Here is a 1,105,027-nt window from a genome sequence, read left to right on the forward strand (position 1 = left end):
CAGAATGCTCATTAAGCAAGGATGGCAAGACTTCAGCTTGCTTGCTTTGGGCTCGTCATCAGGAAAAACTAATCACTAGAAAAGGACATCACATCTGGTAAAACAGAGGGTCAATGAAAATAAGGGAAACCCTCCATAAGATGAATTGACACAACAGCCGTAACAAAGGCTCAAACATACCAACGATCATACAGGACTGGACAACATTTCATTCTGTTATATTTAAGGTTACCAAGAATCGAAGTCAACGCAACAGCAACTAACAACAACCTTGGATTACTTCTAAGAGCCCACTGAGAGGCTAAAATATCACGGCAGGTAAAGGGCAGACATGGTATAGCGTGGACAAATGATAAGGTAAGGCAGTGACAGGGAAACATCTAAGTTGTACTTAAAAGACTCATGGCTTCCAGTCAAAGTTCTGAATGATTACAGAATGTTCGCTGTAGACAATGTGAAGGGCTATGCAAAAGACAAAGAAAATTACATTGGCAATAACAAGGAAAAGACTATAAATGGAACATGTTTTTCTATCCTTCTACCAAATCATAGTTTAGCTATATCTGAAATGCAGTTCTGATCGGTCACCATAAATTCAGAAAGGCAAAGCAATGCTGACAAAGATCCACAGAAGTGCAAATAAAATGACTAACAGGTTGAAAGCTTCATTGGAGATTAAACTTAAAAAATAAGCATCTTCAACTGAGAAACGTGAAAGTCAAGGGAAATATGGTCAAAATCAGAAAATGTATCAACATGGTACTAATTTATTCACATGGTAATTTACGTCCTAATTTAGGGACAATATATTAAGTTTTGAAGCTTGAAGAGGTAGAGTATTTCTTTCCACAAAAGACAAACTTGTGGAATGATTTATCACCAAGAAGTGTTTAGAGTTAAAAACAGGTTCAAGAAGTGCTTAGTTAAATTTATGTATATTAAGTCCCTTTATGGGATATCAGATGATAGAAGTGAGGCCCTAAATTCTGAGATTAACATCTTATAAGATAACAATGTCTCACCTCAAAACATCTCCTGGTGCCAATTTAGAAACAAAACAATTAGCTGGATGGATCCTCGACTGACAGGCTCGGTGAGACTTGTTGATGTAATTCTTTCTGTTCTTTTATCTACATATGTGTGATATGTATAACCTTTTATACATTTAGAATCCTCCTTATATAGCTCTGTATCCTGAATGTTTCATATATATTTAAAATCCAAAAACATTAAAAGTTCTTCAAAAATATGATAAAGCTGTATTTAAGTGTGGCCTTAAATAGACCATAATTTATTTAACCATTAATCTTGCTGTTCATTAAGGTTTATTCTCACTTCTCACTAGTATAAATAATGCTACAATGAACGTCTTTGTTCACAAATCTTTCTATACATCTCTGATTTTCCCTCCTTAGGATAAATTCCTAGAAGTGGAATTGCTGAGTTAAAGGACATTTTTAGGTTTGCTGATATGTGTTGCCAAAACAAATTCCAGAAAAACTAGGCCCAGTGTATACTTCCTCTAGCAGTTTTGGAGATTGCCCCCAATTTGATAGGCCAGAGTAAAAAAATAAATATATATATCTCAATATATAAATATATCTCTCATTTTAATCTGCATTCCTTTGATTACTTGTCAGAATAAAAACGTTTCTCATGTATATGCCTCTTGGTAATCTGTATTTCTTCTTTGTGAACCCTGATCTTTGCCAGTAATGCTTTTCTTACTTTCTCTTGGCTACAATCTTTTTTGAAAGCCAGTTGAGATGGAGTCACACATTAGTGCCTTCAGCTCCCCCTGCTGGCCAAAAAATGACTACCATGATCAAGCACCAGATAAAAACCTATGGGCTACAGTTGTAAACTTGTTCATCTTACCGGCTATTGCTATAAACACAATTTACACATAGTGATAAAAGAGAAAAGACTGTGTCTAAACTCATATTTATCATAGCTATTATGGAGAAGGGAAGAGGAGACACCTCATTAATGTGCAAGGACTAATGTTACAAAGAATTCTAAAATTATGATCAGTTCTCTACCAAACATACTACCCTGGTTGGTACATCACAAAAGCTTAAGTAATATTCACTTCCCTATACTTTGTTCTAATAGTGCGAAAACATTCTAGCTACCAGATGACACTGGGTTGTCAGCCAACTGCTTCTCTTTTTCAAAAGCAAAAATAAGAAAACAAAAAATCTGTGCCCTTTAGAATTCAATGGAAGGTTTTTAAAAGACCACCACCACCACCACCACCTCTTGGTCATCCTTATTCCAAAACTGCTCATGCTTATCAGCATAGGGCCAGGATTGGCAAATGGATGTGATTAATTCAGGTTTTCCCCTGGTATCCTCCTCAAGATGCACTTTCTAAGTCGGGCAATGTAGTCCTTTGGCCATTCATTCAACACATGCTTCCTAAGTGCCATTCTACGGGAAGCAGTGAAGATAAAAGACAAGACACAGCCCCTAATCTAAGGAGCTCAGAGAGTCGCTGGGGTGAGAGAGAAGCAAACCAACAATCATTGCACAATAGAATAACACTAGTTGCGCACACACACACACACACACACACACACACAGAAACAATGCCTGAGCATGTAGGAAGCTCTCAGTGTCAGCTACTGTTGTTGTTGCTGTCATTATCATCACTGACACTAAAGAACTAGGGCAGTGAGTCTCCAGGACAAGGTGGAGGCCATTTTAAAATTTTAAGCAAAGGCAACTGAGGAAATGCCCAGAGGCAAGGAACAAGAGTGTGCACACGAGGAACAGCACCGTTGAGTGCAGGGTGCTCAGAAAGGAGTGGAGGAGATGATCTGGCAGGGGCACATCACCAAGGGTCTGGGCACTTGACAAAGGTATTTGAAATTTATCCCGAAAACTAGGTCTTCCGTGGGGAAGGGGGGTATAATCATATGATCATATGATGAGATCTGCATTTTATAAGGATCACTCCAGCAGCAACTTAAAAGACAGAAGGCAGGCAAGGGGAATAATTAGAAAGTGACTGAAAGTCAGGAAGGCAGAGGGTGATAAACAGTTGAACTCAGAAGGGAGAAGCGGGGGTGACTAAGGGAACATTATGAGCTAGGGTCTCAAGAACGTGGTGACTAACACAGCACAAAAAGAAATCCGGAGGTCTCCTAAGTCCCTGACTTGAATGACTGAGTGGGTGATGGTGCCACTCACTGAGATATGAAAATAGGAGGCGGTTGGACTTGGGAAGTACATAATAAGATCATTTTGAAACGCTCATGAGAGAGCCAAGTGGAGACGTCCAGGAGGCAGCTGTGTATATGGCACTGAAGATCAGGAGACCATTCAGGGCTGGAAAAAAACACATGGGAAAATCATGGGCATATGGATGCCAAGTGAGGCACAAAATTAAATGATATCCCCCAGGAATGCAGAGGTGAGAGAAGAGAGGGCTAAAGCAGGGCAGATACTGATGTTTTAAGGGTAAAAAAGGAAGAAAGTCTGGAAGAAAACCACAAAAGAGAAGCCAGAGATGATGATGATGATGGAACTAGCAAGCACTCATATGCACTTTATTGTTTGCCAGCCAGTCTTCTACCTGCTTTACATGTATTAACTCATTTCCTTCTCACAATAGCTCTATGAGGTAGGTACTTTATTTTCTCCATTTTACAGATGAGGTAACTGAGGCACAAAGAGGTCAAATGACTTTCCCAAGGTTATGTATAAATAACAGAGTTGGAATTCAAATCCAGGAATTTGGCTCCAGAGTCCATGTTCTGAATCCCTCTGCTACACTACCTCTCCAAAATGAAGACAAGGGGCCAGAAGGGACCACTGTCACCACCATTATGATCTAGGTTGCAAAAATTTCATAAGATGTCTCTAAGGAAGAAAAAAAAAAATCTAGCAAAAACTAAAATCACTAGACTGTTCAGAATAAAAAACATTTTTTCAAAAGGTAATTTTTTTTTCCAGTTTCTTCAAATCAAGTATCTGAATATATTCTCTAACCCTCCAGAACTTACTGCAGGTATTCCCTTCGTTCTGTGCAGCAAACCAGCCAACAATACCCAGAGCTGGCTCTTCCTGTGTCTGTTACCTGATACCTCCCTCACTCCATACCCCGCCCCCACCACCACTCTGCTGCTAAGCTTGGCCTGGTCTGCACTCTCTCTAGCCTAGCTAGCTGAATGGCCCTCTTCCCACAGTCCAATTACCCAACATAACCAACTTCGGAATAGGGAGACAGGAGAAGGAATTTGCGAACTAGCTTCTGACAACAACTGACAAAACAATTTCATAACACCTGTTTATTTACAGCAGTCCTAGAAGACTGTAAAAATGTGACGAAAGCAATGGACCCCTCCTCTCCACAAAATGCACACCAGCAAGGACACATCATTTTGCATAGTACAAGTCCCTCCAGCCATCACTAAACCATCTATTTATTCTGGCAAATGGTTTATAAAAGCTTCTATCTTTACATAAACAGGCTGCCACATCCTTCTCCTGCAGAGTGGCTGGTGTGCAGGTACCGCTGACCTTTCAGTTAGCAGTCGAGCCCTTTAACCACTGCACCATCAGGGCTCCTAAGCTTATATCTAGATTGTATATGCTGGTATCTTAGCATACCACAGAAAGAAAGCATTAAAATAGGAGGGAGAGCTGATGGAGCCCGGAACAAGGACAGTTACAGACTGATGCTAAGGTAGGAGATCATGGAAATAGGTAATAACCGACAAAGCATATAGACAAAAGCCCAAGAGTATGTGATAGGTACAAACTACCCACTAACCCCCCACCCCCACTAACCCACTAATACATTTGTATAGTCTCCAAAAAAAAAAAAAAAACCCCGCTGCCAGCAAGTGGATTCCGACTCATAACAATCCTATAGACAGAGTAGCACTGCCCCACAGGGTTTCCAAGGAGAGGCTGGTGGATTTGAACTGCCAACCTTTTGGTTAGCAGCTGAGTTCTTAATCACTAAGCCACGAGGGCTCCAAAGGCACATTATTTTCAGCACAGCACAGCGACTGACAAGTATAATGAGGATCTTCAATAATTCTGAATTCTTATTAAAAGGTAAAATTTTTGTACAGGGTGTTTCTTTAAGGAGGAAGGAATCACGTAATACCTTTTAGAAAGACTTTCACCTAAATGGTAACTTTTTAAAGTCTTAACACCCAACTTTAGGAGAGGAAACTATGAAAGAAAGGCCCATACAGGCCAGTGGGGAAGAATAAGGTTTAAAAACAAAACAGAAAAGATGTTCTATGTTAAAAAGTTTGAACTTTACCCTAAAGGCAAACAGAAGCCACCAAAAGAGGAATGGAAACAGAGCTGGCCAAATCAGCCAAGGCAGGAGGGGAACTTCCTCAAGGTCTTGCTATTTCTGGGGTGGTCCATGCTGTCTACCCCAAAAATGACAGTTTGAAGCAAAGTGTTGGGGAATAACCACTGCCAACTTCTTCATATATGGCATCTGATTGACTACATCTCTTTATTCACACAGGGAAGAGGGTGTTAATCCCATATACTGGGTGTTCTTACCTCCCAACCCCCTAAAGATAGATTAAAAAAAAAAAAAAATACCAGGGCCTAATTCTCACAGGTCCAGGAGATCCCAAGGTTCCATCAATCCCCACAAAGGATGAAACATGGAGGGCAAGACTGTATCTTAACCTTAACTTTTCAAATCAGAACTTTAGTACAGTAGCTAAAAATTAGAAAATAAAAATACCCTCACCTAAAGTTTCAAACATACATATATTATGTGTTATATATACACACACATATACGTATATATATATTTATATATATACGTGTGTGTATATATATACATATATACACCAAATTCGGACTCCAACCAACTTCATAGGACAGAGTAGAAATGCCCCATAGAGTTTCCAAGGAGCGGCTGGTAGATTCAAACTGCTGATCTTCTGGTTAGCAGCCATAGCTCTTAACCACTGTGCCACCAGAAATCTATACACATTAAAGATAAATGCATAAAAAGCCTAAATAATCTAACTCTTTAAGTCACGTTACCAATTTGTACCCAAATTTTCATTTTCCTATCTATAGGTGTTGTGGAAACCCTGGTGGCGTAGTGGTTAAGTGCTACAGCTGCTAACCAAAGGGTCGGCAGTTCGAATCCTCTAGGCGCTCCATGGAAACCCTACAGGGCAGTTCTACTCCGTCCTATAGGGTCACTATAAGTCGGGATCAACTTCACGGCGCTGGGTTTGGTTTGGTTTGGTTTTTGGTATAGGTGTTGTGGGTCTACCACCCATGCTGAGTGACATAAGTCTGTGGGACTCAAAAGAACGGCTATTGGGTGTCAGGAAGAAAATTAGCAGCTCACGTTTATTGAGTGTGTACTACTTTCCAGGACCATTCTATGCACTTTTCATCAATAAGGTCATTTAATCCTTACACAGTCTACCCTAGGAGCTAAGTACTATAACTATACTCTTTTTACAGATGAGGATACCAAGGCTCTGAGTGATTAAGAAATTCCCCCAATATCACACAGCTAGAGTGCACACTCTTACCACTAGGCATCACCACTAGTAATAATTATGCTAACAGTAGTCATTCACTAAGCCAGACACGACACTGTGCTCTTTACAGATAAAATGCACACAACAATCTTCTGAAGTGTTATTTCCAGTACAAAAGAGGACCCAGAATCTCACAGAGATTAAGAAACTCAGCCAAGATCACACAGCCAAGAATGCAACAGTATAGATAACTGCCAACTTGAAGGAAAGAACAATGAAGATCTTTTTCTACTAAAACTTTAAGAGCCAGTGAAATTTTTGAATGCCTGACCTTGCAGTTCAATACGAGAAATATACAACTATAAATTCAAAATTTTTCAAGATCCCAAGAGAACATGGGTCCTAGATTATGGGACTCTTTGTGTACGTGTCCCTTCTAGACACAGAAGAAAAAAAAATATGATGACTGAGATGCTATTTTCAATTTTTTATTATATTATTTTTTTAATTTTGTATTTAATTTTTTTGAAAGGATAATAGAGTTACACGATACAAATACCAGACTGTATAAAAAGACATGGTGAGAAGTCTCCTTCCCAGCCTGTCCTGTCATCTCCCTGTCCAGTTCCCAGACTCAACAGGTAACCAATGTTACCATTTTCTTGTTATTCTTCTAAGGTTTTTGGGGTTTTTTTAATGCATAGACAAGATAATAAAAATTCTCTTATTCCTTCTCTTTTTTTAAAACACAAAAGGTAAGATCAAACACACTGTTCTGGATCCCTTAACAGTCTAACTTGGAGATTTTCCATATCATATCGAATTATGTTTTAATTCTGTCCTCTTGCTTGTCAAAAAAGCTTTTGACTTGCTTTCATCATAGTTCAGTCTAGCACACAATGCAACCAGCAGTCCCTAAGAGCGACCTGAGACGAGGGTGGTACTATGTCATACATCAAAGACCATACACCTCTTCTCTGCTTCTCCCCATCTTCATTTCTTCTTTCCCACTCCTCTTCCATCTCATCCATGCCCTAGCCCTAAAAGTTGGACATGGAAGCATCATTGATATTGCTTAGTCATGACTGCCAATATTCAGGTTTAAAAAAAGATGTAGACCCGTGATATAGAGAGAAAAGAATAAATAATCGTTTCCATGGGAACTTCTAATTATGAGAGTGCCTTGACTGAGTTTTTGATTTGAAGTTATTTTTCCTTTGGTATTTTAGTACTTATGCTTCCTTTGGTACTTCAGTTGTAACGACGGTGAATATGGGCAGTATTTTCTATAACCATGGAAACAACCACATACTCTGGTCTAACATTTAATTCCTGACAGAACTACAAAGTTCATCCTGAAATAAGATAATCAAAAGCAAAGAACTACATAAGTTGAACATTTTGGCTTCAAAGTATACATTTTAATTAACCTATCATTTCTTTTCACTTAAAAATGAATAGCTCTAACCTGAACGTACATCTTAGAAACGTCTTAACAATTTTCACAACTGAAAGAGAGAATAAAATTTCCTTTCTCTCCTTTTGTCCTCCAGCCTGCAAAATTCAATGTTATCCTTCCCTCCCACCCCAAAAATAAAAGCTTTTCTTCCGTGTCCAGATCAAACATTACTGTTTTTAAGTTTTTTAAGTAATAAAATTAGGAGGAAAATATTAGCAAATAAAAGATTTGTTTAAACTTAGGCGTCTTTCACTGATCAAAAGACTGGTAGAGAAAATAAATTACGGCAGCCACATAACTACATTCTTAAGTAGTTAACAGGTGGTAATTCACACAGTATGAAGCACTGCTTATGTTTTGTATTCCTGCCATGCCACAGGCCTTTGGTACAGCTTCAGGGCAACTGTGGAACTATATTATTTATAACACTCCCAAATTCAGAGACATTTAGATGTACAATCTCAAACATCGTATATCTTAAAAAAGCAGACCTGTGTATACCTAATACACTAATTAAGACCAAAGTGATTAAAATGAAATTCAATATATATATTGATACCAATTTCCTTAAGTTTCTAGGGAACTAGTAGCCATTGATATTTCCGTCTGCTTCCCAAAGAGCACAGAGGATGCCAGGTACTGGCACTAAACACGTGGTACCGAAGAGAAACAAACATTCTTGTACAATAAGATCCTGCAATTACTATGGTTCAGGACTTCTGGCTGGGCTCCCCATGCAAACCCTCCAACTCTACAGAGAGAATGGCTGGAAAAACTATGCCACTTTGGCTTTTTTCATACTAATACAGGCACTCATTATCCACCAATAGCAGCTGGAACATAAATGAAAATGAGCACTCAGTCTACATTACCTAAAGATTTTCCACAAGTCCAAATATTTAGGGTACAGACACTGCCTTATACTGTGATTTACCTACTGCATCAACCTGGAATTCCACAGGCAGATTACTATACAATGATCTTAACTATACTAGCATCAAGCTCCAGGGAAGGCAACCTGTGCCATCTGGGGACACTGGTGGAGGACCTCCATCACTCCTTATCTTTTTCTCTGTCCTTCCTCCCCACGTCTTAGGCTTTGCCCTCTGCTTAGCCTTAATGGACAATACTTTAGCCATCTATACACAAAGGGTGGGAAAGAGGCAAGGGACAGTGGAGAACAACCACACCAACGAGTGTTTTCACCTGAAGACCATTCTGCCCACACTGTCCAAATAGCATTTACCCCATGAGATGAAACTTGACACAAAATGCTACCTGTTGAGAAAAACAGCATAAAATTTCATGCAGAAAGCTAGGGAGCAGAAGGCGTACACTCCAAAAGAGCTGTCCACGTAGACCAGCAAGTCTTAGAATGTTCTAATATACTATATAAAGTTTCAGAATAAACCAATGGTTAATGAAACACCTTTTGCAATACATGAATCAGCTGATTTGCAAGAGTGGGACACACCCTAGTACCTATGACTCTCAAGCACCTGTTTGAGAGTGGACCTCGATGTCTGAATTGCCAGCTCATCCTGCTGGGAATGGAACAGAATTTTACAACTATGTGGGTTGTCATAATTAAAACTAAAATATTGAACAAACCATTATAATGGAAGTTAATCTGAGGACTTCATCAACATTTTAACACCAGTAATCAAGACCAGTAGCAATACAAAGGGAGTGACCAATCAGTTCCTAGAAGGCAAACACAATAATTTTTGAGGGGAGAGGAGTGCCAGGTAAAGAGCTGAATAACAAATTCAAGAAGTAAAATGTTCTCAATTCTAAAGAAAATAAATGAGGCCATTAATGAAAAAAATAACATGTCTTACCTTAAGAGGCATCCAAATAGCATTCATAGTGTCAGGAATAGTTCAGACAATACTCAGAAATGAGCAAGAAGGGAGTCTTAGTAATTCCCTTGAAGTCACCAAGTATGAGCAGGTAGGAAAATTTTTTGTTTCAAGAAGTTATCTGAAAGAGAGAACTTACATTTAGACTAAAAAAAATAAATCAATAAGCAAATAGTTTAAGCTACCAGGACAGAGATTTGAAGTACTACTTGCGTCACCATCCTAAAAGATGTACAAAACAGTCAGTCTCCTTTTGGAAAGGGCAAATGTGTAGGTTTATGTATCTATCTGTACATATACACATATCCTAGATAAAATAAGTAAAACATTTTGTTGTTGTTGTTTATCAAGAATTAGAAAACCAAAATCCCAGAGAGAAAAATGATTATCCCGGGCACTTCATAAACACTACTGAAAGATAATTTGTGTTTTTTGTTGTTGTTGTTGTTGTTTACAAGCCCCTTACCACACTTAAATTTTATTTTGTAAATTAAAACCTCTCTGAGTTTTATTAGGCTTAAATTAAGTTTCAGAGCTGATTCTACTGAAAAATAAAATCTCTTGACTAAAATACTACAATCAAGGAAAAGACTCCTCTTCCCCAGAGATCTTTAAAAATCTACCAAACAACTTAATTTTGATGATGGGAGGGAGACAATTTTGCCTGGCGGCAGGAGGATGGACTAAATGACCTCTTGTAGGATCCTTGTTTAAGTCCTAGGCCTGAATGTAATTCCAGCTTAACCAGTTACTGCTTAGCTTAAAATGGAGGCTGGCCCGAGTAGGGACAAAAATGACAGCACCCACCTCTTTAAAATATATTTCGAAAAATCTAAGACGAAAGTATCCCCGTTTTTTAATAAAAAATAAAATAAAAACCTCTGGAGTGGATTTGTTCTTGGTACGTGTTTGTCACTCTGGCTTTGAAGAAATGGCATCACTTTCCTCACCGCTCATCGGATTTTTTTTTTTGGCGGGGGGGGGGGGGCCTGCAGTTTGACTCTTGCCCCAAGTCTCAGGTATGTTTAATACGCCCCTCCAAGATCCCCACATTCGAAGCCAGGAGGGGAAAGAAAAGGGAGAGCCCGAGTTCCCACCCCTCCCCCCAACTTGGACCCTTGTCCCAAACCGAATCCCCCCCCCACCTCCCCGCAGTGGGGCGACTCCTCCTGCCCCATACCCATTGTTGGGGTGGGGGAATAGGGAGGAGTGAGCTCAAGGTGGGGGAACCGGCGGCCGGCCGTTTCCCCAGCTCGCTTCTGGAGGGGCGGCCCGCGGGATGCAGCTTCCCTTCCTCTCCGCGTCGGTCCGTCCCACCTCGGCTCGGCCTGGCGCCCTGGGCTCAGCTCGGCGCCCCTGCCCCCGGCTCCGGCCTGCCCCCCGGTCAGCCAGGCTCCCCTGCCACTCGGCCAGCGACCCGCGGCCCAGTCCTGAGGGTGGGCGCAGGGCGGGGGTCCGTGTGCCCCACACACGCGTCCCCACTCCCCCAGCCCAGCCGCTTCCAGGGCCCTCGGCGGCGCCCGCTCCCAGGGCCCTTCGGCTCCCCGCCTCCTGGCCGGGCCGCCCCCTCGGGCTCTCCCCGTCGGGGCCGCCTCCCCTTCCCCACCATCACCCCTACCCACTCGTGCCCCCACCCCCCTGGGCACCAGTGCCAACGGCAGCTCCCCCAGCCCCGGACCTACCTGCACGGCTCAACCAAGCCTAGAAGTGGGGGCGGGGAATCTTTCGCCCTCCTCCGTCTCTCATTGGCCCTTCCGGGACACATCGTGGGCGCCATTGGCTGATGGCGGGTGTCCGTCAGAGCGGCGGGGCTGGACGGAAGGGGGAGAGGGATGCTGGTGCCTCGGCGTCTCTGTCTCTGTATATCTCTCTGTCTCTGTCTCTGCCTCAGCTCTTGGAAACTGGAGGCTTTTGGACTAGGGGACTGGAAAGGGGCCTGAGGTGGGAAGAATAGGCTAAGGGAATCCCTGTCGAGCTTCCCAACCGTCTGCCACTCTGACCCCCTACCTAAGTCCCCTCTCTGTCCTCTTCTCCATCACCCCCAGCCCCTGCCCCCCACCCCGGTAGATTTTTCATCCAGGAAGCGACGTGATGAAAACTCGAGGCCGGAAAGCCACAGGGAGAGATTTTATACATGTATATAAACATATAAACCCACTGCATATACACATATAAATATTTATATACATATGTATAGTTAACAAAATATAAGGTCATGAGGGCCTGGAGAGAAAAGGGCACACATCTCTGAGACAGAGGACTTGAGATATAGCCCCTATAAAAAGGAATCCAAAATCACTCTAAGATCTGGTAACAGTGGTTACCTTCTAGGAGGGGAACTGAGTGCCTGCGGAACCAGGTGGGAGAAAGACTTATATTTTTCACTGCATATCCTGATTTTTGTGCTATTCACAAAGATTACCAATTTTAAAAAACTGATTTAAATTTTTAAATAATTCTATGATCGCAAAATCAGGGGAACAGGCAAGGTGGTTGTTCAGGAAAATTGGGACAAGATACAGATTTGGGGAGGAACTTAGTTATTAATATGTTCGGTTCCAGATAGAAGCAGTAAAACCAAGTGGAGGTGTCCAGAGGCACTTGGAGTTAAGGAATTTACAAAAGGGTGAGCAATCTGAACTAGAGATTTAGGGTTCTCTGCCTAAATATAGTGGTCAATGACATGCTGATGGATAAACTCACCAAAGTATAAAAAGATACCCAACAGTTAAAGTCAGACATTTGGAAAAGAAACAGAGGGTCAGTGAGGTAAGAGAAACAGAATATGGAAGAGTTGTGAAAGTTAAGGGAGAAAGGGCCTCTGGAAAAACAGGATAATAAAATCTATGAGAAGCTCACAGATCTTGAAGCTCTCTTCAGTGATCCTCTTCAGGCTTTGGTAACCCTGTGACAGTAAGAATGAAAGCCAAAAAAAATACCCATAAAGCAGGGGTTCTTAACTTTTTTATGCCATGGACCCCCTTGGCAATCTGGTGAAACATATGGACCCTTTGGTCTCAGAACAATGTTTTTAAGTGCATAAAAAATATACATAAGAATTCATGAGACACCAAATATTGAAATATAGTTATCAAAATATTTTTAAAGTGTGATATAGTAATACATACTTTTTATCAATATATTAAATAATAAAAGCTAATGGCAGATCTAATGACCATGATAATTTTGAGCTGGTGTAGTGTTTAAGAGCTACGGCTGCTAACCAAAAGGTCAGCAGTTCGAATCCACCAGGCACTCCTTGGAAACTCCATGAGGCAGTTCTACTCTGTCCTATAGGGCTGCTATGAGCCGGAATCGGCTCAATGGCAGTGGTTTTTTTTTGTTTGTTTTTTGTTTTTTTTGGTTTTTAAATGAGCATAAATAATATTTCAAGATATCTGCAACAACTATAATACAATATGAAAATATCTGTGATTTATTTTGGTGACAAGATCACAGGTAGTGCTAATACTGCTATGGTTTGTTGTCTACATGCACAACTGAAGAAAATACTAAATTTGTTCACTTTAGTAAAAATGAAGATTTTTCCATCTATTCAAATTCATGGACTCCCTAAACTGTGGACCACGGATTAAGAAACCCTACCCTTAAAAGATCATCCTCCCCATCCTCCACACACCCATACCAGAGTGAGTCCCCACCTTCATCCCTAATCCTTGTCTCCCCCCATTCCCACAGGCCCCAAGCACTCTGATTTCCAGTCTGGCCTGTGACACAGAAGACAAAGGATTATGAGTGCGGCTTGAAGAGAGATATATATACCTTGTCTTCCTTCCAAGAAAAAAGAGAAAACTATGAAGTATATTGCAGATCTGAGACAATGGGGAAAAGAAACCCAGGATGCGGCAACATTCATTCCTAAGAAAAAAAACACATATTATAAAAAGAGAACATCTTTATCCGTTATGAGTCTTTTTTGAGTTCGTTAACGCAGCTTAAATCAGATCTAGAAGAACAGCTTCAAACTAGCTCCTTTTTTTATATATCTATAAAATGGGGCAAAAAATAGCATCTACCTTCTAGGTTTGTTGTGAGGATTAAAAGAGTTAATACACGTAACAGTTTTAACCAGTGCCTGACACAGGCTAAACACTCAACTTTCAACTGTCATTATTGTATTTGGCATCTTGTATTCCAGGGCATTCCATGAATATTGCTAGTATGATTATTCATATTAATGACATGTACAATAGCAAATTAAGAACAATAAGGTTAACTCAGAACACTTGTTTTTCATTTAAATGTTGCAAAATTGGAATATTCCATTTCTTCCAGTTATATTTACATTCCTCCAGGGAGAAGAACATCAGTGCCTCTTTAAAGGGATTGTAAACTCGGGAAAAAAAAAATTATTTTTGCTATTCGTATTACAAAAGGGCTAATTTCCATAATGCTTTATGTAAAGACCTCCTACAGACCAATCAATAAAGAAGTGCAATCCTCATACGCTGCTGGTGGCAGTGTACACTGGTACTGCCACTTTGGAAAAGACTTTCATATGATCCAATAAATTTAAGATATGCATATCCTATGTCCCAGCAATCCCACTCCTAGACCTATATTCTAAGGAAATGCATACTTTAAAGTGTCAGAATTACTGTATGACAATGTTCATAGCAGTGTTGTTCCTCATTGCCCAAAACTGGAAATATCTCAAATGTCTACCTAAGTGTAAAATGCATAAATTGTGGTATATTCGTCCAATAAAAATGAACAAACTATGATTATGCTCAACAACATGGGTTAATTTTTACAAAGGTAGTATGGAACACACACATACAAAATACAGAAGAATATATATACGTATATATGAATATAAATGTGTATAGATATACACACATACACGATATGATTCCATTTACATAAAGTTCAAAAATAGGCAAAGGTAGGTGGTAAAATTGTAAGAAAAAGCAAGGAAGAGAACACCATAAAAGTCAGGAGAGTCGGCAGCAGGGGACAGAGGGAATTGCAGTTGATGGGGGTGAGGGTGCGCATTCTAAGTGGCTGGCAGTGTTGTTGTTTTTTTTTTTTTAACCACAGTGGGTACACAAGTATTGGCTCTCGAACTATTTATTTTTAAAGTGTTACATATGTGCAAACACAAAAAAGTTTTTGTATATATATTCCACAATAAAAATGTTTTTTAAAAAAACACATCTCAGCAGGCAAAATTGTCTCGAAAGGAGAGACTGCAAGGGCTGACTCAGGGGGAGAGCAAGTGGGAGTACGGAGTAAGGTGTATATAAACTTATATGTGACGGTCTGACTTGATTTGTAAACGTTCACTTGAAGCTCAATAAAAGTTAATTAAAAAAAAAAACACATCTCAGTAGAAAAGTGGACAAAGGGTATGTCAGAAATTTCTGAAAAACGAAAATATAAATGGCTCTCAATCAAATGAAAAGATGCTCAGCTTCACTAATAAGACACACATTTAAACTTCATTGAGATATATTTTCATCTAACAGATAACAAATACAGATAATATCTGCTAACACGTTGTATTGGCAACAGAGTGAGGAAAAAAGGCATTTTTATGTATGGCTGGTAAAAGCATAAATCATTACAATATCTGTGGAGGGCAATTAAGCCATACCCACTGCTTTTGAGTCGATTCCGACTCGTAACGACTTGTTAAGACAGAGTAGACAGCCCTATGGGATCTGTAAGGCTGTGATCTTTACTGAAGCTGACTTCCACATCTTTCTCCTACAGAGTGGCTGGTGGGTTCCACTGTTTGGTTAGCAGCAGATTTGCTTTAACCACTGAGGCACCAGGGCCATGACCACCAAATTATAAATGCCTGTGTGCTTTAATTCAGCAACTCCACCTCTAGGGGCTTATTCATTCATTTCCCCAAATCTTTATTGAGCACTTACTACGTGGCAGGCATTGTCCTGGAAATTTTCCTACTGATATACTCTCTGAAAAGTTTGGAAACATGGGGCTGTTCATTTCATAATTACAGGTTGCTCATGAGGAAAAAGGATTGAATCTGAACCAGAGAATATAATTAAAGTTATGTCAGTGCACATTAAATAAAATGAAAAAACCTATAATAAATATTTTCTCTGCTCACAAGTTTTTGGGATACTCTGTACATACATGGAAACCCTGGTGGCATAGTAAGTAATTAAGAGCTACAGCTGCTAACCTAAAGGTTGGCAGTTCGAATCTATCAGGCACTCTTTGGAAACTCTATGGGGCACTTCTGCTCTGTCCTATAGGGTCGCTATGAGTTGAAATCGACTTGACAGCAATAGGTTTGTTTTTTTGGTTTTTATATGTACACAGTTATTGGTTTGCTTGTTTGTTTTTTTTTAACATTGTATTAGAGCAAAAGGTGGGAAAAATAAAGCCTAAATGCCTTTCATTATAGGATTGGTTACTCCAGAAGTGTCTTAGTTATCTACTGTTGCTGTAACAGAAATACCTCAAGCTGGTGGCTTTAAGAAACAGAAATTTATTTTCTCACAGTTTAGGAGGCTAGAAGTCTGAATTTAGGAAGCCAGCTCTAGGGGTGGAAACCCTGGTGGCATAGTGGTTAAATGGTATGGCTGTTAACCAAAAGGTCAGCAGTTCAAATCCACTCGGCACTGTTCGGAAATTCTATGGGGCAGTTCTACCCTGTCCTATAAGGTGGCTCAACAGCAGTGGGTTTGGGACTTTTTTTTTTTTTTTTTTTAGCTCTAGAGGAAGGCTTTCTTTCTCTGTTGTCTCTGGGGAAAGGTCTTTACTCTTCAGCTTCTGTTTTCTGGTTCCTTGGAGATCCCCATGTGGCTTGACATCCTTCTTCCCCCATTTCTGCTTGCTTCCTTGCTCAAATAAGATTGACTTAAAAACACACCTTAAACTGAAAGTGTTCATTAACACAACAAAGACAACCCATTCCCAAATGGTATTATAATCACAGGCAGAGAGGTAAGGATTTACAACACACACTTTTGGTGAACAGGATTCAGTTCACAAGAAAGATCTACATGTTATAGACTTGAGGCAGAATTCCTTCCTCTCTGGGAAAGCTCAGTTTTGGTTTTTAAGGCCTTCAGTTGATTGAATGAGGCCCACTCATATTATCAAGGGTAGTCTCTTTTACTTAGAGTCAACTGATTATAAATGTTAATCACCAACAAAGTACAAGTGGCCACCATAAGCCAAAAAAAAAAAACCAAACCCATTGCCATTGAGTCAAGTCTCATAGGACAGAGTAGAACTGTCCCATGGGGTTTCCAAGGCTGTAAATCTTTAGGGGAACAGAATGCTACATCTTTCTCCCGCAGAGCGGCTGGTAATTTCAAACCTCCAACCTCTCAGTTCTCAGTCGAGCGCTTTAACCACTGTGCCACCAGAGCTCCTAAACCAAAAAACAACCCATTGTTGCTGAGTGGATTTCTACTCATAGCAATCCTATAGCCTAGTCAAACTGACACATACAATTAACTATCACACACCACCCCTTCTGCATATAGCATTTTCGATGCCCATGTCCACAGAATTCTGATAGGCCCATGATGCATATGCACAAGAGTCCAGCAAGCCTCAAAGTGAGTACAAAGTAAACATGTTACATCTATGACTGAATAGGACAGCCACTGACAGCCCTGAGAGGCCATGCTTTCCATTCTGACCAGAACTTGGTTCCAACGCAGATGGAAGGCAAAGGTGCTCTAAGAAACACGAGGGACCAAGGAACCCTCTTTCTTTATTGTGTTACTTCCCTTATATTAAACCAAAAAAAAAAAAAAAAGCCATTGCCCTCGAATCTATTCTCACTCACAGTGACCCCACAGGACAGAGTAGAACTGCCCCATAGGGTTTCCAAAGCTGTAAATCTTTTAGAAGAAGACTGCTATATCTTTCTCCCGAGGAGCGACTGGTGGGTTCCAACCACCAGCCTTTAGGTTAGCAGCTGAATGCATAGCCACCGCATCACCAGGGCTGCTTTCCCATGTATTAGCCAACTATTTATGCCAAAAATAATAGAAAAACATAGAAGGAAAAGAAAGATTAGGCAACCCATAGTGCTTTTCTTTCCTTACTCAAGGAAGCTGAAGGTAGAAAGAGTTGGAAGAATCTGCACATATCAAGAAAGGAAATCAAAATAGTTTTCTCTTAGCTTTGTGCAATATTTTCACTGTTCTGACAAAAACAAAATACATTTACACATAAAAAAAATTTTTTTTAACTTACAAATTACAAATTGTACAATTTCAGTGATTCCACATACAAATTAAAAGCTCTTTAAAATTGGCATTGCACAATATAAAGATGGATGGTAAAATTCAGGCTAAATACTTAAATTTTTAATTTTTCTAACTTAGAATTACAAAAACACCCTGACAAATCACAAGACAGACCACAAAAGAAAGGAGAAAGCTTTATTTTTTTTTAATAATTTTTATTGTGCTTTAAGTGAAAGTTTACAAATCAAGTCGGTCTGTCACATATAAGCTTATATACACCTTACTCCATACTCCCACTTACTCTCTCCCTAATGAGTTAGCCCTCTCCCTCCTTCCAGTCTCTCCTTTCATGAAGATTTTACCAGTTTCTAACCCACTCTACCCTCCTATCTCCCCTCCAGACAGGAGATGCCAACACAGTCTCAAGTGTCTACCTGATACAAGTAGCTCACTCTTCACCAGCAACTCTCTCCAACCCATTGTCTAGTCCCTTCCATGTCCAATGAGTTGTCTTCGGGAATGGTTCCTGTCCTGGACCAACAGAAGGTTTGGGAACCATGACCGCCGGTATTCTTCTACTCTCAGTCAGACCATTAAGTCTGGTCTTTTTATGAGAATTTGGGGTCTGCATCCCACTGTTCTCCTGCTCCCTCAGGGGTTCTCTGTTGTGTTCCCTGTCAGGGCAGTCATCGGTTGGGCCGGGCACCATCTAGTTCTTCTGGTCTCAGGATGATGTAAGTCTCTGGTTTATGTGGCCCTTTCTGTCTCTTGGGCTCATAGTTATCCTGTGACCTTGGTGTTTTTCATTCTCCTTTGCTCCAGGTGGGTTGAGACCAATTGATGCATCTTAGATGGCCGCTTCTTAGCATTTAAGAACCCAGACGCCACACTTCAAAGTGGGATGCAGAATGTTTTCATAATAGAATTATTTTGCCAATTAACTTAGAAGTCCCCTTAAGCCATGGTCCCCAAACCTCTGCCCTTGCTCCGCTGACCTTTGAAGCATTCAGTTTATCCTGAGAACTTCTTTGCTTTTGGTCCAGTCCAGTTGAGCTGACCTTCCGTGTATTGAGTATCGTCCTTCCCTTCACCTAAAGTAATTCTTATCTATTAACTAACTAATCAGTAAATAACCCTCTCCCACCTTCCCTCCCTCCCACCCTCATAACCACAAAAGTATGTGCTCTTCTCAGTTTATACTATTTCTCAAGATCTTATAATAGTGGTTTTATACAATATTTGCCCTTTTGCCTGACTAATTTCACTCACATAATGCCTTCCAGGTTCCTCCATGTTATGAAATGTTTCACAGATTCGTCACTGTTCTTTAACGATGCGTAGTATTCCATTGTGTGAATATACCATAATTTATTTAACCATTCATCCATTGATGGACACCTTGGTTGCTTCCAGCTTTTTGCTATTGTAAACAGAGCTGCAATAAACATGGGTGTGCAGATACCTGTTTGTGTAAAGGCTCTTATTTCTCTAGGGTATATTCCGAGGAGTGGGATTTCTGGGTTTTATGGTATGTCTATTTCTAACTTTTTAAGAAAACGCCAGATAGATTTCCAAAGTGGTTGTACCGTTTTACATTCCCACCAGCAGTGTGTAAGAGTTCCAATCCCCCCACAGCCTCTCCAACATTTATTAGTTTGCGTTTTTTGGATTCATGCCAGCCTTATTGGAGTGAGATGGAATCTCACCATAGTTTTAATTTGCATTTCGCTAATGGCTAATGATCGAGAGCATTTTCTCATGTACCTGCTAGCTGCCTGAATATCTTCTTTAGTGAAGTGCGTGTTCATATCCTTTGCCTACTTCTTGATTGGGTTGTTTGTCTTTTTGTGGTTGAGTTTTAACTGACTCATAGATTTTAGAGATCAGGCGCTGGTCGGAGATGTCATAGCTGAAATTTTTTTTCCCAATCTGTAGGTGGTCTTTTTACTCTTTTGGTGAAGTCTTTAGATGAACATAGGTGTTCGATTTTTAGGAGCTCCCAGTTATCTAGTTTCTCTTCGTCATTTTTGGTAATGTTTTGTATTCTGTTTATGCCTTGTATTAGGGCCCCTAATGTTGTCCCTATTTTTTGTTCCATGATCTTTACCGTTTTAGTCTTTATGTTTAGGTCTTTGATCCACTTGGAGTTAGTTTTTGTGCATGGTGTGAGGTATGGGTCCTGTTTCATTTTTTTGCAAATGGATATCCAGTTATGCCAGCACCATTTGTTAAAAAGACTATCTTTTCCCCAATTAACGGACACTGGGCCTTTGTTAAATGTCAGCTGCTCATATGTGGATGGATTTATATCTGGGTTCTCAATTCCATTCCATTGGTCTATGTGCCTGTTGTCGTACCAGTACCAGGCTGTTTTGACTACTGTGGCTGTATAATAGGTTCTAAAATCAGGTAGAGTGAGGCCTCCCACTTTCTTCTTCTTTTTCAGTAATGCTGTATTTATCCGAGGCTTCTCCCCCTAACATATGAAGTTGGTGATTTGTTTCTCCATCACATTAAAAAATGTCATGGGAATTTGGATCGGAAGTGCATTGTATGTATAGATGGCTTTTGGTAGAATAGACATTTTTACTATGTTAAGTCTTCCTATCCATGAGCAAGGTATGTTTTTCCACTTAAGTAGGTCCTTTTTAGTTTCTTACAGTGGTACTTTGTAGCTTTCTTTGTGTAGGTCTTTTACATCTTTGGTAAGATTTATTCCTAAGTATTTTATCTTCTTGGGGGCAACTGTGAATGGTGTGGATTTGGTGATTTCCTCTTCGATGTTCTTTTTGTTGGTGTAGAGGAATCCAAGTGATTTTTGTATGTTTATCTTATAATCTGAGACTCTGCCAAGCTCTTCTATTAGTTTCAGTAGTTTTCTGGAGGATTCTTTAGGGTTTTCTGTGTATAAGATCATGTCATCTGCAAATAGAGATGATTTTACTTCCTCCTTGACAATCCGGATGACCTTTATTTCTTTGTCTAGCCTAATTGCTCTGGCTAGGACCTCTAGCACAATGTTGAATAAGAGCGGTGATAAAGGGCATCCTTGTCTGGTTCCCGTTCTCAAGGGAAATGCTTTCAGGCTCTCTCCGTTTAGAGTGATGTTGGCTGTTGGCTCTGCATAGATGCCCTTTATTATGTTGAGGAATTTTCCTTCGATTCCTACTTTGGTGAGAGTTTTTATCATGAATGGGTGTTGGACTTTGTCAGCATCAATTGATAAGATCATGTGGTTTTCTCTTTTGGTTTATTTATATGGTAGATTATATTAACGGTTTTTCTAATATTAAGCCAGCCTTGCATACCTGGTATAAATCCCACTTGGTCGTGGAGGATTATTTTTTTGATATGTTGTTGAATTCTATTGGCTAGAATTTTGCTGAGGATTTTTGCATCTATGTTCATGAGGGACATAGGTCTCTAATTTTCTTTTTTTGTGCTGTCTTTACCTGGTTTTGGTATCAGGGATATGGTGGCTTCATAGAATGTTAGGTAGTATTCCATCCTTTTCTATGCTTTGAAATACCTTTAGTAGTAGTGGTGTTAACTCTTCTCTGAAAGTTTGGTAGAACTCTGCAGTGAAGCCATCCGGGCCAGGGTGTTTTTTGTTGGGAGTTTTTTGATTACCGTTTCAATCTCTTTTTTTGTTATGGGTCTATTTAGTTGTTCTACTTCTGATTGTGTTAGTTTAGGTAGGTAGTGTTTTTCCAGGAATTCATCCATTTCTTCTAGGTTTGCAAATTTGTTAGAGTACAATTTTTCATAATAATCTGATATGATTCTTTTAATTTCAGTTGGGCCTGTTGTGATGTGGCCCATCTCGTTTCTTATTCGGGTTATTTGTTTCCTTTCCTGTATTTCTTTAGTCACTCTGGCCAATGGTTTATCAATTTTGTTAATTTTTTCAAAGAACCAGCTTTTGGCTTTGTTAATTCTTTCAATTGTTTTTCTGTTCTCTAATTCACTTAGTTCAGCTCTAATTTTTATTATTTGTTTTCTTCTGGTGCCTGATGGATTCTTTTGTTGCTCGCTTTCTATTTGTTCAAGTTGTACGGACAGTTCTCTGATTTTGGCTCTTTCTTCTTTATGTATGTGTGCATTTATCGATATAAATTGACCTATGAGCAATGCTTTTGCTGTGTCCCAGAGGTTTTGATAGGAAGTGTTTTCATTCTTGTTGCATTCTATGAATTTCTTTATTCCCTCCTTAATGTCTTCTATAATCCAGTCTTTTTTGAGCAGGGTATTGTTCAGTTTCCAAGTATTTGAGTTCTTTTCCCTAATTTTTCTGTTATTGATTTCCACTTTTATGGCCTTGTGGTCTGAGAAGATGCTTTGTAATATTTCAATGTTTTGGATTCTGCAAAGGTTTGCTTTATGACCTAATATGTGGTCTATTCTAGAGAATGTTCCATGTGCGCTAGAAAAAAAAGTATACTTTGCAGCTGTTGGGTGGAGTGTTCTGTATAAGTCAATGAGGTCAAGTTGGTTGATTGTAGCACTTAGGTCTTCCGTGTCTCTATTGAGCTTCTTACTGGATGTCCTGTCCTTCTCTGAAAGTGGTGTGTTGAAGTCTCCTACTATAATTGTGGAGGTGTCTATCTCACTTTTCAGTTCTGTTAAAGTTTGTTTTATGTATCTTGTAGCCCTGTCTTTGGGTGCATAAATATTTAATGTGGTTATATCTTCTGAGTGTATTGTCCCTTTAATCATTATGTAGTGTCCTTCTTTATCCTTTACGGTGGATTTAACTTTAAAGTCTATTTTGTCAGAAATAATATTGCTACTTCTGCTCTTTTTTGCTTGTTGTTTGCTCGATATATTTTTTTCCATCTTTTGAGTTTTAGTTTGTTTGTGTCTCTAAGTCTAAGGTGTGTCTCTTGTAGGCAGCATATAGATGGATCGTGTTTCTTTATCCAGTCTGAGACTCTCTGTCTCTTTATTGGTGCATTTAGTTCATTTTCATTCAGCGTAATTATACTTAAGTATGTGTTTAGTGCCGTCATTTTGATGCCTTTTTGTGTGTGTTGTTGACAATTTCATTTTTCCTCTCGCTTTTTTGTGCTGAGACTTTTTCCTTTGTAAATTGTGTGTGCCTTATTTTCATAGTAGTTGACTTTATGTTTGCTGAGTGGTTATGTTTTTCTTGGTATTTATTTTGAGTTATGGAGTTGTTAGACCTCTTTGTGGTTACCTTAATATTTACCCCTATTTTTCTAAGTGAAAACCTAACTTGTATTGTCCTGTATTGCCTTGTTTCCCTCTCCATATGGCAGTTCTATGCCTCCTGTATTTAGTCCCTCTTTTTGATTATTGTGATCTTTTACATATCGACTTCAATGATTCCCTGTTTTGAGCATTTTTTTCTTTTTAAAATTAATCTTAATTTGTTTTTGTGATTTCCCTCTTTGAGTTGATATCAGGATGTTCTGTTCTGTGACCTTGTGTTGTGCTGGTATTTGATATTATTGATTTTCTGACCAATTTCCTTTAGTATTTCTTGTAGCTTTGGTTTGTTTTTTGCAAATTCTCTAAGCTTGTGTTTATCTGTAAATGTTTTAATTTCACCTTCATATCTGAGAGAGTGTTTCACTGAATATATGATCCTTGGCTGGCAGTTTTTCTCCTTCAGTGCTCTATATATGTCATCCCATTGCCTTCTTGACTGCATGGTTCCTGCTGAGTAGTCTGAACTTGTTCTTATTGATTCTCCTTTGTAGGAGACCTTTCTTTTATCCCTGGCTGCTTTTAAATTTTTCTATCTTTGGTTTTGGCAAGTTTGATGATAATACGTCTTGGTGATTTTCTTTTTGGATCAATCTTATATGGGGTTCGATGAGAATCTTGGATAGATATCCTTTCACCTTTCATTATGTCAGGGAAGTTTTCTGCCAACAGATCTTCAACTATTCTCTCTGTATTTTCTGTTATCCCTCCCGGTTCTGGGACTCCAATCACATGCAAGTTATTCTTCTCGATAGAGTCCCACATGATTCTTAGGGTTTCTTCATTTTTTTTAATTCTTTTATCTGATTTTTTTCCAGCTATACTGGTGTCAATTCCCTTGTCCTCCAGCTCCCCCACTCTGCATTCCAATTGCTCAAGTCTGCTCTCTGACTTCCTATTGAGTTGTCTAATTCTGTAATTTTACTGTTAATCTTTTGGATTTCTGAATACTCTCTGTCTATGGATTCTTGCAGCTTATTAATTTTTCCACTATGTTCTTGAATAATCTTTTTGATTTCTTTAACTGCTTTATCAGTGTCTTCCTTGGCTTTTTCTGTAGATTGCCTTATTTCATTTCTGAGGTCATCCCTGATGTCTTGAAACATTCTGTAAATTAGTTTTTTATATTCTGCATCTGGCAATTCCAGGATTGTATCTTCATTTGGGAAAGATTTTGATTCTTTAGTTTGGGGAGTTGTAGAAGCAATCATGGTCTGCTTCTTTATGTGGTTTGCTATCGACTGCTGTCTCAGAGCCATCTATAAGATATTGTAATGATTTATTTTATATTTGCTCACTGAGTCTTGCCTTGTTTTGTTTTCTTTCAATCTACGTAGATGGGCTACTAGATTGTGCTGTCTTGATTGTTGTAGCCCTTGAACCACTTATGTCCTATTACCAGCTGGTTTGGGCTATTACCAGATATATAAGTCTAAGAGTCTGTTCACTATTCTTGAGTAGAATCTGATTTTGGGTCATCAAGTGTGCGGTACAGACTGTCACCTATCCACCTAGGGGAGTAGTGGTGATAGTTGTGTGCACCAGATTCTAGTAGCAGCAGGGGGTCACACTCCAGGGGGGACAGGATGCTGACAGGCTTCCCCCAAGTGCCAGTGAGGTAGGTGTGTCTCTATTCCTAAAGCACTTTGGTGGGTGGGCTCTGCAGCTGTACCTTAGGCTCCCAATGCAAGTACCTCTACAGATTGGTAGGTGTCACCATCCTTAGACCCCTAAGGCAGAAGGGTAGGTGGTCTGGGGGGAGCTTCAGCCCTCAGTTCCCTGTTGTGGGTCAGTGAGGGCTCTGTTGGATATGCAGAGATATCAGACCTGGGAAACTTGTCTTTCCAGTAATCCGGTAAAACAATTACAGTCAGATCCCTATCAGAATTGCCTTTGCATTATAATAGACACCTTGTTCCCTGTAGGGATGAAAGCCCAAGACTGTGGATCTCATATGCTTGGCTGGAGCTGATTCTGTATTTTTAGTCCAATTAGGGAAGGATTTTTGGTCCCTGGGTTTTTTTGTAGCTGCTTCTCTCAGGCCAGGAGAATGGGTTAGGAAAAGACCAAAAGAAAAAAAGAAAAACCACAGAGCACTTCACTCTCTGGCTCAGCAAATTCCAACGTTGATGAAGCCACCTGGGAAGGGGAGGGGAGGGATCAGATAAACAGGAGAGAGTACCACACCGGAATATAGACAAAGTTACTTATCTTGTTTGGTGATGACTGTTTTATCTGAGATTCCCGAGGGGTGTGTCCTGTGTGCTTTGGCTGGGTCGAGATTGCCCCCGAGGGTCAGGCCCATGTCCTGTGCTTGTGCTTTCTCAGAAGCCGTGGTCAGTTTTTCCACTCCCAGTCCAAAGCCCAGCGCCAACGTTGCCCATCTGGGAGGCTGCACTCCAGGCTCCAAAATCAGTCACTGCCTCCCGGTGACTTCTACTCCTGTCAGCCGCATTGCTGCACTGCCTGCGTGCACTGGCTGGGCTTCCCCAAAGGGCACTTCTGGGGGCTAGGGCTGCGTCCCGTGTTTGCGCCCTCTCAGGATGCCGTGCTCAGCTTCCCCGCACCCAGTCCAAAGCCCAGCACCAAGGTTTTCAGACTGGGACGCTGGCTCCAGGCTCCGAAAGCAGTTGTTGCTTCCCCATGGTTGTTCGTTCTCAGTCTCTGTCACTCAGGTCAACTTTTTAGATCTGTGTTTGATGGTCAGGGTTCGTAGATTGTCATGTATGTGATCAATTCACTTGATTTTCCGAGTCTTTGTTGCAAGAGGGATCCAAGGTAGCTTCTACCTAGTCAGCAATCTCGGCCCCGCTCCCAAAAGCTTTATATTTTAAGACCTTTTTCCCTACATTTTTTCCCGTTTTTTGAAAAAGGATCCCCACATTTTCATTTTTCACTTGGCTATGCAAATTATGTAGCTGGTCCTGTCCATCACTTAATGCTTGAGTGACACTGGGCAAGCTAAACACTCAGTGCATCCTTTTCTTTCTCTGTAAAATGGAGATAATAATCATACCAATTCCATAGCATTGTTAAGGATTAAATATGCTAATATAAGTAAGACTCTTAGAACAGTGTTCAGCTGTTACACAAGTGGAGTCCTTGGGTGGTGTAAACAGTTAATATGCTCGTCTGGTAACAGAAAGTTTGGAAGTTGGAAGCCCACCAAGAGGCTCCTCAGAAGAAAGGCCTGATCTACTTCTGAAAATTAATCAGCCACTGAAAACCCTATGGAGCATAGATCTATTCTGACACACGTGGGGTTGCCGTGGTAGAGTCAACTTAATGACAATTGGTTTTTAACATAAGTATTTGCTGTTATTATCATTACTGCTGTACTGCTATTATCAAATACACAATGGAAGAATATCCAGCCATCAAAAAGAAAGAGGAAGCCCTACCTACATGCACTGCTAGAGAGTAATCTCTAAGGCCTATTGTTAAGTGAAAAAAATGTGCCAAACAATGTGTATGACCTGTTTCCATTTGTGTAAGGAAGGAATGTAATGGTACATACTTAAAACATATTTCTGAAAGGATTGTTGTTATTGTTGTTAGCTGCCTTCCAGTCAATTCCAAATCACAGTAACACCATGTGTGCAGAGTAGAACTGCTCCATAGGGTTTTCTTGGCTGTAATCTTAACAGAAGCAGATCACCAGGACTTTTCTTCTGTGTTACCACTGGGTGGGTTCGAACTGCCAACTCTTAGGTTAGCAGTTGAATGCAAACTGCACCAGATACACAATAAATTAAATAACATTAGTTGCTTCCAAGGAGGGGAAACAGGTAACTGGAAAATAAAGTGAAAGGAGAATTTTTCTCTCTAAGCTTTTGCGCTATGTCAATGTGTCATGTATTCAATAAATAAATCAACTTAAACATTTTACACAGATTGTAAATTACTTGAGGGCAGGAACTGTCTTCTGTATTTTATTTTACAAAATGCACTGCCATGCGCAAAGTCTAAGTAAATGTCAGCTGAAACACTTTTTTAAAGTTTAAGAAATTAAGATCAGTTATAAGCTTTTTCTAAATCAGACCTACCTATTGCCATCAAGTCGATTTCAACTCATAGCACCTCTATAGAACAGAGTAGAACTGCCCCATAGGGTTTCCAAGGCAGTAATCTCTATGGAAACTAATTGCCACATCTTTTTCCTGTGGACTTTTCAGTTAGCAGCTGAGCACTTAACCACTACCCAGAAGGCAGAGGCTCTAAATCAGATGCAATGGCATTATTTTAAATACACTCATTTTTTTATTAAGAAAACCCTGGTGGAGTAGTGGTTAAGTGCATTTTTTATTACCTACTTGGCTTCCTGGAGGCATTCTAGTTTGTGACCCTTGGTTTAAGTGATCACAAAATCAAGCCTGGTTAGGAAGAAAGCAAAATCAAGAGGGGTGAAAAGTAACAAAAAATAAATAAAACTAATAGGATCTTGCCACTGTAAGATGGGAAAACTGGGGAAATGGGAGTAAGGAAGTAAGAGCTGGGAGGAGTTAAGATTATGGGTCAGGACGACGACAACAGAAGAGTAGCTGCTGAGACTGCTTACGTACAGCCAAAACCCCCCTGGGATCTGGTTCCTTACTTTGGAAGCATGGGGTCAGTTAATTGAGGTCTTAAAAGCTTGCAAGCAGCCATTCAAGGCATGGCAATTGGTCTCTACACACCTCGAGCAACAGAGGAAGATAGTCAGGAACAACTGTCTTCTTTGCCACGAAACCAGAAGAACTGGGTGGTGCCTAGCTACCACTACTGAACTTTCGTTTTTTTTTTTTCTTTTCTTTTTTTATTGTACTTTGGATAGAGGTTTACAGAACAAACAAGTTTCTCATTAAACAGTTAGTACACATATTGTTTTATGACATTGGTTAACAGCCCCACAACATGTCAACACTCTCCCTTCTCAAGCCTGGGTTCCCCATTACCAGCTTTCCTGTCCCCTCCTGCCTTCTACTCCTTGCCCCAGGGCTGGCGTGCCCTTTTAGCCTGCTTTTGTTTTATGGGCCTGTCCAATCTTTGGCTGAAGGTTGAACCTCAGAGAGTGGCTTCATTACTGAGCTAAAAGGGTGTCCAGGGGCCATACTCTCGGGGTTTCTCCAGTCTCTGTCAGGCCAGCAAGTTTGGTCTTTCTTTTTGAGTTAGAATTTTGTTTTACATTTTTCTCAGCTCTGTCCAGGACCCTCTATTGTGATCCCTGTGAGAGCAATCAGTGGTGGTAGCCGGGCACCATCTAATTGTACTGGACTCAGTCTGGTGGAGGCTGTGGTAGACGTGGTCCATTAGTCCTTTGGACTAATCTTTCCCTCGTTTCTTTAATTTTCTTCATTCTTCCTTGCTTCCGAAGAGGTGAGACCATTGGAGTATCCTAGATGGCTGCTCATAGGCTTTTAAGACCCCAGATGCTACTCACCAATGTAGAATGCAGAACATTTTCTTTGTAAACTCTGTATGCCAATTGAGCTAGATGTTCCCAGAGACCATGGTCCCCACAGCCCTCAGGCCAGCAATTCAGTCCCTTTGGATGAATTTGGATGTGTCTATGGAGCTTCCATGACCTTGCCTTGTACAAGTTGCCCTGGCTTCCCTATTACTGAATGTTTTGATCAAAGATTGTATAGGAGAATTTTGATCGAAAGGAGTGAAATACAGAACAGAATATCAAATTCTCATGGACTCCAAACTTCCTGGAGACAGGGGGCTGGATGAACCCTGAAACTACTACCCTGAGATAATCTTTGAAACTTAAACTAAAAATATACCCTGAAATCTTCTTAAAACCAAATAATAGTTCAGCTTTACTAGTAAAGCATGTCTGCCTTGACTATGATGCTTTTTTAAGAACTATCTGTACAGGATGAAAGTGACAATAGCAACTCAAAAGATTAGATAAGAACTTTAGGGAGCAGTGAGCTTATATTAATGGGGGAGGAACAGCTTGGGAAAGGGGCATGAGAATGATTACACAACACGAATAATGTACTCAATGTCACTGAATTTTATAGGTAGAAACGTTTGAATTGGCGTATGTTTAACTGTGTGTATTCTCAGCAACAAAATAAAATAAAAAGAAAACCCTATGGAGCGCAGTTCTTCTCTGACATACATGAGGCTTTTACGCAAATGTTCATACCAGAAAAAAAAAAAATTATAAATCAGAGAGTTGGATTAAGACAGGGAGCAAAGTCCCTGAGATCGGAGGGTGCCTGTTTGAGAAACAGAGAAGAGACTGGTGTGGTTAGAGGAGAAGCAAATAAAAGAGAAGTAGACTATACTATCAGGGAGGTAATAGGGAGTTGAGTGTGGAACCCAGAGACTTAGTAAGACAAGGAACAGAGGGGCCCCCAAATCTGCAAACAAAGTAGCAAGAAATGGGCCCTGGCCCAGAAACAAAACCATTTCTCAGGACAATAGGGCAGGGTATCTAAAAAGAGCCCACAGACTTCTTTAAAGTTGCCTCTCAGAAGCAGCTGGAGAAAACCAGGCCCAGGGACATGCACAGAACATCCACCTGTGACCTTCCACCAGGGGCAGTGAGAGGCTACAACCCCAGCCAGGGAATCGAACCCGGGGAGCGGAAAACACTCCATAATAAGTCCTGCTATGAATCCCAGAGGCCTCCAGGATGGGAGCCATCTTGGAAAGCTGCTGTGCGGTGCACCTTAGTTAACATATTCACTCCTGTGTCTATGAATACACACGAATCTTTTCCCACCCAAGAACTTTTAAAAACTCAGGCCCTTCTTTTGTTCTGCGAGATGGGGGTATGTGTTGCTCTAGGCCCTCCTCATCTCCGCTTGCAAGCCTCTTCAATAAAACTTTGCTCATGTGGAAAACTACGTGCCTTACCTGCTCATTCTTGACCAGTGAGAGGCAAGAACCTCATTCTGGTAACAGGATCATGGGGATTAGAGTTTCAGAGAAGGAGCATGTCTAGGTCCTGGGAGACACCCTTGTTCTGTCATGGGTTGGGGGCTGCTGTAGATTGGAAGGTCACTGGAGTCAAATGTCGAAGAAAGATGAAGTATAGATGTTAGCCAGGATGATGGAAAGAAAGATAGCAACGTAGGTGTCTGTTTTAGTTTCCTAGGCCTTCCGTAACAAATTACCACAAACTAGATGGCTTAAAACAACATAAATCTATTCTCTCACGGTTCTGGAGGCAGAAGTTCAAAATGAACGTCTTGGCAGGGCCATACTCACTCCAGAGACTCCAGGAACGAATACTTCCTTCACTCTTCTAGCTTCTGTTGGTTGCTGGCAATCCTTGGCTTTCTTTGGCTTGTGGCAGCAGAACTCCAATCTCTGCCTCTGTCTTCATATAACTTTCTTCCCTTTGTGTCTCTCTCAGAATCCCTACATGACCTTCTTATAAAAGCACAAGTCATTGGATTTTAGGCCCACCCTAATCCAGCATGACCTTATCTTAACTAATTATATCTGCAAAGAACTTATTTCCAAATAAGTTCACATTCTGAGCTTCTGGGTACACATAAATTATGGAGGGGACACTATTCAACCCAGTATAGTGCTTCAACCATAAATTAACATGGAGGAATGGTTGGGAGATTGGTGAATAATGGAGTTGAGGTGGAGAACGTGGGCTTAGAGATAGATGACATAAGCTTCAAAAGAAAGAGATTGTACATGAGGAGCCAAGGTACGGGAGCAGTAGTGGGGAGCTATGGGAATTGTATCCTTTATTCTGCATTCTCTCCATCCCCACATAATCCAGTAAGCCTCTTCTCTGGAAATAGTATCCCCTATGACAGTGACAACTTCTGTTTTGTTCTTCTTTGTGTTTCTACATTGCCAATCACAATAAACCCTTGATCTAGCTGCAGGTTTCGCCATTCATTTTATTGGCTCCTTAATTTGGGCTGAAGCAGAAGATATGAGGGAGGGAATAAAATGTGGTTTCTTACAATTGTGACAATCAAATACGCCACATTTTTAAGAACAGGCCACATTTCAGGTATTCAATACCTTTGTTAAAACCATGCATTAGGTGATAGGTCCTGAATTTCTGGTTTGCAAAATATAGTTATTATATCTATAACACCTTTGGAGTGACCCACTGGAGGTAGATGCTATGTTTTTGAAATTTAGATTAGAAACTCCAGAGTTTCCAAAGGGCTAACTTGTATACCTTACCCATTCTAAAATTCCTATCACTACTCAGTGACCTAGGAAACCCTGGTGGCATAGTGGTTAAGATCTACTGCTGCTACCCAAAAGTTGGCAATTCGAATCCACCAGCTGCTCCTTGGAAACCCTACAGGGCAGTTCTACTCTGTCCCATAGGATTGTTATGAGTCAGAATTGACTCGACTGCAATGGGTTTGGTTTTTTTTGTTTGGTTTTGTTTAATCAGTGGCTAAGGCCAATCTGAAATGTTCTTGAGAGTCAGCAAGGAGGAGAGCCCTTTGGAAAGAACATTGGAACTGTGGATCTGTGGGACAGTCCGTTTTCGAAAGGAGTCAGTCAGCATTAAAAATGCAGTTATTCAAAATGTAGTCAGAAAATAGCTATCAATAGGCATAACAAGTTTGCCCTAAAGGAGCTGCTGTAGATGCAAGTCACATTTTCATAGAAGTCAAGTTAACACTGGGTTGAGTAGTCACCAGGACAGAAGCTGAGGGAAGGAATGGTTCAAGAAAGAGGGACCAGGTAGAGCAGGTATGGTCAAAGGGACTTGGTGAAATATGCAAGAAGAGGGTGTGGTGTTCTGGAGGCTGAACAGGGCACTGTCAGGCAATGGGATCTTGGCTTCCGTGTCCTTGTCCCAGGTTGACTTTTTATGTGCCTTCCCTTTAAAGGTAATGGATGCCTCTGACATTATAACCCGTTGCCGTCGATTAGTCGCCCTTTTACCTTGGTCTCCTGGATAACGGTGACTTTTGTCTCCACTCATGCCTGGCTCTAGGTTAACTCTCTAGATGAGCAATGAGCTGCCTGACAATTAACCAAATTATCAATCCACCAAAATCTTTTTAATTAACAATTTATAAAGTTTAAGGCAGTTTATGTTTTGCTAAAGTTGCCAAATGTTCAAAGTATTTTGGAACAGAAAATTTCTAGTGTATCATGATTCTTTTTCTTCCGAGGTTATTCTCTTCTTTCTTAAACATTCATTTGAAATGTAATACATATTCAGAAAAGTGTCATATTTATGGTTTCACAGATAGTTATAAAGCAAACACCTGTATAACCAGCACCAGTATTAGTTCCAAAAAAGGCCCTTTGATTCTTTTCTGGATCACAATAATACCCTTCGCACCCCTGGGATAACCATGACCCTGACTTTTATAGTGCCTTTCTTTATAGTCGTACCAACTGGGTATGCATCCTCAAACAATAGTTTTGTCTTCTAAAATAATTATATAAATACAAGTACACTGTATATATTTACATTGTATCTTGAAATGCTTTCAGACCTACAAAAGAGTTGCAAAAAAAAAGTACGCAGAATTCCCATCTATTCCTCATGGAGATTACTCAAATGTTAACATTTTACCAAGTGTGTTTATAATTTTTTCTCTATACACACACAGATACACAGAATTTTTTTTTTAACTGTTTGAGAGTAAATTGAAGACAGAATGCTCCTTTATCCCTAAATCCTCAGTGTGTATTTCCTGAAACATAGACATTCTCTTATAGCACAATACAGTTATCAAATTCAATAAATTAACATTGATACAATGCTATTATTTAATTTATACATCTTATTTTTTTTTTTTTATTACCTTAATCACGGGAAACCCTGGTGGCATAGTGGTTAAGTGCTACGGCTGTTAACCAAGAGGTTGGCAGTTCGAATCCGCCAGGCGCTCCTTGGAAACTCTAGGGGGCAGTTCTACTCTGTCCTACAGGGTCGCTATGAGTTGGAATCAACTCGACGGCAGTGGGCTTGGTTTTTTTTTTTTTTTTTTTGGTTTATTACCTTAATCAATTTTTTCTAATTATTCTACCAATGTCCTCTATAGGAAAAGAAATTTTAAAAAGTTCTTTTTTTGTTCAAGATCCAATCCAGCATCATATGTTGCATTTAGTTGTCAATTTAGTCTCCTTTAATCTCAGTTTCTTCCTCTGTCTTTGCCTTTCATACAGTTGACATTTTTGAAGATTTTAGGCCACTTATTATGTAAAAGGGAAACCCTGGTGGCATAGTGGTCAAGTGCTACGGCTGCTAACAAAAGGGTCGGCAGTTCAAATCCACCAAGCGCTCCTTGGAAATTCTATGGGGCAGTTCTACTCTGCCCTATAGGGTCACTATGAGTTGGAATAGACTCGACGGCACTGGGTTTGGTTTTGGTTTTTGATATGCAAAATGCCCCTCAGTATGAGTTTGTCTGGCATTTCATCATGATGAGATTCAGGTTACACATTTTTGGCAGGAATACCCCAGAAGCGATGCTGTGTACTTCCCCATGCATCCCATCTGGAGGCTAACTCAATACAATTTTGATTAGCAGTGGTGAAAATGCTAAGTGCAAGAAGACAAAGTTGAGGCAACCTCCTAAAATGTGGAACAAAAAAGATAAGAATGTAAAGGGGTGGTCTAAGAGATACAACAAGCAAATAACAGGCATTTCAGAAAGGGGCAGAAAAAAGAGTCAAAATTCCACAATGAAATAATTCAAGAAAACTTTCCAAAACTGAAGGACATGAGTTTCTAGAATGAATAACTTTGACCAACACCCAGCACAATGCATGGAAATTAAACTTCATGGAAGACAGCACTGTGAAATTTCAGAAAACTTGGGGAGAAAAAAGAAGATCCTACAAATTTCAGGGATGAAAAAGCAGGTCATATACAAAGGATTAGAAATCACAATGGAATTAAGCTTTTCCACAGGAATATTGAAAGCTAGAAGTCAAGGAACAAGGCCTTCAAAATTTATGAAAGAAAATAATTTCCAATCTAGAATTCCATACCCACTTATCAGTCAAGTATGACATACATGTAAGATCTCATATGCATGCAAAATCTGGACAATGAATAAGGAAGACCAAAGAAGACTTGATGCATTTGAATTATAGTGTTCGCAAAGAATATTGAATATACTATGGACCGCCAGAAGAATAAACACATCTGCCTTGGAAGAAGTACAGCCAGAATGCTCCTTAGAAGGGCAAATGGCGAGATTTTGTCTCACATACTTTGTAGTTTGGACATGTTATCAGCAGGGACCAGTCCCTGGAGAAGTACATCATGCTTGGTAAAGTAGAGTCAGTGATAAAGAAGACCCTCAAGGAGATGTAGGGACAGATTACTCAATGAGCAGGGTACCCGTCTTAGTTATCTAGTGCTGCTATAACAGAAATACCTCAAGTAGATGGCTTTAACAAAGAGAAGTTTATTTTCTCACAGTAAAGTAGGCTGAAAGTCCAAATTCAGGGTGTCGGCTCCAGAGGAAAGATTTCCCTCTCTGTTGGCTCTGGAGGAAGGTCCTTGTCCTCAATCTTCCCCTGGTCAAGGAGCTTCTCAGGCACAGGGACCCCAGGTCTAAAGGAAGCATTCTACTCCTGGTGCTTCTTTCCTGGTGGTATGAAGCCTCCCTGTCTCTCTGCTTGCTTCTTTCTTTTATATCTCAATCCAATCTTGAAGACTGAGTCCTGGGTCACTAACACAACTGCTGCCCATCCTCCCTCATTAACATCATAGAGGCAGGATTTACGACATGTAAGAAAATCACACAATACTGGGAATCATGACCCAGCCAAATGGATACATACATTTTTGGGGGGACATAATTCAATCCATGACATTCTACCCTTTGGCCCCCCAAAATCGCATCTTTGCAACATGCAAAACATATTCACCCCATCATATCATAGCAAAAGTCTTAACTCCAAGTCCAAAATCCAAAAATTCCTCTTCTGTGAAATCTAGAATACAAGTTATCTACTTCCAAAAGGGCAATGGCAGAACAGGCACAAGCTAGACATTTCCGTTACAAATGGGAGCAACTGGAGGAAAAGAAGGGATAACAGGCACCAAGCAAGTCAGCAGAACACATTTACATTAGCTCTCAAGGCTTTGAAAATAATCCTCTGCTCTCTGAGACAATTTATACAATGGCCCTGCCCTCCAGACTCTAGGTATTGGCCACACTGTGTGGATTTTAAGTGGAGGCTCCTTGGCCTGGGCTTTAGCTCCGCCTTCCAGGCCCACTGGGACAGCAACTCTTCTCCCTCGGCTTTTGGTGCACCATTCTCCTAGTCCATTTGAGTGGTGACTCCATTCTTAGAAAATCTAGAGGTCACGGCCATGCCTTTTGATACTGAGGCAGCTCAGCTTCTTGTGCTTTTTGTCTCTACAGCTTCTGCTTCCTGGTTTCTTGGCCTCTTGGTTCCTCCAGCCTCACACCCACATCTGCCCTGCTGGGGCAAGTGTCCCAAAGCTCAGTAGCTCCACCAATAAGCACCCGGAGGGACCCGCAGGAAGCCTCCTGTGCACAGGCACTCAGCTGTCTTGCTCTGGCACTCAGCGGTCTGGCACTGGTCTCCTGGTTCTGTTGCTCTTTCTCAACATTTGCACCTTCTCTAGTGTTAACAGTTCTCACTTCCTTCTGAGTCTTCTATCCATTCACAGTTTCAAAACCGCTTCCATATTTTAGGTATCTGTTAGAGCAGCACCCCATCCTCTCGGTACCAAATTCTGTCTTAGTCATCTAGTGCTGCTATAACAGAAATACCACAAGTGGACGGCTTTAACAAAGAGAAACTTATGTCTTCACGGTAAAATAGGCTAAAACTCCAAAAACAGGGTGTCAGCTCCAGGGAAAGGCTTTCTCTCTGTTGGCCTTCTTATCAATCTTCCCCTGGACTAGCAGCTTCTCTGCTCAGGGACCACGGGTCCAAAGGACATGCTCTACTCCAGGTGCTCCTTCCTTGGTGGTATGGGGTCCCCCTGTCTCTCTGCTCGCTTCTTTTATATCTCAAGAGATTGCCTCAAGACACAATCCAATTTTGTAGATTGAGTCCTGCCTCACTAACACAACTGCCACCCATCCTCCCTCATTAACATCATATAGGCAGGATTTACAAAATAGAGGAAAATCACACAACACCTGGAACTGACCCAGCCAAATTGATACACACATTTTTGAGGGACATAATTCAATCCATGACAGTACCTATAGGTTTAACTGTGCTTACTTAGTAATCTGTAGGGCACAATTTCTCCTGTTTTTCACCACGTCAAAGGTGTGGTGAAACCCATGTGAAGTTGTGCACTACAAATTAGCAAGTGTCATGGATTGAATTGTGCCCTCCCAAGATGTGTGTCAACTTGACTAGGCCATGATTCCCAGTATCGCGTGATGGTCCACCATTTTGTCATCTGATGCAATTATCCTTTGTGTTGTAAATCCTAACCTTTATGATGTTAATAAGGCAGGGTTAGAGGCAGTTATGTTAAGGAGGCAGGACTCAATCTACAGGATTAGGTTGTATGTTGAGTCAATCCGTTTTAAGATATAAAACAGACAATGGAGCAGAGAGGAGGGGGACCACTTACCACCAAGAATCACCGGGAGTGGAGCATGTGCTTTGGACCTGAGGTCCCTGCACTGAGAAGCTTCGAGACTAGGGAAAGATTGATGACAAGGACCTTTCCCGAAAATGGACAGATTGAGAAACCCTTCCCCTAGAGCTAGAGCCCTAAATTTGAAATTCTAGCTTCCTAGTTTTTTTTTTTTTTAGTATGTGAGAGAATAAATTTGTTTGTTAAAACCATCCACTTGTGGTATGTCTGTTATAGCAGCACGAGAAAACTAAGACAGTAAGTAAACAAATAAACCCGTGTGTATCTTGTTTACTGGTTAATCCACCCCTGAGTCTAGATGGATTGACACAGTGGCTGCAATAATGGGCTCAAACATACCAACGATTGTGAGGATGGGGCAAAACTGGGCAGTGTTTTGTTCTATTATACATAGGGTCATCATGAGTCAGAACCAACTGATGGCACCTAACAACAAGATCTCATAATTTTGACCTCTCGTGGTGGACATGTGATATGCAGCTCAGATCTTCATGGTAATCAAGGACTTACCCCCCACATGCTGGGAATACTAACAGCAGAAAGGCTTCAATTGTTGGTCCTTCACAGGGATTGCCTCAGTTGAAGACAGTTGCCTTGTCCAAGGTCACTTTCCATTCCTGGGACATCCAATATGGGCATATGAAGGCCTCATCCCCTTGCCCTAGCTCTGGACAACTCTAAAGGGTCACTGGGTCACAAAGTATGATTTTTATAAATATTTGTGAAGCATATCTTATTTGGCCCCCCAAAAGTGAACTTGTTTTGAGTGTTTTTCACCTCATTTTGTCAAATTGTAAACATGTGCTTAAAAAATGTTATAAACATATTTTTGTAAAACTTGTTTTTGAATATATTTTTGAGAAAAGTGTTAAAAAGGTGGAAAATATGTTTTTAGCTGGAAATTGAGTAATCAAGTTATTAGTATTTGGAAAAAAGCCTATGAAAGCACTGATAAGGACCCATGCCAAGGCTCCTGGCTGAAACCTCTAATCGCCCAGCAAATATTTCGGTATGAATGCCCGGCCAGCCATACAGTCTCTGAGCATCAAGCAGAGCTCAGACTCCCATTGTCTCTCATGGAGAATGCTAAATTGAGTTATTTGTAGACTTTGACAGGCAGATGGGACTGTTAGGTGGCTCCAATCTCTGTGTGCAGATTGTAGGAAGAAAATTTTGCTAGCAGAGACCACTGACACACTGGCTAGGAGTCTGCAGCTGCTGAAATAGAGAGGGACTGGCCCTTCAGATAAGATTATGTGTCAGTAACCACCTAGGAATAAATTTGACAAAAGATCAGATGAAACCCATTTTTCTCTCCATTAGCTCACTCCCTGTTTAAATTGTTGAAGGAGAATGAATGTAAATCAGGGCTTTGAACCGGCTCAAACCCCTGCTGAGAACTTACATTTCTAACAAGTTCCCAGGCGATGCTAATGCTGCTGGTTAGGGACCAATTCTGAGAACCACTAGTAAAGCAGTGGTTGTCAATTTCATTACACACAAGAACCACTTGGGGATCTTGTTAAAATGTAGGATCTGATTCAGTATATCTGGGGTGGAAAGGTGACTTCTCAGCAGAGGCTTGAACTGGAACAAGCCGATTCAAAGCCCTGACGCAAATGCAAATGCTGCATTAAAATCAGGAGTTCACAACAATACCTCCAATTCCAATTAATCCCACGGGGTTGTTTGTTTCTTACTTTCTCCTCCATATTCACATATACCGCCTTCTACAGTCAAAACCCTGGTTCCCAACGATAACGCATTTATTCATTTTCTCAATTCTATATCGAAGCTTCCCAAATGCTTCTCCCATACCACTAAACTAAGCAAACCTACTCAAGAGAGATCAGGATTTGTTTGCACTTCTCTCTCCCATACCTGATCCCAAGACACATCCAACTCTGCCCAAGACTGAGGATAGTCAAATACTGTGTTCATAAATTACTTGGATTAATTAGTCATTCTTAGTCTCCCAGTATGGTTATAGTATTCATTCGAAATAGAATTAGGTTCATTTATTTGTTTTGATTTCGATTTTACAGTTTGTCTTCTCATTCTTATTCATTTTATATTTTTATATAGAACATTAATAAGGTTTCAAGTAAAAATATTACAAAAAAGTATACTTAGAGAAGTGTCAGTCCCTCCCAAATCCCTTTCACCCTGTTCTTTCTCATCCCTGTAAGGTAACCAACTTCATTGTTTCCTGGTTTATCCTCCCAGTGTTTCTTTTTGTAAAGATAAGCAGATAAAGGTATTGTCTTAGTCATCTAGTGCTGCTATAACAGAAATACCACAAGTGGATGGCTTTAACAAAGAGAAATCTGTTTTCTTCACAGTAAAGTGGTCTGAAAGTTCAAATTCAGGGCGTCACCTCCAGGGGAAGGCTTTCTCTCTCTGTCCACCTTCTCATCAATCTTCCTGCAGACTAGGAGCTTTTCCAGGCAGGGACCCCAGGTCCGAAGGATGCACTCTGCTCTCCACATTGTTTTCCTGGTGGTATGAGGTCCCCAACTCTCTGCTTACTTCCCTTTCCTTTTATTTCTTGAGAGATAAAAGGTGGTGCAGGCCACAACCCAGGGAAACTCCCTTTACATTGGATCAGGAATGTGTTACAATTCCACCCTAATCCTCTTTAACATAAAATTACAATCACAAAATGGAGGACAACCACAGAATACTGGGAATCATGGCCTAACCAAGTTAACACACACATTTTGGGGGAGGACATAATTCAACAGATATGTTTTTCTTACGTCCTTTTGCACACAAAAGGTAGCACACTTTATGTGCTCTTTTGTACTTTATTTCCTTCACTTAATGCCATCCCCTAAAATCAGTCCATAAACAGTTCGTAGACCTTCCTTATTATTTTGTTTTTACAGGTACATAGTACTCCATTGTGTGTGTACACCAGAGCTTATCCAATCAAGCTCCTACGCTTGGACATTTAGGTCATTTTCAATATTTTGCCATTATGAAAAATGATGCAATGAATAACCATATGCATATTTTTCATAGTGCTAAAGGGTAAATTCCTAGAAGTGGAATTGCTGGGTTGAACAGTAGACATACATGTAGTTTGTTGGATACTGCAAAATTCCTCTCCATGGGGGCTGTACCATTGTGCATTCCCACCACCAATGTATGAGTGCAGTGCCCGTTCCCCAGCCTGACCAAGTGGATGCATTAACATTTTAATTCTTGCCAATCTTTTGGGTAGAGAATCATATCTCAATGTAGTTTTAATTTGCACTTCTCTTATACGTGAAGTTAAACAATTTTTCATGTTATTTAAGGGCTTTTTTTTTTTACAAGTATTAAATTCGTATTTTTAATTGGAAAAATAATCTTAAAATAGTATTGCTTAATTTTTTTTATTAATAATTTTTATTGTGCTTTAAGTGAAAGTTTACAAATCAAGTCAGTCTGTCACATATAAACTTATATACACCTTACTACATGCTCCCATTTACTCTCCCCCTAATGAGTCAGCCCACTTCCTCCTTCCAGTCTCTCCTTTTGTGACAATTTTGCCAGTTTCTAACCCTCTCTACCCTCCCATCTCCCCTCCAGGCAGGAGATGCCAACACAGTCTCAAGTGTCCATCTGATACAAGTAGCTCACTCTTCATCAACATCTCTCTCCAACCCATTGTCCAGTCCCTTCCATGTCTGATGAGTTGTCTTCAGGAATGTTTCCTGTCCTGGGCCAACAGAAGGTTTGGGGACCATGACTGCCGGGATTCCTGTAGTCTCAGTCAGACCATTAAGTCTGGTCTTTTTATGAGAATTTGGGGTCTGCATCCCACTGTTCTCCTGCTCCCTCAGGGGTTCTCTGTTGTGTTCCCTGTCAGGGCAGTCATCGGTTGGGCCGGGCACCATCTAGTTCTTCTGGTCTCAGGATGATGTAAGTCTCTGGTTTATGTGGCCCTTTCTGTCTCTTGGGCTCATAGTTATCCTGTGACCTTGGTGTTTTTCATTCTCCTTTGCTCCAGGTGGGTTGAGATCAATTGATGCATCTTAGATGGCCGCTTCTTAGCATTTAAGAACCCAGACGCCACACTTCAAAGTGGGATGCAGAATGTTTTCTTAATAGAATTTATTTTGCCAGTAGACTTAGAAGTCCCCTTAAGCCATAGTCCCCAAACCCCCGCCCTTGCTCCGCTGACCTTCGAAGCATTCAGTTTATCCCGGAAACTGCTTTTGGTCCAGTTAAGGGCTTTTTTAAATATATTTTTGTGAATTGTATGTTTTGTCCATTTTTCTATAGTTTTTCCTTAAATTTTAAGTTTTTTTTTAAACATAAATTAAGAGCATTAGCTCTTTATCTGATATATGTGGAAAATGTTTCTTCCCAGCTTGTGATTTGTCTTCTGTTAACAGTGCTTTTTGCCACAGAAAAGGTTATTTTCATATAGCCAAATTTATCCAATTTTTTTCCCATTTCTATTCATTTTTTATAAACTGGTTTTCACTTCATATATATATAATTTTAAGAATATTTGTTTTCTTCAGCCTTGCGGTTTGTTTTTTTGGTGGAGACTTTCAGCAGTAGATTAACTCACATTTTCTAGCCTTTTTAAGTTTTGTATGGATGTGGACCACTTTATTCTAAATGCAAAGTCCCTTCCCCAAAGCGAGAGTTATAATCTACAAAGTCCCAACCTGTGTTCAGTATGTTGGCATTTATTATTTCACTTTCTGTTTCTGGAGATTCTGTCTGTGCTTCCTTTAAGTTCTCTACTCCATTCTACTCTTTGTCTTCTACTCCCATTCTTTGTCCCCAAGTGTTTTAACCTCCCTTTCCTTGCTCTCCATAGCCACAGGCTTGTGGTGGGAGCAGGATCCCTGTTGGATAGTTTGTCTTTTACTTTCAGGTAATTTGAAGTTACCGTGTTCACCTAATAATGAAGGTATGAGCCCTATGTAGCTTTTACTTGTTCTCTTTGATTTTATGGTTGTTTTGGGTGAGGGGAAGATTTGGAATCAGGCTACTGCTATTGTTCTCCAGCCCCAAGAGTCTCAACATACTTTTAATAGACAGAAACATTTCAGCACCTAATTATGATGAAGACCATTGAAAACTAGCAATAGAAGGGAGCTATATTAATCGGTATTATCAATGGTTATAAGTGGTAGTTGAAGTAGAAGTTGAGAGTTCAGAATGGCAACAAGATTAACAAATGGAACATACTGCTTATCAGTGACTTTAGTTTGTGTCACTGAGTTGAAAGCACATGTGAAACTTGTGAAAATTAAGACGTACTTTCTGAAAGACTGGGAATAAGACAATGAATGCTCGCCTTTCTCACTGCTATCGTTCAACATAATATTGGTGACCCTGGCCAAGACAATAAGAAATGAAAAAAGAAACAATGTACTTTATACAAGGATTAGAAAGAAATGAACATCATTTGCAGGTAACATAATTTTTAAATAGCTACAAATTCTTAGAATAACAAAGTTCACTAAGGTTGCTGAATACAAGATTTACAAAGAGCACTGACTCCTCTACAGCTGTGCCAACAGCCATTCCTCATCTTCTTTTCCCTTGCTAACAAAATTCCGAGTTCTTTATGACAACCCCAGGAGATAATCATGATTTATCTAAACCAGTCACTGCAAATCCATTCCCCTTTACCAGATTCTAATTTTACCAGCATCCCTTGAGTTAGGTATGATTATATATAACCCAGTCCTGCCCAATAACCTGTAAGCAAAAGTATGCTGGGCCGTTCCTGGGATTTTATTTTATTTTTATTGTGATTTAAGTGAAAGTCCACAATTCAAGTCAGTTTCTCATACAAAAACTCATACACACATTTTTATGTGACCCTAGCTGTTCTCCCTACAATGTGACAGCACACTCCTCCTCACCACCCTGTACTTCTTGTGTCCATTCAACCAACTCCTGTCCCCCTCTGCCTTCTCATCTCACCTCCAGACAGCTTTCTCTCTCTCTCTCTTTTTTTTTTTTTTTAAATACCTTGGTTTCTCTGAGCCTTACATTTCCTTGGCTCAGAGCTTATATGTGCTTTACCTTATAAGACTGTAAAGATGAAATGGGACTACGTACATATCAAAGTACTCTGTAAATGCTAAATATAAATTTAAGATATGCAAATGGTTATACGTACAGATGTAGAATCAATTGGTATAAGTGCTATAAACTGGCAGTAAGTTTAAGGAGTGCTATTATATACAAGGAAATTCTTTTACCCAACCAACCATTTTCACTGAGAAACTAAGAACTACTGTTGAATTTTGCTTCTTGTGTAGCGCCTTGCTCAGTGATGCACTAAATCTAACACCTCAGACCTTTGGGTAATTTGCAGATCATGCCAATACTGCTTTAAGTTGTAGATCAGGGGGTCACAAAATCTTTTCTATAAAAAGACAGTAAATATTTTAAACCCTTGTAGACCGCACAGTCTCTGTCACAACTATTCAATTGTCACTGTAGCCAGAAGGCACCCGTATCCGTTGCTGTTGAGTCAGTTCCGACTTAGTGACCCTATAGGACAGAACAGAACTGCCTCATAGGGTTTCCAAGGATTCAAACTGCTGAAATTATGGTTAGCAGCTGTAGCTCGCCTTAGCTCTTAACCAATGGGCATGGCTGTGTTCCAATAAAACTTTATTTATAAAGCAGACAACGGGCCAATTTGACCTGCAGGGTAAAATTTGTTAATACCTGTTCTAGATCACAATACAGCTCTTCAGTGGACTTGTCTCATAGGAATCATGTGTTGGCATCAGTCCAATCTGCTTCCCAGTACATCATTTCCACTTCATTAATACCACTGTATGTCTGTATAGGGCTTTAATTTTACAAAGCACTTCCACCATAATTTAACACACTCGTGCTCACAAAGGTCTCTATGAAGTAAGAAGGGTAGATCTTATCTTCTTTGTGCTGGTGAGAAAAATAGTAAATTGTGCACTGTAACACAGCTATACTGAGGAGCAACATCTACATTTCCTAGATACCGGTTTAGTGGTTTTTAAAAATACATGATTAGAAACCTTAATTATACTCCATGGTTCTTAGATTTCCATTGTTACTCTACCTCTTTTCTTATTCAAATGCCAGTGAAGCATTCTGCATTTTCAAGGTTTGAATTCATTTCCTCGAACATAGCTCTTAGCGCTAAATTGAAAATTCTATTTTGACAGTGTTGAATATAAAAAGGATGCTTGTGATAGAAGAAATTGCAAAGGAAAAAATGTAAGAGCCAAAAGAAAATTAAAGAATTAAAATTTCTACTTTAAATCAAGTTCTAGCCTCTCAAAGGAGAAAAAAAAAACACTTTCAATTTTAGTATGACAAAGTAGACACAAGATACAGATCAAAGCCCCATCAAGGGACTATACATACGGTAGATTTGAACCTGTGGTTCATAATAAAGGTTCCTCTGTGAAACCTGGACCTCTTTATGATACTTTCTAGTAGACTATTTCAAAATATTAGAAGGGACACACAACAGTTAACACCGAACATAACTGGAAACTTCCAGAGGAACTCCCAACTAAATAAAAGCACGAACATCACTAATGCCAAAAGTCTCCAGTCTATCATTTACTAGCTGAGCTTCAGTTTTCTCTTTTGTAAAATGGGGTAATGCCTACCTTGTAGGGTTGTTTTGAGGAATGAAAAAATTGTACATAAAGCAATTAACAGTATACATAGCAAGCTCTCACTAAACATAGCTATTTAACAAAGTATGCAGATATAAAGAAAAATAAAACCTATACTGAACCTTCATGAGCCATTCTTTAGCAGTTGAACAAGCCAAAGAACACTTCTATGTCTATTTATCCCTGCCTGACAGTAAACGTCAGGTCCTAAGCAGAGGTAGAGAATTCCTGGGTAGCACAAACCGTTAAGCGCTTCAGTACTAGCCGAATGGTTGGTAGTTTGAACACAGAGGCTTCCTGGAGGACAGGCCTGGAGGTCTGCTTCCAAAAGGTCACAACCTTTAAAACCCTATGGAGAAGTTCTACTCTGCACATATAGGGTTGCCATGAGTCAGGACTGACTCAATGGCAAATATCAACAAGCAAAGTTAAGAAATCTTAGATCTGCCCAGCTCTGGCCCCACTTCAGGTGTTCTTTCCTCTTGCTACCCTTTCTTCCAGTCTGAACAAAACCTGTCAGCTCTCTGCACTTCCTCCAAGATAGCAAAAAAGTAAACGATTTTCAAACTAGAATAAAATTTAGTTTTTGAATTCTATCTCTTTCAGATCTTGATTTTTTAAAACAGATTCTAATTGGAACAAAAAGCTTTGTGTCTCTTTTAGAGGAATTTCAGAAATTATTAAAAAAAGCAGTTGACTTGTAAAGTCACAGCTGCTGGCAAGGGACATTTGTAGTTAGAAAAGAATGTATTCTAGAAATTATCATTTTTTTTTAGTCACAGTATTTATTTTGAAATCCCAAATAATGCTAAAAGATGGTGTAAGTTTTTAAAAATATATATATTAGAAGAGGGCGTAAGTTAAAAAACGAGAGCATTGCCCTAGATGTCTGTGGAACATAAAACTGTAATCTTTCATCTGTTTTGCTGTGCCTTACTATAAAAATACCGATGGCACAGATCTTATATAGCTTTAACAACTTGATTATAAACTGTTTCAAAAGTAATTTATTTCGATTTTCCATATCTTTTAATGAATTGCAAATATATTAACAGAAAAGACTCCCCCCCAAGACTGTACAATTTCTGAAATAAGTCAGGAAAAGCAAAAAGAAGACCAAAATTACATTGTTTCAATGCAAATAGAACACACACATCATACCCACACTTGCATTTTCCTAGGTTTTCACAAAGAAAAATGGTTTACCATATTTCTCCATGAAGACCCATACTATACTCTGGCTAATCAGAGACTTCCAAACTTTTTTCTTTAAAAAGAACATTTTTAATAGACTAAATACTGGCTATCACTGAGTTTTTGTTTAAGGTACAACAGCAGCATGGTTCAAATGTTACTTGCATTTCTTGGAAAAAATAAAAAATTTTAAAGTAATGAAATACAGAAAAATTAGGGACCACTTTCATTATTTTGAGTACCATAGTTCTCTTGAAAACGTATTTCCAATCTTCTAAAATCCCAGAGTTAAGAACCATTTCCAAGAGGAAAAAAATCCAACTCTATGGTATTAACTTCTGAACACAAGTGTGTGTGTATATGTATATATGTGTGAGTGTGTGTGAAAAGCTTACACAGAAAAAACGGTGTCAAAGTACTTAGGATTTTTAATTTCCTTCAAAATAACTTATGAAATCCGAAGCAAGCATTTTGCTGGATCAAAATGCGTTTCCTCTTCTGGTTGTTTGATCCCCATTTCATGTGAAACAAAACAAACTAGCCAGAAACAGTCACTAGGTGAGAAATAAGGCTCCGTACAGCTAAATGACTTTGAAAGTAGGTGTGAGGGAAAAAAAGAAATTAGGCCAAGATTGGGCTTCAAGTGTCCCTCAGTCAGCCATTGCCATGGCATGCCCTCTACAGCCATCCTTTGACCCTTGGTCTCAAAATCAGTACCAGAAATATTCTCGCCTCTGGCACAGGACATAAATTCCTACTATGAAATGATAACTAATTACACCTCAGCAAATTATGTTATGTGCTTAGCTTTCTCCAGGCTTTGTAACACAGAGCTCAGGTTGAAGCTTTCTATGAAACTCTAGATTTGATACTGTTATGCAGCTGGCTTATGATCTGTAGATTTAAAAATAAAAGAATCTAAAATTAAATATTATAGAACTAATACATAATAAAACGGAATATTTGTTAGAATCCAAGCATTAGCCTGTGGGAATTTTTAATGATACTCATTTACTTCCAACTTTTCCTTATAAGTGATTTTTTTTTTTTTTTAAGGTAGCACACAGACCTGGATTCAGGAAGGAAATTTTGTTAAACACCTCTCTGGCACCCAATACCTAATCTATGACTCTGACTTTAATTCATTTATAATGGTATCTAATCCATGTTCAAAAATGAGCATATTAACAGCAAAAGATAGGCATTTACTGAGTCTACAGGTTAAAATGTTTTCAAATCTTCTGTTATTTTCACAGTTTGACTAACTAATACAGGTAACCAGTAGATAAATTTGTCCTTCATCAAATAATCCAAAATAATAACTGCAGGCCTGCCATTCATTAAGAAACTATAATACGTTATATTCTGAAATTGGCACTTAATAAAATGTTAACAACTGAAGTTTCTCTAAAATTTTCAACAATTAAAATAAAGGAGATATACAATTTAAGACTGTTTAAATGTTACTGTGAAATTTCAATAATTTTCATTTTATTATGCATAATTAGATCTTTAAAATTGGGGCAATTTCCCAAGGACACCAACCTATGCTATGACTTAAACTCAGGAGAGAACATACGTCTCCGTCATAAGAATGTTTTTTTCTCCCCTCAACTAAAAATGTCAAATATCCTAAATCCAATTGCTCTTAGAAGATGTTTTGATGACTGATACTACTGAAAATAATCAAAAGCACAGAGCTGAAAAGAATGGACTGCACCCTGCTTAAACACTTAGAAAAATCAAAGGGATACTGTTTTGAACAAACATAGATTCAAGGTATGGTGCAATTATGATTGTATTAAGGCTTTTACTGTCATGATCTCTTCAAGTCTCTCCACTTTAGTGTTCTCATGCTGATTCTTATGGTGAACTTAAATGGTTATTAAGGGCCTTGTTTTGGCTTTTCAGTGGACAAGCACACTATCATCTTTGAATGTTAAAGGTGATCCCACAGAGCTCAAAGAGAAAAGACAATATGGTAAGGATCAACTTTAAAGTTTTCAATACCAAGACAACAATGATCAACACTGTGAAGCAGGGTGAATAAATTAAATTCTTGGTTGAAAGCATTCTTGCCAAGAATAAGTGTACACTGTATGAAATGATATTTGATTCCTACATGAGTCTCAACATACCCATTACACTTGTTTATGGGAGACACTGCAAGTTTAAGGTAATTTACATTCCTTGGCAATCAAGTTACTCTGTTATAGGCAATGTCTTTTATTGTTCCATCTGGCACTTGCTAACACCATTCTTGAAGAACCTAGAAATGAAGATCCGTCTCTCTGTTTATCAAGAACAGAACCAAATAAAAACAAAATTCAGAAAAAAGGCCAAGAAATTCTGGTTCATCACTATTTTCCCTATCTAATGGTTCTTTCAAGATAAAACATAACTCTTCCTTCCATGATAGCTTTCCAACAAAGGGAGATTAAAGAAAAAGAAAAAAAAGAAAGTCCCCCACCTGACTCCCCTAAATCGTCATTCATACTGGTGTAAGAGCCAGTCTCATTAGCAGCTAAATATTGCACTGCCTTTCATTCTGTGAACAGTCAGGGTCCAATGAAAGTGGCACACTCATGGTATAAGTGATGGATGATGACACCGCCGGCTCAGGAGTGAAGACTCAGTACATGGAGGGACAAGTAACATGTCAGCACTAGTCACACATCCAGTTGCAAAAGTCTGATTCCCGGAAGTTAAAATTCATCACTTTCAGCTGCATGAAGTTGTGTGTCATCTGCATCTGTCATGCTGCTCTCCTGGGATTCATCTGTTCCCACTTTAAAAACAAAACAATAGTCTACGGTAAGGTATCTGACAAGTACTTTTTCTCGTTCACGGAAACAAATAGGGAAACTGTTTTACATTCAGACTGAGACGAAAGCGTAAATAAAAGCCCTTAAAAAAGCACCAAATCCTGATTTTTAATAAAATGCAATTCAAGCTCTTTACAGCATGTCTTAGATTTGTTTATTGTACTGAAACTTTGAGGGTTTTAACTACCAAAACTGCTTCTCCCTCATACATTCCTTATTCTTGTCTTAGGTGCTTGGGCATTAATTTTAGATGTTTAATCGAAAGAACATTCTACACATGATTAAAGCTGGTTCTCTTAGACTTAAAAAAAGACTAACATCTCCCTACCCCCAATCATCAGCTCTACTTTGGGGACAGCCCTTGCTAGTCCACAGAAATAATGAACATAACCTTCAGAAAAAATGTTATTGGGATTATAGGAATTATAATTTCAATTAGAAGCCTTACACCAAGTCTTCTGGAACAAAAGCATTTTAGTTTATCTCATTAGAAGGTTCTCAATTCTTTTCAAAAAAATATTGATATGCTGAATCTTGGTTCTCACTAATTATTTTAAGATATACATTCAGTTTAGAGATAGAGTATTTACTGATTTAAACTATAATTTTTTGTTCCCGCTTCTTTTCCTGACCCCTAAATTTACATGTATTAGCCATATATTTGGACTTACTATAGCCTCAAAGAATTTTAATTGCCACTACTACAGATCTACTCATTTACTTAGGACTCATAAAGTTTTCGGCATACCTTCATATCTATCTTTTTTTTTTCTATTTCATTTCTATGAAGAGATCAGACATACATTCAAACGTAAATTGAGGCCTAGGTAAAAATCAGCAATGGATTTGTCAAAGGCATACAGCAAACTAGACCCTGACTTGAGACTAATTACCTGACTCCGTATGTACACGTTCGTCCTGCTCAATTTCCCCAAAATTCCACTTGGTGTAAAGAATACACCACAGCTAGAAAAATAAAATAAAAAGAGTAGCCCACAAATTCTTATGCAAAAGGTAGCTTTCTCACTACTAAAAAAATTTGTTTTCTCTGTCATAAAGAAATACCTGTTTGATTTTACCGAATTCTGATGTGGTGTTTCCATATACAAGCCTAATTCATATGGATGATACTCACTGATCTGCTCTTCTTGAGTTATTGGCTCCTCATCATCTGGAAGGTAGCGCTTATCAATTGCCTCTTTAATCTGGTTATTGGCTCCTTTAGGATCTAAATCCATAGCCCAAGAGAAATTCATCAGGGCGAGGTGCGTCTGACCTAACTTCTTGTAAACCTAAAAATAAACAGCAGCACTACATTTTTCATTAAGTTGTGAGCTTCAACTTCAAAATCCTAAACGCTTATTTAAATTAGGCTCCTGATTTATGTGCTCTAGGCCCATTCTGGGCTTCCGGGGTTGGGGCAGGGGGAGGCGGTACAAATGGTTCAGCACTTGGCTACTAACCGAAAGGTTGGTAGTTCAAATCCACAGAGGCACCTCAGAAGAAAAGCCTGGCAATCTACTTCTGAAAGATCATGGCCATTGAAAACCCTATAGAGCAGTGTTCTTGGGGTCCCTGGGTGGCACAAATGGTTAAGTGCTCAATTACTAACCAAAAGGTTGGTGATTTGAACCCACCCAAAGGTACCTTAGAAAAAAGGTCTGGAGACCTGCTTCCAAAAGGCTACAGCATTGAAAACTCTATGGCGTGCAGTTCTACTCTGCACACATGGGGTAGCCATGAATCGGAATCAACTCAAGGGCAATTGGTTTTATCTCAGGTGCTGAGCTTCCAGTAAATCTGACTGACACTGAAACAATGACAATAGGCAGAAGTAGACTATAAGCTGCTTTATTAGCACTCATTTATAGTGGTTTTAAGTATAGTTATATCAACTCTCAACACCTGTCCACTATTCCTAGCTACCTTAACTGGCATCTGGGGGCCCAGTCTGTAAAGTCCTGACTAGTTTGGCCTTGGAAAACATAGAAGCTTTTTCTTCTAGTCAAGGCAACACAGTGCCATTAATGTTCTTCTTCTTGGGAATTTCTAAATATCTTATTGTGAATTGGAAACTCAGGGCTTTCCATGCGGTAGTCTCAGTTATGAACTCACTATTGGCCTTGGCTGCTGCCAGTGCTAATCTAGTTCTAACCACAGTAGGGTTAGGATTCTGGGGTGTATATTTTTGCTCCTTCATTAGGATATCATCTTCTTAAATATTAAAACTAAATCCACTCTTTGTTTCCAGCACATTTAGTTCAGGGTTCTAGCTGAATTTGCTCGATAAATGTAAAATTGGTATCATATTTATTCTTCAAAAGTTAATATTTGCTATGAAAGTCACAGTTCAGGACCATGGCCCCAATCTTTACCTTTCCTATTAAGAAGTAAACGAGGGATTCTTTGGGAACAATTTGTTTCAGTTCTTCAAGTTCTTGTAAAGCAGACTACAAGGGGGGAAAAAAAAAACAAAGAAAAACCTTAGAATAGCAAAATTTTACAAAGTTTTGCCTAGGCAAGAGCTTTTATTTATTAGATTTCCCTAATCATCTTAACAAAAGCTTATTAAATCTCAACCAATGTACTTCCTTATTGCATTAATTCTTGTTGTGAAAACAGAATGCATGAAAAATACTTACAACAACAGGGACTAAGAAATGGCAGGCATTCACCAGAAGTACACTGAAATACACACACACACACACACAATCGCTCTATGAAATACGCAGGTGGTGACAATCCTTGTTATTGTTACCATTTTATTTAAAATAATGAAAACCTATCACATCGTGTATAAAAGTGCTTTGAAAATTAAGCTGCAGAAATTAAGTTCTGTGAATGGCTCTTCTCCATGATGTAACCACTTTGAATATTAATCTGCCATTTCAACTACTGATGAAAAGGCTAAAGTGTAACCTTCTGAATTGAGTTAAAGCTGTCTAGTTATCTTGTGACCATTCATTGCTCCAAGGTGGGTTGACAGAGAAAGGACAGGAGAATTAGATTTGTATTAAAGGAGAAAGATCATCATTAAAACTGGCCTCAAAAATGAGATTATGCTCCATTTCTTTTAAATCTAGAAAAGGGAAAAAAATAAAATTTTGATGTTACATAAATTTAGCAGGGGTGAGTTAGGAGAAACAGGTATCCTGATCACTGAGGGTGGAAATGTAAATTGATGCAATCTGTTTGTGATGCTAATTTAGCATTATCTATCCAGTTAACATGTAAACATTGATTAAGCAATCCCACTACTAGGAATTTGCCCCAGGGATATACTCAAAAAAGTTCACTAAACAATCTATATGAGAACAACCAACCCCACATTATTGTTATCGTAAAACACTAAAAACCACCAAAGTGTGTAACTGGAGCCTAGTTAAATAATGATCCATACTCTGCGGAACACTGTGTAGTTGTTACAAAGAATCAGGTACATCTGTAGGTGTTCAGCTGTTTAAGTAAAAAAGCAAAAGCCAGATGTACAGTACTATGTACTATTCCTTTTTGCGTCAAAGCACACATACCACCAATTACATGGGTATATGCATACATATTTTACAAATACGTTTATGTGAGTATATCCATCATTTTTTTTCTCCTGGTAGAAATCAATACATATGTACCCTCAAACTAGGTAAGAATGGTTTACCTTCGAGGAGGAGATGATTGAGGAAATGAGGGGAGAGCCTTCTATTTTTCATTTGGTAACTTTTTAAATTTTCTAACTTTATGAACATTATATTTTATTTCCCTTTAATGTCCACAGAGGTTATTTACTTTTTGTTTTCTTTGCTATGCCTCTTTGTAGTAAACAAAATCCACTGTAGGTTAGGTTAAAAAAAAAGAAGGGATAAGTACAGCCATCTGTTAACAGGGCTCTATTTTCATCTATTAACAGGGGAGTGTTAAATGAAAAAAGCAAGTTGTAGAACAGTATGTATAATCGTATTAGTTTTCTAGTGCTGCTGTAACATATTACTATAAATTTGATGGCTTAAAACAACACATCTGTTACTTTACAGCTCTGTAGGTTAGAAGTTCAACACATGTCTCTGCGGGCTAAAATCAAGCTGTCGGCATGGCTACCTTCCTTTCTGGAAAGAATCTGTTTCCCTGCCTTTCCCAGCTTCTAGAGGCTGCCTGCATTCCTTGACTTGTAACCCCCTTCCTCCATCTTCAAAGCCAGCAATAGCTGGTAGAGTCCTTCTCAAACTGCTGTGAGTCACTCTGATTCTCTTACTATAGCCTGGAAAGGTCCTTCACATTTAAGGATTTATGTGATTAGATTGGGCTCATGAGAATAATCCAGGATTAACTCCCTATCTCAAGGTTCATATCCTTAATTACATCTACAAAGACCCTTTTGCCATGTAAGATATATTCACAGGTACTGAGGATTAGGGTGTATACATCTTTTGGGGGGCACTGTTCTGCCTATTATAGTAGTATAAGCATGGTTGGTTAAAAACAATTAAAAATTTACATGAACAATAAGTGAATTGGCGAAGTATATACTCAGCCATTGATAATTCTTATCCCCAAAAGAGGGAGCATAAGTTTCTAAGGCACATTTACTTTCATATAAAGAAAAAATAAGAGTAAAGCAGTGATCAAAGATGGTGGGCTAGTAAAGGTATCAGATAGTTATGGAATTTAGACAGCATAAGGAAATTTCTTTCTTTATTGGTATTCTTAATATGACTTTGGAGCCCTGGTGGCATAATGGTTAAGAGCTTGGCTGCTAACCAAAAGGTTGGGAGTTTGAATCCACCAGCCGCTCCTTGGAAACCTTGTGAGGCAGTTCTGCTCTGTCCTATAGGGTCGCCATGAGTTGGGATAGACTCTACTGCAATGGGTTTGGTTTGGTTGGCTTAATATGACTTTAGTTTTATTTCTCTAAAAAGGGCATAAGAATGAAGAACCAATCCTATTTCACAATTCCAAAAAAGTTTAATACATTTTCCCCCTTATAACTAAAGGCCAAATGTAGTATCTTGGCTTTTATAAATTTTTTTTACTGGCATTCTAGGAGACATTTAAAAAGTTTACTTAAAATCTTTTTGTGTGAAGTACTGTGGAAAGTAAGGAGCCCTAGTGGTACCATGGTTAAAGTGCTCAGCTGCTAACTGAAAGGTCAGCATTGGAACCTACCAGTGACTCCTCATGAGAAAAGACCTTGCTATCCATTCCAGTAAATATTTCTGACTAGGAAACCCTATGGGGCAGTTCTAATCTGTCCTATAGGGCCGCTGAGTCGGAATCAACTCAACAGCACATAACAACAGTGGAAAGTAGCTGGGTAGTTGGTGTATGGGTATTCATTATATTCTTATTCTACCAACTACAGTGATGTTTTGAAAATTTCTGTAATAAAAAGTGGGATAAAAAGACTTAAGGCAAAACACACATACACATTATCGTAGGCAGTATATCTGTTTAAAAGGCGACAGGTTTTTTAGGCAAGTTTGTAAGTTTGTAGGAAGCCAATATGGTGCATCTTTAACACACCACTCTCTTCCTAATTACTGGCAATCCAAGAGAAACCTACTCAAAGGAACTGACAGGCTTAACGTGTCTGAGAATCAGAGTTGCCTGCGGGGAATGAAAGATTTATTAGATATTGTAACTCTATGAGGTAGATGGTGTCCTTTCATAGTGTTAAAAATTGTAGGATATACATGGAATAGAATAGCAAAATGAAACATCTGTGGGCATGGATATTAAGATCACTGAGTTATATTTGTCAAACATTACCGATAATGACTGATGAAGTCTGTATCATAGTGAAGAGGACTGAGATTGACTTTAATATGTCAGGGCAGTAATTATCACACTTTTTGATCTCAGGATCTTTTTATGCTCTTAAAGTTTACTCAGGAGTCAAAGAGTTTTTGTGATAGCTAGTAATATTCAACAGAAATTAAAACTGAGAAGTTTAAAAAATATTAAAAGTAACAATTAATAAACCTATTACATACATAACATATTTTTTTAATGAAAAATAACCATATTTGCCACAACAACAAAAAATCAGTGAGAAGAGTGCCATAGTTTAACATTTTTGCAAATCTTTTATGTCTGGCTTAATAGGAGACAGCTGGATTCTCGTATCTGCTTCTGCATTCAATCTGTTGTGATATCACACATCGTGTAGCCTTTGGAAAATTTTACCACACATTCATGAGAGTGAAAAAGGTACATTCACAAGAGGGAAAAAGGCAAATAAGATCCAAGAATTATTTTGAAAATAGTTTTGATCTCATGGAATCTTTGAAAGGGTTTGGGGGACACCCAGAGTCCCTGTACCACACTTTTATGAGAGTAGCTGCTTTCAAGAAGTTTTAATCAAGATGACTCACTCCAACTCTTCTCCATCACTACAAAATTCAGAATTGATACTTTTTTTTTTTTTTTTCTTTCTATGACTGCATTTTATAACTGTTACCAAATTTCATGCAACTAGCATCCTCCCTGATAGGCTAATTACAAAGACTCATTGAGAAACAGTATTTAATGTAACATCAGAGTTCTTACTTTTGCCTTAAAAAGGTCTTAAATGATTAGATTTTTATACAACACATTAAACAGGACCGTGGCTAGCAATGTTTAGCCAGAGGGAGGTTGAAGTGGCCCTTTTCCAACATTTGATTTCTATTTTGGAACCAAGACATTTCAGAAGCAATTGGTAACTTTTCATATAGTCATCACCTATCTATATCTAATTCATGCATCAGAGTAGGCCTTTTAATTAAGCCAACCCCCAAGCTGGTACCCAAAAATGCCTATAACCACTACAGTCTAGACAATGTACCAGATCAGAATTTAAGATTCTTGAAGCAAGTATATGGTTGATCTACATGGTAATCCGGGTAGGTGTGTCAGCATTAAAATGGCTTCGAAGAATAATAAACTGAATAAAATCCTTCAGTTGAAGAACCTATGTATCTAAAAAAGAACAGTGAAAACTATGCAAAACCATGAAAACAAATGAATTACATAGTATTTCGAAGAGCAATTTGAAAGTTCAAAAGTGTTAATTAGATTAAAAGAAGATTTTTTTACGAGAACAGAAACAGAGGATTAGAAAATCTACTTATTCATAAAGAAAAATGGAGTTAAGACTAGAAGAATTACTGAATAAATGACAAAGGATAAATTATGTAATATTTAATCTCCTTATATATCTTTATTGGTCTTGAAAAAAAGTTAAGAGATTATAACTGGTTTTGTATTTTCAATTTTGGCAAATTCCAGTGTATACCAGAACAGATTTGTAAGGGAAGTCGTCTACTAAAACGGGATTATTTCGCCCAAGTTTTCCTGCGCACTAAAATTTAATTTTTTAAGTAAGTTTTTACTTTTTTAGTAGGAAGAGCCTAAATTTTTCAAAAAGTGACCTGACCTTTAAAACAAAACTTCAGATTTCTGGTTTACATCTAAACAAACTGTAACAAAAATCTCCTGTTACTTTATGCCTCTTGTCTCTTAATCTTCCTCTTGTTCTTTCCTCACTACTTTTTTCAGGTTATGGGTCCATAATTAGAGAAACAGAATGGGAATTAAAGAGATAAATATATTGGACTAGATCTGTTCTGCTTGTGATAAGCCATAAAAAAAAAAAAAAAAAAAAAAAGCCATAGCTCACTAATATGTTCCCTTCATGTACTCAACATGTATTATTTTCATGATTATTTGGCCAATGTCTGTTCTCCCTCTAGAGGGATACTAGATGGTAAGCTCCCCAAAGGCAGGAAACGTGGCTGCTTTGCTTGCCACTATATTCCTAGTGCTGACACATAGCACAGTACCTGACACATAGTAGGTGCTTAATATTTGTTGAATAGATGCACACACATAAACACATATATTCCTTTGTCACCTATTCACTTATTTTGGTCTTATGAGGATGGTTTGGGTCTTATCTGTAAGATAACTCCTTGATGGATTGCCTTTCTATATATTGAAATTGTAATTTTCAATTTCTATATACTGAAATTGCATTTCTATACACCGAATCTTTACAAGGGATAATCATACATCCCTAAATATCCATACATCCATGCTTCTTATAGTTACTCCATGAAAAGGTAAAATCACAAAAGAAAATGAAATTAATAGCTTTTGAAAATAGGGTAAATGAACTGTCTCAGATCAAAATTAAAGTCTAAATAACTTTCAGTTTATTAAAACAAGGGGTACAAAATTAAGCAACACAATTCAGAAGACCATTACAATATATATCTTACCTTATATTTTTCATTTGCAAATAAAACTGAGGCTCTGTGAAATTTGCATAGAGGGTTCTTGGGGTCAATAACAATGGCTTTATTTAGGGTATCCAAAGCCTTCTCAGATTTTTTCAGTGCATGTTGAACCTATAAGAAACAAAGATCATATTAGTGTTCCCTCTTGATAGTTATGAAAAAGGATGAGAACCAAACAGTGTGACTCAAAACCAACTTAACGATAACAAAATTACTAAAGATAAGGCTGGATGGTCTAGCTGGGCTGTCCTTTGAGTTAACTGGACTTAACTGATTACTGAAATAATACAAAAGATTATCTCTGAAATCTCTTCCAATTCTCGTTTAACTGCTTCACTTTACAGATGAGAATACTGAAGTCCAGAGATGTTAAATGACTTGCTCTGGGATCAGAAACTAGGTCCTCTGGTTCCCAATCTAGTACTCTCTCAGTCACCATTATGCGTCCATATGATAATCAAGATTCTATCTTTAGAGCACATATTTGGTTACCTCTAAGGCTAAAAGGCAAAAAAACTTTGATTTTCCCTTCACAAGAAAAACCTGTACTATTTAGCTAGATAACACTCATATTTCAACAGATCTATTATAATCCTCTAAATATCAGAATTTTCAAAACTGTGTTCAAAGAACATCTAGAAGATTTGGCTTTAAACCTTACCAGCCCTGTTTCACTTAGAACAATTATACTTTTTACCTACTTTAGGAATTTATTTGAAAAAAATGACTCTTCTACTTTACAGATTTGAAAAATAGTGATCTGTAATACCGGGAAAAAAATTATTAAATTTTAAATAACTTAAAACTTTAAAGATCTAAAAAAAATTACCAAGCCTACTATTCATTCAGAGTCCCTGGGTTATGCAACAGTTAAGCGCTTAGCTGCTAACCAAAATATACCCAGAGGTGCTTCGAAAAAAGGGCAGGGTGACCTACTTTTAAAAGGTCACAGCCATTGAAAAATCTATGGAGTGAAGTTCTACTCTGACACGCATGGGATCAACATGAGTTGCATGCAATCAACTCAATGGCAGCGGGTTACTATTCATTTATGTGTATACACAGATAGTCCCCGACTTAAGACTTAATCAAGTTACGATGAACCACACTTACGACGGCCGTTTTTGGGTACATCTTATCGTTAGTAATATGTACTACATACAATGCTGCAGCACGTAATTTGCTCATGATCAAAACACTGTTGAAAAGCAGGCTACAGCGTGGTCTATCATGAAGTCTGCATCCGTGTAGGGAGTCTTAATGGATAGAAAGATGGGCAATATTCAACTCTAACAACATATGATAATTCAACTGTGTACATATGACAATTGAACTGTGTACGTGCCCGACAGCTGTTACAACACTGACTTCACTGTTACAACACTGATGCCAAACAATAAAGACTAGATTTTAAAGATACTGATAATAAAAGGCAACAGTAATGAAAAAAAGAGGTATTCAACTTGTATGAGAATGATGGAGTTGCTGGAATGTAACCTTGTCCAAAGTCAGGGACTACCTATACTCACATTCTGTTATGTTCCTACATTGGACAAATTATATGTTAAAAATAAAGTAAGGTGAATGGATGCAGCTGCATACTTAACAAATATCACTGTCATAAGAATGTTAGTTGCTAAACTCATCTATGCAATGATCTTTTCTTATTAATTTTTATTGTGCTTTAAGTGAAAGTTTACAGATCAAGTCAGTCTCTCATATACAAATTTATATACACCTTGCTATGTACTCCTAGTTGCTCTCCCCCTAGTAAGACAGCACACTCCTCCTTTCCACTTTCTATTTTCATGTTCATCTGGTCAGCTTCTGATCTCCTCTGCCCTCTCATCTCCCATCCAGACAGGAACTGCCCACATAGTCTCCTGTGTCTAACTTGATCCAAGAAGCTCATTCCTCACCAGTATCATTTTCTATCCCATAGTCCAGTTCACTCCCTCTCTGAAGAGCTGGCTTTGGGAATCGTTCCTGTCTTGGGCTAACAGGAGGTCTGGGGACCATGACCTCCAGGGTCCTTCTAGTCTCAGTCAGACTATTAATAAAGTCTGGTCTTTTTTACGAGAATTTGAGGCCTGCATCCCACTGCTCTCTTGCTCCCTCAGGGGTTCTCAGTTGTGTTCCCTGTCACGGCAGTCATTGGTTGCAGCCGGGCACCATCTAGCTCTTCTAGTCTCAGGCTGATGTAGTCTCTGGTTTATGTGGCCCTTTGTGTCTCTTGGGCTCATAATTACCTTGTATCTTTGGTAATCTTCATTCTCCTTTGCTCCAGGTGGGTTGAGACCAATTTATGCATCTTAGATGGCCACTTGCTAGCATTTAAGACCCCAAATGCCACTCTCCAAAGTGGGATACAGAATGTTTTCTTAATAGGCTTTATTATGCCAATTGACCTGGATGTCCCCCGAAGCCATGGCCCCCAAGCCCCCACCCTTGCTACGCTGGCCTTGGAAGTGTTCAGTTTATTCACCAAACTTCTTTGCTTTTGGTTTAGTCCAGTTGTGCTGACCTCTCCTGTATTGTGTTGTCTTTCCCTTCACCTAAAATAGTTCTTGTCTACCATCTAATTAGTGAAATCCCCTCTCCCTCCCTCCCTCCCTCCCCACTCTTGTAACCATTGAAGAATATTTTCTTCTCTGTTTAAACTATTTCTCGAGTTCTTAATAATAGTGGTCTCATACAGTATTTGTCCTTTTGCAACTAATTTCACTCAGCATAATGTCTTCCAGATTCTTCCACATTATGAAATGTATCTTTTTTTTTTTTTTTTTTAAATAATACTTCATCGAGTTTTTTGGTGAAAGTTAACACAGCAAGTTAGGTCTCTGTTTGACAATTTCCACACAAAATTTTTCAGTGACATTTATTACAATGTGTCAACATTCTCTTTGTGTTCAATTCGTTCCTGTTTCAGTACTCTAGTTTCCCTGGCTCCTTATCTTCTCATCTTTGCTTTTGAATAGTTGCTGACCTTTTGGTCTCACAGTGATGGTTTTGAAGTAGGGCACCAAAACATCCTTTGTGTGCCATTTTGCTTTTTCGCTAGAAGGTGATCTCACGGGATATGCTCGATTCTAGTTTAAAGAGTGTCTCAGGGTGATAGTCTCAGAGAGTCCTCTGTTCTCTACTCTTCCAGTTTGTCTGGCTTTTTGTTTTAATAAGAATTTGAATTCTATCTGGAATCAACTATTGTGACCCTGGTCAGAATGGTCAGTGGTGGTAGCAGGGCACCATCAGGTTAGGTAGATGAGGTTGTGGCTCCTGTAGACTTGTTTCTTTTCTGTACTTTTGGTTACCTTCTTATTGTTTTGCTCCTGGTGAGTAGAGACCTGTATTTGTATTTCAGAAGGCAGCCCACAAGCTTTAAGACTGCAGACACTACTCACTTTACTACAACACAGATTTGATTTTTCTCAACTATGTTATGCCAATTGACTGAGTTGTCCCACGAGACTATGGACCTAAGCCTTCAAATGCAGACAACCAATGTTGGCAGGTATTTGGTTAAGTCTGAGGAGTATCCGTATTTGTGTCTTCGATGAACATATGTGCCTGCATTTACATATCTGTATTTCACACACCTATTATAGATACTTCTGGAAACTCTGGTGGCATACTGGTTAAGTGCTACGGCTGCTAACACAAGATCGGCAGTTCGAATCCACCAGGTGCTCCATGGAAACTCTATGGGGCAGTTCTACTCTGTCCTATAGGGTCACTATGAGTCGGAATCGACTCGACGGCACCGGGTTTGTTTTTTTTTGGTTTATAGACATTTCTATCTGTTCTCACCTATGCACACACATTTACCTACCCATAAACCAATTTGTCTATATCAATTCATACGTGCTCAAATAAATATGTGTCTTTACTTTGTGCTGTGCTCACTACATCCACATTCGAAGCCACTTTTCCCATCACCAAAAGTAACTAGTCTCTATGGTAAAAAGTATACTTTCTCCACCCCTCCTTCTCTCTCTGGTAACCACCAGTGAACATTGGTCCCTCTCTATTTACTTATTTTTGTCTTCTTATAAAAGATCATACAATATTTGTCGTTATATACTTGACTTATTTCACTAAGCATTATGCCCTCTGGGCCCATCCATGTTATGTTTCATGGACTCATTGTTCTTTATGGTTGTGCAGTATTCCATTATATGTATGTAGTACAATTTGCTTATCCATTTATCTGTTGATAGGCACTTCGGTTGTTTCCATTTATTTGCCATTATGAATAAAGCAGCAATGAATATAGGTGTGCATATGTCTGTTTGTATCATTACTTTTAGGTCTCTAGGGTGTATATCTAAGTGTGGGACTGCCAGATCATAGGGTAGTTCTATTTTTAGCTTTCTGACAAAGCACCATACAGTTTTCCATGGTGGTTGTACCATTTAACAGTCCCACCAATGATGCATAAGGGTTCCAATCTCTCCACATCCTTGCTGACATTTGTTATCCTTTTTTTTTTTTTTTTTAATATCAGTGCCATTTTAGCTGGGGTAAGATGGTATCTCACTGAAGTTTTGACTTGCATCTCTCTAGTGGCTAATGGGAAACCCTGGTTGCATAATGGTTAAGAGCAATGGCTGCTAACCAAAAGGTTGGCAGTTCAAATCCACCAGGCGCTCCTTGGAAACTCTGTGGGGCAGTTCTACTGATCTATAAGGTCGCTATGAGTCGGACTCGAATCGATGGCAACAGGTTATTTGGTTAATGGCTAATGATCGTGGACATCTTTTCATATGTTTGTTGGCTGCCTGAATGTCCTCTTTCGTGAATGCTCTATTCATGTCTTTTGCCCATTTTGTAATTGGGTTGTCTTTTTGTTGAGTTATTGCAGTTTTACATAGATTTGGAGATTAAGACCCTCATTGGATAAATTGTTTCCGAAGATTTTTGCCCCACTTTGTAGGTTGTCTATTTACTCTTTTTAATAAAGTCTTTTGATAAAGAGGTTTTTAATTTTTATGAGGTCCCATTTATCTATTTTGTCTTCTTCTATTTATGCATTTGTTATGTTTGATAGCCTATTTTTACAAAAGATGAGGTCCCTAGTTTTCTTCCTATGTTGTCTTTTAGGGATTCTATGGTTTTAGGTTTAACATTTAGGCCTTTGATCCATTTTCAGTTCGTTTTTGTGTATAGTGTGAGGTATGGGTCCTGTTTCATTTTTCTGCAGTTCTGCCAGCATCACCTATTAAAAAGGCTGTTTCTGTCCCACTGAATGAACTTTGACCCCTTGTGGAAAATCAATTGTCCATCGATAGCTGGGTTTAATTCTGAGTTCTTAATTCTATTCCACTGGTTCTTGTGTCTACTGCAGAACCAATACCAGGCTGTTTTGATTACAGTGGCTATATAGTAGTAAGTTTTGATATCAGGGAGTGTGAGACCTTCTGCTTTCTTCTTTTTCTTCAGTATTGCTTTGGCTATTCAGGGTTTCTTAGTTTTACCACTTCAGTAAAGAATGCTGTTGGGATTTGTATTGGAATTGCATTGTAACTGTAGATCACTTTAGGAAGAAGTGACATTTCCACTATATTAAGTCTTCTAATCCGTGAGCATAAGATGTCCTAGCATTTTTGTAGGTCTATTTTAGTCTCCTGTAGTATTTTATAATTTTCATTGTATAAGTCTTTTATGTCCCTGGTTAGGTTAATTCCTAGGTATTTTATTGATTTGGGGGGTATTGAAAATAGTAGTATTTTCCTGATTTCTTTCTTGGAGAAGTCTTTGTTAGTGAAGAAGAATCCAACTGATTTTTGTGTGTTGCTCTTGTACCCCACAACAGTGCTAAATTCTTCTATTAGTTCCAGCAGTTTTTTTGTGGAATCTTTAGGGTCTTCTATGCAAAGAGACAATGAAGAAGCTCAATATCATCAGTCAGAAAAAGGCTAGGTTATGACTATAGAAGAAAAAAAACCGACCATCAATTGCTTATATGCAAGTTTACGTTAAAGCTGAAGAAAATTAAAACAAGTCAATGAGACCCAAAATATGACCTTAAGTATATCCCACCTGAATTGGGAGACCATCTCAAGAACAGATTTGATGCACCGAATGTTAATGACCAAAGAGCAGATGAGTTGTGGGATGATATCATACATTAAGACAGCAAAAGGTCATTAAAAAGACAGAAAAAGAAATAAAAGACAAAAAGTGATGTCAGAAGAGACTCTGAAACTTGCTCTCAAATGAAGAGTATCTAAAGGGAATGGAAGAAATGATAAAGTAAAAGTGCTGAACAGAAGATTTCAAAGAGCGGCTCAAGCACACAAAGTAAAGTATTATAATGAAATGTGGAAGGACCTGGAGTCAGAAAACCAAAAGGGAAGCACATGCTCGACATTTCTCAAGCTTAAAGAACTGAAGAAAACATTCAAGTCTCGAGTTGAAATTTTGAAGGATTCTACGGGCAAAACAGAAACCCTGGTGGTGTAGTGGTTAAGAGCTACAGCTCCTAACCAGAAGGTCGGCAGTTTGAATCCAGCAGGCGTTCCCTGGAAACCCTGTGGGGCAGTTCTACTCTGTCCTTTGGGGTCGCTACGAGTCGGAATCGACTCAACGGCAGCGGGTTTGGTTTTTTTGGTACAGGCAAAATGGTGAACGATACAGGAAGCACCAAAAGATGGAAAGAATACACAGAATCACTGAAACAAAAAGAACTGGTCGATGTGCAACCATTTCAGGAGGTAACATATGATCAAGGACCAGTGGAACTGAAGGAAGAAGTCCAAGCTGCACTGAAGGCACTGGTGAAAAACAAAGCTCTAGGAATTGACAGAATGCCAACTGAGATGTTTCAACCAATGGATGCACTGCTGGAGGTGCTCACTCATCCATGCCAAGAAATCTGGAAGACAGCTATCTGGCCAACTTACTGGAAGAGACTGGTATTTGTGCCCATTCCACAGTAAGGTGACCCAACAGAATGCGAAAATTATCACACAATATCATTAATATCACATACAAATAAAATTTTGCTGAAGATGATTCAAAAATGGTTGCAGCAGTACATCAATAGGGAACTGCCAGAAAGTCAAGCCAGATATAGAAGAGGATGAGGAACGAGGGATATCACTGCTGATGTTCGATGGATCTTGGCTGAAAGCAAAAAGTGCCATAAAGATGTTTACCTGTGTTTTATGGACTAACCAAAGGCATTTGGTTATGTGGATCATAACAAATTATGGAAAACACTGGAAGAACGGGAATTCCAGAACACTTAATCGTGCTCACGTGGAACCTTTACATAGACCAAGAGGCAATCATTCGAACAGGACAAGAGGATACTGCATGGTTTAAAGTCAGGAAAGGTATGCATCAGGGTTGTATCCTTTCACCATACTTACTCAATCTGTATGCTGAATAAATAATCTGAGAAACTGGACTCTATGAAGAACGTGGCATAACAACCTGTGATGTGCAGATGACACACCGTGAGGGCTGAAAGTGAAGAGGACTTACTGATAAAGATCAAAGACTACAGCCTTCAGTATGCATTGTAACTCAACATAAAGAAAACAAAAACCCTCACAACTGGACCAATAAGCAACATCATAATAAACAGAGAAAAGATTGAAGTTGTCAAGGATCCCATTTTACTTGGATCCACAATCAACGCCCATGGAAGCACCAGTCAAGAAATCAAATGACATACTGCATTAGGCAAATCTGCTGCAAGAGACCTCTTTAAAGTGTTAACAAGCAAAGATGTCACTTTGAGGACTAAGGTGTGCCTGACCTAAGCTATGGTACTTTCAGTTGCCTCATATGCATGTGAAAGCTGGATGATTGAATAAGGAAGACCAAAGAATTGATGCCTTTGAACTATGGTGTTAGCGAATATTGAATACACTCTGGACTGCCAGAAGAATGAACAAATCTGTCTTGGAAGAAGTACAGCCAGAATGATCCTCAGAAGTGAGGATGGCGAAACTTTGTCTCAGGGATTTTGGACCTGTTATCAACAGGGACCAGTCCCTGGAGAAGAACATCATGCTTGGTAAAGTAGAGGGCCATCGAAAAAGAGGAAGACCCTCAGTGAGATGGACTAACACAGTGGTTGCAACAATGGGCTCACATACAGCAATACTGTGAGGATGGTGAAGGACCAGGCAGTGTTTTGTTCAGTTGTACACAGGGTTGCTATGATGGCACCTAACAATTACTTAGTTTCCATGTATTTCTTTATTTTTTTCTGTTGTTGATTTCTAGGATCAAATAAATTTATACACATATTGTTTTGTGATATTGGTTGCAATCTACACAATGTGACAGCATGGGTTCCCCGTGTCCATAAAAATGGAGCGCTTCACGAATTTGTGTGTCATCTTTGCACAGGGTCCATGCTAATCTCTGTATCATTCCAATTTTAGTATACGTGCTGCCGAAGCAATCACAGATTTCAATCTTTTTAAATTTGTTGAGACTTGTTCTGTGTCCTAGTATACGGTCTATTCTGGAAAATGATCCATGTGTGCTGGAGAAGAATGTGCATTGTTCCAATGCTGGGTGGAGTGTTCTATACATGTCTGCTAGGTCCAACTGGCTTATGGTTTTATTAAAGTTCTCAATGTCCTTAAGTGATCTTCTTTTTAGATGTTCCATCATTTGAAGTGGTGTGTTGTAACCCCCTACTATTATCATAGAGTTATATATTTCTCCTTTCATATCAGTATTTGTTTTATGTATTTTGGTGCACTGCTGTTGGGTGCATATATATTTATAATTATTATGTCTTATTGCTGGATTGACCCTTTGATTTAAAGTCTATTTTATCTGATATCAATATGGCCACCCCTGCTTTTTTTGTTTACTGGTTGTGTGGAATTATTTTTTCTCCATTCTTTTATTTTCAGTCTGTTTGTGTCCTTATGTTTAAGGTATGTTTTCTGTAGACAGCAAAAGGATGGATCATGTTTTTTTATCCATTCTGCCACTCTTGGCCTTTTGCATGGGGGTGTTTAGACCATTTACATTTAAGGTCACTGCTGAAAATGAAGTGTCTACCTCATGCATTTGTTTTTTGAGTGGTTCATATCTTGTTTTTCATTTTGATTTTTCTGTTGTTTTTTGTATTTGGCTGCTTTTTTGTGATGAGCCTTTTTGCCAACTTCCTTCTTCTGAATGTTTCTTCTGGTGATTTCTTAGTGGTTACCACATATGTTACATTATATAACCTACAATTTATGCAATGGTCTTTGCAGAAGGTTATTACTACATGTGGCCAAATATTCATCTAAAGGACGGAGACCCTAAAAACTAGTTCCCTAAAAGACAAAAGCATATTCTCTTATCTAAAACTTCTTCAAATAAGCTACTCAGAATTCTAAAACAATCTGTTCAACAATAACCTTAAAAAATAGGAAACTTCAATAAAGGTGTCAAGAGATACTCAAGTTCGATCTGCTTATCTTAAACTGATGGCAAAACAAAATAAACTTAAGTCTATACTGTTTCCATAGTATGTAATATACAAGAATTCACCACGTCAATTTTTAAGGAAATTATCATGGCCGATTTCATCATAGTCAATAAAGAACTAGAATTCTTTCTCCTAAATAGTTTCAAACTAACAATTTCCTCATACTGTATGCCCATCCCACAAAAGCCAAATATGACGTGTGTGTGTGTATGCATGTGTGCATGCACGTGAAAAAGGTAGAGAAAAGAAGGAAGAGAGAACAAGAATGAGAACTTAATATACCATACTTACAGAGAAACTAATAAATGAGATTTTTAAAAGCAAAGATACCTTTCCTCCTATCAAAGTATAATTTATCGTTAGATATATTTTAAAGGGGTAAACATAAAATGGTGATCCATATTGCCTTACAAGAATTTTAATTTGTTCTGATATACCTGTATCACTCACATATAAACACAAGGAATCATTTACTTTGAAATAGTAATTACTTAATTTTGGAGTGAAATATTAACATATGGAAAAGTATTTTAAAAAATATGAAGCATCTCACTTGAGTCTCATAACAACCCTATGAAATAGGCAACGCAGGTATTGCTGACGTTAATAAAATAGAGGCTCAGAAAAATTAAGTGACTTGTTCAAGGGTGAGGACACTCCAGAGATCTTTCCTTATGCCAAGTAAAAAGGTGATGATTTGGCCATAAAAGACCTCAGGATACTGTTTCAAGAACAACAACAAGCTCCAATTTTCATTATAGCAATTAAGTCAATAACAAACACATCTCAAAATGGAGATTAATAAAACAGTAATGTTCAGAAAAGGACATCATGTTTGGTAAAGTAAAAGGTCAGGGAAAAGGAAGGAAACTTTCACTGAGATGGACTGATACAACAGCCACAACGGTAGACTCAAACACACCAATGATCATGAAGACAGCCCAGGACGAGGCAACATTTCATTCTGTCAAACATAAGTTTGCCATGAGTCAGAGCTGACTCGAGGACAACTAACAACAATGTTTGGAAAGCTACTTACTACTCCAATGTGGCAAAGCAAAACTGAACTTTGAGGGTTGATATCAAGTGCTTTCTGGAAATGCATTTCTGCAAGGCTGAATTTTTCTTGCTTGTAATAAATCATTCCCAAACCATACCTGAAAGTATAAAAAGTATAGTTTTAGGGACTTGAACTTCTGATTGTTAATTTAGTTTAGCTAATAATAGGATGCTGCTAACCAAAAGGTTGGCAGTTCGAATCCACCAGCCACTCTTTGGAAAACCTATGGAGCAGTTCTACTCTGTTCTAGGGTCACTATGAGTTGGAACTGAATCAGGGGTAATAGGTTTGGTTTATTTATTTATTTTTAGAAGGGAGGCAAAAAGCATCAGTCATGACTAAAAAAAGCAAAATCTTAATCAAAATGTAGTTTTTCCATTCTTTGCTCAAATGTGTATATATTTTATATCCTTATAGTACACACAGTATCATATTTGGCGTCCCTTCCGCCTCATTTACTGTATCAAATACACACTCCTATATCTATAGACTTCAAAATTATAATTTGTAAAGGCTATGTAATAGTGTATCAAAATAACATACAGGAATTTCTCCCAAATTTTCAAAACATCAAATGAACACAGTATGACTGATCTACACTAAGGATATCTCTCTTGGCCATACGGCTACATGATAACTGAACACCACAGGCATAAGAAAAAAGGCACAACATGTCTGTTTTATTTGAGAGTGGCTTTGTTTATCATTATAATGGTGCTATATGTGAGGAAAACATAAAAAGCTTTATGCTAATGATGGTGAAGGTAGAGATAACAAAAGAAGGAGTATTTACTCTGCAATTGGAATAATAAATTTGCTCAGTGTTTAGTTAGATACTTAGAGAGGCCTAAATATTTCATTATTTAAATTCCTCCTAGTAAAAGCTTGCCAGTCTGAATTTTCCTACATTTTAAATGATACTGTTATAACAATTTTTGACTATGGCAAAGTGTCTTAAGAATGCAGCTACAGCAATATCCCAAAACCCTAAACAGAACATATACTAAAACCCAAAAACCAAACCCACTGCCTTCAAGTTGATTCTGGCTCATAGCGACCTGATAGGACAGAGTAGAACTGCCCTATGGGGTCTCCAAGGAGCGGCTGGTGGATTCGAACTGCCAACCTTTTGGTTAGCAGCCGAGCTCTTAACCACTGTGCCACCAGGGCTATGTACCACACATTTAAAAACCAATACAGATCCTGCTAAGAACTAAGCTCTTAAAGTATTAGAAAACTTCTGTATATGAAGAAAAGGCAGTATCAAAAAGTTTGAGTGTCTCCCATGTCAGCAAAATTTAGCAGTTATCAGGCTATCTTTCAGGCAATACAACTACTTAGAAATTAATCCATTAAAAAAATACATAAAAATCCAAAAATATATATTAGTTATCTAATGTTTTTGATTTAGCGACAAATAGAATGATAAAACTCAATTATAATAATTAAATCCAAAAGAAACTCTAACATACAGACTACTACAGAGTTATAAATTCAGAATTGCTCTTCTCCTTAATCTTTAAACTATTAAGTTAGTCAAGGAAAATACAATAAAATGTAAATATAGTATTGAGGCAGAAATAGGAACAAATTTTTTCATGTCTTCTTTGATAACAATATAAGCCAGATAGTAAACTTTCTATTTGACTACTTGTGCACAAGCAGAAAAAGTAAAATAGAGACACGACTTAATAAACTAGAATGCTGAATTGAAATAGATGTTCATGATTATATGTCAAAGAGCAAAAACTAGGGGATATTTTTTAACGTTTGTTCTCCATTATCCTAGGTGAATTACACTATTCTTCCTCCCCATGTTCCCAAACATTTTCTATCTTAACCATTATTTCAGTTTTAAAAGAAAAAGTTAACAAATCAAGTAACAAAACTATCTGCAAAAGCCTGGCAGAGAAATGGCTGAAACTGTTCACTGTAAGGATCTGATATTCTAATAATCATTAAGAGTTGGTTAAAGGTACAAATTTCACATAAAAACATTATAGTTAGAAGTTACCAACCAATACCATCCTCAAGTATTAGTAACCAAATTTATGAGAACAGAGATCTAACAAGCAACACTACCATGTATCAGCCTCATCAATAAGATTTTGTCTTTGCACTTTATTAGCACTTACCATGCATTATAATGTCTAGGATTGACTCTGATAGCATTTCGAAAACAAGCTAATGCTTTGTCTAGTTCTTCAGTTAACACAAACTCATGACCTAACAGAGTATAGGCATAAGCATAATTTGGATCAACCTGGATAGCTCTCTGGAAGAATTTAATTGCAATATCATGTTCCCGTTGCAAACTGAAACAGTTCCCTGCAGCACACCAGGCCTTAAAAAAAAAAAAAAAGGAAGCAAAAAACAAACACAATTAAAATTTAATTTTATTTTTTCTAAAAACAAAACCAAATCTAACACTGAAATCAAGCCTCAGACTCCACTTAGACTATATAGGTAAAAACTGAAGTGTTTTTATAGATGCATTTAATTTTAAGCTTAAATATATGTTATGAAAAGTGATATCACTCAACATTCTTGCTATGCACTGCAATGTAGTTCCTACAGGAGTGGCCCATATAAACCAATTAACTGTGCCCGTGGCTTAAAATGACAATTGAAATGACTGATTCAAAATTAGCACTTCTTTCAATCTATACGACTCTTTAACGAAATCTCAACATGGTGACGATAGCAATTTTAATGGTCACATCCTGAATAATTCTGAACAAAATATATGCTTTGTGGTTTGTCTATTTGTTAATTTCCACCACATATTTCAGAACTTTCTCTTCTTCTCTGGGTCCCTGCCTAGATGGACGAGAGTACAAAAACAAGTGTGAGTGATACCAAATGGTGTTTTAATTATTTGGTTGACTTCCATTTGTAAACGGTGATCAAAAGGTAACTATGTAAGCAAAGTGTTTCAGTCAACCTACCTCTGGTGAATTTTTATCCATGTCTGTTAAATCTTTTGAAAGAACTGAAAGAGCGACATCTTTTTGAAGATGCCAAAGTGTTGTAGAGTAGATCTCCATGCCTTCAACTCTATAATTCTCAATCCTTCTAACCTCTGAGAATATTCTTTCAGCCTGAAACAGAAAAACTAGTAAGGGGAAAACAAGCTGATACAGCTTACATATATACAGGTGAGGGCACTGGGCACTGGCTTCACAGGACCTAAATGTTGCCTTGTATTATGGTTTTTACGTGGAGATGTAAGAAATAACACAAGGTCAAATTGAGCAACCTGGCCTTGTGTTGCTACTTACAAAAGTCAAGAACATGAACTCTGGGGAAAAAAAAATGTTTCCACCAAAAAGACAGATAAGAAGTCTATACAAAGTTACCATTTAAAAAGGACATGCCAGTATTTTATTCTACAAAAATACAGGTTTAAGTTTTAATAATGGCTTTACAGAGTATCTCACAGGAAAGGTGATGGAAGGATGACTTCTGTTAACACAAAATCTATTTTTCCACTGACTTTTATTAAGGGATTAAGTTGTAAACTCTAGGGGAACAAACAGGTTAAAATGGTTTATGCAATATCTAGGATTAGCTTGACAATTTGTAACTTTCTTGAAATCTCTTAAAAGTTATAAAGTTTTTCAAATAGGCATTTAAGCCATTATTGGTTACAAGATGGCAAAGCTAGCCACCAGCCAAATACAGATACCTTTTCTTTAAATGGAGCCCTGGTGGCACAGTGGTTAAGAGCTCAGCTGCTAGCTAAAAGGTCAGCAGTTTGAATCCACCAGCCATTCCTTGGAAACCCTACGGGGCAGTTCTACTCTGTCCTATAGGGTCGCTATGAGTCGGAATCGACTCGGCTGCAATGGGCTTGGTTTGGTTTTTGGGTGTCTTTAAATATTTGGGTCACTGTTCTCTAACTGGGGTAAAAAACAAAATTCATGTATTTTTGAAGTATCTGTGAAACAATACAGGAGCCCTGGTGGCACGGTGGTTACAGTGCTTGGCTGCTTACCAAAAGACCAGCAGTTTGAATCCATTACCCACTCCGCAGGACAAAGATGTGGCAGTCTGTTTTTGTAAAGATTTACAGTCTTAGAAACCCTATGGGGCAATTCTACTCTATCCTATAGGGTTGCCAGGAGTCGGAAACGACTCGACAGCAGTGAGTGGGTAAGACAACAAACTAGAAATAATTTTGAAAAAGGTTTGTCAAAGAAAGGTTTTGCCTGTCTGTGTATTGGCAAAAGGCCATAATCTAAACATGGATTAGGTCTCTAGGTGGCACTTGGCTAGTAACTGAATGGTTGGAGGGCTAAGTCCACCAAGAAGCACCATGGAAGAAGAGCCTGGTGATTTACTTCCATAAATTTACAGCCATTTAAAACCCTATCCACAATTCTACTCTGAAACACGTAGGGTGGCCATGGGTCAGAACACACTTGATGACAACAGGTTTGGTTTTGAGCAATGAATATGACTTTCTGACTACAAGCCTCTTTTCTTTACTAAGCAAAATTACATGAACAGGTAAAGTCTGCATTTATTCTCTGCCTAGAAGAACATTTCCCCTCTATACCTTTGCATGGCTCATGAAGGGAGGAGGAACTTTTCTTCTCTGAGCACCACACTATAAAACAGCACCACACTTCGCTGTCCTCCAATCGCCTTACCAGGCTTTCTTTTTTCAGATGATTTATAGCTACTTGTCCCTATACATTTATTGGCTTACAATCTGTTTCTTTTACTAGAATGTAAGCTCCACGAAAGCAAGAAATTCTGTCTAGCTATATTGCAGAGCCTAGAAAAGAGTCTGGCACATGGTAAGTACTTAAATACATGCTGAACAACTGAAAATAAATACAGCAGAAAGTAACCTTATTACCAACTGTAAATAATCCACATCAGAGAAATTTTAGTAATATATAGGTTTATTAGAAGAGTGTTTTATTTTAGGTTTAGAAGGCAGAAGAGAAAATGTTTTGGTAATGAGAACTGGGGAGGTTATTAAATATGAAATTAGGCTTTTCTTTGGCTCTAGGTTAAATCATCCTCTCCTTTTCTGTCACAAACAAAAGACTTAAGCAACAAATGTAATTAAAATTAAAAGGATAAAAACCTGTGATAAGGATATTATGCCCTCAATTAAATACAACTTTCTTCACGGCATTCTTTAAGTTTTTAAAACATAATGCCAAAAATTCACCCTAGTAGAAAACTCCATATATGTTGTAGAAAGAATTTACAATACAATTTCATAAATACGTATTTCAGCTCCAACTAAATAAGGTACAAGTGTTCCACATAAGAATGTATTAATAACCCAGTTTTCTACAAATCTATCTCAAGTATTCTTATAGAATTTAAATTACTCATTCTTCAACACAAGAAATAACTATATTTATAAATTACAAATTTTGAAAAAAAAAGCATAAAGATGTTACAAAATAAACATTACCCTTTTAGATCTAACCTTCTCAAGCATGCAAATTTTAATTATCTCTAGAAAGGCATATATAACTGTTTTCTATACTTACTTGCATGTACTCTGAAAGTTCAAAATAGGCCCTTCCAATTTGGCACAGTACCCAACCCGTATTGTAGTGGTGAGAAGGTAGGTGGCTCAGTATATTTATAGCATCTTTGCAGTTGTACGAACACAAAGCTAGATAACCTTTCCCCATTTCACGAAGAAGGCTCATCAAACCTTCTAGGAGAAAACAATATAGTAAACAAAGGAGAAAAACACAACAAACCAGTCTGATTTTCTAGAAAGGCTAATTATCAAAAACTCATTAAAAATTTCAACATATATGTAGAAAACACTAAAGGCACTGTAATGAACATAAAAAAGTTTACTTAAAATAAGTGAGTAATAAAATAAAATACAAAGAAGATATTAAGCAGTCCGAACAGACCTGCTGCTGCTTTCTGTAGAGTAAAAGCCTGGATCTGCGGTGTGATTGTGGGCATTTTCCCTTCTGAAATGATGGAAGAGTCCAGTTTTGTAATTTCCAGGCTATCATTTATGTTAGGCTGAGTTATTCCTCCTTTATTAGTTTTACTTTTTGTTTTTCTGTTTGGGATTTTAGGTGGAAACTTCATTTTTAATTTTTTACTATTCTCCTGTAAAAAGGGGAGGAAATCCCACACTTGTTACACTCATGTATTTTAGATTTCTCCTCTACCCTTTCTCAAGTATTATACATAAGCATGCAATCTTAATTTAAATATTTTCAGAAGAAATTTTTTAAAACAAAGGTTTTCAAAGGAATTTAATTTAAATGCAACAACTCTGACAATAAACTTCATTAACTGACTAGCTAGTGATTAAGGTAAGAGTCAACATTAAGTATTGCTCTTTTCTGAAAGTATATCATACTTTCATTTATTACTGAAAAATAAGAAAATAAGTAGATGTAATACTACCTAAGTGTCTCATGGGCATTGAAACTGGGAAGTCAAAATTGTTGATCTGTACAGTCAAAGTTAAAGACCACTTACAATATTTGTTAATGGACCAAGAAAATTTACAAAGGGATAAGGAGTCCCTCCAATTTGTAAGAACTTTTTATTTTGAAATAATTTTAGATCCACAAGAAGTTACAAAATTAATACAGAGAATTCCCATTTACCTTTCACCCAACTTTTCTCCATCTGACGTAACTATACTGCATCATAAAATCCAGGAAACTGGCATTGGTACAATACAGTGAACTAAACTACGGACCTTAACTGGATTTCATCAGTTTTCACATGCATTCTTTTCTGGTTCTTTGGTATATACTTCTGTGAAATTTTAACACACACATGGATTTGTGTAATCAACCACTACAACTAGGACACAGGACTACTCCATCACCTCAAAGAAATTCCCTGGCTTTCCTTTAGTAGCCATACACCCACAATCTTAACTCCTGGTACCCAGTAATCTGTTCTCCAGCACTATAAATTTGTCATTTCAGGATTATTACATAGTAATATTTATCAATGGGCTAAAAATTTTTATAAAATGTATAAGGCCATCCAAGTTAAAAGAATTTTTTTAAATTCTAAATTTAAGAAAATTTATTAGGATAAACTTAAGGGAAGTTGTTTACCAGGAACAGAGTTATTGATGAACAGAAATTTTGGACGGGGGATGTGTTAAGTTGACTTACAGACAACTTTAAATTACCTTGGTTGTGGAGCTGTCACTAGTAAAAAGTCGTGAACTTCTTCGAGGCAGTGCGTTTGGGGGAGATGTGATAGTGGGGCTCAATACCTGAGGTGTTGTACTAAAAAAAATTATAAAAGAAGACATTTATTTTTCACTCTGTTTATGATCGTTAATTTTGTTTCAATTCAATTTTTCAAAAAATATTCATTTACCATGTTTGTACTCTAAAGTTGATGAGTTTGGTTGGTCTTTTTCTTTTCCCCCTATGAAAACTCATAATTTAAAAACTATTCATGTTACCATAAAGTGGTAAAGGTTATAAAGCAGATCCCCATTCTGTTTGAAACCACTAATTCAAATTTAGAACAATCTAAATAAAAATTCTGGGCCAATAAATGGTAAACACATCTATAAGCCAATTATATCTAGCCCTCATTTGCAACTATTGCAAGTTAGGGAAAAAGGAAAAGACAGCCGGCCATAGAAATTCTAAATGTGGGATTACATCAACAAATGCATACCACTAGAACAACTAATACTTGAGAAATTACTTCCCTGTAGATTCAAACAGCTCCATCAAAGTTTATTCTGTTTAGAGCAAAAGGATTCTGACCATCACTTGGACATATTTTTTACTTTAAAGGCAAACCCTAAGATAAAAAAATTTCATTCTTAGAAAACAACCAAACTTAAAACCTGAGATCATCTAATTGAGAGTGTTAAGTCTATGGACTAAACTGCCTACAGTATGGGAAATCCTGCTAGTTACCTGAGTCTGGGGCAAAGAAGTATCTAAAAATAAAAAAGAGATGCTGACCAGTGAGTAAAGAATGCCTAGGGCTGTCCTTAATCTTTCAAAAGACAGAGCCCCAAAGCAGGAATTTCTACATGTGAGGTCATTTGGCTCAACCAATTCATTTTTAAAAGTACAATATCCTTTATTGGGAAGGAAGAACTATGTATGTGTCATTTACATTACAAACATGAATTATATTTTGTTCATATCCGTTACCGCTGAGTCGATTCTGACTCGTAGCAACCCTATACGACAGAGTAGAACTTGCCCCATAGGGTTTCCAAGGCAGTAATCTTTATGGAAGCAGACTGCCACATCTTTCTTCCATGGAGCGTCTGGCGGGTTTGCACCGCCGACTTTTCAGTTAGCGACCAAGCGCTTAACCACTGTGCCACCAGGGCTCCTCATTTTGTTAGTAAGATTGCCTGATCATAGAAAAGTCTTTTGCCTGAGAGGTGAGAGAGAATAATTTCACAGCACAGGGCAGCCTGAGAATGTTGCTGAGATTGCTTTAAACAGACAGAAGGCTGAATGAGGACAGCATAAATCTTGTGGGGTAAAAGTAAAACCAGTAAAAAGAGGTGTTCTGTGGCTGGGAAGGTGGAGAAGACAAACTCGTCATATGAAATAATTTTGGTTAGTGTTCTACTAGCTCCAAAGGCTGACATGACACAAGGACAAAATGCCCCAAATCTGACAGGCACCACAAAAATGAAGCAGGATGTTGAGTGATTTTGAAGTACTGGTCACATTACATGAAATATTTACATACTAATAATTATAGCTTGCATCTGTTTAACTAGGAGTTTGGCAGTGAAAAGAGTGTGCTGTGGAATCAGACTGCCTAGGTTTGAAATCAGGTTCCACCGCTTACAAGCTATGTGAATACGTGTCAGTTGTTTTAAACTTCTTTTTTGTAAAGTTTGTATAACTAGCATCATTGTTTTATGGTTTTCTCATATACTATAAAGTATTCTGACAGTTATTAAAAAATTATGGAAATATATAAAAATCATTTTTAGAGGAAAATTTACATGGAGAAAATGCTACACAAACTTCCTTGGGTCATTTAGTTAGCTAAGAGTGCTATACCATTTAAGGAAAAAAAAAAAAAAAACTTTCTAAATACAAAGAACAGACTTCTGCGGCCAGTCATGATTTTATAATATGGATCGGATTTATTCTCCCCTATTAAACAACTACAACACCTAACAAAGTATACGAAACGGTGGTTTTCAGACACTGGACAACAGGTCTGAAAACATGTCTGAGGAGATTTTCAAGGCTGCAGGGGAGGGGGCCACAAATAGAGCCCAGTGGTCTCCCTGCATTGAGAAGAAAATGTTGAGAATTAGAAGAGGCCAAGGGAGCTAGAATTTGCAGGACAGAGTAGTGGAGAAGAGAAAGCTACAGAGAGGAGCTCCAAAGATCTGAAAGGGGATTTCCCTTGAGTCTTTACCTGAAAATATAAGTACAGTAGTGTGAGTAAATACCAGAAGCTGGGGGAAAATACCACTGGAAAGGAGCAGGCAGAACAATTCTTGGATTCAACCCCAGGCTGGGAATAGTTCACATTTCTAATAGCCAGAGCGGAGAAACTGCATAATAAACGGGCCATTGGGTAAAGTACTCGTATTGTTTCAATAGTGGGGCAACATTAATCCAGACTATAAAGGCTGCTCCTTCCCATCCAACAAAGTTTAAAAAAGCAAGACTTAAAAGGATCAAACTGCTTCTAAGCAACTTAACTGCATCCCAGAACAAAATTTGAAAACACTTAAAGGGGGAAAAAAAAAAAATCTAGTACTTAACAACATAAAATTTATTGGCATCCAATAAAAAAAAAAGCCAGGCATGCAAAGTAGCAGGAAAATAGGATCTATAATAAAGAGAAAAATCAATCAATAAAAACTGACCCACATATGACACAGGAAGAGAATCAGTAGATTAAGAACATTAAAAGAGCTATTATAAATACGTTCCATATGGTCGAAAAGGTAGAAGAAAGCATGGGCATGTTAAGGAGAGGCCCAAATCAAGCATCTAGAGAGAAAAAATTCAATGTCTGAGATGAAAAATATAATGGATGGGATTAACAGAAGATGAGACATTACAGAAGAAAAGATTAAATAACTTCAATGCATAGCAATAAACACTGTCCAAAATGAAACACAGAGAGGAAAAAGTCCAAAAAAGAAAAAAAAAAAAAGCAGAGTGTGTGAATTTGGAAGCTAAAGGGACAACTTCAAGTGATCTAATAGATATGTACTTGGAGTCTCAGAAGAAGTGAGAAGACATGGACAGAAAAAATATATGAAGAAATAATAGCCAAAAATTAGTCAAATTAGACTAAAAACTATAAGCTTGCTGATCCAAGAAGCTAGATGAACCCCAAGGACAAGAACCATGAAGAAAACTACACTAGGGTATATCATAATCAAATTGCTTAAAACTAGTGATAGAGAAAAAAAATCCTAAAACAGCTAGAGGAAAGAGACACATTACTGTACAAAGGAGCAACAATGAGAATGACATCGGACTTCTTGTCTGAGATAATGAAAACCAGAAGACAGTAAAGCAACATCTTTGAAGAAAAAAACTGTCAACTAGAATTCTATACCCAGTAAAAATACTTTTAAAAGCAAAGATGAAATAAAGACTTTTTTTTGACATACAAAAGCTGAAAGAATTTATTACCACCAGACATGGACAAGAAAAAATATTAAAGAAGTCCTTTAGGTTAAAGGAAAATGATACCAGATAAAAATCTGGATCTAAAGAAAGAAAGAAAGAACACCAGAAATAATAAATGCAAAATAGACTTCTTTGTCTTATTTAAAAAAATTTCTATAAAAGATAAAAGACTGTTTAAAGCAGAAATGAAAACTACTGTGGGATTTATAACATATGTAGAAATAAAATATATGACAATTGCATAAAGACAGTGGAGGAACATGAAAGTATACTGTTGTAAGGTTTTATACTATATGTGAAGCAGTATAATATTACTTGAAGGTAGATTCTGATGAGTTAGATGTACACTATAAACCAAAAACAACCACTAAAAGTACAAAATGAAAAGTAATTGCTAATAAGCCAATAAACCAAAAAAATAAAAAGCCAAGCCTGTTGCCATGAAGTTGATTCTGACTCATGGCGACCCTACAAGGCAGAGTAAAACTGCCCCATAGGGTTTCCAAGGAGCAGCTGGTGGACTTCAACTGCCGACCTTTTGGTTAGTAGCCGAGCTCTTAACCACTGTGCCACCAGGGCTCCAATAAGGCAATAAAGGAGATACAATGGAATCATCAATACAAGTGACATAAAGTTATTAATAGTTGATGCTTATTACAGTTACATTCATAGACTTATCTTTACATATTCTTTAGGACTAGCATATGTTGTTGTTGTTAGGTGCTATCCAGTCGATTTCAACTCATGGCTACCCATGAGACAGAGTAGAACTGCCCAAGAACGGCCCCACAGGGTTTTCTAGGTTGTAATCTTTATGAGAGCAGATCACCAGGTCTTTTTCCCACAGAGCCACTTGCATATACTCAGCCTATATAATGTTGCTTTGAAGGAATTCTCAGGATCCTTCTCATAACAGAGCCTCAGGCAGTTACTGTTACCTGTCTGCAAGCTGGTACTGAAGATGAGATGATTTACCACCCCAGCCTTACAGAACTATTGAGGCCTATTATATATATATTTAATATAGTCCAGGTATATATTTGTATCTGTTTTAATGTTTATGATATATGTTCAGTATTTTAGAAGAAGACAGAGTTGCATCTTTTGTAATATTAGTTATAATTTATTTTTGAGTCCTTGAATAGGGGGAAAAAACCCTATTTAACACCCTTTCTGTATAGAAATAAATTATTTATTTGAAGATCTGGTTTATTTTATGATCTGGTTATAGACATGCACATGGGGGAAGAAGAAGGGGAGAATGAAAACTATCTGTACTTGACATACAGAGAAGGTTATGTGCATATGAAGAAAAATATTTTGGAGGAGTGTTTAGAATATTTATTTTAGATTCATGATACAGAGTAAAAAAAATACTTCAGCTAAGTCTTTTCTTGATTTACATTATAATATTCAACTAAAACTTGTACTAGTCTTTTCAGTAAGTTAGGAATTTCAAAATTTATATATTCATAATTTATAACAGTTATTCTACTATTCCTGGGGGACAGGGGTAAAATCCTGCCTAAACTGAAGAAGTAAGAAGAATCAAGTTTTACTGCAAGAAAAGAAGGGAAAATGCTAGTTGAACAATGTCAAATAATGACAGCATAATAAATACCTTGTTTGTGGGCCAGAACTTTGTGTTTGTGCAACAAGAATTGGAGTTACCTCTCGACTATTTCCACTCTGTGAGAATACAGACTTTGTTCCGGTTTGGCCGATTCTGGCAACAGACTGTAAAACACGAAAAATCTAAGGTTTGTGAATTATAAACTGCAATGTAAATGATAAAAGACACCACAACTAGCCTATCTGCATTCTTCCAATGAAAGATTTCATAATATATACGATCATCTTAAAACTACTGAATTATTCAATAAATCATTATTTATCTAATATGAACATCAGCCTATATCTTCATTTTAACCTCAGAGTATTTTTATTTCTGTGTTATCCTTTCAATTGTCCCTTTAGTTTCAAAGGAAAGGCCCCAAGTTCCGAGAAGATACTCTTTTTATCTTATTGTGCTCATCCTCCATTTATCATGTATCTTCTGTATTTGGGGCTAGGTGCTGGGCACTAGAAATAAAAAGAGTTTTAAGACAACCACTATTATCAAGATTATGATAAAACTTATCATACTTAAAAAACAACAGTAAGATTTTATTCTACTTCTCTGGCACTTAGTAAAAACAGCTTTATAGGAGTTTAGAGGAGAAGATAAAAATATCCAATTACTTCCCAAATTCTTAGGATATTGCTCTTAGACTTACTATTCTTTTTTGGTATTTCCAATCGTTCAAAAATACCTCCCTTGGAGAAAAAAGCAAATCTTTGCTTGCCCCTTCTGTTTCCTCTGATTTATCACCTTATTTCTATTTGTTTTCATCATCTAGCTTCTTTAAAAAGTGATCTATGACTACTGTGTCAGTAGTTTTTTTTAAACACCAGATAATTTTGAAATTTACTGCCACTCTCTCACTACAAAATCACTAATAATCATGTTCTCACCAGATCTGAAAGCCTTATTTTGACCTTTCCTGCATTCCATGTCATTGATCATCTCTTCCTTTTTGAAACTTCATATAACTTCCTTGGGTAAGAAGGGATCAGGGGCAGGAGAGGATGAGGCAGTAAATGACTTTTATTATTTGGGCAATGAAGCTAACTCTTGTCTGTTCCACTTCCTAACTTGTCCGTTCTACTGCCTAACTTGCCCTTGGTAGACATGGCTCTCCTGGTTTTGGCCCATCTCACCTGGCATGCTAATAACTACCATCCTATCATACCATTTTCATGGCTGTAATAAACTGATTTCCACAATTACATTTCACTCTTGTAACAATACAAGAGCAGGTAGTTCCTAACTTCTAAAAATCAGGTTTTAAACAATTCATATATAAACTACTTTGCAATCCCTTGTCACTAGTCTTAGAGTTCCTATTATCACTTACTAAGGAGCTATTATTGGGGAAACCCTGGTGGCGTAGTGGTTAAGTGCTACAGCTGCTAACCAAAGATTGGCAGTTCGAATCCACCAGACACTTCTTGGAAACTCTACATGGCAGTTCTACTCTGTCCTATAGGGGTGCTATGAGTTGGAATCAACTCAACGGCAATGGGTTTGGTTTTTCTGGGTAAGGAACTACTATAGCAAAAATTTTTTGGAGATTCTGAGGTTCAGGAATGGAAGAGATGTCAAAAAAAAAAAAAACAAATAGTACATCTCTAGGAGAGTAAAGGAGCTCTGTCAATCATTCACATATTAGTATGACTTATTTAGCTTCCATTTCTTGAACATTTATTAGGTTCCAGGCATGGCAATAGGCATGTTACATAAACTAATTTAATTCTCTCAAAAGATATACTGACACAGATACACTTTAAACAAATGGCACTTTGGCCTCTACTGCCACAGACCTATATAAAGGAACATTATAAAATCTTAATTAAAAGAAATTAAAAGTAAAAATCTGAATATGTTTATTTAGCTATATGCCTAAATAAACCAGACTTTTGAGTTACAATCTTACTTGAACAAAAGAGCAACCAGCTCTGTGTAACCTACGATACCCAGGAGGCTATGATGATGACATACATTCTAAGGTACAAGCATTTATAAAAAGTTAGTTTCACTGGAATGACCTTTTGTGGTAGTTGCTAGCGCCGTCGAGTTGATTCTGATTCATGGGGACCCCATGCGTGCAGAGTAGAACTGCTCCACAGGGTTTTCAAAGCAGATCGCCAGGCCTGTCTTTCGAGGCACCTCTGGGTGGGTTCAAACCGTCAACTTCTCAGCTAGTAGTTGAGCACTTAACTGTTTGTACCACCCAGGGACTCCTGAAATGACCTTTAATAGATTGGAATTTTAAATGAGTTTCTTTTACCAATACTAAGCTACATTTTAAATGGAAAGTACCTTTTTTGAAGGGGCTCCGGTAGATGGCACATCAATTACAGAAGTTGTATTAGTGTAGTTTTGTAAATAGGATCCATCTCCAGGACTTGGGGTTTCTAATGGCAAAATCCCAAAACTGAGAAGAGGTTGAAATCAAGGTGTCAAAAAGTCATCAAGGCATATATAAAGCAGCAGTATACTTAAATTAGAAGGTCTAAAAGGAAGAGAATGGCAAATCAGTCTTGGGGGCAGTGAAGATCTGAGGGGCAGATTAAAAGTAAGCTGTGAATGTAGACTATTCCACCCACCATAACGAAGATTTTAAAAAAGAAATCAAACAAAGAACTAAATTGAGCAGCAACTAATGATCTCAGAAGCCTTATTAGAAATGAAGAAGAGTGGCTTTATCAAAGCTAAGATCCAAATGATAAAAGTACTTCAAAATTTTGGAATTTAGACACGATTACAGCAGGAAATGTCTCTAGAGAAGGTTGAATGTCTCTATTCATATTTCCTATTGATAGATGTAAATCCTTCCTCAATATTTTGGAAAGCAACACCTTAACAATAACTACTGCTGATTTCATCATGAGCATACCAGTGTCTCAAAGGGGTCACAGCCACCCACTGCTGCAGAGCCATAAGGACAATATTTTTTAATATACACACTAGCTGAAAAATGTGTGTTTAAGAGTTTTAAGAATTTCTGCAACATTTAATATTATCTTTATCACATGTAGTATACTTCTTTTCATTTTCTGAAAGGAGAATAGTTCCATGATTGATTTATTAAGTGCCTCAATTTCCATACTGATTTAGGAATTTGCTGTTCAGATTAATTTACATGACTAATTAATATGAATTATTATAAGATCATTTATTATTATGGCATATTTTAAAGTATGTTTTTTTGTCTTACCTTGGGGTTAATGGGCTAAGAGCAGCTGGTCCTCCTAGTAAACTCCGACCAGTTTTTGGTTTATTTTGAACCTGTTTAGATAATATGGAAGTTCCCGTTCCAAGAGGGACAGTGTCTGGTGAAATTACAGCTGAATCAATATAAGACACCGAGGAATCTGTATTTAAGGAGTACTTTGAATTGGAAGATTCTAAATTCAGTCTGTTTAATTCCTGAAATAGAAATTTTCTACCATGTCATTTACCATAGATTATTTAGTTCAGATCACGCTTTCTAAATTTCACAATATTCTGAACACTTGAGTATGATACACTTACAATTGTATCTTGGGGTGTTTCCGTAAGAACTGTCTCGGGTTGTCTGTGAGATAAACTATGATTAGATACTAGTGTTGTACAAGAGTTGGGCAGACAATTACTAAAGTTCTGTAAAGATGTTAATTTAAATGTTTGGTCAGGATCTGGCTTTTCACCTGTGAAGACAAAAAAAAAAAAAAGGAAGTGAGGATTAATTTTTTTCAAGTATGCACAAATCAGCTGAAATAAAACCTTATCCAGAGTTTTAAAATTCTCCTGTCTGTTTCAGCTAATCAAATTTACCTCCCAAAAGACTATCTATCAACTTACGGTAAAAAAAAAAAAAAAAAAACCAAGATAAAGCTATACATTTAGGAAATAAACTAAACTGCAAGTTAGTTTATTTCCTAAATGTCTGATTTTCAATATAATAAATTACAAGAAAACGCAGGTTTCTCTGTTTGTTTTAAACCAGAAAGCAACTATCTCTTTTTTCAAGGCAAAAGACAGGGGTGGCGGGGGTGGGGGGGCTGAAACTATTGTAGATATTAAAGTTTTAAGCACTTCCATGTATCTAGACGCAATAATGATTTAAAATGGTCCTTTATGCATCTCACAGCATATACACTGTCCATGTCTTATTCATGTAATAGTTTCTGCCCCCAAAATTCTATTAATTTCATTGGACAGTTCTTATTCAGAAAGTCATTCTGGCTAGTGCTAAACTTATAATACAACGCATTCTAAAAGACACAGGATGATATTTAAGTGAGATTGGCTAAACAGAAGAGGCTACTGGATTTAATCTCTGGGGTAATGTAAGGCCACATTCCTGAAACATATGATTCTAACTTATTTCTTGTCCTCAATTTTAACAGCCCTTAGCCTTGAAAAATCTTTTTCTTGTGGATAGATGATTTATATTACTCTCTAAAAATTAATCAAGAAAAACAGAGGATGAAATGGGGTAACCCTCCCCCCGCCACCTCTATAAACCTACCTATTTCACATAATGATTCAAAGGGGGACCAGAGGAAAGGATTTAAACTAAGGCTCTTTTGGTAACATTCTGATCCTTTGGCAAGTCGATCTGTCTTGCTGTAGAGAGAAACAAATAGATTAAACAAGCAGGAAAACCCAAAACATTCATTATAAAGAAATTTTTCTAATAGAAAATTAGATAACTCTTATATATGTTCTAAGAGCACTCTTCTTGACGCTTTCCTCAATTATCAATTTCCCCTTTTTCACCATGCTCCAATTACCAGAAGTTACAACAGTTTAGCCCAAGTCTGGTGGAAACACAGGATATGAACTGAAGGAATGCTAACAAACTAAACTATCACTGTCTTATTGAATATTAACACCGCTTTTAATTTCCTGTCAGATACTTAGTTACTGAAGGAGGTATGAAAAACATCCAAACGCTTCAATCTTATTCCTAGTTTCTAATAAAACACCCCAGTGGCAATCCTGAAAGTGACTTAAATGCATATTTAAATGATCAGATCTTCTAACAAAGTAGAGGTGGTAGCTCTTAGTGAAAAGTAAAATTTGTTTCTTTTAAAATCAGGTATAAAAAGGCTTACATTTGGAATCTAGACAATACTTCTGGGAACATATATACTTGGAACAATCTGGGATTATCAGAATGGCATTGCTGCCTCTCTAGCTTTTAAACGAGAGGAGGTGGGATTAGTGGTTACGAAGACACACTGGAACTTTCGGGTAAAAAATACTAATTACTTGATCTAAGGTTGAAAGTTTTCAATACCAAATGGAGAAAAATAAACAGCAATTCTTCCGAAACTCTATAAAGTTTTATGAAGGTTCAGATGGCATCTAGCCAAGACTTTCAAAAGAACCCTAAGTTAAACTATCAGTTACAACATGTAATCAGACTATCAGTGTCTCCTCTAAGAATTGTAAAGATGATCCCTTGGGGAACTAGATACTAGTTTGCCTCATTCCTCAAATTTGCAAGTTAGTAGAAACTAGAATAAATGAAAAAATAAAGAGAAGAAAGTACCACTAGTTGAAAGATATTCAGCTTCCTGAATGTGCCTAATATGAGCCAATAACCATACTGGCAGAGAGGAGCAGGAGCCCAAGCTAACTTTTGGACAACTTAAATAAGTTTTGCCAAAGTCTATACCAAAAATTGTTCAGATGAAATTTTAAAAAGGCAAAGTAACTGTTACAATATTGACATAATTTTCTACCATGGATAGAAAGAAGGATACCTTAAAAATAGAAAACACCGTTTCCTGAAGCTAATAAATCGTGCTTGGGAATTTGTAACATAAAGCAGAGAAAAGGAAAATACAGGAAAATCTTCACATCTGAGGAGTATCCTAAACTTCAAACAGTTCTATGACCATTTCTTCTATATATTTTCTCTTGTAATTTCTAAATAAATCCATTCCTTGTGTCCTAAGTCCTCTTCTTTATATAATCTCCTCTTGTGATAATCACTTGTATGGAGATGATGCCTAAATCTACTTTCTTGACTTAAAACTTAACTTTCCTCTGCTTGCTGGATATTCTTTTAGAGCATGTTTACAGCAGTGTAACATATAAACCAAATAAGCCTGTTGCTGTCCAGTTGATTCCAACTCATAGCGACCCTATAAGATAGAACAAAACTGCCCCATAGGGTTTCCAAGGAGCGGCTGGTGGATTTGAACTGCCAACCTTTTGGTTAGCAGTCAAGCTCTTAACCACTGCGCTACCATATAAAAAAACAAAAACGAAAAATAACCAAACTCGTTGCTGTATAGGGTATGTTTATTCTGTGTGTAACGGTGGACACATGACAGCAACATTTATTATAACCCACAGGACTGTAACACAAAGAGTAAATCCTAATGTAAATTACGGACTTCAGTTAAAAATAATGTATCGATATTGGTTCAATTGTTTAACAAATGTAGCACAGGAATGCAAGATGTAATAGGAGAAATGATGTTTGGGGAGGCGGTAAACGGAAACTCTGCTTTCTGCACAATTTTGCTGTAAACCTAAAACTGCTCTAAAAAATAAAGTCTATTAAAAAAATCCTACTTAAAGACATAATCAACTCACTTTTCTTCCCTGGACTTGGTCCTGTGTTATCTACATGACTGGCTGTAGATCAGACTGTGGTGATCCATATGGTTTTCACTGGCTGATTTTCAAAAGCAAATCATCAGACCTCCCTACCCCATCTTAGTCTGGAAGCTCCGCTGAAACCAGTTCACCACCATAGCAACACGCAGCTTCCACTGATGGACAGCCAATCAATAACTGAGCCTTAATTTTTATACTTTCATTTTATCCCTGGTTTAAAAAATTCCCTCCCCATTTTCACCGTTATGATCCTATTGTCTCTCACCTAAACTACTACCCAATAGATCCCTAATTAATATCTCATGTTTCTCTTTATCCCTTCAAATCATATTATATAATCCCCTCTCCTTTTATAGTACTAACCATAGTCTATCTGCCTTAGTTATTTGTCTTTCATGGGTTCTCTTATAATTTATTACAAGGTTTCTGAGGATAGGGAATTAGATTTTCTCATTTTTATATTACTTCTTTTCTGTTTTCAAGTAACCCCACCCCCTTGCTTTGCTTACAATGTAACAAAGTTAGGCACTTCTATTACTAATTCTTAAAATTCCATTGAATCGTGTGAATTATTTAGTTAGAAAATAGGTAGACAAATATTGGTTTAAGCAAAGATAATCTATTCAGGGGGAAATATTCTGGAAATGTGAGATGTGATCCTTTGTTATGAAAAGCCTCTTTACTATTATTTCAATTACAATTATATCTCCTTTTAACTTTAGCAAAAGGAAAATTCCTTCAAACATGTCGATAAGTTGGGAAGGCTGATTTTTATGAGTCATGATCTGATTGACAGACCATAAAATAGAAAATTTAAAACAAAATTAGCTGAGATTAGCTATATATATATAGACATATACATCTAAATAGATATAAATGTATAAATGATGTAAGAGCAAATGAGGGAAGAAGTCAGGTATGGAATTATAATCTAGTCTGGGACATAAAATCTCTAATTATTCAATAGAGAAATTAAAAGGGACAAAAGATTTAAGAAAATTAAACTCCTGAGGGTTCTCAAAGTTTAGACTTTTTTTTTTTTAAACTAAAATGAGGGTTTTACACAAAGCCCACCAAGGAGTTTCCCAAAAAATTAGGGTAAAAAAATTACTTAGATGGTATTGGGAAGAAATAGGTTAATTTAAGTACCAGATTTAGTATCAGCTATGTCCTGAAGAGAGAAATCTCATGTGCTATACCAAACCCATTGCTGTCGAGTTGATTCTGACTCATAGCGACTTTATAGGACAGAGCAGAAGTGCCTCACAGGGTTTCCAAAGAGCGGCTGGTAGATTCAAGCTGCTGACCTTTTGGTTAGCAGCCAAATGCTTAACCACTGTGCCATAATAGACAAAAAGACCAATAAAATGTCAACCATAAATACTGGAGATAAATAAGAAAACATGCCTTAGCTACAATTACAACAGGTATGTATCTAGATTATTGCAATGCAACTTGGTCACAAGACAGGCATACGATGGCTAAAATAAAAAGTTGGTTTTGGATCAGGGTTGTCCTCCTTTGGAAACTCATCCTTTTTATCCTTATGTTGAATAAAAATAACTCATTCTTATTCCTCTTAAAAAAGAAAGAAATTACTTCGACTTTTTTCTTCTTCGTGGATAAAACCAAAACCAAAACCAAACCCTTTGCCGTCAAGTCGATTCTGACTCAGAGAACCTAAAGGACAGAGCAGAACTGCCCCACAGAGTTTCCAAGCAGCATCTGGTGGATTTGAACTGCTGATCTTTTGGTTAGCAACCATAGCTCTTAACCACACTGCCACCAGGGTTTCTGCTTTATCATAACACACACACACACACACACACACCCCTTTCTAAAAACCTGATTCAACTGCACCTTCAAAAACTTTAAAATAATTTTATTTAGAAATAATAACACATACATGGGGGTTTTTAACACATACATGGCATTTTTGTGATTTTAACACTTTACTTTTTTAAACTTCATTTTGAAATCATTTTACATTCACACAGAAGTTGCAAAAATAGTACAGAGTTCCCATGTACTCTACACCCAGGTTCCCCCAATGGTAACATGTACCATAACCAAAATACAATTATCAAAACTGGGAAGTTGACATTACTACATTACTATGAAGTAAACTACAGCCCTATTCAGATTTCAGAAGTTTTTACATGCACTCATTTGTGCGTGTATGTGTATAGCTTTATGAAATTTTATAGCATGTATAGATTTGTATAACCACTACCATAATCAGGATACAGAACTGCTGCAACACCCCAAACTCCTTCAGGTTACCCTTTATATGCTCACCACAACTCTAACCCCTTAACAACCACTCATCTGTTCTCCATCACTATACTTTTTTCATTTCAAGAATGTTATATAAATGGGATCATACAGTATGTAAACTTTTGAAATAGGCTTTTTTCACTTACCAAAATTCTCTTATTGCATGTATGAACAGTTTATTCCCCTTTAATGTTGAGATACGGGTATAACAGTTATCTATTTATTCATCAAAGGACATCTGGATTGTTTCTAGTTTTTTGCTCTCACAAATAAAGCTGGTATGAACATTCATGTACAGGAATCATTTTACATTCCTACCAGCAATGTATGAGGGACTCCTTTGCTCTGCATCCCGTACTGTCAGTAGTTTTTATTTTAGCCATTTTATATAAATTTTTTTATTTTTTAGTAGTGGTATAAGGAGCCCTGGTGATGCAGTGGTTAAGCACTCAGCTGCTAACTGAAAGGTCAGCAGTTTGAATCCACCAGGTGCTCCACTGGAGAAAGATATAGCAGTCTGCTTCTGTAAAGATTTACAGCCTTGGAAATCCTAAGGGGCAGTCCTACTCTGTCCTACAGGGTCACTGTGCATCGGAATTTACTTAAGGGCAGTGGGTTTGGTTTTGGTTTAGTAGGAGTGTAGTGGTATAAGCACTTGGTGCTATAAATTTCCCTCTAGGCACTCTTTTAGGTACATTCCAGTGTTTAATATGTTGTGTTTTCCTTTTCATTCAGTTCAATGTATTTTTTAATTTCTTGTAAGACTTCTTTGATCTATGAATTATTTACAAGTGTATTGTTTAATTTCCAAGTGTTTGTAGATTTTACTGTATGGCTTTTTATCACCTAACCCAACTCTTTTAAACAAAGAATAATATTTATAATACTTAATTTTAGTCAATATTTTAAAAGTAAAAGGATATGGTACTCTTTAAGAATTAATATTTCTACAACATTCCTCTCATAAAATTTTGCCAACTTCTTTCATCAATCTCCCCCTACTCCCTCATTTTTATATTATCACTCCCCTCAAATAATTTACATCCCTCAAACATTTACCTTTCCTTTGGAAGTCACGCAACAGATATGAAATGTCAAATTTCACTTTTTCTACAAAGTCTTTCCTAGTTATCATCTTACCTCTCATCTTATCCATTACCCAGGTAAAGCTGATTATCATCTCATTTGTGTCCCTCAAAATACTGTCAAAACTTTATCACATCACTTTCATTGTAACAATAAAAACTTACAAATTTTATTTACTGCTTCTCTTCTCTTATTCTACTATAAACCCTAAAGGGCAGGCACTGTACATAATTTATTTTTATATTTCCAGCACCAGGCACTGGGTCTAGCCAAAGGTTCTCCAACAAATGACAAGAAGAATCACAGTTGCATGAACTAAATTCATTACTCCCAGATCTCCAGATACATGAAGATGTATTTTATTTCACTATTCTTCTCAAAAGAGCAGTGTCAATAGCTAGACATGCCTCTACCAGTCTGAAGATAAGTCCCAAAATTCAGCCAAATAATTTATTCTGTTCAAAAAGATATTTTCAAGGTTTCTTTAAAAACCACTGTGCAGACTGGTCTCAGTTTATCTTAAAACAGATGCTATTCTGCTTCTCTAGACAAGCAGCACTCAATCATTTCTCCTATGACACACAACAGATGACATTTATACATGTGATGCACTCCCACAGCACTACTAAAAACTAGTTTTTTTTTACAGCACAGTCATGAACAATTCCTTTTATGCTAATTGTTACCCTCTACTTCCCCAACTCAAAAAGTATTTCAGAACGAAAACGAGTGAGAATAATGTTATTATAATGATAACTAACTCTGGACTCTTACTTATTTTTGTAAAAAGTAACTTATTTGCAAACTCACTATTATTTCAACTACCATGGTAGGCAATTTCTTGTGACATACCTCAAAATCATTATGACATACCAGATAAGAGCTGGTATTACAGAAACTTGTATTCAAGCCTCTTGCTAAGGAGTAACAGTGATATTTAACACTAGAGAAAAAACGTCTGTGATTCTTGTTCCTCAGTGAGTCACATAAAGCTATTTTCCTCACCCAAGGGAAAAACCCAGTATTATGTGCATTCAGTTGTTAGGCCATGCTGCTGTAGCCATTATCATTAAGATTAATGGAGAATCAAAAACGTGACCAACATCTTTAGAACAGGTTTAACAACAGCATGGGACCAGAAAAGTGTGTACCTACTTAGCCACATGCTATTTGATAAACAGGGACCAACATAGGTATTTTAAATTAAAGACCTTATAATATTGCAAACTATTTTCTGTCAGTTTGTATCATTCTTACTTACCAATATACATGTCCCAACAATGAAAGAGTAAAGCAAGCTGAATCACCAAACTCGGTAACAATATCATCATGGCTTTTCTGCTTATTTAACACTCCACCAGATAAGATCTGTTCCCCTTCTGCAAGCCTTTAAAACATAAATTTACACATTTTAAAAATCAATACAAAGCACTGAGTGTAAAGATATCCTTCATTACCAGCGTACTTCTAATTATGGAGATAAAGTAAAAAGTCTACGATACTTTTAGGAAAGCTGTAAACATGCATTTAGAATCATTTAGGAGAATGGGAATTTATCATCTTAAAATTCCAGTATTGCTTTTAAAAACAGAACCAGTTAAATTTAGCTTTTGTATGTATAAATCTAGTCTGAGTATTCATTACTTAAAAAAAAAACTAAAACAAACCCAGTGCCGTCAAGTCGATTCCAACTCATAGCGACCCTATAGGACAGAGTAGAACTGCCCATAGAGTTTCCAAGGAGCGCCTGGTGGATTTGAACTGCAGACCCTTTGGTTAGCAGCCGTAGCACTTAACTACTACGCCACCAGGGTTTCCACTCATTACTTATGTCAAAAGAAATGGAAGAGGACTAATATACTGGGGGGAAAAGATATGAATGGTTCTTCATTTTAAAATGTGGTGGTCCTCCTTAGTTCTATAATTTCTTGATATAGGAATCTGTAAGCACATTAAACAAGACCAACATATCTTAATTAAAAATTACATACTCAACGAATTCAGTCATTTTTAAGTCTTAAGTCTAAGATTTTTATAACTAAAACTTGTGTAGTACTTTCATCTCTTTTTATCTGTCAATCACCTTTTCTTGACAGAAAATCATAAACTTGTTCTCCAAATCTAAAAATTTGTCTGATTTCATTACATACTTTCAGTACATCAGAATTTGTAATAATTTGTATTTAAAGTTTTTGATTAAAAAAAATTATGTGGAAAAAAAACCTGAAGTAAGTTTATACAGCCTATCCTGAACAGAAAAGGTGACATATAAGGTTCTTTTCCCTTTAGTGGGACTTAAAAAAATGTAAATATTTATAAATGGGATAAGAACATCTAACAAAAATTGGCTTGAGAAACTGAAAGATTAAAGTATATTTTTAAATTTTAAAGCATTAGCATCTGTATTTTAATGTTAAACTTCTCAGAAATTTTATAGATAGTGATAGTTTAGCTAGCTTTATCTTAAAAGTCATCAATTAGTCACTGGACAAATACAAATTATTTTTAATTTTTTGTGAGGTTTATTTGTATCCCCTCACTGTAAACCTATAAACTAAATACAGTTATAGGCTTTTACAAACTCCTGTTTAGTAACTTTTACCATTATTCCATCTCACACGGGATGGAAAAGAGTTGAACAATCAAACCAAGCCTGTTGCCATCGAGTCTATTCCGACTCACAGTGACCCTACAGGACAGAGTAGAACTGACCCATAGGGTTTCCAAGGAGTGGCTGGTGGATTCGAACTGCCGATCTTTTGGTCAGCAGCCAAGCTCTTAACCACTATGACACCAAGGCTTCAGTTTAAGAACAAAACTATATTTCTAGCTGCCTATTTCGTTATAGGGACAGCTGACTTGGTTTAGTTGTAACATGCAACAGAAATGCTCTCTTGAAATTGTCCCACTGGTTCCCAAAAAGAATGATCTCTCCTTTTTTTTTTTTATTATGCTTTAGGTGGAAGTTTACAGTTCTAGTTTCTCATTAAAAAATTTATATACATATTGTTTTGTGACATTGGCTGCACTCCTCAAAAAGTGGCAGTATGTTCCCCCTTGTCACCCCGGGTTCCCTGGGTCCATTTGTTCAGTTCCTGTTCCTTCCTGCCTTCCTGTCCTGCTTTTGGACAGCAGTTGCCCATTTGGTCTCCTATATTTGACTGAACTAAGAAGCATGTTCCTCACCTGTGTTATTTTTTTGTTTTATAGGCCTACCTACTCTTTGTCTGAAAAGTGGGCTTTGTGAATAGTTTCAGTTCTGGGTTAGCAGAGTGTCCAGGGGCCATAGTCTAGGGGGTTCCTCTAGTCTCAGACCAGTAAGTCTGGTCTTTTTTTGTGAATTTGAATTCTGTTCTGCATTTTTCTCCTACCCTGCCCAGGACCAAACAGAATGATCTTGAAAGGAAATTTCTAATTACACAACCACCCAGAAACTGCCAAGGGTGCATTAATCTCAGATGAACTGGTAGGTACGCAGGCTTATTCCAACTGGTCTAACACTGAAAGCAAAGGAAAGGAAACATCATTTGTGATCGTTTTAGATTTTAGGAACTGATGAGAATTAGTTATGTTTCTCCAGAGTTAAATTATAACAATGAAATCTCTCCATAACAAAAAGAATGCCATAGGCAACAGTGTAAACATTTCAAACGTTAATGAAATAGACAAATCCTTACTACCAAAAAAGAGGGGGTGGGGGAAGGGAGACAATTGGAGTTTAATCTGTCAAAAGAATTTTTATCCCAAAATCCTACAGTGTAAGTAGAACAAAATTAGCTAGAAAAGTTTTAAAAACTTACTTGCTGAGATCAACACAACATTTTGCAAGCAGGTATTTACATTGCGGTGTAGTACAACTGTGTCCTTTCAAGAGTCTGTATGCTTTATATGCCTTTCCTGAGCGGTAATAACAGGTTGCCAGTAAAAACAAGGCTTCTTCAGAGTGTACTAAGAACACATATATATAAAAAGAAAAGTTGGCTATTATTCAGTATGTTCAGTGGTAATCATAATTTATCTGGCAGTGAACAAGTTTAACATAAAAAGAAAATTAAGTATCTTATTTAACACAAAACAATTATTTAATTCAAACTTGAATTAAAGAGGAATACTTTGCTGATAGGAAAGTTTGTTACCAATTCCTGATTACCTTCTCCCTACAAGGAAATAATAGAAAGTAGACACTCATGGTTTTCTATGTAAGTACTTAAAAAAAGCAGAACACATACACACACCTTTCTGTCCATAACTATATTTAGTCCTTAAAAATACTTTGTAAATTCGATGTTTCTCTTCCCATTTTAAAGACAAGGAAAATTATATGCAGAATAACTTCTTACCCAAGATCAAATGGCTAATGAATATCTGTGTTGGGATTCTCTCTTATATCACTTTGCTGTTTTTTCTCTCTTATAGCAGATTTAGGTGCGCTATATATGGAATTCTTAAGAGAAAGGCAAATGGGTGATAAGAAACTAATGAAATTGAGAAATTATTTCAAGAATTTGGCTTACAGAAGATCCAACCCTTTAAATTCTTTGTTAGCCTCAAGCTCTGTTGGATATCTTTCCCCCAAACACAGGAACTACCAGGAGTGGCATAGGAGGCCACCAAAGAAGAAAAGAGGTATATCTAGCATAGCAACTCCGATGAACTGATATTGTCAGCCTAGAGCAGTGTATTGACAAAAACTCTGAGGCTGGTTCAGTGGGAAAGAGAAACGATGGATTAGTGATGTCCACTATGGTTGCAAGTTAGAGGAGTGGCAGTATTTGCTGTCCTCGGTAAAGCAGAATCAGAGCAGATCTGCCACTTACTGATCATGGACAACAAGCTCTCTGCTGAGTTAACTGGACAAAAGGTAATTTCTGGTAGAACTGATTACACCCTTTGACTCGGAAATTTCATTTTAGAATATACAACTCAAGGAAATGACTCAAAACAAAACAAAACAAACCAAAAAGCTGTACACAATTATCCATATCAGCTTCTTACAAAGAGAATTACAATAATTTTAGGATAGAAACAAAACATATGTTAATAGTAAATAATGTTTACTGAGCATTTATTACAATGCCGGAAGGCTGTGCTAAGGTGCTTTAAATACATTATCTCATTTAGTTCTTCAACTGATTCTATGAAGAAATTTTTATTATCCCTATAGATGGAAAATCTGAAATAGAGATTAGGTAATTTATGCAAGGTTTCACAGCTATACAATTAACTGACCAGATTAGGGTTTGGACTAAGGCGACAGGCTAAATCCATGCTCTTAGTCACAGAACATAAACTCTATTCTAATGAAAAACTTGGAAAAAACACCTGAAGATTGGAAAATGATTAAGTAAACCCTGTAATTATTAAAAGTAACATATAAGGGAGCAACAGGTAAAGTTTTTATGAACTAGTGGCAATCAAAGAAAAAAACAGAATAAGCATGCAATTATAACTAAGAACAGTGAGGATCAAAAGAATGCCTAGAATCTTGTTATAGTCATAAAACATGATGACATTCCATATATTTTACCCTTCATTTATAGCTCTACAGCAATGAATAGATTGCATACCTTCTGCATACAGTCTTTCTGCAAGGAAAACTGCATCTCGGTATGCATAGTGGTTTAGTGCTTGCCATATAGCAGCCTGTAAAGAAAGAAAAAGAACATAAACTTGTTGTCCGCCATGGAGTAGATTCTGACTCACAGCAACCCTACAGGATAGAGGAGAGCTGCCCCATACGATTTCCTAGGCTGTAATCTTTACGGAAGCAGACTGTCACATCTTTCTCCCGTGGAGCCTCTGGTGGGTTCAAACCGCCAACCTTGTGGTTTGCAAGTTAACTATTGCGCCACCAGGGCTCCCTGAATATAAATATACATACATATATATTTTCAAGGTAACTCCTAGCATACCCAACCCACTGCCGTCGAGTCAATTGCGACTCATAGCAACCCTATAGGACAGAGTAGAACTGCCCCATGAGGTTTCCAGCTCGACGGCACTGGGTTTTTGGCAACTCCTAGCATACAGTCTTGTATATCCCTATTCAAGTGATAAAACCCTGATGCCCACAGTCCAAACTCCTTCGTGTGTTAGACAAGGCTCTTTACACCATGGCTTCTAATGTATCTGAATTGACTCACTCAACTCTCCGTGGACTTTCAGGCCTCTGTGCCTTTGTAGGAAACCCTGATGGCATAGTGGTTAAGTGCTACAGCTGCTAACCAAAGGGTTGGCAGTTTGAATCCACCAGGTGCTCCTTGGAAACTCTATGGGGGCAGTTCTACTCTGTCCTATAGGGTCACTATGAGTCGGAATTGACTCGATAGCACTGGGTTTTGGGTGCCTTTGTACATGCTTTTCCTTCTTTGGGGAATGTGAGCTTCTCTGCTCATCCCCTTATAACTTGCTCATCCTTAGAAGACCCAATTTAAATAACATCTAATCCATAAAGTCTTCCAGAGGTGATCTCTAGCTTTTTTTTTTTTAATATACTTCTAGTGGAACACTCATATGATATTGCACTTATTTCTTTACGGGTCTGCCTACCCCACTAAACTACAGGCTCTTAAAGCAGTGGGTTCTCAACCATTTTTCACGATACACATAAGGGACATGTTTAAATGTGTGTCACTCTCCCACACAAAGTTCCCCATCTATTAGCTTTAATTGCACCCTATTGTTACCCACTCAAGGATGCATATTGTAATGCAAATGGAAGTGAAGTTATCAGAGAAATAATCTTTAACCTATTAGAATATATTTTTCTTTTTTAAAATTATGAATCATATACAGTATATACCATATGGAAGTACTCTTTAGATAAAAATAAGAAAAAACATTCATATCCATGTAGTCACTACTCAGCTCAAGAAGAAAAATACCTTCAAAGCCCCCATATGCCCCTACTTGGTCACGTAACTTCTCTCTGTGCCCGAAAAGGAAATCACCACCCTGGTTTTGATAAGCTTTCTTTTGGTGTTCTTTACAATTTTTATACATTTGTATGTTTCACCCTCAAGCAATATAACTTTTAGTTTTCTGTGTTTTGAACTTTAGAAACAGTGGTGCAATGAGCATTCTTGTATTTGTCTCTTGGAGCACATGTGTAAGAATCTCCTCAGACTAGGATTGATACTTAGGAATGGAATTACAGGGTTGTTGAGCATGCACATGTTCATCTTTACCAGGCAATATCAAATCATTGTCTAACATCATTGGCTTAACTTACACTCCACCAACAATGTGTAAGAGTTCCCATCATTACACAACCTTACCTACGCTATTGTCAAACTTTTTAATTTCTACAAATCCGATGGATGCAAAATGCTTATCTCATGCTTTTAATCAACATTTCTCTGAATACTAAAATGAAGCTAAACATCTTTTCATGTGTTCACTGGTATTTTATTTTATTTCATGTTCGTTGGTCTTCTAGAAAATGACTGTTCATGTTGCATATATTTACTGACCCTTTTGTAGAAATTCTTTTTATATCTCATACCAGAGTCACCAGACTATGGCACGTGGACCAAATCTGTCCTGCTGTCTATTTTTGTATGAGCCACATCCATTCATTTACATACTATCTATGGCTGTTTGAACATTATGAGAACAGAGTCAAGTCCTTGCAACAGAGACTAATCATTACCACATTTCTTTTTTTAAATTACGTTTATTATATTATTATATATTACATTCATGTATACACACACACACACACACACACTTTTTAATGTTTACTCAGCACTTTTAGGAGCACTAAACCAGGAGAGGACTTTTGATTTAAATATTATAATTAATAATACTAATAGCAATAAGTTTGGGGTTTTTGATTATTGTCTAAACAGCCTATATTGTATAAAATCTCAAAAATGTTTGACTTGACCATTCCCATCCAGAAAAAGGGAAAGAAAGACGAGAATTGAATCTTCCTTTCAAGTAAACTAACACAGGCAGTATTTCTTTCTCACAGATCCAATGTTAGTGTTCCTAAACTATTCACCTCCAGTCACTTCAAAGAACTATCTAAAAGTTTGTCACTCGAAGTATGGTCCTGCGAGCAGTTAACACTGGTATCAACTGGGAGATTTCTAGAAGGGAAGAATCCTAGACCCCACCCCAGACCTAGCAAATCAGGGTCTGCAGTTTCACAGGATCTCCAGGTGACCCGTGTCTATCGTACAGTTTGAGAACCACTGATTTAAAAGATTTATTCTAATTAAAAACCTCCTGGTTCAACTGAATCCCAGAGTCAAAGAGGTTAAGTGTCTCATCCAATGTTACTCCAATGTTAGTAAAATAATTTCTACACCTTCAGGTCATGTCTCTTTGCTTTAAAAGAAAGGCTTAAATCACTCAAATTCAAAGGCCTCTCATTAGTAGGACTTCATGTTCCTTCTGGGTTTTAATCCAGCTCTTATGCCTGTTAAAACATCCTACATATTAATGGTAAATAATCATGAAACCATCCCCTTTGACAATCTATCCAAACGAGGTTGGGTTACAAGGAAATCTCCCTTTGGTCTGAAACTTAATATAACTCTCATTTCCCTCTCTCCCAATATTTTCAGAAGTAGTTGACATATCCTGTAAAATGATCCCAGCAGTGTACATCAAAATATGATAGTTTCTAGGCTGCCCTAAATCAGAAAAGTCCTGGAACTTCCAGATATTTATAGGCTCTGTACTAAAGATAAATTGTTGCCAAAAATCCTGATTTATCACAACACCCCCCTCAACTCATAATTTCCAGAAGACAAAGGGGTTCATATAATTGTAATTTTGCCACGGTTCAGTTTTCTGTCAGTTGCCATAGATGGTTCTTTCTGGAACACCTCCATACAAATTCATTCCATGATGCCCCTCAATTTTACAGAAAAGAACACTTAGAATACTAAAATATACCACATTAAAAAGATTCATTAGTAATCTCAAGATTCTCCCTGTTATATGGGGAATAAAGAGGATAGGAAGAGAAAAAAGCAGAGGGTCACTAACGAGCAACAGGACCTGTTAAGGTTTGTTTGATGACCATGATTCTTCTTCAATTTGAGCCACCTAAATATAAATATAAAAGGTACCAAGCAAGCTGTGCTAAAGAGCCAGAACCCCCAATAAAATGTTCTACCATATATGCTACTGCTGACTCTTCAGAGACCATTAGCCAAGGGATCTGAGGTTCTTACACCTTACCTAAGAATAATGGTTTGTTGGCTACTTCGGATACCACTGTCTGTGGTAGATATCAACAACATACTTAGCTATTTAAAGTATAAAGGTATACAATTATTGGGGAAGAAATCTAGGGAATATATATTAAAGCTTTTACCTAGCATAAAGATTTTTTTTCCCTTCCATTGGAGGGCTCTAGTACTCATTCCGAAACCCTGGTGGCATAGTGGTTAAGAGCTACAGCTGCTAAACAAAATGTCAGCAGTTCGAATCCACCAGATGCTCCTTGGAAACTGAATGGGGCAGTTCTACTCCGTCCTATAGCGTCACATGAGTTGGAACCAACTCAAAGGCAACTGGTTTGGTTTTTTGTTTTTTTTAGTACCCATTCATTCAATAAATGTTCACTGAGTGCAGGCACTTTCCGCACTCTAGAAGTATGGCAACGAACAACAGTTTCTGCTCTCATAGAGTACATTTTAGTGTTACTCCTGTCTACAGCAGTGGCTCTCAACCTTGGCTTGTGGTACTTTACCCCAGATCCACTGAAACGTAATTCCTGGGTTGAGTTTAAGGATAATTTTTAAATCTTTCCACTGGTGCCAGATAAGCATTCAGGGTTCAGAGCCATTCTTTCACTTTTCTAGACATGTGGTTCTGTCCCTCTTACAGCACACTCTTGAAAAACTTATAGAAGCTATAGATCCCTTCCACAGACGAAAGCACATTTGCATATGCAGTTGTGGGTTCCACATCTGCAGATTTACTAGGGATCAAAAATATTTGGAAGGAAAAAAATAAAGTTTCAAAAAGCAAAACTTGAACTTGCCACGTGCTGGGCACTACACTGAATCCACGCAAATGAAATGATGTGTAGGCATATTCTGCTGTAGCCTCCCACCATTTCACAGATCCTCAGTCTCTCTCTAGCCCTCATTGTTTAGGCATTGTTCGCCTTGTGTCTTGTTTGTTCTCTACTTGTATTGTGTGGACTCTGTTTCTGTGGGGAAAAAAAAAAAAAAAAAGGCTCCTAAAAAGCAATTAAGTGGTCAAAGCAATCACAGGCTAAGAGGAGCCTAAAGTGCTATTTACAAAGTATTTTGTATTTATACAAAGTATTTTGTATTTATAAGTATTTACATAGCCTTTACATTGCATTAGGTATTATAAGTAATCTAGAGATGATTTAAAGTACAAGGGAGGAGGTGCGTAAATTATACGCAAATACTATGCCACTTTATATAAGGGACTTGAGCATCCCCAGATTTTGTTATCTCTGGGGCTCCTGGAACCATCCCCGACAGACACCCAGGGACAACTGTATATTAAAAAATTTATATACAGTCTTAGGGGGTCACAGATACCTTGGTTCATTAAGAATCACTGGTCTATCTATATTGTAGGCAGCCAAAGCTGGAACTAATAGGATGCAGTATTAGGCACTGACATATAATAGGTGTTCGATAAGTATTTGTAGAATTGAATTTAGATACTTAAAAGAAAGAAGAAAAAATAAATATCTGTGGAACTGAATTTAGACATTTAAAAGAAAGGGGAAAAAGACAAGTTACTGACCAAGAAAGGTATGTCTCTTTTGCATTAAACAGGCCCTGGTGGTGCGATGGTTAAACGCTCAGCTGCTAAGTGAAAGGTTGGCAGTTCAAACCCACCAGAGGCTCCATGGAGGAAAAGACCTGGTGATCCGCTCCCATAAAGAGTATGGCCTAGGAAACACTATGGAGCAGTTCCACTCTGCCCTATAGGGTCTCTGTGGGTCAGAATTGACTCAGTGGCACACAACGACAACATCAATACCTTGAGGAAGAAAGGCCTGGTAATCCACTCCCAAAAATCGATGAAAACCTTATCTTGTATGATAGATACATTTACAATTGAGATATATTTACAACGGTGACCAAAAAAAAAAAAAAAAAGAATAGCTGCTAAGGCTGCTTATGTACAGCCAAAAACCTCACAGAATCTGGCCCCTTGTTTTGGAGGTTTAGGGTCATGGTTTCATGGGACATTCTAGTGAATTGGCCTCATAACATATTTAGTGCTTCTGTTCTACCGCCTAGGCTCAGTGTATAGTGCCTGGGGACTTAAAAGCTTGCAAGCAACCATCCAAGGCACAACAATTGGTTTCTGTTTGCTCAGGCAACAGATGAAGAAGAGTCAGAAATGGGAGGAGGATATGGAAGGTGTGGCTAATTGCCTCCATCAACAACTGCCTTCTTTCCCATGAGATTGGATGGTGCCAGGTTACCATTACTGAACGCTTTGATCGAAGGCTCTATAGAAGAATCCTGATCAAAAGGGGCAAAATGCAGAACAGAACTTCAAATTCTCAGGGACTCCAAACTGTCGGGAGCCAAGAGGGCTGGGTGAACCCTAAAACTATTGCCCTGAGATAATCTTTAAAACTTAAACCAAAAATAGCCCCTGGAATCTTCTTAAAACCAAACAACAGTTTAGCTTAATTAATAAAAAAAGTCTGCCTTAAGTATCGTATTCTTTTAAGAACTATCTATATATGAGCTCAAGGTGAGAAAAGCCATTCAAAAGATTAGGCAGGAACCTTAGAAGGCAATGAGTTTATCTTAATGGGAGAGGAACAACTCAGAAAAGGAGGGTGAGAATGGTTGTACAACTCAAATAATGTAATCAATGCCACTGAATTATACATGTAGAAACAATTGAATTGGTATATGTTTTGCTGCACATATTTTCAACAACAAAATAAAGTTAAAAAGAAGGAAAACCCTATGGATCACAACGGCCTGATCCTAGTGTGGGTGTTAGCCATGACAGATAACAACATAATGACAACCACTAATACTTCGAGTGGAATTAGTACTGCCAGGGCTAGGAAAGATGTTCTGTTTGAAACCCAAAATGTCTTTTATTATACAAAGTCACAGATGTTGGGTAAGTATACATGAAATAATTAATGTACTGGTAATTCAATTTGGGTACATCATGGACTAAAAAGATTTTAATGAATTTATCAGTGAACCTAGCCATCACTTACAAAATTTCTCCTAAAGGAAGGTCCTTGAATCTATCCCCTTTTCTAGTCCCATCTACAACAGAATCTTCTTTCCTCAAAACTCTTGGTCTCCTAAATGGCCTTCCTGCCTGTAAGCTCTGGTGTAATCAATCCATCCTGTCCCATAACTACCTTCCTCAAACACAAACACCATCACTGGGAAACAGAAGACTACAGTGGGAGGATCGGATTCAAATCTGTGTTCCACCACTTACTAGTTTTATGTTTTGGCAAGTAATTTAATGTATCTTAAGTCTTTTTTTTTTAAGTCTTAGTTTACCAAATAAATAGCTACAAAATAAAGCACAAACTCCTTAGTAATATATTCATATCCCCTTTTCGGCTCTACTTTCACATCCCACCAATACTGCCTGTTACGGATGAACTGTATTCCCTGAAAATATGTATTGAAGTCCTGGCCCATGTATCTGTGGATGTGATCCTGTTTGGAAATAGGGGTTTCTTTTGTTATGTTAATGAGGCCATAACAGGGCAGGATGGGTCCTAAACCTAATCACTTCTGAGTTATAGAAAAAAGCAGAATAGACACAGAGACACACACAGGGGGAAGACAGATGCCATGTGAGAACCCATCTAGAAGCAAAGGAACTTCAGGGATTGTCAGTGACACCAGAAACTAGGACACCACAGGAGGAATCAACAAGGCTGAGACCCTGATGTGGACTTTTACAAATAGGAAGAAAAGAAAATCTTAATTACTTAATTAGATAAGTAGATTGAGTCAAAGTCTGACAAAGGGTTGGAAGAGATCAGGCTTTTGGGCAATAAAATCTCTTATGGGTGTGATCTATAAATATCTGTAATATATTTAGATTTTTCTGGTTAACAGCAGCCTAGAACATGTTGTACAGTTCCCTCCACGCTACTCAGATAATTCACCCTACCATCTCATTTGATATGTCTCCTACTTTTGAAAAACATGCATTGATCCAATAAACATTTATTGAGTACCTACTTCATTTGCTATGCGATCCTGATTTCGGTAAAAAGCAAACAACAACTAAAACTTAACTGACTTAAGAAAATCAAGTTCTTCAGGTGTGCTGTACTAAGCCTTAACATTTTGGATTTTCAGGTTTCTCCTGACAAAAAGATATTATGAATAAGCCAGGCATTATTCCACAGGCACTTATTTGGTTGCTGTTGCTGTGGGTGCTTTTGTTTTCTTACCGCACAATGGTAAGCTGAACCTTAGAACAAAAATATGTGGGCCTGGCACAGAGCAAATGCGAGGACAGGTTTTAAAATATGGTATAGAATCACTGCTATTTAGGCTATTACCTCCTCCACACTACAACATGGCAAAGGGACAGATAAAAGGTATGTGATAAACTATAGGTATTCTCTTCAGAGAATCTCAACATCTGGATTTCATAATATACTACTAATAAAGGTCATTCAGAAAACAATATGCTAAAGGGTATTCAAATTTAATTCGATTCAACAATAATCTCTTGAATGCCTAGCTCTCCACACCCTAGTTCAGGGCAGAAAAAGAAGATCCCTTGACACTAATCAAGGTGGCCAAGGCACTTTCCTGAACTTTAGTCTCACTATCTGTAAAACATGGACAAAAGCCCCTATTTCCTAGATAGATGTGTAAAAGTCTTGCACAGTGCTTGGCTAAATCCTACACCACCATAAAAACTTAACTGGTTTTCTGGGGTTCTACCAGACCAGATATGACCTAGAGTTCTGGAATCATGCATATAAGTATCTTTCAAAATTACATTCATTTAAATTAAGCAACTGCATTAATAGTGAAAGGAAGATACTCAATAAACACTTACATTTTTAAGGCAGACTATTTTTTGCCTGGACTACTTTAGTAGTGGCTCAGTCTCCCTGAATTCCTTTTCCATGCTATGCCCATTCTTTCCCTGTGAGCTTTTCACAAATCAAATCTGATCATATCACTCCTTTGCTTAAAATCTATCTAGTGGCTTCTCATTGCGCTTAAAACCAAAAACCCAAACCCACTGCCGTCGAGTGGATTCTGACTCTAAGTGACCCTATAAGACAAAGTAGAACTGCCTCATAGAGTTTCCAAGGAGCGCCTGGTGGACTCGAACTGCCGACCTTTTGGTTAGCAGCCATAGCTCTTAACCTTTACGCCACCAGGGTTTCCCTCATTGCTCTTAAGGGTATCAATTGGGGTAAAAATATATATAACATTTGTCAATTCAACAATTTTTTGCTTGCCTAATTAATTTAGTGGCAGTGATTTTATTCCAAATTATTCCACCTCCACTAACAGAAGCTCAGTGCTTCTTATAAACAAACAAACAAACAAACCCATTGCCGTCTAGTGGACTCTTACTCATTATACAACTGCTTATTTTGTAACACATAAGCCACAAAGACTCAAATGATTCACCAGCTACCTTAGTACTACCAATCACCAGGAAAATATGACACACACATACTAAGGCCAAAAAGTCCTAGAACTTTGAACTTTTTTTCTGATTTTTTTTTTTAATTAAAAAATGAAAAGGAGAAAAAAAGAATCATATTCAAGTGACTATGCATTTCTGATTTAAAATCAGGCTTCACTCAGGACAACATTGTTCCTTATCACTAATTCTTAAAAACAATAGAGAAAGATAACGACATCAGCCAGCTCCAACTCCTGTGAATCCCAGAAGTAAAACTGGCCACTTGGAGAACACCACATACAGCTTCCATCACCCCTCTGCTCAATGACCTTTAAGCTCCTGAATGACAGTATCTCTTGGTGTGGGGTGGTGAACAGATTATTCTCTAAGGCATTACAAATTGGTAGCTGATGACAAACAGAGCTAAGATCAGCTTCCTGGTCAGTCACTTACCTCTGTCCAGCTGCTGGTGTGGCCCTCGCCTAAATGAACAGCACTCAGTGCATCATCTCTAGAGTTCAACAAATCAAAGAGTTTGACAAATCAAAAGCCAGGTGGATGAAATACTGCTAAAGAAAGTTATGAAGCCAAACAGAGCAATGCCCTCCCCTAAAATCAGTTTAAAAGGAAATCCTACTGATTAAACTAGGAGTTCCTGGATGGCACAAACGGTTAAGTGCTGACTACTAAACAACCCACCCCTAGGCATCTCAGGAGACAAGCCTGGTGATCTGCTTCCAAAAGGTCACAGCCTTGAAAACCCCATGGAGCAGTTCTACTCTGCATACATGGGGTTGCCATAAGTCTGAATCAACCTGATGGCAGCTAACAACAGCTGATTAAAGTAATGGGTTAGCTCTAGGTTGTATTTATTTAAAAGATAGATAAATCAAAGGCATAAAAATTAAATTGCGAAGTTCCTTATTTGCTAGCTCTTCCTAGACTGAAATGGTATGATTTTAAGCATAAACAAACTTCTCTAAGTTGTACAACTAATTCAGACTTAAATGTGACTACTATAAATGTTGGGTTTTTTTGTTGTTGTTGTCAAAAAAGAAAATAGTTGCCCTTTTTTAGGCTATAGAAGAAATAGGTGATAAAAGCTTTAGATAATCTGAGAAGGTATAAGAAAAAAACCATAGTGGAAATTTCATATTGTAAATTACAACCTCATTTCTAGAATTCTAATTTAGTTTACATTTGTATCAGTGGTTCTCAGTCATCATTTTGCCTCCAAAGGGACATTTGGCAATGTCTGGGGGGAGGGCACTTTTGGTTGCCACAAATAGAAGCAGAGTGCTACTGGCATCTAATGGGTAGAGGCCAAAGATGCCACAAAACATCCTACAATATTCAGGACAGCCCCCCACAACAAAAAATTAGCTTGCCCAAAATGTCAATAGTGTCAAGGTTGAGAAATCCCAGTCTATACTACCATGTAACTGGATTATTCTGCTAGCCTGCATGTCTCCCTGTCCCTTCTCTCCTTCCCAATAGGCCCAGGTTAATCTTCCCGTAGTGTTGCTTTAATCACATAATTTTTCTGCTAAAAAACCTGTAATGGCTATTTATTACCAATACATTCAATCCAAACTCCTCAGCCTAGATGGTTAGTCCCCTATAACCTGACACTACCTAGCTAGGGAAGCCCTATTTCCTTCTGCTCTGCAATTCCCATCCTAGTCAAGGCAACATTATACTGCTCTCTTCTCCCTGAACAGTATTCTCATTCTCAACATTGGGCTTTTGCTGATGCCACTCCATGCCAGGAATATTCTATTCTTTACTAATTCAAACCCTTAATATATTCTAAGGCTTTAAGTTCTACTCCTTCAAGAAGCCTTTTCCATTTTTTTAGTCTACGAGGATCTTTCTCTTTCCTGAATTCCTTTATTATGACCTGTGCAATCAAATATATACTGACTTGTGGCATCATCCAATTGTTCCTATTTAGCATTCTTATTTTCCCAACAAGATTAGAACCCTCAGAAGATTAGTAGGAGTTGTCTCCATATTTCTACTTGGTGATCCTACAAATATCTCCAGCTTATAATTTGTTTAAAAAAGAACACTTAATTGCCCCCTTCAAATCTGCCTTCCATTTCCATCCAATAAAGGATTTGCCATTTTTATAATGGCACCACCAAAACAGAATCCAGGAATTCATTTTGATTCCCTCCCACAAACACATTCAATCAATTTCCAAGTCTCATCAGTTCTATCTCCAAAACGTCTTTCACATTCATCTACTTTTCTCCTACCTCTCCTATTCCACTCCTATCACTTTAGCTTAGGTTATCATCATCTACAAGACCAGTGCTTTTATTCCTGCTCCCCCTACCCCCACCTCACATTATATTTCTTACAGAGTAGTCAGAGAGATCTTAAAATATGAGTCAGATTGTCACCCTTCTGCAGAAAATTCTTCAGTGATTTCCCACTACACTTAGAATGAAAGCTGAATTCCTTACCTCTGGCCCCTGCTTACCTCATCATTTGCTATTTCTTTCTCCCTTACTATGCAACTCCAGCCACACTGGTCTTCTTCCAATGCCAAGCTTGCTGTGTCTTGGGGACTTTGCACATGCTATTTTCTCGGTTGTAATGTTCTTCAAATTACTGTTCCCTTTTCAACCTTCAGACCTTAGCCTAAATGTCATTTCCTCAAAAAACTTTTTAGAGGTTTCAAAATGTCTCATACTCTTCTGTGCTTAGCATACAGCAGGTGTCTAACATATTCTTTCAAATTTTATTTTTTCATTGAAGCTGCTTCTTAACTTTTTGCTGCTTTGCAGTACCTACTTTGGTGGTCCAATTGCAAACCTCACATCTGGGCTTAGGTCAGGTCCCTCCTACTAAAATTTCTCATAAAATTCTATCTATAGTGTCCTTGGAAACCCTGGTGGTGTGGCGGTTAAAAGCTACAGCTGCCAACCAAGAGGTGGGCAGTTCGAATCCACCAGGCACTCCTTGGAAACCGTATGGGGCAGTTCTACTCTGTCCTATAGGGTCGCTATGACTCGGAATCGACTTGACGGCAATGGGTTTGGTTTGGGTTTTTTTTTTTTTTTTTTAGTATCCTTATTTTCAGTTTGCAATTGTTGATTTGTGATTATTTGCCTAACGTTTTTCTCTCCCTACAAAACTTAGGCACAACAAGGGCTATGTCAAGACACTAGTTAATAAAAGGGTTAAATTATTAGGTACTTGCAATAACTCTTTTTTACCCCAAAGTTTATTCTCTCAGTTTTAAGTCCTTTGTAGTGCTGTCTTCAAGGTACTAGCCTATACCTAAATATAAGGTAATCTCTTATTTTCCCAAAGAAAATTTTAAGAACAAATGCATTTCAGCCAACTTGAATATATCAGCTTTTGGGAATGCAGATCAAAGTCAAATGCCTACTAATTTATTAGTTTCACATAAAATATATTCAGAAAATTTTTTTTTACTCCTATTGCATAAAACAATTTAACTCAAACTGTTCACATGCATCTTTGACATCAGTATCTATTATCATCAGAGCCACTTTTTTTAGTTATCTAACATGATCTTCCAGAGTATACCACCCTCAATTCTAAATTACGTGAAATATGGTACTTTGAATCCATGTTAGATGCTTTCCCTGGACATCTGACCCCAAGCTAAAAGTACTCCTACACTATCTAGTGATCTCCACATTGACACTGTACATATAGTACCCATGTACTACACTCCTTATGAAGGTGATTTCTGAGGCATGTTTAAACTTCATCCGACACTTCTAACTACGAAGTGCTCCCCCAGGAATAACTGTTAAATCTATATGGCTTTGCCTTTTTATGAAAAACCAATTTCATCGGGTGACTTTTATAAACAGCCAGCCCAGTACTGACTAAAGTCATTTAGAGTAATGTGTCTTCCCCCAAACAGTTACTATTAAAAATAAAATAACTGATAGAGCTTCTGCCTCATAATATGAGAGATTTTTATAAAAACTCAAATATAATAATTTTCTATGAGAGGTAATTTGGCAGAGGAGTGACTCCATCATATTTAGGCACATATACTATATCAGACTGACTCTTCCAAGCTAAAACTTTAAAGGAAAAAAAAAGTAGAAAATATTTGCTCATCTTTCCTCTCAATTTTTTCCTTTGCTGAGTAATACTATGAACCCTGAGGCATCCCAATAAAGGAAACAAAGTAATTTTCCAACTTACTCCCACTCCTTCCCAGATATATGCACATTATACTTTAAAAAAATATTTATAAAAACAAATCATATCCATCAGTCCTATTTTTATTCTCTTCCATAGTAATTCTTTCCCATTTTCAGCGCTATCCTTCATAATTTGATCTTTATCACCACAGCTCAAGCTGCTTGGTCCTCTCACTGCTCAAGATGCCTTCTTGAGTGGCTTCCTTTTATACTATAAATAACACCCAAAATTCTCACCTAGTCATATTCTAAAACTCATTACCACCATCCCAGAATGAACAAAGCTAGTGGGGGAAAAAGAGCTTAATTTGACTTTTAATCCTTAAAAGTATCTAAGTGCATACTGCTAAGAGTACTTTAAGAAAACAGAAAAACCTGATGGGCACTATCTTGGAATAGGCTACCTATTTCTTTTCTTTTCCATGCTTTTATACAGGTTGGTATTATTACTAAATAGTAGTTCTATGCCATTAATGAAACTGTTTTACCACTTAGAAGTTTCTGGGGTCAGAGAAAACAAATGATAAGAAGATAAAAATCACAAGCATATGAAACAGAAATTAGGCAATTTAAGTAATATGTTTAGCTATTTAAGAAGGTACAGATAGCAACTTCTAATCTCCTGTTAGGTCCAAAAAACTCTTAAAAGGGATTCTTTATTAGTAAGAGGAATTTGAATGGAAAGAAATAACTTTCGAAGCAATGGTAGAACTAACTTGTAAACAAGTAAATTTCCTACAATAGAATCCCACAATACATCAATTTGAACACTAATAGCTGCTATATGTAAAGAGCTAGAGAAGAAGGCAAACTAGGAGAAATGAGTATTTCATGCCATGAAGAAAAACTAAGGAAATATGGAAGTAGTGATGTATTAAAGTATTTACTATTAGATACCACAGGCCTATTAGGGACAATATGAAGTAACTTCTAAAAACCAGTTCACTTTGTAACTCTAAAATAAAGAAAATCCACTACTCAATGACAGCAGTTGATAGAGGTCAACTCTTCCAATCAAGTCAAAGATCATATGGTGGGTTGAAAGTCCCCCAAACCTGGTCGATCACCAAGGGACACAAGATTCAGTTTCTTCGATGGAAGGAGGAAAATGACTTGGCACTGCATTCCACACTTAAAATCCAGTAGGCTTTCTTTGATGCCAACAGAGCACTGTGTGTCAAAGCATACCTTGCTATGTTGAAGACAATGAAATGGAAAAGCCATTACTAGTCTTTCGTTTCCCAAACAGTTTATAAACGTGCACGATAAAATACTCCTGACCCTCATCACAGGTAGTGGGGGGGGTAAAAAAACCTCCCGGACTTGGTGTTTCTACCCCCCCTTCCTTTTGGATAGGTGCTTGCACCTCAGCACTGGCCTTAAGAGCTCTCTTCTTGGAATTGTCCTGTGGAAAATTCACTCAATGAGAAAAGCAACGTGGACTAGAAAGGCTGTGACCAAAACAGAAATTAGTATTAAAAATGCCGATCTTACCCTCCCCTTCCACCCTCTCATGTAAAACAAAAACAACCCCCGCAAACTTGCCCCACACCATTATGAGGATCACACAAGCTCCGATCAAAGGTGATTCTCAACTGCCCTTCAGGCAGGAGAACACCTGGGGCGAGTTTTCGGCCCCTCATCTCTCACCCCCGGCTCGGCCAGGCCCCTAGACTGACAGGAGGGGCTGGCCAGACGTCGGCTCCGAGGGGAAAGGCGGTATTGTAGCCGCACCCTGCTCAGGTTAGGGTAGAAGTATTGTAGGACCGGGGTGTCAAGGTTTAGGTTGCGGGCAAGGCCGCCGCACTGACGAAGGGACAGGCAGGAGCCGGCATCAGGGGAGGCGGGAGAAGCAGCCCGGCCTAGGCCGCACCAGGCCGCGGAGTGGCCATACGCTGCTTCCTGGCCGAGGCTGCGAGCCGAGCTTCGAAGAAGGGGTTATCATTACCTGGACGGGTTCCTGCAGCACCGTCATCCTTGAGGCTCAAGCCCACTTTCTGCTGTGCCTCAGGCCCCCCCCCGTAGCGGCTCCGGCCCGGCCAGCCCCGGCTCATTTAAACTCACCAGCGACCGTTACCGGGGGATGGGGGAGGCCGAGCAATTGCCGAGTCCCTCCGAGCGAGACACGGAAATACCCGAAGTGAAAAGCGACGAGCGGGAGCTAGACGGGAAGGCCCGAAAGGGACCGGAAATAGCCGAGGAGAAGTGGCGGCGGAGGAGACCGTTGCCGGAAACTGTCGAGGATTACCGGAGTTTACCGAGACGGACCCAGAGCAAAGGTTCGCCATCTCAGCCACGCCCCCACCCGCCCACGTCACGCCCCATTGGCCACCAGAAGGCCGGGCCACACCCAATCGGCAACCACCAGGGTGGGCGAGGCTTGACGGAACTGAAGGGGCGCGTTACTTGGTGGGGCTGTAGTTTCGATTCGCTACTCTTTCTGCATTAGTTGGCGCGCGGTAATTTTAAGCAAAGAGTAGAATCCTAAGAGTTTGGAGCTGACGTTAATTAACCAAGAAGTATTTGTGTGTTGAGTTTAGTAGTCACTCTGTCCCAGCTCAGAGGAATATCGCCAGAAATTTGGAAGGATCGCCCTCCCGAAAGAGTATGGCCTTAAGGAAATTACAGTCTACTTAAAAAAAAAAAAGGTTTTTTTCTTTTTTTAAGGGAAAAGCAGTGTAACAAAGAGCACTACATTATGTGGTGCTCATTAGAAATGATGTGAAAATTCAGAGGCGAGGGAAATTAATCGGGACTGAAGATGAAGTTTTCATGAAAGGAAATTTAAACTGGACTTGAAAGGATGGGTAGTAGTAGAAGAAAAGAAAGCGTGTGTAAGTGAAGGGAGGAAGAGCTACCAGTCTGGTAAGAGTTAAGGCATTAACTGGAAATAGTTACCTAGGTGACCAGATGATGGAGAATCTCAAAAGGTGTGATAGGAGAGGCATTCTCATCTATCGGAAAGAGCGTGGGATTGAAAATCCAGAGTTCTGGTTTTGAATTTCATCTCTGGCACTAACTGGCTTTGGGTCCTTAGGCAAGTCACAACTTTTCTGAGCTTCTATTTGCTTGGTCTGAGAAAAAAATGAAAGACTAAAAGAATTATGTACGTTAATATATGTGGCTGTGTCTAGTACACATACGCTCTCTCAAAGTTCCTTTCTGCCAAATGAAAAATGAGGGGGTCAGGGAACTACTAAAACTTTGTTTTGTTTTTCAGAAGATGAAAAATTTTTTAAGGTTAATTGTCTAAGTGCATCTGTAGGCTAGTTGTAGCACTCACGGTGCACTCCATTTTGCAGAAAATCCTCTTTCTGGTTCTCACATTTTTATGCAGATGAAATCAAGTTAGAAGTGGGGGTGCTACTTAAAATGTGGAAGTGGTTTTGTAATTGGGTAATGGATGAAGGCTGGAAGAGTTTTAAGGTGCCTAATTGTAAAAGCCTAGATTACCTTGAAGAGAGTGTTGGTAGAATTACGGATGTCAAAAGCAGTTCCGGTGAGGGCTCAACAGGAAGTGAGAGCTATTGGGGAAGTCTCTATCATCTTAGAGAAGAGACAGGGACCTTCCTCCAGAATGGGCAGGGAGAGAATGCCTTCTCCTAGAGCCAAAGCCAGCAGCCTGAATTTGGACATCTAGCCTCCCAAGCTGTGAGAAAATAAGTTTCTGTTTGTTAAAGCCACCCATTTGTGGTATTTCTGTTATAGCAGCACTAGATAACTAAGACAGGGCCCCCTTCCTTTTGGTGATGTCGGAGGGAGGTCTTTTTAAAAAACCAAAAACCACCAGCTGATAGAGCTGTATCTTTCTCTAACCATGTCTAGTTACTGTTTATGTACTTGTAGTCTTGTAAAAGACAGGTCCTAAGGTGATTTTCTGCTGCCCTGTGCCTTGTTCTTTTAGCAAGATTATGTTAAACTAAAGAAGCCCTGGCAGTGAAAATGGTTAAGTGCTCGGCTGCTGACTTAATGGTTCTGTGAGTGAAAGACCTGGTGATCTGCTCCCATAAAGATAACAGCCAAGAAAGCCCAATGGGGTAGTTCACTCCATAACATATGGGATTGCTATAAATTGGAATCAACTCGATAGCACCCAGCAACATGTTAGATTAATTAGAATGGGAATAGACTTCTACTTTGTCCAATACGGTATTGTTATTGTTCGCTGACTCGTAGCAACCCATTATGACCGAGTAGAACTGCCCCATAAGGTTTCCTAGGCTATAATCTTTCTGGGAGCAGATCACCAGGTCTTTCTCTCACAGAGCTGTTGGGTGAGTTCAAACCACCAACCTTTCAGTTAGCAGCTGAACGCTTAACCTTTGCACCACCAGGGCTCCTTTCCAATATGGTGGTCACCAGCTATTTAAAGTTTAATTAATTAAAATTAAATTAGAAACTTAGTTCTTCAGTGGCCTGAGCCACATTCTAAGGTCTTATAGACATAAATGGCTGCAATATTGGACAATACAGATGTAGAACATTACCATTGTTGCAGAAAGTTCTATCAGATAGCACTGGAAAAAAAAAATTAATGATACTAGTTAAAATTTAATGAGCATTTACCATGTTCCCAGCACTATTCCAAACTCTTTGGATTAATTCTTTTAACAACTTAACAGAGGTAGGTTCTGTTTTTAGCTGCATTTTATAGATGAAGAAAATGAAGGTAAATAATTTCCCCAAGGTCAAACAAATAGATTCAAACTCAGGCAATCTGGCTTCACCTTCCATACTTAAGGACCATGCTATGCCATGGAGAATAATTTATAAACCAAACCCCATCCAGTCAATTCTAACTCATAAGGATCCTATAGATGATGGATAATAATTAGGAGCTCATATTAGTGATCCTGGTGTTTCAGTTGCCTGTTGATCTTCTTTCCCTACACACTCACCCCAAAACTTAGTGGCTTATAACTGTAGCCATTTTATTGTTCATGATTCTGTGAATGAGGGATTCAGGCAGAGTTCTGTGGGGCAGCTCATTCTGGCTCCATGTGGTGTGTTTGACTGGGGCTGGAAGATCCAAGATGGTTTCACTTGTCTGGGATCTTGGTGCTAGCAGTTGGCTGCACCCCTCAGTTCTCTTCCAGGTGACCTTTTTCCTCACGTGGTCTGTCGTCTATCCCCAGCTTCTTGACTTGAGTGGCTGACAACCAAGAAGACAAAAACAGAAACTGCAAGACCCCTTAAGGCCTAGGTTTTAAGTCAAACCCCATCACTTTTTGTTGGTCAGAATAAGACGGAGGGCCAGCCCGTATTCATTAGGAAGAGGAACAGACTCCACCTTTTGATTCAAGGATTGACAAAGTGTTGCTGCCAAAGGCTTGTGAGATGGGAGGGATTGCTGGGCTATCTTTGGAAACAATCTACCACACCAGATCTGAGATGACATCTCCTGATAGTGGGCATGGAAAGAAAGGGATGGATAAGAGATGTTACTTTTTAAAATTTGACCGTTTTAACTAAACACAAGGTATCTTTGGGTGGCACAAACAATTAAGCACTCAACTACTAGCTGAAAGGTTGGCAGCTCAAATGCACCCAGAGGCACCTCAGAAGACAGGCCAGGAGATCTGCTTCTGAAAGGTCACAGCCTTGAACATTCTATGGAGCAGTTCTACTCTGGATATATGGGGTCACCATGAGTTGGAATTGACTCGACAACAATAACAACGATTAAATACTCCAGATTTGTTCTGATCAGTTCAGAATGCAGAATGTTATGGATAGAATCATGTCCCCCCAAAATGTGTGTCAACTCGGCTAGTCCATGATTCCCAGTATTGTCATCTGATGTTATTTTGCTATGTGTTGTAAATCCTACCTCCATGGTATTAATGAAGCAGGATTAGTGCTAGCCATGTTAATGAAGCAGGACTCAATCTACAAGATTAAGTTGTGTCTTTAGTCAATCTCTTTTGAGATATAAAAGATAGAAGTGAGTAGAGAGACATGGGAACCTCCTATCACCAACAATCAAGATCCAGGAGAAAGGCGCGTCCTTTGGACCCAGGGTGCCAATACTTGAAAAGCTCCTTGATGGGGAAATATTGATGACAAAGACTTTCCCCCAGAGCCTATAGAGAGAGAAAGCCTCCCTCTGAAGCTGACATCCTGAATTGGGACTTCTAGCTTCCTAGACCATGAGAGAATAAATTTCTCTTGGTTAAAGCCATCCACTTATGGTTTTTCTGTTACAGCAGCACTAGATAGCTAAGATACAGTATGACTATTACTTTTATTATCTGGACACTTCTATTATGGAGACTAAAATTACATTTGCATTTTTTAGCAGCCACATCACATGTTTGCTAATGTTAACCTTGTGGTCACTTTACAAATCCAGCTCTTTTCCACACAACATACTGCCAACCCAGGTCTTATATTTGTGCAATGGATTTTTTGCAAACCTAAATGTAGAACCTTATTACACAGGATACATAAAGATGATTCTTTATGTGTAAAAATGTGTATCTAGAATGAACATTTAAAGAGTCTGTTGTCCTTGACACTCTAGCTATTAAACTTGGAATTTGCCTAAAGCCTTTTTATTCCTAAAATAAAAACAAAACAAATGAAAAATCATTTCTTTCCTGACTGTTTGTTGCTCACCCAGCTAATACATCTGTTGTGGTTTTCTAATCAGCCATAGCAAGGCCACATTGTTTGATGTTGTGCTTTGATGGGATCTTTTAGAGCATTTTTGCTTCCTTCTCTGTTCTTTTTTTTTTTTTTTTTAAATTTTTCCCGCTTCTTTGTTCTGGATTGTTCTGTTAAAACTCACTACTCAGGAACATTTGGATATCTGGCTATCATCCATTACCAACATTATGTTAGCTGGTGAGTGAAGTTGAGTTGCAATAAGCATTATTCCCCAAATGGTAAACTATCTCTTCTCCTAAGCCTGCTTCTGGATTTATTTCATGTTCAGTCAGATTTAGGAAACCAGGCATTTAGGGAACTATTCAAGAAGGTAGACGTGGTATCAAACGTGCAAAATGCACTGAAGAGTAGCCCAGAGCAAGCGTGCTCTTCCTCTGAATTCCTTTATTCCTCCTTGTCTGCAGCCTTCGTCTTGTCCCTATTGTATACTGTCTTCTATCCTTCTTTTTTTCACCTTTACTTCTTCCTGGTTGTATCTTCCCCTGCCTTTGGCTTCTCAGACAACATGGTCTCCTGGTTTTTCTCCTGCTCTGTTCTTTATCAGTTTCCTTTGCAGCCCCTCTAGCAGGCCCTTGAATGTTAGAGTGCTTCTGGGTCTATTCTATTCTTCTCACCCTGTACATTCTTCTTAGGCAAACCCATCTGTTCTTTGGCCCCAGTTTCTCATCTATAAATTGTTCCAAAAATCTGTATCTCCAGCCAGACTGCTCCTTAGAGCTCTAGATCCCAATGCCCAGCTGCCAACCGGATGTCTCTATCTGGATATTTTATAGGTAACTTGTTCAAAATGGAACTCCTAATTTCCCGTACCTGAAATATTTTCTATTCCAGTTTAAGACACCGCCAGCCTATCCATTGCCCAAACCAGAAATCACTCTTTATCTTTTACCCCAACATCTAGTCACAAAGACCTACTAATTTTATCTCCTAAATATACCTTCTTCTTGCCTCTTTCTGTCTCTAGTCTTACCTGCCTCCTCCAGAAAAACTCTGATCATGTCAGGACTCTCACACACACATCCCATCCCTCAACCTCAAGGCTCTCCACAGCTCTCAGGATATAGTCCAAACCCATTAACTTGTTTTACAAGGTCCTCCAAGGTATGGTACCTACCTCCTTATTCAGCCTTGTCTCACCCCATCTCTTCCTTATGCTCTGTATTTCTGCTACATGGAACTTCTTGACCCACTCTCTTGCCTCAGAGTCTTTGCATTTATTGCTGTCTCTACCCAGAACACCCTTACTTCCACTCTTCACCTGATTATCTTTGCTCATTTTCCAAATATACTTCTTCCAACCTTTTTCTGACCCACTGAAATAGGTTGGCTGTCTCTGCAATTGCTCCAGAATATTTCCAGTAGTGCCTAACGTAAATTATTAGTTCCACCATATGCTCTCTCACAGCGTCTTTGTTCTTTCCCATCATAGCCTGTATGGTAATTTTAATTACATTTGCTTACTGTAAGCTCCATGAAGGCAGGGACTTTGGCATCACCTAGCACAATGCCCTGCAAAAATATTATTAAAAGGTATTAAAATATTATAAACATATACACGTTTTGGGTTGCTATGATTCGGAACCAACTCTACAGCACCTAACAACAAACAACAACATGATGATTGAATGACCTGACTACTAATTTTCTCTCTTCCTGGTCTAAACTTGATGTTTTTTGATTCTCCCTTTCTCGACTCAGAGGACACACTGACCTCGTATAGAAGCCCTCAAGACTTTTAAAGTTAAGGCTGATCAGAAAATGTGTCTTGGTTAAGGTGAGCTCTGAGATGTGCTACTTGGTCTGAGGGCTAGGAGGGCAAGGGCAGCCTCAAAGGCACAGGGGCAGAAATAAACTAGTAGTGGCAAATGAGCTTGCTTGGAGTGGGGAGGCTGTAAAAGCTTGGTTGAAATGGTGGTGTTGGGAACAGTTAATAAAAAGCTTTGGGTTCCAGGTTGATGACTTTAGATCTGGTAAAAATAGACCTAGGGAGCTGCTGCTCATGACTGAGCTGGGGAGTGACCTCATGAAAATGGAATTTGAGAAAGATTATGATAACAGCTGAGGATTATGTGAATTGGAGGAAGGAGAGACTAAGTGGCTGGAAATGCAGAAAAGCGGCTGCTAAAGGGTGTAGGCAGCGCTAGGTTTCCATGATTCTAGCATCCTAGGCGGTTGAATCACTAAACAGAAAGAAAATGAAATCAGTTCGAAGTTACTCATTTACAGTGAGAAATAATCTTATCCAATTCCTTCTCCTGTAGGAAATTATAGCACGTGACATTCAGATTCTAACTAGAAGGCTGTTTGGTGAGCACAGACTAAGAACAAAAGAGTGAATGGAATGATTTTACTAGCTATTGTCTCCTTTTCCTCCGAAGGGATGTATGTGACTGACTTGTACATAAAAATATATCATCTGGAGAGAGTGCCCTCCAAATAATAGGTTCTTTATTTCCCCCTTTTCTAGGTTCTAAGCAGACTTTCTTTTTTTTTTTTTTTCCCTCTAGATATATTGCAAAGCAATAGATTAAACATGTATTTGGTTACATCTCAGTCTTCAGTATGCACTGTAGTTCCCTCAAGTAGACTTGTTTTACTGTTGTTTGTTTTTGTGTGTTTTAAATATATGATTTGGCAAAAGGACAAATATAGTATGACCTCACTTATATAAAAAGACAAGAACAGACAAATGTATAGAGACCAAAGTTTCTTAATGGTTACCATAAGTGAGAGGGGAGGCGAGAGTTATTGCTTATGGAGTACTGAGTTTTGGTTTACAGTGATGGAAAAATTGCATGGATTAAGGGTAGGATTACACAGCCAATTAATGTAATTGCTGTCAATAATTTATGCACCTGTAAAAAGCTGATAGATATATTGTTGTGTGATAGATATATTTACAACAATGACCAAAAAAAAAAAAAAAAAAAAACAGTAGCTGCTGAGGCTGCTTAAATACAACAAACACCTCACTGAATTTGGTTCTTTGGTTCGGAGGTTTAGGGTCATGTTTTCATGGGACATTTCAGATAATTGGCCTACTAATGTATTTAGTGCTTCTGTTCTGCTTCCTAATTTGTTGCATAGTGCCTGGGGTCTTAAAAGCTTGCAAGTGACCATCAAGGTACAACATTTGGTGCCTATTCACCTGGAGCTACAGAGGAAGAAGGAGAGTCAGGAATTAAAAAAAAAAAAAAAAAAAAGTCCAACATCCATTCCTGATAAAAACTCTCAATAAAATAGGAATAGAAGGGAAATTCCTCAACATAATAAAGGCTGTCTATGTAAAACCAACAGCCAGCATCATTCTCAATGTAGAGAGACTGAAAACATTCCCCTCTGAGAATAGGAACAAGACAATGATGCCTTTATCACCACTCCTGTTTAACATTGTGCTGGAATCCTAGCTAGAGTAATAAGGTAACATAAATAAATAAAAGCCATTTAAATTGGTAAGGAAGAAGTAAAACTATCCCTGTTCACCCATGATATGATACTGTACATACAGAACCCTAAAGACTCCACAAGAAAACCACTGGAACTAACAGAAAGATTCAGCAGAGTAGGAGCACACAAGATAAACATACAAAAATCAAATGAATTCCTATGCACTAATAAAGAGAACTATGAAAAGGAAATCAGGAAATCAACACCATTTATAATAGTCCCTAAAAAAAAAAAAAAAAAAACTTAGGAATAAATCGAACTAGGGATGTAAAAGACTTATACAAAGAAAACCTCAAAACACTGCTGCAAGAAACCAAAAAAGACCTACATAAATGAAAAAATATACCATGCTCAGGGATAGGTAGACCTGACATTGTGAAAATGTCAATTCTACCCAAAGCAATCTAGAAAAATACAATGCAATCCCAATCCAAATACCAACAGCGTTCTTTAACAAGATGGAAAGACTAGTCATTAATTTCATATGGAAAGGAGAGAGGCCACAGATAAGTAATGCACTATTGAAGAAAAAGAATAAAGTAGGAGGCCTCTCAATACCTGGACCTCAGAACCTACTATACAGCTATGACAATCAAAACAGCCTGGTACTGGTACAAAAACAGACACATTGACCAATTGAACGGAATTGAGAATTCAGATGTAAACCATCCACCTACAGTCACGTCTTTGACAAAGGCCCAAAAGCCATCAAATGGGGGAAAAGACGGCCTTTAAGAAATGGTGATGGAAAAATTGGACGTCCATCTGCAAAAAGATGAAACAGGACCCATACCTCACACCATATACAAAAACTAACTCAAAATGGATCGAAGACCTAAACGTAAAACCAAAACATTATAGAGATCATAAAAGGAAAAATAGGGTCAATGCTAGAGGCCGTAATACATGGCATAAATAGGATACAAACCATAACTAACAATACACAAACACCAGAAGATAAGCTAGATAACTGCGATTTTCTAAAAATTAAACACGCTCATCAAAAGACTTCACCAAAAGAGTACAAAGAGGACCTATAGGCTGAGAAAAAATTTTTGGCTATGACATATCCGACAAAGGTTTAATCTCGAAAATCTTAAGAAAATTCAACACCTCTACAACAAAAAGACAAATTATCCAATTAAAAAATAGCCAAAGGATATGAATACACACTTCACCATGGAAGACATTCAGGCAGTTAACAGACACATGAGGAAACGCTTGCGATCACTAGCCATTAGAGAAATGCAAATCAAAACTACCATGAAATACCATCTCACCCCGACATTATTGGCACTAATAAAAAAAAAACAGAAAATAACAAATGTTGGAGAGGCTGTGGGGAGATTGGAACTCTTAATGCACGGCTGGTGGGAATGCAAAATGGTGCAACCATTTTGAAAAACAATATGGCACTTCCTTAAAAAGCTAGAACTAGAAATACCATATGATCCGGCAATCCCACTCCTAGGAATATATCCTAGAGAAATGAGAGTTGTCACACGAATAGACATATGCACACCCATGTTCATTGCAGCATTATTCACAACAGCAAAAAGATAGAAACAACCTAGGTACCCATCAACAGATGAATGGATAAACAAACTATGGTACATACTCACAATGGAATAGTGTGTAACAATAAAGAACAATGATGAATGTGTGAAACATCTCACAACGTGGATAACTCTGGAAAGCGTTATGCTGAGTGAAATAGATCAATCACAAAAGGACAAATACTGTATGAGACCACTATTATAAAAACTCAAGAAAAGGTTTACACACAAAAAGAAACAATCTTTGATGGTTATGAGGGAGGGGAGGGATGGGAGGGAAAAACACTAACTAGACAATAGAGAAGTGGTAACTTTGGTGAAGGTTAAGACAGGACATAGCACTAGGGAAGTCAGCACAACTTGTCCAAGGAAAAGCCATTGCAGCTTCATAGACACACCCAAACTCCCTGAGGGACCCAGCTACTGGCCTGAGGGCTGGGGACCATGGTCTCAGGTGACAACTAGCTCAACTGGCATAACATAGTTTATAAATAAAATGTTCTAAATCCTACCTCAGTGGGTAGCGTCTGGGGTCTTAAAAGCTTGTGAGTGGCCCTCTAAGATACTCCACTGGTCCCACCCCATCTGGAGCAAGGTAGAGTGAAGAAAATCAAAGACACAAGAGGAAGATCAGTCCAAAGGACTAGTGGTCCACAACTACCACAACCTCCACAAGACTGAGTCCAGCACAACTAGATGGTGGCTTGCTACCACCACTGACTGCTCTGACAGGGATCATGATTGAGGGTCCCAGACAGAGTTGGAGAAAGATGTAGAACAAAATTCAAACTCAAAAAAAAAAAAAAAAAGAAAAGAAAAAAAAACCAGACTTGCTGGTCTGACAGAGACCGAAGAAACCCTGAGAGCATGGCCCCTGGACACCCTTTTAACTCAGTACTGAAGTCACTTCTGAGGTTCACCCTTCACCCAAAGATTAGACAGGCCCATACAACAAACAATAATACAACCATGCATACAAGACTAAATGGGCACACTAGCCCAGGGGTAAAGGATGAGAAGGCAGGAGGGGACAGGAAAGCTGGATGAATGGAAATGGGGAACCCAAGGTCAAAAAAGGGAGAGTGTTGACATGTTGGGGATTGGCAATCAAAGTCACAAAATAGGAAACTAATTTGCTCTGTCAACCTTTATCTAAAGCACAATTAAAACAAAACAAAACCCATTGCACTGATTCTAACTCATAGCAGCCCTGCAGGACACAGTAGAACTGCCCAAGGGTTTCCAAGCCTGAAATCTTTATGGAAGCAAACGTCCACGTCTTTCCCCTATGGAGCAGCTGGTGGGTTCAAACTGCCAATCTTTTGGTTAGCAGCTGAGTACTTAACCACTGTGCCACCAGTGCTCCATGAATCAGGGGAAGGAGGAGGAAATGGAATGTATGGCTAATTGCCTCCATAAACAACTACCTCCTTTGCCATGAGGCCAGAAGAACTGGACGGTGCCTAGCAACTATTATGGAACATTTTGATCAAAGATGCCAAAGCAGAATCCTGATCAAAAGGGGGAAACTGCAGAACAGAATTTCAAATTATCATGGAATCCAGGTTTTCTGGAGCCATGGAGGTTGAACGAGCCTCCAAAACCATTGCCCTGACATAAACTTTAAACCTTAAATAAAAAATATCCCCCAAAGCCTTCTTAAAACAGTAGTTTAGCCTAACTAGTAGAGAATGTTTGTACTGAGCATTGTGCTCTTTTAAGATCTATATAGGATCAAATTGACGATACTCAAAGGATTAGTTAGGAAATTTAGGGGGCAGTGAGTTTATGTTAATGGAAGAGAAACAACTCAGAAAAGGAGGGTGAGAATGGTTGCAGAACTCACAGAACGTAATCAATGTCACTGAATTGTACATGTAGAAACTGTTGAATTGGTGTATGTTCTGCTATGTATATTCTCAATAACAACAAAAAATAAAATATTAAAAAAGTATTATTTGGGAGATAAGTGATGAGTTAGGTTTAAAACTTACTGAGTTTGAAATACCTCAGTTGAGAATGTCAAAGGTCAATTGCAAATGTGGAGCTTGAACAATTTGGGGAAGAAGTTGGGACTGGAGATATAGATTTCTCTATATCTTAACTATATTCTTTTTTGTTTAGGCAATACCTTATAAACGCCTCTATGAGAGTTTTTATCATATTAAAACTATTTATTTCTACGTCTACATCCTCCATACTAGATAGCAAGTTCCTTGGGGCCAGAGATGATATCCTCTTAGTAAAGGTACATATAGTAGGTGCTCAGTAAATGTTAGTTGAATGAATTAACGAGAGTAATCTAGATGAAATCACGAAAGGAAAATGTAGAGATGAAGGAGAGAGGAGGGTCAGTGACAGAACTTTGGTGCTGGTAAGTAAGCAGAGAAGGCCCAGAGACAAGAATTTTAGATCTAGGTGCAGAGAAGTCACTGGTGGAGTGCTAGGAAGTCAGAATTCAAGAAATAAAAGAAAAAGGAGACCAAGAAAAGAACACCTTCTTTAGCACTATAAGCAAGCGTGTCCCTAAATGTCGAGAAAAAGTACCTGCTAAGGTTTTGAGTCTCTTCCTTATTACTGAGAGCCACCCATGCTGTGAATGCCAGAGTCATCTCTTTCAATGATGCCTCCTTCCTTCCATCCGGGCCTCTCCTTCAGGGAACCCATACTAGCTCTATCAGCTCCCACTGTTACCTTAGAGTGGTATCAGGGAAATAGCCCAGGAATTGGGAAATCGAAGTCCTGGGTTCTTGTCTCAGGTCTGCCATGACTCGCGGTGTGACCTTGGGCAAGTCACCCCCTCCTCTCTGAGCCCCTAAAGTCCTGTGCAGCTGTCAGGGTGTCTGGAACAAGGCAGTTTGGATGACTGGTAAGGATTCTGGCTGGCTCTGTTCTGCTTTTCAAGTATAAATTGCTTCACCAAACACCAGCTGTCCTGCGCTCTGCTTTAGATCCTCAGGTCGACTCTAACCCACCCGTTTTTGGGCTCCTCCCAGTGTCTACCTCACATGGTTCAGTTCACAGACCAGGCGGCACTGCCTTGGTGGAAGCACAGAAATTGGCTTCAAGCATTTAAACTGACTGATGAGTGATTATAAGGAGGCCTGGTGGCGAAGAGGTTAAAGCGATGAAGTGGTTAAAGCAACTGACTGCTAACCAAAAGAGTCGGCAGTTTGAAACCACCAGTGGCTCCGCGGGAGAAAGATGTGGCAGTCTGCTTCTATAAAGATTTCAGCCTTGGAAAACCTGTAGGGTCACTATAAGTCGGAATCGACTCAATCGTAGTATTTTTTTTGTGGGGGGGGGCAGGGGGTTTGAGCGATTAGGCAAAACGTTCTCCGCCTGTGCTAAAGCCACCTTTTCTGCCTTCACCTTTGGTGCTCTAGGCTTTAGGGATCACTGAGTCCTCAGGTTATTCATTGCTTTTTTCCCCTCTGTCCTTGGTGAGAAGGAATCTCAGATACAGATGATGGAGTTAAGCCTTCTCTATTTCCGGCCTTCTTTCATCAGTGGTGCTTGTAAGGCCCCTCTTGTTTATTTATGTGTTCCCTTTTATCTTATTCCCCCACCCCATCCAAACTACACCCACTGTAGGCAGTCAGCTAATATTTTAGATGTGTATTTTTTGTTTGTTTGTACATGTACTTAAATAACGGGTGTTACTTTTAGTGTGCATGTATTTAAGAACTTTTAACAAAGTATCTTATTTAACTTAGTGCATTTGAGATGTCATTATTTCAATATGTAACCAATATAAAAATTAAGATATTTTACATTTTTTTATACTAAGTCTTTGAAATGCATTGTGTTTTTCTCTTAGCATATCTCAATTTGATGTGAAATTTTCATCAGAAATACTTGATCTGTATTTAGATTTCATAAAATTTACAGCTGAAAGTGAGTTCACAGACTTAGGTTGTTCCAGGCATACTTAAAAGTTTTTCAAGAACAGAATCAATGACCAAAGTAATTATTTTCCTTTGATATCCACATACATATTGAGAAAGCGGCTTCATCTATTTTAGAATTGATTTGACTTTGAAGCAAAAGCATATGAATTTCAAAACTGTGTCTGTGTAAGTTAATTCCTTAATACTTGTGTCGATTCGGTGTTGTTAATGTTAAGTTCAAAGGGATATTACATAAGTTGAAAAACAATTCTACATTTCTTAATATCAACGATTTTTGCACCCAATTTCCATAATGCTATTGATTACAATTAAAATCTTCTGTATATTTACATTTGAAAAATGTATATTGATTTGCATTATGAAAAGTTTCAATGTAAGCATAAGTTCTTATACCTCTATAGTCAGGCCACAGACCTGTCCTTTCCTTGGAGCTCTAATTATCAATGAGATTGTATGCATATATTTTTAGTTTATAGAAACGTTATTCTGGTTTATATTGCAGTGACTTTCTTACTCATCGCCCTGTTTCTTCAATGTGTACATCTAATCCTTTGATTTAACTGATACACACTTCTTCATGGTGCATCCTCAGGGACGGCCACCCAGATTGCTTCCAACTCCTTCCACCCCATTGCGCTGCAGGGAACATCCTCATTCCTGTTGCTCCAGAACTTGCGTGAGGTTGCTTTCAGATGAATACTCAGCTTGATTGCCCTGGCAAACCGGAAAGCACTCTACTTCTACCCTCCATATTTTAGTTTTTCTTTTATATTTTCTATTTAACTTTCTTTTCTCCTTCTGGGAGATAGTCTCTCTCTCGTCTTTCAATTCCCTAATTTGTTTCCCAGCTGTGAATTCATGTTTAGAACAGTGTCTAACACAGAGCAAGTTTTCGAGACCTTTCAGCTTACATCCTGATTAAACTAGCATGATGGCTGGTCCCTCCCCCAAGACCAACCTTGGAAGAATTATCAAGAGAAAATACCAAGAAATGAAGAATACTGTGAAAAACCCCCTGGGTGAAAGAGAGGGGCCTGTTTTGAACTGCTTTGTGTATATGGTGGTGGGGTAGCTTTGGCTTGGGGCAGAAGGTGGCCAGGATATTCTGGTATTTTTCAAATCTATTGTGTGCTCTGGAAACCCTGGTGGCATAGTGGTTAAGTGCTATGGCTGCTAACCAAGAGGTCAGCAGTTCGAATCTGCTACGCGCTCCTCGGAAACTATGGGGCAGATCTACTCTGTCCTATAGGGTCGCTATGAGTTGGAATCAACTCAGCGGCACTGGGTTTGGTTTTGGGTTTACTGTGTGCTCTATTTTACTCATTAATTTTTCATACCTCACATATCTGCTTTTTTTTCTTATTTTGACTATTACTTTTTTCATATCTGATATTTCTGTCTGGTTCTTTTTTATGTTGTTCTAGGTGTCATATTTCAATATTTGCCTTTATCTCTTTAAATATGTTTAGTAGACTACTTCTAAAATCTTGGTCTGTCTGTTGTCATGTTTCTACTTAAAGTAGAACCTGCAATCAAGTTATTTCCTTTTGAATTAGTTGTGTTCTTCATTTGTCTTGTTATTTTGCCGTGGGGGGATATGGGTTGTTCTAATGATGCATACTAGTACTGTTGAGGTTAGGGGGTGAGGGTAGGCATGGATGAGCCCTAAGACTGAGAACTTCATGCACCGAAACTCCCATATCAGCCAGGCCCAGCCCCACAAAATAACTCCAGAAGTCAGGGCTTCACCCCACCCTCCACGCCCCCCAAAAGGAAGAAGGAGCTCTAGGGGAAGGAGGCACTTCTCAGATTGTGAGTCACCTGCTGTGTTGGGAGTTTAGAGGGGATGAGAAGGAGAAGCAATTGCCTCAAATGAGGTTGCCCTGCGCCTGTTCTTACCAGCTCCTCACAAACACAGTGCTACTGCCCTGTCCTGGCATTGCCTTTACCATCTCCTGGACCACAGGCTTGAGTCATGACATAGGAAGAGGTGGCACTGTTTGTTCCAAGACATTGTCCTCTAGACCAGTCTTAGAGGAAAAGAGATTAGAATCTAAAGAGCCCAAGTGCTCTTTTTTTTTTTAATCATTTCACAACTGGGCCTGGCCACCTCCTACCCCAAACCAAAGCTTTCCCTCTACCAGGGGCCTATCTACAGAAAATGGCACCCATGGCAATTAGTTTTAAATTGCTGAAGAATCTTTTCCAGCTGGAGATGGAAACTGCGATGGCCAATAGAATCTGCTCGTTAGCACCCCTCCTCAATTGGTGCCCAGGGCATGTGCCTACCTGCCATACCTTAGTTACATCTCTGCTCCCTATCACACACACACCAGTTCAAAACAGGCCTCTCTTCTTCATCCAAAGGGTTTCTCAGAGTTTTCTTCATATCCTAGTATTTTCTCTTTACAATTCCTCTGTGGTTGAGCGTGGGGGAAGGAACAGCCACCACACTAGTTCAACCAGGACCCAAGATTAGGGATTTGCACGCTTGCTCTATGTTAGATTTTGATTATCCCCATAATCATCCTCTGAGGTTAGTATTAACCTGTTGCCGTGGAGTCGATTCCAACTCATAGCAACCCTATAGGACAGGGTAGAACTGGCCCATAGAGTTTCCAAGGAGTGCCTGGTGGATTCACACCACTGACCTTTTGGTTAGCAGCTGTCACTCTTAACCACTATGCCACCAGGATTTCCAAGGTTAGTATTGTTGTTGTTGTTAGGTGCTGTCAAGTCGGTTCTGACTCATAGAGACCCTGTGTACAACAGAATGAAACACTGCCCGGTCCTGCGCCATCCTCACAATCGTTGCTATGCCTGAGTTCATTGTTGCAGCCACTGTGTCAATCCACCCCGTTGAGGGCCTTCCTCTTTTCCACTGGCCCTGTACTCTGCCATGCATGATGTCCTTCTCCAGGGACTGATCCCTCCTGACAGCATGTCCAAAGTATGTAAGACGCAGTCTTGCCACCCCACTTTATAGATGAGAAAACTGAGGCATAAAGAAGTTAACTTGTCCAAGGAAGTAACTGAGTCTAATCCACTCTAACTTCTAACCTAGGCAGTCTGGTTACTGAGTGGACCCTCTTAACTTCTGCCTTGCAGCAAAGCGTGATTTACCTAGTGTCCTTTATGGGGCCTAACATAGAGTTGGGCAGGGCATTACCCTGTGATGTCCAGGCTTATGAGACATTAGCTAGAGGAGAGAAGGGTGACAAGGACAAGGCATTGGCAGCCAGGCCTGCTGTCAGCAGCATTTGATCCCCTGCGGATCTCTCTCAGGGTAGGACACAGGCCTTGCGTGGTTGGGGGTGAAGGGAGGAGGTGATATGAGTGTGTACCCACAGCCCAGCCCAACGGAGGGCTGATGTCAGTTCTCCTCTTTGTGTTTGTCTGCTGATTTGACATCTGATGTAAACTGCTTAAAGTGAAATTTTGCCCTGCATTTTCTATAGTCCGAGTTTGAGTCCAGAGGGAGTGCTTGGGTGGGCTCAGGAACCACGAGAGGCAGTTGCTGGGCTGCCAGTATGCCTTGGTATACTTGCCTCTTCATACTTCTGCCTCTCCTTTCCTTCTCTCTCCCATTCTTTTTCTCTGATGGTTGTTGCTAGTTGCCAAGTCAATGCTGACTCGTGGTGAACCCATGTGTGAGGAGTAGAACTGCTCTATAGGGTTTTCAAGGCTATGACATTTCAGAAAACAGTTCACCAGGCTTGTCTTTCGAGGCGCCTCTGAGTGGATTCCAACAGCCAACCTTTCAGCTAGTAGTTAAGTGCATAATGAGCATTTAACCATTTGCTCCACCCAGGGACTCCTTTTCTCTGATTAGCCAACATGTATTGGAGGGTAAGGCCCTGCTGTAGGACCCAGAAGGAAGGATAAGATTTAAAGGTGGAAGTCACTGAGGATGAAACAGAATGAGAACCTTAAGAAAATGAAGCTCCTGACTCAAGTTACATTCAAACTGGGCTCTAATGAACTGTGGGGTGCCTGGGGTTTTAATAACAAGGCGGTATGAGTGTCTTGTTTCTAGACACCTGGCTCTTTCCCCTGAAACCACAGTTCTCCTCTAGTTGCGTCTGAAGTGCCAGGCACTTTTTTAGCTTGGTTTGCCCAAGAAGAATCAGAAGCTGATTTGAGGAGTGTCTCCTTCCCCACTGGGGCATCTGTGGCCTAAGGTTTCAGGCAGGCTGGCTCCTCAGCTGAGTGTTCGCTGACAGGCAGGCTGCCTGGCCCCAGGGACCTGCCACATGCCTTTTGAGCCACAAATATTTCACACCACGGGTTCCCAGCTGCTGCCCTCCCTCCTGCTCCATTCCTCTCTGTCTCTTCTTCATTCCTAGACCCACACTTTATAATCCCTTCAGCCACCACCACCTCACCTTGTCCCTCCCTCTTGTGGGCTCCCCCTCACTGAGTTCCTTCAGGGAAATCTGAGGAACGCAGCACGCCTTTAGCTTCATTTGCCTGGGAAAGCTATCAATAAATGTTTCCTGTGTACCATGGATTGTTTGCGGTGCGTTACTCACATGATTTCATATAACCGGGCCTGAGATTTGTTGTTATTGTGTGCTGTCAAGTTGATTCAGACTCATAGTGACCCTATATGACAAAGTAGAACCGCCCCATAAGGTTTCCTAGGCTGTAATCCTTACGGAAGCAGATTGCCAAGTCTTTTCTCCTGGGGAGCGGGACTGGGAGGTTTGAACTGCCAACCTTTCGGCTAGCAAGACCAGGATTCAGACCTATGGTCGTCTGTTTCTAAAGCCCATACTTTCTGTGTTTTCAGATGCCCATAGTGCCCCCTTCAGCTTCCCCAGTTTCCTAACCTTATAGCTCTTGTCCCATGCAGACTTGATATTTTGCTTCCCCTTAGAATTAAAAAATGAAGGAAAAGAAAGAACAATTTCCTAACTCTGTCTTTTGAGGATTGTGCTCCTCCTAGAAAAATTAAAATGATTTTTTTTTTTTATCTCAGGGGGGACATTTGAGAGCTTCCCACCCAGTGGTTATTTTTAAACTTTTAGACTATGGAACCATTTCTTCGAAAATGTAAGTCAGAACTCCAGTAGATAAACCGCACAGAAGTGGTGCTGCCCTGATTGAAGTGGCAGGGATTTGGGGTGGGGGGGGGACCCAAGACCTGGCCTCGCTGTATCCCTTACAGCTGGAAGCATGTTGGTGGAGACTTAGAGGTCTGTTGAACACAAATTGAAAACTCCTGTTTGGCTCTCATTTTAGAGATAAGCAAACTGAGGCCTAGAGAGGGGAAGTGGCTGGCAAAGTCAGAACTAGTGCCAGGGACTTCCAGCATCCAGCCTGCATCTTTCTAGAGAAACTTCAATTTGTGTATTGCTGTCCAAACCTGTCAGGACACCTTGTCTAGGAAGGGGATGTGGGTGGGGGTACAGACGGAGGAGGGGCTGGCTTTCCCTTTCTCTACCTCATCACAGACAGCCTGAGCTACCAACCCCCTTGGGGAATCAGGTGGGCTGGTGCGGGGGGAGGGGAAACAGGGAACTTGGAAGGATGCAAGCAGAGGTATGAGGGAGTAGGTGACAAGAAGTCAGGTTTAATGGGCGAGAAGGAAGAGAGATGAGGTAGTAGACAAGGGGAAGCAGTGAGGTGAAAAGAAGGAAGGAGCTTTCACCCCAGCCCAGAACCGAAAGGACTGGCCTCATGCCTGGGCCCCGGTCTTGATCCTGAACTCCTTTGGGCAAGTCCTGGCCCCTTCTCTGCCTCAGATTCTTTTGAAGGTTTCTCTGCCCACCAGCGGTGAGAGCACATATGGGCTGAAGGAGGGGCAGCGTGGCATGAGAGGAAAGCACACAAGGGATCAGACGTCGCTGGACCAGCTTGGCCCAAAACAGCTGAATGTCCCAAGACAGCTCAAGTCTTTCTGGACCTGAATTTCCTTTCCCATAAAACATAATGAGACAAGATGATCTTTTAGTTCTCGTCTGGCTCTGATTTTAATAATCTGGGAGAAGGAGCGTATGCTTGGAGAGCTGGGGAATTGGGCAGACATGAGTGCCAAACAAATCCAAACCCGTTGCTATCGAGCCAACGTCGACTCATAGTGACCCTATAGGACAGGGTAGAACTTCCCCATAGGGGTTTCCAAGGCTACAGATCTTTACGAAAGGAAGCAACGTGTTTCTCCTGTGGAGTGGCTGGTGAGTTTGAACTGCTGACCTTTTGGTTAGCAGCTGAGGCTTTAACACTGCATCAACAGGGGTGACATGCGCTCCAGAGCACCAGAATTGCAAGCTTGGAGCTAACAGGGTCCTGACATTATGCAGTCTAGTTGTTGTTATTAGGTGCCATTAAGTCTGTTTTCGACTCATAGTAACCCCATGTGACACAGTAGAACTTCCCTATAGGGTTTTCTAGGCTGTAAGGAGCCCTGGTGACATAGTCGTAAGTGCTTGGCTGCTAACTGAACCCACCAACCACTCCATGGGAGAGAGAAGTGGCAATCTGCTTTCAGACAGATTACAGCCTAGGAAATCCTATGGGGGCAGTTTTACTCTGTCCTACAGGGTTGCTATGAGTCAGAATCAACTTGATGGCAACGGTAAAAAACCGTTGATTAATCTTTACAGGAGCAGATAGCCTGGGGAGCTGCTGGGTGGATTCGAACTGCCAACCTTTTGGTTAGCATCTCATTTTGCAGGTGAGAAAACTGGGCCTGGAAAGGCAAAGTGACTTTTCTGCTTTTCTCAGCTTTATTCCCCTTTATCCTTTGACCTTTAGAGTCTGAAGATTCAGTTCAAAACAATCCTGTGCAGTGAATAAGATTTTTTGTTGTTGTTCTCCTGAACAACAACAAAAAAAACCCAATGCCTTTGAGTCAATTCCAACTCACAGTGACCATATAGGAAAGAGCAGAACTGCCCCATAGAGTTTCCAAGAAGCGTCTGGTGGATTTGAACACCATGTTAGTATAATTCGACTCCTTTTTTTTTTTTACAAAAATAATACATGCTCGTTATAAAATTTTCCATTAATAGGGGAAATGAAAAAAGTTATAATTGTTGCCATCCTTCTGCCCTCACCACCCCCATCCCCAGGGTGTCTTCTATGACCACCCTGAGCTTTCTGATGAATGCAAAACCAAAACCAAAAACAAAAAACAAGCCCATTGCCCTTGAGTCAATTCTGATTTTTTCCCAAAAAAGTAGAATTATGATATAAATTATTTAAACATAAATTTTAGAACCCAATACACCTGGGTTCTAATCTCAGCTGGAGCTACTTAGCTGACCTTGGCCAAGTTACTCAACCTTTTTAGCCTCAGTCTCCCCATGTGTAAAATGGAAGTAATAAAAGTATCTGCCTTATAGGATTGTGGTGAAGATTTAATGAGCTACTATAGAAATAGCTCTTAACAGTGCCTGGTATATGGCCCCGGTGGTTGGCAGTTTGGATCTACCAGCCGCTCCTTGGAAACCCTATGGGGCAGTCCTACTGGGTCTCTATGAGTCAGAAATGACTGGATGGCAATGGGTTTGGTTTTTTGTTTTTGGTTGGTACACAGTAAGCACTACACACATGCAGAGCACAGTGGGTACAGAGTGAGGTGGAGGTAGAGTAAAAACCAGATCCCAAGTTTTCTGGCCCTCTGGCCCATTGACTCTGTTCTCACTCAGGTCCCACTGTTGTTGTCAGGTGCCGTTGAGTAGATTCTGATTCATGACCGACGGAGCAGAACTACCCCACAGGGTTCCTTGGCTGTAAGCTTTACAGAAGCAGGTCGTCAGGTCTTTCTCCTATGGAGGTGCTGGCTGAATTCAAACTGCCAACCTTTCAGTTAGCAGCCAAGCCCTTAACCCTTGAGCCACCAGGGATCCTTCAGGCCCTGCTAGGCACATGTTAAGTGTTCAATACTTGTTGAATGATTGAGGGCTGCAGACCTAGAGATTTGAGGTCTGGAGCTGCTGGGATGCCTGCTCAGGAAAATGGTGGCTTTCACCCTGCGGAGTGGGAGGGCATGGCATAACGTGGGTTGGCCAGACCAGTTGGTGCTCCAGGGCTCCTGACTGGAGAGCTGAGCCTTGGGGCAGAGCTGAGGGCCCAGAGTGCATCTCAGCTTAAAGGACCTTGGCTTAAAAGGAATGTGCAGTGGGCTGCCTCTGCTCAGGAGGGGCTAAAAAAAGCCTTACCCTCCCCTGGGCTTTGTGTGAGGGTTATCAACTGCTCAAGTCAGCTCATCTCTCTGGCTAGACTCTGGCATTTTTTAGAGGGTCTGTATTCCTTTTTTTTTTTTTAATGGGTGTAGTGTCCACCAGTTGGCAGGAAGGGGTCAGCCTGTCCCAGAGGTGAGCGCTGTGAGGAGTGTGGGGTGTGGGGGAGGGGGGCTGGTAGCCCCAAACCTGGTGACAATACACAGTTGTCAGCTGTCCCCTGCTGATGTTTCTTCCTTTTATAGTCAGCAGCAGTTGCTCTTGCTCTCACCCAGCCCCTCTGCGGGGGCTCCTTCCCAGGATAAAAGGGAGGGAGGAGGCCCAGTCTCCTGTCTTGTCTCCCAGGCACCGCATCTCTCGCTCCTTCCTTAGGTCCCACCTCCAGCAAAGAGTCCAGCAAGACAACATGCCTCCCAAGAAGCCAGAGCCTAAGAAGGAGGCAGCTAAGGCCCCAGCCTCAGCCCCAGCCCCTGCCCCAGCCCCAGCCTCAGCCCCTGAGCCACCAAAGGAACCTGCCTTTGACCCCAAGAGTGTAAAGGTGAGTGAGCCATGGGGAGGGAAGTAGGGATGGCATTTGGGATCCTATTTACCCTGGAGGCTAGAGATCTACTTGAGTTGATGTTGGCTGGGCTGGGATGAGGACTATGGTGTCCATGGCCCAGATTACAATCCCATGGGGCAGTGGAGCAGGTATGGGGCTCATGAGGGGTATCTTAGGGTATATAGGCCTTTTCCTTCAAGAACAGGTTGCTGCTTTGTCTTAAAAGTTCTGCTCTTCCACCCTGGATTTCCTCAGCAGAGTTGGAAATGGCAGGCAGGTACAACCAACCAACCATCCAACCTTTTATAAGGCACTGTGGGGGCCACCATAGCGAAGTAAAAGAGACTTTTCCTTAGGTGTCTTGTGATAGCCTTATGGAGAAGAAGCACATAATGATAACTGGCAGTGTAACATGAACTCAGTGATGTGAGCAGAACTGGAGCTCAAGGAGCATGCGCCTTCTGTGCTGGGGCCTGGGGGAGGGGGCTGCTGTAGATAAGGTGAGAGGAGCATACTTCCCTCTTCTCCTCTTTCCCTACCCAGGTGGGCCCCTCCTTCTGTGGCCTCAGCCTGGGCTCCCGTCTGGAATGTACAGAGGACTGCCTCCAACCCAGGGCCCGGTGCTGGTCCCTCTCTGTTCCACCCTGCTCCCCTCATACTGGAGTGTTCCTCTCCCTGGAGCTGAGTCATTTTAGTCCTCCCAGCTATCTGGCCCAGCTGCTGAAGGAATGGAAGGAGGAGGGGTGGGCCAAGGAGTGGGGGAGGGGGCAGAGGCCTCTGGAGAGTGAAGCCGTTTTAAGCCTTGGCACCAGAATGTAAGAGGTCAAGTGGCTACTGGTATGAAGAGCTATTAATAACAGGTTGGGAGTGGTAGGCCCCTGGGGATCTCAGCCTTAGAGCAGGGCTTGGGGTGGTAGAGAATGAGGTAAAGTAAGAACCCAGGACCAGGCTCTATGGTAGGTAGGCAGGGATATGAAAACCTAGGGCTCTAATGGTATGACCCTCCTTGTATCCCTGCCAAGGACTATGTGGCTGTTGTGCCAGGGGATCTGTGATTGAACCACGGTAATCCCCTACAAGGGACAGGAGTTAAACAAAGCTGGCTTGGCTAAGAGATGGAGGCAGTTGCCCCATCTCTTGCCCAATCAGTTGCTTGGTTATGGCATACTCTGGGGAAACTGAGGTGTAGTGTAAGACCTTGAATGTACCTGAAGGCTTTCCTAGGTCATATATTATTCCTTCTGTGGGCAGAGCCTGGCAGGAAAAGATGACCATCTCCACCTCTCAGGGTCCCTCCTAGATTTTAGTTCTGACTTGTTCTGATTAAGCACCACTCCAGAGGGACAGCTGTCCCCCCAGTTTCTCATCCCTGTTGCAATCTTCTTTGCCATGTCTGGAGCTTCCAATCCTGGGGATTGTAGGTTTTTTTTTAAAAGGTACCTTTCATGATTGCATTTGCCCAGTTCCTTTGCTTAGAAGATTCTTTGCTCAAAGATAGAACAAAAGTGAATTTAAACCCGACGTACGTGGTTATGACCATGTGTTCTTATTTTATGTTTCTTTATACTAATTTCCCTTGCACATTTACTCCTGGGGCTTAAAGCATTGCAAAGTAAGGAAACTGCACCTTTTCCTCAGAGAGTTTATGCAAAGTATTCTTTGCCCCACTTACTTAGGGTTTTCCTTTAACTTCCCTGCCCCCATTTCTTCAGTAAAGTCTACTTCTGGGCACAGGTAGTTTCCTTCCCAATCTAGGACAGGCGCCTTTCTTCCATTCTCCTAGCCCATACCAGCCACCCCCAGGGTCCTCATTAACGGAGGGCAGTTCTGGGAGATGAGGAGGTGGGATGGACACAAGACAAGCAGCAGAATTAGGACTAGGAATGGTGGAACAGGAAGAAGATGCTCCAGGTTGGATGGTCAGTGGAGAAAGGACTGGGGTGGGAGAGAGCGGATAAGACAATGAAGTAACATACAAGATCCTAAATTAAAATGCTGACTCACATTTGTTCCTTATTCATTTATTTTGTTCATTTTTAGAGCATCCCACTTTCTTCTTCTGTATTCAGCACTGAGTTATTATGCATTATTGGAAGAAATCCAAAATTTATTCCTTCATTCAGCAATTATTTATTGAGTGCCTACTATGTGACAGGCAACAATGTACAATGACAAAAATTCCTGCTTTCAAAAATTCCTGGCTTCAGGGAGACAGGGCACACATAAAGGCGCAGCTAAAAAACAATCATGAAGCATCGAGGGCCCATGCAAAGTACCCTTGTTGTCCCAGAGGGCCTGAAAGGGACTTGTGCTGAAGGAGGGGTGGGAGTGAATGAGGAGAGAGGGAAGTCTTCATTAAAGGAGGTAGATTTAAAATCAGCATCAAGTAGAAAAAGGAGTCCAGGAGTGGGGAGTGGTGGGTGTAAAGGCACCAGGAGGTTGGAGGATTGTGGAGTTGGAAGAGACTGAAGGGTGAAAGTGAGGGTGTTTATGGTTGGCTGGGATGAGAAATTAACATTGGACCAGAAGGAATTACAATAGGGAGTCAGTGTAGGTCCTAGAGTTATCCAAGTCAAGTATTTCTCTTTTTCTCTTCCTTTCTTGCCCAGAGCCATCACTTAACAAGTGGTATTGAGGGAACTCCGGAGGCTATGTTATTTTAAAGCCTGTCACTTGTGGCTCATTTGTCAGTAGACTGGTGTTTCATGCTTAACTTGGAGCCTCCTACTGGAGATGACCCAGATTGTGGTGGAAGCCACTTAACACTTCTCTGTGGAAGCCTTTAATAGCCCCAGCCCTCACCCCTGTTTTTTCCTTCCCTGCAGATAGACTTCTCTGCTGACCAGATTGAAGGTGAGTACTAAGAACCCCACCTCCCCTCACCCGCCCTCTCTGTTCCACTTTTCTGGAGCAGGACAGTAGTGATAACAGTCATAATCACAGCAAACCTATACTGAGAACCTATTATGTGTTACGCATGGTCCTAAGCCCCTCACATAGATTAACTCATTTAATTCTCACAACAACCCTGTGAGATAGGAATTATTACCACCCCCATTTTACAGGTAAGAAAACTAAGGCACAGAGAATTTGAGTGGCTTGCCCAGTCTCACGCAGGCAGTTGGTGGTGGAGCCAGGATTCAAACTCATGTTATGGTGGAAAGAACACTATTTGGAAATCAGGAGACTTTGGTATTAGCCCTAATTCTGCAACTACCTGGCCATGACACTTTGGGCAAGTCTCTTGACTTCTTTAAACCTTAATTTTCTTATTTGTAAAGTGAAAGTATTTGCTTTTTTTTAATTCAGAAATTTGTGACTCTGTTCAGCATCTTCTAAATATCTGCCAAGCATTTGAAGATCGTTATCAAATCACTTCTTAGCTTTATATTCTCCAGGCAACATTGCTCCAATTTCTTCTATGCTTTCTTCTCATAGGAGCTAGCTTCTAACTTCTGACTTCCTTCTCTGGTCCCTCTTTAGATATCCATATCTTTCTAGAATGGTGTTGACCACCACTAGAGTCATTGCTCTAGAAAGCAGGTGACTACTGCAGACTCTTGAGGAAAGTCTTCTTTTGGGGACATGAATATCATGTTTCCTGTAATACACTTTAGGATCACACGGACTTTTTTTTCCTAGTAGTAATCTTAAGGCTGCCTGGGTGGTGCAAACAGTTAAGTGCTCCACTACTGACTGAAAGGTTGGCAGTTCCAACCCATCCAGAGGAGCCTCAGAAGACAGGCCTGGCAATCTATTTCCAAAAGGTCATAGCTACAAAAACTCTATGGAGTATAGTTCTACTCTGCAACACATGGGGTCACCATGAGTTGCAATTGACTTGACAGCAACTTTTTTTTTTTGGTAATCTTAAACTTCAGTGTTTGGTTTACGTACATGCCAGGCATCCCAGCAGGCTGGTAAGAGGTTGGAACATTAGTGGGTACAGTAGGTTACTGCCTTCTCTATCTTCCTCCCTACCATTGCCTTTGAGAAGACTTAGATGGTTTCTTTTGGGTAGGATTCACATCTGCAATGGCCTGTCAATGAGGAGAATAATACCTATAGCGAAAGATTGTTGTGAAATTCAACGAGATAAACCAGGAAAAATTATCAGCTTAGAGCCTAGCCCTCTGTAAAGGGTCAAATCACAGGTCGTTGTTCTTATCACCCCACCCCCGTGTTCCACCCTCCTATTAAGCATCACTATGTCTATTTTTATGATGAAACTTCTCTCTTTTATTAAATCTGACTTCACTCTTCTGAATGAACTAGGAGAAGATCAAAAAGTCTTAGTTCAGATTCAATTAACAAAATTTGTTCACCGAACATTGAATTTGTGCCGGATATGGCGCTAACTGGAAATGCGGGTAGCATAGTGGCTAAGAGCTACAGCTGCTAACCAAAACGTCAGCGGTTCAGATCCACCAGGCGCTCCTTGGAACCGTGTAGGGCAGTTCTACTCTGTCCTATACAGTTGCTATGAGTCACAGTCGACTTGACGGCAACAGGTTTTTGTTGTTGTTGTTTTATGGTGCTAATTGCTTTAAAAGTAAAAAAAAAAAAGAAATCCTATAACAAGGCTGAGACGTAGGTGTTACTCCCTTTGTTACAGAGGAGGAAACCAAGGTTCGATGAGGGTAAGTGGCTTGGCCCAGATTCTACAGTCATTGGTAACACAGGGGTTAAACTCAGTAAGATAATAATAACAGCATTTTTTTTTTGATCATTTACTGTGGGCCAGACATTGTGTTAAGGTTTTTACATGCATTATTGTACTTAATTCTCACAAGGACCCTAGGAGGTGGGGAAAAAAAAAAAAATTTTTTTTTTTTTTTGGAGATAGGTGCCATTTATAGAGAGAAAAGGTTAAATATTTACTTGCCCAAGGCCACACAGCTAGTAAACAATGGAAGTGGAATTTGAACTCACTTATTCAGTAATGTGAAAGAGTTTTATACCTTTTAAATATGTACATATACCAAAAAACCCAAACCTCTTGCTGTCTAGTCGATTCCTACTCACAGTGACCCTATAAGACAGAGTAGAACAGCCCCATAGATTTTCCAAGGAGTGCTTGGTGGATTTGAATTGCTGACCTTTTGGTTAGCAGACATAGCTCTTAACCACTATGCCATCAGGGTTTCCTTAAATACATACAAAGCCTAGTAAATAGTTGCAAGTAGAAGTCTTGGGGGAAGCCGCTTTGGTAATGTGGAATGATTCCTAAATAATCCATATGCAGCCTCTAAGTAAATAAGTGTTTCTAAAGTACTTGTAGAGGCTTAAAAACAGCTTTTCTCCTAAGTAGTTCGCACATTCTTCTTTGATTTGTACTGTTAATCTGCTTGGTAGACCACTTCTTTGTGAATAGCATAAGGTAACTTCAGTGCCACCCCAGTCCAGATTATCCCCAGTAATGAATTGGTTGAGTCCAATATAATGAAGACCCAACATTCTTCGCAAAGGCCCAGCAGTGCCTTAATTTGGCCTTGTCCCTTGGACACCTGCCTTGGTGCCTCCAGGGAACCCAGTTCCTATAGTTCTGAGCTGGCTCCAGAACTAGTAAATAGGATAACCAATTGATTCATTTGATTTCCTTACTATGTGCTAGACACTGTGCTTGGCTCACTGTGTAATCTGCCCAACAACCCACTCAGGTGGACATTGTATCCCCACTTACAGCTATCAGAGAAGGACCCAGTGCAGTTAGTAGTCTGCCCAAGGCCACATGCGGGTTAGTAGCAGAGCTGGGGTGGTCTGGCTCCAAGGTCCCATCATCATTTAGCCTGGAACAGGCAGTAGTGATAATAACTTCCATTCAAACAGGTGTTATCACTTTGCAAAGTGCTTCCATATACTGCCACCTCCTTTGACACTCACAGTAATTCAGAGGGGTGGGTGGAGTGGAGTTGTTACCTCCCATGTGTGCACAAGGAGTGGCATTTCATTGTGGCAGAGCCAAGATGAGAATCCAGGGCTCCTGACTCCCAGTCCCAAGCTGTTTTCGCTTCCTGTCATTTCTAGCAGTCAGGAACCTCACCTGCATGGAGCGGGGATGGGTAGATGGGGAGTGGTGGTGGAGGCAGGGGAGAATTTCAAATTATCTAACGACCAACTGATCAGAAGAGATGCCACAGAGGCCCAGCGTTGGAGCAGGCGTGGCAGCCCCTGTTGGGCCAGGCTGCATCTTCAGTTCTCAGAAGATGGAGTGAAGGTGTGTTTCCAGGGTGGGGCTAGGATAGGTGGTGGAGGGGAAGTATTGAAATATTTTAACAATCGTGTTGACCTGCTATTCAGCCCTGGTAGAGGCTAATCAGTCTCAAGCCACCGCATTCACTTGGTCCTGGGGTCTGTAGCTGGGTCTTTTCTCCACAGAGTTCAAAGAGGCCTTCTCATTGTTTGACCGAACCCCGGCTGGAGAGATGAAGATCACCTATGGGCAGTGCGGCGACGTACTGCGGGCCCTGGGCCAGAACCCCACCAACGCGGAGGTGTTGCGTGTCCTGGGCAAGCCCAAGCCTGAAGGTCAGCATGGGCTGAAGCGGGTGACCTCCTCTGGTGCCCGCCTGCAGCCCTTGGGCTCTTGGGCCAGTCTTGTCTCTTCTCAGTCACTCTCTCACTTCTCCCCCTTTAGCCCTCCAGGATCAGCCTCGCCTCCCCAAGTTACCCTTATTCCTTTGAGACAATTGATCTAGAAGCCCCTGGTACTTATTCGACCCTCGAAGAATATAGTCTGGACTTATTCTTGTTTCTACCGTGAAGTTTGGAGCTTCTGGGGGGTAGGAGCTATGCTCTATTGCGTCTGTGTCTTCCTGTGACTCCTCAGGATGCCAGGCATGCAGCAGGCAGGAAGGGTGGGTGGGAGTTTGATAACTAACCACTCTACCCCCATTCCATAGCCCAGGAACCCTCAGTAGAGGCGTCACAGCACTGTAGTGTTGTATGACCATTATGAGTTGTATCACAAACAATTTGTTTCTTATAATGGTTACAGCACCAAAGTTCACAAATTATTCATTTTATGTGTATTAGAGCAGATTCAAGATTAGCCCTGTAGTGATGCCTCCTTCACTCACTCATTTGTACTCCAGTAGGTTTTGGCGAGTGAAAATTCAGAACGTGGTGCCTTGATACCTAGCGTCCTGGGAATTGTGCAAGTAAAGCATCCCATTTGTGAATGTCACCTTTTGTATGTGGCAGTGGGGAAAAAAGTTAACAGCTGCCCTAAGCCACGCATGTCGTTCTCATCCTCAGAGCTAGGCAGGGCTGGGCAGCCTTGGACAGGGGCCTCCCAGCAAGGGTGGATCTCTCTAGGGGCTTCCTGGGCCCCATTTTGGTCCTCCCTCCTTTTTCCTGGCTCTTTCTTCTCCTCTTGCTAAAGATACCAGTAGGGGGTTAAGGATGTGGGCAGGAAAGGGCCAGAGGGCTGGGAGCTTACCCATGGCAGCGGGGCTTCAGAGATATCTCGGTCACTTCCATTTTGGGGGGTTTCTGGATTGTTTGGTTTCCTGGGTGGCACAAAGAGTTAAGTGCTTGACTAATAACCAAAAGGTTGGCGGTTCAAACACACTGAGAGGCGTCTTGGAAGACAGGCCCCTGTGATCCACTTCCGAAAGGTCGCAGCCTTGAAAACTGTATGCAGCAGTTCTACTCTGACACACTTGGGGTCTTCGTGCTTTGGAATCTACTTGACAGCAACCAACAAAAACAACAGCAACAACCTAGTTGTTAAAAAAGAAAGAAATGCCAAAATCTGTGGTATCTAAAAATGTTTAATATGCTACAATGCGGAAGCCGTGTCGTTCACAAGACAATTGCAAATTTATAAAAATGATTGATTCAGAGTAACTCCAGGCAATGTGGTCTAGTACTGGGACCCAAATGCAGTTATGCAAAAATGTCTTTTTTTTTGATCCTGTCAGTTTACTTCTGTGACCATATGTCTGTCCTGTGTCAGCAGTCTTAGTTGTGCATGTGAGGCCCTTTGGGCCTCTCGAAATGTCCCTGCTGCCACCCTCAGCTCTTCGGCCTAGCTGGCCACCTGAGCCTAGACTTTTGGGACAAACCATGGACCTTTGGCCTAGCCATTTCACGGAGAAATGGGTGTCCCAGTGTCAGCTACCTGCCTTTCCTCAGGAACTATGTGCCCTCTGGGATCACCCAGAAGTGGCTGCAGTCTAAGGCCTGGATGTTGCCAGCTTGCAGGGCTGGGTCTGACCTGGCAGAGCTGGGTGAGGCCCCTCCTGAGCTTCTGCTCACGTTGCTTTCTCTTTCCCTGCCTGTGTGTGCCTGAAGAGATGAACACCAAGATGCTGGACTTCGAGACGTTCCTGCCCATCCTGCAACACATTTCCCGCAACAAGGAGCAGGGCACCTATGAGGACTTCGTGGAGGGGCTGCGCGTTTTTGACAAGGAGAGCAATGGCACGGTCATGGGCGCTGAGCTTCGGCATGTCCTGGCTACCCTGGGTACGCCAGCTGGGCAGAGGCCAAAGCCCAAGGGGGAGGGGTGGGTGGACGGAACGCCTCCGTGGCACGTGTCAGGGAATGTGGTGTGGGAGGCCCCTGCATCCTGAGGGTCAGTCACATTCTGATCCTGTCTCCTTGGAGGGACTGTAAGAACAACCTTCCCTAGCGGGGTTCGCTCAGCAGGGTTGGGAGAGGAGAGGAGGGTAGCGTCAGGTTGGCAGGGTTGGAGGCAGTTACTGCTGAGGCCTGGGAGGTAGGTCACAGGGACTCTGCCCTTGTCTTTGTCTCAGGCTCTGGGGCCCTTGTCTGCTCACCCTGTGGTGACTGTAAGGCAGAGAGAGAGGCCTCAGAGACTAGGCAGGGCCTCCAGAACCCTTGGCTCTACCCTCCAAAGCCTTTGGGAGAGGCTTGGTATGAACCACTTCCCGGCCCCAGGGAGCCTTGGGCCTTCAGATTTGAGGGCATATCTGGGTTTTGCCTGCTCTCCCCTTGCCATCTGTAACAAAGAGTTCACTGCTCCCTACCCAGGAGAGAAGCTGACTGAGGCCGAAGTGGAGCAGCTGTTAGCTGGGCAAGAGGATGCCAATGGCTGCATCAATTACGAAGGTATCAGGTCCTGCTCTTGCTTCCTGGGCACTTGAGATATGGGGGCAGGCACAGTTTGGGCTGGGGGGGTCTGCAGAAGGTTCAGTAGCTGGAGGATATGAGCACCAGATGGGTTTGGTGGACTCCTGATGGGTACGGTTCTTTTCCATCCTGAGAGTGAGCATCATGATGAAATAAAAGGTACATGGATTTGGAGACATCTGTGTGAAATACAAGCTGTACGACCTTGAACAAGTCACTTCTCACACCTTCAGTTTCCTCATCTACAAAATGGGGGTGATGATAGCAACTTTCTCAAGGCTGTGGGGACTAATTGAGTTAAAGTAGCTCATTTCATCTACGTCAAACATCAGCACAAAGAGTGGACATAGAGCAGGGTTTAGGTTTCTTCCCTTCCTCCACCTTCTCCCAAACAGGAGAAAGAATCACAGTCTGGAGAAGAGGTGGCTGGAGGGGTTGAAGACAGGCGGTAGAGGGGACAGGGGAGGTGTAAGGGGCCAAGAGGGAAATAAAGCCCTCAGAGGGAGCCAAGTCCTGTAGCTGATTTTCATCTTCTTTCCTAGCCTTTGTCAAGCATATCATGTCTGGGTGAAACAGACTCCTCCAGGGTGAGTACAGCCTTCCCCTCCTGGTCCCTTCTAGGGCTTAGGAATAATACCATATGCCCAAGAGGCCTGTTCTAGTCCTGACCCTGTAAGAGGAAGCTGCATGGGATCAGTGCATGAGAGCAGCCTGGCCCTTATCATCTCCCCTCTACCCTTAGTGCTCCCAACGCCTCCACTCATTCCCTTCCCACCTACCTCCTGCCCTCCCTCCTTTATCACCTTGTTTTCCTCCTCATCAGTCACTTCCTCCTAGTCTCCCAGGTTTTCTTAAGGCAAGATGTTCCCCCAGGCCTGGGGCCTCCTGTACAGGCTCTTGGGGGTGAGAACGCAGGATCCCAAGTGCAAGAGTGTCCCCGGCCTGTGCTCTTGACCCTGTTCCCCCTTACCCTCCCTGGGCTTGGTGCTGTCCTGCTAGGGAGGTGGGATTTGTGGTAAGCACTGGGGAAGGGGAGGGTGAAATGCCCTTTCCATCTAATGCTTTCTTTCAGGTGTCTGGCCCTTGGCTTTCGCTATCCTAGGGTGAATTAGCGAGAGGCCCAGAATAACTGAACTGGAGCTGGAGTCCTGGACCTGTGACTGCACCACAGCCCCAAGGACCTCATGTCCCACAGCCTTTCCTGTAAATAAACAGCCAAGACCCCTGAGTTGAGGCCTCATGTCTATTCTTCAGAGAAATGAGTAGTATCTGGAATGTGGAGAGGCAAGGGAAACAGCCCATGAATCTAGAAAAAGTAGGGTCAGACACATGAGCAGGGAGCTCTGGGAGGGTCTGCAGTTTGAGAAGTTGTAATCAGAAGTTTCGTTTCCTTCTAAGGCTCACTGTCCATCTCATCTCACCTCCAGGTGGCAGGCAGGAAAAGGCAAACCAGGAGCTGAGTTAGGGGATTCCCAAATGATCCTTGCTTTTTGATGTGGGCCTCTTCCTCTAAGTGCAAAGTCCCTGGTTCCTGTTTCATCCCTGCTTGCCGTGGACATCTCACTGACCCCCTACTCCAAACCCCAGGCTACAGACCCGGACGCCAGCTCAGGGCCCCAGAGGGTCAGGGTCACGAACTTCAGGCTGGGAGGGCAGGGGAATGGGAAGAAACAAGTGGGGTGAGGAGACAAGCAAAGCAGCAATTGGGGAGAAGGAGAAAGATGATGTGATGAAGTTAAACACACACACACACACGCGAGCAGAAAAACTTGTATTGGAGGTCAGGGACCCAGTCATCCCCATACGGGGGTCCCTACACCCCTGAGAACTCCTGCAATGTGAAGTAGATACTGTACTCTGCTTCATGGCTTTTCTGCCGCCCCATCAGTGCATCCAGACATAGGAAATTGCTGGAACATCTCCTATGAATCCAGCACGGCTGCCTGCTGTAGGAAGCTGAAAACTAGGAGCTGAAATTCAGGCTTTTCAGAATTTCCAGTCTGGTTGGGGAGATAAGACTGAGGCCCATGCATACTCTGTCATCTTTGAGAAGAGGCTCAGGCAGTGGGAGTGGACTGGGTGAATCATAAAACCAGAGATCTTTATGCCGTTGGGAGGGAAAATTGAATCCAGTGGTTTTCCAACTATTTTAGCCACATAGCCTTTTGTTCAAACTAACTTCTATGAGAAGCCAATGTGTACAGCAGAAAGGAACAGAGCTTCTCTGGCTGAGGAATTAAGGGGTCTGGGTTCCAGCCTCTTGGCGCCTCTAGCTTGGGTCCTTGGAGCACAGCTAGGAGATCATTGATTCAGTCAGACCTCCTAACTATAAAAATAAAGAAGCTGATCCTTAGAGGTAAGTGACTCACCTAGGTCACAGCTAATGGAAGTTAAACCCAGGTCCCTGGGTCCCATTTTGTTCCCTTTTTCAGTACATCAACCTGCTTCTGAAATTTTTTTCTGCCTCGGCTCCTGGGACTTTGCTCTTCTGTTTGCCCCTTTCCTCTCTGATTGGTCTTTTTTTGACCTTACTTACTGTTCTTTTCTTGAATGCAAACATTCCTTCTCAGTGTTGAGAACTTGGCAGGGTTTTTTTCCCCCTCCCTCTCTTTCTTTAACAAGTGTTTATTGTTCATTGTATGCATTTGTAAAGAATTGAGGTTAAGGCTCCCAATTATTAAAAAACAGAAACTGAAAATGTCCTTTCCCTGTCAGAGAGTAGCTTACAGTCTGTTAAGCAAGGAAATAAGCATCCAGGTATTACCTAGAGTGTGATCCTCAAATAGCATAACAATAGACAATAGTGCCGGCTAAGTAACATACAGTGTGAGCTCCAATGCACCTGCAAGACCAAGAACCAGAGAAGTGAGGTGCAATGAGGAAGGCTTTCCTGGGGAGGTGAGCTTTAAGTGAGACCTCCAGGGCAGCCTCCTGGGGAAAAAATGAATAAAGCTGTGACTCGAGCTAAGGCGACCATGTAAGCGGTTGAAGAGAGAGCATCGTTAACTTACTGAACACCTACTATGTGCTGGCCACTTCATGTAACATTCTCTCCTAGCAGCCTATGAAGTAGGGGTTACTGTCCCTATATAAGAATTTGAAAGCATCACATGAGACAAATAATGACAACAAATCTGACCCTTCACTCTTTTAGTTTCCCCCCTCCAGTTGGAGCATGTGGGGGAGCAGCCGCTGGCCACAACCGGGGCTCCTCTGGCTCTGACATCTTCAGTTCTGATTTGGCAGCCCTGTTAAGGAGGCTAAATTGTGGTCTTTGCTAATTAGTTCAGCGAAGTTCAAGGGGGACGACGTTTGCTTGTGGCAGTGGGAAAAGCTCTAGGGAAGAGGTGAGCCTGGCATAATAATAGTCCTAAACTACCGTTTTTATCAAATTGCTTCCAGATTAGAATTCCTATTGCCTATTGGGTCATTTCACGACACTTCCATCTGGTTCCTAAGGCCTTCATTTACTGGTTCCTGATCTCCTAGGAATAGGCTTCTGGCTGACCTCCTTCCTCTCTGTTAGCTGTCCTACCCTGTCTCCTCTTCCTTGTCCCTCCTTGCCCCTCAAGCCCCTGATTTACCCTTTCCTCCCTCCCGATGTACGCTCCCCTTTCTGCCTCTTCAAATCACTTCCACCCTTCGAGACCGACGTCAAGGCTCACCTCTTCCCAAGAGCTATTCCCACTGCCACAAGCGAACATCGTCCCCCTTGAACTTCTCTGCAGGAATTAGCGGAGACCACAATTTAGTCTCCTTAACACGGTTGACAAATTGGAACTGAAGGTGTCAGAGCCAGAGGAGCCCTGGTCCTGGATATTTCTAGTAAAGTGTAATTGCCTGAGGGAAGTTTAGCATAGTGCCGTTATGCATTTGTTGTTTGCCCTTGAGTAGCTTCCGACTCATAGCGACTCTGTAGTAGAACTGCCCCATAGGTCATGCATTTGGCATCCTATAAAAACTGTCATTTACGTGTCAGTGCTGGTGGTGCAATACCGCCTCAAACCACTAGGTGGCAGAATTGCAATGGTGTGCTTTCAACAGGACGCCTATGTGGATGGTCATGCAAGAAGAAATTAATTAGACGAAAACTGATTCCCAGTCTAGGAAACTTCAGAAGTCACTTTGTCCAACTCCATGCCTTCAGGCAAATGGAGGTTTTATCCACTTTGAAAGACTCACAGAGATTAGTTTGCTTTCTTCAGTACCCTGCAAAGGCTTTGCAACGAAGGGTCATAGAGAGGACACTGGCCTGGACATGTGGAGACCTGGATTCTAGTCCCAGTCACATACCCACGCAGCTTCAGTTCCACAGGTTGCAAAACGAGGGCATTAATAGATCATCTTCAAAGTCCCTTCTAGCTCTGAGACTGATTGTTTAAACTCAACTGTCTCTTGCTATATTCAGCTTTAGTCCATTTGTTTTGTTTTCATTCTTATCATGTATGTATGTGTCAGTGGTAGAAAGCGTAGGCATTCATTCAAAATAATTATTGAGTGCATAGTATTACCTGTTGCTGTCGAGTTGATTCCGACTCATAGCGACCCTATAGGACAGAGTAGAACTGCCCCATAGGGGTTCTAAGGCGCACCTGGTAGATTCGAACTGTGGACCTTTTGGTTAGCAGCCGTAGCACTTAACCACTACACCACCAGGGTTTCTGCACAGTATTACGTACTCTTCAAAAAAAAACCAAACCAAACCCATTGCTGTTGAGTTGATTTCAACTCATAATGACCCTATAGGACAGTGTAGAGCTGCCCCATAGGTTTTCCAAGGCTGTATCTTTGTGGAAGCAGACTACCACATCTTTCTACTATGGAGTGACTAGTGGGCTCGAACCTCCAACTTTAGGTTAACAGCTCAGCACTTAACCATTGGACCTCCAGGACTCCTCCTAGGAGATTAAAAACAAAGCTACCCATGATCTTTCCCTCCCTAAGTTTATACTTTATTTGAGGACAAATGATATACATGTGAAAACTGAACTATGGTATAAAACAAAATGGAAGAAAAGACTCCAGCAGTATATGTCTTAAGATCAAGGGAGAGGAGTAGGAGTTGTTAGGCAAGGCTTCATGGAAGAGATGGTACAAGCATAGATAGGATATAAAAAGAAGAGAAGGGGACATCTGAGTCAGGAGGCGCAAGATGCCTCTTTTTCCAACTATAACCATAATCCTTGCATATTAGGATCTGAGTAAAGAGAAACAAAGAAGAATAAAGTAAGAGTGAGAAAAAGAACTGGAGAATGGAACACACGGCAAGGCGAAGGGAAGAGAGGGGGTGGAGGGGTGAGTAGGGACAACACTCTGCAGTGATGTACACCAACTCAGACTTAAACAAGCAAAGTTTAAAAATCTATAGATAAACTGAGAAAGTACTCATTTTTTTCTCCCTAATCTTGTAGAACCACGGAACCACAGGCTTTCAGCATTACAGAGACCTGTAGTTCAAACCCTTCCATGAAAGACATATGAAATGATTGCCCAGTGTTCACTTGAATACCATCTGTGGCATAGGACTCACTACCTTCCTAGACAGCCCATTCCATTTGGGAAAAACTCTAATTGATATTAAATTCTTCCTAGCAGGAGTTTGACATCTGCATTCTGAGACTTCCATCCACCAGTTCTGGGTTTGCCTCCATGTGACCCAGACAAGACCACTCCCCATGCTAGAAGCCATAGTTTCCTCTTTTCTCAGCTATTTTCCCTGGTACCTCCCAGCAGGTGCCTGTCTCAGGCCAGGACCCCTAATCCGTTTAAAGTGACCGGTTTCGCTCTAACTTGTTCTGTCTTGGGCCTCAGTTCCCACTTCGCAACATTATTCTCACACTTTAGAGTTTGAAAATCAATTTTCTTGACAGAAAAGAAGAGACTGAGCTTAAAATGGAAGTTGGGGAGTTCTGCTAATGGTGACTTGCTAGCACAGAAGCTGATGCCCTTTGTGTTCTTCTTGCTCTGAAGGAAGTATAAAAGCAAAGGATTGTTGACCCTCTCGGCCTTGTTCTCGCAGCTCCAGCCTCTTTGTCTCCCCTTTCCCACCCATTTCCATATTTGGATGAAAAGCCACTATTAGAATTTCCTTTTTGAGAACAATCCATCCCTCTTGCAATAGGAACAGAGGTTCCTGACCATAAAAGACCTTGGTGGACACATTTATGATCTTTTTCCGAGAAAAGCATTTATACTTTTCATCATATTTTCAAAGGGGTCAGAGATCCAAAAAAGGTTAAGAAACACTATTTCAGAGCCTTTGTGGGATTCTGTTTATCTTCCCCTTGAATGTTCTGACACGCATCTGGTGTGGCCAGCCTTCCTCCCAGGCTATCATGAACTCTAAGATAGCGGTGTCTTCTTCTCCCAGAATTTTCTTCACTTCCTCCTCTTCCTGCAGCCATTCCTTGGACCACACTTAGGTTTAGAGATGCAGTTCACCTTATTACTTTCACTTTTTCCGAGGCCTCGCTTTTAGCAGAACAAACATTCCCACGCAAGCCCCTCTGAGTCTTGCCCCAGACCCTGCTGGACCTGCATGGGGATGGGACGTATATCCCCTAGCTGGATTGAGGGCCACAGGCTCATCTCCACACCACTGGTCATTTTTGCCCCTCTCTTCCTTTATGTGGTTCTAGTGGCTTCCCCTGGGCTTCCTCCTTCAGATGGGCAGGTTCCTGTGGATGTGAATCTTCCTGTGGTCAGCACTCACGTGTCCTCTCTCCTACCAGTTCTTCTTTAGAATGGAGTATGCTGTCAAAATGGAGATGATTTCAATCTTTCAAAGTCTAGGTCATATTCAAGAGAGTATGGACATTTTCTTTAAAGTCTTAGTCTCTTGCTTTCACATAAATCATGTATGGTATTGGAGTCCCTGGGTAGTGTAAAGGGTTAAAATGCCTGGTTGCTAATCGAAAGGTTGGAGTTTCCAGTCCACCCAGAGATGCCTCGGAAGAAAGGCCTGGTGATCTACTTGCAAAAAAAGTGGTCATTGAAAACCCTACGGAGCACAGTTCTACTCTGACACACTTGGGGTCGCTGTGAGTCAGAATTAACTCCACAGCAACTAGTTTTATATGGTATTAGTTTTTAGAGACCAACCCACTGCCGTTGAGTTTATTCGGACTCATAGTGACCCTATAGGACAGAGTAGAACTGCCCCATAGGATTTCCAAGGCTATAAATCTTGATGGAGGTGGACTGCCACATCGTTCTCCTGTGGAGCAGCTGGTGGGTTCGAACTGCTGGCCTTTCGGTTAGCAGCCGAGCGCCATAACCACTGTGCCACCAGGGCTCCTTTTGAAGCATCATTTTGTAACCAAGAGCTATGGCTGGTGTAGGGACAGGGAGTTGAAGGCGTTTCTCTCTCTGTTTTCTTTGTGGCATGTGAGGCTTTGGTCTTGGTATCTGAGAACTTGAAATAGTACATCTGGCGGTGCTAGTCACGGGTCTCCCTCAACTTCCCGGCTCCAGGGCTTCAAAAAAATGCAAAATCAAACCCATTACCGTGAATTCTGACTCATACTGACCCTATAGAACTGCCCCATAGAGTTTCCAAGGAGCACCTGGTGGATTCGAACTGCCAGCCTTTATGGTTAGTAGCAGTAGCACTTAACTACTACGCCACCACGGTGCCACCAGGGTTTCCAGGAGATTTCCAAAGGGCCGTCTTGGCCGTAGCCCTTCTCCCATTCTATTTCTACCACACTTCAACACGTACTCAGCCCCTCTCTGTGCTGTTTTTTTTTCCTTCTGATTTTTAAAGTGAACTTTATTTTAATTGGTATTTAGGTTATATATACCTTTGGAGCCCTGGTGATGCAGTGGTTAAGAGCTCGGCTGCTAACCAAAATATCGGCAGTTCAAATTCACCAGCTACTCCTGGAATACCCTATGGGGCAGCTCTAGTCTGTCCTGTAGGGTAGCTTTGAGTTGGAATTGACTGGACAGCAACGAGTTTGGTTTCGGTTTATACCTTATTTCGAGACACCAGTTTATTGGAAATATTTAAAATTCCCACTTACAATTCATGAACTATGCAAGAACTATTTTCACGCACTAGAAAACGGATACCAGGACATTCCTTGTAAGTATTAACATATCTTATTATTTAAGTTCAAATAATACTTGTTTTGGAACTCTTTTTTATTTTTCCCTTCAGATAGTTCCTTAAACACTTTTTAAATTACATACTGAAAAACTTAAAGATTTAGAAAGAAAATTTGTATCGCACTACGTCGAGTTAACTATTGTTAGCATTTTGGTATATATCCTCCAGACTGTATTCTTATATAAATTTTGTTTATTATCAAGCGGGTCATAATATCTTTTTTTTCTGCTAGCAAAAGAAATGTATTATTTTAAATTTTATTGTGCTTTAGATGACAGTTTACAGCGCAAATTAGTTTCTCATTCAAAAATTTATGCACAAATTCTTCTGTGACATTAGTTGTAATCCTGGCAACATGTCAGCACTATCCCCCTATCCACCTCAGGTCACATTCATCCTGTTTTCTTGTCCCTTCCTACTTTCTCGTCTTTGCTTTTTAGCAGATGTTGTCTATTTGGTCTTGCATACTTGATTGAACTAAGAAACGTGTTCCTTACATGTGTTATTGTTTGTTTTTATAGGCTTGTCTAATCGTTGGCTGAAAGGTGGACCTCGGGAGTGGCTTCAGTTCTGAGTTAACAGGGTGTCCGGGGGCCATAGTCTTGGAGGTTCCTCCAGTCTCTGTCAGATCAGTAAGTCTGGTCTTTTTTTTATGAATTTGCTTTTTTTCTACATTTTTCTCCTACTCTGTCCAGGACCCTCTATTGTGACTGCTGTGAGAGCAATTGTTGGTGGTAGGAGGCCACCATCTAGTTCGTCTGGGCTCAGGCTGGTGGAGGCTGTGGTTCGTGTGGTCCATTAGTCCTTTGGGCTAACATTTTCCTTGTGCCTTTGGTTTTCTTCATTCTCCTTTGCTCTGGACGGGATGGGACCAACAGATGTATCTTTGTTTGCTACTCACAAGTTTTTTTTTTTTTTTTTTTGGCTTTTTTATTGTGCTTTAAATGAAAGTTTACAGTTTGCATTAGTTTCTCATACAAAAATTCATACACACAATGTTATGTGACCCTAGTTGCTCTCCCTATAATGTGATAGCACATTCTTCCTTTCCAACCAGGACTTCCCACGTCCATTCAGTCAGCTCCTGTCCCTTTCTGCCTTCTCAACTCACCTCCAGAGAGGAGCTGCCCACTTAGTCTCCTGTATCTACTTGAGGTAGAAGCACTTTCTTCACGAGTTTTGTTTTGTCCTATATCCAGCCTAATCTTTGTCTGAACAGTTGGCTTCAGGAATGGTTTTGGTTTTGGGCTAACAGAGAGTCCGGGGCCATGTCTTCCGGGGTTTCTCCAGTCTCAGTCAGACCACTAAGTCTGGTCCTTTTTACTAGAATTTGAGTTGTGCACCCCACTTTTCTCCTAGTCCATCAGGGACTCGAAAGTTTTTAAGACCCCGGACTCTGCACTGCATTTTAAGGAAAAGCCCGTGTTCAAACCAAGATCTAGCATTAAAAATCTTGGTTGCATTTCCAGATGGAATGTGGAGAGAGCTCTTGTGTAGTTAGTTTCATAATTATTTACTTAATGCATTTTAGAGCTGATACTGCAAGTTTTTGTTTTGATTTAGAGTTTAGTCTTTCTGTTATTTTGCAAACAAGCGTCTAGTTTATTTTAATAGCAGTTGGCATTTTGTCAGACTGTTGGGGCCTATAAAATTGAATAGGACCCAGTCTTTGCCTTCAAGGAGTATCAAGTCTGATAGGAAGTAAGACATGTATGTGCACAAATTAAAAAATACCAAGTAGAAGGCAGGTGCTGTGAGACAGATATCAACAAAGAAGTAGGGGGATTTTAAAGAGAGAGCCAGGATTATTTCCAGTTAGGAGATCAGAGAAGGCTTCTTGGAGGAGGAAGTGGCAAACAAACTGCATCCTGAAAGATGGGCATGATTGAGATACACTCATAGAAACGGTGGAGTCAGAATGTGTCCACGACTCATAGCTGGCTGAGTCTTTGGGCAAATTTCTCAACCTTTCCAAGCCTCAGCTTCCTAATTTATAAAATGGAGATAACTGTAGACTGGCCTTATTTGGTTATTATGAGGATTAAATGAGCTAATATGTATAAAGTACTTAAAACTGTGTCTGTAGCATAGTAAGGACTCAAGCATCGGTTCTGTAGAGGAGAAGGGCAATCTAGGAAGTGGGGGAATAGCCTGAGCAAAAGAAGGAGAATGAAAGAACTATTATTCTTTTGGGAGGCTCAAAAATAATAGCAATACTTCGGAAAACAAATGAAGAGAGAAATAATGCTCATAATAATAGCAACTTCTGTTTACTGCATATTTACTCTGTGTTAATGCTGTTCCAAGTGGTTTGTGTGTATTGCGTATTTATTCTTCCCAACAACTCCACCTGGAGTAAGTGTCGTTATCCCTACTTTAAAATTGAAAAATACGGAGGCTTGTAGAGTTAAGTTTCACTTTACAAGTACGCGGAAGCTTCAGGAACAAGACTCACACTGCTTCTGCCTAAGCGTGTGTTCTTGGTGTTTTTAGCAGCTGCTGTCGAGTTGGCTGCCAACCCATGATGACCCCAGGCACGATAGAAGGAAATGTTGCCCAGTTCGGCACCATCTTCATGATTCACTGGGGAATGGACCATTGTGATCCATAGGGTTTTCGTTGGCTGATTTTTGGAAGTAGATTGTCAGACCTTTCTTCCTCTTTTTGTCTGGAAGCCCCACTGAAACCTGTTCAGCACCATAGCAACATGCAAGCCTGCACTGACAAACAGGTGGGTGGCGGCGGTGCCTGAGGTGCAGTGGTCGGGAATTGAGTCTGGGTCTCTTGTGTCGAAGGCAAGAATTCTGCCAGTGAACCACCAACGCCCCAAGCTTGTGTTCTTAACCACACTATATTATAGCCCTTTGACTTCCTTGGCCCCTCCCTGCCTGGTCCTTTCTGGCCACCAGCCAAGCTTGTCTGTCACCTTGTCAAGTCACTTTCTCATTTGAGGTTTCAGTTTCCTTTTGAAGTAAGGGAGCTGAAGGATGCTCCAGAAGTCCCTTGTAGCTCTAAGGCGTATGATTTTTTTTTTCTTCCCTCCCCTCAGTGCTTACCTTTATTTGGCTGCTGTATATAATATTATTCTGGCCACCCAATAACCTGATGATAGATAGAACACACAAGGAAGGAGAGAGCAAAGAACCTGGGTCTCTTGGTATAAAACTGCCCAAACCCATTGCCATCCAGTGGATTCCAACTTGTAGTGACCTATGGGACAGAGAAGAACTGCCCCACAGGGTTCCCAAGGCTGTAAATCTTACGGAAGCAGACTGCCACATCTTCCATGGAGTGGCTGGTGGGTTTGAACCTCTGAGCTTTTAGTGAGCAACTGAGTGCTTTAACCCCTGCACCACCAGGGCTCCTTACAAAACTGCCAGCAAGTTAAAAAAAAAAAATCAAACCAGCTTGTCACAAAGCCAAGGCATAAACACCAAGATAATTTGAATAAGGAAGTGGCCAGAGACCAGAGGTGAGTCAGCAACACTTCCTACAGCATTCCAGTCTGTCTGAAGGTAGACCCTGAAGGAAGTGAGGAATGCTCCAGTTAGGAAGGTGAAGTGAGGGGACAGTTTCCTGGTGACTCCACCCCTCTGGTCCTTTCTTTATGGCACCTGTGGGTTGAGATGAGTCTTGTGGGTCGTAGGGGGAACGATGGAGCAGGAAGAGAGTATGGAGGCAGGTAGAGAGGAGAGGCAGTGAGTCACTTGTGTAAAATGATTTTTTAAAATATAATTTATTTTTTGTTGTAATGGATACACACAGTAAAAACATACACCAAAACAACAGTTTCTACACTGCACAATTCAGTGACATTGATTACATTCTTCAAATTCTGCAGCCATTCTCATCCTCCTTTTCTGGGCTGTTTCTCTCCTATTAACACAAACTCACTGCCCCTTAAGTTTCCTACCTAATGTTACCAGTTACTGTTGTCGGTTTGATTCCATATAGACAGACCTTGAAAGAGCACAGTGCTCAAGGCGGACATTCTTGATTAGTTAAGCGAAACTATTCTTTGCTTTTAAGAAGACTTCAGGGGATATTTTATTTATTTATTTATTTATAATTTTATTGTGCTTTAGGTGAAAGCTTACAGCACAAATTGATTTCTCATTCAAAAATTTATACACAAATTGTTTTGTGACTTGGTTGCAATTCCTGCAACGTGTCAGCACTTTTCCCCTTTCCACCCTGGGTTTTCCATGTCCATTTGCCCAGTTTTCCCTGCCTTCTTGTCTTTGTTTTGGGCGGGTGTTGTCCATTTGGTCTGGTATACTTGATTAAACTAAGAAGCATGTACTTCATGTGTGTTATTGCTTGCTTTATAAAAAAATGCTTTATAGGCCTGTCTAATTTTTGGCTAAAAGGTAGACTTCAGGAGTTGCTTCAGTTCTGAGTTAGCAGAGTGTCTGGGGGCCATAGTCTTGGGGATCCCTCCAGTCTCTGTCAGACCAGTAAGTCTGGTCTTTTTTTGTGAATTTGAATTTTGTACAATTTTATGTGATTTCCCTATGTGTTGTAAGTTCTATCACTGTGATGTAATGACATGGATTAGTAGCAGTTATATTGATGAGTTAGTGTCTTAAGCCAATCTCTTTTGAGATATAAAAGAGAGAAGCAAGCAGACATGGGTACCTCATACCATGAAGAAAGCAGTGCTGGGAACAGAGTGCATCCTTTGGACCTGAGGTTCCTGCCCTAAGATGCTCCCACACAAAGGGAAGATTGATGACAAGGAACGTCCTCCAGAGCCGACGGAGAGAAAAAGTCTTCCCCTGGAGCAGGCACCCTGAATTTGGGCTTGTAGCCTACTAGGCTCTGAGAGAATACATTTCTCTTTGTTAAGGCTGTCCACTTGTGGTATTTCTGTTACAGCAGCACTAGGTGACCAAGGCAACTCAGCATAACGCCTTCCAAATTCATCCATGTTACAAGATGTTTTGGGGATTCATCATTGTTCTGTTTTGTAGGGTAATATTCCATTGTGTGTATGTACCATAATTTGTTTGCCCTTTCCTCTGTTGTTGGGCACTTAGGTTGTTTCCATCTTTTTGCTGTTGTGAATAATGCTGCAAGGAACATGGGTGTGCATTTATCAGCTCTTATTCCTCTAGAATATATTCTCAGGAGTGGGATTGCCGGATCATATGGTATTTCCATTTCTAGCTTTTTAAGGAGGCACCATGTCATTTTCTGTAGTGGTTGTACCAATTTACATTCTCACCAGCAATACATGAGAGTTCAAATCTCCCCAACATCTGTTACTTTCTGTTTTTTTGATTCGGGCCAGTAATGTTGGGGTGAGATGATATCTCATTGTAGTTTAAATTTGTTCAGGGGATAGTTTTGATTTAAGGTTTAAAGATTATCTCAGGGCAATAGTTTCAGGGGTTTATCCTGCCTCTATGGCTTCAGAAAACCTGGAGTCCATGAAAATTTGAAATTCTGTTCTGCATTTTATCCCTTTTGATCAGGATTCTTCTATAGAATCTTTGATCAAAATGTTCAGTAATGGTAGCCAGGCACCATCTAGTTCTTCTGGTCTCATGGGTGGCAAAGGTGGCAGTTGTTTATGGAGGCAATTAACCACACAGTTCCTTTCTTCCTCCTATTCCTGACTCTCTTTCTTCCTTTGTTGCTCCAGATTAATACAGGCCAATTGTTGTGCCTTGGATGGCCTCTTGCAAGCTTTTAAGATCTCAGGTACTACACAATGTACTAGGAGGTAGAACAGAAGCACTAAACATGTTACTAGGCCAATTAATTGGGATGTTCCATGAAACCATGACAAACCTCCAAACCAAGTAACCAAATCCCATGAAGTGTTTGGTTGTATATAAGCAGCCTCAGCCTTGTGTAATATGATTTGAAGCTTAACCTGTTGCTGCAAGTAAATTACGAATCATAGTAACCCTATAAGGCAGAGCAGAACTGCCCCATTGGGTTTCCTAGGTTGTAACCTTTACAGCCCTGTTCTTCTTTGTATGTAAAGATGAAGAAGAACAGGGCATCTGGATTGGAGGAAGACTCGTTAACAACCTGTGTTATGCAGATGATACAACCTTGCTTGCTGAAGGTGAAGAGGACTTGAAGCACTTACTAATGAAGGTCAAAGACCACAGCCTTCAGTATGGATTGCACCTCAACATAAAGAAAACAAAAATCCTCACAACTGGACCAGTGAGCAACATCATGATAAACGGAGAAAAGATTGAGGTTGTCAAGGATTTCATTTTACTTGGATCCACAATCAACAGCCATGGAAGCAGCAGTCAAGAAATCAAAAGACGCATTGCATTGGGTAAATGTACCGCAAAGGACCTCTTTAAAGTGTTGAAAAGCAAAGATGTCACCTTGAAGACTAAGGTGCACCTGACCCAAGCCATGGTATTTTCAATTGCATCATAAGCATGTGAAAGCTGTACAATGAATAAGAAAAACCCAAGAAGAATTGACGTCTTTGAATTGTGGTGTTGGTGAAGAATATTGAATATACCATGGACTGCTAAAAGAACAAACAAATCTGTCTTGGAAGAAGTGCAACCAGAATGCTTCTTAGAAGCAAGGATGGTGAGACTGTGTCTTACATACTTTGGACATGTTGTCAGGAGGGATCAGTCCCTGGAGAAGGACATCATGCTTGGCAAAGTACAGGGTCAGCGGAAAAGAGGAAGATGCTCAATGAGGTGGATCGACCCAGTGGCTGCAGCAATGAGCTGAAGCATAACAACAACTGTGAGGATGGCGCGGGACTGGGCAGTGTTTCATTTTGTTGTGCATAGGGTTACTATGAGTCAGAACTGGCTCGACGGCACCTAACAACAACAACGACAACCTTTACAGAAGGAGATTGCCACATCTTACTCCTGAAGAGTAGCTGGTGGTTTTGAACCACTGACCTTTTGAGCATTTAACCACTGCACCAGCAGGGCTCTTTGTTTGAAGCTTAGCTGTATGTCTTACTAAATTTCTTTTTTCTGTGGAGTGGAGCACAGGATATTCGGACTTGGTAGAAGTAGTCCTCCTATGAGAGTACTCTCATATATATCTATTTTTTGAATTTTTACTGTACTTTCAGTGAAAGTTTACAAATCAAGTCAGTCTCTCATACAAAAACTTACATACACCTTGCTATATACTCCTAGTTGCTCTCCGCCTAATGAGACAGCACACTCCTTCTCACCACCCTGTATTTCCGTGTCCATTCAGCCAGCTTTTGTCCCCCTTGGCCTTCACATCCCCCCTGCAGACAGGAGCTGCCCACATAGTCTTATGTGTCTACTTGATCCAAGAGGCTCACTCCTCACCAGTATCATTTTCTATCTTACAGTCCAGTCCAATCCCTGTCTGAGGAGTTGGCTTTGGGAATGGTTCCTGTCTTGGGGTAACAGAAGGTCTGGGGACCATGACCTCTGGGGTTCTTCTAGTCTACTCTCATATTTTTTATTTGCTTTTTTTTTTTCTTGCCTTGATGAAAAATTAAAAAAAAAATTATCACAGGTAGATAGGGCTGGGACTTACATCTTCTAACCTATGTAACTAATTTTATGTACTTTTGGCAGCTCTATCTTGTGCTTCTCCCCCATCCTCTGCCATAATACAATTATTGCTTCGGGAACTTTAAGAGTTCTACCTCCCTACCACAAAGAACACCCATGGTCACCTGCTACAGGGCCCCAAATGTCTATTACTATTTGGGAGGTAGGCATTGAAGTCTCCCAGGTATGATGTGATAAGTATTTGGGCTCCAAAGCTACACTTCCATGTTTAGAACAGAGGTCTCCAGTTGACCATCTGAATGAACGAATGACTCTCCTCAGTGTCTTCACCTGTAAAATGCACATAAAAGCAATATCCATCTCATCTTTAAACAATAATTTAACTCATTTAATAAAGAAGGTTTGCCAGTATACAAAACATTACTAACAACACAGGAGAGAAACTAGATAACTGGGAGCTCCTAAAAATCAAACACCCATGCTCATCCAAAGACTTCACCAAAAGAGTGAAAAGATTACCTACAGACTGGGAAAAAGTTTTTAGCTATGACATTTCTGATTAGCGTCTGATCGCTAAGATCTACATGATACTGCAAAAACTCAACTACAAAAAGACAAATAACCCAATTAAAAAATGGGCAAAGGATATGAACAGACACTTCACTAAAGAAGACATTCAGGTAGCTAACAGATACATGAGGAAATGCTCACGATCATTAGCCATTACCCAGACCATTAGAGAAATGCAAATCAAAACTACAATGAAATTCCATCTTACTCCAACAAGGCTGTCATTAATCCAAAAGCCACAAAATAATAAATGTTGGAGAGGTTATGGAGAGACTGGAACACTTATACGCTGCTGGCAGGAATGTAAAATGTACAACCACTTTGGAAATCGATTTGACCGTTCCTTAAAAAACTAGAAATAGAACTACCATATGATCCACCAATCCCACCCCTTGGAATATATCCTAGAGAAATAAGAACCTTTACACGAACAGATGTATGCACATCCATGTTTATTGCAGCACTGTTTACAATAGCAAAAAGATGGAAGCAACCAAAGTGCCCATCAACAGATGAATGGATAAATAAATTTTGGTATATTCACACAATGGAATATTACTCATTGATAAAGAACAATGATGAATCCAGGAAACATTTCATAACATGGAAGAATCTGGAAGGCATTATGTTGAGTGAAATTAGTCAGCTGCAAAAGGACAAATATTATATAAGACCACTATTATAAGAACTCGAGAAATAGCTTAAACAGAGAAGAAAACATTCTTTTGTGGTTATGAGACAGGGGAGGGAGGGAGCGTGGGACAGAGGTATTCACTAATTAGATAGTAAATAAGAACTACTTTAGGTGAAGGGAAAGACAACACACAGTACAGGGGAGGTCAGCACAACTGGACGAAACCAAAAGCAAAGAAGTCTCCTGAATAAACTGAATGCTTTGGAGGCCAGCGTAGCAGGGGTGGCGGTTTGGGGACCATGGTGTCAAAGGATACCTAAGTCAATTGGCATAATAAAATCTATTAAGAAAACATTCTGCATCGCACTTTGGAGAGTGGCATCTGGTGTCTTAAACGGTAGCAAGGAGCCATCTAAGATGCATCAGTTGGTCTCAACCCACCTGGAGCAAAGGAGAATGAAGAACACCAAAGACACAGGGTAATTATGAGTCCAAGAGACAGAAAGGGCCACATAGACCGGAGACTACATCATCCTGAGACCAGAAGAACTAGATGGTGCCTGGCTACAACCAATGACTGTCCTGACAGGGAACAGAACAAAGAACCCCTGAGGGAGGAGGAGAGCAGTGGGATGAAGACCCCAAATTCTCGTAAAAAGACCAGACTTAATGGTCTGACTGAGACTAGAATGCCCCAGAGGTCACGGTCCCCAGATCTTCTGTTAGCCCAAGACAGGAACCATTCCTAAAGCTAACTCTTCAGACAGGGATTGGACTAGACTATGGGATAGACATGGAAACCCTGGTGGCGTAGTGGTTAAGTGCTACGGCTGCTAACCAAAGGGTCAGCAGCTCAAATCCGCCAGGTGCTCCTTGGAAACTCTACGGGGCAGTTCCACTCTGTCCTATAGGGTCGCTATGAGTCGGAATCGACTCGACGGCACTGGTTTTTTTTTTATGGGATAGGCAATGATACTGGTGAAGAATGAGCTTCTTGGATCAAGTAGATGCACAAGACTATGTTGGCGTCTCCTGTCTGAAGGGGAGATGAGAGGGTAGAGAGGTCAGAAGCTGGCCGAAAGGACTCAAAAAGAAATAGAGGTGAAAAGGAGTGTGCTGTCTAGTTAGGGAGAGAGCAGTTAGGAGTATATAACAAAGTGTTTGTAAATTTTTGTATGAGAGTTCGACTAGATTTGTAAACTTTCACTTAAAGCACAATAAAAATTAAAAAAAAAGAGAAGGTATGCCTTGAGCATTGTGCTCTTTTAAAGAATTATCTCTGTGAGATTAAAGGGACAACAGTAACCCTAAAACACAGACAAAAACTTTAAAGGGCAGAGAGTCTAAGTTAACGGCAGTGAAACAATATGGACAGAGATAGGGAGAGTGGTGACACAATGTGAAGTATGTAACTATTGTCGATGAACTGAACATGTCAAAATTGTTGAATGGGTGTCTGTTTTGTTTTGCAGATTTTCACCAAAAAACCAAACAAACTCCAACATTCATCTCATGGAGGGATGTCGTAAGGATTTTGTGAGGTAATACATATAAATCATTTAGTACAGTGCCTGGTACATACTAAGCCCTCAATAAATGTTAACTAGGAAGTCATCACCACTCTCTTATCTTAGCTTAAATCTTACTGGATTGCTTAATATAACTCTGAGGGAGTAGGGAACGAGTCATTTTGTGACTTGGGAAAGGAAAGTTCTAGGAAGTGGGATACTTGTTCACAGGGATAGTCCCAGTCTGAAGGTTTTACCACAAGTAAAATCCCCTGAGCATTTAGAAGACAGGTGTGAGAGTACAAAGTTCCTAGGGAAGGACCAAATAAAAGGGTGAGGAAGACAGATTAAAGTCTTGCTGGGAACACATGGTATAGTTTAGGTGTGTGAGTTCCTGTGGGGAGAATGGAGGCAGAGGGGAAGGAGAGGAGGGAGGGAAGAGGGAGGTCAATGAGGCAGAGGCTCCTCTCCTGCCAGAGTACTAGTCACAGTGAAGGAGGTATAGGCTCTTCCCTTCCACTACTTCCTCAAGCTTGTAGCTTCCAGGTCAGGACTGAGGACTGCAGGTCTTATTGCGGTGGAAACAGCCAGAGTCATGGGGAAGTGAGGCATACTGCTGATTATACTCCCAGCTCACAGTCATCCCACCCTATGTCCTAAGATTTTGTCATCTTTCCAGGGAAAACCTGAATCCCAGGGGCCTTCTGTTTAGACCAGTCCTTGGGCTAATGCCCCAATTTTTCCCATGTGGCTGTCATATCTCAGGATTCAGCCAGGCATGGCTGGTAACTTCTTGTAATACTACTCTAGACAGGAAGTGGTCAGGACCTGGTAATAGAGCAGTCTGGGGGGAAGGGAGGCAGGCAGAACTAACCCAGCAATGGGTACCTTCTTGGGCTCCTGGCACAGAATTCCTGGACCTAGACTGAAGTACAGGGATCCTAGGGATATCTTTTTCTCTATGGATTTCCTAATCTTATCTCAAAAAAAAAAAAAAAAGGGAAATTCCACAGTGTTTTATACATTAACACAGCAATGCCCATTTGAAACATTTGGGTCGTGTCTGGTATCCTATACCCACAGTTACGATAGGGGAGACAATGTGTTATAGGCTCAGCATTGGAGTCAGACCAACCTATTTTTGAATCCCAGCTTTGCCATTTACTACCTACATGCTCATGAGCTAATTAAATTATTTCATCTCTCTGAGCCTTCATTTTTTTCATTTGTAAATTCAGGATTCCCATGCCTACCTCGTGCTGGCTAAATAAAACAAGGTGTGAAAAAATGCTTAGTGTAGTACCTTGTATACAATAACTGCAAAATAAATGGCAGCTAATTTTTTTTTAATAATACTAATAGTCCCTTTACCCCTCCAAGGTTCAGTTTCTGCCTCTGTAAAATGAGTTATTCTAAGGATTAAGGGTGGACAATCAGTATTTATGAAGAAGGTGGTAAATAGTACCAAAAAAACCAAACCTGTTGCTGTCGAGTCAATTCCGACTCATAGTACAGAGTAGAACTGCCCCATAGGGTTTCCAAGGAGCACATGGTGGATTTGAACTGCTGACCTTTTGGTTAGCAGCCATAGCTCTCAAACACTATGCCACCAGGGTTTCCTGGTATATAGTAAACCAAAACCCACTGCCGTTGAGTCGATTCTGACTCATAGTGACCCTATAGGGCAGAGTAGAACTGCCTGACAGAGTTTCCAAGGAGCGCCTGAAGGATTCAAACTGCGAAGTCTTGGTATAGGTGCTCTGAAATTCTAGATCCCTCCCTTGGAAGAAAACCATATGCTGGGGAGAAGGCCTGGGCCAGCAGGTCACCATGGTTAGGGAAGATGAGGTGCAAGGGAAAGGACAGTCACTCCTTGGCGGAAGGAAACCCTCTCAGTTGAAGAGAAGTGTGGGGGACTGGGGATGGACTGGCACTGGATTCAGGAAGATTTAGGGAGGCCACTGACTAGGTCCTGTTTCTGCAGAGAAGCTGGTGTGGTGGTAGGTTGGAGGAAATAGAGAATACTGTGGATACTGGCTACAGTGAGGCCCATCCCGAGTCCTCAGTCACTTATCAGCTTCATGGGTATCTAGATTCTAGGATTCCCCTAAAGCAGTAGTTCTTAACATTTGGGAGCACAGATACATTTGAGAAGTGAGTGTAAACTACGGATTGATTCCCTAGAAAAATGTACATTACAGAAATTTTTGCATTTAATAAAGGGTTCACAGATCCTCTCAGGGATCTCAGGTGGAGAAATTTGTCCCTGGGCTCAGAAGGAATAAGTGCCTTAGCCGTTTTAGGTATTGGGAAGAAGGCGGGGTGGGGGGGGGTCTGTGAGCTTGGGATAAGCTGTCACTTGTCCTACCAGCACTAAGTAAGCCAAAGAATCAGCCACTAGATCCACTCATGGGTTAGTAAGGAGCCAGGAGACCTGACCCAGGAGCTGTAAGAACACTGCCCGTAACTTACAACATCCTTCTGCCTCAATTCAGCCAATATCGATCAGGGGGCTGGTGACAGGCAACAACAATGAAACAGTTGGTGTCCTGACTTGGAAGCAGAATTTGGGGACAGCTTGGGAATCCTAAGGAAAGATGAGGTGATCCTAAAGAAAAAAAAAGAAAAAAAAGCAGCTGTCATTTACTGAATACTTATGACATGCTAGTCGCTGCTAAGTGGCTTACAGGAATTTTTTCCATCTAATCCTCTATTTTCAAATGGGGAAACTGAGGCCTAGGCGTTAAGTAACTTGCTTAGTTAGGGTCAATCTGCTAGCAAGTGGGAGGCCAGGATTCAAATCCTGGTCACGTATCGTGCAGGCAATCCTTATACTGTCTTGCCTCTTAAGAAGGTGAGTAAGGAGTGCCTAATGTCTGAAATATGTGTCAGAAGCACACCTAAAGGTCTGGATTTCCTGGACCAGGGCCCCAAGGAGGGTGACTGGGGATTTGGAAATATACTGTAATAGGAACTCGGGGCCAGAAGCCAAGGAACTGCCCCATTGTCAGAATGAGGCATCACCTGTGGATTGGAGGTTAAATGGACAAGGAGCCTGGATTGGCCTGAGGTGGGGCATGGGTAATCAAGTGAGCCCTCAGTGGGTGCAGAGCTTGAATCCAGGCTTGGCCAGGTGGTACCCTATATGCTGAGTGTGGGTGGGAAGCCCTTGGGATCTCACTTTTCCTTCTCAGCAGAGGAAGGGCTGGCTCCTGTGGGGGTGAAGGAGGAGTTGGCTCCAGAGACAGCAGTGATTGCCTCAGGCCCAACCGGGCTCAAGCTCTGGGAGGCAGGGCCTGACGTTCTCCACCTCTGTATCCCCAGTGTCCTGGCACACAGCAGATGCCTAATCCATGCTGGTGAATGAATGTTGAATGCCAAGGCTGAGTTCATCTTTCCACAGCTACCTGGATAAAAAAAAAAAAAAAACCTAGGGATACTTCTGTGGAAATTTCCCCAGAGCCCAGAAATTCCAAACTATGCCATTTTTAACCAGTGCAGAAACTGAAAAGCTCATTCTCCTTCAAGGCAAAGGAGCAGCTGGGTCATCTCCTCTGTCTCAATGGACAGAAGAAGAGCCTCTGCCAAATGTGTAGGTGGAGAAGATTTTGAGCCAATATGCTGGCCCACACTTAGTCTCCTTAACTAGAGGAATGGATTTGCACTGAGAGATCTACAGTCTCACTACAAATAACAATAATAATGAGAACATATTCCTCTGTGTTTTTCCAATTCCAAAAAGCTTTCATATGATATAGCAATATAAAATGTTAACATTAGGGGAACCTGTGTGGAGGGTAAAAGGGAACTCTCTTTACTATTTTGTAACTTTTCTATAAGATTATTTCAAAATTAGAAGTTAAAGAAAAAAAAAAAAGCCAGAGGGAAAAGACAGTAAACAAGAATATAAATGATGACTTTCTCAAAAACAATGGATGCCAGAAAACAGTGGAATAACATCTTTAAACTACTGAAAGAAAAAAACCTTGTCAACCTAGAAATTGATATCTAAGAAATATCATAAAAAATGCGGGTGAAACAAATGAAAGCTGAGCATACTCGTTGCCAGTAGACCTTCATTATAAGAATTGTTAAAGGAAGTTCTTTAGGCAGAAGGGAAATGATACCAGATAGAAACTTGGAACTGCAGCCACAGAAATAGTAAATATGTGTGGGTAAATTTATTATCACCTTATTCAACTTCTTTAAGAGGCAACTGTTTAAAGCAAAAATAAAATTTTATATTGCAGGGTTTACAATGCATTTAGTAGTAATATGTCTGACAATGACAGCATAGAGGGTAGTGTTTTGTCAGTGCAATTATTCTGTTGTAAGGTTCTTACATTTTACATGAAGTGGTAAAATACTAATTCTAAAAAGAGTATGTATGATATATTAAGGACGCATATTTAATTCCTAGAGAAACCACACACACACACACACATAGCACACACCACAAAGAAGTATAGCTAAAATGCCAGTTCCAAAAAAACCCCAAACCCACTGCCGTTGAGTAGATTCTCACTCATAGCAACCCCACAGGACACAGTAGAACTGCCCCATAGGGTTTTCAAGGCTATAATCTTTACAAAAGCAGAGTGCCACATCGTTCTCCCACTGAGAAGCTGGTGGATTCAAACTGCCGGCCTTTGGGTTAGCGGCTGAGCACTTAACCACTGCATCACCAGGATGCCATTATCAATTATTATACTAAATGTAAATGGACTAGCCCCTTTCCCATCCTTAAGGCTGGGAGTTCAGCAGGAACTCCTGACTCCTGGTACCTGTGAATGTGACCTTGTTTAGAGACAGGATATTTGAAGATGTTATCAGTTAACACATGGTCATACTGAATGGGGTGCATCCTATAAAAGAGGAGAAGAAACACAGAGGCATATAGAGGGAAGGCAGCAAAGTGACAGTGGAGTTATGCTGCAGCTGCAAGCAAAGGAAAGCCTGCAGCTACCAGAAGCTGGAAGAGACAAGGAAGGATTTCCCTTAGAGCCTTTAGGGAGATCATGGTACAGTTGTCACCCTGGTCTCAGACTCATAGCCTTCAGGGACTGTGAGAAAATAAATTGTTCTTAGAAGCCACCCTATTTGTCGTACTTTGCTATGGCAACCCTAGGAAACTAATACAGTTGCTGAGGCTGGGAACAGAGTAGAGAACTTGCTGGCACATTTGCTAGGGCCTGGTGGCACAGTGGTTAAGAGCTGCACCTTAACCACTATATTAATATACAAATAGAGAAAGAAATATAGATGAGTGTGTGTGTGTGTATGTGTGTGTTCCCATCTCCCCCCAGCTCTGTCTACTAAGAGGCTCTATAATCAGTGACACCCTTTATAGCCGTCGACAGATGAATAATGAACCCCAATCCAAAATTTGGTTCAAACAACAAGGCTAATGACTCCATACCAAGAGGCTATCTACACAAAGGTTTAATACTCACATAATGAGGCTTTCTGGAAGACAGCATGGTGATTCCCAAGGAGGTCTGAAAATGGCTTGAGAGAGCAAGGAAAGGAAACAAGCTTGGGGTTTTTATGGTGGTTAGAGGTTGGGACTAGGCTGAGGGTTTCCTCATGTGGTTTGATGTCTGTCAGTGCCAAAGAAGGGGGCATTTGGGCTTTCATTTCATCTTGTCAAGGTGTGAGGCAGATGGGGAGGAGAGAGAGGTGAGGCTTAAAAGATGCTAGCAGTCAAACATCAAAAAATGGTGTCTGATTCTTTATTACACATCCCAATAGCAACAAACTCATATCTGGTTTCTAAATACTGCTGCCCACTAAAAGAAACCAGGGTTCAGCAAATAAACTGCTGATGCCAAGGCTAGGGTAGGGAAAGTGCAAGATGAGCGTAGAACATCTTACTGTGCCAGAAAGTAAGAAAGTGCTCAACAAATAATGGGGGCACGTCGGCAAGAAAAAGGAATTATTTGTTGAAATGGAAGATATTTTATTACATATGGGTCTGGGTATATATCACAATAACAACAAAAAGGGAATGAATCACTGACATATACAACAACCTGGTGAACCTCAAAACCATTTTGTTGAGCAAATGAAACCAGATGCAAAAGAGTACATAATGTATGATTCCATTTTATATGTGGTTCAAGAAAAACCAAAATTAATTTATGGTGATGGAAATCGGAACTGGAGTGGTTGCCTATGGGGGGGGGAGGGTGGAGATTGACTAGGACTCAAGGGAACTTTCTGGGGTGATAAAATTTTCTGTAGCGAGATACTACTTCACATCTCTTGTGCCTCTCACTGTATGTAAAATTTACTTCAATTTAAAATAAATAAATAGCAAATTACAATACAAACTGCTAGGCAGAGAGGTAACCAGGACGCTGACCTGAATTTTGCTTCAGGGCAATGACATTTTCAAGGATGTAAAGTGTCAAAAGTGATTTAAAAAGATTTGCACATTGTTAAGCCTTCTCCAGACGCTGCAAGCTATCTCTAACCCTCACACTCCCAGCACTGTTGAAATGACTTCCAGTCTAGAGGCCCTCAGCAGCTTGGGGTGGTAGATGCAGCTGGAGTCTCAAAGCCCAGGTCAGGGAGCCCAGCTACCTGGGCCTCTATTCCCTCCCAAACGGTTAGTGACACTTTTGTTATGTGTGCTACTATTAATGTGTATCCTAGTGCTGAGAGGTCTGAGGAGATGGTGCAGCTGGTGCTGGAGAAGGGGGGAGGTCAGGCAAGATTACAAGGAAGAGATGACATCTGAGATGTCTTGAAACATAGATGGAATTTTCTAGGTGGAAGAAGGACGGAAGACCAGTGAGAAAGGATGGGATCTGGGAATAAGTACGTTCTGGAGCTTCTGTGGGAGATAAGGCTGGATAAGTGAGTCAGGGCCAGTTGTCAAGAGATCTTGTGTGTCTAGGGAGAGGGCAGGGAGCCTGAGAGGCCTTAGGAAAGCCCAGGAGCTGGAGAGACTTTCTGTCCCTCTCTGATTGGCCGCTCAGGGCTTGTTTTTAAACCATTTCAGCGGCTTGCCCCGCCCCCAGCCACTCCCTGGGCGCCATAGCCCTAGGGGTGCCTTTCTAAGCCTCCAAAGATTTTCTTTCTGGGGAAGACCCAGGGGACTAGAGGAAGGATCCTACGGAGTAGTGGACAGGAGGCCTGTGAGGAATATACAAGGACGCCCTCAAACCTGTAAGTTTGAGTTTGGAGGCAGTGCACTGGCTGTGTCCTGAAACGGTAATCAGGTATCTACTATGTGCAATATTTACAATATTTGTGCAGAGAGGCCCTTTTTGGACACATCACTGCTTACACAAGCTTGAGGTGTGGTCTTGTCCTCAAGAAGCTTACAGTCTAAAGAAACAAAACTAATCCAAGAAGACTTTCAGCCCGTTGCCCTCCAGGCGATTCTGACTCATAGCGACCCTCTTAGGACACAGCAGAACTGCCTCATAGGTAATCTTTACGGAAGCAGTTGAAAGGCTGCTGGGTTCAACCCCGTACCTTTCAGTTAGCAGCCCAGCGTTTAACCACCGTGCTACCAGGGCGCCACTAAGAAAACGTTAGTAGATAATAAAGGACTAAACTGGTACGCCGCACAGAGTAGATGTTCAACAGATGTTTGCCACTTAAATGAATGAAAGAAACTCCTGGTACCGATGGAAAGTACCGCAGGAGTAAGACGAAAGAGAAATCCTGTGCGTGTCTCTGGAGGATCAGGAAAAGGCCCGCAGGCGCCCCGCCTTCCTGAGTGTGCCAAGTGCCAGGGGGCCGACCCTTGGACCAGGAGGTTCTCCCACGACCCTTTCTGGCTCGGCATCCGCTTGCCGGCGGGTAGGCGGATCCTCGTGGGCGGAGGCGAGCGGCAAGACAGGAGCCGCGGTTTCCCACACCCCTTCTCCCGCGCAGGGTCCAGAAAAAGGCCGGCGGGAGGAAACGCGAAGCCACGTCCCGCCCCGTCGTCCCACCCACCGCGTCCCCTCCCCCTGGGCTGCGGGAAAAGCGGCCGTGGGCACCGCTGCTCGCTGTGGGGTGGCGGGCGCGGTCGAGGCGGAGCGCGTGGCCAGCGGACGAGATGCGAGCGCGGCGGCGGGCCCGGGCGCTCTGGGCCGCTCTGCTGGCGCTGGGGGCGCTGGCGGGCGTCGGCGTCGGAGGTGAGTGAGGCTCGGCGCCCGCCGCAGGGACAAGCTCTCCACGGGGCTGCGCCCCGCTCCGCCGCAGCCGAGTCTGCAGACCTGGAGCCGGGAGACTCAGGCGGGCCGGGCCCGCGTTGCTGCTCTCGGAGTGCCCGGGCCCCGGCTGGGGCCATCAGAGTCCAGAGCTGGGGACCTTACTGTACCCTCGGTGGCAGGGGTGACAGGCGACCGGTGCCAGGGGGCGGGCCTGGACCCCGGAGCCGGTGGCCAGGTTGGTCGCCTCGCTGGGGCGGCCTCGGCGCGCGCGGTGCGGTGGGCGCAGCTCCGAGCCAGCCCGGTGCTGAGCGCTGGCTGCGAGCATCCCGGGTGGTCCCAGCTGTGCGAGGGAAGACCCGCCCGGCCCGGGAGCCGGGGCGACGTGGGCTGTCTGGGGCTGTCCCGCGCGTTGGCAGGGGGATGTGCTTGTAGCTTCTCGAGTTAGCGTGTACCCGCGCGTTCCCCAGTTATTTGACATTCTTTTCTCCCTGTGCCACACTTCCAAGTTTTTCTAACTTGGTGGCTCCCCGCGGGAGCGTTTCGGAGCAGGATAAGGGCGCTGCCCCCTACAGTGACCCTGGCAGCGCCTCTGCTTCAGTGACAGACCCCGGACCAGAAAAATCTTTAGGGTATGCGGGGAGTCATAGCAAGGGTCCCTGGGGCTGGTTTGGATCCCAGGCTTTGTCTCTCCTGCTGCTGCGCGAATCATCAGCTTCCAGGGCAGTCGACGTTTGGTCGCATTGCCAGGGAGGGTGGTGAAGGGGCAGTGAGGCACAGCCCTGGGGTGCTGCCCTTGGTCCTTCCGGAACCCTGGTGATCTTCCCGGGAGAGCTCTTGCTCTGGAATCTCTGGGATCAAGCCTTCCTCAGAGGACGCACGAGTGTGCATACATATACTTTTAAAAAAAATTTTACTGTACTTTTTTTTTTAGATGAAGGTTTACAGAACAAACTAGTTTCTCATTAGTTAGTACACATATTGTTTTATGACATTGGTTAACAACCCCACAGCATGTCAACACTCTCCCTTCTCCACCTTGGGTTCCCTATTACCAGCTTTCCTGTCCCCTCTGGCCTCCCAGTCCTAGCCCCTGGGCTGGTGTGCCCCTTTAGTCTTATTTTGTTTTATGGGTCTGTCTAATCTTTGGCTGAAGGGTGAACCTCAAGAGTGACTTCGTTACTGAGCTAAAAGGGTGTCCAGGGGCCATATCTCTAGGGGTTTCCCAGTCTCTGTCAGGCCTGTAAGTCTGGTCTTTTTTTCATACATATACTTTTAATGAAAACGGTAATACTCACTGTAAAACAATTTAGACCAAGTAGAAGGGATTAAAAAAAAAGAATCGATAAGTCCATTTCAAAGATAACTAATTTAAAATACTTTGGCGAATGCCTTCCAGACTCCTCTATGTATGTATAGACAATATATGTAAAAAGATCATACTGAACAGGGTGACAATATTTTAATGGAATAGTTGATGTATAAAAAAAAACCCCCAAAACCCGCTGCTGTCGACTCATAGCAACCCTATAGGACAGAGTAGAATTGCCCCGTAGGATTCACACGGAGGGCATGGTGGAGTTGAACTGCTGACCTTTTGGTTAGCAGCCAAGCTCTTAACCACTGATGTATAGGGGGCTGCTTAGGTTGTCATTACTGAAACTTCCCAGGTGATAGAGACTAACACAGGTCCAGCCATCTTCAGCCTGTAGTGAATAGCCTGATGACTGTCACAGAAATATGAATCCTCAGCATTCTGCCCTGGAGATGTTAGCACGTTGGGTTAGATGCTGCTGCTGTTGATGGGAATGGAGAAATCTATGAGGGCAACTCAGCTGTTTCCTACTGCTTCCATGAACTTAAAACATTTTTTGCTTTCATTTCCTTTGTTTTTTACATCCACAACATTCTAAATTCACTTTTGTGTATAATCATTATACTTTCCTAACAGTTTAAGAAGTAACGAGATAACATAAGATAGTGCCCAGCATGGTGCTTAGCTCAATGTTGGTGAAGATATGTTATTTTGCTGTCTCCCCCAAGCTCCCATCCCCAGTATATCGTGTAGATGTGGTTTACACAGTTGTAATGGCCCATTACAATTCCACTGCATTGACATACCTAAGTTTGGTTGGCAGTTCCTTACATGAGAGGTCCTTCAGGAGATGTGTTCACTGATTTGTTGGTGTGACTGGGGTGATTCTCAGCAGCGGTGGTGGACTGTGTTAAGCTAGCCCCAGACTCTCTCTGAAAGGCAGGGTAGTGTTTAAGAGCAGGGGCTCTAGAGTCAGACCCCTGAGTAAAAGACCCTGCAGTAAAAGCAGTTTCTATTATATTTACATTCCCCATCCCAGTGTTAGGAGCGCTGATGGTGCACCAGTTAAGAGCTCTACTGCTAAATGGAAGGTAGACAGTTCAAGGTTGGTGTCTTGAACCATCTCAACTGCTCTGGCACAGAAAGACCTGCTCGCATAAAGATTACCTTACAGAAAACTCTATGGGGCAGTTCTGCTCTGTCACTATGAATCATCATCGACTTGATGGCACTCAACAACAACCCCAGTGTTGGGGGTAGGGTTGCAGGTCCCTGGGAAGAAACTGGTGGGGTGAGAGTAGGAGAGCTATGTTGGGGACATACAGTGTTGAAAGGATACAGAAGAGGGCTGGGGGGGAGTGGCATAGAAAGGCTGTTCTAGAGCAGGAGAGTCTGGTGTGGGGAGAAGGGAGGTTGTTTGAAGGTAGAATTGAGTTTTGGATTCAGTTGAGTTCTCCCAGAAAGCATTGGATTTTTGTGGCTTTTCCATATTTAAGTCTTTATTCTAACCCCAAATCCTGATGGTTAACGAATTTTGTTTGCTATTACCTCTAAGCTGGTTAATGCTGAGCTGAAGTGCTGATTTCTCCTCCTGAGTTTATATCCTAGAGACTCTCCAAATGAAGCCCTCTGCAGGAACTCTTGGGAGCTGGAGAGAACTGGGAGGAAGTGTTGTTGGCTGAGAAAAGGGGCAGCTGTGGTTTAGAGCCAGTGGGATGTGAGTTTCATTCTTGACTTTTGCCTCTTATTGGCTGTGTAACCTTGGGCAACTTACTTAATCTTTTGGGGGCTCAGTTTCCTTATTTGTAAAGTATAGAAAATAATACTTCTATGACTATGCCAATTAAGTGAGATAGAGGCACAAAGTAAGAGTTCAATAAATGGCAACTATTATTATTACCATTACCCTTCATCTCTATGGTATCCACTGTGTACGGGGTCAAGAGCTGTTACTCTTCCATGCATGAGTGTAGTCCAGGCTTCCAGAATGAGACTGATGGAATCCCTTTCCCACTCCTTTGGAGGAAGAGACCCCTGCTATTTTAACACATTCCTCGTTGGTTACTTGGGATATACCAGCCACTCTGACCGAGTAAGAACCCATGGGAGAGGCCGAGGAGGGAGAGGCTCATACCTTTGCTTTATCCATGAGAAAACCTCAAGTTTTGTCTCTAGGAAAAGAGAGAGGTAAAGGTGTCCACAAGATTTCAGGTTCCATGAGGAGAGGGACATGTCTGTTTTGTTCAACACTATACCCAGTGCCTGGCACAGAGCTGGCAAAATAAATACCTATGGAACGCTATGAAGTCATGTAGAAGTAGTAGGCCTCACTTTAAGGAACCCAAAATTTGAATATCTTCATTCATGTAAGACCCTCAAGTGCTCCAACCTGACATTCTGGAGAGCATTAGGGTCCTGCTGAGACCAGTTCTTTGGGCGTTAAGTACTGTTGTACCATTCGAACCTCTGAGGATGCTGGAAACTCAGTGGATGCTCTGTCAGGTGTCTACTCTTTTTTTCCTGCCCAAGAGGAACCAGTCAGGAGAGCAACGTTCCCCTTTCCTCCCCTAACCTCCACAAACTTGTGAGAGTGAGGGCAAAGTTGAGGAGTGGCAGAGGCCTCCTGGGGACAGCACAAGATGGGACGAGGAGAAGGGGGAGTTTGGATATGACTGGAATTTTCTAATAGAAATTTCTCCTCCGTAATTCCCCACCCTGCTCAGGACCTCTGGTTATCATCCCCTCCCAGTCCCAAGAATTCTTCTGCCCTCGTTGGCAGGAGTAGCCAGGAAGCGTGCCCACAGGAACCACAGCTCATGAATCAGCAGACAGATAATTAACTGGAGGAGTGACTGAGTAGCTTCAGAGATAAACCGCTTGGCTTGGCCCAGCCCTCTCTGCTGCCCGCAGAGCTGGCCTACGACTTCACCCCATCGCCTCTTCTCCCATCTCCGGAACTTTGGCGCTTTTTGAGTGGGAAGATTATTGTGCCTGGTGGAGCTCAAGTCACCAGTGGTAATGAAGGTGGAAGCAGGGAAAGGATACAGTTTAGTGAAACTGCTTGATCCTCTCTGTAAACTGCTGCTATTTATTTATATGTAAGGCTCTCCGGCAAAAAATTTGTAAAATCTATCTCTCCATGCACACAGTGTCCCCCAAAACACTCTTCTTTTCTTTTTTTTAAGTTAGGTTTCCAAAACCTAAAACCCATTGCCGTTGAGTCGATTCCAACTCATAATTTATGTACAGTAAAATACGTCTTTTTTTAGTTGTACAGTTCTATGAATTTTGACAAATGCATACAATCACGTAACCACCACTATAGTCAAGATATAGAATATTTCCATCATTCCGAGAAGTTTCAGTGAGCCCCTTTGTAATCAATCCCCTAACCCCACCCCAGGTCCGTGGCAACCACTGATCTGTCCCTATAGCTTACCTTTTTCAGAATGTCATATAAATGAAATACTTTGTAGCCTTTCAAGTCTGGCTGTTTTCACTTAGCATAATGCATTTGAGATTGACCCATGTCCTTGCATGTATCAATAATGTGTTTCTTTTCATTGTTAAATAGCATTTTGTTGTATGGGCGCTCCACAGTTTTGTTTATCCATTCACTAACAGATGGGTATTTGGGTTGTTTCCACCTTTTCAGAATTGTTAACGTTGTTAGCTGCCACAGAGTCGCCCCCGACTCATGATAACCCAATGCAGAAGCCACTATAAACATTTGTGTGCACATTTTTGTGTAGATCTGTTTTATTTCTCTTGAGTAAATATCCAGGAGGGGGATTGCTGTGTTTTATGGTGTGTTTAACTTTATAAAAAGCTGCCAAACTATTTTCCAAAGGGGCTGTACTGTTTTTCATTCCCACCAAAAAAGACCTGGCTATCTGCTCCCATGAAGATTACAGCCTAGGAAACCCTACTGGGCAGTTTTACTCTGTCACATGGGGCCGTTATGAGTTGGAATCCACTGGACTGCACACAACTACAATGCCTAATTATGTTGAACACCTTTCATGTGTCTATTTATCATCTGCATTTCTTCCCTGGGAAAATATCTGTTCAAATCTCTTGCCTATTTTTTAATGGCGTTATTTGTTTTCTTACATTTCTGTTATAAGAATTTATTAATATGTATGTTGGATAGTAATCCTTGATCAGATATGTGGTTTACAAATATTTTCTCTTAGTCTTTGGCTTGTCTTTTCATTTTTTTGATAGTGTCTTTAAATTTTTATGAAGTCTGGTTTATCAAATTTTTCCTTATGTATTGCTCTTTTGATGTCTTATCGAAGAAATCTTTGCCTAACCCAAAGCTGTGGAGATTTTCTATGTTTTCTTCTAGAAGTTTTATAGTTTCAGGCTTTACATTTAGATTTATGATCTTTAAAAAATTTTCTTATTATGATAAAATAAATGTGATAAAATATTTGCCATTTCAACTATTTTTTATGGGCAAGCCAGTGATTATGATCCATTTTGAATTAATTTTGTATATGGTGCAAGGTATGGGTCGAGTTTCATTCATTTTGCATATTGACGTCCAAGCTAGAAATCCTCTTTTTCTTCAAGAGCCCCTTTCTTTCACAAACCCCAGAGTCAGGAGAGACTGCTTGGATGGTGTTTATATCCATTGTGCCATTCCTCACTCAGCAAGGCAGGGTTTTCAGAATTAGTGCATTCCCATTCTAAAGATCTTTAGGCTTGATTCATGCCAGGATTTATACTCATTCTATCCAAGGAAATCTTTGTGCTCATGAGAAGTGGAGTCCCACTCTCAGAGGCTACCAGAGGCGACTCTATCTTTTGTGGGTGTTGAGACAGTTACTCTGAAAGCCATGGGGCTAGAGCTGTTAAACCCCTGAGATGCCATCCAGCTTTTGATTTCTAAATTTTCTAGTTGGATAGATGCATTCAGGCCATGTGTAAGCCATTTATTAGTTTTCCCAAGTGCTAAATTGTTAAGGACCTCAGGATATTGGAGAAGATTTTGCAGTAAAATCTTTTGCAGAAGATTTTATCCTTTGTCCTAAGAGCAATGGATATTTTGTGGCCAAATATGGTATGTCACAATTCTGGGAGGCAGAAACTGTTAAGTAAACCTGGGGCTAGTCTACCTTTTTTTTTTTGGTAGCAGCTTAGGGGAAAAAAACCCAAAACAACCAACTGTAAGTCTTCCTGTCTGTTTTCTGTCATGTTCCCATAAAAAGGCTACTCACATGTACTCCCTACTCCCCCACCCCATGTTGCTTAGCTCAGTTAGTGAAGATGTTCATACATTCAAGGTGAGAAAGAATGAGACAATACATGCTCATTATAAGAAAGTCAAACAACAGAGAGTAAAATTGCTGATTCCCCTCTAATTCTATTTCTCTGTAATACCTACTCTTAATCAGGTGGTGTGTTCTACTCAGACTCTTTCCCCTTGCATATTATATCATTCTCACATATGAATGTGTGTGTGTGTGTATTCCTTTTACCTAAACACGTGTTATATTTTTTTGAACTCACGAAGCCACTTCCTTTCATATGAAAAGAAAACTCAGTGTGAAAAGAACTTCGGGTTTGGAATTAAGAAACCAGAAGTGAAAAAAGGTCCATTCTGAGGCGGTCCACAGAAGGGGCCCTGAGGGAAAACCACCTTAGAGTGAGGCACCAAAGCACAACCCTATTTTTGCTCTTATGAAACTCAGTTTTATAGCTTTTCTCAGTCTATTACTGGCTCTCCTCATCCTAGGAGCAAATTCCATGGTAAGTTCAGTAAATGGAAAAAGACCTGATACCAAGAGAGGCTATATGCTGGTTCATTTCAGCACAAGAACTACTGCTGGCAAAGGGGATTTGGTTACTTTTGGGTTCATAATAACCCAGCTCCAACAAGAAGGACCTCAAACTCTGGGGCTCTGGCTTGCTACCACATCACATGGGTTACATGATCTAAATGGAAACACAGATACAAACTGCTGGAGGAGGCCAAGATAAGAGGCCTTCTCCCTGTCTCCCAGCAGGGACCCCACCTTCAAGGTCAGCCTCTGGGCCCTCAGTCCCTCCAGAATACTGTGGCCGCCTCCAATGAGGTCATCCATGCCGTGGTGGGCTTTGTGGAGGGAGGAGTTAAACTGCAGAGATTCATCCATTGGTATGGTGGTGTCAGAGTCCTGTGAAAAAAACGCAGGGGCTTGATTAACTTCGCTTGCTGGTTACCTCCTGAGGTCCCTCCTGACTACTTAAAGTCAAGCCAGTAAAACAGCCACAGGGAAGAGTGCAAGAATCACAGGAACCTAAGAGAAGAAAACGCAAAGATCTGGAATGGCTGTTTGCACAGAGGAACAGGGAGTTTTCAGACTTGTCACTCCCTAAATAAACCCCGCTGCACAAGGCTGGTTAACTCCTGCCTCTGTATCATCACCCCGACTTAGGAAAAAACTCTCTGTTCTCTTAAGACCTCATCTGGCTCCTTCCAAAGGCTTCTTTAACTATTCACTAATCTAGTTTGTTCCAATTGTTCCTTTACTTGGCCTTCCCTAATACAGTATTAAATGTTGGTTTTTGTTCCTTAGCCACTTCATCTACAGCTTATCTCTCCAGTTGGATGGAGATTGACCAAGGGTAGAAGGAAGGGACGGTGTCTTCCATGGAAGCCTTAATAGTGTTTAGATGGGACTATGCTCCCAAGCAAGGAGCCCTGATAGCACAGTAGATAAGTGCTTGGCTGCTACCCGAAAGGCTGGCAGTTTGAACCCACCAGCTGTTCTGCAGGAAAAGCTGTGGCGGTCTGCTTCCGTAAAGATTTACAGCCTGGGAAGCCCTATGGGGCAGTTCTACCCTTACCTACAGGGTCCCGATGAGTCGGAATTGACTTGATGACAATGGGTTATGTTCTCGAGCAGGGAAGAACAGTTTGCTAAATCAATGAAGGGGGAAAGAACTACTACGGATCAAGGACTTTCCACTTTACATGCCTATCACCCTAAGCTGCCATAATCCTCATACCAGCCCTACAAGGTATTTGTACTATTTTTATCCCCACTTTACAGATGAAGAAACTGAAGCCCAGAGAGGGGAAGTAACCTACCCAAGCTCACACAGTTGGGGAGGAAGTTGGGTGGGGCATGAACCCTGGTACTGAGCCTGCCCTTTTAACCACAGTGGAGAGAGGAATGCCAACTCCAATCCTGGTGGCTCTTACTTCACACTGAAAATGGACTGTATGCAGAAACAGGTTACCACATTACCAGTTATGATACTGTTCTCTTTTCCAGCCCCCTGACCATCGCATAATGTTCTGCTAGGCACAGCTGTTTTAACCACTTTTAGCCCAGTTTCAATTGTCACAAAGAGGTTAAACCACCTTTTCTCTGCTTAACTGTTGTGCCACCAGGGCTCCTTTGTTAAATAGTAGGAAGCAATGATAAGTTCTTGAACAGGGATTTGACATAGAATCAGAGTCCAGGGAACTTAGGGAGACCATCAAAGAGGTGAGGGGACAAGCCTGAGATAAAATAGTCAGTGGAATGGCAGAGGTGGTTTTAGACCTGGAGTCTCCTGCCTGTCAGTCTGCATGTTTTCCCTACCACATTCACTATTAAGCAATAATATTTGTTGTTTTACTACTCCTGCCCTTATGTTGTTTCCTAAGGGCTGAGTGCTACTTTGAGAACCAACCCGTAAGGATGATGGGCTCTATGCAGTGTTCAGCATATGGCTACTAAATTAATCCAGCTGGAGATGGTAACCAGACATGTTCTGGCTTCACTTACAAGGATAGATCCTACTGATGAAGGGTCAGTGAAAGTAACGACCAGTGGTGAAAACCTTTGAATTTTGTTCAAAGGGGATCCACTTGCTCAGGCTCAAATCCTTCCTGTCTTTCCCTCATGTCCCACATGTAATACATCAGCAAGACCTCAGAATATATCCGGAATCTGACCCCTTCACACCATCTTCACCACTGCCATCCAAATCCACACCACCACCATCTGTTGCCTGTACTGTTGTAAGAGCTTTCTAAGTTGTCTTGTCTCCTTCTTGCTTCTACAGTCTGTCCTCCATGTAGCAGCCAGGATGATCTTTTCCTGCCCACCTCTGCTCAGATTCCTCCAGTGGCTTCCCAACACAGGAAGAACGGAAGCCCTCCCCCTACCGTGGCCTACAGCTTCTTAGTGCTCTGGTCCCTGCTGCTTCTCCAGTCTCCTCTTTGCCTCTCTCTTTCTATTCCAGCTATACTGGCATTCCTGATATTTCTCTAATAGGCTGAGCTCCATCCAGCATGGGGTCTGTCTTAGATACCGGGTGCTGCTCTAATGGAAATATCACAAGTGGATGGCTTTAACAAACAGAAATTTATTCTCTCACAGTTTAGGAGGCTAACATTTTGAATTCAGGGTGCCAGCTCCAGGGAAGGCTTTCTCTCTCTGTTGGTTCTGGAGAAAAATCCTTGTCATCAATCTTCCCCTGGTCTAGGAGCTTCTCAGCATAGGGACCTCGAGTTCAAAGGATGCTCTGCTCCTGGCTCTTCTTGCTTGATGGTAATGAGGTCACTATTTCTCTGCTTGCTTCTTTCTCTCTCTATCTCTTATAAGACAAAAGGTGATGCAGGGCACACCCCAGGGAAATTCCCCTTACATCTGATCAGGGTTGTTCACTAGTAGGAAGCAATGATGGGTTCTTGAATAGGGATCTTACATAGGATCAGAGTCCCTGGGCCTTAAAGAGATCATCAGAGAGGTGAGGGGACAAGCCTGTGGTCACACAGCCAGAGGAATGGCAGAGGTGGCACCAGAGTAAAGGTGCTGCATCCCACCCTAATCTTCTTTAACATAACCTAATCTTGCCTCATAAACCACAGGCAGAGATTAGGATTTACAACACACAGGGAAATTACCTCAGATCACAAAATGGAGGACAGCCAGACAATACTGGAAATCATGGCCTAGCCAAAGTGACATATATTTTGGGGGGACACAATTCAACCTGTGACAGGGCCATTGCCCTTTTAGGTTCTTTCTAAAATGCTCATCCCTTAGGCCTTCCCATCACTTAGTTCTTCACATCCTTTTGAGAAGTCACATCCCCAGAGAGGCCTTTCCTGATCACATTATCCAAAGGAATTTCCCTACCCTCCTTGATCCCTATTTCTTTATCCTACTTGATTTTCTTAAAAGCCCTTGCCACTGTTTGAAATTTTACCTTTTGGTTGTGTGTGCTTTTGATATCATCTTTCACTGAAATTTAAGCTTCACAACAACAGGGACTTTTTTAGTTCATCAGTGTATCTCCCATGCCTTGGAGAATACCTGGTGAACGTAGTGTACTCAGTGAATATTTCTTAAATGAATGAATGGATCCTGACACCACTGATATATTTGTAGAAGAGTATAAGGTTAAAGTAACCACCTTTCCATTATCTTTAGGTGGATTAACCATAGCACAGTTTTCATTCTAGGCTGGCTTTGCTCAATCATGCACAGTGTTTCAGGGTAACGGTCCTCAAAATCATGTCATGTATGCTATAGAGATGCAAATCTATATTAATATTGGTGGACACAAACTATTAAACAAATGCCGTCCAATATTAAGTATCTTATTTAATTGGGTCTGATGGACTTTTTTTTTTTTACATTTTAACATCTCTGAAATTAGGGTGCATCTTATGTCTATAGTCTTAGAGTTGATGAAATATGGTAGTTTGGATGATGCCTCAAAAACCCAACCATTGCTGTTGAGTGGATTCTGATTCACAGTGACCCTATAGGACAATGCCTACTGGAGCTTTTTGCTCAGAGCACAGAGGTGTGTATTACATGGAACCTCACTTGGGTTACAGAGCTGCTGCTATGTGTAGTGAAGGAACAAAAGTAAAACAAGCTTTCTCAGTAACTTGCTCTAGAGAAACCTCTTGTGTGTTCACAGGGCAGTTAGCATGAGATGTTTTGTTCTTAGATGCCTCACCCAGCCAGGTGAGTGCAGTGGAAGATCACGTGTCTGAGTCACGTGGTATCTCCATGGACCAATTGGGAAGTGACCAGCCAAAGGTCAGTGGCAGGGCTAGGGGCCCAGGCCAGAATTCCTCTCTGGCAGACAGTATAAGAAAGATGTCCATAGTATTTGCTATACAGATCACCCTCCCTTCCAGCTCTGGCCTAGCCCTCTCCCAAAGTCCCCTGGCCTCATTAGGGCGGCCAGTTCCTGCATTCTGACATCCTGTCTTATTGAGCAATGTGCCCTCAAAATAGCCCTCACTGACGCATTATGACTTCCATCAGTTCCAACTCCCTTCCTTTTTTCCTTTTTTCTCCATTTTTCTCACCCTTTGTCTCTCTTCTGGTCCTGTGAGTCTGGCTGAGGTGCCAAACCACAGCTTCTACTTCTACTTTCCAGGCAAACTTCTTGGCTGGTCTTGTCTATCCCTTCTAATTAGCCTTCTCTTCTTGGCCATCCTTCTGACATTGGATTTTTGAATGCTAATATTCCTTGCTCCATTTAGAAGCCAGATCTGAAAATCAATCATTTTGCCCTAGCTTGCTGCTTTTTGCCTCCACCCCCCATCATTTCCTTGTTTAGGGCATACTCTGAGGTGTGTATAGTGCCCTGTAGAATGGTGCCTTAGAGGAAAATAAAAAAAGTACAACATTCACTTATGATAAACCAGCTTGAGACTCAAGATAGCAACAGCAGCAGCTTTAGCAGCGACATTTATTGAGCACTTTCAGTAAGTCGGGATCTACTCGATGGCAATGGGTTTGGTTTTTTTTTTTTGGTTTTCAGTTTGCCAGCTTCTGTGGTTTTACAGAGATTGTTATTGTTGTTCAGTGCCATCTTTTTTCCCGTGGAACTGCTGGATGGGTTCAAACTGCCAACCTTTTGGTGAGTACCCTAAGGGTTCCTTTTAGAGAGGTTAGTTTCTTCTATCCTTACCACCATCCTGTGAGGTAGTGTACCAGGGCCAGCCCACCTGGTGTTGTCTTTACTTCGGCTAAACTGTCAGAGGAAAGGGTCGGTAAAACAAAACAAAACAAAACAAAACCCCAAATCCGCTGCCGTTGAATCGATTCCGACTCGTAGTGACCCTATAGAACAGGGTAGAACTGCCCCATAGAGTTTCCAAGGAGCACCTGGTAGATTCAAACTGCCGACCTTTTGGTTAGCAGCCGTAGCTCTTAACCACCCACCAGCGTTTCCAAAGGGGTGGTAAAAAAAAACCCAAACCAAACCCACTGGCTTCGAGTTGATTTCGACTCATAGTAACCCTATAGGACAGAGTAGAACTGCCCCATAGAGTTTCCAAGGAGCGTCTGGCAGATTCAAACTGCTGACCTTTTGGTTAGCAGCTGTAGCACTTAACCACTGCGTCACCAGGGTTTCCGTAAAGGGGTGGTAGGAGTTGTTAATTCTAATCAGTGAAACTAGTAGGGCTGAGTCTGGGCTTCTGAGGCTGAGCAAGCCCTATGAATGGCTGCAAACAAAGGCCCAAACACCTTCCAGATGTTCTGGAGGGAGGGGCAACCTCAGAGCAGCATCTCATTGAATCAGCATAGCCCAGGCACTGAGACTTCTGATGAGTCAGTTGCTTTCAGCCTCTGCATTCCAGGAAAACTGCCTTTGGTGGCAGGACTTGGTGAGGGGCATCCTAGAGGATCATTGGTTCTCACAACATCAACCTGTGATTCATTAAAAAGACGGGGTAAGGGGAACTGGGTAACAGTGGCTCTCCAGGCATGACTTTCTAAAAAACAAATCCCAGCAGCTCAGTCATCCTCTGGGCTTAGGGACTGCCTGTTTACTGGAAGGGGGCCTGCTGTTATTTATTTTATATGTGGCAAGGCTTTATATTGTTGCTACAAGTCAGGGACTCATAAAACCACACAAAACCCGTTGCCATAGAGTCAATTCCGACTCATAGTGACCTTATAGGACAGAGTAGAACTGCTCCACAGAGTTTTCAAGGAGCACCTGGTGGATTCAAACTGCCAACCTTTTGGTTAGCAGCTGTAGCATTTAACCACGATGCCACCAGGATTTCCCTAGGGACTCATAGGGAAATGCTAATTTGAGAATGAATGGATGAGTAAAAGGATAGACTGGGAAAAGTTTTCAAAAATAATTTGACAGTGCCCGCATCTCCCATGGTCCTCTTCTCTCTTCTAACTCTTCCCAAGTTCTCCTAATATTTCTCCTCTCCCTAGTGAAAATTGATGGTCTTTATGTCTAGAATCCTCCCCTGCCCCATGCCAATTCCCAAGGAAACTCCAAAAAGGGAGGCAGACATCTAAAATAGTTCAGAACTCTTCTGATAAGACAAAAAGGGGAGGTGGTGGTGCAAATAATTTGTGCTCAACTTCTAATCTAAAGGTTGGAGGTTCAAACTCACCCAGTGGTGCCATGGAGGAAAGGCCTGTCGATCACTATGGTAAAGATTACAGCCAAGAAAACCCCATGGAGCAGTTCTACTCTGTAGCACATGGGGTCACCATGAATCAGAATTGATTCCACAGCAACAGGTTATCCTCACGTTGGGATGGAGAATGAGCGATTGTGAGGCCAGGAGATGGCTAGGCAGCCCCTGGTGGGAGAGGCCTCCTGGTTGCATTGTTGGTTCTGAATATTCAGGTATTCAGAATTTGGCAGCTCTAGGAAGACTGTCTACCTTTCCATTATGGCCATCAGACAGCTGAGGCCTGTCCCAACTCAGAGGTGGCCTTAATGCTTTGGGACCAGGTATGGAACCACTGCCATAATTCCCACCCCATAGCTGTCACATTTTGAGATTGTAGTCAGGTCACAGGGTGGCACTCCAGTGGTTACTTATGAATTTATAATGGAATCCATCTGAAGAAATCTAGAGTTGGGAAAGGCCTTTGAAGTCAGACAGACCCAAGACCCTGAGGGAACCTGGGGCTTCCGGGAGGTGCTTCAAGGTTTCCAAATATACTAGTTTAGTGTCCTTTTTTGGAGAACAATGAAGGTTTAATTTGTGGAATGATCTATTTACATGTTTTATACTGGAATTCTATGCACAGTTTTGAGAAATGAGCTGAGTTGCTTAAAACAGAAAACTCTGTGATCAACACTCTTCACTTCGATTCAATACATATTTGTTGAACATCTCCTTTGACCAGGACTGGGGCTGGGCTGGAAACTCTCATGGCATAGTGGTTAAGTGCTATGGCTGCTAACCAAAAGGTTGGCAGTTTGAATCCACCAGGTGCTCCTTGGGAACTCTATGGGGCAGTTCTACTCTGTCCAATATGGTAGCTATAAGTCGGAATTGACTCGATGACAGTGGATTTGGTTTTTTAGGTTTAGGGCTGGGCTGGGCAAGGCTGGCCTCAAGGGGCTTAAAATCTATCTGGTGGTGGTGGTATTAAGGCAGATATAGAAATAATTTAATATGGTAGGAATATTAGAGTTGAAGAAATTCTATCAGTAAGATGCTAAGACTATTTCGAAAGGGAATTCAAGGAAGGGAGATTTATGGACAGCCAGAAGAATGATGAAGTGAATTAGCTAATAGGTTCAGATTTGGTTAATCTAAGACAATAAACCTGAGCCTTTGGAGACTACCTTTTCTACCAGACAGAAATCATTGGCAATGCTGTTGGATGAGAATTCCACGCATTATTCTCAAGAATCATTTCCATTGTTATTAGCTTTTTTTTTTTTTTTTTTGCAAGTTAACCTTAACTCCTACAGAGTTGTAAAAAAATCGTTATCAATAGAAGTAAAAGAAAGGAACAGATAACCCCCAAGCATGATGGGCTTGTCAATGCCCTATATTACATTGAAAGTATACTCAGTAATCCCTTTGCCTATTTTCAAGTTTTGGATAATTTTTATTAACAATACTGTGTAAGTATATACACATTAATTTTCAGAGTGTGTTTTGTGGGGAGGGAGAGAGTTGAGTCACACTATATGGTCACTGTGTCTCGACTCAATGGCAAAGGATTTTTTTAATAATAAAATGGACTGAGGCATTCAGCTTGATGAGAAGTTTTGGGAACACTGGCAAAACACCCCAATAGTCAGGATGATTTCTCCAAACAGATTTGCTGGTCCTACCAGCTGGGGGCAAAGGGGCCACTTTTTAAAATTGGATAAAGGAACTGTCAGGGTAATTGGGCCTTGGTGAGGAATAAATCTTTATTCCTGCTCCTTATATTGGAAATCAGAAAATAGGCCTGGTGATCTGCTTCTGAAAAGTCACAGCCTTGAAAACCCTATGGAACTGTTCTACTGTGCGCACATGGGGTCACCAACTGTAATCAACTCCAGGGGAACTAACAACAACAACGTATTGGACAAGACTGGGGTGGAGGGCAATGTAGGGAGAGGAGGTTTACCTGGTTGAGGCCAGGAAGGCTGAGCGAAGGGAAGCGAATTCCTGGCTTTTGCAGGCTGGGCATCTGAGGGCTGTTTTGGCCCCTATAGTTGGCTCTGCTTCTCCCCACCAGCTTTTTCTGTGGCCTTTGACAGTGTGAAGACTCTTCACATTGAATGATATTTTGTAGCATTCTAAGCGGTTCTCCCTTACCTCACTGAATTCTTGCCCAAATCCTGTTAGATAGATTTCATCATCTCATAGAGATTAAGTGACTTGCTGAAGGTCATAGCACAACTAGTAAGAAGAGGGTTCAAAATTCAAACACATGCTTTCCATCTTCAAAATTCCATGTTTTTACAGCAAATAGCAATCAAAACAAAACAAAATCCATCGCCATTGAGTTGATTCTGACTCATAGTGACCCTAGAGGACGGAGCAGAGCTGCCCCGTAGGGTTTTCAAGGAGCAGCTGGTGGATTTGAACTGCTGACCTTGGTTAGCAGCTGAACTCTTAACCACTGTGCCACCAGGGCTCCAAATACCAATCAGCCTTTTCTAACATTTTTGTGCTTCTCCGGAGCATTCTATACTTGGATCCCAAAATATATAGATTGGGAAGGGACAAAAGCTTGAGAACTTTTCAGAAGATTTGCTTTGCCCTGGCAGGCTGGCCTGACATTGTCCATATGGCCCTCTTCCCCATCTGCCAGGTGTAGGCTTTGCTACTGTTAGTGCATCTGGGCTTTGGACCCCTTAGTAGTGGCTGTGAATATATCAATAGAATAATTGAAGAGAGGGCAAGTCGCTGTCTCTTTGGGCCTCACATTTTCATTTGCACAATGTACGGCGTAAACGCTTTCCACTGGTTTTGATCTGACACTTTGGGTCTAATGTCAGCCCTGCTCCATCACTTTGGCATCGCTGTGGCTTCATCAACTGACGATGAATTCTCCTGAGCTTCCTCATTGTCCTTTCTTCTTACCAACCACCCTATGCTTGGTAAATGGCTATAGTTGGGGTGTGTTTATGTGTATCCGAGAGCCCAAATCTGGGCATTTGGGCAAGTTGGGAAAGACGGGGCAGGCTAGTTACTTCTGTGAGCTGATTCAGGCTTTAATGCCCTTGTCTCTCTGTTGCAGGGCCCAGCATCTGTGCCACCCGTGGTGTGAGCTCCTGCCAGCAGTGTTTGGCTGTGAGTCCCATGTGTGCCTGGTGCTCAGACAAGGTAAGGAACAGACACCTGACCGTTCTTGTTCCCCAGACTCAGCTGCTTTTGTGCAGGACTGGACCCATGGAGATATCTTCTTCATCCTAAATGCCTTTCTGAGCAAAACTAGGGATGGATGGCGAAGCCAGCTGTGCTGGGGGTGTTGCTGAGAATGCTGTTCAGAGTCTAGCATGTAACTCCAGCCCTGGCCAATTCAGTTGGTCCTCCAGGCTTTACTGCAGCCATGGCTACAGCCTTATAACACTTCACTTGGTTTTTGTTGAGGAGGAATATTCCAGGGAAGCAGGGCCTCAAGTCTCAAAAGGAGAGGCAGGAGTAGGACATAAGTATGAAGGGGGTGTTGGCCTACAGACATCTCAGAATTCTAAAAAGGCAAACAAAAGAGGAATCTTCTGCTTGTGTGGGAGTGTTTAGTCAAAATTTTTCTCTATCCCCCTCTGGTGATTGGACCCCTGCAGCTTTATCTTTTCCTTTCTATTCTTTTCCTCCTTCCTTCCCTCTCCTAGGTGTCAGTGAGGGAAGGACCTGGGCCTATTTGGTAAGGATGGGAGGGGGACGAAGTCCCTGGGTGTGGCAAATGGTTAACATGCTCAGGTACAAACCAAAAGGTTGGAGGTTTGAGTCCGTGCAGAGGAGCCTCAGAAGAAAGGCTTGGCGTTCTACTTCCAAAAAGCTGCCATTGAAAACCCTATGGAACACAGTTCTACCCTGACATACATGGGGTCGCCATGAATCGGAATCAACTCAATAGTAGCTGGTTTGGGAGGGTGACAAGAAAGGGTTAGCTGTGTCTAGGCAGAGGGTTTGTTGTGTCTGGGGCCCTAGGGAATGAGTGTGTCTGAGGGAATGGCTGTTTGTGGCTGGGACGGGAATTTGGAGCTGGCAAGAGCTGGTGGGTGAATGTGGCTGGAGAGGCTCCCAGTGATTACAGAGTCTGAGGCTTAGTCACTGGCCTGACCTACGGCAGGTGGTTACCTGAGCTCCTGGCCTGGCTGCTTCTCAGCTACCTGAGGCGCCCTCTCTGTCATGACATCAGGTCCCTGCCTTCTCTGCAGTTTTTATGACCGCTCCTGGACCTTCATTCTCTCTGTCTGCTTCTCTTCCTGACCGACTGAGTTTCCTAAAAAGGCAACCTTCCTGGCAGGCTGAGGGTTGGGGGGCTGGGTGGGAAGGGCAGTGGGTGCTAGGAGGCTGTGTTTATCCCTAGACAGGAGTGCCAGAACAGCAGAGGCCAGCTCAACACCCTGCTTTGCCTCTGTGCTCAACTGCAGGGGAACTGCTCCCAGAGGCAGCTGCCCAACATCTGGGCTACACTGACTTCATTTAGCAAGCGAAACATTCCCTGGGGCTGGGGGCAGGGAAAAGGGGTGAGTCCTTGCCTTCTGCCCTGGCCAGGTTCTCCTCTACTCTGGGCTGAGCTGGGCTGCTCAAGCGTGACGTGGCCTCCTCTCTTCTCATTTGCTTTGTCTTCCTTCCCTTGGTCACCATTACAATGTTATTAAGCTACCATTACAAGACAGTTGCAATTCTGCAGCTGAATCCTGGAATGGGAGAGAAGGAGGGAGTGCTGAATGGAGAAGATGCCTCATTTGAATTGGTGGATATGAAGCTGGCTGGAGCAGAGGCATGGGAAGAGAAGCCCTAGCAACACTCAATGAATGCTCTCCCTTTCTCCCCTCCTTTTAACCCAAAGCAAGAAAAAATTGTAGGCAACTCACCCAGAGGAGCCTGGGAAAAAAGGAAACATATTCCTAGAGGGTCTGCCCTCTTCTTTGTCCCATCTCCATTATCCACCCCCTTGACCCACCCATACAGGGAGAAACCTGGTATGCTGACCAGACAAAGCCCTTACGTCATGTGAACACATTTTTTGCAATGCCAGTGTAGAATGTAGAATCTTGTCCCCTGAGGCAGTCTGGGTGAGAGCAATCAGGAAGTTGCAAGGTAAGATCAAAGCATGAGGTATAGGACCAGCCTAGGGATGGGGTTGGAGTCGGAGAGGAAATGGGTGTAGCTAAGACCAAATAAAACTGTGGGAAGGTGGAAAATCCAATGAGATATTCTCTGGAAGAATGGAATATAAATATGTAAGTAGGGGAGGCCAGGGGTTTAGTGAGTGACAACAACTGTCACTAAGCATGAGAGAGGAGGGGAGAGGAGGGAGGGCGGGAGAGCTGGGTGTGGAGCAAAATGTGTCAACCAGGGAGGAATGGGAGTGGGAATCTGGGGTGTGACCTGAACAGACTGCTGTGTTTTTCCTGAAGGGAGCAGGGCTTCCCCAACACAGGCTGAGTTTAGCTGTTGAAAGTGCCTCAGCTGTTCACTCAAAAAAAAAAAAAAGGCGAAGGTCTGGGCCATTTTGTATGGGATTTGTTGAATAATTGACCCTGGAGACCCCCTTGTGCTTTTGCCTCCCCTGCCTTGGCTGTTTCAGGTGGGGCTGGCAGTGCCTTGAAAAACAACTGGTTGGGCTTAGCCTTCCCTTGGTAGCTAGAGGACAGCCGCTCTGGGTGTGTATAGTGATTACTTGGCGGAGTAATAGGAAAACATAGCCAAAGTCGATGAAAATGAAGTTTTGGGCTCATCCGTGTAGGGTGTATTCTTGGAGAGTTCAATACTGACATGTGCTCGGTGGCTTGGTGGTGTGCTGTGTCAAGGCTGTGAATCTAACAGAGGCCTGCATCATACAGAGATTCAACTTGTAGCCTTGGCCTCAGAGATACCATGTAGGAGTCTAGAACCTCCCAAACTCTGGTGGTGAGACTCTTCTGGGGTACTTGTTAAAAATAAAATTCCCAGGCTTCTTGTACCTGCTGCGTCAGAATGGGCTCTTATGATAGCAGGTTTAGTGGAGATGATCATTGGATCAAGGTGGGTGGAAGTGGAGTAAAGTTGCCAGTTAAAATACCGGACACCCTGTCAACCTTGAATTAAATAAGAAATATTTTTTAGTATAAATATGTCTGAAATATTTGCTAAATTTGGCAACCCTAAGGTGGAGAGAAATAATAAGTATTCTTAGATAGGCCTGAATATACACTACAAGGTAGACCAGCTCATACTCAGCCCAACATCCAAGGATAGAAGAGGAGGAGTGAGTTCGGGGCTAGCAAAGTGGAGGAAGACTACAGTAGGATTTCTTTCTCATTTTCTTCTCTGCATCTACAGGGAAAAGGCTAGGAATAGACTCTTGATATTCCATTTTAGCCACTCACATAATTTAAAAAAATCTCTGGTCTTCTTTCTTTGTATTTTTTTTTTTTTTTAATTTGGCAGATAAATGTCCATCTTAAGAGTGTTCCGGGTATTTTGCTCCAAGTTGTTATTGTTAAAAAAGTATAATATTAACAGTGCTCCTCTCCCTGTAAATTGTGAGGTGTGAATACCAGTAATTCTAAACTCTAAAATGCTTTCCTTTTCCTCTCTTCCCTCTCTCTGTCTTCTCTACACTTCTCTGAGTGTTCAGGTGATTTCTGTCTTCACCAGGTTGAGTCAATCAGGATGACAATGTTAATGTATTTGGGTTGGAGGTATTTTGGTTGTTCTCTGGGAAAAAACAAACAACAACAACAAACCCAGGACATATTGACCCTTGTTCTTCAGGAAAGGAGTATGCAGTAATATCAGAAGTTATAATAGTAATAGTAGAAAAAAGTCCATGAGCCCTGGTGTCACAATGGTTAAACCCTCATATGCTAATGGAAAGCTTGGTGTTTTGAACCCACCCAGTGGCTCCATGGGAGAAAGACTTGGCAATCTGCTTCCGTAAAGATTACAGCCAAGAAAACCCTTTGGGACAGTTCTGCTCTGTCACGTGGGGTTGCTATGAGTCAGAATTGACTTGACGGCACCCGACAACAACAAAAAAAAGTCACCTTACATTTGCATGTATTTATTTATCCCTTATCAAAAAAGATTTGAGTATATTTTACTTATTTTGAGATTTGTATATTTTGAAAGCATTTCACACTTACGGTATTATTTTATCTTCTGACCAACCCTGTGAGGTTCGTAGGATAATGACTTTTATTCATGGTGTACTTTCCCAGATTCCAAAATTGGAGTCCTGGAGAGTGGTATTAGCAGCATGTGTCATTCTCCCAGGATAGGGAGGTAGCTTGGCAAGCTCACACAGCACGTGGGCTGGAACCTTCTGCCTCTGTGCTTGGGATCTTCCCTGGGTCTTGGTTATTTTTGTCCTTTTTGTGCAACATCCTATTTTACTGGGAACTGGGACTTTAATATTTCTCCCCTTCCAGTTTTCTCCCTGAGTAACCTGGAGACATTCCTTCTACCTCCTCATCGTGGGATATTAAGAAGAGAATGTTGTCTAAGTGTACTGAGGTCACTACCTTGGTATCCTTCTGGGGACAGGAGGCTCTCAGGGAGAGCTTGGCTGAGAAGCCGTCCTGGTATGTTCCTGACCTCTGATGTCAATGACCACAAAGGGAGGAGGGAGGCAGCTTTTGTTTCTCAGTGTTTATATTTCTAAGGAAATTCATAACAAACCGTAAGGACTGTCAGCAGGGCCTAGCACTTCAAACTGTCTTCTAATAAGGGCTGTGATGTTAGAAAATGAGGGTCAAGAACCGCCCCTCAGAAACATTGTCTTCCTCCACTGATGCAGCCTGGGATATACAATGGCCTCACTGTTCCCATTCAGTTTCCTTGTCTCTCTCCTTTCTCTGCTCTTTTCTTCAGCATCTGTCTTGGTCTACCCAACTGTTGCCTTTTTGGGAAGATTTTCTCCCTGGGACTTTGTGGGCAGCTGGAATCAGAGATAAGGTGGGGGGTGGTTTGAAGAAAGAGACTGACTACCTCCTGCTGGAGAAGAATTGGGAGAAGTGGGCACGGACAGCACGAGCAATCTGGGCACAAAAACCTGAAGTACCTATGAGTTCTCCCCTCTGCCATTTTGTCCTTGGCCAGAGCTGGGTTTGGGGAAGGGTTTTTCATCTCCCTCAGAGACTTGGAGTGTCTATGATGTTCACTGTTGGCATATTGGAGCTGGGAAGTTTAAGTCCTACTTACTGTTTCCCATTGCTGACACCATTTCTCTACCCTCATACGTGTGAAGCTGAGAGAAAGAAGGAAGCTGCTTGCTTCCAAGGACCTCTTTTCACTTTTTGCCTGAGCCAGGGTAGTCCCCGTGCTCTTGGTGTTGCTCGTGTTCCCATCCATGTGAGGAAGCCTCCAGCATATCAGGAGGACTAAATGGGAGAGGGAAAGAGACTTCGAGCATCGGGAGAGGTTTTGGGCTACAGAATCCTGGTTTTTTGAGTATGGAAGGCTCCTTGTGGCCCAGTCTCTATCTGGTAATACCACTACCAGGTCACTTGAGGGGGCTGAGGGGGCCGAGAAGGCAGGACATTAGCCATTCTTCCCCACACCAACACATTCCCATCTTGTATCCTGTTCTCTACCTGGGACATTCTTGGGTGTGACTCTTCCTGGGACCATCCTTTCCATACTCCTGCTGTTCTGCCTCGACCCTCACTTGATACATAATGTAATAAAACTTAGCATTTTATGGGGATTATTACAGTCAGACAATCTAGGTTAAAATCTATTCTGCTACTTTGCAACTTTGAGCAAGCTGCTTAACTTTTCCAAGCCTCAGACTCCTTACATGTAAAATTGGATTCCTCAGTTATAAAGCCTCCAAGTCCCAGGTTCCTCGCTGGTAAAATAATACTAGCTCCAACCCGACAAAACTGTCAGGAGGATTGTAATAATCCGTGTTAAGTGTTTATCACAGTGCCTGGCATACAGTAAGTGCTCAATAAATGTTGACAGTAGTTCTGGAATATTGGTATGGGTTATCCAGCTGATTCCTAGAAGTGGTTGTGAGAGAGGGTGGATAGCATTTTGGGGTAGAGGGCCTGAAGGCCTAGGTCTTGTAAAATAGGTCTAGGTGGGGGTTTTCCAGCTTTCTGGCCAGTTTCTGAAACCTGGCAAGGAGACTTCATGGCCATGTACCCACACAGTGCTGGCTAAATTTGCTGAATGTCAGAGCAGGAAGGGACAGAAAATACCATGTTAGAGCTGAGGAAGCTAGAATTGGAAAGTTCAGGTAACCTGCCCTAGTAAGCAGCTAATAAGGCAAAATATTGTCCAATATAGTGCTGGGAGATGAGCCCCCAAGGTTGGAAGGCACTCAGAATACACAGTGACCACAACGATGGACTTGAGCACACCAACGATCATGAAGATGGTGTAGGACTGGGCAACATCTTGTTCTGTTGTGCATGAGAGTACGATGAGTTGGAGCTGACTCTGTGGCAACCAACAACAACAAAAGAAGCAGAGCTAGGATTTAGTCTTGGCCAGTGTGCTCCCAAACTCTAAATTCTGACTCTTCACTGCCTTCTGATACTTCCTTCTCCTGTCTCCCTTGTGCTAAGCCCTGGGCTGGGTGCTGGGAACAGAGCGGGACCAAGACACACACAGCCTCTGCTCTCGTGACTCTGACAGCCTAGCCAGTGACTAACACAGCAGCTACCAAACCGTTTTGACCCTGACCTGTATAAAGAAATGTATTGTACATCATTATTGTACACGTTATACTCCACTCCCATTATACAAACATTTCATGAAACAATATTTACTTTTACTGCGTGTGTGCTTTGATATTTTTTATTTGATTCGATTGCATTTTATTTAATAAAATGATGGTGAGATCCACTAAATTGATTTTGGGACTCATAAATGGGTTGCATTTCACAGTTTACATAAAATCTGAGTCTAACAGGCATCTTACTCCTGTTAGAAAACACCATGAAGGGACAGAAAACACCATGTCATCTCACCCTTTTGTCTTACAAGTGAGGAAACTGAGGCTCAAAGAAATTGCTTTGATGTTTTGATCAAGGATCCAAAACACCCTAGCTACCAATCCATGAACAGGCACTCATTCAGCTTTCCTGATGTCTCATTTCCCCCCTTCTGTTGCCTAGGGATTATCCTAGGAAGGTCACATCAGTTCATTTATAGTGGTTGAGCTCCAGAGGGCTGGGTAAACTCTAGGCCATTGGGAGGTAGCAGGGACTGCAGGAGGTAGAGGGCCACCAGAGCTCTAACCATAGTGTTTCTTCTTGACCTCCTGTGTTATAGGCTCTGCCTGTGGGTACGGCTCGCTGTAACTTGAAGGAGAACCTGCTGAAAGACAACTGTGCCCCGGAGTCCATCGAGTTTCCGATCAGTGAGGCCCGTGTACTGGAGGATAGACCCCTCAGTGACAAGGGCTCTGGAGACAGCTCCCAGGTTACTCAAGTCACTCCCCAGAAGATTGCGCTTCGGCTACGACCAGGTAGGGATGGGGTTCATCTCAAGGAGGGACCCCATACAGGTGGGCACAGGGCACAAGGTGTGAGCAGGAAGCTGTCTTAGGGAAGCAGCTCAGAAAGGATATGGGGTGGGAAAAAAAGGATAGGGGTGGGGAGACGTGGGCAGGAGAATGGAAGAAAATGGAAGGTATTGGAATTTGAAGCTGGAGATCTGAGTTGAATGTTGATTCCACCATATATTAGCTATTTGACCTCGGGCAAATTACTTAACTCTCCTGACATAGTAGGTACTCAAAAAATGTTTGTTACTTCTTTCCAGCAATGCCTGTTTTTACCTACCTTACAGCTTTGTGTTGAGATTCAAATTAGATATAGAATGAGAATGCAGTTTGTCAGCCCCTTTTTCCATGTGAGATTGAGGCAGAAACATGGGGGCAGAGGATCTGCAGTTGGAGGCAGGATTAGGGTAAGAGACAGGTTTTTTTAAGCATTGAGTACCTACTATGTGCAAGGCATGTTCAGAGAGGGGTGGACTCAATTCTTGCCTTTTACAGAGCCTGAAGTGTAGTAACTGCTAAAATCTCTATGACCCAGGGTGGGAGTAGCTTGAGACCCCGAGGTTTAGACAGATGGGGATTTAGAGAGGGTGGAAAATTTTAGAATGGGAAGGAAAAGGGTAAGTATAGGAAGGTCAAGAGATTGGAAGAGGAATAGAGTTTGCAAGGAGAGAGAAGGATCTCAGAACTTTCAGGTCTGGTTTGATCAAGCTGTTACTTAGTCCCAACTGCATCTAAATCCACTGATCAAGTCTCAGAGGGAGAAGAGAAGAACTAACATCCTGCTGTCTTCCAGACGATTCGAAGAATTTCTCCGTCCAAGTGCGGCAGGTGGAGGATTACCCTGTGGACATCTACTACTTGATGGACCTGTCCTACTCTATGAAGGATGATCTATGGAGCATCCAGAGCCTGGGTACAAACCTGGCTTCCCAGATGCGCAAACTCACCAGCAACCTGCGTATTGGCTTCGGGGCCTTTGTGGACAAACCTGTGTCACCATACATGTACATTTCTCCACCAGAGGCCCTCAAAAACCCTTGCTATGAGTAAGTCTCTCTCTGGAAGCGGGGGCAGCACCCTTCTCTATTGTCCCAGGCAGGACCAAGTCCTAGCACCTATTTCTAGCTCTTGGGCAGCTTTGTTGGCTGCCTGCTGGCCAAACCATATCTCCTCTCTACTTTTATCTTCGTGGCAAATGGGCTAGTCCATTGATCTGGAGTGTTGTGTCAGTAGAGTCCAAGGCTGCTTGGAGACCTGGAAGGAGAAAGTCATTAGAGAAATGAGGTAAGAAGTAGAGAGAAACTTATGGATCAATAAACAGAAGAATTATAATTTCAAAAGGATTGATTCTATTGTTCTCATCATCTTCCTTCTCATCATCAAGGGAGGAGCCCCGTTGTTGTTGTTTTTGTTGTTAGGTGCCGTTGAGTCGATTCCGACTCATAGCGACCCTATGCACAACAGAACGAAACACTGCCCGGTCCTGTGCCATCCTTACAATTGTTGTTATACTTGAACTCATTGTTGCATCCACCGTGTCAATCCACCTCGTTGAGGGTCTTCCTCTTTTCCACTGACCCTGTACTCTGCCAAGCACAATGTCCTTCTCCAGGGACTGATCCCTCCTGACGACATGTCCAAAGTATGTAAGACGCAATCTCACCATCCTTGCCTCTAAGGAGCATTCTGCCTGCACTTCTTCCAAGACAGATTAGTTCGTTCTTTTGGCAGTCCATGGTATATTCAATATTCTTCGCCAGCACCGCAATTCAAAGGCGTCAACTCTTCTTCGGTCTTCCTTATTCATTGTCCAGCTTTCACATGCGTATGATGCGATTGAAAATACCGTGGCTTGGGTCAGGCGCACCTTAGTCTTCGGGGTGACATCGTTGCTCTTCAGCACTTTGAAGAGGTCCTTTGCAGCAGATTTATCCAGTGAAATGCCTCTTGATTTCTTGACTGCTGCTTCCATGGCTGTTGACTGTGGATCCAAGTAAAACGAAATCCTTGACAACTTCAATCTTTTCTCCGTTTATCATGATGTTGCTCATTGGTCCAGTTGTGAGGATTTTTGTTTTCTTTACATTGAGGTGTAATCCAACAGGTGTAATCTACAAGGTGAAAATCCAAGGAATTAAGTCCTAGAGGAATGTAAAAGAATGTAAATGACATTGAACCCTTTAATAGTCTGTAAATTGATAGACTGTTTCTGTTGACCCCTTGGCTTATAACTGAATGACTTATTATTTACGTAGTTGGTGGAGACTGCACAAATCCATGGATTGTAATAATTTAAAATGACGGTTATTATTGAGCCTGACAAGGTGTGAATTTACTCTTTAGTTTTCAAAGTTATGTGATGTGGCTTTTAACCTTCTGTTGGGGTTGTAAGGTTCCCCAATAAAGACACCAGTTATCAATTAACAAATAAGCCATTAGGGTACAGAAATGCCCCTGTTGGCCTAATTTAGCGATTTATTGATGGTTCAAAAGCATTAACTTCTTGATAAACTTTTGCTTTATTGTTGTGTTAGTGTTGCTTTAGAGAAGTGTTAAGTATAAGATGCTAGCAACAACAGTTAGAGCTTTTTCTAAGTGCTTTACACATATTAACTCCTTTAAGCCTCACAACAACTCTTAGGAGATACATGTGCTAATATTGTCCCCTTTTTAAAGTTTAGGTTTAAGGAGCTTGCCTAAATTCCCATGACTAATAAATGGTGGGATTGGGATTTGAATCCAAGGAGCCTGTTTTCACAGCTCATTCTCTTATCCCCCTAGACTAACTGGAGGAAAGGTTGATGTGATGACTCAGGTAATTTGAAGTTTGGAGGCTAAACTGGCTGGGTTATATGTATAGAACTGGCCTGAGCATACCACTATACTTCCTTTCCTTTCCATTCCCTATTCTACCTTTTCCATCAGAGTGTGCCTAAATTGTCTCCCATTCCTCCCCAGTATGAAGACCACCTGCTTGCCCATGTTTGGCTACAAACACGTGCTGACACTAACTGACCAGGTGACCCGCTTCAATGAGGAGGTGAAGAAGCAGAATGTGTCACGAAACCGAGATGCCCCAGAGGGTGGCTTTGATGCCATCATGCAGGCTACAGTATGTGATGTGAGTATGGATGGCTTGGTGTACCAGGTGTGGCTGGCATAGACAAAAATGGGAAGGTAGTGGCTCAACCCTGGAGATTTCTGGTGTGAAGTTGGAGAAAGGAATGGAACAAAGCTGTGGGTAGGTATGAGCAATAGCCACCTCTGCTTGTATTCACTCCCTGGCCAGAGCTGACATTCGTTGAACCTCAGTGGTCACAGATATTTTCTGGGGAGAGCATCTTCCCACCTTCTCTGGAAGTATTTCCAAGTCAAAGCTGGGTTGACGTAACCTAAAGAAGGTGGGCAGATGTTGAGATGGAATTTCTTTTAGCCCAGCCCAGGTTTGCGGGTACAGGTGGGTTTCTAGATGGACGATATGACTGTCATTGGAAGAATTATGTGTGTAATTGAAAAGGGTATCATTCAGCTATTTGAACTAATCAGCTGTGAGACTGTTTTCTAAGATAACATAAACCCTTGAGTTGCAAGGCACCAGTTTGGGTTCTAAGGACTAGGACTGAGGCCCTTCGCCAAGAAAACTTGTCCAGCCCTTCAGGCGGGGAGGTCTTGAGTCTTTGTTTTCTACCAATGCATGACTAAAATTGCTTTATCTCCTTTGCCTTTTTTTAAACAGGAAAAGATTGGTTGGAGAAACGATGCATCTCACTTGCTGGTGTTTACCACTGATGCCAAAACTCATATAGCACTGGATGGAAGGCTGGCAGGAATTGTCCAACCCAATGATGGGCAGTGCCACATTGGCAGTGACAACCATTACTCTGCATCCACTACCATGGTGAGATCTCTGGCACCGTCTATGGTCCCTATTCTTTATGAACGTGAAAATGGCAGCGCTTCCCCTGGGCAGGGTGTAGGACTCAGTTTCAACTTGCCCTCCCCAACTGGAACCCTCATCCAGGGTATAACCTGCACAAGCATTGGCAATGGCCCTGTTTTTACTTACTAATCTGTCATGAGCAATTTCACATGGGTATCACCACATTCTTATAAGAAATCTTCTCGCATATCAATGGCCCTGACAGTGGTCATTGTCAGCTCCACCTCCACCAGCACCAGTAATAGCATCATGGCATCCAGAACAAACCCAAAGGACTTTCACAGGTTCAGCTGGGAAGAAGCCTTTCCTCTCTACTCTGCCCTGATTATCCCCTTCTTGGAATACTGTCCTCACTTGTGGTTATTGGAAGAAGGTAGAGGAAAAAAGGATAAAGATCATCAAAAACATAGAGAGCACGTCTCATAAGGAAAAGTTAAAGCGATCAGAGCCATTTATCTTGATGAAAAGAAGGCTAAAGGATGATTTAGTTGATATGTGAGATTTCATATAATGATGTGGTGAAACCCATGTGAAATTGTTCATGACAGATCAGTAAGTAAACACAATTAAGCCCGTGCATACCATGCTTACTAGTTAATCTGCCCCTTCACGGGATACATGATTAGTGCCAAATGGGTGGCACAGTCACTAATGGCTGTAGGTACTCAGAGGAAAGCTCATCATGAGCTGGGATGGTCAAGGAAGGCTTCCTGGAGGTGAGACTTGAGCTGTGTCCTAAGGAAGGATGCCACTCCAGATGGGAGAAAGGGAGTGTTCCAGGTCAGTGGTAAGTGAACTTGGGAGAGTGGTGAGTGAATGGTTGGAAAGTTGAGACCACATGGGGGAGGATCATGAGTACCCAGGCCAAGGTATTTCTTAGTAACTTCAAAACAATGAGAACTTAGGCATGGCTGGATACTGTGCTCTTTTTATTAGTAATTACACAGCCAGACACCGTGCAAAAGTACTGTCTGCCCTTTAAAATGATCATGATGTATTCTAAGTTTTTCATGGCATATCATTATTAAAGGTGAATACAAATAATAGCTTTCAAGAGCTGCTCGATGCTGATTAAATTGAACTGTTCTGCTATTTGATATGCTAGTTGCTTGTATTATGGCTTCCAAATGCAATATTGAAGTTGCTGTGGTCATAGTGAACGCTCAATAAATTAATGACTTTGAAAAACAGTGAGACCCAGCCCCATGCCTGTCCAGTGGAATCTGCTCCTAAGTGTTAATGCATTGAATTAGAGTAGGAAGAATAAGGTGCTCAATTTTGGCACCATCAGTCTGTAACTCTTCATCTGTCCCCGAAGTTCGCAATTGTGTTTGGTACCAGAGGAGCTGCTACTTACCTTCTTGCCCTACTTTGATCATGGGGTGAAAAGGTTTAAGTACTACCACTGTCTGGCCCACAGCCTGAGTCAGCTAAGTTCTGAGACTTGGGATCCAGGAATACTATGTGGATTTCTCTGTTGTTGTTAGGTGCTATCAAGTCAATTTTGACTCACGGTGACCCCATGTAACTGCCTCACAGGGTTTTCTAGGCTGTAATCTTTACAGGAGTAAATTACCAGGTCTTCTTCCCATGGAGCTGCTGGGTGGGTTTGAACTACCAGCCTTCTGGTTAGAAGCTGAGCACCACCAGGTTTCTCTACTAACCTCCAATTCTTTTTTTTTTTTAAGGATTATCCCTCCCTGGGGCTGATGACTGAGAAACTGTCCCAAAAAAACATCAATTTAATCTTTGCAGTGACTGAAAATGTAGTCAATCTCTACCAGGTGACCATACCTTCGGGGCTTCCTGGAGTGGGGCCTATGATGGGTGGACCTGAACCAGGAAGCCAGTCCAGGGGAGTCTGCACTTGGATGATTGTCCCATGGCAGCATTGTTCATGATCCCCAACCAGGAAAGCCCTTCTTCCAACCCGTTTCCCAGGAGCTAAAGATTCTTCTCTGTGGGCCTCTCTCCTCCAACCGTGACCCTATAAGGAGGGGTGTGTTGGTATTCTCAGTGCTGGAGGGGCAGTAATTTAGTGGGGTGTGAGGTATGAAAGGTTCTTTATACTTTTGCTCAGGGCTGAAAAATTACTGGTAGTGACAAGTGAAATATTCAATGCTTTTTCCTAATCTTCATTTCAAAACCTTCAATCTGATTTGGGGAGGGCCTTTGGAGACCACCACCTTCCTCTGGTAAGTCCTGGGCATCTTTATTTTCCTTTCCAGAATTACAGTGAACTTATCCCGGGGACCACAGTGGGGGTTCTGTCCAAAGACTCCAGCAACGTCCTCCAGCTCATCGTTGACGCCTATGGGGTGAGTGCCTTCAGTGGGGAATAGGCCTGCTGAGAGTTCATCTCACTTAGTATTTCCCAGAAGGGCTCAAATTTGAGGGTACTGGCTTCCAGTCTACCGCACGGCTTTACTGCCACTGTAACAACAGCTTAGGGGTAGTGTCTGACCTCCTCCAACCCCACAAGGAGAAAGGAGAACCAAGGTCAACTGCCCAAGACTGATTCCTATGAGGCTGAGGTCAGGCACACCTCCTCTTTTGGCTATCTTTACCAACTCTGACACCAAACATGCCTCCCACAGCACTCTCTACTGGGTTCGATAATACATTGTAATGGCCACAGAGAACTCACTAGACCATACTCAAAATTATGGGGTTTATTAGGGAAGTAACATTTACAATTCAGGCTCAGGGATATAGTTCTTTCATCAGGACTGCTTCTTCCCAGCCATGCTCATAGACACACTTCTCCCTGGCCCTAGGCCCTCGCCCAAAGGCAACTCAGCTTTCTCTCTCCACGGGCTGAGAAGCCCACCTTGCCCTCGCCTGCTGCCAGGTGTCTCCTCTTGGTCTCTACTTCCATGGCGGTGGCGGTGGCGGTGGCGGTGGCGGTGGCGGTGGCGGTGGCGGTGGCGGTGGCGGTGGCGGTGGCGGTGGCGGTGGCGGTGGCGGTGGCGGTGGCGGTGGCGGTGGCGGTGGCGGTGGCGGTGGCGGTGGCGGTGGCGGTGGCGGTGGCGGTGGCGGTGGCGGTGGCGGTGGCGGTGGCGGGCTCCTCCTCCCTGCTTTGGAATTGGCTTTCTTTTAAGGCAAAACTGACCAATCCCCTTTGTAGGCCACAATTACCCTATCACACAATCACCTGGGTGGGAGTTACAAGACCATGGCTAGAAAGGCCACACACAAAAGTAATTAATTGTACCCCACTGCCTTTCTCTTATTTCCCCAGAGGTCAGGCAGTGGCCAGCACTGAAGGGGGATGCAGCCTTCCAATGAAGAAATGTCTCAGAAAGGAATGCCAGAGGATAGCAGGGACAAGGGGTAGGGAGTTTAGAGGAGGTGGAAAGGAGAGAGGGGATGTGGCTGGGAATTGTGGTTAGATGAGAAGAGAGCGGGGCTCTGAGATGGTGGGGTTCAGAGTGACGAAACAATGGGCTCAGCAATAGGGAAAAAGAAGGAGCTGATTCATGGGGAAGGCAAGGCTCAATAAAAATTAGACAGAGTTACTACCCAAGAGCACCCCCACTTTGTGCACCCGTGAGGCCTGCAAGAGGGTGTTGCTGGTTTAGATTTTATCCACACTCACCTTGATAGAAATGGGGACCGGGAGAGGGAGCAGTTTCCTGGACAGGAAATAGAGCAGGAAACAGAAGCCCCTGAAGTACTCTACAGGCTTCCAGGTAAACCTCAGCATCTGGCACAGCCAGGGTGAGTCTAGGGCTTGGGACAGAACTGGCTCAAGTATATTTCCTCTCAGCCCAATCCCTTGCCTTCTTTTCATCCTCTTCTGCTTAGAAAATCCGCTCTAAAGTAGAGCTGGAAGTGCGTGACCTCCCTGAGGAGTTGTCTCTATCCTTCAACGCCACGTGCCTCAACAACGAGGTCATCCCAGGCCTCAAGTCTTGTGTTGGACTCAAGATTGGAGACACGGTGAGGTGGGCTGGGCTGGGGTGAACCTGCAGCTCTGACCCTGCCTGTGCTCCAGAGATTTGTGGAAACCGCCACCCCCTTCCTTCCTTGTATCTTCTTCCTGAAGGTCATCACAAGTTAGATGTAACGGAGCTGCCAACCTTTTCCTCTGAGGCTTCTATTGCCCAGAACTCCTCTCTATCTGTTAAGTGAGCTTTACTTTCAGGATTTTTTTTTTTTTAATTTACAGTTAGTATGCCTATGTTTGTTTACGCAGAGCTGATTGCAAATGAAAATATTTCTAACCTTCAGCCCCTAACCAGTCCCCAGCCCTCCCCCGAGGCAATGCCTTTTTCCCTCACATGACCAATGTAAAATGGCAGTGTCATCTATTCCATAAATATTTATTGAGACTATGTGCCAGGCATGGAGGCCTGGTGGCACAACGGTCGAGTACTTGGCTGCTAACCGAGAGGTTGGTGATTCGAACCCACCCAGCAGCTGTGCGGGAGAAAGACCTGGTGATCTGCTTCTGTAAAGATTACAGCCTAGAAAACCCTATTGGGCAGTTATACTCTGTGACATGGGGTCGCTATGAGTCGAAATCGACTAGACAGCCCCTAACAACAACAACAATATGTGCCAGGCATCGTCCTAGCCACTGAAGGCACAACAGCAAATACTTGCCCTCAAGGAATTGAAACATGCATATGTTCGTTTTGCCCCTGGGGTCCCTCCAGGGCTTTCCTTATTGATTTATTCTTTACTTTTGCCTAAGAGGAGAGGGGTGGGTGGGTACAGAGGGCAAGGGAGTTCCTGGGCATGCTTACACACACCCCATGCAAGAATCGTTGGCCTGCAACGTGCTTGCTTGCATGAGTGATGAAATATGACGGGACATTGGACATTAGATCCTAAGCCTGGGTTGGCCACTGTGTGACATTGTGTGGTGCAAAATAGTGCTTTGTGTGTCTTGCCGATATTGTGTAATCAGTGCAGTTAGTTGGCCAGAGCAGAGTATTCACAAGATGACAGGCTCTGTTTTGCTTGGGCCGGCCTATTTCACATGTGGATTTAAAAAGCAGCTCTTTATTTTATGACTGTAAGCTGTGCTGCTGAACCCAGCCAGATATATCATGACCGCACAACTGTCCAGTGCACTTGTATTGCTTTGTAGCCTTTGGTAGTGGGAAGGCTGAGGAGCCTCAGATCCTGGAAGGATGAGACTGGGTACTCCTTGGTAGGGCCAGGATGGCTGCTTTTCCTCCAGCGCCCACCCTTGTCTATATGAGATCTTGCTTTTCATCCAGGTGAGCTTCAGCATTGAGGCCAAGGTACGTGGCTGCCCTCAGGAGAAGGAGAAGTCCTTCACCATCAAGCCTGTGGGCTTCAAAGACAGCCTCACTGTCCAGGTCACCTTCGACTGTGACTGTGCCTGCCAGGCCCAGGCCCAGCCTCACAGCCCCCGCTGCAACAATGGCAATGGGACCTTCGAGTGTGGTGTGTGCCGCTGTGAGCCTGGCTGGCTGGGGACCCAGTGCGAGTGCTCAGAGGAGGACTACCGCCCCTCCCAGCAGGATGAGTGCAGCCCCCCGGGGGGCCAGCCCCTCTGCAGCCAGCGCGGAGAGTGCCTGTGTGGCCAGTGTGTCTGCCACAGCAGTGACTTTGGCAAGATCACGGGCAAATACTGCGAGTGTGATGACTTCTCCTGTGTCCGCTACAAGGGGGAGATGTGCTCGGGTGAGTAGAACTGCATGATCCACTGGTCCCTGTTACACACATACTCTGGCTTGAGGTGGGCACACAGGAACGCCTAGGGGACAGAGGTTAGTGGATGGTGTTCCACTCCAATGGCAGAACAAAAACACTCCCCTGTGTCCTTGCTTGTGGGGGTACGAGAAAGGTGAAATGTCCTCTACTTCCACAGTGCTCCAGAACAGCAGGGGAAGGAGCAGGGAAACCTCAAGGTGAACATTGCTTTTTTCTTTTATCTGCTCCCTTTGCTGATTTTTTCAAGTCTCTGATTCCTAATCTTTTGAGTATAAGAACCAACCCCTTTTTAAGGTTAAAAAAAATTGCTGATTGATAGTAATTATATTTCTTAGTACTTATAAATTTAGAAAATACATGATATCAGAAAGTATACTAAAGTTAGTAAAAATTTTATATGAATTTATCTTTTCATTACAAGAGACTTGGAAAATAGTAGCATATATGTATATAGTTAGATATAATATACTTAGAACAATGCCTGGAAAATAGTAAGCTCTTGTTAAATGTTAGCACTATTTGATTCTTACTGTTACTACCACCAATACTTTTTTGGATTCTAGATCTGTGCTGTCCAATATGGTAGCTGTATATGGCTATAACATTTAATTTCATCAAAATTAAATTAAAAATTCTGTTCCTCTTTTGCTAAACTGTCGCATGTGGCTGGTGGCTACCGTATTGAGTAGTGCAGATATAGAACATTTCAAGATTGCAGAAAGTTTTTTAGGATAGTGCCATAGAGATTCCCAGCCAGCAGACTGAGGATTACCACTTTGAGCCTTTCTACCCTTTGGGATGCTGAGTTGTTCTTCTCATTACGAACTTCAGTAAAATCTTGAGGCCCACTGATAATCCCAGGCAGGTTTCTCATTGCCCCAAAGACCATTCACTGGGTACTTCCCCAGCTAGGAGAAGTTGAACTAATTTTAATGTAGTCTTGTTATGTGCAGACATACAGACAACACTGTCAGAGGGAAAATAGGCAGTTTGAGTTGTTCCTGGGGCACTGGAGATAGATTTTTTGCTGGGCTATAACTACTGTGGCTTAATACCTCTTGTGACACAGATTGATGGCAGACATTGGCACGTTGGTTGGATTGGGTTATGAGTATATTCTATGCCCAGTGCAACAGAGAGATTTTAATTGGCTCTTACGGTGATCAAATCCCTGACCCAATCGGCTTCATTAGCATTGGGTTCTGACAGCTGAGCTAATCCACAGAGATGTTCACTTTAATGTTAACATCAGTCTTGATTGGAAAAGCTTGATTAGAAAGGTAATCCTCTGTGTTCTAAAGCATGCCAAAATAATATGAAAGAACTCCTTTTTATTATTTACACATTGTTTTCTTTATTCATGCCAAGAGAGTTTGAGAGAGAGATTAGAGGAAAGAGATATCATAGAGTTTTGGGGAGAGAAGTCGGGTACACACAGATGTACACATACAGCAGCAGTAAATTTCAGTACATTTCAACACTGAACAGTATTTATGCCGTAAGTACCAAAGAAATGGCTAAGTTTGAGGTAGGAGACTCATGGGGAGAGGGCTGGGACTAAGGGGGAGAAAGAGGGTTGCCCTAGGAGAAGAGGTCCCGGGGATGAAGGGAGTCCAGCTCCCCTCCCTGGCCTGGTCTGGTGTGAGGCACTATGGGAGGGAGCCTGGCCAGAGTGTTTCCTTTGGCTGCCAGCCCCATCGAAGCCACGAAACAAAGCTACCCGGGTGAGCAGCCCTGGTTCCTGCCTCCTGGCAGTGCAACAACTGCTTGTCTTCAGTGTACTCCAGCCTAACTCATGAGGAAACCCCAGGCAGCTGCTCCAGAGGTGTTGGTGCCCAGCTGGTGTGAGTTCTGGGCCCTGTGGAGCTTTCATCACATCCTCCAGTGACAGGCACCTGGGGACACACACTCCTTGAGCTCCTGCTCTGAGCCAGGCACTAGGGCACTAGGTCATTGTGGATGAACAGGAGGTCATGATTCCTGACATCTAGGAGCTTACAGCCCAGCTTGTCATCGTCCCTGCCCAGAGCTGCTGGCTCTGTGATCTGCCCTTTGCCGCAAGTGGGGGCTTATGAGGTGGAGTGCGATGTATTGGCCAATTGAGCTAAATGTTCCCCGAGAGCACCGTAGGGACCAATTCTGAGAACCACTAGTAGAGCAGTGGTTCTCAAAATTTATTATTATAAAATGTATATTCTGATTCAGTATAACTGGGGGTGGGAATGCAAATTCTCAGCAGGGGTTTGAACCAGAACTAGCCGTTTCGAAGCCCTGATTGGAATCAACTGGAAGGCAACCAACAGCAACAACCCTTTAATTTATCTAAGGATGATTCACAACACAAGGCGGAATCTACTGGTTCCAGAAGTGAGGTGTCCTCAGGGAGAGTTTTAGGAATCCACTGGAGAGAGGCCTATTGCGGACAGGAGAGGACTGGGAGGCTTTACGGATGAGAGGGGATGTCTGGTAAATCTCAAGGAGGAATTGGCTCATAAAGGAGAGGTGTGGAGTGGCATGTCAGAGCTCAGAAGGCCTAGCTGCACAGGGAGAATGATTGCATTCCCTCTGATTTAAGAAGCCTGCTCTGCCTCCCTCTCTCCTTTCCCTTTACTTCCTCAGTTCTCTTCTTCTTTCTCCCCTTTCTCATATTCTTTTTCTTCATTTCTTACCCAGCTCTTCTGACTTCCTTGCAGACCCAGGCTCAGCCTCCCTTTTGCTGGAGGAGCGCCAGTTCTGTGACACTACCACACTGTGGCTTGCTTTAAGGGCGGACTCTGTCAAGGCTTAGGGTCAGCCTGCTGACCTCACTTCCTGACCTCACTCCCTGGCTGGCCTGGCAGTCTTCTTCTCAGAGGCTACTTTGTTTAGCTTCACAAAGGAAATACTATGGGACAAGGGTTCCTGAGGAGGCTGAGGCCTCTGAGTGCTACCAGCCCTCTGTGGTATTGATCTTTCCCTGTCTGTGAGCCATGGCCAAAGGCAGGGTGTACTAGACACCGTGGGGTCCGCTCTTTTTTTTTTTTCTTTAAATAATTTTTATTCTTTAAGTGAAGGTTTACAAGTCAAGTCAGTCTCTCACACAAAAACCCATATACGCCTTGCTACACACTCCCGATTACTCTCCCCCTAATGAGACAGCCTGCTGTCTCCCTCCACTCTCTCTTTTCGTGTCGTTTTCGCCAGCTTCTAACCCTCTTCACCCTCTCATCTCCCCTCCAGGCAGGAGATGCCAACATAGTCTCAAGTGTCCACCTGATCCAAGAAGCTCACTCCTCACCAGCATCCCTCTCCAACCCATTGTCCAGTCCAATCCATGTCTGAAGAGTTGGCTTTGGGAATAGTTCCTGTCCTGGGCCAACAGAAGGTCTGGGGGCCGTGACCACCAGGGTCTTTCCAGTCTCAGTCAGACCATTAAGTTTGGTCTTACGAGAATTTGGGGTCTGCATCCCACTGCTCTCCTGCTCCCTCAGGGGTTCTCTGTTGTGTTCCCTGTCAGGGCAGTCCTCGGTTGTAGCCAGGCACCATCTAGTTCTTCTGGTCTCAGGATGATGTAGTCTCTGGTTCATGGAGCCCTTTCTGTCTCTTGGGCTCGTAATCGCCTTGTGTCCTTCATTCTCCTTTGATCCAGGTGGGTTGAGACCAATTGATGCATCTTAGATGGCTGCTTGCTAGCGTTTAAGACCCCAGACACCACTCTTCAAAGTGGGATGCAGAATCTTTTGTTAATAGTTCTTATTATGCCAATTGACTTAGATGTCCCCTGAACCCATGGTCCCCAGACCCCTGCCCCTGCTATGCTGGCCTTCAAAGCATTCAGTTTATTCAGGAAACTTCTTTGCTTTTGGTTTAGTCCAATTGTGCTGACCTCCCCTGTATTGTGTGCTGTCTTTCCCTTCACCTAAAGTAGTTCTTATCTACTATCTAGTGAATACCCCTCTCCCACCCTCCCTCCCTCCCCCCTCTTGTAACCACAAAAGAATGTTTTCTTCTAAGTTTAAACTGTTTCTCAAGTTCTTATAATAGTGGACTTATACAATATTTGTCCTTTTGCAACTGACTAATTTCACTCAGCATAATGCCTTCCAGGTTCCTCCATGTTATGAAATGTTTCACAGATTCATCACTGTTCTTTATCGATGCGTAGTATTCCATTGTGTGAATATACCATAAATTATTTATCCATTCATCCTTTTGATGGGCATCTTGGTTGCTTCCATCTTTTTGCTATTGTAAACAGTGCTGCAATAAACATGGGTGTGCATATATCTGTTTGTGTAAAGGCTCTTGTTTCTCTAGGACATATTCCAAGGAGTGGGATTGCTGGATCGTACAGTAGTTCTCTTTCTAACTTTTTAAGGAAGTGCCAAATCGATTTCCAAAGTGGTTGTACCATTTGACATTCCCGCCAGCAGTGTAGAAGTGTTCCAGTCTCTCCACAGCCTCTCCAACATTTATTATTTTGTGTTTTTTGGATTAATGCCAGCCTTGTTGGAGTGAGATGAAATCTCATTGTAGTTTTGATCTGCATTTCTCTAATGGCTAATGATCATGAACATTTCCTCATGTATCTGTTAGCTACCTGAATGTCTTCTTTAGTGAAGTGTCTATTCATATCTTTTGCCCATTTTTTCATAGGGTTATTTGTCTTTTTGTAGTTGAGTTTTTGCAGTATCATGTAGATTTTAGAGATCAGGTGCTGATCAGAAATGTCATAGCTAAAAACTGTTTCCCAGTCTGTAGGTAGTCTTTTTACTCTTTTGGTGAAGTCTTTGGATGAGCGTAAGTGTTTGATTTTTAGGAGCTCTCTGTTATCTAGTTTTTCTTCTGTGTTCTTTATAATGTTTTCTATACTGTTTATGCCATGTATTAGGGCTCCTAAAGTTGTCCCTATTTTTTCTTCCATGATCTTTATCGTTTTAGATTTTATATTTAGGTCTTTGATCCATTTTGAATGTTTTTGTGCATGGAGTTGAGGTATGGGTCTTGTTTCATTTTTTTGCAGATGGATATCCAGTTATGCTAGCACCATTTGCTAAAAAGACTGTCTTCTCCCCATTTAACTGTTTTGGGGCCTTTGTCAAATATCAACTGCTCATATGTGGATGCATTTATGTCTGGATTCTCAGTTCTGTTCCATTGGTCCATGTATCTGTTGTTGTACCAGTACCAGGCTGTTTTGACTACTGTGGCTGTATAATAGGTTCTAAAATCAGGTAAAGTAAGGCCTCCCACTTTGTTCTTCTTTTTCAGTAATGCCTTATTTATCTGGGGCCTCTTTCTGTGGGCCCACTCTTAATTTCTTACCCGCTTCCTCTGACCTTCCTGCAGACCCAGGCTCAGCCTCCCTTTTGCTGAAGGAGTGCCAGTCCTATGACACTGGATGGCACAGACATCCCTCAGCTACTGTGAGGGTTCGCTGCTGATAGCTCACAGCTGCCCCTTCTATGCAGAATTGGCCTCAGCTGACAGGTAGTGCCTAGTGCCCACATGTTGGCCAATGACTGATGGGTTGTTCTTAGTTGCTGTCGAGTTGATTCCGACTCATGGCAATTCCATGTGTGCAGAGTAGAACCATTCCAGTGGGTTTTCAAGGCTGTCACCTTTCAGAAGCAGTTTTCCAGGTCTGTCTTCCAAGGAGCCTCTGGGTGGGTTTGAACCTTCAACCTTTTGGGTAGTAGTCCAGCGATTAACCATTTGTGTCAGCTAGGGACTTCTGACTGATGGCTAAAATGCTACTAAAGGCTCAAGGTGGGACTAGCTCTGTGATGCTGCTTATGCTACAGAGCCCACTGTGGGATTAGCTGAAGTGAGTCTCTGGCTGAGGCCACATTTCTGCCAGCTTTTAACTCCTGCTCTATCCTGCTTGCCTCCTTTCTCCCTTCCACTTCCCCAGCAAATCACTTAAACAAGAATCCTTGCCTCAAACTGTACTTCTGGACAACCCAACCTAAGACAACAGACCTTTCTTTCCCCATCCCTTGTTAGCCCAACACCCCTGCTCTCCAAAATGTCTTGGCAGCTGGTTGTGTTCCCCATCCTTCCTGGGGACAGACATTTCTTTCCAAGGCAGCAAAAAGGTGTCAGAGTCTTGAATGCCATTGTGGTTACCAGAGGATGGTGCTGGGGTGACTGGCAGAGGGATTCACAGTGCCCAAGAGGCACTAGTTGGATCCGCTGGGGGCCTGAGGGAGCAGCAGGAACTGGCTAGTTGCTTTTTGAGCCTGGCCTGTGTATCATCCTTTCCTGCACTGCCCCTGGGCCCTTTTGCTCACACAGTGGTGTGGTTTCCAGACCAATTCAGGTTACTTCCTTCCTTGCCCACTGCCTTTCCTCTGATTAACAATCAGATTTTTATTATTCATCCACTCCTTCCTGATTCAGAGTGCTGGAGAATGAGTCACCTTTCTGCAGGGGTTTAGGAGCCAATTTTTAGTCTGAAAAAAACCAAATCTGTTGCTGTTGAGTTGATTCTGACTCATGGTGACTCAGGCTTTTTAAATGACTATTAGGGGCATATGACATTGTGAGTTAATGCGTGCATTTAAGCAGTCTAACCCCCCCCACTCCCAGAGTCCCTGGATAGTGCAAACAGTTAATGCGCTTGGCTGCTAACCAAAAGGTTGGCGTTGGCATGCACCCAGAGGTGCTTTGAAAGTAAGGCCTGGCGATCTACTTCTGAAAAATCAGTCATTATAAACTCTGGAGCACAGTTTGACTCTGATATACACAAAGGCTTAGCTCTTGAGACGCCTTTCCTTCACCATAACTCAGACCAGCACCTGCCATACCTTGAGGGCACCTAGAGAGCTGTTTATTCCCAATGAGTAGGCCTACCCTTGAGAGTGAGCCAACTATGTGGCACATAATCTGGTAGGAGAATGAGGTGGCTGTTTGCAGCCCCTGCTGCCCTGGGGGTGGGGGCGTCACCAGCTGGCCCGCCCGCTTGGGCCGTGTGCTTTCAGGTCATGGCCAGTGCAGCTGTGGGGACTGCCTCTGTGACTCCGACTGGACCGGCTACTACTGCAACTGTACCACACGCACCGACACCTGCATGTCCAGCAATGGGCTGCTGTGCAGTGGCCGTGGCAAATGCGAATGCGGCAGCTGCGTCTGCACCCAGCCAGGCTCCTACGGGGACACCTGTGAGAAGTGCCCCACCTGCCCTGATGCCTGCACCTTTAAGAAGTGAGTGGGCAGCTTGGAGAGAGTTGGGAGGTGGGTCAGGGTTCAACCCCAACTCTCCAGGTTTTGTCTCTTACTCACTAGATCTTTAGGGAGAGGAGTCTGACCCAGCCACGTGGCTAGTTCCCTACTTTCCAGGTGAAAGCTTTGGGGAATTTGGGGGTGGGGCCAGCAGGGAGGGGCCAAAGTAGTACCAGCTGGACTCCAGTTGGAGAAACTGGAGTTTCTCTATGTAGAGGAGTTTCTCTACAGGGTGGCATCCTGAATCCTCTGAGCTGGGAGAAAGGCTAAACCAGATAACTTCGATAGGACATTCCAGTGCTGATATTCTGATTCTGTGAGAGGCATGGGACTGGACACTGTGAGAAACAAGGAAATTTCACCAGTGCAGTCCCACTCGGGGTCAGATGAAGGCCCTGTCAGCACAAGTCCATAGCACTGCCATTGCTCTTACCACTTTAAGCAGAACTGGCTTCATGGGCATGTGGCCTATGCAGTCACGCAGGGCCCTGTGCGTACAGGAGCTCCCTACCCGGTTTAATGCTCTGCTATCGCTCCCTCGAAATTCTTAGCAACTTTTGAACAAGGAACCCCACATTTCCATTTTGTATTGGGCCCCCAAATTATGTAACCAGTTGCGACGTTAAGCTGCTAGTACTGGCATAGTGTTCACCCTTCTGTCACAGCCCTGGATGGGATGTTAGGAAGTTTAATGAAGGGGGCTGTGGGGCCTTTGGCTGCCAGGCCCTGCGGCTGCCAGGCCCTGCCTATGCATGAGGAGCGCACTTCTACCCCTGAATTCCAGAACTGACTATGTGGGCCTCCAGGACTGTCTTACGGATTTTTTTGTTAACTGAGGTGGAGCAGTTTGCCTAATGGCTTAGGGAGGCCAGAGCTGGACTGGAATACACTTAGGTTTGTACCTCTCCTGCCTTCATCCCTGCCTCCTGTCTCCTTTAGGCAGTGTGTGGAGTGTAAGAAGTTTGACCGGGGAGAGCTACACGAGGAAAACACCTGTAATCGTTACTGCCGTGATGAAATTGAACTTGTGAAGGAGCTTAGTAAGTGTACGGTGACTTAGAGTCCCACACTCCCAGATTCCAGAGTTTTCCGATCTAATTACAGAACCTCTTCAACTGTCATGTAAAATGGAATAATAATTTTTGCCTCACAGGAATTTTGTGCAGGCCTGATGTACAGTAGGCACTTAATAAAAGCTGACTTCCCTGAAAGCCCTCTTGTACCCCTACTGTTCGGCAGTCCTTCCCCTTTTTGCTTCCAGAGCCCACAGACTCAGGAAGACCTTGCAGATAACTTCTAAAGTATGTATAAATCAGGCAAGCTAGTCCCACTTCCCAAGATAACGCACCCTCATCTAACAGATGAAGAAACTGAGGCATAGAGCTGGGAGGTGGTTGCCCATGACGGTCATTGCCTGAACTTAGTAGGCCAAAAACAATAATAAGCACTCCTTTGCGGTTAAGCAATGCTCAGGCATATAGGTTTGCTGGTTTGGAACAAAACCTCCATTCTTAGGGATTTGTCACCAAAATCTGTATTCTAAAGCTCTTCTGGCTGTCTAGACGTCCTCCTGGAACAAGACAGAAATACAAACAATGGGGAGTAAAACTCTCGGCTGAACTTTTTTGGTCTGTATTTCATCTTGAAGGAACCCTGGTGTGGCAGCACCTAAGGCAATCGACTGCTAACTGAAAAGTCGGTGGTTTGAGACCACCAGTGGGCTCTGCAGGAGAAAGATGTGGCAGTCGCTTTCATGGAGATTTACAGCCTTTGAAACCCTATGGGGTTGCTATGAGTTGGAATTGACTTGATGGCAGTAGATTTGGTTTCATCTTGATTTTCAAGGAGATGGTCTTTGCTGCTGTCAGCACATCTGGTATTGTTATCTGGGTTAGCTGAGTATTGGGTGATGTCAGGGAGATGGCAATCTTACCAAAGATAGCAGTCTTTCACAAAGGCAGGAAACAGTTTTCAGTGATAGCCACAATAAGACACAGCCAGCCAGTCACCTGCTGGGTGGGGGTTTTATGAAAAAGATTCAGATCTCTGGATCCTTTGGCTAATATCAGAAGTGGAACTGGGGCGAGGGTAGCCATTTGAGCATAGAATTTGAAAGGGCATTTTGTCCTCTGGAAGGGACTGGGCTTACTATCATTAGCTCAGAGTGGAGAGGCTGCTAAGATGTTGAAGTATTTTTATGATCTAGCCGAGGTGGGTGCTACAAGCGAGTTGATGAACATTTCTCCTGCCCCCCTGCTCCACAATAATCATAATAGTAATTGCTTATCTGTATGGAATTTTATAACTTTTACAAGTATCTTTCATAAAGATACTTAATTAGATAATGTGTATCTTCCATACACATTATCTTACTTCTCTCCCAATAACTTAATGGAGCAGAACCGTAGTATTATTGTTATCTTCATTTTGCAGATGAGGAAATTGAAGCTCAGGAAAGTTAAGTAACTTGCTCAAGCAAGGAAGTAGTGAGTTAGATCAGAACTAAAAAAACCAAACCAAACCCGTTGCTGTAAAGCGGATTCTCACTCATAGCAACCCTATAGGACAGAGTAGACCTGCCCCATAGGGTTTCCAAGGAACAACTGGTAGATTCGAACTGCCAGCCTCCTGGTTAGCAGTCGACCTCTTAACCCCACTGCGCCACCAGGGCTCCAAGATCAGAACTAGATCCTTAAGTTCTTACTCTCCACTGTACCGTAATACCATTGGATTACTGAGTATTGTAAGCAATACTCAGTTGGCTTAGGGAGTTCAGGCCTGTAGGATGTACTTTGAGACTCATGTTCTAACCCTGTTCCATTTCTTATTTGTTGTGTGACCTTGGTACCCATCTGGATTCATCAGTGCAAGGCATAGTAGAGCTACCTGGTAGAGGGTAACCCATAGTTTCACTGGCAGCATAAAAAGTTTTAGAATTAGAAAGGATGAAGCCTAGAAAACATGGTAGGAGTCAGAGAGAAGACAACTCTGGAGAGGTACACTGGGTTAGAAGCAGAAATGGAAGAAATATAAACTTGAGTATGGATACTATTGAGAATCATTGAGCTAGGTGAGAAAGGTAAGAGAGGAAAGGCAATACCTCAGTGTGTTTTTACTGTTTAATTCTTTCCATAACCTGGTGAGGTTGGGGTATTGTTTTCCTTTTATAGATGAAGAGAGACTTGGTGAGGTAAAATAATTTACCCAAGATCACACAGCTGGTAGGTATTAGAGATGGACCCTGAACCCATTTGAACATATTATATCATGTTCCTTCCAGAGGAAGGAAGAGGAACCAAAATGGGTCTGTGAGGGGCAAAATCCGCCAGTGAGGGTCGTCTAGAAGCAATTGCCAGGCGTGACAGCCATCTGAAATCTAGGCTTCTTTCCTAACATTAAGCATAGGGTTTTCTGCCACATAGACTTCCATAAATCTCACGAGTGAGGTTTTGGTGGAGGGTGAGCCCATTTCCCAGGAATTGACTCATTTTTTATTTCTCCACAACCGCCCGCCCCCCCAACCCAGAGGACACTGGAAAGGATGCAGTGAATTGTACCTACAAGAATGAGGATGACTGCGTGGTCAGATTCCAGTATTATGAAGACTCCAGTGGAAAGTCCATCCTCTATGTGGTGGAAGAACCAGGTGTGTGAACCCTGAGGGCTCAGGGAAAGGGGGAGCAATGTTCAGCAGTAATTTCCTCCCGTCACCTGTTTACACTGCCAGGTTAAGCCTGACCTTGCAAGTGAAAAGTTAGGGCCTGTGGAGTAGATAAGGGGTCATATGTAAATATAAGTATTGGCAAGAAAGTGACTTGCTAACTGAGAAGACAGAAAAACAAGATGGAGAGAAGGTAGAGGAAGAAGGTGGGAATGGATCTCATCAAGGGGCAAACTATACTATGGCATTTTTGAGGTGATCATGTCAGGAAGTAAGGAATTTAAGTTCTACAACTTTTATACATAAGGTATCTGCTCTATTAAAAGTGAGATGGTTGTCAAGAGCAGCATGCCTGCTGCTTTAGATAAAGGCATGATGGTTTGAGGCGTTGATCATCTTACCAGGTTCATCACAAGACATGGTGATGGGTTTGTGGCACTTACCCAAGGCTACTCTGAACACTGAAAAGATAGCACTTGCTTTCAACACCCTCTGGAAGCAGGGGGAGCCCATTGTACCTCAGACCAACTACAGATTTGTCACAATCTAGCATGGATTTGCTTGCTTCCCCTTACCACCTTCGTTTCCTTTCTTTCCCCTAGACAACAGATTAAGATATTGTCTTAGTTACTACAACAGACATACCACAAGTGGATGGCCTTAACAAATGGAAATTTATCTTCTCACAGTCTAGGAGGCTATAAGTCCATATTCAGGGCACCAGCTCCAGGGGAATGGTTTTTCTCTTTGTCGGTTCTGGGGGAAGGTCATTGTCATCAATCTTCCCCTGGTCTAGTAGTTTCTCAACGCAGGGACACCAGATCCAAAGGACACGCTCTGTTCTCGGCTCATCTCTCTCGGTGGTATGAGGTCTTTGCACTGTCTTATTGTTATATCTTCATGCTTAGCTCAGTCTTCTATAGAGAAGACATTTAATAACTAGTTTTGGAATAATTTAATCGGACTAATTATTATTATTTTTTAGGTTGTAATCTTTTTGTTTATTGTACTTTAGATGAAGGTTTACAGAACAAACCAGTTTCTCATTAAACAGTGCACATATTGTTTTATGATATTACTTAACAACCCCATGACATGTCAACACGCTCCTTTCTCGACCTTGAGTTTCCTATTACCAGCTTTTCTGTCCCCTCCTGCCTTCTAGTCCATGCTCCTGGGCTGGTATGCCTCTTTGGTCTCCTTTTGTTTTGTGGGCTTGTCTAATCTTTGGCTGAGGGTGAACCTCGGGAGTGACTTCATTACTGAGCTAAAAGGTTGTCTGGGGGCCATACTCTCAGGGTTTCCCCAGTCTCTGTCAGGCTAGTAAGTCTGGTCTTTTTATGTAAGTTAGAATTTTGTTCTATGTTTTTCTCCAGCTGTGTCTGGGATCCTCTACTGTGATCCCTGTCAGAGCAAGGGCTAATTATTTTTTGAGAACAGGTGGGCTTAATTCATCTTGGAATTTGTTAGGAGAATTTTGGCTGCTTGAGGAAGGGCTGTTATGGCCATGTCACCTAGGGTATTGGCTGTTGTCTTGGGGAGAGGAGAGTGTTGTGTCCCTCTCTGGGATATTGCTCATCTACCCTTCGAAGAGGCCTTACCACTTATAATGGAGAAGGAAGGTAAAGAGAATCATCTTAATTTTATTTAGTGACTCAAGGGAAAGTTGATATGCGGAAGGGGCAAGGGATGAGTCTGGGTATGTATCTGTGGGGGGAGCTGATGTGGATTAGTTTGACCATAACTCCCCACAGTTTCCTACTTGTACTGCATCTCACAGATTTTCCCACACCTATACTGTCTATACTATTGTCCCTTCTAGTTTCAGAAGGGCAGTATGTCTTTTCTTTCGGATTTAACGTTACTTCACCTCTTTGCTATAACAATCTTTGCTGGTGATCCTACTGGATCACTTACAAAAATCATTTGCCTTCATATTCTTAGACTGAATCTCTGAATCTGAAGATGTGAGGGACAAAGGTGATAATAACCTGGGTTGGTACAAATAACCCCTGGGTGGTTAACTTTTCTGGCTCATCCTCAGTAGACCCCTCCCTCAACATCAGGAGAGGGACCAGAGATCTAGAGTCTCATATTTTATATCTTGCTGCCTTGTTCTTCCAGGCTTTGCTTTCCTTCTCCTCCCTGTCAACCATTTCCAGAGGTCCCAGAGCACGGGAAGAAATTATTCCCCTTCCCTTCCCCAACTCATATCCTTGCAAATGCTCTCTTTGAAGGGTTAAGCCACTGCAGGGCAGTACAAAGAGTATTGCCAAAGGGGTTGGCATTGGCCAAGCAGAGCTTTAGCCCATGTGGAATGGGCTATCCTGAGATGGGCCATCATTACTCCCAGATAGTGTTACCAGATAAAATACAGTATGCCCCATGCAATATTTGGTACATACTTATACTAAAAAGTTATTTGTTGTTTATCTGAAATGGAAATTTAATTGGTTGTCCTGTACTTTTGTTTGGTAAATCTTCCAACCCTACCCAGACTTCATTGACCCTGGGTCACCCTTTATGGGTCCTCACCACTGTAGCTGGTAGGGCCCTCCAGAGACCACCTGATCTTGTCTTCTGCTTCCAGAAAGCCTTTGTCCACTCCTTTCAGGACAGATGGTTAACAGATATATATTTATATTTTCCCTGAAGACTTCATGGCATTCTACCTGTCCTGTCCAACTAACTCGCAGAGTTTGAGGGATTTCGCCTTGAGGGTTTAAGGGTCATTCCTACCTCAATCTGCCAGAGAATTCATAATTGCTTTTCCCAGAATTCGGGCATTCCATTCCTGGGAACTGAGACTGTGGAACCTTATAGCCTTTCTCCAGACACTTCTTTAATTGTAGACAGAGGTTGTAATTTGGTGGGTTGGGCAATAGCCAGCTCGGGTTTGTGGTAGTGGTAGTTTTAGCATAGTGTGTGGTGTACAGGATGTATGTTTAGGGAAAAAGGCAGAAGATGGTGTAGTAAGTGGGTGTGGCCCCCTTTCCAGACTTATCCATACCCACATATGCAAATACCTAGTTATATAACACCTGAGGAATTACCTGAGTGAAGTCACCATCAGATACCTGTGGCTTATGGGAAGCAGAGCTCTAAATGATGAGCATACTCAGGCTTGTCCCTTACAGGGGTGAGGCACATCTGTCTGTCTAGGTTGTTGTCTGGACTTGAACAGGAAGTTGGCTCTCAATAAAGTTAGATTGTAGATGACTAAATATTTTGGGAAATAATCCAAAATATCATCTTGGCCTCTTGGTCTCTAAAGATGTTAAAAAGTTCACTGGGTTCCCAGGACTTAGGGATGTAAATATCTGAACTAGGTTAACAAATACAAATGCCTACAGGGTTAGGAAGACAAATGTGTGAAAACAACTGGGCATAATAACAATAGTAGTAATGGTACCCCATGCCAGGCACTCATCTGAGTTTTTAAAATACATTAACCTGATTATTTCTTATAACAAGTTTTTAAGGTCAGTGCTATAATTTTCTCTGTTTTAATGATGGAGAAACAGGAAACACACACCCAGAAAGGTTAAAGAATTTACCCACGGTCACATAGAAATGTGAGTGGGAGGCAAAGCTTAGACTGGACTGTAAAACAAAATAATACTCATGAAGAACATGCTTCTTAGTTCAAGGAGATACATGAGACCAAACGGGCGGCTTCTGTCCAGAGGCAAGATAAGGCAGGAAGGGACAGGACCTGGTTGGATGGACACGGGAAACCCAGGGTAGAAAGGAGGAGTGTGCTGTCCCATTATAGGGATTGCAACTAGTGTCACATAACAATATGGGTGTACATTTTTGTATGAGAAACTAACTTGACCTCTAAACTTTTACCTAAAGAAAAATGAAAGCCCCCTCCCCCCTCAAAAAAAAGACAAGTGGGAACCCAGGATTCAAACCCAGGCTGTCCGGCTCCAAAGTGCACAGTAGCACAGATACAATGACAAAAGTCACACTTGGCCTTGGTTTGGGGAAAAAATACAGAGTGGTGAGGACTGTGGAAAACTAGAGAACATGTGTCCCATCTAAAAGGGGCTGCTGTTGCTCAGCTCTGGCCAGTTGCTGCCATGTAGGAATGTTGGCTTAGTATTTCTACATCTTCTTCTTTTCTTTCTTTTTTTTAAAGAGATGATGAAGAAAAACCTGAAATTTGGGGAGAAAATCTCAATATTCAATGTTGCCAATAAAATCAAAAAAATTTTTTTAATGAACACTTGTGTGAACCAAGACTGAGTAGGTTGGACTTAGCCCAGGGGTGACCAACTCACAGCCTATGATTTAAACCACTTGGGACAAATTATTGCTGTCTTAACGATCACATTTTTTTTTTTTTTTTAAGACTCCTGTTTCCTTCAGAGACCTTCCCAGTACTTTATTGTTTTGTCAAGAAGACCTTGTTCATAGTCTGTTCAAGTGGTTCCTGTTTCATTCACAGCCACCCTCCTCTGTGCTCTCTCCTGATAGATTGTCCCAAGGGCCCGGACATCCTGGTGGTCTTGCTTTCAGTGATGGGGGCCATTCTGCTCATCGGCCTTGCTACTCTGCTCATCTGGAAACTCCTCATCACCATCCACGACCGGAAGGAGTTTGCTAAATTTGAGGAAGAGCGAGCCAGAGCAAAATGGGACACAGTAAGAGGCTGGGCTGGGAGTTCTGATTCCAGAGCCTGAACTGGAAGCAATAGATGATCAGTGTGGCAGGTTCAGCCAACACTGTAGTTTCCAGTTCTGGCAACTGGAAGATGGCCTGACTGTCCCCTTGTCCTTAAGCTTCCTGGAAACCCCGATTCTATTTCTACTATACAATGACCAAGGGTCACGTCTGAGTATTGGCTAAGGACACCTCGTGCCCAGCTCTGTTCTGAACACTGCGAGGAAATTAAAAAGACGTGTGTTCTGCAACTGAGGGAGACAGGACAAACTTGAGAATTTTACATTGAGAATATATAGCATATTATACACTAAGTCTAAAGCATTCAACCACCAACTGGAAAAAATATAATAATAGCTAATGTTTATTGAGTATTTGCCATGTGTCAGGAACTGTTTCAAATACTTTTCATGTATTAACTTATTTCATCCCTATAACAGCCTAGTGATGGCCAGTATTATTCTCATTTCACAAATAAGGAAACTGAGCACAGAGCAGAGGAATTAAATGACTTGCCCAATTGTGGGAGGAAATTGGGTTAAAATAGGAATTCCTTTGTGGGTCAGCCCCTTAGTGGCAGTATAGCATTTCACCTTATTCTCCTCTTTTTTTTTTTTTCTCAAATAATGAGATGATAGCTCCCAAATCAGACTGTACTCTTACACTTTCTGCATTTCCAGTTTACCCTGGTTTAATCCAGACAGACATTTACTGAGAACCTTCTATATACTTAGTTTTACTAGATTTTCCTTCAATTCATCTTTTACATTTTAACTTATTTCTGGACCTTCCAAATGGCTATTTGACTCCCTGAAGGTTCAGGGTTAGGCTGAAAGTTTTTTCCTAAGGGTCTTAAGAAGGTGAGAATCCTACCACTGAACCACCACTGCCCCCCCTGGGCTAAGTTTATTTTTAAATAGTGGCAGTATGGCATTCTAACTCACCTTTCCTTATTTCTTACTCATTCCCATTCTGAGAACTAATGTATGGGTAAAATGAGCATTAAGCTGTTTCACTGATGGTGTATCTCAGAGAAGGGTGTCTTAGGGAAACTTTTGAAATGAAATTTAAACCTTCAGGACAGGAAAGGTTTGAGGAATTCACTGCAAGCTTTTCTGTTCTCTCCTCAGGCCAACAACCCACTGTATAAACAGGCCACATCGACCTTCACCAATATCACCTACCGGGGCAATTCATAACAAGCGGTCGTCCTCAGATCATTATCATCAGTCTATCCCAGGATTGGGGGAATCTCTCCCATCATGTTTACAGAGGACAGTATCTATGTGGTGGGATTTGGGGCTTGAATGGGGTGGGTTGGAAGAATGTAAGTATGTGGAAGTGTGGATTTCTGCACATGTGTGTGTATGACTGCTGTGTGTGGGGGCATGTGTAATTTAAAACTTGTGATGTATCCCAGATGAGGGGAGCTTCTCAGCCTTTGTCCTCAGAATGCCTCCTATAGGGATTCTTCCTGCTTAGCTTGAGGGTGACCGCTATGGCTGAGCAGGTGTTCTTCATTACCTCAGTGAGAAACCAGCTTTCCTTGTTGGGCCATTCTCCCTGAAGAGAAGGGCTAGGCTGAGGCCCCTCATTCCAGAGGAAGGAATGCCAAGCCTCAGCTCTATCCTGATGATGAGTTTTTGGTTCTTGGGACTGTGTCTCAGCAGCTGTGGTGGGAACAGCTGGGCTTTGTACCCGGTTGTGTCATCTGTACCCCTGTCTCCTTCCCTTCCCTCAGGCTGAAGGAATCAGTGGAGAACTGAACCATCAGAGCTGCCTGTGCCTTTTTGCCATCACCTCAATTCAGCCTATAAGAGGAGTCTTTGCTACCTAATTCTTTGATTTATTGGGAATGAAGGTGGCAGGGTCACCCAGGGGTCATGAATGACCAACACCACGCAGTTCACAGTCATAACCCTTCAGATTTGCCTCACTGAGAGTTCCAGAATGGACCTGAAGGTTCATTTAGAAATGTGTCACTCTTAGACCAGCACCATCTCCTTACCTCCTACTTTCACACTCTCACTGCTGTAGACATTTGCTGTGTACTGAGGATTTCTCTCATGACCAAGGGGAGTGCTATGGTTAGTGCCACATGTCTGGCCCCAACCCTTTAAGCCTTCTTCCCTTTGTCCAAGGCACCACCACACACCCACCCCTGTGCCTCTGTGCACTACATCCATCCATGGGGCTGACTGCATTTATCTACCTCTTGGGTGTCTTGTAAAGGAACCATTCTTGTGGGTCACTGAGCCTGCTGGAAAAAAGTGCCAGGGTGGAATGATGGGCCAGTTGTGTCAGCATGTGTGGCCTGTTCTATGGGCCGGGCAACCTCATTTTAACTCAGTCTTTGAGAGGCCACAAGTACCATTTTATTTTATTTTCTCATTGGGGCACCTGAAACCACAATGAAGCTTGTTTAATATAAAGGAACATGTATATAAGTACACTTGTTTATAAATACAATTATTGTTGTAATTTTATTTGATAACAAGGAAAGGGACCATAAAAAACTACAGACTTGGGCTGGATACGGACACTCCTACCTGGCATCATCCAGAGTGAGCTGCTGCCCAGCCAGTGGGTCTGTAAGGGCTTTCTGATCCTGGAAGCCTGTGGGGATGGACATACGGATATGCCAGACCTTTCCTGAGGAGCAGGAAAATGGGTGGTTCTTTTTACTCCTAGCAATAGCTCCATCATGAGGTATCCCTCACCCACAAGAAAAAGTGAAAGACCTATAAACAGTGGTCTGAGGATCAGAAGATCTGAGTCCTGATCTCAGTATTACAGTTAAGGAGCCTTTAACATTAATTAATTTAATTTTAAGAAAACCTGGGCTCAGCTTTCTAGTTTGAAAAATCAGCTTAGCTGATCTTGAAAGGTTTCATTCAGTATCAGTATTCTAAGATTCAGAAGGAGCCCTGGTAGAGGAATGGTTAAACACTCAGCTGCTACCCAACCAGTTGGCAGTTCCAACCCACCCAGCAGCTCTGTAGGAGAAAGACCTGGTGATCTGCTCCTGTAAAGATTACAGCTTAGAAAACCCCACGGGGCAGTTATGTTCTGTGGGTTGCTATGAGTTGGAATTGACTCAAAGACACCCAACAACAATAACAGCATTCTAAAATTCAAGAACTTACCATGACATCAAACATACAGCCTCAAGATTCTGTAGGGTGTTGATACTGTTTATTTTCTTAGTTGGGAGATCTCAAATTTGGCTTTGGCAAGAGCAGATATCATTCTATATCACCTTTCTCAATGAAAAAGCCTTATCCTTTGATCTCTTAGAACCCCTCCTCCATCTTTTTTAGCAGTTACATCTCCACTTAGCTCCGATTTCTTAATTCACTTTGCACATATGTGTATCCACATATTAGGGAAGAGGAATCCATGAGAAGTAGCTGGAACTTGTGTTCTGTATCCATCTGATAATACTGAGAATAAGCCTTGGAATTAGGAACGGGGCAAATGACTGAGCTGCTTTTTTTTTTTTTTTTATAGTTTTTATAGGGGATGGGGATGCGGTAGAGGGATAAATGAGGGAGGGTGGAGATGATCACAAATCCAAGAAGTTGAGAACCTAATTATAATCTTTAGTTTCTGAGACAATAGGGTTCATTAGAGTAGTAGTGGTACATTTTCTTTAGACAAGATGATTTATATGAAGAAACTACATCAAAGAGGGGGAAGAAAGTATATCCGGAGGATGGAAGCATCACTAGGAATCCTGTCTGAGCTTCTGGAATGAGGCTCGAAGGCCCTGAAGACCAGTACTGTTTGTCAACTTGTAGATGTGCTCGTAAGATAGCACAGTCAGTTTTGGTGTCACGTAGGAGGAACATACAAATAGTATTTTGGCAACAGACAACACAGCCCAAATGTGCTATTTTTACTGAGCTCTTTTGGAGTTCATGTGCAGTCTCAGGGTCTATGGACAATAATGGGAAACTTTAAACATTCCTGACTTCTAGATGACAAATTGCCACATAAGGAGTCCGTTCTTTACCTCTCAGATAGTCCTAGAACACCCATAATTTTAAGATACTTCTCTTTGTTAAGTATTCCTCGCTGAAATTACTTAAGTGTCTTTCTTTCTAACCATCTCCTCTGTTTGAGTTGTCCAACAGTGAATTAAAAGTGCTTCCAAAAAAAAAAAAAAAAAAAAAAATTGGCCGAAGGCTGCCCAGTGCTTCCTGTGTTATTTCTGTTTCCTTTGGGTGAAAAGGATAAGTGTGATTGCCTCACAGAATGATTATTTTAGAACAGCATGTTTCCAAATGTTACAGAGTGGTGACCACTACAGGAACTGAAGCTAGTCTGAATCTAGAGCTGTTCTTTAGATTTTAATAATAGCATTCTAAAAATGAGTAGGTTTTTACTGTTCTAAGAGTTTAAGATGTTATTTTTTTTTAAATTGAGGTTTATTTAGTAATTTGTGCCACTTCCACAGAACAGAATGTTAAATTCAGCCTAGGTTTTGTTTGCAGGAAGCATAAAATGGTAAAAGAAATCATTTACAGGATCGTTCAAATGATCAACTTTTATTTAAGGCAGTGGGTCTCAAAATGTGATCCCAGGACCAGCAGCATCAGTATCACCTGAGAGCTTGTTAAAAAACCTGCTGCCATCGAGTCGATTCTGACTCATAGTGGCCCTATAGGACAGAGGGGAACTGCCCCATAGTTTCCAAGGAGTGCCTGGCGGAAAACTGCCGACCTTTTGGTTAGCAGCCATAGCTCTTAACCACTACACCACCAGCATTTCCAAGAACTTGTTGGAAATGAAAATTCTTAGGCCCCACCCCGTACCTACTAAATCAGAAAATCTGGGGGTGGAGTTCAACAATCTATTTTAGTAAGCCCTCCTAATAATTCTGATGGATGCTTAAGTTTGAAAACAACTGGTGTCAGGAGTAAAGCATGTATTCTGGCCTAGAAAGAAGTTTATAGTAAATCAGCTGAGTTACTATAAGGTTAAGAACACATCTTGGCTAATAGAGTCAGAAAACCAAATATCTACTCACAAAAAATCAAAATTTACTTTTGATCCATCTTCCAAGTTAAGTGGTCACGGGCTTCTTGGGTTCACCCACAGCCACAAATTTCCATGAAAACCTAAAAGAAGTTATAGGTTAGAATTACGGGGGTGGAAGTGGGGAGAAGAAGAAACAGCTAACAGGATTCTTGGCAGGCACCTTTTTTTTTTTTTTTTAAATGTGCACCAGGTCGCGCAGAATTTATTCACAGAAGATGGAATCGAAATCTTAACATTATCATCCCATAGGATGCCAGAATAAGACTTTATTATTTGTAACTTCATTTTTTGCTGTTTAAAATTTATTGAGCACTGACAGTGTGGGATTGAAATACTTTACACAACACCCATAACATAATCTTTGCCTTTGAGTCTTAAATTCCTTACATAATATACATTTTCCGAGCACAATACAGCACACGTCATCATGAAACAATTATGTGATCACAGACTGAACCTTTTATGGTGAGCTTTTGTGAGATTTACTGTGTTTTATTTACATAGTAGTAACTGATGACTAAATGTCTGGTTGAAATGGAGGACTTTCTGTGAAAATCAAATGAAAAGCCATATGTCAAACAACATTAATAATCCTTTAACTCTTGGCATCTGCAGTCTGAGTTTTACAGTCACAGAGCCATCTAATGATCACTGGGACCAAGTACAAGCAGATAGCCTGGGAATTATAGTACTTAAGTATTAACACTGATATAAAGGAGGAATAATGTATGCTTTGCAAGTAAGCTATTTAAGAAACATTTGTTGAAAAAAACTTCAGTTTGGTTTTGTAATACCATAGATTTTCGAAAATATATTTTCCTAATTTGTTTTAGTTTGGTTAAAGCATACAAGGAGGCAGTCTTAAATGCTCATGATCAGGGTTAACCGTATCAAATACATTTTTAAAATTCCACTCAACATTGTTACCTAAGGACTGTTTGCATGTGAACGGAAAACTAAGAAGTCAAGAATATGCTTGCCTTCTATTTAGCTGCTAATGTCATAGTGATATCCTTCCAACCCCTTGCATAGGGGAAATATTTTTCAAAAGCTGTGTATTTTCTGACAGTACACCAAAGCATGTGCACAAAATGTAAGTATTTAAGAAGAATAGGGAATTTCAGAGCCTTTAGGGAAAGCCTCCATTGTCAATTATTTGTTAGCAGAGTCCCCGAAAAGAACTTTATAAGGAAAAAGTTTTTCAAGTGATTGTGTTTTACCTAATGTATTAGTTGGGTTTTCCAGTGACTCATACACAATTGACATGATTCTTTGGTGGGGTTGGTGGGATGAGTGTAAATATTTTGTGGTGGCCAATGGAAGTACTTTAAGAAACAGGAAGAAATGTTGATGGGTGTATGATGGACTTTGCTTTTCCTGACTCTTATTGTGACAGAGTTTGTAAATTGTGCCCCAGTATCTGTTCTTCCTTTCTCACGAAAACCCAAACCCACTGCTGTCAAGTTGATTCCAACTGATAGTAACTATGGGATAGAGTAGAACTGCCCCATAGGGTTTCCAAGGCTGTGAATCTTTATGGAAGCAGGCTTCCTCATGCAGAGCGGCTGGTGGGTTCAAACCACCGAACTTTTGGTTAGCAGCCAAGTGCTTTAAGCACTGTGCCACCACGGCTCCTTCCCCTTCTCACATAGGCCTAGAAAGAAGTTTATAGTGAGTCAGCTCAGTAACTATAATGTTAAGAACACATCTTGGCTGATAGATTCAGAAAACCAAATATCCACCCACACAAAATCAAAATTTACTTTTGATCCATCTTGCAAGTTAAGTGATAACATGCTTCTTGGGTTCACCCACAGCCAAAAATTTGTAGTTGGGCACATGGCCACCCAAAATAAATACAATGTTTCCTAGCCTCTCTTGCAGCTAGGTGTTGTATGTCCATTTCACAGTCAATGATACGTAAATGAGGTGCATGTAACTCCAGCAAGTGTCATTTAAGGGAGGGAGTATGCCTTTTTTTTCTCCCTTTTCTTCCAGCAGGCTGGTGTGTAGAGGTAGTAGCTGGAACTTAAGCAGCAATCATGAATCAAGACATGACCTACGGAATTGTATTAGTTATCTGTTGCTACGTAACGAATTACCCCACAATTTAGCAGCTTAAAACAACAAACATCTTGCATTTCTGTGGTCAGGAATTCAGGGAGGGCTTGGCTGGGAGGCTCTGGCTCAGTGTCATTCATGAGTTTGCAGACATGCTGTTGACTGGGGAGGCAGCTGATTGAAGGCTCAAAGGGGCTGGAGGATCTTCTTGAAAGATAGTTTACTCACACGGCTGCTGGCAGAACACATTGGTTCTGCGCTGGCTATTGGCAATAAGCTTTACTTCTCATCACTTAGATGTCTCCATAGAGCTGTTTGGGTGTCCTCACAACATGTCAGCTGGCTTCCCCCAGAATGAGTAATCTAAGAGAAAGCAAGAAGGAAGCCAAGACAGGAGGAGAGAGAACGGAGGGAAGGACTGTGCTGTCTCATTAGGAAGAGAGCAATTAGTGTCTAGCAAGGTGTATGTAAATTTTTGTATGAGAGATTGACCTGATTTGTAAACTTTCACTTAAAGCACAATAAAAATTAATTAAAAAAAAAAAAAAAAGGAAGCCATGCCTTCTATGAGTTTTGTAAGTGCCATATTATCCCTCTGCCATATTCTATTCATTAGAAAACCAAACCCATTGCGGGGGAGTCAATTCTGACTCATAGTGACCCTACAGGACAGAGCAGAACTGCCCCATCCGGTTTCCAAGGAAAGCCTGGTAGATTCAAACTGGCAACCTTTTGGTTAGCAGTCGTAGCTCTTAACCACTATGCTACCAGGGCTTCCAATTCATTAGAAGTAGTTCATTTAGTGAAGGCGAGGGGAATTGCTAGCCACCTCTTGGAGGAGCGCTGTGGTAGAGAGAATAATAGTCTTCCCCAAACGTCCATGCCCTCATCTTCAGAACCTGTAAATACGTTACATCACGTTAAAAAAAAAAAAAAAAAACAAACCCCGACTTTGACGACTGATTAATGGTCTTTCTTTTAAGGTGTCTCTGGGTGCTACTTGAACCTCCAACCTTTTGGTCAGCAGCTTAGAGTGTTCGTAAACAAGCCTTAAAAATGATCAATTTCACCGAATTCGGCTTACACAATGTTCTGTGGAAATAATGGGGAAAGTCAAGAAAAATGAGCTTGCCATTTCTTATACCAACGTTATTTCATTGGCAGGATGCAGGGAAGGAAAAGTTTATTTCCTAAGAAAAAGTATCTCTTCCAAAGGGAAGCTTAGTTTCCAGGAGGGCATCCTGGAACAGATTTAAGCAAAATAGTGGGACAAATGGCATTCGAGCTGCTGTTCATTATTAAGTAGTAGAAACTAAAAAGGATGCAATCTTTTAAAAGAAAGGAGGGCGGGAAATATTCAAAGAAAGAAGACAAACTCGAAGCGCGGTCAGACTACGGCGGGGCAGCGCACTAGTGAAGGAACAGAACTGCAAGAAGAGTAGGAAGCGTGTAGGATGGAGGGCGAAATCGAGGCAAGGGATGCGGGAAGTAAAGCGGGTGGAGGGGAGCTTCTTTGCTCGTGTCCAAGGCCTGGCCGTACCCAGCCAGAGGCCCGTGAGGTCACAGGCCCTTATGAGGTGAGACACACGGGAGGACCGAAGGGTGCGGTCGCAGCGCTCTACAGTCGGCGCGGTGGCGGCGAGGTCAGCAGCTCCCCGCAGCACCGGAGCCTCTGGGCTGCGGCAGCGACAGGAGCTGCGGCCCGGGTCCCGCGCTCTCGCGGCACCGTTTGTTGTGTTGGAGCGTCGGGCTTGGTCAGGTGACTTCCGGGGCGAGGCCGCGCCGCACGGGATCCCGGGAAGGCGGCGGAGCGGGAGCGTCGAGCCCACAGGGGGCCTCAGGGGCCAGCGGCGAGGATCGGCGGCAGTGAGGGACCGAGAGACAGCCGGAAGAAGCCTGAGGGGGGCGGTGGCGAGACCCTCAGGGGACTGAGGTGGGGAGGCGAAACTTGCTGTGGCGGTGGGAAGGAATCGCAACCCAGGTTGAAGGAGGAGACCGCCACATGGTGCCAGGGCGAGGTAGAACAGTTACGGAGATGGACGAAGGTTCCAGAAAGAGACGGCAAGATGACTGTGTGGGACAGTCAAGAGGGCCAGAGAAGTGACAGAGTCTGGGGCGGGTAGTGCCTCAGAAATGTTGGTAATTCTAGAAGGGAGAGGTCAAAGTGGGTGGCTGAGAAGCTTCATGGCTCCTTCGCATACACTTTTGACCACTATTAGAGCACTTACTTCTCATTTTACTTATTTTTTCACATGTCTACCTATTTTCTTCACAGAAAAGTCACACATTTTATAAGGGCAGGGCCTATTGGAATCTCCACAGCACAGATTCTTGTATGAGGTGGATGTTGACTCGATAATTGTTAAATAAAATAGTTGGGAGTGATAAATTTAACAGATTTCTATTAAATCACAAAATTTTAAAAATTCTGTCAAGAATTGGAAAGCCCTTTAGTGAAAATGGAGCGCAGTGGTTACCAGTTTGGCTGTTAACTAAAAGGTAGCAGTTCTTTTTTTTTTTTTTAACGTGAAAATATTATCGCTTGATCTACATATGGATTGAATCAGCCATGGTACTTTGATTTTAAATATTCCTTTGATGTATTGAAGCGTGTTGAATTTCTTCACTTCCTTTGGTAGTTTTTGATGAATTAGTTGGTGACAACCAAGGTGGAAGGGAGAATGAAGGAGAGAGTGTGTTTGGGAGTGGGATGGACAGAGTGCAGGATATGGCTAACGGTGACTGTTCCCTCTTACTTCCCTAGTGCCCCTGGGACCCCAGGAAGGGTAGATAGCCTTGCTTCTGACAGCTGCTTCCAGACCTTTCTTCCTCCCATTCTCAAAACATTGTTTTGCGTTTCACGTCATCAGACTGTATCATCCTGTTCCAATCCTTGTTGCAGTCAAACTTCAGCTCCTAGCTTCCTGCCACTCTAACGCTACTGCTGTTGCAGAGGAAAATTTTCAAAAATGGAGGCACTTATCTCAGGACAGGAATGGCGGGATCAACATGCATTCCCAGGGAGCAAAAGGTCAGAATGTAAACAATTCATTCCTGGGAAGAATCTGTGTAACCTAACTGGATGACACCACTCACCTGAGGATAAAACTCACTGCCCCTCTCCTCCAGCCAAATAGCTGACCTTTACATTTCAAAGGACCCCAAAGCTGAAGCTGAATCAATCATTAACCGCCTACCTTTCCTGTGTTCTTTATGCATAAAAACCTCCAACTCATTAGAGACAGTGGAGTGCTTTGTATTTTTACTTAGCACTGCCCAGCTCAACCTGTATTATTTCTCAATAAAACTCCTTTTCTTTCACGCCCAATAGTATGAGATTTTCTTTTTTGACACTGTTGTAATGCTGTGATTTCACCTTCTTTGGTCACCACTCCTTTCTTTGTAGCTTTGATGTTATTTTACTAATAACTGCAACTCTATTATCTCAGTTTCGAATGTCCCCCTCTCCACAATCACATTCTTATCTTTCAGGCTCGCTCCCAACTCTTAACAACGCTTTGACACCACCAGGATCTTCAATCTACATTTTTGTGTCCCTCAGTCACTCTTGTTCTTATTTCTTACCCACCTACCCAGTTTAAGTTTCTGGGTCAATCATTAAAACCACTTCCTTGCACTTCCCCCAGCTCCCTTGCCTCCTTTTCAGTTCATTTTACTACCTTAGCTAAATCGTAATTCTGGACTAAAGCCACCTTTATGCCTACTAAGTGCCAGCATTTCCGCAGTGAACATGGCTAGAGAAAAGTATTCTAGACAGTTTCCTTAAGGACCATTCATACCGTTCATGAGGTTTGGTGCTGCTGTGTGATTGGGCTCACTCTAAATTCATGTTCATGAACCTCAAGGGGTCCTTGAGGCTACCCAGCAATCATATCAGATTCCTCTGAACTATTTTTATCCTCTCCTAGATGACTATATCAGCTGTCCCTTCAGACCTCTAGCACCTCCTCTTCCATTGTTACTCTCAGTTGATAACCTTGCTTTGCATTTCATTAAGTAAGGTAAAGCAGTCAGATGAATTTGTACAAGCTCCCACAACTACATCTGTTCACCTATTCTACTTGTAACTGTGCACAGTTCTGTTAAGTCTATGGATATGTTCTTACCTAAAGCCAAACCTTCCCTTTGTGTTCCAAATCCCATCTCTTTTCTCCTTCCTGAGAATATTGATCCAGTAATTCTCCGCTCTTATATCATCAGTTTCCCTCTCTCTACTGGATCATTCCTATCAGCATATGAACATATTTTTCCCATCCTAAATGCTCATGACCCCATTTTCCCCTCAAATACTATCTCATTTCTGTCTTTTCCTTTACTGCCTGTCTCCTTGAAAGAGTCATCTCTTCTGGCTGTCTCCAGTTTCTCTCCCCTGTTGTCTCTTGACCTCACTTCAGGAACATTGTATCCTCACCATAGCACCCAAATGGCTCCTCTCAAGGTTATCAGTGTCTTCCCTGTTGCAAAATCTAATGGATTATTCAGTGTTCATCTTACTTGATCTGTCAGCAGCATTTTTCACAATTGATTACTTAATCTTTTCTTTTTATTGTGGTAACATACGCACAACATTAAGTTTGCCATTTTAACAGTTTTCGAGTGTGTAATCCGGTGGCATCAGTCACACTCACAATCTTGTGCAACCACCACCACTGTTGGTTTCCAATGCTTTTCTATCACCCCAAATAGAAACTTTGTACCCATTATGCAATAACTCCATACTTTCTCCTTCTCCCAGTCCATGGTAACCACTAATCTAGTACTTTTTGTCTCTATGCATTTGTCTATTCTAGGTATGTCATCTAAATGGATCATACGATATTTGTCCTTTTGGGTCTGGTTTATTTCACTGAGCATAATGTTTTCAAAGTTCGTTCATGCTGTAGCACGTATTATAACTTCATTCCTTTTAATGGCGAAATAATACTGCATTGTATGTATCTACCACATTTTGTTTATCCGTTCATCTGTTGGTGGACACTTGGGTAGTTTCCATCTTTTGGCTGTTGTGTAATGCTGTCAGTCTTCTTTTGAAACACTTTTTTCACTTGACTTCCAAGAACTCAGACCCATCTAAATTTCCTCCTACATTTCTGATCATAGCAGCCAGAGCCATCTTTTCAGAAATTAGATTATGTCATCTCTCTGCTCAAGACACTCCAATGGCTTCCCGTCTCCTCTGAGTACAAACCAGGGTTTTTACCATGACCTAGGGGCCTTCCTTTGGTGTCTCTGACCTCTTCTCTTTCTTCTTTCCCGTTTGTTCTCTCTGCTTTAGTCTTATGGGCCTCCCCTTGAACTTTCAGGCTCCCTGCCTCAGTGCCTTTGACCTTGCTTTTCTCTCTGGTTGGAATGGTTTTCCCTAAGATATTTATTGGCTCCCTGCTTTATTTAATTCCTTCAGGTCTATACTCAAAAATTTCTCTCAGTAAGCCTACCCTATCCCTGTGCACCTTTCCCCCTACATACTCCCTTTGCCCTTTTCCTGCCTTACTTTTTTTCCCCTTAGTCCTTATTACAGATAATGTACTATATATTTTACTTATTTATGTATTGTCTTTCTCTCCCCACTAGACTACACTTCATGAGGGTAAGACTTTTTTTTTCTGTTTTGCTCATTGCTATATCCTCAGAACCTGGAACAGAGCCTAGCACATAGTAGGTATGCAATACATAGGTATTGAATAAATTGATAGATGAAAGGATAAATGGATAAAAAATGGCTGGAAAAGAGGGATACAACTCCCTTTAATTTCTCTTGGTGTGTTCCTGCAAGTTCACAGATGTATCATAGAATTAAAAGCATTGAGAAACAATTTTGTTGACAGAGTTATGGGGAAGAGACGTCCTACGCTATTTTTTTTCTCTTAGCTTTGAGAGAGTTATGTGATATTTTATTCACCCAACAGACTAAGACCTGCCAAGTTTTTGATAATCAGGTCAGTAAATTATGAAACAGTTCTTCCTTTTAAGGTTTATTTAAATCATGTTATAGGGTCACTATGAGTTGGAATCAACTATATGGCAACAGATTTTGGTTTACTCTGCTTAATTAAGTACTTTGCTGACTTAAGAACTCTTGGTGAGTAGCTCAGTAGGGAAGGAATTCCTTTTTTCCTTTTTTTTTTTCTTTTTCTCTTTCTCCTTCACTCTTTACCTTTCTTTATTCCCACAATTCTTCCATCATTCCTTCATTTTATATAAATAGAATTGGCTAGGTACTGTGAGAAATAATTCAAAGCAAGATAACAGTTCCAGGTCTTTACAAATTTAGGCTATACTCGAGATAAGAGAGGTACATGTGAATAATTAAAAATCCAAGGCAAATGACTAGTGCCAGTTGAATAGTGAAGATGGTAAATCTACTGCCAAGTGTTTAGAGGTATAAATTGAACTGGTTAGAGAAGATCTAGAAGAAGTGACATAGAGTGGGTTGCTGGAGAAACCTGTATAGACTTCTCATATCTTCTGAGATGGGTATTCTTTTTTTTTTTTTTAATAATTTTTATTGTGCTTTAAGTGAAAGTTTACAAATCAAGTCAGTCTTTCACATATAAATTTATATACACCTTACTACATACTCCCACTTACTCTCGCCCTAATGAGTAAGCCCGTTCCCTTCTTCCAGTCTCTCCTTTCGTGACCGTTTTGTCAGTTTCTAACCCCCTCTACCCTCCCATCTCCCCTCTAGACAGGAGATGCCAGCATAGTCTCAAGTGTCCACCTGATACAAGTAGCTCAGTCCTCATCAGCATCTCTCTCCAACCCATTGTCCAGTCCAATCCATGTCTGATGAGTTGTCTTTGGGAATGGTTCCTGTCCTGGGCCAACAGAAGGTTTGGGGACCGTGGCCACTGGGATTCTTCTAGTCTTAGACCATTAAGTCTGGTCTTTCTATGAGAATTTGGGGTCTGCATCCCACTGTTCTACTGCTCCCTCAGGGGCTCTCTGTTATGCTCCCTGTCAGGGCAGGCATCGGTTGTAGCCGGGCACCATCTAGTTCATCTGGTCTCAGGATGATGTAAGTCTCTAGTTCACGTGGCCCTTTCTCTTGGGCTCGTAATTACCTTGTGACCTTGGTGTTCTTCATTCTCCTTTGATCCAGGTGGGTTGAGACTCGTTGATGCATCTTAGATGGCCGCTTGTTAGCATTTAAGACCCCAGACGCCACACTTCAAAATGGGTTGCAGAATGTTTTCTTAATAGAATTTATTTTGCCAATTGACTTAGATGTCCCCTGAAGCCAAGATGGGTATTCTTAATGTGGCTTCATTTTAATATATTTTGAATTCTGGGAACATTGGTCATATAACATTCAACAGTGATTACTACAACATACTTCAGAAATAAATACATGTGTTTAAAGCATCGTTCTTCCATTAGAAAGACTGTTAAGAAAGACTGTTAATACTTGCAGTTAAAGTTCACACTATGAGAAGGACACTGATAATTGCAGCTAGCAATGTATAGCCAGCAACATAATAAACAACTCATAAAATGTAGCTCAGATGTAACGGGTAAGAAATTTTTGGAAAGTTTGGGTAATTTCTAAAAGTGTTGGTTATCACATTTGCATAATATAAAATTTCTCTGGATTAAAACCAGGTCGAAATATCTTTTTATTTTTTTTAATGTAATAAAGTTTATTCAGTCATACTGTTGTTGTTGTTGTTAGGTGCCATCAAGTTGATTCTGATTCATACCAACCCAGTATAACAGAACGAAACACTGCCTGGTCCTGTGCAATCCTCACAATTGTTATGCTTGAGCCGATTGTTGCAGCCTCTGTGTTAATCCATCTTGTTGAGAGTCTTTGCCTTTTTCACTGACCCTCTACCAAGCATGATGTCCTTCTCCGGGGATTGGTCCCCCCTGATAACATGTCCAAAGTATGTAAGATGAAGCGTTGCCATCCTTGCTTCTAAGGAGCATTCTGGCTATCCCCCATGTGTCTATCAGTTTGTTGCACTGTGGGGGCTTGTTTGTTGCTGTGATGCTAGAACCTATGCCATCGGTATTCAAATACCAGCAGGGTCACCAGTGGTGGACAGGTTTCAGCTGAGCTTCCCGGGTAAGAAAGACTAGGAAGAAGGACCCAGCAATCTACTTCTGAAAAGAGTTAGCCAGGGAAAACTTTATGAATAGCAGCAGAACACTAATATAGTGCCGGAACATGAGCCCCTTAGGTTGGAAGACACTCAAAAGACAACTGGGGAATAGGTCCCTCCTCAAAGTAGAGTCGACCTTAATGAAGTGGATAGAGTCAATCTTTGGGGACCTTCATTTGCTGATGTAGCATGACTCAACATGAGAAGAAATAGCTGCAAACATCCATTAATGATTAGAACATGGAATGTATGAAGTATGAGTCTAAGAAAATTGGAAATCATCAAAAATGAAATGGAACACATATTGATATCCTAGGCGTTAGTGAACTGAAATGGACTGGTATTGGTCATTTTGAATCAGTCATCTGATCTGCTATGCCAGGAATGACAAGTAAGAGGAATGGCGTTGCATTCATCGTCAAAGAGAACATTTCAAGATCTATCCTGAAGCACAACACTGTCAGTGATAGGATAATATCCATATGCCTGCAATGAATACCAGTTAATATGACTATTATTCAAATTTACCCACCAACCACTAAGGCCAAAGATGAAGATTTTCACCAGCTTCTGCAGTCTGGAATTGATCCAACATGCAATCAAGATGCACTGATAGTAACTGGTGATTGGAATACAAAAGTTGGAAACAAAGAAGAAGGATCAGTAGGTGGAATATATGGCCTTGGTGATAGAAATGATGCCAGAAATTGCATGATTGAATTTTGCAAGACCGACGACTTCTTCATTGCAAATACCTTTTTTTCAGAAACAAATGATGACTATACACATCACCCTTGCTAGATGGAATACACAGGAATCAAATTGACTACATTTGGTGGGAAGAAATGATGGAAAAGCTCAATATCATCAGTCAGAATAAGGCTAGGGGCCGACTACGGATCAGACCATCAATTACTTATATGGAAGTTTAAGTTGAAACTGAAGAAAATTAGAATAAGTCAATGAGAGCCAAAGCATGACCTTGGTTATATTCCACCTGAATTTAGAGACCATCTCAAGAATAGATTTGGTGCTTTGAACACTAATGAGCAAAGACCAGATGAGTTGTGGAATGACATCAAGGACATCATACATGAAGAAAGCAAGAGGTCATGACAAAGACAGGAGAGAAAGCAAAGACCTAACTTTACGTTAGAAGAGGCTCTGAAACTTGCTCTTGAACATCAAGTAGCTAAAGCAAAAGGAAAAATGATGAAGCAAAAGAGCTGAACAGAAGATTTCAGGGTGGCTTGAGAAGACAAAGTATTATGATGACGTGCAAAGAGCTGGAAATAGAAAACCAAAAGGGAAGAACATGCTCAGCGTTTCTCAAGCTGAAAGAATTGAAGAAAAAATTCAAGCCTCGAGTTGCAATAGTGAAGGATTCTGTGGGGAAAATATTAAATGATGCAGGAAGCATCAAAAGAAGATGGAAGGAATGTACAAGAGTCACCATACAAAAAAAATTGGTCAGGGTTCAACCATTTCAGGAGGTGACATATGATCGGGAACCGATGGTGCTGAAGGAAGAAGTCCAAGCTGCACTGAAGGCATTGGCAAAAAACAAGGCTCCGGGAACTGACGGAAGCCAGTTGAGATGTTTCAACAAAGGATGCAGCATGGGAAGTGCTCACTCATCTATGCCAAGAAATTTGAAGACAGCTACCTGGCCAACCGACTGAAGGAGATCCATATTTATGCCTATTCCCAAGAAAGGTGATCCAACTGAATGGGGAAATTATTGAACAATATCATTAATATAACATGCAAGCAAAATTTTGCTAAAGATTGCTCAAAATTGGCTGAAGCAATATATTACCAGGGAACTGCCAGAAATTCAAGTCAGATTTAGAAAAGGACATGGAACAAGGGATATCATTGCTGATGTCAGATGGATCCTGGCTAAAAGCAGAGAATACCAGAAAGATGGTTACCTGTGTTTTACTGACTATGTTAAGGCATTCAGCTGTGTGGATCATAACAAATTATGGATGACATTGCAAAGAATGGGAATTCCAGAACACTTAATTGTGCTCATGAGGAATCTGTACATGGATCAAGAGGCAGTCGTTCGAACAGAACAAGGGCATACTGCATGGTTGAAAATCAGGAAAGGTGTGCTTCCGGGTGGTATCCTTTCACCATACCTATTCAGTCTGTATGCTGAGCAAGTTATCGGAGAAGCTGGACTATATGAAGAAGAACGGGGTGTCAGGGTTGGAGGAAGAGTCATTAACAATCTGTGTTATGCAGGTTGTTGACATGACCTTGCTTGCTGAAAGTGAAGAGGACTTGAAGCACTTAGTGATGAAGATCAAAGACCACAGCCTTCGGTATGGATTACACCTCAACATAAAGAAAACAAAAATCCTCACAACTGGACCAGTAAGCAACATCGTGATAAATGGATGTCGGAAGAGACTCTTGAGGTTGTCAAGGATTTCATTTTACTTGGATCCATAGTCAATACCCATGGAAGCAGCAGTCAAGAAATCAAAGGATGCATTGCTTTGGGCAAATCGGCTGCAAGAGGTCTCTTTAAAGTGTTGAAAAGCAAAGACATCCCCTTGAGGACTAAGGTGTGCCGGACCCAAGCTATGTGTTTTCAATTGCCTCATATGCATTCGAAAGCTGGACAATGAATAAGGAAGACTGAAGAAGAGTTGACGCCTTTGAGTTGTGGTGTTGATGAAGAATATTGAATACACCATGGACTGCCAAAAGAAGGAACAAATATGTCTTGAAAGAAGTACATCCAGAATGCTCCTTAAAAGCAAGGATGGCGAGACTGTGCCTCATATATTTTGGACATGTTGTCAGGTGGGATCAGACCCTAGAGAAGGACATCATGCTTGGTACAGTAGAGGGTCAGCAAAAAAGAGGAAGACCCTCAATGAGATGGATTGACACAGTGGCTGCAACAATGGGTCCTAGCATAGGAACAATCGTGAGGATGGCGCAGGACCGGGCAGTGTTTTGTTCTGTTGTGCATAGCATAGCTATGAGTCAGAACCGACTCAGTGGCACCTAACAACAATAACAAGGTTCTGGCTGTACTTCTTCCGAGACGGATTTGTTTGTTCTTCTGGCAGTTCGATTCAATATTCTTCTTTAACACCATTATTCAAAAGTATCAATTCTTTGGTCTTCCTTGTTCATTGTCCACCTTTCACATGCATATGAGGTGATTAGATTATTTTTTGTTGTTGAGAATGTGCACAGCAAAACATACACCAATTCAGCAGTTTCTACATGTATCATTCTGTGACTTTAATTACATTCTTTAAGTTGTGCAACCATTCTCACTCTCTTTTTCTGAGGTGTTCCTCCCCTATTAGCATAAGTTCACTGCCCCATAAGGTTCCTATCTAATCTGTAAAGTTGCTGTTGTCAGTTTCATCCCGTATGGATAGTTTTAAAAGAGCTTAAAGCTCAAGGCAGACATTTTTTACTAGTTAAGCAAAACTATTGTTTTGCTAAAACATCTTTTGCTTGCAGTCATATCGTTATTTTGAGAAGCAATATTGTATAATGTTGAAGACTATGGGCTCTGCAGTTAGACTGCCTGAATTAAAATTCTGACTCCACCACTTGCTGGCTCTGTGATCATGGGCAAGTCGATCTCTTCAAGTCTTTAATTTCCTCATCTAAAATGGAGGGAATGATAATTTCTTACAGGATATTTGTAAGGAATAAGTGAAATAACGCACAACCAAATGTTTATCATAGTATCTAGCATTTAATAACATTGGCTATTACTACTGTTTTAGTAGTTCTACCTCCCAGGGTTTTTTAGAATAAATAAGTGTAATTGGATTTCTCTGCCATCTGAAGTTGTATTTCTTGACTTCTTCCTATACCATGAAAGTTAGAACACTAGATGAGGTCCTGTGATTTACGATCTACTAACTACTTTTTCTAGCTTTTGCCTACATATCTGTGTTGGCGAATATCTATCAGCTATGTCACAAGTGAGTGTTACATTGAAGAGATAACTTCAAGTAGGTAACTGAAATTACTTAAGTCTCCTATAACAGGCATATAATTTTTTTTTTCTTTTTCTTAGCAGGAAATTCTTTTGTACTACTGCTCAGTCACACTTGTTCATCAAGGTCTTTGAGTCCTCAAGGGAAGAATTTGCATAAAGATGGAAACTAAAGTACAATTGTTCTGTCAGGTATTCTTTCAAAACAGTTACTAAAAAATTCCTTCTTCTTGGTTTGTATTACATCTGTAATCAGTGAGCAAATTCATAGAGTAATAAAGTTATAAGGAGCTTGCCTAAAAACTGAGATGGTTTTGAACTTTTTTAGTGGACATGTACTGAACTTTTATTCTAGCAACCCACACTGTACCAAGAGATCTGTGGTATATGATGAGAGTATTTCTTGGGGCAGGGGGCTGGGTAATTTTTCAAGAGAACCAAGGATTTAAACTTACACTTGAGGTTGTAGTAATGCAGTTAATGATGTGGGAGTCTAACCAAAAGATAATGTAATAGATGTCAAGTTTTTCTAGCCTTCTTCTCTGTGATTGAGGGGATGTTCTTGTCCACTGGCTAGCGTTGAGTCCTAATCTTTTGAGTGTATTCTTTTAATGATATATAATTTTGTAAAAACATATTTGCTTAAAGTCTTGAATCTGGTGCCATCATATAAGACATGTACTTATTACTATAGTCAAAAAAGTGATTTCTGAACAACCTACTACGTACCAAGAGTGATATATCTACATACGTATATATTCCACTTTTTCATACATAGTACTTTGTTCATTTTGGCCTTATAAATTGATTTGAAGATAAATTCATTTAAAAATTACAATATGAAAATGCCATACTAGTTTGTTTTCTTTAGGCTATGTAGTTTATACTTCACAAATGGCTCACCTTTAACCCTAGGGTTTCAGAGATTTTTTTCTTCCTTTTTTCTTTTGTGTCAAAGTTTCTACTCACAAGCTATTTGACTGTTTCCATTCACCAGGCCTTTGATACAGGTTTTTATGCTCCTCTTGTTAGACCTTGTCTTTTTTTTCTGGTCTCTATTTTGGAGGTTTTTGTTTTTTTAGGACTCCTTTTATCATTCACAATAAATGTGTCAAGGCAGGAAATCAGATTGCTGTGTAGAAATAAGTTGTTAAAGGCTTGCTTCTGTAATAAGACAAATGCATGTAGATCCTAAAAGTCACTGAAATAATAACTCTTAATTTTCATCTCACAGGTAACATTTGATCAACTGATGCAGTGCAATTCTCTTAAGCAAACTGCCAAAGAGACATTTGATCAGAATGTTTCGAACTTTCATTCTCTCTTTCCAAATGGGTTCATTGCTACTAGGTTCTAGTTACTTTTTGTTATGATAAAAATTTTTGCTTTGCAGAGTACAAGTAAACTTGCAGCTTGATGCTTTAAGAGCTGGATTTGGTAACAGATGCATTCATGAGTGCTGTACATTTGCTAGTTGGTTAATACAGCGATGAAATGTTGGAGGTATTTAGTATATATACTTAATCTGGAATAATAATACACTCATGAATAAAATGCTTTTAACAAAATTTCCTTTGATAGCACTATTTTGGAGGAAATATTGATCTAAAATGAATTATTAGCCTGACCCAGAATGTCTTATTTAATGTATATGTGGAAACAGAGCATGGCTGATTGTGACTCTTGATTGTTTCCCAGGCAGAAGAAAATATTGACTTAGTGGATGCTGGCTCTGATTCTTTTGCAACTGACTTGCCATCAAGAAATATTTACAGCAAGAAGTACGTCAAGTTTTCTAAAACAACAGAGAAGAAAATCTCACCATTAATTTCACCTGAAATTAGGGGTTTGAGCCCAGAACACAAAAAAACGTAAGTTAAAAACTCTGAACTTTTTTTTTTGAATTATGTGTTCTCATAATATAGCAAGTATATAGAATCATGTGTATTTGTGACCATTCTCTCAGGAGCGTAGTTTTAACTCCTAAATAGGTATTCTTAACACTTTTTCTCACATTTCTCATAGCCATGTGGAAGCCTATAGTCATTTATAGGCTTCCAGTTACAGGCAAGCAAGTATCCATATGTCTATAAGTTTGACTTAAAGAGAATTTAGGAAGGAAATAGAAGCATTCATCCTTCTGGGCTTGGGTACGTGCTGTCCATGAACTTGAACCACTTGAATCCTTTAGCAGTTTTTCTTTGTTTGCTACATTGCCTGGTTGACTTTTATTAGTTACAAAAGGAGCTCTAGCATTTCATATACTCCTAGGAGAAATGCCCAATCTGTATTTTTAATATTTAAAAAATGACTGGAAAAGAGAAAATATTCATCAGGAAGAGGAAAGCCTTTGGAAAAACGTTCAGGGCTTATGTCACTTTATCTTTCTCCTACTAAATCCTGGTCTTACCTGTTGGTAAAATTGGAAATTACCTGCACATTGTGATTGGAGGGACATCTAAACCAATATCTCTCCTCTACCTACCACAAGGCTGTTTTTCCCTCTTGTTTAGCCTAACATTTTCACCACTAAACCTTTATGTTAGATGACAGAAGGCAAGGTAATTATTTCTAGAGGACCACATCAAAACTTACCTAGGAAGGGATGGTAGGTGGTGGGAGTGTCTCTTTATCTTCTTTCATTAGCATGGTTTGAAATAGGTCAATTAACACCTGAGGAGACACAGTGCCCCAGTGTTTTTACTTATTGTTTGTATCAAGCCATTCCTACTTCCATAAAATATTTGAGACAGCTCATAATTAAAAAACATACTTACACTTTGTTTTAAAAATAGGTGAAAGATAAACAATCATGTAATGGAGTGGAAGCTATAATTATATCAAAATAGGAAGATTGAATTTTAATGGGGCTGTATGGGGAAGGGATGGGGGATATATAGCAGCAACAGACTCTAATTTGTACCCATTGGTGAGTCATTAAATCAACTTAGCAGGTCATTATTAGTATTTTTTTTTTTTTTAAGAAATAGATTAGAATTGAAGACATTAGAGTCCTTTGCACTTCGTAAGGGTATTGTTTTGTGAAATTGTTTCAGTTATCTATATGTATATATATGTGTACTGCATCTCAAAAATGTATTTTGTACTGTGAATCATATTAAAAATACTTGAAAATGATTGTCTTTGTGACTGGAGGACTGCAGAGGAGACTGATCAGAGGGCAGCTTCAGAGGGACTAAAAGAGAGATAATGGTGATGTCAGGATAGGGATTCAGGGTATTAGATTTAAAGAGATAGAGTGTCAAAAGGACAAAGTACTTGGTAAGGAAGAGTAGTAGGGTACCTGATAAAATCTCCCTTATTTTACAGCTCTGCTTAGGGCTAAATTTACCCAAAGATTTAATCTAGTCATTGCACATGTATCCCCTAAGCAGCCCTTACATAGAAGGTTACTCTAAAAAGGAGCTATTTTTGCTAAAGGGCTTTTTTGTTTTTCGTACAAGGAAGTCTAAGTGTCTTGGTTCTAAAACACTAATTTATGACACAATTGTTATGAGTTCTGGGTCAGAATAAGCCTATGGTGGTTTGCATGTTTTCCTATAGTGATTTCTAAATTTATCTGAGTATTTAAATCCCTGGGGTATCTTTTAAAAATTCCAACCCCCAGGCATCACCCTAAAACAAATCAAAATTTCTGGGGCTGGAACATGGACATCTATTTTTTTTTTGAAGTTCTGTATGTGATTCTGCTGTGCACAGTAGTTGGGGATCTAGTCTCAGAATCTTTCCTAGTCCATAGGGTCCCAGGGGCACAAAAGTAATTTTAGGGTTGTCTTTAAAATTTGGGCCTATTCTGGATTACCTGAAGCAGTGGATACCATTTCCAAGAGTATGGGTCTTCTCTTTTCAAAATTAATTCAGGCTTTTTGATTCATCTCGTTGTATAGTCTGTGGGATTTTTGTGCTGTGAGACTTTCTGACAGTCCAATGATAAGAGAAGGGAAAGAAAGCAGAACAAGAGAAAACGAAACAATCAGAAAGGATAATGATAAAAAAGCAGTTCAGCTTTTAGTACTCAGATTATAGACTTGATATACTATATTTTTTTCTATTGTTGTAAAAATATAGATAATGTTTGCTAATTCAACATTTTTCATGCATCAACTCAGTGAGACCAATAACATCAATCATGTTATGCAACCATCACCGATACCCATCGCCAAATATTTCATAACTGTAAAACAGAAACTCAATGCTTCCTAAACAATGATTCCCTCTCCTCCCTTCTCCATAACTACTATTTAACTCTGTTCTCTATGCATCTATCTGCCTATTCTAGATATTTCATACTAGATCATATAATATTTGTCCTTTTATAATTGACTTACTTCACTCAGCATAATGTTTTCAGAGTTAATCCATGTTGTGGATCCATGTATCTGGACTTCATTTCTCTTTAAAGCAGAGTAGTATTCCATTGTATGGGTATTCCACATTTTGTGGTTCCATTCATTGACTAATGGACATTTGGGTTGTTTCCACCTTTGGCTATTGTGAATAGTGCGGTAATGAATATTGGTGTAACAGTGTTTGTTTGTATCACTGCTTTCAAGTCTCCTGGGTATATACCTAAGAGTGAAATTGCTGGGTTATATGGTAGTTGTATGGTAGTTTTATGTTTAACTTTTTGAGGAACGGTTTTCTCAGCTGTACCATTTTGCATCCCCACCAGCAATGGGTGAGGGTTTGGATTTCTTCACATACTTGACAATATTTGTTGTTGTTGTTTTTTTTTTTAATCTTATCTGTTCTAGTGGTGGTGAAGTGGTATCTCATTGGGTTTTTGATTTGCAGGATCCCAGGTGGCACAGTGATTAAGTGCTCTCCTGTGGACCAGAAGGTCAACAGTTTGAACCCACTAGCTGCTCTGCAGGAGAAAGATGTGATAGTCTATTTCCATAAAGATTACAGCCTTGGAAACCTTACAGGACAGTTTGACTCTGTCCTGTAGGGTCACTATGAGCTGGAATTCGACTCAATGGCAATGGGTTTGGTTTTGTTTAGTAGTTAATGACATTGAACATCTTTTTATGTGTTTGTTGGCCATTCATATATCCTTTTAGGTGGAATGTCTCTTCATGTTCTTTACTCATTTTTTGACTGGGTTGTTCATTTTTTTTGTTAAGTTGTCTGGGTTCTTTATATATATCCTGGATATTAAACCCTTATCTGATATATGGATCCCCCACATTTTCTTCCAGCCTATAGGTTGTCTCTTCATTTTATTTATAAAGTACTTTGATGTTCAAAAGTTTTTAAATTTTTATGAGATCCCATTTATCCATTTTGTCTTTTGTTGCTTATACTTTTAGTGTCATGTCTAAGAATCCATTGCAGAAGACTAGGCCCTGAAGCATTACCCTTTTTTTCTCTAAGAGTTTTAAGACATACATTTAGGCCTTTGATCCATTTTGAGTTAGTTTTTGTATATGGTATGAGATATCTTCATTTTTTTTCATGTGGAAATCCAGTTGTCCTAGCACCATTTATTAAAGAGGCTATTCTTCCCCCATTTGATGGTTTTAGCATCCTTGTTGAAGATGTTTGTGCCTAATTCTGGACTCTCAATTATATTCCATCAGCCAGTATATCTATAATTATACCAGTACCAGACTGTTTTTATTACTATGGTTTTATAATTATGTTTTGAGGTAAGGAAGTGTGAGTCCTCCTACTGTGTCCTTTTTCAAGATTGCTGTGGCTATTTGGGGCCAACTTTGCAATTGAGGATTGGCTTTTCCATTTCTGTGAAGAAGGCTGTTAGAATTTTAATGGACATTGCATTGAATTTATATATAGAATACTGTAAATAACTACCCCCCCAAACTATTTGAGCTAAAAATTAAAATAATCAAAATTTCAGTATACAAAATCAGTACACAAAAAGCAATTGCATTTCTATGCACTAGTAATGAACAATTGAAAAAGACAAAACAATTACACTTATAACATCACCTAAAGGGATAAAGGACTTAGGAATAAATTTATTTAAGACATATACACTGAAAACTACAAAACATTGCTGAAAGAAATTTATGAAGACTTAAATAAGTGGAAAGGCATCCAATGTTCATGAATTGCAAGATTTAATATTGTTATGATGACAATACTATCCAAAGACATATACAGATTCAATGCAATCAGTATTAAAATCCCAATGATGTTATTTGCAGAAATGGAAAAGCCCATCCAAAATTCATATGGGATTGCAAGGGATGCCAGATAGCTAAAACAAGCTTGGAAAAGAACAAAGTCGAAGGAACACATTTCCCAATGTCAAAACTTACTACAAAGCTAAAGTAATTAAACAGTGGGTATTGGCATAGAATAGATACATAGTCTAAAGGAATAGAATTGAGAGCCCAGAAAAAAATCCTCACATATATACCAGTTTATTTTGGACAAGGAATAGTCTCTTCACCAAATGATGCTGGGGAAACTAAACATTGACATGCAGAAGAATGAAGTTGGACCCCTATCTCACACATATATACAAATTATTTCAAAATGGATCAACAATGTAAAAATAAGAGTTGAAACTATAAAATTTGTGGAAGAAACATAGGGGAAAAACTATATGACTTTGGATTTAGGAATTCTTTCCTAAGTATGGCACCAAAAATACAAGCAACAAAAGAAAAAAAATAATAAATTGGACTTCATCAAAATTAAAAAATTTCTACATCAAAGGACCTTATTGAGAGTGAAAGCACAACCCAGAATGAGAGAAAATATTTGCAAATTATATATCTGGTAAGGATTTACTCTCCAGAATAAAGAACTTTACAACTCAACAACAAAAAGACAAACAACCCAATTAAAAATTGGGCAAAGGATTTCAATAGATATTTCTTCGGTGAAAATATACAAATGACCAATAGCACATGAAAAGATGCTGAGCTTCAGTTGTTATTTGGGGAATGCAAATCAAAACCACAATGAGATACCACTTCATACCCACTCCAAACCAATTGCCATCCGGTTGACCCTGACTCATGGTGGTCCCGTGTGTGTCAGCATAGAGCTGTGCTCCACAGGGTTTTTAATGGCTGATTTTTTGAAAGTAGATTACTAGGCCTTCCTTCCAACCACCTTTGAGTGGACTCCAACCACCTTTCAGTTAGCTGCTGAGTGCCTTAACCATTTGCACCATCCAGGGACTCTTTACACCCACTAGGGTGGCTATAATAAAAAAAAGAAAAAGAAAAATAACAAGTGTTGTTAAGAATGTGGAGAAATTGGAACCCTTGTACGTTGATGGTAGAAATGTAAAATGGTACAGCCACTGTGGAAAATAGTTTTATGGCTCTTCAGAATGTTGATCATAGAATTAGCACACGATGCAGCAGTTCCACTTCTTGGTATTTTTACAAAAGAATTGAAAACAGAGACTCAAACAGATACTTGTATGTGAATGTTCATAGCAGCATTATTAACAGTAGTCAAAAAGTAGAAAGAACCCAAGTGTCTATCAGTAGATTAATAAACAAAATGTAATGTATCCATACAAGGGATTATTATTTTTATTATTTTTAATGTATCCATACAAGGGATTATTATTCAGCTATGAAAAGGAATGAAGTTTTGGTACATGTTACAACAAGGATAAACCTTGAAAACGTTATGCTAAGTGAAATAAACCAGATGCAAAAGGATAAATATTGTATGATTCTACTTATATGAAATATCTGGAATAGGCAAACGCATAGAGACAGAAAAAAGATTAGAGCTACCAGGGGCTAAGGTGGGGAATGGGAAATTTTTGCTCAGTAGATAGTGGCGATGGTTGTACAATAACATGAATGCAGTTAATGTCGCTGAATTGTCCACTTAAAACAGTTACAAAGGCAAACTTTTTATTATATATATTTTGCCACAATAAGATTAAAAACTATTAAAAAAATCATTGGGACAATTGGTGATATTTGAATTTGGTTTGTAGATTAGAGATTAATATTGAGTAATTTTACTTTCCTAATTTTGATACACTGTAGTTGTATACTGTGGGTCACACAAAAGGAAAATTTAGGTGTACAGGGGCATAATAGATACAACTAGGTTTCAGAAAAATAATATAGAAAGAGATAAAATGATAAATGTGGCGTGATGTTGACATTTAGGGAATCTGGATGAAGGGCACATGGGAATGCTTTGTATAATTCTTGTAACTTTTTGTAGGTGTGAAATAAAATAAAAACGAAAAACAAAGGCGTCTTAACCAACCATAATGTGGGGACCTTATTGGATCCTGATGCAAAGTGTCAAAAAAAAAAAATTCATGACATTTATGAGACATTTGGAAATTTGAAAATTAACTCGATATTTGATGATGTTAAGGAATTATTGTTAATTTTTTTGGTGTCATAATGGTACTGTATGTATGCTTTTTAAAAGAAAAAACATTTTGTAGAGATGCATACTAAAGTATTAGGTGAAATGGTATGATACTGGGATTTGCTTTAAAATAATAATGGATGGGAGCAAGGATACAAGTATGGATGAAACAGAATTGCCCATGAGTTGATAATTATTGAAGCTGGGTGATGGGTACATGGCAGAATCATCATATTCTCTGTATTTTTGCATATGTTTGAAAATTTCCACAATCAAAAGCTAAAAAGAAGAAAAAGCAAGGAAAAAAGCAATTCAGGAGTTATTCCAATTTTCTGTGCAATTTAGGTATGAAACATCAGTATTCCTATGTGAAGAAAAATACTCTGACAAAACCAGGAGAAAGAAAAGTTTACAACTGCATAGTAAAAGGACTGAGGTAAAGAATTGGAAATATTTCTTTAAAAATTTTTAATTTTATTTTTATTGTTGTAAACATATAGATATTTGGCAATTCCACATTTTCACTTGTATAATTCAGTGAGATCAATTACGTCAGTCTTCTTGTGCAAACACGGAAATATTTCATTCACCTTCGAGTGGTGTCCTTAGCCCTCAAACATTACATTTTAGTCCAGTTATTAAAATGTACAATCTTAAATATTTCATCTCTGTTTCCTTCTCCTTTTCTTCTGGCACAGAACAGGGAGTCCTTTTAGAAGAATGAGTTTTTTCCTCTTATCTCCACTAAACCAATTATTTTATTATTGTGTTTTCTGTTAGGGTTTCTTCTGCTTTAACAATAACTGTAAGAAACTTTCAACTCATGAAGATATTTCAGAATTATCAAAGATTAAATTATGTTCTGTAGTTTTAGTGTTAATGTCTTTTCTGTTTTCTAATTGTTTAGTATATTCTCTTTGACATTGGTGTTCTGTAATTTCCCTGTATTAGTTTCCTACGGTTACCATAACAAATTACCATAAACTCAATGGCTGAAACAACACAAATTAATTCTCTCACAGTTTTGGAGGCAAGAAGTCCGAAATCAAGGTGTTGGTAGAGCCACACACTCTCTGAAAGCTTTAGGGGAGAATGCGTTCTTGTTTCTTCCAGCTTCTGTTGGCACCCAGCGTTCCTTGGTTTGTGGCAGCATAACTACAATTTCTGCCTTTGTATTCACACGGGTCTTCATATGAGTCTGTGTCTCACATCTCCCTCTAAGTTTTTCTTATAAAGACACCTGTCATTGGATTTAGGATCTGCCCTAACTGCAGGATGATGTCCTCTCAATGTATTTAACTTGATTACGTGGGTAAGGACTCTTTTTCCAAATAAGGTCACTTTCACAGGTTCCAGGGATTAAGACATGGGTATATCTTTTTTTTTTTTAATATCTTTTTGGGTGACCACCTATCTTAGGGCTGGGTTTTCTAGAAAGAATGATGTATATATGTATATATATATGTGTGTAAATATATATATATTTAGAGAAAGAGAGAATTATCTCAAAGGAAATAGCTCACACGGTTGTAGAGGTTGGCAAGTGCCAAGTCCCTTCGTCAGGTGTCATTCTGGAGGCTTCTCCTGATTCACATAGCTGCAGGGGCTGATGAACCCAAGATCAGCAGGTCAAATGGCAGGCCACTGGCTGATAGGCTGTGGAGGCTGATGAATCCCAATATTGGCAGGCAATATGGCAGGTTGCTGGCTCAAGTCCCAAGAACTGGAGGTCAGATGATGACAAGCTGTATGCATGATCCAGAGCAAAAGTCAGTGAGCTTTGCGAGAATGTCCATATATATTGGATGTAGGCCACACTCCTGAGGAAACTCTTCTTGCAACTCATTGGCTGATCACATCAGATCACATCATGGAGATGATTACATCAGATCACAAAGTGGAGGATGACTACATCCTTACATAACTGCCAAACTGCATCATAACTGCCAAACCACTGAGAATCATGGCCCAGCCAAGTTGACACAGAACTTTAACCATCATACCACCATTCTTCCTGCTATTCTCACTATGATATAAATAAAAAAAAATTATTTATACATAGGTATATATTTGTTTTCCTCTGTCTTTGTATTTGTTGTGCTTCCTGAATTGAGAATGCATGCTTTCCATCAATTCTGAAAAATTTTTATGCAATATCTTCTAGAATGTTTCTTTTAATTTCTTTATTCTGTCCTTCTGAATCTTCTATTAGACATATATTTGACCTTATCATAGATGAACTCTATTGTTCTTTACATTGCTTTATATTTTTCTGTATTTTGTTCTGAGTGTTTCTCTCCATCTTTTCTCCAGTTCACTTATTCTTTTGTCAGCTGAATCTAATATTCTGTTAGTCTGTCCTTTGAGGTTTTAATTTCAGAAATTATATTTTTTACATCTAGTTTAAAAAAAAATTTTTTTTAATAACTTTTATTAAGCTTCAAGTGAACGTTTACAAATCCAATCAGTCTGTCACATATAAGTTTACATACATCTCACTCCGTACTCCCACTTACTCTCCCCCTCTTGAGTCAGCCCTTTCAGTCTCTCCTTTCTTGACAATTTTGCCTGCTTCCCTCTCTCTCTATCCTCCCATCCCCGCTCCAGACAAGAGTTGCCAACACAATCTCAAGTGTCCACCTGATATAATTAGCTCACTCTTCATCAGCATCTCTCTAGTTTAAAAATTTTTTTTTATTGTACTTTAGATGAAGGTTTACAGAACAAACTAGTTTCTCACTAAACAGTTAGTACACATATTGTTTTATGACATTGGTTAACCACCCTATGACATGTCAACACTCTCCCTTCTCAACCTTAGGTTCCATATAACCAGCTTTCCTGTTCCCTCCTGCCTTCTACATCTAGAAGTTTTATTTGGTTTTTCTTTAAATGTGCCTATGTCATGTTCTGGAAGTCCTGGTGGCGTAGTGGTTAAGTGCTATGGCTGCTAACCAAAGGGTTGGCAGTTCGAATTCGCCAGGCGCTCCTTGGAAACTCTATGGGGCAGTTCTTCTCTGTCCTATAGGGTCGCTATGAGTCAGAATCGACTCGACGGCGCTGGTTTTTTTTTTAATGTCATGCTCTTAGCTCGTGTTTCAAGATTTATATCTATAAGTCAAATAGATGAAGTTCTTGGTGGATCTAAATCTTCCATTAGTTGTTTTTCTGATTCTCACTTATAGTAACTTGTGTTCTTGGGTGTTTTGTTCCTTTCTTTTTTCCTATCTTGAGCTGAGACAGAGACAGTTGTTATTCTCCATACTCTTTCTGTTAGAAGATAAGTTTTTTTCCTTGCCTACTCTTGCTGGAAACAGTGCCTTTTGAAGATTTTGGCTTTATGTGGAATCTCAGTACCAATTCCCCACCTTGTGCGATCCTAGAGTCTTGTCTCCATACTCTGCATGTTCTTTAAAACTCAGGGCTCTAGGTTCCATGTAAAATTGAGGACACCTACAACTAGAGTTCTCGTTTTTTAAAGTGATATTTTTTTTATCTGCATAACTGTCTCTTTGAATGGCATTTATACATGTAATATTAAATGGGTTACTTAATCATAAGGATAATTTAAGAAAAATTGCTTGTATCATTTGAGTAACTGTACTGTTTCTCCACATTAATTTGCATAGATAGTCAAGGCCTGTGTATATACCCTAGAGGCTGGTGGTTGAGTTATCTCGTTCACACTATACCATAGGTTTTCTCTGCTTCGTAAGATTCATGACTATAGTCAACTAAATATTAATTAGATGATTAGTGGCATACTTAAGAAAAACATTGCTTTGCAGAAGAATATTGTATAATTTATTTAAAATTTTAGTGTATGTAAAATATAATTTCAAAAAGCAATTTTACGTCAGAAGAATAGTTAGAGCCCAATATAACTAACTATTTTTTAAGAGGTTTCTAGATTACCAGTGTGATCTCAGGCACTGAATAAATACATTGTTGCATTTGCTCTAGATTATCTCTTCCTCTGTGAAGCTATCAAAGGAGAAGATAACTAAGAAAGAAAACTCTTTATGTAAGTTGCCGAATCAGTACAGAGGTCACGGGACTTCATCACCCATAAGAAAATCTTCAACTACTGGGTATTTAAATCATTGTATTTTGTTCCTTGAATGTTGGCTTCAGACTTAGGGTTTTTCTTTCTAGAATCATTTATCTCTTCCATATAAAGAATGCCAAATAGTTTGTGCAAACGAAGCGACTGTCCTCTTAATAAGGGTGGTGTAGAGATAAGAGCGCTGATTGGAGTCCTGCTTGACCTCACATACTAGCTGTAGGCTCATGTATAATTCACTGTATATCTCTAAGCTTTAGTTTCCACATCTGTACAACCAGAAGCTTTTACTAGATGGACTCCTAAGATTTCTTCCAACATTAACATTTTATAATTTCAGTTATTTACATGTAGGATATCAGATAATCATCTCTTTGAGACCTTTTTACTGAGAGGCAATAGAATCTGGAATTCTTTGGCTGTTTACAGATATTCTTGTTTGCTTTATTACAATAACTTTCTTTAAAAATTGAGTTAAAAGTAGGAAAAATTGTATAACAACCAGAGGATAGAGTGGGCCGTGGACACTACTTACTGACTAGGGTAAATTCTGGTCCATGGAGAAATACAGTCTAAAGGAAACAAGATGGGAACGTTGGAGTGTAATTTAATTTCAAAAAGCAAATTCATATCAGAAGAATGGTTAGGTTAGAGCTTGGTATAATGATTCTTTAAGAGGTTTCTAGATTTTTTTCAAGAAAGACCCTCTGGAGTAAGAGACTTGAAGAATATGAGACTATCGAGAGCTTGATTTGCTAATACTTTGAAATGGAATTTTGTATATTTTCTTTGCTGCTTTCTATTGTGGTTGTTTTTTGACAGGAAAAAGGAAACACTTTCTAACCTCTGCCAGACACTATATGATGAAGTACCCTGCGGACGCTTATACTCACAAGAGCTAAATGGTAATAAGAAGTTCTAGAATTTCTTGAATAGATTTTCTGATTAAGACTCTTGTCAGTGGTCAGTGTCTCTTGCTGTACTCTTAATGGCTTATGGTATCAGCTAATACTACATGATATGGCAAATGCTGTAGGCTGTGAGGAAGCATAAGGTAATAGTTTAATCTGTAAATACCTTGTACTGTATTGGTAAAATAGGCAAAAAATATTTTACATATACTTATTCCAGTCCAAATATATATATTTTTTGTGGGGGGGATGTCAGGATATTTACATACTATGAATAAATTAGTAAGTCACTGATGTCATTGAAGTTTAGTCTCTGGTACCTAAATATTAAAGCTGACACCACCCTTCACTCCTTTTTGACACCGACCTCTGTCATATCTTGGGCCTCTCCTTCAAATTCAGGCTGTTGGGCGGAAACTTTCTGATGATCTTTCCCTCTTCTCAATGGAAGAGGTTCCCTTTCACCAGACTAATCCTGCCACTTGTCATTTGGGTCATAGTTTCTTCTACTTCCTCAGGGACTATGTTTTATCGATTTTATACTCTATGTTTCCCAGGGAAGCTTCTTAAAAGAGTTGTTTTCATTATTTACTTCTCATTTCACTGAAATTTGGCTTTCATCTCCATCACTCTGCTAAAGCTCCTATTATTGAAGTCACTATTACCTATTTTTAAGTCTTTCTTTGTATTTAACACTGTCATCTATTGCCTTTTTTTAGAGTAAAAATTGAACTCAATTCCACAAACATTTTGGGAATCTATTTTGAATTAGGTACTGAAAATAGAAGAATGAAAAATCTTGCCACCTAAAAGCTGACAGTTTAGTGAAGGATACTGACTGTTGACGTGCAAACAATCACAATACCAAGCACTTTGACTGAGATACATAGTAACTGCTACAGGAACACAGAGGGAGGATTTAATATTCCCAGGGAGAGCTGTGGAAGCCTTTGCCTATGTGAGCCCTGTATGACTTTTCTGACAGTTTCTGAGAGTTCCTTAGAAAACTGTGGTAGACTGAGAGTTTACTGGCTGCAGACATACCTAAATAAGTCATGAGGATCAGTTTTAAAATACCAAATATAGAAAGCAAAGATTTAGTCCCATTTCTTCTTTTAGTTATTATTGTTTATTTTTTTTTCCATCCCGGGAGGTGGTAAAAGTATAATCATTCCTCTGAATTAATTAACTGTATGTTTTGTTATACATATTTAGCACTTCAGAAAGCCTGTAAACTTTTTAGTAAAATTCAAAATGGTAAGATTTATGTGAATGATCTGCCAATGATCCTGTGCACCTTGAAGATTTCAATAAATGATTCAGAAATGCGACAGGCACTGAAGACTATTTATATTGATGGTAAGTTCTTGTTTTCATTATTAGTCTGAGGGTCTGCGAGCATGGATATAAGTTGTATGTTTGTCAAATTACAAATATATAAATGCTAAGTTTTAAAAATCTACTATAAAAACGTATTTTGGGGGGCTACATTTACAATAAGGACATTAAAAATTGGGCCTCAGGTGCACAGAATTGGATCGATTGACTATTGAATTGGGTTATGACATACTTTCATCATTGGTCGATGCATGGCCTAATTTTATTTAGTTATCTAATGTTAGTTTAATAATGTAGAAAATATCTTGAATCCACCACCCAAAGTAAAAACTAGGATCTTGACAGTAACATATCTAACTGTAAAGTCCCCCAAACAGACTATTTTACTGCCTCCCCCAATCTGAGGTAAGCAGTATTCTGAATCTTGTGCTCATCATTATCTTTTTAAAAAGTTTTATTGTAGTAAAAAATATATAACAGAAAGTTTGCCATTTTAATGATTTTGAAGTATACAGTTCAGTGACACTAATTAAATTCACAGGGTTGTGCTTCCGTCACCACTGTCTATTCCTGAAAGGTTTTCATCACTCCAAACAGCAACTTGGTACACCTTCAGCAGTAACACCTCATTCTCCCCTCTCCCTGGTCCCTGGGCACCACTAATAAACTTTCATCTCTATGCATTTGCCTATTCTAAATATTTCATATAACTGGGATGATACACTATTTGTCCTTTTGTATCTGACTTATCTTACTCAGCATAATGTTTTCAGGGTTCATGCTTACCTTTTTATATAGATTTTTGTGTAGATTTATATTTTTGTAAAGTATACAAAGACTACAGACTTCAGACTGGATTGCACCTCAACATAAAGAAAACAAAAATCCTCATAACTGGACCAGTAAACAGCATCATGATAAATAAAGAAAATATTGAAGTTTTTAAAATTTTCTTCTTACTTGGATCCACAATCAACACCCATGGAAGCAGCAGTCAGGAAATCAAATGATGCATTACATTGGGCAGATCTGCTGCAAAAGACTTCTTTAAAGTGTTAAAAAGCAGAGATGTCACTTTAAGAACTGAGGTGTGCCTGACCCAAGCCATGGTGTTTTCAGTTGCCTCACATGCATGTGAAAACTGGACAATGAATAAGGAAGATGGAAGAATTGATGCCTTTGAATTGTGGTGTTGGCGAAGACTGTTGAATATACCATGGACTGCCAGAAGAAAGAACAAATCTATCTTAGAAGAAGTACAGCCAGAATGCTGCTTAGAAGCAAGGGTGGTGAGACTTCGTCTCATATACTTTGGGCATGTTTTCAGGACGGACCAGTCCCTGGAGAAGGACATCATGCTTGGTAAAGTAGAGGATCAGTGAAAAAGAAGAAGAGCCCCAAAGACATAGATTGACACAGAGGTTGCAACAATACACTCAAGCATAGCATCGATTGTGAGGATGGCGCAAGGCGGGGTAGCGTTTCATTCTGTTGTACATAGGGTCGCCATGAGTCAAAATCAACTTGATGGCTCCCAACAACACAAAGTATTTAAAAAATTTTAATTGTCTCTAGCTTTATTAAAAAGCTCGTCATGATGTATTTAATAATTTTGGGACTTTTTCACTTAATATTATATGGCTAAAACTTATTCATATTGTTGCATGCTGCTTTAGTTTCCTGATCCAAGCCATGGTATTTTCAGTTGCGTCATATGCGTGTGAAAGCTGGACAGTGAATAAGGAAGACCGAAGAAGAAGTGATGCCTTTGAATTGTGGCATTGGTGAAGAATATTGAATATACCGTGGACTGCCAAACAAATGAACAAATCTGTCTTGGAAGAAGTACAACCAGTATGCTCCATAGAAGCAAGGATGGCGAGACTGCATCTTACATACTTTGGCCATGTTGTAAGGAGGGATCAGTCCCTGGAGAAGGACATCATGCCTGGTAAAGTACAGGGTCAGTGAAAAAGAGGAAGACCCTCAATGAGATGGATTGAAACAGTGGCTGCAACAATGGGCTCAAGCATAACAATGATTGTGGGCATGGTGCAGGACCGGGCAGTGTTTCATTCTGTTGTACATAGGGTTGCTATGAGTCGGAACTGACGTGAGGGCAGGTAACAACAACAAGAGCTTTAGTTTACTTAATTGTTTGTATAATATTATCATGTGTGAATGTCACAGTTTACCCATCTACACCCTCACTGATGAGCACCTGGGTTTTCCAGGTTTTAGCTACAGTGAATGTTTACCATGTTTATCTTGATATACATGTACAGAGTTTCTCTTGGGTATGTACCCACAGTAGAACTAGAGGTATGTGAATTAATGTCATACTGTTTTCTAGAGAAGTTACATGACTTTACACAGTCACCAGGAAGACACCTAAATAAGGTATCCTGTGGATCAACTTTCCATTTGGTATTTTCAGTATTTTAATTTTTGCTAATTACATGAATGTGAAATGATATTATGGAGTAGAGAAGATTTCGTAAGCAAAGCAAAAAAATGTTTGATGTATTAAAATTAAGAAATTTTGTTCATCAGAAGACACCTTAAAGTGAAAAGACAAGTTACAAACTTGGAGGAGATATTTCCATTTCACACAGCTGACAAAGGACTAGTTTCAAAAATGTCAAATGTAAAAATACAAATCAATAACAAACAATGGAATAGAAAAATGGGCAAGAGACTGAACAAATATTTCACAGAAAAGAAAACACATGTAGCCAATCATATAAAAATATGGTTGTTGTTGTTAGGTGCCCTCAAGTCGGTTCCGATTCATAGTGACCCTATGTACCACAGAACGAAACTCTGCCCAGTCCTTCGCCATGCTCAATCGTTGTTATGCTTGAGCCCATTGTTGCGGCCACTATGTCAATTCATCTCCTTGAGGGCCTTCCTCTTTTCTGCTGACCCGGTACTTTACTAAGCATCGTGTCCTTCTCCAGGGACTGATCCCTCCTGACAATGTGTCCAAAGTACGTAAGATGCAATCTTGCCATCCTTGCTTCTAAGGAGCATTCTGGTTGTACTTCTTCCAAGACAGATTTGTTCATTCTTTTGGCAGTCTAATATTCTTCACCAATACCAAAATTCAAAGGCGTCAGTTCTTCTTCGGTGTTCCTTATTCATTGTCCAGCTTTCACATGCATATAATGTGATTGAAAATACCATGGCTTGGGTCAGGCTCACCTTAGTTTTCAAGGTGACATCTTTGCATTCAAAACTTTAAAGAGATCCTTTGCAGCAGATTTGTGCAATGAAACGTGTCTTTTGATTTCTTGACTGCTGCTTCCACGGGTGTTGATTGTGGATCCCAGTAAAATGAAATTGTTGACAACTTCAATATTTTCTCTATTTATCATAACGCTGCTTTTTGGTCCAGTTGTGAGGATTTTAGTTTTCTTTATGTTGAGGTGTAATCCATACTGAAGGCTGTGGTCTTTGATCTTCATCAGTAAGTGCTTCAAGTCCTCTTCACTTTCAGCAAGCAAGGTTGTGTCATTTGTATAACACAGGTTGTTAATGAGTAATCCTCCAATCTTGATGCCCTTTTTTCTCCATATAGTCCAGCTTCTCGGATTATTTGCTCAGCATACAGACTGAATAGGTATGGTGAAAGAATACAACCCTGACACACACCTTCCTGACTTTAAACCACTCAGTATCCCCTTATTCTCTCCGAACAACTGCCTCTTGATCTATGTACAGGTTCCTCATGAGCACAATTAAGTGTTCTGGAATTCCCATTCTTCACAATGTTATCCATAATTTGTTATGATTCACACAGTTGAATGCCTTTGCATAGTCAATAAAACACAGGTAAACATCGTTTTGGTATTCTCTGCTTTCAGCCAGGATCCATCTGACATCAACAGTGATATCCCTGGTTCCACGTCCTCTTCTGAAACCTGCCTGAATTTCTGGCAGTTCCCTGTTGATATTTTACTACAGCTGTTTATGAGTGATCTTCAGAATTTTGCATGCATGTAATATTAATGATATTGTTCGATAATTTCTACATTCAGTTGGATCACCTTTCTCAGGAATAGGCATACATATGGATCTCTTCCAATCAGTTGGCCCGGAAGCTGTTTTCTGTATTTCTTGGCATAGACTGGTGAGCACTTCCAGTGTTGCATCCATTGGTTGAAAGATCTCCATTGATATTCTGTCAGTTCCTGGAGACTTGTTCTTCGCCAATGCCTTCAGAGCAGCTTGGACTTCTTCCTTCAGTATCATCTGTTCCAGATCATATGCTACCTCTTGAAATGGTTGAAGGCTGACCAATTCTTTTTGGTATAATGACTTTGTGTATTCCTTCCATCTTTTGATGCTTCCTGCCTCATTTGATATTTTCCCCATAGAATCCTTCACCATTGCAACTTGAGGCTTGAATTTTTTCTTCAGTTCGTTCAGTTTGAGAAATGCCAAGTGTGCTCTTCCCTTTTGGTTTTCTATCTCCAGCTCTTTGCACATGTCATTATAATACTTTGTCTTCTTGAGCTGCCCTTTGAAATCTTCTGTTCAGCTCTTTTACTTCATCATTTCTTCCTTTTGCTTTAGCTGCTCGACATACAAGAGCAAGTTTCAGAGTCTTTTCTGACATCCATTTTTGTCTTTTCTTTCTTCCTGTGCTTTTAATGACCTCTTGCTTTCTTCATGTATGATGTCCTTCCACAACTCGTCTAATCTTTGGTCATTAGTGTTCAACGTGTCAAATCTATTCTTGAGATGGTGTCTAAATTCAGGTGGGATATACTCAAGGTCATACTTTGGCCCTGGTGGACTTGTTCTAATTTTCTTCAATTTCAGCTTGAACTTACATATAAGCAATTGATAGCCTGTTCCACAGTCAGCCCCTGACCTTGTTCTGACTGATGATATTGAGCTTCTCCATCAGCTCTTTCCACAGATATAGTCCATTTGATTCTTGTCTATTCTATCTGGTGAGGTCCACGTGTATAGTCGCCGTTTATGTTGGTGAAAAGTATTTGCATTGAAGAAGACGTTAGTCTTGCAAAATTCTATCATTCCATCTCTGGCATCGTTTCCATCACCAAGGCTATATTTTCCAACTACTGATCCTTCTCCTTTGTTTCCAACTTTTGCATTCCAATCACCAGTAATTATCAATGCGTCCTGATGGCACGTTGAATGTAGAAGCTGGTAAAAATCTTCAATTTCTTCATCTTTCGAGCATAAATTTGAATAATAGTCATATTAACTTGTCTTCCTTGTAGGCATATGGATCTTATCCTACCACAGACAGCATTGTATTTCAGGATAGATCTTGAAATGTTCTTTTTGACGATGAATGCAATGCCTTTCCTCTTCTCAATTTCTCATTGCTGGCATAGTAGACCATATGATTGTCTCCACGTGTCTGTTAGTTTGTTGTACCGTGGGGGCTTGCATGTTGCTGTAATGCTGGAAGCTATGCCACCGGTATTCAGATACCAGCAGGGTCACCCATGGCGGACAGGTTTCAGTTGAGCTTCCAGACTAAGACAGACTAGGAAGAAGGACCTGGCTTGTTAAGGAGAGCCAAGTTTAGAATAGAAATGACATATGTAAGTGGAAGGAATAGTCAGAAATTAAAATAAATTTAGTACACCTAAATGCAAAGTAGTACTCTGAGGTTGAAGACATCAAACTGCTAAAAACTAAGATGTGGATTTATAATCATAAAAAAAATCATAGAAGGAAAATTCTAGAAGTCAAGATGGACCACAAACAGAATGTTGCTAAACAATCTGATAGTAACTGGCAAATTGCAGGAATATGCAGGCATTCATTCATCTACTCACCAGGTCACCCCAACATTTTTTGAGCATCTAGTATGTGATAGCTTTCTGATGATATAAAGATAAATAAATATGGACCTAACTTTTAAGAAGCTCAAAGCACAACCCTATTTTTTTTTACGTGTTTAGTTACCTATTATGTTAATTTGTTTTTGACATGCAACTTTTTGGAAATTTATATTAAATATTTTTTCTAAAGTAGAAATAAATTCATTTCTTAAAGGCACAGAAGAATCTAAAGGAGAGTCAAAATCACCTGTAATCTCTCTACCCAGAGCCAACTGTTGGTATTTTGGTATATGTCTTTCTAGGCTTTTTCTAAGAATATATGTTTGCGTGTGTGTAACTGTGGTGTATACACACATATGAATACATGATTTTTACAGACATGCATGCAGTTTTATTGCCTTTTTCTATTACCTTGTACTATAGACAACTTGGAAACCCTGGTGGCATAGTGGTTAAGTGCTATGGCTACTAACCAAAGGGTCGGCAGTTCAAATCCACCAGGCGCTCCTTGGAAACTCTATGGGGCAGTTCTACTCTGTCCTATAGTGTTGCTGTGAGTCAGAATGGACTCGACGGCACTGGGTATAGACAACTTTTCATGTAAATAAATATGTATCTATGCTGCCATTTTCAATTGCTGTGAGTTATTCTCTGGAACAGATTTGTTTTTAAAATAAATTTTCTGTTGATGGACATATAGGTTATTTCTAATATTTTTGCTTTTATGAACAATGCTGTTCTCTCATCAGACAAGTTAATATAGATAACTAAAATTGAAATTGATAGGTGAAAGAATATGAACTTTTTAAGGCTTTTAAAGAATAATATTGTTATTAGAAATTCAGATTTAGAACTTTAGAAATTCAGTTCTAATCATCTGAATTTGCTGTGTGAGTAACTGAGGGATAGAAAGGTGAAGAAAGCACCAATTTTAGATGACACATATTTACCCTTTTGTTCCTTAATTTTTGCAATGGAAATAATGTAACACTGCATCGAACATCTGGGCAATAAATGTAAGTACAAGGAAAAGTTAAATAACTTACGTAGTTGTGTCCTGCCATTTATTTGTATAGAGGTTTTTTCTTTTTATTTATTTAGTGTTTTTAGCTCACAGAAGGTTATATGTTAAAAAATAAAAATTGTCCTCCCCAGCCTTTTTCTATAATCCCTTGTGGTAAACACTGTTAATAATTTGGTTATCCTTCCTGACCTGTGTGTGTGTGTGTGTGTGTGTGTGTGTAATGATTTTTAACCAGTCTCGAATTTATTAATGGTGAAGCTGCCTCTAAAATTTTTGTTACTACAAATAAGGCTATAAAGAACCTCCTTGTACCTCAGTTCTTGGATATATGTTCAAGTATTTCTACAGAATAAATTTTGAGAAATAAAAATGCTGTTATAGGATATGGACATGTCAAACTTTCTCTCCCTCCCCCACAACAACAAAAAAAAACCCCAAAAAAGCAAGCAAGCAAGCAAACAAAAAAACACCATTTTTTGCACTTATAGTCCCAAAGCAATGACTATGAGTGCCTTTTAAAAATAGAGGTTCTAAACTTGTATTGATTACAGATTATTGCCTTTAGTTAATCCATGGATGGTTTTTAGGTATTTTTTTCCTCAGTGTATTTTTTTCTTTGATTTCTTTCTTATAACTCTGAAAATTGCAGATGGGAAAGTGATATATGTTAAATTCTGTATTAAAGTATTGTTTACCCTCCCCCCCCAAAAAAAAGAGTATAGGAGGGAGTGTATTACTAAGTTTTTTATAGAGTCAGGCTAGGTGCACATCATTTTGTCAGTATTTTATGCCTAATTACATAGTTTGCTATTGACAGGAATTAAGACCACCATGCAATTATGACTACAGACATCTGTTATTGTCTAAATTATCCTAGCTTAAGTTGAAAATGTCAGAGAAAAAGTACATCAAAGCTTGTGAATTCTTTGGCTTTGCTTTAATCTCTGAATATAAAACCAAAAACCAAACCCAGTGCTGTCAAGTTGATTCTGACTCATAGTCGACCCTACGGGACAGAGTAGAACTGCCCGTTAGAGTTTCCAAGGAGCACCTGGCAGATTTGAACTGCCGACCCTTTGGTTAGCAGCCGTAGCACTTAATCACTATGCCACCAGGGTTTCCTCTCTGAGTAATAGTGGATTGCAAAAGCTAAAGTGCTTTTTAAGGCGCTTCTTGCTAACATAGGCATAACGATGAAGTTCCTTCTTAACTATCTTGAGAAGACGTCACAAAGTGTGGATCTTTTCTGTAAAAAAAATCCCTGATTTTTAAAGGCAGAAGTTTTTCCAGACTTGGATTTTCTTGACCACGTGGCCAGTCTTGAAGCATTTTACAAGATTGTTTACCAAGCATGCAGGCCACACACATGATTAGAGAATCCTTGTTTATGTGCCCTGAAAATGAATGACCTAATTTGTGGCTTGGATTAGAGTAAGAAAATTGAGGTTGAGTTTCTAGAAAATGTTTTATCCACTCCAGATACCTTTTTTTAAAAAATGTTTTTAAAGGATGTATTAGAAAAAGTAGTAGGTCTGCTATTTCTCTTCATGCAACTAGATGAAACTATTAGTATCTACTAGTCGAGTCAGTTCCTGCTTTTTGATGATCATGCTGTTACTAGTAAAATGACACCATCAAATAATTTCTATTTTTAAGCTATGCCATTTCTCTTCAGCATAAAAGTGGATGAAATTACTGGTATCTCCCAGTGCAGCCTAACTCTTGCACACTGATGAATCAAAGAAGAGTTGTATTTTGTAAGCTCCATTTAGAAATTTCATAGGTCTGTGACATCTTCAGAATGGTGGCAAGTTTTTTTTTTTTTTTTTAAGAGCAAAGCTTTCATTTGAAGAAAAATCTTGTTATTATGTGCAACCACAGTGTACCTCTGACAGCTGGTTTTCTACTTTGATGAAGAAATAATCTTCCTATTTCATGACTCATCGCTTCATATTGACATTAATTAATTAATTTTGCAAAAATTTTGAAAGACATTTATGGCTGTTAAAATTGCCATCCTCATCAGAATCAGAACCTTGAATTACTGCCTTTTCAAGAGTTTTTGTCAAAAAAAATGGGAGCAAAATATTTAGTTTTCTGATGTCCTGGTTTTTAAAAACTTTTTGTATGTTTTTACAGTTTTATTGGCATAATTGACATATAATAAACTGCACCTATTTAAAGTGTACAATTTGATAAATTTTGATATATATTTAAACCTGTCATCATGGATTTTATTGTGTCCCCCCCAAAATATGTGTCAACCTGGTTAGGTCATGATTCCCAGTATTGAATAATTGTTCACCATTTTGTCATCTGATGTGATTTTCCTATGTGTTGTAAATCCTACTCTGTGATGTTCATGAGTCAGGATTAGTGGTGGTTATGTTAATGAGGCAGGATTCAATCTGCAAGATTAGGTTGGGTCTTAAGCAGACAGACATGGGGATCTCATACCACCAAGAAAGTAGAGCCAGGATTCTGTGTCCTTTGGACCTGGGGTCTCTGCGCTGAGAAGCTCCTAGAGCAGGGGAAGATTGATGACAAGGACCTTCCCCCAGAGCTGACAGAAAGAGAAAGCCTTCCCCTGGAGCTGAATTTGGAATTCTAGCCTCCTGGACAGTGAGAGAATAACTTTCTGTTTGTTAAAGCCATTCACTTGTGGTGTGTCTGTTATAGCAGCACAGATGACTAAAACAGAATTTGGTACCAGGAGTGGGTTGCTGCTCTAACAGATACCTAAAATGTGGAAGCAGTTTTGAAACTGTGAATAGATACAGGCTGGAAGAGTTTTAAAGTGCCTAATGGTAAAAGCCTATATTGCCTTGAAGAGGCTCTTGGTGCAATTATGGATGTCAAAGACAATTCTGATGAAGGGTCAGAAGGAAGTGAAGGGAGCTGTTACACTGGAGATGGTGCAGATTTCAAGAAGCAGCATCAAACAGCAGCATCAGAGAAATTGCAACAGCAGAACCAGGAGACCAGAACAGGAAAGCCCTGGAGCCGACCCACGGGGCAAGACAGCTGAGTGCCTATACACAGGAGGCTTTCTGGTGGAGTAGGGAGCTTCCGAGCACTTACTGGTGGAGCGAGGCTTGCCATCAATGCGTCAGATCTATTCTTGAGATGATCTCTAAATTCAGGTGGGGTATACTCAAGGTCATACTTTGGCTCTTGTGGACTTGTTCTAATTTTCTTCAGTTTCAACTTGAACTTGCATATGAACAATCGATGGTCTGTTCCTCAGTCAGCCCCTGGTCTTTTTCTGACTGATGATATTGAGCTTTTCCATCATCTCTTTCCACAGATATAGTTGATTTGATTCCCGTATATTCCATCTGTTGAGGTCCATGTGTATAGTCGCCGTTTATGTTGGTGAAAAGGTACTTGCAATGAAGAAGTCCTTGGTCTTGCAAAATTCTTTCATGCAATCTCCAGCATCATTTCTATCATCAAGGCCATATTTTCCAACTACTGATCCTTCTACTTTGTTTCCAACTTTTGCATTTCAATCACAAGTAATTATCAGTGCATCCTGATTGCATATTGGATCAATTTCAGACTGCAGAAGTTGGTAAAAATCTTGAATTTCTTAATGTTTGGCCTAGTGGTTGGTGCGTAAATTTGAATAATAGTCATATTAACTGGTCTTCCTTGTAGGTGTAAGGATATTATCCTATCACTGACAGCATCGTGCTTCAGGGTAGCTCTTGAAATGTTCTTTTTGGTAATGAATACAGTGTCATTCCTCTTCAAGTTGTCATTCCTGGTATAGAAGACCATATGATTATCTGACTCAAAATGGCCAATGCCAGTCCATTTCAGCTCACTAATGCCTAGGATATTGATGTTTATGCATTTCATTTTTGACAACTTCAATTTTCTTAGATTCATACTTCATACATTTCAGGTTCTGATTATTGATGGATGTTTTCAACTGTTTCTTCTCATTTTGCATTGTTCCACGTCAGCAAATGAAGGTCCCAAAAGCTTGACTCTATCCACATCATTAAGGTTTACTCTACTTTGAGGAGACAGCTCTTCCCCAGTCATCTTCTGAGTGCCTTCCAACCTGAGGGGCTCATCTTCCAGCATTATCTCAGACAATGTTCTGCTGCTATCATATGGTTTTCACTGGCTAATTCTTTTCAGAAGTAGACTGCCGGGTCCTTCTTCCTAGTCTGTCTTGGTCTGGAAGCTCAGCTGAAACCTGTCCACCATGGGTGACCCTGCTGGTATTTGAATACCAGTGGCATAGCTTCCAGCATCACAGCAACACGCAGGCCCCCACAGTACAACAAACTGACAGATGAATTGAACTGTAATGACCGAATACCGGACAAGCTGAGGAATGACATCAAGGACATCATACATGATTCTGTGAGAGAATAAATTTCTGTTTGTTAAAGCCAGTCACTCGTGGTATTCCTGCTATAACAGTACTAGATGACTAAGACAACTATGAAACCATTATCACAATCAAGATAGTGACCATGTTCATCACTCCAAGTTTCTTCATGCCCCTTTGTAAAGCCTCTCTCCCTTTCCATACCTGCTCCATCTCTATCCCCAGGCAAACATGGGTCTGCTTTCTGTCACTTTAGATTAATTTGCATTTCTAGAATTTTACGTAAACGAAATCATGTGGTATGTACTAGTTTTTTGTCTGCTTTTTTTTTTTACAGCTTAATTATGGTGAGATTCATCAATTTTTTGTATTTATCAATAGGTCATCTCTTTATTGTTGAATATTATTTCGTTATATGATATACTACAATTTGTGTATCCATTCATTAATTGGTGGACATTTGGGTTGTTTCAGGTTTTTGACTATTATAAGTAAAGCTGGTGTAAACATTCATGTGGCTGTCTTTGTGTGGTCATATGCTTTCATTTCTCTTGGGTAAATACCTAGTAGTAGAATGGTTGGGTCATTCCCACCAACAATATATGAGAGTTTGGGTTGCTACACATCCTTGCAAACCCTTGATGTGGTCAGCCTTTTTAAACTGTAGTCATTCTAATAGATGTGTCGTGGTTTCTCATCATGGTTTTAATTTACATTTTCTTTTTATATTTCATATTTAATGTTTATGTTGACTGCTCTTGTGTATAGACTATGGGATTGTAATGCCATCAGTTAATTCTATTTGTATTTTTAGTTTGGATTTTTATCTTACGTTCTTAGTGAGTTTCTGATGATAAGTATGCTGATGTAGTTTTTTTTTTTTTTTTTTCCTTCTGTTTCTCAACTGTTCTTACAGGTAACGGACTGGTGGATTTTTCAAATTTCCTTAAGGCTTTGAATGATGTTTCTTATTTGGTCTCTCAGGATCCAGGTAAAAAGACTATTCTTCAAAAGTATACAAGAGAATAATTGTGATAGTAACTGATTTTTGGATGGAGTGGGTATATGAATTTGTGTTTCTTAACTCTGTTTTTCCCCAGTAGTTAGGTTGAGAAAAATTAGACAAGAGTTGTCTCATAAAAGGCTTTTAAAAACCTGAATCACTGCCATACCATCCTAGTTTTCTGTCTTGAATTCCCACTTTTCTCTGCATACAACTGCTAGACTAATTTTCTTAAAACGCTATTTTTGTCATGTTGCTCTCCTGCCCAAGAATTTAGATGCTTTTCTTACTAACAGATGAACCTAATCCAAACTCTTACACTTGTCTTTCTCACCTCTTCATAGTTTTGCTCACTGCTCCTCTCTTCTTCATAGGATCTTTCCCAAGCAAGAACCCCATGCTCCAGTTAGTCATAAATGTTTATACATGCCAATTTCATTCTTATTTCCATGCCCTTGTTCATGTTTTTTTTTTCTTTCTGTTGATGTCTCACATCTCTTTTGTTCTCTACCCTTAACAGTAGTTTCTTCACTGTGTCTGAAATCTGTATTTCTCTCTAAAAATTGCTGATGCTTGTGGGTCTCCTAGTAATTTTGAGTTAGCATTACATATAAATTGTAAAGAAAGTGCTTGGAAAAAATATTCATGTTAATGACGGAAATAGTGGTTCCAAACCTTTGAGAAGACCTCTAGTGTCCATGACCAGAGTTTAGAATTTCCTCGTTTCTCCATTAAGCAAGGTAAAGTACCTATGCTCAGCCCTTGGGATTATATACTTTTAGACTGTGTTTTCTTAGAATTAAGGATATATGAATATAATAGTCTTCATATCCCTCATTAAACAAGAGGCAAGAAAAGCCATTCAATGTTTATTAATTTATGTTGTAAATATTATTAAATACCTACCATATGCAGCAATGAACAATACAGATATGATGCTTGGCTTGCTTTTTCTCTTTTGATTCCTTACTTCCTACTTGGTATTTTGTTTTACTCCTGTGATATCTGGTTTCTCCTGGTTCTTCTTTGCCTCCTTGGCATTCCTAACCAAAGATTTACATGATGATTGAATGAGATAACCCATACTATGTGCCTGGCACGTAGTCAGTGCTCAATAAACATCAGCTATTTTTGTTAGTGGAACCGTGGTGTTACAGTGGCTAAGAACTATCACTGCTAACCAAAAGATCAGCAGTTTGAATCCACCAGCTGCTCCTTGGAAACCCTATGGGGCAGTTCTGTTCTGTTCTATAGAGTTACTATGAGTCAGAACTGACTTGATGGCGTGTAATAACATTTTTATTAGTAAAATAATATTAGTAGTAATAATAACAAAAATCAGTTTTTCTACTAGAAATATGGCCAGAATTTGGGCAAATGCCTAACTGGAAGTAAATTTTTAGAATATGCTATGCCTATGTTAGTTTTTTTTCCCCTAGTATGTTATTGACACAAAATCAGCTCGTTCTCCAAGATAAGCTGTTGATTCTCATGTTAGAATTATTTCTTTGTTAAATGGTTTTGCAGCATTCCAGGATGCCTTGAAGATATTCTGTAGAATAAAACATGGTCAAGTTGCAGCTGATGAATTAGCTCCAGTTTTAAGTAGTATGAATATCTTTGTAGACCCTGAGACTGTTCAAGAGATGATAAACTATACCTTTGTTGACAGTGAGTAATTTGAATTGATATGTGTGTGTATGTATATCTTTTTTGGATATCAATTTTGTGATTGTTTCTTCTCCTTGTCCCTCTTGATTCCCACCTTTTGCCATCAGCACTGCTTACTGGTAAGAGATAGTATAGAAAAATGAAACGAGAAATGTCTAAAATTGTTATTTTTTGGTAATTTTGGTTAAAGTGTAAGAAAAATATATATTTCTTTTTTGCCTTATCTCTCTTTTCTAGAAGCTACTGCTTGTCTTAGTGGTGATGTAGAACACTGGCTCCACAAATTAGGAGACCTAAAATTTCTTGAATTCTCAATTTTATTATGTAGCTCTGATTAGAAAATTTTCTTATGCTATTGCGTTACTCTCTGCAAATTGTTGATTTCTTTATATGTTGTAAATATATTCAGTGTTTTGTGAGTAATAGATGCTTAAATGAGACCAAGGAATGTCTTATCATAATGGAGTGATTAATTGATTGATTGATTGATTCATTCATTTAATGAGTCAGATAGTCAATCACTTAATATCCACTGTGTTTGGAATTAGGTGACAAAAATGAATAAAACACACTCCTTTTTCTGAAGGATCTGACATTCTAAGGTGGGAAAGAGTTGAGTAAACTTAAAATTATGATGTGTGGTAAGTAACTATATTATAATAATACACTGCTAGTGCATATTAGAGTCACTAGGGAAGGATTATCAGAGGAGGTAATGTTGAACTAAATCTTCAAGGATCAAACTAAAATAACCTAATGCATTGCCATAGAGTCAATTCTCACTCATAGCAACCCTATAGGACAGGGTAGACCTGCCCCGTAAGATTTCCAAGGAGCAGCTGGTGGATTTGAACTACTGACCTTTTGGTTAGCAGCTGTAGCTCTGAACTACTGTGCCAGCAGGGCTCCCTTCAAGGACTAGTAGGGGGGATTAAGTTTTTGAAGGTGGTAGTGAAGAATGAGAAAGACATTGTAGACCGAGGGGACAGTTTGTGTAAATGTGACGGAAAAATAACCAGACATGGCATCTTTTCCAGTGGGCTCCCACTGTTTTTTGTCATTTGTTAGTGCTGGCTTCATAGTAGTGGGCCTTTTCTTGTTGAAATGTAGCCTGGAGATAGAACCAGGCTACATGTCATTCTACTAGATGATGATTTATGGTAGACTCTGGGGTAGTAAACATGAGCAGAGGAATGTACTGGGGAATGAAGATAGATGTCTGTAAAACAGAGATTTTAAAGACTAATCTCAAACCATACTATTAAATAGTCCTTAGGGCACTCTACCAGGAGCAACAGAAATCTTACGTAAAACCACTGTAATATCTTGCTTTTTGCCTCATGGAATTCTGGTCTGAGCCTCCAGGTATCCTACTTTATTTGGAGAGGTAGACTGGAGAAATGATACTGATTTCATAGGATTGTTGTAGGAGTTAAACACAAGCATCTGTCACAGTGCATGGCACATAGAACAGACTCAAGAAGTAGGAGGCAGAAACCTGAGCCATCCTTGAAAACTCTTTTTCTCTTCTCCTCATGCAATCATTATGAAGTCCTATTATTTTAATGTTGAACATACCATGGACTGCCTGAAGAATGAACAAATCCGTCTTGGAAGAAGTACAGCCAGAATGCTCCTTAGAAGCAAGAATGGCGAGACTTCATCTCATGTGCTTTGGGCATGTTATCAGGAGGGACTAGTCCCTGGAGAAGAACATCATGCTTGGTGAAGTAGAGGGTCAATGAAAAAAAGGAAGATCCTCAACAAGATAGATTGACACGGTGGCTGCAACCGTGGGCTCAAGCATAGCAAAGATTGTGAGGATGGCGCAGGCCTGGGCAGTGTTTGGTTCTGTTGTGCATAGGATCACTATGAATTGGGACCAACTTGACGGCACCTAACAACAACAACAACATTAGTTTAAACTCCTAGGTATCTCTTAAACCTTTGTATTTCTTTCTGTAGCTTCCATTACTACCTTAGTCCAAGTTATTCTAAGTATTTCTTTAGGACTACCGCAGTCATCCTAACTGATCTGCCCAAATCCGTTCTTAAACCTCTTTATGCTGCAGCCAGAATGATCTTTTCATATCATAAATCTGATTTTGTTACCCTCCTTGCATAAAACCTAATAGCTCTTGGGATAGAGAACTACTTTATGTGGCTTATTCACATCTTCAGCTTCATATCAGACCACATTTTCTTTTGCTCTCTGTTCCTTCTTAGAGTTTCAGCTATATACCATGTTTGCTTCTGTCTCACGGTCATTTCATATGTTCTTTTCTCTTCCTGGAACATTCCTTTCCTCCTAGTTAACTCCTCCTTATACTTTAGATCTAAACTCAGCTGTCTATTCTTCAGGGATGCTTTCCTGACCTCTCTAAGTTAACTTTCCCTGTTATATATTCTTGTAGCTCTAATCACACTTGCAATTTCTATTTTTGATTAAGATCTGTATCTTAAATAAGACTAAACACCAGGAGAGCAGATAGCTTGTCTTTTTTTTTTTTTTATTGTGCTTTAGGTACAAGTTTACAGATAAAGATGATCTCTTAGTTAAAAATTTGTACACGTATTGTTTTGTGACATTGGTTACAATCCCCACAATGTGAGAGCACACTCCCCTTGTACATCTCTAGTTCCCTGTGTCCATTCAACCAGTTCCTGTCCCTTCCTGCCTTCTCATCCTGTTTTTGGACAGGAGCTGCCCATTTGGTCTTAAATATCTGATTGAACTAAGAAGCACGTTCCTCATGTGCGTTATTATTATTTAGCTGCTATCCCTATAATGTGACTGCGTATTCTTCCTTTCCATCCCGGATTTCCCGTGTCCATTCGACCAGCTTCTATCCCTTTCTGCCTCCTCATCTCGCCTCTGGATGGGAGCTGCCTGTTTAGTCTCATATATCTACTTGAACTAAGAAGCACATTCTTCACAAGTATTTTATGTCTTATAGTACTTTGAACATGTTGTCAGGAGAGATCAGTCCCTGGAGAAGGATATCATGCTTGGCAGAGTACAGGGTCAGCGGAAAAGAGGAAGACCCTCAATGAGGTGGATTGACACAGTGGCTGCAACAGTGAGCTTAAGCATAACAACAGTTTTAAGGATGGCGCAGGACCGGGCAGTGTTTCGTTCTGTTGTGCATAGGGTCGCTATGAGTCGGAACCAAGTCCTATCAGCAACACAGCAATAATCCAGTCTATTCTTTGTCTGAAGAGTTGGCTTTGGGAATGGTTTTAGTTCTGGGTTAACAGAGGGTCTGGGGACCATGTTTTCTGGTGTTTCTCCAGTCTCAGTCAGACCATTAAGTCTGGTCTTTTTTACTAGAATTTGACATGTATTATTTTTTGTTTTATAGTCCTCTCTAATCTTTGCCTGAAGAGTGGGTTTCAGTTCTGGGGAAACAGAGCATTTGGGGGCCATAGTTTCGGGGATTCCTCCTGTTTCTTTCAGACCATTGCATCTGATCTTTTTATGTGAATTTAAATCCTATTCTACATTTTTCTCCTGCTCTGTCTGGGACTGCCTGTTGTATTGTTCCCTGTCAGGGCGGTGATGGATGGTAGTTGGGTACCGTCTAGTTCTTCTGGTCTCAGGCTGGTGGAGTTTCTGGTTCGTTTGGTCCTTTAGCCATTTGGGCTAGTATTTTCCTTGTGTCTTTGGTTTTCTTCATTCTCCTTTGCTTAGAGTGGGATGGGACCGATAGATGTATCTTAGATGGCTGCTTGCAAGCTTTTAAGACCCCAGATGCTATTCACCAAAGTGGAAGGTAGAACATTTTCTTTATAAACTATGCTATGCCAGTTGACCTAGATGTACCCCAAAACTATGGTCCCCAGCCCCCAGCCCCAGCTGCTTTGTCCCTCAAAGTGTTTGGATGTGTCTAGGAAACTTCTTAGCTTTTGCTTTGGTCCAGTTGTGCTGACTTCCCTTGTATTGTGTGTTGCCCTTCCCTTTACTGAAGTTGACCCTTGTCTACTATCTAGTTAGTGATTTCCCATCCTCCTCCCTCCCCACCCTCATAACCATCAAAGAATGCTTTTTTCTGTGTTTAGACCGTTTCTTGAGTTCTTATAATAGTGATCTCATATAATATTTGTCCTTTTGTGACTGACTAATTTCTATCAGCGTAATGCCCTCCAGATTCAGCCATTTTGTGAGATGTTTTGAGGATTCATCATTGTTCTTTATTGTTGCATAGCATTCCAGTGTGTGTATGTACCATAATTTGTTTATTCATTCATTTGTTGATGGGAATTCAGGTTGTTTCCATGTTTTTGCTGTTGTGAATAGTGCTGCAGTGAACATGGGTGTGCCTATGTCTGTTTGTGTGGTAGCCCTTATTTCTCTCAAGTATATTCCTAGAAGTGGGATTGCTGGATTGTGTGGTATTCCTATTTCTAGCTTTTTAAGCAAGTGCCAAAACATTTTCCAAAGTGGTTGTAGCATTTTACATTCCCACCAGCAGCGCTTAAGAGTTCCGATCTTCCTACAACCTCTCCAACATTTGTTATTTTGTGATTTTTTGGATTAGTGCCAGCCTTGTTGGGGTGAGATGGTATCTCACTGTAGTTTTGATTTGCATTTTTTTAGTGACTAATAATCGTGAGCATTTCCTCATACGCCTGTTAGCCTCCTGAATCTCTTCTTTGGTGAAGTGTCTGTTTCTATCCTTTGCCCATTTTTTAAGTGGATTATTTGTCTTTTTGTTGTTGAGGTGTTTCAGTATTTTGTAGATTTTAGAGATTATGGGATATGTTGTAGCCAGAAATTTTTTCCCAGTCTGTAGCTTCTCTTCTTCTGGTGAAGTCTTTTGATGAGTGTAAGTGTTTGATTTTTAGGAGCTCCGAGTTACCTAATTTCTCTTCTGGTGTTTGTACGTTGTTTGTTATGGTTTGTATACTATTTATGCCATGTATTAGAGCTCCTAGCATTGACACTGTTTTTTCTTCCATGATCTTTATCGTTTCAGATTTTATACTTAGGACTTTGGTCCACTTTGAGTTAGTTTTTGTGTATGGTGTGAGGTATGGGTCCTGTTTCATTTTTTTTTTTTTAACAGATGAAACAGACTTTGGGCCTTTGTCAAATATCAGCTGCTCATAGGTGGATGGATTTACGTCTGGATTCTCAATTATGTTCCCTTGGTCTATGTGTCTGTTGTTGTACCATTACCAGGCTTGTTCTGACTACCATGGCAGTTCAATAGGTTCTAAAATCAGGTAGCGTGAGGCCTCTCACTTTGTTCTTCCTCTTCAGTAATACTTTACTTATCTGTCGCCTCTTCCCTTTCCATATGAAGTTGGTGATTTTTTTCCCCATTTCATTAGAAAATGCCATTGTATTTATGTTGTATCTGTAGATCGCTTCAGGTAGAACTGGCATTTTCACAATGTCGAGTCTTCCTATCCATCAGCATGGTATGTTTTTCCACTTCTGTAGGTCTTTTTTGGTTTCTTGCAGTAGTGTTTTGTAGTTTTCTTTGTATAGGTCTTTTATGTCTCTGGTTAGATTTATTCCTAAGTATCTTATCTTCTTGGGGACTATTGTAAATGGTACTGATTTGGTGATTTCTTTTTCAAAGTTCTCTTTTGTTGGTGTAGAGGAATCCAACAATTTTTGTATGCTTATCTTGTGTCCTGATACTTTGCTGCAATTTTTTATTAGTTCCAGTAGTTTTCTTGTGGATTCTTTGAGGTTTTCTGTGTATAAGATCATATCATCTATGAATGGGGATACTTTTACTTCTTCCTTACCAATTTGAGTGCTCTTTATTTCCTTTGGTTGCCTTATTGCTGTGGGTAGAACTGCCAGAACAATGTAGAATAAGAGTGGTGATAAAGGGCATTGTTTTTTTTATTTCTTTTGGTTGCCTTATTGCTGTGGGTAGGACTGCCAGAACAATGTAGAATAAGAGTGGTGATAAAGGGCATCTTTGTCTGGTTCCCATTCTCAAAGGGAATGTTGTTAGTGTCTCTCCATTTAGGATGATGTTGGCCATTGGCTTTGTATAAATATCCTTTATTATGTGGAGGAGTTTCCCTTCTATTCCTCTTTTGCTGAGAGTTTTTACCAGGAACGGTGTTGGACTTTGTCAAATGCCTTTTCTGCATCAATTGATAAGATCATGTGGTCCTTTTGTTTTATTTATGTGATGGATTACGTTGATTGATTTTCTAATGTTGAACCATCCCTGCATACCTGGTATGAATCCCCCTTGGTCATGATGAATTATTTTTTTGATATGTTGTTGAATTCTATTGGCTAGAATTTTGTTAAGAATTTTTGCGTCTATGTTCATGAGGAATATTGGTCTGTAGTTTTCTTTTTTTGTGGTATCTTTGCCTGGCTTTGGTATCAGGGTTATGCTGGCTTCATGGAATGAGTTCGGGAGCATTCCTTCTTTTTCTATGCTCTGAAATACGTTTAGTAGTACTGGTATTAACTCTTCTCTGCAAGTTTGGTAGAATTCTCCAGTGAAGTCATCTGGGACAGGACTTTTTTTTAATTACCTCTTGAATCTCTTCTTTTATTATGGGTTTATTTAGTTTTTCTACCTCAGTTTTTGTTAGTTAAGATAGGTAGTGTGTTTCTAGAAATTTGTCCATTTCCTCTACATTTTCAAATTTGTTGGAGGGCAATTCTTTAGTATTCTGTTATGATCCTTTTTATTTAAGTTGGGTCTGTTGTGATACCGTCCATCCCATTTCTTATTCGGGTTATTTGCTTCCTCTCTGTTTTTCTTTTGTCAGCTTGGCCAGTGGTTTGTCAACTTTGTTGATCTTTTCAAAGAACCAGCTTTTGGTCTCGTTGACTCTTTCAATTGTTTTTGTATTCTCTATTTCATTTATTTCTGCTCTCATCTTTATTATCTCCTTTTTTTATTTTTTGGTGCCTGAGGGCTTCTTTTGCTGCTCTTTTTCTGTTTGAGTTGTAGGGTTAATGTTTTGGTTGTGGCCCTTTCTTCTTTTTGGATGTGGGCATTTATTGCTATAAACTGACCCTTAAGCAGTGCTTTTGCTGTGTCCCAAAGGTTATGGTAAAATGTGTTTTCATTCTCATTTGATTCTATTAATTTCTTTATTCCATCCTTGATTTCTTCTACAACACAGTAGTTTTGAAGCTAGGTGTTGTTCAGTTTTCATATATTTGATTTTTTTTTCCTTGTTGTTTGCGTTACCGATTTCTACTTTTTTGGCATTATGATCAGAAAAGATGCTTTGTATTATTTCAGTGTTTTGGATTCTGTTAAGGCTTGCTTTGTGGTCTATTCTGAAGAATGTTCCATGTGCGTTGGAAAAGAATGTGTACTTTGCTGCTGTTGGATGGAGTGTTCTGTGTATGTTTATGAGGTTAAGTTGATTGATTGTGGCATTTAGATCTCCCATATCTTTATTGAGTTTCTTTCTAAATGTTCTGTTCTTCACCAAAAGTGGTATGTTGAAGTCTTCTACTATTATCGTGGAGCTGTCTATTTCTCTTTTCAGTGCTGTTAGAGTTTGTTTCATGTACTTTGGAGCCTTGTCATTGGGCACATATATATTTATTATGGTTATGTCCTCTTGGTGTATTGACTCTTTAATCATTATATAGTGTCCTTCCTTATCCTTTGTGGTGCATTTTGCTTTAAAGTCTTTTTTATCGGAGATTAATATTGCTGCTCCTGCTCTTATTTGGTTGTTTTTTGCTTTATATATTTTTTTCCCATCCTTTGAGTTTTAGTTTATGTCTTCATGTCTAATGTGTGTATCTTGTAGACAGCATATAAATGGATTGTGTTTTTTTAATCCATTCTGCCACTCTTTGTCTCTTTATGAGCACATTTAGGCCATTTATATTCAGTATAATTATTGATAGGTATGCGTTTACTCCTGTCATTTTGACGTAATTTTTTTTTGTGTGTGATGTTGACAGTTTCTTTATTCTGCTTAATTTTTTTGTGCTGAGTTCTTTTTCTTTATATATTTTCTTTTCATCTTTTTCATTATTGTTGATTTTGTGTTTGCTGAGTCTTTATGTTTTTCTTCTTTTTTATTTTGATGGATAGGTTTGTTAGCTTCCTTTGTGGTTTCCTTGAAATTTACCTCCATTTTTCTAAGTTTAAGCCACTCTTTTATTTCTTGATATTGCCTTAACTTCTTGTCTGTATGTATGTTTTATGAGTAAACTGTTTATTCCCTCTTTTTTGTTTTGACATTGTCATTGTTTACATATTGACATCTCTGGTTCCCTATTTTCAGTGTTTTAGCTTTGATTTATTTTTGTGAATTCCCTATCTGGGTTGATAACTGGTTGATCTGTACTAGTTTGGATTGTTGTCTGATGTTTTTAGTTCTCTAATTGGAGGACTCCATTTAATATTTCTTGTAATTTTTGTTTGTTTTTGCAAATTCTCTTAACTTCTGTTTATCTGAAAATGACCTAATTTCACCATCATATTTGAGAGACAGTTAGGCTGGACATATAATTCTTGGCTGGCCATTTTTTTCTTCAATGCTTTATATATGTCATCCCATTGCTTACTTGCCTGCATGGTTCTGCCGAGTAGTCAGAGCTTAGTCTTATTGATTCTCCTTTGTAGGCGACTTTTTGCTTATCACTAGCTGCTCTCAAGATTCTATCTTTATCTTTGGTTTTGGCAACTTTCATTATGATATGTCTTGTTGACTTTCTTTTGGGGTCTACCCTGTATGAGGTTCACTGAGCTTCTTGGGTAGATATCTTCTTGTTTATCATATTGGAGAAGTTTTCTGCCAGCAAATCTTCAATAATTCTCTCTGTGTTTTCTGTTATCCTCCCCTGTTCTGGTACTCTGATCATGTGTAGGTTTTTCCTCTTGATAGTGTCCCACATAAATTCTTAGGCTTTCAGAATTTTTTTTTCTGATTTTTCCTCAAAAAAATTGGTGTCAAGGGATTTATCTTCAATCTCACTAATTCTGACTTCCATTGTCTCAGTTCTGTTCCTATGCCCTTCTATTGAGTTGTCTAATTCTGAAATTTTATTGTTAGTCTTTTAGATTTCTAGTTGCTATCTCTGTATGGCTTCTAGCAGCCTGTTAATTTTGTTTTGTTCTTGCATTGTTTTCCTGAATTGCTCTATTAATTTGCCTATGTGTTTTTTGGCTTGGTCAGAGTTTTGCCTGATCTCCTTCCTGATCTCTTGTAGAGCTCTGTATGTTAGTCCTTTAAGTTCTTTCTCAGGTAGTTCCTTTGCCTTATCTTCCTCTGGAAGGTTTCCTTATTCTGTATCTTGGTTGCTCGGTGGAGCCATCGACCTGCTTATTTGTGTGACTTATTTATATGACTGTTATCTTTGAGACATCAAAAAATTATTAGACTTATTTATTTATTTACTGTATGTTTGTTTACTGTGTCCTGACTTTTTGTTTTGTTTTGATATGCCCAAGTAGGCTGGGTGTGTGAGGTATTTTGATTGTTGGCATTTTTGAAGTTCTTATGTCCTGTTTCCAGGTGGTCAGAGCAGCTACTAAGTGTATGAGCCCAGAAGTCTGTTGACTTTTCTTGTGGGGGTGTGGCACAGGTGTCCAAGTCATTGGTCACTGAGGGTGTGATGCAGGCTCTACCTATAGTCCCTAGGTGGGCGGGGCTGCATAGGGGTGTTCAGAGCAGGGACAGATATCTGGCTGCAGTGGGGGGCTATGTATGGAGCAAGGTTGATGGCTATCCCCACATGTGTGAGTGGAAGACGTGTACCTATCCCCTAGAGCATGTAGTGGAAGTGTATTTCAACTGGTTCTTGGGCACTCAGTGCTGTTTGCTGGAGGGACTGGGAGACACTACTAATTCTCAGACCCCTGTCATGGGTGACTAGATGAAGTGGGTGGTACCACCAGCCCTCAGGCCCTGGGGTGGGTGGGTGAACCCCCTGCTTAGGGGGCAGGGCGATGTCAAATGTCATGTATCTGCAACTCTCCCTTCCCCGCTGCACTTGAAAATGGGCTTCAGGTGCTGTTTTATGCTAATGAGAGCATGTGGTGTTGAATTGGCCCACAAAGGTCTGGGCAGGGGTGAAGGGCACTGCAAGTCTGTGGACCCCTTCTACCAGTGGGTGGGCGAAGGGGCAGAGCCTTCTGACCAGCCCTGAGTTCCTGGCTTAGGGGGCATGGAATTTTTTAATACTGTGGGGCTGGAGTTGGAGCAGAGTAGGGGTAGGGGGTGGGTAAGGGGAAGGAAGTGCTTCTCTGCTGTGAAACCGTGGGAGGGGCAGAGGTTATTTGCTTCTGTGCAGTAGATTAGAATCTTGCACTTAACTTTTGCAGGTCTGGTGTCACTCCTATTTGGTTCTTGAGGTGTGTGCACATTTGCTGCTGCTTGGCTGCCCCTGATGTGGTGAGGCTCGTCTTTGAACTATACTGCTTGCCTCAGCCCATGTGTGTTGTACATACTCAGCTAGTAGGGCACTGGCGACCTTGTGAGCTGTACTTCTCTACTGCTTTTAAATTGTCTCCCTTCCATCTGCTGCTCAGTCTGATTCTTCAGCTTTGTCTAGGCTTCCTAGATTGTCATATATAACTGATTCACTTGTTATTTTGGGTCTTTGTTGTGAGAGGGATGAAAGGAAGCATCTGAAGTCTGTTTTTGCTCAATATTGTATCCTGTGCCTATTAACTGCTCTGTAAATATTTGTTGACTGAATTAATAATTTCACCCCTTACCCCTCAACAAGATGGATTGACACAGTGGCTGCAACAATGGGCTGAAGCATTACAATTATGAGGATGGTGCAGGACTGGGCAGTGTTTTGTTCTGTTGTACATAGGGTTGCTATGAGTTGGAAATGACTCTATGGCACCTAACAACAACAACAACCCCATCCCCACTACCTCTAGTCAGGGAAAACAGGATGATATGGCACATATTAACTGCTCAATAAATATTTGTTGAATGAATTAATAATTCCCACTCCCTACCCTACCCCACCTCTTCTAGTCAGGGAAAACAGGATGTTCTTCATTTTGTCATATCAATAAGCTTGCTGCAATTTGAGGCAAAATTCCTCATAAAGAAGGCCCTTGTCTGTTGACTAGGAAAATCATCTTGATAGATACATTTAATTATCAGAGTCAAAGTCTACTGGGAAAAACCTAGACTAAACAAAAAATGAAGTGCAATACATAAGAAAATGACAGGAATTTGGATTACAGTTAAGCTCACTGGCAGCTGGAGGAGGAGGATTGAGGAAACCAAAGAGTGGGTGGAGGGCTAGCAATTAGTAGAGAATAGTCATGGTTTTTTCAGTTGTCTCATATGCATGTGAAAACTGGAAAATGAAAAAGGGAGGCAGAAGGAGAATTGCTGCATTTGAATTGTGGTGAAGAATATTGAATATACGATAGACTGCCAGAAGAATGAATAAATCAGTCTTAGAAGAAATATAGCCAGAATGCTCCTTAGAATTGAGGATGGTGAGACTTTGTCTTGCTTATGTTAGTTGTGTCATTAGGAAGGAACAATTCCTAGAAAAGGACATCATGTTTGGTAAAGCAGAGGACCAACAAAAATGAGGGAAATCCTCAATGAGATGGATCGACACAATAGCCACCACAGTGGGCTCAAACATACCAGTGACTATGTGGATGGCATGGGACCTGGAGCCATACATAAGGTCACCATGAGTTGGGGCAGACTCGAGGGCAGCTAACAACAACAACAATAGCCATAGAACTTTGGGACAATAGTGTATAGTTGCTTGTTATGCTGTTAAGAATGCTTACTCCCATTAACTGCAAATTATCAGTAGTAGTTGGCATCTTAGTTATCTAGTTTGCTGTAGCAGAAATATCACAAGTGGATAGCTTTAACAAAGAGAAATTTATTTCTTCACAGTAAAGTAGCCTAGACGTCCAAATTCAGGGTGTCAGCTCCAGGGGAACACTTTCTCTCTCTGTCAGCCCTGGAGGTAGGTCCTTCTCATCAATCTTCCATTGGATTCGGAGCTTCTCCACACAGGAACCACAGGTTCAAAGGATGTGCTCTGCTTCTGGCACTGCTTTCTTGGTGGTATGAGGTCCTCCTGTCTCTCTGCTCACTTTTTCTCTTTTATATCCCAAAAGAAACCGGCTCAAGACAATCCAATCCCATAGATTGAGTCCTGCCTCATCAACACAACTGTTGCCCATCTCCCCTCATTAACATCATCTAGGCAGGATTTACAACACATAGAAAAATCACATCAGATGACAAAATGGTGGACAATCACACAATACTGGGAATCATGGCCCAGCCAAATTGATACACATATTTTTTTGGGACACAATTCAATCCATGACAGTTGGTTATATCAATAGCCTTGTTATAGAATGTGTAGAAGCAAGGAATAAGTTTTGATCATGAGTAGCCAATGTGTGGAAATGACTGGCTACCACGTTCTCATTAGTTGATTTTGAACATCTGTCCATAGGAGGAGAAAACCCTGGTGGCCTAGTGGTTAAGAGCTATATGGCTGCTAACCAAAAGGTCGGCAGTTTGAATCCACCAGGTGCTCCTTGGAAACTCTGTGGGGCAGTTCTACTCTGTACTATAGGGTTGTTAGGAGTTGGAATCTACTCGAATGCAATGGGTTTGGTTTTTTTGATTTTTGTCCATAGGAGGGAATCTTCCAAGTGAAGAACACGTAAAACACTATCTCCTTCCCAATTGTATTCCCAGAATCTATTTATGATCCTACAGAATACTTTTCTGCAGTCAAATTCAAGAGCTTGAAGACTGAAGTCTTGAGTGACCTTTGCACTTAAGCTATGATCTAAGAACTTGAGATATGGAATCAGTGTACTGTGAGTGCTAGGAATTCACTGGAGAAAACTATAGTATATGTTAGAAACATAATTAAGACCAGAATGTGGATAAATAGCAAGGAAATAGGAAACCAGAATACAGGCAGCAGTTCCTAAACAGAACATAACCTGGCACCAATTTGGTCTAGCACTTTTTTGACTGGGTCAAATACATGCTTGTTTTGCAGTGATTTGAAGGCTGGACACCTGACATAGGTTACCAATTTTTAAAGAATTAGAGTGAATAAAACATATACTGTATGTAATTTAATCCTTCTTTGACTCAGAAGACACTTTAAAAATCTGCATCTTTCTCAGAGTCCTCACTTACGCATAGTGTTGAACAGTTGATTTCTTATGAATAGATTGATGAATAAACCCAGTATTACTGTAGGTAGGTAAGTGAACTTCCAGTCTTTTTAACCTTGGATGGCAAACAAAGCCAAACATTTGGATACGAGAGCTATTAGAAAAAGCTTTTTCTGCCTCTGCACAATTGGAATGACATTGTTCAGGGTCACTGCATCTGAACCCATCCTCGTTTATGCATGGTCTGAAACAGAATGGTTTCACACAGGGGCATGGGCAGGAATGGGGTAGGAAGTTATAATTGTTAGACTGCCAGACACATAGGTGCTAAGTAAATGATTATCTGCTATTCACAATGTAGATATTATGCTATTTTTATGGCCTTCAGTAGTTTATTTTGTTCATTCAGGATTTTATATGGTATGAAATAGATACTTTGCAAGGCATTGGGGAAGCAGAAAGGAAAGACACATCCTCTTTTCTTGAGGAGCTCATAATTACATGAGGAAGATGAGTACATAATTTAAATATTGTGTGAGAAGTACACTACCTATAGTAGACTCTCAATAAGTGTTTTTTAATTGAATAAGACGTTATCCTGACTATCTAGCTTAGGGTTTTAAAATAGGACTAGTTTCTTTTGATGGGAAACCTTTCAATCAAGGAGAAAAAAAAAATATGGCCTTAGTCTTATGTTTCGGTGTATGCAGAGTTATTAATTCACAATTCCAGATATCAGTCCAGACCCATGATAGCTGGCTTTCTGTTCCTACTTCCATATGTTTCTGTGTTATCTTTATATTAGCATAAGATGGCAGCTATATATGTTTTCAAAAGTAAAGACAGTATTCAAACTTATTCTTTCTATTACAGGGAACAACATGGTGGATATGGGAAGTATTATATTTATGTTGAATGAACTACAACAACAGTATGAGGATGTTTGTAAGTGAGCTCTTGTTGCTATATCAAGTTTTATTTATAAATAAATTGTCTTTAAATTAAACCCAAATTTATAGACTTTATCTTCTGGGTTTTGAAAGCCTTCTCTGAACTCTTTACCCTAATTTTTAAATCTAAAAGATAACAATTTAATGTAATATCTAAATATGCCTAATTAGTATTGATTATATACAATGAAGGAGCCCTGGTGGTGCAGAGGTCTTAGCCTCTGGCGTGACCCTCCTCCCAGCATCTCTAGAGGCCAATATTTAAAATGTTTTAGCTGATTCCTTGATATTTATCTTCATAACTCTAAACATGTTTATATTTCTATTTTTTTATAATTTATTTATTTTTTTTGCTTTTGAGAATATACTCAGCAGAACAGACCAACTCAACAGTTTCTACATGTACAGTTCAGTAACATTGATTACATTCTTTGAGTTGTGCAACTATTCTCACCCTCCTTTTCCGAGTTGCTCCTTCTCCGTTAACATAAACTCACTGCCCCCTAGTTAAGCTAAACTATTGTTTGGTTTTAAGAAGACTATAGGGGATATTTTTGGTTTACAATTTAAAGATTATCTCAGGGCAGTAGTTTCGGGGGTTCATGTAGCCTCCATGAGTCCAGGAAATCTGGATTCTATGAGAATTTGAAATTCTGTCCTGTATTTTATATTGCTATTTCTTGATTTTTAAATTTTGGGTAGACACTTCCTACTATCAAAAATAAGGATTTAGCTCTGTTTGAGTTTCCATGTTCCTACGATGCCCACATACTTTTCATATACCTACCCTATACTACCAATATAGTTATATGGTAATTTGATTAATTTTTATTCAGTGTTTTTATTAATATGTCTATATAAACCCTATTCACAGCTGAGCCATATAGTATCTATGGTTACTTTCTTTTTCTGTGCAACCCTCTCCCCACTTTGAGTTAATAATTGTCTTATATTATTTATTTGCTTGTTTTTAAAAAGTATTTTTATTACTAATCCAGGCCCAAATTCTGCCCACCACAAACCCTGTCTAGATATCCTCTCCATAAGTTTGGATACACCAGGTATTCTGTCAGTTTTGTCTTCTTGAAGAATTCTCCCTTAGATACTTCTTATAATCTCCAATATGGATTTGTTGCTCTCCGCACCTTATGAGCAGTTATCACCTGTGATCTTGGTTCATAAGCATTCTGGAGACTTTTTTTTATTTCCATCCTGTATCAGAGCTCCAGTTTCCTTTGCCCTGTGTCTTTCTCTCTCTCTCTCTTTAAAATTTCCTTATTTTAGTGTGAAGCACATTATCTAGAAGCTTATTGAGAAAAAGTTTTTGGGCAACAACTTTTGAAACCTTGAACATCTTGAAATTGTCTTTATTCTGATTCATAGTTTGGTTGGGTATAAAATTCTAGATCGGAAATAATTTTCTCTTAGAATTTTGAATTTTTCTAGCTTTCAGTGTTGCTGTTGAAGTCCAAAGCTATCCTGGTTTTTCACCCTGATTTTTCCCTTTGGAAACTTAGAGGATATTTTAGTTGTATCTAGTGGTCCAAAATTTCATAATGATGTACCTTGATATATATATTTTTTGCAACTGTTGGGCTGAGTTCAGTGTCCATTAGTTCTTTGAAATTTAAAAGCAATTATCGATGATTTTTTTCCCTCTATTTTCTCTCTTCTCTCTCTTTTTTATTGTGGTAAATATATAGGTAACAAAACATTTGCAGTTTCAACAATCTTCATTTATACAGTTCATTGACATTAAATGTGTTGTTCAGCATGTTGTTCGACCATTACCATTCTTGAATTTTTCCTTTGCCTTTAACACAAGCTCAGTGTTTCTCTAACTCTTATTATTTGGATATTTGATGCCCTGGACTGGTTCTCCATCTTTTTTAAAAAAGTCATTTTTCTACTGTTTTCTACCATTTTCCTTTTTGTTTTGCTTTCTGGGAGATTTTCTTTCTTTCTTTCTTTTTTTTTACAGTGTTTCATTCTGTTACACAGAAAGTTTCCATGAGTCAGAGCTGACTCAAGGACAGCTAACACTAAATAGTTAGAATGCAGTTTGCTTTGCTTAGGCCACACTTGTAGTGGGTTAAGGAAAAACCTGTTGTGGTTGAGTTGATTCAGACTCATAGCAACTCTATAGGACAGAGCAGAAGTGCCCCATAGAGTTTCCAAGGAGCACCTGGTGGATTCAAATTGTTGACCTTTTGGTTAGCAGCGATAGCACTTAACCACTACGCCACCAGGGTTTCCCGTAGTGGGTTAAAGGCATCTATTTTCTATGTAGAGAGGTAAAAGATTAGAATAAAGCTACTGCAGTTTCCATTTCTCTGAAATATAGTTGATGCTAGTCCTTCTTCTCCCAGACAACTCCATAATTAATTCTCTGTGAGTTTTTTTATTGTGTTTTAGATGAAGGTTTACAGAGCAAATTAGTGTCTCATTAAACAATTAATACACATATTGTTTTGTGACATTGGTTGCCAGCCCCAGGACATGTCAACACTCTTCCCTTTTTGAGCTTGGGTTCCTCATTACCAGCTTTCCTGACCCCTCCTGCCTTCTCCTCCTTGCCCCTGGGCTGGTGTACACATTTAGTCTCATTTGTTTTTATGGGCCTGTCTAATCTTTGGCTGAAGGATGAACCTCAGGAGTGACTTCAGTACTGAGTTAAAAGGATGTTGGGGGTCCATACTCGCGATTTCTCAAGTCTGTCAGGCCAGTAAGTTCGGTCTTCTTTTGTTTGAGTTAGAATTTTGTTCTACATTTTTCTCCGTTTCTGTTCAGGACCCTCTCTCCCTGTCAGAGCAGTCAGTGGTGGTAGCCAGGCACCATCTAGTTGTGCTGGACTCAGTCTGGTGGAGGCTGTGGTGATAGTGGTCCATTAGTCTTTTGGACTAATCTTTCCCTTGTGTCTTTCTTTTTCTTCATTCTGGGAAATTTTCTTAACTTTATCTTCTATTTAAGCCTTCTTTTGTGTAACTTTTTTAATTTTCGAAAGCTCTTTTTTATTCTCTGAATGTTGTTTTATTTTAAAATCCTCTCATGGACACTCCTTTTCTTGTTTTTTTTTGTATGTAATTAATATTTTCTGAAACACAGAGGATATTGATAATGCTTTTAAAAATTCCCTTTTCATTTGTACTCTGTTTCTTCCAAGTTGCTTTTCTCTATTCTTCATTTTATAGTCATTTCTCAGATGTCTGGTGATCTTTGGTTGTCTGACCGTATTTGAGGATGGTGAACTAAGAATTTGTGTGGAAACTCTGAGACTTAGGTTGGAACTAATTGACTATGAGCTCATCACAGTAGGACAGTGGTTCTTAATCAGAGGCAATCCCTCTGCTCTCCTATCCCTCCAGGGACGTTTAGCAATGTCTGGAGACATTTTTCTTTTTTTAATTGTGCTTTAGGTGAAAGTTTACAGAGCAAATTAGTTTCTGATTAAATAATTAATACACAAATCATTTTGTGACATTAGCGGTCAACCCTGTGATGTGTCAACATTCTCCCCTCCTCCACCACTAGTTCCCTGTTTCTATTTGTCCAGTTTTCTTGTTCCTTCCTGCCCTCTCGTATTTGCTTTTGGGCTAGTGTGTGCGTTTAGTTTTGTACACATAATTGAACTGCAAAGCACGTTCCTCATGTGTGTTATTGTTTGTCCTACAGATGTGTCTAGTCTTTGGTTGAAAGGTGAACCTCGGGAGAGACTTCAGTACTGAGTCAAAAGGGTGTCTGGGGCCTCGGGGTTTCTTTAGTCTCTGTCAGACCACCAAGTCTGGCCTTTTTTTGGGTGTGAATTTGAATTTTGTTATACATTTTTCTCCCTCTGTGTCCAGGATCCTCTGTTGTGATCCTTCTCAGAGCAGTAAGTAGGTGGTGGTAGCTGGGCACCATCTAGTTGTTCAAGGCTCAGTGTGATGGAGGTTGTGGTAGTTGTGGCCCATTAGTCCTTTGTGTCTTTGGTTTTCTTCATTCTCCTTTGGCCCAGCTGGGATGGAACTAGTAGATGTATCTTAGATGGCCCCTCACGGGCTTTTAAGATACCAGACACTACTCACCACAGTCAGATGTAGAACATTTTCTTTATAAACTATGTTATGCCAATTGAGCTAGATATCCCCCAAGACCGTGGTCCCCAGCCCTCAGTCCAGTAGCTTGGTCTTTCAAGGAGTTTGGATGTCTGTGAAACTTCTATGACTTTGCCTTGGTCAAGTTGTGCTGACTTCCCCCGTATTGTGTATCGTCTTACCCTTCACCAAAGTTACCACTTACCTAATATCTAGTTAGTGTTTTCCCTCCTTACCCTTTCCCTCCCTTTTTCTTTCTCTGTGTAACCCTTTTCATGAGTTTTTATAATAGTGGTCTCATTCAGTATTTGTTTTTTTGTGATTGACTTATTTCACTCAGCATAATGCCCTCCAGATTCATCTATGTTGTGAGGTGTTTTGCAGATTCATCACTGTTCTTTGTTGTTGCATGGTATTCCATTGTGTGTATGCACCATGGTTTGTTTATCCGTTCATCTGTTGATGGTCACTTAGGTTGTTTCTGTCTTTTTGCTTTTGTGAATAATACTGCAGTGAACATGGGTGTGATAGGGTATATTGCTAGGAATGGGATTGCTGGATCGTATGATATTTCTATTTCTAGCTTTTTAAGGGAAAGCCATATCATTTTCCAAAATGGTTGATCATTTTGCATTCCCACCAGCAGTCATAAGAGTTCCAATCTCCCCATTTTTTTTTTTTAATGGAGACATTTTTTGTTAGCACAACCTGGGTGGTGTTATGGACATCAAGTGGGTAGAGGCCAGGAATGCTGCTAAACATCCTGCAATGCACAGGACTACCCCCTTCAACAAGTAATTACCTGGTCCACAATGTCGATAATGCTGAGGTTGAGAAGCCCTGCTGTTTGTTCCTTCTTTAAATGATTACTGTCCTGTGCTGCCTATTGTCCAGTGGAAACTGTGACTTTTCATATATTTTGTCCAATTTTTAGTTGGAGGATAACTCTGGTCCCTATTACAGTGCCTTGGCCCAAATCAAAAGGGTTTGAAGTGAAAGTATTTAAATATATTAAATCAGCAAGATATATTTAACCTCATTAATAGCTCAATCTTTTGTTCATCAGTTCTGTTAGATTTTCAACTTAATAACTTTATTTTATGTGTTTAAGCAACTGATAATTTCTTGAATAACTTTTATGAGGACTTTTTTTTGGGAAAAATATTGTAAGTTGTATAGGTAAACGAAATGATTGAATATGTGTCCCTTACCTAGCAATTATGGAAGAGTCGGACCTGGATGAAACTACTTCAATTAGAAGGTTATCAAAACTATCTCAGCGTTCTGTACAATTTAAGAAGGGAGGCAGTTTACCTTCCAGACTGTCTGAGATTTCAATAACTCAAAAGTTAAACAGAAAAATCCTCCAACATCATAGTAAAATTATGGAGAATAATGATAACCTTGGATTTAAAAGTCCAAAAAATACTTGGCAAATAAAAAAAATTCTGGAAGAAGTTGATAACAGTGATGTAGGATCCCAGGAACCATATTCAAAGGATGGGACAAACCTCAAAAAACATTCAGACAAGGCTGAAATTCATGACTTCAAGTATAAACCACAAAGCACGAAGAGTATTTCAAACTTCAAAAAGTCTCTGGATAAAAGTGATATTTCTGGAAAAAGTGATGTTTCTAGTATTCCAAAATTAAAGAAGCCAGTTGTAAGAAGGCGTTCCAGCCTCCTCAAACAGATTTCATCTAAGGAAAAAACTGCAGTTGATACTCTGGGTCAGTATCATATATATAAGCCGGAATCTAGGTCATTAAATTGTTGAATTATCACAGAAATGAGCAGAATGAATCACTTATTAGGTAGTTTTAAGCATTTAAATTGTCAATAGTTTGCATAACCGCCACCTATTTTTTTTTTTTTTTTTATGGTACATAGGCCAATGGATACAATCTTGTGGTTTTGTTGGTAGTTTCTTTCCAGATGCCCCAACTTTCCAAAGTTTGGGGGATTCTAACTTTGAGAAGTTTGTTTAGTGATTAACTGGAGTTGTGGAAATCCATAGAAAGTAGAGGGTCTCTTTTCCTTTGGCAGTCTGTTTATTTTGTAGTTTATTTAGCCAAGGTTGTAGGAAGTCTATATGAAATTTGTGCTTAGAGTTCCATAATTTAAATATATGATATTCATAGTACTTAAGGTATTATCTCTTACGGATATGGGAATATCAAGACAAAATAATTAATGCTACACATCCCAGGCCCCCAAGGCTTTATGGTCTTCCTGAAAGATGAACACTGATCTCCCAACAAATATATGTATTGCATCTGCCCCCTTTCTGTACTACTTCATATGCAGAGGTGCTGTGTATGGAACCTAATTGAACACTCCTTCCTGTAATCCTTTGCTGAAGTTACTTACCACTCTCATACTTAGTGTTCTGGAGACAGAGATGTGTGAAATACTTCATCTGGTATAACTTCCCCAAAGAATTTGATGGTAATTGGGCAACTATGAAATGTGACTGCTTCCAGAACTAAAAAAAAATTTTTTTCATTAAAAAAAATTTTTAACTTTTCATTTTAAAATAATTGTACATTTATAAAAATTTTAAAATTGTTAAAAACTCCCATATATCCTTCATCTAGTTTCCCCAAATGTTAAGATCTTATATAGCCACAACATAATTATCAAAACTAGAAAATTAATATCGATTCAATATTATCTACTCATCTACAGACTTTATTCAAATTTTGTCTAGTGTTCCAAAGATGTTCTTTTGGTTCAGGATCCAATCCAGGATCACACATTGCATTTAGTTTCCATGTGTCCTTAGCCTCCTCCAATCTGGATGATTCGTTAGTTTTACATTTGACACATCTGAAAAGCGTTGGCAAGATATTTTGTGTAACATCCTGCATTTTGTGTTTTCCTGATATTTCTTAATCAATAAGTTCAGGTTATGCATTTTTGGCCATAGAAGGGATCCATAGAAGGGATAGTGTGGCTTCTCAGTGCATCAAATCAGGAGGCTCATGATGTGCATGGGTACCTGCTTCCAGGGTTTTATGTTTTTGAAGGTTGTGAACTTAAAGCATGGCAAGGGAAAGGGAAAGGGAAGAAATCTCTAACATTTTTGCTTGGGATCCCGGAATTTAAATAAAACACATTGGTGTTTTGATCTTTTGGACTCATTCATTATGTTCTAATCACAAGAAAGCAGCGCTGGCGGGGCCACTGGAACAGGCTGTTCAAATAAGTAGGCTATAAATGTTTTTAGAATTTCAATACAGTTTTGGGCTTGAGTTATAGGAGAATAGTTAACTATAGAACACAACAGAAATGTGAAGAGAAGAGCAGTGCTTCCATAAGGTAATATTAAATAGATAAAACTTGCTCTTTGATTATTAAAGATTTTAGGTACCAGTTATTATTGTTAGACATACAAAGTCTGTTGCTTACTAATCCTGCACATTTTGCAGGTTTAGAAAATGTCTGTGAAGCTGTCCGTAAACTCAAAGAAAATTACATTGCTGCAGAAGAACTTCAGTCCATTTTACCTTCAGTAGGAATTACTTTATCTGATAAAGAGTTTCAGAAGATTGTGACAGACACTACCAGAAATGGTATGATACATAATACAAAATTTTGGGGGGAAATTTAGGTATTTTTATGGGATAATATTAAACATTGGTGCAAGTTCCATGAACTTGGAATGGGACAGAATGGGTCATTTTAGAGGAACTTCAGAAAAAACAGATGTAAAAGTAGAAAGTCTGACCTGATGGATTAGTTTGGAGGAGGTAGGGCTTTCATATTTCAGAATTGTTTCGGTGAGACTCTTTGTCACTAGCCCTAGCTGTGCCTTCTAGGCTGGGAAAGACCCTAGGGAAGGCTGATCCAGTTGTACAGAGATTCAGAAAGTAAGACCACAGTATTCAAGGAGAATAAAAATCTCTAAGCAAATAGCTCAGGGATCCAAAAAGAAATAATTAGAGATACCAAATGTAATGGAATTTAAGGATAGTGATACCTAAACAATCCAGGCAGGCACTTAGCATCTAGATGTTTAATAGCATATCACAATCACTGTACTAAATTCAAGGGAGAGTGTAAGTTTAGTTTTTGTATTGGAGAAGTTGTTTTATCAGTAAGTAAGAATTGTCCACAGCTGAAGTTCAGTTGAGAATAGGGAAGAGGCAAAATTTTGACAAAGACTGACTTAGGATAACGTTACAAGTAAATTCCCATAAACTGAGCACAATTTCTTAGCTAAGGTAAATAGGAAAGAAGACTTTTTGATTAAAAGAAATATCTGTTGTTGTTGTTAGGTGCTTTTGAGTTGGTCCTGACTCATAACAACCCTATGTACAACAAAACGAAACATTGCCCAGTTCTGCACCTTCCTCACAATTGTTGGTATGTTTGAGCCCACTGTTGCAGCCTCTGTGTCAATCCATCTCATTGCAGGGCTTCCTCTTTTTCACTGACCCTCTACTTTACCAAGCATGATGACTGGGCTGTCCTGATAACCTGTCCAAAGTATGTGAGACAAAGTCTCACCATCCATGCTTCCAAGGAGCACTCTGCCGGTACTTCTTCCAAAACAGACTTGTTTGTTCTTCTGCACTTCATGATATGTTCTTCACCAACACCATAATTCAAAGGGGTCAATTCTTCTTCAGTCTTCCTTATTCATTGTCCAGCTTTTGCATGCATGTGAGGTGATTAAAAATACCATGGCTTGGGTCAGGCACCCTTCATCCTCAAAATGATGTCTTCGCTTTTCAACACTTTAAAGATGTTTTGTGCAGCAGATTTGCCCAGTGCAATGCATCCTTTGATTTCTTGACTACTGCTTCCATGGATGTTGATTGTGGATCCAAGGAAAATGAAATCCTTGACAACTTCAATATTTTCTCCGTTTATCTTGATGTTGCTTATTGGTCCAGTTGTGAGAATTTTTAGTTTTCTTTATGTTCAGCTGTAATCCATACTGAGGGCTGTATTTTTTGATCTTCATTGGTAAGCGCTTCAAGTCCTCTTCACTTTCAGCAAGCAGGGTTGTTTCATCTGCATATTGCAGGTTGTTAATGAGTCTTCCACCAATCCTGATGCCCTGTTCTTCTTCATATAGTCCAGCTTCTCAAATTATTTGCTCAGCACCCAGATTGAATCCGTATGCTGAAAGGATACAACCCTGACGCACACCTTCCCTGATTTTAAACCACGCAGTAATCCCTTGTTCTGTTTGAACAACTGCCTGCTGGTCTACGTACAGATTCTGTATGAGCACAATTAAGTGTTCTGGAATTGCCATTCTTCACAGTGTTATCCATTATTTTGTTATGATCCATACAGTTGAATGCCTTTGCATAGTCTGTAAAACACTGGTGAACATTTTTCTGCTTTCAGCCAAGAACCATATGACATCAGCAATATCCCTCGTTCCATGTCCTGTTCTGAATCTGGCTTGAATTTCTGACAGTTCCCTGTCAATGTACTGTTGTAACTGTTTTTGTATTAGATTCAGCAAACTTTTACTTGCATGTGATATTAATGATATTGTTTGATAATTTCCGCATTCTGTTGTATGACCTTTGTTTGGAATGGGCACAGATATGAATCTTTTCCAGTCCATTGGCCAGGTAGCTGTCTTCCAAATTTCTTGGCATATTTGGAAGATATGAGCACCTCCAAGGCTGCATCTGTTTGTTGAAATATCTCAATTGGTATTCTGTTAGTTCCTGGAGCCTTGTTTTTCACCATTCCCTTCAGTGCAACTTGGACTTCTTCCTTCAGTACCACAGGTTCTTGATCATATGCTACTGACTAAAATGGTTGAACATCAACCAATTCTTTTTGGTACAGTGACATTGTGTATTTCTTACATTTTCTTTTGATACTTCCTGTGTCATTCAATATTTTGCCCATAGAGTCCTTCAGTATTGCAACTCGAGGCTTCAATTTTTGGTTCAGGTTTTTCAGCTTGAGAAATGCCAAGTGTTCTTCTCTTTTGGTTTCCTAACTCTAGGTCTTTGCGCATGTTGTTATAGTACTTTACTTTGTCTTCTCAAGCTGCCCTTTGAAATATTCTGTTCAGTTCTTTTTACTGCATCATTTCTTCCATTTGCTTTAGCTACTCAATGTTCAAGAGCAAGTATGAGAGTCTCTTCTGACATCCATTTGGTCTTTTCTTTCTTTCCTGTCCTTTTAATGACCCTTTGCTTTCTTCAAGTATGGTGTCCTTGATGTCATCCCGCAACTTGTCTGATCTTCGGTCATTAGTGTTCAATGCATAAAATCTATTCTTGAGATTTTATTCTCCAGATTCAGGTGGGATATACTCAAGGTTGTAATTTGGTTCTTGTGGACTTGTTTTAATTTTCTTCAGCTTCAACTTAAACAGTGGTCACAAATATGAATCTCTTCCAGTGAGCAATTCATGGTCTGTTCCACAGTCGGCCCCTGGCCTTGTTCTGTCTGATGATATCGAGTTCTTCCATTGTCTCATTCCACAGATGTAGTTGATTTGATGCCTGTGTTTTCCGTCTGATGAGGTCCAAGTGTATAGTTGCTGTTTATGTTGTTGAAAATGGTATTTGTAATGAATAAGTCATTGGTTTTGCAAAATTTTGTCATGCACTCTCTGGCATCATTTCTATCACCAAGGGCGTATTTTCCAAGTTTCCATCCTTCTTCTTTGTTTCCAACTTTTGCATTCCAGTCACCAGTAATTATAAATGCATCTTGATTGCATGTTTGATCTATTTCAGACTGTAGAAGTTGGTAAAAATCTTCAATTTTCTCATCTTTGAAATATCTGAGGAGTATAAGTACAGAGCGCTTTCCGCTTATCAGGATTGGTACGATCACCATAGAGGGTTTATATCTGAAAATAGGTAGTTAAGTGGATCAGCTGTGAACTAAGGCTATAAAAAAACAAAAACAAAAGCAAAAACTATTGCTGTTGAGGTGATTCCGACTCATAGCAGCTCTATAGGACAGAGTAGAACTGCCCCAAAGGGTTTCCAGGAAGTGGCTGGTGTATTCGAACTGCCAACATTTTGGGTAGCAGCTGCACTCTTAACCACTTTGCTACCAGGGTTCCAAACTAGGGAACAGGTGGAAATATTTGGATCTGTCAAGATTGGTTAGTATTGTCAATGTATCCTAATTGATAGCATATTGACTGAATTTTTATAATGGTGTGACATAAATAGACTCCTTAACTTTGCCATGGTCACCTTTCCTTTTTCTGATTTATCGAGAATTTAATACCTAGCTCAATCCTTTGCACATAATTGGTATTGAAAAGGCAGGGACCATGTCTTACTTATTTTTGTATCTTGGTGCCTAGCATAGTTCTTGGGACTAATATTCCCTCAATAATTGGTGAAATAAAATAGACTGACCTAATTTAGAAAGATTCATCTTAGATGTAGGATGTAAACAAGAAATAGGATGATGATGAAATGAAGGATCAAATGATTTTAATAGTTGTATTAAAATGGGAATTTACCTTTTATGTAAAAATACAACAGAATGTATGACTTAAACTATTTTACAGAAAATGAAATGGTGAAGTTAGATGACTTTATGAGTGCTCTTGCAAAGGAGCGAAGTCTTCCCGAATGTGCTGGTAGGTAGCAAATTTATTTTTAAAATGATTTTGTGGAAAGAGTACTTAAATTGAGAAGAATTAAGTTCAATAGAACTGGGTTTGCTTTTGGATAGATTCTTAATAGCCATGTAATCCTTAGGCATTTAGCAATTTTTTCTTAACTTGCTACATCAAATAGCTAACCTGCCTGTCTCACAGATTGTCATACGGTTTTTACAAGCGGAAAGTGCTACTCAAATGTATAGTAATATTAGTCATAAGAGCAAATAAATAATTATTCCCAGTGATAAGTAATGGATGGGTGATTTGATTTTTTATAAGGAACTTGTTTGAATAAAACGGGTTTTGGTTCACCTTTGGTTTAGAACATTTTAAAAAACAATTTTATTGAGGTATAATTTATATACATAATGTTAAAACTGGAAACAATTCAAATGTCCATTGACTGGTGGGCTGTCAACAAAATGGAGTATGTTGGTGTTGTTAGGGGCCATCGAGTTGGTTCCGACTCACAGTGACCCTGTGTACAACAGAACGAAACACTGCCCGGTCCTGTGCCTTCCTCACAGTTGTTGTTATGCTTGAGCCCATTGTTGCAGCCACTGTGTCAGTCCACCTTGTTGAGGGTCTTCCTCTCTTTTGCTGACCTTCTCCTTTACCAAGTGTGATATTCTTCTCCAGGGACTGATCCCTCCTGATAACATGTCCAAAATATGTGAGACGTAATCTCGCCGTTCTTGCTTCTAAGGAGCATTCTGGTTGTACTTCTTCCAAGACAGATTTGTTCGTATATCCATATAATAATACTAATTAAGTCATATGAAGGAATGAATTACTAATAATACATACTACAACATGAGTTAACCTAAAAGCGTTATGTAAAGTGAAGGAAGCTAGGCACAAGAGACTTACTTACATATTATATGATTCCATTTATAGTCAGTGTCCAGAAAAGGCAAATTTATAGAGACAGAAAGCAGATCAATGGTTGGCTAGGGATGGGACACGGGATTAACTGCAAATGGGCTTGAGGGAATTTGGAGAGTGACGGACATGTTATAAAATTGGATTGTGGTGATGGTTATATAACTCTAATTTTACTGAAAATCAGTGAATGGATTAATTTTATTCACATAAGTTATACTTTAATAAAACTCTTTTTGCTACTGAGAATTGGACTACTAGGAAATTTTTAATTGTTGGAGAATTAAATGGAGAAATTTTGTATTTTTCCTGTGTATATACAATGATATTCTTATCAGTGCAATTAAATTGGTGCTTCCTTAGGTGCAGAGACTATAAAAAAGTCATATGCTATATTTTGATTCTAATTTTGAAACATATTTATTTTCAGTTTTATTGAAGATTCTGGTTATACTTTTAGTATATCACATTTCTGAAGTGATTTGTATTTTGCTAATTTAGTGTTATAACTAAAATTCATCTTATTTATTGCTGATATTTTTCTTTGAATTTCTATTTTTAATACTTATTAGCACATTGCTTTATTTTCAGTATTGCCTGATGTCATTAAAGCCATTGATAAAATTAAAGATGAAAATGTCGATTGTGAGGATTTAAAAACTTGTCTTCAAAATTTTGGAGTTTATCTTTCTAAGTCGGAATTTGAGATGATCAAAGATTTGACTCAAGTTGATGGTAAGTGGGACATTTTCAGGCAAACTAGATTGACACATCTGAAAAGAGGGTCAGTTTGTAATTTTTTCCCTCAGAATAATGGCTTTATTGTTTTTATTAGAAAAAAATCCATAAAAATTAAACCAACACTGAAAAGTTAAAAAAAATACTCTGTAAGTACGGAGGAACTTCATTCCAAATCACAATATCTAGAAACAACCGGCATTAATAGTCTTTTCAGACATTTTTCCCTAGGCAAATAAAAAGAAAGCAGGGTTTGTGATCCTGCTATTTGGCAGGTAGAAGTCAGGACAGAAAGCGTTAAATAGGACAAAGAAGGACTCCCTATTGTGTCAAAGCCCCCAAGTCACAATGAAGGTGTACTGGTTTTGAATGTCTGTGCCCCATCTAACTTAGCAGCAACTTTCCTAAAATAGAAACTATAGCAGTTGTGTGAGGTGGCATAGACAGACACACTAATAGGAGATTTTAAACACAATACTCAGTCCAAACAGGTCTAGTGAACAAAAAAGAAAAGAAAGGGAAGATACATAGAAGATCTAAGTAACATAATCAAAAAGGTAGATCTTAAGGGTAGCATCCGGGTCGCTATGAGTCGGAATCAACTTGACGACAGTGGGTAAGGGTAGAATAATTCAATATCATTAAGATGTCATTTCTCTCCTTGGTAATGTATAAATATAATGTGACCCCAATAACAATACCAAAAATATTTATTCTGTATACAGAAAATTTGGTTCTAAAGTTCCTATGGAAAACTCATCAAAGAAGACTAGCCAGGAAAACTCTGAAAAAGATGAATAAGCATGGAAGAGTTCTGCTGTTAGTTGCTGTAGAGTCAGTTCTGCCTGGTGGTGACCCTGTGTGTGCAGAGTAGAACTACTCCGTAGGGTTTTCAGGGCTGTGACCTTTCCGAAACAGACTGCCAGGCTCCTGAGGAGCTCCCAAGGAACTTCTGGGTGGATTCAAACTGCCAACCCTTAGGTTAGTAGGCAAGTGCTTAACTGTTGGCATCACCTAGGGAACAATTCTACCAGATAGTGAATCATACTGTAAAGTCTATATAGATGGGTCAGTGGGACAAAGTAGACGGTCCAGAAATACACCCAGCTACTTGAAGAAGTTAGTATATGATAAAGGTGGCATCTTAAATGACTGGGGAAAAAATGGACTTTTAATAAATGATCTAAAAAAAAAAAACAACAAAAAAAACCCAGGTGCCTGTAAGTAGAGAAGAAGTTGAATAAACTCTAGTGCATTCACATGATGGAGTAATATGCCTCTGCAAAAAGGAGTGAAGAATCTCTCTGGGCTCTGCTATACACAGTGATATCTAGGACACTTTGTTAAGTGAAAATTGAAAGCAGAGGAAGCTGTGTAGAGCAGGCTAGCTTTTACCTAACAGTTGGAGAGGCAGTATATGAATATATATAGGCATTTTCTTATATTAAAAAAGAAACCATAAAATTAACTCTTCTTTCCTGTGCAAAATACAAATTGCTAGTAGTCATATAAGAAGATTCCAGTAATCAGGCATGTGCAAAATTTAGGTGACAATGAGATACCTTTTTATACCAAGTAAATTGGCAAAAATGAAGTCTGTTCATCCAGGTGTTGCTAAATATAAAAGTGATAAAAACCACTTTGGAAAACAGTATGTAGTATCTTGTGAAGTTTTTATACTCCTTGGCTCAGAAATTCCACTCTTAGCTATAAATCTCATAACATCTCTTGCACAGAGATACCAGGAGACATGCTCAACAAGATTCTCTTATCAAAAGTCAGAGAATCATTTATTACTTTAGAAAGTTACATCTTCCTGTTGGCGAATATTAAATTTCATTAACTCCAACATTCTCTTAGAAATTTTCAATGTCATTTATTTATGTCTCCAAAAATTTGGCTATGAACACAAAGAAGTGTGGTGCTCCTTGAAGTAAACTGGTCAAAGGAATATTTAATCTCTGTTGGGAATAGGCTGTGCTTTATCTCTTACAATTGCTTTAGAATTTTTTTCTCAAACAAAGGACTAGGATTATCAAAAACTCGTATCCATATAAAACCTTTGTGTGGCCTTAAAAAATCCTTAGATTTTTAAATTTTTTTATCCATTCTAACATTTGGATTTTATGAGGAATTGTATGTTACCAAGGAAAGATATTTTCTAAGTATAAAATGTTTATTGGTTTCAGTAGAATACTGGAATAAAGATATCAATGTGAATCTAGGTAGCCTGATGGTGGAAGAAAGCAGGAGTCAGGAGAGCTTGCTTCTAATCCCTGATCTTGTATTTCTTCTGTGACATTGGAAAAAGTCACATTATCGTATCAATTATTTTAAATAGCATTTTGTTTTTCTATTTTATGTTTATCCATACTGCTTCCATTTCTGACTGGGATTTCTGAGAAATCAAAATCACTCTGCTACAGAATTCTCATTTGAGGAGGCTCTAGTGGCAGCTGACGGTGTTTGTTGTTGTTGTTTTCCCCCACTTTTTTTTTTTAATTGTACTTTAGATGAAGGTTTACAGAACAAACTAGTTTCTCCTCAAACAGTACACACATTGTTCTATGACATTGGTTAACAACCCCACGACATGGCAACACTCTCCCTTCTCAACCCTGGATTCCGTATTACCAGCTTTCCTGTTGTTTCTTTTTTTTTTTCCATCTTGACTCTCCTGTAGTCTAGATTTTTTTTTTTTTTTTTTTAGGTTTTTTTTTTTTTTTTTTTTATAATAACTTTTATTAAGCTTCAAGTGAACGTTTACAAATCCAATCAGTCTGTCACATATAAGTTTACATACATCTCACTCCCTACTCCCACTTACTCTCCCCGTCTTGAGTCAGCCCTTTCAGTCTCTCCTTTCTTGACAATTTTGCCGGCTTCCCCTCTCTCTATCCTCCCATCCCCCCTCCAGACAAGAGTTGCCAACACAATCTCAAGTGTACACCTGATATAATTAGCTCACTCTTCATCAGCGTCTCTCTCCCACCCGCTGACCAGTCCCTTTCATGTCTGATGAGTTGTCTTCAGGGATGGTTCCTGTCCTGTGTCAACAGAAGGTCTGGAGAGCATGACCGCCGGGATTCCTCCAGTCTCAGTCAGACCATTAAGTTTGGTCTTCTTATGAGAATTTGGGGTCTGCATCCCACTGCTCTCCTGCTCCCTCAGGGGTCCTCTGCTGAGCTCCCTGTCAGGGCAGTCATCGATTGTGGCCGGGCACCAACTAGTTCTTCTGGTCTCAGGATGATGTAGGTCTCTGGTTCATGTGGCCCTTTCTGTCTCTTGGGCTCTTAGTTGTCATGTGGGCTTGGTGTTCTTCATTTTCCTTTGCTCCAGGTGGGTTGAGACCAATTGCTGCATCTTAGATGGCTGCTTGTTAGCATTTAAGACCCCAGACGCCACATTTCAAAGTGGGATGCAGAATGATTTCATAATAGAATTATTTTGCCAATTGACTTAGAAGTCCCCGCAAACCATGTTCCCCAGACCCCCGCGCTTGCTCCGCTGAGCTTTGAAGCATTCATTTTATCCCGGAAACTTCTTTGCTTTTGGTCCAGTCCAATTGAGCTGACCTTCCATGTATTGAGTGTTGTCTTTCCCTTCACCTAAAGCAGTTCTTATCTACTGATTAATCAATAAAAAAACCCTCTCCCACCCTCCCTCCCTCCCCCCCTCGTAACCACAAAAGTATGTGTTCTTCTCAGGTTTACTATTTCTCAAGATCTTATAATAGTGGTCTTATACAATATTTGTCCTTTTGCCTCTGACTCATTTCGCTCAGCATAATGCCTTCCAGGTTCCTCCATGTTATGAAATGTTTCAGAGATTCGTCACTGTTCTTTATCGATGCGTAGTATTCCATTGTGTGAATATACCACAATTTATTTACCCATTCATCCGTTGATGGACACCTTGGTTGCTTCCAACTTTTTGCTATTGTAAACAGAGCTGCAATAAACATGGGTGTGCATATATCTGTTTGTATGAAGGCTCTTGTATCTCTAGGGTATATTCCGAGGAGTGGGATTTCTGGGTTGTATGGTAGTTCTATTTCTAACTGTTTAAGATAACGCCAGATAGATTTCCAAAGTGGTTGTACCATTTTACATTCCCACCAGCAGTGTATGAGAGTTCCAATCTCTCCGCAGCCTCTCCAACATTTATTATTTTGTGTTTTTTGGATTAATGCCAGCCTTGCTGGTGTGAGATGGAATCTCATCGTAGTTTTAATTTGCATTTCTCTAATGGCTAATGATCGAGAGCATTTTCTCATGTATCTGTTGGCTGCCTGAATATCTTCTTTAGAGAAATGTGTGTTCATATCCTTTGCCCACTTCTTGATTGGGTTGTTTGTCTTTTTGTGGTTGAGTTTTGACAGAATCATGTAGATTTTAGAGATCAGGCGCTGGTCGGAGATGTCATAGCTGAAAATTCTTTCCCAATCTGTAGGTGGTCTTTTTACTCTTTTGGTGAAGTCTTTAGATGAGCATAGGTGTTTGATTTTTAGGAGCTCCCAGTTATCGGGTTTCTCTTCATCATTTTTGGTAATGTTTTGTATTCTGTTTATACCTTGTATTAGGGCTCCTAGGGTTGTCCCAATTTTTTCTTCCATGATCTTTATCGTTTTAGTCTTTATGTTTAGGTCTTTGATCCACTTGGAGTTAGTTTTTGTGCATGGTGTGAGGTATGGGTCCTGTTTCATTTTTTTGCAAATGGATATCCAGTTATGCCAGCACCATTTGTTAAAAAGGCTGTCTTTTCCCCAGTTAATTGACACTGGTCCTTTGTCAAATATCAGCTGCTCATACGTGGATGGATCTATGTCTGGGTTCTCAATTCTGTTCCATTGGTCTATGTGTCTGTTGTTGTACCAATACCAGGCTGTTTTGACTACTGTGGCTGTATAATAGGTTCTGAAGTCAGGTAAGGTGAGGCCTCCCACTTTCTTCTTCTTTTTCAGTAGTGCTTTGCTTATCCGGGGCTTCTTTCCCTTCCATATGAAATTGGTGATTTGTTTCTCTATCCCCTTAAAATATGACATTGGAATTTGGATCGGAAGTGCGTTAAATGTATAGATGGCTTTTGGTAGAATAGACATTTTTACTATGTTAAGTCTTCCTATCCATGAGCAAGGTATGTTTTTCCACTTAAGTATGTCCTTTTGAATTTCTTGTAGTAGAGCTTTGTAGTTTTCTTTGTATAGGTCTTTTACATCCTTGGTAAGATTTATTCCTAAGTATCTTATCTTCTTGGGGGCTACTGTGAATGGTATTGATTTGGTTATTTCCTCTTCGGTGTTCTTTTTGTTGATGTAGAGGAATCCAAGTGATTTTTGTATGTTTATTTTATAACCTGAGACTCTGCCAAACTCTTCTATTAGTTTCAGTAGTTTTCTGGAGGATTCCTTAGGGTTTTCTGTGTATATAATCATGTCATCTGCAAATAGTGATAACTTTACTTCTTCCTTGCCAATCCGGATACCTTTTATTTCTTTGTCTAGCCTGATTGCCCTGGCTAAGACTTCCAACACGATGTTGAATAAGAGCGGTGATAAAGGGCATCCTTGTCTGGTTCCCGTTCTCAAGGGAAATGCTTTCAGGTTCTCTCCATTTAGAGTGATATTGGCTGTTGGCTTTGCATAGATGCCCTTTATTATGTTGAGGAATTTTCCTTCAATTCCTATTTTGGTAAGAGTTTTTATCATAAATGGGTGTTGGACTTTGTCAAATGCCTTTTCTGCATCAATTGATAAGATCATGTGGTTTTTGTCTTTTGTTTTATTTATGTGATGGATTACATTAATGGTTTTTCTGATATTAAACCAGCCTTGCATACCTGGTATAAATCCCACTTGATCAGGGTGAATTATTTTTTTGATGTGTTGTTGGATTCTATTGGCTAGAATTTTGTTGAGGATTTTTGCATCAATGTTCATGAGGGATATAGGTCTATAATTTTCTTTTTTTGTAATGTCTTTACCTGGTTTTGGTATCAGGGAGATGGTGGCTTCATAGAATGAGTTGGGTAGTATTCCGTCATTTTCTATGCTTTGGAATACCTTTAGTAGTAGTGGTGTTAACTCTTCTCTGAAAATTTGGTAGAACTCTGCAGTGAAGCCGTCCGGGCCAGGACTTTTTTTTGTTGGGAGTTTTTTGATTACCGTTTCAATCTCTTTTTTTGTTATGGGTCTATTTAGTTGTTCTGCTTCTGAATGTGTTAGTTTAGGTAGGTAGTGTTTTTCAAGGAATTCATCCATTTCTTCTAGGTTTTCAAATTTGTTAGAGTACAATTTTTCATAATAATCTGAAATGATTCTTTTAATTTCATTTGGTTCTGTTGTGATGTGGTCCTTCTCATTTCTTATTCGGGTTATTTGTTTCCTTTCCTGTATTTCTTTAGTCAGTCTAGCCATTGGTTTATCAATTTTGTTAATTTTTTCAAAGAACCAGCTTTTGGCTTTGTTAATTCTTTCAATTGTTTTTCTGTTCTCTAATTCATTTAGTTCAGCTCTAATTTTTATTATTTGTTTTCTTCTGGTGCCTGATGGATTCTTTTGTTGCTCAGTTTCTATTTGTTCAAGTTGTAGGGACAGTTCTCTGATTTTGGCTCTTTCTTCTTTTTGTATGTGTGCATTTATTGATATAAATTGACCTCTGAGCACTGCTTTTGCTGTGTCCCAGAGGTTTTGATAGGAAGTATTTTCATTCTCGTTGCTTTCTATGAATTTCCTTATTCCCTCCTTGATGTCTTCTATAACCCAGTCTTTTTTCAGGAGGGTATTGTTCATTTTCCAAGTATTTGATTTCTTTTCCCTCGTTCTTCTGTTATTGATCTCTAGTTTTATTGCCTTGTGGTCTGAGAAGATGCTTTGTAATATTTCGATGTTTTGGACTCTGCAAAGGTTTGTTTTATGACCTAATATGTGGTCTATTCTAGAGAATGTTCCATGTGCGCTAGAAAAAAAAGTATATTTTGCAGCAGTTGGGTGGAGAGTTCTGTATAAGTCAATGAGGTCAAGTTGGTTGATTGTTGTAATTAGATCTTCCGTGTCTCTGTTGAGCTTCTTACTGGATGTCCTGTCCTTCTCCGAAAGGGGTGTGTTGAAGTCTCCTACTATAATTGTGGAGGTATCTATCTCGCTTTTCAGTTCTGTTAAAATTTGATTTATATATCTTGCAGCCCTGTCATTGGGTGCGTAAATATTTAATATGGTTATGTCTTCCTGATCAATTGTCCCTTTTATCATTATATAGTGTCCTTCTTTATCCTTTGTGGTGGATTTAAGTCTAAAGTCTATTTTGTCAGAAATTAATATTGCTACTCCTCTTCTTTTTTGCTTATTGTTTGCTTGATATACTTTTTTCCATCCTTTGAGTTTTAGTTTGTTTGTGTCTCTAAGTCTAAGGTGTGTCTCTTGTAGGCAGCATATAGATGGATCGTGTTTCTTTATCCAGTCTGTGACTCTCTGTCTCTTTATTGGTGCATTTAGTCCATTTACATTCAGGGTAATTATAGATAAATAAGTTTTTAGTGCTGTCATTTTGATGCCTTTTTATGTGTGTTGTTGACAATTTCATTTTTCCACATACTTTTTTGTGCTGAGGCGTTTTTCTTAGTAAATTGTGAGATCCTCACTTTCATAGTGTTTGACTTTATGTTAGTTGAGTCGTTACGTTTTTCTTGGTTTTTGTCTTGAGTTATAGAGTTGTTATACCTTTTTGTGGTTACCTCATTATATACCCCTATTTTTCTAAGTAAAAACCTAACTTGTATTGTTCTATATCGCCTTGTATCACTCTCCATATGGCAGTTCAATGCCTCCTGTATTTAGTCCCTCTTTTTGATTATTGTGATCTTTTACCTATTGACTTCCATGATTCCCTGTTATGTGTATTTTTTTTTTTAATTAATCTTAATTTGTTTGTTTTTGTGATTTCCCTATTTGAGTTGATATCAGGACGTTCTGTTTTGTGACCTTGTGTTGTGCTGATATCTGATATTATTGGTTCTCTGACCAAACAATAACCTTTAGTATTTCTTGTAGCTTTGGTTTGGTTTTTGCAAATTCTCTAAACTTGTGTTTGTCTGTAAATATCTTAATTTCGCCTTCATATTTCAGAGAGAGTTTTGCTGGATATATGATCCTTGGTTGGCAGTTTTTCTCCTTCAGTGTTCTGTATATGTCGTCCCATTCCCTTCTTGCCTGCATGGTTTCTGCTGAGTAGTCAGAACATATTCTTATTGATTCTCCCTTGAAAGAAACCTTTCTTTTCTCCCTGGCTGCTTTTAAAATTTTCTGTTTATCTTTGGTTTTGGTGAGTTTGATGATAATATGTCTTGGTGTTTTTCTTTTTGGATCAATCTTAAATGGGGTTCGATGAGCATCTTGGATAGATATCCTTTCGTCTTTCATGATGTCAGGGAAGTTTTCTGTCAGAAGTTCTTCAACTATTTTCTCTGTGTTTTCTGTCCCCCCTCCCTGTTCTGGGACTCCAATCACCCGCAGGTTATCCTTCTTGATAGAGTCCCACATAATTCTTAGGGTTTCTTCATTTTTTTTAATTCTTTTATCTGATTTTTTTTCAGCTATGTTGGTGTTGATTCCCTGGTCCTCCAGATGTCCCAGTCTGCATTCTAATTGCTCGAGTCTGCTCCTCTGACTTCCTAGTGTGTTGTCTAATTCTGTTATTTTATTGTTAATCTTTTGGATTTCTACATGTTGTCTCTCTATGGATTCTTGCAACTTATTAATTTTTCCAGTATGTTCTTGAATAATCTTTTTGCGTTCTTCAACAGTTTTATCAGTGTGTTCCTTGGCTTTTTCTGCAGATATCCTAATTTCATTTGTGATATCATTAAGCATTCTGTAAATTAGTTTTTTATATTCTGTATCTGATAATTCCAAAATTGTATCTTCATTTGGGAAAGATTTTGATTCTTTTGTTTGGGGAGTTGGAGAAGCTGTCACGGTCTGCTTCTTTAAGTGGTTTGATATGGATTGTTGTCTCCGAGCCATCACTGGGAAACTAGTTTTTCCAGAAAATCCGCTAAAAAAAAACTGCAGTCAGATCCCTATCAGAGTTCTCCCTCTGGCTCAGGCTATTCAGATGTTAATGAAGCCGCCTGGGGAGGGTGGGGGAGGGAACAGAGAGATAGGAGAGTAGCACCTCAGAATATAGCCAGAGTTGCTTGTCTTGCTTGGAATGACTCTTATATCTGAGATTCCCGCGGGCGCGTCGCCTATGTGTGCTGTCTGTGTGGAGATTGCCCCCGGGGGGTCTGGCCCGCTGGAGTCACGGTCAGATCCTCCGCTTCCAGCCCCACGCCCAGCGTCAAGGCTCCCCTACTGGGACGGTGCACTCTCGACTCCAAAATCAGTCGCTGCCTCCCGGGGACTTCTCGTCCCTCCAGCCGCGTGGCCGTGCCGCCCCCGTGAACCAGGTGGGCCCCCTCCCGGGGTTAGTTCAGATGGGTGGAGTAGCTCCCCGTGCTTGTGCCGCGACCGAGTGTCCCGGCTGGAACGCTGTTCTCCCCGCTCCAATACCAGTCGCTGCCTCCCGGGGACTTCTCCTACCGGCTGCGTCCCACGCCGCCCGCGCGACCTGGATGGTCACCTTCCCGGGGTTAGTTCAGGGGGTGGAGCAACTCTCCGTGTTTATGGCGTACCTGCGTGCAGTCCAAATCCCTGTGGGACGGTTCCCCGGCTCGGATGCTGCTCTTTCTGCTCCAAGATCAGTCACTGCCTCCCGGGGACTTCTCCTAACGGCTGCGTCCCACGCCGCCTGTGGAACCGGCTAGTCCCCCTCCCGGGGTTAGTTCAGGGGGGTGGAGCAGGTCTCTGTGCTTGTGCCGTACCTGACTGGTACGCTGGCTCCAGGCTCTGGAAACAATCGCTGCTTCCCCGTATTAGTTCGTTCTCCGTCTCTAAATCTGTGTTTGTTGTTCAGGGTTCGTAGATTGTTATGTATGTGATCGATTCACTTGTTTTTCCGTGTCTTTGTTGTAAGAGGGATCCGAGGTAGCGTCTGCCTAGTCCGCCATCTTGGCTCCGCCTCTCCTGTTGTTTCTTAAGTAGCATTTTAATAAGTTATTTTTAATCTGTAAAAGAGCATACTAATATTTCACCTGTGTATCTAACTGAGTTGTTGTAAGGCCAAGACAAGAAAATGCATGTTAAAAGTTGAAAATGTTGTACATGTGAAAGGGACCATAATGATTTTGATCAATTTTCTTGTTTGTCAGTGTTTTTTTTAATGTAAGTTGAATTGCTTTTTTCCCTTTATATCCATATATTTGTATTGATTAATATTAGTTGGTAGCTATAATTATGCTAGATATATATTCCTGAATATATAACTTATTTTTATGTAAATCAGTATTTGTCATAATGATTTAATACTTAATGATACTGAAGAAAATGTGTTTCTTTCTCCCTTAGAAATGAGAAAAGTAAATTTTAAAGAATTCGTTGATAATATGATGAACAACACGAAACGCTTCTCTGAAAAATTACGTAAGAACATGATATCTTGTGTTTTATGTGGATCAAGCTGTTTGACAGATTTTAGAAGAATAAAGATACTAAAACAGCTAGTTATCCTATAGGTCATCAGGCAAATACGTGCCTGGGTTACTGCTGCTACATTTGGCCTTAATCATCTCACTGTCTACCCCTAATTCTACAACAGCTTCCACATACAGCCGAATTGAAAGCTGTTGTCGTCTTACTTTTCATCCTCACACTTTAATATAGAGAGCTAGAACCATGTATGTGAGATTCATCATTTGGAGGATTTAAATGTCTTCCCACTTTGAGAAAGTGGTGCCATCCAGTGGCTGTATATGAACACCAACATGCAGAATTTCCGGTTTCAAGCTGTTTGTATTTCTTTTCATCTTCCAATTTATTTAGTAACATTTAATGAGCCATTACTGTGTATCAGGCTTTATATTAAGTTGTGAGCGTGCTAAGATGAAAAAGGCAGTCTTTGCCATTAAGAAACTCACTGTAAAGAAATGTAAGGTCGTATTTATATATTTTAAATGGAACAAAAACTTGATACTCTTTTGAGTGAAGTTAGTATTTTAAAAATTGGGGTTAAAATAATAATTGTGTTATTTTGTACTTACATATTGGACAGTAGTGGGTTTTAAGTAACAATTGTTTTTTCCTTATAATATAAATTGACTTATTTTGTCTCCTATACAAGGATATACAATACACTGATTGAGTGAAGAGATTGTATTGTCAAAGTCACTTCATTTTTCCTAGGAATTTCAATTTCAGGGAGAACAAACATTTTATTAGCACAAATATATTTAATTGTATCATATATTATCTTATTCATATCTGTAGTTATATTTCCTTACTCATTCTTAATATTTTATGTTCATGTCTGCTTCTTTTCCTTTTTTCTTTATCAGACAGCTTAGGGACATGTCTTATTTGTTGGTCTGCATACCTCATTGGGACCTTCCATCCATTTGCCTGTCTACTTTCTCCTTATGCATCAGTCTCCTCCTGTTTTTACATTTCCTCCTTAAAAAGAAAAAATTTTTTTTTTCCTTATCCAGTTTAAATTCTCCGGTCCATCCCTCCCCAATACTGTAAACTCCCTTCTCCATGTCCTTTTGTTGCACCTATTTGACAACACTCCTGATTCTGAATGAACCCAATTACCTGCCTTTTCCTTGTATCTAACAGCATTTCTGGAGAAAAATCACACATCTAAGCAGATTAAAGAAGCACCACTATAAAAATCTCGGTTATCAATGTCTGCTGACCATCATACTATCTAGGAATTATGTGATTTTCTTTTTATTCAGTTAGCTCATCCTCCCACTCTCTGAAACAAGTATTTAAAAATCTTCTCCATTCTCCTCAAACTTCCAATGCTACCCCACACTTTACCTCTCATGCATTTAGAAGATAACTTTGCCTTTATAGAGAAAATGAAAGCCATCTGATAGGAACTACCACAGCTTTTTTTTCTTAATACTAAATTTCTAAATATATTTAACTCTGTTTTACTTCCTCCTCCTTCTTTTTTGAGATAAGGAAAGAGGTGCCCCTTTTCCTACTATATGCCAATTCTTCCCTTCTATGCCTTGGATTCCCCCATATGTCTGTCAATTTGTCGTACTATGGTGGCTTGTATGTGGCTGTGATGCTGGAAGCTATGCCACCAGTATTCATATACCAGCAGGGTCACCCATAGTGGACAGGTTTCAGCTGAGTTTCCAGACTAAAACAGACTCGGAAGAAGGACCCAGTGGTCTACTTCTAAAAAGAATTAGCCAGAGAGTACCTTATGAATAGCAGTGGAACATTGTCTGATATAGTGCCGGAAGATGAGCCTCTCAGTTTGAAAGGCATTCAAAATATGACTGAGGAAGAGCTGCCTCTTCAAAGTAGAGTAGACCTTAATGACGTGAATGGAGTCAAGCTTTTGGGACCTTCATTTGCTGATGTGGCACAACACAAAATAAGAAACAGCTGCAAACATCCGTTAATAATCGGGACCTGGAATGTACGAAGTATGAATCTAGGAAAATTGGAAATAGTCAGAAATGAAATGAAATGAAATACATAAACATCAATATCCTAGGTATTAGTGAGCTGAAATGGACTGGTATTGATCATTTTAAATAAGACAATCATATGGTCTACTATGCCGGAAATGACAACTTGAAGAGGAATGGCGTTGCATTTATTACCAAAAAGAACATTTCAAGATCTATCCTGAAGCACAACCCTGTCAGTGATAGGATAATATCCATACGCCTACAAGGAAGACCAGTTGATATGACTATTATTCGAATTTGTGCACCAACCATTAAGGCCAAAGATGAAGAAATTGAAGATTTTTACCAACTTCTGCAGTCTGAAGGAAACCCTGGTGGCGTAGTGGTTAAGTGCTACGGCTGCTAACCAAAAGGTCGGCAGTTCGAATCCACCAGGTGCTCCCTGGAAACTCTATGGGGCAGTTCTACTCTGTCCTATAGGGTCGCTATGAGTTGGAATAGACTCAGCTGCACTGGGTTTGGTTTGGTTTGGTTTTGCAGTCTGAAATTGATTGAACGTGCAATCAGGATGCACTGGTGATTAGAAAGCCAAAGTTGGCAACAAAGAAGAAGGATCGGTAGTTGGGAAGTGTGGCCTTGATGATAGAAATAGTGCCGGAGATCACATGTTTAAATTTTGCAAGGCCAATGACTTTTTCATTGCAAGTACCTTTTTTCACCAATATAAACGGCAACTATACACATGGACCTCACCAGATAGAACACACAGGAATCAGGTCAACTACATCTGTGGAAAAAGACAATATAAAAGCTTAATATTATCAGTTATAGGAAGGCCAGGGGCCACCTCTGGATCAGACCATCAATTACTCATATGCAAGTTCAAGTTGAAAGTGAAGAAAATTAGAGCAAGTCAACAAGAACCAACGTATGACCTTGAGTATATCCCACCCGAATTTAGATACCATCTCAAGAATTGATTTGACGCGTTGAACACTAATGACCGAAAACCAGGTAAGTTGTGGAATGACATCAAAGACAACATACACGAAGAAAGCAAGAGACCATTGAAAAGACAGAAGAGAAAGAAAAGACCTAACTGGATGTCAGGAGAGACCCTGAAACATACTCTTGTATGTTGAGTAGCTAAAGCAAAAGGAAAAAATGATGAAGTGAAAGAGCTGGACATAAGATTTCAAAGGGCGGTTTGAGAAGACAAAGTAAAAGACCTGGAGACAGAAAACCAAAAGGGGAGAACACACTCAGCATTTCTGAAGCTGAAAGAACTGAAGAAAAATTTCAAGCCTTGAGTTGCAATAGTGAAGGATTCTATGGGGAAAATATTAAACTATGCAGGAATCATCAAAAGAAGATAGAAGGAATTCCCAGTCACTACACCAAAAATAATATCACATGCAAGCAAAATTTTGCAAAGATCATTCAAAAGGGACTGCAGCAGTATATCAACAGGGAACTGCCAGAAATTCAAGCCAGATTTAGAAGAGGACGTGGAACCAGGGATATCATTGCTGATGTCAGATGGGTCTTGGCTGAAAGCAGGGAATACCAGAAAGATGTTTACCTGTGTTTTATTGACTATGCTAAGGCATTTGACTGTGTGAATCATAACAAATTATGGATAACATAGCAGAGAATGAGAATTCTGGAACACTTAATTGTGCTTATGAGCAATCTACACGGATCAAGAGGTCGTCATTCAAACAGAACAAGGGGGTACTGCATGGTCAGGGTTGTATCCTTTCACCATACCTATTCAGTCTGTATGCTGAGCAAATAATCTGAGAAGCTGGACTATATGAAGAAGAATGGAGCATCAGGACTGGAGCAAGACTCATTAACAACCTGCATTATGCAGATGACACAACCTTGCTTGCTGAAAGTGAAGAGAACTTGAAGCACTTACTGATGAAGATCAAAGACCACAGCCTTCAGTATGGATTGCACCTCAACTTGAAGAAAACAAAAACTTCACAACTGGCCCAATAAGCAATATCATGATAAATGGAGAAAAGATTGAGGTTGTCAAGGATTTCATTTTACTTGGATCCATAGTCAATACCCATGAAAGCAGCAGTCAAGAAATCAAAAGACACATTGCATTGGGCAAATCTCCTGCAAAAGATCTCTTTGAAGAGTTGAAAAGTAAAGACGTCACCTTGAGAACTAAGGTGCGCCTGACCCAAGCCATGGTGTGAGTCGCCTCATATGCGTGAGAAAGCAAGACAATGAATAAGGAAGAATGAAGAAGAATCAATGCTTTTGAATTGTGGTGTTGGCGAAGAATATTGAATATACCATGGACTGCCAAAAGAACAAACAAATCTATCTTGGAAGAAGTACAACCAGAATGCTCCTTAGAAGCAAGTATGGTGAGACTGTGTCTCACATGCTTTGGACATGTTGTCAGGAGGGATCAGACCCTGGAGAAGGACTTTGTAAAGCAGAGGGTCAGTGAAAAATAGGAAGACCTCAGCGAGATGGATTGATGCAGTGGCTGCAACAATGGGCTCAAGCATAGCAACAATTGTGAGAATGGTGCAGGACCAGTGTTTCATTCTATTGTCCATAGGGTCACTATGAGTCGGAACCAACTCGATGGCACCTAATGACAACAACATGCTCTGGATTACGTTTATTCCCTTTTTCTTTTGTTTTATACTTTTCTGTATCTTCAACTTCCTGCTCTCTTAATGAGATCCTTTCTATTAGCATTTAAATATACATAATTCTCTTTTATATTAAGAATAGACAGACAAATAATAAACAAATATCGTCTTCAATAACCTCATCTGTTTCTTTCTCCTTTCTTTCCCAGACAAACATCTCGAAAGTATTGTCTACATCAGTTATCTCCGTTTCATCACATCCCACTTCAGTCTGACTTCTGCCTTCATCCTCCACTGATTGCCCCATGTTACTGAGGGGAGTGTTTTATCCCTGATGTTTTTTGATCTCTCAGAACTTTTAGACATAGTTTACTGTTGTTTCTTTTGAGCCCAACACATTGAGCTTGGCTTAGCGCCTTCATTGTGCTTAGGGGTATTTATTCAGTACTAGATTACGTAGCTTTACCCTTTCATGTCAGAACACAGAAAAAAATTCTGATGTAGTTATTAGCCTCTTTTACTCACTTTTCACCAAAACATTCACCTATTTTTATTCTGCCTTTACTTTTTTTCAGTACAAACAAATACTGGCTGAAAAGCATTTCCCCAGACTACTTCTATAAAACAGCATTTAATTAGTAAAATTGTTGAAGCTGCTTTCCAGTATTTTTTTTTTTTCTGAGCAAGTAGTTGTTTTAAGAGTGAATGCACTCAAAATATTTTTGTATAGCATATGCAAGTTGGACTTGTTTATAGTAGTGTGAAAATGACATGGTGGATTTCTACTATTTGCTGCTATGCATTGATCATGGAATGGCACAGGATTGGGCAGTGTTTTGTTCCATTTTGTGCATGGGGTCCACTATGCGTTGGGACCAACTCGACAGCAGCTAACAACAACATCAACGTGGTTAAGCAGACAGTTGAAATTTTTTCTCTGGTTGGATTTGGCCATACAGCTGAAAGTATAATCTGTCTGTCTGTCTTTATCTGTATTCATCCAGCAGATATTTATTAAGCATTACCGCAGACAAAGACTTTTTCTAGACATAAAATACGAGGATAAATAAAGAATAATTCTGGCTTTCAGAGTCTAGAATTTAGAAGGTGAGATCAGAAATATACTAAAAATTGAAGGCATAAAGAGACATTTAAATAAAACGCTACATAGTTGAGAAAATGGAACCTTGGTTGGGAGATTAAAGGAAACTTGTATAGGCAGCTGCATTTCAGAAATCAGTGAAAGGTGGGAAGAGTATAGATTTTGGACATGTGAAGATGGGGTGAAGGTTCCAAGTTGATGAGATCTATAAGCAAAAAAAAATAGTGGATAAGTTCAGGCTGGCAAATGTAGGGTGCATATAAACTGGAAAGATAGAAGGTAGGATGAGATCATGGGTATTTAAATGTCTTCCTTAAGAATTTTGTATATTGTTTGGTAGATATGAAGCCCTTAAAATTGATGAGTAGGAGAGTGAGGTGATTTCAGTTGCATCAGTATATGGGATACATGTGGTGGAGGAAGAACCTAGGATTTCTTTACTAACTGCTTGCTACTTTGGACAAGCCACTTAATCTGTCTGGATATAAGTAAAACTTAAAAAAAAAAACTTTTTTTTTATTTGTATTAGATAATATCTAAGATTCTCTTTGGGTCTAGAATTTTATTTAACTGTTCACCCATCCAAGAAATAATTATTGAACACCTACTATGTGCTAGACACTGAGCTAAGCCCTGGGGATACAGTGGTGAGGGTTTTAACCCTCATGGTAGCAGATGGCTTCACTTGCAAATTCTACCAAATATTTAAAGAGGAGTTCACAGAAATACTTCTCATATACTTCTGGAAAATAGAAGAGGAGAGAATACTTCTTAATTCATTCTGTGAGACCAGCATTACCCTGATATCAAAGCCAGACAGACATTACAGGAAATGAAAACAATAGACCAGTGACTAATAGTCCTATGACTACGAATGCAAAAATTGTCAACAAAATAATAGGAATCCTAATCAAATAACATTCTAAAAGAATCATACACCATGATCGACTGGGATTTATTCCAGGAATGCAAAGGTGGGTCGGCATTACCAAGCCAATCAATTAATCAACCACATTAATAGAATGAAGAAAAAGAGCTGCACAATCCACTCAATCGATGCAGAAAAGGCATTTGACAAAATCCAACACCTTTTCATGATAAAAGCACTTAGCAAACTAGGAATAGAGGGGAAATTCCTCAACATGATAAAGGGCATTTATGAAAAATCCACAGCTAACATCATACTCAGTGGTGAAAGACTGAAAGCCTTCTACTTGAGATTAGGAACAAGACAAAAATGTCCACTTTCACCACTTCTACTCAACATTGCACTGGAAGTTCTACCAGATCAATTAGGCAAGAAAAAGAAATAAAAGGCATCCAAATAAGAAGGAAGAAATATTTCTATTTTCAGATATAGAAAATTCCAAAGAATCTACAGGAAAGCTACTAGAGCTAATAATTGAATTCAGCAAAGTTGTGCAAGATGTACACAAAGAAATCAGTTGTATCTTATACACCAGCATTGAACAATCTGTAAATCAAATTAAGAAAACCATTCCTTTTACAACAGCATCCAAAAGAATAAAATACCTCTGAATAGGTTTAACCAAGGAGGTGAAAGACTTGTACATTGAGAACTGTAAAATATTGCTGAAAGAAATCAAAGGAGATCTAATAAATGGAAAGACATCCCATGTTCATATATTAGAAGACTTAATATTAAGATGTCAAAGTGATACACTGATTCAACATAATCCTTATCAAAATTCCAACAGCTGTTTTTGCATAGATGGAAAAGCTGATCCTCAAAATCATATGGAGTTACAAAAAAACCAAACCAAACTTGTTGCCGTTGAGTTGATTGTAACTCATAGCAACCCTATAGGACAGAGCAGAACTGCCCCATAGGGTTTCCAAGGAGTGGCTGGTGGATTTGAACTACAGACCTTTTGGTTAGCAGTCAAATGCTTAATCACTGCACCACCACGGCTCCATTCACATGGAGTTACGAGGGACTCCAAATAGCCAAAACAATATTAAAAAAGAAAATAGGGGAATTCACATTTCCTGATTTAAGAATGTATTACAAAGCTACAATAATCAAAACAGTTTGATATTGGTATAAGGATAGACATAAAGACCAATGGACTAGAATTGAGAGTCCAGAAATAAACCCATACATTTGTAGGCAATTGATTTTCCATAAGGCTTCCAAATCAATTCAGTGGGGGAGAGAATAGTCTCTTTAAAAAATGGTGCTGGAACAACTGGGTCTCCACATGCGAAAGAATCAGTTTGGCCTGATACCTTATACCATATACAATAATTAATTTAAAAAGGATCAATGGCCCAAATATAAGAGATAAAGCAATAAAACTATATCCCTCCAAAGTATGTATTGAGGTCCTCAGTCCCATTCTCTAGTTTATTGTATTCTGCTAGAATTAAAATACGCATTGAAGTCTTGGCCCCTGCACCTGTAGGTGTGACCTGTTTGAAAATAGGAGTTTTCTTTTGTTACGTTAATGTGGTCATACCAGAGTAGAGTGGGTCCTAAACCTAATCACTTCTCTGTTATAAAAAGAGCAGCATAGACACAGAGACATAGAAAGGGGGAGGACAGATACCAAAAATGCCAAAGAATGTTGGTAGAAATATACCAGAAACTAAGAAAGAGGCTTTCAGAAACCTTGATTTGTAGTCATTAACTTGGGCTTTCCCTCATGTTACAATGGAAGTTTTTTTTTTAAAATAATTTTTATTGTGCTTTAAGTGAAAGTTTACAAATCAAGCGTCTCTCACATATAAACTTATATACACCTTACTACATACTCTCATTTACTCTCCCCCTAATGAGTCAGCCCTCTCACTCCTTCCAGTCTCTCCTTTTGTGACCGTTTTGCCAGTTTCTAACCCCCTCTACCCTCCCATCTCCCCTCCAGACAGGCAATGCAAACACAGTCTCAAGTGTCCACCTGATACAAGTAGCTCACTCCTCATCAGCATCTCTCTCCAACCCATTGTCCAGTCCATTCTAAGTCTGATGAGTTGTGTTCGGGAATGGTTCCTATCCTGGGCCAATAGAAGGTTTGGGGACCATGACCGCCGGGATTCTTCTACTCTCAGTCAGACCATTAAGTCTGGTCTTTTTATGAGAATTTGGGGCCTGCATCCCACTGTTCTGCTCCCTCAGGGGTTCTCTGTTGTGCTGTCTGTCAGGGCAGTCATCGGTTGTGGCCAGGCACCATCTAGTCCTTCTGGATGACGTAAGTCTCTAGTTCATGTCCCCCTTTCTGTCTCTTGGGCTCATAATTATCTTGTGTCCTTGGTGTTCTTCATTCTCCTTTGATCCAGGTGGGTTGAGATCAATTGATGCATCTTAGATGGCCGCTTGTCAGCATTTAAGACCCCAGATGCCACACTTCAAAGTGGGATGCAGAATGTTTTCTTAATAGAATTTATTTTGCCAGTTGACTTAGATGTCCTCTGAAGCCATAGCCCCCAAACCCCCGCCCTTGATCCGCTGACCTTTGAAACATTCAGTTTATTCAGGAAACTTCTTTGCTTTTGGTCCAGTCCAGTTGAGCTGACCTTCCCTGTACTGAGTATTGTCCTTCCCTTCACCTAAAGTAGTTCTTATCTACTATCTAATCAGTAAATAACCCTCTCCCACCCTCCTTCCCTCCCCTCCTCGTAACCACAAAAGAATGTGTTCTTCTCAGTTTAAACTATTTCTCAAGATCTCATAATAGTGGTCTTATACAATATTTGTCCTTTTGCCTCTGACTTGCACTCAGCATAATGCCTTCCAGGTTCCTCCATGTTATGAAATGTTTCACACATTCGTCACTGTTCTTTATCGATGCGTAGTATTCCATTGTGTGAATATACCATAATTTATTTAACCATTCATCTGTTGATGGACACCTTGTTTGGTTCCAGCTTTTTGCTATTGTAAACAGTGCTGCAGTCAACATGGGTGTGCATATATCTGTTTGTGTGAAGGCCCTTATTTCTCTAGGATATATTCCAAGGAGTGGGATTTCTGGGTTGTATGGTAGTTCTATTTCTAACTTTTTAAGGAAACGCCAGATGGATTTCCAAAGTGGTTGTACCATTTTACATTCCCACCAGCAGTGTATAAGAGTTCCAATCTCTCCACCGCCTCTCCAACATTTATTATTTTGGGTTTTTTGGATTAACGCCAGCCTTGCTGGAGTGAGATGGAATCTCATCGTAGTTTTAATTTGCATTTCTCTAATGGCTAATGATCGAGAGCATTTCCTCAAGTATCTGTTAGCTGCCTGAATATCTTCTTTAGTGAAGTGCGTGTTCATTTCCTTTGCCCATTTTTTAATTGGGTTGTTTGTCTTTTTGTGGTTGAGTTTTAACAGACTCATATAGATTTTAGAGATCAGGCGCTGGTCGGAGATGTCATAGCTGAAATTTTTTTTCCAGTCTGTAGGTGGTCTTTTTACTCTTTTGGTGAAGTCTTTAGATGAGCATAGGTGTTTGATTTTTAGGAGCTCCCAGTTATCTGGCTTCTCTTCGTCATTTTTAGTAATGTTTTGTATTCTGTTTATGCCTTGTATTAGGGCTCCTAATGTTGTCCCTATTTTTTCTTCCATGATCTTTACTGTTTTAGTCTTTATGTTTAGGTCTTTGATCCGCTTGGAGTTAGTTTTTGTGAGTGGTGTGAGGTATGGGTCCTGTTTCATTCTTTTGCAAATGGATATCCAGTTATGCCAGCACCATTTGTTAAAAAGACTATCTTTTCCCCGATTAACTGACACTGGGCCTTTATCAAATATCAGCTGCTCATACGTGGATGGATTTATATCTGGGTTCTCAATTCTGTTCCACTGGTCTATGTGCCTATTGTTGTACCAGTACCAGGCTGTTTTGACTACTGTGTCTGTATAATATGTTCTAAAATCAGGTAGAGTGAGGCCTCCCACTTTGTTCTTCTTTTTCAGTAATGCTTTACTTATTCGGGGCTTCTTTCCCTTCCATATGAAGTTGGTGATTTGTTTCTCCATCGCATGAAAAAATGTCATTGGAATTTGGATCGGAAGTGCACTGTGTATATAGATGGCTTTTGGTAGAAGAGATATTTTTACTATGTTAAGTCTTCCTATCCGTGAGCAAGGTATGTTTTTCCACTTATGTAGGTCCCTTTTAGTTTCTTGCACTAGTACTTTGTAGTTTTCTTTGTACAGGTCTTTTACATCTTTGGTAAGATTTATTCCTAAGTATTTTATCTTCCTGGGGGCTACTGTGAATGGTATTGATTTGGTGATTTCCTCTTTGATGTTGTTTTTGTTGATGTAGAGGAATCCAAGTGATTTTTGTATGTTTATCTTGTAACCTGAGACGCTGCCAAAGTCTTCTATTAGTTTCAGTAGTTTTCTGGAGGGTTCCTTAGGGTTTTCTGTGTATAAGATCATGTCATCTGCAAATAGAGATAATTTTACTTCTTTCTTGCCAATCCGGTTGCCCTTTATTTCTCTGTCTAGCCTAATTGCTCTGGCTAGGACGTCTAACACAATGTTGAATAAGAGCAGTGATAGAGGGCATCCTTGTCTGGTTCCTGTTCTCAAGGGAAATGCTTTCAGGCTCTCTCCATTTAGAATGATGTTGGCTCTTGGCTTTGTATAGATGCCCTTTATTATGTTGAGGAATTTTCCTTCAATTAGTATTTTGCTGAGAGTTTTTATCATGAATGGGTGTTGGACTTTGTCAAATGCCTTTTCTGCATCTATTGATAAGATCATGTGGTTTTTGTCTTTTGTTTATATGGTGGATTACATTAATGGTTTTTCTAATATTGAACCAACCCTGCATACCTGGCATAAATCCCACTTGGTCGTGGTGGATTATTTTTTTTGATATGTTGTTGAATTTTATCGGCTAGAATTTTGTTGAGGATTTTTGCGTCTATGTTCTTGAGGGATATAGGTCTGTAATTTTCTTTTTTTGTGATGTCTTTAGCTGGTTTTGGTATCAGGGATATGGTGGCTTCATAGAATGAGTTAGGTAGTATTCCATCCTTTTCTATGCTTTGAAATACCTTTAGTAGTAGTGGTGCTAACTCTTCTCTGAAAGTTTGGTAGACCTCTGCAGTGAAGCCATCTGGGCCAGGGCTTTTTTTTTGTTGGGAGTTTTTTGATTACCTTTCCAATCTCTTTTTTTGTTATGGGTCTATTTAGTTGTTCTACTTCTGATTGTGTTAGTTTAGGTAAAAAAAGGTAGTGTTTTTCTAGGAATTCATCCATTTCTTCAAGGTTTGCAAATTTGTTAGAGTACAGTTTTTCATAATAATCTGATATGATTCTTTTAATTTTAGTTGGGTCAGTCTTATATGGGGTTTGGTGAGCATCTTAGATAGATATCCTTTAGTCTTTCATGATGCCAGGGAAGTTTTCTGCCAACAGATCTTCAGCTATTCTCTTTGTATTTTCTGTTATCCCTCCCTGCTCTGGAACTTCAATCACGTGCAAGTTATTCTTCTTGATAGAGTCCCACATGATTCTTAGGGTTTCTTCATTTTTTTAAATTCTTTTATCTGATTTTTCTTCAACTCTATTGGTGTCAATTGCCTTATCCTCCAGCTCCCCCCCTCTGCATTCCAATTGCTCGATTCTGCTCTCTGACTTCCTATTGAGTTGTCTAATTCTGTAATTTTACTGTTAATCTTTTGGATTTCTGAATACTGTCTGTCTATGGATTCTTGCAGCTTATTAATTTTTCCACTATGTTCTTGAATAATCTTTTTGATTTCTTCAACTGCTTTATCAGTGTGTTCCTTGGCTTTTTCTGTAGATTGCCTTATTTCATTTCTGAGGTCATCCCTGATGTCTTGAAGCATTCTGTATATTAGTTTTTTGTATTCTGCACCTGGCAATTCCAGGATTGTATCTTCATTTGGGAAAGATTTTGATTCTTTAGTTTGGGTAGTTGTAGAAGGAATCATGGTCTGCTTCTTCATGTGGTTTCATATCAACTGCTGTCTCCGAGCCTTCTATAAGATATTGTAGTGATTTATTTTATATTTGCTCACTGAGTCTTATCTTGTTTTGTTTTCTTTCAGTAGACCCAGATGGGCTACTAGATTGCACTGTCTTGATTGTTGTAGCCTTTGAATCACTTATGTCCTATTATCAGCTGGTTTGGGCTGTTACCAGATATATAAGCCTAACAGTCCATTCACTATTCTTGAATAGAATCAGCTTAGGTGTTCTGATTTTCGGTCACCAAGTGTGTGGTATAAACTGTCACCTATTAACTTAGAGCAGTAGTGGTGATAGTCGTGTGCACCAGATCCTAGTAGCAGCAGGGGGTCACACTCCAGGGATTGTGGGGCAGGATGCTGACAGCCTTCCCGCACGTGCCAGTGAGGTAGGTGTGTCTCTATTCCTAGAGCAATTTGGTGGGTGATCTCTGCAGCTGTACCTTAGGCACCCAATGCATGTACCTCTAAAGATTGGTAGGTCAGTATCGTCAGACTCCTTTGGCAGTTGGCTAGGTGGTTTGGGTGGAGCTTCAGCCCTGGGTTCCCCATTGTGGATCAGTGAGGGCTCTGTTCAATAGGTAGAGATATCAGACCTGAAAAACTTGTCTTTCCAGTGATCTGTTAAAACAATTACAGTCAGATCTCTATCAGAATTTCCTTTGCATTATAATAGGCACCTTGTTCCCTGTAGGGATGAAAGCCCAAGAGTGTGGATCTCATATGCTTGGCTGGAGCTGATTCTGTATTTTTATTTCAATTTAGGGAAGTCAGGGAAGAATTCTTCGTCCCTGGGTTTTTAGTAGCTTCTTCTCTCAGGCCAGGAGAATGGGTTAGGAAAAAAAAAAAAAAAACAACAACCCCACAGAGCACTTCACTCCCTGGCCCAGGAAATTCCAATGTTAATGAAGCTGCTTGGGGCAGGGAGGGAAGGGATCAGATAGATAGGAGAGAGTAGCACCCAGCAATATAGACAAAGTTACTTATCTTGTTTGGTGACGACTGTTTTATCTGAGATTCCTGAGGGGCGTGTAGCCTGTGTGCGCTGGCTGGGTCGAGATTGCCCCTGAGGGTCAGGCCCATGTTCTGTGCTTGTGCTGTCTCAGGAGCCTTGGTCAGCTCCTCCGCTCCCAGTCGAAAGCCCAGCGCCAAGGTTTCCCGGCTGGGATGCTGCACTGCACGCTCCAAAACCAGTCGCTGCCTCCTGGTGACTTCTCCTCCTGTCAGCCACATCGTTGCACTGCCTACATGCGCTGGCTGGGCTTCCACCGAGGTCACTTCAGGGGGCTAGGGCTGCGTCCTGTGTTTGTGCCATCTCAGGAAGCCCTGCTCAGCTCCCCTGTGCCCAGTCCAAAGCCTGGCACCAAGGTTTTCTGACTGGGACGCTGGCTCCAGGCTCCACAAACAGTCGCTGCTCCTCCATGGTTGCTCATTCTCTCGTTAGCCGCATCAGTGTGCAGCCTTCTTGCGCTGGCTGAGTCTCTACCGAGGTTGCCCCAGGGGGCTAGGGGTTAGGGCTGTCCCATGCCTGTCCCGCCTTAGCAAGCCACAATCAGCCCTGCCAGTCGGCACCAGGGAACCACGAGGGCTCAAGGCTGTGGAGCAGAACGCTAGTTCCAGAGGCAGTCCCTGCTTCAGGGCGTAGCTTTTTGCTGCCCTGTCACTCAGGTCAACTCTTTAGATCTGTGTTTGGTGGTTAGAGTTCGTAGATTATCATGTATGTGATTGAGTCACTTGTTTTTCCGAGTCTTTGTTGCAAGAGGGATCCGTGGTAGCTTCTACCTAGTCAGCCATCTTGGCCCCGCCCCCCTGGATGATTTTTTCCTGCCTCTTTTTAAAACCAGTTCTTTTTTTTTTTTTATTAACTTTTATTGAGCTTCAAGTGAACGTTTACAAATCAAGTCAGACTGTCACATATAAGTTTATATACACCTTACTCCGTACTCCCACTTGCTCTCCCCCAATGAGTTAGCCCTTCCAGTCTCTCCTTTCGTGACAATTTTGCCAGCTTCCAACTCTCTCTATCCTCCCATCCCCCCTCCAGACAGGAGATGCCAACACAGTCTCAAGTGACCACTTGATATAATTAGCTCACTCTTCATCAGCGTCTCTCACCTACCCACTGTCCAGTCCCTTTCATGTCTGATGAGTTGTCTTCAGGGATGGTTCCTGTCCTGTGCCAACAGAAGGTTTGGGGACCATGACCGCCGGGATTCCTCTAGTCTCAGTCAGGCCATTAAGTATATCTTTTTATGAGAATTTGGGGTCTGCATCCCACTGATCTCCTGCTCCCTCAGGGGTTCTCTGTTGTGCTCCCTGTCAGGGCAGTCGTCGATTGTGGCCGGGCACTAACTAGTTCTTCTGGTCTCAGGATGATGTAGGTCTCTGGTTCATGTGGCCCTTTCTGTCTCTTGGGCTCTTAGTTGTCGTGTGGCCTTGGTGTTCTTCATTCTCCTTTGCTCCAGGTGGGTTGAGACCAATTGATGCATCTTAGATGGCCACTTGTTAGCATTTAAGACCCCAGACGCCACATTTCAAAGTGGGATGCAGAATGTTTTCATAATAGAATTATTTTGCCAATTGACTTAGAAGTCCCCTTAAACCATGGTCCCCAAACCCCCACCCTTGCTCCGCTGACCTTTGAAGCATTCATTTTATCCCAGAAACTTCTTTGCTTTTGGTCCAGTCCAGTTGAGCTGACCTTCCATGTATTGAGTATTGTCCTTCCCTTCACCTAAAGCAGTTCTTATCTACTAGTTAATCAGTAAAAAACCTTCTCCCACCCTCCCTGCCTCCCCCCCTCATAACCACAGAAGTATGTGTTCTTCTCAGTTTATACTATTTCTCAAGATCTTATAATAGTGGTCTTATACAATATTTGTCCTTTTGCCTCTGACTAATTTTGCACAGCATAATGCCTTCCAGTTTCCTCCATGTTATGAAATGTTTCACAGATTCCTCACTGTTCTTTATCGATGTGTAGTATTCCATTGTGCGAATGTACCATAATTTATTTATCCATTCATCCGTTGATGGGCACTTTGGTTGCTTCCATCTTTTTGCTATTGTAAACAGAGCTGCAATAAACATGGGTGTGCATATATCTGTTCGCATAAAGGCTCTTATTTCTCTAGGATATATTCTGAGGTGTGGGATTGCTGGGTCATATGATAGTTCTATTTGTAGCTTTTTAAGGAAGCGCCAAATTGAGTTCCAAAGTGGTTGTACCATTTTACATTCCCACCAGCAGTGTATAAGAGTTCCAATCTCTCCGCAGCCTCTCCCACATTTATTATTTATTATTTTGTGTTTTTTGGATTAATGCCAGCCTTGTTGGAGTGAGATGGAATCTCATTGTACTTTGGATTTGCATTTCTCTAATGGCTAATGATCGAGAGCATTTCCTCATGTATCTGTTAGCCGCCTGAATGTCTTCTTTAGTGAAAAAAAGTGCCTGTTTATATCTTTTGTCCATTTTTTAATTGGGTTTGTCTTTTTGTGGTTGAATTTTAGCAGAATCATGTAGATTTTAGAGATCAGGTGCTGGGCAGAGATGTCATAGCTGAAAATTTTTTCCCGGTATATAGGTGGTCTTTTTACTCTTTTGGTGAAGTCTTTAGATGACCATAGGTGTTTGATTTTTAGGAGCTCCCAGTTATCTGGTTTCTCTTTGGCATTTTTAGTAATATTTTGTATTCTGTTTATGCCTTGTATTAGGGCTCCTAAGGTTGTCCCTATTTTTTCTTCCACGATGTTTATCGTTTTAGACTTTATGTTTAGGTGTTTGATCCATTTGGAGTTAATTTTTGTGCATGGTGTGAGGTATGGCTTCTGTTTCATTTTTTTGCAGATGGATATCCAGTTATGCCAGCACCATTTGTTAAAAAGACCATCTTTTCCCCAGTTAACTGACACTGGGCCTTTATCAAATATCAGCTGCTCATATGTGGACGGATTTATATCAGGATTCTCAATTCTGTTCCATTGGTCTGTGTGTCTGTTGTTGTACCAGTATCAGGCTGTTTTGACTACTATGGCTGTATAATAGGTTCTAAAATCAGGTAGAGTGAGGCCTCCCACTTTCTTCTTCTTTTTCAGTAATGCTTTACTTATTCGGGGCTTCTTTCCCTTCCATATAAAGTTGGTGACTTGTTTCTTCATCACATTAAAAATCGTCTTTGGAATTTGGATTGGAAGTGCATTGTATATATAGATGGCTTTTGGTAGAATAGACATTTTTACAATGTTACGTCTTCCTATTCATGAGCAAGGTATGCTTTTCCACTTATGTAGGTGTCTTTTGGTTCCTTGCAGTGGTACCTTGTAGTTTTCTTTGTATAGGTCTTTTACATCTTTGGTAAGATTTATTCCTAAGTATTTTATCTTCTTGGGGGCTACTGTGAATGGTATTGATTTGGTGACTTCCTCTTCGATGTTCTTTTTGTTGATACAGAAGAATCCAATTGATTTTTATATGTTTATCTTGTACCTTGGTGCTCTGCTGAACTGTTCTATTAGTTTCAGTAGTTTTCTTAAGGATTCCTTAGGGTTTTCTGTGTATGAGATAATGTCGTCTACAAATAGAGGTAATTTTACTTCTTCCTTGCCAATCTGGATGCCCTGTATTTCTTTGTCTAGCCTAATTGCTCTGGCTAGGACCTCCAGCATGATGTTGAATAGGAGCGGTGATAAAGGGCATCCTTGTCTGGTTCCCGTTCTCAAGGGAAATGCTTTCAGGCTCTGTCCATTTAGGATGATGTTGACTGTTGACTTTGGATAGATGCCCTTTATTATGTTGAGGAATTTTCCTTCAATTCCTATTTTGCTGAGAGTTATTTTTTTTATTTTTTTTTATCATGAATGGGTGTTGGACTTTGTCAAATGCCTTTTCTGCATCAATTGATAAGATCATGTGGTTTTTGTCTTTTGTTTATACGGTGGATTACATTAATTGTTTTGCTAATATTGAACCATCCTGGCATACCTGGTATAAATCCCACTTGGTCATAGTGGATTATTTTTTTGATATGTTGTTGAATTCTATTGGCAAGAATATTGTTGAGGATTTTTGTGTCTATGTTCATTAGGGATATAGGTCTGTAATTTTCTTTTTTTATGCTGTCTTTAGCTGGTTTTGGTATCAGGGATATGGTGGCTTCATAGAATGAGTTAGGGAGTATTCCATCCTTTCCTATGCTTTGAAATACCTTTAGTAGTAGTGGTGTTAACTCTTCTCTGAAAGTTTGGTAGAACTCTGCAGTGAAGCCATCCGGGCCAGGGCTTTTTTTTCTTGGGAGTTTTTTGATTACCTTTTCAATCTCTTTTTTTGTTATGGGTCTATTTATTTGTTCTGTTTCTGTTAGTTTTGGTAGGTAGTGTGTTTCTAGGAATTCACCCATTTCTTCTAGGTTTTCAAATTTGTTAGAGTACAATTTTTGGTAATAATATGATGTGATTCTTTTAATTTCAGTTGGGTCTGTTGTGATATGGCCAATCTCATCTTTTATTTGTGTTATTTGTTCCCTTTCCTGTATTTCTTTAGTCAGTCTGGCCAATGGTTTATCAATTTTGTTAATTTTTTCAAAGAACCATCCTTTGGCTTTGTTAATTATTTCAATTATTTTTCTGTTCTCTAATTCGTTTCATTCTGCTCTAATTTTTGTTATTTGTTTTCTCCTAGTGCCTGATGGATTCTTTTGTTGCTCTCTTCCTATTTGTTCAAGTTGTAGGGACAGTTCTCTGATTTGGCTCAAAAATTATTCTTTAAAATGATTACTGAGAGGTGAAATATTTCAGAATCTTCAAAGATACATTAAACTTGGTGTTTAATATTTTTTCTTTTTATTGTCATAAAATATATGCAGTATAACATTTGCTAAGTGAACATTTTTTACGTGTACTATTCAGTGATACCGATTACATTAACTATGCTGTGGAGTGTCACCAGTGCCCACTGCCAAATTTTCCATTACCATAAACTGATACCCAAAGCTTCCTAAACAATGACTCCCTCTTACCCCTTCCCTCCTGCCCCAGTAACCAATAATAAACTGATCTCTGTGCATTTGCCTATTCCATATATTTCATAAAAGTGGAATCATACAATATCTGTCCCTTTGTGATTGACCTACTTAACGTAGTATCATGTTTTCAAGGTTCATCCATGTTGTAGCATGTATCAGGACTTCATTTCTCTTTATGGCAGAGTAATATTCCTAATAAGTTGGAATTGACTAGACGGGAACGGGTTTTTTTGTTGTTGTTTTTGTTTTATGTATATATGTATATATATATAAAAGATTTATATATATATATATATACACACACACACACCACATTTTGCTTGTCTACTCATTTGTTCCCCTACGTGTCTGTCAGTTTGTCATACTGTGGGGGCTTGTGTGTTGCTGTGATGCTGGAAGCTATGCCACCGGTATTCAGATACCAGCAGGGTCACCCATGGAGGACAGGTTTCAGCTGAGCTTCCAGACTAGGAAGAAGGACCTGGCAGTCTACTTCTGAAAAGAATTAGCCAGTGAAAACCTTATGAATAGCAGTGGAACATTGTCTGATATAGTGCTGGAAGATGAGCCCCCCAGGTTGGAAGGCACTCAAAAGATGACTGGGGAAGAGCTGCCTCCTCAAACTAGAGTTGACCTTAATGACGTGGGTGGAGTAAAGCTTTCAGGACCTTCATTTGCTGATGTGGCATGACTCAAAATGAGAAGAAACAGCTGCAAACATCCATTAATAATCAGAACCTGGAATGTATTAAGTATGAATCTAGGAAAATTGGAAATTATAAAAAATGAAATGGAAGACATAAACATCGATATCCTAGGCATTAGTGAGCTGAAATGGACTGGTATTGGCCATTTTGAATCGGACAACCATATAGTCTACTCTGCTGGGAATGACAACTCGAAAAGGAATGGTGTTGCATTCATCGTGAAAAAGAACGTTTCAAGATGTATCCTGAAGCACAACGCTGTCAGTGATAGGATAATATCCATACGCCTACAAGGAAGACCAGTCAATACGACTATTATTCAAATTATGCACCAACCACTAGGGCCAAAGATGAAGAAACAGAAGATTTTTATCAGCTGCTACAGTCTGAAGTTGATCGAACATGCAATCAAGATGCATTGATAATTACTGGCGATTGGAATGCAAAAGTTGGAAACAAAGAAGGATCAGTAGTTGGAAAATATGGCCTTGGTGATAGAAACAATGCTGGAGATCAAATGATAGAATTTTGCAAGACCAACGACTTCTTCATTGCAAATACCTTCTTCCACCAACATAAACAGCGACTATACACATGGACCTGGCCAGATGGAACACACAGAAATCAAATTGACTACATCTGTGGAAAGAGACGATCGAAAAGCTCAATATCATCAATCAGAACAAGGACAGGGGCTGACTGTGGAACAGACCATCAATTGCTCATATGCAAGTTCAAGCTGAAACTGAAGAAAACCAGAGCAAGTCCACGAGATCCAAAATATGACCTTGAAAAACCAGATGAGTTGTGGAATGACACCAAGGACATCATCCAGGAAGAAAGCAAGAGGTCCCTTAAAAGACAGGAAAGAAAGAAAAGACCAAGCTGGATGTCAGAGGAGACTCTGAAACTTGCTCTTGAGCGTTGAGCAGCTAAAGCAAAAGGAGGAATTGATGAATAAAAGAACTGAACAGAAGATTTCAAAGGGCCTCTCGAGAAGACAAAATAAAGTATTATAATGATGTGTGCAAAGAGCTGGAGATGGAAAACCAAAAGGGAAGAACACGCTCAGCGTTTCTGAAGCTGAAAGACCTGGAGAAAAAATTCAAGCCTCAAGTTGCAATAGTGAAGGATTCCATGGGGAAAATATTAAATGATACAGGAAGCATCAAAAGAAGATGGAAGGAATACCCAGAATCATTATACCAAAAAGAATTAGCCGATATTCAACCATTTCAAGAGGTGGCATATGATCAGGAACTGATGGTACTGAAGGAAGAAGTTCAAGCTGCTCTGAAGGCATTGGTGAAAAACAAGGCTCCAGGAATTGCTGGAATATCAATTGAGATGTTTCAACAAACAGATGCAGCGCTGGAGGTGCTCACTCGTCTATGCCAAGAAATATGGAAGAAAGCTTCCTGGCCAACTGACTGGAAGAGATCCATATTTATGCTTATTCCCAAGAAAGGTGATCCAACCGAATGTGGAAATTATAGAACAATATCATTAATATCACCCACAAGCAAAATTCTGCTGAACATCATTCAAAAACGGCTGCAGTAGTGTATCAACAGGGAACTGCCAGAAATTCAGGCCAGTTTCAGAAGAGGACGTGGAACCAGGGATATCATTGCGGATGTCAGATGGCTTCTGGCTGAAAGCAGAGGATACCAGAAGGATGTTTACCTGTGCTTTATTGATTATGCAAAGGCATTCGACTGTGTGGATAATAACAAATTATGGATAACATTGTGAAGAATGGGAATTCCAGAACACTTAATTGTGCTCATGAGGAACCTGTACATAGATCAAGAGGCAATTGTTCGTACAGAACAAGGGGATACTGATTGGTTTAAACTCAGGAAAGGTGTGTGTCAGGGTTGTATTCTTTCACCATGCCTGTTTAATCTGTATGCTGAACAAATAATCCGAGAAGTTGGACTATATGAAGAAGAAAGGGCATCAAGACTGGAGGAAGACTCATTAACAACTTGTGTTATGCAGATGACACAACCTCCCTTGCTGAAAGGGAAGAAGACTTGAAGCACTTACTAATGAAGATCAAAGACCACAGCCTTCAGTATGGATTACACCTCAACATAAAGAAAACAAAAATCCTCAAAACTGGACCAATGAGAACATCATGATAAACGGAGAAAGAATTGAAGTTGTCAAGGATTTCATTTTACTTGGATGTACAATCAACAGCCATGGAAGCAGCAGTCAAGAAATCAAAAGATGCATTGCATTGGGCAAATCTGTTGCAAAAGACCTCTTCAAAGTGTTGAAGAGCAAAGATATCACCCTGAAGACTAAGGTGCGCCTGACCCAAGCCATGGTATTTTCAGTTGCGTCATATGCATGTGAAAGCTGGACAATGAATAAGGAAGACCGAAGAAGAGTTGACGCTTTTGAATTGTGGTGTTGGCGAAGAATATTGAATATACCACGGACTGCCAAAAGAACGAACAAATCTGTCTTGGAAGAAGTGCGGGCGGAATGCTCCTTAGAGGCAAGGATGGTGAGACTGTGTCTTACATACTTTGGACATGTTGTCAGGAGGGATGAGTCCCTGGAGAAGGACATCATGCTTGGCAGAGTACAGGGTCAGCGGAAAAGAGGAAGACCCTCAACGAGGTGGATTGACACAGTGGATGCAACAACGAGCTCAAGCATAACAACGATAGTAAGGATGGCACAGGACCGGGCAGTGTTTCGTTCTGTTGTGCATAGGGTCGCTATGAGTCAGAACTGACTTGATGGCACCTAACAACAAAAACTCATTTGTTGATGGGCATCTAGGTTGTTTGTACCTTTTGGCTATTGTAAATACAGCTGCACTGAACCTTAGTCTACATATGTCTGTTTGTGTTACTGATTTCAAGTCTCTTGCGTATATACCTAGGAGAGAAATTACTGGGCGGTATAGGGTCGCTATGAGTCAGAATCAACTCTACGGCAATGTGTGTGAGTGTGTGTGTGTGGGTGTTTTGATGATAATACTGTAGTCTGGTGGCACAGTGGGTAAGAGCTTTGCTGCTAACCAAAAGGTTGGCAGTTCGAATCCACCAGCTGCTCCATGGAAACCCTATGGGGCATTTCTACTCTGTCCTGTAGGGTTGCTAATAGTCGTAACTGACTCAACAGCAATGGGTTTGGGATTTATTTTTTTAAGGTAATTCTGTGTTTAACTTTTTGAGGAATTGCCAAATTGTGTTTGACAGCAGCTGTACCATTTTGCATACGCACAGGCAGTGGGGGAGGGTTCTAATTTCTCCACATCCTTGCCAACATTTCTTTTTCTTTCTTTCTTCTTCTTTTTAAAATTTTATTCATTTTGTTGCTGTTTTTGAGAATATACACGACAAAACATACACCAAGTCAACAGTTTCTATATGTACAGTTTAGTGATATTGATTACATTCTTTGAGTTGTGCAACCATTTCCAACCTCGCTTTCTCAGTTTTCCTCCCCCATTAATGTAAATTCACTGCCTGCCCCCTGACTTCTTTTTCTAAATCTTAGCTAGCCTAGTGGGGGTGAAGTGGTATTTCATTGTGGCTAGTGTTGAATATTTTGTTGTCCATTGATTTTTGAGAATTAGCAATCCATTCATGTTATATTTGTTATTCCTGTTAACGAGAAGAACCTAATTCCTGACTATTTCAGGTAACAGTTTCCTGTATTAACTTCTTGCATAAGGATGTTGTAAAACTTGTGTTTTATCTACCCTTTAGCATTGCCTGATGTTATCGAAAACCTCAACAATCTCAGCAAAGAGAATATGAATGTTTCTGACCTGTGGAACATTCTGTCCGGTTTGAATAATAATTTAAAAAAAGGTGAATTCCTAGCTGCACTGAAACTAGCACCAGTTGATGGTGGGTATTCCCAATATTAAAATTAAAAAGGTATACAAAAATTTAGCTTTATTTGCTGTCAACCTTTGTCCCTTTATCTTATGTTTGGTGAGATGGAGTGTTGTAGGTGAAATATAAAGAAAGTTTAGATTGTCCTGTAAAAAAAATTAATATCTATTTTTTATTACTCTAAATGGATCAAATATATATTGAATACCTTTAAGTTGTGTAGCACATTACTGGAAAATAGCACACCCCAGTGAACACAGACAGGATGATTTGAAAATGTGAAGAGAGCTATCCAAGCTTTCTTGGGATATCCGTACTGTTTGGTTGAAATAGACGTCTACTTAATTTTCCAGGAAAACACATTTTCTGATGGCTACCATCTCTCAGCAAGGAAAAAAACAAAACAAAACTTGTCAATGGACATTTAGGTTGTTTCCACCTTTTGGCTATTGTGAATAGTGCTGCAATGAACATTGAAGCATTGAATATCTGTTTATGGTGATGAAAAATTTAGCAACAGATATTTGTGATGGTTATATAACATGATTAATGTAATTAGTGTCACTGAATTTATACATGTAAAAAATGTTTGGTTGTCAAACGTTAAGTTATATATATTTTTACCACAATAAAAAAGAACTAAAGTGGAAATTTTGTTTGTTATATGTATAAAAAGGAAAAAAAAATGCTAAAAAAAGTTTTCCTTGCAGAAAGTGACAAAGTACAATTTAAAGAATTTGCAGAAGTGGCAAAGAATATACATGATGCCTCAAGATTAGATGGTACGTACTGAATTATTTGTGATTGATGAATTTACTTTTTTTGAGTGCAAGCCTTTTTTTGTTTTGTTTCATTTTTTTTTCACATTTCTGGTTAACAGCTGCTAATTTCTGATGAACATGTTGACATTGATCTGTTTGTAGACAGTCAGAACTTAGTTTTGATTAAAAATTGGCAGCCTCTATAAGGAAAGAAATAAGGTTTTTTAAGGGGTCTATTTAAATTTATTTTTATTCCTTTATTATGTTAGCACTAAGAGGACTCCGTCTGTATATAGGCTTCTATATTATAGGATTTCTCATAAATCTTCTGCTGGTTCCTTTAGTAGACATCCCTCATATTCTTTTCTTTAGTTTTATTAAATGAGTTTTGGTAACACAGTTACTTGACTTCCATTTAATTTGAAAGTTATAAACACAGGACTAAAATTAATGAAGGTAGCACTTGTGAGGCTTGAGTACTTTTTTCTTTAGAGACCATTTAAAACTTAGTATCACTGGTAATTCATTTGAATAATCATTTAAATGATCAATTTTGTCAGCTAACACTCTCAGTAAAAGATACAAATAAATGTTTAGGGAAACAAATACAGGGTCATTTCTGTATACAAAGAAGTAGACACATAGTTTTTGAATTTTTAGTACCCAGTCTGCCCTGGCATATGAAATTCATGTAATAGTTTTCCTTCTAGGTTAAGAAAGATGTTTATTAATTCCCTGTTAAAATATAAATATGTTACCTGGGTCAAATAACATAACTATCATCCACATATTAGTTAGTTTAGCTACACTATAGAAAATAATATACAGAAGTAGAAAAGAGTATGGGTTTTGGAGTAAGAAACGGGTTTATGATTCTTTCACTTTCCAGATGGGTGATTTCTCTAAGCCATTCTGGTTTCTTCATGTTTCAAACGAGGAGCCTAATGGCATCATGTTTCCCATAGGGTTGTTTTTAGGATCAAATGCAGTAACACATATAAAGCATATGATCTACTACTAGGCACATATTACGGAGCCTTGGTAGCACAGTGGTTAAGAGCTGTGGTGAGCTGTGGCTGCTAACCAAAAGGTTGGCAGTTCAAATCCACCAGCTGCTCCTTGGAAACTCTATGGGGCAGTTCTCTTCTGTTTTATAGGGTCGCTATGTGTCACAATCAACTCGATGGCAACAAGTTTGGTTTTGGTTTTTTTAAGGCATATATTAAGTGTTTGTTAAATGGTAGTTATCATTTTTATAATTAATTTTGAAATCAGAGAGCAGGACTCAGAAAAACTATTCAGGACATGTAACTTTTCATAAACAGTAAGGAAAAAATTTTGAAATCAAGCCTTTGAGAAAAGTGAGCAGAAATGGGTGAGGTACCTGAATCCAGGGCATGTTTGTAGGGCTCAGGGGTCGTGTTGGAATCTGCCAGCCAGTGCAGTATAAGGTCAATAACTATTGGTGAGAGTTAGAAAGGGCCACTTGGGCAGGAAAGAATTAACATAGCAGGTCTGAGGCTTCTGCCTTTAGAAGAGCCTGTGAAAGGCTGGCTGGCATCTGGAACTTGGCTTTCTCCATTACTAACTGATAGGTCTAGTTCACTGTGTCTAGCTATTTGTTTGAAAACTTGGAGGAGCCGAGAGAATAGGCATAGTGTGCATAAAGTTCTATGCTTTCCTTGACTGTATATGCATATAATTATGAGGGATTGTGGTCAGAGTCTGATCTTGTAGTTTAGATTTTAGAGGTGGGGCAGGCAAGTCTAGGTAATAAGGAGGATTATTGGTGTGAATGACTTTGGAAAGGAAGTGAAGGTTCTTTGGAGTTAAAAGATCAAGGTGCTGCGAGGCTAGGCTTGGATGGAAATGGGATATGGGATGGAGGAGAGGATTATTATCAAGTACCAATATCCTCAATGAATGTAAAGGAGTGATCAGAAAGTAGTAGATGATGGGATCAGGGAGGTGGCATAGTTGAATGATGGGCATGGGCCTCAAAAGGGAGGGATGAGGTTTGATTAAAGGCATAACTAAAATGGGCTGATAGTAGTTGCAGAAAGCTAGGGGAATGTGTTCTGCTTCCTGGTCCTATATATGTGGAGCATGGGAAGATGAGCAGTTCCACTCAAGAATGTTGTGCAAGGAAAACAGTATTTTCAAACGAAGACAAGTTTTAGTTAAGACAGAGCAGCTGATACAGGTTTTCAGGTGCTGGAAAAGCTGAGCTTGCCATCTACAGAGATCTCCTAATGTGTTAGGGAGATAGGAAGTGAGGCAGATTCTATGGTACTAAGCAGCTGTGATAACTATTTGCAGCTAGTTCCTGTTGGCTTAAGTAATAGTAATAATGCTATTAATAGTATAATATTTACTGAACCCTTACTATGTGGCTAACACTGTTTTAAGTGCTTTTTTCATACTTACATATTTAATCCTCACATCAACCTCATGAGTTAAATATTATTCAACTTTAGAGATAAGACTAATGAAGTTTATAGCGGGGGTTAAGTAGTAATAATTTGCTTATGGTCACATAGCTAATAAGAGGTAGAGCTAGGAACTGAATTCAGATCTATCTGACTTAACCATTGCCTCCTTTGAGAGGGCTGGATGTGGGGGCAAAATTCCAGATGCTAGAGTATAGTTGGGTCCTGGTAGAATTGAAAAGGAAAGATATGAATGAGACCTTATGAATCTTGTGTCTTATGTTTCTCACGATTCTGAAATTTATTTTCTGGGTTAATTTTTTGCTTCCATTAGAGCTCTGAGGCAAAATAAGTACTTAGCATAATTGCAAGAAAAAAACTCAGTTATCGATGTCATTTTTACCAATTTACCAAGTGTATACTAGCACCAGAGAAAACATGACAGACCAAGAATTCCATGCATATTGTGTTGCTGGCCATAGAGTTCCCTGATGGATAGATTCCTTGCCGAGATTTCTTATACTTCAATTCAGGATGTGATAATAAACCATGGACTGGCATTGATAAAAATCTTTAGTGATGGCTAATGATTTTTTTTTAATTTTTTAAAATCTGAGATTAATTCTATTACCAAATAACATTTCTGTCTATTTCTAGAATTAAAGGAGGCTGACTTTGCCCTCAATTTGCTTGAAGGTGACATGGTAGCTGGGAAGAACTTGGAAGACTTCCTAAGAAATATTGGGATTAAGTCACCTAAAGAAGAGGTAGAGAAAATTCTTCAATCAGATTTTGTTTCTGGTAAGCATTTTAAATATTAATATCAGTTTTTGTAAGGAGCTCTGGTATAGCACAGTGGCACAGTTAAGCACTCAGCTGCTAACTGAAAGTTTGGCAGTTCATACCCACCATCTACTCCTCGAGAGAAAGATGTGGCAATCTGCTTCTGTAATTATAGCCTTGGAAACCCTACGGGGCAGTTCTGCTCTGTTCTACAGGATCAAAATCGACTCGATGGCAAACAACAACAATCTTTGAAAAAGCCTTTTCTTTTAAAATTTGCTCTTTCGCTGTTATGAGAATACTTTTAATAAGCAGTTCTAAGTTTTGACGGAAGTAGGCATGTTGGAATGCATCAGAGAAAATCTTTTGTCCTCAGAGGTACTTGATTTTAATGACTGAAAAATTGTTGCAAATTCGGGTTCTGTGAGTATAGCTTTGCCTAGGTTTGACACCTTTGAGCTTCACTGGGTCTTGTAAGTTATTGGTGCTTGAGTTCTCTTACAGGTAGAATCAGAACTAGTGTATTTACAAACTTTTAGTGTTGTTGCAGGGAATACTGGATGGAAATGAATCAAAAATACCTTGTAAATACAGTGTTCAAGAAATATGTAAAAGTTATATGCTGATTTTGATACTAGTCTTAATGTTATCTTGTCCAGAAATTGTTGTTTGTCACCTCTCTCTCTTCCAGAAAATAACATGGTGAATATTAAAGACTGCATGAGGGCTTTAAGGGACACCCAGAAATTTTCCAATTTTATGGGTAAGAACTCTATGGTAAAACAGGTACAAAAAAAAAAAAAATTTTTTTTTTTTTGTAGAAGGCCAAAAATTTCAGGACTCCTTAAAAGGCCATCTAGTCAAATACTGTATTTGGTGCATAAATCTTCTTTGTAGTGTCTGTGCCAAATGTTTGTTTTGTCTATACTCAAACACTTGCAGTTATGGAAAACGTATTGAATTTTTGATTTAGTTTATTTTACACTAAAATAAATTTATTTTTTAATTAAATTAAAATTTTATTTTAAACTTTGTGATTGAAAAGATTGGAAAAACTGCAAGGTTGTGATCTTTTCCAATACTTAAATTAATAAATCTTTATAATATTTTAATGGCAAATTTTTTTAAGTAAAAAAATTAGTTGAAACAGAAATGTGAGAAATATAGTTTAGCAAGCCTCTTGTAATGTTACCTTCTGGAAATATTCCTGTTAACATTTGGTAAATATACATTTAAACTTTTTTTTGTGTTTATGAATATTTGTGTATTTTGAAATTACTTTATAAATTGGATTATTTTGTCCATATTATTCCACAATTTATTATTTTTTTAATTAGCTAATTAAAAAAAATTAACAGTATATATTGTTCCATGTTGTATGATATAAGCCCACCTCATTCTTTGTAAAAACTGCAAAATATTCATCATCAGGATGTACTGTAATTTTATAGATAATTGTTTTGATGAATCTTTGGGTTATTTCCAGTTTTTTACTATTACAAACATTTTGATGAACATCTTTGTACGTGTACTTTTGTACATATGTGTACAAAGTATTTCTGTAGGAGAAATTCCTAAGAAGTGGACTTGCTGGGCCAAAGTGTATGCAAATTTAAAATCTTAATAGCTATTGCCTAATTACTCTCTAGAGGGTTGTAAAAATTTATGTTTCATCAACAAGTGAATTTTTTAAATTCTCTTAGTAAAAAAAAAATTATTGTTTTTTAATAAGCGCTCCTTTAATTACTAAACCCAGAGCCAAACCCAATGCCCTCAAGTCAATTCCGACTCATAGCAACCCACAGTAAAGAGTAGAACTGCCTCCTGGGTTTCCCAGGGTATAAATCTTGTTATTTATTTGTTTTTTAATTGTGCTTTAGATGAAGGTTTACAGAACAAACTAGTTTGTCATTAAACAATTAGTACGCATATTATTTTGTGGTATTGGTTGCCAACCCCGTGACATGTCAACGTTCTCCCCTTCTTGACCTTGGGTTTCCTATTACCAGGTTTCCTGTCCCCTCCTGACTTCTCGTCCTTTCCCCTGGGCTGGTGTGCCCATTTAGTCTCATTTTGTTTTGTGGGCCTGTCTAATCTTTGGCTGAAGGATGTCCTCAGGAGTGACTTCATTACTGAACTAAAAGGGTGCCCGGGGGCCATACTCTCGGGGTTTCTCCAGTCTCTGTCAGACCAGTAAGTCTGGTCTTTTTTTCTTTTTTTGTGTGAGTTAGAATTTGTTCTACATTTTTCTCACGCTCTTTCTGGACCCTCTGTTGTGATCACTGTCCGAGCAGTCGGTGGTTGTAGCTGGGCATTTTCTAGTTGTGCTGTACTCAGTCTGGTGGAAGCTGTGGTACTTGTGGTTTATTAGCCCTTTGGACTAATCTTTCCCTTGTGTCTGATTTCCTTCATTCTCCCTCGCTCCAGGTGGGGCGAGACCCGTGGAGTGTCTTAGGTGGCCGCTCACAAGCTTTTAAGATTTCAGACACTCTTCACCAAAGTAGAATGTAGAACGTTTTCTTTATAAACTATGTGTGCCAGTTGAGCTAGATGTTCCCTCAGATGATGGCCCCCACAGCCTTCAGCCCAGTAATTTGGTCCCTCAAGGAATTTGGATGTGTTTATGGACCTTCCATGACCTTGCCTTGGTCAGGTTGTGCTGGCTTCCCCAATATTTTGTATTGTCTCACCAAGGCTGTAAACCTTAACGGAAGTAGACTACCACATCTTTCTTCTTTTGGTTAGCAGCTGAGCGCTTTAACAACTGCACCACTCCTCTCTTTAATTGCTAGTTAGTTAAAACACTTTTTTTATGTGCTTGTGAATGTCCTTTGGTCATTTTAAAATTAGGTTGTTGTTCTTGTATCAGTTTGTAAATGACTTTATATTTTAGGAGTGTTAGTGCTTTGTCTTAGCTATTGCAGTTTTTTTCTCATTTATTATTCGTTTTGACTTTGTTTTTGGTGGATTGCTTTTCCCATTTTCTGTGTCTTACTTCGTCAGTTTTGGTAATTCATATTGTCCTAAGGCATTCTTTATTTTGTTTTTTAAGAATATTAGTACACTTATGTGCTTATAATTCTTTTAATTTTTTTGCATCTGTGGTTATTTTCTCATTTTTAAATTTGTATACATGTATTTTTTTCCTTTTTGTTTGTTCACTAGCTAATGTTTTATTTTTTTAAAGCACTATCTCTTAGATTTATATTTTAGTGTTTCTGTTTATAGTTTAAAATATTAATTTGTGCTTTTATCTTCATTAAGCCCTTTATATTTTCTTATGTCCATTTTGTAGTTTTTATAACTTTTTGTTTAAATTATTAATATAGTTTTATTTTTTCTTGCTGGATTATGAGTGTGTTTAAGATTATCAGTTTTCCTTTTAGTAAAATTTTGGTTTATCCAAAAGTCTTTGGTTTGTTGGGCTATTATTGTTGTTATTTTCTCATTTTTCCACTTAGTTTTTGATTTTCTCTTTGATCTAAGAGTTCTTTAATAGAAACTTTAAATTTCAAAGTAATTTGAATTTTATTGATGCCCTATATTTATTGTTTCTTTCTAGTTTCATTGTGATCAAGAGAATGAGGTCTGTAGTAGAGTGCAATAGTTTCCTAGTTAATTACAGATGGAGTTTCTTCAATTTTTATGCATTTACTTAAAAATCATATTTGTGGTTTTCAGAGATGAGCTAATGGTAATGTACACTCATTCTGCTGTTTGTCTTGGAATTTCTTATGACTTTTTGAAGCACCCCATTGCATAATTTTGGATAGCTGTAGCACTAGGAAATTGTTCCACAAACTTAGTGGAAATTCTGCCTATAATTCTATTCCTGGAATTGTATTTAGCATTTTGACTCTTTCTTCATTCCCAAAATGTAAAGAGAATTCTTGTGTTCTCTTGCCTTCCTGCTAAATCCTATTTTCTCTAGACTCAAATTTCCTTTCAACTCCTTGTCACATGACTTGTTTTTGAAACTTCTTACCAATGACTAAGGAATATATCATAGAACATAATAATATATTAAATTGTATTTACTTTTACATAAATCAGTGAATTTAATAATTTATTATTCCATTTCTTTTAATGAATCCTGGGAGATGCTATTTTAGAAATACACTTTAGAATGTGTAGTCTTCTTTTAAAATCAAGGGAGGTTGGTCAGGGGCTTCCTAGTCCAAATGTTTGATTTTACTGTATTAAACATGATCTTACTGTAGTACACATGGGAAGAGACTACAATAATTCTCTAAACTGGGTGAAGTTAGCTGATAGGAGCAAAGGGTCTAGGGAAGGAAAGTAAGAAGGGAGGGATTGGAGTTGGGGAGGACTTATCAAGAATGAAGTAGTGAACTCTGACAGAATATCTAGAGATACTTTTGTTTGCAGAGGAATAAAAAAACAGATATTTTAGCAAAAAAAAATTTTTATTGTGCTTTAGGTGAAAGCTTACAGCTCAAGTTAATTTCTCATACAAAAATTTATACACGTATTGTTTTTTGACAGTAGTTGCAGTCCCCACAATGTGACAGCATACTCCCTCTTTCCACTCCAGGTTACCTGTGACCATTCAACCAGTTCCTGTCCCTTCCTGCCTTCTCATCCTGCCTCTGCACAGGAGTTGACCATTTGGTCTTGTGTATCTGATTGAACTAAGAAGCACACTCCTCACGTGTATTATTTTTTGTTTTATAGTCCTGTCTAATTTTGGTCTGAAGAGTGGGCTTCAGAAATGGTTTCAGTTCTGGGTTAATAGAGTGTCCGGGGGCCATAGTTACAGGAGTTCCTCCAGTCTCTCTCAGACCATTAAGTCTCATCTTTTTATGTGAATTTGAGTTCAGCTGCACACTTTTCTCCTTCTCAGTCTGGGGCTCTTTGTTGTGTTCCCTGTCAGGGCAGTGATTGGTGGTAGCTGGGCACCATCTAGTTCTTCTGGTTTCAGGCTGATAGAGTTTCTGGTTTATGTGGTCCTTTAGTCTCTTGGGCTAATCTTTTCCTTGTGTCTTTGGTTTTCTTCATTCTCCTTTGCTCCAAGTAGGATGGGACCAATTGATGCATCTTAGATGGCCGTTTGCAAGCTTTTAAGACCCCAGACGCCACTCACCAAAGTGGGATGCAGAACATTTTCTTAATAAACTTTGTTATGCTAATTGACCTAGATGTCCCCTGGTACCATGGTCCCTAGGACCCAGCCACAGCTGCTCTGTCCCTCAGAGTATTTGGATGTGTCCAGCAAAGCTTTTGCTTTGGTCCAGTTGTGCTGACTTCCTTTGTATTGTGTGGTTGTCCTTCTCTTCACCAAAGTTGATCCTTGTCTACTATCTAGTTAGTCAGTTACCCTCCTCCTCCCTCCCCACCCTCGTAACCATCAAGGAATGCTTTATTCTGTGTTTAAATCTTTTCTTGAGTTCTTTTAATAGTGGTCTCATACAATATTCGTCCTTTTGTGACGAGCTAATTTCACTCAGTATAATGCCCTCCAGATTCATCCATGTTGTGAGATGCTTTGCAGATTCATCGTTGTTCTTTATCATTGCATAGTATTGCATTGTGTGTATGTACCATAATTTGTTTATCCCTTTGTCTGTTAACGGGCACCTAGGTTGTTTCCATCTTTTTGCTATTGTGAACAATGCTTTAGTGAACATGGGTGTGCATATGTCTCTTCGTGTGATGGCTCTTATTTCTCTAGGATGTATTCCTAGAAGTGGTATTACTGGATTGTATGGTACTTCTGTTTCTAGATTTTTAAGGAAGTGTCAAATCGTTTTCCAAAGTGGTTGTACCATTTTACATTCCCATCAGCAGTGTATAAGCATTCTAATCTCTCCACAACCTCTCCAACATTTATTATTTTGGGTTTTTTGGATTAGTGCCAGCCTTGTTGGGGTGAGATGGTATCTATCTCATTGTAGTTTTGATTTGCATTTCTCTAATTTAATGGCTAATGATTATGAGCATTTCCTCATGTGTCTGTTAGCCTCCTGAATGTCTTCTTTGGTGAAGTGTTTGTTCATATCCTTTGCCCATTTTTAATTGGATTATTTGTCTTTTTGTTGTTGAGGTATTGCAGTATCTTGCAGATTTTAGAGATTAGTCCTTTATCGGATACATCATAGTCAAATTTTTTTTTTACCAGTCTATAGGTTTTCTTTTTACTCTTTTGGTGAAGTCTTTTGATGTGCATAATGTTTGATTTTTAGGCGCTCCCAGTTATCTAGTTTCTCGTCTAGTGTTTGTACATTGTTATGGTTTGAATACTATTTATGCCATTAGGGCTCCTAATATTGTTCCTACTTTTTCTTCCATAACAAAATTATTTTAAGAGTAAAAAAAAAAGTTATAGAAAACTATAAGAGTGAAGAATGGACTGCTCTACTTAGGGGAAATTGACTAAAGAGCCAAGAGCATATAATGAGAATTTAGGGTAGGTCTCTTAACTTCCCTATGCCTCTCTAAGGAGGCCTGTGAAAAATGGGAAATAGTATCTGTTTATTTTACTGAAATTTAGGAGGTGATGAATTAGAAATACTTTGTAATTTGAAGTTACTCTGATAATACTTTAGAGTGGTGGAGACACACTATTCTGTTTAATTTCTTTTTTCTCTATAGTGAAACTATTTTTTTTCAATGAGATCAGTATGATATAATGAACATTTTGAAATGTGCACTAAATATTTAATGATTATAGTATTTTAGAACTAGAATGGTCCTTAAGTAAAATGATGTAAGTTAACTAAAAATACAGTTTTAATCACAAAATATATTAAAATATATATATTAAAAATATATTAAAATTAAAATTATATTAAAAATATATTAAAAGCTTCTGTTAAATAGTATCATGAACATGTTATCTTGTATGTAAGAATCGCTGTATACAGAAGTTAAAAACTCATAGAATAAATTAATTTTTCAAGTCTTCTAAATGCTACTGAGTTATGGAAATGATTTCTCTTATAAATAAAAATTTGGAATTTGCAAAAGAAAGCTTTTACTTTTTCTTCTGAAATAATCCTGTTTGCTTGCAAAGATGTCATAATAATTCTTGGTAGAATTTTAAGTGAAATCTTAAAATTAATAAAATTATACATATGGTATGTTTAAAAATCCCTCAAAACAAAAATAGAAAATTCAAAAAGAAGAATGGAAGGAAATATATAAAAAATATTAATAGCAGATTTGGTGGACTGGTGCAATTGGAATAATTTAAAAACTGTTCTGTGTAGCAAATTTTCTTTGAGGAATGTGTATTATTATATACAGAATTTTATTTGATGAGTATTATTATAAAATAGAATTCCATTTATCATGAGTGATTGCAATTTCAGAACTTGTAACGGTCCATTTTAATTTGTCTAAATAGAACTTTCTGTGATGACAGAAATGTTCTATAACTGCACTGCCCAATATGGTAGCCTTTAGTTACAAGTGGCTATTGAGAACTTGAATATGGTTAGGGCAACTGAGAAACTGAATATTAAATTTAAATTTAAGTGGCCAAGTGTGACTAGTGACTGTTGGATAGTGCTGATCTAGAAAAGGCCGTGAAGTTTACTGTTATGCTCAAAAGATATACATCCATGTAGTGAATTATATGTTGTATGTATATTTTCTCTGTGTTTGTAGCATTGAATGAGGCCATCAATACATTGGACTGCATGGAAGAAAGTTATCAGTCTGGTAAGGACAAACATTCAGATGCACTTGAAAATACTGATAGACCTATTTTCACTGATAAAGCCCTTCAAGAGATACTGTATGATTCCTATGTTGAGGGTGAGTTGATTGAGCAGACAACTTGTTGTGGATAGCAGATTTTTATCCCGGGGTTTCAAAGTATTTTACAAGTGCTAATTAACTCCTAAGTAGTTAGTTCCTAAATAAAACTATAAACTTGCCAGTACAATATTTACAATATCCCAGATTTGGAATATTCCTTATATTCAAAGAGATTTAATTATTACAATATCAAATGCCTGGGTGTTCTCATGGCATGGACTGTAAAATTGGTCTCAAAGTATGTATATGTGTTGCTACAAGATTTTGGAATAATGTTTCTTCCTAAAGCAATTTCATTTCAAAGTTAGGCCTGTTCATGTATTTTAGAGAGGTCTTAATAGTTTCCTAGCTTTCTCTGAGAAGAATGAAAATTCCAGAACACTTAATTATACTCATGCAAAACCTGTGCATAGACCAAGAGGCAGTTGTTTGAAAAGAACAAGGGAATACTGCATGATTTAAAATCAGGAAAGGTGGGAGTCAGGGTTGTATCCTTTGACCATACTTATTTAATTTGTATGCCGAGCAAATAGTCCAAGAAACTGGACTATATGAAGAAGAATGCAGCATCAGGATTAGAGGAAGACTTATTGACAACCTGCAATATGCAGATGACACCGTCTTGCTTGGTAAAAGAGAACAGGGTACACCCATGCTAATGGGCTGATTTTATTTCTATTATATGTCTCTCATGCTCTGTGCCAATTGGCATTTCTGTAGAAGTGTGTGGGATGGGTGGGCATAAATGCAACTTGTCCATAGGAAAAGCTTTAGGATTAGATAGGCAGGCAAGCAGAGATAGGGAAGAACAATTTAGACTAACAGCTAAACATTTTTTTTAATAGATTGGTTGGGGATTTCCCCTCTTGGTGAAGAAGCAAGCATCTGTGACTTTAGAAATTCTGCCACATTTAAGGAACAGATGGAAATAAGGAGTCCATGAAGCAGTCTGAGAATTAGGGGAAACACAAGCAGGGAATGATATTCTGGGAAGCAGAGGACGATTTCGAGATGGGAATGGTCATTAATGATAAATGTTACTGAGAGATGAAGTATTTAGTGTATCTGTTGGTTTCCTTTCCAGCTGGATAAGATTCACTGTCATGTAACCTCTCTCTATCTCTCTGTAACTTTGCAGATTTTAGGAAAGAGGTTGTGTCTTCAAATCTGAAATTCCCAGATGAAAATGGTGAGTAAGAAGTTTCTATATAAGAGAAAACTAATTTTTAGGGTCATTATCAAGTGCGAATACATTGCTGATCTATTCTGCTCACTCTAGCCAGAGTGAGTTTTTATTCCAAAATAGTAATCTGATCATATTACCTCCCACAATTTGTAACTCTTTAAACATTTCCCTTTGCTGTTAGGATAAAGATAAAAATGCAGCATGCCCTACCTCTCTAGTATTATTTTGCACTGTCATTCTTGCTTTCTGAATTTCAACTTCATTGGCCTTTCAGTTCCTCAGATACTCTACATACCATAAAACTTTTACATATTATATTCCCTGGAGTATTATCCCTGACCCTCTTTGCCTAGTTAATATCTACTCATCTTTCAGATGAGTGTCAGGTTCCTCGGGGAAGTCTATCATTCTCTCTTGCTCGTGATGGGGTGGGACCAGTAGAGTATCTTAGATGGCTGCTCACAAGCCTTTAAGACCTCAGACACTAGTCACCACAGCAAATGTAGAACATTTTTTAATAAACATAACATGCCAGTTGAGCTAGATTTCACCTGAGGAGGATCTTCCTTTTTTTCAAGGACCCTCTACTTTACCAAGCATGATGTCCTTTTCCAGGGACTGGTCCCTCTTGATAACATGCCCTAAATACTTGAAACAAAGTCTTGCCATCCTGCCTTTCAAGGAACACTCTGGCTGTATTTCTTCCAAAACAGACTTCTTCGTTCTTTTGGCAGTCCATATTATATTCAATATTCTTTGCCAACACCATAATTCAAAGGCATTGATTCTTCTTCAGTCTTCCTTATTTATTGTCTAGCTTTTACATGCATTTGAGGTGATTGAAAATATCATGGTTTGGGTCAGGGACACCTTAGTCCTTGAAGTGACGTCTTTGGTTTTCAACACTTTAAAGAGGTTTTTTTTGCAGATTTGCCCAGTGAAATATGTCGTTTGATATCTTGACTGCTGTTTTCATGGGACTTGATTGTGGATCCAAGTAAAATAAAATCCTTGACAGCTTCAGTATTTTCTCTGTTTATTGTGATGTTGCCTATTGGTCCATTTGTGAGGATTTTTGTTTTCTCTATGTTGAGATGTAATCCATACTGAAGGCTGTGGTCTTTGATCTTCATCAGTAAGTGTTTCAAGCCATCTTCGCTTTCAGCAAGCAAGGTTGAGTCCTCTGGGTATTGCAGGTTGTTAATGAGTCTTCCACCAATCCTGATGCCACATTCCTCTTCATATAATCCAGCTTCTTGGATTATTTGCTCAGCATACAGATTGAATAAATATGGTGAAAGAATGTAGTGCTGATACACACCTTTCCTGATTTTAAAACACACAGCATCACCTTGTTCTGTTTGAGCAACTGCCTCTTGGTCTATGCACAGGTTCCACATGAGCACAATTAAGTGTCCTGGAATCCCCATTCTTCAGAATATTATCCATAATTTGTTATGATCCACACAGTCGAATGCCTTTGCATAGTCAATAAAACACAGGTAAACACCTTTCTGGTATTCTCTGCTTTTAGGCAAGATCCATCTGACATCAGCAACGAGACCCCTGATTTCATGTCCTCTTCTGAATCTGGCTTGACTTTCTGGCAGTTCCCTGTTGATGTACTACTGCAATCAATTTTGAAATAGCTTCATTAAAATTTTACTTGCATGTGCTATTAATGATATTTTTCAGTAATTTCCACATTCTGTTGAATTACCTTTCTTTGGAATGGGCACATATATGGATCTCTTCCAGTCAGTTGGCCAGGTAGCTGTTTTCCAAATTTCTTGGCATAGACAAGTGAGCACCTCCAGGAATGCATCTGTTGAAACACCTCAACTGGTATTTCATCAATTCCTGGAGTCTTGTCTTTTACCAGTGCCTTCAGTGCAGCTTGAACTTCTTCTGTCAGTACCGTTGGTTCTAGGTCATATGCTACCTTCTGGTATGGTTGGACGTTGACCAATTCTTTTGGTACAGTGACTGTGTATTCCTTCTATCTTCCTTTGATGCTTCCCGTGTTGTTCAATATTTTGCCTGCAGAATCCTTCAGAATTGTAACTTGAGGCTTAATTTTTTTCTTCAGTTCTTTCAGCTTGAGAAATGCCGAGTGTGTTCTTCCCTTTTGGTTTTCTAACTCTAGATCTTTTTATACTATACTTTGTTATAATACTTTGTCTTCTCGAGTTACCCTTTGAAATCTTCTGTTCAGCTCTTTTGACTCATTGTTGAGTGGCTTTAGCTACTGAACAAGTTTCAGAGTCTCTTCTGACATCCATTTTGGTATTTTCTTTCTTCCCTGTCTTTTTAATGACCTCTTGCTTCCATCATGTGTGATGTCCTCGATGTCGTTCCACAACTCGTCTGGTCTTTGGTCATCAGTGTTCAGTGTGTCAAATGTATTCTTGAGATGGTCTCCAAATTCAGGTGGAATATAATCAAGATCATATTTTAGTTCTTGTGGACTTGTTTTAATTTTCTTTACCTTCAGTTTAAACTTGCATATGAACAACTGATGGTCTGTTCCACAGTTGGCCCCTGGCCTTGTTCTAACTGATGATACTGAGCTTTTCCATTGTCTCTTTTCCCAGATGTAGTTGATTTGATCCCTGTGTTTTCCATCTGGTAAGGTCCACGTGTACAGTCATCATTTATGTTGTTGAAAAAAGGTATTTGCAATGTAAAAAATCAATGGTCTTGCAAAATTCTATCATGCAATCTCTGGCATCTTTTCTATCACCAAGTCTTTATTTTCCGACTACTGTTCCTTCTTCTTTGTTTCCAACTTTCACATTCCAGTCACTGTAATTATCAGTGTATCTTGATTGCATGTTTGATCTATTTCAGACTGCACATGTTGGTAAAAATCTTCATTTCTTCATCTTTGGGTTTAGTGGGTGGTGTGTAAATTTGAGTAGTAGTTGTATCAAGTGGTCTTCCTTGTAGGTGTATAGATGTTATCCTATCACTGATAGCGTTGTACTTCAGGATAGATATTGAAATGTTCTTTTTGAAGATGAATGGGATGCCATTCCTCTTCAATTTGTAAAATTCCTGGCATAGTAGACCATATGATTGTCTGATTCGAAATGGTCAATATTGGTCTATTTCAGCTCACTAATGCCTAGAATATGGATCTTTATGCTTTCCATTTCATTTTTGATGACTTCCAATTTTCCTAGATTCATATTTTGTGCATTCCACTTTCCGATTATTGATGGATGTTTGCAGCTGTTTATTCTCATTTTGAGTCATACCACATCAGAAAATGAAGGTCTCCAAAGCTTTACTCCATTCCTGTCATTAAAGATAGACTCTACTTCAAGGAGGCAGCTCTTCCCCAGTCATATTTTGAGTGCCTTCCAACCTGAGAGGCTCATCTTTTGGCACTATATAACAGAGTGTTCCACTGTTATTCATAAGGTTTTCACTGGCCAGTTTTTTTCAGAAGTAGACTGCCCCGTCCTTCTTCCTAGTCTGTCTTAGTCTGGAAGCTTCAATGAAACCTGCACCATGAGTGACCCTGCTGGTATTTGAAATAACGGTGCCATGGCTTCCAGCATCACAGCAACCTGTAAGCCACCACAGTATGATAAACTGACAGACACGTGGTGGATATAGCCATACTACTTATAATAATTTAAATTGGCCCTATTTTTTTTTTTTTGGTTCCAATGTTTTCACAAGGAGTTACATGAGTTGTATATATTCCCTATATACAACCAACTCATCTTTTTTTCTCCAAACTGTGTTCAAATGTCACCTCCCACTCCATAAGACTTCCCAGAGCTCATCACTCATTAAATCTAGGTTAAGTGCATATTTTTCTCATAGCACCAACTATATAATACAGTGTATTATAAATTTGTTTACAAAGATGACAGACGCAGTTCCTGACCTCAGTGAATTTACATGAAACTCTTTGACGAAAAGGACTGAATTTTTTGCCCTTAGTCTCAGTAACTGTAAAATAAATATTAGTAGAATCAGTGTAAATCTAGGATGGTATTATGATGTTCTTCCCAAGTGACATTCATGAAATTTTAGCTCTGCTGGTGTAACATAACAATTTTCAAAATATGGAAACATAATAGAACAACTCGATTTTGGGGTTGAGGGAGAAATGGAATGGGAAATGATATACATAAAAAATTTAACAATCTGATGATAATTATTTTTCATATTTTAAATTTGTCTGAGATTAACAGAACTGTCCTGCTTGGTTGTATGGGTTGTGCCTTGCACAAAGGTGCCTGGCTGAGAGAGGCTGAAACACGGCCCCATACTCCGCTATGCCCCCTAAGTCTTTGAACCACAGTGATGGATTGCAGCCGCTCAGAGGAAGGTGCACCTTGTTGTAATTGTTGGAAAGAGAGGGAGGTTCTTTTTCCAGTTCACACAAAAGTACAATGTAGACTAGCAGAGGCCCTGGGGATCAAGAGCTTCAGTCTCCAATTTTAGCCTTTAATTGTTTGCCTTTTCAGTTCATAGAAATCTTTAAACCTTCTACATGTAAAGCATGTAGGTATTAAATATTTAAGAGGCTTACAACTCAGTATTTAATGGGTGAACTGATTCAGATCAAATCTTATATATCTTATATATCAAATCTTATATCATCATATTCTCTTTACCATGAAATTTTCTTTTTTTTTTTAAAATACTGTTTGAAATAAGTGGGTATTCAGTTATAAATAGAAAATATTTTTCTTTTTTACAGAGGTTTTTGTTCAGATAAATATTTAATTTGTGGGTTTAACTATAGTAGACTTTGAACAAATTATTTTGCATATTTTTTGCACAATAATATCTTGTATGTATTTCTCCTTGCAGAGATTAAAAAAACAGCATACATTCTATCACATGTTGATAATGGCAGAATTAGTATACCTAACTTGGAGCATGCCCTCAAAAATTTAAATATGAATTTAACTGAGGAGGATTTCAGTGAAGCTCTTAAACATTGTGACATCAGCGGTGAGCATTTTTGGCTTTAGTAGGTTTAAAGGGTCTTTGATTAATATAAAGATCAACATATATAATTTGTAGAGGTTAGAAGACACTAGTAAATATTTTACAACTCATAAAGACTTAAAGGAAACAAGAATATAAATAAATTGTGATTAGATGGGAAAAAGTTATAATACCTTACTTACTAATATCATAGTGATGGTACATCAGAGTACCCCAGTTACCCATGACAGAGCAAGAATGCTGAATATAGGCCTTATTTAAAGTTTTACGGTACTTATATTCTTATTGTTAATTTTTCTTTGGTAAGTATTTTAATTCTGATATTTAATTATTTCCCTTTCCAGCATGCACAATTAATATCATCGTAAATGCAGGTATTTTATACTCACCTCATTTGTGTAACTGATTTACATTTGAAGAAAATTAAATTTTTCAATTGTGATGTCCCTTATTTTGGAGCATGGGAAAAGCAGGAGATGAAAATCCTTTGTTGGTCAACTGACCAGGTGTTTTATGCTGTGTATCTTCTATTGCTCACACTGAAGGAGTAGAGGTGTTTCCAAGAAGTAGAGGTAATGAGTGGTTCACATGCTTCTGGTGGAACACACACATACAGACAGACAGACACATACACACAGACATGCCAGCACATAGAACTCTGAAGGATACAAGATCAGTTATTTCAGGATTGAGAAATGGAATCCAATCCATGTCGTATCAGGAGGACGGCCCAAGTCTAATTAACTTATTGATGTGCATCTTCCAGATCAGAAAAAGCCTTTGCAAAGTACCTTTTGTATAGAGATGAAGAGAGCATACCTCTCTCCCTTGCATCTTTTCTACCTGCACAATTATTTAGTCTTTTAAATTCTTTTAAATTAAACCTACCAAACCCTCTGCTCCTTCTTATATTAACAGTCTTAGCATCCTGAGAGTGGAGAGGAAAATGATACAGGTGATCCACTCTCACTGGTGGGTAGCAGCTCTTGTTGTGATGGCATGTCTCTTATAACTTATGCCAAAAGACTATCCTTCTTATTGGTGAACATTGAATTACACTACAGATGTACCTGTTAACTTTAACTTTGTGAAGTGCCAGGCTGAAGTGGGGCTAAGAAGACTGGGGGCTGGGGAAAGAAGATAATGAAACCTGAAACATTTAAAATTAAGAAACAAAATGTAAAATGTAATGATTATATTTTGCTGGAACCTAAAATTCCACAAACAGAATTGTATACTACTGGGCCCTGCCACCACTATTGCCACCTGTCTTAGTTATCTAGTGCTGCTATAACAGAACTACCACAAGTGGTTGCCTTCAACAAACAGAAGTTTATTCTCTCACAGTCCAGTAGGGTAGAAGTCCACATTCAGGGCTTCAGCTCCAGGGGAAGGCTTTCTGTCTCTGTTGGCTCTTGAAGAAGGTCCTTGTCATCAATCTTCCCCTGGTCTAGGAGCTTCTCAGTTCAGGGACACCGGGTCCAAAGGACACACTCTGCCCCGGCACTACTTTTTTAGTGGTACGAGGTCTCCTGTCTCTCTGCTTGTTTCTCTCTTTTATATCTCAAAAGAGACTGACTTAAAACACAACCTAATCTTGTAGATTGAGTCCTGCCTTATAACTGCCACTAATCCCACCTCATTAACATCGTAGAGGTAGGATTTACAACATATAGGAAAAACACATCAGGTGACAAAATGGTGAACAGTCACACAGTACTGGGACTCATAGACTAGCCAAGTTGACAAACATTTTTTTTGGGGGGAGAGGGGAGCACAGTTCAATCCGTAACACCACCCTAACTCCCCATCTCTGACCAGTGTAAAAATAATAAAAGAGCAAAGCCAGACACAGGAAGACTTCACTGGTTTGGGGTTAGACTCCAGAGCTCTAGAAATAACACCATAACTTTGGTAAGCTTGGTTGGATCACACGGCAGCTCCTTACCTAGAGCCAACAGATGTAAGTGGCCCTCTTTCCTCTGTTCTCTGCCCTGGTTTCCATTCAGAGCTGGGCTCTATTCAAGCTGGAGACTGTTCCAAGTCAATATAACAGTACTTATACAGTACAAGAAAGAGAGGACTAAAAAGGACATGGGAGAGGATATCCAAAGAGGCTCCAAAGAGAATAAACCAATAGGATTAGAGGTTTAACTTCTTTGTTCAGCACAGCAAAGCTTTATTCTTCTGTCCACTCTCCTTTCCCCAACCCCCATGTAACCTCTAATCTACTGTAGCCTAATATACATACTTGGCTTGACTCTGACCCATTCTTGGAGTGTTCAAGAGAGGGGAAGCTCAAATCAGAGACCAAAGTATTAAAGATTTTCTCTTTATATTTGGTGTTCTATATTTTCAACATAATGTAATAAAGTGTATGCAATTTTTCTTTTTAAAAACTTGTTTGGAGTTTGTTGTGCTTTTATCTGAGGGTTTATGCTGTATCAACCAAGATTAGGTTCCAAAGCCTGTTCAGAAACCCAAAAGTAACAGTGGTTTAACCCAGGGGTTGGTAAGCTGCCTTGTGGGCTAAATTTGGCCCAGTGCCAATTTTATAAAACGTTCAGTTGGGACATAGCTATGCTCATTTGTTTATGTATTATCTCTCAGTGCTTTTGTACTGTAATGGTAGAGTTGGATGGTTTTGACAGAGATTGTATAGCCCGTAAAGTTTAAAATATTTCTATTTGGCCTTTTACGGAAAAAGTTTGCCAAACACTGGCTGAAACAATGTAAGTTCATTCTTTCTCTTTTAAATTTGGAGTTAGGCAGTTTAGATGACTCTATAAAATTGTTAGAGGACCAGGCTCCTTCTAGCTTACTACTATGCCATCCATCTAGGGTGGACAAAGATGGTGGCTAGAGTTTCACCCACAATCCAGGTAGTAAAATGGAGGAAAGGACAAAGAGGGGTCAAAGGCTATTTGTTTCTTTAAATTTTTTTCTTATGGTAAAATATATATAAAATAAAGTTTGCCACTATAACAATTTTTAAGTTTGCAGTTCTGTGGCATTTAGTATACTCATAATGTAGTGCAACTGTCACCATTATATATTTCCAAAGCTTTTTTATTTTTATCCCCACAAACAGAAACTCTGTATACATTAAGTGATAACTGTCCATTTCTTTTTCCCCCAAGCCCTCTGAAACCTCTAATCTACTTTCTGTCTCTGTGAATCTGCCTATTCGAGATATTTTATATAAGTGGAATTATAAAATATATGTACTTTTGTGTCTGGCTTATTTTGCTTAGCATGATTTTTTCAACACTCATCCATGTAGCATGAATCAGAACTTTATTTCTCTTTACGGCTGGATAATATTCCATTGTATGCATATAACACATTTTGTTTATCCATTTATGTCTTGGTGGACATTTGGGCATTTTCCACCTTTTAGCTATTGTGAGTAATGCTGCAGTGAACACTGGTATACAGGTATCTGTTTGAAAACTGCTTTCAATTCTTTTGAGTATATACCTAGGATTAGAATTGCTGGGTCATATGGTAACTCTATGTTTAACTTTTTGAGGAACCACCAAATTGTTTTCCACAGTGGATGCACCACTTTACATTCCCACCAGCAATGTTTGAGGGTTTTAGTTTCTCCACATTCTCAGCAACACTTGTTTTCTTTTCTTTATTATAGCCATCCTAGTAAGTGTGAAGTGTTATTTCATTGTGGTTTTGATTTGTGTTTATCTAATGACTAATGATGTTGAACAACTTTTCATGTGCTTTTTTGGCCATTTGTGTGTCTTCTTTGGTGAAATGCTTATTCATTTATGCCCATTTTTTAAATCGGGTTGTCTTTTTGTTGTTGAGTTGTAGGACTTCTTTACCTATTCTGGATATAAAACCCTTACCCAAGATATGTTTCCCAAGTATTTTCTCCCATCCTGTAGGCTGTCTTTTCACTGTCTTGATAATGTCCTTTGTTGCACAAAAGTTCTTTTTGATGAAGTCCAATTTATCCGTTTTTTTCTTTTGTTGTTACTGTGTGATTGATTTTCTACTGCTGAATCACTCTTGCATTCCTAGGTTAAGTCCCACTAGGTCATGATGTATAATCCATTTAATATGCTTCTGCATTTGGTTTACTATTATATTTTGATGATTTTTTAATCTTTATTAATAAGGGATATTGGTCTATAATTTTCTTGTTATCTCTTTGTATGGCCTCAGATCAGAGTAATACTAATCTCATAGAAAGATTTCAGAATGTTATCTCCTCTTCTACTTTTTAGAAGAGTTAGAGAGCATTGGTATTATTTCTTCTTTAAGTGTTTGGTAAAATTAACCTGTGAAGCCATCTGCTCCTAGCCTTTTTTTTGTTGGGAGGCTTTTTTTTTTTAATTGTGTTTTCGATGAAACTTTACAGAGCAAATTAGTTTCTCATTAAACAGTTAATACACAAATTGTTTTGTGACATTGGTTGCTCACCCATGATGTGTCAACACTTTCCTCTTCTTGACCTCTGGTTCCCCATATCCACTCGTCCAGTTTTCCTGTCCCTTCTTGCCTTCTCATCTTTGCTTTGGAGCTGGTGTGCCCATTTAGTCTTGTATATGTGGTTGAACTAAGTGTGTTATTGTTTTTTTATGGGCTTGTCAAATCTTTGGCTGAAGGGTGAACCTCAGGAGTGACTTCAGTACTGAGTTAAAAGTCTGTCCGGGGCCATACTCTTGGGGTTTCTCCAGTCTCTGTCAGACCAGTAAGTCTGGTCTTTTTTTTTTTTTTTTAAGTTAGAATTTTGTTCCACATTTTTCTCCAGCTCTGTCTGGGATCCGCTATTGTGATCCCTGTCAGAGCAGTCGGTGGTAATAGCTGGGCACTATCTAGTTGTGCTGGACTCAGTCTGGTGGAGGCTGTGGTAGTTGTGGTCCATTAGTCCTTTGGACTAATCTTTCCTTTGTGTCTTTGGTTCTCTTCATTCTCCCTTGCTCCAGATGGGGTAGGACCAGTAGATGTATCTTAGATCGCTGCTTACAGGCTTTTAAGACCCCAGCTGCTACTCACCAAAGTAGAATGTGGATCATTTTCTTTATAAACTGTGTTATGCCAGTTGAACTAGATGTCCCCCAAAACCATGGCCCCCAGCCCTCAGCCCAGTAACTTGGTCCCTTAGGGAGTTTGGATGTATTTGTGAAGCTTCTGTGACTGCCTTGGTCAAGCTGTGCTGAATTCCTCAGTATTGTGTACTGTCTCACCCTTCACCAAAGTTACTACTTATCTAACGTCTAGTTAGTGTTTTTCCTTCCCCACTGCCCCCTCATAACCATCAAAAATTGTTTCTGTGTGTAAGCCTTTTCATGAGTTTTTATAATAGTGGTCCCATAAAGTATTTGTATTGTTATGCTTGACTTATTTCACTTAGCATAATGCCCTCCAGAGTCATCCATGTTGTGAGATGTTTTGCAGATTCATCATTGTTCTTTATTGTTGCATAGTATTCCACTGTGTTGTTTGTTTATCCATTCATCTGCTGATGGGCACTTAGGTTGTTTCCATCTCTTTGCTATTGTGAATAATGCTGCTATGAACATGGATGTGCATATGTCTATTAGTGTGATGGCTCTTATTTCTCTAGGATATATTCCTAGGAGTGGGATTGCTGGATCATATGATATTTCTATTTCTAGCTTTTAAGGGAGTGCTATATCGTTTTCCAAAATAGTTGTACCATTTTGCATTCCCACCAGCAGTACATAAGAATTCCAGTCTCCCTGCAGCCTCTTCAACATTTATTATTTTCTGTTTTTATGATTAGTGCCAGTAGTGTTGGAGTTAGATGGTATCTCATTGTAGTTTTGATTTGTATTTCTCTAATGGTTGATGATCGTGAGCACTTCCTTATATGTCTGTTAGCTACCTGAATGTCTTCTTTGGTTAAGTGTCTGTTCTTATCTTTTGCGCATTTTTTACTTAGATCATTTGACTTTTTGTTGTAGGGGTATTGGATTTTCCTATAGGTTTTAGAGATTAGACCTTTGTTGTATATGTCATAGCCAATTTTTTCCCCCAAATCTATAGGTTCTCTTTTTCTACTTTTGTTGAAGTCTTTTGATGAGTGGCAATTTTTTTCTTTCAAGGTTTTATATATGCCATCCCATTACCTTCTTGCCTGCATGATTTCTGCCAAGTACTCAGAAAAAAAAAAAAAAATTTTTTTTTTTTTCTGAGCTTAGTCTTATTGTTTTCCCTTTGTATGTGACTGTTTGTTTTTCTCCAAGCTGCTCTCAGAATTCTTTGTTTGTGTTTAATTTTGGCAAGTGTGATTATGATATGTCTTGGTGACTTTCTTTTGGGGTTTATCCTATATGGGATTCATTGAGCTTCTTGGATGGTCAGCTTTTCATCTTTCATGATATTAGGGAAGTTTTCTGTCAGCAAATCTTCAGTGACCCTCTCTGTGTTTTCCATTTCCTCCCAGTTCTGGAACTCCAATCCAATTTTTTTTTTCTCTTGATTGTATCCCACATAGTTCTTAGGTTTTCTTCATTTTTTCCTCAAAAAAAAAAAAAAAAAAAAAGGCATCTATGGTTTTGTCTTCAATTTCACTGATTCTGTCTTCCATTCAAATTTGCTCCTAAAACCTTTTATTGCGTTGTCCATTTCTGAATTTTTTTTTTTCTAGTTGTAGTCCATTAGTTCTTGGGACTCATCTTTCCCTTGTGTCCTTAATATTCTTCATTCTCCCTTGCTCCTGACAGGGTGAGACCAGTGGAGTATCTTAGATGGCCGCTCACAAGCTTTTAAGACCCCAGATGCTACTCACCAAAGTAGAATGTAGAACATTTTCTTTTTAAACTATGTTATATCAGTTGAGCTAGATGTTCCCCAAGACCATGGTCCTCAGAGCCCTCAGCCCAGTACCTCAGTCCCTCAGGGACCTTTCTGAAATTTTGTTGCTTATCTTTTGGATTTCTAAATTGCTGTTTTTTGTATGATTTCTAATTGTTTATTTATGTTGAAATTTTGTTTTTAATCTTTTTAAATTTATTGGGACTTATTTTGTGACCTAACATATGGTCTATCCTTGAGAAACGTGTATTTTGCTGTCCTTGGATGGAGTGTTCTGTTACTGTTTTATATTAGTCTGCTAGGTCTAGTTATTTACTTCTGGAACTCCTATAAATTTATGTTAGACTTTTTCTGTCCTCCATGCTTCTTTGTAATATTTTCTTTACCTTTCTACCTTTCTGATACATTCTGGATAATTTTTTCAGCTCTATCTTCCAATTTACTAATTCTCTTCTCAGGTGGATTTAATATGCTATTTAATTCATCCATTTAGTTTTAAATTTCAGTGGCCATATTTTTCACTTACAGAAGTTGTATCTAAATTTTTTAAAAATCTATTTGTATTTTATCTTAGTGTCTTGTTCTTTATATATGTTTTCTAGACTTTCTCTTTCATTATTGTTTATATACTTATTTTTGGTTTTTATCAGGTTGTGGTTTTGTTATTCCAAGTTCTCAGAGTGGTAATCTTGTTATTTCTTATGGCTGCTGACCTGTTAAATCTGCTACCTCTTGGTTTTGATGTATCATTTTTTGTGACCTTTTATTTTGGGCTTATTTTAACCAAAGCTTGTTTTTTCTATGGGATTATCATGGGTTTTAGGTTTGAGAGGGTCTTGCCAGCACAGTTTGGTGATTGATTTTGCCAAGGACCCCAGATTATCATTAACCTGGATTCATTTTTATGTATTCGACCCACATCATGGGAGTGGTGTAAATTTAGATTCTAAAACCTCATGAAATGTAGACAGGGCTTTTGATTTCTCATAACCCCAGTGCCATTGAGTCGATTCCGACTCATAGCGCCTGGCGGATTCGAACTGCCGACCTCTTGGTTAGCAGCCGTAGCACTTAACCACTTCGCCACCAGGGTTTCCTGATTTCTCATAGGAGATTTTTTTTCCCCCACTGCCCATCAGATTTAGGAAGAGTTAGGTTTCCTAATTGTTTTCCTGGGTAAGTGGATGTAGTATTTTAAACTCCCTTTCACCGAGACTGAAACCCTTTAAAAATCCCAGTTTTATTTGGTATCTGAATTCTAACTTACTCTGCACGAACCCAAGTCCTCTTTTTTGACTCTGCATTAGCATTTAAATCAAGCACCTAACCATTTCTAGATCCGATATCTACCCGCAAGACAGCCGCAGTGTTAGTATTCACTACTTAACTGCTCTGGATGTCAACTCCCACTTAATTTTTTTTGTTATTTTTCACGTTTCACTCACAGTCATAGAATGTAATATTTCATACAGTGTCTCTAGGGGCTTTGTAGTGGGATGGTTTCTGTGCTACCAAGTCTACCATTTTATTATAACTGGAAGTCTCATTAAAGTAGTTATATTCCTAGATTTTCTGCTGTTGTTATGTTTTTGTACCTTATCTCGTGTGTGTGTGTGTGTGTGTGCGCGCATGTGTGTATCCCAATAGGTAACATTGTCACCTCTGGAGTTAGACTGCGTCCATTCAAAACTTGCTTCTGGCACTTCCTGGATTTGTCACCGGGACATGCTATTTAATTTCTATTTGCGTTCATCATTTAAAAGTGGGTATATTAAGGTACTTGTCTCACAGAAGTATTGTGATGATTATATGAATTAATATGTGTAAGGCACCATAGAGGAGCCCTGGTGGCACAACGTTAAGTGCTTGGCAGCTAACTGATATGTCAGTGATTCAAACTCACCAGCAACTCTGCAGGAGTAAAGACCTGGTGATCTCCTGTAAAGATTTACAGCCTAAGAAACCCAATGGGGCAGTTCTACTCTGTTATATATGATCTCTGTGAGTGTGAATCAACTCAACAGCACACAACAACAACAGCAAATCACCATAAGAAGATGCCTACTAATAGTAAGAATTAAAAAAGTTAGCTATTAATATTAACTGTCCAGTGAGTAGTTCCTACAAGTATTAAAAGTTCTATTGTAATAGTTTCAATTGTTTGAAACAGAAAAACGAACTAGAATGGAGTTTTAGCTAATTACTTTAAACCACAGCTTTTATTTCATGTGCCAGTTCAGGATCAAGTTTTTAATGTAAGCATGTTTGATTTTGAACTTCCAGAAAATACGGAGGTGGATTTAAAAGAATTCTTAATGGGACTGAAAGAAATTCCATGTTTCAGAAAGTCCATAGGTAAGTGATTAGTTGTAGTTCATAGAAAAATGACTAGAAAATGATGATCATGAAATAATATTTTAAAAAGCGATCACTATATGGATTTCAAGTTTTCATTTGTAGTCTCTCTAGCTTCAAGGATTTCAAACAGCTTATGAAATATAAATAATACCCAAAAAACCCAGTGCCGTCGAGTCAATTCGGACTCATAGCGACCCTATAGGACAGAGTAGAACTGCCTCATAGAGTTTCCAATAATACGTAAATAATACAAGATCATAAAAAATAAGTGAGGAAAATGGAACAAAGATGTAATGAGGGGAAGAGAAATAATGTAGGGTTGAAAAAGATCACATTAAGTACCTTTGCTGTTAACTGCAGGGTCCTTTCTCCAAGGATAATTAGGTTTTCCTTCAGGGGCTTCTGGATCTATGAACTAAATCAGGTCTGGAAAGTGGGTGAGGAGCCACCACTTTTTTTTATGACATGTGAAGTCAGGCATCTGGAGTTTTCAGGTATACCCAACTGAACTCCCTATAGGAGCCCTGGTAGCACAGTTTTTAAGAGCTCAGCTGCTAACCAAAAGGTCGGCAGTTCAAAGCCACCAGACCACTCCTTAGAAACCCTATGGGGCAGTTCTGCTGTGTCTGATAGGGTCGCTGTGAGTCGGACTCGACTTGATGGCAACAGGTTTGGTTTTTGGAAGTCCCTGTAGTTCATATCATTCTTATTACCACACTATCCCTGTTTCCCATCCACATCATTTTGCTCCTGCTTTAATGACTGCCCCCTGTCCCCTAGCTTCTTCCCATTCTCCTTGAGATTAGGGAGACTGTTTCAACATCAACATCTTTTCCTACCACCCAAGTTGTCAGAGAACGTCCACCAAAGAATGCTTCACAGACACAGACCTCTCAATGATGCATTTTTTAATACTTGGTGAAACATGTCTTTTTTCCTGACATTTTCCACATTTTCATATTTCTGAAATGAGGATGTGTCTTACAATTGATAGTTTTTTAAAATCAGATACACATTTTTTATTGAGATGAATGCACGTATCATAAATTCGCCCTTGGAAAGTATAAAATCCAGTGGTTTTAGTGTAGTCACAAAGCTGTGCAACTATCATTACTGTCTAATTCCAGAACATTTTCATTACCCTAAAAAGAAACCCTGTAACCATTAGCAGTCATTCCTCCTTCTCCTTTCCCCCAGACACTGACAACTACTTGTCTACTTTTTTCTGTGTGGATTTGCCTATTTTGAACATTTCATATAAATGGAATCATACCGTGTCACCTTTTGTGCCTGGCTTCTTTCACTTAGCATAATGTTTTCAAGGTTTAGCAATGGTGTATCATTTATCAATACTTCATTGCATACCCCCCCAACCCCTTTTTTGAAGGCATGCTCAGCTTTATTCAAGGCTTTTAAAGAGCTTTGTAATATTCAGGCTACTACATTCCTTTTTAATAAAATCATCATAGTAAACTAAGGAAAATTATATAGTTAACCAGATATACATACTGTGTAAGCTAGCAAAAGGTATAATATTAAAAAAAAACTATATTTTTTATTGTCATAAAATATACAACAAAATTTGCCATTTAACCATTTTTAAGTGTACAATTAAACCAAAAAAACCAAACCCAGTGCCATCGAGTCGATTCCGATTCATAGTGACCCTGTAGGACATAGTAGAATTGCCCCCTAGAGTTTCCAAGGAGGGCCTGGCAGATTCGAGCTGCCGACCCTTTGGTTGGCAGCCGTTAACACTTAACCACTAATGCCACCAGGGTTTCCAGTGTACAATTAAGTGTCATTAATTGCTTTTACAGTGTTGTGCAACCATCACTATTTGTTTCCAAAACCTTTTCATCACCCCAAACAAACTCTGTACCCATTAAGCATTAACTTCCCATCTTCCTTCCTAGCTCATGGTAACCAGCAATACTTTGTCTCTCTGCATTTGCCTATCCTAGATATTTCGTATAAGTGGAATCATACAATACTAGTACTTATGTTTCTGACTTATTTCACTTAGCATGTTTTCAAGGGTCATCCATGTCATAGCATGTATTAGCATTTCAATACTTTTTATGACTGAATAATGTTTCACTATATGGATAATACCACATTTTCCTTATCCATTCATGAGTTGAATGGACATTTGGGTTGTTTCCATCTTTGGCTATTATTTTAATTTCACTAACCTCATTTCTTCATCTGAAAAATGAGAATAATCATGCCTTTTTTGTGATTATTGTAAGGTGCACATGACTAAAGCAAAAGTGCTTAGAATAATATCTTACACTTAGTAAGTGCTCAGTAGCTGTTAGCTGTTATAATACATAATGGCTTTTAGACTATACTAATAGTTTCATCAGTCAGAAGAAGGCCAGGGGCTAACTGCAAAACAGACCATCAGTTGCTAATATGCAACTTCAAGTTGAAGCTAAAGAAAATTAAAACATGTCCATGAGAGCCAAAGTGCAACCTTGGGTATATCCCACCTGAATTTAGAGATCATCTCAAGAATAGATTTTATGCACTGAACACTAATGACCGAAGATCAGACGAGTCGTGGAATGACATCCCGGACGTCATACATGAAGAAAGCAAAAGGTCATTAAAGAGACAGGAAAGAAAGAAAACACCAAAATGGATGTCAGAAGAGAATCTGAAACTTGCTCTTGAACGTAGAGTAGCTAAAGGAAGAAATGACGAAATAAAAGAGCTAGCCGGAAGATTTCAAAGGGTGACTGAAGAAGACAAAGTAAAGTATTATAATGAAATGTGCAAACACCTGGAGTTAGAAAACCAAAAGGGAAGAACACATTCAGCATTTCTCAAGCTGAAAGAACTGAAGAAAAAAGTTGCAGAATCTTGAAGATTTCTGGCCAAAACACTGAATGACACAGTAAGCATCAGAAGAAGATGGAAGGAATACACAGAGTCACTGTACCAAAAGTAATTGGTCGGCATTCAGCCATTTCAGGGGGTAGCATATGATAAAGAACCAATGGTACTGAAGGAAGAAGTCCCAGCTGCACTGAAGGCACTGGCAAAAAACAAGGCTCCAGGAATTGACCAAATACCAATGAGACGTTTCAACAAACAGATGCAATGCTGGAAGTGCTCACTCATCTACGCCAAGAAATTTGGGAGACAGTTACCTGGCCAACTAACTGGAAGAGATCCATACCTGTACCCATTCCAAAAACAGGTGATCCAACAGAATGTGGAAATTATCAAACAATATCATTAATATCACACCCAAGTAAAATTTTGCTGAAGATCATTCAAAAGCAGTTGCAGCAGTACATCAACAGGAAACTGCCAGAAACTCAAGCTGGGTTTAGAAGAGGATGTGGAACAAGGGATATCATTGCTGATGCCAGATGAATCTTGGTTGAAGGCAGAGAATACCAGAAAGATGTTTACCTGTGTTTTATTGACTATGCAAAGGCATTAGACTGTGTGGATCATAACAAATTATGGATAACGATGCAAAGAATGGGAATTCCACAACACTCAGTTGTGCTCAAGCGGAACCTGTACATAGACCATGTCTTAGTCATCTAGTGCTGCTATAACAGAAATTCCACAAGTGGGTGGCTTTAACAAAGAGAAATTATTCTCTCACAGTCTAGGCTACAAGTCCAAATTCAGGGCATCAGCTTCGGGGGTAGGCTTTCTCTCTCTGTTGGCTCTGGAGGAAGGTCCTTGTGATGCATTAGTCTTCGCTTTGTCTGGGAGCATCTCAGCACAGGAACCTCAGGTCCAAAGGACACTCTGCTCCGGGCACTGCTTTCTTGGTGGTATGAAGTCCACCGTGGCTCTCTACTCGCTTCTCTCTTTTATATCACAAAGAGACTGGCTTACGACACTATCTAATCTTGTATATCTCACCAGTGTAACTGCCACTAATCCATCTCATTTCATCATAGTGATAGGATTTACAACACATAGGGAAATCTCATAAAATGGTGGACAAACACACAATACTGGGACTCATGGCCCAGCCAAGTTGACAGATATTTTGGGGGCACACAATTCAATCCATGACAGACCAAGAGGCAGTAGTTCAAGCAGAACAAGGTTTAAAATCAGGCAAGGTGTGTGTCAAGTTTGTATCCATTTACCATACTTATTCCATCTGTATGCTGAGCGAATAATCCAAGAAGCTGGATTATATGAAAAAGGATGTGGTGTCAGGATTGATGGAAGACTCTTTAACAACATGTGATATGCAGATGATACAACCTTGCTTGCTGAAAGCAAAAAGGACTTGAAGCACTTACTGATGAAGATTAAAGACTACAGCCTTCAGTATGAATTACACCTTAGTATAAAGAAAACAAAAATCCTCACAAGTGGACCAAAAAACAACATCATGATAAACAAAGAAAATATTGAAGTTGTCAAGGATTTCATTTTACTTGGATCCACAATCAACACCCATGGAAATAGCAGTCAAGATACCAAATGATGTATTGCTTAGGCAAATCTGTTGCAGAAGACTTCTTAAAAATGTTAAAAAGCAGAGATGTCACTTTGAGGACCAAGGTGTGCCTGACCCATGTCATGGTATTTTCAATAACCTCTTACACATGTAAAAGCTGGACAATGAATAAGGAAGACCAAAGAAGAATCGATGCCTTTAAATTATGGTGTTGATGAAGAATACTGAATATACCATGGACTGTCTAAAGAAGGAACAAATCTATCTTGAAAGAAGTACAGCCAGAATACTCCTTAGAACTGAAAATGGTGAAACTTCGTCTCACGTGCTTGTTATCAGGAGGGACCAGTCCTTGGAGAAAGACGTCGTGCTTGGTAAAGTGGAGGGTCAGCAAAAAGAGGAAGACCCTCAATGAGATGGATTGACACAGCGGCTGCAACAATGAGCTCAAACATAGCAATATTTTAATGGTGGTGCAGGACTGGGCAGTGTTTCATTCTGTTGTACATAGGCTCACTATAAGTCAAAACCAACTCAACAGCACTGAACTACAGCAACAATAGCTTCATGTAAAGTTCTGTTATTTTATGCAACACAAGCCTACTCAGTGATAGCAAATAATATACTCTAGTTGTGCTGTTGAAACAGTTGTTTTTGCTCTTTTTACAGCTACACAGCTACTCTTAGCTACTTCCCAAATTCTTCAAAATGGTCTAATTGATGTCTCTGACCTCAAGACATCATTGATGAACGATGAGCTTTATGGAGCTAATGCCATACTTGATGAAGTGTTAAGACATGAACCTGAATATGGTAAGTAGTTCCAGTGCATCTCTCTTATAAATGCCATCCTGCCTTGGTGGGGTGGGAGGTGTGTAGATAGGATACACAGGGATAGAAGGTACCCTGTGGGAGCAGCTGTGGGATGACTGGTGTGCACCACGGCTGCCTTCCTGGAATGCCAACCCTGAGCTTTATGGGGCCAAACAGAGGGGAAAGTCAGGGCCCAGTCTTTGGCCTGGCTCATTGTTGTGGGGGCTAGCTTACTTTCCTGGCGGTAGGAGTACATAAGTGTATGTTTTTTCAACTGCAACCATAAGGTCCAAAGAGGAGTAAAAAGTACCACCCTTGCAGTTCATTTTAAGGCTGGCTTCTTGAGACCTCATTTCTTGTCCATCTTCACCTTTCTAATACAATTACCAGTGGACGTTTTCATTCCCTTTAGAGGAATCCCCGTCTGCTACCTCTTTGTACCTCTTCAAAAGGCCTTGCTTTATGACTTTGAATAGGGCAATAATATCAACTCACATTAGTCGATATATCAGTATATTTCCCAGAGTCTGGCTTATTCAGTATTGAATAGTACCAGGTGTAGGATATTAACCATCCAGTATGTGTTGAGCTACATTAAGCCAAGTATAATTTCTTTTCATGGTGTTTAAGATATATAGGCCTGTACATCTCTCTAGTGATCTTGGTTATTTCAACCCTTTATCTTATTAAATAATAGTAGTCCAAATCTATGTTTTATAAATAAATATTTTTCTAGCAGTGTTATTCATATAAGGGCCTTTGGAATTTTTGAGAGGACAATTCTTTGTTGTGTGGAATTGTCTCATACATTGCTGAGTGTTTACTGTCTCTAGTCCATTCCCAATGAATAGGATTGGTGCTTCGTAGTCATTGTCTTAGGCTGGGTTCTCTAGAGAAGCAAAACCAGTAAAGCATATAAATATATATAGGGACAGACTTATATCAAGGAAACAGCTGACACGATTGTAAGGGTTGGAACGTCCCAAGTCCTTGGATCAGAATAGTGGCCTTTTCCGATTCACGGAGGAGCCACGAAGTTGGTGAACCCAAGATGAGCAAGTCGGAGAGCAGGTCTCCCGCTCACAGGCTGTGAAGGTCCAGGAATCCCCAGGGTCGGCAGGCAAAACCGCAAGGTTTCTCCTGATTCACGTAGCTGTGGAGGTTGGTGAAGCCAGGATCGGCAGGTTGGGGAACAGGACTCTTGCTCGCAGGCTGTGATGATCGACGAATCCCAAGATGGACAGGTAAGCTGCTAGCTCAAGTCCCAAGAACCAGAGGTCAGACAAGAGACAGCTGCTGGATCCAGAACAAGCCAACAACATTTGCAAGGCGAGCAGGAAGGAAGTAGGTGGTAAAAGGGGTAGAGATGAAGGCTGAGGGGCGGTGAGCTGCCACAGGCGCTACCCCCACCGGTATTACTCAGTAGATTCCATCATGGAGATGATCGATCACATATCAGATTTCAACAGGGAAGTGATTACAACATTATACAACTGCCAAAACACAGAATCATTGCCCAGCCAAGGTGACACATAATCTTAACCATCACAGTCATTATAATTAGAAAGACCTCCTATACGGTTTCAAATGACCTCTGTGGGTGGGGGCAGTGATACTTCTGGTTTGGCACTTTTTTTCATGGAAATAGCCTGCAGAGATGAAACCCTGTTTATTTCATAGATTTCTTCTCCCATTATCATAAGACTGAATATAAAAACCTATACTCCATAAGAATCTCCATTTAAGAAGAGGATTACCACTTTACATATGTGTAATCTTTTTTTTTTTTTAATCTAAAGCCACATTTGAATGATTTTTTGTTGTTGTTGTTGTTGTTATAATGAAAGTTGCCTGCCTCCAACTTTGAATTCAGATTTCTGCCTTTCGGACCGCAACTGCAGGGGCTGGTGGACCCAAGATCGGTAGTTTGGGGAACAGGACTCTTGCTCGCAGGCCTTTTGGAATGCAGAAATCTCAACTAAAAAAAATTTTTTTTATGTTTTTAAAAATGACAGTTGTACCAGGTTTTAGGCTGAAAGGATAAAAAAGTTCTTATTTATATTTTAGCCATAATATTCCATCACACAAAGATAAATAGATCCTGTTTTCAAGGGGCTGCTGATTTAATAGGAGAGCACAGTAATGATGTGATCACTACAGTATGGTATTGTGATTGTACAGAGTAGCTAGTAAGTCACACTCCCTGGCCCAAAAAACCCACTTAAGCACTATGCCACCAGGGTTTCTAACTCCCTGGCAGGTAGGTAGTATGTCAAGGGGTCTTCACAGAGATGATAACTGAACTTGATCTTGAAGGATGAGTTAAGGATTTTCCCTGGCAGAATAGGAGAAAAGTGATTCTAGGCAGTGGAGACAGTGCATGAAAAGGCAAACAGCATGTAGAAGCATGGTGCACTCAGAAGAAAGTAAGTTGTTACTTATTGCTGGAGGGCAGAATGCATTTGGCGAAGCAGCTGGAAAGGTGAACAAGGACAAGATCATTAAGGATGATTAAGCTGTGATATGATGTTTGTCTTTTATTCTGTAGGCACATGGGAGCTACTGAAGTAATCTATTCACAAATGACTGGATTGTCTATATAGTAAGCCCAAAAAGGCTACCATAGCTAACTAGTGGGTTTATCAGTGTTACAGGATACGAGGTGAAATATTCTTTCATTTAGCTAAATTTTGTTTTGCATTACAGAAAATGGCAAGATGACCATTCAAGAATTTATGACTAAGGTCTCTAATACACTGACTGTTCCTAATGATGCAGGTGAGTTTTATTTAATATGTGTCTACTGCTCACCTTTGGAAAGACTAGCAGTGGCTCACGTGTTAAAACACAACGCAGGGAAAGATAGTTAAACCATAGGTAAGTAAGAACCAATAGATTAACAAAATACAAGACTAGATTGTATAGCTTTGTTTGAATTATAAGGCAAAGACTACAAAGCTTAGCATACACTCAAAGTTGTAGGTAATCTTAATTTTATAATGCTGGAAAGTTACTATATTATGTATTGTGCTTTGTGATTATTAGTATGCATGTTTGGTTTCTAAATTTAGTCTTTGGAAAATTATGAATGATTAGAAAATAATTTAAAAAAATTTGACAAAACTAGTGTAGTGGACCTTATGACCACATGCCTACTTTATGACTATTCTTCTGTCTGATGTCAGTGTATCTTCAACTGCTCTCTCCCAACTACATTTTTTTTTCTTTTTCAAATTTAGGTTTACTGAGGTATAATTTACATAAGATAAAATTAACCCTTTTTAGGTATATAGCGCTATGAATTCTGAAAAATAAGTAGAGTTGTATAACCATCAACTTAACAACACACGGTGACCCTATAGGACAGAGTAGAACTGCCCCATAGGGTTTCCAAGGAGCGGCTGGTAGATTCAAACTGTTGACCTTTTGGTTAGCAGCCGAACTCTTAGCCACTGAGCCACCAGGGCTCCAGAATCTCTATTACTCCTAAAAGTTCTCGTTTTCTCTTTTTTAGTCCACACCCTCCCCAACCATCAACCCCTGGTGACCACTGATCTGTTCTTTGTCTCTATAGTTATATATATGCCCTTTACCAGGGTGAGGAACTTTCTTCTGTTCCTACCTTGATTAGAGTTGTTAACATGAATGGATGCTGAAGCTTATCAAGGGCTCTTTCTGCCTTCTTGAGATGACTCTATGATTTTTCTTCCATAGTCTGTTGATACAGTGGATTGATTGATTTTTTTTTTTTAATATAGGGATTTTTTTGTTTGTTTCGTTGTTGTTGTTAGGTGCTGTCAAGTTAGTTCAGACTCATAGCGACCCTACGTACAGCAGAATGAAACACTGCCTGGTCCTGCACCATCCTCACAATCGTTATGCTTGAGCCCATTGTTACAGCCACTGTGTCAATCCATCTCGTTGAGGGTCTTCCTCTTTTTCACTGACCCTCTACTTTACCAAGCATGATGTCCTTCTCCAGGGACTGATCCCTTCTGATAACATGTCCAGCATATGTGAGACAAGTCTCACCATTCTTGCTTTTAAGGAGCATTCTGGCTATACTTCTTCCAAGACAGATTTGTTCATTCTTTTGGCAGTCCATGGTATATTCAATATTCTTTGCCAACACTATAATTTAAAGGTGTCAGTTCTTCTTTGGTCTTCCTTATGCATTGTACAGCTTTTGCGTGCATATGAGGTGATTGAAAACAGTATGGCTTGGGTCAGGTGCACCTTGGTCTTCAAGGTGACATCTTTGCTTTTTAACACTTTAAAGAGGTGTTTTGCAGCAGATTTGCCCAATGCAATGCATCGTTTGGTTTCTTTTTTTTTTTTAATTAAAAAAAAAAATTGTACTTTAGATGAAGGTTTACAGAACAAAGTAGTTTCTCATTAAACAATTAATACACATACTGTTTTGCAATATTGGTTGCCAGCTCCACAACATGTCAACATTCTTCCTGCCTCGATTCTGGGTTCCCCGTTACTAGCTTTCCTGTCTCCTCCTGCCTTCTTGTCCTTGCCTCTGGGTTGGTGTGCCCATTTAGTCTCATTTTGTTTTATGGGTCTGTCTAATCTTTGGCTGAAGGGTGAACCTGAGGAGGGACTTCAGTACGGAGTTAAAAGGGTGTCCGGGGGCATACTGTCAGGGTTTTTCCAGTCTCTGTCAGACCAGTAAGTCTGGTCTTTTTTTTATTTGTGAGTTTGTATTTTGTTCTACATTTGTCTCTGGCTCTGTCCAGCACCCTCTATTGTGATCCCTGTCAGAGCAGTCAGTGGTGGTAGCCAGGCACAACTGGTAGCCGGGCACTATTTAGTTGTGCTGGACTCAGACTGGTGGAGGCTGTGGTAGATGTGGTCCGTTAGTCCTTTGGACTAATCTTCCTCTCGTGTCTTTGGTTTTCTTCATTCTGCCTTGCTCCAGATGGCCACTCACAAGCTTTTAAGACCCCAGGCACTACTCGCCAAAGTAGGATGTAGAACATTTTGTTTATAAACTGTGTTATGCCAATTGAGCTAGATGTTCTCTGAGACCATGGTCCCCACAGCCCTCAGCCTAGTAATTCAGTCCCTGAGGGAGCTTGGATGTGTCTGTGGAGCTTCCATGACCTTGCCTTGGACAAGTTGTGCTGGATTCCCTGGTATTGTGTACTGTCTTACCCTATACCAAAGTTATCACTTATCTCTTGTCTATTTAATATTTTTCCCTCTTTCCCCACCTCTCCCCTCCCTCGTAACCATCAAAGATTGTTTCTTTCTGTGTGGAAACATTATCATGAGCTTTAATGGTAGTGGTCTCATGTAACATTTGTCCTCTTGTGCTTGACTTATTTCACTCAGTACAAAGCCCTCCAGATTCATCCATGTTGTGAGATGCTTCACAGATTCATTATTGTTCTTTATCATTGTGTAATACTCCACTGTGTGTATGTACCGTAGTTTGTTTATCCATTCATCTGCTGATGGTCATCTTGGTTGTTTCCATCTTTGTGCTATTGTGAACAATGCTGCAATAAACATGAGTGTGCATATGTCTATTTGTGTGTTGGCTCTTATTTCTCTAAGATATATTCCTGGGAGTGGGATTGCTGAATCATATGGTATTTCTATTTCTAGCTTTTAAGAAAGCACTCATTTTCCAAAATGGTTGTACCATTTTGCATTCCCAGCAGCAGTGCTTAAGAGTTCCAATCTCCCCACAGCCTCTACAACATTTGTTATTTTCTGTTTTTTTTGGTTCATGCCAGTAATGTCAGGGTGAAATGGTATCTCATTGATTTGCATTTCAAAAATTTTTTTTTTTTTAATGGCTAGTGATTTTGAGCATTTGCTCATGTGTCTGTTAGCTGCTTGAATGTGGTCTTTGGTGAAGTGTCTTTTCATATCCTTTGCCCATTTTTTAATTGGATTGTTTGTCTTTTGTTGTAGAGGTTTTGGGTTTTCCTGTAGATTCTAGAGATTAGACCATTGTTGGATTTGTCATAGGTAAAATTTTTTTACCAGGTTCTCTCGTTACTCTTTGGTGGAGTCTTTTGATGAGCATACATATTTAATTTTTAGAAGATCCCAGTTATTCAACTTATCTTGTTGTGTTTGTATATTGTTAGTTATGATTCATATCCTATTAATAACGTGTATTAGGGCCTCTACCATTGACCCTATTTTTTCTTCTATGATCTTTATGGTTTTTGGTTTTATATTTAGGTCTTTGATCCATTTTGAATTAGTTTTTGTGTATGGTGTGAGGTATGGATCCTGTTTCACTTTCTTGTAGGTGGACATCCAGTTTTGCCAGCACCATTTAAAAAGACTGTCTTCTCTCCCATTTGATGGACATGGGCCTTTGTTGAAGATCAGCTGACCATAGGTGAATGGAATTACATCTGGGTTCTCAGTTCTGCTCCACTGGTCATTTTGTATGTTGTTGTACCAGTACCAGGTTGTTTTGATTACCGTAGCTGTAGAGTAGGTTCTGAGTCCGGTAGGGCGAGTTCTCCTACTTTATTCTTCTTCTTCAATAGTGCTTTAGTTATCTGGGGCCTCTTGCCTTTCCATATAAAGTTAATGATTAGTTTTTCCATCTCTTCAAAGAATGCTGTTGTATTTGGATCAGGATTACATCGTATTTGTAGATGGCTTTGAGCAGAACTGACATTTTCACAGTGTTAAGTCTACTGATCCATCAGCATGGTATATTTTTCCATTTATGTAGGTCTCTTTTGGTTTCTTGCGGTAGTGTTTTGTATTTTTCTTTGCAGAGGTCTTTTACATCCCTGGTTAGATTCGTTCCTAAGTTTTTCATCTTTTTAGGGGCTATTATAAATGGTATTATTTTCCTGATTTCCTTTTCATAGTTCTCTTTATTGGTGTATAGCAATCCAACTGATTTTTGTATGTTTATTTTGTGTCCTCCTACTCCGCTGAGTCTTTCTATTGGTTCCAGTAGTTTTCTTGTGGAGTCTTTTGGGTCTTCTATGTCTATATTAAAAAACAAAACAAAAAACCCAAACCTGTTGCTGTCAAGTTGTTTCCAACTCGTAGTGACCCTATAGGACAGAGTAGAACTGCCCCATAGGATTTCCAAAGAGTGGCTGGTGAGCGTGAACTGCTGACTTTTTGGTGAGCAGCCTGAGCTCTTCACCACTTCACCACCAGGCCTCCTTTCTATGTATAGTGTCATATTTGCAAATAGGGAAAATTTTCCTTCTTCTTTGTCAATTGGGATGCCCTTTATTTCTTTTTCTTGCTTTATTGCTCTAGCTAGGCTTTCTAGCACAATGTTAAATAGAAGTGGTGATAAAGGGCATCCTTGTTTTGTTCCTGTTCTCAAGGGAAATGTTTTCAGCCTCTCTTCATTAAGAATGATGATGGCTACTGGTTTTGTATAGATTCCTTTTATATGTTGAGGAATTTCCCTTCCATACCTGTTTTATTGAGTTTTTTTTTAATCAGGAATGGGTGTGTTGGACTTTGTCGAATGCCTTTTCTGCATCAATGGAGATGATCATGTAATTATTTTATTTATGTGGTGGAGTTCGTTGATTGATTTTCTATTGGTAAACCATCCTTGCATACCTGGTATGAATTCCAATTGGTTATGGTGTATTAGTTTTTTGATATGATGCTAAATTCTATTGGCTAGAGTTTTGTTGAGAATTTTTGCATCTATATTCATGATAGATATTGGTCTGTAATTTTCTTATTTTGTGGTGTCTTTGCCTGGTTTCGGTATCAGGGTTATGCTGGCTTTATAGAATGATTTTGGAAGTATTCCTTCCATTTCTATGTTCTGAAATGGTTTGAGTAGTACTAGTGTAACTCTTCCTAAATCTTTGGTAGAATTCTCCAGGGAAGCCATCTGGGCCAGGGCTTTTTTTTTTGTTGTTGTTGGGAGTTTTTTTTTTTTTTAAATTACCTTTCCAATCTCTTCTCTTGTTATGGGTCTGTTCAGATTTTCAGCTTCAGTTTGTTAGTTTGGGCAGGTAGTGTGCTTCTAGAAATTTGTCCATTTCCTCTAGATTTTCAAATTTGTTGGAGTATAGTTTTTCATAGTACTCTGTTATGATCCTTTTTATTTCATTTGGGTCTGTTGTAAGGTCCCCCATTTCATTTCTTATTTGTGTTATTTTTATCCCCTCCTGTTTTTCTTTTGTCAATTTGACCAGTGGTTTGTAGATTTTATTGATCCTTTCAAAGAACCAACTTTTGGTTTTGTTGGTTCTTTCTATTTATTTTTTTCTGTTCTCTATTTCATTTATTTCTGCTCTGATCTTTATTATTTCCTTTCTTCTTGTGGCTGTGGGCTTCTTTTCCTGTTCTCTTTCTATTTGTTTGAGTTGTGTAGCTCATGTTTTGATTTTCTCCCTTTCTTCTTTTTTGATGTGTGCATCTATTGCTATAAATTGACCTTTGAGCACTGCCTTTGCTGTGTTCAAAGGGTTTTGGTATGATGTGTTTTCACTGTCATTTGATTCTAGGAATTTGTGATTCTATCTTTGATTTCTTCTATTACCCAGTGGTTTTTAAGCAGGGTGTTACTCAGTATCCATGTATTCAATTTTTTTTTTTTTACCTTGCTTTTCCTGTTATTAATTTCTACTTCGATGACATTGTGATCAGAGAAGATACTTTGTATCATCTCAGTGTTTTGGATTTTGTTGAGGGTTGCTTTGTAGGCTAAGCTGTGGTCTATTCTGGAGAATGTTCCATGTGTGTTGGAAAAGAATGTATACTTTGCTGCCGTTGGGTGGAGAATTTGGTAAATGTCTATGAGGCCAAGATGGTTGATTATGACCTTTAGATCTTCTGTGTCTTTGCTAAGTTTCTTTCTAGATGTTCAGTCCTTTACTCAGAGTTGTGTGTTGTAGTTCCTACTATTATTGTGGAACTGTCAATTTCTCTTTTCAGTGCTGTTAGAGTTTGCTTTATGTATTTTGGAGCCCTGTCGTTGGGTGCATAGGTATTTATTATGGTTATGTCATCATGGTTGATTGTCCCTTTAATCATTATATAATGTCCTTCCTTGTCTTTTATAGTGGATTTTTGCCTTAAGTATATTTTGTTTGAGATTAGTATTACTACTCATGCTCTTTTTTGGTTGCTGTTTGCGTGATGTATTTTTTCCATCCTTTTATTTTTAATGTATTTACGTCTTTGTGTCTGGTATGTGTTTCTTGTAGACAACGTGTTGATGGGTCATGTTCTTTTCATCCATTCTGTCACTCCTGTCTCTTTATGAGTGTATTTAAGCCATTTACATTCTGTGTGATTATTGACAGATGTGAGTTTATTGCTGTTATTTTGTAGTGCATTTTTTTTTTTCTTTTTGCAGTGCTGAGGTTTTCTTTGTTCCTCTTACTCTCCTGTGCTGAGTTCCTTTTGTTTGTGGAATTTCTTTCGTTATCGTAGAGTTTGTGTTTACTGAGATTTTATGTTTTTCTTCTTTATTTTGATGAATAGGTTAGTTAACTTGTTTTGTGGTTACCTTGGAATTTACTCTCATCATCCTAAGTGTGAACCAGTCTTTTGTTACTTGATATCGCCTTGACTTCTTCTTCATTTGAAAGTTCTATACCTATATCATGTATTCCCCTTTTATTGTTCTGACATTGTCATCATACACAGATTGATGTTTCTATTTCCCTGTTTTAATTCTATTCGATATGTTTTATCCTTGAGAGTTCATTACCTAGGTTGGTATCTGGCTGATATTGGCCTGTCTCCTAAATTCAGGTTGTTGACTGGTGTTGTTGGTTCTCTAACCAAAGGACTTTCTCTAATAATTCTTATAACTTTGGTTTGGTGTTTACAAATTCCCTTAGTTTCCATTTATCTGGAAATGTCCTAATTTTACCATCATATTTGAGAGAGTTTTGCAGAATATATTTTCCTCAGTTGGAAATTTTTTTCTTTCAAGGTTGTATGTATGTCATCCCATTGCCTTCTTGCCTGCATGACCTGTGCTGAGTAATCAGAGCTTAGTGTTATTGTTTTCCCTTTGTATGTGACTTTTTGTTTTTCTTGAGCTGGTCTCAGGATTGTTTGTATTTTAGGTTTTGGCAAGTGTGGTTATGATATGTCTTAGTGAGTTTCTTTTGGGGTCTATCCTATACGGGGTTTGTTGAGCTTCTTGGATGGTCAGCTTTTCATCTTTCACGATATTAGGAAAGTTTTATGTCAGTAAATCTTCAGTGATCCTCTTTGTGCTTTCCATTTTCTCCGCCTGTTCTGGAACTCTGATCACACACAAATTTTTGCTCTTGATTGTATTCCGTATAGTTCTTTTCTTCATTCTTCTTCATTCTTTTCTCTGATTTTTCCTCAAAGTGGCATACATGGATTTATCTCAATTTTACTGATTCTATCTTCCATTGTTTCAAATTTGCTCCTAAAACTTTCTATTGTGTTGTCCATTTCTGAAATTTTGTTGTTTATCTTTTGGATTTCTAATTGCTGTTTTTGTATGATTTCTAATTGTTTATTCGTTTTGATACTTTGTTCTTGTATTATTTTCCTGAATTCTTCTTGCTTTGTCTGTTTATTTCTTGATTTTGGCAATGTTGTGGTTTGTTTTGTGTGTGTTCCATGATTTTGTCTTTGTTTTCCTTGATCTCTTTCCTTATCTCTTTGAGAGCCCTGAATATTAGACTTTTGATTTCCCTATTAGGTGAACTGGGCCTGAACTAGGCCAGTACAGAGAGGCTGGAGCAGGGCCTGTGGCATGGTGGGCTGGTTTCCCTTGGGGCCACGAGGTGCAGCAAGGTAGGATCCATTAGTACTGTGGTTCCCAGATGTCGAGGCTGCCAAGGTGGGGCAGTTCTTGCCACTATTCACCAGAGAGGTGGGGGTTGTACGAGCATGCTCTTGTGGTTACTGAGTGAGAAAGCCTGGGCTCCTCCTTGAGTTGCAGCCAGCAAACGTGGTCTTACTTAGCTTTGGTTGTGTCTGCATTATACCTCTATCTCCTGTTGGGAATTCCGTGGAGGTGCCTTTCTGTGTGGGGGGTTGTTGGCTTTATTACACGATGGCCATGGTGAATCATGCCATTTGGCAGGAAACCTCCACTCTGTATCTCTACGCCATCATTTTCTGTCAGTTTCTTCTTCTCAGTGGCTTCCAATCTAATACTTTATTCCTTCATTTAAGGTTCAGGGTTCCAGGATTGACAGCTGTGTTTGTTTTACTTGGTTTTTGTTACAGCAGGATGGCTTAGTGTGCCTGACTAGTCCACCACCTTGACTCCACCTCTTTTCTCACGTTCTTGATAGTGTCATTAAAGTACAAAATTTTAAAATTTTGATAGTATCTAGTTTATGTTTTCTTTTGTTGCATCTGCTTTTGGTGTCATATCTAACAAACCATTGCCTAATCCAAGTTCACAAAGATTTACACTTATATATACTTCTAAGAATTTTATATTTAGCTGTTGCATTTAGATCTTTGATTCATTTTTAGTTAATTTTTATATATGATATGATGTTGGGGCCCAACTTCATTCTTTTGCATATTTAGTTATCCCAGCACCATTTGTTGAGAAGATGACTCCCTTCCCATTGAATTGTCTTGGAAATCTTGTTGAAAATCAGTTGACTGTAGATGCCATGGTTTACTTCTGAACTCATGATTCTTTTCCATTGATGTATATGTCTATCCTTATGCCAGTACATGAATCTATCTCTGGACTCCATGTTTTGTTTTATTGATCTGTTTGTTGTCTATCTAGATGCCAATTTCATACTATCTTGATTACCATAGTTCTTATAATAGGTCTTGAAATCAAATAGTGTTAGTTCACAAGTTTATTATTCTTTTTCAAAGTTGTTTTGGCTCTTCTAGATCCTTTGCATTTACATGAACTTGTCAGTTTTCTTAAGAAATCCCGATTACAGTTTGATAGACATTGTATTGGATCTGTAAATCAGTCTAGAGAGATTTGAGATTTTAACATCATGTATCTATTTACTTAGGTCTATTTTAATTTTTCTCAGCCATATTTCGCAGTTTTTTTTGTGTAGAGACCTTGTACCTTTTTTTGTTAGATTTATTCCCAGGTATTTGCTTTTTTTCTTTTGCTATTTTATATACTATTTGCTTATAAATACCATTTTAGTGTTCAGTTGTTTATTGGTACTACATAGAAATACAATCGTTTTTGGTATATTGACCTTGTATCCTGTAACCTTGTTAAATTTACATAGTAGTTTTAATAGATATTTTAAATTTCTTTGCATCCTATGTACATAATCATGTCATCTGTGAAGAATGGTAGTTTTCTTTCTTCTTTGCAATTTTGATGCTTATTATTATTATTTTTTAATACCTTATTACACTGGCTAAAGCCTTCAGTACAGTACTGAACAGAAGTGGTAGGAGCTTCCATCTTTGTCTTAATCCTTATCTTAGAGGGAAACCAGTGTTTCATTATTAAGCATGATGTTAGCTGTAGATTTTTCATATGAACATATTCAGGTTGAGGAAATTTCCTTCTAATCTTAATTTTATTATTATTTTAAATTGTGATTGAAGATTGAGTTTTGTCAAATGCGTTTTCTTCATTTATTGATATCATCATGTGGTTATTCTTTTTTTATAGTCTGCTAGTATAGAGAATTACATCAATAAATCAACTTTCATTCCTGGGATAAACCTTACTTGGGCATGAGGTATTAGCTTTTTTGTATATTGCGAGGTCTGATGTGCTAACATTTGATTAAAGATTTTTGAGTATATGTTTATAAGGGATATTGGTTTATAATTGTAATGCCTTTTTAAGATTTTGGTATTAAGGTTATGCTGGCCTCATAAAATGAGTTGGGAAGTCTTCCCTCTACTCTATTTTCTGGATGTATGTTTGTATGACTGGGATTATTTTCTCATCAAAGGTTTGGTAGAAGTCACCAGTGAAGACATTTGATCCTGGAGATTTAAAAATCTGAACTCTATTCCTTCAGTGGATATGGAGCCATTTAGATTTTCTTGTCTTTTTGTATCAGATTTGGTAATCGTGTCTCTCTAGGAATTTGTTCACCTAATATGTGAAATTTATTGGCATAATGTTGTTCATAATATCCTCTTAGTATCCTCTTAATGTCTCTGGTGTAATCTATTCTTTTTTATTCCTGACTTTTCTATTTCTGTTTTCTCTTTTTTATTCTTAGTCTTGCTAGGGGTTTATCGATCCTATTAGTCATTTCACAAATATGTTGATTTTGTTAATTTTTCTCTTTTTTTCCTTCATTGGTTCACACCCTTCATTTTACTGTTATTTTTTAAAAAATACTAACTTTGGGCTTAATTTATTCTTCTTTTGCTGGCTTCTTGCAAGCTATGGAAACTTAACTCACTGATTTTATACCTTTATAGCCTTTAAAGCTTCAGTTTTCTCTTGAGCACTGCTTTCATTTCATTTCATAAATTTTGATATATTGTGCTTTTATTATCATTTAGTTGAAAAATATTTTCTAATTTACTTTATGATTTCTTCTTTGAAGTATGGGGTTATTTAAAAATGTACTATTCAGTTTCTAAATATTTGGGCATTTTCTAGATATCATATTGTTGCTGATTTTTAATTTAATACACTTTGGTCCGAGAATATATTTTGTATATAATTACAATTCTTTTAAATTCATTAGGAGTTATTTTTTAGCCGAACATGTGGTCTATATAGGTGAATATTCCATGTGCACTTTAAAGAATATATATTCTACAATTGTTGGGTAGTCTTCTATAAATATCAAATAGATTAGATTGTTTGCTAGTTTGGTCAAATCTTCTAATTCTTGATGATTATTCTACTTGGTTCTATTAATTACTGAGAGGGACGTATTGAAATATCCAACTCTGATTGTGGATTTATCTATTCTTCCTTTTAATTCTGTTAATTTTTGCTCTACTTATTTTGAAGCCACTTGTTAGGTGTATACACATTTGATATTATTGCCAAATTTGTGAATATGTCTTTATGGAATATACTTGGTTTGATGCTTTTTTAAAATTTTTCTTGATCTTCCGTTACTTTCTCCTAATTTTTTTTTGAGTATGCATTTATTATCAATTACTTTAAATTATTTTGGGAACAGAGCGGGACATAAATACAAATAAATAGTACTGTCTTTCTCTTAAGTATAATTTCATATGTCAGGAAATTTTTAGCAGCTCTCCTTAAAATGTAAAAGAAGAACATGAAAATCTGTCTACAGCTAAAAGTTCCTATGTCTTTTCAGAAGATAAAAATCAATTTTACAATTTTGATATTAACAAAATTGAAGATACAGCTGTTTCTGAACTCCAGCAAAGATTAAATGCCATAGGAATCGATTTGGCAGAAGATAAAATAGAGATGGCTTTGGAAAATACTAATCCTAATAGTGAGTAACTATTTAACTTTAGACCAACAAAGTTTGACCATTTAAGAAAAAAAAAATTTCCTCTAAATCCTCAGGGAGTTACACACATGTGCGCACACACACACACGCATTTGTATTTCACAAGAAAATTAAAAATTCCATTTTATCTTATTTTTTTAGTTAATAGGTTTGTATTGAAGTAATTCATTTTCAAAGTAATATCTCTGACAGCATTTATTTTGGACCTAATCTGCTTACTGGAGCACTTGTGGTGTAGTGGTTAACCGTTCAGCTGCTAACCAAAAAAGGTCGGCAGTTCAAATCACCACCTGCTCCTTGGAAACTCTGTGGGGCAGTTCTACTCTGCCTTATAGGGTCACTATGAGTCAGAATCCACTAGATGCCAACAGGTTTGGTAATCTGCATACCGGTTAAGTCACAAGAGAATTGCCAGTCTTCCACTTTATTTTTGTATTTTTAAACACTGGTTTTGTAACATCATGTGGTCTTTTTTTTTTTTTTTACGAGATTATCTAAATTGTTTATTTCTTTCTTTTTAAAGGTGATGTGGTGAATTTTAAGGATATTATCAGAGAATTGACCAACACTGATGAATTTATTGAGTGCCAGCGTAAGTTTGAAATTCTAAATGAATATGAACAGAAACTTCCTGTTTTTGAATTGGGGTGTGTGTGTGTTTTAAGAGCACTATTAAACTCCTTTTTACATTTTCTCATTTAAACATAGAAGAAATATTTTTGAAAACCTTACATTTTCAAATTTATGAATACATGTATTTCATAATATTCTTGAAGAAATTTTAAAATTTGTTATCTCTGTAATTCTTTCTTCCTTTTCATGTATTTTGTTAAGTTGCATTCTCTGTTTTCTTGATTAATCTTATCTATTTTATCAAGATAATCAGCTTTTGGTTTCTTTAATCATCTCTAGTGTGTTTTGCTTTCTTCTGTTCTTTTCTTTCTTATTTATCTCTTCTTATTTTGTTGGGTTTACTCTATTTCTTTTTGTCTGACATTTTAATCAAATGCTTCGCTCAGAATTTTCCAGTGTGTTTTGAAATTTCAGCACCATCCTAGCATGGAGACAACCTTGGACCACAGACATTGAGAATAAGAATTGGAGTCCTAGACTGAGTTTTTAAAATGAGTGTTAAAATAGGTGGATTCTCTCTAAATTAGTCTCTAATTTGAATTCACTGCCAATTCAGTTCAATCCCAGGGTAATTTTGGTGGGAACCTTGACAAAAGAATTTTGAAATTTATTTGAAAGACTACAAGTATACCAATAGTTTAGACCATTTTGAAAAAGAATGCTAACTTGCCTTACCAAATATTAGAACATATTATAACGCTATTGTAATCAATTGTTACAAATAGAGCAATGCACCGAAATAGAGAACCCAGTAGAGACAAATGTTTGAGAACTTGGCATACGATAGAGATGACATTGCCAATCAGTTGCGGGGTGGGGGGAGATGTGTTATTTAATAGATGATTTGGGAAAATTGGCTCAGTATGTGGAAGAAAATAAAGTTCAATCCCTACTTCATAACAAGTACAAAAATTATCTTCAAATGGACTAAAGTGTTAAATGTGAAAGGTAAAACTATAAAACTGGCAAGAGAAAATATTGTACCTTGTGGTTGTGAAGGGTTTCTTAATTAGAACTCCTAAAATATACAACCACAGGATAAAAAAGGATTTGATTACATCAAAATTAAGGTATTCTGTTCAACGAAGGACTCTAACATAAATTACTAGATACATAACAGGTTGAAAGAAGATAATTGCAACTTTTAGAACGACAAAAGGCTGATTTTTAGACTACATACAGAAATTCTGTAAATCAACAATAGAAAGAAAAAAATTCATTTGAAAAAATGATAAGGATATAAGAAGGCAGTTTATAAAAGGAGAAACCCACATGGCTAATAAGTATATAAAGAAAATCAGGAATACTCAAGTACTGCTGTTAGGTATTCGTTATGTACTGCTGCTGGTAGGTAAATAGTCTGGAGAAAGTTTTCTGTAGAGACATGAACAAGTATTTTCATTGCAACACTGTTGGAGGAAAGAACTGAAAGTAGTGTAAGTATCCCTCATCAAAGGAAAAGCTAAATAAAATATGGTCTATACAAATAATAAATTCCAAACAATAAACTTGATTTACATTTGTACCATAGATAGATCTCATTCATGTATGGTTAAGTGAAAAAAGGAAGAAATAGAATAAGTTTACAGCATAAAATGCTTTATGTAAATTAGATTTACACACACGAAGCAAAACCATAGTAATACTAAAATTATTTATGAAATAATATTGAAAAACCTTTTGCTTTCAAGATTAAAAGTAAACACTCTTCTAAATCTTTGGTTAAAAAATAAAACCTGAAATTGGAAATTATTTAGAAATGGATGACAATGAGAGCATGTAAACATGTACCATATGACCAAAACAATACTTACAGGAAATTTTATAGCTAAAAATGCTTTTATTAGAAAATAAGAAATATTGAACATAATTTGTCTTAAATGTTCAGTACACAAAGCTAAACAGCAATATAAACAATAAAACAGCAGAATGATTTCCCCCAAAGTAGTAGTCAGGAACTAATAAAGATGAAAGTAGAAGTTTCTGAAATAGAACAAACAAAAAAAGAAAGCATCCATATAGCCAAAAGTCAGTTCTTTAAAAAGAGTAATAAAAATAGAGGAACCTTTTGGAAGTATGATGAAGGAAAAGAAGAAAAAAGACATAAATAAGTTGGCAGTCATACAGAGCAGATTAAAGGATACAGAGGAGATTAAAAAATATATGTGAATAATACTTAAAATTAATCTAATAAAGCATCAGTTAATTAGCATCTCGTCAACATCACAGTCATTCTTTCTAAACATTTGGATAAGGGGGTAAGTACTACTTTTTTGTTTGTTTAATGAGGGCACTATTTTCTTGGGAGTTATTTTGCTGTTTGGTTGTTTTCGTTTAGCTTGTGAGTTGAACACTTAATGTAAAATATTTTCGATGTTTCTTTTGTTCTAGTATAAGCATTTAGCTTATAAACTTTGTGGAGCTTTCAAGGAAGCTATTTCAGAGAGGCAAAAATCTCAAGACAACTGAATATTCTACAGTGAATACATTTCACCCAAATCAGGTTGTTATGTGCTTGTCTGGATGGATTAACCTACTAAGTAGCTTTACATTTTGTTATCAATATATGTAGGAATAGAAGATGCATGGAAAGTTGTCGATACTGTCTCTGATGGGAAAGTTGAAATTAGAGACCTTTTATCTACTCTGAAAACCGTGGAGAAACCTTTAAATAAAGAGCAATGTAAGGTGTTACCAAACTCTGCAGCAGATGGTAAGTACTTCAGTCACCTCTCAGGTCTCCTGTTTAGAGTATACATGTTCACACAGGTGAACATTTTTTCAAGAATGTTAATTCTGTGTTCAGGGAGGTTGCTATGGAACTGGTATGTGTATATATGGGGTCACTGTGAATTGTTATAATTCTCTGGAAAATGTATGGGGTATTCTTTATTTAGATAAGACTAACAGAAATAGGTAATACAGCTACCTATGTTTTTAAAATAGATACTAATTTATTGGGATGTAATGGTCAAAACAAGAAACATGGTACAGCCCTACTCTTCCTTTTGTCCAGCCTTATATCCTAGAGATAGAGCACATTTTATAGACAAAGCTCCACAGGCTTTTGGGTTCCTTTGATGCAGAATAAATTTTAGTCACCTTATATTATTAACATAATCTTTAGACTAGATGAGGTATTGAAGAACAGGATTGAGAGTCAGCAAATGACTTCTGGAATGGTCAGAAGGCATCCACTGCAATGGTTTTATTTACTTTGCACAGGGAATTTATGTGTGGTGATGGGGCAGAGACAGAACTTGTTTAGCTACTTGCCCTAGATAGCTTCAAGGATAGGGTTGCAATAAGTCATTAGTTTGTTTCTTTATCATTTCATAAAGAAATGCTTTGTCTCTTAATTTTGAAATTTCTTCATTCTTACTAAATAAACCTCTAAACTGAGGAGTTTTATATATAATGATCTAATACGTGAACCCTTCGTTTACTTCATGTTTTTTCAGCATGGGCTCTTGGAATGTCTTTATTTTTTCTTATATGTATTTATCTCGCTTAGTGCATTCTAAAGCATGAGTAAATATTTCATTAAAACTGCCCAGTACATGAATTTCAAGTAACATTAAACAACAATATAAATGCTATAAAGAGTATGTGGCTATTTGCTAAAATTATTTTCATTCCATCGTATAACTTATTTTAGCTATAACTATTGATCTGTGAAACCACTGAATCCTTTAATTCAGGAATTTACTTCTGAGCAATTTATCTGAAAATAATACTTTTATTTTAAAGAGAATAAAGACATAGGTATGAGCTTGTTAATGGAAACATTCTGAAAATTTGAGAACAACTTAGATACCCAACAGAAAGAGAATAGTTAAGTAAACTATGATCATCCTACATCTCCCCCCATGCATCTGTGAGTTTGTTGAACTGTGGGGGCTTGCATGTTGTAGTGATACTGGAAGTTTTGCCACCACTATTCAATTACCAGCAGTGTCACCCATGGTAGACAGGTTTCAGTTGAGCTTCCAGAATAAGGCAGACTAGGAAGAAGGACCTGGCAATCTACTTCTGAAAAAATTAGCCAGTGAAAACCTTATGAGTAGCAGCGGAACATTGACATAGTGCTGGAAGATGAACCCCAATGGTTGGAAGGCACCCAAAAGACAGTTGGAGAAGAGCTGCCTCCTGAAAGTAGAGTCAACCTTAATGACATGGATGGAGTCAAGCTTTCAGCATCTCATTTTCTGATGTTGCATGGATCAAAATGAGAAGAAACAGCTGCAAACATCCGTTAATGCTGGAATGTGGAATGTGTGAAGTATGAATCTAGAAAAACTGGAAATCGTCAAAGATGAAATGGAAAGCATAAACATTGATATCCTAGGCATTAGTGAGCTGGAATGGACTGGTATTGGCCATTTTGAATCAGACAATTATATGGTGTTCTATGCTGGGAATAACAAATTGAAGAGGAATGGCATTACACTCACTGCCAAAAAGAAGATCTCAAGATCTGTCCTGAAGTACCATGCTGTCAGTGATAGGATAATATCCATACGCCTACAAGGAAGATCAGTTAATACGACTATTATTCAAATTTATGCACCAACTACTAAGGCCAAAGATAAAGAAATTGAAGATTTTTTACCAACTTCTGCAGTCAGATATTGATCAAACATGCAATCAAGATGCATTGATAGTTATTGGTGATTGGAATGTGAAAGTTGGAAACAAAGAAAAAGGATCAGTAGTTGGAAAATATGGCTTTGGTGATCGAAACAATGCTGGAGATAATATGATAGAATTTTGCAAGAACAATGACTTCTTCATTGCAAACACCTTTTTCACCAATATAAACAGTGACTATACACATGGACCTCACCAGGTGGAATACACAGGAATCAAATCGACTACATCTGTGGAAACAGACGATGGAAAAACTCAATATCATCAGTCAGAACAAGGTCAGACCAGACCATCAAGTGCTCATATGCAAGTTGAAGCTGAAGAAAATTAGAACAAGTCCATGAGAGCCAAATTATGACCTTGATTATCTCCCACCTGAATTTAGACACCATCTCAAGAATAGATTTGACGCATTGAACCCTAGTGACTGAAGACCAGACAAGTTGTGGAATGACATCAAGAACATCATACATGAAGAAAGCAAGAGGCCATTAAAAAGACAGGAAAGAAAGAAAAGACCAAAATGGAAGTCTGAAGAGACTCTGAAACTTGCTCTTGAACGTCGAGTAGCTAAAGCAAACAGAAGAAATGATGAAATAAAAGAGCTGAAGATTTCAAAGGGCAGCTCAAGAAGACAAAGTAAAATATTATAATGACATGTGCACAGACCTGGAGTTAGAAAATCAAAAAGAAAAACAGGTTCCTCATTTCTTAAGATGAAAGAACTGAAGAGAAAATTCAAGCCTCGAGTTGCAAAAGTGAAGGATTCTATGGACAAAATACTGGCCAATGCAGGAAGCATCAAAAGAAGATGAAAGGAATACACAGAGTTGCTGTACCATAAATAATTGTTGACATTCAGTCATTTCAGGAGGTAGCATATGATCAAGAACCGATGGTACTGAAGGAAGAAGTCCAAGCTGCACTGAAGACATTGGCAAAAAACAGGCTCCAGGAATTGATGGAATACTAATTGAGATGTTTCAACAAATGGATCCAGTGCTAGAAGTGGTCACTCGTCTGTGCCAAGAAATTTGGAAGACAGCTACCTGGACAATCGACTGGAAGAGATCCATGTTTATACCTGTGCCAAAGAGAGGTGATCCAGCAGAATGTGGAAATTATCAAACAATACCGTTAATATCATATGCAAGTAAAATTTTACTGAAGATCATTCAAAAGCAGTTGCAGCAGTACATCAACAGTGAACTGCCAGAAATTAAAGTGAGATTCAGAAGAGGACATGGAACGAGGGATAGCATTGTTAATGTAAGATGCATCCTGGCTGAAAGCAGAGAATACCAGAAGATTGTTACCTGTGTTTTATTGACTACGCAAAGGCATTTGACTGAAAGGATCATAAAAAATTATGGATAACATTGCGAAAAATGGGAATTCCAGAATACTTAATTGTGTTCATGAGGAACCTGTACATAGATCAAGAGCAGTTGTTCAGACAGAACAAGGGGATGCCATGTGGTTTAAAGTTAGGAAAGGTGTGCATTAGTGTTATATCCTTTCACCACACTTAGTCTGTATGTTGAGCAAATAATCTGAGAAGCTGAACTATATGAAGAAGAATGGGGCATCAGGATTGGAGGAAGACTCATTAATGACCTGTGTTATGCAGATGGCAGAACCTTACTTGCTGAAAGTGAAGACTTGAAGCACTTACTGATGAAGATTAGAGACCACAGCCTTCAGCATTGATTACACCTCAACATAAAGAAAACAAAAATCTTCACAACTGGATCAATAAGCAGTGTCATGATAAACGGAGAAAAGATTGAAGTTGTCAAGGATTTCATTTTACTTCGATCCATGGAAGCAGTAGTCAAGAAACCAAAGGACTCATTGCATTGGGCAAATCTGCCCAATGCAATGAGTCTTTAAAGTGTTCAAAAGCAAAGATGTCACTTTGAGGACTAAGGTTCGTTTGAGCCAAGCCATGGTGATTTCACATGCTTTTTTTTTCATATACGTGCAAAAGCTGGACAATGAATAAAGAAGACTGAAGAGAAAATGATGTCTTTGAATTATGGATTTGGTGAAGAATGTTGAGTATACCATGGACTGCCAGAAGAACAAACAAATCTGTCTTGGAAGAAGTACAACCAGAATGCTCCTTAGAAGCAAGGATGGCAAGACTGCGTCTCACATACTTTGGATATGGTATCAGGAGGGATCAGTCCCTGGAGAAAGACATCATGCTTGGTAGAGTAGAGGACCATCGAAAAATAGGAAGACCCTCGACAAGATGGATTGACTCAGTAGCTGCAACAGTGGGCTCAAGCATAACAATGATTGTGAGGATGGTGCAGGACCAGGTAGTGTTTCGTTCTGTTGCACATAGGGTTACCATTAGTCAGAACTGACTGGATGGCACCTAACAACAACATATTTTACCACTCACGAACTGAGGCACAGCGAATAACTCAGCCAAAGTCACACGGCTAGATAATGGCTGACCTGTGAGATGAGCTCAGGCAGCCTACATTCTTGCTCTCAACCAGTCCTCTGTACTGTCTGCCTTTACTAAATAAACTTAATTGTGAAGTCGGGAAAAAAAAAAAAATTCAGCAAGCAATTTGATAACCATTGATTGGTTATGCAGATGGCAGAACCTTACCTGATGATCACATTTCTGTTAATATACATGCAGCAAAACTTGGATACTTTATGCTACTTGTTTATTTGTTAATTTTTCAGACCATAAAGATTTTTAAGATTGTTTAATTTGAACTAATTTGAAGGAAAACCCTTCAAATTGTCAGAAAAGTCCAATTTATAGAGTACCTTCATGAAGACTGACGTTCAATTAACAATCAGGCCTTTGTATGTGTTATTAAGTTTCAGATCAATTGATTTATGCAAACTTTGGTCAAAAACTAGCAATCTCCCCAACCTCCCCACTCCTGCACCCTTTATTTCCTGCTCCAGCAAAAATAATCACTTTCAACTTATTTTCCTGTTACTTTTGGTATTTACCACTATGTTATTAAATAAAATGCATATAATGATATCTCTTAATTTATCAATAAAATGTATAAGTTACTGATTTCCTATTACGGTTAGATCAAGAATGTTGGTCTTTTACACTCCTCCCTCTTCCTCAAACTTCATATTCCCATTGAAATTACAAGCAATTCTTGGGTTCTTATAACTTGGTTACTTATAACTGTCCTGTGGTGAATAGTAAGAAGTGTATTTGGATTGTGAGCAAGTGTACACGCACAGAGGAAAATATAAATTTTGTAAAATGTCTTATAAAATAAAATAACGCTTACCCTTACCACTCCTGATGCACTCTGATGTCTTCTAATGAATTTCACATTATTTTATTTTTAAATGCTATTCAGGACCTACTAAATTTATTTCACCATCCACTATGTGACCCACAGTTTAAAAAACTATGTTGTTGTTAGGTGCTGTCAAGTTGGTTCCGACTCATAGCGACCCTATGTACAACAGAATGAAACACTGCCTGATTCTGTGCCATGTTCACAGTCGCTGCTGTTTCAGCCTATTGTTCCAGCCACTGTGTCAATCCACCTTTTTGAGGGCCTTCCTCTAGTTTTCTGACCCTCTACCTTACCAGGGGCCCTGGTGGCAAAGTGGTTAAAGAGCCTAGCTTCTAACCAAAGAGTTGGCAGTTTGAATCTACCCGCTGCTCCTTGAAAGCTCTGTGGGGCAGGTCTGTTCTGTCCTATAGGGGCGCTATGAATCAGAATTGACTCCACAGCAAAGGGTTTAGTTTTTTTTTTTCCTACCTTAGGAAGCATGATGTCCTTCTTCAGGAACTGGTCACTCCTGCTAACATGTCCAAAGTACGTGAGATGAAGTCTCACTATCCTCGCTTCTAAGGATCACTCTTTCTGTATTTCTTGCAAGATAGACTTGTTTGTACTTCTGGCAGTTAATGGTATAGTCAGTATTCTTCACCAACACTGTAATTCAAAGGCATCAGTTCTTCAGTCTTCCTTATTCATTGTCCATCTTTTGCATGTATATAAGGCGATTGAAAATATCATGGCATGGGTTAGGCGCACCTTAGTTCTCAAAGTGACATCTTTGCTTTTCAACACTTTTCAGAAGTCTTTTGCCATAGATTTTCCTGATACAATACGTCATGTGATTTCTTGACTGCTGCTTCCATGGGAATTGATTGTGAACCCAAGTAAAACAAAATCCTTGACAAGTTCAATATTTTCTCTATATAATGATGTTGCTTATTGGTCCAGTTGTGAGGATTTTTGTTTTCTTTATGTTGAGGTGCAATCCATACTGAAGGCTGTGGTCTTTGATCTTTATCAGTAAGTGCTTCAAGTCCTCTTCACTTTCAGCTAGCAAGGTTGTGTCATCTGTATAACACAGGTTGTTAATGAGTCTTCCTCTAATCCTGATGCCCCGTTCTACTTCATGTAGTCCAGCTTCTTTAGTTATTTGCTCAGCATACAGATTGGATAAGTGTGGTGAAAGGATACAACCATGACACACACCTTTCCTGACTTTAAACCATGCAGTGTCCCCTTATTCTGTTCCAACGACTGCCTCTTTGTCTTTGTATAGGTTCTGCGTGAGCACAATTAGGTGTTCTGGAATTCCCATCCTTCACAATGTTATCCATAATTTGGTATGATCCATGCAGTCAAATGCCTTTATAGTCAATAAAACACAGGCAAACATCTTAAAAAAAAATGAAAAAACCCCCAAACAAACTATACTCAGGTTACATAGTAGTAACATATAGACTTTCCTTAAGTTTTCCTTGCTTTATTTGAGATGTTGCAATCTGTTTTCTTATTCCTTACCATTTATTCAATCTATGCATTGACTATAATGAATTGATTAGAATCACGTACCTAGAATACGTGTCCTCAAAACTATTTAATTTCTTTGTCTCAGTATATGCTTCATTATAAAGGTACACATCTCATGCTATCATTACTCTAATACAGTATTCTCTCACCTTCATTTAGTTTCACATGCTTATTTTTCTCCCCCCTTTGTAGTGAAACATGTAAAAGAAAATCCTAAAAGGATGTAGAATGTCTGAAACTAGTAGGAAGGAAGACTGTGAGAGAGAAAGGCTTCTAATGCTAGGATAATGAGTGACTAGTGTTCTTGAATCTACAGGAGGCTTATGTTTTGAAAGCTTTTCTTTGCCTATCGACTTGGTGTCTATTTCTGCTACATGACCTAATTTAAGAATTACCACCTAAGTGTTCTTGAAATGCTTTGCAGCCTATGAAAGACTGAGCACATAGCAAAAACATCTTTGAGGGGAGATAGTTAATGAGTACAAGTAGATTTATACAAAATCTTGTGGAAATTCAACTTTTACCTGACTAAGGGTATCTTAAATTTTGTTCGCTGTTTAATTAACTTCTGAAAACAGAGCCCACCTATATGTTTAAAAGCTCTTTAATTCAGAATTCCGTCTATCATATACCTAGCTTTCTGCAGGCTGCGGGTGTTAAGTCGGCTTTGTCCCAGCTTCATCGTTTGTTCATTCTTCTTCATGTATTTACAGATTTATTTCAAGGGATTGCAACTGTTGAAAAGATCAGGAATGAGAAGATGCCTGTAAATGAACTGAGCTCCAGACTCTTGAGTATTGGAAGTCTGTTAAACAGCAAGACATTTCAGGAGATCCTGAGACAAGCATCTATTGATGGTGAATCCTTTTTGAAAGAGCACTATATATTAAACTGAATGAAGTCCTAGGTAGTCCTGTGTGCTTGACACATCTGTTGTATGTATGTACATTTTAGATAAGCCAGGTTTTAGAAATGTAATGAGAGCATAGACATATTAAAAGCTAATGAAAATTCATATTTTTTTTCCTCCTGGAAATACTTTTAAGAGGCTACCTCTACCTAACATCAAATCTATAAGATATAGGTATAAATTAGATTATTTAAGCTGAATAAATTAAAATAGTTAAAATTTCGTTCTTGTTTTGAGGGAACAGATTTTGGGTAAAACTTTTAAATTAATTGATTTTTATCCAGCTAATTTTCAGAAATTACAAAATTTGCCCACTCCCTGCCTCCTCACCATGATTATTTAATGATTATTAGGATACTTTGCCATTTCATAATCATTGTACTTTGCTTTTTAGAAAATAGCGAAGTAAGTCTCAGACAAATTTTGGAGACTTTGAACACAAGTAAGCCAGTTCCGGTATTTGAAGGTGAGTCAATCAATTAATAAGGTATTTCATTTTAGATATTTGTCACAGTTTGCATTGCCTTTTGTCATACTTAATATTTTTAAAACAGCGTTATGAGGCTTAATTGACATAAAAGAAACTGTACATACTTGAAGTGCACAATTTGATAAGTTTTAACATATGCACACACCCGTGAAACCATCACCACAATCCAGATCATAAACACATCCATCACCCTAAAAAGTTGCTCATGCCCCTTTGTAATCTCTTTCCAGCTTTTCTGCCTCATTTCTTCCTCATTCCCAAGTAATCACTGGATCTGCTTTCTGTCACTATAGATTTGTTTGCGTTTCGCAGAACTTTATAGAAATGGAATAATACAGTATTTACTCTTTTTTACTGGATTCTTTCACATAACATAATTTTTTTGAGATTCCTGTATGTTGTAGCATGTATCAATAGTTCATGTCTTTATATTGCTGAATAGTGTCCTGTTGTGTATATATATATACACGTTGTATAGATATAGGCTTATCTGTTCAATTAATGATATACATTAGGCTGTTTCCACTGTTTGGCAAATAAAGCTGCTATGAACATTTGTGTACAAGTCTTTGTATCGAGATCTGCTTTTATTTCTTTTGGGTAATTACCTAGAAGTAGAATAGCTAGACTATATGATAGGTATATGTTTAACTTTTTAAGAAACTGCTAGACTGTTTTCCAAAATGGTTGCATCGTTTTACATTCCCACCAACAGTGTGTGAGAATCTCACTTTCTCCAGATTCTTGCCAATACTTGGTATAGTCAAGTCTGTAGTTTTAGCCATTCTAGTAGGTGTGTAAGGACCCCCTGGTGGGTCAATGGTTAAGCACTCAGCTGCTAACCTAAAGGTTGGAGGTTGAAACCTACCAGCAACTCTGTGGAAGAAAAGACCTGGTGATCTGCTCCCATAAAGATTACAGCCTAGAAAACCCTATGGGGCGGTTCTACTCTTGTTCTGTGGGGTCATCATAAGTCAGAATCGACTCGAGGGCCCCTACCAATAACAATAAAAACTCACCTAAAAAAGCCAAGCCCACTGTCATCGAGTCAATTCTCACAGCAACACTAAAAAACAGAGTAAAACTGCCCCATAGGGTTTCCAAAGAGTGACTGGTGGATTCGAACTGCCAACCTTTTGGTTAGCATCTGAGCTCTTAACCACTTCACCACCAGGGCTCCAACGACAATAGGTGCATAGTATATTTTACTGTAGTTTTAATTTGTATTTTCTTAATGACTAATGATGTTGAGCATCTTCTCATGAGCTAATTTGTCATCTCTGTATATTTTCTTTGGTGAAGTGCCTGTTCATATCTTTTGCCTGTTTTTAAAATGGGGCTGTTTGTTTTCTTATTACTTTATATATTCTGAATAAAATTTCTCAGATGTATGCTTTGCAAATATTTTCTGAGTCTGTGGTTCATCCCTTACAGTGTCTTTGGAGAGCAATAGTCTTAATTTTGTTGAAATCCAATTAATCAATTTTTTTCTTTAATGGATCATGTTTTTGGTGTCATTTAAGAAATCTTTGTCTTACCCAAGGTCACAAAGGTTTGATAGTATGTTTTCTTTCAGAAGTCTTACAGTTTTTGGTTTTACATTTTAGGCATGTGATCCATTTTGAGTTAATTTTTATACGTAGAGCAAATTATAGATTGAAATTCATTTTTTGCAAATGGTTATTCAATTTATCTAGCACCATTTTGAAAAGGCTATATTTTTTTTCCACTCAATTGTCTTTGCACATGTGTAGAAAATCAGTTGTGTGTATGTGTATATGTCTATTTCTGGATTCTTTTTTTACATTGATCTCATATCTCCTTTTTTCTAATACCACTTCATCTTGATTACTGTAGCTTTATAATAAATATTGAAATCAACCAGGTAGTGTTAGTGCTCCAATTTTGTTCTACTTTTCGAAAGTTATTTTGACATTCTAGGTCTTTTATATTATCATCGGAATTTTAGGATAAGTTTGTAAATCTCTATAAAAAAGACTGATGAGATTTTATTGGAGGAATTAGGGAGCTCATGAATTAGAATTTTTAAAACTTGGTAGCATAGTCTTTGATATTATTGCTATTAAAATTTATTCGTTACTTAGAAGCAGGCAGGGCATAATTTATAACTCAAGTAAATTAATAAATTAGTTTAAAAAATCTTTCATATGTGTTTTCTGTAAAAGCCTTGGTTTCTAGAGATTATCATGAATTATTTAAAAGACTTGTATATGCCATAGAAACTCATTATATTGAACCTAGAGCCATGAGCCAGACGATTAATTTTTGTTTTGAACTGGCAAATATTTTTCAGCTCTTTTTTATTCTGAATTACAATAGAGTTAATCTTAACTATATTTATTTTTATAAAGCCCAAATGAATTTTTCATGAAGTTGTTTGGAATACAGGCAGTCCCCGGGTTATGAATGAGATCCATTCCTAGCTGTGTCTTTAAGTCTAATTTGTAGGCTAGACTTAAATTAGACTTAAAGACTTAAAGACACAGTTTGTAGGTAAGTTGAAATGGGTGCATATGGTTCTTATTTAGCCTTACTTTAGTGCAGGGAAGGAGCCCTGGTGGCTCAGGGGTTAAAGCAATCGACTGTTAACCAAAATGTGGGTGGTTCGAAACCAACAGCGGTCTGCAGGAGAAAGATGTGTCAATCTGCTTCCATACAGATTTACAGCCTTGGAAACCCTATGGAGCAGTTCTATTCTGTCTTATAAAAAAAAAAAAACCTGCTTGACTGCCCTGACAGGGAGCACAACACAGAACCCCTGAGGGAGCCGGAGATCAGTGGGATGCAGACCCCAAATTCTCATAAAAAGACCAGACTTAAGTCTGACTGAGACTACAGGAATCCCGGCAGTCATGGTCCCCAAACCTTCTGTTGGCCCAAGATAGGAACCATTCCCGAAGACAACTCATCAGACATGGAAGGGACTGGACAATGGATTGGAGAGAGATGCGGATGAAGAGTGATCTACTTGTATCAGGTGGACACTTGAGACTGTGTTGGCATCTCCTGCCTGGAGGGGAGATAGGAGGGTAGAGAGGGTTAGAAACTGGCAAAATTGTCACAAAAGGAGAGACTGGAAGGGCTGACTCATTAGGGGGAGAGTAAGTGGGAGTATGGAGTAAGGTGTATATAAGCTTATATGTGACAGACTGACTTGATTTGTAAACGTTCACTTAAAGCTCAATAAAAATTATTAAAAAAAAAAAAAACCCGCTGCCGTCGAGTCGATTCCGACTCATAGCGACCCTATATTCTGTCTTATAGGCTCACTACTAGTCGAATCTACTTGATGGCAGTGGGTTTGAGTTTTAGTGCAAGAAAAGGCTTGAAGTCTTTTCAATGATTTAAAAGCTGTACTTGCAGCAAATGAAGATGAAGGTGATTGTGATGAAGAATTTGTTTCGAGTAGGGGTGGATTCAATCATTTCAAAGTGAGGGCAAATTTACATAACATTAAAGGGCAAGTACAAGTTGTCCATAAATCGGATGTTCATAATCCTGGGACTGCCCGTACTCTTGTTGAATTTCACAAATAATCTAGTATGTCATAGTAGAACTTGTGTAGTCTTCAGAGATTTTTAGTAATAACTTTCCTGTCAATTTAGAAAAAGCCACGGCCAATAACTATTGTGCTTTATAATTTTATCTTTTTCTTCCTGTATTGTACACTGTTTTCTGAATTAATATGGCCTTTTCTTTTTTTCTTTTTTTTTATTATTGTTTCAACAAATAGTGAATAGACAAAGTTTACTGTGTGTATGTGTTTTTAGAGGAAATATTCTAGTGTTAATAACGTAGTTATAACTCAATAATTTAAGTTGGGAGTTGAGGAGAACAACGTAACTGTAAATGATGTCGCCTTAATTTCATGCTTTAACATTTTTAACCATTTCCATTTTAAATAATCAGCAAAAGTTCTTGCTTCATAATGAACTGTTAAATAACTACTATGTCTATTTTAGTTGTAATCCTTTTTGTTCTAGATAAGAACTATCTTATGTAGATTTGATGCAAATGTGGAATGTTGTTCAAATAATGGTAGGTTAGATTATATATATATATATGATTAGAAGGCAGAAAGGTGTGAACAAAGGGATGACTAAGGAATAGAGCCACATGAGTCAGACTGAGGGTCTACCATGGGAGAAGGAAATACAGAGGTCAAGAGGTCAGTTTGTAAAAGCAGAAATGCATTATCTTCCCAAAGAAGTGTTCAGTTGAAGGACAACTATTCTTGCCTTTTGTGGGTGTCAGGAGTCTTTGGGATTATGAGATTAGAGTAGTTTTAGCCTGAATTTGAGGCTTATGTCTGAAACCTGCTGTAAAGGACCTGGCTTATTGAAGAATTAGGTGTGAAGATGGAGAGAGCTATCTGTTTGTTGGGAAATAAGATGTTTAATAAGTGAATTCAGTGACTCTTTTGTGGAGCCCTGGTGGTTTAGTGATTAAGAGCTCATCTACCAACCAAAAGGTCAGCAGTTTGAATCCAGCAGCCACTCCTTGGAAGCCTTGCGGGGCAGTTCTACTCTGTCCTATAGGGTCGCTATGAGTCAAAATCCACTTGATGGCAATGGGTTTGTGTACCTGTAATTTACTTTTAAAAAATAGCATTATATTCTCTTAAACTAGAGATTTTGATCCAAGTAGTGACCTTGTATGTATGGTGATTTATATAACTCATTGATAAAGAAGTTAGAGGCATGGCTGTAATCTTAAGGGTCCAGTTTAGAGGAGAAAGCTCCTAGAGGTTTAGATACAGCCAGGGAGGAGTGCAAAGTACATCATCTTGAAAGTACCTCTAGTATTTTTGTTTTCTTTACAGAAGAACCTTGACATCTATTCCCTGTCACTGTAAACTCTTCCATTAAAATTTCATATACAGGTTTTGTGGCATTTGACTCTTATAAATATCTTTTAGATTAAAAAGTAAGACTGTTTCTCTTTTTAGGCACAGTGTATTCCCAAAAACCTTAATACTCCTACTTGTTGGCTTCCTGGGTTAGGAAAGAGGCAAGAACCTTTAAATAAGCAAGTAAAAGTGGCGAGGATAAGGAAAAAATTAATGAATCAGCAACATATATAAACAGAAGAAAATTCAGGACTACTTATATTGTCATGCCCTGAAATTTGGGCAGTTTCATGTAGATAGAGATGAACCCTGAAGTCCCTTTCACTCACTTAAACACTCCCTAGGTAGTACACCCATAGCCATCAAGTCAATTCCGACTCATAGCGACCCTACAGAACAGAGTAGAACTGCCCCATGGAGTTTCCAAGGAGTGGCTGACGGATTCGAACTGCCGACCTTTTCAGTTAGCAGCTGAGCTCTTAGGTCGCTGTGAGTTGTAATCAACCCATCAGCAACAGGTTTGGTTTTGGTTTAGGTAGTGGGTCAATCGCTGCATTTTAACTTTTTAAAAAAATTGATCATTTTGTTGAGTTAGATAAAGAAATCTCAGTCAACTTAATTTTTTTTATTTTGAGACAAAAATAACTGACCAATTCAGGGAAATAATTAGAATAAAGAATTATTTAATTAATTGTGGAATCATAGTGATGTTAATTGAGATATGTTTGAAAAACAGTTTAGAATTTTATTGTTCAGAAGTTTAGAAAATAAAAATATTCCCAAAGTGTATTAAGTGATTTACAGAATCCCTATTTATTTTCTTATTTATTTTCAGATATACACACTGCCCTCAATACTGTCAACTTGATGAACTGTGACAGAATTCAAGTTAATGACTTGAAAGATGCTTTTGATGACCTTGGTATTCCTTTAAAGTCTGAAGAACACAAGATGTTAGAGAAAACGCTTGATGTAGATGGTACGTAAAATCACTATCAGCTGGTTTTCGTAATAAAGTGCCAGCAATTATTTTCATATTTTAAAAGAGTAATTGGCTTTATCAAATTTCAACTATTACCGTATCTTGGACATTCCATTCCCTTTCCCTATCCTCCAATCCTCACACCCCCAACAATTTTCTCAGAATAAAAGCTCAGTGAATTGTGAAGTGTCACACAACAGTTCTTGAATAATTGCCAGAGAAACAGTAATAACACTGAGTTCTATAGGAGTTCAAAGGAGAGCCATTTCATTCATTCAGTGGAAGTTTATTGAATATCTGTTGCTTGCAAAGCACTAAGTATATAAAGATAAAAGACACAGTTTCTTAAGAGCTTACAGTCTATTGAGATGATAAACACCAAGAGCACCAATGTTAAATGCTATGAAATAGGTAAACATAGGGTGTTACGGGAACATATACAATAGGTACCTAATCTGTAAGAGTTGGATTGAGTGGTCAGAAGGGCTTCCTGGAGGAGAGGACATTGGAGTTGGGTAGTGAAATGTAAGTATAAATTAGCCAGGAATTGGGGGTTCTGGGGACCAGAGGAGGTTAGCAGCAATACTCAGCATGTGCAAAGTGTAGAAGAAGTTAAGTTCATGGAGAAGCCAGGGAACTCCAAGTAGTCCCATAGGACTTAGAGCAGTGGATCTCAAACTGATTTACATCAGAATTACCCAGGGAATTTGTTAAATATCCAGATACTTCAATCTTCCAGGTCTCTTGACTCACAATCTCTGCATTGGGGCCAAGGTGCATGCATGTGTGTACATGTATATATATATTTTAAACAAGCTCTGCAATTCATTATGACGTGAGCCAAAGTTTGGCCATTGATTTGGTGAGGCATAGTAAGAGAAGGAGAGAAATGAGGCTGGCCGTATAGTCAAGAGAAGATCAAGAAGGATTTTTTTTTTTTTCCGAGCAAGAGTTTGAATTTTATGCTTAAGGCTCTAGGGAGTTATTGAAGAATTCAAAGTTGAAAAGTGACATGATTAATTTTGCACTTTAAGTAGCCATTCTGGCATCAGTGTTAAGAAATGATTGAAGGAGAGCAATATGGAAAGCAGGGAGACATTTTAGATGGCATGTAATAATCCAGGTTAAAAATTATAAGGCTTTGGCTTTAGGGATGGAAAGAAGACACGTGAGATTGGGGAGGCAGAGCTTTATTGTTGTTTAAGTTAGGGAAAGGAGAGGGATAGGAATTGAGAATGAGTAACATTTCTGGCATGGGTGACTTATTTCATGATGATGTCCTTTACTAAGATAGGGAATACAGGAGGAGGTTCAGTTTTAGTGAAAAAATGAGTTCAGTTTAGGAAATAACCGTGTTGAAGGTAATTGTGAACGTAGACTTGAAGGTGGGCTGGAAATAGAAATGTGGAAGTCATCAACATACAGTTTGTAGTTACAAGTTAATTCAGGGGAAATATACAGAGTATAAGGAGAAGGACAGAGCACTGGGGCACACTAACACTTAAGTAATGATGGACAAAGTATAGTTTATAAAGGACATTGCGAAGAAGTAACCAGAACAGTAGAAGGGAAACCAAGAGAAAGCAGTATCAACAAAACAAAGAGAAGAAAGAGTTGAAAGGAGGAAGGTGTTAAGACAGAAATTTAAAAGTGTTTATTGGTTTGGCAGTAGTTAACTGGTGAACTTGGTAAGAGCAGTTTCAGTGGAAGTAGAAGCCAGATTGCACTAGTTTGAGGTGTGAATGAGGATATGAGGAGTAAAACATTTCTTCCCAGAAATTAGGTTGTAAAGGAAAGGAATAGGGCAGTAGTTAAAGGGGAATATAGGCTAAGGGAAAGCTTTTTGTAAAACCATGAAGTAATTTTGACATGGATAGGATTTGGGTGGGTAGAGAGTACATAGCATTCTCCACAAAAGTGTAGAGAGGTAGAAAATCATAAAATCTGTTGGGGACAGTAAGTGAACCAATTTAGCTTACTGTGTAAGTCCTTTATGTTTCTTGAACATATTAATTTCTCTTTTTTTTTTACTGTTTTTCTCTTCACAGAAAAGGGAGACGTTTCCCTAAAGACTGCCCTTTTAGCATTGAAAAGCAGTAAGCGTTTTCAAGATTTTAGAGGTGAGAATAATTAGGGAGCTTTATACACGTTTAAGCTGTTCTGTTGTACAAAAGGGTGCATGAGTCGGAACCTACTTGATAGCACCTAACAACAGCATACACATTTAGAATATAGGAAATACTTACCATAATTGTTGAAAAATGATAGGCCACTTACATAAAAATATAACTAATATGCCACAAGATTGGGTGAATGGTACACATTTAGTATTTTAAGAGTTCAGATGAAGGTGAGCGTCCTTTATTCTCTTAAGTCTGGTTTTTAACATCACTTATTCATAATTGAAGTAAATAGTATGTCTTCTAAAAAGGATGCCCGAAATATGTGACTTTAAAAATGTTTTCACTAATAAATTTAAATTTTTATATTACATAATACATTCACACAGATCATAAATAAAAAAAGTATATGAAGATATACAGTGAAAATCTTCCTCCTACCTGTTCTCTTATTCATCCAGTTTCTATCTCCTCCTCCCAGTAACTAACCACTATATTTAGTTTCTTATGTGTGGCAGGGTTGTGTCATTTCACTTCACTTATTCATTCTCTATGCTGAGCAAATAATTTGAGAAGCTGGACATACGAAGAAGAGCACGGTAGCACAGTTAGAGAAGGGCTTACTAACAACCTGCAATGTGCAGATGACACAACCTTGCTGCCTGAAAATGAAGACTGTTTGGAGTACTTACTGATGAAGGTCAAAGACTACAGCCTTCAGTATGGATTATACCTGAACATCAAGAAAATGAAAATCCTCAGAACTGGACTGATAAACAATATCATGATAAATGGAAAAAAAGATTGAAGTTGTCGATGATCTCATTCTACTTGGATTAACAGTCCTGTTGCTGTCAGGTCGATTCTGACTCATAGCAACCCTGTAGGCAGAGTAGAACTGCCCCGTAGGGTTTCCAAGGGGCAGTTGGTGGATTCAAACATGCCAACCTTTTGGTTAGCTGCTGCGCCTTAAGAAGGAACAAATCTGTCTTGGAAGAATTGCAGCCAGAATGCTCCTTAGAAGAAAGTGTGGCAAGACTTCATCACACGTGCTTTGGATATGTTATCAGGAGGGACCGGTCCCTGGAAAAGGACATCATTCTGGGTAAAGTAGAAGGCCAGCAAAAAAGAGGAAGACCCTCAACAAGATGAACTGACACAGTCACTGCAACAAGGGGCTCAAGCATAACAATGATTGTGAGGATGGCACAGGACTGGGCAGTTGACAACCTGATAAAAGAATGGAAACAATGAAGGAACAGAAAGAAAAAATTGAAACAGTCAATAACTAAGTAACAAATATTGACAGAGTACATTTGATATTCACCATGGTGATTGCACAATTAGTATAATACAGCACAAGGTTCTTGTTCTTAATGTGCTTACAGTCAGACTGGAGTCTTGTTTAAGATTTGTATTTAGAAAGCAGTACAATAGATTATGTAGCACTGGCTGTAAGGGCTCTAGGTATTGGGATATAATGAGATCAGAGTGAACTATAATTATCTGGGGAAACTTGATGGAACAGATGGACTTTGAACTAGTTGCTGGATTGGAGGTAAGGTGAGGAGAAGATTTAGATAGGCATTCTAGGTGAGAGGACTAGCATGCACAAAGGACATTGTGAGAGTGAATCTGATGTTTGTAGGGGAATAGTTAAGTATAAAGGGTTCATGTCACAGAATGAATTTGTGAATGCACAAATTCTGAATGATAAAATACTTTATAACATTGAAAATTACGGTATGACTGAGTTACAGCTATTCCCCAAATAGATAATGAAATTACTACCTTATAGCTATAATATTTTTAGTGTCTGTTTCTAGGTGTAGCAGCTTGTCCAAGGGAAGGTTATGGAAGCTCCATAGATACATCCAAACGCCCCGAGGGACCCAGTTACTGGGCTGAGGGCTGTGGGGACCATGGTCTTGGGGAACATCTAGCTCAATTGGCATAACATAGCTTATAAAGAAAATGTTCTACATTCTACTTTGGTGAGTAGCGTCTGGGGTCTTAAAAGCTTGTGAGCGGCCATCTAAGATACTCCACTGGTCTCACCTCGTTGGGAGCAAGGGAGAATGAAGAAAACCAAAGACACAAGGGGAAGATAAGCCCAAAGAAGTAATGGACCACAACTACGCAGCCTTCACCAGACTGAGTCCAACACAACTAGATGGTGCCCAGCTACCATCACCAACTGCTGTGACAGGGATCACAGTAGAGGGTCCTGGACAGAGCTGGAGAAAAATGTAGAACAAAATTCTCACTCACAAAAAAAAGACCAGGCTTCCTGGCCTGACAGAGATTGGAGAAACCTCAAGAGTATGGCCCCCAGACACCCTTTTAGCCCAGTAATGAAGTCACTCCTGAGGTTCACTTTTCAGCCAAAGATTAGATGGACCCATAAAACAAAATGAAGCTAAAGGGGTACACCAGCCCAGGGGCAAGGACTAGAAGGCAGGAGGCGACAGGAAAGCTGGTAATAGGGAACGCAAGGTCGAGAAGGGAGAGTGTCGACGTATCGTGGGGTTGATAACCAATATCCCAAAACAGTATGTGTACTAATTGTTTAATTAAAAACTAGTTTGTTCTGTAAACCTTCATTTAAAATACAATTTAAGAAAAGACAAAAAAGCTTATATATATATATTTCTAGGTATAAAACTTTTCCTGAATGTAAAGGCAGCGTCAACATACTTTGTACTAGGAAGTTCGGCCATCTCAGTAAAAAGATAAAAATTCAGATCCCAAAGTACCAAATCCAAATCGACCGTGTTATTGTGTGATAAATATAGGCTTTCCTTAGACAGAATAGATAACTACTTTTGTAAAGTGATGTGAAGGATAGTCACCCCCTATAATAAAGTTCTTTAGGCTCTTCCACAGCATCAGGAACCCCTACCATTAGGGCATTCCTTTGTACCAAGTTATTATCTATATTAACCCACTATTAAAGTGTTTATTATCATAATGTGGGGTGAGTAGTATGTGGGAGTGAAATTCTCCCTCTTATGTTAACATTGTGATTGTTAGTTGCCATCAAGCTGATTCTGACTCATGGCGAGCCTATATATGCAGAGTAGCACTGCTCCGTAACGTTTTCAAAGCCGTGAACTTTTGGAAGCAGATCACCAGGCCTGTCTTCTGAGGTGCCTCTGGGTGGATTTAAACCCGAACCCGTCCGTTAGTAGTTGAGTGCTTAACTGTTTGCACCACCCAGGGACACCGATATTAATTTCCAGTTATTAAAAAAAGTAAAGATTCTATTAGCAGATTAGTTAGCTGTCACCTTGTACACCAGGATTCTCAGCCCTGAAGGAAAGGAAGTCAGTTCAAGACAAGTTAGTTTTAGTGAAGGCATGGGAAAGAGGCAGATTGAGGAGGTGGTAATTGGGAAGCAGGATCCTTATGTGTTCAAAGCACATAAGGAAAGCATGCAGAAGCAGAGGCAGATGAGACAATTCCAAAGATTAATTCCTACTAACAGTTTGTCTTACAGTTGATCTTTTATCTGTATCACATGAGAGTTAACACATACCCATATCTAGAGAGTATGAAATTTGAATTTCACTGTGCTATATCATCTTTAAATAAAAAATGTTGGGTATCTATACTAATTTTTAGAATTATATTTTAATTATTTAGAATTTGTATCTAAACTGAAAATATTTTCTCTTGATAGAGGTTAATGAACTTGCAAAGGCCTTAGACAAAATCACCAATGAAAAGGTGAATGTTGATGACGTAAAATCTATACTGAAAGGCTTAGGGATTTATTTTCCAGAAGAGGAGTTACAGGAAGTACTCACATCCACTGCCGTTGATAGTAAGTGTTTCCTTTTCTGAATCACTTATTGCATATAAAGCTTGTGTTTACTTTTTACTCATAAATCCACAGGGCTGAGTGGTAGTAATCAGATGTAATGAGTTCAGCAACACTAGATTTTCTGTTTTAGGCTTGGGTGGGAATTTATTCTGGATCATCCTCATATCGAACATTCTAGGAAAGCACAGAACTTGACGGAACTGCCTTGTTTTTCTGGGTCTTGCAAGTTTTCTGCCTTTAGCAGGTGCAGTCTTACTGTTTTTCTGTGGCTTGTTTTAGCGGAAAATATTTGAGTTTTCTTTCTCTGACAGGTTTTCACTTTACACAGGTTCGAGTTTTCACAAATTTTACTGTATGATCTTCTCTCCTTTCCATTTCTTTGCCTCCTGAGGTTTGTATCAATAATTGGTGGGTTTTTATTTGGTCATGATCTATATAGATTTTATGTCAGCTGTCTCAGGCTCACTAAACAAAGACTTGGTGGTACACAGAACAAGTTGGTCTCCCCAGAATCCTAAAAGGGCTACACTAGTGTTTCTGGAGTCCTACCAATGGGAAGTTTAGCTTTGTAACATTCTTTTTTTTTTTTAATTTCCAAGTATATGACTAAATAGAAAGCAAAGACTTCATGCTTCCTTTATTAATATATCTTTGCTCATAAGTATATATAGTCTACTTTAGATATTATAGTTGAGTTTGGCTCAGGGCACTTATATTTTGGTAGATAAATTGTCTTACATGAAAATATAGGCAGTTATAAGGTTTGTAATGCTGCAAAATTAAAAGAGAAAATACAGTATCAGAAAGGAAACATCAAAATAATGGTCGCAATTAGTTAAGACGTATAAAATCCATAAAATGCTCATTGGCTGTATAGCAACAGACACCACAAGAGTCATCATAGTCATTCATGTTCCTTTTCATAGTTGGCTTGAGGTGTGTATAGAAGAATCAGGATTAGAAAAACATAGGACTAACTATAGTTTTGAAGATTAAGTAGGTATGCATATATTCTGACCCCACTCTTTTCTATCCTTTGATTAAAAACTATTCCTTTATGTTTCATTTTCAGACAAGGGAAATGTGGTCTTAAAAGATTTCATGACTGGGTTGACACATACATCATATTTTACTAAAAGTTCAGGTGAGCGAGAATTTTGTAACAATAAAATTTTGAGTGGAAAAATAGTATTACTTTTGATTATATGCATTGTGTGGTTTTTCTAATGCTATGAATCAAGCCATATGCATAATTACACACACACACACACACACACACACACACACACACAAACAAATGTACTTAGGGTGAGGAATCAATAGGGAGTTCTAGCCCTGACCTTTTGTGGGCTTATAGTACATTTTCTGAATTTACAGTGTATTTTTTCACCACTCAGAAAAGTTTCAATATACAAAATCTATCTGGATAGTTCTTCCTAGTGTTCAAGTTTGTGACTCAAGATGGCTGCCATTGATTGGTGATGATACAGTGGCCATTTTACTGAAATACTGTGGGAAAAAGATCAGTGTTTCCTCCTCTTTTTTTTTTTATCTTATTATCCCTTCTCTCAAAGGGGATTTTTATTATGGGAAGATTAACTGTTGAAACATATAAGAACATATAGGAACATGTTGAAACATATAGGCTTTCCCCATGGTATCCTTGCCACCACTCCGCTACCCTTGCCTTGAGGCATTGGATGTAATTTGATTTTAATGTATTTAATGAACAGGCATTTCCAACTGCTAGAGGTGTCTGTGGAACTTCTGGGTCTCCCTGAAGTTTGGGCTAAATGAGCCTAGGTTAGTAAGTCCACAACTGTCCTGGATGCCCTGGGTCTTCTCAGGGCCGCCCATTATCTTGAGAATAACTAAAATGCATTAATTTCCTCTGGTATCTCTCCAAAATTGAGATGGAATTCCAAAAGGTCTAGTTTAAGTAGTTATGAAATGAAATTGTTCTCCAGATCCTAGAAGCTTAGGATGTGGCCAAACTGGTCTGTGTTTTCAGTAGACCAAAATATTTTGTCCTTAATCCTTGGTTTTCTACATGTGGCCTATAAGACGCTCCCAGGTAGGTGGTTCATAAGCAAACTTCTTACAGAGTTCATGCTTATGTGATAGTGCTCGGTCGCTATGAGTTGGAATTGACTCCTCGGCAACAGGCTTGGTTTTTGGTTTTATCGTAATAAAATATTTAAAATTTTTTCCTTACTTGAATTAACAAGTTATACATGGTACTTTCAAAAATAAATATTATCTTTCTTTTGGTATTGATATAAAAAAAATATATAGCAGTGCCAAATTTTTCATGGGGGTTGAGGGGACATTTTTGTGTATGTTGGCACATGTGAGTGATCCACTGAATAAAAAAATTCATTGAGAATAGCCACATAAACCTATGACCAGTTAACCAGTTTTTGGCAAGGTCACTTTCACGATTTGCTACCATAGTTTTAATAGAATACCCAGCCTCAGATATGATAAAGAGTGTAAGACGATGTTCTGAGATTTCTTTTTATGTAATCATTCTTAAATTTCAAAATTATATATCTGCAGTGACTTGGTTAGCATAATAATTAAACATTCAGTGTATGAAATCAAATAACCTGGACTTTTGGTACTGACCTCACAGAGTTTTCATGGGATTAAATTATATGATATATTTAGGCACTTAGCGTAGTGTCTAACTAGCTCAAACTGAATACTTAGTTGTTGTTGTTATTATTCAGGACCTATTATTTATATTTGAGTTTTTTTTTTTTTTTTAACCTCATACATTATATATGTTTTTTGCATTTAGAAATAGAAGGCCCCTTGAAAGCCCTGGCCTCCATTAGGAAAAATGTGATCAATCCTGATGACCTAGGTTCCATAATGAAAAATTTAGGAGTTCCAGTGCCCCAAGATGTGATTCAAAGAACACTGAAGAATGTGACTTTCAGGGGTGAGTATTTAATGTGTTTTTGGGTATCATTTATCTTAGCTGAAATGATCTGTTTGAATTTTTCAAGAATCCTTAAAGAATTTATCTACTTTATGGATTATTCAAGGCTTCCATCTACTTCCTAATCAAAGGGGTTCTAGTTATTTTCAGCTGGGTTCTATTTTCAGTAGCAACATGCAGAAGAGGATCCACGGGGATGAGTGCGTGTCTGAATGAGTATGTATGCATCTGTCTTTCTGACTGACTGTAGACCTCTAACCGTATTTCAAGGCCAAGTCTATAAATTATTTTTCAATATAGCAATTAGACTGTGTTGCCTGTCCCTGACCTCTGATTATTTACCTTTCCCATATTCGCTGACATGCATTTTTAAGAGGATGGGACAGTGAATTTGGAAGAGTTTATGGACAATTTAAGCAATTCAAGATTTTCGTCTCTACCTGAAAGTGAGTAAGAATTTCCAGTTACATAAAAATATATAATGATATATGTGTTGTAGATCTCTTGAAAAAATACCAGATGGGCTTTGAGATTGTCTTAAACTCTTTTGGCCCTGGCATAGTTTTCTAATGCCTTTGTGCCCTACATGTGTAGTGTGTGGCGCAACAGGAAAAGACCATGATCTTTAGGGAGCATTAGTTAACTATTCTGCTTAGCCTGAGCACCAGAGTCCTGACTGCAATCGTCTCTCGTTAAAATCCTTACGAAGATAAAACTAAGATTAATTAAAAATGACTGAACCAGCACTTGAAGTCAGTCTACAAGTTATTCTAACTTAACTAAAGTGTGATTGTATGAGGCTTATTAATGTATGATAAATAATGGGATTCTGGTATTAACTTATCATTCTCCTTCACCAAGAAACTGGTGAAGACCCTTTGTTAATATTAAGAGAATAATTTTTATTCTGTTTTGGATTTCTCTTGTTTTTTTGAACTTTGTGTTCTTTAATTATTTCTCCTTATATACTAAATCAAAGTTTAATTTTGGTTTAGTGTTTATTACGATGCTAAGAACCCTTCTTTTGGTTTGTATAGTTTTTCTGTAATCTCAGGCCTTTGGCTTCTCTGATGAGTTGCCCTTTTTCTTGCTTCCATACTACTAAAAAGGAAGGGATGTTGTATATTTTGTATTGTTAAGTGGGAAGAGTAATTCTGACTGCAAGCTGAAAACTATATCCACTTCCCAATCACTTCATATTGTACAATATTAAATGCCCCCTGTGGTAGCAGGAGCTCAAAATTTACTTTTTGACCATTTCCCACATGCTTTTGGATGGGCATACATGATAGCTTTGACAAACCAAAAATATTTAGGAAGAGATGTTTTATAGAAATGCCTACTCTGGGGGGAACTTCTTAATAATATGGTTTAGCTCTTTTTGAAAACTGGCATTAAAAACAACCATGTGAAAAGTGTTATACTATCTCCTGAAGACATTGTTCATTATGTTACTTAATGGTAAATATGACAAATTTTTCTTGAAACTTAATATCAGAAAAGAATTTCTCTTTCCCAGAGTACCAGTGTGCCTTGTATAAAGGATAACCCGAGTTCTTTTTTGTGCCTTAGCTACCGGAAAGCTCAGGCCTAAATTTAATATTTAGTTACTGTAACTATATTAGCTTTATTGTGTTTTAAATTTTTTATTTCTATTTTAAATACATTAATCATTTATTAAATAATTCCTCAAAATATTTTGAGAAGTAATTGGGTATAAATTATAAAGCAACATATCAAAAACTGCTATTTGTGAATGCTGGCCCATGGGATGTTAACTGGTATGTCAATTAATATTCTGTGGTTAATTTGAAAAATACTGGGGTAGTAAACAAACAAATTTCTGTGCTGCCAGGCTATTCAGAGCTTTTATATGTTTAAGAATTTGACAGAGTATGGAGCAGATACTGAATCTGTTAGATTACAAAACTCTTGTTTATTTTATTTTGGTTATTTTACTTACAAGTTATGAAATATTTCAGACACAAAAATATAGAAAATAATTTTAACATTTTGTTATATTTTCTTTGGGCCTTTTATTTATTTATTTAAAGAATTAAAAATGTTCAGTTACAGTTGGAGCCCCCTCCACCATTCCCAACTTTATTATCTTCATGCCTTCTCTTACTTCCCAATGATAGCCCCAAGTTGGTGCAGAACCCTTTTGTATTGCCTATTAACTTCTCCTGTGTTCTTCAGAACACAATTTGGAAAACACCGTTTTGAGGAATAAAATGGAACACTTGTTGGCTGCTAGTATATTAAAAGTGAATTGATTTATGTACACTTGTACTATGTGGCTTTGCTAAATTCTCTAACTAGTATCTGGTATTTTTCGTAGATTTCTTAGAATTTTCTATGTTATATCATTTGCAAATAGAAACAGTTTTACTACTTTTCTTTCCATCCTTTACGCCTTTTCTTTTTCTTGTTCTTGCTGTATTCATGCCTTATTCTGACTTTAGGAATAAAACATTCACCCTTTCACCATTAAGTATGATGTTAGATGTAGGTTTTCTTTAAATGTCCACTTTGGGGAAATTCTTTTCCCAGTTTGCTGACAGCATTTATCATAAATGGCTATTGCATTTTGTAAAATGCTTTTTCTGTATCTACTAAAATGATCATATTGTTTTTCTCCTTTATTCTGTTAATATGGTGAATTACAATGACTGTGAAACGTTAAACCAATCTTGTAGTCCCTTGATAAACTCCACTTGGTCATGTATTTTTCTTCTCATATACTGCTGGATTTGATTTGATAATGTTTTGTTAAATTTTTGTGTTTATGTTCATGAGGGATATTGGTCTATAGCTTTCTTGTGATGTCTTAAGTTTTGGTTTTAGGATAATGTTGAACCTCATAAAATGAGTTGGAAGTCTTATTTTCTGAAAAAGTTTGTGTAAGTTTGGAAATACTTTTTTTCAGTAAATATTTTGTAGAATTCAAAAATGAGGCCATCTGGACATGAAATTTTCTTTATGGTAAGGCTTTAAATTTAAAAGAAATTTCTTTGATACAGGAATATTCAGGTTTTCTGTTTCATCTCGTCAGGTTTGTTAAACTGTAGTTTTTAAAAAATTCCATTTCATCCAATTTGTCATACTGGGTGGCATAAATTTGTTCATAATATTCTCTTGGAAACCCTGGTGGCATAGTGGTTAAGTGCTATGGCTGCTAACCCAAGGGTTGGCAGTTTGAATCCGCCAGGTGCTCCTTGGAAACTCTGTGGGGCAGTTCTACTCTGTCCTATTCTCTTATCTTTTTTGTGTCTGTATGATTTTTTGTGATTACTCTCTTTTATTTCTGAGATTGGTAATTTCTATTCTTACAGTTTTCCTTGACCAATCTCTTTTGAACTTCATCAGTTTTGTTGATCTCAAAGAACCAACTTTTGGCTTTGATAATTTTCTCTGATTTATATTTTATTGATTTCTGCTCTTACCTTTATTAATTTTGGTTTACTCTGCTTTTCTTTTTTAGCTTAAAGTGAAATCTTACGTCACTGATTTTAGATCTCTCTTCTAATATAAACATGTAATCCTATAAATTTCTTGCTGAGCACTGGTTTAATTGCATCCCATAAATGTCGATATGTTTTGTTTTCATTATCATTTAGTTTGAGATATGTTCTAAAATCCCTTGTTATTCATTTTTTAACCCATGGACTATTTGGAAGTGCGTTGTTTAACTTCCAAATATTTGGGGTTCTCCTAGTTAGTTTATTGCTACATGTAATTTAATTCCCTTATAGCCAGAGAACATGTGCTGTGCAATTTCAGTTCTTTTCAATTTATTGGTACTTGTTTTATGGTCCAGCATATGGTCTACTTTGGTGAATGTATTATGTATTATACATATTATATATATATGTATTATGAGTGTATTATGTACACTATTCTAGTATTTTGTAGTTGAAGAGTATAGCATTTTATATCAATTAAGTGAAGGCAGTTGATTGTTCAGATCATCTCTGTACAGACTTTTTTTAACCTCATAAAACTTAATTATTATTGTTTTAGGTCATCGTTTGCTTACATTTACTTATTTACTTGCATTTTTAAATTTTATTTTATTCTGCTTTAAGTGAAAGTTTACAGTGCAGATAAGTTTCTCATTAAAAAACTTATACACAATTGTTTTGTGACATTGGTTGCAATCCCTGCAGTGGGTCAGCACTCCCCCCATTTCCCTTTCCACCCTGGATCCCCATATTCATTCATCCAGTTTTCCTGTTCCTTCCTGCCTTCTTGCCTTTGCTTTTGGGCAGGTGTTGCCCATTTGGTCTTGTATGCTTGATTGAACTAAGAAGCACATTACTCACTTGTGTTATTGTTTGTTTTCTAGTCCTGTCTAATCTTTGGCTGAAAGGTAGACTTCAGTAGTTCTGAGTTAGCAGGGTGTCTGGAGTCCATAGTCTTGATGGTTCCTCCATTCTCTGTCAGACCAGCAATTCTGGTCTTTTTTTATGAATTTGAAATTTGTTTTACATTTTTCTCCTACTCTGTCTGGAACCCTCTTTTGTGACCCCTGTCAGAGTGGTTGGTGGTGGTAGCCGGGCACCATCTAGTTCTTCTGGGCTCAGGCTGGTGGAGGCTGTGGTTCATATGGGCCATAAGTCTTTTGGACTGATATTTTCCTTGTGTCCTTGGTTTTTTTTATTCCCTTTTGCTCTGGACAGCATAGGACTAATAGATGTATCTTAGATGGCTACTCTCAAGCTTTTAAGACCCCAGACACTACTCACCAAAGTAAGATGTAGAACATTTTCTTTATGAATCGTTGTGCCAGTTGACATGGATGTGCCCCGAGTCCATGGTCTCTAGCTCTTAGCCCCAGTAACTTGCTCCCTCAAGGTGTTTGGATATATCTAGGAAGCTTCTATGACTTTGCCTTGGTCAAGTTGTACTAACTTCCCCTATACTGTGTGTTGTCTTTTCCTTCACCAAAGTTAACTTGTCTACTATCTAGGTAATGATTTCCCCTCCCCATCCCTTGCCTCCATTGTAACCATCAAAGATTGTTCCTTTTTTGTGTGTAAACCCTTTCTTGGTTCTTTATAATAGTGGTCTCATACAACATTTGTCCGTTTGTGATTAATTTATTTCACTCAGCATAATGCCCTCCAGATTCATCCATGTTGTGAGATGTTTCACAGATTCATCATTATTCCTTAGCATTGTGTAGTATTCCATTGTGTTCATGTATTATAATTTGTTTATCCATTCATCTGTTGATGGGTACTTAGGTTGTTTCCCTGTTTTTGCTATTATGAATAATGCTGCAGTGAACATGGGTGTGCATATGTCTATTCATGTGACAGCTCCTACTTCTCTAGGATATATTGCTAGGAGTAGGATTGCTGGACCATCTGGTATTTCTATTTCTAGCTTCTAAGGAGGTGCAATGTTGTTTTCCATAATGGTTGTACCATTTTATATTCTCACCAGCAGTGCATAAGAGTTCCAGTCTCCCTGCAGCTTCTCCAACATTTGTTATTTTCCGTTTTTTTGATTTGTGCCAGTAATGTCGGGTGAAATGGTGTCTCATTGTAGTTTTGATTTGCATTTCTCTAATGGCTAATGATCATGAGCATTTCCTCATGTGTCTGTTAGCCACCTGAATGTCTTTTTTGGTGAGGCGTTTATTCATACCCTTTGCCTATTTTTTAATTAGATTATTTGTCTTTTCGTCATTCAGGTGTTGAAGTATTCTATAGATTTTAGAGGTTAAACCGTTGTCGGTTATGTCATAGCAAAAAAATTTTTTCCCAGTCTTTAAGTTCTCTTTTTGCTTTTTTGGTGAAGTCTTTTGATGAGCATAGTGTTTAATTTTTAGGATGTACTGACTTTTTTGTAGTTATTCCATCATTTGCTGAGAGAGAAGTGCTAAAACTTCCAGTTATGATTATTGTATTTTCTAGTTCTCCATTTAATTTTGTCTTTTTTGTTTTATGTTATTTAGCCTCTGCTATTAGGTTTTTATTAGGTGCATGTACATTTATGATTGTTATGTCTTCCTGATGAATTAACTAGCAGAGAATACTGAATTTATCATTGCAGAAAAAAAAAATCACTTTTTCCTCAGGGTGCATTCTCTACTCTATAGCTACTTAACACTTTATTTGCCACATATTAAATATTGCTCCCTTTTAGCCTCTTCCAATAGCAATGAGTAACTTCATGTCCATTATCATATGGATTATATACTAGGTTAAATGTTCCTCTGCTTTATGGTCATATCTCCTGTTAGATGATCAAAGGAACACATTTCTGTTTCTGTTAGAATCACTTACAGTGTACATTTCAGTATATGTAAAAAAGCCTCTTTTTTCCACGTTGAGATTGAATATGACATAATGATATAAGTAGTATTTTTCATGAATGCAAATCATTAGTATTTTCCATTCTTATTGTTTTTGTCATTTCTATTTTTTCCCTAGGAGATAGGGTTGATGTCAGCAACTTAGACACTTTTCTAGGAAACATGAGGATGGAGATACCAGGTAAACAATTGAGTGAGATTCCAAAGGACTTGTCACTTGAAGATGAAATATACATAGATATGGCTCACAAGGTTCTGCATTCTGAGAAGCCCTTTTATCAATGAAAATTTCTTAGATACGAAATTCATATAGAGGGAACCATTCTTAATAGAGTGGAAGTACTATATCTCCTGTCAGCAATCATCTGTTTAGAGAGTAGAATTCCTTTAAGTTAAAAACTGTAACCACAAGAACAGTGAACATTGAAACATTGCTGAAATCATTAGTAGTGCCAGAAACAATGGAGAAGATAAAAAGGAGTAATAAAAGGAAAAGGAATTCAGAGAAATGCAAAGGAAATACATCATGGAAAATGATGAATTAATAAAAATACCTTCAATGCCATGCTTTGGGTTGTCCTTCTTTAGAATAAATTTACAGAACAAATTTCATTTGAGGAGTTCAGGGAAGCCAAGGTTATGTATTGGCTATTTAGTACTTGAGCTGTGAACTTATATTTATAGGCATACTTTGGCAGCCCTTCCTCTGTATCATTGACTCAGCTAGCGTTGTTGAGCTCCCACTGTGTTCTATGGATTGTGCTAGATACTGAGAATATAGAAATTAACATGACAGGATTTTGGTCCTGCAGATTATAATCTAGTAGAAAGGCAGAGTGACCCTGTAATGCCCTTGCCAGGTGACCAGAGGACAGAATGGAAGCTCCAAGTTTTGGAGCAAGTTAGAAGACCTCTGAGAACTGTCCCTGGCTCCTAACACACCACCATATACAAAGTTTCATAGGTCAAGGAAGGCCTAGCACCCAACATTCTATAACTTTCCTTCCTTTTTTTAAGCACTAGTCTGTGCTTTGTGAATGGAATTAAAACGTTAACAAAGATCAGCTTCTCTGAAGAAAAGCATTCCTATAGAACAAAGATAGCTATGTTTCACTGCCGTTATACAACTCAAGGGAGGAAAAGAAAATATTTACAAAATGGAAGGGTTTTTTTTTTTTTCTCCCTTCTTTTCTTTCTTTTTACAATGCTCAAGGACCATTTAGAATTTTCAACCTTATAAACCTTTCTTTATTTTGATGATTTGTTTGCCTTGTACTTTCTCTTTATTTTTACATAAAAATACTTTTTGCATTCATTGTATAATAAAAATTATTATATATTTAAACATTCTTTATTTCATGGTATAATAAACATTCGTCCATGATGCAAAGATCATTGAGGAATTTTTAAAGAGGACCCTGAGATGATCAAATTTATGCTTTAGAATGATCACTTACTCTGGTATAGCAGTATGGGAAGTGAATTGGAAATGGTTAGACTGTAGGCAGTCTTGAATGAGGGCTGGGGAGGAAAGGACAGAGAATAGAAGAAATCTTCCCTTTTTCTTTACCCCTGTGTAATAAAATGGAAATTATTCCCTTCTTGGGAGATTTGAGGACAGAGAAAAATGTTTTGCTCCAAACAATTCCCATTGTTCATTGGATACGTGGGTCTGTAGCTTAGAAGAGCATTCTGTGCTGAGACTTAGATTCCAAGTGTTGCAAACATTTGAGTTAGCTCTTACACTAGACTTAGTGTTGTTTATGAAAATGTGTTCACTATATAGTGACCTGAGCCCTAGTGGCACAGTGATTAAGAGCTATGGCTGCTAACCAAAAGGTTGGCAGTTCGAATCCACCAGCCACTCTTTGGAAACCCCATGGGGCAATTCTACTCTGTCCTATAGGGTTGTTACAGCCGGAATTGACTCGATGGCAGCAGATTTGGTTTTTGGTTTTATATAGTGGTCAGGGAATTCATCATGCTTGTGAACATATATTTATTGAATATCTAATATGTATATTAAAAACTGGTTGCCAACAAGTTGATTCAGACTCATGGGACCCCATGTGTGCATACTGCACACATAATTGTCCACTTTCATTTCATTTGGAAGGGCTGTCATGCAAAATTCTGAAACAAATTTTAACTTTTAGACTTTTTATACAATATTTTAACCATTCATATTGTTCATGAATTACTATATATTTTCCTTTTATTATAGATGAGAGAAAAATAAGTCAGAGGAAGCTGGTAGACACAGTGGAAGCTCTTAAAGGTAGAATGAAAAGGCAATACGACTGTTATCCTTTTGTTTTGATCCTTGTTCTGTTTCCTGGTGATTAGATTGTGAATCTTGTCCACCTCCTATAAATAGTTTTTTTTTGTTTCCTTAGATATCTATCAGTTAGCATACCTTGAGAGCCCTGGTGGTGCAGTGGTTTAAGTGCTCAGCTGCTGACTGAAAAGTCAGTGGTTGGAACCCACAAGTAGCTCCAGAAAGGACCTGGAGATCTGCTCCTGTAAAGATTACAGCCTGGGAAACCCTGTGGGGCAGCTCTACTCTGTCATACAGGGTCTCTGTGAATCGGAATCAACTTCACAGCCCACAACAACAATATACCATGATAAAACTATTTTTTGGTTTGTAAAGAAGCTCCAATCTTGATGGAAGTGGCAAATCAACCTTTGGGTTTACCCAGCAAAAAGTGAAGAAGTGAACTCAGGATTTTATCAGCAACAGATAGCTTTCTAGGTAGTCTGGACAACAAAAATAATCCTCATTTATTGGTCTGAAGTATAAGTATTAGATTGCTTGCCTTAACGTTAGAATTCATTCAGTCATTAACATTCATTGAGTTCTTACTATACTAGGCATTTCTGTAGGTATAGGACATACGGTGGTAAATCAGACATTGTCCCTGCCTTCACGGAGCTTACATTTCCTTAGTAGGTGAGGGAGAAATTAATAAATCAAAAATGAGATAATTTTAGAAAGCAATAAGTGGTAAGAAAGAAAAAGAAGTAACACCAGAGAGTGGCTTTGGGAAGGCTATTTTAGATAGGATGGTTAGGGAAGGTATGATAAAGGAGGTGAAGTTAGAGCTGAGGTTTAGACTTAGCCTCCTTATAGAACTTGGAGCTGAATAGGCTTTTCTTCACAATAAAAACAGTTGCCTTCGAGTTGACACTGACTCATGGTGACCCCATGTGTGCATGGCAGAGTAGAACTGTGCTCCGTAAGGTTTTCAATGGTTAATTTTTCAAAAGTGGATCACCAGGCCTTTATTCTGAGGTGCTTGCAAATGAACTTGAACCTCCAACCTTTCAGTTATCAGCTGAGCATGTTAACAGTTTGCACCACTCAAGGATTCCTTTCTTCAATGTAAGCCTAATTAAATAAGTTCACTTTTAATTCTAATATTAAACTTTATTGCCATTTGCATAAATTTTATTTGGACTTCATGATTGACATAGTAACGATCATATACAGACAATAGTTGTTTTCATGTTGTAGAGTCATAATATTTTTTTCATGGTTCTTTCTCTTTCCTAAGAGGGAAAGGTTGACGTCAATAACCTTGATATTATTCTGGAGAACATTGGAGTGAAGCTCTCTGATAAGGAATTTGAAGAACTGTCACGCAATCTGCCAGTTGATTGTGAGCATTATAGATACCACTGTTTTTTTTCCCAAGGGGAATTTGGGATTGTGGGTTTATGATTTCATATTCCCAAAACTCTATTCCTTTAATCTCCTGAAGACAATTGATACATATATTAAGAGAACCCAGCCCCAAAGTAAGCCATTCCAGTTTCCTGTACTGAGCACCACCTTCATAACATTTGGGAATATTCCATAGTTATTGAACTAAAGTGTGGTGGTCACGGTCAGTTTTAAGGATATTGGTGCAAGTGATTGTGCTGCTTTTAAATTCTGCTTCAGCAGCCTGGCCTGTTTGGTTGAATGGAGCAAGTGCTAATGTGGGATTTAGTCAGGTATAGTTTTCTATCTCATACTAACTTTGTGACTTTCAGTAAGTTTTTTTTAGCTTTTCTGCACCTCCATTTCTTTGTTTTTTTAAAAAAATAGTTATAATGACTTCTCAGAAGTTTAGAAATAGTATATGGAAGCATCCATCACAGTACATGGTTTGGTAGACACTCACTAAATTTAGTTTTCTGTCCTTCTCTGACTGAAAGAGAGTAGATTAGTGATGCCAGAATATCACATCAAACCACGGGTTTGGAGGAGAATACTTTTAAGTCTTTAAAAATTTTGTTGTCATGCTGTAAATAGTTTAACATTTTAGTGCTTTAACCAAAAGAGCATGTGTTCTTATGGTGTGGGAGGGATGATAGAAATACAGTTGTAGTGAAAATCATGGGAAATTGTTAACTGTTTATGCTCCGTTTCACAAGTCAGAATTCTATATTGTGTTTTTGAATCTCATGTGGCCTCTGTGATTTGTGCCTTGTCTTACAGATGATGGGAGAGTTGAAGTGAATAAATTGATGAATGTAGCTAAAGCTGTTACAGGTAGGAAGTTGAGGATAAAGCTGAGATAGTAATGCTTTTTAAAATATATTTTTGCAACAGTATTTTGAATTATGTAATCATTACTTTGTTACTCCTGCCACTTTATTAACTGATGAAATATTTTTGTTCTAATGAACTACATTTTGAAAACACAGAATTTCAGTATTTTCAAAACAAAACTATACTGCTGGTTCTTGATAGAAATCCTCCACTCTCCAGGGGTTTTACCAATATTATGCTTTACTTTGCCACACTTTAGAAATATAAAACCTAACTCAGAATAATAAAAATAGCAATGGCTACTATTTATTGGACACTTTACAGGTACCAGGCACTGTGTTAAGGACTTTGTATATATTAATTCCTTTATTACTATCACAATTATGATGTGGATACTATTGTAATCTTTGTTTTATAGATGAGGAATCAGAGTCTTAGAGGGTAAATATCTGGATAAAATTTTTTTTTCTTTCAGATTTTATCTACATATTTGTAGACAATCAACCTCATAATTCAAGGAGAAAATAATAACGATACTACCTGTTGGTAGAATCATTTAAATTAGCAATATGTAATATCAATTCAATGAACAGTTATGAAACTACATGCTGTATTGATCTACTGTGGAACTGTACGAGGATTATCAGAACAGGACTCTGTTTTAAACTGTGATTAATTGGCTGTGTCTTATATCTTTGTTCTCACCTGTAGGGTCTCTATGAGTCAGAATCAACTCGATGGCAGTACGTTTGGTTTATAGTTGAATTAGAGTGGCACTTTATATTAGCAAGAGTGGTATTTTGCTTATGTTGAAATTGTTAAATAATTCCTAAAAATCTTTCTCATCTCTTTTCCTAACTTTTCAAAGGGAAGAAAATTGATTCCAGTGATGTTCAAAGTATTCTGGGGAACATGGCAATTAAACTCACAAATAAAGAAAGCTTGCAGCTGCTGAAAACTTTGTCAGTGGATGGTAAGTATTTCCTCTCAAGGGAGCTTTGTTTTGAGGTTTGTGTGTGATAATTTCTAGATGATGAAAGATAGGTAAAAAGATATATCCCCATCTCTGTTTCTCTTCCCAGTTTCACTTTCATAAACCATAAATTGGACTTTTTCCTTCCTCTTCTTATCAAGTGGGATATGAAAAGGACAAGGAAAGAACTTCCCTTATGTCATCCATGGGCTTCTCAATCCTGTAGTTTACAATAAAACTAAATGTCAGACTTGCAAGTTTTGCTTTGTAAAAGCTTCTTTTAAAAATTAAAAATATTTCTCCCCTTGGAGGCAATGTAGATTCTATGACTGAATGGGGAAAGGTCTCATGGAAGAAAAGAAATATGAAAAGAAAAATATATTAATACAATTAAAAATATTATACCTCTACGTATATTTCTTCATGACAGGCTGCCACTAACAACTGGTTCAAGGGAGTAAAGATTTTCCTAGTGTCCATAGTTTTATGGAGATAAATATTCCTAGTATATAAGACAAATTAGAAAGATGTTTTTCTTTGTGAAATTTTTACTGTTTTATGAATTCCATTTCTCTTTCTCTGTGAGTTGAGTTTTGTCTTATCTTTAGCTAATGGGAAGGGGTATCAGAATGAAATTTTAGCAGGCTTGAAGACTTTCAAAAGATAGATAAGGAATTAACAAATTACTCTCAATTTATCTCCTGTTATTTTATTTCCTAATTACTTGATAAGGAATCCCACTATTCCTCGACATATAGATTAAATAGGATTTTAAATCATTTTGTTTTGGCAGAATGTCTTTTTTGTTGTTGTTGTTTATTTATGTTGGTCATATTGATATGAATTTTAATAAGCTTTCCTAGAGAAGAGAGAGAATTTGTTATTGTAGTTGTGAAATGTACAATAAAGAGTAACCATTCAGTGACTGTGGTAAGCATAGGCAATGAATCTAGCTTGGATTAAAAAAAGAAACCCAACCCTACTTTTGCTTACAGGTACTTATAAAAATGTGTCAGGCACCTGTTCTCTTAGTCAGGGTTCTCTGGATAAAGAGAACTGGTAAGACATGAATATACGGCAACAGGCTAGATGTTCTTCCAGGCTTATGTTCTAAAATCTGTAGGTTGGGCAATGGGAAGAGTAAAGAGTGAAGAGTGAGAGAGTGCTGGCAAGATGTCTATTTATAGTCTGGAGGCAGAACATACCCTGGGGTACCCCGCTTTTTGCTTATAATGCCTTCAACTGAGTGGTTGAGGTCCACCCACACTGTGAAAGGTACTCTGCTTTATTTAGGGCCGACTGATGTAATTACTTCATGACAGCAACTAGACAAGTGTTTGACCAAACAACTGGGCATCAGGTTCTAGCCAAATTGACACAAAATGAACCATCATACCTGCTATGTGCCTGGTGGAGTTCTAGATCCTTTCACTTTATCCTCACAGCAGCTCTGTGTGATAGGTAGGATCATCTTTATTTCATACAAGATAAAACTTGGAATCAAACAGGTTGTTTACCCATGTACCAGTAGCTAATAAATTGTAGAGAAGAGAATTCAAATCCATGTGTTCCTACTCCAACTAGAGTAATTTTTTTATTTCACCAGAACTGCCTATTTTTTCTTTTAAGAAATTTTTTTTGTAGTAAAATGTAACATAAATTTTCCATTATAACCATTTTTAAGTGTATAATTCAGTGGCATTAATTACATTCACCGTGTTGTAAGACCATCACCACTATTTCCAAAAGTTTTTCATCACCCCAAAAAGAAACTCTGTATCCATTAAGCAATAATTCCCTATTCCTTCCTTTCCACAGCCCCTGGTACCCTCTAATCTACTTTCTGTCTCTATAGATTTACCTATTCTAGATAGTTCATGTAGGGGGAATCTTAAAGTATTTGTCCTTTTGTGTCTGGTTTATTTCACTTAGCATGATGTTTTCAAGCAGAACTGCCTATTTTTATTCTAAGAATAATACACTAGAAAGTAATTTTGTTCCCTTTGCAAATTTATAGTGTGTATGTTTATTTCCAAAAAAAAAAAAAAAAGTTTAAGGGAAGTGAGCCTAATTCTACCCATATTGAGTCTCTGTGTAAACTGAAGAACAGATTTGACGCATTGAACACTAGTGACCGAAGACCAGACGAGTTGTGCAAGGACATCAAGGACATCATACATGAAGAAAGCAAGAGGTCATTGAAAAGACAGGAAAGAAAGAAAAGACCACGACGGATGTCAGAGGAAACTCTCGAATGTCGAGCAGCTAAAGCAAAAGGAAGAATTGATGAATAAAAGAACTGAACAGAAGATTTCAAAGGGCGTCTTGAGAAGACAAAGTAAAGTATTATAACGACACGTGCAAAGAGCTGGAGATGAAAAACCAAAAGGGAAGAACACGCTCGGCGTTTCTCAAGTTGAAAGAACTGAAGAAAAAATTCAAGCCTCAAGTTGCAACAGTGAAGGATTCCATGGGGAAAATATTAAATGACTCAGGAAGCGTCAAAAGAAGGTGGAAGGAATACACAGAGTCATTATACCATTTCAAGAGGTGGCATATGATCAGGAACCGATGGTACTGAAGGAAGAAGTCCAAGCTGCTCTGAAGGCATTAGCAAAAAACAAGGCTCCAGGAATTGATGGAATATCAATTGAGATGTTTTAACAAACAGATGTAGTGCTGGGGGTGCTCACTCATGTATGCCTAGAAATATGGAAGAAAGCTTCCTGGCCAACTGACTGGAAGAGATCCATATTTATGCCTATTACCAAGAAAGGTGATCCAACTGAATGTGGAAATTATAGAACAATATCATTAATACCACATGCAAGTAAAATTTTGCTGAAGATCATTCAAAAACAGCTGCAGCAGTATATTGACAGGGAACTGCCAGAAATTCAGGCCGGTTTCAGAAGAGGACGTGGAACCAGGGATATATCATTGCTGATGTCAGATGGATTCTGGCTGAAAGCAGAGAATACCAGAAGGATGTTTACCTGTGTTTTATTGACTATGCAAAGGCATTCGACTGTGTGGATCATAACAAATTATGGATACCATTGTGAAGAATGGGAATTCCAGAACACTTAATTGTGCTCATGAAGAACCTTTACATAGATTAAGAGGCAGTTGTTCGTACAGAACTAGGGAATACTGATTGGTTTAAAGTCAGGAAAGGTGTGAGTCAGGGTTGTATTCTTTCACCATACCTATTCAATCTGTACGCTGAGCAAATAATCCGAGAAGCTGGACTATATGAAGAAGAATGGGGCATCAGGATTAGAGGAAGACTCATTAACAACCTGCGTTATGCAGATGACACAACCTTGCTTGCTGAAAGTGAAGAGGATTTGAAGCACTTACTAATGAAGATCAAAGACCACAGCCTTCAGTTTGGATTGCACCTCAACATAAAGAAAACAAAAATCCCCACAACTGAACCACTGAGCAACATCATGATAAATGGAGAAAAGATTGAAGTTGTCAAGGATTTCATTTTACTTGGATCCACAATCAACAGCCATGGAAGCAGCAGTCAAGAAATCAAAAGACGCATTGCATTGGGTAAATCTGCTGCAAAGGATCTCTTCAAAGTTTTGAAGAGCAAAGATGTCACCTTAAAGACTAAGGTGCGCCTGACTCAAGCCATGGTATTTTCGATCACATCATATGCATGGGAAAGCTGGACAGTGAATAAGAAAGACCGAAGAAGAATCAATGCCTTCGAATTGTGTTGGTGAAGAATATTGAATATACCATGGACTGCCAAAAGAACGAACAAATCTCTCTTGGAAGAAGTACAACCAGAATGCTCCTTAGAAGCAAGGGTGGTGAGGCTGTGTCTTACATACTTTGGACATGTTGTTAGGAGGGATCAGTCCCTGGAGAAGGACATCATGCTTGGTAGAGTACAGGTTCAGCGGAAAAGAGGAAGACCCTCAATAAGGTGGATTAACACAGTGGCTGCAACAATGAGCTCAAGCATAACGATTGTAAGGATGGCTCAGGACCAGGCAGTGTTTCGTTCTGTTGTGCATATAGGGTTGCTATGAGTCAGAACAGGCTTGACGGCACCTAACAACAACAACAACATGTAAACTTAAACAGGTTTCAGGGTTCTTGAGTGTACCCACCTCTCCCTCCCCCCAAAAGGAGGGAAGGCTTATAATGCATAAGCAAAATAAGTGGAACATTTTGGTATTATTAGGGATTTTTATATTTTCTTTCCTAAGGAGAGAAGGTAGATATCAGATACTTGGACAGTGTACTAGGAAACATGGAGATTAACCTCACCAAAAAAACCTGACAAGAAACCTTCCAGTTGATAGTGACTCATTTTAGATATAAAAAGTTCTTTAAGAAGAGCTTGGTTTTGAGAGTCTGTGTATGGGTATATCTGAAACCAGATTACTTTTGTGATAATAAAAACCTGGCAAAATCTCAGAAAAAAAATCCAGTCCTACACTAAGAACATTTTTGAATCTACACAGAATATAAAGCATTTGACTAGAGTGCTTCCAAGACCATCTCTCATATCTGTGTATGTTCAGGAAACAGAATAAAAAGACAGAAAAGAAAGAGTGAAATAAAATCAATGTGTATCCTTTGCACATTTCCCACTTATTCCTTCACTCTCAGCCCCACAATACTACTTCTCTACGGACTTCAGCAACTTGCTCTTTGCCAAATGCGTTCTATGTTATTCAGCCTGTTTCTTTTTGGAGCTCTCTGCTGTCTTTGATATTGATGATGATTCTGACCCTATAAAAACTCTGTTCTGTTGGCTTCTTCTGTGTTGTTCCACCCTCCTAGGTCTTCTCATTTCTTTCTGATTTTCGTTGTACGTATTCTGTCTGGTTTATCTCATCAACATGGTTTTGCCTATCTTACATGCCGATGACTTTCAAATCTGTATCTCAATTCAGACCTCACTCCTGGACTTCAGTAGGTATAAAACAAACAAGAAAACCAAACCCAGTGCCGTTGAGTCGATTCCGACTCATAGCGACCCTATAGGACAGAGTAGAACTGCCCCATAGAGTTTCCAAGGAGCGCCTGGCAGATTCGAACTGCCAGCCTTTTGGTTAGCAGCTATAGCACTTAACCACTACGCCACCAGGGTTTCAGTTGGTATATCCAAGTATAAGTTAGACATTAATATTTGGGTATATTACAGGAGGCATCTTTTTTCTCCACATATTTAAAACTGAATTAATTATTTCCCTGCCTAAACAGTCTCTTAGTCCTCTATTTTGTTTTATTTCTGCTTCCACTATCCATTTAGTCACCTAAACTAAACATATGAGGTTCATTCATGATTCCTCTGTTTCCTGTCACCCACCACATGTACAATTACTTTACAAACGAAACCATACAATCTGTATTCTATTATGTTTGACTTCTTTCACTCAACATCATGTTATATGTTATCCTCTGAGATTTGTCCATATTGTTGCGTGTAGAAATAGTTCACTAATTTTCATTGCTGTGTATTATAAAGACGTGACATTTTACGTATTTAAAATACATATAATGCCTACTAAACTATAATCAAGTAGAAGTCTTTGGGGAACCTCTTTTGATATGTGGAGTAATTTCTAATTAATTCATTGTAACCTGAATTAATTCATTGCTGTGAAATATTCCATTGTGAAGATGTACCATAGCGTATTTATTCATGCTACCATCAAAGTGAAAACCCTGGTGGCATAGTGGTTAAGAGCTACAGCTACTAACCAAAAGGTTGGCAGTCCAAATCCACCAGGCACTCCTCGAAACCTTATGGGGCAGCTCTGGTTTGTCCTGTAGGGTCACTATGAGTTGGAATTGACTCAACAGCAACGGGTTTGGGTTTTTTTTGGTTTACCATCAAAGTATATTTCTAGGTTGGGGTGGTTACAAACAATACTTCTATGAATGGTCTTTCCCATGCCTTTGTACAAACATGTGGATATATACCTAGAAATGAAATTTCTCTGTTATAAGATAGGATACTTTATTAGATGTTATCAGTCAGTTTTCCAAAGTAGCTGTTAACATTTTACATTCCAACTGTGTATGAGAGTTCTAGCTGCTTCACATCCTTGCTAACACTTGGTAGTATCTTTTATGATTTTCCTTGTCATTAATTCTTCCCCCCATTCTCATATATATTTCCATAATTAGTTATAATACATACACATATTTATATTTTATGGAATAATCTGTTTTATTTTTAAAATATATTCTTGATATCTTAGTTTTATTTCAATTTTGGCTGTGGAAATAATAAAATCTAGGCCTAGATAGCAAAATTTGAGAAAAGAACTGACCGTTAAGGAGGCTAGTAAAATCGTGAAATACAGTGACCAAACTGAATTCACTTAATTATATCAAATATTTGTATTAAAAACTGTTAGATTTGCTGTTTCACTGCTGTAATCATCCTGAGTGGTTTCTCAACTCTCTTTCAACATATATGTGTTATATGGGCTTATTTTCAAGAAGGGATTTAAACAAATAGATTAATTTTAGTCCATTAATGGCCGCCTTTAAACACTTAAATGTCCTTAGGCTCTTTTATTTATGATGGAATTGATAGCTATGATGCCTAGGAATTAATATGTATATAATATTTTGGCTTTAATTTCAACTTCCTCATGTCTTTCCCTTTTGTAGGGTTGAAAGTTGATGTTCATGACCTTGACACTGTCCTTGGAAACATGGCAAGCAAACTCACAACTGAGGAACTTAATGATCTAATTCCAAATCTACCAGTTGATGGTGAGTGATATATATATTTTGTTCTCAGGAGAATGAATATGGGAAGTTGAATTAAGAGATGAACTGAAATGAGCAGAAAGTAACAAGAAAAATATGATAATTATGTACAGTAATAAAGAGCTGTTAATGCTGTAAATGTGGAGTAATAATTAGTCATCAGCCATTCTGAAATGAACATAGTGGTTGAAAAGAATGTGGGAAGGTATATTAATTAGCAAAAGATGTGAGATGAGCGTTGTGGTCTTCACTTGTTTTCCCATTGCTGCCTGTACAAGTTTTGTGTCTCCAAAGTGAGAGTGCCCAGAGAAACATGTACAGCATGAATTGTCCTGTAGTGTTTGAGTAATACAGAATCACAAATTTCTTTTTTTTTAATCCCATCTTGCTAACAGAAGTGCAGGATGAATCTCAGGAAGCCAGAAATTATAACAAATTGAAAAAAATCAAAACCAAATCTGTTGCTGTTGAGTTGATTCTGACTCATAGCAACCCTATAGAACAGAGTAGAGCTGCCCCGTAGGGTTTCCAAGGAGCAGCTGGTGGATTCGAACTGCTGACCTTTTGGTTAGCAGCTGAGCTCTTAACTGCTGTACCACCAGGGCTCCAAATTGAAAAGGTACTCAAATAAGAGTAGAAATAACGGACTTTGCCAGGAGTTTGTTTCACAGTACAGAGACTTTATGTTTTTATTCTAAAACTGTATCATTTTCTGAATCCTGATTCTTTTGTTATAGCTAATGGGAAGGTTGATGTCAGTGTCTTAATGGATAGAGTAAAAGCTGTTACAGGTGAGTAAGATGCTACTATATATCTAAGAACCTAATTCTGTCTACTAAACTATCATTTAGTGCTGTTTTCAAATCACGCTTGTATGGGCTTTTAAAATCCACTGTATTCCCACTAGTTGTTGTTGTTAGGTGCTGTCAAGTTGGTTCCGATTCATAGCGACCCACTATGTACAACAAAACAAAACACTGCCCAGTCCTGCGCCATCCTCATAACGGTTGTTACGCTTGCACCCATTGTTGCAGCCACTGGGTCAATCCATCTTGTCGAGGATTTTCCTCTTTTTCGCTGACCCTCTACTTCACCAAGCACGATGTTCTTCTCCAGGGACTGATCCCTCCTGATAACACGCCCAAAGTACGTCTCACTATCCTTGATTCTAAGGAGCATTCTGGCTGTACTTCTTCCGAGACAGATTTGTTTGTTCTTCTGGCAGTCCATGGTATATTCAATATTCTTCGCCAATACCATAATTCAAAAGACGTCAGTTCTTTGGTTTTCCTTATTCATTGTCCAGCTTTCACATACATATGAGGTGATTGAAAAAACCATGGCTTGGGTCAGGCACACCTTAGTCCTTGAAGTGACCTCTTTGCTTTTTAACACTTTAAAGAGGTCTTTTGCAGCAGATTTGAACAAATTATTTCTGTATAAATGCCTAGAGTCAGATATTGGACTGTTGACATTCTTAATAATAAAACTTCATTGTGCTTTTGTTTCCAACATCATTATTGGGAATCTTTGCCAATAATTAATATATTTTTCTCCTGTGGTGGAAAAGCTAATTTTTAGTTCAGCACAATAAATGGTGAAGGAAAGTTTTGGTAAAGTTAGATGTGATCTCAAAGTAAAACAAGTACCAGCTGATAAAAATTATTTGGATTTGCAATTTATATCATCTTAATTTACTATAAATTGTATATTCATAATGTATGCTCTGTTGCCTTACCCATCATTTAGAAATTATACTAGAGCTAAGTTGAAAGTTTTTTTCCTGAAGACCCAGTGTTCTGTTTGGTAGGTCAGGTCTCTGCTCATCTGACAGTTAGGTGTAATGTGGCATAAATTACTTTTTTAAATTATTGTATGGAATCATGATATTCACAGTATTCCTGAAAGTTGCCATTTCTTTTGGCTTGAAGAAGGAGAGGTTGATGTCAGTGACTTGGAAAAAGTTCTGGGAAACATGAGGATAGAACTAACGGATAAGAAACACTGGGAGTTGATGAACAACCTGCCAGTTGATGGTGGGCATCTCAAAGACAGTGTACTTATTACATGTCCTGTCCCTTCAAAGGATCTTATTATATGCTTATTTAATAATTTTAAACATATAAACATAATTATAAGAGCTTCTGTACCAATCCCCTTTCCTTTCTAAGCCAAAAGAAATATTATCCCAAACAACTTTGAGAAGAAATTACCGTTTCACCTTAAGAAGAAATCCCAATTGTGTCATCTCATTTTTAGTCTGGGAATTGGTTGACTCTTTAGTCAGAAATCCTGCTGCCACAGATGAGAAATGTTGGCCATTATTATTGAATCCACTGAGAATTCCAAAGTTTAAATTGAGAATTAAGGGGGAAAGAAAGGTATGGAAAAGTATTATAATGGATGGAAATGAGAAATTATAAAGACATAGAGGAGAAGATGCTTCAGCATGCTGGAGCCCTAGCGATAACTGCCTTAGGTGCCAATGAATGAAAAGAGTAACCTCATTAAGAACTTTTTCCATTTCATGTTTTTTTCTAAATTATTGAGAATAGATTTGTAACTTGTAGGGAAAGATAAAGTCTGACTTTGTGAAATCATGGCTTTTGTACTGCCTTAAAGAATCTTCACATCGCTTCAGGGAGACTTGATTTGTATCTTTCTTAACAACCGATGGAAAGATCTGTCAGAATAGGCTGATGGATGGTCAATGGCATGAAGGCCTTTAAAAATGTGTGAAAGACATAGACAGTAAGTTTTGATCAGTAAGTTTTGATGCCTGCCACCCTCAAATATTCTGAGGGCATATTTATGCTTCTTTTATCTATACTTTTGTAAATAATTTCCTGTGTTATATCTCAGGGGACAAGTTTCATAATTTATTGAAATCTCTAACAAAGAAGAAAATAAGCTGAGGCTAGTCCAAAGAGTGGTTAGGGAACAAAAAGTTAGTGGTTCCTAAAAAAATTTACTCAGAAAAAAGTTTCCCTGGAAGTGGAATCCACAAAAACATCATACTGATTGGATAGAAGTATTAAACCTGTGATCCCCAGGGCTATATTTTCCTCAGCAGTTAACCAGTACCCTTTAAAACTTTCTGCAGTATGGACTGGTCAAGGGAAGAAGTTTTATTCTAACTTTATTGCTGCACATCTTCTAAACATTTGAACAGAATTTATTTGACCATGGTCTTTGTGCTAATAAAACTGATAGTCATATAAGCATTAATAGGTTTAGTCACATTTAAGAATCACTAAATTGTGGTTATTCCTCTCAATTTTTTTAAATTAATTTTTATTAAGCTTCAAGTGAACATTTACCATTCCAATCAGTCTGTCACATGTAAGTTTACATACATCTTACTCCCTTCTCCCACTTGCTCTCCCCCTATTGAGTCAGCCCTTTCAGTCTCTCGTTTCGTGCCAGTTTTGCCATCTTCCCTCTCTCTCTATCTTCCCATCCCCCCTCCAGTCAAGAGTTGCCAATACACTCTACAGTGTCCACCTGTTTTAATTAGCTCACTCTTCATCAGCATCTCTCTCCCCCCCGCTGACCAGTCCTTTTCATGCCTGATGAGTTGTCTTCGGGGATGGTTCCTGTCCTGTGCCATCAGAAGTTCTGGGGAGCATTGTCTCTGGGATTCCTCTAGTCGCAGTCATACCATTAGGTATGGTCTTTTTATGAGAATTTGGGGTCTGTATCCCATTGGTCTCCTGCTCCCTCAGGAGTTGTCTGTTGTGCTCCCTGACAGGGCAGACATCGACTGTGGCCGGGCACCAACTAGTTCTTCTGGTCTCAGGATAATGTAGGTCTCTGGTTCATGTGGCCCTTTCTGTCTCTTGGGTTCTTAGTTGTCGTGTGACCTTGGTGTTCTTCCTTTGCCTTTGCTCCAGGTGGGTTGAGACCAATTGATGCATCTTAGATGGCCGCTTGTTAGCATTTAGGACCCCAGATGCCACATTTCAAAGTGGGATGCAGAATGTTTTCATAATAGAATTATTTTGCCAATTGACTTAGAAGTCCCCTCAAACCATGTTCCCCAGACCCCAGCCCCTGCTCCGCTGACCTTTGGAGCTTTCATTTTATCCCGGAAACCTCTTTGCTTTTAGTCCAGTCCAATTAGGCTGACCTTCCTTGTATTGAGTGTTGTCTTTCCCTTCACCCAAAGCAGTTCTTATCAATAAAAAACTCTCTCCCTCCCTCCCTCCCTCCCCCCCCCCTTTGTAACCACAAAAGTATGTGTTCTTCTCCGTTTTTTCTACTTCTCAAGATCTTATAATAGTGGTCTTATACAATATTTGTCCTTTTGCCTCTGACTCATTTCGCTCAGCATAATGCCTTCCAGATTCCTCCATGTTATGAAATGTTTCAGAGATTCGTCACTGTTCTTTATCGATGCGTAGTATTCCATTGTGTGAATATACCACAATTTATTTACCCATTCATCCGTTGATGGACATCTTGGTTGCTTCCAGCTTTTTGCTATTGTAAACAGAGCTGCAATAAACATGGGTGTGCATATATCTGTTTGTGTGAAGGCTCTTGTATCTCTAGGGTATATTCCGAGGAGTGGGATTTCTGGGTTGTATGGTAGTTCTATTTCTAACTGTTTAAGATAATGCCAGATGGATTTCCAAAGTGGTTGTACCATTTTACAATCTCACCAGCAGTGTATGAGAGTTCCAATCTCTCCTCAGCCTCTCCAACATTTATTATTTTGTGTTTTTTGGATTAATGCCAGTCTAGTTTTTTTTTTAGTTGGTGTGAGATGGAATCTTATCATAGTTTTAATTTGCATTTCTCTAATGGTTAATGATCGAGAGCATTTTCTCATGTATCTGTTGGCTGCCTGAATATCTTCTTTAGTGAAATGTGTGTTCATATCCTTTGCCCACTTCTTGATTGGGTTGTTTGTCTTTTTGTGGTTGAGTTTTGACAGAATCATGTAGATTTTAGAGATCAGGCGCTGGTCTGAGATGTCATAGCTGAATATTCTTTCCCAGTCTGTAGGTGGTCTTTTTACTCTTTTGGTGAAGTCTTTAGATGAGCATAGGTGTTTGATTTTTAGGAGCTCCCAGTTATCTGGTTTCTCTTCATCATTTTTGGTAATGTTTTGTATTCTGTTTATGCCCTGTATTAGGGCTCCTAACATTGTCCCTATTTTTTCTTCCATGGTCTTTATCGTTTTAGTCTTTATGTTTAGGTCTTTGATCCACTTGGAGTTAGTTTTTGTGCATGGTGTGAGGTATGGGTCCTGTTTCATTCTTTTGCAAATGGATATCGAGTTATGCCAGCACCATTTGTTAAAAAGACTATCATTTCCCCAATTGACTGACACTGGTCCTTTGTCAAATATCAGCTGCTCATATGTGCATGGATTTATATCTGGGTTCTCAATTCTGTTCCATTGGTCTATGTGCCTGTTGTTGTACCAGTACCAGGCTGTTTTGACTACTGTAGCTGTATAATAGGTTCTGAAATCAGGTAGAGTGAGGCCTCCCACTTTCTTCTTCTTTTTCAGTAATGCTTTGCTTATCCGGGGGTTCTTTCCCTTCCACATGAAATTAGTGATTTGTTTCTCTATCCCCTTAAAATATGACATTGGTATTTGGATTGGAAGGGCGTTATATGTATAGATGGCTTTTGGTAGAATAGACATTTTTACTATGTTAAGTCTTCCTATCCATGAGCAGGGTATGTTTTTCCACTTAAGTATGTCCTTTTGAATTTCTTGTAGCAGAGTTTTATAGTTTTCTTTGTATAGGTCTTTTACATCCTTGGTAAGATTTATTCCTAAGTATCTTATCTTCTTGGGGGCTACTGTGAATGGTATTGATTTGGTTATTTCCTCTTCGGTGTTCTTTTTGTTGATGTAGAGGAATCCAAGTGATTTTTGTATGTTTATTTTATAACCTGAGACTCTTCCAAACTCTTCTATTAGTTTCAGTAGTTTTCTGGAGGATTCCTTAGGGTTTTCCATGTATACGATCATGTCATCTGCAAATAGTGATAGCTTTACTTCCTCCTTGCCAATCTGGATACCCTTTATTTCTTTGTCTAGCCTAATTGCCCTGGCTAGGACTTCAAGTACGATGTTGAATAAGAGCGGTGATAAAGGGCATCCTTGTCTGGTTCCCGTTCTCAAGGGAAATGCTTTCAGGTTCTCTCCATTTAGAGTGATATTGGCTGTTGGCTTTGCATAGATGCCCTTTATTATGTTGAGGAATTTTCCTTCAATTCCTATTTTGGTAAGAGTTTTTATCATAAATGGGTGTTGAACTTTGTCAAATGCCTTTTCTGCATCTATTGATAAGATCATGTGGTTTTTATCTTTTGTTTTATTTATGTGATGGATTACATTAATGGTTTTTCTGCTATTAAACCAGCCTTGCATACCTGGTATAAATCCCACTTGATCAGGGTGAATTATTTTTTTGATGTGTTGTTGGATTCTATTGGCTAGAATTTTGTTGAGGATTTTTGCATCTATGTTCATGAGGGATATAGGTCTATAATTTTCTTTTTTTGTAATGTCTTTACCTGGTTTTGGTATCAGGGAGATGGTAGCTTCATAGAATGAGTTGGGTAGTATTCCGTCTTTTTCTATGCTTTGAAATACCTTCAGTAGTAGTGGTGTTAAGTCTTCTCTGAAGGTTTGGTAGTACTCTGCAGTGAAGCCGTCTGGGCCAGGACATTTTTTTGTTGGAAGTTTTTTGATTACCGTTTCAATCTCTTTTTTTGTTATGGGTCCATTTAGTTGTTCTACTTCTGAATGTGTTAGTTTAGGTAGGTAGTATTTTTCCAAGAATTTATCCATTTCTCCTAGGTTTTCAAATTTGTTAGAGTACTATTTTACGTAGTAATCTGAAATGATTCTTTTAATTTCATTTGGCTCTGTTGTGATGTGGTCCTTCTCGTTTCTTATTCGGGTTATTTGTTTCCTTTCCTGTTTTTCTTTAGTCAGTCTAGCCAATGGTTTATCAGTTCTGTTAATTTTTTCAAAGAACCAGCTTTTGGCTTTGTTAATTCTTTCAATTGTTTTTCTGTTCTCTGATTCATTTAGTTCAGCTCTAATTTTTATTATTTGTTTTCTTCTGGTGCCTGATGGGTTCTTTTGTTGCTCACTTTCTATATGTTCAAGTTGTCGGGACAGTTCTCTGATTTTGGCTCTTTCTTCTTTTTGTATGTGTGCATTTATCGATATAAATTGGCCTCTGAGCACTGCTTTTGCTGTGTCCCAGAGGTTTTGATAGGAAGTATTTTCATTCTTGTTGCTTTCTAAGAATTTCCTTATTCCCTCCTTGATGTCTTCTATAACCCAGTCTTTTTTCAGGAGGGTATTGTTCATTTTCCAAGTATTTGATTTCTTTTCCCTAGTTTTTCTGTTATTGATTTCTAGCTTCATTGCCTTGTGGTCTGAGAAGATGCTTTGTAATATTTCGATGTTTTGGATTCTGCAAAGATTTGTTTTATGACCTAATATGTGGTCTATTCTAGAGAATGTTCCATGTGCACTAGAAAAAAAAGTATATTTTGCAGCAGTTGGGTGGAGAGTTCTGTATAAGTCAATGAGGTCAAGTTGGTTGATTGTTGTAATTAGGTCTTCCGTGTCTCTATTGAGCTTCTTACTGGATGTCCTGTCCTTCTCCGAAAGTGGTGTGTTGAAGTCTCCTACTATAAATGTGGAGGTGTCTATCTCACTTTTCAATTCTGTTAAAATTTGATTTATGTATCTTGCAGCCCTGTCATTGGGTGCGTAAATATTTAATATGGTTATGTCATCCTGATCAATTGTCCCTTTTATCATTATATAGTGTCCTTCTTTATCCTTTGTGGCGGATTTAAGTCTAAAGTGTATTTTGTCAGAAATTAATATTGCTACTCCTCTTCTTTTTTGCTTATTATTTGCTTGATATATTTTTTCCATCCTTTGAGTTTTAGTTTGTTTGTGTCTCTAAGTCTAAGGTGTGTCTCTTGTAGGCAGCATATAGATGGATCGTGTTTCTTTATCCAGTCCGTGACTCTCTGTCTCTTTATTGGTGCATTTAGTCCATTTACATTAAGCGTAATTATAGATAAATAAGTTTTTAGTGCTGTCATTTTGATGACTTTTCATGTGTGTTGTTGGCCATTTCATTTTTCCACATACTTTTTTGTGCTGAGACTTTTTTCTTAGTAGATTGTGAGATCCTCATTTTCATAATGTTTAACTTTATGTTAGTTGAGTCGTTAACGTTTTTCTTGGCTTTTTTCTTGAGTTATGGAATTGATATTCCTTTTTGTGGTTACCTTATTATTTACCCCTATTTTTCTAAGTAGAAACCTAGCTTGTATCGTTCTATATTGCCTTGTATCACTCTCCATCTGGCAGTTCAATGCCTCCTATATTTAGTCCCTCTTTTTGATTACTGTGATCATTTATCTATTGATTTCCATGATTCCCTGTTATGTGTATTATTTTGTTTATTTATTTATTTTTTAGAATTAATCTTAATTTGTTTGTTTTTGTGCTTTCCCTACTTGAGTTGCGTTGATATCAGGACGTTCTGTTTTGTGACCTTGTATTGTGCTGGTACCTGATATTATTGGTCATCAGGCCAAACAATCCCCTTTAGCATTTCTTGCAGTCTTGGTTTAGTTTTTGCAAATTCTCTAAACTTGTGTTTATCTGTAAATATCTTAATTTCTCCTTCATATTTCAGAGAGAGTTTTGCTGGATATATGATCCTTGGTTGGCAGTTTTTCTCCTTCAGTGCTCTGTATACGTTGTCCCATTCCCTTCTTGCCTGCATGGTTTCTGCTGAGTAGTCTGAACTTATTCTTATTGATTCTCCCTTGAAGGAAACCTTTCTTTTCTCCCTGGCTGCTTTTAAAATTTTCTGTTTGTCTTTGGTTTTGGCAAGTTTGATGATAATATGTCTTGGTGTTTTTCTTTTTGGATCAATCTTAAATGGGGCTCGATGAGCATCTTGGATAGATATCCTTTCGTCTTTCATGATGTCAGGGAAGTTTTGTGTCAGGAGTTCTTCAACTATTTTCTCTGTGTTTTCTGTCCCCCCTCCCTGTTCTGGGACTCCAATCACTCGCAAGTTATCCTTCTTGATAGAGTCCCGCATGATTCTTAGGGTTTCTTCATTTTTTTTAATTCTTTTATCTGATTTTTTTCCAGCTATGTTGGTGTTGATTCCCTGGTCCTCCAGAAGTCCCAGTCTACATTCTAATTGCTCGAGTCTGCTCCTCTGACTTCCTATTGCGTTGTCTAATTCTGTAATTTTATTGTTAATCTTTTGGATTTCTACATGCTATCTCTCTATGGATTCTTGCAACTTATTAATTTTTCCACTATGTTCTTGAATAATCTTTTTGAATTCTTCAACAGTTTTATCAGTGTGTTCCTTGGCTTTTTCTGCAGTTAGCCTAATTTCATTTGTGATATCTTTAAGCATTCTGTAAATTAGTTTTTTATATTCTGTATCTGATAATTCCAGGATTGTGTCTTCATTTGGGAAAGATTTTGATTCTTTTGTTTGGGGGGTTGGAGAAGCTGTCATGGTCTGCTTCTTTATGTGGTTTGATATGGATTGTTGTCTCCGAGCCATCACTGGGAAACTAGTTTTTCCAGGTAATCAGCTAAAAAAAAAATGCAGTCAAATCCCTATCTGAATTCTCCCTCTGGCTCAGGGTATTCGGATGTTAATGGAGCCACCTGGGGAGGGTGGGGGAGGGATCAGAGAGCTAGGAGTGTAGCACCTCAGAATATAGAGCTGATCCCCATGCTCACGCCCCGCCTGCTCCCGCTAAAATCCCAGGGGGACGGCTCCCCGGCTGGGACGCTGCTGTCCCCTCTCCGAGACCTGTCACTTCCTCCCGGGGACTTCTCCCTCCGGTGCGCCGCACCGCTCGTGGGAACTGGGTGGGCGTCTCCCGCAGGAACGGCTGGGCCCGCCCCTGGGGTCTATTCAGGGGAATATAACTGGTCCCCGCACTCACGCCCCACCCGCGCGCCCCAAAATCCCAGCAGGACGGCTCCCCGGCTGGGACGCTGCTCTCCCCGCTCCAAGACCAGTCACTTCCTCCCGGGGACTTCTCCCTCCGGTGCGCCGCTCCGCACGCGCGAACTGGGTGGGCGTCCCCTGCACGAACATCTGGGCCCCCCCCGGGGTCGCTTTAGGGAAATATAGCTGATCCCCATGCTCGCGCCACACCCGCTTCCCGCGAAACTCCTGGCGGGACGGCTCCCTGGCTGGGACGCTGCTCTCCCTGCTCCAAGATCAGTCACTGCCTCCCGGGTGCTTCTCCCACCGGCTGCGCCGCCACGCCGCCCGCTCCAACCGGCTAGACTCCCTCCCGGGATGAGTTCGGGGGGTAGGGCTGGGCCCCTTGTCTGTGCCGTCTGCCCCCCTGGGCTCTGCCCCAGATCAGGCTCTGAAGGTCACCTGCCTGGTACGCTGGCTCCTAGTTCTGCAAACGATCGCTGTCTGCCCGTATTTGTTCGTTCTCCGTCTCTAAGTCTGTGTTTGTTGTTCAGAGTTAGTAGATTGTTATGTATGTGATCAATTCACTTGTTTTTCTGAGTCTTTGTTGCAAGAGGGATCCGCGGTAGCGTCCACCTCGTCCGCCATCTTGGCCCCGCCTCCTCCTCTCAATTTTTTAAGGGGGGGATGTTTGATATCAACAAATTGCACACACTTCTGGATAACACGAGATTAAATTTCATAGAAAAGGAACTTTTTGATCCGAAACAAAGCCTGCAAATTAATACTGAGCATTTAATATAGCATTGAGTCACTCAGGGGGTCTTGGGCTTATGAACTGACAAAAAGAATCTCTAAAACTGCCAATGTGGCACTGGGAAGACATTTTAAACACTCACAGAAGAATACACCTCTAAATAAATAATTGCTGTCTTAAAAATTGTTGTATCAGCAACTTCTTTACCGTAAATCATAAGCAGTGCCCAGGTTGACAATGACTGTGAGGCCAGAGAAGAGCCAGGAAAAAGAAAACAAATTGGAGAAAAGCAGAGTGGAAATAAGATGAAACAATTTTAAACTGAAAATTCAAATCTAAGTATCCATAGCAAACACTGAAGTGAAGGATTAGCAATTACTCAGCAGAAAAAAATCTGACCGTTCAGGGAAAAGAAAATGGTTCCTTATTGTTGTTTAAAGGGATGAGATCTATTGTTTCTAGCTCTAGGTGCTAAATCACCTTAGATAGAGACATTTTACTATCTTAGATGGTTCCCAAAATAAGGCAAAAGTAAATTTGTTGTTTTTAGGTGCTTTCGAGTTAGGTCTGACTCATAGTGACCCTGTGTACAACAGGAGAAAACGCTGCCCAGTCCTGTGCCATCCTCACAATCATTGTTGTGCTTGAGCCCATTGTTGGAGCCACTGTGTCAGTCCATCTCGTTGAGGGTCTTCCTCTTTTTCACTGACCCTCTACTTTACCAAGCATGATGTCCTTTTTCAGGGACTGATCCCTCCTGATAACATGTTCAAAGTACGTGAGATGAAGGATTACCATCCTTGATTCTAAGGAGCATTCTGGCTATACTTCTTCCAAGCAGATTTGTTTGTTCTTCTGGCAGTCCATGGTATATTGAATATTCTTTACCAATGCCATAATACAAATGCATCAGTTCTTCTTCAGACTTCCTTATTCATTGTCCAGATTTTGTATGCATATGAGGCGATTGAAAATACCATGGCTGGAGTCAGGCACACCTTAGTCCTCAAAGTGATGTCTTTGCTTTTGAACACTTTAAAGAGGTCTTTTGCAGTTACTTAATCCTACTGAATCTTTCTGAACAATTAAAAAGTCAGATTAAAGTCTTCATGGTCCTTTTAATGTTAAATGATAATATAAAGACATGAATTTTATTTTCTCCCTTTTTTTTGTCAGTAACACATGCTTATCAAATGAACAGTATACATAAATGAGTGTATTTTTAATATTTTGGAAACATTCAGTTTTTCTCATTTTCCATCCCAATTGCTTTCCTAAGGAGGGCAGGTTAATGTGAGTAATTTGGACAACATTCTGAGAGAAATGCGAATCCTCACGATTGTTGGTATGTTCCATCTTAGGGAGCTTATCTTCCAGCACTACATCAGACAATGTCCTGTTTTGATCCATAGGGTTTTCATTGGCAGATTTTCAAAGGTAGATCACCAGGCCTTTCTCTCTAGACTGCCTTAGTCTGTAAGTTCCATTGAAACCTGCCCACCATGCGGGATGCTGGTAGTATTTGAAATACCGGCGGGATAGCTTCCGGCATCCTAGCAACACAAAGGCCACCACAGTATGACAAACCGACAGATGGGTGGTGACGTTTAATTGCTAGTATATAGAAATACAATTGACTTTTATTGTGATCTTGTATATCACAACCTTATTAAATCTACTTATTAGTTAAAGTAGTTTCTCGTAGATTCCATAGGATTTCTACCTACACAATCATGGCATCTGAAAATGATGATATTTCTACCTCTTCCTTTTCAAAAAATGTTTCCTTCTTTTTCTTTTGTTATTGCACTGGCTAGTACAATGTTAAATGGAAGAGGTGATAGTGGACAATCTTTGTTCCTAATTTTAGGGGAAAGGAATTTAATGTTTTATCATCGAGTATTACTTAGCTATAGGTTTTTTCTTGGTGGATATATAGATAGTTCTATTTCCAAATTTAATACCTTTCTATGAGATTTTTCATTATCTGTCTCTCAATTATGACTTTTCTTGTAGTTAAAAAGATTGATCTCTATGAATTTGTGAATACAGTAAAAGCTGTTACAGATTAATGAGAAAATACTATGAATCTAAGACCCTATTTCTTTACCTTAGTTTACAGAAACCCTGGGAGCATAGTGGTTAAGAATTATGGCTGCTGAACAAAAGGTCAGCAGTTAGAATCCACCAGGCGCTCTTTGGAAACCCTATGGGGCATTTCTACTCTGTCCTATGAGTCAGAATCAATTCGATGGCAATGGGTTTGTTTTTTATTTTAGTTTAGTTTAATGAGTTTTTCACGTCATTCATGTAAATTCCCTTTCATATTTCTATTGAGGAAATATTTGTATCTAACTTCCTAGGGTTTGGCTCTAGATTATGTTGATATTTTCTTTACTCTTTGGAATTTTTGCATCATGCATGACTGCATAAAAAGCCTAATCTGGGATAACAACATAAGTGGTGAAGTAAATAAAAATATAAGTGATCTCATAATTAAAAGAATGTTTAAAAAATAAATTGGATCACCTACTATAATATTATTAAACAATAACATTAATGGGAGATTCTTAAATCCTGTGTATGTATTTTTTTAACATTTAGCATTCTTAGATTATTCTTATAATTCTCATCTACCTATACTTCTACATTTTCAAGGAGAAAAGGTGGATGTTAGTGATATTAAAAGTGTTCTGGAAAATATGGGAATAGAGCTCACGCCTAAAGGAAGACTGGAGCTGATGAATAATCTGCCAGTTGATTGTAAGCATTTCAGATAACATTATAGCATTTAAAAGAACTTAGAGTTGTTGTGCATGTTTTTGTGAGAACTTTCATAATTTAGATTCATTACATGGCCAATGAAAAAGAAAGATTTTCCCCCAAAATTTTATAATTCATTTCTTATAGTTCTACTTTAGAAAGATAGCCCAACTGTGTTACTTAATTTTTAGTTTGAAAATAATCTGCTGTCAGTCAGGACAAGGAAATGTCTATCCTTTCTTTTGAAAGCAAGGAGAAGGCTTCTCTGAGACTAAGCTGGAAGTATGAGAAAATAAATTGAGTGGGAGTGAACTAAAAGAGGAAAAATAAAGAAATTAGAGAGAAGACAGGGCAAATTAAGAGGTATGGGGCCAATGAATTGGTACAGAGGCCACATTAAGATCTTTTTTCACTCTATAATTTTGTTGTTAATTTAGATGAAATGATCACTTCTTTAGGGAAAATCATGAAGTCTTGTCTTTCTGAAATTATGCTTTTAAAATGACTTAATGAATTTCTCCATCCCTTCTGTGACTTGATTTGTTCCTTTCTTATAGCTGATGGAAAGGTCTATCAGAAGAGATTGATGGATGGTGTGAAATCTCTTAAAGGTGAGTGAATGATAAGGGAATGGTAAGGGAATGGTGGATGAAGGTGAGATCTTCATGTTTTATATTTATACAATTTTCTAATCATTAAATTGTGATTCCTGCTGTCTTGACTATATACTGATATCATGTATATGTTTCTTCTGTAGATCTGAATTTATTTTAGTAGCCAATCCTGTGAGTTCCGTCATGGAGGGTAGTCCTATGCTCTTGAGATTTTCCAGTTTTTTGGCAGGGAAGAAAATAATCAGAGTCTATGCCAGCACTTTTTACAAAAATGGTAGAAATAAAAGCTTATCAGACATTTTCAGTAAAGTTGAGACATGCAGTCGGGAAATTGAGAAAACAAAAGCAAATGCTACTTATTGGTTAAAAGTCTTAGATTTATATTTTCCTTTACTATAAATTGCTAAGTAGCTGCTCAGTCAGCTGGCTATCAAAAACCAGATTGATAGAAGATACTCTATTTCTAGCTCTGTTATTGACATTCTTGATATAGAGCTCATTGGGTCTTAGTCTTCATGCATCATGATAATCATAATTCTCTGAAAAAAATACCTTTTGTTAATATGTAATAATTAGGTTTTACCCATATATCTCTCTTTTTCCCAAGGTGGCGTTGTTGATGTTAATAAACTGGACACTGTTTTACAAAACATGGAGATGAATCTCACAGAAAAGGAAATTAGTGACCTTAAACAAAACTTACCAGTTGATGGTAAGCAGCAAAGATATATTTAAGTTATTCGGGACAATCTGAGAGTATAAGCTTCTGTATAAGAACCTCCAAAAATTCTTATTTTGCACTAATATGATATTTAGAAAAGCTTAGAGAAGAATCTGCACTGGCAGTAAATTAATTCTGTCTCTTGTTATTTGAAAAATTACATTTCAACAATTTTGCACATTCACTAACATTTAGAATATGCTCATATTTCCTATTAGACCCCTGAAGATTTAGAGAGAATTTGTATAGGAGAGTTCATGGAGAAGACATAAAATGCAAGAAACTTAAAACTAGGAAAATAAAAAGAGAGAAAATAGACATTGCCAAAGGTGCAAAATTATTTCAAATGTTATCCTGTCATCTATTTACATAGACAAAAAGAAGAAAAGAGGACAGGCAGGAACGAGAGATGTGGGATGTATTCCCTATATCGTAGACACGGGAAGATTTCCATCAGTTACCCCGGGCAGCAAGGACCATAAAACATGCAGGCCAGAATGTGCAGAATCTTTCCTCTACTTATGCAGTTCCATACATCCTGACATTATTGCACTAGATTCATGATGCAAGGGCTATTCCCAGACTGCAAAATGATTAATAATTTAGTTATACGATACAAGAGAATAAAAAACAGTTCCTAGGTCAAGGAAATGGAGTCCCTGGGTGGTGCAAATGGTTAAGCCCTCAACTACTAAAGGAAAGGTTGGTGGTTTGAACCCACCTAGAGGTGCCTTGGAAGAAAGGTCTGGCAGTCTGCTTCCAAAAAGTTAGACTTGAAAACCCTATGGATTGCTGTTCTACTCTGAGTCTGAATTGACTCAGAAGGAACTGGTTTTTTTTTTTTTATTTTTTTAGGCCAATGAAAATGGCAGGGAAATATTGAGTAGATGACAATTTCAAAAAATCCAATTTAAACAGTATGGAGTAGTTCACTAAATTTAAATCTTGCTCTTTTGGGACTGAACAAAATGGATAGTTGGTTCTTTAATGTTAAAAAGCTGAAAAACAAGAAAGGCCTGGCGATCTGCTTCTGAAGGGTTACAGCCTTCAAAATGCACAGAGCACAGTTCTACTCTGACACGTATGGCGTTTGCCACGAATTGGAATCTACTGGTGGGCAACTAACAGCAAGAAGAAGGAGTAGCCAATACTAAAGTCCACAGCTGGAGCCAAGTTTAGGGAAGAATTTCCTCCTTCACAGACACTTATACGTAACACAAAATTTGTGTTTTCCGCGTGTGTGTCTGTGGGAGGGGGTGTTCGAATCAATTAGCCACAAAAACAAAACATGCACGCAACAACTACAACAAAAATTAATTACAAAATTAAACAAACACATACAGACAGAAGAGAAACAGCGTTCTCTATGCACCATGGATGTTTAAGTCTAGCGATCTGTTGATAAAGGGATAAATGTCTACATTTCAATTTAAGTGGGAGCCGTGCCTGGGAAACTCAGGAAACGTTCTTTAGCGACAGTGCCCCTGGAAAAGATATGTGTTATAAGTTTGGTGGAAAAAAATGTTAAAAATCAGACTAAAATGCAAACGCTTATAAAAAAGCAAAAAAAAAAAAAAAAGGCTAAAAAACAAATAAAAGTCCCATGAAAAGGTTAGACCTGAATCTCAAAACTCTGATAGTAAAAGAATGATCAAGTAATCAGAGGTGCATTGTTGAAACAGACATATTGCTATAAATATGATTTCATTGCCCTGGATCTCATTGAAATGAAGTCATACTTAGGGTTTTTTTTCCCTTCACTTGCAAAATATTTTTGAAAGGAGTGAAAATAGAATGAAATTCCATGGCCAATAAATATTGGTGATTTCACATTATATCTGTGCATCAGTAGTATCATTTCTATTTGATTTACATGTTTTCCTTACAGTTAATGGGAAAGTTGACATGAAAACATTAACGGAAAGATTGAAAGCTTTTACTGGTGAGTAATAAATCACTTAAAATGAGAGCTTCATGTTTATACTGCATTATGTTTTTGAATGGCATTTTTTCAATATTTTTATTTTAGCTTTTTTACACATTCGTGATAAAATACTTGTTTTTAATACCTACAGCTTGAGTTTGCTTTATCTAACATTCTGATGTATTTTTAAACTGAGCAATATAGCTCTCTTTACCGTTATCTAAGGACTTCAAATTAAGATTTGCCTAGTAAATTAGAAAACCTTTGATAAGATAAAAATATTTTAATTGTGTAGAGAATATTATAATATTCATATCAAAAAGATAATTCCAGTAACTGTTGTCAGAATATATAAATTTCCCATCTCTATTACCTTATTTAACTCACTGGCCAATTATGACGCCAAATTTGTTCTTTGCTGTGTTGTCTTATGCTCAGCAGAGAGCCTTCCTTTTAATTAAAATTAAAGCTGAATGTTTCTCCTTCTGTCCTTACACTTTCTCAAATAAAGGATGATACAGTTTAGGAAGAATGAATTTTTTACCATTGTTTGGAGCCATTAGAGTTTTCTAAGTTTTATTAAAACATTTCTGTCTTTTGAAAGGAAAAAAAGTTGATGCCAGGGACTTAAAGAAAGTTCTGGGAAATATCGGGATCCAGCTCACAGAACGGGAACTTACAAAGCTGCAGAAAACTCTGCCAGTTGATGGTGAGCCATAGAGGTGACACTGAGGCCTTCCAGGGAGGTCGATTTGCAGCCCTGTATAAAAAGTTTTAAATTTTACTTATGGGTTTCTTCTTAAAAATGCTGAAAATGATTAAAAAACCTAAGTTGATTGGAGAGCCACCAAGCATTTTGGTCATAAGTACTGATGTCAGGTAAGGATCCAAGAAAACGTATTAATATCATGCATGTAGGCCACTGAAAGGTCTGAGTAATAAACAGCAAAAAGAAGGAAAATGTGGACACTGAGGATCTAGTAAAAGGAAAGGAAGGACAAGTCAGGGAATAAAAAAGGGAAATGAGGTAAGGAAATGTTCCCAAATGGTGGAGTCCCTCCAGCTGTTGCCTCAGCTGCCCAAAACTACACAGATTTGTCATGTTTAGACTTTTTTCTTTACCTGACCCCAGTTTTGCTAGATGGGGAGATAGGATAGATTTCTCAGGCAAATCATAGAAAAATTTTCTAAACTGTCTTATTGAGGTTAACCAATAACTTTGAGAATGCATATGTTGTACCTTTATTTTTATAGATTCTGGAAAGGTATTTCACAAGAACTTATTGGATACCATAAAGTCTCTCCAAGGTAAGAAATTTGAAGACAGGGAAGGCTGAAATTCCAAAAGTTAACATTTATACGTGTGTGTGTTACCAATTTTATGCTCCTATCTACATTCCCAATTTAATATATTGCATAAGTGTTTTATAGTATGACTTGTAATACGCCTTTGGAAGGAGTCCATATTCTCCTGAATATTTCTGAAGTTTGCCTACAAAAATTCATTTGAAATCTAATTAAACAAAGCAAATAATAAACAGTGACCAGTTTTGCTGAGAATTGACTGAACTGCATCAAAATCCTAATAATATACAAATATTTTCCATTAAATTTCACCTACTAACTCTTTAGGTTTCCTCTTAAGTACTTTTTTATGGTTGTTGAAGGCAGTTTAGTAATAAACGTAAAGCAAAGAAGTAGGCTTATGAGCTATTCTACTTCTGACTCCTCAGTTCTTAGAGCAATAGCAGAGAAGTAAGTAGGGAGAAAGTAGGGAAGGGACACCTGGTGAAATGAAGTCTCAAGGTGGAATTTGCCTCCTGACAATCATAGATCCTTGAGAAGAGCAGCAATCTGGAGCAATGTGTGAACGAAGTGGCAAATGCTGTCCATGGTGCTGCCCCATTTTAATTCTTCCTCTGTGCTTTATCCATTCTGTTGAGTGTTTGTTTTTTTTAATGCTTTATCCATTCTGTTGAGTATATTAATATAGGATAGGCATTGATGATCAGAAGCTTAAGTTGTTAGTCCCTCCACTCAAGATGGGAGGGATCTGTTCTTTTCTTTTGTCCCAAGTGAAGTTCTGCTTATCCTTTTTACGCTCTGGGCCTCTTATTTTGAAAGATGGCTTTTTGTTAGTGAAATAGCTAAAGGATAATGGGCTTTGAAGCCAGATGACCTCTCCCACTTTGTGACTATGGAAAGTTACTTAATCCCTCATTGTCTCCGTTTTCTCATTTGTAAAATGGCAATAGTCAAATTTCAAACCACCTAGGGTATTGTGACAATCAAATGTGCTGATATATGTAAATTGCTCAGGACAATATCTAGAACATTGTAACTGCTCATTAAATGTTAGATATTAATGTAATTGCTGCAGAAAACTTTCTTCTACATATAATGTCAACCTACCACTATTGCATCAACTTTACGGGATGTTTTGGTAAAGTTCTTTTTATTATGTTAGGTGATATATAGGTTTGCTTTTTATATTCTTATTTTTTAAATGATAAATTCTTTATATTCTTCAGATAAAATAAATTATATTTCTAAATAATATTCCAACAGCACTGTTGTTGTTGTTAGGTGCTGTTGAGTTGTTTCTGACTTACAGCGGTCCTATGTGCAAGAGAACCAAACACTGCCTGGTTCCTACATCATCCTCACGATTGTTGTTATGCTTGAGTCCATTGTTACAGCCACTGTGTCAGTTCATCTCATTGAAGGTCCTCCTCTTTTTTGCTGACCATCTGCTTTACCACACATGATATCCTTCTCCAGGGACTGATTCCTCCTGATAACATGTCCAAAGTATGTGAGATGTAGTTTTGCCATCCTTGATTCTAAGGATTATTCCGTTGTACTTCTTCCAAGACAGATTATTTGTCCTTTTACCAGTCCAGTATTCATAGCCAACACCACAATTCAAAGGCATCAGTTCTTCTTCAGTCTTCCTTATTCATCATCAGGCTTTTGCATGCATATGAGGTGATTGAAAACACCATGGCTTGGGTCAGGTGCACCTTAGTCTTCAACGTGACATCTTTGCTTTTCAACACTTTAAAGAGGTCTTTAGCAGCAGATTTGTCCAACACAATGCATCTTTTGATTTCTTGACTGCTGCTTCCATGGGTGTTGATTGTGGATCCAACTAAAATGAAATCCTTGACAACTTCAATCTTTTCTCCCTTTATCATGATGTTGCTTATTGGTCCAGTTGTGAGGATTTTTGTTTTATGTTGAGGTGCAATCCATACTGAAGGCTGTGGTCTTTGATCTTCATCAGTAAGGACACTTCAAGTCCTCTTCACTTTCAGCAAGCAAGGTTGTGTCGTCTGCATAACGCAGGTTATTAATGAGTCTTCCTTCAGTCCTGATGCCCCTTTCTTCTTCATGTAGTCCAGCTTCTTGGATTATTTGCTCAGCATACAGATTGAATAGGTGTGGTGAAAGGATATAACCCTGACACACACCTTTCCTGACTTTAAATCACACAGTATCCCCTTGTTCTGTTTGAACAACTGCCTCTTGATCTATGTACAGATTCCTCATGAGCACAGTTAAGTGTTCCGGAACTCTTATTCTTCACAATGTTATCCGTAATTTGTTATGATCCACACAGTTGAATGCTTTAGCATAGTCAACAAAACACAGGTAAACATCTTCCTGGTATTCTCCGCTTTCAGCCAAGACCCGTCTGACATCAGCGATGATATCCCTTGTTCCACGTCCTCTTCTGAATCTGGTTTGAATTTCTGGCAATTCCCTGTCGATGTACTGCTGCAGTCACTTTTGAATGATCTTCAGCAAAATTTTACTTGTGCGTGATATTCATGATATTGTTTGATAATTTCTGCATTCACTTGAATTACCTTTCTTTGGAACAGGCATAAATATAGATCTCTTCCAGTCGATGGACCAGGTAGCTGTATTCCAAATTTCTTGGCATAGATGAGTGAGCACTTTCAGCGCTGCATCCATTTGTCGAAACATCTCTATTGGTATTCCATCAATTCCTGGAGCCTTGTTTTTCACCAGTGCTTTCAGTGCATCTTGGACATCTTTCTTCAGTACAGTTGGTTCCTGATCATATGCTACCTCCTGAAATGGTTAAATGTTGACCAGTTCTTTTTGGTATGGCGACTCCATGTATTCCTTCCATCTTCTTTTGATGCCTCCTGCATCATTTAACATTTTCCACAAAGAATCCTTCAGTATTGCAACTTGAGACTTGAATTTTTTCTTCAGTTCTTTCAGCCTGAGAAATGCTGAACGTGTTATTCCCTTTTGGCTTTCTATCTCCAGGTCTTTGCACATGTCATTGTAATACTTCACTTTGTCTTCTCTAGCCACCCTTTGAAATCTTCTGTTCAGCTCTTTTACTTCATCATTTCTTCTTTTTGCTTTAGCTACACGATGTTCAAGAGCAAGTTTCAGAATCTCTTCTGACATTCATTTTAGTCTTTTCTTTCTTTCCTGTCTTTTTAATGACCTCTTGCTTTCTTCATGTATGATGTCCTTGATACCATCCCACAACTTGTCTGATCTTCGGTCATTAGTGTTCTATATGCCAAATCTATTCTTGAGATGGTCTCTAAACTCAAGTGGGATATACTCAGGATTGTACTGTGGCTCTTGTGGACTTGTTCTCATTCTCTTCAGCTTCAACTTGAACTTGCATGTGAGCAATTGATGGTCTGTTCTGCAGTTGGACCCTGGCCTTGTTCTGACTGATGATATTGAGCCTTTCCATTGTCTCTTTCTGCAATGTAGTTGATTTGATTCTGTGTATTCCATCTGATGAGGTCCATGTCTATAGTCATCATTTATTTTGGTGAAAAAGGTATTTGCAATGAAGAAGTTGTTGGTCTTGCAAAATTCTATCATGGGATCTCCAGCATCATTTCTGTCACCAAGGCCATATTTTCCAACTATCGATCCTTGTTTCCAACTTTTGCATTCCAATCACCAGTAATTATCAATGCATCCTGATTGTGTGTTTGATCAATTTGAGAGACTGCAGAAGTTGATAAAAATCTTCAATTTCTTCATCTTTGGCTGAAGTGATTGGTGCATAAATTTGAATAACAGTCTAGTCTTCCTTGTAAGCGTTGGATATTATCCTATCACTGACAGTGTTGTACTTCAGGATAGATTGTGAAATGTTCTTTCTGACAGTGAATGCAATGCTATTCCTCTTCAAGTTGTCATTCTCAGCATAGTAGACCACATGATTGTCCAATTCAGAGTGGCCAATACCAGTCCATTTCAGCTCACTGATGCCTAGAATGTCAATGTTCATGCATTCCATTTCATTTTTGATGATTTCCAACTTTTCTGGATTCATACTTTGACAATTCCACATTCTGATTATTAATGGATATTTGCAGCTGTTCCTTTTCATTTTGAGTTATGCCACATCAGCAAATGAAGGTCTCGAAAGCTTGACTCCATCCATGTCATTAAGGTCAACTCTGAGGAAGCGCCTGTTCCCCAGTTGTATTTTGAGTGCCTTTCAACCTGAGGGGCTCATCTTCCGGCACTATATCAAACAATGTTCCGTTGCTATTCATAAGATTTTCCCTGGCTAATTCTTTTCAGAAGTAGACCGCCGACTCCTTCTTCCTAGTCTGTCTTAGCCTGGAAGCTCAGCTGAAACCCGTTAACTATGAGTGACTCTGCTGGTATTTGAATACCAATGGCATAGCTTCCAGCATCACAGCAACACACAAGCTCCCACAGTATGATAAACTGAAAGATGCGTGGGGGTCAACAGCACTGCAAAACCAAAATTATCAAGTGTCAGAGGTAAATTGGGTGAGGTTCTTGGCAACAAAACCCCTTCCTACTCTATGTCTGATAGATTTACTCCAAGTCCCATTGCTCAACGCCCTCATAAACTATTTGTTCTATAGAACTGGCCCCCAAGACAAGGAAATAGGTTCTGATCCCTAATCTGTAGCTGCCTATTTTTATGCTCTTTGTACGTGTTAAGCTAGAATTAAGAATCTTGTGTTAAAAAACAATACTTGAAAAGGATACAGGATTTAGATTCAGAAGCCCTGACTCAAAGCCTTCCAAAAGTTTTCTCATTGGTAAAATGAGGCAAATCTTACTCTACCTCTGTCTCAGGATTGTTGTGAGGAATAAAATCCATAATATAAAGTGCTTTGTAAATGTAAAACATATGCAAATGTTAGAAGTTCTGTTATTATCAAGAGGTCACTGAATGTCATGGTCATGCCAACACACATATATATAAAAAGAATATTTGAAGCATTATGCTCAAGGCTTGAAAATCCCCAATTGTCCAAGGACAGCAGTCAGAATTAGTACTTCCTCTGACACAGGGATAGATTCAAGCTACAACAGATCTGGAGATCGAACAAACATGGTGACCTTTCTCAAAAGTCTAGACCCTTAGAGTCTTTTTATGAACACTAATGTTTTTAGGACTGAATCCCCTTAGTTATCTTGCCAGATGCTTAACAGTAACCCTGTATTACAATGTTAAGTGAAAAAACAAGGTGCTGGTGTTATTGAAGTTGTGGGGTACAATTTAAGCTGAAAATGTTAAAAAAAAAAAATAATGGATTACTACTAAATGTGTAATATCAAAATGATTTAAAAAATTTTTAAAGCAAGGGGCAAAAAAGTAATAGTCATTATAAGAATATGGATTATATTTTCTCTTGCATTAAAAAAATTTTTTAATAATAAAACAGCAAATTTAAGAAAACACATACACAGGCATGGTTTTCCTATATTCTTTTCATTTTTATTTCTGTAGTAGGGAAGGTTAATGTGAACAATCTGGATCCTGTTCTGGGACACATGGGGATCAAGCTCACAGAAAAGGAATGTGAAAGGCTAATGAAAAATCTGCCAGTTAGTGGTGAGCATTGTGTCTTATAGGGGAGTTTGTGTTTGTCTGTATATAAGAATTACTAAACTTGTGTTTCTAATGCTATAAAAGTCATTTGTAAAGTTGAGCAAAGAAACCAGATTGTGTAAGAGGATATAATCTTTTTTTCCTGCGTCCACAATTTTTTGGTTGAATTAAAGACCTTTAGACTTCTCCTCTTTGAATTCTAAGCATCACATATGAACTCACATGACCACTTGCTGACTGATGAGTGAATTTATAGGGAGCAGAATAAAGGTTTCAGGGGTTGGGAGAATAGGATGGAGAAGAAAACTGACTAGTCCTACTGAACAAGTATGCCTCAAAGAATTCTGTCTCAAACCTATTTATCATTATTTTTACGTACTATCTGTGAGTAATATTATCTACACCCACTTTTCAACTGACATTTATATACTAAGGTCTTGTAGATTTTTATCTCTAGTCCAGTTTTCCTTTCTAAACATTTTGATGTAATCATATTCCTGTTGGACATAGCTGCTTGCTAAAGCCTCATATTTCTATATCCCAATTTTACTATATTTGAAAGTGTACTTAAAATTGTCTCTCATAACCTGGCCTCTAATTCTGTGTTCTAAGTTGGTGGTACCATTATGCTCCTAGTAAAATATTAAAAATATTGGCATCATTGGCATACTCCATCTTTTCCCTTACTATCATATTCCATTAGACACTAAGTCACTAAGAACGGTGATTTTGGCTTTCCAAACTGTTCATAAATCTACCACTTTTTTTTTAAATAATTTTTATTGAGCTTTAAGTGAACTTTTACAAATCAAGTCAGTCTGTCACATATAAGCTTATATACACCTTACTCCATACTCCCACTTACTCTCCCCCTAATGAGTCAGCCCTTCCAGTCTCTCCTTTTGTGACAATTTTGCCAGTTCCTAACCCTCTCTACCCTCCTATCTCCCCTCCAGACAGGAGATGCCAACACAGTCTCAAGTGTCCATCTGATACAAGTAGCTCACTCTTCATCAGCATCTCTCTCCAACCCATTGTCCAGTCCCTTCCATGTCTGATGAGTTGTCTTTGGGAATGGTTCCTGTCCCGGGCCAACAGAAGGTTTGGGGACCATGATCGCCAGGATTCCTCTAGTCTCAGTCAGACCATGAAGTCTGGTCTTTTTATGAGAATTTGGGGTCTGCATCCCACTGATCTCCTGCTCCCTCAGGGGTTCTCTGTTGTGCTCCCTGTCAGGGCAGTCATCAGTTGTGGCCGGGCACCATCTAGTTCTTCTGGTCTCAGGATGATGTAAGTCTCTGGTTCATGTGGCCCTTTCTGTCTCTTGGGCTCATTGTTGTCGTGTGACCTTGGTGTTCTTGTTCTTCGTTCTCCTTTGATCCAGGTGGGTTGAGACCCATTGATGCATCTAGATGGCCACTTGTGAGCATTTAAGACCCCAGACGCCACATTTCAAAGTGGGATGCAGAATGTTTTCATAATAGTATTATTTTGCCAATTGACTTAGAAGTTCCCTTAAACCATAGTCCCCAAACCCCCGCCCTTGCTCCGCTGACCTTTGAAGCATTCAGTTTATCCCGGAAACTTCTTTGCTTTTGGTCCAGTCCATTTGAGCTGACCTTCCGTGTATTGAGTATTGTCCTTCCCTTCACTTAAAGTAGTTCTTATCTACTAACTAATCAGTAAATAACCCTCTCCCACCCTCCCTACCTCCCTCCCCCCCTCGTAACCACAAAAGTATGTGTTCTTCTCAGTTTATACTATTTTTCAAGATCTTATAATAGTGGTCTTATACAACATTTGTCCTTTTGCCTCTGACTAATTTCACTCAGCATAATGCCTTCCAGGTTCCTCCATGTTATGAAATGTTTCACAGATTCGTCACTGTTCTTTATCGATGCATAGTATTCCATTGTGTGAATATACCACAATTTATTTAACCATTCATCCGTTGATGGACACCTTGGTTGCTTCCAGCGTTTTGCTATTGTAAACAGAGCTGCAATAAACATGGGTGTGCATACATCTGTTCGTGTGAAGGCTCTTATTTCTCTAGGGTATATTCCGAGGAGTGGGATTTCTGGGTTGTATGGTAGTTCTATTTCTAACTTTTTAAGAAAACGCCAGATAGATTTCCAAAGTGGTTGTACCATTTTACATTCCCACCAGCAGTGTATAAGAGTTCCAATCTCTCCACAGCCTCTCCAACATCTATTATTTTGTGTTTTTTGGATTAATGCCAGCCTTGTTGGAGTGAGATGGAATCTCATGGTAGTTTTAATTTGCATTTCTCTACTGGCTAATGATCGAGAGCATTTTCTCATGTATCTGTTAGCTGCCTGAATATCTTCTTCAGTGAAGTGCGTGTTCATATCCTTTGCCCACTTCTTGATTGGGTTGTCTGTCTTTTTGTGGTTGAGTTTTGACAGAATCGTGTAGATTTTAGAGATCAGGCACTGGTTGGAGATGTCATAGCTGAAAATTCTTTCCCAATCTGTAGGTGGTCTTTTTACTCTTTTGGTGAAGTCTTTAGATGAGCATAGGTGTTTGATTTTTAGGTTTACTGAATTTTTAGATAGGCTATTTGTCTATCACTCTTCATGTATAAACTGTGAGATTTTATGCATAAATCATGGATACACCATTTTAGACTTCTTGTTTAGTATAGTAACTTCATATATTAGGACCATAACATATATGTGATAAACGTACAAAATGAATTAACAGAGAAAGCTAGCAAAATCAGTGCAAAACAAATGAAAAATCTCTTTATGGCCAAGAGTTGTAGAAATCCATTAAATATTCTCTCTGGTGTATGTTGATTCTCTAACTTGAACCATAGCTAATAATTTGCAGCCAGGCAGTACGCCACAAAACAAACAAACAAACCTATTGCTGTCAAGCCAATCCCAACTCATGATGACCCCATGTGTTACAGAGTAGAACTGAGCTTCATAGGGTTTTCTTGGCTGTAGTCTTTGCAGAAGCAAATTTCCAGGCCTTTCTTCAACGGTGCAGCTGGGTGGGTTCAAACCGACAACCTTTCAGTTAGTAGTTGATGGCAAACCATTTTCACTACCCAGGGACCTAGTATACCACCCAAACCCACTGCCATTGAGTCGACCCCAACTCATAGCAACCCCATAGGGTTTCTAAGGCTGTAAATCTCTATGGAATCAGAATGCCACATGTTTCCCCCCCAGAACCGCTGGTGGTTTTGAGCCACTGACTTTTCAGTTAGCAGTCAATTGCTTTAACCACTGCACCACCAGGGCTCCAGTATACCACCAGAAGACCCTAAATCATTTTATCAAAAAAAGAAAAGAAAAGAAAAGAAAAGAAATCAAGCCAGATCTGTCCTCTTGGAATCCCGCAGGAGTCATTTGATTTCCCAAGTGTTAATTCAGAGAGTGTAGCAGAAAGTAAAATCACTTTGTTCTTGATTGTAACCAGCAACGGTCATGCCAAATGTCAGTGACACAATGGGGTCATAGATTCATACCCAGTTCAGAAATATAATCATGGCTTATTCTTCTCCCCTTAGTCATTTACATTCGTTTCAGATCAACCCCAGCTCCACCTCTGAACCCTAGTCCTTGTCACCAGATAAACATCCTCAGTTTATTGTTTATTAATATTGACTTATTGCCATCTCATAATAATTAATATTGTAACTCAGAGGCTTTATGAAGTCCTAAGACTTGGGGAATCTGTACAATCAGCGTCCCTCCTCAGAATTTTGTGTAGACCATCAGTTTTCAGTGAACTTCGATTTCTACTCAGTTATCATGTTACCAGGAATACTGGTGAGTCCTCTGCATTACTGGGACAGTTGCTACTTTTTCAGATTTATCTTATTGACTCATAGTTTCTTAAATCTTCTCCACTTGAAATATTTGAGGACTATTTGTAGACATATGTTTTGTTATTGTCTCTTGACACTTATTTACGTGACCAACAATTCTAGCATAATGTTTAAATCAGCTAGAGAAATGTTAGGGTACGGTAGGAAGATATGTGGCCTCTTCTCTTTTCACCATAGACTCCTGTTTGAGAAATACGGCTCTGCCAGAGCTGAAGGTTGCTAAAGGGCTATATCAGGATCATTGGCACTTCTGTGTAGAAAGTAGTAGAAAGTCATCCCAAGAACTTAAGACATACATTTTCCTTTGGCAACACTCTATCATCCTAAGAGTTGATCCTTAACATACATGTAATACTTATGATTGACTCAGGTAAATTAGTGGAGTGAATACATTTTGACTGGCCTCCATTTACCTATTTAGCCACTTTATATTTTTTGTAAGTCTTCATTGTTATATCTAAGTAATGGTTTATTTTACAGATAAAGGGAAGGTTGATCTCAGTAACTTGATGGATGCCTTAACAGCGGTTACAGGTTAGTGAGAAGGCATCCATTCATTGCCATTCTGCCTGTTTTTTGAGACCCAGAGTCGAATTTTAAGTTATCTATATTTTGGCAATAAAACATCAGGGCAATGCTTTGTCAATGAATTTTTATTCTCGGGATTATATGCTGATTATATATTTTACTATGTATAAAACCAAAAACCAAACCCACTGCTGTCGAGTCAATTCCAACTCATAGCAACCCTATAGTACAGAGTAGAACTGCCCCGTAGAGTTTCCAAGGAGCGCCTGGTGGATTTGAACTGCTGAATTCTTGGTTAGCAGCTGTAGCACTTAACCGCTACGCCACCAGGGTTTCCTTTACTATGTATATGTTTAAATAAACCATAATCTGGGTTAACATTTTAAATGGTGAAATAAAACTAAAGATGTACTAACTCAGAATAAAGAGAAATACAAACTCTGTGGTGAAGAAATGATTAGGATTAGCCAAAAGTTCTCATCTATCTATATTTTTATCTTTTAAAGGAAGAGCCATTGATGTCAGTGACCTGGAAAATGTTCTAGAAAACATGGGGATAGAGTTCACAGATAAGGAACGAGCAAAGCTAATGAAAAGTATTCAGAGTGATGGTAAGAGTTTTATATGACAATGTAGCCTTCAAGGAATTTATAATTGTGCACATTTTGTGGAACTTTCTTAACCTGCATCTTTTGATATACAAAAAAGACTTTCTAAAAATGTTATTAATAAATTATCAACAACTATTTTTTTTATATACTTTATGAGTCAAATCCAAGCTTTGCTGTTTAATTTTTAGATTGGGAATAATCAGCCCCTCCAATTTACCAACCTGCCAACAAAACAAAGAATTATCTATTCTTACTTTTGAATCCAGTGACAGAGTATCCGTAACTAAGCTAGGAGACCTGACACGTCTGTCAGTTTGTCATACTGTGGTGGCTTGCATGTTGCTGTGATACTGGAAACTATGCCACTAATATTTTAAATACCCAGCAGGGTCACCCATGGTGAACAGGTTTCAGCTGAGCTTCCAGACTAAGACAGACTAGGAAGAAGGACCTGGAGGTCTACTTCTGGAAAAAAAAATAGCCAGTGAAAACCTTATGAATAGCAGTGGAACATTGTCTGAGATAGTGCTAAAAGATGAGCCCCTCAGGTTGGAAGGCATTCAAAATACAACTGGGGAAGAGCTGCCTTCTCAAAGTAGAGCTGACCTTAATGACGTGGACGGAGTCAAGCTTTCAGGACCTTCATTTGCTGATGTGGCACTACTCAAAATGAGAAAAAACAGTTGCAAACACCCATTAATGATGGGAAAATGGTATTATGAAGTATGAATCTAGGAAAATTAGAAGTCGGCAAAAATGAAATGGCTCACATAAACATCAACATTTAGGCATTAGTAGGCTAAACTGGACTGGTATTGGTCATTTTGAACTGGACAATCATATGATCTATGTCAGGAACGACAACTTGAAGAGGAATGGCATTGCATTCATCATCAAAAAGAACATTTCAAAATCTATCCTGAAGTACAAGGCTATTAGTGACAGAATAATATCCATATACCCACAAGGAAGACCAGTCAATATGACTATTTTCAAATTTACACACCAGCCAGAGATGAGGAAATAGAAGATTTTTACCAACTTCTGCAGTCTGAAATTGACCCAACATGCAATCAACATGCATTGATAATTACTGGTGATTGGAATGCAAAGGTTGGAAACAAAATAGTTGGAAAATATGACCTTAGCAATAGAAATGACGCCAGAGATTGCATGATAGAATTTTGGAAGACCAACGACTTGTGACTATATGCATGGACCTCAACAGATGGAATATGCAGGAATCAAATTGACTACATCTGTGGAAAGAGACGATGGAAAAGTTCCATATCATCAGTCAAAACAAGGCCAGGGGCTAACTGGGGAACAGACCATCAATTGCTCATATGCATGTTCAGGTTGAAGGCTGAAGAAAATTAGAACAAGTCCGCGAGAGCCAAAATATGACCTTGAGTATATCCCATCTGAATTTCCATCTCAAGGATAGATTTGACTCATTAGACCAAATGACATCAAGGACATCATACATGAAGAAAGTAAGAGGTCGTTAAAAAGACAGGAAAGAAAAGACGGAAATGTCAGATGTCAGAAGAGTCTCTGAAACTTGCTCTTGAACATCAAGTAGCTAAAGCAAACGGATGAAATGATGAAGTAAAAGAGCAGAACAGAAGATTTCAAAGGGTAGCTGGAAGAAACGAGGTAAAATATTATAATGAAATGTACAAAGACCTAGAAAACCAAAAGGGAAGGACACAGTCAGCATTTCTCAAGCTGAAAAACCCAAAGAGAAAATTCAAGCCTTGAGTTGCAATATTGAAGGCTTCTATGGGGAAAATACTAAATGACGCAGGAAGCTTCAAAAGAAGATAGAAGGAACACACAGAGTCACTGTACCAAAAAGAATTGGTTGATGTTCATCCATTTCAGGAGGTAGCATATGATCAAGAATGGATGGTACTAAAGGAAGAAGTCCAAGCTGTACTGAAAGCATTGGCGAAAAACAAGCCTCTAGGAATTGACAGAATACCAACTGAGAAGTTTCAACAAATGGATGCAGCTCTGGAAGTGCTCACTGGTCTATTCCAACAAATTTGGAAGACGGCTACCTGGCCAACAGACTGGAAGAGATCCATATTTATACCCATTCCAAAGAAAGATGGTACAACAGAATGCGGAAATTATCGACCAGTATCATTAATATCACCCACGAGTAAAATTTTACTGAAGATCATTCAAAAGTGACTGCAGCAGTACATTGACAGGGAACTTCCAAAAATTCAAGCCAGATTCAGAAGAGACATGGAACGAGGGATATCATTGCTGATGTCAGATGGATCTTGGTTGAAAGCAGAAAATAGCAGAAAGATGTTTACCTGTGTTTTATTGACTATGCTAAGGCATTTGACTGTGTGGATCATAACAAATTATGGATAGCATTGCAAAAAATGGAAATTCCAGGACACTTAATTGTGCTCTTGAGGAACCTGTACATAGATCAAGAGGCAGTCGTTCAAACAGAACCAGGGGGGATACCGCATGGTTTAAAATCAGGAAAGGTGCCTGTCAGAATTCTCTCCTTTCACCATACTTATTCAATTTGTATGCTGAACAAATAATCTAAGAAACTGGCCTATATAAAGAAGAACGCAGCATCAGGATTGGAATGTAGATACCACAACCTTGCTTGCTGAAAATGAAGAGGACTTGAAGTGCACTTACTGATGAAGATCAAAGACTACAACCTTCAGTATGAATTACACCTGAACATAAAGAAAGCAGAAATCCTCACAACTGGGCCAATAAACCACATCATGATAAATGGAGAAACAATTGAAGTTGTCAAGGACTTCATTTTACTTTGATCCATAATCAACACCCATGGAAGCAGCAGTCAAGAAATCAAATGATGCATTGCATTGGGCAAATCTGCTACCAAAGATCTCTTTAAAGTGTTGAAAAGTAAAGATGTCACCTTGAAGACTAAGGTGCACCTGACCCAAGCCCAGATGTTTTCAGTTGCCTCATATACATATGAAAGCTGAACAGTGAATAAAGAAAATTGAAGAAGAATTGCTGCCTTTGAATTGTAGTGTTGGCAAAGAATATCGAATATACCATGGGCTTCCAGAAGAAGGAACGCTCTGTCTTAGAAGAAGTACAGCTAGAATGCTCCTTAGAAGCAAGGATTACAAGACTTCGTCTCACATACTTTAAACATGTTAACAGGAGGGACTAGTCCCTGGAGAAGGACATCATGCTTGGTAAAGTAAAGGGTTAGCAAAAACGAGAGAGATTGATACAGTGGCTTCAACAATGGGCATAACAACAATCATGAGGTTGGTGCAGGACCATGCAGTGTTTTGTTCTGTTGTACATAGGGTCGCTATGAGTTGGAACTGACTCAATGGGATCTAACAGCAACAAGCTAGGAGATATGAGAAAAAAATGGGTGGAAGTTTACCTGGAGGTAAGAAAAGAAGAAATTAGATAAAGAGAAGAAAAATTTAGAAGTGAGTGTTGTAGCACGGTAGAGTGCCAGCCTTAGGTGACAATGGCTAAGTAGAATGACTACAATATTTTCTGCATTCCACTATTTTAAAAATTTGTCTAAATGTAAATTGAACTTGTTCTATAGCAAATCATAAAGTCTGATTTCCTGAAATTATTCTTTTGCTGTACAACTTTGTTAATGTGTTCTTCACTTTGTGTGATCTGATTTGTGTCTTTCTCCAGCTGATGGAAAGATCTATAATAATAGGCTGATGGATGGTTTGAAGTTTCTTAAAGGTGGGTGAGAATCAAATGAAAAGGTAGATAAATATGAGATCCGTATGATTTATTTCTGTACTATTTCCTATTAAATTGTGACTCCTTCCATTTCTTCTATGTGCTTATATGCTGTATGAATGCTTCTTTTCTGTTCTATTGAACTTTTGACTATCTTTGTACCACTGTCACTGTTAACTACCATAGCTCTTTAGTAGTTTTTGAAAATTTTTATTAGAAACATTTTCAAACATACACAAAAGTAGAGAGAATAATATAATGAGCCCACATATACTTAACACCCAGATTTAACAATTTTGAAGATTTTTGCCACACTTCTTCTTCTCCCCCCACCCCTTTGCTTTTGACTGAAATAGTTGAAAGCAAATCCCATTTCTACATACTTATGTATGCATCTCTTCAGAAGATGGACCATTTTTTTTTTTTTTTTTTATAATAACTTTTATTAAGCTTCAAGTGAACGTTTACAAATCCAATCAGTCTGTCACATATAAGTTTACATACATCTCACTCCCTACTCCCACTTACTCTCCCCGTCTTGAGTCAGCCCTTTCAGTCTCTCCTTTCTTGACAATTTTGCCGGCTTCCCTCTCTCTCTATCCTCCCATCCCCCCTCCAGACAAGAGTTGCCAACACAATCTCAAGTGTACACCTGATATAATTAGCTCACTCTTCATCAGCGTCTCTCTCCCACCCGCTGACCAGTCCCTTTCATGTCTGATGAGTTGTCTTCAGGGATGGTTCCTGTCCTGTGTCAACAGAAGGTCTGGAGAGCATGACCGCCGGGATTCCTCCAGTCTCAGTCAGACCATTAAGTTTGGTCTTCTTATGAGAATTTGGGGTCTGCATCCCACTGCTCTCCTGCTCCCTCAGGGGTCCTCTGCTGAGCTCCCTGTCAGGGCAGTCATCGATTGTGGCCGGGCACCAACTAGTTCTTCTGGTCTCAGGATGATGTAGGTCTCTGGTTCATGTGGCCCTTTCTGTCTCTTGGGCTCTTAGTTGTCATGTGGGCTTGGTGTTCTTCATTTTCCTTTGCTCCAGGTGGGTTGAGACCAATTGCTGCATCTTAGATGGCTGCTTGTTAGCATTTAAGACCCCAGACGCCACATTTCAAAGTGGGATGCAGAATGATTCATAATAGAATTATTTTGCCAATTGACTTAGAAGTCCCCGCAAACCATGTTCCCCAGACCCCCGCGCTTGCTCCGCTGAGCTTTGAAGCATTCATTTTATCCCGGAAACTTCTTTGCTTTTGGTCCAGTCCAATTGAGCTGACCTTCCATGTATTGAGTGTTGTCTTTCCCTTCACCTAAAGCAGTTCTTATCTACTGATTAATCAATAAAAAAACCCTCTCCCACCCTCCCTCCCTCCCCCCCTCGTAACCACAAAAGTATGTGTTCTTCTCAGGTTTACTATTTCTCAAGATCTTATAATAGTGGTCTTATACAGTATTTGTCCTTTTGCCTCTGACTCATTTCGCTCAGCATAATGCCTTCCAGGTTCCTCCATGTTATGAAATGTTTCAGAGATTCGTCACTGTTCTTTATCGATGCGTAGTATTCCATTGTGTGAATATACCACAATTTATTTACCCATTCATCCGTTGATGGACACCTTGGTTGCTTCCAACTTTTTGCTATTGTAAACAGAGCTGCAATAAACATGGGTGTGCATATATCTGTTTGTATGAAGGCTCTTGTATCTCTAGGGTATATTCCGAGGAGTGGGATTTCTGGGTTGTATGGTAGTTCTATTTCTAACTGTTTAAGATAACGCCAGATAGATTTCCAAAGTGGTTGTACCATTTTACATTCCCACCAGCAGTGTATGAGAGTTCCAATCTCTCCGCAGCCTCTCCAACATTTATTATTTTGTGTTTTTTGGATTAATGCCAGCCTTGCTGGTGTGAGATGGAATCTCATCGTAGTTTTAATTTGCATTTCTCTAATGGCTAATGATCGAGAGCATTTTCTCATGTATCTGTTGGCTGCCTGAATATCTTCTTTAGAGAAATGTGTGTTCATATCCTTTGCCCACTTCTTGATTGGGTTGTTTGTCTTTTTGTGGTTGAGTTTTGACAGAATCATGTAGATTTTAGAGATCAGGCGCTGGTCGGAGATGTCATAGCTGAAAATTCTTTCCCAATCTGTAGGTGGTCTTTTTACTCTTTTGGTGAAGTCTTTAGATGAGCATAGGTGTTTGATTTTTAGGAGCTCCCAGTTATCGGGTTTCTCTTCATCATTTTTGGTAATGTTTTGTATTCTGTTTATACCTTGTATTAGGGCTCCTAGGGTTGTCCCAATTTTTTCTTCCATGATCTTTATCGTTTTAGTCTTTATGTTTAGGTCTTTGATCCACTTGGAGTTAGTTTTTGTGCATGGTGTGAGGTATGGGTCCTGTTTCATTTTTTTGCAAATGGATATCCAGTTATGCCAGCACCATTTGTTAAAAAGGCTGTCTTTTCCCCAGTTAATTGACACTGGTCCTTTGTCAAATATCAGCTGCTCATACGTGGATGGATCTATGTCTGGGTTCTCAAGATGGACCATTTTTATATAACCACAATGCCATTATCACACAATAAGATTTAAGGTAATCCCTTGGTATAATTAGGTGTCTTGTGTAGATTCCCGTTTCCCAGTTATCTCTAAAATATTTTTTTAAATTTGTTCAAATAAAAACCAGACAAGGTTCACACACTGCATATGTTATGATACTTAAATCTTATTTAATCTATAGGCCTCCTTCTTCCCTCTTTTATCAGTCCATTGACTTGTTAAAGAAACTGTTTCTGATTCAAGTTTTTCTGTAGAATTTCCCATTTTCCAATTTTTTTTTTATTTTCCCATTTATCTTGTTACTCTCCTCTGTATCTCCTTTAAACTAGAAGTCAGCTCTAATAGCTTAATTATTTTCAAGTCCAATATTTTTGGGGAAGAACACTTCACAGATGATTCTGTGTAGTTCATGTTATATTCCATCATAAAACACAAATCTGACTTTATTTTCTGAGGATGGTTATACAGTTGTCCCCAAATTATTTATTTAAAAGTCTGCTATCCTTCCCCTCAATTCAAAATGTCATCTTAGTATATACTTGATTTCCAATGCACTTGTCTACTTTTGGAATTTGTATTCTGTTCCATTGGTCTGCTTATTCATGAACTAGTACTAAATTGTAATAAATATAGCAGCTTTATAACATTTTAGTATAGGTAGATTTTCCCACACATGCACACACACACATGGATTTTCTTCCCCAGATCTGGTCATTCTTTACGAGGATGTCTTTCGTGTGTGATTTTTACTAGCAGGGTTTTTATGTGTTTTATTTTGTTTTCATCCTCCACTTGCTATGTACCAAATTCCCAGTGAAAAGATTGATTACTTAGAGTTTATAAACGGTTTAGGTGGTCAGAGGACTTATCACTTATCACCTGCTTACTCCATTATGCCAAGATAAAAATCCCTGCATGGTGAAGAAATATGTAGGTGTATTTCTCATATTCTTCTCTTTTTTCCAAGGAGGGGTTATTGATGCGAATAAAGTGGAGACTCTTTTGCAAAACATGGGAATGAACCTTACAGAAAATGAAATTAGTGATTTGACACACAGTCTGCCAGTTGATGGTAAGCATTTAAGATATATTTGAACTGCTCAGGACATCCCAAGAACATGGGCTTCTAAAAAAGAATCTCTGAAAACTCTTATTCGTCATTAATAAGACAGAAAATATTAAAGATATCTCAGAAGACAAGTAAAAATATTTTCTCTTGACATTTTTAGCAATTTTATCTCAACTGAGAGTGTGGCCAGAGCCACTATCAGGCCTGAACAGAATTTGAGATAGACAACTGTTGGGTAGGGAAGAGGATACATAGAGCCGAAGAAATTTGTTTTTGTTTTTGGCTTTAACAAAGAGAAGTTTATTTTCTCACAGTCTAGTAGGTTACAAGTCCAAATTCAGGGTGTCGGCTCCAGGGGGAGGATTTCTCTCTTTGTCGGCTCTGGAGGAAGGCCCTTGTCCCCAATCTTTCCCTGGTCAAGGAGCTTCTCAGGTGCAGAGCCCCCGGGTCGGAAGGACACGCTCTGCTCCTGGTGCAGCTTTCTTGGCGGTGTGCGTTCTCTGCTTGCTTCCCTTTCCTTAAGAGATAAAAGGTGGTGCAAGCCACACCCCATGGAAACTCACTTTACCTTGGATCAGGGAGGTGACCTGAGTACAGGGTGCTGTTACAATCCCACCCTAATCCTCTCAACATAAAATTACAATCACAAAATGGAGGACAACCACACAATACTGGGAATCCTGACCTAACCAAGTTGACACATATTTTTAGGGGGACACAATTCAATCCATGACAGGTGGCTATGAGTTGGAATCAACTCAACAGCAACAATTTTCTAAAATATTACTCTAAGAAGGGAAAAAAAAAAAAAGAAGGGTAGCTAGCAAATATTAACGGAAACGAACAGAATTGAAAAGTGACAGTTTGAACCTTATCCCTAAAGCCTAACCCCAAAATTTAAGTGGAAGAAATTTTAACATAGGAAAATTGAAAGATATTAGAGAGAAAAGAGTATGGCCAAAGTGGGAAATTATCCAAATAACAAAACATCAGGCTTGAATGGATGGAATGCCTCAATGCCCAGGCTCCGTACTTTTACTTCTGCCTGCATTGTCACGTTCCTGAGCCAGAATCCATGATCGAAAGTCTGTGTTCCCAGGATTCTAATCCCCCTGATGTGCAAGAGACAAACTCTAAAATTTCGTATATGATGATTTAGGGCTAAGCTAAAACCCAAACCAGATAAGCGAAAGTTATGATATTAACCTTGGAAATATTCCAGTGGGGCTAAGTAGTGTCTGTCTGAAACATTCCTTGACCATCTTATAACCTATGACAAATCCATACTTTAACAATTCATTAAGGTGAGGTGTAGTTCCATCATTGAATAGGATAGGCACTGTTTCCTACAATATATTTTTGTTAATTTATTTTCCAATTTTCATTGCTTTCAATCTACTAGAGGAATATGCATGTGGTCTTCATTGTCTTATTTTCTTTGCTTAAACAATGATATAACCATTGGGTAAGTGAATCTAGATGTGGAACCACCAGATTTCATACTAGAAAATGATTTTTTAGCTCAAAAGGTCTGTCTGAAGTTATGATACAGCTGGTATTTTTTTCATATTGCTAAAATGAGCAGAATTATGAGGAAAAAATAGCTATTATTTGGAACTGTCTTCTGGTCTTGTCATCAGTTCCTTTTCCTCATTTAAAATATCAATAATTTAGGATCAACAAAGACAAATGAAAAAGATCGTTAAATAAAAAGGTATACATGAAATAAAATGGACATTGTGAAATAATTAAGCCTTTTTTCTTTTACGTCAGAATTTGAAATTTTTAATTAGTGTTTATTGGTGGTTTGGTCATGTGAAGTGTTAACATTGGGATTGAGCACGAAATGAAGCTTCATGAAAGACTAAGGCTTAGCTTTAAAGCCTCAATTACATCTCATGGGACAGAAAGACCTTGAACTTCACATTTAAGTCAAAGCTTTTCTCGTAGTGTGTATATTGGTGAAGGCAAGATTTAGCTGAAATGTGACCCAAGGAACCATATACCCAGATTAAATAGCTATCCCTACACCTAATAAGAACTTTCATCTTTGTTTCTGAAAATTGCTAGTGGCCCAGTGGAACTAATGCATGTTTTTAATTCTTTCCTGACCTAGTCAGTTTTACTATAAAAATAGCTTTGGGAATATTCTCCCTCAGTAGACCCAGAAGACACAGAAGAAGAAATGTTCTTTTGGCCTAGATTTAGCAACCATATGACAACTTATATTTTTTTCGATCACTCTTGTAGTACATGGTAGATTCTCAGTAAATATTTGTTGCATTATTTGGGACATTCATTTGTAAACTTTTATGGTATAGAAATTTTTACTAGTGTTTATTATTTGTTACTTAAAATTTGACAAACTCCATGAATTTTTTAAGTAACTTAACAACAGTGAGAATTTTTACTTTTTTTTTCCCCATTGGTAAAATATAATATGTATACTATGTAGATCATATATTTGTGAGATAATTCTGTTATTTTATTTCCATGTTAATGTCTTTTAAATATGATTTTTATGAAATTCTGTTGCATATCTGCTGTGAAAAATGCCAATCATTAGAATTGGGAAGTTGGCCTCAAAATGATCAATATTCTACTCATTTAAATCAAGAATAACCTAGTTGCCAAAATCAGTGAAAATGAAAGGAAAATAGTAACTGTGATCTTAGTAATTAAAAAGGTAGTTTCTCCTCAACAGAAGTCTAGCTAATAGAATTCAACAACATATCAAAAAAATAATTCACCATGACCAAGTGGGATTCATACCAGGTATGTAGAGATGGTTCGACATTGGAAAAACAATCAATGTAATCCATCACATAAATAAAACAAATGACAAGAACTGCATGATCTTATCAATTGATGCAGAAAAGCCATGTAACAAAGTCTAACACCCATTCATGATAAAAACTCTCAGCAAAATAGGAATAGAAGGAAAATTCCTCAACATAATAAAGGGCATTTATACAAAGCCAACAGCCAACATCATCCTAAATGGAGAGAGTCCGAAAGCATTCCCCTTGAGAATGGGAACCAGACAAGGATGCCCTTTATCACCACTCTTATTCAACATTGTGCTGGAAGTCTTAGCTAGAGCAATTAGGCTAGAAAAAGAAATAAAGAGCATCCAAATTGGTAAGGAAGAGGTAAAAGTATCTCTATTTGCAGATGATATGATGTTATACACAGAAAACCCCAGAGAATCCACAAGAAAACTACTGAAACTAGTAGAAGATTTTAGCACACTATCAGGATACAAGATAAACATACAAAAATCAGTTGGATTGCTCTACACCAACAGAGAACTTCGAAGAGGAAATCACCAAATCAATACCATTTACAATAGCCCCAAAGAAGATAAAAAACCTAGGAATAAATCTAACCAGAGTTGTAAAAGACCTATGCAAATAAAACTACAAGACACCACTGGCAAGAAACCGAAAGAGACCTATATAAGTGGGAAGATACACTTTGCTCATGGATAGGAAGACACACAATTGTGAAAATGTCTATTCTACCTAAAGCAATCTACAGATACAATGCAATCCCTATCCAAATTCCAATGGCATTTTTTAATGAGATGGAGAAACAAATTACCAACTTCACATTGAAAGGGACGAGGTCCCGGATAAATAAAGCATTACTGAAGAAGAGGAAAGTGGGAAGCCTCACACTACCTCATTTTGGAACCTATTATACCACCAGGGTAGTCAAAAGAGCCTGGTACTGGTACAACAACAGAGACACAGACCAATGGAACAGAACTGAGAATCCAGATATAAATCTGTCCACATATGAAAGCTGATATTTGACAATGGCCCAAAGTCCATTAATTGGGGAAAAGAGAGTCTCTTAAACAAACGGCGCTGGCACAACTGGATATCCATCTGCAAAAAAAAATGAAATGACATCCATACCTCACACCATGCACCAAAACTAACTCAAAATGGATGAAAGATCTAAATATAAAACCTAAAATGATAAGGATCATGAAGAAAACATAGAGGCAACACAAGGACCCCTAATACATGGCATAAATCTTATATAAAACATTACTAACAATGCACAAACACCAGAAGAGAAACTAAATAACTGGGAGCTCCTAAAGATCAGACACTTATGCTCATCCAAAGACTTTGCCAAAAGCGTAAAGAGACAGCTTACAGACTGGGAAAAAATTTTTGGCTATGACAGATCTGATCAGCATCCAATGTCTAAAATCTATAAGATCCTGCAAAGCCTCAACAACAAAAAGACAAATAACCCAGTAAAAAAGGGCAAAGGATATGAACAGACACTTCACCAAAGAAGACATTCAAGCGACTAACAGACAAAATGTTCACAATCATTAGCCATTAGAGAAATGCAAATCCAAACTACAATGAGATACCATCTCACCCCAACAAGGCTAGCACTAATCCAAAAAACACAATCAGTGTTCAGAGGTTGTGGAGAGACTGGAACACTTATACACTGCTGGTGGGAATGGAAAATGATACAACCACTTTGGAAATTGATTTGGTGCTTCCTTAAAAAGCTAGACGTAGAAGTACCATAAGATCCAGCAAACCCACTCCTTGGAATATATTCTAGAGAAATTAGACCCGTCACACGAATAGGTATATGTGCAACCATATTCATTGCAGCACTGTTCACAATAGCAAAAAGACAGAAACAACCTAGGACTGGGTAAACAAAATATGGTATATTCACATGAAGGAATACTACGCAACAATAAAGAACAACAATGAATCCACGGAACATCTCATAACATGGATGAATCTGGAAGGCATTATGCTGAGTGAAATTAGTCGGTTGTAAAAGGACAAGCCCCCACATATCTGTCAGTTTGTCGTACTGTGGGGGCTTGCATGTTGCTGTGATGGTGGAAGCTATGCCATCGGTATTCAGATACCAGCAGGGTCACCTATGGAGGACACGTTTCAGCTGAACTTCCAGACCAAGACAGACTAGGAAGAAGGACCCGACAGTCTACTTCTGAAAAACGTTAGCCAGTGAAAACCTTAAGAATAGCAGTGGAACATTGTTTGATGTAGTGCTGGAAAGTGAGCCTCCCAGGTTGGAAAGCACTCAAAAGATGACTGGGGAAGAGCTGCCTCCTCAAAGTAGAGTCGACCTTAATGATGTGGATGGAGTAAAGCTTTTGGGACCTTCATTAGCTGATGTGGCACGACTCAAAATGAGAAGAAACAGCCGCAAACATACATTTATAATTGGAACCTGGAATGTACAAAGTATGGATCTAGGAAAATTGGAAATCATCAAAAATGAAATGGAATGCATAAACATCGATATCCTAGGCATTAGTGAGCTGAAATTGACTGGTATTGCCCATTTTGAAGCGGACAATCATATAGTCTAATGCTGGGAATGACAACTTGAAGAGGAATGATGTTGCATTCATCATCAAAAAGAACATTTCAAGATGTATCCTTAAGTACCACGCTGTCAGTGATAAGATAATATCCATACGCCTACAAGGCAGACCAGTTAATATGACTGTTATTCAAATTTATGCACCAACCACTAGGGCCAAAGATGAAGAAATAGAAGATTTTTATCAGCTGCTGCAGTCTGAAATTGATCGAACATGCAATCAAGATGCATTGATAATTACTGGTGATTGGAATGTGAAAGTTGGAAACAAAGAAGAAGGATCAGTGGTTGGAAAATATGGCCTTGGTGAAAGAAACAATGTCAGAGATTGAATGATAGAGTTTTTGCAAGACCAACGACTTCATTGCAAATACATTGTTTCACCAACATAAACAGCAGCTATACACATGGACCTCGCCAGATGGAACACACAGGAATCAAATTGACTACGTCTGTGGAAAGAGATGATGGAAAAGCTCAATATCGTCAGTCCGAACAAGGCCAGGGGCTGACTGTGGAACAGACCATCAATTGCTCATATGCAAGTTCAAGCTGAAACTGAAGAAAATCCGAGCAAGTCCACGAGAGTCAAAATATGACCTTGAGTATATCCCACCTGAATTTAGAGACCATCTGAAGAATAAATTTGACACATTGAACACTAGTGACTGAAGACCAGACCAGTTGTGGAATGACATCAAGGACATCGTCCATGAAGAAAGCAAGAGGTCATTGAAAAGACAGGAAAGAAAGAAAAGACCAAGATGGATGTCAGAGGAGGCTCTGAAACTTGCTCTCGAACGTCGAGCAGCTAAAGGAAAAGAAAGAAATGATGAAGTAAAAGAACTGAACAGAAGATTTCAAAGGGCATCTCGAGAAGACAAAGTAAAGTATGATAATGACATGTGCAAAGAGCTGGAGGTGGAAAACCAAAAGGGAGGAACATGCTTGGCGTTTCTCAAGCTGAAAGAACTGAAGAAAAAATTCAAGCCTCGAGTTGCAATAGTGAAGGATTCTATGGGGAAAATATTAAATGACTCAGGAAGCATCAAAAGAAGATGGAAGGAATACACAGTCATTATACCAAAAAGAATTAGTCTATGTTCAACCATTTCAAGAGGTGGCATATGATCAGGAACCGATGGCACTGAAGGAAGAAGTCCAATCTGCTCTGAAAGCATTGGCGAAAAATAAGGCTCCAGGAATTGATGGAATATCAATTGAAATGTTTCAACAAACAGATGCAGCACTGGAGGTGCTCACTCGTCTATGCCAAGAAATATGGAAGACAGCTTCCTGGCCAACTGACTGGAAGAGATCCATATTTATGCCTATTCCCAAGAAAGGTGATACAGTCGAATGTGGAAATTACAGAACAATACCATTAATATCACACACAAGCAAAATTTTGCTAAAGAGCATTCAAAAACAGCTGCAGCAGTATATCGACAGGGAACTGCCAGAAATTCAGGCCGGTTTCAGGAGAGGATGTGGAACCAGGGATATCATTGCTGATGTCAGATGGATTCTGGCTGAAAGCAGAGAATACCTGTTTACCTGTATTTTATTGACTATGCAAAAACATTCGACTGTGTGGATCATAACAAATTACGCATAACATCGTGAAGAATGGGAATTCCAGAACACTTAACTGTGCTTATGAGGAAGCTTTACATAGATCAAGAGGCAGTTGTTCAGACAGAGCAAGGGAATACTGATTGGTTTAAAGTCAGGAAAGGTGTGCGTCAGGGTTGTATTTCTTCCACCATACGTATTCAATCTGTATGCTGAGCAAATAATCTGAGAAGCTGGACTATATGAAGAAGAATGGGGCATCAGGATTGGAGGATTTCTCGTTAACACCCTGCATTATGCAGATGACACAACCTTGCTTGCTGAAAGTGAAGAGGACTTGAAGCACTTACTAATGAAGGTCAAAAACCACACAGCCTTCAGTATGGATTGCATCTCAGCATGAAGAAAACAAAAATCCTCACAATTGGACCAATGAGCAACATCACGATAAATGGAGAAAAGACTGAAGTTGTCAAGGATTTCATTTTACTTGGATCCACAATCAACAGCCATGGGAGCAGCAGTCAAGAAATCAAAAGACGCATTGCATTAGGTAAATCTGCTGCTAAGGACCTCTTTAAAGTGTTGAAGAGCAAAGATGTCACCCTGAAGACTAAGGTGCGCCTGACCCAAGCCATGGTATTTTCAATCACATCATATGCATATGAAAGCTGGACAATGAATAAAGAAGACTGAAGAAGAATTGACACCTTTGAATTGTGGTGTTTGCAAAGAATATTGAATATACCATGGACTGCCAAAAGAACGAACAAATCTCTCTTGGAAGAAGTATAACCAGAATGCTACTTGGAAGCAAGGGTGGCGAGACTGTGTCTTACATACTTTGGACGTGTTGTCAGGAGGGATCAGTCCCTGGAGAAGGACATCATGCTTGGCGACGTACAGGGTCAGCTGAAAAGAGGAAGACCCTCAACGAGGTGGATTGACACAGTGGCTGCAACAATGAGCTCAAGCATAACGACGATGTAAGGATGGCTCAGGACCGGGCAGTGTTTCATTCTGTTGTGCATAGAGTCGCTATGAGTCAGAACCAATTCGACGGCACCTAACAACAACAACAACAAAAGGAGAAACATTGTACGAGACCACTATTATAAGAACTCAAGAAAAGGTTTAAACACAGAAGAAAACATTCTTTGATGGTTTCAAGGGTGGGGAGGGAGAGGAGTATTCACTAACTAGATAATAGACAAGATTATCTTAGTGGAAGGGAAGGACAACACACAACACAGAGGAAGTCAGCACAACTGGACTAAACCAAAAGCTAAGAAGTTTCCTGAATACAACCAAACACTTTGAGGGACAGAGTAGCTGAAGCAGCGGTCTGGGGACCAGGGTTTCAGGGTACATCTAGGTCAATTGGCATAACAAAGTTTATTAAGAAAATGTTCTGCATCCCACTTTGGTGAGCAGCATCTGGGGTCTTAAAAGCTAGCAAGCAGCCATCTAAAATGCATCAATTGGTCCTAGCCCACCTGGAGTAGAGGAGAATGAAGAACACCAAAGACACAAGGAAAATATGAACCCAAGAGACAGAAAGGGCTGCATAAACCAGAGACTCCATTAGCCTGAGACCAAAAGAACTAGATGGTACCTGGCTACCACCAATGATCACCCTGAGAGGGAACACAACAGAGAGTCCCTGATAGAGCAGGAGAAAAGTGTGCTGCAGAACTCAAATTCTAGTAAAAAGACCAGACTTAAGGGTCTGATTGAGACGGGAGGGACCCCAGAAGACACGGCCCCGGACTTTTTGTCAGCCCCAAACTGAAACCATTCCTGAAGCCAACTCTTCAGGCAAAGATTGGACTGGACTATAAGACATGAAATGGTATTTGTGAAGAGTGCGCTTCTTAGCTCAAGTAGATAAGAAACATGAGACTAAATGGCAACTCCCATCTGGAGGTGAGATGAGAAGGCAGAGAGGGATAGGAGCTTGTTGAATGGACATGGGAAATACAGGGTGGAAAGGAGTATATTTTCACATTATAGGGATAGCAACTAGGGTCATCTAACAATGTGTGTATAAATTTTTGTATGAGAAACTAACTTGAACTGTAAACTTTCGCTTAAAAAAAAAGCACAATAAAAAATTTTAAAAAGATAGCTTCAACAATCCAATGAAAACATTTTGTTAATTTTAAATTTTGTTCTTTTTAGTCTAATCAGAATAATAGTTTGATTCTCCATTGCCTAAGAACTAAAAAGCTGATCCTATGAAGAGAGGCAACTTTTGAGTCTTACACCTTTATTATCGTGGTTTGTTTTCCTATATGACAATGGATCTAAGTACATTGTTTAAGAGGCGTATTTATAATAAGTAGATTTTTTTTTGTTTTTTCACTTAGGCACTCCGTGCTCATGGGTAGAATAAAATTCTATAGCAATAAATGCTACTGCATTTCTTGCCTCTTTCATATTTCTGAGTGAATGTCATTTGTGTATTGATTTGTTTTCCTACAGTACATGGGAAGATTGAAATGAAAAAGCTTATGGATGGAATGAAAGCTTTCACAGGTAAAAAATAGATTACTTTTTATGGTTAAAAATGTTTTGCTGACAGGGATTGATGACCAAAAATAGTTTGGAGAACACCAGTTCTAGAAGGTATCTGCTAGAACCAGGTCTCAAGATAGGCCAACTAACTTACTACAGTAAAACCTGTGAAAACTGGAATCTGTGTAAGGCAGAAACCTGTAAGAGAAAGAGATCTCAAATGTTTTCCACTAAAACAGGCAATAGAAAAGTGTTAAGACTGCACCCTGTCAAAGGCGGAAGACATGGGGACATAGAAAAACAAGGCAGTCCCGTTGAGTTCTGGCTTTCACAGGTTTCATGTGTTTTTCATTTGTTTCAAAGTATTTTCTAATTTCTCTTGTGATTTCTTCTTTGACCCATTGGTTGTTTAAGAGTGTGTTGCCTTGGACCACAACTACTACAGCCTCTACCAGACTGAGCCCAGAATAACTAGATGGTTTCCAGCTACCATGACCAACTGGTTTGACAGGGATCACAATAGAGGGTTCCAGACAGAGCTGGATAAAAATGTAGAACAAAATTCAAACTAACACACACAGAAAAAGACTTACTGGTCTGACAGATACTGGACAAACCCCAAGAGTATGGCCACTGGAAACCCTTTTAACTCAGTACTGAAGTCACTCCTGAGGTTCATCGTTCAGCCAAAGATTAGACAGGCCTATAAGACAAACAATAATACTTGTAGTTCAACCATGTATGCTGGACGAAATGAGCACACCAGCCCAGGGGCAAGGAGAAGAAGGCAGGAGAGGGCAGGAAAGCTGGAGGAATGAAAATAGGGAACCCAAGGTTAAGAAGGGGAGAGTGTTGACACATTGTGGGATTGGCAACCAATGTCTCAAAACAATATGTGTATTAATTGTTTAGTGAGGAACTAATTTGCTCTGTAAACTTTCACCTAAAGCACAATTTTAAAAAAAGAAGAGATTAAAAAAAAAAAATTGAGAAAACTCTATGGAGCAGTTCTATTCTGTAACACATGGGGTCACTATGAGTTGGAATCCACTAAAAAAAAGGTGGGTGAAATTGTCCAGAATTCAGCCTGACCTTGCACTTGCAGCACTCCTACTTGTTAAAAATCATTTCTATGGTCTGACATTTTTTTGTTTTACAAGCACAAAAGACCATGAACTCTAATATCTGAAACAAACGTATTAAACACCTGGGATCTGATGTAAGTTTCTCCTGTGGGATGCATTGTTTGTGTGAATTTTTCCTGAATTAAAAAAAAAGTGCATTGCTTAATTTTTACTTATGTTTGAATAGTCCAGTTTTTCCTGTTATTGATTTCTAGGTTCGCTCCATTACGGACAGAGAAGATACTTTCATCTGATTTCAGTCAGCATATAATGTCCTTCTTTGTCTCTTACGCAATTTTGACTTAAAATGTATTTTGTCTGATATTAGTATGACCACCCAGCTCTCTTTTGGTTACTGTTTACATGGAATATCTTTTTCAGTCCTTTCAGTGTGTTTGTAATTTTTGCATCTTAAATATGTCTCTTGTAGACAGCATATATTTTAATCATGTTTTTTAATTCATTCTGCCAGTCTCTGCCTTTCATTTGGGGAATTTAATCTATTTACATTTAAAGTAATTACTGATAAGGAAGAACTTCTGTCATTTCATTGTTTGTTTCTTATATTTCTTTTACCCTTTTTGTTCCTCAAATCCTCCATTAAGCCCTTCTTTTGTGTTTAATTATTTTTCATAGTGTACTGTTATGATTCCCTTTTCATTTCCTTTTCTATTTTTCAGTTGTTTTCGTGTTTGTTACACTGGGGATTACATTTAACATCTTAAACTTGTAACAATCTGGTTTGAATTAATAAAAACTTAGCTTTAGTCATACACAAATTCTGTGACTACACAGCTCTGTCTCTTGCATTTACTGTTGTTATTTTCACAAATTATATCTTTATATATTTTATGTCCATTAGCATAGATTTATATTGTTTTATGAATTTTTGTTTTAAATCATCTAGGAAGAAAGAGGAGTTACAAACCAAAAATACAGTAATACTAGATTTTATATTTACCTAGACTCTTTTTTTTTTTTTTTAGACTGTTACCTTTGCCAGTGTTCTATATTTCTTCATATGGCTTTTAGTTACTGTCTATTGTCCTTTCATTATAGGCTGAGAGCTCCCTTTACATATCTTGTTGTTGTTGTTATTAGGTGCTATCAATTCGGTTTTGACTCGTAACAACCCTATGTATCACTGCCTGGTACTGCAGCATCCTTACAGTTGTTATTATGCTTGAGCCCATTGTTGCAGCCACTGTGTCAATCCATCTCATTGAGGGTCTTGCTCTTTTCCACTGACCCTGTACTTTACCAAGCATGATGTCCTCCAGGGACTGATCCCTCCTGAAAACATGTCCAAAGTATGTAAGACACAGTCTCGTCATCTTTGCTTCTAAGTAGCATTCTGGTTGTACTTCTTCCAAGACAGATCTGTTTGTTCTTTTGGCAGTCCGTGGAATATTCAATATTCTCCACCCATACCACAATTCAAAGGTGTCAATTCTTCTTTGGTCTTCCTTATTCACTGTCCAGCTTTCACATGCATATGATGTGATTGAAAAGACCATAGCTTGGGCCAGGTGCATCTTAGTCTTCAAGGTGACATCTTTACTTTTCAACACTTTAAAAACGTCCTTTGCAGCAGATTTTCCCAATGCAATGCATCTTTTGATTTCTTAACTACTGCTTCGATGGGTGTTGATTATGGATCCATGTAAAATGAAATCCTTGACAACTTCAGTATTTTCTCTGTTTATCATGATGTTTCTTATTGGTCCACTTGTGAGGATTTTTGTTTTCTTTATGCTGAGGTATAATCCATACCGAAGGCTGTAGTCTTTGATCTTCATCAGTAAGTGCACTTCAAGTAAGTTCACTTTCAGCAAGCAAGGTTGCATCATCTGCATATTACAGGTTGTTAATGAACCTTCCTCCAATTCTGATGCCCCGTTCTTGTTCATATACTCCAGCTTCTCAGATTATTTGCTCAGCATACATTGAATAGGTATGGTGAAAGAATACAACCCTGACACACATCTTTCCTGACTTTAAATCACTCAGCATTCCCTTGTTCTGTCCGAACAGCTGCCTCTTGATCTATGTACAGGTTCCTTATGAGCAAAATTAAGTGTTCTGGAATTCTCATTCTTCATAACATTATCCGTAATTTGTTATGACCCACACAGTTGAATGCCTTTGCATAGTCAATAAAACACAGGTAAACATCCTCCTGGTATTCACTGCTTTCAGCCAGGATCTCTCTGACATCAGCAATGATATCCCTGGTTCTACATCCTCTTCGGAATCTGGCCTGAATTTCTGGCAGTTCCCTGTCGATATACTGCTGCAGCCGATTTTGAATGATCTTTAGCAAAATTTTGCTTGCATGTGATATTATGATATTGTTCCATAATTTTTGCATTCAGTGGGACCACCTTTCTTAGGAATAGGCATAAATATGGATCTCTTCCAGTCAGCGGCCAGGTAGCTGTCTTCCAAATTTCTTGGCATAGTCAAGTGAGCACTTCCAGTGTTGCATCTGTTTGTTGAAACATCTCAATTGATATTCCGTCAATTCCTGGAGCTTTTTTTTTTTGCCAGTGCCTTCAGTGCAGCTTGGACTTCTTCCTTCAGTACCATTGGTTCCTGATTGTAAGCTACCTTTTAAAATAATTGAACGTCGACTAATTCTTTTTGTATAATGACTCTGTGCATTCCTTCCATCTTTTTTTTTTTAATAATTTTTATTAAGCTTTAAGTGAACATTTACAAATCAAGTCAGTGTGTCACATATAAGCTTATATACACCTTACTCCATACTCCCACTTACTCTCCCCCTAATGAGTCAGCCCTTCCAGTCTCTCCTTTTGTGACAATTTTGCCAGTTTCTAACCCTCTCTACCCTCCTATCTCCTCTCCAGACAGGAGATGCCAACACAGTCTCAAGTGTCCATCTGATACAAGTAGCTCACTCTTCATCAGCATCTCTCTCCAACCCATTGTCCAGTCCCTTCCATGTCTGATGAGTTGTCTTTGGGAATGGTTCCTGTCCCGGGCCAACAGAAGGTTTGGGGACCATGATCGCCGGGATTCCTCTAGTCTCAGTCAGACCATGAAGTCTGGTCTTTTTATGAGAATTTGGGGTCTGCATCCCACTGATCTCCTGCTCCCTCAGGGGTTCTCTGTTGTGCTCCCTGTCAGGGCAGTCATCAGTTGTGGCCGGGCACCATCTAGTTCTTCTGGTCTCAGGATGATGTAAGTCTCTGGTTCATGTGGCCCTTTCTGTCTCTTGGGCTCATTGTTGTCGTGTGACCTTGGTGTTCTTGTTCTTCGTTCTCCTTTGATCCAGGTGGGTTGAGACCCATTGATGCATCTAGATGGCCACTTGTGAGCATTTAAGACCCCAGACGCCACATTTCAAAGTGGGATGCAGAATGTTTTCATAATAGTATTATTTTGCCAATTGACTTAGAAGTTCCCTTAAACCATAGTCCCCAAACCCCCGCCCTTGCTCCGCTGACCTTTGAAGCATTCAGTTTATCCCGGAAACTTCTTTGCTTTTGGTCCAGTCCATTTGAGCTGACCTTCCGTGTATTGAGTATTGTCCTTCCCTTCACTTAAAGTAGTTCTTATCTACTAACTAATCAGTAAATAACCCTCTCCCACCCTCCCTACCTCCCTCCCCCCCTCGTAACCACAAAAGTATGTGTTCTTCTCAGTTTATACTATTTTTCAAGATCTTATAATAGTGGTCTTATACAACATTTGTCCTTTTGCCTCTGACTAATTTCACTCAGCATAATGCCTTCCAGGTTCCTCCATGTTATGAAATGTTTCACAGATTCGTCACTGTTCTTTATCGATGCATAGTATTCCATTGTGTGAATATACCACAATTTATTTAACCATTCATCCGTTGATGGACACCTTGGTTGCTTCCAGCGTTTTGCTATTGTAAACAGAGCTGCAATAAACATGGGTGTGCATACATCTGTTCGTGTGAAGGCTCTTATTTCTCTAGGGTATATTCCGAGGAGTGGGATTTCTGGGTTGTATGGTAGTTCTATTTCTAACTTTTTAAGAAAACGCCAGATAGATTTCCAAAGTGGTTGTACCATTTTACATTCCCACCAGCAGTGTATAAGAGTTCCAATCTCTCCACAGCCTCTCCAACATCTATTATTTTGTGTTTTTTGGATTAATGCCAGCCTTGTTGGAGTGAGATGGAATCTCATGGTAGTTTTAATTTGCATTTCTCTACTGGCTAATGATCGAGAGCATTTTCTCATGTATCTGTTAGCTGCCTGAATATCTTCTTCAGTGAAGTGCGTGTTCATATCCTTTGCCCACTTCTTGATTGGGTTGTCTGTCTTTTTGTGGTTGAGTTTTGACAGAATCGTGTAGATTTTAGAGATCAGGCACTGGTTGGAGATGTCATAGCTGAAAATTCTTTCCCAATCTGTAGGTGGTCTTTTTACTCTTTTGGTGAAGTCTTTAGATGAGCATAGGTGTTTGATTTTTAGGAGCTCCCAGTTATCTGGTTTCTCTTCATCATTTTTGGTAATATTTTGTATTCTGTTTATGCCTTGAATTAGGGCTCCCAACGTTGTCCCTATTTTTTCTTCCATGGTCTTTATCGTTTTAGACTTTATGTTTAGGTCTTTGATCCACTTGTAGTTAGTTTTTGTGCATGGTGTGAGGTATGGGTCCTGTTTCATTTTTTTGCAAATGGATATCCAGTTATGCCAGCACCATTTGTTAAAAAGACCATCTTTTCCCCAATTAACTGACACTGGGCCTTTGTCAAATATCAGCTGCTCATATGTGGATGGATTTATATCTGGGTTCTCAATTCTGTTCCATTGGTCCATGTGCCTGTTGTTGTACCAGTACCAGGCTGTTTTGACTACTGTGGCTGTATAATAGGTTCTAAAATCAGGTAGAGTGAGGCCTCCCACTTCCTTCTTCTTTTTCAGTAATGCTTTACTTCTCCGAGGCTTCTTCTCCTTCCATATGAAGTTGGTGATTTGTTTCTCCATCACATTAAAAAATGTCATTGGAATTTGGATCGGAAGGGGATGTACTTATGGTAGAATAGACATTTTTACTATGTTAAGTCTTCCTATCCATGAGCAAGGTATGTTTTTCCACTTAAGTAGGTCCTTTTTAGTTTCTTGCAGTAGTACTTTGTAGTTTTCTTTGTATGGGTCTTGTACATCTTTGGTAAGATTTATTCCTAAGTATTTTATCTTCTTGGGGGCTACTGTGAATGGTATGGATTTGGTGATTTCCTCTTCGATGTTCTTTTTGTTGATGTAGAGGAATCCAAGTGATTTTTGTATGTTTATCTTATAACCTGAGACTCTGCCAAACTCTTCTATTAGTTTCAGTAGTTTTCTGGCGGATTCCTTAGGGTTTTCTGTGTATAAGATCATGTCATCTGCAAATAGAGATAATTTTGCTTCCTCCTTGCCAATCCAGATGCCCTTTATTTCTTTGTCTAGCCTAATTGTTCTGGCTAGGACCTCTAGCACAATGTTGAATAAGAGCGGTGATAAAGGGCATCCTTTTCTGGTTCCCGTTCTCAAGGGAAATGCTTTCAGGCTCTCTCCATTTAGAGTGATGTTGGCTGTTGGCTTTGTATATTGTATATATAGATGGCCTTTATTATGTCGAGGAATTTTCCTTCAATTCCTATTTTGCTGAGAGTTTTTATCATGAATGGGTGTTGGACTTTGTCAAATGCCTTTTCTGCATCAATTGATAAGATCATGTGGTTTTTATATGGTGGATTACATTAATGGTTTTTCTAATATTAAACCAGCCTTGCATAAAAAAAAATTTTGTTTTACCTGGTATAAATCCCACTTGGTTCGGGTGGATTATTTTTTTGATATGTTGTTGAATTCTATTGGCTAGAATTTTGTTGAGGATTTTTGCATCTATGTTCATGAGGGATATAGGTCTCTAATTTTCTTTTTTTGTAATGTCTTTACCTGGTTTTGGTATCAGGGATATGGTGGCTTCATAGAATGAGTTAGGTAGTATTCCATCCTTTTCTATGCTTTGAAATACCTTTAGTAGTAGTGGTGCTAACTCTTCCCTGAAAGTTTGGTAGAACCCTGCAGTGAAGCCGTCCGGGCGAGGGCTTTTTTTTTGGGGAGTTTTTGATTACCTTTTCAATCTCTTTTTTTGTTATGGGTCTATTTAGTTGTTCTACTTCTGATTGTGTTAGTTTAGGTAGGTAGTGTTTTTCCAGGAATTCATGCATTTCTTCAAGGTTTGCAAATTTGTTAGAGCACAATTTTCCATAATAATCTGATATGATTCTTATAATTTCAGTTGAGTCTGTTGTGATGTGACCCATCTCGTTTCTTATTCGGGTTATTTGTTTCCTTTCCTGTATTTCTTTAGTCAGTCTGGCCAATGGTTTATCAATTTTGTTAATTTTTTCAGAGAACCAGCTTTTGGCTTTGTTAATTCTTTCAATTGTTTTCCTGTTCTCTAATTCATTTAGTTCAGCTCTAATTTTTATTATTTGTTTTCTTCTGGTGCCTGATGGATTCTTTTGTTGCTCACTTTCTGTTTGTTCAAGTTGTAGAGACATTTCTCTGATTTTGGCTCGCTCTTCTTTTTGTATCTGTGCTTTTATCGATATAAATTGACCTCTGAACACTGCTTTTGCTGTGTCCCAGAGGTTTTGATAGGAAGTGTTTTCATTCTCGTTGCATTCTATGAATTCCTTTGTTCCCTCCTTAATGTCTTCTATAACCCAGTCTTTGTTCAGGAGGGTATTGTTCAGTTTCCAAGTATTTGATTTCTTTTCCCTAATTTTTCTGTCATTGATTTCCACTTTTATGGCCTTATAGTCTGAGAAGATGTCTTGTAATATTTCGATGTTTTGGATTCTGCAAAGGTTTTATGACCTAATATGTGGTCTATTCTGGAGAATGTTCCATGTATACTAGAAAAAAAAAAGTATACTTTGCAGCAGTTGGGTGGAGGGTTCTGTATAAGTCAATGAGGTCAAGTTGGTTGATTGTAGCAATTAGGTCTTCCGTGTCTCTATTGAGCTTCTTACTGGATGTCCTGTCCTTCTCTGAAAGTGGTGTGTTGAAGTCTCCTACTATAATTGTGGAGGTGTCTGTCTCACTTTTCAGTTCTGTTAAAGTTTGTTTTGTGTATCTTGCAGCCCTGTCATTGGGTGCATAAATATTTAATATGGTTATATCTTCCTCGTCAATTGTCCCTTTAATCATTATGTAGTGTCCTTCTTTATCCTTTGTGGTGGATTTAACTTTAAAGTGTATTTTGTCAGAAATTAATATTGCTACTCCTCTTCTTTTTTGCTTATTGTTTGCTTGATATATTTTTTTCCATCCTTTGAGTTTTAGTTTGTTTGTGTCTCTAAGTCTAAGGTGTGTCTCTTGTAGGCAGCATATAGACGGATCATGTTTCTTTATCCAGTCTGAGACTCTCTGTCTTTTTATTGGTGCGTTTAGTCTATTTACATTCAGCGTAATTATAGATAAGTATGTGTTTAGTGCTGTCATTTTGATGCGTTTTTGTGTGTGTTGTTGACAATTTCATTTTTCTACGTACTTGTTTGTGCTGAGATGTTTTTCTTTGTAAATTTTGTGTTCCTCATTTTCATAGTATTTGACTTTATGTTTGCTGAGTCGTTATGTTTTTCTTGGTTTTTACTTTGAGTTATGGAGTTGTTATACCTCTTTGTGGTTACCTTAATATTTACCCCTATTTTTCTAAGTAAAAACCTAACTCGTATTGTCCTATATCGCCTTGTATCTCTCTCCATATGGCAGTTCTATGCCACCTGTATTTAGTCCCTCTTTTTGATTATTGTGATCTTTTACATAATGACTTCAATGATTCCCTGTTTTGAGCGTTTTTTTCTTTTTAAAATTAATCTTAATTTGTTTTTGTGATTTGCCTATTCGACTTGGTATCAGGATGTTCTGTTCTGTGACCTGGTGTTGTGCTGGTATCTGATGTTATTGGTTTTCTGACCAAACAATTTCCTTTAGTATTTCTTGTAGCTTTGGTTTGGTTTTTGCAAATTCTCTAAGCTTGTGTTTATCTGTAAATGTTTTAATTTCGCCTTCATATTTTAAAGAGAGTTTTGCTGGGTATATGATCCTTGGCTGGCAGTTTTTCTCCTTCAGTGCTCTGTATATGTCATCCCATTGCCTTCTTGACTGCATGGTTTCTGCTGAGTAGTCTGAACTTATTGATTCTCCTTTGTAGGAGACCTTTCTTTTCTCCCTGGCTGCTTTTAAAATTTTCTCTTTATCTTTGGTTTGGCAAGTTTGATGATAATATGTCTTGGTGATTTTCTTTTTGGATCAATCTTAAATAGGGCTCGATGAGCATAGTGAATAGATGTCCTTTCATCTTTCATGATGTCAGGGAAGTTTTCTGCCAACAGATCTTCAACTATTCTCTCTGTGTTTTCTGTTATTCTTCCCTGTTCTGGGACTCCAATCACACACAAGTTAATCTTCTTGATAGAGTCCCACATGATTCTTAGGGTTTCTTCATTTTTTTTAATTCTTTTATCTGATTTTTTTTCAGCTATATTGGTGTCAATTCCCTGGTCCTCCAGATTTCCCACTCTGCATTCCAATTGCTCGAGTCTGCTCCTCTGACTTCCTATTGCATTGTCTAATTCTGTAATTTTATTGTTAATCTTTTGGATTTCTGAATGCTGTCTCTCTATGGATTCTTGCAGCTTATTAATTTTTCTACTATGTTCTTGAATAATCTTTTTGATTTCTTCAACTGCTTTATCAGTGTGTTCCTTGGCTTTTTCTGTAGATTGCCTTATTTCATTTCTGAGGTCATCCCTGATGTCTTGAAGCATTCTGTATATTAGTTTTTTATATTCTGCATCTGGCAATTCCAGGATTGTATCTTCATTTGGGAAAGATTTTGATTCTTTAGTTCGGGGAGTTGTAGAAGCAATCATTGTCTGCTTCTTTATGTGGATTGATATCGACTGCTGTCTCCAAGCCATCACTAAGATATTGTAGTGATTTATTCTATATTTGCTCACTGAGTCTTATCTTGTTTTGTTTTCTTTCAGTCTACGTAGATGGGCTACTAGATTGCGCTGTCTTGATTGTTGTAGCCCTTGAGTCACTTATGTCCTACTACCAGCTGGTTTGGGCTGGTACCAGATATATAAGCCTAAGAGTCCATTCACTATTCTTGAGCAGAATCTGATTTTGGGTCATCAAGTGTGTGGTGCAGCCTGTCACCTATCCACCTAGAGAAGTAGTGGTGATAGTTGTGTGCACCAGATTCTAGTAGCAGCAGGGGTTCACACTCTGAGGGGGGCAGGATGCTGATAGGTTTCCCCCAAGTGCCAGTGAGGTAGGTGTGTCTCTATTCCTAAAGGACTTTGGTGGGTGGGCTCTGCAGCTGTACCTAAGGCCCCCAATGCAAGTACCTCTACAGATTGGTAGGTGTCACCCTCCTCACACCCCTAAGGCAGGAGGCTAGGTGGTCTGGGGGGAGCTTCAGCCCTCAGTTCCCTGTTGTGGGTCAGTGAGGGCTCTGTTGAATAGGCAGAGATATCAGACCTGGGAAACTTGTCTTTCCAGTAATCTGCTAAAACAATTACAGTCAGATCCCTATCAGAAATGCCTTTGCATTATAATAGTCACCTTGTTCCCTGTAGGGATGAAAGCCCAAGACTGTGGATCATGTATGCTTGGCTGGAGCTGGTTCTGTGTTTTTAGTCCAATTAGGGAAGGGTTTTTGGTCCCTGGGTTTTTTGTAGCTGCTTCTCTCAGGCCAGGAGAATGGGTTAGGAAAAGACCAAAAAAAAAAGAAAGAAAGAAAAACCGCAGAGCAGTTCTCTCTCTGGCTCAGGAAATTCGAATGTTAATGAAGCTGCCTGGGAAGGGGAGGGGAGGGTTTAGATAAATAGGAGAGAGTAGCACCCCGGAATATAGACAAAGTTACTTATCTTGCTTCAGATGACTGTTTTATCTGAGATTCCCGAGGGGCGCGTTGACTGTGTGCACTGGCTGGGTCGAGATTGCCCCCGAGGGTCAGGCCTGCGTCCCGTGCTAGCGCTGTCTCAGAAGCCACGGTTAGTTCCTCCGCTCCCAGTCCAAAGCCCAGCACCAAGGTTCCCCAGCTGGGAGGCCGCACTCCAGGCTCCAAAACCAGTCGCCGCCTCCCGGTGACTTCTCCTCCTGTCAGCCACATCGCTGCACTGCCTGCGTGCACTGGCTGGCCTTCCCCTGAGGTCAGTTCAGGGGGTTAGGGCTGCGCCCCATGTTTGCGCCATCTTAGGATGCTGTGCTCAGCTCCCCTGCGCCCAGCCCAAAGCCCGGCGCCAAGGTTTCCTGACTGGGACACTGGCTCCAGGCTCCGAAAATAGTCGCTGCTTCTCCTTGGTTGTTCGTTCTCAGTCTCTGACACTCAGGTCAACTCTTTAGATCTGTGTTTGCTGGTCCGGGTTTGTAGATTGTCATGTATGTGATCGATTCACTTGTTTTTCCGAGTCTTTGTTGCAAGAGGGATCCGAGGTAGCTTCTACCTAGTCAGCCGTCTTGCCCCCCCATCTTCTTTTGATGCTTCCTACTTCATTTAATGTTTTACCCATAGAGTCTTCACTGTTGCAACTTGAGGCTTGATTTTTTTTCTTCAGTTCTTTCAGCTTGAGAAACACCAAGCGTGTTTTTTCCTTTTGGTTTTCCATCTCCAGCTTTTCACACATGTCGTTATAATACTTTACTTTGTCTTCTTGATCTGCCCTTTGAAATCTTCTGCTCAATTCTTTTACTTCATCAATTCTTGCTTTTGCTTTAGCTGCTCCACATTCAAGAGCAAGTTTCAGAGTCTCCTCTCACATCCATCTTGATCTTTGCTTTCTTCCCTGTCTTTTCAATGACCTCTTGCTTCATGTATGATGTCCTTGATGTCATTCCACAACTCATCTGGCCTTCGTTCATTAGTGTTCAATGCGTCAAGTCTATTCTTGAGATGATCTCTAAATTCAGGTGGCATGTACTCAAGGTCATATTTTGGGTCTCGTGGACTTGCTCTGATTTTCTTCAGGTTCAACTTGAAATTGCATGGGAACCATTGATGGTCTGTTCCACTTTCGGCCCCTGGCCTTGTTCTGATTGATGATAATGAGCTTTTCCATCGTCTCTTTCCACGGATGTGGATTCCTGTGTATTCCATCTGGTGAAGTCCACGTGTATAGTAGCAGTTTGTGTTGGTGAAAAAAGGTATTGGCAATGAAGAAGTCATTGGTCTTCAAAATTCTGTTATTCAGGCTCTGGCATTGTTTTTTTCACCAAGAACACATTTTCCAACTACTGACCCTCCTTCTTTGTTTCTAGCTTTCACATTCTAATCATCAGTAGTTATCAATGCATCCTGATTGCATGTTCGATCAATTTCAGACTGCAGAAGCTGATAAAAATCTTAGTGGTTGGTGCATAAATTTGAATAATAGTCATATTTAACCGGTTTTCTTTGTCAGTGTATGAATATTGTCCTATCACTGGCAGCGTTTTACTTCAGGATAGATCTTGAAATGTTCTTTTTGACAACGAATACAATACCATTCCTCTTCAAGTTATCATTTCCCGCATAGTAGACTATATGATTGTCCAATTCCAAATGGCCAATACCAGTCCATTTCAGCTCACTAATGCCTAGGATATCGATGTTTATATGTTCCATTTCATTTTTGACAATTTCCAATTTTCCTGGATTCATACTTCATACGTCCCAGGTTCTGATTATTAATGGATGCTTGCAGCTGTTTCTTCTCATTTTGAGTTGTGCCACATCAGCAAATGAAGGTCTCGAAAACTTTACTCCATCCATGTCATTAAGGTCAACTGTACTTTGAGGAGGCAGCTCTTCCTCAGTCATCTTTTGAGTGCCTTCCAACCTGGGGTGCTCATCTTCCGGCACTATATCAAATAGTATTCTGCAGCTCAAGGAGACTTGTGTCTTGCAATAAGAAAGCCTTCCTTTTTATAAGTATTGAGGGAGAATGTTCTTTTTTGTGATTCTCCCATAATTCTGTGTTGTTAAATGTGTTTCATTTTGATTTTACATTTCCTCAGATACAGGATGATATAGGCAAAAATGAATTTTTCACCATTTTTAGGATGATTAGATAGTTCCAAATATTCCCAAACATTTATATTCTTTTATTTTCAAAGGGGAAAAGATTCATGCCAGTGACCTGGAGAATGTTCTAGGAAACATGGGAATTGAGCTCACAGACAAGGAACTCCTAAAGCTGCAGGAAACTCTGCCAGTTGATGGTGAGCCATACGAATGCCACTGAGAGCTTCTAGGAAGCTTGATTTTATAACCTTTCATGAACAGTTTTTAGAATTTTACCTGTTTATTGATTATTAGAAAAATAAGAGCCCTGTCATTTAGATTTAGTCTATGATTTGCCAAGTCCTTTTGCCATAAGCTTTGCCAGCAGAACCTAGGTAAACATCAATATTACCTATTCAGACAACTGATTGGCCTAATCCTAAGAACTAAAGGAAGGAAATGGTGGGGAGTAAGAAACTAGTGAATGAAAGAAAAAGGAGAAGCCAGAAGAAAATGGAAACAAAAGATGAATGTTTGAAAATAATAGTGTCTTCCCTCAGCTACCAGTCTCCTCAGGTGACAAAAAAAAAAATAGATAGATTTGTCACATTTAAATAATTTTCCTTTCTTTAACTCCATTTTTTTTATTTAATGGTTAGATAGAACACATTTCTAACCTAACTATAAATATTTGTCTTACTAAAGTTATAGAATAACTGAGTGAATGTCACATCATTTTCTTTCTGACATGAATGGTTCCTTTTTTTATAGCTGCCGGAAATGTGTTTCAGAATAGGGTGTTAGATGGTGTGAAATCTCTCAAAGGTAAGTTAAACAGAAAAGTCTGAAATTGTCAAGATTCACTTATCATTTAGTTTATGAGTCCTGTCTACCTTCCTATGCATAGATTCCTTATTTAGTTACTTTAATCACAATAATATTTTATATTGTAATATCTCAATAGATCTTTCCAGGGAATCCATATTCATAACCCAAAGAATCTAAAAACTATACACAGCAAATTATAAAGAAAATGACTTCAGGGCAGCTCACAGAAAAAAGGCCTGGCAACCTGCTTGCATAAAGATTACAGCTAAGAAAACCCTGTGCAGTAGTTTTATTCTGTAACACATGGAGTTGCCATGAGTCAGAATCAGCTCAAGGACAGCAGGTCTGATATTTGTTGTTGTTTATTTTATTGTGTAGGAAGATTATGGCTGACTTTGAATAGAATTTCAATCCACTAATGAAGGTTTTTAATATTTGTGCTTCAATATATTCTGTTTACTGAACGCAAGGTAGTAAACAAATGCAGAGGAAAGACACACGCTTGTTGCTAAAAGCTACTTTCTACTTCCTACTTCCAGCTCTTGGAACAAGAGAAGAGATGGGAGAAGGGGAAATGGGATGGAATGATAAGCCTTAGCCCTTGGAACTTGAGGAAATGTCTCCTGCAGGCAGAAATCTGCCTCTGGACACACCTAGGCCTTTTGAAAAAGTGACAGTCAGGAACATTCCTTGCAGAATTTTGTGTTGAATGTTGTCAAAATAGTGCTACCTTATTTTAGAGGAATGTAGTCTAAGCTTTAATTGTTTATATATATTTGTGAATGGTGGACAAAGATGTTGGAAATTTAAATTATCAATCCAGGTGTCAGGCCTATCTTTCCATTGTCTCACGGTAAAAATTTACCTAGCTTTTTTATCCTCTGGGCTCTGATTTTGACACGTAATTTTTAGTTAATGAGGAAGCTATAGACTGGTAACTAAGTGTTGGCTTTGAAGCCACTATACCAGGCTGAATCCCGGCTCTGCTATTTACTAGCCATGTGCACTTTTAAGTTATTTGATATCTCAGGATCTCAGTTTTGTCATCTGTTAATGGATTGTTGTGAGGATTAAATAAGTAAAACATAAATCTCAAGGAGCCCTGGTGGTGCAGTGGTTAAAAGCTTGGCTCCTAACCAAAAGGTCAGTGGTTCGAAATCCCTAAGGGGCAGTTCTACTCTGTCCTGTAGGGTCATTATGAGTCAGAACCGACTCAGTGGCAATGTGCTTGGCTTTTGGATAAATCTCAGAGAAGTTTCTTGTTCATAGCAAGCTAAACATTATTATTAATATTCCTTATGCAAAAAATTTTGCTTCAAACAGCTGATCTCTCTCCAACTAACTTCATATCATTCTTAGTGATTTATAGTTCTAACCCTGTATTCCTACTTACTAATAACAAAAATATGATCGTTCACTTATTCATCCATCAAATATTTGTTAAGAGCCCTCTATGTGCCAGACACTCTTCTAGGTATTGGACTGTATCAGTGTTATTCACTGGTACAGTGAATAAATTAAAACAAGCAAAAAGCCCTACTTTCACATCACCTGCATTCTAGTTGAGAATGGGGGAAAAGACAATTAAAAATAAAAATAGTAAATAATTAAAATTTGTAGTATGTCCAAATAGGATACATGCTATGGAAAAAATAGAACACCTTAAGACGGGTTGGGACAGGGGAGGAGGGTTAGGGTAGATGCCTTTCAGGAGGTGGCTGTTAAGCAAAAGTTGAAGAAGAAGAGAGATTTAGCCATGTGACCTTGGCTAATTTATTTAGTACTTCAGGATCTCCGTTTTCTTATCTGTAAAATTGGGATGATGTTAATACCCAGCTCCTGGGGTTTCTGTGAAGATTAAATAAGTAAGATATGTAAACCTCTCAAAGACGTTTCTGGCACATATCTAGGAAGAATATTATATGAGGACCAGCCGCTGCAAAGGCCTTAAGTCAAGAGTATTCCTGGAGTCTCTGATAGTCATCAGGAGGTCTATATGGTTGGAGTGGAGTGATCAAGGGAGAGAGGAAAGGTCATCAGAGTATTCCTAAAGTCTCTGATAACAGCCAGAAGACCCAGATGATTACAGTGACCAAGGGAGGAAGGAGAGGATATTAGAGGTAAATGGAAGCCAGATCATGAAGGGCCTTGTGAGGAATTCCAGGATTCTGGCTTTTGCTGTCTATGAAATGAGAATTAATTACAGGACTTTAAGCATTATCTGACTTAAATTTTAAAAGGATCAGCTCTGGTCTGGATGTGAAATAGACTGTAGAAGCACAAGAATCTAAGCAAGGAAGAAGTTAAGAGGTTACTGCAGTAATAAAAGCAAGGGATGATGATAGCTGTCACCAGGGTGGTGGCAGTATAACTAATAAAAAATGAGACCCTATTTAAATAATGGATAGAACAACCAGACAGAAGCATTATTCACAATAGTCAAAAGGTGGAAACAACACAAATGTCCATCAACAGATTAAAGGAGAAATTGTGTTATGTAGATATGATGGAATATTATTCAACCAAAAAAAAAAAAAAGGAATGAAGTACTGATACATGTTACAACGTGGATGAACCTTGAAAATGTTATTCTAAATGATAGAAGCCAGACATAAAAGATCACATGTTGTATAATTCCATTTATATTAAATACCCAAAATAGGTAAATTCAAAGAAACAGAAAACAGATTGGTGGTTGCCAAGAGCTTGGTAGAAGGAGGAATGGGAAGTAACTACTTAATGGGTACAGGGTTTTCTTTTGGCATGGTTAAAATGTTTTGGAAATAGAGGTGATGGTTATACAATATTGTGAATGTACTAAATGCCACTGAATTGTTTGTTTTAAATGGTTAGTTTTATGTTATGTGAATTTCATATCAATTAAAAAAAACTAAAAAAATTGATGAGATTCTGCTTATATTTTTACAGTTATAATCTTCACTCTATCGTGATGTATTAACAATTAAGATACCTGGTAGCAAAGCCACTTCCTATTCCCTATGAAATTGGTTGTAATCAAACCCTGTAGCCTATCCCTTCAGGAGCTATTTACAGTGCAGGCATATATGCAAGTTAAGATTTAAGGCGATATTCTTTCTTTTTTTCTTTTCCCTCTCTTTTTTCCCTTTCTGTCTTCATTTCTCAGTTCTCGTCTCTCTACACTTATCTTCTTTTCCTGTCTCCTGAGTACCTGGTGTTGTGTGACATCTATACCCCCTCTAGCAGGCTATATTGTGCAGCCTGGTAACCACTTCCCCAGTCTTAGCAGCCCCACTGGTGGGACTCCGGGACTCCTGGGGGCTTTTCTTTTTTTCTTTTCCAATTTTTTATCTAGTTATTATTTTTTTCTTTTTGTTTTTCTCCATTTCTTGGTTTCTCATCTCTCCACTCCAATGGCAAGCTCCCTTAGCACTCTTTTTTTTTTTCTCTTTCTTGTTTGTTTTTGGCTCCTGTTTTTCTCTCCTCTCTCTTCCCTTTCCCGCACCTCTATTAGCTCCACACATCACAACCATCCCCCTCTTTTCTGCCTCCTTGCACCATGCAGTGATCATCACATCCCTGAACAGCACAGGCATGGCCTACTAACCTGCCCAGCACTGATTCTTGGCTTGCTCTGTTGGCCCTAGTATGTGCCACAAACAACCCCTCTCAGCCCCTCCCCTTCAGCTGGACCTGCCCTCCTGCACCATAGTGGAATGACTGGCCCTGCCCACTGGACAAGAAGTTGAAAAGTACTGTGACTACAGACGAGCAAACAGCAAAGAACGCACAGACCACCTGCTCAGCCATAACCAAATAAAACAATAAAGCAGGACAAAAGAAACATATCTACAATCAAGAAATGAAGAAAGTAACTACTGAATGTCCCGAAGACAGCAGACAATATCAAACCATATTTAAAAAACAGGACAGGATGGGTCCAGTAGGTATCCAAAATAAAATACCAGATGACTTTCCAGTAGAAGAAAAGGCACTAGAACTATCCAACAGGGAATTCACATCTCTAATATTCAGAGCAATCCAAGAGGTGAAGCAGAAAGCAGATAAAAATGAGGAAAAATAGACAAATTTATGGAAAAGAGGGAGACAAATTCATGGAAAATACAGACAAAAAATGGAACAATTCAGGAAAGTAATAAAGGATCAAAATGCTAAAATAAATTCACAACTAGAAATCATACAAAAACAACAATTAGAAATCCAAAAGATAAACAACAAGATTTCAGAAATGGGCAGTGTCATAGAAGGGCTGAGGAGCAGGTTTGAAACGATGGAAGACAGAATGAGCAAAATTGAAGACAAACACTTTATGCAACTCTGAGGAAAGATCAGAAAAAGAGCAAAGAAAAATGAAGAAACCCTGATAATTATGTGGGATACAGTCAAAAGCAAAAACTTGCAAGTGATAGGAGTTCCAGAACAGGGAGAGAAAATGGAAAACACAGAGAGGATCATTGAAAAATTGCTGACAGAAAATTTCCCAAATATCATGAATGATGAAAAGCTAACCATCCAAGAAGCTCAACAAACCCCATACAGGATATACCCCAAAAGAAAAACACCAAGGCATATCATAATCACACTCGCTAAAACCAAAGACAAAGTCCTGTGAGCAGCTTGAGAAAAACAAAAAGTCACGTACAGAGGAGAAACAATACAACTAAGCTCTGATTATTTGGCAGAATCCGTGCAGGCAAGAAGGCAATGGGATGACATATATAAAACCTTGAAAGAAAAAAATTGCCAACTAAGAATAATATATCCTGCAAAACTTCTGTTCAAATATGATGGTGAAATTAGAACATTTCCAGATAAACAGAAATTAAGGGAATATATAAAAACCCAAACCAAATTTACAAGTATTATTAAAGGGAGTCCTTCAGTCTGAGAACAACATCAGACCACAGCCTGAATCTAGGATGCAAGATTGTACCAGCCAGATACCAACCTAGGAAGTGAACTCTCAAGGACTATCCAAAACCAAAACAATTGCAAAAAGGAGCCAGAGAAGTTAATCTGTAGAAGACAACAACATCAGAACAATAAAAGGAATAAACAGTATAGGTATAGAACTCTCTAATGGAGAGGAAGGCAAGGCGATACCAAGTAATACTAGACTGTTTCAAACCTAGAAAGGTAAGGGTAGATTTCAAGGTAACCACAAAGAAGGTTAAGAAACCTACTCATCAAAATAAAGAAGAAAAACATAAAGTCTCAATAAAAACAAAAACAAAAGAAATCCACAAACAAAAAGAACTCAGCGCAGGACATTATCCTGCATGAAATAAGTCAATCACAAAAGCACAGATATTGTATGAGACCACTACTGTAAAAACTCATGAAAAGGTTTACATACAAAAAGAAACAATCTTTGATAGTTATGAGGGAGAGGAGGATTGGGGATGGAAAAACACTTAATAGACAAAAGATAAGCAGTAACTTTGGTGAAGGGTAAGACAGTGCACAATACTGGGGAAGCCAGCACAACCTGTACAGGCAAGGCTATGGTAGCTCCACAGACACATCCAAACTCCCTGAGGGATGGAATTGCTGGTCTGAGGGCGTGGGGACCATGGTCTCCAGTAACATCTAGCTCAATTGGCATAACAGAGTTTATAGAGAAAATGTTCTACATTCTACTTTGGTGAGTAGCATCTGGGGTTTTAAAGGCCTGTGAGCGGCCATCTAGGATACTCCACTGGTCTCACGCCTTTGGAAGCAAGGAAGAATAAGGAGAACTAAGGATACAAGAGAAGGATTAGTCCAAAGGACTGATGGACCACATCTACCACGGCCTTCACCAGACTAAGTCTAGTACAATGAGATGATGCCTGGCTACCACCACTGACTGCTCTGACAGGGATCACAATAGAGGGTCCCAGATAGAGTTAGAGAAAATGTAGAACAAAATCGTAACTCAGAAAGACCAGACTTGCTGGCCTGACAGAGACTGGAGAAACCCTGAATAGTATGGCCCCCAGATACCCTTTCAGCTCAGTAATGAGGCCACTTCTGAGGTTCACCCTTCAGCCAAAGATTGAACAGGACCATGGAACAAAACAAGATTAAGGGGCACACCAGCCCTGGTACAGGAACTGGAGGACAGGAGGGGACAGGAAAGCTAGTAATAGGGAACCCAGGGTTGAGAAGGGAGAGTGTTGACATGTTGTGGGGTTGCTAACCAATGTCATACAACAAAGTGTGTACTAATTGTTTGAAGAGAAACTAGTCTGTTCTGTAAACCTTCATCTAAAGTTCAATTAAAAAAAAAAAAAGACAAGGGAACAGGTTCTAATTCTGTATTTTCTGTGGATTATTTAATGCTCTTGGACATGTGATTATTATAGTAATAATCACAGAGGTCCATTTTTTCTTCTGTCTTTAGGATAGTAATAGTAAAGTATATCTATTCAGATAATAATTCACATGGGAAAATGTATTTTTAATACTTTAAACTCATTTTTCTCATGTTTCATCCCTGTATCTTTCCCAAGGGGGGAAGGTTAATGCCAATAACCTGGTCACTGTCCTGGAACACCTTGGGATCAAGCTCACACAAAAGGAACATGAAAGTGTAACAGAAAATCTGCCACTTAATGGTGAGCATTATAACTACTACTGTGTTTTGGAAGAAAGTTTATGTAATTCTATATGAGACTTATTTTTTTATTTTTTTTTATAACTGGTTTTACCTGGAGTCAAAAAAAGCATTTTGTAAAGCTAAGAGAAGAAACTAGTGCCAATGTGAGTTCAAGTTCTTTTATTTTTCACGAGTCCAGAATCATTAGCCTCTTTCCTTTGTATTGTAAGCATCACACACAAAACTACTGTGACTACTTTCTGACCAAAGAATGAATTTATAGGGAGCAGAATAAAAGTTATAGTTTGGAGAATACAAAGGAAGTGAGAAAAAATGACTCATTGTCCCACTAAGAAGGCATCCGTCAAGTAGTCATATCCTAAGTCCACCTTACCTGTTTCATTTTTACAATTCTCTGTGAACGGCACTGTCTACACTCACCATTTCACCTGTCATTTATATGCTGAAAACACCTAGATCTTTATCTCCAGCCCAGACTTCTCCCCAAACATGGATTGGTAAAACCAGATTCCTGTTGATATTTCTGTTGGGGAAAGCCTCAGATCTTTGTATCTCAAGTTGCCATATTTAAAAAATCTACCATAAATTATCTCCTGATTCTACCTTCTCTCCCTCAGCTGGTGGCACCATCATGTTCCTAATAAACAAGTTAAAAAATCGACATTGTTTTTCACTCTACCCTCTTCCTTAGCACTACATCCCTTTTGATGCCAAGTCTCATCAATTATACCTGATGACTGTTTCATAAATCCATCCTTACTTTATCTGCTGCTATTAACTATGTTGCAGGTGATTGTCACCCATGACTTGGGTTAATGCAGAGGCCTCCACATCATCCCTGTTTTTAGGCTATTTTGAATAAAATCGATCTTCCCCAGAGTTTTAAGAATGACCTTTCTAAAATCCAAATCTTTCTTGTAATTTTCTGCTAATACTATTCAGTGACTTAACCCACTGCAAAATAACCCCAGTGCTCTAACATAGCCTGGAAGGCCCTCCATGATCTGGCCTCTGCCTGCCTTCCAGCTTCATCTATCACCATTCCATCCCTCCACATTGCCCTCCAGCAGCACTGAAATACCTGAACCTATATCTATGTTGGATATAAATGGGTTCAAGTCTCTTATCCAGGATGCTCCTCTATCCATTGCAAAGCAGAATTTTAGATGAATTTTAGCAGAAAGTATTCCTGATTTTACTATGCTTTATTTCAGCCCAATCACTTTATTACACTAAGTATATTTGTCCTTTTCACCCTAAAGACTGAATAACTCAAAGGTAGGGATTACATTAAACTTAATATTAAGTACATTTTTATCCCTTCTAGTGCCCCATATGGTGCTTGAGATTTAGTAGATGAGTCATATAATTTTCTTCAACCAGTAAATAAGTAAAAAAAAAATAATAAGTAGATCCTGTTTATTATCTAATGCTTGTGCTCTGGCATCTGATTTGGTTATTATCCTAGTCCACACACTCCCCAACTCCTGGAACAGACATATATAGGCATATTCAATCTTGCCAATTCATAATTGCAACGAAAACAAATCTAATCTCAAAGTTTATGTTTTCCAAGCTTCCCTGATCCACTGATGCCACTTTGTTTACCTTTCCTCTTAGTTTTAAGTTTACCTTAAACATGCATATATCGTTATTTGTACCATATTGTGAGAAAAGTGTCTTTGTATCTCTCTTCCTTGTCTATAAACTGTGATCTGATTAAAAGCAGAAACTATGCCTACAACATCTTGTATTCCTTGACTTTCTTCATATTTGAGATATGCAATAAATATTTGAAGAATGAATAGAATCATGTAACAATCAGAGAGACAGACAAAAAAAATGAAATACAAATGACAAACAAAAACGTGTAATGGAAAGTGACAGAAAGCCATTGAGAGGAATCTCAAGTCTCTGCTGGGCCTCCAATTGAGCTGTATAAAACAGAAGGCTCCAAATCATTAATGTAAATGCTATCAAATAAGAAGGACTGTTTCCTAGTCATCCTACATACAGTTTTCTGTTTTCCAAAGAGGACATGGCAAAAGGTATAATCACTTTTTAATAACAAGCAGCATCCTGGCCAATTTTGATAACACAGAGGGGCATACTTGTTAATACCCAAAACAAAGGTACAAATTTGGCCTTCTCCATACTCCTTACCCATTAAAATTACTCCTTACTCACTAAGATTCCCCCCAGAGCCATTCTAACTCCACCCTCATGCCCAATAAGAAAGACATACAATTCTTCCCAGTTTACTGATTTTTTTTGTATGTGACTCATTACCTTCTTTTATAACTAATAATGCTATACAAAGTCTTGAAGCCCTAGGACACAGGGGATCCAATCTGTGCATACATCACTGTAGAATTTTGATTAACCCATTACCTTTCAATGCACCGTTGAACTCTCTTTGTATCTTGTTACAAGTCCTTTGTGTTACTCACATACACACACACACACACACACACACACAAAGGACTTGTAACGAGATACAAAGAGGGTTCAACAGTGCATTGAAAGCTAATGGGTTATTGAGGAAACATTGAAAGCTAATGTGTTATTGAGGAAACCCTGGTGGCGTAGTGGTTAAGTGCTACGGCTGCTAACCAAAGGGTTGGCAGTTCGAATTCGCCAGGTGGTCCTTGCAAACTCTATGGGGCAGTTCTGCTCTGTCCTATAGGGTCGCTATGAGTCGGAATTGACTCGACGGCATTGGGTTTGGTTTTCGGTTTTGTGTTATTGAGACTATCTGAAATATCCACCATTCCCGTCTTTCAAAGTTATAGAGAAATCCCTATCTATTTTTACAAACACATACAGTGTTAATAGAAAAAACAGATTGCCAGTTTATATCATCAGTAATTCCAGGATAGTTGTGATGGTCTAAGGAACAAGAGAAGGGTATATTAGGAAAGCTGGGAAGATATGAAAGGTGATCTTCCTGTTTTCACCGTCAACTCCTGTCCAACAAATGCTGGACGAGAGCTGCGAAGCTGGTAGCCAAATGAGCATCACCGAGAGTTTTTACCATGCTTATAAGGTAGAAACGATTCCTACAAATTCAAGAGGTACATTCAAGATTTCATTTTTCTGAGGAACAAAGACTTACTTTGCTAATGTGGAGTTAAAGTGAATGTCCAGGGTTTATATTCTTATAGTTGACTCAGATAAAAAAGTGAAACTGATGGAATTTTATTGGTCTATAATTTTCCAATTTACCATCTTTTTTGTTTTATATGTAAGTCTTTGATATTGTTACCTTATTTTGGCTTTTCTTGTAGCTAATGGGATGGTTGAGCTCAATAAATTGATGGATGCAGTGACAGCTGTTACAGGTAATTCTTAAACTAAATTATATTTTAATGCTCTTTTCCAACTATCACTTCACCTTCTTTTTATTCTGCCACGTTACTATTTTATTGAGAAACTATTTTTACGTAATTGACTAGAATAGGGATTGGCATTTGCCCTTGAGTGAAAAAATCCACTGCCTATTTTTATAAATAGTTTTATTGGAACACAGCAATGTCATTTCATTTATGTGTTGTTTTTGGCTGCTTTAATACTACAACAGCAGAGCTCAGGAGTTGTGACAGGGACCACATGTTCTATAAGGCTTAAAATATTTACTATCTGGTTTTTACAGAAAAAAATTCTCTGGTTCCTAGCCTAGAGTTTGACTTTAGATACAGTGACTTTACATCCTAGTTTTCTCTAGACAGTTATGGTTTACCCTTGTTGTAGATTAATTAAAATTATTTTAACACCCTCTTTTACTCTTATGAGTCCTTATTTGAATGATATATGGACATTCCAAATTTAGATTTAGTGTAATATCTTAATAGAAAATTTTTTTTTCACTGCGGTATATTCCAAAACAGTACTTTAGTATGCATATATTCAAATTAATGATAATCTGGGTATCATGAAGGGAAATTGCCTTCTGACAGTGGTAGCCTTCAAGTATACTACCAGGCAACTTAGCCCGGAGTTCACAGAAAAGAAAGGCTCACAGATCAAGTTAAAACATTGGAAACGCACAGTTTATTAAGTCATTTTAAACACATAGCAAGGAGCAAGAGAGAAAATATGGGATGAGTTAACAAATTTACTCTAGGGTGCAAGTGTGTGGAAGGACCGCAATTCTGAATCTGCGGTACATAATGATCACATGCTCTGTGTATCTCAGCTGCATCAGCCATCCTTGCTGATGATGTGGTTGCAAGAATCAGAACTGAGGTTCAAGCAAGGGGGCCCACAGATGAAAGGTGCTCTTACCGATGACCTAAACTTGCTCTTTCAGAGAGTCACAGGGACAAGTACACCTGGCTAATAGTTGTAGCTTGCCAATATAAGACTGTTGAAGAGCCTTAGGTTTTGCGTTTCTTGGGCAGAGGATTCATAAAACCAGAATAGGTGTCACCAATGGATGGCCAAATTAAAGACTCATGAATATTTGCTGAAGGAGCCCTGGTGGCGCACTGCTAAAGCACTTGGCTGCTGAATGAAAGATGGGCATTTTGAGTCCATCAGCTTCTCCAGCAGAGAAAGATATGGCAATCTGCTTCTGTAAAGATTTACAGCCTTGGAAACCCTATAGGCAGTTCTACTCTGTCCTGTAGGGTAACTATGAGTCGGAATCAACTTGATGACAATAAGTTTTTTACTTAATTTTTAGTGCCTCAAGTGCCTCAGTGAAATTTGTTGTTGGTGTTAGTTGCCATCTAGTCAATTCTGACTCATGGCAACCCCATGTGTGGAGAGTAGAACTGCTCCATAGAGTTTTCAAGGCTGCGACCTTTTGGAAGCAGATCACCAGGCCTGTCTTCTTAGGTGACTTTGGATGGTATTGAACCGTCAACCTTTCAGCTAGTAGTTGACTGCTTAACCATTTGTACCACCCAGCTGCCTTCAATGATATTTACTATATCATAAAAATTTAGAACCTTTTATGTATTTATTCTGTAAGGAATATTTGGTGATCAAGTCTCTCGTGCACATGCAGTGCCTCCTGAATATTTGTTATCTCTTTCTAACTTAACTACTCATCCATACTGAACACACCTTTAATAGTGTATATTTTACACATTACAAACTTGAACTAATGTACCTACCTATCCTCTATAATAGAATTAAATGTTCCCAAAAACAAATGCGTGTCATACTGCATTAACGTATTAGGTAAAAAAGTAAAACTAAAGATACAGCACTCATAATTAAGAGAGACAGAGACACTGAATTTGGATCAGCTACCAGTGATATCTTAAACAACTTGGAAATTTCAAAAAACTACTTATATCTTGGTTTGTGTTGCCATACCCCAGAATTATAGATGCTGCATTTTTAGGGTTAAGGGAACAACTCTCTTTTTGTAATGAGTGATAATACAGAAGTCTCATGCTGCTGCTGAACAGACACATGATTTTGTTGTTGTTTTTCATACTTTGGAGGTTTTTTAGTCATTCAGAATTTTCATCTACTTACATTTCTTTCTTTTGAAGGAGGAGAAGTTAATGTCAGTGATATGGAAAATATTCTGGAAAAAATTGGGATAGAACTCACAGATAAGGAATGCTTGGAACTAGAGAAAAATCTGCCAGTTGATGGTGAGCATTTAAAATACCAATGTAGCCTTTAAGGAACTTAGAGTTATGTGTATTTATTGAGAACTTACATAACCATCTCCAGTTGACTTTTTTTAAAGAGGACTTTAGAAGGAATTATGCAGTTTTACCTTAAGAGGTAATCTGTGTCATTTCCATTATAGAATCATCTGCCCCTTCAGTCACTGACCTATCAGGACAGAGAATTGCCTATTCTTTTATTTCAGTGAGACAGCATCCTCAAGACTAAGCAAGGAGATAAGGATAGTACTCCCACACCAAAGGGGAAAATGGAGAAATTAAAGACAGGAGTGAGAGGCATGTGTTTCAGCATGGTAGAATGGCAGTAATAATTCCCCTAAGGGCCAAGGAGCCACACTGAGAACATTCTCCACTTCATTTTTTTCTTTTGTTATTTGAAAATAAGTGAAACCTTTTCTGGATTAATTGTGATGTTTGTCTTTCTGAAATTTGTTTTGGTATTGCCTTACTTCATCTCTCATTGCTGTGGCCTGATTTGTATCTTTATTACAGATGATGGAAAGGTGTATTGGAATAGATTGATGGATGGTGTGAAAGCCCTTAAAGGTGAGTGAGAAATACAATAAAAAAGCAGATGAATCTGAAATGTCTGTTTTCCATTTTCTAAATTTAGAATTCTGCCACCATCACATGTATGTTTATGTCTAAAACCATATTAATTTTTTTCCCAAGATCATTTTTGCATATATTTTACCAAATAATCTCCTGTACCATTCTTTAAGATTTAAGTGAAAACCAACATGAAGGTAGGACCCTTGAATGGCTTCACCCTTAGTGAAACGGTAAACTAGAAAAGTACCTTATCAGCACAGGTAGATGAAAAGGAACATTATCTATATAGTCTTGGATTCTGAGTCCATGGAGGATAAGTCTTCTTTGAAAATTCATGACTATGAGCCTATATCCACATGGGTTCTCAGACATATTTAAACCTCTTGCATGACCCATAAACCCACAAGTCAAAAAATTAGCAAACAGTACCAGCATTGTCATAACTCTAGTGTGCAAAGAACTCACCCTCATATCATGGTCCACTAGATTTTTTCTATAAAACTCTTCTTAAAATGAGCTTGAAATAAAAAATATGAAAAATTCATCTTTAGTGAATGTCAGTAGGCACAATACACAATGAAACAGTCAACCTCCAATCTCATCATATGATAAAAATATTATATATTGTACTATAGACAATATTATGCATAGACTATAAAATAAGTATGCTTTAAATACATATGCACTAAATGATTAAATGCATAAAAGAAGGACAGAAATAATTTTAAAATAAAACGTGGACTTGAAAAGGGCCCAAGTAGGATTTCTAGAAATAAAAAGTTTAACCAGGAAATTTAAAAACACAGTGAATTATTTAAATAGCAGAGTAGACAAAGCCGAAGAGGAATACAGCTCTTAAAAAATTACTAAGATTGCAGCATAGAGAGACAAAGATGGAATATTTAAAAAAGAGGGGTTAGGAGACATGAGGATTAGGGTGAGAGCTAAAAACTTATCTAATGATAGCATGAAGAGTTAACAGAGAGACTAAAGGAAAATACCAACCTAAAGACATAATAGTTGATAATTTTTCATTATTGTTAAAAGACATGAAACCTAAAATACAGGAAGCTTAATGGATTCCAAAAAGGATAATCAACAAGAAATCTATGCTCAGATATATCATAGGGAAACCAAGGAACACCATAACAGAGAGAGCTTAAGACCAACCAGATCAATTCTGAGTATCTACAAATAACAGGCTGATCCTGGACATAGTACCACAATAATAGTGTTAAAATATATTGGAATAATGTCTTAAAAATTCCAATTAAAAACAGCTTTCAACATGTTACTGAAATCATATTTTATAAATGAGGATAAACAAAGTAAAGTAAGAAATTTAAGACAAAAAATATTCAGTGTGTTTACAATCAACAGATACTCACTTTAGGGAATTTTTAAAAGGATATACCTTATGAAGAAAAAATACTCCCCTCCAAAAGAAGTTCTGAGAAGGAAGTCTGAGTAAAGAAATGAACATAAATGAATGTTTTAAATCCTGAATATGATATTAACATTTTAAAATTCTATGCATCTAATAACACAACGTGAAAATTACTGAAGTTCAAGGGGAATAGACAAATGTAATCACAGTTGGTGATTTTAATGTAACTTTCTCAGTGACTGCTAGAACAACCAGTCAAAAATCAGTAAAGATAAAGAAGATTTGAACAGGATGATTAACAACCTTGAACTAATGTACTCACATACAGCCTGTACCCAGTAACTACAAAATGTGTATTATTTTCAAGCACACAATTGAACATAAAAAAAAAAAATTGCCGTAAAGCTGATGCTGACTCATGGTGACTCCATGTATTTTAGAGTAGAATTGTGCTCAGTAGGATTTCCAATGACTGTTTCTGCGCAGTTAGGTTGGTGGTCAGCTGATTGGTCAGATATTTTGTTGAATTCCTGTGCCTATATGTTCCACATTCATTGAGGACTCTCTGTGTATGTTAGGGCATGCCTTTAACACTCAGACAGCATATAATATGCCTTAGCTCTCTCTTCCTTGTTGCACAGGGCCTCAAGTTCAGCCAGAGGTGAGTAACTGCAGCCCTCTCAGGTCTTTCTTGGGCATATGCCTTTCTAGATAAAAGACCACATCACACATAAAAGATTCACAAAAATTATAAAAGTCAAACAATATCAACTGCTGGCAAGGATATAGAGAAATGGAAATTGTCATTCCCTGCTGGTTGGGAAATAAATTGATTCAACACTTTCAGAAGCAATTAGGCAAACTCTCAAGAAGTTAAGATGTGCATATTCAACTCCAGCAGTTCCACTCTAGAGTGTACACCCGGGACTCTCACTCTTGCCCACAACTAAACATATACAAGAATGTACCTTTCAATGTTGTTTGGAATGGCAAAAAATTAGAAATAACCTAAATGTTCATCTATGTGAGTCTGGATGGATTCATGGTGACCTAACACTATAACAGAATGGTAAATAATAGTTCAAATGAATGAAGTTGAGCTGCATGTTTCAACGTGGACAATTATTAAAAAGAAAAATGTTGAATGAAAAATGTAAGTAGCAAAAAGAAACTCACATTATGATATTGTGATTTACATAAATGTTAAAATTATGTAAAACCATTTCACATATGCATGGAAAACATGCCATGGGAGTTATCAACACTATATTTAAGACAGGAATTTCCCTGTTTTGCTGATATTCCTCTCTTTTTCCCAAGGAGGGATTGTTGATGTCACTAAACTGGACAGTGTTTTAGAAAACATGGGAATGAAACTCACAGGAATGGAGAGTAAAGATTTGATAAAGAACCTGCCTGTGGACGGTGAGCATTTAAATCTTTGAGCTGCTCAGGACAACCTGAGAATGTGAGCTTCTGTGTAATCAACCTCTGGAAAAGTTTATTTGGTATTAAAGAGCCATTTATAAAAACTTAGAAATGAATGCAGAAAGAAAATAAGGTAATATTCTGTCTTGGTCTTTTTAGTAGCATATGTCAGCAACTCCCCTAATTTTGGATCCAAAGGAGTGCTGAAAAGGTGGCAGGACCATTTCTGGAGTATAAGAAGTATGGGGGAAAGACAAGTAAATGGGGGCAGAGTAGCATGAAAAACGATGTGGAGGGAAGTTAAGCCAAAACAAATCAAACCCACTGCCATTGAGTTGATTCCAACTCACAGCTGCCCTACAGGACAGAGTAGAACTGCCCCATAAGATTTCCAAGGATTTTTTTTTTTTTTTTTTAATCTTTAGGGAAGCAGACTGCCGCATCTTTCTCCCACAGAGAGGCTAGTGGGTTCAAACTGCCAAGCTTTTGGTTAGCAGCCGAGCGCTTAATCACTGTGCCACCAGGGCTCCTGAAGGGAGGATACAGGGAGGGAGGAATAGGGAAAAAAAAGAGCAGTGTCAGAGGTGGGAGATGACTAACATGAGGTCACATTTGTAGCCACATGACAGTGCTCACTCACTGTCTCAGAGCCCAGGGCCATCAAGCATCCAGGCTATAATGTATGGAATGTTACCTTGGGTTATAAAGCATTGTAACATCCCAATTCTGAAGCCAGACTCCAAGAACCGAGGGCTGTATTCTCAAGCCTCTCCCTTAAAGAGCTAGAAACAAACTCTGAAATACAGTTAAAGGGGAATTAGGACTGAAATGCAGCGGACCGATAAGAACAGACTAAGTGAAAGAAGCCTGTCACACAAGGCCATATATTGTATAATTTCATTTATGTGAAATCTCTAGACTCCGTAAATCTATAGAGAAAGAAAGGAGATTGGTGATTACCAAGGGTGGTAGGTGGGGCAAAGGGGAGGTGACTTCAAGCTAATGGGTATGAAGTTTCTTTTTGGAGTGATGAAAATGTTCTAAAATTGGATTGTGGTGCTAGTACAACATGCAACTGTACCCATTAAATGGGTGAATTGTATGGTATGTGAATTTATATGTCATAAATCTCTTTAAAATAATAACAGTAGCCTGCTCTGTCATTTTAGATTCAAGAGAAAAATGAGAAACAGAAATTCTCCTCAGCCTAGATTTAATAACAGTATAGACAATTGATACTTTTTTTCTGGCAACTCCTCTACTTAACACATGCTCAGTAAAAACTGTTAAAAATTATTGGTAACTTTTTCGATAATTTCATGTGTTCCAAATATAAGAATTCCTCAACAACATAAGACTTCTATTTAAATATTTGTTGTGTACAATAGGCAAAAATCAAGAATAGATTGTGCAAATGAAATTATTTAGTTGTGTTCTTTCAATAAAGGAAAGTAAATCTGAAATCCAAGGATATCCTCAATGCCTGAGTTAATTCTATCTTTGTAGTACACTTCCATGTTAATGTCTTTTTAAAATTGATTTACAAGTACATATATAGAATATATATAGTACTTTTGCTTTTAAATTATCACTGGCAATCACTGGTGTGATTATTAATTCCTTATGTAAAACAAACAGCAAGAATCTCTGTGTCAGGAAAAAGTCAGGAACTGCTATCGATCATTACATAAGGATATAATTTCTAAAATCCAAGTAGAAACATTAATATGTAGTACATCAAATTGTAGGTCCTGATCCTTGTGCTAGATGTAGAGAGTAGAGATTGTTCCAAGGCATAGGAACTAATAAAGCAGGCCCCATGGAAAAGATGACTTAATTTTGTATCTCACCCTGAACTGCCGAGGTGTCATTTCGTGTACACAATGAGTCAAAGCGGTAGTAGGCATCATCTAGTGCTTCTGGCTCATGAAAGGAATGAATGTAGGATAATATTTTTGAGCATATAAATTTTGCTTAATTTCTTTTTTCATTTCATATATTTAATGAATATCATTGTCATATCTGTATTTGATTTATATGTTTTTCTTAATAGTTCATGGGAAAGTTGAAATGAAAAAGTTGATAGATGGAATGAAAGCTTTTACTGGTGAGTGGCAAATTACTATAAAATTGTATTAATTTTTAAAATATTTTTCAATTTAACCAGACTGTTATATTTCATTATTTTACTACTTTTTCATCAAATACTTGCTTTCAAAGTCCTATGCTGTGGTTTACCTTACACAATTAAATTTTAAATATACGAATACAAAATATACAATTAAAATTCTGAATGAAAAATGTGGAAATATTTTTAATAAATTGATAATATGATTTATTTCACTAATATTCAGATACCACCATATTTTGATAGACATAGTAAATAGCAAGTTAAAATTTTAATACTGACCAATATTAGTACCACTGTGAAGGAAAAAAACCCATATAATTTAAAATCCCTCCTCCCAAACAACTATATAATGCTAATTTGCTGGTCAGCCTTGAAAACAAAATTATTACTCTGCTGTATTAAATCCATCACTAAAAGAGTCTCCCTTTTATGAAATCGAGGGACAAAGACCTGTTTGTGGTTCCCCCATAACTCTGTGTATGTGTCTCATTCTACCTGTTCACGACTTCAGGCAGAAGATGATAAAGCACAGGCGATGAATTTTTGATTATTTGGAATTATTACATGGGTCCAATAACTGTCAAGCGCTAACATTCCTATCTTTTGAAAGGAAAAAAGGTTGATGCCAGTAATCTGCTGAAAGTTCTGGGAAACATGGGGATTGAGCTCACAGAAAAAGATCTTGTGAAGCTGCTAGAAACACTGCCAATCGATGGTAAGCCATATAAGTACCACTGTGACCTGCCAGGGGGCTTGGTCTTTAGAGTTGTTGTGAGCAATTCTAAAGTGTTGTTGCTTTAATTTTTTTCTGGTAAGAAGTGCTGAAAATGACTAGGGAAAAGTAATTCACTGTCACATTTAATCTGGGGAAGGGGGGCGGTCACCAAGCCATAAATCTTCAGCCATAAATCTTGCCATCAGAGCTGATGCAAATGTGATCATCTTACCCATTCAGGCTGCTGAGAGGTTTAAATGATATGAAGGGAAAGGAAGGAAACAGAGAGGAGTGAGAGACCAGTAAAAGGAAGGCAAGGGAGAAGTCAGATGGAGAAGGAACTCAAAGGGACAGTGATTGTCTCTGCATAACAGGACAAGGGACACAAAGAGATAGTGATTGTCTTTGCATACTAGAATCGCTCTTGCAGTTTTCTGAGTTGCCGATTCCTGTATAGATTTTTGTCACTAAGGCTGTCTTTTCTTTAAATGATTTTTATTTGACGGGAAAGCTGGACAGATTTCCCAGGGAAACCATGAGAAACTCTATATCTGGAATTACACTCAGTTGCTCAATAATTTGTGACTGTCCACATTCTTTTCCTTCTGATATAAATTGTGCCTTTTCTCATAGATGCAGGAAAAGTATATCAAAATAGATTGTTGAATGGTGTGAAGTCTATCAAAGGTATGTAACAAACCTGATTAGCATAAAAGTCTGCTAAAAATTATCTACATATGCATTTGTATCACTAGATTTTGTTTCATGTCTATGTTCTTATATTTAAACTCCTAATTTCATTGCATTCATTATATGAACTTTAATAAAATCACCTATGTCTTTGCAAGGAGTCAACACTCCCTTGAATATTTCTAAAAGACACCCCCAAAGGATAATTTGGAATCTTACTACATATGGCAAATAATGTAGAGAATATTAACCAGTTTTTCTAGGAATTTTCCCCAAAGCAGCTTATTATACACAGGACATAATTTTATTCCATGAATCAAGGTTCTTTGTTTTCTAAAATATGTTCTATTCTGAAGGCCAATTAATTTTTTTTTTTTAATGTAGGGGGGAAATGGGCTGTGGCTAATCTGTTTTTCTGCTTCTTTCTCTTCCTATCAGCCCTTTGAACAATACAAGAGATGTTAAGTAGTGAGGGAAGAGGAAAGGTTACAGGCTTTGTTGCTTAATATTTGAAAGGAGTCACCTGCAGGTGGCAGAGTGCTTCCTGACATTCCAGGTCTTTCAAATAATGGCAGTCAGCAACATGTGTTGTTTATAATACTCTTCCCTCTTAGAGCCGTTTGTTGTAATCTTTAATCCACTTTCTTAGATGTAGCAATTAAGTAGAACATTGTTGGTATTAAGCTTAAACTATCATTCTCAACGGTTCCCTTTGACTATTTTTGGGCCAGACTTGCATGGTATTCTTCCCATCTGTCCTATATATGGAAACCCTGGTGGCGTAGTGGTTAAGTGCTACAGCTGCTAACCTAAAGGTCGGCAGTTCAAATCTGCCAGGTGCTCCTTGGAAACTCTATGGGGCAGTTCTACTCTGTCCTATAGGGTCGCTATGAGTTGGAATTGACTCGATGGCAACGGATTTGGTTTTGGTCCTATATGTACCCCATGAGAACACTATCTACCTCTTCTATATGTTTGGCCCTCTGTTTGGACAGATGATTATTACTTGATATTGAAGATAATAATCTTTAACACGCAATCACAGCCCTCTAAGTCATGCTTCAATTTTAAAACATTTTTATCTGAGTTGTTCTGGACATCATTTAAGATGGGTAGCTGAGCTACCTTCCTGATATGCCTATTCACTAATACAAATAAGTGGTACATTTATCTTTATTTTTTTATCATCCTAAAATGCATATAAGATAATATTTATGCATGAATGTATTAATATTCTGAAAAATTTTTTTCTCGTCATTCTTTCCTGTTTCTTTCCTAAGGAGGAATGGTTAAAGGCAATAACCTAGCCTCTGTTCTGGAAAACCTGGGGGTTGAACTTACAGAAAAGGAACGTGAAAGTCTGACCAAAAAACTACCACTTAATGGTGAGCATTACAGATGACAACGTGTCTTAAAAATTTGTATTGGTGGACTTGTTTCAGAAAATGCCAATTAGTAACTTGTGATATTTTGTTTAAACAGAGCATGTATTATTTAGAATGATCTAAACTTCTATTTAAAAAATAACCCCCAAAATATATAATGACTAAATAAAATAGTTTATTTCTCTTTCCCATCAAAGCTCAAGGAGCGAGAGGGTATGTTTGGTTGGTGGGCAGTGACTCTTCTTCGTTAAGCGATACAGGGACCCAGGTTTTTCCACCTTGGAGGTTCCTCTAGGGTTTTCATTGCTTGTATACAACTGATAACATGGAGAAGAGAGCATAAAGTAGGAAGATAATGTGACACACATCATCTTCACAACCATTCCTTTTTGAGAGCTAGTCACATGGCTGTACCTAAACGCAAGGGGTGGAGGAGGCTGGGAAATGTATTCTGACTGGGCAGCCACTTCCATCTACAAGTCTGCATTATGAGAAAAATAGGAGTATTGGTGGACTTTGCCAAAGTATGATAGTTCAGTTGTAAGAATAGAGCATGTCTCTTTGTTTCAGAAATTCATAGTCACTTACTTCTTCCCCTCTGTGTTCTTTTCATTGCTAAGGAAGTAGGCATCACTCTCAAATTATGAAATGGACACAGAGCAGAATAAAAGTTTTGGGAATTAGAGTAAACAGCGAAGGAGGCTCCACATTGGCAATGTCCTCACTAAATAGTTATTCCTCACCAATGTAATTCTGAGATGTCCACTACTCATTTCATTTTTACACATTTCCCAGAGAAATATTATCTAGTCTCATGTTTTCTGTTATTATCTCTATGCTGAAAACTTCAGATCTATAGGTTAGGGTTCTTTCATGATTATAAGGTTAATATATCCAAAACTCCTGTTATACATTCTCACATTCACTATGTTTAAAACTGATTTCATAATTTCCTGTCATAATTTGGTTTCTCTCTGAGTAGATGTCACCATTATTTTCCATTCACACGAAGGAGAATGTTTATTATCATCCTTCATGTCTCACTTTCCCTCTCTGCCTGTATCCTATTAATTGCCAAATCAGTTCTCTACACGTTAAAAAAAAAAAAAATTTTATCTCCTTTTAAATCCATCTTTTCTAGAGCTACCAGAAACTTCTATCTAAAATGTAAATACAGCTACCATATTTTTGCGCAAATAATGCGCACCTTCTCCCTTTGTTGCCAGCCACGCCCTCCCACACACACACAAAGTATTTTTGTAAGGGCACTATGCTAGTTTTTTTTTTTAACAGCAACATGTAAAAAAAAAAAACTGGCATAGCGGCACTTACGAAAATACCTCATGGGGGGCACGATTGGCAAACAAATGTAGGTGGTGTGCACTATTTGTATAAAAATACAGTATATCATTTCCTTGCTTAAATTCATTCAATGGATTGCTGTTGTCTACCCAGAAAATCCAAGCTCTTTAGTCTAAGCATGGCATGTAGAAGGATCTCCTGGATTTGGTCCTTGGCGTCTAGCCTATCTCTTATTACTCCCTGTTTCCTCACTGGGCTGCAATCGCACTGAAATGTCCGATCCCCTGTTTTGAGTATGAATGGCATTCTGAGTAGTACCAGGAACTGTATTACAAATAGGAGCCTTTATATCACTCTCCTGTTAAAAACTGAGAACTGTGTTTGAGCAGGTACCATACCTGATTCGTTAGTGTGCAAATTCACTAACAGTTGCCTAAAATATGTACTCGCCCTCTGCTTTTAAGCTAAGAAGCACACTTCTACAAAGCCTCAAACAACTAGAACTAAATCAAACCAAATCCAACTAAATGAAATCAACGAGGACTGTTTCCCAGTCATCTTTATTCAGGAAACTATATTCCTATAGGGAAACGCTGGTGGCATAGTAGTTAAGTGCTATGGCTACTAGCCAAAAGGTTGACAGTTCAGATCCCCCAGGCACTCCTTGGAAACTCTATGGGGCAGTTCTACTCTGTCCTATAGGATCTCTATGAGTCGGAATCGACTCGACGGCAGTGGATTTTTATACCAAAAAAAACCCAAAAACCAAACCCACTGCCGTCGAGTTGATTCCGACTCATAGCGACCCTATAGAACAGAGTAGAACTGCCCCATAGAGTTTCTAAGGAGCGCCAGTTCGGACAGAGCAAGCCAAAAACTGCATTGCAGGAAATTGCTTTGTTCCCAGTTGAGAAGCCTTAATTTTTAGAGGCACATCTGTAACCTGCTGCAATCTAGACAAGTCTTAATTTGTTATTGTTAATTTGTTACTGGCTCATATACCAAGTACAAATTTAGCCTTAGGCTTTTCTTCACACCTTTGACAATCTCAGCTTCTCTGTTACCATTTCATTCAGCCTCATGTCCATCAGCCCTAGTCACTGGATGTCTGTTCTATTTACAGGCACACCTTAAAGATACTGTAGGTTTAGTTCTAGATCACCACAATAAAGTATATATCATAATAAAGTGAGTCATACCAATTTTTTCTGGTTTCCCAGTGCATATAAAAGTTATGTTTATACTATACTGTAGTCTATTAAGTGTGCGATAGCATTATGTCTAAAAAAAGTACATACCTTAACTAAAAAATACGTGATTGCTAACAAATGCTAACCACCATCTGAGCTTTCATCAAGTCAATCTTTTTGCTGATGGAGGATCATGCCTTGATGCTGATGGCTGCTGACTGATCTGGGTGGTGGTTGCTGAAGGTTGGGATGGCTGTGGCAATTTCTTAAAATAAGACAACAATGAAGTTTGCCACATGAATTGACTCATTTCACAAAAGATTTCTCTGTAGCATGCGATGCTGTTTGATAGCATTTTACCCACAGTAAATCTTCTTTCAAAATTGGGGTCAGCCCTCTCAAACTCTGCTGCTGCCTTATCAACTAAGTTATGTTAATATTCTAAATCCTTTGTTGTCATTTCAACAGTGTTCACAGCATCTTCACCAGGAGTAGAATCCATCTCAAGAAACCACTTTCTTTGCTCATCCATAAAAAGCAGCTCATCTTTTAAAGTTTTATCACGAGATTGCAGCAATTCAGTCACATCTTCAGGCTCCACTTCTAATTCCAGTTCTCTTGCTATTTCCACCACATCTGCAGTTACTTCCTCCACTGAAGTCTTGAACCCCTCAAAGTCATCCATGAGGGTTGGAATCAACTTCTTCCAAGTTCCTTGTTAATGTTGATATTTTGACCTCTTCCCATGAATCTCGAATGTTCTTAATAGTACCAAGAATAATGAATCCTTTCCAGAAGGCTTTCAATTTAATTTGCCCAGATCCATCAGAGGAATCACTATCTATGACAGCTATGGCCTTACAAAATGTATTTCTTAAGTAATAAGACCTGAAAGTTGAAATTACTTCTTGGTCCATGAGCTGCAGAACAGATGTTATGTTAGCAGGCATCAAAACAACATGAATCTCCTCGTACGTCTCCACCAGACCTCTTGGCTGACCAGGTGCATTGTCAATGAGCAGTACTATTTTGAAAGGAATCTTTTTTTCTGAGGAGTAGGTAACAATGGGCTTAAAATATTCAGTAAACCTTGTCATAAACAGATGTGCTGTCATCCAGGCTTTGTTGTTCCATTTACAGAGCACAGGCAGAGTAGATTTAGCATAATCCTTAAGGGCTCCCGGATGTTCAGAATGGTAGATGAGCACTGGCTTCAACTTAAGTCACCAGCTGCATCAGCCCCTAACAGGAGAGTCAGCCTGCCCTTTGGAGCTTCGAAGCCAGGCGTTGACTTCTCCTCTCTGGCTATGGAGGTCCTAGGTGGCGTCTGCTTCCAATAGAAGACTGTTCCATCTACGTCGAAAATTCCTGTTCAGTGGAGCCCCTTCCTCAATTATCTCAGCTAGACCTTCTGAATAACTTGCTGCAGCTTCGACATCAGCACTTGCTGCTTCACTTTGCACTTCTATGCTACGGAGGTGGCTGCTTTCCTTAAACCTCATGAACCAATCTCTATTGGCTTCACACTTTTCTTCTGCAGCTTCCTCGCCTCTCTCAGCCTTTAGAGAATTGAAAAGAGTTAGGCCTTGCTTTGGATTAGGCTTTGGCTTCAGGGAATGTTGTGGCTGGCTTGATCTTCTCTCCAGACCACTAAAACTCTGTATCAACGACAATAAGGCTGTTTTGCTTTCTTATCATTTGTGTGTTCGCTAGAGTAGCACTTTTAATTTCCTTCAAGAACCTTTCCTTTGTCTTCACAACTTGGCTAACTGTTTGGCTCAAGAGGCCTAGCTTTCGGCCTATCTCAGCTTTCAACATGCCTTCATCACTAAGCTTACTCGTTTCTAGCTTTTGATTTAAAGTGAGAGAGGTGCGACTCTTCCTTTCACTTGAATGTTTAGAGGCCACTGTAGGGTTATTAATTGGCCTAATTTCTATATTGTTGAGTCTCAGGGAGTAGGGAGCCCAGAGGAGAGGGAGACAGAGAAACGGCTGGTTGGTGGAGCAGTCAGAACACACACAATATTTATCAATTAACATTAAGCTTGCCAACTTATATGGGCATGGTTTGTGGCACCCCAAAACAGTTACAATAGTAACATCAAAGATCACTGATCACAGATCACCATAACAGATGCAATAATAATGAAAAAGTTTGAAATATTGCAAGAATTTCCAAAATGTGACACAGAGACACAAAGTGAGCACATACTGTTGGAAAAATGGCACAGATGGACTTGCTCGACAGAGGGTTGCCACAAACCTTCTATTTGTAAAAAACGCAGTATTTATGAAGCACGATAAAGCAACGGGCAATAAAACAAGGTATGCCTGTACTTTGTTATCATTTACTTCCTATTTGGAGCCCTGGTGGCGTAGTGGTTAAGAACTCGGCTGCTAACCAAAAAGGTCAGCAGTTTGAATTTGCCAGCCGCTCCGTGGAAACCTTACAGGGCAGTTCTGCTCTGTCCTGTAGGGTTGCCAATAGTCAGAATTGACTCAGTCGCAATGGGTTTTACTTCCTGTTTACTTCATTGTGACCATTTTGTTTTCGTTTTTAATTTTATGAATGCCTAAGGGACAGGGGTTACAGTTAGTGCAGTTAGCCCTCTTCTTGAGCCTTTAACTAATCGATTAGTTTGAATTGCACTGTGGGCCTTCTTTCTAGTTTATTTTGGATTTGACCGTGGGGTTTAGGGCCAGCTCCACAGTGCGTTATGAGTGTAGTTCCACACAACCCAATGCTCAGGAGAGCTCCATGCTTGGGGCTTAATGCTCTGTGGTTGCCACTTGAAATTATTTGTAGTTGAATCCTTGAGTTAGTGTTTTGTAAATGAAGTAAGGTGAGAAAATAGAGCACGCACTGAGGACTTGGAGCATCGGCTCAGGTGTGTTCCTGCCTCCTGTCAACTGTGCAGGAAGCATTCTCCTTCAACCTCTTCATGCTCCCCGGGCTCACAGACCTCCCTTTCACAGCCCTTGCCTAGCAACTGCTGCTGCCTTCCACCCCAGCAGGGATCTGGGCACAGGTATGGGGATGGTTGAAATTCACAAACCCGACAGCATCTTATGGCAGGCTATGGCAGCATCTGTTCCAGCCTGGACTGGCATTGCCACAAGGCCTTCAGCAGGGTAAAGCCTCTTGTTCACACCCATCCAGGTGCCCGGAGGTATAAAACTCTGCATAAAAGCTGCAATACTCTTGGGAGTCACTAATTTGTCATGAGTTGGGGCAAAGGGCACATATGAAAAGGAGATGCCTCACTCAACTTTCAGATGTGTCGATCTGGCAGCAGGCAGGAGAGGCAACCCTGTGACTGGTGGGCCCCATGCACACTGAGTCGTGGGATGGGGCCAGCAGACTCCTTTGGGAGTCTGTATTCATCTCACTAGTAGCCCATCCCAAGAGGTCACAACATTAAACAGCAGATTAAACAAATAAACAAAAAACATCATATGCACATCGACAAGTCAAGAGAGACAGAGAGACTTGGAAAGAAGAGGAAAACTTTTTCCCAGCTTTTTGAACAAGGGGTCCCACATTTTTATTTTGCATTTACTCACTGCCATCGAGTCGATTATGACCTATAGCAACCCTAAAGGACAGAGTAAAACTGCCTCATAGGGTTTCCAAGGAGCGGCTGGTGGATTAGAGCTGCCAACCTTCTGGTTGACAGCCAAGATCTTAACTGTTGTACCGCCAGGGCCCTGTTTTGCACTAGAGAAAAAAAAAAACACTAGGCCCTGTAAATTATGTAGCTGGCCCTATGGGATTGATCAGTCCTTCCTGATATCGGAACAGTTCCCGTGTTTTCATAGCTTTCTAGCTTTAACTAATGGCTTCTTTTTCCAAAAGATAGAAAGGTAGAAATATTTACCCAAACTTTATAGATATTTTGGTAACGAAAGATTGAAAACATCTATACATGTCACCAGCCATTCTATATTAGCAGTTGAAATAACAACAACAAAAGAATTAGGAAAAGATAAAGGTAAAAACTGGAGTTTCTTTCAACATAAGCGCTAGGAAGACTTTGTGTTTGTATCAGAAGTAAGGACTAACAGAGGCTCAAACCAACACTATTAGTCCATTCTAACTTTTCTACTAACCTAAGGGTGAGAGAAAGTAGTTTTCTTGAGCGAACTTTCTAGTACCATAGAATGACCTCTATGTCATATAAATTTTGGATTGGTTCAAATAAAATGTGAGTGGAATATGTTTTCTAATTTATATCCTTTATCTTTTTATAATGTTGTTCATATCCTAATTATGATTTTTCTTACAGCTAATGGGAAAGTTGATCTCAATATATTGATGGAAGCAGTGGAAACTATTACAGGTTATTTAGAAGTTTCTATAAGTCTAATGTCTTTATTATATTATATAGTCCCATCATTCCTTCATTGCATTTTTTATTCTTCCCATTTTCCTTTCTGTTCATGAATATGTGCATGTAAATTGTAATTTACAGCATCTGCGTTTTGGCACTAAAATTTCAGTGCAATCTTCTGGCAGTAAACTCTTTTGTTTCTGAAACATCTGCCAATAATAGTCACTGTTCCTGATTTTCCAGGTAATTTAAATTAGCAAAACAAATGATACAGCAAAACTTTCATAAAGATATTCTGTTATTATTAAGAGACTAAGGGAGAGATAGTATCTTGAGAAAACATTTCAATCATTACTTACAACATCCTAATTTACATCGTGTAAACCACATTGTTATGTTCTTTTAAACCACATTGTTATGTCTATCATTGTATTAGGAGTAAAGAAAAAAGTTATATTTCTATGGCAGTCATTGATAATGTTGAACAGGTCTCAGTGTACTTTTCTAGAAGCTCATGTAAATGTTGTAGCTGAAACTGAATAATAGGCATCAATAATTTTTCATGTCTTTAGAGATATTGGAGCCCTGGTGGCACAGTGGTTAAGTGTTCAACTACACACCAAAAAATTGGCAGTTCAGATCCACCAGCCGCTCCTTAGAAACCCTATGGGCAGTTCTACTCTGTCCTGTAGGGTCACCGTGAGTCGGAATCGACTTGATGGCAGTGGGTTTGAGATTTTGTTTGTTTGTTTGTTTTAGAGATATTAGACCTTTCTCAATATACTAATCTGTCACCATTTTGATTATGTTGAAGGAGGGGAGGTTGATGTCAGTGATGTTGAAAATGTTCTTGGAAAAATTGGGGTAACATTCACAGATAAGGAACTCGTGAAGCTAGTAAAAAATCTACCAGTTAATTGTAAGTATTTAAGATATCAATATGGTCTTGTAAGAAGCATACATTTCTTGTTATGTTTGTGAGAATTTCTATAATATTCCAATTTGGTGGCATAAAAAATACTTTTAAAATCATTTGAAATTAATTATCCCAAGTCCAAATAATCATACACACACAAGCACACACTCACTGACTTGCATACACACATACCTGGTATAAAGATGCCCTCTGCTTTGTTAACATTAGTTACTTAGGGACTTAGGGACTGAAATAGAAGGGAGAAGAAAGGAAGAAGAGATTCAAGAGAAATTTAAAAATGAAGAAAAAATTAGACTTAAAAAGCACATCCGTGTATGATATGATCCAGTTTATACGTTTATGTAAATTTACATAAGTTTACAGTCATAAACCATTTTTAAGGAAAATGAATGATTGTTACCTTAAACTATTTTATGAATTATGTTTTTAAATTTGGAATTTAGCTGCTTTATTCACAAACCTTGCCTCAAGGTTAAGAAATATCTTTTGTCACCCTTGATTCCACTGAGAGGGAATTCTAAAAGTTAAAATGGGAATTGTGTGAAAGAACAGAAAAAGGAAATTAGAGAATTGAAAATTGTAAAAAGGAAATTTTTGATTAATGAGTCAGAGTTAACAGGGCTTTTTGATCAAGAAGCTGTTTGCAAACAGGGAGTGTCCAAGCCCAAAGTGACAAAGGCTCAGAGTTTTCAAAGCAGTGAGGGGATATCCAGTAAGGAAGTGATAGTGATTGGGTTTTAGGTATGCCCTTAACTGAAGGAATAGTTTTACCAATCGAGAGTCTTTTTGTCATTGGTTCCGTAGTTACACTTGTCTGATGAAAATTGGTTCAGTCTGGTGTAGTGAATCAGTCTTAACTGTCAAGTTCTTTTTAGAAAGCTTTTGTGGTTAGAACACTGGAAAATTCCCTATTTTTTGATCAAGGTTTCTACTTTGCAATAATAGCCATTTTGATTTATTTGTTCTCAGAAAGGTTTTGACTGAGGCACGAATGGCCATTAATCATTAGTTAATATTCAACAAAAGAAATATAAAAACTGATTTGTGTGAATGTATTGTAGACTGCCAGCAGTAACATTCTTATGTACCAACAATTGAATACGGGGGCTACATTGAATGGCCACATCTTTTTTTTTTTTTTTTTGAACGTAAGTCAGAGATTTTCTAGAGAAAGTTACAAATCCTTTCTACCTTAAATTATGACTTTTGCTGCATTGGTGGATCTGCACATGATTTGTGTGTGACCTGATTTATGTTTCTTGCAGCTAATGGAAAAGTCTACAAGAATAGATTACTGGGTGATTTGAAGCCTCTTCATGGTAAGTTAAAAGTATAATGAAAAGCGAGATGAATCTGAGAGACACATGTATTATTTCTTAAATATTAAATTGTGAATCTTGCCAGCCTAGTTAAATATTGACACCATTCTTATCTCTCTATATAGATCTGTTAGCAAAGTATCTTCACATCAGATTTTTTGAAAATTTCTCACATTTGGCAGAAAAAAAAATGGAGTCTACATCTGAACAGTGAAATTAAAGGAATATTATTATTTTATTTATTTGTTTTTTTATTGTACTTTAGATGAAGGTTTACAGAACAAACTAGTTTCTCATCAAACAATTAGTACACACATTGTTCTGTGACATTGGTTAACAACCCCACAACACATCAACACTCTCCCTTCTCAACCCTGGATTCCCTATTACAAGCTTTCCTGTCCCCTCTTGCCTTCCAGCCCCTGCCCCAGCGTCGTTGTGCCCCTTTAGTCTTGTTTTGTTCCATGGGTCTGTTCAGTCTTTGGCTGAAGGGTGAACCTCAGGATTGACCTCATTACTGAGCTGAAAGGGTGTCCGGGGGCCCTACTCTCAGGGTTTCTCCAGTCTCTGTCAAGCCAGCAAGTCTGGTCTTTCTTTTTGAGTTAGAATTTTGTTCTACATTTTTCTCCAGCTCTGTCTGGAACCTTCTATTGTGATCCCTGTCAGAGCAGTCAGTGGTGGTAGCCGGGCACCCTTTCATTTTACTGGACTCAGTCTGGTGAGGCCATGGTAGATGTGGTCCATCAGTCCTTTGGACTAATCTTTCCCTCGTATCTTTATTTTTCTTCATTTTTCCTTGCTCCCGAAGGGGTAAGACCAGTGGAATATCCTAGACGGTTGCTCACAGGCTTTTAAGACCCCAGACACTACTCACTGAAGTACAATGTAGAACATATTCTTTATAAACTATGTTATGCCAATTGAGCTAGATGTTCCTGGAGATCATGGTCCCCACACCCTTAGCCCGGCAATTCGGTCCCTTAGGGAGTTTGGATGTGTCTATGGAGCTACCACGACCTTGCCTTGTACAGATTGTGTTGGCTTTCCCAGTATTGTATACTGTCTTACCCTGCACCAAAATTTCCACCCATCTATTGTCTATTAAGTGTTTTTCCATCCCCACCCCTCCCCTCCCTTGTAACCATCAAAGATTGTTTCTTTTTGTATGTAAACCTTTTCATGAGTATTTACAGTAGTGGTCTCGTACAATATTTGTCCTTTCGTGACTGACGTATTTCACTCAGCATAATGTCCTCCAGATGCATCCATGTTATGAGATGCTTCACAGATTCATTGTTGTTCTTTAGCGCTGTGTAATACCCCATTGTGTGTATGTACCACAGTTTGTTTATCCATCCATCTGTTGAAGGGCATCTAGGTTGTTTCCATCTTTTTGCTGTTGTCAACAATGTTGCAGTGAACATGGGTGTGCATATGTCTATCCGTGTGACAACTCTTATTTCTCTAGGATATATTCCTAGGAGTGGGATTGCTGGATCATATGGTATTTCTATTTCTAGCTTTTTAAGGAAGCACCATATCATTTTCCAAAATGGTTGTATCATTTTGCATTCCCACCAGCAGCCTCTCCAACATTTATTTCCTGTTTTATTGATTGGTACCAGTAATGCTGGGGTGAGATGGTATGTCATTGTGGTTTCGATTTGCATTTCTCTAATGGCTAGAGATTGTGAGCATTTCCTCCTGTGTCTGTTGGCTGCTTGAATGTCCTCTTTGGTGAAGTGTCTGTTCATTTCCTTTGCCCATTTTTTAATTGGATTATTTGTCTTTTTGTTGTGGAGGTGTTGGATTTTCTTGTAGATTTTAGAGGCTAGACCTTTGTCTAACTTGTAATAGCCAAAATTTTTTTCCTAGTCTGTAAGTTCTCTTTTCACTCTTTTGGTGAAGTCTTTTGATGAGCATAAATGTTTAATTTTTAAAAGATCCCAGTTGTCTAGCTTATCATGTGGAGCTTGTGTGTTGTTGGTTGTGGTTTGCATTTTGTTAATGCCACGTATTATGGCCTCTAGCATTGATCCTATTTTTTCTTCTATGAACTTCATGGTTTTTGGCTTTATATTTAGGTCTTTGATCCATTTTGAATTAGTTTTTGTATATGGTGCGAAACATGGGTCCTGTTTCATTTTTTTGCGGATGGACATCCAGTTTTGCCAGCACCGTTTATTAAAAAGACTGTGTTTTCCTCATTTGATGGACTTTGGACCCTTGTTGGAGATCAGGTGACCGTAGGTGGATGGATTTATATCTAGGTTCTCAATTCTGTTCCATTGGTCAATGTATTTGTCACTGTACCGGTACCAGACTGTTTTGACTACTGTAGATATATAGTCGGGTCTGAGGTCAGGTAGTGCGAGTCCTCCTACTTTATTCGTCTTCTTCAATACTGCTTTACTTATCTGGGGCGTCTTCCCTTTCCATATAAAATTAATGGCAAGTTTTTCCATCTTTTTAAAGAATGTTGTTGGTATTTGAATCGGGATTGCATTGTATTTGTAAATAGCTTTGGGTAGAATAGTCATTTTCACAATGTTGAGTCTACCTATCCATGAATATGGTATGTTTTTCCATTTATGTAGATCTCTTTTGGTTTCTTGCAGAAGTGTTTTGTAGTTTTCTTTGTATGGGGCTTTTACATCCCTGGTTAGATTTATTCACAAGTATTTTATTTTTTTAGGGACTACTATAAATGGTATTGTTTTCCTGATTTCCTTTTCATCGTTTTCCTTATTGGTATATAGGAGTCCAACTGATTTTTGGAAGTTTATCTAGTATCCTGCAACTCTGCTGAATCTTTCTATTACAGTAGTTTTCTCGTGGAGTCTTTTGGGTTTTCTATGTATAGTATCATATCATCTGCAAATAGGGAGAGTTTAACTCCTTCCTTACCAGTTTGAATGCCCTTTATTTCTGTTTCTTGCCTTATTGCTCTAGCTAGGACTTCCAACACAATGTTAAATAGGAGTGGTGATAAAGGGCATCCGTGTCTTGTTCCTGTTCTCAAGGGGAATGTTTTCAGCGTCTCTCCATTAAGAATGTTGTTGACCATTGGTTTTGCATAGATACCCTTTATTATGTTGAGAAATTACCCTCTACACCTATTTTATTGAAAGTTTTTATCAGAAATGGGTGTTGGACTTTATCGAATGCCTTTCTGCATCAATTGAGATGATCATGTGATTATTTTCTTTCTTTTTATTTATGTGGTGGATTACACTGATTGATTTTCTAATGTTGAACCTTCCTTGCATACCTGGGATGAATTCTACTTGGTCATGGTGTATTATTATTATTATTTTTGATATGATGCTGAATTCTATTGGCTAGAATTTTGTTGAGAATTTTTGCATCTATATTCATGAGAGATATTGGTCTGTGATTTTTTTTTTTTTTTTTTTTTTGTGGTGTCTTTGCCTGGTTTTGGTATGAGGGTTATGCTGGCTCCATAGAATGAATTTGGAAGTATTGCTTCCTTTTCCAAGTTCCGAAATAGTTTGAGTAGTACTGGTGTAAGCTGTTCTCTGAATGTTTGGTAGAATTCTCCAGTAAAGCCATCTGGGCCTGGGCTTTTTTTTGTTGGGAGTTTTTTGTTTTTTTTTTTTACCTTTTCAATCTCTTCTCTTGTTAAGGGTCTGTTCAGATTTTCAACATTGTTTCGTGTTAGTTTGTGTAGGTAGTGTGTTTCTAGAGATTTGTCCATTTCCTCTAGATTTTCAAATTTGTTGGAGTATAGTTTTTCATAATACTCTATTATGATCCTTTTTATTTCAGTTGGGTCTGTTGTAATGGTCCCCATTTCACTTCTTATTTAGGTTATTTGCATCCTCTCCTGTTTTTCTTTCATCAATTTGGCCAGTGGTTTGTCGATTTTGTTGATCCTTTCAAAGAGCCAACTTTTGGTTTTGTTGATTCTTTCTATTTTCTGTTCTCTTATTTATTTCTGCTCTGATCTTTATAATTTCCTTTCTTCTTGTGGCTGTGGGCTTCTTTTGCTGTTTTCTTTCTATTTGTTCAAGTTCTGTGGCTAATGTTTTGACTTTGTCCCTTTTTTTCTGTTTTGATGTGTGCATCTATTGCTATAAATTGACCCCTGAGGACTGCCTTTGCTGTGTCCCAGAGGTTTTGGTATGATGTGTTTTTATTGTCATTTGATTCTAGGAATTTTTTGATTCCATCTCTGATTTCTTCTGTTACCCAGTGCTTTTTAAGCAGTGCTTTTTAAGCAGGGTGTTATTTAGTTTCCATGGCATTGTGGTCAGAGAAGATACTTTGTATTATCTCAGTGTTTTGGATTTTATTGAGGGTTGCTCTGTGGCCTAAGGTGTGGCCTATTCTGGAGAACATTCCATGTGTGTTGGAAAAGAATGTGTACTTTGCAGCTGTTAGGTGGAGTGTTCTGTATACGTCTATGAGATCGAGTTGGCTGATTGTGCTCTTTAGGTCTGTATCTTTGTTGAGTCTTTTACTGAAAGTGGTGTGTTGAAATCTCCTACTGTTGTTGTGGAACTGTCAATTTCTCTTTTCAGTGAAGTTAGAGTTTGTTTAATGTATTTTGGATCCCTGTCATTTAATGCATAGATGTTTATTATGGTTAAGTCTTCATGACAAATTGTCCCTTTAATCATTATATAGTGTCCTTCTTTGTCTTTTATGGTGGATTTTGAGATTCATATTGCCACTTCTGCTCTTTTTTGGTAGTTATTTGCTTGATATATTTTTTTTCCATGCTTTGATTTTAATAGATTTACATCTTTGTTTCTAAGGTGTGTCTCTTCTAGACAGCATATTGGTGTATCCTGTTTTTTTTTATCCATTCTGTCACTCTGTGTCTCCTTATGATTGTGTTTAAGCCATTTACATTCAGTGTAATTATTGGTAAGTGTGAGTTTATTGCTGTTGTTTTGTAGTGCTAATGTTTCCTTTGTTTCTCTTGCTTTCCTCTCCTGATTTCCTTCTGTTTGTGGATTTCTTTTTCATTTCTTTCATTTTTGTAGATTTTGTTTTTATTGGAATTTTATGTTTTTCTTCTTTATTTTGATGAGTAGGTTTGTTTACTTTCTTTGTGGTTACCTTGAAATTCCTTGTCTTCCTAGGTTTGAACCAGTCTATTATTACTTAAAAAAAAAGTTTTTTTCTTTTTTTATTATTACTTGGTATTGTTTTGCCTTCCTCTCCATTCGAAAGTTGTATACCTTCACTGTTTATTCCCTTTTTTATTGTTCTGACGTTGTTGTCATTTACAGATTAACCTCTCTGGTTCCCTTTAAATTCTTTTGGTTGGATCGTCCTTGAGTGTTCATTTAAAGGAAAATTATTCAGGAAATTTAGTTAGGAGCTGAGACAGCTAATCTGGGAAAGTAAACAAAAATGAGGCCGCTTATTGGTAAGAAGTGTTAAATTATTTTTCCCATTGCTATAAGTTATTAAACAGTGACTCGGCCCCTTTAAAAATGTATGCTGTGTAAGTCTATCACCAAGATCCAACTAGGGAAAGAGGTTCTGTTTTTAACTCCATTCTTGCCCCTTTGTACTCTGGAGCCTTGCTCTTCATGCCGAAAATGATAACCATAGTATACAGAAATTAAGAGCTTTGAATCCATCAGATTTTGCTCATATTCCTCTTGTTTTACCAAGGAGGGACTGTTGATGTCAATAACCTGGACCTAATTTTGAGAAACCAGGGATTGAAACTCACAGAGGAAGAAATCAATGATCTGAAAGGGAACCTGCCCACTGATGGTGAGCATTTAAGATACTTTTAAACTACTCATAAAAACATTAATCAACCCATAAAACATTTATGTGGCATAGATAGGCAAATTAAAAGAATGTATAAAAGAATCCACAAAGCAATTAAGACTAATGTTGTCTTTTATCATTTTCATTAGTTCATGATGTAATTTACTTCACATGAATCCTAAGCAGGGATGAGAGTTTGTTCAGGACTACTACCAGATTTGGAACAGCTAGGGGAAGAAACAAGTTAGAGAACAGAAGAGAGCAAAATCACAGTGGAATAAAATTAGGGGGGGGGGGAATATAAAAAATGACAATGAGAAGAGTGAATGCTAAAGTTGGGGAATGTTTTGAATGCCACCAACTATCTGTTAAAACCCCCACATGTCTGTCAGTACTGTGGGAGCTTGTGTGTTGCTGTGATTCTGGAATCTATGTCACTGATACTCAAATACCAGCAGGGTCATCTTTGGCGGACAAGTTTCAGCTGAACTTCCAGACTAAAGCGGACCTAGTGGTCTGTTTCTGAAAAAAGTTAGCCAGTGAAAACTTCATGAATAGCAGCAGAACACTGTCTGATATAGTGCTGGAAGATGAGCCCCTCAGGTTGAAAGGCACTCAAAAGACGACTGGGGAAGAGCTGCCTCCTCAAAGTAGAGTTGACCTCAATGACGTGGGTGGAGTAAAGCTTTCAGGACCTTCATTTGCTGATGTGGCACAACTCAAAACGAGAAGAAACAGCTTCAAACATCCATTAATAGGAATGTGGAATGTACAAAGTATGAATCTAGGAAAATTGGAAATCGTCAAAAATGAAATGGAACACATGGACATCGATATCCTAGGCATTAGTGAACTGAGATGGACTGGTGTTTGCCATTTTGAATTAGACAATCATATAATCTACTATGCCAGGAATGGCAAATTGGCATCGCATTCATCGTCAAAAAGAACATTTCTAGATCTACCCTGAAGTACAGCGCTGTCAGTGATAGGATAATATTCATAAGCCTACAAGGAAGACCAATTAATGACTATTATTCAAATTTATGCACCAACTACTAAGGCCAAAGATGAAGAAATTGAAGATTTTTTACCAATTTCTGCAGGCTGAAATTGATCAAACATGCAATCAAGATTGATAATTATTGGCGACTGGAATGTGAAAGTTGGAAACGAAGAAGGATTATAATGGAAAATATGACCTTGACAGTAGAAAGAATGTGGAGATGGCATGATAGAATTTTGCAAGACCAATGACTTCTTCATGGCAAATACCTTTTTTGAACAATGTAAACAGCAGCTATACACGTGGACCTCACCAGATGGAATACACAGGAATCAAGTCAACTGCATCTATAGGAAGAGAGACGATGGAAAAGCTCAATATCATCAGTTAGAACAAGGCCAGGAGCTAGAAATCACAGTGGCTTATGGCCAAAAAAAAAGGTTCTTATTGTGTATCACTCAAAGTTAAATACTGGCTACATATTGGCTGTACCTCTGTTCTATATTGTGTTCCTTTTTATTATTTGTATTTCTTTTTATAGCAGATGGGAAAGTTACAATGAGAAAATTGTTGGATGGATTAAAGGCTTTTACAGGTGAGTGAAAAGTTACTATAAAAACAAGACCTCAGACTTTATGCCTTATATTTTTAGTAGTATAGTTTAAAATAATATTTTCTTAAGTTTTATTTGGCTGATTTGTACATTTTCTAATGAAGTACTTGCTTCCAGTATCCTATAATTTGCTTTTATATATTGTAATTAAGAAAAAAAAACATCTATAATTGTTAACTAGCTTGTAGTTTTTCTGGAATTTTTTACTAACAGTATCATTCACCTCAACATTATTTATTAACTCCCAAATCAGAATAAATAAAATAAGGTCTTTTTCGTTGCCAATATGAAGAGCAAATTATATAATTTAGGAAAAAATTTTTAAATGTGTAGTACTGTCTGGTAAGATGTATGAATGAGTTGATTCTGATAATCTAATTAATCAGAACGTTATTCAAGTAAAATTTAATTTTCTTCTACTTCAACTTGTCCTCAGGTTAAGGAATCCTATTTTTCAGGATTTTTAAGTAAATAAACTTGATATATGATCCCACTTTGATTTTGTATCTACTTGCACTGTATTTTTATGAAATAACACTCACTGACTACTTTTGTTTGCCAGCTACACCTCCCCTCACGAGGTATTTTTGTAAGTGTGCAATGCTAAGTTTTTTACACCAACATGTAAAAAAAGATAGCATAGCTGGTGCTTATGAAACCTCTCACGGGGAGAGGGCATGGTTGGCAAAAAACAGAAAATGCATGTTATTTGTGTAAAAATATGGTATATCTTTGTAAGCCTTTGAACTTTCTCAAATTAGGGAGAAACTTGTTTAAACATTATTAGTTATTTGAAATAATTAGTTATTTTACAAAATTCCTTAATGACAATATTACCATTTTTTTAAAGGAGAGAAGGTTGATGTGCAATATTTACCAAATATTTTGAGCAGCATGGGGATTGAGCTAACGGACAAAGAACAAGCGAAGCTGCTACAAACGCTGCCAGTTGGTGGTGAGTCTGTTGACTTTATTCTTTGAGTTTTGCAACCATTGTCACCCTCTCTTTCTGAGTTGTTCCTCCTCCATTAACATAAACTTACTGCCCACTAAGGTTCCTATCTAATCTTTCAAGTTGCTGTTGTCAGTTTGATCTCATATAGATAGTTCTTAAAAGAGCACAGTGCTCAAGGCAGATATTATTTTCTAGTTAAGCTAAACTATTGTTTGGCTTTCAGAAGACTGCAGGGGATATTTTTGGTTTAAGGTTTAAAGATTATCTTAGGACAGTAGTTTTGGGGATTCATCAAGCCTTAGTGGCTTCAGAAAGGCTGGATTCCATTAGAATTTGAAATTGTTTTAATGTCATACTTTATAGCCAATGGCAAAGCTATCCTAAGAAAGAAAACGAAGGAAAGTGATGGGGTTGAGACACTTTAGAAGGATTGGATAGAATAGGTTAAGGAAGAAGCAAAGAATAATCACCATAGGGGAGCTATTAACAATTGTCTGAGGTGTTTAAAATTACCTAATTTGTCACACTGAAATAGTTCTCATTTCCTCTCTCCAGTTTTTTAACTGGAGGATGAGATAAGAACATAGTTATTCAGTGAGTAATAAGAATTCTTCCTAAATACTATCTTTATGAACATCTACATCATATTTTGTATGACATAAAGTATTCTTTGCATTGTAGCTGCCAAGGAGATCTATAAAAATAGATTGCTGGATGGTGTGAAGTCTTTCAAAGGTGAGTAACATGCAATTTGAGATTTTAGGTTTAAATTTGTATCATTGGATTTTTTAACCAAGGCACCCTTCCTATGAATTAATTTTTTAATTTAGCTTCTTTCATAATAAATGTAATTTACTATATAAATGTCCTGTTTTTTACCTTAGGGGGTCCCATAATCTCATATATTTCAAACCATAAACCCCCAGAGTATAATTTGAAATCTAGATAGATACTACAAAAAGTGATAGGTAGTATTCTGTGAATTGACTGAACAAGCAATGACAACTACAACAACAACAACAAAAGCATTTGCCATCAAGTCGGAATCAACTCATGATGACCCCATGCATGTGAGAGTAGAAGTGTGCTCCATAGGGTTTTCAGTGGCTAATTTTTCAGAAGTAGATTGCCAGGTCTTTCTTCTGAGGTGCCTCTGGAGTGGATTCCATCATGCTTATTGCCAGAAAGTTTGAGCATTAATTTTGAATAGAATTAAATCCACTAATTAAGGTTCATTTGGTTCCTCCAGATAGAACATATTTTTTACTGAATCCCAGTTTAGAAAAATATAGACAAAGGCAAAAGCTTTTGATTAGGGTACTTTTTTTTTTCCGTTCTCTCTTCCCCTAGTCCTTAGGGTATTTCTTAAAGAATTTAATGTGGAAGCGGTCCATGATGCTGCCCATTTTATAACAACTTGTGTGTTTTTATCAGCTTAATTGACAGTCACCTTAAAAGTAGAGCACTGATAGCCAGAATCTTGATTTGTCAGTCTCTCTGTAGTTCTGTTTTCCCCATCTGTCTCACTGGGACGTGTTATCTACCTTTTCTAATCTCCAGACCTTCAGTATTACTACTCCCTCTCCTCACTTATTGACACGGTTAGGTTCCAAAGACCAGGTTGTTATGTGAAATTGGAGTTATGCAAAAATGGAGGATGACCACATCAGATCACAAAATGGAGGATGACTACGTCGTTAAATAACTGCCAAATTACAGGATGACTACGTCATTAAGTAACTGCCAAATTACATCATTATACAACTGCTAAACTACTGAGAATCATGGCCCAGTGAAGTTGACACATAATCTTAACCATCAAAGCCAGCATTACTCTCGCCTTGCAGCTTGGCATTGGTTACTGTTTGTAACTGCCAGACTTAGTCATTAATGTGCAAAATAGTTGGATAGTAGATTTTTACTGTTGTTGTAAATGTGAAATGCTGGATAATGAGATAGTCAATAAGTGAGGAGAGGTGTATTTTTAAAATAAATTTTCCTCTCCATGTACTCCTAGCCCCAACTCATGCTTTAACTTCAGGACATTTTTTTTAGCCAAAGTCCTCTCTGATAACATTCTGAATAATTTAATAGACATAAATATATATTCTTTTTTGATAATAGAAATAGCTTTCTACTTTAAAACAGTCAAAAAAATAATCTATACTCATAAACTATTCTCACAGCATGGATAAACCAAATAAAGGGTAATTTATAAGGGAAACCAGTTCTAGTTTCCTAACAACTGGGGTGTTTCTCAAAATCCTTCTCTACTTTACTTTCAATTAGTTGTCTTTAGCTTCCGTTGCAAGACCCCTTCATAAACTGTTTGCTGGATATAAGTCCAAAAGGCAAAGTAAAGGTTCTTTAATACAGTGTTAAACTAAAGTTTGGTATTCATGTTTAAAAGCAGTAATAATATTACTAAGAAATCGATTGTATTTTCTCTTACTCGTTATTTTTTCATTGTAGTAGTAAAACTTTTTGTATAATAATAACAAAGCATCACTATCTTTCTAATATTCAATATATTTCTCATATTTTAATAGTTTTCTTACTCTTTGTTCTTTCCTAAGGAGGAAAAGTTAAAAGAAGTAAAATGAATACTGTTCTAGAAAACATGGGAATCCAGCTCACAGAAAAGGAGCGTAACAGCCTAGCAGAAAATCTACCAGTTAATGGTGAGCACTACAGCTTTACTGTGCCTTTCTGTGCTTGTGAACTTATACATGAGAATTTTTGAAATAAGGATTATTTGATACCAAAAGGAAATATTTGGTATGTTTGAAAACTCAGTCCTAAAGTTAAAAAAAAAAATAAGCATGCTTCATTTTTAAACATCCGAAGCTGTCAACTTGTTTCCTTACTGATGCTAATACAGAGAACCCCGGTCATTTGCCTGCCTAGGTAGTAGTCAGAAAGGAGAACAAAAGTAGTGTGGAGTAAGTTTATAAGCAACCATGTCCTCACTAAACCATTGCTAAACTAATTCTGTCTGGAGCCATTTGCCCTTCTTAAATCAGCACTGCATTTGGGCTTCCAATTTCTATGTCATTTAGCTAAAGCTAGTTTTGCTGAAGTAACAACTCAAAGAATCTCAATGCCTTATTTCAACAGATTTTTGTGTGTGTGTCAAAACTATACAGGTGATAAAATTAGCACCTGTAGATTTAATTAATAAATAAAAGTGAATTTAATTTACACACAGACACACAAATGAGTACAAGTAAACCTGGGGAAATCTGAATAAGATTTGTGGGTTTTATCGATGAAAATATCCCATTTGTGATATTGTACTAAAGTTGTGTGAGATGTTACAATTGGGAGAACTGGTCTAATGTAAAAGGTATTTCTCTGTATTATTTCATACAATTGTATGTGGACATATAATTATCTCAATAAAAATTTCAAAATAATACATCAAATTGAAAATAATTTCCTTGGACAAGATTCTACTTTTCTAAGGGACAAAGCCTCCTCCCCCGCTTAGCTAATGTGGAGTCATAGGGTTTATATTCTTATACTTGAGTCAGATGAGGTAGTGGACCTAATGGTCTTTGACTGATCTCTTATTTCCGAAATTAATCTCTTTATTGTTGGTTTATTTACCTTGTATGTGAACCCTTGGCATTGTTACCTTATTCTGACTTTTCTTATAGCTAATGGGACAGTTGAGCTCAATAAATTGATGGATACAGTGACAGCGATTACAGGTTAGTGAAGAAGTATTTAAACCTAAACTCCTAATTTTTATATTAAATTATATTTTAATGCTCGTTTCCAGTTATCACTTTGCTGTATTTTCCTCTGCCATTTATCATTTTATTGAGGAAATATATAAAAATACAAATTTTTACAGCCCTTGGGCCAAAACTGCTCCCTGTTTTTGCAAATAAAGTTTTATTGGAGCACAGTCATACTCATTCATTTATTGTTTATGGCTGCTTTAACATTACAACAGCAGGGCTGAGTAGTTGTGACAGAAACGGTAAGGCTGGCAAAGCCTAAAATACTTGTTATCCGACTTTTTATAGAAATTTGCTGTCTCCTGGACAAAAGTTTAACTATAGATAGGGTGGCCACACATTCTAGTTTTCTCTAGACCATTATGGTTTACCCCTGTTGTATATTAATTAAAATTAATTATTTTAACACCCTTTTTTTTACTTTGAGTAGTCCTTGTTTGAATGATAAATTATATGGACCATTCTAACTTCAGATGATCTACACTTAGCAAGTGCAATGCCTTGATAGGAAATTCTTCATTCTCTGAGGTATATCCCCAAACCATACTTCAGTATGCCTGAATTCAAATTAATCATAATCTGGGTATCATGAAGGGAAATTACCTTGCTACAATATTAGCCTGCAAGTACACTACCAGGCAAGCTAGCAGAGTGTTCACAGAACAGAAATGTTCACAGATGAAGTTAAAATGTTGGAAGCCCACAGTTTAAGTCATTTTAAACACGCAGCAAGAAGCAAGAGGGAAAAGATGGGATAAGTTAAGATACTTAGTGTAGGGTGTGAGTGTGTGAAAGGATCATACTTCCTGAATCTAGGGTACGCAATATTCTTAGATTCTGTGTGCCTCTTAGCTGCTCAGCCACCCTTGCTGATGATGTGGTTCCAAGAACCAGACTTGAGGTTCAAGCAGGAGGGTTCATAGCTGGAAGGTGCTCTGCCCAGTAACATAAATTTGCTCTTTCAGAGAGACACAGACAAGTATACCTGGTTAATTGTTGGGAGGGCAGTCTTTGCAGCCCTTGTAGCTCTCACCAGGCTGCCTAATCAGAAGTCTTGGGCCTAGAACATTCTCTGATATTGAAGGCTCAGTTCCTGAGCCCCCTTTCGTCCCAGTTTTTCTTCTTTCTTGTCTGAGAACTCCTTCTCAGTTCCTTGTTCTGCTTATGCCTGTGTAACGTATGGCAGCTGGCCTGCTGCCCCACTTCTACATCTGTTCCTGGTGAGAAGGAATGGGGCCTCTCATCAGTAACACAGGAGAGGTTTGTGTAGAACACCAGCGCTGTGTCAGCTGCAGGGAGTGACCAGCTGGATATGGGGGACTGGTGCCCACTATTGACACTGACCTTACCCTCACTCTTCTCTATGTGAGTAAATCCTTGTTCCATGCAATGCCTGTGTTCCATCCAAGCTGTGGGTTTTTTTTTTTTTTTTTTTTGACAACCTCAAGCCTTGACTCGACAGCAATAGTTGTAACTTGCCAATATAAGGCCACTGATTAGCCACAGGTTTTGTGTTTCTTGGGCAGAGGTCACATGAAGCCAGAATGGGTGTTACCAATGGGTGGCCAAATTAAGACTCATGAATATTTACTGTATCTTAATGTTTTTTTTTTTTTAATGTTTAGTGCCTCTTTTGGTGTCCCAAGTACCTCATGTGCCTCAGTGATATTTAGCATATCATAAATATTTAGGACCTCTTATGTATTTAGTTTATAAGAAATATTTAATGAACAGGTATCTCATGGATATTTAATGCTTCCTGAATATTAGGTATTGCTTGGCCCTTCCATCCCTTTCTTTCCAACATATATATCTTTTATTTAATAACTACTCATCTATACTGAACATGGAACCCTGATGGCATAGTGATTAAGAGCTTGGCTGCTAACCAAAATGTTGGAAGTTCGAATCCACCAGCTGCTCCTTAGAAACCCTATGGGGCAGTTCTGCACTGTCCTATAGGGTTGCTGAGTCAGGATCTACTTGACAGTAATGGGTTTGGTTTTGGTTTTTATACCGAACACATCTTTAAAAGTTTAGTGTATGTTTTACGTACTACAAACTTGAACAAATGTACTTGCTTATCTTCTGTAATAGAATTAAATGTTCTGAGAAGCAAATGTACATTATACTGGATTAACATATTTAAGTAGTGAAGTAAAACTGAAGACACAACACTCCTAATTAAGAGAATACAGAGATATGGAATTTGGATCAATTATCTCCGATATCTCAAATAAATTGGAAAATCCGAGAACCACTTATATCTTGCTTTGTGTTGCCTTACCCATAATCATAGGTATTGCATACTTAAGGCTAAGGAATCAATTCTGTTTCCATGAGGACTGATGATACAAAAGTCTCATGCTGCTGCTGAGCAGACACATGATTTTGTTTTTTTTTTCATACTTTGGAGCTTTTAGGTGATATTCAAATTTTTCATCTACCTACCTTTCTTTCTTTTAAAGGAGGAGAAGTGAATGTGAGCGATACAGAAAACATTCTGGAAAAAATTGGGATAAAGCTCACAGATAAGGAATGCTTGGAACTAGAGAAAAATCTGCCAGTTGATGGTGAGCACTTAAAATAACAATGTAGTTATTTTAACTACCAATAACAATGTAAGTTCCATTAGGGAACTTAGAGTTGTGTTTATTTATTGAGAGCTACCATAACTATCTCCATTTGACACTTTTTTAAGAAAGAATTTTAGAAGGAATTATTGAGTGTTACCACAAGAAGTAACTCAACTGTGTCATTTCATTTATAGAATCATCTGCCCCTTCAGTCACTATCAGAACAGAGAATTGCCTGTTCTTACTTTTGATGCCAATCAAACAGCATCAAGACTAAGCAGGGTGATACAGGACAGTAAAATGGGTGGGGATGTACTAGAGGGGAAAACTGGAGAAATTAAAGCCAGGACAAAGAGATAAGAGTCATGTGTTTCAGCACAGTAGAGTACCAACAGTAATTCCCTTAGGTGTCAGGGAGCCACTTTCAGAACTTTCTTCGTTTTTTTTTTTGCAAGTAAATTAGGCCTTTTCTGAGTTAATTATGTTGATTGTCTTTCTGAAATTAGGGCTTTGATATTGTTTTACTTCATCTCTCATTGGTGTGGACTGATTTGTGTCTTTATTACAGCCGATGGAAAGGTGTATAAGAATAGGTTGATGGATGGTGTGAAAGCCCTTAAAGGTGAGTGAGAAATATGATAAAAAGTAGATGAATCTGAACTCTCTCTGTTTTGTAGTCTCTAAATTTAGAATCCTGTACCACCGTATTTGTATATGCATAAAACCAAAATAATGCTTTTTTCCAAAGATCATTTTTGCATACATTTTACCAAATAATTTCCTCTACCTTTCTTTAGCCTTGAGATTTCAGTGAAAATCCACATGAAGTCAGGACTCTTGAATGGCCTCACCCTTAGTGAAATGGTAAACACAGGTAGATGAAAGAAAAAATCTTCTTTGGAAATTTATGATTATGGGCCTATGTCACATGAGTTCTAGGACATATTTAGTATCTTGCATGATCCAGGAACATACAAGCCAAAAATATAACAAAAGGTTTTCTACCAGAATAATAAGGGAATATAATGAACAAGAATATGATGAAGTAGAAAGATTCATTGAAAGATATAATCAAATCTGACAAATAGATAAGCTCAATAGTCATGCAATGTGCATATAATGTATATCGTATGTAGTCATGTATATATAATAAAACTTCCAACAAAGAAAACTTAAGAACTGAATTGTTTCACCAAAAAATTCTACTAAACAGTTTATACAAACTCCTCTGGAAAGGCAGGGACAGTAAAAAAAAAAAAAAAAAAAAATTTTTTTCCTACCATTAAAAGTTGACTTTTTCTTGTTCCAGTGTGTAGTTGGTTGCTGCAGTCCTCCTCCTACTTTTCAGAGTTCTTACAGAGTTGAAATTAAAGATTTCTAATGGCCTTTCTTGTGCTTGTGTGGGAGGGTCGGTATCTTAGCTATGCTCACAATGCCATCTTCCCTGTAGTCTTATTTATGTGTATTTTGACTGTCTCTTTCCCTGAATGTGAACTTCACAAGACAGGGACTTTCTTCTAGTCATTGCTGTATTTCTAGTTCTTGGGAAATAATTGATTACTATTAAATATATGCTGAATCAATAGTGAATCCATAAAAAAACTTCTAAATTATACTACATAAAATGTAAAAACTTCCCTATTGCAAATACACACTAAACAAAAGTGAAAAAAGTAAACCATAAAATAGAGAATAAACTCTAAAATAGTGGCAAAATCTAAGAACAGAAAATCAACAAAAGAAGAGAACTCTGAGAGGCCAATCAACTTATGAAAGGTACTTCACCTCACTAGATACCAGGGAAATTGAAGTTAAAACAACAGTAAAATACCACATCACACATATCAGGTACACAAAAATTGTAAAAGTTGAACAATGTCAAGTGTTGACAAGGATACAAAGAAGTGGGAACTCTCATGTATTGCTGATAGGAATATAAACACTTTCAGAAACAACTAGGCAAAATCTCTAGAAATTGAAAATGTATATATTCCACCCCAGCAACTCCACTCCTGAGTGTACACCCGAGACCGTCACTCTTGTCCACAGCTAGCCATATACAAGAATGTGCATCTTCAGTCTTGTTTGTAATGGCGAAAAATGGGAAACAATCTAAATATTCATTATGGGAGAACCGATGAATTCATGGTGGTATAACATTACAATAAGAAGCAAGAGTTAAAATGAATGAAGCAAGACTTCATGTTTCAATGTGAACAAATATTAAAAAAAAGAAAAATGTTGACTAAAAAGTATAAGTGGCAAGAGGAAACTCACATTATAATATTATAATTTACGTAAACTTAAAAATTATGGAAAACGATTTCACATATGTATGGGAAACATGCAGGGGAATTATCAACACTAATTTAAGACAGTGGTTCCACCTGGGCATAAGGAGAGATTCAGAGGATATTTTCATTATATCTATAATGTTTATTCCTGAAACTGGAATAAACAAGTACCGTTGATACCATCACAACAATTTTGTATCCCTGTAACATTTTATAATTTAGAAAGTGAAAGGAATGATTAGAAATTACTTGCTAAATTTTCTTAGTGGAAGGACAGCCATCAGTTCATTCAGGAAACAAAAATAAAACTTTCCCATTGGCAGCAGTATGTGACTTTAGTTTTCTTTATTTTTGTAAATGGTCTAGCAGTTATCCAACAATCTTGAAAAGCTAATTATATAAACTGGTTCCCAAATTCTAATGCCATCTTCATTACTGACAGTCCCTATACAACTGAACATACCTCAGTGGACTTTATTCTTCCTGGTGAAACTGACATCTATCATGCACAGTAGTTCCTAGCTCTTGTCACATCTTATGGTTATTCAGTTTTGCTGATGTTCCTCTCTTTTTCTCAAGGAGGGATTGTTGATGTCACTAAACTGAACACTGTTTTGGAAAACATGGGAATGAAACTCACAGGAATGGAGAGTAAAGATTTGGTAAAGAACCTGCCTGTGGACGGTGAGCATTTAAATCTTTGAGCAGCTCAGGACAACCTGAGAATGTGAGCTTCTGTGTAATCAACCTCTGAAAAAGTTTATTGGGCATTAAAGAGCCATTTATAAAAGCTTAGAAATGAATGCAGAAAGAAAATAAGGTAATATTCTGTCTTGTCCTTTTTAGCAACATATGTCAGCAACTCCCTTAATTTTGGATCCAAAAGAGTGCTGAAAGGTGGCAGGACCCTTTTTGGAGTATGAAAAGTGAGGGGAAAGACAAGCAGTTGTGGGCAGAGTGACATGAAAAACAATGTGGAGGGAGGTTAAAACCAAAAAAACCAAACCCATTGCTGTCGAGTCAATTCTGAATCATAGCAACCCTTCAGGACAGAGTAGAACAGCCCCCATAGGGTTTCCGAGGAGTGGCTGGTAGATTTGAACTGCCCACCCTTTGGTTAGCAGCTGAATGCTTAACCACTGCACCACCAGGAGGGAGGTTATGGAGAAAAACAGGAAGACAAAAGAATAGTGTCAGAGGTGAGAGATGATTAACATGAGGGCACATTCATAGCCATATGACAGTGCTCACTCACTGTCTCAGAGTCTAGGGCCATTAAACATCTAGACTATAATGTGTAGAATACTCCCCTATTTATCAAGCTGCATAACATCCCAATTCCCAGGCCAGACTCCTTGAACCAAGGCCTGTATTCTCAGGCCTCCCCCTTAAGGAGCTAGAAACAAACTGTGAAATACAGTTAAAGCTGAATTAGGGCTGAAGTACGTGGATTGGTAAGAGCATGCTAAGTGAAAACTTGTCACAAAAGACCACATTTTGGATGATTCCATTTACATGAAATGCCCAGATTCTGAAAATATATAGAAACAGAGAGTAGATTTGTAAGTGTCTAGGGCTGAGGTAGAGCAGAAATATCGTAACTGTAGCCTAATGGCATAAGGATTATTGCAGTGATGAAAATGTAAAATTGGATCGTGGTGATGGTTACACAGTTCTGTGCAGATACTAAAATACATGCAATTGTACACTCTAAATGGGTGAATTGTATGTTATGTGAATTATATCTCAATAAACCTTAAAAAAAACAACCTAGTCTGTCATTTTAGATCCAGGAGAAAACAAGAAACAAAAATTCCTTCCAGCTTAGATTTAGTAACAGTGGGGACAGTTGATACTTGTCTCTGGCCACTTAAATTATTGGTAACTTTTTGCCATCATTTTATGGTCTCCAAGTGTCAGAGTTTCTCAGTAACATGAAGCTTCTGTTGCCACCTACAATTAGCCAAAAATCAAGAATATTTTCTGCAAATGAATAACAGAACATTTCTTAGGTGTGTTTCATTCAATAAAGGATAATGGATCTGAGATTGTAGAGCATCCCCAATTTGAGTTAATTTTATCTCTGTCGTATGCTTCCTTTTTAATGCATTTTTAATTGATTTTAAATGTATATATTGAGCTTCTACTTTATAAAATTTTTTTTTTTTTTACTTTATAAAATATCTCAAACTAGTCGCTGGTGTTATTCATGTACTTACTTAGAACAAAGGAGTAGAAACTCCCTGTCATAGAAAAGTCAGGAACTACCAAGATTCACCTCATTACATAAGGAGAAAAAAAAATCTAAATAGAAACATTAACATGTAGTACCTACAAATTGTAAAGCCTGTTCCTTGTACTTGACGTAAACAGTAGAGGATGTCCTAAATGCAGGCTCCATGGAAAAAAGTGACTTTATTTTGTAACTCACCTTTAACTGTCGGAGGTTTAATTTCTTATAGCACAATGAATCAAAGTTCTAGAAATCATAATCTAGAGCTTCTTGGTCATGAAAGATACGAATATAGAGTAAAACTGTAGAGTATATAAATTTTGCTATATGTGTTTTTTCATCTTTTTAACGGGTCAGTGCCATGTCTGTGTATGATTTACATGTTTTTTATAACAGTTTATGGGAAGGTTGACATGAGAAAGTTGATGGATACCATGAAAGCTTTTACTGGTGAGTGACAAATTACTATGAAACTGTGTGTTTTTTTTAAAATACTTTGTCAGTTTGTCCAAATGGCAATTTTTTTCTTATATTACTTTTTTTTTTTTTATCAAATATTTGCTCCTAATATCTTTTGTTGGACTTTACCTTTTCTAGCTTTAATACTATAATTAAAATTTTGTATCTTGCTAAGAAATTTGGTGGAAATATATTTGATAAATCAAAAATGTGACTTCACCATTATTTAATACCCACATACCTTGATACATACAGCAAATAACAAGCTTTAATAATAAACTTTAATATGAATCAAAATATTAGTGCCATTGTAAAGAGAAAAATCTCATAATTTAGAACATGGCCCTCCAATATTTAGTTTTCATTTCCAGATTTATAAATTAACTATATTATTCTAATTTGCTAGCCAATCTTGAAAGCAAAATTATTACTCTGCTGTATTAAATCCATCACTAAGAGAGTCTCCCTTTTATGAAATCGAGGGACAAAGACCTGTTTGTGGTTCCCCCATAACTCTGTGTGTGTCTCATTCTACCTGTTCACTACTTCAGGCAGAAGATGATAAAGCACTGGCGATGAATTTTTGATTATTTGGAATTATTACATGGGTCCAATAACTGTCAAGCGCTAACATGCCTATCTTTTGAAAGGAAAAAAGGTTGATGCCAGTAATCTGCTGAAAGTTCTGGGAAACATGGGGATTGAGCTCACAGAAAAAGATCTTGTGAAGCTGCTAGAAACACTGCCAATCGATGGTAAGCCATATAAGTACCACTGTGACCTGCCAGGGGGCTTGGTCTTTAGGGTTGTTGTGAGCAATTCTAAAGTGTTGTTGCTTTAATTTTTTTCTGGTAAGAAGTGCTGAAAATGACTAGGGAAAAGTAATTCACTGTCACATTTAATCTGGGGGGGGCGGTCACCAAGCTCTTCAGCCATAAATCTTGCCATCAGAGCTGATGCAAATGTGATCATCTTACCCATTCAGGCTGCTGAGAGGTTTAAATGATATGAAGGGAAAGGAAGGAAACAGAGAGGAGTGAGAGACCAGTAAAAGGAAGGCAAGGGAGAAGTCAGATGGAGAAGGAGCTCAAAGGGACAGTGATTGTCTCTGCATAACAGAAGGACAAGGGACACAAAGGGATAGTGATTGTCTTTGCATAATAGAATCTCCCTTGCAGTCTTCTCAGTTGTCAGATCCTACATAGATTTTTGTCACTAAGGCAATGTTCCTTTTCTGAAAATGACTTTTATTTGTTGAGTGGGCCTGGACAGATTTCTCAGGGGAAGCATAAGAAACTCTATATCTGGAATTACACTCAGTTGCTCAATAATTTGTGACTGTCCACATTCTTTTCCTTCTGATATAAATTGCGCCTTTTCCCATAGATGCAGGAAAGGTGTATCAGAATAGATTGTTGAATGGTGTGAGATCTATCAAAGGTATGTATCAAACCTGGTTAACATAAAAGTCTGCTAAAAATCGTCAACATTTGCATATATATCACTAGATTTTGACTTGTGTCTGTGGTGGTTATTGTGTGCCATTGAGTTCATTCCAGCTCATAGCAAACCTATAGGACAGAGTAGAACTGCCTCATAGGGTTCCTAGGCTGTAATCATTACAGGAGCGGATTGCCAGGTCTTTTCTCCTGCGTTGCATCTGGTAGGTACACTGCCCTTTCAGTTAGCAGCTGAATGCTTAACCATTGCACCACCAGAGTTGCTTGACTTGTATCTACATTCTTGTATTTAGATTTCTGATTTCATTGCGTTCATTTCGTAGTACTTTGATTAATTATTCATGTTATATCTTTGCAGAGAGCACACCCAAAGAATGACTTTAAATCTAATTATATACAGCAAATAATATAGAGAATATTAGCCAGTTCTTTGGAGGAATTTATTACCGAATTTTGAACTTATCTTTAATATAATTTTATTTCATGAATCAAATTTCTTTAAGTTATTTTCTATAATATATTCTTTTCTGGAGGCCAGTTACTTTTTTTTTTTTTAAGCCACATGGACTGTGGCTTGCTTTTTTGCTCCTTCCTTCTTCAACCAACTGTTAATCAATAGAAGATAAGAAAGTACGGAGGGAAGGAAGAAGGGTTAATAGTTCTGCAGCTTGATATTTGGTGAGAGGAGCCTATTGCAGATAGCAATATGCCTCTTGACATTCCAGACCCTTGCAATAATGGCAGTCAGCAGCATTCCTTGCAGAATTTTGTGATGCATGTATTGTCTATGATACTCTTCCCTCTTTGAGCAATTTGTATCATTTTTAATCCACTTCCTTAGATGTAGCAATAGAGTGGGACATTGATAATCTGAAGCTTGAACTATTACTCTCAGATGCTCTTTTAACTTTGTTTTTGGGACAAACACACAGCATTCTCCCCATATGCCGCATAGGGATAGCACTGCCTATGCTTTTGGCTCCTTTTTTGATAGATGCTTGTTACTTTTGTTACTTAGTACAATCCAATTTGTAAGTAATACTTCAGTTTTAGAACATTTTTATGTAAGTTATACTTGACATCACTTAAGGTGGTTTGCTGAGCTAAGCTATTTGCTAATACAAATAAGTGGTATATTTCTCTTTATTTTTCTTATATTGAAATGCATATAAGATAAAAATTCATGCCTGAGTAGATTAATATTTTGAAATAATTAATTTTTTCTAATGATTTTTTTTCTGTTTCTTTCTAAGGAGGAAGGGTTAAAGTCAATAATCTAGACACTGTTCTGGAAAACCTGGGGGTTGAACTCACAGAAAAGGAACGTGAAGGTCTGACAGAAAATCTGCCTCTTAGTGGTGAGCATTGTCGATAACAGTGGGTCTTAGAAAGGAATTTGTATTGTCGGACTTGTATCAGAGAATACCAATTAAGCAATGATATTTTGTTTTTGTTTTTAAGAAAAGCATTTTGCAAAGATAAGGGAAGAAATCAGTCCTAAAGTTTTGTTTAGGGTATTCTAAAGCTTCTATTAAAAAATACACCCCAAAATATATAATGATTAACCATAATAGAAGTTTATATCCTCTCCTATAAAAGTTCAAGGTGAGAATATGTTTGGTTGGTGGGCAGTGGTCTTCTTCGTTGAGTGATACAGGGATTGAGGTTTTTCCATCTTGGGGTCCCCCTAGTGTTTTCATTGCTTGTATCCAGCTGATGGTATAGAGAAGAGAGCACAAAGTAGGAAGGTGATGTGACACATATTATTTCTACAATGTTGTTGTTGTTAGGTGCAGTCGAGTCAGTTCCGACTCATAGCAACTCTATGCACAACAGAACGAAACACTGCCTGATCCTGCGCGATCCTTGCAATCATTGTTATGCTTGAGTTCGTTATTTCTACAATAGAAAAAAAAAATTTTTTTTTTTTTGGCTCCCCCTAAATACAAAGAGGGGAGGTTGGGAATGTATTCTGGCTGGGCATCCACAACCACCTACAATTCTACATTATGGGAGGAAAATAGGCGTATTGGTGGGCAGTTCGCTATCTTTGACACTGAGTCTCTGAATTTTTGTAAGTGAAAAAATAGTTCAGTTGTAAGAATAGGTCTCTTTTTTCAGAAAGCCAGAGTCATCAACTCCTTCCAATCTGTGTTCTAACATTGCTTAGAATGTAACCAAGACAACTCTCAATTTAGAAAATGGACACGGAGCAGAATGAAAAATTTGGTATTGGAGTAAAATAGTGAAGGAGGCTACATGTTAGCAGCGTGCTCAGTAAACAGTTATTCCTCAACAGTTCTGTCCTGCAATGGCCATTACTCATTTCAGCTTTACACATTTAATCAGGGAAATACTGTTATCTCTATGCTGAAGATTTTTAGGTCTCCTGCTTATTTTTGCTTATAGTTCTTCCCTGAATTAGTGTATCTAAAACTCCTGTTATACCTTCTTACTTTCACCATGTTTAAAACTGATTTCATAATTTTCCACCATAATTGATAAAATTCCACAGCGGGAAAACTGCTTCAGTTTCAGGCTTCTTTTTCTCCACTTGCACAATCTTAACTTCTCTGTTACCACCCCATTCAGTCTCATGTTCATCAAGTCCTAGTTACTGGCTGTGTCTTCACTGTACATTACTATTTATTTATTGGACTCATTATCTTCTCACTACACATCAAAGGGTCATCCAGCAATTTATTGAACCCCTAAGGAACAGGGGTTATGGTTTGTGCCATTAGCCCTCCTCCTGAGTCTTTTGAATAATCATTTATTTTGCATTGCATCTTGGGCCTTCTTTCTTTCTTTTGCGAGGTATAATAATATGTAGGAGTCAGGGCCATCTTCATGGTCTGCAACTAGTGCAGCTGGACAGGGCCCAAAGGTTAGAACTGTGCCACCATGCTTGGAATTTAAGGCTGTGTGGTTGTAATTTTGCACCCAAACCATGGCAGTTGTGTTGATTCTGCTTCATAGCAACACTATAGTACAGAGTAGAACTGCCCCCATAGTGTTTTGAAGGCTGTAATCTTTACAGAATCAGGCTGCCACATCTTTCTCCGATGGATCAGCTGATGGTTTCAAACTGCCAACTTTTTGGTTAGCAGCCTAGCACTTAACCACTGTGCCACCAGAGCTTTTTGTAGCCTTGCAGTCCTTTGTAATTTTATCTTTGGATTTGTGTTTTGTAGTTGAAGTTCAATGGGGAAATAGAGCATGCTCAGGGGCTTGGAGCCTTGGCTTAGGTGTGTTCCTGCCTCCTCTTGCCTGCCCAGAATGAGTTCTTAGTCAGTACACCCTGGTGCCCCAGAGCTCTTCTTCACTGCCCCTAACTAGCAACCACTATTACCCTCTGCCCCCAGCAGGGCCTTCCCAACCCCAACCTTAGACATGGTACATTGTGGGGAGAGGGGTTGGTGTTGGATACATGCACCTGACAGCGTCTTGTGGTAGGCGATGGCAGGAGCTGTCCCCACTCGGGCTGGTAGCACCAAAGCGCTTTCATAAGGTCAAGCTCACTCATTTTGTACTACGCCTTGTTAATTATGTAGCTGGCCCTGATGGGGTTGACCAGTCCTTCCTGATATTGGAATATTTCCATGTTTTCATAACTCTCCAGCTTCAACTAATGGCATCTTTTCCCCAAAGATTGTTGTTGTTAGCTGCCATCAAGTTGGCTCTGACTCATAGTGACTTTATGTGTAACAGAACAAAATGTTGCCCAGTACTGCACCGTCTTCATAATTGTTGCTATGTTTGAGACCATTGTAGCAGCTGTTGTGTTAATCCATCTCATCGAGTGTTTCTCTCATTTTCACTAACCCTCTACTTTACCAAACTTGATGACATGTCCAAAGTAAGCGAGCTGAAGTTTCACCATCCTTCGTCTGAGGAGCATTCTGGTTGTATTTCTTCAAAGACTGATTTCTTATTTCTTCATTCTTCTGGCAGTCCAGAGTATATTCAGTATTCTTTGTTAACACCATAATTCGAATGCATCAATTCTTCTGTCTTCCTTTTTCATTGTCCAACTTTCTCATGCATACGAGGCTACTGAAAAGACCATAGCTTGGGTCAGGTGTACCTTAGTCATCAAAGTGACAACTTTGCTTTTTAAAATTTTAAAGCAGTCTTTTGCAGCAAAGATAGGTAGAAATATTTATCCAAACTTTAAAGACATGTTGGTAACCAAAAATTGAGAATACCTGTACATATTACCAGCCACTCCATGTTAGTAGTTGAAATAACTAACAAAAAGATAGTAAAAGTGAAAAATCAAGTGTCTTTCAGTGTAAGTCCTGGGAAGACTTTGTGTTTGTACCAGATGTAAGGGCTGCCTGAGAATCAAACCAACTCCACTAGCCCATTCTAACATTCCTACAACCTAAGACTGGAGAAAGGAATCTTGGTGGCACAGTGGTTAAGTGCTTGGCTGCTAACCAAGAGGATGGCAGTTCAAACTCACCAGCTCTGCAGGAAAAGGTGTGGCAATCTGCTTCTGTAAAGATTGCAGCCTTGAAAGCCCTATGAGACAGTTCTACCCTGTCATTAGGGTCACTATGAATTGGAATTGACTTGGTGGCAATTTTTTTTTTTAAGATTTGAGAAAATTTTCTTGGGCCAACCCTCTAGCTACTATAGAATGAATGCTTGTCATTCATTGGATATAAATTTTTGGTTGATTCAAAGAAAATGTGGGTGAAATCTATTTCTTAATTTAGCTACTTTATTTTTTTTTACAATTTTTTCTGTATCCTAATTATGATTTTTTCTTACAGCTAATGGGAAAGTTGGTCTCAATGAATTGATGGAAGCAGTGGAAACTATTACAGGTTGATTGGAAATTACTATAATGCTAATGTATTAATTTTTTATGCTATATTATTATATAGTTCCTCCATTCCTTCATTGCCTTTTTTATTCCATATCTTTTCTTTTGTATTGATGAGTTTCTTCATATAAATGCCTGAAATTATAATTTAGAATGTCCACATTTTAGCACTGAAATGTTTCTAGAACATTTGCCAATGATAGTCAGTATTCCTCATTTTCAAAGTCAAAACTTAAATTAGCACAACAAATGATGGGGGAAAATTTTCATGAAGATTTTCTAATCAAGAGACTAGGAGAGAAATAGAATGCTGAAAAATATTTAGATCATATACTTACAGTATCCTAATTTATATCATATAAATTACATCATTATATCTCCTATTTTCCTAAGAGTAAGGAAGAAATTATTTTTCTATGATAATTATTAATAATGGTGGACAGTTCTTAGAGGGTTTTTTTTTTTTTGGCTCATGCAACTATTGTGGGTGCAGCTAAATAGGCATCAGTGATTTTTTATCTTTATAGAGTTATTAGCCCTCTCTCAGTATGCCAATCTGTGATCATTTTGATTATGTTGAAGGAGGAGAGGTTGATGCCAGTGATGTGGAGAATGTTCTGGATACAATAGGAATAACATTCACAGAGAAGGAACGTGTGGAAATGGTAAAAAATCTGCCAACTAATGGTAAGCATTTAAAATAAAAATATGTGCTTGTAAAGAGCATATATTTCTTGTTTTGCTTGTGAGGACTTCCATAAACATTTAATAGAACAGAAAAATAATTTTGAATAAATTATCTCATGCTAATATAATAATATATGCATTCGTGTGTGTGTGTATATATATATATATACAGACATACATATGCACATAAATCTAATGTGAAAATACATTACAGTTTCTTAACATGAGTTACCTGGGAGTATGTATCTATACTGGTAGCATTGAAAGCGGAGGGAAAGAAGGAGAGGAAGAGAACCAAGCCAAAAAAAACACAAAAGAAAAGAAGGCTAGAATAAAAAAGCACATCTATGTATTATATGATCCAATTTATACATTTGTATAAACTTATGAAAGTCTATAATTATAAATAATTTTAAAGAAAAAAATGAATGATCCCGGTTTACATTAAAAGGACTCCTATTGATTAAATATATTTTAGTTTGAAATTTAGCTGCTTCTTTATTCACAAATCCTCCTTCGATGTTAAGAAATACCTTTTGTAACCCTTGATTCCACTGAGAGGGAATTCTAAAAGTTGAACCGGGAATCATGTGAAAGAGAAGAAAAAGGAAAGAACTGAAAAAGAATTTAAAATTCAGTGTGTGTTAACGCCTTGAAGATTGCCAGCAATAACATATTTAGGTGCCAACAATTGAATAGAAGGGCTACACCGGATGACATCTTTTTTTTTTTTTAATTTGAAATTAAGTTGGATATTTTCTAGGGAAAATTACAGATCCTTTTTACCTTAAATTATGACTTTTGCTGCATTGGTGAATCGTCTCATTACTTATGTGTGACCTAATTTATGTTTCTTGTAGCTAATGGAAAAGTCTACAAGAATAGATTACTGGGTGATTTGAAGCCTCTTAAGGGTAAGTTAAAAACATAATGAAAAGCCAAATGAATCTGAGAGACATGTATACTATTTTCTAGATATTAAATTGTGAACCTTGCCAACCTATTTAAATATTGATACCATTCAGATTTATTAGCAAAATATCTTCACTTTTTAAAAAATTTTTCCTTTTTTGAGAAAATTTCTCCTGTTTAGTAGAAAAGAGAATAACAGAGTCTATGTCAGTCTGAACAGTAAAACTAAAGGAAAATTATTCAGGAAATTTAGTTATGAGTTGAGACAACTAACCTGGTAAATAAAAATAAGGCCATTTATTGGTAAGAAGTATGACATTATTTTTTCCATTGCTATAAATTGTTAGTGACTCAATCCCTTTAATAATTCGTGCTGTGTAAACCTGTCACCAAGAACAAACTAGGGAAAGAGGTTCTGTTTTTAACTCCATTCTTACCACTTTTGTACTCTGGAGCCTTGCTCTTCATGCTGAAAATGATAACCGTAGTATACAGAAATTAAGAGCTTTGGATCCATCAAATTTTGCTCATATTCCTCTTGTTTTCCCAAGGAGGGATTGTTGATGTCAATAAACTGGACCTAATTTTGGGAAAGCAGGGATTGAAACTCACAGGAGAAGAAATCAATGATCTGAAAAGGAATCTGCCCATTGATGGTAAGCATTTAAGATATTTTTAAACAATTCAGGAAAACCTGGGATTTTACTTAAGAATAAAAAAAAAAACTTTTTTTTTATTAGTTAATCAACCCATTAAAACGTTTATTTTGCATAAGTAGGCAATTAGAAAAACATACTAAAAAGCCCAGAAAGAAGTTAAGGACTAATATTTTATCATTTTCATCAGTTCATGATGTAACTCACTTCAGTCCTAAGTGGGGATGAGAGTTTGTTCAGGACCACTACCAGATCTGGAAAAGTTGGGGGAAGAAACAAATTAGAGGGCCGAAGAGAGAAAAAATACAATGGAATAAAGTTAGAGGAAAAAAAAATGTACAGAATGACAGTGAAAAGTTGTTGTTCCTAGGTGCCGTAGACTTGGTTCCTACTTATAGCAACCCCAGGTACAACAGAGCAGAATACCGCCCAGTCCTGTACCATCCTCTCAGTCTTTGCTATGTTTGAGCCCGTTGTTGTAGCCACTGTGTCAATCCATCTCCTTAATGGTCTTCTTCTTTTTCACTGACCCTCTACTTTACCAAGCATGATATCCTTCTCCAGGGACTGGTCCCTCCTGATAACAGTCCAAAGTACGTGAGAAGAGAGAATGCTAAAATTGAGGAATGATTTAAATGCCGTGAACTATCTCTTAAAATGATCATTTCCACTACTATAAATCCCACTTCATCCAATCAATTCCATTAGACAAGAAGACAGAAAAGACACAGGAAGGAATGACAGGTCTGGCACATATTCCCTTTGTCATGAAGTCATAAAAGACCGTGGCAACTCTCATCAGACCAAGGGCAATGAAGGATCCAGGTTGCATGCTTGGACTGTTTCCTCCATGAAGCTGCAGGATTCCCTTCTGGGCCAAGCTCCCTGATCCAAGGGCTGTATTCCTGGTCTTCAATTGCCTCTTACTAGTCTGGAGACTCTCCAGAGTACAATGAATCACAAAGTAATTCCATCCCAAATGAGCAAAATAAGGTATATTAACCTAGAAAAATTATTTAGTGCAAGTGTTTATCTAAAACCTGCTCATTTAACTTATATGTCATTTGGTATCATTGTTGCCATTGATTACTGTGCCTTTGTGTAAGATATGTAATATCTGCAGAATATTTTTTTATTTAAGTATTTGTAAAGGTATCTGTTTATTTTCATAGTCTGTACTATTTTGGTGGTATTATGCTTTCTTATGTTTTCAAATATAATATTTGAAAAAACAAACATATCCTATATTTCTATATTTTATAGAACATATATAAGTTAGATAGTATTAATAAACAACTGTGATTCCTCCACTCATCCTAAGTATTAGAATATTACCAATAACTTTTTTTTTTTTACATGTGTATTCTTCCCCACCTCATTCCTCTGCTATCCCCTTGCAAGGCAAACACTGTCCTTAATTTTGTGTTCTTAATTCTTTTGATTGCTTTTTAAATATATATAAATCTATGAAAGGCAGAAGCTGTGTAAGGTGGAAACCTGTCAGAGAAGGAAAATTCAAATATTTCCCACTAAAACAAGCAATAGAAAAGTGCTAACACTGCACCCTGTCAAAGGCAGAAAACTTGTGAGGCCCAGAAAAATAAGGCAGTCACCTTGAGTTTTGGCTCTCACAGGTTTCACTGTATGTCTAAACAACATTTTTTTAATTTAATTTTTTATTACGGTAAATATATATGTAACTCAACATTTGCTATTTCAGCAATCTTCACATGTACAGTTCAGTGACATTAATTATGGTCATCATGTTGTTCAACCATCATTACCCTTGTTGGTTCTCAAATTGTACCACCATTCTTAACCGAAACTCAGCGTACCCTAAGCATTGAGTCCTCCTTTTCCCCTCACTCCCACTGCCCCTGTTAACCACAAACAAACTTTGATCTCTATACCCTTGCCTATTCTAGATATTTCATGTAAGTGGAATCATACAGTATCCTTTTGTGACTGGCTTATTTCACTCAGCATAATGTATTCAAGTTTCATCCATGTTGTAGCATGTATCAGAACTTTATTCCACAGTATGTATGTATCACATTTTGTTTATCCATTCATCTATTGATGGACATTTAGGCTGTTTCCATCTTTTGGCTGCTGTGAATGGTGCTGCAGTGAACACTGCTGTATGAGTAAAGATTTGTGTTCTTATTTTCAGTTCTTTTGGGTATATACCTAGGAGTGGTATTGCTGTATCATATGGTATTTCTATGTTTAACTTTTTGAATAACTGCTGAACTGTTTTCTACAGTGGTTGTACCACTAGCAACGGATGAGACTTATGATTTCTCTGCATCCTCACCAACATCTGTTGCTAAACAATACTTTTAATAGATTTCTTGTATTCCAAGGTTTATAAAAATGTCATCTTACAGTATATTAGAGGTTTTCTGGAATGAGTTATTTTCTCAATACTAAGTTTCTAAGATCCATCTATATTGTTAAATGCAGCCATACCAGTACCTTTTCATTGCTAAATAATAGTCCATTGTGTAACTATACCACAATTTATACTTTTTACCATACTTCCCAATTTTCATTATTACAAACAGTCCTGCCAAAAACAGAATTGTACATGACTCCTGGTGCACATATCAAAGAATATCTCTAAAGTATACATAGTTCCAAAAAGTCCCGTTGCCATTGAGTCTGCTCCTACTCATAGTGACTTTATCGGACAGAGTAGGACTACCCCATAGAAGTTTTCAAGGAGGAGATGGTGAATTTGAACTGCTGACCTTTTGGTTAGCAGCCAAACTCCTCACCACTAGGTCACCAGGGCTCCAAAGATACACCAGGTTCAGCCATGGAAGACACCAGACACTGCTGTGATTACAAATCAAACTGAGGTTGTCGTGACCACAACGCAGAGTACTAACCACTATACAGTCACGGCGCGCCACCAGCTCCTAGCTTGGAGTGCACATTAGTGGAAAATCTGGGTTATAGATAGGCCACTAATCAATTTTACAAAGGTAATTCCAAATTGCAGTTCATATTTCTATCAGCAGTATTTAAGTGTTCCTGTTGAGCTCTTTTACAAGTGTATATAGGTATGTATATGTGTATTTTACCAAATCTAACCAATCAAGTGAGTATAAAATGTTGTCTTATTGGAATATTAATTTTTGAGGAGATTGTACAAATTATAAAAAATATTTTCAAACAAAACATTTATTGACAAAATAGGTCTCCTCTTACATGAGTGAATATTCATAATGTTTGCCCTTGGAGAGTGGGCATTATGTGGCATTTTCTTATTTTATACAAGTTCTTCATATTTTGGATAATAATCTTTTGTTCTATGTGTTACAGATATTTCAGTTTGTAATTTTATCTTCATAGTGTTTGCTGATGAATGAAAATATTAATATCTACTTTATCAATATTTTTCTCCATGATTTATTCTTTTTTAATGTAATTTTTAATGCCTTTCCTATGAAGTTAAGAAAATATTTTTCCATATTTTCCTCCAAAAGTTTTTTCTTTTTTTTTTTTATTGTGCTTTAAGTGAAAGTTTACAAACCAAGCCAGCCTGTCACACAAAAGCTTATATACACCTTGCTACATACTGCCAGTTGCTCTCCCCCTAATGAGACAACCCGCTCCCACCCTTCACTCTCTCTTTTCGTGTCCATTTCGCCAGCTTCTAACCCCCTCTACCCTCTCATCTCCCCTCCAGGGAAGAGATGCCAACACAGTCTCAAGTGTCCACCTGATCCAAGAAGCTCACTCCTCACCAGCATCCCTCTCCAACCCATTGTCCAGCCCAATCCCTGTCTGAAGAGTTGGCTTTGGGAATGGTTCCTGTCCTGAGGCAACAGAAGGTCTGGGGGCCATGACCACCGGGGTCCTTCTAGTCTCAGTCAGACCATTAAGTCTGGTCTTTTTATGAGAATTTGGGATCTGCATCCCACTGCTCTCCTGTTCCCTCAGGGGTTCTCTGTTGTGTTCCCTGTCAGGGCAGTTATCAGTTGTAGCCGGGCTCCACCTAGTTCTTCTGGTCTCAGGCTGATGTAGTCTCTGGTTTATGTGGCCCTTTCTGTCTCTTGGGCTCATAATCGCCTTGTGTCCTTGGAGTTCTTCTTTGATCCAGGTGGGTTGAGACTCACTGATGCAACTTAGATGGCTGCTTGCTACCATTTAAGACCCCAGATGCCTCTCTCCAAGATGGGATGCAGAATGTTTTCTTAATAGATTTTATTATGCCAATTGACTTAGATGTCCCCTGAAACCATGGTCCCCAAACCCCTGCCCCTACTACGCTGGCCTTTGAAGCATTCAGTTTATTCCAGAAACTTCTCCACTTTTGGTTTAGTCCAGTTGTTCTGACCTCGCCTGTATTGTGTGTTGTCTTTCCTGTCACCTAAAGCAGTTCTTACCTACTATCTAATTAGTCAATACCCCTCTCCCACCCTCCCCCTTCTCGTAACCATGAAAAAATATATTCTTCTCTGTTTAAACTGTTTCCGGAGTTCTTATACTAGTGGCCTTAAACAATATTTGTCCTTTTGCAACTGACTAATTTCACTCAGCATAATGCCTTCCAGATTCCTCCATGTTATGAAATGTTTCACAGATTCCTCACTGTTCTTTATAGATCTGTAGTATTCCATTGTGTGAATATACCATAATTTATTTATCCATTCATCTGTTGATGGGCACCTTGGTTGCTTCCATCTTTTTGCTATTGTTAACTGTACTGCAATGAACATGGGTATGCATATATCTGTTCGTGTAAAGGCTCTTATTTCTCTAGGATATATTCCAAGGAGTGGGATTGCTGGATCGTATGGTAGTTCTATTTCTAGCTTTTTAAGGAAGTGCCAAATCGATTTCCAAAGTGGTTGTACCATTTGACATTCCCACCAGCAGTGTATAAGTGTTCGAATCTCTCCACAGCCTCTCCAGCATTTATTGTTTTGTGTTTTTTGGATTAATGCCAGCCTTGTTGGAGTGAGATGAAATCCCATTGTAGTTTGATTTGCATTTCTCTAATGGCTAATGATCGTGAGCATTTCCTCATGTATCTGCTAGCTACCTGAATGTCTTCTTTAGTGAAGTGTCCATTCATATCTTTTGCCCATTTTTTAATTGGGTTATTTATGTCTTTTTGCAGTTGAGTTTTTGTAGTATCATGTAGATTTTAGAGATCAGGTGCTGATCGGAAATGTCAAAGCTAAAAACTTTTTCCCAGTCTGTAGGTAATCTTTTTACTCTTTTGGTGAAGTCTTTGGATGAGCATAAATGTTTGATTTTTAGGAGCTCCCAGTTATCTAGTTTCTCTTCTGCATTGTTAGTAATGTTTTGTATACTGTTTATGCCATGCATTAGGGCTCCTAATGTTGTCCCTATTTTTTCTTCCATGATCTTTATCATTTTAGATTTTATATTAGGTCTTTAATCCATTTTGAGCTCGTTTTTTGTGCATGGAGTGAGGTATGAGTCTTGTTTCATTTTTTTGCAGATGGATATCCAGTTATGCCAGCACTGTTTGTTAAAAAGACTGTCTTTTCCCCATTTAACTGGCTTTGGGCCTTTGTCAAATATCAACTGCTCATATGTGGATGGATTTATGTCTGGGATTCTCAGTTCTGTTCCATTGGTCTGTTGTTGTACCAGTACCAGACTGTTTTGACTACTGTGGCTGTATAATAGGTTCTGAAATCAGGTAGGGTAAGGCCTCCCACTTTGCTCTTCTTTTTCAGAAATGCTTTACTTATCTTTACTTACTCTTTCCCTTCTATATGAAGTTGGTGATTTGTTTCTCCAACTCATTAAAGAATATTGTTGGAATTTGGATCGGAATTGCGTTAAATGTATAGATTGCTTTTGGTAGAATAGACATTTTTATAATGTTAAGTCTTCCTTTCCATGAGCAAGGTATGTTTTTCCACATATGTAGGTCTCTTTTGGTGTCTTGCAGAAATGTATTGTAGTTTTCTTTGTATAAGTCTATTACATATCTGTTAAGATTTGTTCCTAAGTATTTTATCTTCTTGGGAGCTACTGTAAATGGCATTGATTTGGTGATTTCCTCTTCAACGTTCTTTTTGTTGCTCTAGAGGAATCCAACTGATTTTTGTATGTTTATGTTGTATCCCGATACTCTGCTGAATTCTTGTACTAGTTCCAGTAGTTTTCTTGAGGATTCCTTAGGGTTTCCTGTGTATAAGATCATGTTGTCTGCAAATAGAGATAATTTTACTTCTTCCTTACCAATTTGGTTGCCCTTTATTTTGTTATCTGGCCTAATTGCTCTGGCTAGGACTTCCAGCACAATGTTGAATAAGAGTGGTGATAAAGGGCATCCTTGTCTGGTTCCCAATCTCAAGGGGAATGCTTTCAGGATCTCTCCATTTAGGATGATGTTGCCTGTTGCCGTTGTATAAATGCCCTTTATTATGCTGAGGAATTTTCCGTCTATTCCTATTTTGCTGAGAGTTTTTATCATGAATGGGTGTTGAACTTTGTCAAATGCCTTTTCTGCATCAATTGATAAAATCATGTGATTCTTGTCTTTTGTTTTATTTACGTGATGGGTTACATTAATTGTTTTTCTAATGTTAAACCATCCCTTCATACCTGGTATGAATCCCACTTGGTCACGGTGAATTATTTTTTTGATATGTTGTTGAATTCTATTGGCTAGAATTTTGTTGAGGATTTTTGCATCTACGTTCATGAGGGATATAGGTGTGTAGTTTTCTTTTTTTGTGGTGTCTTTACCTGGTTTTGGTATTTGGGATATGCCAGCTTCATAGAATGAGTATGGTAGTATTCCGTCTTTTTCTATGCTCTGAAATACCTTTAGTAGTAGTGGTGTTAACTCTTTTCTGAAAGTTTGGTAGAACTCTGCAGTGAAGCCGTCCAGGCCAGGGCTTTTTTTGTTGTTGTTGGGAGTTTTTTGATTACCTCTTCAATCTCTTCTTTTGTTATAAGTGTATTTAGTTGTTCTACCTCTGTTTGTGTTAGTTTAGGTAGGTAGTGTGTTTCTAGGAATTCAACCATTTCTTCTAGGTTTTCAAATTTGTTAGAGTACAATTTTTCATAGTAATCTGATATGATTCTTTTAATTTCAGTTGGGTCTGTTGTAATATTGCCCATCTCATTTCTTATTCAGGTTATTTGCTTCCTCTCCCATTTTTCTTTTGTCAGTTTGGCCAATGGTTTATCAATTTTGTTGATTTTTTCAAAGAACCAGCTTTTGGTCTTGTTAATTCTCTCAATTGTTTTCTGTTTTCTTTTTCATTTAGTTCTGCTCTAATTTTTATTATTTGTTTTCTTCTAGTGCCTGAGGGTTTCTTTTCTTGCTCCCTTTCTATTTGTTCAAGTTGTAGGGATAATTCTTTGATTTTGGCCTTTTCTTCTTTTTGTATGTGTGCATTTATTGGTATAAATTGACCTCTGAGCACTGTTTTGCTGTGTCCCAAAGGTTCTGATGGGAAGTGTTTTCATTCTCATTGGATTCTATGAATTTCTTTATTCCATCCTTAATGTCTTCTATAATCCAGTCTTTTTTGAGCAGAGTATTGTTCAGTTTCCAAGTGTTCAATTTCTTTTCCCTGCTTTTTCTGTTATTGATTTCCACTTTTATGGCCTTATGGTCAGAGAAGATGCTTTATAATATTTTGATGTTTTGGATTCTGCTAAGGCTTTATGGCCTAATATGTGGTCTATTCTAGAGAATGTTCCATGTGCACTAGAAAAGAAAGTATACTTGGTTGCTGTTGGCTGGAGTGTTCTGTATATGTCTTTGAGGTTAAATTGGTTGATTGTGGCATTTAGATCTTCCGTGTCTTTATTCAGCTTCTTTCTGGATGTCCTGTCCTTCACCTAGAGTGGTGTTTTGAAGTCTCCTACTATTATTGTGAAGCTGTCTGTCTCACTTTTCAGTGCTGATAGAGTTTGTTTTATGTATCTTGCAGCCCTGTCATTGGGTGCAGAAATATTTAATTTGGTTATATCTTCTCGGTGTATTGTCCCTTTAATCATTATGTAGTGTCCTTCCTTATCCTTTATGATGGATTTAACTTTAAAGTCTATTTTGTCAGAAATTAATATTGCCACTCCTGGTCTTTTTCGATTGTTGTTTGCTTGATGTATTTTTTTCCATCCTTTGAGTTTTAGTTTGTTTGTGGCTCTAAGTCTAAGGTGTGTCTCTTGTAGGCAGCATATAGATGGATCATGTTTTTTAATCCATTCTGCCACTCTCTGTCTCTTTATTGGTTGATTTAGTCCATTTACATTCAGGATAATTATGGATAGGTGTGAATTTAGTACTATCATTTTGATGTCTTTTTGTGTGTGTTGTTGACAGTTTCTTTTTCCCACTTTATGTGCTGAGTAGATTATCTTTATATATTGTCTTTTCCTCATATTCGTTGTTGTTGACTTTGTTTCTGCTGATTATCTATTTTTTTAAATTTTGATAAGTAGAATAGTTTGTCTCCTTTGTGATTATCTTATTATTTGCCCCTATTTTTCTAAATTTAAACCTAACTTTTATGTCTTCATATAGCCATATCTTCCTCTCCATGTGGAAGATCTATGATTACATTTCTTAGTCCCTCCTTGTTGTTTTAATGTTGTCTTCTTTTATATAATAACATCACCATTACCGTGTTTTGAGCTTTTTTTTTTTCAATCTTGCTTTGTTTTTTTTCATTTCCCTGTATGGGTTGACTTCTGGTTGCTCTCCCAGTGTTCTAGTCTTGGGTTGATACCTGATATTATTGATTTTCTAACCAAAGAACTCCCTTTAGTATTTCTTGTGGTTTTGCTTTGGTGTTTACGAATTCACTAAACTTCTGTTTATCTGGAAGTTTCCTAATTTCACCTTCATATTTAAGAGACAGTTTTGCTGGATATATGATTCTTGGCAGAAAATTTTTTTCCTTCAGTTTTTTAAATATGTCATCCCATTGCCTTCTTGCCTGCATGGTTTCTGCCAAGTAGTCTGAAGTTATTCTTATTGGCTCTCCTTTGTAGGTGACTTTTCATTTACCCCTTGGTGCTCTTATAATTGTCTCTTTATCTTTGGTTTTGGCAAGTTTGATTATAATATGTCTAGGTGACTTTCTTTTAACATGTACCTTATGTGGAGTTCGATGAGCATCTCGGATAGGTATCTTCTCATCTTTCACAATATCAGGGAAGTTTTCTGCCAACAAATTTTCAACAATTCTCTCTGTATTTTCTGCTACCCCTCCCTGTTCTGGTTCTCCAATCACTCGTAGGTTATTTCTCTTGTTAGAGTCCCACATGATTCTTAAGTTTTCTTCATTTTTTCAAAATTCTTTTATCTGATTTTTGTTCAAATATATTAGGGCGAAGTGCTTTATATTCAAGTTCAGAAATTCTGCCTTCTACTTGCTCAATTCTGCTCCTCTGAGTTTCTATCGAGTTGTCTACTTCTGTAATTTTATTGTCAATCTTCTGAATTTCTGATTGTTGTCTGTCTATGACTTTTCCAGCTTGTTAAATTTTTCATTATGTCCCTGAATAATCTTTTTAATTTCTTCAATTGCTTTATTTGTGTTTTCCTTGGCTTGTTCTGTGTATTGCTTCATTTCCTTTCCAATGTCTTGAAGGGTTCTGTATATTAATCTTTTATATTCTGCCTCTGGTAATTCCAGGAATGCACTTTCATCCAGAAGATCCCTTGATTCTTTGTTTTGAGAGCTTGTTGCAGCAATCATGGTCTGTTTCTTTATGTGACTTGTTATTGACTGTTGTCTCTGAGGCATCTATAAGTTATTGTATTAGTTTATTTTATGTTTACTTACTGTGTCAAAGCTTCTTGCTTTGTTTTGTTTTGATCTGCCCAAATGGATTGCTGAGTGAGCTAGCTTGATTTTTTTGCCTTTGGAGTTCTATTGTCCTGTCCCCAGATGGCTAGAGCTGTTATCAGGTATATCAGTCTAGGAGTCCATTCACTTTTCTTGTATGAATTCAGCTCAGGTTTCCAGGTAGCTGATCATCAAGTATGTGGTACAGGCTCTGTCCTACAGTCTTAGAGGGGCAGGGGTGATTGGTGTATGTACCAGTATCTGATTGCAGCAGGGGGTCACGCTCTGAACAAGGCAGAGGGCTGCAAACCAACCCCCGAGTGTCTCTGGGGAAAGCACATCCCTGTTCCCTAGAGCGTGTTGGTGGGTGGGTTCTGCAGACAGACCATAGGTACCCAGTGTTTTTGGTTGTAAGGACTGGGAGATACCAGTTATCCTTGGACCTCTGTTGTGGATGGCTGGGTGACCTGAGTGAGCTACAAGTCCTTAAGGCCCTGATGTGGGTAGGTGAGGAGCCTGTTTAATAGGCAAAGCAATGTCAAACATTAAACACCCACCTCTCCACCACACAGCTGAAATGGTTGGAGTCTGCCAACAAGGGCCTATTCTCCTGAAATAGGCCCACATAGGTCCATGCAGAGGGGAAAGGTGCTCAAAGTCCACGGACCATTTGTGCCTGGACAATAGCTGCTAATGTCCTGAGCTTCCCTGGTTAGTGGAGCTGGCAAATTATCTTTTCCCCCAATTGCAAATTTTTTCCATCTCCAAGGCCAGGAGGATGGCTCTAGGCACTCAACAGTGCCTATCTCAGGCCCAGGTAATTCAGCCGCTGAAGCTGGCTTGGGGGTGGGGGGATGCAGTAAAATATATGCAAGTACTTAGGTTTTGCAAGAGCGCTGTTCTTCTCATATTCTGGAGGTATGAGTAGGCTGTGTGGCTGGCTGCTTCTCCCTGAGGAAACTGTGGCCAAACGCTAGTACCAATCCGCCACAGCTCCGGGAATGGTGCCTGAGGGCTCCCTGTGATTCAGGTCTGGTAACTTCTCTCCGCTCTGAACCGTCTCTTCCTCCTCCTGCCCCTCTGTTCATTTTCTAAGCTTGCCTTTGATGCTCAGGGCTCCTAGCTTGTCATAAATATACTTGTTTCACTTGTTGTTTTGGGTCTTTGTTGTAAAGAGGGCTCGCTGGAAGCGTCTGTCTATTCTGCCATGTTGGCTCTGTCTCCTTTTCCAAAAGCTTTAAAATTTTGCTTTAAGTTTTTAATTCCTCACTACCTCTGGAATCAATTTTGTGTATTGCTTTTCCACATCGATAACAATTGTCCCAATGCCTTTTATTTATTTACCTTTGCTTGGGAACCAAGTCGAGGGCACCTAACTACAACAACTGGTATTCGTTGATATTCATTGCAAACACTGTCATATATCAAAGATCCATATATGCATAGGCCTTTTTTTTTTTTTTTTTTTTGGTTTCTGTATTCTGTTGCACTGATCATTTTATCTATCTGTGTGCTGATACTAAAAAAAAAAAATTCTGATACTACTGTACAGTAATTATCATGGCTTTATATAAATCTTGATATCTGTTAGGGAAGGTACCATCACATATTCCTCTGCTTCAATTGTGTCTTGGTTATTCTTGACCACTTCATCTATATGAATTTTAGAATCAATTTGTCAATATTTACAAAATGCCCAGTGTGAATTTTATTGGAATTACATTGATTCTATAGAACAGTTTGGGAAGAAGTGATATCTTTACCCTTGTAGATCTTCCTGTCAATGTACATGGGAAATCTTTCCATCTATTTAGGTCTTTTAAAAATATCTTTTTGTAAGTTTAATCACTTACAGCATGCAGGTCTTACACAACTTTAAAAAGAATCCTGTTGTCATCAAGTCAATTCCAACTCACAGTAACCCTACAAGACAGAGTGTAGAACTGCCCCATAGAGTTTCCAAGGCTGTAATCTTTACGGGAGTAGACTGCCACATCTTTCTCCTGCAAAGTAGCTGGTAGGTTTTAACTACCAATCTTTGACCTCTCCATTAGTAGCTTAGCGCTTAACCGCTGAGCCTCCAGTGCTCTTTTATACAACTTTAGTGAGCATTATTCCTAGGAATGTTATAGATTTGTTGTGATTATAAATGACATCTTTTTAAAGTCATTTTTTTCTCTTGCCAATACATAGAAGTGAATTAGATTTTTATACTGACTTTATACACAATTACTTCCTAACCTCTCTTATTAGTTCTAGTAATTTCTCTGGATAGTCATTTGCATTTTTTGTGTACACAATCATGTCATCTGCAGATAATAACAGCTGCGTTTATTCCTTTCCACTACTATGTTATTGTTGTTAGGAGCCATCAAGTCTGTTCCAACTCATAGCGACCCTATGTACAACAAAATAAAACACTGCCTGGTCCTGTGCCATACTCACAATTGTTGTTATGCTGGAGCCTGTTGTTGCAGCCACTGCGTCAATCCGTTTTATTGAGAATCTTCCTCTTTTTTGCTGACCCTCTACTTTACCAAGCGTGATGTCCTTTTCCAGGGACCAATCCCTCCTGATAACATGTCCAAAGTATGTGAGTCATAGTGTTGTCATCATTGCTTCTAAGGAGCATTCTGGCTATACTTCTTCTAAGACAGATTTCTTCGTTCTTTTGGCAGTCCGTGGTATATTCAGTATTCTTTGTGAACGCCACAATTCAAAGGCATCAGCTCTTCTTCATTCTTTCTTATCCATCGTCCAGTTTTTGCATGCATATGAGGTGATTGAAAACACCATGACTTGGGTCAGATGCACCTTAGTCTTCAAGGTGACATCTTTGCTTTTGAAGACTTTAAAGATGACTGTTGCAGCAAATTGGCCCAATGCAACAAATCTTTTGATTTCTTGACTCCATGGGTGTTGATTGTGGAGCCAAGTAAAATGAAATCCTTGACAACTTCAATCTTCTTCCATTTATCATGATGTTGCTTATTGGTCCACTTGTGAGATTTTTGTTTTCTTTATGTTGAAGTGTAATCTCTACTGAAGGCTGTGGTCTTTGATCTTCATAAGTAAGTGCTTCAAGTTCTCTTCACTTTCAGCAAGCAAGGTTGTGTCATCTGCATAACACAGGTTGTTAATGAGTCTTCCTCCAATCCTGATGTCCCGTTCTTCTTCTTAGAGTCCAGCTTCTCAGGTTGTTGGCTCAGCATGCAGATTGAATAGGTATGCTGAAAGGATACAACCCTAATGCACACCTTTCCTGATTTCAAACCACACAGTATCGCCTTGTTCCATTCAAACCACTACCATAAGATTCCATGAATTTTCTTCATCCTGCATTGATAAGGATATTCAGTAAAAAATAAAACTGAGAGTTGGAAAGAAAAAACAAAACTATTGTAATCCTTAAATGGTCCCAGAATTCTACAGAGAAACTACTATAATTGATAAGAAAGCATAGCAAGATTGCTGGATCCAAAATTTTAAAAAGCATTTCTATACACAACCAACAGTTGTAAAATGAAAAAATTTAAAAGATCCAATTTACCACAGCATCAAAAACTATATGGTCCCAAAAAAATAAAGCTTTAAAAAAATGTGGGTGCTTGCATGTTGCTGTGATGCTGGAAGCTATGCCACTGGTATTCAGATACGAGCAGGGTCACCCATGGAGGACAGGTTTCACCTGAGCTTCCAGACCAAGACAGACTAGGAAGAAAGACCCAGCAGTCTACTTCTGAAAAGCATTAGCCAGTGAAAAACTTATGAATAGCAATGGAACATTGTCTGATACAGTGCTAGAAGATGAGCCCCCCAGGTTGGAAGGCACTCAAAAGATGACTGGGGAAGAGCTGCCTCCTCAAACTAGGGTTGACCTTAATGACGTGGATGGAGTAAAGCTTTTGGGACCTTCATTTGCTGATGTGGCATGGCTCAAAATGAGAAGAAATAGCTGCAAACATCCATTAAGACTTGGAACCTGGAATGTACAAAGTATGAATCTAGGAAAATTGGAAACCATCAAAAATGAAATGGAACGTATGAACATCGATATCCTAGGCATTAGTGAACTGAAATGGACTGGTATTGGCCATTTTGAATCAGACAGTCTTATAGTCTACTATGCTGGGAATGACAACATGAAGAGGAATGGTGTTGCATTCGTTATCAAAAAGAACGTTTCAAGATGTATACTGAAGTACAACACTGTCAGTGTTAGGATAATATCCATACGTCTACAAGGAAGACCAGTTAATATGACTGTTATTCAAATTTATGCACCAACCACTAGGCAAAAGATGAAGAAATAGAAGATTTTTATCAGCTGCTGCAGTGTGAAATTGAACGAACATGCAATCTGGATGCATTGATAATTACTGGTGATTGGAATGCAAAAGTTGGAAACAAAGAAGAAGGATCAGTAGTTGGAAAATATGGCCTTGGTGATACAAATGATGCCAGAAATCGAATGATAGAATTTTGCAAGACCAATGACTTCTTCATTGCAAATACCTTGTTTCACCAACAAAAATGGTGACTGTACACATGGACCTCACCAGATGGAACACACAGAAATCAAATTGACTACATCTGTGGAAAGAGACGATGGAAAAGCTCAATATCAGTCAGAAACAAGGCCAGGGGCCGACAGTGGAACACACCATCAATTGTTCAAATGCAAGCTCGAGCTGAAACTGAAGAAAATCAGAGCAACTCCACGAGAGCCAAAATAAGACCTTCAGTATATCCCACCTGAATTTAGAGACCATCTCAAAAATAGATGTGATGCATTGAACACTAGTGACCATGACCAGACGAGTTGTGGAATGACATCAAGGACATCATCCATGAAGAAAGCAAGAGGTCATTGAAAAGACAGGAAAGAAAGAAAAGACCAAGACAGATGTCAGAGGAGACTCTGAAACTTACGAACGTCGAGCAGCTAAAGCAAAAGGAAGAAATGATGAAGTACAAGAACTGAACAAAAGATTTCAAAGGGCAGCCCAAGAAGACAAAGTATTATAATGACATGTGCACAGAGCTGGAGATAGAAAACCAAAAGGGAAGAACATGCTTGGCGTTTCTCAAGCTGAAAGAACTGAGGAAAAAAGTCAAGCCTCAAGTTGCAATAGTGAAGGATTCCATGAGGAAAATATTAAATGATGCAGGAAGCATCAAAAGAAGATGGAAGGAATACACAGAGTCATTTTATCAAAAAGAATTAGTCGATGTTCGACCATTTCAAGAGGTAGCTTATGACGAGGAACTGATGGTACCAAAGGAAGAAGTCCAAGCTGCACTGAAGGCATTGGCGAAAACCAAGGTTCCAGAAATTGACGGAATATCAGTTGAGATGTTTCAACAAATGGATGCAGCACTGGAAGTGCTCACTCGTCTATGCTAAGAAATACGGAAGACAACTTCCTGGACAAATGACTGGAAGAGATCTGTATTTATGCCTATTCCCAAGAAAGGTGATCCAACCGAAATGCAGAAATTATAGAACAATATCATTAATTTCACATGCGAGCAATATTTTGCTGAAGATCATTCAAAAACGGCTGCAGCAGTATATTGACAGGGAACTGCCAGAAATTCAGGCTGGTTTCAGAAGAGGACGTGGAACCAGGGATACCATTGCAATGTCAGATGGATCCTGGCTGAAAGCAGAGAATAGCAGAAAGACGTTTACCTGTGTTTTATTGACTCGGCAAAGGCATTCGACTGTGTGCATCATAACAAACTGTGGATAACATTGCGAAGAATGGGAATTCCAGAACACTTAAATGTGCTCACAAGGAACCTTTTCATAGATCAAGAGGCAGTTGTTTGGACAGAACAAGGGGCTACTGATTGATTTAAAGTCAGGAAAGGTGTGCATCAGGGTTGTATTTTCACCATACCTATTCAGTCGGTATGCTGAGCAAATAATACAAGAAGCTGGACTATATGAAGAAGAATGGGACATCAGGATTGGAGGAAGATTCATTAACAACCTGCGTTTTGCAGATGACACACCCTTGCTTGCTGAAAATGAAGAGGACTTGAAGTACTTACTAATGAAGATCAAAGACCACAGCCTTTAGTATGGATTGCACCTCAACATAAAGAAAACAAAAATCCTCACAAGTGGACCAATAAGCAACATCATGATAAATGGAAGAAGATTGAAGTTGTCAAGAATTTCATTTTACTTGGCTCCACAATCAACACCCATGGAATCAACAGTCAAGAAATCAAACGACGCATTGGGTAAATCTACTGCAAACGACCTTTTTAAAATGTTCAAAAGCGAAGATGTCACCTTGAAGACTAAGATGCGCCTGACCCAAGGCATGGTATTTTCAGTTACATCATATGCATGTGAAAGCTGGCAGTGAACAAGGAAGACTGAAGAAGAATTGATACCTTTGAATTGTGGTGTTGGTGAAGAATATTGAATATGTCATGGACTGCCAAAAGAACGAACAAATCTGACTTTGAAAAAGTGCAACCAGGATGCTCCTTAGAAGCAAGGATGGCGAGATTGCATCTTACATACTTTGGACATGTTGTCAGGAGGGATCAGTCCCTGGAGAAGGACATCATGCTTGGCAGAGGACAGGGTCAGCTGAAAAGAGGAAGACCCTCAATGAGGTGGATGATACAGTGGCTGCAACAATGAGCTCAGGCATAACGACGATTTGTGAGGACAATACAGGACCGGGCAGTGTTTCTTTCTGTTGTGCATAGGGTCGCTATTTGTCAGAACCAACTCGACAGCACCTAACAACAACAACAAAACTTCATGCAATATGGTACAGCCACTGTGGTAAAAAGTTTGGTCATTCTCAAAAAAAATTAAAATAGAATTAACGTAGGCCCCAGAAACTCCACTTATAAGTATATACACCCCAAAGAATTGAAAATCAGTATTCAAATAAATACTTGTATAATAATATTAGTAGTAGAACTCTTTAGAATAGCCAAAAGGTAGAAACTACTCAAATGTCCATCAACAGATGAATTAATGAACAAATGTGGTGCACACATACAATGAAATATTATTTAATCGTATAAAGGAGTGGAATACTGATAAATACTACAAAGTAGATGAACCTGAGAATCATGGTAAGTGAAAGAAGCCAGGCACAAAAAGTCACATCTTGTATGCTTCCATTTATATAAAAAATAAAATATGGGTTAGCTTCTTTCCAGCCTTCATTAACTATTTCTTCACCACCCATGACCTAGCCCCAGAGACAATGCCACATATCATAGGTGTTGTTGTTGTTAAGGCAGCACTGCATTTGTGATAGCTAGAGCTAGTCATGCTGCAATAACAAACAACCCACAAATCACCTTGGCTCATGACAAAAAAACATTTTTATTGCATGTCTCTCAAATTTAAATATTGGCTGCAGATTGCCTGTACCTCTGCTCTGTGTTCTGTCCACTTTGGGATACGGGCTGAAGGAGCATTCCTACCTGGGACATGCTGCTTTTGTGACAGAGAATAAAGAGACATGGAGGAACCATGGCGTAGTTCTTAAAGTATCAGCTCAGAAGAGACACAAACATTCTATTTGCCAAAATAAGTTACATGATACCACTGGGAGCACAAATATTGTCTTACCATAAGAAGGGACTTATAAAGAGGGCAGTGAATATTTTGAACAAAAAATTAACACGTAGTGTATCTGAAAATATGGGGAAAAACAATTTACAGTGATTTTAATGCATTTTAAAATTGACTCCATAAATATGAAGCATCTATTTAATGAAATATGTATAGCCTTCAAAAGAACCAGTCAGTTCCATATTTAAATACATGCATATACTTAGGATATCTCTAAGAAGGTACACAAGACAATGGCAATGGTGGTTGCCTACCAGGAAGAGAACTGCTTGATTAGGAATATGTTTGAAAGGGAGAAATATTTGTACTGTATACGCATTGGTACCATTTGATTTATGTAAATTATGCTTATGTTGCTTCATCATGAACAAATTAATTTCAAAAACATATTACACTAAAGTCACGATCTAAAAAAGGAAAATTGATAAATTGAACCTCATCAAAATTAACATCTTTTGCTTTGTGAGAAGAGGATAAAAATATGAACTACAGACTGAGAGAAAATATCTGCAAACCACATATCCCACAAAAGACTAGTATCTATGATACATAAAGAACACTCAAAGCTCAACAATATAAAATGTAAACAGTACAATTAGAAAATGGACAAAAGACGTGAAGGGACATTTCACCAAAGAGGGTATACAGATGACAAATACATAAAAGACACTCAACATCATTAGGCTCAGGGAAATGCCAAGTAAAATCACAATAAGCTGTCACTACACATCTATCAAGGAGCCCTGGTTGCACAGTGGTTAAGCACTTGTCTGCTAACTGAAAGGTCAGTGGTTCAAACCCACCAGCCACTCTGCAGAAGAAAGATGTGGCAGTCTGCTTCCAAAAAAATTTACAGCCTTGGAAATCGTATGGGGCAGTTCTGTCCTAAAGGGTAGCCATGATTGGAATCAACTCGACAACAATGGGTTACACATCTGTCAGAATAGCTAAAATTAAAAGTAGTCACAACACTAAATGCTGACAATAATGCTACAAAAAGAGAAATAAAAGCCATCATACAAATAGACATATGCAGACTCATGTTCATTGCAGCATTTTCACAACAGCAAAAAGATGGAACAACCTAAACCATCAACAGATGAATGGCTAAACAAACTATGGTACATACACACGATGGAATACTACACAACAATAAAGAACAATGATGAATCTGTGAAACATCTCACAACATGGATGAATCTGGAGGGCATTATGCTGAGGGAAATAAGTCAATCACAAAAGGGCAAATACTGTATGAGACCACAATTATAAAAACTCATGAAAATGTTTCCACACAGAAGCAATCTGTGATGGTTACAAGGTAGAGGGGACAGGGAGGGAAAAACACTAAATAGATGATAGATAAGTAGTAGCTTTGGTAAAAGATAAGACAGTACACAATACTGGGGAAGTCAGCACAACTTCACCAAGCCAAAGTCATAGAAGCTTCACAGACACATCCAAACTCCCCGAGGGACCGAATTACTGGGCTGAGGGCTGGGGACCATGGTCTTGGGAGACATCTAGCTCAATTGGCATGACATAGTTTATAAAGAAAATGTTTTACATCCTACTTTTGTGAGTAGTGCCTGGGGTCTTAAAAGCTTGTGAGTGGCCCTCTAAAGTACTCTAGTGGTCGTACCCCATTTGGAACAAGAGAGAATGAAGAAAATCAAAGACACAAGACAGAGTATTAGTCCAAAGGACGAATTTTCCACAACTACCACAGCCTCACCAGACTGAGTCCAGCACAACTAGATTGTGCCCAGCTACCACCACTGACTGCTATGACAGGGATCACAATAGAGGGTCCTGGACCGAGCTGGAATAAACGTAGAACAAAATTCAAACTCATAAAAAAAAAAAAAAAACAGACTTACTGGTCTGACAGAAACTGGGGAAACCCCAAGAGTATGGCTCTCAGACACCTTTTTAACTCAGCCTTGAAGTCACTCCTGAGATTCGCCCTTCAGCCAAAGATTAGACAGGCCCATAAAATAAATAATGATACACGTAGTTCAACCATGTATATGAGACAAAATGGGCACACTAGCCCAGAGGCAAGGACGAGAAGGCAGGAGGGGACAGGAAAGCTGGAGGAACGGAAATGGGGAACCCAAGGTAGAGAAGTAGAGAGTGCTGACACATCGCAGGGTTGGCAACCAATGTCACAAGACAATATGTATACTCTTTAAACAGAAACTAATTTACTCTGTAAACCTTCATCTCAAGCACAATAAAAAAATGAATGCTAGAAAAACTGAATCACTCATAATTGCTGGTGGGGGTGTAATATGGCATAACCACTCTGAAGTTTGACACTTTCTTAAGAAACTAAACAAGCAACTACCATACCATCCAGCAACTACACCGCTGAGCGTTTATCCCAGAGAATTGAAAACTTATATTCACACACGCAAAAATAACTGTACATGTATATGACACCGCAAAACTGGAATCGTCCTGTATGTCCTCCAGCAGGTGAGTGGTTAAACAGAGGTACATCCATATCCCATTCATCAATAGAAAGAAATGAGCTATTGATACCTACAACAACTTGGATGAATTTCCAGAGGATTATGCTCAGCAAAAAAAGCCAGTGTCAAAGGTTACGTACTGTATGATTCCGTTTACCTAACATTTTTAATGACCAGTTTTATGAATGGAGTGCAGATTAGTGTTTGCAAGGAGTTAGGGGATGAGGTTTGGGGAGGAAGGAGCGCAGGAGAGAGGGAGCATTGTTATAAAATGGCAACAGAAGAAATTGTTGTAGAGTTGAAGTGTTCAGTATCTTAACTGTGGCAGTAGATAAATAAGCTACCCAGGTGATGAAATTGTATAGCGCTTACTACATACACAAACCTACAAATGAGAACAAGTAAAAATAGAGAAGGCTGAGCAAGATTGGTGCATTGTATCAATGTCAAATCCTCTTTGTGATATTATACTATAGTTTTATTGAGGGAAACTGGCTAAAATATACAAGAGATCTCTATTATTTCTTACAACTGCATGTGAATCTATAATTATCTCTAAAATTTTCAAAAAATGTATTAAATTGAAAATAACTTAATTGTCTAAAAAACTATCTGTATCTACAACTCATAAAAAATCCCTAGTGATGAAATTGTCTTCAAAGTAGTAATTTATCATGTAAGCCAAAAAGGAGTAAATAAATCTGTCTGGGTCTATTAAAATAACACGGCACTATTGAGTGAGAACTCATAGCTCACACAGGGTCGCCATGAGTTGTAATCGACTCGACGGCAGTGGATTTGAGTTTTGTTTTTCTACTGAGTGAGAACTCATTTATATAAGATCATTATTAAAATAGAAATTGAAATGTTACTGAATAGTATATACCAAATTTAAATCCTGTTCTGGTGGCCTGATTAAAATAATAGAATGTTCTGCAAAGTTTAAGAGCTAAAAAGTAGACCTTGAAGAGGTGATTTTACAGTCTTATCCTGTGACTATTATAGGTTTGATTTCTCATAGAAATAAGGAATCATTTGTTATGAAATTATCTTTCATAATATATTTCTTTACTGATGCATTCTCATGAAGAAGATAAAAGTAGGGAACATCCTATGGTATGTAAATGTTGTTAGAATTTTCCTGTTTCACATTATTTCTTAATCTCATAGTCTATTTCTTCTATTATTTGGATTTCTTCTTACAGAAAATGGGAATGTTGCAGTGAAAACACTGTTGGATGGGTTAAAGGCTTTTACAGGCGAGTAAAGTTATCATAGAACCAAGACTCCAGGCTGTATGCAATAATGTATTTTAAAATAATATTTTCCTAGAATTCTCTTCCTGATTTGTAAATTTTTACCGTTAACCTTTTCTAATAAAACACCTGCTTCTAATATCCTGCAGTTTGCTTTTATATGTAGTAATTAAATGTCTATAACAACTAAAAACTTGTAAGCATTCTGAAGTTTTTTACTAACAGTATCATTCGCATCAACATTATTAACTCCTAAATCAGAATAGATCAACTAAAATAAGATAAGGCTTTTTATTGCCAGTATGAAGAGCAAATTACGTAATTCAGAAAAAAATTGAAAGTACATAGTACTCTCTGGTAAAATGTATAAATATATTGATTCTGATGCCCCAATTAGCCAGACAGTTATTTGAGTCAAATATATTTGCTCTACTTTAACCTGTCTTCAGATTATAAAATCTTTTCAGAATTTTTAAAGAAGTAAATTTGATACATGATCCCACTCTGATTCCGTACAGATATATACATCTTAATATGCCTTCAAATTTTCTCAAATTCAGAAGAAACTTAAGATATTATTAGTTTGTTATTTAAAATAAGTATTCTACAAAAATTCTTGAATGATAGCATTTCCATTTTTTCAAAGGAGAAAAGGTTGATGTGCGACATACGCAGGATGTTCTGAGCAACATGGGGATTGAGCTAACGGACAAAGAACAAGCGAAGCTGCTGCAAACGCTGCCAGTTGATGGTGAGCCATGTAAATGCCTCTCTTGACTTCGTGAGAGTAGTTTGATGACATTATGAGGGAAGTTTTTTAATTGTTTGGTATTTTTTTTAAAAATACTTAAAACAATTACAAAAATAAGTTTTATGTTATTTTTGTAACCCTTTTGCTCTTTTTAAATCAGGCCACAGGGCTAAGCAATTTTTTAATGTCATCCCACTGGCCAGTGACAAAACTATCCTAAGAAAGAAAATGAAAGGAAGCGACGGGTGAGAGACTTTAGAAGGACTGGATAGGTTAATGAAGAAACAAAGAATTATCCCCATAGGGGAGCCCGTTAACAATTGTCTCAGGTGTTAAAAATTGCATAATTTGTCACATTGAAATAGCTCTTATTTCCTCTTTTGATTTTTTTTTAAACTGGAGGATGAGATAAGAACACAGTAAATAATAATTCTTCCTGCAATTATGGAGTATATATCATCTTTTTTTTTATCATCTTTATGGACATCTGCATCATATTTTGCGTGATATAAAGCTTGCTTTGCATTGTAGCTTCTGGGAAGACCTATAAAAATAGATTGCTGGATGGTGTGAAGTCTTTCAAAGGTGAGCAACAAGCAATTTGGGATTTTAGACTTAAATTTATATCATCAGGTTTTTAAATCAAGCCACCCTTCTATGAATTAATTTTAAATTTAGCATCTTTTATTATAAATGTAACTTATTATATAGTATATTATATAAATGTCCTTTTTTAAAATTTTTATAGAAGGTCCCACAATCTCATATATTTTTCAAAACTTAAATCCCCAAAGTATAATTTTGAAATTTAGACGTTGTTATTGCTGTGTGCTGTTGAGTCAATTCTGACTCATAGCGACCCTATAGGGCAGAGTAGAGCTGCCCCATAGAATTTCCTAGGCTGTAATCTTTACTGGAGCAGATTGACAGGTCTTTTCTCCCACAGAGCCATTGACGTGTTCAAACTGCCAACCTTTCGGTTAGCAGTCAAGCCTTAATCATTACACCACCAGGGCTCCTGAAATCTAGGTAGATACCACAAAAAGTGAAGAGACTGATAGGTGGTTATTCTGAGAATTGGCTAAACAAACAAAGACAACAAAAAATAATGCATACTTATTGCGAGAAAGATTGGTCATTGATTACAAATAGAAATAAATTCATTAATTAAGACTCATAGGAACCTTTACATAGATCAAGAGGCAGTTGTTCGGACAGAACAGGGGATACTGATTGGTTTAAAGTCAGGAGAAGTGTGCGCCAGGGTTGTATTCTTTCACCATACCTATTCAATCTGTATGCTGAGCAAATAATCCAAGAAGCTGGACTATATGAAGAGGAACGGGGCATCAGGATTGGAGGAAGACTCATTAACAACCTGCGTTATGCAGATAACACAACCTTGCTTGCTGAAAGTGAAGAGAACTTTAAGCACTTACTAATGAAGATCAAAGACCACAGCCTTCAGTATGGATTCCACCTCAGCATAAAGAAAACAAAAATCCTCACAACTGGACCAATGAGCAACATCATGATAAATGGAGAAAAGACTGAAGTTGTCAAGGATTTCATTTTACTGGGATCCACAATCAACAGCCATGGAAGCAGCAGTCAAGAAATCAAAAGACGCGTTGCATTGGGTAAATCTGCTGCAAAGGACCTCTTTAAAAGTGTTGAAGAGCAAAGTTGTCACCTTGAAGACTAAGGTGCGCCTGACCCAAGCTATGGTATTTCCAATCGCATCATATGCATGTGAAAGCTGGACAATGAATAAGGAAGATCAAAGAAGAATTGATGCCTTTGAATTGTGGTGTTGGCGAAGAATACTGAATATATCATGGACTGTCAGAGAACAAATAAATCTGTCTTGGAAGAAGTACAACCAGAATGCTCCTTAGAAGCAAGGATAGCAAGACTGCATCTTAGATATTTTGGACATGTTGTCAGGAGGGATTAGTCTCTAGAGAAGGACATCATGCTTGGCAAAGTACGGGGTCAGCGGAAAAGAGGAAGACCCTCAATGAGGTGGATTGACACAGAGGCTGCAACGATGAGCTCAAGCATAACAACGATTGTAAGGATGGCACAGGACCCAGCAGTGTTTCGTTCTGTTGTGCATAGGGTCGCTATGAGTCGGAACTGACTCGACGGCACCTAACAACAACAACATGATTCCTCTAGGAGTCCCTGGGTGGTGCAAACAATTAAGCACTACTGACCTAAAGATTGGTGATTCAAACCCACCCAGAAGTGCCTCAGAATAAAGTCCTGGCAGTCTGCTTCCAAAAACTAACAGTCATTAAAAATCCTATGGAGCGCAGTTCTACTCTGACACACTTTGGTTGCCATTAGTCAGAATCCACGCAACAGCAGCTGGTTTTATGGTTCTCCTAAATAGTACATATTTTTACTGAAGTCCAGTTAAAAAATGTAGACAAAGGCACAATCTTGTGGCTAAGATGCTTTTGTTTCCCCCCTTTCCCCTAGACATTAGTCCAGAAAAAAGAAGAGAGTTGGGAGAATGAAGGAAAGAGTTAGAGGCCTGCAACTTGGTACCTCCTGCCACACAAGGAATGCCTCCTGGTTTTCCTAGGCTTTTTGGAAGTGTGGCAACTTATGTTTCTTAAAGAATTTAATGTGGAAGTTGTCCATGATGCTGCTCATTTTATAAGTTTCTGTGTGGTTTTGATCAGCTTAAAAATGGGGCATTGATAGCCAGAAACTTGATTTGTCAGTCTCTCTGTAGTCCTGTTTCCCACATGTGTTCTGTGTGGCTATCTTGTTTATCTTTTATAGTCTCTAGGCCTCCTGTTTTACAATTTTTTTACATTAAATTTTCCTCTCTGTTTATTTTCAGCCCCAATTCATGCTTCAGCTTCAGGACATTTTTAGCTAAAGCTCTCTTTGATATCATTCTGGGTAGTTTATAGAAATAAATGTGTATTCCTCTTTACTAATGCAAATGCCTTCCTACTTTAAAATGATCACAAAAGTAAGCTATACTCATAAACTATTTTCACAGCATGGGTAAACCAGATATAACGAAACTTCAAAGAGAAACCAGTTCTAGTTTTCTAGCAACTAAGAATTTTTCTTTTTTATTGTACTTTAGATGAAGGTTTACAGAACAAACTAGTTTCTCATCAAACAGTGCACACATTGTTGTATGACGTTGGTTAACAACCCACAACATGTCAACACTCTTCCTTCTCAACCCTGGGTTCCCTATTACCAGCTTTCCTGTCACCTCCTACCTTCCAGTCCCTGCCCCAGGGCTGGTGCACTCCTTTAGTCTTGTTTTGTTTGTGGGCGTGTTCAATCTTTGGCTGGAGGGTGAACCTCTGGAGTAATCTCATTACTGAACTGAAAGGTTGTCCAGGGACCATACTCTCAGGGTTTCTCCAGTCTCTGGAGTCCTGCGAGCCTGGTCTTTCCTTTTGAGTTAGAATTTTGTTCTACATTTTTCTCCAGCTCTGTCCAGGCCCCTCTATTGTGATACCTGTCAGAACAGTCAGTGGTAGTAGCTATAGTAGTAGTGGTAGTAGTGGGTAGTCAGCACAGTCTTGTTGTACTGGACTCAGTCTGGTGGAGGCTGTGGTAGATGAGATCCATTAGACCTTTGGACTAATCTTTCCCTTCTATCTTTAGTTTTCTTCGTTCTTCATTGCTCCCGAAGGGGTGAGACCAGTGAAGTTATCCTTTGTTGCTGCTCACAGGCTTTTAATACCCCAGATGCTACTAACCAAATAAGAATTTTCTTAAAATCTTTCTCTTTTATGCCTTCAATTAATTGTCTTTAACTTCAGTTGCAAAACTCATTATCTCCTGGGTATAGTTTCTCCAAGGTAAAATTTAAGGTTCTTTAATACAATGTTAAACTACAGTTTTGTTATCATGTTTAAAAGCAGTAACAATAGTGCTGAGAAATGAATTATATTTTCCCTTTTTTCCTTCTAATAGTAAGCAATTTTAATATAATGATAACATAGAGCATTAATATATTTCTAATATTTAATGTATTTCTCATGTTTCAAATATTTTTCTCACTTTTTTTTTTTTTTTTTTTTGTCTCTTTCCTAAGGAGGGAAAGTTAAAAGAAGTAAAATGAATACTGTTCTGGAAAACATGGGAATCCAGCTCACAGAAAAGGAGCTTAACAGTCTAGCAGAAAACCTACCAGTTAATGGTGAGCACTGTAGTTTTTCCTGTGCCTTTCTGCAGAGCTCTTGCTTGTGAACTTATACATGAGAATTTTTTGAAATAAGGATTATGTGAAAAGAAAACATATGGTATGTTTGAGTAGAACTCAGTCCTAAAGTAAAAAGAAATCACGCTTCATTTTTAAAAATCCAAAGTTTGTTGTTTTGTTCATTGCTGATTCCCTATAGTAGTAGTCTAGCACATAGAAGATGCTCAGTAACTATTTGTTGAATGAATATCAGTAAATAAATAGCTGAATTTATTTGACTTTGTCATTTCAACTACAACTTCAGCCGATAGTTGTATTATTCCTGTAATTCAGGTCTTTTATCGAATTCTTTTTTAAATAATACCTCCTTGTGTTTTTGGTGAAAGTTTACATAGCAAATTAGGTTTGTATTTAACAATTTCTATGCGTATTGTTCAGTGACATTGGTTACATTTTTCACAATATGTCAACATTCTCTTTCCATCCTCGTTGTTCCATTTCCATTAATCTAGCTTCCCTGCTCCCCCCACCCCCCACCTTCTCATCTTTGCTCCAAGGTAAAAGTTGATCGTTTGGTCTCATATAAATTTTTTTTAAGGAGCTCAGTACTCACTGGTGATCTTGTTTATTTTATGATCCAATCTGTTATCTAGCTGAAAGGTGACCTCCGGGAGTGGTTTCAGTTCCAAGTTAAATGGTATCTCAGGGCAACAGTCTCGGGTTCCTGTAGTCTCTGCCGCTCCAGTAAGTCTGGCCGTTTCTAAGATTTTGAATTTTGTTCTACATTTTTCTTCCATTCTATCCAAGACCATCTATTGTGTCTCCGGTCAGAATTACAGGTATTGGTAGCCAGGCACCATCTAGTTCTTCTGGTCTCAGGATAGATGAGGACGTAGTCCGCGTGGGCTGTCAATCTTGTAGAGTAGTTTCTTCTTTGAGTCTTTGGTTTCCTTCTTTTTCTTTTGCTCCACATGAATAGAGACCAATAGTTGTATCTTAGATGGCTGCCCACAAGCTTTTAAGACCCCAAATGCTACTCGCCAAAGTAGGATGTAGAACATAAACTTTATAAACTATATTATGCTAATTGACTGGCTTGTTCTGTGAAACTATGGTCGTAAGCCTTCAAACCCAGTAAACCAGTCCTGTGAGGTGTTTGGTTATATCTAGGAAGTATCCATAACTGTGCCCTTTGTGTCTTTTATTATATATATGAATATAAATGCAGCACACACAAACATATATATACATATGCCTACAGATACACCTAGAATTCACACACATATATTCACATATGCCTTCCTATACATGGAGTATACATATCTACCTCTCTACACACATATTTTTTGGTTGTTATTTCTGTTGTTGCAAAATTGTGTATGTTCTAACATTTACCAAAAATGTCCATTATTCTTGTGTACTTGTTAGTGTCATCATTTACCCTGGTCAAGTTGTGCAGACTTCACTCACATTTGGTATTCCCTTTCCCATCACCAAAAATAACAAGTTATCTACTATCTAGAAAGTGATTCTCCCTCCATCCCCCTCCAAAAGAATGTTGTTTTCTGTATGTATACCTATTCTTGTCTTTTTATAAAAGCGAGATCATACAATATTTGTCCTTTTGTGATTAACTTATTTCTCTCAGCATAACGCCCTCCGGATTCATCAGTATTATGTTTCAAGAGCTCATCATTATTCTTTATAGCTATGTAGTAGTCCATCATATGTATGTTCTACAATCTGTTTATCCATTCATCTGTTGATGGGCACTTAGGTTGTTTCCATCTTTTTCTAGTGTGATTAATGCTGCAGTGAACGTAGGTATGCATCGGTCTATTTGTGTCACTGCTGTTAGATCTCTAGGGTATATGCCTAGGAGTGGGATTGCTGGATCATAAGGGATCTCTATTTCTTGCTTTTTGAGGAAGTGCCATACTGTTTTCCATAGCAGATATTACACCATTTTATAATCCCACCAGCAGTGGATAAGGGTTTCAGTCTCCCCACAAGCTTGTTAGCATTTGTTGTTTTCTGTTTTTGTTTGTTTTTTCATCAGTGCCATTTTTACAGGGGTAAGATGGCATCCCATTATAGTGTTGGTTTTCATCTCTGTAATGGCTAATGATTGTGAGCATCTTTTCATGTGTTTTTGGCTGCTTGAATGTCCTCTTTGGTGAAGTGTCTGTTCATGTCCTTTGCCCATTTTTTAATTGGGGTGTCTTTTTGTTGTTGAGTTGTTGCACTGTATGTCATCCCCCAAGATGTTTTCCCACTCTGTAGGGTCTCTTTTTATTCTTTTGAAAAAATCTTTTGATGGACAAAAGTATTAATTTTTAGGGGATCCCAGTTATCTAATTTGTCTCCTGTTGTTTATGCATTTGTAATTTTGTTTGATAATCTATTTCTAAAGAAAATCTGGTCCCATAGTTTTGTCCCTATATTGTCTTCCAGGAACTTTATAATTTCAGCTTTAACATTTAGGTCTTTGATCCATTTTGAGTTAGTTTTTGTGTTTGAATTCATAATCTAAAAACATTTGATGATTATAAATTGCAAGAAATCTTTTTTTATTACTCCTTTTTTAACAACTTGTTTTTGTTTTATAATGTGATATTTTCTCAAAATTTTCTGAGTATATTAATTGGAGATTTTTGAAGTTTTCTTCTGTTCTACAAATTATCCCTGATTTCCTGTAGAGTCATCTGTTCAGTCTACTCTCCTTGGTCTTTCTAGTTCCACCTCTCCACACATAGACTTTCAGTCAGACTTACAACTCTTAACATTTCAAGCCCATATGTTGCATATGTATACTGTTTGACTCCCAGGCCTAAGTCTTTCGAGGGATCTTCAGGGCAAATTGGCTCAATTTATATTTGTATTTCTTTTTGAGGAACAAAGATGGCAGTTTCCTTCGCTTATCACTGCTTCCCACTTCCAACTTTTGAAATCTACCCACTCTGGTCTCCTTTTCTGTTTTCCATCCCTGTATTATGCCTTTTTAATGCTGTTTCTGTCATCTTAGTGACGTTTCAGGAGGCAGTGGAGATGAGCATGTGCTTGATATGTCAAGTTTCATTTTTGAATGTCTTTCATATATCCCCTTCTTCAGGAAGCCTTCCCTTTAGAACCTACACAACATTAGGTTTCTCAAACTTCTATTTCTATTCCCATCTTTGTTTTTAATGTTATCACGTCCTGTTGGAGTTTGTTTATATGCCATTTTTTGTTACTAGACTTGGAGCTCTGTTGGCTTAGAGAGCGTGCTGTCATCGTCCTTCTGCTGCTGGTACCTCACAGGGTGCCTCGTTATAGTTCCCAATACCATTTCTGTAACCTTCAAATCTGATGAACCTGTGTTGGAGAAACTGGAGCATAGATGCTGCATTTCTCATCACCAATCCAGTGAAGTGAAAAACAGGATGCACTTCTGTGTTGCACTCAGCTTAGGAGCCAACAGTAAGGTTGCTTGACTTCCAGAGTTTTGCTATATTTAGTAATAAAGCTCTTTTGGTTCACACACAACCTGTTTATTCTAGGAGGCATAGGGATGAATTCCAATAGCCACCACCTCACTGATCCTAAAGCTACCATTCCCCTCAGATCTTCATGATCCATTGTTGGATCTGGCTTACCACATCATACTCATTTTTCCTTATCAGTATTATCTTTTCTAGCATCCTTAACTACAAAGAACATACTAGGCATGTCAATAGTGTTTGATGTATATAATCTATAATGTAGTAGACAGGAATCCAAGGGTCTTGCTGAAGAACTTTCTCAGCTCTTTTTCAAATCAGTAGATAACAATTTTATGCATTTGAGGAGCAACATCAACTAATTTTCCTTCTACATGTATTTGAAACCCTGCTCTAAATAAGCCAAGGATTTCTGTTACAATAGCTTTCATATAATATGCCTGTCCCGCGTTCATGAGACTGCACTCTTGAGGACAGAATCTGTATTATTCAATTGCATATCTATTATACCCTGTACCTAAGTATGTTGTTGCTGTTAGGTGCCATCGAGTCAGTTCCGACTCATAGCAACTCCATACGATAGAGTAGAACTGCCCCATACAGTTTCTAAGGAGTGGCTGGTGGATTTGAACTGTCAACCTTTTTTGGCTAGCAGCTGAGCACTTAACCACTATGCTACCAGGGCTCTGTACCTAAATTTGGTACCTAATATTTAGATATTTGGAATGAGTATATAAATGTTTTTCTAAATCAGGCTTGCATTTTTTAGAGTGCCTTTCTCTTACATCCACATATTTCACCTGGATAACTTCTACTATGCTCAGAATATACCTCTGCCAAGAAGTCTTGCTTGACTCCATGGGCTGCATTAGATGTACTTAACTCTCTTCACTACTTTTAGAAGGTTTTATCTACCTCCCAATCTAAATTATGAACTTCTTGAAGGTAGAAAGTACCTTACTCATCTTTCAAAGCATATTCCCTTAGCCAAATATCTAGTACATAGTAGGTTTTCAAAACATATTTAAGAGATGAGTGGGTGGATGGATGGATGGACGGATGGACGGATGGATGATTGAATAAATAGATCAATTAACATTATGTGATTTAAAAAATGATAATTTCCTATGCCATTAATAGTTGTTTAAATTGTAGTGCAATCATGGGAAAAAAAATCATTCCAGATAGACATGATGATTTTAAAAACTTCAGGCAAGAGTATTGGGGAGGACATGGGAGATGAGAAGTTTAGTTACTTCACATTTCCTCGTCTGAACTTCCTAGCTTTGGCAGAAGTGAGAATTAATCAACTTGGCCAGAATCAATCCTCTCCATTATTGTACTTCTAATACAGAATGGCTACCCAAGAACTGGAAAAGAACATGTTTTTTCTGGACCACAGTAGAAAAGAGCATGTTTTTTCTGGACCACACTCTGTCACAGGAACAGAGGGCCTTTTACTATTAGACCATGAATCCCTAAAATCTAGTCATTAAGGGATGATTTACAAAAAATAATGGGGAAAATGGACTTGGGCTAAGATCTGTTTCAAATTTTTTGGATACTCTTTTTTTTCCTGTGTCTGTGACATTGTATTTTTATCATGCCTTACCTTATAGCTACTGGGAAAGTTGATCTGAATAAGTTGATGGATGGAGTAAAAGCTGTCACAGGTAAGCCCTAATTCTTTACACTAACTATTTTAGTGATATTTTCCCATAATTATTTTATTAATTTTAAATAACTTTCCTCTTCTACCCATGTTTACATCTAATTATCCAGAGTTGGATGTTGAATTGTCTACATTTTAAGAATAAATGTTAGCTCCTCTTTGTGAATATAAGTCATTATTCCCTGTAGTATTTTTAAGTAGTGTAACTTCACTATTTCGTGTAACTATAAATTAACACAGCAAATGAGTAAGTAAAGTATTGCTAGAAGTACAAGTACTTTCATAATTTACATAATAAAAAGAATTGCAGAATTTTTTAGCTCAATTATCTAAAAAATTCAAAATGCAAGAAAATTGTATGTTTCATATTTTATTGTGATTTACTAGGAGCAAGGAAATAAATTATCTTTCTTTGACTCTCATTAACTGTGGTGTTGGATGGGCCTCGCCATGCCTTTGTTGTTTATACAACAGTTGAGGTAGATATTAGTAATCACAAATAATTTTTTAAAATATTTTCAAGTCATTAGATAACTCTTAAATTTTCATTTGTTTTTATTTCTGTCATTTTTAAAGGAGACAAATTCAATATTAGAGAAATAAAAAATATTCTGGGAAGTATGGGCATAGAACTCACGGAGAAGGAACATTCAGAGCTGATGAAAAATCTACCTGTTGATGGTGAGCATTTCAAATACAAGTATAACCTCAAGGAAATTTATATCATATTATTATTTGTAAGAACTTTAGTAACTCTCTACTTTTGATAGCCAAGAAAAATTTAAGAGCAAATGGCCCAGATATATCTTAAGAATCATTCCTAACTGTGCCATTTAACTTCCCCCCACCCCCATTTTAAAATCAAAATAGTGCTTATACATGGAAACAATAAAACAGTGCATAGGGTATAAAAGTTCCTGGGTGGTGGAAAGGTTGGAAGTTCAAGTCCACTCTGAGGTGCCTCGAATGATCTAGCAATCTACTTCCAAAAAAGTAGCCGCTGAAAACTCTATGGGTTCTACTCTGACACATATGGGTTTACCACAAGTCAGAGTCAACTCCAGGGCAACTGTTTTTTTTAAGGAAGGCATAAAAAACAATAGTACCTCACCCAAATCCCCCTTTCTCATGTGAGTTCCACTTCCCGGGAAAGGGCGGGGAGAGTTTTTTTGTTTTAATATTTCTGGTGGGTAGCTCTTTATAATTCTAAATAACAGAATTTGAGAAGTTTCCCTGTGTCCCCCAAGGAGGCTGTGAGAGAACATGAAGAAGATGGGGTCTGGAACCAGACAGGCCAGAGTCCAAATCCCAGCTCTCCCATTATTAGCTGTGTGACCTTGGACAAACCCATAAAACAGGGATTATAATGCTGGATAATGCTGAGAATGATATAAGGGAATAGATGGATGGAAGGTCAATGCCAGGCCCTGATGGGCTCCCAATTCATGGTCAAGAACATCACTGTGATTATTACTAATCACTTGGTTAGGCTTTAGGCCTCCCACGTGGCAATGGACATGACCTGAAAATGTTTCTTAGGTAGTAATCATCCTTCATTTAGCTTAATTCTTGGAGCATTATTTTCTTAAGTACCTTTTCCTAGAATTTGTTGTTGTTAGGAAGATAGCCATGTAGTTTCTTCCTCCATGTCACTAATATTATCCAGCTCTTTATTCATCTTGTCTGTTACTTGGAATCTTTTCGTTCTTTTTAGCTGAAAACATTATTTTTGGGGCCATCCTGCTCCTTTTTCTAAATTAGGTTGGTGGGTTCTAGTCTTGCTACACAACTACCATGCTGGTATTTTTTTCTTTGTAGTTTTGGATTAACTATACCATTTCCTTATATCTGACATCTCCCTTTTTCTTGATTTGCATACTTAAGAAGTTTATATGGATGTTAAATTTTCTGATTCCTTAACTGAAAATATTTTTTATTGGTTGCTCATTATTGATTGGTAGAATGGTTAGGTATATAATTCTGAATTGTAAACAATTTTCCCTCGGAGCAATGAAAGCTTTTTCCATTGTTTTCTAGCATTGGTGTTGCTGTTGAAAAATAAATAAATAAATACGCTTTTTTTCCCCAGAGAGTAGAGACTATTTTTTTGATGATCTTTTTTTCTTGTCTCTTTCTAAAAGTTTTGGGATTTTTTCATTATTTTTAATATTTTGAAATTTTTGATATTTTAATGAAAGCTTTTTCCATCGCTTTCTAGCATTGGTGTTGCTGTTGAAAAATAAATAAATAAATAAGCTTTTTTTCCCAGAGAGTAGAGACTATTTTTTTGATGATCTTTTTTTCTTGTCTGTTTCTAAAAGTTTTGGGATTTTTTTCATTATTTTTGATATTTTGCAATTTCATTTTAGTGTGTGCAAATGTTGGTCTTCTTCATAATTCCTAGTATTTCAGGGATATTTAAAGACGTTAAAGCTAGATATCTCTCCTCAACTCAGGTAAATTTTCTTCTATTATATTTTGGATAATATTCTTCCCTACTTTTTCTTCTCTTCACTTTTTTTGGATTTCCTGTTAGTTAGATTTTCTACATCTTTAATTAATCTGTATGTCTATTATCTTTTATCTTATGTGTTCCATCATTTTGTCTTTTGACTCCAAGTTTTAGGAAGGTTACTTAAGTTTATTTTCTATTGATTTTGGTGGAAGAGCTCTTTCATTCCATCCTATTTGGTGTTTACAGTGCCCTGGTTTTTGTTTTGGTTTTTTTGTTTGTTTGACTTTTTTATGTATGTAATCTAGTCAGTAACTCAAGAATACTAGTTTTGTTTTAAAAATTATCTTCTGTTTCCTAAATTATCAATATTTCTTCCAGGCTCAGTAACTCTGTTTATCTGTTGTTGTCTCCCATATGTCTAGTGATCTTTGGCTGTTCATTCACATGTCAGAAAGGGAAATGAAGTTATTTTCCCTAGTCATCTAGTACAGATTTCCTCTGTTTTTCTCTCTCTTGCTGTCCCATGATTAGGACAGCTAATGAAAACTCTATGTATGTGGTTGAGGTTTGTGGCCTGGTAGACTTTACTTCAGGGTAAGTAAGGAAGGAGCCACCAGTTGTCAGAAGGCATTTGTACGGAACCCCAGCACCTATCATAGGAGCCTTATACTTTTAATTTAATTTCTGAATAGATGAGATCCCCAAGTGTTTACTTGGGAGTAAAATGTCTCAACAACTCATGAGAGCAGGGATGTGATAGAGGAAGGAGAATCAACACCAACTTGGCCTGGTTTTCCAGTAGAGAGACTTTCAGTTGAACTCCCTTAAATAGTGCCCCTCTCTCTGTGGAATTCTTTTGAGAAACCTGCATATTTCTCTCCCTTGAAGTTTGTTCCCACACATTTTAGACTGTTACTTTTTTTGTTTGTTTTATCGATGAATAGATTTCTAAATCCTTTCTGAAATTTATGGAAATCTCTTACATATGGCCTACCTCTCATTCTCTTCAAATATGGGGGTTTAGTCTATTATCATTTTATGGAGTTCTTGGGAGGAAGGAAAGCCCTGGTGGTGTACTAGTTAAGTGCTACAGCTGCTAACCAAGAGGTTGGCAGTTCGAACCTGCCAGGCACTCCTTGGAAACTATCAGGTAGTTCTACTCTGTCCTATAGCATTGCTATGAGTTGGCATCAACTCGACGGCAGTGGGTTTGGTTTTGGTTTTTTTTGGGGGGGAGGAAGGAAAGACAAAAACTTTTGGTGAGTCACCATCATGAATCAGAGTTGTCTTTATTTAAATTTTTCATTTTTCAGTATAAGATTTTAACTAGCAGCTACTTACTATGCAAAAGTATATCGTAGGTAAAGACAAGGAAAAATAATAGAGGGGTGCATCAATTTACCCACTCCCAGCTTAACAAATAGAATATTTTAAGTATTTCTGAAATAACTAGAGTGTCTCTCCCAGATTCCTATATCTTTAGTAGGAATTTTATGTTTATCATTTTTTCCTTTTTGTAGTTCTATTAAACATGTATTCTTAAATATTTATTTTTAGTTTTGCATGTTCCTCAAGTTTACATAAATAGAACTATGCATACTGGATCTATGTCTTGCTTTTTTTGGCTTATTATTTCTAGTGATACTCATCCATGTTGATGTTTAGTTTTCATTGCCACATAGTATTTCATTGTAAGAATTTTCATAGTTTATCCATTCTCTTGATGAACACTATGAATATTCACAAACATTTCTCCTTATATATAGACAAGAGTTTCTCTAGGGCAGATGTTGGCAAACGCAGCCCATATGCCAAGTCCAGCTTGCTGCCTGTTTTTATAATAAAATTCATTGAAACACAGACACACTTTCTCATTTAGGTATTGTCTACAGCTTCTTTCCTTCTTCAAAGGCACAGTTGAGTAGTTTTATCAGAATCCTTATGGCCCACAAAGCCTGAAATATTTACTATATGACCCTTGACGGAAAAAGTTTGCCAATCCCTTGTCTAGGATATATACACAAAATAAGAATAGGATTGCTGAGCTGTAGATTATGTACATTTTTTTGTTGTTTTATTAGATAATGGAAATTGTTTTCCTAATTGTTTGAACCAATTTACATTCCCACCAGCAATATATATCAGTCAGGATAGACACTTTATGTTGTGGTAGCAAACAATTCCAAAATCTCTGTGGTATAAAACAACAAAAGTTCATTTCTTGCTCACAGTGCATATCCATTGTGGATCAGCAGGGGCATTCTGCTCATCATAGCATCCATCTCAAATATTTCTGTAGAGTCTAATATTGGCAATTAAATACTCCAAACCAGAAATTTGCACACACAGCTTGTTCGCCACCATTGGTTATAGGGTCACACCCAGCCACAAGGAGGCCAGGCATTACAGTCCTACCATGAGCTTGAAAAAAGGTAAAACCTAGAAACTTGGCAAACAGCACTATTGACTGCTGCAGTAGAATCCTTATTGCTTCAGTTCCTCAATAAAACTTAGTATTGTCCTATTGAGAAAACATTCTGCATCCCACTTTGAAGAGTGGCGTCTGGGGTCTTAAACACCAGCAAGCAGGCATCTAAGATGCATCAGTTGGTCTCAACCCACCTGGATCAAAGGAGAATGAAGAACACCAAGGACACAAGGCGATTACAAGCCCAAGAGACAGAAAGGGCCACGTGAACCAGCGACTACATCATCCTGAGACCAGAAGAACTAGATGGTGCCCAGCTACAACTGATGACTGCCCTGACAGGGAACACAACAGAGAACCCCTGAGGGAGCAGGAGAACAGTGGGATGCAGACCCCAAATTCTCATAAGACCAGACTTAATGGTCTGACTGAGACTGGAAGGACCCCTGTGGTCATGGCCCCCAGACCTTCTGTTGGCTCAGGACAGGAACCATTCCCGAAGCCAACTCTTCAGGCATGGATTGGACTGGACAATGGGTTGGAGAGGGATGCTGGTGAGGAGTGAGCTTCTTGGATCAGGTGGACACTTGAGAGTATGTTGGCATCTCTTGCCTGGAGGGGAGATGAGACGGTAGAGGGAGTTAGAAGCTGACGAAATGGACACAAAAAGAGAGAGGGGAGGGAGAGAGCAGACTGTCTTATTAGGGGGAGAGTAATTGGGAGTGTGTAGCAAGGTGTATATGGGTTTTTGTGTGAGAGACTGACTTGATTTGTAAACTTTCACTTAAAGCACAATAAAGATTACTTAAAAATAAAAATAAAATAAAAACTTGGTGTTGTCAGTTGTTTGCCAATCTAGTAAAAGAGGAATCTTACTAATCTCAGATCACTGATCTTTTCATATGTTTATTCACCATTTGTGTTTCCTCTTTCCTGAAGTATTCATTCACATCTTTTTGCCCAATTTCCTATTGAATTACTTGTATTTTTCTTACCAGTTTGTAAGAGTCCTTTATATTCTCAATTAAGAGGTAAACTAAAAAACCAAACCCATTGCCATCATGTGCTATCCTGACTTACAGCGACCCTATAGGACAGAGTAGAACTGCCCCGTGGGGTTTCCAAAGCTGTAAATCTTTACGGAAGCTGACTGCTGCATCTTTCTCCCGTGGAGCGGCTGGTGGGTTTGAATTGCCAACATTTTGCTTAGCAGCCCAGCATTTAACCACTGCGCCACCAGTGCTCCTTCAATCAAGAGGTGGACAAACTTTTTCTATAAAAGGCTAGATACTAGATATCTTAGGCTTTACGGTCTTTCACTAAGTCCATGGGTGGTGCAAAAGATTAACTGCTTGACTACTAGCCAAAAGGTTGGTGGTTCAAAACCAGCCAGTAGCACCATGCGAGCCAGGTCTGGCGATCTGCTTCTTAAGAGTTACAGCCATTGAAAGCTCTATGGAGCAGTTCTACTCTGCACACATGGAGTCGCTATGAGTCAGAAATGACTTGAGGGCAACTGACAACAACATCAGCATGGTCTCTCACAGCTACTCAACTCTTCCTCTGTAGAGTGAAAGCAACCATAGTTAATATATAAACAAGTAAGTTTGACTGTGGTCTTAGGTTAGGTTCTCTAGAGAAGCAAAACCAGTGAGCACCTATATGTAGAGAGAGAGAGAAAGATATATATCAAGGAAATGGCCCACACAGTTATAGAGGCTGGAAAGTTCCAAATCCGTGGGTTAAGCGGGTGGCTTCCCCGACCTCACATAACAGCAGGGGCTGGCAAACCCAAGATCCAGACCATGGAGGCTGATGTATCTCAAGACTGGCAGGTAAGCTGCTAGCTCAAACCCCCGAAACCGGAGATGAGATGAACAGGAGACAGCTACAAGATCCAGGGCGAGCAAAAGCCAGCAAGCTTTGCCAGAAAGTCCACCTATATAGAATGCAGGCCACATCCCCAAGGAAACTTCCTTTCAACTGATTGGCTGCTCACAGCAGATTCCATTATGGATGTGATCACATTATATCAGATCTCATTATGGAGGTGATTGCATCTTTATATAACTGCCAAACCACTAAGAATCATGGCCCAGCCAAGTTGACACACAACCTTAACCATCACAACTGTATTCCAATACAACTTTATTTACAAATGTAAGCAGCTGATCAGTGTCTCCGTGATCACTACAATGAGCTGACCTCTATTCTAGATACAAATTTTTTGTTGGTTATATGTGTTTAAGTGTATTTTATCAATTTATTGCATGGCTACACTTTCTTTATAATGAAGAAATGTACTTAAAATTTAAGCAAATTTCTTTTGTGTGTGTGTGTGTCTCTACTCTGAGGTCATAAAGACATTCTCTCATATTTTATTCCAAAAATTTTAAAGTTTGCCTTGCACAATTAAGTCTTCAACCTACATTAATATCAATTATTTTTTAATATGGGAATCAACTGCCTGTTCAATCAAAAATGCCGTCCTCGAAACTCAAAAGCCCATTTTTATCCCTGATTCTACTAAGACATTTAATTATGGGAAATGAGAGTGAGAGAAAAAGAAAAGGATGTGAGTGTAATAAAGGGAGAAATGAAAATAGAGATGAAGGTGTTTCAGCATGGAAAAGAGCTAATATAATAGTTCATTGCCTTGAATGCCAAAGATTGGGAAGTCTGGCTGGCTACATTAGCCATATTGCCCCGATCCATGTTTTTGTCCTTACTTTATAGTAAATTAGAAAACCCAGAGTCTCTCTGAAATGATGGCTTTTGTACTACCTTAGTGACTTTCTAAATCATATCTCTTTGACCTGAATTGTGGTTTTTCTTTTTACAGTTGATGAAAATTTCTATCAGAATAGATTAATGGATGGTGTGAAGTCTCTTAAAGGTGAGTGAAAAGCATAGTGAAAGACAACTGAGCATGATATAAACATGTTTTCCATTTACAACATCTTTTAGTCATTGAATTGTCAATTCTTCTATCCTTCATATGTGTTGATACCATATTTTTGCCTCATTTATAGATCTGCCCACATTTTAGCAGATAATCTGTCAGGAGCACGACAAATTCACTTGAATGATTAGTTAAGAAAAATACTCAGTTTACTAGTCAGAAGCATTATAGATTTTTCTGTTGTAATTCCCTAGTCAGATATGCAGTATATTAAAACTTTTCTATAAAAGGCTGGTTCCTAAAAATAAATTCAGCAGAAGTGGTTTCACCTTCTCTGTATGTGGACCCTTTTTTGTACTTTTGATTTGAACTCAATGGGTCTTGATTCTTATACTGAAAAAAACTATAATATCCAAAAAGTAATCTTATTTGGCACATTTTGAATTATTAAATTTTGTTTATATACTTTTTCCCCTAAGGAGGGAAAGTTGATGTCAGTAAACTGGACACAGTACTGAGAAACATGGGAATGAAAATCTCAGAAATGGAGCTTAAAGATATGAAAAAGCATCTACCAGTGGATGGTGAGTGTTTAAAATATTAGTGAGCCCCCAAGAATTGGGTTTTTGTTTAAGAACTTCTACAAGTTTATTTGGTAACAAAAATATATTTAGAGAGTTTTAGAGAAGAACCCAGATTAAAAGCAAGAATATTTTTAAAATATTGTGTATATATATATATATAAAAAAAAAGTATTGGGAAAAACAGGCACAGTTTTAGAAATCTGACAACAAAGCGAACATTTCTTAGCTATTTTGTTGTCCTAAAACATAAAAAACTTTAATTCAGGAAAATGGAATGGTTAGTGAGTTAATTTTGAGTCTGTAAGTTATTCCTATCATTGATTGATGATATTGATACCTTGTTAAAAAATATTGTGTGAAAAATAACTCAAGGAACATGCAAGAGAGTGTAGAATAATATGTGATGTATGTGGTTGAAGTTTAAGTATACATGCGTGGGAATTACACACTCCAGACTCAGGATAATGGTTATCTCTGGTGAGGGAGGGAAGGACACATGGGAGGGAAGGAGGAAGAGAGGGAGCAAGATTAGGAAGGGACACCAAGGGACCACTAACTTTTTTCAAATGTTTTATTTCCTTAAAAACATCTGAATCAAATATGGCAAAACGTTCATTTATGTGAGCCCTGGGTGTTTGGTACACAACCATCAATTATATTATTTGTTATACTTTTCCATATGTTTGGAAAATGTCATCATAAAAAAAACATTTAAAATTATTAAATATGATAATGCATTAAAAGTTGCTAGCTTGTTAACTAACACACAAAATATAATGCAAGAGAAACAAGTAACATTAGTTGACTCTAAGAAGAACAGAGTCACTGGGCAACGGGGTATGAAGGAGATTTTTCACAGTATGCCACTTTATAACATTTGATTTTTGAACTTTGTTTAAATATATAATCTATTCCAAAAATAAATGACATTTAAAATAAAATAAAAATGTTATGTGATAAACATGTAATATTTTCTCCCCTGCGTAATGGCCATGCCCGCCACTATGGCAAAGATATTCTCAAAATGACTTATAATTTACACGTGTAATGCAAATAAACAAAATACATTCGTCTCCTTGTCCGTGGAAGTAGTGAATGTGCATTAATTATATATGGAGCGATTTCTAATATTGAGGCAGAGATACATAGCCTGGATGTCTCCTATGTCCTCTCCAAGAGATTTGTCCATTACAGTGAGCCCTTCTGACCTATAAGGCAATTCACTTTGAATTTTGTCCTGTCACTTGCTGTTATAGGTTTTGATTATTTTTAGTAAAAGAGGATACCAAAGATACATTGTTGAAGAATTGTATTTATTATGTTTAAGACGTTCTCCTAGTTCATACTCATGAAGTGGTTGAAATAGGTAAAGAGATTGTTTAATTCCTTTGGCATGTTTCATAGTTTCTGAGTCTTAGTATCATGTCCATGTGTGACGTGCATGTTTTCTTGCAGTTAATGGGAAAGTTGATATGAGAAAGATGGTGGATGGAATGAAAGCTTTTACAGGTGGGTGAGATTAGTATAAAACTGAAACCCTCATTCTGTGTTAGGTTTTAAAATGCTATTTTTCCATTATTATATCACTGGCTTTTAAACTCTGGATTTTTACTTCTTTCTGAAGAAATATTAGTTTCTGATACCATACCATTTGTTACCAGATTTTAAAGATTTTAACAGTAAAGCTTTGTGTTTTATCTTGAAACCAGTTACATTGTCTCTAGAGGTCTTTTACCAATGTTTTGCTGTGTTACATAAATATCTAGAACATAGAAAATCACAGTAAACAGCAAGATAGAATTTAGGAGGTTCAAAATGTTATTGTGACTGTGAAGAGCAGATCATATAATTTTAGATCAAAAGAGTAATACTTATAGAACTTTCTGGCTGAATATTTTGAATTATCTGTTTTCCTCATTCATTGATAATTATGAAAACAAATTTTTTCTGCTAATCTGTCAGATATTAAATATTAGAAAACCTTCGTTTTACTAATAAGGAAGAGTGTCTTTTTATGTCTCCCCCATTGATGTTGTATTCCAAAAAAACCCATTGCCGTTGAGTAGATTCCAATTCATAGCCACCCTGTAGGATAGAGTAGAACTGCCCCCATAGGGTTTCCAAGAAGTGGCTGGTGGATTAGAACTGCCAGCCTTTTGCTTAGCAGCCAAGCTTTTAACCACTGCACCACCATACTTAGGCATTACTATAACCTGGAACTTTGTTCAATTTGTGCGTGATGCCTTACAGGTGTGAATAAGTATTTTGTTTTCCTAATAGTCAACATTCCCATCTTTTCAAAGGAGAAAAGATCGATGTCAATGATCTCCAAAACACTCTAGAAAGTATGGGGATTGAGCTCAGAGAAGAGGAATCCTTAAATCTGAAGAAAACCCTGCCAGTTGATGGTGAGAGACACACAGATCCCACTAAGGCTTTCCAAGGAACCTGATTTAGCTAGAGGTTTTAAAACTTTCCCACTTGATTTCCTCTGGAAATTATTGGAAAGAGTAAATCAGCTAGACGTTCTATCAAGGACTAAGCAAAAGTCTTTGTTTTATCATGAATATAAAAATATGGAGGAAAGTAAGAGAGTATGAGAAACTAATTAGAAAGAAAAAGTCAGAGGAAGAAAAAGAGCATGTGTTTCAGTAGTGTAGAAGTTTACAAAATATTTCTGCATATTTTTCCATGAAAGAGAACCACTAACAGTGGCTTCACGTGCAAGAGATTGTGTAGGCTTATCACATAGAAAAAGTTTTCCATTCTAAGCTTTATTTTCATTTAAGAATGATATAAGAGATATCTAAGGCAAATAATGTTTTCTTAAAACTCAATGTAAAAAAAAAAAAACCTCAATATAATCATGATATATGTACTGTTTTCTTTGATAATATTTTCCCTATGACATGAATTATGCCTTTTATTATAGATTCTGGGATGGTATTTCAGAAGAGATTGTTGGATGGAGTGAAGTCTCTCAAAGGTGAATGAGAAGGTTGATGAGAAGGCAGACAATCTCAAAACACCATGGTTTAAATTAATATATATATCCTTAAATTCAGAATTCTGTTTCCTATTTATAGATTTTTCCTTATTTATGTTTTTATTTTCAGTATATCTATAGTTTTACCAGCTAGTGTCCTGTGTATATCTTTGCAGAAAGCCCAACATTTTTGGAATTTTCCAAATTTTATTCCAAAAGAATCAGTTGAGATATTGGAATTTCATTAAAAAAAAAAAAAAATGAAAGGAAGGATTGAAAGGTTTTTTGGTTTTGTTTTGGTTTTAATTTGGTCAACAGCAGCAGGAATAATTAATATGAAAGTTCAGGAAACAAAAATAGGCCTTAGTGTTCAGAAGTATGAACTCATGAAGTTGAGTTATTCAATTCTATTAAGCATTTCTGCTGTGAGCTTGACCCAGCAATAAGGTTTAGACCTACAGACTCTGATTCTAATTCTCCTGTTAACTTGATCTGTTATCCTTGGGCAAGTAAATTGTAATTTTGGTATTCAAATTGCAAATTGAAATAATAATGCAAAAATGTGAACCATTTTCCTTTTAATATTAGTACATGCTCATTAAATACAATAATAATATATAGTCATTTAAATAATATTTGTTGTTTTGAAATGATTGACTTTTTCTCATATTCTTGACTTGTGTCTTTCAAAGGAGGAAAGGTTAATGTCAATAGCATAGATACCACTCTGGAAAATATGGGGATCAAACTCACAGAACCAGAGCTTCGAAGTCTAACAGAAAGCCTACTGGTTAAGGGTAAGTATTATAGATACTGCTGTAAAAGGCATAACTACTGAGACAGTAAAAAAGTCAGTGGTTCCCAGGGGTTCGGGACTGGGGGGAGGAGGGTGAATAGGTGGAACACAGAGCATTTTTAGGCCAATTGAAACTATTCTGTATGATACCATAGTGATGGATACATGGCATTTTATGCATTTGGCAAAACCCATAGGACTGTACTACACAAAGAGTGAACCCTAATGTAAACTGTGGACTTTAGTTAATAATAATGTATTAATATTAGTTCATCAGTTGTTCTAAATGTACCATAAGTGTGCAAGATGTTAATAATAGGGGATACAAGGGGGGGTATATAGGAACTCCGTACATTCTGCTCAATTTTTCTGAAAATCTAAAAAAAAGTATTAATTAAAAAATTAGTTAAATAATTTTTTGAAAAAGCAGTACTGGAGCCAGCTTCTAAGAAATGCCACATCACAAGATGAATTGATAGCACAGAGGACAATATTTTCCCAACAAAGACATCAATGATTTTGAGTTAAACAGTAATTCAAAAGAATTGGACTCTAAATATGAAGTTATAGTAATTGCCAGTTCATTTCACATATTTTAATGTATGCATGAGTGATATTTTTAAAATCTGTTTAACTCTAAAAGAGCCCTTTCGATCAATATAAAATAAACATTCCAAATGAAAAGAAAATGAAAGCATTTATCAAGCAAATTTTCAGGCTCAAATGATTTTTATATTTTCCTTATTATAATTTAGAATCTATCTTTTGCAATAGGACACATGTATCATTACATTACCTTGCTTATAACTAACAGTAGTCATAGCTTTCTAATTCATTTATATGGGAAAAGGTAACTATTACATGGTGAGTGTTGGAAGACTTCAAGCTTGTAAGGTGAAATTTAATCAAAAGTCTTCCATAACAGTACCCATTCTCTAAACCGTATTTGTAATAATTACTCAGCGTATCAGTTTTTCTAAACTCTGAACTGCTTGAAGGGGAAAGCATGCCTTAGTTATCTTTGCACCCTTGAGGCCCAGCATACTGTCATCCTTCATGGAAATGGCTTCTCCCTGGCAACTTTGCAAGTCTCGATATAGGCCACATAGGCAAGGCTCAACTAGAGTCTGATCTGAGACTTAAGGAATGCCTTGTGATTCCTTCAAGAACAGAGGAGATAAGCAGCCTTCTGAGGACTTGCCACCAAGCAGTTTTTCATCTTCCTCCCTTGCAGGAAACTGACAAGGTTGTTTCTCATTCATCTCCCTAGTTTCAGTGAACACAAGACTTCACACCTCTTTCCCCTAGGGTACAGCTGCAGGTGTCTGGATAAGTCTAAAGTGCTTGGTTATAGTTTAAATGGAGTTCCTCAGTGCAGAGCAGCCCACCACATGTGTCACCTATCATCTGGCCCTGGTTCAGTATCGTCCTGGGGGACTAGAGAGGCAGGGATATGACACCATGCTGATCTTGCTTTCTCTCTCTGTGTAAGTAGTAAACTCTCTGGATCTATTTCGGCTCATAGTCTCCTTACCAGCCAAGTGTCACAAGCTAGCCTGGCAACTCCAGTAGTAATCCTTGTGACACTGTAAATCACCACACCACTGCTTAGGGACTGCTTGACCATTTGACAGTAACTAATACTTGATGACCAAATAAATAAAAGTAAGAAAATAAGAAAAATTTGCCATTGATGAGGTAACATGAAGAGTCTTTAAGCAGATGCTTCAAAGATATACCAGTCATGTGCCACTAACCATTCCAACAAGATCATAGTAATCAAAAAGACAAAAAAAATGTATGTATATATGTATATAAACCAAAACCAAAAACCAAACCTGTTGTCATCAATTTGATTCTGACTCATGGCGACCCTATAGGACAAGGTAGAACTGCCTCATAGGGTTTCCAAGGAGAGGCTGGTGGATTCGAACTGCTGACCTTTTGGTTAGCAGCCAAGCTCTTAACTACTATGCCACCAGGGATATATATATATATATATATATATATATAAACATACATGCACACATACATACCTGTGTATATGAAAGATTAGTAAAAGTATTATCATTTACTGTTTTATTTTTATCATGATAGGTAGGCTTCATTGCTATACCATAATTAAGGGGAGATGGTCGTAGAGTATGACCAGAATCAATACTGTTTTCTCTCGTGTTTATAAAGCAAGGTGACTGTCAACAACTAGAAAGAGTATAGTGTCTCTGAGTAAACTCCATCATCCAGGGCAGATTTGGGGAATGTCTCTGTGAAGGGCCATATAGTAAATATTTTAGGGTATAGCAGACCAGATGGCTCTGTCATAACTACTCAATTCTGCTGTTGTAGCACAAAATCAGCCAGACAATACACAAATGAATGAGCTTGGCTGAGGCCCAGTAAAACTTTATTTATAGATTTGGCCATTGTTTGCCAATCCTTAAACTATGAGATAGAGAACATCTTACTATTATAGAATCCCTGAAATCCAGGATTTGTAAATTGAAGGTTGACAAAGGGCACAGTAGGAAAAAGTGGGCTTTTACACTATAGGGGCTTCATACTTCATTCTTCTGAGTTTGCATCATTTTATGATTCTTATTTTTACATTTTCTTTATAGCTAATGGGAAGATTGATCTTGATAAACTGATGGATGGATTGAAAACTCTTATGGGTGAGAATACAAATCTAAGAGTACAAATTTTTCTCAAAAATATATTTTAAAGAATTTTTTATTTCCTTGTTTATCATTCTACCTTTTGCTTGATAAAGTATTTTTTATCTAACTTCTTAGAGTTAGGCTTTGGATTATCTATGTTTTAGTCATAAAATTTCAGTTCTATGTCTTGTTTGCAAGTTCTTTGTTTTTTGGATTTGATGTTAATGTATCACCATTTGTTCCATATTAGAGGGAAAAACAAAATTCTAGATTAAAACAATGAATGGTAAAGCTTTGGTAAAGATATAAATGATTTTTTTTATTATTTAAAGATGATCAGAAACTGTCTGATCTGTTGACAGAATTATCTGGATCATTCATCTATAAAAATCCTAGCTCACTAGGGAATTATACGGCCCTCCTTTTTTTGTGTGTTGATAGCGCATTTTGTTGTAACTGTGTTGTCTGACCTTTATGAGTCATTTTACTAGAGTTTAGGAAAGGGATATATTTACATGAATGTTATTGATGGTATATTTAGACATGTCATGCTATCGAGCAATGAAATTAATTTTAACAGGTTGATGTAATTTTTTTCACATTTGGAATTAGATCATTTTTTAAATTCTCATCTGTTTCCATTTTATGCTTTTGAAGGAGGGCAGATTTATGACAGTGATGTGAAAAATGTTCTGAAAAACATGGGGATAGAACTCACAGAAAAAGAGTGCTCGAAGCTCCTGCAAAATCTGCCAATAGATGGTGAGAATTTCAGCTGTTAGTATAGCGTTTAAGGAAACAGTATTGTGCTTATCTGAAAAGCTTTAAAATTATTTCTATTTCATCATGGAAGAAAAAATGTGTATCTAGGACTATTGAGCATGACCCTCTTCTGCCTTAAGAAGTTCTATCTCTTTTACCCACCCAAAAACCCACTGCCGTTGAGTAGATTCCGACTCATAACGACCCTATAGGACAGAGTATAGGAATTAACGAATATAGCTATCATCAATACTGCCATCAGGGGAAAAAAATTCATATTGTAACTTTTGATTCCACTGAGAGGCCAGAAATTAATCTGTGATTATGAGAAACAGAAAGAGGGGAGAATGTACTACAAGTGAAGGAATAGATCAATGAAAAAGAGAAATGGAAACAAAATATATTTGTTTCAGCATGGGAGTTGGTAGTAACTGGCCCTCTTGCCCATGAGTAGGTGGTGCGTCTGTGTTACAAACCTTCTCAATTCTGTTATTTTATTATCTTTTATCTTAGAGTAAATTGTACATTTTCTAGTACATATAATCAAATATATCTTTTTTAAAATTCTAGCTATTATCTTCGGAGATCTCCACTTAATTTATCTGTGACCTAATTTGTGCTATTTCTTATAACAGATGGAAAGATCTATCAAACTAGGCTGATGGATGGTGTGAAGTCTTTTAAAAGTGAGTGAGAAATGAAATGCAGGTGGATCTGAGATCTTTCAAGTTTGGCATTTGTACTATTCCCTAGTCATTAAATTGTTAATACTGTCATTGGTCATACAGATTTTATACTCATTCCTTCCATAGAACTGTCTGTAATTTACTACTTTATCTTCATATCTCTTGGGTACAAGTCCCATATTCTTTGCAAATTATTTTGAACTTAGGGGAAAAAATATAAATGAAAAATGTAAAACAAAACCAGAAAACAATGCAATGATTGAGTTATTCAAGGAATTTGTTCATTAGTAGAAATTATCTAAAGATTCAATTAACAAAAACAAGCTACATTTATTGCCCCCCCAAAATTGGACTTGTCATCTCCACTATTGAATTGACTATGCAGTTATTCTACCCCCTTTAAAACTTGAAGCCATGTAGATGACTCTTTGAGACCAAGATGATATGAAGAGGTTTCAATTACTAAGTCTGTTACTGATTCTGTAATTTTTACTATATTTATGGAACCTCGGGCTTCAGACCTTATGCTGAAAATGATAATCATAATACATAGAAATTAATAGTTTTCTGACTTTTTGGAGTCCTCAAATTTTGCTTATATATATATATATATAAAATATATATATATATATGTCTCTTTCTCAAGGAGGGACTGTTGATGTCAATAAACTGAACACAGTTCTGGGAAACATGGGCATGAGCCTCACAGAAAAGGAGCTTAAAGATCTGACGCAGAATTTGACAGTGGATGGTAAGCATTAAAACATTACTGAGCTCCTCGGGAAGACAGGAACTTGTGGGATTTTGTATAAAAAACCCTGAGTATGATTATTTAGAATCAGGAACTATTTAGAAAAGCTCACAGGGAAAAGAAGAGACTTAAAGTAAGAATCAATCCTTCCTTTAGTCATTTTCATCAACTTCATGACAGCAGTTTTTTCCACCATGGAGGCTAAGTCCCAGAAAATCCCTAGGACCCACAGGCAGGGCTGGGAAAAAGAATAAGCAGAAAATGAAGAGGGCAGTGAGCTGAGATGGAAATAAAATGGAATGAGAAAGAGAAAGAATAAATTATAAAAAAAAAAAAGTGGAAAATTATTAAAATGCCACCAAGAATTAAATAAACAGTGATGGTCATATTTCTACCACCCATTTGAAATTGAAAGTTAAAAGGTGATAGGGAGCGACGAATATGACTCTTCCTTCAGTATAGATGGAAGCTACCACAGTCGGGAGACCACTGTGGGAATTCTAGGAAGCATGTCATGTGTCTCCTACTCTAGAAACTTTAGGTTTCCCATATTCCTAGGCAAGTCTCCATGATTCAAGGCTAATGCTCAGGGACTTTAAATCCCACTTGAAAGATGGAAACAATGAGGCCTTTTCAACTTCCTTGTTCATTTTTCAGTACATACACTGATGAAGAACGTTATGTGGTTTTTGTTGGCATGTTTTCTTTGTAGCTTACTATTTGTCTGATCCCAGGAAACAGACTGTATGGCAGAAATTTGTATGCAGGAGTTTTGTTGGAGAATGCTCTCAGGACAGTACTTGTCAGAGAAAAGGGAAGCAGAATTGGACAGAAGAAGCAGCTGAACTGCAGTGCAATTGCAACTGAAGCTTCAGCTGATCTTACAGGGGCTTGGCCTTTGTTCCCCAGATCAACCAGTCATTGTATGAAAGCTGCTGTCCAAGAGGGGAAATTGTCAATTTTAGGCAAGGCAGCTCCTTTCAGGAGAGGGTAATTCCCAGAGACAAAACTGTTGTCCGTAAGTGCCCTAGAGTTGGTTCCGACTCATAGTGACCCCATGCACAACAGAACGAAACACTGCCCAGTCCTGTGGCATCCTTACAATCGTTGTTATGCTTAAGCTCATTTTTGCAGCCACTGTGTCAATCCACCTCCTTGAAGGTCTTCCTCTTTTCTGCTGACCCTGTACTTTGCCAAGGATGATGTCCTTCTCCAGGGACTGATCCCTCCTAACAACATGTCCAAAGTATGTAAGACACAGCCTCGCCATCCTTGCTTCTAGGGGAGCATTCTGGTTGTACATCTTCGAAGACAGATTTGTTCATTCTTTTGGCAGTCCATGGTATATTCAATATTTTTCGCCAACACCACAATTCAAAGACGTCAGTTCTTCTTCGGTCTTCCTTATTCATTGTCCAGCTTTCACATGCATATGATGTGATTGAAAATACCATGGCTTGGGTCAGGCACACCTTAATCTTCAAGGTGACATCCCTGCTTTTCAACACTTTAAAGAGATCCTTTGCAGCAGATTTATCCAATGCAGTGCATCTTTTGATTTCTTAACTGCTGCTTCCATGGCTGTTGATTGTGGATCCAAGTAAAATGAAATCCTTGACAACTTCAGACTTTTCTCTGTTTTCTTCTAAAAATGAGCAGTGAACAATTAGCAGTCAGCACTTCTGGATGTAGGTTGCCAGCCAGGCCTTTCTTCTGAGGTGCCTCTGGGTGGGCTCAAACCTCCAAACTTTCGGTTAGCAGCAAAGCATTTGCACCACAAGGACTCCTCCAGGGACCACACCCCTGTTTTCCTTCTGTCTTGCTCATTGCTCCACCTTTGTCTCCTTTCCTAATTATTTCTTACCTCCCAAACATCTCATTATTGAAATACTCCATGAGTCAGTCTTTGGACCTCTTCTCTGTCTACACTCACTTCCTTGGTGATCTCAAACACCTTCAGAACTTTAAATGCTGTCTTTATATGGACAGATCCCAGTTTATGTATATCTCTGGTCTGGACCTCTATTCTGAATTCCAGAACCACATATTAACTGCCTTTATGGATGTCTAATAGGATCCAAAATTTTACATGCGTAAAACAAAACGTCTAATCTTTGCACCAGACCTGCTCTCTTCCCTCAGACGTTTCCATATCAGTAAATGTCAACTCCATTCATCCCAATGCTTTGGCCAAAAAACCTGGGCATCATCCTGACTTCTTTCTTTTTCTCACACCCAATATCTAATCATTTGCTTTCCTTTTAGAATATATCCAGAATAGACACTTCTCACCACCTCCAACACTCCTTCCCTTGTCCAAGCCATGATAGCACTTCTGGATTATTTCGGTAGCTTTCTAACTAGTTGCCCTGCTTTCTAGTCATTCCTCCACGTAATATCCAGAGTCACCTTGTTAAAATATAAATCAAATCATGGAATTCCTCCACTCAAAACATGCAACAGCTTCCCATATTTCTCAGGGTAAAAGTCAGAGTCCATGACCTAGTAGCCTTATATTATCTGCTCAACCCTCTGATTTTCTTTTCCTACTACTTTCCCCTAGTTCAGTCCATTTTGGACACAGTGACCTCCAGACACACAAACCAAACATACTTCCATCTCAAGCCTTTTTCTACCTGAAACACCCTTCTTCAAGATGTCTACCTGGCTCTCTCCCTCACCTTTAAGGCTACTCAAATGGTGCCTCTGTGAGACCTTTCATAACTTCCCTATTTAAATTGCAGCAACCCCACCCACAGCATTTTCTATCCATTTCTCACTAGCACTTACCACCTTTAAATATACTATGTATTTTTTTCACTTCACTGAACGTTGTTATATTATTGGTGTTGAAAACAGTGGCAAGCACATAGTAGTTAGTACATATTCATTGCATTAAATTAAATCTGCTGAGCTTCTACAGTATACAGAGTCCATTGCTAAGCAATACAGTCTGGTAGATTGTTCTCAAAATGATTTTTAATTTAAACATATGATACAAAGCAGTAAATAATTTAAGTAACTATGAAAATGCTAGGAATAAATTATGTATAGATTGAGTGTATGATTGGGCAGATAAACTCCAAAATCCAGTTGAAACACTGGTATATGATATGAACCCCTTTTGTGTCCTGTCCATTAGCATCTTAAATAGAAGAGTGTACTCCAAGGTACCCTAGCAAGGACACTAGCTCCATAGAAAGAGCATCTTTTTCTGCCATGTATGTAATTCAGTAACTTGGAAGACAGAATGTCAAAGTCACATCATGTTATATCGTTTTAATATTTAGAACTATTTATCATTCTCCATGATCTTGAAAGGGATAAAAATCAAATAAAATTATAAAGCAAATTCTAGAGCAAGTCTTGGAAGGTTGGTAAATTCCTTTGGTATTTCATATCATTCTTTATATCTGCCCCTGTAATTTTTGCCTTATTTTATAGCTGATGGGAAAGTCACTCTGAAAAAGGTGATGGATGGAATGAAAAGTTTCTCAGGTGAGTAAAAAGCTGCCATGAAACTGATATCCTCAAGACTTATGCTAGATTATTTTTAACTTATATTTTCTAACTACTCAACTACTGATTTTAAAAAAGTGTAGAATTTTAAATTAATATTGTTGAAATATTTGTATCTACTATACTTGGACATTAGATAATTTAGGTTTGAACTACAAAATCAAAGGGCTATGTCTTGCTAACACGTTGTTTTACTCTGAAATTTCTTTTCTAAGAATATGATTTACTTTTTAGAGAATTGTTTACCCAAAAATTAAATAGGCACAATAAACAGATAAAATTATTGTCCTTGTCACTGTGAACATTTAATCACATGATTCAGATCAAAAACATTTCACAACAGAATGTTTTATACTAGCTGCCTATGTTGTTCTAACCACTGGGCAGTTATGCAACCAAAATTTATTCTCTTTTTTCCTTAGAATTAGGAGATCTGACTTTTCACTAAAACTAGAGGAATAGCATTTTTTTTTTAATGAGTTCTCCATTGAGTCTATATGGATGGACATATTTCAGTCTGCCCTTGCATGTTCTCAAATTGTATATGATTCTTTATAGGCATGAATATTTAATTATTTGGAATCATTAGGTAGGTCCTAAAATTCTCAAATGTGTGTATTTTTGTCTTTTCGAAGGAGTAAAGGTTGATGCCAGTGACCTTCAGAATGTTCTGGGAAACATGGGGATTGAGCTAACAAATGTGGAATGTTCAGAGCTGGAGAAAACCCTGCCAGTTGATGGTGAGCCATATAGTTGCCACTCAGGCCTGTTATACATAAGGTCTGCTATAAGGTTCTGTTATACATAAGGTCACTATGAGTTGGAGTCAACTCAACAGCCACTAAGAACAACAACTGGGCCTTTCATGGAGCCTGAATTTCTGGCTTTTTTGAGAAGTTATAAAACTTTCCTATGAAATTTCCTCTAGAAATTCCTGAACTTTATTAGGAAAAAAAAAAAATTCTAGGTTATGTAGGAACCATGTAACTGTTAATTAAATTTTGCTTTTTAACTCATCAAGACTTTTAATCATAAGTAAAGCAAATAACTTAATATTAGTTGTCTTTATTTTAAAGTCCTAATTATAAGCAAGGAAAGGAAGGAAAACGAGAGTTGTTAATGGGAAAGAAGAGAAAAGAGAAAAATAAGGAATAACAGCATAGAGTGGTTAAGAGCGAGTGCTCTGAGTCTGACTACTTGGATTCAAATCCTGACTCCACTACTTACCAGCTGTGTAACCTTAGACAAGCTACTTCTTAACCTCTCTATTCCTCAGTTTCCTCATTTATAAAATAGGAATAAAAATAAATGAGATAAAGCACTTTGCAAAGTGCTTGGTATACGGTGAAACTTCAGTAAAGGTTAGCAATTATGCTATTATTGTAGCTCTCACGTTGGTGGTGGTGGTCGTGGTGGTGGTAGTTGTGACTGATGATGATAACACAACAGTTGCCCTAGGTGGCACAGATCAAGGAGATATTGTCACTTTAAAAAAATTTTGCCATTAATACCTTTATTTTTATTTTCATATGAAGTAACATTTTCAGGAAGAATTATGAAAAAGTATTTTTCTAGAATTATGAAATGTAGAATACTTTTTTGAGAATGTCCACATAATTTTCATTCTGACATGAATTTGCCTTTTCTAATAGCTGCTGGACAGGTGTTTCAGAATAGAGTGTTGGATGGTGTAAAGTCTCTCAAAGGTGAGAATTTAAATATGAAATTCTTAAGTCCATATTTATACCACCAGATTCTTAATGTTATAAACTGATTCTTTAGTTACACTTTTTAAGTTATCTGTATTTTATCAGATAATGCCCTTGATTGTATTTTTGCATCAAGATTTGCATTTTCCCAAACTTTACCGGGGGGAAAACATTTTAAATTTATGTATATAATATACTGCAAAGAATTATTTATTTTAGAAGTTTGTGACAAGTAAACTGGGAGTTTTGATGACAAAAATCATCTGTATTATTTCATACAACTATGAGATTAGTTGTTTCAGCTCCAGTTAGAAAGGTCTTAAGAACTTTTTTGCTGTGTTCCCTTATCCCCAAATCAAGATTTCTTTAAACAGGTTTTATTTATAACTCTGCTATTGAATTTTTCAGTCCTAGATATATCTTATTTTTATCTTTGTTTTTCCATTACATTTCTAAGATAATAGTTGCCATTAAAGAAAATAATGTATGGATATGATTATATTTTTAAAGCTTTCAAGTCATTTAATTTGTCTCATTTTAATTTACTGTTTTTTTAAGGAGTGATGGTTAATGTCAGTGACCTGAACAAAGTTCTTGGAAGCTTGGGAATTAAGCTCACAGAAAAAGAACTTGAAGATGTGACAGAAAACCTTCCAGCTGATGGTGAGCGTTGGAATATATAATATATTCCAGCAGCCAGGACCTTCAAGGGAATATATCTAAATGTCTGCTAAACCAAAAAAAAAAAAAAAAAACCCACTGCCATCGAGTTGATTCCAACTCATAGTGACCCTATAGGACAGAGTAGAACTGCCCCATAGAGTTTCCAAGGAGCACCTGGTGGATTCAAACTGCTGATCTCTTGGTTAGCAGCCGTAGCACTTAACCGTTATGCCACCAGGGTTTCCAAATGTCTGCTAGATATCTCTATTTAGATGCCCCTGGAAGCTTCAAAATTTAACATGGCCAAAAAGGAATTAAGTAGACTCCTACTCATATTCTCTGGTCACCTAGTCACATGACAGGCTTGAAAACTGGAATCATCCTTTACTCTTTTCTCTACCCTCCTCCTCCGCCCCAATTAAACTTGATAGCATATCCTAAAATGTTATTTAATCTATCTCTGTTTGTTACTGCTATCTGTGTTTCAGGCCCCTGTCTTCTGTGGCTTGTTCTACTACAGAAGCTGTCAGACTAGTATTTATAGCCCTAGGCTTTCTATTTCATCAACATTTGATACTGTCAGACATTAATTATTTTTTAACATGATTGATATGAAATATTAGCTCGTCATTGTTTTAAATTGCATTTTTTGATTGCCAGTGGGGTTAATTATCTTTTCATATCTTTATTATTAGGCATCTTCTTTTGTGCCTTTTCATATATTTTCCCTATTTTCTATTGTGTTTTTTTTGCATTTTGCTGATTAACTTGTAGTTTTTTATGTATTTTATATATTAATCATTTTTATGTTTTATATATACAAGAAATATCATCTGCGAGTCTGTGGCTTATCGTTTTGCTTAAATTATCATCTTTTATTGAACAGAGGTTCTTAATTTTAATAGTTAAATTTTTCACCATTTTCCTTTATAATTTTTCTTTAAGAAATCGTTCCTTATTCTCAAGTCATAAAGATTTTTTTCTGTACTAGTTTAACATTTTTTAGCATATTTCTCCTTAAAAAACAAACAAACCTGTTGCTGTCAAGTCAATTCCAAGTCATAGTGCCCCTGTAGAGCAGAGTAGAACTGCTCCATAGGGTTTCCAAGGAGCAACTGGTGGATATGAACTGTCGACCTTTTGGTTACCAGCGAAACACTTAATCGCTGTGCCACCAGGGCTCCTGTTTCTGCTTAAACAATATGAAATTCATTTTGTTTATGTTGTGGATTACCCAATACCCAGCACCGTCGAGTCGATTCCGACTCATAGCGACCCTACAGGAACTGCCAAATCTATAAAGCAGACAAGGACACATGTAAAGGGCGTGCTTCTTAGTTCAAGCAAGTACATGAAACAAAATGGGCAATACCTTCCCAAAAGCAAAGACAAGAGGGCAGGAAGGGGCAGGAAAACTGGAGGAATGGACATGGGAACCTGGGGTGGAAGAGAAAGAGAAAGAGTACTGACACAATACAGGAATTGCAATCAATGTCACGGAACAATTTGTGTATAAATTTTTGAGAAACTAATTTGCGTGGTAAACTTTCACCTAAAAAAAAAAAAAAGCACAATTAAAAAAAAATTAATGTAGTAATTATAAAGTAAATACAGCTTTAGAAAATATAATAAAATGAGTAGGTTTTGACAGGAATCTATAAATAAATACTTTATACCTTTTTTCTGAATGTGTATCATTTTTGTTAACTGTGCTTTTTCTAATAGTTAATGGGAAGATTGTTCTCAATAAGCTAATGGATAAAGTGAATGCTGTTATAGGTGAGTGGCAAGATACTTCAAATATAAGAACAAAAATAATTATATTAAATTATATTTTGTGATATTTTTATCATAACTCTTTTCTTATCTATGTTTTTTATTTTTATTAGTGAAAGGTCTAGATCTCATTTCCCAGAGCCGCATTGTGGATTAACTATATTTTAATAACAGTACTTAAGTGCAGTATCTTCATAGCAAGTCTGTTAGTCTACAAAATGTTTATAAATAACATGTTTCACAACTACTGAGCATAAATGGAGCCCTGGTGGTGCAATGGTTAAAATGCTTGGCTGCTCCCTGGGAGAAAGACGTGGTAGTCTGCTTCTGTAAAGATTTACAGCCTTGGAAACCCTATGGGGCTGTTCTACTCTGTCCTATAGGGTCATTTTATATATATATATTTTTTTTTTTTTACGAGTTGGAATTGACTTGACAGCAGTGAGGTTGGTTTTTTTAGTTTAAATGACCAAAGTATAGGTTAGTTCAGTGGATGAAGTAAAGCTTCAATAAAGATATAAGTAATTAAATAAAGACTAATATCAATCCCATCCCATAACTGAATCAACTAAAATAGTCTAATTTATAGTGGCACTTTATATCCCTACATTTATTCAACACCATATTATCCTATCCACATGATTATGAGATAATACCTTTTACATGTGTTTACACTGAAGCTTTATTTGTGATCAAGTAACTGAGATCAATGTTACATCCAAAAAAAACCTGTTGCCACGGGGTTGATTCTGACTCAAAGCAACCCTGTAGATAGAGTAGAACTGCCGCATAGGGTTTCCAAGGCTGTGATCTTTACAGAAGCCAACTGCCACATCTTTCTCCTGTGGAGTGGGCTCGTGGGCTCAGACCTCTGACCTCTTGATTAACAGCCCAGCGTTTTACCACTGCATCACTAAAAACCAAACCAAACCTACTGCCATCAAGTTGGATCTGACTTATAATGACCCTGTTGTTGTTGGGAGCCATCAAGTCGGTTCCGATTCATAGTGACCATATAGGACAGAGGAAAATTGTCCATAGGGTTTCCAAGGAGTGGCTGGTGGGTTTGAACTGCTGACCTTTTGGTTAGCAGCCAAGCCCTTAACCACTATGCCACCAGGGCTCCATAGTGACTGTAAAATGACTGCAGGGCTCCTTAAGTGCTACATAGAAAAAGATTATTTATTTTTATATCTTAAATCTGTAGGTAATTTTAAAATACTTACATTTTATAATTTTTATCTATTTGAAGGAGAGGACATTGATATCTCTGACATACAAAATGTTCTGGAAAACATGGGGATAGAACTTACAGATAAAGAATGCTTGGAGTTGGTGAAAAGGCTGACACTTGACAGTAAGCATTTCGAATACTCATATAATAATGTTCTCAACTGGAGGCAGTTTTGCTCCTGAGGGGACATTTGGCAATGTCTGAAGACATTTTTGGTTTTCACAAATAGGGGTGCAGGGAGGGGGTGCTACTGGCATGTAGTGGATAAAGGCCGTGAATTAATGTAAGTCCTACAGTGCAAAGGGTGGCCTCCTGCAACAAAGAAGTAAACGGCTCCAAATATCAATACTGCTGCTGTTAAGAAAGTATAATATAACGTTCAAAGAAAGGTAGGTTTATGTGCTTATATGTAAGAATGTATGTTACCACCTGACACTCGAGGACAAAAAACTTGTAAAAAAAAAAATGATAGTAACTTAGTTTTACCTGACTCATAGTGACCTTATAGAACAGAGTAGAACTGCCCCATAAGGTTTCTAAGGGGGAGTTGGTGGATTTGAACTGTCGACCATTTGGTTAGCAGCCGAGCTCCTAACCACTGTGCCACTAGGGTTCCAGAGAAGTCTTACTGTGTTAACTTAGTTCTTCATTTCAAAATCAAGAACCACACCCATCATTGTGAATCAGTGCTAAGAAATGGCTGCCATTATTCTTAATTCTATTGGGATACTTAAAATTAAGCAAGGAAATTTAAGAAAAAAGAAACATAGAGGTATACTAAGAAATCATAATGAGAAAAATAAAAAGGGATGGGACTTAAAGACAATGCTTTCGTAGAGTACAATAACAATGATATTTGCCTTACATTCCAAAGAGAAAGTACAGTGGCCACATTAAGGCAGTTCTCTATTTCATAATGTTTTTATAGAAGTTGATATAAATTTAAAAACTTTCTATTTTTCTGTGTTTCTATTTCTGTATTTCTGAAATGATGACTTTGTACTGTCTTAGCAATTCCGATTTCTCTTTGACCTGGATTTTGTGTTTTCTTTCAGCTGATAGAAAGATTTATCAGAATAGATTGCTGGAAAGTATGAAGACTTTTAGAGGTAAGAGAGAATCGTAATGAAAAAACAGATGAATTTGAAGTCCTCCTGATGTGCATTTAATCTGTTTCCTAGACATTTGACTATAAACCCCAACTACTATCTTATATGTTGACTCCATCTTTATGATTCTCCTATAAAGCATTATATTCTGTAATTTACCATTTAATTTTTTTAAATAATTTTTATTGTGCTTTAAGCAAAAGTTTACAAATCAAGTCAGTCCCTCACACAAAAACCCATATACACCTTGCTACACACTCCCAATTACTCTCCCCCAATGAGACAGCCTGCTCTCTCCCTCTACTCTCTCTTTTCATGTCCATTTCTTCAGTTTCTAGCCCCCTCCACCCTCTCATCTCCCCTCCAGGCAGGAGATGCCAACATAGTCTCAAGTGTCCACCTAATATAAAAAGCTCACTCCTCACCAGCATCCCTCTCCAACCCATTGTCCAGTCCAATCCATGTCTGTAGAGTTGGCTTTGGAAATGGTTCCTGTCCTGGGCCAACAGAAGGTCTGGGGGCCATGACCACAGGGGTCCTTCTAGTCTCAGTCAGACCATTAAGTCTGGTCTTATGAGAATTTGGGGTCTGCATCCCACTCCTCTCCTGCTCCCCGAGGGGTTCTCTGTTGCATTCCCCGTCAGGGAGTCATCAGTTGTAGCCGGGCACCATCTAGTTCTTCTGGTCTCAGGATGTTGTAGCCTCTGGTTCATGTGGCCCTTTCTGTCTCTTGGGCTCGTAATCACCTTGTGTCCTTGGTGTTCTTCATTCTCCTTTGCTCCAGGTGGGTTGAGACCAATTGATGCATCTCAGATGGCTGCTTGCTAGCATTTAAGACCCCAGAGGCCACTCTTCAAAGTTTACCGTTTAATTTTGTATGTTATATTTTTAGAGGAAAGTCCATGACCCTTTCGGATTTCTCAGGTTTCAACAGGGCTTGAAATAATCAAAATCTATACCACAAAAAAAATCAAGGGAAGGATTTGCTTTAGTCAGGAAATTTAATTAACAGTAAACTCAGCCAGTCTGAAAATTCAACCTGTGACAACAACGACCTTATTGTTAGAAAAAAAATTGGATTTCAGAGGCAGAGCCAACATGGTGCTATAGACAGAAGTACCATGCCACCCCTCTATAACAAAGACCCAAAAAACTAAGCAAAACAGATACAAATGTCAATTCTGGAACCCTAGGTGTCAAATGAAGGGATAAAGAACTTGATCAAGCACCAAATGGAATACGAAACTGACAGAGAACAGAGAACGAAGAGAGCTACAAAGTAGAGGTCCCCTACCAGCTAACATGGCATGGATTCAACATCTTGGAATACAGCCACCAAGGAATGCAGATAGGGAGTACAGGAAAGCAACTTTACGTAGCTCCCAACAGGAGACAGAGAATGGGTAGTGAAGGATACACATTTTCCCATCCCCGATCCTTCTTTTATGTACGAGGCCTCCATCACTTTCCAACATGCCATGGTTGCTCAGCCAGAGACACACCAGCTCACCGGCACCCAGATTCACCATCTTGGACCTCAGCCACCAAGGACTGCAGACAGGGAGTACAGGAAGGCAACTTCACAGAGCTCCCAACAAGAGACAAAACACCCACTTCACACATCACATCCTCTCCCTTCCCTCCTGCCTATCAGCACTGCGCACTGAGCACCACACCCCTGAGCAACACAGGCGTGGACCACTAGACCCCACCTTGCACTGCCCCTCAGCCCTGCCCCATCAGCCCCAGTATGTGCCACAAATGACCCATCCCTATCCCTCCCCCCTCCACTGGACCTGCCCTGCTGCACCATAGCTGAGTGACCAGCCCTGTCTACTTGGACAAGGTGGTGAGAAGTGTTGCACCCACAGATGAGCAAGCAACAAAGCACATTTAGCCTGCCAGCTCAGACATAACCAAATAAAACAAAAAAGCAGAATGAAACAAATATGCAATCAATAAATGAATGAAATAATCCCTGAATGTCCTGAAGACAGTAGACAATATCAAAACATATACAAAAAAATATGACAGGATGGCTCCAGAAAGCGACCAAAACAAAACACCAGTTGACCTTCCAGTAGAAGAAAAGGCACTGTAACTACCTGGTAGGGAATTCAAAACTCTAATATTTAGGGGTCCCTAAGAGATAAAGGAAAATGCAGACAAAAATAGGGAAAAAATAGACAAAATCAGGGAAAACAGACAAAGCAATGGAAGAATTCAGAAAAATAATACGGGAACAAAATAAACAACTAGAAATTATACAAAAACAGCAATTAGAAATCTAAAAGATAACACAATTTCAGAAATGGACAGCGCAATAGAAGGTTTTAGGAGCAAATTTGAAACAGTGGAAGGCAGAATCAGTGAAATTGAAGACAATTCCTTGGATACCACTTTGTTTGAGGAAAAATCATAGAAAAGAATGAAGAAACACTGAGAACGATGTGGGATACAATCAAAAGCAAAAATTTGCATGTGATCAGAGTTCCAGAACAGGGAGAAAATGGAAAACACAGAAAGGATCATTGAAGATTTGCTGACAGAAAACTTTGTTAATGTTAATATCATAAAAAATGAAAAACCAACCATCCAGAAAGCTCAAAGAACCCCATAGAGGGCTGAGGACTCGGGACCATGATCTCTGAGGACATGTGGCTCAACTGGCATGACATAATTTATAAAGAAAATGTTCTACATCCTACTTCGGTTAGTAGCATCTGGGGTCTTAAAAGCTCGTGAGCAGCCATCTAAGATACTCCACTGGTATACACCCTGTCTGGAGCAAGGCAGAATGAAGAAAACCAAAGACACAAGGGGAAGATTAGACCAAAGGACTAATGGAGCACAACTATCACAGCCTCCGCAAAATTGAGTCCAGCACAACTAAATGGTGCCCGGCTTCCACTACCGACTGCTCTGATAGGAATCACAATAGAGGGTCCCAGACAGAGCTGGAGAAAAAATGTAGAACAAAACTCAATCTTACCAAAAAAAGACCAGACTTACTGGTCTGGCAGAGAACAGAGAAAGCCCGAGAGTATGGCTCCTGGACACCCTTTTAACTCAGTCCTGAAATCACTTCTGAGGTTCACCCTTCAACCAAAGATTAGACAGGTCCATAAAACAAATGAGACTAAATAGGCACATTGACCCAGGGCAAGGATAAGAAGGCAGGAGGGGACAAGAAAGCCAGAAATGGGGAACCCAAGCTCGAGGAGGGGAGAGTGTTGACACATCATGGGGCTGACAACCAATGTCACAAAACTACATGTGTATTAATTATTTAATGAGAAACTAATTTGTTCTATAAAGCTTCATCTAAAGCACAATAAAAAAGAATAACATATCCTTACCCCTCCCCCCCCGCAAAAAAAAGGACAAATACTGTATGAGACCACAATTGTAAAAACCCATAAAAAAGTTTACACACAGAAAGAAACAATCTTTGTTGGTTAGAGGGAGGGGAGGGCTGGGAAGGGAAACACAGTAAGTAGACAATAGATAAGTGGTAGCTTTGGTGAAGGGTAAACAGCACACAATACTGGGGAAGTCAACACAACTTGACCAAGGCAAAGTCATGGAATCTTCTCAGACACATCCTAGCTCACAGAGGGACTGAGTTATTGGGCTGAGGGCTGGAGACCATGGTCTCAGGGAATACCCAGCCCAATTTGCATAACATAATTTATAAAGAAAATGTTCTACATCCTATTTTGGTGAGCAGAGTCTGGGGTCTTAAAAACTTATGAGTGGCCATCTAAGATACGTCTACTGGTCCCACCCTATCTGGAGCAAGGCAGAATGAAGAAAACCAAAGACACAAGGGAGAGATTAGTCCAAAGAACTAGGGACCACAACTACCACAGCCTCCACGAGATTGAGTCTACCACAACTAGATGGTGCCCAGCTACCACCATCGACTGCTCTGACAGGGATCACAGTAGAGGGTCCCAGACAGAGCTGGAAAAAAGATGTTGAGCAAAATAAAAACTCACAAAAAAAGACCAGACTTACTGGTCTGACAGAGACTGGAGACACCCCCAGAGTATGGCTCCCCGACGCTCTTTTAACTCAGTACCGAAGTCATTCCTGAGGTTCATACTGGTGGTGTAGTGGTTAAGAGCTACAGCTGCTAACCAAAAGGTTGGCGGTTGAAATCCACCAGCAGCTCCTTGGAAATCCTATGGGGCAGTTCTATTCCATCCTATAGGGTCACTATGAGTTGGAATCCACTTGATGGCAAAGAGTTTTTGTTTTCTTTTTATAAAACAAACAATAATACACATAGTTCAACCACATAAAAAAAAAATCACATATAGGAGACTAAATGGGCATACCAGTCCAGGGGCAAGGACAAGAAGGCAGGAGGGAACAGGAAAGCTGAACAAATGGAAATGGGGAATCCAAGGTTGAGAAGAGGAGAGTATTGACAATCTTGGGTGGCAGCCAATGTCACAAAATAATGTGTGCATTGTTTAATGGGAAGCTAATTTGCTCTGTAAAGCTTCACCTGAAGCACGGTAAAAAAAAAAAAAAAGAAAGAAAGAAATTGTTTCGTCTCCTATACTGCAATTCCCAAAAGGGCTATGCAATCTACTTTAGATTGCATGCAGTATAGACTTGATCCCAAGCATGGCTCAAGAAAAAGCTCTTATTTTAACTCTGTTGTTGATCCTTTTTTACATGCTTGGACAGACTCATTTGACTTTAGGTTTCATGCTGAAAATGACATAAATTGTGATACTATAGATGGTAAATTTTTATAACATTATAGAGTTAATATATTTTGCCATCTCTTTTTTAAGGAGGGAAAATTGGTGTCGATAAACTGGACACAGCTCTGGGAAACATGGGGATGAGCCTCACAGAAAAGGAACTTAAAGATCTGATACAGAGCCTGCCAGTTAATGGTGAGCATCTAGAATATCATTCAGAATCAGAGTAGCTTAGTAGTTAAAGGCAAAGACTCTGGAGCCAAACTGCCGAGTTTTGAATTATGGCTGTTCTGCCTAACAGCTCTGTCACCTTAATATTTCTATGCCTCAGTTTCTTCATCTATGAAATGGGTGCATTATTAGCACCTACTTTATAGAATTTTTTGAGGATTAAATTAGAAGAACGCTTAGCACATAGTAAGTGTTCAATAAATGTTGCTTATTATCACCATTACTGGACCCTCTAAAACTTAGGCCTGTAAGACTATGTATAAGAGCCTCTTCAAAACGCTTACTGGGCATCAAGCCATTTAGAAAACGTTGAGAGGAACGCAATACTTACTTAAGAACGAATCCAGTCTCTTGACACATCAATTTACGTTAGTGGCTTCTTGTACTGTGAATCCTATATATTAGTGAGAATGTCACCAGGACTACTGAAGGCCCAGGAAGGCGGCGAGGGAAAAAAAAAACAAGTAGGCAGAAGAAACAGAGGGCAGGTCCTGTGACAGTGGAATGGAAATTTTCCAAACTTAAAACACTGAAATACAGTATATACTGCTTTTTCAATTTTACCCCAGTAGCCTATCTAAATAATTGAGAATCTTCTAAGATCTAAATGTTAAAAAGCAGCTCGGTAGAAAGGCCTCCATTATACATTATTCTTCTATGGCTGAAGGCTTTAATATCTTAAAGCAAAGAAACTCAATGTTACGTTGTTAACATAGTTAGTTGTATTTGTGGAATTTAAAATCTTTTGTTTCATACTAATGTGGAAAAAAGTTTTTTTTTTTTTTTTGAGGGGAATAAAATAGAACAAAATTCTAGAGCAGATGATGATTACTAAATGTCCAACAAGTGTTGCTTATTAGCACCATTACTATTATTGTTATTATCATTACTGGTGTTGTTAGTAACATGGGTGTTCTCCTGCAGTTGATGGGAAAGTTGGCATGAAGAAGGTGATGGATGAAGTGAAAGCTTTCACAGGTTAGTGGTAAATTACTAATAAACTGAGGCTCCCAAGACATTACAATGAATTATTTTTCTCTAGTGTTTTCCCAATATCCTGCAGTTATATCCAATGGAAAGTCTTGGATCATGTAAATTTAAATTTGGCAAAATGAAACAAAACAGACCAATACAAAAAATACTTATAGGACTAAATCTTAGTAAGAAACCCTGAATTCTGTAAAGCTTTTCTTCCTAATAAAAAGCTTCCCTGCTTGAAGCTCTAGGCAGGCACAGTAAATGGCTGGGGAATTTTTGAAAGATTTTGTTAAAATTTTCAGAAATTATATCAAAATCATGTAAAACTTTCTTATAAAATTATTTATATTAGCCACCTACATGGATTAACTGAACAATAATAGAACTGAATTTATTTTGTGCAATGTTATATTTTTCCAAAAATTTAAAAAGAACTTTTTCCTTTTAGTATTGAAGGAAAAAGTTCTAATTCCCACCCCCATCAAAGACTTTGCATAATGAATGGGGGGGGGGCTACATTGTACTTTTGTTATTCAACCTAAAATTTGGACTGTTTTTAACATTTTAAAGGTGAAAAGATTGATGTCAATAACCTGGACACTGTACTGAGAAGTATGGGGATCGAGCTTGCTGATATGGAATATGCAAAGCTGCTGAAAACATTGCCAGTTAGTGGTAAGCCTAAAGAACGATGCTGGAACCTCCCTAACAGCTAAGTTTTGTAAGCCTGGGAGGGAAATTCTAAAGCTTTGTAATTTAAAATGCCCAAAAATTATTAGAAAATTTGAGTTCTGGATTATTAAAGAACCTGCCAACCAAACTGAAGGATATGCTACAAAATACATGGTTTGTATTCTTCAAAGATGTGAAAATTGTAAAAGACAAAGGCTGAGGAATTATCCCAGATTAAAGAATAAAGAGACATATGACAATTTAATGCAACATATTTTTGCCATAAATGACATTAATGGTAGAATGTGAATAAATTCTGTAGATTAGATAGGTGTACCTACCACCCCAATCTTAACCTTCTGACTTGGATAACTGTACTGTGGTTATAAAATAGAAGATTATATTTTTTAGGAAACATATGCTAAAGTATTTAACTGTTAAAGGACATCATGTCTGCAACTCACTGTCAAACATTCAGAAAAAAATAACATGCACATATAGGAAGACGATAAAACAAATACAGTAAAATATTAACATTTGGGAAATTTGGGTGAAGGATATATGAGAATTCTTTGTATTGTTTTTGCCACTTTATATAAGCCTGAAATTATATAAAAGTTAAAATAAAGAAACCCTGTCACTGTTAACACAGATTTTGTTTTGAAAGTCCCTGAACTTTCTGGTAAAAATATGCCGTGAAGAAGTGAGCAAATAATTTTCTGATAAAAATGTAATCCACCATGCAGATAGACTATCATGAACCCGTGAATTCTTATGTGTCAAATAACGCAGCATGATAATTGAACAGTTTCAGTACTCTAGCCTTTCTCCAACCAATTTTGGTAGTTTATATTTTCCTAGAACATTGAGTATGGCAAAATATTCTCTTTTAATTTTCAAAAAAATTTCCTGTTTATAGTTATTTTCCCATTCTCATTTCTGATTTGCTGTATTTATGTTTTATCTTTTTCTCAGTTTTACTTCTTAGCATTTGTCTGTGTTCTTGTTTATTTCCCCCCTAACAAATCAACTTTTAGACTTATTTATCAATTCTTTTACTTTTTGATTAATTAATTGCTGGTTTAATTTTTGTCAGTTCCTTCCTTTTCCTGTCTTTAGGACATGGGATCACCATGAGTCAGAATCGACTCAACAGCAACTAACAACAACAGGACTTTGTCATTCTTTTTTAGAGTTCTTAAGGTTAAATGGTTGGCTCATTTTGTTTTCATTTTTTGTGTGTTAGCCATATTTCATAGGTTCAGATATGTAGCTTTCATTGTCATTTTTATTAAATAGCCTAAAAATTCTATTTTGATTTTTTTCTCTTCGACCCACTTATTGTTTAAAAAATAATTATAGTATTTAGATGGTTGGACTTTTTGTTCCTATTATTTCAACTTTTTATTTTGACATAATTTCAAACTTACACAAAAAGTTTGAGAATAGTTTTAAGACTAGCACAGAGAACTCCCACATGCCCTTTACCCAGATTCACCATTTGTTTATAGTTTGCCCCATGTGCTTTAAAATTTACGCACTCCCTCTGTCTTCTCTCTCTTCCCTCTGTCTCTGTCTATGCACACGTAAACATATATGCATACACATTCTTTTTTAACCAATTGCAGAAATCTTTACTCTCAAGAACTCAGAAATAACAAATGAAAAAAGTGACATTACAAATATTTTAAACTTCTGCATGAAAAAAAAAAAGCAAATAAGAATCTAGGAATTCTTTAACTTTATTGCTACTTGGAGGTAAAATAGAATGAACTGTCCTAAGACAAATCATTAAAGAGTCTTTCTTTTTGAATATAAAAAATGAAGTATATTTTTATTAACTCCCTCATCAATTTCCCTGTCATAAACCAAGCCTTTTTTTTAAACAGGTGATGGAAAGGTGCATAAGAATAGATTACTGAAAGGTGTGAAGTCTTTCAAAAGTGAGTCAAAATCATAATGTGCCAGCGCTTTAGTCTGAAATCTTCAGGTTTTGCATGATAAATAGATTTTGACTTTTGTCTCCCTCTTTATATTTTTGCTTCTTCACCATACCTGTACTTTATACAGAAATGCTGTATATACCTGTATCTTCATAGGAAATACCATACTATCTTTGAATTTTTCTAGATATGCACAACAAAATTGAAGTAGATTAGCTTCACTTCACTGTAGTTAGGAAAGTTGTTCAGCACCAGAACAACTGTCACAACCAATCTGGGAGCCTGGGCAATAAAATAAATACTTCTTACTGTTTATTAAGAGTATTCAAAGTAATAGATAAGTAGTCTCCAGGTCCAGTTGCCATTAAGTCCAATAAACTCCTTAAGAACTTCTTTCCTCTGTAGGCTTGTCATCAATATAGATGTTAAGGAAATGTGTTCCATTTCCTCTGCTCCTCCTGATTTTGTGTGCATTCTTGGAAATGTCAAAAGTAAATTATAGTCTTCTTATCAGAAATGGCATTAATAGTACAAACATGCAAGACGTACTTTTCTATTATCAGTTTTTATTGTAATAACTATACATAATCATGTTCCTTTTTGTTTTTCCTAAGGAGGAAAGGTTAATATCAGCCACCTGGGCCCTCTTCTGGAAAACATGGATATGAAGCTTACTGAAAAAGAACTCATACAGCTAAAAGAAATCCTACCTATTGATGGTATTTCCCCACTTTTTCTCATGGCCCACATTTTCTTTCTTCCTCTTGAATGCCTCCTCACCCAAATTTCTGAATCAAAGAGAGTTATCAGGTGGCTTGGGAGAAATAGCAGAAACCAGCTACTTTTCGCTGGCTCCCAGCTTGCCCCAAGTTGAACTTACCTCAATGAAAGTACCTTATCCCTGTGAAGAGAGTCTTCCAAAGCCAATGCAGCTTAAGAATTTCCTCTCTTTGTGGGTCATCTTTTATTTCTTTAAAAAAAAAAAAAACATTTATGTTACTATTAAGGCTTGGGAATGTCAAGATTTGAAAATCTATAGACAACATACAACTCGAGTACTATTTAAACATTTCCAGTGAGGAGAGAAAGAATGAATTTTCCCATCGTTTTTAGGAAACTGACATACTGTTGGTATCAAAATTCAACAGAGAGCTTAATTGGTTAAGCTATATGTTATGTTTTGGACATTAATTAAGAAAAAGTATAAAAGTAGATTTTTTTTTAGTATCTTAGAAATTGGAAACCTAATAAAAAGCATTCCAAAGACTTGGAAAAGTAAGTTGATCAAATTTTCTAGAAGGTAGAATGAAAACACAAAAGGACTGAAGCAATAAAAAGAAAATAAAGTCTTAATGAAGGTAGTCTAGTATTAGATTAAGAAAATGTACAAATACTAAAATTTATATATACCAAGAAAAAGGCAGAGAAAATGATCAAACCAAAAAATGAAAGAATGTTTCTGAAAAAAATGGAGGACGTAATATCCAGTTGGAAAAGCCTACTTAGTGACCAGCACAAATGAGTAAAGGCTTAGAAAAAGATGCATTACTGTAAAATTCAGAATACCAAGAATAAATAAAAATAAATACCAAATTCTAAAAAAAGCAGATGGACCAAAGAATTAAAAGCTAAGTATATTTTAGAGTCATAGATGTAATCTATATATAAAAAAAAATACAAAAAGGGGATTAATGGATAGAGTAATATTGAAAGAAAATAATTTTTTCATCTTTTATTACAACTAATAGAAATTCTTCAACATTGATAATTCAAGAAATACAGAAATAAGCTTAATGCTTATGGTTACGGAGGAAACAACCAGAAGAACAAAAGAAAAAAGCCAAAAAGTGGTTGCTATTGAGAAGTAGAACCCAAGGGAAAGAGGTTAGGTAGGGATGATTGGGAGGATTTCTGTCTGTATTTTGTGTCCTTATATATCAATTTATCTCTATTTAAATGGTAAGTGTGATTTTGTAATACTAAAGGTAATTATAAAAGTCAAAGAAACATGAAATCAAATGCAAATTGGACCATACATTCATGAAGTTATAACCTCTCAATGACTCTACATAACCTAGCTGATAAAGGCTACACATCTTAAAATAGCTTCCAAGTGCCACAGTGATCTGAGTCCAATCCATCCCTTGTATAAACTTTCCTCTCCCTAATATGTACTTTATGAATAGCACTGGAACATTGTCTGATAACGGTGCTGGAAGATGAGCCCCCAGGTTGGAAGACACTCAAAAGATGACTAGGGAAGAGCTGACTCCTCAAAAGTAGAGTCGACTTTAATGATGTGGATGGAGTCAAGCTTTCAGGACCTTCATTTGCTGATGTGGCACGACTCAATGAGAAGAAACAGCTGCAAACATCCATTAATTATCAGAACATAGAGTGTACCAAGTATGACTATAGGAAAATTGAAAACCGTCAGAAATGAAATGAAACCCATTAGTGAACTGAATTGGACAGTCATATGATCTACTATGCCAGAAATGACAACTTGAAGAGGAATGGCATTGCATTCATCGTCAAAAAGAGCATTTCAAGCTCTATGCTGAGGTATGACACTGTCAGTGATAATACCCATACACCTACAAGGAAGACCAGTTGATACAACTATTACTCAAATTTACACACCAACCACTAAGGCCACAGATAAAGAAACTGAAGATTTTTACCAGCTTCTGCAGTCTGAAATTGATCGAACGTGCAATCAAGATGTATTGATAATTACTGGTGATCGGAATGCGAAAGTTGGAAATGAAGAAGGATCAGTAGTTGGAAAATATGGCTTTGGTAATAGGCATGATGTGGGAGATCACATGATAGAATTTTGCAAGACCAACAACTTCTTCATTGCAAATGCCTTTTTCACCACCATGAACAGTGACTATACATGTGGACCTCACCAGATGGAATACATGGGAATCAAATCGACTACATCTGGGGAAAGAAATGATGAAAAAGCTCAATATCACCAGTCAGAACAAGGCCAGGGACTGACTGCAGAACAGACCATCAGTTGCTCATATGCAAGTTCAAGTTGAAACTGAAGAAAATTAGAACAAGTCCACGAGAGCTAAAGTACAACCTTGAGTATATCCCACCTGAATTTAGAGACCATCTCAAGAATAGATTTGACACTTTGAAGACTGATGACCGAAGACCAGACAAGTTGTGGAATGACGTAAAGGACATCGTATATGAAGAAAGCAAAAGGTCATTAAAAAGACAGGAAAGAAAGAAAAGACCAAAATGGATGCCAGAAGAGACTCTGAAACTTGCTCTTGAATGTCAAGTAGCTAAAGCAAAAGGAAGACATGATGAAGTAAAAGAACTGAATAGAAGAAAGGGTGGCTCGAGAAGACAAAGTAAAGTATTATAATGACATGTGCAAAGAACTGGAGATAGAAAACCAAAAGGCAAGAACATGCTTGACATTTCTCAAGTTGAAAGAACTGAAGAAAAAAACCAAGCTTTGAGTTGCGATAGTGAAGGATTCCATGGGGAAAATATTAAACGATGCAGCAAGAATCAAAACAAGATGGAAGGGATACACAGTCATTGTACCAAAAAGAATTGGTGGATGTTCAACCATTTCAAGAGGTAGCATGTGATCAGGAGCCGATGGTACTGAAGGGAGAAATCCAAGCTGCACTGAAGGCATTGGTGAAAAACAAGTCTCCAGGAATTGATGGAATATCAATTGAAATGTTTCAACAAATGGATGCAGTGCTGGAAGTGCTCATTTATCTGTGCCAAGAAATTCGAAGACCGCTACCTGCCCAGCTGAATGGAAGAGATCCATATTTATCCCTATTCCCAAGAAAGGTGATCCAACTTAATGTGGAAATTGTTGAACAATATCATTAACATCACACACAAATAAAATTTTGCTGAAGATTGTTCAAAAGCAGCTGCAGCAGTATATCAACAGGGAACTGCCAGAAATTCAGGCTGGATTCAGAAGAGGACGTAGAACCAGGGATATCATTGCTAATATCAGATGGATCCTAGCTAAAAGCAGAGAATAACAGAAAGATGTTACTTGTGTTTTATTGACTATGCAAAGACATTTGACTATGTGGATCGTAACAAATTATGTATAACACTGGGAAGAGTAGAAGTTCCAGAACAGTCAATTGTGCTTATGAGGAACCTGTACATAGATCAAGAGGCAGTCATTTGAACAGAATAAGGGGGCTACTGCATGATTTAAAGGTGTGTGTCACGGTTGTATTCGTTCACCATACCTATTCAATCTGCATGCTGAGCAAATAAATCCAGGAAACTGGACTGTATGACGAAGAAAGGGGCATCAGGAATTGAGGAAAGACTCATTAACAACCTGCAATATGCAGATGACACAGCCTTCAGTATGGATTACACCTCAACATAAAGAAAACAAAAATCCTCATAAGTGGACCCATAAGCCACATCCTGATAAATGGAGAAAAGATGGAAGTTGTCAAGGATTTCATTTTACTTGGATCCACAATTAACACCCAGAGAAGTAGCTATCGAGAAGCCAAAAGACGCATTGCACTGGGCAACTCTGTTGTAAAAGACCTCTTTAAAGTGTTGAAAAGCAGAGATGTCACCTTGAAGATTAAGGTGCACCTGACCCAAGCTATGGTGTTTTCAATTGCATCGTATGCATGTGAAAGCTGTACAATGAATAAGGAAGACCGAAGAAGAACTGACGTGTTTGAATTGTGGTGTTGGTGAAGAATATTGAATATACCAAAAGAATGAACAAATCCGTCTTGGAAGAAGTACAACCAGAATGCTCCTTAGAATCAGGGATGGAGAGACTACATCTTATATACTTTGGACATGTTATCAGGAAGGATCAGTCCCTGGAGAAGGACATCATGTTTGGCAAAGTACAGGGTCAGCAAAAAAGAGGAAGACCCTCAGTGAGATGGATTGACACAGTGGCTACAACAATGGGCTCAAAGATAACAACAATTCTGAGGATGGTGCAGGACCAGGCAGTGTTTCGTTCTGTAGCCCATAAGGTCATTATGAGTCAGAACTGACTCTACGGCACCTAAAAACAACAATCTGTTCTTTACTCTTCTGGCATGGTGAACTGTCATAGTTCTCCATACATGGCATATTGTACCCAGATTTTTTTTTCACATTTGCTAGCCTCTTTTTCACTTAGAAGACTCTTCCCACCCATTCTCCTAGTGAAATTCACCCAGGCACACCTTCTCCAGGATGCATTCATTTAACACTCTAGGCTGTATTCATGGTTCCTATCTGAGCTCTGTGACAGTGCCTAAACTAACAGCTAATAGACAGCTGACCAATATCAATGGGTCCAAAGAACTCAAAAGAGTTCATTTTCCCTTTTACAAACTCCAGGAGCCAAGAGATCTTTTTGCAAACATGGAGACAAGCTTAAATCCTTGCCATCCAGAAATTTAAGATAAGAGGATAAAATTATGGTATGAACAGAATTTATCTGAAATTATCTCTCAGTGTACCTCCTTTATATAAGTTTTTCTGAACTCATGACATTGATTGTTTCTCAATATATCCTTTTCTTTGTAGCTAATGGAAAGGTTGATCTGAATAAGCTGATAGATGGAATGAAAGAAATTACAGGTGAGTGAGAAGTTAATGTAAACATGAGATCCTAATTGTTTACAGTAACTATATTTTTCTTCATACTTAATTGCCATGGTTATTCCATCCTTTTACTTCCTTTATATCCAGTAGCCTAGAAGTTGGAATATTTTCTGATGTGTTTTTTATTAATACAATTCATTTTTCTTATTTTAAGACAGTCAAAATCGGCAATAAAAGATGAAATAAATCTTTGGAAAAGACTATGGTGCTCACTTAAAAGAGAAATGATAGACTTATTATTAAGATAGACTTATTAGAATATGCCATTTGCAATATGCTAATTGACAGAAAATCTACGTAATGCTCATTTCTCATCACTGTATTATGAGTGTGTAAGTTCAAGCTTTCCAAGGAGAAGATACCAAGGCAGGATTAAACATACGCCAATTTTATTAGGAGAAATGCCTGTGTAAGAGAACATAGGGAAGGAACCCAGAAATGCTAGGACACTTGTCAGACTGTGATGCAAATCTGAGCCCAAGTGAAGGAGGGAAGGTTGGGTGGAAGCAACATAGATTACCCTGCAACTCTGAGGAAGGTGTGACAAGGCCTTCAAGGACTCCTGTAGCCAAAGTCAGCCATCACAGGAGTCCCATACCTCTCAGGAGGAGAGCTCCCTTAGTATCTCTGCCACACTCAGTCACTGGTGGGGAGCAGCTTATGGGAAGCATGACCTTAGTGCAAACACAGGGATGAGTTTCAAAGCAGCACCTGGAGCCCTTGGTCAATGTGTTCCCTGTAGCTAGAAGTCCTGCAAGCATTCTCATGACCACCAGTATGAATGCCCTCTCTTATCAGCCTTTAGAAAACGAGTACGACTCTGCAAATGTCATTACCTCTGTCTCCTTGTCTTAGTCAATGTTTCTATCTCCAGGCTATGCTCATGCCCTATAAAAAATTTTTAAAAATAATGAATCCTGTTGCCATGGAGTTGATTCTGACTCACAACGACCCTATAGGACAGAGTAGAACTGCCCCATGGGGCTTCCAAGGAGCAGCTGGTGGATTTGAACTGGTGACCTGTTTGCAGCCATAGCTCTTAATCACTGTGCCACCAGGGCTAATGCTCAACAGGCATCATAAATTGGTTTTATTATTTGAAATCATTTGACTGTACTTAAATTCCACTTATGTCATTGTTTGAATCTTTCTATTAAGGAGGGGAGGTTGATATCAATGACATGAAAACTGTTCTGGAAAACATGGGAATAGAGCTCACAGATAAGGAATACTCGAAACTGGTGGGAAATCTGCCATTTGATGGTAAGAATTTCAAATACTGACATAACCGATAAGAGCTTTTAGACTTCTGGGTTTGTTTGACACCCCTAAAACTATCTCCATTTCCTTAGCTTCAGAAAATAGAAAGTCTATTTAAAAAAAAAAAATAGAATGCCCATTTATATCTGAAGTGAACCCCTATCTATACAATTTTACTTTTAGATTGGGAATAAAGTGAATAAAGGGAGAACTGGAGAGAATAAAAGAGGTGCGTGTGTTGTTGAGTGCCTAGTGTGCTAAATTTCCCCAATTTTCTCTAAAATTTTATTGTAAATGAGAAATTTCTAGTGCAAAGTGTGAAAAGTCAGCTTTCCTGAGAATTTTCTGGAGATTATCCACATTTCTCTGATTTCAATTTTCTTTTCTTACAGATAATGACAAGATCTATCAAAATAGGTTATTAGAAGGTGTGAAGTCTCTTAAAAGTAAGTGAGAAGCATAATGAGATTGCAGATGAGTGTGGGACGCTCATATTTATACTGTTTCTAAAAAAAAAAAAGACAGTAAAAATTGTGAATGCTGCCATGTCTCGTATATACCGATTGCAAATTTATTCCCCCACTAAAAATCAACTCTGTTGTACGTAGGGTCACTATGAGTAGGGACTGACTCGACAGCACCTAACAACAGCAACAAAGATCAATTATTATTTTAGCTGATGATGTTCTATTTTATATCTAAGAAGAACCTCCTCCACTCTCTCAAGATTTTTCCAAACTTTTCAACAAAAGAAATAATAGAATTTCAAGTTTGTGTACCAAAAAGTAACAAAAAAGATTACCAGTGATTCAGGGAAATTTAATCAACAGCAGAAAAAAAACTATGCTGGGAATTCAGTCAACAAAAGTTAAGAATATTGTTCAGAAGTGTTCAGAATTAAGTTATGGTCAGAAGTAAATAATATTTACCTCCAGAACCAGAATTCACCTCCCTTTAAAACTTTGTGTTGTGTAGGTTAGTCCCCAAAATAAGTCTCATGGGAAGTGGCCTTAACTCTAACTTCATAGGCATAAAGCCTCTGGCCTCTTTGCTAAAATTGATGTTTATTTGTATTTTAAAACAAGCTTTCTTAACCCATAGAAGGTGAGTGGAGGGAAGAGGGTCTGTGAGTAAGCTTGAGAGAATACATTAAAAAAAAAAAAAAAAACCCAAACCGGTTGCTCTCAGGTTGATTCCAACCCACAGTAAGCCTAGAAGACAGAGAACAGCCCCACAGTGTTTCATATGTATTCAGAGGGAATACATATCCCTCTGAAATTATATGTAATGTTAATGAGCAGACATACAGTTCATAAAATTCACAAGAGGGTATGTGTTTCCAAAACATTCAAGAACCTCTCTTTTGGAGTTATATAATCCTCTCCACAAACTGTCTCTTTCCTTAGGTGGGAAAGTCAATGTCAACAACCTGAACAATATACTGGATAATATGGGAATCAAGCTCGCAGATAGGGAACTTAAAGATCTGGCTCAAAATCTCCCTGTTGGTGGTGAGCAAGTTTTCAGATACCATAGTTACCCTTGAGAAGTTTGGTGTAAGAACAATTGGTAATAAAAGTCATGGTGAAGGGGGCTTTAGAAGTGGTAACCTACCCTGACAGTAATCAAGAATGTGGGCAAAGCATGTCAGAAGCCGGTTACCAAAATTCAGATTAAAACATTGCACTTAGTATGTATGATTGTTATATTCTATGCCCATGTTATGTATGGTTATTAGTAGAGAGTCTTCCACATTTTAAATAGAAAAATGTGGGCTCTTAAGATGCTGCTACTTCTGATTTGCTTCCCTAGCATAGATGGGTTTCACTAACATGTTTGAGTTTGAAATATTATAGAACTGTCAGTAAAATTTACATTGTTGAAACGCTTTGTGTTTTCACATTAAGGTTTTCTTTCTAATGCTCATGAAGGCAATAGAAATTTGATAAAATAATAGCAAAGAAAATGTGTTCAGTAATTATTTATTAAATAAGTATAGGTATGTAGGGTTGTGCCTGGCACATAATAAAGACTTATTATCTTCATTCCCATGCTCTCTTTTACTATGTTTTATGAGTCTCTTATATCTTAGTGTGACTTTGACCTCTTCCTACAGTTGACGAGAAGATTTCTTTAGAAACACTGATGAATAAAGTGCAAGTTTTTACAGGTGAGTGGGAAGTTGCTATAAATCTGGAATGTCAGCCCTTTACATTAATTTTTAAGTATATTTCTGTGTATTATCTTACTAAACTTTGATGTTCCTCAGATTGACATAAAATTATCATAAATTTTATAGTAGGATTACAGACTGTTTAAAATCCTAAGATCTCTGTTGTTTATGCCAGAAATATGCTTCACTTCACCAATGTTTAAAGAAACAATGTAGAGAGATATAGCAAATGGCATGGTGAAGCTGAAATGATCAAGACAGGGTATTCACCAAAATAAAATAATTTTCACCAAAACATAATTTATATAAGAGTCTGTGTTATCTTAATTTGCTCAACAGATTTTATTCTGAAAGTGGTTTTTCCCAACTTTTTGAAAACCTCTCTTCAGTTTATATTAAGACAAAAAATACCATAGAACATGCCCAATGATTCTACAGTTGCAAATATCTTTTTTTTGCTTGACTCTTCCTCCCGAAAATTGGAGTGACGTTAACCTGCCTGGAAGAACCTATATTATAAGAGATAATACCATAGTACCTAAAGTTCACATGTCTACCATCCCCTCTTTTCAAAGGAGAGAAGGTTGATTCTAGAAACCTGAAAAATGTCCTGGGAAACCTGGGAATTGAGCTCACAGATGAGGAACAAGAGAAGCTGCTGAAAGCACTGCCAGCTGATGGTAAGACATCGTAGAGGTGTCTGAGGCCTTCCAGGAACCTCATTGTTTTGTCTGTGGGGCTGGGTAATAAATTCCAAAATGGTTTCTGCTTATTTTTATCTAAAAATTCAAAGAAAAAAGAGTTTAAAGAAATTGAGTTCCAAGTTATGTAGGAACTTGTCATCATCATTTAGAATTTATATTGAAAGTTGAGGAACCCTTCAGACAAAAGTTGACATTAACAGTTAAGCATCTTGTTAACTCTCAGGCTACTAAATTTGCTTTTATCATAAGCAGAAAAAAAGAAAAGAGAGAAAAATGGCAGACCATGGGAAGAAATAAAGATAAACAGAAATAAAAAGGAAGGGAAGCTACACTTAAGTTTCAGCAAGTAGATTGTCTCAGGTACTGGCATAGAAAGGTTTGTCACAATGAGAACGGTTTCCATCGCTTAATTTCATTGCATTGGATGAGATAAAATAAAAATTAGATACAAATATTTTTAAATGTTCTTTCTGAAATTATTCAATTTATGCTATTTTGTGATCTCAGGTTAATTCACCATTACATGAATTATGGCTTTTCTTACAGCTGCTGGAAAGGTATTTCATCATAGATTGCTGAAGGGTGTGAAATTTTTCAAAGGTGAGTGAGAAACCCAACTAAAAGACATATTGTCTGATATCTCCAGAGTGTATTCCATTCTGTTGTGAATCCTGGCTCCTCATTTTGGTATAATTTATTTCTGATTCTTTCAGCTTACTCACATTTTAACTGGTAACAGTAGGAAACTTCATTCTTTTCAACTTTGTATACTCCTCCCCCACCCCCCAAAAAAGCAATCAAACCCAGGAAGTCACAGCCTAAATGAAGCAAAGGACTAGTGTTACTGAAGGGATTTGGTCAACTGTAAAAATAACTAATACAGAAACCCAGGCAACAAAAATAAGCCCTATTTATTGTGTACAAGTATTAGGTTGATCATCTGCAGTTCCACTTGCTTACGCCCCTTGTTCTATAGGCTTGTTACTAAGACAAGATTTTGTTTTAACTATTTTATTGACTTTCTCTGTTTACTTGGACGAGTCTATTTGGGGTTTTAAGCTTTTTGAAAACGGTAATTATACGAAGACGTAAAATACATTTTCTTTTTTGTCTTGTTTTAATAGAGTCCATGGTCATTGTATCAGTCAGGGTTCAATCAGGGAAGCAGAACCAATATGAATGGCATGGAAAAAGGAATTTGTTATAGGGATTAGACTAGGCAATTGTGAGACTGGTGAAGAAGTCTGTGAAGGTAGTTGTCTCTGCTTCTGCTGGTGGGCCTGAAGTCCTGAAGCTGCTATAGTCAGCAGAGCAATGACAATTTGAGCAAACTGTGGTGACATCTGGAATCCTGCCACCACATTTCAGAGTGGAATCGTTGCTGCTTCACTTCTATTTTCCAAATCTAATCCAGGTTTCTCTGTGCCTAACCCTACCTCAGAACCATACTGGGAAGGGGAGTCTTGGAAATGTAGTTCCAACCTAGCTAAGTTAAAGCAGTATAAAACCTCCACGGTCGTTAAAGGTGTTACTGATAATATTACTTATGCAAAATTTTGGTATAATACTTTTTCATGTTCCTACACTATCTCTTTTCTAAGGGGGAAAGGTTCACGCAAATAACCTGAATAATACTCTAGAAAAGTTGGGAATCAAGCTCACAGAAGAGGAACTTACAAAGCTGTTGGAAAATCTACAAGTTGATGGTGAGCATTGTAGATATCCTTGGGGTATATTTTTATCTTTGTCTTGTATTGGATACTTTCAAAAAAATAGATTTAATTGGTGACAGGTACATGTTACAAAGCTTGGAGAAGAGCCCAATATTAAAGTAAGAATAAATCTTGGATCTTCATTACAATTAATCTAAAAGTAGTATCATCTTTCCCTATGTTAACCAAGAATTGCTGAGGGTGCCGCCATAGCAGATTTAGATCAGTAAAAAAGCAAAATAGAGGGAATACGAAAAACTATAGAAAAATCAACAAGCACATTTTTCTGTCCATTTCTCTGTCTACTAAAATCTTCACTCTAAAAGTAATTCAAAGATTCACAAGACCGTCAAACTCCATCTGCCTCTCTGATATCACCTCTTTTCTCATTTTTTCCTCCTCAAGCTGTATGGAACTACTTTTAGTTCCACATATATAGCATGTTATCCTTAGGCTTTTTTCTCTTTTCTCAACTTCTCCAAGTATAAGTGTCTTCCTTCCCTCTTTATCTCTGTCAATCCCAGCTAATACGTATAGCTCATGCATTACCTCTTGCAGTAATCATTCATTGAACACACCAGGCTAGGGTCGTGTGTTCTAAGGGGAAAAGTTTCCCTCTCTCAAGTTTAGGTTGCGACATGAAGCAAAATTACCAGGGTACTTGGACAACCCCAACAGTGTCTTCCACTCTGGTTTACAATGGCATCCAAAGTAATGTGGAGAATACACTTTATTGACCCACACTCCAGGAAATAAGAGACTTTCAAATTAGTAAAAATTACCTTAATTTCCTGAGATCTATGAATTTAATAAGTAGTCTCAGGTAAAATTAAGATACAAGGTTATTTATCTGGGATTTTTTTCCTACAAAAATATGTGTCTTAAGTTTGCTTTCTGAGCTTGTGACATTATCTTCATTGAGCCTTTTCTTATAGCTAATGGGAAGGTTGACCTGAAAGAGGTGATGGATGGAATAAAAGCTACTACAGGTGAGTGAAAAATTATAAATCTAAAATGTTTAGTGTTTACAGTAATTATATTTTACCATTATCCCTTAATTGTCATGTTGTCATTTACCTCCTTATTCATTAAATGTTTAAAATCAAATATTAGCATTTCATTTATATCCTGGTATTTTTTTAATTGCTTAATGCTTTGCTCTTTTCTTTTTAGAACATCCAAAACCTGTATTAGTAAAATAATAGGTGAAGTAAACCTTTGGTAAAGACCTCAGATAACTTTTAAGATGAGACTAATAAGTTTCACCAGGCGCAGAGTTGCCTTGCCACTGTCATTATGTGTGCCTTCTTTTGTTAGCATTTAGAGACCAAATTATTTTTCTGTAAATGTCCATTTCTAAGAAAACTCTCATGGCCTCTGCTCATGCTGCAAAGCCATAAATTATTTTTCCTTGTTTGGAATCATTAGACATTAACCCAACCTGTTGCTGTCCAGTCGATTCTGACTCTTAGCAACCCTATGGGACAGAGTAGAACTGTCCCGTATAGTTTCCAAAGAGTGCTTCGTGGATTCGAACTGCTGACTTTTTGGTTAACAGCCATAGCTCTTAACCACTGTGCCACCAGGGTTTCCCATTAGACATTCAATGAACCTTTAGATTCATATATGTAATGATGACTCTTTTTTTGAAGGAGGGGAGATTGATGGCAGAGATGTGAAAACAGTTCTGAGAAACATGGGAATAGAGCTCACAGATAAGGAAAGCTTGGAACTCATAAAAAATCTGCCTTTCAGTGGTAAGCATTTCAAATACTGATGTGACCTTAAAAGGTTCTTAGTTTTTTTTAACTTTTTTTTTTTTTTAGAATGTCTAAAGCTGTCCCCATTTCCTAAAAAGCAAAAAAATAGAAATCCATCTCAAAACAATTTAAATGCGAGTTTATTTCTGAGGAGGATTCCCATCTATACAGTTTAATTTTTAGGTTGAGAATAAGCATCCCCATCATGTTGAATCATGTCATCAAGGAGAAGAAATGTCTACAGTTATCCTTCAGTCCACTAAGATACATATAGGTGATTGTGGGAGAAGAAAGGAAAAGGGCAATGTTAAGTTTAGAAGAATTTTGGAATTACAAAAAAAAAAAAAGAGTTGTGCATGTTGTAGGGTGATGTTGGGCTAGATATTGGGTAGATTCATCATATTACAAACTTTTCCTAATTTTCTCTCAAATTTATTTTTATAGGAGAAAAGTCTAGGGTAAATTATGAAAATCTCAGTTTTACTGAAATAATTTTAGTGAAATGCATGTAATTTCTCTATAACCTGAATTGTGCCCTTTTTCTTAAAATAGATGATTACCAGGTCTTTAAGAGCAGGTTGCTAGAAGGTGTGAAATCTCTTAAAGGTGAGTGAGAAGCATAATGAGAATGCAAATTAATATGAGGTTTGCATGTTTACATGGTTTATAAGATTAAAGTTGTGAATGCTGCCATTTTTTATGTATACTAATGGCAAATTTATACCTGTTTTAGAGCTCAGTCTTCAGTAGATGTTCTATCTTGAAATAAAGTCCTACATTCTTACGATTTTCCAAACTTTGCAGGAAAGGAATTATCATATTTCAAGTTTGCATAGCAAATAATGATACAAAAGATTATCAGCGATTCAAGGGATTTAGTCAGCATGAGAAAAAATGCTAAACTGGAAGTTCACTTATCAAAAGTCAACCCCACATATTGTTCAGAAGTAAAAAACGTCTCCAGAACCAGAATTCCCTGGACATATATTCGATGCCATTTAAAACTTCGTGTTGTATAGGATAGTCCCCAAATAAGTCCCAAGGAAAATGGCCTTAATTCTAACTTCATAGTTGACTTCTTTGTAGGCTTAAAATATTTGATCCTTATGCTAAAATTATTAATGGAAGTTTGCAGCTGTTTCTTCTCCTTTTGAGTCATGCTACATCAGCAAATGAAGGTCCCAGAAGCTAGATAGACTGTATCCACATCGTTAAGGTTGACTCTACTTTGAGGAGGCAGCTCTTCCCCAGTTGTCTTTTGAGTGCCTTCCAACCTGGGGGGCCTGTCTTCTGGCACTGTATCAGACAGTGTTTCACTGCTATTCATAAGGTTTTCACTGGCTAATTCTTTTCAGAAGTAGACTGCCGGGTCCTTCTTTCCTAGTCTGGAAGCTCAGCTGAAACCTGTCCGCCATGGGTGACCTTGTCGGTATCTGAATACCGGTGGCAGAGCTTCCAGCACCACAGCAACACCTAGACCCCCACAGTACAACAAACTGACAGACACGTGGGGGCCAATAGACAATCATATGATCTACTATGCTGGGGACGGCAACTTGAAGAGAAATGGCATTGCATTCATCATCAGAAAGAACATTTCAAGATCTATCCTGAAGTATAGTCCTGTCAGCAATAAGATAATATCTATACACCAACGAGGAAGACCAGTTAATATGACTGTTATTCAAATTTACCAACCGCTAAGGCCACAGGTGAAAAAATTGAAGATTTTTACCAACTTCTGCAGTTTGAATTTTATCAAATATGCAATTAGGATGCATTGATAATTACTAGTGATTGGAATGCAAAAGCTGGAAACAAAGAAGGATTGGTAGTTGGAAAATATGCCATTGGTGATAGAAACAATGCCGGAGATTGCATGATAGAATTTTGCAAGACCAACACTTCTTCATTGCAAATACCTTTTTTCACCAACATAAATGCAACTATGCACATGGACCTCACCAGATGGAATACACAGGAATCAAATAGACTACATCTGAGGAAAGAGACAATGGAAAAGCTCAGTATCATCAGTCAGAAAAAGGCCAGGGGCCAACTGTGAAATAGACCATCAATAGCTCATGTGCAAGTTCAAGTTGAAACTGAAAAAAATTAGAACAAGTCGACAAGAGCCAAAGTACGACCTTGAGTATATCCCACCTGAATTTAGAGACCATCTCAAGAATAGATTTGACACATTGAAGACTGATGATTGAAGACCAGAGAGCTGTGGGATGACATCAAGGACATCATCCATGAAGAAAGCAAAGGGTCATTATAACGACAAGAAAGAAAGAAAAGACCAAAATCGATGCCAGAAGAGACTGAAACTTGCTCTTGATCATCGATTAGCTAATGCAAAAGGAAGAAATGATGAACAAAAGATTTCAAAGCGTGGCTCGAGAAGACAAAGTAAAGTATTATAATGACACTTGCAAAGAGCTGGAGATAGAAAACCAAAACGGAAGAACATATTCGGCATTTCTCAAGCTGAAAGAACTGATGAAAAAATTCAAGCCTCGAGTTGCAATAGTGAAGGATTCCATGGGAAAAACATCAAACAATGCAGGAAGCATCAAAAGAAAATGAAAGGAATACGCAGACTCATTATACCAGAAAAATTGGTCAATGTTCAACCATTTCAGGAGGTAGCATATGATCAGGAACCAATGGTACGACAGGAAGAAGTCCAAGTTACACTGAAGGTATTGGCGAAAAACACGGCTCCAGGAATTGACAGAATACCAACTGAGATGTTTCAACAAATGGATGCAGTGCTGGAAGCGCTCATTTGACTTGCCAAGAAATTTGGAAGACAGCTACCTGTCCAACCGATGGGAAGAGATCCATATATATGCCTATTCCCAAGAAAGGTGATCCCAGCAAATGTGGAAATTATCGAACAATATCATTAATATCACACATAAGTAAAATTTTGCTGAGGGTCATTCAAAAGTGGCTGCAGCAGTATGTTGACAGGGAACTGCCAGAAATTCAGGCTGAATTCAGAAGAGGACGTGGAACCAGGGATATCATTGCTAATGTTAGATGGATCCTGGCTGAAAGCAGAGAATACCAGAAAGATGTTTTCCTGTGTTTTATTAACTATGCAAAGGCATTCGCCTGTGTGGATCATAAGAAATAATGGATAACACTGTGAAGAATGGGAATTCCAAAGAACACTCAATTGTGCTCATGGGGAACCTGTACGTAGATCAAGAGGCACTTTTTCAAACAGAACAAGGGGATACTGCATGGTTTAAAGTCAGGAAAGGTATGCATCAGGGTTGTATCCTTTCACCATACCTATTCAATCTGTATGCTGAGCAAATAATCCAAGGAGCTGGACTGTATGAAGAAGAACCAGGCATCAGGATTGGAGAAAGACTCCTTAACAACCTGCGTTATACAGATGACACAACCTTGCTTGCTGAAAATGAAGAGGACTTGAAGCACTTACTGATGAAGATCAAAGACCACAGCCTTCAGTATGGATTACACCTCAACATAAAGAAAACAAAAATCCTCACAACTGGACCAATAAGCAACACTATGATAAATAGAGAAAAGATTGAAGTTGTCAAGGGTTTCATTTTACTTGGATCCACAATCAACACCCATGGAAGCAGCAGTCAAGAAATCAAAAGATGCATTGTGTTGGACAAATCTGCTGCTAAAGACCTCTTTAAAGTGTTGAAAAGCAAAGATATCACCTTGAAGACTAAGGTACACCTGACCCAAGCCATGGTATTTTCAATTGCCTCATATGCATGTGAAAGCTGGACAATGAATAAGGAAGACCAGAGAAGAATTGATGCCTTTGAATTGTGGTGTTGGTGAGGAATATTGAATATACCATGGACTGCCAAAAGAATGAACAAATCCATCTTGGAAGAAGTACAACCAGAATGGTCCTTAGAAGCAAGGATGGCAGGACTACATCTTACATACTTTGGACATGTTTTTAGGAGGGATCAGTCCCTGGGGAAGGATATCACGCTTGGTAAAGGACAGGGTCAGCAAAAAAGAGGAAGACCCTCAATGAGATGGATTGACACAGTGGCTGCAACAGTGGGCTCAAGCATGACGATTGTGAGCATGGCACAGGTCAGGGTCACTACAAGTCGGAACCAATTAGACGGCCCCTAACAACAACTTATTTATTTAACGACAACATGCTAAAATCGTTAAACATTAGTTAATTTTTTTTTTCACTTTAAAATGAACACTCTTAACTTTAGGTCAGTAGACTTTCAGATGGTCCTTGAATAGGTTTTAATGAATACATAAAAAACCAGGTGCTGCGGAGTCATGTAAGAGTAGCAATGTACTCCATAGGGTTTTCAATGGCTGATTTTTCAGTATTGCCAAGCCATTCTTTCCAGGAGCCTCTGGGTGGACTCGAACCTCCAACTTTTTGGTTAACAGCAGAGCATGTTAACTTAACCATTTGTAACCATCTGCAACACCCCGGGTCTCCAGTGAAATAATTCCCCTGAAATAGTATGCAAACTTTGTAAAGAAATACTGCTCAAGAAATGCACGATGTGGTATGTGTCTCAAAAAAAGTTTAAAATTTTCTTTTTTGGAGTCATTTAATTTTTTTCACAGACTGTCACTTTTCTTAGGTGGGAAGGTCAATGTCAACAACCTGGAAACCGCTCTGCACAGCCTGGGAATCAAACTCTCAGATAAAGAACTTCAGGACCTGATGCAAAACATACATGTTGGTGGTAAGCATGCTGTCAGATACCATAGTTACCCCACGGAGAGTTTAGTAAAAAGAACCTTTGAGCCTATATAAGGAAAGAAATGCCCTTTTTCATAGGGAGAAGGGCAGACCAAAGAAGAGCAGTGTGGTGATGCACCATGTCAATGACCAAAATGTAGTCAGTGTCATTTGAGCCAGTTAACAAAGTTGGTATCTGGGACTTGGATGCTCTCCACAGGTGCCGTGGTTAGTAGTAGAGAGTCTTCCAAATTTTGAATAAAAGAATGCAGGCTCTTGGATTGTAACCAGTGTCACAAAACAATATATGTATAAATTTTTGAATGAGAAATTAACTTGAGATGTAAACCTTTACCTAAAGCACAATAAAATAAAAATAAAAAAAGAATGCAGTCTTGAAATGGATCCACCTCTGAATCTTTTGCCTTTAGTAACACAAATAAGTTAGAGCTCTTGTAGGACAGAAATTGCACCACTGTAGATGTGTGGTTTTGACGTTTAGAATTTTCTTTTTTATGCTTGTTATAGGAGTAAAAATTGGGTAAAATAATAGCCTAGAAAGTGTGTTCAGTAAATATTTCTTAAATAAGTATATACAGCAGTTACGACGGGGCCTGACATGTTCAGTGCCACAGTTATTATCATTAAGGAGCCCTCATGGCACAGTGGTTAAGCAGTCAGCTGGTAACTGAAAGGTCAGTGGTTCAAACCATCCAGCTGCAAGAAGAATATGTAGCAGTCTGCTTCTGTAAAGATTACAGCCTTGGGAGCCCTATGGGACAATTCTACTCTGTCGTATAGTGTTGCTATGAGTTGGAATCAACTCAACAGCAAGGTTTTTTTTTGTTGTTTTTTTGGTTCATTTTTATTTTAATTATTCTTATAAATATTACTATGTTTTCCCCAATGTTTTGTGAGTCTGTATTACATCTCAGTATTATTTTGATCATCTACAGTTGATAAGAAAATTTCTCTAGAAACATTGATGGAAAAGGGCAAAGATTTTACAGGTGAGTGAAAAGTTTGTATAAAATTAGGATTCTAGTTATCTGTTTACATTAAATTTTGGTTTTTACTGATATTTCCCAGTACTCTATCATTGACCTGTAAATTCTGGTATTAGTGAAATATTTGCCTCTAATGCCCCATGTACTGATAAAAAATTATCTAACTTTTTGATGAAATTACAAAACTATTTCTTGCTTTCAAATTCTATAATCTCTGTTGTTTATGCCAGTGATGTAACTTGCATTACCAGTGTTTAATAACCACAATCCAGAGAGTACAGCAAATCATAGGGTGAAGCTTAGAAATTATTAAGGTAATGTTTTTATTGTGTTCATCACATAATTCTTATTTTAAAAAATTATAATACTTTTTGAAGAAAAATTTAAGTAAGCATCTGGTTTCTTAATTAACTGATCCAGTTTTATTCTGGAAGTCATAGTTCCCTAATTTAGGAAAAATTATTTTATTTATATTAAAGAAATCAATTTATCTAACATATCTGTTGATCCTACACTTGAAAATGTTTTATTTTTGCTTTAGCCTTCAGCCTGACAATTTGGATGGTTAATCATTGTAAAACAACTTTTGTGTTGAAAATAATGCTATCTGAAATGATGATAAATACCTAATCTACTGTTTTTAAAGGGGAGAAGATTGATTCTAGTGATCTAAAAGATGTACTGAGAAATCTAGGAATTGAGCTCACAGATAAAGAACTAGGGAAGCTGCTGAAAACATTGCCAGTTGATGGTGAGCCATACATATGTCTCTGGGGGCTTCTGTGTATCTTAGATTTGGGGGGATCTGTGAGAAAATTTTGATTGCTTCTAAAACATGATAAAGTAAAATTAGATAAACTAAAACTTAAGCTGTATATAAAAACCATCAGTCTCATGTAGGATATTCCAGTGGTCTCACCCCTTTGGGAGCTAGGAAGAATAAAGAAAACTAAAGACACGAGGGAAAGACTAGTCCAAAGGAATAATGGATCACAACTACCACGGCCTCCACCAGACTGAGTCCAGTACAGCTAGATAGTGCCCAGCTACCACAACTGACTGCTCTGACAGGGATCACAATAAGGGGTTCCAGACAGAGCTGGAGAAAAATGTAGAACAAAATTCTAACTAACGAAAAAAGACCAGACTTACCGGCCTGACAGAGACTGAAGAAATCCTAAGGGTATGGCCCCTGGACACCCTTTTAGCTCAGTAATGAAGTCACTCCTAAAGTTCACCCTTTAGCCAAAGATTAGACAGGCCCATAAAACAAGACAAGACTAAAGGGGCACACCAGCCCAGGGGCAAGGACTAGAAGGCAGGAGGAGACAGGAAAGCTAGTAATCGGGAACCCAACATGGAGAAGGGAGAGTGTTGACATGTTGTGGGGTTGTTAATCAATGTCATAAAACAATATGTGTACTGACTGTTCAGTGAGAAGCTAGTTCTGTAAACCTTCAAGAAAAAAAAATCAGTGCCATTTGCAGTTTATTTTGGAAGCCAAACAACCCTTCAGATGTAAGTTTCCATAAAAGGCTAAGCAAATGTCTATTGTTACCCCTCAGACCACTAATAGGCTTGTATCATAAGAAGGGAAAAGAAAGAGATATGAGAGAGCAGTGAAAGAAATTAAAGATAAAAGTCAGAGTTAAAAAGAAAGAAAAAAACACATTTTTCAGTATAGTAGGCCCACTGGAGTGGACAAGTTTGTCATATTAAGAAAGGACTTTCTTCCTTAATTTCATTGTTATATAAAGATAAAACATTTGGGTAAAAGGTTGTTTAACAACTTTAGTGAGATATAGTTTACATGCCATACAGTTAACCTAATTAAAGAATACAATTCCATGGATTGTAGTGTATTCACACAGTTGTCCATCTATCACCACAATCAATTTTAGAACTTTTTTATAACCCCAAAAAGAAACCTCACATACAATAGCAGTCAACTTTCAATCCCCCCACCCCATCATAGCTGTTAGTTACCATCAAGTCATCTCCAACTCATGGCAACCCCATGTACAACATAACGAAACATTGCCTGGTCCTGTGCCATCTTCACAATGATGCTCAAGTCCATTGTTGTGGCCACTGGGTATTTTCAGTGCCTTCCAACCTAGGGGACACATCTTCCAGCATGATATCAGACAATATTCTGTTGTGATGCATAGTTTTTCACTGACAAATTTTTCAGATGTAGAATGCCAGGCCTTTCTTCCTAGCCTGTCCTAGTCTGAAAGCTCTCCTGAAACCTTTCCACCACAGGTGACCCTGCTGGTATTTGAAATACCAGTGGCACAGCTTCCAACATCATAGCAACACACAAGCAAGCACAGTGTGATAAACTGACGGATGGGTAGTGGCCCTCATCCCTAGGCAACCACTGATCTGCTCTCTGTCTCTATCAATTTACCTATTCTGAATGTTTCATATAAATGGAAAAGGACCATATGTGTTCCTTTGGGACCAGCTTCTTCACTTAGCACAGTGTCTTCAACGTTCATCCATGTTGTAGCATGTGTCTGTACTTCATTTCTTTTTTTTATTTTACTCTGATAAAATAAATATAACAGAAAATTTGCCATTTTAACCATTTTTAGATGTACAATTCAGTGGTGTTTAGTACATTTACAATGTAATGCAACCATCACCACTATCTATTTCCAAAACTTTTTCATCACACAAAACAATACTCCTCATTTTTCCCTACCCCAAGCCCCTCTAATCTACTTTCTGGCTGTATAAATTTGCCTATTCTACATATTGCATGCAACTGAAATCATACAATATGTGACATTTTATGTCTGGCTTATTTCACATAGCATAATGTTTTTAAGGTTCATTCATGTCATAGCATATATCCAATCTTTGTTCATTTTTATGGTTGAATAATATTCCATCCTGTGGATATTCCCCATTTTGTTTATCCATTCATCTGTTGATGGATACTTGAGCTGTTTCCACCTTTTGGCTATTATGTATAATGCTGCAATGAACGTTGGTGTACAAGTATCTATATGACCCCGCTTTTAATTCTTTTGAGCATATCTAGAAGTAAAATTGATGAGTCATATGGTACTTCTACATTAAAAACTTTTTGAGAAACGGCAAACTGTTTTTCACAATGACTAAACCATTTAAAATTTCCACAAGCAATGCAAGAGGGTTCCAGTTACTCCACATCCTCTCCAAAGCTTGCTACCCCTTCTCCCCCTTAAATACCCATCCTGGTGGGTATCTCATTGTGGTTTTGATTTGCACTTTCCTAGTGGCTAATGACATTAAGCAACTTTTCATGTGCTTACTGGCCATTTGAATATCTTCTCTGGAGGAAAGTCTATTCAGATCCTTTGCCCTTTTTTTAATTGGATTGTCTTTTTATTATTGAGTGTAGGAATTTTTTATATATTCTTGATACAAGTTTTTTATCAGATATACTTGGAAATATTTTTTCCCATTCTGTGGATTATCTTTTCAATTTTGTTATGTTATTCTTTGATTCACAGAAGTTTTTAATATTTGTGATGTCAAGATTATTTTTTCTTTTGTTGTTTGTGTGTTTGGTGTCATATCTAAAAAAGCATTGCCTAATCCAGGGTCATGAAAATTTATACCTATGTTTTCTTTTTATGAGTTTTAGCTCTTACATTTAGGTCCCTCATCCATTTTGAGTTAATTTTGTATATGGTGTGAGGTAAGGATCTGTCTTGGTGATCTAGTGCTGCTGTAACAGAAATAACACAAGTGGATGGCTTTAACAAGAGAAATTTATTTTCTCACAGTCTAGTAGGTTACAAGTCCAAATTCCAGATATCAGCTCCAGGGGAAGGCCTTCTCTGTCAGCTCTGGAGAAAGATTCCTTGTCATCAATCTTCCCCTAGCCAAAGAGCTTCTCAGGTGCAGGAACCTCAGGTCCAAAGGACATGCTATGCTCCTGGTGCTGCCTGCTTGGTGGTATGAGGTCCCCAACTCTCTGCTTGCTTCCCTTTCCTTAAGAGATAAAAGGTGGTGCAAGCCACACCGCAGAGAAACTCCCTTTACATTGGATCAGGGAGGTGACCTGAGTAATGGTGGTGTTACAATCCCACCCTAATCCTCTCAAAATAAAATTACAATCACAAAACGGAGAACAACCACAGAATACTGGGAATCATGGCCTAACCAAGTTAATATACACATTTTTGGGGGGACGTAATTCAATTCATGACAGATCCAAAAGAATAATGTATTCTTTTAAATACAGATATGCAGTTGTCCCAGCACCATTTGTTGAAAACTCTTTGAATTGTCTTGGCATCCTCATTGTCAAAAATCAATAGACCATAAATGTGAGGGTTGATTTCTGGACTCTCAATTCTATTCCATATAAATGGATGGGTGGATGGATGGGTGCGTGGGTGGATGAATGGACGGCTGGATGGACAGATGGACAGACGGACGGACGGATCTAGATTTACCTATTCATCCTCATGCAAGTACTTCACCGCCTTGATTTTAATACATTTGAAATTTGAGAGTGTGAGTCCTCTAGCTTTGTTCTTTTTCAAGATTGCTTTACCTATTTGAGGTCCCTGGAATTTTAGAATCAGCTCGTTTATTTCTGAAAACAAACCAGCTGGAATTTTGATAGGGCTTGTGTTGAATTTGTTTGATTTGGGGTATACTGACATCTTAAAAATATTAACATCTTCCAATCCATAGACATGCAATATCTTTCTGTTTATTTATGTCTTCTTTAATTTCTTGTTCCAGTACTTTGTAGTTTCCAGAGTGTAAGTTTTGTACTTATTTTGTTAAATTTATTCTTAAATATTTTCTTCTTTTTGATGCTATTATTAATGGAATTGTCTTAATTTCATTTTTGGTTTGCTCATTGCTACTGTATAGAAATACAATTGATTTTTATATATGAGTAAAGGATTTTTAAATGTTCTGTTTCTGAAATTATTCAATTCATGTTATTTTTGTGAATCTCATATTAATTTCACTTTTACATGAATTATAACTTTTCTTACAGCTGCTGGAAAGGTATATCATAATAGGGTGCTGACGGGTATAAAGTCTCTCAAAGGTAAGTAAAAATCAAATCATAAGGCATACTAAGTTACCCAGGCTTTATATTACTCAGTTATGAATCTTGGCCCTATATAATTTGTCGTTTATTATTCTTTCAGCATTTTGTATCCTATTATAATATACATTTTCTTGGTGGGAAGTCCAGTATACTTGGGTTTTTTCCAGCTCTTTCTCAAAAGGGAAAATCAAACCTGGCAAAATGAAATAAAGAGCTAGCCATTGTTAAAGAGAATGGATCAGCTGCAAAAATAAGTAATATAGGAAGTCAGTCAACAAAAATAACTGCTTTCTATGTAGAGAAATTAAGCTGGTGATCTGCAGTTCTACTTCTTCAAGCCCCTTACCAATATTTTATAAAGTAGGCTTGTAATCAAATATAGATTTAAGGAAATATATTCTACTTCTGATTCTTCCATTGACTTTATATATGGGGACTTAAGTAGACAAGTCTTTTGGGGATTTCAACCTTGTTGAAAATGTAATGATACAAAGGCATGAAATATATTTTATCTTTTGTCTCTCATTTTGTTTGAATAAAATGTGGTCATTAAAACTAATGATAATAATACTCAAACAAAATTTTGTTTTTCTTGTTTTGCTATTATATGACTTTTTTAATGATGCTTTACTGTCTCTTTGCTAAGAGGGGAAGATAAATAAGAATAACCTCCGTACTAATTTGGAGAAAATGAAGATCAAACTCACAGAAGAGCAATTTGCTGAACTTTCAGAAAGCCTACAAGCTGATGGTGAGTACTAGTGGTTTCCTTAGGACATCCTTTTATTTTATCTTCTACATGATATTCCTTAAAAATAATTATAATTGGTGCCACATAAGTATTTATGGGCTTAACAAAGAGCCCAACATTAAAGTAAGAATATTTAATATAAAATTAATCTAAAACAAATATCATCTTTCCCCATGTATATCAAGAGTTATTGTGGGGTAGGGGCTGCCAAGGTCATTAGTAGATCTTGATTAATAAGAAAGCAAATTAGGAGAAAAGTATAGAGAAGTCAGCAGAATCCATGTGTTTACCTGTCATGTTCCTCTGTCCCCTGCAATCTGCTAACTGCTCCTATACTTCTTGGTAGACCCATTATCACCAAGCTAGCTAAACAGTGACCTTCTAATTGTCAAATCCTGTGGACATGATTTAGGTCTTGTCTTAGAGCGTATTTGTGATGTCTTTGGCAACATTGATTATTTCTTTCTGAGACTATCACCTCTCTCAGCTCCTGTATGGCCCACTCTTGTTTTCCTCTTTCCTATCTGACTTGTCCTTCTGTTTGCTTCATCAGCTTCTCTCCTTTCAACCACCTATTAAAAGCTTAGATTCTCAAGGTTCTCTCATCAGCACAATACTCATTGCTCTTTTATACATTCTATGGAATGTTACATTTACTTTTGTGATATTAATTACTCCTTCGTGGTGAAGGTTCTGAAATTTTCATCTTTTTTTTTTTCTCCTGTTAAACATTTGACTAAGGTTTTCCCATGGGAATACTTTTAAAATTTATTTAATGTCCCAAATCAAATTTTCTTCCTAAATAAATTACTGCTTTTGCATTCTTTATTACACTGTCATCCCATCCAGTCATCTATCCTTATAACTGGTTTGTAGTTATTTTCCTTAACTCCTTTTTTGGTCCTTTATTCCCCATTACAACATTTAGTAATTTTTGAATCCTAGAGATTTCTCAGATACATCTTTGACCTTCAATATGTGATTTTACGAACTGAATTCAGAACTTTCTCATCTCTAGGAGAACAACAACATCTCAGTTGGTCTCTCACCCTACATTTTTATCTCCTTCAAATTTATTCACCATATAGCTGGTAGGATGGTCTACCAAATTAAATTCTAACCTTATAACTCTCCTGCTTCTTGTTATTTTTGTTATGTACCGTTGAGTTGGTTCCAACTCATAGCAACCCTGTGTACAACAAAACGAAACACTGCCCAGTCCTGCACCACCCTCACAATCATTGCTATGTTTGAGCCCATTGTTGCAGCCACCGTGTCAGTCTATCTCGTTGAGGGTCTTCCTCTTTTCACTGACCCTCTACCAAGCATGATGTCCTTCTTCAGAAACTGGTCCCTCCTGATAACATGTCCAAAAACACGAGATAAAGTCTCACCACCTCGCTTCTAAGGAGCATCCTGGCTGTACTCTTTCCAAGACAGATCTGTTCGTTTTTCTGGCAGTCCGTGGTATATTCAGTACTCTTCACCAACACCAAAGGCATCAAGTGTTCTTCAGTCTTCCTTTTTCATTGTTCAGCTTTCACATGCATATGAGGTGATTGAAAATACCATGGCTTTGATCAGGTGCACCTTCATCCTCAAAGTGACATCTTTGCTCCTCAACATTTTAAAAATGTCTTTTGCAGCAGATTTGCCCAAAGCAACGTGTCGTTTGATTTCCTGACTGATGCTTCCATGCGTGTTGAAATTCTTGACAACTTCAATCTTTTCTCCATTTATCATGATGTTGCTTGTTGGTGCAGTTGTGAAGATTTTTGTTTTCTTTATGTTGAGATGTAAGCCATACTGAGGGCTGTAATCTTTGATCTTCATCAGTAAGTGCTTCTAGTCCTCTTCGCTTTCCGCAGTCAAGGTTGTGTCATCTGCATACCGCAGGTTGTTAATGAGTCTTTCTTCAATCTAGATGCCACATTCTTCTTCATATAGTCCAGCTTCTGGAATTATTTGCTCAGCATACAGATTGAGTAACTATGGTGAAAGGATATAATCCTGACGCACACCTTTCATGTCTTAAAACCACACATTATCCACTTATTCTGTTTGAATGACTGCCTCTTAGTCTCGATACAGTTTCTACATGAGCACAATTAAGTGTTCTGGAATTCCCATTCTTTGAAATGTTATCCATAATTTGTTATGATCCACATGGTCAAATGCCTTTGCATAGTCAGTAAAACACAGGTAAACATTTTTTTGGTATTCTCCACTTTCAACCAAGATCTATCTGACATCAACAATGATATCCCTCATTCCATGTCCTCTTCTGAATCCAGCTTGAATTTCTGGCAGTTCCCTGTTGATAGTACTGATTTTGAATGATCTTCAGCAAAATTTTACTTGTGTGTGATATTAATGATATTGTTCGGTAATTTCTGCATTGTATTGGATCACCTATCTTTGAAATGGCACAAATACGGATCTCTTCCAGTCAGTTGGCCCAGTGGCTGTCTTCCAAATTTCTTGGCATAGATGAGTGAGGGCTTCCAGTGTTGTGTCCATTTGTTGAAACATCTCAATTTGATATTCTATCAATTCCTGGAGGCTTGTTTTTCACCAGTGCCTTCAGTACAGCTTGGTCTTCTTCCTTTAATACCATAAGTTCTTGATCTTATGCTGCCTCTGAAATGATTGAATGTCAACCAGTTCTCTTTGGTGCAGTGACTCTGTGTATTCCTTTGATCTTTTTTTGACGCTTCCTGGGTCATTCAATATTTTGCCCATAGAGTCCTTCAATATTGCAACTCAAGGTTTGAATTTTTTCTTCGGTTCTTTTAGCTTGGGAAATGTCAAGTGTGTTCTTCCTTTTTGTTTTTCTGACTCCGGGTCTTTGCACATTTCATTGTAACACTTTACTTTGTCTTTTCAAGTAGCCTTTAGAAATCTTCCATTCAGCTCTTTTACTTCATCTTTTCTTCCTTTCTCTTTAGCTACTCCATTTTCAAGAGCAAGTTCAGAGTCTCTTCCAACATCCATTTTGTCTTTTCTTTCTTTCTTGTCTTTTTAATGACCTCTTGCTTTCTTCATGTATGATGTCCTTGATGTCATTTCACAACTCGTCTGGTCTTTGGTGTTCAGTGTGTCAAATCTGTTCTTGAAATGGTCTCTAAATTCAGGTGGGATATACTCAAGATCGTACTTTGGCTCTTGTGGATTTTTCTAATTTTCTTCAGCTTCAATTTGAACTTGCATATGAGCAATAAATGGTTTTTTCCACAGTCAGCCCCTGGCCTTGTTCTGACTGATGATGTTGAGCTTCTCCATCTTTTTCCACAGATGTAATCAATTTGACTCCTGTGTATTCCATCTGGCGAGGTCCACATGTATAGTTTATGTTGTTGAAAAAAGATATTTGCAATGAATAAGTTATTGATCTTGCAAAATTCTGTCATGGAATCTCTGGCCTCATTTCTATCACTACAGCCATATATTCCAACTACCTGTTCTTTTTTTCCAACTTTTTCATTCCAATCACCAGTAATCATCAATGGATCTCGATTGCATGTTTGATCGATTTCAGACCACAGAAGTTGGTAAAAATCTTCAATTTCCTCATGTTGGGTTTTAGTGGTTGGTGCGTAAATTTGAATAATAGTCATATTAACTGGTGTTCCTTGTAGGTGTGTGGGTAGTATCCTATCACTGACAGCTTAGAACTCTGCATTTATTCCTATAACCCAAAAGATGAACTCTAACATCCTTAAAGATTCTTTAAAAAACTGTCAACCTCAAACTTCTTCCTTGACCTTATCGCTCTTCTTTTTACTTTGCATTTTATCTTCCAGCCATGCTAAATAAATTTTCCATACATAGCATGCTGTCCCTAGGCTTTTTCATTTTTCTTAACCTAGTGGCTCTCAAACTTGAATGTGCAGTAGAATCACCCAGAAGCCTTTTTAATCCACAGATTGCTGGATCCTGTCCCCAGAGTTTCTAATTTTTTTTTTTTTTTTAAGATGGTGCTCAGGAATTTGCATTTCTAACAAGTTCCCACGTGTACTCACCTTAGATAATATTCTGAATTTTGCCTTCATTGAGTGTTCCAGGCTACATTAAGGCATCAGTCTAATCTCTATGGCAATATCTGAGAGTCTGAGCTCTGTTGGCCATTATCTCACCAATAAAAAGGGAATCCTCAACTACAGATATGTGATAAAAGGCCTTCCAAAAGCCTGGAGTGAGTACATTTTCTCTGCCCCAGAGTCCACAGTTCCCAACAGACCTTCTCACTAATAAGGCATATCCAAAAAAACCAAACTCATTGCCATTGAGTGGTTTCTGACTCATAGCGCATACATCCTTGAAATCCAGAAATTTAAAGAAGTGTTAGTTAAAATTATGATGTTACGGGAATTTAGTTGGACTTTATTATTACACAATATGTATAATTTATATTTGTTTTCTGAGCTCATGCCACTGATTGTGTATCTCTGTTGGACTTACAGCAAATGGGACTATTGATCTGTATAACGTGATGGAAGGAGTAAAAGCCGTTACAGGTAAGTGCAAAGTTACTACAAATCTAAGATTCTAGACTAAGATTAGTAAGATTTACATCTTATTAACACTGCTACTCTAGAGAATGAGGGTCCTTCCACCAAAACATAACACTAAAATTTTATTATTAAAACATGTGTACCACAAAATCCAACTCTAATTATATTTTACCTGTAATCATAATCACCATATTAATTGATAATTTACTCCTTATTGTAAATATTTAGGGTTGGATTTTGTGGTACTCATGTTTTAGTAAAAAAAAATTTAGTGTTAGATCTTGGTAGAAAGACCCTTATTCTCTAGAGTAATTCTCATAGATGTTTTCTCTTGGTTAGTAAATAAATGCAAGATAAAGCTTTATTAAAAATTTGCATAATTGAGCCCTAAATTCCCCTGAGAACTCATAGACTCACTCCCACTTACTAGAGGATGAGTGCTTCCTCCCCTTACCAAATACTGTGCAGAAGCCCTAACTGAGGCAGATACCTTGAAAGACAGTATTTTCCTTCCTCCATTTCCTTTCCTGGCTACTAGACCTATTATAACTAGATTCAAGTCTCAGCATGGCCCAACTGAGGAAGTGCTGGCCCTATTAAGGAACGAAAGAGATTATTCATGGAAGGAGCTACAATACCTAGCTAAAATGTATTTTCAGGAACTAGGAAAAAAAGTCTGGTAGAGAATCTTAAGGATGCTGAACCAGAGTGCAGTGGGGAATATAAGGCTAGATGGGAAGAGCTTGTTGATAAGGGGCATACTTCGGTGACTCAGGTTTTAATGCTCTTCCAAAAATCACTGGAGTGATCAAATATATGGCTGGAATGGCTCCTAGGAGGTGGAAATGCCAGAATTGCATTGGCAGAATACTGAGGAAGGACTAAAAAGTTCAGAGAAGTTGGGTATACTGAAATGGATCTATTATATAAGACTTGAAGACCCATCAAATAACTATTACTCAAGAGGGTCCATGGAACACTAACTTCAACAAATGCACCCACTCAAATGTTCCCACCTCAAATCTCAGAATACCACTCCTGCCATATCAGGGCTCTGACTTTTGTATAGAAGACTTGCAAAGACTGCAAATTTAGCCCTCTCTGAATTTCTGTTGTTCTTACAGTAGGTTCGAATCCTGGTCTTCAGCATGGTCTACTCAGCAAATAGGAGATGGGGGCCTCTTTAAATGCTGCCATATAGGCCTTCTGACTTTTACACTGTTTTTCAAGTTGCTAAGTACCTGAATTGAATCTTTGATTTTCTGTTTTTGACACATCAGTAACACTGAGCAACAGCCAACCAGTTCCACAGTGACGATTACCTTTTCCCCATGTGTCTTAGGCAGGGTTCTCTAGAGAAGCAAAACCAGCACAGTGTATAAATATAAAGAGAGAGAAATTTTTATAAAGGAAGTGGCTCACGTGGTTGTGGAGGCTGGAAGGTCCCAAGTTTGTGAGTCAGGCAAGAGACTTCTCCTGACTCATGTAGCCGCCTGTGCTGGCGAATCCAAGACTGGAAGGTCAGATAGCAGGCCTCTCGCTTATAGGCTGTGGAGGCTGACAAATCCCAAGATCAGCAATTAAGACGGCAGGTAAGCTGCTATGCTCAAGTCCGAAGAACTAGCGGTCAAGTGAACAGAAGCCAGCTGCAGGATCCAGAGTGAGCAAAAGCCAACGAGCCTTGCCAGAAAGTCCACCTGTACTGGATACAGGCCACACGCTGAAGGAAACTCTGTTTCAACTGATTGGCTGCTCACAACAGATCTCATCATAGAGGTGATCACATTATATCAGCTCTCATTAAAAAGCTGCCAGACTACATCATAACTTCCAAACCACTGAAGATCATGGCCTAGCCAAGTTGACACACAACCCTACCTATCACAGTCCACCCCTTGTCAACTTGCCGCCTGTACACATCTCCTTAAATCATGTGTAATCTCTGAATAAAGACAATTTTAAAGTCATACTTGCACCCAACATGATACAACTAACACATGTACAACCGAAAATGCCCTAGCCCTGTTTACATCTTGTATTTTGTAAGTAAAGAAAATGAAAATATTTGATGTACACATACAAGGAAGAGGTACTCATAACAATTACAGTCCTCCTTTCTGCAACTGGTCACATGGTTGTAACTAGTATTTAGAACTACCTTCTTCCACTACCCATTCCTTACTCTCTTTGCCCTCAAAAAGCACCTCAGCTGATCATGGTTCTTTGCCTGGTGGGGTGACCCAAACCTTCATCCCCAAATGGTCTGGGCCATTAGTAGTCATGTCAGCATTGTATTGCTGTAGTTTTCCATTGACTTTAATCACAGGGCATGGTAGTACTAGGAGACACCCTAAGGAATCTCCTGCATTCTGGACATACTCTTCTTTACCTCCATTATGTAATATCAATCTGATTTCATCTTTGTAATCAGGATCAGTCACACCAGCTAATACAGTAACTCCCTTCTTTGCCTGTTGATCCAGAGGCATAAGGAGCCCAAAGTGGCCAGGTGGCATTCTTAACTTCCAGTTCAATGGAATCAGTGATGTGTCTCCAGGTGGGAGCATTCCTGCCTTTGGAACTAAGGCTCTAGACCTGCAGAGCATAGGGTCGCAGGGACAGGAAACAAAAATTTTATGAGTAGGCCACTAAGGGTGATAGTGAGTGATGCCACACCCATTTCCACCCTTTAGTTCCAGGATCCATGAATCCTGGCTATGGGAGAAAAAGCACCATATATTGGACACTGGTTTAGAGCATATGCAGCCTCCTTGAAAACACTGCCCCAATCCTGCAAGGTATTGCCACCTAGGTGGCACTGAAATTGTGTCTTTAGAAGGCCATTTCATCATTCTTTAGAGCCAGCTGCTTCAGAATGATGGAGAACATGGTAAGAATTTCATGAGATTGAGCCCGAGCCCATTGCTGCACTTCATTTGCTGTGAAGTGAGTCCCTTAACACAAGGTGATGCTGTGTGGGATACCGTGATGGTAGATAAAGCATTCTATAAGTCCACGGATAGTAGTTTTAGCAGAAGTATTGCATGCAGGGAAGGCAAGTCCATATCCAGAGTAAGTGTCTATTCCAGTAAGAACAAAACGCTGCCCTTCCATGATGGAAGTGGTCCAACGTATTCAGCCTGCCACCAGGTTGCTTGCTGATCATCTTGAGGAACGGTGCCATATAAGGGACTCAGTGTTGGTTTCTGCTGTTGGCAGATTGGGCACTCAGCAGTAGATGTAGCCAAGTCAGCCTTGGTGAATGGAAGTCCATGTTGCTGGGCCCATGCATAACCTCCATCCCTGCCACTGTGGCAGCTTTGTTTATGAGCCCATTGGGCAATGACAGGAGTGGCTGGGGAAAGAGGATGACTGGTTTCCACAGAACATATCATCCTATCCACTTAATTGTTAAAATCTTCCTCTGCTAAGGCCACCCTTTGGTGAGCATTCATATGAGACACAAATATTTTTACTTATTTGGCCCATTTACAAAGTTCTGTCCACGTGCTTCTTCCCCATACTTCCTTGTGTCCAATTTTCCAATCATGTTCCTTCCAAGTCCCTGGCCATCCAGCCAAACCATTGGCCACAGCCCACATCTGGCTGAATCAGTATACAATCAGTATACAATCAGTATACAATCGCACATCTGGCCATTTTTCCTTCCAAGCAAAGTAAACAACCAGGTATGCTACTCAAAGTTCTGCCCATTGGGAAAACTTCTCTTCACCATTGTCCTTAAGGGAGGTTCCAGAAAGAGGCTGTAGTGCTACCGACTTCCACTTTTGAGTGGTGCCTGCATATCGTGCAGAACGATCTATAAACCAACCTTGAGTTTTCTCTTCCTCAGTCAGCTGATCATAAGGAACTTCCCATAAGGCCATAGGTGCATTAAAAAGCTACCAAACTACATCATAACTGCCAAAAGACTGAAGATCATGGCCCAGCCAAGTTGACACACAACTTTAACCATCATATCATGTCTCTCAAATGCTAGAGGTTATCACCTAAGCCAGTGCATCCCCTTCCACCCGTGTCCCTTTCCAAATAAGTCACCAGAGGTGAACATCTCAGCAATTTTAATCATATAGTGTGTTAGGGGTTATCACCTCTTGGCTTACCATCAATGGAATCTTTATTGCGTGATCTGTCTAGCAAGGCATACATCACCTTAGAGTCTGCTTCCTAGGACTACTTCCAATGCCAGCAGTCTTAGGTCGGATTCCAAGAAGCAGACCCTGAGACTCAGTTTCATGTACAAATGAATTAATATAGAAGTGCTCCCAGGGGAAGCCTGTAAGGGAGTGAAAGAAGCATGACTGAACAAAGAAGCCAAGTGAAAGCACAATCTCAGACAAAGTTCTGCAGATGACAGCTTCAACTGATCTTGCTGAAGGTCTCTGTAAATTACACCCCAGAGTTGTCCCAAACCAAGGCAAGAGAGCCCAGCTTTAATACTTTCCCACCCAAAGATCATCAGCTAACCCAGTCACGCTTTCTTTTGCTTTCTGTATATGTGGGCAAAGCAGTCTTCAATAACGTAAGATCAGTCTTAGAAATAAAAGCTACGGGTGCTAGCTGTTGGGAGTGAAACCAAACCAAAGCTGAGGGTGTTCAAAAATGACAAGAGTCTGAGGGAACCTACACAGAGCACAAGGGCTACGAAGACTAAGAAATCTCTCATTTTGCCCTTGATTCAAGGGAGAAACCTATGTGTTAAGGTGAGGGAGATGAGACAAAAAAATGAATTGGTTATGTACTAGAAAAAGGAGAAATCACAGAGGAGAAGAGAAAAGAGAGAAGTAAGAGTATGTTTCCTGTTGATAATGTACATAAAGTGCCAGCATGTACATAAATTTGCAACAATAATTTTCCCAATTTAACCTAAGATTTTTAAGTATTTTATAAGATTTTTTTTATAACTTGAGAGTAAACAAGTGCAGTGGTTAAGCACTTGGCTGCTAACTGAAAGGTCAGTGTTTCAAATGCACCAGCCACTGTGCAGGAGACAGACCTGGCTATCTGCTTCCATAAAGGCTACAGTCTGTAAACCCTATGGGGCAGCTCAACCCTGTCCTATAGGGTCGCAGTGAGTTAGAATCAACTCTAATGGCAACAGGTTTGGTTTTTGTTCTTGAAAGTAAACTGGACAAATTTGAAGGGTGAATTATGAAAAGTTTGTCCTTTTTTGCTATCATGGTGGATCTTCACATTTTTTTATCTGTGACCTTAATGGAAGCACTTCCTAAAGGTGACAGAAAGTTCAGTCAAAATGCTTGTTCTTTATATTGACATGGCATGATCTCCAGGATATATGGTTAAGTGACTAAAGCAAAATGCAGGATCATCAGTATGGATTGCAACATTTCATGTAAGGAAGAAGGGGGAATAAGAGTATACAAATGTGTGTATGAAGTAGGTGGGTATTTGCTGATTTTTGCAAAAACAAACAGAAGGTGAAATCAGAAACTAATTTTTAAAACACGGTTACCTATAGGGACACTCAGGAAACAGGTTGAAGAGAATGGGAGTAAAATTTCTCTGAGTACACTTTTTATTTAGTCTCAACTTCTAAATCATGAAAATGTTTAAATCCTCAAAACAAAATTAAATATATGAGAAAATACCTTAAATTTGAAAGTAAACTGACACAAATTTAATTGTAGATTAAATTGGCAATATAATCACGTAGAGAAAATAAGGTGACTTTTGCAAGTAGTACTCTGATTAAACGAACAATGAAATATATGCTAAGGACAAAAAGGACTTCAAAGGAATAGTATTGGAATTTAATATTGTGACTATTGCATGTAATTGCAAGGTAAAACAAACAGATATGTCAATGTTGTTAGGAAACAAGATTTTCCTTTTTCAGAGAAGAAAGATACAAACATAAATGCAAAGAAGTTAAATCCATAAAACCAAACCCATTGCCATCAAATCAGTTCCTACTCCTGGCAACCCTATATAGGACAGAGTAGAACCGCCCCACAGGGTTTACAAGGAATAGATGGTGAATTCGAACTGCCAGCATTTTGGGTAGCAGCTGAGCTCTTAACCTCTGCGCCACCAAGGCGATTCAAAAAAGTTAGGGGGAAAAACCCTGTAATTGTGAAATTTAGATTGAAACTCTCAGTATGAACTCTTGGTTTTGTTGTTTGTTTTAAATGTGTATTTCCTATACCTTCCTAGAAAAGGTGGAAAGGGCCTAGAAACAATGATATCTTGTTTTCATTGAGTACAAGTACTGCTCAGACTGTCGTTTCTAAATAACTTCCCCAGTAGAAGGAGCCCTAAAGCTCCTTGGAGAAAAGCTGCTTCTAGGTCTGAGGTAGGGAAAGTAGAAAGTGAGCCTGTGATAAATGGTTTCAGAAAGCAAGGTAGCACTCAAAGATTACGGTGGGAATGTTGAAAGGAAACAGGAGCCAGCTTGAATGGACTCCGTTGGTAACATTTGGGACAATTCCAGCATCAAAATAAAGGAGGAAGGCAGGCAGGCAGGTGGGCAGAGGGAGGGAGGAATAAAAAAGGGAAAGAAAAAAAGGAGGAAGAGAGGAAGGAAGGAGGGAAAGAAGGAAGGAAGGAAAAAGAAATGCCTATAATCAATTATTAAACATTGAAAAAACCTCACAACTCCATAATGATTCTATTTTACTGGAAATACAGGGAATAAAGGGACAAATTAAAAAGCACCACAAAAAAAATTTTTTGAAACAATCAAATAAATCCAGAATGTTAGGCATTCTGAAGAAAATTGAGCTTCTATAAGAAAACTGGCCTAGTCTTTTCAGAAAGTCAATGTTCAATGTTAAAATAAATAAATAAAAAGCCCTCTCTAGACAGTTGTTGTTGTTGTTGTTAGGTGCTGTCGAGTCAGTTCCGACTCATAGCGACCCCATGCACAACAGAAGGAAACATTGCCCGATCCTGAGCCATCCTTAGAATCGTTGTTATGCTTGAGCTCATTGTTGCAGCCAGTGTGTCAATCCACCTTGTTAAGGGTCTTCCTCTTTTCAGCTGACCCTGTACTCTGCCAAGCATGATGTCTTTCTCCAGGAACTGATCCCTCCTGACAACATGTCCAAAGTATGTAACATGCAGTCTCGCCATCCTTGCCTCTAAGGAGCATTCTGGCTGTACTTCTTTTAAGACAGATATGTTCATTCTTTTGGCAGTCCATGGTATATTCAATATTCTTCGCCAACACCACAATTCAAAGGCGTCAGTTCTTCTTCAGTCTTCCTTATTCATTGTCCAGCTTTCACATGTATATGATGCAATTGAAAATACCATGGCTTGGGTCAGGCATACCTTAGTCTTCAGGGTGACATCTTTGCTCTTCAATACTTTGAAGAGGTCCTTTGCAGCAGATTTACCCAATGCAATGCGTCTTTTGATTTCTTAACTGCTCCTTCCATGGCTGTTGATTGTGGATCCAAGTAAAACGAAATCCTTGACAACTTCAGTCTTTTTTCCGCTTATCATGATGTTGCTCATTGGTCCAGTTGTGAGGATTTTTGTTTTCTTTATGTTGAGGTGCAATCCATACTGAAGGCTGTGGTCTTTGATCTTCATTAGTAAGTGCTTCAAGTCCTCTTCACTTTCAGCAAGCAAGGTTGTGTCATCTGCATAATGCAGGTAGTTAATAAATCTTCCTCCAATCCTGATGCCCCACTCTTCTTCACATAGTCCAGCTTCTCGCATTATTTGCTCAGCATACAGATTGAATAGGTATGGTGAAAATACAACCCTGATGCACACCTTCCCTGACTTTAAATCAATCAATATCCCCTTGTTCTGTCTGAACAACCACCTGTTGATCTATGTAAAGGTTCTTCATGAGCACAATTAAGTGTTCTGGAATTCCCATTCTTTGCAATGTTATCCACAGTTTGTTATGATGCACACAGTTGAATGCCTTTGCATAGTCAATAAAACACAGGTAAACATCCTTCTGGTATTCTCTGCTTTCAGCCAGGATCCATCTGACATCAGCAATGGTATCTCTGGTTCCAAGTCCTCTTCTGGAACCGGCCTGAATTTCTGGCAGTTCCGTGTCGATATATTGCTGCAGCTGTTTGTAACTGATCTTCAGCATAATTTTGCTTGCATGTGATATTAATGATATTGTTCTGTAATTTCCACATTTGGTTGGATCACCTTTCTTGGGAATAGGCATAAATATGGATCTCTTCCAGTCAGTTGGACAGGAAGCTGTCGTCCATATTTCGTGGCATAGATGAGTAAGCACCTCCAGTGCTGCATCTGTTTGTTGAAACATCTCAATTGATGTTCCATCAATTCCTGGAGTCTTGTTTTTCACCAATGCCTTCAGAGCAGCTTGGACTTCTTCCTTCAGTACTATCAGTTCCTGATCATATGCCACCTCTTGAAATGGTTGAACATCGACTAATTCTTTTTGGTATAATGACTCTGTGTATTCCTTCCATCTTCTTTTGATGCTTCCTGCGTCATTTAATATTTTCCCCATGGAATCCTTCGCTATTGCAACTCGAGGCTTGAATTTTTTCTTCAGTTCTTTCAGCTTGAGAAACGCTAAGTGTGTTCTTCCCTTTTGGTTTTCCATCTCCAGCTCTTTGTACATGTCATTATAATACTTTGTCTTCTCGAGCCGCCCTTTGAAATCTTTTGTTCAGTTCTTTTACTTTGTCAATTCTTCCTTTTGCTTTAGCTGCTTGACATTTGAGAGCAAGTTTCAGAGTCTCCTCTGACATCCATCTTGGTTTTTTCTTTCTTTCCTGCGTTTTCAATGACCTCTTGCTTTCTTCATGGACGATGTCCTTGATGTCATTCCACAACTTGTCTGGTCCTCGGTCACTAGTGTTCAATGCATCAAATCTATTCTTCAGATGGTCTCTAAATTCAGGTGGGATATACTCAAGGTTATATTTTGGCTCTTGTGGACTTGCTCTGATTTTCTTCAGTTTCAGGTTGAACTTGCATATGAGCAATTAGCTTCCAGACTGAGACAGACTAGGAAGAAGGACCCTGCAGTCTACTTCTGAAAAGCATTAGCCAGTGAAAACCTTATGAATAGCAGCGGAACATTGTCTGATATAGTGCTGGAAGATGAACCCCCCAGGTTGGAAGGCACTCAAAAGATGACTGGGGAAGAGCTGCCTCCTCAAAGTAGAGTTGACCTTAATGACATGGATGGAGTAACGCTTTTAGGACCTTCATTTGCTGATGTGGCACAACTCAAAATGAGAAGAAACAACTGCAAACATCCATTAATAATCGGAACCTGGAATATATGAAGTACAAATCTAGGAAAATGGGAAATCTTCAGAAATGAAATGGAACACATAAATATCGATATCCTAGGCATTAGTGAGCTGAAATGGACTGGTATTGCCCATTTTGAATCGGACAATCGTATAGTCTACTATGCTGGGAATGACAGCTTGAAGAGGAATGGTGTTGCATTCATCATCAAAAAGAACGTTTCAAGATGTATCCTGAAGTACAACGCTGTCAGTGATAGGATAATATCCATACGCCTACAAGGAAGACCAATTAATACGACTGTTATTCAAATTTACGCACCAACCACTAGGGCCAAAGATGAAGAAATAGAAGATTTTTATCAGCTGCTGCAGTCTGAAATTGATCGAACGTGCAATCAAAATGCATTGATAATTACTGGTGATTGGAATGCGAAAGTTGGAAACAAAGAAGAAGGATCAGTAGTTGGAAAATATGGCCTTGGTGATAGAAACAATGCCGGAGATCGAATGATGGAATTTTGCAAGACCAATGGCTTCTTCATTGCAAATACCTTCTTTCACCAACATAACTAGTGACTATACACATGGACCTCACCAGACAGACCACACAGAAATCAAATTGACTACATCTCTGGAAAGAGACGATGGAAAAGCTCAATATCTCTAGATAGTAGGCACTTGTTGTTTTTGGCAATGGGGAAGTTAACACTGAATGTGGGTGAGGTGCATACAGCTTGAGCAAGGTAAATGATGTCACTAAGAAATACACACAAGAAAAAAGGATGTTTTTGGTGCATGCTGTGACATATATGGAAACCCTAGTGGCGTAGTGGTTAAGTGCTATGGCTGCTAACCAAAAGGCTGGCAGTTCAAATCCACCAGGCACTCCTTGGAAACTCTGTGGGGCAGTTCTACTCTGTCCTGTAGGGTCACCATGAGTCAGAATTGACTCAGTTGCAAGGGGCTTGGGTTTTTGGGGGTTTTTTTTGGTATGACGTATATAATTTTGCAACAACAGTAACAACAACCAAAAAATATATGTGTGGTTACATATGCATGCATGTATGCATATGTGTGTATGGGTATGCATATGCGTATAAAAAAAGAAAACAAAACCAAACCGATTGCCATTGAGTCACTTCTGACTTGAACTGCCGACCTTTTGGTTAGCAGCCATAGCACTTAACCATTATGCCACCGGGGTTTCTGTATATGTGTATACATGTATGCATATATATGATGTATCTATGTGTATGTACGTATATGTGTATGCATGCATGTATCTTCATACATATGTAGTAAAGCAGAAGCGGGCACAGTTACAGATACTTCTTAGACATAACTAAACATCTCACAGGATAGGTTTTCTGGGCTTGAAGGCTTGGGCCCATAGTCTTGTGAAACAACTTTGTCAATTGACATAATATAGTTCACAAAGTTTATGTTTTACATTCTAGTTTGGTGAGTAGTGCCTGGGGTCTTAAAAACTTGTGAGTGGCTATCTAAGATACAACTGGTCGTCTCTACTCATCCAGAGCAAAAGAGAAAGAAGGAAACCAAAGACTCAGAGAAGAAACAAGTCTGCAGTAGGCTGCACAAACTACAGCCCCATCTCTACCCTGAGACCAGAACAACTAGTTGGTACCTGGCTACCACTACCGACCATCCTAATCAGAGCCACAGTAGATGGGCCCTGAAAGAATAGAAAAAAATGTGGAACAGAACTAAAATTCTTAAAAAGTCCAGACTTACTGGACCAGTTAAGACTAGAGTACTCCCCAAGACTGTTGCCCTGAGATACTCTTTAACCTTGAAATGAAACTATTCCCTGAGGTCACTTTTTAGCTAAATAACAGATTGGCTCATAAAACAAAGACTATCTCATGTGAGTATCGTACTCCTATAAAAAAAAATCGGAGTCCAAACAATCAACAGTTACTTGAAAGCAAAGATGAGATGGTAATGGGGTAAGGAAACTAGATTACTGGAAATGGAACAATTAGCACAGAAATAATGAGAATGTTGACACATTGTGAAGAATGTAACCAATATCACTGAAGAGTTTGTGTAGAAATTATTAAATGGGAACCTAATTTGCTGTGTAAACTTTAACCAAAAACATAATAAAATATTACTTTTTAAATAATAAATAAAAAGTAGGGAGATTGTTCTATATTAAAAGAGACTAACTAAATGCAATCTGTGAACCTTTGACAGAACCCGCTGTAACAGATATTTTGAGGACAATAGAGCAAATTTAAATACAAACTAGAATGTTAAATGATATTAAGGGATCATCGTTAATTTTCTTAGGTTATGGAGGAGGATATTCTTGTCCTTAGAATATGCATGCTGTAGTATTTAGGGGCAATAGGTCATAATGTCCACAATTTTCAAATGGTTCATGAAAAAATAAAAATTGTATTTATATTTATACTCACACATGTATATATGGAAAGAGAGAACAAGAGACAAAAAGCAAAATACTGTAATTTAAAGCTAGGCTCCATGAACATTTATGAGATCCATGCATAGGCTTCAAGACATCCACATACCCTGTGATATTTAATGCAGAGTTCATAAATGTGCATGTGTGCACTATGTGGAGGTATAAAATCTGTAACTTTTCTCAGATTTCAAAGGATATATGTCTCAAAAAACTCTTTTTTAATCACTATTTTGGAGTCACTAAATTTTCCTCACAGGCCTCTCTCTTTTTGATAAAGGGAAGGTTGATGTCAAAAACCTGAGACCCATTCTAGGCAACATGGGAATCAGCCTCACCCATAAGGAACTTGAAGATCTGATACAACACCTTCCAGTCAGCGGTGAGTATTTTAGATACCATTGGTTTTTGAGCCTTAGGTTTTATGTACCTTTAGTAGTGGAAAGAAGAGAGTAAGGGAACATTATCATGGGGAGGATGGCGTGGTTGAATATGAGATAGTGACAGTGACAAAGATGTTGGGAATATAGTATTCTGGGCACTAGTGGCATGGCCAATGGAAGAGTCTTCCTATTTATGAGAAGAAGAAATCTGGCCTCTATGAAATAGCCACTTTTGAATCCCAACTTTTCATTATCAACTACCTGATTTGATATTTTATAGAGTGAAAAGTCAAACTTACCTTTTTTAAAGAAATAAATTTACACATTTTAATATGTAAATTTGTTTTCTTTTACTTCATGCTCTTAACATATTCCAAATAGATATTTATTGAATGACTATTTCAAATGCTTAACAAAATGTCCAGTAGACTTAATAAGTGCTGGTGCTAGACTTTGTAATCATTGGAGGAGGAATGTTCTGATCCTATTTTATATCATTCTGTGAGCTTACAGTTATGTCTTTGCCTTACAGTTGACAATAAAGTGACTCTGAAAACCTTGAAGGATGAAGTGAAAGCTTTTACAGGTAAGAATTTATTATAAATGATTTGTAATAAATCATTATGATTTACATTAAAATGTTTAATAGCATTTTGCCAGTATTCCATCAGTGAATTATAAATTCACATATTATTCATTGATAAAATATTTGCATCTAATGACCAACAGATTAATCTAAAATTACCTGGATTTTGTAAGTAAAACAAAAGGACTATTTCTTGATAATAAGTCTTATATTCTTTAATGCGTTTTTCCAGTAAAATGATTTCATCAGTATTTATAGAACCAAAAACCAGGTAGACACAGGAAATGGCAGGGTGAAGCACTGAAAGGATCAAAGTATTAAATCTACTGTGCACAGCTAATCACATAGTTTTAACCAACAAAAGGAAAAATATGTCATGCTTTGTGAATTTTATTATACCTACTGTCTCTCATCCTAATCTCTGGATAATTATACAACCAAATTTTGTTCTGTGCTTTCTGGTGTTATTCCCAGTATTGGGTATACATCCCCTTTACTAATATTATGGGACAAATGCTATTTTTTATTTACTGTCTGATTCTTTTTATTAGGAAATCTGTCATTCTGTCTTTCCCCTTCGTTCTGGTATTTGAGAAAAGATAATAGTATAGTATCTAAACATACACTTTGAAATCGTTAGAAAAAATTAGATTGTTCCTTAGTATTTTACCTATGAATATTCCATATTTTCAAGGTGAAAAGATTGATTCTAATGACCTCCAAAAAGTCCTAAAAAACATGGGGATTGAGCTTACAGATCAAGAATGCAAGCAACTGTTGAAAACATTGCCCATTGATGGTAAGTCGCCTTAATGCCAGTATACCTTCCAGGGAACTTGGTTTTTATGGACCTGTATAAGCAGTTCTCAATCTTTTAATAGTACAGTCTCCTCTAAAAAATCCCATAGATTAAAAGAAATGCAATTCTAACTTGAAAAGAAATTCTGTCATTACCTTTTAGAACATAATTTGAGAATCACCACCATGTGGCCATGTAGTTATCTAAATGACTGATATTATTCCCTCAGATTATATTAAGTTTAAAATATGAACAGTAAAAAAGAGAGAAATAGGACAACAGTAGAATAAAGAGAGAATATTTTTATGTATTTTTTAATGTTTCAATATGGAAGAGCTATCCTAATCAGTATCTCTGATACCAAAGAATGAGTAGGTTTGTCACCATGAAAAGTATTTCAGTTCTTAAATGTCAGTATTGTGTGAGCATAAAATAGATTAATTTTAAAAGAAAATTATCCAAATATATCTTTCTGAAATCATATAATTTGTAATATTTTGATAAATCTCCATATCAATTTTTCAGAGATTTGAGTTATACCTTTTCTTACAGCTGATGGAAAGGTGTTTCAAAATAGATTGCTGAAGGATGTGAAGTCTAATAAAAGTGAGTAAGAAGCACAATGAGAAGGCATGTGAAGTATGCCCCGGGCTTTCATTTATATAAACAGAATGTAATACCTTGTTTTTGCTTCTTGTAGCACATCTGTGCTTCACCTGGTAATAGCCTTTATCTATACTGGCTTGCATTTTCCAAACTTTTCTGAAAAAAAGGAAAAGGTTTGTCATTGATTTAAAAATTTGACCAGGAACGGAGAAAACACTTGAGAGATTAGAAAACAATTACAATCTCTACTTCTTTGTGCAGATCATTCATTAGTGTTCTCTAGCGCCAGTTGTTTAATTAACCCCTGCCCCACCTAACTTTTTCCTGTATGGGTGTATATGAGATTCAAGGAAACAGGGTCTAATTCCAACTCTGCTTTTAACCTTCTAGAGAGTTGGACAAATCTATTGTAGTTTTGTTCTTTGCTTGAAAATATTAACAGTCACACTAGGTTGTGAGTCATTCTGTTTTATACACGTATTCATGTAGTTGTAACATCTGCTAATCTACTTATATTTTAGAATCATTTCATTTTTCTCCCTTTCTTTTATGTTCTCAAGGAGGGAAGGTTAATGTAAATAACCTGGATACTACATTAGAAGTCATGGGGGTCAAGCTCACTGAAAAGGAACTTGATCTGGTAAAGGATCTTCTGAGTAATGGCAAGTATTATGTCAGACATTGTGACATGAAAGAGATCATGCATTTTCAGAATTAATTATGACTGTTTCTAAAGTTGAAAAGACATTTGAATAGCTTTCAGAAGAAAGTAGTGTAAAACAAACATGACTCTTCATTTTTGTTCTTTTAAAACCTGTGATCTCTTTTTTTATACATCTGGGGGTTTAGAAGGGGTGCTGGTGATAAGGGGGGGGGTTATGGTTATATAAAGGTCCCTGAGTGGTGCAAATGGTTCACACTCAACTACTAACTGAAAGGTTGGGGTTTGAACCCACCTAGCAGCACCTCAGAAGAAAGGCCTGGCAATCTGCTTCCACCCTATAGAGCAGTTCTACTCTGCAACACATGGTGACCCCATGTGTTGATTAGATGGTAATGGGTTAGGTTTTTTGGTATGATCATTTCATTTTATAAAAATAGGATCTGTAAGCTGTTTTTTCTCAGTGATCATATGTCACTAACATCAAATCAGGGTATAATGCCTGGAGCAAGGGAGAATGAAGAAAACCAAAAACACGAGGCAAAGATTAGTCCAAAGGACTAAAACCAAAAAACCAAACCCATTGCTACCCAGTAGATTCTGACTCACAGAGGGCTAATGGAACACAGTTACCATACCCTCCACCAGACTGAATTCAGCACAACTAGATGGTGCCTGGCTACCACCGCTGACTGCTCTGACAGGGATCACAATAGAGGGTCCCAGACAGAGCTGGAAAATGTAGAACAAAATTCTAACTCACAAAAAAAGACCAGACTTACTGGTCTGACAGAGACTAGAGAAACCCCAAGAGTATGGCCCCTAGATACCCTTTTGACTCAGTACTGAAGTCACTCCTGAGGTTCATCCTTCAGCCAAATATTAGACAGGCCCATAAAACAAACAATAATATGTATAGTTCAACCATGTATACAAGACTAAATGGGCATACCAGCCCATGGGCAAGGATGAGAAGGCAGGAAGAGACAGAAAAGCTGGACAAATGGAAATGGGGAACCCAAGGTCGAGAAGGGGAGAGTGTTGACACATGGCAGAGTTGGCAACTAATGTCACAAAACAATATTTGTATTGTTTAATGAGAAAATAATTTGCTCTGTAAATCTTCACCTAAAGCACAATAAAAAAGAGAAAAAATCAGGATATAACCCAATTTTTTCAGCCATTCCTCTATTCATGGATATTGAGATGTGTTCTTTTTTGTCACCATTAACAAGCAAGTTACAGAACAATATGTATATTGTCATTGTTTTTTAAAAGAGATTTATATCATACTTTCATAAGCATGAGGAACATTGGGAAGGATATACACCAAACTGTTAGTAGTGGTGGAGTGTGGTAAGGAAGGTGGTGGAGTGTGGTAATGAAGGTGGTGGAGTGTGGTAATGAAGGTGACGGAGTGTGGTAAGGAAGGTGGTGGGGTGTGGTAAGGAAGCTGGTGGGGTGTGGTGATGAAGGTGGTGGGGTGTGGTGATGAAGGTGGTGGGGTGTGGTGATGAAGGTGGTAGGGTGTGGTGATGAAGGTGGTGGAGTGTGGTGATGAAGGTGGTGGAGTGTGCTAAGGAAGGTGGTGGGGTGTGGTAATGAAGGTGGTGGGGTGTGGTAATGAAGGTGGTGGAGTGTGGTAATGAAGGTGAGGAGAGGTAAAAAGAGGAATCTTTTACTTTTTTTCTATATGCTTGTATATTTTTTATATTTGTTATACAAAGTGTGCTTTAAATTATAATTTTTTTAAACTCAGTTTATTGTGGTTTTTAATTTAAGGTGGATTCAAATGATATGGTAGAATGATTGGGCACTGTTTAGGTTCAGGGGGTCGCTGCTTATATAACACGGGCTATGAACGTCCTTATCATACACGCTTCCTAGCTTAGCACTAGTCTCTCTGTGTCCATTACATCAACATGTGATGATACAACAACCTTTACGAATATTGAGAAAGATACAGAATTTGAAGAAATAAGGGTAAAGTTGGAGGACTGCTCAAAGCACACACAAAGATACAAACAGATATGGATCTGGCAGAGTTAGACCATTTAATAATTGAAGAAGAAATATTCTACATGAATGATGACCTGACAGACCATTCAAAATTATCTGGATTTCAAAGGGCTTAGAGGAGCCCTTGGGAAAAAGTCAAATATTTTTGCAAAAGTGACTTTTTCATTTCCTAAGTAGTTTCTCCCCATTCCTGCACCCCCTTTAGCAACCACCAATCTGCGTCCTGTATCTATGGACTTATCTATTCTGGATAGTTCATGTAAATGAAATCATACAATATGTGACTTTTTATGTCTGAGTTCTTTCACTTAATATAACATATTGGAGGTTCATCTATCTTGTACCATGTATCAGTACTGAATTCCTTTTACGACTAAATATTCTTTTGTATGTATATGCCACAATTTGTTTATATATTCATCTATTGATGGATACTTGGGTTGTTTCCACCTTTTGGCTAGTGTGAATAGTGTTGCTATGAACATGAATGTACATGTATTTGTTTGGGTGCCTGTTTTCAATTATTTTGGGTATATACCTGGATGTGGAATTGAGATGTGGTATGCCAATTCTATGTTTAACTTTTTGAGGAACTGCCAATCTGTTTTCCAAAATGGCTGCACCATTTTATAGTCCCACAAGCAATGAAGGAGGGTTCCAATTTCTCCACATCCTCACCAACTCTTGTTATTTTCTTTTTTATAATAGCCATTTTAGTGGATGTGGAGTGGTATCTCATTGTGGTTTTGATTTGCATTTTCCTAGTGACTAAGGATGTTGAGCATCATTTCAGGTGCTTATTGGCCAGTTGGATATCTTTTTCAGAAAAATATCTATTTAAATCCTTTGTCCATTTTTTAATTGGGTTGTTTGTCTTTTTGTTGTTGAATTATACAAATTCTTTATATATTCTGGATACTAGATCATCATCAGATATATGATTTGCAAATATTTTCTCCCATTCTGTATGTTGTCTTTTCACTTTCTTGATAATGTCATTTTATGCACAAAAGTTGTAGTTTTGACAAAATCCAATTTTTCTATTTTTTGTTGTTGTTCATGCTTAGTTGTTGTCTTGGTTATCTAGTGCTGCTATAACAGAAATACCACAAGTAGATGGCTTTCACAAAGAGAAATTTATTCTTTCACAGTCCAGTAGGCTACAAGTCCAAATTCAGGGCATCAGCTCCAGGGGAAATCTTTCTCTCTCTGTCAGCTCTGGAAGAAGCTCCTTATCATCCACCTTCCCCTGAACGAGAAGCATTGCAGCGCAGGAACCTCAGGTCCAAGGGACACACTCTGCTCCTGGCACTGCTTTCTTAGTGGTGTGAGGTCCCTGTCTCTCTGCTCAATTCTTTCTTTTATATCTCAAAAGAGATAGGCTTAAATCATAGATTAATCCTGTAGATTGTTTATATAACTGCCACTAACTCCATCTCATCAACATCATAGAGATAGGATTTACAATGCAGGAAATCACATCAGATGACAAAACGGTAGACAATCATACAATACTGGGTATCCTGACCTAGCCAAGTTGACAGATATTTTTGGGTAACACAGTTCAATCCATGACAGGTGGCATATCTAAGAATCCATTGCTAAATCCAAGGTCATGAATACTTACTCCTATGTTTCCTTCTAAAATTTTATGGTTTTAACTCTTTATATGTAGGTCACTGATCCATTGTGGGTTAATTTTTCTATATGGTGTAAAGTAGGGGTCAGACTTCATTCTTTTACATGTGGATATCGAGTTATCTCAGCACCTTTTGTTAAAGAGACTATTCTTTTTCCACTACATGGGCTTAGCGCCCTTGTCAAAAATAAATTGGCCAACGATGTATGGGTTTATTTCTGGACTCTCAGTTCTATTCTATTGGTCAATATGACTACCCTTATGCTAGTACCACACTCTTTTATTACTGTAACTTTGTAGTAAGTTTTGATATTGGAAGTGTGAGTTCTTCAATTTAGTTCTCCTTTTCAAGATTGTTTTGGTAAAAGTGACTTTTTATATGACTTGTTTTAAAGCTCAAAAGAATGTTGTATTGTGCAATAATATAATTTTGTCAGAAAATCACACTGTAACACACTTTTGAAAGTTAGCATTTGATTCATTATCTGTCCTAGGAATTATGGAATAAAAAAAAACAATAGCTCTTATTATAACTTGAATGTTCTTAAATATAAAACAAAATTAACTTATTTTCTTAATTTTCAACTTTATTCTTCAATCGAAGTTTTTCAAATTACTTTTATTCATTTACTGTGAAATATTGGTCCTCATTTTAAGTGAATTTATTTTTATTGGTTTTCTTCTCAAGAGGACTTCCTGTTTTTTACATATATTTTTTGAGTTCATGTTATTGTTTACCTCTCATTAAACTTTGTCTTACAGCCGATGAGAAAGTTGATCTGAAAAAACTGATGGATAAAGTAGAAGCAGTTACAGGTGAGGAAGTTACCAAATATATATGATCCTGATTCTTTACACTCATATTTTATTTTTTTCCTGTTATTTGTTATTCCTTTCTAAATTCTGCTATTTTTTAATGGAATTTTTGTGGTTCAATTACGCAGACTTTGATTTTGGCTTTTTGATGATTTAGCAATAAAACATAGCACCACACTTTGTTGACAAGCCCTGTAATCGCATTTCCTCCAGATTAATCAAAGATATTTGCTATAAACAAATGCTAAAGTAAATGTCAGTGAGATTAAGAGGGACTAAAGTTTTACTACCTGCTAGCAAATCTCTCACAAGAGATCTAGGAAATTCCATTACTATGTACTGTGTTATTCTGTCTCTATTATTACTGCAATTAAAGCAATAAACAGGTTCGTTTTCATAACTATAGTCAAACAAGACTCATTTGACTTTATTGTGCATTCAGTAGTTGGGGCTAATAATGAAACAATAGTAGAAGATTTTATTATTATTTAGAATAGATCTTTAAATTCTCACGTGTTACCATTTCTATCTTTTTGAAGGAAGGGAGGTTGATGTTGATGACATGAAAATGGTTCTAGGAAACATGGGGATAGAGCTTAGAGATAAAGACCTCTCAGAATTGGTGAATAATCTGCCAGTTGATGGTGAGTATTTCAAATAAAAATGCAGTCTTCCAACGAGGCTTATTGTCTAATTGTGAAAACTTCTCAAATGAACTCTATCTGATTGCTTGCCAAAAATAATCTTATGGCCCATGTTACACAGTTTTAAATGATGTATTATTTCTTAAAATATTTCTTGTACCATTTAGTTACTAGTTTGAGAATCAACAATTGTGTCATCACGACTCTTATCATCAGGGCTCAGTTATGTCTTTTATCACTTTTGATTCTACCGAGAGAGCTAAAAGTTAAGGCAGAATAAATGAGAAATAGAAAGGAGTGATTTAGTAGAGGGAAATGGAATATCATAAAAGAAAAGAAAAAGATAGATTTCAGCATAGTAAAGTGCCAGTATTAATTGCCTAAATTACTAAAGCTAAAACTTTCATCACTCTGTACAATTTTATTATTTGTCAGTAAATTAGAATATTTCTAAGGTAATTCACACTTATGTCTTTATGGAATTACTGAGTTTATATTGTCTGTGAAACCCCATATTGGTCTTCTGTAATTTGAATAGTGCTTTTTCTTACAGATGGGAAGGTCTATGAGAAAAGGTTACTGGATAGTATAAAGTTTCTTAAAGGTGAGTGAGAAGCTAAATATAATGCAGCTGAATATGAGATCCTCATGTGTAGAGATTTTACTGTTTCCTTGTCATTAAACTATGAGCCCTACCACCTAACACTTGTATTATTACATACTTTTATTTCTTTTATAGGGCAGGCTGTACTTTAGAAGATAATTTATGTTGTATCTTGGAAAAAATCCCCATGCTCTCTTGGGATTTTCCAAACTTTAGAGTGATCAGAGCCCAGGTTGCACAGCAAAAAGTAAAGAGAAAATTAGCACATACTCAGTTAATCTATTCAGAGACTACTAATCTGACATTGAAATAATAAAAATTAGCTAGAAAGACTCCAAGGAAGTGGAGGGATGTTAAGACTAGAGATCCAGGCATGAAGCAGGCCATGAAGGGAGGTCACATCCAGGCAGAGCCCCCATTCTTCCCTCATTCCATCCCACCTTCACGATATCTGCCATAGCCACACACCATTTGTACTAGTATTCATATTTTTATTTTAATAGACTTCATTTTTAACTTAAATAAAATGTTCTTAAAAGGAAAGGGGAATGGAAAACCAGAATCTCTTAACATAACTACAAGTTAACAGTAGAAATAAACACAATGAAAACAAAATTAGCTAGAAACACTGGATTTATTGTTACCATTGCTGTAATTCCCTGAAAAGTTACTAAACACCTTTAAAATCTTACTCTAGGTGACTTTATCATGAATATTAAGGTTAAAACAAGCTATAATTTTAATTCTGTTATCAACTCTTAGTACACTGATAACCATAATCCTCAGGAATTGAGAGTTTACCTTCATATTTTAGGGGTATTACTTTGCTTATATATCTCTCTCTTCACAAGGAGGGAAGATTGATACCAGTAAAATGGATACAATTTTGGGAAATATGGGCATGAACCTCACTGAAAAGGAACTTAAAGATCTGACACAAAATCTGCCAGTTGATGGTGAGCATTTTAGATATCACTGAACCCTGTAGAAAAACATAGCCTTATAAATTTATTTATTAGAATCCTTAAAGATGCTTATTTGGTATCAAGAACGTATTCTGAAAAGCTTAGAAAAAAACTCAGATCTAAAGGAAGAACACATCCTGTCCTTATGTACAAATCAAAGAAGAATTTCAAGATCTCTCTCTCCTTCTCTACTTACCATTTCCTTATCCTCCCTATGGGGTAGGAAGAATTGATAGGTATTACTCAAATTCCTTGGTATTTTCTCAAAAATGAACAATGTGAGAATGTTGTCTCAAAGAAAACAATTGATTGCGTTTTCTGCCTGTGGTAAAATTTGAGATTTTAAGCAAAATTTTGAATTTTAGAAAACTTGTATCTGTGACCATGAACTTCATGGCTTCAGAATAATTAAAGACTTTTTACATTAAATTGAGAGTCATCTTAAAGAATGTGATTTTTTTTTTAATGAAAAGTCTCAATATTTGTAAAACCTGCCTAACTCAGTGAACCAATATTTTCTAAATTACCAATGCATGGTGTTACAGAATCATGCATTGGTAAAGATCATTCGAAGTACAACATGAATCAATAGTTGTTCACTGATGTAGTTTCAGTATCCACATTGCAAAAAACTTTGAAAAAAAGATTTGTCCAATTTTGATGTAATATCAAAGAAGATCCATAATTATTTTAAAAGGTTATTTTATAAAATACTCCTCCGTATTGGACTATTTCCAACTATATATTTCTTTGAGACCGGATTTTCTTTGTTTACTTCAATCCAAACAATAGATCATAACAAATTGACTGCAGAAGAAGATATGAGAATCCAGCTCTCTTCTATTAAGCTAGGCATGGGCGAGATGTATAAATCTATTCTTCTCACTCATTTTTTTGTTTTGGAAAATATAGCTTTTTAAAATAAAAAACATGTTATTAGTTTAACATGTAATAGGACCCTTACTGTTGTTAAGGAAACCCTGGTAGCGTAGTGGTTAAGTGCCACGGCTGCTAACCAAAGGGTTGGCAGTTCAAATCCACCAAGCGCGCCTTGGAAACTCTATGGGGCAGTTCTACTGTGTCCTATAGGGTCGCTATGAGTCGGAATTGACGGCACTGGGTTTTTTTAATTGTTGTTAAATGAATCAATCATTGAATAATTTTTAATTTCTAATGTGCATAACAGCAATAGAGTTAACCCACATAAGCAAAAGATCTATTTTTTTGTAAATGTGTACAGGATGTCCGACATCAAAAAGTTTGAGAACTGCTGCTCAGCAGCTACAGCTACATCAACAGCTCTCTTCAGGTTTTAGTGATCACTTCCTCTCTTCACCCTTTCAGGTCTAGGGGCAGGCAGGGCTAACAGGTCCACATCATTCCAGCACCTATACCTCCAGTTTGTGTTTTATCATCTCTTGTTTCCTTTTTACAGTGGCCATGTTACTGTTGTTGTTAGGTGCCGTCAAGTCAGTTCCAACTCAAAGCAACCGTATGTACAACAGAACAAAACACTGCACAGTCCTGCACCATCCTCATAATCATTGTTATTTTTGAGCCCGTTGTTGCAGCCACTGTGTCAATCCATCTCGTTGAGGGTCTTCCTCTTTTTTTGCTGGCCATCTACTGTACCAAGCATGATGTCCTTCTCCAGAGACTGGTCCCTCCTGATAACAGGTCCAAAGTATGTGAGATGAAGTCTCACCATCCTCACTTGTAAGGAGCATTCTGGCTGTACTTCTTCAAAGACAGATTTGTTCATTCTTTTGTCAGTCTTGGTATATTCAATATTCTTCATCAACGCCATAATTCAAAGACATCAATTCCTCTTCGGTCTTCCTTATTCATTGCCCAGCTTTCACATACATATGAGGCAATTGAAAACACCATGACTTGGGTCAGACGCACCTTAGTCTTCAAAATGACATCTTTGCTCTTTAACACTTTAAAGAGATCTTTTGTAGCAGATTTGCCTATGCATTGAGTCTTGATTTCTTGACTGCTTCCATGGGTGTTGACTGTGGATCCAAGTAAGATGAAATCCTTGACAACTTCAATCTTGTCTCCATTCATCATGATGTTGCTTATTGGTCCAGTCATGAAGACTTTTGTTTTCTTTATGTTGAGGTGTAATCCATACTGAAGGCTGTGTCATCTTTGACTTTCATCAGTAAGTGCTTCAAGTCCTCTTCACTTCCAGCAAGTAAGGTTGTGTCATCTGCATGACACTGGTTGTTAATAATCTTCCTCCAATCCTGATGCCCCGTTCTTCTTCATATAGTCCAGCTTCTCAGATTATTTGCTCATACCGGTGGCCATACCTTTATAAGTAAGTCCTTCATTCCTCAGGTACCCTATTTCAAGATGCCATCTTTTTCTGCCAGGACCTTGACTGATGTGGCTCCTTTTCTTTTCCCAATCTTGAAGGTTTTATACTCTTTTTTCTTAACCAGGCCTATGAGATTTAAATACGTTTTACTAGTTTTTCAAAGGACTGTATTTTGGAATCCTTGATGTTTTAATTATCTTATCTCTAAGCTTTCTATTTTCATAATTTTTCTTTTTATCTGTATTATTTTCAACCTCATAGTGTTTATTTTCTTTGTTGTGACCACTCTAGAAGTGTTCAGTTTCTTTTTGTCTTTCTGCTTTAGTAATGAAAGTGTTTAAGGCTATGCATTTTCTTCTGAATACAGCTTCCAGAAATCCTTTGGAATTCAATATGAAGAGTTCTGTTAGTCATTACTTTCTTAGATAGCTAGTAATTGATGCAAGGGTTATCTAAGAGAGTATTTTCTTAATTTCCTGTTCTACCTTCTCATGAACTCCAAACCAAACCTGATGCTGTCCAGTTGATTCCAACTCATAGCAGCCCTATAGGACAGAGTAGAGTGTTTCTATCACAAAGGCCATATTTTCCAACTACCGATCCTTCTTCTTTGTTTCTAACTTTCACATTCCAATCACCAGTAATTATCAATGCATCTTGATAGCATGTTTGTTAAAATTCACACTGTAGAAGCAGGTAAAAATCTTCGATTTCTTCATCTTTGGCCTTAGTGGTTAGTGCATAAATTTGAATAATAGTCTAATTAACTGATCTTCCTTGTAGGCATATGAATATTATCCTATCACTGACAGTCATACTTCAGGATAGATCTTGAAATGCTCTTTTTGACAGTGAATGCTACATCGCTCCTCTTCAATTTGTCATTCCCAGCATAGTAGGCCGTATGATTGTCTAATTCAAAATGGCTAATACCAGTCCATTTCAGCTCACCAATGCCTAGGATATCGATGTTTATGTGTTGGGTTTCATTTTTGATGACTTCCAGTTTTCTTAGATTCATACTTCATGCATTTCATGTCCTATTATTAATGGATGTTTGCAGCTGTTTCTTCTCATTTTGAGTCATGCCATATCAGCAAGTGAAGGTCCTGAAAACTTGACTTCATCGATGTCATTAAGGTTGACTTCACTTTGAGGAGGCAGCAGCTCTTCCCCAGACACATTTTGAGTGCCTTCCAACATGAGGATGGCACAGAACCAGGCAGTGGTGTCACTATGAGTCGGAACTGACTTGACAGCACCTAACAACAGTAGCAAACCTTTACAGGAGCAGACTGCCACATCTTTCTTCTGCAGCACCACCAGGGCCCCACCTTCTCTTAAAGGGAGTAACAAAAAGGCTACATTTTCTAAAACATTTTCTAGAGCAAATAAATACTGCTAGTTTCTTCACCTGTGTGCTGCATCATTTTCTTAGTCTCTTGTCATTTTTATATCCAATTTATTTCTTGTCTTACAGCTAATGGTAAGGTTGATCTGAAAAAGGTGATGAATGGAGTGAAGACTTTCACAGGTGAGTGAGACAGTACTAAAACATTTATAATTGAATTTTAACCCCATATTGTATTATGCATGGTGTTTTGCCAGTATTACATGATAAACTTATTAATGCTGACATTTTACATATTTATAATGAAATATTTACATACAATTTTTTCTGCCTTTGACTTGGAATTCTCTAGGATTTAGCCATAAAAATAAATGGCTATGTTTGAGTAAAAAAATATATTTTCTCTCATTCCGATTAGTAATATGTTGATCTTAACCAGTGTTTAAATCAGCCATCACTAATTGGCCACCCATGAGTTAAATCCAAACTGCATCCAAGTTTTTTAAGGTCTGGCAACAGTGGCTCTATGTTCCCTCACAACAATAGCTGACGTTTTCTTCTCTTTGGACAAGGCATATGATCTTCACTTCATCACAGCCAGTTTCACTCAGTTCCTCTACCATCAGGTTCCTGTAAACTTTTGTGTTTATAATTGCTGGTTTAAGTAGTCAAAATATAAGTAGGCACAGCAAATATGGAGGTGAATACTTTTAAAAAATTAAATTAATAGAGTTTCTTTAAATTATAATCACATAATTCAGCACTTAAAAAAGATTCGATAACTCTAAAGTACAGGCTGATTATATAATCTGATTTTCTTCAATGCTATGGTGTCTTGCCACTAGGCTTAGAAGACCGCTCTCCCTTTTTTATGAAGAATCGATGAATAAGTTCTGTTTTACTCATTCTGACACACTATTTGAACATGTGTGAATATTAAAGTGAGAATGGCACTTTATGGACCAGCTTTTTGATTTTAGAATATTATAATGACCTAAAATTGCCATGTGTCAATATTCTTTTCTTCTTTCAAAGGGGAGAAAGTTGATACCAGTAAACTTGACAGTGTTTTAGAAAACTTGGGGATTGAGCTCACACCTAATGAACACATGAACTTGCTGAAGACACTGCCAATTAATGGTAAGGCTTATGGATACCTTCAGGACCTTTTAGGATCTCTGGTTTTAAGGAGCTATGTGAAAAATTCTAAAATAGTCTTAAAACGCTTGAAAACTGTTAAAAATCTAATGCCAATTCTAAAAAAGTGTCATCATTTAGACTTTGGTTTAAAAACCTATAACCTTTCATCTATAAGTTGCTATCAAGAGCAAAGTTCATTACTCACCCCTTAGGTTGTTAATAAGCTGGATTTGGAAAAATAGATAAAAATTAAAAAATAAAAGGAACAGGAAAGAAGAGAGTGGAGGGAGAGTAACAAGAATAGACAGAAGATAAAAAGATACTAGAAAAAGTAGCTATGTGTGTTTCCTCTGACTAGAATACATAGTTTATCAAAAAGTGGTAATTTGGAGGCGGAGCCAAGATGGCGGACTAGGCAGACGCTACCTCGGATCCCTCTTACAACAAAGACACGGAAAAACAAGTGAATCGATCACATACATAACAATCTACGAACCCTGAACAACAAACACAGATTTAGAGACGGAGAACGAACTAATACGGGGAAGCAGCGATTGTTTCCAGAGCCTGGAGCCAGCATACCAGTCAGGTACGGCACAAGCACAGAGACCTGCTCCACCCCCCTGAACTAACCCCGGGAGGGGGACTAGCCGGTTCCACGGGCGGCGTGGGACGCAGCCGTTAGGAGAAGTCCCCGGGAGGCAGTGACTGATCTTGGAGCAGAAAGAGTAGCATCCGAGCCGGGGAACCGTCCCACAGGGATTTGGACTGCACGCAGGTACGCCATAAACACGGAGAGTTGCTCCACCCCCTGAACTAACCCCGGGAAGGTGACCATCCAGGTCGCGCGGGCGGCGTGGGACGCAGCCGGTAGGAGAAGTCCCCGGGAGGCAGCGACTGGTATTGGAGCGGGGAGAACAGCGTTCCAGCCGGGACACTCGGTCGCGGCACAAGCACGGGGAGCTACTCCACCCATCTGAACTAACCCCGGGAGGGGGCCCACCTGGTTCACGGGGGCGGCACGGCCACGCGGCTGGAGGGACGAGAAGTCCCCGGGAGGCAGCGACTGATTTTGGAGTCGAGAGTGCACCGTCCCAGTAGGGGAGCCTTGACGCTGGGCGTGGGGCTGGAAGCGGAGGATCTGACCGTGACTCCAGCGGGCCAGACCCCCCGGGGGCAATCTCCACACAGACAGCACACATAGGCGACGCGCCCGCGGGAATCTCAGATATAAGAGTCATTCCAAGCAAGACAAGCAACTCTGGCTATATTCTGAGGTGCTACTCTCCTATCTCTCTGTTCCCTCCCCCACCCTCCCCAGGCGGCTTCATTAACATCTGAATAGCCTGAGCCAGAGGGAGAACTCTGATAGGGATCTGACTGCAGTTTTTTTTTAGCGGATTTTCTGGAAAAACTAGTTTCCCAGTGATGGCTCGGAGACAACAATCCATATCAAACCACTTAAAGAAGCAGACCGTGACAGCTTCTCCAACTCCCCAAACAAAAGAATCAAAATCTTTCCCAAATGAAGATACAATTTTGGAATTATCAGATACAGAATATAAAAAACTAATTTACAGAATGCTTAATGATATCACAAATGAAATTAGGATATCTGCAGAAAAAGCCAAGGAACACACTGATAAAACTGTTGAAGAACTCAAAAAGATTATTCAAGAACATACTGGAAAAATTAATAAGTTGCAAGAATCCATAGAGAGACAACATGTAGAAATCCAAAAGATTAACAATAAAATAACAGAATTAGACAACACACTAGGAAGTCAGAGGAGCAGACTCGAGCAATTAGAATGCAGACTGGGACATCTGGAGGACCAGGGAATCAACACCAACATAGCTGAAAAAAAATCAGATAAAAGAATTTAAAAAAATGAAGAAACCCTAAGAATTATGTGGGACTCTATCAAGAAGGATAACCTGCGGGTGATTGGAGTCCCAGAACAGGGAGGGGGGACAGAAAACACAGAGAAAATAGTTGAAGAACTTCTGACAGAAAACTTCCCTGACATCATGAAAGACGAAAGGATATCTATCCAAGATGCTCATCGAACCCCATTTAAGATTGATCCAAAAAGAAAAACACCAAGACATATTATCATCAAACTCACCAAAACCAAAGATAAACAGAAAATTTTAAAAGCAGCCAGGGAGAAAAGAAAGGTTTCCTTCAAGGGAGAATCAATAAGAATATGTTCTGACTACTCAGCAGAAACCATGCAGGCAAGAAGGGAATGGGACGACATATACAGAACACTGAAGGAGAAGAACTGCCAACCAAGGATCATATATCCAGCAAAACTCTCTCTGAAATATGAAGGCGAAATTAAGATATTTACAGACAAACACAAGTTTAGAGAATTTGCAAAAACCAAACCAAAGCTACAAGAAATACTAAAGGATATTGTTTGGTCAGAGAACCAATAATATCAGATATCAGCACAACACAAGGTCACAAAACAGAACGTCCTGATATCAACTCAAATAGGGAAATCACAAAAACAAACAAATTAAGATTAATTAAAAAAAAAATACACATAACAGGGAATCATGGAAGTCAATAGGTAAAAGATCACAATAATCAAAAAGAGGGACTAAATACAGGAGGCATTGAACTGCCATATGGAGAGTGATACAAGGCGATATAGAACAATACAAGTTAGGTTTTTACTTAGAAAAATAGGGGTATATAATGAGGTAACCACAAAAAGGTATAACAACTCTATAACTCAAGACAAAAACCAAGAAAAACGTAACGACTCAACTAACATAAAGTCAAACACTATGAAAGTGAGGATCTCACAATTTACTAAGAAAAACGCCTCAGCACAAAAAAGTATGTGGAAAAATGAAATTGTCAACAACACACATAAAAAGGCATCAAAATGACAGCACTAAAAACTTATTTATCTATAATTACCCTGAATGTAAATGGACTAAATGCACCAATAAAGAGACAGAGAGTCACAGACTGGATAAAGAAACACGATCCATCTATATGCTGCCTACAAGAGACACACCTTAGACTTAGAGACACAAACAAACTAAAACTCAAAGGATGGAAAAAAGTATATCAAGCAAACAATAAGCAAAAAAGAAGAGGAGTAGCAATATTAATTTCTGACAAAATAGACTTTAGACTTAAATCCACCACAAAGGATAAAGAAGGACACTATATAATGATAAAAGGGACAATTGATCAGGAAGACATAACCATATTAAATATTTACGCACCCAATGACAGGGCTGCAAGATATATAAATCAAATTTTAACAGAACTGAAAAGCGAGATAGATACCTCCACAATTATAGTAGGAGACTTCAACACACCCCTTTCGGAGAAGGACAGGACATCCAGTAAGAAGCTCAACAGAGACACGGAAGATCTAATTAAAACAATCAACCAACTTGACCTCATTGACTTATACAGAACTCTCCACCCAACTGCTGCAAAATATACTTTTTTTTCTAGCGCACATGGAACATTCTCTAGAATAGACCACATATTAGGTCATAAAACAAACCTTTGCAGAGTCCAAAACATCAAAATATTACAAAGCATCTTCTCAGACCACAAGGCAATAAAACTAGAGATCAATAACAGAAGAACGAGGGAAAAGAAATCAAATACTTGGAAAATGAACAATACCCTCCTGAAAAAAGACTGGGTTATAGAAGACATCAAGGAGGGAATAAGGAAATTCATAGAAAGCAACGAGAATGAAAATACTTCCTATCAAAACCTCTGGGACACAGCAAAAGCAGTGCTCAGAGGCCAATTTATATCAATAAATGCACACATACAAAAAGAAGAAAGAGCCAAAATCAGAGAACTGTCCCTACAACTTGAACAAATAGAAAGTGAGCAACAAAAGAATCCATCAGGCACCAGAAGAAAACAAATAATAAAAATTAGAGCTGAACTAAATGAATTAGAGAACAGAAAAACAATTGAAAGAATTAACAAAGCCAAAAGCTAGTTCTTTGAAAAAATTAACAAAATTGATAAACCATTGGCTAGACTGACTAAAGAAATACAGGAAAGGAAACAAATAACCCGAATAAGAAATGAGAAGGACCACATCACAACAGAACCAAATGAAATTAAAAGAATCATTTCAGATTATTATGAAAAATTGTACTCTAACAAATTTGAAAACCTAGAAGAAATGGATGAATTCCTTGAAAAACACTACCTACCTAAACTAACACATTCAGAAGCAGAACAACTAAATAGACCCATAACAAAAAAAGAGATTGAAACGGTAATCAAAAAACTCCCAACAAAAAAAAGTCCTGGCCCGGACGGCTTCACTGCAGAGTTCTACCAAATTTTCAGAGAAGAGTTAACACCACTACTACTAAAGGTATTCCAAAGCATAGAAAATGACGGAATACTACCCAACTCATTCTATGAAGCCACCATCTCCCTGATACCAAAACCAGGTAAAGACATTACAAAAAAAGAAAATTATAGACCTATATCCCTCATGAACATTGATGCAAAAATCCTCAACAAAATTCTAGCCAATAGAATCCAACAACACATCAAAAAAATAATTCACCCTGATCAAGTGGGATTTATACCAGGTATGCAAGGCTGGTTTAATATCAGAAAAACCATTAATGTAATCCATCACATAAATAAAACAAAAGACAAAAACCACATGATCTTATCAATTGATGCAGAAAAGGCATTTGACAAAGTCCAACACCCATTTATGATAAAAACTCTTACCAAAATAGGAATTGAAGGAAAATTCCTCAACATAATAAAGGGCATCTATGCAAAGCCAACAGCCAATATCACTCTAAATGGAGAGAACCTGAAAGCATTTCCCTTGAGAACGGGAACCAGACAAGGATGCCCTTTATCACCGCTCTTATTCAACATCGTGTTGGAAGTCTTAGCCAGGGCAATCAGGCTAGACAAAGAAATAAAAGGTATCCGGATTGGCAAGGAAGAAGTAAAGTTATCACTATTTGCAGATGACATGATTATATACACAGAAAACCCTAAGGAATCCTCCAGAAAACTACTGAAACTAATAGAAGAGTTTGGCAGAGTCTCAGGTTATAAAATAAACATACAAAAATCACTTGGATTCCTCTACATCAACAAAAAGAACACCGAAGAGGAAATAACCAAATCAATACCATTCACGGTAGCCCCCAAGAAGATAAGATACTTAGGAATAAATCTTACCAAGGATGTAAAAGACCTATACAAAGAAAACTACAAAGCTCTACTACAAGAAATTCAAAAGGACATACTTAAGTGGAAAAACATACCTTGCTCATGGATAGGAAGACTTAACATAGTAAAAATGTCTATTCTACCAAAAGCCATCTATACATTTAACGCACTTCCGATCCAAATTCCAATGTCATATTTTAAGGGGATAGAGAAACAAATCACCAATTTCATATGGAAGGGAAAGAAGCCCCGGATAAGCAAAGCACTACTGAAAAAGAAGAAGAAAGTGGGAGGCCTCACCTTACCTGACTTCAGAACCTATTATACAGCCACAGTAGTCAAAACAGCCTGGTATTGGTACAACAACAGACACATAGACCAATGGAACAGAATTGAGAACCCAGACATAGATCCATCCACGTATGAGCAGCTGATATTTGACAAAGGACCAGTGTCAATTAACTGGGGAAAAGACAGCCTTTTTAACAAATGGTGCTGGCATAACTGGATATCCATTTGCAAAAAAATGAAACAGGACCCATACCTCACACCATGCACAAAAACTAACTCCAAGTGGATCAAAGACCTAAACATAAAGACTAAAACGATAAAGATCATGGAAGAAAAAATTGGGACAACCCTAGGAGCCCTAATACAAGGTATAAACAGAATACAAAACATTACCAAAAATGATGAAGAGAAACCCGATAACTGGGAGCTCCTAAAAATCAAACACCTATGCTCATCTAAAGACTTCACCAAAAGAGTAAAAAGACCACCTACAGATTGGGAAAGAATTTTCAGCTATGACATCTCCGACCAGCGCCTGATCTCTAAAATCTACATGATTCTGTCAAAACTCAACCACAAAAAGACAAACAACCCAATCAAGAAGTGGGCAAAGGATATGAACACACATTTCTCTAAAGAAGATATTCAGGCAGCCAACAGATACATGAGAAAATGCTCTCGATCATTAGCCATTAGAGAAATGCAAATTAAAACTACGATGAGATTCCATCTCACACCAGCAAGGCTGGCATTAATCCAAAAAACACAAAATAATAAATGTTGGAGAGGCTGCGGAGAGATTGGAACTCTCATACACTGCTGGTGGGAATGTAAAATGGTACAACCACTTTGGAAATCTATCTGGCGTTATCTTAAACAGTTAGAAATAGAACTACCATACAACCCAGAAATCCCACTCCTCGAAATATACCCTAGAGATACAAGAGCCTTCATACAAACAGATATATGCACACCCATGTTTATTGCAGCTCTGTTTACAATAGCAAAAAGTTGGAAGCAACCAAGGTGTCCATCAACGGATGAATGGGTAAATAAATTGTGGTATATTCACACAATGGAATACTACGCATCGATAAAGAACAGTGACGAATCTCTGAAACATTTCATAACATGGAGGAACCTGGAAGGCATTATGCTGAGCAAAATGAGTCAGAGGCAAAAGGACAAATACTGTATAAGACCACTATTATAAGATCTTGAGAAATAGTAAACCTGAGAAGAACACATACTTTTGTGGTTACGAGGGGGGGAGGGAGGGAGGGTGGGAGAGGGTTTTTTTATTGATTAATCAGTAGATAAGAACTGCTTTAGGTGAAGGGAAAGACAACACTCAATACATGGAAGGTCAGCTCAATTGGACTGGACCAAAAGCAAAGAAGTTTCCGGGATAAAATGAATGCTTCAAAGCTCAGCGGAGCAAGCGCGGGGGTCTGGGGAACATGGTTTGCGGGGACTTCTAAGTCAATTGGCAAAATAATTCTATTATGAAATCATTCTGCATCCCACTTTGAAATGTGGCGTCTGGGGTCTTAAATGCTAACAAGCAGCCATCTAAGATGCAGCAATTGGTCTCAACCCACCTGGAGCAAAGGAAAATGAAGAACACCAAGCCCACATGACAACTAAGAGCCCAAGAGACAGAAAGGGCCACATGAACAAGAGACCTACATCATCCTGAGACCAGAAGAACTAGTTGGTGCCCGGCCACAATCGATGACTGCCCTGACAGGGAGCTCAGCAGAGGACCCCTGAGGGAGCAGGAGAGCAGTGGGATGCAGACCCCAAATTCTCATAAGAAGACCAAACTTAATGGTCTGACTGAGACTGGAGGAATCCCGGCGGCCATGCTCTCCAGACCTTCTGTTGACACAGGACAGGAACCATCCCTGAAGACAACTCATCAGACATGAAAGGGACTGGTCAGCGGGTGGGAGAGAGACGCTGATGAAGAGTGAGCTAATTATATCAGGTGTACACTTGAGATTGTGTTGGCAACTCTTGTCTGGAGGGGGGATGGGAGGATAGAGAGAGAGGGAAGCCGGCAAAATTGTCAAGAAAGGAGAGACTGAAAGGGCTGACTCAAGACGGGGAGAGTAAGTGGGAGTAGGGAGTGAGATGTATGTAAACTTATATGTGACAGACTGATTGGATTTGTAAACGTTCACTTGAAGCTTAATAAAAGTTATTATAAAAAAAAAAAAAGTGGTAATTTTGTACATTGAGAAAATGATACATTTCTTAACTTCATTATTAGATGAAATAGAAAAATTAAAAATGCTTTTAATTCCATAACCCAAAGGTAACTACTATTAATAATGTGGTGCATTTCTTTCCAGTGCTTTTAAGAAAGATGCCTAGGTAGGTAGAAAGGAAGGAAGATAGATAGCATATTTATGTGTATATAATTTTTTTTATAACTTATCTCTTCACAATGTAATATGTATATTCACCATAGACAACTTTGACAATGCAGATAAGCAAAAATAAAACCATCTCTATTCCCACCTCCAAGTGATAACTACTGTCAAAAACTTGAAATATTTATTTCCAGATCTCTGTCTATGAATATATGTCATTTTTTATTTGGAAATCTTACCGATAAATCTTTGCAAACATACTTAAATGCCCTGAGATTAAATTCTTTTAAGTAGAGTTGCAAAATAGAAGATACGTTATCTATTTTATCAAATTTCCTTCCAGAAAAGTGATTGTAATTTGAACTCCCATCAGCAGCATATGAAAATTTTATTTTCCCAATACGGGGTATGGGGTGGGGGGTAGCGTCTCATTGTTATGATTTGTGTTTCATTGACATACCACTGATAGTGAACATTTTTGTATGTATGTTATCTATTTGCGTGGAAATGTTCCTAAGGCAAAGATTTTTAAATCCTTTCTGAAATTAAGAGGTTAAGATCTTTCTGTACTGATTTTCATAATGTCCTATGTTTTATAGATGATGGAAAAGTGCATCAGAAAAGGTTGATGAAAGGCATAAAATCTCTCAAACGTGAGTAAGAAGCACAATGAAAAGGCTTGGTATGAGACCCTTATTTGTACTGTTGAGACATGAGTTCTCTCTCTTTTCCTACATAATTGAGTCCTTATTTATGCTTCCTTCAGTACATCTGCAAGTTACCTAGTAGTTTCCTGTACCGCAGGAAGTTTTAGCCTTTCTTGAATTTTTTCCTAACTCATCCTCAAGGGAGCAATAACCTGAAAATAAAAAGTCAAAAGGTGAAGTGTGAAGGCTGCCAGACAAGAATTCCAGTCAAAAAATGATATTCGTGAAGAGTGTGCTTTTTAGCTCAAGTAGATACGTGAGACCAAATGAGGCAAGATGAGAAGGCAGAAAGGGACAGGAGTTGGTTGAATGGACACAGAAAATCCGGGGTAGAAAGGAGAAGTGTGCTGTCACATTATAGGGAGAGCAACTAGGGTCACATAACAATGTGTGTGTAAATTTTTGTATGAGAAACCAACTTGAGCTGTAAATTTTCACTTAAGGCACAATAAAAAAAAAAAAAAGAATTCCAGTCTAAAGCAGAGGCAAATTGAAAGTACAGGCAACAAAAATAAAACTGCTGTTTTGTAGAATATTACATGGCCCATCTCTAGCTTTTCAACCCTTTTTAAGAATATTTTTCTCTGTGGGCATGTTTGCAACATAAGATTTAAGGGAACAGGTTCTAATTCTCCTATTGCCTTTCTCTGGACAAGACTAGAGTTTTGGTGTTTGTCATACAAATCTTAGCAATAATACTAAGAAATGAATTTTTTTTTACTGTAATAGAAACACCTGCTCAATAAAGAAGAAAAAGAAAGCACTACTATGAGTATGCTGTCCAGTTTTAGAATCATTCAGTTTTTCTCATATTCCTTTCCTGTCCCTTAGGAGGGGATGTTGATGTCAATAAACTGGATACATTTTTAGAAAACGTGGGGGTCAAGGTCACAGAAAAAGAATTCACGGATCTGACAAAAAGACTGCCAGATGATGGTGAGCACTGTAATCACCCTGTAATTTTTAAGAGGTACTTAGTATTATAGACTTGAAAATGCGAGCTTCTCAGACCAGACTGTCAAAATGTCAAATATTTTTCAAAAGCTTAGAGAAGAGCTCAGTCTTAAAGTAAAAATAAATTCCTTTCTTTTTTTTTTCGTTAATCTAAAGTCCAATTTCTTCTCCTGTGGCTACTAAGCACTGGATGAAATGAAGCTAAGACTTTGTTAAGCCAGAGAATGATCAGGAAGAAGAACTCAAAATGGAAAAAGATGGTTTACACTGAAGGGGGTTCACTTCAAAATTACTTTTCCCAAAGTCTCTGTCTCCCACATTCACCTCTCTATTAAAAGATGCTCCTGCTTAGCTGACCAGTGATATCCTAACAGACAAATCTAATGGACACCCCTCATCTCTTTCGTACGTGGGCTCTCTGATGCCTCTAATAATATTCATTTCTTTCTTTTACTGCAACTCTCTACATTCTTAACTGCCATAAATTCATACTCTCCAGAATTAACTTCTTATCTGTCTTTCCTAAACACATTTATTTTATGGGCTTCTTTTTCATCCCTTAAATCAGTGGGTTAAGTGAGTGAGACCAACCTGAATTTTTAATGAAATTGAATGGATTAGGATAGAAGAGAATAGAAAATATCAGAAAATTTGTCATACAGTAAGGCTAGATATTGTTTTCATGAAACCTTATAGTCAGTTTGTGTGTGTGTATGTGTGCGTGTGTGTACACACAGAGTTCTTAGTGTGGCTTATAATAAAAAATTTTGAAAAAATTACCTTAAATTCATGCCATCATCACACGCTGCCTGAACTTACCCCTAAATGTTTAAAATTTCAAGTTTTTATCTTAAATCTAGACTTATCCCATGAGTTTTAATTTAATACACTGAAGTATTTTTATCTAACAAGTACTTGTTCAAATAATCTAAAAATTCAGTTAAAGAATCATTAAAATGTTATATACATACCTTAAACATATTACTTGAATGAAAAAAAGATAGGCCATTTCATTTAATTTAGGGATGCTCTTTGGAGATTTTCTTGCATAAACATACCCATTTATCATCTACACTCCAAATTTCATTTTCATCTTTTTGAAGATCAGCTGAAGTCAGAGTGTCAAAAAGCAGAGCAAAGTGCATTCTAAAAAGTTGAACAGAGGTTTCAATCAAAATCCATCTAGATTTTAATTATTTCTCCAGTATTTTTACAGTTGTCTCATTTGCACCAAATTCGATGGCACTCTTTAGCAATTTGCCTTTACCAGAACTTCCCACATCATTCAAATTTGTTTTTTAGGAAATACTGTTTTCCATTTACAGTTCATCAGTTTTTGTAATGATTAAGTTATCATAAATTTAATTATAAATACACTTATATATAAACATATCTGAGGACAGACATAACAATTCAACCAATCAATAAGAACATAAATGCACTGGCTTACTAAAAGTTTAGCTTGCTAGCTGTGAAAGTTTGGTGTACCATTAGCATCAGTCTGAATATTCTTCAGAAGAAACGAAGAATGAAGTTCAGACCAGCAAGGTAGCTAAATGAAGGTCACTTAAGAAGTCTCCTCCTACACCAACAAATATCTGTTGAGACATGTTCACTTAGATTTTTTTTTCACATATAAAAAGTGAACTCTTTTACAACAGAACCAACTGAAGTAAAAAGGATCATATCAGAATATTATGAAAAATTGTACTCCAACAAATTTGAAAACCTAGAGTAGATGGACAAATTTCTAGACATACTACCTGGCTGAACTAACACAAACTGAAATAGAAAGTCTGAACAGACCCATAACAAAAGAAGAAATTGATGAGGTAATAAAAAAAATCCCAACTGACAAAAGCCCTAGCCTGCACGTATTCACTGGAGAATTATACTAAACATTCAGAGAAGAGCTCATGCCAAAACTACTCAAAATATTTCAGAGCATAGTGAAGTAAGGAATTTGCCCAAACTCGTTCTATGAAGCCAGCATAACCCTGATACCAAAGCCAGGCAGACACCACGAAAAAAGAAAATTACAGACAAATATCCCTCATCAATACCAATGCAAAAACTCTCAACAAAATTCTAGCCAATAGAATTCAACAACATATACAAAAAGAATACATCATGACCAGTGGGATTCATACCAGGTATGCAAGGATGGTTCAACATTAGAAAATCAATCAGTGTAATCCACCACATAAATAAAAGAACCACATGATCATCTCAGTCCGTGCAGAAAATGCATTTGATAAAATCCAATACCGATTCCTCATACAAACTGTCAGCAAAATAAGAATAGAAGAGAAATTACTCAATATAATAAAGGGTATCTACACAAAACCAAAGCCAGCATTATTCTCAATAGAGAGAAACTGAAAACATGCCCCTTGATAACGGGAACTAGACAAGGATACCCTTATTACCGTTCCTATTCAACATTGTACTGGAAGCCCTAGCTAGAGCAATTAGGCAAGCAAAGGAAATAAAGGGCATTCAAACTGACAAGAAAGAAGTAAAACTATCCCTACTTGCAGATGATATGATCCTATACATAGAAACTCCCGTAGACTCCACAAGAAAGCTACTGGAACTTATAAGATTCAGCAAAGTAGTGCGCAAGATCAGCATACAAAAATCAGCCGGATTCCTCTGCACCAGCAAAGAAAACTTCTGAAAGGAAATCTGGAAAACAATGCCACTTCCAACAGCCCCTCCCCCCAAATAAAATACTTAGCAATAAATCTAACCAGGGACATTAAAGACTTATACAAAGAAAACTACAAAACAGTACTGCAAGAAACCGAAAAAGACCTATATAAATGGAAAAATGTACCATGCTCAGGGATAGGAAGACTTAACATTGTGAAAATGTCGATACTACCCAATGTGGTCTATAGATATAACATAATCCCAAACCAAATTCCAACAGCACTCTTTAACAAGATGGAAAAACTAATCACAAACTTCATATGGAAAGGAAAGAGGCTACAAATAAGTAAAGCATTACTGAAGAAGAACAACAAAGTAGGAGGCCTCACAGTCAGAATCTGCTACACAGCCACAGTAGTAAAAAGAGCCTGGTGCTGGTACAATGACAGATACCTAGACCAATGGGACAGAATTGAGAACCCAGACATAAATCCATCCACCTGTGGACAGCTGATCTTCGACAAAAGGCCAAAGTCCATTAAATGGGAAAGAAGAAGTAAAAGTATCTCTGTTTGCAGATGACATGATCTTATACACAGAAAACCCTAATGAATTCTCAAAAAAACTACTGAAACTAATAGAAGAGTTCAGCAGAGTGTCAGGATACAAATAAACATACATAAATCAGTTGGATTCCTCTACACCAATAAAGAGAGCATTGAAGAGGAAGTCATCAAATTAATACCATTTACAATAACCCCCAAGAAGATAAAATACTCAGGAGTAAATCTAACCAGAGATGTAAAAGACCTATACAAAGAAAACTACAAGACACTACTGCAAGAAGCCAAAAGAGACCGACATAAGTGGGAAAATACACCTTGCTCATGGATGGGAAGACTCAAAATTGTGAAAATGTCTATTCTACCCAGAGCAATCTACAGATACAATAAAATCCCTATCCAAATTACAATGGCATTTTTTAATGAGATGGAGAAATGAAACACCAACTTCATATGGAAAGGGAAGAGGCCCCTGATAAATAAAGCATTACTGAAGAAGAAGAACAAAGTGGGAGGCCCCACTCTACCTGATTTTAGAACCTATTATATCGCCAGGGTAGTCAAAACAGCCTGGTACTGGTACAACAGCAGACACATAGACCAATGGAACAGAATTAAGAATCCAGATGTAAATTCATCCATCTATGAGCAGCTGATACTTGACAAAGGCCCAAAGTCCATTAATTGGGGAAAAGACAGCCTCTTTAATAAATGGTGCTGGCATAACTGGATATCCATCTACAAAAAAAAGAAACAAGACCCATACCTCACACCATGCACAAAAACTAACTCAAAATGGATCAAAGACCTAAATACAAAATCTAAAACGATGAGGATCTTGAAGAAACCATAGGGACAACACTAGGAGCCCTAATACATGGCATAAACAGTATACAAAACATTACTAACAAGCCACAAACACCAGAAGAGAAACTAGATAACTGGGAGCTCCTAAAACACTTAGGCTCATCCAAAAACTTAGCCAAAAGAGTAAAAAGACAACCTACAGACTGGGAGAAAATTTTTGGCTGTGACAAATCTGATCAGTGTCTAATCTCTAAAATGTACAAGATACTGCAAAACCTCAACAACAAAAAGGCAAATAACTCACTAAAAAATGGGCAAAGGATATGAACAGGCACTTTACCAAAGAAGACATTCAGGTGGTTAACAGATACCTGAGGAAATGCTCATGATCATTAGCCATTACAGAAATGCAAATCAAAACTACAATAAGATACCATCTCACCCCAACAAGGCCATCATTAATCAAAACAAACAAACAAAATAATAAATGTTGGAGAGGTTATAGAGAGACTGGCACACTTATACACTGCTGGTGGGAATGTGAAATGGTACAACCACTTTGGAGATCAATTTGGTGCTTCCTTGAAAAGCTAGAAATAGAACTACTGTATGAGCCTGCAATTCTACTCCTTGGAATATATCCTAGAAAAATAAGAGCCTTCACACAGATATATGCACACCCCCATGTTCATTGCAGCTCTGTTTACAATAGCAAAAAGATGGAAGCAACCAAGGTGCCCATCAACGAATGAATGGATAAATAAATTATGGTATATTCACACTATGGAATACTATGCAACAATTAAGAGCGACAATGAATCTGTGAAACATTTCATAACATAGAGGAATCTGGAAGGTATTATGCTGAGTGAAATTAGTCAGTTGCAAAAGGACAAATATTGTATGAGACCACTATTGTAAGAACTCTAGAAAAGGTTTAAACACAAAAGAAAATATTCTTTGATGGTTATGAGGGTGGGGAGGGAGGTGGAAGAGTATTCACCCAGTAGATAGTAGACTAGAACTATTTTAGGTGAAGGGAAAAACAACACACAATACAGGAGAGGTCAGCACGACTGGCCTAAACCAAAAACAAAGAAGTTTCCTGAATACAACCAAATGCTTTGAAGGCCAGAGTAGCAGGGACAGGGGCTTGGGGACCATGTTTAAGGAGACATCTAGGTCAATTGGCGTAACAAAATGTATTAAGAAAACATTCTGCATCCTGCTTTGGTGAGAGGCATCTGGGGTCTTAAATGCTAGCAAGCGGCCATCTAAGATGCGTCAGTTGCTTTCAACTTACCTGGAGCAAGAGAGAATGAAGAACACCAAAGACATACGGTAGAGATGAGCCCAAGAGACAGAAAGGGCCACATAAACCAGAGACTCTATCAGCCTGAGACCGGAAGAACTAGATGGTGCCTGGCTACCACCGATCACTGCCCTGACAGGGAAAACAGCAAAGAATCCCTGATGGAGCAGGAGAACAGTGGGATGCAGATCTCAAATTCTCACAAAAAGATCAGGCTTAATGATCTGAGACTAGACGGACCCTGAAGGTCATGGTCCCCGGACCCTTTGTTAGCTCAAGATTGGAACCATTCCCAAAGCAACTCTCCAGACAGGGATTGGACTGGACTATAAGATAGATAATGATACTGGTGAGGAGTGAGCTTCTTGGCTCAAGTAGACACATGAGACTATGTGGGCAACTCCTCTCTGGACATGAGATGAGGAGGAAGAGGGGGACAGGAGCTGGTTGAATAGACAAGGGGAATACAGGGTGGAGAGGAGGAATGTCCTGTCTCATTATGGGGAGAGCAGCTAGGAGTACATAGCAAGGTGTTTATAACTTTTTGTATGAGAGACTGATTTGATTTGTAAACTTTCACTTAAAGCACAATAAATTAATTTAAAAAGAAGAAGAAAGAAAGAAAGCAGTGCTAGGAACAGAGCATGTCCTTTGGACCTGAAGTCCCTGCTCCGAGAAGCTCCTAGGCCAAGGGAAGATTGATGACATGAACCTTCCCCCAGAGCCCACAGAGAAAGCCTTCCCATGGAGCTGATGCCTGAATTTGGACTCGTAGCCTACTAGACTGTGAGAGAATAAATTTCTCTTTGTTAAAGCCATCCACTTGCGGTATTTCTGTTATAGCAGCGCTAGATGACTAAGGCAACGATATGTGGTGCTTCCTTAAAAAGCTAGAAATAGAAATACCATATGATCCAACAAGCCTACTCCTAGGAATATATCCCAGAGAAATAAGAGCCATCACAGGAATAGATGTATGCACACCCATGTTCGTTGCAGCACTATTTGCAATAGCAAAAAGATGGAAACAACCTAAGTGCCCATCACTAGATGAATGGATAAACAAATTATGGTACATGCACACAATGCAATACTACGCAATGATAAAGAATAATGATGAATCTGCAGAACATCTCATAACATGGATGAATCTGGAGGACATTATGCTGAGTGAAATAAGTCAATCACAAAAGAACAAATACTGTATGAGACCACTATTATAAAAACTCAAGAAAAGGTTTACACACAGAAAGAAACAATCTTTGATGGTTACAAGGGAGGGGAGGGGAAAAGAGGGGAAATCACTAACTAGATAGTAAGTGGTAACTTTGGTGAAGGGACAGTACACATTATAGGGGAAGTCAGCACAACATCACCAAGGTAAAGTCATAGAAATTTCATAGACACATCCAAATACCCTGAGGGACCAAGTTACTGGGCTGAGGGCTAGGGACCATGGTCTCAGGGGACATCTAGCTCAATTGACATAACAGTGTTCACAAAGAAAGTGTTTCTACATCCAACTTTGGTGAGTAGTGACTGGAGTCTTAAAAGCTTGCAAAAAAAACCAGACTCACTGGTCTGACAGAGACTGGAGGAACCCTGAGACTACAGCCCCTGGACGCTCTTTAAACTAAGAACTGAAGTCACTCCTGAAGTTCACCCTTCAGCCAAAGATTACATGAGTCTACAAACCAAACAATAACACACGTTAGGAATATAATTCTTAGTTCAATCAATTATACGAGACCAAATGGGCAACACCTGCCCAAAAGCAAAGGCAAGAAGGCTGGAAGGGACAGGAAAACTGGAGGAATGGACACAGGAACCTGGGGTGGAAAGGGAAGGGATAGAGTGCTGACACAATGCAGGGATAGCAACCAATGTCACAAAACAATTTGTGTGTAAATTTTTTAATGAGAAATTAATTTGCTCTGTAAACGTTCACTTAAAACACTATATATATACATATCCCAACTCTATCTCTGTCTGTCTTTGCTATTCTCCCTCTCTTTAATTCACTTCCTCATCATCCCTGGCTTAGCCTACTTTGTTGTTGTTAGGTGCCGTAGCGACCCTACATACAAGAGAACGAAACACTGCCCAATTCTGCACCATCTTCACAATCTGCTATGCTTGAGCCAGTTGTTTCAGCGAGGTTCTCAGCCCATCTGATTGAGGGTCTTCATCTTTTTCACTGACCTCTACTTTACCAAGCATGATGTCCTTCTCCAGAGATTGATCCCTCCTGATAACATGTCCAAAGTGTGTGAGATGTAGTCTCACCATCCTTACTTCTAAGGAGCATTCTGGTTGTACTTCTTCCAAAACAGATTTGTTCGTTCTTTTGGAAGTCCACAGTGCAGTCGATATTCTTCGCCAGCACCACAATTCAAAGGTGTCAATTCTTCAGTCTTGCTTATTCATTGTCCAGCTTTCACATGCATATGAAGCATATGCTGTATGTTACTATAGACTACTATAGTAACCTATGATATAATCTGTCAACCATATTGTTGCCTTAAATTCATTCTTCACAAACGAGCCAAGATAGTTTAGCTAAGGTGAAAATCTGACCTCATTATTCTTCAACTTAAAACCTTCAATTTGACTGGGAGAGGTGGGGCCAAGATGGCTGGCTAGGTAGAAGCTACCTTGGATCCCTCTTGCAACAAAGACTTGGAAAAACAAGTGAATCAATCACATACATGAAAATCTACGAACCCTGACCATCAAACACAGATCTAAAGAGTTGACCTGAGTGACAGAGACTGAGAACGAGCAACCACGGGGAAGCAACGACTGTTTTCAGAGCCTGGAGCCAGCATCCCAGTCAGAAAACCTTGGCGCCGGGCTTTGGACTGGGTGCAGGGGAGCTGAGCATGGCATCCTGAAATGGCGCAAACACAGGACACAGCCCTAGCCCCCAGAAGTGACCTCGGGGGAAGCCCAGCCAGTGTACGCAGGCAGCGCAGCAATGTGGCTGACAGGAGGAGAAGTAACCGGGAGGCACCGACTGGTTTTGGAGCTTGGAGTGCGTCGTCCCAGCTGGGAAACCTTGGCTCTGGGCTTTGGACTGGGAGCGGAGGAACTGACCACGGCTTCTGAGACAGCACAAGCACAGGACGCAGGCCTGACCCTTGGGGGCAATCTCGACCCAGCCAATGCACACAGGCTACATGCCCCTCGGGAATCTCAGATAAAACAGTCATCACCAAGCAAGATAAGTAACTTTGTCTATATTCCTGGGTGCTACTCTCTCTTATCTATCTGATCCCTCCCTTCCCCTTCCCAGGTGGCTTCATCGACATTGGAATTTCCTGAGCCAGAGAGTGAAGTGCTCTGTGGTTTTTTGTTTTGTTTTGTTGTCTTTTCCTAACCCACTCTCCTGGCCTGAGAGAAGCAGCTACAAAAAACCCAGGGACCAAAAATCCTTCCCTGACTTCCCAAAATTGGACTAAAAATACAGCCAGCTCCGGCCAAGCATATGAGATCCACAGTCTTGGGCTTTCATCCCTACAGGGAACGAGGTGGCTATTATAATGCAAAGGCAATTCTGATAGGGATCTGACTGTAATTGTTTTAGCAGATTACTGGAAAGACAACTTTCCCAGGTGTGATATCTCTGCCTATTCAACAGAGCCCTCACTGACCCACAATGGGGAACTGAGAGCTGAAGCTCCCCCCAGACCACCTAGCCTCCTGCCATAGGGGTCTGAGGATGGTGACAATCTGTAGAGGTACATGCATTGGGTGCCTAAAGTACAGCTGCAGAACCCACCCACCAAAGTGTTTTAGGAATAGAGACACACCTACCTCACTGGCACTTCGGGGAAGCCTGTCAGCATCCTGCCCCCCCCCCGGAGTGTGAAACCCTGCTGCTACTAGAATCTGGTGCACACAACTATCACCACTACTCCTCTAGGTGGATAGGTGACAGTCTGCACCACACACTTGGTGACCCAAAATCAGATTCTACTCAAGAATAGTGAATGGACTCTTGGGCTTATATATCTGGTAACAGCCCAAACCAGCTGGTAATAGGACATAAGTGATTCAAGGGCTACAACAATCAAGACAGTGCAATCTAGTAGCCCATCTACGTAGATTGAAAGAAAACAAAACAAGACAAGACCCAGTGAGCAAATATAAAATAAATCATTACAATATCTTATAGATGGCTCTGAGACAGCAGTCGATATCAAACCACATAAAGAAGCAGACCATGATTGCTTCTAGAACTCCCCAAATTAAAGAATCAAAATCTTTCCCAAATGAAGATACAATCCTGGAATTGCCAGATGCAGAATATAAAAAACTAATTTACAGAATGCTTCAAGACATCAGGGATGACCTCAGAAATGAAATAAGGCAATCTACAGAAAAAGCCAAGGAACACACTGATAAAGCAGTTGAAGAACTCAAAAAGATTATTCAAGAACATAGTGGAAAAATTAATAAGCTGCAGGGAGAGACAGCAGTCAGAAATCCAAAAGATTAACAATAAAATTACAGAATTAGACAACTCAATAGGAAGTCAGAGGAGAAGAATCGAGCAATTGGAATGCAGAGTGGGGGAGTTGGAGGATAAGGCAATTGACTCCAATATAGTTGAAGAAAAATCAGATAAAAGAATTAAAAAAAATGAAGAAACCCTAAGAATCATGTGGGACTCTATCAAGAAGAATAATTTGTGTGTGATTGGAGTTCCAGAACAGGGAGGGATAACAGAAAATACAGAGAGAATAGTTGAAGATCTGTTGGCAGAAAACTTCCGTGACATCGTGAAAGACGAAAGGCCATCTATCCAAGATGCTCATCGAACCCCACATAAGACTGATCCAAAAAGGAAATCACCAAGACATACTATCATCAAACTCATAAAAAGACCAGACTTAATGGTCTGACTGAGACTAGAAGAATCCCAGAGGTCATGGTCCCCAAACCTTCTGTTGGCGCAGGACAGGAACCATTCCCGAAGACAACTCATCAGACATGGAAGGGACTGGACAATGGGTTGGAGAGAGATGCTGATGAAGAGTGAGCTACTTGTATCTGGTGGACACTTGAGACTGTGTTGGCATCTCCTGTCTGGAGGGGAGATAGGAGGGTACAGAGGGTTAGAAACTTGCAAAATGGTCACGAAAGGAGAGACTGGAAGGAAGGAGCGGGCTGACTCTTTAGGGGGAGAGTAAGTGGGAGTATGGCGTAAGGTGTATATAAGCTTCTATGTGACAGACTGACTTGATTTGTAAACTTTCACTTAAAGCACAATAAAAATTATTTTAAAATATATATATATATATAAAACCTTCGATTTCAGTATAAGCTTCTATTACTCCTTGTAGCTTAAAAATGGCTTATATCCATTATGTATTACTATATGCCAGGCATGGTGCTAACTTACCTGGCATGTTATCATAAAGTTTTTTGCCTATTATCCCCATTTTATAGATGAGAAATATAGATTAGAGAAGTTAAATAACCTACCCAAGTTATACAACTACCAAGTCATAGGGACAGGACTTAACCCAGGCAGTCCAAAGTCAGAGTACATACTGTTTACCACTGCAGGTTACTCCGACTCCAACTAGCCCTTTTGACTCTACCCACTACATGGCATTTTCCCTCAAGGAATATTTAATAGCTTTAGTTCACCACACACTGTGCTGTTCTTTGCTCCTCTCTCTAGAATTTAATTGTCTTTCTTCAATGATAGAAAATAACATAATACCATTAACAATTGCCTTAAATCTGTACCAGTCACGTGTTATCAGCCATTTCAAGAGAAACGTGAAGTTAGAAATAGAATGAATCCAAAAGACTTGAGAAAAGATTTTACCTGAAATAGACTTCATTGTCCAAGCAATCTGGATAGCGTATAATGGGACTATCCATTAAAGTCCAAGAATTATAAATTTTAAACGGACAAGATATGGTGAATAGTCTTTGGCTAGCCTCTACTTCATAATTTAAGTCCTTTATATTTTTTTCTGAGTTTGGCATTATTAGTGTCTGAATTTTGCCTTGTCTTATAGGTAGGGGGAAGGTCAAACTAAATAAGTTGATGGAAGAGTTGGATGCTGTTTTAGGTAAGTGAGAAATTACTTCTTTTTTGTATTATTATTGTGGTGAATAATAGGTAACAAAACATTTGCCATTTCAACAATCTTCACATGTACAACTCAGTGACATTAATTACATTCATGATGTTATTCAACCATCATCCTTAACCGTTCCCAAATTTTCTCATCACCCTTAACAGAAGCTCAGTGTCCCTTAAATATTTTGTCTTCCTTTCTCTCTCTCTCCACCCACCACCGGTAACCACTAATAAACTTTGTCTCTATGCTGTTGTTAGGTGCCGTCGAGTCGGTTCCGACTCACAGCAGCTCTATGCACAGCAAAACAAAACACTGAGCGGCCCTGTGCCCGCCTCACAATTGTTGCTATGCTTGAGCCCATTGTTGCAGCCAGGTTGTCAATCCATCTTGTTGAGGGTCTTCCTCTTTTTTGATGACCCTCTACCAAGCATGACGTCCTTTTCCAGGGACTGATCCCTCCTGATAACATGTCCAAAGCATGTGAGACATAGTCTTGCCATCCTTGCTTCTCAGGAGCATTCTGGTTTTACTTCTTCCAAGACATATTTGTTCGTTCATTTGGCAGTACGTGGCCTATTCAATATTCTCTGCCAACACCACAATTCAAAGGCGTCAGTCCTTCTTTGGTCTTCCTATGCATTGTCCAGCTTTTGTATCCATGTGAGGCAATTGAAAACACCATGGCTTGGGTCAGGTGCCACCTTAGCCCTCAAGGTGACATCTTTGTTTTTCAACACTTTTTAAAGAGGTCTTTTATACCTGATTTGCTCAGTGCAATGCGTGTTTTGATTTCTTGACTGCTGCTTCCATGGGTGTTGATTATGGATCCAAGTGAAATGAAATCCTTGACAACCTCAGCCTTTTCTGCGTTTAGCATAATATTGCTTATTGGTCCATTTGTGAGGATTTATGTTTTCTTTATGTTGAGGTAAAAAAAAAAATTTTTTTTCTTTTTATGTTTTCTTTATGTTGAGGTGTAATCCATACTGAAGGCTGTGGCCTTTGATCTTCATTAGTAACTGCTTCAAGTCCTCTTTATTTTCAGCAAGCAAGTTCACGTCATCTGCATAACGTAGGTTGTTAATGAGTCTTCTTGTAATCCGGCTGCCCCGTTCTTCTTCATATAGTCCACCTTCTCAGATTATTTGCTCAGCATACAGATTGAATAGGTATGGTGAAAGGATACCTTTCCTGACTTTAAACCATGCAGTATCCCCTTGTTCTGTTCTAACAACTGCCTCTTGATCCATGTACACATTCCTCATGAGCACAGTTAAGTATCCTGGAATTCCAATTCTCCTCAATATTATCCATTATTTGTTATGATCAGCACAGTCAAACGCCTTAGCATAGTCAATAAAACACAGGCAAACCTCTTTCTGGTATTCTCTGCTTTCAGCCAGGATCCATCTGACATCAGCAATGATATCCCTGGTTCCACGTCCTCTTCTAAAACCAGCCTGAATTTCTGGCAGTTCCCTGTCGATATACTGCTGCAGCCGTTTTTGAATTATCTTCACCAAAATTTTGTTTGCATATGATATTAATGATATTTCTTGATAATTTCCACATTCAGTTGGATCAGCTTTCTTGGGAATGGGCATAAATATGATCTCTTCCACTTGGTTGCTAGGTAGCTGTCTTCCGAATTTCTTGGCATAGCCAAGTGAGCACTTCCAGCACTGCATTGGTTTATTGAAACATCTCAGTTGGTATTCCGTCAATTCCTGGAACCTCATTTTTTGCCAGTGCCATCTTGGACTTCTTCCTTTAGTACCATGGATTCCTGGTCATATGCCACCTCCTTAAATGGTTGAACATCGACCAATTCTTTTTGGTATAGTGACTCTATATTCCTTTCATCTTTTTTTGATGCTTCCTGCATCGTGTAATATTTTCTCCATAGACTCCTTCACTGTTGCAACTTGAGGCTTGAATTTTTTCTGCAGTTCTTTCAGCTTGAGAAATGCTGAGTGTGTTCTTCCCTTTTGTTTTTCTATCTCCAGGTCATCATAATACTTTATTTTGTCTTCTGGAGCTGCCCTTTGAAATCTTCCATTCGGCTCTTTTACTTCACCATTTTTTCTTTTTGCTTTAGCTACTCAGTGTTCAAGAGCAAATTTTGGAGTGTCTTCTGACATCAGTTAAGTCTTTTCTTTCTTTCCCATCTTTTTAGTGACCTCTTGCTTTATGTATGATGTCCTCGAGGTCATTCCACAACTCATCTGGTCTTTGGTTATTAGTGTTCAACTTGTCAAATCTATTCTTGAGATGATCTCTAAATCCAGGTGGGATATACTCAAGGTCGTACTTTGGCTCTTGTGGACTTGTTCTAATTTTCTTCAGTTTCAACTTGAACTTGCACATGAGCAACTGATGGTCTGTTCTGCAGTCAACCCCTGGCCTTGTTCTGACTGATGATATTGAGCTTTTCCATCATCTCTTTCCACAAAAGTTGTCGATTTGATTCCTGCATGTTCCATCTCTAAGGCCCATGTGTACGGTCACCATTTATGTTGGTGAAAAAAGGTAATTACAATGAAGAAGTCGTTGGTCTTGCAAAATTCAGTAATGCAATCTCCGGCATCGTTTCTGTCACCAAGGCTGTATTTTCCAATTACCAATCCTTCTTCTTTGTTTTCAACTTTTGCATTTCAATTGCTGGTAATTATGAGTGCATCCTGATTGCATGTTCGATCAGTTTCAGACTGCAGAAGTTGGTAAAAATCTTCTATTTCCTCATCTTTGGCTGGTGTGTAAACTGGTGTTCCTTGTAGGCATGGATATTATCCTATCACTGACAGCCTTGTACTTCAGGATAGATCTTGAAATGTTCTTTTTGACAATGAATGCAATGACATTCTTCTTCAAGTTGTCTTTCCCAGCATAGTAGGCCATATGATCATCCTATTCAAAATGGCCAATACCGGTTCGTTTTAGCTTACTAATGCCTAGAGATTGATGTTTATGCATGCCATTTTATTCTTGATGACTTCCAATTTTCCTAGATTCATACTTCATAATACCATTTTCCTGTTATTAATGGATGTTTGCAGCTGTTTCTTCTCATTTTGAGTCATGCCACATCAGCAAATGAAGGTCCCGAAAGCTTGACTCCATCCACATCATTAAGGTCGGCTCTACTTTGAGGAGGCAGCTCTTCGCCAGTTGTATTTTGAATGCCTTCCAACCTGAGGGGCTCATCTTTTAGCACTATGTCAGACAATGTTCCACTGCTATTCATAAGATTTTCACTGGCTAATTTTTTCAGAAGTAGATCTCCAGGTCCTTCTTCCTAGTCTGTCTTAGTCTAGAAGCTCAGCTGAAACCTGTCTGCCATGGGTGACCTTGCTGGTATTTAAATACCAGTGGCATAGCTTCTAGCATCACAGTAACACACAAGCCCCTACAGTATGACAAACTGACAGACACGTGGGGGTTGATCTCTATACATTTGTGTATTCTAGGTATTTCATATAAGTGGTATTATACAATATTTGTTCTTTTGTGACTGACTTATTTCACTCAACATAATGTTTTCAATATTCGCCCATGTTGTAGTGTGTATCAGGACTTCATTTCACTTTATGGCTGAGTAATATTCCATTTACATATGTACCAGATTTTGTTTATCCATTCATCTGTTGTTGGACATTTAGGCTGTTTTCACCTTTTGGCTATTGTGAATAGTGCTGTAATGAACATTGGTGTACAAGTATGTGTTTGTGAGAAATTGTTTAATTCTCTAAATTATGCTTCAGTGGTATTTTCTACCATTTCTTCCTTTCCTTGTTAATTTTACCAGTAATCTAACTGCTTTGAATTACCTATGGTTGAGCAATAAACAAAGGTGCTAAGTCTGTACAAGACAGAGGAAAATTCAAGATTTAGGTAATAAATACTATTGGCAGATATAATTATTTGGATAAGTCACCATTTTCTGTCTTTCCTCTAGGAGAGCAAGTAGATGTCAGTGACCTAGAAAATATTCTGAGAGATATGAGATTGGAGGTCACAGATAAGGACTACTTCGATTTAGTAAAAACTCTCCCACTAGATGGTAAGAATTTAAAATATGTATGTATCCTTCAGGGGCTTTAAAGTGCTTGACTGAGAGGTTTTCTTCTAAAATGATACAAAATTGTTATCAGGTTTTATTAAAAATCTTTTTTTTAATTAAAAGCCATTGCCATCAAGTCAATTCCAACTCATAGCTACCATATAAGACAGAGTAGAACTGCCCCATAGGGTTTCCAAGGAGCAGTGGGTGTATTTGAACTGCCGACCTTTTGGTTAACAGCTGCACACTTAACCATTGTGCCACCAGGGCTCCTCAATATTTGCTAAAGAACAACCTGGGTCATTTGATTTTGACTTTGCTAATCAATAGCTATTTCAGTCATTATTCCTGCCAATAAGACTAAGAAATGTGTACTGTTGTCATTGATTCCACTAAAATGCCTGAGAGTTAAGTAGGAAATTGTAAAATTGGAAGACTAAGAGGTGTAAGGAGAAGGGGGAAAAGTCAGAAATAAAAATAAATCAAATGGGATCTGTTTCATAAGTTTTAAGCCAATAGTCATTGCTTTTTGTGCAACAGTGGGCATATTTGCCTCATTGAAGTCTTTCTCCAAACAAACTTCTTGTTATTATTTGAATGCAAATTAGGGAAATTTCAGAGCAAATCATTTAAAAAGTCTATATTTTTTTAATTATTAGATTGGGGGAGAATTTTATTGTTCAGGTGAATCTCCATATTGTTTTTCTCTGACCTGAATCATACCTTTTCTTACAGCTGACGGAAAAGTATATCAAAAAAGGTTGTTGGATGGTGTGAAGACTCTTAAAAGTGAGTGAGAAGTATGATGACAAAACACATAAATCTGAGCTATTACTCAGATTTGTTCATTTTATTAAATTGGAAATCCTTTATTTATATCTTTCCAATATTTAAGGATATGGTAGATATATTATGCCGTAGTTCCCTGGAAAATTACCCAGCTCCCTTGGGCTGTGTAGATACAAACAAAAGATGTAGTCAGACGATGAGATTCTAGTTTTGATGTTGACCCTTATTATATTCTTAAATAGGCCTTACTGGACCTTATGTCTTTACAATAAAAGTGATAATCATAACACACATGAATTAATAAGGATTTTTTCATATCTTGGTGTCTTTTTTTTTTTTTTTTTTAATGACACTTTGTCTCTTTTAAGGAGGAAAAGTTGATGAGAGTAACCTAGGCACATTTCTGGAAACTATAGGGATTGAACTCTCACATAAAGAACTTGAAGATTTTTCACAAAACCTGCCAGTTGAAGGTGAGCATTACAGATAAAAATGTATGCCCTTTAGGACAGGCTGAGATTGAGAGCATCCATAGACTAATCATAGTACTTATTTGGTATCAATGAGGTATTCCAAAAATCCAGTAGCAGGATTCAGATCTCAAATGAAAGCAAATTCTATCTCCTTATTAATTCAAGAGCAGCAATATCTTCCACTGTAGATAATGACAGCTGGTGAAAATGCTAACAGACCATTCTCAGGTCAAAGAATGAAGAAGAGAAGTTAGATAGAATGAGATTTAAAAGAAACAGAAAACAGTAAGAGAGAAAAAGAGAATTGCCCATGAGGAGGAATGATTAAAATTGATGAATGATTATTTTCAGTAGGTATGCCTCAGCTGTTCTGAAATAAACAGAAATTTTAAAAGGAGATAAAGAGAAACACATCAGGAGTTTTAAAAGGGGATATAATTACAGAGAGTGAGCATAATCATACTATTACAAAAAGGTATTATGTATAACAATGAGATTGATATTTTAAATATGTTAATAAAATAGAAACTTTTCCAGGGGAAAAAATAAATTTCCAATATTGATTCAAGAAAGTGTGAAAAATATGGATAGACCAATAATGAGAGTTGGAAAAAAACTATCAAATAATTATACTTATCAACTCTCTACCACCTCCCATTACTCCAACAAAAGATGATAGGCCCAGTAGTTTTATAAGTAAGTTCTTTCAAATCTTCAAGGAACTATCCTTTTTTTTAAGGAACTATTCATTCTAATGCTAGCTAAACTGGTACTCCAGTTTAAGATGATAAAAAAAAAAAAAAAATTGTCCAGTTTTTACTTCCTCCAGTACCTAACAAAGTGAACAACATCAAAAACAAAAAGTTAAAAATCAAGAAAGGAAATTTGGCATCAGTCAAACAATAAAAGGGGTTCAGCCTAAAGCCATAAATGTCTAACTAGGACAGCCAAGGAATTTCAGTTTCTGCAGGGTTTTGCTAAGGGATCATACTGCATTTATAGATCATTTTAGGGGATATTGCCATTTTAACAATATTAAGTATTCTGATCCATGATCATAGGATGCTTTCCATTTATTTAGTTCTTATTTAATTTTTTTCATCAGTGTTTTATAGTTTTTGGAGTATAAGTTTTATACTTATTTTGTTGAATTTTTTCCTAGGTTATTGATTCTTTTTGATGTTATTGTAAATTAAACTGTTTTTTTACTATAATTTTTGCATTGTTTTTGCCATTCTCAAAATTTTTGAGATTTGGCTTTTTTTGGTATTTTGGCTTTATAATTCAGTATATGTTCATCTTTTGTAAATATTCCCTATATGCTTGAAAAAAATATGCATTCTGCAATTGTTGAGTGTAGTGTTGTCTATATGTCTTTTAAATCAGGTTCATTAAATGCATTGTTCAGATTTTCTGTAGCCTTAATGATGTTTCTGTGCTTGTTCTATTAGCTACTGAAAAAGACGTATTAAAATTTTCCATTGTGATTTTGAATTTGTCTATTTCTCACTGTAATTTTGCAGCTTTTCTTTATATATTTTGAGGTCATGTTATTAAGTGCATACAGATTTAGAATTGTTACATCTTTCTGATAAACACATTTTCATTATCTCTAGAAATGCTTTTTTCCTAAAGCCTATTTTGTTCAATGTTACTATAACAATACTACTTTACTTTTGGTTAGTGTCTTCATGGTATATCTCTGCTCATCCTTTTACTTTCAACCTCTCTGCTTCCTTATATTCACATATTTTAAATTCTTTTAAAGTTTAGAGGCCTAGATCAGTTCCTTGGTGAATTTTACCCAGCATTTAAGTAAGAAATAATGCCCAGCTTACTCAGGTGGGAGCCCTGGTGGCACAGTAGTTAAGAGCTATGGCTGCTAACCAAAGGTCAGCAGTTCAATTCACCAGTCGCTCGTTGGAAACTCTATGGAGCAGTTCTACTCAATCCTATAGGGTTACTATGAGTTGGAATCAACTCGACAGCAATGGGTTTTTTTTTTTTACTCACCTGTTAAAAGAACAGAAAAACAGAGACATTTCCCAGTTTATTTATGAGACTAGCACAACCTTGATAGCAAAACATGAAAAAGACAACACAATAAAGAAAATCACAGGCTAATATCTCTCATAAATAAAGATGTAAAAACCTTAAACATAATGTTAGCAATATGAATCTATCATTTATATTTTTTATTTTTAGTAGTAATTATGGAATTTCTGACATTTGCTTTTAAATCTGCATTATTCAATATCTATTCATACAGTTGTTCAGTATTCTGCTTCTTTTTATTCTTACCTTCTTTTTGGAGTAATTATTTTTAATTATTTTTCTCTGTTAGTTTGGAAGTTTTACAGCTTACCCTAGAAATTACAAAAAGCATCTTTAATTATCATAGTCCAAAGTCATACTGGAACTTTTACCCTCATCCAAGACAAGGCAAGATTCTTAAATATTTTAACTCTATTTATTCCCTTCCCAACTTATTATTTTCATTTTATGCAAGCAGTATTCCTTTAGAATTACCTACGTATTCTCATTTCTCTTCATCCTAGATTGAAAGGGCCCACTGAGTGCAAAGCAGGATGAATTTTTTTTCAGCCTATGCTTAAAAACATTCTTGTAAAATTTCATAACATCAAGGACACAGAGAAAATTATAAATACTTATTAAGAGAATAAACAGCCTACCCACAAAATAATCAAAGAGTCTGATTCAAATTAACAACATTGGATTCAGGAAACATAACACTGAACACCCAGCTAAAAGGGTATTCAAGAATAAGAGTAAAATAGACATTCTCAGACATATGAGAACCCAAAATCTATTAGCTACAGACATCTCTAAATGGATTACTAGAAAGTATATTTTAACAAAAAGAAAAATGAATACAGGAGGAAGTAGTGGGATGCAAGAAACATTGTGGAGCAGAGAACTTAAAAGAACGTATCTAAATAAATATTTACTGTAAAAATTTTTAGTAACAGTATAGAACCAAAATTCAAGATGAACTCAACATTGTAGTTGGGAGCAAGTGTCATAGGTCAGGAAAGCTGAAGTTTCACTGTTGGTCTGTGACTGCTCTGTGTTTTGTAGTTGATGGGAAGATTGATCTGAAAAACATAATACCGAGAATGAAAGATTTTACAGGTGAGTTTCTATAACACTAAAACCCTATCACTTTACAATAAAATATATTTTAGGTGCTCTTTTTCCAATAGCCTATCATTGATAATAATTTTTCCCACCTATTGTAAAATATTTCTGCATGATAAAATCCATTTGACTGTGGATTATCTATACTTTAAAAATAAAACACAAGACAGTCTTAGTAACAAGTCCTATATACTGCAGAGATATTTTTTCACTTGTATATGTCTTTCTCTCTACACATAAACATCTAGATTTTAGGTGAGTGCATTAATAAACAAGATAAAGTTTTGGAAAACTCAAGATAATGTGATCTTTGTGATCAATTACATAAGTCAATGTAATATGTCCTGCCGGAATGATTTCTATTACCAATTCATTATCCAATTTGATAACTAAATTTTGTTCTGCACATCATTCCCAATATTAAGAGAGCCTTCCTTATCGTAATATTATGGAAACAAGATTTGCCTTGACTTCTCTATTAACCTGCTATATTTGCACATGTTTCATTTTTGCCTTTGCTCTTTAACCCCAAATTGAGAGGGATGCTATATAAGTTATTTTAAGTATAAACAGATATATATCATCACAGCTCATATAGGTTAATAACAAGTTCTTATGAATCTCTTCAAAATATTGAGTTATTAATTTCTAAAATTCTCACCGACAAACTGTCTTTTCAAAGGAGAGAAAATTAATGTCAGTGATCTGAAAAATGTTATTGGAGACATGGGAATAGAAGTCAATGATAAGGAATGCCTAGAACTGCAAACAGTACTGCCAGTTGATGGTGAGCTGCATATGTGTTATTGTAACCTTCAGGGGTGTTTAGCTGTATGGTTTTACTTTTGAAATTTATATTTTAAAGTAATGCATGTTCAGATGTTACCTGGACCCATGCTCCAGCTCTTATTTCCACATGAACCGTGTATTGGATCTCCATTATTCTGTACCCAGGTGCAGAATTCAACCCCCCAAAAGAATCCTCTTCCACAAAATCACTGCTGATTTTTGCAAGGGAGAGGAAAGAAAGGGATTTACATCTTGTATCTGTCAGTCAACAGTCCTTATGAGAGATTTCTGTTCTCTCCTTTTCCATACATTGCCACTGAGGATTACCTTTTCCTGACCCTTACCCCTCACAGTGATATAAACCCTGAAAACTCCTTCCGCCCTGCTCCTTGATTTCTGAAAGGATGTCAACTTTCTCTCTCCTCTCTTTTACGAATATTGTTTCTTCCTTTAAACAAAAGACTCGACATGTACCCAAAGTGAGTTTATAAAAGCATGTTCTCAACAATGGCCTATCTCTCCCCACTCTTACACCAGCATCTAGAAAATTAAATTTTTCCACACTGTTTTTTTTTTTGTTAGACCAGTTTGGGAATTAGCAAAACCTTCAATCGGAAGCTTTGCCGTCAAGGACTAAGCAAGTCCTTACTGTTCCTATTATGCTACAGATAGGACAGACTTTAGGAGTAATAAGTAAAGGAAGATGGAAAGTAATAAAAATGTGATAAAAAATAAGGGATTAGAGGAGTTAAAAATAGAAAAGGAAAAGATGAGCATGTGAGTTTCAACTCTGAAACATAAACCAACAGTTGCCTTGGATGTCAAAAAATAAGTAGATCCATTAAAAAATAACCCTAATGTTATGCGAGGTACTTTCCTCACCAAATGCAGTGATGACACATAATCCCCATTTTACAATGTAGGAAATCGAGGCACAGAAATGGTAAGTAATTTGCCTAAGGCCGCTAAGCTAGTAAGTACTGGAGCAAGAATTTGAACACATACTCTTAGACCCTAGACTACATTTCTATACCTTAACGGGAGCTTTTGTTGTTGCTTAATTTTTTTTTTTTTTAACTTTATCATGATTTGAAGTTGAAGGAGAATAGATTTCTAAGGTCACACAAAGAAAAGTCTGAATCTTGTATTCTCTTTCTGAGTCATTCTCTGTCCTGAACTGTACCTTTTTTTTGCAGGTGATAAAAAAGTTTTTCTGAGTAGATTGCTAACAGGTTTGAAGTCCTTCAAAGGTGGGTATAAATGTGATGAGAAAATGTATCAGATTGAGATTCTCATTCTTTGCAGTTATATTTTTCCCTTCTGTATATTTCCTTTATAGTCATTGTTTTTTTTAGGTGTATCTGCATTTTATCAGAGATGCTCTCATATTGTATCTTGGAATTTATGCCCATAGTCTCTCAGGTTTTTCTAAGATGTTTTTAAAAGAGAAAGCAAATCTTAGTCTACACTAGTGATGAAATTCATTCAGAGAATTTGATCAGTAGAAAAGAAAACTAATCTGAGAATTCAAGTAACGTAGTTAAACCTATTCAGTAGTTTAAAATATTACATTAATTTTCTCCACTGCTGTCACTCACTAGGGAATTTCTCAACTGTCTTTAAAACTTTGTACCATCAAAATAAAAAATATGTCCAGGAAATGTTAAGAAAAAAAAAAAAGTGGCATAAAAATGCTTGGTATTACTACATTTTTATTTTAAAGAAAATGTGTGTGTGTGTTTAGGAAAATATCTGGAAGGATACCTACCTGAATGTTATTAACAGTAATTACCTTTAATGAATAAAACTAGGAAAGGATTAGATATAAAGATCTTCATATTTTATTCAACTTATTTCTATATTATTCCCATTTCTCACGATAAGCATGTATTAGACTCTTGTACTATGTAGGCTTGGTCCCAGAATCGGACTCAAAGGAACCAGTCTTAAGTATCTCTGCAGTTGTCTTTCTGTGTACTCTTGGACAGGTCTAGTTAGAGTACTGGCCTTCCTAGTACTGAAAGCAGCTATCATAATGCTCAGCTGGGAATAGTTAGTTTTCTTTATTTTTTTATTGTAAAAACTGTCACATGTCCATTAAATATAATACTTGGATTTAAAAAAATAACTACTATCCAATCACAACCACTCAATATTTTGAAGCCCTTTGTAGTTAAAAATAACAGAAAATCTCATGTAGTCACAATTGCTCTGAAAATCCCATGGAAGACTCCATAAAAGAGACCAACGTACTAGTCTTGATAAGTCCAACATAGTCACTTTTTCCTTTATGTTGACACAGATTTATATTTCTGTAGTTGAGCAATTAGATGAAGTAGTTAACTTTCATAAGAGCCATGTTATACAAAAATATATCTAATACTAGGAACACATTGAGTTTAGACATTACAATATGACAGGTATGGGGAAATGAGTCCATCTGATGAATAAATTGATATTGTCCACCTCAGGTTCACTCTTGTTATGTGCTTGTTATCAGTGGAATGGCAGAGAGAATCACATGCATTGTTTATATTGTTCATTTTATGTCTCTATTTTTACTGGGTATATAAAAAACATTTTTTTGTGTGTGGTACCCATCTTTTGTAAGGGCTATGTAATTTCCTGTGGCAATAAAATGCTTTGCTTTCCTTGTATGTAATTTCCTGTGGCAATAAAATGCTTTGCTTTCCTTAGCAATAACCCTGTTATTAGATATTTAAATTTTATTGCATTTTCCTGTTTTGTTTTTCTTTTTTACTTATTATAAGTAAGACTATAATGAACACCTTTTTTGGCATAAGCTTTCTCTGCATTCCCAAAAGTAGAATTAGTGGGCTAAGAGTTATGAACATTATAAACGATCCTATAGTTATTGCCAAACCACTTTGCAATAAGGTAATTCCAAATAAGACTTTCACCAGCAGCCAGGCCTATTCAGAGGATTTAACTCATCAACATGAGTATTTTCACATTGTGTCTTTATTGGATTTTTCTCACATTTCTTTCTTTTTTAAGGAGGAAAGGTTGATGTCGATAACCTGAACACAATCCTGGGGAACATGGGGATCAAGCTCAAAAATAAGGAACTTAAAAGCATAATACAAACTCAGCTCACTGATGGTGAGCATTGCAAATAATCATTGTGCCCTTTAGGGAAGAGCGTAGAGTCTTGGAATCATGTATAAGAATTCATAAAACCAGATTGATTTGAGAACTTTAACACATTTTTAAGATAAGACCTTGGGTTAAAATAAAAAGAAATCCTGTCTTGTGTCATTAGTATTTATCTGACATTTTCATCCTGTTTAAGCATGAGTAATACTGAGATGACATTCACAACTGCTAACAGGCCAGAGAATGAGAGGGAGAAACAAACAAGGGAGGGGGTTGGAAGAATGAGTGAATAACAAAGAGAGCCAGAAATGATTGAGAGAAAAATATCCATAATAGGGCATAGTAGAACATCTAATATTTCCTCAAGTAGCTCACAACCACATGTCACCACCATTTTGAGACGGGTAGAGAAATTGAAGACATTAGAGAAAAGCATATTGGGAATTAATGAATGATTCAAAGCCCGTAGCTCAGTATCCAAGGTTATAAGGTTCCTTATATCCAAGGATATAAGGTTCACGAAAAAAAAAAAAAAACAGAACTTAACCTTCATTAATGGTGTCTTTTACGATGCTTTTAAGAAAGTATCTGTAAGACCCAAGAATTGGAACTAGTACATTCGTTATTGGTCAGACCCTGTGTTCAAGAGACATGGGCCAACTACTGTGGTCTCTCTTACTAATAAAGAATCAAGCACTCAAATCTAGGAAATATAAATTTAAAGTGAACACAGATAATCAAGTAGAATAAATAGACTTTCATCGGACACTAGTTCACAATTTTTCTAAGTTCTATGTCACTGTCTGAGTTTTTTATGCTTTGTATTACAGCTAATGGAAAGGCTCCTCTGAAGAAGGTGATGGACAATGTGAAAGCAGTTATGGGTAAGTTAAAAGTTATTGTAAAGATTAACATCCTAATTCTTTAATGATATTTATCATCTTGTCTTTTCAATTAATACATAAATTCATTAGCAGAGTACTAACACCCTTCAGCATCAATCAACAAATAACAAATAGTGATATTTCCAGTATCATTACATCAAACCATGGTCCTCCCCTTATCCCATCACCCCGCATTCCCATTCTTTGAGGTAAAACTACCCTAAATTTTAAGTTACTTATTCTCCTTTTTAAAAATATAGTTTTATCACGTGTATGGTAACAACATACTCTTTCATTTTGCTTAGTTTTGACCACTACAGAAATCCTATCAAACTGTTAGGTGCAGTGAAGTCGGCTCTGACCATGTACCACAGAATGAAACATTGCCCACTCCTGAGCCATCTTCACAATCATTCTTATGCTTGAGCCCATTGTTGTAGCCACTGTGCCAACCCATCTCGTTGAAGGTCTTCCTCTTTTTTGATGACCCTCTACTTTGCCAAGCATGATGTACTTCTTCAGAGACTGGTCCCTCCTGATAACGTGTCCAAAGTATGTGAGATGAAGTCTCACCATCCTTTCTTCTGAGAAGCGTTCTGGCTGTACTTCTTCCAAGACAGATTTGTTCCTTTTTTTGGCAGTCCTTGGTATATTCAATATTGTTCACCAACACCATAATACAAAAGCATCAGTTCTTCTGTCTTCCATTCATTGTCCAGCTTTCACATGCATAGGAGGTGATTGAAAATACTGTGGCTTGGGTCAGGCACACCTTAGTCCTTAAAGTGACATCTTTGCTTTCTAACAGTTTAAATAAAGAGATCTTTTGCAGCAAATTTGCCCAATGCAACACATCTTTTGATTTCTTGACTGCTCCTTTCGTGGGTGTTGATTGTGGGTCCAAGTAAAGTGAAATCCTTAACAACTTCAGTATTTTCTCTGTTTATCATTATGTTGCTTATTGGTCCAGTTCTGAGGATTTTTGTTTTCTTTATGTTGAGGTGTAATCCATACTGAAGGCTGTGGTCTTTGACCTTCATCAGTAAGTGCCTCAAGTCCTCTTCACTTACAGAAAGCAAGGTTTGTCATCTGCATGTTGCAGGTTGTTAGTGAGTCTTCCTCTAATCCTGATGCCGCATTCTTCTTCATATAGTCCATCTTCTCAGATTATTTGATCAGTGCACAGATTGAATAAGTATCGTGAGAGGATACAACCCTGATGCACATCTTTCTTGACTTTAAACCACACAGTATCCCCTTGTTCTGTTGGAATGACTGCCTTTTAGTCCATGCACAGGTATGAGCAGTTAAGTGTTCTGGGATTCCCATTCTTCACAATATTATCCATAATTGGTTATGATCCACCCAGTCAAATGCCTTTGCATAGTCACTAAAACACAGGTAAGCATTTTTCTGGTATTCTCTGCTTTCAGCCAGGATCCGTCTGACATCGGCTATGATATCCTTTGTTCCACACCCTCTTCTGAACCTGGCTTGAATTCCTAACAGTTCCCTGTCGATGTATTGCTGCAACCGATCTTAAATTATCTTCAGCAATATTTTAGTTGCATGTGATATTAGTGATATGTTTGATAGTTTCTGCATTCTGTTGGATCACCTTTCTTTGGAATGGGTCTAAATATGGATCTCTTCCAGTTGGTTGGCCAGGTAGCTGTCTTCCAAATTTCTTGGCATGGATGAGTGAGCATTTCCAATGCTACGTTTGTTTGTTGAAACATGTCAGTTGGTATTCCTGGAACCTTGTTTTTCACCAGTGCCTTCAGTACGGCTTGAACTTCTTCCTTCAGTACCACTGGTTCTTGATCATGTGCTGCCTCCTAAAAGAGCAGAGATTTTTTTGTTTTGGGTTTTTGTGTGTGTGTATGTGTCCCCCAGTATCTAGGATAGTACCTGATATCTTGTGCTAGATCAATGAATATCTGTTAAATTAATTGATTTACTGAGATAATCTTATGTATTTGTTCTTTGATCTTTGATGTGGAAAATGATGTACACAGATTTTTTTTGTGTTGAGTCACTCTTGCATTACTGGGATACACTGAATCTGGTCATGATGTATTATCATCTTTATAGATTGCTGGATTAGGTTTACTAATGTTTTGTTTTGGATTTTTCAGTCTGTTTTCATGAATGAGATTGTTCTATACTTTTCTTTCTTGTACTGTCTTGCTTGGTTTTGGTACCAACGTTATACTTTCTTCCTAAAATCAGTTGGGGAAATTTTTTCTCTCTAGCTAGTTTCTAGAAGTATGTATAAGATTGGAATAATCTGTTTCTTGAAAGTTTGGTAGAACTTGCCTGCAAAACCATTTGGGTTTTCTGTTTTCTTGGTAGGAATATTTTTAACTATTGATTCAGTTTTTATAATGATTATGGGATCATCTAAATTTTTTTCTTGAGTCAGTTTTGGTAAATTATACGTTTCTGGAAATTTATCATTTTAGTATAAGTTTTCAAATATATTTATAGATAGTTTGTAGTATTCTTATTTTAATCTCTATTATATATGTTAAGTCCTCTTTTTCCATAAGCTGAAAAAAATAATCTGTATGCTGAAAAAATTTTCCAAAAAGCTAGGCTATATGAGGAAGAACATGGCATCAGAATTTAAAGAAGAATTATTCACAACCTGAGATATGCAGATGAAAAAAACAATTTTTTTTATTTGTTGCTGTTGAGATAACACAATCTTGCTTGCCAAAAATGAAGATGACCTGAAGCACTTACTGATTAAAGTAAAAGACTACAGCATTCAGTATGTATTACACCTCAACATAAAGAAAGAAAATCCTTACACCTGAACAGATAAACAACATCATGATAAATGGCAAAGAAATTGAAGTTGTCAAGGATTTCATTCTTCTTGGATCAAAAATCAATGTACATGGAAGCAGCAGTCAATAAACTAAACAAACAGATATAGTGCAATCCCAATCCAAATTCCAATGGCATTTTTTTAACAAGATAGAGAAATAAATCACCAACCTCATATGCAGAGGGAAGAGGGCCCAGATCAGTAAAGCATTACTGAAAAAGAAGAACAAAGTGGGAGGCCTCACACTACCTGATTTTAGAACATATTGTACTACCACAGTAGTCAAAACAGCCTGGTACTGGCACGACAACAGATGCATAGACCAATGGAACAGAACTGAGGACCCAGATGTAAATCCATCCACCTGTGAGCAGCTGATAATTTGACAAAGGCCCGAAGTCCATTAAATGGGGAAAAGACAGTCTCTTTAACAAATGGTGCTGGCATAACTGGATATCCATCTGCAACAAAATGAAAAAGGACCTGTACCTCAAACCATACACAAAAACTAACCCGAAATGGATCAAAGACCTAAATATAAAATCTAAAACGATAAAGATCATGGAAGAAAAAATAGGGACAATGCTAAGAGCCCTAATACATGGCATAAACAGTATACAAAACGTTACTAACAATGTGCAAACATCAGAAGAGAAACTAGATAACTGGGAGCTCCTAAAAATCAAACACGTATGCTCATCCAAAGACTTCACCAAATGAGTAATAAGACAACCTACAGACTGGGAAAAAAATTCTGGCTTCAACAAATCCCATCAGTGTCTAATCTGTAAAATCTTCAAGATACTGCAATACCCCAACAACAAAAAGACAAATAATCCAATTAAAAAGTGGCAAAGGAACCGCCCTGATAGGAACACAACAGAGAGTCCCTGAGGGAGCAGGAGAAAAGTGTGGTGCAGAACTCAAATGCACATAAAAAGACCAGACTTAATGGTCTGACTGAGACAAGAGGAACCCCAGAAGACATGGCCCCTGAACTCTCTGTTAACCCAGAACTAAAACCACTCCCGAAGCCAACTCTTCAGAGAAAGATTAGACTGGACTGTAAAACATAAAATAATACTCGTAAAGAGTGTACTTCTTAGTTCAAGTAGATACATGAGACTAATTGGGCAGCGCCTGTCCAGAGGCAGGATGAGAAGGCAGAAAGGGATAAGAGCTGGTTGAATGGACACGGGAAACCTGGTGTGGAAAGGGGGAGTGAACTGTCACGTTATCGGGATTGCAACTAGGGTCACATAATATGTGTATACATTTTTGTAAGAGAGATTAACTTGAGCTATAAGCTTTCACTTAAAGCACAATAAAATAAATAATGGGCAAAGGGTATTAACAGACACTTCACCAAAGAAGACTTTTAGGTGGCTAACAAACACATGAGGAAACCCTCACGATCATTAGCCATTAGAGAAATGCAAATCAAAACTACAATGAGATACCGTCTCACCCCAACAAAGCTGACACTAATCCAAAACAACACTAAATAGTAAATGTTGGAGAGGTTGTGGGAAGATCAGCACTCTTAAGTGCTGCTGGTGGGAATGTAAAATGGCACAAACACTTTGGAAAACAATCTGGCACTTGCTTAAAAAGCTAGAAATAGAAATACCATATGATCCAGCAATCCCACTCCTAAGAATATATCCTAGAGAAATAAGAGTCATCACACGAATAGTCATATGCACACCCATGTTCATTGCAGCATGGTTCACAATAGCAAAAAGATAGAAACAACCTAGGTGCCCATCAACAGATGAATGGATATACAAATTATGGTATATACACACAATGGAATACTATGCATCGATAAAGAACAATGATGAATCCAGGAAACATGTCACAACATGGATGAATCTGGAGGGCATTATGCTGACTGAAATTAGTCAGTCACAAAAGGACAAATACTGTATGAGACCACTATTATAAGAACTCAAGAAAAGATTTAAACACAGAAAAAAGCATTCTTTGGGGAGAGAGGGAGGGGGAATTCACTAACTAGATAGTAGACAAGGATCAACTTCGGTAAAGGGAAGGACACCACACAATACAGGGCAAGTCAGCAAAATGGGACCAAAGCGAAAGCTAAGAAGTTTTCTGGACACATACAAACACTTTGAGGACAGAGTAGCTGGGGCTGGGGACTGGGGGCCATAGTTTTCAGGGGACATCTAGGTCAATTACATAAAGTTTATTAAGAAAATGTTCTGCATCTCACTTTGGTGAGTGGTGTCTGGGGTCTTAAAAGATTTCAAGTGGCTATCAATTGGTCCCATCCCATTTGGAGCAAAGAGAATGAAGAAAACCAAAGACATAAGGAAAATTTTAGCCCAGGAAACTGAAAGGCCACTCAAACCAGACACTCCACCAGCCTGAGGCCAGAAGAACTAGATGGGGCCAGGTACCACCAATGACCACCCTGACAGGGAACACAACAGAGAGTCCTGGACAGAGCAGGAGAAAAGTGCAGAGCAGAACTCAAATTCACATGAAAAGACCAGATTTAATTGTCTGACAGAGACTGGAGGAACCCAAAAACTGTGGCCCCCAGATGCTCTGTTAACCCAGAACTGAAACTATTCCTGAAGCTCACTTTTCAGAGAAAGAATAGACAGAACTATAAAACAAAAAATAATAAATGTGAGGAGTGTGCATCCTAGTTCAATCAGATACACGAGACCAAATGGGTGGCTCCTGTCCAGAGGCAGTGTGAGAAGGCAGGAAGGGACAGAAACTGGTTGAATGAACACAGGGAGCCCAAGGTGAAAAGACAAGTGTGCTGGCACATTGTGGGGATTGCAACTAATGTCACAAAAGCAATATGTGTATAAATTTTTGTATGAGAAATTAACTTGAGCTGTAAGCTTTCATCTAAAGCACAGTAAAAAAAAGAAAGAGAAAGAGAGAGAAATTAAGTGATGTTGTATTAGGCTTGGTTCTCTAGAAAAGCAAAATCAGTAAAGCATACAAATATATACAGAGAGAAATTTATATCAAGGAAATGGCTTATGTGGTTGTAGAGCCTGAAAGTCCCAAGTCTGTGGGCCAGGCTGGAAGCTTCTCCTGACTGACGTAGCTGCAGAGGCTGGCAAACACAAGATTGGAAAGTCAGACAGCAAGCCTCTGGTTCACAGGCTGTGGAGACCGACGAATCCCAAGATCGATGGGCAAGACAGCAGGCAAGCTGCTCGCTCAAGTCCCAAGAACCGAAGGTCAGATGAACAGAAGCCAGCTTCAGGATCCAGAGCAAGCAAAAGCCCATAAGCCATGCCAAAAAGTCCACCCATATTGGATGCAGGCCACACCCCCAAGGAAACTCCCTTTCAACTGATAGGCTACTCATAGCAGATCCCATTGTGGAGGTGATCACATTATATCACATCTCATCTTGGAGAGCTGCCAAACTATGTCATAACTGCCCAGGACCACTGAGAATCATGGTAGCCCAGCCAAGTTGATACACAACCTTAACTGTCACAGTCTACCCTTGTCAACTTGGTGTCTGTACACATTTCCTTGAACCATGTAAAACCTCTGAATAAAGACAGTTATAAAGTCCTACTTGCACCTGACGTGATACGACTAACACGTGTACAACCGAAAATATACTAGCCCTGTTTACATCTTGTATTTTATAAGAGAAGAAAACAAAAATATTTAATGCAAACATACAAGGAAGAAATACTCATAACAGTTACAGTCCTCATTTCTGTAACCGATCACATGGTCATAACTGGTATTTAGAACTACCTCCTTCTACCATCCATTCCCTATTACTTTTGCCGTTAGCAAGCACTTCAGCTGGTCATGGTTCTTTGCCTGGTGGGGTGACCCAAACCTTCATTCCCAGGTCATTTATGCAGCACTTGAGCTTTGACTGTGAAGCCCTGAACTCGTCTCTTTCTTTCACCACCTTGTCTAGCAAAAGTAGGACCGACCAGTCACCTTCCTTATACTTCTCATTATGACAAAATTGTAGAAAGGTATCAAACATGAGATAACCCAGAGCCTCGCCTCTCACCAATACCTGATCTATTGGTGGTGATATTTTGCGTGTTTCTATTGCCACCTCATGCCATGGATTAGTAGTGCCCTCTTTACTACTGGAAGCAGAGTAATCAACATCTTTAAGACTAACCAGACTTGAGAACCAGTTTAGAAACCTCATCTTTACAATTTTGTTTCTCTAGAACCACTCTCGGTACCAAATGTCTTAGACTGGGTTCTCTAGATAATCAAAACCAGTAAAGAGTATAAATATATAGAGAGAGGGATTTATATCAAGGAAATGGCTCACGTGGCTGTAGAGGCTGGAAAGTCCGAAGTTCGTGGGTCAGCCTGGAGGCTTCTCTCGACTGACATAGCTGTAGGAGCTAGCAAACCCAAGATCAGCAGGTCAGACGGCAGGCCTCTGGCTCACACACTGCAGAGACTGACAAATCCCAAGATCAGCAGGCAAGATAACAGGTAGGCTGCTAGCTCAAGTCCCAAAAACCAGAGGTCATACAAACAGGAGCCAGCTGCAGGATCCATAGTGAGCAAAAGCCCACAGACCTTGGCATAAAGTCCACCTATATTGGATACAGGCCACATCCCCAAGGAAACCTCCTTTCAACTGCTTGGCTACTCACAGCAGATCCCATCATGGAGGTGATCACATTATATCAGATGTCATCATGGAAATGATTGCATCATTATACAACTGCCAAACTGCATCATAACTGCCATATCACGGGGAGCCATGGCCCAGCTAAGTTGACACACAGCCTTAATGATCACATTGCATTGGGCGAATCTGCTGCAGAAGACCTCTTTAAAGTGTTAAGAAGCAAAGATGTCACTTTGAAGACTGAGATGCACCTGACCCAAGCCACGATATTTTTTAATCACCTTATATGCATATGAAAGCTGGACAGTGAAAAAGGAGGACCAAAGAAGAATTGAAGCATTTGAATTGTGGTGTTTGGGAAGAATATTGAATATGCCATGTACTGCTACAAGATCAAAAAAAGTCTGTCTTGCTAAAAGTACAGCCAGAATGCTCCTTAGAAGTTCCCTAGAAGGATGGTGAGACTTCTTTTGCTTACCTTGGACACGTCATCAGGAAAGACCAGTTGCTGGAGAAAGACATCATGCTTAATAGGGGGTGAGAGGGAGATCCTCTACAATATGGATTCACTCAGTAGCTGCTGTATCTTTGTTTTCTTATTCATTATTTTCTGTTTTTAATTTTATATTTCCTACTTCTTTTGGATTCATCCTATTGTTCTTTTTCTAATTTCTTAAGTTGGATGCTTCACTGATTAATTTACACTATTTGTTCCTTTTTAATATAATATTGAAGCCTCTTAAGTTGTCTTGTAAACAATCTTTTCTACAGCCCATAAATTTAATCATAATTTCCATTTGATTTCTTATTTGATCTGAGTTATTTAGAAGTGTTTTTGTGATTACTAAATACATGGGAGTTTTTGTTTACCTATTTTTTATTGACTTCCAATTTAATTGCATTGTGTCAGAAAATATAGTCTGTATAATACCAATTATTTAAAGGTTGTTGAGACTTCTATATGGCCTGGGACATGGTCAATTTTTGTAAATGTTTTGTGTGTGCTTGAAAAGAACGTGTATTCTCTAATTTTGAGAAGCTGGAATTTAAATACATTTAATAAATCAATCTTGTTAATTATATTGTTCAAGTATTCTATATTTTAGCTACTTATTTATTTGTTAACTTATTTATTTTGCTCTTTGACCTACCAATAAATGAGAGGACTGTATCAAAAGCTTTCACTCTGATGATGGATCTGATGAACTTTGGAGCTAGATTGTCTGAGTTCACATCTGGCTCTGTCACTTACTAGCTATGTGTCCTTGGGCTGGTCACTTACTCTCTCTCACATTTAAAATGGGGATAATAAAGTTACTTCTTCATAGGGTTGTAGGAAGATTAAATGAGTTAAATATAAAGCATTTACAACAGTGCCTGGCTTTTAGCAAACGCCATAAAAGAATTAGAAATATATTTATATTGATATTTAGTTTATGTTTGTATAAATTTCTATCAAATTTTCCACATATATTTTGGGGATATTTATTTGGTATACACAAGTTTAGAATTCCTTCCTCATCCTGATGAATCAAACTTTATATTATTTTGTAGTAAACCTCTTTGTCATAAAAATTTATTTTCTCTGATATTAATGTAACTACCCTCTGCTTTCCTTTGGCTAGTATTCCTAGTATGTCCTTTTTCACCTTTAGCTTTCAACCTTGCCATGTCATTCATATTTTAGGTATTTCTTCTGGCAGTGTATATAGCTGGATTTTGTAATCTTTTTCTTAACTGATAAGCTTTACCACATTTGCATTTTTTATACTTCCTTATATATTTTTACTTGTTTCTACCATCTTACTTTTTGCTTTATATTTTGCCACTTTTTCTAGCTTCTTGCTGTTTTAAGTATTGATGGAGTTTTTTTGTTTTGTTTTCTTATTTTATTTTCCCTGTTGTTGTTAGGTGCCGTCAAGCCAATTCCAACTCATAGTGACGCTATGTACAACAGAGCAAAAACACTGCCTGGTCCAGCACCATCCTCGCAATTGTTATGCTTGAGCCCATTGTTGCAGCCAGTATGTCAATCCATCTCATTGAGGGTGTTCCTCTTTTTTGCTGACCCCTTACTTTACCAAACATGTTGTCCTTCTCCAGAGACTGGTCCCTCCTGATAACATGTCCAAAATATGTGAGATGAAGCCTCACCATCCTTGCTTCTAAGGAGCATTCTGGCTCTACTTCTTGCAAGACAGATTTGTTCATTCTTCTGGCACTCCACAGTATATTCAATATTCTTCGCCAACACCGTAATTCAAAGGTGTCAATTCTTCTTCTGTCTTCCTTATTCATTGTCCAACTTTCACAAGCATACGAGGCAATTGAAAACACCATGGCTTGGGTCAGATGCACCTTAGTCCTTAAAGTGACATCTTTGCTTTTTAACACTTTAAAGAGATCTTTTGCAGCAGATTCGCTCAATGCAATGCATCTTTTGATTTCTCGATTGCCGCTTCCATGTGCGTTGATTGTAGATCCAAGTAAAATGAAATCCTTGACAGCTTCAGTATTTTCTCTGTTTATCATGATGTTGCTTATTGGTCCAGTTGTGAGGATTTTTGTTTTTCTTTATGTTGAGGTACCACCCATGCTTCAAGTCTTCTTCATTTTCAGCAAGCAAGGTTGTGTCGTCTGAATTCATTTCCCCTCTAGAGTTAAATTTATGCCCTAGAATTTATAGAGCTAGATAGAGATGATGGTTTTAAAACATTATGACTGTCCTAAATATCACTGAGTTGTATACTTTAAAATGGTTAGTTTTATGTTACATGAATGGTTACCTCAAAAAAATTTTAAAAAGCCACGTCCAGCACAAAAGTGACACACAAAGGTGCAGGCAGGGAAGGGCATGAAGGGATGGCAGTAGATTGGAAACAATCCACCCTGATGGGAAGGGGAATTTACTACTGACATTATTTGGAATTGCCAGCATGTGCTGATAATAAAAAGCAGACCTATTTTTATTTAGTTTTATTATTATTTTTTAATTCTCCACAAATAACATACCTCCTGATTGCCTGCACCCAGTGTGGATCACTCCTGTAACCACCACCCTCCCAGGATATCACTGGAAATAACATAATATAATATTTCGTTTATGAAAGGTTTGAAAAAAAAGGCAAAACTTGGGTAGTAAATGTATAAAGAAAAGCAAAAAGCGATTGTCCAAAAAGTCAGGATAGTGTTTACTCTAGGGAATGGGAAAGAGTATAAGGAAGACCTTTAGAGTGCTGTCAATGTTCTGTTTCTTCACCTGGATGGCAGTTACAAGGATACTGTTACAAGCATTTGTGTCCAATTGACTAAAGTCAGTCTTTGGATTATCTGTGTTGACTTTCATTTCCTAGTAGCAAGTCCTGTATTTTGTAAAATATTTGCCAACAACAATACACTTCAGGTCTCCACCAAAATAGTCAAAATCTGTATCAGGGATCAGCAAACTACTGTCCATGAGCCAAATCCAGCCTACTGCCAGTTTTTATAAATAAATGTCACTGGAATACAACTACGTTCATTTGTTTATGTGTTGTTAATGGCTGCTTTTGTGATGCAATACCAAGTTGAATAGTTGCAACAGAGACTGTAATGCCTGCAGAGCCTAAAATATCTACTATCTGGCCCTTTACCAAAAAGATTATCATAACAGTCAAATAGTCGAACAATTTGGGGGAAAACAGAGAAACTATTAAGTCAACCTTTTCAGTATCTTAATTTACTAGACAATTACCTAAATCCCCAATTTACTGGGAATTGTGCTGTCTTAGGGAGTTCCTAGATGGTGCAAACGGTTAAACATTCAGCTACTAACTGAAAGGTTGTTGCTTGTTCACATCCACTAAGAGGGGCCTCAGAAGAAAGGTCTGGCAATCTATTTCCAAAAGGCCACAGCCATTGAAAACTCTACGGAGCACAGTCCTACTTTGAAATACATGGGGTTGCCATGAGTCAGAATCAGTTGATGGCAACTGATTTTGGGGGGGGTTTTGTCTTTTTTGTGTGTGTGTATGCTGTCTTATCTGCCAGTTACGAAAGCACCTGTTCCACCAGGGTCAAGGGAATAAATCTAATTGTATACCTTCCCTTAACTCCACTAGATAAGTCTTACTGTGTCTTTATTTTTTTACCTAGCAGCTGGGGGTGGTGATATATAAACATGGACAACTTTCTTCCGTATTTTTAAATACTTCAGCTAGTTCTTAATATTGTCAACTGTACTTGCCATTTCTGTTTCTCAAAGGAGAGAAAGTTAATGTCAAAGATATGAAAAATTTTCTGGAAGACCTTGGGATAGAAGTCACATCTCATGAATGCTCAGAACTGGCAAAATACCTGCAAATTGATGGTAAGCATTTCAAATACTATTAGAGTTTTTGAAGAAGCTTAGCCTTGTATGTTTAAGACAACTTTAAAAACAAAATTCTACCTATTTAAATGAATTAGTTTCTTTTATAAGGATCAGCACAAAGCTGGTTCCCTATGAGGGGAAGGTTAAAGATGTCCCAAATGTCCAACTTTTCCAGACTGCTCTACCAATTCATCATCTCTAACATCAACTACTCCCCGTACCCTCTGTACTCTCATGTTCGGGTTCGATAATTCACGCAACAGAACTCATGGGATTATCAAAGAAATGGCTCACATGGTTGTGGAGGCTGGCGAGTCCCAAATCTGTGGGTTAGGCACAGGTTTCTCCTGACCCACGTGGCTTCAGGCACTGAAGAACCCAAACTAACAGATCAGACCACAGGCTGCTGGCTCACAAGGCTGCAGAAGCTGGCAAATTAGGTCAAATGATAGACCGCCAGTGCACAGGGCTGCAGAGGCCAGCAAATCCCAGAATTAGCAGGTTACACGGCAGGCCTCTGGCTCAAGTCCCAAGAACCAGAGATTAGACAATCACGAACCGGACACGGGATCCAGTTGCAGAGAGAGAGAGCTCTACCAGGGCACCCACATACATTACCTTGAATACAGGCCACACCCCAGGGAAGGTTGTAACTTGAGTAAGGGTGGGACTTGAGTCATACCCTCCTACAAGGCTGTGACTCAAGATATACCCTACACCAATCCTGCCTCATTAACATGTAGAAGTTAGGATTTATAACACATAAAATGGAGGACGATCATACAATACTGGGAATCATGGCCTAGCCAAGTTGACACATAATCCTGACCATCACAGGTTTCCGTATACCTTATTTGCATAGTCCCACTCGATCATTGTGTGGGAATCACAAAGACCATGGCTAGAAGGGACATAGTTCATTGGATATCCTAGTTATTAAAAACAACAACTAAGAAATTTTAGCATGACCTTGCTCTTTCTTTGGGAAGTATTATTTAGTTCTGTCTCTGGGAGTCGGAAACCCTGGTGGCATAGTCGTTAAGAGCTATGGCTGCTAACCAAAAAGTCAGCAGTTTGAATCCACCCAGGCGCTCCTTGGAAACCCTATGGGGCAGTTCTACTCTGTCCTACAAGGTCACTATGAGTTGGAATTGACTCAACGGCAACAGGTTTGGGTTTTTGGTTTCTGGGAGTCAACAATTCTACTTTCTTAAATCTTACCACTTGATGTAAAATTTTCTATTACTATGTATGTTCTACTGTCAGAATTGCATGTTAAGCTGAGAGATGTTAAGAAAAAAAAAGTGTGGGCGGGAGAAAGAAAAGTGAAAGAAAAACATGTTCCTATTCCATTATGGCTGTTTGCACTAATTATTGGCCTTGCATTTAGTCAGGCACAGCACTCTGGGTTTTCTCCATTGCATGGTTTCAATCTCATCAAAGGGCAAAATCAAAGTTGTTTCTAAAATAAATCATTTTAAAGTATCTTTGTGAAATGTACTGTCTCTCTAATAATTACTTTATCTGTAATATGAATTGTGAGACTGTGTCTTTTCTTACAGATGATGGAAATGTATATCAAAGTAGATTGCTAGATGGTATAAAATCTTTCAAAGGTGAGTAAGAAGCATAATGAGAAGGTGGATAAATAAGATTCTCCTGCCTCACATTTGTATTATTGTCTAGTTATTCTTTTGTGAATCTATTCTCCTCTCCTATTAATTGATTACGTATTTATTCTGTTGTTTTCGAATGTAGCTGTTTCCAAATAGCTTTTCATTTTGGTGCTTAGTAAGTTTGGCTTTTGCCAAATGGAGATGAAAAACAGATTTAAATCTGGGTGTACGTAGAAAAATTGAAGTAAAGAATTGGCAGTTGCTGCAGGTATTTCAGTAACTGAAAGAACTAAACTGAGCATTTAGGTCCTACCTGTCACTGTGGGAACCCTGGTAGCATAGTGGTTAAGAGCTTGGCTACTAATCAAAAGGTCAGCGTTTTGAATCGACTAGCTGCTCCTTGGAAAGCCTATGGGGCAGTTCTACTCTGTCCTACAGGGTCACTATGAGTCGGAATCGACTCAACGGCCGTGGGTTTTTTGTTGTTGTTGTTGTCACTATGAGTTGGAATCAACTCAACAGCAACGGGTTTGGTTTTTTGTTTTTTGGGTTTTTTTTTTGGTACAAGACAGAAGTTTTCAATTTCTTGTCTTCACCATTGTAATTTATTGGAGAATGAATTTGTCCTTTGTAGGATTGTCCTCAAGACCAAGCTTAAAGGCAGAAGTTATAATTCTAATTGCATTTTGTTCTCCATGGTGCAGTGGTTAAGCACTTGCCTGGCTGCTAACTGAAAGGTCAGCGGTTTTAACCCACCAGCAGAAGTGGCAGTCAGCTTCTGTAAAGATGACAGCCTCGGAAACTGTATGGGGCAGTTCTACTCTGTTCTATAGGGTTGCTATGAGTCAGAATCGACAACAGCAATGGGTCGTTTTGTTGTGCACTTTATCATGTAGGGTCATTTGATATTTTTGCTGCTAGTCATGAAGAATGGGGATTAATAGAAATTTTCTCATTCAGGGAGATCATTGAATTTCCCTTATGTTCCTCACCCCCCCTTTTTTTTTTTAGGTGGGAAGGTTGATGTCAGTAAACTGGAAAACATTCTGGAAAACATGGAAATCAAGATCCCAGATAGGAAACTTAAAGATCTGTTACAAAACCTACTAGTTGATGGTGAGCATCATAGATATTATTAGGCTTTTGAGGGAAAGTTAGACTTATAGGATTATGTATGAGAATTCTGGAGCTATATCTATTACGGTGCTAATATGACTTTTTAAATATTAGAGAAGAATCCAGTCCTAAAATAAGAGCATACTCTGATTTAGTATGTTTTCCTCGATCTCGGGGTACGTGGTATGTGTGTTGAAATAAGTTATAGGTGATAAGTCTTTACTTGACAGAAGCATCTCCACAGAGAAGAGGTTGCTAATTTCAGACTAGTAACATCATTTAAATATCTTTAAAAAGCTCCTGTCACCCAGCTTTACATTCCTCTATACCTCTGTGGTATATCAACTCCCTTGCCCCTTCCCTTTATGTTTTGCCACTGGTTCACCTTATTCCTGGTCTCATCTCTTCATATTAGAAACCTTAAACAACAACATTTCAGTTCTCGTCCTCTTATTCCCAAACATAATACCCCTTATGTTCCTCAAAAATACTAGTCCCTGAATTTTCCATTTTCTTCTAATACATAAAGACTCATCTAACTTTACTTCTTCCACTGTCCAACTACCTGCTCCATAAAACTCCCAACATTTGATCAGCCCGGTCATTCACATGTCCACTTCTATTGCTGAACCTTGCTAAAGAAAACCACATAAACTTGCATATTAGTGCCTCTCTGAATTTATGCTCCCTAATTTCAACTGGGAGCTTTCTGCCTGAGGAGGGAGATGAACCATGGTGTGTAGGAGTAGGGATCTGAAAAGAGAGGAGGAGAGAAAAAATAATGAAATTAATAGTTAACATTTTTTACAAAGTCCTTTGCTCTGTTTTATGCTTATCTGTGTATGTCACAGGATATACTTCAACAACAAATTATAAATAAAAAATTAATTCCTTTGTTCTATTTAGCAGTCTTTCTGAATCAGTGCACAATTGTGTTTGTCTGAATTTTGGCTTATTTTTTTAGCTTCTGGGAAGATTGATCTGCATAAACTGCTAGAAGAAGTAAAGAAATTCACAGGTGAGCAAGATGTTTGGTGAGAAGATGTAAAATTAAAATGCAAATACAGTGAAATCTGTGAGAGCAGGGCTCTAGCCTTGTTTTTCCAGGTATCAAAAGTTTTCCGCCTTTGACGGAATGCCATCTTACCACTTTTCTATCGCTCGTTTTAGTGGAAAATATTTTGGTTTTCCTTCTTTGACAGGTTGCTGCCTTACACAAGTTTCAGCATTCACAGGTTTTCCTGTACTTCTCACTCACGTATATATTTAAAACCCTGTTTTCTTAGTCTGTTATTACTTTATTAATTTCTCCTTTTTAAGTGATTAGCTGTTTGAGTCTGATGACGTGAAGAATATATTGGATTATTTCTGTTTTAGCAGAAATGTTGGGTGCTATGTCTCTATAACAAGTTCTGTATTCTCTGAAACCTCTATTTTCTGAGCCAATTCACCATGATTAAACAGCCAACACACCTGTTTCATTCCAACTTTTATGTAGCACCTACTGCAACCCAGTAAATGTTAAGGTAAAACTTTGACAGGGATCCAAATAATGAGGTTAATGAGGATAAAATCAGTGTCATAGTTCAGGGAAAGCAAAAGAGCAACACAGATTTTCATCTGTAATATGATTTAGATTAGTTAGCTGCCTATACAAACTTAGATCACTGGGCTTCCTATCTCCCTTTACAATGAACTGAGTTAACTTCTCCGAGATCATTAAGAATGTTACAAATAAGTAAAAAAAAATGTTTAAAGAAATAACTTCTGTTTCCTGTGCTTTTCATCTGAAAATTGTAAATAATGTTGTACAAGCTTACACACTTTTCCTCATCTGGAGTCAGTAGGCAATTCTCACCTGTCACCATTCCCATCTTTTTAAAAGGAGGAAAAGTTGAAGCCAAGAGCCTACGAAAAGTACTGAGACGCATGGGAATAGAGCTCACAAATAGGGAACTCTGTGAGCTGATGAAAATGTTGCCAATTACCGGTATGTTTCTCTGTGCCAGTGTGGACTTTAATGTGAAAACATCATAAAAATGGAGCCATCTGGTTTCCTATAAAATTCTAGAAGACAAAGAGATCATCTTTTCATTGTAAAGAAATTATGTCTTTGACATTTAGGCTTATAGATTGAGAGACTATGGTATCTCAGAGCGGGATCCTGTCATTAAAAATGTCATTACCCTGAGGCAAATAAAGCTTGTTGTTAGATTGTGAGGTGCCATGGAGTCAGTTCAGGCTCTTGGTGACCCTATGTACCACAGAACGAAACACGCCCAGTCTTCTGCCATCTTCACAGTCATTGCTGTCTTTGAGCCCATTGTTGCAGCCACTGTGTCAGTCTATCTCCTTGAGGATCTCCCTCTTTTTTGCTGACCCTCTGCTTTACCAAGCATGATGTCCTTCTCCAGGGACTGATCCCTGCTGATAACATGTTCAAAGTATGTCAGGTGAATTCTCATCATCCTCGCTTCTAAGGAGCTTTCTGGCTGTGATATATTCAATATTCTTTGTCAACACTGTAATTTAAAGGCATCAATTCTTCTTCGATCTCCCTTATTCATTGCTCAACTTTTGCCTGCATATGAGGCGATTGAAAATAACATGGCTTGGGTCAAGTCCACTTTAGTCCTCAAAGTGACATCTTTGCTTTTTAAAACTTTAAAGAGGAATTTTGCAGCAGACTTGCCCAATGCGATACTTCATTTGATTTCTTGACTGCTGTTTCCATGGGCTTTGGTTGTGGATCTAAGTAAAATGAAATCCTTGACAACTTCAGTCTTTTCTCCATTTATCATGATGTTGCTATTGGTCCAGTTGTGAGGATTTTTGTTTTCTTTATGTTGAGGTGTACTCCATACAGAAGGCTGTGGTCTTTGATCTTCATCAGTAAGTACTTCAAGTCCTCTTCACTTTCAGTAAGCAAGGTTGTGTCACCTGCATATCACAGGTTGTTTGAGTCTTTCTCCAATCCTGAGGTCTGTGTTCTTCTTCACATAGTCCAGCTTCTCGGATTATTTGCTCAGCATAAAGATTGAATGAGTGTGATGAAAGGATACAGTCTGATGCACACCTTTCTTGACTTTAAACTGCACAGTATCCTCTTGTACTGTTCGAACGACTGCCTCTTGGTCTATGTATGGGTTCCACTTGAACATAACTAAGGTTCTGGAATTCCCATCCTTTCCAATGCTCCCCATAATTTGTTATGATCCACATAGTGAAATGCTTTTGTATGGTTAATAAAACACAGGTAAGCATCTTTCTGGTATTCTCTGCTTTCAGCCAGGATGCATCTGACATCATCAGTGATATCCCTGTTCCATATCCTCTTCTGAATCTGGTTTGAATTTCTGGCAGTTCCCTGTTGATGTACTGCTGCAGCTGCTTTTGAATGATTGTCAGCAAAATTTTACTTATGTGTGATATTAATGATATTATTCGATAATTTCTGCATTCTGTTGGATCACCTTTCTTTGGAATGGGCACAAATATGGATGTCTTCCAGTAGGTTGGACAGGTAGCTGTCCTCCAAATTTCTTGGCGTAGATAAATGAGCATCTCCAGCACTGCATCTGTTTGTTGAAACGCTTCAACTGGTATTCCATCAATTTCTGGAACCTTGTTTTTTTGCCAGTGTCTTCAGTGCTTTTTTTTTTTTTTTTTTTTCAGTGCAAGGCGGACTTCTTCCTTCAGTACCACCTGTTCTTGATCATATGTAACCTCCTGAAATGGTTGAATATCGACTAATTCTTTTTGGTGCAGTGACTGTGTATTCCTTCCATCTTCTTTTGAGGCTTCTTGCATCATTCAATATTTTGCTCATAGAATCCTCAATATTGCAACTCAAGGCTTAAATTTTTTCTTCAGTTCTTTCAGTTTGAGAAATGCCGAGAGTGTTCTTCCCTTTTGGTTTTCTAACTCCAGGTCTTTGCATATTTCACTATAATACTTGGTCTTCTCGAGCTGCCCTTTGAAGTCTTATGTTCAGCTCCTTTACTTCATCATTTTTTCCTTTTGCTTCAGCTACTCTGTGTTCAAGAACAAGTTTCACAGCCTCTTCTGACATCCATTTTGGTCTTTTCTTTCTTTTCTGCCTTTTTAATGACCTTTTGCTTTCTCCGTGTATGGTGTCCTTGATGTCATTCCACAGCTGGTCTGGTCTTTGGTCATTAGTGTTCAATGTGTCAAATTTTTTCTTGAGATGGTCTCTAAATTCAGGTGGGATATACTCAAACTTAAGCAGGGCAAAGAGAAAAAGAAGGCTGAATTAGCAATAGAGAAAAAGAAAGGGAAAACTCAGGTGGGGAAAGAGATAAGTGGCCCACATTAAGAACTTTCTTTGGCTTATTTTTGGTCTTATTTATGAAGAGGTAAGGGCGAATGGGAAATGTAGGAGCAAAAATTAAGAAGGCAAAATTTTAAAAATGCATTTATGAAATTATGCTTTCCCTGTCTTTTTTTGGACTGTCCATGTAACTTTTTCTTTTATTTTAAATGTGCCTTATTTTACAGATGATGGAACAGTGGATAAAAATACATTGTTCGATTACATAAAATCTTTTTCTGGTAAGTGGGAGAATCCCAGTAAGAAAGCAGGTAAAACTAAGATATGTAAGCTTAACCTTAACTTTTAAAAGACCTTCTCATTACACAATGTTAAAAACGAAACACAGTTTGTTTAAAATGAAAGAAGAGTTTTAGTCAGATTCAAAGATTTGCAAAGTGAGAAGCACCTGAAGAGGAAGTATAAGCGCACTTCTTTTATCAGAACTTTTGTACAGGGTGGGAAAGAGTATGTGGGGGTAACATTTGATTGGATGACATTCAAAATGCTCTGTAAGACTCATTTATCAGGAATTTCTATTGGCTGGGGTGCTCAATCTTAGCCACAGTTTCCCATGTTCCAGAGTTGATTCCTACAACATTCTGGGTGGGCCATCTCAGAATGTTACAGAAGTTATTTTGGTGAAGAGTGTAATCATGGGTCCTGTACCCTAAAAAATCAGAAGTGGGGACCTAGGACAAAATGGAGTCCAATTCAGGCCTGTGTCAGCCATTTTAGTTATGTCAAGTGCCTCAGTTTTAGAATGTTCTTTCACAACAATAATTAGTTTTTTTTTTATCTAATTAGTCTATAGTTCTGCTTTAGATGCAACTACATCTAATGCAATAATTCTCTGACACAAAAAAATTCTGACACTTTATAGTTCTCTAACACTACAAAAGTTTCAAATTCTCTTTGCTATCCAGAACTCTAGTTATTGTCTAATGTAATTCATCAGGTTCACCTAGAATACACATATATATGTAACTTGGAATACATATTAATATATATAACTAATTTATAAATAAAATATATAATTAATATTTATAAATAAAATGTTATATATTTCATATGATACAGTTACGTGCTGCATAACGTCCATTCAGGCAACTTCAGACCATGGTCCAGCAGGCCTGCTTGGGGGGATGACCGCTGCCCCACTTGGCAGTGAACCTGCCTCACCACATCCCACCTGCAGGAACAAGTGACCTGCCACTGGGAGGAGTGGGCACCCAGTGCTGCTCCCGAGCACCCAAGGTCAGCAGGCATTGCAGGGCCAAGCCAAGGCAGGCGCACCAGGTCTCCAAGATGGCTTCCCTGTGGCCTGCTCCCCTGCGGCCTGGCCCACGCCAGGTGGGACCCAGTCAGGGGCTCACCTGAGGCATCCACAGTGGGAGCTATCTGGGTATCCTGCCACACAGCAGCCCCCAGGCCTGTGTACCCAGGAGCCCCGTGCCCCGCAGACCCAGGTGTTCACATAACATCCAGTTTCACAGACTGTGTCATGGACATTAAGCAATGCATGACTGTATACATAATTAAGTTTCTTCTAAATATACCTTTTCTGGAAACTATAGAAAGGATCCCATAAAACAAGACTGGCAGAATATATTATATATATGGTTTCCACAATAAGTCTCTATGTAGCCCTGAATACTTTTGTTTTTTTAATTGTGCAGTAGATTTGTTCCATCTAATTGGTGGATAAATATTGCCAGAATTTTTCACTCTTAGGTATCACTTCCTTTTTTTTTTTTTTTATATAACTTTCTTCTTTCCTAAGGTGGGAAGTGTTATGTCTCTGAACTGGAAAATATCCTGGAAAACCTAGGTTATGACCTGGACTATGAGGAAGTTGAGTACCTGCGGAACTGCCTGCCAACTGAGGGTGAGCACTTCCTTGTGACTTCAGGGAAACTCTGAGCTCCTCTAATAAAACTTCCAAATGTATTCATATGGGAAAATCTATTATCTCGGGTTTTTAGCATTGAAATCAGTGAGTATCACCTGCAGGGCTGAACTCTTTGCCTGGATAACAAATTGACAGGCCTAAGAAGCAGGTTTAAAAATGAAAGGAACATCTCAAAATATATATATAAGAAATTTCAAAGAAAAAATTTAAAAATCAGTACCAGGGGAAAAAAACAGTACAAATTTCTTAAATTATCATAAGACTTAACTATACTGAAGGAAACTGAATACATTATGACAGGAAAGAAAATCAGCAGACTTTGGACAATTCTAACCATTCTGACTTTGAAATAGCTAATAAACCTCTAATAGAAAAATGAGTGCTGGTTGGAGATTTCAGAAGTGTTCCTGCTTGCCTGTAGGGTTTACTCCATTCTCTTTTAACACTAAGCCTCAATAGCCGCAAAAAATAATAGATTTGTTTATACACCTTCTCCTCACTTAATGACTGTCTCATTATCCAACACTTTACATATGCAGCAATAGTAAAAATCTTCTGTTTTGCACATTACAATATATGGCTGGCAGTAATGAACACCAATGTACACGTGAGAGTGATACTGGCTTTGATGGTTATGTGTCAGCTTGGCTGGGCCATGATTCTCAGTGTTTTGGTAGTTATATAATGGTGTAATCAGCTAGTTATGTAGTGATGTAGTTATCCTTCATTTTGTGATATTATTAGGTCATTTTCCTAATAATTGCATAACAACCAATTTCACATAACACCTGGTTTTTGGAACCTAACCATGTCAATAAGTGAGGAGAGGGCTAAGTTGTGAGGATTAAAGGAGATAATGAAGCTTTGTTTTAAGATTAGGTTCTAAAGTCAGTTTGTAAATTAAATACTTCAAGAAACTCTATATAATAGCTGTATATTCAAATAGATATATATTTATATATTTGTGTATAGGCACGCATACACACAAAATGAGCATCAGGGCAAGGTTGAAAGAAATTGAAGACGGACTATGAGTTAGGAATAAAGAGTTGGTGTTTCTCTCTATACTGTAGTCCCCTAATTGATGCTCAGAGCCAACACAGGAGTGAGGGTTACTGGGAATCTAGACCAGCGTAGCTGGTATATGCTACCCTTTTAGAGCAGAATTGAGCACCAAGGACAAGAGAGGAAAGAGGTATCCCGGAACCAGGATTCCTTAGTTATATGAAGCTAAATGGAGGAAGGGTAAGTTGAAGGAAGAAGAATCTAGCCTTTTGACCATCCAGTAGGATCTCTCCCCGAAATTGACATATTTTAAAGCAATATTTAAAAAAAAAAAAAGTAAAAATGAATTTAAGGATAAAAGATACAGTGGTATATTAACAAAAAAAGTTAATAGAGATTGTCTAATAAAAGGCCAAGAAAAACCCTTTCTCTGGTTGAAACTGTTTAAAGCTGCTTACTGATATCAAGCAATTGAGACAAAGTTAAAGACCCGACAAAAAGAGAAAATCAAAGGTTCTTCTTGGTTAGCAACATTAGTGTCTATATCAGTTAATGTCCTTTGGTTTCAGGCAAAAGAAACTAACTCTGGCCAACTTAAGCAGAAGGAAAATTTTTGCAAGGCCATAGAGTAGTTCACAGAATCAGAGTAACAACTGAAAAACCAGGAATGGGAAAAGCAGAACCAAGGCAGCAGCAAGGGTAAAAAAAAGGTAGCAGAAGTTAATTAACAATTCCATCAGGGCAGTGAGGTTGGAATGAATCATCTTTATCATGCTGTTCAAGACTCAGTCTGAGGAGAGATAGTCAGTCAAGCCTAGTTGGAGTCACAAGCCCAAATGGCCAAGGTACAGCAAGCAGGCACTTTGATCACCACAAGATTGCACACAGAGGGTGAGTTTATCCACTTCCCAAAAAGTGAAGTGCTGTTGTCAAGTGAAACAGGGATAGGTGCTAGTTAGCCTATTAGGAAGGAAAAGAAAAAATGTTTTGTGTCATCTGCAACTCTCAGCTACAGGATAATAACATGGAGTTAACGTTTTAAAGCATGTTGTTTTGATTATATCAAAAGTCAGGTTTGTTTTGAAAACCGAATTAAAAAGAAATAGAGAACACATCCTTCTCTCCAGTAACAACATAGTGACTTTTCCTGGGTATTACAATGTATTATGTGGTTTTGAGATTATGAATGAGAATTTCATTTAAAAGCCAATTCTCCAGTATTCTCACTGCACAGTAGAAATGCATCACACCTATCCCTCTTCTTTCTGATCCAAAGGGCACAGAATCAGAATTTGATGAACAGTCTTGCTTTATTTAAATATCTTATCACTGGAAATACTTATTAATATAAATCAGGTCAGTCTAACCCACTTAAACACATATTTTGCAAGACTATTGGCACAAAATAATATTAAGAAAACTTAATTAACAAGAACTCAGAATTGTATACTAATTAAATAGCTAACCTGGGAGCTAACCTCTTGCTCCTATTTTATGCTGCCACATATCTGGTCATATAAGCCATCACTTTGAGATAACCTATAATAATTAACAAGTATAAATGCCTACTATCTACCAAGAACAATATTTGGCACTTGACATATGTAATCCGTAGTCTTCAAAACAACTCTGCAAAGTAGGTTGTTATCCTGGTTTCTCTGATATGGAAAACAGGCTCAGTCACAGAGGTTGCTTGATTTGCTCAATTTCACAGGGCTGCTAAGCAGCAGAGCAAAAGATCTGAACACAGGTCTATATAACTTCAAAGGTTTGCCCTTTCTACCAAGCAATACTGTCTCACATAAAAGAGGTCAGCAGGGCCACATAGGCTATGATATAAATGGTACCCTCAGGAGGCTGTGTGATATGGCCCTGGAAATGAGAATTTTCAACCAGTAAGTACACAAATAAAATGATGGAGCCAGCAAAAATTGGAAACCTCAGTAGCCATGGATTTAGAAGCATGGAGAAAGTGCTGAGTACAGGTTACATGTAGAAGTAGCCAGCTACAATATTTGAGGTTGGTGAGTACACTAATATTATAGCATATGTTGCTTTCAAGTCCTATAATGATAAGGCAGTCAAAGATAAGGCACTCCTGGGTTCTAAAGTGGAAAACAGGTTAAGCAACGCTTTTAAAACTTTCCAGCATCACTGGGTATAGAATTTGATAAATTTCTCCCACTGTGCCATATATTTATCATATTTAGAACTTCATTCTTCAATTCCATGCTCACCTGGGGATGAAAGTGGGTGTACTTATACCACAAATAAGGGCAAATTTCTGAATTTTAGTGTTTTGTTCAGGGCTTTGAACCAGTTCATTCCACCCCAACCCCATGCTAAGAATTTGCTTTTCCATCCCAGATGCACTGAATCAGAATCTGCATTTTTAACAAAATTCCCAGGTGATTTTTATGTATACCTGGGGATCTTGTTAAAATGTAGGTTCTGATTGAGCACATCTGGGGTGGAAAGGCAAATTCTCAGCAGGGGGTCAGGTGGAATGAACTGGTTCAAAGCCCTGGTTTTGTTCCACAGTTTAAGGCCTTTATAACATGTTTCCTGGGTCTGAGTCATTATGGCTAGGTTTCATTTGTACCTTATCTTACAGATGATATCAAGGTTAAACTGAATAAACTCATGGAAAATGCAGAGTCGTTTTCAGGTGAGAGAAAAGTTATAGGGAAAAATCAGCATAAACAGCAATTTTCTGTTATACTTTTAAATATTTCATTCCCATCATACTGATGTTCACCTGTTAGTCCTTTTAATATATCGATGGTACCTTTTATCCAGTGATCCAGATTAGTTTTGGATTAATACTTTCTGAACAAAAACACTAAATTATTATGTCTTAGGAGAATGACCATTGTTCTCTGGTTTTTTATTTTTTTCCTTAGTAAGACACATCATTTTTCCATTGTTTAAACAGTCAAAAATCTGTATTACCACAATAATTGGTGAGATAAAACATTGGCACAAATCTTTTTATGAGTAACTCATTTTATCACACAGATAAATAAAAAGTAAAATGAATGCTGTCTTCTCACAGAATTACATACTCATTTAGGCCTTTATACTACCCCCCCCATTTCAGAGTGTTGATTTATCCCATTGTTATTAGAGCATTTAAAAGGTATTTTTATTTCTAGAATTAAGAGATTAATTTATTTTCTGACATCTCCTAGTGTCTGGACTCAGTGTTTTGACCAACCATGCTCTTGATCATGCAGTTGAACTTAGATGACATTATCCATATTTACACTCATTCCTCTCTCTCAAAATTTTCACAACCATAACTTTCATCTTTTCAAAGGAGTCAGGATTAATGCTGATGAAGTAGGAGATGTCTTGGAAAACATGGGGGTAGTACTTACACCTAAGGAACGCTGGGAGCTGCTGAAAACTCTGCCAGTTACTTGTGAGCATTTCTGATACCACCTTGGCTTTCAAGGGAGCTTAGTTTGAGTGCATGAATTGTTGGGAGAGGTGAGGGATTACTAAACATTTATTCAACATAGATTTGTTGAGCACTTCTTAGGTGACAGGTTTAAAGACAAAAAAGTCTTTGCCCTTATGGAGGCCGTTATAGAGGGTGGAGCTTACTGTGTTGGGAGTGAGTGTGAGAACTTCATAAACAAAGATTCTAAAATTGACATAAAAATTTTTAATTTAGGGTATTAACTTTGGAATATCTGTCAGCCCTAGAGTGTAAAGAGAAAGGAGGAGAGAAAAGGAGAGGGAAAAAAGGGACAAGTCAGAGCGAGAGAAAGTTTCGCCATAGTAAAATGATAAATTTAGAACTTTCTCTACTTCTTCACTTTATTCAAGAGAAGGCTGTGTGAATGAGAAATTGAATAAGTCTAAGGCAGATCACTAAGATTGCCTTTACGAAATAATAGTCATTGTACTCTTATTATGAATTGCTGCGTCACTTTCTCTATGACATCAATTATATCTTCTCTTACAGCTGATGGAAAAGTGTATCACAATCGGTTGGTGGATAGTTTAAAGACTTTCCATGGTGAGTGATAAACATAAAAAGAAGACAAGTAAAACTGAGATCTTTAAGCTTTGTATTTGCTTTTGAAAGTCTTAATAACTTAATGATAACAATAGCTAATTTCTATTGAATGTAGTACCAGTCATTGTCCTAAGAACTTTACATGTATTAATTAAACTCTCACAAAAAACCTATGAGATAAATACTTTCGTTATCACCACTTTATTAACTTGCCAAAGTTCATACAGTTTGGACTTGGGAAGAGCCAGGATTTGAACCCACACTCTTAGTTACTGTATTATACTTAATAGGTTGTTAACCTTTTTTATTCCCCTTTATGTCTTATAGCTTAAATTCAGATACCATTAGGTTGGTAGAGATAGTTTACTGTTATAATGGCAGGTTTCGAACTCCACTTACTAACCAGAATTATGGCTATTATTTCTGACATATTTCTCCATTTTAAAGAGAAATGAATAATAAGCCTTATTCATTTTCTTTGCTTTAGATATCTACTAAAAAAAACTTAGCAGGGTGTCTTGGAACATGTGTGAGGAAAATGTTCTTTTTTTCACCTCCCTAATATTCTTTTTTTCACCTCCCTAATATTTTTTTAATATACCCTGCCACCTTGGTTTTATGCTTTCCTTAAACATGTACATTATAACTTTGCTTTTCTTCCTCCCACTGGGGCTTAGTGCATAGTCATACATAGAATTTTTATTTTTTAGGCATAATTTCACTTTTATTTTATCTCTTCCTTACTTAAGGAGGAAATATTTATGAAAATAAACTAGAATCCATTCTAGAAAATTTGAACTTGGAACTTGAAAATAATGAAATAAAAGATCTACGGAACCATTTGAAATTTGACAGTGAGTATTTAACTCTTACCACTTCCTTTCAGAAGAATCTTTGACCCTCTGTTACAGAGCCTTCGAGAGTATTTTTGCTCATTTTCATTTATTCAGAAAAAACTACATGTGTCATTATAACCCTCAAGGATGAAAAATAAGGCTTCTGTATTAATCTCGATATTGTCAGAGGGCCAATAAGGGGTCTGGTAGATTTAGATTTAGGAGCTGCTAGGAATTTTTTTTTTTTTAGGAAAAACAAACACTTAGGAAAATGAAGGAAGTTATTGAGATAGATATTGGAAAAAGGTCAGAGACTGACAAAAACAAGTGAGAAGTAAAAAGGGTTTGGAATCATTTGACAATATATAATGTACGAATAGAGGTGATCATGTTTTCATTCAGCAAATACGAGATGAATGTCAGAGTGGGATTGAAATAGGGCATCAGCGATTTCTGACTTGAGGCCAATAAGCTGGCCCCAGCGAGATCTTTTAAGTCAAAAGGACCACTTAATAAAAGAATGTAACAGCTAATTTAGCTTGCTACAAATACCCTCTTAAGAATTCTGGAAGATAATTGGATACAAGAAAAACATGAAAATATCAACAAATTTCCTCTGTCAGCAATGACAGAAAATTTAATGGGAAAAATGGTCCCAATCCCCAATAGCAATGAAAATTTTGTCTATATCTGAATTATGCTTTGTATTTCAGGTAGTGGAAAGATTCCACTGAATTCTCTGATGAACGTAACAAAATATTTTGCTGGTGAGTGAGAAATAATGATAAAAAGGTATAAAATCAAGATCCTTTGTTATACATACACACACGTCATATTTTAATTGTATACCCTAGTAACCCATAATTTACCAATATTGATGATATGTTTGTTTTTAAGAATATAGGTGGATTTTGTTTTTATTGGGTACCTTTTAGGAGTACATTTTTGTATTAAGGAGTCTATTTTGTTGTAGGTTAGTTGGCTTGTCCCCATTGTTTTTAGAGCATTATATACAGCATTATTATGACCAGGATTAAAGGAAACGTTTAGCTCCTTGTCATGCTCTGCAATTAGATAAGTCTCATTGCGCCCTTGTTCTTCTGTAATTATATCTCTTAAAAGTCAAGATTTTGCTGTTTTATTATAATTTTCTTAATCTAGAACTGTTATATATGAAAATGTTCACTGATCACTTTTCCCATCTTTCTTAAAGGTGATAAGATTAATGCCAGTGATGCACAATTTTATCTAGGAAATGTAGGTATTGAACTTACAAGTAATGAAAGTCAGAATCTGCTGAACACACTCCCATTGGATGGTAAGCATTTCAGACATTGCAGTGAATTTCGGAGGATCTTGGGCTTATGAGTTTGTGCGCATAAAATTCTAGAAGTATAACTATAATTCTAGAAGTATAACTATTTAAAGTCCAAAAAATTAAAAGAAAAATAAGTGTAGAAAGAGCCAACTTGCTCATAAAAAATTCTGTTCTTCCATTTACATCTTACTTTCAGAGGTAATGCTCTCTTTGGGGTCCTGCTGTTATGGATAAAGAGTTTTAAATACTGGACCCAGCACCTATGACAGTCCTAAAGCTAAAGCTAAGTAAAGGTGATAAACATAAGAGTTACAGAAATAAAAGAGAGCACACCTAAAAAAATATTTTTAATCTGTTTGTGTTTTAACATGTTATAGTTTCACTAATAGCACATCAGATGAATAGTTAATCTTGAGAATCTTATTTCTTTACTTCCTCCTTCTTTGGATTTTATCTTAAAAAAAATTACAAATGAAATCATTAAACATTACTGTCTTTCTGGATTTCCACTTGTTTGTGAACTGAATTGCCCCTTATCTTACAGGTAGTAGAAGAGTGTTTAAGAATAGGTTGATGGATGGGGTGAAGCATTACAGAGGTGAGTGAGAAGCATTCAAGAAAGATAAACTGAGATCTTCAAGCTTTTGCATTTAATTTTCTAAAACCTCTTTTATTCCTCAGTGATTAGATAGTTAATTGTGTTGCTCTACTGTTTTTATTATTATTATAAGCTGAAATTCTTCCTTGTATACTATTACAATCACATTTGAAGAAATGGCCTACACTATTTTGTCACTGAAGCAAATTTTAAATCTTTCTTGCTGGTAAGAACTTTGTGTATTGGCTGTCATCTTTGCTGTAATTCCTCAGACTTGCCCACTCTTTCTTCTGGGTAAACTCATCCCAGAACTTGCTGTAGCAGTGTTTCCTGAAACAATGGATAAGGGAGGTTTTTCCTATTTTTAACCCTCAACTGCTTCTTTTAATCACTTCAGGAGCGTTGTTGTGCCATTGCTTTTTACTTCCTATTTATATTGATTGGCTGATATGAGGTAGCATTTTTATCTCTGGCATAAATACAATTTTTTTTTTTTATTCTTGTCCCCTTATTTCTTAAGAAGGAAAAGTCAATCTGAATAAAATAGATGATGCTCTTGAAAACATGGGATTTGACCTTGAAGAGGAAGAAATTGAAGAACTGTGTGGTTACCTGCCAGCTGATGGTAAGCATTTCAAATATCATAGTGCCCTATAAGAAAAAATTTTGCTTTTCTATGGAGACTCATTAATTTCATGGGGAAGGGGGGACAGAAGTATATAGAGGCCCAGTCCTAAAGAATGGAAAAATATTGTCTCTGAATATTAATCTTAGATAAAATATCAGTAATCATTTAATTGCTGTTAACAGAGCTCCTATGCTGGAGAGTACAAGTGAGATAACAGTCAGTGTTGGGGTCAAGAGAGATAAGTTCAAATAAATTTAAAAAGAATATTTGAGAGGAGAGAGGGAAAAATTATGAATGAATTCAGAGAGCAACAAACAGAAATAAGGGGGAAAAGCAGTAGAAACTGTTAAATATTATTTGTACTATGTAAACTATATACATCTTATATCTAAGAATTACATTTAATAAATTCATAAGTCTCAAACTTTAGATGGCATAAAATCACACACTCTGTCAAGATTCTGATTAAGGTCTAAGTAGAGCCGATGAATCTTCACTTAAAGTAATCAACTCTCCCTACACTTAATTTTTTTGAATAGCTAACCTTAACAATATAGAGAAAAAATATATATTAGTATATATATTTGGGATTCATAACTTTTTGTGTAATCTTTAGCATCAGAATTTTGTGAAAACACTTTGTGACTGTGCCTTGAGATGATGCTGTAGATTGATTAATGGTTTGATAAGTATCCCAGAAGCACTGGTTTACCTAAGCTTAGCTAATATGATCTGATGATGCCTGAAGTCATAAAACTTTCTGCTTACCAAAAAGTGGTCTTCTAATTCTTGCCCAACCTCTAACCCTTTTTCACAACTTTGTATAACACATGAGCCAAGCAGGACTATGTAAAGCTCTTGTTGAAATTGCAGTATGGCCCCACTCTAAATTATCTAGAGGGCAGGCCAGCAGAATGTTTCCAAGTAAGTATTACTGTTCACTTAGCACAATCAAAATTTTAAAACATAAGAACGTATTACTGGAGTTTGCCACTGTTCTGTGAAGCTTACCAAGAACTGAGTTTCAGAAATATAATCAAAGGAACAATGACATGACGGTAAACCAAAGGGATCCAAAGAACAGCTGTAGGTATATTAAAAACATTTTCAACAACTAAGAGGAAATAGATTTTTATGTCTCAGTGCAGCGCTCTGTTGTTGGGTCTGAAATTATCCATAACTCATTATGTTCCTTTGACATTAGTGATTATGTTCTGCCACAGAAACAGAGACTTTGTGTTGTTTGCTGTTGTATCCTCAGCGCCAAAACCAGGCCCTGGCACGGAAGGCACCCAACAAATATTTGATGATTGAAAAAATGAAAATATTCTTTTCATTTTCTTCTCTTCCACACCAATGAATAAGGAACAAAAAAAGGAAAAGTTGAATGAATAGAATAAATGTGTTTATTATGTTTAGATTCTTTTCCTTTTTCTGCTTTGTGCCTATAATGGACAAAATTAAACATCTAATTAGAAAGTTTTTAAATTGTTAAATCCCTATACTTTGCAGTTTAAGAATTTTATGTAATTGAGACTATATCTAAATCGCATCTTGTCTTGTAGACAAGAAAAGAGTTAAACTGAATTCACTTCTGGATGAAGTTCATGAACTTCTAGGTGAGTAAGAAGATATAATGGGGAAGCATATTAAAAATGAGCTCTTAATGCTTAACCCAAAAAACAAATGCATTTTTGAAGTATTTCCTGTTACCTTTGGAGCCCTGATGGCAAAGTGGTTAAGAGCTACAGCTGCTAACCAAAAGGTTGGCAGTTGGAACCCACCAGCCACCCCTTGGAAACTCCATGGTACAGTACTACTCTGTCCTATAGGGTCACTACGAGTTGATATCAACTGGACAGCAGTGGGTATAGTGTAATGCCCAGATAACAAGCTCTAGAGTCTCTAGAGTGTAATTGCTTTTTCTACTGTTCTAATAGCAAAATGGCAAGGCAAAATTACAGGTACAGGTAATATGATCATTGTGAACAAGCTCATAATTCAGGAAAAATAAAAGGGTCCAACCCACCCCAGTGTGTTCCCAATACTGAAGAGCTCTCTTTTACCAAAAGTTCTGAATCCTCCTTCTAATTCTGTGTAATTAGGCAATGCTCAATGTTTCTGTTACTTTTTATCACGTGTTCTTCTCATACATCTGAAGGTGATACTACACAGACATAGTTGATTTTTTATTATTTAAAGTTTGAAATTTTACATCTTACCATTGTTTTCTTTTTTAAGGAAATGAAGTTAACTATGATGACCTGGAAAATGTTCTGGAAAACATAGGGTTAAGACTCCAACTGAAGGAAAACTCCGTGTTGATGAAAAGTTTGCCAATTGATTGTGAGCATTTAATTTACCAATGGGGTATTCGCCCGTTCAATAAAAGTTCATTGGTTATCATTAGGTACTAGGCTCTGAGTCACAAAGATGACTAAGGCAAAGGCCAGATCTTAAAAGAATTCAATGTAGAGATGGAGAGTGCATACAAAAAACAAACAAAAAAAACACTACACACTTTGATAAGTGTTATAATATTAATAGATATGTTCTGCTATGAAAGTACAAAGGATAGATAGACTAACGATGCCTAGAGACTCTGAGCTTCACGGAGTGGACAGTATTTCAAATAGGCCTGCAAGGTTTGACAGTAGGAGATGGCAAGAATTAAAAAGAAAAGCATTAAAAAAAAAAAAAAAGGCCCAAAGGTCTAGCCGACATGGCAAATTTGGGGCACGATGTACAATTTCGTGTTGATACAATACAGAGTACACAGTGGTATTCATAATATCTGGATAAATGTTGATTTGACTAAGACTAATCAATCATTTAAATATAATCCACATGTGCAAATGCAGATAATAATAATAGCTATCTACAAAGGTGATTGTAAGGATCAAAAAATCATAATGGATGAGCAAATATAAAAATGTTTTTTAAGTATTTAAAATACAAAATAAAGATCTTAGTTACTAGATATTTTAAAGGACAATCATGTTTATTAAATAATTTCTATATTTTAGGCACATTTCTCGATTCAGGAGATGTGAAGACACATGCCAGAGTCTTACTGCTCAAAATAAAATGGGGTCTTTGCACTCAAAAAGTTCATAATCCTAAAAAATATATTTCTAATGTGGGTCTCTGTGCGTTGTTGTTGTTATCAGGTGCTGTCGAGTCGGTTCCGACTCATAGTGACCCTATGCACAACACAAGGAAACACTGCCCGGTCCTGCGCCATCCTCACAATCATTTTTATGCTTGTGCTCATTGTTGCAGCCACTGTGTCAATCCACCTCGTTGAGGGTCTTCCTCTTTTCTACTGACCCTGTACTCTGCCAAGCATGATGTCCTTCTCCAGGGACTCATCCCTTCTGACAACATGTCCAAAGTATGTAAGACACAGTCTCACCATCCTTGCCTCTAAGGAGCATTCTGCCCGCACTTCTTCCAAGACAGATTTGTTCGTTCTTTTAGCAGTCCATGGTATGTTCAATATTCTTCGCCAACACCACAATTCAAAGGCGTCAACTCTTCTTCGGTCTTCCGTATTCATTGTCCAGCTTTCACATGCGTATGATGTGATTGAAAATACCATGGCTTGGGTCAGGCGCACCTTAGTCTTCAGGGTGACATCTTTGCTCTTCAACACTTTGAAGAGGTCCTTTGCAGCAGATTTGCCCAATGCAATGTGTCTTTTGATTTCTTGACTGCTGCTTCCGTGGCTGCTGATTGTGGATCCAAGTAAAATGAAATCCTTGACAACTTCAATCTTTTCTCCGTTTATCATGATGTTGCTCATTGGTCCAGTTGTGAGGATTTTTGTTTTCTTTATGTTGAGGTGTAATCCATACTGAAGGCTGTGGTCTTTGATCTTCATTAGTAAGTCCTTCAAGTCCTCTTCACTTTCAGCAAGCAAGGTTGTATCATCTACATAACGCAGGTTGTTAAGGAGTCTTCCTCCAATCCTGATGCCCCATTCTTCTTCACATAGTCCAGCTCCTCGTATTATTTGTTCAGCATACAGATTAAATAGGTATGGTGAAAGAATACAACCCTGACGCACACCTTTCCTGACTTTAAATCAATCAGTATCCCCTTGTTCTGTCTGAACAACTGCCTCTTGATCCATGTAAAGGTTTCTCATGAGCACAATTAAGTGTTCTGGAATTCCCATTCTTTGCAGTGTTATCCATAATTTGTTATGATGCACACAGTCGAATGCCTTTGCATAGTCAACAAAACACAGGTAAACATCCTTCTGGTATTCTCTGCTTTCAGGCAGGATCCATCTGACATCAGCAATGGTATCCCTGGTTCCAAGTCCTCTTCTGGAATCGGCCTGAATTTCTGCCAGTTCCCTGTCGATACACTGCTGTAGCCATTTTTGAATGATCTTCAGCAAAACTTTGCTTGTGTGTGATATTAATGATAATTGTTCTATAATTTCTACATTCGGTTGGATTACCCTTCTTGGGAATAGGCATAAATATGAATCTCTTCCAATCAGTTGGCCAGGAAGCTGTCTTCCATATTTCTTGGCATAGACGAGTGAGCACCTCCAATGCTGCATCTGTTTGTTGAAACATCTCAATTGATATTCCATCAATTCCTGGAGCCTTGTTTTTCGCCAATGCCTTCAGAGCAGCTTGGACTTCTTCCTTCAATATCATTGGTTCCTGATCATATGCCACCTCTTGAAATGGTTGAATATCGACTAGTTCTTTTTGGTATAATGAGTCTGTGTATTCCTTCCATCTTCTTTTGATGCTTCGTGCGTCATTTAATATTTTCCCCATGGAATCCTTCACTATTGCAACTTGAGGCTTGAGTTTTTTCTTCAGTTCTTTCAGCTTGAGAAATGCCGAGCATGTTCTTCCCTTTTGGTTTTCCATCTCCAGCTCTTTGCACGTGTCATTGTAATACTTTACTTTGTCTTCTCGAGAGGCCCTTTGAAATCTTTTGTTCAGTTCTTTTACTTCATCAATTCTTCCTTTTGCTTTAGCTGCTCGACGCTCAAGAGCAAGTTTCAGAGTTTCCTCTGACGTCCATCTTGGTCTTTTCTTTCTTTCCTGTCTTTTCAGTGGCCTCTTGCTTTCTTCAGGGATGATGTCATTCCACAACTCCACAACTGGTCTGGTCTGCAGTCACTAGTGTTCAATGCATCAAATCTATTCTTCAGATGGTTTCTGAATTCAGGTGGGATATACTCAAGGTCATATTTTGACTCTTGTGGACTTGCTCTGATTTTCTTCAGTTTCAGCTTGAACTTGCATATGAGCAATTGATGGTCCGTTCCACAGTTGGCCCCTGGCCTTGTTCTGACCAATGATATTGAGCTTTTCCATCATCTCTTTCCACACATGTAGTCAATTTGATTTCTGTGTGTTCCATCTGGCGAGGTCCATGTGTATAGTTGCTGTTTATGTTGGTGAAAGAAGGTATTTGCAATGAAGAAGTCGTTGGTCTTGCAAAACTCTATCATTTGATCTCTGGCATTGTTTCTATCACCAAGGCCATATTTTCCAACTACTGATCCTTCTTTGTTTCCAACTTTCACGTTCCAATCACCAGTAATTATCAATGCATCTTGATTGCATGTTCGACCAATTTCAGACTGTAGCAGCTGATAAAAATCTTCTATTTCTTCATCTTTGGCCCTAGTGGTTCGTGCGTAAATTTGAATAATAGTCGTATTAACTGGTCTTCCTTATAGGCGTATGGATATTATCCTATCTCTGACAGCATTGTACTTCAGGATAGATCTTGAAACGTTCTTTTTGACGATGAATGCAACACCATTCCTCTTCAAGTTGTCATTCCCAGCATAGTAGACTATATGCTTGTCCGATTCAAAATGGCCAATACCAGTCCGTTTCAGCTCACTAATGCTTAGGATATCAATGTTTATGCATTCCATTTCATTTTTGAAATTTTTCAAATTGGTCTCTGTGTAGTGAATCTTAAATCCCTAAAGCCTGGGAATGTTTTTCTTATGCCCTCATGCCTTTTAATGTTTCAGATAATATTATTCTATTCCTTTTCTGCATCTAAAATTCCTGTCGAGAAATCTGATGTAAATGTGATTCTTCTTCCTTTCAGATGACCTGCTTTTCTCACTGAAGAATTTTAGAATTTTATCTTTTTCTTTGATATTGTTTAAATCACTATAATGTGTTTAGCTTTGAAATTTTCCTTAAATCTCTTCTATTTGAATCTCTATGAAACCTTTTAGTAGAATATAAGGTCTTTCATCTTGCTTTGTTATTGGGTGCCATCGAGTTGATTTTTGACTCGTTGGGACAGAGTAGAACTGCCCCATAGGGTTTTCTTGGCTGTAATCTTTCCAAAAGCAAATTGCCAGGTCTTTCTCCCACAGAGCCACTGGGTGGGCTCAAACCAACAACTTTTCAGTTAGCAGATGAGCTTTTAACCATTGAGCTACCAGGGTTCCTTCATCTTGTTTTAATCCTGGACATTTTTTTTTTTAATTTAAATATTTTCTTTTTCTGTTTTTATTTTTCTCTTTCTAGAACTCCTGTTATCCAGAGATAGCATTTCTACTCCTATTCTCATACCTTGTAGTTTTCTATTTTCTATCTCTTTATTCTTTTCTGCTGCCATTTAAGAGAGTTCCTCAATCTATTCAGACAACCCATTCATTAATCTTTCAGCTGTTTCCAACCTACTCCATCTCATCTGTTTTAGTTCAACTTTTTATACCTCATATGTTATACCTAATAGTTTCACTTGATTCTTCTTATAGTTTATAGTTCTTATTACATTTTGCTAATATCATTTCATATCCTGACATATATTTATCATGCTTATTTTAAAGTCCTGATCCTTCTATTCCTTTAATTCTGATTGAAATGTTATATGTTGTTCAGTTTGTTTTCTTTGGAGGTAGTTGACTCTTTGGGTGACAAGTTATTTTGGTCTTTGGTCCCTTGTTCTCTTGGAAGTATCAGTACTGTGGTTGGGACTGTGCAAAATTATAAGAATTGCCCTTTCTGAAATTGCTGATTTTTTAATTATTTAGGCAGGTCTCCTTATCACTTACCTGTGTCATGTCTTACCTTACAGCTGCTGGAAAGTTGTATACGCATAAGTTGCTGGGTGGCATAAAGTCTCTCAAAGGTGAGTGCAAAATCAGGTAAAATTGAGGCTGTGTTTTGTTTTTACTTTTTAAAAACACCTTTATTTGCTGGTGATGATAAATTTGTCAATCTAATCTGCCCTGTAGGAGTTCACAGTCTCATAAGAGGGGCTTATAATCTGTTTATTTATTCAATGTTTTTGTTTCATAATTTCCTTCTTTAAACCTAATTGAAAAAATTATTTTTTATTCTATCACTGCATTTCAAGTCCTATATTCTGAATAGAATTATAAAGGCAGTATCTTGCCAGAATTCTCCAAACTAGCCCAACTTTAGTTCCTTCCTTATAAATGCCTCATGAGAGCTATAGTCAGACCCTTTGGCAAAAATGAGGGAGCAGGTTCTTTTTCAGACTCCCATGATAGCTCTTTTCACTTAAGAAACTTTATTATTCCTTTGATTGTTCACCCTCTAATTCATGCATGGGCGTGCCTGGTATTTTTCACTTTGTCATTGCTTCTCTCATTCCCATCCCCTGTTTCCTAAGGAGTGAAGCTTAGCATTGATAAGCTAGGACCCTTCATAGAAAATATGGGATTTCAGCTTGAGAAGGATGAATACGAAGACCTGGTAAACAACTTGCCTGTTGATGGTGAGCTACTCCTTCACTGAAACTCTAGATTCATCTGATAATTTCTGAAAGTACACTTAGAGTTATGTAGAAGCATTAAAAAATAGAGAGAGAGGGGCCTAATCCTCAAGAATTAATTAATTTATGCAGTGGATTCTGTTGAGTGCCTAATATACACTAGCTATTAGGAATATAAAAATGAAGATGGTAAGTTCTCTGTCCTCTAGGAGTTCACAGTCTAATAAGAGGGGCTTATATTCTGGGTTTGGGGTATATTCTGATATGTCATCATAATACTGTATGATAATGCTATAGCACGAAAAATTATTCAGTGAAGTTCTGAAGGGGGAAAGGGCTAAGCTTGTCAGGAAAAGGATCAGGAAAAATGTATGTGAAGATGTATAAAAAAAGGCATTTCAAATAAGGAAAACAATGCATACAAAGTCATGGAATGTTGGGAGAGCATCACGTATTTCCTTGTGACTGGAATGTACTCTTCATGTTACAAAGTGACAGGAAATGAGGCTAGAAAGGTAGGCTGTCAAGACCGGAAGGCCCTTAAATATAACCAGACTATTTTTTTATAGAGTTTAACCAGTAATTTGTGCTTTTCTAGGAATTTACCATTTCACCTAGGGTGTTTAATTTGTTGAAGTTATTATAAAACCAAAAAAAATACCAAACTCATTGCCGTCAAGTCGATTCCAACTCCTAGCAACCCTATAGGACGGAGTAGAACTGCCCCATAGGGTTTCAAAGGAGCAGCTGGTGGATTCAAACTGCCAACCTTTTGGTTAACAGCCTGAGCTCTTAACCACTACACCATCAGGGCTCCTGAAATTGTTATAGTATTTCCTTATTTTCATTTTAATTTCTGCAGAGTTGGCAGTAGTATCACCACTTTCATTCCTGATTTTGGTCATCTGTGTCTTTTCTCATTTTATTTACTCAGTCTAGCTAAAGGTTTGTCAATTTTGTTGATCTTTTCAAAAACCAACATTGATTTTCTCTGTTATTTTTCTGTTTTCCGTTTTATTGATTATTATTTTTTATTTCCTTCATTTAGCTTACTTTGAATTTAGTTTGTTCTTTTTGTAGATTTTAAGGTGAAAGCTTAGATTATTGACTTGAGACCTTCCTTCTATTATAATATAGATGTTTATAGCTATTAATTTTCTCCAAAGCACTACTTCAGATGTATCCCATACATTTTGATATGTTGTATTTTTATTTTCATTTAGTTCAAAATATTTTCTAATTTTTCATGTAATTTCTTCTTTGATCCATGGAGTATTTAGAACTGTGTTATTTAATTTCCAGGTACTTGTGAGTTTCCCAAATTTCCTTCTGCTATTGATTTTAAACTTAATTCCATTGTGGTCAGAGAACAGACTTTGCATGGTTTCAGTTCTTTTAAACTGAATGAGACTTGTTTTATGGACTAACATGTGGTCTGTTCTGGAGAATGTTCCATGAGCACTTCAAAAGAATATATATTCTACTATTGTTCAGTAGAATATTTTAAAGATGCCAGCTAGGCCAAATTGGTTGATAATATTGTTCAAATATTCATTATCCTTGATGATTTTTTATTCACTTGTTTTATTCTTTATTGAGAGTAGGATATTGAAGTTTCTGTAGTTGTCTATTTTATAGTTGTCTATTTCTCCCTTCAATTTTAGTCTACATCCTGTGGTATAGGCAGTGGTATATCTAGAATATTTCTGTTTTGGAAAGTCAGCACTGATGGCAATATAGAGGGCATTACTGGAAGCAAAGACTCCAATTTGAGAGATACTGCCATGGTCCAACAAGAGATGATGAGGGCCTAGACAATGGAAGTAAATGTGAAGATGGAAAAGACATTGATTTAGGGACGATTTTAGAATTTAAAAAAATTTTTTTTTCTTAGAATTAAAATTAATAGAACTTAGGACTTGGGAGCCCTAGTGGTATAGTGGTTAAGAGCTGGGCTAGTAACCAAAAGGTTGGCAGCTCGAATCCACCAGCTGCTCCTTGGAAACCCTGTGGGGCAGTTATACTCTGTCCTGTAAGGTCACTGTGAGTCAGCATCAACTCGATGGCAACGAGTTTGGTTTTTGGCTTTAGTAGAATTTGGGGACTGATTACACATGAGTTATGAAAAAGAAGAAAGATTTTAAGAAGACAGAGAGCTCTTAGTGGATGAGTAAGTCATTAATCATATCATAAGCCAATTTTAGAGAATTAGAGAGGTTCACGTTACAGTATCAACATAGTAGTTTCAGTTTTAGACATGTTGAGTTTGATATTGCATGCAAAAGATGGATGATGAATAAGGAAGACTGAAGAATTGACGCCTCTGAAGTGTGGTGTTGGCAAAGCATATTAAATATACCATGGACTGCCAAAAGAATGAACAAATCTGTCTTGGAAGAAGTACAACTAGAATGCTCCTTAGAAGCAAGGATGGTGAGATTATATCTCACATACTTTGGACATGTTTTCAGGGGGGATCAGTCCCAGGAGAAGGACATCACGCTTGGTAAAGTGGAGGGTCAGCGAAAAAGAGGATGATACTCACGAGATGGATTAACACAGTGGCTACATCAGTGGGCTCAAGCATAACAACGATTGTGAGGATGGCACAGAACTGGGCAGTGTTTCATTCTGTTGTACATAGGGTTGTTATGAGTTGGAACCAACTCAACGGCACCTAACAACAAACAATAGGTCATTTAGCTAGAAATATGTATGAAGATAGTTGCAAATGAGTGCTATAATTCATTATTTACCTTTAACTAGGAAGTTAGCAGTCCACAGATCTAGCACAGTTTAGCAGCATTCCAGAGCACTGATGCCAATGTTAGCAGACCAAACCAAACCAAACGAACCCACTGCCATCGAGTTTATTCTGACTCATAGCGACACTATAGGATGGGGTAGAACTGCTGCATAAGATTTTCAAGGCCATAATCTTTATGGAAGCAGACTTCTACATCTTTCTCCCAAAGAGCAGTTGGTGGGTTCGAACTGCCAAACTTTTTGGTTAGCAGCTGAGTACTTAACCTCTGTGCCACCAGGGCTCCTTAGCAAACCAAAAGGAGAAACAAATAAATAAATAGAAGGAGGGAATATTTGATAGGGAAAGTTTGAAAGTAAGCAAATAACATAAGGAGGAAGTAGTATTAAGAGAAAAAGATGTGAGAGAAGGAAAAAAAACTGAGAATACAGAAATTAGAATTGGTAGAGCTATCATTAGTATATGTACATGTGCAATGTCTATATTTTAAATAGAAAATGTGAGATGATAATCAGGACTAGGTTTAAAAGACTGCACTGAGTGTATGACAACATTACTCTCCCTTAATTTGGCAGAGCCCAACCCATTGCCCTTGAGTCTATTCCAACTCATAGCTACCCTATAGCAACCCTATAGGACAGAAGAGAACTGCCCCCATAGGGTTTCCAAGGCTGTAAACCTTTACAGAAGCAGACTGCCGCATCTTTCTCCCGCAGAGTGGCTGGTGGGTTCCAACCATCAGTCTTTCAGTTAGTAGCCGAGCACCGTAACCACTGGTCCGCCAGGGCTCTACTGCCTGACCCCAGTAGTTATTAATTACAGAGCAGTCACCAGAGTCCAAGCCAACATGAGTGACAAATTGTGGCAAAAAATACCTTTATCTGGATCCAGATACTATGATGCAACAGACAAGGTTCTGGACTTGGAGTTCTACTTGCTAACCTAGAGTAAATTCTGAACAACACAAACCAACAAATTTCAGATGAAGAATAGCAATAATTCCCAAAGTAATTTGCCTTTATATCAGTCATGTGTAGCATATGTTAGCATGGCCTCATAATAGTTGGACCTATAAGTATCCACTAGAAAAATTCTCCAAGATAATAGCTCCCTTGAGAAAAATAACAAATTCTGGGCTTCATCCCACTGGTTCCACTTATTATCTGGCATTGTGGAAAGAATTTGGCATCAGCCCAGGCCTGGATTTAGATATCTATTCTAAAAATTCTTTGCTCTGCGGTATTGGTCAAATGAGCCCCTTCTAGTCTTCTAGTCTTCCCTTCTGTTAAAAATAAAATAGTGCTACCTTTCATAATTGTTATAAGTTATTAGCATAGGGCTCAACGCATAATAAACATTGAATGGTAGCATAACAACCAATATGCATTCATCTCAACACAGTGCCTTTGCCCTGATCAAAAGAAAGTCAATTTTCCACAAGATATTTTTTCATTATTACTTATATATTTCCCAGGACTTTTGATCAACCTGTAAAAAGATGTGGATACTTCTAGTTAGCCCATTGTTCATGTATATTGAAACTTTACTTGAGTGCCAGAACAAAGAGTTTGGTTGTAGAAGTGTCATCCATCTCCCTGAGTACTGATTTTCAGGTCAATGAACCCACGGGAAGTAGCATTAGAGACCTGTTTCAGGCTAACAAGAGAATAGATAAAACATCTTCCTGTGAGTCACCATCTATCAAGTTGTACCTCTAATACCCCATTAAAAGAAATACAAGATAAGGATATTTTTAAGAACCAAATTTTAAATTTTTTTCTTAAAGATAAGTTAGATTGACTGAAGCTCTTTTTTTAATATTAAGTATGATTAGTTGAAGAATGACAACCTCAGCTAAATGCTTAGATTGAGTACAGAAATAGGCATTGTTAATGCACCAAGTCAAATCTTTCCTATTAGCGAATTTGCCCCTTTTAAGTTTTTTGCTAACCTTATAATCAATAAAACAGAGTTCTTCCAGATCTGAAAGTAGGACAGTAGGCAAGGTACAGAGGGCTACTTTTTAAATGTCAGCTCAACATTCTACTATGTGAAGTTTAATATCTTAATAGAATGAAAAGTAAACATTAGAAGGGTGAAGAGCTTTGTCTTTCAACATTTAAATTTTGAATGAAAATGGGATAACATTTGAAGGCATAAAAATATACTCAGTTTTGTGTTTTACTTCAATGTATGACTTTTATATCTTCTCTTTGTCTCAATGGTTGTCTTTATGCATAAAATTGTCTTATCTTACAGATGAGGGAAAGGTTGAAACGAGTGTGATAATGGATAAAGGGAATCTTTTTACAGGTGGGTTAAATTCTTCTTTGCTCATTATTGAGCACCTACTATGTCCCAAGTTTAAATTTACAAAAACCAGCCTTCCAGGATCTTGTATAGTTGGGACAGGAAAAATACATATAAATAAATGCAATAAAATGTTATAGGTGCTATGTTAGAAGCCTACTCAAAGAGAAGAAGGGGAAGAATGGTCGCTTCCTCCTGAGGAAAAGAGATTGGGAAAGACTTTAATAGAAGGAGCAAAGCATGAGCTGATCCTTGAAAGCTGAGCCAGACAGGCAGGGTAGGATGGACATGCCTGATAAAGAAAAAGGTATTAAAAGCACCAAGATGAGAAACAGTATGGAACTTTTTTTGGCATAGCTGGAGCATAAAGTGCTATGGGGAGTTTGGCAAGGAGTAAGCTTAAAGACTAAGGAAGGGAATGTGGCAAGCTGAATATCTGCATCCTAATCTCTGAAAGCTGTGAATGTGACTGTATATGGAAAAAAGGACTTTGTAGATGTGATTAAGTTAAGGATTTTGAGATGGGGAGAATTTCCTGGATTATCCAGGAGAGTCTTAAACGTAATCACAAGTGTCATTACAAGAGGAAGATTTGATGACAGAAAAAGAAGGCAATGTGACAACAGAAGCAAGATGCTATGCTGCTGGCTTTGAGATGTACGAAAGGGCCATGAGCCAAGGAATGTAAGTGGCCTCTACCAAAAAAAAAAAAAACCCATTTCTGTCAAGTCGATTCTGACTCATAGCGACCCTATAGGTCAGAGTAGAACTGCCCCATAGAGTTTTCAAGGAGCACCTGGTGGATTTGAACTGCTGACCTTTTGGTTAGCAGCTATAACACTAAACCACTATGCCACCAGGGCTTCTAGAGGTGGTAAAAGGCAAGGAAGCTTATTTTCTTCTAGAGCCTCCAGAAGGAACCAGTCCTGCCAACACCTTAACTTTAGTCAAGTGAAATTGATTTTTGACTTCTGGCTTCCAGAACTATAAGAGACTAAATCTGGATTGTTCTAGGCCACCAAGTTCATAGCAATTTGTTATAACAACAGGAAACTAATATCAGGGAGAAATCATAGAGGGCTTTGGATGCCAAATAAAATAATATTAATTTTATCTGTGTACACTGGGGAGTCATTCCAGGATTTTAAGCAGAATAATGTGATTCTAAAAAAAACTCAGTGATTAGATTTGCAAATTAGAAAGGTTACTCTAGCAGCAGTATGGAGGATAGATAGAAGTTTGTGTTCAAGAGTAGCGTCAGGGAAGCCAGCTAGGAAGCAAATGTGTGTAACTGTCCATCAAAAGATAATAAAGAGTACAACTAAACCATTATCTATGAGAATTGAGGGGAAAAGACATTTATAACAGATGTTACAGTTATGGAATCTATAGGATTTGGTTACTGTGAACAGGTGTAAAGATTGGTAGAGTTGGGGAGTTGAGTGGGTGATAGTGACGTTCATCAAAATAAGGAATTTGGTAAAATAGATTTAGAAGGAAAGATATGATTTCCATTTTGATCTCTTTGAGTTTGCAGTTCCTGAGACATCTAAGGGGAATTGAACACAAGGTAGTTGAATATATGAGTCTAAATCTGAGACTACCTCTTTTTTGAGTCAAGTAGGCCTCAAGTCAGGAAGGATGCAGATATAGATAATCTAGATAGATATGGGAATAAAATTCAAAGGAATTTAACTGAAAGATTAAATTTTCCATGTAAAGTAGAAAACAGAATCATCTACTAAAAAAAAAATGGCACAGTGATGCAGTAGGGAACTTCAAGGAGAGTGTTGATGATTTTGGATAACTTTGGTAGAAAATAGGAACTAGAATTGATGACGAATATTTGAAGGCATGCTGAGAATTGCCAAGAGTCCAACCATGGTTGAGTATCATAATTAAATAGTGGCAACTTTTCGCATGATTATATGATATTCTTCAGTTGGACCAAGGTACGAGATTTTCAGGGCTGATGTGCCAAAAGAATGAAAGCATGAAGACATTAAAAGTGTAGTCAAGAGAATGGTTAAATGGCTAGCATTAGCAGAGAAGGAAGTGAAGTTATGATGGAAATTATGAACTTGGAGAAAAGTGAGAGGGCAGGGGCAATAAAGTTCCTATAGACACTATAATGGGTGTGGTAGGAGTTAAGAAATGGAAGAATGTAAGATTCTGGCCAGAAATTGTCATGTTAGAATTTAAGGTTTTAGAGGTAAAGCATTTCCAGGTGATGACAAGGTTCAGGATGTATCCATGATGAATTTCAAATTTATGAAATGGTGATTGAGGATAAAGAGGCCAGGAAATTTGGAGTCCGGGTTGTTGGATGAGTTATTCATATAAAGGCTGAAATTCCTTGCGATGGTTCCAGGATTTTGAAAGTGATACCACATACCCATAGGTAATATTTTCCATAATATAGAATCCGCATTATTACAATTTTCAACCATTACCACTTTTTATTTTTTAAAGGTGAGAAGGTTGATACTAGTAACTTGGAAAATTTTCTGGAAAATATTGGGATAGCGCTCACAGAAGATACAGGCATGGAACTTCTGAACAATCTGCCAGTTGATGGTGAGCATTAAAACTATTATAGTAGCCTTCAAGGAAGGTGGTGAATACAGACCTTTGTGCCAAGTAGTCCCTTATATTCTCCTCTCCACGACCAAATGATAGATTCACCAAATAAGAGTGTTTCCCATTCCTGAGTTTTATTCTTGAAAGTGAAATAATATAATATTTAAAAGTCAAGGAAAAAAAACATTTAAAAGTCTATGTTTCTGAAATTACTAATATTCTGTACTATTTTTAAATATCTGAGACTAGAATTTTTCCCTGTCTCACAGCCAAAGGAAGGGTATATAAGAACAGATTGATGAAAGAAGTGACATGCCTCGAAGGTGAGTGAGAAACATGATGAAAAGGCAGGTAAAACTGAGATCCTTAAGCTTTGATCATGTTTTTAAAAACTCTTCCTATTTTACAGTTTTCAGATTATTAGTCCAGCTGTCCCAGCTGTTTATTACTTCAGTGTTTATCCTTTACATGCTTTAGATACGCTGCTGTCACCAAAGTAGTTTACTATGGTAGTTCCCAAATAACGCTGGGCATCAGATCACCAGGGGAAAATGATTGTTAGCATTCAGATCACTAGACTTCTTTCCAGTCATGTTGATCCTGAATTTTCAGAGACAGTTCCTAGAAATGTGTGTTATTAAAAAGTTCCCCCAGGGAATTATGGTAGGATAAACCCATGGACTGGCATTTGGGAACTGCTGAGTTATAGCCCTCCATTAATTTAGCAAGATTCAAATCCTACTGTCCAGACACATTTAATAAGAGTGATTTTGGCCTTTGCCATGACTTAGACATGTCTAACTCCTCCTTTTTTTCTTTTAAAAGTTCTCCTAAAAGCCATAACAGAATTCCTTGGGTCATTGTGTGTAGGATTCCTGACTTAGACACCAAAACCATTTTTACTTGAATATTTTAATTGTACTTTGCTCTTCATTCTCTATACAATATTGATGCCTAGGTATGAGCTAAAATGATCCACTGTATACATCATACAAATATTTCTCATATCCATCCCCTTCTTTCCTAAGGAATGAAGGTGTCATCAAATAACATAGGCAACTTTGTGGAAAACATGGGAATTGATCTCAAGGAGAAAGAAATCCAGGAATTGAAGAATGACCTACCAGTTGATGGTGAGAGTTTTGGATATTAATATGCCTCTTAGGAAAACTTTAGGCATGAGGCTAGTGTCAGAGCTGGAATGACTGAAGATAGGATATATATGAAAAGGAGAAAAATAAAGAATAAAGCCTTCATCATAGCTACCAAATTGAGCCCAGTGGCTACCACTTTGGAAGGATCATCAAGAATGCTGCCCAACAGAAATAGCACGTCGGCACTCTCCATGTAACACCATAGATACTGGAATATATACTGGTTTTAAGGTTAACTCATTCTCTATAATATGTTTGCATTTTGCTAGAGTTTTATTATTTAGTGAACATTTATGGAACATCAATCTTGTCCAAACTGTTAAACTAAGGGCTGGATAATGGTGGGAATACAAAGTAATTCTTGGTATCTCACCCTCAGGGTGAGATATTCAGTGTTTCTCAAACGTGCAATTTTACAAATTCTTTAAAATGTATCCATGGACCTCCAGAGGCATCAGGCTTTAATTTGAGAAATACTGACTAAAGAAACTAAATTCATGGGGTATGAAAATGCCTTTCATTTGAGAATGGTCACTGCAAAACAAGTTTTGTCATCATAACTGGGACTTTAACTGAATACATCAACATGATGGTTATCATTTTGGCAACCTAAGAGCAGCCAACACACTGTCCTTTTAGGGAATCGCTTAGTGCTAAGTGATCACAAGCCCAAAGGTAAAGTCAGCACTGAAAAAATGGAAACACCATTTTTAAACAATTTTTTTTTAATTTTCAAAAAGTATCAGACTCCTGTCTAGGAAAGACTAACCTAATAGATAAGATTGTCCCAAAGGAAGGAGAATGCTTTTAAACCTTGCTCTAGTACTGTGGTGTATAGACTTTGATAGCTTATAGAATAGATAGCAGAAGCTAAAGAAATTAAATTGATGAGTATCTGATGTGAAAAAATAATAAACTTCTAGGTAAATGCTTTTCAATGGTTGAATTTTAGGTTTCTGTTTCATAATTCAAGAGTTTTATATCATTTTTCTAAAAAATTATTCTATTTATTGTCTTAAAGATAATGGCAAGATTGATTTGAATGTGTTGATGGATAAAGTTAAATGTGTTACAGGTGAGTGAGATGTTACAGTAAGTATCATATTATGTGATCTTAAAGTTTTATATGAAACTATATTTTAACACAATTGTTTTTCCTCCATATATTCATTTAGCAACTATTTATTGAGCATTTACTACATGCCAGGCATTATTCTAGGCAGTTAGGATATACCAGTGAGCAGAAGAGCCCTGCCCTTATGGAGTTTACATTCTAGCAGGGGAAACAATAAGCAATAAACATAATAAACAAGTATATTATATAGTATGTTAGGTGATAAATGCTATGAAAAAGAACAGTAGAAAAGATAAGGGGGGTTGGGAGAGTAGGATGTGTTAAGGAAGGGAGGAGTTGTGGTTTTAAACAGATAATCAGGCCTCATTGGGAAGGTGACATTTGAGCAAATACTTGAAGGAGGTAAAGGTTTTGACCATGTGGGGATTTCTGGGAAAAGGGTATTGCAGGCAATGAGGACAGGGACAAAGGCCCAATGGTATGAGCATGCCTGGAGTATGCAAGGAACAACAAAAAGGCCAGAGTAGCTGAAACTGAGTAACTAAGAAAAAAAAGTAATAGAAGATGGGAAGAGAAAGATAATGGAGTGAGATCAGCCAGGGCCATCAAAGCCTTGCAAGGTCTTGGACTTTTTTCTGAGAGAAATGGAAATCCATTGCAGGGTTTAGAGCAGAGATATACTGTGATATTTTAATCAGGTCTATCTAGATTCTGTGTTGAGAATAGACTGGAGGGAGGTGGGGAACCAGGGTTAGAAACAGGGACTCTATTTAGGGGGGTTTTGGAGAGATGATGGAGACTGAAACCAGGGAGGTAAGCAATGGAAATGACGGAAAGTTGCCGGATTCTGGATACATTTTTAAAATAGGGTCAATAAGATTTCCTGATGGATTAGACGTAAGGTCTAATTAAGTAAAGAAGAATTAAATGTTTTCATCCTCTCCCCAGAATAAGGAGAAGCAAAGTCTCCGTCTCTGGGAGACAGTCATACTGTCTCTCTCTGGGGTGTATTTATTATTTCTCAAATTTAATCACAGTACTGTCTTAATATTTTGTCACCTAAAGATTAAATTGTAAAATTAACCTATAAAAAAAAAACTGTACTTAAGACTGACTTGATTTGTAAACTTTCACTTAAAGCACAATAAAAGTTATTTTAAAAAAAAATACATGATGAACAAAGTACAAAAATTTTAAATCAAGACAGGATCTGTGGACAGGGCTGAGATCGGGGCAAGAAGAATAAAGCTCAACTGTGCAAGTTAAGTGCAGAGTCCGATTTGTCTTGATTTAAAATGTTGATATTTTGTTCAACACAGATTTTTGCATCCATTTGTATTTTTTAAAAAACATTGCATTAAATTTTTATTCGTCTTTAAAAAAAACTGTACTTAAAAAGGTAAGAAAGATAGAAGGAAATCTAAACAAATATGTATGTATTCATTTATCTACTGTCTTCTGGTCTCTAAAAAAAAAAATTCTTTTTTTTTAATTTGTGTTGAGAAGTCATCTGTATCTATTCATTGTTTCTTTATAGTTAATCTCGTTTTCTCTTGTAACTTTTAATATTATCTCTAGATGTTCTGTAGTTTCATTATGTGTCCAAGTATGGATAGACTTCTTTTCATTTTTCCTGCTTGGCTCTTGTGATTCTTGGAACTGAAAAGTCATGCTTTTCATCAATTCTTATGTTTCGAATATTGTCTGCCCTCTATTTTCTCTTTTCTTGCCTCTGGAAACTCCTATTTTATGGTGTCCCTGGGTGGTGCCAACTGTTAATGCACTTGGCTGCTATCCAAAAGGTTGGAGATTCAAGTCCACCCAGCAGCACCTTGATCTACTCCCAAAAAAATCAATCACTGAAAACTCTATGGAGCACAGTTTTACTCTGAAACACGTAAGGTCACATGTGTCAGAATCAACTCAGCATTACTGAGTTTTCCATTATGTATATTGGGCCTTCTCACTCTGACCTTCATCTCTCTCTCTGTCTCTCTTATATTTTTATCTCTTTGTCCTAAGTTTTGGGAATTTCTCAAATCTCTCTTCCAGTTCACTAATTCTCTCTACAGATGTTCTCATATACTATTTATCCACTGGGATCTTAATTTTTTGTCTGCTGGCATCTTAACTTTAATAGCTGTAATTTTATTTCTAGATATTGCTTTAATTAGTTTTCAGATTAGCCCTTTTTTTAGCACAATTTCTTGTTCTTGTGGTTCTATGCTTTCTTTTCTCTTTAACGTATTTTAAATATGTAATATTTCAAATCTTTCTATCTCACGTGTCCAGGCACTCATCTCCTGCTCCTGCTTGGGCGTTAAAACCAAAACTATGACCAGATCTTGTCAGATAACTCACCAGCGTTGTCTCTACACCAAATTAAGTACATATCAGTCTGGCTCTTAAATCTCTCTCCACTTGTTGAAACCAAATGTTTCTCTTTATTCTTTGTAAACTCAGCCATGCATCTATAATTATTTTTATCATTTTTTTAAAATCCATTTTAGGTATTTACAGCAGGTGTATTTCAGCACATCCTACTCTGTTGTTTTGTTGGAAACAGAAGTTGTGTCCTTCATTTCTAAATAGTTTATAATCTCAGTTTCAACTTCCTTTTTAATCCAGAAATTATTTAGAGTGTTTTATTTGTAATTTCCAAGTGGACAGAATTTCTTAAATCTCTTCATATGGTCAACTTAAAATTTATAAAATTATGATTATAGAAAGTGTTCTAAAGCAAGGTCAATTTTGGTGAATGTTGCAGTTATATTTGCACAAAAGGACACAGTCATGTTTGCTAATTATGTTTTTCATTTTTTTACATGTTCATCAGTTTTACTGTCTGTATTCTCCCATCTAAAACTATTTTATTCACGTAGTAAACACTCAGTGGTCATCAAGTGAATGAACTCTGAAGTTTAATCAATAATATGTTTTGCTTCACTGATGCTTAAACAATTCATTCATTCAACAAATATTTATTTGATTATTAGCCGTGTTCCAGGCATTATGCTGGAATAGAGAAAGATGACCTCTGTCTTCCCAAAGCTTACAGCATAATTATATAAATATAAATTCACTTGAGTTGGAGATTTTTACAGTTTCTATTGTCATTTTTTAAAATCTGTCCCGTAATTCAGGCAAAATAAGAAAAAATAAGGAGAAGGGAACAGGGAAGGATTAGAGAAGAAAGAGGAAGAAGAAGAAGAAAAAAAAATACAGCTATTATCCTACTGGTTGAATTATTTGTATTAGCCATCAAATAGCATCTAAATTGATGGGAAATTATACAGTCCCTGGTGGTGTAGTGGGTAAGAGTTCAGCTGCTTACCAAAAAGTCAGCAGTTCGGAATCCACTAGGTGCTCCTTGGAAACCCTATGGGGCAGTTCTACTCTGTCCTATAGGGCCACTGTGAGTCAGAATCAACTTGACAGCAGTGGGTTTGGTTTTTGGGTTTTTTTTTTTTTTTTTACTTACTATATGATATTGTCTTATACATATTATAAGAAATTCTCTTTTACTTAGGTTAAAGAAAAATTTCTGGCTCCCCTCCTCAACTCTGACTAGTTAAACATGCCTCCATTATACCCTGCTTTTACAGCTGGGAAGGATATTTCATATATATAGATTGATGATATGTTATCATATCATGCATATGGCACAGGACCAGGCAATGTTCTGTTCTGTTACACATGAGGTTGCCATGAGTCAGAGCTGACTTGATGGCAACTAACAATACCACCAATGTTATCATAATAAAAAAATATTACAGGTATTCGTTGCTTAACGTCTCTTCTGCAGTATCTGATTGCATATACATCTGTGGGCTGACGCATTTAGGTATCTGAGTGCCAGGATGCCAGACCCCTGTCTTGAGAAGCCTCACTTCTGCCTAGTGGCTGCACGTGGCCTGAAAGCCACCTAGTCTGTGGCTATAGAGGCCTAGGTCCAAACTCCCAACTTCAGTCCCCCTCAGCTTCTGCATTTTGTCCAGTATGGTCCCGTAGGGCACCAATGGAAAGGTGTACGCCCTAGACACCCCAGCCCTCGCTCGGAAGGACTTGCTTCCCTTGGCCTGCACTGTCCCCTCCCCGGGCGTGTTCTTACCGATGAGCTGGGCTTCCCTGCCACTAGCTTAGTAGAGAAAGCAGCAACAGCGGGTGAAACCCAACCAAGCACTCACTTGAGACATCAGCAGCAAAAGCTTCCCAGGCCACTCACCACACAGCAGCCCCCAGGCCAGAATGCCCCTGGGAGCCCCATGCCCCACATACATGGATGTCTGCACAACGTCCAAATCACATAATGTTCTGTTTCACAGAACATATTGTGGACATTAAGTGATACATACCTGTACATAATTCTTATTTACATTCTCACTTGAGACTGTTTCCATCTTTCTGAAGGAGAGAAGATTCATACTGGGGATGTGAAAAACGTTTTGAAAAACATGAGAATAGAGATCACAGATAAGGAGCACAAAAAGCTGCTGAAAACTCTGCCAGTTTCTGGTGAGCATTTAAGTGTGTTCTACTTCACTGATGTCTGAAAATGTATTCATTTATTGATGATCTGATGTGTGAATGACACTATCCTAAACGCTGGGAGAACAAGGCCATGTCGATTTCTCCAGATCCCTGCCCTCTTAAACAAAGCTCAAGGAAGTTTGGTTTTAGGATCTTGTATTAGAAATTCTAATATTTGAAAATTTTTATGTCAATGAGAAATATATTTTTTAAAAAGACACAGTCCCTCCTAGCATTTTTTAAAATCCCATTATCATTTAGATTTTTGCTTAGGAATAAAGAACTTCTTGAGTCAGAAGTCCCATCATAGGACAAACAAGTTCTTTTGTCCCCTTGGGAGAAATCTAAGACCTAAAGTATACGGAGCCCTGGTTGCACAGTGGTTAAGCATTTGCCTGCTAACCAAAAGGTTGGCTGTTTGAACCCTCCAGCCACTCCGTGGGAGGAAGACATGGCAGTCTGCTTCTGTAAAGATTATAGCCTCAGCTGTCTATCACCAACGACTGCTGTCCAGACAGAGTGGGAGAAAAATGTAGAATAGAATTCAAATTCATGAAAAACAACTAGACTTACTGGTGTGACAGAGACTGGAGGAACCCCCGAGAGTATCCCTGACCTGGGACACTCTGCTAACCCAGAACTGAAACCACTCCCAAAGCCCACTTTGCAGACAAAGATTAGAGAGGCCTACAAAACAAAAAATACACACGTGAAGAACGTGCTTCTTAGTTCAATCAAATATACGAGACCAATGGGCAACTCCTGCCCAAAAACAAGACGAGAAGGACTAAGGGACAGGAACTGGACAAATGGACACAGGGAACCTGGGGTGGAAAGGGGGAGCATGCTGTCACATTGTGGGAATTGCAACCAATGTCACAAAGCAATATGTGTATGAATTTTTTAATGAGAAATTAACTTGAGCTGTAAACTTTCACGTAAAGCACAATAACATTAAAAAAAAAAAAAGATTACGGCCTTGGAAACCCTATTGGGCAGTCTATTCTGTCCTATAGGGTTGCTGTGAGTCAGAATCAACTTGATGGCAATGAGTTTGGTTTTTCCTTTTTTTTTTTGGTTTAAGGTAGGGGAGAAGGGTAGGAAAGGTGAAGAAAGAAAAATGAAACCAAATTAGAGAAGAGAAAATGGGAAAGAAAGAGCTATATGTATTTCACCACAGGGCATATCACTGACAATAGGCTTGTATTCCATCCAGTGGATAGAGTCTAAATATCTTTATTTCATTGATGGCAAGTTGTAATAAATTCCTAAATTACCCCTTTCTGTAAGTATACACTTTTATTTTTATGAATCTCCAAAAATACAATAAATTGTATTTTATCTTACAGCTGATCAAAAGGTTTTTAAGAAAAATATAGTAGATGCTGTGAAATCTTTCAGAGGTGAGTGAGAAAAAGGATAGAGTCAACAAAATTTGAGATTATTCTAATTGTTTTACTCTGAGTATACAATCTGAAAATAACACTCTTATTCAGTAATGCATTTGAAATTACACATTTATTCAAAAAATATTTGAGTACTTACAACATGCTGGGTATTTGAGAATAAACTGGATATTCAGAGTAACATACAGAAAAACAAGTAATTTTCCATAATCTCAAATAATATTACCTTTTTATTATAGTTCCCTCTGTTGTTTTTTCTATATATGTTGTATATTTTTAATTAAATTCTTCTGTGTGTATATGCATCCTACATTTAATCCTAAACTTTTGGTATGATAATTTTAAACTGTTATTTAAAAATTACTTGAAAATGTCCTTTTTAATGACTATATCATCTGGTTGTGTTACAACTTAATCATTCTTCTCTTGTTGAATATTTAGGTAGTCTCCAATGATTTCCTCTTAGACATCTGTCATCTTTGTATGTAAACTTTGATCCAACTTTAAAGGCATTACCTTTGGAAAGACTTCTCTAACTGGAATTACAAGGCCGAAGAATCTTAACATGTTTCATGCATGCCCCAATTTGCATTCCAAAAAAAATATATTAATTTACACCTCCATACATAGTAAATGGAAGGAGCCCTGGTAGCTCAGTGTTTAAATACTCGGCAGCTAACCATAAGCTTGGTGGTTCAAACCCACCAGCAGTTCCGTGGGAAAAAGGATGTGGCAACCTGCTTCCATAAAGATTTACAGCCTGGGAAACCCTATAGGGTAGTTCTACTCTGTCCTATGGGCTGCTATGAGTTGCAATTGATACAACGACACAACAACACATAGTAAATGAGAGTACCCATTACCATTATGCCCCAGCCACGATAGTTTATTTTCACATTTTTTGATCCTTGCAAATTTTATAGGTAAAAAGTAGAATCTAATTATTGTTTTGATTTTACATCACTGAGGTTGAAAATGTTTTTCTATCATGTCTTTCAATCTTTGAATTATTTGCCCAGCTCTTTTGTCCATGATCTTCTTGGAGTTTGAGCATTTTTCCTGTTCACTTGAATGACATCTTTATAGATATCTAAAGATACTGATAAATATTCTCAGTTAGTTATTTACATTTTTATTTTGTTATTTTTTTAAAACATGCTTATGAGATATAATTTACATACCATATATAATTCATTCATTTGAAAGTACAACTCAGTGATTTTTAATATACTCACAGAGCTGTGCAACCATCACCACAATCAATTTTAGAACATTTTTATTACACCAAAAGAAAGCTCCATACCCATTAGCAGTCACTCCCCATTTCACCCCAGCTCTCCCAAACCTAGGCAACCTCCAATCTACTTTCTGTCTGTTATGTTATAGTTTGATATACAGCTGTTTTCCATTTTTATATATTTAATTATATATGAGTGGGTTTGGTTTTGGTTTTTATTCTGAACACATCTTTAAAAGTTTAGTGTATATATTTACCATCTAGAGAGCATGTAAATAATCATATACATTTTCTTTTGTTTTTCTGAGTTCATTTTTTACATTTCATTATTTAACAATGTATTTAAAACATATACATTGGCTCTTTGTAAAACCTCATATTTCATAGTGGTCTGATATTTGATCATTAATCCTGCTACACCAGTGGTTTTCAGTAATTCTGCCTCATTAAGTGGAGTTCTCCTTTATGTACAATTACATATAGGAGATAATTTATCATTATTGTAGAAAGTTTCAAATCTTACTTTTTGACCAGTAATATGGTTTGGTCATTGCCTTTGCCTAATTTTCCTGAGTTGCTAAATTCTTTCTTTACACCCCCCTCCATATAAACTTCTCCCAGAAGTTTAGTTATGAGAGAATGTTCTGTTCCCAACTCTCATGCTAACTCGCACTTTCATTTCTAGGTAGGGGATGATGATCTGCACTTCTCATTTTGTGACATCATTTTCTACTTCTTATCTTTATTAAGGAGGGATGGCTAATGTCAGTGACCTGAAAAATGTCCTACAAAACACTGGGTTCAGACTTGAACCAAAAGAAATCCAGGACCTGCAAGCCCATTTACCAGTTACTGGTAAGCATTTCAGACACCTTTATCCAGTAGACAATGACTAGCCTCCTATGAAAGCAGTGAGTAAAGACCTGATGAAGAGAGAAAAATTGGGGGCAGATATACGATTAACAAACTATCGCTAAGATCTAGATGGTAGGGCCTCATAACGTCTCTATGAGAAGGGCCTTATCTAGGAGATCGCAGTGGTAATATGTAGGGGAAGACTGATTTGATAGGGAGGTGAAAGAGGGACATACTAAAAGTATGAACCAGAGATTTATCACTTCTATGATTGCCACAGATCAAAAAAAAAAAGAGAAAACAGCAGAGGGAGTAGAATGAAGAAAAAAAAATGTATTTAAGACATGATTAAATTTGAGGTACTTACAGGACATTCAGGTACAAGGTATCAGACAAAAACTGAAAATGCATTTCCTTACTATTTTTTATTAATTTATTTTAATTTTTGTTTTTATTGAGAATTTATACAGCAAAACATACACCAATTCAGCCATTTCTACATGTACAATTCAGTGTGACATTGATTACATTCTTCAAGTTGTACAACCACTCTCACCCTTTTCTAAGCTGTCCTATTATTGTTATTAATCTTTAAGTTAGATGTCTTTAATCCATGAAAACAATGACAGTGTCCCTGAGAGTACAGGAAAACCAAAGGAATAGAAGGACACAATAAGGGAAACTTTGAAAGATAAAGAATGTAATTAAAGAGTAGGTTATGGAAGAAAGTGGTTAAGAGAGGTGAGGGAAAAGTATGAGAGAAGAAAAAGGGGAGGAAATGATGATATAAAGATGCATGCATAAACATATAGACTGACCATTTTTTAAAACAGCAAACCTGAGATGGTCTCAGGACTGAGTTGAAAGGTCTCAAGATTGAAGAAAAGGAGGGGTGTAGCCTCTTCCTTCTTCACCAGAACCCACTAACTGAGCTTGGTAGCTAGCGATCGCCAAGCATCTTGACCAGCACAAAGGGCTGGTTTCAAGATTCTTAGTAAACAGCATGAAACTCTAAGGACTAGAAAGAATATCTTTAGTACCCTTCAGCCAAAGATTAGACAGGCCCGTAAAACACAACAAGACTAAATGGGCACACCAACCCAGGGGCTAGGGACGAGAAGGCAGGAGGGGACAGAAAAGCGGGTAATGGGAAACCTAAGGTCAAGAAGGAAGAGAGTGTTGGCATGTTGTGGGGTTGGCAACCAATGTCACAAAACAATATGTGTATTAATTGCTTAATGAGAAGCTTGTTTGCTCTGTAAACCTTCATTACAGTACAATAAAAAAAAAAAAAGAGTATCTTTTGCTGGGGCAGGACTTCATTATTCAAGAATCAAGGTCCTAAGTTTTGAATACATTTCTTTCTTTTATTGATTCATTCCACAAATACTTACTGAGTCCAACAATATGTTAGTGTTGCCTTGTTTATTTGCCAAATGTTGATACTATGTCCGTGCAATGTATTTACTAGAAATTAAGAATGTTTAGGGGTACAAGGAGGAACAGAGATACGGTGTCTGCCCTCAGAGGAGCTTACCGTCCAGGGGGAAATGCAAGAACACAAGAGCTAGCAAAGTTTGAGTCTGAGGATCTCCTTGGCTAAGTGATAAATATTATTGGATTTGGATCAGGCAACAAGCATATGGAATCTTGCCTGTTACTGCGTGTACCTGCTAACCCAGTGACTTTCAAACTTTTTGGTCTCAGAACTTCTTCACACTCTTAATTGAAAGAAAAAGAGCTTTTGATTTTGTGGATTATATCTATCGATATTTATTGTACTAGAAGTTAAAGCACACATTTTAACAATGTTTATTAATCTGGTTAAGAATAATGATAAGAAATCCATTACATGTTAAATAAAAAACATATTTTTTTTGAAAAATAACTATGTTTTCCCAAAACTAGGCAAAGAAATTAGTGAGAAGAGAAGCATTGTTTTACAGTTTTGTAAATCATTTTACTGTCTGGCTGGATTCACATAGCTGCTCCTGCATTCGATCTATTGGTATATACTGTTTTGGTTGAAGTATGTAAAGACAATCTGGCCTCACACAAATATATGTAATTGGAAAAGGAAGGAGTATTTCAGTAGCTTTTTCAGATACTCCTGGATATTCTTCTTAGATATTACTCCAAAGCAGAAAGTGATAGTTTCTAAAGTGTAATTGTAATGTAAGATCAGAAGCCATATCAATGAACTTTTCATACTTGGTTACAATAAAGTTCATTGGTCTATCTTATACTGTCATTTTTTACCCATGTGTGATTTTGTAATGCCATGTTTTCATCATTTGGAGAATATTAATTCACTGAGTTATACAGATTTCCAAATATTGACATATTTCATTATTTAATATCCAAAAATTGTATTTGTTAATATTACCACCAATCTCATCAAAAGAGCAATGGGAAACAGTCAAGTCACAGTGCAGATATAAGTCTTCCAATATTCTAATTTTTGCTTGAAAGCTTTTAATTCTATCATTAAAACATTTGATGTCAGTTGTTTTTCTTGAAATTATAGGCTTACTTTGTTTGTTTTTGAGGTGTCCCCCAAATAACTAAGTTTAAATAGCTACAGTTTTCCCTTCAGTCATTTTCTCAGTGAAAATGATGTTCCAAGAAAAAGCAACTGGTTTGCTCACAACTCAATCACACAAATACTCTTCCTCGAGAAATCATCCTATTTCAGTATGTAGCCAACATGTTTTATGCATACGTCTCATTTCGTTACACTGAGTATTAAAAAGATGTATACTCAAGGGTTGTGATTTAATAAAATTAATAGCTTTTGCTGTTTTATCAAGGATATTCTTAAGTAAAACTGACATTTTACTGCATGTGTGTATAGTAAAGAACACAATGACTGCTGGTACAGTTTGTTGCCACTGCCTTGAATAATGCAAAGATGCTAGAAATTTTACCCACCATTGCTTTTTCACCGTCAGTATCAACACTGTGAAAAAAGTCAGAGTTTTGGGTGACTCCAGAGGTTCACAGACCACACTCTGACAACTTCTCCTCTAACCTGTCCCAGCCATCTACTCAATGCAAGAGAACTAAGTCTGAAAGGAGGACTGGCCTATAGAATGGCATTGCTTTAAAATTAAAAAAAAAAAAAAAAACAACTCCTCTTACCATAATGCTCTGAAGATTTTTAACAACTAACAGCTTATGGAATAAAAAAGAAGTTATATTAATTGAATGGTTATATACTTAAATCTTAGATCTTCTTTCCTCTATTACGTGTTTCCATGAATTGAAAATAAGAAATTCTTAGAATAAAGCATTAAAAAATTACAGGAATTTCATATACCATATCTTAGTTTAAGAATTTTATATAATTTTTCAAGTGTCAGTTTCTCATCTCTGAGTCTGTATTCTGACTTTTCTTACAGAAGATGAGAAGGTTAGTTTGAATGTGTTGATGGATGCAGCAAAAGCTTTTACAGGTGAGTGAGAATTTGTGTAAGACACTATAAAATTGAGATCTTGATGCTTTGTAGAGAATCACCTTTTTAAAGCAGTAGTTTACCTCCTCTGGTCACCATTTAGAAGAAATGATTAAGTAAAAGAGCTGAACAGAAGATTTCAAAGGGCAGTTCAAGAAGACAAAGTGAAATATTATAATGAAATGTGGAAAGACCTGGAGTAGGAAAACACGCTCAGAATTTCTCAAGCTAAAAGAACTGTAGAAAAAATTCAAGCCTCGAATTGCAATTGTGAAGGATTCTATGGGCAAAATATTGAATGGCGCAAAAGAAGCATCAAAAGAAGATGGAACAGATGGACACTTGAGACTTTTGGCATCTCCTGTCTGGGGGGGAGATAGGAGGGTAGAGAGGTTTAAAAACTGGCAAAATTGTCACAAAAGGAGAGACTGGAAGGAGGGAGTGGGCTGACTCATTAGGGGGAGAATAAGTGGGAGTATGGAGTAAGGTGTATATAAGCTTATATGTGACAGACTGACTTGATTTGTAAACGTTCACTTAAAGCTCAATAAAAATTATTAAAAAAAAAAAGAAGAAGACGGAAGGAATACACAGAGTCACTGTACCAAAAAGAATTGGTCAACATTCAGCCATTTCAGGAGGTAGCATATGATCAAGAACCAAGGAAGAAGTCCAAGCTGCACTGAAGACACTGGTGAAAAACAAGGCTCCAGGAATTGACAAAATGCCAACTGATATGTTTTAACAAGCAGATGCAGTGCTGGAGGTGCTCACTTGTCCAAGCCAAGACATTTGGAAGACAGCTACCTGGCCAACCACCTCAGAGATCCATGTTTGTGCCCATTCCAAAGAAAATGATCCAACAGAATGTGGAAATTGTTGAACAATATCATTAATATCACATGGCAAGTAAAATTTTGTCGAAGATCATTCAAAAGCGGTTGCAGCAGTACATCAACAGGGAGCTGCCAGAAATTCAAGCCAGATTCAGAAGCGGATGTGGAACAAGAGATATCATTGATGATGTCAGATTGATCTTGGCTGAAAGCAGAAAATACCAGAAAGATGTTTACCTGTGTTTTATTGACTCTGCAAAGGCATTTGACTATGTCGGTCATAACAAATTATGGATAACATTGTGAAGAATGGGAATTCCAGAACACTTAATTGTGCTCATGTGGAACCTGTGCATAGACCAAAAGGTAGTCATTCTAACAGAACAAGGAGATACTGCATGGTTTAAAATCAAGAAAGGTGTGCCTCAGGGTTGTATCCTTTCACTATATTTATTCAATCTGTATGCTGGACAAATAATCTGAGAAGCTGGATTATATGAAGAAGAATGTGGCATCAAGATTGGAAGAAGACTCATTAACAACCTGTGATATGCAGATGACACAACCTTGCTTGCTGAAAAGTGAAGAGGACTTGAAGCACTTACTGATGAAGACCAAAGACTGCAGCCTTCAGTATGGATTACTCCTCAACATAAAGAAAACAAAAATCCTCACAACTGGACCAATAAGCATCATGAGAAAAGACTGACGTCAAGAATTTCATTTTTCTTGGATCCACAATGAACACCCATGGAAGCAGCAGTCAGGAAATCAAATGACCTACTGCATTGGGCAAATCTACTGCAAAAGACCTCTTTAAAGTGTTAAAAAGCAAAAGATGTCACTATGAGGACTAAGGTATACCTGACCCAAGCCATGATATTTTCAACTGCCTCATATGCATGTGAAAGCTGGACAATGAATAAGGAAGACCATAGAAGAATTGATGCCTTTGAATTATCGTGTTGATAAAGAATATTGAATATACCGTGGACTGCCAGAAGAACTAACAAGCCTGTCTTGGAAGAAATACAGCCAGAGTGCTCCTTGGAAGCAAGGATGGTGAGACTTTGTCTCATGTACTTTGGACTTGTGATCAGGAGGGACCAGTCCCTAGAAAAAGACATCATGCTTGTTAAAGTAGAGGGTCATCAAAAAAGAGGAAGACTCTCAACAAGATGTATTGACACAGTGGCTGCAACAATAGGCTCAAACATAGAAAAGATTGTGAGGATGGCTCAGGACCGGGCAGTATTTCGTTCCATTGTACATAGGGTCACTATGAGTCGGAACTGACTCAATGGCACCTAACAACAACCACAGTCACAACTGATATGTTCATTCTTTTCTTTTGGATGTTTGTTGATAATTTTCTTATTGACAATATTTTAGATTATTAGAATTTTAAGAAAATGCACTCAAAAAAAGAGATATTAACTTACCCAATGTTTTGGCCAGTAATGTATTCAATTTACTAGTGTTTAAAGAACCAAAATATAGGTGAACACAAATGGTCACTGTAAACATAGTCCCATAACTCAAGCCATGAAGTAGTAAGAGATATTACTTGCAGGTAGTGGATATGTAGATAGGTCATCTATATACCATGATAAGTCATGGTCATCTATATACCATCGTAAGTACCCATGTTACTCCTTGCCATACTGACCCATACACAGGATAGAAGTTAAATTTTAAGCTAAATTTCATCTTAGTTAGATTAAAGAACCCTTTCAAGTAACGAATTTCACAATAATTCTATGTAACTGAAGTCAGCACATATGTTTATACTTCATCCTGCAATTGGAAAGAGTGCTATATTGGATTATATTTTTCGTAATTTGGAATAATTAAATATCTCCCTAACACTGTTACCTGAAACAATTCTTATCTCTTCAAAGGAGAAAAGATTGATGCAAGGGATTTAAAAAATGTACTGGCAAACATGGGAATTGAGGTCACTGACAAAGAACGCTTGATGCTGTCAAAAACTCTGCCAATCTGTAGTAAGTATTTAACATACCACCATGGTATTCAGGGAAATGTGATGTTGGGGGCTTCTGGGTGAGAACTTTCTGGTGCCCTGTGAAACCCACTAAGAAAAACGCAGTTCTGGCATAAGAAACCTCGTGCTTGTCACTTGTACTTTAATTTGCAAGTGAAAAATGTCTCCCCTTTTAAGTGAGAAACTTCCCTTTTCCCTTTTAACCAGTAGGTCCCTGGTAAATATTTTAATAGTTACCCAGCTAAATTCTTCTGTAGCCTCCTGAACGTACCCCAAACCTTCCATCTGTCCCTTGGTAGCCCTCCCACCTCCTCAAAATCCAGCACCTAAAAGGTAAACACCTAAGAGTAGGGGACCTCTGGGACTCTGTGCTTACACTGTCGATATCCACCCTGATTGGTCAGTGCCCCAACCAGTCAGCCCCGCTGGAAATTTCACCTCCTGGAAACCTGCGTGGGCCCCCCACCAGGCCCCCCTGAGGCCAACCTGTGCTTCACCTGTTCCCCCTACCCAGTCACAGAACCCCCTCAATAGGCATCCTCGCCCCCCCCCCCATAGTTCCTGTCCCCAAATACCACCCAGGCTAGAGTAAGTCTGGACATTGTTGAGGAGCTACCACCCCTGGTGGCAGAAGTAGCACTTTGGTCAGCAGATGCCCTGTGCCATCCGCATTCTCCCCACATACACCTAAGGCTGTGGACACTCACTGTCAGGTCTACTGGCATTCTCCCAGCTCTCTCTCAAGGGGAGAATTATGAGAACTGCAGCCTTCTGAGGACTTTGGCTCTGAGAGAGCAGAATAGAGATGCAGAAAGTAGCAGATAGACGGTGATGGCGACCACTGCAGGCATACAGTCATGCTGAGGACTCTGTCAACACTGCAGATGGATGGAGGCCTCTGAGGACACATAGGACTCATGGGAATGGGTTGAGCTGATAGATGTACCCTGTTCTCTGTCCCTACTGAATTTTAGCTCCATTTATGGAACAAGTTTGTTTAGAAAACAAATTTTTTTTAATTTTTTATTTAAATAGTTTATACTACTGTTTAGGAGCCCTGGTGGCACAATGGTTAAAGCACTCAGCTGCTAGCCAAAAGGTCATCAGTTCAAACCCACCAATAGCCCTGAGGGAGAAAGATATGGCAGCCTGCTTCCGTAAAGATTTGCAGCCTTGGAAACCCTATAGGGCAGTTCTGCTCTGTCCCATAGGGTTGCTATGAGTCGGAATCAACTCAATGGCAGTGGGTTTTTTGTTGATATTACTGTTTGGGTTGTTAACTATTTTTTTATATATAATTTTGCTTCTTGTTGAGGATATATGCAGCAAAACATACATCAATTCAACAGTTTCTACATGTACCATTTAGTGACATTGATTACATTCTTCGAGTTGTGTAACATTCTCACCCTTCTTTTATTAACTCATTTTAATATCATCTCTTTATAAGATCTACAATCAGGGCTAAACATACACTGTTAGGAATTATATCTCATGACCCTAGAGCACATGCAGGGAAAAGAGGAAAAGGCAGAGGGGCCAAAATGCAGTAAAAGAAGAGAAGAAAGCAAAAGAAAGAAGTGTGTGTGTGTGTGTGTGTGTATAATTTTCTAGGTGAATCATATAAAATGCCTTTATTTATGAAATTATAGATTTTATACCCTTTTTCTTTGACCTGAATTTTACCATATCTTACAGGAGATGGAAAGGTGTATAAGAAAAGATTACTGGATAGTGTGAAGCCTCTGGAAGGTAAGAATCATGAGAACAGCTGAAATTTATTGTGCTTTACATTTACTTTTAAAATTTCTGTTCTTTCTCACTGATTAGAATCTTGTTATTCCACTGGTTTATTGATTCTGAATTTGTGTCTTATAATCTACCATTCTTCTTGGGGTAAAACTACATTTGAGGAAGTTATTGTTAATAATATTACAAGTCTGAAATTTTATTTTCATTTAGTGGAATATTAGAATAGCAGGATTCTAATCTTGGTTATCTCTCCCACAATTCTTCAGACTTACCTAATTCTTTTCATCCATGATGACTTCAATTGAAAGTGATAGTACAGTTTTGAGGGAATATTTTCTGCTTTATTACCACCGACTATCCAATTTCAGACTATAAATGGCCAGTATGTTTCAATCTCCAGTTAGGATGGATGCATGCTCAAAGCTAGCATTTTCCATTTCTTGGAATTAGTTGTATTTCTTATTTCCATTCACTTCTTTCCTAAGGAAAAAAAATCTATGTCAGTAAGCTGGAAACTCTTATGGAAAACATGGAAGTTGAGCTTCAGAATGAGGAATATAACGACCTACTGAACCACCTGCCAGTTGATGGTAAGAATTTCAGATGTCACTGTACCTAGGGGCAATCTTAGGGCTTCTGTATGAGGGCTTCTGTAAGTAAACCTATTTTTTAATCTCCTTTGAAAAACTTATGATGAAATGTTTCAAACATACAGAAAAATGTAGAACAATATAACAAACATTTGTGTACCCACTGGCTAGAGGTAACAAATGTTACTATCCTTCCTGCTTCTTTTCTTACTTTCCTTCCTTTCTTCAAATGTATATCTTTTTTTTCATAAGGAAAAAAGTTTCATTAATAATTGTTTTAATTATCTAGTACTGCTATAACAGAAATACCACAAGTGGATGGCTTTAAAAAAGCCAAGTTTATTATCTCATAGCCTAGGAGGCTAGAAGTCCGAATTCAGGGTGCCAGCTCCAGGGGAAGGCTTTCTTTCTTTGTCAGCCCTGGGAAAGGCCCGTGTCATCAATCTTCCCCTGGTCAAGGAGCTTCCAGCACAGGGACCCTAAGGTCTAAAAGATGAGCTATGCTGTTGGTGCTTCTCTGTTGATGGTATGAGGTCCCCATGTCTCTCCACTTGCTTCTCTCTTTTAGGTCTCGAACGAGATTGGCTCAAGACACAATCCAAACTTGTAGCTTGAGTCCTGCCTCTAATCCCTTCTCATCAACATCATAGAGATAGGATTTATAACACATAGGAAAATCACATCAGATGACAAAATGGTGGACAATCACACACTATTGGGAATCATGACCTAGCCAAGTTGCCAGACATTTTGGGGGGCCACAATTCAATCCACGGCAACAACTAAGACCAATTTAACTGGACAAAAAGGTCAAAGAGGCAAATCTAGGATAATTCATTAGGGAGAAATTGCCAAGGGATGAGCCCCAGGCTAAGATTTTCTCATTAGAGGGCTCTTGAATTCGGACCCAGAGACAGGGGCTTCCCCCATTAAAAATCTGATGAAAAAAGAAGCTTCCATCAGAGAGCAAGACAATATATCTTTCAGTAGAGCCAGCACATGACAAACCAAAGTAAATAAATAGCTCTTCTCCCCTAATTCAAACCCCGGTGGCATAGGGGTTTAGAGTTTGGCTGCTAACCAAAAGGTTGGCAGTTCAGATCCACCAGGTGCTCCTTGGAAATTCTGTGGGGCAGTTCTACTCTGTCCTGTAGGGTCGCTATGAGTCAGAATCAGCTCGACAGCAACAGGTTTGGGTTGTGTTTGTTTGTTTGTTTTAATTTTCTCCCCTAATTCAGGCCTTCTAGCCTCAACCAGTGATTGACAGGTATAGTGCTACCAGTAAACATCTTCCATGCTACTCTTACCTCTAATTGGCCTTAACATAAAAAACAGTTATGCCCAGAACAACTAGATGGTACCCATCTACCACCACTGACTGCTCTGACAAAGGTCACAATAAAGGGTCGCAGACAGAACTGGAGAAAAGTGTAGAATAAAACTCAAATTCACACACAAAAAAGAGCAGACTTGCTGGTCTGACAGAGACTGGAAAAATCCCAAGAGTATGACCCCCAGACACCCTTTTAACTCAGTACTGAAGTCACTCCCAAGGTTCACCATTCAGCCAAAGATTAGACAGGTCTGTAGAGCAAACAACATACATGAGGAACGTGCTTGATAGTTCAATCATGTATACGAGACTAAATGGGCACACCAGCCCAAAGCAAAGATGAGAAGGCAGGAAGGGACAGAATAACTGGATGAATGGGAATAGGGAACCCGGGGTAGAGAAGGGAAGAGTGTTGACACGTCGCAGGGTTGGCAACCAATGTCACAAAACAATTTTGTGTATTGACTGTTTAATGAGAAACTCATTTTCTCTGTAAACTTTCACCTAAAGCACAATTAAAAAAAAAAAAGAAGAAGAATTAATATTGGAGAAAAAAAAAAAAATTGTGGCCAGGCTTGGAGTTTAGAACCTCTCTCTCCCTGAATTTAGCAACATTAGTAATTATTTTATTATTCCTAGCATGAAAAAAAAAATCAACATAAATCACTTTCATTGTGATATTGTCCCTACATCTTAGCTAGGGTATGTCAAAATGCTTTCTACTGGAAAAGGTGTTATTACCAGTGAGGTATTTTTTAGAACCTGCATATAAAAGAAAATGACAGAATATATTTTTCTTATCCAACAGTGAGACCGCTTGTGTATCACTGGAATTCTTTCATTCATTTAACTAGCACAAACTATACGCCAAACACTGTACTGGGGAAGGGGCAATATAGGGGGCAGTGGTGGTTCAGTAGTAGAATACTTGCCTTCCGTACAGGAGACCTAGGTTCAGCTTCCGGCCAGTGAACTTCAAGCACAGCCACCACTCTCCTGTCAGTGCAGGCGTGTGTGTTGCTATGACACAGAACAGATTTCAGCGGAGCTTCCAGACTAAGACAGGCTAGGGTGAAAGGCTTGGGATCTACTTCCAAAAAAGGTCAACCAATGGAAATCCTTTGGGCTGTAATGGTCCCTTTCCATTGTGCTTGGAGTCACCATGAGTCAGGGACACCTCAATGGCAGCTAACAAGCATAAAGAAAATTAAGGCATTATCCCTGTTCTCGGATAGCTTACAGCCTGAGTGATGTATGCAAAATTTAGAGAGTGGAAAGATGGCTTGCTGCTAAGGTATAAGGGTCTGCTACTTATGTAAATAAATGACTTCTAGGTTCAAATTAAATCTTGTCCTTTGAAATATGCTCCCCTTACAGGCCCGAAGGAAGGAAAGAGTCCTGTTAGAAGAGACTACTATTAAATTTTCTTCCCCACTGTATTAAGGGTGTGTGATGTTCTTTCCTCCATTTCTCGATTATTTGGAGTTAAAGGAGTTAGTAGAGAAAATCATGAAAAGCAGCTCAATTCCAACCCTTTATTTTACAACTTGAAAATTTCATATTATTTTTGTAAGTCTAAGATTTGATCTCTGTGCCCGAATTTTCTTTTCTTACAGAGGATGGAAGGGTTCATCTGAATGTGGCAATGGATAACGTGAAAGCTTTTACAGGTGAGTAAGAAGTTACGGTGAAAAGGGCATTCGTTATTAACTGACATCTTAATGCTTTGTAAGGGGCAGTTCTACTCTGTCCTATAGTGTTGCTGAATCAGAATCGACTCGACAGGAGTGGGTTTGGTTTTTTTCCTTTTTAATACTTTGTAGAAACAAAAGCAAGTGTTTTTTAAACAGTAGTTTTATTTTCAGGCTATTGACATGGCAAGTTGACTCCCCTACAAATGTAATAGTTAAATGTTTCATAATCTTTCTGTTTAATTTGGGATCTTTCTGGTATTTACCATTCCCATCGAGTCAATTTTGACTCATAGTGACCCTCTAGGGCAGAGTAGAACTGCCCCATAGGGTTTCCAACGCTGTAAATCTTTATAGAAGCAGACCGCCAGATATTTCTCCAGCAGAACGCTGGTAGGTTCAAACTGCTGACCTTTTGGTTAGCAGCTGAGCACTTAACCACTGCATCACCAGAGTTCTTTTTCTGATATAGACCTGTATTATGTGGAGTTTTGACGTATTTTTACTTCACCATTATTTAAGCAGCCAAAATATAAGTCGAGATTTTCAATCTCAAGGTGAAGCTTTTGTAGTATAGTCAGGAAATTGTGGCCAATGTGTCCAAAAAAAACCATTATTTGAGTAATATGATGGTATTTGACTAGTATCTAGAATTATATAAGCCTTTCTTTTGCTTGAATTAAAAGCATAAATTCTGTTTCTGACTTAAACCACATACCCACGTGTCCTTTATGTAGTTTAACAAGTTTAATGGTAAATTTGCTCTTCTAATTAAGGATGAAGCTGCATACATTATTATCTTCTTCATAATGTGAAGTCAGTAGTCCATTCCTAAAATTCTTACATGTTAACAATTTCCATCTTTCCAAAGGAGAGAAGGTGGATGTCCGTAATCTGAGAAGGGTGCTGAGGAGAATGGGGTTGTTACTGACTGATAAGGAGCATAAAGAGCTGTTGAAAACTCTGCCAAGTGACAGTAAGTACTTAGCACATCCTTTGCAGCTTGGACTCAGGGGCTTGTGTGTGAGAACTTCTAAAATTATACAGGTGTGTGCTCTATAAAGCCTATTTAGAAAACACAGTTCTCACACAAGAAGAAATCCTGCTCTTGTCACTTATATTTTAATACTGGGAGCTGGCAGCTTCTTTCACTAGTCTCCACCATGAAGGCTAAATATTCCTTTCACCATGAGAGCACTACCTCATCTAAGCCAAGACCAAGGAGAAGAGGGAAGTCAAGGGAGTAAGAGAAAGAAGAAAAAAGAGAGAAATGGAAATAAAATGTTTTAGAATATAATCAATGGGTAGGTTTATAAGGGTGAAAGCTTTCATCATCTTTGGTTTCATTCTTACTTGAGGGTAAAATAGAATCAACTTCCAAACAAATCTGAAGGTTTTTTCCTGAAATTATGGATGTTGTGCTGTCTTTTGAGGCTCTCCTCCATTTAACCTGTATTGTGAATTGTGTCTTATCTTTCAGCTGATGGAAAGGTGTATAAAAATAGATTGCTAAAAAGTGTGAAGGCCCTCAATGGTGAGTGAGAAGCATCGTGAATGACCAAGGAAAAGTAAAATCCTTATGCTTAGCAGTTTCTTTTAAATGTTCCAGCTTTGCTTTCTGCCAATTTATTGATCCAATGGGATGACTCATAATGTAACATTTTTCCAGGCTTCAAACTGATTCATTCCAGTTCGTGCCCCTGCCCCTGCTGAGAATTTGCATTTCTAACAAGTTCCCAGGTGATGCTAATGCCGCTGGCTAGGGACCAGCTCTGAGAGGTTCTCAAAATTTATTACACATGAGAATCACCTGGAGATCTTGTTAAACTGTAGATTCTGATTCAGTATATCTGGGACGGAAATGCAGATTCTCAGCAGAGCCTTGAACTGGAACAATCTGTTCCAAAGGCTTGCATTCTTCTTTGGGTGCATTATTGATTTTTGGAATATAAGTTAGAGTACCAGATTACAGTAAGAAGCTTCAAATGCGATTCTGGCAAGAATTGTATACACTGGCTGTTGTTTCAACCGTGAATCTTCAGATTTGCCTGATGTTGTTAGGTGCCATCCTGTCAGTTCTGACTCATAGCGATGCTATTATAACAGAAGAAAACACTGCCCTGTCCTGTGCCATCCTCACAGTCATTGTTACGCTTGAGCCCATTGGTGCAGCCACTGTGTCAATCCATGTCATTGAAGGTCTTCATCTCTTTCACTGACCCTCTACTTTACCAAGCATGATGTCCTTCTGCAGAGACTTGTCCCTTCTGATAACATGTCCAAAAGTACATGAGACAAAATCTCACCATCCTTGCTTCTAAGGGCCATTCTGGCGGTACTTCCTCCCAGAAATATTTGTTTGTTCTTCTGACAGTCCGTGGTATATTCAGTATTCTTTGCCAATACCATAATTCAACTCCTCCCTATATACCTCTCATGGAAAACTGAAGCAGAACCCCTGGTCAAGTATTAAGGAAAATATTCTATTTCTACTTTCCATACTAACTCCATGTAAACAATTTTTTTATATGTTTAATTAGAAAAATATGAGGAAAACACAAAAATACTATAAAAATTATTCAACTCTACCACTTAAAAAACTGATATAAAGAAATAAAAGTCCTTCCCCATAAAGGCAAACGTGATTAACAATTCAATGATTATCTTTCTCAATTTTTTTTCCTATTTTTAACAGATATATTTTTTTATATCTAAATATATATGGATATAGATATATAAATATAGATGTATATACATGTTAATAGTTTGTGCCCTTGTGCATTACCCTCCAATTGGGGTTCATGATGCATGACCATGATTAGAACTTTTCACTCTTAGGCATCAATACTCATGTTCTTAATCCATGCCCTTCTTTCCTAAGAGCCAAAGGTCAAAATCAACAAAGTGGAATCCCTTGTGGAAGAGATGGGAATTATTCTCAATGATGAGGAACTTGAGGAACTAATGATGCAACTATCAACCAGTGGTGAGTTTTAAGACATCATTATGCCCTTCAGAGAAACTTAAGCTCTTCTGTTAGAACTACTGAAAGTAGCCTTTTTAGTGTCGTATGAAGTAAATGTAAAGACTTAATTTTGACTCATTAGAAAATATCACCAAGTTTGTTTTTTAAAGCATATGTGAGGAATGTCACTTGCAGGACTCAGTCATGCCTGGGGATGCCACACATTAAGGAGCTGAAAGAAAAATTAATGGAAGGAAATATCTAAGAGAAAAATTAAGAAAGTCAAAAGTCAAATGATAAACTAGGAAAGAATGGTTGCAAGATAAAGTGTTAATGTCCCTAAGGTAGAAAAAAAAAACCCTATACATTGATAAGAAAATAGTGACAGTAGAAAAATAGGCAAAAATATGAGTAGGAAGTATAAACACCCAATAACATAGGAAAAGATGTTCAACCTCACCAAGAATCATGAAAATACAAAATAAAACAAGATATAGAACTCTTTTTCACTCATTATAATGGTAAAAAAATTAACAAGATTGACAACATCTAGATATCCTCTGGAAACCCTGGTGGCGTAGTGGTTAAGTGCTAGGGCTGCTAACCAAAGGGTCGGCAGTTCGAATCCGCCAGGCGCTCCTTGGAAACTCTACGCGGCAGTTCTACTCTGTCCTATAGGGTCGCTATGAGTCGGAATCGACTCGACGGCACTGGATTTGGTTTGGTTTTGTTTTTTAGATATCTTCTTGGAAAAGTCATCTGACAGTATTTAGGGGGGAAAAAACTGCCCTTTTCCCTGGTGAATATAGCATCCATTCCTCATCTATAGTGTACAATATTTCTTTGTGCTGAGTCCTGATTCCTGTTCTGCCACTATCTAATTATTGATTTATTCTCCTAAAAAGTCCCAAGCCTTCCCCATCTCAGTAACAGTACCCCATCCACCCCATTGATGGGGGAGGGGAATAGGTTTTATCCAAGATTTTTCCTTTCCCTCGTATCCTGCATTCGGACCTAAGCTCTACCTGAAAAGCATGCCGGGAATCTATCCACTTCTCACCATCTCCACTGCTACAACCATAGCCCAAGCCATCATTATGTTTCACCTGGGCCACTGAAACCACCTCCATTCCCCCATCCTGCACACACCAGCCAGAGTGATCTTTATAAAGCTGAAATCAGGTTATGTTACCCCTCTGCTTCAAGCCCTTCATTGACATTCCATTGCATAAATAAAAAGGATAACTTTATCCATTTTTCAAATGAAATTCAAATTTTATCATAGCCTACAAGGCCCTGCATGATTGGGCACCTGCCACACTGGCCTCCTCTCTGTCTCTCAGTCATGTCAAAGTCATTCCCATCTTTGGACTATTGCACACACTCTCCTTCTATTTGAAATGTTCTTCCCCTAGTTCCTCACATGACTACTCCCCTCTCATCTTTCAGGCCTCAGCCTCTCCTCAGAGAGGCCTTCCCTGACCTCCCTTTCTAAAGCAATCCCACCCTCTATTACTCTTTACTATATTGCCTATTTTATTTTGAATAGTATCTTATCAGAACCTCAAATTATCTTTTTTGCTTATTTTTCACATGTTTATTGTCTGTCCTTCCACTAGATTGTCCACTCCTTAAGGGTAAGAACTCTGTCATCTTGTTTACTTTTGTGTGCCCAAGGGCTCACAAAGTGTCTGGCACATAGACAGTGCTCCATAAACATTTGGTAATTAACTAACTAAATAAAAATTTTAAAGATCAGGTTTATTTATTCTCCCTCCCTACCCTTAACTATGACCAGTAGTTTCTTAACTCTGTCTTACTCTGGTGAGCTCTAAGGCAAAGAAAAATGGAAGATATAAGAATGATTTGTTAGAGATTGAAAGCTTTCTTTCTTTCTAAGATAACATTTATCTTTGGGGAAAAGTCCATAAAATTTTAAGGAAAATTAGAAAAAAGATTACTGAATTCCTACGGCCATTCATAATTTCAAATATTTATGCCGTATATCTTTGTGAGTCTTAGTAACATCAGCCTGTCTGATTCTGAATTCTGCTTGCCTTCCAGATGATGGAACAGTTTATCTGAATGATGTGATGGATACTATCAGTTACATCAAGGGTGAGTTGCAAGCTGTGGTGAAAACCCAAAACCCCAGTGCCCTCGTAAATAACATCTTAATACTTTGTGATTAATGCTGGAGAACAATATTGCCCCTGCATAAATGTTGAAATTCTTTCATATATGTTCCATTTTTGTGGGTGTTGCTGAACTCAGGTAAACAATTATTAATCTTGTTTCTATATCAATGCCAATTATATTCTCTGGAATTTTCCCCAAAAAAGTGCTTCAGTATAGAAATAGATATAAATATATGTGATGCCTGCTTGAACTATCCATGCCCTTTCCTCCATTAACCCTACTTCGAGAAACTTATCCTAAAGAAATAATTTGTTAGAATAAAGGGAAAAAAATCTGCCTAAAGACTTTCATTCTCACAATAGTGAGAAATTTGAAACAGCCTAAATATCTAACAGTATAGGAATTACTGCATGAACCATGGTATGTCAGTCTAATGGGATAGCATGTGTTTAAATGCTGTGAAATTATGTAGCAACTCGGAAACACATTTATGAAGCAATAATATTAGGTTGTAAAACCAGAATACAATATTGTATGTATATTAGATTGCCGCATTGTAAAAGCACAGTCTTATTCTCAAACACCAGAATGAGATATGAAAAACTAAAAATGTGGTAGAGTTATATTTTTCCCCTTTTACATTAATCTTTGATGTTATATTATTTTTACAATGAATGAAAAAAATTACTTCTCTCTTGACCGTTTTGAGATTAGTAAAATTCTTGGAAGGCATAGTGACCAGAGAAGCAAAAAAAAAAAAACAGGCAAATATGTTTAAAAATAAATGAAAGTGAAATTTATAAAACAGATCTGAAAAAAAAAACTGAATTTTCAAGTGGAGTAGGAAGAGGAGAGAAAATAAAATCAAGTCCTATATATAGTTTGATTAGATACAGATTTGCAATCACCCAACAGTCAATTCCTAACTCCTGGTGTACTTTTTGCTTTGTAACCACCTAAGGATTCCCTGAACCAAAATTAAAGACACCACATTTTTTTCTGACCCTCCTGTTGAGTCTGGGTGTACACAGGGACGATATATATAAACATGTTGTTGTTAGTTGCCCTCGTGTCGATTCCGACTCATGGCGACCCCATAGTTATGGAGTAGAACTGCTCCATAGGGTTTTCCCGGCTGTAGGAAGCAGTTCTCCAGGACTTTTCTTATGCAGAGCTGCTGGATAGGTTCAAGCCACCAACCTTTAGGTTAGCAGCTGGTCACAAACTGCTTGTGCCACCCAGACGGCTTATATCTAAGCATAGATAGTGTTTTTCATTCTTTGTAATCTCAAATAGATCTAATATTTCTGCAATTCATTTCTCACCTTTTCTAAGGAGAAGTGATTGGTGTCCAGGACTTAGACAACTTTCTAGCAAGCAAGGGAATTGAGCTTACAGAAGGAGAAATGAAGGAGCTGATACCTCAATTGACATTTAATAGTAAGTTGTTTTTTAAAAAAAAAAAAAGAATCCCGTAGTCTTTCAAGGAGCGTGTCTTTGTTGTCCTATGAATAAGTTATCTTAAAAATCTTTTAAGAAATTTCATTGGAATTGCCTTAAATTTGTGGTTTTATTTAGAGATGTATATCTTTACAAACCAAACCAGCTGCTGTCAAGTGGCGAAGTGCTTAAGCACTTGGCTGCTAACCGAAAGGTCGGCAGTTAGAACCAAGCTGCTCTGCAGGACAAAGATATGGCATTCTGCCCCGGTAAAGATTACAGCCTTGGAAACCCTATGGGGCAGTTCTATGCTACCCTATAGGGTCACCATGAATCAGAATCGACTCGACAGCAACAGGTTTTTGGTATACATCTTTACAATGTTGCTATACCATTCATGAGTATGGTGTATCTTATCATTTGTTTGGGTCTCCTTACTTGTCCTTTAATATAAAACAAAACAAAACCCAGCACCGTCAAGTCGATTCCGACTCATAGCGACCCTGTAGGACAGGGTAGAACTGTCCCGTAGAGTTTCCAAGAAGCGCCTGGCGGATTCAAACTGCTGACCCTTTTGTTAGCAGCCGTAGCACTTAACCACTATGCCACCAGGGTTTCCTCCTTTAATATTTTTTTTTATATAGCATTTTTAAATTTACTCCAAAAGTGTCTTCTTCATTCAGCACCTAAAACTTAATATCCCGATCCAAACTCATACATCATTCCCTTCCCACCCCAGTCCAGAACTTTTTCCTTTTCTTCTTCTATTAATAATACTGTGCTTTTTATCGATCACACTGGCTCAAGCCTTCAGTTTTCTTTGGCCCTGCCCTCTTCTTGGTACCTTACTCATCCTGCCACTTCCATTCTAGACAATTACCCAAGTTCCAAAGCAAACCAATGTCTCTAGTTCTTCTAGCTCATGTAAGAAGTTCCAGACTGCTACACTATTTTTCATAATTTCACACTTTTATCAGTTTTTGAGTTTTTATGTGAGTGCCTCTGTATCTGAATCAAAATTATTTTACAGGAAATGGGAAGATTAAAGTACGTTCAATAATGGAGGGCCTGGAGAAGTTTAAATGTGAGTGAAAATTTATCATGAAATATAAAATTTATCACCTAATGCTATGCATTTATTTATATATGTATAGTTTATTGGCTATGAAAATAATACATGTTCATTACAGAAAAATTGCTGTACTCAAAATGAAGCAATGAAAAAGGAAAATTTTTAATAATCCTTAATTCTATGACCCAATTTTAATCCATAATTTCATCTACCTAATTTTTTTTCCTTATACATACACAATTTTGTGCATTTAATTTTTAAATTCCTCCCTTCAGTTATTTTTCCATTTTCTTACTAATACTAAAATTATAAATATATAATTTTATATTATAAATATTATCTAATGACCTAAAACTTCTTTTTGGATGCCTTTGAAATTTGATAGATAACCGCAGAACGTTTTGTTTACAGGGCCTTTATTATCTCCAATTATGTCTAAAATGAGTTTCCCATTGCCAAAATGCCATGTTCTATGCTTACATAGAAAAGAATGAATGGAAGGTTTGGAAATTATGCTATGAAATTGATCAGTCTGGGCAAGGTAAAACTTGTCCTCATCCCCCCCGCCACCACCCGCCACACGCATACACACACACAGGCACTGACAACCTCCATCTGCACTTGATTCTTAAGTAATTTTGATTTGTCCTCTGTACCTGCATTTCTCAACAAATGTGACAAAAAAATTGTTGATGTGTCTGAAATCCTGACTGTGTTTCAAAAAAATATATTTAAAAATAATTTAAGGTACTTGATGCAAGTATCCACAAAATGACTTAATAAAAGAAGATAAATACTGGGTACCCATATTCAACATTTCCAAATGAGTCCTCTTATGTTTTATTACTTGTAAAGGAAAAAAAAAAAAAAACCTCTCTGAATAAGGCCATTCTGCCCTATCCATTGCTACATCTACTGTTACAGCTAGAAAGCTTTTAGAAATGTTTGCTTGGTGGCTTTTAGCCCTCGCATTTAAAACCATGCTACTGAATATAGGAATACTGGAAGCGATCCTCCATGATCGTGTATGGCTCATTATTCATCTGTAAATATATACTGAGTACCCAAGAAAGGTCAATGATGTGTTAGAGCCGAGCAGAATTCCTGCTTTCACTCAGGCTTAGTTTTTAGTACATAGTATGTGCTTAATAAATGCTCGTTGATTGACTAATAAAGATCCTAGTCTCCTGCTTTCATGTAGTTGAAGATTCACTAACCCAAACAGCTGTATCAAGATCATTCTTGAGATAACCCTATCTGAGCACTCAAAAGAAACAGTTTTGTAACAGTAGCAACTCCTAGTATCTTAGATGGCTGTTCCCAAGCTTTTAAGACCCCAGACACTACTCACCAAAGTAGAATGTAGAATGTTTTCTTCATAAACTATGTCATGCCAATTCAGCTAGATGTTCCCCAAGACCATGGTCCCTGCAGCCCTTAGCCCAGTAATTTGGTCCCTCAGGGGGTTTGGATGTGTCTATGGAGCTTCCATGACCTTGCACTGAACAAGTTATACTGGCTTCCCCAGTATTGTATACTCTCTTACCCATCACCAAAGTTACCACATATCTATCGTTCATTTAGTGTTTTTCCCCCTCGCCTCTCCCCTCCCTCAAAACCATCAAAGATTGTTTTGTGTGTGTGTGTGTGTGTGCGCGTGTAAATCTTTTCATGAGTTTTTATAGTAGTGGTCTCATACAATATATGTCCTTTTGTGATTGCCTTATTTCACTCAGCATAATGCCTTGCGGATTCATCCACGTTGTGAGATGTTTCGCAGATTCATGATTGTTCTTTATAGTTGCATGTGTACGTACCATAGTTTGTTTATCCATTTATCTGTTGATGGGCACTTAATTTCCATCTCTTTGCTCTTGTGAACAATGCTGCAATGAACATGAGTGTGCATATGGCTGTTTGTGTTACGACTCTTACTTCTCTAGGATATATTCCTAGGAGTGGGATTGCTGGATCATATGCTATTTCTATTTCTAGTTTTTTAAGGAAGCGCCATATCATTTTCCAAAATGGTTATACCATTTTGCATTCCCACCAGCAGTGCGTAAGAGTTCCAGTCTCCCCACAGCCTCTCCAGCATTTGTTATTTTCTGTTTTGTGTGTGTGTGTGTGTGTGTGTGTGCCAGTAATGTCAGAAGACCTGCAATATTTCTGTCATTTGATGGCCTTCAGAGGCACTTGGGCGGTGGGGCTCTACGTAAGAATTTCTAAAACCACGCTTATTAGGAACATAGTAAAGAAAATCTAATACACAATTTAAAAAAACTACTGTGCAAGAATAAAGTCTACCTTTTGTCAGAAACAGAAATCTTGTAAGCCACATTCCCACCCAGAGTGGTGCCACAGGCAATATCCAAGATGGGCATAGGATGCTTCTGACAAACTAATGTCTAGGCAGGGAGAAGAGCCAAGCAGTAGGGAAGAAGAAAAGAATGAGAGTGAAAGAGAGACAGAAGGGGACAGAGGGGAAAGAGAGGTCAGGACAAGGGAAATAAAAGGTGTTTAATAGATTTTTCTTGGTATTACAAATCATGTGTTTGGCCTTAATATTAACCATTCCCCCAATAAAGAAGGTATATCTACTTTATGAGCCCTGCTTTTGCATGATACATTACGCTGTAGAGCCCTCACAGCCTAAAGGTACTACCAGGTGCTCTCCATGTTTCTATAACCTGCCACTGGCCTTTTTTGGTGTTAAAATAGTACTTTATTGGCTTTCTGTGGCCAAACCAAATGAAATATAGGGAATTGAGCCATATATCCAGTGTTTCTTTTCCCCTGAAAGTTAATCTCATGTTTAGGAAACCAAACTACCCAACATGTTGAGGAAGGCAGGGAGAGTTGAATGAGAACTATCGAGGCATTTGTTTGGTTGTTGTTCTGGCCATGGGGTGGAATGAGGGGAGGAGATTGTGTAGTTAATGTTTATCATGATATGTATTTTATCCACACATCTCATAGGAGAATTTACTAGAAAGAAATGTCTAGACCATTATATGTAATTAGTCAACCATTCATAGCAGAGTATTCTTTCTTGAGTCGACAGGTTTTCGGTCATTTCACTTCTTTACATCCTGAAAGATTACAAAATGATTTGTCAGTGCTGATTCTCTAAGGCTTTTCAATTTTGCTTTTGGAGTTTGATACATTAAGGCACCAAAAGAAACAATATGAATTAAAATAGATATCACATATAACTTTGACATTTCCTTCAGTTTCCCACTCACCCGCAAAAAAAATAAGACAACTTTATACCCTCCTGTTCTCCTTTCCATAACTTGAGAATTTTACAGAAATTTTGACTCTTGATCTTGTCTTTAAGCAAAAGGAATGACAGCTCTGTATAAATTGATAGAAACTGCAAATTTTCTTAAAAATGAGTGTGAAACCTGCTGTGAAGGAGTTCTAAAGATGCGGTTTCATACTTTGACTGACCATTTTTTTAATCCCATAGTTATTTTCCCTAATTGTCTTGTCAGTCTCTCCCCTCTTTCTACTTGTTGATGAGGTGATTGAACACAGTTATCTCTCATTTGTTTTTCTGAGTTCCTTCCACCTTTACCACACTGTATCACATGTGATTGTCATGTATGTTATGTTGTTTTTCTAATGGCTTCATTTGTGATCCCTTTTTTTTTCTTTTTTTACCTCTAGTCGCACTGTAACCTATTTACTTGGTTGCACACTGCAGTTTACAACGTAGGTGTTCCTGACTCTGCCACCAAAAATGTTAATTTGATTCACTGGACATTAGTGTCTTTATAAAATGAAAAAGATTAATTATATTGATTATTTCTAATGCCTCTTTAGAATTTTTGTCCTAAAATTCTAGGACTAACTTTTGTGGTTCGAAAGGCACTATCAAGAAAATGAAAAGACAGCCCATAAAATGGGAGAAAATATTTGTAAATCATACATCTGCCAAGGGCCTAATATGCAGAATATATAAGAACTCTTATAATTCAACAATAAAAACACAAATACAAGCAGTCTCCTGGTTAGGAACGAGATCTGTTCCAAACTGTGTCTTTAAGTCTTCAAGTCAAATTCGTAGGTAAGTCAGAACAGGTAAATATGGTTCTTATTTAGCCTTACTTTACTGCAAGAAAAGGCTTGAAGCCTTTTCAATGATTTAAAAACTGCATGTGCAGCAAGTGAAGGGGATCGTGATGAAGAATTTGTTACAAGTAGCGGATAGTTCAGTCTTTTCAAAGTGAGGGCAAAGTTATGTAACATTAAAGGGCAAGTATGTGTTGTCCATAAGTTGGACGTTCGTAACCCAGGGACTGCCTATAACCCAATTTTTAAAATGGGGAAAGGATCTGAATTGACATTTCTCCCAAGAATATATGTGTATGTCCCATAGGTACATGAAAAGTTGTTCAGCATCATTAGAAATGGAAATCAAAATCACAATACCACTTCATACCCACTAGGATGTCTATAATAAAAAAGGCAGACAATAACAAGTGTTTCCAAGGATGTGGAGAAATCAGAACCCTCATACAGTGCTAGTGGGAATGTAAAATGGTTCAGTCACCTTAGAAAATGTTTGGCAGCTCCTCAAAATTTAATCATGGATTCTGTGTTCCCACAGAAACTTGTACATGAATGTTTATAGCAGCATTATTCATATAGCTAAAAAGTGAAAACAGCCCAAATGTCCATCAATTGATGAATGAATAATTAAAATGTAGTATATCCATACAGTGGCATATTATTCAGCCATAAAAATGAAGTACTGATGGAATGAAGTACTGATACATGCTACAACATGGATGAACCTTGAAAACATTATGCTGAGTGAAAAAAGCCAAACACAAAAGGTCACATATTGTATGATTTTATTTTTATGAAATGTCCAGAATAGGCAAATCCATAGAGACAGAAAATAGATTAATGGTTGCCAGGGGCAGGAGGGGAGAGAAATAGAAAGCAACTACTTGTGGATACAGAGTTTCTTTTCGGAGTGATCAAAATGCTCTGGAATTAGATAGTGATGGTGGTTGTACAACCTAACCTACTAAACCTCACTGAATTGTACAGTTTAAAAAATGAATTTTATGGTATGTGAATTATACCTCAATTTTTTTAAATCCTAGAATGGACCCAACAAGGTATCTGCAGAAAGACACAAGGACTCAGAATCTATGCCTGTTTACTAGCCAGGCTTTTTGAGTGAAAAAAGAAATTACAGGCTAGCCCAGACATAGACATCCAAAGTCCTAACCCCAAAGTACTTTCCTACTATCCAGTGGACCAAGCTGTAGAACTCAGCTAATGCCCTAGGACCATAAATTCCACACTTGTCTACCAACTCTAAGCTACAAATAAGTGAAATCAGCTCTTCTTGCCATTTAGTTCTGGATGACTAGATAATTTGGTGAAGCTAAATTATAATACATGGCTACTTCCTCAGGATATTTTACTTTCTTAAGTATTTAAAAAAAAAAAAAGTTGTCATTGAGTCCATTTCAACTCATGGTGACCATGTGTTGCAGAGTAGAACTATGCTCCATAGGGTTTGTATGGCTGTGACCTTTTGGGAGCAGATCCCCAGGCCTTTCTTCTGAGGCACCTCTGGGTGGGTTTGAACTACCAACCTTTCAGTTAGTAGCCAAGCACTTAACTGTTTTCACCACCCAGGGACTCCTTCCTTATATATACCACTCTATTAATTTTGATGATTTCTGTCATTACCATTCACTCACAGATTATGGAAGCCTAATTTGGATAAATTTGTCCTACTTCTGTGCCAGCTATTTTAGGGCAGGCATGAAATCTTGTCAGCCTTTTTACCCACCGTGTCTGCTGAAGAGATGAGTGAATGCATGTATCCATTGCTCTAACAATCAGTTAGTGTCTGCCGGGAGCTGCACACTAATCTAGGTACTTAGCAGAAAAATTTCTGTCCTCAGGAAGCTTATTTTCTAGTGAACAGATATACACAATAAACAAATAAGCAAGATAATAATATGGCTGAGATATATAGAGAAAAGCAAGAAAAGAGGCACAGGGAGTGCTGAGTTTGGGGCAAAATAATCAAGACAGGCCTCACTGACAAAGAGCAGGTAAACAAAGACCTAAGGAGGTAAGGAAGCAAGCCAAACAGAAATCTGGGGCAAGAGCACTCTAGGCAGAGGGAATACCAAGTACAAATGCCCTCAGGCAACAGCATGCTTGCCGTATTTGAGGAAGAGCAAAGAACAGAGTGTAGAAGGAGATAAAGTCATAGAAGTGGGGGACAGGACCACCACATTCAGTCACATACTGGATACCAGATATTCTGCCCCATCTTTTTGATCTCCATAAATTCAGAAGGGAATACGAGTGAAAGTGATCCTTAAATTGATATAGTTAAATTAATTCCCATAGAAAACATAGCTATATTCATGCAACTCCCCGACTCAGAAATCGTCAGGGATCCCCAGCACTAGTAAAGTTCAAACTCCCTTAGCCTCACAATCAAGATAATCACATGTCTAGAGAGACCAGGTAAGTGAGTGACATGGGCTTGGTCTAAAAGACTAGACAAAAAATGATTGGAACTATGGCAATCAAGAAATCTTAGGTTCCAACTAAAAGGGCAACAATTGTTCTGCCTCTGCCAATTATTGCTAAGCAGGAATGTTCTACAGTTCCTGATCTTCTCATTTTTCACAAGAAATTATGAATTGATAATTTGTCCATGCTTCCACTTACGAAATTCAAAAGTTTTTTAAATGTTGCATTAGCCAAATGAAACGTGTAGGTATAAATTTTGCAATCTCTGTTCTAATAACCAAACTGAAGGAAGAAGCTCAACCTGCACTGAAGGCATTTGCAAAAAACAAGGCTTCAGGAATTGACAGAATGCTGATTGAGATGTTTCAGCACATGGATGCAGCACTGGAAGTGCTCACTCATCTATGCCAAGAAATTTGGAAGACAGCTACCTAGCCAACCAACTGGAAGAGATCCATATTTATGCCTATTCTCAAGAAAGGTGATCCAACGGAATGCGGAAATTATTGAACAATATCGTTAATATCACACAGAAGTAAAATTTTCCTGAAGATCATTCAGAAGCGGCTGCAGCAGTACATGGACAGGGAACTGCCAGATATTCAAGCTGGATTCAGAAGAGGACGTGGAACCAGGGATATCATTGCTGATGTCAGATGGATCCTGGCTGAAAGCCAGTTTTATTGACTATGCAAATGCATTCGACTGTGTGGATCATAACAGATTATGGATAACGTTGCAAAGAATGGGAATTCCAGAATACTTAATTGTGCTCATAGGAACTTGTACATAGATCAAGAGGTAGTTGTTTGAACAGAATAAGGGGATACTTTGTGGTTTAAAGTCAGAAAAGGTGTGCATCAGGGTTATATCCTTTCACCATACTTATTCAGTCCGTATGCTGAGCAAATAACACAAGAAGCTGGACTATATGAAGAACAGGGCATCAGGATTGGAGGAAGACTCATTAACAACCTGCAATATGTAGATGACATAGCCTTGCTTGCTGAAAGTGAAGAGGATTTGAAGTACTTAGTGATTAAGATCAAAGACCACAGCCTCAATATAAAGAAATCAAAAATCCTCACAACTGGACCAATAAGCAACATCATGATAAACGGAGAAAAGATTGAAGTTGTCGAGGATTTCATTTTACTTGAATCCACAATCAACACCCATAAAAGCAGCAGTTAAGAAATCAAAAGATACGTTGCATTGGGCAATTCCGCTGCCAAAGATCTCTTCAAAGTGTTGAAAAGAAGAGATGTCACCTTGAAGACTAAGATGTCACCTTGAACACTAAGGTGCACCTGACCCAAGCCTTGGTGTTTTCAATTGCCTCATATGCATGCGAAAGCAGGAGGATGAATAAGGAAGACTGAAGAATTGGTGCCTTTGAATTACGGTGTTGGCAACGAACATTGAATATACCATGGACTGCCAAAAGAACGAACAAATGTGCCTTGGAAGAAGTTCAACCAGATTGCACCTTAGAAGCAAGGATGACAAGACTATATCTCACATACTTTGGACATGTTATAAGGAGGGATCAGTCCCTGTAGAAGGACATGATGCTTAGTAAAGTAGAGGATCATTGAAAGAAAGGAATACCCTCAAACAGACAGATTGACAGAGTGGCTGTAACAGTGGGCTCAAGCATAACAATGATTGTGAACATGACACAGGACCAGGCAGTGTTTCGTTCTGTTGTAAATAGTATTGCTATGAGTCAGAACCAACTCAACGGCACCGAGCAACATCAACAAGGTAAAGTCAAAAGATGCTTGTAATGAATGAACTCCCAGAGAAGGAATCAGCAACCTCTAGAATCACTAAGTAGAATCACTAAGTAGAAGCAATTATGGGGGCCAACTATATAACTAGCTAACTTGGGGCTCTGTCAGTGGTATTGGCAGTTCAAACCCACCCAGTGGTGTCTTGGAAGACAGGCCTGGCAACCTGCTTCTTAAAAGTCTCAGCCTTGGAAACCCTGTGGAGCAGTTCTACTCTGCACACATGGGGTCCCTATGAGTCCAAATCAACTTGACAGCAACTAACAACAACAAGCCTTGGGGCTCTTCCAGTGGTATTTGTGCTTAGCCATGATGACAATTAATGAAGACACTCGTTACTCCCATGCCTGAGGATTTACAAAGCCATGAGACATGTCTAATCTTGAATACTATAGTTTCTGATTAAAACAATCATAATCCTGTCTTTAACTGCTCTTTTTAAACTAATTTACTAAAGTCTACAAGCCTATGAGAGTTTGAATTTTTACCCCTCTTCCTAGTCTTAAACAATTAATGAAATGATTCTTAATCAGCATTCAATCGAGGCACCTAGGTAAACAGTTTTACTAAGTAACTTTCAACTCACTAATGTTTGATATGAAATATATTAACACAGAATTTAAAATAAAAGCTTTCCCTTCTCCAAAGTCCCAACAGTGTCGAAATATTCTGATTCTTTATTTCACACCCACACATACCCTCAGGGTACTGAATGAACCACACTGAAAACATAGTTGCTGTAAGACAGGAAGGAGTTTCTGGGTCATTCTTTCCCTGTGCCTGAGCCGGAGCAGTGAATGAGGTCACAGTTGTATGATGGAACAAACCCTTTGTTGTATTCTTGATCTGATGGAAGCCCAGAAGTAGTATGTAGCGCTGCTTACCGTAGGTAAATATCAGGATTTTGTGGGATTCTATGCTGAATTCTTTTTTTTTAATCTACCATCTCTACAAGAGAGTGAAGATTTTTTTTAGAATAAGGATTATTTTGAGCTGTGAGGATGATTTGACAGCACCTTCCAAGTGCCTAAATTGTTGAGGTCCTCCGGAGTTCCCAGCTCTGTGGTAGGTTTCTAGATTTTGGGTACATGTAATTAATCTGTTCAGAAACAACTGCTTTCCAGGCTCTGAAGTGAAGATGTGAGAAAATCGATCAAATTCTAAACAAACATTCAGAGACCTTTTTATTCACAATGTAATAGTATCTGATTATCCATTTTTCCTAGTCAGCGACCTAGGTTTCTTGTCAGTGAGCCACATAATACACTCTCCATTTTGGAGAGATAATTGGAGAGATAAAATGTATTAGCCTGGATTCTCTAGAGGAGCAAAACCAGTGAAGCGTACGTATAAATATATAGAGAGATTTACTTCGGTGAAATGGCTCACACAATTGTAGGAGCTGGCAAGCCCCCAATCTGTGGGTCCAGCGACAGGCAGAAGACCTCTGCTGGCTCATGTGGCTGCAGGAGCTGGTGAATCGAAAATCTGCAGGGCAGGCAGCAGGCTGAAGACTTCCAAAGGCTTACGTCCCAGGGAGGAAGCCCAACCAACACCGCTGTTGATTCATAGGCCCTGTTGTTCAAACTCTATGCAGAAGTAGAAAGGGCAGAATAGGGAGGCCATTGTGGTCAAAGCGTCCATTCAGGAGGGTCTAGAGTAGTGAAATAGCATTGTATCCCATCCCATACTTTTAAAAAAAGAGCAGTGGCTTTATAAGAACTGACAGGGCAGGGATGGGTATCCCAGAAGGAAACCCTGGGCAAATCTACTTATTATCAGGCAAGAGCCCGAAGTATAAATACCATACCCCTTGACGTCGAGTCGATGCCAACGCATAGCAACCCTTATAGGACAGAGTAGAACTGCCCCGCAGGGTTTCCAGGGAGCAACTGGTGGATTTGAACTGCTGACCTTTTGGTTAGCAGCCAGACTCTTAAGTAGTGTGCCACCAGGGCTCCAGGTATAAGCAGGTAGGTATATTTTGGAAATGCTATAACATTTTATCCTCTGTCAGTTATGACGTGGAATGTTCTATTGATTTCATAAATATATTTCATCTTTAAATAACTTTTCCTGCATGTTTATCTGTGTTACATGACGTTATTTTTATATAGAATCAGAGTAACATTTTTTGTAGGGGAACAATGGCAACAAATTTTGCTTAGCGATTTGAGAACGATAAAGGGCCATTCTACTTGAGTCTTCAAACTCTGTGCATACCTGTAACTTAAATTTGCACATATTACCTACCAGTCCTAGAGGCCCTGGACTTGGAACTCCAGAGAGCCTTGTGCTGGGCAAGCTGCAAAAGAACATAGAGAAATTAATTTGCGGGTTGAGTTTATTTAGTCCTATTTAATCCTTAATTGTATCTGCTGAATTACAGACGGAGTCACTGGCCACATGGCAGCTTCTGACATTAAATCAAAACTTAAGCTGAATCCTCTAACAAAAGTACCCATCTCCCATGTCAAGAGGTAGGAAATGAATGTATTATGGTAATAAATATATTAAGATGATAAAATTATTAGAATGATGAATATATGCTCTTCAAATATCTATTCTGTAATAAATTCAGTTATAAAATATATATGGATTGAAGAACAAGATTTTTATAAAAAAATACATACGCTTTTTAGAGAAACAAATGTTCTCCTTCCTGTTCTCCTAAGAGAGCGGTTACTCTTGTGTTAGGGCACACAATACTCTAGAAGGCCCAGAAAGTTGTCGGTTATAAACTGAGGTATTTTGAGTGTCAGTTTAAAGAATATGTTGAGATCATAATGAAGACCTAAACTCCTAAACAAGTCAGAGTATAGAGAAAGGGTCTATAGCTCAAATATGGCCAGAAAGATGAAACCATGTAACTTGGCCATGACTGGCCCTGGACTAAAATTAGAAGAAAGGTTTGCCTGTGACGTTAACCATAGGTTTTTCTAATTCTGTTAACAAATTCCAATAAACAGGCACTAATGACTGAAAATGAGACTCCGATCTATGTTTTATCAGATTATAAGAAGAAAAGCCTCTCTTCCGCAATTATCTATTTTCTTTGCCACTTTGAGAGTATTCTCCTAGTGTCCTTGACTGTGCCTCTGCTAAGGGAATACATTACAAGCTTTTTCAGAAGGAAGAAGGCAAGATAACCTTAAAAAAAAAATTTTTTTTTTTTTTTTTTACTAGCAGCTAAATCCTTTGATCCCATTATTCCCTTTCCCTGCATTTCAAGCTATTTTGGTTTTTTTAAGTTTCAAACACTACAATTTATTACCAGTAAAATAATGACTATCAATATGTAAATGTGGGTATTTTACAAGCTATCCATTGAAGCAGTGGTTTCCTTGTGACCAAGAGCAGTCAAGCAAAGACTAAATAATACCACGTGTAGAGGGAAATCGTACATTAGATGAGAAGCTGGACTGGGTTCATTCCAAGTCTGAGGTTCTTGATCCTTTGAAATATTGTAGAATAAAGACTTTTTCTAATGTTCAAGTCCAGGTAAAGAGTATCCTTCTTTTAATGTAGCTAAACCCAAAAAAACCAAAGGCATTACCATCGAGTCGATTCAGACTCACAGCGACTCTATAGGACAAAGTAGAACTGCTCCCATAGGGTTTCCAAGGAGCGCCTGGTAGCTTTGAACTGCTCACCTTTTGGTTAGCAGCCACAGCAATTAACCACTACACCACCAGGGTTTCGAATGTAGCTAATGGAGACTTTATACTGCCTGGCCTGCTACTTTCCTCTTGTTGCTGGAGAACTGCGTATGTCTCCATCTACCGCATCTGTTACATCAGCCAAAGAAATTTGGTTATATTTAAAAATGCTATGAATATAAAATAACCTATCTGAGTAAGGACAAACCTGAGTTTTTATAAGGGCAAATAGGTGATAAGGAGGAAACGCCCGAAGAAGAAATAAATGTTACTAAAAGCTGAGAAAATAAGACTAATTAGATTAAAATTCCATGCTGAAAAATTGAGGTCAATGCATTTTGTGAGTTTATTGCCTCCTTTTTTCCCAGATCCCTCTTTGGAAATGAATTTGAATCTACTAGATACTGTAGAAGATACTAAATTCATAAACTTTAATACCTTTTTTATTTTACTACAGTGTTTAGTATTTCTTCTCGTTTCAATTTTTTAACTGGTTCTTATAAAACCACAAAAACTAAGAAATGGTATATTAAAGCTTTTAGTTCTACTAGTATCAAAACTGAAGGTATTTTACATAAAATAAATTTATAAAATTTTGATTATTGTTTGTATAAGTTGTTTTTAAATTACCATTTTATAAGCAAATACAGGAAACCCTGGTGGCATAGTGATTAAGTGCTATGGCTGCTAACCAAAAGGCCAGCAGTTCAAATCCACCAGGCGCTCCTTGGAAACACTATGGGGCGGTTCTACTCTGTCCTATAGGGTCGCTATGAGTCGGAATCGACTCAATGGCAGCAGGTTTGGTTTTTTTTGGAAGCAAATACATTTTTCATTTTTATGTGGTGCAAACAGATGCTCAACTACTAACTGAAAGGTTGGCCATTGGAACCCACTGAGTGGCACCTTGGAAGATAGTCCTGGCGATCTGTTTTTGAAAGGTCACAGTCATGAAAACTCTGCGATGCAGCTCTACTCTGCACACGTGGGGTCGTTGTTAGTCAGAATTGACTCAACGGCAACTACCAATGACAAAAAATAAACTAATAAATTACTGCAGATCTGTATAACCAAAAAACAAACCCATTGCTGTCAAATGGATTCCAACTCATAGCAACCCTATAGGGCAGAGTAGACTGCCCCATAGGACTTCCAAGGAGCAGCTGGTGGATTCAAACTGCCGACCCTTTGGTGAGCAGCCAAGCTCCACCAGATCAATATAAAGTATCCCTAAAGTATTAATATTTTCCCACTTTTTTCAAGATTTTCTCTTCCTGAGGAAATGAAAGGTCACCCAAGGTTGCAAACTTTCTAACGGTTCCTTCTTTCTCTTTTTCTTCCTCCTTCCATGCCCCTTTCCCCTCCCCTCCTCCCCCTTTCCTGTCTTCTCAACCCTCTCTCCCTTACACTGGTAGAAATACAATTCAGCAACATATATTTAAAAATCTTAATCATGGATACAAAGATTTTTCTAGTAAAGATGTTCACCACACATTATTTATATACTATTTAGAAATTTGAAACAACTTATATTTCTAATTAAAGGAATAGCATAAGGCTTACAGACTTAAGCTTTGGAGTCAGACAAATCTGGGTTTGACTCCCAAGTCTCCCATTTACTATCTCTGTGACCTGGCACAAATTATTTAACCCCTCTTAGCCTTTTTTGTAAAATGATAGAAATCAGATGGCTTGTTTTTTGAAAACAGAGTAAAGGTGATGGACAAACATTGGGTTAACCTCAGGAGCTAACATTTTCTCACTGTCCATCCTGTAGCTATTGGCAAGTGACAGTGACAGATGCCTTAGATAGTATCTCTCTAAATACATTGTGACGTTTACAGCCATTCCGGTCAGCAAAAAGTGACTACTGTTTGCTGGTTTCATATATTTGTTGAATCTTTTCATATCTTTATCAGGGATAGAGATTCACCAGGATTTCTCCAAAACCAAGTACAGCACAAAAAAAAGAAGTTGAATGCTTCACAAATGGAAGGTAACGAGACTCATCCTCAAAATTAATGCCTTTGGAGTAATTCCTTACTTTCTGGCACTACGAAATGCTCTAGACTTTTATCAAGACTACCTTTTATCAAGAAAAGATGTTAAATCACCTTTCATGTAATCATGGGGCAGGTATCATTATCTTTATAGGGTTACTCACTCTCTTATACATAGAAATGCTGACACTGAATGTAATATGAAATAAGTTTTATTCTGTTACTATTTGAGATATACTTTATTATGAGCTTATTTCTTCATTCGCTAATTTTAGAAAATACATATATTTGATTTTGGCTGCAGTTAGTGCCTTGAGTATTTGTTTGGAAAAACCTTGGGCCTGTATAAAACATACACACACATATAATTTGAATCTGATTTGATATATTAGTTTTCTGTATCTGCCATAACGAATTACTGCAAACTTTGTGGCTTAAACAACATAAAGTTATTACCATTCAGTCTATAGATCAGAAGTCCCAGTGGGCTCAGCTGATTCCTCTTCTCTGGGTTTTTAAAAAAAAATCACTGCCATCAAGTCGCTTCTGACTCATAGCGACCCTATGACACTATAGGTCAGAGTAGAACTGCCCCATAGAGTTTCCAAGGAGCACCTGGTGGATTCGAACTGCTGACCTTTTGGTTAGCAGCCATAGCACTTAACCACTGCGCCACCAGGGTTTCCTCACTGGGTTTTAAACCAAAAACCCCAAAAAAGGGGTTTTAGGAGGCGGAAATCAAGCTTTCAACTGGCCCGGGCTCTTTTCTGGAGGCTCTGGGGGAAATCTGCTTCCAAGCTCATTCATGTTGTTGGCACAATTCATTCCCTTGTTGCTTGTAAACCAGGAGCTTCTCTCAGCCCCTTAAGGCAACCTACACTCCCTGTCACGTTTCTCCTCCATCTTCAAACAAACAATGGTGAGTTGAATTCTTTTCATGCTTCAGATCTCTCTGACCTCTCCTTCTGTCACACCCCTCTAGCTTCCAACTGGAAACAGTTCTCTGTGCTTGTGATTAGATTGGGCCAACTCAGAAAACCCAGGATAATCTCCCCCATTTTAATTATGTTGTTGGTAGGTGCCGTCGAGTGGGTTTTGACTCATTGCAACCCCATACACAGGAGAATGAAACTCTGCCGGGTCCTGCACTATCCTTACAATTGTTGCTGTGTTTGAGTCCATCACTGTAGCCACTGTGTCAATCCACCTCCTGAGGGTCTTCTTTTTTGCTGACCTTCTGCTTTACCAAGCATGATGTCCTTCTCCAGTAAGTGGCCTCTACTGATAACAGGTCCAAAGGACATGAGATGAAGTCTAGCCATCCCCACTTCTAAGGAGCATTCTGGTTGTACTTACTGCAAGGCAGATTTGTTCTTCTGGAAGTCCACGGTATAGTCAATGTTCTTTGCCAACACTATAGTTCAAATGCTTCCATTCTTCTTCAGTCTTCATTATTCATTGTCCAGCTTTTGCATGCATATGAAGTGATTGAAAAATACTGCGGCTTGGGTCAGGCACACCTTAGTCCTCAGAGTGACATCTTTGCTTTTCAACACATTAAAGAGGTGTTTTACAGTATATTTGCCTAGTACAGTGTGTCATTTTGTTTCTTGACATGGGTGTTGATTTTGAATCCAAGTAAAATGAAATCCTTGACAGCTTCAGTCATTTCTCCACTTATCATGGTGTTGCTCATTGGTCCAGTTGTGAGGATTTTTGTTTTCTTTATAATTGAGGTGTAATCCATACTGAAGGCTGTATTCTTTGACCTTCATCAGTAAGTTCTTCAAGTCCTCTTCACTTTCAGCAGGCAAGGATGTGTCATCTGCATATCACAGGTTGTTAATGAGCCTTCCTCCAACCCTGATGCCCCTTTCTTCATATAGTCCAGCTTCTTGGATTATTTTCTCAGGATACAGATTGAATAAGTATGGTGAAAGGACACAACCCTGACAGACAACTTTCCTGATTTTAAACCACACAGTATCCCCTTGCTCTGTTCGAATGACTGCCTCTTGGTCTGTGTATAGGTTCCACATGAGCACACTTAAGTGTTCTGCAATTCCCATTCTTCACAATGTTATGCATAATTTGTTATGATCCACAGAGTCAAATACCTTTTCATGGTCAATAAAACACAGGTAAACATCTTTCTGGTGTTCTCTGCTTTCAGCCAAGATTCAACTGACATCAACAATGATGGCTCTCGTTCCACGTCCTCTTCTGAATCTGCCTTGAATTTCTTTCAGTTCCGTGTCCGTGTACTGCTGCAATCACTTTTTAATTATCTTCAGCAAGAATTTACTTGCATATGATATTGTTTGATAATTTCTGCATTCTGTTGGCTCACCTTTCTTTAGAATGGCACGTATATGGGTCTTTTCCAGTCAGTTGGCCAGGTAGCTGTGTTCCAAATTTCTTGGCATAGTCAAGTGAGTGCTTCCAGTGTTGCATCCATTCGTTGATACATCTCAATTGGTATTCCATCAATTCCTTAATTATACTATCTGCAAAATTCCTTTTGCCATGCAACGTAGTATATTCATAGGTTCCAGGTGTGGACATCTTTAGGAGGCCACTCTGCCTACTACATTTGGTTTTCCACCAATTAGTTTATTTCAGTTCAGTTCCTATGGAAGGATACTGTCCTTTATAAGAAATGTCCCATTTTTCTCTCAACACTTTTTCAGAGCATTATCTCCAATCAACTGTATTGTCTGCCCTAGTTCCATTAGCATGTGTGGTCTTCTTGAATGATTGTCCTGACTAATTGCTAACTTAATTCCATTTCCCCAGCCTTCCAAGATGCCTACAACTTCTTTAACAAGGATAAAACTGGCTGTATTGATTTACATGGAATGATGTGCACTTTAGCTAAGTTGGGCATGAATCTAACCAAGCATGATGTCTATAATGAATTGAGATGTGCTGATATTGACCGTGAGTACTTTGATTTCTCATTATTTTTATCATTAAAGTTTTTGTGAATGTATATTTTCTGTTAGTGACTTATAAATATGAGAAATAAACCTCACTTATTATTTGCTAAAAGTATGTATATATGTGTTTCCCTGTAAGGATATCAGTGAGGTATATGTGTAAGTTATGAAACAAATTAATGCTAGAAAATGAACTATTCTTTGAAAACTACTCTGTGAAGCTAAGAATGACTATCACATTTCAATATAACATTCATGCCACCCATCGTGGCATACATTTTGGACTGTGCCTTGAAAAAACATACAGAGGCATTGACAATTTCAAAAATGACAGGTTACCAAAAAACCCAAGCCCTTCATTTCTGTTTGAATGAAAATGGTAGAAATCTTCCTTCCATCATTAGGACTCACCTATATTGAATTTTAGATGCATTTTTGTTGGTATTTTTAAAGCATACAGATAATAAATATACCTACTTACCTAGCGTTAAGTAACTCAAGCTGATATGCTATGTGGTGTATGTAATCAGCACATTATCCTCTCACCTCTCCCCACCCAATTGCCAGTGCCACATTTAGTCAGCAGCAGTTGCACATGTGATTCAATGTCACCATTAAGGTGTCACCTGTTGTCACTAACTGCCCAATCTTTCTATTCTTTCATCAGTACATACATACACACACACATACACACTCCTCTAGTAGCATTCATCATCCTTGAATTTTAACAAACATGGGGTACATCTTGAGGAGGTTACAACAGGAATGATGGTAGTATCGAGTGAGAAAGAGGGGTGGATTCCTTGCAAAAATGGCAAGCCTCCAGGCAAGGTGGGGTAGACAAGATTGGAGTGACTGAGAGCACTGTGACTTGATATTTACACCACACCATCACTTCTGTCAGCTGTGGGTGCCTAGTATATTAGCACTAAGATCACTTCAAGAAGACCAGTGCTTCCCTATGGCATACTTCCAGCCCTAAAATGCTCTGATTTTAAGTATTAAATGGCCTAAGGTGTTTTAATTTTTATATTTAACACATCTATTTTGATCATTAAAATGTATTTTATCCTTGTTCTAAGCCTTAGATTTTTGTTGCAGGCGATGGGAAGGTGAACTTCTCAGATTTTATAAGGGTGCTAACAGATGAGAATCGTTTCCTCAGGGCTGTGGGTGAGTAGAAATGTTACTGAATTGATGGCAGTTGGATAATTTCGATGTATGGCAGAGTAAGCATTGTTAGTGTAGGCCACAGTGAGGGGACAAATCATGAAGGTGTGATCTGGGCAGTGATTTACTTCTGTACTGCTTCTGCAAAAAACATTTCCTAGATAAACTTATACAGGCAGTTTTAGAATTTTAACTTAAATGTATCAATCAGGCAATGGAGTTGTCTAAAGTCTTTCAGCTCTTTGTATCCAGTGAGAACACTCAGGGAGTGAATCGCCTGGAAAAGTTTCGTCTCCTTTTATAGTGTTTCAATTCTTTACCAAGCATGTGTATTACTTTGGGAGGTATTCCTTTTACAAAAGAGAAAGTATTTTTTTAGAAAAGAAAACTGCTATCTGTCATGCAGATTTGGGATGTAGATAATACATTGGTCATTAAAAATACCTTTTTCACCTGATAAAGCCTCTACCCTCAGTGCCAGGGCAGGAGAGCCTACCGGAGGTTAAAGAGCATGCTCTCACACACAGTTATAAATGATGCTTAGGTGTATTTGAAATATTGTTATTAGTGCTATAATGGTTTGCTTATTTACCATTAGTACTATAATGGTAGGCTGCCTTGAAAAATCTAACCACTATTCATATCATGTTTTCTGGGATAAACACATTCTAAATTCCAAATACCATGTAAAGTTTTGAAACCGCATGTATTCATACTCTGTAAACAGTCCTTAAGGTAAAGAGAAGTTAGTGCTTGCAAGTACCGCTATAGTAATACAGGTTTGCCTGCAAGATGTATTTATCGACAATTCCTTTACTTGGAAGAGCAGGACAATAGTCCTTAACATATAATGCATATTTATGTTAAAAAGTATTATTACATTTACTTTGAAGTTATTGAGCTACAAGTATTTTTACATTCCATGATTACTTCATCTGCTCAGTAAATCAAAATGACCTTTCTAAAAAATAAAAAAAAGGTAAGCAGATTCTAAATATAATTTTCTAGTCCCTGACTTTGTAGTAATATTATAAACACTCAATAAAAAGACAACTTATTACTTTTTTTGATAGATGGTTTGTTTAGAAAGCATTTTGAAATATTTTTTCCTCCATAGTTCCAGAAAAGGAGACCTGTGTAGATGTAGCTAGCAGCCCAGGGATCCTGTTGTTTGAAATCCTGTCAAAGCTTGTAGAGACTTCAGCCCTACCTAGAAAAGCTATAATGGAAATAGTGAGGTAAGAGACAATAACCGCCTTCTAAGATGCACTTATGAGGATATTAACAGGGCAGTCACCTCTCACTAACATCCTACTTATGATGGTTGAGGTTGTGTATCAACGTGGCCATGCAATGATTCTCAGTGGTTTGGCAGTGATGTAATAATGTAGTTTGACAGTTATATAATGATGTAATCTGGCATTTATGTAATAATGTAGTCATCCTCCATGATGTGATCTGTTGTGATCGGCCAATCAGTTTTAAGGAGAGCTTCCTCAGGGGTGTGGCCTGCATCCAATATATATGGACGTTCTGACTAAGCTCTGGCACTCACCCTGGATTCTGCATCTGGCTCGTCATCATCTGACCTCTAGTTCTTGGGACTTGAGCTACCAGTCTGTCATTTGACCTGTCAACTCTGAGATTCATCAGCTTCCACAGCCCCATGGGCCAATAGCCTATCGTCTGACCTGCCAATCTTGGGTTCATCAGCCCCTGCGTATATGTGAATCAGTGTAAGCCTCCAGCCTGACACCTGATTCATGGATTTGGGACTTGCTAGCCTCCATGGCTGTGTGAGCCATTACCTGGAGATAAATCTCTCTATATATTTATATATACGCTTCACTGGTTTTGCTTCTCTAGAGAACCCAGCCTAAGACACTATTCAACAGGGTCTGGTCCAAAACAGAGGAGAAGATGTCCAAGCAAATGCTCCTGTGCCCAGGGCTTCAAACCAGTCCAGAAGGGTTCAGTCATGACCCTTGGAAAAAACGTGCAGCATATGCATTGCACAGCAACAAAATCTCTTGTGTGTGGGCTTTTGACCTGCATAGGAAACAGTCAGCAGTGTCCTGCTCATAGATAGCAGCCAACCACACTGCTTTAAATGTGTGTTGCTCTCCACCAAAAAAACTAAACCCATTACCATTGAGTGGATTCCAATTCATAGTCTCCTACATCAAGCTCCAGAAACTTTCCTGATGTAGGAGATTGAATTTTTGGCAGGACTGTGGAGAGCAACACACATTCAATGCAGCATGGTTGGCCTCCATCTTTGAGCAGGGCACCGCTGCCTGTTTCCTACTCTGGTCAATAGCTGATGTGCAAGAGATCTGATTGCTGTGCAATGCATATGCTGCCTGTGTTTCCTGAGGCCATGGCTGAACGCTTTGAACCAGTAGAAGCCCTGCCCACGCTACCACTTGAGACCTTATTCCTTCATCTCCACAGTCCTACCCAGCTCTGAAATTGCAAGGCTGACTTCATTTCAGGATTCCACTGAGGTCCTAAGACAGCCAAGAAAGTTCAGCCTCTCCTACTCCAGGCCAGAGAATCCCAAAGGAATGGAATTTTTCCAGGGATGATATTGGGCGGGCTTGCGAATCTAGTTTGGAATAGAAGACACTCCCATTCATGCTGGAACTGCAGGGACTCTTAATAGGCCCTCTAACTCTGGGATGAGGCACAGCAAGTTTAGACCTCTCAAGGTAGCCTTTAGACTACAGCAGAGCCAGAATTAGATTTAACAATAGAGAATAAGGAAACATTCTCAAACCGAAATGTGTATACTCCAGAAAACATCATTAAAGATAAAGTTCCTCAAACATGTCAGAATACATCTATTTTTATCATTGTGTTATATAAATTAAACAAATGTTGCTATTTTCAATCTTTTCAATTCATATTCTTTCAAAGCATCCTGGTATCCCACTAAGAAAGGCTAAAAAATCCAGAATACCAACAATACCATAAAAATATCCTTTCCTCAAAAAACTAAAAATAGAACTGCCATATGACCCAGCAATTCCCCTCCTAGGTATATGCCCAAAATACTTGAAAGTAGAAACTCAAACAGAGACTTGTACACCAGTGTTCATTGCAGCACTATTCACAATAGCCAAAAGGTGGAAACAACCTAAATGCCCATCAGCAGATGAGTAGATACATAAAATGTGGTACATGCATACAATAAACTACCACTCAGCCAGTAGGAGAAATAAAGTCTTGATATATGCTACAATATGAATGGAGTCGGAAGATGTTATACCGATTGAAATAAGTAAATCACAAAAGGACAAGTATTGTATGACCTCACTTATATAAAAAGACAAGAAAAGACAAATGTGTAGAGAACAAAGTTTATTAGTGGTTACCAGAAGCATGAGAGAGGAGAAAGGAGAGGTTAACAATGATGGAAATATCATGTCAATTAAGAGTAGGGTTACACAGCTGATTATTATAATTGGTGTCAATAAGTTGTACACCTGTAAAAAGTTGAATTGGCAAAAGGTGTACTAGATATTATTACAGCAATGACAAAGAGTAGCTGCTGAGGCTGGTTATGTACAACTAAAAACCTCATGGGATTTGAGTTCTTAGTATAGAGGCTTAGGGTCATGGTTTCGTGGAATCCCAGTTAATTGGCCTAATAGTGTGTTTATTGCCTCTGTTCAACCTCCAAGCTAGTGCCTGGGGTCTTAAAAACTTACTAGTGGCCATCTAGGGCACAACAATGGGTCTCTATTTGGCTGGAACAACAGAGGAAGGAGAGTCAGGAATAGGAGGAGGATATGGAATGTGTGGCTAATTATATCTGTGAATAACTGCCTCCTTTGCCATAAGACCAGGAGAGCTGGATGATGCCTGGCTACCATTTCTGAACATTTTGATCAAAGATTCCACAGAAGACTCCTGATCATAAGGGAGAAAATGCAGAACAGAATTTCAAATTCTCATGGACTGCAGACATCCTGGAGCCATGAAGGTTGGATGAACCCCTGAAATGATTGCCCTGAAATAATCTTTAAACCTTAAACCAGAAGTATGTCCTGAAGTCTTTTTAAAACCAAACAAAAATTTAGCTTAACTAGTTAAAAAAAAGTCTGCCTTGAGCATTATGCTCTTTTAAAAACTATCTATATGAGGCCAAACTGAAAACAACAACTTGAAAGACTGAATCGGAACCTTAGGAGACAGTGAATTTATGTTAATGGAGAGGAACAACTCAGGAAAGGAGGATGAGAATGGTTACTCAATGTGAAGAATGTAATCATTGTCACTAAATGGTACATGTAGAAACTGTTGAATTGGTGTCTGTTTTGCTGTGTATATTCTCAACAACAGCTAAATAAATAAAATACTAAAAAGATGACAAGCCCCTTAAGAGCAGGCGTACCTTCTTGTTCATCATAGGGTATGGCATGAGGTTAAACATTCAACAAATGCTTCCTGGGCCAATGAAAGAAAACCCTATGGAGCAGTTCTACTCTGCACACATGGCGTCGCCATGAGTCGGAATTGACTCCATGGCAACTAACAACAACATATAGATGTTAATGACAGTAGCTGCTGGGCTGAGGGCTGTGAACCCTGGTCCCAGGTGACATCTAGTTCAACTGGCATAACACAGTCTATAAGGAAAATGTTGTACATCCAACTGTGGTGAGTATGGACTGTGGTCTTAAAAGCCTACAAAAAGCCGTCTAAGATACGTCTACCCACTGGTCATGTCCCACCTGGAGCAAAGGAAAATGAAGAAAACCACAGATGCAAGGGAAAGATTAGTCCAATGTACTAATGAACCACAACCTCCACCAGACTGAGCCCAGAACAACTAGATGGTACCCAGTTACCACCACTGACCGCTCTGGCAGGGATCACAATAAAGAGTCCTGGACAGAATGGGAGAAAAATATAGAACAAAATTCAAATTCACACACACACACGGAAAAGGGACCAGGCTTGCTGGTCTGACAGAAACTGGAGAAACCCTGAGAGCATGGCCCCTAGACACCCTTTTAACTCAGTACTGAAGTCACACCTGAGGTTCACCCTTCAGCCAAAGATTAGACAGGTCCAAAGGGCCAACAATAACACACATGAGGAACGTGCTTCGTAGTTCAATCATGTGTACGAGACTAATGGACACACCAGCCCAAAAGCAAAGACAAGAAAGTAGGAAGGGACAGGAAAAATGGATGAATGGAAACAGGGAACCTGGGGTGAAGGGGAGAGTGTTGACGTATCGCAGGGTTGGCGACCAATGTCACGAAACAGTTTGTGTATTAACTGTTTAATGAGAAACTAATTTGCAATGTAAACTTTCACCTAAAGCACAATAAAAAGGAAAGAAAAAGAGCTTGGCTGCTAACCAAAAGGTCAATGGTTCGAATACACCAGCCACTCCCGGGAAACTCTATGGGGCAGTTCTAGTCTGTCCTGTAGGGTCGCTATGAGTCGAAATCAACTCGATGGCAACAGGTTTGGTTTGGTATACTGCCTCTTACACACGATAAGTATTCAGAAAATGTTAGCTGATATTGGTGTTGGTATTATTATTGTGACTGTGGTTGTTATTTATCATATACATGGTTCCTAAGGAGATAAAAAGTATTTAAGACACGGTATTTACATTTAAGGAACTTAAAATCTAAATGGAGAAAAAAGCCACAATTATGTGGATAAATAAATATACAGAAGTGAAAAAATACAAAATATTTTGTATAATCAATTGTTAAATGAGTGGGGCAGAGATAATTCATTTGCCCTCCTGAAAAAGTAGGAGCTGGGTATGGTAGAATTTGACAGGTATTAGTATAGTTATACCATTTACTGAGTATTTACTAAGTGTGAAGCTCTGAGCAAGCACTTTACATACGTTAGCTTTCACCTGGATTACTGTCTTCTCACTGGTTTCACTACTTGCCCTTTTGACTTCACCTGCCCTGACCCACCCACACCACAGTCTACTGTCAACACTCACTATGTCCAGCTGACTCCTTGACTCTTATAGCACCCAAATGATCTTCCTAAAACATTAAGTCAAATCATATCACACCCCTGCTCAAAACCCCCAGAAACCTTCCATTTCCCTCAAAGTAAAAACCAAAGTCTTTGTGATGACTTGCTGGGCCCCCTACATGGCCTGCACTCCTCTTTGGCCTCTTTGACTTCATCTCCTGTTACACTGCCCTAGCCATGTTGGCCTCCTTGCTGGTCCTCAGATTCCTCAGGCATGTTCCCCGCCGAGGCCTTTGCACTTGCTATTTCCTCTATCTGGAGTGTCATCCCCCAGATAGCCTCATGACTTGCCCTCTCACCATCTTCACTGTTCGAATGTTATCTTCTCAGTAAAGCCTTCTCTGACTCCTTATTTAGAATTACAGCCCTCCTATCACTCCCTGGTCTACGTTGCAGTTCTACTCTGTCCTATAGGGTTGCTATGAGTCGGAATCGACTCGACGGCAGTGGGTTTTCTGGTTTTTATCACTCCCTGGTGGCGTAGTGGTTAAGGGCTATGGCTGCTAACCAAGAGGTTGGCAGTTCAAATCCGCCAGGTGCTCCTTGGAAACTCTATGGGGCAGTTCTCTGTCCTACAGGGTCGCCATGAGTCGGAATCGACTCGACGGCAGTGGGTTTTGTTTTATCATTCCCTGCTTCCCCTTTTCTGCTTTATTTTTCTTCATATTACTTATCACTTTCTAATTGTTGTTGTTAGGTGCCATGGAGTGGCTTCTGACTCATAGCAACCCTGTGTACAACAGAACAAAACACTGCCGGGTCCTGTGCCATCCTCATAATTGTTGTTATGCTTGAGCCCGTTGTTGCAGCCATTGTGCCATTCTATCTTGTTGAGGATCATCCTCTTTTTCACTGATCCTCTACTTTACTAAGCATGATGTCCTTCTCCAGGGACTGCTTCCTCCTAATATCTAAAGAGTATGTGAGATGAAGTCTCACCATCCTTGCTTCTAAGGAGCATTCTGACTGTACCTCTTCCAAGACAGATTCGTTTGTTCTTCTGGCAGTCCGTGGTATATTCAGTATTCTTCACCAACACCTTAATTCAAAGGTGTCCATTCTTCTTCAGTCTTCCTTATTTGTTGTTCAGCTTCTCATGCATATGAGAAGATTGAAAATACCATGGCTTGGGTTAAGCCTACCTTAGTTCTCAAAGTGACATCTTTGCTTCTCAACACTTTAAAGAGGTCTTTTGCTGCAGATGTGCCCAGTGCAATACATCGTTTGATTTCTTGACTGCTGCTTCCATGGGCATTGATTGTGGATCCAAGTTAAATCCTTGACAACTTCAATCTTTTCTCCATTTATCACGATGTTGCTTATTGGTCCAGTTGTGAGGATTTTTGTTTTCTTTATGTGGAGGTGTAATCCATACAGAAGGCTGTAGTCTTTGATCTTCATCAGTAACTGCTTCAGGTCCTCTTTACTTTCAGCAAGCAAAGTTGTGTCATCTGCATATTGCAGGTTGCTAGTGAGTCTTCCTCCAATCCTGATGCCCCATTCTTCTTCATATATTCCAGCTTCTTGGATTAGTTGCTCAGCATCAGATTGAGTAAGTATGGGGAAAGGATACAAGCCTGACACACACCTTTCCTGATTTTAAACCACGCAGTATGCCCTTGTTCTGTTCAAACGACTGCCTCTTAGTCTTATATACAGGTTCCTCATGAACACAATTAAGTGTTCCAGAATTCCTATTCTTCACAGTGTTACCCATAATTTGTTATGATCCACAGTCGAATGCCTTTGCACAGTCAATAAAACACAGCTCACTTTCTAATATACTTTGTAATTTACCTATTTATTTTGTCTTATTATCTATTTTCTCATGTTAGAATGTAAGCTCCATGAGAGCAGGGATTTTTTTTTTCTGCTTTATTCACTGCTATATTCCCATTGTCTATAAAAATGTCTCCATATATCACAAAAAAAAAAGAAAACCAAACCCAGTGCCGTCGAGTTGATTCTGACTCATAGCGACCCTATGCAACAGAGTAGAACCGCCCCATAGAGTTTCCAAGGAGCGCCTGGGGGATTCGAACTGCTGACCCTTTGGTTAGCAGCTATAGCACTTAACCACTGCGCCACCAGGGTTTCTGGCATATATCAGGCACTCAGTAAATATTTGTGAAATGATCTCATTTAATTCCCAAATTAACCTGTGAGGTAGGTTCCAATATTTCTATTTACAGGCAAAGAGAATAAGGTTCAGAGAAGATCATACTGTATCTCAGCCCAGATCCTTCTCTGGAGCTTCCATCTGCCTACTAGGCATCTCCATTTGGAAATCCCACAGGCACCCCAAAACCAAAATGTCAAAACTTAATCTCCTCCTTCACCCCAACTTCCATCCCTACAAGTTCTTTCTACCAAAGTACCAAGAAGTCCTTCCACCTCAGTAGTAGTGAGCAGCTAGATCCCTACCATGGCTGCAAAGAGAAGTATACAGCATTCCTGCAGCAAGAAGGAATCTAGTCTCTCACCACTACAGTCATTGATATTTAAGGCATGCATGTTTGCAAATCAGATGTTTCTGTCTTCGGCGATGTTTATACTGTGAATCCCTTATCATATATAGCTTGCTGTCATTTTTAAAGAATTTTTAGCCTAAAATGCACAGTAATATGTGTCCTAAATCCATTCATACACATGTGCACATGCTCCTCCCTAAAAAAATTAGAAATAAATGCAATCGATAGCAATTTACTCTAAATAGTATGGTTACTAATATTTTGTCCTTTATACTTTTTTGTTTTCCAAATTCTCTAAAGTGAGAATTTCTTTTAATTAAAAAAAAGTTACATTTTTAAACTCAACAAAAAGTAATATAATAGTAGACCAAAAAAAAAAGTTGCCATTGAAGTCAGTTCCAACTTATGGTGGATTGAAACTGCTGATCTTTTGGTTAGCAATCGTAGTTCTTACCCACTGTGCCACCAGAGCTCCAATAGAAGACAATAGGTATGATTAATATTTACATTCAAGCTGGTACTGCTTAAGGGTTTGTTGAGGACCATCATCCATAGGGATTTTTCTAGATAAGACTGGGAGGTCTTAGGGAAGAGGAGGGAAACCAAAGCCCAAAAATGGTCAAACTACCCATGGCAAGTTTCAGTAGATATTCTATAAATGTCACAAAAATAGGCAGTCAATAAATACTGTTGAATGAATATACAAATTAAAATTAAATTCATACAGCATACATAACTTGCAAATCAACCTTTTTTTTTTTGCCACTTTTTCAGGAGACTATGACACTTTTTTCTGGATTACTTTTTTTTTTAGCTATTTCCGAAGAAAATTCCATGAAACCACTGCAGGAATGCTGTGGAGTCCCTATGCTATGGGTTATGGAAAAAGGCGACTCAAGCCAGATATATGCACGCCTCCAAGCTCAAGCACAGCTGCCTTTGCCAATGCTGCCAGGGTTGCAATAATGAAAGAAAAGGATTTATTTAAATTTCTGGAAGAGCTTAAGAGTAAGAGCTACTTGTCTTTTCCCAACTATCTTAAAAGGATGTGTTCGTATATAAATAAGGTCAGAAAGAAATCCTTCCAAACACTTTGAGGGATAGAGTAGCTGGGGTCTGGGGACCGTGGTTTCCGGGGATATCTAGGTCAACTGGCATAACAAAGTTTACTAAGAAAATGTTCTGCATCCCACTTTGGTGAGTGGCGTCTGGGGTCTTAAAAGCTTATGAGCAGCCATCTAAGAAGCATCAATTGGTCCCAACCCACTTGGAGCAAAGGAGAATGAAGAACACCAAAGAAACAAGGAAAATATCAGCCCAAGAGACAAAAGGGCCACATAAACCAGAGACTCCACCAGCCTGAGACCAGAAGAACTAGATGGTGACTGGCTAACATCAATAACTGCCCTGACATTCACAACTGAGTATCCCCGACAGAGCAGGAGGAAAATGTGGAGCAGAACTTAAATTCATATAAAAAGACCAGACTTAATTGTCTAACTGAGACTGGAGGAACCCTGAAGCCATGGCCCCCTGATGCTCTGTTAACCCAGAGCTAAAACCATTCCCGAAGCCCACTCTTCAGACAAAGACTAGACTGGACTATAAAACATAAAATAATACTCTTCACGAGTAAGAGGCCAAGTATCTTAAGAGCAGGACCAGACCACAGCCTATTCTGAGTGAATGGTCTGTCACATAGATATAATTTCAAAGCAAGTAAACATCTTACCTAAACCCTCAGGCACTTGGATGAGACCCAAAGTCTGTGGGTGAGCGTGCGGAGTAGGAGCAGAAGATGGGAGGTGGGGGGCAGGACACATGACCACTGAAAGGTAGAATAAACAAAGAGCAAAATAGGCATCACATGTGTGTCTGATATGTGATTGTGATACCATTTTTTTATCTTTTTAGGATGCAATCCTCCCTCAGATAGCCCATATTCAAAAATACCCATCTTTCCATTGTTTCCAAATGTGGATGGAGTAGTGATGGGAAAGCCATTCAAAGACCTACAGAAATTAGAGACGCTAAGGAGACGGGAGCCTCTGAATTTCTTTGAGAACTATTTCTTCCATAAAAGAGACTGGAAAACACAGGTGAGGTTTAGATTTTAATTTAAATACTCAGGTTTGACAGAAATAACCATGCCTTTTATGACAAATATTTTCATTCATTATGTTTCAAACCAGATTCCATATCTATTTTCATTTAAGTGTAAATATTTAATTTCAACAAATAGTTAAACTTACTGAAAAATATAATCTTAGGCTTGGGGCTGGAGGTGGGGAATGTAAAAAGCCCTTAGGTCCTAGCTCTGACTGCTGTCTCATCAGCTTGGGGACCAGTAGCTGCATTTTGGACTCCCTCAACCAGCTCTAGGTTACGGTTGGGCCAGTCACCGTGGGATAAGAGGAGCAAGTCCACAGCCTACAATGCTGTCATGAAGAAACCATCCTGCCCTTGGACTGGACCTTCATTTATGGTCCCAGCTGAACCTTCTGGCCCTGCTTCAAACTCTGTTGCCTCTAGTCTGTTTTCCCCTTCTCAAGATACAAACTCTGTTGCCTCTAGTCTGTTTTCCCCTTCTCAAGATACAAGATACTTTGTCATCATGAGTTTTAAGGTCTCAGCAAGTGGTCCCATGTTTCTGGATATTCTTTCAGGAAGCTCTGGCCTTACTTCAGGCTTGTCCCAGGCCTCCTAGCCTGAAAACAGGATCGAGATATGACTGGAGACCAGCCAGCCCTGAGGGACCCTTCCAAACACAGGGCCATGTGTAACTGCACAGGTCACACTTCAATGAAGCTAGCCCTGGAGGGAGGAAATTGAAGGGATATAGCCGAGGAGAGGAATAAATAAAAGATATAGGGGAGGCCTCGGTCTTGGAAATCAGGAAGCGCTTTCACATACAAGAGAGAAGGAGGGAAAAAGAAGTTAAAGGATGGAGAAATCTTAAGGTGGAAAGGATTAAGAGAGTTCATATTAGATAGCTGAGAGAGTTCAAAAGACTGCTTTTCCAGCCGCCACTGTGAGGGCTGTGGTGAGACGTTTACGGGAAATGAAGAAAAGGAGTGTCAAGCAGCACAAGGGCTTGAATGTGACTGGAAAATAAACACTTTGAAAGAAAACAATCAGCAAATTTGTGTGATTTCCACCAGCATTGTTTAATAGCCCAGGAACAGCAAAGACGGTTGACTGGGTCCTTATGAGAAGTTTGGAAATAATATAATTTGTACCCTGTGGAGGGCTCATTCATTTTCAATGGATTGTGATGGTTTGGGAACTCTGGATCAGGATGGAGTGGTCTCCTCTGTACCCTCCACATCCATTGCACACCATCTGGCTTATACTTCTTTTATATGAATAGCCATCATCATTATTAAAGAGAATTTGCTAAATGCCCATTTCTGCATGCCCCAAGGAATCTTGGTGGCACAGTGGATAAGAGCTCAGCTGCGAGCCAAAAGGTGGGCAGTCCCAATCCACCAGCCACTCCTTGGAAACCCTATGGGGCAGTTCTAGTCTGTCCTGTAGGGTTGCTATGAGTCGGAATCGACGGCAATGGGTTTTTTTGGTTTATGTGCCCCAAAACAATAGGCGAATGGTTTAGCAATAACTTTGTAAGTCATATACAAATCCTTTCATAATCAAATATACTTCTCTTAGGTCTTTGTTATATAATTCAAACTAAAACATATTTCTAACCTTTTTTAAATATTCTTAAAGGCATCAAATATAAAGCCTTTTGACCCTGCCTCCGGCTATCCAAGTGAAATCTTTGCCATTGACCAAATGTTCAAGAGAAAGCAGACTTGGACAGTGACAGATGCAGCAGCTGTTAAACACCATGTGAGTATTCCTTGTTGAATACCTTCTCAGAAAGCATTGACAAAAATACTTTCCACTTCAATACTACACCATAAAACCAAGAGAATTTTTTTTTGCCATATCATTAAAATGAAGCAAAATCATTTTTCATTTTTACCCACTGTAATGACATTTTTGTTCTATAATCAAATTGATTCAAATGTTAACTGTTACAGTTCATCCTGCTGATCACTCATGTAGCCATGCCCAGCATCGTTTCTGGGACATCCATTTGTTTCATGTTGCAAATAGCAACTAGTTAAGGTGGTAAAGCAACAGTCACAGTGAGTGATGTACTCAGGACCTCATGAGGAGTAAAAGCATCTTTATAACAGAAGCTAAAAGAATAATAATAGCTTAAGTACACTTCCTAGTTGCCAGATACTATGTGAAGTTCTCTACAGGTATTATTTCATTTAATCATCACAACAGCCCTTTGAGAAAGGCATTCCTTGTCATTTTACAGATATGCACAGAGAGGTTAAAGTAACTTGTCCAGAGACACACAGTCGTTAAGTAATAGAGCCGAGATTATAAACATGGACACCTTAACTCCAGAATACACACTTTTAACCACAACTCTATGCAGCCTGCTTGGTTTTGTGCCCTGACTTCTTAGTAGCTTTTGTACCCCCACAAAGTGGGGTGTATTTATTTTATTTCACCTTCCGTCACGTTTGACACTACTGATCAGACTCTCCTTGACACTTTTACTTCCTTGGACAATACAGTATTGCACCTGCAGTTCTTGTAGCTCTGTACCCTTTCCTCTCTGTTCTCTTTCTTGGATATTCATCCTTTAAGTATTGGTATTTCCTAGTACTATAGCCTCATCCTACTCATTATATACACTCATCCATTCAGTTGTTCAGTAAATGTTTATCAAGTGTTAACAAAGTTCTGGAATTAGGGGATACCACAGAGAAAAAACCCTCAGTGAGCTGAAGTGAGTTGGAAGGCATGGAGAAGAAAAGGGGCAATGGTAATACACTGAGATAAATGGAACTACAGGTGGTAAGTACTACATGCCACACCACAGAGAGGCACAGACTCCCAACTTCTATCTCATCCTAACACGTTGTCTTACTTATCTAGCACTGCTATAACAGAAATACCACAAGTGAGTGGCTTTAACAAAGAGAAATTTATTCTCTCACAGTCTAGGAGGCTAGAAGCCAGCGTGCCAGCTCCAAGGAAAGGCTTTCTCTCTCTGTCAGCTCTGGGGGAAGGTCCTTGTCACCAGTCTTGCCCGGTCAAGGAGCTTCTAAATGCAGGGACCTGGGTCTTTGCTATTCTCCTAGCTCTTGTTTCTTGGTGGTACGAGGTGCCCATGTCTCTCTGCCAGCTTCTGTATTTTATATCTCAAAAGAGATTTACTTAAGACACAACCTAATCTTGTGGATTGAGTCCTGCCCCATTAACATAACTGCCATTAATTTCACCTCATTAACATCATAGACATAGGTTTTACAACACAAAGGAAAATCACATCAAATCACAAAATGGTGGACAATCACATAATACTGGGAACCATGGCCTAAGTAAATTGAGAGGACACAATTCAATCCAGAACACACAAATTCAAACTAGAGCAAATGGAGGTTACACATGACCAGAGGCCTCCAGCCCTGGAACACCAGCTGTCCCCAAGGGCTAAAAAGCTTGAGAGGATCAATAATCTGGCATCACTGTAATCCAGTCACAAGGAGCCCTGGTGGTACAGTGGTCAAAGCAATAGACTGCTAACCAAAAGTTCAGCAGTGTGAAAGTACCAGTGGCTCCGCAGGAGAAAGATGTGGCAGCCTACTTCTTTACAGCCATGGAAACCCTGTGAGGTTGCTATGAGTTGGAATCGACTCAATAGCAGTGGGTTTGTTGAGTTTTCGTAATCCAGTCATAGCAAAACATTGGGGATCTCTGAGGTAAAGGAACATCTAGGGTGAGTATTCATTGGGCTGTCTTAATCTACCCTCCTTGTTTCAGCTGCCTCCTATATACTGATAACTCTTAAACTTGTTACCAGCCTGGACTTCGGTACTTCGATCTTATCTCACTGACCACCTGAAGAACCTTGCTATCTCATAGCACCATCTACCCAGCCATCCTTAACTTTATGCTTTTTCTTCACTCATCACATCCTTCAATCACCAAATCCAGCTGTTTTCATTCCCCTATAGATTTTTCAAATCCGTCCTCTTAACTCTAACCCTATTTCCACTGCCTTTCTTAAGGCCCTCATTAGGTCTTGCCTGGAAAACAACCTCCAGCCTGGTATCCCCACCTGTATAGCTGCTCCCCTCTACCACTCTCCACACAGCTGCTGTGATCCAATGTGGAGATCAGCCATGTCACTGTCCTGCTTTAAAATGAATGCCTCTATTTAAAATATAAATAATGTTTTTAAATAAATGTTTCCCTTTCGCCAATGGCGGGGTTTTTCAACTATATTTTTTGCTCCATACAACCAAGGGATTTATCTCACTTTTGTCAGAAACAGTGGTTCACTACAGCATAATTTTTACTGAGGAAAGGGCTCTCCCCAACCTCACTAAGATTACTGACTTACAAGGTTAAGTCCAAGGGCCTAATTACAGCAGGCAATGACTTGCCTGCCTCTCTCCGGTCGTTAACTCCTTCCCTCCCAAAGTGCCTGTACCCCTTTACCAACTCCAGGATGTTTATTGCCTTTGAGCCTTTGTTTATGCAGTCCCCTCTCTCTAGAATGCTTGCCCATTGTCACCCACTCCCTCAATTTGATCAGATCCTTGAAAACGTACTCAACTGTGCATCTTCTCCCAGACAGGTCTCCCTCCCTGCTCTAGGCTAGACTGGGTACCATCTTTGGCACTCCGCTTATATCCAGAGCTTATCTCCATCCTTCACCTCCTCCCTATTTTAATCTATTGTATTGGTAATATTGTTATAAGATTTCTTATTATCTCCTTATTTGCAAGTCATACATTTTCATTGACCATCAACTCCTAGCTCACATGTCCTCAAGAGGTACAACCAAATGTACAAACTCAGTGATTTTCAAGTAGCTTGGGGACATAACTCTTGGGATATCTATAATTGTGGTCCACGAATACAAGATATTTTAAGGTAACTACATTGAACTTCTGCTTTCTCACTGCAGGTGAAGAGAGCTACAGATACCTATAACTTAGGAACTGCTCTTGAACACCGAAAAGAAATGCTAAACCTCTGGCGGAAGATCCGAGGGGATTTGATTGGGATAGACACTAAAAATGAGTCCTTTTATGACACCTTTTCTACTTATACATGGTCCTGGAATGTATGCCAAGAATTACTTTCCCCAAAGGACTTAAGGTTATATGATGCCTGCATGAACAGAAATTACTCCCACAGTGCCAGATTACCTTCCTCTTCAGATATCAGTGAATGTGACACAGACACAGGAAGAAAAAGAAAACGGAAAAGTTCCAAAGGGTTTCGCCAATGAATTTCTACATTTTCTAAACAGCTCATCAAAAACTACTTTTTTCATAGTTATCAAAATGATGGTTTCCTGCTGTTGTCTAGTACATTCTTAACAGCTGGAAATGTTGACATCTTTTAGATCCTGACCAGTAAAAAAGTTTAAATCATAAAATGGCTTCCCTTTCCTAATTGTTTAGTAGATGCTATGAGTTGGAAATCATAGGGTTTATATGAATCACAATCAACTCAACTGGAAGGCTTACAGGTGCTATAATTGTCCTAGCAACAAGCTGCACTCTGCTGCCCCCTCCTGGCTCAAAACTGCCTGTGCCTCAGCAGGAAGGAGAAAAGCTGAAAGCTGATACTTAAACTTCCCTTCTGAGCGCCTAAGGGCTGTCACAGCAATAACAGTCTGAGCTTACCGTGACTATAAGGTCGTTATGAGTCAGAATCGACTCAATGGCAACAGGTTTTTTGTTTGTTTTTTAATAAGTGGCATTAGCTTTTCGATTGTTAAAGAGGCCTGAGGCAGCAGATGAAATCTTTCAGTTTCAGGGAATAATATTACCAGCCCACAGGAAACCTTGATCAAACTGAGGTGTTCACTAGGCTCCTTCACCACCCACCTGCAAAATGATCTCTTGGATACCTCTTTCAAATAGCTGATCTCATCCACTGCATTATTCTTCCTAGTTGTACTCTTGAAGTTCTTAGGGCATTTTCCTATGGCTCTCGAGGGTTGACCACAAAGAGTCAGATCAATTTTGGCCTCAAGAAATCTGGATCTACCAGGATTAAATCTACATTTACCTTTTGATCTAATATCAGCTTGGCAAATGTGTTTTATTTCCTGTACCAATTCTTTTTTTTTATAATTTAGGTGAAATTTTACATAGCAAATTAGTTTATTAAACAGTTAATACACAAATTGTTTTGACATTAGTTGCCAACCCTGTAATGTGTCAACACTCTCCCCTTCTCCACCCCAGGTTCCCTGTTTCCATTCATACGGTTTTCCTGTCTCTCCCTGCCTTCTCATCTTTGCTTTTGGGCTGGTGTGCCCATTAGTCTCATATACATGATTTAACTGTGAAGCATATCCCTCCTGTGTGTTATTGTTGGCCCTGTAGACCTGTCTAATCTTTGGCCGAAGGGTGAACCTCAGGTGTGACTTCAGTACTGAGTTAAAAGGGTGTCTGGGGTCCATACTCTCAGGGTTTCTTCAGTTTCTGTCAGAGCAGCAAGGCTGGTCTTTTTGTGTGTGTGTGTGTGTGAATTTGAATTTTGTTCTATATTTTTCTCCTGCTCTGTCCAAGACCTCTATCGTGATCCCTGCCAGAGCAGTACCAAAAAAACCAAACCAAACCCAGTGCCGTCGAGTTGATTCTGACTCATAGCGACCCCATAGGACAGAGTAGAACTGCCCCATAGAGTTTCCAAGGAGCGCCTGGCGGATTTGAACTGCGGACCTCTTGGTTAGCAGCCGTAGCACTTAGCCAATACGTGGGTAGTGGTAATTAGGCATCATCTAGTTGTTCTGGGCTCGGTCTGGTGGAGGCTGTGGTAGTTGTGGTCCATTAGTCCTTTGAACTAATCTTTCCCTTATGTCTTTGGTCTTCTTCATTCTCCTTTGCTCCAGCTGGGATGGGACCAGTAGATGTATTTGAGGTGGCTGCCTGCAGGCTTTTAAGATGCCAGACACAACTCAGTACAGTTGGATGTAGAACATTTTCTTTATAGACTGTGTTATGCCAGTTGAGCTAGATGTCCCCCGAGACCATGGTCTCCAGCCCTCAGCCTAGTAGCTCGGTGTCCCACAGTGTTTGGATGTGTCTGTTAAGCTTCTAGGACTTTGTCCTGGTCAAGTTGTGCTGACTTCCACAGTATTTTGTACTGTCTTACCCTTCACCCAAGTTCCCACTTATCTACTATCTATTAGAGTTAGAGTTTCTCCCTCCCCCCGCCTTGTAACCATCAAAGATTGTTTCTTTCTGCGTAGTATTTTCTGTACCAATTCTGATCTAGAAATGTAATGAATGAAATCAGCTAGTTATAATTTATCCAAGAGATGGGTTAGCAGGTGTATGGTTAAGTCTACCACAATCAACATATAGAACAAAAATGCCTTTTTAATCATTATTCTAGAATAATATGCTCCAGAAAAAGGAAAAAGACATGCTCAGTGTTGATGGGGACTGTAGTGAATAATGTAAAATTATAAAGTGCCAGGAAAAAGCAGTGAAAATAGTGAAGGCCTCCAAAACTTTATTGAAATAGACTTGGAGTAATTTGGGGGTTACCTTTGAGGGTTACCTTGAATATTCAAAAGAATCTAAATATATTTACCATTCTTAATAAAATTACAATGTTGGGAAAAAGAACTAACCTTATAAATAAGCGACTATATTTCTAGACAAAAAATAAGATTTATGATTTGACAAGAGATTTTTTTGTATGGCTTGTGGATGCAACAGGCAATCTAGGAGATGTAATTTGGATGTCAAAATACTAGAATTCCTGGAATATTTCCTTCAATCAATGAATAACAATACATAATACTTGAAGTAAACTTGTCCTAAAAAATCTAGAATGTACAGTAACACATTCTTTCTATTTTCACATACTATTGATGACAATATAAATTGGTACCTTTCTGCCTGAGTACAGTTTAGCAACACGTACTTACCCATTCATTCACCAATTCCTTATGCATATTGTACACCAGACTCTATCCCAGGTCCTGGAGACATTAACAGTGAACCAAGCAGATAAAATACCCTGACCTCACAGAGCTTAGTAACAGAGCTAATTATAACCATTGACTCAAATTTCACCTCTAGAAATTAATCCTGAAGAAATAATCATAAATGTACAAAATGATTTAGCTACAAAGATGTTTATCATGTTGAGTTTTAAATAGTAAGACACTTAAAGTACCTAAATATCTAGTTAATCATGGTACGTCTATACAAAACAATACAGGGAATAATTAAAATGATGTTGTAAAAGGAATAATGTTCACTATTATTAAGTTAACAAGCAGGCTACAACTGCTAAGAGGCATAAGGGAACTTTATGTTTGGTCTAAACCTTGATTATGGTGGTGGTTGCATGGATACATATTTTTATGAAAATTCTTCGAATGGTACATTTAAAATGGATGAGTTTTTATATATAAATTATACCTTGATAAAGCTTTTTTTTTTAAACAGGATACAAAGCAGTTTATTGTTAAACTATTTTAATTTAAAAGTTACTTACATAAATAAATTAGAAAAAAAAGGCTGGAAGGATATAAACTAAAATGTTAATGGGTTAAATGAATTGTGGGAATGAGGTATTTTCTTCTCTCATCTTCTCTGTATCTTCTTAATATTGCACAATAAACATAGAAAGACTCAAAAGCTGTTTTAAAACCAAAGCTGTTAAACCAACTTCTACAATTTTCTAGAGCTGCTACAGTCTGTCCTGTGAAACCTTTGTTGTTGTTGTTAGGTGCCACTGAGTCAGTTTTTGACTCATTCTGACCCTGTATGACAGAGTAGAACTGCCCCATAGTGTTTCCTAGGCTGTAACCTTTTTAGGAGCAGATCACCAGGTCTTTCTCCCACAGAGTGCTGTGTGTGTTCACCAGAGCTCTTTTGTGAAGCCTTAAAGAAAGCAAATGAGGACCTCAGGATCTTTGCCCAGTCCTTCAGTTCCAGAGCACACACACAGCCCAGAATCTCCACTGATGAGAACTGAATGAGAAGTATGAAGCAATTACAACCTCAGCTGCTAACATAAGGTCAGAAGTTCGAACCCACCAGCCGCTCCATGGGAGAAAGATGTGGCAGTCTGCTTCTATAAAGATTACAGCCTTGGAAACCCTATAGGCGGTTCTATAGGGTCACTGTAAGTTGGAATTGTCTCTGTGGCAATAGGTTTGGCTTCGGTGTTGGTCCTTAGCTAACACCCAACGCAAGAATCTGGAATGAGAGCTCTTAACCTTTGCATTCTTTGAACGGATGCCACCCAGTGAGCTAGATGATTTCTCACCACTCACCAGCAGAGGGACTCTTGTTGTTGTTAGGTGGCCTCCAGTCCGTTCCAACTGATAGCGACATCATGTACAACAGAAGGAAACACTGCTGATCCTGCGCCATCCTCACAATCATTGCTACGTTTAAGCCCATTGTTGCAGCCACTGTATCAATCCATCTCATTGAGGGTCTTACTCTTTGTTCACTGACCCTCTATGTTACCAAGCATGATGTCCTTCTCCAGGGACTGGTCCCTCCTGACAACACGTCCAAAGTACGTGAGATGAAATCTCGCTATCCTCTCTTCTAGGGAGCACTCTGGCTGTACTTCTTTCGAGACAGATTTGTTCATTCTTTTGGCAGTATATTCAATATTTTTCATCAACACTATAATTCAAAGGCATCAGTTTTAGGTACTTCAAAAGACAGATAAAAATTAATTGTACGGGCCAACTAAAGATAATTATATAAAATTAAGTTTAGGATACTTTATCACATTTCACACAAACGGTCCAAGTTGTTTGCCATTTTAAATGACAAATAATTATTAGAACTAATATAGTAACTTTACAGGTAAAGACAGTGAGCTATCTGCAAGAAGAGACAGAGTGGGACTGTTGATGAAGAGTACTAACAGCTTTTGGTGTAGACAGAGGAAACGCCCGTTGATGAGAGAACAAGATGCTGAGAAGAAATAATCAGCCACCATATCTGCAAACAGCTGACCTTGAGAAAAGATTGAAGTTCTTGTGCTTGTTTCTTTGAAAAGGAGCTTTTGTTCAAGATATTTCAAAGGACCTTGAGAATGGCAAAAGCATTTTCAAGTGAAGTACAATTCTTTGCTACCTTATCTTTTTTATTCACTTGAGTATTGTTCTTCTTGATTCCAAAGGGCCTAGGGCTCGTTCCCATTAGTTTGATGGGAAAAATATAGACTATTGCTCTCGTTTAGTTTTGCCTCTGGAAAGAATCTTCAGTGGAATGAGCGATCACTATGGACCAGCGTGCTATGTGGAGCAGTGCACTAATTAACTAAATAACTCCTTCTCTTCCAAGTGGTAGTTATCAGTTTTCTTTTGTAAGTCTTCTTGGCTAATCTTACTTGGAAGATACACGTTCCACATTATTTTGGGAATCATTTGCAGTAATCATTACAGAAATAGAAATGTAGAGCTGAAAATGTATCAATATAACAAACTACATGTATGCATGCATTACAAATCTTGATAGTGCCCATAAAGCTCAGGTATGGATACTTTAAAAAAAAGTGGGTGGTTATAAAAAGTTTTAAACTTATCCTTGGATATTCCATTTGATTTGATGACTAAGCCTCAAGTTCTTCATTTCACACAACAAAATAAGAATCCATATTATGAAGAGCTGACTACAGAAGCTGGAAAATTGCCATTTAATCGCTCCGCTGCCTTCAGTTCTTCTGCTATCATCTTCACAGTGGGACTATTTTTGTGTGCAGTTGAGTCGATTCGGATTCATAGCCATCCTATAGGACAGAGAACTGCCCTATAGGGTTTCCTAAGCTATAATCTTTAGGGGAGCAGATAGCCAGGTCTTTCTCCTATGGAGCCGCTGGGTGGGTTCCAACCACCAAACTTGCAGCTAGCAGCCCAGCGCTTAACCTTTGCACCACCAGGGCTCCTTACAGGGGGACCAACCCACTGCCATCGAGTACATTCTGACTTACAGCGACCCTATAGGACAAAGTAGAACTGCCCATAAGGTTTCCAAGGAGCGGCTGGTGGATTTCAACAGCCCACCTTTTGGTTAGCAGCTGAGCTCTTAACCACTGAGCCATCAGGGCTCCTCTGTGGGACCAGGTACCCTTAACTCTTTGAGTGATTCAAGATTTCTCCGGTCTTAAACTTGAGGAAAAGTGGGAATCTGTTAAGAGGATCCCAGCATTGAACTGGGGCTCGGTAGAATGTTTACCCTTTCTTCCCGCCCTGTACATCCGTCCGCTCCAACTCGGGGCAACACGACCCCAGGAAGAAATCCCGCCTGCGCGGTCCCCTTCCCCAGAGAGCCTTCTCCAACGCTTGGCCAGCTCCACCCAGCAGACCTCGAGCATCCCAGACACCTCGAGTACCCGCGAGACGCTAGAATTCCGCGTGGGACGCCCCGCCCCGCCCCGCCCGCCTCCGCCCCACCCCCGCCCCGCCCCGGCCCCCTCTTCTGCCGCCCTTCTTCCGCGCCTTCCGGAACAGGGCGTGGCCCTCAGGAAGTTCTCGCGTTAGGAAAAGGAGCATTTCCGGCTCCGGTGTCATGGCGGGCTCGTGCCCTGAAGTCGCCCCTGCGGTTCCCAATGGAAAGAGGGAGCAATTCGGGAGCCGGTTCTTGAGCGATCCGGCGCGCGTCTTCCACCACAATGCCTGGTAACCCCCTGTCCCTCCGCTCGGCCTGCGGCTCGCTCTCTACCCCGCCGCCCCGTGAGCGCTCCGAGAAGTTCATAACCGCCCCCTTAGCCGGCCGCGAGTTTCGCTGCCCTAACAGGGGCGGTCTTTCCCCAGGGACGAGGCGTACTCGGACCAACGACCCACCTAGCCCGCAGTTGGCACGTGAGGCCCCTAAGCTGCCCGTTTGGTTTTCCCAGGGACAATGTGGAGTGGTCGGAAGAGCAGGCCGCGGCAGCGGAGAAGAAAGTCCGGGAGAACAGTGCCCAGCGAATGCCCCAGGAGAAGCAAGGTGCGCCTCAGTGGGCCCTCGATGGCTTCGACAGCCAGCGAACTGCTGGACGCGCCCTCCAGGGGAGGCCGGAGAAACAGTACAGCCAAAAATCTTTTTTTCTGGCCTCATGTGGAATTCGGGAGCAAAGCAAGGCGGGGATGGGATGGGCAAGGAAGGAAAAGAGCCGCACCTTAGCAAAATCTTGTTAGGGAATAGAGAAAGTGGTTTTTATTGGAGAGAGGATAGCTCTTTGTGTCTTCATTTTATTTTCCAATGATTGAATTTTTAGTTATCTTGATTGTTGTTTGATGGCATCGACTGGATTTCTACTCATAGCGACCCCATGTGAGAAAATAGAACTGCCATTTAGGGTTTCTTAGGCTGTAATCTTTATGGGAGCAGATCGCTCACTGGGTGTGCCCGAGCTACCAACCTTTCAGACTGAGCTGCTTGACCACTGGGACACCAGGGTGTTGACTGGACCCAAATTAATATGGTTGGTCGTGTCATCCTTGGAGTCATTTAGTCATCTTAGAGGAGGGTGTACTTTCTACGTGATCACACTTCCTGAGATGTTACCACTGAAGCTAGGTTCAAGTGATCAGATTCTGGGTATTGTTGCGGGAAGGGGTTAACGACTGGTGAGTTGTGTGGCTTTTTTTTGTGTAATGGGTGTGAGGATTTAGAGTTTCTTCCCAGGAAAGGTAGATGGAGTAGGCTCTCCCCTGGAGGAGTGTGTGATTTTACTGCAGAATGTCCCCGAGACCAAAACTAGGACTGGTTGATTAAGTATCCTAATTGGCAGTTGAGGGCTTGGCTAGAGATTGGAGAGTAGTACTCCCAGAAAGAGTTCTGTACAATTAGAAAATTTCAAAGTGTTCTTTTTGTATAGTTTGAAAGACTAGATCAAAACAAGTTAGAGTTTGAAGGGATTTTGAAAATCATGTAGTCCAATATCCTCTTTTTCAGTTAAAGAAATTTGGACCGCAGGACATTAAGTGCCTTGTCCAGAGGTAAGCAGTTAGTAGTAGCAGTGGTAGAACTAAAATTCAATTTCTTAGGTTTTTTTTCTTTCTACTACACTGCATAAGGCCCTGTATTGGCAAAGAGCAGGAAACTGAAATCTAGAACTGCCTTGATCACCTTGAACAGCTTTCTTTTAAACAGTGCATCGGTCCATACATTAGTCCCTCCTGCCCTCTAATTCATCAAAACTCTTCTCATCTTAAGACAAATTTCCCTCTTGTCAGCATTTTCTATTTTCCTTTCATCCTTTTCCCTTCTTAGCATCTATTACCAAAAATAAAATAAAAAAAAAAATCGTTGCCATCACGTTGATTCTGGAGTGGCTGGTGGCTTCAAATAGCCAGCCTTTTTTAGGTAGCAGCTGAGCTCTTAACCACTGCACCACCAGGTCTCCTTTAGCATCTGTTAGCAGTACCAAGTTTGTTTCTGGCCTCCCCACTTTAAAAAAGCAGAGATAGACGCATTTAAAGAAGGCTGCCCCAGTGGTAACCATTGAGGGACGTTTAGGTTGTAAAAGAGAAGATTTAGAGGGGACATATCTGCCCTCCAATATGAGAGAGTTGTTCTCTGTGGCCCTGAGAAATAGTAGGAACTTTTGACGAGAAGTGATAAAACAAATTTTTACTTAATGTTGGAATTTTCCAAAGTTAGGGGCCATCCAAAGATGTGGAGGGAGCATTAATAGGTAGTAAGTTCTTGGCATGGATGGTTTAAGCAGAAGTTGGATTCCCTGGGAAGGGCAGCATAGAGAGGATTTCATTATAACAATAAATGCCTGCTGCCCATTGCAATCAAGTCAATTCCGACTCATAGAGACCCTATACGACAGGGTAAAACTGCCCCATAGGGTTTCCAAAGACCGGCTAGTGGATTTGAACTGCTGACCTTTTGGTTACCAGCCAGACAACTAAGTGACCCTCAGAAGTGCCTCTAGCCCTGAGATAATATGGCTGTACTTGAGAGTACTTTTAGTACAAAATGATACTTGGTGAAGCAGGATAGTTGATACTAGATACACATAAAATATTTGAAACATGGTTCTTAAAATTGATTTTACAGTTGATTATGAGATCAATGCCCACAAATACTGGAATGACTTCTACAAAATCCATGAAAATGGGTTTTTCAAGGATAGACACTGGCTTTTTACCGAATTTCCAGAGCTGGCACCTAGCCAAAACCAAAATCATTTGAAGGGTTTGCTCTCAGAGGACAAGAAGAGTGAAATACCTGAGTATAGAAGTAGTGAGGATGGACCTGGTTTAACAACGGAAGAACAGCACAAGAGTTCTTCAAACAGCCGTAGAGATAAAACACAGGCGCCTTCTGTGAAGAAGAACATAACTCAGAAGCTCAGTCACCTGGGAGTTTGTGCTGATGAGTTCCCTGGATCCTCAGCGACCTACCGAATCCTTGAGGTAACTTCTCCTTGTTATCCTAGTAGTGGAGTGAGTAAAGCTGTCATACTGTGCACATGCAGTGGCCTGGAGAGAGGCCAGCCACAAAAAGTGACTTCTGTCTGATGAAGCTGGCTAGACATGACCCTTGAGTTGGCTTGGAATCACCTCCATTTTTGAATGAATGAAGTGCCCTAAATGTAGGCCACATGCATATGGTCTTGGCAGACAAAGGTAGACCACCTGAGGTACTACCTGGGAACACCCATATTGCATCAGAAAATTGTAGTGGTGTGATGTCTGTGCCACGTGCCGCTGTCGCATACAGAGAAAGGCACAAGAGTGTGGTATGGAAAAGTTATAGGCCGCAAGACACTTTCTGTACTTCTTTTCAGTACTGTTGTAAAAGCAGAGAAGGTAATCGGGATGGTGTCTGCTTCTCAGGCCAGGGATAATTCTTGTTTTGTGAATTTGCATAGCGTTGGAGAGGCAAACCTAAGCTTGGAAAAGTGAGCGGGTACTAAATGTAAATTCACAAATGGTGGCTACACACACCACTGGAAGCACATTCTGAATCTAGTTAGCCTTGGGATTGAGTCCTGTGGCATGACCTTGGATGAGTCCCTTAACCTTCCCAAGCAGAATGGGACTGCCACCTCTTGTCTCATAGGTGTTATGAAAATTAATTGAGGTAATGTATGTAAAATGGCTAAGAACAGTGCCTGGCACATAGTATGCCCTTAGTAGATGGTCATTGTTTTTATGATTACTGCACACAGCACAGTAATTAGGATGGGGCTGCCGTGACACTCTTTTTGTGAATATTCTTTGCCCAATCTTTTAGAAATGTTTTCCCACTAATGATACAGTGGAGTTCAGTAAGGAAATATTTCATCTACAGGACCATTTGCTAGCACTCGAAAGGCAAAAGTGACCCATGCCCTTTTCTCTAGACCAGCTCCCTTCTGTTAATGACAGCACATGCCTTTGTCTTTTTTGGCTACTACTTTCGTTCCTGAGGTTAGGATTAGGGTATGTAATGGCTACTGGTCACTAACACCTTCCCTAAAACAAACAACATAATTTATTTATCCAGCTTCAGGGGATTAATGCTCTGGAAAGTTCTGTGAATAATAGTTAATTTCTATCTGCAGGTTGGATGTGGTGTGGGAAACACAGTCTTTCCAATTTTACAAACTAACAAGTAAGTACGTTGTAAGGTTTGACTACATGACAGCAAAGAAAAGTAGGGATTCGTGGTTTTCGCAGAACTCTTACTGCATCAAGCTGTGAATAGTATTGTAGTTATTGGGTTTACGGGGAATTTAGGTTTCAGCGTTATGCATTTATGGATTGTTTTTAATTTGGATTGTTAATTTGTGGATTGTTTATAGTTGTTTTTAATTTGATGTAGCAGTTGTCTTTGTCATCAGGAAAATTAGTAAAATTTAAACGTGTTACAGTGTTAATGTTTAATATATCACCTTTCTGTAGGTGCTTAAAACGTGGTTTCTCCACTCCCATGATCTCTTTGAGGAACAGTCGATGGCTAGGCTGTCCTTACCTCATGTTAGAATTGAGGAAGCTGACATGCATGAAGGTTGTCTCCTGTTTTCAATCCCTTGTGGAAATGACATTCCAGTTCCAAGTTCTCCGTTGGAACCTGTTTCTCAAAGGTTCTGTATAAATAATTTAGCCAGGTTAGCCCACAGTGCATTGCTGGATTCAGTAAGACATAGCTTTGTAAATATACGTCTAAAATGGAAATAGCATCTCCACCACAGCCTGTCCTGCCTTTTAAGTGAAATCATTGTGCTCAGGGTCTGGCTGAAACCCACTTGTTCATGTCATTGACTTGCTGAGAGTCAACAGAGACATTTACTACCTATGAATCAGATTTCAGTTGTTGAGCATGGTTTTAGAAATCCTAACAAGCTTATGCTTTGTGTTTTTAACACTTGTTTTGTATTTTATTCCTTTCAACCAAATGCGTTCATTCATTCTTCAGTTGAATCTGAAGTATATTTTTTTATCTCTTGCATTGTTTGTTTGTTTTTATGTATAACATCTTGATTGAGATATACTTTAAAGTGTACAATTCATGGTTTTTCAGTATATGCACAGAGCTGTGCAAACATCACCACAGTCAATTTTAGAACATTTTATCACCCCAAAAAGAAGCTCCAACTCGTTAGCACTTACCGTCTTTACCTATCTGCCTGCCCCTCCAGCTCTAGGTAACCTTTAATTTACTTTCTGTCCATAGATTTTTCTCAGGCTAATGTTTTGTTTGTTTGTTTTTAATTGTAATGAAATAAAATAGAGGAAACCAATTCTTTTGAAATTCTATCCACAGATCCCCATTAGCACCCCTGATTTGTATAATTTGTTTTATGTGGGTTTTTTCCTCATAATTCTTACCATTGTTTTGTAATTTCAAAAGTAATATATGTCCAGAGTAAAAAAACTTGGAAAAACACACATGACCAGTCCTCCTGCCTCCCAAAGATAACCAGTGTTAGCATAATGTTTTGTATAACCATCGGGTGTCTTCTATTTGTGTAGATATGTCAGTGTGGTGTTAATGACCTTATTGTGTGTGGTCTCTTTTTCTATTGTAACCTTTTAGAGGGCAGAAGCTGGGTCTGCTAGAACTTCATGCATGGCCATAGTGGGTATTCAGCAGATATAGCTGCTCAGCTGATAAAAGAATAGGACAGGTCTGACCCCTTCTCTTTAAACTTCCAAAAGAACTTTCTGGAGTGACAGAAATGTTTTATACCTTTGCTGTCCTTTACAGTGGCTACTGACCATACACGGCTGTCGAGCACTTGAAATGTGTCTAATGGGACTGAGAACCTGAGTTTATTTTAATTTAAACAGCCACGTGTCGTCAGTGACTGGCATCTTGGACAGTGCAGCTTCCCAGGTTCTTAGTCTGGCTTGTACTTCCAGAAGTTACCTGCCCCAAATGTCAGGAGTTTAGAGGGAGGCAGGGCCTGGGCCTTTGAGAGGTTAAGGTAGCACCTGCTCCCCAAAAATCAAAGGATAAGAACAGCAGGGCGGCACAGCTCTGGGCTGCTGTTTCTCAAAACACAAGCCCACAGCCCTTTACCCCGTTCTCATTTCCTCCAGAAAAAGAATTCCAGAATTACAGATTGCTTTGTATTTCGACCAGGATTTATAAGATGTCTTCAGGTTAAATATAAAGTGTATTCCATAATTCCAATTTTTGGTAGTTATTAATATCAATTTAATTTAACCTCATCTTCCTTCCACGTGCCACGACTTATACTAGACGTTGGAGAGAGAAGAACAAGCACAAGGATGTTGTCTTGTTCACCTTTGCCTCCCCAGCATGTAGTATAACACCCAGCACATGGTGGACCCTGTAAGGGTTTGCTGAATGAATGGATGAAAGTTGTGCTCTCTGTTCTCACGGCCGCCACGGTGTGGTAGGGCAGGCAGATGAGTATAGATATGTTCATGGCCCAAAGAAAGTGCCAGGATAGCTCCAAGAGAAGGTATAAGAATTCTCATGGTACAGTCAGGCAAGACTTGGTTTGGTGGAAAAGAAGTGTTTCTATAAGTGGAGAAAGAGAGCAGGCCGTTGTGTTGAAAGTTACTGATTTTTGATAGGACTTTGTGTTAGCTATATCCTCGAAACCTAAAAAGATAAATCAAAAAGGATACTAACCAAAATGAAATATGTTGTGACTGATGGGTATGGTTTCTCTAAATAACTCATACTCTTACTTTGTCATTTGATACTTTAAATTCTGCTACATAGTCCCTGGAGAAGGACATCATGTTTGGTAAAGGGTCAGCAAAAAAGAGAAGGACTCTCAGCAAAGTGGATTCACGTAGTGGCTGCAATGATGGGCTCAAGCATAGCAATGATTGTGAGGATGGCGCAGGACCAGGCAGTGTTTGATTCTGTTGTGCCACGATGAGTTGGAACCAACTTGACAGCACCTAACAACGCAGGAAAGGGAATAGACCTAGTCTAATTGTTCTGTTTTTTCTGCCCATTTTAGCGACCCAGGGCTCTTTGTTTACTGTTGTGATTTTTCTTCAACAGCTGTGGAACTGGTCCAGGTAAGCGCAGTGGCTCGTTACAGTAACCTTCACTGGCTGAAGGAAAAGGGTCTCCTGAGAATCAAGGCCTATAGCTATGTTCTTGTTGTACTGTAGTCTACAAATAAAAGATTGACTAAAACTGCTTAGAGAAAGGGCCAGGCATGGATACTGAATCTGCCACTTGAAACCATGAAACTTTGGGCAGGTTTCTTAACCTCTCCAAACCAGTGTGTTCAGGATCGAAATGAGATGATTGTTTCCGTCAGGATTCTTTGAGTTACAGGTAACGGAAACATCCAGACAAACTCAGGCAGTAAGAAGGGATATCACAACCCAAGAGCAGGAAATGCATCCAGGCCTAGGAAAGAACTGGAACTTGGCCCTGAGACGTTGTCAGAAACCACGGCAAGCTGGCCAACCCACTAGGTATTGCCTCCGTCTCCTATCACAACAGCTTCCTCAAGTCCATGCTTTCTTATCTCTCCTTGCCCAGTGCTCATTTGCTTTATTCTTTTTTTTTTTTTTTTTAGGTGGGGGGCTTCTACAGACCAGCTTTCTCTTAAGTTTTTCCTGATTTTGCACATAACCCCAGCATGCCTGCCCCTCTTGGCCTCTCACAGGTCCACCCAGGTCAAGTGTTCACAGAGCCTCACTGGAATGCCTGTGTCCCATTTCTAAAGTCCCTGGAAGCATTGTCTGGTTGACACAGCCCAGCCGATAAACCCACTTCCCCTGTTTGAATCAGCTGTGGCCAGTGAGGAACAGAGGCCCGTTCTCAGAGAAGAGGACCATGGAAAGGGCAGAAACGCTAAGATGTTTTTGTTACGGTAGCAGGGAGCTTGGGAATTGCTCATTCTGTCTCTTTCTGCAGCTAGTATCCTTTTGAATCTAGACCAGATGAATACTGAGGCTTCGCTTTACGTGATTTTATAATAACAAAATGCAGGTTACACCTTCCACATCTAGAGAAGTAGATTTCCTTGTCTGAGAGGTGTTCCAACTCATGCTTTTTAAGTACGCTTTGCCTCTCTCCTTGTGAAATGTTTCTGTTCCCTCAGGGTTGCTTTCCTTCCTGGTTGTTTTCCAGTCCTCAGATCTGATTCCACACTGTGCCACTAAGGGAAGTGCATCAAAATAGAGAGGGAAAGCAGGGGAATCAGGAATGTTCCATTTTAAAAGCCAGCAGCGCCCACTTAGATTCTACAGGATTTTCCCTGGTGTTGTTCTTGGTCTTCATCGTTTGAGTTTCCCCTGAAAAGGCACATGCTGTGAGGATTCTCTTGGCAACCCCATGCCCAACAGAACGAGACACTGCTCTGTCTAGAGCGGTTGTGGATCAGACAGCGTTCCATTGTGATGGTGCAGGACCAGGCAGTGTTTCATTCTGTTGTGCTTGGAGTCACCATGAGTCGGGCCAGCTCAGTGGCAGCTAACAACAACCATAAAGATTAGAACTGTATTGCTCAGTGTTTGATTACATTTCAAACAAGATAAGCTTTTCCCAAGGCCATGTTAACATTCTCTAACCCATTTGTCTCTCTTTCAACTGTCACTGCAGACAAATTCAGAGTATGATCCTTCTCGGTGCCTAGCGTTTGTTCATGATCTGTGTGATGAAGATCAGAGTTACCCAATGCCCAGGGACAGCCTCGATATCATCATTCTCGTATTTGTTCTTTCAGCAGTTGCTCCAGACAAGTAAGTTTTAGGTCCCTTAACCAGTAGTATAACAAAAGAAAAAGCTTTAGGCAGGGACTCTGATATCTGAGTTGGACTCTAAATAAAAAGACTTTTATTGTGTTCTGGTAGACAGCTACTCCATCCATAGCAGTAAACATGAGTATCCCAGCAATTTTCTTAAACTTGTCTTTAGGTCTGGCTTTTGCCTTTCCTTGTATTATCATTTACACTTCCCAAAGAATGGGGAGAGATCGCTAATGAATATGTAGAGAAATTCCCACTGATAATCTTTCAGCATGTTGTTTCAGAACTGTGGGTGCTGTGGTTGTTAGATAACATCCCATTGTTGGTGTTTTGAATCCTTTAGATAAACCAAGCTTACTGACTATGCACAAAGTTTACATTGAAGCTTAACTAAGGTAATAGTTATGCTTAAGTTCTTTGGAAAACAGCAGTAAGGAGAATTCTCTAAAATCAGGGTTAGATAAAAATAAATTCAAATGCTGCTGCCTAAAAGGTACTGTCAAAACGTCATCTACTTCAGGCAGCCAGTAGTCCCAGTGAGACTGCTGTTTCAAGGAAACACAATTGGTCACAGAGATGTTGGCTAAGAGATTCGGGCACCATCAGCTGATGCCAGAGAAGCCCTCGTCCCCACCAGATGCCAGTTAGGACAGAGGCCAGGAGCTTTGCACATACCAGTGGTCTGGGCAAACATGCACCCAAAACCATGGGATTAGGATAGAGGGTCCAGATAGAGGGTAGACACTTCAAATGTCTACTCACTCTGTGAACGTTAGAGCTAATAAAGCATGATGAAGTAAATTAGCGTTTGAGGTGAAGGTACGCAGGCTGGAGGATCACATGATGAGGACGAGTGAGTGAGCAAGGCCCTGGTGTAGCATGGAGTCCAAGGACCAAGTGCTTGCCCCGCCTTGAGTGATTGAACTCCAGAATAGCTTTAAATCATCCGACCTGACAAGGATATTATGAAGGTGAAATAAAGGCATTTAAATGCTACAGACTTTTAAAAACCAACATGAACTAAAACAAAACATTAAAATCTCATTATTGAAAATTGAAACAACCTTCAAGTGATGCTTTTGATAGTGTTTATATATAAAGTTTAAACCTGCACCAAGACTTGGGACACTATATGAAAAATGCACCTCTAAACATAAAGCACTTTACCCATGGTGCTCATTTGCATACTGATTGTATCACCACGTAAATTTTAAGTTCTTGAGATAAGTCTTCATTTAACAAACTTAATTAAACATGCTGTGAGCTAGGGACATAAAGATGGAAGATGTGGTCTCTGCCTTCAAGGCGCTCCCACCTAGTGGGACGGCAGGTGAGCCAACAGTAGTCTTCAGGCAGGGTGGTCAGTGTGCTCCTCAGAACCAAGTGAGCACAGGGCGGAGATGACTTCCTCACGGAGGCAACCCAAGGAGGAGTGGGAAGTAAGCCAGGGGAGACCATGTGACTGTTTTTCCAACGGGAGTGCCCTCAGCCAAGCAGGTTGTCCTCTCCTCGGCAGGCAGCAGGAGGCACATCCAAGGTTTGGATGTGTCCTTGGTTCTCATTGAAGCGAGGACAGAGGACCTAAGGTTTGGTTGGTGTCAGGATTATTTGGGACATGCTGCACAGATAAGGATCCCTGTCCCTGAGGAGATTTGATCTACGTTCTCTGCCCCCAGGATGCAGAAGGCTGTCAACAGGCTGAGCAGGCTTCTGAGGCCAGGAGGGATGATGCTCCTGCGAGATTATGGCCGCTATGACATGGCGCAACTTCGATTTAAAAAAGGTATTTTGGAACAGACTAGAAACTCTAGAATTAGATCTCTGTATATAAGATAATTTAATACATGACAGGAGTGGTATATTTTTTAAGAAGATAGACTATTGACATTAGGGAGGTCTTTTTAACTGAGATAGCTTCAAAACCCAAGAGTTATTTTTAAAAGAAGACATTTGATGACGTGAGTAGTTTTACATGTGGTGTACAGAAGATAACCATTAAAAGACACTGGAAAGTTTAGATAGGAAACTTTGGGGACAGTGAGTTACATTAATAAGGGAGGAACAGTTCACAAAAGGAAGTTGAGAATGGTTGCACAACTAGAAAGATGTATTCAGTGTCATCGAATTGTACATGCAGAAATTGTTGAATTATGTGTTCTGTGTGTATTCCCAGCAACAAAAGATAAAATTTTGAAAAAAGTTTTTAAAGTAAAAAAACATGGTAGACTGAGAAGAAATATTTCTAGTGCGTGTAATGGATAAAGTATCTATGAACATGGGTGCGGCTCAAGATGCCGTCAGCAAGTGGGTGAGGGAAAGATCAACACACCAGCCGAGAAACAGGCAGAGCGTATTTGGGGTCAGTTCACAGAAGAGCATGTCCAGATGACTGATAAACAAAATGTGGCTCAGATATGATCAACGTCATCGATGTCACTAAGCTGTACACTTGCAGAATGTTAAATTTACAAACGTTAATGTTATATGTATTTTTACAACAATTTTTTTTTTAAAGCTGCTCGCCCTCAGTGGTAGTCAAGGTAGTAAAAGTAACAGTGAGATACCGCTTCTTAAACTTGTTGCTGGCCAGCTGAGAGAAAGAGGTACACTCTCCCACTGCTGGTAGAAATGTCAGTTGTTAGGCCTTTTTTTTTTTTTTTAAAGCATCCTGGCACTATCTGTTCAATCCAGTAGTCCTTCTTATGGGAATTGTTTTATAGATACAAAAGAACCAGTGCATAGCATGTGTACAAGCAAAAACCTAGGAACAAAGTGAATCCTGCTGGATAGGAGAAGTCGTGCCACTGGACCTAGAAGGATTTTCATTCCGTATTGCTAGGCAAAAGTGTTTTAGATAGTTGCTGAAGAGAAAAAGGAAATAAAATATATACTTACATATATCTTATATACACACACACACACCTGCGAGAGCTGGAACCTGTGTGAGGCAGGAACGTGTCAGAGGAGGAAAACTCAAATATTTTCCACTAATAGGGAGCGATAGAAAAGTAAGACTGAACCCTGTCAAAGGTGGGAAAACTTGACATTCAGAAAGGCGTAGAAGGATTGCATGCCAGGTTGCTCAGTTCAGGTAATGTTGGGGATCAGCAGCAGAGGGGAGAGGGTACCCCTGATGAGAGCAGTGTATGTGTGATCATATTTAAAATGTGTGTAAGCACATGGACAGACATAGGAAAGGATTGTCTCCATAATGGTAATGGTGACTGTCTCAGGTTCCTTAAACTGTGCTGTATTGCTTAATTTTTTCTTTTTTTTTTTTAATTGGGGAAAAAGAAACTATATTCATTGTGAAAAGAGTAGTAGAATGGGGCTAAAAATCACATGTGATATCTAATACTGAAGTTTGATTATTACCCTTGGGCTGTTCTCCAAAGCACCATTCCTTTGTAAGAGAGACATTGCAGATTCCTGCAAAGGGCCAAGTGTAACCAAGAAGTTACACCCCAGAAGCTCATGTCTTGATGCACATTTGATTGACACTGAAATTCAAAGAAATGCTTGAAGTTTTGCTGAATTTGACCACATCACTCTGCAGGTCAATGTTTGTCTGAAAATTTCTATGTGAGAGGTGATGGCACCAGAGTTTACTTCTTCACACAAGGTATGAAGACTTTCATCTTTATGCTAACCAAACCCAAACCAAATCCAGTGACGTCGAGTCGATTCCAACTCGTAGCAACCCTATAGGACAGGGTAGAACTGCCCCATAGAGTTTCCAAGGAGCGCCTGGCGGATTCGAACTGCCGACCCTTTGGTTAGCAGCCATAGCACTTAACCACTACGCCACCGGGGTTTCCTTATTTATGCTAAAGGTTCCCAGAATACCAAATTAAGTGGTCCTCAACATACTTTCAGAAATAGTCATCTGGCCTCTCCTACCTCTCATCTGCAGTTCAGCACCCCTCATCCCCTGAAGCCAACTTGAACTGTTCATTATTCTTCACGAAGGCTTGGCCTGAGTGTGACCTCACTGCTCTGCCTTTGCCTCCCTCTCTCCCACCTTGTCCAACTGGGAAACCTACCAATTTTCAAGACTCATCTCCAGTCCAGTCTACTTCACCTTCTAAGGTGGGTTGTGCCATAAGGTGCACCTGCACTAAGGTGACATAATTTCTTACGAGGTTCCAGGTATAACCCAGACTGCTCTCTCATCTCTGCTGTGAGATGATCTCCCTGCCCGCTGCTTTCCTCTTCTGCCAGCCCTTAGGGATTCCTCATTCCTGGGCCCCTCAGGCCCTCACCTCTGTTAGGCCCTGTACTCATTTCAGCCCTCGGTTAAGCCTGTAGAGCCTCTCCTCTAACTGTTTGGCATACATGCACAGTGGTTTTGGCATATCATTTTAAGGTGCCTGTAAATCCATAGAACTCTGAAAGCCAGACATAAACCATGAGGCTCAAACCCCCTGGCCCATCAGCTTTTCCCTTCTTAAAAATCCCTCTCCACCAAGTGAGTCTCAGACGATCTCCCTGGGGTGCCAGGCTTGGCTTCCCCTACCTAACCATGAACTTGCTCTTACCAGGCCACTACATTTGTAACAGAATAGCTCTGCTAAAGCCACTTAACATATATAAATAACGACAGCCATCTCACAGGAGCCCCCTTTTTTGTTTGTTTTTTTAATTAATTTTTATTGCGCTTTAAGTGAAAGTTTACGAACCAGGTCAGTCTCTCATACAAAAATTTGTATATACTTTGTTATACACTCCTGATTGCTCTCACCCTAATGACACAGCGCACTCCTTCCCTCTGCTTTCTCTCCTCATGTCCATTTGGGCAGCTTCTGGCCCCCTCTGCCCTCTCATCTCCCTTCCAGACAAGAGATGCCAACATAGTCTCATGTGTCTACTTGAGCCAAGAAGCTCGTTCTTCACCAGTATCATTTTCCATACCATATTCCAGTCCAACCCCTGTCTGAAGAATTTGCTTTGGGAATGGTTCCTGTCTTGGGGCTAACAGAAGGTCTGGGGACCATGGCGTCCAGGGTCCTTCTAGTCCCAATCTGACCATTAAGTCTGGTCTTTTAGGAGAATTTGGGGTCTGCATCCCACTGCTTTTCTGCTCCCTCAGGGGTTCTCTGTTCTGTTCTCTGTCAGGGCAGTCATCGGTTGTAGCCAGGCACCATCTAGTTCTTCTGGTCTCAGGCTGATGTAGTCTCTGGTTTATGTGGTCCTTTCTGTCTCTTAGGCTCATAATTACTTTGTCTTTGGTGTTCTTCATTCTTCCTTGCTCCCAGTGGGTTGAGACCAATTGATGCATCTTAGATGGCCGCTTGCTAACCTTTAAGACCCCAAATGCCACTCTCCAAAGTTGGATGCAGAATGTTTTCTTAATGGATCTTATTATGCTAATTGATTTAGATGTCCCCTGAAACCGTGGTCCCCAATCCCCCGCCACAGGAGCCCCATTTAGTGAGGAAAGTGGTAAACAAAGTGCTTTTTTTTCTGGGGAAAATATAAACATCTCTTTTCCAAACTAGATGAACTGGACACACTTTTCACTGCTGCCGGACTGGAGAAAGTACAGAACCTGGTGGACCACCGGTTGCAAGTCAACCGGGGGAAGGAGCTGACAATGTACCGAGTTTGGATTCAGTGCAAATACCGCAAGCCCCTGTTGTCCAGCACTGGCTGAGAGGTGCCTGCTCCTGACACGACCGGAGCTCACTGTGCTTCTGGCCTTGAAAGAACATCCACAAATTCTGCTTTGTTGATGTTGAACAGTTCAAGGATTCAAACAGACTCGAGCCTTGAACCTGGGAAGAAGTACTTTTTATCAAGATTCTAAGAATTTAATTGTAGTTTTTATTTGTGAAGCCCTTTAATACATATATTTCTCAAAGGATGTGTTTTGCCATTCTGTAACTAATACCTCACATTTTATTGATGGGAATCTTAAATTTCAAAAGTATCAAGAATTCATTTGCACATGGAAGTATTGTATATGATGAAGCATTGCTTGATGGTACAGTGCATTAAATTATTTGGGAATTCAGATACCTGGGCTAGGCAATTGCAATTGGTAAATACATAGATGAATAAGAGTTTTACTAAGTGGTGGGGAGGCAAGTTTTTGTCTTTGGGTGTTTTCCTGACTCAAAAATATCCCTATAAAAAGCTTCCAAATAAGGTGTTCTTGTTCAGTATGTGGTGGTAGTCTCTGCTTGATCTGAATACCATAGATCTTTTAAGCACTGTTCCACCTGCAAGTAACTGTTGAAGAATTGAAAGACTCTTCCGTACTGTTTTTAAAAGTTCACGTTTTCTCATTCTGCTGTTAAATATTTGACACAAAAAAAATTGAGAGGACATCTTGATTATAATCGAATTGCTTGACTTCTAAATGCAATTGTCATCCATGTTAGAGATTTCTATGCTCTGCTTTTTTCAGTTACCACTTTTACTTGTTCCTCTGTTGATAATGAGATAGTAATTTTACCAAATAAGTTTTTAGTTATACATTCGTGAATTTTGGATTTTCACCTCAAATGTTCACAGAATAGCTTTTTTTTTTACCTATGTGGAATGTGCCAGGATATAAGCAATTTTTCTCTTTAATAACCTGAAATTTCAGATAATGAGAATGTTTCCCACAAGGAAAAGAAAACCTTAAGCCTCAAAATGATGCCCGGCTTCCCTCTTCCTCTTCCATTGATGTACAGTCATCCCTCAATATCTGTGGGGGATTGGTTTCAGGACCCCTGCAGTTACCAAAATCCTGGGATGCTACAGTCCCTTCTATTAAGTGGCATAGGATTTGCATATAATCTACGCACCTCTTCCCCTTTACTTTAGATCATCTCTAGATTACTTGTAATACCTAATACAGTGGAAATGCTGTGTAAGTAGTTGTTAACACTTAGACTTAATACTTCCTGCTTTCTCAGTCATGCTTTCTCAGTCTTTGCAAACACCTTATCATGAAGCAGAGAGACCGTATTTTGCAGTTGTAGGGGCAGCAGTAACACTTCCAAAAATGTCAGTTCTTTCTACTTCATTGTGTGAATGCACGATTCATTCTTACCAACCTGAAGGCCCACTTTGGGAGGTGATATGCCACTCCTTAAAAGATCTAAGGTTTTGGTATTTGGAGGCGGGGCCAAGATGGATGACTAGGTAGAAGCTACCTCGGATCCGTCTTCAAACAAAGACTCGGAAAAACAAATGAATCGATCACATACATGACAATCTATGAACCCTGAACATCAAACAGATCTAAAGAGTTGACCTGAGTGACAGAGACCAAGAACGAACAACCACAGGGAAGCAACAACTGCTTTCGGAGACTGGAGCCAGCGTCCCAGTCAGAAAACCTTGGCGTCGGGCTTTGGACTGGGTGCAGGGGAGCTGAGCACGGCATCCTGAGATGGCAAAAGCACGACACAGCCCTAGCCCCCAGAAGTGACCTCGGGGGAAGCCCAGCCAGTGCACGCAGGCAGCACAGTGACGCAGCTGACGGGAGAAGTCACTGGGAGGCAGCGACTGGTTTTGGAGTCTGGAGTGCGGCGTCCCAGCCGGGGAACCTTGGCGCTGTGCTTTGGACTGGGAGCGGAAGAACTGACCACGGCTTCTGAGACAGTCGAGCACAGGACGCGGGCCTGACCCTCGGGGACAGTCTCAACCTAGCCAACGCACACAGGCTACACACCATTCGGGAATCTCAGATAATACAGTCATCACCAAACAAGATGAGTCTATATTCCGGGGTGCTACTCTCTCCTATTTATCTGATCCCTCCCTTCCCCTTCCCAGGCGGCTTCATTAACATTGGAATTTCCTGAGCCAGGGAGTGAAGTGCTCTGCGGTTTTTCTTTCTTTTTTGGTCTTTTCCTAACCCATTCTCCTGGCCTGAGAGAAGCAGCTACAAAAAACCCAGGGACCAAAAATCCTTCCTTGACTTCCCACAATTGGACTAAAAATACAGAACCAGCTCCAGTCAAGCATATGAGATCCACACTCTTGGGCTTTCATCCCTACAGGGAACAAGGTGGCTATTATAATGCAAAGACAATTCTGATAGGGGTCTGACTGTAATTGCTTTAGCAGATTACTGGAAAGACAAGTTTCCCAGGTCTGATATCTCTGCCTATTCAACAGAGCCCTCACTGACCCACAATGGGGAACTGAGAGCTGAAGCTCCCCCCAGACCACCTAGCCTCCTGCCTTAGGGGTCTAAGGATGGTGACAGCTACCAATCTGTAGAGGTACTTGAGCATTGGGTGCCTAAGGTACAGCTGCAGAGATCACCCACCAAAGTGTTCTAGGAATAGAGACACACCTACCTCACTGGCACTTGGGGGAAGCCTGTCAGCATCCTGCCCCCCCCGGAGTGTGACCCCCTGCAGCTACTAGACTGGTGCACACAACTATCACCACTACTCCTCTAGGTGAATAGGTGACAGTCTGCACCACACACTTCATGACCCAAAATCCCATTCTACACAAGAATAGTGAATGGACTTTTAGGCTTATATATCTAGTAATAGCCCAAACCAGCTGGTAATAGGACATAAGTGATTCAAGGGTTACAACAATCAAGACAGCGCAGTCTAGTAGCCCATCTACATATGTTGAAAGAAAACAAAACAAGATAAGACTCAGTGAGCAAATATAAAATAAATCAATACAATATCTTATAGATGGCTTGGAGACAGCAGTCGATAGCAAACCACATAAAGAAGCAGACCATGATGGCTTCTACAACTACCCAAACTAAAGAATCAAAATCTTTCCCAAATGAAGATACAATCCTGGAATTGCCAGATGCAGAATATAAAAAACTAATTTACAGAATGCTTCAAGGCATCAGGGATGACCTCAGAAATGAAATAAGGCAATCTACAGAAAAAGCCAAGGAAGACACTGATGAAGCAGTTGAACAAATCGAAAAGATTATTCAAGAACATAATGGAAAAATCAATAAGCTGCAAGAATCCATAGAGAGACAGCATTCAGAAATCCAAAAGATTAACAGTAAAATTATAGAATTAGTCAACTGAATAGGAAGTCAGAGGAGCAGACTCGAGCAATTGGAATGCAGAGTAGGGAACCTGGAGGACAAGGGAGTTGACACCAATATAGCTGAAAAAAATCATAAAAGAATTAAAAAAAATGAAGAAACCCTAAGAATCATGTGGGACTCTATCAAGAAGAATAACTTGCGTGTGATTGGAGTCCCAGAACACGGAGGGATAACAGAAAATACAGAGAGAATAGTTGAAGATCTGTTGGCAGAAAACTTCCCTGACATCATGAAAGACAAAAGGATGTCTATCCAAGATGCTCGTTGAACCCCATATAAGATTGATCCAAAAAGAAAATCACCAAGACACGTTATCATCAAACTTGCCAAAACCAAAGATAAAGAGAAAATTTTAAAAGCAGACAGGGATAAAAGAAAGGTCTCCTACAAAGGAGAATCAATAAGAACAAGTTCAGACTACTCAGCAGAAACCATGCAGGCAAGAAGGGAATGGGACGACGTATACAGAGCACTGAAGGAGAAAAACTGCCAGCCAAGGATCATATATCCAGCAAAACTCTTGCTCAAATATGAAGGTGAAATTAAAATATTTACAGATAAACAGAAGCTTAGAGAATTTGCAAAAACCAAACCAAAGCTACAAGAAATACTAAAGGAAATTGATCAGAAAATCGATAATATCAGATACCAGCACAACACAAGGTCACAGAACAGAACATCCTGATATCAACTCAAATAGGGAAATCACAAAAACAAATTAAGATTAATTTTAAAAAGAAAAAAAAATGCTCAAAACAGGGAATCATTGAAGTCAATATGTAAAAGATCACAATAATTAAAAAGAGGGACGAAATACAGGAGGCATAGAACTGCCATATGGAGAAGGAAACAAGGCAATATAGGACAATACAAGTTAGGTTTTCACTTAGAAAAATAGGGGTAAATATTAAGGTAACCACAGAGGTATAACAACTCCATAACTCAAAATAAAACCAAGAAAAACGTCATGACTCAGCAAACATAAATTCAACTACTATGAAAGTGAGGAACACACAATTTACAATGAAAAACGTCTCAGCACAAAAAAGTAAGTGGAAAAATGAAATTGTCAACACACACAAAAAGGCATCAAAATGGTGGCACTCAACATCTATAATTATGCTGAATGTAAATGGACTAAATCCACCAATAAAGAGACAGAGCGTCTCAGACCGGATAAAGAAACGATCCATCTGTATGCTGCCTACAAGAGACACACCTTAGACTTACAGACACAAACAAACTAAAACTCAAAAGATGGAAAAAAATATATCAAGCAAACAACAAGCAAAACAGGAGTAGCAATATTAATTTCTGGCAAAATAGACTTTAAAGTTAAATCCAACACAGGTTAAAGAAGGACACTACATAATGATTAAAGGGACGATAAACCAGGAAGATATAACCATATTAAATATGCACCCAATGACAGGGCTGCAAGATACATAAAACAAACTTTAACAGAACTGAAAAGTGGGCTAGACACCTCCAAAATTATAGTAGGAGACTTCAACACGCCACTTTCGGAGAAGGACAGGACTTCCTGTAAGAAGCTCAATAGAGGCACGGAAGACCTAATTGCTATAGTCAACCAACTTGACCTCATAGACTTATATAGAACACTCCACCCAACAGCTGCAAAGTATACTTTTTTTTCTAGCACACATTGAACATTCTCTAGAATAGACCACATATTAGGTCATAAAACAAACCTTTGCAGAATCCAAAACATCGAAATATTACCAAGCATCTTCTCAGACCACAAGGCCATAAAAGTGGAAATCAATAACAGAAAAATTAGGGAAAAGAAATCAAACACTTGGAAACTGAACAATACCCTCCTGAAAAAAGACTGGGTTATAGAAAACATTAAGGAGGGAATAAAGATAGAATGCAACAAGAATGAAAACACTTCCTATCAAAACGTCCAGGACACAGCAAAAGCAGTACTCAGAGACCAATTTATATCCATAAATGCACACGTACATAAAGAAGAGCGAGCCAAAATCAGAGAACTGTCCCTACAACTTGAACAAATAGAAAGTGAGCAACAAAAGAATCCATCAGGCACCAGAAGAAAACAAATATTAAAAATTAGAGCTGAACTAAATGAATTAGAGAACAGAAAAATAGTTGAAAGAATTAACAAAGCCAAAAGCTGGTTCTTTGAAAAAAATAACAAAATTGATAAACTATTGGCCAGAGTGACTAAAGAAATACAGGAAGGGAAATAAATAACCCGAATAAGAAACGAGATGGGCCACATCACAACAGACCCAACTGAAATTAAAAGAATCATATCAGATTATTATGAAAAATTGTACTCTAACAAATTTGCAAACCTAGAAGAAATGGATGAATTCCTAGAAAAACACTACCTACTTAAACTAACACAATCAGAAGTAGAACAACTAAATAGACCCATAACAAAAAAAGAGATTGAAAAGGTAATCAGGAAACTCCCAACAAAAAAAAAGCCCTGGCCCGGACAGCTTCACTGCAGAGTTCTACCAAACTTTCAGAGAAGAGTTAACACCACTACTACTAAAGGTATTTCAAAGCATAGAAAAGGATGGAATACTACCTAACATTCTACGAAGCCACCATATCCCTGGTACCAAAACCAGGTAAAGACAACACAAAAAAAGAAAATTAGAGACATATATCCCTCGTGAACATAGATGCAAAAATCCTCAACAAAATTCTAGCCAATAGAATTCAACAACATATCAAAAAAATAACCCACCACGACCAAGTGGGATTTATACCGGGTATGCAAGGCTGGTTTAATATTAGAAAAACCATTAATGTAATCCACAATATAAATAAAGCAGAAGACAAAAACCACATGATCTTATCAATAGATGCAGAAAAGGCATTTAACAAAGTCCAACACCCATTCGTGATAAAAACTCTCAGCAAAATAAGAATTGAAGGAAAATTACTCAGCATAATAAAGGGCATCTATACAAAGTCAACAGCCAACATCACCCTAAATGGAGAGAGCCTGAAAGCATTTCCCTTGAGAACAGGAACCGGACAAGGATGCCCTTTATCACTGCTCTTATTCAACATTGTGCTAGAGGTCCTAGGCAGAGCAATTAGGCTAGACAGAGAAATAAAGGGCATCCGGCTTGGCAAGGAGAAAGTAAAATTATTTGCAGATGACATGATCTTATACACAGAAAACCCTAAGGAATCCTCCAGAAAACTACTGAAACTAATAGAAGAGTTTGGCAGAGTCTCAGGTTATAAGATAAACATACAAAAATCATTTGAATTCCTCTACATCAACAAAAAGAACATCGAAGAGGAAATCACAAAATCAATACAATTCACAGTAGCCCCCAGGAAGATAAAATACTTAGGAATAAATCTTGCCAAAGATGTAAAAGACTAATACAAAGAAAATTACAAAGTACTAGTGCAAGAAACTAAGAAGGACCTACATAAGTGGAAAAGCATACCTTGCTCATGGATAGGAAGACTTAACATAGTAAAAATGTGTAGTCTACCAAAAGCCATCTATACATACAATGCACTTCGATCCAAATTCCAATGACATTTTTTAATGTGATGGAGAAACAAATCACCAACTTCATATGGAAGGGAAAGAAGCCCCGGATAAGTAAAGCATTACTGAAAAAGAAGAAGAAAGTGGGAGGCCTCATTCTACCTGATTTTAGAACCTATTATACAGCCACAGTAGTCAAAACAGCATGGTACTGGTACAACAACAGGCACATAGACCAATGGAACAGAATTGAGAACCCAGATATAAATCCATCCACATATGAGCAGCTGATATTTGACAAAGGCCCAGTGTCAGTTAATTGGGGAAAAGATAGTCTTTTTAACAAATGGTGCTGGCATAGCTGGATATCCATTTGCAAAAAAATGAAACAGGACCCATACCTCACACCATGCACAAAAACTAACTCCAAGTGGATCAAAGACTTAAACATAAAAGACTAAAACAGTAAACATCATGGAAGAAAAAATAGGGACAACATTAGGAGCCCTAATACAAGGCATAAACAGAATACAAAACATTACCAAAAATGATAAAGAGAAACGAGATAACTGGGAGCTCCTAAAAATCAAACACCTATGCTCATCTAAAGACTTCACCAAAAGAGTAAAAAGACCACCTACAGATTGGGAAAAAATTTTCAGCTATGACATCTCTGACCAGCGCCTGATCTCTAAAATGTATATGATTCTGTTAAAACTCAACCACAAAAAGACAAACAACCCAATCAAAAAGTGGGCAAAGAATATGAACATGCACTTCACTGAAGAAGATATTCAGGCAGCTAACTTTTTTTTTTAACAGATACATGAGAAAATGCTCTTGATCATTAGCCATTAGAGAAATGCAAATTAAAACTACCATGAGATTCCATCTAACTCTAACAAGGCTGGCATGAATCCAAAAAACACAAAATAATAAATGTTGGAGAGGCTGTGGAGAGATTGGAACTCTTATACACTGCTGGTGGGAATGTAAAATGGTACAACCACTTTGGAAATCTATCTGGAGTTTTCTTAAAAAGTTAGAAATAGAACTACCATACAACCCAGAAATCCCACTCCTCAGAATATACCCTAGAGAAATAAGAGCCTTTACATGAACAGATATCAGCACACCCATGTTTATTGCAGCTCTGTTTACAATAGCAAAAAGCTGGAAGCAACCAAGGTGTCCATCAACGGATGAATGGTTAAATAAATTATGGTATATTCGCACAATGGAATACTACGCATCGATAAAGAACAGTGACGAATGTGTGAAACATTTCATAACATGGAGGAACCTGGAAGGCGTTATGCTGAGTGAAAGTCAGAGGCAAAAGGACAAATATTGTATAAGACCACTATTATAAGATCTTGAGAAATAGTATAAACTGAGAAGAACACATACTTTAATGGTTACAAGTGGGGGAGGGAGGGAGGGTGGGAGAGGGTTATTTACTGATAGTAGATAAGAACTACTTTAAGTGAAGAGAAGAACAATACTCAATACACGGAAGGTCAGCTCAACTGGACTGGACCAAAAGCAAAGAAGTTCCCAGGATAAACTGAATGCTTCGAAGGTCAGCGGAGCAAGGGCGGGTGTTTGGAGCCTATGGCTTAAGGGGACTTCCAAGTCAATTGGCAAAATAATTCTATCATGAAAACATCCTGCATCCCACTTTGAAATGTGGCGTCTGGGGTCTTAAATGCTTACAAGCGGCCATCTAAGGTGCATCAATTGGTCTCAACCCACCTGGATCAAAGGAGAATGAAGAACACTAAGGTCACGATAACTATGAGCTCAAGAGACAGAAAGGGCCACATGAACCAGAGACTTATATCATCCTGAGACCAGAAGAACTAGATGGTGCCCGGCCACAACCGATGACTGCCCTGACAGGGAACACAACAGAGAACCCCTGAGGGAGCAGGAGATCAGTGGGATGCAGACCCCAAATTCTTATAAAAAGACCAGGTCTGACTGAGACTAGAAGAATCCCGGTGGTCATGGTCCCCAGACCTTCTGTTGGCCCAGGACAGGAACCATGCCCGAAGACAACTCATCAGACATGGAAGGGACCGGACAATGGGTTGGAGAGAGATGCTGATGAAGAGTGAGCTACTTGTATCAGGTGGACACTTGAGACTGTGTTGGCATCTCCTGTCTGGAGGGGAGATGGGAGGGTAGAGAGGGTTAGAAACTGGCAAAATCGGCACGAAAGGAGAGACTGGAAGGAGGGAGCGGGCTGACTCATTAGAGGGAGAGTAAGTGGGAGTATGGAGTAAGGTGTATATAAGCTTATATGTGACAGACTGACGATTTGTAAACTTTCACTTAAAGCACAATAAAAATTATTTTTAAAAAAACTAAGATTTTTATTTTTTTTGTCAAGAGATAGCATTTTATGCTCCCTCTTAGCCTTTGAGGGATTCTTTTGACCATTGCTTTTTAGGAGGCATTTTTTCACAAAAACAAAGGGTGCCCACAACACAAGTAGCGAATGAAGAAGACGGTAGTTGAACAGTGCTCAGAAGCTGGAGAGAGACTAAGGATCTATGAAATGGCGGGAGGCTGCAGCAGGGTATGCCTACACACTGCTTCATTCGCATGGATGCAATGGAGTTCTCGGCCTGTGGCAAAGGCGAGTTTTGCTTTTTGGAATTCCTTCCCGCCCCCAAGTATTTTCAGTCAGCAGTTGAATCTGTGGATGCAGAACCCAAGGATACAAAGGGCCAACTAGATAATCTCTGCAGATATAGGTATATATCCATATACATGAAAGGACCCTAGGTGGTGCACCCACCAGTCGGTTTGTTGTACTCTGGTGGCTTGCATGTTGCTGTGATGCTGGAAGCTGTGCCACTACTATTTCAAATATCAGCAGGGTCACCCATGATGGGCAGGTTTCACTGGAGCTTCCAGACTGAGAAGAAGGACCTGGCGATCTACTTCTGAAAAAACTGACCGTGCTGTTGAGTCAATTCCTACTCATAGCAGCCCTACATGACAAAGTAGAACAGCCCCATAGGAATTGGCACAGTGGCTGCAACAATGGTCTCAAACGTAGCAAGGATTGTGAGGATGGCACAGGACTGGACAGTGTTTCCTTCTGTTGTATGTGGGTTGCTGTGAGTCAGAACTGACTTAAGGGCACCTAACAAGAGCAACAATTTTATTGGGAGCAGATCGCCCTGTCTTTTCTCCTGCTGAGTGGCTAGTGGGTTCAAACGGCTGATCTTTTGATTAGCAGCTTAGCACTTAGACAACTTTGTGTGGCATCAGGGCTCCTAAGTATACTATATAGTTTTGTGTAGATATATACACCTGTATACAGAGAGAAGGAACCCTGGTGACACCACAGTTAAGTGATGAGCTGCTAAGCTAACCGAAAGGTTGACAATTCGAATCCACCAGCCCCTTCCCGGGAGAAAGTCGTGACAGTCTCCTGTAAAGTTGGCAGTCTTGGAAACCCTTTGGGGCAGTTCTTCTCTGTCCTGTAGGATCACTGGGTCAGAATTAATGGCAACAGGTTTGGATTTTTATATTTATGTTGTTAGGTGCTGTCGAGTTGATTCCGACTCATAATGACTCTGTGTACAACAGAATGAAACACTGCCTGGTTCTACACCACCCTCATGGTCGTCATTATGCTTGAGCCCATTGTTACAGCCACCGTGTCAGTCTGCCTCATTGAGGGTCTTCATCTCTTTCACTGACCCTCCACTTTACGAAGCATAACGTCCTTCTCCAGGGACTGACCCCTCCTGATAACACGTCCAAAGTACGTGAGATGAAGTTTCATCATCTTAACTTCTACGAAGCATTCTGGTTGTACTTCCAAGACAGATTTGTTCATTCTTTTGGCAGTTTATGGTATATTCAGTATTCTTCGCCAACACCATAATTCAAAGGCATCGATTCTTCAGTCTTCCTTATTCATTGTCAGCTTTCCCATGCATATGAGGCGATTAAAAACACCATAGCTGGGGTCAAGCACATCTTAGTCTTCAAAGTGACATCTTTGCTTTTTAACACTTTAAAGAGGTCTTTTGCAGCAGATTTACCCAATGCAATACATTGATTTCTTGACTGCTGTTTCCCTGGATCCATGCTTACTGTTTTGTGGATCCAAGTAAAATGAAATCCTTGACAACTTCAGTCTTTTCTCATTTATCATGATGTTGCTTTTTGGGCCTGTTGTGAGGATTTTTGTTTTCTTTATGCTGAGGTGTAATCCATCCTGAAGGCTATAGCCTTTGATCTTCATCAGTAAGTGCTTCAAGTCCTCTTTCAGCAAGCAAGGTTGTGTCATCTGTATAATACCAGTTATTGAGTCTTCCTCCAATCCTGATGCCTCATTCTTCGTATAGTCCAGGTTCTCAGATCATTTGCTCAGCATACAGATTGAGCAAGTGTGGTGAAAGGATGCAACACTGAAACACATCTTTCCTGACTTTAAACCACGCAGCATCCCTTGTTCTCTTAAACAGCTGCCTCTTGCTCTATGTACAGTTTTCTCAGCACAACTAAGTGTTCTGGAATTCCCATTCTTCACAGTGTTATCCATAATGTGTTATGATCCACACAGTCGAATGTCTTTGCGTAGTCAGTAAAACACAGGTAAGCATCTTTCTGAAATTCTCTGCTTTCAGCCAGGATCCATCAGACATCAGCAATGATATCCCTAGTTCCACGTCCCCTTCTGAACCCAGCTTGAATTTCTGGCAGTTCCCTGTCGATAATACTGCTGCAGCTGTTTCTGCAAGATCTTCAGCAAAATGTTACTTGCGTGTGATATTAATAATGTTGTTTGATAATTTCCACATTCGGTTGGATCACAGTTCCTGGGAATAGGCATAAATATGGATTTTTTCCAGTGGGTTGGCAAGGTAGTTCTCCCACATTTATTGGCATAGACAAGTGAGCGCTTCCAGCAGTGCATCTGTTTGTTGAAACATCTCAATTGGTATTGCCATCAATTTCTGGAGCCCTGTTTTTTGCTGATACCTTCAGTGCAGCTTGGACCTCTTCCTTCAGTACCGTCAGTTCCTGATCATATGCTACCTCCTGAAATGGTTGAACGTTGACCAATTCTTTTTGGTATACTGACTCTGTATTCTCTCTAACTTCTTTTGATGCTTCCTGTGTAATTTAATATTTTTCCCGTAGAACCCTTTAATATTGCAACTCAAGATGTGAGTTTTTTCTTCAGTTCTTTCAGCTTGAGAATGCCAAGCATGTTCTTACCTTTCAGTTTTCTAACTCCAGGTCTTTGCATATGTCATTATAATACTGTCTTCTTGAGCCACCCTTTGAAATCTTCTGTTCAACTCTTTTACTTCATCATTTTTTCCTTTCACTTTAGCTATTCGACATTCAACAGCCAAGTTTCAGAGTCTCCTCTGACATCCATTATGGTCTTTTCTTTCTTTCCTGTCTTTTTAATGACCTTTTGATTTCTTCATATGTAACGTCCTTGATGTCATTCCACAGCTTGTCTGGTCTTTGGTCATTAGTGTTCAGTGCACCAAATCTATTCTTGAGATGGTCTCTAAATTCAGGTGGGATATACTCAAGATTGTACTTCGGCTCTCGTGGGCTTGTTCTAATTTCAACTTGAACTTGCATACAAGCAATTGATGGCCTGTTCCGCAGCCAGCCCCTGGCTTTGCTCTAATTGATGATAATGAGCTTTCCATTGTCTCTTTCCACAGATGTAGTCGATCTGATTCCTGTGCATTCCATCTGGCAAGGTCCACGTGTATAGTCGCCATTTATGTTGTTGAAAAAGGGTATTTGCATTGGAGAAGTCGTTGGTCTTACAAAAATCTATCATGCGATCTCCGGCATCATTTCTATCGCTAAGGCCATATTTTGCAGCTACCGATCCTGACCCAAGTCATGGTGTTTTTAGTTTCCGCGTATGCATGTGAAAGCTAGACAATGAATAAGGAAGACCGAAGCATTGACGCCTTTGAGTTGTGGTGTTGGCACAGAACATTGAATATACCATGGACTGCCAAAAGAATGAACAAATCTTCTGTATCCTGTGCAAATAATCCCAATAATCCAAAAACATGGGACTGTATGGTGAATGAGACATCAAGATTGGGGGATAATTCCCTGGGAGGACATCATGCTTGGTAAAGTACAGGGTCAGGGAAAAAGAGGAAGATCCTTAATGAAATGGATCGACACAGTGGCTGCAACAATGGCCTCAAGCATGACAGCGATTGTGAAGATGGCATAGGACCTAGCAGTGTTTTATTCCATTGTACATGGTCACTACGAGTGGGAGCTGACTCGATGGCACCTATCAACAACCACCTACTATAAGGAGAGGACTTCTCTCGTCTCTGTTCATTTACTTAATACAGACTCGTGGATTTTTACTTTATTCAATGGTTATCATCTGTTACCATTTTGATGCTCACAATATCCCAGATTTGGCCAGTGCGAGCCCCTTCAGACCAGCTTCTGTGGCTTTAGGACAGGTCCCTGTTATTCTTCGAGCAATTCTTCCAAACACAAGATGTTCCAGGCTCATGTATTTTTTCTGCCTGTGTCTGAAAGCAACCATTTTCCCAAGCAGTTCTGTTTTCTTTTAGTGGAGAATGGTATTTAGAAACCAAGAACTGGGCACTATGTGTGCTTATTGGGATGTTCCTGTTCCCAGGCTCTCTCAGTGGCTAGAGCTAGGGAATCTATGTATATAAACACATACGTATCTACATCCATATCTTTATACCTATATATATTGAAAACCGTGGGTTCAGACCAATACTTTTAATTCCAATCCTACATCACAAAATTTATTCTAGTTTTTTTTTTCTTTCTGTAATTGTTAACTCCCTTTTCCAACTCCTATGATCCTGAATATATTTATCTATTGATTAATTCCAACTCATACCTTCTTTATAGGACAGAGTGGAACTGCCCCATCGAGTTTCCAAGGAGCAGGCGATGGATTCAAACTGCTGACCTTTTTGGTTAAGCAGCTGAGCTCTCTTAACCACTGCGCCACACTCCATTGATCTATCTCCTCGTATAATAAGTCTCCTTGCACCACTGTCCACACGTGAATACCCTTATCTGTCTTGGCTCTGACACCCCATGCCAAGCCACTGTTGGCACCACCCCCTTACACAGACATCCTCCTCACCGTGCCCTGGGTCCACGCCCCCCATGAGGGCACCACTGCCCCGCCCCCTCGCCTTCACTGATACGTACCTTACTTAACTCCAACTAATGAGTTTTAGAAGGAAGGGTGGGAAAGGACGAAGGGAGCGCCCATCTTTTCCAACTTAAAATGACTCTCTTAAAAGCTTGTGAAAGCAGGATACAAACCACAACCGACAACACACAAGCTCCAGAGGATAAGCTAGATAACTGGGATCTTTTAAAAATTAAACACTTATGCTTATCAAAAGATTTCACCAAAAGAGTAAAAAGAGAACCTACAGACTGGGAAAAAAATTTTGGCTATTACAAATCAGACAAAGGTCTAATCTCTAAAATCTACAAGAAAATCCTATACCTCTACAACAAAAAAACAAATAATCCAATTAAAAAATGGGCAAAGGAAATGAACAGACACTTCACCGAAGAAGACATTCAAGTGGCCAACAGACACATGAAGAAATGCTCGCAATCTCTAGCCATCAGAGAAATGCAAATCAAAACCACAGTGAGATACAGTGTCACCCAGGCATTACTGGCATGAATCAATAAAACAGGAAATAACAGATGTTGGAGAGGCTGAAGGGAGATCAGAACTCTTATGCACTGCTGTTGGGAATGCAAAATGATACAACCATTTTGGAAAACAATATGGTGCTTCCTTAGAAAGCTAGAAATAGAAATACCATGTGATCCAGCAATCCCACTCCTAGGAATATATCCTAGAGAAATAAGAGTCGTCACACAGACAGACATATGCACACCCATGTTCATTGCAGCATTGTTCATGATAGCAAAAAGATGGAAACAACCTAGATGGCCATCAACAGATGAATGGATAAACTGTGGTACATACACACAATGGAGTATTATGCAACCATAAAGAACAACAATCTGAGAAGCACCTCATAACATGGATGAATCTGGAGGGTATTATGCTCGCTGAAATAAGTCAATCACAAAAGGACAAATATTGTATGAGACCTGTACTGTAAATACTCATGAAAAGGTTTACATACAGAAAGAAACAATCTTTGATGGTTACAAGGGAGGGAAGGGGTGGGGATGAAAGAACACTTAATAGACAACAGATGGGTGGAAACTTTGGTGAAGGGTAAGATAGCACACAATACGAGGGAAGCCAGCACAACATGTACCTGGTGGCTCCATAGACACATCCAAACTCCTTGAGGGACTGAATTGCTGGGCTAAGGGTTGTTGGGACTATGACCTCGGGGAATATCTAGCTCAACTGGCATAACATAGTTTATAAAGAATATGTTCTACATTCTGCTTTGGTGAGTAGCGTCTGGGGTCTTAAAAGCCTGTGAGCAGCCATCTGGGATACTCCCTTAGAGAGCAAGAAGAATGAAGAAAACTAAAGATATAAGGGAAAGATTAGTCCAAGAGACTAATGGACCACATCTACCACAGTCTGCACCAGAGTCCAGAACAACGAGATGGTGCCTGGTATCACCACTGATTGCTCTGACAGGGATCACAATAGATTGTCCCGGACAGAGCTAGAGAAAAATGTAGAACAAAATTCTAACTCAAAGAAACAGCAGAATTGCTGGTCTAGGCAGAGACTGGAGAAACCCTGAGAGTATGGCCCCCGGACACCGTTTCAGCTCAGTAATGAGGTCACTCCTGACGTTCATCCTTCAGCCAAAGTTTGAACAGGCCCATGGAACAAAGCAAGACTGGAGGGGCGCACCAGCCCTGGGGCAGGGACTGGGAGGCAGGAGGGAACAGGAAAGCTGGTAATGGGGAACCCAGGGTTGAGAGGGGAAAGTGTTAACATATTATGGGGTTGTTAACCAGTGTCATAGAACAATGTGTACTGACGAGAAACTAGTTTGTTCTGTAAAACTTCATCTGAAGTACAATTTAAAAAAAAAAACAAAAACTTGCGAATGGCCATCTAAGATACTCCCCTGGTCTCACCACATCTGGAGCAAGGGAGAATGAAGAAAATCAAAGAGACAAGGAAAAGATTAGTCCGGAGGGCTAATGGACCGCAACTACCACAGCATCCACCAAACTGAGTCCAGCACAACTAGATGGTGCCCAGCTACCACCACCGACGGTTGTTACAGGGATCATAATAGAGGGTCCTGGACAGAGCTGGAGAACAAAATTCAAACTCACCAAAAAAAGACGAGACTTACTGGTCAAACAGAGAGTGGAGAAACCTCGAGCCCCTGGACATCCTTTTAACTCAGTACCGAAGTCACTCCTGAGGTTCACCCTTCAGCCAAAAATTAGACAGGCCCATAAAATGAACAATAATACACATATGTAGCTCAACCATGTATACAAAACTAAATGGGCACACCAGCCCAGGGGCAAGAATGAGAAGGCAGGGGAGGACAGGAAAGCTAGGTGAATGGAAATGGGGAACCCAAGGTGAAGAGGGGGAGAGTGTTGACACCTTGTGGGGTTGGCAACGAAAGTCATAAAACAATATGTGTATTAATTGTGTAATGAGAAGCTAATTTGCTCCGTAAACCATCTAAAGCACAATAAATAAAATGACTCACTAGAATGGTGTTCATTTTTCTTTTGAAATGAGGAACAGATAATGCTGATTTAAAAGGGCCACTCAAGTCCTTTCTTTGGCATCCCTGAAGAATTTCAAAGCAACAGGAAGAGTTTTTATTCTACCTGCCTGGCACCTGGCTTGGACATTGCATTTAAGTGTAAAAAACAGGCCTTTTCCTGCCCCCTGCTTCCTTCTTATTCCTTCCCATCTACTAATCTTCCTTTGCTTTCTGACTGTCAGGCCAAGCTGAAACCTGTAAGGGACTTGTCATAATTTTTCAGCCGTGATATCACTAATGAAACATGTTCAGGGTGTATTAAAGTAGGGCCTTGGTGCCACTCCAAAAAGAAATACATCCTGGTTGACTACTGGTCTGACTGAATGGTATGGCTTGATACTCAATGCAAGACAGGTGCTGTGTTGGCTGGGAAGGAGCTCCAGGTGTGAAGCTCCTCAGGAAGTTGTGTGGTTTAGATGTGAGTCTAATAAAGAAGTGTTTCTGAAACTGACTTCTCTTGCAAAGTAGTGTTAATTTGGCCGAGGAGATCAATTCAATGTTATTTGAAAAAGGAGGGGCAGTTCAATTTGAGACAGGTAAACTGGAGCTCTTGGAGTGAAGCCATGTTCCTGAAGGTGGTGTCCAGAGCTGGGCTAACAGGATGACCTGAAGAGCATGAGTTTTTATACCACAGGCAGAAAGTGATTCGTCTCATGGTTTTGTGTGGTTCTTCTTGAGCACAACCTCTGCTAATGCTGCCAAACCTACACTTTGCAATGGATCTGCCACATCCCTTCATGTAAATTCATGCTCTCGGCCTCTGGTTGAAAAATTAGGGCCTTGAAAACTTCGTAGGAAAAGAAGAATCTAATGTACTTAAGGCATCCTACTTTCAGATAATTGATTTCTATCCTTGTGTAACCAGAACCAAACCTGTTGCCATGGAGCTGTTTCTGACTCATAGCAACCCTGTAGGACAGAGTATAACTGCTCCATAGTGTTTCCAAGGCTGTAATCTTTACCGAAGCAGACTGTCACAACTTTCTCCTGAGGAGCGGCTGGTGGATTCGAATTGCTGACCTTTCGATTAGCAGCCAAGTGCTTAACCACTGCACCACCAGGGTTCCTTCTCCGTGCTTACATTAGTAATCATGAGGACTTCTATCTGTGGCTTAAAAGATGAGCTTAGTACAAACAGCTTCTTTCACTGTGTTCACAAAGACCTGTTCTTTGGTTTGTGGCTGCAGCTGCTATTTTCAGAGCCCGGCTGCAACGATGCGTTGCAGATTTTTATATGCTTCTTAACTTGGTCTGCAGGTTATGATTTGGGTACGTTGGCCATGAGGCGAAAGAAGTTTGGGTACCTTGGCCACAGGGGGAAAGAAGTGCTGATGGCGAACTTCCCAGGTTAAAACACAGAAATGGTGAATTATGACCACCTCACTTTATTTCTGTTTCTGGATTCCAGATCAGAGATTGTCTCCTGGCTGTAGTCAGAGGAACGCATTGCACGACCAAGCTTCGGGACAAATAGCCACCCTGATTCCTTGCTCCTGTTGGGAGCGCTGGGGTGTAGTAGCCAGTCGCCTTGATCAAAGCCTCACACATGTCATCCTCACCCTGAGGTGAGAGACACATTTCATGCATGCATTCATTCATTCATTCCCCACTTTCCTTTCTCTTTGGATATCTGTATCAAAATTAAAATATCCTTAGAAGGAGCCATAGCTTAAAACATTTCTCAGCAAAAGCATGTTGGAGAAACACCTCCAAGGGCACAAGCAGGAATATAGAAAGCCCCGAAGGTCTTGCTATTGGCAAGCCCCCCACACTCATTCAGCCTTGCTTCCCGTCACTTCCTAACACATGCTCTTCCCAGCCAGGCACTCAATATTTGTTGGGACATTAAGGCAGACACTCAGTAAAAAAAAAACAAAAAACAGTAGCACTCCTTAAATTGTGAGTTTCTTGGGGGTCCTTTATATTCGCGACACTTAGTAGACTAGCAAAGCCCCTGGCCCATGGTAGGTGCACAATCAATGTGGATGGAAGGAATGAATGGCTTCTTCCTGCCCTGCCCCCACCACCCGCACACTGTCTGCATGTAAGTACTGAAGAACGTGTGTGTACAGGGTTGTGGTTCCCAGGATCAGCAAATCTAGCTGGATTAAACAAGAAAACAGAATTTAGGACACAGGGTGTCCCCTGGAACCCCCTGGGCAGACAAAGGGAGGGGGACAGAGGAGAGCCCTAGGGGAGCTGGGAAGCGCTTTCTGTTCATGTCTCTAAAAACCAGTTCTCTCTGCTCCTTAGGCTATATGTAATTGTTTTATTGTAGGTGCCATTGAGTCAATTTTGACTCATGGGACAGAGTAGAACTGCCCCATAGGGTTTTCTTGGCCACTGGGTGGGTTTGAACCGCCAACCTTTGGGTTAGTAGCTGAGCACTTAAACGTTTGCACCACCAGGGCTCCTTAGGCCAGCCCTAGGAGCCGACCATACCCCAGTTCCTAAGGTTTGATCCTGGTGGCATAGTGGTTAAGTGCCACAGCTGCTAACCAAAAGGTCAGCAGTTCAATTCTACCAGGCACTCCTTGGAAATGCTACGGGGCAGTTCTACTCTGACCTATAGGGTCGCTATGAGTCGGAATCGACTCTACGGCAGTGGGTTTGGTTTTTTTGTTTTTAAGGTTTGATGTGTCTGTGAAATGGGCAAGCAGAGAATGTTTGTGTGTGTGTATATGTTGCTGTGAATTACTTAATATGGCCCTTCTAGCCGTAGTCTTTGTAACTCCCACCAAGACTGTGTGGGACTATGCAAATGAGGTGCTTGCGCCCCACCAAGGGGATTAGATAGCTTGCTAATAATGTAAATAAAGTGCATGGCACCCTTGTGGGAGTGGACCATGCAAATAAAGCGTATGGAACCCTAACGGGGGGATTGATCAGTTTGGCCATCCCACAAGGCTTAAAAGCAAGCAATCCCAGAGCAGAGGGGGACCTCACCACCAGCAAGAAGAAGAAATGGAAGCGGACCCGGAACCCCTGCACCGGGAACCTCCCGGACCCAGGTGGCAGAACGAACTGTAACACGGAAGACCCCAAGAGACAGCGGCGTGAGAGGGAAGGAACCAGGAGACTGGCGTGAGACACTGTGGTGGGGCTTGCCGACCCACGGAGCTAAGAGGTGTAACACTTGCTCAGCAAGGTCCCCAACAGAGCCTGGCGGCAGCAAAGCCACAGCAGAACCTGTCAGCATTGAGCAAGAAGACGCTGTCCTGGTGGAAGAACTGTATCCTTAGTTGTTTCTAATCCTGAATTGTAACCTGTTCCTTCCCTAATAAGCCTCACAGTTGTGAGTATGGCCTGTGAGTTCTGTGTGGCCATTGCAACTAATTATGGAACCCAGCAGAGAAGTACAGAGTGCTGTGGGAGGGACGGTTGTCAGAACTGGTGAAAAGGTTGGAGGCTGGAGCTGTACCCACCTCCACCTCCTAGCAATCAACCTTGGTCTCTTGATGCTGATAATGATTCACCCCCTCCCTCGCGAAGTTGTTGTTGTTGTTAGGTGCCATCGAGTTGGTTCCGACTCATAGCGACCCCATGCACAGCAGAACGAAACACTGCCCGGTCCTGCACCATCCTTGCAATTGTTGTTATGCTTGAGCTCATTGTTGCAGCTACTGTGTCAATCCACCTCATTGAGGGTCTTCCTCTTTTCCGCTGACCCTGTACTCTGCCAAGCTTGATGTCCTTCTCCAGGGACTGATCCCTCCTGACAACATGTCCAAAGTATGTAAGACACAGTCTCACCATCCTTGCTTCTAAGGAGCATTCTGGTTGTACTTCTTCCAACCTCGTGAAGTTAGAGGAGGTCAGATGCTGCTGCCACACGCCTGCATTTGAAGGTGGACAGTTCTCAGAGAAGATTTACAGGCCAGGCAGACTCCCAAAAGGCGTTCACTAAGGCATTGTTTCTGTTGTTCCAGCAACTTCAGTTGTGTCTGTTTCATCTTCCTGAATATTGACTCGGAGCACCACTATGATTAATCTTTTAAACTTAATTACGTTTTTCACTTAAGTTTATTTTTAAAGCAAACTTTATAGACAGCATAAGTAGTAAAAGTGATGTACCGTATAATGTCATAAATAGAAAGTATCAGAAGTTCTGCTTGGATAGAATTGCCTGCCAGAGGCTCAACGCTAGGCCTGGAGATAGAGGAGCAAACAGAGCAAAGTCCTAGCTTTCTTGGAGCTAACAGTTGGTTGGGGAGAGTCCAACAATAAACACATAAATCACCTATCGGGTGGATATGTGCCAAGAAGAATAGAGCAGGTGGGGGGAGGGGATAGAGAGGCGGCAGAGAGCAGGGGAAAGGTCCCTCTGAGGTGGGGTGGGTAGGAAGGCCTCCTGGAGCAAGTGACATCTCAAGTGGGACATCTGGAGGAGGAGCCTTCCAGGCAGAAGGAGCAGCCAGTGCAAAGGCCTGAGGCATGAGCTTGTGGTGGCCTCCCATGCTTCCCACCTGGTAGCGAAGGGAACGAGGCATCACACATATCAGCTTATGGTACCATTTCTCACTCTCAGAATGAATGAATGAATATAGTTTGCTTTTCGACATTTTAATAAAGAGTATTATAACCAGAGATGAGTAAGAACAATTACCTGCCTCTGGTTGACCCTCAGGTCCAGGTCTGGATGCTTCTAGGGACTGCAGACCCCAAGGAAACTGTGAAGCCAGCCCAGCTCATGAGCTTCTGGTTTCTAAACCAAAAACATTCATCTGTGACCTGAAGCATAAGTGACAAGCAGAGGGGATCTCCCCAGGAAGGAAAGCTGCTTGAGAAGCTGAAGATCAGAAGTTGATTGTTAAGAACAGCACCAGAGCCCAGGGAGCTGATGGCTCCGAGAGAGGTTCCCTTCATGCCACTGTCCTGGGATGCCTGAGCCGCACCGACGAAGCAACCACTGAGCAGATCTGTAGTAACAGTGACTGGCATTTGTTTAGACCCTAATTCTCTTTAAAAAGCTTTTCATATATTTAATCCTCACAGTGCCCGTGTGAAGTGTAAGTATAATTATCTCCATTTTGTAGATGAGGAAATCTGAAGTTCAGGGAGGTAATACCAAGGTCATACAAGAACGTTAATATGTTAATCATAAGGTAATTAGCCTGGAATTAGGAGAGGTGGTTTGATAGAAATGGTATCTGACATAATATACGGGTTTAAACATTCTTGCTTCCAACCAACTGTGCCTGCCCCAGGAAAATGTCACTCCAGCTCAGATGTGAACCCCGTTGCCTGGTGGGGAGGGGGAGAAAGCACTGTTCCCCACCGCCCCCACCCCAGACCTCCCAAGGAAGAAAACACTGCAGCTATCAGAAGTTTAACAGAGCTATCAGAGGTCCATGAAATTGGCTACATGATTTGTGCTTGTTTTGCAACTGTGTAAAAATGGCAACATTTTTATCAAAATAGAAAAGTTAAATCTACCACCTACCCTGTTCCATGGGACCTGGGGGTGAAGGAAGGCCCTGGATTCTGCCCCTTCTTCTTCCCAAGGATCTCAGGCTCAGGGCTGGCTTCATAGGCGTGCGACTTGTGCAGCCACCCAAGGGCCCGTGCTTAGACGGGCCCGTGCTTGGTTTATTGCTTTGCCTTCACCTTCTTAAAATTCTTAATTTTTGAAGGAGGGGGCCTCACATTTTCATTTTACACTGTCTCCTCCTCCTCCCTTGTCAAATTACATAGCTGGCCCTGCTGTTGCTTGTTTCTTCCTCCTCCTTCCTCCTTCCTTATGGAAGTGCCGTCTTCTTTCAGCTATTTCCCCCTTTCCACACTGCTGACTCACAGCCACCCAAGACAAGAGCCTCTGAGCTGGGCCTTCTTGCTGCCCAGCTATGTTGAGCTCTTTCTGCCTTTCTAAGCCCCTGTTGGCTCTGCTTGCTCCCTGGGATTCCCTCAGACAACACTTTGAGCCCTGTGCCCCTCAGGATTTGCTGCTCCTGCCTGAGAGGCCCTATACCCTATCTTCCCACGGCCTGCTCCTTCCCCTCATTCAGGTATTTAGCTCATGGTGTACATTTGGGGGTTGCCAGGTATTGGAGGGATTAAAGTTTCAGGGTGGATCAGCTCACTCCCTCTTTTGCAGTCTCTCTGTACTGTGGGGCCCAGGCTAGCAGGCCTCCCTAGGATCGTTCCTGCACCTTTAAACCATTATGACGCAGCAGCCTCCTTCCTTGGCACTACTGAGAGCTGAGCCCCCTGGCCTCCTGGGGCTCCCACTCTCTGTTCTTTTTCAGTTATGCTTGGCATCTAACATTTATGGAGCACCGTCTACCCACAGGTCCTGGGCTACTGGGCCTGGGCTTCCATTTTCAGCCCCTGCTACTCACTGGATTAGATGACAAAACTTGGCTTTCCTCGCTTTGACACCTGATGCTCTTGTGTACCCAGCTCCTGGGTGACGTTCTCTTCGCTTGTCCAGTCAATATTTATCAAGCATCTACTATGTGTCAGGCACCTTTCTAGATAGGGGAGGGGATACAAATGTAGATGAAGTCCCTGACCCAAGGAGCTTAACAGATAAATAAACAAATAAAAATGACTAGTGATACCTAAAGGGGCCCTGATAGCACAGTGGTTAAGGGCTCACCTTAAACTATTGTCGTTAGTTGCTGTCTAGTTAATCCCGACTCATGTCAACCCTGTGTGTGCAGAGTAGAACTGCTCCATAGGATTTTCAAGACTGTGACCTTTCGGAAGCAGATCTCCAGGCCTGTCTTCTGAGGCACCTCTGGTTGGGTTCAAACTTCTAACCTTTTGGCTAGTAGTTGAGTGCTTAACCATTTGTGCCACACAGGGTCTCCAAGCTTTGAAATAATTTGTCCAAATACTTCCTAGACATCTCTCTTCTCTGGATGATGCTCGAGCCCCTCAAACTCTATCTAAAGCAACTCACAAGAGCACAGACAGGAGCTGAAATAAATCCTGGAGTCACCGTTTGCTGTCTGGGTCATCTTGGCCAAGTGACTGAATTCTTCTGATTCTCGGTTTCTTAAACTGTAAATGGGGTATATGGGGTATACATAATATAATACACATGATCCGGCTGCCCCCACTGGTCCTATTATGCAATCCTAACTCTTTGCAGAGGACAGCATCAAGTGCCAACCCCTGTGGGCTATTCTGTCTTCACAAAACTCATTTGAGTAAGGCATACCTCATTAAATGCGTGTTTTGCAGTTATATTGATGGTAAGTCCCTTGGAGATTTTTGCTGGGAGAGAATAAACATGTTATTGAGTGATTCTTGATTAGATTTGTAGCGGAAACCACTAATCTACGTTTCTGCTTTATGGCTCCTAGAAGTGAAGAGGAGGTAAGACCTTCAGGCTTTCAGTGAACTGCAGCTTTTTGCCCTCAGCCTGCCTTTGCATTAGGCAAAGGAAGCGCAGTGCTTCAGGCCAACGATACTGGTGTTGCTGTGTGTAGTCAAGTCAATTCCGACTTCATAGCAACCCCATGTGACAGAGTAGAACTGCCCCATAGGTTTTCCTAGGCTGTAATCTTTACGGAAGCAGATCCCCAGTTCTTTTCTCCCTCAGAGCCACTGGTGGTTTTGCACTGCAGACCTTTCAGTTAGCAGCTGAGCTCTTAACCACTGAGTGGAGCAGGCTTTCTTATGATACTTTAAGAACAAACAAGCCCTTTGCCATCAAGTCGATTTTAACTCATAGTGACTCTATAGGACAGAGCAGAACTGCCCCATAGAGTTTCCAAGGAGTAGCTGGTAGATTTGAACTGCCAACCTTTTGGTTAACAGTTGTAGCACGTAACCACACTGCACCACCAGGGCTCCACTAGACACTTAAAAAAAAAAAAAAAACGAACCTGTTGCCATCGGAATCGATTCATAGCTGGCCCTGCTGTTGCTTTTTTCTTGCCCCTTCTTCCTCCTTCCTATAGGACAGAGTAGAACTGCCCCATAGAATTTCCAAGGAGCACCTGGTGGATTCGAACTGCCAATCTTTTGGTTAGCAGCCGTAGCATTTAACCATTATGTCACCAGGGTTTCCATGATACTTCTAGGGATCCATAAAAAATGTTTTAATTTTAATTTCTTTAAAAAAATTAAAAGAAAACAAATATAACAATAATGCATATATGATAATGAATCCAGTCTCGATTATATTTGCCTTTATGCCAACACAACTCATAAAGTACAATTTTATTTTTTTTAATGGAGGAAGGGGCCCACAAAGGCAGAAGTCGCAATGCTGTGCTGTCCTCAGTGCCATCAGCCTCCCAGCCAGAGGGGTGAAGTTGATGGAGGTGGATGTGGGTGTGAACCCTTGTCTCCATCTTCCCCCATCTGCCGACTCACTCTGTCTCAGGGAAACTATGGAAAGAATTGTTACATAAATCCTTAGCATTTCCATATGTGTACAGGGCTGTCTAGCTGCTTGGGATAATTAGGGGGTTTTGAATGGTGGCATCTGAGGCATTAAGGGTCAAATCCATGCTTTTTACCTTTATTCTTTTTGTTTTGTTTTGTTTGTATCTCTTTTTTATTGTGCTTTAGGTGGAAGTTTACAGCTCAAGTTAATTTCTTATTCAAAAGTTTATACATGCATTGTTATGTGACATTGGTTACAATCCCTACAATGTGACAACAAGCTCCCCCTTTTCACCCTGGGTTCCCTGTGTCTGCTCGTCCAGTTCCTGTCCCTTCCTGCCTTCTCGTCCTGTCTTTGGATAGGAGATGACCATTTCGTCTCATATATTTAATTGAACCAAGAAGCACGTTCCTCATATGTATTAATTTTTTGTCTTGTAGGTTTGTTAATCTTTGTCTAAAAAGTGGGCTTCAGGAATGGTTTTTGTTCTGGGTTGGCAGGGCGTTTGGGGGTTACCTTTGTTCTTATGGAGATAATTTCTATTTATGTTTCTTGCTAAAAATTGCATTCTCCTGGCGCACAGAAGAAAGCAGTTTCATGGGGAGGATGTCACAGAGCAAGTAATCACTGAGCAGAGTCTTGGAGGATGAGGTTTTCCAGGTGGGGAGAGGATGGGCTGAGGGTGCCTGGCCAGAAAGATGGAATTTTTTGAAGGCCCATTACATGGAAGAGAAGCGAATGGACAGAGAACTACGGTGTTTCCATAAGGATGGTATGTGGGGAAGTTCTAGGAGAATCTAGTGGAGGCCTCAAATGCAGGGTTGGGGCTTTATCCTGTAGGCAGCAGGGGACCACTGGAGAAGGTGAAAACAGGTAAAGAGAATAATTACATGGACATTTGAGAAAGTTACTTCTGGCAGCAATGTGGAAGGGTAATTACTAGGGATGAAGGGGTGGGAGGGGAGGGGGCTGCTGGCAGAAACCGAAGCAAGAGAGGTCAGCGGGAAGAAGGTTCTGCTAGTCCTAACAAGACAGGAAGACCTAAAGCTGTGTGAGCGAAGACAGAAAGGTGGGAACAGAGTTAGAACACGTTGAAAATGTGCAATGGACTGGATTGGTGGTGGACGTGAGGGAGGCAAGGCCAAGAGAGACTCTACAATAACCTCAAGGTTTCCAGCTTTACCAGTGGGGGTAAATGATGTTGATGTCATAATTAGGGCTTCAATCAAGAGAAGGAGGAAGAGATTTGAAGGTGTGGAGGGAAGATTAATGAGTCGGTACTTTGATCCACCTACAAGTAATCCATGTGAAGACATTCAGCTAAGGAATCCTGTTGCAGTTAAGTTGATTCTGACTCATAGTGACCCTATAGGACAGAGTAGAATTGCCCCCATAGGGTTTCCAAGGCTGTAAATCATTACAGAAGCAGACTGCCACATCTTTCCACAGCAGAGCAACTTGTGGATTCCAACCACTCACCTTTCCACCTTTTGGTAAGCTATGGAGCACTTTGACCACTACACCACCAGTGCTCCTCAGCTAAAAATAGGCAGGTCAATATTGGTTGCTATGTTAAAATATATTTTTGTTACCAAGGTTGTAACTAGCCTGTATATTCTTGTTACAATCAAAAAATAGAAAATATTGTCTTGATTCAGATTAATATTTTTCATCTTCTACAAACTGATGAATTTTCCTTATATTAGTACTTGTTTAAAGAGTTTGAATTGCTTTTTATGTTGGAAATATATAATTCCAATAGCCTTAAGAATAAAATTAAAAAATAAGAGATTTCAATGAGGGAATCACCAGCCTAAAGGTGGTGGCTGAAGCCATAGCAATGGATGAGATCTGAGTGAGGGTAAAAAAAAGGAAAGAATCCAGAACCAATCTCCAAAGCAGCAGGGCAGGAGAAGAGCCCTTCCAGGTTCATGGCGGGAGATGTACAGAGAAGTAATACGGGAGCAGTGGAGATCGGAAGTCAAGGAAGGAGTGTCAAAATAGTTGCGCAAGGATTAACAATGGTCATCAGGCGATGGAATAGTGTTTTTTTTTTTTCTTCATTATTTTCTGTATTTTTAACTCATTTGTCAGTAGTTATATGCTGCTTTTTTTGAGTAATGAAAAAAAAAACTTCCAACAGAAAAATGAAAGGGACAGTTACCAGTAGTTTGGAGTCCCTGGATGGTGCAAATGGTTAATGCGCGTTAATGCCCTTGACTGCTACCTGAAAGTCTGGAGGTTCGGTCCACCCAGAGGTGCCTCTGAAGAAGGACCTGGCAGCCATCCATTGAAAACCCTATGGAGCACAGTTCTGCTCTGACACACACGAGGTCTCCATGGGTGTGCATGGACTCTACAGCAACCTTTTTTTTTTTTTCTTTTTCTAAACTGATTTTCCAATAGGGTAAGGGCCCTTCGCCAACAGTTCTGTTATGTACGAGGTCACCATGAGTCAACTCCAGGGCAACTAACAACAACGAAGCGTCTGCAGAGAAGCCCAGGGTATTGAGTACTGATCAGAGATTCAGAGACGGCGTGTTGGGGTCAACTGCCCAGCCCTGTATCTCTAAGAACTGTTCCCTGGCCCCTTTCTAGTCGTTCAGGGAATAAGGGCAACCGTGGCAGCCATGTTTCCACCCTGTGACCCAGCCCCCTGACCAGAGATGATTGGGCCAGGCTGTGCATGTGACACGAGCTAAGCCAATCAGAGTCCCGGAGATGGCAACTGCTGCGGGTGGCGGGATCTATAAAACGTGAACTCGGAACTCCTCTTCCGCCATGAAGGCTGAGGCGCGAAAGCTATCAGAGTCCGGGTAAGAGCATTGCGGGGGAAAGTGAGAGCAAGTACAAAGGCCCCGACGTGGGAAAATCAGCGCGCTAAAGGAGCCAGTGTAGCGGTTGCCAGAAGGAATGGCGGAGAGAGATGCACAGGGCTAGCCCACGAGGGCCTTGTAAACCGTGCTGAGGAGCTGGGGTATTTCCTCATCCAGTGAGAGGCTGTTGGAAGGTTTTAAATGACCTGGTTTACATTTTGAAAAGATTTTCAGAGCTGGAGGATGTATTGTAGCGGTGGGCCAGAGTGGAGAGCAGCTTGGAGGTGATTGCAGTATCCAGGCAGGTAATGACGATGGACTGGACTTCAGTAGTGACTGAAGACGGAGAGAGAGGCAAATCCTGTATATATTTTGACAGGACTCACTGGTGGAGAGGGCTGAAGAAGGAAAGGATGAGCTCGAGGATAAATGGTAGGTGTTGGAATTGGGCGCCTGGAGGGATGGTGGGACTGTTCCTGAGATGGAGAAGAAGACAAGACATCTGTGTGGAAGGATACCTTTGAGGTGCCCAATTCAAGTGGAGATGCCAGGATGCCTGGGTTGGAGAGACAGTTCAGGGCTGGGCGGCCCTGGGTGTTGGAAATGTGGATGGCATCAGCACACAGCTGGTGTTTAAAGCCACCAACCCAGGTGAGACCACCTGGCAAACTCAAGAGGAAAACGGCCCAGGACAAAGGCCTGGGATCCCCCAAATTCAGGGGACATACAGAGGGGAAGGAGCCCCAAATGAGGGAGGAAAATGGGCCTTGTTGTGACCCAGAACCCTAGTGTGTCCTGCTGAGCACCCTCCTGGGGACGGAAAGGGTCCTTCAGATCCGGTCATTGAAGTCACTGGTGACCCTGACAAGAACAATCTGAGTGGGATGGTGGGTCGGGAAGTCGAATTGGGATGGGCCAGGGAGCAGATGGTGTGATGACCAAATTCATTGCCTCATCCTTGTCCGGAACCTGGATTAAAGTATAGCTATAAAAAGGACATTTTGGGGACAAAAAAAAAAAAGACAATATTGTGTCAGTGTTCCATTTCTTTTGTGTAATAATGGCCTGTGGTTACATAAGAGAGAATCTTGGTTTTTAGGAGATTCACATTGTAATATTTAGGGGTGAAGGAGCAGAATGCCTGCAATTTTCAAGTGATTGAGCAACAACGAACATATTTAAATATATACTGTATATGTAGGTTTTTTTTTTTTTTTTATGTAGGTAGATGTGGCAAAATGTTAATTAGAAAATCTGGGCAAAGAGTATTCCTTTTAATATTTTTTCAACTTTTCTGTGGGCTTAAATTTTTCCTAAATAAAAAAGTTGGGCGAAAAGAATATAATTAGACAAAGAGTGAATGGAAGGTGAAGAGGAAGTAGATAGCGAGGCTTCCAAGAAGGAGAGAAATGGTATAGTAGCAGGAGGATGGGAGGGTTTTATACATTCATGTAAATGAGAGTGGATGGGAATATTCCCATGGAAAGGGAGAGTTTGGTGATGTAAGAAGGAGGTGAGAGGTGCTGGGCAGAGTCCTGAGAAGGCAAGTGCGCCCCAGCACAGTGAGGGTGGTCTTTGGACCCAGGGGCACTGCCCTGGGCTTCCTTTCGGACCTGTGATTCAGTGGTGGTCAGTCCTGTCTAGTGACTTCTGTTTTCTTCTCAAGTAGGATCTGAGGCTGTCAGCTGAGAGGGTGGGGGGAGGAGGTAGGAGATTCAAGCAAAGAGCCAGGTTGTTGGAGGCACAGGGCCAAGAAAAAGCTGGTGGAATTTGTTGTTTTGTGTTTAAGATCTAGATAGAGATTATTCATTGGCTTGAGGGAGGAGCCAACAGAGGAGAGGTTTCAGTCCTTACTCCTCTGGGACTTGGTTTCCCCATATGTAACCTGAGAGGATTGAACTAGAGGACTTGTAAGGACCCTCCAGACTGTTACACCTGTACACCCAGGGTCCCTTTACGAACTGATGGAGCTTGTATACTGAGTGGCACGTCCTCAGGTTGTTCAAGAGAATTAAGGATAGCTAGTAAAAAACCAGACACGCTGGCTTAAGAGGTTTCTAATTGAGGGTTAAAACCAACATACGCAGAGAGACACTTAAAAGGCATACTGCTTAAGGCTTCCTGGCACCTCTTGGGGGAGTGGTGGGGGTGGCTGAGAGGTCGATGGGGCTCTGCAGTACTTGACTAGGCACCTTTTGGGGGAACACAGTACGAGGTCCCTTTGATAGTAACTCTGCTCTTTGGCTCTCGCTGAAGTTCACGTCACACAGCGTGAAATGAAACAGCACATTAATGTGATTAACACGCCATAAACCTCTGTATGTGAGCAAATACAGCATGAAGTGGGTCCCCGATTTCTAAAATATCTATTATTAAAGACAGCCCGCAGGGCCTGTGGTGGCATCTGATGACAAGCCATAGCTGCTGTTGTAATCTAATATTCTCACAGTCCTTTCCTCAGGCGAAGGGTGTTTGCCAGCTTCTGCATTCCCGCTCTTCCAGGTCTTCTCTGGGGGATTGGCACCATGACCCCATTTGATAGATGAAGAAACTAAGAGCATGTCGACAGCAGATTTCTAATATCATCGAGGGCAGGGACTGTGTATGAGTCATCATCAGCTAGGTAGTGACTGGCAGAGTGCCAGGGGAAGGAAGCGGGAGGGAGGGAGGATGACAAAGAAGGGAGGCTGCTTCTCAGCCCCTGAGAGGCGCTCAGCCAAGAATGTTATCCTGTAACGCCTACTTCGAAAATGCCTGTTGAAGACCAGGTTCTGTGCTGAGTGCTTTATGGCAGTGCTCTCTCTCACTCACTCTTGAGGACAGCCTGTGGAGGTCGTTAATAAAAAACGGGTTGTTGTCTAGTCAATTCTGACTCCTAAGGACCCTATAGGGCGGGGTATAACTGCCCCATGGGGTTTCCGAAGCTGTAATCTTTATGGGAAAAGACTGCCGTATTTTTCTCCTGTGGAGTGGCTGGTGGGTTCCGAACCACCGACCTTTTGGTTAGCAGCCGAGCACTTAACCACCGTACTACCAGGGCTCCGGAGGTCAGTATTGTTAACCCCAAAAGGAAACTGAGGGCAGAGACATTAAATAACTTGCCAAAGGTCACACAGCAGAATCAGGATTCAGACCCAGATTTGTTTGAACCAGAGCTGTGCCCTTACGTGACTAATAATCTGTGTCGCTGATTTGTACGTGTAAAAAATGTCAAATTGGAGAATGTGTTATGTATGTTTTTACCACAATTAAAAAAAGTTTGTGCTGAGTTGCTCAACTGTAAACTGCCTTCCAATAGAGCAGGGTGTGGACTTTTGGAATTCTTGCAGCCACCATACTCAAAAGCTCATGTAACAGGGCACTCGACAGATGTCGCTTGTCTGATTGACGACTGACTGAAGAGATGACGGACAATCTGAATGAATGAATGAGTGGACATGTGAATTCCTGCCTGGTGGGTCTCTTCTTCAAACTGAAGATTCCCCCATAGTTCAACTAATGCTCCAACCAATTAAGGCAAAAAAAACATCAGAGAATTGCTGGGCCTTTCCTTCATTAACAGTCTGACCTGTAGGCCCTTTCTGTGCCAAGGTCAGAGATCAACTTTGGCTGCGCTCCTCTCATTCATCTGGCAAAGCGTGGAACATAAAATTTATTGATACAAAGCTGATTGGCAGGCAGGGGTAACAAGGAGGCAGGGACAGGGAAGATCAGCCATTCCAAGGTCAGTCCTGCTCCCTTGCTGGGCCCACTTCCCAGTGCCCCAGCATGCAGGGTCAGACCCTTGGGCACTAAGATCGGATGGGCAGCAAATGTCGTCTGGACCTTTAGCAGCCTCCACTGAGCCCAGCAAGAGGGGGAGGGGAAGGAGTCCTCACTCCTGGTTTGTCTAATATCAAAAGGAGAAAGTAGAGGGACAGAAGGGTAAGTAGGGATGGTCTTGCAACTTCATGGATTAAAGAATTCCTTTTGAAACCTTCAGACAGACCTGGGCATCTTAAAAAGGAGGTTCATTGCTACACCTGCAGTTTGCAGCCAGCTGTTACTAAGCTGCCACCTGTTCCTGACCAGCTCCTGCCCTCCTCCCTGCCTACCAGCAAAGTGAGGCAGGAAGGATGCTGGGTCACAAACCTGGCTTTCCTTGCAGAGTGTCCTAAGGATAAAACCCAGGAGGTGGGTGGTAAGCTCCAGAAGAGGGAGGTGGACCCAGGAGCTGCTGGGGCTTCTGCCACTCAAGATGGGGAGTGGCAGGGAGTGGGGGAAGACTCAAATCTCATCCCTTTTTTACCAGGACCAAGCCTGCTTTTGACCTGATCTAAGAAAAAGCATCCTGACTGCTGGCCATTTTAAATGGCTTATTAGTCCCTATAACTCGGAAATGGTGGTTTCCCACAGCAGACAGCTATCTGGATTTAAACCCCCGAACTCATACATTGTGAAGTAAAACAGTCCAGTCAGAAGCAAAAAACAACAAAATTAAACAAACCAAACCTCCAACCCACCCTTGTTTTATTTCCTTGGGAAACAGTCCAGGTTCGAGGTCTAGTCTGAGTGGGGAAGGTTTCCTCTTGGTGGCTGGCAATCACTCCTGGTCTGCTTCTGGACAGGCAGGGGAGCAAAGTCCCTGTTCCTTCTACCTGTGGCAGGGCTGGTAGGGCTGGTCCCTGTTCCTTCTACCTGTGGCAGGGCTGGGCCCTGGTCACACAGAGCTCCAGAAAGAAACGTCCACCACAGGGCAGGCAGGACCCAAAGCTCTAATGGCTGTGACCCTCCCGTTTGCGTTCTTCCAACGAATGGTGAGCAACAGTGATTGTGAGGCTCTGGGCTAGGAAGGTGGCTAAGAAAGGATCCTGGAGACCCACACACCAACCTCTAACCAAAATACTACATAACAAATGCTATATTTGCAACAGGAGTAACTTGCGAAGAGAAGGGGGTTAGGAAAGGCCTCAGCAGTTCTCAAAGTGATTCCTGGACCAGTGGCAACAGCATCACCTGGGAAGTTACAGAAATGCGCACTCTCAGGCCCCACCCCACTGAACCAGAAACTTTGGGGGCGGGCCCCGCCATCTGTGTTTTAACAAGCCCCCAGGTGATTCTGAAGGCCACTAACGTTTAAGAATCTGGCACTATCCTGCAACCAGCAGCCTACTTTCATAAATAAAGTTTTATTGGAACACAGCTATACTCATTCACTTACATATTGTCTGTGGCTACTCTCCTGCTACCCTGGCACAGTTGAGTAGCTGGGACAGAGACCATATGGCCCCAAAAGCCTAAAATATTTACTATCTTGCCTTTTCCAGGAGAGGTTTGTTGCCTCCCAAGGGATGGGGTAGAGTGGAGTGGGGAGAGGCTAGTTCCCCCTGGGTCCCTGTCCTGTGGCTGGTGCTGCTAGGGCCTATGGCGGCCACACTTCTCTCAGCTGGGTGCTGGGTGGTCAGGCCAGGACTCAACTCTCATTTGGGGGACTACTTGAAAACTCTAAACAAAGCCAATTTTATATATGATAAATAAAAAACCAACCCACTACCAATAGGTAACTGTTAACACAATTAGGAAAGTGGGCTTTTAAAAGTCAAACAAGCATGGGAAGAAATCATAACTTCAGGAAGCCCCTGGTTACTGACTGCCTGCTCTGCCAAGCACGGTGCTTGATGCTTTATATAACCTAACTACAAATCTCACATCCACCTGTCAGAGGGGTTTTGTATCTCCATTTTACAGGTGTGGAAGGTGAGGCTTGGAAGATGAGGTAGCTGAGCTCATCAGGGTAGAGCTTGGATTGGATCCTAAATCAGCCTTACTCTTTGTTCCACACCCACCACCTCTGTTTTCTCAACTGTAAGCAGCAGCTCTTCCAGTGCACAACTGGGAACCTCGTAGGACTCTATTAACGAGTGTGCACACTTCATACTTCTAGAGGAGGAGCCAGTGCTGGGAACCCACCCAGGCCTGACATCCTGGGGGGCTTCCAACTCTGTAGGGAGCATTGTGAGGGGAGGAGAGGAGAAGACAGGAGGCGTAGGATCAGCTCTCACCTGTGTGAGCTGAGGGTGCCTTTCTGACAGGGCAGGTGAGGCACCACACCAATGCCGATTGGTGCCAGGTGTCTGATACTGGCCTTTTGGCAAAGGAACACTAGAGGCCTCCCGGCTACAGCCCCTACCCCACATACTGACCCCACGGGCTGTGCAGGCTCTGTTCCAGCTCCCGGGTTGTCAGTGCAGAGGTGGGGGCCTCCCCCAGGAAAGACTAACTCAGTGGTTATGTGAAGCTTGTGTCCACATGAGAGGAGAAAAGAGCCCTTTTATCGGGGTACTTCCGGCCCTGATCTAGGAGTAGAACTGAATCAGCTGGCTGGTAAAATGCCAGGTTCAGGAATCAGACTGGGAAATTCGTTACTATGTGAGATCCTTGCAACTTCCATGCCTGTGGCTGCAAGTCTGCAAGTCTGCCCTGCTACCACTTACGAAACGTGGCAGCTAAGATGCCACTATTTGAGTGGCTAAAACAGTGACTAAGAAAGCTTTTTTCCTCACAATTATCGTATTTTGGCTTTCAAGTATTTTGTTAGAATACAAAGACAGAAACACTCTTCCAAGCAAACCGATACAAAGAGCTTGGTGTGTCAGGCCGAAGTTAAAACCTCTGAGGGAAGCATTTTAAGGAGGAGACTAATGATAAACTGCTTTCTTCCATCAGACAAGTCAGCGCCCATGAGCTGACATTTTTACTATTTTAAACAAGCATGTCTGGAGTTCTCCTACATGCCACACACCACACTAATCTTTTTTAACCTAGGTTTCCCCATTTAATCCTCACAGCAACCTTGACGGGCAGGTATTATGAGCAGCCCATTTTACAGATGGCATGGCCAGGGTTCAGGCAGGTTAAGATCACTTGTCTGAGCCTCATCACTGAGAACACATGAAAGCGAAGTTTTACACCCAGGACTTGTAACTCTGTGTCTTGTATCTGTTTCACAACATCATGTTTACTCTGCAACTAAACCCAAACTTGGGAAGGAGCAGGGGAGCCCAGGGAAACACACTATCCAAAGCCCGCAACGGCTCCACATTGAGCTGGTAGAGTATTTTTTAGGGCAACAGTTCTTGGACCAAAGGAGCCCTGGTGGAGCAATGGTTAAGCACTCAGCTGCTAACCAAAAGGTTGGTGGTTCGAACCCACTAGTGGCTCTGTGGGAGAAAAGACCTGGCAATCTGCTCTTGTAAGGATTACAGCATTGGTGTCATGGATTGAATAGTGTCCCCCAAAAATATGTGTATCAGTTTGGCTAGGCCATGATTCTCAGTATTGTGTCCACTATTTTGTCATCTGATGTGATTTTTCCTATGTGTTGTAAATCCTATCTCTATGACGTTAATGAGATGGGATGTGTGGCAGTTATGTTAATGAGGCAGGACTCAATCTACAAGATTAGATTGTGTCTTAAGCCAATCTCTTTTGAGATATAAAAGAGAAACCAGCAGAGAGGCATAGAGGACCTCATACCACCAAGAAAGAAGCACTGGGAGCACAGTGCATCCTTTGGGCCCAGGGTCCCTGTGCTGAGAAGCTCCTCAACCAGGGGAAAACTGATGACAAGGACCTTCCTCCAAAGGTGACAGAGAGAGAAAGCCTTCCCCCGGAGCTAGCACCCTGAATTCAGACTCTTAGCCTACCAGATTGTGAGAAAATAAATTTCTGTTTGTTAAAGCCATCTACTTGTGGTATTTCTGTTATAGCAGCACTAGATAACTAAGACAATTGAAAACCCTATGGGCAGTTCTACTCTGTCCTGTAGGGTTGCTATGAGTCAGAACAGATTCCATGGCACACAACAATAACACACCAGTTCTTGGCCCAGGCCACACTCCCATCAGTAACCAACACTGTGGGCTGCTGTGTAGACGACATAGGTTGTGGGTCATGTGCTGGCCTCTGGGGCCAGCTGTAATGCCACCCTTCTCTTTCCCCATCACAACCACTGTTTTGGGCAGACTTTGCCCTGAAAGAGTAATTTCATCTTGCATTTACATGGTATATATATATATATATATATTTCAAACTTTCATATGTTACCTGGCTAAATCTTCACAGACACCTTGGGAGGGGGACAGGTGTTAGGTCCCAGTTTGATAGATGAGGAACTTGACTCTGATAGGTGAAGTAACTTTCCTAGAGTCAGAAAGCTACTGAGCTTATGCAGTCTAAAACCTGAGACCTTGGCAAGATACATGCAGAATCAAAAATGGCCCCTGAGAACAAAACTTTTGTATTGGGAACTTGTTAGAAATGCAAGTTCTCAGAATGGAACTTGTTCGGAATGCAAATTCTCAGCAGAAGCCCTGGATGGAAGAGATTAGCCCCTGAACAAAAGCACAAGGGATTGGCTAATCATGGGTGATCCAAACTTCTAAGAAAATGTAAGCCTAACCATTGTTTGTCAGTTTAGAAGAGGTATGGTCTGCTACCCAGAATCTAAGAGAAAACCCATTGCCACCGGGTAGATTCGGACCCAAATGATTTCCAAGGAGCAGTTGGTGGATTCGAACTGCTGACCTTTTGATTAGCAGCTGAGCTCTTAACGAGTGTGCCACCAGGGCTCCCAAATCTAAAGGGGGTTCTAAAAACCAGGTATTTGGTGTAATTCCATTCTGTTGCCCATGAGAGAAGCCCTGGTGGTGCAGTGGATAAGTGCTTGGCTGCTAACTGAAAGGTCAATGGTTCAAACCCACCAGCTGCCCCGAGGGAGAAAGATGGGGCAGTCCGTTTCAGTAAAGATTTACAGCCTTGGAAACCCTGTGGGGCAGTTCTACTCTGTCCTGTAGGGTCACGGTGATGGCAATGGGTTTGATGTTTGGTCCAAGAGAGGGACAGACACAACATCCTATCCTTTCAGGAGGCAGGGCCGTATTTCGAGGAATTAGGAACAGCAGCTGAATATGGGTTGATACAGCGGAACTGTTAAGATGATCCCATTCTTACTCTTTGTCATCAAGGAACCTTCTGATTGTGGTTTGCCTTCCTGAGTAGCTTTCCCATGAGAGAGTGTCCTGGGAAAATGATGCCACTAGACAGTCATGGTCTCCTTTTAAGATGAATGAATTAGCATCCTGGGTTGCATACCATTCTCTAGGTATTTTGATTGCGTTCTTCTGGACTTTGATTAACTCTGGGGCATGGGGGTAGGGAAGGGACTGAAGAACTGAGAACCCAGTTCTAGACTGTGGTGCATTTGACAAGAGTCTTACCGAAGCAGCTAACCAATACCCATGCCTAAGCCTTCAAAGGAAGTGGAAACTATTGGCCAGGTAGGAAAGTTGTGGAACATGAGTATGGGGTGATTAAGTAAGAAGCCAGAAATAGATGAGACAAAGTTAGCGTTAATGGAACCAAACTAAAGGAGCAGGTGGAAGGCTTTATGAACTCATGCTACCCATGGCAAAGGGTAAAATAACTGAAAAGTGGTTGGGAAACTTACTGGAAAGACTGTTTTTTGGGTCTACCTATCTGAAAAAGACCTAATCTGAAACAAGCAAATGGATAGAAATTTAGAATTCTATTATGGTCACGGAGACCAGGTGGCACAGTGGTTAAGAGCTATATAGGCTGCTAACCAAAAGGTCAGCAGTTTGAATCCACCAGCTGCTCCTTGGAAACCCTGTGGGGCAGTTCTACTCTGTGCTTGGTACTGACTTGATGGCAATGGCTTGGTTGGCTGGTTTGTTTTTATCATGGTCATAGCCAGTAAGACAAACTAAGATCCACCAGTGGTGCCCTGGAAATTCTGAGATGTGACGGGACAGGGAAACCCAAACCCACTGCCATCGAGTCGATTCTGACTCACAGCAACACTATAGAACAGAGCAGAACTGCCCCACAGAGTTTCCAAGGAGTGCCTGGCGGATTTGAACTGCTGACTGCTTGGTTAGCAGCCATAGCACTTAACCACTAGGCCACCAGGGTTTCTGGGACAGGGAAAGAGGGGCCGAATTCACTGCTTACTCTGGCTACCCAGCATAAACCCAACAGGGCAGGCGGGCAACAGCCCTGGCTCTGGAGGAGACCGTCTTGGGGAGGACTCCCCTTCAGCTGCTTACAAACTGTAACTGGGAATTCACACCTACTCTGCTTCCTTTTCCTCCCTCAAGGTAGTAAGGATTAAATGTGATAATGAACATGCTCTCATTACAGTACCTGCCCCCATACATGCTCAATAAATGGATACTTTTTGTTATAACCCCTGTGCTTTGGGACCAGGAATTAAACACAGGTTTGAGACATTGGTACTCATTACAGCATAAAGTACCTTGTTATACTAGAACCTGAGAGTGTGGTCTGCCCTGGGTACCCAGATCTGCCGTAGGTGGCTATCTCGCTCCACTGGGGAAAGCCCCCAAAACTGGCTTCAACTTTGCCTGATAGAAGCCAAGTCAGCCTGCTCTGAACCACTCAGTTCTGGTCCCAGGACCTTTCACTCACTGTTCCTGCCCCTGAGTTTGCGCCCCCATTTCATGTAGGCAACTGTTCAAATGTCGCATTGTCAGAGAGCTGTCCTGACCTCCCTATGTAGAGTAACATGCCCACCGCCCCCTGGTCTAGCACCAGATCAGATCACCCTGCTTTCCACTTCTCCATGGCACTCACTGCCCCGACATCTAATTAGGTGTTTATTGGCCATTTCTCCCCCAGATCGCAAATGCTGTAAGAGCAACACTTGGTTTGGGCTCTGCTTTGTTGGTAAACTGCGCTTCTCACTTCCTTCTGCTCAAAAGACTAACCACAGCTCCTTGTTAGTTGCCTTCAAGTTAATTCCAAGTCATGGTGGCCCCATGTGTGCAGTCAAACTGCTCCATAAGGTTGTCAAGGCTGTGACCTTTCAGAAGGAGATCACCGGGCCTGTCTTCCGAGGCACCTCTGGGTAGGTTGGAACTAACCTTTCGGCTAGTAGTTGAGCACTTAGCCCTTTGCACCACCCAGGGACTCCTATGTCATTACCACAGAAAACAGGACATACTCTATGCACTAAAACTTAACATGTAGCTGGGCCTGCTAGGTATCTGGCGGAGAGCATTATGGGGAGAGAGATATTAAGTGCAAAGGCCCTGAGGTGAGAGCAGATCAGTGAGGCTGGAGTGGAGGAGCTGGGGGTGAGAGTGGAAGAGAGGGTAATTGTGAGGTTTTTTCCAATTCTGCTCATTCCAAGTAATGAGTGAATGGAACTGACATTTGCTAAAATGAGTCAGATTTGGAGAAGGGCAAATTTTGGATGTGTTAAATTTTGAGATGCTTTCAGACATGCAAGTGGAAGTACCAGCCCTGAGTCAGGCAGTATGCTAAGTGCTTTACAGACACTATGAGCCCTGGTGGTGCAGTGGTCAAGAGCTTGGCTGCTAACCAAAAGGCTGGCAGTTTGAATCTACCAGTCACTCTTTGGAAACCCTATGGGCAGTTCTACTCTGTCCTATAGGGTTGCTATGAGTTGGAATCCACATGATGGCAGCAGGCTTTGGTTTATCTCAACTGCACAGATAAGGAAATGGAGGCACAAGAGGCTAAACAAGTGTCTCAAGGTCTCAGAATTATGTAGAAGGGCTGTGATTTGAACCCAGGCTCCTTTGCCAAGGATCCATCACCTTGAGAAGTGCTGGTCACTGAAAGAAGAGCTGAGAGAGAATTTGCCTGAAGTTGGAAAAGTCAGGAAAGACTTTGGTAAGGTAAACTCAGACTTCTTTTCCAAATTCTGGAATACCAGGACAAAGAAGGAACTCCTGAAGCTGGACCGAGATACATTTAGGACAAATAAAAGGAAGCACCATGTCGCGGGAGTGCTCAGGCTGCAATCCCTGGAGGCCCTAGAGAGGTTGCTGGCAAATCCATTTCCACATCCCTTCAGACTGTCACGTGACACCAAAGCAAGGGAAAGAAACATGGAAAATCGTTTGAGGTTATGATCATAGCTATACTTCAATTTTTCACATTTTCTAAGATTTGTTTCCATAGAAAGCATTCATAAAAAATACTAGCGATGCAACGGACAAGCCTTTCAGAGCCTTGCTACTCAGCGCGGTCCCCAGACCAGCAGCTTCAGCATCACCTAGGAGCTTGTTAGAAATGCAGAATCTCAGGCCCCACCCAGACTTAGTGAATCAGAACCTGCTAATTTTAGCAAGATCCCCAGGGGATGCATATGCTCATTAAAATTTGAGAACCTCTGGGATAGAGCAGGGGTTCATAAACTTTTTCTGTAAAGGGCCAGGGAATAAATATTTTAGGCTTTGTGGCCCTAAACCATTCCTGTTGAAAATACTCAACTCTGCCCTGGAGCACAGAGGCAGCCATAAATATGTAAACAAATGGAAGCCTCTGTGGGCCAACAAAACTCTATGGACCAAAATTTCAATGTGTCATAAAATATGTTTTTGATTTTCTTTGAACCATTTAAAAATGTAAAATTCATTCTTAGCTGCCAAGTTATACAAGAGGCAGGGGGCCTGATTTGGCCCTCAGACTGTAGTTTGCTGACCTCTGGTCAAGATTACAGAGCTCTGGTGGTGCAGTGGTTAAGAGCTCGGCTGCTAACCAAAAGGTTGGCAATTCAAATCCACCAGCTGCCTCTTGGAAACCCTATGAGGCAGTTCTACTCTGTCCTATAGGGTCGCTATGAGCCAGAATAGACTTCATGGCAGAGGGTGTTTCTTTTGGGGAAAGTCATGGGCTTGTGGATCAGATAGGCATGCTTCAACCCCAGCTCTGTGTGACTGCAGAGAACTCCTAACTTCTCGGATGCTCAGTTTCCTCCTACATGACATGGGAGTCCGTTCCCCATCTGAATGAAGCATGCAAGGTCTTACATAGCTCAGTGCCTGGCGTGTGTAGTATTCACAAGTTAGTTCTCTTCCTCTCTCTTCCCCTCCAACATTTGTTCTCCCTTCAATAGCCCCTTGTCTTCCTTGCTGAGTAATACAATTATTCAAAACCTACAGCCCTCGTATTTCTTCTGGAAAAGTTTAAAGTTGTTCCCATCTGCATCTGATGAATAATATCCCACTCTTTAATCACGTCCCTCTTCTCTGACTTGCCTTCCCACCCCTAACCAGAGTGATCTTTCTTCATTCTTCCCTATGAGCATGGGGTTCAGACCCCTTTCTCACCGTGACCCATGTCAGTGTACAAGACTGATTACTTAAGCCTAATGTGAAAAGCCAATGTAAGAAGTGAGATTTTAAATAATATACTTTGCTAGTTTCTATAAATACAATGTGTTTACTGTTGTTCCCTCTCTTTAAAGTTTTCTTTCTGAGAAAGACCACTGCGGAGGATTCAATAGCTAAGGGGTTATATTTAAGTGGAATTTATTCTTTTTTGCACCTCTATTTAAAATTTTTTTTTTTTTTTTATTTGTCTATAGCGTCGCTGTGAGTCGGAACCGACTTGGTGGCTACAAGTTTGGTTTTTTGTCTATTTTACATTTCAGCTGTTGGGAAAAACAATGCAGGGAAAAGATGATTAAATGGAAGAAGTAACATTTGGGGAGGGAGCTGAAAGGAAATTAGAGAAGGGAGGTTGCTCCCCAGGAGAGAACAGGAAGATTGTTGAAGCATCAGTAGGCTGTGGGGAAGAATGCAGCACTTGATAACTAAAGCAAACTGTGTCAAGGAGACTTGGTTCAGAAGAGCTTCTAAGGCAGGCAGGGCAGTCGTATGATATGAAACGCTTAGCTAGAGTGACTGCCAGAGTCTTATGGAGGATGAGATGATTCTTTTTTTTTTTTAATCTGAGATGCACTTGCACAGTAACTGGGCACTTTTCCATTTTGTTAGAAACCGGAAGAAGAGGAAAAATAACAGACAAACGTTTCAGGCAATGTTTCATTTTGTTATGCATAAACAAAAACTCACCAACAACGAATGCCTACTGTATGTCAGGCACAACTATAAGGCATTGTCCTTCATTACTTCAATCAAAAGATAAAGCCACTCTAGGAATTAGGTATGGTGGTTACAGTTTTCAGTTTTCATCCGAGAGTTGAAGAGATGGGATTGGAACCTGGCTCTGACTACAAACACCCAACATGTTCTATACTGTGCAGTCTACAATAATTTATAGTGGAAACATCGCCTTCACAAAATCCCTTATTTCTTCATACCATTAGCAATCCCAAATTCTCGAGGTTGTGGGAACAATAACATAAACAGATCAAGTGACTTTTACATTTTTCTCCACTTTTTTTTTTAAGCAAATGCAATGTTTTCATTACAAAAATATCAAATCCTTTTTGTTATGAAGAAAATAGTACCACTACATGACTCAGTAATTTGGCAGCCTGGTTTCTGAGGTTAAACTGTGTGCTGCCATATCAATCCAAGGACAAACGTATAAATCCTTGTCCAGAAATGTGAAGAAGTTATGTTTGGGGACCATTTATTCAGGGATTACGATGTTAGGCACACATATTATCTCATTTATTCCTCCAATAGTCCAGTAAGGTATTAACACCATTTTATGGATAAAGAAACTGAGGCTTCCAAAATCCAAACTGACTGCCGTTGAGTTGATTCCAACTCATAGCAACCCTATATGACTGAGCAGAACTGCCCCATAGGGTTTCCAAGGCTGTAATCTTTATGCAAGCAGGCTGCCAGGACTTTGTCCTGCAGAGCAGGTGGTGGGTTTGAGCCCCTGACCTTTAGGTTAGCAGCCGAGTGCTTTAAACACTGCGCTACCAGGGCTCCTTAACTGAGGTTTAGACAAATATCTTAAGGCTACACAGCTGGGAAGAGGCAGGGCTGAGGTTTCAACCAAGAACCTTGACTAGGAAGCCTGTCCTCTTAGCCACCACACTGCAGGGTCCTTTCATAAAACGACTAGAGGAGCAGCAATGCCATCAAGGTTTCTGAGCACTGTCAACCTGCTCAGTATCGTGTACCATGATCTTTTTGAAGGCGATGACGGATATTGTGGAATATTCAATATGTTGGTGTGGTACCGGTCATAGAGCAGAGTGGGGAATGGGGACAATCCTCTGCAAATGAGGGTTCAGCTGCTCTAGTTTTTCCCAGAACACCTTTTCCATGAGGTGCCTGGAAACAACCAACCAACCACAAAACACACAAAAAAGATCAGGGTGGTGGTTTCAAAATTAAATGTTAGGAAAACACTGAATGCCCATAACCTCCTTTTGGAGACTTACATGTGCGTACCAGCGTATCATAAGCTCTGACTTTAACCCGGAGTTCCACAGGTTACTCGGCCAATGTGACCCTTATTCCTTTTGAAGCATATTAGTGTATCCAGACCTGCAGAACACACCTTGGGCAACACCAGAACTAGTCTGAGGTATGTCTAGCCCTGTGGTCCTGTGACTGTGACTCTGGAGGACTTGTCATTCTCTCCTTTGAAGGTTGGAAGGACCAGGTGATCAATGTGAACATCTTTCAGTTCTGACTGAAAACCCTATTCGTGTTTGAGCCATTCACAGCTGGTGGGAATTGTGTCCTTGCATGGGAGCTTGCCACATTGGCCATTCCATGAAAAAATGGAGTTGAATATACTTTAAACATGTTGGTTCACGTACCCAAGGTTAAATGATGTAAGAGGAACCATCGGACAACAGAATTTCTTTTGAAAATGTTTCTCTTTCGCTGGGAAAGGGTGAGCCAGATTTTCTATATCCTTCTGCCTACTGTTGATATTTGATATTTTCATTACATGATGCTTATAAATAGAAGCACCCAATCTCTGTGGTAAGCAAATGCATTAAATTCCTACAGGCAATTCCTAGTGGGATGGGTGTTAAATCTAGACTGGGGCTGTGCATAGGCCTGACACGTGGAGAAGAACCACCAGACAAAGTAAGGCTAACAATCTCATCTTTCCCTCTGTTCCAATAATTACTTTCAATAGTTATTTTTAAAAATGGTCATAGACTTTTAGACCTGGAAAGGACTTTGGAAATCTTCTATTCCAAACCCCTCCTTCAAAGTTGAGGTGGAGGAAGCTTGAAAAGTTTAGGTAACAGGCCCACACAGTTTATGGAGAAGAGCTGGATTGACTCAGCTGACTGACAGTGCCATTTCTCTCATATCCTCCTCATTTAAGACATTCCAGTATCATTTTAAGGAATTAGTTTCTTGATCTTTCCCTAAAATGAAAGAACTTGCCTCATTTGCTTTTCTTTGACACTCTGGGATGGCCCAGTAGGCAAGCCATGTGCACACTAACAGCCCTTTGGTTCTCTTGCCCTATCATAAAGTATGGAGTTCCTGAGTGGTGCAAACAACACACTAGGCTGCTAACCAAAAGGTTGGAGGTTGAGTCCACCTAGAGGAACCTTGAAAGAAAGGCCTGACCACCTAATTCCAAAAAATCAACCACTGAAAAAATCAGTGGAGCATAGTTCTACTCTGACACACATAGGGTCACCATGACTCAGACCCCAGGGCAACTAGCTTATCATAGGGTAGAGGCTGCTGCCCCTTGATAGCCCTCTGCCTTATGCCCTTTTTTGATCCTCCGACCCAAATTTGCTTTCCCATCTTCTTCAGTTATCTTTGGAAGCATGCCTGTGCACTTCCCAATTAGTCAGGGATCCGGAGGATGATGACTTTCAGTTTAATGGAGTTTTTCCATAGTGCTTCAATTTGCCCCAAGGGTTTGGAAGGTAACAAAAAGTAAACTGCCATCCTTTGCCCTTTCCAGTCTGAGTTCCGTTAATATAAGGAAGTTTTGAAATAAGGGCAGAAACTTCACTTGGAGTTCTTGCCTACCCCCGGAAAAGTTCAAGGCTGTTGTTCAATATCTGAAAATTTCCCCTGTGATTTGCTTGTAGTCCTTAAGTCATCTTCAGACGTCGGATAAAGGAAGCATCAGAGGAAAATAAAATGTTGGATATTTGCATTGAACTCAGTTTCCTGTGCCATGGGGACTCGGTGGAGAATGTGAATTTTTGCTTTGGCGCTTGGTGATCAGAGTGGGAGCCCTTTCGTAAGTAGGAAGCCCTCCTTGCGTACAAAAGCTCGCCCGTTCCTATTTCTCATTTCTCAAAAGAAATTCTGTGAGGGGCAGGCCTGTTTTTTCCATTCCAGTTATTTCCCCTCATATCCCCCAAGTACCCAGGAAGATCATGTTTTTAACCAAAGGTTGAAATGGAACCTCTCCCTGGGTGCTCGGAGAGAGTCCCTCTGGGGCAGCGCCCCCCCTTCTGGAGGGCAGCATCCTGGTGGGGGTGGGGGCTCCGCTTCGATCCCAGGGCACCTTTTGTCCCTGGAGACAACCTGCCAACCAGGTATGTGGAGGGTAAGCGCTACCCGTTTTCCTGGGTGGCAGGTGTGGGGCTGGGAGTGGGAAGATTGCTTTGGAGAGCGGCAGGGAGTGGGAGCCGGTGAACATGGGTGGGCACAATGAACTCCCTAACTGCGTCTCCGGGGAACTTCGGGCGGGGTCCACCGGCTCACGGACTTTCTTCCTCTAAATCCATCCCTAGGCCGAGCAACCCCACTGCTCACCCAAATTCGTGCTGATGAGGGATTAGGCGGGCGCGGGGTTCGGCGAGGCGGATCTGGGAAAGGCCAGGCCGGGGCGGCGAGGCCCCTCCAGCCTCGGTCCGCGGCCCGGGGCGCCGGTCCCACTCCTTGGCCGGGGCCGGTCCCGCGGGGCAGGGGCCGGTAATACAAACACAGCAGCAGGGCCTCCGGGACTCGGGCGGCGAAGCGGGCACGGGCCGGTGGTGGGGCGCCCCCGGGGCGGCCAGACCTCCCCTCATGCCGCAAACCGGCTGCCGGCGCCACCCGGCCGCCCGCCCTCTGCCGCTCGGCGAGGCGGCGGCCTCCTCCGTCGGGCGCGGGGTCCCCTGGTTAACCCCTGCCCGCCCTCCCGGCCGCTGATTGGAGGAGGCGGGGCGCCCGGGCAGTGGGGACCCCTCCACCTTCCTTCTCCCCACCCCTCCCCCACCTTCCTTCTCCCCACCCCTCCCCCACCTTCCTTCTCCCCACCCCCTCCCCCCCCACCGCCGACTCTTCCTCCACCCCCCCAGGACCCCCCCCGCCTCCCAGCCGTGCAAATCTCGCGAGGAAACACGCGGTTTCACTAGTGTGTTTACACCGATCACTACTAATCCGGACCGAACCGATCCGGATTAAGGGGCCGGAGGCGGGTCCCAGGCACCAGCGGTTCCGATCCCCCAGTCCTCCGCGCCGCACCCGAGTGGCCCCCAGCCGAGCGGGCCCCTACCTCCCGGCCCGGCCTGGGCCCTCCTGCGCCTCTCTTGGCCTTTGTCCGGCGCCAGGAGGCCGGTCCCGCGCCCCCCGCGGCCGCCCGGGCCCGGGCCCGCGTCAGGCGCCTGGCTCTGTACGCGAGCCCGGGGATCTGCGGCCTCCGCGGCCCCTCCCCCGCCTGCCCTCTCGTGGAGCCCGGCGCCGGCGGCGGCTGCCCGGGCGGGGGGTTGCGGCGCTCAGGAGAGGCCCCGGCTCCGCCCCGGGCCTGCCCAGGGGGAGAGCGTAGCGGCCCGCAGCTGGGTCGGGTCGGGGCCCCTCCCGGGAGGAGCGTGGAGCGGCGGCGGCGGCAGGTGAGAGTCTGAGCCCCCGGCGGGAGAGGGCGCCGGGCCTGAGGCATTAACCGTCCCGGGGACCCCCTCGGCCTTGGGAGGCTGCGGTCAGGGCCCACCCGGGGGCCGGCGCCGGGCCGCACCTTCTTGGCGCTGAGGCGGAAGGGGCTCCCCGAGGGCTGCGGGTCGCCGAGGGGCCGGGCCGAGGATGGGGGAGGCCCAGGCAGCCCCGGCCTGGGAGTGGGGCCGGCGGCCGGTGGAGAGAAGGGGGCGCCGCAGCAGCTGGAGGCTCCGGCAGCCTCCAGGGCGCCCCCGAGAGCTAGTCCGCCCTCCCGTCGTGACAGGTGGGCCTGGAGTTGGGGAAAGTTTGGAGCCGGCGGGCGGCGAGGGGCGCCAGGACCAGGCCCCATCGGTCCTGCTTCCCGGCTGTGGGCCACAGGGAGGATCCCGGTCCAGGGCCCCGCTGGAATGAGACCGAGAGGCTGTTTCCTTAACATGAATTGACATTAAATGGAATAACCACTGGCGCGTCATTTTCCAGGCCCGGCCTGGGGTTGGAACCTTGGGAAATGTTTAAGAGATCCTGGGGTTTGAGGGAGGCTGCAACCTCTGCCATTCTGGCCTCGATTAGGGCAGAGCGAGACGCGAGGAAGGCCACTTAGGGGAAACTCAGGGTCGATCTCCTTTTATCTTTCTCTGTCTCTCTCTCTTTTTTTTTTTTTTTAAAGATGCCTTTCTACACTTCCGAGAATTTCCTAATTCCTTCTCTAACCTGTACTTGTGTGTGTGAGTGAAACTTTAATTTGTCACCTTCTCATTTCCCTTTGCCCCCCACGCTCTCAGTCCAGGAAGGGAAATGAAACTGGAGGACTCGTAGGGGTTGTTACTGGACATTGTGGAGTTGTTAGATTGCAGAGGAGAATGTTTGATGCGTGTTGTCAGAGAACTTTTAAATCATGCCATCATTCCGGTAACGTTCTATGTTGTGCTATTCTCCTTTTCCACTTTTAATATTAAAGAGAGATTTCCAGTGGGTCTTGGAAGAGTTGATCTCTTGCATAGAATGAACATGTTTGCTCAAAGTGCATTAACTGGTCGTGGAAGGAGTTTAAAGATGGTGTCCTCTTGCCCCTCCCTGCTTGGAAGGAGTGCTAAAGCAGATGTGTAGAGTCTAGAGAAACCTACTGCTCCTGGGAGTGGCCAGAAAAAGATTTTGTAAAGGAATGGTTATGGAGCTGTATTAGACCAAAGTGAACACAGGTTGATGATTTTGCTGTGGGTTCCCTATTAAATTTAAAATAATTCCTTTTTTGGGGGGAAGCTACTGTGAACTCTTCAGAGAAAGGAGCTATATAGTAGTGTTTTTTGGAGTTATTTGTAGCTTCTGATTCATGTTATATTCTTTTGAAATTATTATTAATGATTCATATTTTTAGTTTAAGAACCAGTTCTTGTGTGTTTGTGAAAGGAAAATCAGAAAGTACTTAGCTAGCTTTACAGGTTGATAGAAGGAATTTTCTTTTTGCAAGCTCGTTCTTATTTTGTTTTTCCCCTCTGCTCAAATTTTACAGAGACTATATGAAGGGTTTGAGTTCTTTGGCTGTTAAAATCAAATCAGCACTGCAGAAGAATAAGTGGCCCTCCTAGGATAGGACTTTGGAGTTGCTTTCTAATTTTAAAGGTACTGCTTGGTGTATGGAAACCCTGGTGGTATAGTGGTTAAGAGCTACAGCTGTTAACTAAAAGGTTGGAAGTTCGAATCTACCAGCTGCTCCTTGGAAACCATATGGGACAGTTCTTCTCTATCCTATAAGGTCGCCATGAGTCGGAATTGACTCAGTGGCAACGGGTTTGGTTTCAGGTACTTGGTGTATTTGGTGCAACGTATTAGAATTCATCACTTGTATGCTGTATTTACTTGCTTGTGACCATTCAGTGAAATAATTACTGTGAGTTTTGTCATATCGAAAAATTGGTTCCTCACTTTGAATTTTCATGGTCTCACAGCCTACTTTTTCTTTTTCAGCAGAAATGATGGAAGAATTGCATAGCCTGGACCCACGACGGCAAGAATTATTAGAGGCCAGGTTTACTGGAGTTGGTGTTAGTAAGGTGGGTAAAATGACAATGAATACTGTTCATAGGCGAAACACATTTTAAAAAATGATGACGAACAGTTTGGGTAGACAATACTGAAAGTCAGTCAGCTCACAGAACAGAAAGTTTGACTCACGGTTCCAGTGAACTTTGAAACCCTACCAGTCATTCCAACAGTTGTTTAACAGTATGTTTGAAGGTGTTCTGCATGGGTCTTTTTGCAAGGATATTAACAAGATGTCTTTCTAGAGTCTATGCCATATTTTATCGAAACTTTTTAGTCATTCTGAAAAAACTTTACAGATAAGGCATTGTTACACGGGACTTCTGGAATAGTTACATGGTAGAGAAGGAAAAATCTGCCTCTGCTAAGTCAGTCAGTACTCTAAATCTGCAGTTCAGTAGATTCCTGCAGCTTGTACCTTCAGGCTACTTTGTCTGCAGTTCAGTAGATTCCTCCAGCTTGTACCCTCAGACTACTTTGTCTCTCTTCCTATTTTTCCTTCTTGCTCGCTGTCTTTATTTTTGTCATGTAGCGTATGAAATAAGAGTTTTTTTTGCCCCCATTATTGGACATGTGTTACAGCTTCCCATGCATCCTTATCTACCTGCTACTTCATCCCTCTGCACATAGCATGATTTTAATATAAGACGGAAGAAGCCTTTATGATTTTGATACAGCAAGTAGAGCATATCTCTGCTGATGTTTTATTCAGGAGCCTCACCAATCCAAGATTGTTGCATTACTTGGGCTTGAGATGTGTGAATTTTTGATCTTTGACTTCGTGTGATATATTTCTTCCTGCCTTTTTTTTTTAGAAATCCCATTTTTCACAGTTGGCAGTAAGGATCATTGTCTTTGAGCTTGTCATTATCGTAACAACTGTGGAGTAGAGCTTGAGCGTTATTTCATGAAAACAAACCTAGATGTTAGTCTCATATATCAGTTAGTAGCTTCTTAAAGGAGATGTTTGTCAAGGCTTAGTTGGAAAAGTCAGCCCCTTTGATGGATCTCCTGATTCTGGTGAACTTGATAGTTTTTGTTCATGTAACAAATACTGAGTGCCTGTTGCATGCTAAGCATTGTGCAGGGTGTTAGAGGTGGCACCTCAGCACAGGGTCTCCAAGCTGAAAGTATGGAGAGGGAGAGGAGAGATTCTGTGATGAGAGCTATCAGAGCTATGTCAAATGTGTAACAAGATTTGTTACATATTTTATAGTTCTTGATTTCTTTGGCCACTTAAATAACTGACTTTTGTAGCACTCTGGAGTGGCGTCATACCTGAGTGTTGTTATATATTGAAGCTACATACACTAATGTGAATTCTGTGACGTGAAGCAGCTTCAACTAGCAATGAGCAGTGTATTTGAGTGTTCTTATTTCATCTCTGGTTCAATTGATTGTTTAATAATGACCTTTGATGTGTCTTTTAACTTGAGAATTCAGCATAAGGCTCATATCCAATCTATCTGTTCAAATAAATGGCCACCTATTGAGCCCTGGTGGTACAGTGGTTAAGCATTTGGCTGCTAACCAAAGGGTCAGCAATTTGAATCTTCCAGCCACTCCTTCGAAACCCTATGGGGCAGTTCTGCTCAATCCTATAGAGTTGGTATGAGTTAGAATTAACTGGATGGCAATGGGTATTTTTTTTTTTACTGAGTCAAAGTAAGTTTCTGTTCAAATTGTATATGGTTTAAACTCATTGGGCTTTGTTAGGGTATTTTTATTTTGCTTTATTTTTAGGTTCATGATGGTTATATCCAAATACACTTTTGATGGAGTAGGGCGTCAGTGATGGGATTGAGTGACAGGTCCAGCTTCAAATCATGTAACTAAGGTGCCAGCAAACTTTAATGCAGTAACCTATCTGTTTAATAGGAAGTTCTGTTTTAGTGTCTGTACGGAGAAAGCAGTTTGTTTATATAGTTTATTTAATGCGATTAAAACCAAAAAACCCACTGCCGTCGAAGTCGATTAGTTGTATGTAATTTTGATGTTTTCATCATGGTAAGTATATTGATTACAGTAAATATGTTTTTCAGGGACTAGCAAGAGAAGTTTTTTTCCCCGTAGAAAAATTATTCCGTAGTTGCATAGTTAGGAAGAAGAAAAGAAAATGTTCATTTTGTATGACTTCTTTTACCCAGAAGACATTGTATCTTGCCGGCCATTGATTTGAAATGGGGGTGAGGAGGGAGCGATGGTACTGGGAGAAAAGGGTACTTTTGGAAAAACTTCTCCTCCTGACCTTGAATTCTTCATTATGGGTCATAATTTTCCATTGAGGATGTCGATGTGTTGATGGCCGATTACCGTTTTGCAAAGATGGAGAGCCTGTCAGCCCTTGCTGTTCCAAATGGGAGAACTGGGTGACTTTCCTGTGATAGTGCCATCTAGTGGGACTGGTGCAATCTCTTGGGCTGTCTCCTTTCTCCTAACTATTCGTAATATTTCCAGTATTTTTTGATGTCCATAGAAGGAAGAAAGTCAGTGCCACTGTGGATGCTTTCCTAGTGGATAAGAGTGTTACAAGTAGCTGTCGTCTTTGAACTTTATGGTTATTATAAATGTCCTGTCATATTGCTCAAGTTTTTTACACCTGCAAATTAGAAATAATCGTAAAACTTCGACTAAAACAAAATGGCCAAGCAACCAAGTTTATTGCTTGTATTTTAAATTGTCCATTTAGATTTTTTTATTTGCAGGTTTTTTTACTTTCTTGCATATTGCATTTATATGCATTCAGATTTTCTATTAGCATATTTAATTCTTAATCACAGTGATGCAAAAATTCTTTGGGCTTTGGGTTGCACTGTCTAGTTTTTGTTTTCCGTCATTTGTGAGTTGATGATGGGCACATGTGGCCACATTGCGCTCAGAAGTCTGTAGCAGACTCTCCTTCTGTAGCCTAGCTGCTGCTTAGACTCTATGGTAATGTATTTGCTTTTTTTTTGAGTAATCATCCTGTTACCATTTTTGAGGTGATAAGGTTAAATTAAGGAGCTCTGGTGATGCAGTGGTCAAGCACGTAGCTGCTAACCGAAAGGTTGGCAGCTCAAACCTACTAGCCACTCTACGGGAAAAAGATGCAGCAATCGGCTTCTGTAAAGATTTGCAGCATTGGAAATCCTAGGGGGCAGTTCTGCTCTGTCCTGTAGGGTCACTGAGTTTTGATTTTGGTAAGGTTAAATTGGTTTGTGAACCTATATCTTCGTTTCTTGTTGACCTGACATGTGAGCTCTCCTACTTTGTTTTTAACAATCTCTTCCTTTAAGCACTGGATAATCCACTTTTAGTAAAGTGAAACTGACAGTACCCTGTATTCATTGGTTTTCAGTGAGGCCCTATTGCAGTTTATATTTCCTGCTCTGCTCCCTTTTGGCAATTTAAGTACAGGTAGTCTCTGTGATTCTGGAGACCATGTGGAAAGTAGGTGGTGTTCATGCAATGTTGACTATTAATGGTATAAATAGTTATTTAGTACATACTGTGTCCCAGGTACTGTTTTGCATGCTTTAATATGATAAAAGCAATAAGAAGTGAATTTAGGTCTTTGATAACAGGACACTGCTCTTAACAGACCTCCACTTGATCAGTTTACTGGACTCATGGGCATTCTCCATTCTCTTTTTCTAAGGCATAACTGACTGATGCCCACTGGACTGCTCTACCAATTGAATGTTAGACTTATCAAGGACCAGTTTATGACCACTTGGACTTCTTACTGAAATCACCAAATTTAATATAAAATTGCATAAACCAATGATACATGATTGCAAAATCAAAGAATAGTTTTTCTATGAAAACTAAATTAACTGCCGTGGAAAGACTAAATATAAGGTAACTAAGAAGGAGACATTTGTAAAAGTTTATTTTTAAATCAAGAAGAATTCCTGCTTTAGATCCTTGGCAAGTATCTGTTAAGTTCTCGCTTCACTGTTAGAGAAACTGAAGCAGAATTTGTAGACGATGCATTATGGGTGTGGTTGGTCTGAGATAGTGTGGAACTGCAGCCAGTGTACCTATAATTCAAAAGGCCTGAACTCCTACATCAAAAGACTGGCAAAAGAATATGTATTTACATGTTTCAAGTTCAAAGAAAATATTTAAGATGTCATTTTTTATATTCCTCACTCTAACTTAATTTTTTGATTAATGGTCCAGCCATTGGTTTCAGTTTTATTGAATAAAAAGGATTATGAAGTTTATGGCATTGAACTAATAAAAGAGCAAAATGAGAAGCCACAAAAGTAGGACTGTTTGTTTCGGAACAATAAGAATCTCCACTTTATAGATCCTGAAGCAAAGATAAATTTTTAGAAATCACAGTCTTTAGTACCACTTAGTAGATATTTGATACCTTCTTGAAGAAAAATGGTGTTTTTCTACCTTTTATAAATTTGTAAGTCTGTTACATAATCACATTAAATTATCAAATGTGACTTCTGAAAATATACCTCTGATACCTTTCTCTCCCGTCATGTGTTTAAGTGCATCAATTAAAAGATTTTAGTTATGAACAATAGCTAACCGTGTTAGTTGTTTAACGTATTAATGCCTTTTGCTTTTTTTTTTTTTAATTGTACTTTAGGTGAAAGTTTACGGAGCAAATTAGTTTCTCATTAAACAATTAATACACATATTGCTTTGTGATATTGGTTCCCAACCCAAGACTTGTCAACACTCTCTCCTTCTCTGTCTTGGGTTCCTCATTTCCATTCATCCAGCTGTCCTGCCCCACCCTGCATTCTTGTCATTGCCCCTGGGCTGCTGTGCCCATTTAGTCTCATATACATGGTTGAACTATGTGTGTTACTGTTTGTTTTATAGGCCAGTCTAATCTTTGGCTGAAGGGTGAGCCTCAGGAGTGACTTCAGTATTGAGTTAAAAGGGTGTATGGGGGCCATACTCTCAAATTTTCTCCAGTTTCTGTCAGACCAGTATGTCTGGTCTTTTTTTGTGAGTTAGAATTTTGTCCTCCTTTTTTCTCCAGCTCTTTCTGGGACCCTCTATTGTGATCCCTGTCAGAGCAGTTGGTGGTGGTAGCCAGGCACCATCTAGTTGTGCTGGACTCAGTCTGATGGAGACTATGGTAGTTGTGGTCCATTAGTCTTTTTTTTTTTTTTTTAATATGTTTAGGTGTTTTACATTTAATTCATGATTAGAATATTTCAATAAGCATAAATGTTGTATAATAGTCTACACTTACAGACTTGAATTTTACAAGTGAATTTTAGGAAATTTTGGTGACAAATTTGCCATACTTGCCCTCGTACTGTTCTTTTCCCCTCATCTCACAAATAGTCAATTATCAGCTCATGTCAGTTCTTTTTCTGGAGGTTCTCAAGCATTTGTCCACCCCCATCGCTGTTGCCTTAATCCATCTCTTCATTCATAACTGTATTGGCCAAAGATTGGAGATTCAAGTCCATTCAGAGGTACCTTGGAAGAAAGACTTGGTGATGTACTTCTGAAAAATCAGTCATTGAAAACCCTATGGAGCACTATAGGGTCAACTGTGAGTTGGAATCGACTCGACAGCACTGGGTTTTCTGGGTTACGGAACACTTTGACACACAAGGGGTTGCCGTGAGTGAGAATTGCCAAGGTGGCAACTGGTGTTTCCTACTCCATTCATCTTTCCCTATGCTGCCACCAATTATTTCTAAAAATGCCAGTATTATTGTATTGCTCACTTGCTTTAAAGTCACCGTATTGCCTACTAGATAAAGTTAAAACTCCCTATCATACTTTTCAACCTCATGGTCAGTTGTCTGCTCTCCTACCCTACCAAATCACCCTATACTGTGCCATCCCAAACTATTATTGATCTCCTAACCTGTAATGTTAGCAGATATGCTCATGGTGTATTCTCTACTTTTCTATTTTTGTCTGATGAGCTTTTAGTTTACTCTTCAAAGCATATTCCAGATGTCCCTCTTTTATAGCTTTTCCAGATACCCCCACCAATCTAGTTGGATTATCTTATCAGCATTTGGTAACCTACTTTTACTGTAAACCAAAAGAACCAAACCTTTTTCTGTTGAGTCGATTCCCAACACTTAGCGACCCTATAGGACGGAATAGAGCTGCCTCCATAGAGTTTCCAAGGAGCGGCTGGTGAATTTGAGCCGCTTTTAATATAACACATATCATTTATTTGTTTTCCACTACTAGTCTCCTTGAGGGCATAGATAATATGTTATTTATCTCTGACTATTCAAATGTTCAACACGTATAAATTGAATAAATCTTGGTTGAATCAGAAAAGATGAAAATAGAGTCATTAGTCACCTATATAGACTTGTTAGCGGTGTTCCACTCTACTCTTTGTTTTAATCCAGTCTGACAACGTTTGTCTTTTAGTTGGAAGATTTAATTCATTTACATTTAGCGAAAGAACGTATATCTGGGCATAAATCTTCCTTGTTTTCTTTTTAAACCTCTCTTATGCTCTGTTTGCCTTCTTTTAGAAATGGTTTTATTTTTTTTTTTTTTTCATTTGTTGATTGGCTCTCTATGAAAGATAGAAAACTAAGCATTCAGAGCTTTCCACTTGAAGTCAAGAACAAGACAAGGGTGCCTGCTGTTACCATTTCTATTCAATATTGTGTTACAGAAGTCCTGATCAGAGCAATAAGACAAGAAAAAGAAATAAAAGATATCCAGATTGGCAAAGAAGAAATAAAATTATCTCTCTTCTTGGATGATATGATCCTATATATACAAAGCCCCAAAGAGCCTACAAGAAAACTTCTAGAGCTATTAGAGGAATTTAGCAAAGTTATAGGGTAGAAGGACAAAAAACAAAAATCAGTTGAATTTCTATACACCAGCAATGAGAAGTCTGAAAGGGAAATTAGGGAAACAGTTCCATTTACAGTAGCATCTAAGACAATAAAATACCTAGGAAAAACTCTAACCAGGGATGTGAAGGACTTATACAATGAAAACTCTAAAACAGTACTGAAAGAGATTAAAGAAGACTTTAATAAAGGGAAGAATGTTCCATGTTCATGGATTGGATGACTTAATATTGTTAAGAAGTCAGTACTACCCAAAGCAATCTATAGATTCAACTCAATCCTGATCAAAATTCCAACAGTCTTTACAGAAATAGAAAAAACAATCTTCAGCTTTATATGGAATGGCAAGAGGCCTCAAATAGCTAAAACAATGTTGAAAGAGAAGAACAAAGTAGGAGGACTCACACTTCCTGATTTTAAAACATACTTTACAGCTACAGTGATCAAAACAGCCTGGTACTGGTATAACAATAGGCATGTACACCAATGGAATAGAATTGAGAGTCTAGTATTATCTCACATGTCTAAGGTCAGCAGATTTTTTGACAAGGGTACTAAGTACATTTGATGGGGAAAGAAAAGTCTCTTCAATAAATGGTGCTGGGAAAGTTGGATTTCTACATGCAGAAAAATGAAACAGGATCCATGCCTCACACTGTACACAAAAACAAATTCAACATGGATTAAGGACCTAAATGTGCAAACTAAAACTGTAAAATTCTTAGTAGGAGAACAGGCAAGGGCAACACTATCAGGCCTAGCTTTCAGCAGTAGATTATCTAACATAATAACAAAAGAAAAAACAGCAAAATACAAAATAAATAAATGGGACAAATAAAAATTAAAAACTTGTACATCAAAAGCCTTTACCAAAAAAATGAAAAGACAAGCTACTGACTGAAAGAATATCTTCAGAAATCGTATATCTGACAAGAATCTAATAAGCAAAATATATATGCAACTTTCACACATTAACAACAAAAAGACAATGCAGTCATAAAATGGGCAAAGGACTTGAATAGACATTTCACCAAAGAGGTCATTCAAGTGGTCATCAAACACATGAAAAGATGCTCAGCATCATTAGCTGTCAGAGAAATGCAAATCAAAACCATAATGAGATACTGTTTCACTCCCGTTAGGATGGCTGAGATTAAAAAATCAGAAAATAACAAATGTTGGTGAGAATGTGGGGAAATTGGAACCCTATCTGTTGCTGGTAGAAATGCAAAATGGTACCGCCAATGTAGGAAACAGTATAGCGGTTTCTCAAAACACTAACTATAGAACTACCATATGACCCAGCAATTCCACTCCTAGGTATATACCCAAAAGACTTGAAAGCAGATACTCACAAAGAGATGTGGACACCAGTGTTCATGGCAGCAGTAACAATAGCCAAAAGGTGGAAGCGACCTAAATGCCCTTCAGCAGATGAATAAAGAGACAAAATATGGTATATGCGTACAATGGAATACTGCTCAGCCAATGGGAAAAATGAAGTCTTGATACAGGCTACAGTATGGATAGAGCTAGAAGACATGCTGAGCAAAATAAGCCAGTCACAAAAGGACAAATATTGTATGAACTTGCATGAAAAGACAAGAAAAGGCAAATGTATAGAGAACAAAGTTTATTAGTGGTTACCACAGGTGGGAGGGAAGGGGAAAGGGGGATTAACGAAGATGAGAAAATCGCACTGATTAAGGGTAGAGTTGCACAGCCAGTTGTTTTAATTGTTGTCAGTAAGTTGTACACCTGTGAAAAGTTGAATTGGCAAAAGTGTGATATATTTACAACAACAACCAAAAAAAAAAAAAAATGAATAGCTGCTGAGGCTGCTTATGTACAACCAAATGCCTCATGGGATTTGGTTCCTTGATTGGGAGGTTTAGGGTCATGGTTTCATGGGACATCCCAGTTAATTGGCCTAATAATGTATATAGTGCCTCTTTTCTACCTCCTAGTTCATTGCATATTGTCTGGGGTCTTAAAAGCTTGCAAGTGGCCATCTATTCACTTGGAGCAACAGAGGAAGAAGGAGAGTCAGGAGCAGGAGAAGGATATGGAATGTGTGGCTAATTGTCTCCATGAACAACTGCCTCCTTTGCCACGAGACTAGAACTGGATGATGCCTGATTACCATTACTGAACATTTTGATCAAAGATTCCATACAAGAATCCTGATAAAAAAGGGGGAAGTATAGAACAGAATTTCAAATAAAATTTCAAATTCTCGTGGACTCTAGACTTTTTGGAGCCATGGAAGGTGGATGAGCCCTGTAACTATTGCCTTGAGATAATCTTTAAACCTTAAACCAAAAATATCCCCTGAAGTCATTTTAAAACCAATCAGTAGATTAGCTTAGCTAGTGAAAAAGGTCTCCCTTGAGCATTATGCTCTTTTAAGATCTATACGGGATCAAATTGACAACAGCAATTCAAGAGATTAGATAGGAATATTAGGGGGCAGTGAGTTTATGTTAATGAGGGAAGAACAACTCAGAAAAGGAGGATAGGAATGGTTGCACAACTTGAAGGATGTAATCAGTGTCACTGAATTGTGTGTGTAGAAACTGTTGAATTGGTGTATGTTTTGCTGTGTATATTCTCAATGACGACAACAAAATAAATAAAGTTTAGGAAAAAAAAAAAGGTTACAACCTAGGAAATCCTATGGGGCGGTTCTACTCTGTCCAATAGGGTCGCAATGAGTTGAAATTAACTCAGTGGCACACAATAACAACAGGATAAAGAGAGACATGACATTAAATGTCCAAAATGCTTTCCTTTTTTTTTTTTCTTCCCAGTTATGGAAGGTAGGGCATTATCTGAGGAAATTGGGAGGAAATATGGTTTCCATTTCCTTGTAGCAGGATTTTAAGTGTTGGTTATCTTATAAGATTAGCTTGATGACCATAGCTTTAACTTTGTATTAAAGCATAATATAAAGAAAAATGTACCTGCAGACAACAACAGAAAAACAACACTAAGCGTTCTCGTACTTTCTCTTTCCCCTACCTTCAAATATTTGTCAGTTATATTATTATGTGGAGTAATAATTTTTTACCATTCCAATTTTTCCTTTTCTAGTTCTAGTTTGAAAGTTATATACTTTTTATGTTCTTTCAGTGGATACCATAGAAATTACAACATGTCTTCTTAGCAATGGTTAATGTTAATACCTTTGACCTCCTCCTAGTTTATACGAGGTCCTTGAAAATTTAACTCCATTTATTCCTTTCCCAACTAACATGATATTGATGTTGTATGTTTTATGTATGTGTGTATATATGTATATGTACATATATATACACAGGCGTGTGTGTTTAATTAATAGACTTTATTTTTTAGAGCAATTTTAGGGTTACTGATAATTGAGCAGATAGTACAGAGTTCCTCTCTACTACTTCTCTCCTTCTCCCTTACAGTTTTCCTATTATTAACATTTTGTGTTAATATGGTACGTTTATTCCAATTGACAAGCCAATACCCACTGCCGAAGAGTCGATCCCGACTCATAGCGACCCTGTAAGACAGAGTAGAACTGTCCCCTCTAGGCTTTCCAAGGAGCGCCTGGTGGATTCAAACTGCCAACCTTTTGGTTAGCAGCCGTAGCTCTTAACTACTGTGCCACCAAGGTTTCCGATGAGCCAATACCCATTGCCATCGAGTGATGAGCCAATAGTGATACATTATTATTGACTAAATTCCGTAGTTTGCCTTAAGGTTCACTGTTGGTGTTGTACAAGTCTGTGAGTTTTGACAAATGCATTATGTCATATATCCACCATTTGTATGTATATATTTTAGAGTCACAGATTATTATTGATACTGTTTTATACAGTCTCAATTAACCTACATTTTTTTAATTTTTATTAACCTACATATTTACTGTTCTGGTCTTCATTCTTTTTTGCGTTTCTGACCTTTCATCTGGAATCCTTTTTCTTTTGCCTAAAATCAACCTTTGGAATTACTATAGTGTGGGTTTACCAGTTATCAAGTCTCCTCATTTCACTTGACTAAAAATGTCTATTTTTGGCTGTATTTTTAAAAAATTTATTTGTTGTGCTTTAAGTAAAAGTTTACAAGTCAGCCTCTCATATAAAAACTTACCCACACCTTGCTATGTACTGCTGCTCTCCTCCAATGAGATAGCAGACTCTTCCTCTCCACTCTGTATTCCCCGTGTCTATTCAGCCAGCTCCTGTCCCCCGTTGCCTTCTCATCTCTCCTCTTGGCCTTATTCTTGAAGGGCATTTTAGTTAGATTTAAAATTCTAGATTGGCCATTATTTTCACACTGTTCATTGTTGTCCACTGGCTTCTGTTACTCACCCCCCCCTTTTTTTTTTTCAATTGAAATGTCATTCTGTTGAAGGTCATTGATCTTCTCTCTGCCCATTTTCAAAATTTTCTTTGGTTTTCTTCAACTTCACTATAATGTGGGAGTGGAAGATATATACAGGTCGAATCGCTTGTATTTACTCTGCTTGGGCTTCATTGGGCTTCTTGAATCTGTGGATTGCTATTTTGTATTAGCTCTGGAATATTCTCAGCCATTATCTCCTCAAATACCACCTCTGCCTCGTTCTCTGTCTTCTCATTCTGGCATTCCATTTAAACGTGTTAGACCTTCTCATTGTGACTTCTCTGTCTCTTACCCTGTCTTCTGTATTGTTCATCTTGTTTCTCTGGACTGGATTCTGGCTAGTTTCTTCTGATGTAGCATTCACTTCCCTAGTTTTCTCTTTACATTTGTCTAATCTGCATAAAACTATACTTTGAGTTCTCACAAGAGCTGGTTTATTTCTGGCTTGCTCTTATCCTGAGAATGTGGCCCTTGGTTCCTGCTTACATTGTGGGATCGGTTCCTTGTATGCCTCTCATTGTGCAGGTCCTTGCTTTGACTTTTTTCTTTCACCACACCCCCAGACTTCCTGAACTGCTGCTCAGTTTCAATACTTTTTTCCTTAGAGTTAACTCGGAGAATGCCGTTGTCTTAGCCATCTAGTGCTACTATAACAGAAATACCACAAGTGGATGGCTTTAACAAATAGAATTCATTTGCTCACATTTTAAGAAGCCAGAAGTCTGAATTCAGAGTGCTGGCTTTAGGGGAAGGCAATCTCTGTCAGTAGGCTCTGGAGGAAGGTCCTTCAGTTTCTCCTTCCTGGTTCTTTGGAGATCTCCATGTGGGTCTTCCCCCATCTCTTCTTGTTTCCTTGCTTTTTTTAAAAAAATTTTTATTGTGCTTTAAGTGAAAGTTTACAAATCAAGTCAGACTCTCATACGAAAACGTATAAACAACTTGCTATATACTCCTAATTGCTATCTCCCTAATGAGACAGCACACTCCTTCCCTCAGCTCTCACTTTTCATGTCCATTCAGCCAGCTTCTGACCTCCTCTACCCTCTCATCTCCCCTCCAGACAGGAGATGCCAACATAGTCTCAGGTATCTACTTGATTCAAAAAGCTCATTCTTCACCAGTATAATTTTCTATCCCATAGTCCAGTCCAGTCCCTGTCTGAAGAGTTGGCTTCAGGAATAGTTCCTGTCTTAGGCTAACAGAAGGTCTGGGGACCATGACCTTGGGGATCATTCTAGTCTCAGTCAGACCATTAAGTCTGGTCTTTTTATGAGAATTTGGGGCCTGCATCCTACGCTCTCCTGCTCCCTCAGGGATTCTCTGTTGTGTTCCCTGTCAGGACAGTCATTGGTTGTAGCTGGGCACTATCTAGTTCTTCTGGTCTCAGGATAAAGTAGTCTCTGCTTTATGTGGTCCCTTCTGTCTCTTGGCCTCATAATTACCTTGTGTGTTTGGTGTTCTTCATTCTCCTTTGCTCCACGTGGGTCGAGACCAATTGATGCCTCTTAGATGGCTGCTTGCTAGCGTTTAAGACCCAGATGCCACTCTCCAAAGTGGGATGCAGAATGTTTTCTTAATAGATTTTATTATGCCAATTGACTTAGATGTCCCCTGAAACCATGGTACCCAAACCCCCGCCCCTGCTGGCCTTCAAAGCGTTCAGTTTATTCAGGAAACTTCTTCGCTTTTGGCTTAGTCCAGTTGTGCTGCCCTCTCCTGTATTGTGTGTTGTCTTTCCCTTCACCTAAAATAGTTTTTATCTACTATCTAATTTTTAGTGAAAACCCCTCTCCCTCCTCCCCTCCCTCCCCCTCTTCGTAACCATCAAAGAATACTGTCTTCTTTGTTTAAGCTATTTCTCGAGTTGTTATAATAGTGGTCTTATACAATATTTTTTTATATACTTTTTATTGTGCTCTCAGTGAAAGCTTCCAAATCAAGTCAGTCTCTCACACAAAAACCTGTATACACCGTGCTGCATACTCCCAATTATTCTCCCCCCAATGAGACAGCCCACTCTCTCTTTTCGAGTCTGTTTCGCCAGCTTCTAACCCCCTCTACCCTCTCATCTCCCCTCCAGGCAGGAGATGCCAACATAGTCTCAAGTGTCCACCTGATCCAAGAAGCTCACTCCTCACCAGCATCCCTCTCCAACCCATTTTCCAGCCCAATCCATGTCTGAAGAGTTGGCTTCGGGAATGCTTCCTACCCTGGGGCAACAGAAGGTCTGGGGGCCATGACCACTGGGGTCCTTGTAGTCTCAGTCAGACCATCAAGTCTGCGCTTTTCATGAGAATTTGGGGTCTGCATCCCACTCCTCTCCCACTCCCTCGGGTTCTCCGCTGCGTTCCCTGTCAGGGCAGTCATCAGCTGCAGCCAGGCACCATCCAGTTCTTCTCGTCTCAGGATGATGCAGTCTCTGGTTCATATGGCCCTTTCCGTTTCTTGGGCTCGCAGTTACCCTGTGTCCTTGGTGTTCTCCATTTTCCCTGATCCAGTGGGTTGAGACCAATTGATGCATCTTAGATGGCTGCTTGCTAGCATCTAAGACCCCAGATGCCATTCTTCAAAGTGGGGTGCAGAATGTTTTCTTAATAGATTTTATTATGCCAATTGACTTAGATGTCCCCTGAAACCATGGTCCCCAAACCCCTGACCCTGCTACACTGGCCTTCGAAGCATTCAGTTTATTCAGGAAACTTCTTTGCTTTTGGTTTAGTCCGGTTGTGCTGACCTCTTCTGTATTGTGTGTTGTCTTTCCCGTCACCTAAAGTAGTTCTTATCTACTATCTAATTAGTGAGTACCCCCTCCCACCCTCCCTCCCTCCCCCCTCTCGTAACCACAAAAGAATGTTTTCTTCTCAGTTTAAACTATTTCTCAAGTTCTTATAATAGCAGTCTTATACAATATTTGTCCTTTTGTAACTGACTGATTTCATTCAGCATAATGCCTTCCAGGTTCCTCCATGTTATGAAATGTTTCATGGATTCATCATTGTTCTTTATTGATGTGTAATATTCCATTGTATGAATATACATTATTTATCCATTCATTCGTTGATGGGCGCCTTGGTTGCTTCCATCTTTTTGCTATTGTAAACAGTGCTGCAGTGAACATGGGTGTGCATGTATCTATTTGTGTAAAGACTCTTATTTTTCTAGGATATATTCCAAAGAGTGGGATTGCAGGATCGTATGATAGTTCTATCTCTAGTTTTTTAAGGAAGTGCCAAATTGATTTCCAGAGTGGTTGTACCATTTTACATTCCCACCAGCAGTGTATAAGTGTTCTCATCTCACACAACCTCTCCAACATTTATTATTTTGTGTTTTTGGATTAATGCCAGCCTTGTTGGAATGAGATGGAATCTCATTGTAGTTTTGATTTGCGTTTCTCTAATGGTTAATGATCGTGAGCATTTCCTCATGCATCTGTTAGTAGCCTGAATGTCTTCTTTAGTGAAGTGCCTGTTCATATCTTTTGCCCATTTTTTAATTGGGTTATTTGTCTTTTTGTAGTTGAGTTTTTGCAGTATCATGTAGATTTTGGAGATCAGATGCTGATCGCAAATGTCATAGCTAAAAACTTTTTCCCAGTCTGTAGGTAATCTTTTTACTCCTTTGGTGAAGTCTTTGGATAAGCATAGGTGTTTGATTTTTTTTTTTTTAATAATTTTTACTGTGCTTTAAGTAAAAGTTTACAAATCAAGTCAGCCTCTCACACAAAAACCCATATACGCCTTGCTACTCTCCCCCTAATGAGACAGCCTGCTGTCTCCCTCTGCTCTCTCTTTTCGTGTCCTTTTCGCCAGCTTCTAACCCCCTCTACCCTCTCATCTCCCCTCCAGGCAGGAGATGCCAGCATAGTGGTGTTTGATTTTTAGGAGCTCCCAGTTATCTAGTTTCTCTTCTGCATTGTTAGTAATGTTTTGTATACTATTTATGTCATGTATTAGGGCTCCTAGCATTGTCCCTATTTTTTCTTCAATGATCTTTATCATCTTAGATTTTATACTTAGGTCTTTGATCCATTTTGAGCTCATTTTTGTACATGGAATGAGGTATGGGTCTTGTTTCATTTTTTTTTGCAGATGGATATCCAGTTATGCCAGCACCATTTGTTAAAAAGACTGCCTTTTCTCCATTTAACTGACTTTGGGCCTTTGTCAAATATCAACTGGTCATATGTGGATAGACTTACGTCTAGATTCTCAATTCTGTTGCATTGGTCTATGTATCTGTCGTCGTATCAGTATGAGGCTGTTTTGAGTACTGTGGCAGTATGATAGGTTCTAAAATCAGGTAGAGGCCTACCAGTTTATTCTTCTTTTTCAGTAATGCTTTACTTATCTGAGGCCTCTCTCCCTTCCCTATGAAGTTGATGATTTGTTTCCCTATCTCATTAAAAAATGTCGTTGGAATTTGGATAGGAATTGCATCGTATCTATAGATCGCTTTTGGTAGTATAGACATTTTTACAATGTTGTCTTCCTATCCATGAGCAAGGTGTGGTTTTCCACTTATGTTTTTTTAGGTCTCTTTTGCTTTCTTGCAGTAGCATCTTGTAGTTTTCTATGTGTAGGTCTTTTATATCCCAGGTGAGACTTATTCCTTAGTATTTTGTCTTCTTGGGGGCTACTTTAAATGGTATTGAATTGGTGATTTCCTCTTCAGTGTTCTTTTTGTTGGTGTAGAGGAATCCAACTGATTTTTGTATGTTTATCTTGTATCCTGGTACTCTGCCAAACTCTTCTATCAGTTTCAGTAGTTTTCTTGAGAATTCTTTAGGGTTTTCTGTGTGTAAGATCATGTCATCTGGAAATAGAGATACTTTTACTTCTTCCTTATCGATATGGATGCCCTTTGTTTCTTTATCTAGCCTAATTGCCCTGGCTAGGACCTCCAGCACAATGTTGAATAAGTATGATGGTAAAGGGCATCCTTGTCTGGTTCCCGATGTCAAGGGGAATGGTTTCGGACTCTCTCCATTTAGGATGATGCTGGCTGTTGGCTTTGTATACATGCCCTTTATTATGTTAAGGAATTTTCCTTCTATTCCTATTTTGCTGAGAGTTTTTATCGTCAGTGGGTGTTGAACTTTGTCGAATGCCTTTTCTGCATTGATCGATAAAGTCATGTGGTTCTTGTCTTTCGTTTTGCTTATATGATGGATTACGTTAATTGTTTTTCTAATGTTGAACCATCCCTGCATACCTGGTATGAATCCCACTTGGTCACGGTGAATTATTTTTTTGATATATTGTTAAATTCTATTGGCTAGAATTTTGTTGAGGATTTTTGCATCTAAATTCATAAAGGATATAGGTGTGTAGTTTTCTTTTTTTGTAGTGTCTTTACCTGGTTTTGGTATCAGGGATATGCTGGCTTCATAGAATGAGTTTGGGAGTATTCTGTCCTTTTCTATGTTCTGAAATACCTTTAGTAGTAGTGGTGTTAATGCTTCTTTGAAAGTTTGATAGAATTCTGCAGTGAAGCTGTCCAGGCCAGGGCTTTTTTTTTGTTGGGAGTTTTTTGATTACCTTTTCAATCTCTTGTTATGGGTCTATTTAGTTGTTCTACCTCTGTGTTAGTTTAGGTGGGTAGTGTGTTTCTAGGAATTCATCCATTTCTTCTAGGTTTTCCAATTTGTAACAGTTTTTCATAGTAATCTGATTTGATTCTTTTAATTTCGGTTGAGTCGGTTGTAATATCATCCATCTCATTCCTTATTTGGGTTATTTACTTTCTCTCCTGTTTTTCTTTTATCAGTTTGGCCAATGATTTATCAGTTTTGTTAATTTTGTGAAAGAATCAGCTTTTGGTGTTGTTAACTCTTTCAGTTGTTTTTCTTCTATTTCATTTAGTTCTGCTCTAATTTTTATTATTTCCTTTCTTCTAGTGCCTGAAGTTTTCTTGTGTTGCTCTCTTTCTATTTGTTCAAGTTTTACGGATAATTCTTTGATTTTTGCCCTTTCTTCTTTTTGTATGTGTGTATTTATTGATAAAAATCCACCTCTGAACACTGCTTTTGCTGTGTCCCAAGGATTCTGATAGGAAGTATTTTCATTCTCATTGGATTCTATGAATTTCTTTATTCCATCCTTAATGTCTTCTATAACCCAATCTGTTTTGAGTAGGGTATTGTTCAGTTTCCAAGTGTCTGATTTCTTTTCCTGCTTTTTCTATTACCAGTTTCTACTTTTATGGCCTTATGGTCAGAGAGGATGCTTTGTAACATTTCAGTGTTTTGGATTCTGCTAAGGCTTGCTTTATGACCTAATACGTGGTCTATTGTAGAGAATGTTCCATGTGCACTAGAAAAGAACACGTACTTGGCTGCTGTTGGGTGGAGTGTTCTGTATATGTCCATAAGGTCCAGTTGGTTGATTGTGGCATTTAGATCTTCCGTGTTTTTATTGAGCTTCTGTCTGGATGTCCTGTCCTTCACCAAAAGTGCTGTGTTGAAGTCTTCTGCTGTTATTGTGGAGCTGTCTCAATTTTTAATGCTGTTAGAGTTTGTTTCATGTATCTTGCAGCCCTGTCATTGGGTACATAAATATTTAATATGGTTATATCCTCGTGGTATATTGTCGCTTTAATCATTATATAGTGTCCTTTCTTATCCTTTGTGGTGGATTTAACTTTAAAGTCTATTTTGTCAGAAATTGATATTGCTACTCTTGCTCTTTTTTGCTTATTGTTTGCTTGATATATTTTTTTCCATCCTTTGAGTTTTAGTTTGTTCGTGTCTCTAAGGCGTGTCTCCTGTAGGACGCATATAGATGGATTGTGTTTTTTATCCATTTTGCCACTCTCTGTCTCTTTATTGTTGAGTTTAGTGCATTAGCATTCAGCGTAATTATGGATGGGTATGGGTATTGGGTATGAGTTTAAGTGCTGTCATTTTGATGTCTTTTTTGGTTTGTTGTTGACAGTTTCTTTTTCCCACTTAATTTTTTATGCTGAGTAGTTTATGTTTATGTATTGTCTTTTCTCCCGCATTGGTGTTGATTTTGTTTCTGCTGAGTCTCTATTTTTTTCTTGTATTTTATTTTGATGAGTAGGATGGTTAGTCTCCTTTGTGGTTACCTTAATACTTACCCGGAATTTTCTAAGCTTAAACCTAACTTTTATTTCTTTATATCATCTTGTCTTCCTCTCTATATGAAAGGTCTATGACTACATTTCTTAGTCCCTCTTTATTATTTTAATGTTGTCTTCTTTTACATGATAACATAACAGTTTCCCTGTTTGGAGCGTTTTTTTTTTTTTTTTGTCTTGATTTATTTTTGTGATTTCCCTGTCTGGGTTAACATCTCATTGCTCTGTCTGGTATTCTAGTCTTGGGTCGATACCTGATACCGATTTTCTAACCAAAGAGCTCCCTTTAACATTTCTTGTTGTTTTGGATTGGTTTTTTACAAATTCCTTGAACTTCTGTTTATCTAGAAATGGCCTAATTTCACCCTCATATTTGGGAGACAGTTTTGCTGGGTATATAATTCTTGGCTAGCATTTTTTTTCCTCCAGTGCTTTATATAAGTCATCCCATTGCCTTCTTGCCTGCATGGTTTCTCCCAAGTAGTCCAAGCTTGTTCTTCTCGACTCTTCTTTGTAGGTGACTTTTCAGTTCTCTCTAGCTGCTCTCAAAATTCTCTCTTTATCTTTGGTTTGGGCAAGTTTAATTGTAATAGGTCTTGGTGATTTTCTTTTAAAATCTACCTTACGTGGAGTTTGATAAGTATCCTGGGTTGATATCATCTCATCTTTCACGATATCAGGGAAGTTTTCTGAGAAGAAATCTTCAACAATTTGCTCTGTATTTTCTGTCATCCCTCCCTGTTCTGATACTCTAATCACTAGTACGTTATTTCTCCTGATAGAGCCCCACATGCTTCTTAAGGTTTCTTCATTTTTTTTTAATTCTTCTATCTGATTTTTCTTCAAATATATTGGTTCCAAAGTGCTTTATCTTTGAGGTCACCAATTCTCCCTTCCACCTGCTCAATTCTGCTCCTCTGACTTTCTATGGAGTTGTCTAATTCTGTAATTTTATTATTGATCTTCTGAATTTCTGATTGCTGTCTCTCTGTGTGTTCTTGAAGCTTATTAAATTTTTCATTACGTTCTTGAATAACCTTTTTAATTTCTTCAACTGTTTTATATGTGTGTTCCTTGGCTTGCTCTGCATATTGCCTAATCTTCCTGATGTCTGGAAGAGTTCTGTATATTAATCTTTTGAATTCTGCATCCAGTAATTCCAGGAAGTCACCTTCATCCAAAAGGTCCTTTGATTCCCTGTTTTGAGAGCTTGTTGAAGTGATCATGGTCTGTTTATGTGGTTGTCTCCAAGCCATCTATAAGTTATTGTATAAGTTTATGTTTGCTTAGTGTATCCTAGTTTCTTGCTTTGTTTTGTTTTGATATGCCCAGATGGGTTGCTTGAGTGAGCTAGCTTGATTATTTTTGCCTTTGGAGCTCTGATGTCCTGTCAGCAGATGGCTAGAGCTGTCATCAGGTATATGAGCTTATGAGTCCATTCACTTTTCTTGTGTGTATTCAGCTCAAGTGTCCAGGTAGCTGGTCATCAGGTGTGTGGTACAGGCTCTGTCCTACAGTCTTAGAGGGGCATGGGTGTTTGGTGTAGGTACTGGTATCTGGTTGCAGCAGGGGTCACGGTCTGAACAAGGCAGGGGCCTGAGAACCATCCCCCAAGTGTCTCTGAGGAAAGCACATCCTTGTTCCCTAGAGCGTATAGATGAGTGGGTTCCGTAGATGGACCATGGCACCCAGTTCTTTTGGTTGTAAGGACTGGGAGGTACCAGTTTTCTTTGGACCCCTGTCGCGGGTGGCTAGGCGACCTGAATGGAGCCACCAGTCCTTATGCCCCTGATGTGGGTAGGTGAGGACCCTGTTTTATAGGCAAAGCGGTGGCAAATATCAAACACCCACCTATCCACTGCACAGCTTAAACAGTTACGGTCTGCTAGCAAGGGCCTATTCTCCTGAAATAGGCCCACTCAGGTCCATGCGGGAGGGGGAGGTATTCAAAGTCCACAGACCAGTTATGCCTGGACAGGAGCCACTTCTGTCTTGAGCTCCCCCGGTTAGTGGAGCTGGCAAATTATCTTTTCCCCCCGTTGTGAATTTATTCCTTCTCCATGTCCAGGAGCGTGGCTCAGGGCGCCCAAATGGGTCTATCTCAGGCCCAGGGAAATCAGCAGCCACTGAAGCCAGTTTGGGGGCTGGGGGCACAGTAAAATATACGCAAGTATTTAGCTTTTGCCGAGAGCGCCGTTTTTCTCTGGGTCTGGAGGTGTGAGTAGGCTGTGTGGCTGGCTGCTTCTCCCTATGGAAATTCCAGCCGAATGCTACTACTAGTCTGCCGCAGTCACTCCGGGAATGGTGTCTGAGGGATCCCAGTGATTCAGGTCTGGTAACTCCTCTCCGCTTCTGAACCGACTCTACTCCTGCCTGCTGCTCAGTCCATTTTGTAACTTTGCCTTTGATGCTCAGGGCTCCTAGCCTGTCGTAAACATAATCGTTTCACTTGGTTTTTTGGGTCTTTGTTGTAAGGTGGATTGCCAGAAGCATCTGGTTATTCCGCCATCTTGGCCCTGCCTTTCCCCAGCTTTTTTAAATCTGTTTTCTATTTCAAAAGAGATTGACTCAAGACACACCCTATACTAATCCTGTCTCATTAACAAAACCAAAACAGCCCATTCCCAAATGGGATTATAACTTTAGGCATACCTACTGCTATGAGTCGATTCTGATTCATAAGGATTCCGTAGGACAGAGAACTGCCTCATAGGGTTTCCAAGGCTGTAAATCTTTAAGGAAGCAGACTGTCAACATCTTTCTCCACAGAGCAGCTGGTGGGTTTAAATCACCAACCTTTTGGTTATTAGTTGAGTGCTTTAACCACTGTACCACCAGGGCTCCTTTAACCTTAGGCATAGAGATTAGGATTTACAGCACATATTTTAGGGGGACACAATTCAGTCTATATAACAACCCTCAAATAGAATTTTTTTTTTTTTTGAGTATTGGGCTTGCAGTGCTGGGTTTTTACCTTCTCATAGGTTTGGGCAGTAATGCCTTATTTCACTTTTCTACAGCTGGTGATATAAAACTATTTAACGTTTATAACGTTTGTGCATGAACTTTTGTGTCACAGTGGATAGAGAATCTGTATCTAGTTTTTCCCTTGTGACTTTTTCCTTCTCATTTGCCCTCTTCCTTCCTGTATGTAGTTGGCATTGTCATTGTCATCACTCCTGACGTTTAATTTCTTATTCAGCATTTACTTTTGTTTGTGTGTGTGGTAAAATACATACAGCAAAACATTTGCCATTCCAACCGTTTTTTTTTTACATATGAATTTTGTTTTTAATTTTTATTGTGCTTTAAGTGAAAGTTTATGAGCCAAGTCAGTCTCTCATACAAAAACTTATATACACCTTGGTATATGTTCCTAGTTGCTCTCCCTCTAATGAGAAAGCACGCTCCTTCCCTCCACTCTCTGTTTTCGCATCCATTCGGCCAGCTTCTGCCCCCCTGTGCCCTCTCATCTCTTCTCTAGACAGGACCTGCCCACATAGTCTCGTATGTCTACTGGATCCAAGCTCACTCTTTACCAGTATCATTTTCTGTCACATAGTCCAGTCCAATCCCTATCTAAAGAGCTGACTTTTGGAATGGTTCCTGTCTTCGGCTAACAGGTGGTCTGGGGACCATGACCTCTGGGGTCCTTTTAGTCTCAGTCAGACCATTAAGTCTGGTCTTTTTACAAGAATTCCAACTGTTTTTCCTCTGTACAATTCAGTGGCATTAATTATGTTCCCCATGTTATGCAGCCTTCACCATTGTCTGTTTCCAGATTCTTCCATCACCTTTAACAGGAAAGTCAGTATTCCTTAAACCATAACTTCCCTTTATCCCCTCACATCCACCTTGGTAACCGTTAAGAAACTTTGGTCTCTGTGCATTTGCATATTCTAGATATTTCATGTCAAAGGGATCATGTAATATTTGTCCTTTAGTGTCTGACTTATTTCACTCAGCATGATTTTTTTTTCCCCCCGGCAAAATGTTTTCAGGGATGGATGTAGCATGTATCAGAACTTCATTTCTCTCTGTGGCTGAATAATATTCCGTTGTATGTGTATACCACATTTTGTTTATCCATTCATCTGCTGATGGACATTTGGGTTGTTTCTACCTTTTGGCTATTGTGAATAATGCAGTGAGAAGTATCTGTTTGGGTCCCTACTTTCAACTCTTTTCAGTATATACCTAGCAGTGGAATTGCTGGGTCATGTGGTAATTCTATGTTTAGCTTTTTGAGGAACCACCAAACTGTTTTTAACAGCAGCTGCACCATTTTACAATCCCACCAGCAGTGGATGAAGGTTCCAGTTTCTCCACATCCTTGCAAATACTTGCTGTCTTCCATTTTTCTGACAATAGCCATTGTAGGGTGAAGTGGTATCTTATTGTGGTTTTTTTTGATCTTGCATTTCCCTAATGACTAAGTTTATTGACCATTTGGATATCTTTGGTGAAACGTCCATTCAAGTCCTTTGAATTAGGTTGTTTGTCATTTAGTTGTTGAGTTGTAGGAGTTTTTTATATATTTTGGTTATTGCACCTTTATCAGATATTTGATTTCTAAATATTTTCTTCCAATCTCTGGGTTGTCTCTTCACTTTGTTGATAAAGTCCTTTGATGTACAAAAGTTTTTCATTTTGGTGAAGTGGTATTTATCTTTTTTTTTCTTATGTTACTCATGTTTTTGGTGTGCTATCTAAAAATACCTTGTTGAAAACTAGGTCCTGAAACATTACTCCTATGTTTTTTTTTTTGGTCCCCTCATTCAATTTTATTATTATTTTAAAAATCTGACATTTGAAGATAACCATACACAATCACTATTGCTGCTTTATAATAGCAGTCTCATGCAGTATTTGCCCTTTTGCAATTGACTTATTTTACTCAGCATTATATCCTCCAAAGTCATTCATGTCATGGGATGTTTCGTGGATTCATCATGCTTGTATGTTTTGTTCTAAGAGTTTTATGATTTTAGTTTGTACATTTAAGTTGTTGATCCATTTTGAGTTATTTTCATATATGGTGTGATGAATGGGTCCAGCTTCATTCTTTTCCATGTGGAGACCCAGTTGTCCCAGCACCATTTATTGAAGAGACTTTCCTCATTGAAGGGACTTGGCAACCTTGTCAAAAATCATTTGACCGTAGATATATGGGTTTATTTCTGGATGCTCAATTTTATTCCATCAGTCTATATATCTATCCAGGAGTCCCTGAGGGGTGCAAACAGTTAAGAGCTATGTTACAGATTGCTAATTGAAAGGTTGGTGGTTCAGACCCACCCAGAGACACCTTGGAAGAAAGGTCTGGCGGGCGATCTGCTTCTGAAAGGTCACAGCTTTGAAAACCCTGTGGAGTGTAATTCTACTCCGCAACACCATAGGGCCATTATGAGTCGGAATCACCTCGATGGCAACAGGTTTGGTTTTTGGTTTTACATATCTAGTCTCATACCAGTACCAGATTGTTTTGATTACTATGTCTTTATAGTGCATTTTGAAATCAGGAAGTGTGAGTCCTCCCACTTTGTTGTTCTTTTTTCAAGATTGCTTTGGCTATTCAGAGCCTATTGCAATTCCATATAAATTTGAGGATTGGCTTTTTCATTTCTGTGAAAGAAAGCTGTTGAAATTTTGATAGGGATTTCGTTAATACTATAGATCACTTTGGATAGCTCTATTACTTTTAGTTAAATAAAGATTAAGTTGAGAGATTTCTGAGAGTTTTATTTTTTAAAAAAAGGCAAGGGGAAGGAAAACAAAATAAAGTATATTGTCAATGATTTTTGTTACTTCAGACTTGATCCTAAGGTTGATTTGGCTTGGTCAATATAGCTATTCCTGTTCTTCCTCTCTTCCTTATCTGGGTTGAATGTTATCTCAAATCATCAAGTCCCTGCTAGTAGTAGTCTTCACTTGGTCCTAACTACAGGCAGTCCCTGGATTATGAACGAGTTCTGTTCTTAAGTCTGTCTTTAAATCAAATTTGTACGTAAGTGGAAACTTCTAGGAATGGTTCTTATCTAATATCAGTCATATGTTTATAGTGTACCTTTCTATGCATAAAAAAGTTAAACAGTTCCAGATACCCTAAAACATCTTTAGCATAATAATACACTAACAATAATGTTTTGGTGTGCCTTGCAAAGTAGCTGCCCTTTTGTTATTACGATCCATTGTATGTACCTCAAATTTTTCATATAGTGGGCTTTACAGTTGTACAAGTCAGACGTTTGTAGCCTGGGGACTGCCTCTCTTATTAAACGTGGTGGGATTTAGTTTAGGCCTCCTACTATGCCTTGGCTTGAATGGTCTTAGGTTATTCTCTCTGACCTTTTTATAGTGAACTTGCCCTGTTTCCCTACCTGATGCAAAAGAGACTTCACTCTTTCTAGTCTCAAAAATTCCTTCCCTAAACTTGAGGCATGTTTCTTTTATTCCCGGAGAGTGTTTGGTTCATTTGGTGACTGCCACTTGGCTTAGCATGACAGGGCCACAGAACTGTCATGTGGTCATTTGTCCTGCTCCTCACCTGTCCTGGTCAGAGTACCCATGAAAGTCTATACTGCATTAGCCATCAGGCGTAAGAGGTGCTGTTCCCCTCATAGCACTCTATGCTGAGGATTGCTCATGTAGTGAAAGCAATGAGTAAGTTTTAGTTGTTTTTGAAAGTGTTAGAAATTTAATTGGTAATTTCCTGTGTAGTTTGAGATACAGATCTAAGAATAGTATTGTCATTATAGTCATATCTTGCTCTTTTAACATGTTTTTTCTTTCTTTTTTAAACTGCATACGCTGCAAAGTATACTGGAATGGAAATAATCTAGCGTTTGTCCTAGTACCTTCTAAGAAGTCAACTAGCTGTATGACTTCGAAGGCATTTCAACTCTTTGGGCCTTTCCAGTTTTAAACTTTTTATTTTTCATGAACTACACAAAAAGAGGGAGCCAGTTTTGAGATGGGGGAAAATAAAATCCCCAAATTCCATTTAGGCATTCATATTAGCCAAGAAAGAATGAGTAGTGGTATTAAAATACAAAACCCTCAAGAGCAAGCTGTAGAACAAAATCTTCCCAAAATTCTTCCCTTGCTAAACTCTTCATCATGTGTGTAGCAGCTCTTGGGAGTTGGGGTTGCACAGAATAAAATAATGGTGGTGAAAAAATACCACAGAAGCAAGAAAAGCACCTTGTTCTGCCCATTACACGTACCCTGAAGATAGCGGTGAGGAAAATAGAGATGGAGTATTTTTCTAAAAAATATTCTCAAAGGAAGGGTGATGGTGTTTCCTAACCATAATAGGATGAAGGAAGATAAAAGAGTTTGGTCATGAAACTTAACTGCTATTGGAGTTGACCTCCCAATTTCAATAGCCCTTTTCATTGACAAGGGGCAGCCAGAAAATGGCAGTGGTTTTTTTTTTTTAAGCTCACATTCTCCAAAACCCTTAGAAGTCTTAGAAATTCTGTTAAAATTTGCAGATGGCTTAATAATAATACTCATTTCCAACTGTTTTTTCACATAGTGTTATTGGCTCAGGAAATTAGAGAACTAAGCCATCATGTAACGTGGTGAATTACATAGCATGGCCTTTTATTTTAATCAAAGCTTAGGTTACTTTTAGAATGATAACAGCAAGTGACTCTCCAAATTTCCCATATTGTAATTCTATTTTAACCAGTATTTCCTCAAATATATGAAAGTTCTATAAAGGCTGGCAATGCTGCACACATAAGGGTAACAAGGAGCTGGTATCTGTTGTAATGGATGTGATCCATATGACTGATAACTTCGCGTCCACATAGGGTAAATATATAACTGTCATCATACAAACTGCTGCCACAGTTCATGTTAATTTAGTTCATGTTTTGCTTGACTCCAGAGGAATACTGAGGATTAATTATGAAGTTAAAATATAATCTGAAGGATCAGTCATCTCCGGAGATGGCACCTCCAGGTCAGGGATTGACTAACTTTAGCAGCAGGGTTTAATGTTCAAGTTTGGTAGAAGCTACTAGCATCAAACCAAAACTAATTTATCCAGTCTCATTAAATTAACTATTGACCAGCTAGAAAGAAGCCAAAAAAATGTTTCCTCAACTTCTTTTGAAAGGCCATTTGACCTGTTTGTATGATAATCTGGATAAGATAAAAAAAGGGACCTAATAGCTATATTAAATTTATAGTGCACAAATTTTTCAGCAGTTGAATTCAACAAACTTTAATTGGGTTTGTGTTTAGGTATTATGGGGGATTAAAAATACCAACCAGATGCATGGAATACTCTCGAGGGACTTGTAATTAGGCAGACATGGTCACAGATGTCTAGGGCACACAGCTGAGGATGGATATGGACATGTGAGGGCATTATGAGTCCAAAAGAAGGAAGTGTAATTCGTTTGCTCAGGGGTGAAGCTGTCTGTGGAAGGATGAGACTTTTTCTGTGTTGCTCTGAAAGCAGAACTAGGATCACTGTGTAGATTTTGATTACTAAATACAAGGAAAACAACCTAAGAAAATTTTGTGATAAAATGTCATTACAAATAAGTCACAGATACGTAGTATAGAGTGCTTGGTGCAAAAGAGCTTAAGATCTGGGGCTGGGGTTCCTTTTTAAAGAATTAATTTTGATGAGGTAACAAATTCACATAGTACAAAATTCAAAAGATTTCAAAGGTATACAGTGAAACATTTCTTCTAAGCCTTTCCTTTATCCACCTGCCTGGTTTCCCTTTCTGGAGACAGGTATTATTAGTAGTTTTTTATATTATTATAGTGTTATATTAACATATGCATATATATATTTGCAAATACAAGCATATTAAAAAAAAACATATTACATATGTTTATTACATAGGTCTTTTCTCCTGCAGCTGCTGGTGAGTTTGAACTGCTGACCTTTTGGTTATGAGCCAAGCGCTTGACCATTGCACCACCAGGGCTCCTATATATACGTACATTTGCAAATATAAGCATATTACATATACTGTGTGCATTTTGCTTTTTTCTACTTAAAATTTCTTAGAAATTGTTTTGTATTCGTACATATAGAGCTTCCTTGTCTTTTTTTTTTTTCCCCCAAGGCTGCTTAGTATTCCATTGTATGGCCGAACCATAATTTAACCAGTTTCCCGTTGATGGGCACTTAGTGTGCTTCTGGTGTTTTGTTGATATAAGCAGTGCTGTAGTGAATATCGGAGCCTTGGTGGTGCAGTGGTTAGGTGTTCGGCTACTAACCAAAAGGTCAGCAGGTCGACTCCACCAGCTGCTCCTTGGAAGCTCTATGGGGCAGTTCTACTCTGTCCTTTAGGGTCTCTATGAGTTAGAATCGATTCATGGCAGTTGGTTAGGGTTTTTTTTTTTTTTAAGTTTGGTATAGTGAATAACCTTGTATATATGTCATTTCACCAACATCCAAATATGTTTATGGAATAAATCCTCAGAAATAGAACTGCTGCGTCAAAGGATATGTGCACTTGCAATTATGGTAGATATAGCCTTATTCTTCTCCACAGAGATTGTACCAATTTATATTCCACCACCAGTGCATGAGAACATTTGTTTCCCTGTATTCAAGTATGGCAGGGAAATGCACGGACAGACTTCAGAGTATCATTTACAGAACTGTAAAATGATAGGTAAAATGTGTATCGGTATGGGATGTGTATTGTTATGGGGAAGGGTCTGTAGTTTTCATTATACTTTTTAAAAGCTCTGTGATTCAAAACAGGTTAAAAAAAACCACTGTCTGCCAGTTAGTTGCCCCAAATTAGAACATATTGCCTTGTATGGTATTTCTCTTTTACAGGAAGTATTCGAAGAGAAGTTACGCAAGTAATTGGTAGGGATGTTGTATGGAGAGTAATGGTTTAGGAGACTGGACTCAGTCTAATTCCCAACCTTTTATTGTGCTTCCCTTCACTCATTGGAAGGCCATGTTTTAAAAGTTTTTTTTTTCCTATTAAACTAAATTATTAAGCAATACTTTATTTCCCCAATTTTATTAATCAGAATTTTAGAGCAGTGTCAGGTTACATTTTACTAAAAGGAGTTAAAACCCTTTCCTGTATAAGGAATTGCAAAAATTTTAGCTGAAGTCAAGTCAATTTGACATCTTAAATAGGTTGTGTTGGTGAAAAATAGCTCAGAGACCCCCATTATTATTGTTAGGATACACAGCTGAGGATGGATATGGAGATGTGTCTGAGGAATAAAGCTCTATACCACATAACCTCCAAGGGCCTTGTGAGTTTTGCGTGTGTGTAAATAAATCATATCCTGAAGTTTAAATAAGGGCCCATATTAAGTTCAGTTACAAATACTATTACAGGTAAAATACCATAACAGTTTCCATAGGGTTTATATATGGAGATAATGGAATTAATTTGTAGTGCACATTTTACTGGAAGTCACAATTGCTAGGTTGTGGGTTCTAGAGAGTCCACAATAGCTCTCTGTAATGAATTAGCAAGTTAAAAGATTTAATTTATTTAGAAATAGTTGATACCAAAACAAAACCAAACCCAGTGCCGTCGAGCCGATTTCTGACTCATAGCGACCCTACAGGACAGATTATAGCTGCCCGATAGAGTTTCCAAGGAGCGCCTGGCAGGGTGAAACTGCCAACCCTTGGGTTAGCAGCTGTAGCACTTAACCACTACACCACCAGGGTTTCCAAAATAGTTGATAGCTTACATAAAAGCCTCTCTTTTTGTATACTATATTATTATTTGTTGGCTGGTTTTGAGAGAGGACTTTTTTATGTGAGCGAAAGTGAGGTGAGCCTATATGTGGCACAGAAGTTAAGTGGTCTTAGCTATTGATCAGCAGTCTATTTCTCACCTGTTAATAGCATTCAAGCATTCAGTAAGAAAAATTAAAAAAAAAAAAAAAAAAAAAGTCACTGCATATTTTCAACCAGAACTGGAAAAATATTTATTGTACAGAAACATTTGTTACAGAGAATTTATTTTAACTAGTTCTCCACAAGTTTTATTTCTGAAGTAAAAGCTTAGAACAAAATTCTTATGGGCCATCCTTATAGAACTTTTAGTAGCGACTGTTATGGATTGGATTGTGTTCCCCCAAAAATGTGTGTCACTTTGGCTAGGCCATGATTCCCAGTATTATGTGGCTATCCACCATTTTGTGATCTGATGTGATTATCCTATGTGTTATAAATCCTAACCTCTATGATATTAATGGGGTAGAATTAGAGGTGGTTATATTAATGAGGCAGGACTTCATCTACAGGATTAGGTTTTATTTTGAGTCAATCTCTTTTGAGATACAAAAGAGAGAATTTAGCAGAGAGGAGTGGGACCTCATTACCACCAAGCAAGAAGCAGGAGCAGAGAGTGTTCTTTGGACCTGGGGTCCCTGCACTGAGAAGCTCTTAGACCAGGGAAGAATTGATGACAAGGACCTTCCCCTAGAGCGAACAGAGAAAGAAAGCCTTCCTTTGGAGTTGGTGCCCTGAATTTGGACTTCCAGCCTCCTAGACCATGAGAGAATAAACTTCCGTTTGTTAAAGCCATCCACTTGTGGTATTTCTGTTATAGCACCACTGTATAACTAAGACAGTGACATTTGCTCTAATGGATTCTGCTTTTACTAACAAACTTATAAATACATTGAATCCTATGATCTAGTATATGTTATTCATTTCACATTATTTGAAAGCAGGCTATGATAAGTTAACTGTTGTTGTTAGCCCCAGCTCATGGTGCCCCCCGTGCACAACAGAATGGAAGTTAAATATGCATACTACTAAAAAAAAAAACAGAGATAATAGCTAGTAATAATCTCTTAGTAAAGATGAAATGGAAGTTAAACAAAAAACTCGGTCCTAAGGAAGAAAGAAACAAAGAAAAGATGTGACAAATAGTGAAAAAAAAAGCAATATTTTTTTTACGATAAATTTAGACCTAACCATATTGACAGTTACATAAACTGTAAATGGTCTATAATCCATTTAAAAAAGTATAGATTTAGATTAAAAGGCAGAATAAACCTAACTATATGCTGTCTATAAGAAATCTACTTTTTTTTCTTTTTATTGTACTTTAGATGAAGGTTTACAGAACAAACTAGCCTCTCATTAAACAGTTAGTACACATATTGTTTTGTGACGTTGGTTACCAACCCCACGACATGTCAACACTCTCCCTTCTCGACCTTGGGTTCCCTGTTACCAGCTTTCTTGTCTCCTCCTGCCTTCTAGTCCTTGCCCCTGGTCTGGTATGCCCCTTTAGTTTTGTTGTGTTTGGTTTTGTTTTATGGGCTTATCTGATCTTTGGCTGCAGGGTAAACCTTAGGAGTGACGTCATTACCGAGCTAAAAGGATGTCCGGGGGCCATACTCTTGGGGTTTCTGTAGTCTCTGTCAGGCCAGTAAGTATGGTCTTTTTTTTGTGAGTTAGAATTTTGTTTTACATTTTTCTCCAGCTCTGTCTGGGACCCTGTCAGAGCAGTTGATGGTGGTAGCAGGCACCATCTAGTTGTACTGAACTCAGTCTGGTGGAGCCTGTGTTAGTTGTGGTCCATTAGTCCTTTGGACTAATCTTTCCCTTGTGTCTTTGATTTTCTTCATTCTCTCCTGCTCCCAATGGGGTGAGACAGGTGGAGCATCTTACATCGCTGCTCACAAGCTAAGACCCCAGGCGCTACTCACCAAAGTAGAATGTAGAACGTTTTCTTTTTAAACTATGTTATGCCAGTTGAGCCAGGTGTTCCCTGAGACCATGGTCCCCACAGCCCTCAACCAGTAATTCGGTCCCTCAGGGAGTTTGGATGTGTCTATGGAGCTTCGGTGACCTTGCCTTGTACAAGTTGTGCTGGCTTCCCCAGTATTGTGTGCTGTCTTGCCCTTCACCAGAGTTACCACTTATCTAAAGCCAGGCGCTCCTTGGAAACTCTATGGGGCAGTTTTACTCTGTCCTATAGGGTTGCTATGAGTCGGAATCAGCTTGACAGCACCGGGTTTGGTTTTTTTTTGGGGGGGGGGGCGGGTAATGTCTATTTAGTTTTTTTCCATCCACACCTCTCCCTCCCTTGTAACCATCAAAAATTGTTTCTTCTTGTGTATAATCCTTTTCATGAGTTTTTATAGTGTGGTCTCATACAATATTTGTCCTTTTGTGGTTGACGTTTTTCTCTCAGCATAATGCCCTCTAGATTCATCTATGTTGTGAGATGCTTCGCAGATCCATCGTTGTTTTTTTTGTTGTGTAGTACTCCATTGTGCGTATGTACCATAGTTCATTTATCCATTCATCTGTTAACAGGCGTCTAGGTTGTTTCCATCTTTTTGCTGTTGTGAACAATGCTGCAATGAACATGGGTGTGCATATTTCTATTCGTGTGATGGCTCTTATTTCTCTAAGATATATTCCTAGGACTGGGATTGCTGGATCATATGGTGTTTTCTCCTTCTAGCTTTCTAAGGAGCGCTATATCATTTTCCAGAATGGTTGTACCATTTTGCATTACCACGGGCAGTGCATAAGAGTTCCAGTCTCCCTGCAGCCTCCTCAGCATTTGTTATTTTCTGTTTGTTTTTTTTTTTTTAATTCATTTCAGTAATGCTAGGGGTGAGATGGTATCTCATTGTGGTTTTGATTTGCATTTCTCTAATGGCTAATGGGAAACCCTGGTGGCATAGTAGTTAAGAGCTGTAGCTGCTAACTAAAAGGTTGGCAGTTTGAATCCACCAGGTGCACCTTGGAAACTCTGTGGGAAAGCTCTACAATGTCCTGTAGGGTCACTATGAGTCGGAATGACTTGACAATAGTGGGTTTGGCTAATGGCTAGTGATTGTGAGCATTTCCTCATGTGTCTGTTAGCAGCTTGAATGTCTTCTTTGGTGAAGTGTCCATTCATTTTCTTGGCCCATTTTTTAGTTGTATTATTTGTCTTTTTGTTGTAGAGGTGTTGGATTTTCCTGTAGATTTTAGAGATTAGACCTTTGTTGGATTTCTCATAGTCAAAATTTTTTTTCCCACTCTGTAGGTTCTCTTTTTACTCTTTTGGTGAGGTCTTTTGTTGAGCATAAGTATTTAATTTTTAGAAGATCCTTTTTTTTAGTTATCTAGCTTATCTTCTGGAGTTTGTGTGTTGTTAGTTAATGGTTTGTAGCCTGTTAATGCTATGTATCAGGGCCTCTAGTGTTGATCCTGTTTTTTCTTCTATAGTCTTATAGTTTTTGGTTTTATATTTAGGTCTTTGACCCATTTTGAATTAATTTTTGTGTGTGGTGTAAGATATGGGTCCTGTTTCATTTTTTTTTTTTTTTTGCAGATGGATATCCAGTTTTGCCAGCACATTTTTTAAAAAGATTGACTTTTTCCCATTTGATGGACTTTGGGCTTTTGTTGAAGATCAGGTGACTGTAGGTGGATGGATTTACATCTGGGTTCTCAATTCTGTTCCATTGAGAAACCTACTTTATTTTTAACCTGTATCTTTCCACTTAAAAAGGTTGAAAATAGCTACTATATAAACACTAAGTGTAAAAAAACTGGAGAGACTATATTTATATTAGACAAAGGAGACTTCAGAACAAAGAACATATTATGGATAACGAAGGGCATTTCATAATGAAATACGGATCAGTTTATTAAGAAGACACAGCAGTCCTAAACGTGTTTGCATCTACTAACAGTAAAGCAAGAACTGACTATTGAGAGGAGAGAGAGACAAATCCACAAGTATAGTTGGAAATTTCAATACTTTTCTCTCAGTAATTGATAGAACGAGCAAGCATAAAATCAGTGGAGATATTAGAAGACTTGGACAATACTATCAATCAACTGTACCTAATTGACATTTATAGAACACTGCCCACATTTTTTTTAAGTGCACATGGGACACTAACCAAAGTTGATCATATGCTGGCTATAAAATACATTTAAACAAATTTAAAAGGATTGAAATCATGTAGAGTTGCTCTGACTACAGCAGAATTAAATTAGAAAGAAAAAGATAATCTGGAAAATCCTCCAAATATTTGAAAATTAAATAACATACTTCCAAATAATCTATAGATCAGAAAAGAAACCACAAGGGGAATTAGAAAAATTTGAACCAAATAAAAATGAAAGCACAACATATCAAATTAGTGGGATGCAGCTAAAGCAGTGGTTTAGAAGGAAACTTAAAGCTTTAAAAGAAGGGTTTAGAACCAGTCACCTAAGCTTCCTCTTTAAGAAGCTGGAAAAAGCAAACTGAGTAGGGGAGACAATAATAAAGAGTTGGAATAAGTAAAATAGAAAACTAACAACAGAGGAGAAAACAAAAGCTGAGCTTTGAAAAAAAATCAATAAAATTGATAGTCTTTTAGCTAGAATGATCAAATGAAAAAGAGAGTAAGGACAAATTAACACTACTAGGAACAAAAAAGGTAAAAAAGGTACATCACTGTAAATACTACAGACATTGAAAGAATAGTAAAATGAACAATTTATATCAACAAATTTGACAACTTAGGTGAAATGGACAAATTCCTTGAAAGACAAATTACTAAAACTAATTCAAAAAGAAATAGAAAATCTGAATAATCCTGTTTATTGAAGAAATTGGATTTGTACTTAAAGCCCTTTCAACAAAGCAAACAACAGACCCACACAGCTTTATTGGTAAATTCTATCAAATATTTAAGGAAGAAACCATGTTAAATTTTCACAAATTTCAGAATGTGTTTATGAGGCCAACATTACTTTGATACCAAACCAGATGTTAGGAAAAAAAGAAAACCACAGTTCAATATCCCTCATGAATATATATGTAAAATTGTTAACGAAATATTAGCACATTGAATCTCCACCACCATCAGTTGCTCTCAAGTCAGTTCCTACTCATGGTGAGCTCATGTGTGTCAGAGTAGAACTGTGCTCCATAGTTTTCTTGCCTTTTTTTTTTTTTTAATTGTGCTTTAGGTGAAAGTTTACAACTCAATTTAATTTTTCATACAAAAACTTATACACATATTGTTATGTGACTCTAGTTGCAATCCCTATAATGTGACAGCACACTTCCCCTTCCCACACTGGGTTTCTTGTGTCCATCCAACCAGCTCCTGTCTCTTCCTGCCTTCTCATCCTGCCTCTGAACAGGAGTTGCCCATTTGGTCTCGTGTATCTGCTTGAAGTAAGAAGTACACTCTTCAGCAGTATTATTTTATGTTTTGTAGTCCAGTCTAATCTTTGTCTGAAGAGTGGGCTTCAGGAATGATTTTAGTTCTGGGTTACCAGAGTGTCTGGGGGCCATGGCTTCCAAGGTTCCCCCAGTCTCAGTCAGACCATTAAGACGGTCTTTTTACGTGAATTTGAGTTCTGCTCCACACTTTTCTCCTGCTCCTTTAGGGACTCTGTTGTGTTTCCTGTTAGGGCAGTCATTGTCCATAGAGTTTTTAATTGCAGATTTTTTGGAAGTAGATTCCAAGGCACCTCTGGGTGAACTTGAACTTCCAGCTGTTTGGTTAGTAGCAGAGTGTGTTAACCGTTTACACCACCCAGGGACTCTAAAATTGAATCTAAAACACCCAGCCCAGTGCCTAGCAATATATAAAAAGGACATCATGATCAGTTGGGTTTTATTGCAGAAATGCAAGGTTGATTTAACATTAAAAATCATTGTCATTCATCATATTAATGGAATAATGGATGAAAGCTAAAAGACTTCATGATAGATACACAAAAAGCATTTGACAGACTTCAACACTCATTTGTGATAAAAGCTCTCAGCTAACTGGGAATAGAGAGGACCTTCTCAGTCTGATAAAAGGTATCTATGAAAAACGTACAGTTAACATCTTACTTAAAATGATGTAAAACTAAATACTTTCCCCCTACTATCCAGGACAAGGCCAAGTTATCTGTTTGCACTCCTTTTCAACATGTTCTGAATGTCCTAGCCAGTCCAACAAGGCAGGAAAAAGAAATAAACTTACAAATTGCAAAGAAAAAGTAAAAAGTATGTTTATTTGCTGATGACATGATTGTGTACAAAAGAAGTCCTAAGTTAATCTATAAAAAAACTACTGTGGTAGTTTTTTAGGAGACAAGGTCAGTATATGAAAATCAAATTTATATGTCTAGATACTAGCAATGAACAATTGGAAATTGAAATTAAGAAAGCAAATGTCATTTGCTGTATCATAAACTAAAAAAAAAAGAAAACTCCCCAAGAACAGATGTTGTTAGCTGCCGTTGAATCAGCCCTCAACTCATGGCGATTCCACGCACAACGCTACCCTGTCCTGAACAGTTCCCTTGATCAGTTGAATATTGGACCATTGTGATCCACAGGGTTTTCATCGACTGATTTTCAGAAGTATATTGCCAGTCCTTTTTTCCTACTTTATTCTAGTGTGGAAGCTCTACTGAAGCCTGTTCATTATCATAGCGTGCAAGCCTCCACTGACGGACAGACCATGGCTGCGCATGAGCTGCGTTGGCTAGGAATCAAATTCAGGTCTCCCTCACTGAAGGCAAGAATTCTACCACTGAACCACCACTGCCCCCATTAGAATGAGAGTATTTCTTGCAGTTCCTTGTAATAGAAGTTACTTTGTATTTTCATTTCACGGATGAGGACATTGAGGTACAAGGGGTTAGAGAACACTGATTTGTTTATCAGCATACCTGTTATATAGCAGATACTGTGCTAGGGATATAGTAGTTAGTAAGAAAGATTATAGTCCCTGTTTTCATGGAGTTTATAACCTAGTGGAGATAAAAAGGAGAAGTAGATTTAAGGTGCTGAGTTTCCAGCTTTGGTGTAGTATTTTTTATTTAGATGAATGGTTCAAAACCTTTAACTTTTAGTTAGGACTTAATATTGTGACTTGTTCAGTAATCTGGCGTCTCAGTATGCCAAACTATTTTATTGTAATACATACTTGGCAGTTTATTGGATGGTTAAAGTTGGATGACTTTGTTAGTTAAAGTTTCACTTTAAGGATGGTCCACACAGAGCCATCCATATAGGGGAAAGGAGGTAACTAATCTTCATGGAGCACCAACTGTATTTCAGGCACTGTATTACCCCCCCCCCAATATATAGTATTATTTCATTTAATCTTTGCAATATCCCTAAGGTAGGTGGTTTTTCCTCTGTTATTACAGATGAGAAGACCAGAGCTCATAGAGCTTAAGTGATTTGCCCACTTTCATACAGTGATTCAGTCCCACACCTATCTAACTTTAAACTGTCGCTACCAGCTGTTCTCAATCATTTTTCTGTTGGTCACACTCCTGGGCCAACCCATTCTTTCCCACTCAGGAAATGCAGTGAGATAAATTTTTATAGTCCTAAATTTCAATCTACATTTTATGTTAAGGTAAATCACTCACAAGAAAATAATCAGTGATATAACTTGTGATACCCCTCACAGGTGATATGTCAAGATGCCAGTTTTAATTTAATTCTGATCCATGAGGCTGTGCCTTGGAAATATGTGCTGTAGGGGCATAAGTAACCTTGCTAAGAATCTGTACACGAGTTATACCAAATGTACCACCATCCCTGGTGATAGGTTAGTAGTGTTATTTTTGGAACTGGAAGGTGAGCATATTAGATAACATGCCCTGGTGGGAGATTTCCCAACTGTCTTTTTTCTCAATTAGGTGGAAGTAGAAAACAGAGCTAAGGTGTGTATGTATATAGGAGAAAGAGCCATTGATTTTATAAACTTAAAGCTGCCATCTTAAATTCTAGCCCTTGAAGGGGCCTAAGGGGCATTAGTGATGTCTGCCTGTCTCTATAGATGAGGGAACTGAGGCTCAGAGAGCAGTTGACTTGTTAAAGGCTATGCCATAATTAATGACACTTTTTTTTAATGGTGGGGGAAAAAAAAAATTTTTTTTCCCACCATTACAGCGGTATATTGGGCTCTACAATAGGAATTTTTTTATACTCTTTCTTACAGAAGATGTCAGTAGAGTTTGTTTCTTGTAGATTGAATAATGATCTCTTCACAACAATAAAAGCCTGGAACCTAAACTTAATGGTCATTGAATCTTCTTCAGTGTTACATACCCCTCAGGTATTTTAAATCTAGATTGTTTTGATTTTATATTTTTGTTCTTCTGTGTTATTTTTACTGTAGAGCACCTCAGAATATTGTATGGATCTCTTTTTTTTTTTAATCAGTAAATCTTGAATTTGTAGCTTTTAGTCTATAAAGGAAGGGTTTTTAATTTTTAGCATAAGGAGAAAGCTAAAAACAAAAATTGTAACCTTGTAGTGTTACATGGAAGCCGTGGTGGCATAGTGGTTAAGAGCTAACGCTGCTAACCAAAACATCTGCAGCTCAGATCCACTAGATGCTCCTTGGAAACCCTATGGGGCAGTTCTGCTCTGTCCCGTGGGGTTGCTATGAGTTAGAATCGACTCGATGGCAAGGGTTTTTAAAATTTTTTTAATTTTTTATATAGTGTTATATATGGTAGACCATATGGCTAGTGGTTCTACATATATTAAAGTTATGTTCCTTTCTCTTGGATTAGTTTTTCTTTTTTTTGGATTAGTTTTTTCTTTAATGATTAGTATTTAGATATATGAGAAATACATGCATACTTTTATAATAATGAGAACTGTAATTGCTCTGAGAAGTTTGGTATGTATCCATTTAGATTTTTAAGACATTACTTTTATATGCATGCATATTTACCCATAGAAAACAGACAGTACTGGTTATTGTGTGTTTTACAAAATTTGTATGATACTGCATTATTGTCCTTCAACTTGTTTATTTTTCACTCAGCAGATGGTTATGAAGTTTACCATATAGATGTTGCTGCGTGTAGACCTAGTTTGGATCTCTGTTCTTTGAACAGTCATCCTGTAAAGACATTTGTAGAATGGTGTTTTTTCACTTATTTAAAGAAATCATAAATGAGATAAAGGATTTGAAAATCAGAGGAAGAAAACGGTAACCTAATCCTTTCCATAGATGATCGGGAAGCTCTGGAGGGCAGGAATTATGTTTGATGCTCTTCTGTGTCTACCACCATAGCAGCACAGGCCCACGGTTGTAAGTACTTCCTGTATCCGGCAAGATCTGTCGGCTTGCACTGGATCTTTTTTTTTTTTTTTTAAAGCTTTATTGAGATGTAATTTACATATCATACAATCATACAGTTCACTCGGTTAAAGCGCACAGTTCAATGACTTTTAGTATATTCAATTTTAGAACATTTTTATCACCCCAAAAAGAAACCCTGCACTCCTTAGCTGTCACTCCCTGATTCCCCCATCCTTCCCAGCCCAAGGCAACCACCAATCTACTTTTTGTCTGCATAGAATTGTTTATTCTGAACATATCATATGAATGGAATCATACAGTGTGTGGTCTTTTGTGACTGGCTTCTTTCACTCAATATAACGTTTTCAACATTCATCCATGTTGTAGCATGTATGAGTACTTCATTTCTTTTTATTGTCAAATAGCATTCCATCGTGTGGATATACCATGTTTTACTTATTCATTCATCAGTTGTTGAACATTTAGAATGTTTCCATTTTTTGGTTATTGTGAAAAATGCTGCTGTGAACATTTATGTACAAGTTCTTATGTGGACATAAATTTTCATTTCTCTTGAATATATACCTAAGAGTGGAATTGCTAGATCATATGATAACTCTGTGTTTAACCTTTCGAGGAACTGCCAGACTGTTTTCTAAAGTGACTATACCGTTTTACCCCCCTCCCAGCAGTGTGTGAGAGTTCCATTTTCTCCACATCCTTGCCAATATTTACTCGTTACTGTGTCTTTTTCTTTACATTTACTGGATCTTGAGTGAATTCTGTAAACTTCCATAGGCTCGTTTTCAGGACAGCAGGCAGGCAAAGGATGTCTTGTTGAGCTTGCTTGTTCTCTGGAAATGTATGTTATTAAATTGTATGGTTAGAATTAACATGTCTGAAATATTACTAATAATCATTAATATTAGTAAAGAATTTTTTTGACAGTGTACTTTAATATTTTTGCTTGTTTATAAAGACAAAGTTATTTAAAATGATCCCACTTTTGGTAAAAATTAAATGGAAGGCAGAAATGGACTTCTTCACTGTATCTATGCCACGAAAACATGTTTGTTACTGTTATTATTAACAGTTAAGCCACTTGATTCAGTTGGACTTTTTTTCTGGTTTTTCTAGATTGGTTTGCATCGCTTGGTATCAAAGTTGGTACAGTAAAAGAGCTACCTCAGTTACCTTGGTTTATAGTTTAAAAAATTGTATTGGAATAGATTGTAATAGTGCTGCTAGTTTTTAAATAGATCAAATTTTTCTTAAGAAATTTTTTCTTGAAGGGATGTTTACTGAGGATCATATATAAGTTAAAGGGATACGTACAGTGCGCTCTGCCAAACACCAACAGCCTCAAAAGCCCAAATTGGGAACGTTCTGGAAGTAACGTAAGCATCTCTGTTGTGGTGTGAAAGGTGGTGCTACTAGTAATTAAAAAAAAAAAAAAAAGAAGAATGTAGACCTTTAGTTTTACCTATACTGTAGGCCTAGCCTTTAATGAAGTATCTTGGGTAGTTTGGACGGTTGTCAGCTGTACTCCTTTACACCTAGTCGACCTTAACTCTTGTCCTCTGTCCTCAATACCTTTTAAGCTGTCAATTTAGTCCAAAGAGGAAATGAAGACTTTAGAGACTTAACAGATGTTGACATTTAAACTTATACAAGAGTGAAAGATTAACCTTTGGCCCCTACTTTTACAGGTTATTTCTGAGTTTACATGTAAGGGCTTCCTTCATGTGTTAAAGGTTGGTGTCAACATTTGCATCTTAACCTTGGTTTTTAATGGGTTTATAACTTATCCACAAAGTTTTCTCTAGGCTTGTAACTGAGGTATTTTTTTTTTAAATTCTATTGTAGTAAAATAGATATAACATAAAATTTGCCATTTTAACCATTTTTAAATACACAGTTCAGTGGCATTAATTAGTCACAATGTTGTACAACCATCACCATGAAGTTTTTGTTTTTGAGCCCCAAGAAGTGCATTTAAAATATATTAGCAACATATTTTACTTTGTTTTTGGAGCCGTACTTTTTTTGAAACAAGAAACTTGACTTTGTCCATTCTAAAAGACTGTTACTTAAAAAAAAAATCATTAGTAGCAGGAGGCAGGGTACTCAGCTTCAAATTGATATTGAAAATGGAGCTTTTATTGAGGGGTCATAGGAGCCCTGATGGCATAGTGGTTAAGCCCTTGGCTACTAACCAAGAGGTCTGCTGTTGGAACCCACTACCCACCCTGCGGGAGAAAGATGTGGCAGTTTGCTTCTGTACAGATTACACCTTGGAAACTCTATGGGGCAGTTCTACTCTGTCCTGTAGAATTGCTGTGAGTTGGAATCAACTCCATGGCAACAGGTTGTTTTTTTTTTATTTAACTTTATCACAATTAGTTTTAAAAAGTTTTACTAGCTTCTTTTTTTTTTTTTTAATTGTGTTTTAGGTGACAGTTTACAGTGCAAATTAGTTTCTCATTCAAAAATGTATACACAAATTGTTTTGTGACATTGGTTGCAATCCTTGCAATGTGTCAGCACTCTCTCCCTTTCCCTTTCCACTCTGGGTTCTCCGTGTCCATTTGTCCAGTTTTCCTGTCCCTTCCGGCCTTCTCGTCTGCTTTTGGGCAAGTGTCATAGATTGAATTATGTCCCCTCAAAATATGTGCCAACTTGGTTAGGCCATGCTTCCCAGTAGTGTGTGGCTGTCCTCCATTTTATGATTTTCCTGTGTGTGATAAATCATGATCTCTGTCTGTGGCTAAAGAAGTTTAGGGTGGGATGTAACACCCTTGCTCAGCTCACATCCCTGATCTAGTGTAAAGGGAGTTTCCCTGGGGTGTGGCCTGCACCACCTTTTATCTTACAAGAGATAAAAGGAAAGGGAAGCAAGCAGAGAGTTGGGTACCTCATACCACCAAGAAAGCAGTATCCGGAGCAGAGTGTGTCCTTTGGACCTGAGCTTCCTGTGCGGAGGCTCCTGGTCCAGGAGAAAATTGATGACGAGGACCTTCCTCCAGAGCCGACAGAGGCAGAAAGCCTTCCCTTGGAGCTGATGCCCTGAATTTGGACTTCTAGTCTACTTAACTGTGAGAAGATAAATTTCTCTTTGTTAAAGCCATCCACTAGTGGTATTTCTGTTTTAGCAGCAAAAAAAAAAAAAAAAAATTTTTTTTTTTTTTTAGTAGATGGCTAAGACAGCAGGTGACTTCTTTTTGAGCCTGAGATGACTCTAAGGGACAATGTTCACTCCCAAGTGACTTAGATGTTAGTAAGCATTCTCCTAAATAGCTGTTGTACCTCAAATATCAAGCAACAAAACTATTTTATTTAGAAAATAAGATAAATGGAAATATTACATGTTTATGCTTATTTAATAGTGGACAAAGGAGCCCTGGTGGTACAATGTTAAGTGCTTGGCTACTAACCAAAAGGTCAGAGGTTCAAACCTGCCAACCACTCAGTGGGAGAAAAGACGTGGCGATATACTGCTGTGAAGATTGTTATTGTTGTTATGTGCTGTATTGGTCATCTAGTGCTGCCACAACAGAAATACCACAAGTGAATGGATTTAACAAACAACTTTATTCTCTTATAGTCTAGGAGGCTATAAGTCCAAATTGAGGTTACTAGCTCCAAGGGAAGGTTTTGTCTTTCTGTCAGCTCTGAGAAGGTCCTAGTTATAAATCTTCCCTGGTGGAGGAGCTTCTCAGTGCAGGGACCCTGTGTCCAAAGGATGCTTTATTCTCCCGGCTCTGGCTTCTTGGCAGTATGAGGTCCCCGTGTCTCTCTGCTGGCTTCTCTTTCTATATCTCAAAAGAGATCATCTTAAGATACAATCTAATCTTGTAATCCTGCCTCCAATCTTGTAATCCTGCCTCATTAACGTAACTGCCACTCATCCCATCTCATTAACATCATAGAGGTAGTATTTACAACAATTATAGGAAAATCAGATGACAAAATGGTGAACAATCACAATACTGGGAATCATGGCCTAGCCAAATTGATACACATATTTTTAGAGGACACAATTCAATCCATGACATTCCACCCTTAATTCATGTCCTTGCCACATGTAAAGCATATTCATCCCATCATATCATAGTAAAAGTCTTAATTCAACTCCAAGTCCAAAATCCAAAAAATTTCCCTTTATCTGTGAAATCTAGAATACAGGTTACCTGCTTCCAAAGTACAATGGTGGAACAGGCAGAAGATAGACACTTCCATTACAAATGGGAGAAATTGGAGGGAAAGAAGGCATAATAGGCACAAGCAGATCAGCAGAACACATTACATTAGCTCTCAAGGCTTGAAAATAATCCTCTGTTCTCTGAGAACATTTACACAACGGCCCTGCCCTCCAGACTCTGAGTATTGGCCACACTCTCTAGATTCTGAATGGAGGCCCCTTGGCTCTGGGCTTCAGCTCCACCTTCCAGGCCCACTGGAACAGCAACTCTGCTCCCTCAGCTTTAGGCACACCATTCTCCTAGTCCATCTGAGTGGCAACTCCACCCTTAGAAACACTAGAAGTCATGGCCGTACCCATTGAGACTCAGGCAGCTTGGCTTCCTGTATTCCTTGTCTTTTCATCTTTTGCTTCTGGTGTCTTGGCCACTCAGCCCCTTGGGCCTAACTGCCTGTGTCTGCCCTCCTGGGGCAAGTGTTCCAAAGCTCTGTAGCTCCACCGATAAGTGCCTGGAGGAACCCAACTCTGCCAGTAAACTTCAGCCAGAAAGCACTCAGCTCTTTTGTTCCATGGGCTGACAAGCCTTGTCCCACCGATAAGTGCCCAGATGCACCCCACTCTTCCAGGAAGCCTTCTGCACAGAGGCACTCAGCTCTCTCGCTCTGTGGGTAGTCTCCAGTGTTGTGCTGGTCTCCTGGTTCTGCTGCTGTCCTTTCTCTGCTGCTGCTTCTCACCATCTGTGCCATCTCCGGTGTTAACAGTTCTTCCTCACTTCCGTCTGAGTCCTCACCAGAGTTGTCTTTGATGTCCATCATTCCACCAACAGTCTCTCCAAGGCAATCTAGGCTTTTACTATTAGGCACTTTAAAACTCTTCCAGCCTCATTCACAGTTTCAAAACCACTTCCCCGTTTAGGTATCTGTTAGAGTAGCACCCCATTCCCAGTACCAAATGTCTTAGGCTGAGTTCTCTAGAGAAGCAAAACCAGTAAGGTGTATAAATATATATATAGAGAGAGAGATTTATACCAAGGAAATGGCTCATGCAGTTGTAGAGGCTGGAAAGTCCCAGGTCCGTTGGTCAGGTTAGAGGCTTCTCCTGATTCATGTAGCCACAGGGGCTGGTGAACCCAAGATCGGCAGGTTGGAGAGCAAGGCTCTTGCTCACAGGCTGTGAAGATCGATGACTCCCAAAATCGGCAGGCAACACCGCAGATAAGCTGCTAGCTCAAGTCCCAAGAACCGAGGTCAAATGAATAGGACCCAGCTGTAGGATCCAGAATGAACAAAAGCCACCAAGCCTTGCCAGAATATCCACTTATATTCGATGCAGGCCACACGCCCAAGGAAACTCCCCTTCAACTGACTGGATACTCGAAGCAGATCCCATCATGGGGGTGATCATATATCAGATCTGAACAGGGAAGTAATCACAACATTATACGACTGCCAAGACACTGAGAATCACTGCCCCGCCAAATTGACACACAGTCTTAACCATCACAGGTGCCATCATGTGAGTTCTGACTCATAGCGACTCTACGTACACGAGAACAAAATGCTGCCCGGTCCTGCGCCATCCTCATAATTTTTGCTGTGTTTGAGCCCATTGTTGGAGCCAGCGTGTCAGTCCATCTCACTGAGGGTCTTCCGCTTTTTCCTTGACCCTCTACTTTACCAAGCATGATGTCTTTTTCCAGGGACTGGTCCCTCCTGATAATATGTCCAAAGTAAGTGAGATGGAAACTTTATAGGGCAAGTTCTATTCTGTCCTATAGGGTCTCTATGAATCAGAATCAACTCGAGGGCACACAGCAACAATAATGATGTGGACAAAGAGATATCTAACATTAAAGAATATGAATTTAACACTCAATTTAAGGCTCTAGGAAAAACAAAGAAACCAAAAAAGAGAAAGAAAGAAATAATAAAAGTACAAGCAAAAATAAATACATTGTAAGATAGAATAATACAGATTAATAAATCCAGAGTTGGAAAATTAGAAAAAAAGGGGGAAATGGAAGGAAATTGGATATAACAAAAGATACTGAAGACCTGTCAAGAGGGAAAAAAAAAAAACCCAGACATGGATGGCTAGAGGAGAATACTCCTTCCTTCCAACCTCCATCCCTTGAAGGGAACAAAAACCTACTCCCTGGTTACTAGTGTCTCCAGCCCTGGTGGTGTGGTGGTTAAGCAATCAGCTGCTAACCAAAAGGTCGGCAGTTCGAATCCACCAGCTACTCCATGGAAACCCTATGGGGCAGTTCCACTCTGTCCCATAGGGTTGCTATGAGTCGGAATCAACTCGATGGCAGCGAGTTTGGTGTTTTTTTTTTGTTTTGTTTTTTTGGCTTAGTTACTGATGTCGCCTAAACTTTCAAGGAGTAGATTATTCCCATGTTAAATAATAACACAGAAATAAACAACTCTGATAACAAAACCGAACAACCATGAAAAAGTTTCACTTAATCTCATTTATGAATATAGATGTTTTCATTCAAATAAAAATATTAGCAAATGGCCATGGGAGATGGCCATTTTCAAGTAGTTTATCTTAAGATGCCAGACAAGTTCAGTATTTAAAATTCATTAATGTATCTCGAATCAGTGTAACCAGTGGTGAAGAGCACATACTTGGGGGCACATCTCCTTAGTCCAGATCCTGGCTGTGCTTCGTAACAGCTGTGTGACCTTGGATGAGTTTACTAAACTTCTCTTACAGTTTCCTCACCTATAAATGAGAGTAATAACAGTACCTACCTTACCGTATAAGATTCTTAAAAGGATTAAATGTGCTCATATAGAATGCTGGCCCATGTAGCAAGTGCTATATAAGTGTTGGTTATCATTATTATTACTCTGTGGTAGCAAATGCGTAAATAATACATGAATAATAAAAACTTTCCTGAAGTAGTTATAGATTCACAGGAAGTTGCAAACATGTGCAGGGATGTCCCATGCACCCTTCACTCTTCTTACCCCAGTGTGAACATCTTGCATAGTTATAGTACAGTGTTAAAACCGGGAAACTGACATTGGTAAAATCCACAGAATTTATTCAGATTTCACCAGTCGTACATGCTCTTGTGTGTGTGTGTACTTCTCTGCAGTTGGATCACTTTTATAGCTCCTTGTAACCACTACCATAATCAAGATGCAGAACTGTTGTTCCATCACCACAAGGCTCCCTCCTTTATGGTTACACTCACCCTCTCTCTCCCAAACCTTGACCACTGACAACCGCTAATCTGGTTTTCATCTCTAGAATTTCATTTCAAGAATTGTATATGTAAATGGAATCATATGGTACACAATCTTTTGAGATTGGCTTTTTTCCCTTAGCATAATTCCTTTGAAGTCCATTGGAATTGTTACAGGTATAAATAGTTGGTTCCTTTTTATTGCTGAGTAGCGTTCCATAGTGTACACATACACCACAGTTTGTTTAACCATTTATTCATTGAGGGACACTTGGTTTGTTATGAATACAGGTGCTGTGAATATTAATATGCATATTTTTGTATGAACATGCTTTTGTTTCTTTGGAATAAATGTCCAGGAGTAGAATTGCTTGGGTCATATGGTAAGTGCATTTTTTATTTTAAAAGAAACTGCCAAACACCTTTCCAGAGGGGTGGTACCTTTTTACATTCCCATCAACAATGAATGAGTCATCCAGTTTCTCTGAATCCTTGCCAACATTTAGTGTTGTCACTTTTTTTTATTGTTGCCATTCTGATAGGTGTGTAATGATGGCTCATTGTGGTTTAAATTTGTTTTTTCCTGATGACTAATGATGATGAATATCTTTTCATGTGCTTACTTATTAGCCATCTTTATATCCTCTTTGGTGATTTGGTTAAATGTCTGTTTATATCTTCTACCAATTTTCTAATTGGATTTTTTTTTTTTTTCACTGTTGGGTTTTCAGTTCTTTATATGGTCTAATTTCAAGTGTTTTGTTGGGTATGTGGTTTGCGAATATTTTTTCCCAGTCCATAGTTCATCCTTTTATTCTATTAATAGAGTCTTTTGCAAAGCAAAAGTTTTTAATTTTGATGAAGTTCACTTTATCAGTTTTTTCTGTTATGAATTGAGCTTTCAATATCAAGTCCAAGAACACTTTGCCTAGCCCTAGGTTCTAAAGATTTTCTGCTAAAGTTTTAGTTTTACATTTAGAATTCTCATTCATTTCGAGTTAATTTTTGTATAAGGTATGAGGTTTAAGTCGAGGCTTCCTTTTTTGCTTCTGGATGTCCAGTTGCCCCAGCACCATTTCTTGAAAAGACCATCACTCCTGCATTGAATTGCTTTTGCTTGCACCTTTGTCAAAAATAGTTTGGGCATACTTGTGTGAGTCTGTCCTTCAGTTGGGGCCCTGGTGGTGCAGTGGTTAAGGGTTAGGCTGCTAACCAAAAGGTTCGCAGTTTAAATCCACCAGCCGCTTCTTGGAAAACTTATGGGGCAGTTTTACTCTGTCCCGTAGAGTCACTATGAGTTGGAATCAACTTGACAGCAGTAGGTCTGGGTTTTCAAAAATGTTATTTCTATCAGTTAGGATTAAATGTGCTAATATAGAATGCCCAGCCCATAGAAGTGCTACAGAGGTAGGTGTAGGTGTTATAATTATTGCTTTACAATAGTGAATAAGTAAATAAATCCTTTAAAAAAGGTGTTTGGATAAATTCAGTAGCGAGCCTTCCTTTCTAATTTAAAAAAAACAACAAGCAGTTTTTCATGATAAAGTGCTAGAGGAATTACCATTAAATTGAAGACCAAAACAGTGTTTCCTATGATGATTGTTATATTGTTTTAGACAATGCAGTAGAATGTGAAAGGGTCAAGAGGTAAAAATTACGTACAAAACTAAATCAAAAGGAATGAGAAATGATTAGAAGGAAAAACAATTCAGCAAAGTGATTGGCTAAGTGAAATACATAAAAATTATATAATTCCTGAATCTCGGCAGTATCAGTTAGAAAAATAAGAAAAATTGACTCCTAGTTATTATGGCTTCACATATACGAAGGAGAAAAAGCGGAAGAAGTATTCTGATTATGATGAAGGCCCTAGCTACTCCAGAAAATCTCCCTTCTCCCCTGAACCCCTTCTCCAATTTATAGAGATGCTGCATAGAATTTAAAAACAAATAAGATACTGTTTTAATATACAGACAAGCATGAAACCAATAAGACAGAAACTGTAAATGTCAGGCATAAAGAGAAAGCTCAGTGGTGAATGGGAGTTAAGTCTTGATGGCCCATAGGCTTTTCTTAGGCCTTTGGAGATGAGGTTTAATTCCCACCTAGGAATGGGAATTGAGGTCACAGGCCTGAACTGGAGCTAAGGTTCCTGCATAAAGCTGGGAATTCGGAAGGGACAAACCTGACTGCAAATTTAACCAGTTGCTATCCAGTCGATTCTGACTCCTGGCAATCCCATATGTGTCAGAGTAGAACTGTATTTTTAATGGTTGATTTTTTGGGAAATAAATAGCCAGGACTTTCTTCCAAGGTGCCTCAGGGTGGACTCAAGAACCACTAACCTTTCAGTTGGTGACTGGCATCAACTATGCATTAATCATTTGTATCACCCAGGGCTCCTGGGCAAACTAGGACTAGTAAAACTGCCTGCTAGTCCTGGGTTAGGACAGAAGTGAGCCACTTGCTTTGGATTGTAGCTGTTAAAAGCCACCTGTAAGAAATGGAAGCCCCACCCTTGTGTGGAAATCCTGGGCAGGAAAAATAATATTTAAATGTGTTTGGAACTGATGAATGTTACAGGGTACTGGCAGAGGCAACCATTAAACTGCCTCTTAGGGACTATTCTTTAACCCAGGAAATACAGAGAACTTTCCCTAAGCTGAATATGAATTTATTCAGAAATTAAAAGCACCTTAATAAAGAGATGCAACACATGGGGGAATTTACAGTTGAGAAAACCAAACCAAAACAAAACAAAAGCCAAAGCCACTGCCGTCAAGTCAATTCCAACTCTAGTGACCTTATAGAACAGAGTAGAACTGTAACTGATAATAACAGACCAATCTGAAAATCTAAGGAGTAGATTTAATGCAATTTGACAGACCCGTTGCTGTCGTTGTTATGTAATGCACTTCTCTCAGAAACTAAGAGATCAAGCAGATAAAAAATCAGCAAAATTGTTCAAGATTAGAACAACTGATTTCATATGCTTAATCTAGTAGATATATAGACCCTGCCTTCCCCTGTCGTGGTTATATAATACTGCTATAACAGAAATACAACAAGTGGATGACTTTAACAAACAAATTTATTTTCTCACAGCCCAGTAGGCTGGAAGCCCAAATTCAGGGCTTCAACTCCAGGGGAAAGCTTTCTTTCTCTGTTGGAAGGCCCTTGTCATCAGTGTGCCCCTGGACTAGGAACTTCTCATGCAGGGACCCCAGGTCCAAAGGACGAGCTCTGCTCCCGGCACTGCCTTCTCAGTTGTATGAGGTCCCCATGTCTCTCTGCTCACTTCTCTCTTTCATACCTCAAAAGAGGTTGGCTCAAGACGCAATGCAATTTTGTAGATTTGAGTCCTGTCTCATTAACATAACTGCCTCTAATTCCATCACATAAACATCTTAGAGATAGGATATACAACATATAAGGAAAATCAAATCAGATGACAAAATGGTGGACAATCACACAATACTGGAAATCATGGCTTAGCCAAATTGATGCATGTATCTTTGAGGGATCCAGTTCAATCCATGACAGCCCCTAACAGACAGAAAGTACATATTGTTTTCCAGCCTACCTTGAACATTTATAAAAATTGGTCTTGCACCACACCAAAAAGGAAGTCTTAAATTTTGAATTGATGTCATGCAGAATCTATTCTCTGATGGCAGTGTAATAAAATTAGAAATCAGTAATAAAAAGATATTTTAGAAAATGTAGGCCATTTGTGTTTTGGGGTAGATGAACTAAATATTTTAAAGATGCTGGGTTTTTTTTCAAGTCAAGGTATAGATTTAATGTGATTTGACAATGCTGTTTTAAAATTCACTCAAGAATAAATGAGATTACCAAAGAAAACATAATTGAAGGAAGATTTGCCACTCCATGTACTAAACAGGATTATAAATTGTGATAATTTTTTTTTAACCAATAGAATAGCTCAGAAAGAAATTCTCTTTTATGTTGTATGTATATGGTATATATTCAAATTTAGTATGTAATAATAGAGATATCACAGATAGTGAAATATTAATAATTGGTGTGTTTAAGAATGAACTGATACATACAATTTGCTTTTTTAAACATCATTTTGAGCTAATTAGACTTATAGAAAATTTGCAAAAATAGTACTAAGAGTTTTCATATTTCCCTTACTCAGCTTCTTTTAATATCAACATCTTACATAAGCATAGTGCGGTTGTCAGAACCAGAAAATGAACAGTGGTGATGGCACCATTTTATATTCCTACCAGCATTGTATGAGGGTTCTGATATCTCCACATCCTTGCCAACACTCGTTGTCATCTGACTTTTTTATTTTTGCTGTCCTAGTGGGTGTGAAGTGGTATCTCATTGTGGTTTTGATTTGCATTTCCCTGATAACTAATGATATGGAGAGCCTTTCCACTGCTCATTGGCCATTTGCTTATCTTCTTTGGAGAAGTGTATGTCCAGATCCTTTGTCCATTTCTTAATTGGATTGTATGTCTTTTTATTATGGAGTTCTTTATTCTTGATACAATTTCCTTATCAGATATGAATTAAAATATTTACAAATATTTGTAAACCCATTCTGTGGATTGCCTTTTTACTTTCTTGATGGTATCCTTTGAAGCACCAAAGTCTTTAATTTTGATGAAGTCCTCTTTATTTATTCTTTTGTTGGTAATTAAGATTTAGTCCTAACATTTAGATCTTTGATACATTTTGAGTTAATTTTTGTATATGGTCTGAGGTATAGGTCTAACTTCATTCTTTTGCATATGGCTATCCATTGTCGCAGCAGCATTTGTTAAAACGTTATTCTTTTCCCATTGAATGGTCTTGGCACCTGTTATGGATTGAATTGTGTTCCCCCAAAATGGGTATCAACTTGGCAAGACTGTGATTCCCAGTATTGTGTGGTTGTCCTCCATTTTGTGATCTGATGTAATTTTCCTATGTGTTGTAAATCCTAATCTCTAAAAATAATAATAATAATAATCTCTGCCTGTGGTTAAATAAGGCAAGATTAGGTTATGTTAAAGAGGAATAGAGTGGGATGCAACACCCTTACCAGGTCACAGCCCTTATCTAACGTACAGGGAGCTTCCATGGGATGTGGCCTGCATCACCTTTTATCTTACAAGAGATAAAAGGAGAGAGAAGCAAGCAGAGAGGGACCTCATACCACCAAGAAAGAAGTGCCGGGAGCTGCATGAAGAAGCTCCTAGACCAGGGGAAGATCGATGACACGGACCTTCCCCCAGAACCCACAGACAAAGCCTTCCCTGGAAGCTGGCATCCTGAATTTGGACTTCTAGCCTCCTAGACTGTGGGAGAATAAATTTCTGTTTGTTAAAGCCATCCTCTCATGGTATTTCTGTTATAGCAGAACTAGATAACTAAGACAGCACCCTTGTCATAAATTAGTTGACCATAAATGTATGGACTCTGAAATCTATTCCACTGATCTATATATCTGTCCTTGTGCCAATATGATACTGTTTTGATTACAGCTGCTTTGTAGTAAGTTTTGAAACTGGGGAATGTGAGTCCTACTTTGTTTTATTTTTCAGAATTGTTTTGGCTATGTTGGATTTCTTATTAATTCCGTATGAATTTTAGAATCATCTTGTAAATTTCTTTTAAGTCAGTCAAGATTCTGAAAGGGATTGTGTTGAATCTACAGATCAGTTTGGGAAGCATCGTCTTGTTAAGTCTTCTTATCTGTAACATGGGATGTTTTTCAATTTATTAGGTCTTCTTTAATTTCTTTCAACAGTGTTTTGTAGTTTTCAGAGTACTACTTTCTTTTGCATTAAGGGAGTGGTTTCTAAGGTAACATTTAAATTTCTCAAATGATTTTTTTTTTTTTTCTCTGTCTTCTTGAGGTATTTTTTTTTTTATTAGTTCTAGGGTTTACCATGTCTTAACTAGGAGTTGCTTCAGATTTATAGTGGCTTAATTCTAGTGATACATAGAAATGTTACCCTATATTGCTCTAGTCTCTTCCCCCCTTTTTGTGATGTGGTTATACACATTACATCTATTAATGTTACAAACATTCTTGTAATTTTATATTACTTTACCATCTGTAGTCATTTTCTTGGAAACCCTGGTGGCATAGTGGTTAAGTACTACGGCTGCTAATCAAGAGGTCAGCAGTTCAAATCCACCAGGCGCTCCTTGGAAACCACGTGGGGCAGTGCTGCTCTATCCTGTAGGGTCGCTATGAGTTGGAATCAACTCGATGGCAGTGGGTTTTGTCATTTTCTTAGCCCATTACACTTTTGCTCCCACCCATCTCTTTTGTGTTGTTATTGGCAAATACATGATGTATATATTTTTATATGTTATAGACCCAACAATACATTATGTATATGTTATTTTATACAGTTGATTTTAAAATTATAAGAAGGAATAGAAAAATATGCATTTATGGTGTTTTTTTATAATTATGTAAATAACGTTTACCCATGCTTCTTGTTCATGTGGATATGAATTACTGTCTGGGTCATCTACTTTCAGCTTACGTACTTCCTTTAGTATTTCTTGTAAGGGGTTTGCTAGCAAAATATTGTCTTAGTTTTTGTTTATCTGGGAAAGTCTTTATCTCAGTTTTGTTTTTGAAACATAGCTTTGATGGACATAGAATTATGACAGTTTTTTTCTGTATTTTGCATATGTTGTACCACCGCTTTCTAGCCTTCATTGTTTCTGCTGAGATGTCAGTTTTTGTTGTTTTTTTTTTAAATAATTTTTATTGAGCTTTAAGTGAACGTTTACAAATCAAGTCAGTCCGTCACATATAAGCCTATATACACCTTACTCCATACTCCGACTTACTCTCCCCATAATGAGTCAACCCTTCCAGTCTCTCCTTTCGTGGCAATTTTGCCAGTTTCTAACCCTCTCTACCTTCCTATCTCCCCTCCAGACAGGAGATGCCAACACAGTCTCAAGTGTCTACCTGATATAAGTAGCTCACTCTTCATCAGCATCTCTCTCCAAACCATTGTCCAGTCCCTTCCATGTCTGATGAGTTGTCTTTGGGAATGGTTCCTGTCCTGGGCCAACAGAAGGTTTGGGAACCATGACTGCTGGGATTCCTCTAGTCTCAGTCAGACCATGAGACGTCAGTTTCTGAGCTCCATGTAAACAATGGAACGGCCCTTGCGGTGCAGTGGTTAAAGCGCTCAGCTTCTAACCAAAAGATAAGCAGTTCAGACTCATCGGCTGCCCTGAGAGAGAAAGCTGTGGCATTCTGCTTCCGTAAAGATTTTGCACCCTTGGAAACGCTGTCAGGCAGTTCTGCTCTGTCCTATAGGGTCACTTTGAGTCGTAATCTACTTGACAGCAGTGGGTTTGGTTTTTGGGGTTGTAAGCAAAGAGGTGATTTTTTCCTGCTACTTTCAACATTTTCTCTTTGTCTTTGACTTTCAGCATTTTTTCTGTGATTTGTCTGTGGGCCTCTTTGCATTTATCCTACTTGGAGTTCATTGAATTTTCTGAGTTTATAGGTTATTGTTTTTCAAAAAATTTGGGAAGTTCTCCACCATAATTTCTTTGCATATTTTTTTACTCCTTTCTCTCCTCTTCTTTTGGTATTCCCATTACATGTATGTTGTTGTGCTTAATGCTGTCTAATATTTCTGTGAGGCTCTGTTCATTATTCTTTTTACTCTGTTTTTTAGCTTGCATGATTTCTATTTTCTTCAGGTTTGCTAATTTTTTCTTTTGCCAGTCCAAATCTACTTTTGAGTCCCTCTAGTGAAATTTTTATTTCAGTTACTGTGCTTTTTCAGTTCTAGAATTTCCATTTAGTTCTTTTAAAAAGTTTTTTTTTATCTCTTTATATTCTCTATTTAATGTGACATCTTCATTATATCTTCCTTTACTTCTTTAATGATGGTTTACTTTAGTACTTTGAGCATATTTATAATGCTCTTTTCCTGTTCAACCCAATATTTGGTTGTTCTTACAGGCAGTTTCTGTTGCCTACTTTACTCTGGTGTATGGGTCATGCTTCATGTTTCTTTGGTTTCCTCATGATTTTTTTTTATTTGAAACTGGATATTTTAGAAAATATAACAACTCTGGGTACTGCCTTTCTCTCCCACTTGTTATTTGCTTGTTTGGTGACTGGCTGGGTTATTTTAGTGAAGCCTGTTTTACCTCCTACAGTGTTTAGTCTTTGATGTTGCTCCTCAGGGAGGTTCAGCTTTTGAGTATGCTACCCTAGGATGATGTTGTACCTGGCTGGGCTCTCTTCTATTCTTTTGCTTACCCCACCCAGCTGTTGAACTCCAGTGATTGTTCTGATTGCCCTGTTGTTTCCAAAAATGCCCGGGGGCATAAATTTCTCCACAAAATAGTCCAATCAAGTTGTGGTTCCTTGAAAGGAAGTTTCTGAGGTCTGTGTTTGATACTAGTTCTGATCCCTAGAGGACTCCTCCCAGCTGTCTTATTCCCTTTTCTTCTGAAAACTAACTGGTCTACTCTCTTAGGCTGTGCGGCCATCCAATGCACAATAATTGACTTCTATTCACTTGGAGCAACAGAAGAAGGAGGGTCAGGAATGGGAGGAGAAAATGGATGTATGGCTAATTGCCTCCATGAACAACTGCCTCCTCTACCATGAGACCAGAAGAACTGGATGGTTCCTGGCTACCATTACCCGAATACTTTGATCAAAGATTTTATAAAAGAATCCTGACCAAAAGGGAGAAAATGCAAAACAGAATTTGAAATTCTCATGGACTCCAGACTTCCTGGAGCCATGGAGGCTGGATGAACCCCCAAAACTATTTCTCTGAGATAATCTTTACACCATAAACCAAAAATATCTACCGAAGTCTTCTTGAAACCAAACAGTATTTTAGCTTAACTAGTAAAGAATGTGTGCGTTGAGGATTATGCTCTTTTAAGAACTATCTGTATGGGATAAAATTGACAACCAAAACCAAACCTGTTGCTATCGAGGCAATTCCAACTCATAGCAACCCTACAGGGCAGAGTAGAACTGCCCCATAAGGTTTTCAAGGAGCAGCTGGTAGATTTGAACTGCTGACTTTTGCTTAGTAGCTGAGTTCTTAACCATTGCGCCACCAGGGCTTCAGATTGACAACCAAACAAAAAACCAAGCCTGTTTGCCATACAGTCGATTCTGACCTATAGTGATCCTATACAACAGAGTAGAACTGTCCTGTAGGGTTTCTGAGGAGTGGATTCAAACTGCTGACTTTTGGTTAGCAGCCAAGCTCTTAACTGTTGCGCCACCAGGGATTCAAAATTGACAACAGCATCTTGAAAGACTAGATAGGAAATTTAGGGGGCAGTGTGTTTATGTTAATGGGGAGGAACAACTCAGAAAAGGAGGGCAAGAATGGTTGCACAACTCGAAGAATGCAATCAGTGCATCACTGAATCGTACATGTAGAAATTGTTGAATCGGTGTATGCTTTACTGAGTATATTCTCAACAACAAAATAAAATATTAATAATTTATATTATTAATTGTTATTAATTAATATTTAATATTAATAAAATATTTTAAAGAAGAAATTCTACACATTTCCTCCCAATTGCCTTTCACTACAGCCTGCACTGTTCTTCAGAGCACCCTTAGGCTTAAACTCTTCCACACTCTGTTGGAAATGAAGTCAGTTTCTTTGGTAAGAGATGAGGAGCTCTCATCTGTTTTCAGGCCTCCTTCTGTAATCGACTCGACGGCACTGGGTTTTTTTTTTCTCAGAGCCTTAGTTGTGCAGTGGTTAAGGGCTATGGCTGCTAACCAAAAGGTCATCAGTTGCTCTTTGGAAACACTATGGGGCAGTTCTACTCTGTCCTGTAGGATCACTATGAGTTGGAATTGCCTGACTGGCAAGGTTTTTTTTTTCCCCTACCCTCAGGCAAAATCTCAGAGCCAGTGTTCTAGAGCTAGGGTTAGCTGAGTGTTTGGTTGAGGAGGGGCCATCAGCCTGAGATTTTCCTGGCTTGCCTCTGCTGGGGTAGAACCACAGCCGCACAAACTGGGGAAGGGCTAGAAGGGCTATCAGGGATCCATTATTTTTAGCATAGGAAGCCCAGTGTAGAGCCTCCATTTTACAAGTGGATGTTGGGGAGAGAAAGGGAGCCCTCACTTCTGTACTGCACTCGCGTGGTACTTAGTGAGAAACACTGTAGTCCTGCTCCTCCTGGGAAGAAAGCCCTCTGGCTGGAGCTGGGAGTAGAGGGAGCCCTGTGTTTTTGGCTGCAGCATTCCTGAGTGGAGTCTTGCAGAGCTGTGAGGCAGGGGAGAAGGGCATGTTCTTGGTTTAAATATCACAGGCTCTTACCTTTCTTAACGAATTTTTGTAGATTTTCTTGACTAAATGTTTCCTCATTTTTGTTTTCCTTTAGGACCATCTCTAGAGTTTTTGAATGGTTGTTTTTTTAAAACTAATTTTCACCAGTTGCACTCTGGAGTAGGTCAGCAGTACTGCTCATGCTGTAATGCTGGACTTGATCTCTCATAACTTTGTATTTTGAGCTAGGACGTTTGCCTCCCTAAGGCATAACTCAGGATAGCATTTGCTTCATTTTACTCTCTGACACCCCTCTTGAGAAAGTCTAGAACTGTAACATACTCCTTAACACCCAACTTTCAGATAATTGTATGATGCAAGAGGACATGAGAATGGATTTCTCATGCCAATTTTCCTGAAAGAATGAATTTACTACATTCAAAAGTACCTCTAGAAGGGAAAGCTGCACACAGAATCTAGAGAATTTTAAGATGGGGGCACAGTACCGTAATTGACTGAGTTCTTTTCAAATTGATTTGAAGTTATTACAGTTAACTCTTGGCTTTTTGACCTAATTTAGATGTCAAAATCAGCGGGTTTCTGCTGCTTCTCAGTTTTGCTTTCATCTTAAATTAGAGTTGTTTTTAAATAGTGTTTTTTTTTTCTTTCCAGGGGCCGCTCAATAGTGAGTCTTCCAATCAGAGCTTGTGCAGCGTGGGGTCCTTGAGTGATAAAGAAGTAGAGGTAAGAAGCCACATTCATTACACAACTTTTCATATTCACACACTTTCAGTCTGAGTTAAAAGATAGCACTGCGTAATGCTAGGGAGGTGCAGTTATAGTCTGTGTGAATGGCTCCCCTTTGAGTTGTATGCTGTTTGCATCTGTAGCTATGCTTGGCTCTGAAGGGTTTTTATTGTTTAAATCGTGTGTGGGTGGTGTGTGTGTGTGTGTTTTGACCATCAATAAAGGGCAGAAATTGTGCAGTGGTAACTGAATTAGTTTAAATGCCCTAAGTTTTAACACTTGTTTCGCTAACTGGGTCAGTGTAGCCTGGCTAATTTTAATTATAGAATTTGAAGATGGTTTTATTTGCTGGTTAAATGGAAGTTCAGCCTTTTTTTTTTTTTTTGGTTAAGCAGATAACCTGGCTGCATGGATATGAGTCTAAATCTGCAATCACCAACTTTGCACTTAGATAAGAAGTCAAAAAAAAAAAAAATCAAGAAGTTAGAGCAAGTTGATTGATTTTGCAGATATTTTGGTTGCGAATTGAGTTTAAGTTAATCTGTTTCCTTTGGTCTCTTCTCATATCATGATGTATGTGTATACCCGTTGCCATTGAGTAGATTCCGACTCATAGTGACCCTATAGGACAGGGTAGAACTGCCCCATAGGGTTTCCAAGGCTGTAAATCTTTATAGAAGCAAACTGCTACATATTTGTTCCACTGAGCGGCCGGTGGATTCAAACCGCCGACATTTTGGTTAGCAGCTGAGTGCTTAACCACTGTGCCGTCAGGGCTCCGTGTATGTGTATAGAGAGTGCTGAAAACTTAAAAAGTTTTTATAGATGCCTGTATCTCTTCTTTTGCATATAGGAAGTTGATTTTGATATGACTTTAAAAGAAGATGGTATTGTAAGTTTTATTAACTGGATTGAAAGTAAAAAAAAAAGTAAAAGCATTAGGGACATGAAGGCATTTAGGTTTTCTCCTTAATACTATTAATACATCTTCATTTCTGTCATACTCAGAAGCAATTAAATAAATAATTAAAAAACTAAAATAAAAAAATCTGTTACTAGATGAACAACAGTGGTTGAAAAGTCAGACTTTTTCTAAGTCTTTCTTAACCTTTTTAGTGCCCAACTAATAGCTTTATACTATTTTATCTTTTAAAGTAGAAATATTACAACTGCTGTTGTTTGACAGCCTATCTGCTATATGCTTAACATTTGTACTACATTTATGCTTTATAAATACTTCATTTAAGATTTGCAGCAACCCTGATTTACAGATGAGAAAATTAAGGCTCTGATATCTTAAGCAGTTTGCTGAAAATTGCATGGGTAGTTTGATATGAAACCCTCTATTCTTTCTATTGCCCTGCTCTAAGTCGGAATCGACCCGACGGCACTGGGTTTCTGGGAAGAGAAGAACACCAATTTAGGACTTGTCTGTGCCAGTCATATCTCCTTATACATATATGTTTTGTACATACTGTCTTATTTTTCGCAATGTGAAAAAGGTACCAAATTGCTAATTGTGATGTATATGGTATTTCACAGACTCCTGAGAAAAAGCAGAATGACCAGCGAAACCGGAAAAGAAAAGCTGAACCATATGAAACTAGCCAAGGTAGTAATCATTTCACACCAATAAAAACAGCAAATTCTCATGCACCTAGATAGCATTTTCTCACTCACACTAAATAATTAGTACGTATACAGGGATTCCTAACCAAGGAGATTTGTGTACCATAAGGGAATATCAGGCTGTTTATTACAGACTTGCCCTTTGATATACACCTGACAAAACAGTGTCAGTTCTTTGGGGACTCTTATTTTCCCTCTTCAAAGTTAAAGATCTTCTTGCCACAGGTTTTTCATCAGACTGAACATGTATTGTACAGAAAAGAGGTTACATTGTCTTGCTTTAGATCAGTGATTTGTTAATCATGGGCGCCAGAAACTATTTCATTTACGTTGTTCTTTCTTCCAACTGTTCTTCTGTGGCACTTATTTAGTTGAACACTGGAGCACTCTGGAATAAAGCTCTAAATATAGTGGTTATAATGCCAAATATTTTTATATAATCAAATAAAGGATAAATGGTTTGGCTTTTTTTCCCCATCTCCTGTTCTGAGAAATGAAAGTCCCAGCCTATTTGCATATTTTCTTTTTTTATCTGTAAATAATTCATTTTTTACTTTCGGGGGGTGAGAATTCTCCCAAAGTGACAAGACCACATTAAGTTTTGTGTGAGACAGAATAAACCCTTTAATTCTAATGACTCTGTTTTGAGCTTTCCTTTCTCTTAGATTTTAGGATTGGGTGCATGGACTAGAGATTTGTTTTGATTCACAATTATGGCATACATTTTTTTGGTGTATTAATAAAAGAAAGATTATTGAATCTTAAAGGAAGGCAAACTGTGAAAAATTCCTTCTGCTGCTTAGTCTGTTACGACGGGGGAGACTCTTTGTTCTAAGAGTGCAGGTATTTTGGCTCATTTGTTCAGAGCAAAAGCTGACACTTAAGTTGACAGCAACCTATGCAGTTACTGAATACACAGTGCATTTTAGTGAATGATGATTTACATGTGTATTGGAAAAACTGTACTTACTTTGGTTTCATTTTCAGGGAAAGGCACTCCTAGGGGACATAAAATTAGTGATTACTTTGAGGTAAGTTAAATTTTGGGGGAAAAAAAATCGTGATTTTTCTTAAAAACCTCAATCTTTGAGTTCATGGAAAGCTTTAGAAAGCACTATTTTGCCTTTCTTCCCATATTCATCAATCTAATTCTGCCCCATTTCTCAGCAAGAGGAAACTGCTGCTGACTTCCTAAACTTAAATTTGTTTAATATGTGTCTTGTCTGCGATGATATAAGAATTCACAAATGAGGTGATTTTTCTCTTGGCCAGAACTAGGTTTCGTGTCTTAACAAAGATTGAAATGGAATGACTTGGACTCTTCTTTTTGTCCTCTTCCCTTTCGTCCAGTGCAACATGTAATAAGCTCGCTGACCCATCGTTAGTGGTTTCTAAAGAAGACACTTAACATCCACTGTACCACTGTATTCCTGCTTCGTGTATATTGAGAAAAGAAGGGAAAACATTCTTCTCTCATGTCCTTTCAAAACCACGTGTTCAGCTTTCTAGCCACGTTTTCTTTGTATCTTGGTACATTTCTGCTGGAGCTCCTTCTTAAAAATCTTGTTAAAAAGATGGCATTTTCTCCCTAGAATAAGATATATTAACTTAAGGGGCCGTATGTAATTAAGACCTGTTTGTGTGTTAATCTTTTACTCTCCTTATCTGAAGCATAGCACTGTTTTGAATTATTCATATCCGTTTTTCCCTGTTGGCCAGTTTGCTGGGGGAAGCGGGCCAGGAACCAGCCCTGGCAGAAGTGTTCCACCAGTTGCACGATCCTCACCGCAACATTCCTTATCCAATCCCTTACCGGTAAGCATTCACCTGGAGAAATTTGACACCTGTTGTAGGAGACAGAAAGCTCAGGAACACTCCAGCACAGTTTTTCTTCAGCTAATATTACCCCTGCGGAATGAGCCTTTAGGGAGAGAAGTTCATAGTATTAACTGTGAATTCCTTACATAGATTCAAATCTATATCAGTAAATCAACCTTTTTATAAGCACCGACCCTATTCTCTCAGTATAATACATTGTTTCTGAGTCTGCAGCTCAGTGTTCTGTCAAGGAAGTCATTTCTAATCCAGACATTAGGTTTTTGTCTTTGCCAGGCATATTTGTTCCATTAATTTTTTTAAAACATTTGCTCAGCTCATGGCATTTGAATTCTCCACAGAGCATACTCAGTGATGTAGCAGTAGAGAAGCTAGTGCTGTGCAGATTTGAGATAGGCTTGTTTCCAGCCTGTAAGCGAGATATGAAAGTCTTTAAAACAGTATAGCCAACTTAGTGGTTCTTAATAAGGGGCAGTTTTGCCTCCAGAGGGATATTTTACAATGTCTGGAGTCATTTTGGTTGTCCTAAGTGAGGGAGGGAAGGGCAGATACCATAGACGTCTAGTGGGCAGTTGCCAGAGATACTGCTAAATATCCTATAATGAATAGGACAGCCCCTCAACACAAAGAATTAGCTGATCCAAAATGTCAGGTGTGCTGAGGTTGAGAAACCCTGAGCTAGCTAATGTAGGATTTTGTGTTAATTTCCCCAAGTGCCTTTGGATGATTTGTTGATACTATACAAGACCTCTGTGAAACCCACTAATGCCCCAAGTATTGCTGTGAGATCTTGGGGAACAGGGTGGGTGAGGGTCTCTCTGAGATTAGGAGTTTTCATCCTAGGCCTCTGTTTAGGCAAGTTGATTTTCTCTGCCTTAGCAGCATTGGATGATACTGTTCTTTCTGTAAATGATTTAGGTCTCTATTTTAAAATACACTTCCTCCTTCTCTATTGTCTCATAAAACATGCATTCATTAGGGTGATTGTAATTCTTAAAGCACTCATGAAAACATATTCAACTGGAAAGTTTGCGTTATTGTTCTGTCATCTTTGCCATATTTTAAAATGCTAGAAGTGTTTGACATCTAGATCTGTTTTGGGAGGTTAAGTTTTGTCAGATAACCATCCAGGAGGCCTATGTCTTTATTTTCTTAAGTTTTAAACCAATTAAAAAAAAAAAATTAAATTGGATTGTATAATTATCTATTTGGGACAAATACGTTTTGTAGAATTTATCCATGTTGTTTATTGCTCCTTTCTTTAATAGTTTTTTCATTTGGTAAATAGTTTGTCAGTTTAGATGAAGTCTTACCTGAAGACAAAAGATAAACCCAGTGATCTGTAGATGCTTCTGCGAGCTATAAGAACGATGACTGGGCTTCATCTTCTTTATATAAATCTAAGTATGTATCGGATGTTGGGACAAGAACCAAGCCTTAATTTCTGTATTCCATTGCACTGAGAAGCTCTTTATCCTTTCCCAGCTTAGATTTTGAGTTTCATTATTATCATCACTGATTTGTGTATACCCTCAATTCCCTTGACTCACTCTCTTGATCATACTTTCTGAAAAAAGCCAGCCTGCTTAATTGTAATGTTCTACCATTTTCTTGCCTGTCTCCAAGCAGCTTAGCATTGTTGGGAAAAAAAACACCCATGCTGAGTGATCTTACTTTGTTTCTTGACCCCCCCTAACTTAGAGTGTATCCCTACCCACCTGCCAGTCCTACTATATCCCTAGTCAGTTCCCTTCTTAGATGACTGTTTCATCATTTTGTCATTTTCAAGCCTCCAGCAGTACCTCCTTCCCTCCGCTGCCTCAACAGATGGCCTCGCTTTTTATTTTACTGAGAACGTAGAAGCAATCAGAAGAGAACTTCCACATGCTTCTGCCCCAGATATACCAAGGTACTTGCATCAGTACCCATATCTGCCATTTAGTATAACTGAATTTGCTAGCCCTTCTCTTAGGCACCAGTCCCCCTGGTAATTATATATCCAGCTCCCTACTTAACATATCCACTTATATACCTAAGAGGCAACTTGAACTTTAGCACGTCCTAAATGAAACTCTTGATCCCCTTCACTACCAAAAACAACAATAACAAAAACTGCTCTTCCTGCCATCTGGCCTGTTTTGGTAAATGACAGTTTCCTCCATCCAGTTTTTCAGGCCATAAACCTTATAATCTAAGCCATAACTCTTCAGTTAACCCTGTTTGCTTTTCCCTTAAGATACCTCAGAGCCTGACCACTTTTCTATTCTGTTCTCTGCATTCACCTCCTAAGTGGTCTCCCTTTTCCTGCCCTCATCCCACCTTTAATCAATATAGTAGCCCAGTGATCCTGTTAAAAAGTTCAGGCAGATTCTGGCACTCCTCTGCTTGGAACCATCCAGTGGCTTCCTATATCGATGTCTTAAATGGTCTGAAAGCCCCTGCACGTGGGATTTGTAGTCCCCCACCCACCTGACTGACGTCTCCTACTGCTCTCCCTTTCTTGTGTGCCACTACAGCCACACTGGCCTCCTTACAGCTCTTCAAACACTGTGAAGCACTTTTTTTGCCTCAGAGCCTTTGTATGTGCTGTCTGCTTTTCCAGGAACACTTTTCTCAGATATCCTTATGACTTGCAATCTCCTCACAAGGTTGTTGCTGGAAAATTACCTTATTAGAAAGGTCTCTCCTGGCCAACCTTTCTAAAATAGCTGTCCCTCATTCCTTGCCATTCTGTCTCTAATCCTGCTTCATTTTCATTCTTAGTTATCACTCCCTGACATATATATATATATATTTTTTTTTTTTTAATTTCTCTATATATTTAATACTTTTTTATTGATTCATATTTATACATATAGAAGAATACATATAAGTCTACAGCTTAATGAATTTTCACAAACTGCACATACCTTGGTGATCCAGCATAAGAAACAAAATAGGTCCAGAGTCCCTCTTGTGTTCCCTTCTAGTCATTAGCCCCCTCCCTGCCATAGCCGTGGCCACTGTCCTAGCTTCTCACAGCATAGGTGAGTTTTTTCTGTTTTGTGCCTGGCTTCTTTTGTTCAACATTACTTTAGTGAGATTCTTTCATATCGATGTGTCTCATTGTAAATCATTATCATTGCTGTGGTATAAACTTAATACAGCTTTCACTTAATATTTTATGTATTTAGAATTAATTATACAGTTAATTCATAGTTTATCTTCTCCTGCTAGAGTGTGAATCTCAGGAGAGCAAGGGCCTTGTTTTGTTCACTGGTGTTTCCTTCTGTTACAGTACTTAGCATGTAAAGGTGTAATTATTTTAACTGATCTTCCCCACTTGACATGGAAGGGATAATATCTTAGTCAGTTTTCAGTCTGTGTTGTTGTTGGTGTGTGCCATTGAGTTGATTCTGACTCCTGGCAACCTAGTAAGACAGAGTGGAACTGCACCATAGAGTTTCCTAGGCTGTATCTTTATGGGAGCGGCTCTCCAGGTCTTTTCTCCCAAGGAGTGGGTGGTGGGTTCAAACCGCCAGTCTTTCAGTTAGCAGCCGCTTGACCATTGTGCCACCAGGGTTCAGTCTCTGGAGATAGTGGATGGGCCAAACTTATTGTTGAAAGAGAAGAATAGATGGATAAAGAATTACTTTCGTCTTTAGTCCCCTAAGTGATTCTTTTATATTTTTTATTGTTAAATATAACAAAATATAAACAAAGTACATAAAATATGAACATTTTAATGCAGAAGTTGACAAACTATAGCCCATGACTCATGAGCTAAGACTGATTTTTAGATTTTTTTTTTTTAAGAGCTTACAATTACAGCTTTATTATAGGGAAAGGTATACAAACGAAGAGACACATAAGGTGAGGTTTGGGAGGGTTCCCAACACAGAGCTTCCACAAAGGGATGTGCTACCTCCTCATGAGGCATCCCTGGTGGCACAATTGGTTAAACTCTCGACTACTAACTGAAAGGTTGGTGGTTTAAACCAACCCATAGGCACCTGGGAAGAAAGACCTGGCGGTCTGCCACCAATAGGTCACAGTCTTGAAAACCCTATGGATTGTAGTTCTACTCTGCATCACATGGGGTCATCATGAGTAGCAATCAACTCAATGGCAGCTGGTTTGATTCTGATTTTTACCCTCTCTTTCACCAACCAGGAAGCTCATAGAATGTCAGTGTCCAGAGCTTTTATTGGGTATCTTACTGTGTAATACAAATTCCAGCCCCTCTTCTGTGAGGTTACTTGATAATCACAAGGTGATCATGATGGGTCTTGCCTGGCCAGCTGCCTCCCGAGAGTCACTTCATCACCTTACTTAATTTGTTAGGTGTGGTCTGGAGTTCTTAGCAAAGGCACTTAAATTCCAAGGTTTTTTTTTTGGAGATCGCGTCTCAGGAACCAAGGGCAAAGACCAAATTCTTTGGGTAAAGTTAATGTAAACTCCACACCTTTGATTTTGGCTGTAAAGAACAGAAATCTATTTTCTCATAGTTCTGGAGACTAAAAATCCAAATCAGAGTCTAAGCTATATTGATTCTTTTCTTGTTGGTAGCCCTGGACATTCCTTGGTTCCTTGGCATTCCTTGGCTTATGGATGGTCCTCAGACATGGCGTCTGTCTTCCCCTTCTCCATGTGTGTTTGTGTGTGTGTGAGAAAGAGAGAATTATGGTCTTTAATAACTCAGAGGTGATTAGTTTTAGGATCTACCGTATACTGGTATGCCCTCATTAAAGTAACAAAAGAAAATCCTAATTTCCAAACAGGATCACATCCGTAGGTACAAGGGGCAGGAATTCAACATGTATTTTGGGGGGGACATAATTCAATGCATAACACGGTTGTATGAGAATTAATCATTCAGTTTACAACAAAGAATTTAATGCTGTGTCTGCCCCGTAGTTAGTACTCAGTCACTACTAGCGATTGTTATTATTCATTTCCTTTATATTTTATGTGACCAACTTTGGAATCATTTAGCTTCTGAAATTGTTTCTAAAAGAAAACATTGACTTTTCCTTTTTGTTGTTGTTGTTTTGTTTTTCAGTGGCTTAAAGTAGCAGTGTTATTTATTTATTTATTTTGAACATTTTATTGTGGTTTGGATGAAAGTTTACAGAGCAAATTTGTTTCCGATTCAATAACTTATATACATTTTGTTCTGTGACGTTAGTTGCAATTCCCCTCAATGTGACAGCACTCTACCCCCTTTCTCCCTGGGTTCCCCGTTTCCATTCACCCATCTTGCCTGCCTTCTGAACTTTGTTTTTGGGCAAATGCTGCCCTTTTGGTCTCATGTAGTTGATTGTTCTGAAGAGCATATTTCTCATGGATGTTTGGCTGAAAGGTGATCTTTGGGAGTAGTTTCTGTTCCAGGTTTAAATGGTGTCTAAGGGCCATGTTCTCGGGGGTTCCCCTCGTCTCTATCAGAGTAATAATTCAGGTCTTTTTTATGAATCTGAATTTTGTTCTACATTTTTCTCCCACTCCATCCAGGGCCTTTTATTGTGGTCCCGATCAGAGCAGTCCGTAGTGGTACCTGAGCACCATCTAGTTCTTCTGGTCTCAGACTAGTCAGACTGTGGTTTGTGTGGTTCTTTAGTCTTTTGGAGTAATTGTTTCCTTGAGTCCTTGATTTTCTTCACTCTTCTTTGCTCCGGACCGGAAGAGATTGATAGTTGTATCTTAGATGGCTACTTGCAAGCCTTTAAGACCCTAGATGTTACTTACCAAAGTGGGATGTAGAACATTATGGACTGTGTTATGCCAGTTGACCTAGATGTCCCCTAAGCCCTCAAGCCTGGTGATACAGTCCCTCAAGGTAATTGGTTATGGCTAAGAAGTTTTCATAACTTTGCCCCTTGTGTGTTCTGCTATATACATGGATTTATGTGCAGCACTTACAAATACATTATATAGAAATATCCCTGGCCAAACCTATATATGCTCATGGGTGTGCTCTCATACACCATCCTTCACCTGTTCGTCTTACATATCCACCTATGTGTCCATTCATAAATTTTTATTACTGTTACTGCAGAATTGTGTATGTAATAGTATTTACCGTTGTTCCCTTTTACTCTTGGGTTCCTCCCATTGTCCTTCTTTGCCTTAGTCAAGTTGTGCTGACACGTCCCTTATTGTGTACTGCCTTTCCCTTCTCCCAAGTTAATATGTGTCTACTATTTAGTTAGTGATTTTCCTTCCCTCCCCCCTCCATCCCTGGTAACCATTGAAGAATGTTTCTTTCTGTGTGTAAAACTTTTATTGACTTTTTATAATAGTGGTCTCATGCAATATTTGTCTTTTTGTGACTGACTTATTTCACTCAGCATAATGTCCTCCAGTTCATCCATGTTGTGAGATGTTTCCCAGATTCATTCCATGTGTGTATGTATCATAGTTTGTTTATCCATTCATCCGTTGATGGGCACTTAGGTTGTTTCCATCTTTTTGCTATTGTGAATAAAGCTGCAGTGAACATTAGTGTGTCATGGCTCTTATTTCTCCAGGGTATATACCTAGTAGTGGGATTGCTGGATCGTAAGGCATCTCTATTTCTAACTTTTTAAGGAAGTACTATATTGTTTTCCACAGTGATTGTACATTGTACAGTCCCACCAGCAGTGTATGAGAGCTCAGTCTCCCTATATCCTCACCAGTATTTGTTGTTTTCTGGGTTTTTTTTTTTTTTTTTTGGTCATTGCCATTTTTGCTAGGGTGAGATGATATCTCATGGTTGTTTTGATTTGCATCTCATGTGGCCTAATCAATAAAGCCACTGACTTTGGATCAGAAGATTGAAGGTTTGAGTCCCTTCATGGTTGAGAAATGTTTTAGCCCTATGGGGCAGTTCTACTCTGTCCTGTAGGGTTGCTATGAGTCAGAATCGACTTGTCGGCAATGGCTTTTTTTTTTTTTTTAATGGCTAATGATCACGAGCATCTTTTCATTTATATGTTGTCCACCTGAATGTCTTCTTTGGTGAAGGGCCTGATCATATCCTTTGCCCACTTTTTAATTGGATTGTTTTTTTGTTGTTGAGGTGATAAAGTTTTTATAAATTTTAGGGATATTCCCTTGTCAGATATGTCACTGCCAGAAACTTTCTCCCAGTTTGTAGGTTCACTTTTTACTCTTTTGAAGAAGTCTTTTGATGCACCATACCAAACCAAACCCACTGCTGTCGAGTCAATTCCAACTGATAGCGACCCTATAGAACAGAGTAGAACTGCCCCATAGAGTTTCCAAGGAGCGCCTGTCGGATTTGAACTGCTGACCTCTTGGTTAGCAGCTGTAGCACTTAACCACTACACCACCAGGGTTTCCATTTCGAAGCACGTAAGTGTTTTTAATTTTTATGAGGGCCCGGTCATCTAGTTTATCATCTGGTGTTTGCACATTTTTAGTTATGTTTAATAGTCTATTTACACCATAAATTAGTGCCCCTAGGCATGCTTCTGTTTTTTCTTCCACAATCTTTATAGTTTTAGGTTTTACATATAGGTCTTTAATCCATCTTCAGTTAGTTTTTGTATATGATGTGAGTTATGGATCCTGTTTCATTTTTCTGCAAATAGGTATCCATTTGTGCCAGCACCATTTGTGAAAGAGACTGTGTCTTCCCTATTTAATGGCTTTCAGCCCATTGTTGAATATCAGCTGTACATACTTGAATAGATTTACTTCTGGGTTCTCAATTCTGTCCCATTGGTCTATGTGTCTGTCGTGTACGAGTACCAGGGTGTTTTGACTACCATAGCTGTATAATAGGCTCTGAGATCGGGTAGTATGAGGCTTCCTCCTTTGTTGTTCTTCAGTAGTGCTTTGCTTATCCCAGGTCTCTTTCCTTTCCATATAAAGTTGCTGATTAGTTTTTCCATCTCTTTAAAGAATGTTGATCAGGATTGCATTGTATCTATAGATCGCTTTGGGTAGTATTGACATTTTCACGATGTTAAAGTCTTCCTATCCATGAGCATGGTATGTTCTTTTATTTATATGGGTCTCTTTTGTTTTCTTGTAGTCGTGTTTTGTAGTTTGCTTTGTATGTCTTTTACACCCCTGGTTAGGTTTATTTCTAAGTGTTTTATCCTTTTGGGAGCTCTTGTAAATTGTGTTGTTTTCCCGATTTCCTTTTCAGAGTTCTCTTTGTTAATGTAGAGGACTCCAACTGATTTTTGTATGTTGATCTTGTACCCTGCCACTTTGCTGAATCCTTCTATTAGTTCCAGTAGCCTTCTTGTAGAATCTTTGGGATTTTCTATGTATAGGATATTATTGCTAAATAGGGGTAGTTTTACTTCTTCATTAGTAATCGGAGTGCCTGTTATTTCCCATTCTTGCTTTATTGCTCTGGCTAGGATTTCAAGTACAATATTGAGTGAAAGTGTGATAAAGGGCATCCTTGTCTGGTTTCTGTTTTCAAAGGGAATGCTTTTGGTCTCTGTCCGTTAAGAATAATGTTGGCTTTTGGTTTTGTATATATGTCCTTCATTATGTTGAGGAATTTCCTTTCTGTTCCTGTTTTGCTGAGAGTTTTTATCGGAATAAGTGTTAGATTTTATCAAATGTGTTTTCCGCATCAGTTGATACGATCCTGTGTTTCTTTTCCTTTGTTTTATGTATGTGATAGATTACGCTGTAATGTTGAGCCATCTTTGCATACTTGGTATGACTCCCACTTGGTCATATATCATGTTGAATTGGCTAGAATTTTGTTGAGAACTCTTGTGTCTATATTCATGAGCGATATTGATCTATAATTTTCTTTTTTTAGTGGTGTCTTTGCCTGGCTTCGGTATCAGGCTTGTGCATGATTCATAGAATGAATTCAGGAGTGTTCCATCCTTCTCTATGTTCTGGAATAGTTTGAGTAGAATTGGTGTCAGCTCTTCTGTGAATGTTTTGTAGGATTCTCCGGTGAAGCCGTCTGGAACAGGGATTTTTTTTGTTGGGACTTTTTTTTTTTTATGACCTCCTCAACTTCGCCTTTTGTTATGGGTCTGCTCAAATTTTCTACCTCAGTTTATGTTAGTTCAGGTAGGTAGTGTGTTTCTAAAAATTTGTCCATTTCCTCTAGGTTTTCAAGTTTGTTGGCATATAGCTCTTATTAGTATTCTGTTATTGATTCTGTTGTAATGTCACCTGTCTCATTTATTTGTGTCATTTGCATTTTGTCCTTGGTCAGTTTGGCCAGTGGTTTGTCAGTTTTATTAATCCTTTCAAAGAACCAACTTCTATTGTTGTTGGTTCTTTCTATTGTTTTTCCATGTTCTGTTTCATTTATTTCTGCCCTAGTCTTTATTATTTCCTTTCTTCTGATGATTGTGGGCTTTTTTGGCTGCTCTTTTTCTATTTGTTGAAATTGTAGGTTGAGGTGTTGATGTTGGCTCTTTCTTCCTTTTTGATGTGTGTGTTGATTGCTGTAAATTGACCTGACTGCTGCTTTTGCCGTGTCTCATAGGTTTTGGTATGTTCTTTTCATTCTTGTTTGATTTTAGGAATTTTCTCATTTCATTTTTTATTTCTTCTATTAACCAGTGTTTTTTAAGCAGTGTGTCATTCAGTTTCCATGTATTTGATTTATTTCCCTTGTTCTTCCTGTTACTGATGTCTGATTTTATAGCATTGTGATCCAAGAAGATCCTTTTTGTTATTTTGATGTTTTTGAGTTTATTGACACTTGCTTTGTGCCTTAGTATATTGTCTGTTCTGGAGAATGATCCATGTGCATTGGCAAAGAATGTGTACAGTGCTATTATTGTTTTGTATATGTCTATGAGATCAAGTTGGTTGAGTGCATTGTTTAGATCTTCTGTGTCTTTGTTGAGTCTTTAGTTGTTCTGTCCTTCATCAAAAGTGATCTATTAAAATTTCCAGCTATTGTGAAGTTGTCTGTTTCTCTTTTCAATTCTGTTAACATTTGTTTTATGTATTTTGGAGCTCTTTCATTGGGTGTGTAGATACTTTTTATGATTATGTGCTCTGTTAGATTGACCCTTTACTCATCGCGTAATACTCTTCCTTGTCGCTTATGCTGGTTTTTGCCTACATGTCTTTTTTATCAGAGATTAATATTGCCACGCCTGCTCTTTTTTGGTTGCCATTTGCTTGATATTTTTTCCATCCTTTGATTTTTATCTTATCTTTATATTTGTAAAGTGTGTGTCTTGTAGGCATCATATTGATGGGTCGTGTTTTCTTATCTGTTCTGCCACTATCTCTCTGTTGACTGGTGCATTTAATTCATTTACATTCAGTGTAATTATTGGTAGGGATGAGTTTACTGCTGTCATTTTGTGCTTTTTTCTGTGGTGTTGGTGATTTCTTTGTTCATATACTTTCTTGTGCTTCATTCTTTTTGTTTATGGATTTTCTTTTCATTTTCTTCATTGCTGTTGATTTTGTATTTACTGAGTCTTTATGATTTTCCTCTTTCTTATTTTGGTGAGAAGGTTTATTAATTTTCTTTGTGGTTTTCCTGAAATTTACTTTTATCTTCCTACGTCTAAAACAGGCTGTTCTTTCTTGATATTGCTTTGATTTCCTCTCCATATGGAAGTTCTGTATCTACACCATTTATTCCCTCTATTTGTTTTGAATTTGTCTTTGTTTACAGATTGACGTCTCTGTTTCCCTGTTTTTAGTAGTGTAGCTTTATTTTATTTTTGAAAATTGGTTTCCGGGTAATGTTGTCATGAGCCTTAATGTCAGGTTGTCTGATGTTGGTTCTCTGCCCAAAAAACTCTGTTTAGTATTTTTTGTAAGGTTGGTATGATTTTTACAAATTCCCTTGATTTTTGCTTATCTGGAAATGTCCTAATTTTGCCATCATCTTTGAGGGACAATTTTGCTGGATATATAAATCTCGGTTGGCAGTTTTTTTCTTTCAGAGTTTTATGTACGTCATCTCATTGCCTTCTTGCCTCCATGGTTTCTGCTAAGAAATCAGAGCTTGTAGGTAATATTTCATTCCTCCCAAGCTGTTCTCAGGACTCTTTCTTTGTTTTTCATTTTGGAAAGTTTAATTACGATATGTTTAGGTGATTTTCTTTTGAGGACTGTCCTATTTGGGGTTGGTTGAGCTTCATGAATGGACATCTTCTCACCTTTCATGATATTAGGGAAGTTTCCTGCCAGCAAATCTTCAAAAATTTATATATACTTTTTTTTTTGTTTATTCCTGACCTGGTATTCTGATCAGGAATGTCCCACATAACTCTTTTGCTAGTGTCCCACATAACTCTTAGGTTTTCTTCATTCCTTTTTTTTTTTATCCTCTATTTCAGTGATTCTTTCTTCCACTGATTCACTTCTACCCCTTTGTCCTTCCAGTGCATTAATCTGTTCTGAAATTTTAGTGTTAATCTTCTGGATTTCTAGTTGCTGTTTTTGTATAGTTTCTAATTGTCTATTTTGTCATTTTGTTCTTAGTGTTGTTTTCCTGAATTATTCTAAAGTTGTGTCAGCGTTTTCCTTGGTTTTGTCTGTGTTTTCCTTGAACTGTTTCAAGGACCCTATATATAAGTCTTTTGAGTTCCTTATCAGGTAGTTCCATAACCATTTCTTCCTCCTGAAAGTTTTCTGGTTCTTTATTTTGGTCACTTTGCTGGAGACATCTTTTCCTGCTTTTTTAGGTGATTTGATAGTCTTTTGTTTCTCAGGCATTAAGTTGTTGTTATTTTTACTAATTATATGTTTATTTGCTGAGTTCCAATTTTTTGTTATGTTTTGAAGTATCCAGGTAGGCAGGATAAGCATGATAATCTGGTCACTAGTCTGGCTGCACTGGAGTGCCCACCACCTGTCTCCAGGTGGGTGGGGTAGCAGCTATGTGTGTGAACTCAGGTTCACTGGTCCTGCAGGGCAGCTGAGGGCAGGTTGGGTGGGCAGTAGCACTCACCGAGTGAGTTGGGCAGCAGGTGTGACTGGAAAGTGGGGGGCATGGTCACTGTCCCCCGCTGGATAAGGGTGGGTTGAGTGGTAGGCTAGTGAATGCACAGTCACGCTCCCGCCACCTCTCACATGGTGGTCGGGGGTGTGAGTGGTGGGCCAGCAGCGTGCTATCACATGCTTGCCACCCCTTGGCAGGAGAGGGGAAAGGAGGGAGGGGAGCAGCAGTCTGGTACATTTGAGTTGTGCTGCCACTGCCTCTCCCCCGAAGGGGAGAGTGGATGGGTACATTTGGGGTTGTGCTGCCACTGCTCACCAGGAGCGGGGAGGGAGTGGCTGTCAGGTATGCTTCTGGTCACACTACCACTGTCTCTCGCTGGGCAGAGGGTCAGGGGAGAGAGTGACGGCCTGGTGTAGGCATGGTCGTGCTGTCGCCACCTCTCACCAATCTGGGCCAGGTAGGGCACAGTTTGTGGGTGTGCGCACATGCATGTGCATGGTTCCGCCCCTCACCCTGTGATGGAGGGGCAAGCGACAGGTGGCTGCGTGCACGGTCACACTGCTAACGCTTCTCACCAGATGGGAGGAGGGGAGAGGAAACTCTTCTGCATCAGCAGGTGGGAAGGGTGGAGCGAGTGGCTAGTGCCACTTGGCTAGGTTGGTGGGCAGGAGGGGCAGGGAGAGGGGGAGAGAGGGGAAGTGGTCAGTGGGCAGCTGCGTGTGGGCCCATGTGGGCAGAGGGAGCAGTGGGTGGGTACATGTATGATTGGGCTTCCGCCTCCTCTCGCTGGACAGGGGAAGGGAGATCAGCTGGGTTGATGGGCAGGAGGAGCGGGACAAGCGGTTAATGCCACTTGGCAGGATTGTTGGGCAGTAAGAGGTGGCAGTTGGAACGGAGTGGGGCAGAGTGGTGGTTGGGGCTGGGTGAGGAGGAGCAGGGTGGGGCTCTGACTCATAACCTTGTTCCCTGGTTCGGGGCTGCAGGGATGGGGGATTTTGTGCTGCTAATTTTTTTAATCACCAGGAGAGTGAGGGGAGGAGGAGTATGCTTCTCTTACCGGGTGAGGGTGCCTGGGCTGTTCCTGTTAGCTGTAGCCAGCAACCAGGACCTTATTTCACACTGGGTATGTCTACCCAGTTACTGCGTGTCCTGTTGGGGAATTCTGTGCAGTAGCCTGCTGTGCTTCCCATCCGAGAATGAGACTGCTGCTGCCTTTGTTCCAAAATGGTCATGCTGTGTTGGGTCGCCTGGTAGGGCCCCTCTATTCCATCTTCTCTTTCATTGTTTTCAGTCAGTGTCTAGTTAGTGTTCGATCTAGTTCTTTATCCTTTTATCATTTCATTTGATGCTCAGGGTTCCAGAATTGTCATCTGTATGTGTTTTGCTTGTTTTCTTAGATTTTTAAAATTTTAGAGGGTTGTAGAAACAAAGAAGACTATATGATAGAGATATGTGGCCTTCAAAGCCTTGCTATGTAGCCCTTCACAAAGTAATTTTCTAGAAAATTATTACAAAGTTAACGTTCATGTAATCACAACTTAGGTAAACAAGTAAAATATTTGCAGCATCTTGGAAATGTGTATGCTCTTCCCTAATCATAAGTCCTTCCCTCTACCCTAGAGGTAACCACTGTTCTAATTTTTGTGATAATCATTTGCTTTTCCTTATAGTTTGACTATCCACGTATGTATCCCTAAACAAAATTGTTTAGTTTTGCTGTTAAGTCAGTTTTGTTAATCATGATGTTTAAATCTGTATTCTGGTTTTTGGCTATTCTGTCACAGTCGCTAAGAGAAGTGTATACAGATCTGTTATTATGATTATGGGAGTTATCTGTTTTATCATGTATTTATGCTAATTTTTGCTGTATGTATTTTAGGCCACTTTTCATTATTCATTTAGATTTATCTATATATTTACTTCTTTCTTTGTAGTTCTTTCTACTTTACATCATAAACCGTCCACCTGGGGTCACTTTCCATCTGACTTTAGTATTCCTTTAGTATGTATCTGCTGGGGATTAACCCTGTAGGTTTTTGTTTGCTGAAATAACTTTATTTTGTCCTCATTCTTGAAAGATGTTTTTGCTGTGTATATTTCTTCATGGGCATTTTTTTCTTTTAACACAAGTGCAAATATTACTACCATCTTCTGGCTCCCACTGTTACTATTGAGAAATTGGCTTTTATTTACTTTTGTTTCTTTAGAAGTATTTGCTCTTTCTTCCCTGACTGCTATTAAAATCTTTATCTGTGGTATTCTACAGCTTCACCATGAAGTCTTTTTATTTCTCCTGTTTGGAATTTCGTGGGTTTCTGAAATGGTCTGTTAGTATGTTTCACCAATTTTAGGTAATTATTGGGCATCACCTCTTCAGGTATTATGTCTGCCCTGTGTTCGTTTTTCTCCTTTTATGAAATTCCAAATAAACATGTTTGACTGTCTTACTTAATCACCATGCCCCTAGTAATATTTTCTGTCTTTTTCTCTGTATTTGTTCCATTCTGGATACTTTCTTTTTGCCTTTCTGTTCCAGAATTCTGTTTATATATGTCTGATTTACTTTTAACCCAATTGAATTCTTAATTTTGGTTATTGTATATTTTATTTCTATTTGGTTCTTTTTGAAATCTGCTAACCCACTTTTTTTGCCTTTTTAGTTTTGTTTTCTCCATATATTTTCAAGCCTGTCTTTTCTTTTTTAAACCTAGTTGACCTAGTTGTTTTATAATCTGATAATTCTGGTATTAGAAGTTTTTGTGAATCTGTTTCTGCTGTCTCTTATTTATCCTAGTTGTTACTCATGGCCTTGTTTCTTTTATGCTTCACTATTTTTGACTATGTGCTGCTCATTGTTTTTGAAAAATTATCTGTGAGGTTTCTTTGAGGCCTTTGATGAAGGTACATCCCTTCAGGGAGGATTTTTGTCTGCCTTTGCCAAATACCTAGTGATTTTACTACTCCAAAACTACAGTGAATTTACCAAACTCGTGACTTGAATTTTGTTTGCTTGGTTTCTTTTAACCACCCAGGTAGTACTGATTTGGATTATGTTAGCCTTTCTCAGGGGAACAGCCTTCCCCCTTCCCCTTAATACCAAAGCAGCTCATGTAGCCCTGTGGGAGTTGGAGAGAAGTTTTCTTCTGGTTTATACATTCCCTTAGAGTGTAGGCCTTTGGAAGCCCAGCTTGAAATGTCAAGGGCTTCCTTTCGAACCCTCTACGCTGTGTGAGTCTTGGCCTGTGACTGTCCCTTTGGCTCTGTGGTGCCCTGGAAATGGAAATTCAGTATCTGCAGGTACTCTTAGAGCAGATGTGACTTCTGTGCTTCTTTTGAAGGATCCCTTGTAGCTCAGTGGTTAAGCGCTCACTGCTAACCTACCAGCAGCTCTGTAGGAGAAAAGACCTGGTAATCTGCTCCCGGGGAGCCCAGTGGTACAGTGGTTAAATGCTCTGCTGCTAATGGAAATGTCGGCTATTTGAACTCACTAGCTGCTCTATGGGAGAAAAATGTGGCAATCTGCTTCCATAAAGATTACAGCCTTAGAAACTTGATGGAGCAGTTCTGTTCTGGCGCTAGGAGTCAGAATTGACTCTGCAACACATAAGAACAACAACATGCATTTACCTCTCTTGTGTTCCTGATTTTCCTTAGGTTCCTTTAGATTTTGTCCTGTCAGATATCTACTATCTATCAACACTTCAGTGCTTTTACTATCTTTTCTTTATCTTTTATCCTGTTTTCCAAAAGCAGGTTGGTTCAGATAATGTAGTCTGCCATATTTCCAGAAATATTTTTAAATCTTTCAGCCCTTGGCAGATTTTATTGAATATATGGCAGAATGAATAATTTTTATATTGTGGCATTATTCTCCTATTTTAGTTTTAGCTTCATAGGTATATTTCTCCCAAGAAGTTAGAGTGTTGTTGTGAGTGGATATCACAAGTGTTCTGGAGACTGAATTTAAACTGTTGAATTTAGTGGGGTAGGAGTATTATTGGTCTTGAGGAGGACTCTACTAATACAGTAAAAAGCTGCATTCCTTGTTAAGATCATTTTGATACATTTATTTTAGTTTTCTAAAATGAAAATGTTAGTTTTTCCTGCTAAAGGGATACATGCTGATTATGAAAGTTACAATTCAGAAATAGTGAGATAAAAACTTCCAAAGAACTACTATTAAAGAGTTTAATGGACAAGTATTTCTCGACCTTTTCTAGGTATATGCATCTATCTTCATATAATTGATTTCCTCATTTCCATTGTTTTAATTTTTTAACCAATATCCAGTAAATATTTTGTATTCTATGAATAATGTTGTAGTAAATGTCCTTGTACATATATCTGTGCTTCCACATTTTTTTTTTCCTTTGGGTAAATTCCTGAAGTGTAATTTCGGAGTCAAAAGAATAGCCTCATTTTATGTCATCACATAAATTGCTAAAAGGTTATCTAGCAGTTTGAGGGTGCCAGTTTCTGCACACCTTGCTAATATCAAGCTTTATCACTGTAATCCTTGCTAACATATTAGGAAAAAAATACCTCGTTTTAACTTATTTTTTTTTTTAGTGATATTAATATCTTTTCATATGTTTAATAGTCTTTTGAATTTCTCTTTCAGTGCTTTTTTTTCTTATTTATGGGTAGCTGCACATTATTTATTAAAATCGTTAATTCGTTGCCATTCGTATTGTAAGATTTCTGCCTGTTTGTAAGTTTTGTCTTTTAACTTTATGTTGAAGTAAAATTTGAATTAGTCAGATTTATCAGTGTTTTCCTTTATGACTTAAAGGTTTTTGCGCTATTCTTAAACGTTAATGCGTGGTTTATCTTTTCAATGTCATGTTTAAAAAGTCCATCATCACCAGGAGGTTATAAAACATTTATCTGTATTTTTGTCTTATAATTTTTGTTATAAGGTAGGAATCAGCTTTTTTTTTCCTAGTAGTTTTGCAGATGTCCTGCCATCTTTTCATAAATTCCCACTAATTTGAAATGCACCTCTGTCACAAATTATATATCCATATGTGTATGGGTCTGTTTCTGAATTCTCTGTTTTGTGTCATTGACTGATTTGTCTGCTCCTATACCAGTACTATACTGTTTTAACTAACGTAGCTTTATAGTATGTTTTGATATCTGGTCAGGTTTCCCTGATATTCTTTATCAAAAATGATGTGACTAATTTTGATTATTTTTACATGTAAACCTCAGAATTAATTTGTGAGGTTCCCCCCCAAAAAACCAACCCCCAAAAGAGTGAGAAAACAAAACAAGCCCCCCCCCCAAAAAAAAAGATAAGGAAACATTAAAAAAAAAACCCCGAGTATCGGGTTTTAGAGAAATTTGGCATCTTTACCATTTTCAGTCCAGGAACATGCTTTCACCATTTAATTTAGGTTGTCGTTCATATCCTTCAGTGAAGCTGTAGTTTTTTCTCATAGGTATAAGCTTATTCCTGAATATTTTACAGATTTTTTTGCTGTTTTAAATCTGCTTTTTCTTCTATTACATGTTCTGATTATATTCAATTGTTTTTGGTATATGGTAAAGCTGTTGGTTTTTGTATGTTTATTTTGTATTTGACCACCTTACTGGTAGTAATTCTTCAGTTTGCTTGATTTCCTTTGTGAATAGTTATATCATCCAAAATGACACTTTTTATCTTATATTTTCCAATGTTTATATCCCATGTGTTTTTATCACATTGGCTAAAGCTTCTGTGATAATGTTGAATGATCACGTAATTAGTGTGGTATCCTTGTCTGATTCATAAAACTTTAATGAAAAGGTCTACAGTGTTGTACTGTTACGTTTATATTGTCTAAAAAAACAACAAAAAGCTCTTCATTGTATTAAAGGCAGATATGTCTAGTTTTCTAAGAGTTCCCCAGCAATATGCAAATCCTCCTTGATGTCTGGGAAGAATCATTTTTTCCTCCTAACATGAATGTAATGAATTAGTAGATTTGGTAATAATAAACTATCTTTACATTTCTGGAATAAAGCATAAATGATTGTCATATATTATTCTTTTAGTGTATTGTGGATCTTTTTTTTTTTTTTAGATTTTTCTAAGAGTGTAGTGAGAATAGAATTGCCATTGAAATAAGTTCTAAGTATAAAAACATGGGATAAATATCTTAATCTTCATTTACCTACAGGATGGAAATGACATTTCCTTTGTTGGTTTGAAGTATTGTGAGGTTGATTTGTTGAACTCTACAAAGTAATCTGCAAATTCAGAGTTATATAAATATAGAAACATTAAAATGTAATTTGCAGAGATTGAGTACAATATTAGCCTAGGTTTATAGACAGGATGTAATCCAGTGTTGATGTTATGTTCTCCATAATTGTTTTCAGAGAGGATTTAAAAAAAAAAAATCATCTTATATTTGATAACTTGTTTTTTAATCCATTGCGTGTTTTGGCAATACTCAGCTTCTCTTTCTTTTGTAATTTGTGTGTTTTCTTTAATGTTTTCCAGCGGCGAGTAGAGCAGCCCCTTTATGGTTTAGATGGCAGCGCTGCAAAGGAGACATCGGAGGAACAATCCGCTCTGCCAACCCTAATGTCAGTGATGCTAGCAAAACCTCGACTTGACACGGAGCAGCTGGCACAAAGGGGAGCTGGCCTCTGCTTCACTTTTGTTTCAGTGAGTACTAAGGCTAAGTTTATATAGACCCTTGTCATTGCCCTGGAGCTCCTTGATGACATTGGATTAATTATTTTTGTAGAGAGATGATGATATTTCCAATTCTGCATCACTTCTGAAGGCATTGTGCTTTTACTCAGTCCTCCCTGGTTCAAGTTGCTGAGAGAGACTGCTTTGTGAAAGTCTGAGCACACAGTGGGAAGGAAAATCTTAGAATGACAAAGATGTAAAGAAAATACAAATCAAATTCCACTAAAACCAAAATACTTTAATAATTAAAAATGAAATCAACTATAGCAGTCACTTAATTAAAGCAGTATTCAGGTAAGTAAAATTTTAGTGTGTAGGTAGGCATTCTGTATATGCTTACTGTTCATTTCCTCTAGTCTGGTATTTGGGCTACCTACATGCTTACTTAAGGAGCCCTCCCTGGTGGTGAGGTGATGAAGCACTGGGCTGCAACCTGAAAGGTTGGTGGTTTGAACCTACTAGCCGCTTCATGGAAGAAAGATGTGGCAGGCTGCTTCCATAAAGATTTATAGCTTTGGAAACCCTATGGGGCAGTTCTACTCTGTCCTGTAGGGCCACTATGAGTCGGAATCAACTGGATAGGCAATGGATTTGTACAGACTTGCTTTCCTCACCCCCGTCGGTGTGTTGATACAATTAACTTTTCCCAGGAATATTTTGCTACCTGCTTGTTCCTTTCATCTTGCTTCTTTGTCCCGCCTTGAAGAACAAGAATTGATTATGAAAGCTTGACCCCATCTAACTCAAAGTCGCTACTTTTCTAGGTTTCTGCCCTACCTGTTTATTGCCAAGGGTGGTATAAAGGAAGAGAAAGTCCCAATGTCCTATTCTTCTATTTTTTAAGAGTACCTCCCAAGAGCTGAAGTCACCACTGATGCAAATTTTTTTCTTCCTTACTGTTCATTTTCTCCATTAAAAGTCTCCTCTTTTTTTGCTGTGTGGATTCTGTGAATCTTTAGCCAATTTGCAACTGTATTCAAAGGCCGTGAAAATGGTGGGTGTCTTTATAAAGGAAATAAAAAAATACAGAATTATGCATTATTTCATATACTTTCTTATGGTTATCTTAGCTTTACTTTAAGGAAGAAATGATAAAACTTATAAAAAATTTACAGAATTTTTAAATCATTAAACGAGTGAAGAAACTTCTTGTATGAAGACAGTATAAATTTATCCTTGGGTAGCAAAGGAAACCACCTAATTTAAAAATGGAAAAATTGATCACTTACTATTATGGGTGGCCTGACAGCAGTGTGAAGTAGTTTTTATGAGAATGCAGTGCTTCGTAGTTTGTTTTCGAGAATGAATAGATACGTACATACACACCTGTTGTTGTTGTTGTTAGTTGCTGTTGAGTTGATTCTGACTCATGGCGGTTTCATGTGTGCAGAGTAGAGCTGCTCCATAGGATTTTTAAGACTGTGACATTTCAAAAGCAAATCACCAGGTCTGTCTTCTGTGGCACCTCTGGCTGGCTTCAGACTGCCAACCTTTCCGCTAGTAGTTGAACACTTAACCATTTCTGCCACCCAGGGACTCCTGTAGGCATATTAATGTGTGCTTTTTAGTCACCAATTTTTTTTTAATTTTCATCTTAGATCTAACTTTTCCCAGGCAGAACCTTGGATAATCAGTGGGTTATTTGTCCTTTCTTTTATTGCCTTAAAAATGACTTTTCCCTTGAGGGGAGTTCCCTTTGTTCATTCCACAAATATTTACTGAGTGCCCACTGTGTGGTGGGCACATAATTAAATATACAAGATTTTGATCAGCAAGAACTTGTTTCCCTACTGTAAGCCTTTCGTAAAAGCTATGGAAATGCAAGTTTGTGGTGGGTGCACATGAATGACAGCCATACTACTATTAGTATATACAAGCTGTCAGAGGCATTACAGATGCTATAGCCAGGTTGTTCTCACGTAGGAGAGAAATTGAAAAGAGAAGGAAGACGATTATTTATGAAGAAAGCATGGAAACAATGGTATAAAAACCAAGAAGGAACATGGAGACAGTATAAAAAAACAAAGGCCTAAATGCTTTGGTAGAGTTCTGTTCTCTTTGCTTTTTTGCTGTTCCAGCTAGGATATAAGCTTAGTAATAAAAAGAAAGAAAAAACTAAAAGAGATAACATTAATATGCAACAAATGTTGTAAAGTAATAGATAAGGACAAGCAGATTCCTAGAAAAATAGGCAGAGGCTATAACGGGAAGTTTTATAGGGGGAAAAAAGGAAAGACAAATGGCTAATCACGTGAAAAAATGCTCAACTTCAGCCATAAGGAAATGTAAAATAAAACAAGATAACATTTTTGACTAATCAAATTGGCATGGATTAATAAGTTTGAACAGTTGTCAGTGTACGTGATGTTTTAGAGACACACTCAGTTTTATACTGGCTGTAAATTGGTACAGTCATTTGGACATGTTGGTAGTGTATTTCCATGTTAAGTTTACTTATTGTTGGTTCCAGAATTCCATCTCCATAAAACCACACAAAGATGTTTATTGTGGTATTGTTTATAATTGTAAAAATCTGGAAGCAATTTGCCTCTACCAGTGTTCCAAAGGAACTCTGAACAACCAAAAAACGTGTTGCCATCGAGTTGATTCTGACTCATACCGATCCTGTAGGACAGGGTAGAACTGCCCCACAGGGTTTCTAAGGCTGTCATCTTTATGGAAGCAGACTGCCACATCTTTCTCCCACAGAGTGACTGGTGAGTTTGAACTGCTGACCTTTCAGTTAGCTGCTGAGTGCTTCACCACTGCACCACCAGGGCTCCAGAACAAAGATGTTGTTAGGTGCTGTCAAGTTGGTTCTGACTCACACTCCTATGCACAACAGAATGAAACACTGCCCGGTCCTGCGCCATAATCACAATCATTGGTACTCTTGAGCTAATTGTTGCAGCTACTTTGTCAATCCATCTCGTTGAGGGTGTTCCTCTTTTTCACAGACCCTCTACTTTACCAAACATGATGTCCAAAGTATGTGAAACAAAGTCTTGCCCTCCTTGCTTCTAAGGAGCATTCTGGCTGTACTTCTCCCAAGACAGATTTGTTCATTCTTTTGGAAGTCCATATTATATTCCATATTCTTTGCTAACACCATAATTCAGAGGCATCAATTCTTCTTCAGCCTTCCTTATTCATTGTCTAGCTTTCCCATGCATATGAGGCGATTGAAAACACCATGGCTTGGGTCAGGCACACCTTAGACCTTAAAGTGACATCTTTTTTAATACTTCAAAGAGGTCTTTTGCAGCAGATTTGCCCAGTGTAATGCAAGGATAACAACAACAAAAAAAACAAACCTGTTGCCATTGAGTCGATTTCTGACTCATAGCATCCCTATAGGATAGAGTAGAACTGCCCCATAGGATTTCCAAGGAGCAGCTGGTGAATTCCAACTGCTGACGGTTTGGTTAGCAGCCGAGCTCTTAACCACTCCGCCACCTGGGCTCCAAATGCAAGGATATTGTTGTTAACCCCATTAGTTTAGTTCTCAAACCTCATCCAAAGTGATCCATCAGCCACAGTTGATTACTCCTTTTCCAACCACATGCTCTTCACTTGGCTTTTACTTTCATGGTTCTTCCAGTTCTCTAAACATTGGAGTGCTCCAGGACTCAGTCTTCAAACTCCTGGATCTACTCTTTCTCCATGTAATCTCATGAAGTTTTTCTTTTGCTTTAATTATCACCTATGTGCAGGGGACTCCCAAATTTATATCTCCAGCCCACAGCTCTACCCTTAATTCCAGACCTGCATAGTCACTTGCATAAAAAGTCACATAAAGGTTATCTCCTTTTTATGTGTAATAAGCATATCAGATTTAACATATCTAAACCGAGCTCCTCATTCTGCCCCCCAACGCTAAACCCCCTTCTCCCAGAGCCTTCTACATCTCAATAATTGGCAGCTCTCTTCTGTTGTTTCAGGTTGAACACTTTGGAGCCATCCCTGTCTCTTCTCTCTGTCTTATACTCCAGATCCAAATCCTTCTGCAAACCTTGTTGATTTTACCTTCTAAATATGTTCAGAATTCTACCACTTCTAACCACCTTCACTACTAACACTCAAATCTAAACCATTGTTGTCTCATTTCCTACCAAGATTATTGCAGTAGCCTTTTAGCTGGATTCCTTTGTTTCTTTTTAATCTGTTCTCAACACAGCAGAGTGATCCTATTGAAACATAGGTCAAATCATGTGACTCCCCTGCTCAAAACTGTCCAGTGGCTTCAAAAAGCCACAGTCCTTAAAATGGCCCCAAGGCCTTGTATACTCTCTTATTACTGTCTCCTTCCCTCACCAAGTTCCATCCACACTGGCCGCCTTGCTGTTTCTTGAATACAACCATGTCTTCTCACACCTCAGGGCTTTTGCACGTGGTGTTCTCTTTCCCTTAACATTGTTCCCCCGGATATTTGCATGCCTTGCTCCCTCAGTTGTCTCTTGTCTGTGCTTAAATTTACCTTACGAGAAAGGCCTACCCTGACCACGCTGTGTAAAGCAGCAGCTCCTCCTTGTCTACCCCCATGTATTCTCTAGCTCCTACGCCCTGCTTTGTTTTTTGCCAGAGCTCTTATTACCCACTGTAATTTACTTTCTCCCCACTGGAATGTAAGCTCCATCAGGTCACTTCTGTATTTCCAGTGCCCAGAACAAGAACTGCTCTAGTAGGCACTCAGTTTAAGTCTGTGTTGCCTGAATTAATAAAAGCATCCTTCATAAAAAGACTGGTTAAATGATGGACCCCTATACAGCTGACGAAAGAAGCCAGATTTTCATGTCAGTGATGAAAGCACTTAAAAATATGTTGATAAAGCAAAAATAACAGGCTGCAGAGTTTGAGCCTTTAATGTTTAAAATTATAGTTACTTAATTTTATATGTTTTGACATAGGACATTTGATTTTTTAATCGTAAGTATATACATTTTTAAATTGTAAAAATAATACACATACATGATCTGCAAAAAATTGAAGTGATAGAGAAGAGTAAAATTCTTTCCTCTGCATCTTCATTTCATACCTCACAGAGGTGACCAGTGTTGAAAGTTTATATTTTAGATTTTCTCATATTATCATTTTAACTTCAAATAACTTCCCTTATTTAATCAACTTTAGACAAGATATATTTATTCCCTGTTTTGAAAGATGAGTTTAACATACTCATAGCTGTCACCCAGCTTTCTCCCCTACATGCCAGCCTTTTAGTTATTGCATTTTTTAAAATTGTGATATACACCTGACACATACATTTCATCATTTTCTACATGTAGACTTCAGCGACATTGATTACATTCTTCAAGTTGCACACCCATTTCCCCTCTCTTTTTTTCAAACTGTTCCACCACTTAACAGACCTACAAAGCACTCTGAGCAAAACCCCACTTTTTTCCCCCTCCCTCTCACTCCTGGTAACCACTAATTGCTTTAGGTTTCTGTAAATTTGCTTATTCCGTATAAGTGATATACAGTATTTGTCCTTTTGTGTCTGACTTACTTTGTTCAGCGTAATGTCCTTAAGGTTCATCCATGTTGTGGCCCGCATGGGGACTTATTTCCCTTTATGGCTGAGTAATATTCCATTGTGTGTATACACCACATTTTGGTTATCTGTTCATCAGTTGGTGGACATTTCAGTTGTTTCCACCTTTTGGCTATTATGAATAGTGCTACAGTGAACATCGGTGTATATCTGTTCATGTTGCTGCTTTCAGGTCTTTTGGGTGTATACCTGGGAGTGGAATTGCTGTGTACTATTGAATATTAAGTGTGTGATATTTACTGTTTCTTTTCAGCATAATTGAGTCTTTTCTGCTTTTAAATTATTGTAAAGCTTGAAAACAATTAAGGAGCATTTAAGATATTATGGTTGTTTCATTATTATTCATTGCAAAACCCAGTGATTTTATTGGAGTCACTAAGAAGAAAAAAATTTTTTTTAAGAAGAAAAAAGTCCTAGTCATTGGATTAGTTCTACTTGTCAAGGTCTACTGGATCTTTTTTGTTTGTTTGTTTTAGGACCACGGCTATTATTTCCTTGAAAGTTACATCTTTTATCATTATACAGGATGTTCTTAAAAGCTTGGTTTTTAAGAATACAGTTTGCTTTTTCTTTTTAATGTTGAAGTATTGTATACATTTCTGAAATCGTGACCTCTTACCTCCAAATATGCTAATTTAACAGCCTATTAACCTGGCTAAATTGACATTATCCCACTTAACCCCTGTTAACGTCCATTCTTCTGGAAAATAGAACTTGCCTGTTATTGTCTGAGTTTATTGGGCTGTGCTGAGATACAGTTCCTAGCAACGGGTGGGTTAAATGCTTAGTTTTTTTTTTTTTTAATTTTTTAAATTAAATTTTTGTTTTTAAGGCAAGGAGTTGATTTAATACCTGCATTAAATGGTGACAGATTGTTTTCTTTGATTATCATTTTGGCCTCATGGATTTTCATGGATGTATTTTAATAACTATAATCTGCCTTTTTGATTCTCAGTTGGGCATATTTTGTTGATCCACTCATCAGTTGATGGGTATTTGAGTTGTTTCCATCAGTAATGCTGCTATGAATATTCATGTATAAGTTTTTGTGTAGACATATGGTTTTATTTCCTTTGGGTTTATACCTAGGAAAATTGCTGAATTAGGTAGTAACTCTGTGTTTAATTTTTTGGGGAACTACCAGACTGTTTTTCAAAGTCATTGTAAAATTTTACATTCCCACCAGCAATGTGTGAGTTTTTCCACATTCTCACCAACATGTGTTACTGCCTGTGTTTTTGACTCTAGCCATGCTAGTGAGTGTGAAGTACTGTCTCATTTTGGTTTTGATATCAAACACCTTTTTATGTGCTTATTAGCCATTTGTATATCTTCGGAAAAAATGTTCAGATCTTTTGCCCCTTTTAAAAATTGGGTTTTTTTTTTGTTGTTCAATTGCAAGAGTTCTTTATATATTCTTGATATCAGATCCTTACAGAGCTATCATTTGCAAACATTTTCTCCAATTCTGTGGGTAGTCTTCACTTTCTTGATAACAAAAACCCAAAACCAAACCCAGTGCCGTTGAGTCAATTCCGACTCATAGCGACCATATGGGACAGAGTAGAACTGCCCCATAGAGTTTCCAAGGAGCACCTGGCAGATTCGAGCTGCCGACCCTTTGGTTAGCAGCTGTAGCACTTAACCACTATGCCACCAGGGCTTCCACTCACTTTCTTGATTAAAAAAACACTAGTGTCCTTTAAAGCACAAAAGTTTTAAATTTTAATTATGTCCAGTGTGTCTATTTTTTTCTTTTGTTCCTTGTGCTTCTGTGTCATATCTGAGGAAGCTCTGCTTAACACAAGGTCGCCAAGATTTAATCTTATACTTTCTTCTAAGAGTTTTATAGTTTTAGCCCTTTGATCCATAATTTTTGTATATGGTATAAGGTATAGGTGCAGCTTCATTTGCATGTGGCTGTCCAGTTCCCTGTACCATTTGTTGGAAAGTATTCTTTCTCCATTGCATTGTCTTAGCACCCTTTTCAAAAATCAGTTGACCATAGTAAGAGTTTATTTCTGGACTCTTCAATTCTAATCCGTTAATGTATATCTCTATCCTTATGCCGGTACCATACTACTTTGATTCTGATGGCTTAGTAATAAGTTTTGAAATTGTGAAGTATGATTCCTCCATGTTTGTTTTTCTTCGAGATTGTTTTTGGTTACCCTGGATCCCTTGCATTTCCATATGAATTTTAGAATTAGCTCATCAATTTCTGCAAAAAAGGCACGTGGGATTTTGATAGGAATTGTGTTGAATCTGTAGATCAGTTTGGAGAGTATTGCCATCCTAACTATCTGAGTCTTCCAATCCAAGAAGTTGAGCTATCTTTCCCTTTATTTAGGTCTTCCTTAATTTCTCTCAATAATGCTTTGCAGTTTTCGGTTCACAAGTCGTGTAGTTCTTTTGCTAAAATTATTCCTAAGTATTCTTTTTGATACTATTGTAGATAGGATCATTTTCTTAATTTTATGTTGGATAGATAGTTATTGATGGAGTATAGAAAATATAGTTGAATTTTGTGTATCGATCTTGTATCCCACAATCTTGGTGAATTCATTTTTATATTTTTTTTTGGGTGTGGATTTCATAGGATTTTCTGTATGCAAAATCATGTCATCTTTGAATAGAGGTAGTTTTTTTTTTTTTTTTTTACTCCCTCCTTGAAGACATATCTTTTTATCTCAGAGAAATTTTATCTTGTTGTTTCTTTGATTTTTTTTTTTTTCTTTCTGTCAATTCTTTTCTTCCTTTAAGCTTATTATACAGATTTTGGAGTTTTCGTGTCATTCATGTCTCCTAACTTTGCTTTCATAATCTATCTCTTTAACTTTTTGCATTATGTCCTGCAAGATTTTCTTTCTAGACCACTGACTAGAACTATGTGCATTCTGTATTGCAGCTTTTCTATTCAGTTTTTAAAATTTTGATAATCTTAATTTGTCAACTTTCTTTTTGTGTGTTTTTGTTGCATTTTTATATTTATAGATGCGGTATCATTTTGACCCTCTATTTTTATACTTTATTTTTTTAATTATTTTTAACTAAATCTGTTTCCTCTAGGATCAGATTTTATGTTTTCAACTTGGATCTTCTCTTTCATGTGTTGGTTTTCTTGAAAAGGATTAGGATGACGAGTATAGATTGCTGACATGAATTGTCTGTGGTAGTGTAGTTACTGCTTCCCAAAGAGTAGTGGGAGGGTTGACTGTGATCTCCACAAGTGTCTGGTAAGCTCCAGGTAGGAAGACCAGCTCCTCTACAGGTGTCAAAGTAAAGTAAAAAAAAAAACCCAATGCCGTCTAGTCGATTCCAACTCGTAGCTTCCGAAGTAAAGTAAAAAAAAAGTAAGCAGGGCTTTATTCAGGTGGGTGAGTTATTTCACTCTTTGCAGAGCTGCCTTCCTTTTACTTCTGCCTTTATCATTTGTGGAGGGCAGAGTTACTATGCTTTCTCTGCTTTTCTTCTCAAACCTCAGTACCCACATTAAGAGAGCCCTTCCCTGGACCCACTCTTTTTCATTCTTTGATATTTGTGTGCTTGTTATTTAAGAGATCTGTTTAGTGCTTTATCGTGGGGTCAGAAGCAGGTAGTCTCAAGGGCCCTCTGTATACAAAGGAGGGCGTCAAGAGGAGCCGTATTGGCTCAGCTGCTAGCAGTAAGAGTTTTTAATGCCTGACCATTGTTCCATGAATCACTCATGCTTTTCATGTTTGTAACTCTCAGCTTGGAACTTTGCAGGAGCTCCCTTGAAAACACTCAGCCTGTCTTATTGATGATATTTTGAGCTATGAATTTCTTTAATTTCTCTCTCAATCTGATGGCAACTGCTTTTGAATGTTTCTTAAAATTTAAAATTTTCCGATTCTTTGTTTCTTTGTTTTTAGGGGTGTTATTACGATTTCACTTTAAAAATAGCTTTATTCTCTGTATTTCAGTGAAATGCTGGGAGATTCAACCTATCATCATGACTTGGAAGCCAGTATTTTATAATTTATAATAGGAACAAAAAATACAGAAATCTGGGGAGAATGTTTTGCTAGGTAGGGATTGGACTTAATTCAAAGTCCAGTGGCTGGCTTAGCAAGGTGGGCTCTGTTCTCTTGTCCCTGGGACATTATTCTGTAATCACTGACTTGTTGGGAGGGTATAAACCCTTTGTTTTCCAGTTTTACGTGTCTAACGTTTAACATGCGAAGCTCTGGTTGCGCGATGGCTTAGCATTTGGCTGCTAACCAAAAGGTTGGCAGTTTGAATCCACCAACCGCTCCTTGGAAACCCTATGGGGCAGTTCTGCTCTGTCCTGTAGGGTTACCATGAGTCGGCATCGACTTGATGGCAATGGGTTTAGTTTTCTTTGGTTAGTGTTTAACATAGAACCAGGCATAGAGGTTCACAATATTGAATCAGTGATCAGAATTAAAGTATCTTTCCTACCAAGGACTCAACTTGTAACAAGTCCTTATTATTTGCGTGGTACATTTTACATTTTGAAGGTATTGTTCTCGTTTTCATGAGGATTTGCTACCTCCTATCCTGTGTCCCATTTCCTCAGATAATTTTACCATTTTTACTTCTTATCAGTGGGTTATTTATATAGGCATTTTTACAGAAAGGTTTAGTTTGGAAACATCTTGCTCAGTCACGCATCTAGCACCCTTGGTTTTCTGGGAGAAAGCTTAGAATCAGAAACGAGCTTATATTAAAAAAAAGCATCTTAAGAGAACCTATAAACCAAAATCTAGACATCTGTAGAACTTTTATAAGTAGCCATTTAATTCTTACTCGTTCTTACTATAAATACAGTTCAAACAATCATATTTGTTTAGAAACAAAAAAGGGGAGGATTATAAGAGCAATCTAATGATAACTGAAAGATTACATTGGTATCATAGGGCAGTATAATATTTGAGGTTCATTATATATATATATTTTTTTTTATGGTGACCCTTAGTCATTAAGGAAAGGTCAGGTTTGCTGCATTTTAGAAGGGTTAGAGAACATTTTCAGGTATTTGGACTTACACAGACCTGTCTCCTAATTGCAGCCCTGCCATCTGCTGGCTGTGCAAACTGTTTAACCTCTGTGAGACTGTTGTTGTTCGGGGCCCTTGAGTTGGTTTTGACCCATACCAACCCCATGGGATAGGCCAGAACGGTCCCATAGGGTTTTCCAGGCTGTAACCTGCACAGGAGCAGGTCGCCAGGTCTTTCTCCTGTGGAGCCACTGGGTAGGTTCAAACTGCCGATCTTGCAGTTAGCATCCAAGCGCTTAACCATTGTACTACTGGGGCTTCTTTCTTTGAGACTAAAAGCCAAAAAAAAAAAAACATTGCTGTTGAGTTGATTCTGACTCATAGCGACCCTGTAGGACAAAGTATAGCTGCCCCTTAGGGTTTCCATGGCTATAATCTTTACGGAAGCACACTGCCACATCTTTCTCCCTCAGAATAGCTGGTAGGTTTGAACCGTAGACCTACTCACCAACCTTTCTGTCAGCAGCCAAGCACTTTAACTGCTGCACCACCAGGGCTCCTGGCTCTGAGATTAGTTCTTTTTTTTTTTTGGACTTCTTTCAACCCCAGATTGGTCTTCACCTTTCCCCTACTCTTAAGAGAGAGTGGGGCCTCTTAAGAGGGCCTCTACTCTGAAATATTCTCTACCTAAAATGACCCCATCACCTCTTTCTCCGCCATGACTGCTTTTTTTTTTTGTTTTTTCAAATCTTAACTCTGATGTTACTTTCTCAGGTAATTCAGTCCTGACTCTCTAGATTGTGTACCCTGTTGTATGTTCTGATAGTACTTACCCTAATTGTAATTTTGCATTTATTATGTGATTATTTAGTCAACATTTTTTTCCAGCAAATATTTGTTGACATCTTCCCTTGGATTGTAAGCTTCGTTAAGGCAGAGTAAGGACTGGGTCTTTCATTTTTGTTTGTTTTTCTTGGCTATTGCATCCTCAACACCTAATACCGTGCTTAGTACTAGTAAGTGAGTGCTCAATAAGTAGTCGTTGAATGAGTAAATAAAATGAGGACAATAACACTGCCTAGCTTACAAGGCTGTATGAGGCTTCAAGGAAAACATTTGTATGAAGTGCTTAGCTTGTTCAGTGCATGGTCGTAACAGTACCCTGTAACTTGTTTACTAGAGAAGTCTACTGAAGCCACTGAGAGTGGTCATTGTGGAGCAAGCAGCCCTCAGCTTTCATGAGACATGTCATATTACTGTGACCCTGAATAAGGCACTTAATGTCATTGAATTCCATTTTCTTTACCTGTAAAATGGGAATAATAACAACAACAATCACAACTACCACTTCCAGGGTTGTTGGAAGGATTACATGTGGTCATGTCAGTGAAGTATTTAGTATGCGGTAATTGCTCAGTACATAGTGATTATGCCATTATCACTATGATAAATGATTAGAAAAATAAATAAATATGTGAAAAGTATCAGAAAGATTTACATATGTGCAAAAGCTTCATTCTCTAAGGAGATAGTACTATTGTATTTCCATTATTTCATAGTCCTTAGAATATCTAATATTTCCTTGTTATGGCTGTGATGGTGATACAGTATTGGGTGCAATTGTACTATATTTTAAAAAGGACTGTCAGAAGTCAGAAGTATAATGATTGTATATTCCTGAATATTTGAATTATATTAAATCATATACCTTATAAATTAAAAAATGCCTTAGGATGCCTTGTAAATCCATGTATAACAGCCACAGCCATCAAGTGACAGTACTGAAAATCAGCCTGGACTTTTGGAACACACTGTGCGTTTGAGCCCTGGTGGCATAGTGGTTGAATGCATGGCTGCTAACCGGAAAGTTGGTGGTTTGAACCTACCAGCCGCTTCATGGGAGGAAGATGTGGAAGTCTGCTTCCATAAAGATTTACAGCCTTGAAAAGTTTATGGAGCAGCTCTACGCTATCCTATAGGGTTACTATGAGTTGGAATCGACTGACGGCAATGGGTTTGTGTGTTCCTGGATACTGTTTGCATATTTAGGAGACTGTTCTGAATACTGTAGTGTGTCTGCTGTCCTTCCTGACCAGTCAGTCACGTGCATTCCCTGTACACTGGACGCTTCACCAGCCTGCTCTGACAAAAGCATATCAAAATGCAAGTGAGAACGGCTTGTTACTATAGGGATAACTTTTAGTTTCCTCTAATTACTTGTTTTAAAAATCATAATAATGTGATATTTTAAACCTATTTGTAGGAACATGGTTTAAGCCACCATGTCTCAGCCCCTGTGTCTCATATATGAATTGTTTTACTTTCATCTTGGCCACATGGTCCTGACTTCGAACTTTCATCAGAAGGGGTTTGTTTTATATAATCACTTGCATTCATACAAATGTTTGTGGAGAAAGATGCAAAACTTTTTTGTGATTGGTGGTGTACCTTTATTACAGGCTCAGCAAAACAGTCCCTCTTCTACAGGATCTGGCAACACAGAGCATTCCTGCAGCTCCCAAAAACAGATCTCCACCCAGCACAGACAGACCCAGGTCAGTGGTGGATAAGCCATGGAGGAGAAGCTCTGCTTAGGAATCAGTGCTGACCACGTATAATGTCTGTGATTCCTCTCTGTCTTCTTATTTCTCTAAGTTTACCTCACTATTTTTGTGTGTTGCATTCAGAATTTGCGTAATTAGTATTTAAAGTCCTTTGAAGATGCTTTAACTTTTTGAGGCTTTTCTTTCCCTTTCTGTTGTATTGTAACAGAAATGTTTCTATGATGTTGAGGAAAGAACACACACTTTGGAGGCCTTCAGTCCTGAATCCACATTCTGGCTCTGCAATTGACACTTTATCTTTCTGGCCTGTTTTCTTGAGTACAAATTATCTGTAAAATGTGGTTGTTGCTGATTATCTCTGACAGTGTATACAAAATGCATATTAGGGCAACACTTAGAGGGGGCTTTCAATAAATGTTAATTCCCTACTTTATAAAAGTAGTTAATTCCCATACATGCTTACTCATTCAGCAAGACCTAACTAAAACTTCTCTAAGATGGGGTCAAAACCAAAAAACCAAGCCCGTTGCCGTCGAGTTCATTCCGACGGATAGCGACCCTGTAGGACAGAATAGAACTGCCCCATAGGGTTTCCAAGGAGTGCCTGGTGGATTTGAACTGCTGACCCTTTGGTTAGCAGCCGTAGCACTTAACCACTACACCACCAGCGTTTCCAGGATGGGGCACACCAACCTAATTTTCTTGTTAAACAGTCTTTAGAAACTCTGTTTAACTTAAGTAATGTTGTAAACATTCAGAGATTATATATGAAAAGGATGTAGATATATCCTCTGTTTTGTAGTCTTGAGCTGCCCAAATAGTTTACTAGGTTTTCTTGCAGCCTCTTTTGGTGCTGTCTGCGTTGGCTTCAAGACAACACGCTTGGCAAGCTAGAAGAAATTAAGTCTCGAGATACAAGAACCTCAGGAGCAGATAAACTGCTTTTATCTAAGTCAGCAGCTCTTTGGACACTTGAACAGACTTACATAGTTGTGTGTTTCAGAGAACTTCTCTTCCCTTCAGATTGCTCTTTGTTCCCACTAGATGGCATGTTTGTTCTTTAGAGATTTGGGTTATTTCTCCACTGAAATCCTTTTCCATTCAAAGTGAATTTCATTTCTAGAGTAGTGCATTTCTATATTATTCAATGCATAGTAGTTTGAGAATTCATGTGATTCCACAGTTAACATGTTTTTGAAGGTGCTGTTGTAGCAGGATATAAGAAACCCAGCTAATGCTTAAAGAATGGGATGAAAAAAGCAGATGTAATTTCTTGAGTCATATGATTCCTGGCTATTTGTATTAACAAGTGCTTTTTCCAGAAAAATAATGAGTAAAATATGATCACATTAATATTTTGAGGTGAATCCTAAATTTATGTTGCCTTTGTCTCTATAGTCTGACCTCACAATAGAAAAAATATCTGCACTAGAAAACAGTAAGAATTCTGACTTAGAGAAGAAAGAAGGAAGAATAGATGATTTATTACGAGTAAGTATTAAAATGTTGTTTATAACAAGCAATGATTGATGGTATGTGTATTTGGATCATGTTGGTAGCATAAAATAATTACTAGGGCCAAATAGCAAAGTTATATAATTGATGTTTGGATATTTTCCATTAATCTGAAGCAGTCTGAGTAGGAACCAGGATCATACCTACATTCTAAGCACTCTCTTTAATATTTAACTTAAATATTAACATTACTGTACAATGTTAATATTTAATATTAGAGAAATAGGTATGTGGAATGTTATATTTCATTTGGCACTCTGGGAATAATCATAAAATGTTGTTTTCTCATTCCAGAGAAGTTATTTTGATGTTCTTGAAGTTTTAAAATCATTTCACAAGGACTTTTCGGCCCTGGTTTTACATCTTTAGCCAAAATTTTTTGTGCTTACAAAAGAAACCTTTAAAATATCTAGTCTAGAATTGGAGCCCTGGTCACGCAGTGGTTAAGCTTTCGGCTGCTAACCAAAAGGTTGGCAGTTCGAATCCACCAGCCGCTCCTTGGAGACCCTGTGGAGTAGCTCTGCTCTGTCCTATAGTGTTGCTATGAGTTGAAATCGACTCGACGGCAATGGGTTTAGTCTAGAACTTTAAAAAGCTCTCTCTAAAATATATATCATAATGTTTTAAAGATATGTGTTGAATATTCAATTTGAGATGATTGTCCTGTTCTTTTAAAAAATGAAAAAGATATTTACTGTTTTCCTGATATAACACCTTGTAAAATGGTAGTAGTAGTAATAGCATCAGAATCTAACTTCAGGGCAGTAAATGCAAACTGGGATCAGCCCAAGGCTGATCAGTATGAGGTGAAGGTCAGACATACCTCCACCCTGTGACCTTTTTACCAATTCTGACATCAGCTGTCCCTCCCACAGTGCCCTGTACTTGTCTTCTGGGTTTGAGAATCTGTTGGAATGGCCACACACAATTCACAGACCATACTTACAGTTAAGTGGCTTATTAAGGAAACAACAGGGTACAACTCAGGGTCAGGATGAAGAGACTGCAACTCAGGATCAGGATCAGGAAGTACATTGGCAGAGTCTCCCTTCTTCAGTGCAGGACAGCTCTCTTAGCTCCTTTCGGCCCCCTGAGCACAGGCTTCTTTCAGCCACCTCGAGACAGGTTCCTTTTGGTTGCCTCAGGACAGGTTCCTCTTGGCCCTACCATCTGTCACCACCAACTCTGCTGCAGGGCCCTCCGGGCCTGTTGGTGCCAGCTCTGGTGCTGGGTCCCTTCTGGGCCCCTCGCTGTCTTCAGTGTTATAGGCCTTGACCCATGTTACAGCTCTTTTAGAAGGTTCCTTGCCTCCTGTCTCTCTGCTTCTTTTCTCTCTTCTTTCTTCCTTCTGCTTCTGCCTGCTTCTTGTCTTCCTGCTGCTTCCTGTCTGAAAAATCTCTGTAGGGTTGGCTGCTTATATACACAAACTTCTCATCAATTTCAAGGCATGGCCCTCCCTCAAGGCAGGCCATGAACTCCCCTCTGGACAGGACACAGACACTTCGTTTGCATAGTAGGCTACAGGCATTTCATTTGCATAGTCTATTGACCAGTCCCTGAAAGATGAGTACCAATCACAGAGCAGGCTGCAGCTCAGGATCAGGCAATAATTATCTAACCAAGTTGTTCGTCGCTTATCCAGGAAATGTCCATCAACCTGGACAAAAGTAATAAACCCTCTAAGGTAGAAAACTAGGGGGAAAATCTCTCAAGCTGTTTTTCAAAAGAAGCAAGGCAAAAGGCCACATAAAGGAACTCACTTCACCACACACCCATAATTCCATTAACTGAGATAAAACATGTAGTATATTTTTCTCTAGTAATTTTTGGAGCTGTTCGTAGTATATATACATATGCATATATGTGTACATATTACTGATTTATAGATAAAACTAGCTAACATTTTTATCTGCTGCATTGATTTAGAAGGTATAGGTTTGATCTTTATTTGTACTAATGCATTAGTTTTCAAGTTGGCTCCATGGAACCCTGAAGGTTCTGTAGAGGAGCCTCTAAATCTGCTGTAACTGGGCAGAGTGTGATGCCCAGCCATGCTTTTATCAGTTTCTCTTATTGGACTTCTGGGTCAGATTTTGTTTGAATAAAGGGCTTCATATAATAATAAGGATAATAAAAATCACTGTGTTCGTGATTATCTCTCCTCAAAAATATAGTGCAAAATAGTGTATCTTGACCCCCTTCTATATAAGACTTGGAATTTAGCACATATTTAAGCTATAAGCCTGGTCTTTGCTAGTGAAAATGTTAATATTATTACATTATTATTTTTAATATTGTATATCAGGTAAGAGTAATTTCTCTTACAGGTAGTTTTATGGCCAAATTTACAATAATTGTTTGCACATAAATTTGTTAAACAGGTTTCAAAGCTCACTGGCATTGCTTTTTTTTTTTTAATCACAATTTTTGTCTTGTTTTGTCTCTTGATTAGAATACATTTTCAAGTAATTTTTTGAAAATGTCAGTGTTAAATTTTCTGTGATTTTGGAGAGCTGTGAATTCTTTCTCTTCCCCTCCCTCCCATATGAAAGACAGCACTGTGTGTAAGATTTTTGTGTCATAACCTGTTGGCCTTTTCCCACCCTCAAAAATGTTTGTCTGCCTGTCTCTCTCTCACACACACACCTTTAATTTTTCTGTCATTTAATGTTTTAGAGAAGTCTGTGACCAAAGGAACAGAACCATACTGTGTTTGCCATGATGACTGTAGGTACTTCCCACTATATTCATATATTTCAAAAAATTTTGCGAGAGTAAATGTATGTCTCTGTATTTTTAACTCTGAAAATGTGTGGTTATGTCTAATGGAGGCAGTGGTGGTTCAGTGGTAGAATTCTCACCTTCTATGTGGGATCAAACCTGACCCAAACCTGTTGCCGTTGAGTCGATTCTGACTAATAGCTACCCTATATGACAGAGTAGCACTGCCCCTTGGGTTTCTTAGGCTGAAATCTTTATGGAAGCAGACTGCCATGTGTTTCTACCACGGAATGGCTAGTGGGTTCGAACAACCGACCCTTCAGTTAGCAGCTGAGTGCTTAACCACTGCTCCACCAGGGCTCCTCCTATGTGGGATACCAGGGTTCAATTCCTAGCCAGTATACTTCATGCACAGCCACTACCCATCTATCTCTGGAGGCTTGTGTATTGCTATGATGCTGAACAGGTTTCAGCTGAGTTTCCAGACTAGGGAAAAAGGCCTGGACATCTGCTTCCAAAAATCAACCAGTGAAAACTATATGGATCACAACCATCAGGTCCACAACGATCACAGGGGTGGCGCAGGACCAGCATTGTTTTGTTCCCTTGTGCATAGGGTTGCCATGAATTGGGGCTGACTTGATGGCAGCAAACAATACCACCAGCACATTTTTATTTTCAGAATGTGTGGTTATGTCTACTTATTGCTTTTTTTCTTCTTATACTAGTTTCTTCCATGGTTCCTACCTTGGATCTCTGATCTGTGTCCTTTATTATTTTATATCTCTTTTTAATCTCATTAAATGTTCAGTTTCTCTTCCGTATATTTTCTGCTCTGTCACTTCTGCTATTTGCTACAGTTGCTGTGAATTTAACTCTTATTTACATTTACATTATATTACACTTGTATCCCTTACCCAGTTCACTTTTATTGTAGTAAATATATGTAACAGAACATTTGCATTTCAACATCCTTCACATGTACAATTCTGTAATTCATCTTTTTTAGCCATCCTGTACATTCTTCATGGTTTTTGACTCCTATTTCATAGACAGCATGCCTTTTTGTGTTTTATGGTATTACAAGCAATACTCTTAAAAAAAGAAAAAAAGCAATACTCTAAAGCGTCATTTTAGTTTTCATAGATCATTTCCATCATTTTCAAGCTGATGTTTTCTTTTCTTTTTCAGAAATGTTTTCCCTTAGTCCTGTTTTTGTTTGTTTTCTTTTTCCCATCTTTGAATGAGGAGAGCAATGTTTAGACTCAGTATTTATCTTCCAAGAGATATGGTGTCTGGGCTTGCTCTTATTCCTATTTTGATTTTTTTTTCCACATGGATGCTGGTTGAATTGCCATCTAAGATTTATAATTAGGTAGCTTGTGAGTATAAAAAGCTTCTATCCCTAATTCTAATATCTGGTGGGTTTTCATCTGGTCACTTTGCTACATTGAGAAAGGATCCCAGGCTCATCTTCCTTCTTCCTTGCCTGATCCTCTTAAGATTGAGAAGATATAGCATGTGTAAAACTGGAATCCTGACTTAGTACTGTCCTTTTTTTTTTTTTTCTGAATCTCTGCTTTCATTTTCTAGGAAGCCGTAGAGCTCCCTCTACTCACCACTATCCCGCGTTTGCTCCATTATTTTCTGGAGGTTATAGCTTTTCTTTGGATGTGGAAGAGTAGCATTGGAGTGTATATGTCAAGATGGAAGACAGCTGCCATTTTTTCAAGTTGATTAGAACTTACGTTTCTCATCTGGAGGATACACGATGAGCAAAAGACCGTGGGTCTTTATGTCTCCTTTCAGGCAGACACAGCAGAAATGGGTCATTCACTGAGTTTTTTTAGCCATATTCCGTTTTAGTGAGAAGTTGGGAAAGGCTACATCAGAAGCTACTAGCCGGATGCAATTTTAAACATGAACTCCTAAAAGCACTAGTGATCAAAATCACAAAAATTTAGAGTTTTTAAACTTTAAATAAGCTGCCGGGAGTTGGTTGATTCTGTACATTTGATTCTAAACATTTGTTCACCTTCCAAGTGTAGATTGTATTTCACATAAACATTACATAATCTTTGGTTTGCTGATTGTTTGGTATGAATAAGATAGTCTCACTTATCCTAATGTAGTTATATTTTGCCTTTGGTAATGTGATCCATAGGACTCTCTAACAAAAACTAGTAGGAAGAAATTATGCTCAGGGGGAAGGTAGAAACATTCAAAGATGAAACTGTCTCACACGGGTCACTTTAAAAATGTAGCTGACAAGTCTCAGAAATTGAATTTTCTGTAATATCTTCCTTTTGTGCCTTTTACTGTTTCAAGAGTGCTTATATCATTTGAAAAAAAAAATCTTTTTTTTATTTGATTGGGAAATGTAAAACTTCTTTTTCACAATCCAAGCAAGTTATTATGAAGTAGCATTTATTTGCCAAGAGAATAGGCATCCTTTGCTTATTACAAAAAGAATACATCCAGAAGTTGCAAGTCAAAATCGACTTTGGGCTAGTGGTTCTTTCCTTCTCTGTTATTGTAGGAGGCTTAAATTTTTCAGAGTATTTAGCCTATCCTGTAGGCTTCTGACCACAGCTAAATTAACTGTGTATTTACATTTTAGCATTCTCGAACCAGGGACCAAAGCCCTTGTATTTAACTTGTTTGTTAGTCCTGTCTTACGCAGGCATGGGTATGCCTGGCCTCTCTGGCAAGGAACATTTTTGTAAATTCAAGTTTCATTTTTGGAAATAAGGATCAAAGAATAAAAAACAAACATATAGAACGTTATGTGAGGTCTTTTTTTTTTTCTCAATATATATCTGCCCCGTTGCCACAGAGTGGATTCCAAGTCATAGCAACCCTATATATAAGTGCTTAATCATACTGTTTGTATCTTTTTTAAACATCTCATTAACTGGGGATTTTTTTGTTTTGTGACAGCTTACACATATGTAATGTACTTACTAGATGTAGCCAAACAATGGCTGTTGAGAGGCACAAAATATAGTCGGTAGAAAAACATGCCCACTTCTAGTAACAGAATTTATGATTAATAGAGAATAAATTATTAAAAGAGGATAAAGGAATGAAGTATTTACCTTTTTTTAAAGATATAAATTACTCATATCTCTTTGAACCTTAAATTTCCTTTTGATTTAACAACATAGAAATGATTTTTCTGACTCCCTAGAAACTGCTTTTGTATTAATCTTTCTTCCTTAGCGTTAATTAAAAAATTTTTTTCCATTGAAGGCCAACTGTGATTTGAGACGGCAGATTGATGAACAGCAAAAGATGCTAGAGAAATACAAGGAACGATTAAATAGATGTGTAACAATGAGCAAGAAACTCCTTATAGAAAAGGTTAGTAATTAATAGTGATCTGAGCTCTCTTATTCCAAGATGCTTACTATGTATCATTGTTGTGGCTCCTTACTTGAGATGAAAACATTTTAAAAGTTGGACTTTTTAGGAAAAAACTCTTCATGATTTGACAATTAGAATTTTTTCTTTGCATGAACACTGGACCAAGCAGCCAGAGTGATACCTTGGGACATGCTTTCTGGTTGTGCGTTGCTTTGAGTGTGATGTTGATTGAACAGGGACAGCTTATCCTAGCTGAGCTTATTTGGGGTGTTGCTCTCCTAAATTCTTATGTTCATCTTATCAGTTGAAGTGAGTATCCTTTTACTATTACAAACTTTTAGCAGTAGTTGTGTTTCTGTTTCAGAGATGGTCTTAGGAATAACTTGTGTATATAATAATGTGTTAAGTGCTTCATGCTTTAAAAACACGAGGTCGTCATATACCTGTATATGATTACTTTAATTGGCTGATGTCCCCTTTATTATAGTTATTGATTAATTGCAATTTGCCTTTTTATTCTTCTTTCTATTTCATAAAAGTTTTAAGACGGCATACTTCCTAATTAAATTATGACAAGATTATAAACTCCAGGTTTGAGGCAGACTGGTGGGTTACTTCTGCTGAAATCTTTATAGTGCTGTTAAAAGATAGGGAAAACTCATAAAAGTGAAGTGGATCCTTTTATTGAGGTTGAGGATACTGAAGAGAACTTTGCTTCATCCTTTGACTCAATTTTTATTAGACGTGAAACCCCCTTTTTCTCATTTTTATGAGTGAGAAATAATAAGGCACATGTTGATACAGAGAATTTATTTAGAGCTTTAGGGTTTACTTCCTGAGAACCTTTTAGGGCACTTCCTGAAGTCTGTGTACAGTGAGCCAGTTGTACTAATGCTGAATAATACAGTACAAGTAAATAGTACTGTCTCTGAGTTTTCATAGGAAAATAATTTTCTATTAGAAATAAAATTTAGATTTGTTCCCAAAAGAATTGAAATAAATTTTAGTACTTGTTTATTAACTTATTAAATAGGGAATACTTACTGAATATATTCCATGTTGGAATATAAAGAAACATAAATGAATATGCAGCTACAAATTAGGAAGAAATGCTTACAATGTTATCTCACAAAGGACTTGTATTCATAATACATAAAGAACTTCTATAACTTAATAAAAAGACAATGCATTAAAAATAAGCAAAAGACTTGGATGGATGCTTAACACTAAAGTATAATCAAAAAAATACAAATGGTCAACATATGAAAAAACAGATGTTCGACTTTATTAGGTATCGGGGAAATAAGCTAAAACCACAATGAGATATCTTTACATACCCAGTAGAATGACTGAAATTAAAAAGACTAACAGTGGGGAAGCCAGACTTCACATACTCCTGGGAGTGTAAAATGGTGCATCCACTTAGCAAAACTGTTCGGCAGTTTTCTGTTAAGGTAAATGCATACCTGCCCTGTGACCCAGTAGTTCTATTACTGGCATTTACCCAAGAGGAATGGAAGCATATGTCCAAAAACCAAAAACCAGAAATAGTCTGTCACCAGTTGGACATATACACAAAATGTGATATGTTCACACAATGAAAAGGAATGCACTCCTCGTACACACAACAACATGGATGAATCTAAAAAACATGACTTTGAGCGAAAGAAACATAAGGCACATCTCTTACCCTCAAAGGGCAGCCTAGAGAGGAGAAATAAGACACATTCACAAACACAAGGAGACCTATTCAAGTGAGTAGTGCACACACTTAGAAATTCACTAAAGGAAATCAAGGGTAGGGGATTTATTGGAAAGCTGCAAGGAAAAGGGAAAATGTGTTCTAGGGAAGGACAACTGCAAGTGTAAATTGCCTGTCAATTAAAAATACTGCACAGGACAGCTAAAGTAGGTATATCCTGTGGTGTTATGCCTCACAGTACTTTGTTCATTTCCTTCAAATTTCTTATCACAATTGTACTTCTATTAATGAATTAATATAGTCAATGGTTATATCTCCCTGTAGACTGTAAACACCAATTTTTGTCCATGTTCTATACCCAGCACTCTGTATGGTCCCTGACACATAATTAGTTTTTAGTTAATATATGTTGAATGAATGATGTGCTCAAGAATCAGAAGTTTATAATGTATTTTGGAGTAAGAATTCTATGGGGAGGTAGACATGATCTTCCAGCGTATTTTTCATGTCAGGAACTGAAAGTTGGCAGCAAATAGCCATGGAAGGTTTGGAACATTGACCTGGAAGGGTGCACAGTGGTGGTCTGAGAAGGGGAATGGGCAGCAGGTCTCTAGAATATAGTGGATGGAGAAGAAATAGAAAATAGAGAAGCATCTTATGAGTTAGGCATCAACATGGGGCCTAAACATGAGATGCCAAAATATGAGACGCTTAGTCTGAACTAAGAGGTAAACAAATGGGGTAAACTTTATAAAGGAAGAACCTGCGGATCTTTAGTTACCCTACTTGTCACATTGCTCTGCTTAGGGAAGGTGTGTCATTCAAGGAGTCATTACTGACTGTTCTGAGATAATCATGTTATTTTTCAACAGTATTTTCCCTGATACTCTTAAAATTTTGAGTTTCTAAAAAGTATCTTTCTCCGTGCTAATTGGTATTGGATTTCCTTTTTTCCTATTTTTGTCCTTTTCTTCTAAGTCAAAACAAGAGAAGATGGCATGTAGAGATAAGAGTATGCAAGACCGTTTGAGATTGGGTCACTTTACCACTGTCCGACACGGGGCCTCTTTTACTGAACAGTGGACAGATGGTTATGCTTTTCAGAACCTTATCAAGTAAGTGAATCTTCATGATTAAATGGAGAATTGAAAAGTTGATGGTTTGGGCTCTTTTTTTTTCTTCCTTGTGATCATAGTCATTGATAATCCTAGTAGTGCTAGTCATCTTTTCATTCAGTGTTACTTGCTACATGTGTAAAGAAATGTAGGGAACAAGAAAGGTCAAGTCATGAAAAAAATGACGCAAGTAATCAAAGGAATAAAAAAATAGTTCTGCATTAAAACTTAAAAGCCATCAGAATTGTTGAAGCTAGGGAAGAAAAATGTAGGGTTTGAGTTGATATGTTTTTATTATGTAATGGGCTTTCATGAGGAGTCTGCAGAGCATTTATTCTGGACCCACAAAAAAATGAAATGGGCAGGGACCTAAGAAAGAGTTAACTGAGTTGTATATAAAACAATGTAAAACTGAAGAAGACAGTTATAGGGCCTGTTCTGAGGTTCTTGAAGGAGACAATCTAGTTATTAGAGATAGTCACTTCCTTGGAGATGGACCAGCCCCACCATTTGTGTCTGCCTGCAACTTGCAGTCTTGAGCACTTCTCTTTTTTTATAATTTTTGGTTTGAAACATTTAGGTATTTACTCCAAGGAGGGCATTAACATTTAAATCCTAATATTCCAGCTGTGTAAATAGCTACTCTTAGCTCAGGATTTTAAAAAAATCTTCAGGTTGTAGTCCTTTTTGCTATATCTTATTTATTTACTTTGATTTGTTAGATCGTTCCATCTTAGACTAGTATGGGGTAGTATCTTTTTACCATAGACTCTCAAACTTTTTATTTTTCGTTTTTTAAATTTTTGTTGTTGAGAATATACCCAGCAGAACATACACTAATTCAGTAATTTCTACATGTTCAGTTCAGTGACATTAATTACGTTCTTTGAGTTGTGCCACCATTCCCACCCTCCTTTTCCAAATTGTTCCTCCCCTACTAACATAAATTCACTGCCCCCTAAGTTTCCTATCTAATCTTTTGAGTCACTGTTGTCAATTTGATCTCATATAGCTAATTCTTAAAAGAGCACAATGCTTAAGGCAGACATTCTTCACTAGTTAAACTAAACTATTATTTGATTTTAAGAATACTTCAGGGAATATTTTTGGTTTAAGGTTTAAAGATTATCTCAGGGCAATAGTTCCGGAGAATAATCCAGCCTCAGTGTCTCCATAAAGTCTGGACTTCATGAGAATTGGTAATTCTGCTCTGCATTTTCCCCTTTTAATCAGGACTCATCTTTAGATTCTTTGATCAAATGTTCAGTAATGGTAGCCAGGCACCATCCAGTTCTTCTGGTCTCATAGCAGGGGAGGCAGTTATTCATGGAAGCAATTAGCCATGCATTCTATTTTCTGTTCTCAATCTTTTGATCTGCAGATCACTGTGAGTTAGAATATTCCATAGACCATCTTTCTACCTGGTTTTCCTTGCTGAAATAGCTTATTAAACATTAATAGGAGAGCATGAGACTACTTCTGATTAGTAATGAAACATATGAATAAATAACAAATATTATACCTGAAAGAAAAGTACAAATATTGAAATATTGATGTTATTAAAAATATTTTATCAGAACAACCTCTGGATTACACATTAGTAGTCATTGTTTTAAATGTGAAATGCAAGTCTCCAACTAGTTTAGATGTGTTTTTACTTCACAAATATGCATATTTTGGTGTGAGAAGGGACTGTTGAGTCAAAAATGGAATACACTGGAAGAAAAGCAAAGACTTTTGAGTTAGGTCAGGTGCCAAAGGTTCAGAGTAGCATCCATCTGAGCTCTAAGTGTAGGTGGCTGATGATGACAGAAGCATACCCAGGCAGTGTAAACAGCAGCTACACAGAAGCACGATATTTTTTCCAGAACACCTGACCAAAATGTGCAAATAGCCTTGGAGTGCACACTGCCCATTTTCCAGATTTGTTAGAATGGGGTCAAAAGAAGACGTAACTCACATTCCCATTACTGTCCAAAGCCACCTAATTAATGCTCAGACTGAGTCCCAGACGTGATAGGGACTGCTACAGCTTTTGTCAATGGTGACTCCTTTGATGGCGGTCTTTTTAGAATTTGACTCAGAAAGATAAATAGGTTTGTATGTAGATGTAAAATGTCATCAGTTTTAAGAAGGGATCAGACTTTTTTGCTGATAGTTGCTGTATTTTATCTTTTTATTCTATAAGCAGCCTGATGCTTAGAAGATTCTGGAAAATTTATATGGAGTACCCCATGATCACTTTGCTGTAGAGCCGTCAGATCAGATAAATTGGGACTCTGTAAATGAGATCTCAAACCAGGATGGTTCTTTCTAGGTAGATAGCATTTTTTTTCATGGGTTTAAGTCATGTAAATGGGATTGGATGTCTGTCTCTTCTCTTGGGAAGCTGTGTGTAGTTGATACTATCTATAGGGATTTTACCTCCTGAAGTTTTGCTATAATAAATTAATTCCCTGTCTCTTAATTTCAGTGCAGGAATTGAAATTCTTTAATTTAAAAGGCTTCATCTAATATACTCACAAAGGACAATTTGGTGGGTGAGGTAGCTGAACTTCAGGCAGCAGCACTAGGTTTTGTGGGAAGAGACAAATGTCATGACATTTAAAAATTTAATCAGATAGAGTATCAACAGATGCGCCTGAACAGTAGATTACTTCTAATAGGAAAATCACATTAGATTTGAAAAATTTTTTGCCAGATTAATAATTTTTCCTTTCCAAAGTACTATTGAACCTTTTTAAAAAGTTTATTTCATAGTTCTGAGAAAGTAGTTATGTTAAATATTAGTGTTACTCAGTACACTATTTTTTGTATTCAGTAACTCCCAAGACAAGAAAAAGTCTTTGCTGAAATTTTTGTTTATAGTGAAATAGACAACATTAATGTACTGGATTTGACCTATATACAAAACTGAGGTCATTTAAGATGTGGATTATCAGAGGGAGTAAATTAAACTTTACAACATTGTAATGCTAGTCTGGATATTTACTCTGGCGTGTAAGGAATTACAGAATCTCATTTTAAAGCGATTTCTTGTGAACCGTCTGATTCTCAATCACATGATTCCCAACTGAGACAATCCATTTCGTTTATTCTATAAGTGTCAGATCTCCCTTGGGTAGTCCACACAGCTTCACAGATCCCAGTATGTACAGACTTAGGAAATTCTGGGAGCCTTCTGCATTTCTAACCTGGGATATTCTGTTGATATATGTAGATTACAGCTAAAAATATTTGGGTTAAAATAATGTTTGTAAATACACACTTTTGTCTTTTAGCACCTCTCCTGCTATGTATATAGTATGGTTGGAGTTTGAAATACAGTTGTGCTGTTGAAGGTGCCTGACTAAGGCCTATTGTCTTGTTTTCTTTTTGCAAGCAAAGCTTTTTAAATAGGGTGATTTAGATTGAAAGAAATAGGTATATCAGATTATCATTACTTGTATAAAAAATAGAAGAAATACTTTATGGGTGAGCACACACTAAAATGGATGCAGAGCAAGAGCTACTTACGGATCAGTGCTGTGAAAGGCACTGTCATAGGTGCTCAGGTATCTGAGGGTTGTTGAGACATGATTCTGCTCTAAGAGAAGTTACAGGTTATCAACATAATGTGTATTCTGTGCCCCCAGAAAGAACCTAAATGAAGTATATCTGATGACTTTTATTTCTAAGTATAAATAAATAAATTCAGGAACATCAGTAAGTGATATGGGAATCTTGATAATACACACATTTGTGTAGGACAATTGTGTTTGTTCCATAGCTGTGTTAAAATTTTTTTGACCAGCCTCCTCTGTCCAACGTCTTATATCTCTAGGCAACAGGAAAGGATAAATTCACAGAGGGAAGAGATAGAAAGACAACGGAAAATGTTAGCAAAGCGGAAACCTCCTGCCATGGGACAAGCCCCTCCAGCAACCAATGAGCAGAAACAGCGGAAAAGCAAGACCAATGGAGCTGAAAGTGAAACGTATGTTCTTCATTGATGTGAACTGTGACACACCACACCTTCCCCCAAAATACAAATGTACTATTGAATGCCACTGAGAAAAAAAGTTATAAATTCTGGAAGTTTTTAGGCTTTAAGCTTTATTTTTAGTTACATCAGTGGATTTGCTCAACTCATAATAACAGACAGTAAGGGTTCAATTAACAGGTTTTCTTAGTCATGCTTTTTATTTAGGGAGTTTCAAATGAGAGAGAGAAATAATGTCACTTAACTTGACATCATGACCTTTGGCCACTCTTACAACAAGTACTGTGTCATTGTTGTATTCAAACAATATTATTGCTTATGTGTGGCTCTAGGTTATGGTATGTTGGTATCGTCTTATGGGGATTTCCTGGCTACTATTTCACACTGAAGAATGCAGAGCATTAATGCATACTAGGGAAGGTTATGCTGCTTACTGGTCTCAGGAGCACTTAGTTAGCAGTCACAAACTATTAGCCAAGAAAGAATATTTATTAAGAAAAGAACATTTTCCCAATAAGCCAAATCTCAACATCACCAGAATTTTTTCCTGTTTTGGGAGGCCTTAGGAAAATAGCACTATCCAAACTTGCAATGCACTCACCTTTTTCATTGCCAGTCAACAATTACTACATAGTTATGTACAAGATGGTTAGAAAATCCCAGGCACAGATAACCTTCCTTCTCTACCCTCACCCCATGTCAGATTTGCCTAGTTGATCATTGTACTCTTGCTCACTTGGAAAATCTTTTTCTAGAGTAGGGGTCGGCAAACTCTCTATAAAAAATGAGACAGTAGATACTTTAGGCTTCATGGGCCATACCGTCTCTCTTGTAATTACTCGACTCTGTAGTAGCCTGAAAGCAGCCATAGATAATACGTAAATGATTGGATGTGACCATGTCCCAATAACACTTTATTTACACATGCAAGCTCTGGGCCAGATGGCCCATAGGCTGTGTAGTTGGCTAACTAGGCAGGAACTACCAAACAGATTTGGCATGGGAAATGAAACCTGTGTATCACTTGTTGTTGTTATTGTTGTTGGCTACTGTCGAGTCAGCCCCCGACTCATGGTGACCGCATCCACAATTGAACGCACTGCTGCCCGGTCCTGCACCATCCCCGTGATCAGTAGTGGATTGGGCCATTTTGATCCATAGGGTTTTTTCACTGGCTGATTTTTGGAAGTAGATCACCAGGCCTTTCTTTGTAGTCCATCTTAGCCTAGAAGCTCCACTGAAACCTGTCCAACCTCTTAGCAACACGAAACCCACCACTAACGGATGGTGGCTGCCCATGAGGTGCGTTAGTCAGGAACTGGACGCAGGTGTCCTGCATGGAAGTCGAGAATTCCACCACTGAACCGCTACTGCTTCCGTGTATGTATCTTACCTATTTAAAATATTTCTGATGCATACCCTGAAGGCATTTAAGGTATCAAGACCTCCAAATTAAAAATGAAAAAAGAATTGATAGATAGTAGTATAGGTAATCCCTGCAGAAGTGGTGGTAGCCGTGAAGTTGGTTTCTGAATTGGATGTTTGAAATTTTAAATACATTTTTTCATATAAAGAGTCACTGGTGTTGTAATCAATATATCTACAGTGGCTACAGTGGTTTTTCAAGGGGAAATTTTCTTAACACTTATTTGTGGAATTTTTAATTGAAAATAAGTTCCACATCTAAAGATAGTCACAAATAGAATGTGTAATACTGTGTAATTTATTGACAAGTATGTCTTTGTGTGTTCATATCAGTTCACAAAAGCATGTTAACCCATAATCCACCTGAACTATAATAATACTCATATTACACCATAATACTTGTATTAAAAGTCTGTGGCAGCCCAGAAATACATCTTCCTTCACTCCAGTGAAAGAGGTGACCTAACACCACCTCTGCCCCATATGTATCTGGTATGTTTTGGGAGCATTTTGCCTGCATTTGAAAGATTGTCCAGGCAAATGTTGCACGCATTAATTTGCTCATTGTCTTCTTTCATGACGCCTGTATGTATTTAATGAAGGGACTCTCCCTTTAATATTACTTGAAAATTATTAAATGCTAGTGCATGAAACCATTGGCCTAGGAGTGTTAAAGAGGGCCTAGGTTGTTTCCTTGCCACAGAACAATAATTAGAATTTAGTCTTGGCCAGTAGTGTGCCAGTAAGCAGTGACCATCTGGGTTCCTGTGTACAATCCAAGCTGGAAGGCCTTCCCATTCAGTTTTTAATTAGAGCATCTGTGACTTGGCTCACGCCTTCGGCCAAACCCAAAAACAGAGACCTGTGGAGTCTTGGAGTGAATTACATTATTCTTTTTGGGTTTTGAACTTGCTTCAGGTGGAGAGAATGCTTATGATTTTTTTTTCCCCCCCATTTCTCCCGTTTTCACTGGTATGAAATGGAGGAATGGATGGACATAAGTAATTCTGCAACTGTGAAGAGAGAGATATGACAGCTGTAGTGGGAGTATTTGAGTCAGACCTCAAAGGCTTTCCTAGTTGATAGGATAGAGATTTTTTTATTTCCTCCTGATATTTAAACTGTATCTAAACAGCGAAATGTAAAACTTTAAAGTATATGCATCTGCTTCTAGAATGTGAAGAATTTGAAGTATATGTGTCTGCTTCTAGAATTGATAGAGGAGTAAGGTATCGTTTCTTAGATGCTCATTCCTGAGATACAGTAGACCCCCTTTTCCGCGGTTTTGCTTTCCTTTCAGTTACCCAAGGTCAGCTACAGGCCAGAAATAAACAATTCATTAAGTTTTAAATTGCACACCATTCTGAGTAGCGTGATGAAATCTTGCACCATCCCACCTGGGACATGAATCATTCCTTTGTCCAGTGTATAGTTATAGTTGTTAATCTCTTACTGTGTCTAATTTATAAATTAAACTTTATCATAAGTATGTATGCATAGGAAAAAAACATAGTATATGTAGAATTTGGTACTATCCGAGGTTTCTCTCATCTACTGGGGGTCTTAGAACGTATTCGCTGTGGATAAGGGGGGACTACTGTATAAGAATGGCATTGGGTAGGTGAGACATGACGCAAGTGATTGCCCATTAGGTCAGCCCTTTGGGAATTGTGTCTAAATAGCATTTTACAACTTACAGATTTCTTTTTCCTGCATTCTCATTTAATAGTCACAACAACTTCGTTAGATTGGTGTTATTATTTGTTGCATTTTAAGGAAACTGAGAATAAGAGGTTAAAGTTGCTTGCCCAAGATCACTTGGCTAGTGGCCAAGTTGTGCCTTGAACCCTAGTCCTCAGACTCCAAATCCTCTTTCCACTGTGTTGTTTGTTGCCTTTCATATTATGGTACCAGGGTCTAAGTTATCAAGAATAATAAAGTTCATTGACTTATTGTTTTTCCCTTTAAAAATTTTTTAGACATAGTTTTTCTGTTTTGAACCCTAAGGGTTCTCATTTGAATAATGTAAAGTATGGGACAAAATCCATTTCATAAATAATATAAAAATATGGCTCGATTAGTTTTCATATTTTTTACAAATTAGACTTCTGGCTTTGAAGACCTTCTTTTACATCACATCTGATAAATCATAAAGTTTCTCCTTGTCAGAGCGACTGCAAGATAACATGTCCTTTAGTCATTCTGAGAGACTGAATATACCTTATAGCATGCTTTGGCATTTCTTTTAACTAGGCACACCATGATTTCAAATAATTTACTGAAATTTGACCATTATTTTCCAGGTTAACGTTAGCAGAATACCATGAGCAAGAAGAAATCTTCAAACTCAGATTAGGTCATCTTAAAAAGGTAAGTAAAATGAAAAAACTGTCAGGAGAAATGCAGTTATTAGTTTACGTTTGGATCTTAAGCTATTTGGTCATTTGGGCAAATGTAATCGTAGTTCACACAACCGCAGAAATCTCGAGTAGCTACTCTCACTGTCACATCTGATATTCTAATGAGGGAATTCATGTCTTTGGATTTTAGAGTCAACTTCAGTCACCCAGTGAGAGTACTTTTTCCCCATGTTAGCTGTACGTCGTAAGACTTCACAAGGGGTTATCCTTATAATAAAAATTAAATATACAACAAGAACAGGTGGGTCTGACTGAAATTGATGTCAAAATTCTTGTGATATTTTTGAATCACATAGCAGCTGTTATATCTTGGCTTAAGTAGCTAAGAAGAGTTCTTACTCCAGCCATATCCTAACACAAAAGCATCTACATAGAATTTGTTATCGATGAGTCTCCCTGAGGGGTCTTAAAGGTAGGTAGCGCATCACTTAAATTCAGCAGCCCATACATTTTTGGTGGGTGCCGTTTGTGATGATGGTGTTCAATAAACACTTTTTTTTTCCAGTTGCCATCGATGGTAACCATTATGCAGCACCCAGGGACTCCCAGTGAGCACTTAATAAACTGCTACTGGTGTTCTTTTTTTGATATCACATACTGCTTTTCATATCTTTTTCCTGAGTGGATTATCAGATCTTATTAAATCAATGGAACTTAAGGTACCAAGTATAATTTATTCATAAGAAGAGAACCAGACAGAGAACTTGATATTTATAAAATTGATTTCATTTTTGTCTGTGTTTCATATGGTTTATTTTAAGTTATGTTTGTGTACCTGCATGTATATATCTACAAAACATTTTGGAAAACTTAACAGTGGTTACATCTGCAGAGTGGGCATGGAAAGAAAGGAGTAGGGGGGCAGAGGACTTCGACTTTTCCTACTCTACTTCTCTGTGTGGGTTGAATTTTATTTTATTTACTATTTGTAAAGGGGCCCTGGTGCCTCAGTGGTTAAGCACTTAGCTGCTAACCAGAAAGTCGGTGGTTCAAACCCACGAGCCACTCTGCAGGAGAAAGGTGTGCAGTCTGCTTCCCTAAAGATTTACAGCCTTGGAAACCCTGTGAGGGCAGTTCTACTCTGTCCTGTAGGATGGCTTTGAGTTGGAATCTACTTGATAGCTTTTTTTGTTTGTTTGTTTTTTTGGAGCTATGAACTTTTCTTCTATGATTAAAATTATGGTTTTTAAAAAAACCTTTTTTCAATGCAAAACATCTTCCTTTAGCTTTTCACAGGTGAAATGTCTGGTATTGTTTTCTAAATGAGGGTATGGAAAGGTAAAGTTCCCTGTGTCCTGAGCTGTCTGTCTCTTTTCTTTTCACTTTAGGAGGAAGCAGAGATCCAGGCAGAGTTGGAAAGGCTAGAAAGGGTTAGAAATCTACATATCAGGGAACTAAAACGGATACATAATGAAGATAATTCACAGTAAGCACCTTGGGAGTATGTTGGGTTGGAGATTGCTGAGTTGTTCTGACATGAATTGAGTGGTCTAGAAAAATGTTTTTATTTAATATAAATTAGTAAGTGATTCCACAGTATATTTAGCTCTATCTAAATAGAGCTAAATATACTGTTTTTTTGTTTTTTTTTTTTTTTAGTGTAATAAAGGTGGCGTGGTGGTTAAGCGGAAACCCTGGTGGCGTAGTGGTTAAGTGCCATGGCTGCGAACCAAAAGGTCGGCAGTTCAAATCCACCAGACGCTCCTTGGAAACTCTATGGGGCAGTTCTACTCTGCCCCATAGGGTTGCTATGAGTCGGAATCGACTCAATGGCACTGGGTTTGGTTGGTTTTGGTGGTTAAGTGCTGGGGCTGCTAACCAAAGGGTCGGCAGCTTGAATCCACCAGGCGCTCCTTGGAAACTCTGTGGGCAGTTCTACTCTACTCTGTCCTGTACGGTCGCCATGAGTCGGAATCGACTCGACAGCCCTGGGTTTGGTTTGGTTTTAGTGTAATAAAGGTTTGTGAACAAAATTATGATTTACTTTAGTTTAAGTGCATATAAGTATAGTAAATTTCTGTACTAAATGCATGTGTATACATACACTGTAGCATTTTTATACAAGCATTCTAAAACAATATAGCTTTGCAGTGTAAGTGGTTTGGACACACTGTGTATTCGGGTATACCTACAGAGCCTAGATGAAGTGAATCGTGGGTGATAGTGTGCTGGTATAAAAAGAATAAGTTGGGAGAACATCTGGTTTCTGGATGATCTTTAAAGATCATTTGAGTGTTGAGATTTTAAGCAAGATTCTCTTAAATTTGGCACGTTAATTGGAGGTAAATGCCAGTCTTTGTCATTAAATCATTTAAGGTATTGAAACTGGGAAAAGGAAGTTGCGAGTGGGAAATGGCTTCTATGAGCCGTCTGTTCTTTCCCACATTTTTCTGACTGAAGCATGATTTTTTGACCTGGCTACAGCTTGTGCATTTTTGCTTGGCTGGTGTGAGCCATGGAGTTTTCTATAAAGTAGCAGGCAGCAGCAGTTAAGTTTACTGAGCACTCCATGTGCCAGGCATGGTGCTAACTGTATTGTGCTCTCTCATTTAATCCTCAACTATAACCCCCTGAGGAAACCCTGGTGGCGTTGTGGTTAATTACCACAGCTGCTAACCAAAAGGTTAGCAGTTCAGATCCGCCAGGCGCTCCTTGGAAACTGTATGGGGCAGTTCTACTCTGTCCTGTAGGGTCGCTATGACTCTGAATCGACTTGATGGCCACGGGTTTGGTTTTGGGTTTGGTATAACCCATTGAGGTAGGTCATCTTCAGTACATAGATCTGGAAACAGGCTTGGAGAAATTAAATAAACTTGGCCCGGGACTCATCACTAGTATGAGCAAACAAAGAGTCAAACTTGAATCTGACTCCAAAGCTAACACCATGCAGTACGGCCGCTTTCCCTACATAAGTGCCACTTTCTTAAACTCAAAATAATCTCAGAATTAATAATGTGCTACCATCTGTATGAGACCAAAAGGTCAATATAATTACTCTAAGCAAAGTGAGAAGACAAGGGGGCTGGGGAAACTAGAGTACAGGACACGAAACACACCAGTATGCAGTTAATGAGAATATGGAAATATTGTGAAAGATGTAAGGTCACTGAACAACTTGTGTAGAAATTGTCAAATGAGAACCTTATTTGCTGTGTAAACTTTCACCGAAAACACAATAAAATATTACTAAAAAAAAAAAAAAGAAGAATGGTGCGCTGTTTAAGATCAGAAGCTAAACAGAAATATTTTTTAATTTATTTTTGTCAGAATCTCTAATTCCTTTGTCAGTTTGTTAGAAAACAACACAAGATGGAATCCTGTGTGGGAAAACAGTTCTATCGTAGACTGTCTTAGAGAACATAGTACATAGAACATGTGACTCACTTGATAACCAAATCCCTTTTTAAGACAGCGTAAAATATCTTGGCATTTTATTGGATGTAGTTTTGGCATGATGGGAGCATGTGGCTCTTGAATGACTTGGAAGAGCCAAATAGCACGATTTGAAAATCTCTGCTCTAGTCTAGTCTACCCCCTTACTATAGCAGGGTGAAAGGGACGGAGGTCAGGAAAGTCACAGGGCTAAGTGTGGCTCTGCTGAGACTAGCACCTGTGTCTAGGGCGCCACAGCTAATGTTGTTTACTGTAATAACGCTGCCCTTGTGAACTGTAAAACTTACATTATGCTCAGAATTAGCTGTATTGGTGTTGTCAAACTGTTGGCAACAGCTTTATTTCATAATAATGTGTATAACATGTTGTAATACACATTACATGCGAATCTGGGAGACTCTGTAGTCCTTGCCCTCAGGACATGTGTGTTACCTGTTTCCACAGATTTAAAGATCATCCAACGCTAAATGACAGATATTTGTTGTTACATCTTTTGGGTAGAGGAGGTTTCAGTGAAGTTTACAAGGTAAGTATGAGGAATTGGGTCATTGTGCAAAGACTGAGGGTTAAATGATTGGTTATAACTGACTTGGAGAGCATTTTAGAGTGGTGATAACTGACTGATACCTAGTGGTTGAAATTAAAAAACTTTGAGAACCTGTATCATTGGGACAGCTGTTCCCAATAAACTTGTGACTAAGCAAGGTACAATATTTTACCCTGTTTTCAGCTTTGAAAAATAAAATAGATAAAAGATGGGAAGGAAGAACAATAGTCATTTCTGGGTGGTAGAATTATGTTCGTTTTTATTCTGGTTCTGTACTTTCTGCCTCTTTCACATTTGCTAGAAATGAGTATCCTTATTTTCATTAAAATATGTATATATGTATGCATATATATTTTTGTGTGTATATATACATATATAAGAAACCCTGGTGGCGTAGTGGTTAGGTGCCATGGCTGCTAACCAAAAGGTTGGCAGTTCGAATCCGCCAGGCGCTCCTTGGAAACTCTATGGGGCAGTTCTGCTCTGTCCTGTTTGGCTGCTATGAGTCGGAATTGACTTGACAGCAATGGGTTTGGGTTTTTTTGGTTTTTATACATACATATAATTTTTTTATATATATATATATTTTTTTACAAAATAGACATGTGCAGTGGGTTGGCAGTGGGAAGCTAGCTCTGGTTTGAAAGACCTGCTTTTTGTTTTTTTAAAAGTTATCTTCTAAATCAGAGCATTTACTGGCACTGGCATTCTGAAGGAGTATCCTGGCTCACAGTACTTCAGATGGGCTGGCAGAGTACAGACTACTGTGCCTCAGTGAGAGATTTATCTGATTTTAAATATAGTTACAAATCCACAACACTTTCACCAGTCATGGCCTCCTTAAGTCTCTCTAGATGTTTCTGACACTGGGCTTTAAAATGCAGAATTGGTTTTTCAAGTGATAGTCTTTTCTATGCTGTTGTAGTAATTCCCTCTTTTCTTAGGTGCAGTCTTCACTGTTAATGGTTTATGTTTATGTCCATATAAATTCATATTTGGGAAATCTTTTGAGTAAAATAATTATTCTCATTTCAGATAAAAACAGGAAGAACTAGTTCTGTTTTCCTTTTTAAAATCATCAGTATTGATTCTTGGCACTTCCCAAATACTTGTGATTTCATCATCCCATTTTTTTCTAATATATTTCTGCAAACATTTTAACATTTCTGAAATCCAGGTGCCTCTAACAATAATGTATACATTTAATCTAGTTATTCTGTTGCTATTCTCCACCTTCCAAAAACTTTTAAGCCAGCGGAGAGTCTTAAAATGCATGGTGTCTTAGATTCAGAAATCTGGGGTGATAGTTGGACTACCTGACATGTGTGATACCATTAGTGCTGTTATGATTCGGTGATCCTTCATCTGGCTTTTGATGGCTTAAAATAGTTCTCTACTTTAAATCCATGATGGCACACATGCTTGCAGGTGAACTTCAGGCTCTGTAAGAAAAATAGAGCTCAAAAAGCATCCAGTTCCATGAAATGAGATATTGTACCTGAATTGAGTGGGTTTTATACTTTAAAAATACTGGTTTAAACTTGGTATGAAGTAGAAGTTCATCTAATAGGCCTCTCTTACAGGCAGTACCTTCCTAGTAGTGGCTTATGTTTTATAAGATCTACACAACAGTATTCAACAGTATTTGTGAGCTGTATGCCCTGTGCCTGTAGCCTTTGTCTGCCTTTACGTTTGTGGAAACTGGCAGAGAGATGGTAATAGTGTGGGAATTGGAGTAGTAAATTTTTCATCTGAACTTTAAAAACTAAGAAAAATTTCACCTAAAGCACAATAGGAATTAAAAAATACTGTTCAATCATATATGCCAGTCACCATATGAGTGGTTGGTAAAAATAAAAACTTTGTTACCGAATACTTAAGAATAAAATTTGAATTTTAGAAAGATAGGTGGGGGCTGGCGGGGGGAACTAAGAAAAACTATTCACATTCTAAAGACAGCCATCAATAAAATTCTTTTACGTGAGGGAATTGTCCTATTTTTTATATTAAAATGTGACTGACTTTATCAAACTGTGATTTTTACCCAGCTTCCTTAAAAACTCACCCGGTACCTTCTCTTTTCACTTCATGGTATTTTTTTTTTTTTTTTCCTTAAAAACTCACCCGGTACCTTCTCTTTTCACTTCATGGTATAGCTCTACCTAGCTGATGCTGGTCTTGCCCCAGTGGTGGCCTTTGGAGAGAGCTTGGCCCTTTCTCTGGGCAGTATTGGGGAAGTGACTTAATATGACTAACTTCCGGTGATCTTGGGATCAGAAACCACTTTTCATTTACGTAGGTTGATGGGTGGGACTAAAAGCAGGGCTGTTTTTTAGGTTTTTCCTTTTTTTTATTTTAATAAATACATTATAGCAAATTACAAGGTTATTTTCTAAACAGTCATGCCAGAGAGGTGGATTCTGCGGGATTATTTCTTCAAGGAGTAATACAGAGCCTGGCAGGCAGCGTGTGTTCCCCAGCATTGCAAAAGTGGCAGGACTTAATGTTGGCACCTGGAAAATCCTGTGTCAGCTAAGGGATGAGAGACAGCCCTAAGGGAAGACGGTTCTAAGTGAGGGTAGACAGTGTCCAGAAAGAGAATTGTTTGGAAATGACTGTTAAGACATGGGCTGTCTTTCTGTTTGTGGTGTATACTTGTTTTTATTTTCTAAACCCCTTGGTGCCAGTGCGTCTGGAGACTTCTAAATTATCTGATCACAAGATTCAAGAAGATGGTTGCAAAACCAAAATAAGTATGTGATGTGTTGTCGTCTACTGATGTTTTTATTTAATAATGTATTTTAGACTTTGATTATGTTGATCTGTTAAATAGAAGCCTCAAGTCGGTTGTCTGTGATTCTCGTTAGCATTTATTCTGAATTTAATTTATTCCTTTTCTTCACAGGCATTTGATCTAACAGAGCAAAGATACGTAGCTGTGAAAATTCACCAGTTAAATAAAAACTGGAGAGATGAGAAAAAGGAGAATTACCACAAGTAAGTGATACTAGAATGTCTGCTTTTTCAAAATCTAGTAACAGGAGCTGTAGTTTAAGCACTGTGCTAAGAGCTTTATATGTATTTTTGTTATTGTTGTCATTTCATTTAATCTTCACAGCAACCCTAGGTGAAAGGAATATATTCTTCATCTTACTGGTGAAGAAACTGATATGTAGAGAACTTGAGTAATATTTTAGAAGTGACTGAGCTGGCATTTAAATCCCCTTCCATTGTGTCCCAGAATACACAATAAACAAATAAAGCCTCAGAAATCATTGTTGCTTATCAGTAGAAAACCAGATGAGAGCGTTCTTTAGTGGTACAGGGACCCTGGGGCGCTGTGGGTGGGGCTCTTTATGCTTCTCCAGTCATTTCCTTGTTGAAGGAGAGAGTAGGGTGCCTGTTTGACTTGTTCAGCACTCGGTGCTGTGCCCTGCTCCCCAGCCACAGCTTGCCGGTCTCCCAGGTCTGTCTTTAGGGTCCCCTTCTTGGGTAGGGGGTGGGGAGGGTGATTGCTTTGAAATGAATAGTCATTACATGTGCAGCTGTGAATTTCTTTGTTCCACTAATGTCAGGTTTTGCTTGTTTTCCCCCAAGCTTCAGAGCATTAAAGTTCATGGATAATTTACTTTGGAGGCCATGTAGATTTAATTTGCTATTAGATTCCCCCCTGGGCTTAATTTTGTTTCCTTTTCATAGGTACAAGTATTGAATTAGACATGTCCTACCTCAGAAAGGAGAAAGCAAACCTCTTTCAATAGAAACAACTTGTCTCCTTTCTATAAATGCAGTTTTTTTAATTTTTTATTATAAATAGAGCATTGGAAGAAGGAAAAACAGTGGACTTTGAAGTAGCCTTTTAGTGACTTGTAAATCTCAAGGGGGAAAATAAAGCATTTCTGCATCAGCAGCCAGTCCTTGGAGCATAGACCAAGGCAAGTCTTGCTTTATACCCATTATTTATCAGGGACCTAGGAACTCGTCCTGTTTCATACAGGTTGGCCATGGTGCTAGGCACCGGAGAGAAGGTTCCTGTGGCATTAAGGGCAATAGGGCTTAAGGAGAGTTAGGAAAAGGGATGGTGTTTATGGTTTGTGCACGGCACCCTGCATGTGTATCTTATGTGACAGGCAGCTGCAGTCCAGATGCTCCCGAGGAGCAGTTACATTATTTTAAGTACATTCCAGTCACTTGACGTGCAGGGATGATTGGCGCGCAGCCACGAATGCCAAGAGCACTTCAGAGAAGAAAGCCACATGTTGTTCTGACCAGTTATATATGAGAAATGCCCCTGTTGTCCTGAGACTCCAGGAGTCCCTAAGCGTGTTGGAAGGATACATGCTTCTCCTTAAAAATACCCTCTGGTCATTAGCCTTGGAGCCTAGTCAGCATCTTGTGTGTGCATTGACCATGCTAAGGCAGTTGACTCTGCTAGGGATCACCTGTGGTCAACCTTGTGAAAACTATTCCTGTGCTGGGATTTATACATACCTTGCCTAGTCTCCATATCCAGCTTTTAGGCTCTAATGTTGAATACTATAGCAACTGCAGGTGGGTGCTCTGCTCACCGTTGTCTTTGAAAGCCAGGGCCCTGTACCTCCTTGGCACAGTTGTCAAGTATCTTGAGTCCTGGTGGGACAAGCTTGGGTATCTTTCTCACATTTCTTTACCAGATCGAGACATAGAGCAAGTGAACAGGATTTTCCCATTTTTCTGAGCTGTTTAGCATTCCAGCTCCAGGCTGAAAAACATTTTTTTCCTCATCAGAGGTAGAAATCATGGTGCCTGAGCACCTTCTATAGAGCCTTTTGGGCAGGGGCCATTTCCCAGCTGATACACTGGGGTGAGGGCAAAGTTTTTGTGACCTCTGTTCATGCTGAGGAGAAATTCTTATGTACTCCCACCTTTCTTTGAATTTTGCTTGCTAAGTATTACGAAATCATAGCGGTGAATTTCTGGCCACCAGTAATGGTAAACTGGCAAAATGTCATTGACTCTTTTGAACATGAAAAGGAGGACATAAAAGATTTTAGAGCATGCTTTAAAAATGCAGTATTACGTTAAAAAGTAGTATAATTCAGTGTTGTGATAACATAAAATATGAAAATATTACTGTTACTGATCCTGCATAGTAAGGTCTTTTCATTGCTTTTCCATTTGTGGGGATGATGTCCCATATGGGATCAAGATATTTATTTGGGTAAAAAAGAAGGAAAAACTTGAAGAAAATAAAAGACTGTAGCTTTGTTTGAGCTCTGTTTTTTCTGCCTTTTCCTTCTCTTCCCCCACATACAAAAACAAAGCTGATTGTTTTACTTTTGGATTATGAAAGTATTAATAAATACTACTAGATATCTTTAACTCCGAAAAGTAACAAAAACTCTGCAGTAGGAAAAATTTCATATGCAGCTCTCCACAGAAATAATTGCATCTGAATTAGTTAACATGCTCTCATTAGAATAATTCTTTTAATTTTCTAAGATAAAAAAAGCATTTTGAAAATCTAAATATGTATTTGTTTACAAGAAAGGAAAAGACGATCACATTAGTAGACAAGTTTCTTCCAGTTTCTTACTAAAGTCTCTATGGCACATTAATCCTTTGGATGCTAAATTCAAAGTTGAACATGTGGGGGCCGTAGCACAGCCCCTGCCTACATGGAGTACAACAGGTGAGCTTGACGTTAAGGGAGCACGTTCAGTGATGCACAGCAAATTCACTCAGGTGGCAAGGACTTAAAATAACACTTCCTCTGATTCTTAATTTTTGCCTCCACTAGTTTTCTCTATTTTCTGTACCTTGTCTGAGAAATTGGTGTCTACTTTGAAGTCCACAAAATGAAGACGTTAAAGTAGAGTTGCTGTTGAGTTGATTCTGACTTACAGAAACCCACGTGTGTCAGAGTAGAACTGTGCTGCATAGGGTTTTCGGTGGCTGTTTTTTTGGAAGTAGATCTTCAGACCTTTCTTCTTAGGCACCTCTGGGTGGACTCAAACAGCCAGCCTCTCGGTTACAGCTGAATGCTTAACCATTTGCATCACTAGTCCGTAGGTTTCTAAAGCTTTTTTTTTAAAAAAAAAAAAAAAAACAGTAGCACCTTTATTTTGCCAAATGTAATATTATACGGAATTCTGATATATTAAAAAAAGACAAAGGTGGAGCTGCTTTGGTGGAGTGGGTGGTGGTTGGGCCATTTGCTCAGTGTCTCCACGGGCTCCAGAGGCATCCATCTCCAGGGAACACACTTTAAAACTGGTGATGTGGTGTAGCTTCTTCATTGTGATGAAACCGAAGCCCAGAGATGTGGAGCCACAGAGCCAGAACTGGAAGCCAGATTGCTTGGTCCCCAGTGCAGTGTGTGTTCTAATGCTGCTCTGCCTCAGTGCTGGGAAAACACTTCAGAAAGGCATAGAGGTGATGAGATGAGGCATCAGAAGAAGCAAAAACTGCTGAAAGTGACAGCTTGAAAAATAATCCTGATCAAACAGTGTTTCACATGGGGAAAAGTGTATTTAATTGGTTTTAACTTCCTAGCCCTCCCTTCTCCTTCCCTTAAATTTTTCCTCAGTTTTTCTTTAGTTGAGTCTTTTCTCTGTACTGTTGACATTCAGAAAATAACCACTTTTTAAAATCTTATGCTACCAACTTGAACACATAGAAAGAGAACAACAAAAGAAACCCTCAGGCACCAGATGAAAACAAATAATAAAAATTAGAGCAGAACTAAATGAAGTAGAAAACAGAAAAACAATTGAAAGAATTAACAAGACCAAAAGCTGATTCTTTGAAAAAAATCAACAGACTTGATAAACCATTGGCCAAACTGACAAAAGAAAAACAGGAGAAGAAGCAAATAACCCGAATAAGAAATGAGATGGGCAATATTACGACAGACCCAACTGAAATTAAAAGAATCATATTAGATTACTGTGAAAAACTGTACTCTGAACAAATTTGAAAACCTAGAAGAAATGGATGAATTCCTAGAAACACCCTACCTACCTAAACTAACACAAACAGAGGTAGAACAACTAAATAGACCCATAACAAAAGAAGAGATTGAAAAGGTAATCAAAAAACTCCCAAGAAAAAAAAAGCCATGGCCCAGCCGGCTTTATTGTAGAGTGCTACGAAACTTTCAGAGAAAGTTAAAACCACTACTACTAAAGGTATTTCAGAGCATAGAAAAGGACAGAATACTCCCAAACACATTCTATGAAGCCAGCATATCCCTGATACCAAAAAAAGACACTACAAAAAAAGAAAATTACAGGCCTATACCCCTCATGAACTTAGGTGCAAAAATTCTAGCCGATAGAATTCAACAGCACATCAAAAAAATAATTCACCATGACCAAGTGGTATTCGTACCAGGTATTCAGGGATGGTTCAACATTAGAAAAGCAATTAATGTAACCCATCATATAAATAAAACAAAAGACAAGAATCACATGATTTTATCAAGTGATGCCGAAAAGGCATTTGACAAAGTTCAACACCCATTCATGATGAAAGCTCTCAGCAAAATAGGAATAGGAGGAAACTTCCTCAACATAATAAAAGGCATTTATACAAAGCCAACAGCCAACATCAGCCTAAATGGAGAGAGCCTGAAAGCATTCCCCTTGAGATCGGAAACCAGACAAGGATGCCCATTATCACTGCTCTTATTCAACATTGTGCTGGAGGTCCTAGCCAGAGCAATTAGGCAAGATTAAGAAATAAAGGGCATCCAGATTGGCAAGGAAGAAGTAAAAGTATCTCTATTTGCAGATGGCATGATCTTATACACAGAAAACCCTAAGGAATCCTCCAGAAAACTACTGAAACTAATAGAAGAGTTCAGCAGAGTATCGGGATACAAGATAAACATACAAAAATCAGTTGGATCCCTCTACACCAACAAAAAGAGCATCGAAGAGGAAATCACCAAATCAATGCCATTTACAGTAGCCCCCAAGAAGATAAAATACTTAGGAATAAATCTTACCAGAGATGTAAAAGACTTATGCAAAGAAAACTATAAAACACTACTGCAAGAAACCGAAAGAGACCTACGTAAGTGGAAAAACATACCTTGCTCATGGATAGGAAAACTTAACATTATAAAAATGCCTCTTCTACCAAAAGCGATCTATAGATTTCATGCAATTATGATCCAAATTCCAATGACTTTTTTTAATGAGATGGAGAAACAATCACCAACTTCATATGGAAGGGAAAGAGGCCCTGGATAAGTAAAGCATTACTGAAAAAGAAGAAGAAAGTGAGAGGCCTCACTCTACCTGATTTTAGAACCTATTATACTGCCACAGTAGTCAAAACAGCCTGGTACTGGTACAATAGTTACATAGACCAATGGAACAGAATTGAGAATCCAGACATAAATCCATCCACATATGAGCAGTTGATATTTGACAAAGGCCCCAAGACAGTTAAATGGGGAAAAGACAGTCTTTTTAACAAATGGTGCTGGCATAACTGGATATCCATTTGCAGAAAAATAAAGCAAGACCCATACCTCACTCCATGCACAAAAACAAGCTCAGAATGGATCAAAGACCTAAACACAAAATTGAAAACGATAAAGATCATGGAAGGAAAAATAGGGATGACGTTAGGAGCCCTAATACATGGCATAAACAGTATATAAAGCATTACTAACAATGCAGAAGAGAAACTAGATAACTGGGAACTCCTAATAATCAAACACCTGTGCTCATCCAAAGACTTCACCAAAAGAGTAAAAAGATTACCTATAGACTGGGAAAATGTTTTTAGCTATGACATTTGCAATCAGCACCCCATCTCTGAAATCTACATGATACTGCAAAAACTCAACTACAAAAAGACAAACAACCCAATTAAAAAATGGGCAAAAGATATGAACAGGCACTTCACTAAAGAAGACATTCAGGCCACTAACAGATACATGAGGAAAATGTTCACGATCATTAGGCATTAGAGAAATGCAAATCAAAACTACAGTGAGATTCCATCTCACTCCAACAAGGCTGGCATTAATCCAGAAACACAAAATAATAAATGCTGGAGAGGCTGTGGAGAGATTGGAACTCTTATACACTGCTGGCGGGAATGTCAAATGGTACAACCACTTTGGAAATCGATTTGGCGCTTCCTTAAAGAGCTAGAAATAGAACTACCATATGATTCAGCAGTCCCACTCCTTGGAATATAATATCCTAGAGAAATAAGAGCCTTTACACGAGCAGATATATGCACACCCAAGTTCATTGCAGCACTGTTTACAATAGCAAAAAGATGGAAGCAACCAAGGTGCCCATCAACGGATGAATGGATAAATAAATTGTGGTATATTCACACCATGGAATACTACACATTGATAAAGAACAGTGATAAATCTGTGAAACATTTCATAACATGAAGGAACCTGGAAGGCATTATGCTGAGTGGAATTAGTTGCAAAAGGACAAATATCACTGCTCTTACTCAACATTGTGCTGGAGGTCCTAGCCAGAGCAATTAGGCAAGATTAAGAAATAAAGGGCATCCACATTGGCAAGGAAGAAGTAAAAGTGTCTCTATTTGCAGATGGCATGATCTTATACACAGAAAACCCTAAGGAATCCTCAAGAAAACTACTGAAACTGATAGAAGAGTTCAGCAGAGTATCGGGATACAAGATAAACATACAAAAATCATAAGAACTCGAGAAATAGTTTAAAGAGAAGAAAATATTCTTTGATGGTTACGAGAAGGGCGAGGGAGGGAGATTGGGAGAGGGGTATTCACTAATTAGATAGTAGACAAGAACTACTTTAAGCAATGGGAGAGACAGCACACAATACAGGTGAGGTCAGCACAACTGGACTAAACCAAAAGCAAAGAAGTTTCCTGAATAAACTGAATGCTTTGAAGGCCAGCGCAGCAGGGACAGGGGTTTGGGGACCATGGTTTCAGGGGACATCTATGTCAATTAGCATAATAAAATCTATTAAGAAAACATCCTGCATCCCACTTTGAAGAGTGGTGTCTGGGGTCTTAAACACTAGTGAGAGGCCATCTAAGATGCATCAATTGGTCTCCACCCACCTGGGTCAAAGGAGAATGAAGAACACCAAGGACACAAGGTAATTACAAGCCCAAGAGACAGAAAGGACCACATAAACCAGAGACTGCATCATCCTGAGACCAGAACTAGATGGTGCCTGGCTACAACCAATGACTGCCCTGACAGGGAACACAACAGAGAACCCCTGAGGGAACAGAAGAGCAGTGGAATGAAGACCCCAAATTCTCGTAAAAAGACCAGACCTGAGGGTCTGACTGAGACTAGAAGGACCCCGGTGATTATGGCCCCCAGACCTCCTGTTGCCCCAGGACAGAAACCATTCCCAAAACCAACTCTTCAGACAGGGATTGGACTGGACAATGGGAAGGAGAGGGATGCTTGTGTGGAGTGAGCTTCTTGGATCAAGTGCATACTTGAGACTATGTTGGCATCTCCTGCCTGGTGGGGAGATGAGAGGGTGGAGGGGGTTAGAAGGTGGCGAAATGGACACGAAAAGAGAGAGTGGAGGGAGGGAGCGGGCTGTCTCATTACAGGGAGAGCAATTGGGAGTATTAGCAAGGTGTATGTAAGTTTTTATGTGTGAGGCTGACCTGATTTGTAAACTTTCACTTAAAGCACAATAAAAAATAAAAAATAAAAAAAATCTTACCCACGCTACCATATTATGGAAAGTTTCTGTTTTCTGACTCTTATATAATGCCCTAAACTAAATATTACTGGATTACTTAAAATCTGTTACTCTCTTTATAAATAAGAACTAAACACTTAAAAAATTGATAATTACATTGTATAAACATGTTCTCTTTTTAAATTCAGTATATGATACGTAATCAGTTTTTGTTCCTGATCTTATTAAGTGATATTAAATTGGAAAAGAACTTTAAGAAAAGATACAAGTACAGCAATATTGAATTCTCCATCCTAAGGAAACTGAGGTTTCCATAGTTTCAATAATTCTGTCAGTATCACGTTTTCTTACAACAAATAAAAGCTAATAGCACCTTAAATCCTTTTTGCAAGGAGATGATATTTAAAGAGAAGCAGACAAATACAAAGCACTCCTAATTGACCTAATTGACTTACATATCCAGTAATTCTTTTACCCAAGGAGTTTACATGCCAAAATTGATCCCCTTGATGTGACTTTAGCATATAAACCTTTATAAATAATGAAGTATTAGCGTTAGAGGAGAGGAAAGAGAACTTTCTTTGTAATTTTTAAGTCTGCGATGTTTGGGTGTAAATATAAAAAAGGTGAGATCATAAAATGGTCTTGAAAAGGGTAAAAGGTTGCCATCCAGTAAGTATTTGAGCGCCTGCTATTTTTTCAATGACTTCGTAGGTACTAGATGCACAAAAAGAAAAATCAGAAGAGGGGACCAGGTGGACCTGAATAGAGCAAGCAGGTGGAAACAGTGAAGAAATGAGGGAATATTTAGGGATATCCTTGAAGAGTTTAAAAGGCAGGCCAAGATACCTTCTTGTTAATTTTCCTTTTTATTTACAGGCATGCGTGTAGGGAATACCGGATTCACAAAGAACTGGATCATCCCAGAATAGTTAAGCTGTATGATTACTTTTCACTGGACACTGACTCGTAAGTGCTGTGCCATTTTAGCTTAGCTTAGCAGTTAATGTTATTTCAATATTCAATATTATTCAAGAGTAGACTGCAAGAAAACAATGGAATAGAGCTGAATTCTGGGTCCAGGAAATACCCTCTGAGAGAACCAATTATGTTAATACGTGGACAAATGACAGAGTGTGAATTCAGATTTGGGCCAGCAGGACATCTCTTGGCCAAAGGACATGTGCAGTTGTGTGTCGGCAAATGTTTAACAACCAGTTTGGTGGTGTGAAGAGGGGCTAATTTGTAGTGTTTACCAGTTTTCATGGTATAAGTACTCCCGCCATAGCCAATGTCGAGTTACTGACTTTTTTAAAAACAGCCATTGAGATAATAATTCACTTACCTTACAGTTCACCCATTTAAAGTGTACAATTAAATGGTTTTTAGTACATGCACAGATAGAACAATCATCACATCATCACAGTCAATTTTAGAACATTTTCATCAACTCAAAAAAGAAAACCACCCTTTAGCTATGATGCCCTTATCCCTTCAGCTCCCTACCCCCCAGCCCTAAGCAGTCACTAATCTGATTTCTGTCTCTGTAGATTTCCCTATTCTGGACTTTGATATAAATGGAATTATATAGTACCTGGACTTTTATGACTGACTTCTTTACTTAACATAATGTTTTCAAGGCTTATCTAACTTGCTGAATAATACCATATTTTGCTTGTTCATTGTCCTATCAACCGTTTAATAACCAGCTTACAAAATTCTGAAAATTTTAACAGTTGGCTCTTGGGAGCTGGTACAAATTGGTGCCAGCATGCTTCTGACATGCACCAGTGAGTGTGGACTGTTGGAGTCTCTCCTTTCCCTGGAAACTCTAAGGAACACGAACAGATCTTATTTTGAAGTACCAGCAATGTGATTCTACCCTAGCCTAGAACAGGGCATGAATGTGGCATAAACGAGGGTGTAGCCCAGTGCTGCCTGTTAAAATGAGTTCATAGGCGCAGAGGATGTTAGATTTGGATGGGATCCCAGAGTCCAGCCTTCTCATTTAATGGGTGGAGATTTGAGAACCAGGAGAAGTTAAATGACTTGTCTAGGATATTTGATAATCTTGGGCATCGTTGCATTTTGTTACTTGGTATAGGGAAGCTCCAGAGCCTCTGGATTTACGAATGAGTTTAGAAATATTTCAGCGTTTGGAAATGTTTTCCCTGTAGGAGTCTGTACGGAGTTAGGAAAAGACACTCTAGGTCTAGCCTGCAGGTATTCCCCTTGGGCCCCAGGGTGATTCTAGGAGTTTTGGCTTATTCCTGCCAGCAGCTGTCTCAGAGGTTGCTATACAGAGAACTGGCTCATATTTGACCCCAAAGGAGACCATAATTCCCTTTGGAAACATGAACTGCCCCCCTCTTCCATCCTCTCAGAGGCTTCCCTTTTCAGTAGGGTTGCCTTTGCACCGGGCATAGCCATGTATTTTTAGCATGGAGTAGGGCTCAGAAGGGTACCTAGTTAGAGGGCAGGGTGGGGAAACTGGAGACTTCCCAACTCCTGGGCCAGGTCTCACAGGGTAGCCTCACTGTGTTGCTTTGTGTAAATTTCTTGAATACTAGATAGACCCCAGCCCTCTGAAATTTAAGTACAAAAGTTATTTCAATGATAAATGATTGGATTATCTGCCGTTTTGAATTGTGTATGCACATCTTTCAACTAATGTGAAAAATTGAGTTGATTCCGTGCTATTCTTGAGTTGTTTACTCTGTTCTTTCTATTGTGTGTATGATGGATTTTCATAAAAAATAAGTCAAGCCATCACTTTAGAAAGTCTCGTGAGAGTCGTTGGGGTGTTAAAAGTGGGATTTTATTCCTAGCTTGCATGTGGGTCAAAGAACCAACCACTGAGCAGGAGACTCTGTGTTTCAGATTTCAGCATCTCAGATCCGATCATGCATAAACTTCAGATATTTGTTCTTGAGTAGGGAGGGCCCTAGCATGCCCTGGTATGTTTCATAAGAAGCATAAGCTATTGTTCAGTTTGAGGATTCCACAGGACTGCATGTGGCCAGTGCTTTTTTGAGGCCTGAAGATGCCCAGAAGCGCCCATAGTGCTTGCTCTGAGCCTGTTTGCTCTCAGATCGGTTCCTCACCCTTTCCCCGCTCTGCAGCCTCAGTGTGTTGACCTTTATAGTCATGTTTATCTGGCTCCTGCGTCAGTTGGCATTTAACAGGGTCCCACCAATGGAAGGCAGAGATTGGAGCTGGGGGGGCAGGGAGGAGAAGCCAAGGCCCCCTGTCCTCCCTCCTCCCCTCCTACTACCCGGTGACTCTGGCCCCTGTGTTCTGGTTGCACCAGCCCCTCCTTCTGCCCCTCTGGCCTTAGGGTGCTAATGGCTTCCCCCTGTAGACCATCTCTGGGATGAGTCACTGGCTGTTTTGTCCCTGGCATCATCTGTGTGATCAGCTCCATGAATTAAAGCCTCTCTGTTTTAAATATTAACTGGTTTCTATTTCCTGGCTAGACCCTGACTGTTGCACCCCACACTGTCACAACTTAGAACAATTCAAAAAGTATCTCTGGGGGATATTCAGTTTAGAAAGCCTTACTCAGTCTGTAACTGCCTTAGAAGATAGACATAAGACCTGTAATGCCATGAATGGTATATAGATTTAAATTTGGGTCCGTGTAATATATGAAAGAACCCCTACTATATAACACTACATTTGTTAGGACCACAGATACTACTAAAACCTCCTGTACACCTTTCATTTAGTGAGGAGAAATTGTGGTGCAGTATGGAGCCCCAGTGGGTGGCACAGTGATTAAAAAGTTTGGCAGTTGGAATCCACCAGCCACTCCTTGGAATCCCTATGGGGCAGATCTACTCTGTCCTTTAGGGTCGCTGTGAGTTGGAATTAATTCAATGGCAGTGGGTTTTTTATTGTGCCAAAATTTGAGGAGACTTTGTATGCAACCAGTTCTTGTAACCAAGGCAGACCCTAGGTTCTTCTTCACTGCCAGCACATGGGGATATATGATCTGATGTTTGCGATGAGAAGTGATCACAATATGCTTGTTTAGAAGTGGATGTGTGACATGGTGTGGGAAGGAGATCCTCCAAGAAAATATCTAGCTTACTATAGTTCTTGTCAATATTCTCATAGTCTGGATTCAAGAAGAGGTATGTATCGTAGGTGAACTTTAGCACAATAGATTCCAGTGTGTGGAGAGTGTGCAGACTCATCACCAAGAGAGTAAGCATTTTCTTTCTATAAACTGCTGAGGCAGCTAATACTGAAAAAAAAGGAATATTTTAAGGACCAAAGAAGAAAGGAAAAAGCTAGTATTACCCTGAAGTTTTTGCTGGAATTGATTTTAAGCTGCCTGCTCTTGACCCCTGGTAAAACGCTGGTCTGTTTGGCTTTAGGTTTTGTACAGTATTAGAATACTGTGAGGGAAATGATCTGGACTTCTACCTGAAACAGCACAAATTAATGTCGGAGAAAGAGGCCCGATCGATTATCATGCAAATTGTGAATGCTTTAAAATACTTAAATGAAATAAAACCTCCCATCATACACTATGACCTCAAACCAGGTAAGTCTAACTCTTAGGAGACAGGATTGGTGGCTTTGCTTTGCTCTTATAAGTGATATTTAATTTTATAAAGTTAGAGGATTTGGCAGGAGCTAAGAAGGCCTAATAACTTTAGATTGCCTGGGTAGGTGTGGGAATAAAAACCACGAGGTGCTGGGTTTAGGAGGGCAGGTCCTGTTAAAGACCATGGAGGAACAGTGCCCCTGTCTTTAGAGCCAGGGTGGTTTAGGATGTCAGTATTATTAAGAAAGAACTGTTCTGGCAAGTTCAGTTTTGTTTTTTCCCATTACTCACACTATGTAGCATTTTCTCCATTCCAAGTCTCTTTGATAAGTGCCCAAAAAGTTAAAAACTTTGCACATCTGCCTCTCATTTCATTCATTTCTGAGCAGAGTTTTTTCATCTTTTTGTACAGTTACTATCTACGTTTCATCGTCACCAGCAAAGAGTAGAGGACAGTCATCTCAGAGATCCCACAGGCTTCTCCCCTCCTGTTTTCTTTTAATCTTTCCTCTTTTCCCTTTTTTGGTTATCCTCAGCTGTTTTTGTTTTGTTTTGTTTTGTTTTTAAGAAGTCTTTATGTTCCATGTAGACAGTTTTAAGTAACTTAGCTCGGGTTTTAGGAAAATGATCCCTATTCTCCTCTTGGTGTGGTGGAGTCATTAAATGCTTTCCCTTTCTGGACACGCCATATTAAATCTCATTATTCTTTAATGTTCCAGTATAATTCAGGTGACTAAAAATTAATTATGATGAAGTGATTTTTTATAAAAGATGGCTATTGTGTGATTGGGTTTTCCAGCACACTTTTTCATAACAAACTTCCCTGCCATCGGAGCTGTAGGTGGCACTGTGGTACTAGCTTTGATTCCCTTGTAGGTTTTATTTAGTTTTTCCCTGAAACTACTGTTCAAAACATAGTGGTTTAGGGATCCTTCCAGAAAATTCAGTTGAAAATTTCCTGCCATTTTTGGCCAACTTTAAAAGTGGTGTTTTACTTTAGCAGTCTCCCCTGCTCCCCCCACCCCACCCCCGCTCATAGTAGTGTTTTTGGCACATTAAGCAGATGATTTTTGGAAAATAGAAGTCTGTAGCCAGACACCGAGGACTCTCCCCCAGCATCAGGCCTCCAAATCGCTTTATTCCAGGGACTCAGATGTTTACTTTTGTGTGCAAGAGTTTGCCATCATTTGCCCCTTGGCTATTATCACCTAGGATTATTCTCTTAATCAGTAAGTCTCTGCTTATTCATGAAGTTTTTTTTCTTTTTTAGGTAATATTCTTTTAGTAAATGGTACAGCATGTGGAGAGATAAAAATCACAGATTTTGGTCTTTCCAAGATCATGGATGATGATAGCTACAATTCAGTGGACGGCATGGAGCTAACGTCACAAGGTGCTGGTACTTACTGGTAGGTATCTGGGAGGGCTGGGTGGGCTGCCAGGGAGACTGGTGGATATGTGCTTGGCTGCTGTGCTGAAGCATTGATCACTAATAAACGATATTTGTACAGTGCGAAAGCAAAAATGCTGCAAACCAAAGCAAACTTTCATCCCCAAATAGTTACTGTCTTTTGAGCAGTTTGACTCTTTGTACTTTCATCAATTTGTCTTAATTTTTCTTTCTTTTTTAAAAACGATTGAGAGGTTATATGTGACCACCTGTTTGAGATACATGTTTCCTCTGCAGAGCTGGCCTTACAAGAGATTGTTCATGTGGTGTGATATAAAGACAGTACAAGTGCGGGTCTCTCTTTTTATGGGCTCATGGGATAAGTTGCCTGAGGGTGATGGACTCTCAGGAACTAAGGAATTATGAAGATCAGCATGTAAAGTAACCACAGCATCACATGAAATCCATACAGGAAAAAAATGAGCGCAGTTTACCAAAGAAGTTTATCCATTTCTGTGAGACGTGATCTAATAGGTTTTGGGGCACAGTTCTTCCCATCTGTTTTCACACATCTCCCAGGCCACAGCTAGCTCTGCGTGCCTGTTCTGTGACCTGTTCTACCTCTGCCTCCTAGTACCTTTGGCAGAACCATAAAATATACGTGCAACTCAGGCCTATAACTTTGTCATTGAAAAAGAGTATTAACAAAGCTCCTTTTTACTTCTGAGGTGGAAAGATACAGTAACACAAAGCCACATACTGAAATGTGTGATTCTGAACATGGAGAAAGTCTCCAGTAGCATGAGGCGGGGGGGGGGTCGGGGGGCGGGGGTAACACATGCTGTTATACCCCAGTCAGTTGGTCAGATAACTTTTCTTTGGGACTGGAAGGCCTGGGCCTTAGGAGAATACTGTCTGGGAATGAGGGTATCCATGAGGAAGCAGACAGGGAAGAGGGGGCTGCCCTTCACAAACACGGGATCAGCCCTCTTCTCTGAATCCTACTGAATACACCATGAACATAAAATTTCTACTTTCCATTGCTTCTTATTGTTTGTAGAGATAGCACCTATAGTAAAAATCAACCCTAAATTAAAACTTCAAAATTCTAGGTTTAAAATAGAAGCTACATTTACAGTGTGTTTATTCACTGTGGTGGTTATTGTGGGTTGGTGTTCCTGTCACTAGTTAAACGATGCAAAAATATATGCTGTTAGAAACTCTGGGAACAGGTCTATACCACTGCTATATAAATCCACTAGACCTTGGATTGGAGCTTTTTTTGGGTGGAGGTGGGGATAGCTTGTTTGTTGTTTTTTTTTTAAAGGTACAGCTGTTTCATGTTTAAATTAGTTTTCTTATTATTATCTGGTGCTGTTTGCTAAGCTATACAAATTTAGTGGTTGGAACTTGCATAAAAATTATATATATGTGTGGGATTTGCCTCAAAGTAATCTGTTTGGTGTGGTGGATAGGAGCTTAGATGAACAAAGATTGGTCTCGTGTTGATAATTACTGAACCTGCATGATGGTTACTTGGGGGGTTATTTTGCTGTTCTACTTGAGATTATATTTGAAATTTTTCATAATAAAAGGTAAGGTAGAGATGAGCCACTGGGAGAATTAAATTGTATGGGTTTCTATGAAGATTTGAAGAGTTTCCATATTGGTAGAAACATTGTCATAGTCTCCACCCTCAATATGTCATCCTCTTATGATGACCCAGAGAGAGACAGTAGGCCGGGAGCATAATAACAGATTCCAAGTGCCCGTTTGCAGTATTTGGTTGTTCCGGAATTCCATGTTGAACACACTTCTTAGTAGGCCCTTAGAATCATTTTTCTGTATAAGGACTTTTATTGTGATGGAATATGGAACCATGATGGTCTTTTGAACAGAATTTAGTGTAGTATCATAGAACTGTCTTCTACTCTCCTTCCCAAAGTCCTTAATACGGAATTAGAATGCTTATTATTTTTAATATTATTTGGGTGAAGAACTAGTTTATTTCCTTATTTACAGATGGGAAAACTTAGACCTAGAAAATGATTTGCTTACCAAAGTGACCATGTCTTTTGTAGTCTAAAAATTTTGCTAATTTACTACGCTTGCCCTTTCCCAACACCTCCCCAAATTAAATACATTAAAATTACCGTTTTAGAATAAAGGTTATGTTTGTTATTTATCCAAGATCATATTTACTTATATTAAGAAATCAATAACCATGAATTCTAGGGATCAGGAAGGTTTTAGTGGCATTTGGTGGGAAGAGCCATTCTTTTTATAAATTCTTTTGTCTTTCCTACATTTTCATTTCTTTGCCTTTTTTCCCTCTTATTGAGTTACATCTAAGTTTTTATTCTTCAGTGTGTGTTTTGGCTAAAAGTCTTCATTGTGAAATAATCTAGTCAGAGGTATTAATCATCCAGAACATCTGTTAAAAAAATAAGAATACGAAATTACTATTTTAAAAAAGAAGAAACCCTGACATCTGAAACTAAATTTGATAGAGATAGTGGATTGGAGAGGGAACATTTTCTATTTCTCACCTCTTATAATCTCTTTTAAGCTGTAAATTCAGATTTTTATACTAGGAGCACAGCAGGGTCCAAAATAGTTTTTCACAAAACGAATTTTGCCAGCGTGAAATCTGCTGAAATCGATTAGTATCTTTAGAATTCTGCATTCCAGTTCTGCCATGGCTACGACTCCAGACAACTAGTGGAAGCATATTTGTTTGGTTTCTTAAATGCCAGGAGGCACTTACCTTCCATACCATACAATTTGGTGTGGTTAGCTGTCCAACTCTTTAGAAGCCAGTGGTGGGGAGGGAGGAATTCAGATGAGGATTGAGTTGTGCTAACAACGAGTTTGGCTTTTGCTAAACTATTTGTTAGCCTTCCAGTAAGCCCCGGATCACCCATAAAGTAGGAAATGTAATTTGGGCTTTAATGCTACCATTGATTAGATATTGGAGTTATTTCCTGCCTGGATTTCGCAAAGAGGCCATCTTAGGAAGACAGAACAGACTCTCCCCTCAGAGATCTGTACTGGCTCCTGAAGTCCTTTGGATTTTTAAAACAGTTACTTAAGTTACAGTTACCTCTTTTAGCCAAAATGAAAGGAAACTCACACCACTTCTAGTCATATTTTAATGTTTGCCAATTGAGCTATTGTAAAAGGGAATGCACTTCTTTTGTGTCCCTTCTCCGCCCTTTAATTTATTGAATGACACATGATACACAACGATGGGAAAGAAGTTTGGGGTGGGTAAAGTAGGGATGAGGGAAAATATTTCTCTCTCAGTAAATTGAGAAATGTATTTTAAGGCCCTACAGGCATTAACAGCACCTTGAGTTAGAGTGTCTTTTCATTGACTTTTTCCAAGTTTAAGCTGCTTTGTAAGCTGATAAAATTCACATATTATATTCCTAACAAGGTCTTCTACTTTGCCTTTTTTGTACATGTCTTAGATTTATGCAGTCATTTCTCTAAGAATTTTATTTCCCCTTTGTCCCAGGTATTTACCACCAGAGTGTTTTGTGGTTGGGAAAGAACCACCAAAGATCTCAAATAAAGTTGACGTCTGGTCAGTGGGTGTGATCTTCTACCAGTGTCTTTATGGAAGGAAGGTAAGAAAGAAGGTCTGATGTAGTGGCTTGACATCTTCCTTGGGTGGCACAGGTACTTAGTGGCTCAGTATGAGTTACTCCCTCAGCATTAATTATTGAGTTACACAGAATGGAATCCTGAAGGTGATAGTTCGAAGAAAATACCGACTTAATAATAAAAGCTTTATGCATAAGCAGAAATTCTTGACCACAGGGCACCTAACGCGTCCTACTGGACTGTTGAAAATACATATTTTTTGCTGTTCTCCATATAGGACATATTTTGATTCTGATACATAGGGAATTATGTGAAGTAGTTTATTAAAGTACATCTTCACAAGAGCCATCCTTAAGGGTCCAGGAACTGAAACTTGAAATCCCCAAAGTTCTTTATTCCCAGCCACCTCGTTACTTAAAGCCATTGCTAATGAAAACGTGCTGTGTATTTCTATACTGGGGAGATAATGTCAGGAAGTATTCATCATCTGTTACCTCCGATCAAGGTGTCATATCATTTGAGCAAGCAATAATCTAGGTAATAAACTGTTACCCAATGAATTTCACATTTGTCTTTCCTCATGAGCATAATATCTTATGAATGTATATAGTAAGATCCAGTCGTGTATTTATATTGCTAGTTCTGCTTTCATTGTGTTTGTATGCTTCAGTGCAGCCCATTGGGCTGTGTGTAGAACTCTTTTGGGAGTTCTACAGTCCCCCTGGACTCTTAATATTTGATTACAATCCCTAGAGCTAGCTTTTAATTCAGATTTCAACTTTCTCTTTAACTTCTCCTTGGTCCTTTCTTTCTTTATCCTACCTCTCTAAAATGGGAAAACTCTTCAGAACTAGTAAGGCTTAGTTATTATTTATAATCTGTGATAATGTTGAAGTGGTGCTGATAATGATGATAGAGGTTATCTAGAAAGAATTGTTTGAGATCTCTCACTAGAAACACTATAGAGGTGACTCTGGGTTTGAACTTATTTTTTAAGACTATTAGAAAATGGTAACTTGGGGCACAGGTGAAGCCACTAAGTAGCCCCAACTCTTGTTTTTCCCCTAATCTCCCCTTTATGCATTCTACTCTTTCTTTTCCACCTTTTTATCTGTGTCTTGAGTCTGCCAGTTGCACACATAAGTGTTGTTTAAGTTCACAGGTACACCATTCAGAACAAGAATTGCTGGTTTTTGCTCTGGATCTTCTTTTTCTTTACTGTCAACACAGCTTAGCAGCATTGTTATAACGTTACAACGTAGGAGATGCTACTTACTCCTGGCCCCAGCTCTGCCTGAACCTGGATGTTGGACCACAAGCAAGATACTTAAGCTCTGAGTCTTTTCTCCCTTTACCTATAAAAGAAGAGGATTAGAGATCACCTTCAGAGTTTCTTCCAGCAGTTCTCTTTGGGAGATGCCTTCGCCTTTCCCACCCCTGTGGTTTTGAATCCTGTTCTGTTTAGTTTTAACCAGAGACCCACCTTTGTTTGTTTGTTTTTATATGATAGCCTTTTGGCCATAACCAGTCCCAGCAAGACATTCTACAAGAGAATACTATTCTTAAAGCTACTGAAGTGCAGTTTCCGCCAAAGCCAGTAGTAACACCTGAAGCAAAGGTAAGTTTTGAACCACTAAAAACCCCAGTGCCGTCAAGTCGACTCCAACTCATAGCGACCCTGTAGGACAGAGTAGAACTGCCCCATAGAGTTTCCAAGGAGCGCCTGGCGGATTCGAACTGCCGACCCTTTGGTTAGCAGCTGTAGCACTTAGCCACCACGCCACCAGGGTTTCCAACCACTGGCCACCTGAAATGGTTGCTCTGCTTTCATTATTTCTTTGGGTAACTATGGCTGGATTATTCAGTACAAAATTCATGAGTCATTATAAACATTAGTATAGGCGTGAATTAGTATTCCTAAGGACAGCAGACAGAGGAATATTGCTTATACCCTGTCCATCCCATCACTCAAGTCGAATATGGGGAATACTGATGAGTGGATTTTCTAATCCATGACGAAGGCCTCCCTACAGGCAGAGAAGGAGAGGGAGAGGAGACTGTGCTGCAGAGATGTACCAGGTATTGTGGGAATCTGAAGGATACCCAACTTGGTACCTATCCAGGGGTTGTGATCAACTTGGGGAGTCATACTAGAGTATAAAGCACTCAGTGAAATAGCGAGTGGTCACAACGGTAAATTCCGTAGCAATTGGCGAGGGCATTACAGAAAAACTAATTGAGGCAAAGGAAACATGGAGTGGGAGGTGGAGAAAGGAAGTTATAAATAATCACTTCAGCTTTGGTACATGTGCAAACCAAGATTCTAGTAGCTACCATAGTTTTTCCTTGCTCTGTTCTTTATTTTTATACATTAACCAGTTCTACTTAGGTAGGCGGTCAGCCTCATTGGATCCTGTGATTGGTTGGCATTTTTTAAGTCAACCTGAACAGTTACAGACCTGATTCCTTTTCTCCGTGTTTGGTTTCTATTGTCCCTTCCCAGTGTACCCATGTGAAGTAGGTTAGGAAAGAGCCACTTTTCAAAGTGCTTTGGCTGATGTGTTACATAGTAGGAATAGCATCTTTCCCAGGTGTTTATGATTCCCGATCAGGGACTTCCTGCCCCCATCATTCAACAGTGTAAGTACTACGTGCCACAAAAAGTAAATCTGCAGGAAGTTTTCTGATAACATTCGCAGGGCAAATGCAGTGTCCTGGCCATGGTGGGAGAGGGCGGTGCAGGGCAAAGAGGCTCGGCTTTGAAGCCTGATGGACCAAATTTTGGTGTCAGCTCTGCACCCAGTAGCTGTGTGGCTTTGGGCAAGTTTACTTAAACTTTTTAACTGCTTTTCCTTATCTGTAAAATGTGAAGACAAAACAACTTCCTTAAAAGTAAGGTGGTTATGAGGTTTAAGTGACCTGTGTAGCGCCCAACACTTGATACCTCCAGCAGTTGCCCTTATTACCCATGCCACAGCTGCGACAGAGTTGATACTGGGAGACTGGAGTGAGTGGCCTGACAGGTGTTTAATTATACTCATCTCTCAGGCCTTTCTAAACTGTTTCTTCATACTTTTGTCAAATTTTGGTGTTTGTGCAGTTAAATAGGTGAACAGATGCTCCTGAAACTTCAGAGACTGTTAGATGGACCTATGAGTAATACAGAAATATCTCCAAGTCTTTCCACTAATTCTCTGCACTCTCCCTCCACTTCCTCCCTCTAAATGTGCACTTCTCCAACCCCCTAGCCTTTCCCTTCTACTCCTCCAACAACAAATATTTATTGAGAGCCTGTTAAGCACTAGGCACTGTTCTGGGCAGTGGAGATGGAAATATGAATGTGTAGCAATGAACTACAAGACAGGGCCCTGCCGTTAAGGAGCTGACATTCCAGTAAGTGAGAGAAATAAAAAAACAGATACGTTTCAGATGGTAATAAATGTTATGAAGAAAATAAGTCAGGGTTGGGGGAGGCAGGGAGGTAGGAACCTCTCTTAAATGGCATGGTGAGGGCAGACCTCAGTGATGAAGGGACAGTGAACAGAATCTTGAGTGAGGTGAAGGTGGGAGCCATGTGTCAATCTGGGGGCAGAGCATTCTGAGCAGAGAGGAGAGAAGAGAGCTGGGATGTGAGGTGGGCTGGTCCTCAAAGTAGGCAGAGCAGAGCAGAGGGGAGAGTGGTGGGAGCGCTGGGCAGGGCTGACTGTCAGGTCTGATGGAAAGCACTTGCAGTGAAGGTCTTGGGGCAGCAGTGTGATCTGATTGCTGTTTCAGTAGCCCACACTGACAGCTGTGCAGAGAAGACTCACAGTAAAAGTTTAATTGACCACTACACAGCCCAGGATAACATGTTGAACTCTCCTTCCAGGCAGCTCACTAAGAAGGATTCAGCTTTAAAGGCCACAGATCATTATGTTCGTTCTGTGAATTCGTTTGCATCTTCCAAATGCTTATATCTGGCAACTACTTACAGATGTCTTTGACTTTGAAAAACCAGGATTGGCATTATGCTTTTGTGTTTTGTTAATTAAACATGGAAAAATAGAAAATTGGTAGCTTGTTGCATATTTTAGATTTTTAAAAATTGATTCAACTATTTTAAATGGTTACATTAAAAAACTTTGATTAACTAGAACTGTCTGGTTAAAAAATGAGACGTAGGCAGCAAGTAGGAAAACCCAGATAACCTATTTAAGGGCCTTTATCATAAGAGTTGTAGAAACTAAGACTCTGTAGCCTCTCTAAGAAAACCCCCATGTTGGTGGCAGATTTGGATTCCAGAGCAAACCCTTCTCAGCATGCTGTACTCTTGGGGATGCAGGTCCTATTCAGGCTTCCTTCACTGCTTAGATGTGTGTCTGATCGTTTGCTTCATTACCTTCTAGAGAAGAGGAGGTACATAGGGAAAGCATTTAATGGTCTGTGATACATGGTGGTGTTAGTCAAAATGCTGGTCCCCTTACCCTGCGTGTGGTGGTAGTTTGTCGTTACAATTGTCCACTTCCGGGAAGTTCACAGGAGGCTATGGCTTGTAGATGAAGTTAGACCATGCCCATCCAAACCAGCCAAGGCAACAAGAGATATTTTTTGTTGGTCTTAGTGCTTTGGGGGCAGAAGTATTTCGAGGCCATGGCCCTCCCCCCACCTTTTAGGAATGGGTATCCCCTCTGTGGGGAAAGGAGACAATGACATCAGTGAGGTGGTGCTGTGGGGGTGCTCCCTTCCCTCATCTGCTCTGGGTCTGCCTGGTAGTTTTCATGGAAAGGCCCTAAGCCCCTTCTCTTTAGGAGATATTTGCTTTGGGCCCTGGGGTACCACAGAGCCCCATGGTGGTCTCTTGGTGTACCAGGATTATCTGCCTCGGGCTTCCTCAAGAAACTTTGCTTTGCAGGCGTTTATTCGACGATGCTTGGCCTACCGAAAGGAGGACCGCATCGATGTCCAGCAGCTGGCCTGTGACCCCTACTTGCTGCCTCACATCCGAAAGTCGGTCTCCACAAGTAGCCCTGCAGGAGCTGCTATTGCATCAACTTCCGGGGCATCCAATAACAGTTCTTCGAATTGAGACCGACTCCTAGGCCACAGACTGTTCAGCACACAAAGTGGACAAATGGCATTCAGCGGCGGGTTTGGAACATAGCGAATCCGAATGGATCTCATGAAACCTGTACCAGGTGCTTTTATTTTCTTGCTTTTTTCCCATCCATAGAGCATGACAGCATCGATTCTCATTGAGGAGAAACCTGGGGCAGCTCTGGCCAGGCCTCGTAGGAAAAGGCCCCGCCCAAGGTTCCGGCGTCAATGGCCACTGTGTGTGGCTGCTATGAGTGAGGAAAAATTAAAAAGAAAAACTGGTTCCATGTACTGTGAACTTGAAAACATGCAGACTCAGGGGGGGTCCCTGATGCAGTGCTTCAGATGAAGAATGTGGACTTGAAAATACAGACTGGGCTAGTCCAGTGTCTATATTTAAACTTGTTCTTTTCTTTTAATAAAGTTTAGGTAACATCTCCTGAAAAGCTTGCAGCACAAAGGCTCAGCTGGGGATGGTGTTTGACTTCGGAGGAAAAAAGTTGCTATTGCCCGTTAAAGGCACTAGAGTTAGTGTTTTATCCCTAAATAATTTCAATTTTTAAAAAACATGCAGCTTCCCTACCCCTTTTTTTATTTTTGAAAGAATACATTTGGTCATGAAGTGAAACCCGTATTAGCAAGTACGTGGCAATGTCCATTCCATTCAAATGCAGCTTTCTCCTCCGTCTGGTCTCCTGTTTGCAATTCCTCCTCCTGTCAGTAGGGAGAAGATTGAGTGGGAGTACTGAGATGTGTGGGCTTTGCCGGTGGACAAAGAAGGAGGTTAGAAGACTGCAGCTTGGAATCTCTCTAGGTTTGCAACTATTTCTTCACAATTTGAACACTTGACGGTTGTCCCTTTTAATTTATTTGAAGTGCTATTTTTTTAAATAAAGGTTCATCTGTCCATGCAGTCCTCTTGGATTCTCTGAGTATAGTGGCTATGGAAACTGGTCCTAAGGTAGGCAGAAAATGGGCCAGGGAGCCATGTGCTGTAGGGATCGGCCGTTCCTACCCACAGTCTTTGTGTGCTTGCTTACTGGTGTACAGTTCTTGTTAACCACATATTAAAACTTGATCAGCGCATAAGCTTTCCTCTGTTAGATCTTTTGGCAGGAAACAGCCTCCCACCATTTCTCTAAATCTGTGAGTGTGTGCTGGTGTGTGTGTCTATGTATGCGTGTGCACGCACACTTTGTCTAACTCACTGGAATAGAGTCATCAAGTGGAATTGAAAAAATAATCTCAAGGGAAATAGGTATTTCAAATACGAACATTCTTTTAGAACTTTTTTTTTAATTGGTTGTTTCTGAGATATATGATCAACTGAAGATGGAGCTGAAATGGGAGACGCGTGGCCCCACCATGCCCTTGAAACAGCAGAGCACTCGACAGTAGAGAGGGAAGGAGGCCAGAGCCTGCACATGTGGTAGCCAGCTTGGAATGTTACTGACATATGTGGCAAGAGCGCTCAGCCAAAAACATTTAAAGATGCAGCATTCAGGCCCGCAAGTTCCGTGAGCTGGGGAGGACAGTCAGGAAGGGCAGAGAGCTAGCGACTCTGGTCTTTCTTTCACATGCAGGAGATGTCACTGGTGACACATTTTCTAGACCCTTTGTTTATTTTGTGGACCTGCCGCACTCTCCCCAGCATCAGGCAATCTTAGGGAAGATGGAGTGTTTCAAAGCAGAGAGAAGGTCTTTGGTGGGTGTTGTCTTGTGGAACTCTGAGTGGGAGGAAGTCAGTCCCAGAGACTTCTGTGCCCCCAGCTTTCCTATACTGTTTTGTTGCATTGTTCAAAAGTATGTATACACACACACACACCTTTTTTTTCTTTCCCTTAAAACTGTAGCCTCTGAAAGCACAGAGCACTGTAGGGTCTCCCAGGCTGAGCCAGTGTTGAAAGGATAGTGACTGAAGCATACATAAAGAGGTGGAGGGAGCTGGGCCCATATTTAAACTCACTCATAATTAAGTTCTATTCCTTTTTAACCCTCTCTCATTCAGTGATCTTGTAGGGTTTTTTTTTTTTTTTTTTTTTAAGGCTGAAAAAATGCTGCCTCTTTAAGCCTTCCCTCTAACTTCCTGTCTCCTTTTATCCCATGGGCTTGTAAGTGAAGCTGTCAATCTGCTTTTTCTGCTTCTCCCTTTGCTTTGACTGGGACTGGGCCCTGGTTGGAGCTGACTGGGCTTGGCTGAGTCTGGGCAAGGCCTCTCCCAGCTGCAGGAGACAAGCCCCAGAGAACATGCAGAGTGCTGACCTTTTTCTAGTCTGTTAAGTAGCCAGTGAAATCACCGAGTGGAGTTCTTCCATGACATATTTTGTTAATATGGGTTTCACTTTTTCCAAGGATAGTCCCTTATTGCCACAATGTTCATTTATTTTAAACAGTGACAAAAAAAAATGTATTAATTTGTAATTAAATCCAACCAGACTGTTTTGGCCTTTCCCAACATGGGAGGGGAGCGGGGGAAGGATATTAAAAATAAGTTTTAAGAAGTTCATTTCCCAGCCTCTTGATTTTACTCCAGCTCTGCAGCTTCACACGGGGCCCTTACACCTAGGGTGTATGTAGGGGACTCCTGGCAGCTGGCTGAGTCCCAGTGGACATTGCAGGCATGATGGGAATGTGTTGATTTATGTAACACCTTTTGCACCTTCCATATGCCAAGCACTATACTTGGTGGAAATACAGCAGTGAACAGGATAGGGAGGGGACAGCCTTCAGCTGAGGGCACTAAGTCCCAGGAACGAATGAGTACGTGGGTCTGAGGGGCAGCTTTTTAAATGGAGAATGGCCACTAAGGGCCATGTGTCCCCACTTGTGTGGCTGACCACCTCTGTTGCTCTCTGTTTTAGGAAGGTTTGTCTACCTCCTTCCCTCTGCTCTGGGAAGGACAGTTTCCTCCAGCTGAGATGATTGACAGTCAAGGAGCTCTTGTGTTTCTTAATTTAGAAAATAACTCTCTTTAAACATAGTTGTCTCTTTTAGAATCCTAGAGCTGGGAGCAAGCATCTGGTCCAGCTCCTTGCTTCTCAGAAGGTGAGGTTTATAACTAAGCTGACCTACCCTGCTGATTTGTTTTTCTTTCCCTCCTTTATTTCGTCATCCTAATTGCCTAAACTATCTTTGTTTATAAATAAAATCTGCCTCAGGGGAAGCTGGGAGAGGGGAGGAGAGAAGGAGACATGGCGCACAAACTTGCTAAGGTGTGGGGATCCCTGTTTCCAAAAATGAGCTGTTGCAACTCAGAAGCTGGTGTTTTCATTGCACTGGGTTTTTAAGTGAGAGCTTCCAATTCAAGTCACCTTCTCATAGAAAAACTTAAACACACGTTGTTATGTGACCTAGTTGCTCTCCCTGCAATGTGACAGCACACTCCTTCACTCCACCTTGTATCTCCCGTGTCCATTCAACCAGCTTCTGTCCCCCTATGCCTTTTCATCTCACCTCCAGATAGGAGCTTGTGCACACAGTCTCATGTATCTACTTGAGCTAAGCATACTTCTCACCAGTATCATTTCATGTCTTAAAGTCCAGTCTAATCTTTGTCTGAAGAGTTGGCTTCAGGAATGGTTTTAGTGTTGGGCTAACAGAGTCTGGGGGCCAGGACCTCTGGGGTCCCTCCAGTCTCGGTCAGACCATTACTAGAATTTGAGATCTGCACCCCACTTTTCTCCTGCTCCATCAGGGATTCTCCGTTGTATTCCCTGTTGGGGCAATCACTGGTGGTAGCCAGACGCCATCTAGTTTTCTGGTCTCAGGCTAATGGAGTCTCTGGTTTATGTGGCCCTTTCTTTCTCTGGGGCTCATATTTTCCTTGTGTCTTTGGTGCTCTTCATTCTCCTTTGCTCCAGGTGTGTTGAGACCAGTCGATGCATCTTAGATGGCCACTTGCTAGCTTTTAAGACCGCAGACACCACTCACCAAAGTGGGATGCAGAACGTTTTCTTAATACACTTTGTTATGCCAGTTGACCTACATGTCCCCTGAAACCATTGTCCCCAGACCCCCCCCACTCTGCTACTGTGTCCCTGGAGGTGTTTGATTGTATTCAGGAAACTTCATAGCTTTTGGATTAGTCCAGTTGTGCTGAATTCCCCCGTATTGTGTTTTGTGTTGTTTTCATTTTTAAGGCAGTCACATAGAGGTAAAAGCCTAGGCTTTAAAGTAACATTTCTGGTTCAGATCCCACCCCTGCAAGCTTCAGGGATGTCTCCTGGGGTAGTAGTAGTAGTAAGTGAGGTTGTAAGGTATGTAGAGTGCCCAGCACAGAAGAGGGGATCAAAAAACGTGGTTAAGAAAAGTCACAAAGCTAGTAAGTGGAAGAGCTGATCCTGGAGCCCCCATGTGTGCTGACTTGGAGGTTCAGAAAGCTTTCTGCTGTCCAGGTTGTCAACAGATCCCTTGGTTTTGGGTAAGGGATGCAGACCTTTTGGGAGCTTTTCTCCTGTGTCTTACGAGGTCAGCATTCTCCTCTTACCCTGCATCCAGGACTGCTCTGGTGAATCTGGAAGGAGATTATATAGGCCAGTGACTCTCAAAATGTGGCTCCCAGGCCAGCAGCATCAGCACCACCCGGGAACTTGTTAGAAATGCAGATTCTTGGGCTCTACTCCACACCTGCTGAATCAGAAACTGGGGGTGGGGCCTGGCATTCTCTTCTTAACAAGCCTCCTGGTGAGGCTGATGCAGGCCAAGTGTGAAAACTGCTGTGAACTGTCTCCCAGATAGGATGAGCACTGAAGGGTAACCAGTCCTGCTCACCCTCCAGCCACTGCTAACAAGGGCAGGGTCATCGGAGAGGGTGGCCTGCCTGACCTAACCCAGCAGGAAGATCAGAAATGACCCTTATTCTATTTCCTATGTTGTTGTTGTTGTTAGGTGCCATTGAGTCGGTTATGACTCATAGTGACCCCTTGCAAAACAGAACGAAACACTGCCCAGTCCTGCACCACCCTCACAATCGCTGTGCTTGAGCCCATTGTTGCAGCCACTGTGTCAATCTGTCTCATTGAGGGTCTTCCTCTTTTTCATTGACCCTCTATTCTGCCAAGCATGATGTCCTTCTCCAGGGACTGATCCCTCCTGATAACACGTCCAAAGTATGTGAGACGAAGTCTGGCCATCCTTGCTTCTAAGGAGGATTCTGGCTGTACTTCTTCCAAGATGGATGTGTTAGTTGTTATGGCAGACCATGGTGTATTCAATATTCTTTGCCAATACCATAATTCAAAGGCATAGATTCTTCTTCGGTCTTCCTTATTTCCTGTGTTAGGAATGAAACTCTAAATCTCTGAGGTTTCTTAGGACCAACACTATACATACGTATGCTGCCTTTGTGGGGAACACCTACAATACATGCCTTATACAGGTGCCATGGTTCCTAACATACTCAAGAATCATTCATCCCTTTAGGCAGTCTCACCCCCCTTCTGGCCTGAGAGTTAATGTGTAAGTTTATATTTTCCATTTACTTGAGGGGTCCAGGGCCACAGGAGCAAGCTGGCTAAGACCTAGGCATACTGAGGAAGCCATTCGGCAGTCTGAGTCAGGGGTGTGGAGAGCCTGGGGCAGGACCACAGCCCTGGGGAAGGGGTCAGGGAGGAGAGAGTAGTACAGGCTGCAGAGAGGAGGAGGGCTAAGGAGGGAGGGGTTAGGGCCTCTGTGGCTGCTCTTGAGCTCTGCGGGTGGGTTGGGGGAAACTGCCAGAGCTGGGAAAACAGTCAGGCCTGGGCTCAGGTCTGGGACCTGGTGGGGGCAGGGAATACAAGAGCCCTATTATGCTGGGGAAGCTCAGCAGGGCCGAGACAGACTGGAGTCAGGGAAGGGATGTGTGTGTCTCTGTGAGGCACTGGGCAAGAGACCCCTATGGGGAGAGGGTCAGAGAGCAGCTGGCTGACTGACTCAACCCCACCCAACTCCGGCCACGGGTCAGGCCTCTTGGGTGTGGAGGGAAGTGCCCAGCTCGGGAGCAGCTTGCAAGTGTGCTGGCCTTGCCCTGCGCCAGCTGAGCCTTTTCACACTACAGGCAACTAGGGGGCGGGGGGAGGGAAGGGGGGGCATGGAGGGCAGGGTCAGCCAAGGGAAGGGGCTCTAATACTTCTGAGTCGAGTTGCGGAGAAGTCTCGGCTGTGCTGCTGCTCAACCCAGGCGTAGGCAAGATAGGAGCATCTTGTTCAGGTGAGTAGACTGAGGCCCACAGAGGATTGGTGACTGGTAGCGGGTGGACTAGAAGCCCTGGTGGCGTAGTGGTTAAAAGCTAGGGCTGCTAACCAAAAGGTCTGCAGTTCAAATCTACCAGCGCTCCTTGGAAACTCTATAGGGCAGTTCTACTCTGTCCTATAGGGCTGTCATGAGTCGGAATCGACTCAGTGGTAACAGGTGTTTTTAGTTTAGTGTGTGGACCAGGAGGGCTGCAGACTTGGAAGTTTTGTGAGGTGGATTCTGAGCTCCACCCTTGAGCAGAGACTGCTTATGGGCAAAGGCCACACTTCAGTTCCCAGCCATAGGCATATCTTGCCCTAATCTAGGGCTTCCTCCCACAGAGTCCCTTCCCTGGGTCCCTTCCCTCCCCGGTGGCTAGCCCTTGGAAATCTACTTGGAGACCCAGCACATCTAGGCAGCTGCCCTGCCTCTGCAGTCCTGGGCTGGAACTGGATATGAATGGGAAAAGGAGGTCATGGCTTCATAGAATGTTAGTGCTTCGGGTCCCCTAAGCCATGTGATCATGTCATCTTGCTTTATAGACACAAGAATTCAGTTAGGTTGCTGGGGATTTGGGGAGGTATCCTGAAGGAGATGGCTTTGCGCTGGGCTTTGAACAATGGGCAGAATGAGAAAGGGAGGGGATTGCAGAAAAGGGCCCCCTTTACACTTCCGGTGCTCTTCTCATCCGGAACATGGGCTGCTCCTAGCCCCTCCGTGCCTTCTCTCCTCCGGGCCTTGGCCAAGGCTATTCGCCTGCCTTGGCCGTCTGACCATCTTGGAAAACTCAGCTTAAGCAGCCCTCCAGCCTTTCCTGTGGGTTCTCCCAGCACCAGCACATCTCTCCCTGACCTCGCCTGCTGTGTCCTGTTGTCACAGTGTGTGTCCATTCAGCTGGCTGTCCCCCTGGACTATATGCACCCGCAAAGCTGGCCTGCAGCCTTTTCCTTCCTGGGTGAAGGAAGAACAAATAGTTTGCCTGCTGAAGCCTGGTGCCTATGAAGGGGATGTCGGGCTGGACCGGTGAGGAGGAGGTGGGGCAGTGTGTTAGATGCAGGTCTTTGGTTAGGGCTGGGCAGGGACAGCTGGGAGCCTGGGGGTTGGTTCCAGGTCCGCAGCTACAGTACTTTCAGATTTGTTCGATGCCAGCCCACGGTAAGAAACACATTTAATGTCTCAACCCAATCCATATTTCACAGACTAGTATTTAACTCCTGTGCAGTGCACTGATATTTACTGGTTTACTTTGTCTTTAAAATGCTGGTCACCACCCACCAAATGGTTGAAAACCATTGTTCTATGTAGAGGTACCTCCCAGGTGCCCCAGCCCACTTCTTGCTGCTTCACTGGGGGCTGTGAATTACGGGGCCATGGGGGGTGGATGTGACCACCTAGCTCTTGTTCTGTCCTGGGCTCTATTCCATCAGGGGCCTTGGGTGGGAGGAGGTGTGTGTCAGGAGGTTCTGCATTCACAGAACTATCTTCTGCCTTCTGGCCAGGATCAGTGGGAGCCACCAAAGGCTGTTGGCAGGGGCTGGGCCAGCCTTGCTTCAGAGGTTTGAATACTGAGATTAAAGAAAACCTCACCCTGCCTGTCCTTCCTGGCTTGGGGAGATGGAGGCAAGAGCCAGGGAGCAGCCCCGATGACGTCGTGAAGAGGTGGGGAGATGCAGAAGCTGGCCCGGGAATGACTGCCAGCCCAGCCACAGCTGCGGACCAGACAAGGCTGTGGTGGTGACTCCTGGCTCAGCCCTATTCTTGGTGTAGGACAGCCTCCAGGGAACTGCAGCTCAAGCTAGGAGAAGCCTCTGGAAGGCATAGGAGTGATGTGAACCCCTTACCCCCAGCACCAGCTGGGTTGGGCAGTAGAAGGCTCTGGGAATCACATCTTACCCAACCCCAGCTAGTTCTTCATCTTAGCTCTGGGAACCCCTCTCTTCCTTGCTGGTGTGCCTCAGGCCACCCTCTGCCCCTTTCTGAGCCCCCATAGGCTAAATTGCTCTTGACGCAATCAAATCCCCCAAGTAGAGAGATAGGAGCCAGGGAGTGTTCCAGTAGCATTTGTTTTGTGACCCCTGCTGCAACCTGGGCCCACCAACCTGAGACCTCCTGCTCTGAGCCTACTCCAGGGTCCTGTGCACAGCTGGGGACGTTATTATGGTGACTCCTCTAACTGGGAGGAAACCAGCATCCAGATTCCTGTAATCAGAGATCCATCTGCACTTCCACTCCCTGGAAGGGGCTGTGAGGTAACAATTATAATCTCTTACCTTGTGGGAAAGAATGGGCTGGGGTTTGGAGTCCCTTCAAAGGAGCAGTCTTCAGTATAGGCCTTGGGTAGAAACAGAAAGAAGAAAGGACAGAATCTAGGGAAAGTGGCCCAAATTTTCCTCAGGTTGCATTTGTGGCCATAATGAGGCAGACCAGCCATAAAATTCCCCAGCCATGAGGATCTGGGAGAAACTGTTCCTTAGGGTAACTGACTTTGCCAAGGCTGCACATCCTGGAAGAGGTGAAGCCAAACCTTGAAACGCTGGTCGAGTCCCAAGCCTACTTTCTTCCTTCCCTTCAGAATCCTCAGGGTTGTGGATGAGAGGTAGCCATGTGGCTCAAAGGGCAGATGGCCTGAGTAGAGACCTGGGGCTTTGCAATGCAGGACCCCAGGGAGAGGGTAGAGAAGGTGGGATCCTTCTGGCTGCCCAGGCCAGCCCTGTGCTCAGCCATGCCCCTCCCTGCCTCAGAAGGGGTGCAGGGTGGGGAAAGTTTAGACACGCCCTTTGGGGTCAGGTCCCCTTCTCTTGCTGCCTCAGGCAAGGACTGAGCATGTCTTCGTATCCGCCTCACCTCCCTGGCCATTGAACTGCATCGCCTGCCTGACTTGGGTTCACCTTTCCCAAGTTTATTCATAAGCCTGGCCTGCCAGCGCTGCCCACAGCACGTTGCTCTGCTCCCCTGGGCACCCTCTGGCTAGAGAAACTGCTGAGCCCCAGAACAGAGGAAGGAGACTCATGGGAGAAGAACTAAGCCCAGTGAGTAATGATACCAAGATTTGTACCTCAAAGGGCACCTGAAGTTCAAAGAAGAGGAGTGACTTGCTCAAGGACATAAGGCTAGTGAAGGGGGGGCTCCAGCTCCCCTCCACCCACAAGGCTGAGCTCATCCCATTGCCCCCTGCTGGGCTGTTTCTGGACATGCATTCAGTAGCCAGCCAGAGTGAGCGCTGCAATACTTCCACTGGATTCGTTTACACATCAGGATACCATCTCTGGATTTTCTTCAACACGGAGATGTTCACACAATGCGGGAGGTTGTGTTGTCCTCTCAGGCCAAATAAAACGCCCGATGTTGTAATCCTGATCAAACTGACCTGTGCAGATCTCGGGCAGGGGCGGAGGGAGACACCCTGATGTCAGAATGACTGAGGAAGATGGGAAGCAAGGAGGGGACTAACATCGCCTAACAACCCCAGGAGCTGTGCCAACCCTTTACACTTCACATCTTATTTCATTCTCAAAACAAGGTAGGAACTGTTAACTCAGTGACAAACAGGAATTGTGAGCCTCAGAGAGAGCAGCAGTAGCTTGCTCAAGGTCACGAAGCTAGTAAGTAGGAGAGCCAGGGCTCTAATGTGGGTCTCTCTGACTCCAAAGTCCATGCTCTGCCCACTAAACTGGTGTGGACAAATTCAGCCAACCGGCAGTGCCTGTTGACCAACAGTTGGCCAACGTCTGGAGGAGAGCTTTTCCTGGCATCACTTCCACTATAGCTTGGCAAAAATCCGCTGGTCTAGGGCATAAACCTCAGGAAGTCCCCAGCACCTACCCTGATGCCCGGCACACAGTAGAGCTTCAGTGAATGGCTGTTGAAGTAAACTAACAGGCATGGTGAGGAGGCCATGGGCAGAGGATACTGGCTCTCCCTTGGAAACAGATGAGGGTCTGGGTGCTGGCGAGGGGCCTCTGAAAGCCCCAGCCATCCCACAAAACCCAGCACTCCTGCACACTGGAGCCCTGGTTCATTGACAACTGATCCTGGACGGGATCTTTTAGGAGTGTGCTAGGCTGGATTCCCCGCGGAGAGAATCGCCTAGAAGCAGTCCTGCTCTCTGCTCACTACCACAGATGCTGGCCGTGGACATGGGTGCAAACAGTCAGCAGAATACAGTGTAATCCTGGTGCAGTGGGGCAAGGTGTCTCTCCTTGACAATGGAGACTAGGACAGGGCCTCAGAGACGAGCAAACATCCAGCCCTGACAGCATAACACACTTCCACACCCCTTAGCCTTTGATCAGCAGTTTTCTCTGTTTAAAATACGACAAAAATGGTTTTTTTCTCCACTAAATGAAACTCTTCTAAGGCTGGGATTGTCCGCTCCTCTCTGCTTCCCCAGCACCTAGCACAGGGCTACCAATCAGTGCTTGCTGGATGGACAAATGAAGCCTGTAGACGAGCAGTAGGTGCCCTGGGTGCTGGCAGGTGGTCGGCTTTCTGGACCCACACCACTCACTGGTGAAATCAGGTAGTGAGCTTCTGTCCTGTGGGAGGAAGGCCAAAACCACCTCAGGCTCCTGGGGAAGAAGGGTCGCCAACCCTGTTGCTCTACCTGGAGGGCCCCTGGGAGCCCTGCCTGAGTTCAGAGCAGTACAGGACCTCAGAGAAAAGGGGACCCCTGGTGAGGTCTGTGGCCAGCGCATCCAGATAAGCCTGAGAAGACTTCAATAAGCAGCAGCCTGTGTTTTGGCTACTTGGGAAAAAGGGAGAACAGCTTAGTCCTGAAACCCCTTGTAGGTAACAGGACTCAGAGAGGGGAGGCGGCCCGAGTGCAGCCAGGCTAGTGCAGAGCTGGGACCCCAGGTCAGGCCACACCAAAGATGTGTCCTGATGGCAACGAACCATGAGGTCCCCAGAAGGGACACCATGGAGTGCCAGGGGCGTGATTGGCCTGCCTGCACCCTGCGTTTCAGGGCTTAAGTGTGAATAATATTGTTAGGTGCCATCAAGTTGATTTTCGACTCATAGTGACCCCATGTGACGAAGTAGAACTGCCCCATAGAGTTTTGTAGGTTGTAATCTTTCGGGCTCACCCAGTGGCTCTATAGGAGAAAGACCTGGTGATCTGCTTCTGTAAAGATTACAGCCAAGAAGACTTTACGGGTCAGCTCTCCTCTCACACGGGGTCGCTATGAGTTAGAGTAGACACCACCACGCCCAACATCGGTCTGTACAGAGCCGCTGGGTGGGTTCAAACTGCCAGCGTTACTGTTCGCAGCCACGCACTTAACCATTGCACCACTAGGGCCCCTGCGGTGTGGACAGTGGGAAGGAAATCTCCCTTCCAGGGGATGGTAAGTGATTTTAGTGAGTGCTCGCTTTGGGGCCTGCAGCCTCCTGCCTGATAGCTGCCAAGAATCTCAGCCTGCAGGGAGAGGAAGATCTAAGTGAGCCTCTCTGGCCCAACAATCTTTATTTCAGGGATGGGGAAAGATTTACCCAAAGGCAATTAAAAAAAAAAAGTTTGAATTTGTTATTTCCAAAAAAGTACCGAGGTGAACAGACAGGAAACAATAAAATCTGTATTAGTTTCATATTGTTTTTATTTGATTACTCGTGGTGGGAGAAACCGGGATCTTCTCTGTACTTAGGGTTTCTGTGTCAATCCGGAGCTGAGCCCAGAGAGCACAAGCTACTTTTCCAAGGTTCCCAAGGAGTCAGAGATAGAGGTGGGACTGGACTCCAGCCACCCGCCTTCCAATCCAGTGCTGGGCTGCGGTGACCTGTTGCATAAGACCGAATAACTGTGGATTGTCTTCCCTTTTATGAAATTTCCCTTTGGTCCTCTGCGACCGGCCAGCAGGCCAGTTGCTGGTGGGCGTAATGCTGTCGGTCTTACTGGACGTCTAATGGACAGATTTTCCCAGGTTTCTGGATGCAGCCCCAGCTAGCAAAAGTGCTACACCTCTTTTCGCCAAGGACGCTGAGACAAGGGTCAGGCAAATGTTAAAACCAGACGTGTAAGAATTGTCTGCACTCCGTACAAGGAACAGGGGCCCTGCCTCCCCCTCCCCCAATCTTCGCCTGGGTGGCCAGCTTTGGGATCCGCCCCTTCCCCACTGCCCGGGGGAGGGGTCCTCCTTGGTTTGAAGGTAGCGGGTGCTCTGCTACAAGAGACATCAGGAGGAGGAGGCGGGATGGACGGAGAGGAGTGGGTGCCGCCGGGGTCAGCCGCGCCCCCGCCCCGGCCCCCGGCCGGCCCGGCCTCGCAGCCTGGGTCTCGCCACGCCGTGAAGTTTGCGGAAAGTTTTGCAGTCGCTTCCCCGCCCGCGCCAGCCGGGGAGCTGTGACGCAGCGTCTGGGGCTCCTGGCCGGGACCGGGAGAGGGAAGGCGAGGCGGGGAGAGAAAGGGGAACGGAGAGCGAAAGAAAGGGCGCACGCCCGAGGTCCTCCTGGAACCCTAGATCTTCCTCTTCCGCCACCGCCGACGCGCCCTCGCCCTCGGCCCCGCGCCCGCCAGCGCCTCCTCCCCTTCCCCTCCCACGCTGCCCGCTTCCCTTCCCCTCTGCCCCTCAAACCCTCCTCCTGGGCGCTGCGCTCCTCCCTCCGCCCTCCCTCCGCCGGCCTGCCTTCTTCCCTCCCTCCTCCGCTCTTCTCCCCGGGAGGCATCACTTCGTCCCGACCCGGCGGAGGACGCGAGCCCCTCCCGGGCAGTCACCGCAGCCCAGCGCCCGGACTGCCACCGCGCGCCGTGCCCGTGCACCCTCGCTCCCCGCGCCCGCACCCCGCCGCGGGGATGGGGTCCGGCCGGCCGGCCCCCGCGCCCTGGTCTCATCACCTGCTGCGCTGCGTCCTGTTCCTCGGGGGCCTGCACCTCGGCTGCCCCGCCGATGCCGCCGCCCCCCCGGGTAAGGCGCTGCCAAGCTGGCCAACTTCGGGGGCCGGGCGGGGGAGCTCGGGGAGCGGGCCGCGCTCGACTTTTCCCTCCCTTTTTTTTTTTTTTCCCAGAAGCGTGTGTGCGTGTGCGAGTGTGACTGGGTTTTTAAAAGTCGTCTCCGCTTCTCTGAGGGCAGAGGAGGGAGGAGGAGCGCGCCGGGAGGGGGGAGGACCTGAGTGGAACCAGATGTGGCGGCGGCGGGGGAGGGGGAGCGGGGGTCACGAGCGGCCGCGGAGGAAGCGAGCGCCGGGGAGGACCCCCACTCTCGGCCCCGGCCCCCTCAAGGCTTGTCCCCGCAAACCCTGGACACCTTCCCGGAATCTCCAGGCCGGTCTGCTTGCTGTGTCCCCAGACTGATGCGTTACTATTGTTTTCGAATTATTCCTAAGGGTTTGTTTGCCGTTTCTGGCATCTCGGGAGTGTTTTTTATTTCTTTTCCACACTTGGTCTTCAAGGACGGCTTGTGGCATAAGCCATCCGCACCGCTTGAACAGAGCCGTGTGGGGGCAGTTTTGTGCCCCAGGACGCGGCGACAGGCTGCGCGCCTGGGGTGTGTGATGTTGTGTCTGCGCGAGCTGCTCCGGACAGACTGGTGTTCCTCCAGAGGGACAGATCTTGGGCGGCAAAAGAGCTGCTGAAGAGATGCAAAAACCCCACCAGCAGAAAACAAAAAATCGAAACGGTGCCTTTCTTTTCCTGCTACTCTTTCAAGGGGTGACAGTGAAGTGTGGGGACAGACAGACCCCACATCAAGAATTGAGAATAAAGAAAACCTGCTTCCTGGCACGGGGGAGGGTGGAGTGGAGTGGGAAGGGGCTGTCAGGGGAGTAAAAGCAGGAATGGCCAAGGCACAGAGTTGTTACAGCTCCAGTGCTGGGCCCATGGTAGCTCCCTTTATTTTTAATTTGGGGTGGAGGTGAGTGAAAGTGGATGGGGGCCGTTGGTGTGGAGTTTTGCATAGGGACCAGACAGCCCCTGGAGGGTCTGGGACCGCCAGCCGTGGCCAGTGCTTGAAGGGTTGTAACATGGGCATCCAGGACATCTATCTGTCCTGATTGTGGTGGACCGGAGAAATGAGGGCCAGGGAGACCTATATTCACATGGAGCAGAGCCCCTCTCCTTAGTTCACAGCCGCCTAGAATCGAATGTTGGACAAATGCGGACCAGACGGTAACGCCAGGCTCCCTGCTGATGAAGATGGCTTTCTGCTGCCTCCCTGTGTTCCTGCCTGTGTCTTCCTCCTCTGTGGAGGACTTTGTGTGCAGACAGGGTGGGAGAGGTGGAGGAGGGTGGCCATTCCCAGAGCACATTGAAAGCCAGGCCCTGGGAGAGAGTGAAGGCCAGAGTGCTGACTCGGCTGTTTTCCCCAGGGAGCTTCTGACAGAGGGAGCTGAAGTGCCTGGTGAGAGGCCCTGGCTGGGAGGACCTGGAGTGCCTCAGGAAAAGAGAGCTGAGTCCTGCCTACCCGCCCTCCGCCCCCATGACCCAGGCCCTGTCCCTGGGCTTGTGGCCACACAGCCTCCCTCACAGAGATACCTCAGCCGCACTGGTTGACGCTGCCCTGAGGGAGCTCAGGTCTAGGGATGGGGGTGGCCTGGTCTCCACAGTGGCAGGTAGCAAGGGGAGGGTGGGGCTGTTGCAGGTACCCTGGACAAAGCTGTCCCTCCTGCCCAGAAAAAAAGGAAGACTTCAGAAAAGGAAGTGAAAAAGAGGAAGACCCTCAATGAGATGGATTCACACAGTGGCTGCAACAATGGGCTCAAACATAGCAACAATTGTGAGGATGGCATTGGACCAGGTTGGAACTAACTCAATGGCACCTCACAAGAATGCTCCTGCCCCCACCCTGTCACCTTCCTCTGAAGCCTATCCAGAACCTCCAGTCTGAATTGATTGCCTGAAGAGCCCTCATCTCCTGGTACCTGGTGACTTAGGCATCCACCTTCACTCGCACTTGGAAGGAAGTCCTTGGCAATCTCCTTCTGAAAGATCACAACCATTGAAAACTCTATGGAGCACAGTTGTACTCTGACACACACGGGGTAGCCATGAGTCGGAATGGACTCAACAGCAAACTGGTTTCCCCATGGAGACGGATTCACCAAGAACTGAATCTGTCCCAGGGAATGTTTGTGGGACATATGACTTGTCTTGGCAGGCCAGCACCGCTTTGGGTGAAATTTACCCTGAGGAGAGGGCTGTGGGTGAGTGGCTTCCTGATCACCAGTTGGGGGACCCTGTGGGCTGAGAGAATAGGGTGCTGCCGCTCCACTTGTGGACAGAGAGGCGGTGGGGTAGGAGTACCTTCTTGGGGTGTGGTGGCAGAATCCATCATCCCTCTGCTTCAGTGGAGTGTCCTGCGATGTGTCGCTGGAAGTCATCATCTTTGTTAATTGCGGTATTATTGCATTTTTTGGAGGAGCCACTGTTTGCTCAGCACTAAGCTAAGTACTTGGGGGAGGAAGGCAGGTACAGAGAGTGTAAGATGCATCCTCAGGGAATATAAAATCTTGTTGGAGAAGGAAACATGAGACCTTTAGCAGGGCGGGGAGGCAGGAATTCCATTGGTGGAGCGCCTGCTTTGGCCTGCAGCCTTGCTGAATGCTTTATGTGCAATTTAGCATTGAATTCTGATGATAACCCAAGGAGGAAGGAATTGCTGGGCCCATTTTGCAGATAAGGAAATGGAGGCCAAGCAGGGCCTGATGATACACCTTGGGTCTTGCAGCTAGCCGGTGAAAGGCTGTTACGGTGCATACTTCTGCCAGGAGACAAGAGGGAGGGGAGAATGTGTAGGGCAAAGGGTCACCAAGGCTTTCTGCAGAGGGGCTGGGTGGCAGGGAGGCGAGCAGAAGAGCAGAACAGGAAGGTGGGCTGGGCTGTTCCGGGGGTTCTGTGGAAGCTTGCTGGGCTGGGTGGAGAGTTCCTGAGTGGGGTGGAGGAAAAGCTCAAGTTGAGAGGAAGCTGGAAAGGGGTCTGGGAGGCCGGGATAGGGGAGCAACTTGCCGGCCCACCATGAGGAACCCCTGGAGGTTTATGAGCAGAGGAACGGGGTAAGGGTTGGAGAGGGGTGGGTACTGGGAGACCCAGGGCTCACGTATCCAGGTGGTTGAGTGAGGAGACCTTGGGAAATCTTCTTGTGCTATGTCTTGGGGGAGTGTGGGAACGCACCCAAGCCTAGCACAGGGGGGACTGGGTGCTGTCTAAAGGACAGGGAAGGATACATTTTTCTTGAAAGGCATCAGGTACTTGCTGCTGCTGCCCGAGTCAGCCGGACAAATTGCCTGCCCTTCCACCCCAGCTCCTGGTAAGTCAGAGTCCAGAGCCCTCTTACACTTGCCCCCACAAAATTCAGTCTTCCTTCCTCAAAAAACAAAAAATAGAACTATCATATGACCCAGCAATTCCACTGCTAGGTATATACCGAAAAGACTTAAAAGCAGAGACTCAGAAAGAGACTTGTACACCAATATTCATTGCAGCACTATTCACAATAGCCAAAAGGTGGAAATAACCTAAACGTCCATCAACAGATACATGGATAAACAAAATGGACATACATACAGTGAAATGCTACTCAGCCAGAAGGAGAAATGAAGTCTTGATACATGCTACAATATGGGTGGAACTTGAAGACATTATGCTGAGAGAAATAAGGCAATCACAGAAGGACAAATACTGTATGATTTCACTTATGTAAAGAAAAGACAAGAAAAGGCGAATGTATAGAGACCAAAGTTTATTAGTGGTTACTGGGGAGGGGGAGAAAAGGGAGGTTCACTGATTAAGGATAGGGTTGCACAGCCGATTATTGTAACTGCTGTCAATAAGTTGTACACCTATAAAAAGTTGAATTGGCAAAAGTTGTGTGATAGATACATTACAACAACATAAGCAGCTGACTTGGTTGTACATAAGCAGCTGAGGCTGCTTATGTACAATCAAGCACCTCATGGGACTTGGTTCCTTGGTTTAGAGGTTTAGGGTCCTGGTTTCATGGAACATTCCTAATAAAGTGTTTAGTGTTTAGTGCTTCTGTTCTACCACCTAGTTCATTGTGTTGTGCCTGAGATCTTAAAAAGCTTCCATCCAAGGCACAACTGGTCTCTATTCACCTGGAGCGATAGAGGAAGAAGGAGAGTCAGGAACAGGAGGAATAGGAGGAGGATGTGGATTGTGTGGCTAATTGCCTCCATGAACAACTGCCTCCTTTGCCATGAGACCAGAAGAACTGCATGGTGCCTGGCTACCATTAGTTTTGATCAACGATTCCATAGAAGAATCCTGATCAAAAGGGGGGAAGTGTAGAATAGAGTTTCAAATTCTCATGGACTCTAGACTTTCTGGAGCCATGGGGCGTGGTTGAACCTCTGTAAAAATTGCCCTGAGATTATCTTCAAACCTTAAACTAGACATATTCCCTGAAGTCACCTTACTATTACTACTACTTTCCTGCTGCCGTTGAGTTGATTCTGACTCACAGAGACCCTATAGGTTAGAGTAGAACTGCCCCATAGGCTTTCCAAGGAGCAGCTGGTGGATTTGAACTGCTGACCTTTTGGTTAGTAGCCAAGCTCTTAACCACTGCACTACCAGGACTCCAAAGTCATCTTAAAACTGAACAATAATTTAGTTTAACTAGTAAAAAAAAAAAAACAGCCTTGAGCATTGTACTCTGTTAAGAACTATCTATATGGGATCAAATTGACAACAACTCAAAAGATTAAATAGGAACCATAGGGGCAGTGAGTTTATGTTAATGAGGGAGAAACAACTCAGAAAAGGAGGGTGAGAATGGCTGCACAACTCAAAGGAGGAAATCAGTGTTGCTAAATTGTACATGTAGAAACTGTTGAATTGGTGTATGTTTTGCTGTGTATACTTTCAACAACAACAGCAAAATTAATAAAATTTAGGGGAAAAATTATATTAAAAAAAAATGTCTTCCTTCTTCCAGCCCTCTGTGAGCTGCCTGGGCCCAGGGCATACCCAGCTTCGCTGTGATTGGTGCTGGGATCTCAGCTCTCCCCTGGGCTCACCTGGGCAAGGTGAGGGTGCAGGTGGGGGAGGAGGAAGTTCAGGTTTGGGTCACCATGTATTCAGACCATAAGCTTTCTGATGCCCACATGGTGTGGTGATTTGGGCAGATGAGATGATTTCAGGGAGTGTCATGAAACTCAGAAAAAATATCCATTTGAAGCCACCATTAATTAAAGCAGCATCTAGAGGTCCCTGCCTGCTCTCCAAAGGGATGAAGTGATAACAGTAAAGGCTACCATTACAGCCAAGGCAGGGCACTGGGCCAGTGCTTTACAAGCAATAGCTCATCTCCATCTCACAGCCCTGTGGGGGCATTAAAAGAAGCCCTGGTGGTGCAACAGTTAAGTGTTCGGCTGCTAACAGAAGGGTTGGCAGTTCCAACCCCCCCAGCGGCTCTGAGGGTGAAAGACCTGACGATCTGCTTTCATAAAGATTGTTGTTGTTAGATGCTGTCGAGTCGATTCCAACTTACAGTGACCTTATATACAACAGAACGAAACTCCCTGTCTCCACTACACTTTATGTAATCATGAAGATTACAACCTGGGAAGGGTATCTGGGGAAGCCAGCACAACTTGTACAAGGCAAGGTCATGGAAGCTCCATAGACACATCCAAACTCCCCGAGGGACTGAATTACTGGGCTGGTGGCTGGAGAGACCATGGTCTTAGGGAACATCTAGCTCAATTGGCATGACATAGTTTATAAAGAAAATGTTCTACATTCTACTTTGGTGAGTAGCATCTGGGGTCTTAAAAGCCTGTGAGCGGTCATCTGAGGTACTCCACTGGTCTCACCCCTTCAGGAGCAAGGGAGAATGAAGAAAACTAAAGACATAAGGGAAAGATTAGTCCAAAGGACTAATGGCCCACAACTACCACGGCCTTCACCAGTCTGAGTCCAGTATAGGTAGATGGTGCCCAGCTACCACCACTGACTGCTCTGGCAGGGATCGTAATAGAGGGTCCCAGACAGAGCTGGAGAAAAATGTAGAACAAAATTCTAATTCACAAAAAAAGACCAGACTTAACTGGCCTGACAGAGACTGGAGAAACCCCTAGAGTATGGCTCCCAGGCGCCCTTTTAGCTCAGTAATGAAGTTACTCCTGAGGTTCACCCCTCGGCCAAAGATTAGACAGGTCCATAAAACATAATGAGACTAAAGGGGCACAGCAGCCCAGGGGCAAGGACTAGAAGGCAGGAGGGGACAGGAAAGCTGGTAATAGGGAACCCAAGGTCGAGAAGGGAGAGTGTTGACATATCTTGGGGTTGTTAACGGATGTCTTAAAACAATAGGTGAACGGTTATGAGAAAGTAGTTTGTTTTGTAAACCTTCATCTACAGTACAATTAAAAAAAAAAAAAAAAGATTACAACCTGGGAAACCCTACGGGGCATTTCTACTCTGTCACATGGGGTCACTATGAGTTGGAATCAACTCGACGGCACCCAACAACATCATGAGGGTATTATCACCCATTTTACACGTTGGGAGTCAAAATATTACAGATGTTTAGTTTTGAGCTTGGGTGTGGCTGCAGAAACTGAGCACTTCAGTACCAGACACACTGTGTCACAGTCAAAATAAGCACTGTGAAGGGCATGCCAGGAAAGACTGGAAAGTTCTGCTTTATGAATAGACTTTAAATTTTTTTATTGTGATAAAATATATATTTTAACCAGTTTAAGTGTACAATTTGGTGACCTTAATTAAATTTACAATGTCGTGCAACAATCACCACTATTTCTAAAACTCTTTCATTCCCCGAACAGAAGCTCAGTACCCACAAAGCAACAGCTCCCCATTCCTCCCTCCCTCCACCCCAGCCCCGGTAACCACTGGTCTACTTTGATCTCTATTCATTTGCCCATCTACTTCTTGATACATTCTAGATGAACTTTATAGGGTTTTTTCCCCATAGCCCCAAGCCTTCTAGGACCTGTGTCCTCCTGAGAGGAACCCTGAGGAAGAAGGTAAAGAAGAGTGAGCAGCCCTCTGTTCTTTTCCACTGTCTGGGTGCTTGTCTCTCCAGTGTTCCACTGGGTCTAAAACGCAGGGACCAAGTCCCTTTGTGTGCCCTCAGGATGTTTGAGGTGCCCCCACCGACGGCACATGGATAACTGAGTATGAGTGAGTGACTAAAGGACCTGATGGAGGAGGAACCAGCCCCAGCCCCTGAGGTCAGGGATTCATACATTCATTCATTCGTGCATTCACTCACTCATTCATTCACGTATATTTACTGAGCCCACACAGCGCCAAGAGCACGGTTGACTGGGGCCTGCTCTTCCTTTGAGCCTACCTCCCACTGTACCTTGAATGGGGGTCCTTGGACTCGTTGGAGGGCCTGGACAGTGCCATTGCCTGACAAGAAGCGTGCCTTCCACTTTTGTCCTTTATGAGATGGGGAGGGCCTCCTTCCCTATGACTTGGTCCTATAAATCTGGGTGGGGTGGGCCATTGGCGTGTAACGAAGCTCCTGGCACTCACCTGGCCACTGCTAATCCTAGTTACTCCTTGGCTAGGGGACGTGTTAGTAAACAGGAGGGCTGGGTAAAAGCTGGTGATAGCAGTTGCTACCTGGGGCCTGCCTGGCTCAGCCAGCTCCAGCCCCTTAGGAAACAGATGGTGCGGCCACCATCTCCCCTCCCAAAACAAAAAACAAGAGTTCACACTGTGGCCCCAGGAGAACTCATCGCCGACCCTGTGCCCCCTCCCCTGCCCCTTGGGCTCGTCACCCTCACAGACCCCTTCCTTCCACTTCACCTCAGCCCTTTCGTTACCACCCCGATGTCAGTTCCTCTGACTCTGTGCATTCTGTCAGTAACTATGAAACCTCAGCTGCTTCTTTGACTTGTCCCTGCTGCCCCACTTTGGCTCTGTTGTTCTCTGTAGCAGCCTCTGCTCTGATATCCCGGAAACTCTCCCACCTCCAGGCCTTTGCACACACAGCTCCCTCTGCCTGGGATGCTCTTCCCTCTTCTTCCCTGACTACGGCTTACCCTTCCTTCAAGACTGGAGGATCCTGAGAAGGGCAACGAGGAGTCCTGGTCTCTGCCTCTTGGCCAGAGGGAGAGACAAGCACCCAGACAGCCGACCGTTGTACACGGTGAAGGAAAAATACCAGAACAGAGGGATTTATGATGGATGATCCTTTTTCAGGGTAATCCTTTCTCAGGGATTATCTCTAGAAGGAGATGGGGCAGTGGTAGAATTCTCACCTTCCGTGCAGGAGACCTGGGTTTGATTCCCAGCCGATGCTCCTCGTGCAGCCACCACCCAACTGTCAGTGGAGGCTTGCATGTTACTATGATGCTGAACGGTTTCGGCAGAGCTTCCAGACCATGACTAGGAAGAAAGGCCTGGTGATTCACTTCTGAAAATCAGCCAATGAAAACTTTAGGTGTGGATCAATGATCTGATCCATGACCGATCACGGGGATGACACAGGGCCGGGTGGTGTTGATTGCGTTTTGCATGGGGTCACCATGAGTTGAAGCTAACAACAATGACAGACCTCTAGCAGGACACGGTGAGAAGCTTCCGTGGTGGACATGGCGTCCTAATGGGGAGAAACACTAAACCCCCGAGTTTCCCAACCTTTCCCCACACTCTCAGGGTGTGTTCGGAAGCGGAATGTGGTGCTCATCAGCAGCTCCTCTCTCCTGTAGACAGAGGCAGGAGTGTGGACATGGTCCAGAATGTTCCTGCCTCCACTGTCCTCTGGAGATGTAATGGGGAGAAGATAAGTGGGGCTGTGATTCATGCTACTCACCAGTTCTGTGACCTTGAGCAGAAGCTCAAGTTTCTTCATTTGTAAAATGGGAAAAAATAATATACTCCTTGTAGAGAGTATGGGAAACCCTGGTGGCGTAGTGGTTAAGTGCTACGGCTGCTAACCAAAGGGTCGGTAGTTCGAATCCACCAGGTGCTCCTTGGAAACTCTTTGGGGGCAGTTCTACTCTGTCCTATAGGGTCGCTATGAGTTGGAATCGACTCGACGGCACTGGGTTTGGTTTGGTTTTGGTTTAGGGAGTATGGAGCCCTGGTGGCGCCGTGGTTAAGAGCTTGGCTGCTAACCAAAAGGTCAGCCGCTCAAATCCACCAGCAGCTCCTTGGAAACCCTATGGGGCAGTTCTGTTCTGTCCTATAGGGTTATTATCAGTCAGACTCAACTGGACGGCAACGGGTTTGGTTTTGGGCTTGTATGGAGCCCTGGTGGTGCATTGGTTAACAGCTTGGCTGCTAAGCAAAAGGTCAGCAGTTTGAAGCCATCAGCTGATCCTTGGAAACCCTATGGGGCAGTCTACTCCTATAGGATCACTATGAGTCAGAATCGACTCACTGGCAATGAATTTGGTTTTTTGTACGGATATTGTGAAAGTTACATAAAAATGAGGTAACGTATATAACATGCTTGGTACAATACTGCGCACAGAGTCATTTCTTAGCAAATAGTATTAAATTATTACTTATTATTATTAGGAAGAGAAAACATGAATGTCAAGGGACTGAAATATGAGAAACGCAGTCGTCAATACACCAAGTCTCAACTGCAACCGCTTTATCGAAGCAGATCCAAACCTGTTACTTCTTTGTGACAGTTCCCTAACTAATGTATCTAGAAGTAATCATATTTTTCTGAATATAAATTTAAATCCTAAAGAAAGAAAAAGTCTTATCCTCAGTTGTACTAACCCCTCTGCCTCAGTGGGCCACCCACCCTCTTTCGTTCTCTTCCTTAGTAACCCTCTCCACGGAACCTTCGCGCAGCCTGACCAGCTGCCCCAGTTTGTTCAGGACCGAGGGGTTTTCAGGGATTCAGAACTTTCATTGCTAAAACGGGGACAGTCCCAGGCAAACGGGGATGGTTGGCCACCCTACCTCCACGTCCTGGCCACCCAGTTACCTTGAGCCTGTTCATACGCCCTTACTGCCTATGCAGCTGGCTCGCAAGGGTCAGCCCTTGGAAAACTGCTTGTCGTTGAGTCAGTTCTGACTCGTAGTGACCTTATAGGACAGAGTAGAACTGCCCCATAGGATTTACAAGGCTGTAATCATTATGGGATTGTAATCATTACGGGAGCAGGTTTCTGCTTCGGAGCAGCTGGTGGATTTGAACTGCTGACCTTCTGGTTTGCAGCCGAGGGCTTAACCACTGTGCCACCAGGGCTCCCTAATTACTAAATTCAGGGACACTGCTCAGACCTGACCACGCAGCATGAATGCTGTTGACAACCTTCGTTTTAGTAACGGGTGCTCGGCAACTTGAAGAATGTAATCCACGTCACTGAATTGTACATGTAGAAATCCTTGAATTGGTGTGTGTTCGGCTGTGTATATTCTTCACCACAACAAAAAACAAAATAAATTCAAAAAACACAATGTATGCTCAAGGGATAACATTGAAACCATCCAGAAGTGAAATGTAAAACATTTCAAGTCTTTCCTCTCCTTCAGCCCACTCCCTAACAGTGACCGCTGCCAGTAGTGTGTTGCGTAACCTTCCAATTTTTATGCGTGTGCACACACACATGATGACTCCTTTACACGAACAGGGCCATGTTGTATGCTGCTCTGCAAAATAGCTTTTATTTTATCATATTAGTGCTCTTTCCATGACAGAGCTGCCTCATTCTTATTAACGGGACTCATAGTCCATTGTAAGGACGTTCCATGATTTTTTTTTAAAACCAATTCCCTAATAATGGGTATTGTTGAAAGATTCTCTCTGCCTCTGGCCTTTGTCTCCTGCCTCCTGCCTTCACCTCCATCCTCAGCCCAGAGCAGGCATTGCTGCCAGGTTGGTGAGCCTAAAGGACAGATTGAATAGCCTACAGAAAAGTCTAAGCTCTATGAATTTAGCATTTGAGCCCTTCCACGGTTGAGTTCCACCCTTCTTTTCCAACCACATGCCCCAGTCAAACCGAGCTACTTATCGTTAGCCACCCACAACCGGTTGCAATTCAGTTGATTCTGACCCGTAATGACCCCACGTGTATCAAAATAGAACTGTGCTCCGGAGGGTTTTTAATGGCTTCTTCTTCAGAAGCGGATCATCAGACTCGTGGCAACCCCAGTATTACAGAGTGGAACCAAGCTCCGTAGGGTTTGTTTTTGGCTGTAATTTTTACAGAAGCAAGTCATCAGGCCATTCTTCTTTGGCCATACTGGGTGGCTTGGAACTGCCAATCTTTTGATTAGTTGCCAAGAGCAAACCGTTTGCACCATCCACACTTGGTTTTTTTGGGGGGGGATTGCCAGACCTTTCTTCCAAGACATTTGTGGGTGGACTTGAACCTCCAAGCTTTTAGCAATTGAGGCGTTAGCCATTTGTACCACCCAGGGACTCCTGCTGTCACCAACAGACACCCCATGTTCCACCCAGCAAAGCCTCTGTGTGTTTCTCTGTGCCAGATGTCTGGTTTCTACAGGCCTATCTTTGAGACCAGCTCATACCTCAAGCCTCTGAGTTGCTCTCATCTGCAAGGAGCCTTTCTCTCCACAGCTCCTCTCACAGTCTGTCCTTGCCACCGCCCTGGTAGGGGTCACTTCCTCCCTTCTTGGCCTGTCAGCACCTCTCGGGCAGGGCAGGGCCTTTTTACCCCTGCATAGGGCCTGGCACAGTGGCATTTAGTAAATATTTATTGAAACAAACAAAGAAAAAAAAACAGGAAGCATTCCAAAGAGCTTTTTTAATTTTTTTAAACAGAAAGGCAGTGAGCTCTACCCTTCCAGAGTTTAACATAGATGACATCACAGTCATGGAAAACATATGGAGTTGAGTTAAAATAAACAGAAAAAAAGTCCAGTGACTACAGTAAATTCCAGAAGTAGATTTAAACCATTACAAGAATGTGAGACAAATGGGAAGCAACACACTAACAGGAAAAGGAATTTTTACTTTTTCAGTGTTATCAGGACAACTGGCTTACAGTTAGAAAAGTTAATCTCAGTTTATAGCTGAATCACACTTCAGGGAATTCAGGTGGCAGACTGTCACATAGAAAGTGCAAAGATCGCTAGAAATTAAAAGAACTTTCTTTAAAATACTTAGTTAAACGAGTGAAAAAGGAAAGCCTAATGTTGGTAGAGGTGTGAGAAGACCATTATGTGTGATTGAGAGCTCTGTAAATTTGTCCAGTTTTTAAGGATTCAATCTTCTGGACGATGTGTAAGAAACTATAGGACCTTGTATTCTTTGACCCCGTAATTCCACTTTGGGGAATTTATAAGGTGTTAACCCCAAAGAGAAAAAAATTTACCCATAGAAGTACTATTTATAGTTAAAAAAATAGAACAGGAAACAACCTAAATGCCCAATATTTAGAGTATAAGCAAACTGAGATATGTTAACCTGATGGACAATTTGCACAGCTCTTTAAGTGACAGACATACGGATAATGTTGTTGGATGCCGTCATAGGGACCCCGTGTGACAGAGTAGAACTGCCCCATAAGGTGTTCTCAGCTTAATCTTTACTGAAGCAGATCACCAGGTCTTTCTCTTGAGAAACCACGGGGTGGGTTCAAACCACCGACCTTTCACTTAACAGCTGAGTGCTTAATCGTTACGCCACCAGGGCCCCTTATAGATAACGTTAGGACATAGAAATATGTCTAAGAAAGGAAGAGCATGTGACCACAAAGCAGTCTCACAAAATAATATGCACAGACTGGTTACAGTTAAGTGAAGACACATGCCTGCTCGCTGACATTCATTCATTCAATTAATTAATTATAGTTCTTTGTGTTCTCTGTCCACCCCACCTTCCACCCCGAGCAATTACAAAGTGCCAAGCATAGTGTTCATTGCTGAGAACACCATGTTGAATAAGCCAGACATGGTTCCTACCTTCCTGAAGCTTGAAAGCTTTGAAAGTAATAATTTTAAAGAGTTAGAGCAATGTAAATAGAGTCAAATGTTCACTGATTTCATTTTTAGGTATAATTTTTAAGTTCACTAGAAGTAAGATGGGAGTAATAGACTCCTCTGAGATCTCAGACCTAGGAGATAGGTCTGACAGTAAGGAGAACAACCCTGGGTCAGACCAACCTGGTTGGCTAGAAGGATTGGACAGAAAACAACATCTTCCTTGTAGTCAGTCTTGGTCTCCGTGGCCAGGATATTGTGTTAGATCCCCACAGATGCTTACCCTAATTTCTGAAGGATCGGAGGACAGAAGAGCAGTGGGACTTGGAAAAAGCTCGGAAGTACTGTTTATGATAGCAAAAAATATTGAAAATGCACATTGAGAGAAAAATTATGCAACAGAGTAGAGACACAATGGAATATGATGCAGCAGTAAATTGAGGAACCTCAGCTACCTGCTACAACATGCGTGAACCCTAGAGATTCAGTGTTGAGTAAGAAAAAATTCCAGACCAGAGGACTACATATGGTATGATCCGCTTTGCAAAACCACTGGAAAAGTTGAAAAAAAAAAATGCAAGGAGCACCCAAATATTCTTTACTTAGAGTAGCCCTGGTGGAGCAGTGGTTAAAGTGCTCGGCTGCTAACCGAAAGGTCAGGCAGTTTGAACCCACCAGCCACTCCTTGGGAGAAAGGTGTGACAGCCTGCTTCTGTAAAGATTACAGCCTTGGAAACCCTATGGGGTTGCTATGGGTCAGAATTAATTCCACGCCAGTGGGTGTGGTTTGGTTTATTTGCCCCCTTTGCTTTACCTCACTCTGTGTGTGTGTTTAATGAAGCATATGAGAGTCAGACATCATGACATTTCACACCTAAATACTTCAAATATCAACTAAAAATATATTCTGCTACAGAACCATAAAACCATAATCACCCAGGAAGTATAACATGGAGATGACAATTTTAGCTCATATGCAGTCCATGTCCTGATTTTCCCAGTTGTCCTAATAACATCCTTTATAGCTGGAGTTTTTTTTGTTTGTTTTTGTTTTAGTCAAAGATTCAATTAGGTGTTATGCTTCTTCAATCTCCTTTAATCTAGAAGTTTCCTGGCTTTTTTTGTCTTTCATGACATTGTATTTTTGGTGACTCCAGGCTCTAAACTGGTCTGGTTGTTTACTCATGATTGGATTCGTGTTCAACATTTTTGGAAGGAACTACTTGGGGGATGTGGTATCCTTCCCATTGCATCACATTAATGCCAGTTAGTATGTTTTCTTGTTGATAATGCCAGCTTCGTTCACTTGGTTTAGGTGGTGTCTACTGGATCTTTCCACTAAAAAGGTACGTTTTCCCTGTTTGTATTTAGTAAATAATCTAAGAAGTTTAAATCATATTCTTAAAATACAACATTGTTCACAGCAGCATTATTCATAATAGCCTAAAACTGAGAACTGCCAAAAGCCTAGCAACAACAGAATGGATAAACTGTAGTATCATTACAAAATCGAATATTATACAGCAATAAAAATGAACAATCTAAAGGAGCCCTAGTAGCAAAAACAGGTAAGAGTTTGGCTGCCAACCAGACCAGTTAGAATCCCCCCAGAGGCTCTATGGGACAAAGTACTGGTGATCTGCTTTCATAAAGATTACAGCCAAGAAAATCCTGTGAGGCAGTTCTGCTCTGTCACATGGGGTTGCCATGAGTTGGAATCTATTCAGAGGCACCCTACAACAACAGTGTCAGATTTTAAAAAGAGAAAAAGTGAACAATTCTACAACTACATGCAACAGTATGGATGAATCTCACAAACAGTATTGAACGAAAAAAACAGAGGCAAGAGTGTTCATACCATATGATCCCATCTATCTTATCTATCCATCCAGCCAGCCATCTGTCTATCTATCTATCTAAAAGGCAAAACTAATCTATGCTGTTTGGAGCCGAGAGAGTGGTTACCTTAGTGGGAAAAGTTGTGAAGAGAGGGGATCCCAAATAAAATTTAGAAAGAACAAAAGGAAAGAGATATATGTAACAAATATGCCAAGATGCTTATAAAACCCAATGAAGACATACAGGAACCTTCAATAGTTTTAAGGCATGTAGGAGCAGAATGGGACAATGGCACAACGGTTAAGCGCTCGACTACTAGCTGAAAGGTTGACAGTTCAAACCCACCCAAAGGTGCCTTAGAAGACAGTTCTGGCATTCTGCTTCGTCAAAGTCACGGCCTTGAAAACCCTATAGAGCAGTTCTACTCCGCACACATGAGGACACCATAAGTCAGAGCTGACTCGATGGCAACGAACAACAACATCATCCAGACCAGAATAGGTAAGTGGATAAAGGATATCCAGACAGTTCGCAGAGAAGGAGTATCAGCATCTAATAAATGTTTAAAATCACTAGGAATAAAAAAATATTCAAACAAGACACAGTTTTCACAATAGGGCCCACAAGGATTGATGTCACGGCTTCCTCAACATAATGTTATTTACCGTTGAGAAAATCTTCACAAATTAAAGACCAGTGACAGCTAAGTAATCATTAAATGAAATGTGGTATATCATGTATAATAGTATACAGTCATTAAAATGGTTTTTGCATAAATTTTTAAGGACAGAAAAATTCTTTCGTTGAAATATTATGTACAAAAACAAGGTTCAAAAATATGTGTAGATGCATGCGTGTTATGTGTATGTGTATGTATTTAATATGAGCTATATATGAAAAAAATGAAATTCATATATGAAAATAATTATATATTGGGTATATAGCTGAGATAAAATTGGTAGAAAGATTACACCAAAATTTTAAGAGGGTATATTATAGATCTAATCTGGTATATTATTTATTATAATTATATGATAATACAGATTATAGATGAGTCTTTAAAAAAAAAAAAATTCTGTATTTTCAGCAATGAGGTGGCAGCCAGCAACTTTCTCCCTGGCATTCAAGCAGCACTCCTGTCTGCCCCTCCTGCATCTTGTGACTAGTCCAGTCCTGTAGCACGTGACTGAGTGTAGCCAAAGGACCTAGGGGCAGTCCTTTCCCTGGGCTCCAGGTGTGAAGGGAACACACCAAGGCGTGCAGGGCCTCGATTTTAGCCTTGCAGAGAAACCCTGGCTGCGGAAGGAAAGACCGAATCCTGGCCACAGGGTGGGCCGCCACCAGGGACTCTTGGGCTGAGTCCCTAGTTGCAGTTTTCCCTGGGCCCCTCCCTGCCTGCCCTTCTGGCCATTTTTTTAAACGTAGCCCCCTACATGCTCCTTTTTGGACTCACATAGTTGGAGTTGAGTTTCTCTCCCTTGCAGGCAAGGAAGCCTGCCTGAAAGGAGAGTCAGCTCTGAGAGGTTTTTCTGAAGTCACACAGCACAAGGTGCACACAAGCAAGAGCTGGTTTGGATGTGGCTATTTGGCAGAACACGCTCCGCATTTCTCAAATTGAAAGAACTGAAGAAAAACTCGAAGCCTCGAGTTGCAATTTTGAAGGATTCTACAGGAAAAATGTTGAACGATGCATCAAAAGAAGATGGAAGGAATACACAGAGTCATTGTACCAAAAAGAATCTGTCAGTGTTCAACTATTTAGGAGGTAGCATATGATTGAGAACCAATGGTACTGAAGGAAGAGGCCTAAGCTGCACTGAAGGGAATGGCAAAAACCAAGGCTACAGGAATTGACAGAATACCAACTGAGATGTTTCAACAAATGGATGCAGTGCTGGAGGTGCTTATTTGCCTGTGCCAAGAAATTTGTAAGACAGCTACCTGGCCAGCCGACTGAAAGAGATCCGTATATGTACCCATTACAAAGAAAGGTGATCCAACAGAATGGGGAAATTATTGAACAATATCGTTAATACCACATGGCAAGTAAAATTTTGCTGAAGATCATTTAAAATCTATTGCAGTAGTACATCAACAGGGAACTTCCAGAAATTCAAGACGGATTCAGAAGAGGACATGGAACAAGGTATATCGTTGATGATGTCAGATGGATCCTGGCTGAAAGCAGAGAATACCAGAAAGATGTTTACCTGTGCTTTATTGACTATGCAAAGGCGTTAGACTGTGTAGATCATAACAAATTGATGGATAACATTTCGAAGAATGGGGATTCCATAACATTTCATTGTACCCATGAGGAACCGGTGCATAGACCAAGAGGCAGTCATTCGAACAGAACAAAGGGATACTGTGTGGTTTAAAAATCAGGAAAGGTGTGTGTCAGGGTTGTATTCTTTCACTATTCTTATTCAGTCTGTATGCTGAGCATATAACCAAGAAGCTGGACTATATGAAGAAGAACAGGGCATCAGGATTGGAGAAAGACTCATTAATGACCTGCAGCATGCAGATAACACAACCTTGCTTGCTGAAAGTGAAGAGAACTTGAAGCACTTATTGATGAAGATCAAAGGCTACAGCTGTCAGTATGGATTGTACCTCAACATAAAACAGAAATCCTCACAACTGGATCAATAAGCAACATCATGATAAACAGAGAAAATATGGAAGTTGTCAAGGATTTCATTTTACTTGGACCTACAATCCACACACATGGAAGCAGCAGTCAAGAAATCAGATGACGCAGTGCATTGGGTAAATCTGCTTCAAAAGACCTCTTTAAAGTGTTAAAAAGCAAAGATGTCACTTTGAGGTCTAGGGTGTGCCTGACACAAGCCATAGTATTTTTAATTGTCTCATATGCATGTGAAAGCTGGACAATGAATAAAGAAGACCAAAGAAGAATTGACACCTTTGAATTATGGTGTTGACAAAGAATGTTAAATATACCATGGACTGCTAGAAGAACAAATAAATCTGTCTTGGAAGAAGTACAGCCAGAATGCTCCTTAGAAGCAAGGATAGTGAGACTTTGTCTCATGCACTTTGGACATGTTATCAGGAGGGACCAGTCCCTGGAGAAGGACGTCGTGCTTGGTAGAACAGAGGGTCAGAGAAAAAGAGGAAGACCCTCGAGAGATGAATTGACACATTGGCTATGACAGTGGGCTCAAGAACAGCAACGATTGTGAGGATGGCGCAGGACTGGGCAGTGTTTCGCACTGCTGTACGTAGGGTCACTATGAGTCGGAACTGACTTGATGGCACCTAACAACAACAGCAACATTGAGCAGCCGGGTGGCTCCGTCCATGAACAGTCTCCCAAAAGCGGGATGTGTCACATGGCTCTACTGCAGCCTTTTCCTTCTTCTCCTTCAGTTAGCAGCCGAGGGGTTTCAGAAGGGCCATGGTAGAGGACATAAAGGCTTTACTGCAAGTTTGCATTTAGAGAACAGCAGGCTACAAAATTCTGTGAACACTGAATGAGAGTGCATATGTACAAGACTGAAATTCGAATCAGAAAGACACCTGCAACTTAGGGGATAAGATTTTGGAAGGCTTCCTTTTTTAAAACTCTTAATAATGTTTCTATCTAATATTGTTTGTGCAATAAAGAAGAGATGGAGACCACACTAATATTTACTGAGCACATAAATAAAGTTGGCCAGAGTCAGTATTAGGCAATTCCTCATTTTAACCCTCACATTCCTCCCCTTCACAGATAAGGAAGCTGAGCCACAGAGTTTGAGTGGCCAATCGCACAGCTAGTAAGTGGCGGAGCAAGGAATGCAGTCCAGGTCTGTTTGGTTCCATGCATGGCCTTTTATTTATTAATAAACAAATATTAATTATAACAAATATTTGTGAACCCGCCACCTAACCCAAGACATAGAATATTGTTGTGTGCCGTCCAGTTGATTCCGGCTCGTGGTGACTCTCTGTAACAGAGTACAACTGCCCCATAGGGTTTCCTAGGCTGAAGTCTTTATGGAGCAGATTGTTAGGTCTTTTCTTCCACAAAAGTTGCTGGTGGGTTCCAACCTCTGACCTTTCAGGTTAGCAGCCCAGCGCGTGACCATTTCCCCACTAGGGCTACTTTTACCACGCTTTGACTACCTATGCGCTTCTCCTCTGCTCCCATACCCCCCTCTCTGACCTAAATTTTGTGTTTACCTATTCCTTCCTTTTAATATTATAATGCTTGGAGTATAATCTAAATACAGAAAAGAACGTATTATAAGTGTTTAGCTTTATGAATTTTCACAAGCTGAACACACCCGTGTAACCAAGGCTTTGATCCAGAATATACCCCGAATGCATTTAAATGTTTTCCATAGGCTTGTTAGACATCGGTATTCTTTGTGAACTGTCTGTTCATATTCTTTATTGTCTCATCTATTCGTGTCTTAAGCACCTTAAAACTATTGTGGTCTCTGTGTTTTGCGCATTGGCTTATATGGCTTATATCAGCTGCTTGCCGTGTTTGTTACAGATATCTTTTTCTTGTTAGTTGTTCATTTACAATTTTTATTTGGGAATTATGTTTTTTACCTCCTCCCTCACCCTCCTCCTCAATACACTTGGTCTTTTTAGTAAGGTTTATAAAGTGCTTTGGGGTCAGAGTGGGTTCTCCCCTTCAGGTTCATGCTCATCCCTTTATCCACCCTTAGGTTTTCTGTTTCACTAACCTCCCCTCCTGAGGGCTTCAGTGGCTCTCCTTCACGTGTGGGCTGCTTCAGTTGGTGAATTTGAATGAGACTGCAAAAAGACAGTTTCATGTATTTTATTTTATATATATACATATATATATTTCAAGTTAATAATATATTTTTTAGAATATGTGAATATATATTTCTAAGTTGAGAATATATATATTTCAAGTTAAGAATTGATTTTTGCAATTGTAAAAATGATGCATATTCACAGTATACCATTCAAAGAATCGAAAAAATTACAAAAAGAAGAAAAATTACCTGAAATTTCACCACTAAGAAATAACCACTGTTAACATTTCAGAAAATATCCTTCCAGGTTTCCTCTCCCCTCCTCTTCCTCCCTCTTTCTCTCTCTTTCCCTGTATATAATTTTACACGGATGTTTCCATGTTCTTTTGTAGCTTTCTTCTTTCATTTGACGATATGTCATGCACGTATTTCCACCCGGCACTTCTGTGGGCTGCATAGGATCCCATGGTATGATGTACCAAAAGTTACCCCCTATTGGACGTGTAGGTCATTTCTCATTTTTCACTGTTGTAAAATCCCTACATGCACTGCTGGGGATCCTAACTCAGGCTGGGAAGGTAGTTTGGCCAGTGTCAACTTACCGTCTCAGAAATCAGCCAAACTTCTTTATTGTGAAGGGATCTCTCTGCTCCCTGGCCCAAGGATTGGGTGGCTGATCTCACCCATCTTTATTTTCTTCAAGAGAGCATCTCTTTAGGTTTACTGACCCCGAACCCCTCCTCTAGATGGTCTGAGTTTAGTGTAGAACTCTGCACGTATGAGTTAAGATCACAGAGGGTCGAGTTTGAAACAAAGGGCAGACACACACACATATTCTCTGTTTTTAATTATCGAATCGTTAATTGTAGAAAATATAGAGAAGAAAGTAAAAATCATCAGCTATTCCGTAAGAAATCAACACCGATGGAGGCAGCAGTCAGGAAATGAAAAGATGCATTGCATTGGGCAAATCTGCTGCAAAAGACCTCTTTAAAGTGTTCAAAAGCAAAGATGTCACCTTGAGATCTAAGGTGCACTTGACCTAAGCCCTGATGTTTTCAATTGCCTCGTATGCATGTGAAAGCTGGACAATGAATAAGGAAGAACAAAGAAGAATTGATGCCTCTGAATTGTGGTGTTGGGGAGGAATATTGAGTATACCATGGACTGCCAAAAGAACGAACAAATCTGTCTTGGAAGAAGCACAACCAGAATGCTCCTTAGAAGCAAGGATGGCGAGACTACATCTCACATACTATGGACATGTTATCAGAAGGGATCAGTCCCCGGAGAAAGACATCATGCTTGGTAAAGTAGAGGGTTAGCGAAAAAAAGGAAGACCCTCAGTGGCTGCAACAGTGGGCTCAAGCATAGCAACAATTGTGAGGATGGCGCAGGACTGGGTGGTGTTTTGTTCTGTTGTGCATAGGGTCCCTATGAGTTGGAACCAACTTGATGGCACCTAACAACAACATCCCAGAAGTGAGTGAGTGATAGATAGTTGGTGTCAAGTTGACTCTGACTCATGGGGACCTTACGTGCAACAGAACGAAACACTGCCCAGTCCTGAGTCATCCCCATGAATGTAGGCATGTTCAAGTACATAATTGTGGCTATTGTGATTGGCTGCTAACCAAAAGTTTGGCAGTTTGAACCCACCAGCCACTCTGCGGGAGAAAGATGTGGCAGCCTGATTCTGTAAAGATTTACAGCCTTGGAAACTGTATAGGGCAGTGCTACTCTGTCCTATAGGATCTTTAAGAGTCGGAATCAACTGGACAGCAACAGGTTTGCGTTTTCTTGTGCCAATCCATCTTTCCCAGGGTTTCCCTCACCCTCATTGGCCCCCTCCTTTACCAAACATGACGCTCTCCTCTAGCAATGTTCCCTCCTGATGACATTCCAAAGCAGTCGAGTCAGATAATGTTCTGTTGTGATCCATAAAGTTTTCCTGGGCTAATTTTTGGAAGTAAGTTGCCAGGCCTTTCTCCCTAGTCTCTGTTAGTCTGGATGCTCTGTTGAAACCTGTCCACCACGGGTGACCCTGCTGGTTGGTGTTTGAAATACCAGTGACATAGCTTCCAGCATCACAACAACATTCAAGCCATCATAGTAGGATACATTCGACAGATGGGTAGTGAAAGGCAGTGATAAAAAGCCAAACCTGTTGCCCTTCAGTTGATGCTGACTCATAGCAACCCTAAGGACAGAGCATAACTGCCCCATAGAGTTTCCAAGGCTGTAATCCTTACGGAAGAAGTCTGACACATCTTTCCCCTTCAGAGCAGCTGATGGGTTGGAACCGCCGACCGAACGCTTAACCACTATACCCCCAGGACTCCTGTGAAAGGTAGTGATAACCACTGTATATATCAGTGGTTCTGAAACTTTGGTATGCCTCTGAATGGCCTGGGAATCTCGTTTAAATACAGATCTTCCCTCATCCCAGCAATTCTGATTCAGCAGGTCTGCTGTAGGGCCTGAAAGCCTGCCTGATAAACAGGCTCCTCAAGGGATCCAGATACCCAAGTTTCAGAACAAGAATGTGGAATTGCCTTTCCAGACCTTGCTTCATTTTTTTTTTAAATAGAAATGAGGTCATACTGTACATTCAGTTTGCCTTTTAAAAAAATTAGCAGTAGAATGTGAACTTTTATCCATGTCTAAATACTTTTTTATAAATTGATTTTTATTTTCTGCATAGTATTCCATTATGAGAGTATATTACAATTTTCTCTGTCAGCACCATATTGTTGGACATTCTTTTTTTCCCTCAATTATTGCTATGATAAATAATAATGTTATGCACATAAGAATATTTGTACACACTCTTAATCATTTCCTCAAGTTAAATTTCTAAAAAGTGAATTTACGTGCTAGGTTGTTTTTGTTGTTAGGTGCCATCTGCAGTGGGTTTGGTTTTGTTTTTGGTTTAGGTGCCATCGAGCTGATTTTTGACTCACAGGGCCCCCCATGTGACAGAGTAGAGCTGCCCCATCGGGCTTTCACGGGATCTCTTTACAGGAGCAGATCACCAGGTCTTTTCTCCCGTGGAGCCACTGGGTGGGTTCGAACTGCTGACCTTTTGGTCAAGGGTTTAACCGTTGTGCCACCAGGGCTCCTTATGTGCTAGGTACTCAGTAATTATTAAGTGTGGTACACATGAGCAGTGTTTGCTCCACTTAACAGGTGAGGACACTAAGGGATGAAAAGGACTAGTGCCCTGAGCTCTTGTAACCCCCCCATTCATTTTTAATTAAATTAGAGCGGCAGAGGAACCCTCACAGTGGTGGGAGCAGTGCTTTATTTTTCATATGATCCTAAAAATTAGAGAAGGAAAAAGCAGCCTAGGGAAGTGTTTTAGTTACCTAGTGCAGCTGTCACATGAACAGCACAAGTGGGGGGCTTTCAAGAACAGAAACGTATTTTCTCACAGGTCTGGAGACTAAAATTCCAAATCAGGGTGTTGGCCATGTGGATTCCTTCCTCCTCAGTAGCCCTGGGCATTCCTGGGTTTGTGGACAATGGCATGTGTGTTTCCCTCTGTCTGTACCTATAATCTGCTTTTCTTATAATTTAGAAGGGATTCCCTTTAAGACTCAGCCTACACTGGTATAAGCTCATTAACGTAAGAAAAGAAAACTACCTATCGCCAAGCAGGGTCACATTAACAGGTACAAAGATTAGGATTTCAGGACATATTTTGGGAGGACACGATTCAGTCTGTAACAGGAAGGAATCATGAACAGGGGCGAGAGAGTGGGGAAAGAAGTAATTTGGAGGGGCCCACAGAGACGTTCCTTTGTAGGTCCCAGTGACATCAGAATGCCGGTGGGGTTTAAAAAAACCAAACCTACTGCCATCGAGTCAGTTCTGACTCGTAGTGACCCTGTAGGATAGAGTAGAACTGCATCACAGGGTTTCTAAGGCTGTAATCTTTATGGAAGTAGACTAGCCACATCTTTCTCCCACAGAGTGGCTGGTGGGTTCGAACTGCCAACCTTTTGGTTAGCAGCCGAGTGCTTAACCATTGCACACCAGGGCTCCTTGGTGGTGGAGTCGTGGAGGTATTATGTATGATCCTTTGTGGCTGTCCAGAGCAAAGCCAGTTAATCTCCCCAAACATTTTTTGAGCACTGAATTGGATTCTGTGGGAAATCCAGACAGTAGGATTTGGTTCCTTCCAAGATCTTAAGAGCCCCCCTGTGTCTCCCCTCCCTCAGTTTTATTTACTGTGTAAACATTATAATAATATAATAGAAAATGACCCATGACCCCAGTCTCCTGGCACAATAATTTCATGTTTCCCTCATTCCCTTCTATTAAGCATCCATAAGTAGATCTATTTTTAAAGGAGTTTATAATCTGTTGTCATCAGCTGCCGTCGAGTCAGTTCCAACGTGTGGTGACCCCGCATGTGCAGAGTAGAACTGCTGCATAGGGTTTTCAAGGCTGGGACCCTTTCAGAAGCAGATCACCAGCCCTGTCTTCCGAGGCACTTCTGGGTGGGTTTGAAGCACTTAACCATGTGCGCCACCCACGGGCTCCTTTATAATCTAGATGTGAAGCCCCGGCCCATACGACAGGGGACAGCTTGCCTTTCAGTATACAAATACTGAGCACCTACTGTGTGCTCGGCACTGAGGAGACAAATGGGTAAGACACAGCTCTGGCTCTCAAGGAAGCTTAGTAGAGGAGACAGGCACACAACACTGTGCATCCCTTTAGGACTCCCCCATCACCTGTGAGAAAGCAGGGAGGGTATTTTGTAATTCCTTTTGTTGTTTTTGTTAGGTGCCGGCAAGTTGATTTTTGACTCATAGCGACTCTTATAGGACAGAGTGGAATTGTCCCATAGGGTTTCCTAGCCTGTAACATTTACAGGAACAGATCACCAGGTCTATTCTCTCGCAAAGCATCTGGCACGTTCGAACCAAACTGCCAGCTTTTCAGTTAGCAGCCGAGCACTCACAGGTAAGAAAAACAACCTGAGTCACCCAAGGCCAGTAAGCTTGTAAATGGCAGAATCCAAACCTGAGCTCCCAGGGAGAGCTTATTCTCAGCCCACGCTGCCCATGCTCCTTCCCTTCTCCCATTCTTGTGGGTAAGGCCTCCAGCTGCCTGAGTCCCAGTATGTCGCCTGCAAACTCCGGCCTCACCTCCCCGTCCCAGCATCTGCCAGACCTGCGGGCACTACCCCACCTCCTTCCACACACCCTTCCAGCTGTATATTCCGTGACCTCATTTTCCCTTTACGGCCGTCCTTGGAGTTTATTTCTGCAGAGCCAGAATGTGGCAGGGAGAGCAACACACCCCATCTTGCCCTGACCCTTCCAGAAATCCCCCCACTATCCCCACACACCCTCCACAATCCTTTTCTCCTTGCCCCCTCCCTTCCACACCTGAGAAGGGGTCCACAAGTTCAGAGGAACCAGCATCCATGGAATTGGGAGAGGATTGCACATCTGGATTGTGTGTTTATTTTTTGTTTAATTCTTCTGAAGAGCAACTAAACAGTGGAGTGCTTGGCCTTATTTTCTCTTATCATTTCTTCTTATCCAGATTGCAGCATCTGCTAAGCCTGGTTCCCAGGCTCTCCGCTGTGAAACAAACACAGATTCTTGAGCTCACGGCTCCACTCAGGGCAGAGGGTCTTACTTAAACACCAAGAAATAATGGGGGCCTTTTTTTTCAGCTATGCAGTGCTTACTGGCAACAGAGCATCTTCAAGCATTTGCTCATTGAATCTTCCCAGAAACCCATGAGACAGATTTTTGTTTTTTTTTTTAATAATTTATTTTTGTTGTTGAAAACACACACAACAGAACATACACCAGTTCAACAATTTCAACATATACAATTCAGTGACATTGATTACATTCTTCAAGTTGTGCAACCATTCTCACCCTCCCTTTCTGAATTGTTCCTCCCCACATTAACAAATTCATGCCCCCCTAAGCTTCCTATTTAACTTTTCTGAGCTCCTACTGTTATTTTGGTCCCATACAGGTAGTTCTTTAAAAAAGGTACAATGGTCAGGGCAGACATTCTTCACTAGTTAAGCTCAACTGTTATTTTGTTTAAAGAAGACTTCAGGGGATATTTTTGGTTTAAAGTTTAAAGATTACCTCAGGGCAGTAGTTTCAGGGCTTCATCCAGCATCAATAGTTCCAGAAAGTCGGGATTCAATGAGAATTTTAAATTCGGTTCCACACTTTCCGCCTTTTGATCAGGATTCCTCTATAAAATCTTTGGTCAGCACATTCAGTGATGGTAGCTGGGCACCGTCCTGTTCTTCTGGTCTCGCCATGAGACAGATCTTATTAGTATCCTCCCCAAATTGAGGTTCACAGAAGTGAAGGAGCCAGCCCTAGGGCCAAGGGAAAAAGCAGGAATCTGAACCAAGGGAGGCCCAGATTCTAGAGCTAACCAGTCCACCACGTTGCCCCCAGAGAAAGTGTGCAGGCTGTGTTTAATCTTTGGCATATAGTTAAAGGGAGATCATGAAGGTTCCCAACAAAAAGGTTCTAAATTCACTTTACTTTAAAGAGTGCCATGCTTCACTTTTAGGAGAGAGTGTTATGGGACCAAACAAGTAATCTTCGAATGTTGCCACGTCAGAAAGGTTGGGGAATTGCCAGTGAATACAGGAGAAGCTTGTTATGAGATGTGTCATGATCCCACAGAGTCATATGGTGCTGTGTTTTGGGCACAAAGGAATGAAAAGAATACAGCATGTCACAGGGATGTTATGGCTGCAGGGCGGTGGAGCCTAATTTAGGGCATCCCCTCCCCAATTTCTTTCTTTTTTTGTAGCTTTGAAATAGGCACAGTCCTCTGGTCATTCTTAATAGAGACCAGGATACTGAGGAATGTTCCTCCACTCTGAGAAGGACAGTGGTGCAAGCATGATAATATATGGCCACTCGCATTCTACCTCAGTGTCGGGGGTGAGGGGACAAAAGGGATGGGTGGGGACTATGGCAAGCAGGTAAGTCCAAACCCTTCCCAGGTGGGCAGCTCCACCCAGTCCCTGTGACTGGCACCCTGCAAAAATTCTCGCTCACTGTTGTCAAGCTTACTGGTGTTTCAGAGAGAAGCTGGAAATCCAGAATTTTATGTGTAGTCTCTCCAGTTTTAAATGCTGGCTCACTTTTCTGTCACACGCTGTGAAGGCCAAACAAAACTTGCCTGTGGGCTATCAGTCTAAAATATCTGGAATAGCTGTTTGGAGCTCAGTTCTGGAACCAGCCTTCCTGGCCTCCCACCCTAGTTCTGCCCTTATTGACTGTGTAATCAAGATATTTAATTTCTCGGTGCCTCAATTTCCTCATCTGCTCAAATGGAGACTGTAGCTTTACCTGCTTCTAAGGGCTGCTCTGAGAATTAAAAAGGATACACGGAAGGTGCTGGAACTCAGTGCCTGGAACTTAGCAAGCACCCTACCATGTTATAGCTCTTTTCATTATATTTGCCTCGTTCCATAAGTGCAAAAACACCGTCAAGGTGACATATACCCTAGTTTACCTGGAACAGCCCTGGTTTATGCTTGTTGTCTTGGTGTAATTATTACTAACGCTTCCAGTTATGGATTGAATTGTTTCCCCCCAAAATGTGTGTCAGCTTGGCTAGGCCATGATTCCTAGTATTGTGCGGTCGTCTTCAATTTTGTGATCTGATGTAATTACCTATGTGTTGTAAATCTTAACCTCTGTGATGTTAATAACGCAGGATTAGAAGCAGTTATGTTAATGAAACAGGATACAATCTACAGGATTAGGCTGTATTTTGAATCAAATCTCTTTTGAGATATAAAAGAGAGATGCAAACAGAGAAGAGAGGGACCTCCCACCACCAGGAAAGAAAAGCTGGGAGCCGGGTGTGTCCTTTGGACTCAGAGTCCTGCACTGAGAAGCTCCTAGACCAGGGGAAGATTGATGACAAGGACTTTCCCCCAGAGCTGACAGAGAGAGAGAGAGTCTTCCTCTAGAGCTGGCATCCTGAATGTGGACTTCTAACCTCCCAAACTGTCAGAGAATAAATTTCTGATTGTTAAAGCCATCCATTTCTGGTATTTCTGTTGTAATAGCACTAGATAACTAAGACAAAATTTTGTACCAGGAATGGAGTGCTGCTCCAACAGATACCTAAAATGTCGAAGTGGTTTTGAAACTGTGAATGGGTAGAGACTGGGAGAGTTTTAAGGCCTGATAGCAAAAGCCTAGAATGCCTTGAAGATAGTATTGGTGGAATTATGGATGTCAAAGGCAATTTTGGTGAGGGCAGAGAAGGAAGTGAGGAGAGCTGTAACACTGGAGACAGTGCAGACAGCTGAAGCAGCAGCAGAGAAGCTGCAGCTGCAGAACCAGGAGACCGGCACAAGATGGTGCAGGAGCCAACCCATGGAGCCAGAGAGCTGAGTGCCTTCAGGGCAGGAGGCTTCCTAGTAGAGTGGGGTGCCTTCAGGCACTTAACAGTGGAGCTTCCTAGTGGAGCTGAGTGCTTTCTGGCCGAGGTTTTCTGGTGGAGTGGGGTGCCTCCAGGCACTTTTCAGTAGAGCTAAAGACCTTTGTAACACTTGCCTGAGCAAGGCCGAGGCCAGGCCAGCCCAAGAAGCCGGAGGGGCCAAGAGGCCAAAGAACTAGGAAATAGAAGCTGAAGGGACAAGGAATACAGGAAGCAGAGCTGCCTGGGTCTCAAAGGGTAGAACCATGGCCTGTTGAGTCTCAAAAGGGCAGGGCCACGGCCTCCTAGGTTTCAAAGAGTCAGATCTTCACCAACTAGGTTCCAGAGTATGGAGCTGCCGTTCTCATGTGCCAGGGGAATGGGGCTAGATCCACTGCCCAAAGCTGAGTGAGTGGGGCTGCCATGTCCAAGGGGCAGAAGAACTGGGGCTGCTGGGGCTGAGGGGGTGGGGTCGCCACTCAGATGGACTAGGAGAATGGGGCCGCCCGGAGCCAAGGAAGCAGAGTTGCTGTCCCAGTAGGCCTGGAAGGTGGAGCTGAAGCCCAGGACTGAGGGGCCTCCACCCAGAATCTGGAAACTGTGGCTAACGCCCAGAGTCTGGAGGGCAGGGCCATTGCCTAAATGGTCTCAGAGAACTGAGGATTATTTTCAAGCCTTGTGAGCTAATATAATGTGTTCTGCTGGGTTTTGGATTTGCTTGGTGCCTGTTATTCGTACTTTTCCTCCAATTTCTTCCATCTGTAATGGAAATATCTACTTTGTGCCTGTTACACCATTGTACTTTGGAAGCAGATAACTTGTATTCTAGATTTCACAGATGAAGAGGAATTTAGCCTCAGTATGGAATTTGCACTTGAAGTTGATTTAAGACTTTTGGGAGGATATGATGGGGTGAGTGTGTTTTACATGTGGCAAGGACTTGAATTTTTGTTTGTTTTTGACTTGGTTGAAAAACCTCATTATTATTTTCTTGTGCTTTAAGTGAAGGTTTACAAATCAGGTCAGTCTCTCATACAAAAACTTATACACACCTTGCTATATACTCCTAGTTGCTCTCCCCCTAGTGAGACAGCACACTCTTTCCCTCCATTCTGTATTCCCCGTGTCCATTCAGCTGGCTTCTGTCCCCATCTGCCTTCTCATCTCCCCTCCAGACAGTAGCTGCCCACATAGTCTCATGTGTCCACTTGAGCCAAGAAGCTTACTCCTCACCAGTATCATTTTCTATCCCACAGTCCAGTCCAGTCCCTGTCTGAAGTGTTGGCTTTGGGAATGGTTCCAGTCTTGGGCCAACAGAAGGTCTGGGGACCATGACCTCCAGGGTCCCTCCAGCCTCAGTCAGACCATTAAGTCTGGTCTTTTTACAAGAATTTGAGGTCTGCATCCCACTGCTCTCAAGGACATGAATTTTTGGAGGCCAAAGAATAAAATGTTATGGATTGAATTGTGTCCACAAAAATCTGTGTCAACTTGGCTAGGCCATAATTCCCAGTATTGTGTGGTTGTCTTCCATTTTGGGTCCTGATGTAATTACCTATGTGTTATAAATCCTAACCTCCATGATGTTAATGAGGCAGGATTAGAAGCAGTTATGTTAATGAGGCAGGATACAATCTACAGGATTAGGTTGTATTTTACATCAATCTCTTTTGAGGTATAAAAGAGACAAGCAGGCAGAGAGGAGAGGGACCTCCTACAACCAAAAAAGAACAGCCGGGAGCCGAGCATGTCCTTTGGACTCAGGATCCTGCAGGGGAAGATTGATGACAAGGACCTTCCCTCAGAGCCGAAAGAGAGAGAAAGCCTTCCCCTGGAGCTGACACCCTGAATTTGGACTTCTAGCCTCCTAAACTGTGAGAGAATAAATTTCTGTTAAAGCTATCCACTTGTGGTATTTCTGTTATAGCAGCACTAGGTAACTGTCTTGGTTACCACAAGTGGATAGCTTTAACAAACAGAAGTTTATTCTCTCACAGTCTAGGAGGTTAAAAAAGTCCAAATTCAGGGCGTCAGCTCCAGGGAAAGGCTTTCTCTCTCTGTTGGCTCTGGGGGACGGTCTTTGTCATCAATCTTCCCCTGAACTAGGAGCTTCTCAGTGCAGGGACCCTGGGTCCAAAGGATGCACTATTCCCCTGGCCCTTGTTTCTTGGTGGTATGAGGTCCCCATGTCTCTCTGCTCGATTCTGTGTTTTATATCTCAAAAGAGATTGGTTTAAGACACAACCTAATCTTGTAGATTGAGTCCTGCCTCATTAACATCACAGAGGAAGGATTTACAACACATAGGCGAATCACATCAGATGACAAAATGGTGGACAATCACACAATACTGGGAATCATGATCTAGCCAAGTTGACAACATTTTGGAGGGACACAATTCAATCTATAACAGTAACTAAAATACCCTCTTTCATCCTCAAAAGTGTCCTGATTTGGACAATAAATTTTATTGTTGTATATCATCAGGTTGATTCTGACTCATAGCGACCTTGTATGACAGAGTAGAGCTGCCCCATAGGGCTTCCTAGGTTGTAATCTTATGGAAGCAGATCACCAGTCTTTCTCACGCAGAGCTGCGGGTGGGTTTGAACCACCGACCTTTCGGTTAGCAGCTGAGTGCTTAAGCATTGTGCACCAGAGCTCTTCAATAAATTGTATAGTCTGCCTCTTTAAACAAATACTGGTATTATGCTGTTTAGGACTTTAACAGGTTTTAGTTGTAAAAAAAGGGTCATGGTTCCAGTTGTTTGAATGTCCTTGGACAAGTCACTCAACCTTTTTGTGTTTCAGTGTCCACATTTAAAAGCGTTGATTAGATGAATTCTAAGATCCCTTGGTCCACATACTTCTGACATTCGATGAACCCTTTTTTATGAATCCAGATGTGCCAGGCAGACGCCCAGAACATGGGGAGGCCAGAGACAGAGTCTGTGCCCTCAAAGGGCTCTTGGCCAATGAGAACCTCATGGTGGGAATCCCTCCCTTTTTTCCCCCAAGGGTTACTGGAAAGACTTACTGAAAAACTGTTCATAAAATAATGTTTCTTATGAATGGAATGTTTACATCTGAAGCCTCAGTTTCTCACAGACAGATCATTATCATTCCAATGTAACTCTGTACACATTCTCTTTTGTACATGGCTATCTAAATCTGCTTTTCTTATTTGGAAAGCTAATATAAATTTTCACTATGGAAAGTTTGAAAAATACAGAAAGGCCTAAAGGAGATTCTTCCTTCATTTCTGCTGAGTTTGCAGCGAGCAAAACTTAAAAAAACCAAACCCATTGCCTTCCTATCTACTCAGACCCATGGCGACTCAACGTGTTCAGAGTAGAACTGCTCCATAGGGTTTTCATGGCTGTCGTCTTTAGGGAGCAGATCACCAGGAACGCCAGACCTTCTTCGGTGGTGTTAGGGGCGGGTTCAAGCCACCAACCCAGTGAAAACCATTTTTACCACCCAGGCACCAGCAGGGCTTTAATATTTTAACTTTAGGTTATACCCCGCCCCCTCAGACCCCCTCACCCTCACACAGGCACACCTCTGCAGGCACTTTTGTCACAACAGAATTAAAAAAAGAAATGCTCTCTAAATCGGCTCGGGTGGTTTGGCTTCAAACATCCTTAGAGACAGAGATGATAAATCTGTCCCTTCATGCACTCGTTCAAGTATTCATCATCTCCCAGCACCTAGTGGCCCTGGCGCTGTGCCTGGGGCCTCGGAAGGGCGCTCCTGCCAGTGGTTTTTTGAAATGATCCGCTCACAACTCCCGGCGATAACATTTTTTTTTAAAGGTGTGGCTCTGCAGAAGGCCTTCTGGACCTGCTTAACGATTCGGTGGGAAATGTTGCTGGTGAGGTTATTATTGCGAGCGTGCAGGTGATTCTTCGCCTAGGCGCGGGTATGCCCCCATCCACGCGCGTTCCTTTCGCGTAGATAATCAAAATTCGGCTCAGCTCAGGTAGAATTTCCCTGAAATCTGCCCTTCGCGGTCCGGTCAATGAGGTTGGATTGTGCTGGCCCAGAAGGCCACTTCCTGCCGCGACCGGAGCCAGCTGTCGTTGTGAAAGTTCCCCCCACGGGGAAGGAAGCGGCTCTTGGGCTGTTTATTTTGGCTGCGGGCGCGCAGACGGCGCCGGGGGACGCGGGCTGTGCAGACCCGACGTTGGCAGAGCTTGGCTGGGGAATGAGGCGGACCTCTGGGTGTTCTGGGGCGCACTGCCGGGAGGGCGCACCGCGGAGGGATGGGGCGTACCGTGGAAGGGGAGCGCACCACGTGTGGGGGGCCGCGACCGGGAGAGGGCGCATGGCGGCGGGGCGTGCGGTGAGAAGCGAGGAGAGAGCTCCGCGAGGAAGAGGGGGTCACGTAGAAGAACCAGAGCACCACGGAGTTTGGCGGGGAGGGACCTCGTGGACTGAGGGGAGGGAAGGGGCGGAACTCCGTGGGCAGGGAAGATTCGGCGTCCCAGATTGTTGGGGCGGGGGTGAGAGAGGAAGGGATCTAGGTGTGCCGGCCCTGGCATGCTCCATTTGGGGCCCAGGCCAGGGAATCGAGCCCGCAGGAACTGCCCGGGAGCGGACAGTGCCTGGTCGGACCGGAGGTTCGAGACAACATGGGTCTGAGTCCTTTCTGGGCTTGCGGCTCCCCCCGTCATTCTGCAAAGACGGGGCCTGGGAAAGGACAGCCCCAAATATTGTGATGCCTTAGTCTGAGACAACAAAAACCAGTAGGGGATGAGATCAAACACCATCAAATCGCAAGGGGGAAGACCAGGGCGGGTGAAGATTTGTGTTCCCAGAGAACCCAAAGGGCCAAGCCCTGCATTCGGCACCACCTGGGGCCCCAGGGGACCCGCGGAGCCAAGGGAAGGACGAAAGTTGTCTTTTTGAATTTGCACGGATTCCCACACCCTCCCACCCCTTGCACTTAGTAGGTGGAGGAGGATACCTCACGTCTTAGCCCATTCCTGGCCAGTTTGCTCTAACAGTCTTCCAAGAACACAGCACAGCACAGCACATTTTGTAATGCATACATTTTAAGGGGAAAAACCGCATCTGAAAAGAGCGGTGGGGGAAACTCACCGCAGCTGGAGAAGGAGGCTGCGGGCGCGCGCGTGACATTTACAGAGCAGCGATCGGGCCCCGCGCGTGTAGGCCTAGTCACACGCGCTCTAAGCTATGGAGGGCAGGCACTCTGGCCTGGCTGGAATGGAGAGGACTGATGGGGAGGAGAGAGGGGAATGTGAAAAGCTTGGCGGGTAGAGGGAAGGTCGATAGCGGAGTACTTTTGTAGGGGGTTGGGCAGGGTATTGAGCCCCAAGTCATGTGACTCCTCTGCCCTGGCTGGAAGGGCTGCCCCATCCCCACCCCCAGCCCAAGGTTACGCTGCCTTCTGCTTCCTGCCTTCTGCGTATACTCAGGCGCAGCCTCTAGTAGGAGGTGGTGCAGGGCGGGATGCCTGGCCTCTAGGTCTGCCCCTCCGCAGGGCGGGTTGGCAGGTTTTGCTGACTCAAGGACATTTCCAGGCCCGGCCTCTGGGCCAAGCAGCTCATTGAAAACAGCTGCTCGTTTTGGCAGACGTCCCCTGGCTCTCCCCAGGATGACCCCTCGCCTCTGCATGGCCTGGGGTGGGGGCTGAAGGGGCGAGAGGCTAGGTGGCTGGAGGCTGCCCTACCGTGTCTCCAGGGCTCACCAGCTGGCCCCCAGCTGTATGCCTGCCTTGACTCTCAGCAGGAACCAGGGCTTCAAACTGATTGGACCCCCTTGTTGAGAATGTTAATTTCACCCCAGATACACTGAATCAGAATCTACATGTTAACAGGATTCCCAGGTCCTGGGGGATATACAGAATGTACCCAGGGGATATACCCAGGTCCTGGGGATCTTGTTAGCATGTAGACTCTGATTCAGTATATCTGGGGTGGGAATTAAAATTCTCAGCAGGGGTTCAAACTGGAGTGAATTGGTTCAAAGCCCTGCCAGGAACTGAGCCAGGGTGGTCACAGGTCCTGCATTCCTGTCTCTAGCCTTTGCTCCTACTGCTTCCCCAGCTTGGAACCCCCTCCTTGACCTTGTCTCTGCTTGCGCCTTTCAGAGTTTTGCTGAACATGCCTTTCATTCAACAGTTATTCATTGAGAGTTTGCTGCGTGCCAGGCACTGTGCTAGAATTCATTGCTCATCTGCTTCCTGCTGCAGGGATGTCTTGGGCTGTAATGGAGAGCAGCCGTCTTCTCCAAGGTCAGGTCAGACCGCTGGCTGCCTCCACTGCCTGGCTGAGTCCGGGGGGAACTGCCAGGGTAGCTGAGAGGACTGCTCCTGAGAGACAGGCTGTTGTCATCAAGCCTTGACACTCACCCTCAGGACTTCACCAAAGCTTTATATGCATCTTAGGCAGATGAGAAGGGAGAGGAGGCCATGGTGACAGTCAACAGGGAGGAAGAGACAGGCATCTTAAGTGTGGGGCAAGTAACTTTAAAACCACAGACGTCTCTGAGCACAGGAATAAATTTCCAGGGTGATGACCCAGAATCACCAAGGATGATGCACTTTTCTGAGAAGCAAGGAAGCATGGATTACATATTAGAAAGATTCCTTTATACAAGATGGAAAGGCCAACATTTGCCCAAAAGCAAAGATGAGAAGGCAAGAAGGGGTAGGCAATTCAGGACAAAAAGAAATGGGGAACCCAGGATGGAAATGCGGGGAGGGCAGGCACATTGTAGGGAATGGAACCAATGTGATGGAACACTTAGTGTACAAACTATCGAATGGGAAACTAACTTGCTACGTAAGCTTGCATCTAATGCACGATAAAAATTTTTTTTAAAAAAAACACTATAAAGTTACATTCAGTAAGTAGAAAATAGCATAGTTAAAACTATCTAGGGGATGATAAAGAAATATGTTGTTGTTAGGTGCCGTCAAGTGGGTTCCGACTCATAGCGACCCTATACACAACAGAACGAAACACTGCCCAGTCCTGCGCCATCCTTACAATCGTTGTTATGCATGAGATCATTGTTGCAGCCACTGTGTCAATCCACCTTGTTGAGGGTCTTCCTCTTTTCCGCTGACCCTGTACTCTGCCAAGCATGATGTCCTTCTCCAGGGACTGATCCCTCCTGACAACATGTCCAAAGTATGGAAGATGCAGTTTCGCCGTCCTTGCCTCTAAGGAGCATTCTGGCCTCACTTCTTCCAAGACAGATTTGTTTGTTCTTTTGGCAGTCCTTGGTTTATTCCATATTCTTCCCCAACACCACAATTCAAAGGCATCAACTCTTCTTCGGTCTTCCTTATTCATTGTCCAGCTTTCACATGCATATGATGCGATTGAAAATACCATGGCTTGGGTCAGGCGCACCTTAGTCTTCAGGGTGACATCTTTGCTCTTCAACACTTTGAAGAGGTCCTTTGCAGCACATTTGCCCAATGCAGTGTGTCTTTTGATTTCTTGACTGCTGCTTCCATGGCTATTGATTGTAGATCCCAGTAAAATGAAATCCTTGACAACTTCAATCTTTTCTCCGTTTATCATGATGTTGCTCATTGGTCCAGTTGTGAGGATTTTTGTTTTCTTTATGTTGAGTTGTAATCCATACTGAAGGTTGTGATCTTTGATCTTCATTAGTAAGTGCTTCAGGTCCTCTTCACTTTCAGCAAGCAAGGTTGTGTCATCTGCATAACGCAGGCTGTGAATGAGTCTTCCTCCAATCCTGATGCCCCGTTCTTCTTCATATAGTCCAGCTTTTCAGATTATTTGTTCAGCATACAGATTGAATAGGTATGGTGAAAGAATATAACCCTGATACACACCTTTCCTGACTTTAAACCAATCAGTATCCCCTTGTTCTGTCCGAACAATTGCCTCTTGATCCATGTAAAGGTTCCTCATGAGCACAATTAAGTGTTCTGGAATTCCCATTCTTCACAGTGTTATCCATAGTTTGTTATGATCCACACAGTCGAATGCCTTTGCATAATCGATAAAACACAGGTAAACATCCTTCTGGTATTCTCCGCCTTCAGCCAGGATCCATCTGACATCAGCAATGATATCCCTGGTTCCACGTCCTCTTCTGAAACTGGCCTGAATTTCTGGCAGTTCCCTGCCAATACACTGCTGCAGCCGTTTTTGAATGATCTTCAGCAAAATTTTGCTTGCATGTGATATTAATGATATTGTTCTATAATTTCCACATTCAGTTGCATCACCTTTCTTGGGAATAGGCATAAATATGGATCTCTTCCAGTCAGTTGGCCAGGAAGCTCTCTTCCATATTTCTTGGCATAGACGAGTGAGCACCTCCAGCACTGCATCTGTTTGTTGAAACATCTCAATTGATATTCCATCAATTTCTGAAGCCTTGTTTTTCACCAATGCCTTCAGAGCAGCTTGGACTTCTTTCTTCAGTACCATCGGTTCCTGATCATATGCCACCTCTTGAAATGGTTGAATATCGACTAATTCTTTTTGGTATAATGACTCTGTGTATTCCTTCCATGTTGTTTGATGCTTTCTCCGTCGTTTAATATTTTCCCCATGGAATCCTTCACTATTGCAACTCGAGGCTTGAATTTTTTCTTCAGTTCTTTCAGCATGAGAAACGCTGAGCGTGTTCTTCCCTTTTGGTTTTCCATCTCCAGCTCTTTGCACATGTCATTATAATACTTTACTTTGTCTTCTCGAGAGGCCCTTTGAAATCTTCTGTTCAGTTCTTTTACTTCATCAGTTCTTCCTTTTGTTTTAGCTGCTCGATGCTCAAGACCAAATTTCAGAGTCTCCTCTGACATCCATCTTGGTCTTTTCTTTCTTTCCTGTCTTTTCAGTGACCTCTTGGTTTCTTCATGGATAGTGTCCTTGATGTTATTCCACAACTCGTCTGGTCTGCGGTCACTAGTGTTCGGTGCATCAAATCTATTTTTGAGATGGCCTCTAAATTCAGGTGGGATATACTCAAGGTCATATTTTGGCTCTCATGGACTTGCTCTGATTTTCTTCAGTTTCAGCCTGAACTTGCATATGAGCAATTGATGGTCTGTTCCACAGTCGGCCCCTAGCCTTGTTCTGACTGATGATATTGAGCTTTTCCATCGTCTCTTTCCACAGATGTAGTCAATTTGATTTCTGTGTGTTCCATCTGGCAAGGTCCATGTGTATAAGTTGCCGTTTATGTTGGTGAAAGAAGGTATTTGCAAGGAAGAAGTTGTTGGTCTTGCAAAATTCTATCATTTGATCTCTGGCATTGTTTCTATCACCAAGGCCGTATTTTCCAACCACTGATCCTTCTTCTTTGTTTCCAACTTTTGCATTCCAATCGCCAGTAATTATCAATGCATCTTGACTGCATGTTCGATCAATTTCAGACTGTAGCAGCTAATAAAAATCTTCTATTTCTTCATCTTTGGCCCTAGTCGTTGGTGCATAAATTTGAATAATAGTTGTATTAACTGGTCTTCCTTGTAGGCATATGGATATTATCCTATTACTGACAGCATTGTACTTCAGGATACATCTTGAAACGTTCTTTTTGACGATGAATGCAACACCATTCCTCTTCGAGTTGTCATTCCCAACATAGTAGACTATATGATTGTCTGATTCAAAATGGCCAATATCAGTCCATTTCAGCTCACTACTGCCTAGGATATCGATGTTTATGCGTTCCATTTCATTTTTGACGATTTCCCATTTTCCTAGATTCATACTTCGTACATTCAAAGTTCCGATTATTAATGGATGTTTGCAGCTGTTTCTTCTCATTTTGAGTCGTGCCACATCAGCAAATGAAGGTCCCGAAAGCTTTACTCCATCCACGTCATTAAGGTCGACTCTACTTTGAGGAAGCAACTCTTCCCCAGTCATCTTTTGAGTGCCTTCCAACCTGGGGGGCTCATCTTCCAGCACTGTGTCAGACAATGTTCCACTGCTATTCATAAGGTTTTCACTGGCTAATGCTTTTCAGAAGTAGACTGCCGGGTTCTTCTTCCTAGTCTGTCTTAGTCTGGAAGCTCAGCTGTAACCTGTCCTCCATGGGTGACCCTGCTGGTATCTGAATACCGGTGGCATAGCTTCCAGCATCACAGCAACATACAAGCCCCCACAGTACCACAAACTGACAGACACATGGGGGGATAAAGAAATATAGCTTGAGGCAATCAAAAGAAGGAAAGATTACTATCGCCCTTAAGTTACCTGGAAAATCCATTTCTGTTCAACACGTTACCCCAACTGTGCAGTCTCCAGTAGATCCAACCGGATCTTTGCACACTTGTTGATGTGTTGCTTGCAACTTTTTCATGAATTACTTAATCAGTTCTTCCCAGCGTAAATGCCATGAGGACAGAGGCCATATCGTCTGACTTGTTTAATGGCCCTGTAGTAACTGGTATAGCACTTCATAAATGATTGTCATCTCCATGGGGCGAGAGAGGCCCAGGTAGAGTAGCCAGAATGGTGATAAGGAGGGTGGGCTGGAGGTGCAGCCTCCTGACACTTCATCTGAGAACACCCAGATGCTGCAACAGGCCCAAGAAGTTCATTATTAGTCTGATGGGTCAAAGGGATTCCTGGAGCGACAGCCTCCAGGGGAGTAAGGAGAAAGGGCCAGTGGTCAGGACTGTGAAAAAGCCTTGGGTTCCAAGACATGGGCCTGTGTGTTTATCAGAATTCTTTTGGTCACAAGGGACAGAAACTCAATGCATAAAGGGAATGTAGGAGCCCATGTGGCTGCAAAGCATCCTGGATGATTCACAGAATGGAGGGAAGAGCTGTAGGAACTCAGGGACAGGGACTGGGATTGGAATCCCACCGGGATTCCTCTCCTCCCATTTCTCAATTCTGCTAATTTCTGCTGCTTCTATTCCCTTTCTCGTCTACAGCAAAAAGGTCTTTTCTTCATGGTAGGGAACATGGCCATTGGCAGTCCCAGTTTACCAATCTCAACAGAAAGAGCAATTACCTGTCTTCCAGGCCAGAAGTGAGCCATATGCCCACCCACATAGCCAGAGGTGCAAGGCATATAAGAAGAAGGGAATGGTAAGTTTGCTGAGAAAGAAAACATCAGAGACTATGGGCAGCTACCTAAGTGAGGTCAAGGATTGTGTTATTCATCTTCACATCTTCAGTGTAGAGCCCAGTGCACTACCAGACCACAGGGCGATGAGAACAGGGATCATGTCTATATTATTCACCTCTGTGTCCCAGGTGCTAAGCACCATGCCTTAGCACCATCCATGAGATTCTTGATACATGTTTGTTAAAGCAGTGAGTGAACCATACCCGGCTGGTACTCAATGTACAGTTCCCTGCCCAGCTTCATTCATTTATTCATTCACTGAACGAGTACATATTGAGTCACAGTTTGATGCACAGCACTGTGTTGGGCATGGTAGAAGAACACCAGCAAAATACAAGAGGTTGTCTTTGTCCTTGGTGAGGACAATACAAAAGGAGGACACTATCAAGATCCTAATGAGGTGGGCACCCTGTGAGGTGGGCAATTTCATTCTCTGCCCTGACACCTGATGCCCCAGGGGCATATGGAGAGGGGCTTGGGGGGTGAGTAAGTTTGGGGAGGTCTTTTCAGGATGGAGGCATCAGAGCTGTGCACCTCGCACTCCCTCTCCCTGCCTCATGCCCTGGGTGAGATCACATATGCAAAGAATGCAGCCCAGTTCTTAAAATTCCCTGTTCCCTTCCCTCTCCCCTTCCTTAGCATTTCCAGCTCAGTTTGCTTTCTCCCTTTATTGGGCCCTGAAGAAATAGCCTCCTTTCTATGAGGGCCAAGGCCTGCCCCTTGACTTTGGTGGAAACTGCTCCCCTGAGAGCGCCCCCCTCAGCTCAGCAGAGTCCCTGGGATCCACCTACGAGAATTCCCCTCAGCCTCTCCTTTGCTTTGTACCTCTCCTGCAGGCCTTCTCTGCCTTCAAATTCCTCACCCTCTTCTCATTTGCTGCCAAGGCAGCTCTGTGGCCTGCACTCTTCATTCTCTGCCTCCTCCGGATCCTCCTGTGCCTTCAGATCTCTGTACAGATGGAGTCTCCCTGTCCCTGGAGGGCACAGCGCTCCCTCCTACGCCCTCAGACACCTAGGATTCCAAGGGCTTGTTTGCCCTCACCTCCTGCCACGTCCAAACCCACTGTTCTTCTCTAGGTAGATTATAAATCCTGTGAGGGTAGGGACGGTGCTGTGTGTTTCCTTGTGGCCCCAGGTTCTGGAACATGCCCTGCACATAGCAGGAGCTCCAGGAAGAAATGTGGATTTGAACCCAGAACCTAGGACATCGGAGGGAGAAGGGGCCTTGCAGCCATGTATCATGTGACAGGGGAGAAAATCCTCCCCTCTTTGGGGCTCAGTTTTCTCTTCTGGCACGTGAAGGGTGTTTGGCCTGATACTGGGATTGGCCTCTCTCGATTAACACGGACCTGTTTAGGACCCTTCATTTGCCATTCGTTACCTATGCTAATAGCCTGATTTTAATTGCTTTAGTATGGGTGTGGGTTTTCTGGTTGGGGAGGTGGGGAAGATATGTTGCCCTTGGGCTGTTGCAGACTCCCACGGAATTTTGAGCTGCATTGTCCAGTCCTATCTCTGAGAAAGCATCTACAAAGGCAAGCAGTATTTTCTTCCTTTTCCTGCCCCAGGCCCTTTCCCTGCTCCTGCCAAGGGCCCCTTTCTGTTACTTCTGATTGTCTTTCACGAGTGGAGTTTCTGAGAATCAAATATGAAATCTTTAAAAGAAATTTGGGGAAGTCTGGGTCAAATTCCAGAGAGTGGTTGGAAAGGAAGGAGCAGGCTGAGGGGAGGGGGCCCAAAGACAGGTGGGGAAGCAGGATTAGCTGTGGCAATTGCCCTGATGGTCCTTCAGGAAGCTCATCTATGTCTTGCCCAGAAAGGATCCCCATCCCAGCGCTGCCAGAGGGTAGAGGGACCAGCGTTCTTACCCCACCCATTCTCCCACCAGTAGTGTTTTGACCACTTAGTGAAAGAAGCTGTGGGCACCGTGTTTTAGAAAATTTAACTTGGCAGCTGGGACAAGGAGCAGAAAGATGGGCTGGTTGGTTGTGATTGTCATATATTCATGAGATTCATTCATTTGTTCATTTAGTACTGATGAAGCACTACTGTGTGTCAGGCAGAGTTATAGCTACCGGGGATATAGTGGTGGACAAAACAGAAATTCCTCAAGGAGCTTATGAACTAGAGAAGAGACATGGAAAATAAACAAGAACATGTCAAATAACAGCTTCTGGTTTCAGAAATGGCAGAGTAGCTTAAATCAAACTAACTCTCTGGCCAAGAATGCTTAGAGACTCAGGATAAAATACAAAATACAGTGGTTTGAAGGCACTGGAGATCAATCAAAAGCAGGCAGATGCTCCAGGGACTACTACCTTCTTTGCCATGAGATCAGAAGAGATGAATGGTGCCTTGGCTACCATTACTGAATGTTTTGATTGAGGACCGAATAGTTGGATCTTGATCAAAAGGAGGAAAAAATGTGGAACAGAACTTCAAATTCTTATTGGAAACCACTCTTACTGTATACATTGAGACTAGAGGAACCCCTGAAGCTACTACCTGGAAACAACATTTAAGCCTTGAGCCGAAACTATCCCCTGAAGTCATCTTTAAACAACTAGCTCGTTTAATAAAGAATGTTTACCTTGAGCAGTTTGCTCTGTTAAGGAATTATCTATATGAGATTAAATGGAAAACAGTAACTCTAAAACACAGGCGAGAACTTTAAGGGACAGAGAGTCTTAACAGTGGTGAAACAATATGGGCAGAGATAGGGAGAATGGTGACATATGTGAAGTATGTAACCATTGTCAGTGAACCATACATGGAAATATTATTGAATGGGAATATGTTTGGTTGTGTATATTTTCACCAAAAAGGAGGAAAAAAAGGCAATTGCTGGGGAGGAAACAGTTCTTGAAAGACGGAAAGCAAACTAGGTGAGCACCGTATTTACCCGGCTTTTTTCCCAGAGAACACTGCCCACTTTGAGAAGCTCAAACAGAAAGTGACAGTTCTACTGGTCTGAAGAAACAGAAGTCAGAGTTTGAGGCTACCAGAAGGGTTAGAAATTGAGAGAGAAAATTCCAGAAGGGAAAGAGCCAACGAGATATCCTCTTACAAATTCTCCTCCAGTCCTTGGTGACTTCATGTGTGCAGAGTAAGAATCTAAGAAACCCAGCAAGAAACCGCAGTTGAGAGGAGAGATTTCAGTTGCTCCCTGGTGCTGAGGAAACAAAGTTTGAAATTCAAGTTCCACTAAGTTAGAGGGGCTTGGTAATTGCTTCCAGTCTTCCTCTGAAACCCTAGAAGAGCCTCACCTTATGACTAAATCCAAGGCTAAGGACCACACCCTAGGACTAGGGGCAAAACTAAAACAACCTCAACCTAACAGAACCTAAAACGAATCCTCCCACAGGATCAAGATGATCCTCCAGTAATTTGGCTGTCTGTTAGAACAAAAGTTGACATTCTGTATAGGAAGATTTAAAAAAAAAAAAAAAAAAATCCAAATTCCCTGTAACATATCATCCACAATGTCTAGTATACAATAATAATAATAATAACCCAGGCTCCATATAACATCATCCACAATGTTCAGTATACAATAAAAATTACTAGTCATGCAAGCTGCAGAAAAAAGCAACCTATAATCAAGAGGAAAAATAGTCCATAGACACAGACTCAGAGATGATCCAGATGTTGAAAAAAATATCAGATAATAAGTGCTGTGAAGAGAATAAAAATAAAGTGATTTGATAGAGAGTAACTGTGTGGTTATTTCAGGCTAGGAGGTTAGGTAGGGACTCCCTAAAGCGATGACATTTATTTTGAAACATGAAATGCCAGGCAGAGGAAACAGTACAAAGACCCTGAGGCAGGAAAGAGCCAAGTTTGTTCAAAGAAGAGCAAAGATGTGGCTTGAGCAAGGGGAAGTAGTACAAGATCAGGTAGGCAGGACCAGATCATATAAAACCTTGAATCCTATAGTAAGGAGTTTGAATTTTATTCAAAGTTTGATAATGAATCTTTGAAGGATTTTAAGCAGGATAGAGACTTATCTGTATGTGCTTTCACTATGATTGAAGCTGACTGTCATCGCAAACATTTAAGAACGAATTGCATTTCATTTTTTAAACCACCTACATGTATCTTTTTTTCTACTGAGTTGTTGGTATTTTCTCTACAATTTATTATTTCTTGGGGGTAGAAGTTCTTTTTATATGATGAAATTACCTGTTTCTAATAAGTTGCTTATATTTGTCATTTGAATTTTTACTTTGTTTATGGCATTTTTTTGTCATGAAAAAATGTTAATTCCAGTATCATTGAATTCATCACTTTTTTTTGTGACCTTCAACACTCCAATATTATTAAAAAGCAAAATTGCCAATAATTTTTTTCTAGAAATGATTTACATCTTTAAAAGCTTATTCCAAGTGCCCATGGAGAATGGGCTATAGAGAGATGGTGAGGGCAGCACGCTGGAACAGAAAGAGCTTGGGTTTTGGACTCAGGAGAGTGGGGTCAAGTTTCAGCTGTATCCCTTACCAGCCTTATGACTCTATGACTCTGCTCAAACTGCTCCACTACCCTGAGTCAATTTCTTTACCTTTAACATTTACAGCACTCTTCTTATGTGCAGACCCTGTTCCAAACATTTAATCTTTATAGCAGTCTTATGATGAGGGAACTGAGATAGAGAGATGTTAAGCAACTTGTTACACATTAAGTGGCACAGCTGAGATTTAAACTCTAGCAATCTGATTCATGCTTTTAAGGCTTGAAAGTTATCCTGAGGAACCTGTGGCTAATGGATATAGAAGTCCTTTGGAATATGCTGGATGCGTATATGGACTTAAGTGGCAGCCGGGAAACAAAAGGGAGATGGTGAAACGTGGGGGTTAAAAGCACAGACTTTGAAAGGAGTTAGAGAAACCTGGGTTTGCTTACTGGCTGTGTAATCACCAGCAGGTCACTCCATGTCTCTAAGTCTCAGTTTATCTCTTATATTTTTTAATAGCTTGGCTGAGATATAGTTCACATATCATAAAAGTCACCCATATAAAGTATACAGCTGAGTGATTTTGAGCATATTCAGTGTGCGATCATCGTGACACTCTAATTTTAGAACATTCCATCACCCCTAAAAGTCACCCCAGGCCTTTAGCAATCACACCCCATTCCTGCCACCCTACCCCAGCTTGCCAAAGAGCTAAGATGATCATCCAAAAAAATGAGTGAAATGGTTATGGGGGGCATGAATGGGTGGATATGGGGGGGGCAGTGAATGGTTTGAGAAGATCCTAGAGGGAGAAAGGGATGGAGCTTGGGAAGCTGAGAGGCAAGAGGGGAGAGTGAGACACAGTGACTCAAGCCGAGAAGAACAGTGGCGGAAGAACCCAGAAATTGGGATTGAGGTCGAGATGCATGTGATGTAAGCCCCTCCACTGCTCCTTATTTAAAGTATATAGTACTTTATATATAAAAGTATATAGTACTCAGCTTGTCAAATGGAATTTGACAAGTATATACTACTCAGAAAAGTATATAGTACTCAGCTTGTCAAATGGAGTTGGGTTTGCTTTTGGAGGTGGGACACAGGGCTGAGTCTTGCCTCTGGGTGGGCATGAGGCTAGAATAGAGGCTGGCCATGCAGGCTTCACCTTATTGGGGTGCAGGGGAATAGTAATGCCTCCGACGCCACCCCAAATGTCAGTGGCAAGAACTGAGCAATCTAACACTAGAGAAGGCAGCACCAGCTGTCAGAGGCCAGCCAGAGAGCCCCTGTGATGGTCTCACGTCCGTCCTGCCTTCCCTTCCAGAACCCAACGTCTTCCTCATCTTCAGCCATGGACTGCAGGGCTGCCTGGAGGCCCAGGGTGGGCAGGTCAGAGTGACCGCAGCCTGCAATGCCAGTCTCCCTGCCCAGCGCTGGAAGTGGGTCTCCCGAAATCGGCTCTTCAACCTGGGTGCCATGCAGTGCCTAGGCACAGGCTGGCCAGGCACCAATACTACAGCCTCCCTGGGCATGTACGAGTGCGACCGGGAGGCACTGAACCTTCGCTGGCACTGTAGCACATTGGGTGACCAACTGTCCCTGCTCCTGGGGGGCCGCGCCAGCAATGCCACCAAGGCTGGCACCCCTGAGCGTGGTGACCAGACCCGCAGCGGCCAGTGGCACATCTATGGCAGCGACGAAGATCTGTGTGCTCGGCCCTACTATGGTGAGGGGCTGCTTGTGGGGGAGGGGTGGTGCCACCAGGGGCCAGGGGTGGAGGGAACTGGAGCCACAAAAGGACAGGCTCTGGGGAAATGGGGCCTTTACAGCCCGCCTCCACAGACCCTTTGAAATCACATCTTTAATTTGAATAGAAAGCATTGTGAAATAATTAAGAAAATTAACTTAAAATCACTTATTTTTCAAAACTGCAAAATTAATACATGTTTGTAAAGACTTCAAACAGTACAAAAGTGTAAAAAGCAAAATTAAATGAAAATTCCCTTCCTCCAGGACTACTCCCCAGGGGAGACCCCAGGGTAAACCCCCCAGGTGTCCTTATCCCCATTTTGCAGGTGGTGAATGGGGGCCAGAGTCACCCGTTGAGAGGTCTCTTGTGGTGGGCAGCCTTCATCCTGGGGGTCCTTTCCCTGGAAGCCATCCTGAGTTACAAGACGGAACTTTGAGGGGAGGGATACTCTGGGTATGGAGAGGGAGTCCCTGGGCTCGGGGGCTGAGCGAGAATTCCATCTGGCTCAGCCCTTCTGTGGGTGACTTGGAGACTCCCTCACCCAGCTGGACTTCAGACATAAGGTGCCACCAGGCACTGGGGGAGCCCCTTCCCAGCCCTATGGGATGAGCAGGGGGCCTCTCCTGGGCTCCTGGTCTGACCTGAGGGCCGAGGGAGCCTTACACCCACTGTCTGCCGTTGCCTCCTTCTATTCTTTCCTGACCACTGCCCGACCCCTGTTCCCTAGGTTATAGGGATTTTTCCCTGAGGGGCGTGAGGGTGGGCAGGCTCTGGCATCCAGATGCCAAGGGCCTGGCTTCCCTCCCCTGCAGAGGTCTACACCATCCAAGGAAACTCCCATGGGAAGCCATGTACCATCCCCTTCAAGTATGACAACCAGTGGTTCCACGGCTGTACCAGCACAGGTCGTGAGGACGGCCACCTGTGGTGTGCTACCACCCAGGACTATGGCAAGGAGGAGCGCTGGGGCTTCTGCCCCATCAAGAGTGAGAGCAGGGCGGGTGGGCAGGGCCAGAGGGCTCATGGAGGGAGGCTTGTGCTGAGGGGACTCTGGGGCCAGGAACTGGGGAGGGAGTCAATATGGGCGGGAGAACTTTTGAGACTAGGATGTGAACCGGCCCCTCCTCCTGCCATGGAGCAGCCAGTTCGGGGTCTCTGTACTCCCTGAGGGACCCCGGAGTGGGCCCTGAAGTGGAGAGCTGGGGAAGGATCCATGTCCAGCTGTCTTGGTGGCAGGTAATGACTGTGAGACCTTCTGGGACAAGGACCAGCTGACTGACAGCTGCTACCAGTTTAATTTCCAGTCCACGCTGTCATGGAGGGAAGCCTGGGCCAGCTGTGAGCAGCAGGGGGCTGACCTGCTTAGCATCACGGAGATCCACGAGCAGACCTACATCAACGGTGAGGGGGCGAGCAGTCCCCCTGAGCCCGCAGGCTGATTGGCTGGGGTCTGATTCATCCTGGGGGCAGGGCGGGGCAGCTGGCGACTGAGACCTCTGTCCCCACCTCTGGAGGACCCTGAGCCCCTTCTGCTTATAGGGGTGCTGATGGTAGGGGCAGGGCAGGGTGGGGGGGCTGAGGGAGGGCTGCCCCTTCTCATTGCCCCTTTGCTTTCAGGGCTCCTCACGGGCTATAGCTCCACACTCTGGATTGGCCTCAATGACCTGGACACCAGTGGTGGCTGGCAGTGGTCGGACAACTCGCCCCTCAAGTACCTCAACTGGGAGAGTGGTGAGGCGCGGGGGTCGGGGCTCAGGGCACCTGGGGACTCAGAAAACACCTCCACGGGGAGCAGTGATTGTGTGTTTGTGTGTGTTGGGGGGGCTCAGATGTCTGACCCCTCCTGACCTGGGCCCAGCTAGCCTGTGCAGTACCTTTGTGTGAATTAGGAACTGAATCCTGTCTTCTAGGCAGACACAGCTCTGCCCCAGGGTATAGGGCTTGGTGGCTGCACTAGATTTCGGCCCCCACAGCCCCATAGCAGGCATCTTTGTGTAGTGAGCACCAATGTACCAGCAGCCTGGCCAGGGAGGCAGGGGTAGGGCTGGTACTGGCCCGGTTGCTGGGTGGAGAGTTCAGGAGGATGGTGCAGGTTAGACAATGGTGGAGGGCCCTGTGGTGCCCAGCAAGGGAGGGCCAGAGCAGCGAGCTCTCTGGCTGGCTCAGGCCACCGAGGGAAGGAGGCAGGCGGGGGTTCTGGGAAAGGCTCAAGGGGACAAGGGGTGAGCTTTTCTCTCCTGAGGTGCTAGTGCCTTGCCCTCCCCACAGATCAGCCAGACAATCCCAGTGATGAGAACTGTGGGGTGATTCGTACCGAGTCCGCTGGTGGCTGGCAGAACCGTGACTGCAGCATTGCATTGCCCTATGTGTGCAAGAAGAAACCCAACGCCACTGTGGAGCCTACCCCTCCAGGTGAGCCCACCCTCCAGGTGAGCCTGCCCCTGCAGGAGAATCCACCCCTCCAGGACAGCCTGTCCCTCCAGGTGAGCCCACACCCCCAGGTGACCCTACCCTCCAGGTGAGTCCACCCCTCCAGGTGAGTCTGCTCCTCAAGGCAAGCCCATACCCCCAGGTAAACCCACCCCCCCCTTGAGCCCACCCTCCAGGAGAGTCTGCCCCTTCAGGTGAGCCCACCCCTCCAGATGAGCCCACACCCCCAGGTGAGCCCAACCCCCAGGTAAGCCCTCCCCTCCAGGTGAGCCCATACCCCCAGGTGAGCCCATTTCCCAGGTGAGTCCTCCCCTGCAGGCGAGCCCACCCCCAGGTGAGCCTACCCATCCAGGATGGTCAAATGGGAGTGGGGCTCACCAGGGCCATAGCCACTGCTGGCCCTGCCTCTTCTCTCGCTACCTCCACAGCACAGGGTGACTGATCCTTTGTTATTTAACTGTTCAGCTAAAGTCTGAACAAGGTGGAATGTGCTATTCATTCATCCCAAGAACATTTGCTGAGAGCTGTGTTAAAGGTTGGCAGTCCTCACCTACCCTTGCCGAGGTGTGTCTGCTGGAGGTAACAGACATCTCAACATGCAATGAGAATATGCTGAGTTTGGTGCTATTCTAGAAATGCATAGAATAAGTGATAGATGGGCCTAGAGAAGAAATTAAGCTTCTGAGAGATTTCAGGAAGATTTTAATGGAAATCTGAGCTTTTCAAGTTAAGTTCAAAAGGCATAAAAAGGCAGGAGGAGGGCATTCCATGTAGAAGGAACTGGGTGTCCAAAGATGCAGGGACATTGGAACACACAGCAGCTTTAGGGGACAGAGAATAGTTCGGTTTGGCTGGATTATAGCGTTTTACTGCTTAGAGCGTGGCCGCCAACCAGCAGCATAGCACCCCGTGGGAGCCTGTTGGAAATGCAGAACCTCAGGCCCACCCCAGACTGACTGACTCAGAACCTGCATTAAACAAGATCCTCAGGTGATTCATGTACACCTACAGTCTGAGATGCGCAGGCTTAGAGAGGAAGGTGAACAGATGCGTTTAGAAAGGCAGGTTGCGGCCAGTCCATGAAGAGTCCTGGCTGTTTGGAAAATTTGGGTGGTGCCAGGTAGCCGTGGGGAGCCTTAGCAGGCTTTTAAGCCAGGGAGTGTCTTGCTCACATTAGTGATTCATAGAAATCGCTCTGGGGCAGGGGCGGATTAACCAGTAAACACAGTACGCATGGGTTTAATTGTTTACTTACTAATCTGTAGTGCACAATTTCACATGGGTTTCACCACATCTTTGAGCAAGGAGCTCAAAGATGAGCAGTCTCTGAGGTGTGGAGGCCTCACCTGCAAAAGGACAAACGCAGCCCCCTGCAGGGCTGTAAGCAAGGCTGGAGACCTGGCCTCGCTGAGAGAGACCTCTGAGTAGGTGGGGGGCGTTAATCCATAGATTGGAGGCTACTGCAGTAGTCTGGGTGGCTATGGGGATGGTGAAGAGGGGCGTTTTACACGGGAAATACTGCAAAGCCGGAAAAAAAAATCCACAAACCTACAGCAAGTAAAGAACATAGAGCAAAACTAATGCTGCTGACCATTGAAGCCTTGCCAAAGGTTAATTCAGGGCTGCCAGCTGCTTCCGCAATGCCCTAGGGGGTCAGGAGCAAAGGCTTAAAATATCGTCACCCCACATCGGCAGCACCTCACCTCTAGCAGGAGGGGGCCTGGGGCTGGCACCAATCCCAAATCTTTCCAGAAGCTGCTTTCTGAAGGAGGGAGGGCCTTGCCTAGCCTGCCCTGTGGCCCCCAGCGGGACTGGCCCCTCGCCAAGTCCCCTGTTCCCTGGATCTGCCCAGTGCAGCCCCTGTGGGGAGCCTTCCTCCGGGTGCCCCCAGGCCTGCAGATACCTCTTTACGCCTGTGGCCCGTGATTTCCTCCCTCACCCCAGCACACATCTTTCTGCATGAGGCACGGTCTCCAGGCGGGTGTTTGGGCGGCTTCTCCCTTCCAGATCTCACCACTCAAGTCCTGTCATTCAAAAGGCGAGTGCCTTCGTGCACGGAAGCACCCGCATTTCCTGAGCTCAGGTCCTCCAAGCGCCCAAAGCGGCCCTCTGGGGTCAGAACACCCACGCATCTCGCGGTTCTGTCTGCGGGCAGCCTTGAGTCTTAGCTCATTGGCTAACTAGAGATGATTGACAGCTCATGAGCCTAGGAGTGAGCCCACTCAGGCTGTCAGCCCCACCTGCTTTGCGAGGTCTCCAGGAAACGGTCTGGGTGATACCTGGAAAGATCCCAGAATGGAGCAGATCCCAGAATCCCAGTCTGGTGCGCTGCTTCGAGTGGGCACACGCTCTGCCGCCCGGCCAGCAGAGTCCTGCCCAAGCCTTACACTGTGGGTGGCTTGGTGAAGACCTGTCTTCTCTTGCCAAGGCCCAAGTAAGGGCCTTGCCCTCAGACCCCTTTTTCCTAGAGCTCTGGCTACAAGGTGAACATGAAATACATGGAAATGGGAGCAAGGAAGGGCCAGGCCATTAGTTTCTCAGCCATGGGGTGCAAGGTCTGGGAGGGAGCAAGAGGAGAAATCCTAGGTGGTGGAGGGATGACATCACTCCCGGCCATTCAGCAGTGACTCCCTCATCCCCACCCCTGTGCTCAATATGGGCCTAACTGGGCCCCATTAGTAGCTCAAGGGCCTTGCTCCCCATTCCCTTCAGCCTGGGCTGCACAGAGCTGCAATTAATAAGTTATTTGGAATCGACTTGACGGCACTGGGTTTGAGATAATAGTGGTTCCGTCTATTGAGCTACGTGGACGTGAGCCAAGCTTGAATCTTGCAGCAGGAAACCTGTTGATAGAGAAGAAACTGAGGCTCACGAGACTCTAGGGAAAGGGGTCTGAGAGCAGCTGAGGCAGACAACCCCTCACTTGGGCCTTGACAAGAGAAAACAGGCCTTCACCAAGCCCCGACAATGTCAGGCTCAGGAGTGGCCTGCCCTGACTCCTGACCCATTTCATTCTGAATTCTGGCGGCCTGAGTCAGAGAGTCCGTCCTGTCTCAGGTAGACTCTCCCACCACCTCCTGGGCCTCCAGCAGCCTTGTTGTTGGTTGCCATTGAGTTGATTCCAACTCAAGCAGCCACATGTAATGGAGTGGAACTGCCCCGTAGGGTTTTCTTGGCTGTGATCTTTAGGGAAGCACATCTCCAGCTCTTTGTCTCAGGGAGCCAGTGGGTGGGTTTGAACCATCAACTTTTCGGTTAGCAGCCTAGCACTTAACCATTGCAGCACCAGGGCTACTTCCAGCAACCCTGGAGGGGTTTATTTTTTCAGTGTCTCCAAGGCTTGCCCTGGTGAGGAAGGCTGATCTGGGATAGGTTCGGAAGGAGGTGAATTCGGGTCCTGCTCTGTGTTGACACCAGTGGGTGGGTGCCCGGCTGGGCAGCTAGGTTCCTGAGTAGCGGCCTCGCCGGTCTCTGCAGACGTGTGGGCCAACGTGAAGGTGGAGTGCGAGCCGAGCTGGCAGCCCTTCCAGGGCCACTGCTACCGCCTGCAGGCCGAGAAGCGCAGCTGGCAGGAGTCCAAGAAGGCGTGTCTGCGCGGTGGTGGTGACCTGCTCAGCATTCACAGCATGGCCGAGCTGGAGTTCATCACCAAGCAGATCAAACAGGGTGAGGGGCTGCCCGTGCACATGCCTGGGTGGAGGGCAGAAGGCCAGCGGCTGCCCCTCCCTGTCCTGCTGTTGAGGGAAGCTGACCCCTGATGTCCCTTCTCCCCTGATGCACCCCTAGAGGTGGAGGAACTATGGATCGGCCTTAATGATTTGAAACTGCAGATGAATTTTGAGTGGTCTGACGGAAGCCTGGTGAGCTTCACCCACTGGCACCCCTTTGAGCCCAACAACTTCCGAGATAGCCTGGAGGACTGTGTCACCATCTGGGGGCCGGTGAGACTCCCCTTTCCCTCGCACAGGGCCCCAAAGGACGCCCCCACCCTTCTGGTGCCTGCCTGGCTGCAGAACGTGTCTTAGTGTGGGCAGCCCATACCCCCTCCTCCCCCAGCCTCTGAACATCCCAGATTAGCGTCTGTCTTTGGCCACCCCGCCATTATTCTCTCAGCAGTCCCCCTCCCCTCCACAGGGAGAGACTGCCTGGGGTTGAGTCCTATCTTCACCCGTAACTAGCTGGGTCACCTTAGGCAAGTTACTTAACCTCTCCAACTCATAGCAACCCTAAGGACAGAGTAGAGCTGCCCCATAGGGTTTCCAAGGCTGTAATCTTTATGGAAGCAGACTACCACATTGTTTTCCGGACAAGCAGGCCATGGGTTCGAACTACTGACCTTTTGGTTAGCAGCCAAGCGCTTAACCACTGCAGCACCAGGGCTCCTGTTGGGAGGATTAAAGGAGTTAATTCTTATAAAGCCTGAGGATCCTGCCTGGCACGTTCTTGGTCTCTTGCCAGCTGTGTCTCCCTACCAGCAGGTGGCATCAGAACACACATTATTAGTGGATATGCCCCCAAAGCCGGACTGCTCTGCCAACACCTGCCCCCAGACCCCTACCCAGCTCAGGGATCTGTCTTTTTAAGAAATCATGGGGTCATGACTATTTGCCACAATTTTGGCTCAAATGCAGTGTGGGTAGATGAAGGAACCAACACAGAGTTTCCAGCAGAGATTAAAACCAAAACCAAAAATCAAACCCATTGCCATCGAGTTGATTCTGACTCATAGCGACCCTATAGGACAGAGTAGAACTGCCCCAGCAGAGACTAGAGACCATTTAAAAAGTGGGATGAAGCCATAGGGACAGATCCCTGTCCCAGGGACAGATAAGACATTTGGCGTCAGATACTGCAAACGTCACCAGGGCCTGTAGCAACCGAGCCATCTGGCTTAGGGGATTGTTTTAGTTTCTTAATGCCGCTATTACAGAAATACCATAAGTGGGTGGCTTTAATTAACAGAAATTTATTTTTCTCACAGTTTCGGGGTTAGAAGTCCAAATTCAGGGCGCTGGCTCCAGGGGAAGGCTCTCTGGCCAGTCTGGAGGAAAGTTCTCTCTTCTCAGTGTTTCTTGGAGATATCCACCTTTCCCCCATTCCTGCTTCCTTCTGCGCCTAAGCGGCTCCTTTTATATCTCCAAAGTGCTTGGCTTAAGACGCCCTACGCTGATATAGCCACGTTAACATAACAAAGAAAACTCTGTTCCCAGATGGGACCATATCCACATGTATAGGGTTTAGGATTTACAACACATCATTTTGGGGAACACAATTTCAGTCCATAACAGGGATGCTGTTAAAAAATTAACAATTATTTATTGAGTGCCTACTACATGCCAGGCATTCTCTTTGGTGCTGGGGGTACAAACACCTCTGCCCTAGGGTGGAGCTTAAAGGCAGGCAAACTGCTAGTGGGGAGGCTGTGGACGCTGAGGAAGACTAAGGTAGATTAGGGGCGGAGGACTAAACTCTTCAGCTTTATCGGTTGAGGTTTGGCTCTGGGTACGAAGGGCTCTGCCCACCCTGGGTATATAGGTACTAGCTGGACACTTTCCAAACTGGACGTCTCGTCTGTCAGTCCTGCCATGGCTTCCACTAACACCTTTAGCTAGTTTGTCCTTGATGTTTATAAAGTGGGCTGTAAATAATTTGAAAGAACCCCCCCCACCACCATTTAGAGGGTATTTGTCAGTTTCAGGGCATTTGCACATCTGTTACTTCATTTGTGCTGCTATCAGCCCTGTGGAGTTTAAAACCCAAAACCAAATCCATTGCTGTCGAGTAGATTCCGACTCATAGCCACCCTACAGGACAGAGTAGAACTGCCTGACTGTATGCTTTTTACCTTCTGGGACACAGATTCAGAATCATACAGCAAGTCAGAAGCAAGGCCAGGCCTAGAGACCAGGTTTGCTGAGGGTTTGGGAAATGTGGGGCTGGGGGCCCTGAGACTCTCCCCCACCCTGTGTCCCTAGGAGGGTCGCTGGAATGACAGTCCCTGTAACCAGTCCTTGCCATCCATCTGCAAGAAGGCAGGTCAGTTGAGCCAGGGCACTGCCGACGAGGATCATGGCTGCCGGAAGGTGAGGGTGTTTCCAGAGCTGCCCTGCAGCCTTGCAGGCATCCTCCTGTCCTCATGCTCTGTTCCTGAGGGAGAGATGGGGGGTGGGAGGGTGGGGGGCTGTTGGGAGGAAGCAGAACTCCTCACCCCCAACCCCAAGTAGGTGGGGGCGAGTGTTCCCGAGTCCTGCACAGTCATCCTCAACTGGGGCTGCTGGCTGGAGCCCACATCCTCCACGCACCCCATCTGCCATCACATCTGTCTTTGCTGGCACACGCCATGCTTGTCAGTTCTTCTGGGAGAAAGAGGGTTATTCTGAGTGGGAGTGTGTCTTCCCCTGCTTGTGCTTCTAGCCCCGTGGGCTTTCTGAAGATGCTTAGGGAGCTAGGAAGGGAATTCAGGAATGAATGAGTGGATAAACGGCAGGATGCTGAGTGTATGAGTGAGCATGAGTGAGGGAGCCATCTTTCCTCCGCCAGTTCTCCTGGGCTCCCACCTCCCAGGCTGCTCACCAAGCAAGGGTGTGTGCCGTGTGGATGTGTATGGGGGGGCGGGGGGGGGATTGCTCATAAAGGACACTTTGTGGTGTTTTGGTCCCTGACGGCTCCATCTGCCGGGCCGGCAGCCATGCACCTCCTTCTGGTCCCTTGCTGCCAGCCTGGCTCCTCAGTCTGTTTTCCTTTGCATTAAGCCTCCTTACCACACCACACACCACCCCTCCAATACCCTAAACCCTCCCAGGGGAAGGAGCAAGAAATGCCAATAGACGTGACCTCCAGTGGGGGAAGAGGAAGAGAGCAGGCAGGAGCCCCGCTGAGGAGTCTGGGGGGTCAGCATGGTTGCATGGTTGGGGACAAGCCCAGGGGCTGTGTCCTCAGGGTGTGGTGGGGCAGGAGTTATTAACTACCCCATGCCAGGAGAGCCAGGGAGCTCAGCACAGCTCCTGCTGAGCATATGGCTGCACCCCTCAGCACGCACACCCCTGCTTCCCTTCTGCCCTGGCTTCTGCCCAGGGGGCTGTGTCTCCCTTTCTCCCCCAACCTCTAGCCTACTCCTGGCCTGCCAGGCCCATTCCCAAGACCTCCTGAGATGAAGCCTCTGGTGTCGCTTAGGAGGAGCAGTGTGGGTTCAAGTTCAGGCTCCACCTATACCATCTCTGTGACTGTGGACAGGTCACTTGATTTCTCTGAGCCTTAGTTCCTCATCTATAAAGCGGGGCTCTTGGTGTTTGGGAGCAGAGAGCTGCTCAGGGTGGCCCTTGGGAAGAGAGCTCTGTGGATTTAAACCCTGCTGCGCTACATAGGTGAGCCAGCCCTCGGGAGCCCACTCTGCCTGTGGGGGCCTCTGCTCTGCAGCCTTGCTGCTTCTCCCTGAGGGCTCCCTCTGGGCCAGGCACCTCCTCTGCTCACTCTAACTTTCCAGGGCCGTGATGATTACGCAGCCCCCTACATCCTGGCAAATTGCCCCAGCTTTTTGGCTCTGGTTCCCTAGCCAGCTGGCAATCTCCCCACTGTGTCTCTTGGTTTAAATGCCCAAGAGAGGAATCCAATGAGTTGCTCATCTTTCTGAGCCGGGTCACCAGCCCCGTCACTGGCTGCCTCCCGGTCAGCCAACCTTCGGCCATGCTTCCTCCCATGGGCTGATGAGTGGTGGGCAGTGGAAGGAGGGGTTGTGGGGAGTGACCAAGTACAGCCATAGGAACTGCTATCCCCCTGTCCTGTGTCCAAGCCTGTGGTACATTCAGTGATGTCACTGATTGCCCCCCTTACCCCAGGATTTGTAGGTGAGGGAAGAGAAGCCCTCTCCCAGACGCCCCTCTTCTGCCCACTCTCTTGAGCCAGGGTTGGACATGGCACAGCCCATCCTGCTACTGGCTGGGAGAGGACCAAGTGACTTACAGTGAGGCCCGGCGCCTGTGCACGGACCATGGCTCCCAGCTGGTCACCATCACCAACAGGTACAGGCAGGGGCTGGAGTCCTGGCCAGCTATGACCACATCCTGGCCTAATGCCCCTCCACCAAATGGGTAACATCCTACCATCATGCTCAGAGGGATCTGAAATCCTTTGAGCTTCAACTGACCCCAGGGCCTTTTTTTAATATTGTCACGAGGGTGGCTCTCATTCATTAAGCAACCCCAGTGTGGGGCAGGGCCTGGGCAGGAGCAGGTGTAGGTGTAGGCTGGATGCCCAAGAAAGACAGGTGTTAGCCATGTCTGGTTTTCTCTTAACAAGGTAAGGAGGTATGGTTGGTATAAGGGGGTGCTGAGCTGCTCTGTGAATCAGCTGCAGGCTCCCCAGGGGTCCCTGTTCCCCCAAGCAAGTTACTGACCAGGCATAGCACTCAAGCTCCCAGGGTGGGGTGTCTGGCATACAGAGCACACAACTGGCCCAGGGAGTGGTGGGAGCGAGACCCTGCCTTGACCAGCCCCTCGCCCACAGGTTTGAACAGGCCTTCATCAGTAGCCTCATCTACAACTGGGATGGTGAATACTTCTGGACAGCCCTGCAGGACCTCAACAGCACCGGCTCCTTCCGCTGGCTCAGCGGGGATGAGGTCATGTACACCCACTGGAACCGGGACCAGCCTGGTAAGCCTCCCCCACAGCACTTGGTCAACCCCCACTAACTTTCCTTGGTTGATGCTGGGAGGCTGGGGGTAGACCTGCCACGCCAGGACCGGGACCCAAGGCTTTACAGTGAATTGATCATTTGTGTGGGGTAGTGGTTGTGCCCACAGGTGCTGGAGCTAAACTGTCTGGGTTCAGATCCTGACTCTGCTGCTTAATAGCTGTGCATCCTTTGAGCCTCAGTCTCTTCATCTGTCAAATGGGGAGATGGGTACCTTCCTCAAAGGATTGATGTGAGCCTCAAATGGGTTCATATAGGTAAAGCGCTTAGAACAGTGAGCACTATACAAGTGCTAGGAACCCTAGTGGTGCAACAGTTAAGTGCTCTGCTGCTGACTGAAAGGTCTATTTGAAACTGGGTAGTGGCTCCACGGGAGAAAGACATGGCAACCTACTTCAGTAAAGATTACAGCCAAGAAAACCCTATGGGGCCGCTCTACTTTGTCACATAGGGCTGCTATGAATTGAAAATCATATGGAAGGTACCTAACAATGACAATAGAAGTGCTTGCTATTGTTATTATTACTATCTCACATTCATTATCTTTCTTAACCCTTTCAATAACTCTGTGGGGTAGATGAATCAGGCTTAGAGAGGTTAAGCAACTTGCCTAAGAGCTCACAGTGAGTAAATATAGGCTAGGACTCGAACCTTGTCCTTCTGCCTCCATTTCCCTTGCTTCTGCCCGGGCCCGGACCCCACAAAATGTGTCCTTGCAGAGATGGCCAAGCTGGTTCCCAGTACCAGGGCCTTAGTGGTGCTCCGCAGGGCTATGAGGGAGGACCAGACCATGAGTCCCCCCACAGCGTATGGGTTTCCCTTCTCCCTCCTTCAGGGTACAGCCGTGGGGGCTGTGTGGCCCTGGCCACAGGCAGCGCCATGGGGCTGTGGGAGGTGAAGAACTGCACTGCGTTCCGGGCTCGCTACATCTGCCGGCAGAGCCTGGGCACACCAGTGACGCCGGAGCTGCCTGGGCCAGACCCCACACCCAGCCTCAGTGGCACCTGTCCCCAGGGCTGGGCCTCAGACCCCAAACTCCGGCACTGCTATAAGGTAGGGCAGCCTGTTGGCGTGGGGGGAAGGGGGAGGCATGCTTAGAGAGGCAGCCCACCTGGAGGGTTCCTGGGGGAGCCAGCCATGATCCAGACAGGTGAGCCCCGGAGACACCTTTCCCCAGACAGAGTGAATTTCTGGTGAAACTCTTCCCATGGGAATTGAGCTGGATGAGGTAGATGCTGAGGCCTGGCACACGGTAGGTGCTCAGTAAACATTTGAGGAATTGAAGGAACCAGAGAGATCTGCTTTAGAGGTTCTGAAATGTTAGGGCCAGGCTGGCTATCCTTCAGAATTGCCTGGGGGAGGTTGGTGACGGTATAATTTAGACCACGACCATGAAGATTTGGATTCTGAAGGTCAGGGTAGGGCCTGGTAATCTGAATTTTTAAACTCTGCACAGCTAGCTTTGGGAGCCATCAATGTAGTCCAAGATCCTTTATTACATGGAGGACCTGAACCCAGGGAGGGAAAGGGACTTGTCCACAGCAAGTAATGGCTATGCTGGGATCAGAGCCCAGGTGTTCTTATGTTTAGGGGACAGGGCAAGGGGCTGTTCTCTAGGAGCTGCCGTGCCAGCTCCTCTTCCCCTGGGGCTCATTCTCTGATGGGCACGATTGTCCTTAGGTAACCTGAGCCCCTGTCCTGTGAAGCCTCACTGTAATGGGGGGAGCAGCAGGCATCCCCTGGGGAGCTGGGCCAGTGGGGGTGGTTGGGACAATTGGACTCTGCTCCTGCAGGTGTTCAGCTCAGACCGGCTGCAGGACAAGAGGAGCTGGGCCCAGGCCCAGGGGGCCTGCCAGGAGCTGGGGGCCCAGCTGCTCAGCCTGGCCAGCTATGAGGAGGAGCACTTTGTGGCCAACATGCTCAACAAAATCTTCGGGTACTGGGCCTGGAACATTGTGGGGGGCACAGGTGCCTGGGTACCTGTGTGTGTGCAGTCACAAGTGAGCCTGTGTGTACAGGTGTGGGAGCAGGCACGGCCAGCAGACTGTTGGTTTGCAGGGGATAAGGATGGGGGGCAGAATGAAGGTGACCCCCGTGAGGCCTGCCTGTGGGCTTGGAATGACCCGTGGATCTGTTCCTAGGACTAAGCCGTCCCATCCTCCCTCAAATAGCCATAGTTTCCCTGGAGTCTTGGGAGGACACACTGGTCTTTGGAGACCCTATGTTGCTCATCAGCAACACCCCTCTCCAGACGTACAAGCTTTTACATAAATAACCCCCTCCCTAGCCCTCCTTCCGCATTGCAAAATCTCCCACAGTCTGATCCAAGTTGAGTGTTTTTCCCCCACCCTAGATCTTTTTTTTTTTCTAGATCATCCCATAATAACCCGCACTCAATAAACAGCATTTCTCCAGGGACAAGGGGAGCAAGGCCACACGTGTTTGCTAATGGGGGTCCCTCTGGAATCCCTCTCTGTCCTGTGGGGTCAGAGCGTCCTACAACACATAGCACCTACATTCCCTCAGCACTGGGGAAACCTACAGGGACCCAGGCTTCCTGAGATCTTAATTCCAGGGATATCTCCTCCCAGCAAAGGAGCCCTGCTGGCACCGTGATTGAGGGCTGGTGGGTTTGGACCCACCGGTTACAATCAGCAATCCTCTTTGATGGAGGATAGGTTATTTGCCCAAGGTCACAGAGCTGGTCTGTGAATGAGCCAGGACCTGAATCCAGATTTATCTGACTCCAGAGCCTGGGTCAGTGCTGCATCCCCATCAACTTCCCAAATTGCCGAAAGTAGAAGCCTGCAGGATCTTGCTGGGCAGGGCATCCTTTACCCAAAGGGAAACCAAAGGACCGGGGAGCCAGGCTCCCAGTCCAGCGCTCCCCAGTTCTCTCTGGGTGTCTCCCTTTTAAAATGGGCCCAACAGTGTATTGCTCGGTGAGTGTGAAGCCCAGATGGAGAGGCCCGGGTCCTGGAGGCTGCCCAAGTCACAGCTGGGAGGGGCAGGAGGCGGGTTTGGCTTCCTGCTTCTCATTTTCATCCCTTCTTTCCGTTCCCATGCACTTCTACTCCCGCGCTGAAGTGAATCAGAGCCGGAGATCCACGAGCAGCACTGGTTCTGGATGGGGCTGAACCGTCGCGACCCCGGAGGCGGACAGAGCTGGCGGTGGAGCGATGGGCTGGGAGTAAGCAGACCCGGAGAAGGCGGGGCCGGGGGGGGGCCTGGGGGCGGGCTTGATTGGGGCGGAGCCTCTGACCCCAACTACCAGGTTAAGAAAAGCAGATTGGGGGTGGAAGGTGAACGGACGCCTAGGCCGGTTTGGGGCGTCCCAATTTAGGCCAGGCCTCTAGTTCGGCGGTTCTGGGAACTCGAATGTGCCTCAGACTCCCCTCCATCCCTCTTGCACACGCCCCCAGTTCTCATACCACAATTTCGACCGGAGCCGGCACGACGACGACGACATCCGGAGCTGTGCGGTGCTCGACCTGGCCTCCCTGCAGTGGATGGCCATGCAGTGCGAGACGCAGCTGGACTGGATCTGCAAGATCCCCAGAGGTGGGGAGGGGGCGGGCGCTGGGCGGAGGGTAGTGGCAGGCTTCAGAGGGGCCGGCATCCAGGGGAGGGTCTCCTTTTCCCTGCAGCGTCTCTGCGCCCCCTTTGTCCCCGCAGGCACAGACGTGCGGGAGCCGGACCTGAGCCCTCAAGGTGAGGCCCCTACCCGACCCCGACCCCCCCACACACGCACCGCAGCCAGGACAGAAGGGACCTCACTTCCCGAGACGAAGGGGGCTAGGGGTTTGAGCCTAGATAAGGGGATTGAGTTGGCTCTGAACCGGGCACCCTCAGCCCTGTCTGCTTCCACCTTGAGGTAGGGGCAGGCCCTGGGCCCAGAGCCTGGTGGGGTTGCTGCCCGGGTCTGTGGGTACGCAGGCCCCACTCCCACCGCCCTGGCTGCCCATCTCGCTCTTGGCGCTGCTCCTCAGGCCGGCGGGAATGGCTGCGCTTCCAGGAGGCCGAGTACAAGTTCTTCGAGCACCACTCCACGTGGGCCCAGGCGCAGCGCATCTGCACGTGGTTCCAGGCCGAGCTGGCCTCAGTGCACAGCCAGGCGGAGCTGGACTTCCTGGGACACAACCTGCAGAAGGTGGGGCGCCAGTGAGGCAGGGGCTGCAGGCAGGGGTATGACTGCCGGGCGGAGGAGGCCTGGGGGAAGCCCTGCCAATCCTCACCTGCCCTGCCTGCTTCCCCAGTTTTCCCGGGGCCAGGAACAGCACTGGTGGATCGGCCTGCACACCTTGGAAAACAATGGGCGCTTCAGGTAGGAGCCCTAGGGGGCAGCAGCTGTGAGAAGAGGCACATGAATGGATGATCAGCTCCCACCCTGGGCCAGGCCAGGGTGGTGGCCCAGCACAGAGAGACAGTAGACCTGGATTTGAGTCCAGCTCTGTTCCTTCCTGGGTTGTGTGACTTTTAGCAAGTGACTTAACCTTTCTAGGCCTGTTTTCTCATCTACAAATAGGAATAATAATGCCTGCCTGGTAGTAAAGATAGTATGTGAAGTCCTTAGCACAGCATCTGGCATATCTTGGGCACTAAATAATGGCAGCCTGTATCATGCCTGGGGTCACTGATCATGAATCAGGCCCGTTCAGGCCATAGGCAAAAACGTGATGGTCCAGAGAGGTCTCTGTCGTCAGGGCCTAGACGCAGGAGGAGCACATTGGGCTCTGAGCACATCCTGGCCCTTGGAGCCCTGCTCTGGTAGTCTCCAGCTTCTTTTCCAGTTAGAGAAATGAGTGCTCAGGGAGGGCTGGGTCCTTGGGCCCCCAGCTGCGCTAAGCTCAGCAGCCCCCTCCTCAGCCTGCGGCCATGGAGCCCCTGGACTCGGGCTCTTCTCTGCCCCCTTCCCTGTGGCCTTCATTGCTGCAAACGGGGAGGCTGAGCCCCTGGCCAGTGCTGGAGCCATCCCTGCTCGGTGCCATTGCAGGTGGACAGATGGTTCCATCATCAACTTCATCTCCTGGGCACCTGGCAAACCCCGGCCCATCGGCAAGGACAAGAAATGCGTGTACATGACGGCCAACCGAGGTGAGGGCAAGGCGGAAAGGGCAGTCAGCTAAGAGTGGGTCCATGTTGCAGGCAGTAAGCCAAACCTGGCAGGGACTGTCAGTCTCTTCCATTCTCTTTGTTCCGCCAACTCAAGGGATCTTCTCAGGGATAGACTCAGAGAGGAGGGCCTGTCCCTATGGCCCCACAGCTACAGAGGACTTGAGTTCAGAGCCAGACATAGGAGGCCAGAGCTCCAGCCCAGCTTCCTCCCAGGGCATGGGGCCAGGGTGCTGCCAGCCATGCCCTGTCCTGCCTGGCCCTGGGGTGACTGCCCTCCCCTCCCATCTCTGCAGAGGACTGGGGGGACCAGAGGTGCCTGACAGCCTTGCCCTACATCTGCAAGCGCAGCAACACCACCAGAGAGACACAGCCCCCAGATCTGCTACCCACCACCCTAGGGGGCTGCCCCTCTGGCTGGAACCAGTTCCTCAACAAGGTAGGAGGTGGGGAAGGGGCACCCAAGTGAGTCAGGGGAGAAGGGAGGAACATGACAGGGCCAAGCCTTAGGAGTCCTGGCCCTTCGACAATGTCTTGGTTATGGCCTGTCTCACTTAGCCTAATGCGGGGGCTAGATGCCTCTGAAAATAACTTGGTGTAGCAGGTGAGTTTTCTAGATCTAGACCAAACATTTGATCATGAACTCCTATTAGTTAAAAAAAAAGGTTGAGCATGTAGATTCAAAGTATGTGTGTGTGCATGACATTTACATATATTCTATACTAATAGAAGCACTGCAGTGTATAATTAGGAGCCCTGGTGGCACAGTGGTTAACAGATCGGCTGCTAACCAAAAGGTAGGCAGTTTGAATCCACCAGCTAGAGGCCCTCAACAGCAATAACGGTAGAAGTTTAAAAATAGATATTTAGAAAATTCTCTTCCCACGTGTTTTGAGTGTACAGATAGAAAAGTTTGGGGCAATAAAATTAATCAAAATGGACATATTTCTAAGCGTGTTTTCAGAATGTTCTCTGCATGGTGTGAGTTCCTTTATATAAGCAGTTACTTTCCCACCCACAGACTGACTTCTTATCAGACGTCTTAGAGCATCATTGTTTTTACCTGAGGCTGACAAAAGGAGCTCTGGTAGCATAAGTGCTTGGCTGCTAACAGAAAGGTTGGCTGTTTGAACCCATCCAGAGGCTCTGTGGAAGAAAGACCTGGCAATCTGTTTCCGTAAAGATTACAGCCTAGAAAGCCCTATGGGTCAGTTCTACTCTGTCACATGAGGTTGCTGTGAATCTAAGTCAACTCTACAGCACCCAACAACAGTGGCTGACAAAGAGCTTGCTGCAGGAAGAGAAGGGTCATCTCACCATTTCCTTGTTGTTTGTGCTGCCATCATTAGTGTCAGCTTCAATCCATGGCTTCTTGGCAGGACATTTAAAGGCCACTTATCCCTACTATGAGTCAGAATCGACTCAACGGCAACGCGTTTGGTTTGGTTTTTTGGTCTCCCTGTTGTGGAGCTGTAGTAATGCAGTAGCTAAAACACTCAGCTGCTAACCAAGAGGTCGGTGGTTTGAACCCACCAGCCACTCCATGGAAGAATGAAGTGGCAGTCTAGTAAAGAATACAGCCTTGGAAACCCTACTCGGCAGTTCTATTCTGTCCTATAGGGTCCATATGAGTTGGAATCAGCAAAGCGTTTACCACCATTGTAAGCACTACTGTAGCTCACACTAGGTGATATCCTTAATCCTTCTAGTACACTGCAGTCAGCCAGCCTCCTAGTACCGTGGAGCTCTTATCCTCTTTAGGATATTCAAGAGAATAGTATACCTCTTCTACCTAAAAAAAAAAAAAGGAAGAAAGAAAAGTAAGGCATGTATATTATTATTAAAACTTTGGAAAAAACAGAAAGGAAGAAAATAAAACTCACCCACAATCTCCAGGGAGCACCGCTATCAATATTTTTTACCTCTCTCCCCGGCTTTTTTACCTTATTGAGCTCATGCTAAAGAATGCAATTCTGTATCCAGCTTTTCTTTCTCAGTGTTACATTTTGAACATTTTTCTTATCATTATGCTTTTTTCCAAAATCTTTTTCTCATGATTTCTTTTGCCTAATTATTAAACAGAATATATTTTATATACATAATTGATCGCTTTCTTAATGCCTCAATTATTATGTTGTTGTTGTTAGATGCCGTTGAGCTGGTTCCGACTCATAGCGACCCTATGCACAACAGAACGAAACACTGCCCAGTCCTGCACCACCCTTACAATCGTTGTTATGCTTGAACTCATTGTTGTAGCCACTGTGTCAATCTACCTCGTTGAGGGTCTTCCGCTTTTCCGTTGACCCTGTACTCTGCCAAGCATGATGTCCTTCTCCAGGGACTGATCCCTCCTGACAACATGTCCAATGTATGTAAGACGCAGTCTCACCATCCTTGCTTCTAAGGAGCATTCTGGCCTCACTTCTTCCAAGACAGATTTGTTCATTCTTTTGGCAGTCCATGGTTTATTCAATATCCTTCGCCAGCACCACAATTCAAAAGCGTCAACTCTTCTTCGGTCTTCCTTATTCATTGTCCAGCTTTCACATGCATATGATGTGATTGAAAATACCATGGCTTGGGTCAGGCGCACCTTAGTCTTCAGGGTGACATCTTTGCTCTTCAACACTTTGAAGAGGTCCTTTGCAGCACATTTGCCCAATGCAATGCACCTTTTGATTTCCTGACTGCTGCCTCCATGGCTGTTGATTGTGGATCCCAGTAAAATGAAATCCTTGACAACTTCAATCTTTTCTCCGTTTATCATGATGTTGCTCATTGGTCCAGTTGTGAGGATTTTTGTTTTCTTTATGTTGAGGTGTAATCCATACTGAAGGCTGTGGTCTTTGATCTTCATTAGTAAGTGCTTCAGGTCCTCTTCACTTTCAGCAAGCAAGGTTGTGTCATCTGCATAACACAGGTTGTGAATGAGTCTTCCTCCAATCCTGATGCCCTGTTCTTCTTCGTATACTCCAGCTTCTCGCATTATTTGTTCAGCATACAGATTGAATAGGTATGGTGAAAGAATACAACCCTGACGCACACCTTTCCTGACTTTAAACCAATCAGTATCCCCTTGTTCTGTCTGAACAGCTGCCTCTTGATCTATGTAAAGGTTCCTCATGAGCACAATTAAGTGTTCTGGAATTCCCATTCTTCACAGTGTTATCCATAGTTTGTTATGATCCACACAGTCGAATGCCTTTGCATAGTCAATAAAACACAGGTAAACATCCTTCTGGTATTCTCTGCTTTCAGCCAGGATCCATCTGACATTAGCAGTGATATCCCTGGTTCCACGTCCTCTTCTGAATCCAGCCTGAATTTCTGGAAGTTCCCTGTTGATATACTGCTGCAGCCGTTTTTGAATGATCTTCAGGAAAATTTTGCTTGTGTGTGATATTAATGATATTGTTTTATAATTTCCACATTCGGTTGGATCACCTTTCTTGGGAATAGGCATAAATATGGATCTCTTGCAGTCAGTTTGTCGTACTGTGGGGGCTTGTGTGTTGCTGTGATGCTGGAAGCTATGCCACCGGTATTCAGATACCAGCAGGGTCACCCATGGAGGACAGGTTTCAGCTGAGCTTCCAGACTAAGACAGACTAGGAAGAAGGACCCGGCAGTCTACTTCTGAAAAGCATTAGCCAGTGAAAACCTTATGAATAGCAGCAGAACATTGTCTGATATAGTGCTGGAAGATGAGCCCCCCAGGTTGGAAGGCACTCAAAAGATGACTGGGGAAGAGTTGCTTCCTCAAAGTAGAGTCGACCTTAATGACGTGGATGGAGTAAAGCTTTCAGGACTTTCATTTGCCGATGTGGCACGACTCAAAATGAGAAGAAACAGCTGCAAACATCCATTAATAATCGGAGCTTGAAATGTACAAAGTATGAATCTAGGAAGATTAGAAATCGTCAAAAATGAAATGGAACGCATAAACATCGATATCCTAGGCAGTAGTGAGCTGAAATGGACTGGTATTGGCCATTTTGAATCGGACAATCATATAGTCTACTATGTTGGGAATGACAACTCGAAGAGGAATGGTGTTGCATTCATCGTCAAAAAGAACGTTTCAAGATCTACCCTGAAGCACAACGCTGTCAGTGATAGGATAATATCCATACGCCTACAAGGAAGATCAGTTAATACGACTATTATTTAAATTTACGTACCAACCACTAGGGCCAAAGATGAAGAAATAGAAGATTTTTATCAGCTGCTGTGGTCTAAGATTGATCAAACATGCAGTCAAGATGCATTGATAATTACTGGTGACTGGAATGCGAAAGTTGGAAACAAGGAAGAAGGATCAGTAGTTGGAAAATATGGCCTTGGTGACAGAAGGAATGCTGGAGATCGAATCATAGAATTTTGCAAGACCAACGACTTCTTCATTGCAAATACCTTCTTTCACCAACATAAACGGTGACTATACACATGGACCTCGCCAGATGGAACACACAGAAATCAAATTGACTACGTCTGTGGAAACAGACGATGGAAAAGCTCAATATCATCAGTCAGAACAAGGCCAGGGGCCAACTGTGGAACAGACCATCAATTGCTCATATGCAAGTTCAAGGTGAAACTGAAGAAAATCAGAGCAAGTCCACGAGAGCCAAAACAAGACCTTCAGTATATCCCACCTGAATTTAGAGACCATCTGAAGAACAGATTTGACGCGTTGAAAACTAGTGACCGAAGACCAGACGAGTTGTGGAATAACATCAACGACATCATCCATGAAGAAAGCAAAAGGTCACTGAAAAGACAGGAAAGAAAGAAAAGACCAAGATGGATGTCAGAGGAGACTCTGAAACTTGCTCTTGAGCATTGAGGAGCTAAAGCAAAAGGAAGAACTGATGAAGTAAAAGAACTGAACAGAAGATTTCAAAGGGCCTCTCGAGAAGACAAAGTAAAGTATTATAATGACATGTGCAAAGAGCTGGAGATGGAAAACCGAAAGGGAAGAACACGCTCGGTGATTCTCAAGCTGAAAGAACTGAACAAAAAATTCAAGCCTTGAGTTGCAATAGTGAAGGATTCCATGGGGAAAATATTAAATGATGCAGGAAGCATCAAAAGAAGGTGGAAGGAATACACAGAGTCATTATACCAAAAAGAGTTAGTCGATATTCAACCATTTCAAGAGGTAGCATATGATCAGGAACTGATGGTACTGAAGGAAGAAGTCCGAGCTGCTCTGAAGGCATTGGTGAAAAACAAGGCTCCAGGAATTGATGGAACATCAATTGAGATGTTTCAACAAACAGATGCAGTGCTGGAGGTGCTCACTCGTCTATGCCAAGAAATATACAGCTTCAATTATTATAATGATGCTAATTATTCTCCTGCCCTGACTAATGCTTTTTATAATTTTGTTGTTGTTGAGAATATATGAAGCAGAACAAATACCAGTTCAACAATTTTTGCATGTACAATTTAGTGACATTGATTACATTCTTCAAGCGGTGCAGCCACTGTCATCGGCCTTTTCCGAACTGTTCCTCCCCCATTAACATAAACTCGCTGCCCCCAAAGTTTCCTGTCTAATCTTTTGAGTTCCTGTTGTCAGTTTGATCCTGTGTAGATAGTTCTTAAAAGAGCACAATGCTCAAGGCAGACATTCTTTACCAGTTAAGCTAAATTACTATTTAAGGGGGATATTTTTGGTTTAAGGTTTAAAGCTTCTAACGCTTTTGACTGAAGTATGCAAGGCTATTTGCCCCTTCACTTACTGGCCCCAGACACCTTGCTTGACACTGTGTACTCCTTTGCATCCCCATAGCATTTGGATATAGGTGGATGGTTCACTGGTAGAATTCTCACCTTCCATGGAGGAGACCCAGGTTCGATTCCTGGTCCTTGCATCTCATGTGTAGCTACCACCCATCTATCTGTGGAAACTTGTGTGTTGCTGTGATGCTGAACAGGTTTCAGGGGGGCTTCCAGACTAAGACAGACTAGGAAGAAAGGCTTGGCGATCTACATTCAAAAATCAGCCAGTAACAACCCTTAGGATCACAACAGGGATGGCTCAGGACTGGGCAGCATTTCATTCTGTTGTGCATGGGGTCACCCAGAGTTAGGGGCCAACTGGATGGCAGCTAACAACGACAACAAGGCATTTATGGGTCTGCCTCTCCACTAGCTTTAAGCTCCTGGAGGGCAGGGCCACTGGCACCTGACATACCACCTAATACACTTGCACATGGTAGGGACCCCCTGAACATTTGCTGGGCTCAGCTGAATACTCTCTCCTTTGAGCTGTTACTTCTTGCTGGTGCTGGTGTGATCTCGCTCCTCTTAATTTTATGATTAATGTTACTACTTATTTAAATGGAGCCTCAGGGTGCCTTTGAACTACTTCTGTGAAATCAAATGCATGAACTTTGTGACGAGCCTCCCCAAATTTCTTGCATTTATTTCTGGATTTACCATTTTCAACCCACAAGCACTTCTGCATCCGTAAAGCTGGGTCAGCATCTAGTCATTAGTAGTCAGACCTCTCACTTGTTAAGCACCTGATCTTTATTATGCACTGATTATCTTTAAAATTACCCCAGGAGACAGTTTTATTCCCATTTTACAGAAGAGAAAGCTGAGGCCAGAAAGGTTAAGTCAGAGCTGGAATATGACCCTTCCTCCACAATACCTTTGAGACTCCAAAACTTACTTATACTCTTTCTACCCCATCACACTGGTCTTAGCAGGAAATTACTGGAAACCATTCATTTTCTAAGAGTCTTCTCTTGGCAAAAGATTTCCCACACAGGGTTCCTTTAACGTTATGGAAGTATTGAATGTGGGAAAAGAGAGACATGAAATTATAAGAGTTAGAAGCCACTGCCCAACAAAGATCCTTCAAAAATAAAGCAAAAGGTTAAGTGCTTAACTACTAGCCAGAATGTTGGCTATTCAAACTCACCCAGAGGTGCTTAGGAAGGCAGACCTGGCTGTCTGCGTCTGAAAGGCCACAGCCTTGAAAACTTTATGGAGCAGTTCTGCTCTGCACACATGGGGTCACCATGGTCAGAATTGACTCGGGGGCAATTAACAACAGAGATTATCACATAAGTTCAAAGGGTGTGATAACAGATTTCAGATAACACTGAGAAAGGTGTTTAGCAGAAAGTGAGATCTTGTTTTCACCTGCCCAGCGGTTGGCCCATGCGCTTTTGGCCTCGGTAGTAGAGCTTTCGGTGGCCCAAAGAAAGCCTCCCATTTAAAAATTCACCAGCGCGTGGGCAAATGTGTATGCATCTGCTTTGCCAGGCTGAGAGAGTGCTGGAGCCTTGCCCAAGGTGACCCAGATGTCCTGGTTCCTAGATATTTCTCGCCAGGGCCTATTCACAGTGGGTGTCTGGGTTTGTGGGACAGGGAGGTGGAGCTGGACATCATGCCTCCCCCTCCGCCCTGCAGTGTTTCCGAATCCAGGGCGACGACCCCCAGGACCGAGTGAAGTGGTCAGAGGCACAATTCTCCTGTGAACAGCAAGAGGCCCAACTGGTCACCATTGCAAACCCCTTAGAGCAAGGTAGGGCCAGCCCATGGGAAGGTCCCAGTACCCTCTGACATAGCCCCTTGAAATGGCTAGAGATGAGCAAGTAGAGGGTTACCCTGTTACTCATGACTCTCTTCTTGGGGACTGTAGCCTTCATCACAACCAGCCTGCCCAATGTGACCTTTGACCTTTGGATTGGCCTCCATGCCTCGCAGAGGGACTTCCAGTGGGTGGAGCAGGAGCCTCTGCTGTATGCCAACTGGGCACCCGGGGAGCCCTCTGGCCCTAGCCCAGCCCCCAGTGGGAACAAACCGGTGAGGATGCCCCCTCCCCACTCCTTCCTCACCCCTGCCCTGGCCTGTTGGTCTTCATCCCCTAAGCCTCCCGTTTCCAGCCTCTTTGCTCACAGTGAAGCCTTTTGGAAGCAATGGCACAAGGGTGGGGGAACGCTGTACCAGCTCCCCTGAGCAGCTCCTTCCCCCCAGACCAGCTGTGTGGTGGTCCTGCACAGCCTCTCAGCTCCGTTCACTGGCCGCTGGGATGACCGGAGCTGCACGGAGGAGACACATGGCTTCATCTGCCAGAAGGGCACGGGTATGTGTCAGCAGTGAAGTGGGAATCCCCAGCTGAGCCAGGCCCTGGGCAAGGTACTATGGGCCATGCCAGAAAGAGACCTCAGGGGGCCCAGAGGTCACCCTCAGAGCCCAGTGTCTACTGGGGAAGCAGATGAGCAAAAAGTCAAGGGGCCAATGAAAGGGAAAAGTAGTGAGGACTGAGGAGTCTCAGGAGGAAGGTTTGGGGGTCTGGAGGGCTGATGGGAGCGCTAAACATGGACCTGCGCACAGTGCTGGCAGGCGCCTATAGGGAACCTGAGGTTCTGTGCAGTGGGCACCTAGAGTCCGTCTAGGGTGTCCCTCTGCCCTGGGCTCCTTGGGTGGGGTAGCTCAAGCCTCCAGCTGTGCTCATCCACTTATTAGCAAACACATACTATTAGTAGTAAGAGTGGCTAACACTTATGGAGCGTTAATCTGGGCCAAGACCAGTGTCCTGGAGACCTGGCCTCTGCCCACCTCACGCCTGGGAATGGGGTGTGAGCCTCAGAGCCGGGCCTGAGCCCTGCCCCCTTCCCTGTAGACCCCTCCCTGAGCCCATCCCCAGCAGCGTTGCCCCCTGCCCCGGGCACCGACCTCTCCTACCTCAACGGCACCTTCCGGCTGCTGCAGAAGCCGCTACGCTGGCACGACGCCCTCCTGCTGTGCGAGAGCCGCAATGCCAGCCTGGCCCGCGTGCCAGACCCCTACACTCAGGCCTTCCTCACGCAGGCCGCCCGCGGGCTGCGCACTCCGCTCTGGATCGGGCTGGCCAGCGAGGAGGTGGGCGGCCATCACGCGGCTCCGGGTTCCCTGCTCCCGCCCTCCCGTTCCCCGATTTCTCCCTGCCCCTCCTAAGCCCCCCTAACTTGCTCCCCCCCACCCCGCACTGTCCCCTTCCTCCCACACTGATGGCCCCGCCCCCAGGGCTCTCGGCAGTACTCCTGGGTCTCTGAGGAGCCACTGGGCTACGTGAGCTGGCAGGACGGGGAGCCCCAGCAACCCGGGGGCTGCGCCTACGTGGATATGGATGGCTCCTGGCGCACCACCAGCTGTGAAACCAAGTTGCAGGGAGCTGTGTGTGGAGTTAACGGTGGTAAGTGCCCCAGCGCTGGGGCCAAGTGGTGGGCAAGGTGCAGTCAGATGCTGGGAGGAGTAGAGGCCATTCCACCATCCTGCATCCCCACAGGGCCCCGTCCTCCCCGAAAAATAAGCTACCATGGCAGCTGTCCCCAGGGCCTGGCTGACTCAGCGTGGATTCCCTTCCGGGAGCACTGTTACTCCTTCCATCTGGAGCTGCTGCTGGGCCACAAGGAGGCGCTGCAGCGCTGCCAGAGAGGTAAGTGGGGCAGGGCTTGGACGGGGTACCCCCCCACACACACACTCAGGCTAGAGCCTGCGCGTGGTAATTACAGGGGGTGTGGGCATTTCAGGGGGTGACGACACTCACAGACCCCATGAAGGTAGTGCCCATACTACTCTCTGCTGGTAGGCAGCACCGACAGTGGTCCCCCTTGCTTTCTAACACAGAGACCATATGTGACATTATCAGGGCAGTGGTGGGTCAGTGGTAGAAGTCTCACCTTCCGTGCAGGAGACCCAGGTTTGATTCTGGCCAATGTACCTCATGCATGGTCACCACCTGCCTGTGGAGGCCTAACTGAGGGGGTGAGGAGGACAGGTAGGGCGCCCGCCAGCAGTAGAGCATGAGTGCCCTGGGCACCGCTTGAGGCGGGGAGCCAGTTAGCAGTTTCTATTGGCCGTCGTCATTTCCATCACCAGCTGTAATAGACCATTCAGCACTTTAAGAGTAACTGCCCTCCGTGCTCTTCTTAGTTAGGCCCTTGCCTGTCTATCAGTGGAGGTGTGTGTGTTGCTATGATGCTGAATGGGTTTCAGCAGAATTTCCAGGCTAAGATGGACTAGGAAGAAAGGTCTGACAATCCACTTCCAAAAATCAGCCACTGAAAACCCTATGGATCATAACTGTCTCATCCGCATCTGGCCACGGGGATGGTGCAGGACCAGGCAGTGTATCATTCTGTTGTGCATGGGGTCACCATGAGTCGGGGGCTGACTGGGTGGCAGCCAACAACAACAAAGCATTTATGGGTCTGCCTCTCCCACCACCTTTAAGCTCCTGGGGGACAGGGCACTGGCACCTGACATACCACCTAGTATACTTGCACATGAGTGTTTCCTGGACCTTTTGGCAGCTAACAACAACATAGGTGACATTACACATATATACCCCCCTACACACAAATGCACAGGCTTCACACCCCTCCTCTCCTCAGGCTTCCAGAGAGCAGGGCGGAGGCCTCTCTGGGGGGCTCTGCTACCCCAGGGAGGGCTGTCTGCCCTGATGAGGGCCTCCCTTGTGTCCAGCGGGTGGGGCGGTCCTGTCCATTCTGGATGAGGTGGAGAACGTGTTCGTCTGGGAGCATCTGCAGAGCTCTGAGGGCCAGAGTCGGGGCGCCTGGCTAGGCATGAACTTCAACCCCAAAGGTAGGTACCCTGTGGGTGGGGGGCGGGGAAGACCTTGGCCTGTCGGGGAGATGCCCTCACTCCTCCCCAGGGCTGGGCTCAGTGAGGGGTGAGGGGTGGGTCGTTCTGGAGCAGGCCTGCTCTCACCCCCCTGCTTCTGCTCCCTCTAGTCTCTTTGCCCTGCACCCCCTCAGTGCCTTCTTTCCCATAGGAGGCACCCTGGTCTGGCAGGACAACACAGCTGTGAACTACTCCAACTGGGGTCCCCCCGGCCTGGGCCCCAGCATGCTGAGCCACAACAGCTGCTACTGGATCCAGAGCAGCAGCGGGCTGTGGCGGCCCGGCGCCTGCACCAACATCACCATGGGCGTTGTCTGCAAGCTTCCTCGTGGTGAGCGCCTGCAGGCGGACACTCATTCTCCGTCCCCGCCTCCCCCTGCCATGTGCGGCCCGTGTGGGGTGGAGTAGGGGCCACTTCTCAGTCTGCAGGGGGCATGGTGGATGGGAGGGCATGAACAGACCAGGCCTGCGGGAAGGACTGGCCCTGGGACTTATCTTCCCAACTAGACAGAAGGCCCAGAGGTCAGCAGACACCTGTCTTTTAATAGTGGTTAAGAGCACAGACAGGGTTTGTGTTGCAACTTTGTGACATTGGGCAACTTATTTAAGCTCTGTGCCTCAGTTTCCTCGTGCATAAAATGGAGATGATAATAGTACCTACCTCATAAATTTATATATAAAAAGGAAAGAAAAAAAACCAAGAACAGTTGCTGTCGAGTCGGCTCTGACTCATGGCAGGCCCCATGTGTGTCAGAGCAGAGCTATGCTCCATGGGGTTTTCAGTGACTGATTTTTCAGAAGTAGATTGCCAGACCTTTCTTCAGAGGTGCCTCTGGGTTGACTCAAACTTCCAACCTTTTGGTTAGCAGCTGAGTGTGTTAACCATTTACACTACCTAGGGACTCTACTCTAGTGAAGGTTAAATGAGTTTAAAAAAAAAAGTGTTGGACACTTAGGAAGCTTTCTGTATGTGTTTGCTTATTATTATCATCATCATTATTGACCAGTCCCTTCTCTCTTCCCCGCAGCTGAGGAGAGCAGCTTCTCCCCATCAGGTAAGCCAAAGGTAGTACTGACACTACCCTGACCCTATCCCCGCTCCTCTTCCCATTGTTCCTGGTGGCAGGTGGGCAGGTGGGGGCTGGGATGGCTGTCACGCCTTGGCGAAACTTCTAGGCCTGAGGTCCATCTTGCCACAGCAGCACTCCCAGAGAACCCAGCGGCCCTGGTGGTGGTGCTGATGGCAGTGCTGCTGCTCCTGGCCCTGCTGACTGCAGCCCTGATCCTCTACCGGCGGCGGAAGAGCATCGAGCGCGGGGCCTTCGAGGGCGCCCGCTACAGCCGCAGCTCCTCCGGCCCCAGCGAGGCCACTGAGAAGAACATCCTGGTGTCTGACATGGAAATGAACGAGCAGCAAGACTAGAGCCATGGGTGTGGGTAGGGCTGGGGGCAGGAGGAGCTGGGGAAGCTGGGGCCCTGGGTCAGCAGGGTCCCCCACCTGCTACAGTCCAGCTGGTTTACGGAGGGGTGCCCTTGGGAGTCACTGTTGGGAGCTAGGGCTGGGCAGGGTCTGGGCTGGTGGGGGTCTCACCCTCCCGTGAGGGCTGGACTGAGTGCAACGTGGCGTTTCCCTTTCTGAGGGGCCTGAGGTCTTGTCACTTGGCCCTGTGCCCCCATGGTAACCAGAGGCAGGATGGGAGAGAGAATGGGAGCCTCTTTGCCTCTTCCTGGGCCCCTTGCCCAGGCTTGCTGCCCATGCCCCAGGACCCCCTTTCTATCTGCAGAGCCTGAGGAGCTTCCCCGTCCCTTCAGGCAGCTCTCTGTCACCTCTCCTTCCCACTTGGCCGCCTCAGTGCTGAACCCCTCACCCTGGCCCTTCTTACCCTCCTTCTCACCTTGCCCATCCTTCTGAGCCAGGGCCCTGGGGCCTGGGGAGCCCTCTTGCCCTTGGTGGGAGCATTACAATTCCTGTGCCTGCTGAGGTGGAATGGGGCATGGTGGGAGAGGCCTGGTGTGGTGCATCGGTGCATCGGTGTGGTGTCTGCTGGGCTGGAGACTGACTGTGGAGAGACACCCTAACCTCCCAGGGGTGACTGGGCTGAGCTGGGGTGTGTCTCCTGCCGGTCGGGGGAGGGCCCCGCCCCCGAAAGAGTCCCCTGTGGGGACCAAAATAAGTTCCCTAGTGCTTCCAGCTCCTGACTCTGGTTTTGGGAGAGGGGGTTGTCAGAGTTCTGGGGGCCACGGAGAAGCGGGAGCCAGGGCAGCTCTGGGTGCCGCCCTCTAGTGGGGCCCGGAGGAACAGCGCCCGAGCGCCTAGGGAGGCCCCTGTGGGGGTGCTGCCCAGGTGCCTCTCCAAGAGGTCAGACTCCCAGCCAGGCCTTGGTGGAGTGTCCGGCCAGTCCTAGTGCCACCGCACTGGACAATGTGAACACAGACTCAAAGACATGGTCCCTTTTTTGTAATTTTCAATTTTTTAAATGTGTCATTATTGTTTAAAAAAAAAAGGTAAAGAAATAAAAAACACCTTTAAGAGGCTTGAAAGAAAAAGGTCTCTGTTGTGTTGTGAGCCTGGTTCCTCCCCGTGGCCCTTTAGAGATAAATGTCACTTCGGAGCTTGTATCACGCGTTCCTTCTGCAGCCCATCTCTGCGCCCCATGGGGACACTCTCACTCCAGCTCACCCTGCTGGGTCTGCTCCCCTTTTCCTCTGTCCCTGGGGAAGTACATGTGGGAGAGAGCACTGGCTTAGCAGTTCACCTTCTAGCCTGTGTCAATGGGGGTAATAGGACCCACCTCCAAGGGCTGTTTGAAGGATATTTGAGGATTAAACAAGGTGCCCTGGTGGTGCAGTGATTGAAGCACTTGGCTGCGAACCAAAAGGTCATCAGTTCCAACCCACCAGCCACCCCGAGGGACAAAAATGTGGCAGTCTGCTTCTATAAAGACTTACAGCCTTAGAAACCCTATGGGGTAGTTCTACTCTGTCCTGTAGAGCCATGAGTCAGAATCAACTCCATGGCAGGGGGTTGATTTTTAAAGATTAAATGAGATCATCTAACTCTTAGAACAGTGCCCTCTATCTAGCTTATGCACTAGCCCACTGCTGTCAGGTCAGTTCCCACTTATGGCAACCCTATGTGTTACGGAGTAGAATTGCTTAGCAGGGTTTTCTTGGCTGTAGTCCTTACGGAAGCAGTTTACCAGGCCTTTCTGTGGAGCCACTGGGTGGGTTTGAACCATCAACCTACCTTTAGGGTAGCAGCCGATCACAAACCACTTGCACCACCACCCAGGGACCTTAGCTCATGCACTAAGGGCCCCATAAACCTCAGCTATTACTGTTACTTCTGGGCTGCAGCTCACCAGGAGCACTTTAGGTGCCCCTGCTAGCCCTGGGTGGTGGGTCAGCATCCCTGTTCTTCCAGGGCTGCCTTCGTGCCCACCTCTGAGCTGTGAGAAAGCTCAGATTTGTCCTTGGGGCAGCTTGGGCTCTGCCCGCCTGGGAAATAGAGTGAAGCCAGCCAGGAGCCAGGGGAATGGATCCCAGGACTTCTCTCCAACCCCATCTTCATTCATTTGCTGGTTCATCCAGCAGAGAATCAGCAGAAACAGAGGGGCGGCTCTGTGTGTATGAGCCTAACGTCAGGTGTCAGGGTACTCAGGGCCATACAAAAACAAAAACCAGACCTGTAGCCATGAAGTCGATTCCAACTCATAGTGACCCTACAGGACAGAGTAGAAGTGCCCCATGGGGTTTCGAAGGCTATAATCTTTACAGAGGTAGACCACCACATCTTTCTCCCTCAGAGCAGCTGTTGGGTTCAAGCCACCGACCTTTTGGTTAGCAGCCAAGCGCTTAACTAACTGTATTACCAGGGCTCCCTGGTAATACAGTTAGTTATAAAAAAAAAAATTTTTTTTTATGGCTCTTAGCAAAGAGCCCTGGTAATACAGTTAGTTATTAAAAAAAAAAAAAATCAGGCCAAGAGGAGGGGTGGTTAGTTTAGACTGGGTGACCGGGGAGGCTCTCACCTGAGGGAGGGGCGGTAGTGACCAGCGTGAACGTCTAAGGGATCGCTAAGTGCAGGGCCTTGAGGTGGGGATCCCGAGTGCCTTAGAGGCCCAGCAAGGGGGTGAGGCTGGCTGGAGCAGTGAGCACCCACAGGGAGCATAGGAGTGGCAGGCAGAAAGTTCGCCAGGGCCTGGCGGTCCAAGGCCTCAAAGACAGTGGTGGAGCATCGGTATTGTTTTAAGGATCATGGGAAGTCCGTGGAGGAAGTCAGCTATCTGAGTGACCTCTGACCAAGGTCATCCTGGCCAGGATGTGAGAAACAGAGGTGGATGGGAAGTGGAGAGTGAAAAAGCAGGAAGACTGGTTAGGAAGGTCTTATAATAATTCAGGCACAAGAAGATAGTGGGCTGGATCAGGACCACAGCGGTGGATTTAGTGTATATGTGTATGTTTTGTTCATGAGTTTTTAGATAAGTTTCTACTTTTTGAAAAGGCAATTGCAGTCAGTAAATTACTTAATCTAGCTCTTCTAGCTAGTCTTTGAAACGCCTACCAAATGACCAGGTGGGGCTATGCAAATGAGGTGCATGGAGCCCTAACAAGGGGATTGGTCAGTTTTGCCATCCTTCTAGGCTTAAAGGGAGACACTGAGAGAGCGTGCTGGAGCTGCAACACGGAAGACAGAGAAGCAGTGGCAGAGAAATGGCAGCAGGAGAACCAGGAGACCTGTAGACTGGCAGGAGACAGTGTGGTGGGCTTCCTGGCCCATGAGTAAGAAAGCTGAGCACCTTTGGGCAGGAGGCTTGCTGGCACAGTGGGGTGCCTCTGGGCACTCATTGGCAGAGCTAAAAGAGTTTTATAACTCTAGCCTGAGCAGGGGAGTCCTGGTGGCACAGTGGTTAAAAGCTTGGGAGCTAACCAAAAGGTTAGCAGTTCAAGTCTACCAGCTGTTCCTTAGAAACCCTGTGGGGCAGTTCTACTCTGCTCTATAGGGTCGCTATGAGTTGGAATCAACTTGATGGCAACGGGTCGGTTTTTAGCCTGAGCAGGTCAGAGGCTAGGCAGAGAGGCCAAGGGCCAGGGAGAGACCTGCCTGCGGGCATGGCTGAGAAGAAGCTGTCCTGATGGAAGAACTGTATCCTGAGTGTTCCTGAACTTGAATTGTAACCTGTTCTTTCCTTAATAAACCCCACAACTGTGAGTATGGTCTGTGAGTTCTGTGTGGCCATTGCAACAAATTATTGAGCCCAGCAGAGAAGTAGAGAATGGAAGGGACGAATGGTGTCAGAATTGGTAAAGATGGCGGAGACAGCAGGTATGTCTGACCCCTGCTTCATAGCAGTCAGCCTTGGGCTGTCGATCTTGATTCTCCATCCCCTCCGTGAAGTTACAGGAGGTCAGATGCCTCTGCCACACCATATTTACAGTAATACATTGACATGGTTCAAAGCCTAAATGATACAAAAAGATGTGCATTGAGATGTCTTGCCCCCATCTGTCCCAACCATCTTGTTCCCTTCTGTCCTGACTACTTTGGTTGGTTTCTTGGGTATCTTTCCACTGTTTCTTTATGAAAATACAAGCAAGCACATCCAGGTATGTCAGAAGTGGGAGCTGCTACCCTTGCTGAGGTCGGGATGTGGTGCTGAGAGGAAGAGGGAGGCAGGAAACACTCCAGAGCTTTTGGCCAGAACTGCAGGGGGAATGGGTGGTATTTACTGAGAGAAGGTGTCCCTAGGGGGAGCTCAAGAACTGCTTTTCTGAGTCCTGGACTGGGGCCAAGCCCAGAGGACCCTCCGCCAGCTCTCCCTCCCTGAGGTCGCCACAGCCACTCTCCCGACCAGCAGTGGAAGGCCCGTGGGGATGGCCTGGTCACTCGGGGAGGAAGGCCCAATCCTCAGGGGGTGCTTAATGAGCAGCTAGCTCCATTTGTGGGTTAAGTGCCCTGCCCTTGGCCAAAACTCAAGGACCACTTGACCAGGCCACTAGGAGCCACCCTGGGGCAGCGGCCTTCTCAGAAGCTGCTGAGACTCACCCTGGGAAAGAAGAAAGGCAGAGGGGTGAAAGCAGGGCCATGAGCTGGGGGCGGGGGGAGGGTAGGGGTGGGGAAGGGGCAGCAGGCGGAGCTGCTGAGGGAGGGAGTGCCCAGCGCACACAGGGCAGTGGCTGGTGATCGTCTAGAGATTTCAATCACTCCTAAATATACCTGTCCCCACTTCTCTCCTTTCCTCAGTGGCTGGAGTCCTTCCCAAGGCGCTGTACCCCACCCACAAGCATTTTAGATGGGCTTGCAGGCACCTGGAGAGCCCCAGTGACCCTATCCTATGCCTCCCTGGTTGGGGACTCATCCTCAGGGGCTCATGCCCACCCAGAGGAGGGGAAGGGGCAGGAGGGAGGCCATTTGCCGTCCAGCTCCAGGACACACAGGTCTGGCCAAGCACAGGGGCTGCCTCTTTTCTTTCTGCTCACACCAGTTCAATAAACATTAAGCACCTGCTCTAGTTTTTTTTTTCTCTAGATGCCAGGCCCTTTGCTGGCTGAGGGTGCCCTGAGGTAGAGGGCACTGTGTGCTGGGCACTGCACCCAACCTCCACTTGCAGGGCTGAACCAGCCAGGCCCGGCCGCCTGGATGCCCAGTGGCTGCTCACAGAATTCATGAATGAATGGGAGGATGGGGCCACTCTCCAGAGAACCTCGGCAGGCCTTCGCACAACCTCTTCTTGTCAAGCCAGCAATGGCCTCCTCCCAGGTGTCCTGGCAGAGTCAGCCTGGCCCAGTGGGCAGCGCTGCGAGGCCACAGGGGTGAGGAGCCAGCCAGTCATACCACATGGCTCTGCTGGAATGGAGCCGCCTGGGTCTTGCCAAGCAGCCTCGGGCACAGGGTTGAGTCTGTGGCAGGGACAAGGTAAAGAATTGCGTCTTGAGGGAGGATCCCAAGAAAGGAAGGAAGGAAAAGGGAGGAAAGTGGAAAGGAGATCAAGGAAATAAGGAGGGGCCGAGAGGAGGCCCAGCAGGAGATGAAAGTGCCCAGATACTCAAGCCTGGCCTGATTTTCGTTATCTCAGGAGCCGGGGCTGCCAAGAGGCCTCAGGAAAAGGCTGACTTCACATGGTCACTCCCACCAGAATCAGCACCATTCAAGGTACAGATTCAATTCTTCCTTGTCTAGAAAACCAGGCAGGATGCCAGCCCTGGAGAAAGAAAAGGAGTAAAGCAGCAAGCAGGCATTTCCTGTTTGACGTGGACTTGTAGCGGGCACCATGGTTCAAGGCCACACACCCAGGAGTGCAAAAAGCTGTCTTTCTACATCAGCAGAAGGCAGAGCTTTAGTTCCAGTCGTTTCAGGGAAATCCCAGGGAATGAACATTTTCTAGTCTGGTCAGCGTTTTCTCCTTTCTCCTACAGGTACCTCTGAGTTCTGAGGTCTTACGGAGTGTCCAGGCATCGAAGTAGGGCAGTCATCTGATCTTGGCCATCTTACATCTCTGCTGGCTTATGTGGGCTGCGTTGCCCTCTGCGTCTCTCTCTGGGACTTAGGAAAATTTTGGATGGTGTCTTGACTTACACTGGGACTGCAGGAGACTCAGGACATGCCATGCCTCCATGATAATGACAATAATAATATTTATTGAGCATTTACTAGGCGTGGGCCCTGTTCTAACTGCTTAACATGTATTAACTCATCTAACCCTCCCAGCACCCGATGAGGTAGGTGTTATTGCTCCCACTTTACAGATTAGGGAACTGAGGTACAAAGAAGTGAAAGAACTCACCGTGTCCTCCCTGGAGGAGCTCTGCTCCACCATTCCTGCACTAAAAGTGTCGGCGAGGGGGTGCAATAAGGGTTGGAGAGCGCCCTGCAATCTGGCAGTAAGGCTTTGAGATGCACGAACTTTGTCTCAACCCACCATCTCTGCTGAGTTTCGGAAGCCTATTTTGCACCCGATCTGGCTGATGTATACCTGTGATGGTCTCAGGGCAGCTGCCTCACACCCTGTCACATCTCCTGTGGACTTGAGCTGTCAGGATGGTCTCCTGTCATCTCAAGTTCCACGGAGCTCCCTGTAGAACTTTTTAAATATGCATCATCCCTTCTTACATGTTTCCACCTGTTGGCTTCTGGACACATCTTTTCTCTTCAGCCAATCTTAAAGTTCACTTAAAAAATAAAGGCCCATCTTCTCATGGAATTATTAAGGTTTGGGGCTCTGTTTGTGAATGGAGGAACTGGAGGTTTCAGGATTTTTATTTAGAACATGGAGGACAGTTTCAATTTATATGGCTCTTCTAGGTTCTATTAATATTCAAGGATGTCCGCTGGTTTTTAATCTTTGATCTTGGGTTTGGATGCCTGATTGAATCTACTTGTTTCCGATAGTTGTGTCACTTTATGTTTAATGGTGGAACATAGCAGAAGAGTGGGACAAGATTTTAAGGTAATTCAAGTCTATAGATGTTGTTAAGTGTCATCTAGTCGGCCCCTGACTCATGGCAACCTCATGCACAATGAAGCGAAATGCTGCCCAGTCTGCGCCATCCTGATGATCGCTTGTGGACTGGATCATTGCCATCCAGTTCAAGTCTAGCCTTCCTAAAGCCCTATTGGCACCATAATACGCCTCGAGGCCCCCTTTCAAGCACAATCTTGTGCTTTGAGCTCCATAGGGTGGGGGCAGGGTTGGGAGGTAATGGCCACTCTTGGTCTGAGGGGTGTGGGTCTCGAGTGGGAAGGATAGGGCCTCTTTCTCTTCATTTCACCCCTCTCCTCCTCCTCCTATTTAGAAATTTTATTGGGTATAGTTTACAATTAAACCCTGGTGGTGTAGTGGTTAAGTGCTATGACTGCTAACCAGAAGGTCGGCAGTTTGAATCCACCGGGCGCTTCTTGGAAACTGTATGGGGCAGTTCTACTCTGTCCTAGAGGGTCGCTTTGAGTTGGAATTGACTCGACGGCGATGGGTTAAATGGGTTATAGTTTACAATCAAACCATAAAGTTCATTCATTTTCAGTGTACAGGTCCACAAGCTTTAGTAAATTTATCGCTGTGTAAACCTTAACATAAACTAGCTTTAGAAAGCCTTCATCATCCCAAAAGTTTCCTGAAGCTGTTTGCTGTCAATCCCAGCTCCTATCTGAGTCCTGAGCAACCGCTGATCTGCTTTCTCTCTAGTTTTACCTTTTCTAGAAATTTCATATAAATGGTTCTGAGTGGGTGCCCCTGGGGACAGCCAGCCGTCCAGCCTGCCCCAGCCCATGGGGGACCCAGGCTGTGTCATTGCCAGTGATGGCAACGTGGTGGGGAGTTGGGGAGTGGGGGAGTGGGGGAGTGGGGGAGGAGATTGTGAGGCCCTGAGACTTTGTTCAGAAACCCTGGTGGTGTAGTGGTTACGTGATACAGCTGTTAACCAAAAGGTTGGCCTTTCAAATCCACCAGGTGCTCCTCGAAAACCCTATGAGGCAGTTCTGCTCTGTCCTATAGGGTCGCTATGAGTCAGAATTGACTCAATGGCAATGGGTTTCATTTTTGGTTTGGTTTGGAGACTTTGTTCAGAAAGAGTGAAAAACACTAAACAAAGCTGGGTAAATAAAGTCAGTTTACTGAATATGCAGCTTGATTCCACTCAGGGTAGAGTGGGGCCTAAATGGGCACCCAGGGCCGCTGGGCCTGCCAGGGCTTCAGGTCCCCTTGGGCTTCTGGCTGAGAGGCAGCAGCAGGGTAGCCCGCTGGGGGCCCAACAATCCAGCTGCTTGGCCCCTGCTGTCTGGGACCCGGCTGGTAGCTGTTGCTCAAGCCAAGCCCCCAAAAGATACCGGCATAAGGGGAAAATGTAATGTCAAACAAACACACTGGTTTCAGTTTCAATAAAGAGGAGGAGGAATGGAGGCATGTGGGGACGTAGAAAAGTGGCTGGGTAGAGAAGTTTCTCCCAAGCTCCACGGCCAGCTTCCCTCACTAGACGACCCGGCCATTGCTTTGATAAGTGTTGGTTTCATTTGCATCCCCCATCTCGGAATCTGGAAAGCAAGAGGGTCTCTCAGGCTGTGGAGCCACGATGGACTGTGGCATCTGTCATCGAAGGGCACGGATCACTGCCCCTTCCTGCCCTGCCCCAGCTCCAGGGACCAGCCACACACAAGGCTACGGTGCCTGGAAGAGTGTGAGGAATACGGGCCCACAGTTGGGCTGGGGATCCTCCAGACTGCCCCACTGGGGTTCCAGCTAGGCTAGGGCAGCTGGACTGCAAGCCCCTAAGAGACAGCACCTTAGTGGTCTCTGCATCCCTACAGCCTGGTGCAGAAACTGGCTGAGTGTGTCCAGCAAATGATCACGAGCTGAGTAACTGGAAGAGCCTTTGCCCCTTCTCAGTGTATGCCTCACACATAACCCCCATCTCCTAACTTGCCAGGGGAGGGAGGAGTTGAGCTAGGTTTCTAAGAAGTCTTTCAGAAAACAAGTGGATGAGGCAGAGGGATGTGGGAGGACAACTGACACTAGGGTCCAACTGGGGGAGGTGGGAGTGGGGCTTCTTCTTTCCTTATTGGTGGAAATGTCTCAATATATTTCTTTTCCCATTGGGTTGAGCACATGCTTCCTGACTAGAAACCGTTTTTGACTGTTGAAGAAGCACAGGGGGCAGGAGCTAATAACACCCCCATCCCTATCTGGACCCTCTCAGCTCCTACCTTGGGTCTCAAGGAAGGCCCAGCCCCACTAGCTTCCCCAGTTACCTCTTCACCCACCCTATGCTTTCCCCCAAAGGCTAGTTGCCTTGACTCCTGGGCCAGGCTGTGCTCTGGTCCAGTGTTTGGCCTGAAGGCCCTCAAGCCTGCCCTTGTTCTTATCTGAACACGCATAGCTACAGGGCTTGGCTATAGAAACGGTCATAGTGCCACCTGGGAAGCAGCTGGCCGGGGCTGGGCACAGAGCCACGTGACGGGTTGTCAGACCTGGGCACACACACCCAGGGCCTCTTGACAGCTGCCGTTACCTGGGTGCCACTTGTGGCGCTTGTGTGGGACCTTGGTTCTGAGGGCAGGGGCAGGGCTGCCTGCTGAACAGGTCGGCATGGTTCCCTAGAGCCACAAAGAGGCTGGTTGGATTTCATCTGGTATGCCCTGATGTTTTACCTTTCCTCATCTCTGTTTACCTGACCGAGGTGGGATGGCATGTCACAGCTGTGACTCAGCTCTGGCAGCCCATCTTAGCAAAGTGCTGCCAACTAGGTGAGTCATGCCAGGCTGCTGGGGACCAAAGA

General features: G+C 39.8%; 9 protein-coding genes and 2 non-coding genes across 30 annotated transcripts in view; 8 read left to right on the forward strand and 3 right to left on the reverse strand.

Annotated features, from left to right (window-relative positions):
* KANSL1 (KAT8 regulatory NSL complex subunit 1) overlaps positions 1–11,524 on the reverse strand; it is a 186,137-nt gene extending 174,613 nt beyond the window's left edge. For both annotated transcript variants that reach the window (XM_049861617.1, XM_049861615.1), the window contains exons 1-2: positions 11,495–11,524; positions 9,792–9,933 (exon numbers count right to left, since the gene is read on the reverse strand). The gene's annotated coding sequence lies outside the window, so the exon portion shown is untranslated. The remainder of the gene's footprint in view (positions 1–9,791; positions 9,934–11,494) is intronic.
* Positions 1–81,252, forward strand: part of STH (saitohin) — a 283,897-nt gene extending 202,645 nt beyond the window's left edge. Inside the window, 1 exon segment of the mRNA XM_049860236.1 lies at positions 81,243–81,252. The gene's annotated coding sequence lies outside the window, so the exon portion shown is untranslated.
* CDC27 (cell division cycle 27) lies at positions 40,212–110,503 on the reverse strand. Of its 6 annotated transcripts, none has more exons than XM_049861619.1 (19): positions 110,231–110,503; positions 95,032–95,107; positions 93,265–93,412; positions 90,726–90,851; positions 83,994–84,091; positions 83,015–83,169; positions 82,698–82,909; positions 81,800–81,914; positions 79,499–79,632; positions 74,406–74,505; positions 73,147–73,354; positions 72,766–72,935; positions 70,195–70,347; positions 69,382–69,590; positions 67,226–67,343; positions 56,721–56,849; positions 50,844–50,918; positions 49,604–49,760; positions 40,213–48,431 (listed from the first exon to the last, which is right to left on the reverse strand). In XM_049861619.1, the coding sequence occupies exons 1-19, from the start codon at positions 110,255–110,257 to the stop codon at positions 48,349–48,351; spliced, it is 2,493 nt and encodes an 830-aa protein (XP_049717576.1). In that variant the 5' UTR covers positions 110,258–110,503; the 3' UTR covers positions 40,213–48,348. The 6 variants fall into 6 exon arrangements, with proteins under 6 accessions (XP_049717579.1, XP_049717576.1, XP_049717575.1 ...); XM_049861618.1 differs by having other exon boundaries at positions 72,766–72,938; XM_049861621.1 differs by having other exon boundaries at positions 79,499–79,614; positions 110,231–110,501.
* On the reverse strand, positions 65,058–65,161 carry LOC126063325 (U6 spliceosomal RNA). The gene has a single exon (XR_007514270.1). It is a non-coding gene; the product is annotated as a U6 spliceosomal RNA (small nuclear RNA).
* Positions 110,504–132,402: 21,899 nt separating the features above from the next.
* Positions 132,403–142,922, forward strand: MYL4 (myosin light chain 4). 2 transcript variants are annotated; one of them, XM_049861657.1, is made up of 7 exons: positions 132,403–132,592; positions 135,421–135,448; positions 138,974–139,123; positions 140,894–141,067; positions 141,596–141,673; positions 142,237–142,281; positions 142,767–142,922. In XM_049861657.1, the coding sequence occupies exons 1-6, from the start codon at positions 132,461–132,463 to the stop codon at positions 142,263–142,265; spliced, it is 591 nt and encodes a 196-aa protein (XP_049717614.1). In that variant the 5' UTR covers positions 132,403–132,460; the 3' UTR covers positions 142,266–142,281; positions 142,767–142,922. The 2 variants fall into 2 exon arrangements, with proteins under 2 accessions (XP_049717614.1, XP_049717615.1); XM_049861658.1 differs by having other exon boundaries at positions 142,797–142,922.
* Positions 142,923–167,879: 24,957 nt separating this feature from the next.
* ITGB3 (integrin subunit beta 3) lies at positions 167,880–226,420 on the forward strand. 2 transcript variants are annotated; one of them, XM_049861642.1, is made up of 15 exons: positions 167,880–168,153; positions 184,951–185,036; positions 192,153–192,348; positions 193,178–193,430; positions 195,343–195,505; positions 196,121–196,282; positions 198,013–198,108; positions 198,553–198,642; positions 200,132–200,266; positions 201,556–201,985; positions 208,978–209,200; positions 210,158–210,258; positions 212,745–212,864; positions 217,362–217,528; positions 218,678–226,418. In XM_049861642.1, exons 1-15 carry the CDS (start codon positions 168,075–168,077, stop codon positions 218,744–218,746), a joined length of 2,370 nt encoding a protein of 789 aa, XP_049717599.1. In that variant the 5' UTR covers positions 167,880–168,074; the 3' UTR covers positions 218,747–226,418. The 2 variants fall into 2 exon arrangements, with proteins under 2 accessions (XP_049717599.1, XP_049717600.1); XM_049861643.1 differs by lacking the exon at positions 198,013–198,108 and having other exon boundaries at positions 218,678–226,420.
* Positions 197,230–197,366, forward strand: LOC126063352 (small nucleolar RNA SNORA15). The gene has a single exon (XR_007514292.1). It is a non-coding gene; the product is annotated as a small nucleolar RNA SNORA15 (small nucleolar RNA).
* A 25-nt stretch (positions 226,421–226,445) lies between the features above and the next one.
* On the forward strand, positions 226,446–800,120 carry EFCAB3 (EF-hand calcium binding domain 3). The gene is made up of 200 exons (XM_049861611.1): positions 226,446–226,584; positions 236,844–236,954; positions 238,461–238,633; positions 245,463–245,553; positions 249,081–249,208; positions 250,003–250,085; positions 251,307–251,450; positions 263,546–263,620; positions 265,160–265,303; positions 279,286–279,357; positions 284,651–285,166; positions 286,868–287,011; positions 290,956–291,027; positions 292,525–292,668; positions 303,113–303,187; positions 326,348–326,491; positions 327,190–327,261; positions 330,327–330,470; positions 331,144–331,215; positions 338,082–338,135; positions 339,373–339,423; positions 344,257–344,400; positions 353,485–353,556; positions 358,676–358,819; positions 361,526–361,597; positions 373,048–373,191; positions 373,733–373,801; positions 376,415–376,555; positions 384,026–384,169; positions 384,617–384,688; positions 390,418–390,561; positions 392,613–392,684; positions 396,367–396,510; positions 397,583–397,654; positions 399,314–399,457; positions 399,832–399,903; positions 405,901–405,963; positions 408,007–408,060; positions 409,340–409,444; positions 410,269–410,322; positions 411,191–411,295; positions 417,953–418,057; positions 418,792–418,845; positions 419,986–420,090; positions 431,444–431,548; positions 432,106–432,159; positions 432,770–432,874; positions 434,772–434,825; positions 435,412–435,516; positions 436,062–436,115; positions 441,598–441,702; positions 446,599–446,703; positions 450,397–450,450; positions 453,977–454,081; positions 463,541–463,594; positions 476,865–476,969; positions 477,523–477,576; positions 484,074–484,178; positions 487,468–487,521; positions 489,688–489,792; positions 490,324–490,377; positions 493,091–493,195; positions 495,252–495,305; positions 495,940–496,044; positions 496,678–496,731; positions 498,015–498,119; positions 504,898–504,951; positions 505,757–505,861; positions 507,145–507,198; positions 512,851–512,955; positions 514,503–514,556; positions 515,425–515,529; positions 516,211–516,264; positions 518,106–518,210; positions 519,189–519,242; positions 521,744–521,848; positions 522,420–522,473; positions 524,725–524,829; positions 526,775–526,828; positions 527,488–527,592; positions 528,224–528,277; positions 529,551–529,655; positions 533,079–533,132; positions 533,714–533,818; positions 534,679–534,732; positions 535,282–535,386; positions 556,496–556,549; positions 557,193–557,297; positions 557,829–557,882; positions 561,379–561,483; positions 566,585–566,638; positions 567,214–567,318; positions 574,363–574,416; positions 574,902–575,006; positions 576,462–576,515; positions 577,310–577,414; positions 577,939–577,992; positions 578,685–578,789; positions 581,407–581,460; positions 582,103–582,207; positions 582,843–582,893; positions 583,540–583,644; positions 587,089–587,142; positions 587,799–587,903; positions 588,816–588,869; positions 589,431–589,535; positions 591,261–591,314; positions 592,564–592,668; positions 593,601–593,654; positions 598,466–598,570; positions 599,531–599,584; positions 600,155–600,259; positions 602,146–602,199; positions 602,814–602,918; positions 607,768–607,821; positions 609,004–609,108; positions 609,498–609,551; positions 610,512–610,616; positions 611,222–611,275; positions 611,854–611,958; positions 612,529–612,582; positions 613,584–613,688; positions 614,630–614,683; positions 615,347–615,451; positions 616,007–616,060; positions 620,086–620,190; positions 621,143–621,196; positions 621,840–621,944; positions 626,211–626,264; positions 626,914–627,018; positions 631,482–631,535; positions 643,510–643,611; positions 644,145–644,198; positions 644,893–644,997; positions 645,550–645,603; positions 646,164–646,265; positions 650,685–650,738; positions 651,278–651,382; positions 651,936–651,986; positions 652,838–652,942; positions 656,761–656,814; positions 657,667–657,771; positions 666,255–666,308; positions 667,194–667,298; positions 678,692–678,745; positions 682,713–682,817; positions 683,553–683,606; positions 683,975–684,079; positions 687,179–687,232; positions 687,921–688,025; positions 689,224–689,277; positions 691,046–691,150; positions 691,975–692,028; positions 703,735–703,839; positions 705,405–705,458; positions 706,470–706,574; positions 707,539–707,592; positions 708,460–708,564; positions 711,093–711,146; positions 712,688–712,792; positions 716,436–716,489; positions 717,141–717,245; positions 717,795–717,848; positions 718,598–718,702; positions 719,398–719,451; positions 719,898–720,002; positions 720,547–720,600; positions 721,121–721,225; positions 722,794–722,847; positions 723,470–723,574; positions 728,318–728,371; positions 728,879–728,983; positions 734,004–734,057; positions 736,527–736,631; positions 736,904–736,957; positions 737,663–737,767; positions 738,810–738,863; positions 743,274–743,378; positions 744,743–744,796; positions 746,787–746,891; positions 750,293–750,346; positions 753,084–753,188; positions 754,886–754,939; positions 755,425–755,529; positions 758,479–758,532; positions 759,425–759,529; positions 760,034–760,087; positions 761,435–761,539; positions 763,583–763,636; positions 764,993–765,097; positions 766,128–766,181; positions 776,874–776,964; positions 780,063–780,139; positions 782,940–783,083; positions 784,184–784,255; positions 785,370–785,490; positions 793,562–793,755; positions 794,662–794,846; positions 796,477–796,599; positions 799,754–800,120. Exons 2-200 carry the CDS (start codon positions 236,925–236,927, stop codon positions 800,078–800,080), a joined length of 17,757 nt encoding a protein of 5,918 aa, XP_049717568.1. The 5' UTR covers positions 226,446–226,584; positions 236,844–236,924; the 3' UTR covers positions 800,081–800,120.
* Positions 800,121–806,349: 6,229 nt separating this feature from the next.
* METTL2A (methyltransferase 2A, methylcytidine) lies at positions 806,350–821,296 on the forward strand. Of its 2 annotated transcripts, XM_049861655.1 has the most exons (10): positions 806,350–806,470; positions 806,689–806,780; positions 808,848–809,206; positions 810,340–810,389; positions 813,223–813,283; positions 814,824–814,963; positions 816,646–816,752; positions 818,526–818,591; positions 818,883–819,058; positions 820,468–821,296. In XM_049861655.1, the coding sequence occupies exons 1-10, from the start codon at positions 806,361–806,363 to the stop codon at positions 820,558–820,560; spliced, it is 1,254 nt and encodes a 417-aa protein (XP_049717612.1). In that variant the 5' UTR covers positions 806,350–806,360; the 3' UTR covers positions 820,561–821,296. The 2 variants fall into 2 exon arrangements, with proteins under 2 accessions (XP_049717612.1, XP_049717613.1); XM_049861656.1 differs by lacking the exon at positions 818,883–819,058 and having other exon boundaries at positions 820,468–821,295.
* A 44,286-nt stretch (positions 821,297–865,582) lies between these two features.
* On the forward strand, positions 865,583–1,014,194 carry TLK2 (tousled like kinase 2). 10 transcript variants are annotated; one of them, XM_049861647.1, is made up of 22 exons: positions 865,583–865,758; positions 869,042–869,127; positions 925,787–925,858; positions 927,404–927,473; positions 928,478–928,521; positions 929,210–929,305; positions 947,707–947,874; positions 960,899–960,994; positions 962,402–962,494; positions 968,492–968,602; positions 971,286–971,422; positions 975,246–975,398; positions 979,133–979,199; positions 980,578–980,675; positions 983,087–983,168; positions 986,095–986,186; positions 994,751–994,840; positions 998,254–998,423; positions 999,697–999,835; positions 1,003,337–1,003,448; positions 1,004,936–1,005,043; positions 1,008,317–1,014,190. In XM_049861647.1, the coding sequence occupies exons 2-22, from the start codon at positions 869,047–869,049 to the stop codon at positions 1,008,488–1,008,490; spliced, it is 2,253 nt and encodes a 750-aa protein (XP_049717604.1). In that variant the 5' UTR covers positions 865,583–865,758; positions 869,042–869,046; the 3' UTR covers positions 1,008,491–1,014,190. The 10 variants fall into 10 exon arrangements, with proteins under 10 accessions (XP_049717604.1, XP_049717602.1, XP_049717601.1 ...); XM_049861645.1 differs by having other exon boundaries at positions 869,045–869,127; XM_049861644.1 differs by lacking the exon at positions 865,583–865,758 and adding an exon at positions 866,810–867,036 and having other exon boundaries at positions 1,008,317–1,014,189.
* A 7,087-nt stretch (positions 1,014,195–1,021,281) lies between these two features.
* MRC2 (mannose receptor C type 2) lies at positions 1,021,282–1,096,379 on the forward strand. Of its 2 annotated transcripts, none has more exons than XM_049861612.1 (30): positions 1,021,282–1,021,607; positions 1,066,448–1,066,849; positions 1,067,686–1,067,859; positions 1,068,110–1,068,274; positions 1,068,491–1,068,604; positions 1,069,142–1,069,285; positions 1,072,781–1,072,969; positions 1,073,090–1,073,244; positions 1,075,279–1,075,386; positions 1,077,206–1,077,321; positions 1,077,806–1,077,954; positions 1,078,830–1,079,047; positions 1,079,788–1,079,930; positions 1,081,082–1,081,184; positions 1,081,417–1,081,555; positions 1,081,670–1,081,705; positions 1,081,984–1,082,144; positions 1,082,251–1,082,318; positions 1,082,988–1,083,088; positions 1,083,403–1,083,545; positions 1,090,541–1,090,655; positions 1,090,773–1,090,936; positions 1,091,108–1,091,216; positions 1,091,757–1,091,995; positions 1,092,140–1,092,308; positions 1,092,402–1,092,551; positions 1,093,601–1,093,720; positions 1,093,911–1,094,090; positions 1,094,788–1,094,814; positions 1,094,959–1,096,379. In XM_049861612.1, the coding sequence occupies exons 1-30, from the start codon at positions 1,021,496–1,021,498 to the stop codon at positions 1,095,180–1,095,182; spliced, it is 4,437 nt and encodes a 1,478-aa protein (XP_049717569.1). In that variant the 5' UTR covers positions 1,021,282–1,021,495; the 3' UTR covers positions 1,095,183–1,096,379. The 2 variants fall into 2 exon arrangements, with proteins under 2 accessions (XP_049717569.1, XP_049717570.1); XM_049861613.1 differs by having other exon boundaries at positions 1,094,962–1,096,379.
* Positions 1,096,380–1,105,027: the final 8,648 nt, after the last annotated feature.

Source organism: Elephas maximus, chromosome 19, assembly GCF_024166365.1.
Source record: "Elephas maximus indicus isolate mEleMax1 chromosome 19, mEleMax1 primary haplotype, whole genome shotgun sequence".
Lineage (NCBI taxonomy): Eukaryota > Metazoa > Chordata > Mammalia > Proboscidea > Elephantidae > Elephas > Elephas maximus.

Bases quoted from the DNA above. Each gene is read 5' to 3' on its own strand.
- CDC27 (XM_049861618.1), bottom strand. From the start codon at position 110,257: ATGACGGTGCTGCAGGAACCCGTCCAG. The intron at 79,633-81,799 runs GTACTTTCCATT...CACAAACCTTAG, and splicing joins CCGGAGCCCCTTCAAAAAAG to ATTTTTCGTGTTTTACAGTC. The intron at 73,355-74,405 runs GTAATTTAAAGT...CCCTTTTTACAG, and splicing joins GTGACAGCTCCACAACCAAG to GAGAATAGTAAAAAATTAAA.
- MYL4 (XM_049861657.1), top strand. From the start codon at position 132,461: ATGCCTCCCAAGAAGCCAGAGCCTAAGAAGGAGGCAGCTAAGGCCCCA. The intron at 135,449-138,973 runs GTGAGTACTAAG...TTTTCTCCACAG, and splicing joins CTCTGCTGACCAGATTGAAG to AGTTCAAAGAGGCCTTCTCA. The intron at 141,674-142,236 runs GTATCAGGTCCT...CTTCTTTCCTAG, and splicing joins TGGCTGCATCAATTACGAAG to CCTTTGTCAAGCATATCATG.
- ITGB3 (XM_049861642.1), top strand. From the start codon at position 168,075: ATGCGAGCGCGGCGGCGGGCCCGGGCGCTCTGGGCCGCTCTGCTGGCG. The intron at 195,506-196,120 runs GTGAGTATGGAT...TTTTTTAAACAG, and splicing joins TGCAGGCTACAGTATGTGAT to GAAAAGATTGGTTGGAGAAA. The intron at 209,201-210,157 runs GTGAGTGGGCAG...TGTCTCCTTTAG, and splicing joins GATGCCTGCACCTTTAAGAA to GCAGTGTGTGGAGTGTAAGA.
- EFCAB3 (XM_049861611.1), top strand. From the start codon at position 236,925: ATGGAAACTAAAGTACAATTGTTCTGTCAG. The intron at 490,378-493,090 runs GTGAGTGAGAAA...CTTTTTCCCAAG, and splicing joins TGGTGTGAAAGCCCTTAAAG to GAGGGATTGTTGATGTCACT. The intron at 575,007-576,461 runs GTGAGTGTTTAA...GTTTTCTTGCAG, and splicing joins AAAGCATCTACCAGTGGATG to TTAATGGGAAAGTTGATATG.
- METTL2A (XM_049861655.1), top strand. From the start codon at position 806,361: ATGGCGGGCTCGTGCCCTGAAGTCGCCCCTGCGGTTCCCAATGGAAAG. The intron at 806,471-806,688 runs GTAACCCCCTGT...TGGTTTTCCCAG, and splicing joins GTCTTCCACCACAATGCCTG to GGACAATGTGGAGTGGTCGG. The intron at 814,964-816,645 runs GTAAGTTTTAGG...CTCTGCCCCCAG, and splicing joins TCAGCAGTTGCTCCAGACAA to GATGCAGAAGGCTGTCAACA.
- TLK2 (XM_049861654.1), top strand. From the start codon at position 867,224: ATGGGGGAGGCCCAGGCAGCCCCGGCCTGGGAGTGGGGCCGGCGGCCG. The intron at 983,169-986,094 runs GTAAGTATGAGG...TTTTCTTCACAG, and splicing joins GTTTCAGTGAAGTTTACAAG to GCATTTGATCTAACAGAGCA. The intron at 994,841-998,253 runs GTAAGTGCTGTG...GTTTGGCTTTAG, and splicing joins TTTTCACTGGACACTGACTC to GTTTTGTACAGTATTAGAAT.
- MRC2 (XM_049861612.1), top strand. From the start codon at position 1,021,496: ATGGGGTCCGGCCGGCCGGCCCCCGCGCCCTGGTCTCATCACCTGCTG. The intron at 1,072,970-1,073,089 runs GTGAGGGGCTGC...ATGCACCCCTAG, and splicing joins CACCAAGCAGATCAAACAGG to AGGTGGAGGAACTATGGATC. The intron at 1,092,552-1,093,600 runs GTAAGTGGGGCA...CCTTGTGTCCAG, and splicing joins GCTGCAGCGCTGCCAGAGAG to CGGGTGGGGCGGTCCTGTCC.